Source organism: Phyllostomus hastatus, unplaced genomic scaffold, assembly GCF_019186645.2.
Source record: "Phyllostomus hastatus isolate PE091 unplaced genomic scaffold, TTU_PhHast_1.1 phas_contig_118, whole genome shotgun sequence".
Classification (NCBI taxonomy): domain Eukaryota; kingdom Metazoa; phylum Chordata; class Mammalia; order Chiroptera; family Phyllostomidae; genus Phyllostomus; species Phyllostomus hastatus.
Window position 1 is genome coordinate 2,816,100 of NW_025333543.1, and position 1,153,433 is coordinate 3,969,532.

General features: G+C 35.9%; 2 protein-coding genes, 2 non-coding genes and 2 pseudogenes across 4 annotated transcripts; 4 read left to right on the top strand and 2 right to left on the bottom strand.

The window, feature by feature from the left end:
- Window positions 1–60,424: 60,424 nt before the first annotated feature.
- On the top strand, window positions 60,425–133,818 carry TSPAN12 (tetraspanin 12). The gene is made up of 8 exons (XM_045848103.1): window positions 60,425–60,565; window positions 61,494–61,626; window positions 74,772–74,854; window positions 75,930–76,065; window positions 106,977–107,051; window positions 110,770–110,877; window positions 114,852–114,995; window positions 133,406–133,818. The coding sequence occupies exons 2-8, from the start codon at window positions 61,561–61,563 to the stop codon at window positions 133,709–133,711; spliced, it is 918 nt and encodes a 305-aa protein (XP_045704059.1). The 5' UTR covers window positions 60,425–60,565; window positions 61,494–61,560; the 3' UTR covers window positions 133,712–133,818.
- A 2,873-nt stretch (window positions 133,819–136,691) lies between these two features.
- On the top strand, window positions 136,692–147,617 carry LOC123824130 (annotated as a pseudogene).
- A 15,017-nt stretch (window positions 147,618–162,634) lies between these two features.
- On the bottom strand, window positions 162,635–682,068 carry KCND2 (potassium voltage-gated channel subfamily D member 2). The gene is made up of 6 exons (XM_045848169.1): window positions 680,950–682,068; window positions 186,186–186,348; window positions 172,589–172,684; window positions 170,771–170,863; window positions 166,955–167,202; window positions 162,635–165,271 (listed from the first exon to the last, which is right to left on the bottom strand). The coding sequence occupies exons 1-6, from the start codon at window positions 682,062–682,064 to the stop codon at window positions 165,094–165,096; spliced, it is 1,893 nt and encodes a 630-aa protein (XP_045704125.1). The 5' UTR covers window positions 682,065–682,068; the 3' UTR covers window positions 162,635–165,093.
- LOC123824786 lies at window positions 242,438–242,651 on the top strand. The gene has a single exon (XR_006786752.1). It is a non-coding gene; the product is annotated as a small nucleolar RNA U3 (small nucleolar RNA).
- On the top strand, window positions 571,199–571,305 carry LOC123824797. The gene has a single exon (XR_006786756.1). It is a non-coding gene; the product is annotated as a U6 spliceosomal RNA (small nuclear RNA).
- A 308,345-nt stretch (window positions 682,069–990,413) lies between the features above and the next one.
- LOC123824784 lies at window positions 990,414–990,513 on the bottom strand (annotated as a pseudogene).
- Window positions 990,514–1,153,433: the final 162,920 nt, after the last annotated feature.

The window sequence follows — 1,153,433 nt, forward strand, 5'->3', positions numbered from 1 at the left end:
TGGTCTTTATTATTTTCTTCTATTCCATTTGAGTTTTGTTTTTATTTTGCTAGTTTCTGTAGGTATAAATTTAGATCGTTTTATATTTTTCTTCTTTTTTGAAGTAAGCCTGTATTGCTGTGAATTTCCCTCTTAATTCTGCTTTGGCTGTGTACTTAGATGTTCTGGGTCATCATGTTTTCATTTTTATTTATTTCAAAGTATCTTTTTATTTCTTCTTTGATTTCATTGTTAACCCACTCATTGTTTAGTAGTATGTTATTTAGCCTCTATGTGTTTGTGTGCTTTTCAGTTTTCTTCTCATAATTGATTTTTGTTTCATATCATTGTGGTCACAGAAAATTCTTGATATAATTTCAATTGTTTTAAATTGATTGGGACTTGTTTTGTGGCCTTATGTGGTCTATCTTGGAAAGAGTTATTTTCAAACACTTGGAAAGACTGCATATTTTGCTGCTTTGGAGTAAAATGCTCAAAAAATGCCAATTAAATCCATCTAGTCTGATGTGTTATTTAAGGCTGCTATTTCCTTGTTGGAAAGAAGATCTATCCATTAATAACAATGGGTGTTAAAGTCCCCTACTATGATGGTATTGCTGTTCATCTCTTCCTTTATGCCTGTCAATATTTGTTGTTTATATTTAGTTGCTCATTCATTATGTACATAAATGTTTACAAGGGTTATATCCTCTTCTTGGATTGCTCCCTTTGTCATTATGAAATGTCTTTCCTTGTCTCTTATTATAGCCTTTGTTTTAAAATGTATTTTGTTCCATATGATTCTTGCCACCCCAGCTTGTTTTTCATTTCAGTTTGAATGAAATGTTTTTTCCTCTCTGTATTTTCAGTCTCTGTGTGTTTTTCTATCTGAAGTGGATGTCTTGTAGACAGCTGTGTGTGAATTTGTCTTCTTATCCACTTAGTTACCCTATGTAACTGAGTTAACTGGAGCATTTAATCCATTTACATTTAAAGTGATTATTGATAGGTACATTGATAGGTACATAGTTATTGCTATTTTATTATTTATATTTATGGGAGGGGGTTTCTTCTTAAAGAAGTGCCTTTAACATTTTTTGTAACACTGGTTTGATGGTGTTGGTGGTGACAGACTCCTTTAGATTTTTTTTACCTGCTGAGCTCTTTATCTTTGCTTCAATTTTAAATGATAGCCTTGTTGAGTAGAGTAGTCTTGGTTGTAGGTCCTCACTTTCATCACTTTGAATGTTTTGGGCCTACTGCTTTTGGCCTGCATATTTTCTATTGAGAAATTTGCTGATGGTCTTATGGGAGATACTTATAAGTTACCAACTGCCTTGCTCTTGCTTTATTTAAAATTTATTTATTTATCTTTAACCTTTGCCATTTTAATTATAATGTTTCTTAGTGTGGTTTATTTTGTTGGGGACTCTGAGCTTCCTGGGCTTGTATGCTTACGTCCTTCACCAGGTTATAGAAGTTTTCAGTCCTTTTTTGTTCAAATAACTTCTTAATCCCCTGCTCCCTATCTTTGCCTTCTGGTATTCCTATTACACAAATGTTGTAATGGTTGATATTGTCCCAGAGGTCTATTAAAGTATCTTCATGTAAAATTTTCTTTTGCTGCTCTCATTTTTTCTTGCTACCTTTTCTTCCAAAACTCTGATTTGATCCTCTATTTCTTTTATTTTGCTGTTGATTCTTTCTACTGTATTCCTCATTACAGTTATTATATTAATTTCTGACTTTATGGTTTCTATGCCCTTGTTTATGCTTACTATCTCTTTGTAGAGGTTCTCACTGAGTTTATCTATTCTTCCCCTAAATTCACTGATGCCCTAAATTCATTGAGCATCATTATAACCAATGTTTTGAACTCTGCATCTGTTAGATTGTTTGCCAGTTGTTTTTTTTTTCGTTCTTTTTCTGGAGTTTTGTCCTGTTCATTCAGTTGGAACATGTTCCTTTGTCTCTTCATTTTAACTGCCCTCTCTGTGTTTTTTTCCCCCTAAGTATTAGGTAGATCCCCTATGTCTCCCAGTTTGGGCAGGATGGCCTTCTATAGATGGTGACCTGTGGAGCCCAGTTGTACAGTCTCCATGATCACCATAGTTGAGTGTTCCATAGTATCTCTTTTGCGGTTTGTGTGTGCCCTTCTCTTGTTGTTGAGTCTGATTTCTTTTGGCACATTAGCAGATAGGTTTGACCCTCAGGCTCACTGGCTGTGAAGACTGGCCAGGATCACAGCATGCAAGTTGCTGTGTGGGGCTGATCTCACAGAGCAGGATTAGCCCCAGTGGAGCTCTAGTGCCTGCTGAGACCACCCTTCAGGTGTGCTGCTTTTGGAGCTAGTTGGCTGGTGTTCTGTTGTGCTCTAAAGCCAGCCATTAGGTATGCTGGCTCTGGGATCTCTTGAAAAGGGCTCTGGTGCAGTCCCAGATCAGCTGCTGCCTTAGGCCAGCCAGGGACCAATTGTTAGGAACTACAAAGCAGTTTGCATTTGGTATCTGTCTGCATGTGCTGCCCTTAGTACTGGGCCTGGGGCCACTCAGCAAAAGGCACTGGGTATTCCAATTTCAGCCACCATCTGCTGACTACCACTAAAGCACAGCTGCTGAAAGTGCCGTGGGTGGTGCATGAGTTGGGTGTGGCTGTGTTTTAGGCAGTCACCAGGGTGGGGTGAGTGGTTTTCACCAGGTTGATGCAGATTCAGACTTGGTGCCAGTGAAAGCCTGGAGCCACACAGCAAGAGACACAGGGCACACCTAGGTTATCCACCACCTGCCTGTGAATGCTGGGCTTTGAGAGTTTTTTGTTGTTTGTTTGTTTGTTTGTTTTAGAAAGATGAAGTGTGGACCCAGGCTGGCTGCTTGCCTCTGTAAGAGCCTCCAGCAGTGCTGAGGCCGAGGCTAGCTCCCAGCTGCTACAAGACTCTGGCAGCTCAGAGACCAGGGTCAGGTATAAACATATCCCCAAAATTGCTTAAACAGAAAGTTTTGAACTTCTAGGTGGTTGTGAGAATATTATGTTACTGTTTTCTATTTTTGTTGACTTCCAACTTTACAGTGTTGTGATCATATAATGTATTCTGTGTTGTTTCTACATTTTAGAATTTATTGAATTTTTGAGGCTTAACATATAGTAAATTTTTACAAATGCTTGAAGGCATTTTTGTAAAGTTGCTCTTTAGTTATGAGGATATTGAATTTAATATATATCTCTAAGTTCTATAGTATTGTTACTTAGGGTCTTTATATGCTTATTTTTCTATCTACTTCATCTATCATAGGTGGAGTGGGTATTGTTGTTTTCCTGTACTTGTATTTTCTACTTCATTGCTTTTTTTGAATTTAGTTATTCTTTGGTACATAAAGATCCTTGAGAAATACTTATTGTGGATTGTATTCTTTATTATTTTAAAGAATCTATTTTTAATTCCTTTTGCTTTGAGTTAATAATTGCCTGATACTAATGTTGCAAACCCTACTTTTCCCATATGATTAGTATTTGTTTACACTTCTACTGTCAACCGTAAGTCATTTTATTGTAAATATGTTTCTTTTTTTAATTTCTTAAAAAGATTTTTCATTTATTTATTTTTGGAGAGGGAAAGGGAGGGAGAAAGAAAGGGAGAGAAACATCATTGCGTGGTTGCCTCTTGCACACCCCCGACCAGGGACTCAGCCTGCAACCCAGGCATGTTCTCTGACTGGGAATCAAACCTGCCCTTTGGTTTGTAGGCTAGTGCTCAACCCACTGAGCCACTCCAGCCAGAGATAAATGTTTCTTTTATCTAGATGATCATTATTTTACAGCCAACCTAATAGGTTAATTTATTCTATTTCATTTATGATGTGACAAATATGTTGAGATTTAGTTCTTATCACCTATTATTTTTCTGTTTTTAGTTTTTCCATTTTTTTAAGTAATTCAAGAAAGAGACAGTAAGAGCATAATTTAAAGAAACATAAAATACTGAAAAATTGTTTTCTCCCTAGTCATTAGTTGCACTGATTACTACTTAACTTTGATTTTCTCTTCTACATGAACACTGACCATGAGCCCTTCTTAGTGTCAGATCCCCAGGCTCATGTATAATCTCTCTGACTTCCTAGCTACAGCTTTTGATTTAGCATTTTAGATATATTTATGCTGACATATCAAATAGAAGACATTTTTCCTTATGAGTTCTCCCAACTAATTTCTCTGCATGGGAGGAACTGCTTTCTTTTTCTTTCCCTTTCACAGTGCTTTCTACTTTAATGCTGTCTGCTATAATCTAGTAGAAAAAAGAGACCATGATGACCTATGTATGTCCACAATTTTAGAGCTGTCTTTTCCTAGGGTTTTTTTTTTTTTAGTTATTTATTCCTATGGCTACTTCCTCTCATTCCTTTAAAACTCAGAGCTTTAAACTCAAGGCTCATTGAATTATTAACAAAAATCTTCTCTTAAAATCTTGATTGACATAAACTCACTTCTAATAAAAACTGTATCTCTCTTTTCTCCTCCTACCTTCCCTTGCCAGTCTCCATCATGGACACACACTCATATACAACTTGGTTTTTAGAGTTATAGAAATATGCATTCTTTTCTCAATAGTAAGCTTAACTGTTAGCCATCTTCATTGTAAATGCTTAGACATAGCTCTGTTAATAAGAGCAATTTGATGATAAATATTGAATAAATGGAGCTTTACCATGAACATATCATTCTTATGAAAATATTTACTTTAAAGTATACTTTCAACTGAATAGATAAATTTAGAATGGAAACTTATAAATCTTAAGATCAAGATGATTAATTACTTGGTTCATCAACAGGAAAATAGAATTTCCGTATGTCTTGAAACTTGACTTTTAGCCCAGCTTTGGACAAATACACACTTTCTCTTTTAGTTAATTTCATTACATATGAATTAGTCATAATTTCTTTTTTGTTTCCTTACACTCTGCAAAAATATCATCAGCTATTAACCACTTAATTTCCATTTTCTCAAACATTTGTTTGAATTAATTTACATTCTCATCTATTCCTGTTAGCACACAGACCTTTAAAGGTGATTAACCCTTAGACAAGTGAAATTTACAAAAGATCAATTTAACTTAATATTTTATTTGTGTGTGAAGTAAAAACTAAAATTTTGAAAGCCAATCTTTGCAATGGTTTTAAATGAATTAAAATATAATGTAATTTTGAAAGGTTGCTTTTGGATCATTAAATAATTAAAATGTTTCCAAAGTCTAATCCTTGTTCAGAGTTATTGATTAGATGTAGCTTATTGCTTTTAATACTAAGTCAATATTAAAGATATGTTTTTGAGTCAGTTTTTTTTTAAGATTTTATTTATTTATTTTAGAGCAGAAGGGAAGGAGAGAGGGAGAGAAACATCAATGTGTGGTTGCTTCTCGTGCACATCCCCCATTAGGGTCCTGACCTGGCCTGCAACCCAGGCATGTGCCCCTACTGGGGACTGAATCAGGGACTCTCTGGTTTGCAGGCTGGTGCTTAGTCTACTAAGCCACACCAGCCAGGGCCTGACTCATTTTTCTTAAAACTTTTTATATTGCTGTATTTTCAAAATATATGTACTTAAAAATTTTTTGTTGATATATCAATTAGTAGTACATGCTTAGGAGTTTAACAGGATCAAATAAATGCCTTCTGTATAACTCCTCCCAGCCTCTCCTTGCCTCCTTTTATAGAGAAAAACTTCTATGTAAAATGTGGATGATAGTATTTCCTAACTCATAGAGTTGTTGGAAGGATTAATAAAGTAGATATATGTAAAGTTCTTAGAAGAAAGCCTAACATTTGTAAGTACTACAATAATGTTAGCTGTATTTTTCCCCAATACACTGTAGTAATTAAACTCACGGGCACTGGAGCTGGGTAGACCTGGGGAGCAATCCCAGTTGTGTCCCATATTGTTGGTGTGGCACTGGCAAGTCATTTATTTGCTCTCTCCTCCAAGCTTCCATCTTCCCTGCTGAGTGAGGGTAATACTATCAATACATACTCAGTTACAGTGGATGAAAGGCTTAGCATAGTACTTAATGTGCTCAATTAGTGATACCAAGAAGCTCCAAATATGTTTAGAAAGACTTTTAAATATTTTTGACAGATATCAAGGATCAAGTTTTGAAATTCAGGTTAAAGAAGGCAAAAATAATAAAGACCTAGATAGATGGAAGAAGGGAAGGAAGTGAAGGAGGGAAGAAGGGAGGGAGAGAGGTAATAAGTGACTTAGTCTATATTTAATGGCATTTTTAAAGAATATCACTCCCTTTAACTGCCAGTTTGTGGAGGTGGACAGGAATAAAACTCCCTTCCTCTTGAATTAACACAACTCTGTGTCACTCTTTCCTTACTCCAAAGCCCAGTTAATGTAAATGTCTTCATTTTACCCATGCACTAATTCCATGCTGAGGTCCATAACCAGGCCTGTGTTCCCGCAGGGCTGGCAAATGTCTGTGGGGGAAGACTCCTTCCAAAAGTAGTTTCTTCACAAACAAGTCACCATGAAAAGTACTATTCCTTATAAAGTGCCTATTCTTTGGGGTTGTCAGAAATTAGTGTATTTCGTGAGTGGTTTATTTATTCTCTCTTAACAGTTAAGTGAAGAGTAGGGCACTACAGAGTGAATTAGAATTCAGCACAGAATGAGTAGTATTTTAAAAATCCAGTTGATTTTCTGGAGGGTGCAAACTGGTTCGCAGTTCCCAGGAAGCTCAGAAAGTGATAACCTTTGAAGAATACTAGGTGTAATTGCCTTTAAGTTTAAAATACAAAATGAAATTGTTTTTAAAATATTCATTTTATAAACAGTAGAATGAAAAATCATTAAGCACATGTTTAGAATTATTGTAAATTTTTTAAAATGTAGAGATTAAAAAATCATAACCTTAAAATAGTCCCTCTTTTACAATGGCTAAATATAACCTCTTGGGGAAAAAAGCCAAATTCAGAACAAATAAGGGGTCAGTACAAATAAGAGCATGACTCACATAAATCACATTGAAGTTTTACCTGAAAAAAGCAAGAGGAATAATTTGTATTCACATTTAGACTATACACATATTAGAAAAGTTCTTACAGTTACAATTCAGAGCCTTAGATTTCTTCCTCTCCATCAGGTGGACTACTGGTCTCTCACCTGTAATCTCTCTCCTCCTAATACCTCGGTCGAAGCACAGCATTCTCCATAGGATGTATTTTAGGCATTTTTTCCCTCAAAGCTCTTGTTGATAATGTAACTTTGACCCTGTGCCACAGATCTGAGTCACTGTCATAGTAACACTTGTGCTTTAAATATTGAATGTCCTTGATTTACTCTTATTGTTCTGTCTGCCTCTCTACTGTCTTAATAATGATTGCAATGTACATTGTTTATCTGTTGTTTCAAAACAAATTAAAACTTAGTGACTTACAGCACCAATACACATTAATTATCTCTCAATAGTTTCTGTGCTGCATGGCTGGGCAGTAATTTTGGCACAGGGTCTCATGATGTTGCAGTCAAGATGTCTGCCAGGGCTGGAGTGGTCTGAAGACTTGACTGAGATTAGAGGATCTGCTTCTGAGAAGGCTCTTTCACGTGGATGGTAAATTGATGCCACCTTTTAGCAGCAAGCCTCCATTTCTCTTTACATGGATCTTTCCATACAACCACTTGAGTGCTCCTACTACACAGTGGCTGGCTTCCTTCAGCACAAGCAATCCAACAGAGCAAAGCAGAAGCTACAGGGCCCTTTATGAACTCATGTCAGAAGTCACAGGCTCTCATCCTCGCTATTCTCTGTCACACAGAACAGCTCTGATTCAATGTAGGAGGAGAATATACAAGGGTATGAATACCAGGAGGTGTTCAATACAGTACTCATATTTTGTGGTAGGCTGTCTCCAAGACAGCTACTAATGATCTACTAATGATCTTTCTTGGAGACAGCCTCTCCAAGAGAGATCAGTAGCTCTCTTTGAGCTCTCTTGGAGACAGCGTACCACACAATATGAGTATTGTATGTTCTATTGTTCAATATTAAACCCTGTTTTTGTCTCCTGACATAGGCTGTTCTATTTTCTAACTGTAGATGAGCCTGTACCTGACCTATTGACCTTAGTGATTTATTATAAATCCAGGTTCTGACTACTCCTAGTCTTCACCACCCAGACCCAAAACTTAAACCCCCAAAATATTAGTGCAACTAGAAATATGCTTCTCAATTAAATCATCCAGGAGTTAGTAACCAGTTCTGACTCTTGGTGGATCATTAACTTAGAGCAGGGGTGTCAAACTCATTTTCACTGGGGGCCTCATCAGCCTTGAGGTTGCCTTCAACTCCTTAACAGTTAAGGAGTACTTACATTTAAACAGTCCTAAAATTATTTTGGCCCTTTGAAGGTAACTGCAAGGCTGATATGGTCCCCGGTAAAAATGAGTTTGACACCCTGACTTAGTGTATCTTTCCCCTTTTCAAGCTTAATAACATTACACTAGTTAGTGTAAACCTTTTCAGAGTCAGTAAGAGTTTTATCCAATTACCTTCTTTTGGAGAAAATATGTAAAGACATAGGAGAAAGAATATTAACTTTGTTTCAATGTTCTTTGTTGGTTTAACCATAATAGTGGAACTTTTTGTTTTTCCAACCTGTACTTCTGCACTTGTTTTTCTTAAATTATTACTTATTTGAGTTACAGATTGTGACTCCCTACTCTGGGTTTACACTTGAACACAAGCATTAACTGGAGAAGTTTATTGTTTGTTTTGTTAAAATTTTTTGGAATTCTTGATTCAATTATAAGACTTCCTTGATAAGAAATTTTACCTAACGGTGGAATGGTTGATGATACAGGGCACTATAAACCAGTTAGAGAGTTATGTGTGAGGATGTGGTACAATTATTATTCTATAACTTATTTAACCAAAGAATGCAAAGATTAATGATGGAATTCTGTAAGTAGAGATATTTATACAAATGTGGAAATTCATACAGTAATTTTAGAACAAAACATTGTTTTTTAATTCTCTAAAAAGAAAAATTATAATAAAAGGCAGTTTATGTAAATAAATTATGTTGGATTTAGATTTTCAGACATATTGAACAGATATTAAATTTCACAATTAATGACATAAAAGTCTTCTAAGTGTGTCTTTTAGAATAAATGAACAATAGTGTAAATTAATTGATTTTTATAATTAATTCCATTTATTTTAATTTTAATTAAAATCTATTAATACACATTAAAGCATGGCAAAACAAGTTTTTTAAGTACATCTCTGCTTTAAGTTGGAATCCTTAGAAGATATTATTAAACTATATATCAGTGATTCAGTGAAATTCACAGGAGATAGAATTTTCCATTAAAATTTCCAGAAAGAGCTCATTGAGCAAGCTATATGAGTTTACTTTCAATAATGTGCACAAAATATGCTTGAAGCTAATAGACTTCAAAATTCAAAATGCTGCAGTAAAGGAACCAAAATAGTTAGCCCTTCCCTTCTGTTGGTGGTGAAACAAACGGAAACAGATGTTAGACTGGTGGAATCGTACCAGACCTCAGTTCAACAGCCTTGGTACTTGAGTTCTGGGTAAGAAAGAATTCAGAGCCAACACTCAAACTATAAGGGAAAGTTTATTTAGAAAGTTATAGAGGTATAAAAAGTCAGCTGTAGAAGAAATGACTCAGGAAATAAGTTACAGAGGCAAAAGAAGTACCCTTGGAGCTTAGGATAGAGGAAGGTAAAGGTAACACACCTACCGGGTTGGGTGGGGCAGGGTAAAGAGGGAGAGAGGAAAGGCAAAGGGGAGTGTTCCTGGGAGGGAGAGGTGCACTGGGTCCCACATCTTAAGGGTATTTATCTGGAGGCCTCAGGGGAGGATCCTAATAGAATATTCAATAACTTTACAGGTGTGTCTGTTAAGGTTGTGCTCTTTCTCTACTGATTGGTCGAAGTCATGGCAGGGAATCATTATTCAGTGCAGTTGGTCTTGATGTCAGCCATGGTGTCACTTGTTGGGTTTTGATGCTTTTCTGGGCCTGGAGCTGAATCACAACTTAGACCTAGAGGTTATCCCTAGGGCTTAATGCTTGAGGGAGTAGTCATGAAAAGGCCTGCATGGGAGTCATAAGAGGCCACTCTTGGCTTCTTGTTTTTCCTCCAATGGTTCTACCACATAATTAGGGACATGCCAGGGGGTGAAAGGTCAGGGGAGGATCCAAGCTGCATGACCAGAGATATTAATGGCCAGGTGCTTTAAATCAAATGACCAGCGATATACTAGAGAAGGAAAGGTTACCCTGAAGGCAAGGTTCTGTTTTTCCCAGTTTTGCTTATTGCTAAGTACCTGGGGCTTTCTGCTCTAATGACCTTCTGTAGCTGGCCTATCATCTTTGCTTTGCCCGTGTCTAACTGCCCACTATACTTTTACTAGTCCTAAGCTTTCAGTCTGCATCCTGCTGGTCTTTTATCCATTAACCCAATAGAGTCAGGAAGGGATAAACAAAAGATCACATGAAAAGGTGGACAATTAGAAGTCAAGAAAGGGAAAGCAGGAAACTCACTTAGAGTGATTAAAGCCTCCTTAGAAGTTGTGCTATAGACCAAATGTTTGTGTCCCCTTAAAATTCCTGTGTTGGAGCTCTAATTCCAAATGGAATGGAATGAGGAGGTAGGGTTTTGGGAAGTAATTATTAAATGAGGTCTTGAGTGTGAAGCCCTATGATTGGATTAATGCCCTTACAGGAAAAGGAGGAGACCAGAGCCCCCTCTCTCTCCGACATGTGAGGACATAGCAAGAAGGTAGCCGTCTGCACACCACAAGGAGAGCTCTCACCAGAAACTACATATGCTGACAAGGGATCTTGGCCTTTCCAGCCTCCAGCCTTTTCCATTGTGAGAATTTAATGTCTAATGTTTAAGCTACCCAGTCTATGGTATTTTGTTATAGCAGCCCAAGCTGACTAATATAGGCAGATACTGTAGGGAAGAATCCTCTTGGTAGAAGAAAGAGACAGTAAAGTCCTGAGGGAAATGCATGCCTGGTGTGTTATGGGAACAACAAGAAGCACACTATGGACACAGCAGGGTGGAAAAAAGGAAATTACATCAACCAATAAAATATCCTTAAATTTGATCAACTAAAGTGGCATTATTTAATCTCCTGCTAACCTAATAGGCTTATTCGAAATCTATAACCAAGCAAGGGTATGACTGTCATTCTAGGAGAAAGAGAATTGGGGGTTATCTGGGAAACTGTCTACGTCATTCCACGAGGCTTTCCCTAGAGGCCATTATGTCTTAATAACAACAACGGTAATTTTACCCTTACAAGTAGCTCTGTTTTTAAGTCTTGTTCATTACAAGACAACCTTTCCTCTTTTCTCTTGAAGAAGAAGAAATCAATCTCCATAATAGACCAAACTAAGTAGTTATGTATATGAGGTCTGTCTGGAAAAAGTACAGCCATTGTTAACATAATGAGAATGGTTTGCATGACATCGATGTAACCTGGAAGCCAAGGAGAGTGGACTGGAATGTGTATGTGTGAACAATGATGACTTTACTAGTCAGTGGGGGCAGTAGATGCTGTAGAGTGAACATGTGTACTGTGTGGCCATGACATTCAAAATGACTGAGCAAGCAGAGCAATTAGATTTTGCATTAAGCTTGAACATTCCTCTGCATTAACTATTTGGATGATTCAGAAGGCCACAGCTATGGGCAATTGGTGATTGGCAGCAGCTTCATGACAATGTGCCTGCTCATACATCACATCCCATGCAGAGCATTTTGGCAAAACATCAAATCAGCCAGGTGACTCATACCATTCCCTTTTAGACCAGATTTTGTGCCCTGCAACTTTTGGCTTTTCCCAAAATTAAAATCACCTTTGAAAGGGAAGAGATTTCAGACTATCAGTGAGATTCAGGAAAATACAACAGGGCAGCTGATGGCAATTGGGAGAACTATGTGAGGTCCCAACGTGCTGACTTTGAAGGGGACTGAGGCATCATTGTCCTGTGAACAATGTTTCTTGTATCATCTTCAATAAATGTCTCTATTTTTCATATTACATGGTTGGATACCTTCTGGAGAGACCTCGTAGGTATGAGCTCAAAAAGCTGATAAAATCCTTGTGTTTTACTTTTCATGGACAAACACGCTGCAGCCACTTTTAAAATGCACTGTCAGCACTCTTTTAAATAACTCTCTGACTTTGCTAACCTATCATAAATTAGCATAAATGCCTTGATCAGCTTGCTTTATGAATTGATATGTCTAAAGAAAATACCTTGAATTTGTTTGGAATATAAATTTGGTACCTAAAGAAAACACCTTTACTCTTAAAAAAAAACATAAATTTCACCTCTAGAGGAGTCCAGTTAAGGAGGTAAGATTTGTTAGTTCAACAGTCATATTCAACTTGTGTGAGTGTCTTTTGTTTTTGCATCCTTATAACTGATGAAGTCCAGTTGCAAACTTTCAGTGTGTCATCTAATTTCCCTTGACAATTTATTGAGACTTGGGAGATCAGCAGATGCTGAGAGCAGCAGAGGGAACATTAGGTTCAAGATTAGGTGTGAAAGGTAAAACTCCCTACTATCTTACTTTTGTTTCTTCTTCCTAGCTTCCCCCTTACTGTTGAGGGTTGTTGAGGCTATTTTCATCCTAGATCTATTTTTTGTTAAAAAATACCTGTGGTTATACTAAAAGAGTGTAAACTAATTCTGTGTGTCCAGCCCCAGGGAGATGGAGTCACCCCAACTCTAAGGTCTTATTAGCACCAAGTGATTCTGCAATTCTCGGATACCTACTGGGTTTCTTGCAATTCAATTTGTATTCAGTGTCTGACTCCAGAGATTTAAGGGCTCAGTCCCACAAGACTCCCCTCACTTCAAAAGCTATCACCAGTCCTGAGTCCCCAGACTCAGTATCTGCATTTCTGCCTGACTTGGTTACAAACTATGTGATTCCTACAACTTCCCACCTGCACCCCACAAGGTTCAATACTTTGTAAGAATGACTGACAGAACTCAGGAAACCAGTTTCTTTACATTTACATGTTTGTTATAAGGGATACAACTCAAGAACATCCATATGGAAGAGATCCATAGGCCAAGATACAAGAGTTGGTAGTGACAAGGAGTTTCCATACCTTCTCAGGGCGCAACATTCTTCCAGCACTTTAATGTGTTCACCAACTTGGAAGCTCTTTAAATCCTGTTTTAAGTTGTGTTTTTTTTAATTAAGATTTCATTACATAGACATGACTGATTAAATCATTGGCCCTTGGTTATTGAACTCAATCTCTGACCCCTCCCTGCTTCCAGGAGTTTGAGGTTTTCTGCTGATTATCCCTATCCTGAGGCTATCCAGGGGCTTGCTAAATCATCTCATTAGCAAAAGTCAGTTATAATTGAAAGGGGCTTATTATGAATAACAAAAGATATCCCTATCACTTAAGAAATCCGAAAGGTTCAGGGCTTCTGCATTAGGAACTGGGTACAAAAAGAAAATACATATTTTTATTATATTACACCTATACACCTCATGTCTTTATTATTAGACACCATAAAAAGTTTAAGGTGTCCTTAAGAATCAGTTGAAAGGGAATCTCACTAGCCAAATCTGGGAGAGATAAATGACAAGAGGAAAAACTTTAAAGTAGAATGTCAACTATTAAATATTGAAGGAACAATGAAGTTTGAAAGTAACCTTTTGGCAACAGTCAGTTCAGGCAAGAATCTTCAAAGGATGCTAGAAGTGGGTACAAGTGCGATGAGAAATAACAAGTAGTCTCAAAGTACCTTTCCCTGAACACTTATTGGTTAAAAGAAACATAGTAATTTTAAAATGAAGAAATCTGTCAGAAGCTACCTAAACACATGATTAATATCAACAAAATTGGGGCAAATCAATATCACATGCCTTTTTACATGATGCTTTGGAAGAATCCAATATTACTTTTGTAGTATTGTTGCCAACTATGTAGAACCTGAATCCGATTATGGGGGAACACCAGACAAGCCCAAGTTGAAGATATTGCACAAAATAACTGACCTATAGTCATGAAAAGTTGTCAAATACATGCAAGAAAAAAATAGTAGAGGAACTGTTCCATATTAAAGGCGATGAAGACATGAAAACTAATAATATATATGTGCAACATGCGATCTTTGATTACATTATAGACTGGTTTTTATTTTTTCTTTAAAGACATTATTCAGACAATGGAAAAATAAAAGACTTTTAGATAATGGTATTGAGTCGTTGTTAATTTTCTGATTTTCATAATTGTACTGCAGACATGCAGAAGTGATCTTTTTTTCCTTTCAGGAAATAAATAACATTGAAGCATTTTGGGAAGAGCCAGGTTTTATGTCTGTAACTATTCTTAAATTGATATATATGTATTAAAATCAAATATTAACAATTGGGGAGTCCAAGTGAAAGATAAATTTGAAATTATTTCAAAATATAAAGTTATATGCAGAACTCTAGCTATCTGACTTTCATTCAAGGCGGAGGAAATTTATTGTCTTACCTGGAATTCTTGTAAGTCCCTGGAAAGAGCTCTAGTGATGATATGGTATGCCAGGGCAAAAACCCGGTATCTTAAAATAAGAGAACTTGATTGTCTCATACTTCTGGAGGCCAGAAGTCTGAAATCAAGGTGTTGGCTGACTGAACTCCTCTGGAGCCTCCAGGGGAGAGCCCTTTCTTGCCTCTTTCAGTTTTTGGGAGCTGTAAGCACTGCATGTGACTGCCTCACTCCAGGCTCTGCCTCTGTCTTCACAAGGTCTTCTCAGTATTTATGTCTTCCCTTCTCTTATAAGGATGCCGGTCATTTGATTTAGGGTATTCTCGGTGATCCAGCAAGATCTTATCTCAAGATCCTTAATCACATTTGCAAAGACACTTTCCCCCAAATAAGGTCATATTCACAGGTTTGGAGGTTAATATATGGATATGTTGTTTGGGGATCACCGTTCAACCCATGACGTAGTCATATTTTAAAATTTGCATAAAAAGATAATTTTAAATGTATTTGGATAAGACATATCTCTTTACATTTCAGTGTTTTCTTTGTACATATTTCCTTGTGTTAGGAGCTTTGGAGTTGTGAGCAATTTGGGGAATCAACAGGAATTGGAATTCAATACAGTACATTTACTCTTTGTAGTCACTTGTAAGTACAGTTAACTTATTGCTAACACCAGGCATAGGGATGGCTTCCAGGAATCATTTTGTGCCCACTATACTGACTCACATAGTCTGATGATGTGGGGGAGCTCTACCCACAGGGTACCCCCAGCTGCCACAGATGAGAATAAGTCTACCAAGACATGATCTGCTTGAGGAGAAAAGGTGGCCAATCTCTCAAAGGAGAAGGGCCAGGAGCCTGTTCCTCAATGGGCTTTTATTGGATTCAATTTGCACAGGAATACAGGTAAAGCTCATCAATTATTGTCAGGCGGTAAGGATCAAACAATAGATAACATTCAAAGAACTATGAGGGCTTATTCTGAATCAGGGTCAGTTGGCTAAAGGGCTATAAAACTTTGGGGGAACAAGCTCATTTCCTGCTCGGACCCTTATCAGAAAACTGTGGGCATTCTTAGCAAAGCAGGTTTCACAGGATTTTATGCATTCTTTCTTAGGCCTGATTGCCCTGGGGGAACCTGCCCTTTCCAGCACAGGGCTGCACCACCTTGTCATTGTTTCAGGCTTAAGTCAGGCAGGGAAAGTAAGGCAGCCAAGAGATTAGGAGACTTCTCACAGACAGAATGATGACTCAGGTTATGTGAAAGCCAAGGGACCAGGGTGCATCACCCCCTTTTGCTATAGCCTCCCAAGTCCTTCCCTGAGGGCCCCCTGTGACCATGCCTGTCTTAGGTCATCCCTCCCTTGAGGAACCTTACCCATCATTGGCTAACCAGTCATCCACCCAGAGCCAAGGAGTGTGAAGTAAAAGGGGGCAGAGGAGGTGCTCCTGCCAGGGAGATAAGCTTTGTTTCCTTAGTGGCTTATGGTCCCAAGGTCTATCAGTCAGCCTTAGCCATGAGGGGTTACAGCTTCTGAAACTAGAAAGGGCAGTTCCCAAGACCGTGATACAAAGTACAGGGTCATACCTATGTCATTATATGAATGTGTCCTACAGCAGTCAGCAATAGAAGTACATGGGTCCAAAGGGGGAGGGCTTAAATTTATACAATTATACATAAATGTACTATAAGTTAATATGTGAAACTCCTTCCAATCATTTGGGGTATAAAATCATGAGCAAAAGAGTCAGTTCTTATCAATGCCTAATTAAATAAAAGAAGTCTCTCATCAGTAATATACTTGGTAATACAACATATAGAATTACAAATAATGTATATTTTTTCAATATGGAAATTGAACAAAATTGTATGAATCAGAATTCTTATGTTCTTAGGGTATCAATTTTTTAAAAGATTTTATTTATTTACTTTTAGACAGAGGGGAAGAGAGGGAGAAAGGGAGAAAAACATCAATCCTTTATTTCAAAGAGAGTTTGAAACAATGATTTGTATTATTTTTTTAAAGGTGACATCCAAACTACATGCCTTGGTGTCACTCCACTAGGCTAAGAGGCATTGAATAGACACTAAAATTTGAATATATATATAAATGTTAGCAATTCTGTTTTAATACATGAAGTTATCTTTATTTTATAGATTCAGAACTTATTATTAATCTCTTGCAAAAGAGACTCCTAACACTATAATTCATAAAGACCTAGTTTTGAAAATTAAAATGGTGTTCAAGAATCTCAAATTCTCAAACTGTAGTTGTTTGAAAAGGTACCCTCCAATCAAACAATTAAAAAATACTTTATTTTTAAAAATTAAAAACTTACTGGTACAAGTCCAACAATTTTGAGTTTAAATTTATTTTCCTTAATGACTATACATGTATGCATTTGTATGTAGTTAAGATATATATAAATTAAATAATTTTGATCTAGAATAATATTTTCCAGGATAGTTGTAGGCTCAAAAATAAATTTAATGATTGGTTTATTAAGAATAGGCCACAGGAGTTCCGGCCAAGATGGAGGCATAGGTAGAAACCCTTTGCTTCCTTGCACAACAAAAAGGAGGATAACAACCAATCTAAAATCAATAAACAACCAGAAGTGCCAGAATATCAAACTTCATGGAACTCTGACAACCATGGAATTAAAAAAATAGTCAGAACAACCAGACAGGTAAGGCTTTAGACTGAGAAAAACCATGGCAAAGCGGTGACCATGTGATCCAGGCTGGCTGTGGTGAGGGCAGGCCATGTGAGGAGGGCTGACTTAAGTGGAAACTGAGACTCAGAGTGGGCTGTGGACTATGGCGGTTGCCACAGCAGGAGAAACTCCCAGTCTCACAGGAGAGTTTGAAAGTTCAAAGAAAAGTGGGCTAGAGACCAGCAGGTGAGCTGCATTGTTCCCTCTCTGGCTCCTCCCCCACATGCAACAGTGCAGCAAGGAGGGTTGCCCTGCCCGGGTGAATATGTAAGGCCCCGCTGCCTTACAATTTAAAACTTAACAGACACCGAACAAAGAAATAGGGCCAAAATGGAAGAACAGAGCAAAACTTCAGAATGAGAGCTAAACAATGAGGAGATAGACAACCTGTCTGAAGGAGAATTTAAAATGCAAGTAATCAAAATGCTCACAGAACTGATTAAGCTTGGTCGAAAAATGGAAGAACAAATGAAAGATACCCAAAATGAAATAAAGCAAAATATCTTAGAACCAAGAGTGACAGGAAGGAAACCAGGACTCAGATCAACAATTTGGAGCAAAAGGAAGAAATAAACATCCAACTGGAACAGAATGAAGAAACAAGAATCCAAAAAAATGAAGAGAGACTTTGGAACCTCTTTGACAACTTGAAATGTTTCAATATCCAAATTATAGGGGTTCCAGAAGGAGAAGAATAACAGCAAGAAATTGAAAACTTATTTGAACAAATAATGAAGGAAAACTTCCCAAGTCTGGTGAAAGAAATAGACTTACAGGAAGTCCAGGAAGCCCAGAGAGTCCCAAAGAAGTTGGACCCAAAGAGGAACACACCAAGGCACATCATCATTAACAACCCAAGATTAAAGGTAAGGAGAGAATCCTAAAAGCAGCAAGAGAAAAGGAAACAGTTTCCTACAGAGGAGTTCCCATAAGGCTATCAGCTGATTTTTCAAAAGAAATCTTACAGGCAAGAAGGGGCTGGAAAGAAGTATTTGAAGTCATGAAAGGCAAGGACCTACATCCAAGATTAATCTATCCAGCAAAGCTATCATTTAGAATGGAAGGGCAGATAAAGTGCTTCCCAGGTAAGGTCAAGTTAAAGCAGTTCATCATCACCAATCCCTTATTATGTGAAATGTTAAAGGGACTTACCTAAGAAAAAGATAAAAAATATGAACAATAAAGTGGCAACAAACTCATAACTATCAACAAATGAACCTAAAGAAAAAAGAAAAACAATGAAAACAAAAACTAAGCAAACAACTATAACAGGAACAGAATCAAAGAAATGGACATCACATGGAGGGATCAGTGGGGAGGGGGAAAGGCAGGATAGTGAGGAAAAGGTACGGGGAGATGAGAAGCATAGTTGGTAGACATTAAATAGACGGGAAGAGGTCAAAAATGGTATAGGAAACAGAGAACTCAAAGAACTTATATGTACAACCCATGGACATCAACTAAGGTGGGGGCAAAGCTGGAGGGTTAGAGGGGTGCAGGGTAGAGGGAGAATAAAGGAGGAAAAATTAGGAAAACTGTAATAGCATAATCAATAAAATATACTTCAAAAAAGATATTGTAATGAGACATTTCAGTGCCAAAAGCAGTAATTCATTAAGATAATAAATTCATTGAAGATAAAAAAAATGAACAGGCCAGAGGTCAAAGGATATAAGTGGATTATTTATCAGTAGTATTTTTTTAAGGTGGCAGTTTTAAATTTTGCCTGAGAGCAAAACCCTTGGTTGTAAAGCAATACAAATTATGGGCAGGAGATTATTCAAACCAGCCTTACCCTGCTCTGCCCTGCTCCTTTCTTTAGTCTGTACATTTTGAAAGTATTTAATGTTACCAAATTGTACACTTAAAATGGTTAAAATAGTAACATTTAGATTATGTATATTTACCAGAAAAATTTACAAATAAAATGTAAATATTTCATTTTAAAAAGATTTATTATTTGGAAAATATCGTTCTTAACATCACAGAAGTTGCCATGATCAGTGTGCTTTGTGACATAAAAGTCATCGTCTTTTGGTGGGTATGACCGTAAACACTGAGAACTCCAGTCAAGGAACCTCAGTTTGTAGCTGCCTTTTTATTCTTCTCTATTTGAAGCCTTAGCAAATGACAGTCTTTATTTGAACTTTGACTGTGTGGTCCTAACTCCCTAATGCTTTGTTTTCATTGCTCTTATTGCATCAATATCTGTTGCTACTGTTGCAGCCTCTTTGTTGCATCCACATTCTCAAAAAAGGGAGCCATATTAAAACAGCATGGTAGTAGCACAAAAACAGAGACATAGATCAATGGGACACAACAGAGAGCCCAGAAATAAACCTTCGCTTATATGGTCAACTGGTCTATGACAAAGTAGACAAGAAGATACAATGGAGAAATAACAGTCTCTTCACAGAGCAGTGTTGGGGAAACAGATACATGCAAAAAATAAAACTGGATCAATATCTTAACTATATACAAAAAAATCAAACTGTGACCAGTGTGACTCAGTTGGATATTCTTCTGAAAGGCAAAGGTCACCGGTTCAATTCCCAGTCAGGGAATATGCTTAGGTTGTGGGTTCAGTCTCCAGTCTGGGCATATGTGAGAGGCAACTGATTATACTTCTCTCTCACATCAATGTTTCTCTCCCTCTCTCTCTCTCTCTCCCAACATCTTCTCTAAAAATAAATAAACAAAATCTTAAATAAATAAATAAATTCCCCAAATTGATTGAAGACTTAAATGTAAGGCTTGAAATCAGCAAGCTCCTAGAGGAAAACATAGGTAGTAAACTATTTGCCATCAGTTGAGTAATATCTATTGAATTTGTCCCCTTGAGCAAGAGAACAAATGGGACTTCATCAAACTAGGAAGCTTCTGCACAATGAAGGAAATGATCAACAAAACAGAAAGAAAATCTACTAAATGAGAGAATATATTAACAAATGAGATATCTGATAAGGTATTGATATCCAAAATATCAAAGAAACTCATACAACTCACAAACAGAAAAACATAGAATCTGATAAAAAATAGGCTGAGAACATGAAAAGAAATTTCTGCAAAGAAGATATATAAATGGCCAACCAACATATGTAAAGATGTTCAACATCACTAACCATCAGGGAATATAAGTGAAAACCACAGTGAGATACCACCTCACACCAGCTGGAATGACTATGATCAAAATTCAATAAATAATGTGTTCCTGAGGATGTGGAGAAAAAGGCACCCTCAGTAGAACAGCAAATCTGTACAGCCACTGTGGAAAATAATATGGAGAGTCCTCAAAAAGCCAAAATAGATCTACCATATGACCCAGCAATTCCCTTGTGGTCACTTTTCCAGAGAAAATGAAAACAGTAATTCAAAAATATATATGCACCCCTGTGTTGATTACAGTATTATTTACAATAGCCAAGGTATGTGAGCAACGTAGGTGTCCATTGATAGATAAATGAAGAAAGAAGATAGTTGACAGAAGGGACAGGAATGAAAGGATGGGTGAAAAAGGTAAAGGGAAATGTAGTTAATAATATTGTGATAAGTTTGCATAGTAACAGATGATTACTAGAATTAGTGAGGTGATCACATTGTAAGGTATAAAAATGTCAAATAACTATATTGTGCACCTGAAACTAATTTAACTAATGTAATATTATATACCAACTATACATAAATTCAAAAAAATAGCATACCGATGGTCCATAGACATGTGAAAAAATGCTCAGCATCACTAGCCATCAGAGTAATGTAAATTAAAACCACAATGAGATATCACCTCACACCTGTCAGAATGGCTAGTGATGTTTATTTGTTTATCATTAACAAATCAACAAACAACAAGTGCTGGCAAGGATATGAAGAAAAGGGAACACTAGTGTACTATTGGTGGGAATGCAGACTAGTGAAGCCACTGTGGAAAACAGTATGGAATTTCCTCAAAAAATTAAAAATTGAATCTCCTCTTGATCCAGTGATTCCACTGCTGGGAATGTACCATAAGAATCCTGAAATGCCAATTCAAAAAAACTTATGCACCTTTACATTCATAGCAACACTATTTGTAATAGCCAAGTGCTGGAAACAGCCTAAGTGCCCATCAGTAAATGAGTGGATCAAATACCTGTGGTACATTTACACAATGGAATACTATGCAGCAGAATGAAGGAACTCCTACCCTTTACAATAGCATGGGTAGAACTGGAGAGCATCATGCTAAGTGAAAAACTAATGAGCAAAGTAGAACCAGAGACATGGAAACATGGAACATACTAAAAACGGCCAAAGGGAAGGGGGAGATGGACAGTGGTGGAAAAAAAGGGACAGGACTAGTCAAAGAACACATATGAATGACCTATGGACATGGACAACAGTGTGGGGATTGACTGTCGGAGCAGGGGGGTGGCTCAGAGGAAGAGAGCAATGAGGAAAAATTGGAACAACTGTAATAGAATAACAATAATAAGAAAAATCTATAGGAGCCATATATAATCACAGTTATACTATATCCAAACTACAGCTTTTCTAACTGGCAGAGTTCTTAGAAGTTTCTAGGCCAGGTGTTCCTTGGATCAGGCATTGATCTGTGCAGAGTTCAGTATGTTTTGGCCCAGTTTTTAGGGGCATGTGACATAAAGCATGGCAATAATCATGCAAAAACTGGTTCAGGCTATTTAAGCATTAAACAACAACTTGGAAGGGTTAATGTAGCATGCATTGGATATACAGATATATTTAATGTATCAAACATTTTTATCTGCCAGATTGGAATTAAAGCTATTATTACTACATACATGCCTAGGCAGAACACACTGTAAAAGTATGTGCTAACTGAAACAGTTGATCAAAATTGACTGAGCTGGAAGGTAGAGTAGTCTGGGATATTGGCTTCAGATTCCTAAGTAAACTAAAGGTTTTGAGAACAGCGGCAGATAGTGGCCTGTTACATATTTATGAGATTTCATCTGTCACAATTACTATATCTTATTCTTAGTAGATTTTACCACTATCGGTTGAAGCCATATTTAATCTAAAACAACCAGATAATATCAGTACTACCAAGACTCTGGACCATGGCCAGTCTTCTGGCATTTCAGTGATCCTTGATGCAACCCAACACCACTGTGAACAGGATGTTGGAGCAGCTGTTGCTGGGAGCTGAAAGGGGGCATTTGCAATCGCTGAGCAGAAGAAACAGCAAGTTTTACAAACCAAGTTCAAGTAATGCAATAATTCCTTGAACAAAACATATTCTTGGTAAAGAGTTTGCTTGTATAAACTAAGGCAGACCCATAAATATAGTAGTCATTTCCCAAAGAGGTTCTCCTCTGGGTAAAATGTGAGAATTTGTTCAATTACTTATGTACACATTTGTGTCAGTTCCCCAATTTGGGATGTTACAGTGACTTTTCAAATCACTCTTATTGATAAGTAAAGAGAGTTAGAAATAGAAAAAGGAAGAAAATCAAGTAGGAGAAAGTACACTTTCTTTTGCAGTTAAAGCTTGGAAAAGATACCGAATGTTACAAGGAAGAAAACTTGGCCCTTGGAAGAGCATGAGTGAGCTGGGTCATGTACAAAATGAGAGCTGATGGAGGAGAACTAGGGCTGTGGGAACATGGAAACAGGGAGAAAGATATTGGTATGCAGATGTCAGCATCTCTAAGCCATCAAAATAGAAAGGAATGAGCATTTGGATAAAGAAACAAAAAGTCTCATGTGATATGGCAAATGTATTAAACAATAAATGATACTGACCTTTGTTTTTCCCCTTATCTACTAAGATAAATTTTGACTTCACTCTTTAAATTTCCAAAAAAGGTCCTGTCTTGTTCCACTTATCTTTGGAGCTTTCATGATGAACTATTAGAAGAAGGAATGCAGGCTGAAAGAGAACAAATTAAGTACTAGATTGGTTTGAGGATTAAAACATTCATGCAAATTTTTCAGAGGAATTTTGGAAGGAATGATACAGAAGTGAGAAGCCGTTGAGTGAGAGAATTTTAAGCAAAACAATAAAAATACAATAAAATATGCCTCCTTCATGGACTTTAAGAAATACATGTGAAAAGCTTAAATTATTACTATTATTTAATATTTTATCTGTTTTTAGAGAGAGGGGGAGGGAGGAAGAAACAGAGGGAGAGAAACTTCCATGTGAGAGAGAAACATCAATCTGTTGCTTTTTGTATGTGCCTCGAATGGGGACAGAACCCAAAACCCAGGCATATGCCCTGACCAGGAATCTAACCAACGATCTTTCACTTTGTGGGATGATGCCCAAACAATGGAGCCACACCAGTCAGGGCTGAAAAACTTAAATTATTTCAAAATTATCTTCTTGGTTGTGTTCTGACTGCACTATTAATCTCAGCCTGTACCTCATAAATTATGACTTTTATTTAAAGATTTTATTTATTTACTTTTAGACAGAGGGGAAGGGAAGGAGAAAGGGAGGGAGAGAAACAACAATGTGCAAGAGATACATGGATCAGTTGCCTCTCCCATGCCTCCAACTGGGGACCTGGCCAGCATCCTAGGCATGTGCCTTGATTGGGAATCAAACAAGAGACCTTTCAGTTCACAGGTCAGTACTCAATCCAGTGAGCCACACCAGTCAGGATGGATTATGACTTCATAAAATTACATTAGCTTGTACATAATCCTCAATTTAATCCAACAGTTGTACATATATCATGTTAAAGCTGCAGTGAAAAGAGGGAGCTTTGGTTGTGATTTAGACGGTAAACAAAAAATAATAGTACAGAACAAATTATTGTTTTTTCATTATTCATCATTGATCATATCCTAAGTGATAATAGTTTCTTAATTAATTAATGTCTGACTTAAGATTCTATTTTATTTTTTTTGCTATAAATTACTTTAGGAATTGTTAAAGACATGACCTCTATAGTTATGGAGCTGCTACTATCATTCCAAAATTTTATTTTTTCATACATTTTATTTATTGTTTACCTCGATCATGCATTTTTATCTCAACTTGCACATAGATTTCAAATGTACAGACACATCAACATACAAATAAGCAGGCATATATACAGGTGTGCCTGCCTGCCTTCCCCTGTCTCTTTCCTCCTTCTCTCCCCCTCTCTGTCTCTGACTGGTTTTCTCTCTCTTAAACCCGTGCATGCACACACACACACTACTTACTTATTGAGACAGCTAAAAAGATGGCACTAAGAAAGATTAATAACACATTACCCTTGGCCAGAGCCAAAGAGTTCATGGTAGTATTTCTTTAAGCCTCACAGTTTTAGCCACTAAGGAAGGGATCCTGTGGTTCAAAATATAATTAGTGAAGGCCTAGATGTCCTGTCAAAATGCATGTTAAATATTACTGCAGTGTGAGCTGAGTAAATTCATAAGAGGCCTAGCTATAAATGAGGAGCCTAGCTTCCAATGGCTATATTTACAATTACTTGGATCACAAAGAAATAATGACTTCATGCCATACAATTCTATAGGTAAACCACAGCATTGAATTAGTACTGATTGAGCCCTGTCAGAGAGGCAACTATTTGGAGTGCCTGATCAGGTCCAGCCTAGAGTATTTGCAAGGTCTGTTCTCCAGCAACGACATCTAATATAGAGCAGCATTCTCATTAACATGTCCTTTCAAAGGTAGTATTGTCAAAGCAAAAACAGAGCTGGACAGTAGAGCAGTAAAAGCAGATTTTATTTAGAAAAGCTATTGCAACAGGAAAAAAAAACAGTACAGAAGGGCTCAATTCTGAATATACCAAGGAAAAGCAAAAATTTTTATCCAAGGAGCAGGCTGGGATTGGTGGATAGAAAATTAGTAAGGAATATGAGGAGTAAGGGGTTCTTCGGCTAAAGTGATGTAATAGGATTCTTGGTGAAGGTAGGCCAGGGTGATCAAACAGCATTTCAGGGATGATGGAAGATGAGGAAACTGATTAGATATTGAGAGTGAAATATCCTGGCTAAATCAATGTAGCAGAATTCTTGTTAAAACTGGACAGTGTAGATCTGGACATAGACGTCCAAACTTTGAGGCCTAATTGAAAAGGAGCTCAGAAGAGCCTGGCTAAAGATTAGAAACAGAGGATCTTTGTCAGCATAAACTGGACAAGCTATCTGTATCTGCAGTTATGTTCTGACACCCAGAGGGGTTAAAGGGGTAAATCTCAAAAGCAGCTCCAGAGCTTGGTCTTTCTACTAGTCCCTAACATAAAGGCAACCTCTATCAAACTTTCTTTGGGCTTTTGATAATGGATATAAAGTTTTCCCAAATTCTGTCTCAAATGCATGTTATGAATACATAATTTGGTATTGGAAATTTCTCCTCCTTTCAATTCTCTTATGCAATTGAACCTTCCTGAAGATGGTGATCTGCACTATGAGAAATATGAAAGAGACCCATTCTCCCAAGATTTTGCTTTTCTGTAACAGTAGGCTTGGCAGCGTAATGTCCTCCATGGCAATGGCCTTTCTTTGCACTCAAATTCCTCATTCTCTCTAGGAAGTCCCATCATAGCTTCAATCAGAAAGCTTCCCTGAGGTATGCTCCACAAATTCAGAAAGATGATTTTTTACCTTGAGAATTAAGAATTAGTAAAATAGCTTTAGATAGCATTCTAGCTCTTTCCTCAGACTTGGGCAGAGGCAGAGACCTGACTCCTATATTGTGATTAACCTATCACTCCAGCACCATCGCAGCTTTTAGAATATTTGGTGAGAAAGAGATAAAGTGTCACAAATGATGCTCTGCTTCCCTCCTGAGAGTACACAGTTAGGACTCCAGAGAACCCTTCCTCAACAGAACCCTGGTGGGTTGGAGACACCTTTGTCCAGCTGAAGTAGAAGCAAAATCTCTCATTCTCTGATCATTTTTTAATGGAACTGTGTTTGTCTACCTTTCCTTCCCAAGGCAACTTCATCTTTCCATCAGCCTTCTCATTTTCCCCCAATGCCAATTTCTTTGTGTATATTATATTTTGACGAAGAAAAGTAAATGCTACCATTTAATTATCATCTTTATACCTCTACCCAGTAGAGAGCCATGCCACTCAGAAGTTCATGTTTCTTTACACTTAATTTTTCTGACCCACATTAGTATTTTCTACCTTTTGCAAGGGTTTGAGGCCATGACATTCCACTTAGGTTGAGTGGGGTTTCAGTATAATAGCTTAATCTGATGGATTAGGATCATCCCCTCATCTCCCTTAATGAGGTAAAGGCCTTCAGACTTTTACGGCCATATTAGGACTTCCAAGCATGTGAGAGATTTTAGACATTCGACAGATTTCACTTCCATGTGAGCCATGAGTACTCAGGTCTAAATTACTTACCACTGACTAAGAGACTAAACCTCTTCTCTGTAATTAACATGTCATTGCTAAGTCTCTTACATATGAAGTCTGTTGGAAAAAAGTCCTGCCATGTTAATATAATGAAAACAGTTTGAATGACATCGATGTAACCTGGCAGCCGAGGAGAGTGGATTGGAATGCATATGCATGAACAATGAGAATTTCATTGTACTAGTCAGTGGGGGTGGTAGATGCTGTTGAGTGAGCAGGTATACTCTGTGGCCATGACATTCAAAATGATTGAGCAAGTAGAGCAATTAATCTGCATCAAATTTTGTGTTAAACTTGAACATTTCTTTGCGGAAACTATTCTGATGATTCAGAAATTTGCAGCTGTGGGCAAGTGGTGAGTAGCAACTTCATCACGTCAGTGTGCCCACTCATGCATTATGTCTTGTGCAGAATGTTTTGGTGAAACTTCAAATCAGCCAGGTGACTTAGCCCCTCTATAGCCCAGATTTGGCACCCTGCAACTTTTGGGTTTTCCAAAAACTAAAATCAACCTTGGAAGGGAAGAGATTTCAGACTGTTGATGAGATTCAGGAAAATATGATGGGGCAGCTGATGGTGATTGGGAGTACTGTGTGAGGTCCCAAGGTGCCTACTTTGAAGGGGACTAAGGTGTTATTGTCCCATGTACAATGTTTCTTGTATCTTGTATCTTCTTCAATAAATGTCTCTATTTTTCATATTACATGGCTGGATACCTTCTGGAGAGACCTCATATATCCTACTGCCACTGTGTTGCTAAACTTCAAACAATTACATAAAACAGAGTATATCAGCACATTCTCTACTATATCCTTAAGAATTATTCCCTAATATTTTACATACCATGCTCATTTTTCTCAATTAAAAGATAGCTGTTTAACAAAGAAAACTAAATGTGGCTTAAAAAGTCATAAAATGAGTGCTGGCCAGGTGGTTCAGCTGATTGGAGCATCGTCCCATACACCGAAAGGGCGCAGATTTGATGATCCCTGGTCAGGGCACACACCTAGATTGCAGGCTGAATCCCTGGTTGGGGCGCATATGATGATTCTCTCTCACATCAATGTTTTTCTTTCTCCCTCTTCCTCCCTTCCTCTCTCTCTAAAATCAATAACCATGTCTTCGGGTAAGGATTTAAAAGAAAAGTCATAAGATGAGAATTAACATTTTTTATAAATTTATTTTTGAGAAATTAAAAATCTCATGAATTAACTCAATATACATTCATTTTATCACATATTCTAAGTTTGGGTGCAATTTGTTTGCCAATGGAAAAACAGATTCATGATAATTTAACTTTATCTGTGTTCGTTTGAAATAGATGATATAGTTTTTGAAGCCATAATAGGAAATAAATAATGAATAAATATACATGCCAGTGATATTTTATTTTTTATTTAACCAACTTAATCAATGGATACATTGCTCAAGAACATGCTCAAAAAAGATTAAGACATGTGTAGGTATTGTTTTTAATAATATCAGTGTGGGAAGTCATGAGAGTATTTTTTTAAGGGAGCTTTGATAGAAAAAAGTATACAGGATAGAAATTGATATTATCATCTTTATATTTGTCTGGATTGAGGCCCTGGCTGACAGTGGATCACAGATCAGTTTAAGGAGAGAAAAATGTCAAAAATTCCATAACTCTAATAAGTGTCAATTCCTGATGACTTCATTCCATGGTATCTCTTCTTTCTAAAGTGATGTTTCTGCTCTGATAGGTGTGGCTCAGTTTGTTGGGTATCATCCCACAAAGCAAAAGGTGGCTGGTTTGATTCCTGGTCAGGGCATAAGCCTACATTGTGGGTTTGGTCCCTAGGAGGCAACCAATAGATATTTCTCTCCCTCTTTCTCTCTTCCCTCCCCTGTCTCTAGAGAAAGAAAAATAAACTGATACTTCTATTTTCCTAACAGATTTATAAAACAAGAACCTTTTTTACATCTTTTGTATCTTACAGCAATTATTTATATTTGATACTACTTTCTCCTGAAAGATTGAATGTTTATGCTATTAAACTTGTCATGCATGCTAAATTTAAATACAATTTTAAATTAATTACCTTATTTTAAAAGCCATGACACAACTTTGCTTGGTCTTCCTAGTTTGAAAACTATTACTTAAACATTATTTAATACAACTGGAAACTTTTTGCTACTTTTGACAAATCATAGGTTTATTTTCCATGTACATCAAATAATGAAAACTGAACAAGTGGTAACAGCTGCCAACCCATCAACTTTATGCTTATGTCATACGAAACACATATTTTTAAGAGGCAGACATATTGGCTTTATATGGTGTTCATCTAAACATTCATGCATTAGTTAAATGCCAAAAAAATGTTCTGTCCCAAACCATATTTACATGTTTCAACTTAAGGAAATCCATACAAGTTAATACTTTAGTAGAGTTTTGGTAGAGTTAATGTACTCCACTTTATGCTTTGTAGTTTCGAAGAAAATATTTTACTTTTTGTTGGTGGCAGTGTTTGTTTTTATATTTAGTATAATTTACACAGACTGCAAGATATTTATTTGGTATTTTGAAAAATGCACCACCATCAAGCTGCAGGTGAGCCCCATCATTCTCCTGGTTTCACTCATGTCCCACTAGTCACCATCCTCTCTCCTCGTACTCAGTCCCTGTCACACTAAACCCCCGACTGCTCTGTTTTCTGTCCCCACATCTGTGCCATTTTCAGAATGTCCTGTAAATGCTGTCAGACACTGTGTAATTCTATGTCAGAATCTTTCTACTTAGCATGTTGCATCAGATTATTCAATGTTTTTATGTGCAGCAGAAGTATACTTCTCTGAATTGCTGAGTGGTATTACATTGATGAAATGCACCATATGTTGTTAATTCATTCACCAGCTACAGGTCATGTAGCTTGTTTCCAATATTTGGAAGTTATATAAAAATCCTATAAAAATGTAGGTTTTTTTCTGTATTTTTCTATCTCCATTTGGAGCAAGAATGAATTCATAGATATGAGAATAGTATAATAATTCACTGCTATCAAAACATCATAATATAATTTTTGAGACATTTTCTTGAAAAAGCAATATGTTACCCATGATCAAATTACAGGTAAATTAGAGCCATGAGCTCCACAGAACTGAGATTAACATTGGGAGCACTTATTACAGAAAATATTTATTAGACTGAAATCACCTCAAAGGATTTATTATATAGAAATAAATATAAAGATATTTAGTTTGTAAATATTTTCACATATAAATACTGAAACATTTTTAATGATAAAAACTATTAAATGTTGAGTGTTATTAGGAAGAATGAGTAAATAAATCCTATACATCCACACAATGGAGCTATTCAAAAGTATACATTCTATTCATATTATTGATTCAGAGGAATGCATTGAAGCATTTTTAAAGGAAAGAAAACAAACTCCTTATTAATGTATACAGTATTAATCCCTTTTGGTAAAACAGATAAAACCTGTGAGATAGAGAAAGAATGAGAAAGAGGCAGAGAGAGAAACAGAGAGAAATACAGAGCGGAGAGGGAGATAGAGAGACAAAAAGGGAGAGAGAAAAAGAGAGAGAGAGAGAGACAGAATGTGTGTATGCATTGGTTTTTATGACCATGTGAAAATGCAAGTTATCTCTTTTAGGTGGACAGAAGGGTATTTAAAACATGGGTTAGTGTATCATCTTTTATCTTTGTATAATTTTTCATGGTTCATTGCTACAATTAGCAGTTATAATTAGCACTGTTATAATTTACAGTCATTTAACAAGATTAAAATTTAAAATTGCTGTCTGAGGAAACCTCAGCTCACTTACCACTCCATCTCTGGCTGTTCTCCCTGCAGCAATTTATGGCTAATCAAGCAGAAGTTTTAAATAACTATCCACATTTGATAATTTAAGAATCCCTCCTATCTAGAGGCATGATATGAATTTCTTCTCAAATTATTTTTGTCTCTACACACTTGTATGAACATGTATTCATCCATGTTAAATTACGTATATGAAAAACTCCATGGCACATATCCCCACACATTTTTCTTCCATATAAGTTTGTATGTCCCTGGAATTAGATAGTACAAAGTAGGGCAAAATTAGGTTTGCAGTTGTTCATACAGAAAAAGCATAATAATTAGTAAATAATGATGCAAGTATAAACTCTGTCATATACTCATGACTGTAAACCTACTTTTGCCTATCCTGTATTTACAGTGCAGTCCAGTGAATGACAGACTTTCAAGAAATTTTGATCTAGAAAATTCCCACAAATACACATATGTACAAATTGAGACATTTTGTTCCTTAAAAAAATTAATTAAAAAATAAAAATAAAAATTTGAGATCCTTTGTTCCTCATACTTACATGTACAAATAGCAGAACCTATATGTGCAATATAATGTGAGAAACTATTAAGTTAGCTAGTTGTATTTTAAAGCAATATATATTTTTAATCTGGAAAACCATGTTTATTACGGTTCAGTTGCTCTTTGATTTTTGCGCTCTGCTCTCGGTTTATTATTTGTAATATATTCTTTCTACCTCAGAACTTCAGAATTATTCTAAGCAGCCTCCTTACACCAAAAAATTAATGTTGAGGTTAGGAAATAATCAATGTTTTCTCTTTCATTTCCTCTTCAGAAAAGAATGAAAACAAAAGGTAATAAAGAAAATTTTCCATAGCAGTATTAACTTAAATATGGAATGTAATTTTTCTGCAAAGAAAAAGAGTTGTATATTCTCTTCCCCATCACACCTGATGACCACAGCTACATAACAACAACAAAAATATAATATATATTGAGACTGTTTCTTCTTGTGAAACTGAGTTTTGAAAGGAAGAATCCCACCTCTGTGTTTCATAAATACTCTTGTTGTGGTATCTTCTATGTAGCCATGTTCAATAATCAAATAAATATGGATTAAAAATATCTCCTTGTAAATGTTTTCAGTGAATAACCAAAGAATATAATATGTTGGGAACTGCTCTGCCTGGTTTCAGAAGCTGTAACCCCCCATGACTAAGGCTGAGTGAGAGACCTTGGGACCATAAGCCACTGAGGAGACAAAGCTTATCTCCCTGGCAGGGGTGCCTCCTCTGCCTCCTTTACTTCACCCTGCCTGGCCCCCACTGCATGACAGGTTAGCCAATGACAGGTAAGATTCCTCACAGGAGGGACAACCTAAGACAGGCATGGTTACAGGGGGCCCTCAGGGAAGGACTTGGGGGGCTATAGCAAAAGAGGGTAGTGGACCTTGGCCCCTCGGCTTTCACATAACCTGAGTCATCATTCTGTCTGTGAGAAGTCTCCTAATCTCTTGGCTGCCTTATTTCCCCTGCCTGACTTAAGCCTGAAACAATGACAGAAGGTGGTGCAGCCCTATGCTAGAACAGGGCAGGTTCCCCAGGGGTGATCAGGCCTAAGAAAGAATGCATAAAATCCTGTGAAACCTGCTTTGCTAAGAATGTCCTCAGTTTTCTGATAAGGGTTCAAGCAGAAAATGAGTTTGTTCCCCAAAAGTTTTATAGTCCTTTAGCCAACTGACCCTGATTCAGAATAAGCCCCCGTAGTTTTTGTATATTATCTATTGTTTGATCCTTACTACCTGTCAATGATTGATGAGCTTCACCTGTATTCCTGTGCAAATTGAACCCAATAAAAGCCCATTGAGGAACAGGCTCTTGGCCCTTCTCCTTTGAGAGATTGGCCACCTTCCCTCCCCAAGCAGATCATGTCTTGGTAAAATTATTCTCATCCATGGTGGATGGGGGGGGCTTTGTGGGTGGAGCCTCCCCCAATAATAATCAAATAATTGCTCATTGAGCCCTGGATGACAAAGAGATAAAAAAAAACCCACTGTCTCTTTTTCCTTCTTTGATTTCCACAAAATTTTAAAATGTACCTATTCTCCATATTTGATGTCCTATATGCAGATATAGGCTTTCCATTTTTGATGGCAGACCGTGGGATATAGTTGAGTCATCCCATGGGGATTGAAAATGGAGCTTGGTATATAAGAAACCAATGTAGAATGATCTGATTACATACCTCTATAATCATATGACTTGGTTAAGAACATAGATGTTTAAGTCAAAGTGCTTAGGCATCTGTCTCTGCTTCACTTGTTACTAGCTAGAGATGTCGGTGAGCTGGTTCCTCTAAACCCAGCATCAACACTCTTGACTGCATTGCCTATTTCATAGCATTGCGAAGGTTATATAAATGGTTGCTTGTAAAGTGCCTGGCACAAACTTTGTGATATATACATGGTGGGGCAAAAGTAGGTTTACAGTTGTGAATATGCAAAACACAGAGTTTACTATTGTATTATTTATTAATTATCACATTATTTTCCATATGAACAACTGTAAACTACATTTGCCCCACCCTGTATATATTAGCCATTAATGATATCAAGTATGTTTAAGGCCATTTCTTGCATCCACTGAACTAGAAAAATTGTTGTGTTCTATTTGTGTATGTTTTCATTTTCTATTTCTTGCAGTGAGTTTAAGAAGGCCAATTTAAGACCAAGATAAGTTAAGCAGAAATTTAGCTAATTATCAGACCAATTAGACTAAGGAAAATTGTGACCCTGAAGTAAACATAATGGGAAATACTCTTCAGAACTGCCATGATTCTTGGGAAATTGTCAAATGTGATCTCATCAAAAGAAGGTGTTCTAAAGAAGACTATCCTTGTAGCTTCTGGGGGACAAAAAAAAAAAACCCCACGCAATTCCAGGTGATTTTAACTGATCTTTAAATTCTCTTTCTTGAGACAGCCACTATGAGGAGGGAAGAAATGGTTATGAAATACATTTTCATGTCTCCTTATAATAGCTGTTTGCCGAGAGGCAGGAGAGGTACAAAGGTAAATAGGAAAGGATGGAAGGGGTTAAGGTAAACTTTATTAACTTTATATTATTGTAAACTTATAGCAGCAGACTCATTTTTTAAAAAAATGCCCAAGATTAAAGAAAAAAAGAGAAGGAAAAGAACCAGTACATATTAATCAATTATGTTCTAAGCACTTAGCTAGGGGCTTTATTTTTATTATTACACTTAATCCTTTAAGTAATTCCACAAGGATATTCAGTCAGAATAGGTAGGGTACCCTGTGGTAAAAACTCCCAGTGGCTTAAAACAGCAAGATTTTAGATCCTGGTAATTCTCAAGGGCAGCTGTCCTCCATGTGGTAGCTCAGACTTGTAACTTCGTATCATAGCACCATTTGTGTGTGTGTGTGGCGGGGGGCGGGGGGGTTGGTGCAAACCCCAGGAATTTATTTATATAAAATTTTGTATTCGTTTTTACATGTTTAAATTTCAGTCACCTTCAGGGTACTCCTCATTTGATGCAATGCACCTATTGAGACATTTTTTCTGCTGCTCAAAACCGTTTTTGAACTCATCAATTTTGATGTCTTTTAGTGCTTCTGCCATTTTTTGCTTCACTTATTCCACATTGGCGAAAGGTTTCCCTTTGAGCACTTTTTCATATTGGGAAACAAAAAAAGTCACTTGGGGTGAGATTGGGTGAATGGGGGGGTGGAGCATGGGGGTCACGTCATTTTTGGTCAAAAACAGCTGAACACTCGGTGTGGTGTGGGCAAGTGCACTCGTAAATCACCCACCATTAAATGAGCAAACTGTTGGGAAAGTCCTTTAAAAAATCTGCTGAAGGCAAATGCAGCATGCCAGCTGGTACACTGATACAGATGGGTTCCTAGAACACTCACCTAGCAAAGCAAGCCTGTATTACAAGGAGCCCACCCTCCAGAAGATAATTCCAGGGTTTTTTGGAGGTCACCCTCATATGCTTCTAAGACTACCCCAGAAAAATAAGACAGTTTTATAAAGTTTAATAATGCCAATTAATGCTCCTTCCCAGAACTGACACATTACCTCCACACACATTTCATTGCCAAAGTTATAGCACCACGAATAACCTTAATGGGCAAGAGAATGCAATTTCCTCGTATGCCCCAAAGCATGAAAGCCAGACATTGTGGTGAGCAGCATTGCCTGTCATAAAAGGGAACTTCCTGGTTTGATGATAAAGAATCTGAGATTCAGAGATGTTAACAACTTAGGCAAAATCACTGTCCCTTCTATAAGGTGTATTGGAATTCAAAACACCTAAATTTATATTCTTTCCACTGTGTTACTTTGCTTCACAATCACCTTTATATTATTTTTTATCCTCACTGACACTTTATTTCTCATTGCTTTGAGAGAGAGAGAAAGAGAGAGAAACATCAATGTGAGAGAGAAACATCAATTGGCTGTCTTCTTGATATGCCCCGACCAGGGTATACACCCAGACTAGGGATTTGAACCTCCAGCCTAAGTATATGCCCTGACAGGGAATGAAGTCTGTGATGTTTTGGTCTACAGGATGATGCTCCAACCAAATAAACAACACCGATAAGGGCTGTACATACACCTTTATATTAATGCAACACACAGCACAAACATTTTCCAGTTAAATCAATGTACACATAAGCATTATAAGCCATTCTACAGCCAGATAAACACAGATAAGTGGGCTAATTATTATAAAGAACTATCATAATCATGTACTTTGGGATGAGTTGTTCTTATTTGTTGATGCTGAGATGAAATATTTTCAATTTTGCAGTGCTGGTGTAGTTTTCATTTGTTTTGGTTTTGTTTTCTAAGGGATTTTAGCACCCATGTGTCCTGAAGAAACCTCAGTTGTGCTCTTCCAGCACAGGAAAATCCACGGTGTGCAGTTCAAAGAAGGAGCACCAATGAGGCTATGAACATCATCCAGCTTCAGAGAAGCCTCCTCCTCATTTGAGCATGGTCTATGGAGCAGTGAAGAGAGTAGCTCGAAGGGACTAGTTGGGTTAGCAAAGTAAGTACCTTGGTTACCCATTAAATTTGCCTTTGTAAATAGAGTACAGTGAGTTTCTCTTTGATTTTGTGAAGGCAGTTCAACATGCTACACGTCGCACAGAGATGAAAGTAGACAAGGCTGCTTAAAATGAAACACGCCACTGAGTGATGTAAAGCTTTCAAACTCGTTTGAACTGAAACAGAAGTAATCTGGTAAGTAGTGTTTTTGCTTTGCAGTATTTTCATTGGGCATTTGGCATTAATTTCAGGTTATTTTTTTATTAATATGGATAGACAATGGGCACTACAGGGAAAATGTTATAGAGCACTAGGCATAAATGTGATCAATGATTTATGATAGGCTGCATATACCTGTTTCTATTTCCTGAAAAAATATATCTAGCTTTCATATTATTTGATTGAGAGCCCCTTGTCACTCTTCTTTGGCCAGGACATTCAATTTTTAAAAATTTATTAGAAATGCCTCAATATCCTTACATTTTATTTTCTTTTAGCTGGTTGCATGATTTGTCTTTTATGGGTAGAAGATGGTGCATTAAAAGTAGAAAATAGGAAAAGTTAGGTTGCTGTATTTTCCATTTTAATGACACACTTTATAGCTTCTGGTAGATTTCTTCTGGTGCACTTCCCTCCTCAAATGTCAAGTTTTATCCCAGTTTTTAAGAAATTCAGGCCACGGTTTTGCTAATATCTAGCTTATATTCAGAGAGCTGGCATTTTAATAGAGGTTTCGAACCCAGGAAAATGAATAAGGATTGGAGGAATTTGGGACACAGGTAATAGATGGGGTGTAAGAAGTGGCCAGAACAGTGGGCAGCAACGGGCTTCCATTGGCATTCTCGTCACCTGGTTGAAAAGCTGACCCTGGTTGAAAGATAGTGATAATATGTACAATAATTCTTTCTCCTGCATAGTGGCAGTTTGATTTCATTGTCTTTCCAAAAGATTGTTGAAGAAGCCTTATTTTTAAAAAATCCTAAATTACCTATTATAGTTTGGGCTTCCAGTATTCACATGACGGCATTTTTGACAATGAAATAACTACCTATTTTTCAACTGGGTCATTGTTCTAACCCTCATTTCCTCCATTTTCTTCTCACAGGAGGACAAATGTCTTATCTAATAAGCAAAATTTGGAAGACAGCTATCACCCTTTGCCCTCCTTTCCACCTCTGTTACTTCCCTCTCTTTGTAAACCAGCCTTCCCACAGGGTGCATACATTTTCATCTCTCCACTTCCTTGCAGTCAGGAGCTTGGCTGGGGAGCGGGGGTGGGGAGGGGGCAACTGTAACTGAGCAGCTGTACCAATGACAATGTCCATTGGTAGAATTCAGTGGAGAAATATTACCAAGTGCTCTTAGTTGCAAGCTGTGTCTCTAATCTAGCCTTCCTCAGTAATAAAGACATTTGGAGCTCCATCTGTCTGACTCCATATTTGCCTTATAGTTAGTACAAAACTTCTAGGTAGGAAGGGATGTTATCTACAAGGCTGCTCTGTATTTGATCACCCCATGCTGGTGTCACTAATTATCCAAATCATATATGTCATTCCTCTTGTTCTCATTCCATACTCACCAAGCAACCTTCAGATGATAACTTGTCTCTTTACAAAACTTGTTTGTATGAAGATAATATGCACACCAAAAGTTTTTAAGGGCCTGGATTTCTTACCAGAAAAAGTTGTATTTCTTTTTATAAATTAAAATATCGGCATGTTGTTTTGATATTCTACTTTTGTAAGCCTGTTTGCTAATGTCATTTGCCCGTAAGAGTTGAATCTGTCAATAGAATGACCTTGGAAGTTTTGAGCAAAATAGTCAGACAAAGCTCCAAGACATTTCACAATTCAATCCAACATGATTTTAATGCTAGGATGAGTTAAATGCTTTAATTAATGTGAGAAAATGTGATCACCTTATATTTAAGTACTTTATTGCCTAGATGTAAGTACATTTACTTATCTTAAAAACTAAGAGAGCAGAGCGGAGGAAAGCAAAACCCAATTAAGAGGTATGGCTACCAGGGTCAAGACAGTGTAGCAGATAAACATAGTTTGCCTCCTTGAACAACCACATCAAAATTACAACAACACTGGAAAACAACCATCACTCAGAACCATCAGAAATTGAGTTCAATGGAAGTCCAACAACTCTGAAACTAAAGAAACTGCAACCATCCAGACTGGTAGGAGTCACAGAGATGCAGACACGGAATGGGCTGGTCTCTCACCCACGTATGGTGGATAAAGATCTGGGAGGGATATCTCAGGAGCAAGGGGACCCAGCCCCATACCATGCCCCCCTAGCCAGGGTTCCAGCCAGGAAGATAAGCGCCATAACTTATGCAGTTAAAACCAGTGGGGTTTGAGTCAGTGAAAGGAACTAGTGGAGTCCCAAGCTGTTCCTCTTAAAGGGCCCACAAACAGACTTAATCAGACTTACTCCTTCTGCGCCCCAGCATCAGGGCAGAAGCTTGAAGAGGACCAGTGGCATAATGGGTGGAATTGAAGTGTCTGGCATCAGAGCAAGAGCTGGGGGACAGCTTTCTCCCAGACAGAAAGTCGGGCAGAGGCCATTGTTCCTTTTCTGAGCCCACCCCACACAGAGCCACAGATCTGGCAAGTGGGGTCCAGATCTGAGACTCCGTCAACCTGGCTCACATGGTTTGCTCCACCCCAGGGAATCCCTGAGGCTCTGCCCCACCCAACTTATGGCCCACCCAAGCTTTTAACAGTAGCTTTTCCATATATATGACCAGTCTAAGGTCAGGGTTCACATTTCCCTAAATCCTCTCAAATAAACAACAAACAGCCTCAGTGAGCCCTTAGCCCCTATACCTCTAACTAAGTGGCCCCACGTCTGGCACTAGCAGCAGCCAGCTTTGGGTCACAGTTTGGCTTCACCTGGGAACCTCCAAGCCCAGCACAAGTATCAGCCATCTCAGATTGCTTTGTAGCTCATGCTGTGTGATCATGGGCAGAACACATGTGGTGGCTGATGCTGGCCTGCACCATTTGGGAAACTCCAGAGCCTGTGCACTCAGTAGACAACTATAGACCATGTCAGAATATGACCACCCCACCCCTGCACAACTGATCCTCCACAGGGGGCAGAGATTGGTGGTCAGTGGTCATAGCCAGTCCTTGCAGCTGACTGGCCTGGGTAAATCTCTCCATTGACTTGCCAACAGTGATCAAGGCTCAACTACAAGAGGATGGTGTACTCAGCCCACATGAAGGGAGTACCTCAATTACCCAGCTTGGGTGATAGGGGAGGCTGTGCCACCAGACCCTACAGGATACCCATTACATCAGGCCATGCAGACAGGGAGTCATGTATCTACCTAATACATGGGCACAGACACAAGGAGACTGCCAAAATGAAGAGACACAGAAACATGGCCCAAATGAAAGAACAGGTCAAAACTCCAGAAAAAGAACTAAAGAAAATAGAGATGAGCAATTTATCAGATGCACAATTCAAAACACTGGTTATAAGGATGTGCAAGGAACTTAATGAGCACCTCAACAGCATAAAAAGACCCAGGCAGAAGTGAAGGATATAGTAATGGAAATAAAGAAAAATTTATCAGGAATCAACAGTAGAATGGATGAAGTCAAGAATCAAAGCAATGATATGGAAGATAAGAAAACAAAAAAAAGCCAATCCAAACAGCAAGAGAAAAAAAGAATCCAAAAAAATGAGGATAGTGTAAGGAACCTCTGGGAAAGCTTCAAGCATATCAATATTCACCTTATAGGGATATCAGAAGGAGAAGAGAAAGAGCAAGAAATTGGAAATCTATTTGAAAAGATAATAGAAGAAAACTCCCTAACAAGGTGGATGCAAACAACTCCACACCAAACACATCATAATTAAAATGCCAAAGGTGAGGCAGGTCCTAGTTGGGTAGCTCAGTTGGTTAGAGTATTATCCTGATACAGCAAGGATCCCCGTTCAGGGCACACACAAGAAACAGCCAATGAATGCACAAGTAAGTAGAAAAACAAATCAATGTTTCTCTCTCTCTGTCTCTCCTCCCTCCCCACCTCCCTTTCAAATCAATACATTTTAAAAAATTGTGAGATGCTATGTTTTCTTTGTAGAAAATAATTTTATCATATCTGGGAAGATTAAAATTAATCATAGAAACTTTTAAGAGAACCAAAATGTAATAATATTTTTACATTAATTAATGTAAAATATTATTATATTTACATTAATTTTTACATTAATTATAATAATGTAAAATATTATTATGTGTGCATACTTGCTATATTAAGTATCTATAATATATAAGAGACATGATTGTGTTAGAATAACAGGTCAACCTTGTAACAACATTTTAAAATGTCTAATTGAGAACTGGCTTAGAATTTTGTGTCTAGACTGAACATAATTAATTTCATGTATAATACCTAAGGATTTAAGAAAACTTGAAACCATTTTTAAAGTTTTGTTTATTAATTTTATAAGTATCGCTTAAATACTTGAGAAATGTTATTAGAAAATTTATGTATGCTTAGAAAATAATTGAGTATGTTAAATGTGTTAAGTTTTTAAATGCAATTTAAAATGTTAAAAGGAATTTAATTAACAAGGTTTATAACTGGTTTCAGATAGTAATTAAAGGCTACCTTAAAAGTAATTGAAAATCTGCCAGTTTTATAATGGTATATTAAGGTTTATAATATGAACTGAAAACTATAAAGAAGAACTAACTTTATTTTTTACTTTTAACTGTAATAAATTGAATATTTTAAAACAATCTATTAATAATTTTTCTGCATAAAAACTAGTCTGGACAAACCAAATCTCTTACTTAATAGGAATCACTTTCAGTATCAGGCACAAATCAAACTTCTGATATCAAAGAGTTGAGGCCAGCGTGTAGACTGAACAACTTGATAAATTCACTAGAGAGACAGGCAACTGACCCTTAACATAGTGCATCCTGACCACATGATTGGCAATTCCCTTCCTTTTTTGCAACTTCTACAACTTTTTAGTGCTTTATTAAAATGTTATTTCCCTAAAGTACTGAATATTTAAAATATAACTATCATTGAGATTAAAGAAAACACTTTAGTAATCACATTTTAATGTGTCTGAAGCAAGTTTGCTCTGGTAATAATGAACCCAGGCTTATAACTTTAATAACAGAATTTACCTAAATTCTTAAATGACTTCATGAGTTTGTGCTTCAAAAAAGCTTTTATCCCTTCTGTAGGACCTAGTACGGTGCATAAATAGATAATTATTTATCAATGGCAAGTGATTTTGGGAACCAGACAGATCTAGTAGGTTTGGATTATAATTCTGGCTTGCACTAGCCTGAGTCCTTGAGCAAGATATTCAACTTCTTAATTTTCTCATCTGTTAATTGGGGATTAATAAAACCTACCATATATAGTTACTGTAAAGTTTAGAAATATTATATAAAGAGAGTTGGTGCGCAACTGGTGCTCAATAAATGATATGGTTCTTATGGGTAGTGTAAAAACAAGGCTGTGTATGTGTTGGTGTGTGACAAAGGGTTAATTTCTGCAGCGGGTTGAGTGTGTGTGTATGCGTATGTGTGGAAGAAGGAGCAGCTGCCTGGACAATATGCTGCTGCGGTGAATCGTGGCTGGCTGCCAAATGGAGGCTCCAAAGACCCTCATGCTATGTTAGGCCATGATCTGCATAGTGTAAATGATACCCTGCAAGAACTCTAACTCCAGACTTCATGGGGTTGAAGACCTAGCATCATACAATCTCCCAGAGATAACAGATCCTTTACCCCAATTGGAGTGAGAGAAATCCTTAAACCCAACAATTGTCCATATAGATTTCAAGCTGCCTACTTAATTCCTTAAGGTTTCCTTCATTTACCAGCCGCATGCCCATGTGTTAGTTTTGCTCATACAGCCAGTGGATGCTTGGGGTTTTTCCTCCCCTGATTATTTGAGACAAAATATCATACTTTGAAACTCTTGTGAAAACTATTAAAAAGGTCTTTTATGTGCTTTTGTGGTTGATGAGACTCTGAAAGTGGCATTTTATATCAGGCTCTAACTGTAAACAATTTTAAAGAAATCAAATATGATGACCAAGGGGGAAGAGAGAGAGAGAGAGAGAGGGAGAGATCAAAGATGCTGACAATATTTGGAGGATAAAAGAGCTATATAAAAGGGAAAAGATCTCTTCCATTGACAGCCTTACTGAATTTCACTACTTTTCAATGAAGTCTTTGCACATCTAAGGACACCTTTTTAATGGAATAATAGAGATGGGATTTAATGAATAACAAAAGAAAACTGATGACCAGTTCCATGAAGTAAAGAACATTGAAGTCAAATATTTCATTATCATCCCAGACACACTTTGTTGATACCTTCTGTTTGATATGCCAGAAGTCAAAATTGTCCAGTTGACAAACTCTTCCATTTAACTCTTTCCAAGCTAGCCCAGAGGAAACTGAACCTTACAGGTATTAAAATGTATGCCAGTTAACTAACTTTAAATTGACTTCAAGAGTAAGTTACACTTCTTATTATGATATAGATTTTAATTGGGTAAAACAATGACTTTTATTGTATTATTTTAGAGAAGTTAGTTTTTTAATTTGAAAGATGTGTTTACAGAATGCATATAGAACATTCTTCGACACTGAGGAGAAGAGCAATATAGACTGCTTTTGAGGAGGTTACAGTAGAGTAGAGAATATACACTGACAAATCATTATGACACAGTTTACTTGATAAAAGACATCACATAAGGTGGTATGGGAGCATTGATGAAGAGCACTTAATTCAGTTTGAGGCTATCAAAGAGTTCAGTGTTAGGCCTATGGTGTTGGAAACGCCAGTGAGTGTCTGTAGAAGCTAGATGCATTGTTCTGCACTTGTGGAGCAAGGAAAGGCTTAGCTGGAGCTCTAGGAACTATTCACACATATGAAAACATTAAATGTTTTTGAGAAACATTTGTCATTCATGTTTAAATGCCCTGTCATTCCTTGAGATTAATTCCAAGTTCAAACGAAAATGCAGTTTAAATATACATATTATTTAGGGGAGCCTAGGAATTGACAAAAAAGTACTTTGATGATAGATTTGGTCAGGAAAATATTGAGAGAAAGTAAAGTCTCAGGAGAGTATAATTTCTGAGTTGCAAAATTTTTTTTAAACTTTCATTTTCAATTTAATTTTTCATTTCATTTAATTTTAATATTTTACAAAGAACCTTTTGATTAATCTCTATAACACTACATATTAATAAAAATCAATTAAGTTGTAAAATTATGAAAGTAATAATAATTTTGTCATAAAATTAGTATAAAAGGGTCCAAATGAGAGACCGCAGTTTTCTTGATCAGGATGGATTTGATGTACATTTTGCAGCGGAATTGTTAGAACTTCCCATTAGAGTGAATACAGGTATGAGAAAAGATGAATAGAGGTAAGAGAAAAGGATGAATCATGGATGAAATCTAGGTTTTGGGTTTAAAAATGAATGAACGGTGATTCCACTTACTAATTGAGAAGTGGTGTGGTTCTCTATTGCTAGGAGTTCCATTCTGCACACACGAAATCTGAGATATCCTGCAGGTTGGATACCAGAATCTGGAGTTCCTAGAAGAGGGAGTCTGGACTAGAGATGTACTTACTTATAAGTGTCAAGATATAAATGCAATTTAAAGCCTGAAAACTAAATGAGATTGTATGAGGGAAGGAAGAGACTGTTGGAGGGAGAGAAAAGAAAGAAAAATAACTAAAAGTGACAGAATGGCTCAGGAAATGCAGCTGCTTCCCATTCCATCACTTCCCAGCGCCCTGCAGGGAGAAACAGCTCTTGAAATTAATCCCACTGTCTCTTTCCTGGGTTAACTTGGTGGAGCAGGGACATATATGAAAGTCTTAAATAGAAGCAGCTGCCGACTCTTCTGGGTAGTAATTTGATGACTATTTATTTAGCTTCACTGGAATAATTTTGTTGAGTAGATGGAATAGTTTAAAGTATTCTTATAGTGATTCTATATACCATTATATCTTACCACTTTTAAAAAAATTGCATGTGTAGATTTACAGAAGGGCATTTACAGGTACACTTGAGATGTTCTTAGGGTCTGAAAGACCTAGGTATGCCCTATGTTCAGTGTGAGTTAGTCCAATGAACAAATATTAGTGTTAAAATTCTAAAGCACTATATATCTGTTAATGAGGAAGGATCTTTTCTATTTGTACTTTCCACATTGTAATGAAATAAGCTAAAACTATATTGACAATTTAAATATATTATGTCTGTGATAGTGATTTTTTGGTTGGTAGTTAATGGAAAGCAATAATTTAACAGAGCAATGAGAATTTAAAAATCATTATTTTATTAACTAAAAAAGTTTTCTTCATTCTCCCTATTTAGCCTGTAAGCATGGGTACTTTTTTTTTCTCTTTTTCTTTATTGTTTTCTTAAGGAATGAAAGAGATGAAAATCTAAAGCATCTCTGTTATGGTCTGCACTGAGGTTACTAAGTTAAAAAACAAGTTCAGCAAGTTTTAAAGAAAAGACCTGTTAGTTAAGTAGAAGGCAAATATTTTCATTAGTGCTGAGTGGAAAAGTGAAAGTTTCATGTGACACCAATGTTCTACCACTTCTCACCCAAAGCCCTTTTAATTCAGAGGAGAGGGAGAAAAAATGATTAATTTGAAACGAGGAGAGTTTACATCAGCAAAATAGCACCTCTGTACTTTTTTTGTGTGAAATAGAAACTCAAACAATTATTTTGGATGTGATTTTGACTAGGGTAGAACAAGTAGGGTAATAACTAAACAGAAAACGTTAAATGTAGTAAGGAAGATTGGAGAGGAAGTACATTGGAATAGCCCACCCCACTGTGACCATGGGGAGATCAGACAGATTTCATCTCCTGAAATCATCTCACACCTAGATGGTGCCCTGAAGGCTTTATTTACCTCCCGGAAGAGATGTGATTTCTGAAACAAGGCCTCTGGAGCAGAGAGGAAGCTCTCTCAACAGTGAAAAGGGTCTGAGAGCACAGGCATACCATTGTAGACCTGTGGAACTAATTATTAGTGCAGAGAGTTGAGTTCTGTTATTTGTGGTACTTCCCATCCAGCTCCAAAGGAAGTTTGCCCGAGAAAATTAATCAAGAGCTCACATGAAAAATTTGTGCAGGAAAATACTAGGATGCTGAATCACTCAGAACTGTTGTTACACTAGCTGGAAGAGGACCAGCTTACCTCACCCCCACCCCCAGGCCGCCACATACACATCCTTCCTCTTCAACCAAGGGAGGAGGGGAAAAGACCGTGGGAAGAAAGGAGGCAATGCAGTCATGCCATGATTTGCTTACATCACCAGGAGCAACAGGAGACCTGAAATGAAGGTCAACAGTGACAACAGAAGTTGAGTCACTATATTGGCACCTGTTTCTGTAGAACCAAGTTCTAATGATACTTAGAGATTGGTATGAACGTTGTTGAAGGAGAGTCTAAAAGGCTGCAGTTTTAAAAAAACCCCACAAAACTATGGTTATGATATTACCTCTCTCGCTTACAAACATACTCTCTCGTGCTGCTGAAAACTGGCAGCACATGTTTTTATTACGACATTACACTTAAAATGTGTGCTGCCATTATGGTCCAGACAGCAAGAGTACATGTTGCAAAGTCTTGGAACAGATACTGGAGATCATTGCTTCTGTTCAATGGAGAATCTCAGATGTACTTGTTATTAATTACTGCTGTACTAATTATCTTGAGAAGACTGTGAGTCATAAAATCATATAATACTCTTATATTTATCCTGAAAATAAAATAGTGATAAGTGCATCATGATTTATGGTCTTGAATATGAATTAACAGAGGGAATTAGTAGCTACCAATTAGCATAAATTTACCAAGTCAATTATGCCTATTATGAATGTCCAATGTGTTAAAAATTACAGGACTAAGTATGAATGTGGATACATAATACAATTGTATATTTTAATCACAGCCATCTTCAGAGCTGAAAGGCAAAAGACGATTAAGAAAGAAAGCAAAGTTAGCATCCCTAATGCTTAGATATATCTAAGACACGAGTATTTGATTTATATAACATGAGTACCTTATCTAAAACTCTTTTAGAAACAGATTTTTAACCAAAGATAATATGTAAACAACTAGTATTATAAACCTAACTTTGAACTTTAACAATGGAACTGTGAACTGTCATAATAGTATAAAAACATTGAACTAAAGCCCTGGCTGGTGTAGCTCAGTGGATTGAGCGCGGGCTGGGAACCAAAGTGTCCCAGGTTCGATTCCCAGCCAGGGCACATGCCTGGGTTGCAGGCCATAACCCCCAGCAACCACACATTGACGTTTCTGTCTCTCTCCCTCTCTATCTCCCTCCCTTCCCTCTCTAAAAATAAATAAATAAAATCTTAAAACAAAACAAAACATTGAACTGTTGTTATTGATAGAATTGAAGCATGTTCCCCATCTTAGTACTGGATCTGCAGATTTAAGAAAAGTATGTTAGGTCATGAATATTTTGCTCCTAAAAAAATTTCTATGGGTAGCAATTTTTGTCATTACTAAAAAGGACAGAATTTTAAATATTTGATTGAATTGCTCAAATGTATAATTATATTAAAATTTAATAACAAGGAATGTGAGAGATTAAAATCTCTTTCTTATCTTTCCAGATGGAGAGCCACTAAACAACTTTAGGTTTCCTGGCTCAGGAAAAGTCTAGAGTAGAACCTCAGTCTTTTGCTTCCCTCACTGGTCATTTCACTTACTGTACAGGCTTGAAGTAGCTCAGCTACAAAATTAAACTTGATCTGCTAAAAGGAGAATTCCCTTCAAATATTTTTTCAAGGTCTTTTTTTCCAAAAGGCTATTTCAGTAATACTTTCGTGATCACAGGCCACTGATCACAGAATTTATAAATGAGTAAAAATCAACACACACATGTGCACACACACATAATCCTTATGGTTAAATCCTACCCAACACACACAGCACAAAGTCCTTACACTAAATCTCATGGATTTTTCTAAACTCTCATTAGAATATATTTCCTCTGACTTTGAGTTCTGTTCTATCATCTTGGTCCTCCTGATTTTCTGCCCAGAATAGATTAGAAAATTTGTTCCATTGCTTTTGACAGAAATCAAACAGGGAGCAGGGAAGGGGAAAGCTGTGTAGCTTGATGGAAGCACATTCCGTCCAGCAACGCTAACAAACAGGCCAGTAAACCTTCTGCCTACAGTGAGGAGGCAGAGTGGCATGTTACAAACTCACTCTGTGGAGAAACTAATACCCTGCCTACTTCCGTGAGCTGTGAGATCAACCCTGAAAAGAGATGTTAATGTGTTCATTGTTAAAATTCAAGCATGTTTATAGGCAGAACAAAAACAAAGATACAGAAACCATACAAATCCTTTCAGGTCCATGTAGGAAAGGTCTGGGGACAGTGTTCCCAGCCCTAGGGCTTGAGTACATGTCTGAAGGGTCAAGGCAGACTGAGACTTGCTTCTTGCAGGTTGCAGTATCCTAGGAATTCCAATGCTCTAGGGGTGTGTGTGTGTGTGGGTGTGTGTGTGTGTCTGTGTGTGTGGGTGTGTGTGGGTGTTGGAGGGTAATCATGGTGTATGTGTTGGGAGGATGGTACTGAGGTCCACTTCATCATGAAAATCAAAGTTAAGTAGGTTGTACCATGTAGTAGTTTAAGGGTTCAGACTTAACAGGTCCCCCAAAAGTAAGATAGTAAATCAAATATGGGGAACAAGAACTAGATTCTGCAGGGGAGGATTAGGAATAGTATAGGATTTCTGATTCTAAATCAGAATCGAATTTGAATGTCAGGTAGGGAAAGCAGAGGGGGATCCCATGATTAGTGCTGGATGGATAGCATGGGAACAATGCATACAGGCTGCAGTGGGGGGCAAAGGGATTCTCGGAAGCCAATAGACTTGTCCTTCTTGTTCTACCATCTGCACTGCAACATCAAGGTTGTTCCAGCACCAGAGTGGGGCCGAGCATGCAGGAGAAGAGCATCAGGAATTCAGCAAGTAACTGCTAAGGAAGATAGGGGCTGCTGTCATCTTTGATGAGGCAGGCTTGTGGAATCTCCCTCCCTCCCCTTCCCTCCTCCCCTCTACCTTCCTTTTCCTTCCCTCCCTCCTTTCTGTCCTTCCCTTCTTCCTTTTCCTCCCTTCCTCCCTCCCTTCCTTCCTTTTCCTTCCTTCCTTCCCTCCTTCTCTCTCTCCCTTCTTTCCTTCCTTTTTTCCCCTTCCTTCCTTCATTCCTTTCTTCCTTCCCCCCTCCCTTTCTTTCTTCCTTTTTTTTTATACAATTATCACTTTATCACCTATAGTCATTTCCTTAGGCCATTTCAGCCTTGCTCCTACCCACCCTTTTATGCTTTTATTAGCAAACATAGTATTTATGTTTCTATGTTATAGTATTTATGTTTCTATGTTATAGTTTCATAATATATTATATAATACATATGTGTAAATATGTATCATTATTATATAGAATGTATTTATATCAATGTAAATATAAAATGAAATATTGGATATAGAACATACAGAAACATGTGGTTCTTATTTATAAAATATCTTTTTATTGATATATCTACATGCTGTGACTTGCCATCACACCTTCCTTTACTCTTTAGTCATACTGCTCTTTGTACTGTGAAAATATTTATAATGGCTATTTTGAAATATCTTTTTGTTAGATCCAATATCAGGTCACTGTCACAGGCAGTCTCTGTTGTCAGCTTTTTTCTGGTGTATAAGTCATACTGTATCTTTTCTGGCCTCAACTTTGTTTTGTTGGAAACTTGATGTTTTAGATAATGTATTGCAACAACTCTAGGTACTGGTCACTGGTCCTCCTTTGGGACTTGTTTTCATGTTTGTTTGGCAATTGGATAGATTATTTTAGTAAAATCTATTTCCCCCATGGTGTCAAGCTTCTGATGTTGCTCCTCAGGGGAGCACAGCTTTGAGGACACCACAGCCACCAGGGTGACAGTGTCTACTAGGAGGGTTCTTTTCCACTCTTCCCCTGACTGCAGCCAGCTGGTAAACTCCACTAACTTCCTGCTGATTCTTGCATTGTTTTCAACAATGTCCCACGGTATATATTCCTTTACAAACTAACCCAATCAAAATACATCTTCAAAGCAAACTAAGTATTTCTGAGGTTAGTGTTTGATATTTTTCAGAGCCTAGAATGACTCCTCCCAGCTATCTTAATCCCAGGTTCTCTTCTGATGCACAGTCTACAGTCTAGGTTGTGTAGCTCCCTGAGATCCATGAATCTCTTCCCACTTGCCTTGCGCCATTCTCTTAGGGAAAAAATTGTGTGAAAGCTGAAACCTCTGGGGCATAGTTTGAGAAGAAAATATAAAACAAAAAAAGATAACCATGTGGTCTGCATAAGAATTTATCAGGAATTTGGTGTTGGAGTATAAGCAAGGAGAGAGAACAGAGAAGGTGGTGGGTGGGAGAGATGGGTGGGAGAGTGGTCAACGTGGATACTTCAGGGAAAGACAACTGGGAGGCAAGTACAATAGTACTAGAGTACCCAGAGGATTTCTGGTACAGTCATACCTCTGTACTCATTAGTTTCACAACTCATCAAACCCTGTACTTGTCGAATTTTGATGAGAAAAAAAAATGTTCAGTGTTTGGCGCTTGCTCGGGACTAGTCATACTTGCTAGAACTTGTATGAATCACGATGCCGTTCCTCGAGAGAAAAATGCTTCAGCACTTGTCACTACTCGTACTCATTGGTTTCAGCACTCCTCATGAGTTCTGGAATGAACTATCAACGAGTAGCAAGGTACCACTGTCTTTTTTTTTTCTTTTTTGAGTTACATGTAGTGCTGCTATGGAAATCCCTTCAGATGCCATGAAGCTCTAGTCAAAGGCAACTACGAATGTCCACTTAATGCTTTGAGAGGGAACAAATCTTTCCTAAAGGTGGTCACCTTCAGAGAAAAAAACAGCATGCATGAAATGACAAAATGGTCCCTAAATTGATTTAGAACTCTAGAAGAATTGTTTCCCCTCTCTCCCTATCCCAAGAATCTCCTGAATGATTACAAGGGGAAAACAAGTTCATCTGCTGCTTTTGGAAGAGAGACTTGGCCTATTCTATTTAAACTTCAAAGGACAGTGTGACTCCAGCTAAATTTAGGCCACTCATATATTATGTAATATTCATGACTACTTCAGGAGGTAGGTATGCAGATAAGAAAACAGTGGCTTACAGAGGTGAGGAGGTGAGGTCATTTGTCCATTATCACATTACTAGCAAGTGGTGAAGACAGCATTCAAATCTAGATCTGACTTCGGAATCCTTGCTTGTTATGTCAAAACCTGTTAGTGGCTGCCATTGCTTCTGAATAAAGTGCAACTTCCTCAGCCCAGCATTTATGATCTTCTTTAGTCTGGAAACCACAAATTTTTCTTAACATTGGGACCCTTAAAACTAGGGCCTAGTGGAATTTCTCTGGGACTGTGTTTCGTGTTCTAGAATCTTGCTTTTCTAGGAACCTGCCTTCACCTCCCTGGACCAACCTCACCAACTAAGCCTTGGACAGAGGGGTTAAATCACCTTGACACAGAGCGAGTATTTTCTTGCTTTTCATGTTTCTTTTTTCTGCTCCTCCTATGACATTGAGTTCTGTCTGCCTGCCAGGGCACCTGCCTGTCACCCTTTGCTGGGCCTCTCTGATGCTGCCATCTGTCTTCCTGCTGAGATTTCCACCTCACACTTGCCAACACATTCCCCTCATACCTGGTTCTGCTTGACTGCTTGAATTTACATAGCCTTTTGATGGCTCTTCACTCAAATTCCAGTCACATCCTAATTGATTGGTCTAGTTTTTAGGTTCTGGCTATCCTTGTCTGCTCCCACAATGGAATGAGGCATGTTTGTGAAACTTTGGATGTGTAACAAACGTGATTATTTCACTAGATGGTTGGCAGTACTGATGTGAACAGAGTGAAGGTTGTGGAGGGGAGGGAAGGGAAATGGTTTATAACATCCTTTGTACAGTGCAGGTTGGGGACAATAAAAAATTCAGAAAAGAGAGAGAGTAAACTTAAGTAGCATAAGTTTTTGGTTGTTGTATTTTTAGTTTTTATGTCTGATGTAAGAAATAGCTGTTGGGACTTGGTTAATTAACTTAACATATGGTCAGCCTTGCAGCCCAAGCTGGCTGCTGCCACATTTCAGGCCACCTTCCCTGAAGTGAGAACCAACTCATTTCCACATTGACAGACTTGGAAAGTTTCCTCCATGTGACCCAGAGCTAAGGTGACAGTGACTCATAATGCACCATTAATATAAAACTCCCACCAGAAAACATATAATTTAATTCCTACTAGTCATTTTGGAACATATGCATAAGTTTTCTAAACCAAACATATTACATACCAAGCCTTTTCTGTAGTCATTTAGAGTAATTTTACTGATAAAGCTAAGAAATTCATTAAAATAACAGAAATGCTTGTAAGTTATTAATACTAACTATATGAGTTATACATGGATGTCTTATGTCCCTGACATAATATCTCTTCCTTCATTTCTGTGAATAGTAATCATTAGTAGTACTTTCTAAGAAAGAATACTGGCAATACAAAAACAGTAAAACATAATGGCAATTGTTAGTTTTTGCAATAAAAAATGTAGCATCATCACTGGAAGAAAGCAGGAACACTAGCTTTATTTTTTGATTCATCAGTCAATCATTATGCAGTCACAGCATGAAATACAAAATGAAAATTCACTACTTTTCTGGTCTGCCATATATGTTTATGGTTAATACACAGACACACAAATATGACATAAGAATAGAGAGTTAGGTTGCAATGATAAAATGTTTGTAAAGGTTGAATTATAACCACATAAGCACAATTGTTTTTGTACATAAAATGGTTGGTTTATATGTGGTAAGATGAAGACACATAAGCTTGGATTAGCTAACTGAAAAAAAAATTTAAATATTTTGCTGGTGTGAATAAATGAACTTGTTATTAATGTGCTGTTAAATAACTTGGAAGTTTTAAAATGGAGCAAGTGAATTGAAGGGGCAGCAGATGATGACAAATAACCAATATTCATGATAACTATTGGTTTTTCTTTCTCCTAGTTGTACTGTGGGCATGACAAGAAGCTGATGGAGTAACATAACGAAATAACTCCTGAGGGATCTAAGATAACTAGGGTTTGACAGCTGTTTGTGAATGACAAGAGAGCCAGGAGAGCAAGTCTTTTGTTCTGAGGACTTATGTAGTTAGGGGGCAGGAGTGAAGGAGTTTACATTTATTGATGAGTAATGGTGGTGCCAGTTTTCCCCCAGGGAGACATGATTACCCAAAAATAGGTATGTGTTGGGGTCTGTTAACCTGAATCCTTAACTTGTTTTGGGTTCTATTTGTTTATTTTGCATATGTGATGGGAGGCAGCAATTAACCAAAATTGTTTTATGGGTTTTTTCTTTGGGCACTGTGGACCCCCCACCCCTTCCCCCTTCCAGGCCGTGGGATGAATACACAGTCTCTTTCCTTTTCCCAGCTAGTGGAGATGATACACACAAACTTTTGAGGGCCCCCCCTCCCCTGCACTATCATAGTTTTGCTGGTGTTGTTCAGAATGCCTGGCAATCTTATCAAACCAGGCTCAGGACTGCTGGGTCAACAGGTGAGATATGTCTTCTTTGCTTTTAGCCTTGTATTTAGTTCTTTATTAGACTGTAATGATGACGGTCCTGTCTTTATTTTCCCTCCGGTCACTCATTCCTAGCTGCTCTGTAACAGCAACAATTCAATAAATATTTTTTGAATGGGGATGGATTATTTGCACCAAAGTCAGCTGGTGAAATTGGTTCAAATCTCTGAATTTTGTACAGAGGCTGGATTTGGGTAAACTTTAACCAGAAAGTGTTCTAGGGGATTTCTATTAGGTTCTGTTTTGGGCAGTCTTTTAATCAATAGTATTGTGTGCAAATGCAAATGAAATGCAGGAGGTAAGCTTTTGGTATGGGATGGAAGCAATGTGATCTGAGTTTTCTGAGGGTAGCTTGCTGTTCCGGTAGGTTCCTGCTTCAGTGGTTTTTGAGTAACAAGGGTGTTTGCTGAGTAGTGCCACAGAAGTAGTTGGCTCAGAGCTGGGTTGTTTTACCAGGCAGTAGGAGAGAGATGGTAGCATCCATACCTTTCTACACCTCAGAACTCAAACAAAATTCCGATTGTGTTACTCCAGGCATAGGCACTACAGACCCATATTCCTTGCTAGAATTGCTGCAGATGCGAGTATGTGATGGGGTTCCAGCTAATAAGTCATAAGGAATAAGCTGTTGTAATGCTTCTGGGAGAGGTATCCTTGATTCTAAGGGAGACCCATAAAAAGAATCGGTTTCTTCTAGAAGGAACAGTAACTGAATGCAATGGCTGGATTTGCACAACCATCTTGTCATCATGAGAAGAGGCAACCCAAGGACATTGGGTGACACACTGTGTAAATCAGAAGAGTAAAAGAGAGAGTGACTCCTTGCTGTCATTGTTAAGTGGATGAATTATTATTTTGTGACTTTTGTTATGTAAAATAATATATTTACTTATATCCTTATTGTTGTGGCACTTTGAGTTGAATTTTCTAGTTTTTACAAGGTTGCCTAAATTAGCAAACAAACATACAGAATGTGCACTTAGATTTGAATTTTCAAGAAACAATGAATTTTTTTTTAGTACATGTATATCCAAAGTGATATTTGTCCCATGCAATATTTGGGACATCCTTACACCAAAAAATTATTTGTTGTTTATCAGAATTTCTAGTCTAACAGGGTATCCTGCATTTTATTTGCCAGCCTTAAGCCTGTAGTTGAGAGAAGTATACCTAATTCAGTGCTGAAACGTTTTTATCACATTCTATGAGGTATACTTTTCTAGAAATAAAAGGTAAAAGTAGATTGACCAGCCATAGTTTCAGTATACATGTTTGAAATTTAGGCTTATATTCTCAAGAACTAATAAAAATGCCTAGAATCTTTTTTCTTCTTGGGGCATGTCAATAACTCCCCACCCAGATTTAAAATATTATTTTAATGCAGATTAACATTACAGAGAGAGTCAGACACATCTTAGGATTTCAGTTTCTCCACTTTCTACCTGTATGACCCTACAGAAATCAAACTGAATCTCCGTATCTCACTGTATAGTTATGATGAGTTAATAAGATACTTTTGAAAAGCATCTAGCATGTCAGACACAGATTACTTGCTCAAAACATATTAAGTCTCTTTCCTGCATTGATTGTGAAAAGTGTCTCAGGTGTACTGTAAGGGTATTATGCTGAGAAACAATAGAAACCCATTCTACCAAGTGCCTATGCTGCTCCTTCCCTCTGCACAACTTGAGCAGAATGACTAGAATAACATGTGGACAAACGAGCTGCCTTGTGGAGTGAGGAACTTATATTACCTCACTGCAGAGCTGGGTTTTATTTCAGACTTTGGGGCTGACACATTTGAGATTGTTCATACATAACAGCCGTTATCATCTAAACTGAAAAGAATAGTTTCACCTTTTCTTGGAGGATAGAGACTCATCCTATTCTTACTGTCTTCAGCATGTGGCACAGTGGGTGCCACACACTGGAAAGGTATTTAATGAGGCATACATAGCTACAGAATTGGGCTTCTGCCTCATGGACAATGAACAGACCATACTGTCTTCCTAACTGTTTTTTTTTTCATTGAAATTGTCACACCCATTTTGGGATTTTTCTATCCTCTTTTTCTGTGGGTGTGCACAGAAAAAAAAGTTATTCTCACAGAGAAAAATGTAGAGCCCATAGAATGCCATCTGTAATGTTGTCTTACTGTGCTTCTGTAATTCCGGAGAAGACAAGAATTGGAGAGGGAGGGAATGGTGGCTGCCCTCGAGGAGCTGTGGGGTTGAAGATGGGAGGATTGCTCAAGCTGTGGACTCCAAAAGCAGAACTAGAGTTGAAGAGTAGAAGATAAAGGGATGTATGGGCAGGTTGAAACAATCAAGACTGCCCAGTCATTCTGCTCAAGTTGTGCAGAGGGAAGGAGCAGCATAGGCACTTGGTAGAATGGGTTTCTATTGTTTCTCAGCATAATACCCTTGCAGTACATCTGAGACACTTCACAATCAATGCAGGAAAGAGACTTAATATGTTTTGAGCAAGTAATCTGTATCTGACATGCTAGATGCTTTTCATAAGTATTTTATTAACTCACCATAACTATACAGTGAGATGCTGAGACTGATTTCTCTAGGGTCATACAGGTAGTAAGCAATGTTTCAAATGTGGTGAGATCTCCTCTATTGAGATTTTGATTCACATACTCTGATGAAGGTCTATCAGGAACATTATAGCAGTAACTACAGCTCCATTTTCTTCTTCACTTGTAAAATGAGGACATTAATTTTAATTTATCAGCCCAGAAGTGAGGGATTTGATCCAGCTAAACCTGAAGAGAACTCTTGCTAGTTTGCTGGCATCTGTAAGGCATTAGTTTCAGTGATTTTCGAACTTCAATACAGAAGAGAACTAACTTGGGAACTTTGAAAAATATGAATGTCTAGACCACATCTGCAGAGACTCTGGTTTAATTGGTTGGGGGAATAGTTTGAGCATTAGAATTTTTCAGAACTTCCTAAGTGATTCTAATATAGAGCAACTTTGGGAATCATTCAACTATCATACTATAGAAAGTATGATTCTGGATTTTAGTTTGGAATCTGATTTACTAGAGATATAATGTGAGCAACTCCTTTAACTTCTATGGTTCCATATTAGTTATTTACTAAAGTGGGGGCATACACACTTCCAAAACACCTTCCTTTAAAAGCATACTATTCTAGGGCCCTTAAAAGTTTATGAATTATGGAAAAGCAGTTAACTGTTTTCCAGAAATAGAAGAGGATCTCTGTTCAGTGGCATGGAAATTATTTGTGCTTTTTTGGTTAGTTTTGATGGTAGTCATAGACTGCCAAAGTGGAGACATTTCTATTTCTCAGAGGAATGTGTGGTGCCAACCGAATTCAGATGGTGCATTGTCTCAGCAGTTCTCTAATTTGAGCAGAAACTGTTAGTGGATAAAAGTGGGTTTCTTTGCTCTTCTCCATGTTTCTAGAAGATACTCTGCTGCCACAGTTAGAGTCATCTGATGGATGACTGGACATTTTTCTTGGTGTTTTGTGCAGATGGCTATCTTTGTGCTCTTTTGTTCTTGCTGCCTTACATTCCAGCTCAGCAACTTGCTAACCAAAAATTGTCCTAACTCTAACCCGGAACACTGGTTCTCTTATAGTCTTGAGTTTACTTCTACCCAAATAAGTACAGATCTCATTGTTGTTTTAGTCATGCAGTAAATGACCCTAGATGGGCAATGATGGACATGGGACTCTAATTGTCTTTTCCTTTAAATAAATGTAAGGTGGACTTCAATTATTGGGTTTTCTCAAAGATGTTGCTTGCAAAATGAAAAGATAGCATACATATTCACCAATGACACATCCAATAGGGGTTAATTTCCAAATTTATGAGGAACTCATACCACTCAACACCAAAGGAAAAAAAGAACACAATCCAAGTAAAAAATGGTCAGAAGACATGAAGAGACACTTTGCCAAAGAGGACATACAGATGGTCAATAGACTTATGAAAAGATGCTCAACATCATTAATCATCAGAGAAATGCCAATTAAAACCTCAATGAGATATGACCTCACACCTGTCACAATGGCTATCATGAATAAATCAACAAACAACAAATGTTAGTGAGGATGTGGAGGGAAGGAAACACTGGGAATGCAAATTGGTGCAGCCACTATGGAAAACAGTATGGAGGTCCTCAAAAAATTAAAAATGGAACTGTCTTATGACCCAGCAATTCCACTCTGGATATATATTCAAAGAAAGCCAAATCACGAATTTGAAGCAATGTATGCACCCCTATGTTCACTGTAGTGATATTTACAATAGTCAAGATATGGAAGCAACCCAAGTGCCCATCAATAGACAAATGGATAACAAAAAGTGTTGGTACATATATACGATGGAATATTACTCAGGCATAGAAAAAGGATTTTAATAGTTGCAACAGATGGATGGCCCCAGAGAGTATCATGCCAAGTGAAATAAGTTGGTCAGAGAAAGACAAATACCACATGATTTCACTTACATGTGGAATCTAAAGAACAAAATAAATGAATAAACAAAATTGAAACAGACATAGATATGAGTACAGGCTGATGGTTGCAGACAGAAGAGGTGTTGATGGACTGGGTATAAAGATGAAGGGCTGGCATAGCTCAGTGGATTGAGCGTGGGCTGCGAACCAAAGAATCGCAGGTTCGATTCCCAGTCAGGGCACGTGCCTGGGTTGCAGGCCACAGCCCCCAGCAACTGCACATTGATGTTTCTTTCTCTCTCTCTTTCTCCCTCCCTTCCCTCTCTAAAAATAAATAATTAAATCTTTTAAAAAATTTTTTTAAAAGATGAAGGGAACAAAAAGTAAAAATTGGTAGTTACAAAATAGTCTCAGAGATACAAATTGCAGCATAGGAAATATATATATAGTCAAAAACATTGTAATAACTATGTATGGTGCCAGGTTGGTATGGGAAATGTGGGGTGGGGAGACTTTGTGGAGTGTGATTGTCTGACCACTGTGCTGTACACATGAAACCAATACAAAATAATATAGCATGTAAACTATATTAAATAAGCTGCAAAACTGCCATTCTCCAGAGCATTTTCTCAAATGCTTGAGATTTTGCTTCTTGGTAATTGTCAGTTTGGATCAACCACACTCATAAAATTTCTCTAAAAAAAAGTCAGTTTTATTTCAGGATTAAGATTTGTTAGTGTAGATTTACTTGCCACACAATGTGCACAAAAAATAATTATAGAAATGTGGACTACATAAGGCATAAAATGTCCAAGTTTTATACTGAGATATGATGAAGTGATTTTTAAAAATTTTTATTTACTGATTATTTTTAGAGAGAAAAAGGGAGACAGAAACATTAATTTTGCTGTTCTGCTTAATTATGCATTTATTTATTGATTTAAAAATAATTTTTATTTTAAATTTATTGGGGTAACATTGGTTAACAGGATCATATAGGTTTCAAGTGTACATTTCAATGATACTACATCTGTATGTTGCACTGCGTGCCCACCGCCTAAAGTCAAACCATCCTTTTTCACCATATATTAGGCCCCTTTTACACCCCAACCTTTTCCCTCTGGCAACCACCACATTACCGTCTGAGTTTCAGTTTTATATTCCATATATGAGTGAAACTATATGGTTCTTAGCTTTTTCTGACTGACTTATTTCACTTAGCATAATATTTTCTTTTCTTTATTTTATTTTAAGAGAGAGGGGACGGGATGGAGAAAGAGAGGGAGAGAAACACCAATGTGTGATTGTCTCTCATGTGTCCCCAACCAGGGATCTGGTCCATAACCCAGGCATGTGCCCTGACTGGGAATCGAACCTGCGACTGTTTGGTTCACAAGCTGACACTCAGTCCACTGAGTCACACCAGCCAGGGCTCACTTAGCATAATATTTTCAAGGTCCATCCATGTTGTTGCAAATGGCAGTATTTTATCTTTTCTTATTGCTAAGAAGTACTCCATTGTATATACGTACCACATATTCTTTATTCAGTCATCAATGGAAAGACACTTTGGTCGCTTCCATGTCTTGGCCACTGTAAATAATGTTGCAATGAGTGTAGGAGTGCATATATCTTTGTAAATACATGCTTTTGAGTTTTTCCTGTAGATACCCAGGAGAGGGATTGCTGGGTCATATGGTAAATACATTTTTAATTTTTTTTATCTTCAGCTGGGGCTTATTGATTTTTAGAGAAGGGGGGGGAGATGGGGCGGGGAGAGAGAGACATCAATCAGTTGCCTTGCATATGCACTTTAACCTGGGACCAAACCTGGGACCAAACCTGCAACCTAGGTATATGCCCAGACCAGGAATTTAACCTGCGACCTTTTGGTTTATAAGACAATGCTCCAATCAACAAAGCCACACCAGCCAGAGCACTATTCTTAATTTTTTGAGGGACCATCAGACTACTAACTATAATGGCTGTACCAGTCTACATTGCCACCAGCAGTGGATAAGGGTTCCCTTTTCTCCACAGCCTCTCCAACACTTATTACTTGTCTTATTGATAATAGCCATCTAACAGGTGTGAGGTGGTATCTCATTGTAGTTTTGACTTGCATTTCTCTAATAGTTCGTGAAGTTGAGCATCTTTTCATGTATCTGTTGGCCATTTGTATGTCTTGGGAGAGGTGTATGTTCAGGTTCTCTGCTTATTTTTTAAATTGGATTGTTTGATGTTGAGTTTTATGAGTTCTTTATGTATTTTGAATATTAAATCTTTGTCGGACCTGATGTTTGCAAATATCTCATTTGGTCAGCTGCCTCTTTGTTTGGTTGTCAGTTTCTTTTGCTGTGCAGAAGCTTTTTAGTTTGATAAAGTCCCATTCATATATTGCTGCTTTTAATCCCCTTGCCTATGGGGTCAAATTCATAAAATGTTCTCTATGATCAAGGTCCATATATTTAGTACCTATGTTTTCTTTTATGTACTTTATTATTTCAGATCTTATATTTAGGTCTTTGATCCAATTTGAATTAATTTTTGTACATGGAGACAAACTATAATCTAGTTTAGTTTTGTTTTTGTTTTTTAATGTTGCTTTCCTATTGTCCCAGCACACTTTATTGAAGAGGCCTTTTATTCCCCATTGTGTTTCTGGATTATTTGTCAAAAATTATCTGCCCATATACATGTGGTTTTATATTTGGGCTCTCAATTCTGTTCCATTTTTCTGCCAATACCATGCTGTTTTGATTGTCACAGTACAATTTGTAGTCAAGTTGGTTGATTCTTGTATGTGCCCTGACCAGGTCATGAACCCACAGCCTTGGCACATAGGGGAACAATGCTCTAACCAACGAGCTATCCAATGGCAATGTGGTGATTTTTAAGAATGAAACTTCTTCTAAAAGAGACTTTTTTTGAAGAATAGTCTCCTATTATTATTTCAATACTTCCTGAATTTGTAATTGAAAAAAATGCAAGGTGTCATTACTATGTACACAAGTCAAGGTACATCACTCACTTAAAACTCAGTCTTACTGTAAGAAAATTTTGAAGACTTAGGATGACTTGTGAAAGAGTTACAAATATTTTCTTCCTTTCTGGATGTCTGACCTGGACATAGTTACCCTGGTATTTACGTAAATGCTATTATTGCATTATGGAAGTAGGATAGAATTTTTTAATTTTTAAATCAGGGAGGGCTACAAAGCAATGAAAAGGATCATAGGGCACCAAGTTAGTGACAAATCACAGGAGGTGGTTCCCGAAAGGTTGTGAAAACTGGTTTCTCATTGCAGGAATTGGGTTGGTCCACTCCTTCACCCCCCTTCTCAAACACAAATATTTTCATATAATAAAAGCCTGTTTCCTTGTGGTTATAACCGAGCCTCTCCTCCTCCGGCACAACCATTTTAAAGGGGGTTACTGCGCGGACTTCCCCAAAGTCCCTAGATTTTCTCTTTCTGAACGGTGCCTTGTAGAGGTGAGGTGAACCTTCAGGGGCTCACGCCCGGTGACAGGACAAGAAACACCCACTGAGATCCAACCCCGGCAGCCAGCGGCCGGAGCATGCGCCGAGAGTTTGTGTAGCTAGCCCCGGCTGCCGTCGCTGCCTCGTCCGGACTTGGCGAGGACTTGGGAGGGACAGCGGCGCTGGGAGGTGGCTTACCAGAGACTTTCCAGCAACTGCTGCCCAGGACTCTTTTTTTTCCCTCTTTTTCCCAGGAGGCGGCGGCGACGGCGGCGGCAGGGGGGAGAGGAAGAGAAGGAAGCGCCTCCGGTTTGAACCAATGCAGCCCTGCGGCTTTGCGGGAGGAGCGTCCCTGCCCTGATGAGCCCCCTCCGTGCGTCCCGGACAGTTCTCCGGCGGGAGTGGAGAGCGGGGCCCAGCGTGGACGGTGAGTGGCCGCGTGTCTCCTGTCTTTCCTGCCCGCTGTCCCACCAGCCTGCCCGCGGCTGCCCCTGGGCGTTGTGTGCTAAACTATTTAGAAGTTGCCTTTGCAGCTCCCAGCCGCTGGTGCTTGCCCCCCGCGCCCTGCCAGGGGGGCGCGCGCACCCGGGCACCCGGTGGCGGGGCGGGTGACCGCGCTAGGCTTTGTGCTACTCCGGCGCTGGGAGCGTGGGGTCGCGGCAGCAGCCGGGGGCCGGGGGAGGGGTCGTGAATGACTAACCCGGTGCCTGCACAGCTGCACCGGCCCTAATTCCCCAGAGCCCCTCCCCATCCCGGTCCCCGCCCCAGGCTAATCCATCATTCCGGGGGCCGAAACATCATTTCTCACGTTCTCCCAGAGAAACTCTAGTCACCAGGCGGGATCCCAACTCAGCGCTGCGCCCCCTTCAGTGCCCCGCGTTCACTTTCGAGCTGCGGGATGGGATGGGGGATGCGGAGTTGGGAGGCTCAGGAACTGCCCTAATGAGACAGGCATTCTCACCCTCAGACTCTCTGGCGGCGCCTCTGATGTCTCCAGGGCGTAGTTTGGTTTAGAGCAGAGAGGTCCCCGAGGAGAGGTGTGGATTGCGGGAGGTTTTAAAGAGCGTCTCATCAGAATGCAGAAGACACCGCCGCGCGTCCCCTGAGGACAGGAGTTTACTGTGCGCCTTCATTCATCCCGGGAGTCAGTCTTTTCTATTCTCGGCAGGTGTTATCTGAAGCCGGTTTCGAACTTTGGGGGGTTTAAGTTACTATTATAACTTTAACAAATGATTTTCGATGAAAAGGTGTCTCGAATGAATCAGACTCCGGACGCAGTTGAGGGTTGGCAGAGGAGGGATGGACTGAGATTTGGGGCGCGTTGTAAGTCCCTTGTTCTCCCCCGCCCCCTGCAGATCGCTGCTTTGCCGGTGGGGGTAGGATGTGGTGAAAGGATGGGGCTTCTCCCTTCCGGAGGTCAAAATGGCCAGAGAAGATTCCGTCAAGTGCCTGCGTTGCCTGCTCTACGCCCTCAATCTGCTCTTTTGGGTAAGTCAAACAGTTCTAACGCACCAACAGGTGGGGACGGCTGGACCGGGCTTTCTGCAAGGCACCACAGAATGCGCCAAAGGGCAAGGCTAAGCATTAATTAATTAATTGCATGGGATCACACCCTCTATTTTTTCAGAGAAGTAAATTTTGACCTTAAAATGTCTTTGATCTAGCCGAAATTCCATTTGAAAAAAGAAATCCACCCCTGGATACTAGTGGTAGTAAAATTAGACTTGAAGTTAATCTGGGGATATAAATAAATGCACGTGCTTGTGCTTGTAGATAAGAAAATTATGACATACTACTTAGGGAACTGCTTGTTTTCAGGAATTTCAGATAACTGCTCAAGCCATAAATTGTTTCCCAAGTCACTCTAGCCTATAAAACCTGGCTGTGGCAAGCAGTCTTGCTGTGTTTGAAAGACTCAGGAGATGTTTCTAGAAGATTTCAATCAGCCTGAAAAGGTGGTTTTCATGTAACTATTTCTAAATTGGCAAAGTTTTAAGGAATTTTGTGTATGCTTTTGGAAAATCCCATAACCATTTAAGGAAATAAAATACATTAAATTTAACAACCTCATAGAAACCTTAAAGCCCAATGAGCTAGTGACATTTTATGCTTTGCACCCAGGCATGAATTTTCATTAAGTGTTATTAATAATCACAGTATTATGTATAAAACTTTTGAGGAAAACATAAAAATTAAAACTTTGTTGCTTTAGGGAGCTGTCATTCTTAAGTAATTTTTAGGATAATTTTGTATTCTATTAATAACATTCAAATTTTCTGTTAAAAATTATAACGTGTTATTTATTTCTTTGGCTGATGGCTGGAATTGGCCAGCCTTTTTTTTGTAGGGCTGCTACATGTGGCCTCTAGAGGATGTCATTTTGGGGGAACCACTCCTTGTGGACTGCTCCATTTTAAGGTGGCAAATTAAGCCTTACTGCAGTGAGTAATCTGAATGATAGCTAAACTGGCACTTATTTTTTTTCTCAACATGAAAATGAAAGCACTGAGTAGTTAAATTCACCACCTGAAAATGTAAAGTCTCTAATTGATCTTACTGCAGTTTTTAAATCTAAAAGTGTACAGTTTTCAGTGAGTCATTAATTTTTGAACATTTTTTCTTTAAAATGTTGATAATTATCATTCCTATTAGCTAGTTTTTCACTTTTCTATTTTATGCTTTTTAATTTTAAACGTGACCTGGTTGAACTGCCTTACTTTGTGATGAGAAAACGGAGTGCAGGTTATTGACTAGCCGAAGGTCAGAGAGCCCAAAGATGACGGTGCCAGGAGCAGACCTGAACTCTCTTTCCTCCCAGGGGGGCCAACCCGAGGCCAGGATGACTACAAATGGGGCCCAACACAAAATCGTAAATTTACTTAAAACTTTTTTGTTTTGCTCATCAGTTTTCATTAGTGTTTGTGTATTTAATGTGTGGCCCAAGACAACTCTTCTTCCACTGTGGCCCAGAGATGCCAAAAGGTTGCACGCCCCTGCTAGACAGTGTCCTCACCTGGGTGATTATGGGGCTCTGAACCTTAGGATTACTAGGATTTTTGTTGTTGTTCAACAAAGAATAATGCTTGGGAAACTTTCTTTCCTTCTTTTTTTTTATTTATTCTTTATTGTATTTTTTCCCATTACCATTTAGTTCCCTTGTATCCCCCTCTCCCCAGCAATCACCACACTGTTGTCCATGTCCATGAGTCCTTTTTCCTTTTTGCTCAATCCCTCCGCTCTCTAACCCGCCCCCCACAGCTGTCATCTGGAAATTTTCTTAAGAATTTGCATTACATGGCAGGGAAAAAAACTCAAATCATTTAACAAAAATATTGCTGCTCTGAGTAATGAAGTTTGCTTGAAAACACGTATTCCTTAAACTTCTACAGAAATCTTTGTGTTCCCAAAGAATGTGAAATATTATTTCTTTTTTTATCCTGTACTTCAGCTTTTTCTCTTTGTGTGTGTTCCAGTTATTGAGATTGCTTTCCCTTCTCCAGCCTCCTGTTCTCCCAATGCCACCTTCTCTGCAACAGAATAATCCATTGGTGCTGTCTAATGTGGGTCCTTCCGTGTTTTTCTTTATCTCATGCAAAAATATATTTACTCATACCTGCCCATATGTTCCCATTCATGTATATTCAGGTGTACATTCATGATATTTTCTATTAAATTGTTTTTTCATTTGGATTAGAATTGCAGGAGTGGAACTTCTATTAGAGGACATGTAACAGCAGCAAAATAGCTAACGTTTATGTAAGTTCTTGTGTTTGCGAGGCACGTGTGTGCCTCTGCTTCTCAGTCTGTAAAACAGGAATGATAGTTTCTAATTTTTAGGGTTGTTGGGAGGATTATAGTTATATATGTAAAGTGCATGAACTGAGGCATTAAGAACTATCTATGCAGCAGTAGTAGTAAGACTTCCGGTTGTTACTAATAGTGCTACTACAGGAATGATCTGTAAGTAGATTACCAGGAGGTGGATTGTTAAGACAAAGGAATCCTTGTAGTAATAAGGGTGGAAATCATTAATTGTTGTGATTAATACTGCTACTAGCTAAGTTGCCACTATTACATTTCTTCGTCCCGGCAATCCTGGGACTCTAGCTCGTAGAAATAAGAGCACCATTACACCCCATTATATGCACACAAATATTTGTTGCCCTCTTGGTGGTGTTAGGACAGTTTAATGTTTGCCAATCTGAAAGGTTTAAATCAGTGATTTTCAGCCTTTTTCATCTCATGGCACACATAAACTCAATTACAATAATCCTGTGGCATACCAAAAAATATATTCTATTTTTTGCCAATCTGACAAAAAATAGGTATAATTTTGATCCATTCACACCACATGGCTATTGTTGTGTTGGTTGTTGTCATATTTTTGATTTGACAATTTGAGGGAAAGTCTGTGCTCCTGACTAAATAGTCAGGTAGTGCATGTTTTAAAAACGCTTACGGCACACAGGTTAAAAATCGCTGGTTTAAAGTGTTGTCTCACTATTACTTTATTTCTTACTTCCCACACTACCAGTGAGCACAGCATCATTTATATATATATATACATATATATATCACTTCGTTTCATAATTTGTATTTATTAAATATTTTCATATTTAAATTTAGGTTTGCGCTATTGTTTGTTGATTTCATTTATGTTTTCTTTTGCTGTACAAGAAGCACATTTCTGTATGTTGTTTTTAATAGAATTCTCTAGAATTTTATGCATTCTCTTACATTCTTTGGTTCCTTTAAAGCACCTGCCTTTCTTGTCTTGGAAAAAGATGTCTTTTTCCATGCTGACTTTAAGATTGTTGTATACAATTAAAAGTGTCTGTGGGAGTTTTTTTGGAATTGTATGAAACATATATGCTAGCTTTGGGGAAACTGGCATTATTCTCTTAATGTTAAAGCAGTGTTTGCTGATCCTTGATTTCCTACCACTACTAAATCAGAAGCAGTTTCCTGCCTTGTGCCAGGCACATGCCTGGCCAACCTTACACTACTCATAGCAGTCCTGGAAGATAGTTGTTTTTTGTTGTTGTTTGTTTGTTTTTTTGACCAAGGGAAGTTACTCGGAAAAGTTCAGTAACTTGCTAGTAAGTAACAGAACACAGATGCAAGGTCTAGTGTCTTCCCCCCAAGTGCAGGTGGAGTTGTACTGGACACAGTGTGTAATTTATTTGCAGCAAAGAAGTAAACTGTGAAAGATGTATACAATCTGAAGAAAAACTAGACTATTTTTTTCAAAGTAACTCTTTAAAAATATTTTTATTTATTTATTTTTAGAAAGAGGGGAAAGGAGGAAGAGAGGGAGAAAAACATCAATGTATGGTTGCCGCTTGTTGATGTACGGTTGCTTCTTGTGCACCCCCTGCTGGGAACCTGGCCCACAACTTGGGCATGTGCCCTGACTAGGAATCGAACCAGCGACCCTTTAGTTCGCAGGCTGGCGCTCAGTCCACTGAGCCACACCAGCCAGGGCTGTAGCAAAGAAGTAAACATCATCAGTAGGCAGGGATTAGCTATCCACGTCTCACTCCAAGCCCTCTAGAGCAGAGAGCTTCTCAAACCCCCATGTGTGGACGAATCACCTGGCTTCCTGTGTGTTAAACTGCAAATTGTGATTCAGTAGGTGTGCGATGGGCCTAAGAGTTTGCATTTCTAACAAGCTTCTCTATGATGCTGATGCTACTGATCTCAGTGCCTCATCCTGAGGAGCAAGGCTTTTGTCCTTTCTTTTCATTCCTGTTGACATTAGAAGAACAAACCAGTATGGCATATGAATCCTACCACTTCTAATAGACTTCACCTCCTGAGTATGGAATGGGCAATTGTTCTCGCCTCTAGTTTTGTGAGATTGAGAAGCCTGTTTTCATTACCTCTGAGATCAAGAACTGTATGTAGTTTTTTGCTCTTCACTCAGCATTTTAAATAGACTTTTTCTGGCCTATATCTATTTTACTTGTACCCTCTCCCCTTCGCTACCCCACAGGAATTTTAGAGAAAAGAAAAATAAATCTTGGGGAAATACTGGGGATGTATACATTTTTGTTTTGTTGTTCTGTGAATTGAAAATTAGAGTGAGTTTTTTATGTAAAAATGTATATCTTGAGTATTTAATGTTTTGAGGTGTGAAGCATAGACATGTCTGAGAGGGAACAATCCACAGTACATTCAGGACCACAGATGCCCTGCGTGCTCTTCATTGCTACATGTCCGGGCTCCTTGACCTGCCATCTGTTGGTGACTCTCCCTCGTTACAAACAAGCATGATCCCCGTACAGCTGTACTGGGTTCAGCAGACGGATGCTGGACATTCCACTTTTGTCGTGAGTGTGTGGTGGGTTTGTCATGGGAAAGGGCACACGGGACCCGGAGCACGTGAGGTAACTGCCCCTGAAACCCTTTTAAGACCATGATTCACATTCAGGCCAAGATGGAGCAAAGAACTGGGTTATCTTTACTTTAAATTTATCCTTCTTTTACTATTTAGATGACATGTTATCTAAATAAATGAAAGCTTTCCTCCATTTTAAAGACAACTTCTGTGGATTTATGATATGAGTGCCAAGGGTAATTTTCTGCTCTTAAAATATGAATAAATATGATTCTCTTTGGAAATTTCTGAAGTTGGTGAACACAACACTCATCAAATATGTGTATTGTTTTCTAAAAGTATAATATCACATTTGTAGTTTTAAGCTACCATTTCTCTTTAGTAGATAAGAACCATTGTTTTTCACTTACCAATTACTAAAGATAGTAGCGGTAGAGAGGAGCTATCCGGATGTAATATAAAAAGAAACATACTATAAAAGAAAGCCTAAAAAGTGGACAGGAAACCTAGTTCAGACTTTCGGAATATATGCAAGGCAGAAGAAACAGGGACAATGCTGTTTCTTTCCGTCAGCGATCTGTAGTGAACCTCGTGTGCCAGACCCACTCAGAGCCTGAAGGGCTTCCTGGCTGGTGGACGGTTGCATTCCCACAGCATTTATATAGTCACAGTCAAGTGCCACTTTCTGACAGATGCCCCCAACTTTACACTGTGACAGGCTTCCAGTTTTCTTTAACTCTTTCTAGGGAAGAGTGGAGAACCCTCCAACAAATGTTAGTGCCTTTTAGAAATAAACTCTAAATAAACTTGAATCTCAGGGGCAAAGCCGATACATTTCTTTTTTATAGGATGACTCAGTAGGGCAAAGGTGGGCAAACTGTATGCTTAAGGCACGCCTTCTGAGGAGAAGAGCTAGGAGGGCTCTTTGGGGCACATCCCGCTGCTGCAGCCCCTCAGTCATTTGTCCCCCAATCGGAGCTGTTGGGGAATGAAAGTGGACTTGACTCTTACTGGTCTGCACAGGAACTGTGGTGCAGAAGGAGGCATTTTACTCTTCTTTGACCTGCAGTCCCTAAAGGGTGATCAGATAACTTGTCAGGAAATCAGGACAGTTTGTCAGTGAAGGGAAGGGGATGTTGCTACTACTAATTATTCCAGGACAACAGAGGGATTAAAGCCTGGCCAGTGCAGGATGTATGGTCTCCCTGTCCACAGGACAGCATGCTGACCGATACAAATTATTAGTCAGAGCAGCTCCTGGGTGCTATTGATTTATTCAGCTCCAATTAATAGATGTTGATGGTTAAATGATACCCAGAAGCAATCTCCAGGACTCATTTCAACCATCATTTACAGTGCCTTTTTTCCCACAGCATTCTTAAACAGTGTTAACTTTACCTGTTTGCATTCTTTCTGTTGCTCATCCCAGGTAGAGGGGAAACTGGTTAGGTACCAACTGACCAAGAGGCAGAGGAGAGCGGGCATGAAACAGACACGCGACTGGGAAGTACTGGCCCTGGGCTGTGAGCCTCCACAAAATCAAGGATTAATTTACCTTTACATTTCAATGAATAACAATTTGAATTTTTTTAAGAAAAAAGGGAATTTAAAAAGAACCTAGTCTATTTTCTCCATTTTTAAGATGAGCAAGCAGAGGTTGGGAATATTTGTATTGCTTCTCCAGATTCTCTGTAGAGACAGAACTGTAACTAAGTTCTCACCTCTTTCACATTCTGCTGTTTCTAACGATCTGATATAAAAGGATAATTTCAAGTAGGTGGTTTTAGACATCGGTCAGCCTGGAACAGAAATAATTGTTGTCACTGTCACCTTATATGAAACTATATATTATGTATGGCAGACAGTGGAAGGATTTAAAAACCTATTTGTTGACTTTGACTTTACTATTTTGTGGAAACTATAATTTGGGAATGGAATAGACATAAAATTCTGATTTAGAAAACAACTTGATTCACTACTTGTTTTTACATAATTAGATTCAAGCAGAACCAGAATATATCTTCTACATGGAAAATTTCACACTTACAAATATTTGTTGAGAGCTAGCATTTTCTAAATGTTTTGTAAGACAGAATGTGGCAAATGTCCTGCAAGTAATATATTAAATATGTGTCTCTGAAGTAATATTTGTGTTATTTACTAAATGTTTCCTTGAAATACAAATATTTTACAATAAGGGAGAAAATACAAGGAGCTATAAGCCTAGTAACATGATAACTACAATGTTCCTAATAATTTAGTCATCATGAATGAAAGTTAAAGAATTATTTTAATTTTGAATATTAGTAGAAAATACCATGATTAGTAAGGTCCTGAATTACTTGCAAAATTTGTTCTTCTAGATTTACTACATCAGGATTAGTTACCAAGGTGACCTCATCTCACTTTAGCTTAGTTTCTTGCTATAGTTTACACTGTGTTTGTTGCTGCTGTTATTATTTTCTCAACCCTGGTGAGTAAAATCACTTTTGAGGATGAAACTGTTCTCAGACATTTAATGTGGATGGAAATAATGTTCTAATAAAAAGCAGTTATTCTCAGAGTGCTGTGTTTACTAGAAGATAAGGCTTTGGGTTGATATAATTTCTTTTGACTAATGTTGTGTGCATAGCGACAGTGCTTGGGTAACTGCTGTGAAAAATACAGTATGGCCAAGTAGGGCACAAAGTTTGAGGTTTAAAGGATATTTGAGAACACTTAAGCCAGTTTCTGACCTGATACATAAATCTTTGATCTTGTAATTCAGCAAGCACTTCTCTACTGGAAAACTTCTGGTGATAGAAAGCTTCATTTTCTTAAAGCATCTCGTAATTTTTCTCAGGTTTTCTAATAGTTAGCTTATCTAGCAAGTTGAAATCATCTCCCTTTACTTTTTCTCATTCATTCATTCATTCATTCATCTAATGTATTAACCCTCGCCGTGGGGCCTGGTACTCTGCTATTTGATGGGGCTGTGAGCAGTGGTTTGTGTCCTCTGGAGGAGTGAGGCAGGTGGGTAAAGACAGGAAACAGTAGATAACTGTTCTGTGAAGTCTGTAAGGGAGGGTGTTGGGAGAACATCTTTGTACTCTAGCTGGTGTTTGAACTGGTCTTTCAGGATAAGGTGGCTCTGCCCATGGGGATGGAAAAGCTGGGGCAAGGTAGCCCTGCAGAGGGAACTGCACGAGCAAGGGCATGGAGGCTCTGGGAGACGTGCATGGTGCATCCTGAACACATGCCAGCAGGTTTTTTGTCATTTGTGTACAAAATGCATGTGGGAAGGAGCGGGCAGGAAACAGGTTGAGGGGGTAAGTCAAAGGGTGACTGAGGAGGGCCTGTGTGCCCTGTTGAAGGCCTTAAACTTGATTCTCCAGGAGAGAGTTGGGCAGAGTGGAAGCCAGAGTTGGGGAGGAGCCACAAAGGGCAGCTGTTAGGGCTGTTTAAGCTGAAGAACTTGATCTTTGTTTTATAAAGCTAACGAAAGTGTGAATTTGAGCTGCAGTCTGTGAGTGGGAGAGTTCTATTATAAGGTGATTGTAATTGTCTGGCCAGAGATTGAGGGCATGCACTGGCCAGGAGTAGCAGGAAAGGGGCAGGGATTCACCAGACCTGTTGCCAGACTTGAAAGTAATTAGATGTGGGACTGAGGAAGAGGGAGAGGTTCAGGCTGCCTGCCAAGTTGCCAGTTTATGTTATTAAGTGTTGATTATAGCATGTACTGAGATAGGAAAAGTGGTGGGAGGGGCACGTAGGTTTCCAGAAGAGTGGACATGAGCAGTTTTACAGAAGTCGAAATCGAGAATGGCTGTGGAAGTCCAGTAGGTAGCTATGTCACCGTGCTTTTGCAGTTTGTTCGGCCTTCAAATATATGAAGGCTCTATTTCTGGACTGGTTTTGCAGTTGACTTGACTCTTAAGCTGACAGAAAGATTAAGAGAAAGCCCTGAGGTCATAAGTGACGAGTTAGTAGTAGATAATATATATTAGAATCCTACTCTGTTTTTCATCATATAAATCCTCTTATAACATTTTATATGTGAGGAAACTGAGGCTTTGGAAAGATTAAATGATGACCCAAAGTCGTATAGCTGAAAAGGAGCAGAACTGGTGTTCAAACCAAGACTTTTTGATTTGATGGCTTCCCATAGTCCTACTGGTCAAGTTCTTATACCTTAAAATGACCTCTAATACTCTATGAGCCTGGCTTTCTATTCTTACTGTGTGCCAATTTCCCTTCTTTGAACATGTAATACCTTCCACCTTGGGATCTTTATTGTTCTTTGTGACTGGAATGTTCTTTTGAATCTTCCGTTCCCTAATGAACTTGATAATTGTTCTTCAGATCTCAGCACTCTTAGAGAATTCCCTTTGACCCCATGGAATAGGCCAGTCACCCCAAAAAGAGTTCTTATAAAAACTTGTATTATTATTCTCCAGTATTTATTACAGTTTGCAGTTATACATTTATTTCTCTGATGAGTTGATTAATGTGTATGTCCTCTTCTCTTAGTAAATGTCACTGTAGAATAGAGTTGGTGTCTGTTATTATCCATCTTTGTACCTCCATCACATTGCATAGTATCTGGCAAAGAGCTGCTGATGAGTACATATTTTTCTGGATAGAAGAGTGACTTCAAAATTCATGCTCTTAACTGTTCTATCATACTAGAAATATTTTTGGAATATGCCATTAATAATTAATATACTTTCTGGTTACAAATGGAAGAACTGTGTATAATTACAACCACTGATAACATATTATACAAATGAAGCATCTGATAATTTTTTGACACCTTAGAGCTGTGATATTGAAAATTGGATAAATAGCCTGTAAAAAAGTAGAAGATGGGGAAACCAAGGTCAGTTACTACTTTGAAAACTGATAGAGTAGAGGTGTATAACTGCAAGAGAATTTGAGGTAATCAAATAAAATAGCACATTCATAAACTTTCTTGTCTCCATTAAATTTACAAAGACCCACATATAGCCAAGTAGAGAGAGAACACGTAGCCTCAGATTTAATTAGGTAGTGAGTCCATGGTCCTCTGCTAAGCCTGTGTGTTTCAGTGGGTTCTATTATTATTTAGGTATGATAAGGGCAACACATCAGGAGATGACTGGCATTGAAAGGTAGTTTGTTATACTCACAGATCCCAAGAGAGTACATGTCTCATCACAGCGGGCCAAGAAGGGAAGCACTGGCATCCATTGCAGGGCACAGAAGTGGCAGGACTGGGGAAGTATTTTTATGGCTTCTTTGACAAGGAACAGGCAAGGCAGGGTAAGTAGGTTTTGGATTAGCTAGTTTGAATACTTTCAGCAGCTTCTAGATTATAGGGAGTGCCTCTAGTTGTCTGTCACTGGGACTTGGAGTGATTAGGGCAGGTGTAGAGTAGCCCAGAGTGAGAGAGCTCACTCAGTAAAGGAGGTGGTGGGGGTATGGCCTCTGGATTGGTTGGGTTGTACTTGAAAATGGAAAGCTTGTCCTGGGAGAAGGACTTGTTCCAAGGGCTGGTGGAAGGCAGGCTGCCAAGGCAAGGTAACTCAGGCATATGATCAGTTTGGCCAGACCAAGGTGTGTACAGCATGAGTGTGTAGAACAGATGTTAAAATACCAAGTTTATAGAAGCTAGAAGCATGGTTAATACACTGTGGCCGACCCACTGGCTAACTTTTATTAGGTTGCAATCTGTTCTTCATTCCCAGCAGTAATGAGGGTGGTGATAGCTGACCTAATTCTCCTCTGAACTGTGGTCCCAGGGTTCCTAACCTGTTTTAGCCATTGGCTCCTGAGCCCCCATTCACCAATGAATGCAGTTCAAACATTCAGACACCACAGACTACCTCCTCCAGCTCCACCCTGCCTGCCTTCCCTTTTGAAAAGAAGCCTGCACGCTCTGCAGGCTGGTGTCCTGACCATCTGTGGAATTTCTCATGCTTGTATCTAAACTTGGAAAGCAGTTAATGACTGAAGGTAAAGCTCCAAAGACCAAAGGCCTGGATTTGGATTGCAGCTCTACCACAGTCTAATTTCCTGGTTTATATATTTATTCCTTGAGTCCCACACGAGGCTTCTCAAAATCTGAGATCTTGCTTTTCTGATTCATTATTGGGTCTCTGAATCGAGCACAGACAGTGCAAAGCAGATAGTAGGTGTTGAGAAATATTTGCAGCTGATTGAAGGGCGAGTGAATTCACTAAAGGATTTCCAAGCAGGTGTCTCTGCTTCACTGTACAAGAGATCACAGAGATCTGCATGTGTTACTAACCTTGGAGTCTTCCAGAAAGCATGTTGCATGGCCACTGCTTGAGTCAGTACAGACACATTCCTAGATTGTATATTATTCCAGCATTCAAAGCTAAATTTGTAACAGATAATGGCAATATGTTTATTAAGGTGCCAGAAATTATTAAAAATCAAATGAAGTAGAATTTCACTGTATTATGCTTAAAAAGATAAGTATAAGGTACATTTTAAAAAACTTTAATCAGAATAGGAAAGATCCTCAGAACTTAGGGATTTTGACCCTCAGCTTTTGGAAACGCTTTCAAGGAAGACTCGTTTTGAAGTTGGTCTAGATAGTTGCTTTTTTAAAGAATTGAATTTTGGACAATTTGAAACATATACAAAAGTAGAAAACACAGTATAGTTGATCCCCAACTAGCCATTTCAGCAACTGTCAGCATAGCCCCCACTTCCCATCTAACCCCCTTGCCTCATGGTCATTTGTTAAATCATTTAGCATATGTCTCTAAAACATAGGGATTTAAAAAAATTAATGCTATTTCTGTATCTGAGGTAATAAGCAATGATTTCTTAATATTTTCAAATATCCAGCCATGTTTATCCCCTGTTTTGTAAATGTTTCTTTGTGGTTGGTTTGTTTGAATAAGATTTATACCAGGTCAATATGTTGCATTGAATAATCTCTTAAATCTCTTTTAATTTATTATGGTTTCTTCTTTCTTATTTTTTCTCTACTTGCCCTTTTCTTTTTTAACTGAAGAAATCAGATTATTTGCCCTGTACATTTCTTGTATTCTTGATTTTGCTGATTGCATCCCCATGGGGGCATTTAACAAGTTTAAATCTGTTCCCTTTATTTCCTATGTGCTGATACAGCCAGGGGCTTGAGTCGATTCAGGTTTGACTTTTTGGTAAGAGTATTTCGAAGGTACCTCTATGTGCTTCTCATCGTGTCATGTTGGGAGACATATCTGGTTTTCTCCTACTAAGACTGATCATTGAGGTCTGGTATTTTACATTGGCATGCTCTCTGCATTCTAAATTTTCACATAATGTGGTGGTTCTCAGCCCTTACTGCATATTAGAACATCTTTGGGGTGTTTACACATTTCTGATGCCCAGGCCCCACGTTCAACAATTGGCCCAGGGCTCAGTAATTTTTGAGAGTGCTAGTAATTTTTGAGAGTGCCAGATCCCAACTGGATCTGGGCTCAGTAATTTTTCTGATAGTCCTAGGTGATTCTGGTGCACAGACATGATTGAGAATCACTGATCTGATAATTTTGGCAACCATTGAGGATCTTGGCCTAGAAATTCATTATTCAGAAGGGGTTGTTAAAGAGTATTACTCTATCATGCTTTCTTCACATATTAGCAGATATTCGTCTGTAATAACTTTCATTAAGTCTTTGGTTCTTTAGTTTTTATAGAAAAGCTAGGACAAATATTGGATTCTGATCAGTTTTCTGAATAATGAATTGAGTACCCAACATTCTACAAAGGCCACCAGTGAATTTTGTTTAATTGAATATAAATTCATGGATTTTTAGCATATTTGTTGCTTCAAAACATTGAGCTCATTATTATTATTGCTATTATTTTGATGTTCAAATTGTTCGAACATTAGCCAATGGCAACTCTTCTAAGTTAGTGCCTGTGACTTTTTTTGACAACATCAGTAGTATTCGATTGCTTCCTTGCTTTTACATATGACATATTTTAGGCATATCTTGTACATTTAATAATTTAGTTGTTCTGTGGCCCCTTCATCTTATGCAGTACCTGTCCTGGGCCTGGAATCAATCATTTAAAAGTTTAGCTATATATATTCTATTTGGTGACATCCTATTTAAATGGCTATGTCGAGATTACAAAATGGAATGGCAGATATTTAAAGTAAAAGTAAATTTCAGCAGGTAGTAAATGGTAATTAGGAAAAAGTATAACAATTGTGCAATGACAATCATTTTTTTCTTTTTTTACTATTAATCTGGCAGAGAATGTCATATAAGTCCTTAGTAACCAGTCTGTATTTTTTTCTCTCTAGTTAATGTCCATCAGTGTGTTGGCGGTTTCTGCTTGGATGAGGGACTACCTAAATAATGTTCTGACTTTAACTGCAGAAACAAGGTAGGCTTTACAAGTAATGATTGATTTTTTTCATCAGGTGTTCTCAAACGCTAGTTTCTAGGTAACTTGCCCTCAGCCATTCAGAGGGTATTGAGCTGCCTTCCGTTCACTTGGAAAGCTTTCCCTGCCCATGGCAACCTTTGCCACAGCCACTTGCATTTTCTAGCACTCTCATTAAGGTGCACCACAGTCCTAAGAGAACATTCCTCTCCTCCTGACAGTGTGTCAGCTCTGACATATTTGCATATAAAGGACAGCAGAGCTACTTTGCTCTACAGAAATTGTCGCCAACCTTGTTACCTTCATATTCTTACCTAATGAAAATGAAACCCAGAAATGCCATTTTCTTCTCAAATTTCAAACGTGGGTCCACTGTCCTCACTAGGAGCAAATTACTCAACTTCTATCTTCAATTTTTTCATCTCTGAATGGGGAATGTAATATATTCCACTCTGAAGTGTCCTAAGCATTAACTGAGATATGTTTTTGAAATATATTTTTGTAAAGTCCTTAACACAGTGGAGTGTAGTAATGGTAATTTTTGTTACTCTCTTATGGTTGTAGTTAATAAATTTTTTCATAGTTTTCTAGCAAAAATCATCTCTTCTCCTTCACTCTTCTTTTAATATAAACCAGCTTCCCTTTCACATTTGGGAAGGCTCAGTTGCTGGGGAGAAAGCTCTGCAAGTGGGGGCGTGGGTCAGGGAAGGGGAGGGAGTAGGTTCTTCTCAGCGGGAAAACAGTGAAGGGTCTGGTGTAGTTTCTTCAGGCCAAGGCTTCAGAGCTCTTAGTGGATCAACTTCTTACTAAGGACCCTTATCTTATATTTTAAATGAGTTGAAGTTGGAACGTACCATGTGTATAAACAACAAAACAAAACAAAACAAAAGTAGAACAAGCAAGCACATTGGGGATAGCACAGTGATTCTGAAAATAGCAATCCATCCATTAGCCTTGAGGTGTGATGATTTAAAGACTATGAATGCAAATCTTACTTGTGTCTTGTACCATACATACCTCAGATGCTTTTTGATTATATTTTCTTTGTAATGTGACATTATTGTTCTTCTTTCAGGGTAGAGGAGGCTGTGATCTTGACTTACTTTCCTGTGGTTCATCCGGTCATGATTGCTGTTTGCTGTTTCCTTATCATTGTGGGGATGTTAGGATACTGTGGAACAGTGAAGAGAAACCTGTTGCTTCTTGCCTGGGTATGTGTTTCTGTTTTCTCAGTTACTGTTAAACAGGCCATTCAGTAATGTGTTATTTTTTCATCAGTGCGCAAGATTATGTGACTAGGGAACTGTGACAGCAGTGCCCTAATCTGTGGTAATTGTTCAACATCCTGTGAGGAGGGAAGCTTTTTTTCCATGAGAGATGATTTTAATACAAGTATTTTCTTTCCTCAGATGATGAGGTATGGAAATATGTGTTCTACTTAATTATTTCACTTAGGCTATGTGTTGACATTTTCATTCAAAAGTATGAGTTTTCCTCGTGTCATGGGCCTTACTACCACTCAACACGTCCCTCAGAATTGGAACCGAGGAGTCATAATGGAACTCTGTTCCCTTTTCTCTTCTTTTTAAAACCAAATCTGCCATATAAACTCACATGGAGATTCAGGTGGTTGGGTGGCAGACAGAGGTTATAATCCGGGCACTGCCTTTATATAGGTTAGTGGATGTCTCCGTTTCTATGGTCTTAGTGGTTTTTTATTTTATTTTAATTCTGAAAGACTTGAGCTAAATTACTTCTTTAATTCCCTTCAGCACTCAAAGTCTATGATTACAAAAATCTATGCTTCAACTTTTAATTAAAATATTAGCAAACTTTTAATTTTAAAAACCTGAGTCAATTCAAAATATAGTTTACATAGAGATTTTTTGAAGTGCATTGAGTATATAAAATATGACATGTTAGTGGCATCAGGTCTTAAGGCTGCTAATGTATGTGCAGGCATATCAGATGTCCCTCAAAATTAATTCATTGAGTATATTCCATTTGGTGCAGTAGTTCTCAAGGCTAGTTACGCATTAATTCCTTATAGGGAACATAAATTTCAGTGTGCTCATATGCTGGATCTGGGCAGAAAAAAAAATCCCTGATTTGTAGCATTCGCAGGTTTCTGTGAGGTAAATTGTCTCAGCATGATGGATTTTAGGCTACTGATGTGGTATCAGTGAATGCAGAGTTGGGGAGAGATGAGCACAAATTGGCTCTCAGGAGCCAGGTTCTGCACACCAGTGCTTGACTGGCTCCCACCCGAAGCCAATTAAAATGGAATCTTAGTGTGAAGCTGAACTAAACCCTTGAATTTCATAGGGACAACCTGTGTTAATGTTTTCCTTGGCTTTTGGGGGGATAACTCTTTAGGTCCATTTTTAGAAAATAGAATCTGCTGCAGAAAGTAAACTGAACTCGGAGATGGGGAACATGCCCAGTGCCTCACTTCTCTGCACTTTAACGAGAAGAATGATAGAAGGGTTTGGAACTTTATTTTGCTTTTTAAGATATTTGGACAGTAATTTAAACATAAACTAAAGGACTCACTTCATATGAAACTGATAGCTTAAAGGATGGGTAAAGTATTTTAAACGAAAACAAAAACCCCTCAGAATCCTCTTTTAAAACCACAGTCTCACAATGATGTTTTATTTATACAGCCAACTTAAGTATGATTGCTATATTTCCCCTCCCCGAAACTTGTATGCCTGGATGGTCCCTGGACTGTGGGATGGGGTGGGGTGGATAGCATGTTCCATGGAAGGAAGGCTTTTAAAATCATATTTTAAAAACCATGTATTCATCCCATTACTCTGCTTGAATGGTAGTGAAGCAGATGGACAAAGAAAGTAATTTGGTCTTTACTCGAGGTGTGATGAGTCATAGAAACTTGTACATGAGAGGCTAGTGTGTGAGACTGGGAAGAGCTTTATGATGTAAAGGTGACATGGTCCACTGAAGTTCTAAGGGCCATTGACTCGTTCATTCATTTATTCTTCAAGTGGTTATTGAGAATATAGGCAATACTGTTACAGAAGGTGGGGAGGGGGGCAAAGGGAATATACTATTATTAAAAGGTACCCCCCTAGGCTCATTATGTCAACTGCCTTATAGGAAAGACATCTCTCAATGCCAGAGATTTGTGAAAAGGAAAGGAAATGTTTATTTAATGCTGTACAGACTTAAAGTAGTGACCTAATGTCTTCATCAAAATCCCAAAGTCCCTTAAAACACCCACAAACACACACAGTCCTTCCTTACCCCTTTGCCCAGTCCGGGGTACTGTATCTCAGGAAAAGAAATAGAAATCTGTGGCTCAGGTGGCCCCCAGTTCTACCATCCTTCTCGGCTGGTAGGTCTCCCTCAGTTCCCCGCACCATCAGTTGCGTCGCTGGGATCTCTGCTAAACCCAAGTGGTGGTTCCCCCTTCTAAAGCTGCGGGGATCCCCACTCTGGCAAAGCTGCGTGGTTCTCCCTCCAGTGGCTGCCACGTCTGGGTTTAAATCCCCGCGCCAGTCTTCCTCTTCAGCCCCATTTCTGACTCCTCCCACCATTGGCTACCCTTGCCAGCACTCTCATATCCTTCCAGCTTTACTGGGCTGCTATCGTGAGTCTGGGCAGGCGTGGCCCCACGTCATGGAGCCAGTCTTCTCAAAGCACCCACGCAGGTACTGTAACTCGGGGGACCTGCCCCCCAGTTTTGTCTTGGTGGGGAAGTTACTTCCATTCTCCTGGCTCAGAGTGTGGCCACAGCTATTGAACATATCTATGTAACCAGTTAAAGGTTATAGATGTGTTAAATGACCACATCAGAGGTTAGCTGCAAAGCTGTTGCTATGCAAAACAGCTCTCAATGGCCCTGCTCCATTTGTCCCTTCCCCTGACCCACACCTGTGTGGGGGAGGGGTGAGGACATCCTAATATTTCCTGGACACCTTGAGTTCTGGACCCCATTCCAAATCCCTTTTTGGGGCCCCTCTCTTGGCTGCACCCTGGTACAATACTAGTTTCTGCCAAGAGACCAGTGTGTATCACAGACAGACAATTGCACTGCTTTTGATAAGACCTTGAATAGAGTTTCCTCTGAGCTAGAGGAGGAGCTCCAAGCTCAGCCCCAGGGGCCTAGCACCTCCTCCAGGAGGATGACCACATAGATTGATAAGGCTTTATCCCATCCCCCTTTACTTGTTGGCCTCACTCTTTTTCACAAAGCAGCTTCTGGTGCATTGCCATTCAGTGTGTGCCTCTTGGTTATTCCTTCCCATTGACTGCCTGTGTTGTTTTATTCCCCACTGCCATTGGGCTGCTTCTCTTATCAAAGCTAGTTTCCAGACCTCACTTTGTCTGAACCCAACACAACTTTCTCATTGCTACAGAATGATCTGGGGTCTCAATTCCCAATTATCTGTCACTCATAATCAATCTGCCTCTGACCTGCTTCTGAGGCAGTTTCTTCTCTGGTTTGCTTTCCAGAACTCCTTGTCTAGGCAGTTGCCAAGTCCTGTAAGTTCTGGATCTATAAGCTCAGGAACCTGTCCCCTCTTTTCTACTCTTATTTGGAATGTCCAGATTCAAGTTCTCCTGAGTCCTTACTGACACAGTGCAGAACCCCCTAACAAAACTTCCTGCCTCTATTTCCTCTGATTTACCCAAAACCAATGCCACCAGTTAATATAACACAACAGTAATCATGTTACTTCTGTGTTCCTAAACCTGGAAAGACTCCTGGTTGAGTAATGAAGTATTTAGTGATGCCTCAGTCTTGCATCAGTTTCCTCTGCAATCAAGCCTTTGACTTCCATCTTTAGCTTTCTTACCTACTTTGTTGTTCTCTGGTCACCCTGCATCTTCGAGCCTTGAACAAACTTGTTTTGCACTATTTTTTCCCTGCTCTTATTCTTTCTGTCTCCTTGCTGGGAATTTCTTTTAGTATTTTGTTTCAATATTTCCATTTCATTCACAGAGATGAAGGGCTTAAGCAAACAAACAAACATACACATAAAAAAACTTCATAGACAGAGAGCATTATGGTCGTTACCAGAGGGGAAGAGGGAGGAAGAAGAGGATAAAGGGGGGGATAAATGGTGATGGAAGGAGGCTTGACCTGGGGTCGCAAACACACAATACAATACACAGATGATGTATTATAGAATTGTACCCCTGAAACCTAGATAAATTTTATCAACCAATGTCACACCAATACATTTAATAAGAAATAATGAAATACCCAGCAAGCAAATGTAAACAAACAAACAGAAAAGACTTGCCTGAAATACTACCTCCTGAAATCATAATAATGACAAAGATGATGATGATAATCAAAGCAGTGAGCATTGCTCAGGTACTTACAGATGCTGCAGAGGTTTACAGGAAATTTTTTTATATGAAGTTTTACATGAATTGATCAATTGTGCCCTTCCCACAATTCTAATGAGATAGATACTATTATTATTACCGGAATATAGATGGGGACATGAAGTACAGATTTGCCTAAGTCTGCATAGCTAGTAAATGGAGAACCTGGTGTGCAGACCGTCGCCATCTGGTTACAACATCACTTTTTCACTCTGTAGTTGCTGCCTTTCCTAAGTGCAAAACACATCTCACATTGTATAAAACATTTTCCCTGTGATCTTTTGTTTTAAACCTGACAACAGTAATCTAATAAAGATGATTATGTGACTTTCAGAAAGGTTCAGTAATATGCCCAAAGTCACTCAGCAGTAACAGCCTTAATGTTTCTGTCTGCCAAGCCCGTTCTCCTGGGGCTTTACTGATGTCTCTAATAGACACTTCTTAACCTTTGTGGTCCAGTGCATTTCCCTTATTATAAATTTTATTTTTTATAACCAGATAAAACTACCAGACTACAAACAACTTGATAATATGAGCCACTCACCTTGCCTATTGCTTTAATACATGTTTACTAAATTGAATAATGGACGGGAAATTAGAACAGTACGAGTATGGGTGACCAGCACGTGGGATGTCAGGTGGTGCCTGGAGGGCTGTGAGGAGTGAGATTTCATAGGAGGAGCCTGGCTGTTAGATAGGCTTACACTATGAAGGGAATGGCTTGTTAAATGCAGGGAAGCTAAGATATGACGTGATCTTATAGGTGCTTGGCACATGTTTGCAAGGCAGCTCTCATGATTTCTTTCTTTATGCCCTTTAGCATTTTATCCTGTTAAAAAATGTAAGGACATTTCTCACTTCTATTTATTTGTTTTTCTAATTTTTCAAATAGAAGCAAAAGTTTATTTAGAAAGCCAAAGAGGTAGAAGAAGTGAGCCATGGAAGAAGTGAGTCTGGGAACAAGTTACAAAGACAAAGGAGGGTCACTTGGAACCTAGGAGGAAAGAGTCAGGGGATATGTGCGGGGAGGGGGCAGTGAGGGAACGGGGCAACGTGTGGCCAGGCTCCATAGAGAGAGTGGCCTCTTATTTTTATTTTGGATGTAAATATTTAAGCAAGCAGAATGTGTTTAGTGCAACGTATCCATTTCCCTGTATTCAAAGTCTTGTTTCATGTAAAGACCTGTAAACCGGATTAGCAGGAGGAATTTTTTTAAGACAATCAGTATCTCTGAGAACCACCTTATCTCTTAAATGGTTGCTAAAAAAGAGCTGGCAACTGGGCTGTGAAGCTGTTCCAGCAATCACAATGCCATTATTCATCAGACTGATCAAGAAAAGTGAGGAAGCCTCAAAACAGAGCTTTATAACTAACCTACACTCCCATCCCACCTTCATCTCTCAAAAAACAACTCTTCAGCGTAAGAGGACACCCATAGGAAAACACTTCTTGGTCATGAATTTGACCATCTATTGAATTATAGATGCAAATTGTTAAAATAATTTAGGTTCCCCAAGTAACATATAGGACATCCAAATGGAATTTGAATTCCAGATAAACAGTGAATAATATTTTAGTGTAACTGTGTCCCATGCAATATTAAGATATAATGTACTAAAACATTATTCATTGTTTAACTGGATCTCAAATTTAAATCAGCACTCCTGTATTTTTATTTACTGAATTTGGCAACCCTACACTGACAAAATTTGTTCTTAATAAATAAATGTGAAATTGTCATGGGATAGAAACTTTTATATATTTAGGTGAAGAGATCAGGAATAATTAAATTTTAATTATATTGGGAAAACAAGCCAAAAATGACTAGGAAAATAAACTTGATTATGCAGTGACTTTCAAAGTAATTTCAGTAGCAGAAATTTTTTCTGTTTAAAAGAGAAATTGAAGCTAAATGGAAATTGGTTTTAAGCCTTAGATGGGTACTTCCCACAGCTTTCAGCTGTAGACCAAATGGAATTCATTTGTTATTGCACTTGTACCTTGCTATTAACATAGGCATTAGAAAAGCTGTGCCAGCTCAGGGGGAATGTAAACAGATTGAGCAGACATATTTACAATATTGACAACAGCTGAGTGTCACCATCAGCAGATCATCATTTGTCAGAGTGGGATGCTAATATATGGTTATCTCCCAGCCAACCCCAACTAGTCAAGCACCGGTCAGAAATTAAGTTGGATGCAAGTCACATGTTTAGAAGCAGTACCTTGTGTTTAAAGGGGAAGGTTTCCTTATTTTCAATTTTTTTTTCAGCGTTTTCATATGGCTCTTGATTGTGTGGAAGCTTTTCTGAAGCTTTCTTAAAATATACAGTGATTGAATCAGATTTGAAATGATTCTCTTAATGGAAATCAAATAAGTTGTTAATGGTCATGGAGAGATTAACCATTCTCAGTGTTTTTTTATCCCCATTCTCAGTTTTTGTTGTTTAAAATCATAATACGAAACTGGAATATCTTTACACAGTAATGTTCTACAGACTCTATTTAAGGCCTTCTCTTTAGTAGTTATAAATTTTATAATTTTATAGCTTAAGGCAAAATTAAACTCGAATTTAATATTTTCATTATTTTCTGTTTATAATTTTGGTTGATAGCTTAGCAACTTTGTTTCTAAGTCAAGGTTCATCGTATCACTAACTGCATGTTCAGCATGTGTTTTACCCTCGTTTTCTGAGAAAATACTTATAGAAACTATATGTGGTCATACTTATTTCACAGACGAGGAAAATCAGGATGCCCAAAGATACACATTTGCTTGTTGCGATGGTTGTCAGTAGCGTGCAAACACTGTCTTATGCTTAAAGCCCACATGCATATTTCACCTACCACACTGCTATTATAATACAGTTAATTAATTCCTGGCATTATTTCTGTATGACTTAAATATGCTTCGTTTATAATTCCAAGGCATTCAATAGTTATTTAACTTTTTAGTTATCTTTTAATGTCCTTATTATAAAAGGAACTCTGAAAGTTCTTCCGTGGTTCTGTCTCATCTTGTTAAAAAAGAAAACTGCTTCTCCTTTTCTTTCTATGTTCTTTCCTTCTATTCCCCTTTTCATTCCTTTCGCCCTTTCCCCTCCCCACCTGGAACATATATTGAGTACCCAGTCTGTGTTAGACACTTGAGGGACAAAGATGAAAGAGGAGAATACAAAGAAAATAACAAAGGAAAATGCAGTTGTAAAGTTCTAAATAAATTGCTGTGGGAATACAGAATAAGGAACAATTGGAGGCTTCTGGCAGGTGTCATGGGGAGAATGTATTTGAACTGGAGACTGAAAATGTGTTAGAGCTTTCTGGTGGAGAAGGGAAGGGAAGGGACTTTAGAGCAATATGGAGATTATGTGCACAGACAGAGGGATAAAGGAACATGGCAAATTTAGGCAAAACTTAGAAATTCAGTGTGGCTATAGTATCGGTGCACAGTGAGCAACACATGAAGTGGTCCAATTGTGAAGATCTTTAGGAGAATCTGATGTTATTCTGGGGTTGGTGTTTCTAGCATGGGATGAAACGATAATGTTTAGGCAGGAGGCACTGGGAAGTGCTTTTAGTGGTCAACTATAGTTTTCAAAAGCCACGGATGGAGCTAAGACTCGGGAGTTGAGGAAGGCAGCTGAATTCAATAGACTTGCTGAAATAGAACTGTGGATAAAGAATTGCACATGATAGTACTGTTTATATTATTTGACATCAGGAAATGAAATATTCAATATTATGCATTTTTCATATAATAGAAACATATCCTGTCAATGTATGCATTTTATTTTGCATGTTAACTAGAATTTTTTAAAAACCATAGTTGTTAAATGTTAAATGTAGTTGTTAAACTCACAAAACTCTCAGGCAGAGGAAACTGAAGAAAATTTAGGCAGATGTAAATCTAGGGGCTCCATTTATACATCTCGTTTTTGGTTGCACAAGAACCTAAACTGAGCTCCATGACCATTTCTCATTCTTAAGTGGTGTATGCCTGCTTCTAATTATGCCCCAGAAAAGCAGGTTGTGTCAGGGACTGGGACCCAAGACAGTTGTGTGAAATTTGTGACCTTAATGCTGGGTCTTTGTTAACGGATTTTGAGTGCTCATTGGACTTTTTGCCTATTTAGGAGTTTGAAGTATCAATGGTTCAAGTATTTGTATTTCTGTTGTTTGCATAGTTTGGTGTAATCTGTCATAGAAAGCATTTTAAGCTTTACTGTATACTGTTTCTTAATATACACATTTGAGATAACTTTGGTTAAATGTAAGCCATATAAATCTATATCCATTGATTTGTTGACTGTCCCTAGGCTATACAGTGTTCAAAGCCAGGTATTTTTTTTTATCAGCACGTGCTATTGAAAGGCTTATCCAGCTATGAATGCTGGTCACCAGTTCAAATGCAACCTTGAGGCAAATTCAGCAATTGGGCAGTGATTTTCCCATTCTCAGCTGCTTCCACATTGTTGGTCTATTGACTTCCTTTGGCTAACATAGAACATAGACATTAATTTAAAATCATAAAGCTGTCTAAATGACTCTGGGAACAGTGTCCCTAGATGGACAAGAGTTAAAATAAGAGCACTGAAACAACGTGTAAAAGGAGAGAATTAAGTCATTTAACCCGATGAGGAAAGTAGTTCATGGATAAATGTTTTAGAAGAATGATGTTAAATATTTACTGTATGTGCAGTGTCTAATGAAATTATAACTAAACAATAGCTTATAAAATTAAGCTTTTTTAATGAAATTTTATAAATTTAAATACCTTACATTTTCAAAATTGTCATCTATATATCTTTTCTCTTTTTCAGAGAAAAGGTGATACCAGGCCCTGGTTATGTGCTCAGATTAAGATGAATCTCTTTTCTTTCTTTCTTTTTTTTTTTTTAGCTCAGATGACAGAAACACTAATCTAAATTTTTAAAAATATATTTTATTGATTATGCTATTACAGTTGTCCCATTTTTTCTCCCCTTTACTCCCCTCTGCCTTGTACCTTCCTCCTATCATTCCCCTACCTTAGTTCACGTCCATGGGTCATACATATAAGTTCTTTGGCTTCTTCATTTCTTATACTATTCCTAACCTCCCCCTGTCTATTTTGTACCTGCCATTTGTGCTTCTTATTCCCTGTACCTTTTTCCCCATTCCTCCCCTCTACTTCCCCACTGATAACCCTTCATGTGATCTCCATTTCTGTGATTCTGTTCCTGTTCTAGTTGTTTGCTCAGTTCGTTTTTGTTTTTGTTTTTGTTTTGTTTAGGTTCAGTGTTGATAGTTGTGAGTTTGTTGTCATCTTACTGTTCATAGTTTTGACCTTCTTCTTTTTCTTAGGTAAGTCCCTTTAACATTTCATATCACGAGGGATTGGTGATGATGAACTCCTTTAACTGGACCTTATCTGGGAAGCACTTTATCTGCCTTTCCATTCTAAATGATAGCTTTGCTGGATAGGGTAATCTTGGATGGAGGTCCTGGCCTTTTGTGACTTCAGATACTTCTTTCCAGCCCCTTCTTGCCTGCACATTTTCTTTTGAGAAATCAGCTGATAGTCTTATTGGAACTCTTTTGTAGGTAGCTGTCTCCTTTTCTCTTGCTCTTTTTAAGATTCTCTCTTATTTTTAATCTTGGGTAATGTAATTATGATGTGCCTTGGTGTGTGGTTCCTTGGGTACAAGTTTTTGGGGACTTTCTGAGCTTCCTGGACTTCCTGGAAGTCTGTTTCCTTTTCCAGATTAGGGAAGTTCTCCTTCATTATGTTTTCAAATAAGTTTTCAATTTGTTGCTCTTCCTCTTCTCCCTCTGGCACCCTATAATTTGGATATTGGAACATTTCAAGTTGTCCTAGGGGTTCCTAAGCCTCTCCTTATTTTTTTTTCTTTTTGAATTCTTGTTTCTTCATTTTGTTCTGGTTGAATATCATTTCTTTCTTCTGCCTTTGATTTCAGACCCGGTTTCCTTCCCTTCACTGTCGATTCCCTGTACAATTTCCTTTATTTCACTTTTCATAGCCTTCACTTTTTCTTCTGTTTTGCAACCAGACTCAACCAGACTCAACCATTTCTGTGAGCAGCTTGATAGCATTCTGTGAGATGCACGGTTTTGAACAGTGCATCTGAGGGGTTGGCTATCTCTTCATCACTTAGTTGTATTTTTTCTGGAGCTTTGATCTATTCTTTCATTTGGCCCAATTTTTTTTTGTCTTGGCATGTCTGTTGTGTAGTAGGGGGAGGAACCTTAGGTATGTATTTGCTAGGTAGGGCAGGGCAACCAACATGGCTGTGTTGTGGTGCTATATGTTGGGGAGGAATCCAAGAGGGAACAATGCTGCTTGTTCAGCTCTTAGCTGGCTTTCAATCACTTTCTTCGCTACCCACAAGCAAATTGGGCCCTTCTGGTGGGATTCCCTTGTAAGTGGGTTTGTGTACTTTCTGGGACCCTGTGGGTCTCTCCCATGAACTCTTCCATGAGGCCAGGAGTTTCTCCTGCCACCTCAACCCCTTAGGTTTTTTCAGTCAGGTTTTGAGGCTTTATTTCTTCTCACTGGAACCCTGGGTTTCAAGGTCTGTCTTGCCCCCCAGTTGTTCCTCCCAGTTTATCTGCACGCAATTGTGGGACCACCTGCTTTGCCAGCTACCACCTTTTCCAACCCGATCCTCGAGCCACTGCCTTGCTGTGAGTCCTCGCCACCCCTCCTACTGGTCTGGATGAATGTTTCTTCTTTAACTCCTTGGTTGTCAGACTTCCATAGAGTTCTTTTTTTCTGGAAGTTCTGGTTGTGTTTTGTTTTTATATTTATATTTATTGTTGTCCTTCTTTTGGTTGTGTGAGGAGGCAAAGTGTATCTACCTACGCCTCTGTCTTGGCTGGAAGTCCAGAAACACTATCTAAATTTTATCCAAAATGTACAAAACTGTAGTTGTATGACTTAGTAGTCTTGTTAAGTGATACATTTAAATTTTTCTAAGATAAGTGTTTATGTCTGAATTGTTTTTGGATTTCCATTATTTTAGTTTTAAAACTTTAAAATTTGAAAAATCCAAGTTTCCTGAAAATGATTACAATTAGAAAGATATTTTAGAAACATTGCCTTTATGAAGATAGGAATTTTATTAGGTGATACTTGCCAATGAAAGAATTGTTTTTAATTAAGTAAAAATATGAATTTTTGGTATTTATTCAGTGAAACAAGAATTTAATGTTTTAAAATTCCAAGTTCTGTGCAGAGTTTGCATAACTACGCAAAGACATGGGCTGGTAATATTTAAATGAGTCAATGAGAGGTTTGCATTTTATAATTAAAATATTTTAATTTTAAAAGTTTTCTTTCTGTGTTACTGAAGATGCTTTAAAAGAACTTGAAGGAACAATGGGCTTGTTCAATTGAGAACATTTAATGAAGAGATATAAAGAAGTGCTGGAGCTGAGATCTGCTGGTTGAGGGCAGAGGAATGGTGGTCAGGAGTAAGGCACTGGTTTACAGAAGGGCCCTCCAACTGAAAGGCTAGTGGAAGAAAATTAGTGATAAGACTTGGAAACTCAGGGTGTGTTTGGAGAAGGGCACGCATAGGTGATAGGTAGATGTATGCCAAGTAGCAGGGCTCAGAGTTGGCTGTGCGATCTAGGGCCAAATAATGGAGACTCTCAACGTTGTTTGTATGTTGTCTGCAGTTTGAAGTGTTAGGAGCTGAAGCATGATGTAAACTGATCTATCTTTTGCTACATAACCATAGTAGCATTGTCTGTTCTTGATTGAATTTCTGGGCCTTTTGTTTGCTTATCAGGGAAAAAATAGCTACCTAGTCTTGTCACTCTGGGCTAAGGTAGCTTCAAATTTAGAGAACCTTTTTATTAATGATGGAATTTAATATTGGAAGACATACTGTTATTCTAACAAAGTGCCTTTTCTGATGAAGTAATAAAGGTACTCAGGTGGGGAAGTCTATCCAATGTTTTATAATTTTTTCCAGGTGTACATTATAAATGAAACTGTTGATCTGGGTATGTTTAGTTCAGGTTTCATAGTGAAAATATAATTATCAAGCTAAAGTGGTTACCAGGAAACTGGATGCTGTGCTGAGATGCCCTTAGGGAAACCAGCCAGCGTTAAGGATGCTTGTGGAAGGGTTACAATAGCAGTTCTTTGGAATGCTACAGCAGCTTTCCAGAATCAGGGTGGGGAAAGTTCCATAAACAATTTATTAGTATCAATTGATTCTTACAGAACTCTTAACTTGTTTGAGAATAAACTTTTCCAGCATGGTAGAAGCATTTACCTACAGATAATGGGTTGGCTCCCTGCAGGTCATCTGTGACCTGTTTATAAAAGTAGGTCTTCCAGGGTCTCTACTTTTCAACATTATTGTAACTCAAATATTTGTTGTAACACAAGTACATTTCTTTAAAATCATTTAATAATTCATTTTATTTAATTCAAACTGTTTCTTCTGTCAGCCCCATTTGGGTAACTTGTGTGAGTTTAATGCTTTTATTATTATTCACACAAGGTTATCTTTCCCCCAAACATTAAGTATGACTGTGAATCGAGTTGTATTCTTATGCTTTCTTATTTTAAGGAAAAAAATACATTTTTAGGTCAGGAAGAAAGTGTTTTTGCTTGAATTGATTTATGAAAAAAAAGAAAATAAAAAGAATAATCCTCTCCGTTTGTAATAAATATTTGTATACATGGGGATTTTTAAAATTTAAAGGAAACATTTTTCCTTTAATACTTTTAACAAATAGGTTTGTGGTTAATCTGGAAAACAAGCATATATAAGTTCAAGTGTATATCTTGTCTGAAAATAAAAGTGAAATATTGAAAAGAATATGACTTAGAAGAAAATATTTTAATAGACATAGAGCTATAGATAGATGCCAATGTTATCGACAGATATTAAAGTATGAGGTCTCTTTTTACCTAATAAAAGCATCATCTTTTCTTGTTTAATCTTTATTGCATTTTTTTCTATTACCACTTGGTCCCCTCGTACCTCCCAACACCCTAGCAATCAACACACGGTTATCCATGTACATGGGTTCTTTTTCCTTTTTGCTCAATCCCTGCACCCCCTACCCCCAACTAGCTGTCATCTGCTCTCCATCTGAGTCTGTCTCTGTTTTGCTTGTTCAGTTTGTTCATTAGATTCCACGTATAAGTGAAATCATATGGTATTTTTATTTCTCTGAATGGCTTATTTCACTTAGCATAATATTCTCCAGGTTCATCCATACTGTCACAAAGGGTAAAATTTTCTTCTTTTTTGCAGATGAGTACAATTCCGTTGTGTAAAGATCCTATAGTTGTTTTATCCACTCATCTATTAGTGGACACTTGGGCTGCTTCCATATCTTGGTGATTGTAAATAATGCTGCAATGAACATAGGGGTGTTTAATGTTCTTTCAGATTAGCATTTTGGATTCCTTCAGATATTTTCCCAGAAGTGGGATTACTGAGTCAAAAGGCAGATCCATTTTTAATTTTTTGAGGTCCTTCTACACTGCTTTCCAGAGTGGCTGCACTAGTCTGCATTTCCACCAATAGTGCAAAAGGGTTCCCCTTTCTCTACATCCTCACTAGCACTTATTGATTGTTAATTTATTGATGATAGTCATCCTGACAAATGTGAGATGGTATCTTATTGTAGTTTTTAAAAAATATTTTATTTATTTATTTTTAGACAGAAGGGAAGGGAAGGAAAAAGAGAAGGAGAGAAACATCAGTGTGTGGTTGCCTCTAGCACCCCCCACCCCTACTGGGGATGTGGCCTGCAACCCAGTTGTGTGTGCTGACTGGGAATCCAACCAGCAACATTTTGGTTCACAAGCCAGTGCTCAATCCACTGAGCCACACCAGCCAGGGCTCATTGTAGTTTTAATTTGCATTTCTCTGAGGATTAGTGACATTGAGCATGTTTTCATGTGTCTATTGGCCATCTATATATCCTCTTTGGAGAAGTGTTTATCAGATCTTTTGCCCATTTGTTAATTGGGTTATTTTTTTGGTGTTGAGCTTTGTAAGTATTTTATAAATTTTGGGTAATAACCCCTTATCAGATGTATTGACAAAAATGTTCTCCCATTCTGTGGATTGTCTTTTCATTTTGTTGATTTTTTCCTAACTGTGCAAAAATTTTTTAGTTTCATGTAGTCCCATTTGCTTATTTTTTCTTTTGTTTCCCTTGCCTGGGGAGATGTATCTGATAAAAAAATTCTACAAGCACTATCTGAGATTTTGCTGCATATATTTTCTTCTAGGATATTTATGGTTTGGGGTCTAACATTTAAGTCTTTGATCCATTTTGAATGTATTCTTGTGTGTAGTGTAAGAAGGTGGTCTAGTTTCATTTTTCTGCATGAATCTGTCCAATTTTCCCAACACCATTTATTGGATAAACTGTCTTTAGCCCATTGTATGCACTTGCTTCCTCTGTCAAATATTAATTGACTATAAAGCTGTGGGTTTATTTCTGGGATCTCTATTCTGTTCTGTTAAGCTATGTGTCTGATTTTATGCCAGTACCAGGCTGTTTTGATTACTATGGCCCTGCAGCATGGTTTGATATTAGGTAGCATGATTCCTTTAATTTTGTTCTTCTTTCTCAGGATTGCTGTTGCTATCTATGCAGGGCCTTTTGTGGTTCCATATACATTTTTTAAATATTTGTTCTAGTTCTGTGAAATATATAATTGGGATCTTTATAGTAGTTGTTTTGAATCTGTAGATTATTTTGAGTAGAATGGACATTTTAATGATGTTAATTCTTCCTATCCATGAATATGGTGTATACTTCCATTTATTTGTATCTTCTTCAATGCCTTTCTTCAGTGCCTTATAATTTTTCATCTATAGGTTTCTTATATCCTTGGTTAGGTTTATTCCTAGATATTTTTGAAGCAATTGTGAATAGGATTGTTTTCTTAATTTTCCTTTCTGTTAGTTCATTATTGGCATATAAAAATGCAACTGATTTTTGGATTGTAATTTTGTATTTTGATACTTTCCTAAATTCATGTATCAGTTCTAATAGTTTCTTGGCAAACTCCTTGGGATTCTCTATGTACAGTATCATGCTATCTGCAAATAAAGACAGTATTACTTCTTCCTTTCCGATTTGGATGCCTTTTATTTCTACTTCTTGTGTAATTGCTGTGGCTAAGACTTCCAGGACTATGTTGAATAAGAACGGTGAAAGCAGGCATCCCTGTCTTGTTCCTGATATTAAGGGGAACACTTGTAGTTTTTGCCCATTGAGTATGACACTGACAGTGTGTGTGTCATATAAGGTATATATTATATGTCATAATAAAGTGTGTACTATTATATTTAGGTATGTTTCCCCTCTTTTCACTTTGCTGAGGGTTTTGATCATAATTGGGTGCTGGATTTTATCAAGTGCTTTTTCTGTGTCTATTGATATGAGCATGTGGTTTTTATCCTTCATTTTGTTTATGTGGTGAATCACATTTATTGATCTGTGCATGTTATACCAACCTTGATTTCCCAGAATAAATCCCACTTGATCATGGTGTATGATCTCTGCTAATATTTTGTTGAGGATTTTAGCATTTATGTTTGTCAGCGATGTTGGCCTATAATGTTCTTTGTAGTGTCTTTACCTGGTTTTGGAATTAGGATGATTTTGGCCTTGTAAAATGACCTTGGGAGCTTCCTATTCTTCGTCTTCCTCTTCTTCCTCTTCCTCTTTCTCTCTTCCTCCTCTTCCTCTATTTCCTCTTCCTCTTCTTCCTCCTCTTCCCCTTGTTCTTCTTCCGCTTCCTCTTCTTCCTCTTCCTCTTGTTCTTCCTCTTCCTCTTTGTCCTCTTCCTCCCCTTCCTCTTCCTCTTCCGCTTCTTCCTCCTCTTCCCCTTGTTCTTCTTCCTCTTCCCCCTCTTCCTCTTCTTCCTCTTGTTCTTCCTCTTCCTCCTCTTCCTCTTGTTCTTCTTCCTCTTCCTCCTCCTCTTTCCCTTGTTCTTCTTCCTCTTCCTCTTGTTCTTCCTCTTCCTCCTCTTCCCCTTGTTCTTCTTCCTCTTCCTCCTCTTCCTCCCCTTCCTCTTCCCCTTCCTCTTCCTCTTCCCCTTCCTCCTCTCCCTCTCCCTCCTCTTGTTCTTCCTCTTCCTCTTCTTCCTCTTCCTCTTGTTCTTCCTCTTCCTCCTCTTCCCCTTCCTCTTCTTCCCCTTCCCCTTCCTCTTCCCCTTCCCCTTCCCCTTCCCTTTCCTCTTCCTCTTCTTCCTCTTCCTCTTGTTCATCCCCTTCCTCTGCTTCCCCTTCCTATTCCCCTTCCTCTTCCTCTTCCCCTTCCCCTTCCTATTCCCCTTCTTTTTCTCTTCCTCTTCCTCCTCTACCTCTTCCTCTTCTTCCTCTTCCTTTTCCTCTTCCTATTCTTCCTCTTCCTCTTCCTCTTCTTCTTCCTTTTCCTCCCCTTCCTCTTCCTCTTCTTTTCCTCTTCCTCTTTTTCCTCTTCCTCTTCTTCCTCTTGTTCTTCCTCTTCCTCCTCTTCCTCTTCCTCTTCCTCCTCCTCTTCCTCTTCCTCCTCCTCTTGTTCTTCCTCTTCTTCTTGTTCTTCTTCCTCTTCTTCCTCTTCTTCCTCTTCCTCTTCTTCTTGTTCTTCTTCCTCTTCTTCCTCTTCTTCCTCTTCCTCTTCTTCCTCTACCACCTTCTTCTTCTTCTTCTTCTTCTTCTTCTTCTTCTTCTTCTTCTTCTTCTTCTTCTTCTTCTTCTTCTTCTTCTTCTTCTTCTTCTTCTTCTTCTTCTTCTTCTTCTTCTTCTTCTTCACTCTTTAACATTTATTAAATTGGTTTGGTGTTAAAAACTCCTTTAGCCTTTTCTTGTCTGGGAAGCTCCTTATTTTTCTGTTGGTTTTGAATGATAGCCTTGCTGGGTAAAGTGTCCTTCATTGTAGGTCTTTGCTTTTCATCACCTTGAATATTTCATGCCACTCACTTCTGACCTGAAATGTTTCTGTTTAATAATCAGATGCCAGTCTAATTGGTGCTCTCTTGTAGGTAATTACCTGCTTTTTTCTTGTGGCTTTTATGATTCTCTCCTTGTTTTTAAGCCTTGCATTTTAATTATGATGTGTCTTAGTGTATGCCTCTTTGGGTCCAACTTGATTGGGACTCTCTGAGCTTCCTGGATTTGTGTCTTTTTCCTTCACCTGAGTAGGGAAGTTTTTGGTCATTATTTTTTCAAACAGGTTCTCCATCCCTTGCTCACTCTCTTCTCCTTCTGGTAGTCCCATGATGTGATGTTATTACATTTCATGTTGTCCAAAATGTTTCTCAAGCTCTCCTCATATTTTTAAATTCTTTTTTCTGCTCTTCCTGGGTGTTTTTTTTTCTACCTTGTCTTCCAAAACACGAATTCAATCATCTACTTCATCTAAACTACTGTTTATTCCTTTCAGTGGAACTTCAGCTGCTGCCAGTGGGAACCTCTGCGCTCCCTACCAGTCTTGTTGTGATGAAGTGGTTTTTTTGTCTGTCCTTGGTTATAAAGCTTCTCTCCAGCTAGTGTTCAGTTGGTTATTCTGGATGATTTCTCTATGATTTAGTTGCAATTCCACACTGGTCCCCAGAGGAGGTTAGTGTAGCTTTTACTTACTCCTCCACCATCTCTGATATCCCCCATCATCTTTATCTCAGATGTTGCATTCTTCATTTCTGACTGGTCCTTCTTTATGGTTTCTATGTCTTTTTCATGCTGGTGAGTATTCTTAACATCATTATTGTAAACTGTCTGGTAAATTGCTTGCCTCCATTTCATCTAGTTTATCTGGAGAATTATGCTGTTCTTTCATTCGGGGTCTGTTTCTTTGTCTTTCCATTTTGGCTGCTTCTTTGTATCTTCTGCCTTAGATGTTAAACTAATCAGCCATCAAAACAGATCTATTTGTTCATCTAGTCAAGCTGTGAACAGAAGTTGGGCTTAAACTCCACAGGTTGGGGCAGAGTATCTCTTGTGGGCAGGGCTATTGCTTCCCCTCAGACTGATGCCACTTGGAGAGGAGTGCTTTGCATGAGAAAGATGGCTCCTGCAGTATGGGGAATGACTTAGCATAGGGATCCTGGTAGCTATTCCTTCAGTTCTCTCCCCAGAGCCACCAGCCCCAGACTCTTCTCAAGTGTCACTAGTCCACACTGCCCTCCTCTGCCAAATTCCAGGATAAGTGACTGCAAACAAAATTTTGGTATGTTGGCCCTTTAAGACACTCTTTGCATCTCTAGCCATCTCTTCCCTGGCAGACAGAAACCCTGCTACTTTTCACAGCTGGATGTTACCTGGGTTTCTTTCTGACTTTGTACTATAGGCTGGAGAGCCCACCTTGAGGTTTAGACCCCACACTTCTCAGGGTGAAACCCCCCAGCTGCTGAAATATCCCCCTGGAACTTCAGCTGCTGCCAGTGGGAACCTCTGCGCTCCCTACCAGTCTTGTTGTGGTGAAGTGGTTTTTTTTTGTCTGTCCTTGGTTATAAAGTTTCTCTCCAGCTAGTGTTCAGTTGGTTATTCTGGATGAATAACCAACTGAACAATTCCACACTGGTCCCCAGAGGAGGTTAATATAGCTTTTACTTACTCCTCCACCATCTCTGATATCCCCCATCATCTTTTAAAATTGCCAATTCTCTAACCTTTTGTTTTATAAAAGGAGTTGTCATAAAGGTGCCTACAGTAATCAACACATGCTCCATTATATTTTATAGGAGTATGGCCACATTTGGCTGAGTCTGAGTGAGAAGCATGATCTGGATCAGAATTAAGTCTGGTGTTACTTTGGTTGTTTCTTAGGACATTTCTAAGGCTCCTTCCCATTCACACTTTCCTGTCCTTGTTCTGATGATGGGGATCCCTGTCTTACATTCTAAGGAATAGCGCAATAGTATTTAGAGACCAGTAAACTTGTAAATTTTTTGAGATGGAGCTGAGCATGGAGATCTAGCTCACAAAGTAACAAAGTATATACCTGGTGCTCTGTCTAGCATGCTCAGCTGCTTTATTTCTGTAGCCTTAATGCTTTATCTCTCATGATATAGATCATTGACCTGGCAACTTGGAGCCCTTGACTAAGTCCCTCAGATCCTAATGTAACATGATTCTCGGTCAGAAGGTTTTAATAGCACATGAAGCAATCATGTACTAAGTTGCATTTTACCAACATCTTTGATAAAGAAACTAGCTCAGCAATAACCAGTGTAAATAAAATTGAAAAGGGGAGTAAATTAAGATACATTATTTGAAATATTCTTCTCTATTTATTCAAATATAACATGAAAAAAGGACCACAGCATACCAATACTTTTTTACCTTAGCTTGAATTTCTGCATGGACTCAGGAGTTACAAGATTTTGTTTCTTCAAAAACTGATCTATAGTTCTAGCCTTTTTAAAATTGAATTTTAGAGAGAGAGAGAGAAAAGAAACATTGATTTGTTTTTCCACGTATTCATGCATTCATTGGTTGATTCTTGTATGTGCCATGACTAGAGATCGAACCCATAACCTTGGCATATTGGGACGACACTCCAACCAATTGAGCTACTTGGCCACAGCCTCTAGCTTTTTCTAATTAGCCTGAACTCGCTCCATTTATTATTCTCAAAAAAGGATATTTAATGTTGCCTTTTCTTTGAAACTTTTATAAGAGACATAGAACATGGTGAATACTTAGCCTTCAGAAAGTACCAAGCCTGTGTCTGCTGTGACATCATTTCTCGACAAGGCTAAAACAGAGGCTTTGGGTGGTTGTGTGTTTTAAGCAGCTGGGGCTTCTGGACTGTTAGTTTAGTCCCAGTGGATTCTTAACAGAATGTCGGCAGTTCCATTATCTTGTACAAATATTTGGCACTGGAATTCTCTTATTTACTAACTATAAGTAATATAATATTTTTAAACCTCCAATCACTGGGAAAGGCAAAATAAACAACCGACATGGACACACTTAGCACTGAAAGCTCACAGAGCTCTGTGTTTGACAGGAGAGAGACTGGAGTTTATCCTTTATCATTTAGTGAGCATAGGTCTTTAATCAGACGTTTCGTTTATCAAAAGTGTTGGCTGTGTAGATGTAGATAGGAGTCAGAGGGCACTGTGTTTTTAAAATATTAAAATATCCAATAAAGTTTGTTATAATTTTAACAAATTTGATTTTTTGTGGCTTCAAAATATGTTGAGTGTTAGTTATGAAAAAAGAATCTGAGTTTTTAGTTATACATTGGGAGAATGTCAGGTGAAAACAACCTTTTAGTGTTTATAATTTTACTTTCTGTCAGTGAAAGAAGAGTATATTCTTAGTGAGGAGGTTCTGTGATGCTTGCTTATCTGCTTGCTGGCCCAGAGAAACTTATGTGAAAGTGTTCAAGAAAGACATTACAACTTTGTTTTAGTGTAAAAATTACTTTCCAGTTGGTGTAATACAGAAAAAGTTATAAAAATAACTTTTATTTGTGGTAGGTTGTGTATAGGATGTTTTTGTTCCCTTTAGAAAGTACAGTATATATCTCAAGAGTCTTTGCTCTATGAAACTGGATAGAATGAGGCTGTTTTATATTAATAGAATATATATCCTATAGAAATGCTCTTGCTAATCCAAAGTATCTTTTCCTATATTCCTGTGCTGCTTATTAAATAAGTTTAATGTTCTTGATAAATGTAAGCCTTTGATAAATTTAGTGGCTTTGTAAGGGCAGACTACTTTTTTGTTTTCATTAGTTTGATAAGTTAGAAATGAAAATTTTAAAATAATATATTTTCCCAAAAGTGAAAATTATTTTAAATACTTTATGCAAAATCAAATATTACTACTTTTTTAGGACTGTCATTAATATCCATTATTAATAGTAAAGAAGTGAACATGTAAAAAGAAAATAAATCTCTTTATTAGTGCTTTTATAGAAGCTCAATTTGATGAACTTTTAAGCACTCATTGGCTACATGGTATTATACTTCATCATAAAAACTATAAATAATAAGGACAAAAATTAATTTTATAATCAATTTTAAAAGAAGCTAATCTGACTGACTTTATGTAACTTTAAAACCTAAGAACAGAAGATGGAGCCATTGATAGGATTTGTCAAGGATTTTGACGTAGCAATAAAAGCAGCATTTGTGCCTTTAGCCATAGGTAGAAGGAAAAAGAAAGGAATTTTTTTACTATCTTTAGATTTTTAAAATATTATTGGTAGTCTTTTTTCCCTACTGCAAAAGATAAAAAATGAGCATAGAGGGGTGTTAGGTCATTCCCTCCTTAGTATATACAAGGGTCAACATGTGCTTGTGTGCATGTGTGCCCCGAAGGTGGGGGTGTGCGGGATGAACTGTGAGGCATGGCTAACACCACCACCAACATTCCTAATGTAATCATACTGTGTGCCAGCCAATGTTATGTGTGCTTTAACAAATTGACTCATTAGATTCTCCCGGCTCTGCTATGACGTTGGTGCTCTTGCTATCCCCATTTTACACAGGAGGCAGTAGAGCTGGATCTGGGTCCAGGTTGCTTGGCTCCAGAGCCTGTGCTCTGAAAAACTTAGTGTTCTGTTGTCTCTCATTCATGGATAAAAGTACCGAACTCCATCTTCTCTTTTTAAAAAACAGAGTTTTTGATATATTTGTAATATTTTTTGAGGAGTAAATCATATAATGCATGTGAATCTCTGGCACAGTAAGTAATTTCTGCATTCATGCCTGTGTGTATTCACTCATGCACACAATTGCATATATAGGTATATATATGTATGTATATTGATATTTTACATACTTTTTATATACTTTTACATTTATGTAGTCATAATACTTGATGATATACAGGTGGGGCAAAAGTAGGTTTACAGTTATGAGGATATGAAAGAGAGTTGATTCTTGCAGTATTGTTTATTAATTATTGCACTATTTTATATTCAAACTGGAAACCTACTTTTGCCCCATCCTGTATATACACATACATCTCTTTTCTGCAAAAAAACAAAATTTAGGCCTTTGTTATTGAACAAAATTGCCCATAGCATAGAATTCTAAACTTCATAATTTTGTAACTTAAATGAACTCTTCTGGAAAACAGTTCTTTCGGCAGTGATTTGAGCAGGCTGTATGTGTGATTTTAATGAACAGCATTACAGTAGAGATCCAAATTTCCAAACATGTCTACTGAAAGAGACCTGTGGGTGGGCTCTGTAAATTACCTTTAAGTATACACTTGTTTATTTTGTTATAGCACCCTATGTGGACCTATTGAAGGAACATTTAGCAAAAGGATGATAGTTTCAGAACATAAAATATCCAGTTGTCACCCACCACTTTGGTACTAAAGCCATGAAGCATAACTGGACTACTTACAATTTTGAGCAATTTTGAATAACTGTGTCTACCAACTTACTACTCTCTTTGGTGTAGAGGCTTCAGGGAAGCTATTGTTTGTTTTAATTTTGTTTTTACTTTTATCAGAGCATTTCATACACATAATTTAGAGTTAATTTCACTCTAAAAGGCTTATTAGGAGCAATAGTTGTCCTTCATCCCTACCATTCCCACTCCCAAGAGACAACTTACAACTTTTGTTTTCACAGATTCCTTCTAAATCACATATTTATGTAACTTTTCTCATTCATTTAGCTTTCAGTTTTAAGGTCTCTGCATTGACTTCTTATGGAAGATGAAGAACTGCCCCCTTTCCTGCCTTCATTCCCCCTGCCCTCAGACATACTTCCTATTTCACCTCCACACAACATGACATAATTTTGATTAAATCAGTATTCCCATGACCATGACTATGTAAATGCTGTTCACAGCTGGCCAGGTAAAGGACTGGATATACTTTTTCTTTCTTGAATAATACTTTGTTTTTCTTGGAATTACTAAAGCTCCTGTTTTCTATGAATTTCTGATTCAACTCCAGACTTACCCAGTGTGAGTTTCTGCCTTATATTTTCAAATATTTTGGGCAGTTGTTGGATGCTTTTTCAAAGAGCTATCTCTTTCAGAACATTCTAGACCTGCTGAAGCTGCTGCTGTCTTGGGCTGTTCCTTTATTACTGTTGGCAGAAAAATGGCACCAGAATGTTATTGGCGATTGGACCTCTGTTCAGCAACTCCTGTATTTGAGTTCTAAGACAGAAAGAATCTAAGAGCCAAGACTCAAACTATAAGAGAGTTTATTTAGAAAGTCACAGAGGTAGAAGTGAGCTGTAGAAGCAATGGACTCAGGGAACAAGTTACAGAGGCAAAAGAAGGGCCCTTAGAGCTTAGGAGAGAGAGAGGGGCAAGGAAACAGAGAGTGGGGAGAGGGGATGGGGAAAGCCAAAGGAGTCACAATGGGTCCTCTGTCTTGAGGGTATTTATCTGGAGGTCTCAGGGGAGAATCCCAGTAGCATATTCATCAGCTTTCCAGGTGTGTCCCTTCAGGATCTTGGTATCCACTGCTTGGTTGGCACCAGGGTCCTGACTGCTGGTCCTGACGTCAGCCATAGCACCACTTGTCTGGTTTTGCTACTTTTCTGAACTGGAGCGGAAACACAACTGAGGCCTGCATGTTATCCCCTAGGGGTTAATGTGTAAGGGAGTGGTCTTGCAAGGTTCCTCATGGGAGTTGCCTGAGTACACTCTTCAGCCCAATGTTCCCCCTCCAAGGGGGTTTACCCAAGGACTGGTAGACGTAGCAGGGGAGGAAAGTTCAGAGGAGGGTGGGAGCTGCATGGCCAGCAATATGAAAGGTCATGAAAGGTCAGGGGGGTCTAAATTGCATGAGCAGTGTTAGGCCAGGGGAGGAAAGGTTACTTTAGGGGCAAGGTTCTGTTTTCCCAGTTTTGCCTGTTGCTAGGCACCTAGGGCTTTCTGCCCTGGTGACCTTCTGTACCTGGCCTATTGTCCTTGCTCTGCTCATTTCTAACTGCCTACCACATGACCATTCTGGGATTTCCTTTGCTTCCCTCTTATTTTAGGTCCCATGTTTCCTGGAATCAAAATCATTGTCCTCTTTGTTTAGTCTCTCATTTTAGGGAGGCATCTTTTGGCAGTTTCCTGAAAAAGCAAATATAAGAGATAGACTTATTTTAAATCTTGCATGCCTAAGAAGGACTTTAGATACCCTTATGTATTAATATTGATGTCTGTGGAATTATAGGTTAGAAATCATTTTTTTCTCAGGATTTTAAAGAATCTTTATCACTGTTATGTAGCTTCCAGTATTTTATTGAGAAATCCAGTGCTGTTTTAATTTGATTTGAGCTTTGAACTTTTGTGGAAAAGGTATGTGAATTTGAACTTCAGTTACCTGTTTCCAGTACTGTACTTTATCCTCTACTGTACCTTTTACCCCCAGTCCCAAGGCTTTGTTTTACTGTTTCCACACAAACATGGGACTCTTCCCATTTCGGTGTTGCTAAGGGTGGGTAGTCACCCAGCTATATAGCGTGGGGAAGGGACTTGAGGGTTCTAACTTCTTTCCAAGCAAGTTTTCAACAAGTCATCCTCTTTCCAGCTGCACCTTCATCTGCTTCCAGAAAGATCTGGGGCTGCCAATACCTGAGCATTTGGGGGCTCTGTAGTGGGAATTAGGTTGTTCCAAAGTTCTGCCACTACTGGTTAAGCATTCATTCAGCTTTTGAAGGATGCTGAACAGTTTGCTACTCTTTCATATTCTTTGTGCCTTCCAAAATACACTTGCTGTTTCTCCTTCTCCTTTATCTCTGGGATTATACCTTTTAAAAAACCCCTTTATTGGCATGCTACTGAAGTTTCAAGGGGCAAAGGAACAAGGGCATGTGCTTAATTTACTTTCTTTATTGGGAATTCCTGGGGGTGGGGTGTCAGGGAACCCAATCATTTTAATAAATTAATATTTCTGTAAGGAAGGACTTCCTTGAGATTTTATTATATTGTCTGTATGCATATAATGAGATAAAACATTTAATAAGGGGGATGAATTCCCTTTGTTTCTATTGGAGGATGAATTTACCTATAAGTCATAGGGGCTTAAATCGGAAAGTGGGATTTTATGCCCATTCTTGTCATTCTGTGGTCAACCTTAGTTTAAAATAACAGATAAACTGGTTTCAGCATTTTAATAAAAGAAATTGGATTCCCCACCCTACACACCCTTCCTGCTTTCATTTCCTAATAAAGATGTTTTGAAAAATACCAGCTGCATTCACACTGGACAGGGATTTTACTTGTGGAATTAGATATCCTTTACTGGGAGTGACACTAATAGAAGATGAGAAGTTTTACTCACACCTCCAATTGCAGTTCTATCTAGTTGAGAAATGTGCATTGAGTTTGTGCTCGATGTCAGGCAGTATGTTAAGTATTTGAAGCATGATGATCTCTTGTCCTCCTGGAGTTTGTATTCTAGAAGACACTATCATCTGGTTAATAATGGTTACCATTTAGGTAGTGCTTACTATGAGACAGCACTTTACTGATTAAATCCTTAACAGTGCTCTGCAAGGAAATTTTAACATTCTCATTTTACACTTGAGATGAAATGAGGCTTAATGGTTTGCTCAAGGCCGTTCAGTCAGTCTGTAATGGAGCCAGAGTCTAAAGCCAGGTCGATTTTACTTCAGGGCCCATGTTCATCCATTTGTATAGTTAAAAAAGTCAACAGAGCAATTTCAAATAGAATGTTTTATCTAATCTTCCGTTATCTTACCCAGTGAAGGCACTCATTTTTTAATGAGAGGTATTTATTCTCAGCTTGAGAGATTTGGTGAAAACAAAACAAAACACTAGTTACATCATTTTGGAGCTGTGTCCTATTATGAACTTACCTTACTTGATGATTTTTTTTATGAACATTATGTTTAGGGGTAAAACTTATTTGTAGAACACAGATTTTAGTTTAATTTCAGTAGAAGAACTTACATATTTTAAAGAACTCTGTGTTGAATAATATTCAAAGCAAAAAAAGTTTGTAACACAAATAATTTCATTCTGTTTCCTTGTATAAACACACACTTTCCCAGTCTTTGTTTCAAATGTTTAGTTAATAGTAACTCAGGAAAGATGGGGAGAGTCTGTATATTGTTTCTTTCTTTAGCTATGTAAATTGTCTTAAATGCTTAAAGGCATACTAAATTATCATAGTACAATCCACATAAAAGACACATAGTAAAACTGAGAGGCAATATTTAAAATAGAAATGTGTAAGCAGAAGTCAAGGTTAAGTCAAATGATAACAAGAAACTCTGGGTTCAGAAAAACTCAAGTAAATCTGGAATTGATCTTTTCCGTTGGTAATCTGATCATTATTTCCACCAGCATTTGTTGAATACCTGCACTGTGACAGGTACTACTTAGGCACTGGGGAGGAAATAATGTTTAAGGACAAGATCTGTGGCAGTCAGACCGATGCTCTGGCATTTGAGTGAGGACTGTGACTGGTGGGGTAGGGAGACTCTGATTTGAAAGCCGAAGCCTCCAAGGATTGATGTGCAGCAGAGAGAGAAACTCTGATACACAGAAGGATGGAAAAAAGTAAAGGACAAGAGGTGAAATACTGGAAAACGATGATGAGCAAGAAGCTGTGGCACACTGCAGAGAATGAAGGCTGTGTCCAGAAGGAAAGGACGAGTCAACATTGGATGGTACTCCACAAACTAATTCAGCAGAGCATTTGCATAATGCTTTACAAATTTGAAATTAAACATTTTCAAATTACTTTCCCATATATCAAATCAACCTTGAAAACAGTAAAGCAGACTTTTTTTTTAATCTTCATTATACAGGCAAGCAAACTGATGTCAGGGCAGTTTAATGACTTTGCCGAAAGATCACAGAGTGTATTTCAGATCTATACTTCAACTTCAGTCTTCTGACTCCAAATTCAGAGCTCCTTCCATCATTCTACAGAAGGATATTACTCAAGGAGGATATAACTTAAGAGGTGAATAGCTATGCAAACGGGATTGGTACAGATCATCTCATGAAACTACGCGCGCTGGGAAAGTAAGAAGCATGAGAGACCATTGCAAGATCTACGGGTCTATATTCATGGTTCCAGTGCTGTTGAGGACAACAGATGGTTTTGTAGTGACATGTGATTTACATGTACACTTCCAACCTTAACAAAGCTCAGTGGGAGCTATTGCTTAATTCTTTTCTTTGCTAGTTTAAAAAAATGTTTTATTTATTTATTTTTAGAGAGAGGGGAAAGGAGGGAGAAAGAGAGAGAGAGAAACAGTGATCGGTTGCCTCTTGTACACAACCCAACCTGGGACCGGCCTGCAATCCAGGCATGTGCCTTGACTGGGAATCGATTTGGTGACCTTTCGCTTTGCAGGGTGATGTTCAACCAACTGAGCCATGCCGGTCAGATTTGCAGGTTTTATTTTATTGAAACTGTGGATTAATACCGTGCTTTATAGATGCCTTACTCAGATGCAGCCCTTGAACTAAATAATGGCAGTGATTCTTTGTGCAATAATCAACATGAGGATGACTTTATCTAGGACTCAGCTCACTGAAGAAGAAAATGTAAGTGTAAATGCAGCTGATCTATGTATGTTATATTAAAGATGGATTTGACATTTAAAGTTTTCCTCGGAATTGGAAGACTGGATGTTTGAGGCTAATGCAGTGACAACAAAGCAGAGACAGCTGATCATGAAGCTGCAGCGTCATTTGCAGAAATATATTTTATCGGAATTAAATTTTAGATTTAATTTGTTCTCAAAGTCAAATAAATCTGTGCCCCTGACTGTAAGTGGAATAAAAACAGAGGAATTGTTTTATATGGGAAAAACCGCATCAAATGAGAATACTGGAAATCAGAAAGATATGATCATTGTAGAGTTTTCCCAGAGTTTTGAGTTTGTAATGAGAGATTGTTTTAAATATATATGCTTTACATATGCACCCTAGGGGTGGTTAAGTTAGGATTTCACTAGCCTGCTGTGAAGCCCACTTTAAGAGGTCAAAGGTGGTTAATAATGACAGTGTTTTTTATGTATGTCATGCCATAGTTATTACACTCTTGTTTGGATCCATAAGCTTGAGTTACTCAGATGTTGCATGCATTGCATACCTCTGGGGACTTACCACTGACCCTGTGCTGGGGGCCTTTCTGCTGGTGTAGAGCAGCTGTCTTAAGCTGGTCAGTGACTCTGGGAGGAAAGGAAGGAGAGAAATAACTCAAATAAGACTTAAAAGGATTTAAAGTTAATCCAGAAGTCTGCATGGTAATCCCCAAGGCCATGTCCAGGTATGTCGTATTTCTACCAGCAGCACATACGGGTAATTCTCACCCATTTTCATTTTTTATCTTTAGAAATTTCTTGCCTTTTCAGGACTGCTTTGGTTTTCATTGTAACCAGACATCAATTTTGAAAGACTAAGTAAGGGATCTGAGGCAGCAAAGGCAGAGTAGCCCCCCTGATACATGGTTTCAGGTATCCTCTCCCCATGGATACCTGAAAACATGAACCACGACAGTACCGAACCATATATATCTTTTCATATATATATATACATATATATACACACACACACACCATGTTTTATTCTGTACATGCATACCAACGATAAAGTTTAATTGATAAATTAAGCACAGTAAGAGATTCATGACAATAACTAATAAAACTGAGTAATTAAGTTGAGAATTTTCACCTTTTCACTGAAAGAAGCACTTTACGACTTCTCTATGGCATATCTGAGTTGCCAGCATCACTACTCTTATGCTTGGGGGCTTTTGTGAAGTAAAATAAGGATGACTTGTACACAAGCACTGCAGTGCCACAACAGTCGGCCTGATAACCCAGGTGGCTACTAAGCAGCTAACGGCAGGAACATGTACAGCATGGATGTGCTGGGCGAAGGGACCATCTTGTCTTGGTTGAAGTGGAGTAGGATGGCTCGGGATTTCACCATGCTGCACAGAATGGCGCACAACGTAAAACTTATTAATTGTTTAGTTCTGGGATTTTTCATTTAATATTTTTGGACCACAGTTCCTTCCAGGTAACTGAAAACATGGAAAATGAAACTGAGGAAGAGCCCGGGACTACTTTTTCCCACAGTGTAATTTTCTTTGGAGTCTCACTCTTTCCTATTGATCTAGCATGTAATTGTTGAACATTGGGTCTCTTTGTAATGAAAGCTGAATGTATAGTATTGTTCATGTCTAGAAATCTTTTAAGTAAAGCATTAAGGAGAGTATGGAGAAAAACTGGCTTGGACTACTGTATTCACTACATTTGTTCTAATCATCACTTCAAGGCTAAAATCTATAAAGTAAGGCAGCACTTGGAAATGGAAACGGACTTCGAGAACCACATATGCTGAAAGTAAAAGTGCTTCCTCTTAAGAAAATACTACTTTGTCGTTTGAATCAATTATTTTTAGACCCCATTGTTGTCTAAGAGGTTATGCTGCTATTATTCTTCATTTTTATATGAAAGAAGCAAATTAAAACTAATAGAAGTGATTTGTACTTTTAAATCATAAGGGATATATCATGGCAGTAGTAGAAAATCAACTCAATTTTCTGTATCTTTTTATTTCCCCTCCACTTTTGTGGCAAAAACTATGAGGAAAGAAATTCAAAGTTCAAGTTTCGGTGGCTCACGGTCCTAAATCAGTCCATTCTTTTTTCATTTTCCTGTTGCCATTTTAGTTCACCAATCTTTTATTTAGTTTCTGTGATCACACGGTTACTTTTTGTACAGGTCATTTTTCACAAAATTGTCAGAATTATATTTTTATAATGTACATCGGATCATGTCACCTGCTAATAGATTTCAGTTACACTTGGAATTAAATGCAGAATCCTTTTTACAGCCCACAAGGATCTGGCTCTTTGTGCCTCTCAACATCATCTACTGGCGCCCCTTGTGCCCTTCACACCCTGGTGTGCTCCAGGTGCCACTGAGATCTTAACTAACTAGCTCACCCTGAAGGGCGGCCTTGCTTTTCATATTTCCTCTGCCTGGGTTGCTTTTGCACAAGTCTTCACAGCATCACCTTCTTGTCATTACTCACTCATCTTAAGGATTATCTTCATAAAGAGGTCTTGCCCAGTCACCCAGCCCCCTGACAGCTCCCCGTCCCTTCCTGTCATAGCACTCCGCTTTGCTTTCATTTATTCTTTTATGTAACAGATACTTATGGAACATCAGTTTTGTGATGAGGAACACAAAGTTCATGCCATTACTGGAGTTGTCCTTCCAATGAAGGGAAATAATCAGCAGTCATCACTACCTAGTACCCTCTTCGTGACCCCACACCATGAACAGAGTGGGAGATTCAAGAGCAGTGGCACTGTTTTCTTTCTCCAGAATTAGTGAAGAGAACTTGCAGAGAGCCCAGTCTTTTTCACACTGGTTCTACTTCCTTCTGTAAAGTTACCTGCACAGCTGGAGAGGTGACAAGTTATAGCATGGAGAATGTGGCTCAGCGGGCTAGCCCTCCAAAATGTACTGTGCACAGTCTTGAGCCATTCACATGGTCTACTTTTTTGCATTAATTTTCTCATTTGTAAAGTGAGGTGGTCCTATTTATTTCACAAGGTTTTTGAATGAATTAATTATGAAAGTACTTGATAAATAGAGCACTATCCACATGGTCCACTCAGGTGAGTGTTAAATGTTGGCTACAGATGTCTCTAAATTTGCTGAAATTTTACCCATCTATTCCTAAGGGAGCTTTCCGAATCTGTGCCTGTTTTCTTGTTCATTGGATAAATAACACTGAGTAATAGTCTCAGATGACCATATTTCTTTGATTCTATCCTAACAGCATTAATTTTCTGTTTTTCTACAGTACTTTGGAAGTTTACTTGTCATTTTCTGTGTAGAACTGGCTTGTGGCGTTTGGACGTATGAGCAGGAAATTATGGTGAGTTCAAAATGGGCTAAAATCACAGTCTCAAACAATATCCAATTCAGGCATATGAATCAGATCCTTTGGAGTAATTTAGGCACATGATTATTAATTTAAATGTTTATACCACATAACAGCCTATAGTTCCCGTACTTCTGAAAAGTAACATTTTCTTTTCTGTGTCTAAAACATAGTTCCAAACCATAATTTGTAATATTTCGTTTGGTGTACTATGCTATAAGTCTTTAATTTCACAGATTGCTTAAACATGGCCATAATAGACTAAAATAATATATGTTGTAAGATAGTTTTGCCAACTTAGAGTATATAATAAGAAAGATTCACATTTGCAATATGATTTGAGAAAGCTTCCAAGTCTGCCTGAAAAAAAGAAAAAAGAAAAAAGAGCTCTACTCCATGACTAGGAAGTGCTCTCCTGTTTGCAGCAAGCCGAACCAGCTTCCACTTTAAGAAGCATATTTGAAGAGTTGCTGTGTGATTATCCCAGTCTAGAAACACTCTCACAGTTTGACACTTGGCTGCATGAAAACAGTTCTTCAGCTTTTTTTCTCTTTCATTTTTACAACCGTGGGACGAACTTTTAGAATTATTTTAGAATGGATGACAACAAGGGTTTTTCAGTCTTGAGATTTGAGCAGCCTTGTTTGATTCACCATTTGCACTTTACTCTTGCTTACAATAGGCATTATTACTTATTTAATGTTTATTCACTTTATTGGCAGAAATTGGTGGGTTTCTCACCATGAGGTTGAGCATTTCTGCGTATCTGTGCTTGCTGGCTGTTTTCATGATGGAAGGCCAAATGGTCCCACTGCAAGCATCACAGAGTAATTCTATTTAAATAAGGAGGCACTTTCCAACATGCAGTCCTTGGACTGTCTAGCAGCAGTCACCCAAAGTGATTCTTAAAAGCGTGTGTTGTAGGGCTCTAGGCCAGATCTGTGAAATTGGAATAGAGGAAAAGGCAGAGGGAGAAAGGGCAGAGGGACTGGGCATGTTTGCTTGTGACCGTTTCCCCAGGTGAGTCTTCAACTCTAAAAATGAAGAGCTCTTAAGCAGAGAGGGAGATTACTCTCAGAGAGGCATTTTGGCAGCTGTGTAAGAAAATTGAAGTTGTTTATGGTACTGATGCAGTTATTAAAGATTTTATGGTGAATCTGCCACTGTACTGTGACACTGTTTTGAATGCCAAGTGGTAATTGCAGACGAGTGGGTTCTCTGCATCCTCCAGTTTGTATGTAAATGATGCTTTGGCACTGCCACAGGTCTGCATCCCTCCCAGAAGCCCTCTGAAGTGTACCCCCACTGGTATGCTTCTAATGTGTGATAGCTCTCATTTAGAAAAGAGATTTGTAATTACTTATTTCTCTATTAAAAATTGAGAAGTTGGGGCAGGTTCTAAGCAGTTGAATATAAACTTAATAACTTCCTTCAAAACAAAATATCCTATTAAATTGGAATATTCTCGCTGTCTTTGAGAATCCTATTTTCACTTCATACCCTAGAAACTTTGCATATATAAGAGAGTGAAAAATTAGTTATTTCTAGGGGTTCAATTTCTGGTTTTTTGGTAAAGAGAGATGGTCCCTTAATTTTTTCTATTCTGAAAAAATACATGTATCTCCTTGACATTCAAGCAAGAGATAGTAAATTGTATAATTAATTCTTGATCCCCTCACCTTTGCTTTTCATCGTGTTCTTTTTGATAATTAAAAGGTTTTTAGAAATGAGTTTACTTTCTATGGATTTTTAAAGGGTTTCTCTGATGTTTCTGTCATGCGAGTATTTGGTAAATCTCCTAAGTTAAAACAAGTTTGAAATGAATTAATTTAAGGTATCTGACTGGAAAATTTTGATTCTAATAGAATTCTAAGAAACTTGATGTGATGGAAAGGAATTTATATTTGTTTAGATACTGTCGCCCATCCTGTTAAGAGGCCATTTGCAAGTGTCTTCTAAGTATCTCAGTGGTGCTGGATGGTGCACAATCTCCTCTCAGTAGACGGCATACATCACTGTTTTTGCTTGTGTAAATCTTCCCCATTAAGTCACCAGGACAGAGCAAGGCCCATTTAAAAGTAAAATATGGAAAGTAGTCCATTAAAAAAAAAAGTTTGACAGGTTTTTTTTTATTGCTTTTGCGCTAACAGCAGTGTGAGTGAAAAGTGCCATTAAAGTTTATTAGCTGCCAAATTGTGCAGAACACAGCCTTTGCATAGATGGGCTCTGTGCTCTTAGCTGCTTCATGCAGGCAGCCAATAAATGCCTGTTTTCCTTTATGGCCAGATCACAGTATTTTGTGCCAGGACATCAATGATCTTCTGTTTCTTGACATATTTGGTCTCTGATTGATTGTGATCAAAAGAGAGACACAACTTGCATTTATTTTGGAAAATAAAATCTAAAGTAAGACTGTTCTAATAACCAAAAGATTTGACATCAGACAATCTGGTTTCCCCATTATTTCTGTTGTTTATACATAGTCACCTCTTATTCGTTATTTCTTCTCTCAACAAATCTAAGATATTGTGTAAGATTATAAATTTTTAGAGAATTTATTTCACTTTCATGTATTTTATGCTCAATAAGATATGAGATAATAATAATTTGTAGTGAGTAGCTTGAAGTTTGGTTAGCTCCTTGAGCTTTGTTGAAACCACAGGAACACTAAGTCTACCCCGTCAGCCCATTATGTAGGAACAGAGCTGTGTGTCCAAGTGTGGATGTTTTCTCTTGTATTGTGTATTTTTGAGTAACAAAAGAGAAAATTTCTTAATTTTCAGGAAAAAATGAAAAATTTCTGTCAAGGATTTTTTTAACTACTCCTATTGATATACTATTTTTAAAAATAAGATTTCCCAATAATCCAGTTCTTGAATTAGTGTCCAGCTTGCTTGTCTGTGCCTGGCCTATATTACTACATAGATCAGATGCGGGGTCCTGTCCAGTCTCCCAAGAGTTCCTTTAATGCTGCACGTGCCGTGAGACTAGGGATCGGCATGCCTCAGTTTCTCCCGTGGCACTGCTGTGCTCACTAGATTTCTCGCCAACTGTTGTGATGTGTCCTCAAAGCTCTGTTATGATCAAACATTTTGTGAAGGGGCACGGTGCTAGGTGACTTAAGAATAGCAACACAAACAATGTTTTAATTTCAGGACTAATTTTTGTACAATTCTAACATGCTTCTAAAATCCAAATTTTGTAAAGGTGTTTACAAACTTATTCCAGAGTGAGGCTTTGGTTGTGCTCTTTCTCTTCGTAATTCTTCACCCTTTTTTTAGGTTCCATAATCTACAGTCACTTCAAAAACAACAACTTTTTGAAATGATATTGAAGGAAATTTCTCTGCAGGGATTATTTGTTTTAAGGAGCTCTTGTGTATCTGTGGAGTACATTGTTTACATGTTTTGTGATTTCCTTAAGCTTGATATTGGCATCAAATGATTTTGCATTACTTTGCTTAATATGATATACCTCGTCATTTAGTACAAAAATCTGCATGTAAAGATTGTTCAATAAGTATTTACTAACTCCAAGTTAACTTAGGTCACAAACAAATATAAAGTATTTATCAGTTACAGCACATCCCAAGTATGTGTGAGTATGTGTAGGAGACTGTGAGTGACGGAGTTTGTGAATAGGTGGATGTATATGTCCCTGGGTGTGTGTTTTTGTGCGTTACAGTTGTTGATATTTTGTTTTTTATCTTCAGGTTCCAGTACAGTGGTCAGACATGGTCACTTTGAAAGCCAGGATGACAAATTATGGCTTACCTAGGTACCGGTGGCTCACTCACGCTTGGAATTTTTTTCAGAGAGAGGTAAATGCTACAATTTCTGAAGTAAAGAGTATGGAATAAATGGCACACTTTCAAAACATGTTCAGAGCTTCAGCTTCGGTCACTTTCTCTGTGCTCAAAAGTGAGGTCTGTGATTCAGTTACCAGTGGTGGAATTCTTTCTTGAGAAATACCTTAGGGAACTTCAGGCTCTGCTTTTCTTCCCATTTCTTCTACTTTTCATGTGATTCACATAGAGTTAAGAGGTTTTTAGATCCTTTTACTAAGCTGCTGTGAAGTTTCCTTTTCATGAGAAGTTAATAAATATCCAAAGCTTATTTGAATAAATAATTTTTATTACTTTTAGAGCTATTTGTATTTTAAACGGTTTAAATTTTTTTAATTTATTGATTTTTTAAAAGAGAGAAAGACATTGATTTATTGTTCCACTTATTTATGCATTAATTGGTTGATTCTTGTATGTATCCTGACTGGGCATTGACCCACAACCTTGGTGTATTGGGATGATGTCCTGACCAACTGAGCTACCCAGCCAGAGTGAGCTAGTTGTATTTTAAACATTTAAAATTGTAATATGATCACTTTCATTTGAGAATTAGGTGCCAATACATCATTAAAGGCATGAGCTTTCTAATCAGAAAATTCTTTCTCTGCTGCTTACTGTTTCATGAACTTCTATAATTTACTTAACTTCCTGAAGTCTCAGTCTCACCTGTATAGTGGAGATAATAAAATACCTCCTTGAGTTTTTGAGAAGATTAAATAAGCTTGATCTTATTTAGCTTATGGTTTTTAACAATAACATTACAAAGTATAAGGTACTCTTAGCTTTTCGTACCTAACTTTCATATAGCACTACACTCATCATCTTCTCAAATGGGGACTATGTTTAGATGTTTAAAATCTGGTGACTTGAAGTTAATCATTGCTCTTGCTTCAAACCAAGCTTCTCTCCCAGGCAGTTTCCTTGTGATTGGAGTGACATTTCCAGATGACCAAGCATGTCCATTTCCTTTCATTTTATTGAGAGCTGGGCCACAAAGCATTTGAGAGTCAGTGCCTTGCACAATAGATAAACAGCCCTCTGCTCAGTTTCTCTGGCTTGGATATGGGCAATGGTTCTAGTCCAAGGTAATCTCCAAACCTGGCCTTTTGTGCTACAGTTAGTTGTTGAGATGGTGAAAATTATCATTGTAACACAGATTTCCTATTTATTCAAATGCTTCCTGACTTTGTTTGTTTACTGTTCATTTGTACTAAAAACAACTTGCAAGGAAAGTAAGTAAAGAATCAGGGAGTTTATAGAAAGCTATCTTCAGCTACTGCCCTGGGTGAAGTTTCCCAGAGCTCTTTGTTTTCTGGGGTTTGTGATATAGACCTTGCTAATCCAGGTTAAAAAACAAAGTGAGTTTTTTTTCTCTCCCCTAATGGTAGGAAGAGGAGCTTCACCTACCGAGAGAATGTACAAGCATTGCAAATGATAGCACCCATATTTTCAGATTGTTGTATGCTAAATTTCCTCCTCCATGTCATAAGCCTATTTTACCCCTGAGGTGGTGGTGAAGACTTCTGGGTATCCTGGAAGAGTTTTAAAAAACCCTTTGTACTAGTTTTCTAGGGCTGTGACAGAGTACCACAGACTCAGTGGCTTAACCAACAGAAATGTATTCTCCCAGTTCCGGAGGCTCGCTCAGAGCCTGAGATCAAGGCGTGCATGGTTGGTTTCTTTGGAGGCCTCTCTCCTGGGCTTATAGATAGCTGTCTTCTCTCCCTGTCTTCCTTTGGCTTCCCCTGTAAGTGAGTGTTTAAATTTCATCTCCTTGTAAGGACATCAGTGATAAAGGATTAGGGCCCACCCTAATGACCTTAATTTAATTACCTCTGTAAAGAAACTGACTTCAAATATGGTTACATTTTGGGGATGAGAACTTCAACATGAATTTGGGGGGCATACAGTTCAGCCCATAACACCCCTCTTACAAAATAAATGGTAGAGCTGAGAGCGACCTTGTCAGGCCCCTGCTGTCCTGACTCCTCGTTCAGTGCTGTTCTGCACATGTCCCTCACCTTAGTGGGCACACACTTAAGCCCTAGTGATGTTTATTTAATACCTTAAAAAAAAAAAGAAAACCTTCCTTTTAGAACTGTTATTTAACACAGAGGTTGACAAATAAGCTTTGGAATAAATAGACTCTGCAACCCACTGGTCTGTGATCTTGGCAAGTTACTTGACCCATCAGAGCCTCAGTTCCTTTACATGTTAAATCGTGATGGTGTTTTCTTGAATTTGATGCAGCGTTGGCAAGAGTGGCCCTATCTCTCAATGTGACTTTAAAGGAGGCGGGAAAACTGCAAGGAGACGTAGAGCACCTCCATGTGTGGCATTGTAATGGGTTTGCTTAAGGGAGTTACCAGGAAAAGTTTCCATTCAGTACCTTTTGTCAACAACAAAAAGCAAGTGTATAAAAAGAAAAAATATCTTAGTGACTCATTAAAATAAAAAAAAATGCTTGGCACTGAATGCGATATGCTTAGGTTATTTGGAAAATGTCATTTCTGTGGAGCACCTCATTTCCTGACCAGGCCAGACGCATGGGCTGTTCTTTGTGGATGGGGTTAGAATTTTCCAAGATCTGTTCCTCTGTCATCAACCCAGGAAAACACATGTTGTTAGGAAATGAGAGAGGTAAGTTTTCTCTGAGAGCAAGGATTTTAAAAGACTGACTTGGGAATATAGTAGTTTATGATTTTTAGAAAGTAAAATCTTTTTAATACATGATTTTTGTAGAATCTCAATAACATAAAATACATGATATCAAATTATGTTTGACTTAATTTTTGATGCCTGTGATATATTCATGGCTTTTTGGACAAGGTTTTAAAAAGGAAATTACTAAAAATATGTTTAAAGTTTCTTGGAAAATTTCAGTATTACTCATAGTGTTTAGTAATTCATCATTTATAATTCTCTTATGGTGATTTTTGCTCTTTAAAAATTAGATATTTAGGCAATGAAAAAATGTAAAATCATTTTTGGTATTTTCCTTGTTTCATTTTACTTGGGAAATTCAGATTCCTCAAAGTGGGAGTTAGCTGGGTTTTGAAATGGTGGACGGTGTTGCTTTGTGGAACAGTGTCAGTCCTGGGTGCAGATCAGCCTGTTGGGCTACATGACGTGCAGAGCCAGTCTCGAGAACTCGCTCTCTCAGAGTGCTCAGAGACTGCTCACAGTCTTCGAGCTCCACTGAACAGGAGCAACCCCATCCCACCCGAGGGCAGAACATTATCATAGTTAATTATTCAGAACATAATCTACATATGCCCTTAAGCCATGTATTTAAACCTTGGCCAGAGAAAGTGTTTGCTAAAGGAACACCATTTCTTCTGAGAGTAAGGTGTTAGAATATGATGATTTACTTCAAGAATCTTATTCAGTTGAATAAAAATTTATTGGCTAACTTATTTATACATCTCAAAAAATTTTGGAAATTATTCTGGTTAATGAATCCCAAGGCTGGTAATATTTGTAATGGGGGCTTTGGTCCACCCATCTTTCCACAGAGATTACAGAAACTTATAATATTTTAATTTATTAAGTAATTAAACTGATAACTAGGTATGTATAGAGAGAATGATCAACTACCCTTCTTTAGTGCCTGAAGACTTAATGATAAATATAAGACTTGAGCCCTGTTTTGCTAGTTGTGTACATGAACGCTGTTGTTGTATGATCACTTGTAGAGGATCTTACAGTTAGTTGGGAGTGAGACTCAGTCAGGATCTCTTTTCATGTGTTATGGGCATCGTTCAGAATTGTTCAGTTATGACTCCTTTGCTACAGTTCTGTCACTAACATAGAATGTACACATATCATTAGGTGATGACAGAAACAGGGGACGCTCTGGCTATAAAAATGTAAGAAATCTAATGTTTAATCTCCTATAAATTAAGAAAATATTTTTGCAGTTTCTGAGCCCGACAGTGGTTCTTTTGCAGTTCAAGTGCTGTGGAGTGGTGTATTTCACGGACTGGCTGGAAATGACAGAGATGGAGTGGCCCCCGGACTCCTGTTGTGTTCGGGAATTCCCAGGATGTTCCAAGCAGGCCCACCAGGAAGATCTCAGTGACCTTTATCAAGAGGTAAGGTCGTATACTATTAATTTACCATGGATAAAATTTTCTTATATGACAAGAATCAACAACATGCCATTGAAATTTTCCTCTTCTGTCTAAATATAAAGGCCCTTAACATTTTTCTCTGATATGTGGAGAAACAGGATAGAGGTAAAAATTAATATAACAATCTGAACACTGATCACATTTTAACAAAGGAAATTGGGAAACACTAGGTTTTAGGATTAATTGGATTTTAAAATGTGTTAAGAATCGAGTTCTTTTGCCCCCTCCTAGGGGTCTTTTGAAAACAGACACTAGCAGAGTGTGTAGCTGCCTCTGGGTGGATGTGAACCCAGTTTGAAGTTCCTGAGCAGAATACAGGGTAGGGCCTCCACATAGATTAAAACATGCAGGGGGAAAAATCCCACTTTCCGTAGAAAATACTGGCCTTTACTCTTCACTTCCCCCTGCTGGCTAATATCAGTGATGCGAGTTTTAGTTAGCTGTTTTAATGGAGTTAGATGCTCACTGGAAAGAAAATCAATTGTTCTGTGCCCCAGGAACTTGCAAGTTTTTGGAAGAATTTATTAGAATGATCCATTATTCTTTTGTTAACAGAAGTTTTCCTATCACTTCATTTTTAGTGGCGATTTTCAAAATTTTTTAGCAACAAAATTCTATTTTCAAATTAAAATCTAGAACCATGTCATCCAGTATAGAAGCCATTAGCTACTTGTGTCTATGTAAATTAAAATTAAGTAAAATAAAAAATTTATTTCCTTGGTTGCACTAGCCGTATTTCAGGTGCTTAAAAACAACCTCCCAGAATTAGCTGCTTCTGTACTGGACAATGCAGATGAGACATTTCTATAATTACAGAAACTTTTATTTCAGTCTTGATCTAAGGCAGAGCTCAAAGTTAAAAGGAAACTGCTCAGGCTGAGGGGCTGAATCATGTCCCAGATTTATGTCCAGTCAAGTACATGGCTGCTGTAGAGCACTGCTGCAAACCCCTGGCCTAACGGGTGCATTCATGATATCATACCCACACACAGTGTGTCTGTAAAGAATGAAACTGTAAAACAAAACACATCAGGACTTATAAAACATGCCTTTTTATATATTTCAAGATGGTGACCGTAGCTGGTTAAACATTTTTCCTAGAAATACTAATATTGTTCCAAACATTTTTTTAGGCTGTCTACCAAACTCAGCTGTGGAGATACATAGGAATCGGCCTCATTAATTTACAGTGTAAATTAACTAATTTGAAAAAACTGCCAAGTTACTTGCACAAATGATCCATTAAATTTGTGTCTTAGAGTAATTTTGGGCCGTTAAAAAAATCATCTCAGAGGACAAGACTTTGCCACATTTAAGGTTATCCAAAATACAGTGCCGTGGACTCCGCAGGCATGCACAAGGAGGAGTGCTAAGTATTTTTTAAGACATTCAGAATTGTGTTAGTTTCCTAGGGCTACTGTAACAAAGTGCCACAAAATGAGTGGCCTCTCCAACAGATACATATTGTCTCACAGTTCTGACACTGTAAATCTGAGATTGAGGTGTCACCAAGGTGGGTTCCTTCTGAGGAATGTGAGGAAGAACCTTTCTATGCCTCTCCCTCAACTTCTGGTGGCCGGCTGTCATCGATGTTCCTCAGCTTATAGAAGCATCGCCCTGATCTCCACCTTCATCTTCGTATGGTGTTCTGTTTGTGTCTGTCCCCAAATTTCTCTTTTTATAAGGACACTAATCACTCACTGGTATTTAGTGTGTCCTCATCTTAACTGATAATATCTATAACAACTCTCCTTCTAAGTAAGATCAGTTTCTGAGTTGGCAGATCTTAGGACTTCAATATATATATTTGGAGGGGATATAATTCAATTCATAACAAAAATCGTTAAAACAGCTGAATAACTCAGGTCATTTATTATAACAGATCATCGAAATTTTTTTAGTCATGCCTCATAGTAACAAGAAGCATTTTGTATGGATATTGTCATTTTAAACATACTGCATTAAGTACCATTTTGGCTTTGAATAAAAAACAATATACAAGGCAGTGTGTGTTGAGTTCCTTGGTGATTAGACTATATCTTGTGTTCTGAATGAAAGCTGAATATTAGCTGGTGTCTGTAGTAGGGTTGGCCAGCTAACAAGTGCACAGTTAAAAGTCCTGTTCATTCTGTAAAATAGAAACAGTGCTTAATATTTCTAAGATAATATTAAATGCAGGCATAATTGTGAATATTCAAGCACATTATAACTAACCACTAGGTGTTAAAAGAACAGATGATTACAGTGTAGAGACAAGGATAAACATGTGAATTGAAACCTACGAACTTCCCACTATAAACTTAATTCATTTGTTAGTTTTTAGGAATAGCAAGTCAATATGGGAAGTTCTTGGACTACATATGTAATAATTTCTACTTTCTTTAGTTGATATGATTATAACCAATATTGACCATGAGTATGGCAAAACATAAATCAATTTTCCAGATATTCCCACAGAGTGTTTACTTTAGTTTTACTTTATTTAATTGAAAAGCATGCAGTTAAATATTTAATAACGTTTTCTTGTAAAATTATAATTCACTTTTACTAGCTTATCCTAATTGTTTCTTTTTAAAATGATTTTTTATTAGTTTTAGAGAGAGGGGAAGGGAAAGAGAAAGAGAAGAAGAGAAACATCAATGTGTGGTTGCCTCTTATGTGCCCCCTACTGGGGACCTTGCCTGCAACCTAGGCATGTGCCCTGACTGGGAATCAAACTGGTGACTCTGGTTTGCAGGCCGGCCCTCAATCCACTGAGCCACATTAGCCAGGGCAGCTTTTCTAATTACTTCCACTAGTAATACTTATAATGAAGAGTTTGTTTTTATTATGTCTATAATTGCTTGTTCCATTACTGGGCGAAATGGGATTCAGCCACCTGCCACTGTACATAAGCATCACACAGTAATTGATGGGGGAGGAAAAAGGTTTTTATTAACAGGGTGCCCAATTTGGAGGGACTGGGGGCTCCCTGCTCTAAACCATTCTCCTGTGCAAAACACAGAAATCTCTTCATTCCCCAAAAGACCGAAATTCAAATCCATGCCCAAACCCACCATTCATTCTTATCTGCCCTTTTGGAGTCCAAGGCTGCTCTGCAAATGGGTCTCTCTCCAGCTCTAGGGTCTTTCTCTCTGGAGTGTGCACTTATGAGGCTGGTGTCTCCACTGCCTCTTAGCAGCTCCTTCCTTCTCCTAGGGCCCGGGTGCACTGCCAGATCAACTGCAGCCAGTTGTGCCAAAGGGGTTCTGTCTGCCAGCTGGTGCCCAGGGCTGCCTGTGACCCCGGGGTCGGCAAACTTTCCTGGCCACTGCTCTCAGGGCCACCCACACATCTTTGCACTGCTCTCAGGGCTAGAGAATGGGAGCAGTCCAGGACCACTGTGGTGTGGGGCTGCAGTGTCCCGTGGGCTGCTGCTGTGAGGTGCGTGTCCACTCAAGCCTGCTCCTGATGATGCATACAGGGCAAGGCAAGAGCCTTGAGCAGGGCCTGGTGCCTGCCATGTCTTGCGAACACCTGGTACTCTGATGGGGCCAGGCAAGGGGAATGCGAAAAAGAGGGCTGAGTTATTGCGTGTCCTCTGATTTTAATATTTCACCCCAAAATCCTACTTGCTGTGGGAGTTTCCAACTTGTGAGCCAGTTTAGGCTAATGTCCACCATCTGCATCAGCCTGCACCATCTCCCTACCCCTCCTCCTGCTGCCCTGATCTGGAAGTGGGTAGGAGGGTTTTCTAGCAGGCACATAGCCTCTCTGCCTGGGGTGGGGTGTACAACTGGACAGGTGTCTGGCAAAGTTTGTTTGCCCTCGCCTGGAGGTATGGCATGCCCCAGCTGTGGCTTCAGCCTGCTGCCTTGGGGATTCCTGTGACCCTTCCACCTTCTCAGAGAAGGCAGGCTCTCTCACCATCTCAGGGTGCCCCCTTCCACTCTGGGGAACACAGCCTTTCCCCCTGGATCAGGGTTTACCTGCTACCCAGCAGTTGGGCTCCCATTACAGTTCCATGAATTTTAAGATTGAAAGAAGCCACACTGTTTTGTATAGGCAAATTTGGTGGCCCAGATTACTTTTAAGTTTGTTCATGTATTTATCAAATAGCCAGCTAGCATTGTCAGTTATGAGATATTTCTTCAGGCAGAATTCCAGCAGAGATGGAGGTTCATTATATCAGAGTAATCTACTGTTGCATTTTATAATTAATAACAGATGCTGATATTGGTTGTGGTATTGTGTGTAATTATATGCATAGTTGACTTACAAAACTAGATCACTTAGTGGCTTTATGGCACAAGTACATTAAATCCATCATTAAAAATAATACTTAAACAAGCAAAATATAACCAAAGACAATGAAATAGAGAACAGAATGGCAGTGTTCAGAGGGGAGAGGAGAGGGAATTTCAGGGGAAAAGGGGAAGGGTTTACAGGAACAAGTATAAAGGACACATGGATAAAAACTAGGGTGGGTAGAAATGGGAGGGAGGAGGGGAGGGCTGGGTGGGTGGGTTGGGATGGGAGTAAAAGATAGAAAATTGCACTGCAACAACAATTAAAGTAAAATTTAAAAAAAGAAAGAGAAAAAATAATAATAATACTTAATCCCACGTTGTCCTGGAAAACAAGCTTCCTAATTGTAGTGTGCCTGTAGATCCTCCACCTAGAAAATGAGGGGTCTAGGAGGAGAAACAAGGGAGGGATAGCTGGAGGGCTTTGGGATGTTTACTCCGAAGTTGTGCATTCTAAGGGGAGATATTTCAGATGTCTTCAAATATTTCAAAGTTCATTCAGTACAGGAACAAGACTTACCCATTGTTCCTCCAAGGGCCAGAGTCACAGGAAGGAAATTTTGAATCAGTAGAAGGAAGACTTTGCTCATTCATCAAAATCTATCCAATTGTGGTACAGGTTCTCTTGTAAAACAGTGAGTGTCTTATCTCTAAAAATATTAAAATCAAGGTCAGATCGCCATGTCATTTGGTGGGTAGAATGGGTTTTTAAATTAAGAGTGAATCTGGACTAGATGAACTTCAGGGTCCCTTTTATCTTTCATATTCTGAAAGCTCAGAGATAAGAACTGGCTTTCTTCCTGTAATTTATTTTTTCCTGAAATCAAGGAAATAAATCATTCTCAACCATCTGGTGGCCTGCTTAGTCCCTGACCCAATAATGTTTTATGACATATTTGAAACCTGTGAAAAATGACAGAACAGAAATATAGCAACGATTGCACATTTTAGAAACATTCCCATCAGAGTTGGGTCTGGCATACAACTCCTCAAATATCCGCATTGAGCTACACACATATATAAAAGTATACATTTAAAAATCACAGTTGAAAATATCTCTGGCCATCAGTTGGTCTCATTGTATTCATTCATAGAAAATTTTTTGTGAGTACCTACTGGGTTCCAGGTGCTATTGTAAATGCTGAGGATAGAGTGGAAGCTGTTGTAGACAAAACTATCTCCTCTTGTATAACCTAAGTCATATTCTAGTTAAGGATGCAAGCAATTAACAAGAAAAACAATATAATTTCAGGTGGTGGTAAGCACTTTGAAGACTCTGAGCAGACTCACGTGCTGGAGAATTGCTTTACTGATGAGGGAGCTACTTAAGATAGGACAGGTCAGATCAGGCTGTCTTAGGAGGTGACATTTGATCTATGACCCATTAATGAGAAGAGCCCAACCATGCAAAGGTATGTTGAAGAATACTTTTTTTTTTTAGCCTAAGGAACTGTGAGCACAAAAGCCCACCCAGGGGTGCCTGGGCCAGTGGTCACTGACTGCTTACTGCCCTGTTCTTTTGGGATTGTTTGTGTAGCCAGCTCCCCAAATACTAGGTGTGAGATGTGGCTTCAGCAAAACATCAGAGCCAGAGTTAAAATTGCTAAAATACAGGATGAGGATGCATCTCTTCCTTCTCTCACCTGCTGAGTTTTCCACCAACTTAGTTTCTAGAGCTCTGTGTCTGTACTTGATCTGGGGACGGAAGAAAGAGAAAGACAAATAAAAAGGCTGGTAGAGAAAAAGTCTTTGTAGAGCAGGCATTCCCAGCCTCTTGCCCCTGGGCCTGTGCTCTTCTCGGATGGGCTTCAAGGGAAAAGCAATGCTGCTGAGATTGTTTTTGATATTTTATGTGCATTTTTTCAGTGACTAGGATCTGTAGTTTTATTAACTTTCCTTGATGTCTCATCCCTAAAAGTGTGAATGACCACAGCTGTAAAGAATAGTGGCAGTGCTTGCTATCTCGGGTAGTAAATGAAGCACAAACATCTCTTCTAAGGGCCTGAAATGGCATTTTTTCCCTCTGTATGCCACGTCAAAAAATGTAAGTGGAAGTCAGCAGGCTCACAGCAGGCCCTAGTTCAAATGGACCAACTCAAAATGTAAAACAAACGGGGACAGAGAGTCAAGTAAAATGTAGCCCCAGAGACAAATTTGTTTTGTAGTTAGGAGAAAGACCACTGTGAAGAGATATTGACTGCTTCTCCAGAAAAGTAGTAGTCAGAAATTTATGTAAGGCCTAGACAGAGAGATATTTTTCACATACTGTGTGTACTTCTCCTTTAGACTTGTATTCTTTGTATGTTTCATGGGGTTTGAATATCAAATACTCCTAATACAGTAATTTTTCTTGTGGCAAATAATATGAACCAAGTTATTACTACCTATTTGTTTGTTTATTATTATTATCTTTAATCTTCACCCAAGGATATGTTTATTATTGGTTTTAGAGGGAGGGGGAGGGTGGGAAAGATAGACGGGGAAAAACATTAATGTAAAAACATCGATCAGTTGCCTACCATAGGTACCCCGACTGGAGATCAAACCTGCAACCTTTTGGTGTACCAGACAAAGCTTGAACCAATTGAGCCACCCTGCCAGGACCATTTCTGCCTCTTTGATGATTGTTTATTCCTTCTCTGAGTAACAGGAAACATCTATAAATAGAGAGTTAAAGAAGAGCAGGGCATGTGGGCATGAAGAGCTGTGCTCTTTGTCTCTGGCTTGCAGGACAAAGAACCCAGATGAAGCCAAGTAATGTACAGTTGCCAGTGGTCACAGATTGTAAATAGATATGTAGGGATTCTCCCCCAAGTGAAATGTGGGGGCTGCTCAGGGTGAACCATGTGGAAAGGGTTGTTTGAGGTTTTATTCTCTCAGTTTTGTGAAATCTGCCCTGTGAGCTGAGAGCCACGAAGTCAGCCCTCGACAGCCCACCCCCAGATTGGAGGTCCTGTCCCTACTCGTCTCCTTCCTACCTGGCTGTCCTTGTCAAGTGGTTTTTGTTTTATAATCTACATGCATTCTTTTTCCTGGGAAGTATCTCAGTCCTTGGCACTTTTTATTAACACTCTTCTCCTGCTAACATCTTTGACCAGTTAGAAAAGTGAGTCAAACTGTATGTCTGTTTTGGCTAATAGAAACAACTCTTTTTTTATAATTTTTACACACCTCATCTTAAACCCGTATTTCCTCAGCACTTCTTAGAGGTAGAGATTGTCAGAGTGTTGTGGATGCAGAAGGAGATAGTGGGACATGGGAGTGTCCCTCTGGCAAGTTCATGCAGTTGTGGGGTTGATCATTTTTCTCCCAGGCAACCCTGCTGTTAAGTTACTAGTGGGTTTCTTCTCAGAACCAAGTAAATTGCCACACTGGAAACAAACACAGTTCGGGGTGAGCGTCGAAAGAGAAGTCCAAGGCAAGGAAGTGAGAGTAGCTTAGGCCTCTGTCCAGGTAGTGGCCAATTACGCTGACCTAAAGTGAGTCAAATCTGCATAGTAATGATTCTCACAGCAGTGGCTAGAATAAGAGGTTGGAGTTAGATGATCTTGAAATTGGGGTGCAAGAAGGAGCCTGACAGAGGCCATTCTTAATTGCCATTGTGTTTGTCTTTGAGATACAGAGAGCACATGGAGGGGGTAGAAATTCATTGGGCTATTAGTGAGGTGCACAAAATATCTGGGTGGCATGGGGCTGAAAAAGTCTATTCCAAGCAGAGAAACAGTGGTGTAGAGTTACAACTAGAAGTGAGACAACACCGGGGAACCCGGGGCGTGAGGAGGGCCACGCAGGGCTGGGCAGGATGGCCCGAATTCTGAAGCACTCGGGATGATCGGATAATGCATGCATTTTCTACAGAAGTCTGCGAGTAGCTACGGAATAAAATAACAGCAAACATGTTTACAAAATTGAGGCGTTATGAAAGGATGGCCTAAGACAGAATAGTCCTGGGATTCTGATTGATTCAAAATGAAGCTCCATTCTCAGATAAATACACACAAAATATCCTGCCCAGATAGTAAACGGCAGGCAACTTTCAGGCTCAGTGGTTAGTTAGATGGAATATCCCCAAGAAGCTCCGTTCTCAGGGTTCCTTTATATAAAGTCAAAGACACTTCCTCCTGTTTCTCTGTCGACTTCATTATCTGCTCAGCAACTGCTGGCAGGGATCCTCTGGCCTCTGACACAGGTAGTATCTGTTTTATCATTCAAAGTCCTGAGGGGCGGGTATGGGGTAGGTTGGGGGAAATCCCTTTATCTCCAGGCTTTGCTTGTTCTAATCAGGCCTTGAACTGTCCTTCTGGTTTGCTTCAGGTATGCAAATGCGTTTTTCTTTTCTTTCTCTCTCTTTTTCTAGATAATTCAATTGTGAGTTTCCTGTTACCCATTCACTATTCAAACAACTTTTCCCCTTATGCTTTATTTGTGGAGACTTGCAAATTTTGCCTTTAGAATATACTGACATGAAAGCCAGTGTAGTATTGTGACCTGGAAAAGTACCTCATAAAGAACAATTTTAGATTTGTGCTTAAAAATCATTGTATGAACCTAGAATGGGTAAGGTGAGGATTGGGTCTTGCTTGAGGCGGGGAAGTCTTTAGAAAGCTGTTGCAGATCATTCATGTGAGTGATTGGTAGAGGAGGGAATGAAAGTGAAGGATATGAAAGCTGGAGAATGAACAGACTAGGTGATGAATTGCTCTGGGGAGTGAGTGACCGGGAAGCTGTGAGGACATTTGACTTGGGCCCTGAATAGATGAAGCCATTTTTTGAGGGGGAGAGGTTGGCTTTGATTATTCCACTTTGGAAATGCTGGATTTAAGGGTCCTGTCTTGGTACTCCATACACTCCCAGTAGGAAATATTAAGTTTTGGAGACAGAATTCAGCCAAAGAGGTGGATTTTGTGTGTATTAATTAGGGAAAGAGCTAACTCAGAATACAGCAGCTTGAATAAGGTGATAAGTCTGTTTCCTTCTCCCAGAACAGCCAACTGGTCCAGTCTGTCAGGCAGCTCTGCTGCACAAGTTCATCCAGGGGCCCAGGATGGTGAGGCATCTTCACCTTTTTTGAATACCTGCCTTCCAAAGTTGCTCCTGTTTTTCTCCAATTCCAGTCAATGGGGAAAGGAGGAAGCGGGAAGAACACATCCCATACATGAAGCTCTACACTCGTCACCACTGCTCACATGGTACTGGAGAGGGCTCACATGACATAGCTGCAAGGGAAGCTAGGGAATGTGGTCTCTGGCTGACAGTCTGTGGACATGAGTCACTCAGAAGAGATGGAGAACAGACTCAGGTGAGCTGGGGGACTAAGAGGTTACAGGTGTTATCAGTGTATATGAGGCGATGAATGCATGAGAGGAAAGAAGACCACAGGAGGAGACGATGTGATGTATACAGCCAAGGACAGAAGTTGGGGAACAGCAACATTTAAGGGCGGGGGGGAGTTGCCAGTTGGAGGCAGAGAAGAAATGGAAACCAGTGTCCTGGAAGTCAGAGGAGGAGAGGTTTTGAGGAATGAGTTTTCCTCAATGAGGAAGCATCGTTCAGTGTTTCAGACTAGGCTCTGAGTTCTGTCCTTCATTTTTCTCACCTTTTCTTTTTTTCTTGGTCAGGTCCAACCTGTAAAATGAGTATTACCAGAATGCCTAACTCATAGGGTTGTTTGGAGAGTTAAGTGAATTTAACCTATTCTAACCCCTAAGAACAGTGCCTGTGTGTAGTATATACTACTAGTAATAGCTGAGCAAAAGTAAATCAGAGATTGAAAAGTATACATTGCACTTTTCAAATAGGATACATATTTAAAAGTATATAGATCTATGGTCAAGTATTTACATGCATTATCTCCTTTAAGCCCAAACACAAGTCTTTGAAGTCTACAGTATTATTATCTCCATTTTACAGATGAGAAAAATGAGGCCCAAAGAGGATAAGTGATGTAGCTAGTCATAGAGCTATCTAATTGATTTTAAAGCTCATCCTTTTTTTAAAAAAAGATTTTATTTATTTTTAGAGAGAGGGGAAGGAAAGGAGAGAGGGAGAGAAACACTCCCAGCCATGCACCCTGATTGGAAATTGAACTAGCAACCCATTGGTTTGCAGATGGGCACTCAATCTACTGAGCCACACCAGCCAGGGCTAAAGCTCATACTTTTAGACACTGAAATTTTGAGATGTGGAATACATGGTGAGGAGCAAGCTGAGAGTTTATAGATTTTTTTTTACTTCTAAACCTCACTTTCCTTATCTATTAAGTACGATAATAATAGTACCTACCTCATTGTAGTGTTACAATGCTACTCAATGAGAAACCCTTAGCAAACCACTTAACACACAGTAAATTCAAATCTTCAATGGTGGTGAGTAATGACAATATAACAGCAATTCATTAACATATTTATTAAAGTAAATAGAAAAGTTACCAACCTAGGGTTAGAGTTTTCACTAGCCAAATTGCTCCTAGTTTTGCCTGTTACGACCAGAAAGTATGCATTTTCTGGTTATATATATTTGTGCTGGCTGAAGGTAGATTTTTAGGTCAAGGTTTTGGGGACTTCATGTGGTTTCCCACTTTGCTTGTTTTTAACACCTTCCCACTTACAGATGAACCTTTAGGTGGACAAAAGGGCCCAGTGAGAGACACTGCTTAAATGAGCAGTTTGTAAAGGTTCTAATCAGTGGGACAGGGAGTACCTGCTGCTGGAACCCGCCTCACCGCGGAGGGTAGAGCCTGCTGGGTTTCTGACTTGAGTCTCTTTATGACCACTTTTTTTTATAAAAATGAAAAATGTTCACTAAATACAGTCTTTTCAGTGTGATGATCTACCTTTCTAATGGGGAACTATTCTGAAGATTAAATGAGATATGAGGGCCTATTTTAGTCAGAAATAAGACTTTTCTACTGCATTTCCTATGCCTGGGTTTGGTTAACCTTACTCTTAAGGCAACAGAAAGCCCTGTAGTGAATTTTATTACTTGCTATTTGATTTTCTTAAAGGATTTAAAACATTTATTTCCTGCAGAGCTTATGATTATCAGTGGAAAACTTGTGATCCAACCTGTTTAAAGCTCATGAACTGCTATCATTCAATTTTTTAATTTTAGAAGAAATAGAGCAGAAGATTATATATTTGTACCTGATAATTAGCACAGTCATTTCAAACTTGAGAAGTATGTTTATTATAAAAAGTCAATTATAAAAGTATCATACTGGCTTGTACGGCAACTAGATTTTATTTATACTTTATTTCATAAGCACACGAGATCTATCAGCTCTGTGACATAGCCTGTGAGAGCCATGGCTGCTTTTCTAATTTTAGAAACTCATTTTGGAGATAGATCAGAGGATAATTTCAAGTGTATAATTTCCTCAAGTGAAATGAAGCATTCTGACATGCCTTCAAATAGATTCCAGGAAATGTAGGGATTAGTAATTTTTCTCTGATAAAAAGGTAATGTTATTATTTACAGATAATAGTTGACCAGAATTTTAATGTCCCTGCAAGTAAAGTAGGTTAGCCAATATGTCTTATATACAGCTTTGGTTATTAACGTAGGGCTAGCATAGCTTTATTTAGGAAGAAAACATATTCAAGATAAATCAACTCAGCATTTTATTTTGAGAAAGGCAAATAAGTGCAATTCAGTTCTTTCCTATTAGGAATAAAACACACTTTGTGAAATAGAATGCAATTTTTAACTCTTAACATTTCTATTTCTTCTTCTGACTCACTTAACAGAAGTGTTCATTTAGGCAACTAAATATCTATGAATAGTACAATAGATTATACAAAGACACGTCTATATTTTTTTCTTCTGTAGACTTAGTGTCTTGCTTTTCAATGGCAATGTCCAAGTTTGTATAGAAACATGTAAACCTTATGCATGATTATTTGATTGGCTTAAACTAAGTTCACAATTTGTGCTCAGATTGAGTTACTATAATGAGAATAATGCAGAAAGAACCATAAACCCACAGCTGTTTCCATGAAGAATTTAGGGTGGCTGAGAAGGACAGTTATTTTATAAAAAAAAAAAAAGTCTGGCAAAATACTGTCTTATCAAGAAGAGGAATGTTCTTTTGGAAAGTTAATCCTTAGCATTAAGTAATTGTGTATATGAATCACTAATATTGAGCAATATCCGGAAGGTTTCTACAATGCTTTCTGAGCCATCAAATATTAAATTGTGTCAGTATAGAGAGATTTGTGTTTTTATATATTTACACCCTGTATCTTTTTATTAAATAAATGATTTAATGCAGTGTGCAGCAAGAAAGATACAATGAATTAATAATAAAATATAAATAGCTTTGGAGAGTAAGGGGTAAGAACAGAGTAATTAGACATGCTTGATATGAGGACAGATGGGGTTGTGGAGTTTCATGTTTGCCTCTTAGCTTTCCAAAAGCCCAGATGAAAAGGAGATGTAGTCATTTGCATGATTTAATGTTAGAATTGAATATTCCACATTTCCAAAGGGAGCAAAATTCTAAAGTGTTTTTTTCAAGTGGGATTTTTTTCATCTACTACTCTAAGTTATCTAGGGAAGCATCTTTAATATTATTTTTCACTAATGTTACTGAACAGTTTCTTATGGTGTTCTTCAGTACACTTCAGTGGAGAATAATGTGCAAGGGCATAGGCTAACATACTCCATTTGGACATAATTTAAAATACATAGAGATGTCAGTTAATTTCATCTTTTAAATAATCTGTAGATAAGACCTTCTTCTGAGAGATTCTGGATAGAGACGCATAAGTTATAATTAATGAATTGTAATGACAAACAAGTACTTCGATTTTGTCTTATTTTGAAGGGTTATCTATGTATTTTGTAAACTAAGTGAGGAAGTGATAAGACGGACATGTTATAAATTGAGGAGTCAAACGAGGATCTTTGCTTTGAGTGAACAACCATTGCCCACCTCGGCGTGGACACAGTCTTCGGGGCCTAGTGACCAGGAAGGAGGCCCAGTCCTGACTCTGTGCCGTGTGAGACAGTCCCATGTCCACTCTTCTGGGGTACCTGAGAAGCTGTTTTTTGTGGGATCCAAACTCACAACAGCCTTGGCTGGCTGAATATTTTATTGCACTTCTAATGTTTTAAAGTTAAAATTAGTATTATTCTCAAAGAAATATTGATATAATCAGCATAATTCAGAAAGAGATAATTAGGATGGTGAAGTGTGCATATTTGGAAAATTTGGAGGAAGTAGGAATATTTAGTTTAGAGAAGAGAATGGGAAAGTGACGATTCATCAGACACAACTCTCTGACTTCTGGAAAAGGGATTGTCTGAGAGCAGAAATAGGACCAGTGCATCTTATTAAGGGACAGGTTCCAACAAGAAAATGCTTGTTAACACTCACTGTTGTTAAAGTGTAGGTAGGGGTTGTGTAGTGAGGCTAGTAGTTTCTCTCATTAAAAAGCTTTTTCTCTGATGTACCTTTGTGTGGGTGTGACCCATACTTTCTTGTTCCTTTGCACCTCTTGTGACTTCTGTTGTTGTTGGGGAACACTGGACATTTTAAATAATATAACATGGCAACTCAGAAATCAGGTTCTACCTCCTCCCCAAACTTTGTTGTTTATTATTGTTATTTGTTCATTGATGACTTTCCTAAACCAATTTTCTAAGGTCTGTATTCTTTGCCTTCTGTGGCCCCAAAAGTCTCCACTTAGTTAGCTTAGTGGTCAGTTAATGAATGAACAGAGATTTGCTTAGATGCCTCAAACCAGTAAGTCTCCCAGCCTTTGCTTTGTGTGCACAAAGCCTCAAGGTTAGCCAGAGGTGAGATCTTAGGGCTTTCTTAGGTCTTTCCTTAGCATGTGTACAGTCCTAGGCACGAGCACAGCTGTACTCATATGTGTAACTTTCTAGATCTCCACGAATATATCAGAGCTTTGCTCAGGCCGCTCTTTGCTCCAACTGTAAGTTTTTTGACTTGGACATTGCATGCAACTATTATCCCCTGTCTCAGGCAGCCTCAGTGTTCAACAGTTACCTCTGGTTACTTTTGACAAACACAGCATTGGGGAGTGCTGGCTGAACTGCATATCAGGCTCAAATAAAGACAGCTTGCAAGTAAGGTCTTCTAGGAAACCACCAGATAAGACAAATAATGACAATTCTCTGGTAATGGGGCTTTGAAGAAGCTCCACCCCTATTCTGTTACCTCAGGTGGTTTCTAGGCCACTGGTTTTCACCATAATTGTGACTTTTTTCAACTGTGACTTGAAAATCAACAGATTTTCAAGGCTACTCCAGAGCAGGGAAGGGAGTAGGGGAATAGGGTGAGTTAAGGTGCCACAAAGCTTGATGTTCTTGCTGAAACTCAGGTGATTTTCTTAAATCAATGTTCCTCAGATTGTTGCAAGTCTTTGGTTAACTTGCAGAGTCATAAAGGGGTTTATTCTGAAAATTTGTGCTAGTGCTTTCATTGTTTGTATACAAGAGAGACTATTCAGAGGGTTTTTCCCCTGCCTGTTTTGCTGAGGCATTCTAGAAGTGCTTTACTTAGCCATACTATTACTAGTCAAAAAGTTGAACTCATTGATTTCCAAGGTACCCTCTTACTGTAAAACATTCAATGTTAACTAATATATTACATTTTCAAACCATCCTGGATGTGATTGTTCAAAACAAAATTGTAAGATTTTCCTTAATGCCAAAAATATAAAACACGATAGACTGTAGCTTATTATCAGTTTCTGCTTTATCTTATTCACAGATTTTAAAAAATAAACATTATCTTTTGTGCAGTTTACCAGGTTAGATTGAATTAGTTAAAAGGGATAAGAGATCTTATTCCAATAGAAAGAACTATATCGATAAAATTTAAGCACATAGACTATTGTAAAAGGGAAAAATCAAATGATAGTTGACTTATAGCATTTCACAGCATTGACTCATCAGCATGTGTATTTCTTAAGTGGTTTACCTTTAATTCTAAAATTTAATTTAACTATTATTAATATTACCAAAATATTCATGGACTGAAGACTGATTATGTCCATGTAAGTCTTTGTTTATTCATTAAAGATCCATCTTTACACTAAGTACCGAGAATGTAGGTAAGGAATCAGCCAAACATAACTGATGGCCATTTTATATCCATTTCTTTAAAGACAGATATGAAGGTCTGGTGTTCATTACTTGACAGTGATGTTAAATGATATGTCCCTATAAATTAACCTTCCAAAGTATCTGAAGTTAACCTTTTAATTTTAACTATTTTTAATGTGACTTTCTCCAAATTATATTAAACACTTCTCTGCTTAATGAGAAAGCTAGTGATCTAATGTCTCAGTGGCAAATAATCACTTTGTATAATTACTTTGCTGACCTGAAAAACAGTGATGGCACATCAGCTCTGTGGGCAAGGGCTGTTGCATCAATACTCAGGTGCTGGCACAAAGCTGTCATTTTGTTTTTTTCATACCTTTTAAAAGTGTTGAACCTCATACTTGTTCATTAATATCTGCTTTTTGTAGATTTTCCATCTATTTTAATTTGAATTTTCTAATCTTCTACAGGCTGACATACGAGATCATACGAGATAACAGCTTATACCTACTGAACTCTTACTACCTACCAAACCCCACTCTAAGTGTTTAAGTGTGTTTATTCATTTAATTTTCTCAAAGTCTCAGACAAGTAGGCATTATTATTATGTATGTTTTCAGATGAGAAAAACTGAAGCACAGACATAAAAAGTAACCTGGGCAATGTCATATAGCTTGTAAGCAGCAGAGCAGGGATTTGAAATGCAGAATTCAGGCTCTGCAGTTCATGACTTTTAACCTTGTTCTATACTGTGTCACTTAGGGATGCTTGTTAGAATTACACATAAACATAAGCGTGAATGGGCCCTGACAGACTAGCTGAGTAGAACTCTTTGAAAAATAGTTGAACGTTGGTGAATTGTCTTTGTGATAGGTATTTTGGTTTTCCACAGGGCATTTGTGTACACACACATGAATATGTGTACATTCACAGTTGTAGGTATTAAATAGTATGATGGCTAGAGAAGTGATCTTATTAAACCAATGTTAAATAGTGTTAAATTATAAATATTTTAATTTCTCTTTTGGTTAAATTGATAGCACTTTGATAATCTTTTGCTATTAATTCACATTACATTGTACACCAGAAAAGGTAGTTACTGAAATGTGTCTATGACTAGTATTACAGGATTTTTATTTCTTGAGGAGAATAACTTACTGGGGTACAATAACTAATCATTGACTTTGGAAATCTGAGAATTATGTATTATTCATTGCTCCCCTCCAGTATAAGCACAGTTAATAACTGACCCTTGCCTTCCTTGATTTATTTGAGTTCTTTGTGTAATCTAGAGAAGTAAACAAGGAGGCAATTATTTAAATAATTATCAATTTATTTTTATTTAAGGAGCTTCTTCAGTAGGGTAAGCACCCCACGCACTTTTACCCCAAACTCAGAATAAAAACTTTGAAAAGCCAAGTTCTTATTGTTGGGAGATAATTTTCCATGTGTTTCTTGCATTTCTGCATGTTTTATGAGCAGAGTCTCACTGGCTGCTGTTGTTTTGGACTATCTTTTCAAAGGTTTTTGCATAGGAAACAGCTTTGAAAACTAAGAAAGTGTGTCACTACAGAGACAAAAGCAGGTTTATTTTCTAATATAATAAAGATAATATCTCTCTCCAATGGAAAGGACAAGAATTCTTCCCACCTGCTGTAAAATATTAGGGTTCCCTAAGCTTGGGGTCCCTCTCTCATAACACAACCTATTGTGTGCGCCGGGGTTATCTCGCTATCTTCATGTTGCCCGTGGGACTCGAGAACTGGCATAGTCTCTGGCTATTGCTGTGGCTATGAGAACTTTCGTTCTTCGTCTCTCTCTTCTGCCAGCATCCATGAAACCTTGACAGCTAATTTGTTAGTTTCCAAGTACAGTAACATCTCAGAATCCTCAAAGTTTTTGAAATTTGTTGTTATAAAATTTTTTCCCATATTTTTACCTTAATTTAGAATCAGCTTACCTTTAGAAGAGTGAATGTTTAGAGAGTTTTCATTTCTTTGCTGTGGATTCAATAGAGACATGGTAGGTAGCCTATGCTTTGGTCACCTGCCAGGTGACTTATGACAATTATTAGCCATATTCTACCTTCTTTTTTTTTTTTTGTCCTTTACCCCCTATTTTCCCTAGTTGTAGATTTTTTCTCTTTTTTTCCCTCTTATTCTTTCTATACTACCACAGGTACTGTTATAGCCTTTTGAATAAATGCACAAAAAACCTTGCTATTCTTTTTAAGTCAGATGTCAAATTCTTACCTGGTAGAACTAGAACTTGGTGTCATGGCAGGAAGCACCCCTGTGTATCTCTGCTGCAAGCAGAGGACAGGGGTGTGTATACATGTGAAGGGTAGGGGGACAGGAATAGACTGATCTCTACCTGCCGGCAAGTTTCAGCCGAAGTCTGGGGAATAGTATTCCTGATCCTTGGGGAAGAGCTTTTGGCCAAATAAGAATCACACAGTGAATACAAATAATAATAATGAAACATTATTTTTGAGAATTTTGAATCATTCTATATCATGAGTCGACACTTTACAGCTTGTGCCCAAATCTGGCCTGTTGCTTTTTTTGTTCACAAAGTTTCGTTGGAACACAGCTACACCCGTTCATTTACCATTGTCTATGGGGGCTGTAGTGTTGCAGTGGTGGAGATGAGTAGTTGGAACAGAGACCACATGGCCTGCAAAACCTGAAAGATATGCTATATACACTACCTGGTCCTTTACCCAAAAAACATTTGCCAACCTTTGCTCTAGATGTTGTGTTTTTATAGCAGTAGTTCTCAATTCCAGGTTGTGAGGAAGACAGAAGAAGGTAGTGAGCTCCTCAGAATCACCTGGGCAGGCTTTCAAAAATTTCCCATCTCCATCTCCCCTCTGGCTTCTCACGGAGAAGTCCCTGTCCTAAACTTCGTGATTCAGTCCTTTGGTTCTATTGACTGATACAGATTGTTTTCACCACTTTGACCCTCTGTAACACATCCAAAGTAATATTGACCGTGTTGTTTCTTTTACAGGGTTGTGGGAAGAAAATGTATTCCTTTTTGAGAGGAACCAAACAACTGCAGGTGCTGAGGTTTCTGGGAATCTCTATTGGCGTGACACAGATCCTGGCCATGATTCTCACCATTACACTGCTCTGGGCTCTCTATTATGACAGAAGGGAGCCTGGGACAGACCAAATGATGTCCCTGAAGAATGACACGACTCAGCACCTGTCATGTCACTCAGTAGAACTGTTGAAACCAAGCCTGACGAGGATCTTCGAGCACACATCCATGGCAAACAGCTTTAACACACACTTTGAGATGGAGGAATTATAAAGGATGTCAAATAAAGAAACCACAAATTTATTTTATTGAACTTGTGAATTTTTGAACACACACTTGTTTCAGAAATGTATAGAAATAAAAATATTGCCGTAAGACAATGCCTACGCATCTAATTTTGTATCCTTTAAAATAAAGAGGGAAAAGTTTCGTATTTTATAAGTCCCCACCTGGACAATAGTTTATAATGCTGAGCACAGATCTAATACCCACCTTATAGCTTGTGTAGGATTTTTACTGAACACAGTTACGCTTTGAGGTTTATGCTTTGATAGAGGTTGACCAACATTTTTGCATCCATGCAAACGAGCCCTGCGATGGTGGGCTTGGAGCTACAGTAAAGTCTGATTTACTTCTGTAAGCTTGCTAGTATATGAAGTACCAAGTAACTGCTAATATAGGAAGTTAGAAAGTACTAATGATTTTTATTAATTGGTATATAGTCTTTTGAGGGTGAAATAGATTAGATATAAGAAGTCTGAAGATTGGTGACTGCCTAAATGTGAGTTTTGCTAGTTACTAAAGTATTCTTAACTACTTACAAGAATAAACTAACACGTTGTCTTAAACTGATCAGGGATCTATGTGTATATGAGAGTCTGTGTTGAGTCTGTATAATTCAGTAGATTTCAGTTCTTATGATGTTCATAACAATTGTGAAAAGGATAAATTTGTTCTGTGTAACACCATTATTTTTAACCTTTCCTGTTAAAAGAGTTTTAAAATTCTGTCTTGGTTTTATATTACACATGTAACTATTAATTTAAATACTTAACCACTAATTTTTAAGAATTGCTAGTGTGATTCAGAAGAGTCATTATAATTCAGAATGTAGGCTGGTCTCTAGGGAGTATTAATAAGAAAGTTTACACATAACTTTGTTCATTCAGCAAAGACCTGGATGCTCTCTTTCTCCCAAACTAAGACTCTTTTTGACAATAAACACTTTTTAAAGAAACTTATCTTTACCTTCCCCAAACAGGAAGTGACAGTATTCAAGTCTGAATATAATTCTACAGAGAATAGTGTTTCCTTTCTGCAGCAAAATGCTGTAATAATCATAAAAATAAGTGACAACTTAACTAGAGAATTTCTTTGCTTTATTTCACTGATTACAATACTATGGTGAATTACACAGATTATTAATTTTTTACAAGAGTAAAATATATTTATTTGAAATGGGAAAAGTGCATTTTACTGTATTTTGTGTATTATGTTTATTTCTCAGAAAATGGAGAGAAAAGTAAAACTTGTCAATAAATATTTTCTAGAGAGTAATAATTTGTCTGTCTAATTTTTGTATATTGTAAGCACTTTTACCACTCAAGAAGATTAGCAAACGGAGAAAAATGTGAAAAGAAATGATTGAATGTAGTAATAATAGTGATTTCCAAACTTGAGCTAATCTGTAAGAACATGTATCTTCACTGAGAAAAGAAAAAGATGCTCATTTACTTTTCAAGTTTGATTTTGAGCTAAGTATTAATGTAATTGTTTGATATATATTAAAATATGCCCATTTATGTTCACTTATCTCCTCAATATTTGAAATCAACTGCTAGATTTCATCTTTTCCATAGATTGGAATGAAAATGGAAAAAATTAATCAGAATCAAAACTACCCTTTTTATAATTTCCTCAACACCCCAATTCCCCATAATTTTACCTAAAATGCCCAAGTAATTAAAACAGCTCTGGGTGTTAAATTTGAGAATTATTTGGATAAGGGTAAAATTTCACTGCTTCTTGATGTCACAGAAAGAACAAGCAAGCATATGAACTTGGTAAAAAAAAATCTTTTCAATTTATAAATAAAAGTCAATTTCTGCATTTTTAGACCAGATATTTTGATATGTTACCTGATTTAATACTCTCTAGAACAGTCAACATCAATTTAGACGACCATACACTGAGGCACTTGCATGATGGGAACAAAGGGCATTCATAGCAGACATCTACAAAGACCACTTATGGTAGCGGTGCACCTGGAATAACAGAACTGCACAGGACTTCGAAAAGTGTATTTAATGTGGCAGAGCTGAGGGAGTTCACTTTTTGGGTACATTGTAAACAAAATTGTTAACTGGTTCTCTGGGAATTTTTAAAAGCTTTTGTGAAAAACACCACTTTTGAAAAGTAACATTTAAGAAGATTATTTTTAGATTGGTTCATAGTCAACTCAAAGTGCCCCGGAGACTCAGAGATGACAATAAGAGATAGTGTGTGTCTTCTAGCACTGTAAAATATACAGTTAATGCACACAGGCACATGCAGTCAGTGGGGCCTTGGGTAGCAACAGGAAATGGAAGAGAGTAGAATTAAGGCAGCTAGGCAGAGGAGATGACCTTCGAGCTGAGTCCGGAAGGAAGAGTGAAGCTTAGCGAGTTCACAGAGAACATGCCGTGTGCTACTACCCTGAGGTTAAAAAGTGTATGTTACTTTTGGGGACAGGACCCATCATTCAATGTGCTTGGAGCATAGAATGCTTGAGAAGATAACATGGTAAAGGAAATGGGTGAAATCTGGGTTTTTGGACATCATTCTGTAAGTTCAATGGAGAGTCACAATATTTTCAAAGAGAAGTGGTTTGTGTGTCAGAAATGTAACTGGGTTAGTCAGAAGGTGAGAAACCGAGGAAAGGAGACAGGAGTACCCATTGCACGGCTCGCCAGGGCAGCCGTTCTTTAGCTTGTCTAGGTTTGGTACTCTGAGGGGTAGACACCGGAGATCTTGAGCGGGGCTGGCTAGACTGCTGTTGCTGTGGCCCTGGAGAGAGAATAACCCTCACCAGCACAATGGGAGTCAAACGCAGTACATGAAACAGGTTACAACAGGGTAAATCTACAAAAGATGGACAGCAGATTAATCTTGGGGAGTGTGGGATGAGAAGTGAAAGAACTGAAATTTCTAGATTTAGTACCTGGTAAATTGGCAATGACTTTAACTTAGGTAGAAGACTGCAGGGGGAACGGGCATGGAGGAAGGTGATTAATTTGGTTTGGACACTCTGAGTGGGACGTGCCTGCAGGACATGCAGATGGAGATGTCTGCAGGCAGCTGTACCTTCCAGTCTGAAGCTCTGGAGAGCTCACTGTTGAGCCTGAGAACTTTTGTGCATTGCTTTCTGATTTCAGGAAGCCTGACAGAAAATGGGCTGGGAACCAAATCTGCTATGAGGAGAATCTTAAGCAGCATGCTGCAAGAGCTTCCTTTTGTCTGAACTCCCACTCCTGTGGATGAGTCAACGCAGGTAAAAAAAACAAATGAATACAACATTTAAGCTTCTTTGGCGAAAGGAGCCACCCCCCCACCCCCAGACAATACTGCCAACTGCTATGTGCCTTCACCCAGCCCCCTTCCTATTACCGTACTTTGATTTATACGTAGATTTATCTTTCCTATTAACTGAATTCTTATTTCCTCATTTAAGCACCTCATAGAATACCCTATGGGAGAGTTTTTGGTATCTTGAAAGTGCATTTATTTTCTATTCTGTTATTGCAATCAGTCTTCATCTTAAGCATTTATGGGTGCTTACTAGATGCCAGGCCATAGGATGTTAGGTGTTTTACACATATTTTTCTGCTCTTTACAACTGTTTTGCAATCTATAGGCACCATTAACCCCATTTTACAAGTGAACAAAAGGGACTTGGTGAGACTGAGGAAATTTATTTAACTAGCAAGTGGCAGTGCTCTCTGCATCCTCTCCATTTTGTGACGTGGTGTCTCAGTCTGTGGGGAAGCTCAGCTGATGCCTTACATCGAAAAGCCTGATCCTGTGACACATGAGTCAACATCTATAGGTTTCGTTTGCCTCCAAAGTCTGCTACTTCTTCCCTCATGGCAACTCCTTTGTCTACCTAATTTCATTTTTTCTATTTTCCCAGAACAAGTCCTAATCATCTAAAGCATTTTTTGAAGCCATACATTTTTCCTTTTTCTCTACCTCCCATTGATCTATCTTGCATATACATGCACAGTCAAATTAATTTCATTAATCAACTTTATTGAGATTATATATAGTATATATTTCAATATCTATATATATACTCATTTAGCTGTAGGAATGTAGAGCTCATATAGATAAACTCATTTAGCTGTATGGATATAGCTCTGTGTGTGTGTGTGTGTGTGTGTGTGTGTGTGTGTGTATGTGTGTGGTTGGATGGATAGATAGATAGATAGATAGATATCTCACCTATTTTAAGTATCAGTTTTCCTGTCCACCTGGTCCCAAATGACACACCCTACTTCCATATTTCAGGTGGCAGGCTGGAGAAGGGAAAGGAAAAGGGAGAGGAGGCATGCTTCTTCCCTTTAGGGGCATACCCAGAAGACATCCATTCACCTCTCACAGCTGTAGGGATGAGGAATGGGGTGGGTGGGGGTTTGGAGTGAGGTAGAAAATAGTCTTGTTTCAACACACATATATCTAATTACACCAGTAAGGTTACACCTGTGACCACAGGAAAAGGGGGAAATGGGTATTTATGTCAATTAGCAACCTCTGCCACATTTCTCAATACTTGCAGGATAAAATCTTCTTGAACTCACTTTTCCAAGCCCAAATTCTAATACTTTTCTACACGTCACTATACACCAGGCAGGTAGGCCAACCACGGTCTACTCATTGCCTCTGACATCTCTCATACCCCATGCCTCCTTGATTCTGCTCACATTGTGGTGCTTCTCTGGCACACTTCATCTTCACAGGTTCACCTTGCACTCAGCCTTCAGGTCCCAGATCAGCAGCCACTTCCTACATGAATCTTTCCCTGACCACTTCACCCAATAGCACTCCTTCCAACTCAGAGCTCAACCTTTATTTGTTGCTAATTTGGTTCTTATATGTTCTATTTTATAATATGTTGTAGCTCTACCCTTGTATTTATTTTCTAATATTATTTTTATTTGCTCTTTATTTGTGTGTCTAGTGTCTCTTGAGAACAATATGCTGTTTTGTATCCCACTCAGCATTTTGCATAAGGCTAGGTAGTGTTTCTTATCTAACAGTTGCATATTTATTCACTATGTATATGAATTAATAAATGCATAAATTATGAGTCCACTTAATGAATTAAAAGCCATTGTCCAAAATGATTCCAATAAAGAGAAACTGTGTTAATGGAGGTCATCTATTCTTGACTGGGGTAGAGGACATTGGGTTATCATGAGCTAAGTACTTATTTAGCTATAAATGGATATAGATTGGATTTGCAAATGTGTTTAAAGCTCAGTCAAGTCTAATAAATGTCTGAGTGAACTATCAAATTATACTTGTAGTCGAATAGCATAATAGTGTCTTAGCCATGGCCGATGTGGCTCAGTGGGTTGAGATATCATCCCACAAATCAAAAGGTCACTGGTTTGATTCCTGGTCAGGGCATATGCCTAGGTTGTGGGCCAGGTCCCCAGTTAGAGGCATAAGAGAGCCAACCAATTTTCTCAATGCTTTTTGTCCTCTCTACCTCACTTCCCTGCTCTCTAAAAATATATAGATAAAATCATAAAAATATAATAGTGTCATAGATTTATAAAGTGCTTTTGTGCTTAACTCTATCTAAATCCTTTAAGTTTTTCTTTATTTTTTAAAAGATTTTATTTATTCATTTTTAGAGAGGGAAGGGAGGGAGAAAGAGAGAGAGAGAAACATCAATGTGTGGTTGCTGGGGGCTGTGGCCTGCAACCCAGGCATGTGCCCTGCAACCCAGGCATGTGCCCTGACTGGGAATTGAACCTGTGATGCTTTGGTTCACAGCCTGCGCTCAATCCACTGAGTTACGCCAGCCAGGGCAAAATCCTTTAAGTTTTTCAAATGGAAACATATACTGTGTTCATGGATCAGAAGAATTAACATCATCAAAATGTCCTTACTACCCAAAACAATTTACAGATTCAATGCAATACCTATTAAAGTAACAGTGGCGTATTTCACAGACATAGAATAAACACTTCAAAAATGTATATGGAACCATAAACAACCCTGAATAGCTGCAGCAATTTTGAGAAAGAAGAACAAAGTAGGAGGGATCACAATACCTGATATCAAACTGTATTACAAGGCCGCTGTAATCAAAACAGCCTAGTACTGGCATAAGAACAGACACATGGACCAATGGAACAGAACAGAGAGCCCAGAAATAAACCCAAGTCTCTACATCAATTAATATTCAACAAAGGGGGCAGCAGCATAAAGTGTAGCAAAAATACCCTCTTCAACAAATGGTGTTGGGAGAGCTGAGCAGCTACATGCAAAAAAATGAAATTCAAGCACCAACTTACACCATACACAAAAATAAGTTCAAGTCGGAGAAAGATTTAAATATAAGTCGTGACACCATTAAAGTCCTGGAGGAGAACATAGGCAGGAAAATCTCAGATATTTCACGCAGCAATATTTTCACTGATATGTCCCCTAGAGCAAGGGACATAAAGGAAATAATAAACAAATGGGATCTCATCAAAATAAAAAGCTTCTGCATGGCTAAAGAAAACAGAATTAAAATGAAAAGAGAACTAACCATATGGGAAAACATATTTGCCAATGATACCTCAGAGAAGGGTTTGATTTCCAAAATATACAAAGAACTCACATAACTTCACTCTAAGAAGATAAGAAACTCAATTAAAAAATGGGTGGAATGGGAGTGGAGGGCAGAAAACTGTACTTGAACAATGATTAAAATAAAATTTTGAAAAAATGGGCAAAGGCCTTGGACAGACAGTTCTCCAAAGAGGACATACAGAGGGTCCAGAGACATATGAAAGAATGCTCAGTATTGCTAGCTATCAGAGAGATGCAAATTAAAACCACAATGAGATATCACTTCATACTGTTGAGAATGGCCATCATAAACAAAGCAACAAACAACAAGTGGAGAAAAGAGAACCCTAGTGCACTGTTGGTGGGAATGCAGACTGGTGCAACCACTATGGAAAACACTATGGAATTTCCTCAGAAAACTAAAAATGGAACTGCTTTTTGAGCCGGCAATTCCATTGCTGGGATTATATCCCAAGAACCCTGAAACATCAATCCAAAAGAACCTATCCACCCCAATGTTCATAGCAGCACAACTTATAGTAGCCAAGTGCTGGAAGCAACCTAAGTGCCCATCAGTAAATGAATGGATCAAAAAACTGTGGTACATTTACACAATGGAATTCTATGCAGCAGAAAGAAGGAGCTCCTACCCTTTGCAACAGCATGGATAGAACTGGAGAGCTTTACGCTAAGTGAAATAAACCAGATGGTGAAAGACAAATACCATATGATCTCACCATTAACAGTAACATAATCAACAAAATGAACAAGCAGACAAAGCATACCCAAAGACATTGAAATTGAGAACAGGCAGACAGTGACCAGAGGGGAGAGAAGAGGGCATAATGGGGGAAAAGGGTAAAGAGTTTACAGAAACAATTATAAAGGACACATGGACAATAACAAGTAGGGGGTTGAAACAGGGGAAGGAGGTGGGGGAAAAAGGCAGAAAACTGTACTTTAACAATTAAAATAAATATAAATAAATAAATAAATCTCTTAAGTTTTTCATCTACATTTGTTTACATGGGATTATATAGCATAAAAGCTGAGTTCACATTGTTGAAGACTCATTCCTCAAAATTTCCTTACCATTGATTTTAGGGTCCATTATTCCAATGAGATCCACTTTTCTGATGCTCAAAGATTCAGTCCTCACTTCTTCCTGTGGCAGCTGTAGAGTAATTCTCACTGGTGGCCTCATGCCTATGAACAGTCACTTCTAGATTTCCAGCCACTTTCTGGATTGACTTTTGCTTTCTTTAGCCCTATAGTTATGTAAGACTCTAATTCCCTGTATTAAATCTTGTCCTATGCAAAATTTCTAGACTGGAGTCTTCTTTCCTCATGAATTCTGTGACAAAACACATTCCATGATGGTGAGCAATCACTGAGACTGAGCTAGAACCAATGAAAGACACGAAGAAAGAATGGTCAGAAAATTCAAATAAAATGAACAGATTATTTACAAGAAGTCATTTAAGGGGAAATTATGAGGAGAGACATTTTTTATCAGTTACAGTGACAAAGTGAAGAAAAGGAGATGCATGTTAAGAAAAAGGTGTGATATTTGTCAAGGTGAAGGATGACTTGCCGCAATTCAGTTTCCATGTAAAAATATTCCCGCACATGTAATTCCAGGGTCAATTAGAATGATGTTACCAAAACAGTAGACAAACATTATGTCTGTTGGGATGGTAAGATAATGAAGGTGTCCGGACCTGGTATCACAGAGAGCTGGAAAGACTCCAAAGTCCTGAGTTAATAAGGGAATCTGTAGTGCTGTCCCCGCTACATAAGAGCAAATTGTTTCTATGACCTTTACTAACTGGTCTAGGGAAAAAGCATTTGCCATATTTAATAGTGGTGTACCGTTAACCACATCTTAAACAACTGTACAAGTGGCATTGCTACCTGATTATATTTATGCTAATTACATAATTCAAAATCCATCTTTCTTTGGCATAGACCTCATGGGTGAATTAAATTGGAGCACTGATAGAAATCTCACCCTTTATCTTTCGAATTTGATAGTGCCATTAATCTCTGAAATATTATTGGTGATTTTCCATATTTGAAGGGAGGAGTTATTCCAGCTACTTTCATTCAATCCTTCCTGTTCCCTAGATTGAGCTAAAGTGGATATACTTCCTGTTGAATAATGTATGGTTTGTATTTTAAAAACTGCATAGTTAAGCACAGGGGAGTTTACAGACCCATTCAGTCCACTGTGAGATGAGCTCTGATTTTTCTTTTTTCTACATTATAATAAAGAATTCCTGAACCCTCAACTCCATTTAATGTGGGTAATTGACTTCTATAAGCTCCTACTCTGACTACTAGACCACTTGACGTAGGATCTTGCTGGGTAAGTGTTAGCTCTGAGCCAGCTCAATAATCTCTGAAGAGTCTGCGTATTTCTCTTTCCCCAGGGCCTAGCCACACTAAATAACTGCAGGTGCTTTGGGGAACTGAAGGAATATTTACACAACCTTCTGGCTGTAGTGTGGCAGGGTTACCTTAGGGAAACTGGACTCCCCTTCATTTAAGGGGTTTATATTTATGAATTGGTTCAAGTCTGGGAACTGAGTGACAAGTTGTGACTCTCCATTGTGTCAATTAAAGACTGTTCACAATAATTAAAGATTTAAAGTTTATTTTTATACTATAGATTGTCCAAATATATTTTTTCTAGGAACACCATAATCAATTAGCTACCAAAGATCTCTGTGTGTTAAGCTTCTTTGATTCCTGCTCTAGTCCTGCTGCTTGTTTTTATAATCACCTCCAGGTTTCCTTCGGGATTGCGGAGCAGGGAGACCATTTCAAAGGGAGCAGCACTCAACGTCATCACTGCCTTGAAGTACTCTGAGCTTTTTAGGGTGCTGGTCCTTTCCTTACCAGTGTATTTATCAATGCATTGTTAAAGGTAGTGTTTTCTGAGGACTCCCCTTTGGACAGGATTATAGGCTGCGTGAGTGGCTCACACATTGTAAATTCACTCCAAATCCCTGTCCCCTTACACCTTTGAATCCTTTCATCAACAATATACCAAGGACATTCTGGCACCCCAACTTTAACTGGCACACACACACACACACACACACATATACACAGTACAATTATTGAAACATAAGTAGACAGTGTAACACACAAATCTCAGGGTAAGTTTTGTGCATGGAAAGGGAAGAAAAAAATTGGAATCTGGAAAGCTTTGCTTGTAATTTTAATGTCATTTCTTTAAAATAATAGTGATATCTGAAACAAATAGACAAAATATTAACATCTGTGCATCTTAGTGTTGAGAACACAAAGGTTTATTTTCCTACTTTCTTAATATGAAGTATTTTCACAATATTTCATATTAAAAATATTTAAAAATCTGTAACATTCGAGATGAAGCCAATAGTTGCAAATATCCATGTGTGTAGGACAGATCACACTGGAAAATATTTGCTGAAATTTGGAAATAAAATCCCTTATAAAGAATTGATTACAAAAAATTAAGTTCTAAGAAGATATAGACAGAAACAGGTGAAATTTATGCTTTAATATAAATTTTTTATGAAGAGATGATAATTCTGTGTCTTTTTTGACAAGTTAAGTGGATCAATTTTGGGATTATAATGCTTTTAAGCATTTATTCCTAGAGACCAGCAGCTTCCCCTAGGAATGTTGTACTTCTTTATAAAAGTTTAGAAGAAGCTAAAAAAAAAAGAAAAAGAAAAAATTAGTCCGAACCCAGTTTTCTTAATAACCATCCATGAACACAGACATTTTGTTTATACACATTTTATTTGTAAGGCATTTCTCAAAGTGTGGACTTTACGAGTTAGTGATTTTTAAAATGATCATTTGCTTACAGGTGACTGCTATGATTAGTCTGATTCTTTTTAATGATTTCAACAGAGAACAGTGAGAGTAGAAACTGAAACTGAAACCAATAGCTAACTTGACTTGGATTCTGCAGCTATTCCCTGAAATTTTCAGTCTTTAACTCAGATGAAACAGCTCATACCAAGAACTGCCAAAGAGGAGAAAGAACAAGTTCCTAATAATCACTCATAAAAGTAAAATAGAAGAATTGCTGAATCAGGTGAATGGGGCTATTTGGGGCCCGGGTAGAAATGTGTGCTTTGGACTGAAATGTCTGAGTTCCTACAGGGTATGAACAATTTGAAAAAGGAACAGTCAGGGTCACCTGAATAAATGTATTCAATTCTCCCACAAGCCATTGACCTCTATCCAGCTTTTCCCAGCAGCATATTAACAGCAGATGGAGTCGACAGGGATGGCCTGTGTCATCATCTTAAGCCTTGTCATTTCAAAGGGCTTTTCGTGTGCTTTATTTTATTTAACTCTCCCATCCATCTGTGAGATAGGCATCATCTATTTTAATGATGCAGAAATTGAGGTTCAAAAGTTTGGTTAAATTTGTAGGTGTCACACCTGGGTGGTGGCAGATTCTGGGCATCTGTGTGTGTTTCTCCTTACTATGTGTCCTCTTGGTCTTGACCTTCCAATTTTAGGGATATTGGGGAGGGTTTAAGGTAATTCCTTTTGAAAATTTTGTATGAAACCCACAGTGTATTGACCGTCCAGGGGTTGTGTCTCATTACCAGAAATACTAATTGAGGTAGGAAGCGCTTTGACCAAAACAGCTGAGGGTAGAAGACAGTAAACACATGGATCCACACCACTCAATTGCATTTCTGTGTGGAGAAAAAAAGTGATATCACTTCTGGTCTTTCCACGTGCATTTAGCAGATTTGAATATTTTTCTCCTTAGGAGCAAAGCAGTAAGAATATTAACAAGGATGCTTATCACACATAGTTGCATATCATTTTCTGTCTCCATTCTGGTAATGAATTATTTATCTATCACCTTCTAACATTGTGTTACAGCCTGTCAAGGCCTGGCAGGTCCACTCTAGCTTCGGGGAGATGGAAGAAAATTCTTGGAGCTGTGGGGACGCTTGACATGCCTTTATTCATTGGGTGGGCGAGCCACGCATGCTGCAAGCTGTGTGTCTCCCTGCATGTCTCTGCAAGTCTTTGCCTGCCACCTGTCCCCTCTGTGTGGCACATGTTGTGGCACCCAGCAGGCAGTCCCTACCTCCTTAAGTATTGGAGGCAGACAAAACTGGCTTTAAGCCAGACAATTATATAACATAGCACAACTCTGAACATGTGAGCCCACTTCCCATTATTGGACCCAGTCTCAAGGCTATGAGAACACTACTTACTGGGCCCATTCAAGGTTATGGGAACACTGCTTCCCTTAGTTACCCAGATACCTGGGAGAAGAAGCCAGACTGCCTCCATTTACCCTACAAACATGTCACCCCCAATTTTAGTGGCTTAAAACAACAAACATTACTTCCTAGTTTTTGAAAGAAACCACTTGGTTGGTGGTTCTGGCTCAGGACCTCTAGTGAAGATATTGGATAAGGCTGCAGCCATCTGGAGGTTCAAGTGAGGAGGAAGGATTTTCTTCCAAGTTGGTCACTCACATGGCTGGCAAGTTGATACTAGGGGTTAATTGGGGTGCTTAATGTCTCTCCACATGGGTCACCTTACTACAAAGCAGCCACCTTGCCTCAGAGCAAGTGACTCCAAAGAGTGGGAAGGAGGACCCAAGATAAAAGTTGCAGTCTTTTTAATCTAATCTTGAAGTGTTAGCCCATCATGACTACAGTTTCAATTAACTAGAAGTAATTCATTAAATGAGACCCACAGAGTATGAGGGGAGAGGGAGGGAGTCAACCCCACTTCTTGGAGGGCAGAATAGCAAGAATATATGGCTATACATTTAAAACCACCATGATGCCTTGCCCAAATTCTTAGTTTTTGCAGGATAAAGCACATAAAATAAATTTATTCCTTTTCAGCTGTTTCATATACTAGTAAAACTGGTAAAAAAAATCTAACATCTCCCGCTATATCTCATCCTTCATTGATACTTTCTTTCATTTTCTTTGCTGCCCCTCCTTCTCTGTTTGCATTAAAATGTTGGAGGGTGCCCGGTTGCTCTGAGTGTCTTATTTATGTGCATGCTCACCTTACCAGCATCCTCTGGGACCATCCTTTTCCCATCATCTCTATTCTCATAGTTCTTCTATTTCTATCTTCAGCCCTGACCTCCCCTGCAATCCCAGTTTTATATATCCAGCTGTTCTTTGACATCTCCACTCGGATTCTGTGAATTTAAAATGTACCATGGCTAGCAGAACCGGTCTCCCTCTGCTTCTCTTCCAGTCTTTCCTTTCTCAATAAACATACCTGCTTGTTTAAGCTCCTCCTTATCTCATGTCTAATCCTATAGCAAGTCTGCCAGCACTTCCTTCAATATCTTTCCTGGATCTGCCGAACTTTCTCCATCTCCACCGTACCACTCTAGTTCAAGCTACCTCTCTTATCTGAACCATGACACTTGCCTCCTAATGGGTTTTCTAACTTCTTCTCTGGTTGTTGTAAGCATTTTCCATCACACAGACATGGTGGTACTTTGCAAATGAAGTAGTTCTTGTCACTCCTCCATTTAAAACTCTTTATGGCTTTCTATTTCACTTAGAATAATAAAACCAAACTCTTTGCTCTAAGAATTTTTTACATATTCTTGTCCCTGCCCACTCACTAGCCAGCTATGCTGACTTTTCTCCTCTCTCTCTCTCCCTGCCCCACCACCACCTCACACACACACACACACACACACACACACAGACAGAATACAATTTGGTAAAAAAAAATCTTAATTGGAATTTAAACCTTATCTCAGCTATGACTAAAAAACTAAAACACATAGCGCTGTGTCCCATCAATAGTGAGGACAAAGGCCATTCTCAGCAATCAGAAATGTTGACATCACCCTGAAGGGACGCACATTTGTTGTGAAGGGCCCCAGAGGCATGCTGCAGAGGGACTTCAGTCACATTAATGTAGAAGTCAGTCTCTTTGGAAAGAAATAGTAGAAGCTCTGGGTTGACAAATGGTGGGGAAACAGGCACTGACCACCACTCACACTATCTGCAGTCACGCACAGACCGTGATCGAGGGTGCTACACTGGGCTTCCGTTATAAGATGAAGTCTGTGTATGCTCACTTCTCCATCAATGTCATTATTCAGGAGAATGGCTCTCTTGTTGAAATCAGGACTTTCTCTGGTGAAAAATACATCTTCGGGGTTTGGATGAAGTCTAGCATTGCTTGTTCAGTATCCCAAGCCCACAAAGATGAGGTAGTTCTGGAAGGAAATGACATTGAACTTATTACACTCTGCTGCTTTGATTCAGCAAGACACAACAGTTCAAAACAAGAATATCAGAACATTTTAGGATGGTATCTCTGTTTCTGAAAAAGGAACAGTTCAGCAGCTGAAGAATAAGGTCTAATCAGGGGTGTCAAACTCATTTTCACTGGGGGCCACATCAGCCTCATGGTTGCCTCCAAAGAGCTGAAATAATTTTAGGACTTTATAAATGTAACTACTCCTTAACTGTTAAGGAGTTGAAATTACATTCGGCCCTTTGAAGGCAACCTCGAGGCTGATGTGGCCCTCCGTGAAAATGAGTTTGATGTCCCTGGAAGTTGTTCACCTACAGAAACAACGAGATGCCAGATGATTCCTCCGACTTACTTGTGATATTTTAAAGATGCAATAAAAGCTATGTATAGATTTTGGGGAAAATGAGAACATAAAGTTTGAGTAGTGATTATGGGAAATAATTAGACAGAATACTTTTAGTCAGGAGTATCCTATAAAAGTGAAGGAGATTATCCATTCGTGCATGCTATGTGAAAAAGCATAACTAGAATTGAGATCAGTAAGTTGGGTACACTAGTAGGAAGCTCTGATCTAGTGAATGATGGATGGGCTGGTAAATTTAGTGGATGATGAGCTGATAAATAAAAATAACAATATAACTCTTATTAAGTTATATTCAATGTAAAAAATACACAGTATTTAGGTATATCAGCACACACTGTGTATACATTTGTATCTGCATTTTTTGTGTGTGCATGGATATGTGTGTGTTCTGTGCATGCTGCGTGGCTGTATATAACATATGTATGTCTTAATGTGTTTACGTATATGCACATGTGCCTGTGTGTGTGCCTGTGTGTATCTGGTGCGCCTCTGTGTATAAAGGGCCATCCTGATTGATAGTCAGGTTGAGCAGATGGACAGCTCCCTCAAGGATACTCAAGGACCACAGAAATCTCTCTCAATATAAATGTTTCTCCAGAGATTCATTAAGTTTAAGTGGCCTATTTTCAATTGCAAATAGCCAGGGAGTTGCATCCCTCATCTGTATCTTCCTGTGAGTCATGATAATTAGATTGTGTTCTTCCTAGCACTTGCTGCCCACAATGAAAGATCTGAAGCAATGCAAGTGTCACAAAAAAAAGAAACCTAGAGACACTTGGGTGGTGGGTGGGTGGCTTGCTGTCTGAAGGGACAACTCCTGAATTATCTCCTTGAATCACAGGGATTGCTTCTCATTGGTAGGAATGGCCAACACCGGGCATGAGAGGAGACTACAGAGTAATTCAGAGGAAACTGATGAAAAGGTCAGCTGTTTCCAAATTTGGCTCAGTGCCACACATGCTTGGTACAGCTCTGTGCTTCAGAGGTTCCTAGGTGCTCTTTGGAATTGGGGTCAGTCCCCCTTTTATTCAGAACAGTGGAAGGGCAAGTTTGTTCCCAGTAGACACAGTCACCCCTTGGTGAGCACAAGCAGAGGACAGCAAGGGAGCACATGCAGTGAACACTCCCGGCTCTCTCACACACAGCCTCCTGGCAGCCTTTGGTTCCCACACTGGCAACCTTTCAGAGAGGGGCCTACCAGCCCCTCCCACCTAGGGCCTCCTTCTTCTCCTGCACTTCCCTTCCTTCACTCTTTATATTCCTCCTTTCTTTCCTGCAAGTCAACTTTTCCTTTTCTATCCAACAGATCTTTCTAGCCAAGGTTGGAACTAAGCCATATTACATCCCATCACGTGAAGAAAATCAAAATCCCACCTCCTTTCACCTATATCCACTTAGACATTTCACCTCGAAGCTGTACTTTGGGGCCAGCAGCTCAAAAATGTTTTCTACCCTTTTAGTCTCTAATCCAATCTCAGTTTTGTACTCACCACATCACGTGATGTGCTCTTGCTCAGTTGAACATGACCACTCTGGTGCCAGATGGCCCCAGTACTTTCAGCTTGTACCTTACCGACGTTTCAGCAGCAGTCACTGAGCGAAATCTTCCCTTTCCTTGACCTGCCTCCACAGTCTCCTGGCTGCTTCCCACCACTCAGGTTACTCTTTCTCAGACTTCTTGTTAGCTCCTCCTGCCTTATTCCAAGAAAACTTCTCTTATTCTATACTTTATTCCATTCTTTAGGATTTAATACTTCTTGCATGATGGTGATTCCCAAGAGGTATAACTCTCAAATCCTCTCTGTACTGTTGTAATAGGGTATAGAGCATAACCCCCACAATCCTTGACTGGGGTAAGGGAAAGTGGATAGTGCAGCATTTGAGATACATTGCATAACAAGGGCAAGTTAATAGCCTTGCCTTCCTGCTGCCCAGGGTGTATTGTGTACAAGATTGTGAAAATGTCCAGTGGCTCGTGACATAACGGGGATGGAGGGAGCTCATACAGTGCTTGTGTGAGAGGCAGGGGGTGGATGCCCACCCTGGATGTCTGTGCATTGCTGGGAATTTTTGCCCTGACTAAAGATGGCAGTCAAAAGAAGGTAAAGATACTGGGGAGTTGACAACACAACATAGAAAGGTCTGGATATGAGGTCACAGAGGAAGTTCCAGGCTGAGTATCTAAGTGAAGGCTGGCTGAAAGAGAGAGAAGGTCTGCCATGAGGTCTGGAGTGAGAGACGAGATCTGCTGGAAGGTCTGAAAATCGGGGAGTCAGCCACGAGGTGGGCAGTGAGAGGAGGTCTGACTGGAGAAGGTGGCGGCAGAGCTAATGATGCTGCGGGAACCTACTTCACCACCCAGACTCAGGAGAGATGCTTGGAGCTGAATTGTGACTGGAATGCTGAATTGCAGACTTCTGCTTTTCTGAAGTATGTATGGAGAAGTTACTCTCTTGGGAAGTGTGCCTCCCTGGACTCCACTATGACTCAGGGTAACACAGCACATGTTTCCCTGAGCCACTACAGGAGGCTGAGAACAACGCACCCCAGACCCTGAAGGAGAGAGTTTCTCCAACCAAATGGCAACTCTAAAACCTACAAGTGTATATGCCAAAGAGGATGGAGACATGTTTGTGTTGCTGGCTGACGTACAGATAAGAATGTGGGGCACTTTTAGGCATGGTTTTGGCTTGTAGCCTTTTGGGAAATGATGGAGACTCTGGGTCTGGTGAGAGAGGAGAGTTCTCCGCTCCTCAGACGTTGGAACCCTGTTAATAAAAGTCTGTTTCCTTCAACAGTAATTGTGGAGTCATATGTAAAGACACCAGGTGGCCAAGCCCTGGTTTGCTCAGTTATAGGGAACCTATCCACATGGCATGGCGAATGTAACCCAGACCCTGATTTGGAAAAACAGCAGGGAGCAAGGCGGCACACAGGAACCGAGCCCAGGAATCGGTTTTCCCATGGGGAATCAGGCCTGCATTGTACGTAGGCTGCTTTGAGGCTTGCTTTTTGCTAAAACTCCCTCACCCTGAATTGAGGCAGCAAATGCTTACTGCATATCTTTAAAGTAACTTCCTAAAATCTGTGCTAAACCTCCCAAGTATGGAGTGTAACCAGTTCAACCACTTTTCCCCTTGCATTTGCAAATATCCTTTTTCTTTGAAGTAATTAGCAAGATTCTTTCCTTTGTTATCTGTAAAAGATAACCACTTAAAGTGAACCTGTGTATAGTAAATGAGGCCCATCCTCCCTCTAATGCAACCAGAAAAGCAATAAAAGCTTGTTCAAGCAGGGACCGGGGCCCCTCTCTCACTTAGACAGTGGCCGACCATCCCCTTTTCTCCACAGGACTTCTGTAGTCCCTGTGAATTTGTTCATCACAGCCACAACACACAGACCCCGGGGGCCAGAGTCCACATCACTCAGTAACACTGTGTACCCCTATATCTGTTTACTTACTGACCACAGAGAAAGACTCTGGAGTGGATAAGTTTTCAGGCTTCAGAGTCAGAGTCAGAAACCTGGGGTTCAATCCCTCTCTTGCATATTATTTTTTGTGTGACTTTGGGTAAGTTATGTGATATCTCTATGTTTATAGATAAAAACTATCTCTATGTGTAAACTAGAAAAGCTCATAGTGTATGCTTTATAGGGCTTTTCTGATGATAAATGAGTTGATACATTTAAAGCCCTTAAAAACTGTGGCTGGTCCTGTCAAATATTTAATAAATATTAATAGTAAACATTTAATAAATATCCACTAGTTTTATTACTATTGTTTCATTTGCCTCCTCCTCTCCAATGACTCACAACATATTCAAAGCAGAACTCCTGATGGTCTCAGCAAATGACACTTTCTTCCACTCAGCTACTTGAATCAGAAGTCAACAGCTTTCCTAGAACTTTCTCATGCTGATACCCATTACTATGAAGTCTCCTTGATTTCAACTCCAAAATGTCCCCTACATTGTCCAGTTCTCTGAGGTGCCACTCTGAATCAGTCATATCTCGTCTGTCACTTCAGTTAAGGAAATGGTTTCCTAATTGGTCTCCCTGCTTCTTCTTGTGCCCTTTTCCCAACTCATCCTTCAGCACAGCAGTGAGAGTGATCCCTAAAAAGCATAAATTGGATCATGTCACTCCTTGGCTCAAAATTCTTCATGGTTTCCCTTTAGACTAAGGACAAACTCCACAGTCCTTAAGTGAAGGGTCTAAAAGTTCATACAGGTTCTTTGCCATGTTTACTTTCCAATTAATAGTCACTTGCCCTCACATACTGTGGCTCAGCTACACAGACCTTCTGACAAGTTTGCAAATGCTTTGAGAGCTTTTCTGCCTGTGGATTATAATTTTACTGCTAGAGTCTGCTGCCTGAAATGTTTTTCTCTCATGTTTTGAACCTTAAATCTTAGTGAGAACCCTCTGTTATCACTTGCTGTACCCCATTATTTTCCATTATGACACTTACTAAAATTTGCAATCACATTTTAGCTTTAAGTTTATTCATTTAATGATAACCTTTTCAACAATGCCAACACTGCAATGATAGGAAATCATAATTGTCTTTTCCATTGTTTTATTTCAAGTGTCTAGCAGAGCAATGACTACTTAGTATTTGTTGAATTAATAAAGTGAATGAATAAACTCTGGCTTCTAAAAATATTTAGTCATTTTAGTGATGAAAATAATCATACAGGTGTAAGAAAGCCACAAGATGTTCTTAAACTTGTCTTTAAGCGATGAAATCCAGAATCATGAGTTGTATGCAGATTTAATACTATTCACTTCTATTGTTAAGAAAATGAGAGATTCTGTTAGAGGGGGAAGTACTGGGGTTTTGCAGTCAGACCTGGGATTGAATGCCTCCTTAGTCATTTATCAGTGGTGTGGCCAGGGGCAAGTTGCTTATCTTCCCTGGACTTCAGCTCCCTTACTTGGGAAACGTTATCTCAATACCAGCAAACAATTGCAAGGAAGTACATAGTTCCTGTTGGTTGCTTAATGAAAAAATTTTAGCTGTCATTTTCATTGGAAGGCTTTATTTTTGCACTTAACTATGAAAGGGAAAGAACTAGGAATCAAGAATGATAAACTATTAATTATTTTAAAATACCTAGAAAAATTTGGCCCCCAAATCACATAAAGGCCTGAAATAGCAGGTAATGGAAGGATAAAAGTAAAATTCATGAATTTTACTGAAATCAAATAGATTGGTCCATTACCTGGGAAAACGTGTGCATGCCTCCCAGGCCTGGAGTGCTCTTTGGGTGGCCGGCTGGTCCTTTTGCAGGTCTTACGTGTCTTCTCCCACAGGCCTTCCCTTCAACACCCCATTAAACACCTCCCACCACACCCACTACCATTTCATTGCCGATCTGAACACTATACATTTTTTCCCAGAATGTATCTCACTCTAAACATAGGTTTCCTAATTATATTTCTACCTGTTTTGTGTCCAAGTTAACGAGCAGACTGTAAATACTGAAAGCAGAACATGCCATCTCAAAATATGCCTCTTTGGTATATTGATTATTTTGAGTTGTAAGTACTTGAAAAACAACAAATGCAGGAGGAGACTTTCTCTGAATTCCCTTCATTTTCCTAAACATACATCCTCCCAAAGGAACTCAATTGTCATAAATCCCTTCCCCAGGAATTGCATCAACTCTTGTCACGAGAGAGGAAATGAGAAGTCAACACCACACCCACACAAACTTTGCCACAAACCAGCATACCTCCCATCTATTTTCTAAGCATTCATACTCCCTAAAAGTCATTTACTCTCCTCAAAGAGGCCTATGTACCCTTTCCTTATTCAGATGCTAGACCACCTTGGAGGGTCAATATCTCCCTGTATACATGAGGTATACACATTAATAAACTTTTTTTCCTCTTGTTAATTTGTGCTTTGCTATAGAGGGTGTCAGCTGAGAGCTCAGAGGGGCCGAGGAAACGTTCCTCTCCTACAATATCAACAAGAGCAAGATCTTGTATCATTTTATACCAGCAACTAGCATAGTGCCTGGAGCATAAAATGTGCTCACAAAGAAAATGAATTAATAGAATGGCTACACTACAGTGTGAGTATCCTTGTGCTCCTTTGCAGTACTGTTTTAGTCAAAGCCAACGTATAACCCAAGAACCATTCCTTAAAAAAATCCCTGCTTTAGCTCTTGCTGGTGTGGCTTAGTGGATTGAGTGCCAGCCTGGGAACTGAAGGACTGCCAGTTGGATTCCCAGTCAGGGCACATGTCTGGGTTGCAGGCCTGGTCCCCAGTGGGAGGGGGGCGCATGAGAGGCAACCACACATTGATGTTTCTCTCCCTGTCTCTCTCTGTCCCTCTCCTTCTCTAAAAATAAATAAATAAAATCTTGAATAAAAAATAATACAAATCCTTTCTTTTTTAGAAACTTCTTGAAAGGTACATAATTTGAAGTTGCAGGCGATGTGCTGTCTAACAGCTTTCTTGAGTTGCATTTCACACTGTTTAACATCCAAGAAGCATTTGACATTCCCTTTGAGTGAGCAGACTTCGCGTCCATCTTGGCTTGTCCCCAGTGCTGTCACATGGTGTCACACACAGTAATTAGCACGGACTGGAGAGTGTGGGCTTTTGTATATCTCTGTGATCTTTAGAAACTACAAAGTCCAAAGAAAGTGACTTAGCCACTTGAGAAGTAGGGAGGAGAGTAGTGAAGAAGCTCATAGATACATTTCAAAAACAAGACTTTGAAGTTCTTAGTGTCCTTCTTATATTCATGGTAATAAAATAGAAGGATAATTTGGTTTTCACAACCCCACTACCAGAAATGATTACCTTAAGATTATAACAAATAATGAATTAAAAATATAAATCCTATGGGTCGCTTTACTTAAAAGGAACCTAAAATGCACAGATTCCCAATAAATTTGCAAGGTAATAAGCAATGAATTTCTTTTTCATATGTGCTCTCAAAATCACTGCTATCTTATTTCTTCCCTGTACCAGCTAATGCAGGTTTCGGCACTTTATGCATTTAAGCTTCAGAAAAAAGACAATGCTCTTCAGTAATCCTAACAATGCTACTTTCGATAGCTCTTTTCAGAAAGATTCATTTAAAAAGCTTAGCCACAGCTACATTATAATTTGTGCGATCAACAAAGAAAAAAATGCCAGAAGATACAATGATTACTAGCAAGTTTCTTTCCACTTTCTATTAAAATACATCAGGTAGTAAAATAAATGGACTCCATATTCTGTCTGTCTCAGTGTGTGTGTTCACTCCCACCCTCCCACATTTTCACTTTTATCCGAGACATAAAAGATATTTCATAAAAACCACTCAGTAAGTTATATGATCATCTATAATTTAAGACAGAAATGTATGTGTAAGAGATTTCCTAAGAACTAACATTTTTATAGCAATCTTTTATATTATTTTACATGTTAATATTATGAAAAGTGCACTGGCTGCTTAAGTTAATTTACTTGTTTGGCTTTCTCTTATATTTTGTAAAACCATTTGTTGAGACTGCTTTTATGCATCAAATACATTTTTCACTGCTATAACAAGAAATGAAGAAAGGAAGTACAAACAACTAAAAATAAATAATAGTCATTTTAAAGTTCATTTGTATTTAAATTTTGATTATGGTCAGGGGTTATTATAGAAATGTATTTATCAGAATCACACATACTGAGTCACATAAAATGAGGCACTGATACCCTCAGTTTTTGACTTACAGCCTTACTCTTATTCTCCTAATTTCAGTTTATTATAATCATTTTAGCATTTGGTCTAAATTTAGGTTTAGATACTTAATAATTTGAGGCTAGAGGTGATGCAGGAAATGTCTTGATTTCAGATAATCCTACAAAATTTATAATTTATATCTAATAGTAAACACAGTGTGATCAAATTAAATTCTCAGAATCTTTGACAATGAACTGAATTCTAGATACACGAGCCAAAGACTGATGTGATGTTGAATTCCTTCAGTCTTCCAAATTCTGTACCTTTCGAAGTATAGATAGTTTCAGGTTCCAGTCATGCATGGCTCCATTTCCCTCTTAGTCTCTCACTAGCGGCCTTGTGCATTTTGTTTTAGGTACTTGGTGGAGCTTTTGGATATTATATATACACCAACTTTGCAATATATCATGTGATATTTATATTAGAGTTTACCTGCTGTATATCCCTACTAGAAAAAAAAACAGAAATGAGAATTTTTACCCTCTATATGGCAATCTGAAGAAGTTTAAGCTCGTTGAGGCAAATAATTATGTTATTGTCTTGTCCAACAGGAGTTGACAATGAAAAACCATACATAATATTATACTTTTGACACATTTCTTTTATTACTTATTCATATATTTAAGCACAATAAGCTTTTATTAATGATGGGTCAGTTCTTTCACTGGCCTAAAAAGCACAGGAAAGCACATAGATTTTTTAGGAAAGAAAAAGCTAGCTGAATTCTCCATTGAAATATTTACTTTTTTGTGGCTTTTTGCAAATTATTTCTAAATCTTAGTTTTCTTTTCTCTAAAATAGAAAAAATAAAAAATACAAAGATCAGGGTTATTCTATAATTTATTGGCCAAATGAAGCACTTTCTGTATGCTTCCCTCAGGGATTCTCTTAGCATTTTTCTTTGTTTGTTTTTTTTGTTGTTATTGTTGAAGAATAACAGATATAGAGAAAAGTGCACATATTGTGAGTGTTTTTTTAGGATCTGAATTAATCTCTGAAACAAATTACCTGAATTTAAAATCTATAAAATCAATAAATTTCTTTTAAATCATAATTGCATTTTAATTTTCATGTAAAAGAAGTTTTAGACACAATGTTAGTATCTATGATGAATTTCATGTAAAAGAAGTTTTAGACACAATGTTAGTATCTATGATGAATTTTTGGGAAGAAAGGAAAGATTGAGGTGGAAGGTAAAAAGATATTATTAATAAGCCAGTGCTATTTTGGAACATAAAACAAGCAAATAATAAAACCCAAAGAAGTTTTATGACAAGTAGTTATATTCCAAGTATCCTTTTAAAAGGTACATTAAATGTTCTACAGTTCTGTGTAAATCAAATGTCTATGCTTATACTTTATTGAAGCTTTCTTTTATTAGGAGCACATAACAAAACCAACAACCTACAGAAAATTTTGGAATTCTTTGTGAGGATAAAAATTCAAAGAATTTTTTTCTTTATCATATTATGCTAATTTGGGATACTGAATTATGCAGTTACATTGCCCATCTGAATCTCCCTGCACCTTATTTGCATTTGTTATTAAATGCCAATATGCTCTTCATTGTTGTGCTCCGCAATTTTTTCCTGCTATAATTTGAGGAAGATACAAAAGATAATTAAGGGTGGGAATTGTGATTTTGACCTTAACTCCAAGGTATTCCTTTTCTGTTATTATGAGCCTCCGGGACTTGGACTTTGGGCCAGCTAGATACTGGAAGCTATAACTGCAGCCCTGATCAACTACTTGTACATTTTGGCAGGACTTGCTCAAATTTGGGAGCAAGTGAGAGAGGGTGAAACCTCTAATACATAATTCTGTTACTGGGAACTTAACTCAGTATGTATGCTGTACTGGTGCAGAGCTGCTGGAAAAAACCTTTGGCAATTAGGACAGCAATATATTTTTCAGTCAGTTTTCATTTTTACTTTAATTCACCATAGTCCATCAAAAATAACATTAGCAGCATATTTTTCAAGATAAAGAATTTTAGACGGAAGGAAATGGGAAGAAAAATCGATCATTCTTGATAATGGGGTCACAACCAACAGGGCATGAGTATAACCCAGCCTCCACCTGCCCCCTACTTCCTTTCATTTCTGTTTACTCTGAAAGGAGTAAACAGAATATTGATACTATTGAAATAGTATCAATATTTCTACAAAGTAGAACTCCATCATGAAATAAATACATGATTTAGTTTAAAAATGGTGACCCATTTGGTTGGACCATTGGGTAAGGATTAAAAAAAATTTAATGTGTATTATTTGAATTAGGAAGATTCAGACCCTTTACAGCATTAAAATCTTCTCAACAGAAACGCGCCTAATGGACTGATACATGTAAAGTGATTAGCACGGTTCCTGGGCGTACACTTAGGACTCAGTCAGAGTTAGCAGTCACTGTTTTTGTTGTTGAAACAGCACACTGGTTCTGTTCCCTTAAGCAGTTTGGCGGTTAACATAATCCTCATTTTACAGAGACCACTCTGTGCATGGGCTACCCCTGTTTCCATGTTGACCCCAGAACCTAGAATCTCCAGGATACAGAACTCAAGTAACAGAAATGTGGCCACTTTATAAAGGGAAAGTTCCTTCAATAAAGAAGATCCAGTGACTAGAAGGAAAATATGGACAAATACAGAAGTGACCAATCAAACCTGGCTGGACTGGAATTCCTCTGTGCTTTCTCTCGCCTCTCCACTCTCCACCATAATTGGCCAAGCTCCAAACCCTCTAATCAAAACTTGCTCTGATAGGTCTACCACATGCCACCCTGTTCTTAACACTTGTCCAGGCTGCAGTTCAGGGAGAAAGATTTAGCGGCTCCTTCTGTCTCCTGTGTGTGGACTCAGCAATAAAAAGCTTTCTTTTTCCAAAAGCTAACATCACAGTTTTGGCTCCTATGCTCTTGGGCAGCGGGCCCTCGCTCAGTAACATTGTTATCTTTTCATGGTTGTTATAATCACTATTATTTAGTGTTCATTGTGAATCTGTAGAAGAAAGAAACTCTATGTTGAAAGGCTGCATTAAGATTTCACTTCTGTGGTTTGTACATTGGTATTTTACCAAGTTGCCTGGGAATAAAAAATAATGCTGACAAACCAGGTTAATTAATTCCTATGTAACATTGTGGTGTACAGGACATATATTACTTTTGAAATGTTTATATCCAGTGCCTCTGATATGGAAATTGAATAGATTCGTCTATCTAAGGTGCAAGGTGAATGCTTTGGTTCTTTCACTTCTCTTTCCCATTGCTCAGCACTAGTTCCTCAATCTGCTCTTTCAGGGTTTTGTCCAGTTGTACAGGGAGCCCGGGAGATCTCAGAGCAAATTTATCAGTGCTTCACTATTAAAACTGAGTAAGTTAAGTAAACTTTTGGTGTTGTAACAGGGTGTAGAGTAGGGCTCTCCAAAAATAGCAGAGCATATTCCCCACAAACTTCAGTTGGGGGAAGGGGATGATACAGCATTTAAGACACTTTGCATAACAATGTTGCCATTATCTGTGTTAATAGCTGTGCTGCCATCCTGTGTAAAAGGTGTATGTGACTTTAAAAGACTAGTGATTCATGACATAGCTAGTGGAGGAAGATACCCCTGTGTCACAGGGAACTCTTGTCGTGACTAAAGATAGTAGCTGAAAGAAGGTAAAAGATAAAGAACTGGAAAAAGTAGCATATCATAGGAGTGTACAGTTATGAGGTCACATAGGAAGTTAGGAAGTTCCAGGCTAAGCATTTAAAATAAGGGTGGGCAGAAGGAGAAGGGGATTCTGCCATGTGTCCTGGGACAGTAAGGAAAGAGGTCATATGGTCTGGTGTGGGATTTTGCCATGGGGCCTGGGGTAGTAAGGAGGAATTCCACCATGCAGCCTGGCACAGTGAGGAATAAGCCATATGAGCTGAGAGAGAGGAAGTAGCCATACAGGAGGAAACGGTGTGAGGAGAGAGCTGATGGAGCTGTGTGGGGACTGGCCTAACCAAGCAGATTCGTGGGAGATGCTTGAACTGAACTGTGACCAGGAATGTTGAATTGCAGACTTCTGCTTCTTTGAAGGATGCATGGGGAAGCCACCTTCTTGGGAAGTGTGCCTCCTTGGACTCCACCAGGATCCAGGGTAACATGGCACATGTTTCCCTGAACCCTTACATGGAGGCTGAGAAAACATCCCCTGGACCCTGAAGGAGAGAGCTCCTGTGAGAGGACGGTGACTCTGAAATCCATAAGAGCACATTTCAGAGAGCATGGAGGCCTGTTTGCATGGCCAGTTTAAGAACAGATGAGGATATGGGGAACTTCTGTGCATGGTTCTGGCTGATAGCCTGGTGGGGAGCAAGGGAAGTGCTGGGTCTCCTGGGAGAAGAGGGCTCTGGCAGCAGTGCTCTCAGCTCTCCTGAGGGTGGAATCTGTAAATAAAAATCTGTTTCCTTCAACACTAATTGTTGGATCATGCATCAAGGTGACAGGTGGACAAGCTAGGTTTGCTTGGTTACAGTGTTAAGCTTTGTAGTTCTAACAAAGAAATTAACTTGATCAAACTGAAAAAATGCTAGATTATAAACTAGAATAAAAGCCCAAAGATGCTACTCATTCCCCTATAACCCTGGTCAACCCCCAACCTTGTCTTCTATTATTCCTGCAAATCTCTCTGCACATCTTTACTATTCACCCTTCAATACTCTCCTTCAATCAGCCTTGGGCTGTGAAACTGACATAGACCAGTAAATCCCATGCTTTGGTGAGTGCTGTTTATAAACTTACCTTTCTTTCTAGACTTACTGTTCTGCTGTTCCATTGTCTCACAGAGTTCAATGATATTAATCAGATTAACTAATTTGAGGTGTGTTGTTAAGATTCACTGCAGCATTGTGTTGTTGTCCTGCAAAACTATTTTAATAGCTTTCTTCACATCCTCTGAAACTACGGGGGGATGAGCAGAGCAGATACTTGGAAAATGCTACTGTTTTTGTTTTTGATTTTGTTTTTTAATATTTTAACCAGGCTCAAATCATGAATGTGAAGTTATGCCTCCTTTTATGTTTTGCATTGGCTTGTTTTCTTATCAGGTAGGTTGGAATACATGTACTCTTTTCTGCAACCCCTCCTCCAATAGAAAGAGGACCATGGACTACAGAAAGAAAATTTTAATGATGTGATGGAAAGATTTTAAAAAGTACTTTTAAGAACATTATCTTGATGCAGCCTCTAAGGAAGAGATGTCTTTGGGAGACTGACTGCAGGAGCAAAATGACCATCAATATGGCAGAAAGAATACATGTAGCATGTGAAGCAGGTGGTCCTCTGACTTATTTCCCCTGTACAACTGCTTGAAGAGGATTCAATCTGGAATCTTAATGTCTACTTCTTTGGCACCTATTGCAATGTCTGGCTCATCCTGTGTGCTCAAGAATTTGAGTCATATGTAGAGTGCAGGGTGGTCATCTAGTGGATTTCCATAGCAAAACCAGAGGGAGAAATGATTAGGGAAAGAGGGAAAATTATCCAATAAAAAATTATTTAGTAGTTTAGAGAAAGGAAAAGGTAAGGCAGGCAGTAAAGATCAAAGGATTAGAATGTACAACAATGGGTCTAATATTATTTACACTAAAAACTTTTTGCAATAACATATTTTATCATTCTCTTAACCAAATATGCTATTCAAAAGTAATAATTTGAAAAAAAGTAGTATTTCCTTAAAAGTAAAAAAATCTTCCTCTTTAGGGAATGTTTTATACCCTAAATACAACCAGCTCAGTAGAAAGAAATGTAAACTTATTGTTCAAAAAAAAATAGAGCGTCTGAACAATTGTTTTGAGAATTCTGAAGAAGTTTACACAGTACGGAGCAATAACCCCTTTTGTACTTGTGTAATAAAATAAACACCTAATAACATCCCAGGAAGATGAGATGCCTTTCTTTGAAGCTCTGAGGAGTCATTTATTTTATATCAGGAACCATATTTTATTCATTTGAGCAATGGTGCTGGCAGACATTGATGAACTCCCTGGAGGCTGTTTCCAAGCCCACATTGTAACTAAATTGAAGGAATAAGGAGGTGTATTGAATCTTTTTAAGGCAAAATTGACATATCAATGAATCAAGGCCCATAAAGAAAAATAATTAATAAGAAAAAAAATGGAGACTGTCCACCAAGAGCATCACTAGTTATCACTAGTTAAAATAATTCTCTGTACTAAACGATTTATGGTTTTATTCTTCTAACCTCTTAACATTTTCTTGTTTTTTGTTTCCTACTGAACAGAAACTGCCAATCATCAGGATCTGCATATTTTAAAAAATGAACAAAAATCTATGAGTATGTGTGTGAATGTATAGACACACACATGTAGCTAGACAAATAAATCACCCTGCCCCTTTCCCTAGGCAGAAAAGAGCCTTTGACTAAGAATCTATTGAGGTCTGACCAAAGTTACTACCTCAGAGCTCCTTGCTTAACTCATGGAGGTGGTCAGGGAGTTTATAAAGCTCAGGCAGCAGCCTTCTCTCTGGTCTGCACTGTGCAAGAGGCAAGTGGCATGTGGGGTATAGGCTAATAAACTGGGCCATACACTGCAAATAGTGTTTGGAAGTATCCCATGTAAAAAACAACTCATTTTAACAGGACTACATCTTTTTTAATGAACAATAAAACCTTGCAATATAGTTAAATGATCATAGTTTGCAGCCATAGAGTTGGAATTGCCAAGATATTTCAAAAATGACCACTTAAAGTATTGACAGTCTTTTATCTTTAAATGATATTAACTTTTCTCTTAAAGTCTCTGCTTATTTTCCCATTGTTGGCAGAACAATCTCTGCTGGTTTAGACTAGATTTAAGTGTTATAGTTGATGGGTTCTTTGGATCCATGCATGTTACAGAGTTCCCTCAGATATGTGTTAGCATTGTGCCACATCCTAGATTTTGGAAAGGAAGAAAGCCTAAGAAAAAAGGGCAACAGCCAACCATGTTATCCTGTTCAAGCATGCACATGTTTTATTTAAGTATTCTCCAAAGGTCTATTTTTTTCCAGCATAATGCAGGTATTATGCTATCCTTTAAAATAAGATATATGAATTTCAAACAAAATTGTCAAAAACAATGACCTTGGTTACTCCATATGGTACACAGAAATAATTACATTTCACTTACAATACAGATGCACTTAACACAGTCATCAATAGTCATTCACCACCAACACAGTATATTTTTAAATCACCTAAAACACCAAAAAGTTTTTTTCTTTTCCAAAAGTCTAAACAAAGTAATAGTTTGGGATAAATGATAAGTTGAAAAGGAGGCAGAATTGTCAACTGAAATAACCTAACTGAACTGCATTTTTTAAATGTAATACTCAGAACATGAAAATAGAAGTTCTCATTGGGAATCAGAAGACCTAAGTATTCCTGATTGTGGTTCCTTCAGTCTACTTTTAAAAAAGTTCTTCAACAAATGCCATCAAAGAAGTTTCACTATATATTTGCTCTAGAAGCACAAAGTGACATGAGGCAGGTGTTAATATAATTGTTAATATTCACACTCCAGGAAGGTTAGTAACTTTTTAAAAGACATACTAGAAATAAAGCCAGTTCTTCCCAAGAGAGAGAGTTTATCTTATTTTCACTCATCAAATGTTTATTAAAATCTACTGTGTGCATGGTATTGTTCTAGAAGCTATTCTAGAAATGGGAAGCACGAATATCTGGCTTTATTTGAAAATAGGTGGATTAATTCCTTTTTATGATAAATTAGGATAGGCATTTAAAAATCTTTACAGTAGAGGGATAATTATTAACTCTTCCCATGTATGGAAGCCAAACTTGATTCCTTACACTGGTGGTTTGGAATGAACAAAACTTTTCATTTGACATAAAACTTTTTTACACAGTCATGTGCAGACCTGTCTGCTGATATATTTTAAAGGTGAAAAAGCATAGAGACTTTTCACTTAAGTGTACATAGAGATCAACTTTGCATCATCAAACTGCTGTCCTCCTGATTAAATGGAGAAAATAGCTCCTTGCAGTATACGGGAACTTTTCTGAGATAAATTTGTGCTGCCTTCTCCAGTGGTGTAGAAGGCATGCTTTTGTCAAATATTGTTACGTAAAGCACTTCAGTTTATCTCTGCACTTAGATTCACATTAATTATTCTCAAAACTTATTTGAGTTCTAAAGCAAAATAAATAATACACCAAGTGAGATTCTGGGAACACTGATCCTGTGATGATAGTCCCAGCACACTCTTCTAGTGAAACATACAGTGGTATGTCCATTATTTGCGCTTTCCTGTGACAGCAAAGAAGTTAGAGATAATTCATTAGAGTCAGCTCCTTTTTTTCTAATTTTTCACAAGAGGATTGATGATGACAATCTACTTACAGGATGATCTGTTAGGGAATACAAAAGTAGGAAAGTCATTTGAACTATAAAACATTAGTCCAGTTGATGATGATAAACCCATTAGGAAGGTGCTGGAGAGACACAGGAACAAGAAATGCACGGTCACGGGAACACAGTGGACCAAAGAATATTACTGAAGAACATTTACGACACAAGAGTTTTCCATTAAAACCTTATCTAAAACCTGGCCACACTAGAAATTTTTCTATGAAAGTGGCTCTTACTGTATTTATGAAGATCTGGAAAGTATAACAACAAAAATCCTGATTCCTGATACAACAGGTGTACAATGACTTATTGCAGTTGTAACAGTATCTAGGTGCAAAGTGAAATGATAATTAATACTGAACTATCTGAACACTTTTGATTTATTATTGAGCATCCCCACGAGAAATGCTGCAGTTCTAAAAGGAGTTTATTTGTACAGCCCACCATGGAACATGAATAATCAGCTTGTTGTAGGTGAACAGAAATTCCCCTTTCTACAATTATAGTTTATCATGCCTATTCTGAAGACAACATAAGGAAACTGAGATCACTGCTCCAAAGAATTCTAGCATGCATTATGATGGTTTCCTTCAGTTAATACAAATGTGTTGCATGAGTTTTTTTTTAATATGCAATAATCTTCATCATAGCCAATGCTCATGGTTTTAACAGGAAAAATTTTTATCAAAATGTTTTTCGCATTTTTTTTTGTTTTGCATTCAACTGGAACATTAGGTTCAAAGATTTATTTTATTAAAAAAGAGTTCTGGTCATAAGAAGCATCAGTAGGTGGCATTTCATTGTGCTCATTCACAAAGCCAAAGGGCCACAGACCATTCCTCTGGACAACAGGTCAAACGCTAAAGAAATGCCATTTGGTGGTTTTATTTCCATCCTCTAGTTTGGAAGCTTTGTTTTTATTTCACTACCAACCTTCTTGCTTTGCTGTTTTCATCTGCACATGGTTTATTTTTTTCTTCTTTCTTCCACATTGGTATTCTTTCCACAGCCAGGGCTCAAATTCTCCTAGACCTGATTCCAATTGTCTTACAAAGCAGACACTCTGACAATGTTTCCCCCTGAGTACTCAGGAGATTCTGGCCTGTCATCTCCTTCAGGAGTGGTTACTGGAGGTGTTGGGATGCTTATTATTGCTGTAGTCACATAAGGTTGTTCACAGTTTAGTTTAACACACTCTTCCATTTTGGCATTTAAACTGGATCGGCTGATGAAGAAAAAAATAGATTTAAGAAGATAAGTTGTTTACTTAAAAATTTTCCCCCTACAACTGAGGTGTACATATTATCATGTTTATAAGTAACATTTTAAATGTCTAAAAACAATCACGATGACTTTAAAAAATGAAGCACCAGACTTTAATATACAAGGTGGAGCAAAACTAAATTTATAGTTGTTCATATGTAAAATAGTATAATAATTAATAAATAATCATACAAGAATAAACTGTGTGTTTCATCTACTTACAACTATAAACCTACATTTGCCCCACTCTCTTTGGTAAAGTGAACATTGGTCAGGTCACTAATTATAAATAAATGTGTAAAAACCAGCTGAATTTTTTTCCATCACTGTTTTTCAAACAGTGTTTTCTACAAAAATGTAAGAAAGAGGATCAGGTAAATTTTTAAAACACAGGGTTGAGCAAAGTAAAATAGTTTTCTTTAAGACAGAACCTCTGAGAGGTTTGAGATACCACTAAGAAAGGTATATATCCGTAGATATGAATCATTTTACTATGTTGTCTCATTGGGATGTAGGGTGTCCTCAAAACTCTCACCCTCGTGATGCCCAAATGTTAAGAATCCCCAAAAGTTAGTCATCACTAGTACTTAAAGTCTTCCCCAAGTGGTATTCTTGCATGACTTTTAGACTCTAGGTGAGGAGGGGCAAAGGAGAAAAGGAGAAAGGAGGGTATACAGAGGAACCCCAAACTTTTATTTTCATGAAAAACTTAGTTTAAATATAATGTCCTAAGATTTTCCTTCTAAACACTTGTCCATTTTCTACTTTGGAGTGATAGAATATCTCTTAGACAGAAATCCTTCCTTACTCTAGAATTTAATATTCTGGTCCCAGAGATATCTGATTTATATAAGTCAACATAGCCTGAATTCAGAATCTCATCCAGGTTCTCCACAAAAAAGAAGCACTGAATTAATGATTGCTAATCTAAAAATATAAGCTATTTAATTTGAAAAATGAAGTGAAGTGATTTGGGCAAAATTGATCTTTTTAGTGACTTGTCAAAAACAAGAAAATATAGGGAAACAAAGGGAAAAGAGCAATGGAAAGATTTCACTTAAATTGTCCATAAATTCATTGGAGGTAAACAATTTTAGCATTTCACTTCTCTTTCTTTGAATTCGATTGACCTCTATGTTTATTGTGGCTCAAATACTTTTTTGATCAAAATTATACATTGATTCAAAACTGTGTAGGCACAGTTGTATTTTTCACTGTCACATTGACAGCGTTGATTCATTTACAGGTGCCACTGAATACATTTTAATTGTATCAATGTCAGTTTAACTTGTCTCTTTTAGCAGTGACTGTCATTTCAGGTTGTTTGTGTTCCCCTCAGGGGCTTCTGGGTATAGAGGTGACAGTTCAGGTAAGGAAGAGCTGTGGAATTGAAGAGGAAGAACTACACTTGTGGTCACCTGACTGCCTTATCTTCTCTCTGCTCTTTTAATATTGCTACCACTACTCTTTTGACTCATAATGAATATTACAATAGATTCATTTTCCTGTTTGTTATGGTCTAACTTTTGTCTCATTCTAAACTTTAGGAACTAGAATTTAGATGCCACAAACGTAGCAACAAAACTGCAGGTGGAAATATACTCTGGGAACCAGCACGGGTGTGTGTCCACACAGATTAGTCTACCTGTTAGATAGCGGGTTTCTCTCCACACATCTGATCTGAATCGTACTGAGTTCTTGCACACTGCCTCGATGGCTTCCTGATACATTGGCATTGGGGATGCGGAAAGTTTTTTTGTGTCGTCGTGAACAGCAAGTGCTGGTGACTCCTTGTTGTGAAGAGAGAGAGGGGCTGTGACTTGAAGGACGGTTGACAGTCGAAACCTCCATGCAACTTTCTTCAAAGACTTGTTCATCCACAAACTCGTGATTCTGTTCCGTAGGTGTAAGAGAATGTGAAGAAAGACAGAAATGTGCTTTAACTTTAAAAAAATGAATAGCTTTAGTTTTAAAACTCAAAAATATTCATGTCTATTTAGACTATTCATTGGGTAACTAACACCATTTTTATAAAGATTAGAATATCAAAGTCACCTCATACTGGCATTTGTGGGGAAATAAAATCTCTTTAATTAGACCTTGGATTGACACATGCAGACTGATTTAGTATTTGTTTGTGGGCTAACTTTATTTTAAAATATCATTTATTAATTAAAAAAAATCTGGAAGTTATAGCTAAAGAAAAAACTTGAAAATTAATATAGATAATACCCACAAATGTGTTTAAATTCACATTAACTTTTATTTTTAAACACATTGAAATATGGCAAAGAGACTATTTTAATCCAAGGTAAATTGTCTGCTAAATAATAGAAAATATTTTTACATGGAATTCAAAATATTTTTATATCAGAAAATGAGGTACCCAAGACACCTTTAATTTCTTTAAACATTCCTATAAATTTCTCAGTAGAGAGAAAAACATGACCTATTAGTTAAATAAGTACAATTTATTCATCTGCAAAATGTGTCACTTTATGTCCGACTTGGAAGGGCTTTCTTATCTTGGTGATACATCACCAGCTGTACTCAGAATCTCTACCTGAGTTCAGAGTTCTAGCCAAGAAGTAAACAGTGATGAACATCATTTCATAGTGCATCTCAGAGAACACAGTATAAAATTTGCTTTTAAGATATTTAATGAAAGAATTGCCTTCTAAGATGCCCATAGAAGACTTTTTCTTCAGTCACATAAGGAAAAATATTTTTGGTCTGAGCTATTAAAAATGACTTCAATTACTATTTTTTCTTTGTGTTGGTGGTAGTCTTATAAAGGGAGGCTTTCCACATGCAGGATTCCACTTAACTATCTGTCATCCTAAACATTAGCAAAACAATTGGAGCAATTCACTGGCTAATAGAAAATAGATTGTTCTAGTTACTCATTTTGTCATTTCTTTGCTGAGACAAGCATTTTGAATTTAACATCACACAGTTGAAAGTCCAGAGAAAAATATGTTCAGATAAGACAGAATTTTACGTTAAATATTACATTTTATAGAAAAAATATAGTTCACTGAAGATTCACAGTCTGTTTTTTTTCTTTTGCAATGTGCATTTCACATACATAATACAAGTTATAATGCATAAGATTCTAGATTCTGATTTATCTCTTCGGTGACTGGAAGTGAAGAGATCATTCTGTTGCTGGTTCCCATATATTTTTGTAGATAGCTCAATTTAAGCTATATCAATCGTTACTAAGTAATTTTTGATTAAAAAGGTCTAAAGGGTAAAATAGTGAAAAAATGAAAATAAAATGAAAGGAATAAATAGACATAAATGCATTTTATTAGTAATGTTATTTAAATTTCAAAGTGTTATTTTAGTAAGTTGCAGACTTGTTTCAAGTAATTTGCAATTTGAGATAAAGATCACTACTTTTTATGTGCCTCAAAACCTAGCACTGTCTACCCACTGTTCTTCTGTCTTCTCTTATGCTCTGCTACACTTTCTCCTTCTGACTAGCCTCAAATTCCTTCAAGTCCTCTTAGACTGTGATAGGCAGTTAGACTGACATAAGCACAGCAAGGAGGATGGGCCAGATACAGAAGGTTACCCGGTAGGAAAGCCCCCGGTGCCTGGCAAAACTGGGAAAACAAGGACTTCACCTTCACGGTGACCTTTCCTCCCTGAGCAGATTTCTGGTTATGGGTCCTGATCGTCTCCTGACCTTTCCTCCCCTGGCTGGTTTCTAGTCTTGTGGGTTAAACCTCCTTAGACAGGGAATGAACAATGGGGCAGGCGAGTAGCCCTTAAGCATTATGCCCCCTGGAAACTGAGGTTCTGACCTGCATGAAATACATCTAGGCCTCAGTTGTGTCTCAGCTCCAGGCCCAGGAAAGCAGCAAAATCAGACAGGTGACACCCCTGCTGCCTCAGGACCAGCTGCATTGACTAAAGACTCCCTTCCCTAGCATTGACAAATTATGGAGACCATGATTCTGAAAGGACACACCTAGCAAGGACATACCTGGAAAGGTAATGAATATTCTATTGAGATCCTCCCCTGGGACTTCTCCTAAAATCTCCACCCTTAAAAGCCCTTAGGATGGAGGACCCAGCCCCGGCCTTTCCCTGGCTCCTACTCTTCTCCTACCGGATGTGTTACCTTCATCTTCTTCTTCCCTAAGCTTCAAGGGCCTTTTGTTTGCCTCTATAATTTGTTTCCTGAACCTATTTCTTCTGCCACTCATTTCTACTTCTGTGACCTTCTAAATAAACTTTCTCTTACAGTTTTAGTCTTATGTCTGAATTCTTCTTAGCCAGAACTCAAGTACCAAGGCTGCTGAATGAAGGCCCTGTCTTACTCCACTGGTCTAACACCTGATGTCATTTTCTTTTTCGTTGTCAACACCAACAAGACCAAGTTCTAGACTTCCTCTGAAGGCTAGACATCACTTTTTATTCTCTTCATTTCCTTGCCTAACTACCTCCTAGTCATCCTGTGGGTCTTGACTTAGGTCCCTCCAGAAAGACTTGCTTGATACTGTAGATTCTGGCTCCACCATCTTTGTCCTGCTCCACAGTGGCCTCATTATTGTTTTGCTGTGCACTGTCCTTCCCTAGTAATATCCTTGTTTTGTCCCACACATGGAGGTTGATGGGGACAGAAACCACAGCTGACTTCCTGACATATGTTGGCTCACTCTCTGGCATGTAGTAGGCAAGTAATGCATATTTGTTGAATGCCTATATAGGTAAATGAAAGTATATGAATAAATGTATGGGCAAGATGTTGGAACTGAGAATACAAATATGCATCTCTAGTGAATGAGTGAGAAGTCTTGATCTAAACATGGCAAAAGTTTTATTCTGCTCTGTGGTATCTTTTGACAAGCAAGCTAGAGAATGGGTGACTTTGCTAAAGAGGAGGTCCAACTGGGTGACTATAAATGGAGAAATGTACACTCACTCTTTAGCCAGAGGAGCTTGATACTGATTAAGTGACATTTTTTCTTATGAGAACATCTAGTTTTTGAATAAAGAAATGCTTTGCATTCAGTCATTGTCTATTTTTTATTGTTGCTATTGATATTCCCTTCATTCAGATGTCAGGAACACTTAAACTTCATTATTTCTTTTCGGTTTAATGAGCATTTTTAAGAATCAGGGTAAAATGATATTTTACAGGATTTGCAGTCAACTATTGGAAAACAACTTTCCATCTGTATTAAACTGGTGTTTCAGATTAGAGTAAGGATAACAACAAAGGATAAAACCATTTGAAATAATGTCTCTAAAATGCCTTCCAAGATGAAATGTTACAATAGTCTTTCAAAGTAATTTCAAACACTGTGGGTTTATTTATTTATTTATTTAGTATATTTTCCAGTAATGCAGACAGTGAAAACCTGCCTAAAAGAATTGAGTATTCACAAAAGCGCGAATGAGATTGCTTTTGTGAGGGTCAGGGTGGGAAGTCATGCAGGCTCCTTACCGTGGTTTTTTCCAGGCAGTGAAGCAGGTGGTGGTGCTGGGTTTCAAAGCTGGAGCTAGATTTGCTCACAAAGGCCTGGTCATCCTCAGAGGACTGTGAACACAGAGAAGGACAAGGACTTTCTATTTTATTTGCAAACAATGAGAACTCCAACTATATACAGAGATCTTGACTAGTTCCTGAGGTTAAATGGCAGCATTAAAAAAATTATCTATAAAAGGGACAAACCAGCAGTTGATTTTAAGTTTGATAATCAGTATTCACATTTTTGTCAAATTAGCAGTCTGGTCTTTAAGACTTTTCTCCCTAAACAAAAAATTTAAATCTTTTCTACTCATTCAACTACCAACTACCTTTGAAAGCCTGACTACCATTATTTTTGGATAATAAAATTTAGTCTACTACTTGGATAATCCTGAAAATGGTATGCTCACCTAAATAAAAGCTATTTTGTAAGTAAAGATGACTGGAATCCTAAACATTAAAGGAAAGTTTTGAGCTAAAAGTGGTTTCTCAAATTGTATTTTATACTGTGTGCTTTTATAACATGAAAAGGTATTCTCCATTAAAAAGTAGAAGTAGACATTATGTCACTCCCTACCCCCATTCAAATGAACTTTAAGGAATATAAGTAATTTTGAAATAAAAAATAAATAGGTATTTGAATCATTGAGCATTTTTTACATTTCCCATGTAGAAAGAGTTCTAAATCCAACTCCAAAGTGCCAGGGGTTTCCCATGACACCCTTAAGCAATGCAATGCTCTGCACACTAGAGGGTGTCCTATAATTCGATTTAATTTGGGCACTATGTACTTGGAGATGGCATCACATTACACAGGTTGAGGGCTCAATCCTACAAGACTGCCCCCTCCTTCATACTTTAGACTCTAGTTGCAATCTTAACATATTTCCTGTGCTTCTGACCACCTGGCTGTAGATTGGAGGTTCTAATGATCCCTCCTTGAACTTTTAGATGCCAACTGGGTATAAGTCAGAGATTCCCACAACCTCCTCCTTGAGTTTGATTAGTTTGCTTAAATGGCTCACAGAACTCAAAGAAAAATTTTACTTAGTAGATTAATGGTGTATTCTAAAAGTATATAATATAACTCAGGTACAGCCAAATAGAAGAGATGCAGAAGTTGAGATATGTGGAAAGGGGTAAGGGGCTTCCCTGCTCTTTGCGTGTGCTGCTGTCTCACATCTCCACCAGTTCACTAACTAACTAGAAAGCTCTCCAGTCTCCCTGCTTTTGAGTTTTTAACGGAGGCTTCATTATGTAGCTATGATTGGTTAAATAAATCATTCGCCATTGTAGACCGAACTCAGTCTCTAATCCCTCTCCCTTCCCAGGAGGTTGGGGGATTTGACTAAAAGTTCCAATCACTCAGTTGGCTCCCCCAGCAACCAGACCCCAGCCTTAGGTGTGGTTCAAATGCCACCTCATTAACATAACAAAAGACATCTTTTTCAGCTTTCTTCCCTTAGGGACTTAGAAGTTCAGTGCCAGAAACAGGAAGACCAAATATACATGTCTTATTAGAAATCACAATATCATACCATGTTTATATGGGAGTGTGTAAAAATCTTCCCAGTCACGAATGAGAATCATGATTCACTTGCATTGTTTCATAGCCCGGTTTCTAACCTACCTCCAATAAGACTTTACAGGGAAGAGGTTATTAAAAAATGACCCTTTTGTTGTTTTAGTAGCCATTTTCACAATTACCCACAATAAAACTATATGGTTAAATAAAAATCAATCAATGTCACATCAACAAACTGAGCATTAAGGAAGTAAGGTGCTTGACTGTACCTGCAGTTGATTACTGAGTAAGCCATTCCGTTTGCTTTGCATGTAAGCGTTTGCACTTCCGCTCTTTGCTGCCCGGATCCTGGCGAGTCTGGCTTTCTATAGGAGAAGAAAAATAAATGTCCTGTTAATAGCTATGACTGTTTTCTTAAAACAGTGCTTATAATCTAGTATAATCCCAATGTCAGCATCAGATGTTTAAAAATATGCCAGCTTTTGTAACAATTGACAATTAAATTTTCATTATATTGAAGCAAGTTAGTAAGAAGCTAGGAAAATTCCCTGGCAAGTGGAATGAGGAAACTTAGACAAATGGCTGAACAGACAGACAAACAGTTGAATAAACTGCTGGAAAGGCTGAGCAATTAACAGCCAGCTAATAAATCATAAAGCCTTACCCTCCTTAACTGAAGATGCCTCAGAATAGACGTTTTAAATCACTGTAGTCAGGGAGGTAGATAACAAAAACCAATTAGAGCCCAACTAATCCAAGATAAAGGTAAAACTAACTAGAAAATGACCCCAGGCTCTATTATATGCTCATTTTAATCCGTCAGCATACTAAATGACATACTTAGAAATCTAATAATATTCTGTTGAGGTCCTTCCCTGGGAGCTCCCCTAAAATTCTCGCCTGTAGGACCTAGATAAAACCCTCAGGCCAGAGGATACCAGGGGACTCTTGTTTGAGCATGCCCACACCTTCCTTTTCTCAGGCTTCTCAGGCATGTCCTTTGCTTCTTCTGTCCTAAACTCTAAGGGTCCCACGAAGACCCACACCCAGGAGAGCAATGAGCAGTGGCAGCTGACTCAGAGCCTTGATCCTGTCTCCAGGGGTGCTTCCTTTGCCTCACTGTCCCAAGCTCTGATGAACTTACTCTCACTTTCACCTGCACTGGTGTCTTGAAATTTTTCCCTGCACAAATCAAGAATTTGGAGGTCATCTGACAAGAGAAAGGGCCAGCACTGGGCGAGGAGGTGGTCTGGTAGTGAGTGTTTCATTTTAGTTAACATATTGATAAGACTAATTAACTACTTCAGAGCTGGGTTATTCATTTTAAGGATTGCAATTAAGTCTTTACAGTAAGATCAAGTTATTTTATTACTGTTTTTGTCAATTGCGTTGAGAAAAAAATAGCTATATTACTTTATTTGTATTTTCACTTATGATCTGAGTAACTTAATGAAATAAGATCCAGCATATCAGCTGCCGACCCTTTTCATTTAAATTAATGTCCTTTTAAAAATTACTAATTAAGTTCCAGAAACCAATTGCCTTTCTTTCTTTATTTCTTCCTCCCTCCAGCCCCCCCACCAAAAACAAAGAAAGAAACAAGCAAACTATTTAGTTGCATCTTGGCCCTCAAATATAAACTTTTGTGGGCTTGTTTGCAGTCAATTTGCTACATTGGCCAATGTAGACCCCATGATGAACAATAGGGTCTCCTAAAACAATCCCTAAATTTATTCACCTCTTACCAGCACGGGTCCACACAAAATCATGTTCATCTGATTTCTATTTCACTCTTAAATTTGTTGACATGAACACAGTGCTCCACTCTGAAGAGATGCATGACATTATTTTTAGTTTTTAAAGCATTGATGTATAGAGAATGTTTTTCAGTGTAGAGGGTTTAGGGTAGTCAGTTGAATTGTTCACATTGACAGAGAGACCACCAAAGTGGTACTGCTGAGGAAATTGACTGCTTAGCTAGAATTCTGGCATTCCACACTACTTTGGAACTGCGGCTGTGTATCTGCTCCAGACTGTCACGGAATGAGTCTGATTTTCACTTCCTGGGGAGCACTGTTTTGGCGACCATTCTGTTTATGTGCCATGTATCTAGCATGTATGTGTAAGGAAGCAGCTGGGATATCTTGGACAAGAGCTGTTTTTGTAAAATTGTCCTTAAAAGACTCCTTCCCCTGCTCCTTTCTACACAACTCTCCAAAATACCATCTTTAGTACCTAGCTCTGGAATGTGTTTTAAAAAATAACCATTTAAAAATTATTTAAATTTTTGAAAATTAAAAGTGAATATATACATGTCACAAAAGTTTTAAACTACAAATGTGCATGAAAAACAAGCCAGTCTCTCTGGACCCTGGAGCTGCCTACTCCTACACTTCAGAGACAACCACCAACAATATTTCTAGAGAGTCTTTCCAGTTCTGGGCATATAAAAGCAAGTATGTGTGCATTTATACGTATATACACAGATATTTTACTCAGGAGGATATGCCTCACACTTTTACTCTCAGCTGTTTCCATTTAACACAGCTCGGAACTCATTCCAGATCTACATATATGCATCCATCTCATCTGTTTATGGATGTATAATATACCACTGTATGAACTCCAAGGAACATTTTAAAGCATCTTTTACATCATAATGAGAGTATCTGCAAGACAGATTTCCAGAAGCAGAATTATTCCTGGGATGAAATGTGTGTGTGTGTATCTTGTTTGATAAGTTTTACAAAACTTTCTCTCAAGTTGTTGCGTCAAGGTGCCCTTTCACCCACAGCATTTAAAGGAACACTGAGATGTCCAAAGCTCTCAAAATAGCATTAACATATTGTCTGGCTTCAACTCCACTCCTTTTCTTTTCCTCCACGAATTTATTCTTCTTGTGTGCTGGTTCCAGGTTAAAATAATAATCTGTACAAAGATCACATTTACAAGTGATGGGAAAAATAGACATGTTTTACTTTTTGTTGACAGTTTAATATTTACTTCACTCAAAATACTGAGACAACACTACACAATGAAGTTGGAAGGTAGAAAATTTTAACTTCAAGGCTGTACTGCTCAACCAGGATTTCAGGGCAGACTCAATAATAACAACAGAAAGTGACAAGTGCATTTGGAAATGACTTAGAATTGATGGTGGAAATTCAGAAATAAGTAAGTTAAATACACTTTTACTCATTTCCAGAAAGGGTTTGTTGTTGAAATTGAGGTCCTTGAGTCTCATTGGTCTCCTGGAACACTCAATGCCTTTTTTGGTTCTCTTCCTTTCCCTTTCTCCCTCCCACCCTTAACTCCTCTCTCCTTCTGTCCCTCCTTCCATCCTTCTCTCCTTCTCTCCACCCTCCCTTCCTCTCTCATTTTTCCCCTCTCCCTTCCCCTTCTCTTTTTCTTTATGTAACTATTGAGTGTAATTATAGATGATAATTGTGTATATCATATTTACTAGTTACTATATCAGAGTCACTAGTCTCACCTATGTCATGCTCTCAGCATTTAGTAACAGTATTAAGACACATTATGTCTTTCATAAAGGAGACATATAAATTAACCAAAAATACTGTATTGTGTAGCCAAGGAAAATCAGATCTTGCTCATGGAACGCCAACAGATATTGGCAACCACTACAATAGAAGTAGTTCTATAGCTTAGTGAAAAAGAAACAGTTACGTTAGAGGCAGAATAGCCATTTTGCTAAGCCATGTACTGTGTTACCAAAACACCCTTCCCATCTCAATGTCAGTCATGAATTTTATTTTGGGTTAATTGCTTTAATTGGTCTTGTGGGTCACCACACCAAATGTCTGTTGAATGCTAGCCTTTATGACCTGTGGTTACATGTCTAGTAGGTAATTGAGAGAAATTCTTTTACAAAGATATTTTAGAAAATTGCTTGATTTCTGATCCACTCAGTATGTGAATCTTGGCAACTCCGGCTGTGTAATTGAGAGGTTAAAAGGACACCATTCACTCGTAAGAGGAAATGTCTTCATTCCAGCGGCTACCCCGAACCCTGTGGGAAGTACACCTCCTTTGCATGGTCAAGTACTAGCCAATATTGTGGAAGTTAGAGTACAGCTTTAGTAAATATGTAGCTTGTATAAAAATGCTTACAAAATTTAATAAAAAATAAGGCTTATATTGTCAATATAAAAATACCTTTGCAGCTATTTTCAAAATTTTTATCTGCCTTGACAAATATTGATGGTGTTAGGAGAAAATTAATTGTTTGTCTTCATAAATTCAATTTTATTCTTAATTCTCTAAACTTGGCAGGGTTTTTCAGTTAGCTCCATAAAACTAGTAAGTATTACAGGTTAAATAGAAACAAACTGAATGAAGCAAACTGGCTCCATGGTCAAGAAAAGCCTGGGAAATGCTGAGAGGGTGGGCCGTTCCTGTGGGGTTAGAGTCCTTGAGCAACTCACACCCTGGATGCCAGTTGTGCAGAGGAATGGGGGCAGAGTGTGCGACAATGTTTCTCATGCTGATTGGGCACGGGACCTCTTTATTGTGGAGCATTTGGAGGCTAGTGTGCAGAGATTTTTAGCCCATTGATTGTTTTTCAATTGTGCCAAATTATATTATATGGATTTTACAATGTATTTTCTGGAGCAGAGGCTAGAATGCCAATCAGAGAAAGATATATAAGCCCGAAACCACTGAGATAGCAACTTCCTTAAATGGGTTCTGTCTTCCAAATGATGTATCATGTAGATTGAGAGACATTATATTAGACCCTCTTCTTACCAAATCACAAAATGTTTTCAGTACTTTTGAAAAAGGTATCCTAGGCAGCGTGGTGAGACAGAGCAGGCTTTCTCCCTTGTAATCTCAGGCAGATTCTTACTTCTGGAATTTCAGACCATGTACTGCCCTTCCTACACCATGCATGCAGGAAATTTTACTTATACTTATAACTTTCGTTTAAAGTTTAGTAAAATGCCTCATGTGGAGGTAGCATACTAAACTCTACTGGCTCTTAAAAATTTAAGGAACTTATTGGAATCTCCCCTTTTTTAAAGAAAATTACTACTGTAGAAATGAAACAAGTTAGTGCCAAATAATAACAAAATAAGAGGAAGGAAGTCAGTGGAGAAAGTGCAAGATTCCCAGCTCTAGAGTGTGGTTAATGCTGGAGATGGCAGGGTTGGGACGAGGCACGGCTGGGGTTTGGGCCAGTGGAAGGGACGCTGAGAGGTTCCAAGGAAAGGGCAGTGGAAAGAGAGAGCAACAAGGGGTGTGGGTTGGAGGGCGGAAACAGGATGTAGGCAGGTTTCAGGGAAAAAAGATTCATAGTTCTGATAATGGCAGAATTTTCTTGTTCTAGATTTTAATCAATAGGTCTGTGAGCATGAGCTAGTCATTTGTAAAATGAAAATAATAACACTTCCCTTGCAAGTTAATTGTGAAATTATAGATAACAGATATAAAGCACCTGGGACATATTAGAAACTCTAGAGGGTTGTTGTTGTTACAATTAGCATTATTAAATTATAATCATAATTACTATCACTATTATACATAATAATTACTCACCAGTTAGCCTCGTAAGTATGCAGAGGAGTATGTGGTGTGATTTGTATTTTAAAACAGGGTAAGTTATGTGCTTCAAAATATCAGCTCTTGTCATTGCATTAATTTAGCTTCACTGTGGCTGATATATTCTATTCAATAAATGTTTATTGAATAAATGAGTGAAAAAATAAATCTTTTAAAACATAATTATGATGGGGGTTGGGGATAGATATTACAGTTTTGGTCTGTATTCACTCACATGTCAGTGTTTTCTTAAGAATTTATCAAGGACTGATAGAAATGGGGTAAATGCATTCCCTTAAAGGGTGGGGCAGGCAGTGAAAGCAAGAAGAGGTCTCACTAGTGGGAGGAACCTCGAAGAGGGAAAGTATCCCTGAGCAAAGATGGGATGTTCTCAAATGCCTATAGTATATATTTCATGTTTTTGCTTGAGCTTGGAGGTGAACTGGGAATAAACATCACACACTTTGATCTGAAAATCATTTTGAAATACTACTTATTATTTGACTTCTGGCCAAGATGGAGGCATAGGTAGACACACTGTGCCTCCTCACACAATGAAAATAGGGACAACAAAAATTTAGAAACAAAAAAACAACCAGTACTGACAGAAAGTTGAACTGTATGCAAGTCCAACAACCAAGGAGTTAAAATAGACACATTCATCCAGACTAGTAGGAGGGGTGGAGTAGGGTGGCTTGGGCAGAGAGGAGTTGTGGCAAAGCAGAGGCTGGTGGACCCCAGGCATGGGGTGGCAGTGGGCAAATCCAGTGAGGTGGTCAACTGTGGAGGGGAGGGGTGTGGCATGCAAGGTGGCTGGCAGACTGGGCGGTCCCACATTTGCACACAGATAAACCAGGCAAACCTGGGGAACGAGACAGATTGCACAACCCAGGGTCCCAGCATGGAGAAATAAAGCCTCAAAACACTGATTAAAAACACTTGTGGGGATTGAGGTGCCAGGGTAGACTCCCAGCCTCACAGGGGAGTTCGTTGGAGAGACCCATGGGGTCCTAGAACATACACAAGCCCACCCACCTGGAAATCAGCATGAGAAGGACCCGGTTTGCTTAGAGGAAGTGGCAGAAGGGACTGAAATCCAGCAGAGAGCGGAGCAAGCACCATTGTTCCCTCTCAGACCCCACCCCCACATACAGCGTCACAACCCAGCAAATGGGTTGCCCCACCCTGGTGAATACCTAAGACTCTGCCCCTCACTACATAACAGGCACATTGAGACAAAAAAAAAAATGGCCCACATGAAAAAATAGATCAAAGCTAAAGAACAAATACAGTGGAGTGACTAAGAGATAGCCAACCTATCAGATACACAGTTCAAAGCAGTGGTGATGAGGATGCTCACAGAACTGCTTAAATTTGGTTGCAAATTAGATGAAAAAATGACGGCTACACTAAGTGAAATGAAGAAAAATGCACAGGAAACCAATACTGACGGTAAGGAAACTGGGGCTCAAATTAATGGAGTGGACCAGAATGAAGAAAGAAATAATCAAACAGAAAAGAATGAAGAAATAAGAATTCCAAAAAAAAATGAGAGGCTCAAGAACCTCCAGGACAACTTTAAATGTTCTAACATCCAAACTATAGGGGTACCAGAAGGGGAAGAGGAAAAGCAACAAGTGGAAAACTAATTTGAACAAATAATAGAAGATAATGTCCCCAATCTGACAAAGGAAATAGATTTCCAGGAAGTCCAGGAAGCTCAGAGAATCCCAAAGAAGTTGGACCCAAGGAGGAACACACCAAGGCACATCATAACTACATTACTGAAGATTAAAATGAAGGAGAGAATCCTAGAAGCACCAAGAGATAAGGAGACAGTTACCTATAAAGGAGTTCCCATGAGACTGTCAGCTGATTTCTCAAAAGAGACCTTGCAGGCAAGAAGGGGTTGGAAAGAAATATTCCAAGTCGTGAAAGGCAAGGACCTACATCCAAGATTGCTCTATCCAGCAAAGCTTTCATTTAGAATGTAAGGACAGATAAAGTGCTTCTCAGATAAGGTCAAGTTAAAGGAGTTCATCATCACCAAGCCCTTATTTTATGAAATGTTAAAGGGACTTATCTAAGAAAAAGAAGATAAAAAACATGTATAGTAAAATGACAGCAAACTCACAATTATGAACAACCATACCTAAAACAAAAACAAACTAAGCAAATAACTAGAACAGGAACAGAACCACAGAAATAGAGATCACATGGAGGGTTAGCAACAGGGGAGTGGGAGGAAGAGAGAAGGGGAAAAGGTACAGAGAGTAAGTAGCATATATGGTAGGTAGAAAATAGAGAGGGGGAGGGGAAGAATAGTATGGGAAATGTAGAAGCTAAAGAACTTATGAGTATGACCCATGGACATGAACTAAAGTGGGGGGATGTGGGTGGGAGGGGGTGCACAGGGTGGAGGGGAATAAAGGGGGGGAAATGGGACAACTGTAATAGCATAATCAATAAAATATAGTAAAAAAAGAAATACTAATTATTATTCTGCTTGACTGATGTTTTTACTGAAGGACTCCTTGCTTGGTTGAATTAGCTGGTTACTTTTGCATAACTTTGGTATTGCATAACTGGAACCCAGTTCCAGTTAAATCAAATTATCTTAGTCTATTTAATACTTAGTCTTTTTTTTTTTAATCCTGGGAAGGTAAATGGAAAATATCCCTTAGTACCTAATTTAGTTGCATATCCACTGCTCCTTCTTAGATGACTATGTTCAGATTATTGTTTACAGACTATTTATTAGACATATCACACCAGGTCATTGTATTTGGTTTTATATTGCCTATTTTTCTGGTAGTCATGATATGCAAAATTCACTGCTTTATGGAAGATTCCTAGAATATAAGATATTTTAAAAACATGAAAAGCACTAATAAAATATGCTTTTCGATTTGGTATACTTATTTATATCACATTTAAAACAATTTTTACTCTAAATTTCTATAGGCGAAATGGCTTCTATATATTCTAAGATTTTCTTTGTTGATTTGCGTTTACAGATGTCAAAGTTTGAAAAAAGTACATATGAGTTCTATCTAGAAGGTACTCAGCCATGTAATATGAAAAAAATGGAGATATTTATTGAAGCAGTACAAGTTACAAGAAATATTGTACCTAATACAATGACACCTTAGTCCCCTTCAAAGTAGGCACATTTGGGATCTCACACAGTTCTCCCAATTGCCATCAGCTGCCCTGCCCTGTTTTCCTGAATCTCACTGATGGTCTAAAATCTCTTCTCTTTCAAAGGTGATTTTAGTTTTGGGAAAAGCCAGAAGTTGCAGTGCACCAAATCTGCGCTAAGAGGGAGGGGCTAAGTCAAATGGGTGATTTAATGTTTCTCCAAAAATCTCTACACAAGACATGATGCATGAATGGGTATGTTTTCATGATGAAGCTGCCAATCACCAGTTGTCCATAGCTGTGGCCTTCTGAATCATCTGAATAGTTTCCATGGAGGAATTTTCAAACTTAATGCAAAATCTGATGCAGATTCATTGCTCTACTTGTTCAGTCATTTTGAATGTGATGGCCATACAGTACACATGCTCACTCAATGGCATCTACCGTCTCCATTGATTAGTACAGTGAAGTCATCGTTGTTCACACATGTGCATTCCAGTCCATTCTTTTTAGCTGTCAGGTTACATCTATGTTGCCCAAACTGTTCTTGTTATATTAATAATGGCTGGACTTTTTATGGACAGACCTCATATATGGGGTTGGCTAAAAACTTTGTCTGCTTTTTTTCCATAAGATAACTCTAGTAGCACTTCGTTGTCTTTAACTGCATTAGAAACAATTTTGTTAGATTATATTGTGACAGCTGTCATGTCGGCATGCATTAAAAAAAACACACAGCAAAATTGGTGAATTTTTGTGTATCATTTTACTATTGAAGATGGAAGAAAATATGCAACATTTTTGGCATATTATGCTTTATTATTTCAAGAAAGGTAAAAACATGTCTGAAGTACAAAAAAAATGTGCAGTGTATAGAGAAAATGCTGTGACTGATCGAATGTGTCAAAAGTTGTTTATGAAGTTTCATGCTGGAGATTTCTTGCTGGATGATGCTCCATGGTCAAGTAGACCAGTTGAAGTATGTAGCAATCAAATTGAGACATTAATTGAAAACAATCAACATTTTACCACATGGGAGATAGCCACATACTGAAAATATCCAAATCAATAAAGTTATTGGTGAAAATGAAAAATGTCTTTTATTTTACAGAAAAAAACTAGACTTCTGGCCAAGATGGAGACATAGGTAGACACACTGTGCCTCTTCACACAACCAAGACAGAGACAACAACAATTTAGAAATAGAATAACAACCAGAACTGACAGAAAATTGATCTGAATGGAAGTCAGACAACCAAGAAGTTAAAATAGACACATTCATCCAGACCAGTAGGAGTGGCGGAGTCGGGCAGCCAGGCACAGGTCATGGCGCACGGAGAGCAGAGAGCATTGGGACTGCGCGTGTAAGGCATCCGGGGTGCACAAGACTGCAGTGGGTGGACCCTAAGCACGCAAGCGGCAGCTGGCAGACCCCGGCAGAGGGGTGGCAACCGGCAGACCCAGCGAGGCCGCAATTGTGAAGCAAGGCACTGTGTACCACCCAGGATCACAGCACTGGGAAATAGAGCCTTGGGGCACTGACTGAAAACACCTGGGGGGGTTGAGACACAGGGAGAGACTCCCAGCCTCACAGGAGAGGTCCTTGGATAGTCCCACGGGGTGCACAAGCCCACCCACATGGGAATTGACACCAGAGGGGCCCAGTTTGCTCTGGGGAAGCAGCGGAAGGGACTGAGGTCCCATGGAGAGTGGAGCAAGCACCGTTGTTCCCTCTCAGACCTTGCCCCCATATACAACATCACAACCCAGCAACGAGGGTGCCCTAGTGAAACAGCCTTGGTGAAACAACTAAGTCTCCACCCTTCGTATGTAACAGGCACGACTGGACCAAAGGAAAAGAAAAAAAGGATGGCTCAAACAGGATGGAAAGCCTTGCAATAATTTATGTAAGTGACTGAGAGATAGTCCACCTATCAGATGCACAGTTCAAAGCACTGGTGATCAGCATGCTCACAGAATTGGTTGATTTTGGTCGCAAATTAGATGAAAAAATGAAGGCTACACTAAGTGAAATGAAGAAAAATGCTTAGGGAACCAATAGTGATGGAATGAAAGCTGGGTCTCACATCAATGAAGTGGACCAGAAGGAAAACAAACAAACAAACAGAAAAGAATGAAGAAATAAGAGTTCAAAAAAATGAGGAGAAGCTTAAGAAACTTCAGGACATCTTTAAACAATCCAACATCCTAATTATAGGGGTACCAGAAGGAGAAGAGGAAGAGCAACCAGTGGAAAACTTATTTGAACAAATAACAAAGGAGAGCTTCCCCATTCTGGAAGCAAGGCACTGCTTCCAGGAAGGAAATAGACTTCCAAGAAGTCCAGGAAGCTCAGAGAGTCCCAAAGAAGTTGGACCTGAGAAGGAACACACCAAGGCACATCATAATTACATTAGCCAAGGTAAAAATGAAGGAGAGAATCCTAGAAGCATCAAGAGACAAGGAGAGAGTAACCTACAAAGGAGTTCCCATCAGACTGTCAGCTGACTTCTCAGAGACCTTACAGACAAGAAGGGACTGGAAAGAAGTATTCCAAGTCATGGAAGGCAAGGACCTACATCCAAGATTGCTCTATCCAGCAAAGCTTTCATTTAGAATGGAAGGGCAGATAGAGTGCTTCTCAGATAAGGTCAAGTTAAAGGAGTTCATCATCACCAATCCCTCTTTACATGAAATGTTAAAGGGACTTATCTAAGAAAAAGAAGATTAAAAAAACATGACAACAAACTCACAACACCTAAAACAAAAACAAAAAGAAACTAAGCAACAGGAACAGAACCACAGAAATAGAGATCACATGGAGGGTTAGCAACAGGGGAGTGGGAGGAGGAGAGAGGGGGAAAGGCACAGAGAATAAGTGGCATAGACGGGAGGTAGAAAATAGAGAGGGGGAGGGGAAGAATAGTATGGGAAATGTAGAAGCTAAAGAACTTATGACACATGAACTATGTGGGTGAGGGAGGGAGTGCAGGGTGGAGGGGAATAAAGGGGGGAAATGGGATGACTGTAATAGCATAATCAATAAAATATATTTAAAAAAAGAAAAGAAAACTTAATGGGCTTTTTGGCCAACCCAATATTTTGGAGATGGGTTTATCTGAAAATCAGATTTGTAGTTTCTATAGTTTTCATATAGGTAGCTTTCATTGGGATTGAAAAAATTATTTATAGTTAGTTCTTTTACTAAAGAAGCAATTTCTCACATAGAGATTGATGGGTAGTGGGGAGCTCAGGTTTTTATAAGATTTCTGTCCTTGTAAAAACATACTTGAGTGCTCAGAAGAGGGATTTCTCAAGGGTGTGCAGAGGCAGGGTTGTGGTGCATGAAAGGCCCTGGTGGAAATTCCATCCATGTCCTCTGGACAAAATTGTGCCCTGCATAAGACTACAATTGCCCAGAGGGTACCTTTTCTAACGTTCCCTGTACATTGGATTATCAGGTCTATCTATTCACAGTAACTAGACTGTTTATTACTATGTTATACAATAATTAGTTAAAGTTTAAATACTTGTCAAAAGATGGGAGATCCTATAAAGCAAACTATAAAGTTTAAAGAATGATTTGTAGAGGAAGAAGATCTCTGACAATGGACATGAACAAGGTCTCTGAACAATATGCTATGTGACAATATTGATTAACCTGAACTACCCAAGGAGTCACTTTATGAGATTTTATACTTTACTAAAGAGACTGACATTGTTCAAAGGCATATTTAAAATCCTGTTCTGGAATCACCTACACATCCAGTTCTAAACTGCACAAAAATCTCTCATGGTCTTTGATAGTTACACACATTACCTAGGTTGCACATCTACTTTCGTCATGGTTACAAATGGTTTTTGGATATTGAAAGAAGTGAATCTGTCCTTAAAGGACAAAGATATAGTGTTTGTTAAGAATGCTGGAAATTTAGCACTATAGCACTAAGGAAATTACAAAGGAGATTTGCAAAATTATTTGTTAGCAACAACATGACTATTTGGTTCTCAAGATGACTATTTTGACAAAGAGTGGGGAAGGGAGGGGTTCTAACATGTAGTCAATTTCTGAGAGGTGGTCTACCATTGTGTCTAAGAGTATGGATGTGGGAGCCAGATTGGCTTGGATTAAATTGAATGATGGTCCTCCGATTTATTAGGTATATGGCTTTAGGATTTCTCAATTTGGGGTACTTTAAGATTCTCATCCACATAATAGGAATAATTTGGGTAACTAACTCCTATACTTGTAAAATTTTATAAATTGCTTTTTGAAAAACATTAAATCAACCTCTGACACATTGGAAGCCATTAGTAAGCCACTGGAAGTTGTTAATATTATAAAATCTTATATAGATTTATATACATTTGAATATAATCTCAGTCTTATTGTGAGATCGGTATTGTTTTTCCCACTTTGCAGATGAGTATGCACCATGCTCATCTTCAAGAGTCTGAGTAACTTATGTGAAGTTCAGAGAAACAGTAAACTGCTGGGCCAGGTGTAGAACTCAGCTACAAGTGATCAGATTTTTCCTACCTTCTGTATCAAATCTATAAAATAACCAAGGCACATTTTGGTGTCCTTTAGTAGCCCTTGTTTGCTGGTAACTGCTTGACCCCTAGCAGACAGAGGTGAAATGAATTTAAAAATCCAATTGTAACAAAATTCGCAAGAACCCATCTTTGATTTTGCTACTGTTGTTATTGTTGTTCTCTACATATTTTTTCCTCTATTGCCTCTGGTTGTACAGTGCTATTGTATTTCCTTTTCCACTTTGAAGTTACACGTGCCTAAGTGGCTTACTTTGGCTAATCCTGTTGAGATGGAAATGACTTGGCCCACTTCCAGCAGGAGGCTTTAGGAGTCCGTTTGTGATTCATCATGTGCTTTTACTTCTGTTTGAATCATTGCAGAAGTACACTGTCAAGATGGAGTTTCCATTACTGGATCTGTAATTGACTTGTAGTGTGATTGAGAAATATTCCTTGTTGTGTTAAGCCACTGAGATATTAGGGTTCTTTTGCTGTGTCATATATGACCTAGCTTGTGCTGACCGATACAACTATTGGCTGGATCTGGAACACTGAACAGCCAGTGATGGATTTTCAAGCTCACTGTGAGACTGGGAGATGCTAGGTGGTTACACAGAGCTGAATACACACCTTTTGTGCTCTCCGTTTGTCTGCTCGTTGATTCTGGTGGTAGATCCGGCTGAAGTTGGACACAATCACTGGAACAGGCAGAGCAATGACCAAGACCCCACTCAGTGAGCAGATGGATCCAAAAATCTTTCCTGCTATGGTTTTTGGTACCATGTCACCATACCTGGGTTAGAGAAAAAAATTGTTTTAAGTCACAGGAAGTTGCTTATGAGTATTTCCACCAGATACAAATAGCTTTTTGCTTTAAGTCAAGTGATATTTTGGAGCAATCTATCTCTACTTCATGACTAAAATATACACGGCTTAAAATTTTAATAAACCAGAAGTTACAAATAAATGAATATAAAAACTACCTTTTAACCTAGCATTGTAAAATTAATTCTAACATTTAGAAATATTTTTAATTGGAAAATACTTTAAACCAGATGATTTAATGATAGCTCTTCAATTTGTCCTTTCTATAACATGGTATAGTACTTTACAGTTATTTAATCATAAATATTTCTATGCTGAATTTTATAGTCTGAAAAACACACTTTTCTACTTAATTTTTTCAACATTGGATTAGATATAAAATTTAAGTAGAAAATATTGGAACATTGCATTACTTTATCAGGTATAATCACTTAAAAAATTCTCCAAGGTCCCATTAACCTTCACTTATGAAATCCAGACATGATAATCTTGTTCAATCTCTCATTTGTATTTGGTTAGTTGACTTTTCTCTCTTTGAAACATGTTTTGTTGGCTTCAGTATTTATTACAGAATTTCCTCAGTGGTGCTTTTACCTCATTGGCTACTTTGCTATTTTATTTCTGGCTCCTTTTTTTAAAACTAATTTCTAAATCTTGAGATAATTACCTCTCAAACTGGAGTCTTCTTATCTTCTCCATGTAAACCCTTTTCCTACGTGATTTTATCCAGTCTTGTGGCTTAAAACTACTGTCCAAGAGTCAGAAAAGTTTAGTTTAAGGTAAAAAGTTACAAGCTGAGCAAGTAATATGTATGTTAAAACTTTTGTCTCAGAAACTACAGATAGATAAGGCCCATCTTGGCTCCTGGGAAAATAGCCGACCTCTTGGGGCACCACTAAAGATTACCGCCTGGGGACAAGTGGAGGCATCCAGGCCACTGTGTTTCAGGGAGAAACAAATGACCACCCACAGCAGATGACCACCCGCCCCTGGGAACAGCTAACTGCCCAGGACAGGAATGTTGCAGTTTCTTCTACCTAATCCTCCCTGAATTTCAAAACCCTTCACTCACATTATTTATTCCCTGTTATGAAAAGTCTGGCCTGGAAAGAAAAGGGAAGATGGTCTATTAGGGTATGAAGCCACCATCTCCTCAGATCGCCATCTGAATAAAGTGCCCATAAAGATACAGTTGCTGTCATTGCTTATTAGGTTTGGTAGTGACAGGCAGGCCGAATGTCGGTGTCTTTTCTGGTTTCACATATGCTGATGATAACCTAATTTACATTGACAGCCCTGATGTCTATCTTGAAAATCAGACTCATATTTTCAGTGGTCTGGTCTGAAAATTACTACATCTGGATGTTTAAGAGCCTATTAAGATTTAAATTTGCCAAAAAGGAACCTTCATTTCCCTAGCTTCCTCTTTTCTTCTCAAATCTGTTCCTTCTACATGGTCTATCACCTCTAATTAAATGGAACCTCAAACCACCCAATCGCCTGTCAAAACTGAAACAGCCATCCAATCCTCAGTCCCCCAGCTAGTCTTGTTGTCTCTGCCCAAACAAGATTATGTCCTTTTGGTCCTCTTTCCTCAGCCTCATTTTCCCACAACAACCCAAGCCCTCATTGCTTGCCAGAGCCATGGATATAGCCTCTTAACCTTGAACTCGCTTTTTCACATTTACCATGTTAAAATTCATGCCAGCATAGCAACCGGAGTTTATGGTTTTAAAAATGGAGATTGGACTGTTGCTACTTTGCTTCACCTTCTAATAGACTTGAAATGGAAATAAATCCAAATTCCTCGCTTTTGTCTCTGAGGGCCTATGTCATTTAGTTCCTGCCTATATTTCACACCACCTTCCACGAAACTCACTGCCCTCCAGTCACACGGGCCATCTGGCTTTCTGTCACATGTGCAGCCCCCAGATCATCATTATTCAGGTTGAACCTTAGAGGTCTCCATTCAAGAAGTTATTTTCTGGCCTTCTTATCCATAGTGGTCTTATTCTCTCTTCATCATTTTCCCATTTGATTATCTTCACAGTACTAAACACATGATACTTAATAAAATTTTAATGTATTTATTTTCTAACTCCCTACCTGCCCTGCCAACATTAGAATATAACCAGGAGCTGCTCTATTTTGTGTCTCAGCACAAAGCAGGCTTTTAGTAAATATTAGCTGAATGCTACATTTTCCCTACCTTACCTATGTAGAATTCTCCTAAGAGTTCATTGCTAGGGGTGGGGGGGAAGAAGGACATCTTTTGATCATATTATTGCAGAAGCTACTCAGCTACAGCAGTACAGCTCCAACTACCCCCTGCTCACTATGGGACTCTGGGGTCCTCAGCTCTCTGAGAGTTTAGTCCTAGAAACAGGGCTCCGAAGTGCTCAGGTATTGGAATCCAGACTCAAGGGGGCTTTGGAAGTATTTGGGGAGACATTATATCTTGAAGAATGATTTAGGAAAATCATCACTGTTTTGTGGGAAAACATTCATGTGTCAATACGGATATAGAAGTTGCTGAGGAATTAGCCAAGGAAAGGCCGGTAAGAGTGGCAGCAGGCTATGCTGACTGGCACTGCTTTGGTGACCCCATGCCAGGCTCCGGTCCCCTGCTTAGAAGGCCCACTTACTTGTTCTTGTCAGCACTTATGAGTGATCAGCAGTTGGGCTAATTTGCCATAACTAAAATTTCCACAAGGTTTTGGCATCATAATGACAGTCTAATTTATAGTAAAATATATTTTACCTGAGAACTGGAATGCTGTATCTGTATGAAACATGGTGGCTTTTTGTAGTCCACTGGGGGAACTAAGCTACAGTCTGATTATGTTCATTTATAATCTGATTATGAAAGGAATTTACAAGGTGAGCAAGAAAGGCTTGAAAACTTTCTTACTGCAAAGATATGGCAGTAGGATTGGGAGATCGTTTTTGTGTGTGTAATGCTGTGTGCACATGAATCAATTTCTGTGTTAGTCACAGTTCACACTGAGTGCCCAGCCCTGCTTTATAAACATCTTTCCCTTTGCCCTGGTTATTCAGCAGGCCCTGGAGAAGTCTAAAACACACATATACCCCTAAAACACACACACACATATAAGCAGTTTCCCAAAAGCTTTTTTACTTTATTTTAATATCTGTCAATCAGGATTTAGAAAATGCTTCTCAAAAGAGAAAGTAAATAAAACCCAACTATTTGTTATGGCCAGAGAATATAAGCACTGATTCTATGTAATTAAAATAAGCTTTTAAAAACACAAATACGTGAAATAAAATAGCTAAATCAATCCATCGGATACATTCTTTTCTGCCCCTCTCTAAGGTGAAGGGACTAGTCAAGGAACATACCTGAAGGACCCATGGACATGGACAACAGTGTGAGGACTGACTGTGAGAGTGGGGAGCGGACTGAGTGGAGGGGCGTGAAGGGGGAAAATGGGACAACTGTAGTAACATAAACAATAAGACATTTAAAAAAGAGATTTAAAAATTAGTATTTATTAACCCCCTTTTTTGTTGTTGTTTTGTATACTAGGCTCACTATGTCATATGATAGACCAGGCCAGCGTACTTGTAATCATTAAAATCAAGAGCTTAACTGTTTGGTATAGACCCAAAACTCAATAAGATGTTAAGAAGACAGAAGACTGGTCAGTTCAGGCAGCGAGTGGTGGTGTGCATAAAGAGGGGAGATTTAGACACTCAGAAGGGCTGCAGCTAAACAAAAGGAGAAAATTAATTCTGAGGGATTTGGTCAAAGGGATTCTGGGCCAATTGAAGGAGCAGATTTCTCCGGAAAAGCAATTTTTGATGTGGTGTCTGGGATTGAACTAGAGAAAAAAATCACTGCAGATCCTTTTTGAATGTAAACAGAGATTATAATATAAATAAATGAAGCAGACCATGCACTTGTTATTCAGAAAGGAAAACAATAAATATAATGAAATATTTTGTTTGTTTTGGGATGAAATGGTAGAAAGTATGGATATGAACCAGCTTGCTCAAAGGCAGCAAATTCACACCTAGAAGGATCTGTAAAAGAAAAAGGTAACGGATAGTACTTAAGTAAGGGTGGTCTGATGTCATAAAGCCATGCTAATCTGCATCAAATGCAATTATAGCTACTATTTACCTCAACCATCAGAAGTTTCTTCACAATCAAGAAAGCAAAGAGGATGACCGATCAGTACCACAGTGATTACTGTGGAAAGAAGGGAGAAGAGCTTGCTCATTGGTTGAAACATCCTCTCTTATCTTTTTACTCTAGGTTAGAAGGCCAGAGCCTTGTCACCTTAGAGCAAGTTAGGAAGGTCTCTAAGATTCTTCTGCTGTGAGGCTAAGGCAGAGGTGGAAATGGTGAGAGGGCACCAGGGAAGGGGAAGGGTAGGGTGTTTGAGGTCATCCAGGCTGTCCTGGGGTCATTGGTACTGAGACCCTGAGTCCTGGCCTGATTCCCAAGGACCACCTTCTGCCTCTTCCCACACACCTGCTGGTTCTGTATATGTCACCCTTTTGGTTTTTCTCCCTGCTCTCCTCCCCTTTTTAAGATTGGGCTGCTGTTGATACATGTAATATTTTAAGTATACTTTACTAGTTTGAATATGTTGGAGAATCATGGGAAATACACAGCGTGATTTGCAGCATTCTTACAGTGTCCATTTTGTCTATTATCTTCTTAAAAATGACCTTGAGAAATGCAAGCAGGTAATTTTTAACCACAAAGATGTAACTGGGCATGGAATTTACTCGGGATGGGGTATATCTCTCTGACAAAACCAGCTGCTTTCTTTTGTTTAACAAAGGACCTTCTCAACTAGTATTCAAACACTTAGGAAGAAGCAAAATGGCATTATATACCTCAGGTGTCATATCTCTCTGAAACTCAATGGAGGAAAGACTTAGAATAGAAAGCTTTATAATGAGAAGTGACACTGATTTTTGCTAAATGATCATTTAATAAAACATTGCCTACAATACTGTCATCTTTTAATGATTACTTCTATCTTAGGCAACTTGTGTGCCAGTTGGTATTTTATTTTTTATATTCCATATAAACGCACACTACATTTTTCCTGACTCCTTATTCTTAAATTTATGCTAAGCCCAGCAATATTATATATTCTGTTCCTTCTGTTTTTTCCCAGACTTTAATATTATATCTCCTGTCTTCAAAAATCTATTTTCCAAAGAGTTACACTAAAATATTATATAGATGTAGTTTGTTTTCATAGAAACATTTAAAATATTTAAATAAAAATGATTTAAAGGCTACAGTGCCCTTTAAGTTCAAATAAAATAAATATTGAATTCTTAAAAGACAGGAGAAAACAGGAGAGAGGATAGCATGATATAAAAGGATAACCACCAAGAAGCTGTACACAATAAAAATTAGCAGGCCTGAACTTTGCTTATTGAAGGCAAGCTTTCCCCATACTTCCTCCACTTTCCTCTGTTGCTTCCCACTCTTTCTCTTATATCACATATGGAGCAACTCTGGTCTCTTTCTGATCCTTTTCACCCTGGACACTGTCGAACCTCATTTTTGCTGCTCCCTTTCCTCCTCACACCAGTTAAAAGGTAAAATGTGGTGGTGTCATTCCATCAAAATGGAAAATGTCAATTTTCATATACTGCCCCCAAGTACTTGGCTATAATTACAATCTTTTACCATTTGTTAAAAATCATATTGAGTGGAGGACCAATTCCTTAGAAGAGATTTCATTGTTTTTTGAGGAATTTAACCTCAAATATTATATCAAAGTTTCATGCAAAGTACTTCATTTCTGGCATGTACTTGGTGCTACAAATAAGTAGAATGAATCTTTTCATCTATCTGTCTGTCATCTATCAATTCATCCATCCATCTTTCTAATTTATCAAGTAATATTGAAATAGGTTGAAAAGTGTGCACAATTAAAAAGTACACTATAAACCCAATTTTATTAATATTCACTCCATTTTTCCCTTTTTTCATTTCTCCAGAAATCATAGGGCTAGAGAGTGGCTGTCTTTAGATCTCAAATACAAAAATATTTCCATGAAGTTTCTCAGTAGTGTTTGAACACAGTACTGCTGGCTTCCTGGTCCTATTCATACAGTTTCTATTTTCTCTTCTTATTTGAAGAATATAAATACATGCTCACTTGATAAAGTAGAAATGTTACCTGAGGCAAACCTCCCCAGCTCAGTCATGACTTGCTTTTTGTAAAACTATTTCCCATGGACACTGACAGAGAAAACAAAACCATTATGTATTTTACAAACAATCATGAAAATAGAAAATACCTTCATATAACAGGGAGGAAATGCTGATTTGAAAATAAACCTCAGTGCTTACTATAATTCAATCTCTTACTCTCCCCTTTTCTTTTTCACAGTGAAAAAGTCTTAAATTTTTAGATGTAAGGAATAGAGTGAATAGATCCCAGACAGCTGCACAGAAGTCTAGGAGGATCCTATCCATTGTATAGGGCAGGTACTGCTTCAATAAATACTGTCTGTATTTCAACTACTATATTAGTTTTTTTTCTGTCCAGTCAGTTAGTCAGCCTTGGTGCCCTGGCAACTGTTGTCCACATGCTGCCAGATACATTAGTTTATAAAAAAACTCAACAACTGCATATGGGACATGAACCAGTATTTGGGGATGTACTTGAAAAACAGGTGTCTGCTATGATCTGTCTGAATGTGTCTCTCCCAAATTTGTATGTTGAAATCCTAATGTTCAATGTGATGATTTTAGGAGGCAGGGCCTTTGGGTGGTGATCAGGTCATGAGAACAGAGCCCTCACAAATGGGATGAGTGCTCTTATAAAAAGAGACCTTACAGAGCTGCCTAGCCCCTTCCACCATCTGAAGACACAGTGAAAAAGGTCTGTGAGCCAAGAAATGGGTACTCACCATCCACTGCAGCAAACCTGCTGGCACTTGATCTTGGACTTGTCAACCTCCAGAACTGTGAAGAACACATTTCTACTGTTTATAAACTCCTAGGTCTGTGGTATTTGTTATAGCAGCTCAGACTAAGGCTGTGTCCTTAAAAAATTAGATGAAAGTGATGCAGACAATAATGTCCTGGCTAAAGCTCTTCACTGACTGCATGTGTGTGTTGTGATTACTGATGCTGGGTTTGAATTTTTCTCCTATGCCTGACTGCTACTCAGAGGGGTCTGAGAAATAATTTCTTCTGACCTGTAAGCTGGATCACTTCTCAATTGATAATTCCATTCCTTAGGGTCTCACTAACTATGTTATCCATGGATTTTTCTGCTATCAACTTGGCATTCTAGAAAGATCATAGCTGAGTGGATAATTTTTACTATAGCTGCGATGTTGGCAAATAGCACATGACTTTTTTAAGAGTGTTGCTGTATCACTCGCTTGTGGTACAGAACTTGTTTGTGAGAGGGGCCCTGGTATTACTTTGATAATAGATTTCTATTGGACATTTTAAAATTAATGTTTGCTTAAAAAGCTGCCTTGATTTTGTCTCTACCTCTTTTGCCTATAGGATCAACCACTATCTTACCTTTCCTGTGTTGAAAGCTTGAATTTTTTTTAAATTATATTGCATATGCAGTTATTTAAAGCATTCTGTGTTCTCTTCTTGTTCCTTTAAATCTAAGCCAAATTCTGGGTTACTATTTAAAAATTATATTTTTCATTTGTTCACAGCATTAGCAATCTTAACATCTACAAAATGAAAAGGGCAGGTATAGGCTCCTCCTCCTGAATTAGCAGTTCTTAGCCAGTAGTCCATGGACTCTTAAGGAATTCATTGACAAAATTCAGGTGGGCCAGGGAACTGTCTAATAGTTATGATTTCATAGGCATTTTCCTGAAAGTTTTGAGAGTTTTATTAAATTATCAAAAATTGTATGTCCCAAATAATGCTGAGCCCTTATGGTTTGAATATTTAGGGGGTACATAAATGTCATATATTGTCGCTATAAACAGTTTGAAAACACAAAGGAGATTCTGTAAAAATGTCAGCATTATTTTATAGCTGCAGAAGTACTAAACATCCACTAGAGGGCATAAAAACCTAAATGAAAGTTTGAGAACAAACTAGAATCCTTGGTTTTCAAAAACTGAGGAAGTAATTTCCAATACAGTACCTGACTGATTCCTGGTCTTTGCCTAAACACATTCACTATTTAGGATATATTTTGGGCATTTTTCCCTCTAAAAATAATTGAATGGAGCCAAACCCCACCATTTTATAGGTTGTCTATTTTCACAGTTTCTAAAAAGATGCAACATAATTCTGAAAGCATTTTTTATTTCTTTTAAAAAGTAAGTAAATTTCTATAATGTGAGATATAACTAAAGCATAATTGTAAACAGAAATCCCCTTAATCAAGACCCTTATTGTGAAAATTAGGGGAAATTAAAGGATTTGGTTTACGTATAGTAAAGAGGAAAAGCAAGGAAAGGACCAAGATGCTTGTATTACATCTACTCACATTGATGCTTTAAGCTCAGTATTAGCTTTCAGTAGGGCTTACTGTGTTCCTCCAGCTTGTGCCTTTTTCAAAAGCAAGTTATTTTCTGTTTCTTGTTTTTCCTGTTGTTTTTTAAAAGCCTACCGTATAATCAAATGAGGCTTTAAAGGTTATAAATGAAACATATGACTATAACCTAATGTCCTAATAAAATGTTTTTCACCTAAATTAATACTATCAGTATGTCTTCTTAAGTCTCTTTCTAAAAAATGTGTTCAAGGTATGCTTTTCAGAGCTTACATTTGTTATGCTTACTTTATTCTTCATTAAAAAAGTTATGAAGACATATGTACAATTGATTATTGTGAGGCATATATTAAAAAAAAAACCAAAACAAACAAAAACCCATAAGGGTCCAGCTTGCCCAGCTGTGGAACCACCGGAAATGCTTTCTCCTGCTTTGAGTTCTTTTCGTTGCCTGGAGCTATCCTCACGCATCTTAGAATCTGATCCTGTCAGTTTCCCTCATCAAAGCCTTCCTTGTCCCCTCATCACCTGCAGGAAGAAGCTCCAGCTACTGACCATGATGCACAGCTCTCAGGACTTGGCCATCCCACCCTCCACTCACCATGCATGCTCTGTGTTCTCCCTGGAACAAATAGCCTTCTATTACTGGAAAGCATTATATCCTTGCATTCCTCTCTGCCTTGTGTGTACTGCTCTTGATAGACTGTTCCCCTTTGGGTAAGTCCTTTGGGTGAACAAATTTACATTGATAAAGCTCAAGCATCAGTGCTTATTTGAAGAACTTCTTGACTGTTTCATCTCCATCCAATAAAAGTAATATTCTCCCTCCTCAGTGCCTCCAAAGCTGCTTGCAACTAATAGAGTACAATTAGTTTCTTACAGGTCTCTTTTCTCCCATTAAACCATGAGGTGCAGGAGGTCAAGGATCATGCCACCATTACAAACCCAAGTCTAGCACAGACCTTGTCTATTGCTGAACAAATAGTTGAAGCTCAATAAATGTTTATTGCTTAAATAAATCCTCCGGGGAGAGGTGTGATGGCAAACACTAACTCTGGGAGGGAGTGAAGGGGAACGCACACGCACTGCTCCTTCTCTCCACTAGATTCCCTTTCCTCTGCAGGCCCAGCACCACCTAATCTGCTCAATTTGTCTAAATTCCGCTTCAGACACTTAGATGGAATGCCCAGAATAACCTAGTTCTACAGTCAATTAATCTTATTTTTTTATACCCAGAGAAATCATTTTTAATCTCCGTGATTTTAAATGAGCAGAGAAGCGGGGAGACATGACACAACATTTTCCATTTTCTGCCTGTTTCTCATTGTTGCATGCTTACCCAACATGTATCTGGCCAGAATTTCAAACTGCAAATCTCCCACATTTGGCCAATTTTTCTATCCTTAAGTGCAAAACAATGTAAGTGAATAGAACTCCTGGTTCTCTGACTCTCATATATTAATTACCCTGGGTCTCCCCATACCCTACTATCATCTCACAGAGGCTGCTAATCTTAGATAGAGAGCACTAACCATTCTCTGAAAATTCCCTTATTTGGTACACATTGTTCTTAACAAGGTCCTTTCTGCTTATTCCCAGAGAGTACCCTGGAGGAGGAGTGCTTGCCTTCCACCAGAAGAAAGTTAACCTGTCAAGCAAAAATCCAGGTCCCCATGAACGCCTGGTCGATCTGACTTTGGGCTGATGGCACCAGCTCCGTGGGATGTGTGTTTTGGTTTTGCATCCAAGGGGTCTCATCTTCAACACTGTCAGCTTCTCTCACACTGTGAGCTTTCTTCAGTTCCCTGCTGCTGTTACTTCCATTGCTTCCCATCCTTTGAAAGGTAACTCTGCTGGAGGAAGCTTCCCACTGTGCACAGTTCCTAGTCACTGCTGCAGTCACCCGAGGAGCTGAATCCCAATGCCGTTTTGACAGTCTTGTTCATAAATCAGTTTTCTTATAACCAGTCACCTACTCCACTTGCTGACATGGAGACAGGGATCGTAAGAAGCTGCAAGAATTTCTTGGCAAGTGGAATAGGAAAACTGAGATAGCTGAAAAAACTAGCCAAACAATTTTTAGCTGGATGCAAAAGGTCACCTCTCTAGAGATATCTAGGCCTCAGTTGTACTTCAGCTTTAGGCCTAGAAAAGCAGCAGAACAAGGTGTGTGAAACCAGGACCAGATGCACTGACTAATGACGCTCACCCCACCCCCTGCCCCTGCCGCCCCTGGCACTGACCAATCAGTGGAAACCATGACCCTAAAAGGGAATACCTGGAAAAATGATGAATATTCTACTGAACACTCTCCTGTGACCTCCCTAAGATTCCTGCCTGCAAGCAAGAGAGGAAAGCCTCAAGATAAAAGTCCCAGCAGTAGTGTACTCTCCCTCTGGGGAGCAAGCAGCCTGAGCCAGTTCTTTCCCTCTCTTCTTCCCTCACAGGCATGCATCTCCTAAACTCTAAGGGTCCCCACAAGACTTGCAATCAGGGGAGCAATGGGCAGCAGCAGCTTGTTCCAGGCTAATCCCCTGAACCTATCCCCAAGGAGTCTTTTTAATCTGACCTCCCAGGGAGCTAAGGCAGACCAACCTAGGCTCTTGTGTTGCTTCTTCTACCCTAGGCTCTTCCTTGTTTCAGTGTCCTCAGCTTTAATAAATGCACCCTCATAGTCACTTGGATTTGTGTTGTGAAATCTTTCCTGCACAAAGTCAAGAACCCACATCCTGACAGCTGGCCCTCGGCAGCCCTGCTTAGGGCCAGGCCTCTGTTCATTAATGTCACCACCCAAATTCTTCATTGTTTACAAACTGTTCAAAGACTCCTAGGTGCCTTTGCCATGGAAGAAGGAGGAATTGGTCCCCAGGGTTATGCCTGCAGTGCCAGACTTACCAGGAGGATTTAGTAAGGCAGCATAAAGCTTGAAGTGGAGATGTTTGTCGTGCAAGTTTTCATTTTTTTCCACCTGAGTTTACACCGTCTGAAACCTCTTAGCTATTACAGGCCTCATGAAATCTTTAAAATGTCTTAAGAATTTACCTATTTTAGTTTGGACTGTACTTTTAAAATTACTTATGGATTATCCAGTAATGACCTAACATATCTCATTTCTAATTCTGCCCAGGAAGGTCTGATAATTTTGCTACCTGCTGTCTACATTTTTTTTTGCAGAAAAGCATGCACAAAATTCTAACTGTACTGGAGATAAGACTTGACTCTGAAATGGGGCAGGCAATTGGGTTCTCTTTTGGCAGGAGCAGTGTCTGCCTGAGATGGCATTGCTGCAAATACAAGTTGTATCTCTCCTGCAGATTAGGAGGCTGGGAAGTCCAAGGTCAAGTTGCTGACAGGTTTGGTATATGGTGAGGGCCCACTTCCTAGTTCATAGATAGTTGTCTTCTCATAGTGTCCTCATATGGTGGCAGAGGGGAGGGACTCTCTGGGGCACAAACCCCACTCACGAGGGCTTTACCCTCATGATCTAATAACCCCTAAAAAACCCACCTCCTAATACTATCACACTGAATGGTATTACAATTTAACATAAGAATTTTGGGAGGGGGCACAAACACCTGGTGCACAGCATGATCTAATGGCTATCCCATTGGTGGACTGTAAACCCTCATGACCACCCCAGGCAGGGTCTGGGCTCCTCCTGCTCAGAGGTGGAGGTGAGGATCACATTGGAACTCATTCCACAGAGCAGTTTCAAGCCAAATGGCCAGGTTTCATGCCTGTCTTCTTCCTTCCTCATCTATGCATCACTTTGCCCAGTCACTGAACAGGGACTTCTTTCCCGCTAAAAATTCCAAACTTCTTTAAGCATAAATAATGTAATATATTTTTGCTTCATGTAAATAGTCATAGTTGTTTGAATATAAAAAGAGTTCAGAGGAGCTGTGATTTAACTTTGCAAAGACAGCCAGGCATTTCCACTAAATTTCTAGTCTTCAATTAACCTAGCAAGTTTCTATATCCTTAAACAAACTTTGTTTTTGATGAAAATCCAAGGGCCTATATTTACATTGGAGATGGTTTCAGAGAATGATTCTATTCCAATCAGTGTGAGACAGAGTTATTTCCTAAAACTAAATGAAAATAATATATGCATTTTGTGTTTAGATTCATTTTCTTCCTCTTAGGAGATTAAAGCACTGATTGAATGGTCATTCTTTCTATTAACTATGTCATTTAGGTTATATCCTGGATAAACAGAAATGAAGACGGTGTTAAATAAATTCATGTCTTTATAGTTTCAACTGGTCAGATTTCTACATGAAAATATTCCTATGGTGCATTCTGATTGTATCTGATTAAAAGAACAATAACACAAAACACAATAATAAAAATGAAGCAAAAAAAGTACATCTGCTTAAACACGAACCAACTAAAAGGAACTTGTATTAAAAAACCCCTATTTTTCTGAAGTTTTATTTTAAGGAAAAAGGATAAATAAATTATACAAAAACAAGTTGAAACTAGAAATTAAAATTTTTAAAAAGTTCTAGAATATATTTCCTATATTCTAAGCACATTAAGTGCATAATTTACATCTCTTTCTATGTTCCTATCTACACTGAATTTTTCTGGAAATGAGGTTAGATTATAAGCATAATACCTTACTTTCAAAATAGCATTGCTTGTACTTAGAGTATAAGCAGGAGCACAGAAGCCACCTCAAGTATCTGGCACAGAATGGACTTAATGAGGGGAATGAAGGAGTTGGGCAATGGAGTTGCCGAGACCCACACACAAGACACATCTGCAGATAAGCCAGGAGGTAGCAGCCAGAAGCCACTGCCACAGTGATGGAGGGACAAATGAGGAGAGTTTGCTGAGTCTAAGCATCCTTGTTAGGCCTTTACAGAAGGAACTAGAGCCACCAAAGAGGGTCAGCTGCTGTCTTAGAAGATGCAAAGAAGGAGGACAAATGCCCTGACTCTTCCCCTTCTGATCTCCTGCCAGTGCTCCCATTGGCCAAACTGCAAGCAAATCAGATAACAAGGCAGCCTGGGAAGTGCAGCACATGGTAGCTATTAAGAGGCATAAGCAAACTGGAACCCGGGACTTTTCCCCCAAAGCTGTGCTCTGCCTACCCTACCATGGTTTGTGGCTAAGGTCCATTCCATTTCCGAGGTGCAGAGTTGTCTTTTTGATTGACTTTAGCCCTCCCCCTAAAAACAGAAAATTACTTTTGCCAGAATTAGATCCTGGTAGTGAAATGGATAGGACCTTTCCGCACAGCAGCGCCCTGTGTCATCTAATTCTGTTTCTAAACATCACAGGCATATCCTCAGTCCTATGTTACATAGTAAAGGAAAATTGGGCTTTCTAGTGGTGGGTTCCAGGTTTTTCAGACTTTGTCAAAGTACATCAATCCATTGTAAATTGAGAATCAGTTAGCTAAAGAAGCAAAATATCTGTTTTGACAGAGTAAGGGGAAAAAGTGCCAAACATGAAGCAACCTTACCAAGATGCATATTTAGATCCAATGATTGTAAAATGTTCTGCTTTCATGAAATGGACACAATGTGTGTAACAATAATCGCTGGCCCTTGGGGCTTCAGGCCCTGTGTGACAAAGTGCTGGCAAGGAGCTTTTAATTATACAATGAGTCATTTCAGAGTTGTATCCTTCAACAGATCACTGGGGGTGCCATTATCAATAAATTAAAGCATATTTTAAGGGCAGGTAAATATATGTAAAACCAAGCAGTCTTTAAAAATGAGTATAGTTGTGCTTCTGGAAATACCTCATTGGAATCTTAATAGGAATTGCATTAAATCTATAGATTGTTTTGGGTGGTATGGACATTGGAATGATGTTAATTCTTCCTATCTGTGAACATGGCACATACTTCCACTTATTTGTGTCTTCAGTTTCGTTCTTCAGTGTCTTAGAATTTTCCACGTATAGGTCTTTTACATCCTTGGTTAGGTTTATTCCTAGGTATTTTATTTCTTTTTGAAGCAATTGTGAATGGGATTGTTTCTTAATTTCCCTGTTAGTTCGTTGTTGGCATATAAAAATGCAACTGATTTCTGGATATTAATTTTGTATCCTGCTACTTTCCTAAATTCATTGATCAGCTTTGGAAGTTTCTTGGTCGAATCTTTGGGGTTCTCTATGTACAGTATCATGTCACCTGCAAATAATGACAGTATTTTTTCTTCCTCTCCAATTTGGATGCCTTTTATTTCTTCTTCTCGTCTGATTGCTGTGGCTAAGACCTCCAGGACTATGTTGAATAAGAGCGGTGAAAGCAGACATCTCTGTCTTGTTCCTGATATTATGGGGAACACTTGTAGTTTTTGCCCATTGAGTATGATGCTGTCAATGTGTGTGCGATATATGGCCTTTATTATATTTAGGTATGTTTCCTCTTTTTCCACTTTGCTGAGAGTTTTGATCATAACTGGCTGCTGGATTTTATTAAATGTTTTTGATAAAAAGCATATTTTCTGTGTCTATTGATATGATCATGTGGCTTTTATCCTTCACTTTGTTTATGTGGTGAATCACATTTATTGATCTGTGAATGTTGTACCAACCTTGATTTCCTGGAATAAATCTCACTTGATCGCGGTGTATGATCTTTGCTAATATTTTGTTGAGGATTTTAGCATCTATATTCATCAGGGATATTGGCCTACAATTTTCTTTGTAGTAGTGTCTTCATCTGGTTTTGGAATTAGGATGATACTGGCCTTGTAAAATGACCTTGGGCACCTTCCTTTATCTTGAATTTTATGAAATAGTTTGAGAAGGACAGGTGTTAGTTCTTCTCAGAATGTTTGGTAAAATTCACCTGTGACACCATCCAGTCCAGGGCTTTTGTTTGTTGGGAGTTTTTATTGATTACAGCTTCACTTTCAGGAGATGTAATCTGTCTATTCATATTCTTTGATTCTTCCTGATTTAGTTTTGGAAGATTGTATGTTTCTAGGAATTTATCCATTTCACCCTGGTTGTTCTGATAGCTGGCATATAGTTGTTCATAATATTTTCTTACAAACCTTTGTATTTCTTTGGTGTCATTTGTAATTTCTCCTCTTTCACTTTTGATTTTATTTATTTGGGTCCTCTTTTTTTTCTTGATGAGACTGGTTAAAGGTTTGTCAATCTTGTTTATTTTTTCAAAGAACTAACTTTTGGATTCACTGATATTTTATACCACTTTTTAGACTATATTTCATTTATTTCTGCTCAAATCTTTATTATTTCCTTCCTTCTACTCATTTTGGGCTTGTTTGATGTTTTTTTCAAGTTTATTAAAGTGTGAAATTAGATTGTTTATTTGAGTGTTTTCTTGTTTTTTGAGATAGGCCTGTAATGCTATGAATTTCTCTCCTAGGATTGCTTTCCCAATGTTCCACAGATTTTGGATTGTTGTGTCCTCATTTTCATTTGTTTCAAAGTATCTTTTGATTTCTTCCTTGATCTAATTGTTGACCCATTCACTGTTTAATAACAAGTTATTTAGCTTCCACATCTTTGTGAATTTTTCAGTGTTCTTGTGATTGATTTCTAGTTTCATAGCATTGTGGTCAGAAAAGATGCTTGATATGATTTCAATCTTTCTAAATTTATTGAGACTTGTTTTGTGTTATAACATGTGGTCTATTCTAGAAAATTTTCCACGTGTACTGGAAAAGTATGCATATTCTGCTGCTTAGGGATGAAATGCTCTGAAGATATTGATTAAATCCATATGATCTAGTGTGTCAGTTAAGGCTGCTGTGTACTTGTTGATTTCTGCATGGAAGATCTATCCACTGAAGTCAATGGGGTATTAAAATCCCCAACTATGGCTGTATTTCTGTCAATGTCCCCTTCTATGTCCATCAAGATTTGCTTTACAAGTTTAATGCTCCTACATGGTGCATAAATGTTTACTAGTGTTATATCCTTTTGTTGAATTATTCCCATTAGTGTTATGTAGTGCCCTTCTTTGCCTCTCATTATTGCCTAATTTGCATGGAAGCACAAAAGGCCCTGCATAGCAACAGCAATGCTGAGAAAGAACAAATTGGGAGGAACCATGCTACCTAATATCAAGCTATACTATAAGGCCATAGTAATCAAAACAGCATGGTACTGGCATAAAAACAGACACATAGATGAATGGAAGAGAATACAGAGCCCAGAATAAACCCACAACTTCATAGTCAATTAATAGTCAACAAAGGAAGCAAGCACATACAAAGGGCTAAAGATAGTTTATTCAATAAATGATGTTGGGACATTGGACAGATTTGTGCAGAAAAATGAAACGAGACTACCTTCTCATGCTACACACAAGAATATATTCAAAATAGATTAAAGACTTAAATGTTAGACTTGAAACCATAAAAATCCTGGAAGAAAACACAGGCAGCAGCATCTTGGACATTGCTTGTGGCAATTTATTATTGGATATATCTCCCAGGTAAGTAAAACAAAAGAAAAAATACACAAATAGGACTATATCAAACTAAAAAGTTTTTGCACAGCTAAGGAAACCATCAATGTAATAAAAAGACAACCCACAGAATGGGAGAACATATTTGCTGATACATCTGATAAGGGGTTAATATCCAAAATTAATGAAGTACCTACAAAACTCAACACCAACCCCCCCCCCCAAAAAAAAAAACCAACCCAATTCAGAAATAGACAAAGGACCTGAATAGACACTTCTTCACAGAGGATGTACAGATAGCCAGTAGACCTGTGAAAAGATGCTCACTAATCATCAGAGAGATGCAAATTAAAACCACAATGAGATATCACCTGACACTAGTCAGAATGGGTACTATCAATAAATCAATAAACTACAAGTGCTGGCGAGGATGTGGAGAAAGGGGAATCCTTTTGCACTATTGGTAGGAATGCAGACTGGTGTTGTCACTGTGGAAAGCAGTGTGTAGATACCTCAAAAAATTAAAAATGGATCTGCCTTTTGACCCAGTAATCCCAGTTCTGTGAATATATCCAAAGAAACCCAAAACACTAATTGGAAAGAGCACAAGCACCCCTATGTTCATCGCAGCATCATTTACAATCGCCAAGATATGGAAGCAGCCTAAGTGTTCCTCAGTAGATGAGTGGATAAAACAACTATGGGACATTTACTCAGTGGAATATTACTCAGCTATAAAAAAGAAGAAAATTCTACCCTTTGCAACAGAATGGATGGACCTGGAGAACATTATGATAAGTGAAATAAGCCAGTGAGAGAAAGAAAAATACCATATGATTTCACTCATATGTGGAATTTAATGAGCAAACTGAACTAACAAGCTGAACAAAGACTCATAGATGGAAAGCAGATGACAGATAGTGGTAGGGGAGGTTAGGGGGTAGTGCAATTGAGCAAAAAGGAAAAAGGTCTCATGGACATGGACAACAGTGTGGTGATTGCTGGGGTAGAGGTGTTATAAGTAGGAAAAATGGTAATGGAAAAAATACAATAAAGATTAAATGAAAAAAATGAATATACTTCCATATGTAGTTCAGGTTCTCATGAACCTTTTTATTGATGGAGTGTTTGCTATTGTTGTTATTTTTTTATTATATTAATGAAAGTCTAGATGAACATGTCAATGCCTGGATGTTAGTTATAAATTAAAAAAAGAAAAATAAAAAAGAAAGATATTCATATGTATGAAGGGTATTATGAGATTGTGGATGAGAGTTTGGGGAACAAAATGAAAATATACAATATGTGCTTTAAATTAAAAACAAGAATGAGAATAGTGGTTCCATTATGGATGTCATTACTGTAGATAGCTGGAATACTTTTTTAAGATCTGTCAGACAACTCGATGTTTCTATACTAATGAAGGTTTATGAAAGCCTTCACAACATAGTGCTTTAACCTCTGAGGAACAGTCACTATGTGATCAAGGATGATAGATTTTCATTATGAAAAAACAGGCCTAAACTGAAAATAGCAGAAGTAACATTCCTTGAAATATTCTTTGAAACAGTTGCTAGTGGTTTTATAAATACAAATAAAATTGTCTGTTAGATAAAAGCACTTAAAGTAGCAAACTTCCACCTATAAAAGAAGAAAAGGAAGTCAAAGCAATGATAAAGTGAGAAGCAAATGTTTCTCTTAAATATATTTTACCTCTTTTCCCTCTTCCTTTCTTCCTTCCTCAAAAATTTATATGATTCCTACAGTAAGTAGGGTTGATACTGATAATAAGTTTAATATTTGATTCCTCCCTCCCCAAAAGATCTCACAATTAAGGTAGTTGGAACTGTAAACAAATCATTAAACTCTCATTATCAGGATTCTAAACATCTATATATACATATTTTCTCCCATCTCCAAGATGCCTAAGGTTATTGTTTGCATTATGATTTATCTGGTGTAACTTCCACTGGAAACAATTGTTAACTATGTCCTTTACACCTCCGCTCTTCACACAGAAGACAGATGCCCAGCAGCTTATTCTCCTCAAGCCTAAGTGAACAGCTTTACTCATTCTCATTTGTTTCTGAATTATTTTAAAATGAAATGTAAAAAAATAAAAAGAGATGTAAATAATGTCATTATATTGCTCATGTGGTTCCTAATATGCTCATTTAGAACAATACCCTTTTGTAAAGGGCAAAATAGTAAATATTTTAGAATTTGCAGGTCATCTGGCTGCCGTTACAAGTACTCAGCCTTGCTGTTGTAGTGCTGAAACGGCCCTAGGTCACCCATTAATGAATGAAGGGGGCTATGATCCAATAACAATGTCAATGTCCATAAATGAATAAACATTTTTAATGGACACTGAAATCTGAATTTCATAGAATTTGATATGTCAAGAAATATTCTCCTTCGTTTGATTGTTTTCTAGTCACTTAAAATTATAAATACTCTTTAAAGATTGCAAGCAGTATACCAACAGGGAATGGGCTGTATTTAACCTGCAGGTTGTAATTTGCCAACCCCTGATTTAGAGAGATCTTCTTTGTGTAAACAACTCACTAAAACACTTTCGGTAAGTGTTTTCCTATAGAAGAGTTTGAAATCATGCAACAAAACATTCTCTCAATATTGCTACACATATTTTTTCAAACACTTTGTAATTCTTGGCGTTAGGAAATACAACTGTTGGGGAGAGAGTAGAGCAGCCTCTGTATCCCGGCTCACATGCCCCTTTCCTGCCACTGTCCATTACTCGACGCCTGCAGTCATTGTAGGTACAGCAGATGAAAGGACAATGAGCGGATCGCCTGTTCGCTGTCTACTATTTACGTAACATTGGCACGGGGGCCCGAGGAAGGCGTATTATGTTCCAAACACTGTGCTCAGTGTGGGAAAGCAAAATTAAAAGCAGCAGTCCTTGCACTTAGTGACTTCCTGTAGGAAGAGAGGTAACATAGGAAATAACAGTTAAGCGTGGTAACTGCTATAACAGAAATTCTGGGATTTCTTGAAAGTTGAGGGTACTTGGGAAATAATTCCACAAAGAGGCTAGACTTTAACTGAATCTAAAAGAATAAAAAGGAGCTAGCCAAGTAAAAAAAGAAAAAGGATGTGCTGTGAAGAGACTGGGAGGCAACTCCCAGCAGCAGCCATAGTCTTGTGAGTAGGTGGGGTCCGTTTCTTTTGCGGTGAGTCTGAGACTTCCTGCCGAGTTTGTCTCTCTTGCTCTTTGAATCGCTAAATTCCACAGTTAGAGTCTTATCTAAGAATTCTCGTCTTTGCTAAAATACAACTCTTCTGAGAGTAGTAACAAATTAAGCCTTTGAACTCTTGTATATTTCTTTGGGATCGAATTTGTATATCCAATTGTTTCTTGCATTTTAATGGGGAGAAGTTGGAGAAGAGTCGCAGATCAAAAAGGGCCGAGGAATGAAGCCTATAGCACTGAAGTTCAAACTTGGAGGTAGAAAAATTTTACCCAGGGCTGGCTGTGCCTAGAAAAAGCTTCTTTTCCCCGTGAACTGACTTTTAAAAGGGCATTTGTTTGTCTAGTAAGAGTGAATGGAACCAACCATTATGCCTCAGAGAACCTGTATTGATCTTTGCAGGCAAACCACTAAATAGAAGTTGACTGCTACACAATGGAGGATTAATTCTCCTTCCACATGAGCCTGCAGCGGGCATGTCGATACGCATTTATGAAACCTCTCTCTGTTCAGGGAAGGAGCAAGAACCCAATGAACAAATTAATGTAGGGAAGTCAAAAGGGGAATGTGGCCAACATGTTTTGTTTTTCTTACATTAAATTTATTAAAATCAGAAAAAAGTTCTCATGTAACTTCCTAACTTTATTTATGTCTTTAGATTTATTGTTTATGTATAGTGTAATGCTAATTATTTTATATTTTAGAAGAAATAAAATGTGAAAAAATGTTTTTAGTGAGGTTTTCTTATTGAAACATCCCCCCAAATTATAAAAGATTTAAAATAAGAGCAGATCTAGTTATTATGAGCTCTTGCTAGCCTAAAATTATGATAATGTTAAGTGCGACTTTGCTTAAACTTTCTAAGGGAATGAAAAAATCAGAAAGTTCTCTTAGCAAATTATTTGTGAGTGGACTCAAGTTTTACCTTAAAGACAGTACCTTTTCAAACTAGACTGGTAGTTTTTTTTTAAAACTAAACTAGACTAAACTAGGGTTACAAGTTTAACTCCCTAATAATTAATTAATGACAACAGTCAAACAAGTCTACAATTAACTTTCATGTAGACTGCAAGTAGATAGCCTACATAGAGAGTTACATGTTGGATTTAATATAACGTCAGACAATGCTTTGGCTTCCATGAAGAGTTGTACTATATGCCCAACTGAAATATGTCAACATTTAGGAGGTTGTGTGACTGTATTGGTATGTGTTTATATTAAGCTCTGTGATCTTCCTCATGATATGTGTGATGTGTTGTTTCAGCCTCCTCACATTTTTTTCTACTAAAAAAGTAATCCAGCAGTAATTATAATTCTAGAGTCCTAACATAGTTGACTTTGAGAATAATTTTAATCAGTTTGTTTATCTGTTTTTACATCTTTGTATATAGAATACCCACCCTTCATGTAGTACTCTCTTCTGAGAACAGGAGCATCTCACTATTTGGGAGCAACGGATTTGGGTAAGAAGGGCAGCCAGTAGTTAAGGGTTATTAACTGAAAGCAAAAAGTAAGTGTAGCAATGTTTTCTGTTCTTTCATAAATTGTATATGTAAAGTCCAAGGAGTTTTAGAGGAGCAGAACCAACTTTGAACAATTTCTTACTCTACTTGGCTGGTTTCTTCCTTTTTTTTCTTTTCCCCCTTAAAACTAATCTTGACATCTCTAAAACAAAAGAAAGCAAATTTTGGAACAACAGAGACAATCTTATTTTACACATCTTGCCAGTCCCTGTCATGTGCAAGCAGAGATGTAAGTCATCCACAAGGACCACCTATCCCAGCCCAGAGCCTCCTTAATCAGTTAAGTCTGATCAGTAATGGCGGTTCTGCCTACCTCTAAGGCCCCAGAAGGTGAATGCCATGGAAAGGCAGAGAAATGAGGGGGGGGGTATATTTGGTGTATTTGGTATACACTGTCCTCAGGCTCAGATTTCTGGTGTACCAATATGTCTTTATATCAAGAGTTATTTAATATTTCCAAAAAGTTTTTTTTGTTTTAATTTACATGCAATTCTGTTGAAAAGTATATATGGCATTCTGATCTCTAATAACCAATGGATACATGTTCTAAAAGCAAAACAAGAAGGATGTCTCAGTTCCCAAAAACTTGGATAGGCTCTCACAATGAGATTTTCCATTTTTATGTTCTATTTCATTATGCCATAGTGCCCCTCCCCCACCATGAGGAAAGGTAAATGCCAGAATATTAAATGTGAGCAAACAGGAGGATACAGAATGAACAGACAAGATGTATCTGAATGTTGTTAAATTCTTATGACTACAAATTAATATACAGTTCTGGGGACAAAAATTCAAAGATAAGAAATAACAATTGGTAAACTACATCAACATGATTAGTTGTTTCTATGGGTAGTTATTTATAAGCATAATGTTGGCTCATCCTGTGCTGTGATACAAACAGATATATGAATTATAACTGAACATTGTTTATATGTTAATTGTGTTGTGTTCTATAACCAACACATTTTTACTTACATAATCAGATAAAAACAGTAATTTATTTTCTTTGTCAGGACTCCTTATCATGTAAAGAAAGCTTTATCTGATCAATTTTATCTGGTAAATTAAAATTCTGAATGATTGAACATATTAGTACCATTCTCAGCAAAAGCATGCAGGAAGGAAATGACTTTTTTTTTTAAAGAAAACAAGTGATCTTGTTTTTGAGAAGCTAAAGGACTGTAGGACTGAGAATTATACATCAAATGTTTGATTTTCTTGTATGTCTATTAGTGTTAGAGATTAAATAACAACTGATGTGCTCAAGAAAGCATTGTAACAGATGTACTACCCTTCAGATACAAGCAAAAACCTTTTATTTATTTTACAGTTCTCTTGGAATAAGCTATTGTACAGAGGAAAATTCTTGCTATCAAGCCAACATTATCATTGGGCTTTTAAATATTTGTTATGTCTGAATTTGCTTGTGACAGTCCAGAAAATTAAACCAAACCAAAGCAAGGATAGTACGTCACTGCAACCCAGAACTTCGGAAGTCTTTACCCTCACGTTTAAGACTGTGCAGTTCACGAGAATAATAACATTACAGTGAAACCTCCCAATGACAACAGGGTCTGCAAGCCCAGTTGGAACTTCAGTTTATTTCAGGAAAAATCTGATGCAACTAAGTTCATCTTAACAAGAGATGACAGGATCATTTGAATGAATTAGAGTTTTACTTGGAGGTATTTATCACTACCCATGTCCTTTTTGGATAGCACATTTGCCCAGATTTTGTGACTTGAATGGATTTTGCTAAACAAAAACAAAAACAAAAAACAGAAGGGCTTAGATTATCAAACACTAGTGTATCGTGTCCCTGTTACTGTTTCTCAGTTGATGGCATTTTATCTGAAACAATGTGATTGTGAATTATTTTATTTTAATTATGGCAAGGCATGGAGTCAGAACAGCTGTGATTAAGTTCAGCTCTGTTTCTCGCCAGCCCCACATGTGACAATGCTTGAATAACCTCTCTGAGACCATTTCTTAATTTTTATAATGTAGGATTAGCATATTCGCTGTTTCCACTTCCCAGTCTGTGATGGAGATTACTACTCCAGACGCTCTTACTCAGGTGGACTCTTGCTGTTGGAGATGGTTTGGTGCATAGAGGCAGTACAAGCCTTTGAGGTGCTTCCCTTACAAAGGTCTGAGTTCCTGCAGTTCTGGAAAGTTTTAGTTGATCTTGGCTAAACAATAAATAACATTTGTTGGATACTATGCTATGAATTATATGGAAAACATGTTATAATAAGTCCCTAACCCCACAGTGAGGTAGGTACTATTATTACCCTACTTTACAGATAAGGGAAAGAAGTTTTAGAAGGACAAATTGCCCAAAAAGACAATCACAGGAGAGGGGAGAAAGGCTCGGTGGGCCTGACTGCACACATAGCCCTTTGCCCCTATGTACAAATGATGCCATGCAGACAGATGTGCCCAACTATTAATGGCAGAGCTGAAATCTGAATCCTGGCATTCTGAATCTTGCAGATGAAATAAAAGTCTTTCCAGAAGCAAACAGATAGATCTTGAATCTGTTTGCGAAATTTGGGTTCCACCATCACTTCAGGAGCCTGTATTTGTGTGTTTGTTTGTTTGTTTAGAGAGAGGGGAAGGGAGGGGAGTGATGGAAACACTGATGTGAGAGAGAAACATTGATCATAGACACTCCAGCTGGGGACCAAACGTGCAACCTAGACATGTGCCCTGACCTGGAATTGAACCTTTGACCTTTTGGTTTTCGGGGTGACACCCAATCATCTGAACCACACCAGCCAGGGTTGTAGCTGGTTTTTGAAGTTCCAATTTAAGATTACTATTTCTTTTAGTTTTCTTCTGTTTTAAAATAAAATGCAATTCATATCCTTAGGTGGAACTGTGTTATGCTTTTCATTATGGACTTTGGTTTGCTGTGCTTATCTAATATTCTTTTGTTCATTTATATTCTTCCTAGACTACAAAGCTAAGTTAAAAAATATATTTCAGAAATCCAAAATTCAAAAGAAAACCAAAAAACTGAAGGTTTAAATAATTAAATGGGCTCCACAGATACAAGTACAAATTAGACCTACGTTATCAAAATAGAAATAGCTCTCTTATCTCAGTCCTGTTAGGGTCCAATGTTGATGAAGAGTAGAGCAAGAAACATCAGCTGAGCCTGATCACATCAACTTTTAGTCTTTCAAATTGAGAGAAAGTGCCTGAGACATCAACTATTGTGCATAGCATAAATACTCAGTTTTTAAAATTCTCCTTAGCATTATTTAGAGTCTTTTTCCACACTAAGCTCTTCTACTGTCTGCTTAACTTATGTATTTTGATTTGTTCAATTACTGAGTTCCCTGATTCTAACCTGCATTTTAAATAAAATCAATTATGACCCTAACTGTAAATACAGACTTTGGTGAATCCTAATATTAAAATGAATGAAAATAAAAATGAAATTCACTCATAGATATGTGTTACAAATTATTTTTGCCAAGAAACAAAAGTTTCAAGGAATATAACCAGAATGTTCTCTGAACTAAATCTGAACAGAATTTATACAAACCATGAAGCCCATTTAAAGTCTTTCATTTATTCCTAAGGAATACAAAGAATTCATGTCAAATCCTCTGACAAGAATGGTTCTTTATGTGGCCTAACTTAGGGAACTCCATTGAGGGCCTTTTCTTCACATGACCCTCTCTACAGCCTATATGATTTTAGTTGCATTCATAAGAGAACGCTCTTTCTTTCAATGTGGGCCTTTGGTACTCCTTAAATCAGGTTGGGAAAAGAGCACTTACCAGACATTCAACTGTATTAAGCATCCTGGTAAAGTAAATGCAAGTCATTCAAGTACAATGTTAAATTAACTGCTTTGTATACACTGATGTTCAGTTTTACTGAGTAAATAATAAATTTTGTACAGGATGTGGAACATAAACTCAGAGATCTAAATGTACATAGACACTCAAAATGAGGAAATCAGTTTCTTTGAACCTTTAATCAAATGCTAAAATCAGTATATTGTGCAAGAATATGACATCTCTCAATTTATAACTTGATGTCATTTTTATTTTATCATTTATATATTATATAAATATAATTATGGACCTTGCAGATGAAATCAAAATCTTTCAAGAAGCAAGCGGGGACAGATCCTGAATCTCTTTGGGAAATTTAAGCTTAGTCATCACTTCAGGGACCTGTAGTTGGTTTTTGAACTGAATTGTGACAGAGAAGTGAAAAACAAATGAACAAGCCCCCCAAAACCCCCCAAATCTGAGAAACAGTGTAGAAAGACAAAAAAATGTATACCCTAGTGCATAAGAACATGACAAAGCTAACTGACTAATAGAAATGTAAAAATCAGACAGAATGGAGAAGAGAATGTAATAGTTCTAGTTTCATAAAAGTGTAGAGATATTCAATATTATCATTACTGTATCTCTTCCTTTAATGAGAATGAATTGAGTAAAAATCATATACTCTGCCAGCCCTGGGTACAAAGTCTAATGCTGCTATTTAGCAGTTGTGTGAGTTACTTAACTTTCATGAGAGTAAGTTTTCTCATCTGTTAAACAGACTAGAAAACCTCAGTTTGTTAATTTTCTTGATACAGTCGAAGCACCAATCTTGTAATGGCTACTTAAGCTAAGACAGTTGTAAGTTGTGATGGTAACCAAGAAAACTTGTTTTTGGTATGGTTGCTTGATCATATGCTCTCAGAACTAGGGTTCACTGAGGAGAAACTATGAGAAAAATGTAAAATCAACCCAGACCCAAGCAACTATGAAGATAGTTGATCTTGTTTATGATTGTCTCTCCCTTCAAAAGAGGCTAAGTGTACAATGTCCTCCTCTTGGCCAAAATATTTTGAATGCATTACTGTATAAATTAACTTTTATTCAATTTTAATAATGAAGCGGAGGAGAAAATATTGCTGTACTAAATTACCTGCTCCCTGCTCACATTTGAATATTTAACAGCTTAGTCAATGGCAAAGCAATTATAAATGTCTGCAAATAAAAATAATTCTTTAGTCCTGATGTGCAAACATATGTATCTGCTTCCTGTACCAGTTATGATAGAAATTTGAAAAAGCCCTTGGGAACTATTTGTCATCCTTCATTGTCCTCACAGTGTACTGAAACCAGGTGTCTTTACCTTATTACAATATGAATCATTTCTGTAAATTTAGAGTTTGGATATAGCACCACTGGCTATGAAGCAGCAGCACACAGAAAATTAAGCCATAGGTTGGCTTCAGGGGCATGTGACCTGTGCAGTTGCACAGAATCACGTGCTCACAAAGGCCCCTTGCTTGGTTTAATGCACTGCTATTGAAATTCTTAATAATAGTCTCTTTGATTTTGTGTTTTGTAGTGAAATCCTGTGGGACAACGAAGCATGTGTATGAGCAGAACAGATGCACTGGCCATGCATCAGCTGTGCTTGCTGTTCCATTTGCATGTAGGACTCAACACCTTCCTGAGCACAAGACTCTGGTGGACTCACCGTAGGCGGGTGTTCAGCAAGACTCAAAGCAAGTACAACATAAGCCTGAATAAGTGGGGGTGCTGACAGTCCCAGAAGGCCACATTTTCTTCTTGAACCAAAATTTGCTTTGAGCACAGAAGGAAGGAATAGCATTCTAACAAACATGAACACCCCAAGAACCTCTACTACTTCCTTTCCTACTTCTGTTAATTTCCTCTGTTAGCTGACCACTTATGTTGAAAATGATGACCTAGAAGGAAAGGGGAAAGATAAGGCAATCCATATCTCCTTTTTTCTTTTAGTTCTTTCTTGTTCATCAGCATGCTGAAAGTAGAAAATGCTGGTATGATATGGCATAAGCACAAAGTAGCGTGAAAACAGTTGAGTTAGTTTTGTGCAGTGTTCCTACTGTTCTTCTTCGCCCAAAATTCATATGCATGTTTGAGTCACAAAATATGAATTGTATAATTGGGTGATTTTGCATTCAAGGTGAATATTCATATTTGCATTTAAAACTGGTATTACATAGTGAAAAGGTGAAAAGTAAAATTTATTGTAATAATTTAAAGTTTTAAGTTTTCTTAGAACCACATTAACTAGTAACAAAATATGATGATTGAAGGGAAACTGAAAGAAATAATAAAGCTTTACATTTGAATACCTTTAATGGTAATTTTTTTCTGCTTTTTGAATGGAGATCTCATTTTTTATTTTGCAATGATACCTGAAAATGATGTAGCCTAGCTAGTGTGGATAGGGTATTGTTACCCTAACCACCATGGTGGTTGACACCGAGGGCTTAGAAGTCTCCAAGAAGTCGATTTAAATCATGTTCTTCCACTAAGCCATGGCCTCACCAAACTTTTCATCATTTGGTTATTTAATCAACCCCTATTTATTAAGCCTACTGGGTACACTATGAAGAATACCATAGACTTTCTCTATCCTGTAGAGCTTACATGGTAGACCAGAAGACAGAAATTAAACTGGTAACAAAAAAAAATGCATAATTACACACTATGAGAGGTGCTATGAAGAAAGACAAGAATATTTTACAAAAGAAAATTTGGAAAGGTGTTGAGATGATTTATTTTGGGTAGTGAAATATTTAAATAAAGACATAGAAGATGAACAGAAGATGAATGAGAAAAAGTTTGGGAAAGGGAAGAAGTGAAAATACCTATCTCTAAGGTTTCATAGATTATATAGTTAGAGAATACCTGTGAAAAAATATTAGCACAGTTCTGGCAATAGTAAACAACAAATAAGTGAGTAGCTTTTATCGTTATTAGAAGGCTGGCACCTTGTCCTCACTGTCCATTCATATTTGGCAATGTGTGTGTAAATATTTTTCTAGGAAGGTCATTATCAACATAGTCACTCATTTAGTGATATTTAACTGACCTTTAAGTATGTAATACAATTCCATTCTGTTAATTCTCTCTCCTTGCTATAGCTCTTTCTAATACACACAAATCAGTTTCTAATGAATTTACCTGGGATGCCTGTGGGTTACGATCTGAATCTGTTTTCTGACTCATTTTGTTTCACTGCATTGTGCTAGCATACTTCCCCTTGGGCACAATAACATTTCAATTAAAGAAAGCTAATGAAGATCTTTCCTTCCTGTCGTTAGGTTTCTTTTACTTGTCATTGATTTTAACAACTGTTATGGAAATGAAAAAAAAGTGTCTTTTCCCTTTAAGTTGTCACTTTTCTATCTCTCTTTCTGCCAGTCATAGAATTGGTCTCCCATTTGCCTCTTTTATCTGAAAACAACCTCTTGTGTCATCTTACCTGATGAGATTCTAGGTCTAGGATCAAGTTAGCTAGTTTCTTGCTAAAGCTGAGACGTGTGGGAGAGCCTAGCAAATGCAGAATCATCCCGAACACAATACTTTAAGAGGTGAAGCTGGTCTTGGCTGTCGCTTCAGTTATCTCATCAGTAATTCTCTCACAGCCTTCTCTCCTGATCACCAAGAACCTTCAAGCTGCCTCTCAGGAATAGTATCTCTCTGTGGTAGCCTGGCTTGTTGTTCCTCAGCAGTATACTGACTGAGTGCTTGATGGTCCCTCGTTTGCCCCAATGAGAGCAGTTGCCTAAGCACAAACTTCGGAGATCTGGGCAGGGGTCTACCAATGCATTCAGTATCTCATATACATTTGTTTAATTCTCCAGAGTAAGGTATTCTAACCATTCTAGATTAGTGCTGCCACCTCTTTCCACTTCAACTTTCCCTCCTTCACATGTGCCCTATGGACAGAGAGCACTGGAACATTTTGTCATCTGGTGAAAGGGTCAGCTGGTCATACATTTAGTTTAAGTGTACGGGCTACATCTATGTGATTCATAGTTACTTCCATGAATAGTTATTGTTGTAGCTGTCCTGGTATAGGATTGTTTCCAAGAACGTACCTACCACCCTCAGTGTGACCTCCCTGACCTGACCTGACCAAAAGGTACAAGGCAAAATCTGTACTAATATAAAATGTGTTCTATATCACCTGGCACTGGTAATAGGTGGGTTTCTCCCCAGACTAACCAGAAGCTAGTCTGAGGAAATTAATTCTTCCAGTCATCAGAAAATACTCAGTTCTAATTAACACCAAGTCAAAAGACAAGTCCTCTCCAATTAGGGATAGAATTGGTAAATGCAGGGTACATTGTATTATACATTGTATCTTACACTTTTAAGGGGAATTTTAAAGTAGACTTGTACTGTGTTACATTCAGAAAGACAGAATTTTTGTCTTTTTAGGAAACTTTAATAGTACTGCATACAGTAAATATATGTTTTATGCATCTCAACTATCAATTAGAGAAAAACAAATTTTGATTGACCATGCTATAGAAAAGGCTGAATTATGTTTATATTCTCTCAATAGAAAGTATTACAAATATTACTACTATGCAACAAGTACTTAACTGAAAAAGGTAAGAGGAAAGTGTTATATGTGTGTAGTAAGCAATTAATTCCCAGAAATATTTTCTGGGTTTTGTGACATTTATGTTGCTCTTCAACTTTCTTATAATGTATAATTTTTTGTGTTTTCTTTTCTAATTCTAAATAAATATTTACTTTTCTATGAAATTTTACATTCATAACTTATTTTTTGTCTTAAAGAAGGCCCTCAACATTATGCAAGCATCAGGCTCCACAAACTGTATCCATCCCAAGTCCAATTCTACACATCCTACATTAGAAAATGAGTGTCAGTGTGGCAACAAGCCTTTCACATTCCCCTTCTTACTGGTTTTATGTTGAGCACTAGCCTCTGCTGTGTACCCATTCCACAGTGTCTTCCTCTAGTCTAACTCTATGAAATGGATGGTGGGCTGCAGGACCCTATACCCTGGTTGGACCTTCTGTGCCATAGCTGTCAGTGAAATAGAAGTTAGTAAATAAGGGACCAACTGTGAGGATAAGAGACACAGTAGGAGGTCTAGGGAACTGTGGGTATTAGAGCTTGAATGAGAAAAAAGAAGAGAGAGAAATAGAGCAGATGCTCTGATAGAAGGACACATATCACATGAACAGGGAGAAACCTGTATTCCTTTTCAATTCCCAGCTCCAAAGCCTCTCTCATGAGATCCATGAAATTATCTATAACCTGATAAGACTACTGCTTCACATCTCTCATTTACTGGGATTTGAGTGGCTCTCCATTCCTGGCAACCAAAAATGACCTGAAAACTCCTTCCCAGTGAATTTACATTTTACTGGAGGACTCTGGAAAATGATAGCTAAGATTAATTGAATACCAGGCAAATTATTGAATACCTATACCATCTCTAATCTTCACAACATCCCAAGCAGGTAGCTATTATTTACATTTTACAAGTGAGAAAACAGACTGCCTCAGAGAAGATGAGTAACTTGCTAAAGGTCATGTGCTGGGAAAGTAAAGCTGGGTTGAAACTCAGCTTTGTCTGACTCCAAACTGCACATTCTTCCTGTTTTACCATGTTGCCTGCCAATATTTAAAACCAAAGGAATTAATTTCTGCTGATGGAATATAATTCATGATTTTGAACATGACTACCAGATATTAGAAGCCATATAGATTTTGTAATTCAGTCCTTTGTTTTTACATTAATGTCTTTGAGGTCTTAGAAGTGATGCTGCTCAAAGTTCCAGAAAAAGTGTGTGAACACAACCGAGAACTTGGGTCTCTGGGTTCCTTCCCTTAATTTTTCCATTCTGCGCGTGCGTGTCCTGGGACCCCAGACATAACCTGACACTGTTTCTGTTGAATAAAATTATTTGCCTCTGGTAAATTCAAATCCAACAATTCACATGATTTTATTCCAAAAGAGAATATCAATGGGCAATATTTAAAAATTGAAATATTAATTCCTTTTACAAATGGTTTAAATTTATTCCCCATGCTCATTTACTTTAAAGGATTTTCTCTTTATCTCATTTAGTTTATTTAAAAACTAGAAAATAACAATAATATTTGCTTTCAATATCACCTGCTGTGTTTTACACATGTTATTTCTAATCCATATGCAATGCAGTAGAATATATGTAGGGACAATGAAACTTAGATAAATTAAGTAATTTATACAAGTTTACCCAGATGATAAGGGGCAAACAGGATTTAACCCAGGTCTTGGATGACCAAAAAGAGCAAATTTTATCAATTTCATCTAAGTTTAACTACGTAATTCAAAATGTGGGCATTTAGACATGCTTTTATTGTGTTGTGTTTCTTTTCTTACTGTCTGTGAAGCAATTATGACTTGCTGTAGCTGGTCAATAGCTGTTACATAGCCCTTAAACAGAATCCTTGGCACATAAGTACTCAGGGCTGTGAATTTTCTCATTGAGCAAGAATAGATATATTACAAGAAAAACAACCTACCTGATCAGGGCTTTCAGATTTAAGAATACTTTTTGTATTTTAAGCTGAAGTTCAAGGTTTTAAAAAATTTTCTTAAGCCCCTAGAAAAAAATCTTGGGAATTCTGTCATCTTAAATAATGCATCATCTAAAAACAAACCTTTATTATGAAATTATTATATTTTAGAAATGTCTCTTTCTAAAAATTGCTTCTTGGCTATGGTATAGTTTATTACACTGATATTGATTTTGTTCTTCTTGAATAAACAGAGAGAAGTTTTAAAATGTAATATTCTTTATCTAGACTTTTTTCAATCAGGGCTCTATTAGAAGGCAAGTAGACAGAACAGGATAGTATTTGGCCAATAGCCATTATTATGTTAGATGAAATGAATATAAATTTAGCACAGTGCCTGGAATACAGTAAAAGCTCAGTAAGTGTTAGCTATTGCTATCTTTATTATTGGTAGTCAAAGGATGCCCAGGAAACCATCAGCGATGTGCATGACTTCCTAAAATGAAGATAGCATTTTGTCAAATGTTTCATGAGACATCTGAGTGTACTAGGCTAGTAGTGAAATAAAGCAGCTTTATGTAGCCACAAGATGGGATTTGGTTTGCACCTGGCATGGTGCCAGCCAAGTCAGAGCCCTTGTCGATTACCGTGCAAGGTTGGTCTGACCTGCTGATGTGATAGTGCTGACACCACAGTGCGACCAGTGCCACCTGCAATGTATCAGCACTTTCTCTCCTTCAAGTGCCACATACCTCTAATAAATATCCAATTTCTCACTCTGGGATGCACTTTCTTTTCTTGAACTTAGGGCACTAATTTAGGTTCTAGTGCTGTATGATAACAGTTCTGAATGTTACAGCAGATGAGTGGGCTCACGTCATTTTCCACTTGTTATCTAAAAGGATATATTGGCAGCCAAGCACTTTGTCAACATAGCCACACATTGCTCCCAGTTATTTTAACTACAAAGGGTGAAAAAAATCAGTTCAATATCAGGTAATTTTTCTCCACCAGAGTTCACAGCCTTTGAAAGGCACGTTGCCAACATCCCGAACATGACCATCTGGAAGAGGCGTCCGAATGCTGACTCCTGTCATGGAGGAGTAAGAACGGAAGAACACTGACCTTGGATAATTCCTGGAGGAAGTTGCTGAGGGAGGGCAGGGGCTGCCACAGTTTGTTGTTAATTTACTGTGTAGCTGGTTGCAGTGGTGATGGCGTCCAGCCCATGAGCAAGTGAACACTGGCCTGTGTGAAAGTCTGACTCAGGTGCAGACCCTTTCTCTCTTCGACAGCAGCCATTCAGGCATTTCTCAGTGATGCCGTCAATTTAGCCCTCAATCACTGGACCAATCAGGACATCTTGGTGACACATTCGACATTTGAGGCTAAATTTTCTACTTTTTTCATGGATGCATTAGAATTATATAAGCAGAGTGAAGACAGTGAACAATCACAAAGTGAACTAATATAACTTCCCAGGCAACCGATTTAGAAATAAGAACACTCTTTTGGAACATGACCAATTAGGCATCCTAAATTCCATCCTCAAGTTACCTAGTGCCTGCTTTATTTCTTGTCCCATTGCCCACTGGTCAGGGAGGGAGTTTTGTAAGCTTTAAATTTTCATTGTGAATGGAACTATGTAGCAGAAATCGCTACCATGTGGCAGAAATTGCTATTTTAGCCAATGTAGCTAATATATATTTTTCTTAGTAATAGAACCAGAATGCTAACTTTTCTGCTATGCATTACAGACATTGAATTCGATATTAATTCAGTTAGGTATTACCATATGATTAAGCTCTGACTAGTTAAATATATGCATAAATGTTAGTAGTAACTTTTGGGAACTACCATTGAAAAGGAAAAGGACATCTTTATTTTTCCTCTTACTATCATCTATTGCCTGGAACATAAATGTAGTTGATGGAACTCTAGCAGCCTTCTTTGGCCATGAGGACAAGGACCACACCCTAAGGGTGGGAGGGCAGTGATCCGGAAGAAAGCTGGGTCCCTCAAGACTTTGGGGAGTCTTCTACTTCCTACCTTTATTCCTCTTATGTAAGGGTCAAATATATGTTTATCTTAAGTTATATGGTCAAACTAATCTTGATACAGATCATCATGGGCTTTATAGAATTTTTTAACATTATACTTATTAGTTATTACATTTCCCTCATGACTTTGTAGAAACCAATGTACTTTTTGCATTGATAAATACTTAATGAGCAAATGAACCTTAACCATCTCAGGACAGTTTTGGGCTACATCTATAGAAATGAAAAAATTGATTTCAAAATTTGTTTGCTTCATTAACAACCTTACCAAATTGATTAAAATTGTCATCTTAACTGCATAAATCACCTGCATCACAAATGCATAAATCAATGATTGCATTTTTTAAGTGCTCAAAAGTTTGCATGTTGATAGGGGTGATAATGCGTTAATTATGATTTATGTAATTGTTATAATATATCTAAATAGAATATCCACTCAAACAATGAAAAAGCTAAGAGATAGCTAATTTATCATGTCATAGTTTCACATGATGACCACAAATAAAAATGTAGCTTTGTAAATTGAACACTCAGTTTGGGATATTATTTCATATAGCTTCAATAGGACACAGTGTTACCAAAGGGGGAAGAGATACAGAAAGATAACTTCACAAATGGTCTTTTCTAAAAGAGTAATCACCCTTATATGAATTAGCCATATGAAGCATTTCTTTCTACTGGCCCATTATTTGCAGTAAATACAATTGATCAGAATATTTCCATGAAAAAAACTCACCACTAAAGGTATATCTATTAATCACCTTTTCCTATCTATCACCTCTCCTATTTATCACCTTTTCTTTAGAGATAAGCTTTATTAAGGATTAATCTAATTTTACTCCACATCTTCACTTTTCCTGAGGCCTTTTTGATCTAATTTTTCTTTACCAACCTTTGGCATTTGCCACCGTCTTTAACATTGTTCCTGAACCTCTCCCAACTCTTAGATTCCATGAGAGTTTTGGGCCTGTTTTTCCCAACTTGGTAGCCTCTCCACAGTTCACTCTCCTGTGTCTTTTCTGCCACCATGCCTGAAATACTGCTTTTCTTAGGATTCTATCTTGAGTTTCTTCCTCCACATACCCCCTATTTTCTGATGACTCATAATTGTACATTTTATTTCCTGAAATGTAGAGTTGTATTTCTATAATTATTTTTTAAAAATTCACAAATCTAAGACTAAACTCACCCACCTCAAATGTCAACCCATCGCCTCCACCTTCTCCACCAGTATTCTCTCCTTTGGTGACAGCATCATTGTTTCCTTGTCTATCTTCCTTTGTCTTGGAAAGCTCACTTGTCCTTGGTTAATTTCAGTTCTCATCTCTGCTGGGAAATGTTCTTGAGCTTAATAATGCTTTTCCTCTTCTGTGCTCCAGCTCTTTGACCCATAACAACAGAGTCTTATTTCTGTTCAATATGTTTACCTTATATTGTCATTATTAATTTACTTTTAAATCATCCTCACTTACTCTTATTTCCTTTTGAGCCCAGCTTTGAGCTGTTTATCTCTGTGTCTTTAGGATCTACCACAATGATTAAAATAAATTAGGAGCTGGAGAAATGCCTTTGAATAAATGAGTATTTCCTCTACCTTTGATAATAGAGACATAGTTCAGATATAATAGTCATTGATTTCATCCCATTTTTTCATTTGCTAGATTTTAATCGTCTCCATCTCAACTAGCCTTTTTTCATCAGTTAAATTCTCATTCATTTTAGAGATTTTTAGTTTAAAAAATTAAGGACATGTTTTATCATACTAAATATACATAATATAAAATGTACAATTTTAACCATTTTCAGTGTACATTCAGTGTCATTAAGCACATCCACAATGTTGTGCAACCATCATCATTATTCACCTCTTCTTCGTCACCTTACACAAAAACTCTGTACCCTTAAACAACAACCCCTCATTTCCTCCTTCCTCCAGCTCTTGATGGTGTCTATCATATTTTCCGTCTATGAATTTGACAATTCCAGGTAACTCATATAACTGGAATCACATAATATTTGTCCTTTTGTGTCTGGCTTATTTCACCTAGCATAATGTTTCCAAAGTTCATGTATGTTGTACTATGTACCAGAATTTCATTAGTTTTTAAAGCTGAAACATATTCCTTTGTGAAACATTTTGGTCATTTAACATGTTTTGTTTGTAATTAATTTTTTCAATTATCACTGATGTTCAATATTATATTAGTTTCAGGTACAGGGCAGAGTGGTTAGATTTATGTTACTTACAAAGTGATTCCCCTGGTAAGTCTAGTTACCACCTGACACAATACATTGTTATTACAATATTATATACTATATTCCCTATGCTGTACTTCAGATCCCTGTAGCTACTTGATAACTGCTAATTAAAAAAAATCCTCACCCAGGATATGTTTATTGATTGGCAGGGGGAGAGAAAGAGAGAGAGAGAGAGAGAGAGAGAGAGAGAGAGAGAGAGAGAGAGAGAGAGAGAGAGAGAGAGAGAGAGAATATCATTGTTGTGAGAAAGAAACATTGACTGGTTGCTTCCTGTATGTGGCCTGGTTGGGGATTGAACCTGCCACCTTTTGGTGCATAGGAGGACAATCCAACCAACTGAGCCACCAGGCCATGGTGATAACTACCAGTTTGTACTTCTTAATACTTTCACCTTTTCACCCAAACCCCTAGTCCACTTCCTATCTGGATACCATCAGTTTGTTCTCTGTATCTGTTTATTTGTTTCTGCTTTTATTAATTTATTTTGGTTTTTATTAAAACCAAATTAAGGTTTGGATAATTTGGTTTCCACAAACCTAATTATCCACATCTATAATGTGAAATCACATGGTAGCTGTCTTTCTCTGTCTGACTTATTTTATTTAGCATAGTATCCTCTAGGTCCCTCTGTGTTGTTGCAAATGGCAAGATTTCATTCTTTTTTATGGCTGAGTATTATTCAAATATATATATATATATATCTCACATATTCTTTACCCTGTCACCTATCTATTGATTTTGAGGTTGCTTCTATCTGCTATGGACATATTTAGAGACTTCTTTTTACATGAAAGAAATACTGCATGTGCTCTCCCTTTCTGGAGCATGGCTGTGACTTTCTCTTCCCCCTCTTTTTCCCTCCAGCTGCCTTATCCTTGCCTTTCCCACTTCTAAACTAAGGGCCTTTCTTCTGCTTCTGTAACTTGCTTCCTGAGCCTGTGCAACCCAGCTGGCTCACTTCTACTACCTTTGTAACTTCCTAAACTTTCTCTTATAATTTGAGTCCCTGGCTCTGAATCCTTTCTTTGCTGAGCTCAAGAACCGAGATTCAAATTTGCTGTTCAGCTGCCACCATTGCAGGGAACATATGGTGCTGTGACTCAGCTCACCTTATTGCCCTTCTTACAGAGTAAATCCTTCATCAACACACACTTGTCAATGCTGAGTTGAAAAGCTAAACCTGCCCTCTGGACACACAGTCACTTGCCCACATGACTGACCCCAGGTGACACCTAGGTGACAGAGTTCACTGAGCCAGCACCTGCTCATTCCTGACGTCTGAAGGGACCCCTTCCCTCCCTCCTCACTTTCCCAGTGTGGAGTTGAGTCCCCTGTATATGTGGGGTAAATCATCCTCAGGGTGCATGGCCACCACCATGATCATTGGTGAGACCACCCTCAGGATGCAAGGTAAGCATATTGACAGTACAGGCATACTTTCTCCTTGTATTTCTCTCTCTATTAGGGACCCAACTTCTGTGACTTGGTTCGAGGTATATTAATTGGGCCCCCAGATGATGCTACCATTGAGACTAATGCTATACTCCTGGTCCTCTTTCTGGATGCCAGGTGACACCTGGGTGACAGAGTCTGGAAAATTTTTATTACACCAGTTTTGACAACTTCCTTGTCATGTCATATTTTATCTTTTGTCGCTGGGTTTTTCTTTCTCTTCTTTAAACAACTCGCTGGGATGTTAGGTATGTAATTCCTTGAATTGGGGCCAAGACTTTGTTTTTACCACTCATTCATGGTCCTTAAAGCTTTTATTGAGAATCTCAACAAGTTTTCCTGTGGAGTAATTAGGACCTTCCCTCTTCTTTTCCAGTCTCCTTAAAAGCTCTCAAGAACACATAAAAAAGAAATCTTGTGCTTTTTCTATGAAAATTAGTGATTTGAATTATGTGTGTGGGATTTTATTATTTTCTAAAATGTTTGGTAATTTTTTATGAGAGCAGTTGATACATGATGTTAATAATATTTCTCCTATCTCAAGCCATGATGACTATATTTTCTTATTTAATGACAAACTACTTCTACTTTAACGATATTTCACAGCTTTGTTGATTGTTGTTCTTACTATTTTCCTGTTGTTAGCCTCTCAGTTTCTACTTTTCACTCTATTGCAGTTGGTCCACTGGGGGAAATATGCTTTCTTACTCTTTTGCATTTTACATATGCTCACATTTTTTTGAAACTCCTCTAAAGAATAATCTGCATATGACCACATGCATGACTTACATATTAGAGTGTACAGCAAAAATTCATACTTTGCAAATGTTAAAATCTGCTAGCATATCAGTCTAGGGACTCTTTATTATGAGGTATCTTGGTGTTTTTAAAAATATATCTTTCAGCTCTTTTTTCATTTTTAAAACAAATAATTATAATAAAAAATTCCTCCCACATCTAGACAGATGTAAAAGGAAATTATTTTACCCATCTAGGCAGAAACACTGGGAAGATGCATAGTTTAGTAATGCAAAAATTATTGGTTGTAGTATAAAAAGTTGTCCTCTGATTACTTTACTTCATAGTAATCTCATTGAAAAGGAGAAAACACATAAACCATATTTGTAATTAGAATGCAAACACACTCATTTATCAGCGATTAGGGAAGATTGATCCCCTCAGTACTCTCTTTACCTAGGTGAAAATTCATGCATTTTCACTGATTCAGCAGTTTAAAAGCTCTATAAAATAGAATATTCTCAAGATTGAAAAAAGGATAGTTATTTGCAAATGTTTATAACTCTAGTTCAAATATTTAAGTAGTTACACTTGCTTAATAATCTACAAGCACTTTACTCCCTCATCAAGCAAGACAATTTAAGTTCATTTCACACAGTTTTGTAACATGGTTAATTTTAATATGGAAAACTGACTGAACAGGTCACAATATGCCCCCATCAAAGGAATACATGTTGGATGGGTCTTTGTAGGCAATGGTGTAATGGCTAAGTTAAATTTGACCACTCAGTAAAATGATAATTTAGCCTTCAGCTCAGCCCCAATTTTTTTTTCTATTGAGAAAAAAATATGCAGTAAAATGACTTTCTTTTACCTATTCAGTACAAACAAAGAATGTCTGCAAACTATATGGAAACTAAAATCATGTTGGGTTGTCTAGAAAAAATATAACCAGATTTCTTGAAAAGTAAATTACAGTGTGAGTTAGGCAGCTTTATGCAATAGAAATGTTGCTTGGGATAATGACTTTTCTGGCTGGTTGCCGTGTTTGATGCTCCCAGAAATGGTTTCCTTTGAGACTATTAAATAAAAGGATTGAGGTGATATGGAACTTGAGTCAGTGGTGACTTTTGTATGAGGATTAGTTGACTCTTTGATTAATTTTGGCATTTCATTTTACACCTCTTTTTGAAATCAACTTATGGCAGTGTGGTCAATCAACTTCCATCTGTAAACTACTCAGTGTACTTTGAGATATTTTATGTATATCCTGATCAGTGTCATATCGTTCTAAACTTTGTTGAAAACATGAATCAAGGTCATTAAATACAGAGGGAAAAAAGTAAGGGGATCCATGGATAATTTCCATTTTCACTGTCGTCATCATCATCATCATCACCAATAAATGTATTGATTAAGTTCACATATGCACTTGCCATTTTTTCCCTTTTCTCTGTTATAGTCTCAGTTGAAGGTGCACACACTTAGAATTATTAAAATCATGCTAATTTAAATCTAGCCCAATTCCTCTCATTTTTTCTCACTTTAAAAAAATATTTTAATTGTTGTTCAAGTACAGTTTTCTGTCCTTAAAAAGTAGAAAATGGCATGGTAATACCAGCTTCTGTGACAATTCACTGGCATTCTATCACAAAATACATCTGATATAAAGTGAGAAATTTTGTTGTCTCATCAACAGAGAAAAACATCAAACTTTAAATTTAGCATACTTTCTACTTCCAAATATTCTTGTCTATAAAGTTAAGATGAAGCGTAGTTTTTCTGTGTATAGTTGTTGTTTCTTAAAAGGGAAATAGATTAATAAGGCAGAAAAGTTCTCAGACATATGTGTATATGGTTTGAACTGATATTTTTCTTTTTGGTTGTTAGAAAACAAAATGGTGCTTTATTGTGTGTTTAGCATAATGGTACACAATAAAAGGTTAAGAACCAAATCTCTGAAGAATTTGCAAACATTGGGAAGCAAGAATCAGTCTTTAGTGCAGTATACAGTACTAAGATGTGATGGGAAGCCCTGGCTGGGTGGCTCAGTTGGTTGGATTATTGTCTCTTACACCAAAAGGTTGTGGATTTGATTCCCAGTCAGAGCATACACCTAGGTTGAGGGCTTGGTCCCCAGTTGAGGAGCTTATGGGAGACAGGAAATCAATCAATATTTCTCTTTCACATTGATGTTTCTCTCTCATTCTCTCTCTCTCCTTTCTCTGTAAAATCAATGAACACATCCTCAGGTGGAGATTGAAAACAACATAATGGGGACACCAGAAATGCTATAGAAATTCAGTGGAGGGAGATCAGATTTAGAAGGTTAGATAGAGTTTGAATGAAATGACAGGGTTACTAAATGCTATTTTCAGTCTGGAGGAAATTTTTGAGCAAAGATAGAGAAACACAGTAGAACATGAAGATGTTGGTACAATTGAACACGCTGGTGGTTTGAAGAGCATTGGTAGTTTAGATCAAACATTAAAACTGTATTTTACTGAGATTTTCTTTCTTGGAATAGTAAATCATATGACTTCTGAGCCTGTCTTATGCTGAAGGTTAACTTCACAGTCCTCAATTAGCCAGCACAGGGCAAGGGAAAGAATCTCAGATCACTGTAGGCATCAAAGTAGGTAGTAACATGAGCTGAAAATAGAATTTCAGTGGTTTTTTAAGTTTTTAAGATTTAGTTATTTTTATAATAGGAGGCTGTACAACATTGTTATGGGAAACTACAGTTCCACTTGGACAGAAAGCCGGCAGCAGAGTTTGGACTTGTCTCTATCTGTATCCTGGCTAATATAGGAAGAGGTACTTTTCTTCTGACCTGGGTCTATATCTGTCCCTTTCCAATGAAAGTATCTCAAAGTCATAAGTATTTGTTTATAAATTGTGCCTAACTTGATTAAATCCAGGCTCCAGACTGCATAGTCCATACACACATGACAATATTTTGCAAAGATGACCTGTAAGGATCTTAGCTAGGTATAGATGTCCCATATGAAAGGCCATTCCCTAAAATATCAAGCTGGGGTGGGTCTTCCCACAAACTTGTAGGGAGAGAAAACAAAGTTTTTTTTAAAAAAATATTTTATTAATTATGCTATTGCAGTTGTCCCATTTTTCTCACCTTTTTCCCCTCTGCCCTGAACTCCCCCTCCCACCATCATTCTCCCACCTTAGTTCATGTCCATGGGTCATACATATAAATTCTTTGGATTCTTCATTTCCCATACTTTTCTTAACCTCCCCCTGTCTATTTTCTACCTACCATTCATGCTTCTTATTCCCTGTACCTATTCCCTCATTCTCTTCCCTTCCCCTTCCCAATGATGACCCTCCATGTGACCTCTATTTCTATGAATCTCTTCCTGTTATAGTTGTTTACTTAGTTTTTTTTAAGGTTCAGTTTTTGATAGTTGTGAGTATGTTGTCACTTTATCGTTTATATTTTTGATCATCTTTTTCTTAGATAAGTCCCTTTAGCATTTTATATAATAAGGGCTTAGTGATGATGAACTCCTTTAACTTGATCTTATCTGTGAAGCACTTTATCTGTCCTTCCATTCTAAATGATAGCCTTTTTAGGTCCTTCCCTTTTATGCCTTTGAATGCTTATTTCTAGCTCCTTCTTGCCTACAAGGTTTCTTTTGAGAAATCAGCCCATATTCTTATGGGAACTCCTTTATAAATAACTGTCTCCTTTTCTCTTGCTGCTTTTAAGAATCTCTCTTTATCTTTAATCTGGGGTAATATAATTATGATGTACCTTGGTGTGTGCTTCCTTGGGTCCAATTTCTTTGTGACTCTCTGAGCTTCCTGGACTTCCTGGAAGTCTATTTCTTTTGCCAGATTATGGAAGTTCTCCTTCATTATTTGTTTAAATAAGTTTCAATTTCTTGCTCTTCCTCTTCTCCTGGCACAGCTATGATTCAGATGTTGGAATGTTTAAAGTTGTCTCGGTGGTTCCTAAGCCTCTCCTCATTTTTTTGAATTTTGTTTCTTCATTTTTTTCTGGTTGAATGTTTATTTTTTCCTTTTGCTCCAAACTGTTGATCTAGGTAGGACCCAGTTTCCTTTCCTTCACTGTTGGTTCCCTGTACATTTTCCTTTATTTTACTTTTCATAGCCTTAACTTTTCTTCTATTTCGCAACCATACTCAACCATACTCATCCATTTCTGTGAGCATCCTGATTACTAGTGTTTTGAAATCTTAATCTGGTAAGTTGGCTATTTGTTCATCACTTAGTTGTATTTTTTCTGGAGCTTTGATCTGTTCTTTCATTTAGTCAATTTTTTTTGTCTTGGTGTGTCTTTTATGTAGTAAGGCGTGGAACCTTAGGTATTCACCAGGGCAGGACAACCCACTTTGCTGTTTTGTGGCACTGTATGTTGGGGAGGGGTCCAAGAGGGAGCAGTGCTGCTTGCTCTGCTCTTTGCTAGATTTCAGTTACTTCCCCCAGTACTCATAGGCAAACTGGGCACTTCTGGTGCTGATTCCTAGGTGGGTGGATTTGTGTACATTCTAGGACCCTGTGGGTCTCTCCAATGAACTCTCCTGTGAGGCTGAGAGTTAGGCCTGCTGCCTTAACCCCCACAGGTTTTTTTTCAATCAGAGGTTTTAAGGCTTTTTTCCCCCAGGTTGGGGCCCTAGGTTGCATGGTCTCATCCCCCAGTTGTTCCTCTCGGTTTATCCACATGGAAATGTGGGACTGCCCAGTCTGCCAGCCGCTGCCTTGCCACAAGTTCTCTCCACCCCAGCTGCTCGTCTCCACCCCTCCTACTGGTCTGGATGAATGTTTCTTCTTTAACTACTTAGTTGCTGGACTTCCATACAGTTCAATTTTCTGGCAGTTCTGGTTATTTTTTGTTTTTAAAGTTGTTGTTGTCCTTTTGTTTGTGGAAGGAGGCAAAGTCTATCTATCTATGCCTCCATCTTGGCTGGAAGTCACAAAATTTTAAAGTTTGAGAAAATATAGATGACAATTGCATCAAACTGAAGTTTGGCAAAAGTGGGCTTAAGAATGGAGGCATTGAAAGGGGTTGCCAAGTGTTGATTTTGAGCCTAATTCCTAGTAAGCAGACAGAGAAGATCATTTTTGCCTTTTTTTAAGTTTTTACATTTTTCATCTGCTTTCTGGCCTTCTCTGCCATATCACTACCCCTGTTGTCCCAGGCTAGTAGAAAGGATAGAGACAGTTGCCCTGGAAAGTAAGACAGGACAATATTCCAGCTGCCATTTGACAGATGTGTGATCTTAACCACTTTGAATCACAGTTTTTTCTTCTGTAAAATAGAAGTGATAATATTTGCCTTGTTTTTTGGTGAGGATTGAGGTAGCACATATAGAATAGCCAACACAGAGCTAAAAACACAACAAGCACTTTTGTTGGAAGCTTTTACATCCCTACTTCTTCCTCCTTCCTCTTTCTCCACTTTACCTCTTTTCCCTAGCTGTTCATTCTTTGCCTCCTTCCTCTCATTCTTTGTTCATTATCTATTGAAAAATATTTTTAAACTACTTTTATTTACTAAGTGCTATCCTTGGTACTGAGGATAAATCAGTGCTTTCACAGGGAATATGTCCCTGGCCTCATCAGCTTATGATCTAATGAAAGTGACAAACATTAATCAGAGTGAGACATAAATAAATGTAAAAATTACAACTGCTGCATTTAAAGCAGAAGTACATGGTGCTATGAGAGTGAATAATAGATTAATATCTTTTCCTTTTTCCCTTTCTATAAGTATAAATAAAAGAATAAATTATATTAGACTAGAACCCAGAAAATGTAAATGTTTATATGTTGGTGGATTGATCTTGAAAATTTACGATGGTTGGTACTTCTGCATTTGAAATCTGGAATCAGGAAGTGAAAAACAGACATTATAACATAACATTTATATTTAATTTTTGTCTTTTATGCTTCTTTTGCTCTTTTTTTCTTGGATAGTAGTTGTTTTAATAGGTTTCATCAGTTTACTATTCCTCTGATTAAATGAATAGAAATTTATTTGTTCCTCTGGGGGGACAATGTACTTTGGTGTTCAAAACAGTGGGTTGCCTGGAAACTCTATATTCAATCACATTGCAAACACTCAATAGAAAATGAAGCTTCTTCCTTCATAGGAGTTTCACTGTAATGATTGGAGCTGAGGCAGCTTCACAGGACGGAATGCCCTGGAAGGGTTGAAGCTTCTTCCAGGCTCTATAGCTTGGACAGAACTGAGAACTCAAAGCCCCCATCAGTACAAGACCTCTTGCCACCAAGTGACAAAAGCCAGCAGTTCCAAACAGCAATCCTGGAAGGAATGGGTCCTTGCAAGGGACCTTGGAGTCTGGGATAAAAATAACTTTTTAATAAAAGACCGTTCTTTGGAAATCTCTTTTCCTTACTTCTCTGCCTGCCAGTATTGGGGAATTGGGGTTCTGTCAGTATATGTTTATGTCACATAATCTAGTATAACATTTCCTTTCATTATAGTAAGTGGCTCTTTTAGGAATGAAACTTGAAGACAAAAGGATGGCTACCAACAATCTGTATAGACAACTTGGAGTTAAGTGATTCACAAAGCACCACAGTCTAGGACCATTAGTTCAGGATCCCCATTGGTGAAGATCATTCAGCTATGATTATCTTTGTTGCACTAGGATTGGCCTTTATGTAATAGACTGTCCCTCCCCCCAACACACATGATATCTCTCCTCCCACTACCCATCACTTTACTCCACTTCTTTCTCTGGCTACCTCCTTATTTCTCTCCTTCCCCATTTTTTAAGAGACATTATTTATTTTTAGAGATGGAAAAGGGGAGAGAAAGGTGGAGAGGAACATCAATCAGTTCCTCTTGAGCTTCCCCTACTGGGGACCTGGCCCATAACCCAGTCATGTGCCCTGATGGGAAATGAACTGGCAACTCTTTGGTTTGCCCACTGGCACTCAGTTCACTAATCCACATCAGCTAGGGCTCGCTCTTTCCCTTTTTAGCAACTTTCCTTGAGAGTATTGCCGCCTCTGGTTCACCTTCTTTCATTATCTCTTTATTGCACTCCAATAGGCTTTCTTCCCCACCACTACACCAAAATTGCTCCTTTGAAGGTGGTCTAAGTAGGTGAATCCAAAGGTCAATTCTTTGTTCTAAGATCATTGTTGATCTTGCTTGATTCATTCACAGAATTTGACACAGCCAATCATAAGCTCCTCCTAAATAAATTTTCTTCACTTGCCTTTAGGACCCCACATTCTCCTGGCTTTCCTCATATCAAACTAGTTTCTGCTTCTCAGTCTGTATATTACCTCAATCCCTCTGCACTGGAGTGACCCATCTGTCAGCACAAACATTGCTTACTTTTTATATTCATATGCATTCTTTTGAAGATCACATCCAGTGACCAGCTTTCTAACAGAATTATTACAATAATCCTGTTTCTGCCCTGTTCCTCATAGTCCCGTTTGGCCTTGTAACCAGAGATCCAATTAAAGCAGATGTTAGAAATGTCAGAGTTGCTACTTCCCTGCGTCCAACTTTGCATTAGCTTCCAGTTTCACTCTGGATAACACCGAAAATCTTTGAAATGGTCTACAAGACCATACACTATCTGATCCCCAGTTTTGCAAAGCCTTGAGCTCATTCCATACTAGTGCCGCTCACTGGTGTTCTTCATAGGCCCAGACATGTTCCTGCCTCAGGATGTTTGCTCTTCCCTGAATAGCCAGGGCTGTTAGGTCTTAAATGTCATCTCAGTGTGTATTTACTGGATTACACTATTTAAATTTCCAACATTTATTCCTCTTCCTAACTCTCTTTATACTCATCCCATTTCCTTTTTCTCTATATCTTGCATCAATCACCCTCTAACATAATATGCATTTTACTTATTTATTTTGCTTGTTTCCTACCCCTTCCTTGCACTAAAATGCAAGCTCCATGAAGGCAAAGTCCTTTGTCTTCTTAATTCACTGCTGTATTCCCATGGTTTGGAACAGTGGTTGGCACATGGAAGTGGCCAGTAAATACTATCTCAATGGATAAATGTGATTGTCAAAAATAGAATTTATTACTTCTGACTTTAAAGTGCACCCTCATCCTGCTTGATGTGTTTCTACTTTACTTCCTACCTTTTGCTTCATGTGTGCAGTTCCAGTATCCTGTTCTCACTGGGTGGATGGCAGGCAAAGATGATGGTGTGGGTGATGCCAACAGAACTATGTCAGTAGATGGAGTTGGTGCTGTCATGCCTCTGCTTGTCTGTGCAAGCCTGGGATCTCTCCCCTGTGCATTGCGGCCACCATTCACCGACACTTGGAAATGACTATATGCTGCGTGTCAGGATCTCTATGGGAGTTATTTGTGGATTTCTGTCCTATAAGAAGTATCACATGAAACACTAATAGAACTATCTTTGTATATATGAATGTTTTTATTTTAAAAAGAATAAAGCAGATTTAAAAGTTATTCTGAAGAAGGTATTTTTCAACATGCCTTACACATGCATAATACATTAGCTCTTCATGTGTACTTTGCTTATGAATGCCTATCACTGAAAAGAAGTAATATTTCCATTTTTTGGTAAAAAGTTATCATTGACAATAAAACATTTTTTAGTGCCAGAATCATGTAGAGAGATTCGTGTTGTGATTTAGCTGGTGCCACAGGGAAATTCACAAAGTATTCAGCAGTGTCAGTGATGTGACTGGAACTTCTATATGCCCATCGGCAGATGCTAAAAAAGGTTTAAATGATGGGCTCTGGTAAAAACCTCTGAGCTCTTCCTCTTCACAACACTGGTAGAGAGGACCAAGAATCTTCCTGCTTTGCTGAAGGATGCTCTGGGGAATTCCTTAATGGAGAATATTCCCAAGATAAAAGGTTGTTTAGTCTCCTATGCTCATTTTATTCATTTGCCTCTAAGGAGAAAAAATATAACAGCTTCAAAATGAAGCTGACTTACACAAATAAGTCATGTTTCAGAGAAGCACATTACTGGACTCTTCAACTAGTAGTTTTATCCAAGTAGTTTTAGAGAGAAAGATAGTGATGATTTATGACCAACTTTTCATATAAATCATAATTACTAAACTGGAATATTGATCCCAAAATAAAATGAGGGGCAAACTGAATCATAAATCTTCTGATTTGGAATTTATTATATATTTCAAGTAAATATTAGGTCTAAATTACACAGATGTGGCTTGAGACTCATACTCCTTATAAATGAAAATGTAGCAAACTATGAAATCAGATTATTGAGCTGGAAACATTTTAGTTCAAAGACAAAATTAAACACCTATTTCAATGGATGTATCGAAGGCATAATGTTTTTAAAAAGGATCAAATTTTTATTGCAGTGTTATTCACTGTGATGAAATTAATGACAAGCAAAAAGAAAACAATACCAATACTTCCTGGTATTCTGTTTTGTGCTTATTGGATGTTTTTATTTTGTGTCCTGTGTTGTATTTTTCTTTTCCAGAAAAAAAATGCCAAGTGATATTGTAAGTGAATGTCTGAGTTAGGTCCACTACTGTGCATTTTTCAGCTCATAGTCCCATTTTTCATGTAATAAGACTAATACAGTGACACTGCATGTGCATTACAACTGTGGTACAGTTCTCCAAAGCACTTGGAAGAACAGGAAGGCACAGGTGGGGACTGAGTATGTGTTGTTTGGATCCATCACTGAGTTATCCCATCTGTACAAAAACATTTTTGCATATTCAGGATCTTGCAATTGGCATGCTTAGATTGCCTTTCCTCATGTTCAGTCTCATAAGATCTTTTTTGAGAGTATTAACACCAGTAAATGTAGACAAAAGTATTTGCAGAGTAGTACAGGTAGCCCTATTTTTAAAATCATAAACAGGCTTGAGTCTTATTCTTTAATTTTTTTTCTTTGAGGATTATGTTTTAGAATCAAGATGGAGTCTTGCAGCAAACACTGAGGATGACAGACATGATTTTCAGAAGCTCAGAGATGAAGACCATGAATTACTCACTGCAACTTGCAACATCTCCAGGGTCTATGAAGATCTCCGCCCATGGACAAGATTTCTTGAATTACTGAGTGTCGGTGAATCTGGCTGTCCTAATGTTTATGTACAGCCTGCAAGCTAGGGATGGTTCTTAAATTTTTAAATGACTAAAAAAATTCAAAAGAAGAATAATGCATGACAACTGAAAATGGTATGAAATCCAGATTTCAGTGCCTATACAGTTTTATTGGAATTCCATGTGTTTATCTGTCTATTTTCTATGATTGCTTTCATGCTTCAACAGCAGAGCTGAGTAGTTTCAAGAGAAATCATATGACTGCAAAGCTGAAAATATTTACTATCTGGTGCTTTATAAAAAATGTTTGTGCACTCAGTATAATTTACATAACTTTTACCTAAAATTGCTGGTAAGTCATTTGCAATTTTTTACATTAGTTGTAAATTCAGGGATAAATATGTCTGTTACTTAGTATAGTTTTAGTTTTTGCAGCCTTAGCTGTTAAGAAAGGCACATTCACCCAGGTACTGGACTGAACCTGAGATTTAGGAATGCATTGCCTATGTTGCAGTAAGGATTCAGCCTCATGGTCCAGACATGATGCTTTTTATACTACCATATTGGAACAGTGATTTTTCTACTCTTAATTTACTGTCAAGCATACTTAATATAATAACAGTAGTATAGTAAATAATAGTATAATAAAATAGCTGAAATTCAATAACAAAATTGATACTTTTGAAAAACATAAACTGTTTTAAAAGGGGAAGTGTTTTAGTTTATTTTTATTTTTTAAAATTTATTTATTTATTTTTATTTTATTTTTTCCATTACTATTTAGTCCCCTTATACCTCCCTCCCCTACCCCACAATCACCACACTGTTGTCCATGTCCATGAGTCCTTTTTTTTTTTTTTGCTCAATCCCAATACCCTCACCTTTCCCTTTAGTTGTCAGCCTACTCTCCATCTATGAGTCTGGCTCTACTTTGCTTGTTCGTTCACTGGATTCCACATATAAGTGAGATCATATGGTATCTGTCTTTCTCTGACTGGTTTATTTCACTTAACATAATGTTCTCCAAGTCCACCCATACTGTCACAAAGGGTAAAATTTTCTTCTTTTTTGTGGCCAACTAGCATTCCATTGTGTATAAACTTCAATCCCAGTTTCACTATCTGTTAAGAATCATGTATTTATGTGTTCTGCCCTTAATTTTATCAAAACACTGTGATTAGTATAATTATTTATTATGATTTATAATTTAATCTAACTTTAGAATTCAGGTATTCTTTTTTTTAAAAGATTTTATTTGTATATTTTTAGAGGGGAAGGGAGGGAGATAGACAGAGAGAGAGAGAAACATCAATGTGCGGTTGCTGGGGGTTATAGCCTGCAACCCAGGTATGTACCCTGGCTGGGAACTGAACCTGGGACACTTTGGTTCCCAGTCTGCACTCAATCCACTGAGCTACGCCAGCCAGGTCTAGAATTCAGGTATTCTTATATGGTGCTCCAGAACTGCAAACATGTTAGCTCTAAAGATCTTCCATCTATCTCCCTCAGGGACAAATGTCTTGACCTTTGTTAGCGATAAAGTCTTCTAACTGCTGCCTGTTTACCGCACAGGAGTGACTGCAGGATGAGGGAATGATTAATCTTTTCAGTCTTTTGAATATGCTCTTTGAGGTCAAGGAATTTTTGCTTCTTAACCTTATAAGGGTCTCAGAAAAAAGGCAGAAAGAGATTCTGACAGGACAACTCTTGACCATGAGGGGAGAAGGGAAGAGAGAGGTTCTTTTTGCATTGGGATGATACTGCTTTTTACTTTTTCTTAGTAGGAGAGAAATCTAAAAAAAATTTTTTGCTTGGTCACAATGTTCCTTAGAAATTGCTTTTACAAAAAGCTTTGTCCCATACGAAGAACCAAACATATTTTATCAGGATTCACATAAAGCTGTGGAGTAGAAATCTAACTGCTTTCATGCTGGGAGATATGGAGTTGACACTGCAATGCTAAATGAAACTTCATTCTGCAGCGACAAATAACTCGTGGAGCAGGAGCTGACTACACTGAATTTGGGCATTTCTGTCTTCATCTGTGTAATTACACATTTATCTTAGACTTTCCAATTCTCACAATTGTCAGAATTGTGGCACCTGATATCACCATATCAACTTCCAAGTATTACACACATATTGTCAAATGATTGTCCCTCATCCACATGTAATCTGAAGAGAAGTATTTGTGAGAACCTGAGCAATCTCCTGAATGAGTATATATATTGGACCGTGACAGATCTAATGTTGTTGAAGAAGAGTTTACATGATCTTAGTGCTTAGGTAACTGCCCAATTTTTAACCAGATCTGTAAGGGTGATCTTCACTGTCACGAAGGGAAGGAGTTCATTTTTCTCCTAGTCTTACTGTAGACATATGCAGAGACTGTCAGCCCTCATCTATGTTGCGGTCTCTGGGCCTTGCTGTTAACTGCTTCCGAGCCTTAGGGTTTACCAGTGTCTACCTGGAGTAACTATAAAAGACACAATATTTACCCAGAGTATGTAACTTCCTGTGTAGCTGAAAATTGGCTTGCATTGCAAAACTTTTGACTTCTTAAAATAAAATCTGGTGGGAATAGGATGAAATATACTAACCAATCTGGTACAGTTCTCATTATGTAAGAGGGAAATTCAAATACCCCCTCATTCAAAGAGAGCTTCTTGTAATTGTTTTTTAAAAATTAATCTTTACCTCTTTGAAATTTTACCTCCTTGAAACTTCTACTTACATGTAGTTGCTTCACCATACAGCCTGGGGCATTAAAATGAGTGTGCTAACTTGAATTTATGAAATATATTTTATCAAAGATGAATTTGCTATATTTAAAGGTACCAGGTTTAAGGCTACTCTATATTAGCAAGTACACAAAGAGTTCAATCTTTTGTACAAAATTAAGCCTTGTCTTCACAGAGGCTTTCTGGTTAATCAGCAATGTCCTGTTGCTTTTAGGTGATAATGAAATACTCCACCTTCTTATTATAACTATTTCACTAAATAAAGACTCTATTTGGAGATGATCCCTATTATCTCAATAGCTCAAGTAAGAGGCAGAGAAACATAAAATTAAAAAAAAGAACAAGGTTATTTTACACAAGCTGCAATATAATCATCTGTGTTTACTTCACCATTCCAACCATTACTCCACCTACATTTAAGCTCTCAGAACTTGTCTGTTGAATCTCTTAAATATCATTTCCACTTCTAATTCATTTTTTCTTTAAGAAAAAGTAAAAGGAAATAATATTTTGATTAGTCAGAGTTCTTATCCCCTACCTTATTTAAGTTTCTGTATTAGAACTTGCTTATAACATTTTTAAGTATATTTTATTGATTATACTATTACAGTTATTCTAATTTTTTCTCCACTTTATTCCTCTCTGCCCTGAATCCCCCCCTTCCTGCATTCTCCCTCCCCTTAGCTCATGTCCATGGGTTGTAAACATAAGTTCTTTGGCTTCTCTATTTCTTTTACTATTCTTAACCTCCCCGTCTGTTTTGTGCCTACCAATTATTCTTATTTCCTGTAACTTTTCCCCCATTCTCCCTTTCCCCACTGATCCCCTCCATGTGATCTCCATTTATGTGATTCTGTTCCTGTTCTAGTGGTTTGCTTAGTTTTTGTTTTTCAGGTTCAGTTGTTGATAGTTCTGAGTTTGTTGTAATTTTACTGTTCGTAGTTTTGATCTTCTTTTTCTTAGATAAGTTCCTTTAACATTTTATATAATAAGGGCTTGGTGATGGTGAACTCCTTTAACTTGATCTTATCTGGGAAGCACTTTATCTGCCCTTCCATTCTAAATGATATCTTTGCTGGATAGAGTAATCTTGGATGGAGGCCCTTGCCTTTCATACCTTTGAATGCTTATTTCCAGCCCCTTCTTGCCTGGAAGGTTTCTTTTGAGAAATCAACTGATCGCCTTATGGGAACTCCTTTATAGGTAACTGTCTCCTTTTCTCTCGCTGCTTTTAAGATTCTCTCCTTCTCTTTAATCTTAGGTAATTTAAGTATGATGTGCCTTGGTGTGTTTGTTTTTGGGTACAACTTTTTTGGACTCTCTGAGCATCCTGGACTTGCATGTCTAGTTCCATCACCTGATTGGGGAAGTTTACTTTCATTATTTGTTCAAATAAGTTTTCAATTTCTTGCTCTTCCTCTCCTTCTGGCACTCTTATAATATGGATATTGTAATGTTTAAAGTTGTCCTAGAGGATCCTAAGCCTCTCCTCATTTTTGTGAATTCTTGTTTCTTCATTCTGTTCCAGTTGGATGTTTACTTCTTCCTTTTGTTCCAAATCAATGCTTTGAGTCCCACTTTTCTCCCCTTCACTGTTGATTCCCTGTATATTTTCCTTTATTTTACTTTGTATAGCCTTCATTTCCTCCTTTATTTTGTGAACATACTCAATCATTTCTCTGAGCATCCTGATTACCTGTGTTTTGAACTCTGATAGGTTGCCTGTCTCCTTGTTGCTTAGTTTTTTCTCTGGAGTTTTGATCTGTTTTTTTTTCATTTGGGCCATATTTATTTGTTTTTGGAAAACCTATTACATTGTAAGGGGTGGAGCCTTAGGCAATTCACCAAGGCGAGATTGTGGCACTGGAGGTGGGTCAGAGAGGGAACAATGTTGCTTGCTAGCTTACTCAGCTCTTGCCCCAATTTCTGTCACTTCCCTCACTTCCCAGAAGTGGACTGTGCCTTTTCAGGTGCTGATTCACAGGTGGGTAGCCTTGTGTGTGTTCTACATTCTCATGTGCCTCTCCAATGGACTTTCCTGTGAGACTGGGAGTTTCTGCTGCTGCAACCACACAGATTTTTACAGTCAGAGGTTTTGAGGCTTTAGTTTCCCACACTATAACTCTGGGTTGCATGGTCTGTCTCCTCCCAAGTTGTTCCTCCTGGCTTATCTGCATGTGAATGTAGGATATTCTGGTCTGCCAGCTACCATCTCACCTTCCTGGACCACCAGCTGCTGACTTGTTGTGGGTCCTGTTCGCCCCAGGTGCCCATCTCTGCCCCTTCTACCAATCTGGATGAATGTTTCTTCTTTAACTTCTTGGTTATTGGACTTCCTTACAGTTTGATTTTCTAGTTTTTTTTAATTGGTTGTTATCCTTCTTTTGGTTGTATGAGGAAGTGAAGCATATCTACCTATGCCTGCATCTTGGCTGGAATTCTCAGAACTTGCTTATGTCATAACTATGCATATCTGATCTGGTCATTGATTATAGTGCTATCCTCAAATTTTTCACATTTCTTAATCCTCTTTTCTTTCTGAGCATAGAATGTCCTAATTGTGTTATACATATTCAAATTGTACATATATTATTGTATGTCAGTTGTAATATTATTTATATACTGTAAAAATTATTCCTTTTGCTAAACATCTTGTAAAAGAGGACTTATCACATTTGTTTTGAGTCTTTGCTTCTTGAACTAACTATAAAATAGTACCTGCATCTTAATAACATATACTAATAACTAATACTAACACTAATAACATCAAGACAACATCCAGTTAGTTGTTTTGATGTTATTGTTTTTCACAGAGGATAAAAGACTCCTGAGTTCCCCTGACAATCTTTCAACACCATGCCTTACAGAGTCTTTAGGATACTTATCATTACTAGTTTATCCCTATGGTGACTTGTTTAAGAAATGTGAACTAGTCATCTGCATTTGCAATGTCATTATCAGAGAAAGCTAATCTACAATTGCAGACCTTTTTCACGTATTCATCAAACAGGCACTGAGTGACAGGCGCTATGCTTGGTGGCTGAAATGAAACTGCCTCAGACTGCTAGGAGGAGAGAGTAATTTCCCCTGTTAGCTTCTGTGCTTTCAGAATTGTTTAAAAGTCAGAATTTTATCATATTTTTCAGGTGAAAAATTACACTCATATTTAATGTGTTTATTCTGGCAAATATTGGTGTTTTCTTTTTCGATAGTTATATCCCTTTCTTTTTTTCCTAAAGAAAGCCAAATTTTCTCATGTATGGTATAGTATTTTTCCCTGAAAAAAAAAAAAAACCACCCAATCATGTTTTTTAAGTCAGTCATGGCAATCTAGATTGTCTTTGCTAATAATTGGTTTGTGAATTGGATACGTGAAGCAGTTTTGGTCAATAAGATAGCTGGGATTCTGCTGAAAGCCCCTGACACATGGGAAGACTTCTTTATTAATTTGAAAGTTGTTCTATGAAGACATGATACTTACAGTTGCTACAGTCATCTGCAAACCTTAGGCAGGGATATCACCAACATACCAAATGATGACAGAGCAGAAAATAGGAACAAACATTATAAAGGAACCAAATCAACCCTGAGACTGCCTAACTCAAGTTCTTGTTGAGACAATACATGACTATTTCTTAAAGTACTTTTAGTAGGGTATTGTGTTACATATAGGTAGCAAATCTTAAATGATATACCTGTATGTTAACCATGTTACCAAATAATTTAAGTCATTGCTTCATTTCTAAAGTTTTTCTTAGCTGAAACTGTATAGTGTCGAAAAACTACTGATGTCTCTTTCAATAATCATTGAAATGGCTAATCAATAGGACTAGTTTTTATCCTATTAATGGAGAGATGGGGTGATTTCTGGTTCTATGGAGACTTTGTACTTTTTGTACATATTAGTGTCTAATAGAAGGAATAGCACACCATAGAAATCTTAACTGGTTTACATTTTATTTCAACTTGTAGTTCTAGATATAAATTTACCCTGTATTTTAACCATTAGAAAAAGTGACCATTACTAAAAGTGTATCTGAAAGATTGCTAAATTTAAATTTTAAATGTTGAGATAATATAATTTATTGTGGTCAGCAACAGTATTATTAATATTATCTTTTATTCCTCCACATACCTTTGAAGGAAATACTTGATATAATAAAAACAACCTTTATTTAGAGAAAACATACAGAAACTTTTGAAATTATGTTTATGTTTTTTAACTTGGAAAAAGAAAAATGAGGTTACTATGGCATTGAAGAAATGAATTATTTTAAGTTATAACTTATGTTCTAGCAGAGTTAGATTTTATTTGTGAAAATGAAACAATAAACTACAATTAAAGCTAATTTATATTCAATACATCATGTAGGATTTTACCATTTTCTTTTAAACAGCATCTTTTGTATTACATTATTATCTACTTAAAGTTTAACTATGCCTTTTTGTAAGTTTCATTAAATTATCTCTAAGTTAGCATTAGGTGCTTAATGAGCCCAATTATATTATTATGAGATAATTAAAACCCTTTTATATGGACATGCACTAAGGGATATTTCTATATAGGGTATTAATAATAATCCTTAATCTCTGATATGAAACCAGCATTCACATAGTCTACCTGTTTTTTCTTAGCAATTTTGCTGACAAATAAGCTTGTTGGTATTCAACAATGAAAGTGTGAATAGTTATGACCTATGGATAAAGAGAAATTATGAAGCCCAGAACACATTTATGTACATATTACAGGTTGATAAAAATTGAGTAGAAAGACTATACTTTCAGGGATCATTTCTATAGCTTGTTACTAGAGAAGTTTCTCTGAACGTGTAGAGCACCCGAAACCATGAGGAGGAGGCACAGTGTTCTCTCCTGAGCATGAAGCTGGCTTTTGGTGTTGCTTTTGCAACTGCCAATAGCTATTGATGATCGTTCTTCTCTTCCTTTGGAAGAGTAAGAGGGAGAGAACACAGCGTGAATGGTTTCTTAAAAAAAATTTAAAAAGTTGAGTAGCAAGAAATTTAGTAACTTTCTACTAACGTCAAACTGCTTACTTCTTCATTTTATAGAGGTGGGTATAGAAGTTTTTTATTTGTTACTGATGCACTGTGAACGTCTCTAACAGAAATGTCACCAGATGTTGTTGCAGGTGAAGAGTTGTGTGTACAGAAAGAATGTTTATTTAGAGCATGATGATCTTTCTTCCTCCCACATATTCCCCATTCCTCCATCAAACCCTCCTTCACTGATGATAGTAGAATCTGGAAGCATTATATCTGGAAGGAATTTTTTAATCCAGGTATGCCACTTCTACACCCCCTTCATCTCCATCCAGGGAGGAGGAAATTGAGACAGAAATCCAAAGCTCCTCGATTATTTAGTAGCAGTAGAGGCCCCAGAACTCTTCATTTCAGTCCAGTACCCAGAAATAAATAGTCCTGGAGAGTCTCAGCTTTTTTGGGCCATACATCCCACCCAAATGCTACATGACATGTCTCCTTTAGAACACTGCTTACTGTATGTATATAACCTGAGATGCACTATTCATGAATAGGTTGTTCAAAATGTTAAATGAAAATCAGTCCTTGGATGTGAACTATGAGATTTTACCTTAAGGCACTAACCAGCATGGCATTATTGACAGTCCAACAGCTACACCAACTGGTAGTACCATGTAAGCATATTGGTCAGAGGCTCAGGGGCCTCAAGACTGGAGGGGGCCTGCCTCTTTGATTCAGTGTTTGGGTATCTCTATCTGGACCACTTGTCAGTGCCTTGAATCCATTTTGTTTCAAATTAAACTTATCGCCATTCCCTACGAACTTATTTCTTCACACAACAAATATTTAACTACTTCTTTGTGTAGATAAAACAAATTCCCTTCTCCCAAAGAGCTTACAAAGTATTGGATTAGACTCAAAATAAATTCATATTTAATATAACAAAAGGCAGCAATAAAGGCTTTGCAAACGAAACAAAGTGAGTGGTTAGGAAGGTGGTGCACTGGAAAACAACATAGACTGGGTAGCCAGAGAACTCTTTCCTAATATGACATTTGATCAAAGATCTCATGTATGTGGCATGATATGTTATCCATCTTAAATTTGCTTTACTCACTCATCAAGTACTTGTTGTGTGTCCTCTGCTGTGGGGCATGCTGCTGGGTACTGCACTTGGATGAAACCATGTCAAGTTGTTTCCCTCATGAGGCTCACAGTCTAGTGTCAGAGATATAACCCGATTATGTAGTAATAACTAGACAAGGCGGTGGTGGTAAATGTAGAAGAGCAACCTGGGTAAAGTGCAAGGGAATTCAGGAGGCAGAAAGTAAAGGAAGAACATGCTTATTTGTATTAAACTGGTCTGGCCAGCCACAGAGGGATTAAAGAGGTGGTGATCACACACTTTTCTCCTTTGTATCTCAGCTTCCTAGCACAGTGCTTTCCCTGTGTGCTTTTTGTTTGGATGAGGGAAGTTTGTTGTAGATGATGACTGTTGTTCTCTGAATCTTGTTCCTCAGTTAGTGATTGCTCTCCTTCAAAATGGAGAGCAGTAGGAGATAAATATTCATTCACATATAAATGCGTCATACCTGAAACAGTTTCTTTCTTTTTAAATTTGCTTATCTATATTTACCCAAATTTAAGCCTTCTCAGACTTCTTCCTCTATCTTAATCTATCAGTATCCTCTTTATGAAGAGATGACTCTGTTTGACCAAGTCAATCTATATAGGTATTAGGGGCGCATGAGCAACACATGTTTCATTGAGCAAATGAATAATGATAAGACCCCTTTCTGGGTATTGAATTTAGCATTGTATGAATCATTATTTAGATAGGCTTTTCATGACTTAAGGGAGCAGAGAAAGGCAGATAATTTTTAAAAAGAAAATTGTAAAAAGCTTGTTCAACTGGAACTCCAGGGTTATTCTTTTTTTTTTTAATCTTCACCTGAGGACATGGTCCTTGATTTTAAAGAAAGAGGAAGGGAGGAAGGGAGGGAGGGATGGAGGGAGGGAGAGAGAGAGAGAAACAGAGAGACAGAGAGACAGAGACAGACAGACAAAGAGAGAAACAAAAACATCCTTGTGAAAGAGAAACATCAATCAGTTACCTCCTATATGCACTCTGACTGGGGATCAAACCTGCAACCTTTTTATGTATGAGACAGTGCTCCAACCAGCTGAGCCACCCAGCCAGGGCTCCATATTTGTCCTTACTAGAGCAATAGAACTTCCATTTCTAGGGCTTGGTTTGATAGCCATTTTCTTAGAGCAGGTAAAAAAATAATTAAAAGAACTAAAACAATATGTGTGTTAAATATTCTGTATGAATTTAAATACATTCAGGATTGTCTTCTTTTGTGATCCCTTTCAAATCCCAAGTGTCTCATTTTAAAAAGGAATAATTTTGGTTCCTCTTTCAGTCAAAAGATTAAACCACTTTAATTTTCTGAAGAAAAAAGCCTCCAAAGCTGCACAGAAGTTTTTAGTGCTGCCCAAATGTAAGCTGAATTCTCCAAAATGCCTGCCTCTAAGGTAAACAGAATCCATTAAAATGTAGTTATTAAGCCCTGTGAACAGGAAACAATATTAGAAGCCTAAAAATGATAGCTTTGGGGCAATGAAATTCATTGGAAGTAGAATACAGAGCAGGAACAAAAAAGGGAGAGGGATTCTTTTGTATCAAAAAAAGATTATGATGAAAAATACAACTAATTAGCATTTTCATTGTTTCTTTCAATAAAAAATCTCAAGACACTTTATGGGACAAGTAGGGTGATAAAAATGAAGCCTCAGGGTAGGCTACCAGATGGAATAATATGTACAGGATGGAAATATATACAAATATGGAAACTTCACTGTTTATGTAAGCTGTGTAACTGCCTAATCATGTTGTCTGTATATATTCCCCACCACACTTAGTACTTTGGAAGGGCTTAATGTGTCACAGTAACATAAAAAATTTAGAAGGTATTACTACCTTACAAGTGTAACTCTAAACTCATGTGCAACTGGGTCAAATTTCTGAAATTTGATGTTATAAACTAAGACACACACATACACAATATATGCACACACACAAAACTGGACTGTGTATTCATAATATGCCTTTGCATGAAGGAATATACACACACACACACAGACTCATATATATAGTCTCCCTCTGCTCTCTCTCTATGTATATAGAGAGATAGCTAAAATATAAAAGACATACACATATACGTATATTTACATATATACATATATGTTATATGATATGAGAGTTCTAGGGAATAAAAATATACATTTATTTTTGTAGTATTAAATCCTGCACAATTAAATGCAACAATGGTTTGAAAATGCATAATATTTACTTAGCTTCTGGTATAAATGTAAGTGATGTTCTTGCTAAGGTCAGATTTTCCTAACCATCTTAGAGTTAATATTCAAGAATCGTAATAAAGCTTAAATGTAACCCATGCTAATAACACAGGACATGTGTTCTGTTCAGATAAGGCTTACTTTCAATAAATGAAGTGAAGGATCAGCCTTGGTCTCAATTCATTAAAGCCATCTATTGCACTGACAAGTCAACAAAAATGGCTCACAAATTAATGATTCTATTTCCAATAAAATATATAGACAGAACATCGATTAAACTATATGGACTACTGATTAATTTTATGAACCCTAAAATAACACTACTATACATATTCTTACTGACTGAGAAATAAGCTTCAATCTTGCTTTAAAACATAAGACTACATTAGTCAACTTAGAAATTAAAAAACTCATATTGTAAATTTTTCCTATAGAAGCTAGTTTTTGGAGTATCTTAGCATTTTGAAAGCAAAAATGAAAGTACAAACACCATATACAAGGTCTGACACAAATAATGCCCCTTTTTTATTATACAATCTTTTATTACAAAATCATAAGCATGTAATTCTGTAATATGACAATAGCACACTCAAGCACATCATATATGACATTTTAGGTGAAATGTTCAAATTGTTATCCATCTCGTGTGAGACATTCATATACACTACCAACCACACTCAAGCAAGCATTACTTCTGATGCACACTGTATATTTACTGGAAATAATGTCTAAAATCTGACAGACTTTATCTAATTTATGCTTCTGATGTTTCTGGAAGTTGGGGTTTCTGCGTTTTATCTTTGGAATATTCAAATTTCTGTTATTTAAAGTATCATTTGGATCAGCATTGGATATTTGATATACACGAGTTCTATCCACCAATTGTCTAGATGGTCATAAAAACTTAACTGCACACCAACCTCTGCCTGTAATTATTTCACAAAGACTAGCTAGATAGGTAGTCTTTGGAACTGAAAAGTGATAAAAATGTCAAATTACTACATTTTACACCAGAAACTAATATAACTAATATAATATTGTATACCAACTGTACTAAAAAAATTTTAAAGTGGCCTGTTCCACATTATTTTCATCATTCTTTTCTGGGTCTTATCAGTTTCTTGACCTTATCTTCCCTGGAACTGAGTCATTTTAAGGTGGCTGAATACTCACAGACCCTTTGATATCAGGCATGGAAATATTTACATTTCTTTATAGATGTTTTCCTTGTAGCACTGTCTCTATTGCCATTACATTTTCATTCTTTAAAAAAATTTCTACTAGGCCCAATACCTGTGATTTCTGCCTTCATTCAGTTCCAAAACCTTTGCTGCAGTCACCTTTCGCTCTTAAATCCTGGCAGGCTGCCAGTGTCTCTGAGATAAGAAAAGAAGAGCAGCTTTCAACTAACCATGATCACAAACTTGCTTGGCTTTTCCATAGTGATTGCCCGTTGGATTAATAGAATGTTTAATCAGTCAAGTCCCAACTTTACTAGTTGTGATTTTATGATCTCAGGTTTCTGTCCCTCCATAGCACAGTAAATCTGATTACTTCAGATTAACTCTTTTAAAAAAGGTACCATTTTTAGTTCCTATGTAGACTGTGGCGCCCAGACTCCTCTTTTCTCCCTTCTATTCTGCATCATCAGATGGATGGATTTTTAAGCACTTTAGTCATCAATTTTGAAACAGCTAGAAATGCAAGGGAAGGAAATCTTGAAAGAAAACTAGGAAAATAAGACTGGTTGCCATGGCAAATATATATACATTATTTCCCAAGAGAAATGCAAAGCATTGACGAGGATTTTTGCTTACTTCTTAACTCATCTTTGATTTTTTTCAAGTAGATTTTTCTTCAAATGAATCAGATTATAATATTCAATGCATTATTAAAAATATGAATTTGTAGCCATATAGAATTCCTATATTCTAAAATGAATAAATGTGTATTAAGCCAGAGACAGAAAATACTACAAGTAACTCTACAACCTAGAAAGACAAACAATCTACACAATTTGAAAACATCTAGAAACTAAAGTTGGTGTAGTTAAATTAATGAGGCAACACTGAGCACAGTGGGACAAAGTGATGCTTAAACTGCAATTAAACAAAGTGAGATACATCCAAAATGTGTTTTCAGTTAATGATAAAATTCCATTTAATTGCAAAAAAGAAAGGAAATCATTTAAAAACAAGACTCCATGGGAAAAAAATCAAAGAAAATCCTTTAACTTTGGCAATACAAAAGCAACTGGCAAAAACAATTCGATACAGCAACCATTAGTGAGCATTTCTAAATGCTAGGTTGTTTCAGTGCTGAGAATAGAAAAATGGGTAAGTGGAAGCTTCACTTAGATAACTTACAAACTAGTCAAGAAAAAACAGATATCTAACTCATTATACTACTGTGATAAATTAGATCATTGAGGAATAACCAAAGTGTTATGAAGCCACAATAACCTTTGAGGTTGTTCTTGGTCCTGACACCTGCAGTTCTCAGAGCATGCATATAGGCTTGAGGTGGAAATAGGTACGTGGCAGATGGGGAGTCTCTCTACACTTCATTCCTATACATATCCCAGAGACTCAGACATATGCTGTGCACTAGCATGCATCTGCCATAGAAAAAAATTAAAACTCAATAATGAATCAACGGTTAGAAACCCAAGAGGTCGGCAAGCTTTGGTTACATGAACAGAGTTAAACAATTTGTTCTGATTCTAAACAGATAGATAAAAAAGTTGTGATTTGATGAAAGACTTGTAAGAAAAGTGATAGAAAAAGGTCATATATAAAAAGCGCTGCAGGTAGGGAAAGTTGTTTTTTGAAACTTCTAATCAAGGCTGGGAAAATGGTTTTAGGAAATAGTCATTATAAAATTCTGTAAAAATCAAGGAATTGCTTTTCAAAGTGATGTACATTGAAGGCAGTTATTTTAAGTCAGTTTTATTATCAAGACATACTTTATTATTTTACTTTCTTGAACTATGTGATGGGAACTGTCCCCTCACACAGACACCACGAGTGGGACATAAGCAACATGCAGTAATGTTACATTTGAGGGTGTTGGGCTTTGTGTAGCACATGGTGGTTGACCATGAAGCTAGACGTTTATCAAACTGTAGAACGAGGCAAACATACTAATAAATTACTTTTAGAATGTGGTTGTATTTTTTAATAGGAGTAGGAAAATTTAATAACTTGAGGGATCAGGCTGTTTATCTGAAAATACTTGCATAAGAAAATTCTCAGACATATACAATATAACTGGGTCTATTAATGACTTTTCCTCAGAAAATTCTTATGAAAATTTAACATTTCTAAACCTGCACTCACATCTTCATTCTTTGATTTATTCTTCCATCAACTTACATTGATTGAATTCATATGAGAGCTTCAGGTTACAAAGACAAAGTTTTTCAAAGACTTAAACCTACTGTCTTAGATTCACAGGCAACAATATACATAAAATATATGAAAATACATAAAATGCCTTCATATTTCATTAGAGGAGCACCTAGGTTGGGCCGGCCTGTGGCAGATCATTTAAGTAAGGCTCTTCACTGTGTTATCTGTGCTGACTTTTGAGAGAGAAGTTAGAGGTGGACAGGTTTACCTGAAAAGAAGGGAAGGCTGCACAAAGGTACAAGGAAAGGGAATGTAAACTTTCAAAACTCCTCAGGATGCCTGGAGTATGACTGGCAAAGGCAGATGATGTAGGATGTTGTCTGAATGTCATGGAGGGCATTTGGTGCCATAATTAGGACTTGGATTTCATTTTTTAGGCTATGAGGAACCACTGAAAAATTTATAGCAAGGAAATGACATAATAAGATTTGCATATTAGCACTCTCATTCTGGCTGCTGTGCGAAGGATTGATTAGAGCAAGGGAAGAGAAGACAGGAGACTAGTGAGGAGGATGATGAAGTATTTAAGAGAGACATAATATATGGAGCAGGAGGACAGGTTTTTGATCTGTAGAATTATTTGCTAACCTAGTAGAAATGGTGGCTGAAGAAACTGAATGCACCCCTGATGATTCCCAGATTTCTGGTTGGGCATCTGGTTAGATGTAGATGCCTCTCATCAGTATAGGAATAAAAGAGAAGAAGTAAATTTTGAGTAAAATAAAGTTAATTCATCTTTCAGCATGTTAGTTTGGGGAAGTTATGAAACATTCCATTTGAGATAACTGGAATGTTATTATGTTCATGATCTGGAGCTGAAGAGACGGATCTTGTATTAGTTTGCTAGAGCTGCTGTAAAAAAGTAACAAAGACTGGATGACTTAAACAACAGAAATTTGCTTCTCATTGATTGGAGGCTGGGAGTTCAAGATCAAAGTGTTGACAGATTTGGTTTCCTCTGGGGTCTTTTTACTTAGCTTGCAGGTAGCCTGCCTCTTCCTGTTTCTTCTGTGAGCATGCGCCTGCAATGTCTCTCCGTGTATCCAGATTTCCTCTGCTTATAAGGACGCTGAATTGGATGAAGTTTGCACAAGCAATTTAACTTAATCACATCTTTAAAGGTGATATCTATCTCTACATATGTCACATTCTGAGATAATGGGGGTTAGGGTTTCAGCGTATGGATTTTGGAGAGACACAATTCAGCCCATAAACAAATTTGATCTTTAGGTGGTTTGGGATTCACTGATTGTAGCTGGTAATTTAAGAAGCTTAACAAGATGGGATCATGCAGAGAAGGTGTAAACATTATATTTGTCTCTCAGGACTGACCGAGAAAATAAAATCCAAGGAACTCTATATGAGTATGAAAAATGATTCCATAATCTGGATGGAACAGCAAATTGGAAATTTTCCAAGTCAAGATGCAACATTACCTGTGATTCTAAGCTTGAGAGGGCTATGAGCCATAGAAATCCTTAAAAGATTCTTAGAGTATCTATTTTCACAGATAGTAGATTCATCTTTTGAAACAGGTTTCATTAGGAGTAGATGTGAACGCTTACATCTACTACTAATGTACACACAAACCCATGTTGCTGTTTTGTATACACAAACACGTGTTGCTGTTCTTACATGTGTTTGTGCATACTACTAGACTGGCTACTAGGAAAAAGGAGAATTCATAAGAGCTTTAGCATGGGGTAAGATCTGAAAGATTTCTCCCAGCTCTTATCAGTGCAGCAGACTTCCCAATTCATGGAAGGCACCCATAAAAGGACTTCACCTCTGGCAATTGCTACTTCCATATTCTACATCTAGAGAGTTTCAGAGTTTAGGAAATCATTTAAATTTTTCATTTTCTTTTCAAGTTGGAGACAGCAATCCTAAACAACTTTCCAGTGGGGTATCTTTTTGCATCTCCTTACCCACGGAGAAGCCTAGTTAGTGAGATGTATAGTCAAATAGCTTCTGTTTTCTTGTAGCCAGAACACTAAGTCAGGAACTGGTGGAAACGGTATTTCACCATATTCATTATTTTCTCTTCTAATTTGACAAGTTTATCTAAACTCATTGGTGATATATGCAGCACATTAGAAACATTTTTATGGTTAGTTCAGAAGCCAAATATTTGTAAGTTTTATATCTTTGAATGATAATTTGGGTAACTTGGAGTAAGACATAGATGAAACTCAAGAGATTTATTTGTACTTTATATAATTCTACTCTTGGACAATTCAATATTATTTGGACCTCAGTTAACATATGTGAGGTAATGAGGCTAGACCATCACTATTATTTTCTTCCAGGAAATAAAAGAAAAATAAATAACTCTGTTTATTAAATCCTATTTCTTGGTTCTGCTAAGATCTATTTTCAATATTTTAATATTTTATAATTACTATGGCTTGTCTAAAAAGAAAGAGCTTTACCCATCCTTTTATACTCTGGACTAGAAAGAATGCACTGCTAAAGTCCTTCCCTGACAAGAACTGCTTAGAAACAAGATCATCTACAAAATAAATCCTTTAAAAAGGAACTGATCAAACTTTGTTATGGGTCCTAGATAACAAAGAAAAATGCCAATGTACTGAAAGATAAAAAAATGATTTGCTGGCTCTATCATCATAAATATCAATGAGCACTTTAATTTTAATGTTGCTGAAATTGGCACTAGGACATTATTGATTTTCTGTATCATCTAATGGTTTCCTGCAAATATCTTTTATAAAAGTGTGTTATATGTCTTCTTAATAATCTTTCCTCAAGTCGTATACTATCAAATTCCGGAGAGTACTATTCATTCAGTAGTAAGTTAAAGTCATCAAACATATTTCTATTAAAATTTTATTAGACTTGAACTAATATCCTGAAACTGATAAAATGTGATTTTCTTATTCATCCCAATCAGCCACCTTGATTGTTTTATGTTAAACATTTTTAAAAAATCAGAAACACTTTCTTCAAGGACTGTTAGAACTTATTAGAATTTTATTTGTTGGCATTTTAACACAAGGATAATTATTTTAAAAGTCTATTGTCATAACAACTTTTTGTCCTCAGGTGAGCCCTTCTTCCCCAGCCCCACCCCAGGTGCTTTTCACTGAAACAGCATAGATATTCTCAGAGCATAACCTACTTGAAATGTGTATTAATTTTCTTTAATTCCAAGATGCTTTAAATCGTGGCATGGAAGAATTACTACTCACACAGTGGTAGAATGATAGAAGATAGAAGATAATTACTGAACTTTATGTTACCATTGATGTGTGAAATGTTTCAAGGAAGAAAATTCATTCACTTTGAGAACATAGCCACACTGGTTAAATGCACAACTTTGTCCCATGAAAAATTCATTCTTAACACATTTTTTTACCCTAGTGAGCCATTATTTGAAAGTGCTTCAGTGAATTTTGATTTTATTTTGAGGATATGAGACACATTTGAATGTCTATATTCTTCTGGGTCAGACAGGCATAGCAATAAACTTCTTAGTTGCTGAGATATTTAAAGGTGTTTTCTTTCTGCTCCTGTTTGGGGCTGTCAGCACACAATACGTTTACTTTGGTATTACATTTACCTTTACCTTCTCACACTTGAGAAAAGGATTTGTGTTTCTGTGAGAGAAAGAAGCTGAGGTCAACACAGAATGATGTGTCAGGCCCAGCTGTCTCTTTTTCCCCTTTTAATTTTTTTCCTTTATCTGAAGTGCAGTAAAAATACAAGTTTGGGTATATTCATGTCTGCTGAATAGAGATAAAATTTGGATTTCTAAGAGAAAGTTAGATATATTTAGTTGAAGAACTCTAATAGTTATAGATAAAATGAGGATCATGAGGTATTTCTTATGCTCTCCAATTTTTTCTTGAAGACCACTCTTGAAAACTGAACATGGGGCTGGAGGCCCATTAACCTCACCCAGTGGAGTATTTCTCGAATTCTTATTATATACATACATTAATCATATCCTGTATGTTGCTCCTTAGACTTTTATGTACACACAGTAGAGAATTCATATTTATCTTTTTTCCCATTACTTTAATTTATGGAAATGCAACTAAGAGAGAGATATGTTCATTTAAACCTGGATCTATGGACAGCTGCACATATTCTGAGGCCGCTTTAATGCTGTGTGCAGAAGACTTCATAAGTATGTGCATCCGTACTTCTCTAGGGAGGTCCAGAACTTTTACTAGAATCTTAATGTCTGCCAAAGTTAAGAGTTTTTGTAAATGTACCACATGGCTCTAACTAGCAGCCCTACTAGGTTTTTCTTATCAAATTTTAAAAAAGAAATCAAAATCTATGCTTCTTGTCACCATAAGAGTCTCATTCTTCTAGGGTAAAAAGAGACAAAACTTAAAATTAGCCTGTTACCCTATGGCTAAGTAGTGGATTGTTAATTGAAGTCAGCTTGTAATGTATTTTCTCCTTATGAAGCCTTTTGCAGGACTTGAAAGTCTTTTTTCGTTTTCTCTATTTTTTGTCTCTTCCTCCCTCTCTTCCCACTATTTCTTCAGTTGTTCTTTGTCTCACTCCCTGTGTAGTTAAAAACAAATTAAAACTTAAGACATTGAATAAATTTGGCTTTAAAATTCCTTACTGTGAATGCCTTAATTATTGATCCACCCCCCACCCTGGCCCTTGAACTACTCCCAGAGAACTACAAATAAGGGATAAATAAAAAGAGACAGGTTGAAGCATCATCTTTTGAGGGAGTTTGGTTTTGAATGGAGTGAAGGGATCTAGTGGTTAAGTGTTAGGTTAACTGTGCTGGCTGATCCTCACAAACTTCGGTTTGGGTCCAGATGGTAGGCCTTTGGATGTTTCTGCAAGGGTGTGCACATATCTCACAACTGGGCAATGAACAAGGAAATGGGAACATTCTCATGTGACCACATGCCAATTTATTCTTGAATAAATAGGAAGGCAAAACTCCAATCTGGAGTTCCTAAGGTTGACCTAAGGTATCTTTTACATTTTGTGGCTCTGTTTTATCACTATTTTAGTATGTACTAGACTATATATCAGTAAAATAACCCCACCTGCTACCTTAGTATTTTTAGAAACTAGTTGAGCACCTGACACATAGCAGATATTCTAAACAGACTAACTATATGTGGTATTTATCACATAATTTTATGTGGCAAAAATTTACTTTTTTCTTTGCTGGTCTGATTGTGGTCTTTCTGTTCATTCCTGATTTTCAATGCCATGGATTACAACGTTCCTTACATCTTAAATGTTCCCCATACCCCTAAAATATGGCATACTTATAATTATATCTCACAATTTACCAGATTGATCCAATACTGAAAACATTTCATGATTAATGATGGAATGACATTATGTACTCACATGTGAATAACTGTCAAACCTGCTAGATCTTTTAAATTTTTTTCAATTTCTGGTAGACCGGTACCTAACAATAGCTTTCTTAATAATTCTGTCCTCCCTTCCAGTATTATTCTCTGCTTAATACAAAATTTTATTTGCCAAATGAAGAACTTAATACTTAGTATATTCAGTTATGTGCAAAAGTATGGACTATATATGAAATACTATCTGTAAATATCTGTAAATGGAGTAGTTGTGGATTCATACTTGATTGTGTGTACATGCTTATGGATGATTTTCCCATTCATTATGTGAATAATTGTGGTTGTAAAATAAAAGACATAACCACAGAAAGATCTAATCTAGTTTGATCATTGTAGAACTATTTGAAGAAAAAGAGATGGGTTGTGTGAGTCAATTATCGTAAAGAGAATGGAAAGTAAATGACTCCAGTGATTTCTTTTAGATTAGTAAAAGCAGCACAAAAAAGCTCCCAATTCCCCTTCTTTCCTCCTTAACTAATTTTATGCTGGTTTTATTGCCAGCAAGTCCACAGGCATATACAACACCTTTCCTCCATACCCTAAAGTCATAAGAGCTGTTGACTATATTTGGGAGAAAATAAAGAACTTGGATCTTTTTTTAGGCTATACAGGCATACAACTCAGTAAAATAAAACTTAACTTGAGTTAATGAGGTATTAGCTCAATTTAAGATAATGAAATGTGCATTGATATATCAAGTAAAGTTGTATGTGTAGAACAAATTGAACTTGGGTGTTGCCTAGGAGAAAGGTAGATATGTCACATTCAATGTAAATATCTGGTGTGTTTTTCAAACTCAGAACCATAGAAAGATACAAATAATTATCAATTCATCAACCAATCAACTCGTAAAATTAGATTATTTTAGCAACTGCCCCATACTTTGTTTTATTATGATGATGCACAAAGACTATTTCACTCAACTCCATTATCCCCTTAAATATCCACTTATTTACCTGAGTGGCCTATATTAATTAGGTTTATGAGCTGGCATGCCACTGCTTTCCACACAAAACTCAGCTTTCCTAGAAAGGTTATCAGCATTTGGGTCCCTAGGGTTTAAAATCTGTCTAATTAGAAGATAATTTCATGGGTGTTGTAAAAAAACCCAGAACAAATTTTAATTAAATGATATTCAATATATCTGAAGATAGATTTTTTGTATATTTTCATAGGATGAGGCTTGAGACTCAAAGATGCTGAACTGGTAAATATTCCACTACTGTTTGGTTTAAGAATTATGGCAGAGTTTATGCATCTCCAAATATCTCACCTCCATAGTTCCCAGGTTTAGAATAGTCCTGGGGTCACTAACATGATAGCTAAAGCATTTGGAAAGTCATAGATGAAATTTGCAATCAAAGCTTTAGTGCTAGGAAAAAATAAGAGATTTCTAACCAACATGATTGTCCTTGACACATGGTTATTGCATTTTTACTTGAAAACACACAATGACAAGAAACCTGTGGGTGGCTCTATTCTTGGCCAATGTTAATTAGAAATTATTATCTTTTAAACTTGGATGCTAAATATGCACTTTTTGCAGCTTACTTACATATTTCTCTTATTTTTTCTTTTCTTATTGCCCTTTTTCTTCCCATCCTCCCTTCCTTCTTTTCTTCTTTCTGTTCTGTTCAATAAGTTATAGAAACACTACCATAAACATAGTACATTAAACTCAAAATCAAAGATACAAACTTGGATCAGACTGGTGAAGATTTAAAGCATATGTATAATGACTATATTCAAAACAGGTAATGGTTGTTTATATCAAGGTGGGAGAATAAATAGGTTGCTATGCCAAAAACAACAGCAGTTATTTTTAAAGCAAAAGCATTTACTATGGTAAGAAGGTTGAAAAATCAACCAACTAACCACTACCACCAACAAAAAACTGAAACACTAGTGCAAACAATAGAAATGGCCTAAAATCATCTAGTATCTATTGTTTGTATGTGCATACAAGTGTGCCTGTGTTTGCTTGCATGCAGGTGCCTGTACTGGAAAAACGTTTAGTATTAACGTTTTTAGTGTGTATTTCCACACACTAAGTTAACAAAGGTCATGGAGATATCAACTCACATGCCTAGACTTCTGTTCTATACAAATACCCTAGAACTGTAACTGGATCAGTGAGCACAAATGCTGTAAAGTGCTCTGGAAGCTTTAATTGTAGTAGATAACGGCAGGGACACTAATTGCTGACTTTTGAAAGATAGGGAGGAAGTTGCATCCAAAGGTTAAGAGATGTTGCAAAGTTTGTGTTTTCATCACAACTTCTTTCATGGCCTCATTAGTTTGGAATTTTATCCACAGTGTAGTTTCAAGAAACACATGTCACATTACAGAGAAATAAGCCTGTAATTATAATCATATATATGACATGTAAACACATTCTTATGAGCAGAGAGAAAAGTGAGAAAATATAAATATAGATAGGTTAGTATTGGTTAACTCGGGGAAGAAACTGGAAAATGGTGGGGATAAATGATTAATTTTTTTCTTTATACATTGTATTTTTATTATTATGTCTAGCTATTTTGTTCTTATAATTTAAAAATATAGTAAACTTAAAAGTAAAAACAAAAACTTTTTGCAGTTGATTTTAAAGTTTTATCATTGATAAGCAAAATCATCATAAAATTGGAGGACTGTCTTGTGGTTGTCATTTTTTAATTGCCCCATTATTTCCTAAGATTAAAAAAAAACATTTAAAAGCAAATAGGGATGGTATAAAATCACTTTAGAAAATCACAGTCATTTTGCTCTTTTCATTTTGGATTGGTGAAATTTGATCATAACTGATCTCACTTATAACTTCTCCTTTTTGTTAACATATGTGGACTGAAACTAGATTCTAGTAGTAAGAAAAATAATATGTAATTATTTCTCTAAAATAAGTACTTGGTGCTCCATAAAATTTGAAGAAGAAATTAAATTATTTCCAACAAATCATTGCAAATCATATTACACATCAGATATCAGTCTAGAAGAACCTTCTTTATCACAGGTTGCAGTCAGACCCAGATGGGCGTGTTCAGCCCATGGCCTGGAGGACTCATGTGGCCCAGGATGGCTATGAATGTGGCCCAATACAAAACTGTAAATTTACTTAAAGCCCCCTTTTTTTGCTCATCAGTTTTCATTAGTGTTTGTGTATTTAATATGTGGCTCAAGACAGCTCTTCTTCCAGTGTGGCCCAGAGACGCCACCTGGTAGAGAGCTTCAAAAAATTCCAGATTATCAGTAAAATAGCTCTGGTTATAAAACTGGTTAGTCAGTATCAGTTATAAACAATCAAAGTTTGGCCATCTGTTAATACTTCTTTCTAGCCTGACCTTTGTTAACCAAGAGAGGTTTCAATACTAAAGCATTCCTATGAGTCAGTTAATGTGCTGGCAGTCACTGCAAGATAAAGCCCTTGAAATCCATTGAAGAAGACAAATACATGTCAGAAACCATGATCAGGTTCAGATATTTATTGTACTCATGTCAGAAATCATGATCAGGTTCAGATATTTATTGTACTCTGACCTTCTGGTTTTAAGTCTATGTAGGTTCTTTTGTTTTAGTGGATGATTTGGTTCATAGCTGCATTTTATTTAGGTGGTTGAGTTATTTGGAGTAAGAAAGGTTAAATGAATTTGAAGGAAAATTTCTTCTTTAAAAAAAGATTTTATTTATTTTTAGAGAGGGGAAGGGAGGAAGAAAGAGAGGGAGAGAACCATCAGTGTGTGGTTGCCTCTCATGTGCTCTCTACTGGGGATCTGACCCCACAACCCAGGCATGTGCCCTGACTGGGTACCCTATAATCCTTTGGTTCGCAGGCGGGCACTCAATCCACTGAGCCACACCAGCCAGGTCATCTTCAATTAGTAACAAAATAAATGAAAATATTTCTACTTGATATGTGAGCTCAGTTTGCCTTCCCTTAGATACTATAAATAACAGAAATTTTATTTATCTGTCTTTGCAAAGCAAGGCTATTCCAGGGACAAGCAATAGAAAAAGCCATTGTGTAGAATTGTGCTATAAAAAGGGAAATATAATCAGATCATTGAAGCATTGTTTATTTGGGTGATATGTTGGGATATTGATATGGCTTAGTTATACAGAATTTTGTCACATCAAAGTGATAATTGTTATAACAAGACTTTTACTGATTAAAAGTGACACTACTATAAATTCTCATAGGTATTTAGTAGAAGACTATAATGTGTGTTCAATTAACTTTTAAAAATATATGGAGTATATACCAGTTCTCTGTAAGTTATCAAACACGGGGTGATAAGGCACCGATGAATATTCCATAGATGCTGTCAGAAGGACGGGTAAAGCTTAAAGTCCAGTTGTAATAGGTTGTCATTAAGAGAGTCTTCATCATATTGTTTCATTTTCGCAGATATCATCCAGTGTAGTGATTTGAAGTACCCTCACCAATAGCTTGGGCGGATCTTGTAGACCTGCTGTTCTCCTTTCTTCTTTCATTGCTTTCATTGTGTCCCTCACTATAAGCCTCAGGAACGTATGCCCATGGGTATTGTTACCAACAGCACCTTAGAATATTTTGAATCTAAAAAATATAATAGTTAAGTTGAATCTAAAAAATATAATAGTTAAGTCTTCTAGACTGCAAATTTTTAGACAAGTAAAGGTTTTTGCTTCTGCTTCTAGGAGCAATGCAATTACCCACTTTGCATGTTAGGAATGTCAGTCCTTTCACTCTCCACTCCCTCCTCCCAAATGATACCATTAGGTTCAGGTATTTTGAGCCCACTTGCCTTTATAAACTATGTTAAAGTTAGAAGGCCTCGTCTAAATGTCGCTTGAGAAAGTTTAGCATTCAAACAGGATTTAAAGAAAGTATTACTGAAGACTCTTCTTACTTCCTGCAGCTCCTAGGAAAAAGGCCTATTGATGGCTTCTGTTCAATTCTGGGAGAAGGAAGGGATATATGTATAAATGCATACTTTATAAATACTACATTATTAGATCAAATCCAAGAGCACTGTATTTCTTCATTGAAACTAAGGAGCTTATCATAGCAAAACACATTTTTCCTAAAAATCTTTAATGACTATGCTAATATCATTAATACATTTGTATGCAAGCAAGCTTCAGTTCATATAATGATTTGTGTTTGCACATTTGCATACAATGGTTTTTCAAGGCCATGCTGGCAGCCCTATCCCAATCAAACTTAATATAAAGTTATTTCTATTGAAATCTAACCAACTGGAAAGAATAAGAGGTCATGATATATAGGGAAAAGAAATGATCCGTTCTTAATTAAAGGTTCCTTTTCAAATTTACTTTTGGTTTACGTTAGGAAAAGGCATTTTTCTTGATTAGGAAGCTTTCTTCACATGACCAATCATTGTTTCTTTTTTCAAAATTTAAAGAGAAAGAATGTATGCATTTTAGTTACAAGACTGAATGAACACTGCTTTTATCGGACTAGACTTCAGAACTGATGAGAATCAAAACTTGCTTTTGTCTTAAACATCAATTACCAAGTTGTAAAAAAATTAGTAGAATCTGAACAATAAAATTAAAGATACCAATATGCCATGCATATATGTTGTAGTAGAGGGAAAAATCTATAACAAGTTATTTTCCTCGTAACATATCAATTATGACCCCCTTCCCCCAATAGCATCTCACCCAGATGCTACACGGAATCTCAAGGAAGGGGTGATAATTTTCCCACTAATCACTAAAGCAGCTAAGAAATTCAAAAGTAATCTTTCTTGCTAATTTTGCCTTTGGAAATTAGTTCCCTGTTTAAATATAAATGACTCACTGGATTGACATATAAAGACAGTTGCAAATTTACTTACTATTTTCTCCCTATGGCATGCAATCAACACCATAACATCTTAATCAAGGAAAAGTTTCACAATTGCAATTTAAATGCATGATGCAGCCATGCACTGGCCAGTCATTTTCCACCATTTTATTTACATAATTTAAGTATCACGTAATTCTATACACAAATACTTCTTTGCAGATGGTGCTTTTGATATTATTACCATGTTTGTTGGATTATGAGCTATGATCAAGGAGGCCAGTTGTGTCATCTGCAGCAGTAGTTGTGACTCAGAGCCATGGTAGCAAAGAGTTTTAAAGAGGGAGCTAGCCTCTCCCAGCTGTCTTATATGATATGTATTAGCTCAAATCCACCCAGGCTAGAGCTATAACTGGAAGACAGACCTTGTGCACAGATGAAGACATGCGTGGCTAGAAGAAAATTATGAAGTCTCTCAAGTTTGGATGATCTTTCATTTCTCCCCTTCCCTCCAGTGGTGGTTATATTTACTTCTTTTCCCTTTCTGCCATCTACTTCTGAATTGTAGGCACCCAGGGTTTTTGTGTTTTATAAATCCTCAATCCTGACAAAATTACAGCTGTAGACTAAAATGTTTATATCCCCCCCAAATTCAAAACTTAATACCCTGTGTGATGGTGTTTGGATAGTGTTTGGAAATGGAAACTTGAGGGGGTGATTAGGTCATAAGGGCAGAAGCCCCATGGCATTAGTGATGTTATAAAAGAGACCCCAGAGAACTAGCCTCCTGACCCCTTCTACAATGTTTGGGTACACAGTGGTCATCTATGACCCAGGAAGGAGCTCCTCCAGATGCCAAATATGCCGGCGCCTTTATCTTGGACTTCCCAGCCTCCAAAACTGTCAGGAATACATTTCTGTTGCTTATAGTTACTTAAGTTTATAGTATTTTTATTATAGAAGCCTGAACAGACTAGGACATCATTCACTCCATTAGTTATATATTGAGGATTATTTCATACAAAGTCAGGAAGGCTCCGAGCTCTGTATACACTTTACCTCCTACTGGTATTTAAGTTTGAAGTAAGGGTTCAGTTTTGATAATCTTTGTATTTTTCCAGTACTCAGCACATTCTTGCAGCTATAGACCCACCCCACATGCTTATGTGCTCCACAACTGTGGAATGGATGTGTGTGTGAGGAGCACACCTTCAGTTAAAGTGATTTAATGACTCATAACATAGTGTTTATTGTAAGACAGTAAGAGGACTATAATTCTGGCACAAGGGAAACACAAGTCTCTCCTGTGTGGGATTAGGACCCTGGTTGTTTGGAGGTAAAGAATCAGGACCTTTACCTTGAAAGGTTTGTATGTTGGAGGGTATGATGGTGCTGCTGGAATAGATAATGACCCAAGTTTTATATAATATTAGGAAAAACAGACAAGATTGAAAATAAATCCCCCAAAGTGGTCAACTGTTGGGAGAATAATATACAAAACAACTGACTTGGTTATTTAAAATTGTACTGATTTTAACCACATATGTGATGAATTGCTTATCATTTAAGGCTAAACATCATGTCACTCAGTAGATTTGTTTGATTAAAACAATGAAATCACTCACCTGCTTTCATGTTTTGGGGATCATTGTGCATAATATTCTTCTAAACCACAAAAGAATAAAGCTACAAGAAATGTTCTAGATGTTGGGGGTAGAGCAGGAACACGGCAGACTCGATTTCTCACTTGTTTGGAACCAATAACTGTCTCTCCTGCTACCTCTTCCTCTTGAAAATAATTAGCCTCTTGTCTGAAATACCAAGGCCCCATGTGCAATTTTCTTCATGTGAGGTTGATTATTCGTATCGGCCAAATTCTAATAGAAGTATGGATTTGGTATGAGGTTAAGCAATGTCCAGGCCAGTTAGCTTCTTTTAGTTCCATACAAAAGTGCAATCATGGACATTAATTAGTAAAATCCATCAGAATGTGTTTACTGGTCAAAAGTAAACCCAGGTAATATAAAACTACATAAATCTCTCTGTTATTGAAAATGAGCCACATGCCTAAAAATGCATGCCTAAAGAACATAAATTAAGAGTAAAATCTTCCTACCCACCTGGAGCCAGCTGCAGACCCAAATGAGAGCCAATAAATACCACAGTAGCAGAGGCAATTTGATGTGTGTTTATCAAGGCCTATTTTCAGATCTGTTATGGGCAAAATAATCTGTTTTTACTAACATATGTTCAAATTATTCTTTACTGGTTTTGACAATAGCCTACCTAGTTCTTAAAAATGGCCTTTGTATACTAGAAATGAACAATTTCCCAGACTTAGCAGTAAGCATGAATGGAAGTGAATTCCATTTCTATACATATCTGATCCAGTAAAAATATCTCCTTTTGTTACATGGCTATAGGTGTTTATTTCTCCTACATGACAAACTCCCAGAAAATCGACTTTTTCCCCCCTTCTGTGCAAGCTCCATTAAAGAGCTATTTCCCTCTGAGTTTCTGGCAAAAGGTTTGCTTGGGATGTGCATTTGCTGCATTTGCATGTGTGGCCCAGAGGCCTTGTACTGTCTCAGCTGGAGAGGTCCCTTGGAAAGGGAAACAGCTAACATATCACGTTTTATGATGAGGCTGCCAGATTGTTGTTCCCCTATATACACCTCCTAGTTGTTCTGCACCAGGGACTCCCTAGGGTTTATGGGAGAGAGAAATAAGGAGTAAGGGGAATGATAATTTTGCACAAGGTGAAAGGATAAAAAGGAACAGTAAAAAACGTTCATGCTTAGCCACAGGGTAAGTCGTATTAATTAGTCTGAGTATGACACAACTCCACAAGTGGAAATGAAATTTATGAAAAGAGAACCATAAAATGGATACATCTCATAGATAAATATCACCAGAATGCTACACTTCACAGCTTTTCCACATTGTATAAAATTACTTCATTATTCATGACCTTATTAAAACACATTATAGATACACTTGGATATGAATTCTAAATACTTAATCTCAGTATGCTCTGCGTATTTAAAAATTTCATGAAAGATTCATTTCTACCATCCTGGATTTAGACATTTGCTTTACAGTGAAAAATTATGAAAGAAAATAGTTTTCTATGGTTCATTTCATTAAATACCTATGACTCAAGTCTAGTCCATAGTAATGTGCAGAGACAAGGATGTGCATAATCTAAAAAGCATGAACACATATTTGCCTCTAGAATATATCCTTACATGCTTTCTGCCTGTTCACCTGCTGAATTTTGTTTGCCTTAGAATAATAAAATTTGTATTTACGAGTGTACCCCAACTGATGGCCAGGAAAGCCAGGCCAGACATGAAAAGAGGTAAGTGCTAGTATGGATCAACATTTAGTGCTAAATACATTTTATAGATAATCTGTAAGAGTTGATAGCATATTAAAAGTTCTCCCCCTTTGTTAAAATACTTCTGGAAAAACCTGAACTAAACATAATTTTTTTATCCTCATCTGAAGACATTCTTTTCATTATTTTTAGGGAGAGAGAGAGAGAGAAACATCAGTGCAAGGGAGCAGCATCGACTGATTGCCTCCCGCATCCACCGGACTGGGGAATCAAACCCATAACTTAGGTATGTGCCCTGACCAGGACTGAATCCTGCAGTCCTTTGGGTATGGGATGATGGTCCAACCAACTGAGCCACACTGGCCAGGGCCTAAGTATAATTTTAAACCAATGGAAAACCAGGAAAGTTTGTGATTTGAGTAAGAGCAATTAAGGCTTTCTTCTTTAATCTTGCTCTATATAATTAGACTGATTAAATTAGATATATATAGACATAGATAAATAGATAATCTTTATTATGACTGTAGGCAAGTGATAATGCTTATGTTTTAGGCCTTTTGTAGCTAAGATGTAGATAGCTATAGATACCAAAGAGTCAAATTTTCCTTCCCTTTTTATTTCTTCCAAACCTCCATTATTTTTTATATTATGTTTACAAAAACAAAATTTACCATCTTAACTGTACAGTTTAGCAGTGTTCCCTCCATTAATGCTTAAAAGTATTTTAACAAATGCCTTTGAGAAAGCTAGTAGGTCATGAATGATCTCGAATCAAGTATCAAATTGACTTTGTTTATGTGTATTTTCCTAGCAATAATTGAGCACAAGAGTTTGCTGGAAAGCTCAACGCCCCTTTAAGAAATGTTTTTACTATTAATACATTCTCCTTAAAATATTGTATATAAACAACTTTTCAACAGACTAGAGTTATATTTCGTTAAGTTGTGCCTATATCAGCATTGTTTCCCTTGTAGGATGAAAGGAGTAATCACTACAGTATAATAATTATGTCTTTTTTGCTAAGGAGTAATTAGAAATGCAACCCTGAATAAGTAATGGTGTGTAAATTACTGCTGGTGTCCCAAGGATCCAGTAGCTCACACATTCTTCTTTTCAAAAGTTTTTTTCTTTGATCATTATGCCTCATTTATGCTATCAAATATAGGATTCATCCCTTTTTTTATAGCTGATGCTGCTTGTTTTGGAGGAAAGTAATTGAAGTTTATTGACTTCTGGGGAGAAAAAGTAATTTAAAGAATTTTAAAAATATTCTCCTTCTAGATAAAATGTAATCTTTCCTCTACATAAACATAAAAATGAGTTAACACGTATAACTCTTATGAATTTACATAAATACTTGCTACCATTATAATTATCATAAATATGGTAAGAAGAAATTCTGTATTTTAGGTATTTCTTTTGTTAACTCATTTAATGCATTTTTGAATAGGTAATACACAGATATAATATCATGTTCAAAAAGAACAAAAGTATATATAAGGATAAGCAAATATTTCCTGTGTGTCCTTTTCAAGATAGTTATTCATATTCAAGATTATACATATGTATATGTGTGGTCCATATCCATATATATATCCATATATCTACATGTTTCTGCACTAATGACTTTATGCCACATGCACAACTGTGCTGTTTTGCTTGACATTGCATTAGTACATATTTTGATCTCATTCTTCTTTAACCACTGCATAGTCCATTATTGTATGTAACTATTGAATATACATTACATACAATATCTGAAATTTATTTAATAATTCAATAAACCAGTCTCTTACTGTGTTGAACATTTTTGTTTTAAATCTTTTGCCATTATAATAATTACAATAAATATTTTAATAAAAATGTTACTGCACAAAAGGTCTGTATGTCTGCAGGATACATTCCTAGAATTAGTATTGCTGAATCAAAGATTATGTGAGTTATAAATTATGATTGATATTTCCAAATCACTCTTCATATAAATTATAATATTTAATATGCCAATCAGCAAATATGTATCGATTATTCCTTACATTCATGAACAGAATGTTTTATAGTAAAAGTACTTGATCTTTACCCAAATACCTGTTAAATATGATTGATATTTTGCATTCTGTAAAAATATTTTTTCTCATTAAAAATATCAAATACCCTGCATTCTTGGAGTCATACTAGAATTTGAAGAAACAGTTAAGCACAACTTGCTATTGAATCTGGCTGAAGAACCACAGGAGAGATTTTAACTCTCTCTGACTTTTCCACAACACAACAATACAGCTTTCCAGAAATGGGTATTAAAATAATTGCTAATTATAAACACTTGTTGAGCACTAACTATAAGAAGCACTGTAAAAATAACCTAGAATTGGACATGGTCTAAATGCATTTAAGCTGCAATTTCAAGTAGGGTAGAGAGAACAGGTACAAAAACACAGCTGTTAAAACTATGCTTGTTAACTTTCCCTAAGCAAGTTTAGTGACTCCCTCTTCCATATTCCCATAGTGTTCCATTTATACAGGGTGGGGCAAGAGTAGGTTTACAGTTATTTGTATAAAAATAATACAATAAGTAATGAATAATAATACAAGAATAAACTCTGTTTCACATACTCGCAGCTGTAAACCTCCTTTTGCCGCACTCCGTATTGCACCCTTCCTACTGTGTACTGTGTTTCTCTATTGACCTCTCAGCAGCGCTTCTGATTTTACTTATTTAATTTTAGAGAGAGGGGAAGGGAGTGAGAAAGAGAGGGAGAGAAACATTGATTGGTTGCCTCTCAAATGGAGACTGAACCCACAACTCACGCATGTGCCCTGACTGGGAACTGAATCTTTCACTTTGCAGGATGATGGTCAACCAGCTGAACCACACTGGTAAAGGTAAGCCTTGAGTGTTTGTATAATCTCAGTCTTTAGCATAACAAGAGCATCAGAGTAGGTTATGTTAACTACTGCTTGCTTTATGAATAAATGCATGCTGAGCAACATTTCTTTTTAAACTCACAATAAATCTGTAATGTAAATAGTATTATTGTTTTAGATGAACTCATTGGCCTCTATAATGGACAACTCATTCTGGGTCACTCAGCTGGTTAGTTGTAAAGGCAGGATTCATGTTTTAAGATTTTCTGATTTCAAACTTTGGATGAAAGGGGAGACACTACTTGCTAGAGGGCAAATGAACTAATTAATGCATCTCTCAGACCCACTTTAGATAACTGAATGGCCCTTGACCAAAGTCCTGCAAAGTCACTGAGATTTGGGCTTAAATTTTTCCTTATAGTGCTTTAAATATTCCAGTCTCCCTGGGGGGTTCTTCTCCATGAAAAAGGATTGTGGAAAGGGTGAGTTTCTCTAGCCATTTCTGTTCTTGTAGTCACCACACATACATCCTCTATATGCCAAATGTTTACTTGCTAATCACTAAGAGAAAAAAGATTGTGTAAAAATTATAACAAGATAAGGAAATTACAACAGTTCTGGAAATCTTAAAAGTTGTTTTTCTTTTGTGGTATGGTACCTCAGTTTCTTCCTCTCTCCAAACTCAACCCAAGCCTAGTTTCCTCCCTCCAGCAAGAACTGAAATTATAATTGAAATGGGCAATGGTTTTGCAGTGGTGAGCCTTCCAGACACCAACCTTAAGAGCTAGCTTATGGAACCACAAAGATGTAGTCCATCTGCATTTACCCCAAATGTTGTCCACTTACAATCATTTTCAGAAATGTTTTCATAGTTCTCAAGGGCCATTCTGCTGGACTACCCAGGGAAATTTGAATTTCTGATTAGTTATCTCCACTAGCACAGTCTCTACATTATGAGTTAATTAGGAGTTTGTCATTCCATTTTTAAAAATTTTTAATCACCAAGGATTATGGACAGCTGATTGAAGAGACATGAGGCCATCAAGAGCAGAATCACATTGTCTCTTTACCTGTTTAAGTTCTTTTTCTACTCTGATCCAAGTCTCATTAAGATTGCACTATCTGTAATAGAAGGGCTCTAAAAAAATTCTACTTATCTATGAAACTACTTGTTCTTACAAGGGAGAATTCATGGGGGAGATAGCTAGAGAGGCAATTTCCTTTATATTTATAAAATAAATAGATTTCCAATAGCTTTGATTAATTGGATTGAAACATATTATTTACCCAAAATAGGCAGTCATTACTATATTGGTAATGTAGAAAATGTGCAAGGTATTTATGAGGAACAAATGTTTTAATTTTGTAAAGACTTAAACAAAGATACTTATTTTAAAACAAAAATGTGCTTTGAATAATTGTTTTACAATGACTTATGAACTCAAATTTAAAATTTAGAAAAAGGAAATGGTATAGCAATGTAAAAAATTATGTAGGATTATCAGTCATTAAATCAACACAAATGTTTTGAATACCTACAATGTACCCAGGAATTTGGGAAAGACATAGCAGAAATTATTGCCTTCTTGAGGTTTATTTCCTCCTCGATGGAAGAAGATCTAAGCTAGGATTTAGGTGAACTGGAATTTAATGACAACTTCAAAATAGACTCACTATGTAAATTTAGGCAGATTGCTTCACCTATGTATAATCTTCTTTTCAAACCTGAGACAGCCTACTTGTACAGAGTTGTTATAAAAGTTGATAATAAATGTGAAAGCACTATACAAATTCTATCAACCTACACTAAAGTAACAGAATTATATTTATTTTGCATTATTCATTATGGGCTTGTAGTCTTCAGCTCGATGAAATATCTGAAACAACAGTTGATTCTGAATTTTTACTCACATTGGTAATCCATGTTAACATAATTAGATCAAAGTGTCTAAGTGAATATCAAAATAAACAAAAAGTCGTATTTACTATGAAATGTACTGGGATTTTCCTTTACTCTCATAAAGGCATTGCATGGGTAGGTGAACTTGACTAGAATATCAAAGTTAGAAGAAATCTTGGGTAATTTATATAGACCAAGAAATTTTCTAAAGTATTTATGAACTCCAAAATTCTAATTTTCATTATTCTTTAAAATTTTCACTCAATGTATGAAAGCTTAGTCAAAGGTGAGGTTCTGGTGATCCCTTTGTCTTTATTTAATTTTTATGAACTCATAAACATGAAACTTAAAATTAAATCTAAGTGCAGTGTTGATTCATTTCCTTTATTTCTCAATGAAATATCTTTGTCTTTGGAGAAAAGTTAGTTTTCTCTCTCTTCTTCTTCTCTCTACTCCTCTGTACCTCTCTTTTCAATTATTTACTTAAAATAAGCATTCATTATCTTATCTTAGATGAATTTTTTCTTCTTTGTAATGAATTTCAGTTTTTTACTACCTACATATTATAAGAAATATCATAGGATTTAAAATCCTACTGGTTTTAATGTTCAAGTAATGATGAAATTCTTAGATAATATAACATACGTACATTAAGAAATCACTACACTACATATCTTAATTATAACTGAGAAAGGAAGTCTTGTTTTGAAATCTAGTCCTAATTCTGTTACTAATTAGTTATAGGTACTTGAGAGAGTTCTTCAACACTTGAGATATTAAGCAATTCTCTGAGACTCACATCCCTCAATATTTACATGAAAAGTTAGGAATAGTATATCTTTAAGTTCTTTTCTTCCAGCCTATGAATTTATTGACATTGGACTTGTTTTAACAATAAATGTATTTCATTTTGTGAAGACATTAATTAATGTAATTAGATGGCTTATTAATTTTTAATTATATTAATATCATCTAATAATTTCCAAAAAATTAAAACATAATTTACAGTGACTTTTTAGGATTACTAAGGGATATACATTAAGTTATAAAACACAGAAGTGACTTATAAGAAATCTATTCCAGTTGAAATTCGTAGACTTATGTTTTGGAGTTGCTGTAATAGACTATACATACAGAGTTCATGAAAGTTTAATTCTTCAGGGTTTGCAGAACTTCTAATCTATATGAATTTTGTTATTTTAAAAGGCTTAAGGAAAATATCAAATTTCAAATTCAAAATTAATCAAAAGTTATTAATGTATGCCAGAAGCACAGAGATAACAGTGGCCCAGTTCCTTTCCTACTGCGTTGATGCCGCGTTTCACTTTCACACGTCTCAGTTCCCCTCTACTTGTGCCCACTGTGTCGCTGTGCCTTATCAGCTCCTCCCAGGTCCCCCTTCTTTCTCTCCTTGCAATGACTGTGCTTTTGCCTTTTATGTTCTTGTCTATCTGCTCACACACTTCTCTACTTTGATGTATCCTATTAACATCCATTCCTTCACTTTATTCTCTTTTTTACCTACTTGCTACTATGTATTTAGGTTTCACTTCTATTTCCATGGAATAGTTAGGCCCCCATTTCTCTTTATCATTTAAATTACACTTCTGCCTTCTTTTTCTGATCTGTACTAGACAAACTCATTTATCCAATCTATGATTATTGTTACCTTTATTTATTCATTTTTTTAATTCCAAATATTTATTTGGACTCTGCTATGTGTTATCAAATTCTTATGCCTCTCTTCATGGGGAAAAATACCAGAGAACAAAACAAGTATTTCAGATAATATTCTTCCACTTATTCATTCAATAAAAAAGAAACTAATTACCATTGTTAATATTACAATTGAATATGAAACAAACTTTGACATGACTGCATAAGTAAGGCAAGACTATTGTTATGATATATATATGTATCATATATATATAATGTATATACACACACATAAAAGAACCATATCCATATCTATGTGCATACCTAAGTCTACACATATGCCATATACATGGGAATAAAGTCTATATGTTGTGGTCTGTGTTGCCACTAACTTTATTAAAAGTTGTGAGTATATTTCCATTTTAAATGAGCATTAAACCATAAATACTATATACTATACACACACAATTAAGTGTTAAAACTAATGAAAAAATACAACAAAATGAATATGTAAAGTACATTAAAAGTACTGAGTAGCATTAGACATGAATAGTAAACCACTTATGTAAATAAAAATAATTATCTTTCTTCCCACATCCAGATTTGTCAATCAACTCTGGCTTTATTAACTTGACTAGAAACAAGAAAGAGCCTTAGTTTCAATATGGTAATACACTAATTAATGACTTTCCTAACAAAGCATAACTGTGTTTGTAAAAAGCAAGGGAAGCTGAGAGGACTCTTGGAGGGCTGGATACATAGAAGACAAACACTTTTGTCAGCTATAAAGTAAAAATGACAGCTGTAATCCACATGTTACTGTGTAACGGCAGTACAGACAAGGATTGTCCATGATGATATATCCTTCCCCTTCCTAAAAGCCATGGCAGCTGTGATTTAATTCTTTGAAGGGACTGTCTTCAACCTGCCAGCCAGTTGCAGAGAGTTGGCTTCATGGTCAGTCAGAGCAGTCAGGCAACCTGGTGCTGCTAGGGTGAAAGCAAACACTATGCCCTGAAAGTCAAGATGATGTTTTAGATGATGTTTTAACTTAAGGTAAATTGTAATCACAAACTTTGAATGCAGTTATATTCAATCCATGGGGAGAATCACTGTATACAAGGGTAAGGCTAAAACCAGAAAAAACTGAAGTCATATTAGAAGTCAAGCTCAAGATCTAGTAGTATAGAGATTATTACTTCATGATACTTGAGATGAAATAAATACTCTCAACATCACTTTCAGCGAACACTTTATCATTTAGGCCTTTTATTAAAACTCTGTGTGTCAGATAAACAGACCTGGAACTTTAAGGAAAAAAAATGGCTCTTTGAATTGTCCTTCCATAAGATCAAATACACTTGAGAAAGTAAAATCAAGAGAAAAGGTTAAAAAACTAGAGTGAGGCTTGTATTTCTGTTAACAGAAAGTGCACTTTTCTTATTTTGTCTGTCTGTGGAAATATGATTTACCCTAGTTCAGTATTGAATCACTTTGCTGGATGAAAACAAAATTCTTTAATTCTTTTCTCCACCAGTAGGATATCTGTAAATTCCCTTGAAATTTGTTTTAAATAGCTTCTTCATTGACAAACTGAGCTCTGTGGGTCCCCCCTTCTCCAGAAAATGGAAACCACATATCTATTTGTGTAATCTTGGAGTGGGCAACGTCTTTCACTGCAAGTTGGTAGGGGCAGAAATCAGAAAGTAGGTTGATGAGAGATCTGATTTCACATAAAACAAATGTGAATATGAGAGTTGAGACAAATCACAATAAACAAAAAACATGAAGGACAGATATTTAATTTTAATTGCCAAAAATCAACAAAATCACCAATAGAGAAACTATTTTTTTAAAAAGGTGTTTTTAGTCATCATTACATCTCAGAGTGAAACAAGTCAGAGCTGTCAGGGAAAAGAAGGAGCTATTGTTGAAAAAGAGGAACTAGGTGGGAGTCAGGCCATGGAGATCAAGGGCACCAAAAGCCCATAGTGTGGCTCTTATGGTGGTGAATAATTTTCAAGGCTCATTTAGAAAGAGAGAGTAAGTTACTGGGCTGTGTCAAATGTGTCACATATGGTTGCAGAAGAAAATCTTGGGTCAAATTGTCAAGGGAAAGGTTTGGATTGCAAAATAAATCCAGCATTTATGTTAAATTTGTTAGTGCCATATTTTCATCCCTTCAAAGTGAAATGATTTCTTAGTTGAGATCGGTGCAAAAGGTAACAAAGCTACACAGCCTGGTGGTGGGTGCTTCTACGAAGGCATCTGTTTTCTAACCTCACTGAAGGTGAGCGCTTCCGAATCTTCCTAAAGGAGAGGAAAAATGGAACTCACTAAGTGTCCACTATGCAAATAAATGTTAAGATATCTACCTATTGGAGACAAACCCCTATTTTAGCATGTCATTTATTATGTGGCCTCCTAATCAGAAGACTTTTTTAGCAATGGGTCCCAGGGCTATAGTTCTGTTCAGTCTTTTCAGTCAGTTATGAGGGCTGGAATTACTTCTGAAGTTACATGTAACAAATTTATTCCTTAATTCAGAACATTGCAGGAAGCACAGAGAGAGAGATTGAAGGCAGATATAATACATGTGCAAAGTTTAAAGAGGCAGAACAACTTCATAGGAGAAAAACAAACTAGAAACCCAGAAAAGAGGATAACTAGTCATTGTCTCTCATACTCCAGATAATGTTAACAACAGTCAATACCAATGTGACCAAAATAGAGTCTGATTCTAGCCTATATATTTACAAATCCCAGCCAGCAAACACCATTATGATGGTTTAGAAGAATTATCAACAAAAGGTATTTTCAGTCTAGAATATATTAGGAGAAGGAATAAATATCAGACACATAAATAATTTCTGTAGAAGGCCTTGATCTTGTGTAAAAGTGTTCTTGATTAACTTCCAAAGATAGGACCTGGCTTCTCACAGTAATGAGCATTTTCCAGCAAATAGAACTTAAAATCATTAAATTAAGTAAATTTTTACTTAAAATTATGTAGGTATTGCACATCCCTATCACTGTGGAAAGACAAGCATTTTCCACCCACAAGAAACATTTAATTTAGTTGAGACAAAATGTGCTTTCGGGTTGACCAGAAATAAAACCTTTACTAATGACTTGTTTGTTTTAATATATTTTAAACTAACATTAAATACTAGAGAAATTAAATATGGCCAATTACTGGTATTTTGTTCTTTTCTAGAGGTTTGGAAAGTGATTTTTAAATCATTTGTCTTAACAGTTTCCTTGGTGAAGTTAACAGGTCTATCATTTATAGTATCAACCTTTCTAGAATTGTCAGATTTTATGTATTGATAGAACTTCACTGAAATCTCTGGGCCTCAGAAGTGGAACTAAGTTCTAGTATCTGACTAGTGCATTTTCCAGTAGAGCTGAAAACAGGGATGTCCATGCAGTGGATAGCTTTCCCCTATACTGTACAATGGTCATCCAACTCTCTCATGCTCTCTTCTCTGTGTATTCTATTCTGAAATTCCTGTTCTAATCTGTAACTATTACCTTGAATTCTCAAAAAGGGTAGGTTGTGTACTCACAAATTTTTCACTCAGTTCCTTGAATTAGGATATAACTTAGTTAATCTTTGAATATATCTCACTTAAAAAACATATACTTTCTCCAAAGTTCATTTTGAGATGGCTTTTAGTGAGATAGTACAAGGAAATAAGCCTATATTACTTATGTTTTTCCTAATAATATACCTTGAAAATAGCAAATAAAAATAACATGTAAACTTAATATTATATGATAAAATAATTATTTTCTTTTAAATATTCCTTGCATTCATATCATTTAAAATGAATGTCATATAAACATTCTATTTTTGAGAGTAAGTAGTAATTATTTTCATTTCACTCACAGTTAAAGAATTTAAAACTTTTCTATAAAGCATTCTTGCACAGCTAACTATTTTGTAGTGTGCTCTGTTTATATAATATAAAATAGGAAGTACATTTAAAATCATTTTTTTGTAAAAAAGTTATTGTGATCCTTATTTATCAGTCTTCTAAGCACAATTGGTCTTTAAAAGGACTTTGGCTTCTAATATGATGAAATGATTTCCCTGAATTCTGAAATAGTGTGAGCCATTTATTTTCCTAAAACCCGTCATAGACATTTAAAATGAAACACTATTTAGTTTAAGATATAAATATCTATTACTTCGATCAAATCACACATACCTGTGGCAATAAAGATGGCTTTTACAATTGAGTATTGCGTATTTCTAATTTAATTGTTTTGAGAAATGTGTGGAAAAATATACCATATGGAAAAGTAAACTTTATAAATTAAAGTATTTTTTATTCTCTGTTGAGATTCAGAAATTGCAGCCTATTACATGGAGCCCACTTTATATTTTATTCTTATTGTGATAATGCCACTCACAAGATTAAAACTGAATTTCCCATAGCTAATATTCTCAGTTTTTTACTTAAGGAGAAAAAATATTTGTATGTGTAGTAACATAATGGCTTTAGAAGGTAGTGTCTTATTTGGGAAAAGATTTCAATATATGCTGCTCTGAATTTGTCATCCATTAAAGTAGCAAACATTTTTTCCCACACCTACTATGTGCTAAACTGGGTACAATTGTACCTGGAATGATTCTGTGACATATGCAATGACATGCTCTGAACCCTGAAGAGCACCATACAATAGACGTTATTGCTGTGGAGGTGAAAGTTTTGTTATAAAAATTCTGATACACATTGTGGGAAAAAGCATGTGATTTTGGTATCACAAAACATGGTTAAATTCCTAGTTATTTTGTTTTCCAGATGTGTAATCTTGGCAAATCAACCTTTTTGAAATACAGTTGTATAATCTGCAATGACTACTTCATAGAGAGATAGATTTAAATACATACTGTATGTAAAAATGTCTTGTAAATTCTGAGGTAATTTATGAATGTTTGCTATTATAATAAAATATGATTCCTGCCTTAAAGAGGTGGAATGTCTAACAGAAGAGAAAATTAATCTGTTAAACTTCACTGAAACATCTTTAAGTTATTTAATGAAAGCCATGTCGTATATTTCATATACTTAAAACATTTACATAAAAAGATGTTTTATAACACATAAAAATTTTTATACAAAATATTATATATAAATTATAAAGTATATAATACATTTTTTATAAAGTAAAATTTATGTTTTTATTATACAGAAGGACAGGTTTGGATAGAGATTTCTTCTTGAGGGCAAGCAAAATCAGTGTCTTTCATCCTGGGATGTATTTGTGATATAATAGGGAAAGGATAAAAAAAATGGCAATAGTCAGCTAGCATATGGATATAGAGAAAATAAAGCACTTCATATATTTATTTTTAAAATGATTATGTTTATTTATTTTTAGAGAGAAAGAAAGGGAGGAAGAAAGAGAGGGAGAGAATCATTGATTGGTTGCCTCTCCCATGCCTCCCATCCAGGGCCTGAACCCACAACCCAGGCATGTGCCCTGACCTGGAATCCAACCAGCAACTTTTCTTTTTGCAGGGGACCTTTCAGTTTGCAGGACGATGCTCAACCTACTGAGCTACACCTGCCAGGGCGAAAATTAAGTACTGTAGAAAAAGGCTTTCAACAGCAAACCTCAAGAAATAGTTTAATTAGATTCTGAATCAATAATGTTTTTCTTATATAAACTTAAATTAGGTGTCAAATCCCAGCAACCATAAAGACAAGGAAGTTCTGAGAGCTCTCATCTGGTAGGGAATGACAATGGCTGTTTTTTCAGGCTACATGTTAGCAGGTGCATATGAGAGTGCTGTGCTTTTCTTTCTTTTTCTTTTCATTATCTTTTATCTTTATGCCTCATAACACAGAACACTGGTTATTCTTTCCAGGAAATTTTTTATGCTAATTGGATTTTTAAGTATGAAATGTGCTAAAAAAAGGAAAAATTCTCAGAAAAGTTTTAATAAGATTCTCACATTAAAGGGAATATCTAGTTCAGTGATGTAATAATGACATTAATTGTGTCATTTCATTTCATGTCATTGCATGGATATTAAGCAGTGACACTTTGAAGTTTTATCCATCAGCCCATTGCATTTGGGGACATTTCTCCTGGGGTGACCATGCAGAAGTCCAATTAAAGTCAGTGGGTGTCAGGTGCCCAGAGGAAAAGAGAGGCAGCTACTTGGAGAAAATGTGTATTATAAATGTGATTTACACAAGGTCACAGATTATTTTGGTCCCTGAAAGCATGCCAATGGAGGGATAGCTGGGCTGGAAAGCTTGCCTGTCTGTCTCCAGGGAATCTGGAGGGCACAGGGCCTTTTGGAGCAACCATTCCAGAAAGACAATCTCATTTCATTTTCCCCTTGTGTTCTCCTTGGGTTCAACATTACGGGATTAACTGGCGGTTGCCAACTGACATCCCTGAATGAGCTAATGCCAGATCTACACGGAGCCTAGGTAATTGGATCTGCTGGGTTAACTAAGCAGCTGGCCTAAAGGAAACCCCGAGGACTTCAGTCAGACTCCATTTTAATTCTCTGGATGATTTCCTTACATTGGTTGTAGAAATGTCATTCCTCAGTGATCTCTTTTCCTTGTCTTCACTCCATAGTCCTCCTAGGAGATAGGTATTCCATGTAGCAAAAAATGAATGTTATATCATCAACCTGCTCCTCACGTGATATTTCCAATGTCTGGACAATGTCTTTCAGAGCAAGAAGCCAAACAAAAAGTTTACACCATGAGCTCTTAGTAATAACTGCATCCCCAAAACAACTAACATAAAACTTTTCCTCCTGTGACACATTTCTGAAGAATTTGCCTTATAACTTTAGCCTGTTCTCCATGGAAATATGCATTTATATAAGTATAAATCATTTAAGAATATGGAACTATATAATGTTGTTAAGATTTACAATGCCTCTTATGTTTATGATGTATTTTTATGCAACTCAACCATTTAATGAAATGGTTCAAGAAACCTATTGACATTTTCTTTTCTTCTTACCATATATTTATTAAGTCCAAATATAACATTCGCATTAACATCAAACACATGTAAAATATGAAATTGCTAGAGAGGAATGATGACATATTTTAGTACTTTGATGGTGGTGCCAACATTTCATTTAAGATATTTATATATGTCATCTAAAAGGGACAATAAATTTCAGTGAAGGCTCAATATATTATAAGACTTTTCAGCAACACACTCTGCAAGGTAGGCTAAAACCACAGAGGGAAGAAAGAAATATTGCTGAATAATCAATCTTTGAAAGCATTCAGTGTTATTAAAAAAGCTACATTTAAAGTATCCATAAGTCTAAAATATGAATGTGTTGGAAGTGGTGTGATGCATATGTGTGGCTATAAGAGTTATGGGGAAGGTTTACCTTTCTATTTTTCAGTATTGAAATTATTAGCTAAAAAAAGACACACACACACACACACACACACACACACACACACACACTAGGATATTAGTGTTGCTGAGGCTTTGACCCAAACTCCAGCCCAGGAGGTAGTAAAACCAACGTCTTTACGTGAAGGGTCATTTTCCAGAGGCTGCACTTGTTACCTGGCAGAGAATAAGTCCCTTCTCAGCCCAAACACGTAGCCATACAAGGCAGGCAAATTTGTCAATTTTAAGGATGGACGAGTTAAATTAGAAGCATTCATTACTCTTATCTGCTACTAAAGCTGTTAGTTCCTATTACTTGAGTTTTCATGGACTTTGTGTCTAATAATTCGGCCCAATAAACAATTATTGACATGACTCTATTAAAAAAAGTCACTATGCTCTTGTGTTGTTAATGCCCAATGGCAATGAGAAGATTGGGTAAATACAGCTTTGTTCCAAGGGGGTGGAGTTGCAGTTCTCCCTGCCAGAGCTGGGAGTACTCATTTTAAAGTGAAAGGACAGATACCATAGATGTGCCCCTCATATCTTCTGGAAAGAATCATTTTATCCACTCTAAAAAGCCAATTCTTTCATTCTTAAGCTTTGTTGTCTGGTACTTAAAAATGTACTATGTGGAAAGGAGTAGTCACCTAAGATCCCACAGTAAAAGAAGACCTCTTGATTCTGTTGTCTTCCAGAGTTATTCTTTATCACTTTTATTTCCCCTGTAAGTAAAGTAAAAAGAAAAACTGATAAAATTTTCTATCTTCTACTGCCAAGGAGATCTCTTCCCAAGATCAATACCATGAAAACTCCTGTGGTACCTCTCTTTTTTTCCAGGCTTTATTCAGTAATACCAAGATGTGTGTGCATGCTAAGCATTTGGAGTACTCTCAGGTATGTGAGGCATCAAAGGGAGACTATTCTGTAAAATTCAGTCTGGGAAAATGAGCTTAAAAACATTCTCAGAATATCACTAAAGAGGAATCAGGCAAAGTGACAAGCTGTATAATTTTGTTTTCACTTCTTTTTTATAAGCCACCCTCTCTCTCTCTCTACACACACTCCCCCGGCAAGCCCTCTCTCCCAACGGTGGGTATGGCTTTAAATAATCTGCACATCTTTAACACTTTTAATGGTCTCTTTCATTTCTATACAAGCCCAAGGCAGGTATGAAGCACCTGCTGGGTGTAAGTACTGTTTCGATTTCCAGGGACAACTTTCCATTTTGAAGTAGAGGGAGGTATGTAACCTCCTCAGTGTGTACACACTATTTATAAATGGGACTTATTATTTTCAGAATCGTAGGGAGGAAATTATTGGTTATCACACTGACAACTATACACACATCATATTTGCCCCTCTTTTTAGGAGTAATATTATATTCTGTCCAAAGGATTCTTTTAGGATCTAGAGGAAATTGAACCCCCGTGAGAATAAACTTGAAAATTGGTAAAGTGAATATCTTGTCTTTAGTTAGAGAATCAAAATCCCTCTCTGAATGTCAGGGAAGTGTCTCCCTTTTGCAAATTATTAGTTTTCTACTGCATCTATGGTGGAACTGACCACATAGAGGTGCGCGTTGTGGTTGTCTTAAATTTATGCTACCAAATATAAACACATCTGTCCCCCACTTGGCCTTTTGTTCTTACAGACCCTGCTCTCTGGAAGCCCAGATAGAGTCTTAATCACATTGGAGATGTTTTATAACACTTCATACATTGTTTCTGACTCAAACAGTAAAATGGAAATGATAAACACAGCTCATGAGCATGTAGAAAAGAAGTTCTCCAGATAGGTGGAAGAAATGCTGAGGGAACACTTTCATCCTGAATTTACCCGTCAAACTTTTTGCCCTGACCTTGACTTTACTGCAGTCACTTTATTTCTCCTCTACGACATAAGCCAATATAATTTAACATCTCAATTTTAATGTATTTTTTTTTCTGGTTTGTCTTTATAGTTTCCTATATCAGCTGTTTGTGTTTTAGAAGAGTGGTTATCTTTCAGTGTCTGCTTCTTTATACTTTATTTTTGCTTTGATGCAGGTATTCCATTGGGTCTTTTTTTTTCTTTTCAAACTCTTAGCAGAAGCTACCCAAGAGCTAATCTCTTTACTCTGAATCCTAGAATTTTGTGATGGTTATCATAACTCAGAACTACTGATAGGGATTAAAACACTTCAAGCACTTCAATCATCCCAAATCTGATTTAGTAAAAACGTAGCACAGATGGATTCCTTTTTCACCTACACAGTGATTAACTCAAGCTGACCTACTTATCCACAAAAAAAATAGGCACTGTAGTTGTTAGAGAAGTTGTGGTCTCAGGTTAATGCTTTTATCAAAACTGGCCAGGGTAACACTGAACTGGGAGTAACTTCATCCTTAGGAGTCAGGGACAAGGCAGAAGACATCAAGACGAAAACCAAGTACTACCAGACGGTCCCCTCTAAAAGCTCAACCAGGACCAGATCAGGAACTGTTGGCAGAACTACCTGCACTTCTACTGCTGCTAAAGAGGGTGATGTCTCTGTGTGTGAATGGTAGTGGTGTGTGTACAAGTTCCTTTGCCCCATATCCTGGGTGTCAGCCTGGCACAACAACCAAGAAGAAGTCACATTTCCTGGGAAGATCAGGACTGGCTGCACCCCACCTGTCCTCTGCCTTCTATCCTTCTTCTAGGGAGGTGAAGGGGAACCTGGCTACTGCCTACCCTAGGATCTTGAATCATGGCTTAATTAATGAAAAATACTTGTTAGAAAAGTAAATAAAAAAATGGAAAGAAATGAAATCTTTTCTGCATTCATATGGTATTGTGATTTAACTGTGAATTAAACTTGGACCAGTGATTTTCAACCTTTTTCATCTCATGACACATGTAAACTAATGACTAAAATTCTGTGGCTCACTAAAAAAATATATATTTTTTGCTGATATGACAAAAATAAGCATAATTTTGACTCATTTACATGGGATGGCTATTGTGTTGGCTGTTGTCATTTTTTTTTCTATTTGACAATCTAGGGGAAAAGAGGTCAGGAATTGCAAGTTTTAACAATTCTTGGAGCACACCATTTGGAAATTACTGGTCTAGACTGCATGTTCCACAGAGGGCAGACTCCATGTCTTACTCATTTTTGGCGCAGAGAGTAGAACAAAGTGCTGGCACAAGGCAGGTCCACAGTGAATACCTACTGAGTGAAATTATCTGGTGGGCCTGGAGTCTGAATGAATTGCCTTCTCTCTTCTGTTAGTCTACATAATGGAGCCACAAAGGTGGGATTTATAAGTGCCAGTTTTCTTGCTCATGGTTCTGCAAGTCTCCAACTGCAGAGGGTTGTCATTTTGTCAGAGGATGCATAAGCACAGTGTAAAAAATGTTGAGGAGCTATGTTATTACTTTGTGGGTTGTAGAGGAGTAAGCTGTCAATTAAATATCCTCCAAAATGTTTATTCCTCCATATGTTTTCTTAACCTAAATGATGTTCTTAGTAGTTTCCTTCACAGATCTTGACAGACAGCTCTTCATGCATGCTTTCATGTCATCAAGACATTTTGCTGAACTCTTGTAGTTATGTTATTATGTAGGCAAAACTTCAAGTGTGTGGGAACTCAATCCCTTCGGAGTAAAAAAAAAGCTTCATTTGGTAAGAAGGAAAATATTGGCAAACACAGCAAAAAATTCTAGTTAATCACAAATTTTAACCACTATCTAGTTGACATGTGCCTGCTGTGCTAATTGCTTCATTACTTAATTATGCAAAAAATAATAACATTCACAGCAAACATAGCCTGTGAAGCATTATTAAAATACAAAGAAACATGCTCTAGATTCTTTAGTGAAAACATAAATATATCATAATGAGGAAGAGTGCTTTGTCTATAATAGAAGTGAGGATTTTGCAGCTAGCCTGAGTTCTTTCACTAGACTTTGACCATGCTCTTGTGCACCATGACTGCTGCTGTCTGTGGTTATAATCTTGGATCTTGCCCGGACTCCCATCCCACAAGGCATATGTTTTTAGGGCATTGTTATATATCCCTTCTCTGGCAGATAATTTTTGATCATTATGCATTTGTTAAATAAAAACAGTAAGTGAATAAATCAGCACATAAATTAAATCCATCAACCAAGAGAACAGCTGTGGAATTAGAGGTGAGGTCCAGGCACTGCTTTCTTTACTCAGACACAAAATAGTAGCTTCTGCAATAAAGCAGCTGTGTTTTGGAGCCTAGCAATAATGCTCTTGGTCCAGGGATTGATTTTTGTATAAATGTACTTGTCCCTTGGTGATCAAATGAATATTGCCATTTGAAGTCTTCCTATTCCATTTAAATGGTTTTGAAATTCCTCAAGAATGGTTCTTGAAGAGTTTAAGACTCATCCAAGAAGTTGTTTTGTTATTTTTCTTTCTGCTCAGCTTCAAAACAGTATTTTGTCCCTGCAATTATCCTCACCATATGTAGCTCTTGAATTTGGATTGCTTAACAATTAAAATATTTTTCATTGCTGAAGACAATCCAAAGAAAGTTTTTGTCACCCTTTTATATAATTTTTACAAAAGAATCCTCAAGTATCTTAAAAGTTGGAAACATACCTGGCATAACTATTTGTGTCCCAGATGTGTTCTCTGAAGGAGGTAACAAGTGATCATATGATTATATGAGTTCTGTTTTGGGTCTCAGGATAAGGGAAGGAAACAAGGTACTTTCCCTGCTCTCAAACTTTACATGCAACACTAGTCTACATGACAAGTTGCAGTAATGCCCACAGTCAATGCTTAGTTCTCCCAGTGTGTCTCAAGATAAAATATGTTAATTCCTATCTTAGCCACCAAAATGATTAATATTATTATATTCATTTATCTGTTACATCAAAAAGTCAATTTTTGAACATTTATGAATTTATGTATGACCTGCTCTAGGTTATAAGGTACAAATACAAACAAGACAGACAAGTCTATTTAAAAAAAACTTATGTGTCATGAACATTTTCAGAAGAAAAGTAAAAAGTGTTAGATTTTTCACTAGCAAAAGGATCTAATCTGGTTCAAGGGAATGAGATCAATCTTGCTAAAGAAATAATGCCATTCACGCTTTTGTGAAGGGTAGGAGCTCCTTCTTTCTTTCTGTTGCATAGAATTCCATTGTGTAAATGTACCAAGTTATTTGCGGGGGATTGACTGTGGGAGAGTGGGGGAAAGGGTAGAGGAGTGCAATGGGGGAAAAGGTGGGACAGTTGTAACTGAACAACAATAAAAAATAAATAAATAAATAAAACCCTTAAAAAAAGGAATACTGTCAAGTAGTAGGGTTTGAAGATCACTAGGAATTATCCAAGTAAGGAAGAGTTATGAGTATTCCAGGAAAAGAGAGCAGCATGATGTGGCTAAGGTGTGAGGAAGAGGTGATATGTGGCAGTTCTGTAGTAATTCCAAATGCTGACTTCTAGACCTCCAGGTGGGGAGTAGCCTGAGGTGAGGAAGAAATGGGAGGTGGGGATGGTGGTCAGGCAGAGTCTCAGCTTTGAACATGAGAAAATGTCATAGGGTTTTAGATAGGAAGACAATATGGTCACTGTTTTAATTTTAAAATTTTACTTTGGCTGTAAAGTGGAGAACAGAAAGAAGGCAGGCATGCAAAACCATGAGGGCTCTCTTTGGAGTTATAGCAAGTGTCTGGTGAGAAATGATGGGGGGAGTGGTTGTGGTGAGAAAAGGATGATTTTGAGAGTTAACAGGGCACATTCAACAGACTTTGTGATGGACAGGATGTGGCAAGTGAATTGCGGGTGGCATAAATATAAAAAACAGGGTTCTGCTGCTGCTAGTGTGGCTCAGTGGATTGAACACTGGCCTGCAAACCAAAGGGTTGCCAGTTCGATTCCCAGTCAGGACACATGCCTGGGTTGCATGCCAGGTTCCCAGTTGGGAGCGCATGAGAGGCAACCACACATTGATATTTCTCTCCCTCTCTTTCTCCCTTCCTTCCCAACTCTCTGAAAATAAAAAAAAATCTTAAAAAAAATTACCCCCCCCCCCAAAAAAAAAAACACACCAGAGTTCTAAAGCAAGCATAGAGTACATGGTTGTACCAATTCCTGTGCTAGGAAACATGGTGAATGGAGCAGTTTGGTGTTGGTCTTATTAAGTACAAAATGTGTTTGACATTGAGTAGGGATGGCAGGAAACAGTCTCTGGAATTGTCAGATAATACGATCCAATTCTCGGATAGAATTTTAGTGTGTTTACAACATGTTTTCTCACTTAAGACCTGAACAAAATTTTGATGTAAGAAGGCATTATAATAAGAATTATTATTCAATTAATAATTGTTGCTGTTGAATATCCCATTTTATGAGTAAAGCACCTCAGGCTGAAAGTGTTGAAAAATGTTTCTGGCCTCAGATTAGGATACAAGCCTAAGAATTTGTAATTCCAAATTTTATAGTCTATCCATTAAATCATTGTTACAGTGTATCAAATGAAAAGATTCTATAAATGTAAAGGAACGTGGTGATATTAGAAGGTACTTAGAAAGTTGACATTTGCTTCATAACCATATTTTTCATGCATTTAATAAACTTTGTTTTTCTTATACTCAAACAGTTTCAAAATAGTTGTCAGATGCTCATTCTTGAGAGCCTTGCTATCCTATCCAATTTAAAACCATGTGTTCTCTGAACAACATAAGGTCAAAATAAATTCTGACATACAAATTCACTGGACCTGAAGGCAAAAGTTGTCATTTTGTAAGAAGAGACTACTAAGACTAATCATTTATATACCATGTGATGAATTCAGAGTGGCAAAATGAGAACATGTGCTATGGAATTAAATTCTTTGGGTTACTATTTTAGGCCCATAGCTTGTAAGTCATTTTGATAAAGCACCTAAACTTTTCTTCCCCAATGGACTAAGAATCTTTTTATAAATTTATTGGGGAGACAGTTGTGTACAAAACCTTATAGATTTCAAGTGTAAAACTAAAAAAACAATCATGAGCACCCTGCATCACGCACCCATCATCCCTAGCAAAGTCTGTTTCCAACCCCACTTTCCCCCCTCCACCTACCCCCACTCCCTTCCCCTCTGGCTATTTCCATACTGTTGTCTGTGTTTGTGAGTTATGTATATATGTTTTTTGGCTAACCCCTTCACCTTCTTTCATCCAGTCCCCCATCCTTCCCCTCAAAGCTGTCAGTCTGTTCCATGTGTCCATGCCTCTGTTTATATCCTTTTCATCAGTTCATTTTGTTCTTAGATTCCATATATAAGTAAGATCATATAGTTTTTGTTTTTCTCTGACTGGCTTATTTCACTTAGCATAATAATCTTCAGTACCGTCCGTGCTGTTGCAAAAAATATTTCCTTTGAAAAAATGGTTGAGTAGTATCCTATTGTATAAATGCACCACAGCTTTTTTTATCCACTCATCTACTGATGGATACTTGGGCTGTTTCCAGATCTTGGCTATTGTAAATAGTGCTGCAATGAACACAAGGGTGTTGGGTCAAAAGGCAGTTCCATGTTTAATTTTTTGAGGAAAGTTCATACTATTTCCCACAATGGTTGCACCAGTTTGCATTCCTACCAACAGTACATGAGAATTCCTTTTCCTTCACATCCTTATTGATGACAGACATTCTGACAGGTCTGAGGTGATGTTTCTTCATGTTTTTAATTTACATCTCTCCAATAATTAGTGACTTGAGGATTTTTTTCATATGTCTATTGGCCATATGTATGTCCTCTTTGGAGAAGTGTCTATTCAGGTCCACTGCTCATTTTTTAAGTAGGTTGTTTGTCTTTCTGGTATTGAGTTGTATAAGTTCTTTATATGTGTTTGGAATTTAACCCCTTATTGATGTATCATTGGCAAATACATTCTCCCATTCAGTGGGCTCATTTTTCATTTTGCTGTGCAAAAACATTTTAGTTTGATGTAGTCCCATTTGCTTTTTTTTTTTTCTTTGTTTCCCTTGCCCAAGGAGATATATCAGCAAAAATATTGCTAGGAGAGATGGCTGAGATTTTACTGCCTGTGTTTTCTTCTAAGATCTTTATGGTTTTGTGACTTACATTTAAGTCTTTTATCCATTTTGAGTTAATCTTGTATATGGTATAAGTTGGTGGTCTAGTTTATTTATTTATTTATTTTTTGCATGTACCTGTATAGTTTTCCCAATACAATTTACTGAAGAGACTGTCTTTACTCCATTATATACTTTTGCCTCCTTTGAAAAATATTAACTGAGAGTAAAGTCATGAGTTTATTTCTGGGCTTTCTTTTTTGTTCCATTTGTCTATGTCTGTTTCTATGCCAGTAACTAGGTGGTTTTGATTACAATGGCCATGTAGTATAAGTTTGAAATCTGGTATTGTGATACCTCCAAATTTGTTCTTTTATTTCTCAATATTACTATGGATAATTGTGTTTTTATTTTGTGTGTGTGTGGGTCAATATAACATTTTGGTAATATTTATCCTAGATCTTTGAAATATGCCATTTGAAATTTGTTTTAATACAAATTTCATTGAATTTAGATTGCTTTGGTCACTATGGAAATTTTAATGATGTTAATTCTCCCAATCCATGAACATGGTATATGGTTCCACTTATTTGCATCTTCCCTAATTCCTTCTTTCAATGTACTGTGGTTTTCCAAGTACAAGTTTTTTACCTCTTTATTTATATTTATTCCTAGGTACTTATTTTTCTTGTTGCAATAGTAAATGGGATTCTTTTTGTAATTTCTCTTTCTGATAGTTCATTTTTGTTATGTAAGAATGCCACCAGTTTCTGAATATTTATTTTGTATCCTGCTACTTTGCCTAAATCATTTATTAGATCTAGTAGATTTTTTGGTGAAGTCTTTTGAATTTTCTACATACAACATCATGTGATCTGCAAATAATGATGGTTTTACTTCTTCTTTCCAGTTTGGGTGCCTACTATTCCTTCTTGTCTGTTCACTGTAGCTAAAACTTCCAGTACAATGTTGAATAACTGTGTTGAATAACACTGTTGAATACCAGTATTCAACATTGAATACCAGTGTTGAATAATAGAGAAGCAGCCATCCCTCTCTTGTTCTCGATCTTAATGGAAATGATTGTAGATTTTGTGCATTGAGTATGATGTTGGCTGTGGGTTTGTCATACATGGCTTTTATTTTGTCATGTTATCTCTATTATCACTTTGCTGAGAGGTTTTTTTAATCATAAATGGGTGATAAATATTATTAAATGCTTTTTCTGCATCTATTAATATGTTGGAAACTGCCCTGGCTAGCAACAGAAGCTGTAACCCCTGCCAAGGCTAAGGCTGAGGGAGTGGCCTTGGACCGTAAACCTGCAAGGAGACAAAAGCTTATCTCCCTGGCCGAAGCGCTGCTTCTGCTGCTTCATTCATAACTGAACCCTAAAGCTTGGTCAGTTAGCCAATGATGAGTAAGATTTCCCAAGGGGGGAACTATCTAAGACAGGTATGATCACGTGGAAGGCCCCCAAAAGAAGGCCTTTGGGGGGCTACAGCAAAAGGGGGTGATGGACCCTCACTCCTCGGCTTTGATATAGCCTGAGTCCTCATCATCTGGGAGAAGATCTCCTTATCTCTTGGTTGCCTTAGTTCCCTTGCTCCACCTAAGCCTGAAACAATGACAGGGTGGTGCAGCTCTGTGCTGAAAAGGGCAAGTTCCCTGGGTGTTCAGGCCTAAGAAAGAATATGTAAACTCCTGTGAAACCTGCTTTGTTTAGAATGCTCTCAGTTGAATGATAAGGGTCCAAGGAAGAAGTAAGTTTGTTCTTTAAAGTTTTACAGCTCTTTGATCCTGACTCAGAATAGGCCCTCAGACTTCCTTGTTATCTATTGTTTGATCCTTACTTCCTAGCACTGAGTAATGAGCTTTTACCTGAATTCTTATTCAAACAAATCCAATAAAAAGCCTCTCTGGAGGGGGAACTAGGAGTGCTCCCCACATGAGGAGTGGCCTTGGCGCCCTCCAGGACAGAGGGTGGCCAAGGCGCTCCCCATGTGAGGAGTGGCCCTGCTGTTCCTATTCCCCCACAGGACCTGGTAGTCTCTGTGTATGTTTTTTAACATGTTTTGACGAGCATCTGCAGCCGAGATGGATACTGCTGACCGATATCATCCACATTAACATGGTCATGATATTTTTATCCCTTATTTTGTTTATGTGATATATCATGTTTATTGAGTTGCAAATGATGTACCAACCTTGCATCCCTGGAATAAATCTCACTTGATCCTGGCCTATGATCTTTTTAATGTATCGATGGATATGGTTTGCTAATAAATTGTTGAGGATTTTAGCATCTATGTTCTTCAGGGATATTGGCATATAATGCTCTTTCTTTGTAGTGTCTTTATCTGTATTTGAAATTAGGATAATGTTGGATTTGTACAATGTGCTTGGGAGTCTTCTAGACTTTGAAATTTTTTGGAATATTTTGAGAAGGACTGGTCCTAGTTCTTCTTTGAATGTTTGGTAAAATTCACCTGTGAAGCCATCTGGTCCAGCAGGGTTTTTATTTTTATTTTTTTATTGCTTCAGTTTCTTTACTTGTAATTGGTCTATTCAGGTTTTCTGATCATTCCTGATTCAGTTTTGGAAGACTGTATGTTTCTAGGAATTTAGCCTTTTTACCCAGGTTGTCCAACATAGTATTTTCTTACAATCCTTTGCATTTTTTGTGTGTGTGTCAGTTGTTACTTCTTTTCATATCTGATTTTATTTATCTGGATCTTCTCTCTTTTCTTCTTGATAAGTTTGGTTAGTTCATCAACTTTGTTTATTTTTTCAAAGAACCTGCTCTTGGTTTCATTGATCTTTTGTATTAATTTTTAGTCTTTGCATCATTTATTTCCCCTCTGATCTTTATTATTTCTTTCTTTCTACTTAATCTGGGTTTTGTTTGTTGTTCTTTTTCTAGTTCTTTTAGGTGTAGGCTTAGATTTTTTTTTAATTTTAATTTTTTAGATTTTTCTTGCTTCTTGAGGTAGGACTGTAATGCTAGGAAATTAACCTCTCAGGACTGCTTTAGCTGTATCCCACAGATTTTGGGTTGTTTTGTGTTCATTTTCATTTGTTTTCAGATAACTTTTGATTTCTTCCTTGACCTCATTGTTAACCCAATCATTGTTTAATAACATGTTATTTAGCCTCCGTGTGTTTAAATGTTTTCCAGTTGTTTTTTTTAAGTGTAGTTATTTTTATTTCCATACTATTGTGGTCAGATAAGATGCTTGATATAATTTCAATCTTCTTGAATTTGTTAAGACTTATTTTTTGTCCTAAGACGTGGTTTATCTTTGAGGATGTCCCATGTGTACTTGAGAAGGATGTATGTTCTGCTGCCTTGGGGTGAAATGTTCTGAAGTTATTGATTAAATCCATCTGATCTAGTATATTGCTTAAGTTCACTGTTGCTTTGCTGATATTTTGTCTGGAAGATCTATCCATTGTTGTCAGTGGGTTGTTAAAGTCCCCTACTATAATTGTATTGCTGGTGATCTTTCCTTTAATGTCTACTAAGATTTTCTTTATATATTTAGGTATTCCTATATAGTGTACATATATGTTTACAATGGTTATGTCCTCTTGTTGGATTGATCCCTTTATTTTTATGTAGTGACCTTCTTTGCCTCTTCTCATAGCCATTGTTTTGAAGCCTATTTTGTCTACTACCCAGCTTTTTTGTATTTTTACCATTTGCATAGAATGTTTCTTTTCCATTCCTTCAGTTTCAGTCTGTGTACAACTTTTGTTTTAAGGTGGGTCTCTTATAGACAGTATACATGTTTTCTTAACTAGTTAGCTACCCTGTGCCATTTGATTAGAACATTTAATCTGTTTACACTTAAGGTTATTATTGATGGGTACTTATTTATTGCCATTTTGTTCCTTGTTCCTCTCTCTCTCTATTTTTTCTTTTTCTTTTTTTCTTCTTAAAGCATGTCCTTTAACATTCCTTGCAATAATGGTTTCATGGCAATGAACTCCTTTAGCTTTTTTTCTTTTTTGGTCTGGGATGCTCTTAATTTTACCCTTAATTTTAAATGACATTCTTGCTGAATACAGTAGTCTTTGTTGTAGGTCCTTGTTTTTCATCACTTTGAATATTTCATGCCAATTCCTCCTGGCCTGAGATGTTTCTGCTGAGAAATCAGCTGATAGTCTTATGGGAGATCTCTTGTTTGCTAATTGTTTTTTTCTTGGTGCTTTTAGGATTCTCTTTCTGTTTTTGACCTTTGGCATTTTAATTATAATGTATCTTGTTGTGGGCCTGTTTGGATTAATCTCAGCTGGGACTCTGTATGCTTCCTGAAATGTGTGACTTTTTCCTTTACCAGGTTAGGGGAATTTTCAGTCATTATTTCTTCCAATAGGTTGCCTATCACTTGCTCATAATCTTTTCCTTCTGGTACCCTTATGATGTAGTTGTTGTTATCCTTGATGGTTTCCCAGAGGTCTCTTAGACTTATTTTATTTTTGATTAGAGAGATTTTTTGTTTTTTTAAATATATTTTATTGATTATGTTATTTCAGTTGTCCCATTTTTCTCTCTCTTTTATTCCCCTCTGTCCTGCACATCCCCTCCCACCAGCATTCCCCCACCTTAGTTCATGTCCATGGGTCATACGTATAAGTTCTTTGGCTTCTACATTTCCCATAATACTCTTAACTTCCCCCTGTCTATTTTGTACCTACCAATTATGCTGCTTATTCCCTACCTTTCCCTCCATTGTCCCCACTCCTTGTCTGCTGATAACCCTCCATGTGATCTCCATTTCTGTAATTCTATTCCTGTTCTAGTTGTTTGCTTAGTTTGCTTTGTTTTTGTTTTTTAGGTTCTGTTGTTAATAGCTGTGAGTTTGTTGTCATTTTACTGTTCATAATTTTGATCATCTTCTATTTCTTAGATAAGTCCCTTTAACATTTCATAATAAGGGCTTGGTGATGTTGAACACCTTTAACTTGACCTTATTTGGGAAGCAGTTTGTTTGCCCTTCCATTCTAAATGATTGCTTTTCTGAACAGAGTAATTTTGGATGTAGGTGCTTGCCTTTCATGAATTGGAACACTTCTTTCCAGCCCCTTCTTGCCTGCAAGATTTCTTTTGAGAAATCAGCTGATAGTCTAATGGGAACTTCTTTGTGGGTAACTGTCTCCTCTTCTCTTGCTGCTTTTAAGCTTCTTTCCTTATCTTTACTCTTGGTTAATGTAATTATGATGTGCCTTGGTGTGTGCTTCCTTGAATCCAACTTTTTTGGGACTCCCTGAGCTTCCTGGACTTCCCAGAAGTCTATTTCCTTTGCCAGATTGGGGAAGTTCTCCTTCATTGCATCTTTAAATAAGTTTTCAATTTCTTGCTCTTCCTTTTCGCCTTCTGACACACCTATGATTCGGATGTTGGAATGTTTAAAGTCCCAGTGGTTCTTAAGCCTCTCTTCATTTTTTTGAATTCATGTTTCTTCATTTAGCTCTGGTTTAATGTTAATTTCTTCCTTCTGGTCCAAACCATTGATTTGAGTTCTGGTTTCTTTCCCTTCACTGTTGGTTCCCTGTACATTTTCCTTTATTTCACTTTTCATAGCCTTTATTTTTTCCTCTATTTTGCTTCCATACTCCACCATTTCTGTGAGCATCCTGATTACCAGTGTTTTGAACTCTGCATTTGATATCTCTTCATTGCTTTAGTAGTGTTTTTTCTAGAGCTTTGATCTGTTCTTTCATTTTGGCCATATATATATATATATTTGTCTCTGTCAGTCCACCTGTTACATAGTAAGGGACCCAGCCTTAGGTATTTGCCAAGGCAGGGCAACCCATATCTGTGTTGAGGTGCTGTATGTGGGGGAGGGGTCTGAGTGGGAACAATGCCACTTGCTCAGCTCTTGGCTGGCTTTCAGTCACTCTCTCCTCTACCCACAAACAAACTGGGGCCTTCTGGTGCTGATTCCAGGGTGGGTGGGCTTGTGTATGTTCCAGGACTATATAGGTCTCTCCAATCACCTCTCCTGTGAGACTGAGAGTTTCTCCTGCCACCATAACCCCCACAGATTTTTTCAGTCAGAGGTCCTGAGGCTTTATTTCCACCATGCTGGAATCCGGGGTTGCTCAGTCTGTCTCTCTCCCCAGTTGTACCTCCTGGTTTATCTTCATGCAAATGTGGGACTGCCCACTCTGCCAGCTGCTGCCTCGCCTGACCCACCAGCTGCCACCAATCACCGCCTTGCCCAGTCTGCCAGGTGCCACCTCACCCTACCCACCTGCTACTGACTTGCCTGCCCCAGTCTTCCAGCTGCTGCCTTGCCAAGTGTTCTCCAACCCGGCTGCACATCTCTACCCCTCCTACAGGTCTGAATGAATGTTTCTTCTTTAACTCCTTGGTTGTTGGACTTCTTTACAGTTCAAGTTTCTGGCAATTCTCATTATTTTTTAAAAAATTTGTTGTTGTCCTTCTTTTGGTTGTGTGAGGAGGCAAATTGTATCTACCCATGCCTCCATCTTGGCTGGAAGTCTCTCCTTAGTTTTTTAATTCTCTTTTCTTTTTGATGCTATCTTGACAGTTTACTCTTCTCTTGTGCTTTATATCACTGATTCTGTCTTCTGCTTCATCTAACCTGCTATTGATTCCTTCTAGTGTATTCTTTTTTTCAGATAGCATATTTTTTATTTATGACTATCCTTTCTTATGGGGTCTATGTCCTTTTTAATGCTTATTATCTCTGTGTTTAACTTTTCACTGAGATTATCCATTCTTCCCCTAATGTCCTTGAGCATTTTAAAAACCATTGTTTAAACTCTGCATCTGGTATTTTATTTGCTTCCATTTTATTTAATTCTTTTTCTTGGGGTTTCTTATGTTCTTTTTCATTTGGGGTATATTTCTTTGTCTCCCCATTTTGTCTGCCTTTTTGGGTTTATTTTGGTGTATTAGGTAGATCTTTCATGACTCCCTAACTTGTACTGAGGGCTTTCTGATGTAGGATCCTTACGGATCTCAGAGGTGCAATCTTCTAGGTCACTTTAGCTAGGTGCTCCTGAAGTGATTCTTGTGTGGATTATATGCTCTCTCCTTTTGCAGTCTTGAATGCTATTGGCTTGTTTATGGGTAGAGTTAATCCTCAGGCTGGCTTAATATATGGATGGACCTCATTCACCATATATGAATCATTGTTCAGGGGCTGCCCGCTAAGACAGAGTTGTTCCTAGCACAGTCTGATGTCTGCCAGAGTCTCCCTTTGGCTGTGTGTTTGTGTAGCTAATTGGGTCAAGCTCTGGTGTGGTTTGAAGCTCAGCACTGGGTGTGTTGCTTTTGGGCCCTTTTGGCTAGGGCTCCAGTGCAGGTCAATGTCAGGCATTGTATGTAACCAGCCTTGAGCTACCTGTTAGGAGCTACCACCCTATTCACTGTTTGTGGCTGTGTCTACTGTGCCTGAATATGTGTGGGAGGGGCCAAGCTGTGTACCATGATCTGCTTCCTGACACCCTGAGCTTGGGGCAGAGTAATAAAAATCCAAGGCTCCCTGAGGTCAGCATCCAGCTGTTGGCTACTCTACTCCCACTCCCATGGTTGTCTGGACTTCTTTCAAAGTCTTATGAACAAAAGCCATAGAGTGGGCCCAAGCTGGCCATGTCCCAATGATCCTTCCACATGACTTAAGTTTGGTAAGGTATGGCAACCAGGATGGGAGGATGGGGATAGTGGATCCCAAATTTGGGAGCAGCATGGTCAGGTTCTCAATGGGGAGAATGTGATGTGGCCCCTACTATAGAAGCATGGCACTCAGTCTCTGCCAGACTCTCCAGCTCTAGGTCCCCCAAGGAGGAGCACACCACAGGTTCAGGTTGGGTGTAGCCAGCTGTACCCATTGTAGGAGCAAGCCACTGGTACTTGGGCAAACAGATCAAATTAGCCTTCCATTGGGGATGGCAGTAGCTTGGCAGTAAGAAAGGGGCAAGTTGCACTCTTTTCCTTAGCTCTGCAACCATGCCTGCTCAAGCCCTGGACTGGAGCCTCTGAGGGAGATGCATTCTAGATGTCCCAGCTCAAGTGGAGCCACCTTCTCTCTGTGGGACTGAGCTCAGCAGGATAGGGCCAGTGGGGCTCATAAAAACAAATCAAGACAACCCTCTGTTTAGGGTGGCACAGGCCTGCAGGAAGAGAACAAGCTGCATGCTTCACCTTAGTTCCATAGCCTTGCTCCCAGAAACCCGGAAAAGAGAGGGTTCCATTGGGGGTGGTACCTGCTGAACCTGTGGAAGGGGGGAAATATTGGCCCTTGTTCCAAAGCCATATAGTTCAATGACTGTCTGAGAGTCTGTCTATGTTACCCCAGAAAAAAAGTGTATCTCAGGTCTCTGTTGGATGCAACCAACAGTACTTTCTGCCAGATTTGAACTTCAAAGAATGGAAAGTAGTGCCTGAGAGAAGGATTGAGACCTCAGTAGCCAACCCTCCAGATCCCTCTCCATAGCTATGCCACCCAGATTTTCTTTTTAGGCTTCTATATGCCCTGAGTCACCTTCCCTCTACCAGAGCCCTGGGGAAGTGTCCAAAAGCAAGCTATTGTGTGTTGGTCCTTTAGGAGAGCACCTGAGATTCTAAAAGACTCCTTTTTCATTCCAGTGGACAGAATCCCCACAAATTTTCACTGCCAGGTGCTATGCAGGGCCCTTTTCTTGGTCCTGGTGCTCTGGATTGGGGGTCTCCTGCTCCTCAGGAAGAACTTTTGCAGCCGAGATATCTCTCTGGCTTCTCAGTTGCCATACCTGGGTGTAGGGTCCAGCCCTCTCTGTGTCTCTGCCCTTCTTATGAGTCTCTGGTAGCTTTTCTATGAATCCTTGTATATGATACTCCTGTTTACTGTCCTTCATTTGGTCATTCAAGTTAATTGCTCCATAATTTAGCTGTAAATCTTGGAGGAGTTGTATGTAGCTCCACCTACTCTGCAGCCATCTTGCATTCCCCCCACCTCTGCACCAAAAATCTTAAGAGCAGCTGTTAATACCTCGAAATGGCAGCTTTCAAGGAGGATGCAAATTGAAGATTGCTAGAGTGTGTAGTAGGCATGTGGTGACCCACAAAAAGCAGGGATCAGTAGGGATGTGGGGTCCTTTTCTCTGTCTGCAAACCTGGCCTCCAAATCCAGCCCACTGGCACTGCCCAACGTTCTTCCCTCCTAGTCTTAAACTTTCTTAACACCAGTTTCCTTATTTGTAAAATGGGAAATAATACTCATGAGTTTTGCAAAGACAATTAAATAAGCCCAATAAACACAGGCTTACGTAAGGCTGGCTCTTATTACTATTTGATGGGCCAGCATTGTCTAGAAAACAGCATGATTTTTTCTTCCAAAAGTTTATTGTTCTTTCTTGATCTCCATTAAATGCTACCATTAGTTTTGATTTCTCTCTATAAATCTAATGTAGATTCAGTTTGTGCCTGAATATTGTGGTCCATGATTGAAAAGAAATTTCTCTGCTTCAATAAACATCTTCCCCAAGTAAACTAATGTCTTTGGACCTACCTGCCAAATTTGCCAAATGGAAACATTATTACCAGTAGGATTGCTCTTTAAACAGCTCTACTGAAAGAGCAACCAGTTATAAGAGCAACAGTGAACAAGTTGGCAATTAATTTAAAAGGAAAGACGAATCTTAATGCTAACTTCTCTCAATTCCTTTCTCCTTTGAGAAGGAAAAAAGATATTTCTCTCAATCCTTGAAATGGCAATAAATAGAGGCTTTATCTGCATGATTTACAATGGATAAGCTGGATGGTAACTGTTCTGTTACCAACAGAGTTATTTCTATTGTAGCTCGATGAACAGTGTTCAGAATTGCTGCAGGTTTTAAAGTCTCTCCTTATACCAAGATTCAACCTAATTCAGTGAGAGAAAGTGATTCCTGGTCAGTCTTGGGACATTCTTGGTGTCTTGTTACAAATAGACTCTAGATAGCCAATCAGATAGATGCCAAAGATGGAGTCCTTCTAAGTTCAAAAGCTACCTCTGAAGGTAACAGAGCAGGATATTAACCCCAGCTCTTCCTTGTGTGACCTGTGGCAAACAACCTAACCTCTCCATGCCCATGTTCTCATCTGTGAGATGTTAAATAACACTTCATGATGCCATAATGTTTTAGTGGGTTAATTTATACAGCCTCCATATTAAATGAAGGCAATAAATAAATTGTGGTTACTATTATTTAATAAAATCAAATGAATAAAATAAACATGGTGTGGGGAGTTTTGGTGAAATACAATTTTTTTCTCATTTTATAATGAATAAAAAAGACCTCCATATATCAATAGTGAAGATACTTTCAGAATGTCTCTCTCACTCTACAGATAATCACAGAGGGAGCTGCTTTCTGTATGTTGTGTACTTCACCTCTCTAAAAGAAGCAGTAACTATAATTTACAGGTTGTTGTCTCTGGCTTTAAAATTTTATTTCTTTTGACTACTTTCAATTTCTTAGAGGCAAGGTATATATACATAAATGCAAGATGGAATTATTTATTTTCTGGAAGTATGCCCTTGTTTCCCACTGTTTAGCATGTGTGCATATATGCTACTGAAATTACATCCTAATGATAGCAAATTACAGAATTATGAGATATTCTGTACCATCTCTTTTTTTTAGAAATAGAAAATTGGGAGACTTTAATAGCAGATGCTGCATTATGAATACAATTTACAGTAATTGCTCTTTTCTAATCATATAGAACCATGTTATGTCCTGGAGAGGTTATAAAAATATATGGAAATCTACTTATCCTCTAAGCAAATAGAGGTCTTAGTTAGAGTAATGACAAGAACCTGAAATTGAGCTGAGAGCACTGGCATCATGAATTGAGACAGTATCCTAATGATTTCATTTTGGGAAGCCACAGCATACTAAATACATGAATAAAATGAGGACAGTGCTTACCACATAAGGTACCTATCATTTTAATCTGTCTCTGTTATTCTTTAGTAAGAGTTTTTCAGAACAGAATTTGTATATTTGTATAATGAAGGCTTTATAATCCTCATTTCTAAGTGTACTTGAAAATAATGAATTATTTGTACTTGAAGGTTTTATTATGAACTGATAAATAATTTATGCACATAAAAATTACTTTCCCATATTTTCTCTTCATGGATATAAAAGCCAGTCTATGCAATGTGATAGGTAGCCCAAACAATAAACATTCCTTTATTATATCATCCAGAATTCTAACTCCACAAAATAGTTAAATATGCTATTTTGGAAAGCACAGAATCAAGCAGACATTACAATTTTATATCCTGCCAAAGCAAAACTCTAATGTTGATTTTTCTGTGTCTCTTCCTAAACAGTAGAAAATACTCATATAAAAGCTTGCATTATTAATGTGTTCTTTTACATTTGCATTATTTTAAGTGTTTGCAAAGTTTTGAGTTTCAGTAAGTTTAGAAACTAATTTTGTTTTTAAAAATCACTGTCCCGCAAATGGAATTGTTCTGACAGTCTGCATGCTGGGTTATTTCATACAGTATATTTATGTTTTTAGTTCTAGGCAAATCCAGTAGCAAGCATCTCAGAAAAAAAAGATTTGGATAAATAATGACTCAACAGATAAATATTGTAGAATATTATGTAAACTTGCAAAAGCAGTATTTTATTATATCCTATATTTGATTTTGTGCCATCCAAAAGAAAAAAAATAAAAATATTACCTTAATACATTTGCAGACATTTCTTAAGATAATAGATATTTATTTCCTTTTCTACCAACAGCTTTGGAAGCAGTTGTTAGAAATGCATCACATTTCTTTAAAATGCAGATCCTTAAGATGGATGTGATTGCTAAACCAGAGATTTGCTATTTTACAGCTTTAGTTAGCAGATGTAGTTAGCACTATTCTCACAACATTAGCAAGCACACATACCTAATTTCAATTTCTTCCTTAAAATATTGTTCTAGTCTACTTTTGACAAGAAAAAGTTTCATATTCACATAACAACAAATAAAAATGCAAAAACTTTAACTTAAATACTGAAAAAGTCATGTGATTCATCTTAGTAAACCCTATTGTGTAAAGCATATATGGCTTAATAGTGTTTGAAACCCCATAATTCTCATTCTCCCAGTAATCTGGGTACCCCCTAATGATACAAGCAATAAAAAGATATTTCATTAGTATCATGTGGATATTTTTATTTACTATGTTTTCCCAATAGTTCCTTTATAAAAAATATTTATAACCAGTGGTTATGAAATAAAAAAGATCTAAGCTTTTGGTATAACAGTTTATCTACAATTCATGTCTGAAGGCACGGACTTGGTTGAATCATAGCTAGATATTTCCATAACTACAGAAATGGAAGTTGACACCTAAAATTTTGGATAGTTTGGCAAAAAAAGGAAACTGGTACCACATTAAGGAAATGCAACAGCAACTTTCATTCTTTAAATCACTGTCTATGCATTAAGATTCTGAAATATATATCTTTTAAAAATACTACAGTGCACTGATCATTTCCAAAATGTTAATTAATTTGTACTGGTCAAAGAGCAACTGCCTCAGTGTACTGGGGTCAGTAATGCATGGGTCTGCCACATCATTACCAAGGTGACTTGTTAATTGCTTATATATACATGGGTCAGTACTGAAATGGCAAAACAACTGGTTTATTGTCTTTTCACAACTTTGCCCTTAATGAGAGAAATGCCAAGATTGTATGCTCATCTTTAACTGCCTTAAATGTCAGTGCTGGGATTTCATTTTTCTTTGGAGCACTCACTCCTGGGTCTTCAACTGTCACATCCATATTGCTGACTCCCAAATCTATAACTCCAGCCTCAACTTCTCTCCTAAACTCCAACATTTCCAGTTAGATGCTCAATTGACATCTAAAAATTTGTATGTTCAAAGACAAACTTGATTTCCACCCATCTGTTCTAACATAGCACCGATATTCCAGTTGTTCAGACTAGAAGCATTAGAATCATCCTTCCTCCTCCTCCTCTCTCACACATACCACAGTCCAGCCAACAGGCTCCAAATATATACAGAATCTCATCTGGCCTGGCCGCATCAACTACCAGCCCCATATAAGCCAATAGAGCATTCACCTGTGCTATTGCGACAGCCTTCTCACTAGCTCGCAGCTTCCATCTTGACTCCACTAGAATGTATTCATCATTCAGCAGGCACAAAAATTAATTAAAACATGTCTGATTAGTTAAGTTCCACCTCACTCAAAGTAAACCCAAAAATTCTATGTGAAGCTTACAGAGTCAACATCATTTGCCTGGGTCCTCTCCAGGGCTTCAATTTATCTTGTTCTCTTCGCTTACCCTAGACCAAACACTTGGGTCTTTTTTCTGATACTCAAACAGTGTAAACAGTTTCTTGCCTCGGGGCATTAAATTTATTTCTACTACTTTGAAAATTCTTCTTGCAGATATGTGCATGGTTCCTTCTTTTTAGTTCAACCATTCCTGATTTACATTGATATAGGAGTTCTTTCATGAGCTTCTATATCATTTTCTCCCTTACCCTGCCTAATTTTCTAAATAGCTTCATTACATTATTTTAGCACATACTTACTGTCCTCATCTTCTGATAGAATACAGGACCCTGAGTTCTGGGACTTTGCTTTTTAACTGTAAGCACATAAGAACAGAGACTGGCACAAAGTAAAAACTAAAAAAAAATATTGAATTAATTCAGTAAAGCAGCATGGAGTGGTGGTGTCAAGAATGTGGTAAATACAAATTTAATTACAGAAGTTTCCAAGGATACTCTCTGTTTATGTAGTGGCTGGAACTGGGCAGCTGGGCTTAAGGAATAGGCTTCCTCTATAACCACTTGAATTTCTAGGGACATAAGGGAAATATTTTTTTCCCTTTAAGGACATGGTTAGTTCTGATTTTATTAATGTATTCTTATTTATGACATGTATACGCCAAGGGAAGCTGCATTCTTAGTCCTTTCAATTACAGGTTTTTAGGTATAACTCATCTCAGATCCTGACTTATTCACCAGGAGAAACAATCATTAAAGAATTAAAGTGACCTCCAAGGAGATTTTCTGTGAGGACAGTCACAGTTGGTTGGCAGCATCATAGCCGACATTACTTCAGTGTCTGGTAATGCACATATTCCCCTGAGTCATGCACTGTGGAATATCCACACTGGTTTGCTCACTCTGGGGCTGGGCCCCACCTCTAAGGTAACTCTAAGGTGCTCAGAAATAGGATGGGTATTTGGTTTGTCAAATTGTTTGATTTTTACACCCTTAGCTTTCTCATCATTCTTCTCAACTCAAAAGAAGGCAATCAAAACCTTTGTCTTAGTTATTTGGAGTCTTGTTTGCTTCTTTATAATGCACTGGTGTCTTACAATTTGGGTTTTCTCTTTCCCATATCCTTGTGCACTTGCTGCCGTCAGTCCCTCTTAGATTTGTACACACTTATGGATGCTGGTATATTTCCTCAGAGCCACAGGTACCTGGAACGAGCATGTGCATTTTTAATACCAAACTTTTTCACTTCACAAATTTTGTTAGAGAAGGAAAGCAATTTTATTTTATTTTCACTTTTTTATTGTTGTTCTAGTGCAGTTGTCTCCATTTCCCCCTCCCCCAGCCAACTCCACAGATTTTTTAATTTCACTTTCCAAATTACTATTTACTATAGATTAGTTGAATCCTTAACTTTGGGTTCTGTAAGGCCTCGCCAGCAAAGGTATTGGAAGCAGCAATTATGATGTGTCTGCAAATAAATGAATGATTTCCTCACCCATTTAAAATAAAATAACAGATGGTTTTAATATTAGTTGTAATGCATTATAAATGCATTGGTGCCATGATTACATACAATTCTCTGAAAATCTTTGATTAAGCTGTTTGGTCACTGCCATAATCTTCCCACCTTAACTCTAGTATAAACCAAAACATTTCACTTCAATAGATGGGGTTAGCTCACTGAGAGGCTTATAAATCTGACTTTTGGATGAACACTGACAAGTGAATCAAATTATGGAATAATTCTTTTAGAGCTGAAATAAACTATAGTGAATAACATTTAATAGGAACTCCCTCTTCAAAATAGGCATTTATTTGAAAAATTGACATAAACCAACATTATGAATCATACTGCAACCTTTTAAATCAAATACTTCTTTGCTACAGTAAATAAACATTTCTCATTTGTCCATTTTTAAATAATCTTATTAAAAATTGGATGTTATTATATGTGCATTTGCCTCTCACTCCAACTAGGTGTAAAGCCCTGGAAGGTAAGAATCATCTTTCTTCCCTGGGTTCCCATGACAAGCACAAGGTCAGACACATTGCAATTGTTTAATAAGGGTTTGTGGAAACAGTGAATTCAATTTCCAGTTCCGTCTAGGTTCCCTGCTGTACTAAGTGCTTACTTGAAGCTATATTGGAATATAATAGTCTTGTGGTACATGATGAAAATTGTACTGTACACAAACGGGAGTCAGTGTTGACCAATTCTAGATAAAATATTAGACAAACTCAAAGAGACTGAGGAAACATGGTTTTCTTTAGGATATTTTTTGAGCAATATATTTCCTTAGTGCTGCACTTTCAAAAGTGTATTTACTGTGAGCTCATTTGATCTTCTGAACAACATTATAAGTTGCACAGTGCATAGACCATAATCTCCCTTGACAGCTCTGAAGGTAGGGGGTTTGGAGGGTGGAGGGACTGAGCAAAAAAAGAAAAAGGACTCATGGACACAGACAGCAGTGCGGTGATTGTGGTGGTGGAAGAGGGAGATAGAGGTGGAAGAACGCATAAGGAGGATAAATGGTAATGGAAAAATACAATAAAAATAATCTATTAAAAATAGAAAGAAAATCCTATAAATAGCAAGACAATGATTTTCCCAATGTCATACAGTGAATCAGCTTTTGTATCTTGAGCACGATTGCATCTTAAAGTCCAGTGCATTCGTTTTCAAATAAATTCCAGTATTCTGGAAGACATTGGTACCATTAATTATGGACTGATTTGGAGACATGTTATTTTTTGTTATTACTGATGGATCAGATGATGTCAATTTATAATGGCACATACCCATCAACCCCTTATCCATACATGCTATGCAAAACTCATTAATCCTAGGAATCACCTTGGTTAGTATCACCTAACTATAATTACTCTTTTAACTCACTTTTCATTAGAAATATATATGCTGATGCACAAAATGATAACTGGCATTTACTTTTTAAAATTCTTTTTTACATCTCAAGAGGATTATATGATACTTGAAGAAAGAGATTTTGTCCTTTTTTAAAAATGTGTTCTCCACTAAAGTGTTTAATGGAATTGTGGGTTTTCAATACATTTTAATTATATATCTAGAACAGTAACTTAATCTCCTTAGAGTCCAGTTTTCTATAGAAACAAAATGGATCAGGCAAATTTATAAACTATTTATTTATGAACCAATAAAATAGGAAATACAAGAAAAGTAAATGATTAAATTTTAATGCAGACTACACATTTTTAATAGTGATATTAAGTCTAAAATAAAAGCTATAATAAGTAGAAACACTGTTAGAACAATTAAAACAGGTTCTTGTTTTAGATTGCAAATGTTGAAATTTTGAAGTATACTATTGTTCTTTCATATGTCCTTACCTACATATTTAAAATTACATTCTTCCAAGGAAATTTCCTAAAGTTTCTTAAAACTTTTTGTGAAAATTCTATTTTTCACTTTGCAAAGTTAGGACAAAATATTGTGGATTTATCATGATCAGTGATAGTAAACTGTAAAACTGAAATCACAAATGAATCTAAAATTTTTCTTAAATTTGTACTTCCTTTTGTCTGAAACATTCATGATTTCTCATAAGAAAGTTATTCTTATACATTTTTCAGCCAGATTTCACAATTCAAAAAGCTTCGATATGATTCTGAATATGACATTTCAATAATCTTTAAATTTCATTGTTTTTCACAAGTAAAATTATTTTTCTCTCTCATATATAGTATAAATTAGTGGACACTTACCTTGGGACTTTCTTTTTGTATTAAATTAATTTATCTTATATTAGAAAAGGGGGAGAACAGAAATCTATTCAAATCTTGATATTGTATATAGCACACTGAAGTGTAAGTATGAAACCGATAATAAAATTCTAAAATATATTCTTATTTTACACTTGAACTGAAATTACAATTATGTGAGGATAGATAATATTTTTGCAAAGCTAAGAGAAAAATCCAGAGATGTAAAAATTGGAATGGAGACTGCATGCAATGCCTTTAATGAGATCATTACATTTTTCTGTTAATAGCAATTGCCTTGCTTTGCTATTTTACTATGTTTTAATTTTTTTTGCCAATTACTTACTCTGCTTCATTGGTCCTAAATGATGCAATGCACTAAATCACTTGATCTTAGACATCACTTATGAGGGCTACTCTTCAGTTAATTTTATGGCAGCTGTATCTTATAGTTAGATGTTAATATCACACAAGATGGGCCAAGTCCCATTCTATTTCCCCCTGGAATTGAATCACATAATAGGAAAAATTGCAATTAGATGCTTTGAATTATACATTAGTGGATGATTTCCTCAGTTGTGAACTTTATAAACTTGATCAAAACATGTTGATTTTTATAATATAATCAAAATTACTTTTCAAAAACATGATTATTTACTTCTTTTATCATTAAATATATTAGAAAATTCTATTTTTACATTTTATTTTTTATGGAAGATATCTGATTGGCTTACTTTGCCATTGGTTATTATAATTTTATGAATAGGTATTTATAATATTATTAAATATGAGAAAATAATGGTGATATGTGCTAAATATAACTATTCTAATAGAATGCAGTAAGTTATTTTTGTTGTTTTTCTTTTTGGTCATTAAGTTGCTCACATTCAGGAAAGCTGTACCATAATTAATGTGTTCTATTGGTAAAAGAATCCATGAAACAAATTTATCTTGAGACCAAATTATACTCCTGTCTAATAGTTTTCAGGCTTAGTTACAATATAATTTAACATAGTAAGGATGTCTTATATCTGATGTCAATTTAAGTCCTGGAAGCTTAACATAATATATACTTAGCAGCCAAAGTTAAGAGTTTATTGAACCTCTTATCTTCCTTTTTTTTTTCTTCACCATCAACCATTTACAGACTAACACCCAGAATAACTTTTCTAAAAACCTAATAATCACTTCACTGATTGCTCTGTTTGTTCATGGATACACAAACCTTTGTCTCAACCAATATTTTTCAACTTATTTTTAACCTAACCTAAATCTTATATTATGGGCACAAGGGCTATACTTATTCTTGGACAGTCCAATGCTTTGCTCCCTCCACAATTTGGCTTATGTTCTTCTGCAAGTCTAGAGTTGCTTGCCCTCCACTGGAACCATACACATATTTGTAATTCTTGAGGACCTGGATAATTTCTCATCTACTCTGTAAAGTTTTCTGTAGCAAGCTTTTTCCTCTGAAGTCATGTTTCATCTTTAAAAATGATTGTTTTTGTAATTAATTTGACAAGGTAAATCACATGTTTCATGTTATCTTTTCAATCAAGCAATGCTATTGAATATCTTCCATATACAGGGCAAAGGGTAAGTGCTGTCAGGCCTTGGGAGTCAAAGTGTGGTCAGAGGAACTGGATGCACTGTTGAAAATGCATCCAGTTCCTCTGACCACACTTTGCCTACACCCACTGTGCTAGAATTGAATCTTCATGGTAACAAGATCCGTAGGTGAGTGAAGGTAAAGGATCACTACTCTGAAGAATGCAAATATAAGAAAATCATTAATACTTGCCTCATACAATTCACCAATATTAGAACATTGAATCTGCAAGGCAGAATGAAAGTAAGGGTCATATAAACAAAGTTTCCAGGTAGGGAGATGTTAAAGGGAGAAAAGATCACAACCAAATATGCTTATAACTTATTGCAATGAAGTACCATTAATAACAATAAATACTTATGTGTGGATGCTAGTGTGGGTACTTGGTCCAATGCTACATTTGTTTTTTTTTAAGATTTATTTATTTATTTTTTAGAGAGGGAAGGGAGGGAGAAAGAGAGAGAGAAACATCACTGTGCAGTTGCTGGGGGTCATGGCCTGCAACCCAGGCAATGTACCCTGACTGGGAATTGAACCTGCAACACTTTGGTTCGCAGCCCGCGCTCAATCCACTGAGCTACGCCAGCCAGGGTCCGATGCTACATTTGAACATGATCCACTTCTAATCCCCACAGTGATCACATTATGGAGTTCTTGGTATTCTCATTGCACATACTGAAAACAAAGGTTCAAAGGGTTATATATTAGCCAAATATTGTCCTGGTGAGGATTTAAACCCTTGTCTATTTTCTTTGTTCATTTTATTTTTTGACACTCCCCTGCCTAAATTTATGACTTATGGAATGACTCATCTGTTACTTTATCCATTGCATATGTGTTATTTCTCTTAAACCTGATTGCAAAGACTTTCAAGCCTTCAACTTTATGCTTCTTTAATTGTCCTATAGAGCTGATGGAAGGTAAATAAATATTTCATCAATATCTAAAAATGAACAAATCATCAAAAGAGATTTTTAAAAAATTTTGTTAATATATGGCATACACTGGCTTGATTTGCCCCAAAATGTATAGATATGAAGAAAAGGGGTTTAACGTGTGTGTGTGTGTGTGTGTGTGTGTGTGTGTGTGTGTAAGAAAAAGGAAGAGTTGTTTTAAAGCCTGAGAAAATAATGACATTAGCATGAGTGTTCCACTGCTCTGCTGTATGACCCCCTGAACATGGTAGAAACTTAGGTTATATTTAATTTATATATTTGCTAGTTTACTTATTAACAGAAATGATTATATACATAATAACTCTCCATGGATTGTTTAATTAATTAATTAATTAATCATTACCTGATATTCCTTGGGTAAACAGTCTTTGGGTAACAACTCCCACTCACTGGTCCCATAGAAAACCTGACATATGTATTTTGAAGTAGCATCATGTTCCCTCCCTTAAAAAGATAATCCTGTAAATGCAGATATGTTAGTTTTCATGTGTCTCTAAACTTTGATGTTTATGTCTTAATAATTAAACCATTCTTATTAAGAAATTTTACATATGTTGAGTACATTTAAAATAAACTCAGACATATCAATGCTAAATTGCTGAAAATCCCATGTAACATGGCAATAAATTATTTGCTTAAGTAGAAGATTATTATTTTTTGAAAAAGTTGCAGTTTTCTCTTTATTATCCAGTATAATTATATAGTATATTATAAAAGACTTCTCATCACAACTTAATCAAATTGTAATGAATTGGTAAAAAAAAAGAAAATAGCATTTAAAAAATTTTTATCCTTACCTGAGGACATTTTTTTTTCATTGCAATGTTTTCTTTTTTCCTCTTTTCATTCAGTCAAGTGGTTTTTCTAATACCAACTGTCTCCTTGTTTAGAATTATTTGTACAAAAGTTTACCAACTTTATATTCTATTAGGAAAAGAAGCCTAACATTTAATATTATCAGTATTTTACAAAAGAAATAACATTTTGTGATATAGACTATATTTTACTGAAAAAATATATCAACTAAAAGCTCTCTTCACTGTCCATATTGTTTAATTTTACTCCTGTGATAACCAAAATGTTTATCATGGACTTTAATGTGTATTGATTGGTATTTGGGAGTCTCTGGTTAAGTGCTGCAGACAGGCACATGCCTCATCTCCAGAGCCACTGTCAAAGTTCTCACCACATCCTTCAGCGTGTTTACAGTAGATCAAATGAAAAGCTAGGCTGTGAATTGACAGAATGGAGGAGTGGGCCAAGGTGACAGAATTGCTATGGTGTATGTTAAAATCATTTTTTTATTTTACCCAGGATGAGTCAGAGTTCACCCTACATTCAGTCCTTTGCACATCACAGCTGATACTTGCTCAATATCATTCAATTTATTTGGATTAGAAATTATGACCTGGCATATCAGTTTTCCCTTTATTCCTATCCACGAAGTAACCTCATTCTTAAAATCATGAAGTTTTACAAATTTGGACAATAAATTGATAAAAATTCATTTGGTTTTCCTAAAAAATTTCAAGTCTTTTGTAATAGGACATTTCAGGAAAAATACTTAGTAGGAATTTTTGTTCTTCTTTGTTAAAACTACAAATGATTTTACCATGGTTAGTTTTCTTGGATTTGGTTTTGTTCCTTCATTTATTCATAATATATAAACAAAATATATGAACTGATCTCCTACTACCAGGTACTATGCTAAAGACATTGCAGCGAGTAAGATCAGTGTGGCCCCTGTCCTCAACACCTATTCAGAACTCCAAATTATACTCTTTCATGAACTAGATGTCACGGACTGTAAATGAATGAAAATGACTGAGTGCCTTATATGAGTAAGAGAGTTTTAGTGCAGTTAGAATTCTGCCAGTTTTCCGCATGAGAATGAATGACACCAGTTAAATAAAACATTAATGATACCAATTTTTAAATTTTACTTAACTGGGAATATTTACTTTTCATACTTAATAGACTTATTTCTATTTATAAAAGTATTCTCAAGAATATTGTCATTTGAGGTAATATAAATAATTATTTTACAGTGAGAAAAGTTCATCTTAAAACAGTAGGAGTATGCTCATACTGCCTAAATATTAGCTTTATAAATACAGCCACTGCTTGAGTATATATTTGCAAAACAAATTCTTTTCATTTTCCTCTTTCCCACATCCTGTAATAAATAGCACAGATATAAACCTTGTTTTTGTATTTTTGTTTCACAAATTCATAATTTGATATTTAATTTTCAAAAGATCACAACAAGCCAGGGATAGTCATGGCAATAAGAAAAATAAAATTAAGGCTTCCTGACTGTGGGTTAATGCTCTTTAAGGAACCACATTTTGTGACTATGTCCTGACTGTTTAGTTTCTGTTGCCATTGCTACAAATTTTATTTCATGCCTCTAAATTATATTTTCTAAGTTTCCATGCACAAAATACTCCTTATTACACCAGTGGTTGGTTTTCCAGCTTCTTAAATGCATGCATGAATAGCCAACTGCTTCATTTCCACTATTCACACAGTATATATAAAATAACACATCTTGAACATTTATGTTTTGAAGTTTATTAAAGACTTTTATCCTCATGAAACATCCATATATCCTTAGTCAACAGGCCAGGTGATGTTAGAGTAAAAAGTTTAGTCATGTTTTTATTTCCTACTATAATAACCATTTTATTTTTCAGTCATACAGCAAATGTCTAAAATTTAGAGAAATAAACAATGACTTTCAACTTCTGGGATTCCTTTGGCAAATATTCCCAAAATCTCTAATGTGAGAACAGAGGATATCAGAAAGAAATACTTTGTTTATGTGTTTAAGTGATGTCTCTAGCCTGAAATACATAGCAAAATGTTGCCAACTAAAGTTCATTTACACTGAATTAAAGTGTAACTGAGGTCTTTCCTAGTTCAGTGCAAATCAATCACCATTGTGATTATTAGATAAAATACATGGTAGGTGGAAGACAATATAACCTTGCATTTTTCTAAAATAATTTTATGTCTTTTTCTTGTGAAGCAATGGCAGTCTTAAAAATACTAAATGTTACATAATACAATAATTCTGTAATAAATAATGCATTTATAATTTGGGAACATAAAATTAATGCAACTGTAAGTCAATTTAGACTCAGTGAGAAACTATCCTTTTTGAAGAGACATTATTTTAGACAGAAGATGGATTAATAATCACTGAGACAGGGAGTATAGGTGATGTCTGTATCATCTGCAGACTTTAGGCTTTTGTGAATTGTGCACAAGCCTTTGGTATCTAAAATCCAATGAGAAATTATTGTAAATTTAGGTATGAAGTTATGTTTTATAGAAGAGTCACTTGACTCATATTTTGATTCTGGTTCTAAGCTAAGAAAGTGGATAAACTGGCTTAAAGCAGTTTTATTACAAAACTCATTATAGGCACTTATTGCAATTTCACTATCCAGCATCACATCATAGTGTGAAGAGTGACATAGAATGGTATTTTGGATGTTTTTCTAAAGAATATAATTACTAGCAGCATCTTGCTATACCTGTTTCATGTGGAACTTGCTATACCTTGATAGCCAAAGGGCAATATGGCAGTGAAACTCTGGAATGTAAGTCATCTACATGCCAAGCCTGGAATTCAGATGCATACATCATGGCTTCTGAACATGACATTTATGTTGCTGGTGGGCTTAATATGTAACAATCAATGTAATAATTACATTGATTAGTTAATGTAATTAACTGATTACATTAGTTAATTCATTTTAAAAATTAACCCTTTGATCAGTTGCATGTAGAACTGTGGCTACTGTGCTCAGAAGTATGGAAATCAAGCAGACAATGTGGAACTACAAGGAGAAAGGCATAAGAATTCAAGGAAACTGGATGGAACTAAGAACAGGAAGGGCTAAGAAGACTATTAGGTACTAAAGTCTGAAAAATGCTTAAGCTGACACAACTTGTGAAATGCAAATTACAGTATAACCTAATACATACACACACACAGCCCGAAACAAAGTTTCACTAACTTCTTTACCTTTATTTACCCTAATTAAATGAGGTGCAAGGTATATATTACCAATTTCTACAAAGTAAGTAGATTTCACTAATGAGTCATGATGTGAAGCTGGGAAAAAAGTGACTAATTTTAATGAATGGTTTTTAAAATGGAGTAAAGGGTAGGTTTCAAGAGCTTATTAAAGCCATGAAAATATTTCCAAAGATTGTCCGTTTCTATCAGATTCTCACACAGATTCATGACATCCCTTCAAGACAACAAAAGATCAAATATATAGGACTATTTATGGTTAGAACAGTACATGCTACATATGTATTATACTAATACCTTTATATGCATTATCTCATTTAATTCTTATGGGTCTTTTTAGATTGGTACAAATCATAACCAATTATTTTAGTTTTGGGAATTAATGCTCAATGGGAGAAAACAGTTTTTCCTTAGATTACTTAATTAGTAAGCGACAAATAGGATTTTCATTTGGCAATTTGACTTTGGACCATTTTTTCAAGTAATGAAAAAATGAAATCCAAGTAAACTTAAACTTAACTTCATTCCTTCCTAAGGATTTATTCATGACCTGCTCTGTGCCAAACACTGAGGACATAAAGCAGCTAAGACTGCCCTTATACCCTTATTGTCTAGGGAAGGATAAACAGAGGTCAAGGCTGAGGGACATTTCAAAACTACAATAAGAGTCAGCAAAACAGAACCTGATACAAGTTGATCATGAAACTAAGGCAACTTCTTTAGATAGTAAGCATTTTGTAAGTTTCATGATAGAGCACAAAAACAATGCTAGATTTGACAGGTTCAAAATATGTAATCTTTACTGACATTCTTAATATTAAATTTGGGTTACACTGCACATTGGGTCACTTTGGAGGGTCATTACTTGGGACTAAAGAGTATTCCCTTGCATGTTCACACATTAACTCTAGTGTTACTGTTTGCAATGATGAGATGCATTGTTGGTGGTTGTAACACATCCAGAAATTTGCACTGGTAGTCACTGGTAGTGTCTTGGTGTGGAAAAAAGGCTCAGGTGGCACAGAGCTGCAGTTTTTTAACATGAATCCAATTTTAGCAAAGGTCAGATTCTCCAGGTCTGGGAGTAACTCATGAAATTCACCAAGTGCCTGACAACTTCTGTAATAGTATGTATAATAAGGATTCAGAGCTAGAGCAAAGCAGAGCATAGTTGGTTATTACAATGGACAACAGAACTCTATTAGCTAAGTGCTTACTTTCCTTTCTTCATTTTGCATAAATTTAAATAGAAACATTTTTGCAATAGATGGTCTAACATTGGTTGCAATTATTAGGAATATATGAAATGGAGGTAAAGAATCTCAGCAATTGATCCTAGTTTGTGTTAAATGTTGAAATGTTTGGTGTGATTGAAGTATCAAGGTTTTAAGAAAAGGTCAAACAATATGTAGAAATCAAGAGTCAATATTGAAAACTATAACCAGTTTCAATTATTCTATAATTATTCTTTAGGAATTGTCTTTTCATACAGTTATGACCTATATGGGAAAATATTTCTACTTGATTTATAGTCCCTTTGTAATTTTTGTCTAATTTTGATCCTCAGTTTATATGCCATACATTTCTTATTGAAAATTTTGTTGTTTGTGAAAATTAATTAATCTTAGAAAAAAGACTCATCATTTAAATATACCCTATATGCAGAAATGCAAATTAAAACCACAGTGAACTATCACCCTACACCTGTCAGTATGGCTACCATCAATAAATCCACAAATGAGAAGTATTGGTAAGCATGTGGAAAAAAGGTAACCCTATTGCACTCTTGATAAGAATGCAGATTGATATGGAAAACAGTATGAGTTTTCCTCAAAAAATTAAAAGTGGAGCTGCCTTATGACCCAGCAATTCCAGTTCTGGGAATATATCTGAATAATACACGCACTCCTATGTTCACTGCAGTATAATTTACAACAGCCAAGATTTGGAAACAGCCCAAGTGTCCATCAGCAGATGAGTGGATAAAAAAACCTGTGGTATAAAGGTCCTAGAGTATACAGAAATCACCTACCTGGGATTCAACACCTGAAGGACCCACTTTGCTTGTGGGTAGCAGAGGAAGAGACTGAAAGCCAGCAGAGAGCTAAGCAAGTGGCATTGTTCCCTCTCTGACCCCTCCCCCACACACAACACCACAATGCAGCAACATGGTTCCTGCACCCAGCTGAATACCTAAGGCTCTGCCCATTACTACATAACAGATGCACTGCCAAAAAAAAAAAAAAAAAAGGCCCAAATGAAAGAACAGATCAGTGCTCCAGAAAAAATAGACTGAAGCGATGAAGAGATAGTCAACCTATCAGGTGCAGAGTTCAAAACACTGGTAATCAGGATGCTCACAGAAATGGTTGAGTATGGTAGCAAAATACAGGAAAAAGTAAAAGCTATGCAAAGTGAAATAAAGGAAAATGTACAGGGAAATAACAGTGATGGCAAGAAAACTGGGACTCAAATCAATGGTTTGGACAAGAAGGTAGAAAGAAACATTCAACCAGAAAAGAATGAAGAAATAAGAGTTCAAAAAATGAGGAAAGGCTTAGGAACCTCCACGACACCTTGAAATGTTCCAACATCTGAATCACAGGGGTTCCAGAAGGAGAAGAGGAAGAGCAAGAAGTTGAAAACTTATTTAAAGATGTAATGAAGGAGAATCCCCCTGACCTGGCAAAGTAAATAGACTTGCAAAAAGTCCAGGAAGTTCAGAGAGTCCCAAAGAAGTTGGACCCAAGGAAGCACACACCAAGGCACATCATAATTACATTAACCAAGATTAAAGATAAGGAGAGAATCTTAAAAGCAGCAAGAGAAAAGGAGATAGTTACCTACAAAGGAGTTCTCAGAAGACTGTCAGCTGATTTCTCAAGAGAAATCTTACAGGCAAGAAGGGGCTGGAAAGAAGTATTAGAAGTCATGAAAGGCAAGGACCTCCATCCAAGATTACTCTATCCGACAAGGCTATCATTTAGAATGGAAGGGTAGATGAAGTGATTCTCAGATACGGTCAAGTTAAAGGAGTTCATTACCACCAAGCCCTCATTTATTGAAATGTTAAAGGGGCTATCTAAGAAACAGATTATCAAAAATATGAACAGTAAAATGACAAACAACTATCAACAACAGAGCCTAAAAAGAACAAAACCAAAAATGAACTAAGCACACAACTGGGATAAGAAGAGAATCACAGAAATGGAGAGTACCTGGAGAGTTATCAGTAGGGAAGGGGAGGGGAGTAATGGGGGAAAAGGCACAGGGAATAATAACTAGCATAAATTATAGCTTTAAAATAGACAGGGGGAGGTTAAGAATAGTGTAGGAAATGTAGAAGCCAAAGAACTTATGTGTACAACCCATGGACATGAACTAAGAGTGGGGGAATGAGGGTGGTGGGGTGTGCAGGGTAGAGGGGAATAAAGGGGGGGAAATGGGACAACTGTAATAGCATAATCACTAAAATATATTAAAGAAAAAAGAGAACAAAACCTGTGGTATATTTACAGAATGGATCACTATGTGGCCACAAAAAGAAGGAACTCTTACCTTTTGTAACCTGCCTTTCCTATTATTTTTCTTCTTATCAAATATACCCAGTTGCCAAAGGCAGAAATCTGAGTTACTCCCTTTTTCTAAACACACAATTCTGAATTATCAGCAATTTAACTATAAAATATAATCTCAAATCTGCAGCTTCTTTTCATGTCTATTTTTATGAGCCTAATTGAGGTTGTTGCATCAGTGACCTCCCACCCTATTTCCTTTTCCCATCTCCTTTCCCTAAACTATTTTATACACAGCAACAAAGAGATTCTCTTAACAGGTATATGTAAGCACAGTATGTAGCCTGGAATTACTTTTCCCCTCTTGTTTTTTCTCTCCAAAATCCTGTGAGCTCCAACTGCACTGGCCCTCACTGTCTTCTCTGAACAAGCACAACTTTTCCTTGTCCTTGCAAATATGTTCTCATTGGTTGTGTTGAGATTCCCACTTTTCACATTAGCTAAAATATCAGCTTCTTGGAGAGTCCATTCCTCATCATCTTACTTAAAGTATATTCTCCTAGTTTACCAGCTATATTATTTATTTTCTCCCAAGCATTTGATCAGATTTTCTTTTTGTGTTTCCCTGAATACTAGAAAGTAAACTTTATAAGAACAAGGGTTATATTAGTCTATTTTATCACATATAATGATAAGAGTCTGGTACATATTAAATACTAAAACATTTATTGAATAAATATTATAATTTTTAACCTATATTATTGTAAAGGCTAAATGCTTTTCTATTCTATGCTGTCACTACCACCCCAGTCTTTTCCTGTCAACGGATTCATCTCCATTAAACCAACTAAACTACATTATCATTTTGTTTTCTCCAAACTATTGTGTTTTCCTAGCCTATGGAATACAGTCAAAGGTACTTAAATGAGAGTGACATTTAGCCAGGATTATCTCCATTATATTATACTTCAACAGTAATGCACCTACTGTTTCAGCCATGCTGATCTACTGGAAGAATCTGTGATCCAATATAGTATTCCAGTAATTTCTCACCATTAGAACTGAAACTGAGTGTCACTTCAACTCTGTGAAAAATTAAACCTACCTGATTTTTTAGAACCAAATTCAAAGAAGAACTTCCTAAATTTTCAAGTCAATGTAATTCCAGTCATTTTAACATGCTGTTCAGTAGCTTCAAGGCAAATTATTCAGTCTTGAGTGAGGGGCATGGTTCCTTTAGAAAAGCTGCCCATGGAGTTTGGTGAAATTTCAGATCATGCCATGAAACTGTCACATGAGGAAACCCAGGCCCTGGAGAAACAATAATTTTCCATATTTTACTCTCTATTTTCTAGTACAATACCAGGGCAGTTAAAATGTAGAACTAAATTCTGGTAACCACAGGTAGGATTTACAGGAGAAATGCTTACAGAAAAAGCAGTGAACAACATGGTGAAGATCTTGGCTATTAGGACGAAACTGCAGCACTGTAGCATCTTGTCACTCTGCGATGGGGTTTCCCTTATCAAATAAGGATGTGCCCTGGAGGGCTACAAGTGTCTGCTCCCAAGAAGACAATGGGCTTTGGAAGAGACAGTATTTGTGGTTATTTAACTGTCTCTTAATATTATCTTCTCAAACAAGGTTAGTAAACAATTTCTACATAAGAATATCTTATAATTAGACCAGTTGGCTTTCAGAAACTTAGTCCTAGTGGGGTTTGCAAATGATCTCCCAGACCAATTTCTGGTTTTGGAGTCAGGTTCCAGTAGAAGAGTCTCAATGAAATGCCATTTTCTATCTGTAATGATTTTGCGAAGCTCTCTGTTTACAAATTTCTAAAGCTTAAGCAAAAGCAAGAAATAACAAGTCCGTGAAGCATTAGGGTGTAGTTGGAAGAACAGGAATTAGAGTCAGGGTTATAAGACCTCACATAGTTATCACAGCTATTGAGTTGTGTGAGTTTGATTTTATTGAAAAAATACCACTCAAGTTTCAGGGCCTCTGTTTCTTCATCTGCACCAGATGGCTTGTTTAGTTGATCTTCCATGTTCCTGCTCACTCTGAGTTCTTTGTCTATCATGAATGCGTTGAAATTGTTAATGTGTGCTATTTGAAGAGAAATGCTCATCGTATAACACGGTCAGCCTCGTACTCATTAAACATTTCTATGGTGTTTTCTCCTAGGCAGAAGAAAATCTCCTGAAATTTCTTTGAAGTCTCTTGTTTTATCTTAACAATTGTGCAAATGTGTTTTACTCCATAAAGTATCCTTGTTCATTTCAAGATAAAGCAATGGATATAATAACATAAAGAAAAATATCAACACAAAAAACATTTGTACCGTAATTATCCTGTGACATTGGCTATCTTGTGGAACACATCAGGTTAGTAAATGAAGTTTCAATCCAATATTCATTGCATTTTAACTGGATTTAGCAGGGAAACATATAAATGAGAAAGGAATGTGCGTGCATGGAAAGAGGTTATTGGGACGTGAAATCTGGAAGGTTGTTGGCAAAGGAATTGAATGAAGTGGCAGAGTTCTACAGCTGCAAATAACACTAGCTGTGGTGAATTTTCAAATCTGTAGACTTTATCACCAATGAAAGGATGCTGAGATTCAAATCAAACAAAACTCAAAATGACCCTCCATTGCAGCACTTTGTGCCGACTGTTTAAGACAATGAACTTTGAGTATAATCTTTAAAATTATTCCCATAAAGGTTAATTAAATACTTTATTAGAGATTTGTTTCTCTAAAAGACATTTTATATACAAATAATTTTTAGACTTTAACAACAATGAGAACATACTTTTTATAGTTCAAGTGTAATGGGATATGAAATGTGGATTCCGAACCTCGGTTAATATCTTTGCAGGGAATTAGGAGACACTTTTTAGGTTTCTTGAATTTTAACAATCAAGAATATATTGAGAGGACTGTAACTGTACTTCTAAAAATGACAAAGGACCTCATGAGGAAAATGAAGGACTGTCCATCACAGAATTTCTCCCCGACATCAGGGATAAATTACACCATGATATAATTCAAGGGCCAATTCTAGGCATAAAAAAATTGTTCATTCTGGAGGAGAAAAAGAAACAAATGCTGAATCATAACTATCTTTAAGTTCTAAATGGTTGCAGTCTTCTTTCTTGAGCCTTCTGTTATCCAGTTATGTGCAGGCAGTGAGTTAGAATAATTGGCCCTTTTCGAATTTCTGTAGTGTGCTGTTTTTCTAAGTCACTGCGTAATAGCTGGTAGACATCCCTTAAACCCTGATCATCCCAGGAACAAAAAAGGAATTGAAAATTAAGATAACATACAGTTTTCTATTGTACAGACTACTGAGTATCTCTACCAACTTCTGTGGCTATCTTCATGCTTATATTCATATGCACAGTATTCTGTAATGAGCAGTTTATTTGAAATATTATCTATTTTACAATTTAAATTTTTAAAATAATTTGTGAAACAACATCTAGGGATAACATGCTACCCTTTTCTAATTAAGCAATGGAAATTCAATTATTTTAACATCTTGCTTCAAATGCCTTCTTCAAATACCTAAAAAAGTAACTGAATGAGACCCATGCAACTGTTGTACTAATAACTTTATCAAGTCTTTGTACATTAAAAAATTATAAGGGCTAGTAACAAAAAATCCTTAAGCATACAATAAGAAGGGCCTCATTCTTTCAAGAACTAATCTCTACAATTGAAATGCATATATGATCTCACCTAGAAGTGGAACATAATAAAAAAAACAAACAAGCAAGCAAAATATAACCAGAGACACTGAAATAAAGAACAAACTGACAGTAACCAGAGTCGAGGGGGAAGAAGATAACAGGGGAAAGAAGAGGAAGGGTTGTTAAGGAATATGTATAAAGGCCCCATGGACAAAGCTAAAGGGGGGTAAAATTGCAGGTGGGAGATGGGGGAGGGTGGCACAGGGAAAATTGGTGGGAAGAAAATGGAGACAACTGTATTTGAACAACAATAAAAAAAGAAATGCATATTTTTTAAGATTTAGTTTACCAGTAAATTACGGATGCCTGGGATCTTAGTGTATGCATGCAGTAAGTGGTCTGAGTACTCAATACAACATTATAAAAGGGATAAAAGCTGATTATTTGACAAGTAATATGAAAAAGTTTATAAAACAAATATGCATGTCTCACAAAATTCAGTAAAATGCACATGGTTGTTTGATCTTTGAACATATTTTTTCATAATTTATTTAGTACATTAGCAATGTACCTTATTTGTTATTTCCTTCACTGCTGAATGATTCTTAATTACTTTATTTAATGGGAAATGCTACTTACACAAATGAGTGTTCCAAGGAGACATAGCTATGGAACCAAAATGCAACATTAGCTCTTTATTTCATGAACTATAAGTTTAAGTGTTTGGGCATAAGGGATTTGAAAGATGAGTTATGGTGTTTTTTCAGATATAGTTGCTTGTTCAAATTCAGCTAGAGTTGTTTATCAACACTTCATATACAAATTCAGAGACAAATTAGCAATGGTGTGATAGCTCTCTATTTGCTCATTAGTAGTAAGCAATTCACAAAAGCCACATCTTGAGTAGACAGAGCTATTGCCTTAATGTTCTCTAGGGTGGATTGGGAAAGTGGTAAGAACCAGGTCTCTGAATTCATTTTGAATGAGGCATATTTTGGAGTTCAGAGAACCCAATTGCTTGTGCTGAACACACTTTTTCTGGTAAGAAAAAATTCAACAGAGCTGTGACAGCAGAGGACTGCACATGGAGCCTAAACACCATGGGCCAAAGATTTCTTCCTATGAAACATCTTTTTCTCTGTTAGCGGTTTTCACACGGAGGCAAAGGCAAGAGCTCTGCAAACTTTCCAGGGTTCTGTGAACTTTGATGGTATTTTAATTATCATTAGCTGGAAGACTTGAAAGTTGTCTTTGTCAGGAGACTCACCTTGGAACAAGGTCTGTTTTTCACTTTATTGTGGGGAACAGAAAATAAAATCTTTTTATATTGTATCTCTCTGGTTTTACTCTCTGTATCCTCTCTATCTGTTCTTTCAAATCTCAACAGTTCAATCACAGTTTTCTGGACACATTAGAATTTTAAGAGCAATCCTCTCCACTGCCTTTTTTATACCCTTTATCCCCCAGCTGTAACAAAATAAATATTACAAAACTCATTCACATCCTTGCAGCAAAAGTTCATTTCTACTAACCTACACCCCCTGAAAATATAGGGCACCAAATAACAAATCTTTCATTTCATTTCAATTTTGTGGACTGCTGAAAATTATCTTGAAAGCTCATAATCAATTACCTCAGCTTTTCATTTTAAGATTCTTTTTCTTAATAAAAAGTTTTAAATTTAAAACAAAACTGTTTGAAGCTTCACATTTTTTAAAAAAGCACAAAAGTATGATGACAGATGATGTGTATGAGAGTTAAACATTGTCTGCAAACTGAAGTTTATTAAATAACAAAGCACGCCAAGCATAGAAGGACCCAGATATTAGTCATCAGGACAGTCCTATCTATCACCAACTTCCATTTAATGGTTCAGTACATCGAGAGGGCTGTTGTGGGCTGTAGGGCATTATGTTTAGTAAGCAATTATCCTCCTTTAATGATAGAAGTAGAACTTAGATCATTTGTGATTCCTTTGGGATAGCAAGATGGGCGTTTTCAGAACTGACGAGAGAATGGCTTTGGATAGATGTGAGGTTGGAGTTGTTCTAAGAACAACAACTGAGTGGGTGAAGAGAACAAAAGGGCAGCCTAGTTCTTAATTCTGAAAATACTCATTTATCTACATAACCAAGAAATAAAAAGGTGATCAGATGATCAGCATGCTGCTAATGTATTTTTTAACAAGAGAAAATGCAGCTTCTTTAAAAATGATATAGCCATGGAATGACTAAACAAAGCTAGGAAAGTAATTAGTTTCCTCATGAATAGCAATTGCACAGTACATCTATTCTCTGTTTATTTCAAGGCAGGTGATTGATTTGATTTTTCTAGGCCTTGCCTTTCAAGCAAAGTCTGCTGACCAATAGTGCAGGAAATCTCTTGAAACCTTGTTGGGAATTCAGAATCTTCTTCCTATTCCACAGGGGAATCAGAGTTTATTTTATTCAGATTTCCAGCAATTTGTGTGCCTCTGAGTGGGAAAAACGAGTTGGGGAGATTCTTTTTGAAAACATTTTCATTTTGAAAATTGCATAGCTGGACCTGTGTGGAAGAGATCTAGTGATAGTAAAGCCAGCTTCTTAAGCTCCAACCAGACATTGTGTCCTTAAGTTCCCTTTGCTGACACTTTAGATGGGAACATTTTTCAGAAATGGCTTTGTACTGCAAATCAGCAGTGTCTCCAAGTTTCCAAATCTACAAAACTCAGACATGAAAGTGTTTTTGCACAGCAATTGCAGAAAATAATGGGTAATATCAAGATATACACACTATACGAATGAGCCTTCTCCAAGTTGTTTGACCACATCAGTTGATCAGTTTCTGGCAAAATCTCAGGTACTCTGACTGCCAAGAAATATTTAGTAAGTTCCCAAGGCTACTTCAAAATAGTGTGAACCATTATGTAAGGGTTGACAGAGTGCTGTGTAACTCTCTCACTCTCATCAATGTAGTGAAAAATGTTGGCAAAAAGTTTCAGTCAATCTACGCTTTAAGATATCACAGGGGAAATAGAAGCTTTTTTTTTTTATTATATGATCTTAGTCTCCCTTAACTTAATAGGCTATGAACATTATTAAAGTCCTCAAGAGAGTGATTCAGTAGCTGTTGTAGTATTGCAATCTTAACTGTGTGAGAAAAAAATCCCGAATATTATGAACTGCTTTGCCCTACCAGCATGGTATTTTAAAAAATAATTAAGCAGCTGAAAATCAAGGTCATATTCCCCCTAAAGAGGGAAACAAATCCTACAAAGAGTCAGATTTCTTTTGTGTGACAGAGAAGTGAGTGGTACAAATCCAACTCCTTCAAGGGCACATCATTTATCTAATTATTTACTTTTTTATTTTTTAAAATTTTTATTTATTTATTTTTAGAGAGAGCGGAAGGCAGGAAGAGAGGGAGAGAAATATCAATGTGTGATTGCCTCTTGTGTGCCCCCTAGTGGGGACCTGGCTGGCAACCCAAGCATGTGCCCTGACTGTGAATTGATCCAGCAACCCTCTGGTTCACAGGCCTGCACTTAATCCACTGAGCCACACCAGTTGAGGCAAATTAGTTACATTTTTTAAAAAATAAAGGTTATTTAATTGTGAAAGCTAATTCTGGAAGTCTGGCAGATTGTGCTATATCAGCCAATAGTTTAAACTGTGAAGGAATTTTTCAACATTTGTTGGTTTGAAGATTGATGGCCATATTTAACTTTACCCATTGAACGTTACTAGTCTTCCTGATACTGTGATTGCGTGAATTAGATATTGAAACTATGTAACTATGTAAGCTTGTAAAGAAACAATAGAAGACTGAGGGAAGTCCAGCCAACTGCAGTGATATGACAGAAGAAAACAAAGAATAAGAACTATGATGATTATACTCAAGTTCAGCATTGGACTTTTGGAAACAAAAGATGAGAGACATTAACCTCTGTGCTGGAAGCACAGGTATTATAAATTAGACTAGATGACCAGAGGAAAGTGCTGTAACCAAGGACCCTGTGAATAGGAAATGTGGTAACAACTTTAAAACTCTTTCTATATACTTGCAAATGGAAGAAATGCCTGTATAACTTATCATAGCTCAGATTCCTGTTGCCTTGGACTTTCAGTTGTACTAATATGTGTAATATAAAATTATTGGTTGAAAGAACCTTTGAAAAGCAAGTATATTTAAAGTAAGTTGTACAATACTCAGGAAGCTGGTGACTTCATCCCTTCTTTATCCTTCTATGCTAGTTTTCATTTCAATGTAGTTTCCCATTTTTTACTCTGCTAAGTTTTTCTTGATGCTAGATTACATTTGATCATAGTATTCTCCAGTTAGATTTCTCAAATATTTATAGGCATATAAAGATGAATTTTCTGGAGCATAGTCTAGTCTAGTCATGTAATCTTCAACAACTCAGTGCTTCCTACAGAAAAAAAAAGACATTCTTTATACTGCCATTAAATTAACTTCTTGATCAAGGCTTAATCTTTTTTAACCTTATCTCTCACTATCTTTTTTACATACTCTAAGCTACAGTCAAATAGACTGATTTCCCCTTTCTTGGGTAGAACTAGCATACTCTTAACTTCAGTGCCACTGTTCCTACCATTTCCTTTGTCCGAAGTGCTTTCCCTCCATTGTGCATATTCCAGTCCTACTCATATCACGTTCAAAACAACCATCACTGCCACTGTGTACCTTTTCTACTTATTCTCCAAGAAGGGAGCAATATTCCTTCACCTTTTTTGAAACCCCATTATTTGTATCCTCCCTTTTTTGTATTTATCATGTTTTACTAATATTTTAGTTATACACATATTTTATTGATCACATTGGGGATAATTTACATTTGTTAATTTTGTATCTACTAAAAAGTCTATCATGGTACCTTAAGCATAGAAATCACTGAATAAACACTTCAAGGAATAAATATAATGAATAAATACTTACCTGGGATAAAGGGATAAACAATAGATAAATAATAATGTGATTTATGAGAGAGTGGATAGAACCAAAAAATAAAATTGAGATTCTGTAGTTTTCTTTCTCTACAAAGGTTTGACTTGAATATTTAGGGACATTCAATACCATCCTTAAGACTGCATGAATGGAGTGCTGTCAGTGGGAACAGAAATGCTGGACCTCTGAAAACCTCATCTCCATGACAGCAGTGACAACACAGACAAATGTCAAAATACACTTTTTCAGAAGTCTGGAAATTAACAAGAGGCTTACAACAATCTGTGGATCTTTAAATAAGATAAAATCCTAAATATCAATGAAGAAAAGTGAACTTTGTCATGTTTTAACTGTCCCTTCTCCCATTCTGTTCTCCCCAGCACCACTGAGTCTTTAAAACCAACAGCTTTGTAACCACAGTGAAAACCTAACAGGAATGCAGGGCTGGTTGAACATATGAAAATCCATCACTGTAAAACTCATTATCAATAAATAGGGGAGAAAAGCATATGATAATCTCAATAGATGCAAAAAATGAAAAAATCCAATACTCTTTCATGAATTAAACATTTACCAAACTAAGAATAAAAGGGAACTTGCTGAACCTCATCAAGGAAATTTATAAAAAACATTATCGCTAATGGTGAAATACTGAAAGTGTCTCCTTAAGATCAGGAAAAAGAGATTTTACTGGAGTTTATGGTCAGGGCAATTAGGTAAAAAAAAAAAAAAGCAACACGAGGCATCCAGCTTGGAAAGGGAGAAGTAAATCTATCTCTATTTACAGATGACATAACCCTATATATAGAAAACCCCAAGGAATATGCACATACACACTATTAGAGCCAATAAACAAATTCCAGAAAACAATATTAATATGAAGAAATCAATTATATTTGTATACACTAGCAAACAATCCAAAAACAAAATTAGAAAAACAATTCCATGCACCAGAGCTTCAAAAATAATGAAATACTTAGCAATAGATTTAAGACAAAGAAGTGCAAGGCTTATACATCGAAAACTCCAAATCATCATAGAAAGAAATTAAACACCTAAGTAAATGGAGTGAGATCCTGGATTAAGATTGTTAAAATGGCAATATTCCCCAAATTAATCTGTAAATTAAGCACAGTTAATATCAAAATCCCAGCTGGCTGCACTGTTCTAAAATTCATATGAAAATTCAAGGAATCTAGGATAGTCAAAACAATCTTGAAAATTGAAGTCAAAGTTGTAGGACTTATACTTCCTGATTTCAAAGCTTACTATAAATCTACAATAATCAAGACAGTGCATTACTGGCATAAAGATAAACATATGTAGAACAATGGAATATAATTAAGGTTCCAGAAATAAACCCTCATATTTATTGTCAGTTGATTTCCACATGACAATTCTATAATAGTAGAATAGCCTTTTCAATGAGTAGTGAGACAGCTGGATATCAATATGCAGAAGGAGAATAAAGTTGGACCCCTCTGCATTCTATATACAAAAATTAACTTAGTGTGGATCAAAATTTAAATGTAAGAGTTAAAACTATTAAATTCGCATTAAATATTTATAGGTGTAAAAATCTTACAATAGTTTCTCAGATTCAACACCAAAAATACAGGTAACAAAAAAATAAATAAAATGAATTTCAACAAAATTAAAAGGTTTTTTGCTTCAAAGAACTCAACCAAGAAATACAAAAAACAGCTCATGGAATGGGAAAATATATTTGCTAGTCATATATTGGACAAGAAACCTTTATTCGAATATGTAAATAACTCTTACACTGCAATAATGTAAAGACAAACAACTCAAAAAATGGGCAAAAGGATTTAAATTGACATTTCTCAAAGAAAGATACAAATATACAATAATTATGTGAAAACATGGTCAACATCATTAACTAATGAAAATGAATATGACTGCCCTGGCTGGCGTAGCTCAGTGGATCGAGCACGGGCTGCGAACCAAAGTGTCCCAGGTTCGATTACAGTCAGGGTACATGCCTGGGTTGCAGGCCATGACGCCCAGCAACTGCACATTGATGTTTCTCTCTCTCTCTCTCTCTCTCTCTCCCTCCCTTCCCTCTCTGAAAGTAAATAAGTACAATCTTTAAAAAAAAAAGAAAATGAATACGATTTCACATCTACTAGGATGGTTGTAATAAAGAAGACAAACAGTAAGTGTTGGTGTCGGTTTGTGGAACTGAAACACACATTGCTTGAAGAAATGAAAAATGTTGTAGCTGGTTTAAAAGACAATTTGGCAGTCTTTCAAAAAGTTTAACACTGAGGTATCATATGGCATATCAATTTCACTCCTAATTACAACCATGAGAACTGAAAAGATATGTTCATGTAAAACCTGTACATGAGTGTTAAAAGCAGAATTAATAATAAAGGCTACAAAGTGGAAACAAGCCCAATGTTTGTCACCTGAATAGATAAATAAAATGTTTACATGTACATATATGTGCATATACATATATGATGAATACATAAGCACACACTCATCTACACATGCATGATCACCACACATAAATACATGCGATGAACACATGCATATATGTATTCACATATGTACACATATATGATGAATATATAAACACAATATTATCTCTATATATGACGGAACATTATCAGCCATAAAACTGAATGTAGTGCTAATTGATATATGCTATAGTATGGATGAAACTTGGAAACATTAGCTAGGTGAAAGATAATAGATACATACAAGACCATATATGGTATCACTCCATTTACATGAAATGTACAAAATATGGAGACAGAAAGTAGAGTAGTGTTTGCCAGGACTTGGCAGAGGGGTGAGGGGAGTGACTGACTGTTAATTAGGTTTCTTTCTGGGTGATGAAGATGTTCTAGAATTTAACAATGGTCATGGTTGTGCAACTGTTCCAGACATTGCCAGGTTTCACATGCAGGTCCAAACTTCCCTGCAGAGAAACACGGATGTAGACTTGATGTGGAATGATTCAAAGATGTATTTTTAAGTAATTATAATAATAAAAATCTAAAACAACAAAAATGTTACTAATGCCAATTCAAAGACTGCTTGCAGTTCAGGAGAGAGGCAAATTTCAAATTCATAGGGCAGGAATAATTTGTGAAATAATTTTCACGTGTAAATAATAGGCATAAATATTCTACCCACATCAAATATATGCTAGAGTGATTAAGAAGTTACATTCATGAATGTTTTGTTTTTATAATTGTTAGATGAAAGGTGATCTGCCATAAAAAAGACAATATTCCTGCTACATTATATACTTAACACAGTACTGAAAAAATTCAGTTTGCTTTCCACAATGATTAAAGCATAATTATATAAATACAAATGAATCAAACTTTTGCATATTCTAGACAAGAGAATGCAAGGAGCACCTGTTTCTACTTTAATTTCCAGAGGGAACATAGAATATAAATAGGATTCCATAAAAGAAGACTCCACTTTAGTTTAAAAATACTAAGGTAAAAGAAGAGAAAGTGTAAAGCATCCTTATTAAGGCTCACTTAACAAGAATAATGGTAGAGAGTAATAGTAATCACTCACAGAGTAATAGTACTTACAGAATACTTACAGAATAATAGTAATCATTTTAGAATTAGTTAAATGTCAGGCCTTAGATTCTATTTAATTTCATGATCCCATTAGGTATGGTATAAGGAATTACTCCGATTTATAGCTAAACACCTTGAGGTTTAATAAGATTCAGGGCATATAGGAAACAAGGAGTGAGACTGAATTCAAGCTTATTTAGTTACTAAGCCCATATATTATACCAACCTCTCACTAAAATTTTAAAAAGTTTTAAATCTTAAGATTCCATGTAGGACAAAGGGTATCACTTATACTGTTGTTATTATATAGAGCAGAATTTTCAATACTACATTTGCCAGTGTAGATAAAAATCACTATGGTGAGCACGTAGCAAATAATACTTTCACATGGTAGGGATGCTATCAATACGGAATTTGTGGTAGGTCTGGGGGAAACCAAATACAATGGCTAGCTCTACCCAAACACTCAGGGCAGGAGGTCAAAGGTAGAGATGTTTAACGGTTTTGCTCCAAGATTTGAGCCTATCTCATTGCTGACCTCTTGCTCTTTCTATAGCATGATGCTGCTACTAACAGTCTTGTAAAGCAGATGATGAGAATTAAACATAAGGCTTAGCAGCAACCCTAAACCCCAAGTGTGTACACAGAGGATGGGTACAGAGCTCCGAACCACATTCTCTCACAGCTTAGAAAGCTGAAAGCCTGACTCCTGGAAATGATATGGCCAGGGGTTCTGACATACTTGCAGTCTGCTTGTGATGTTGGAGAAGTTGCTCCTTAGAAGGACACCTACCATAGATTCCTTCCAGGTGGAAAAGCTGTCAAAGGTGTTTAAGCATTTATTATTATATTTGAACTTCATAGAAACTCATTAAATAGTAACCCAGATTCTGTTATGATTTAATCTTATAAATGAGGAGATGGAGAGTCAGAGAAGTTAAATAACATCTAGTAGGTCACATGTCAATGAGTGGAAATATTCAAGTAGGTCTTTTAATTCCTTAAGTAGTACTCTTTCTATTACACCAGCCCTCATATGTGGACTTCATGATTTTCACACAATTTGTATTGAGTTCCTTCTCATCTTCCCTCAGGAGTAGAAAGAAACATTTCAATAGATTTCTAAGGGCAATATTTGCTTTCACAAACTGCCTCTGAATCAGAGTCTTTATTTTTATCTGCTATACTTTATTTAAAAAATGCCTTTAAAATGTTTCCATAGAAACAACTGGAAAGGAAAATGATGAGCTATGTAACATTTGCAGTGAATGTCTTTCTGAATTTGGACATTTGTTCCTAAAGAGATTGGAACTGGTTGTTTTTTGAAGCAGGATATATTCCTAAAGGAGATTCTGTTCATATGTCTACTGAATGTTTTAGGTTACAAGCTCATACTCTGTCATTTTAATGTAATATTCCAAAGGCTGGGAAATATGCAAGTTTTATTATTGTAGCTTAAGAAGGGGTCCCCTCATCTCTGTTACCTGCATTAACCACTCTCTGCTCAGCATCTCCACAACGCGCTAACGCTGACTTTGGGCCATGGAATACTGGAAACCACATAGCTCTGTCCTGGTACAATGGACAGATGAGATGATTGCAGGAAGCCCATGCAGCTGGGGTGGGATGAAAAAAAAGTAAAGAAACAAATGAAAAAAAATGTACACTAAAGCTCAGTGGTGTACTTGCAGAAAGAGAGGTGACAGACAGGTTGATCCCAACACCAGAAATTTTGCCACATTTAGATGTCATCGAGGCCCAACATCTTCCCATAATAACACATTTAATACCCATGAATTCTCTAACACGAGGAAACCTGATAAATGTAGAGGATGGAGTTTCCCTTTTGCAGCTTACATGACTTTATTATTTATATCTGTAGCACAAAGGGCTTGAAGTGGAGGCCATAATTCTGTCAGTAAGTAAGGAGTTCTGCAGCTGTTGTTCAGTGCATAGGGAAGAACAATAACTAATGCTGTCTGAGGCTGCATGTCCTAAATTATATGCTGTTATCTTCACTGGAGAGTTTTATATTTGAAGATTTCCCTTACCCATCTCTTCAAGTAGATCCAATTGCAAAAGTCACTGAATGGAATTCTATATTGGCCTCACGTGTGAGTAGGTGGACCTATAAATTAGTTAAGGGAGAAGAGATTATGTATTCTAAGGGTTACTATAGTTCTTTGTTGGTGAGAAGTTTTAATTCTTTTAGTAATGAACTATTATAAGGACTTTTTGTGAGGAAAGGCAGAAAAGGCTCTTTTATAGTACTAAAAGATGTTGTAATATACAACACTTGAATCCTATGTTACTAGTGCAGTATTCTGTATGCTGTACAACATAATATAGAGTTAGATTTCTTTAGCTATTAGTTGCATTTTTTTTATTGTGGAGAAGTGGATGTTAAGCAGGAAGGCTAAATCTCCATTCTCTGTCCACGGGTTAGCTTTTGTAAGCAATAGCTAGCTTCTGCAACCCTTGTCCTACAAGGGAGAGTTAGCTGTGACTTGGAAACTGCTTTACTTAGCACTAAAACACCTTTGCTTATGCTATCCTACAAATGTTCTTTCTTTCTTTCTTTCTTTCTTTCTTTCACCTATGGAATTCAGTTCAAATGTCATCTGCTCTAAACAGACTTCTCTAGAAAGAATTGGTCATTGAATCCTCTGTGTCTCCTCCACACTTTTTTTTAGTTCTACTTCTGCAGTATGAGATGTTTTATTCACTCAGTAGAATAGGATATATACTCCAAGAAGCTAGACACTGTGGTTCATTTATCTTTGAATTCTCATCATCTAGCACAAATACATGCACAAAAAAATAAACTTCTTCAAATGCTTATTGAGTATATAGTACTAAACACATGTATCTTATTTATCAAAGGTGAATCTCAATAAAAATATACAAATACAAAAATTTAAATAAAATTGGACCAACATTAAGGAATTATATGTAATAGTATATTTTCTTCAGTAAAAATAATATATGACATTGATGCATTCTATTGTTCAATTAACAAATATTCATTGAAATAGCACATAAGTGAGATTAAAACATTTTCCCATTTCTCATATTAACATATTAATTTTAAAAATCACATGAAGTTATTTAGAATGAGAAACAAGGAAATTTATAATCAATTTTCACAAATCTCTAATAAGTGATGGAAAATGGATGCCTTAATATAAGCAATGATGCTCATCTGGTAATTAGACACATCATTGCTTGTCTCCTGCATTTCAAAAAATTAATTTACAATTTGCATTCACAGTCTATTTGTTTTTTTTTTGAATGAACACTTCTTCGATTATCTGAAATTTAAGGCTGGTAAGTCTTGAGGTCCATTTGGAAATGTCATTCTTAAATATCTAATACTCTATCCACAGAAATTGCATTTTAGTACAATTCATTACAATGAGCTATATTTGAATATTTTACACAATCAATAAAACTGTAAAAGTTGATGGGACTATATTTAACTTTAGTACTATAAATTCTGAGTTTGAAAGAGTAGAACTAAGTTATTAAAATAATATTTAAATAATTTCTCTAGGATTTACTAAGACAAGAAGGCTTTTAATATCCTTTTGAAGTCTGATTTAATCCTATGAATATGCAGTGTGTGAACTTCTGGGAAGAGGTTCCATCCTGACATGAAGTTTTCATCTTGTGATTATCCAATATGGACTCTTACAAAGTTCTTTAAGTGAAAAAATACACTCTCACTAGACTAAAGAAGAAAAATTAAATCCATTTGATCATCTACAATATATGTAAGAAAAAAATTAACAAAATTCACATGCACTCAAAATAATGACTCTCACAATGTAGGAACCGAAGGTAATTTCCTTAGCCTAGGAAAGGGTATTTACTAAAATCCTAGATGTAACATCATATTTAATTGTGAAATACTAAATGTGTTTCCTCTATAATCAGAATCAATACAATTGTGTGTGTTCCTACCATTCCTGTTCATTATTTTATAGGGCAGTGAAATGAGGCAGAGAAAAAAAAGCATGAAGATCAGAAGCAAAGAAATTAAATTGTCTCTATTCACAATACGATTATCTACATAGACAATGTCAATGAATTACATAAATACTACTAGAACTAACACATGAGTTTAACAAGACAGCAAGAGGCAGTCAATATACAAAAATAAAATTTATTTCTATGGATTAGCAATTGGAAATTGAAAAAAGTATCATTCAAAATAGTACCAAAAACATGAAATATATGAGTGTAAATCTAGCAAAATGTGCAAGATTTGTATGCTGATTACCACTTAACACTGATGAAAGAAGTCAAAGAAGACCTAAAAAATGGAGAAATACACTGAGGGAGACTCAATATTATTAAAATGTCAATTCTCCCCAATACTTGTCTAGAGATTCAGTGTAATCCCAGTAAAAATGCCAGCAGATTGTTTCTGTATATATGAATAAGTTCATTTCAAAATTTATTTTGATATGCAAAGAATCCAGAATAGCCAAAAATAATTTTGAAGAAGAAAAACAAAGTGAGAGGACTTACTGTCTCATTTCAAGTCCTGGATAAAGGCACTGTAATCAACAGTGTGACTCTGGCAAAGGACAGACAAAGATAGCAATGGAACCAAAGAATAAATTTAGAAATAGACCCACACATACATTGCCAGTAGATTTTTCCGTAAAACTACATAGGCAATTTTATGGAAACTCGTAATCTTTTGATGAAATGGTGCCAGAACAATTGGACATTTGCATTTCAAAAAAGATTATTAATTCATAGCTACATCTTGTGAAATTAATTAAGTTAAATGAATCAGAGGCCTAAATGTAAAATGAAAAATAATGAAACTTGTAAAAAAATTTAAAAAAACCCTTCATAATCTTGGATAGTGGACTATTTAATTAATATCATACTAAAAGCGTGACTATTAATGGAATTTAAACTTACCTAAATTGATGTTCATAAAAATTAAAAACCTTGGCTCTTTAAAAGACACTATAAAGAAAACCAAAAGACAAGCAGCAACCTGGGGAAAAATATTTGCAGGAAAATATACTATAAAGGAATATATTCAGAATATACAAAGAACTCTCAATTCTCAATAAGAAAACATACAACCCATTTTAAAAAATGAGCTCAAGGTCTCAACAACTATTTGACTAAAGTGAAAAGAAAACATTAGAATGAAAACACCTCTGCTGCCTCCTCCCAGTGAAACTCCCCAACACCAAACACTGACAAAACATGGAAACAATGAGAACACTCACCTGTAAGTGTGAACATGCAAAATACAGAACCCCTTGGGAAAATAGTTCATCAGTTTCTTAACTTAGGCATGCCACTGTCATGTGGCCCAGTGATCCCACGTAAAGAACTACTCACATCGTGATTCTTCTCTGTATGAAACCGTAAACAACAGTAAGAATATGTGGAGCCGTCACATATGTGCATTAATTGAGTAGCAAGATATTAACATGATTCAAAAGTAAAAGTAATTACCTTTGGGGACTGGAACTAATATTCCTACAAATGTTACTGACTTTTTACAGAAAAAACCAGGAATATTAAACTTTATGTCATAAAAGACATAATCAACTTACTTCAGCATAACTTAATTTAAAATATTACTGGAAAAATGTAAATAAATAATGCCTTTACTGCAGAACTATAAGTGCCAATGGTTTGAAGTTGATGCACTCTCTCTGGGGGAAAATTCACATGTTTTTCAGGGGAGGCTAATTTCTTTTGCGGAGGCCATTTTTAGTTCTGCAAACAAATCTCCCACACCAAGCACAGACTGTTCTCTTGACTTAAAGAAGAGTGCCCTAGGGACAGAGGCTGATGCTTCCTTAGCTAAATCACAGCTTCTGGCAACTTAGCACAGGCTGTCTTCTAAGAAAACAAGGCAACTCATGGACAAAACAAGACTGACCAGACCCTACTGTCATGAAATTTAAAAGCATTTATATTTCCTAAAAAAACTTCTTTAGCATGAAAATGTAAAACAAAAAGGATGGTTAGGTTTGGGAATACTGTCCCAGTCCATTTAGGATGGAAACCCAGAAATGGTTCCAAGGCTGTCCGACACTGTGTAATAACTGCAGAGCCCTTTAAGGTCCAGGAAGTGCAGCACACCCCATGGGTGTAAGACCTCAGAGGGAAATGCACTCTAAGTGGTGACAGTTTCGTTAAGGAAACAACACCTCCTACACTTGATAGGTAGTATTTTTATCAGCTGACTTTCTTGCTCATTTTTATTCCTGCGTGTTAACTGATTAGAAATCTTATTACATGTGTGAAATCTTTTATTTAAATCAAGCATATCAAAAGTTAAACCTATTTCTCCTCTTGAAAAATCTCTCTTGATTCTATATTTTCTATTTTTGTTGAGGGTACACTATTCTTTTCATTGGGACTAGAGTCCTTGATCTTTACTCCTCCCTGTCTCTTATCAATAACCATTCCTTGCCACTTCACATCTAATCAGGGATCAAGTGTCCTCATTTTCTCTCCCAAGTATCACTTCTCTAATGCCTTTCCAGTTCTACTGCTGTCCTTCTAGTTTAGGTCCTTATCATCACTCACAGGAATCACTTCAGTAACCTAACTGATCTCCTTTATTCCTGTCTCTCCTTCACCTTCTAACCTGGGAAGAAACAGAGGACAGTAATTACATGTAAGAGTGTCAGAAATAGATTGCGTTTGAGCCTCAGTTTTGGCTAAGCTGATTAGTGTGTCCAAGTCAGTTTCTAGAGTTTCTTATCAGGTTGGCATAGAATCCTTGCTGCAATGCCTGGCACATAAAATTCTAGACTTGAGTTAAATATGATTATTTATCGCCCTTTCAGTGTTAACACAATATGGTATAATCAATGAGAATTGGTTGATCCTTCCAGGTAGAACATAGGCTTCTTTAGAATAGACACTGGTTTTCGATTATGTAGCAACTGCAGAGGAACTAATACATGGTAGACATAATTGGCAAAGGTAAGGTTTATGTTAACAAACCATTCATTCATTAATTTACTCAGAGAGCCCTCCCTCTGTCTCTCAGTCCTCTACCTCCCTGCCTTCCTGACTCTCTTCATTCCTTTCTTCCTTAAAGATCATAATATTTGAGTGCTTCCTACGTGCTGGCTACTTAACCTTTGGAAGAACTCATAGTGTAGTCTTAAGGGAAATACGATCATTTTAAAGTTCAGGGGTTTACACTCTGCCCTCTCAGAAATGGGATTAAAAATATTATTGAGATCATTTGATTTAACTATCTCTGAGACCCAATGCATCGAGATATTAGCTATGACGCAATTTCTTTAAGAAGGATTTTTTAAAGTACTGGTTCCCAGTACAGATTTTAGTGGGGACTGAGGTGGGCCTGTTACGCTTGGGATGCAGGAAATTTAGGCAACACCTTCCCCAGAGGTACACTGTGTATTTCTGACACACCAACCTCCAGCTTGTTGTCGAACGTTTAAGGGTTTCTTTAACTGTGTGTGTATGTTTGGGGCAGTAAAGTAAGTGTTCTACTACACGAAGAAAGGGGCTGTGGTATTAATGTAGATTTCTAAATGCCAATCTGTGTACTGGGGTTGTAGTATCTGCCTAGAAATTAATTCAACAACTATTTTTGTACCCTTACTATGTGCCTTATTTGTGGCGAACATTTTCAAGATACAGATTTCATGAGATCTACTACCAGAGTTTCATATTATTTTGGTTGCAAGTGAGATTCCCAATTTTATTTTTTAAAGGGTTTACCAGATGATCCTGATATTCACTGGGGCCCCTTGGGAACACATACACTTATATAATAGAGTTACAAAAGCTCTGCCCTTTGAATTATCTGGTTGTGAGAAGAAGTGCCCCATGAGTCACAGAGAAGACTGCCAAGGCTGGCAGTTTGGAGGAGCCTGGTACCTGTGTGGGCAGGCATCCAGAGGCAGCAGCTAATAGTGATCAATGGAGCATTCCAGTAGAGGGACTGCATTGCTCTGATATGTGAGAAAACAGTCCCATCTTCCTCCTGAGGAATAGGTCTAGCACCTAGACTGTAGGCAAAAGCCTTAATTCCCTTCTAATGAAGTGAGCAAGGAATCAGAAAACCAACATTTGGTTTCTGTGGTGTCACATTTGTGCTATGGCTGTAGCTAATGACTTGGTTACCACTTTTGTTTATTTATGTCTGGTGTGTATATATATATATTTTTTTCAGTGTCCTTCCAATTTGAGATTCAATATATCTGTTGCTATAGTACATCATTAATAAAGCTTGTGGTATGAAGGGGTCTTGCTGCCAAAACTGTTTTTCTTACCTGGATATTGACAGGGATATTTGTAGCTAGGCAGTAGCTTTCCTATTACAATCAGTTGCCCCAGTTTTAATAACAATGGAAAGTGACAGGGAGTTTATATTTGAAAGGATTCTGTGACAGTCTCCTCTAATATAAGGACAATGCCTATGGATCTCATCTGGTAGGGACTTTTACTTAGCTCCTTGCTTTTGCATTTTAAAGTTAATTCTGTTTGGGGAATCAATCAGGAGATTTTTCTTCCCCAAATCAAGTATTCTTTGGGAACAACAAAGAGATAAATTAGTATGTGATTGGATCGGCTGTCACATACTGCTTCTTATTTAGGTTCCAATGCCGGCTCTGGGAAGGAATATTTGATAGGTAAGGAGCTTTTCTTTCATTTCATCTTGATGCTTAGCTAAACTAAACAAGGTTTCCACAGAATCTTTGTGAAACAATTTTATATTTGTTCATATGTAGTCAAACTGTATTTGTTGGTGTTTAAGATGGCCACTTTTTAATGAATACTTTAGCAAAAACCATTTGCTTATTATATTGAATATTTTTCAGTGTGTATTGACAATTGGTAAGTCTCTGCTCTTCCAGGAAATATGAGAATCAAGGGTGCTCATCAGGATCATGTTGTAATCCCACTAGATATTTCCATATCTTTTTAAAGTTAATAAATATTTCCATAACATACATTTATAAGAAATGAATACTAGTGAAATTTTGAGTGCCACTCCCAGCATCTAATGACTGCATCTTAATTTTCTTCAGATCAAATGAATTAATTTTTATTAGACTTAGACACAATAATATTTTCTAGCCTTTCAGTTTGCAGAGATGTTTCTAACTATGTTAAATGTGCAATGCAGTGATTGTGAACAAAGGTTGTATAATGCCAGATGCTACTAACATGTCTTTTGATTTTTATTGTACAAGAAACTTTGTCCACTTTTTGTAAACTTTTGCATGTAATTAAAACTATAACAAAGCATTCCTCACTATTCACTTCTTCAGGTTAGAAAGGGAGGTGTTGTAGGACGACGCTGTGTCGGAGAGGTTGACTGCAGCTGGACTGTGTGCTTGGTGACTGAACGCACCTAACAGCACAGCCAGGCCGGCAGATGCCTCAGTGAAGTCCTTCAATAGCACCCACTGACTTAAACTAAAACTGGATGACTATGATACTTTGAAAAGCAATTTTTAAATTAAAACTTTTTTCATTAAATTTTAATCAGTGCCTCGAATCTCATTAATGATTGTTTATAAAATCTTGTCACAGCTACCAGTTGCTATTATATGAAACCATTTACACAGTGTATATATTTTAGTTTAATAAGAGGGTTTCATTTTGTAATGCCTATTAGCTTTCAGGACAAGGCAAAGAAATTACATGTTTATGACAAATGCTAAAATTTATTAAACTCTACACACAATGGCAAAAACGGAACTGAGGGTTGTACCGGCATTATCTCATTTATTCCTTTCCACAACCTGTGAGGAAATTGAGGGACAGGCAGGCTTCAAATTACGGGTTGTGTCAATACTTCATATTTCTATGGTTTTTTTCACAGCACTTCTCACTGTGTTATTTTGTTTATCCTATCATAATTGCCTGAGGTATACAGGTGTAGTGTTTTTTTCTTCTACTCATGAGGAGGATTAACTTCTGCCTGAAGCTGTAGAGCCTGGGCTAGAATCTAAGTCCCCAAGAGAGGCCCTTTCCATTGTCTCCCTTAGTAGGCTACTCCATTCTTTGGCCAGGTATGATACTTAGTGGGCAATAGCCCAGAATAAAGGAAGCTATGAAAAAAGAACTCTTTAACATTGTTTTATACTTTTAAACTAAAAATCCCCAAATAAGCATTCAGAAGTGTTTTATTTGTGATTACAACTATATGGGTAAAAAGCTAAGCCATAACATTACTGATGGACATTGAATATGAGTGGGGTATACACTATGAAAAAGACCATTCCTTTTTCACTTTTTCGAACAAAATGGGTGAGAAATCCAAGTGATGCAGTATCATGCTAGGAAAATAATCAATCTATAATGAATTTAACATGGAAAATCTATATTTGAGTTGCAGTATAGGATTTCTGGAAGCCCAGCAAAAACATATTTACCTATCTAGGAGATAAACACAGCTTTTCAGAACTTTTCACGACACTGAAGCATAAGTAAAATTTATCTTATCAAGTTCTCATAACAAGACTGTTATAAAAGGTTATTCCAGACAATGATCTATGTAAGAAATGCCACTGAAACTAAATGACAATGGCAAAATGCCAAAATTTAATTTAGTAAAAATTTTTTGAAAGACTACTACAGTCCTAAATATTATTTTCTGAGGGCCTGGATTGATCTAAGGTTAAAATTAGAATATATAAAGGATTTCATAGAAATGTAGCTTTGTGGCAATAATATCCATTGAAAAATCAGATGGCAGCTGTGATTGGAACTTCTCCCTCTAAAATCACATACACAAAATTACAGCTGCAATATATTTATAATATTGATGTAGAACTGACAATCTACAGGCATTCTTTATTCTCAGAAGCCCATTCCTCACATCCAAAATCCCTCCAATAAATGAATGGATAGTTTTAATGTCCCATTAACATTAGCCACAACCAGGTTTTGATAAGGATTGACACGAAGGATTTGAAGGCCAAAACCTCTGAAAAGATTTAGTTTTTTTAAATTTGTGATGATCAATCTATAAAATAAATGATGTTAAAGGCTTTTATAAAAATTAAGGATACAACCAACACATGAACATTAAGGGCCTCTCTGACTCAAAGTGTATAAAATGGCAAAAATAATAAGAACTTCTAGTTAAGATGGAGGAGTAGGTAGATACTCTTTACCTCCTCACACAACCAAAAGAAGGATAACAACAAATTTAAAAACAAAAAGCAATCTGAACTCTCAGAAAATCAAACTGTATGGAAGTCTGACAGCCAAGGAATTAAAGAAGATACATTCATACAGACTGGTAGGAGGGGCTGAGAGGGACAGCAGGGGAGGAGAGGATGTGTGGTGGGGTGAGGAGGCAGCTGGCAGATTGTATGGTCCCACATTCACATGCAGATAAAAACTGGGAGGGGCAACTAGGGAGCAATAGCAGCCCAACAGAACCATGCAACCCAGGGTTCCAGGGCTGGAAAAATAAAGCCCCATAACTTCTAGTTGCAAAAACCTGCACCATTTGAGGTGGTGGAAGAAACTGCTGGTCTCTCAAGAGAGTCTGTTTGAGGGGCCCATGGGGTCCCAGAACATATACAAGCCCACCCACCCAGAGATTCACCAGGAGGGCAGCACCTGAAAGGTCAGAAGCCACTTGTGGGAAGCAGGGGAAGTAACTGAAAGTGGGGTGAGAGCTGAGCAAGCGGTATTGTTTCCTCTCTGACCCCTCCTCCATATACAGTGCCACAACACAGTGAAGTGGAATGCCCTGCCCTGGTGAATGCCTAAAGCTCCACTCCTTACAGTATAACAGGTATACTGAGACAAAAAAACATGGTCCAAATGAAAAAAAATAGATGAAAACTCCAGAAAAAGAATTAAGCAATGAGGAGATAGCCAACCTATCAGATGCACAGTTCAAAACACTGGTAATCAGGATGCTCACAGAATTGGTTGAATATGGGTGCAAAATAAAGAAGTCAAGCCTATAGAAAGTGAAATAAAGAAAAGTATACAGGGAACCAACAGTGAAAGGAAGGAAACCAGGACTCAAATCAATGATTTGGAACAAAAGGAAGAAATAAACATTCAACTGAAACAGAATGAAGAAACAAAAATTCAAGAAAATGAGGAGAGGCTTAGGAACCTCTGAGACAACTTTAAATATTCCAACATCTGAATAATAGGGATTCCAGAAGGAAAAAGGAAAGAACAAGAAATTGAAGACTTATTTGAAAAAATAACAAAAGAAAACTTCCCTAATCTGGCAAAGGAAATAGACATACAAGTCCAGGAAGCTCAGAGAGTCCCAAAGAACTTGAACCCAAGGAGGAACACACCAAAACACATCATGCTTAAAATACCAAAGGTTAAAGATAAAGAGACAATCTTAAAAGCAGCAAGAGAAAAAAAAGATAATTACCTACAAAAGAGTTCCATAAGGTTATCAACTAATTTCTCAAGGGAAATCTTACAGGCAAGAAGGGGCTGGCAAGAAATTTTTGAAGTCATGGAAAGCAAGGACCTACATCCAAAATTGCTCTATCTAGTAAAGCTATCATTTAGAATGGAAGGGCAGATAAAGTGCTTCCCAGACAAGATAAAGGAGTTCATTATCACTGAGCTGTTATGTAATATGAAATGTTAAAGAGGCTTAAAGAAAAAAGAAGATAAAAACTATGAACAGCAAAATGACAACAAACTCACAACTATCAACAACTGAACTTAAAAAAAAACTAAGCAAACAGCTAAAAGAGGAGCAGAATCATAACAATGGAGATCACATGGAGGTTTAGCAGTGGGGAGGATGAAGGGGGAGAGTGGGGGAAAAGGTAAAGGGAGTAAGAAGCATAATGGCTAGGTGTAAAATAAACAAGGAGAGGATAAGAATATTATAGGAAATGGAGAAGCCAAAGAACTTATATATGTGACCTATGGACATGAACTAAGGGGGCATTCCTGGAGGGAATGAGGGTACTGGGCAGAGTGGGGAGCAAAGGGAAGGAAAAACAAGGTAACTGTAATAACATAATTGATAAAATATACTTAAAAGTAAGATAACAGCAAAACAGTTAATTGAGCACTTAAATGTGCTTCTATGCAGGCTTATGAGAAGGTGTTTTCTGACTCCACACATTTTATTTTGGTTTTTCGAACTTAATGCAAAAGACAATGTTCTGAAACCCCAACACATGGCTATATGAAGCATTATTGAAAAAAAAAATACTGCCAGACATGCAGGTAGATAATTACATCCCGAACCTAAAGAAAGTAGATGTGGGAAATTTAAAAATATACATTAGGCAATGGTATAAAATTAATTCAGTTCTCTTCCTGTTCCTGTCTATTTTGCTATTCCACCCTCCACCTCCTTTTAAAGTTTTCATTGTAATTGGTAGGTGAACATAGTTTTCTTCACAGGCTGGTGCTCCCTCAGCCCACAGATGTCAAGGGGATGTGGGAGTGAATGCAGCTGCGAAACAGAATCAAGTTCCATCATCCCCAATAAATCGTGGGTAAACACTGCTTTGCTCTGCTTTCTATAAATAGCTTACTAATAGATTCAGTTTTAAGATGATGGGCCCAGACTAAATGGTCTCTGAAGTTCTCATCCTAGATTCTAGTGAGGGATCTGTTTAGGAAAAACACGCTCACCATTGTTTTCACAAGGATCCTGGGTACAAATCCTGAGATATCTGAGAACTACACTAACCCCTGAGGGCTTTTGCTTCTAGTTACATAATTCAGCCTATTGCCATGTTGGGTTTCAGCTGGACCACTTCAGTTTTATCACCCTAGATAGAGATCAGGAATCCTGTTTGTATTGTACAGTTATCTCCCTCTATTATCATTCTTAGCTGCAATAAAAATCAATGATCACTGTATATGCCCTTCAAAGGGACACAATTCACTAATGACATTGTAATTCTGGTTTTTAGGATTACAAAATGTGAATAACAATGAGATAGAGAATTTTAAATCACCTTCCACATACCTGTTAGGATATAAAGAAATGATTGGAAAAGCAGTTGAAGTTAAAAATGCCACTAATTCTTCATTTTACTTGGGTAAAAGTCTCATTGAATTTAGTTTGAATTTTTATTACATAAGGACTATATAGAATTATGTCCTACAAATTATAACTATATAAACAATCAGCTGAGGAGAGGAGAACATGTATTAAAATAGAACAGATAGTTTTGTTAGTTACTGGGCAAAGAGGGTTTCTTTCTCTGATTGACATTTTGGTACTAACAAATAAACATGAACACAAATATATAATATATTTTTAAATTATATGCAAAATAGCCTTGGCTTCAAGCACAGGTCACACTTTAGGAGATCTTAGACTCTACCACAAAATCTGTAGGAGGTGTCTGTAGATTAGCATTTGTGGATACTGCTGAGTAATTTTTTCCATTATTTGAAACACTAAAACAATAAAGTGACAAGAATAAATGCAACAGCACACAGTAGGAGCTGTAACATAGGTGACATGCATTATTATTAAGGCAGTGTTGTGCTTCATGAAAATGGGATATTGTGAAGATGGGAGCTTTTACAGTAGTGAAAGCTGATATTTTTCATCATTATATAGAGAGAACCAAGTAACTGATGTTAGAAAAAATGTTGAAAGAGAAAGGTTATTTCATCATTGATTTCCCCCCCCAGAAGATAGATATCTGTTAGGAAATGAATTCACCTGGAAAAATAATCCTGTAAATCATTGGGATATGCATTCCCCTGTTACTGATAACCATATGAATAAACCATTGTTACTCATCCTGAAACACATAAAAAAGAATAGTATATGACTGCCTTGGGGCTAAATTTTCAGAAAATTATGACACATTTCAAAAAATTAGTACGTTTGGTGTCTACTTGGCTAGATAAGAAATGGATTTGGGAAAGATTCCTATTTCCAGTTTTCCTGTTTTGAATCTCTGACCCAATATATTTCTCTGCTAGATTTGGTGCATTTAAATTTTTTTTTCATGGCCTGCATTAGAAGTCTTGGATGCTTTAAGAAAAAAATACCAAATTCATTACTAGTATTTTAGAAAATGTTTGACTAAAATTGCAAAGCAAGTTATCGGCATCTTGTTTGCCTTTGTAGAAAATGTTTACAGAATCCAGGCATAAAACATGTTGGATTTACAGAGCTCAAGTAGCAGACGTATTAAAAATATAAATATTTAGAGGGTCCCCTTTTCTCCTTAAAAGAAATCCATGTTTGGATTTGAAGTAGAAATTTAAAGTTAATTTAATAATATTGTATAATATTGAATCTACTCCAAAATTAAAGAAGTCATATGTATGTAGTAACTCTGAGGGCTTTTTAGGAAGTTGTGCTTGATTATTTAATAAAAAAGTGTCATTCAACATAATAAAAGGTCTTGAAGAGACTTGAAAAGTAAGGGTAGTCCTAGTCTAAATGAAACCATTCAAGCAGGGCTATGAATGTGCTGTTGGCAGGGATTTATAACATCTCTTAAAATGCTACCCTGGTAGAAAATGAGCAGATAAAGAAAATAAGAAAAATCCTCTGAAAATCAAGAAACTATTGAGAAAGCAGTGAAAATCTTAAAAATATAATGCTGCAAATCACTAATAGTGTATTTTCAGTTATTCAACAGTTAGTCTACAAAGTGCACACACACTTGTACACATCTATGCAGTATAGAAAAGGGAGAATTAACTGCCTAAAAGTCATAGAACATTTGTGCCTGACAATTTCTGATACAAGCTCAATTTATAGTAAGTTTTATAACAACACCATATCTTACAAGTTTAATTGTAAATAAAGATTTTGGTAAATGTTAAGTGTGGACAAAGATGCCTTTTGTCTTTCAACAGGAACAAAGACAAAAACGATGGTAAGAGTTTCAGTGCTTATAAGGAGAAAACAACAGAAAAAATATAAATGAGGGCTAACATCACTACTTTAGAATATATAGGTATGGTTTTCAGAAAAAGAAGGTGCAATGTTATTATTTTAAAATTTACACATGCATAAACATATTTGTATGTTTATGGCCCCTGTATGTTTTATATTGCATGATATGTAAGATATTTAGAAATCTGATCATGTTGGGAAAGACTCATACAGACATCAAGGAGAGTAGCCTTTGGCACTTTTCTTGAGAAAGAATTATGAGAGCACACCCAGAATTTATAGATTGAACTTGATGGAGCCATATGACTGTTAAAAGATCAATCTTAAAATGGTGCCAATGGAACCCCATCAGACTGGGGAATTTTCTCATTAATGTGGAGTAAATGAATAGCCAGTGATGGCTGATAGACACCAGGAAAGATTATCTACTTTACTAGAGGTGAACATTTAAAAGATTAAGATTCATTACCATGGCTATCACTTTGGGTATAGGTCCCTGGTTCAAACAGCTGAGCACTGAGATGTTTCACAGACTGTGTCTTTACTTCCATGACCCAGCTTCTTGATTCCCCTTGTCTGCTTTCTGGAATTCATTTTTTACCTACTTACACAAATGGCACCTGACCCCTACTTGTTTCTTATTGTCCTTTTTCCCTTTGGTGCCCAGTGTATGTGATCTACTACTGCCTTAATATTTGGTGCAAACTATTCCTTTTACAGTCTACCTGAAGTTCAAATTCCAGCTTTGCCTATGAAGTCCTGGCACAATGTATTTCTTTGCATTCTTTCCTCTATTTGGTCTGTCTGTCCAACTCATGCTTGCCAAGTGAGCAAAATAACAAACCCCCTTTTTTCCATACATTAAAAAAATTCATATTGGACCACATTAAGCTCCTTTGTCAACTGTGATGACTTTCCTTATTTTCACCTGCTTTTCCCCCTTCTCTGCCTGTCTTCTTCAGTCCATGTTTCCTTGTGAGTCATCCTAGGGACAGATATGGCTTCCCTGAGGTGAATTTTATACTACTCTAATATTTCTCAGCATGCCTTCTTTTCTATTTCCCTACACTTCATGTGCAAAAAAAGCAAGCATTAGTAATGTCACTATTGTACTTCGTCTAGCCCAAGAACAGAAGGCACACTGTGCATGTGCCAGGAACTCTAAGGTGTGTGTGTGTGTGTGTGTGTGTGTGTGTGTGTGTATTTTTGTTTTTGCTTTTTTGAAAAAGCCCTGTTTAACCCAAATCTTCTCATATGCTGCCATCGTAAAGAGGATATGCTCACTGGGGTGAAAAAGGCACTGTTCTAACTCATACAAATGGACTGAAAAAGTCCTGTCATTCTACAGTGTGGGGCAAAAGTAGGTTTGCAGTTTTGTATGGAAAATAACACAATATTTATAAATAATAATACAAGAATAAACTCTGTTTCATGTACTCACAATTGTAAACCTACATTTGCCCTACCCTATATGGTCTCCTTAGTTTTCTACTACTGAGCCTTTTTTTCATTTCAATGCCGATCGAAAGAATGAATAAGGTATTCTTTTTCTCTTTTTAAAAATCCTCATTTGAGGACATGCTTATTGATTTTAGAAAGAGAGGGGAAAGGAAGGAGGGAGGAAGGGGAGGGGGAGAGAGAGAGAGAGAGAGAGAGAGAGAGAGAGAAACATTGGTTGTCTCCCCTATTTGCCCCCAGTCAGGGCAACAAAGTATTCTTTTGTTTAACAAGTAGGATACAATTACACATTTTCAGCTGTTTTTCTTTTAGTAAACATTTCATCTTTCACCTAAAGTATGCATGCGCATGTATGTTCACACTCAGATTGAAGGATGTCATATACAGAAACATGAAGAAAGTGAGCCCATGTATTTAGGACTCCCAGTACAGGTTAGGATTATTGAGAGTCAAACTATGTTTTTGTGAGAGGACAGGGTCAGGGGGCATTTGGGGTGAGTCTTTCTGACAGGGGGATGTTTTGTAGGTAGCTAATTCCTAAATTGGCTCCTTTATATTGCCCTCAATGTTTTTGAAGTACTAACATGTTCAATTTTTTTTCACTGAAAGTGTAGAATGGCATTGAACACAAAATCCATTTTAGTTGAGTGAATGCTCTTTTTCTTTAATCTTAAGAGAGTCAGTTTGCAAAATTACAGCATGAGTCACCTAAGAAAAAGCAGCAGGGGTACCAGCAAGAAAACTCTAAAATGTGCTGAAAGAGCCGCCTGAATGTGAGACAAAAAATGATCAGTAAAAGCCATAACGGACCACAATCAGTAAATGACCCAGGTCTAGGGATAGTCTTGGGAAATGGATCTGTGTGAAATGCTGAACTGTTGATACACAGGGCAGCATATGTCTGTGAGGTAATTCCAAAGGTAACTATGCCCTGAAGAGGATAGAAAGCTTATTCATATTATGAAAGGATGTGCTGCATATATCTCTGTCAATTGTGCATTCCAGGTATTTACCTCAGTTTTGTGAGATTTTCTCAAGGGAATAAAAACTGATATGATTAACACACTCTGAAATTCCACTGGATGTATTAGCTACTTCCTTTTCTTTACTGAGATGACAGCATTGAGTCCTATAACCTCTCTAATATCCTGTGGTTGACATCTTCCATTTGAGTTTTTCAGATATTAGTTTGGACAGTTGAGTAAATTTTTGTGTGCCTCTTTTTGTCCTCAAAGCTTAATGTATTTCTTTAGTTTCTTGTTTTCAAAGAATTGTTTGACTTGAATTGAGAGAGAGAAAGAGAGAGCAGAATGTGCTGAGTTTTGTTTCCCCAAAATTCATATTTTAAAATTCTAATTCCCAGTTTCTTAGAATATGACTCTTTGAAGAGAGTGAATTTAAAAAATAATTAAACTAAGATAAAAAAAATGAGATCATTATAATGGACTCTAATCCGATATGGTGTCCTTATAGAAGAGGAAATTTGGACAAGGAGGTTCAGGAGAAAGACCATGTGAAAACACAGGAAGAAGATGGTCTTCTACAAGCCAAGAAGAGAATGTTCAGAAGAAACCAATGCTACCAACACCATAATCTCAGATTTGTAGTCTCAAGAACTGTGAGAAAATAAATTGCTGGTGCTTAAGTCACTCACTCTGTGATGCTTTGTTGTGACAGCACTAGAACAATAATACACTGTATAATACACCCACATATATGTGTATATCTGTATTCATATCTATACCTACATCTATTTCTGTTCCAAATCAACAACTTACAGTTCAGTTTAAGTGTTGGATAATATTATATCAGTAATACAAATGCATTAAAATTATCTTTTTGAATACAATTCTGGGAAACAAGTAAAACTAGGTACCACAAATAATTAGTAGAAATGGTGATGAACAAGGACTGAGTCCTGCAGTTGGTCAAAGTAGGGATCTGAGCTAGTGCAGAGGAGGTTACATTATACTCCATATTCATACTCTTAACAGTGACTGAGTTCTCATTATTGTCATGGTCAGAAATATGTATTCAATATTGACTATGGGAAAGACACTCTGCTAGGTGTACAGGTTATATTGCAAACATATAACATACTTTCTGCTTTCCAGGAGCTAACACTGAAGTTGGGAAAGAATATATGATCATATGAAACACACCCACACATCCAGAGAAAGGGCAATGAAAACCAGGTAGGATGAGAGACAGGAGACTAAAGAAAAAGCTAAGAAAACTGTAGGAAGCCATTTTGAAAGTTTCTTGTGTTATGTAACAGATGAAAGTGAGCCAGGAGAAAAATAAAGAAAATGAAAGATTATCTATATATACATGTATATAAAAGAAGAAAAGGCTGCTGGGTTTAGGATAAGGGCCAAGGAGAAGATAATACTTGCCCAAAAGATAAAGAGATGTTTTCAGAGGAAAATTGCTTATTTAATTGTCTACATTCTTTAAAGATTTCTTGGCATATTGACTTTAATATTTAGAAGTTTGGGAGTGGATAGGATCTCTGAGGGTGAAGGTACAAAAAAAATGAAGACAAAGGTAAAATCTTGAGGGACAAGCACACTTTACGGAATGGGTGGACAGAGGAGCACTGCAGAGAGGAGGAGTCAGAGGGCTGACAAAGACCCTCCAGACCCTGCAGTGCAAAAGAATCTAAGTCAAGGGAGAAGCAGGGAATGACTAATAATAGAAAATGTAGCAGGACAGTTAAACTAAACACACTAACTTAATGAGCAGATGGTCATTTGTGTCCTTAAAAACAATATTAGATAGGATGAGGACAGAGGCTTAATGAAGAGGGTAAACATGATGTCAAACACCTCCCCATAATTGAAGAGTTTCTATTTGCCAGGAGCAATAAAAATTGAAGAGGAGCTAATGGAAGAAGAGTCAGATGATTTTTAAAAATAACCATGATGGCAAGGTGTTGGGTCTCTGAGGGGCTGTGAGGAGGGATGTGTCATCACTGCAGGACTGGGGCTGGGAGAGGTCGGGGACCAACATCCTGAAAAAGCCAGTGAGAAAAGATGGAGACCAGTTACACTGCATTTTCAAGATGAAGAGTGATATGTATTATCCTTAAATATTAAGAGGATTGGGGGCTTTTTTTCTTCTTCTTTAAGACTTTGATAAATTGTTAAGCTCTATCAATTTTGGATTCCAGGCAAATAGCATCCTGCTAGTTCATCTTGCCTACTCTCTATTTGAGCAGAATACTAAAGCCACAAGCCACATTTTTCTTCTTTGAGGGAAAAAAATGTAGGTGGAGGATTGCTTTTCTCCACACAGAGGGACTGAATTGTTGCTGTTTGTGCTCCTTATTCTATTTTATTCCTCTTTTATGATCTAATTAGATCTCCAGCAGGATGTATATTTCACTCTTTAGTGAGAGTTTTCACATTTTAAGGAAAGATTGGATAAGGACTTTCTGTCCCAGGCTCTTTTAATTCAATTCAATTTAATACACTTTTATGTAGTATCTACTGGGTGCAAGGCACTGTCTGTGGGGATTGCCTATAACATAAACTTTGACTGACTCAGAAACTAACTATTTTCTACACAGTTTCCATAGGTAAGTGAGAAACTATAAACTAGCTTTTAGAAAGGGTAACATTGAACTGCCTCTAAAAACTATAACCTATTTACACTGGTCACACTTAGCAAATTTGTTCAGAACAGCATGAATAAGCTTTGAAAACTCTGCCTTGTAAGTATCCCTCATTACTACATCTTCTAATCACATTTTACATAAGGAACCATCTAATCTTTTTTTTCCTTTTTGATGTTTTTTATTGTTTTTCCATTACAGTTGTCCCACCTTTTCCCCATTGCTCACCCCTACCCAGTCCCCCCCTCACTCCCACAGTCAACGCTCCTCCCCATTGTCTGTATACAAAACTGCTTTTTTTTGTAATGGGAGTATTTAACATCTACTATCTTTTTGCCTTTTTTGTTTTTGTTTTATTTAATACTTTTAAATTTTATTGTTGTTCAAGTACAGTTTTCTGCCTTTTCCTAGTTCCTCCCCCCTCACCCCAGCCATACCCACCTCCCTCCTCTGATTCCACCCCCCTTTGGTTTTGTCCATGTGTCCTTTATAGTTGTTCCTGAACCATCTAATCTTGTGTTCTCTGAAGTTTTAGTTTCAAATTCCACTTTGGCAGACTTATAGTACATATTTCACTGTAGGTCATGTCAAACCATTTTGGAAATAGGTGTCTATATAAATTCTTGAAGTTGAAATAGAAATTATTTAGTCCAGCCTTCTACTAAATTTAGGAATCCATGCTCAGTTATCCTTACACAGGGTCATCGGCTTTTCTTTGAGTGCTTTCAGGGCTGGGAAGCTGCTACCTTTGAGGTTGGACTGCCTTTTGATGTTGATCATTGTGTCTGAAGACATAAGCCCATACTCTGAAGTTTTGGAAGTTATTTTTCAGATTCTGACTGCAAATTGTGAAGTAGACAGCATAAAATATTGAAGTAGTTTACCAGACATAAAAATAGCTTCTTATAATGTAAAAAAAAAGCCATGTTTTTCTTATTAACAGAACACAGGTTCTAAGAAAAGGTGAATTGTAAATATGTTTGAGAAGCAAAAGAAAACACCAGACATTTGGAACAGGAGCACATGTTTGTAAACAGCATGGGACTGTTTGAATTAATTATCCCTTTGGGGATGCAATGCCTTCATTTTGATCAGTGGGTTCTGTTGGTTCTCAAGTTTCAGGTTTGCTTTGATGAGTGTTTGCTTGGGGAGCAGAAGGAAAAAGAGGGACAGGAAGAAGGAGGGGAGAGAAGGTGGCAGAGAAGAAAGAGAAGTTCACTTGTTTTCCGTGCCTCTCACCCTCTCTTATTCTTTGTCTTTAAGTTTGCCTTACTGAGAAGGGTGACGCTCTACTGATACGCAAACCCTGATGGAAATAGCACAACTGATTAGTACCTGTGAGAAATGGGATGGAGAGAGGGGGATATTTATGTAAATTGTTATCCATGTGAAAGGGTATGTAATCAAGAGAACACTGGGGATTCAAGCCTCAGTCTTCAATCACACACCCCTCAGTATCAAAGGCAAGGCCAGGGTGCCCATCCTTAAACATGGCAGGCATCACCGATTTGCTGGCATAGCCCATATCTAGGTCCCCTCCACCATTCCCTCAATGTTTAACTGTACTTTTGCTGTCGTTTACTTAAAACAGAGGAAAATCACCCAACTTTATAATATACTCTTTCTGTTGTTTATTTCTGGTCTATTATGACTAAAATAAAAGCTCTTCTTAAACTTGAAGTATAATTAGAAATATATATATGGACTATATGTCTTTGGAAAACTATCAAAGTGCTCATTTTGAAGCAGATCATTTTTTTCTTTTTTTATTGTTTTAATCTTTGTTCAAGTATAGTTTTCTCCCTTTTACTCCCATTCCAGCCCACCCACAGATAATTTTCATTAATTTCATTCTAGGGGTAGTTTTCATTTTATAATAATAGATAAAGATGTAGTAAACTTAATTTCTTGGGTGGTATATTTTGTTATTCACCTGTTGAGGATAGAAATAATTACAAACCAATTATTGGGTAACAGGCTCGTGGGCAACCATAAGTGATAACATCTCATGTGCTAGATTAGCACTTTTTGTGGCAGTATAAAATGAGCTGAATTTTAAGTTGGTGTTTCATTGATTTATAAAATAATATTTCTTGAATGAATTAAAACAAAACAGATTTTTCTTAACAATGTTAAATTATATTTTTTAACAGTCCAGGAAGACATAGTTAACCTAGTGTTACTTAGCACAGACTGAAATGGCAGGCAAATAGGTCTTCATTCTTATCCCTGAAACCATGAGAAAGTCACTTCACACAATGGAAAATATGATGTATAAATAATGTCCCAGAAAAGACATATTTAACAATTGGTGCATTCATAATAAATTATGGATAAAAACATATAAATCAAAAGGGAAAAATGAAAATGACCTTCCAGCTGTACTATTATTTTCTTTTATCTTCCTCATTTTGTCATTTAGGTATTCTCAAAGTATGAAAATCTCCCAATGTTAAAATGAGAAATTATCATTACATTTTTATTTGTTCTTTATAAGGATATTGGGATAAAGATTATTTTTATTTTTTTTAAATAGCAAGACATTCTGCAGTAAGCACATTAGTCTTTATCAGTCTGTGATCACCTGTGGATTCTTCTCAGCTTTTACTGTTGGCCTAAGAATGAAAGGGACTATTTTTGGGGAGAATGAGGAAAGCAAATTTAGAAGTATATGTTTTACTTACTTATACAATTGAACAACAACAAAAAATACTCCACTTTGGTGAGATCTTGGTGTCTGGGGCTATTCCACATGCTGCTTGAGTTTCTTTAAATTTGTGAAGAAAATTTTTGAAAACCCACTTGGCAATATGAATAAAGAACTTCCAAAACATTGACATTCTTTGAAATTGCAGTCCCTTAAAATCTAGCCCAGGGAAATAATTGGAAGTCATCAAAGGCACACAGTTGCTCCACATAACATTTATGAACACAGAAACATTGGGAACAACTTCAATTTTTAACAGTAGGGTAAGTGCTAAAAAGGTTTGTAAGATGGAACATTATGCAGCAATTAAAATATTGTTTTTTAATTGCATGATATTAAAAAACATTTTGACATAATATTAAAGAAAGAAATCTTCAAAATATTGATCCATTCATTTTTTCTTTATCCAACTTAATCAGCATGAACATTATTACTTATTTATATACAAGCTATATACATATATATATATATAAATGTATGTATACACACACATGCACACACACACAATCTAGATAACTATATACTCCTTAGTTCTCACTTCAAACTCTTTCATTAGATTGGTCATATAGAATATGTTGACATCTGCCAAACTGTAACAAATCATCACAATAGGTCACACTGAGTGAGGCAGTGTATTGCCTGATATATGCGTTAGGCATCTGTATAAGTGATTGACCATATACAGATTGTAATTACAGAAACCATACACCGCTGCACTGTTTTTGCAAAGAGTTAGTATAAAATTGCCTTTGGAATCTATTCTTTAGTCCAATACCACATCTTACATACCTAGACATTTCATACTTTCATATTAATGCAGAAAATATTCTTGAACATTGTTTAAGCAATCAATGAACTATATTTTAATTTACTTGGAAAGAAAGAAAAAAATGTTTTGATGAGCAAAATGAAACAATAACTCCATCCTTAGCTTCTGCCAAAGCCTATACCATAAGAATTCAAAATCATGCTTCTCATTTAACTGATCAACACACAGAAGAAGGTAAAGCAGATAAATATCACCAATAAGATTTAGTAATAAAAACAAAGCTGGAATTTTCCAGTTAGAAAGCTAAATATTTCTGTTCCCTATTGTTGTTTTTTCTGTCATTTCCCTCTATTTCACCATTCTATTCATGTTCCGAGAGTTGAAATTAAGAGTGAAATAACAGGAAAAAAGAAAAAGAGGAAAAACACTCTAGGTGAAAAATGCAAGCAGCAAAACCTGCACAATTGTGTTTGAAGTACAAATATCTGACTTTGTGGAAGACCAAGCTAGTGGAACATATTGTTGGCAAATCCTAGTTTATTTTTAATAGTATAACTGGTTTTATTTAGCCAGATGTTTAGGCGATGTATATTATGGAAGACGGTTCATTGAGAAAGAGTTATGTAGCTTTTCAAGGGAAGACAGATGTTGAACATGCAAAAGAACCCTAAGGGGTAGTTTCTTGCCATGAGGCTTTATGTAAAATTAAAAAACCTAAACCTGAATTGTTTCCTGACCATTTTTCTAGGATAGAGTGAGAGTGGTATGAAAAGCTTTTCTATTCTCAGTCCAGCAAGTGTTTCCAAGAAGAGTCTTGCTGTTTCACCTTTTGCCTTTTTCTTTTCCTCCTTCCCTCCCTCCCTCCCTTCCATAGGCCCATATATTTGTTGAATAATAGACCTTAAAAAACTGTGTCCATGTTGAGCCAAGATTCCCTCCATATTATTTTTTTTCTGATTTGAGTTTTAATTCATTTACTAAACCTAATAATATCTCTTTCTAAATTCCTTTTCCTCTTTCATTCATATTTCAGCTTCTGTCTTCAGTTCAAAACTGTAAAGCTGGGCGGATTTATTAATCACAAATACAGGCTAAATATAGTAAATGCTGAGTTAGGAAAAGCTATTTGGGGACACACAGCCCATATATTAATCATATTGTAAGTATGATTGGGTGCAGGTGTGGGTGCTGGAGAAATGGTCTAGTCACAGAGAGGGGGAGGAGAGATATGAGCAGTGTGGGGATAGTCAGAATCCACAAAGCAGCTATGGTAGTATTTGTAACACAGGGACACTTTTATTTTTAAAACATTTTAACATTACCAACACAAAACATATTTAAGAAATACCAACTGTTAATGCCATTTCGGATAATAGCCAGGAAAGAAAAAGTCACACTTAGTTTTAAGAACAGGACTGGTGTTTGTTTGTGAAATAAATAGTGCTTGGTCATTGGAACTTTAAGAAATCTGAAGATTAAGGGTAACACTGTGAGGAAGCCATAAAAGAAATAAAAACTACAACAAATAAAGGAATGGTCAAATCCTTAATTGCAAAATATCTTTAGTGAGAAAGGTAATATGTTATTTATGCATAGATAATAGAGGAGACTATCATGATATATAGTAAATGTTAATTGCTTTTGAGAGAGCAAAGAGGAAAAAACAGAGATCACACAATAATTATTTGAAATAAAATAATTAAAGGGTGAAACTCATGGTCATCAAGGAACATGTATAAAGGACCCCTGGACAAAGACAATGGGGATGGGAGGACTGAATGAGGGAAGTGGGAGAGGGTAGGACCAGGGAGAGTGATGGGGGTAAAATGGGGACAACTGTAATTGAACAACAATAAAAAAATAATTAAAGGAGGAAACTCAAATATCACCAGAATGCAATCGCCAGTTTATAAATACCTAATTTACTTATGTTGGGCAGATATTCTGGAATTATATTCTCAAAAAACAAATTAGTTACAAAATGTCAAAAGGTAGAAAGATCATCAATTAAAACAAATATTTACACAAAGAGGGAGAGTGACGCTTCTCTAAATGTCCTTCATGTATTACCTAACTGAGACAGTGCTTAGAGCGTCTCAGTTATCTTTTTTCAACCATCATTAGCATTTGTCAAATAAAAATCAATCCTTGGCTGAAAGGTCCCCTGTCTCCATTACAGCTCAATCAACCCGTCACTCCTGTGGTCCTGTGCAGGCTGCTATCCAATTACAAATCAACCTCAACTGTCCTCTACCTTAGAGTATCAATTTATTACCTAGAGTTTACAAAATCATCTTAGAGAGCTATTATACTGTTTTATCTTAAATTTTTATATATGGTGTTTTATTATAAAGATAATTTAAGCTAAAGTATTTATTTATTTTTCTATTCTTTAAGCTAAATTTTCTTTAAGTAAATGCTGATGGGTACATAGTTGGCAAATATAGGGAAATTTTTCCTTATGAGAGTATTTTGTATTTATTGATGCAAAGTCAGTTTTGTTTTTTAAATATTGATTATAGTTCTTTCTAGTGATGCAGGAACATTGCAGGGTCAGGCAGACATGCTTGTAAACAAGCAGAAGACTAAAGTCTTCTTTACTTCAGTCTGAGGTTTTCATTTTATTTTGCACTAATAATAACATTCCCCAAAGTGAAATAAGCAATTTGTGATATTAATTTTTACTTATAAATAAGGGGATACAATCAGGAAATAATTAAATAAACAATTTTCAGAGGCAGCAATTAGAAATTATATTGTTAGGAATACAACCATTAGAAATTATATTGTTAAGAATACAACACTGTTAGGAATAGCTATTTTAGGAATTAGGAATTTCTTTCTCTTATCATTCATGAGAAACTAGATAAAGCAAGGAATTGAGTCTGGAATTAGAGCATCCACTTCTTTGTAAATATTCTTTAGTGACATTGTGGTTAAGGAAGATGGCAACTGGGACATCCAGGGTGGTCACCTCACAAATATCCTCATGTAGAATGAAGGAGCATAGCATGAGTAAATTGAAACATAAATGTACTAATTAATGCAAACTTCCTCCTGGAATAACTGGAAACTATGCCCCAACATCCACATTTTATTTTTTACTCTTTCCTGTTTGCTTTCTCTGTCCAGCTGCTCATGGTGCTAGTGAGAAACAGTGAAAGATTCATTCCCTCATACAGCTAAAGTTATCAGCAGTTAGCTAGGAAGTGCCTGGAGAAACAAAAACATAATAAAATAGACATGCTTTTCCTTCATGGACTGGATAAATAATTAATTTCAAAAAACAATCATTTATAATGATCTTCATCATCTTTACCATAGCAAACACTTACATAGCACTTGCTAAATTAATTCACTTTATCCTCTTAACAACTGAGGTAGGTCCTTTTATTACCTTGGTTTTATTGATAAGGGGATTGAAAATACAAAGAGCTTTAGTAACCTCCTGAAAGTAACAAATCAGAAAGAGTGAGAGACTAAGCAGCCTGGCCCAGAATCCATGGGCTAACCCACCGCTCAACAGTAATTCTAGGTGTTCTAATTTTGATTGTTAATTGTACTTTCAAGCAGTATTTCCACAATTGGAACACTCGCTACATATCTTAATTAACTCTTTAGAAAGTCCTAGGGTTTGATTTTAATGAAACCTTTGCCCTCAAGTAAGATACAATTGTGTTTTGAAAGGAATCATAATCCTTTAATTTCTCATTCATTTATAGTCATTGAATTATTTGAAGTTCAATACAACTTATTTTCTGATTAGTCTATTATCCTAATAATGGGAATGCACATTTTGCCAAGGATACAGAAGAATCTGGTCAGTTACATTAGAAACTTAGTGCTAGAGTCAAATGATTTTTACTTCATCACAAAATACTTGTAGAGCTTTAGACCTGAGATTTTTACTTTAATGTACAGCAATCTTCATGCAACGCTACTGAATTTTCTATATTACTTTTCAGAGTTGGAAAAGGGTTTATTTGCTGCCTGCATCAAAGACATTAAGCTCAATTCCTCCACTTATGTTGAAATAAAGCTTATGTAAATGGTCCCAGATATTTTTGCAATGCTTTAAAATGGAAAATGATGTATGCCAACTATTTTTCTTGTGGGTCTATTACCAAGAACCTACACAGGGGAGTGCTAAATTAATCCTTCATGTGTATATTGGTTAAATTCAAGAGTACTACATGCATCATTGATGCAATGTATCTTTAACTGGGAAGATGAGAGAAATAAGTGCTTGCCTGGTTTAATGCTACAAATTGTGATCTTATCTATAAATATCTAATTTTATTCCCTAAGCATTTTTTTACTGGCATGATGACACCCATGATGTCAGTGTGCAAGATTTAAAATCTGCAACCAGCTTTGCAGACAGAAATATAAATCTTAATGAAAATGTTATATTGCATAATTATCATATCAGGAAGCAATTATAAGTGATGCTTTATACTGGGAGGAGAAAGGCATTTACTCATTTTAGATATTTGTGTTTTTCTGAAAATATTTGCATATAAAGACAAGTGATTGTAGAATTTATGCTATGCCCTCACCTTGGTAGCTGAAGTTTTCTTCTCTACTGTTTTGCTCTTTGAAATGGAGACCTGTAGGTCTCAACATTGTAGGTATACCAAAAGAAAATCAATTTCTAAGTTCTAAAATGTGGCATGTTTATTTTCTCAGATCCTTGGTTATTTTCAGAGAGCAGATATATGGATTTTAAAAGAATGAATATATCTGAGGCAATCATTTCTATCAGGTAGAGGGAGGGATATAACAAATATAAACTGAAACCATTTTGACTGAAGTTTTGGATTACTTGGAAATTTTGTGATGTACATACAATTATTATATGTATATGGCTGTTCACAAATCAGGTAGCAAGAACAGAGTATGGTTATAGTTTTTGTAAAGGAGAACGTTCATATTTCAGACAAAAGCAAAGCAATTGTGACTGCCGACAGGATAATAAGAGTTGGTTCCAATGGTCTTTGAATGCAGGTAAGTTCAACAGGAGCAAGAACATGGCAATTCTTTCACAAGATTTCTTTCCTTCAGAAAAATGAGCCTGATAATAGATGTTCTGATAAAAAATAATTTCCTATTTCTAAAAATACAAAACATTTATAAATAAAATGTTTTAACAAAATAAAAACAATATTTTTTGTTTTTTAAAAATATTAACAAAAACAAAACTAATAAAAACAAAACATTTATACACTAACAAAATGTTTGGAGTTTTTCAATACACTCATTAGTAAACCATAATCATGTACCTTATAAATGAGCTAGCAACTTAGCCCATTGCTAGAGGTTCAGTATGAATGCAAATATATTTAAATTTACTTGTATAAAGTTCCCTATGAAAATCACATGTGTAGAAAGATGAATAACTGAAACATTAAGAAGAAGCAATGTGTCCTAATAACAATGTAAACAAGAGAAATGAGAGCTGGAAACTACTATGTGTGTGTGTGTGTGTGTGTGTGTGTGTGTGTGTGTGTGTGTGTCTTCTGTTATGCCCATTTAAAATTTACAACAATAAAGAAAGCAATGTCTCTTTTCCCAGTTAATTCTTCCCCTTCCCCCTAATTCATGCTACTTCAGAGTGGAGAATATAAATGCCAAAGGGGCACCTTCAACATGCAAATGTCAGTAGGAGAAAAAAATTACAAGTCCCTGAGCTTTTGCAGCACCAGAAGTGTCTATCTGTGACAGTCAGCTATCCCCTGTAGACAGGTGTTAGAGTCTGTGAGCCACCAAGTCCCTTAAGTTTGTTTAATGATCAGGCAGGCATGAGCACTCAGGAATTAGAGAATAATTGTGTAATCCTGTGTTAGATCACTGGAAAACTGACTAATTATTTTCACCTTGATGAAACTGCTGAAAGTTAAAATATTTGTCAACAATGCAGACTTCAATTTCCTAAGTAGAACAGAAGCAGAGTCTTGCAAATTCCTTCTTGGGTATTCTGCAAGGATATACAGTTATATATTTTTATCATTCAAGTAAGAAACACTTTAGAAGGAGAATGCCAAGCTTTTGTTTTCCTGAGTTAATGGACATACATTCTTTTGAAAAATCATGGCATCCCAGGGAAGCCTCAGTCTTTTCCAGAGAATGGCCTGTGGCTTCACACTCATGCAGGATGATTCTTACTAACAGAATTTCCTAAACCAGCTGTGTTAGGACTTTGGGCCCTGGACAGACTTTTCACAGAAAAGCTGTCAATACAGCTATCCAATAAACTGATCACTTTATCTACTGGCTGGATACCCCATATGGCCTCACCACCATTTCCTTTACTAGAGATGAGACCTGTGGGACTGCCACAGACCTAGAATAATTATTTTTACTAAGCCTTCATCCCTCTCTTTTTTTTTGTGATGGGTAAACTATAAATAAGATGTAAGACATATAAGGAATCATGCTTTTGAAAATGTACCATATTTTCTCCTTAAATTTAGATTAGCAACCATTGTCACTTGTAAAAAAATGAATTATTAAAAATTAAAATGATTTGACATACATGAGAATGTCATGACCTTCAGTTTGGAGAGCATTTTGAAGAGTGTTTAGTACAATTTCCTTGCCCAAATATGGACCTAGAGATCAACAGCCAAGAGGTGCCTTGTCCAAGTTCACGAAGACAGTGCTACAGCATGTCCTCATGTCCAGGTCAGGACTTCCCTCTCCACTTTCTACCGTAACGCCAATGATAGAATAATAGTCACATCAAACCAACATTATCTTTGTCTGTTCCGTGGGTTCAAATTCATAATATATAGAGTCCTACTTAAAATACAAGAGAAATGTTATTTATAGTATTGGAACTTGAGTATGAGTGAGTACATGATTTGAAAATGAGAACCACACCACTATTACAGCATCTAAACATGTTACTCTATAAGAATAGGTGTGTTTGGTACTATACTAAATATGACAAAAAGTACTATGTCTTTTGTAGGGCAGTAAGAATGAAGATGGGCACATTTTTTAGAGTGGATTCTAAAGGGTGAGCTGATTAAAATCTGTATCAAAATCATTCGAGGTTCTCATTAAAATGCAAATTCCTCAGCCTCACACCAGAGCACTGAGTCAGAATTTCTAGCAGTGGGAACATTAATTATATATTTTTGTTATAAATCTTAGGTAATAATTAGGCACAGAAAAATTGAGAATCTGATGTTTAAGGCTTATACAACTACATAAGGGTTATCAGAGATACTTGACAGTTCTCATACTTGACAGTTCTCATACTTTGCCAGAGGGCCATGTTACCTCCTAAGGTAAAACCCTCCAACCCATGAGTAATTCTATGAAGAAAACACCAAAGAGTTAAATTAATTCTGATGTTTTTGAGGTTAATTATAATTCCATTATACTCTAGTAAGAACTGTATTGCAGACATATATGTATTTATATCTTTGTTGAGTAATATCTTTATTACTCAAGCAGCTCTAATTTATTAAAGCAAACTTTTAGCAATCAGTCATTAATTCCTGAGCTACAATTGTGGTTGTCTCCTAGGAATCCTTTGACTGATGGGCTGTCAAAATGTGGATGGGAGAGCCCAGATCCTCAATGTGGAATTCTGCACCAGAATATAGTGTACTTTCTTAAGCAACTTATAAAAGCAGGGGTACCAATGGTATCAATTTCATAAGGAATCATTACCAAGAACAAAAATTATAAACATATAGCATATATTGTATATTTGCCTTATTATTATTGTGTTCTAGCTTACTTATCTCTTTTGATCTTTACAGTAAAACTGTGTTTATAGATAAGAAAAGAGAGGCTGTAGAGAGAAGGTTATTTGTCCATATGTTTTTGTATGCTTTATAGATAAATGAGGTCTTTTCCCATTCATTTACTCATTTTTTCCTGATAGGATACACCTAAAAGTAAATAAGCCACACTTTTGAATCCCTAAGTAGTTTCAAGAAGAAACATAGATATAGAAACAGCCAATTTCAATACAGTTTCATGAGTGTCCCAATGGAGTAAATAGAGGCTACAAGTGCAGAACACAAGAGCTACCTAACTCAGCTTTGGGACATTTTGAGAAGATTCCCGAAGTGGGAGATGCCCAAGTGGACAACCTAGTAAGTAGGAGTTAGCCAGGTAAAGAAGTAGGAATGATGGAGTTAGGGTACGACAGGCAGAAGGAACAGTTTCTACAAAAGCCTGGAAGTAGGAATGTGCTTGGAGAGTTTGAAATACTGCAGGTCATTCAGTTTGGCCTGAATGTAGAGGTGGAGGAAAACTTGAGTCAAATCATTAAGGATTTTGTACATTTTAAGGCATTTGGACTTCAATCTATTGGTGATTGCAAGACATTGAAAAGATTACATTAACATTTTAGAATGATCCCTATGCATGTGGAAAATGGATTGGGAAAGAATAGAATTGAAGGAAGTATGAACAGTTTCAAGGCTTAGGGAGATCAAGCAAAAAAGAAGAAGACTCATGGACATGGACAACTTGGTGGTGCCTGCAGGAAGGAAGAGGGTATAAGGGGGTTAAATGGAAATGGAAAAATACAATAAAAACTTTAAAAATTATAACAAATCTGGGTGGAGATGGTGGAGCTACAGATGATAGATAGGCTTAACATAGAGGAAGGAAGAATTGAAAGGACTTTGTGATTGATGTAGGTGGTGGAGAAATCAAAGAGTACAGAATAGTGTCTCGTATGCTGGGTAGTTCAGTGAACAGTGGTGCAGTCTGACACAGAAAACGTTGGAAAGATGTTAATGGTGAGAGAAGAGCCCTTCACTATTTCAATATTTTTCTTCTAAATTATTCTTGAACTTACTCTTGCATAGTCTTCCTGAGAGTGAAAAGGGAGAAAGCTTATATTTCTAAAGGTAACCTGGCTGTACCACCTTATAGCATTCTTTAGCCAGGTGTGGATTGGACTCAAGTAGCTAGACAGGTGCTCTTTTTAGTTATTTCTTTATCACATCACCTTTATGCTTACAGACTTTTCAACTTTAAGAGACAGCATTATATTATAAAGAAGAATGGTGTAACATTCTTTGATTACTGAAGAAAATTATGATACTAAATTTTTAAAAAATATACATATTTTTTATTGATTATGCTATTACAGTTGTCCCATTTCCCTCCCTTATTCCCCTCCACCCTGCACACCCCCTCCCACCTACATCCCCTTCGTTTAGTTCATGTCCATGGGGTCATAGGTGTAAGTTCGTTGGCTTCTACATTTCCTATACTATTTTTAACCTCTCCCTGTCTGTTTTGTAGCTACCATTTATGCTACTTATTCTCTGTACCTTTTCCTCTCTCCCCCCCTGACTCCCTTGCTGATAACCCTCCATGTGATCTCCATTTCTGTGATTCTGTTCCTGTTCTAGTTGTTTGCTTAGTTTGTTTTTGTTTTTGTTTTACGTGTGGTTGTTAATAACTGTGAGTTTGCTGTCATTTTAGTGTTCATATTTTTAATCTTTTTCTTAGATAAATCCCTTTTACATGTCATATAATAAGGGCTTGGTGATAATGAAATCCTTTAACTTGACCTTATTTGAGAAGCACTTCATCTGTTCTTCCATTCTAAATGAAAGCTTTGCTGGATAGAGTTATCTTGGATGTAGGTCATGCCTTTCATGACTTTGAATACTTCTTCCAGCCCCTTCTTGCCTGAAAGGTTTCTTTTGAGAAATCAGCTGACAGTCTTATGGGAACTCCTTTGTAGGTAATTGTCTCTTTTTCTCTTGCTGCTTCTAAGATCCTCTCCTTATCTTTAATCTTGGCTAATGTAATTAAGGTATGCTTTGGTGTGTTCCCTCTTGAGTCCAACTTCTTTGGGACTCTCTGAGCTTCTTGGACTTCCTGGAAGTCTATTTCCTTTGCCAGATTGGGGAAGTTCTCCTTTATTATTTGTTCAAATAACTTTTCCACTTGCTGCTCTTCCTCTTCTCCTTCTGACACCCGTATGATTTGGATGTTGGAATGCTTAAAGTTGTCCCACATGTTCCTAAGCCCCTCAATTTTTTTTTTTGAATTCTTGTTTCTTCATTCAGTTCTAGTTTAGTGTTAATTTCTTCCTTCTGCTCCAAACCATTGATTTGAGTTCTGGTTTCTTTCCCTTCACTGTTATTTCCCTGCACATTTTCCTTTATTTCACTTAGCATAGCCTTCATTTTTTTAATCTAATTTGCGACTGTATTTAACCAGTTCTGTGAGCACCCTGATTACCAGTGTTTTGAATTGTGCATCTGATAGGTTGACTATCTCTCATTGCTCAGGTATTTTTCTGGAACTTTGATCTGTTCTTTCATTTGAGCCATATATATATATATATATATATATATATATATATATATATATATATATATATATTTTTGTCAGAGGGCCTGTTACATAGTAAGAGGCAGAGCCTTAGATGTTCACCAGGGTGGGGCAACTCACGTCCCTGTGTTGTGATGCTGTATGTGGGGGAGGGGTCCCAGAGAAAACAGTGGTGCTTGCTCCACTCTCTGATGTTTTTCAGTCACTTTCCCTGATACCCACAATCAAATTGGGCCCTTCTGGTGCTGATTTCCAGGTAGGTGAGTTTGTGAACATTCTAGGACTCTGTGGGTCTCTCAAATGAACTCTCCTGTGAGGCTGTTTCTCCTACTGCTGCCTCAATCCCCACAGGTGTTTGCAATCAAAGGTTCGAGGCTTTATTTCCCCAAGCTGAAACCCTGGGTTGTTCGATCTGTCTCACTCCCCAGTTGTTCCTCCTGGTTAATCTGCATGCAAATGTGGGACCACCCAGTCTGTAAGCTACTGCCTCACTGGGAGTCCTCTGTACCTGACAGCCCTACTACTGGTCTGGATGAAAGTTTCTTCTTTAACTCCTTGGTTGTCAGACTTCCATATGGTTCTATTTCCTTGCAGTTCTGGTTGTTTTTTGTTTTTAAATTGTTGTTGTCTTTCTTCTGGTTGTGCAAGGAGGCACAGTGTGTCTACCTATGTCTCCATCTTCGCCAGAAGTCTGATACTAAGTTTTTTGAAACAGATATGCCAGCATTCTATTTTAGAAGAAACACTGGAAACATTAGAATTTCTAATTATGATAAATAATAAATGGTTTGATCAGGGTCTAAGATAAACCAAGAATATGAAAACTTTCTATTGTCTAATGTTTTAAATTCAAATTTGTGTTGCAAATAGGCTGAAGGTTTTTCTTCAGAATGACATATTGCTTTATTTCTGCACTCTCTATTCTGTTCCATTGATTTATATGTCTATTTTTATGCCAGTACCAGGATGTTTTGATTACTATGGCCTTATGGTATAGTTTGATATTAGGTGGCATGATTCCTCCAACTTTGTTCTTCTCCCTCAGGATTGCTATTGCTATGTGGGGCCTTTTGTGGTTCCATATAAATTTTTGAAATATTTGTTCCAGTTTTGTGAAATACATCATTGGAATCTTGATAGGAATTGCACTGAATCTATAGATTGTTTTGGGTAGTGTGGATATTTTAATGAAGTTAATTCTCACTATCCATGAACATGGTATGCATTTCCACTTATTTGTATCTTCTTAAATTTCATTCTTCAGTGTCTTATAATTTTCTGAGTACAGGTCTTTTACATCCTTGGTTAGGTTAATTCCTAGGTGCTTTATTATTTTTGAAGCAACTGTTTTCTTAATTTCCCTTTCTGTTAGGTCTTTATTGAAATATAAAAATGCACCTGATTTCTGGATATTAATTTGTATCTTGCTACTTTGCCAGATTAATTTATCAGTTCTAGTAGTTTCTTGGTGGAAGCTATGGGGTTCTATATGTACAGTATCATGTCATCTACAAATAAAGACAGTTATACTTCTTCCCTTCTAATTTGAATGCCCCTTATTTCTTCTTGTTGTCTGATTTCTGTCGCTAGGACTTCTGGTACTATGTGGAATATGAGAGGAGAAAGAGGATATTCCTCACTTGTTCTCCGCACAGTTACAGTCAATTAATATTTGACAGAGGAAGCAAGCACATACAATGGGCTAAAGATAGTTTATTCAATAAATAGTGTTGGGAAAATTGGACAGATACATGCAGAAAAATGAAACCAAACCACCTCCTTATACTACACACAAGAATAAATTCAAAATGTATCAAAGATTTGAATGTTAGGCCTCTAACCATAAAAATCTTGGAAGAAAACATAGGCAACAAAATCTTGGTCTTTGCTTATAGCAATATTTTTTTGGATATATCTCCCTAGGCAAGGGAAATGAAAGAAACACTAAACAAATGGAACTACATCAAATTAAAATGGTTTTGTACAGCAAAGGAAAATATCAACAAAATAGAGAAAACCTGCAGTACTGGTATTCACCAATACACCTGATAAGGGGTTAATATCCAAAATTTATAAAGAATACACAAAACTCAACACCAAAAAACCAAACAATCCAAATAAAAAGATGGTCAAAATACCTGAATAGCCACTTCTCCAAGGAGGACATACAGATGTCCAAAAGATCATATGAGCATATGAAAAGATGCTCAACATCATTAATCATCAGAGAAATGCAAATTAAAACCATAATGAGATATCATTTCACATCTGTTAGAATAGCTATCATCAATAAATCAACAAGCAAGTGCTGGCGAGGATGTGGAAAAAGGGGAACCCTTTTACATTGTTGGTGGGAATGCAGACTGGTGCAGCCACTTTGGAAAGTAGTATAGACATACCTAAAAACTTAAAAATGGAACTACCTTTTGATCTGGGAATCCCAGTTTTGGGAATATATCTGAAGGAACCCAAAACACTAATTTGAAAGAACATAAACATCCCTGTGTTCACTGTAGTGTAATTTACAATCACCAAGATACAGAAACAGCAGGTGTCCATTGCTGTATCAGTGTTTAAAACAACTATGGGATATTTACACAATGGAATACTACTTGGCTGTAAAAAAGAAGAAAATTTCACTCTTTGCAACAGAATGGATGTACCTGGAAAGCATTATGCTAAGTGAAATAAACCAGTCAGAGAAAGACAAAACCATATGATTTCACTCATATGTGGAATCTAATGAACAAAGCAAACTGCAGGAGGATATAAGGAGACTAAATGGCAATGGGAAAAATACAATAAAAAACATAATTACTTATAGCTTCCTAATGCCTTCTCACAAAGATATTTTATCTTATAGAATCTATTAATGGCATGTAGTATCTTTCATTATCTTAGAGTAATTTGACATATTTACTTTTTTTAACAAATCAGTTTTGACTGCATCTGTGTTTGCTTATTATTTCTCTTAAGAGCCAAGTGCAGTACCTGGTGTTACATACATTTAGTAAAATATCTGAATTTTTACTTCATAAAATTAATCTTACAGTTTGCAACATATTTTTTATTGTCTCAAATGATAGCAGAAATTGTTCTTTAAGAGACTGTTATTCTTTAATGCAATTAGGAGCCTGTCATTTAAAAATGGGAGGTCAAATTAAGCCCTTTTATATAAAAATCCAGATGTGATATCTAGTAAAACTCCTTTTTGCTTCCCCAAACTTGTATTATTTCTGCATTTCACAATAAAGTTTCTTCAGCAGGGAGTCTATCTCATACTAATTCCTGACCACCTCAAATTCATTGCCCAACATATTACCCACTTGAATAACCTTCTTGTTACCAATTTTAGTGATTCGATTTGTGATTTTTAGTCATTCAATTCCTTAACTTGTCTTTGAAGCTGACATTGTAGAACATGCTATCATCCTTTACAATGTTCTCATGTTTTATTTTTTTCCTTTCTGACTTTTTCATCTCAATCAGTTTTGTTGGTTTACTTTCTGTGATATTTCCCTGAATGTGAGTGTTGTACTTCAGAAAACCTCACTTTTCACTCAGTACACTCTCTCTGAGCAAACTTGGCTACACCCAAAGGTAGCAGTATTTTCAACTGTTACCTTTGTGCTAACAACTTCCAAAGAGATGTCTGTAGTCCTGATCAATGTGGAGAAGTGCTTGACTCTATAATAGATATCCAAGTCTGTACAAATAAATTGACTATCTCCCTTCTTCATAAACCAATTTGCACTTCTTCACACGCAATTTGCTTTAGAAATACTTCCATATACTTGGGCACTCAAGCCATCAGAACCATTCTGTAAAAGCCAGATAGCTTAGTGTTTAAGAATGTGAAATCTATAGATGAACTGCCTGGGTTCATATCCCAGTGCTGTGGATTTGGGAAATTAGTGCAGCTTTTCTGGGTGTCAGTATCCTCATCTGTGAAACAATGATAATAGTCACACTTTATAGTGTTTGATATGATGTTATGTAAGTTATATCTTTACCCTCTGCACCTTCTCTTACCTGTCTTGACTCTAATTAATCTCCCAATTTTATTAATTGTGTGTCCTACTCACTTCTCCTTTAATCCATCTTCATTTCTACTGTGGTCCTTGGGAACAAGGACGTAGTGGCATATACCTTTTCATTTGCAGCACTCAATGCCTAGTAGGCTCTCAGTCACTGTTAAGTAATAACTCAATTAAAGTATAACTATTGCCAAATTTGGCTCTGCAAATGGACTCCAAAACTCTTTTTTGGTGATCAGTGGAATATTTGTGTATTCGCTTAAGGTAATGTTTAGAAAGACAGAATACTAGGACACAAGCATACTGGTGTTCTTGTTGATTGGTCTTACTACTCATAAAGTTGCTGTGACATGGCAGCAGTAATGCCCGGCTTACAGGAGAGTCAACGATTAGTGTAACAATTGAACATTTTGCTCCCTGCTATTTTTGCAGCATCAGGCAAGTCACATATAGCTTCTCTGAGTTCCATTTTCTTCTCCTCTAAAATTAGTAAGTTGGACTAGAATTATCTCAGTGATCCTTTAACATTTATGATTTCAATAGATTTGAGCAATTATTCAACATTTGAAATATGAGACACTGAGAGAAACACATAATGTAGAAAATTTCAGGCAGGGGTTATTAAACTAATGACCTTGATTTCTCAGCCTGTTGCTTAGTTCAGTGAGACAAGCTGGCAGACAGGGTTTTCTAAAAGACAGCTTTTTAAATTTAATTCTTTAAGATTTTCCCTGTCTGAGAATTCATTTGCATCTCTTTCAAATAGCAAACCTCAAAAAAGTGCAAACGATTTTAGCTTAAGCTGCTTACCATATTAAAGTTTTGACCTTGAGCCCAGAAAGGGTTCTATAGAAAATAAATCCCTATCATTTAAGATGATATTGGCTTTAAAAATTACTAGTTCCAACATTTTATTGTCACATTTCCCCTGATTACTTGATTGAAGGTTTTTAAAAAGGCATAATATTTTAAATTAAATTTGATTCATCTGTTCCACTTCAAGTGGCAAGTATTTTAAACATAGCCTTTTAAAACTATCGAATACCTACAATTTCTTCTGCTGATTAATTTATGACAAGCATTTTTATGTAATAAAAATGGACTGCAAAAGTGATTTCTGAAACCTGAGAAAAAAAGATTTTTCTGTAGAAGTCAGAAGTGTATATATCAATATTGAATTATTTATGAGTTAGCCATATGAATACTAAATTTTAACTGAGAATGACCCAACAGTTTTGGCCCACATGTACTATTTGCTTAAAATTATTTTGTGAAAGACAGTCACATTATGATTTCGGTAGAGAAATAGAAAAGTCATTCCAGTTCTATCCCAATCCATAGAAAGTTATTTTGAAGGCAACATTAAGTCATTTACTGTATGCTAGTGTTCATTACCTGAAAACTTTCCATTCCAAAGGACTGTGGGTATTTCCTAATATGGCCTTAGGAAATCAGAGTTACTACTTATTAAGGCCTTAATTAATCTACTGATAGATATCATTAGAAAAATGAATTCATGAACTCAGATTTTGATGTGGAGGATTAACATTTCAAGTATCAAAGATTACAAGTATGTTGGTGTATAATGCCTAGATTGCATGGCAGGAGCTGAGGTACCAGCTATCTCATGGTAATAACTGTCCAACAGGATTTCAATTTCAAATATATTGTCCTGTAACAGGGTGCAGCCTAGAGGGGAGCCTCAAATAGGGATCTGTAATAAGATCCAGAAGAGCCTGGAGATAATTGGCTCCACACCACAGGGCCACACCTGCCCAGAATCTGGCAGCTGTAGCCAATTGTGAGAGGAGCCGGAAATGGGGCTTCAGAGGAAGATTGGCGCTGGGATTTAAACCAAGACGCGGCAGCCATTTGAGGGGGAGAACTTTGTGCAGCCCTGAAGGAGGAGAATCATGCACAGCCCTGCAAGAGAGAACCACACAGCTTTAGCAGAGTGAAGACTCTTGCAGCCCTGAGGGAGATAACCACGTGGCTCTGGCAGAGTGGAGACTCCCGTGGTCCGGGGAGAGAGGGCCATGTGCCTTTGCTAGAGTAGGGACCCCTGCAGCTTTAGGAGATACGGTACTCTGGGCTGGGAAAGGGGGAAGGAAGGATGGACTGTGTCTGTTTGTGGGTGCTTTAAGGGACTTTAGGATTTTTGGTGAAGACATTAGGTCCCTACTTTAAGTTTGTATAGCATTAAATAAACGTTTCCTTTCCTTTTCACAAATCTCTGGCATTGAGAGATGTCTTTCCTCTGGCGGTGGACATAACAGACCTGGGGGCTTCTTTCGGTAATAGTATATCATCCCAGGCCCCCCTTGTTTGTTCTGTAACAGTCCCACTTTCTCCTGAGAATCCTTTTTTGTTACTATCAGACCATTTCTCTAATTTTTTTTTCATTTAGAAAATATGGCCATAACTAGATACAAAATCATAAAATGGTAGCATCTAGAGCAAATCTTTAATAAGAGTGGTGGCTAATATTTTGCCATGAGCCTCTGGTCTTCCACTTTCTAACAGTATGATCTTGAAAAGTTTCTCTAATTTGGCTAAGCCTGTGTGTTCTCATTTGTAGAATGGGAAATTTCTATTTCTCTTCAGGACTAGTGCTGATCATGTGCGATTAGCACTAGTCCTGAAAAACAGAAAGTACTCAGCTAATTCTCATTATTATCATTAGTGGCAGTAAGCTTATAAAATTGAATTAAAATATTAGAAAACATTTGCTAGTAATAATAATAATAATAAAATAATACATTTGCTAATGGTAGCACTATGTTAGCACTGTGACTATGACTTCAAGGAATAAAGTTACACACTTAAGGCTAATCATATGTTCATAAAAGGTTACTCAACTTCTGAGAGATGCATTAACATTTATATTTTTAAAAAATCAGTCTTTAGCTCTACATGTCAATAATGCAAGAAAAAAATATTTACTCTGTGAATTCAGGGCTATATCACTTATCAAGCATTTATCTATTCAGATAATTTATAAACCAAAGGGTCTTGGCATGATGTTTTGGACTACTACATTCTTTTATAGTATTATGGCCTCCTAAATCTAATGATTTCCTAGATATTTGTACTTGCTTCTCACAAAGTAGATACTTTGAGGATCAGACATTATAAAACATAGGGACTTAAGGCCCAAATTACCCTGCAAATTAAGAACAAATGTATCAGCTCATCACTTGAAAAGCTCAGGAAACAGCTGACTCAATCTGTTTCACCATGGGACACAGACCATTATTTTCAACGAAAGAATCATTCAAGTGAAGATATTATAGGAAACAGAGTGAGTAATTAGTTGTTCACATATATCATACAGACCCCCTTTAGTCCTTCCTAGAATCTCAAGTTACGCATGGATAGATAAAATTAATTTAATTTTGAGCTGAAAATAAAGCATTAATGTCACTCCATTTCTGGGGGTGAAGAGTTAGGGTAAGGATGTATCTGTGTGTAGGAGGAATAGGTTTTCAGAGCTGTTAAAGTAACCAAGCATGCTCTAATTTGAGGGTGTGATGGTTGTCCTTCTCTGACTGTCTTATCCTAGTACCTATGATTGCAACGCCTCCCATTTTATGATTCATCAGGGCCATTTATATTCTCTCCCTTGCACAGTTTTCTAGCTATTTTTATTATTTAAATCTGGAATAAAATCTTACCTTATAACAATCAGATCATAATGTTTTTGAGTCCCTGTACCCTTTTGTAGAATCCAAACTATATGAAAACATAATCAAGCACATCATAAAATGATCTATATGATAATTCCCTAAAGGCCTCTGCATATTCTGTAGAGCTGTGAAAAATAAATAGCATTAGAAAGATACATTAGTAAAAATTTGAAAGGCTATATTGTTAATTTTCTCTGCCAGGTCACAGGAAGTTAACCAATTCTGGTAATTGTGAATATTCAAATCTTATATTACCTCAGTAGTTTAGTACTTGAAAACCACAAAACAAAAATTATGTTTAATTGCTCATTATTCTTAGATGCCTTGACAACTGCCACATGAACTAGGATTTGGCCTGAATTAGGATGAGGCTGTCAACATTAAATTAAATGCAAAGGATTTTTACTGAGCACTTATTAAGTATTAATAATCTGTTAGTTGAAATTCAAAAACAATGGAAAACAAAATTCTGAACTCATGGAGCTGAGGCTATAGGTGGAAAGACACGAAAATGGATTAAAACCATGGGTGCATTTTAATGGGAAAACTGTATGTCATTAATATAGCATGAAGATTATTAGTCAACAGCAAAATGGCAAAATAACAAAAATGCTGGTGTCTAGGGTTTAGGGAGCACTCCTCAGAGAACATGGACTGTTCTAGAAGAAGGAAATTGAAGGGATCTTTCAAGTGGGTCAGCAGCATGATTGAAGGCATGGAAGAGAATTATTACTTATGCAAATTGTTTCATACTATCATTTTACATGTGATTTTAAAGATATCTCCATATAATTTTTTTCTTTACATATCCTTTTATTTATTTTTTAAAAAAGCTTTTAAAAATATATTATTGATTATGGCATTACAGTTGTCCCATTTTTCCTCCCCTTTATTCCCCTCTGCCCTGTACTTCCCCCTCCCACCCACATTCTCCCCCGCTTTAGTTCATGTCCATGGGACATACATGTAAGTTCTTTGGCTTCTACATTTCCTATACTATTCTTACCCTCCCCCTGTCTATTTTCTGCCTACCATCTATGCTACTTATTCTCTGTACTTTTCCCCTTCTTTCCCCCTCCCACTCCCCTGTTGATAACCTTCCATGTAATCTCCATTTCTGTGGTTCTCTTCCTGTTTTAGTTGTTTGCTTAGTTTACTTTCATTTTTGTTTAATCACCAAGCCCTTATTATATGAAATGTTAAAGGGATTTATTTAAGAAAAAGAAGATAAAAAATATAAAGAGTAAAATGACAGCAAACTCACAATTATCTAGAACAGGAACAGATCCATATAATTTTTATACATTGACATGAAGTATTCTGACAAATATTTCTCATGAATAGGAGAAAGCAATATGTGATCATATGTAAGAAAAAATAAAACCCTAGCAGCCAGCCTGCAGGATTCAGAAGTAAAATCCTGGATTACAAACTTCAAGAATTGGAAACATTAACAGATTAACACAGTTGTTGATTGAATAATATGCACAGTAGCCCTTATAAAATGTCAGTGAATAACACTTGCAAAATCTCCAACTGGGATTAAGGTAAGAGACAGATCTCCACCAAAGGTAACTGCTGTATGAAATGTTAATATGTCACCAATTCCTTGGAGTGATTTATATGCCATGCCTATTATACAGGTAAATCTGTTTTATTAATATTGTAATTCTAGGTCGCTTGCCAGCACATATATTTTTTAATGTAATACTATTTTTCTATGCATGTGTACAATAAATCCTCTCTTCCAAAAGGGTGCTTTAGTAGCCAGTCCTCACTGTGCATCTCAAAAAAATGAAATGTCATGGTGAATAAAACAATATAGTGACATATCTGATGAGATCCTAAAAAAAAACCTTCCAGAAAAAGCTATAAAACAGTGATAAAAAAAGAAACAACTTCCTGGCTAGTGATCTGTCTGTTCCAAGGGAGAGCCTCAGATGTTGAAATAGTGTCCACATAGCCAGACTTCCCTTTCTCCCTGGATGGACTTCCCCTGCCCAGGAGAGGCTCCTCGCTGGGCTCTGCTCGCATCTTCTTTCTAATGGTAGAGAAAGCTGGCTCGCCTGAATCTGGTTGAAAATGGGGACTGTGCATGCACACTGGGGCAGTCAGGCCAGCACTTGATTTAAAGATCATTCTTTGTGAAGAAGATAGATTCCTTCTCTGGCTCACCAGGAGAAGTCACATAATCATTTTAGTGTTCTTTACATTCTTCTCTTTAGAGGTACTGAGGGATGAGAGGACAACAAACAGTGTTGGAGGCCTTTTTGGGGGGTGGTTGGTATTTTTCATTTACTACCAACCTCCTTGAAGTCACATAAAAGATGATGGTACAAAAGAGTTCAAATAGTGAGTGCTCTAGTGCACCTCAAGTGTCAATTCAAGTTTGTCTTTGATTCGAGAATTGCTGAAGTACCAGTGATTTCTTATGCTGTTCTGTTTTAAACTCCCCCTTGTTTAAAAATTAAAAATTATGATTATTGGAAACAATGTCGTATGTTGAACATATTTTAAGCAACCATCTTTGAATTATTTCTATTTTTGAATGTGTTTATGGATATATGACTTAACAACTATGCACTGCCCTATATAGGTGCTGTACTCCAACCAGCAAACTTTCTGGCATATCTGTTCATATTCAGGGATATGGAGCAACTGCACTGAAAATGCAAGCTGACTTAACTGTTCCCTGAAATAACTGTCATGCTCTTCACATTTGATTTACACTGTATACCTTTTAAATGTCTTTAAATTACACTTCTTTGGAACTCACAAATCATCCTTTATACCCACATTTTAATCTTGAAAGTCATACGAAACTAAAATCCTGAACAAACAGGATTGAATTTTGTAGAGTCCACTGTCTCAGGTTTGTATGAAGTTGACCCAATAGATTGGATTTTTATGGAGTAGAAGACTTTGCCAACCATTATTACTTTATATCAGGAAAACACAAAGCAAAAAAAAATTAATGTCTTTATTTTTCTCCATAATTAAAATGATGTTAATATTGTACATTATTCACTGTTATCCTTACCCCAACCAAAATCCTCCCCTAGTTTACAGTTTGTAAAAATCAACAAAAAACAGATGGCATCATGAGCCAATAGGAAACAGCAGACCCTGGGAATGTGTGACATTGTTGTCCTTAGGAGGGACTCGGAAGAACAAGGGCCTGAAGATCTCTGGGTGGGTGTGCAGCAATGATCCCTGGAACATTTAATTTGCATTCAGAGTATAGTGAAAGTAGGGTACCATATAGCTAAATATTGGATCAATTAGGACTTGATAGATTCACAGTGTTTCATTGAATATGTAAATGAATGGGTGGTGGAAGGGGAATAGGAGAAACTGAGAAATCCAGGAAGCTGCTAAAAAGGAAAGGTGGAGCCTTCGATGAAAGAAGCAGCTGCTAGCTGGGGTTTCATTCTGGGGCTAACTCCACAAATCCAGGAGATTCAATGTGTGGTCCCAAGACTGGAAGCACAAGCATCTCCTGGAAATGTTAGAAATGTAAATTCTTGGCATCGCCTCAGAATTACTAAACTAAAAACTCTGGGGTAGATGCCAGCAATCCGTGTTTAACGAGCCTTCCAGGTGATTCTGATGCCAGCTAATGTTTGAGAACCATACTCTGATAGTTGAGATGGTATAAAACTGGCCCAGAGAAGCAGGAAGGGCGTGTTGTATTTACTCTAAAAGATCTAATTGAGTTAATTCTATGAGCTGCTCTGTGAGTGACTGCCTCTTGGGTCCTAAGCTACTCTTTATATTTGGTGTGTATTTGTGGTCAAGACCAATCTTTGAATAATTTTCCAGCTCAGCGGGAAAGTAGGCTAACCCTGCTGGGAGTAATAACAAAACCCTAGTAATTCCCATGTGGAGCACATTAAATGTAAAGGCCAATGAGGGTGTGAACTGCTTATCAAGGCCAAAAACTCACAGGATGAGATGATCCCAGAAGACCTCCAGCTTTTGCCTAAGCAATCTGCATAATAAACTTTCTTGAGGGAAAGAAAGGAAATTAGCAATCCTCAGAATGGGAGCCCCGACTCAACCCAGTCTCTGAGCCACATACAGTGCATGTAAAAACTGCTGGAATATCCTTTTTTCCTTTATTTAATTGAAGCTCATTGTTTTAAAATCTCACTTCAGTCAATTAATGCTGTGAGAATCACTTTCCTTTCCTGAGGGGTCTAAGCTGTGTGCTCACAGGATGGTCTAAAAACCCTCCCAACAAAGGCAGGCCATTTCTTTGCTTAGAGACAGGTTGAAATGATAATTTATCAACCTCATTGGCAGCTATGGCAGCACTAACAGCATATTGAGTTCCCAGTTTACAAATTGCATTGTAATAGATGTGGGAGCCCACAGAGTCAAGGGACCCACTACATAGTTGTAAAAACAAAATGGTGCCTTAAAAAAATTAGAGACAAAAGGATAAGGTGTCCAAAGGAGTGATAAGTGGCAGGTAGTATGAACTTATAAAAAGGGTAGATTTAAGAAGTCTTCTCTCATAATAGTAACTCCTTCACATGCAATAAACACATAGCCCATTCTCATAATTCAAAAGAAAGTAGATTTTGTGGATTCTTTTAGTGCAGGGAAATTGAATTTAAAAATTTTTTAAAGTTAAGTTTTTGGGGGTGACATTGGTTAATAACATTATATAAGCTTCCCATGGATAATTCTATAATACATCATCTGTATATTGTATTGTGTGTTCACCACAAATTTTAATACCTTGTATCTCACCATAATTCACATATATGGGATTGTAAGAAAACATCCCATTGTAGGATTTGCATACCCTTATAGGGAAATTTTATTTTCCTTGTGGATAGACATTTATTGCAGTCTACCTTCTTAGAGTCTATTTTCCATTTGCTATTTTACATCCTGTGTCACACTGGGCTGTTATAATCCCTGAGCCCTGCGAAGGCAGAAGTGAGATGCATTATAACTAGGGCTAAGTTTCTGTCTCTGCATATCTGATATCATCAGGAAGTGCTCTAACTGCTCTACTTGAGGGCAAGGTTTTTATGTCATTCATCTTCAGTTCTTCAACACCTGAGACCAATGAGTGCCTGGAATGCAGTAAACATTCAGTGAATACTAGATGAATAAATGACTGGGTACACAGATTACAGGCTATGGCTATCACATACTGCTACCTTTTCAGAGTAGACTGAGATTGATAAGAAGAAACATAAGAGTGTCTTTTAAAAAATCTAAACCTCTCATGGTTTAGCTAGTGAGAGATCTTGTGGGTTTTACAATAGTATTCTGTGGCAGTTTTTAAAGAATGAAAACTAATTTCAATGAAGCAAATGGGAGAGTATGTCTTCCTATGTATTGAGAAAATTTGCTGAGTTCTAGCCTATGAGAAGCCCTGACTCACAGGTACGACATCTGCATGAGACAAAAAGGAAATTTCCAATTTTCTGCATATACATTGCATTTTTCAACTTTATATTTCTAAAACCTACTATGGTACCTAGCCAAGGAAAGTACACAATACCTATTGATCAATAAATGAGTAAATATATGAACAAAATAAAACTTAGGAGATTTGTAACCATATGTTGAGTTTTTCATTACTAAGAGTTCTGCTTTTAATAGAAGTGTTTCATAATTATGTAGTAATTTATTTTAGTAGAATTTTAAAATATGCTTATTAGATAGTAGGAATTATTTTTTCTTAATTTTTTCAAATATTTCCAAGTAATTGTTCTGTTCCCTTTCTTTCCTAGAGTATCTCCCTTGAAAATAGTGTAAAGAGGAAATTTATTAGAATCCCAAAAGTTTATTAAAAATCCTGAATGAATATAAAAAGAAATTTTATTGTACTTGAATGTTGATTGCTATTTTTCAATCCTCAGTTCTCCACAGTAAATAACTGTAAATTCTCTTTAATGTTTACTCCTCTTTTTGCCTTTTTTTGGTGGGCTTTGAACTCCTCTCCCAGAGCTGGTCCACTGCTGATCATAGTGCACTACTTTAATCTTTTAAAATGCGGTATTTCTACTTGAGAAAGTACTGTTTTAAGGTTGCTTGTCCAACTTCATTCATGTGTTTTACTGGGAAAGTCCATATGAATGTAAATTATTACTTTGCCTCTTTCATCAGAATTTGTTCTCTTTCAAACTGATAGGAAGATTCCACGAATATAAAAGCAAATTTTTCTTACTCTAGAGGAAGAGAGTTATGAAGGCATGTTTTATTGTGGATAGGATCCCTGAAGACCTTGAAGAGCATGAGCTTCCTATGGTTGGCTATAAAATGCTTGGTTACAAAACCATTTCCTGTTTCTTAACATTTCCTGAAATGTTAAGTACAAGCACCACGTGGAGAATCTGCAGATACATCAACCCATGATGAGGTCTGACCAAGTAAATATTATTAATTCTGTATCTTTAGTTTGACCATATCTTGTAGATCTCCCTGTTTTAAGCAAAATATTAAATGGATTAATAGGGCAATTCTAACCATTTTGTTCTGATCACTGGGCTAAGACATAACAAACAATATCTGATCAATTTCTGACATCTCATTGAATCTCGTATTACCTCATTTTTTCCCATTTGTAAAATGGGAATAATAATCCTATTCACCGCATGCTTCACTGCACCATCTTGCTCTTGGGGGTATTTTAATTTTAAAAAAGAAGAGAAAATTAGCTCCACTTTTAATGTTGGACCTAATATTGGGGGATCTCCCCCCCCAAAATGACAATAGAACTAGCAGAGCCAGTGAAAGCTGGTCATGGGGGTGGGAAATGGGTGCTGGAAAAATCTGAAATCCCTCTGCAGAGGCAGCATCTAACTCCAGCTATGTGTGAGACTGGCTGTGCATGCAGGGAGATTGCTAAATCACCCACACTTTGATCTATTCTTCACATCTATTCTTTATTATCTCTCTGCCCTTTATTATGATCACTTTTGATAGGGCTATTTCTGTTTTGTTTTGCCAATGCTATAGAAGAGGTTTTTACACAAGACCCGTCAGTATGAGAGATGGTGTGACAGTTACGATAGTTGAGGCTAAGAAAAACATCCTCTGTGAAAGAAAGCATTTCCCCAAAAAGCATCCTGGGAAGATGATATTTCTACTACTTCATGGAGTACTTGTTCAGGCATCTCCCATTAATGACGATGGGAGCTAATCGGTGAGAGAATAAACACCTTATAACACATTACATTTAAAACTCAGCATGAACCGAAAAACAGCTATTTTACTCTGTTAGCAGGATGGATGCTTTTAGAGTAAAGGGGAAACCTGCTGTTGAGTTCACAATTCCTCTAGGTATAAAGGAAAGAAATTATTTTAAATGTTATTTGCATCTGTAACCCACTGCAGTGCTCCAGCTATAATTTGCAGCAACATGTCAGTTAAATAATAACAGATACATTTCAACAGTGTTAATCAACACACAAACACCGAGTGTGCAAACACTGAAGCCTCAGCAGGAGTATGCTATTATGCTTAGAGAAAATGACTCTTTTCTCCATCTCTCTGCTTTCTCGTACTTTCCCTTCTCATTTAACTTAACTACATATTCCCCCTATGTCCTCAACTGAAAAGGGCTATTTTCTTTAAATTATGACTGATCTATGGGACAGAAAGTGATGTTTTATTAAATCAGATATCAGGATAAAGGTCCCCTTTCAAATGATATGCTTTCTAATTTCCAACATCGCTCAATTATAACATAGTTTGAATGTTCTTTCCCTTTAGAATCTCCATGTCTACAGCTAATGTACTATTTCCAAATTTATTTCAAAAGGGCCAACCCTAATTTCTCTGCCTTTTGACATTTTAATTGATGTGGGGTCAGTTTTCCCTGAGATACCAACCTTGTTAAAATTCAATTCCTACAACTGAGTGCTTCTTTTGAATCCAAAGTATAGTACAAGGATGAAATCTAAATGCTACAACCAAACAGAAATGGTCATTGAAACAAAATGTTGCCCTAATTTCCATGAGCTAGATGCCCTGCTTCTGTCCCTCCATTGGGTGTCCCTCACTCACTTTCCTCCTGTCTGGGACTCAGCACCTGCCTTGGCAGCCCTTCTGGTCCAGCCCTTTTTATAGTCCCCTTCAGCAACCCGTAGCCATGGAACCTGCCACTGGCAACAGTGCCCTTTCCCCTCCTCTACTCATTAAAACATGACTTCTATGTTAGTTCCCTTTCTTTAGCCTTTGGTAGAATGAGCCTCATACTTGTTGAGGGAAAGCTACAAGAGCCCAATTTTTTATTAACCAATGTCACCCCAGTAAGTTCAATAAAAATAAAGAAAGCCTCATTCTTTTATTTATTTTTAATTCACTCATTCAACAAATATTTAATGAGCATTTACTGCTAAGGTGCTGTTACAGAACATTTCTTTCCCACTAAGAGCTTTATGGAGGCAAGACTTCCCGTGTTTGATCTAGAAGAATCTAATAATTTTGGAAAATATTAGCTGGCCTGGGGAAAGGCAGGCTAGAAGAGAAGCCATTTTGGAGGAAGGCAGGGCTTTCAGATTCTTCTGACTCCCCCCAGCCCCCCGCCACAGAAACTGATAACACCATTCTTAACTAAGGAAAAATCCTGCTCATAGCTCTAGTAGTATAAGAAGGAGCAGAAGGAACAGACGGAGGTGGTTTCAGCAATGCTTGAAGTGAGTTCATCTAGTCAGAAATAAGATTATCTGCATCCTCCCTCTATTTTTTCTCCTCCACCTAACACTGATTTGGGTCAGTTTCATTCTGACATAAAATAAGGCAGTCTATAAAAAAGTCACACAAAGGCAGGCTTCCACAAAAGTGAGAGCTTGGCTGTTTTGAATGAGTCTCCAGACTCCTCCTGTGGTTCCTAAAGCGGGTCTTGATTACCCAAGTAAACAAATGCTCTGTTGGAAATGCTACCAGCCACTTCTGTGCAATTCTTGAGAGCACCAGGTTGCTGGATAGAGAAATATTTCCTCTTCATAGAACTGAGGGAACTGGAAAAAACCTTAAAGGTCATATAGTTGGAACAGCTGCTTCAGTACAAAAATGTGGAAACTGAGTCCCCAAGTGTAGGAGATCATTCTGTGTGGCGTGAGCCCAGCTCCCTCTCAGAGATGCACAGGACCCACGCCCACAGATAGGTCCTCCTGTGGGGAATCAGGCCTGCAATGTGCCTAGGCTGCTTTGAGTCTTGTTCTTGCTAAAACTCCCTCACCCTGAATTGAGGACATTTACTGCAAAGTAACTTCCTAAAATCCATGCTAAACCTTCCAAGGATGAGTGTAACCGGTTCAACCACTTTTATCTTTTCATTTGCAAATATCCCTCTTCTGTGATGTGATTAGCAGCATTGGCTCCTTTGTTTTCTGTAAAAGGTAACCACCTAAAGTGAACCTGTGCATAGCAAATGAGGACCATCATGTAATGTGCCAAGAAACCCAAAAGGCCGCTCATGGCAAGGGCCAAGGCTTTTGCTCCTCTTGAGAAAAAAGCCATGTAGTCCCTTTTCCTCCACTGGACTCAGTAGTCTATGTGAATGTCTCATTTCATCCATAATGATGCGGACACTGCGGACCAGTGTCTGCATCACCAAGAGTTTAGGTGTCTTGGTTATTGTCACACAACTCGTCTATGACAGTGTCTCAGGCCTGAGCTCTGTCTGAAATACTCCTGCTTCTCTCCACTCTGGAAAGGGCTGTATCTAACAACCTTTAGGATGCATAAAGGTGAACAAAGCTGTGACTGCCTCACATTCTTAATATATTACTCAAGTCTTAAATTAGTATTAATGTAGCATTGACATTCTATACCACTGACAATATAAAGAACATTCAGGGAGCACCTGTTAATTATAAACAGAGGAATAGCAAAATTCTTAGTTGCCCACAGTTATTTTAAGTAAAGTACTTTTTTTTTAAGACGAGTATATAATTTATCCAAATCCTCAGGCTGACTTTGAAACTCATATCACCCCTAGATGTACTGGACACTTTAATAGCAACAACAGAGAGAAAAAGCGGAGGCAACTGAGAGTTCTAATAGCCTCTGTGGGACTGCAACAAACAGACCCCTGAGTCTCTGCTTGTCATTTTGCCAGAGCAATAGGGAAAGTGAAAATTCTTCTGCAGTTAGAATTGAAAAGAAAATGGAGGCTCAGAAATAACATGACCTGTAAAAACCCACTTTCCTAGAGAGGGAAAGCAGAGGCAGACCTTGTCCAGATAACATTATAGTAAAATGGAGAATGATTTCAGCCATTGCATTCTTATTGAAGTTCATGATGCAAGTCCAGGGATTTTGGCCAAGTAACTCCAAGGCTGGCTAAATTTGATTAATTCACAATTTGCCTCTCTATCTTTGACCTTTTAAGACTTATTTCAATTCAACAGAATAAAGACTTAAATGTGAGTAACCACCAAGCACTCAGATGGATTTCTTATAACTCCAAATATGTTATATACTTTATTTTCAATTGTTTTGATTCTGGTGTCAGTGCTTATAGTTTATAATCACTGAAGCACATTGGTTATGACTATTATCATCTCTGATTTTGATAACAGGATCCACATTTCATATGAAGAATAAGATGGAGTATAAAAAGGAAAAAATTTTATTTTACATTGACTAAAAATCTACAACATGAAAGTATAAACAATTTATAAAGGCATGATATTTGTAATTAAGATTACATTGTAGATAACATGCAATACATATTATACAAGATGCTAAAGTATAGATTGGATAATTTCTCTTACATGCTCAATTTAACTTAAAATCTATATTGTATATTGAATTCCTATCCACGTAGACAATTATATTTTGAGCACTCAGTGAACTATTCATTGACCAGGAGTTTATCAACCCTACTGTCCAGCTCACAGTTTGTAAGAGATGTTTCCCTGGAGGGCAAAGAATTTAAAAGTAAAGGAAGCTTACAGTCAGAAAGACCTGGTGGCTTCTACCTTTGCATCCATAACAAATCGTGCAATTTAAGGAAAATCACTTAAATGCACCTTGTATTTCTAATTTTAATAACAGAAATAGTTAAACATTCTATCTCTTAATTCACAGGGTTATTAAGAGGTCCATGTGAAATAACCAATGTGAATCACTTTGAAAGTTGCACATAGTATATGGCTTTCCCATTGCTAGCTAAAACATTTCTCTGACATTCAAGGAAAGAAGAGTGGCCCAGTTCTACTTGTCTTCTTTCCTACCCTCAAAAACTGTTGCACTGACAGGCTAGAACTGCTCCATGAACAAGCGTGGAGACACGCGAACACCTGTGGAATCAGACCTGCTACGTTGGGCTCTGAGGCCCTTGGATCAAAGCTTTCCTGGATTGCTGGGGCCCACTGGGAAGCAGAAACTGAGGCCAGGTGATTGATATTTGACATTTCTCTTTCTAAAATTTGGGGAAGAAAATTAAACATGTATATGTATCATAAATACATTATTTTACATTTTAGTCTTGCATGTTTTTATTTAATGTCCTCAAGAGATCTGTCTTTCTATATTGTGAGGTTTTTCCCTTGTTTAAGTTTGTATCTAGGTATGTGGCCATGTCAGAGTCAAGAAGCTAATCTTAGATTCCGAAATGAATAAACTTTGAGCTCTAAGGACTTGTTAGTATAAGGACTATTTATTTCAAATTTGATTTTGTTTGGTAACAATGTATTCTTCATTTATTTTCATTTTCAATAACATTTTTTATGAGTAACTCTGAGTATTTTTTTAAACTGCATTAAAAACAATAACTTCTATCTGGTTTTCAAAGTCACGCTTGCTAACCAGCACATTTCGGTTCCTCATGTATCAATCCTATGCTGGCTGACCTGTTACCTGCAAACCAGTGGTACAAAAAAACTACACAGACTATACTTGAAACTTAAATCTCATTAATGAGAAAAAAAATTGATCATAGGAGTTTTTCTTATTTTTTCTCCTTAATTTTCACTATTGAGTGGTAGTTTATTTTAAAGAGTAAAGCTTTGCAGAATCAGAAAAGGAAGTTTTATGCAATTTACATAATAAAAATCTTTCTTCAGATATTTAATCCCCATTTTGTTATTTTTGTAACACCTATAAAATATAGTTTGTTACTCAAAGGTTCAAATAATGCTCTATGAGTTAAGGCTGTCCTATCTTTTCTAGATCTGAGTTAATTTCAATGTAGGTAAATTATGAGGACGGATATCTGCCTCATTCTATTGTATAATCTCATTCTCAGTGCCTGACACCTGCAGTGGTGGGCCTATGGAAATGCAGAGATAGATGGGTGGGAAGTAGAAGTAATTTCTGTACATAATGACAGCATGTTACTTTTGCAAGACATTTTTCCTTTCAGAGAGATGTCTAAGATTAGAATTTACATATTTATTTTACACCGATGGCAATATTTGATTGGATATACATGAGAGGAAAAGAGAAAGGAGTTTATAGAAGTATTATAAGAAAGCTAAAGTAGTTTTCAGAGCCAGGAAGGAGCTACTAATATTGAATATTTTCAGAGACATACTCTAAGTAGGAGTAATCACCATTGTTTAATATTCAGATATGCTCTTATTTCCAAGATAACAGTGAACTCTTATCAAACTTAGGCCCAGCATCACTTATCATCTGTTATCACTTGAATTGCCGAGAAAATAAGGTGATTTTTAACTCTAACTTTGTTTAATAAATTAGCTTTTTTCAGTCACTGAAGATTTAGAAGGGAGCAAAGGTCACTGAGAATAAGTTGGGGGAACACATGTAATTATTATCAAGGACAGAAATGCAGGAGAGCACAATGTGTCCTGAGAAGTTGGTCCCAACATTGCTGAATTGACGCTGTAGGTAGAAACATGATTCATAGATATTTTTTTTATTTTTGGATCAACCATTTGCAAAACCAAGCTCAAGAGACCACTGCTAACTTTAGGTTGGCTATAATCCTCTATAAAAATATTTCCAGAATTTTCTGGTTCCATTCTGATGATTAATTCATGAATGGTTACATATTTTAAAATCTTAGATAAATTTCAATTTGGAATAAAACAAGACATTTTATAATGATACTGCTTTTTATAATTCCATTGTTGGAAAAATATTAAAACACACATCTAAATTAAAGGACATCCTTGCTCATAATTGTGTATAAGGCTGAGTCTATTACATAATGAAATCCAAGCAGCAACCGTTCCTTAGAATTTCTGCTAATGTTCTCAGCTCTAGATTGCCTGCTTTGTTACTGCTCATCACCTGTTGTAATTTCCCTTCATATTGAACATTATTCCTTTTAAGAAATGTATGTTTCACAATATGTTCCTGATGTAATCAAAACTTACTTTTTGAGGGTAGACAGTTCAGAGAGGAATACGTATTACCATATAAATTCTAGTGTTTTTACTTGTCAAATCCCATAATTCAAATTGGTTATGTAGTAGATAGCAATCAGTAATATTTATTTGCTTTCTCAGGAATCATGTGATCATCACTTCCTCTAAGTTTTTCAGATCAGCTGGCTAGAGTGGTGGTCTATCTCAAGTACACATATAACCAACAAGCTCAAACAAGTTAAAACATTTTTAGGAGATAATAGCTGTAATTGCCTAAAATGTAGGTTCTTACCAGAAATGGGTAAGAGTCAGTTGTGTTCAATAATATCTATTATTCAGAAGGCAAATTGGCTAAGAAAAAACTTTCAGGCTTCTTTGCAAATTAGACGTTTAGAGGTAATGTAACTTTGGCTTATAAAAGAAAGATAAAATAGACTTTTTTTTTGAAAATTAATAGGGATTTTAAATAAGTGATACATTCTATATATAAGATAACTATCTTTAGTGTTTAAAACTCAGATTTAGATAAAATTTCTACCATAGTAAGACATTGTTACATAGTGGAAATGACATAAAAGATTTTAATTAAACCATCTTATTCCCATTATTGTTAAAATAGTATTTTAAAACTACTTAAGAAGCTGAATAAGCTACTGCATCTATCAAAACCTTATTTTTAACCTCATTTTTCTTATCTGTGGAATTGGAAAGTGGCAAAGAATTCTAGAATATAAGCATTTGCCTGCCCTCCTTCATCTCCTTTCTCTTAGAGCAGGTAGTTACTAGTTCTTTGTTGAATTGGAAAGAACATGTAAGAAGAAGACAACTGAAGAAGACAAGAAAAGCTTGTTCTACTTGAGAAAAATGAGGAAATCCTGGAGAGCATGAGACTGGACTAAGGAGGAGACAGGAGAAGTGGTCAGAGAGAGGGATGGATAAAACAGAAAAAGGCCAGAGATACTGACGTTGGGAGAACAAAGAAAGAGGTTGGGAGGTCAGGAGATAACATTGTTTAAAATTTTTAGAAGAATTTATGTGATGTGTGCAATAAAAACCATGTATGCTCTGCAAGAAAACTTTAGTGAATATTTCTAATATTTTTCAGTACTTTTAGAGATTAGCATGAGTGGTGTGTTTGTGTGTGTGTGTATGAGAGAAAGAGATAGGGATAGAAAAAGAGAGAGAGAAATCTTTTTCTGGATTAAAAAATATCAAAATTTGCTCTGACTGGATGGCTCGGTTGTTTGGAGCATCATCTCATACATGAGAAAATTGCAGGTTTGATTCGTGGTCAGGAATCATACAAAAATTGTGGGTTCAATCCCTGGTTGGGTGCATGCATGAGGCAACCAATCAATGTTTCTCTCTCACCTTAGTACTTCTTTCTCCTTTCTTCTCTCTCTAAAATCAATAAAAACATATTCTCAGGTGAGGATTAAAATATATACATTTATATATTACATAATTTATAGTTTGTACTTAATTTTATATTATATAAATTATATATGAATTTATAGATTTATATATTTTATGTTATACATTTAATTTATATTAATTATATTAATTATATATTTAATTATATTATTATGCTATTTTATATTATATATTCAATTAATATAAATTTATTTATATATCCATGTATTTATATTTATTTGTATATTTATATATTAGATATTTTATATATTTATATTGATTTTATATATATTTATATATTTTACATGATATATTTAATTTCCTTTGTCAAGAGCAAGTAGGATCAAGTGACCCAGTTAACAAGGATAATTCTTTCCTTGCTGGGCTGTTATAACAACTAGAATTATTTATTACATTGCCTGACACATGGCAAGTGAGCAATAAATATTAGCCATTTGCTGCATCTTAATGGAAAGAGTTGTTAACAACAGCAATGATTTTAATATTAGCTGTGCTTCCCAAGCCATGTGCTCAAACTTTCAAATTGTATCAGGTGCTATCAATAGATTGCTGAAAGAGGTAGAAATGACTCTACTATTCTTTAGGAATAAAAGTGTTCTGGTGGCTCTTAAAGGCATCAGGCACTCTGACAGAAAACCTTCTATAAACAGCAACAACAAAAGAGAAACTTGCTGAAGTGACCTGAATAGATGCAGGAATGGTTAGGGCATTTCAATTAGGACCACATTAGCATTAGGTCTCATTTACTTAATGCTGTTTCTCTACTAGAATTTGGGACAATTATCATGGTAATTTTATTACTTTTCTCACAGTTATACAGAATCAATACATTAGAAATCCTGTGCAATTGGAAAGGAATAAAATGAGTCAATTTCTTTTAAAACTGCTTTATGCTAATCAATCATACAACATGATAATTAGGACAGTGAATAGTGTTAAAGTGTTGTGACCATTTTTTCCAAAGCCAGTTATAAAACTGATTTTAAAACACTTAAAAGGTGTTGACACTTGAAAATGAAATAAAATTACCCGATGTATGGTAAGAGTGCTTACTGCAATTAATTTGCATCTAACCCAGGGTCCTGATACTATTGTTTGCTGGCTGACACTGACTCTGACACTGTCTTTGATTTATTTATCGCCTTTCAAAGGGGAAAGGTGAGGCCTGAGGATCTGAGATTTCAGGTTGAATTTCAACACCACTAATTCACAGAGCTGTAGTAAGCAAATATTTGACCCATGTTCCTGATACCAAAACACTTAAATATTTAATAAAATAGGTCACGGAAACATCTTATTAAATGAATAAATGATTAAAATGGAAATATGTTTAAGGTAAACATTCATAACATTATAATGAAAGATGCTGAGTAGAAGGCCCAATATAACATCAGTTGTAAAATAATTTCAAATGAATTGCCCTGGAGGTTTGTGAGTTTATTATCAATATATACATATTTGCATAATTTTGAATATTAAGACACAATATGGCCCATATCCCTTTCCTCCTGACCAAAAGAAACATCACACCATGTTTTTTTGCAAACCCCTGAGGCCATGATCATTCTGCTCTCAGATCATCTGGTACTTCCAGGCTTGTGGCCAAAGGCAGCTGGAAAGTAGGTGAATTATGGCCTGTCCCAGTGGCCACCAACTGAAAGGCCTTCTGTGCTTAGAGCATGCAAACCTCATGCAAACCTCAGAAATTCCTCCTCCAGAATGAGGATTCTAGAACTTGGATTTGTAAGCTTTTCGGTCTTTCTGTATTTCATGAGGTCCTATTGCAGCTACTTTTAGTGTGGGTAGATGATGCATTCCATATCCTGGTCTCTATGGGAAAAGAGTCTCACCTTCTCCATCATCTGAGTAACTATATTCAATCAGGATACCTTTCTTTGGAAAGTTTTCCCAGAGGTGGTTCTCATAATCAGCCAGGTTGGGAACAATGAACCTGTTCTGTGGCAGTGCTACTTGAAGAACTAGGGTTCTCTCCCCTTTTACTCTCTTAAGTTGTGATAAAAACAGCAATTAAGAGTATAAGGTTTAAAATTTGATGAGTACTGTTATGACTTTTGAATCTAATAATAGGCTGTATTTTATGTCTGTTTATTTTGCTAGTATTTTTTTTTACTATACTTACAAAAAGTAATAAGGGTGGGGTGGAAACCAAAGAGAGAGGACAAATGAACAATATTGCTCTAAGTTCTACATTCCTGAATTTTTGTTAATAAAAAATAAAATAATTTTCAATGACAAGGAGAGGTTACAAAGGTATAGTGAAGTCAGTTGAAACTATCAAATCATTTTATGTTATTATTTTGCTTTTACAAAACATGTTTCAGCTATATGGAAGACACTAACCAATTCAGTAATTGATCGATGAAAGCTGTTATCATTTCTCTTTTAGTGAAACAGAGTCCATCCCACTCACAGAAATCAGTCAAGAATATCAACATATTATTTTTGTGAACTTTATTATTTTTTTTGACTTATCTATTACAGTGATTTAGAAGTTGCTTGTGTAGACACAACCATCCTCCTAGGAGGCAGCTTTCCTGGTACAGCATCTCTTGGAGCTGACCTGCATGAAGTGTGCGGACTTGAACATTATTCCACATATGAATATTTGTGTAATACATTTGGTATCATCCAAATGTTTGAGGCTCTAATTAAGAAAAATTGTAATGTCACTCCTACATTTTGACATGTTATAAAAACACAGAGTTGGTATATCAAGGTATGACAAAAATTTAGTATATATGAGTACTCTCAAACCAGGTAAAGGATTTACTCTTATCTGCCTCAGTTTCTTCCTTTGAAGAATAAAAATTTGTAGCAAGTGAACTCTGTGTCACCTTCCAGCTCCAAAATAAACTTTACGAGAAGTTAATGTATGCTTATCTAAATATTGCACAAAACACTTATTAAATAAATGTTTGTAAGATAATATATCAATATTTTTTACAAAGAATCTATAACTGTAATGGAACAGTGAAGAGAAAAATAATATTAAGCTGTTTACAACTAAAAGTATAACAAATCAGCCGAAGTAAACATCTATTATTAAACTATGAATGTCAGATGGGAAAAGCACACATAATATGTACATATTGTTACTTGTGGTAGGAAATAATAATAGAAGTAAGTCATGCTTTAGTTACAGCAGAATGAAGACATCCAGAGGATATGGAACAGCCCATAATTCACTAGTAGATTACTATAATAGTAAGGTTTTATTGGGATTCATGCACTTTCTCTCTTGTTTATTGAGACATGTATTTCAACTGTATTTGTAGCAGTTATAACTGTTTAAAACCAAAAACTATACATAAAACACTATATTGCTGGAGGGATAGGATAACTTTCTGGAATACCTTCTTCTTTAAATGCACACTTTTCATTTAGTGACTATTACATATCATAGATCAAAAATATCTATCACCTCACTTGATGATTATGTGAGGGATTTCATATGAATGTTAAACATCATTTTATCAAAGATGATATAAAATACATTTTTAAATGTAAATAACCTTCTTACTTCAGAATAGGTTTGCATTTACAGAAAAGTTGCAAGGATATTTTAGAGAGTTTCTATATACCCCTTACCCAGGATCCGTTAATGTTAACACCTTTGCTTACATAGCACATTGCCATGGTTAAGGAAACCAACATTGGCACTTGCTGTTTACTAAAGTCTATACCTTTTTCAGCTTTAGTTAATTTTTACCTAATGTTTAATTTCTGATGCAGGATCCCATTCAGGATTTCACATTACATTTACCTGTTATGTATCCTTAGTCTGCCCTAGACAGGAAGTTTATCAGATTTTCCTCGTTTAGATGACCTTCACAATTTTGAGGAATATTAGTTGCGTATTTTGTAGAGTATTCATCAACTTGGGGTTTTCTGGTATTTTTCTTGGGGTTAGACTGAAGTTAGAGATTTTGGGAGGAAGACCATAGAGGTAAAATGCCATTCTCATCACATCATGTAATGGCACCTGCTATCAGCGGGACTTAGCCGAAGTAGTGTTATTTGGATTTCTCCAATGTACAATTATTTCTTGCTCTTCCATGCTCTCCTTTTAGGAAACAAGTTACCAAACAGCCTACACTCAAGGGTTGGGAGTTACACTTCACCCCCTTGACTGGGTAGTGTCTAAATCTAGATAAATAATTTAGATACATGGGTATAGGAAATTCATACAACACATATTTCTAATATTAATTTTCTAGACTATTTCATCACATTGTCAAATAAAACAAAGATTTTTTCAAAATTCTTGAGCTGGGGATGAACTAGTGCAACAGGAATTTGGGAAATTTTTCTTGGCTTTACCATTCCACTTTCATGGGTGAAATAACTGTTAATTTTTCTTTAAACTACTCACTTTCTAAAGGTGACTATTACTTATTCTGCACTAGTTGTTATTTAATCAGGGCCATAATACGTAACTGATATTCCAGTTACGTACTGATAGACACCAACTCCCCTTATTTTTATGGTGGCTAAAGAACCATAACAGAGGGCTGTGCAAACCTGTATATGCCAAGAGAGACTGATCTAGAGAAGTGAGTGCGACGTTGTAGACCCAATTATCCGATCAATGTGACCTTTGCTAGTTTCCCATACAACGAACATATTTCCCATTTATCTGAGTATAACATCTCCATATTGTGATTTAGTAAAAATTATTTTCAAAAATTAGCAATGGATATAAATTAGTATATATACATGTCATCATTATTAACGACGATACCAAAATTTGTTAAAAATCTGTAGGTACAGGGTATTACTGTTTCTTTGATCATATCTCTTATATTTAGGGATTATAATTACAGAAATAAAAACTATGCCAGACATCTTTTGCCAAGTTTGAAATGAACTGTACAGAAAAGTGCTATGAGAATCAATACAGAAAACAATCTCAAAAGGTTATGATGGCCTCAAAGGCCTCATTGAGGAAGAAATTGTGAGCCGGACCAAGGAATTATATTTGGCTAAAGGTGAAAATGTGTGCAGTTCCTGAGTGTCAGAAGGTAGACCTCTTGGTCTGGGACAGTTTTCACATAATAGGGAGGTCAGAAAAGTTATGACAAGTTTGTAAGTAGATTTTGAAAGTCCTTGAAATCAAATAATTTGTAAATGGGTTGAGACTAAGAATTTTAAAGGTGGGTAGTGATTTATTTAAGTGATGTATTGATATTAACTTCTGCTGATCTTAAAATAAAGATCACTTAACTGTCAAAAAATACATAAAATTAAAAACAGACTAAAATCACTTGTCAACTTCCCATCTGGGAACTACTATAAACACTTCCTTTATATCCTTTCAGGGGGCTATGAGTGTGTGTGTGTTTACATATGCATTTATTCTTAAGATATTATTATAGCTATCTAGTAGCTTATCCTGTGTCTTCATTTTATATTGCTCTAAGATAATTTTCCTGTCATTACTATTCAAAGTTATGTTAGAGTTATTTTGTTTTAGCTCTGACTCATGTAAAGAGCATATGTATTGTTTTAAGTTGGGAATTTTATAGCATGTGTTTACTTTCATAACTGATATATTTCACTGTACTTTATGATCTTTCTATTTTAGGTAGTGAGTACTTTCATGTTTTGCTGTTAATACTTAATCCTGATTTTTCTCAAATTACTTATGTCACAACTAACTTTGTGAGATACGGTTTTTTATTAAAAGAACAGGCTTTCAGAACCAAGATATCATAAGAATTTTAATGTTATATCATCAATTTTATTAGGGTATTAAAAATAACATTTAATAACTCTAAATGATTTTAAGTTTTATTGCCTCTACTTTAAACTAAAACTTGCTTAGATGTGAGTTTATTTGTTTGATTTCTCTGTAGTAATAATTTTAAAGGATGATGACACATATTTTATCTTTTAGTTTGAAAGAAATAATAATGTACTGAAAACATAGAAAAATTTCAAAATATGACTGACATTGTTACAATCACTGCATAGATTTAGAAGAATGTAAAAATAGATTCTTTGAAATAGAGGATCATATATAAAAGAAACCATTTTCTTTGATTTAGTTCCAGTTTTTAATGTAAATTTTAAAAAATATGACTTAATCCCCACATCTCATATGTCAAGAGTTCTGTTTGATATGCCCATTGGACAACCAGGCAGATCTCAGAGAACTGAAGCTGAAGGCCTGAGAGTTTGTGCTACATTTAAAGCAATGAGACTGGATAAGATCACCTGGAGAATAAATGTAGATTAAAGAGAGACAAGGTCCAAGATCAAATAAGTACAGAAATCTAGCATTTCTTGGAAAAGAACCAAGAAGTCAAATTAAAGAAAGAAACAGTTTTCTAGGACTAAAAAAGAGAAAAGTATTGTGTCCTGTAAGAAGTATGTAAAGTCTTTTGTGAAGGACGTAGTAATGAACCGTGGGAAGGGGAACTATCAAATAAAATGGAACCTGAGAACTGACGATTGGAATAAGCAGCACTGATGTTACTTGTGACACAGAAAAGAAAACTTTTGGTACAGTGGGTTTGAAAGGCTCATTGTAAAAATATCGAGAGAAAAAGTAATAGGAAAAATATTTTGAGTTTTTCTTTTAAAAGTAGCAGCTGGGGAAGGATATTTTAGCAAAGAAATTTTTTTTTCCTAGAATGGGTTTATTCCAGAAAGCTTGTATGCTGATGAGAGTGATCAATTGGTACAGGAGCAAGATGGAATTTTTTATAAGAGCAAGGACTCTGAGTACATGAGGAGGGGTGGGGTGTGGTTTAAATTGCTGGAATTCAATAGCATCAAGGTCAGTTCAGCCATTGACACAAGAGTAAAGAGAAGTGTATGGGTAAAGATAAACACAGGATGGTAAATTTGGTGGTGGAAGAATTAGAAAGTTATCACCTGATTGCTTTTTTAAAAAGAAGGATATAAAATCAAGATAATTAGAATGGGGTAGAAGTCACTTGAGGTTTGAGCAAGAAGGTATCAGATAGTTATTTCACAGTATGGAAACATGAATTGACTATGAAAACACAGTAAGAATTCTTGGCAGTGCTGAGCCATAAATCTGTGGCCATATATTTAACATCAGTCAGTACAACTACTGTTTTTCATCAACCATGTTCAGGTTAGTAGGTAGAGCTAGTTTTTAATTAAAGCTAGGGTTTGACAGGTGAGTTTGATAAGGAAAAAACAGGCAAAGAACATGAAGGAGTTTGCAAAGGAGTAATAATTACGATGGTGAATCATGTAATGTAAGTTGTGTAAAAGGGCAGTGAGTAAGGTTAAGTGGGATGAGGGATGGTAAAAAAAAGAGAAGTGTCAATTATTTGCAGGACCTGTGGGATTGGACAATAGTTGAAGCTGACCCAGTACGCAAAGTGAGGTGGAGAGGTGGTAGTCAGGCAGTACAATATTTGAAATTGAAATTTTAGAGATGTTGCCTATTATGATTAGTATTGATCAGGTATAGGGAGACCCTGGGAATAGGTGCACAAGGTAAGATGGAAGACGAGCTTATTAGAACAGATGACCATGGAAGGCCTTCATGGACTCACCAAGAGGTGTTAAGTTTTCAGCAAATGATGTCTTTGGAAGTGAAGAAAATGTTACTACAAAGAAAGGTGATGGATGCAATCATCAGAAACACATGCTTTGAATAATGTTTCAGAAGAAAAAGGAACTGGTTTCTTATGGAGGCCGAAGTAATTGAGCACATGACATTTGGATTTAGTTCTTAGAGGGCTGTGGATACTTCCTCATTGAGGCTAGTCTCTGGCACTTTAGAGAGATCAATGCAGCAGTGCTGGCTGCACTGGAAGCACAAGGTGTGTCTCTGCAAGTGCTGCCACGAACTGTGTTCATTGTTCAGTCCAAGGAGACAGGCTTCTCATTTAAATTCAGTTTCAACTTGAGTTAAGCAATTGAAAGCCCCTGCACAAGAAAATGACTACATTTATTAAAAACAACTATAACATAATCCTGATGGTAGAATGTCTCTTCTCATATTTGGGGTCAGCAGTCTATTTATTTAGGAATGGTACTTTTGCTACTAGCTTGATTTGCTCTTTGGGATTTTACTGACATAGTTGAAATTTAGCCAAGGCAGCAGAGCATTTCAAATTCAACTGGAAGAGAAGCAACTGGAGGGCTGCCATGAAAAGCTTTCTGTAAGAGAGGAACAGGGTGAAGGTGAAATGGCCCAAGTATATCTGAAATCTTGGCATCTCTTATATTCCAATAATTCAGATACTTAGTTTCATTGCTGAATAAGCCACTAGGAGAGCATCTTTCTCACTTAAGCTCAAACTTAGACACATCTAATCTCAAACCTTAATAAAACTGCACTGGCATGGTGAGAACCTAAGAGGGGTGAGGCGAGAAAGGAAACAGAAAGCATGCCCTGGACTTAGTTTCAGAATGGGTCAGTGCACTCCCCATTCACTGCACACATTTGCTTTACACTACCTTCATTAAAGTTCCTGGTTCTGAAAGCTACAAACAGCAAAGGAGAAAAATATTAAATAAAACATTTGTATAAATATTGCTTTTGGAAGACATTAACTTATAATATCTACTTCTTTAGTATTGAATCTTGTATTAGTTGCTAGTAGAAAAAAATGTAAAAAGTAATCATTACACAGGTTTAGAAACATGTTAGTTAATTTCAGGGTCCCCCAAATCCTATAGCTTTACTTTTTCATGTGCCTCATAAGTCAATGCATTGAAATTAAGGAACAGTGATGTTGAGAATACTAGTCAAATTGGAAGACGGGGTACCATTATGTATTACTAGGGAAATGTTGACACTAGCATGGAGTTGAAAATTTAGCGATACTTTAGCCATGGCTGCAAAGAAAAGTGTAATCATTGCAGGAACGTTTGTATCATCTTTTGTGTCTCTTTTCCTTATTGTGGATTATCTCTAAAATTAGTCAATATCTGTCCCATGTTTTAGAGGGTGTTGGCTATTCTGAGTATTTTGAGATGGAGAGATGAAGAAGAAGAAGAAGAAGACCTGAATGGTGTGGCTCAATTTGTTGGGCATCGTCCTGAAAAACAAAAGTCACAAGTTGGATTCCTAGTCAGAGCATGTGACTGGGTTGTGGTCTTGGTCCCCAGTCAGGGTGTGTAGGAGAGGCAACCAATCCACATTTCTCTCTCTCATTGATGTTTCTCTCCCTCTCTTTGTCCCTCCCTGCCCCCTTTGTAAAAATAAACAAATTTTTTTTAAAGCAGTGGGAGGAGGAGAAGGAAGAAGAAGAGGAGAATAAATTGAGCCAGTTTATTTTTAAATGGCATGATACCTGACCATGATATAGTATTTTGTCAAAATGGTATATATATTTACATTGATTCAAAAACCCAAAACCAGAAGAGCTCATTGCTGTGACCTGCTAAAATGTTATCCATTTGTTTTTTATAATGAATCACTTTAAAACCTCTTCTACATATGTAGCAAGTTCCCCTTTCCCATCTAACTTCTAAATTATTCCCCACACCTAGAAAAATGGAAACATTTAATTTTATATTGCAACTGAGAGGCTAAATTCTATGACTCCTGTCATTTTTAAGGAAGCTTTCCTGGTCCAATTTAAAGAGCAGTGTTTGTATAAACTGTGAAAATCTTTCCTCTTTCCTCCAGGGTCTGAGAGTACTAGAACAATGTTTGCCTTTGTAGGAGAAAAGTAATAAAATCACAGAGAAAAATGTAAGTATATCTGAAGTGTTGTAATACATTATTGTGTAGGGCAATAACAAAAAATCACAACTACATTAAAAATGTATTATTTTATCACTTTCCACAATTAGGTAACAACAACTCTTTGCAATAAAAACAGATAGATAAATATCCCACCTCTACAAAATCATTTGCTCCTTACTATCCATTATCATATTTCACACAGATAAACATCCATCCATCTATTTATTCATACAATAAATATTTTCTTATATTTCCTGTGAGTGTGGCTGTTAATATAAAGGTGGAGTAGTCATTGTCCTGATCTTTGATTAACCAGGGGTCCAGCATGTAAGAAAAAACATATACATACAATTATAAAACAACACAAAGTACAATAAATGATACAGAAGTGGAAGTAAAGAACTACGGGAGCACAAAGAATTAAGTAAATTTGACCACAGGGAAGACCAACAAATGTCTGAGGGGCAGGTGCCTTCCAAATCTGGGTAATGACAGATGCACAGAGCCTTTTACAATTGTTATAGCATGTATTGATTATAAAGGCAATACAAGCTACTAGTTAAATATGCCTGATTGAATATTGTTCCTGTCAAAATATCTAAAGTGCTAGAAGAAATATAAAAATAATTCTGTAGAGGACTGTTAAGGTTTGTCTCTATCACATTAAGCAATATCTTCCTAAATTCTATTAGGATTATGAAGATATGCCTTCAACAAGCAGACTGTGAGGGGTTTCTAGAAGATAGCACACAGGTGGGAACAAATTCAGTACCAAGTTTGTCAGAGTTATGGAATCTGCACCTCCACACAGGAAAAATATATGACTCCCTACATTACCGAGCTCCCTTCAAGAAATGTCTATGACTGAAGGTCACAGGCCAGAGGAGGATGAGTAAGAGCAGTTGGCAGAGAAAAAGGAAAAGGACCATGGACTTACTTTCTGAATTATTAATTAAATGTGTTGGAATACTAAACTAGGCTAATACAGGGGCAACCATGTCGTACACCCACAAATTCTGATGATTAAAAATGTAAAATTAAAGAATAATTTATAAACATATTAGGAAATTACAGAGAAGTTATATATACCCTTAGGATCAAAAAATAATAAAATAGTTGACCAAAACCAGTGGTTAAATTATGGTACATACATTTTAGGCAATAAAATAAAACTTTTTAAAAAGTGTGTTACATATTACTAAGAGAAAAAATGAATAGTATGTAATATGATCTAGATATGGAGACTATGTATATAGTAGCATAGAATATATCTAAATTTTCTCTATATGTATATGTTAAATAGACATTTCTAAAAGAATACATAATAAACTATAAATAGCCATTACCTCAGCAGAGTAAAATTAGAAAAGAAGGTAGAAGGACGGCAGAAGCAGTGAAAAGAAAACTGTATACTTTGTTTTTTTGCTTTGTTTAAAATGTGCATGGAGCTGGATCCAAGATGGCAAAGGAGTGAGTGGGGGCTACACTAACCTCCTCCCAGGACCAACCTGGAATTGCAACTAAACTGTGGAAAAAATATCCAGAATAAACAACTGAACAATAGTGGGAGAGAAGCCTTATAATCATGGACAGACAGAAGGAACAGCTTCACCACAATATGACTGATAAAGAGTGCAGAGGAGATGCAAGAGGGCTGGGCTCGCATGGGCAGCAGCTGCAGTGCCAGAGGAATATTTCAGTGCTCAGGGGGTCCCCCCTGAGAATTGTAGGGTCTAAACCCCAAGCTGTGTTTCCTAGTCTATAGCACCAGCACCCTAAAAGAACCCAGATAACATACAGCTGTGAAAAGTGGCAGTGTGTCTCTCTGCCAGGGACAGAAAGCTGGAGTCACAGAGAGACATTTAAAAGGCCAGCACATGAAATTTCATTTGCAGCCCCTCTTGGGCTCTGGCAAAGGGTGGAGCAGAATGGACTGGAGATGCTTGAGGAGAAACTGGGTATGGTAGCTTTGGGGAGAGCATAAGAGAGTAGTTACAAGGATCCTGGTGCTGAGTCATCCCCCTTACTGCAGGAGACACCTTGCTGAGGCAAAACACTTGCTTCCAAGAGGCATCAGGCCGAGGGGAAGCAATAGCCTCACTTGCAGGAGTTACTCTGCCCTGCCCTGTGGTGCTTAAGTCTGACTGCTGATTACAGCATGAGTAGATTAACAACTGAAGGCGTCAGCCATAGATGGTAGATCCCTGGTAGTCTTGAATAGGCTCCCTAAAGCCAGACTGGGATACCATCTGACAGTACCAGAGGAGATCCACAAAGAAAGAACATTGGTAAATACTAGATGCTATCAAGACAAATCCACTGCAGTCTTCTTCATGATTTGTGATATTTTCTATCTTACATAGCTTTTTAACATTCATTTCTTGTCCTTCAAGTTTGTGCATATTAAGTGATATATGCTTTCAGTTTCATTTCAAATTTTATTTTTTTCCCTGTATTAGCCTGCTTTTCATTCTTTACTCTTAATATTCCTTCTCCCTCTATCATCTCAAAATCACTTCTCTTTCCCTCTAGACATATCTCAACCTTTTCTTTCTTTCTTTTTTCCCTGTCATCCCCATTTCACCTATATTAATCTTAGCTCATTTGTTGCTGATAGAGCTGTGGTGGATCTTTTATGCCAATTTGGTTCCTATTTTTAATTTAATTACTTAGTTTTTCTCTTTTTCTTTCTTTCTCCCACTATATTTTTAAAAATTTCTGTTTAATACTATATGCCTTCATCATTCTTTTTTATTTATGATGTAAATTTTACTTTATCTCTTTGCCTTTTCCCAATTTCCTACTCTTATTATTGCTCCTCCTTTTACCCTCTCAAAATTATTTTTATTTCAGTTAGTAATCTTATTTTCATTTCTCTTTTCTTATATTAGTCTTAATCTCTTTACACCCTTATTAATGCTAGCACATTTGCTGCTGATAGTGTGACTGTGAGTGGGAGTTACTTTTGTGTGTGTGGGTTTATTTCCTGGGCTGTGTGGTTTTGTTCTGACAGCACCTGCACAAGAGCATACATGATGTGGTAGGTGGAGTGATTCACAGTTAATCAGCCATCCTAGAGGTGAGAACCCAGCAAAGAATGAGCCAACAAGAATCAAAACCAAATTACAAGCAGAGAACCAACATAAATGGCATAAGGGGTATCCCAAGAGCATCAAGTTCAGGGAGATCAAGAAGACTGCACCAGTGAATCACATAGGTCTCCTACCATAGGAGCTCATATCACAAAGACAGGGAGTCAAAGCAGGTCAATTTAAAAAACAGAAAAAAGTAAGAAAGGTACCTAAAATGGGGAGACAAAGAAACAACCCCCAACAGAAGGAAAGGAGGAATCTCTCTAAAGAGTGCTAAATGAAAAGGGGCAAGTAAACTATCAGAATTGAGTTCAAAACAGTGGTTATAAGGGAGCTCAATGAGCTCATTGAGAACTACAAAGAACTACAGGGAAGCTACAAAGAACTTACTGGGAACTACCTCAGGATGAAAAAGGATAGAAACTATCAATAAGAACCAGGAGGAAATGAATACAATTTCTGGATTGAAGAACACAGTAGAAGGAATTAAAAACAGGCTAGATGAAGCAGAGAATCAAATCAGCAAGCTGGAGGACAAGGTAGAAAAATCTCCTAGACAGAGTAACAAAATGGAAAGAATAAAAAATAATGAAGAGGGTTTAAGGGAGCTGCAGGACAACATAAAATGTAGTAGTATCTGTATCATAAGACTACCAGAAGGAGAAGAAGTAGAGCAAGGCAAAGAAAATTTGTTTGAAAAAGTAATGACAGAAAACTTCCCTAACTTGATAATAGAAAAAGTAAGACAAGTCCAGGAAGCACAGAGGGTCCCACTCAAGATGAATCCAAAAAGGCCCACTCCAAGACACATAATAAAAATGGAAAAATTTAAAGACAAAGAGAGAATCTTAAAGGTAGTAAGGGTGAAACAGCTAGTAATATACAAAGGAACTCTGATAAGACTATCAGCTGATTACTCAAAAGAAACACTACAAGCCAGGAGGGAATGGCAAAAAATATTCCAAGTAATGAAAAGCAAAGGACTACAACCAAGACTACTTTACCCAGTGAGGCTTTCAATTAAAATGGAAGGTGAAATAAGGAGTTTTCCAGACAATAAAAGGCTAAAAGAACACATCTCAACCAAAGAAACACTGAAAGAAATGATAAAGGGACTGCTTTAAGAAGATGAAGAGAGAGGAACACAAAAATGAAGGAAAAATGACAATGCATAAGTACCCATCAATAATAATCTTAAATGTAAATGGATTCAATGCTCTAAAAAAGACATAAGGTAGCTCAATGGAAAAGAAAACATGATCTGCATATATGATGTCTACAAGAGACCCACCTCAGGAAAAAATGACCTACACAGACTGAAAGTAATGGGTTGGAAAAAAATATTCCAAGCAACAGACCTAAAAAAAAAAAACTAGGGTAGCAATATTTATATCAAACAAAATGGATTTCAAAACAAAGGACATAAAAAGAGACAAAGGAGGACACTATATGATATTCAAGGGAACAAACCATCAAGAAGATATAATCCTCATAAGCATATATGTGCCTATCCTAGGAACACCAAAATATATAAGGAAAATCTTGGGGGACTTCAAGAAAGACATTGACAGCAACACACTCATAGTATGGGATTTTAATAACCCATTGTCAACAATGGATAGATCTTCCAAGCAAAGAATTGACAAAGATATTGTGGCATTGAACTACACTCTAGATCAAATGAACTTAATTTATATTTACAGAATTTTTCACGCCTAAGGAGCAAAAAATACATTCTTTTCCAATGCACATGGAACAGTTTCAACTATAGATCACATGGTAGGACATGAAACAAGCCTCGACAAACTCAAGAAAATTGAAATCATATCAAACATTTTCTCAAATCACAATGGCATGAAACTACAAACCAACCTAAAGGAAAAAACTCAAAAACAATCAAATTCATGGAGACTGAATAATATGCTATTAAATAATGAATGGGTTAACAGTGTGACCAAGGAAGAAATCAAAAAGTTTCTGGAAACAAAAGAAAATTAACACACAACAGTACAAAATATATGGGACGCAGCAAAGGAAATTCTGAGAGGGAAGTTCATAGTAATACAGGACTACCTAAAAAAAGAAAGAAAAATCCCAAATACACAACCTAAATCTACATATACAAGAACTAGAAGAACAAAACCAAACAAAGCCCAAAACAAGTAGAAGGAAAGAAGTAAGATCGGAGCATAATTAAATGACATAGAAAATTAAACGACAATTCAAAGAATCAATAAATCCATAAATCAATAAAGCTGGCTCTTTAAAAAGATAAACAAAATTGACAAGACTTTAACCAGATTCATCAAGCAAAAAAGAGAGAGGACCCAAATAAATAAAATCAGAAATTAGAGACGAGAAATCACACCAATACTACAGAAATATAAAGGATTATAAGAAATTACTATGAGCAACTATATGCCAGAAATGTGAAAACCTGGGTGAAATGGATGAATTTCTAGAAACATGTAATCTTCCAAAATTGAATCAAGTAGAAGTAGAAAGCCTAAACAGACTGATAACAGCCAGTGAAATTGAAGCAATAACCAAAAAGCTCCTGACATACAATCATTTAAGGAATTTTACAAATCATTTAAGGAAGAGCTAACCTCTTGAAACTATTCCAAAAAATCCAAGAAGAGGGATGACTCCCAACCTCTTTTTATGAAGCCAGCATCACCCTAATCCCCAAACCAAATAAATACACAACAAAGAAATAAAACTATGGGCCAATATCACTGATGAACATGGATGCTTAAATCCTCAACAAAATATTGGCAAAATTGATCCAGTAGTATGTTAAGAAGATCATACACTATGATCAAGTGGGATTCATCCCAGGGATGTAAGGATGCTATAATATTCACAAATAGATCACATAAACAAAAGGACAGATAAAAATCACAAGCTCATATCAATAGATGTGGAAAAAGCATTTGATAATGTGTGCACCCACTTATGATAAAAACACTCAGGAAATTGGGTGTAGAGGAAATTGAGCATACCTCAACATAATAAAAGTCACATACAAGGACTTCTGGACAAGATGGAAGCATAGGTAGACACATTGTGCCTCCTTGCACAACCAAAAGAAGGACAACAACAAATTTAAAAGCAAAAAAACAACCAGAACTGACAGAAAAGCGAGCTGTATGGAAGTCTGACAACCAAGGAGTTAAAGAAGAAACATTCATCCAGACTGGTAGGATGGGCAGAGAAAGGCAGCTGGATAAAGAGGACTCTCAGTAAAGCAGTGGCTGGAGAACCGGGGCAGGCAAGGCAGTGGCTTACAGACTGGGTGGTCCCACATTTGAGTGCAGATAAACTGGGAAGAACAACTAGGGAGTGAGACAGATCGCACAACCCAGGGTTTCAGCTCGGGGAAATAAAGCCCCAAGATTCTGACTGAAAACACCTGTGGGGGTTGAGGCAGCACAGGGAGAAACTCCCAGGCTCACAGGAGAGTTCTTTGGAGAGACACAGAGGGTCCTTGAAGGTACAAGAACCCACCCACCAGGGAATCAACACCAGAAAGGCCCAAATGGATTTTGGGTAGCCAAGAAAGTGACTGAAAACTGGCAGAGAGTGGAGCAAGCAGCACTGTTTCCTCTCCAACCCCTACTCACATACAGCATCACAACCAGTGACTTGCCCCACCCCGGTGAACAACTAAGGCTCCTCTGCTTACTATGTAACAGGTAACAAAGAAACAAACAAAAAACATGATCCAAATGAAAGAACAGTTCAAAATTCTAGAAAAAAATATAACTAAGTGACAAAGAAATAGCCAGCGCATCAGATGCACTGTTCAAAACACTGGTTATCAGGATGCTCCAGGAACTCATTGGGTACTTCAACAGCATAAAAAAGACCCAGGCAGCAATGAAGGTTGCATTGTGTGAAATAAATAAGTCTACAGGGAACCAACAGTGATGGGAAGGAAACTGTGTCTCAGATCAAGGGTTTGGAACAGAAGGAAGAAAGAAACATTCAACCAGAAAATAATGAAGAAACAAGAATTCAAAAAAATGAGGAGAGGCTTAGGAACCTCCAGGACTCTTGAAGCGTTCCAACATCCTAATCATAGATGTGACAGAAGGAGAAGAGGAAGGCCAAGAAATTGAAAACTTATTTGAAAACATAATGAAGGAGAACTTCACCAATCTGGCAGAGGAAATAGACTTCCAGGAAGTCCAGGAAGCTCAGGGAGTCCCAAAGAAGTTGGATCCAAGGAGGAACACACCAAGGCACATCATTATAACATTAGCCAAGATGAAAGATAAGGAGAGAATCTTAAAAGCAGCAAGAGAAAAGGAGATGGTTATCTACAAAGGAGTTCCCATTAGACTATCAGCTGATTTCTCCAAAGAAACCTTGCAGGCAAGAAGGGGCTGGAAGAAGCATTCAAAGTCATGAATGGCAAGGACCTCCATCCAAGATTACTCTATCCAGCAAAGCTATCATTTTTAATGGAAGGGCAGATAAAGTCCTTCCCAGATAAGGTCAAGTTAAAGGAATTCATCATCCCTAAGCCCTTATATGAAATGTTAAAGGGACTTACCTAAGAAATAGAAGATGATCAAAATTATGAACAGTAAAATGACAACAAACTCACAGCTATTAACAACAGAACCAAAAAAATGAAAATGAACTAAGCAAACAACTAGAACAGGAACAGAATCACAGAAATGAAGATCACATGGAGGGTTATTAGTGGGAGAGTAGAAGGGGGAGAAAGGGGGAAAAGGTACAGAGAATAAGTAGCATAAATGGTAGGTAGAAAATAGAGGGAGGTTAATAATAGTATAGGAAATGTAGAAGCCAAAGAACTTATATGTATGACCCATGGACATGAACTAAAGTGGGGGAATGCGAGTGGAAGTGGGTGTGTAGGACAGAGGGTGAAAGAAAGAGGAAATGGGACAACTGGCAATATATCAAATAGCATGATCAACAAAATATATCAAAAATAATTAAAAATAATGATAAAAAGCAAGGCCATATACAAGAAATCTACAGCCAATATCATACTCACTGGGTGAAAACTAAAAGCTACAACAATCAGAAAAGAAAAAGAAATAAAAGACATCCAAATTGGAAAGGAGGAAATAAAACTGTCATTGTTTTCAGATGACCTGATAGTGTACATAGAAAACCCTACGGACTCCACCAAAAAACTCCTCGGCCTAGTAAGTGAATTTGGAAAAATAGCAGGATATATAGTTGATATATAGAAATCAAAGGTGGTTTTTGTACACAAATAATTAAATACCAGAAACAGAAATTAGGAAAAAAATACCATTTGGTATAGCAACAAGAAAAACAATGTACCGAGGAATAAACCTAATGAAGGAGGTAAAGGGCCTGTATTCAGAAAACTACAGAACAATGAAGGAAGAAATTAAGGAAGACAAAAATAAGTGGAAGCATATACTTTGTTCATGGATTGGAAGGATAAACATCATTAAAATGTCCAGACTACTCAAAGCAATCTATAGATTCAATGCAATTCCTATTAAAATATGAATGACATATTTCACAGATCTAGAACAAATATTTCAAAAATTTATATGGAACTAAAAATGACCCTGAATTGTCCCAGAAATCTTGAAAAACAACAACAAAGTTGTAGGGATCACAATATCTGATATCAAACTATATTTCAAGGCTGCTGCAATCAAAACAGTCTGGTACTGGCATAAGAATAGATACATAGATCAATGGAACAGAATAAACAGCCCAGAAATAAGCCCATGTCTCTGGTCAATTAATATTTGAAAAGGGGGCAGAAACATAAAATGGAGTAGAAATAGTCTCTTCAACAACAAATGGTGCTGGGAGATCTGGAATAGTATATGCATAAAAATGAAACTAAACCACCAACTTACACTATATATCAAAATGAACTCAAAATGGATAAAAGAATTAAACATAAGCTGTTACACCATAAAAATCCTAGAGGAAAATATAGGCAGGAATTTCAGATAATCCATACAGCAATATTTTCACTGGTATGTCCCCTACAGCAAGGGATATAAAGAAAATAATAAGCAAATAGGACTTCATCAAATTAAATAACCTCTGCATGACTAAATAAAACAGCATCAAAATGAAAAAGGAAACAATCACATGGTATACAGTTGCCAATGATATTCGGACAAGGGTTTGATCTCCAATATGTATAAAGAACACATACAACTCAAAATCAGGAGGACAAACAATCCAATTAAAAAATGGGCAAAGGACCTGAACAGACACTTCCCCAAGGAGGACATACAGAGAGTCCATAGGCATATGAAAGGATGCTCAACATCACTAGCCATCAGAGAGATGCAAATTGAAATGACAAAAAGATACCACTTCAGACCAGTCATAATGGCCGTCATTAAGAAATTATCAAACAACAAGTGCTGACAAGGATGAGGAGAAAAGGGAACCCTAGTGCACTGTTGGTGGGAATTCAGACTGATGCACCCACTAAGGAGAACAGTATGGAATTTCCTCAAAAAACTAAAAATGGAACTGCCTTTTGACCCAGTGATTCCACTGCTGGGGTTATACCCTAAGGATCTTGAAACATCAGTTCAAAAGAACCTATGTGCCCCAATGTTCATAACACTGTTATTTACAATAGCCATGTCCTAGAAATAGCCTAAGTACCCAACGGTAGAGAGGATCAAAAAACTGTGGTACATTTACACAATGGAATACTAAGCAGCAGAAAGAAATAACTCCTACCTTTCACGATAGTATGGATGGAACTGGAGAGTATTAAGCTAAGTGAAATAAGACTGGCGGCAAAAGACAAATACCATATGATCTCACCTATAACAGGAACCTAATGAACAAAACAAACAAATGATCAAAATAGAACCAGAATCATGGGGACAATGAACAAACTGACAGGGACCAGAGGGGAGGGGATAGAGGGATAAGGGAGGAAAGAAGGGAAAAGGTCTAGTTAAAGAACAAGAATAAATGACCCATGGACATGGGTGGGGACGACTGTGGGGTGCAAGTGTGGGTGGGGCAGAGGAGAGCAAAGGGAAAAAACTGGAAAACTGTAATAGAACCACAATAAAAAAAATTTTTAAATGTGCATGAATATATTTATTTAGTAATAGCAATTAAAACACACAGTTATTTTAGAAAAGTTGAAAAAATACATAAATGTTTAAAGGGTCAATAGAAACCAACCACACTCCCACAATCATGAATGAAGAATGGGATCTTCATAGCTTAAAGGTATTAAAAACAGTTTTGGTCAAGGAAACCTCAAGTATCTAGGGGAAACACAAGTTTCCTGAGTTCCACCTTTCTGCATGCATTTCCTATCAATGATGTGTTAAATTCACATATCACTCACTGTGGAGCTTTCTCAGACAGAGTTCCATTTATTGGGCTAATGCATACCTCACAACCTCATTAGGGATGTGTACCAAAAATCAGGAGTCCTCAGATGTTTTAGGCATGCCCTTGAGTTGAGTCCAACTAACTTGCGAGAAGTTATAAAAATATGACCCTTGAAATGTTTTATTGATTTCCAGGAATGAGGCCCCTAATGACCACTATACTTTGCTTGCAACATGCTTTATAGATGTTTTTATTAAGGTTGATTTAATTTCCCTCAGCTCACGTGTTCTTACTAATTGAATCATTTCCCTCAGTTCCCAGAAGGCTATAAAATAGAGAATTTATTATATACTGTGTAACAATATACATTAGGGTAAATATATTGATGTGACTCCTCAGCCAGCACATTGTGCATTCCTGATAAAGTGCCATCATGATTACTCAATGAATCTGATGTAATTCGTTACATTATCATGAGCTCTATTGGTTACAAATGTTAAAATAATCCATTGTTTTTTAATTTAATTGAAGTAAAAAATTTTATGTACTTTCAGGTATAGGAAAGACACATTATAGTTTTCTCAAAATTGATTCTTGATGGTTATTTGGAGATTCAGATTGTTGTCTTTACAAAGAATAAAATGACAATAGAAGTGGAAAGACTGAGAAAAGCAGACTTCACTACATTGAAAAAAAGAAGTGCGTCTAGCATGAATATCATGGCATTTAAAAAATAAATGGAACAATTATAAATGTAGATAAATATTACTCTACAATGGATAATTATCAAAACTTTGTATTGAAGGATTAAAACTTCCCTCTTAAAATAGTTCAAATTCTGAGCCAGTTATTTTATTGGTTTATTAGATGATAGGTATTTAAAAAATAAAAATAAATGAACAAAATAGGCTCCTTTTCAAGTTTTTCCAAACTAATTCAATCTGTTTTCTTTGAGTGTACATGGGGTACTGAGCACTATATTTGAAGTCCTTTGTTAAATACAACCAGAACAACATAAAAAAGACAAGAAACTGCCTTAAGAATTTTATTATAAGGTAAAGTTTACATCCTTACATTTTTACCTTCAAGTATAATCTTCCTTCTGTATATGAGAAGACAACCTTAGGAACTGTTTTTTTGAAAGCCATACAAATTTAAAAGCTTGATTCATTCCAAACTTTTTTAAAGATCCATTTCTCCTTATTCTGTACTCCGCCATTTATCTGAAATGAACAATCAGTACTGATTAAGTTGAATTCTGTATTGAATCAGGATCGGAAAGTAATGCCTAGTAAACTGTACATAAAAATTCATAAAGGAGAATGAGAGACCACACTCACATGGCAAGAAGCATGATCTGGTGAGAAAAAAAGCAATGGCGTATGTTCCCCTTTGGGGAAGACATTAGAGACTGGGAAATCCCATGATTATGGGGAGGGGTGGCTATCAATTGTTAAGGGTGTAGAAAAGGTAAAGAAGAAGAAGCAAACATGCTTGGCCAGACTGAGTATTAGAACATAGTAAACAATAAAGATACAAGGAAGCTATTAACATGGGAAAGTTGAAAATATTTCTAAAGGACATTTGTGTGCATAGAAACAAACATGAGAATTCTCACTTTGGCCTTGTTGAGGCAGTGGGGGTCAACTGGGCATTTATGATAGGTTTTCTTTTTTCATTCATTATTTAACAAATGATTATTAAGTGAATAAACGCCATGACACGAGCACACGGTGTTTGTTTTTATTAGTGAGTAAACGATTATATAATGTTAATGTTGGAATATTACACTGTAGAGGGATTTGTGGGTCAATTCAAACCTTGCAAAGATGTGAATTCAGCAATATGTGGCACCTGGGGACAGGCTGGGCTGTCCTGCCAGATGCTTCTTGCACCCTCAGAATTGTACACAGAGATTTTGAATTGATTCCACTTACACCGGCTTCTCTTATGCTGATTTAAAACTATATAGTCAGAGCATTCTGAAAACCAGTTAGTGCCCTAAAATAAAAATAAGTTCATTCCCAGAAAGTAATATAAAAATTTCCATACTGATTAAAATTCCTGTGACTCCAAGGGTCACATATTGGGACATTTTATGATTTGGGCTTGGAACCTGGCACTGAAATTTCCCTTCTGGAGCTCTAAATTTTAGAAACTCTTTTCTAAATCATAGTTAATAGATGTAATTTTACAGTTTTTTTTTTTCAAGCGGTTGACAACTTGAACTTGTACGGAGTGGCAAACAAATATCTGGGGAAGAAATACAGGCATCACAGACTTTGGGGGTTTATTTCATCCAATCCAAAACTAACAGTAATACCAACAATAACTAACATGACATAGAAGCAGTTTAGCTTAAAACATAGTTTAACATAAATTATAATATCATCTCACTAATTCAGAATGACTAAAGAAGGAATTCATGAGTAAATAAAAATTGTTATGTATTTTAAAAGAAATACAAGTTCTGTCCTGACCAGTGTGGTTCAGTGGGTTGGGTGTTGTTCCATGAAGCAGAAGGTTGCAGGTTCATTCCCAGTCAGGGCACTTGCCTAGGTTGAGGGTTTGGTCAGTGGTCAGGGAACATATGAAAGGCAACTGATTGATGTTTCCCTCTGATATCGATGTTTCTTTCCCTTTCTCCCTCCCTTCCCTTCTCTTTAAAAATAAATAAGTAAAATCTTTAAAAAAAAGAAAGAAATACAAGTTCCATGTCACACTAGAGGAAGAGATCCTCGAAGACAGGTATAATGTACACTAACTTTGCTATCCTAATGATAAATATATTCTGAAGTTGGGAATCTATAAAAAGTGGGAAAATAAAGATCTTATTAAATATCCCTTAGGATAATTTGGTATCCTAAGTTAGCTAACACAAACAATTTGTTGGTAAGGAAGCATTTCTTGTGAGTATTTTAAGTATCATAGACTATGAATTAGCATATTGACTAGTTTTACTGTTATCAGAATAATTAAGAACAAAACTAAAATTGTCCAAATAAATGAATAAAGTATATCTGAGATAAAATATCTATGACTTCTATTATATTTGTTTACATACTTAGTAATTTGAAAAATTTAACAATTGTCTCCCTGTCATTAGTATGAATTAAAAAAGCTCTACCATAATAGCAGTTAGGATAGTAGTTATGCAAAATGAAATTACATATCCAAACAAATGAAGGTTATGTTCATATTTAGTCCTGCCTGAAGACTAAGTGTCAAAGAAATCGCATTTAGGGATATATTTTAAAAGCCAACATGGAATTGAAACAAAAATTTAAAAGCAATGTAATGATTACACATTTTATTTTTCTCTCAGGCTCTACTCTGAGTTCTCAGCTCCTACTACCTCATTATTCTTAGTACATATCATTAGCTCTTTTTGACTTAAAACTTCTTAGGACATTAGCTTACTCTCTTTTTTAAATGAAATAAACTGATTTTCAAAAATTTTCTCATCAAACATCTATACTTATCATATTTTACTTTTCTTCATCCAACAAAATTTTTTTGACCTACCAAGAATAAAAATATTTATGCTTCTCATGGAGATGTTTCAAAATGTTGAATTGCTACACTCTGGCTTATGATTAATTTTACGTAAAAATCATGCCAGCTTTAATAAATACTATACAAATCCTAAGTATCTTGTCTACATAAAGATACACAAACATACACAGAGTAATACTACATACTCAAACATTAATTTTCTTAATAAATAATAATTTGTTCTGGAATTCTGTAAATCTGTTTCATTATTAAAAGCACACGTATAATTTTGTCTCTATGGATTTTTCCACAACACTCTTTTGTGGCAGAAAACCAAGCCAAGTCAGAATAAAGTGGTAATGTTAAAAATCTCAGCTCTTAGTAACTGCAGTTAGTACCTAAACATGATGGTTGAAACTGTACAATCACAGTAAGATTCATCACACCTGAAATTTTATGACCTAAATTTAAAGGACGGTTTGGTGACCTTCAGAAGTATTTCATTGTTTATCTTTTAAAAATTGTTAAATATTATTGGCCAATTAAAATGTAAAGGTCATGTAATTGTCACTATTGAAATATAAAATTTGAAGTCAGGTTTGATGCCCTGTAATTTTATGTCTTAGTTTCATGTTCACACCAGAATATGATTTTGGGGACTAGTTTGGATTACAATTAATTTTTAAAGTTTCACTGAACACCACAATTAATAATGTACCTACAATAAGCCTAAAACTTTTTTTGGGGAAAAACAAAGATGATCAGTACCTGCACACAGTCCTGTGGGGCTGCCAGGAAAGTGAAGAAGACAGACATTCACAGAAATGATGAGAACAATGCATTAAGAACCATTGTTGATAAGGTACTTTCACTTTGTTCTGAGAGCTGAAGAAAGGGTTATGGGAAACTGCCACTTCAGCAGAGTCCTCTGCAGCAGTTTAGACATGAGGGAGATCATCACTCAAGGGCACTGCAAAGAATTTAGCACGGCTACTTCTCAGTGTGGGTATGAGAGCGTGATGGAGAATGAGGCTGGAACCGCAGGCAATGGCCAAATCATGAAGAGTCTCATGTCAGTAGAGTGACCATACACCCCAGCTTGTTCAGGACAGTGCAGCTTATTGTCACAAAAGTAAATAGTAACAGTGTCTCTTTTCACTTAAAGAGATTGAATGTGTACACAATAATTGTCATAGGAGATGGGAAGTAGTTTGCTTTGTAGAATCATGGCCGTTCTGAGTAAACCATTTCTTCTTCCTAGATGAATCAGGCAATGTCTGGCATTTGAATAAAAGTGAGGGTTTGGACCTACATTCTCCTTATACTCAATGGTCCAGGTGGCTCAAGTTTACATTTAGGGATAACTTATTAATCTGTTTGGTTACCTATCATAAATGCTGAAAAAGTATGGAATTAGAAAACAAACAATAAATTGGTATCTGTAAAGATTTAAGATCTGAAGATGATAGTTCAAGAAAGCTTCAAAGCTGCAGTTCACACCACAGCACTCTTGATTAGATAGTTGGATTTTTGAAATCCATAGATACTTAAATAATTTTCTGTCTCAAAACTTAGAAATGTAAAGCTGTGAAGGCAGTAGAAAGAAATTATTATAAATAATTAGGTTTACGATCCTACCTACATCGCTGATGAAGAAGAAGTAGAGGATAGCAAACCTTATGAGCTGTGTATCTGTTGCAAGATTTTTAAGTATTCTTGTCATCCCAAGGCAATCAGGGGTTGTTCTTCACCCTTTGAATTGTCCCTACAAATAAATTATTTTTTCATAATCCAGTCTGATGTAGTGATTTGAGAAAATGGTTCAGATTTACCTGATGGCTTGTAGCACCATGACTCTAAGCCTTGGCAAGTTAGGGTAGGGGCTTCCCTCAATTTGCGTGTGGCTTTAGGTTTTGAGTCCATTCATGCACAGAGCCTGCATCTAAAAGACATTTCCTGGTACTGCAGAATTTGATGGGTTAGAAACTCTTTTATATTCCTCATTTGTAGGGCTCACCTACATATATATATATATATGCATATATATATGCTCTGTTTTTTTTTAAATCTCTGGTTGCTTCAATTTAGACAAATCTAGTAAAAAATACTATGAATTCAGAATAAGAATTTTAAAAGTATGTCTAAGTAATGAAGGCAAGAAGTATTACTGAAAATTGGCAGAACACAAGGACTCCCTACATTATTTAGTATTTCCATAAAACAAGCACTTTACAGAGATTTTCTTTATTATTCATGAAACCAGCACTAAATTTACCAGATTGTAGAGACACAGAAGCTAAGACCTGCCATGATGTGTCTTGACTCATGTTATGAAGAAGCTCTATCAAACTAGAGATTTAGAACATTAAGAGCCAGAATATTCATGACTTCCATTTACTCCTTCTGGCCTATCAGGGATGATTCTTTGCCTAATCTACTAAATAATCACCTTTTCCAGGATATGTAGCAGTGTTTGAAAGCAGTGAATGAGGCACACAGCAATACTAACAAAGCATATTAGAGTGACTAATTTCTAAAAGCAAGGAGAGGATGATAAAAGAAGTTTGGTTTACCCCTCTGTTTCCTTCCAAAGACCACTTTACATATATTATCCCATTGATCTTTCAATATATTTACCTTACAGTAACCAAGGTAATGCCCTCGCCTAAAGCTTAATGGGATTAGTGATTCACTCATGGCCCTGCCAGAAGTCCTTGGCTAAGTCTGTCTTTGTGCACTCTGTTCAAATACTGTGCCTTGTGTCCAGCTGGGTAGATTCACCATTGGTTTTTGCATGGTGCATATATGAGACCTTTCCTAAAAAGGTCATATTAACATTAACATAAAGGAACACAGCAGAAAATAATTTCACTTCCTAACAATAGCCTGAGAACAAGAAGGACAAATGGAGCTATAGAAGACAGTGATTAAAAAGAGTGGCGAGGGATACTTAAATTGTTTCCATATCTTGGCTAATATACATAATGCTGCAATGACCATAAAGGTAGATATGTCCTTTCCAATTAGTGGCAGGAGTGGCAGGGAACACTATAGATAAAAGAAGCCCAGAACCAAAGTTGAAAAAATGGAAGCCAAGGCTAGAAAGGTGAGTTGCAACTTTGTGTGTGAAATGCAATTGCATATAGCATTATGATTTTACTTTTTCCATGGAAAATAAAGGTGGATGGCCCCCTGCAAAATCACTGGATTCAATTCTTGCCTTTAGACAACTAAACAGCTGATAATACAGGGTACAGGGATGTCAAGACTCTCGTTTTTTAACATAAACAGGTCTTTCTTCCAGTTTATCCACTAGATTATTCTATGTTCCAGTACAACACTACAAGTACATTTTAGGTATGCTGCGGTACGTGTGTGCACAGACGGGTGCGAACTACACCTACATATGTAGGTATATGGATTATAGATAGATCAATGTATGTATAAAGTATTTTTAATGATCCAACAACTGTCACATCTTTTTCTTTATTTAAATCTTAAAATAGCCCTGAGATAAGTGAGGCGTGTATTATTTTGCAGGTTAGAGATTGGGAAATAAATGTCCCCAAATGTTAACTGAAAATATTTAAAGGTTCAGTTTTACCTATTCCTATGCTGAATGTGACTCAATATCAAAATTTAAATATTTTCTGTATTGAATAAAAATAATGCATTAGATTTTTGAAAGCCCAAAGAGTATAAAACATTTTATAAGTTTAAGATCATCTGATAATGTTTTTATAATAAATCCAATACAGGTAAAAAAGGCATGCTCAGTTGTTTAATAATTAGTCCCTTGATTTTTAAATTTAGAGTTGCAAGTGAAAATTAAAGTGAACATTTGGAATATTAATCCCAGAAATTTTTTTGAAATTAGCAATCTTATATTGTACTCTGTGGGCAAAGCTGTTGGGTTTCATGCTTCCTAGAAACTGAAAATTATACATATTAGGTTGAACTCACTTTAAATAGAATACATATGTTTATTTTATTATCACTACATTTATAATATTATTAAGGTTAAGGTGCTAAGACTATGGTTTTGCTTTCATGTGCATCAATATGATTTCACAGAGCCTAACTGGTACAAAAATAGTCATATACTGATCTTTTTTTTATATCCTCATCTATATACCACATTTCCCAGCCAGTCTACCTTGGCCTTGTGATTAGTTATTACCAATGAACTCTGCACAAGTTATTTACTAAGTACGACTTATCCATTCTCTGTTTTCTCCTTAGCTACCTAAATGCAGAAGAGGATGGTAGAGCTAAAAATAGATGGAACTTGGGTTCCTGAATCACTCAATGGATGAAAGCCACCCACCTTGACAAATGAAGGCTAAATAAACTTCTATAATATTCATCTATTAAAAATTTGGGGATTATTTGTAATAACATGTTATGTTACCTTAACAAATAAACACATTCAAACTCTCTTTTTTTTTGTTTTTTAAATGCTGTGAATTATGTATTTTAATCCTTCCCTCATTTACTAGTAATATATTGCCAAAATTAAACATATAATTAGTTTAGTTAATAATTTGACTAATATAATAAAATATTTTTAGCTTCATGTTTGTCAATAATCTAGTTACTATCACATTTCTTCATTCAGATCTATCCATCTTCATTATATATTCTTTACTCATTTTTACAAACATCCTTGAGCATGTACAAAATTATCTTCAATTTCCATCCTACTCAGAGAATGTTTGTTAAATGAAGACTTCATTTCTCAAATATGTAGAGAGTTCTTTCTCATACTATGCAGAAACCAATGAATATCAGCATATGAAATGAAAAGGTGTGTTATACGTAACTATACATTGTTTACAAAATGCCAGTTGGCCATCTCCAACAAGAAGGTATAAGCTACCACTGTTCAGTAAATGTTCACAGTTCAGGATTTATAGGGTGATTATACACAATATATAAATAACATAAAACTCAACACAAAAAACAGACAATGCAATTAAAAAATGGGCAAAGCCCTGACAGGTATGGCTTAGTTGTTTGGGCAGCATCTCACAAAATGATAGGTCACTGGTTTGATTCCCAGTCAGGCCACAGGCCCTAGTTGCAGCCTCAGTCCTATGTTGGATGTGTATGAAAGACAACAAATTGATGTTTCCCTCTCACATTGATGTATCTCTATCATATCAATTTTCTCTCCCTCTCTGCCTCCCTCTCTTTTTATTGTAAAAATAAAAATAAGAATAAAATTAAAAATCAACAAAGACCCTGAAGAGCCACTTCTCCAAAAAGGACATATGGATGGTCAATAGACATATGAGAAGATGCTCAATGAAACTAATAATCAGAGAAAGGCATATTAAAACCACAATGAAATATTACCTCACATCTGTCAAAATGGCTATCATCAATAAATAAATAAATAAATTTTGGTGAGGATGTGGAGAAAAGGGAACCCTTGTGCATGTTGGTGGGGATGCAGATTGGTGTAGCCACTGTGGAAAGCAGTATGGAGATAACTCAAAAATTAAAAATGGAACTGCCTTAGTACTGACCCAGTGATTCCACTTCTGGGAATACATCAGAAGAACCAGAAACACCAATGTTAAAGGATATATGTAATCCTATGTTCATTGCAGTATTATTTATAACAGTCAAGATTTGGAAGCAGCCCGTGTCCATCAGTAAATAAGTGGATAAAAAAGTTGTGGTGCATTTACACAATGGAATACTATTTGGCCATAAAAAAGAAAGAAATATTACCTTTTGTGACTACATGGGTGGACCTGGAGGGTATTATGCTAAGTGAAAAAAGCCAGTCAGAGAAAGGCAAGTACCATATGATTTCACTCATATGTGGATTCTAATGGACAAAATATACTAACAAATAAAATAGAAATAGACTCATAGAAAACAGATGAACGGGTGTCAGAGGGGAGGGATTTGTGGGTGTGGGTGAAAGAGGTGAAGGGACTAAGCAAAAACAAAACCAAACCAAAACTCACAGACACAGTGAACATCGTGGTGATCACCAGAAGGAATGGGCATGGGCAGAGAGGCAGACGAGCATATGGGGAGATAAATGGTGATGGAAGGAAACTTGACTTAGGGTGATGAACACACAATACAATATACAGATAATGTATTATAGAATTGTACATCTGAAACCTATGTAGCTTTATTAACCAATGTCACCCTAATGAATGCAATAGAAATAAATATATTTAAAAAATATAAATAAAAATATAAATAAAAATACTTTCACCATGCAAATATTATGATCTTAAATAATTATGGTAATTTGTAATTTATATTCATTGCTTATAAGATATTATAATTACATATCTTAACATTAACTTTGATTGCATAAATATTACATTAACTACAATCATATAAAAATTTTAGAAACTATTTTAAATAAATATAAAGCTAATGAATCAGGCTTTGGTGTAAAAACCCTAACTATGTAAGAATGGATTTTATTATTTTATAAACTTTTATTTTGTCTGATGATTCTATTAATGAAATAACATTTTCATATAAAATAATTGGGAAGGTATATGTATTAGTTTTCTATTGCTTCCATACAGATTACCACAAAGTTAGTGGCTTAACATACAATAAGTTTATTCTCTTACTTCACTGGGCAGAAGTCTAGGTGGCTGGCATCTGCTGATTTTTCTGCACCTTGTCTTACAAAACTGGAATCTAGGTGTCAGTAGGCCAACACTCTTACGTGGAATTGAGAAGCGTAATTCTGGGGAAGAATACATTTTCATTCAGTTATTGCCAGAACTCAGTTCCTGTTGTAGGGTGGAGGTCCCCTCTTTGTTGGCTGTCAACCAAGAGCCCTGTCAGCTTCTTAAAGCCACCTGCATTCTTTGTCATTTTGCCCCCTCTCTGTTCAAACTAGTGTGTCCAGTCTTCCTCACCAAATTTCTTAGACTTTCTCTGCAGTATCATCTCTTCTTCTAGTTAGAGAAAGTTCTATGCTTTTCAAAGCTTATGTGATTAAACTGGACCTACCTAGGTAATTCATTATCATATTCCTAACATTATGACATCTGCAAAGACCCTTTTTTCATGTAGAGGAACATACCAGGAGTTCCAGGGATTAGAGCATTAGGGCACTGACATTTCTGGGAACCATTCTCCAGCTCATGGGAAAATGCCATCATACTGAAACACGTTGTTGTTTCAAGCCTTCAGTTTTCTTTATTGATTAATTTAGCTCAGATGCCACATTTCTTATCTATATAACACATATAATAAAATTTAGATTTCTTCTAACAATATTTTTCCACTTCATATCCACATGTTTATAGAGTAGACAAATATAATCTGCACATATAACTTCATTCTTGAAATTTATTCTAGCAGATGGTTAAGTGTATGATGAGTTTTGGGAAAACTCTACTGAATTCAAATGAAGTTAACAACTATGAATATTTTCCAATGATTCAAATGGAAAAAGTGTCAGAAGCTATTGATTTCACATTTATCCTTTGTTGGATAACTAAGGGATTTCATTTTGTTTTTAGGTTACTTTAAAGTAGTAAACATTTACCTCAATGTGTATACTGTAATTAAAAAAATGTTTTCATAATGAAAATTGTGAATTGACACTAGGCTGTCAGTCAAATTTCTTTTTCTAGTGAAGGATCCTCACGTGCAGAGGAGAGTATGGATTTGCTTTAGAAACATGTTACAGCAGAATAATAAATCTAGATTTTAGATAACACACATAAAGGGTCTAGTATCAGGGCACGTAAGTGTAATTTCCTGTCCAACTTTAATTCCCAGGGACTGATGCTCATCTCTTGTATGGACAGAGCCACAGATGCCCATTTAACAAGCTCTTTCTTCAAGCATATATGACTGTGTACCCTTGAACCATGCATAGCCCATAGTAAGTGCTACTAATTGAAGGCTGAAAATAGCATTCCTGAAGAGAACTGTGTGGGAAATGTAGGGAACAAAATACATGCTTACATCTTTTAAGAAGATGTGTAGTTCATACCAATATAACTAAAAAAATTTTTTTTAAAATGTGTTATTTAACCAGCACATTGAGGTTTCATTTAAGAAGAATAATAGATATTGACCTGGCTGGCGTAGCTCAGTGGATTGAGCGCGGGCTGGGAACCAAAGTGTCGCAGGCTAGATTCCCAGCCAGGGTACATTCCTGGGTTGTGGGCCATAACCCCCAGCAACCGCACATTGATGTTTCTCTCTCTCTCTATCTCCATCCCTTCCCTCCCTAAAAATAAAAAAATAAAATCTTTAAAAAAATAATAGATATTGAAAACTGGTTGTGAAATGGAAGGGGATTTGTATTTAAATGCACTCCCAAAATGAATATATTGTCAGTTATTAATGTATGGATAAGTAATAAGAACATTGAAAATGGTTGAACTTGACAATAGCAGCGTATTCATAATAGCTGCCCCCCTTATTAAATCTGCATAACCAGTATAAGAGATGAATTAGTCTCCTTATAGTGTATATTGAGAGCTTCAGATAAATTAAATATTTTGTCTAAGGTCACATAGCTCGTAAATGAAAAGATTATATTTTGATTCAAATCCTGTACTTTTTTACTGTTATGTTACACTGCTTTTCTTAGAAGACACATACTAAAAAATGATTTTGCTGACACTTCAGTGCTTACTAATGTTGAGTACAACTTGAACTCCAGCTATGGATAGTATTTGTGAAAAAGTTACAGAAATAGTTACAGAAGATGTAATTCTGACTCAACAACTATACTAATAATTTTCTTATTTTCTTCAGAAAGGATATTGAGTACATGATTAATAAAATCAGACTCTGAGGAGTTTAACTATTATTGTGTGTCATGCAATAGATATCAACTCACAAAAAACCATTACCGGTAAAATTGTGTGCATATCCAATTTTGACAAATGGCATTGCTTTTCAAATATGCAATGGTGTTATTGGATTGGTCAAAATGTCTGCTATATTTTTCCCATAAAATAAAAGATACATTTTTCATTTTCACCAAAGATTTTATTGATTTGCATATACTGTCTCTCCCACTACTGAATTCCAGTGGGTAGAGGCCAGGGGTGCTGCTAAACATCTTCCAATGCATAAGACAGTCCCACAGCAAAGAATTATTTGGCCAAAATGTCAATAGTACCAAGAAACTTTGCAAACCCCTTTTGACACTGATCAATCACAGCATCTTCTCCATAAACAGCACAAATCTTTTTTTGCATTTCAGTTGGATTTTTACCTTTTTTCAAATATGAAAGCATAACATGCCAAAAATGTTGCACATATTCTTCCATCTTCAATATTAAAATGGCTACACAAAAAACACCAATTTTGATAAGTTTTTTAAATGCCCACTGATATGACAGTTGTTACAATACAATCTAACAAAATTGTGTCAAATGAATTAAAGACAACTAAGCACTATTAGAGTCATCATATGGAAAAAAAAACTTAACAAACTTCTTGGTCAATCCAATAATTTAATAAAAGTAATTGTGTGGTCAATAATTTCTAAAATGAATAATCAATTCCTATTTTACCCTCACTTTGTAGAGTAAAACCTCACATGCTATACATATAATTATTTCACTAGGACAAATGGTTTCTTTTGGAGTGAATAAAAATTTGACAACATCAGAATTTCTAGAGTTTTATGTGGAATTTTATGCAATACTTCTTTAAAGCCCACCCAAATTAGTTGTTATAGAAAGACCTCATTGTAAAACCATTATATACATTAAAAGTATTCCTGGTAAGGGCCCACACGTGTGAGTCAATGCGTGTGTATTTCATATATGTGAATACATGTGGGTCAACAGCAGAGTTCCCGTCTTCTGTAAAGTTAAATACAAACCATTTATACTAATGGAGCTCAGCCAACTCACCCTCATGAGCTGAACGTATAGGACTTGGGCAGTTAGGCAGTGTATACATAGACTTGTGTCAATAAATCATTTCTGGATGTGAATAAAAATTTCCATCTTTTTTATTATATTAGTTTCAGGTATACAACATAGTGATTAGACATTTTTATATCTTCTAATCACCTAGGTAGCTCTAATACCCATCTGCCACCATACACAGTTATTAAAATATTACTGGCTATATTTTCTATGCTGTGCCTTACATTCCTGTGGCTATTTTTTATAACTGGCAATTGGTACTTCTTAATCCTGAACCTCAGTTTCTTCCCCGGCTTTCTCATGCCCTAGCCTACCAGCCTGTTCCTGCAGCGGACTTGGTTTTAGAACACCACCAGTGTCTCTAAAAGAAAGTGTCTCTTTCTGGGATTCTGCTCTCACTTTCCCTTAGGAGAGCAAGGAGAGAAGGGTAAGACTGGAATGAGAAACAAGAGTTGTTTCAGAAATTGAAGCACTATTTGCATAATCATATAGACTCCTACAAGATTAATTTTGAAAAGAAAATTCTCTTGTATTTGTTTGGATACATGCATTACCTTAAGCATACTCAGTAAAGTCCTAGAAATATTATTTGATGTGTGAAGTAAAAGAAAAACTAATTTTCCAATGATCCTGTTTTATAATAAAATATTCCATACTGATAACTGAAAAAGAAATGCCTTTGATTTGTGGTAATTCATATATTAATTTATTCAACAATATTAATTAAAATTTGGAAGATCAAAATATGAATCTTATTCAGATCTCAAGCATCTTAGAGACTGATAGAAAAAATACAGAACACTCCATTAGAAGGAAGAAAATGCTAAGTATATGGAGAGGTATAATTCAAATGGGAAGGTGCTATTTAAGTGATTATCTCTCAGTGTCAAATCCATCCTTGTAAGCTGTTTTGTGATGCTGGAGATGGTTTCCCTCTGTGGGCTGGCTCCCTGGTACTTTTTTCTAATCCAGAGAGAAGAGGGTTGAAAGAGGGAGAAGGGATTTGCCACTTCACTGTCTTGCTTCCTGCTCCTGTCAGCATCACCCCAGCAACTGACTGACTCTTCACCTTCACAGCACCAGTTAGTTCCATATTCCTTATCCCTCTCAATCCCTGAGGCAGATACAAGCCGGGATGCCTCATTCTCAGAATTCTATATCTTAATTCTCTGGGGGCCCTCCTCTGAGTCCCTAATGCAGCAGCAGCAGCAGAACATATCGCCTCTTAAAGTGTGGGTCTCAGCCCCATGGGGACCTTTTCGTGCACTTCCAGGTTCTCCAGATCCCAACCTCGCCCCTCTGTTTTCCTGGCTATGAATGTTACATCCTGCCTGCAATTACTGGGTGCTCCTCTCCTTTTTGCCTTCCCATGCTTGTTTAAACAAACTGTTAATTAAATTAACTCTGGTAAAAACCACTGGCATAAATTGTTTTTCTGAGTGGATCCTGACTGATAGAGCAATAAAAATTGAAAGAAAGGAATATACACTTGCAGATGCAGAGATTGGAAAATGTTTCACAAAATACATGCATTTCCACTTGGCCATGAATGATAACTTCAATGTGAAGTGAAATTGAAGGTCAGGAAAATAGAAGAGGAAGTGGCAGAGGCAGGAAGGCAAGAGCGTAGAGAGGGAAGACCAGCAGGTCATTGCAGCCGGAGGGAGAGTAAGTGAACAGGCAAAGCGAGAACAGCTCAGTACTATTTGTCTTTTTGGTGTGCAAAAAACACAGAGTGCAAGTTGGAGGCTCTTTAATCTTATGAAATAATATCACAAGAGAACAGTAGGTTTTAAAAAATGGAACAAAATAAGAATGCATTTTAGGTAGCAGTGAACTTCCTGACTTCAATAACTCATATGGAAGTACATATTCACTATCTAATTTGTTTCAATAAAAGCTACTTTATAAGTAAAAAAAAATCCAGAACTTTGCGTGATGGGTGTTGAAATGTCTTATTTAAATATGTTTTATAAATATTTATACTAGATAGGAATATAGATGATCATCAACTAAATGTAACGTGCAATTTAATACATAAGAACAGACATCAGTCCCCAGGGTGTAAAGTACCTGTATTTCTGGGGTGCTCATAACTTGGGAATTTGCAATTTATATGTTGTCTTTCAGAAAACCAAACCATAGCTTCTGCTTCACAACTGATTTTATGTCCTTTTGGCAGTTTTTTCACTTTGACAATTATAAAGCATTGTTTGCCTCTAGGTTTTTGGTGTGGATAGGTAAGAATATGAGCAAGTCATTCATTGGTCACAGGCAAAACCTTCAATCATACTGGTTTTTTAATTTGAGAATCCAATTTATTTGTATTATTTATATTTGAAACATATTTTCCAGGAACCTATGAGTACATTATAGTTAAAAAATAATCGCTATATCAATTGCCTGCCTAGTCCTTCCAGCATATGTCCCATTGACCTCAATGAAAGCAATACATGATCATCCAAGGGCAGAGTGTGGGTCATTATTATTAATTAACTCACATTTAAATGCTCATTAGTGGGTTTAAATTGTTACTATGTTAGTCTGTATGTTTGGCTAGAGTAGGGCATGTTTTAAATAAAATTGTCTTTAAAATAATTCTTGAAGTATACAGTAGTTTTATTTTATGAGGAGTTTCAATGGACGTTTTAAATCACTTTATTGGTTTCAGAAAATAAGTATTTTCACATTAATGCAAATTTTATGTTAATGATATATTCTTCTATATTTATATGTACAAACAGATAAACACACTATTGGCATTAGGAAAAATGTAACATCCAAGTGTTACAACTATTTAAAATAGAACAAGGATTCTTTAGATCTTCATACTCACCTACTTAATTTGTAGACATCTAAACCAAAGCAACTGATTAATTCTATTAACTTAATGAAATGGACAGTTACTTCTGTGAAGTACATCAGGCCAGTAATTTGTTTTAAAATGGAGTAACTGAATCTATAAAAATGTTAAATTTTTAACATTTATGTACACTTTACATAGATTCAACCTAAATCTGTTAAAAATGTTAAATTTTTAACATCTATGTAAACTTTACATAGATTCAACCTAAATCTGTATCATAAGTGACAAAAATGTAATAAGTAAATGAATTAAGATAATGAAAGAAAATGTTTTTCTTTCATCATCTTATGAAAAAATAGTGTTGTAATAAATAGTGGTGAGAAGAAAAAGTGTTGTAATGTCACTATTGAATGCCTTTATTGGTGGGCTTCAAAGTCTTGTATGGTTGAAAACTTCTAAATGTGAATTTCTCAAATTATGCTTCAGAATGAATGTGTACAGCTATTAGAATTTTGTGAGTCACTAGGTTGTAGAGTAAGATGTAAAAATTGGGCTTCACTAGAAAATTACTTCATCTATGTTAATGAAACTTCAAAGACATCTCAAAACTATAATTCTTTATTTAGACCATCTCTGTTTTTCCTGCTTTTATAAAAAAGGGGAAAAAGAGACCCTCAGTAATTTGTTATAGTTGATCCTATCATTCATGTATCATTAACAAATAACCTCATCTACATTCAGAAAGGATTACCTAACTGAACCTGTCTACATGTTGCTCCTTATAATGAGCCCCCATAAGAGTAATGACTTATTAGTGCTATGGACAATGAATGATTAATTAGTTGATTCTAAAGTAAATTATTGAGTGTAATTGCTACTTTTCCCTAATTTCTGAAGGTTAGAAGAAGTTAATGTGATGCTTACAGAGCAAGATAGAGTCAATAATTTTTTATTTATTAACTAATTAAAAAATATGATTTGAAAACCAATCACAATATATGCTAAGTACTTTAATATTTATATTTAATGTTTAGTATCTAATATTTACAAAATAAACTACATATAATCACAAATATTTCTTGCTTACTATTCTATCAGTTCTTTACTTTTAACCTATATTTTTCATTAATATAATTACCAATTTTCAATGTAGATAAAAAGTCTGCATTTGTATTGTATTCACTGAAAAGCATTAGTTCTTCTTTATTCTTTGCAAGGTTGGTGAGTTTTCTGCTTTGAAATGTGAGTTAAACCGTGGGAGTGTTTATCTTACTAAACACAATCAACTCTCCATTATTCAATGTCAATGAAGGGAGCCATTGCCATGAATAAATAATACTAATTGGCAATTCACACATCTGGGTTAGGGCAAAGGTAATTTATCTCAGGTTGCTCCAATAATCTGAATAAAAATAAGGTATAACTAAAGAAGATTCATTTGTACCAAGTTTAGGAAGTGGAGAGGAGGTGGGACTTTTATCATGTAATACAAATGGGTTGGTCTGGGGCATAAATGCTCTCAATAATGAACAGTTGCATGATGTCCTCACTGAAATTTGCGAGATGGGTATTATTATTCCTGTATTACTGTTGTGAATACAATGTCAAAAAGGTCAAAAAATTCACACATAGTCCCACTAATAAAAAATAACTATCAGAATTCAAAGCCATATGTCTATGCTGTGCAGAATATGAAATGGTAATAATTTACTGTATTCAAATCATGTAGAAATAATTCTTGTGATGTATAACTTATCAAGGAAGAAAAGAAATACCATTACTAAGTAAATCCCACTACACACTGCGTATTTTATACAACACATTTTATATTCATTCATTTGTTCCTTCATTCATCACTATCTATTGAATATTCTATGATGGACCAAGTGCTGAATATATCCAGTAAACAAAACTAGTCTCTGCCTCAAGAAGATCACATACTTGGGGGCCTAGACAAACAAAAATCAAATAAACCATTAAGTGTACAATAATTTTAGATCATGATAAGTTTTTTGGAGATCCACTAAGCAAAGTAACAAGAGTTTGTGTGCACAGGGTGAAGAAAAATTTGGGGGGGAGAAAGTGTCTTTGATAAAGTGAGTTTTTGAGAAGAAAAGTGTACAAAGTGAGAATGAGCCATAGATTTCTTCAGGTGAAAAAATGCTCCAGAGAGAGAAATGATAATGCCCTGAATTTTTAGTGCTCTTGACATGTTCAAGAAATAGTAAGGGCACTAATCAGTAAGGAATGTGTAAGAGACTCAGTGGTTAGAAAGACACTCACTCAAAGACACTCGGTGGTGTCTGTGTGAGTGCGTGTGTGTGATGGGGGTGGTTGCTGAATCATGTGAAGCCTTATAGAGCATTTGAGGATTTGGGTTTTTATCGGAAAATGGGAAGCTATTTTAAGGTGTGGGAGGAGGAGTGATTTAGATTTTCAAGGATTCACTGACTGCTGTGTGAATAATTGATATGGGGGACAGAGGCTGAAGTAGGAAAATCTGGTTAGTAAGGCTAAGTTTGTAATTTGGGGAAGGTATGCACAGCCACTTAAAATGTTCTGAATGTCAACATATTCAAAGCTACAATTGCCAAATAATTTTGAATATTGAAGAATTTAGTGTTCATTAGGCAGAGCATCTTGAAATTTATGGAGGGTTGTTAAAATATATGGGTCAAATAATCCTCTTACCTTAATTAATGTTTGGGAAGCTGGCAACTAGTTAACTTGTATATATTTAGTAATGAGTAAATTGAGTTGAAGTACTTTAAAGACTTTTAGGTAAGATTGGCCTTGAATTTAGGTCTTTAAAAATCCCCCAAATATTATTTTTTTCTCTATTTTCATGCACTGACAAAATTTTGGGAGTTGGCTTTTGATGAAAATTTGGAACCAGGCTACCTGGGTTAAAAATCTGGCTCTAATACTCAATAGGTGGTAATCTAGGACAAGTTAATTAAAATTTTTGGCCTCAGTTTCCTCTCCTCTAAAATTAATAATAGTGACAATCTCAACATGTTTGTTAAACTTGAACTTTAGCGCATGTAGAGTACTTAGTTCATTACCATGCTTTAATACACATAGAATATTTAGAACATCATCTGGCTTTAACACATGTAGAGTACCCGTAACATCACCAGGCTGTCTCTGACAGCTGACATCCTGTACTTCATATGCCACCATCGACCTGTGTCACTGACATGGGAATCTTTTAGGTTAGGAAAGATTGAAGGTCTCTGAACCTGAACATTAGTACGCCATGATATAAGAACTCCTTTTGTCACATAGGAAAACATAAAGTTCAACTTCAAATCCTGAATCTCAAAAGTGACAGAAGAGAAAGGGATTGGCTTCCCAAAGCATTTTATGATGAGATAGTCTCATGTAGGAGACAATATTTTCACAACAAAACTATCCCACAACTCCTGCTACTTGTTGACTGTTTGGCTAGAAAAAAGAGCCAAAGCATATCCTAGACAGTGTGAAAACATTGAGTCCTAGGCATTGTATACTTTACTGAAATAACTGGGAATTATTTTCTTAACTAGAGGTAAAATCCACTTTAAGTACATGACCATAGTTGGTAAATATTTTTGTAACCGGATTATGTAGCATCAAAATAAATAGCAAAACTAATGTCATTTGCAGCAACTTACTAACATGTTAAGGTACACCTGCCATTCCATGCATGAACATAATAAATGTCAATAAACATTTTTAAAAATTAAGATGCCATTTGACTATTAACAAGCCATCCAACTCCTCCAGTGTGTGGCCAAAGGAAGCAAAAAGTTTGAAAAGTAAAAGGTTATTTTTGAATACCTATCTCTGGTAACATAATATTTTGATGTATTTTTTAAAATGCACCTTTCATTTTAGAACTGTTTTAAGTTTTCAAAAAATTTGCAGAGTATAGAGTTCCCTTATACCCTATGCTCAATTTCCCATTATTAACATCTTACATTAATGTGGAACATTTGTTATAAAATAATAATAAAGTAATGTTGATACATTATATTTAACTAAAGCCCACAATTTCTTCAGACTTCCTTAATTTTTACCCAACATCTTTTTCTGTTCCAAGACCCCATTTAAGATACTGTATTATATTTAGTCATCATTTTTTTCTTATATTCCTCTTGGGTGTGACAATTACCACAATATTTTCACATTACAAATATAGTTACAAATAAAATAGAAATTTTAATCAATATATTCCTTATTTTCATTTAAAACTTCTTGGTATAAACATCTCTTTCATGTTTTGACAGTTTATGTAACTTGCACATTCACAAATATGTTTGTTTCTAATATTTTGTCAGTATCCAATATTTTATCTAATATTTAGTCAGTGCCAGTCCTTGGAATAGTGGGGTTGGAGGCAAATCACAGCCTGCTCAGTCCTTTATTTAAAAGGGACAATTGAAGAAAAATATAACTTCCATCCTGAGAGTGTACATTCAGAGGAGAGTCAAAGTGGTTTCATATATTTTGCTTGGTGATAAAATTGTAGATGCCACAATGCTGGCAGAAAACAATATAATTACTATGGCAGATAGGCTTTCTATGGTTCAAAACAATAATTTTATATATTGTTGGGACTGATTTTTAAAGTAATTTACAGAATTTAGACAATAACTAGGTATTATAAAACAGGATACAAAAAATAGGTATTATAAAACTTGGGATATTTTATTGTTTTTCAGATTAATTGTTTTTGGCCTTCCTTTATTAATTTTTAAATTTATTCTTAATTTACGTTTCATTGAGGAAGAATTGATGTATAACATTATATTAGTTTCAGGTGTACAGCATAATGATTCCACATCTGTATGATCACCACCATATGTCTAGTTAACATTTGTCACCTTGGCTTCCTTACAGACCATTAGTGAAAGACCATTAGAAAACAAATTGCTAGGGCAATCATTTCGGAAGGTATAATTTAATTTTTAAAATATCTCTTTTCTTTCTTTACACCTTACTATGAATAAGTAGTATGTCAAAACCAGAGGTCAGAATGAATGGGAGAATTATATCCACAGCTACTTCCTGGGAACCATCTTGTTACCAACCTTGCCTGAGTATAAAATCTTCAAAACCTGAGTTCATTTTGTATGCTATAAAAATAAATTATTATTTAGAGACAGATAATGTTAAGTACTTATATAACAGAAATATGCCACAATTGATTAAAAAAGAAGCTTTCTAATAGAATGCAAAACTGTGTATATCAACAAAGGATATGATATTTAAAATAGAAAAAGCAATTGTTTTAATTATAAGAAATATTTTTTATTTGTTCTAAAACTATTAAGAAATAAAATTTAAATAATGGAAAACAACAACTAATCTTTATTCATGACAATTTTTTAAAAATAAAAGACTAATTAAAATCTTGTAAATGTGCCTTTGCATGGCGGATAATAAGCCAACAAAACTCTGAATTTCACTAAAATAATTAAAATAACAATATAGACTTAATACTGCTTAATGACATTAAATAGAACAAGCTTATCATTAAATTAGAACAATATAGCTTCAAAATAAACTTTTGAACATTTGGCATCTACCTTCTCATAAACAAAATGAATTTGTTTATGAAATACTACTCTGAAAATCTCAAACATATCCTGTAATAACACTGCCATGTGATGATAAAAATGCCTGTTTACATGCTGTTTAAGTATAAATAGTTTGAAATACAAGAAAAAAATTAAAAACAATATAGTGTCTTATGTAAGATAAGAATATATTTCTGGGGAAGGGGTTGGGGGGTGGGCAAAATGACTGAAGGGAGTCAAGGGGTACAAATTTTCAGTCACAAAACAAAGCATGGGTATTTAATATACAAAAGACAAGTACTAAAATATAACGTGCAACATGACTGGTTAACATGCTGTATGGCATATAGGAAAGCTGTTAAGAGAATGTATCCTAATAGTTCTCACTGTAAGAGAAATTTTTTTCTCTTCTTTTTATGACGCAATAGATGTTAACTAAACTTATGGTAGTTATTTCACAATATGTGTAACTACCATCATACCATGCACTTTAAATTTAAACAGTAAAGTATGTCAATTATTTCTCAATAAAACTGGAAAAAAGAATGTATTAATTTTCATCGGGAAGTCCACAATGAAGAGATGTAGGGCTAATAAGAGTCCTGTGGAATAGGGGATCCACACACATTCTATCTTGATATTTTGTAAGATGTAGGCTCCCCTTTTCAAGGTCACCCCATCTTTCAAGATAACTGACTGCTGAAGTGTTAGTCATCAGATACTCATTCCTACCAACAGAGAGGAGGAAGGAAAATGTACATATCCCTGCCTATAAGGGAAATTTCTTATGAATTACACACTCAAGACTTCTGCTACATCTCATTAGCCAGAAGTTCATTACTTGGTCATACCTAACTGTGGGGAAACTGAAAGATGTGGTCTTTATTACACATGGTCATATGCCCAGCTAAAAATTAGTGCAGTAATAATGACAAAGGAGAGGACAGATACTGAGGATAACAGAAATATCTGCCACATATGTTAGTGCAGAAAAGTCAACAGATGTGCCCATCCTCCACAAATTTGGTAAATAACTATAAATCTTATTCACAAAAGAACATAGATCCAACATCTCCAGTCTATTAGTCTTGCCAAGAAGAAAAGACTAAGAAAGACTCTTTCCTCAAATGTTTAATATAATTTATTAAAAGCTGAAGAATAACATCCATGAGTGTGTATGTTCATACTAAATAATGTCAAATAGCCAGTCTGAATAAATGTTTAACTGAATCAATTAAGTCAACTTGTTAATTTACTATTATAAAACAATGTGTATATAACATGTAATGTGTATATGAATGCTTAGATACAGCTTCTGGATTTAGTTAGAAATCCATCCTTAGTTTATTCTTGTTTGTGGGCTTCCTCAAAAAAATGAATAAACAAAATGACGATCATGATTCCAACAACAATAAAATACATGCCAGTAATGCAGATAAGAAAATTTAAAAAGGACTTAACTGATAATTCTAGTGGGAAATTTGTCTATAGACAGCTTATCTACAACTAAGAAATCTTTCAATTCTGCAAATTATTACCTTTGTCTATTTCTATCTGTTATTCTAAAGCTAGATTCTATGTTTGAGGCTTGGATTCTAATAAATGATTTAGGGATTGTTAAATTTCTTTCACTCTATTAAAATCATTTTACAATTTTAAATACTTTTCAGATTGAATTAATCAGTACATTTTGTTTCCATGTGTTTCATAGGCTAAAATAGAAATAAATTTTTGTACATTTCAATAGTCTTATGAAATACGGCCTCTAAAAACCTTTGCCATTATCTTTCACTGAGTTTCTGTACTCTATATATCTTTGCCGTATGCTCTTTTAAATTTTTTTTGGCAAGAGATGGAGTAGAAATGCACAAACCTCTGAACATATCTAATCTGTATGCAATCTATGGCCATAGAACAAAGACAAGCTAATTGGTCCATAAGTGGAATCTATGATCTTGGCATCCTTTACTATGAGGCTCTAATCCAATTAACCAGCCTCTGCCCTTGTCTCTATGCTGCTGAAGGGCATGAATCATACTCAGTTTTGTGTACCCAGCATCTAGCACATTTATTGGCACATGACTTGAGCTCAATATTTATTAAATAAAACTATAACCCCATACTACTCATTTAAAAAAATCTGCTTCCTTCAGGTATTTCTTCTTATGTCCAAGGTTTAGGGAAAAACCAATTTTAAAAACCAGAATTTTGAAAGAAAATCCATGATCACCATTTTTTTGAGGGCTTCAAATCAACAATTAGTTTAAATTATTGGAAACAAATATAATGTAGAAACATTAAATTAGTATAAAAATTTTAGTTATTCATTTACTTTTCATGATAAGAAACCTGACTTTAATGTCAAAAGTGCTTTTTCATAGAACATCAAACAAGGAGGTGTTATAATGGCAAGAAGCACCACTGAAAAGTGGATACAATTAGGAAGCGAGCAGGCCCCTCCTCATGAACGTACTGCTCTCTATCTGTCCTTTATTCCCATTTTTCTGTTGTAGTGACTGTGAGTCCAGAGTTCTTACCACTAGACTAGCTACTCGTATATCATTCTAATATCTCTCTTGGTTGAGGCAGGGCCAGTAAACAGTTGCCAGAGCTGTGGAGTGTATACGCTGATAAGAGATCCAGGGGAAAGAGACTTTATTAAACTTAGATTTTTGATTGATAAAATTTGATTTTAGAAAAGACAAAAACATATTTTTGTTGTTTTATTACAATTATGCAGCTTATATTTTCCTAAATTTTACTATACCAGAATTGCTTTGGCATAACACTAAAATAAAAACTGATTGAGGTTTCCAGAGTTGTATTTGTTGCTGACTGCTTTATTTCACTGAACGCAAGTTCTGTGCCTCTGTCTTGTTTTGTTTCTTTTGCTGTCTGCCCTGAGATTTGTTTTTGAAGATTTCTAAGATAGATGTCAAAGAGAAGAAGAAGAGAGAAGATATGCCTTTTATTTCAAAAGGGTGCATAGTGTTTTTATCTTCAGCCAGCTCATGCTAGTCTTTATCTTGACACATTTTTACTAAGTTTTAAAAACAAAATAATAATGAAAAAATGTTTAATGATGTTATTCAATGGTATTAGGAGAATAGTCATTTTATACTCTGTGGGAATGAATTCATGATTTTAAAAAGCTAGAGTGCTCAATATTTTGTAGTGAGAGAGCATTTCTTAGTGTGTTATACAATATCCAGATGCTAACAAATTTACCTACCTACCCACCTGCTAAAAAAGAGTACATCAATATTTATGAGTGATCCAGAATTCTACCAGCAGCAGCAGCATGTATCAAAGTCTTACCACAGGTACAAGAAGTGTATCCATACATAAAAGTGATATTTAGAAATTAGGCCTTTGGCTGAACTCAAACCTTGGTAATAATTTGCAGAGGTTTCTATAATTTATAGAACCACCCCTGATCCTTAATTCAAACATGTATACCAATATTTTTCTAATTTTAATGACAATTATACCACATGCTCTTTACTATGGCAAACTGCCTAGAAACTGTTTGAGTAAATTACACACCAAGACGATCTATTCTTTGGATTGTCTCCAGAACAAAGACTATGATGTATAATTAAAACCAACTAACAATTAATGGCCATCAAATATAACATGAGGGACAAGTGTTGTAAATTTAGTTATTTACAATAAGATGCAATATAAAGGCTTTTTTTCAATTAATGATAAAAATAGATCCATATTATTGAGGTTATAATAAGAAGGTTTATGTAAAATAATAATGAAACAGTAGAGAGCTAACATGTTCCACATTTCCTTGTGTTGAAATAATTTTGTTAGCACAATAATTAACTAAGAACTCAAAATCATTCTATTTATTGCATGTTTTGAACTAAAGGATTATTTTAAGAGGCATAGTAATATTACTTTGGCATCTAAGTTATGTAAGTGTGAGGGTGTTGAATGTGCCAAAATTATGTTTTTACACACCATCATATATTTGTGCATACCAAAAGAGTTAATTACTGTGATGTGGCTTTTATATTTAACACCCACATAAGAAGATTCAGATCTTGAAAATCTGAACTAACAAATTTCTTTTATTATTTATTCTTATATAACCTAGGGGAAAGACAGAGGGAAGCAGCTATCTAATTATGACTGTTCTAGACAGATAGAAGAAAGGAGCAAAAAGGACTTTCAAGGCTTTTATATACAGAGGCAGAGGAGGATTGCTGTGAAGCTAATGAAGCTTCAGGGCTCCGCACTTACAAGCACCCCTTCCAAGGTCTGGAACTTTATTTCATATGAATTATTTTGTATTCTATTTCTACTGTTTAATGTGGCTTCCTCCGCACCCACCCCCAAACCGTATAAGGCTTCAGGCTTCATAAAAAGTGGATGTCTTTTCTGTGGAATTGGGAACCTCGGGATTAAGAACAAACTTAACACAGAGAATCCTGAAGAATTTGAGAATTGTGGGCAAGTTTTCATCACCTTCAAAAGTAAATAATGAAGAGAAACAAAGAACAAAGTACAGAAAGGTGAAGGAAAGAAGGGGAGGGAAGGTGGTGGAATGGAAGAGAATATGAGAAGGAAAGTGGGAGAGAGATCAGAAAATTTGAAAAACTTAAGTGGAAAAGACTGTGTCTTAGAGAGTGACTGAAAAGCTCACACATGAGACTCCAATACTTTCCTAGGCACAACTTCCTACTCTATCTCTCACTTTAGAAGTGAATTTGTCATGTCCAATTAAAACAGCAACTTTGCAATATTAGCATGAGTTACTGTTATTTTTATCTTGGATATTTAATTTTTATTTCATAAAAAATATGAATTGAAGAAAAAGTACTCAATATGTATTCAACATAGGATCCTTCTCTTCCTCTTTCCTCTTCCTCTTTGAATTGGATCCAGTTTAGGATGCTTACAAAACAAACGCTAAGTGGTTGAAGCGCAGTGAGTTACATTTACTTTAACAAGATGTTAAAATATATTTCAAGCTAAACCTTAAGCCAGGAGGTAGCAGATGTGTAACAATACTTTCATAACCTGAAAGAATTTCAAACAGATAAATAAAAACTGAAAAGCCAGTTTTGTTTCACCTATTCAATCATGTGTCAGGGTGGGAAAGTAGATAATGAAACCTGAGATCTGCGGAGCAGATTTCCCAAAGGCAGTTGGGAAAGCTGTGAGTGTTCCTGTTTCCACCAAGGAGAAAGAGACGGTGCTCCCATCACATGTACCCAGAGACAGCACTTAAGGGGCAGCTTGGAAAACTTTTATCTACTCCTCTGCAGCTGGGAAATAAAAAGACCATATTCCGACTTCTACCCAAGATACCTAAGAGGAAAGAAGCTCACTGACTGCTTTGGTGCTGGACTGAAGGAGAGCGGCTGCTAGTGTTGGAATTAGCTTGCATTCCTATGTTTTTTTCAAGAAAAGGAACAGAGTCCTGCAATGGGCGTGCAGCCAACCAAAGCTGGGAGTGGACCAGTGAATTCCTAGCTGCTGTTGAAGCAGGAAATCACCAGCTAGAACCATGAAACTTTCATCCAGACTGAAGAAATTTAGGGGACAGGCTGCTGGAAAGTGGCACATTTGACAGCTTAAATACCTGCTGGACTCAGGGGAGGCCAAGGCATCTTAGAGTCAAGACTTCTCCTACCTCTGCTTCCCTTGCCCCTCTCCATCCTCTGCAGCTCTCTTAAGATCAAAACTCTTAGTTCATAAGATGGAGGAAGAGGAAGACAAAGCTTGGGACGAGGGAAGGAGATGAAAGAGAAAATATCCTAAATTCTCTAAGCCAGTAGCCAGCTTTTAAGTGCATCCCCACTTGGAAGGTGAAAAAAAATTACCCTTAAATCACAGTTTTGATTGTTGTATAAAACAGAATGTTATATGGGATGAGCCTGCTATTGAAATAAGGAAGCAGCCTGGGTTGTCGACATTTTCAACCCTTGGCAGGAGAACTTCTGGACTGAGTGAATTTTGAAAGGGCATGATGGAGAAAAACTAAGATTCTTTTTGGAACCCCTCCAGCCTGTAACCGCCCCCACCATACTGGCTGTTGTAAAAGGGTTCGTGGACATGGACAGCAGTGTGGTGATGGCTGAGGGATGGTATAAAGGGACTAAAAGGTAATATAAAAATTACAATGAAGACTAATTTTTTAAAAAAAGATTCTTTTGATTATATCATATTTGCCCAGCTTATTCAAAGCACTGTTTTCAAACACTTTATAGATTTTAGAGACTGTTTCTGTAAATATGCTTTTGCTAAATGAAACATTTTACAAGTATATGTTCCTGAAAAACTTTTTGTCAAACCATTTTTCTTCCAGTTACCAAAGTGAATATTTAATGGAAAATTAAATTTTGAAAGTGAAATACCCAGGGAAAGGCAAAAAGCCACATCAGGAAGTAGAAATAGATGATGTCATAGAGCAAAAGTTGGAATTTTGTAAACAAAGCAGAATTGTCAGCATAGGCTAAGTGAGTTTATGTTTTTATATCTATTTATGTCTGCAGTTTCCAGACTGAAAATATATCAGAGAACACACTATGTTTAGAAGCTAAATAATTAAAGTAAGCTTTGATTTTAAATATATTCTTCACATTTTCAAATAAATTAAAGGGTTTTCTTATTCAAAATCATAAAGATTTTTTGCAAACGTGATGCAAAGGGCAGAGAACATTTGTTTAAGTGTCACTGGTTTCTAGTACATTGGCAAGTGTTTAATTTTTAGATTGGACAAGGAGGGCATCCAATAATTAAGTGTATCACTCAAGAACCTGAATCACAGTTCATTTTTTCCCACTCTATTCAGTTATTCTCTCCTACAATGTATAAAACCTAAAGGGACCTGTCATATAAATATTTGTAAAGATCAGTCAATACCTGCAGCGCTGCCATCCATCATTGCAGAACAAGTCCTGTTTTACACAGTAATCACATAAATCGAGTTGCAAGAGATTATAATTCTTGAGATGCAAGAGGTGTTTCTTGTATCTTAAGGAATGTAATGTACAGCACGGTAATGGCCCTTGGCAAGGTCACTACTGTGCTGTAATGTCTGTTCCCCAAGATGACTTATGCTGAAGTACAAAGACTGGTGCAGCTAAGAAACAAAGAACATGCACTAACAGATTCTGGAATAAGTAACCTTACTTTAAAAATACTCAAAACATAGCTTTGGGGTTTAAGCTAACATTTGATAAGTTAATTTAGCATTGCATTTTTCCACACAAAAAGAAGAAATTGTAGCCAGAAATCAAATACAAGATTTAACCATTATTTTGGTATAATAGAATAAAAAGCAAATAAAAAGTGATATTTATTCACACGCTTTGGCATTATAGGTATAATATTCTCAGTAATGATACTTAAACCCATATTCACCATAACTCATAGGTACACATGTTTTAAAAAAGCAAAATTTACTTATAAAATGAGACAAAATTTCAAGTTACATAACTTGATGAACTGCTTTTGTTTGGAAAATTGCAACAGAGTTCTGGTTTTATTTTCTGTTGTTACTGTTTGTTGGATTCTTTGTTTTGTTCAGTTTCTTTACTATACTGAGTTACCCTAGGATGTTTAAAGTTTTTTAACATCTTGTTCATAAAATGTTTATTTGGAAGAATGTCAAGGAAGTATAGGCACCTTAGAACTTCTAACACATTTTACAAGAAAGCTTCAATAGAGTAGAGAGGGCTTAGCATCAAGTTAGATGATCCCAGAAAAGGCAATGTACTTTATTATCTGATAGAGGAAAATAATAAGCATTATTAAAACAGTTATGGGAATGCAGAGTGTTTATCGGCCAAGAACACTGACTTATGTTTAAGATGATTAGTGAAGGTGATGTGTTAAACAGATACTCAGTGCTTCCTTGTTGGGTTTTGGTGAGCCACAGAGTAATCAGTCACTTTCTTTCTCCAGACTGTGCTGTTAGTTGAAACAAAAACCTTCTTAATTCACACAAAATTTGCCAAAAATACAGTTTAGATACCTTCTCTGATCTCTGAAAGCAGTATTTAATTTAGTAAAATAATTATAAGGGAATACTCAAAGGAAAAAAAAACTCCTTAAAACCAAAAAAGCCTACATACAAAAAATAATGGTATGAAAATCCCAATTTAACCCAGTATTTAAGTGTTACTTGCCTTTGCATCAGAGCTATTGCATTTTTCTGAGCATTCACTATGTACTGTGCACCCTGTGCTAACTGCAGTGGGTGGTTGCAGTGGTACCAAAATTAATCAGATAGTGAGTGTTTCAGTGCTCAAGAAATGACTCATCTAATAGGAGAGATAAAGTGAAGTCAGAGTACTATTACAGAAAGCATGTGCTGTAGGACAGATCAGATAAGTACCTGTAGAGGCAGAAAAGGCAGGCATGGCTTCCAGCAAAAAAACAATTTCATGATACCGTGTACATTGGGTCTTGAAACTAAGTAGATTTTGCTCTAAAAGAAAAATGTATGATGGGGATGGGACATGGGTAGAGGGGATTGGATTAAACTGAAAAAGACCTTTTTTTATGTTTGTGTAAAGCTTTTTATTTATGCTTAGTTCAATGGTAGCACATAGGATTGAGATAGGATTAGAAGTTAAAATTCTGAAGAAGGACATTTCATTTAAAGAGACCATATGATTAAAAGTCCCATACAGCTTATAAGAATTTTTGGAATGAAAATTATTATTTGAACATTGTTTCAGGTTTTTGAAAAATAAAGCTGTATATCTTTTAATATATACTTTGTACAGATCCTAAATACAGCATACTAAATCAGAAATAAAATGTCTTTTTGTTACTGATGATGAATATAAGGAAATATGTTTTTCTTATGTATTTTGGAACTTTAAATACAAAATAAAAGAATAATGTAAATTATTTATTATGTTTTTAATTGAGTTATGATTTACTTACAATAAAATACATAAATATGTTTTGAATACTCATTAATTTCCTTAAGTCTGTCAGAGCTGGTTTTGTAAAATTTTCCTTATCAGACAATTCATTTAAATACAGCTCAGTATATAATGAGGTTTTCTCCCTTTGTTTCTGCTCAGTAGTTAACAGTATAGAAACTTGACAGTTTAGGCAATTAGAATATAATATATGATACAAAACTCATGTGGACGAATCACTTCATGCCATAATTTTGAATGCAAGTCAAATCAGATTCCTTATGCTAGTCCCAGACTTTTTAAAAATATGATCTCAATAGTATATTAGTGGTTTTACTTATATCCTCAGGTGACCGTGCTGGAAAATAGTCTCTAGTATAATTCATCTGGTCTCCTTAAAAGTGATTCAAAAAACACACACAAAAACCTTATACATTGCTCAGCCTAAGCCTCATGGACAAAATGTTTATATCCCATGGGTAGACACTAACATGCTTGGGTTTCTGCAGTGCCATTTAATAATATTGTTCTATTTGGTCAATTAAATATTATAATAGCCCCTGGGAGCTACTCTGCCTTATAATGTGCCTTTCTCAATGAAAGTGGTACCTGATACTTATAAAATGTGGGTAAATAAATATATTTTTGAGTGATATTAAATAAGGAACAGTATGGCAAATTTCAAAAATTAAAACCTTTTGTTTCCTCTACTCTTATTTCATTAATTTATCATATTTCTCTAAATACCTTGTTTTTAATCTGCAGTGTTTTGTGACAGAGGCTGCTAGGCTTCTTCTAATATCCATACTTCGCTTCTTCTACCCCAATGAACCCTCTGAGTTTTACCCAGGTACGTATATTTATTTGAAGTACAATTACTTTCCCAGGTTCTTTTGTGTTAAGTTTGATTATGACATAAATTCAGGTCAATAACATGTAATTGGAAATGTCCTGTGCTTCTGGGCTTCTGGGACTGTTCCTCAAAACAAAAGTTGCACCCCAGCCTTCGTCACTTGCTCATTGTTCAGGGACCTTGCGTGCAATGGCTGGACTGCGTTTACATTTGCCATCTCAGAACATGACAATGACGATTATACACTTGGATGTCTGGAAGGCCTCTGGGACCCTGAGAACTTTGCGGAGCCAGCTTCCCGATATGAGAGATATATAAATCTTATAAATCTTAACCTTAAAAACCTATTAACATAATCCTAACTCAAATAAACATGTGAACCTAATCTTATGAGATACAAGTGATTAACTCTTACCTTTTTAAGCATTCTGAGCACTCAATTCAACTCTTTCAGAAAGTCTTCCAAGACTGAGCAATATCACATAGGTGGCCTTATGAATAAATTTTCCAGTTGAAGCCATACTGACCCTCCAAAGGGTCCACAGGGGAAGATGATCTTAAAATACACATCACATGAAAGTGACCCTGGGAGCTTGCTGGCAATGAATAATAATGCAATTAAAGAGTTCTTGATAGAATTGAATGCACTTATTATCTTTATCTCTAAATGTTTGCAGTATCCTTTATTTTCACTTCATATTTCAGTATAATTAACAAAGAAAATGATTAATCAGTATTTTACAACTACACATAACATTTAGCAGAGAACGGATATTATTATAGTCTCAGATATATGACAGTTCTTTTAAATTACCCTTATTTTAAAAAGAACCTAGGTAAACCCAAATGCGATCATCATTATCATTAAACCAGATTAATATCTTTTCATGGGGTTGGGTATTGAATTTTATTCAGCTCCACAATTGATTGCACTAAGTAGTATGAGGTGTGCATACAAATTACTCATAATTGCAGCACTTGAGGAGGTTAACACCTGAGAGGGAAGGTAAGGCAGAAATAATAATAACACAAACCACAGCACAGTAGCTGCTACAAAGCACAACACAGATCACAGCCTATGTGCAGGGAGTAGGAAAGTTTTCAAGAAGCAGGTGGCAGTAACACATTGCACAATAGAGTCAGTTTAGAGCATGTGACCTTTTTGTCTGACCTCACCTTGGCCCAACATTGACACAAACAGGGCACAAAGAGGGTTAGAATCTACCAACAAAGTCTGAGGTCCAGATCCAGGTCCTACAACATCAGAGTCTACCAAGGCAACTTATTCAAGAAAAGTGACACAGGCGTGCAGGGCAGCTTTTGCTCACAGAGATTTTGAGCCAGAGGACCGCTTTGTGAAACCACTGTTTCTTCAGCCATTGGTCTTGCCTTCTTTATTTGCACACCTCTGAAAATGACTCACCGTACTTGTATTAGTGATGAAGCTACTTGTTTATATTGACCTGTTCTCTATTTGATTTGCCTGTTTCTGGTGTGAACCTCCTTCTAGCATTTCTTTGGCTGTATCACGTGGATTCCTGGTATGCTTTCTTTTAAACAATATGGCAGATGAATATTTTACTTCTTCAAAGGCAACAAAGTTCTTATCCTTCCAGCTGACTTAAAGAGAAAATTACTGTTTTGAGACATTACTTTTCCTAAACTCAGGTATACACCACCACTAAGGTACATGGAGCAAAGCATAGTTTGATATTCTGGACTGTTATCTTCACCTTTCTTTCTGGTAATGCATCTCTCTATCTTGACCTTGGCCAGAAAAAGGGAATGGGGATTCTATGAGTGACATTTAATCTATGAAATTTAGGAAAAGAGAATCTCAATTGAAGATCTACCTGTGACAAACACAAAATTGTCACTTTCTACATTTTCTTTTCCTCCCTCAGGATAGGAAGAAGTTAATGGCATTAAAATGCATTAGGTTGATCAGCCATTATGCTAATGAACAATCTCCATAGTTCTGGGTCAGTGACATTACAGCCCCCACTTTCCTGATTGAAAGGGACACAGTGACCTGGGCAAATTGGTTTGACAGGCTTGTTCTTATCTCACAATGATAAAGTAGGTCTCATCCATGAGCTGGACCACATTGAATTGGGTTTTTTAAAAAAATTGTCATTCTCCTTCTTTAAAGTATCCAAGAGTGGGCTGTTAATATCTCCATTTTTTTAAATGGAAAGTTTAATCTCATTAATTTTCAAAAAACACTGTGCTTAAAACAACCCACATCATCCACAGCTTGTTAGAATAGGCTTAAATGTTAGCTTTTATGAAATGTAAACACAAAGGGTGTCCAGGGTAGTATATTAGGAAGAAAAATAAATACAACTAACATGTTTCAAAGATTTGATTATATTTCTAAAGCATCTATTAATTTCAGCAGTGTTATTATTACTAATGCACACGATTCCAAGGGAACAGCTGAATTCAGGAGAAGCTGAATTTAAATAACTATTTGTGGCAACACAGCACTAATTATATACTTGATGGCCATTTACGTCCCCTGGTGATCAACCAGCCATGGGCAGTGAAACTGACAACACACGACACACTGGTATGACCACAATGGTGGGGCAACTTCAACAAGCTTGTTTAAGTGGTTCCATTAGGTCCTGCTTAAAATGTTAATATACATATATTTTGACTATTTTCAGAACGTATCCACTCTAACATGCAGTGATATAATCATCTCCAATAAGGTTGCATTAGTCTAAAGCACTGTAAAATAAAATTGCATGCCATGAACACAAATTTCTGTTGAATTTAAATTGAATTAGAATATGCCCCCAACATTTTAGCTGATTAAAATATCATTTGGATTCCAAAGGAAGGCTATTTAATAGGGAATTTAAATATTTTTAGAATTGGACTTTTCCTCGGAGAAGTAATATATTTTTAAGGTAAACAAAAACTGTCTATAGGACATAAGATGCCATCCTATACTAACCCATGCATAATCTAATTTTTATTCTTTTATGTTAGTCTGATGTAAATACAGCTTTTCCATGTGATTTCTCTCTTCACTACAACTGCAGCACCTCTGCAATGCTTTGTAAATATTGCTATTTTAGAGATGTTTTCATGTGACATGAATATACTGTTTAAACTCATGTAATGTCTACTAAACTATGCAGCATAATGACAAAATGCACACCTGAAAACTCATCAGTTAACTCAGTGTCTAGACATCAAACTGCCGCCTAAAGCTATCCAGTTGCTCCTTCCGGATGCCATTTGCATCCTCTCTACCAAAAGAAACAGCTGTGCTTAGCTTTGTTTTTCTAATGATTTTATTGCTTTAAAATATAGTTTTTACTCCACCCACATGTTTCCCTGAACAGCATATCATTTAGTTTTGCTGATTTTTAAACTTGTAAAAATGGTAATCCTCTATAGATAGTAAAATGACACTTTCTGCTTGTTTATATTTTTACTATTTTATGATTCATTAATGTTGAATGTAATTACCTATAGGTGAGTAAATTTTACTGTTCACTTAATATTTCATTGTGTAATTGTATCATGATTTATTTCTCAATAGGCTATTTGAGATGTTTCCAGTTTAATGCTGTTGTGGACTGTGCTCCTATGAGAACTCTGAACCTGATCTCATGACACAAACATGCAAGAGTTTCAAAAGTGCATGTAGCAGTTTCTACTCTGACATACAACATATGAGTTTGAATTGTTTCATATCATCACTTAGCCTTGTTAAAATTCTTAATTTTTGCAAATTTAGTGGGTGTCCAAAGCTATCCCGTTATGGCCTTTATTTGTATTTTGTTTTTACTGATACAATAAAATGAGTCCTTTTATAGGTTCCTGGTGTTATTGTGTTTTTTTTTTTTTTTTTGGAAAAGAAAATGCCTATTGATGTTTGTCAATTTTTTTTTTGTTTGGTTATTTGCTTTTATCTTTTGTATTTGCAAGATTTCTCTATAAATTATATATTATTTCTTCAGATGTCAATTGCTTTCCTATTAAATTTTGAATTCCTTGAGAGAAAAGACAGCACCTTCCTTACTACTATTTCCAATAATCATCATTTTGATTAATTAGATAGTTCTCACTTGCAGATTGTAGCATGTTTCTTTTAAGTTTCTTCTTGAATCATTAGGATAAAAAGAAAAACATAAATGATTGTTTTATAAGATGCTTATGAGAGGATCGGATAGGAAGGGGTTGTGGGGAAGAAACAGAAGCTTTGATATATATAAGATTATATATATATGTATAGTACAACGATGATTCAATGAAAGTATCATATCAACTTTTGGTATAGTACACATCAGCTTGTCTATAAAGTGACTTCAAGAAATCACCTACCTTGGGATTTTTTTTCTAAATCACACATAATTTTATGTTACTACAGAGCTTGTACAATTTTCTGAGTCCACATGTATCTTATACTAAATTTTAATTTCATGAGAATGAATACAGATGAAAATTATAGTGTTCTGAAATTTATAGAAATAAATTACTTCTTATTTGATTTATGGCATGAAATAAATTGGAATCAACTTATGCAAGGCATAAAGAACACATATTTTTAATTTAAAAATGTGAAATTATAACTGCTACTTTGTACAGCATTATTAGTGGAAAGTTTGATTACACATGATTTACTTTTAATGGCCAAAAATTTAAATTAAAATTCCTTTTGTTACACAAAATCTCTTAGCATTACAGATATTTTATTAAAACATAAACTCTAATTGCTAGGTTGCAATTATCTGTATTAATTAAATAATTGCACTTTTTACACAAATGGGTGGAAGTGCTTTTAAACATTTCCTAATTTCTTCTAAAATTTTAAATACATGAAATGAGAGTTAAGATGAAAATGAAAAGATGCAGAATTTTGATGGTATGTTAAAAAATGTTAATGTGTTTATAGTACTTAAAATAAATCTGCACATATTTTGCTAAGATTTTATATTTCTTTTAACATTTAAAGACATGACTATTTCCTCTGAATCTCTGCACAGAACTTGTTCTATTATGTACTAGGAATCCAGACTATTATTTCCACATACCTTGGATATGTCTTTTTTATCATAGTTCCATGAGACATGAAAAAAGGTTGCCTGTAATTATGAGTAATAGGCTACCAACCTATCATAACAATCAACTACATTATCTGTTCAAAAGAAGGAAAACCTTTGTATTTTATTAGAAAATCTTGCTTTATGATACCAGAATATCTGTAATAATATATCTATACTGTTACTATAGGAATGACTTGCCTATAGTGGGCACCCAAAAGCTACTCGTGACATAATTATTTGTTACACTTACATTTTGGGGAACATACTTTTACCTGAAACAAAATTTTCTTGCTCCTCTATGGCATCTTCAGCCCAATGAACTCAGCACTTGGTATGTGATAAGTGTTCTTGTTTCTTAAACATGATTCAGAATCTAATTGTGATAAACACATGTGATACAAATTCTTTGCTTATTTTTGAGGGTCCAGGGATATTTAATTATTCTTTTACTAGACATATGGGTGACAGATTTTCTCATTAATATGACAGCTCAGTAAAGATTCTTCAATCATTTGGTCTTTAGTATTCACTACACACTCACTAAGTCCCTTGTTTGGGTTTGTAGGTGTGGCCTATTGGGTAGTACTTTGTCCAGTTGCTCTCTGAATTGTAGTATAATTTCAGCATGACCTGACAGATTTACTTGCTTTAACAGGAGTTTTACACCAGATGCTGATGACTATTGATGAATATAGAGAGAAATATTATTTCCTGAGATATTTGGATTTGTTTTTGGAAAATATTCTCATCATCCAATCACTCCAAGTCTTGTTGTGGCTATTTAGAACTTTTGCAATCTCCTAGGGAGTGTTTAAGGTACAGACGAGAGTCACATGTGTATGGCATAGAAATCTCTCCACACCTGAGACATGATGTGGCATGATGCTGCTGCTTCACTTGTGGTCTTGAGCATCTTCACTGTTTATGTGCCATTAACTCCCTTGGCATTTTGGTGAAACATATAAACTCTTTTTCCAAAAAGAATTCTAAGATGCATGAAATATATATATATAGGACTATAATAAAACCAGTAAAATTATAGTTCAGGTATAAATTTATTAAAAATTAAAATAATAATGTTTTGCTATCAATAGATCATATAAAGTAATGCATAGAGTTGGGTCTAATAACTACCTAGACCACAAAATAATGATGACTTTAACTCTTCATGAATACAACTGTTATCACACATTATGATATAATGACATAGTAGTATAGTGATTCTACTATGGTTTTTGCTTATATTCATAGCTGAAGGAAATTCTAAATATCAACAAAAGTTGAGAGAAAATGAAATTGTAATTTTGTTTCCACCCAAATTTACAGACATAAAGTATTACTGAAATCTCAGATTCTTGTGAATAATATGCTTGTGGCCAGACTGCCCTCTTGGTCGATGTGGAGAGAAAGCATCACAGTGTTCCTCCCAGGGTCCAGGCTTCCAGGTCAACCTGACAAGGCCAAGGTTTTAAGTGTAGTTTCATAAAGGTGCTTCTTTTTTTTACACAGTAACAAGGTGATTTACTTGGTTCTCCATTTTCTTTTTGCAAATCTGGCTGACTCACTTAGGGTTGGTGGCTAGACTGTGTTGTCTTCTAAAGTGTTTTCAGTATTTCTGCCAAAATGATTATAGAGCACACATAATAGAAATTTAAGCAATCTTTACCAATTTCTTAAATTTACAGGATTCACAATATTTTCTACTCTACTTATATACTCCATCTATGCCCTTTAAAATGTAACATGAGCATAGTGCTTTCTAACACTATTTAAATGAAGTACCACAACTACAAGATTAACTTTACTTCTGATAAGGGTGTGATTGAGTAAATAATAGCAACTGAAAGGAAAGCATTCTCATGTCTATTGGGGTCACTATAAGTGCAACACAAAAAAATAACTGCACAGAATATGCCTCTGTCAGCAAGACGAACAACCCATCAGGGACAGAGGGAAATCTTCATAATGGGGATGGAATTTTTGTTAGTGTTATTTATTTAGAACATATTATGATGACTGTTTTATTTCAGTTGGAGGTTTTAGCTTAACTTGCATAATTGCATCAATTGCATGAGTGTCTTAATAGAATAATAGAGCTATTTATTATTCTACTACAGTTATGCATCTTTAACTTGTATACTGTATATATATAATATATAAATTATATTAACATATATATGATTTATAACCATATTTGACTCATTTATATATCAATTAAAGAGGACTAACTTATACTAAAGTTTAAATAATAATAGAATGATCTATAAAGATATAAATATAAATATATCATTTGTATTATGTATGAATTAAATTCTATTTATCCTAAATGTTTTAGATATGATATATTAGTTAGACAGATATAAACTATTCTACATGGAAATATAGCATTATTTTTGCTTATATTTAAAATATATATTAATATATATGCAGAAAAATAAATTTATTTTCTAGCAAAATGGTAATTTTAGTCAAGATATTTGTTAACATTTAGCTGTAATTGTTGATTTAGCCTAATGATCTAACTTTCCCATGGTAGGGGAAAATTGGACAGATTATTTAGAGGAACTACTGAATATGGGCTTATTCTACAAAAGACTGGAATATATACTTTGGGTTTAATTAGCATGCTAGATACCTAAAATAAGTCATAATTGATTATGTTGGTTTTCATAATCATATTAATTGCATTTAAAGGATTACAGCTTCTTAAAATTTGTTTATTTTTGCAAATACATATAAATAGACCAAAAAGACAATTCATAAAAGGGGATACAAAATTAGTAAATAATCATAAGATAAATAAGAAGAATGATGGTAAAGCCTTGGCTTGTGTGGCTCAGTGGATTGAGCACCAGCCTGCAAACCAAAGGGTTGTGGGTTCCATTTCCAGGCAGGTCACATGCTTGGATTGTGAGTCAGGTTCCCAGTAGGGAGCATGCAAGAAGCAACCACACACTGATGTTTAACTTCCTCTTTTTCTCCCTCCCTTCTCCTCTCTCAAAAAATAAATAAAATATTAAAATAGAATGATGATAAAGTAATTTTATTTTATATTAACAAATATTTCATTTTAATTCTAAATACTGTAATCTTTTACAAACACTTAAATAATAAAATATATGCTTAATCCTTCTAGGAGTGAAACTACTGGTACTACTTTCTGGTTCTCTTTTTAAATTGCAAGTCTTTTACATGGTGTCTCATAAATAACTAATTTTATATCTATTTTTAACTTGTTATGTAAAATCTTCAGATCCTTTCCATATTATCTGAAAAAAATCTTATCTGAGGGACATCTAGGAAGTTGAAGTGAGATGTGGTTTCATTATTCCATCTCTTGGCTCTTCCAAAAATACCTGGCAGAATAATGGTAATGCTGTCCAAATACAGGGTCTTTCCATATGACCCTGTGGGAAGGGAGCACTTGGGGGACCAGGCATGGCCATCACAATTGGATCTCTTGTCTTGGTTTTGTGAAGGTCAGTGACATTGGAGACAGTTGATGACATTATATTTCTCTCTCTTTTCTTTATAATACCTCACCTCTTCCACATTACTCATTTTTCCTGTATTTCGTTTTTAAAATAGTTGTTCATCTTCTCCCGTCTTGGACTTTCACACTTAGTTGTACACAGAGAGTGATTTAGCTCAGTTTCTGATATTGAGATCAATATTTCTGATATTGCTTGTTCTAATATTAAGGGTATCTTTTGTTTTTCTCCTTTACTTAATGGACATTTCTTATTTCTATTAAGAACTATAGGACTATTTGGCAAGAAAGCCGAACCTGTTGAAATACAAAGTACAGAATGCACTTGCCAGGTGTTGGTGGGAGCCTGGCTGGATCACTGGAGTGCTCATGTACTGTGCTTTTCACATTGGCTTCCAGTAGCTCGGCATATTGATTTTACAATTTATGGCTTTCAAAGCTATTTGCAGCCTTGATTCTTCTCATGGTTCCAATTCATTTATGTCAGTTAGGAACATTGAAATTGTCCCATGGCAGCATGTTTCCTTTGTAGCTCTGATTTTTTAATAGTTCATTCATTTAAATTGATATTGAAAGTTAACATTGACTTTCCTTTTTAATGTTTGGCATTTCTCAAGTTCTAGTCCCATGTATTTTGGGCTTATTATATATATATATATATGCTTAAAAGGACAGCACTGGTAGATAGCAGTACTTTATAAATTCCCCTTGCATTGTCTCAGTTCCAATGACCAATTCAGATAATTTGTTGGGTTATCCAAATCAGGAATATACTTTATATTAAGCTTATATGTCACAAATTATTATGTTAAGATAAATATACATCAAAAATACATTAGCTACTGGATAAATACATTCTAATAGTTCAGATCTACTCATTTATTCTTCTTAAAATACTTACTGAACATGTTGTGTATGTTAGGTGCTGTAATACAGCAGTGAACAACACCATCAAGGCCCCTTCTTTCATGAAGCTTACTTTTAAGAGAAGGGAGACAGAAATCAGAAAATCAAAGAAACATTATATGTGGTAGTAACAAATGCTAGGAAGAATAATGAAGCATTGAAAGGGTCTGCAAGTTACTATTTTAAAAGGAATGTCAGGGTAGCCTCTTTGATGAGGTGGTAATTATTATGATTTTTTAAATATTCCCTGTTTGATAAAAATAAAAAAGCTCTAGTGTCTTCTGCATATATAGTGCAAGTTTTTGTCTATAGGGAGTCCAGAAGAGGTGGCTCTTCTGTCAAACACCTAGAGGTCACTCTTTTGTCTGAGAAAATCAGGGACTACTGTTCTCGTCTTTTGGGCTTTGTGAAAGGCTATGGTCGTATGTCATTGTTCAGGTTCCTGGGCAGGTGCCGCATTTCCATTTCTACAGTTTGATATTTCATGTTGCCATGGAGTCATACCTTCTTGGCATTATTTGAAGGAATAATGGAGATTTTCCACTCTAGGAGAATTTATCTACTCTAGGATAATTAAATCTATGTATTTTAGGATTTGATATTTAGATGAGTTTTATATGTTGCAGAAATAATGTCCTGAATACAACCTAAGTAATTTCATCATTAATATAATACTAAACTCATCAGTTATTGTAACAAAATGTTAATGGTTGAAATTACTACATCAAATTAAATAATTTTCTAGTTTATCCATAACTAAAAATAATAACATCAACATTAAAAGTTTTTACAATGTAGACTAAAATCTCCTAAAACATTTTAAATTTGTTTTAATTTGATTATATTTGGTTATATGTGTGTGTTTCTAATGAATGTAAGCCTGGATTATAAAATATAATTTATTTTATTATGAAGAAAAGAGCTGCAGAGAGCTCTCATTTTGATAGCTTGATTTTAATGCAAAGAAAGAAAATACAAAAAATCACCTTGACAAGTTTAACAAATAAAATGAATGGTTACTTGGAGGTTCTGAAAGAGGTATATATATATATTATATATGTAATATGTTGTAAAAAAGTTAGAAAAAATTAAAGCACCAGAAAGGAGAACCATTAAAAGGTATAATAAGTAAGTTTATGTGGTAATGTTGAAAAGGACCATTTTAATCTTAGAAAAAATATTTGTTGGAATATATTTCAATATATTAGAATTTTGTTGCTTTTTGGAGATGAATATTTCTCTTCCTATATAATAAAATACATTCCTATCTGCATGAAAGGAAACAGATGTAAAGCCTTCAAAGAACTATGGAAAATAACTGCACAATTGATGGTATCAAGTGACAAGACACACTTGCTGATCTTCCTGAAATTGTAGGATAGCTACAAGCCTTTTGTGAATCTAGCAGTGGAAATGAAGAAGTAGGTGATGACTATTCCAAAGGAAATAGATGCATAAGTCACACCAGTGTGTCCTTTCTCTTCACCTGCTTTGTCTCCAAGGCAGTTTTCCCTTCTCATTTATAAAACTCACCTCTCCTGCTGTTCACTGACGTTTCCTGTGTCTTTCAGGACCTTGCTCCTCATGAAATAATCTCCCTTGTATTCTTCTTCTCTTTCTGGAACCTGCTTATACCTATTTTCCCATCTCTTGTCAAACTCTAGAAACAGTGTTCTATATTTGGTGTATCTAATTTTTATGTTGTATGTATTTATAAGTCCAAAACAATCAATCTTTCATTTTACTAGCTGATGCTTTCTTCAAGTTATGAGGACTTTTCTAATTTTGAATTTCTGAGTCTCTGCTCTACTGAATGTGTCTGTAACATTTTTTGCTTCTGTTTTTCTACCTCTCATGTGGATGAATTGTCTCCATTATGTTACATTCTTTATTTCCCTCCTTCTCGAAATGGATGTTTTTAAGAATCCTTCATCAATCTTATTTTTCAGATTCCTATTTCTCTTTTCAGGTTATCTCAAACATTTCTACTATTTATTTATTTATTAGTTCCAAGAAAATAACAGATCTATATATTGAGTTCTGACCTTTTAAATAGGGTGAAGGATCCAGATTCATATTCCAGTTGCCTGTTGAGTATTTTCTCCTGGTTGTCATTCTGACATCTTAAACTCAACATACACAATGACTAAATCATCATGTTTCACATTCTTGTATTTCTCTCAACATTCCTCTTGTTGAAAGTCATATATCTTTCAAGATATAGTGCAAATATAATATTTTTTAAAAGTCTCTAATAATGTCAGTAGAAAAGCTAATTAAAATAAAAAAAATCAAGACTTCTGGCCAAGATGGAAGCATAGGCAGACACATTGTGCCTCCTTGCACAACCAAAATAAGGACAACAACAATTTAAAAACAAAAAACATCCAGAACTGACGAAAAATCAAACAGTATGGAAATCTGACAACCAAGGACTTAAAGAAACATTCATCCAGACCAGTAAGAGTGGTAGAATTGGGTGACCAGGTGGAGAGAGGTCACAGCAAAGTGGTGGCTGGTGGGCCCGTGGTGCACAAGGCAGCAGCGTGTGGACCCAGTGAGGCAGTGGATTGTGGAGGGGTGTGGTTCGCAAGGCAGCTGGTGGACCAGGTGGTCCCACATTCCTGCACAGGCAAAGCTGGGGAGTGAGACAGATTGCCCAACCCAGGGTCCCAGCATGGAGAAATAAAGCTTCAAAACACCGATTGAAAACATCTGTGGGGGTTGAGGTGCTAGGAGAGACTCCCAGCCTCACAAGAGAGTTTGTTGGAGAGACCCACAGGGTCCTAGAATGTACACAAACCCACCCACCTGGGAATCAGCACCAGAAGGGCCCAGTTTGCTTGGGGGAAGCGAAGGAAGTGACTGAAATCTGGCAGAGAGCAGAGCAAGTGACATTATTCCCTTTTAGACCCTTTCCCCACATACAGTGTCACAACCCAGCAAATGGGTTGCCCTGCCCTGGTGAACACAGAAGGCTCCACCCCTCACTACATAACAGGTGTGTCAAGGAAAAAAAATGGTCCAAAGGAAATAACAGATCAAAGCTCCAGAAAAAAACAAAACTAAGCAACGAAGAGGTTGCTGACCTATCACTTGCACAGTTCAAAACATTGGCAATCAGGATGCAAACAGAATCGGTTGAATTTGGTCACAAATTAGATAAAAAAATGAAGGCTATGCTAAGTGAAATAAAGGAAAATGTACAGGGAACAAATAGTGATGGAAAGGAAACTTGGACTCAAATCAATGAAGTGGACCAGAAGGAAGAAAGAAACATCCAGTTGGAAAAGAATGAAGAAATAAGAATTCAAAAAAATGAGGAGAGGCTTAGGAACCTCCAGGACATCTTTAAACATTCCAACATCTGAAATTATAGGGGTACTAGAAGGGGAAGAGGAAGAGCAACAAGTGGAAAAGTTATTTGAACAAATACAGGGAACTTTCCTATTCTGGCAAAGGAAATAGACTTCCAGGAAATCCAGGACCCTCAAAGAGTCCCAAAGAAGTTGGACCCAAGGAGGAACACACCAAGGCACATCATAATTACCTTAGCCAAGATTAAAGATATGGAGAGAATTTTAAAAGCAGCAAGAGAAAAAGAGACAGTTACCTACAAAGGAGTTCCCATCAGACTGTCAGCTGATGTCTCAAAAGAGACCTTATAGGCAACAATGGGCTGGAAAGAAGTATTCCAAGTCATGAAAAGCAAGGACCTACATCCAAGATTGCTCTATCGAGCAAAGCTTTCAGTTAGAATGGAAGGGCAGATAAAGTGCTTCTCAGATAAGGTCAAATTAAAGGAGTTCATCATCACCATGCCCTTATTATATGAAATGTTAAAGGGATTTATCTAAGAAAAAGAAGATAAAAAACATGTACAGTAATGTGAAAGCAAACTCACAATTATTAACAACCACATCTAAAACAAAAACAAAAGCAAACTAAGCGAACAACTGGAACAGGAACAGAATTACAAAAATGGAGATCACATGGATGGTTAGCAACAGGGGAGTGGGTGGAGGAGAGAGGGGGAAAAGGTACAGAGAATAAGTAGCATAGATGGTAGGTACAAAATAGACAGGGGGAGGGTAAGAATAGTATGGGAAATGTAGAAGCTAAAGAACTTATAAGTATGACACATGGACATGAACTAAAGCGGGGAATGTGGGTGGGTGGGGGAGCACAGGGTGGAGGGGAATAAAGGGGGCAAAATGGGAAACTGTAATAGCATAATCAATAAAATATATTAAAAAATAAAAAAGAAAAGAATTCTAGTATCTTTGACAAATAAATGGCAAGGAACTAAAGAAGAGTTGAAAAAGAACCCATAAATTAAAGGAAACTCAAGATACATAATCAATTTTAATGTGTACCATTTGGGTACTTGTTCTAATAAATTGTCAAAAATATTTTTAGGTCTAGAGAGGGACTCATAGTGATTATTGAATGGATATTTGATAAAATTAAAAAGTTAATTTTCTTAAAATTAAAATATTTAAATTAAAAATAAAAAAATCAATCCTTAAATAAAATAAAAAGGCTGTAAGTTAAAAGGCTCTATAGCCCAGTGGTTAAGAACCTATGCATTCAAGTCAGGCAACCCTGGGTTTGAATATGATTAACTTTGTGAACTTTCTCAAACCTTGTTGGTTTTTTTTTTCATGTTAAAGAAAGACAATAGCAAAGCCTAATTTATAGGTTCATGAGTAATAAGTGAAAACAGTTTATCAATGCTGAATCTATGTTAGCGATGATTATTATTAAAAATAAAATAAAATTGTTAAGAGTATAGTGTATGATTCTAAATGCCAGTTTGAGATGGAGCCATCTTGTCTACCTTTAGAGTAGCAGTAAAAAAATAAGAAAAAGAAGGTACCCTTTTTTTTAAAAGACTTCTAGAAGTTGCCTAACTTGTTTTCAAAATATACCTGCAAGGAAGTCTGTGAAATTTGTCCTTCAGTTGGGTGCAAGGCCATTGCAAATAAGGTAAGGAGAAATAAGAATAAATTTTCAAGTAGGCAATTAAGTTTTCCTGCTCCAAAAACTATGGTAGTTCCAAGTTTAGCAAGATTCCAATTAGACTTAATTATATCAGTTGTATAGCTTAATTAATGAAATAAATGTATCTAGTGATTACTGCTAGGAAAAAAGCATCTATAAGGAAGTTGATAGATAAACTTGAGAAATATGATGATAGTCTGACTTCAAGGCTCCCTAGATTCACATTTAGGATTAATGTGAATAGTGTATGGACTGCAATTTTAGATGTGATGTGGAATAAGAAATGCATGTGAATGTTGAAAAAATCATTTTGGCATCTAAAGATAAGAAGAAAAGGTTTTTTGGCTTACAGATTTTTAGGAGCCTTCCAGACAAAGTTTTTTTAGGCATATATAAAATGACATAGGAAGTTTATTTTAATGACCAACAAGAACTCAATACATATTTTCCTCATATAATTCTAAAGTTAGGAATATTAGTAGAGAGATAAGACAGTTACATATAATTTCAAGTATGATAAATACCTGCATATTATCAATTTGTGAATGTTAATAGCTAATTTAAATAATATTTTAAAAATAAAACTTTATTATAAATATTAAACATAAAAAGGTAGAGAGAAAAATAAACCAAATTCTCATAAAATAATCAGATTCAGTAGTTTTTATGATTTTGCCCATTTAACTACTCTCTCCAATTTTTTTTGAAGTATTTTAAAACAAATCCCAATATCATGCCATTTTACCAAAGCAGTATCTTTAAGAAAATATTATGTAATCTTCAATTGACAAAAAGTATGTATTTACCATGTGTCTCCTGGATGTTTGGAAAGATATGTCAAGGTTTCCTAAATGATCCTTTTATCAAGAAGGTAGAATACTTTGATTTACAAATTTTTTGTAATTTCTTTTATGCAGCTTTATCCTATATTGCAGTTATTCACAGAATTTAGTGTTAAAATACTTTCCTTCTGTTTGATGGAAGGAGATTTAGTATATAAACAGATCTAATTATAGTCAATATTCAATGTACTCATCTAATTGCCACAGGAAACCTGATCTATATGGTCAAAGACTAGTCTATTTAAGACAAGATAATCTTATCAGTTTAAAACTCAAAGTTTTTTTCCACAAATAAAACTCTTGCTAATTCAACACTGAAGTTTATGCTTTGGGCAGGTATCAGTCTCCCTCACCATCCCATCTCCACCTTGTAATGATAAGTTATATATCCCTTGTACATCTGAATAGTCTGATTCTTTCTCCTTTTAAAGGGGTATTTATAAAAATCAGATAGAATTATTTGTTCTGAGAATTACTAGAATAAACATTTTAGAAATATTTGGAAAAACACCACAATATATTTTTAAAATATTTCGTGAAACTCCTTTCCCATAGAATTAAGTACTGCTAAAAGAAGGGGAAGGGTTGTTAAGAAACATGTGTAAAGGACCCATTGACAAAGGCAATGGGGTGGAGGTGGGGAGGATTCAATGTGGGAGGTAGGGGTGGATATGGTGAGGGAGAGTAATGTGGGGAAATGGGGACAACTGTAATTGAAAAAAAAAGAGAAAAAGAAAAAAACTTATTACATGAGCCAGAAAAAAATAATGATATATATTTTGAGGTTTGTTACAGGTTTGTTTTAAGGAGTAAAAAGTCCTTTATAGTTAAATACATTCTTCTCATTCTTTCTTAACTCTTTGTTTATATTTCTTTCTTGCTTATCCAGTTTACAAACTCATGAAAAATAAAAAGTATTTCAAAATCAGTTTTTGAAAGCTAAAGAATATACTATTTTGATTTCATAGGTTGATAAAACAAAAATTTGGATGTTTGATGATATACCTCTATATTCTTTAATCCTCACCCAAGGATTTATCCATTAATTCTGGAGAGAGCAAAGGAGGTAAAGAGGGAGGAAGAGAGAGAGAGAGAGAGGGAGAAAGAGAGAGAGAGAGAGAGAAACACTGATTGGTTACGTCTGTATGTGCCCCTACTGGGGACCAAATCCACAACCCAGGAAAATATACCTCTTTTAAAAATATTAGGTTAATTTCATTATAAGAGAAAGATGAAGTTTTATAAATAGCCAGTATAATTTGTCCTTAACCTTATTGTTATACACATTCACGGTCAATCTTCTAATCATATACATATGTGGTGAAATTTGAGTGAAGATAACAATGATCTACTAAGTCTGTAATTAAAACTGAAATATTACTTTATCTTTGAGTGTGTTCTATATTTGAAATGAAAACAAACAGTAATTTGTAACATATTTTTTGTAAGAAGCAAACACCTATATAGCTGTGTTTTAAAAGGGTGTATTTTATGCTTCTTAGGAAAAACGTTCTGAGGTTTTGCTTTTCCTTTGTTCTTGTTGATGAAATTGTATGCATGATGCCTCATCACACATCTGCAACACTACAACTTTGAATTTTAAGTTGATATTGCCTGTAGTCAAGTGTGAGTCATGAATTTCAATACATTTGTTTCAATTGTTCCCTACAGCAAAGATGCAGAAAATACTTATTTCCCTGGTTAGTATCAAATTCAAATGAAATTTATCATTTGAACTGAGGAGAAGACTCTAAGGTATAACCCTTCCTATAAAAATGCATAATGAGGGGAAAATAATGATTTAATGCATTATTAAATTAGAAAGGATTAAGTTTCTTTCTATTTTACTTAGATATAATTATAAAATCTCCAGTATGGTTATTTTCCCAGGTTGTCTAAGGAAGAGATAAAAATCCTGTCTCTCTAGTCTCATAGAAAATATTACGACCATAGGCAGTACAAAAATTGTAAAGATTCAGAGATATGAATTTTTAGTAGGGATGTTATTCCAATTCCACTTTATCCTTATAGCTTTAATTATAGTATTAAAAATATTTCAGAAAATTTTCACCCAGATCATGAGGGGTTTAAATTTTTTAAAGTTTTTCTATTTTTCACACTGATTAGAAAATAAATCTTTAAAAAAATAATTTGTGCCCTGGCTGGCGTAGCTCAGTGGATTGAGCGTGGGCTGAGAACCAAAATGTCGCAGGTTCGGTTCCCAGTCAGGGTACATGCCTGGGTTGCAGGCCATAACCCCCAGCAACCACATATTGATGTTTCTCTCTCTCTCTCTCTCTCTCTCTCTCTCTCTCTCTCTTTCCCCCCTCCCTTCCCTCTCTAAAAAAATACATAAATAAAATCTTAAAAAAAAAGGTTGGAAGGATTCAAAGCTGAATTCCCATCATCTTTATTAAAAAAAAATAATTTGTTACCTATATTGACATTAAATTAATTCCCACTTTTTCTGTGGGTCTCTAACATAAAGAAAAATAGTAGCAGGACTTGGTTCCAGTAACATCCCTACATTATAGTGAAAATGCTATTTCATTGACAAGTTTTTCTGCCTGAAAATCAACAGAAGTTATTATTGATATCAATGTGGTAGCTACTGTGACTAAGTGAAAATGTATGGGTGGCAAAAGCACAATTTAAAAGTGTCATATATGATATGAAAATACTATATCTTTTATATTTGTAGTATGCTTCAGTGCAAATATTTTAGGACATACCTCTCATTTGGACTACTTTTAGGAGCAACTCTAAGAATTACCATAGAGATTATAAATTATTTGACTTCATAAAGTCCTTTTCCTATTTATTTTGTTTCAAACTGTTGGTGAATTAGGGTGTGATAAATGATTAATGAATGATTAGAAGAGTATTATTATTATTATTCTGTTAGCATTCATGTAAATGGGATAGAATCTACTCTGAGTGTTGCAAAGTGAAAGGCTAGTGAAGAGAGACAAATTGAGATTTGAGACCAGAATTATTTGTGGGGGAAAAGCAACTTATGAGTTTTGACTCTGATGGGTATCTTGTAATAACTATACTTCTGCTGTTCTCACCTGACAAGTACAGAATCTAGGGAACATCCAACTATTGCTGAATTTGTTGGTCCTATATTACTTTAGTTTACTCAACTCCAGATAAATTCCTCACAAATTTGTCCAGATTCTTGACCGAGACCAACTGCCTTGGTAGGTAGTTCTGTGCAATTACCTCTTTCCTCTGTCCCTTAATATTAAAGTTTAGTGCTTTGCTGTCTGGAATGCCTCTACAACCTACTGAGGCATAGTAAGGTAGTTAGCATATAGGAAGTTAGATAGCTTATAGGAAGGTAGGAGTAGATAGTGTGAGAGCTTCTAAACAAAGTCAAGCTCTTTGTTGCTGTTCTCTTACAGATCTGCATCTTAACATTCATACACTGTTGCTAGGCAAGAGAAATAGTCTGGTGTTGTGGTGCAATATAACCACTTCCCACAAATTTCCTGTGGTGACAGCTACCTAATTTACCATTATAGTCATGAGATGAGGCCAGCCCTGTTGGGTGGTGTTTGAAAAGGTTAACGGTTGTGCAAGAGCTTAGAATCTATTGTGATGCCCAAACACAGCAACTGTTTTAGTGGCTTCGGTATTTTTTTTCCTGTTTTTGATTATAATGTCCTATTTCTATTTTATTTGGTTATGTTGCCCTTTAACATAAATCAGCATAAATCTCTTTTGAAAAGAAATAGAGCGTAATGGACATGTATTTTGAGAGAGTAAGAATGAAATTAGTGAGACTATGTGCAAAAACACATTTTCCAATCTACGTCCCTCACTTCCCACAGACACATGCACACGCAGCATAGAGCATGAAAACAACAATTTAATATGAACAAGGGCAGGTCAATTCTGAAGTATTAATTGACTTAGAAAGTTCATGATATGAATAGAATGGAATGGGCTGGTTAGATCCACATTGTCTAATTTGTTGATCTGATTAAATAATAGGTATTCAATAACTGAAGTATATTTGAAAGCATCTTTCTAGGCCAAGAATTGTTATAGACACTGGAATTACAGTAGTGAAGAAAACAGACAATAATTTCTGCTTGCAGAGGTTTAGATTTTAGTGATAGCTAAAAATGTCTTGCTCTGTGCCAGGCACTGTTTAAGCTGGTTTACATGTTTTAAACCTTATGACAACTCCATCAGACAGAAACTATTATCACAGATAAGAAAACTGAGGTTTTGAAAGGTTAAGTGACTTTTCTGTGGTCATGCAACTAGGATATGATGATGCTGAGATTTGAATGAGATTAATTTATCTCTAGATGCTATGCACTTAACCACTTAAAAAGCTGGGTCTTTGTGGAAGCTTAAAAACATAAACATCTGTAAAGCAACTCTATTCTAAAAACTAATGCATTTCCTGTCCTCCCATAACTACTTTCTGGTAATTATCAGTAGACAGTTTGAGGCATTGGAATTTGATTCAGTGGGAAATTTACCATATTTTGGCTCTGTTGTCTTAATTTTAAGCAACTGTAGCCAAATTGGTCAGATTTGTGCTAAGATTAACATTCAGTAGTGTTCTATTGCCACAATATTACACAATTTATACACGAGCACTTTAAGTTCTCTACTGCTTACTGGAATGCTATTGACCATATGATTACTGTTAACATGAGCAAGCTTGAAAGAGAAGAGCAAGGACATTATTTCCATGCATTCTAGTCATTGCTCCCCCATGATCTGTTATGATTGGGAGCCATGCATTTAATCTGTGAACCTCAGTTTCTACCTCTAAACAAAACTACTAGCAACCTTCTTCAGCACCAGCAGAATGACTATGCAGATCTGACATGAAAATGTAAATGAAAGGGCTTCGACATTTTAAAGACCACCACCAGGATCACAAGTCCACATGTAGCTTTCCCATGTAAATGTGGTTTCCTCCCTCCCTGGTGACCAGCCTGGACATTGCCTCCTAAATAATTTTAAGGACAGGGATAGGACATTTAGCCTACTGTGTAGCAAGCATTATGCAAAATCATTTTCAAGACCCTTATGTAAGAGAGGAAAAAATGAAATGATAAAGAGAAGCACCCCATGCATAGTAGTCACTCAATAAATGTTAGTTAACTTTCTTCATCCCTTTCCCTGTAACATACATATAAGAATATACTCCTATGTATTTATGTACAACCTTAAGAACCAAGTTAAAGAAAATAGAAATGCATTTTGCTTCTTAAGAACATCATGTTTAGAAACTTTTAGTCCCTTTTTCTCTTTGCATTTCTGAACATGAGATGTTTCTGAATAAAAATATCTGAAAGGAATGACCATTTCTTATAGCAACAATTTTCAAAGTGAAATGTACAATGTTCAGTTTTGGTATCTAAAACCAGGCCCTTAATGGTCAAAAGTGAAAGCCTTGAGGGGAGCATATAACCGAAGTCATTCCTGGCAAGACAAGAATGAAAACATGGAGAGAAGCAAGTGACCTTGACACCCTCTACTCTCCTTCCCTAGAGAAACTAGATGACCCCTGGTCTTGAGGTGGGGGAGATGGCAATAAGATGCTGAATAGCCAAGGGAAGCAGCAAGAGCAGAGTTTTCTGCTCACTGGGGACTCTACTCTGAAAGGAAGCCACCACTTAGATGGCCCCACATGTACCTGGAAGAGCAGAATGGTCAGGCGCTTGGAGGCCTGCATTCCACATGATATCCATAGCACCCACCTAACTATGGCTAGGGAACTTGTGGGAGAAGGACACCATAGAAAAGAGTGGAGGTAGGTGGCTTTGTAGAAAGGACTGTGCATCTCCCTAGCTGGGCTGACAAGAAAATGCAGGAAAGCACAGTGAAGTGACAACTGAGATGAGTGGGACACAGGCAAGGGGCACCATTGAGCCACATTTCAGTTGAATGACTAGAGATTCAGATCAAGAATGACAACTGGACAAGCAGCAATTGGTTAAATAAAGAACATCATTCTAAAGTCCTGAGGACCTGAGGACTCCTCCCAGGGTCCTGAAACTCCCTTCTTGGGACATGGTCACAAAGCCACTCACTTCCTTCCCAATATACCCAGTGATGAACTGAGGGAGAGAAGCAGGGTGAAGGGGGAAAAATAAAGAGGTGGATACTCCTCCCACTGTTACAGTTACTGAATCCCCAAAACCCTTTTGATTGGCTTAAAAGTTTTTTTCTTTTCTCATAAACCAGTGCATAGAATACACTTGAAGAGACCAGGCTAATTATAGACATAATAATGAAATTGCATTACCTCTAGGCATGAGTTGGTGTTTGAGTGACATTTGCTATCCTGATATAAGAATAGCGGGGACTGAAGAAAGAAGCATTAGGTGGGCTGATCAGAGGAGGCCCTTTCGTGGAGATGGTCCTTGAGCAGCATTCTGAACTACTGAAAGACTCAGCTAAATAATCATGGGAGAGAGAGCAAATGCAGAGCCCTGAATCATGAAACCTGACCTGGATGCCTTCCTATAATGATGCTTTTTGTTGTTGTCACCAGACACATTCCCAGTTAGAGTGGCCCTGAGTACTGAACTTAAGTCCTTTAAAGTAAGCATAACCATTGCTGCTTCGGATCCTATTCCATCAACCAATAGTGGACTCCAAGCTGTCTGCTTAGCTCTCACATGTGCCTTGGAACCAAGGTTTCCTCCATCTCTATGTTCTGCTGAGCCTCGGTATTACCTCCATTTTCTATATGTTCACAGATGAAATAAACATTGGCTTTGTTTATGAGTCCCTATTTATTAACTGTTCACAAGTTTTTGTCATCTCTTACCATCTTTTTCTGGTGGATTTCAGTTTAATGCTGATTCTCAGGCTCACAACCAGAGTTTTTCCTGAATGTCTTTCCTAAGTGCCACCATTTGTCTTCAGAAACTTATTGCCAGTTATGCCAGTTTGGGGTTTCCAATTGTTCATAGCATCCCTAAGCCTCAAGAGTCTAGTTTGCTGATTTACTTATAGTTACTCCCAAAGCTTGAACTTTTCACAGGACTCCAGCTTTCCTCCATCAAGTTAAAAAACCAACCAACCACTCACCTACCCAACCAAAAAAACCCTAGAAAACCTATATGTTTGTGACTCCTGTATGTATTCCAGGATTAGCAAAAATTCATGAGAGAAAATATGTTAATATCTCTATTCATAAGAACCCAAGGCTTGATAATCACAAGCTGATGAAAATAGTTTGCTACTAGCACCAGGTCATTCTAAAGCCCATGAACTTTCCATTGTGGCACATGGAATTTCATTCCAGATATTCTCTTCTGGCAGTTTTCTTGGCTTGCCCTTCACTTATTCCTGACATTTTCTTCTTATTTAGCAAGACCCCCAACCCCTAGCCAGTTGGTAGCAATATAATCCTTATTTCTAAAATGGGGAAAATGGTAATAATAGTTACAGTGAGGGTCAATTGAGATTATACTTATCAGATAATGTTTATTCCTATAGTCTACCTGTTGTTTTGTTATTGGCCTGTGTTCTCTGAGGATTTACCACACATGGTCCCCAACCCCTCTAAAGGTATACAATTCTTCCCCCCATTTTATTTTACTGAATATTACCATATTATCATAGCTCACACCTACACTTTATACTTCTCAACAAAAAGTACTGCAAAACATTTGATGTTCACTCCAATATTTTGTAATGGAGGGTAGAATTCAGTATCCTGTCCAATAGGGTTAATGTTCAAAGGAATAATGTTATCCTGTCATCATCATTCTCCTCATGACATCGACCCCGAGGACAGTGATTGTGAGGTGGTGGTAAATCAAAGTCTTAGAGAGATTAAATAGTTTCACTATGAGTGTAGCAGACAGTGACAGTAAAAAGCTCAAATTTCTGAACAATCACTATTAGAATGCTACCCAAGTCAAAAAAAGTATAGCTTGCAGTGTCAAATGTAAATGATTCCAGGTCTGTGGTGTCAATATTTTATCCATGTATTTCTTATATATAGATTATTTGAAGATAATTTTTGAAAACTCTTTTCCTCCAATTACACACTTGGAGGAATGTGTAATTCCAGTCAAGATAAACATAAATTACTATTAGTTGTACACTGCTAAAATGAATTATCTTTGTTTTGAAGATAGATAAGGTGAAAATTTTAATATCTTCAATTTGGTACATATAGGCAATAAAAATAACTCTCTTGATTCTGAAAATGTACAATTAATAAAGGAGAAATGTAAGGCTTCCTATTATATTAAAACAGTGACTCACTCAAATATTTCCTTATTACATGTTATATAATAGTTAAATATGGTTTGCCTATAATTTGGTGTGACAGCTGATCACATGGAATTTCCATCAGCATATTAACCAATTCCAGTGTCTTTCAAATCTATTAATTGATAATTCTCTTGTAATTTCTAATTATTTTAATATTATACACACAAACATCTTTTTATCTTATTTAAGTTAATGGGATCTATATGGAAAGTTCTTAAGCTCTATGACCAATTCATTTGATAGCTTAACTGGATGCATTTTACCTATATAATGTTGTATAATGTTGCATGTATAATATTATAACAAATGTACTGAATTACTATGGCCTCTGTCCCTCTCTATTCCCCATTATCTATTATGACAGTTTCCACTCTATACCTTTCCTACACTAGTTATCAATTTTTGTAGGATCACAAACTCTCTAGGCTTTGGAAGGGAAGTAAAAGTCACCTAGTTCCTTCCCACCTCTATTTACCATTTTCTCATAAAGCAAAAACAAACAACAAAAACACATCCTCTAGTTTAAATATTTATAGAAATCAGATGAGGAATTGTGTGAAGAGAAGTCTTCAAAGGGAAGAATAGCTCTTGCATGATAAAGTTTGAAACATGTTATTATGGTTTCAGATCTAAGATGTAAACCATTTTAGTCTGCATAGAAAAGAGGTTGACATTAGCTCACTTGGAGAAGAGACAGATAGACAGGGCACGTGCAATGCACTTATGTTAAAGTGCTTGATAGTACAGTGGACAATAAAATGGGAACTTTCAGGGGTTAATGTCCCATACTAAAGAACATTACTTGTTGGAAAAAATTTGACAGTGCACACTCACTTGCCAAGTAAAAAATGTTATTCCTTTATTTTTAGAAGGTATAGCTGGTAGTGGCCGTGGTGATACAGGGCTATAGAAGGTTTGACCTTTATTATTTTGTTACAGTGTAAATGTTTCTTAGCAAAAGAGGTGCTATGTGTACTAACTTTACCTACAAGTATGGAAGAAATATTAACCTTATTATTAAAGGAAAACAATTTTAGATACCATGTCACTCTAGGAATCTATGTTCAATACTAATAAAATGAAATTTTACTACACCCCCACCATTAGAGATAAATTAGTAGCCATAATCTCAAATCTCAGAGGAATGCTCAACCAATATTCTTAACCTGTGCAATAAACCAACATGCCAAGTTTGACATTTTAAGCTACTAATAGGACTTAAAAGTTCAGTGTTATTATTTTTCTTTCTTTATGAACTACAAATAGATGTTTAGCCTCTGATATGAGTAACAGTCATACTAGTATCATGAAGTTTGTTTGGTAGTTTTCAGTTTAGCAGACTCATAACAGATTTATAATGATTTCACAATTGGTCTAACAGAGAAGAATGAAGAAATTTGTGCTGATCTATATTTCACCCAGTTCATGACCACATTCCAGGGCTGGTAATTTGGTCTTTGACTCTGTCATCTTTCACTAACCTTTCTAGGAAAATATACTATGCATCTGGCAGATACAAAAGACAGAAACGGAACTGGGACTTGAGCTCCCAATCCTCTGCTACTGAAATAGAACACTGACTAATGATGATTTCTCTAACAATATTAGTGTTGTTAGACTCTCCCACATCCTTTTGTTGAAGTTATCTGGCACTGGGGAGCCAAGAATGAACACACAAGGCATATTTATTGCTAAAAAGCTATGCCTCCACTAAAGACATTTAAAATTCCAAAATGAAATTATATGTACTACTTCACTGTGAACAGAATTTAAATATGCCACTCATGGATGAAATCATGAATTCTATTTTACTTTCAAATGCACATCTTTATAAAATTATATTCAGGTAATAACTAAACCTATTCCATTACAGAGGTATGACAAAGATGAAGTGCTGAGCTTCACAAATGAGAGGATCCAATTCATCTATGTTTTGTGAATTACTCATGCTTGACATTTGAGGAATTTATACCAATAAAATGCATAATGGATCAAAAGTTAGTAAGTTTTCACTTTCACTTTCAAATATGGGGACATGAAAGGCACTGTCTGTGTATGTGTTTATGTGTGTCTATACACAGCATATCCATAAAGATCTTTCCAGAATCTGTTTTTATCATCAGGGTACCATGTGTCCTAAGTAAGTTCTAATATGGAAACAAGCGGGAAGTGGGATTTCATGGTCAGCAGTATCCCTGTTTTCAGTCATGGATCAATGAAGAAAAAGCTTGAAGCTCAGCCTATACCCTGTGCAATCTCATTATGACAGGTTTCTAGGAAATCAATCTGTCTGCTGCTTATTGCACATTTCTCAGATAGATCACATTGAAATTCAGCCCTAAAGTTCAACTGTTGTTCCATAGAAAACAGCAACAGTAGAACCAATTCAATGTTAAAGAATACATAAATATGTAAATAAAATCATAGCATACAGATAGGCTTGTTGTTGCTATGGCCTTTTAAATGTACATAAAAGAATACAATTTTCTAAAAATAGTCTACAGAAATTTAAGTTTCCAAGTAGAATTTACTTGAATTTTTTCCAAAAAAGGAATATTACATGTATAAATTTGGGTGTCATGCAAATTATTGGTAGAAAAAAACCATTACTATAATTCTGTTTGGGGATGTCACAGATCTTTGTCATGGACAAGGTAATGGCATTAAGAAGGATACTCCTTCCGACAGTGTTCAGACAAAACCATCCTCATTTCCCTATCTGCTTTACAGAGAATTATATTACTGCTGAGGCTATTTACTTTAAAGCTGCAAGTAAAGTACTAATTCTCCTTCTCTTATTCATCTTTCTGTGAAATGAGAATGTAACAGAGAGTCAAGTAAAGTATTTAGTTAATATTTGCAAGGGATTTAAATGGGAAAACAAAGAGAAAAGTCCTAATAGATGAATGTTGATTTCTGCACTTAGATAGAATTAAAATTATTCACATCCCAGTTACTAAACCAGCTGCACGCATTCTCCCAGAGACCAATTAGATTACAGCACATTTTTCTTTAACAGGGGACTGAAGCTTCCAGAGCCTACCTTGATGAATGCAGGTTTGTATATATACGCATAAATGTCATTTATCAATACTAATGTTAACAGTGAACTTCGTAAGTGGCCATTAAAAATTCTCAGTAAGGCCTGATTTTTCATTGCAAAAATACTACAGAAGTACCTTTATAAATTTATGTTCCAGATGGTAGTACCATCTGGGAGCTAACTTTCATTGTCTAATGGTTTCTGGCTACATTTACATAGATTAGGCATCAGCACCCACTTCTGGTTACAATCGTTTTCTTTACTGAGGTGATACTTAGTGGAAAGTGTTGTGTGTAGCTTGTTGTAAAAATGATCTCAGATGACAAAAAGAAGTAAACAGACTGAAAATTTCATATGGCTAATAATATAATACACAGCAATAAAGCGACCTTTGTTGGCCATATTCAGACAACAGAACAGTAGCATTTATGTCTCACACATTTGGATGAAATGTGTATACTAAGCAGGTTGGGTCTCCCACTCTGCTATCCTGAGAATGCAAACTTGCCACATGGTTCTGATAGAACTTTATTTTATTGAGAGGCTGCATTTAAAGATCACCTAATGGCCTCCAAATGCACCAGAAATTAAACCTTTAGATTTCTAGTAGATTGATAAAAATGAGAATGAAATGCAATAAACAGCCACTAGCACAGTGCATTACCTTTCTCTTGGGGTCACTGATCCTATTTTCACCCAGTCTTGAGAATAAAGGAACTGACAGATAGGTTGACCACTTTTATTCCACATATCATAACAACGGTTTGACATATTTTCAGCCAAAATGTCTACTAGATATAATTCTTCCTCTTCAATCCCAAGTACCTAGCTTATATCATTCTTGTTATATTACTATAGTTTTCCATTTATGACACAGTGATAAGCTTAATAATAGCCCCTCAAAGATATGCATGTGCTAATCTTTGTAACATCTTAATATGTTATCTTACATGGCAAAGGGGAGTTTATAGATGTGTTAAAGATCTTGAGATGGGAAGATTACCCTAAAGTATTCATGTGGGTCTATTGAAATCACAAAGGCTTTACTAAGATGGAGTCCAAATCATAGGAGTAGATGAGATGATGGAAGACAGAGGTTGGAATGATGTAAAGATGGACACAGGACCATAAGCCAGAAGAAGTACATAGACTCCAGGACCTGGAAAAGGCGTGGGAATGAACTTTCCCCTAGAGCTTCCAGAAGAAATGCAGCATGGCCAGGCATCTTGATTTTAGCCCCTTAAGTCTCATTTTAGAATCTTGGCCTCCAAAACTGTCAGAAAGTAAAATTGTGTTGTTTCAAGCACTAAGTGTGGGGTAATTTGTTACAGCACCAACAGGAAACTTATGTATATACCCTTGGTGTCCCTGGGCTCAAGCATTATTTTCACAGACTTCAGGAATAATACATGCAGAAGGATAATTCCCTATAGAGAGAAATTAAATGGAGCTTTGCCAGGGCAATGATCTTGAGAAGGTGAGAATGCCTAGAACCTAGGACACAAACAGGAGGATTGTTTTCAGGTAGGGACAGAGAAAATTGGCTTCATGTTGTGGCTCTCCAATATTAAGAATAACATAGGCTATGATGCCATTGTCTGGGAGCCTCTCTTAATTTTCCTCAAAACTGTGAAGAGTATCATTCTCCATCTTTTCTTAGGTTTATTTTCTTCGGTCTTCAAATGTTTCTATTCTCAATGATGCTATCAACAAAATGCTTCTCTTTCCTCCATTGGATCTTTTAATATTCAGTTATATACACTTTTCATTGGACTTACCTTTAGTGATTGCTTAATTAAAATGAACACCTCTAGACCAGTGGTTCTCAGCTAGGGATGATTTTGCCCCCAGAAGGCATTTGGCAATGTTTAGAGACATTTTTGTTGTCACAGCTTTCAGAGGGTTGTAGGGGTGTGTGCTGCTGGAATCCAGTGGGTAGAGTATAGGGGTGCCTGCAAAATTCCTCTATTGAATTGGGCAGCTCCCCATAGTAAAGAATTATCTAGCCCCAAATGTCAATAGTGCCATTGTTGGCCATTGAGAAACCCCATTCTAGAGGACACATCATTTTTTAATGTTATAGCACTTATTTTTCTCTAAGCCAAGCTTCTTAAAAGAGTAATCTCCACCCATATATTCTAATCTGTTTTCTTCTCATTACCCTTTTAGTACAGAAAGCTAATTTTGATTCCTATATCCTTTCTGCTCTCCTTTGGGATGACTCTTTCAAACTTAGGACTTTAAATATTAGCAACACATATGACTTTTGGCCAAGATGCAGGCATAGACAAGTACACTGTGTCTCCTTGCACAACCAAAAGAAGGACAACAACAAATTTAAAAACAAACAAACAAAAAACACCCAGAACTCCTGCAGATATTGCATTGTATGGAAATCCAACAACAAAGGAGTTAAAGAAGAAACATTCATCCTATCAGTAGGATGGTGGAGATGGGCAGCTGGGTAGAGAGACTCATGGCAAGGTGGTGGTTGGAGGACAGGGGCAAGCAACTGGTGGCGTGGGTGGTCCCACATTTGCGTGTGGATAAACTGGGAGGAACAGCTGGGGAGTGAGACAGACTGCACAACCCAGGGTTCCAGCACCAGAAATAAAGTCTCAACATCTTTGACTGAAAAAACCTGTGGGGATTGCTGCAGTGGGAGAAACTCCCAGCCTCACAGGAGAGTTCATGGGAGAGACCCACAGTGTCCCAGAACATGCATAAATCCACTCACTTGGGAATCAGCACCAGAATGGCCCAATTTGCTTGTGGGTAATGGGGGCAGTGACTGAAAGCAGCCCAGAGCTGAGAAAGCAGCATGGCTCCCTCTCGGACCCCTCCCCCACATACAGCTCCACAACTCAGTGGTGCGGGTTGCCTTACCCTGGCAAAAACTTACCGCTCTGCCCCTTACTACATAACAGGTGCACCAAGACAAAAAAATGGCCAAAATGAAAGAAGAGATTAAAGCTCCAGAAAAAATACAACTAAGCAATGAAGAAATAGCCAACCTATCAGATACAGAGTTCAAAACGCTGGTAATCAGGATCCTCACAGAAATGGTTGAGTATGGTTGCAAAATAGAGGAAAAAATGAAGGCTATTAAAAGTTAAATAAAGGAAAATGCACAAGGAAACAACAGTGATGGGAAGGAAACTGGGGCTTGTATCAATGGTTTGGACCAGAAGGAAGACATAAAAATTCAACAAGAACAGAATGAAGAAACAAAATTCAAAAAAATAAGGAGAGGTTTATGAACCAGTGGGACAACTGTAAATGTTCCAACATCTGAATCATAGGTGTGCCAGAAGGAGAAGAGGAAGAGCAAGAAATTGAAAACTTATTTGAAAACATAATGAAGGAGAACTTCCCCAATCTAGCAAAGGAAATAGACTTCCAGGAAGTCCAGGAAGCTCAGAGAGTCCCCAAAAATTTGGACCCAAGGACGCACACACCAAGGCACCTCATAATTACATTAGCCAAGATTAAAGATTAGGAGAGAATCTTAGAAGCAGCAAGAGAAAAGGAGACAGTTACCTACAGAGGAGTTCCCATAAGACTCTCAGCTGATTTCTCAGAAGAGACCTTACAGGCAAGAAGGGGTTGGAAAGAAGTATTCCAAGTCGTGAAAGACAAGGACCTACACCCAATCCAGCAAAGCTATCATTTAGAATGTAAGGGAAGATAAAGTGCTTCCCAGATAAAGTCAAGTTAAAGGAGTTCATTATCACCAAGCCCTTATTATATGAAGTGTTAAAAGGAGTTATTTAAGAAAAAGATAAAAAATATGAACAGTAAAATGATGAGAACAAACTCACAACTATCAACAACCGAATCTAAAAAAAACAAACAAACTAAGCAACAACTAGAACAGGAACAGAACCACAGAAAGGGAGATCACATGGAGGATTATCAGCAGGGAGAATAGGGGAAAAGGTACAGGAAAGCATAAATTGTAGGTACAAAACACACAGGGAGGTTAAGAATAGTATAGGAAATGTAGAAGCCAAAGAATTTATATGTACCACCCATGGACATGAACTGAGGGGTTGGGAATATGGGTAGGAGATGGGGTGCAGGGTGGAGGGGGATAAAAGGGGGAAAATGGGAGCATAATCAATAAACTATATTAGAAAATAAATAAATATTAGCAACACACAAATTATGCTCCCATGCTTTTAGGGAGAGAAGAAGGGAGAGAGGAAGGGACAGAGAGAAACAATGATGCAAAAGGGAAGCATCAGTTGGTTGCCTCCTGGATATGCCATATGGAGGATTACACACACCCAGACCATGGATCATATGTGCCTAGACTGGAGATAAAACTCACAACCTAGGTATGTGCCCTGCCTTGAATCAAACCTGAAACCTTTTGGTTATGAGATGATGCTTCAACCTATTTAGCCACACCATCAAGGGCTGATGTCCACATCTTATTTTAGCCAGTTCTATCCCCAAATCTCAGAAAGTTGGGTCTAACTGACTGCCAGGCACCCCCAGTTCATTTTATCAAACACCCCATACTGAACATATACAAACTGAGATGATGCATTATCACCAAAACTTACTCCTGCTTTGGCACTGGCCACTTTCTTTCTCTTGAAAGTCCTGGGTCTTTGTTGTTGCTGTTGTTGCTGTTGTTGTGGTTCACTCTTTGCCAACATTCACTTACTTGGCAAATATACCTATTCTTTAAAATTCAATTGAACTTTCTTCATGGAAATGTCTCCTGATACACCCGATTGACTAGAGCTGAATCAGATGTCTTTCCTCTGTGCTCATTTTTTGTGATCCTATGGCATTCTCAGCTTACATCTTGTTTTTAGCCCAGAGCACAGAACCAGTCAGTTACTCAGTCTACAGAACTGTGGATAATAAATGGTTGACATAGTTTCAATCAAAATGTCTACCAGAAGTAATTCTCTGCCCACAGTCTCACATATCTAGCTTTTATCATTCTCATCATATTGTCATACTTTTACCATATAGCAGGAGGCCTAGTAATAGTCCTTCAAAGATGTCCACATCCTATATGGCAAAAGGGAGTCCCTTCACCTCAGCAAATGAATCAGTCTTTTTTCTAGACTACACTCCAAATAGGTATTATGATTTCTACATGTATCTTCTCTTACAACCAATAGCATTAAGACTCCTAATGGTAAGCATTATATGCTATTCATATAACTAAGGAATAAAAATTTCATGTGACAAAAAAATTGATCTGGCTCTCTGGAAATGAACATTTTTTTAACCTTGACTAGTCAAATAAAACTATCCAACTACCTTGTAAGAATGCTTTGAGCTAAAGGCAGGATCCTAACAACCCAATTTAATATAGCAGTATAGCCCAATTGACAATGAGGGGAAAACGAAACGGTTCTGTGCTATGCTATGGAGTAGTCTGACATATAATCTTCTTGAAAGAAAAAGACTCAACAGCAAGAGAAAGAACTGAGAAATGTGTACATTATCTGATGAATTCGGTCAGAGTTTTGCAGCAGAGTTCTACTCTAAAACATAAACCTCAATTGTTATCCTTCAAGAATAGACTGGCATTGCTTTCTGTATCCAAAGATTTCACTTGTGAGATAAAAAGTGCAGCCCATGCCAGCGGTTTTTTCCCCCATGATAAATATAATCAGTAATGGCACCTTCTATTCTGATGTAAGTGGTAAAAGATGTGGCAATCAAAGATGCCTATTTTGTTTCTTTCTGAAAATCAAATACCATGGCTGCTAGTAAATTCATTTTATATTTTTCAACTGAGAAGTAAAGAGAGAAGACTGACAACTAACTGATTTTGTTTTAACCATACAGACCAGTCACTTTAAAGAATGAGTCTATCATTTAAACTAGGTCATATAGAAATGCTAAAGAACCAGATAGAGTGACCTAAATATGTGTATATTGAAGAATTCTGCTTAACACAATGTATAACTTGTAATACTTTGCAATACAAAATACTTTGTAAAATAAAAATAAAAGTTTAATGCTCATTTATATGTCTATGTATCTGACTTTATAGAATACAAATGTTAAGAATAAAACTTCTTAAAATAACTTTAAAGAAAGCACTTGAAGTTAAGAATAGTATCAGTTCCATTTACTTTGAGATATTTAATTATGTTCTTCCAGATTACATTATTAAAATTGAAAAGACATAATTGCTTTTTCTTGATGGATATATGTGCCAAAGTTTAAAATTAAGTTGTGATTTAATTATGTCAGCTTGTATGGGAGAAAGATTGCATTAAAGAAGTGGATACCAGAACAAATTGGTAAGTTGTATACTACCTTCACCAATCTTCACAAGACTTTACAAGAGAACAATAATTTATGTTTTCGTAAGTTTTGAGATTTTGTAATCTGCTACTAGTAGCAGCTTTGCCTATCTTAGCTTGACTTGAAGACAGTAAGAAAGTAAGTATGGGTAGGTAGGTAATGCAAAACAGGATTAAAACAAGGCAACAGCTAGTTTCTAAAATGACTAGTGTTCTTAGGTTTTTGTTTTTATATTCAATATTTGTAAACTCCATTGAAAATGCTGAAATCAATTTTGTCTTATGGTTCTTACTTGAAAAGTTTATTTTTCATCTCATGTACCTTTTTAGCATTTATATTCTTGTTTTATTTCTTTTTCATAGTAAAAAGTTGCACATTATATGATAAAAGAGGGAATATCATCCCTTAATATAGGATAAAGTAATAAGGTAGATGATTATTTCAGCCAAAAAAAGAAAAAAAAAAGAAAGAGAGAGAGAGAGAAAGCTCAGAGCAGAGAGTGTATACTATTCTATTTTCTATAATGGTATATTTCCTAATGCATTTCAGGGGGTTATATTATTCTCTTAAAAGAGCATTGTTAGAAATAGTGATATTTCTTCCTGGTCAGAGACTCATTACAGTCATGATGTTCACTGTCCATACTCTTTAAAACACTCGGTTATCCTCAAATTTATTCTCAATCAGATAAAGTTGAATGAATCTTGGAATTTTAATTTTACACAAAACATTAGAATAGCTAGGTTTGTGTTGGATTTTCTTCTTTTGAAAAGGTGATACTCTTATTATTAATTTTCTCAGATTTAATAGACTTGTTTATAATATTTCAATTCAATGCAATTAAAAAATGGGCAAAGGTCCTGAATAGACACTTCTCCAAGGAAGACATTCAGATGGCCCACAGACATATGGAAAAAGTGCTCAACATCATGAGCCATCAGAGAGATGAAAATTAAAACCACAATGAGATATCACCTCACACCTGTCAGAATGGCCATCATAAATGAATCAACAAACAACAGGTGCTATTAAGGATATGGAGAAAAGGGAACTCTAATGCACTGTTGGTGGAAATGCAGAATGGTGCAGCCAGGAGAAACAGCATGGAATTTCCTCAGACATTAAAAATGGAGCTGACTTTTGACCCAGCAATTCTATTTTTGGGAATATATCCTAAGAAGCCCGTACCACTAACTCAAAAAAAGTATGCACCTTTATGTTCATAGCAGCATTATTTACAATACCCAAGTATTGGAAACAGTGTAAGTGCCCATCAGTAGATGAATAGATTAAAAAATCATGATACATTTACACAATGGAATACTATGCAGCAGAAAGAAAGAATTCCTACCTTTTGTGATGGCATGGTTATAACTGGAAGCTATTATGTTAAGTAATATAAGCCAGTTGTTGAAAGACAAATACCATATGATCTCACTTATGAGAGGAATCTAATGAAAATAAACTAACAGGCAAAACATAACCAAAGACATGGAAACATGGAACAGACTGACAGCTGCCTGAGGGGAGGGAGGGGGAGGGGACAGTGGAAAGAAAAAGGGACTGGTCAAAGAATATGTACGAATGACCCATGGACAGAGACAATGGTGTGTGGGGCATGACTGTGGGAGCAGGAGGGAAGCTGAGCAAAGGAGGGCAAAGGGGGAAAAATTGGGACAACTATAATAGAATAAACAAGAATAATAAAAACGAATAGGAAGGAAAAAAGATGTGTTTACCAGAGCCATGCTTAATAACTTATACACAAATTATACAGTATGTATAAGAGTTAAAAAAAAGTGAGATCTCAGGGAAAAAAGAGTAAGATTTCAATTCAGATACTAAATTTTAAATATTCATAGAAGCATGGAAGGCCTTAAAATCAGTGCAAAAACAAACAAACAAAATACCTTCTTTTTCTGGGAACTTATTTAGATGGTACATTTTGAACTGTGCTAAGAAAGAACATTAATGAAATTATTTGTAGAAAGAGTAATCAATACTAAAAATCTGTTAACATCTTCTAATACATCTCATGGCATTTTGGAAAAACTTTATTTTATAATTTCATGTTTGACATTTTTTATATCCTAAGTTACTTATTCTCTATTCAGGTTAATAAAAATAATTGTCTTTTTAATTATTTTTAAAGAGGAATGCATGTAAAGATCCAACTTTCTTGAATATACTATGAAATATGTTGAATTAACCAAGCATTTCCACTGATTTGTAATGAAAAACTACAAGAACAGGAGTGGGACTATTATGACTTTAGACAAGTAACAAAAGCAAAATTCAATAAGGCCAGAAATCTGTTATTTTTAAACACAAAAATAGCATTCTTTATTGAAAAAACAACAAAATTTCCATTAAACTACATGCACATTTAGTCTTCCTTAAAAAATCATCCTTTACCTCTTAGAAAACTTTTGACAGTTAGTAGAAGTCTCTGTCAATCACATAATTTCAACTAGCAGCTCAAATATTTAGCAACTCCCTCAAATATCTAGAACCATACACATTGTGAAAATCATAACATGAATCAAAAGGAAACTAAAATACTGACGGAGCCAAGTATATTAGGTTTGAACAGTTGGATTGATGTAAGAATGTGTGAGTCTTAAAAATGAAGTAGGAGAGAGAGGCAAAATGTCTAAAATATCAGTTGTATACAGCTGCTTGAACACATAGCAGTGATGGGGGAAATGCTTTTCTTTTAATCTGAAAAAAAATGTAATTATTATTTGCTCTCGAATGCTAGTTAAATGTGCCTGCTCTTGTGGATATTTTGCACAAATAGTATGGAAACAGAGTGACCTCTGTGGCAGCTGACAAGCCACATAGGCTAATTATCTGCTATCCTGTCAATAGGTACAAATAATTGTAGGTGCTTGGGGCCACAATAGAAAGTTCTTGAAGCTAGGGTGCCTGGGACAGAAGATGCTAATGACACCATAACCACAACCAAGGATGCCTTTGGGCACCACCTTATCTCAGGAGCATAGAAGTGCTGGTGACAGCCCAATAAAAGTTACACATTAGGTTTAACAATAAAATGTAAAGTAGAAACAAGGGACATATTTTCCCATTTTTCCAAGTAATATATCAAAACAGAAAAAAAGGGCCTTTGCAGACAAGAAGGGACTTGCAAGAATATTCAAAGTGATGAAAGCCAAGGATCTACAACCAAGATAACTATCCAGCAAAGCTATCATTTAGAATGGAAGGGCAGACAAAGTGCTTCCCAGACAAGGTAAAGCTAAAGGAGTTCATCATCGCCAAGCCCTTACTGTATGAAATGTTAGAAACTTGTCTAAAAAAAAGATCAAAACTATGAATATTAAAATGACAACAAACTCTCAACTATCAACAACTGAATCTAAAACAATGAAAACAAAAAAACTAAGCAAACAACTGGAACAGGAACAGAATCACAGAAATGGAAATCACATGGAGGGTTATTAGAAGGGAGGGGGAAAGGGGATGGGGGAAAAGGTACAGTGAATAAGACGCATAACTCTTAGGTACAAATTAAACAAGGAGAGGTTAAGAATAGTATAGGAAATGTAGAAGCCAAAGAGCTTAAATGTATGACCCATGGACATGAACTAAGGGGAGATGCTGGAAGGAAGGGGGTTACTGGTTGGAGGGGGGCAAAGGGGAAAAATTGGGACAACTGTAGTAGCATAATCAATAAAATATACTTAAAAAAGAGAAAAGAAGGGGCTGTCTAAACTCTCTGGGCAGGTATTTTTTTTCTAGTAGTTTATAAGAAAAATGATTGTGCATCTTGGCTGAATTTGAAGAGTGTTGAGTCTGAAAACTTTTTGATTTCTATGTCCTCCTCTTTGTTGGTTGAAAGAAAGTGGTCAGGAGCAAGCAAAAACTTGAAATTAAGGTGATTGCCTCTAATTTCTCTTTAGCTTGTAAAATACAATCAGCATCTGTATCTAACAAATGTCCTGATACTCCCACAATCTGTTTTGAGTTATTTTGTAACTTACCTCCCTACAGGTGTTCAAAATGGAAAATTGTTTTGTGATTTATATTCTATATTCTAATTTCAAATGTTAAAATAATAAAGAGGCCTGGGTGGTGAAACAAATTCTTGTAAGTTTTCAGTAACTTAATGATGACTTTGGGAGCTGAGCACAAACCTGGAATGATGAGAGAAGGAACATGATGCTTGACGAGATACTTGCAATCAGGATGAAGACAAGTATAAAAGGAGCCATTTTTGGAGTCAGGCTGACACGAATTTGGATATAAGGTCCTCACCAGACAGCTAACTTTGGGCATATGGTCCATTTTTCCCACCTTCAGTTTTCTAAACAGTAATATTGGATAATAATGTAGAGTTCTAATATGCTGTTTGAATTCAATTACCTTATATTGTAGCTTTGAAAGCTACTAAAGAGTGCCTGGTCTATATTAGTCATTTAATAAACTTCACTAAGGGGAGCTCCTAAGTCTACCCAGAAAATAATATTCTGAGCTATGGCAGAAGTTGGTGGCCTAGGAAACTCTCAGGAAAAGAGTTTCCCTCTTCCTTCTTCTCAAGTTTGAACAAGGGAAACGTTCCCTTCTAATTGGGAGCCTTTATGTTTCTACCTAGATAAATTCTATGATGAGAATCACTAGTAGAGAGAAGTAAAAGGGAAGAGGCATTGAAAAAAACAAGGAGAAAAAAAATAAATAAAAAAGCCCTGGCTGGTGTAGCTCAGTGGATTGAGCGCAGGCTGCAAACCAAAGTGTTGCAGGTTCGATTCCCAGTCAGGGTACATGCCTGGGTTGCAGGCCATGACCCCCAGCAACCACACATTGATGTTTCTCTCTCTCTCTCTATCTCCCTCCCTTCCCTCTCTAAAAATAAATAAAATCTTTAAAAAAAGCATTTTTTAAAAAGAAAAGAACAAAGAGAAGATGCAGTCTCAGTTTATTAATTATGCTATTTCCTCATTCTTTTCCCTTTATTCGAAGGACAGGAGAAGTGTCTTTAGGCTGGCATTTATTTGGGGGAGGAGAGTTCCTGGACTATGAGTTCACAGAAGTGAAAATGAAAACATGAGGTTCAAATAAATTACTAAGAAAATAAATTCTGATGTACAGGAGAAAAAATAAAGGGGAAAGGAAATCTCTATGTGTTTTTACCCTTCATTTGAGGTTTTTACCCACTAATTTATTTGATAAAAATTTGTTTGGGTTTTTTACTATGTTTGGGGCATTGCAGATAAAGTGCTAACCAGAGAGACAAAAATTCTTGCTCATTTGGAGCTTACATCCTAGGGAAGGAGGGACACAAACAATACATGAGATAAATAAACAAATGATATAAAACACTAGCCTGTGATAATGGCTATGGAAAAATGTAAAGCAAGGAGGTGGGATGTGGAGTGCCATGCTAGAGGTAAGGTTGGCTGAGATTTAAACTGAGATTTAAATAGGCTGTTCTGCGAATGGCTTGATAGCAAGATATAAGTGAATAAAGTCTAAAGCAGGTGAACAAACACAGTATGCAAATAATATATGGAAGAGCATTCCAGGCAGAGGAAACAGAGAACAAGGATGAAGCTCTCTAGTCAGGAACACACTTCCTATGCTGGGAGAACAGCCAGAATACAAAGGTGATTAGGGTACAGGGAGTGAGGGAGGAAGTGGCCAGAACAGGGGTGGTGAAGGTGACAGGCCTTGGGGCTTCTTAGTTTCCTCTAAGAATTTGGGTTTTTTTCCTGGCAGAGATTGAGAGCCACTGGAACTTTTTGGGGACATGCTCTGATTTCCATTTTAATTGGTTCATATTGTCTGCTTTGTTTTACAAAGCAGCAGGAGTTAGGAAATACTACTACTGATAATAAACATAATACTATTTTGGATGCAAACTAAAGGAAGAGTCAACAGGATTCACTGGCAGAGATATAATGTATGAAAGAAAAGAGGTAAAAATGAAAATCCAAGGATTTTCTATGTGGGAAGAATCTTCATTTTAGTAACTGGACAGCCTTAAATAATTCTGGTATATATTTTCACCCTCCCTGTCTGGGATTCTTGCTTTGTGTTCCCATACTTACTACTACATTAGACTCAAATTTCCCATTCAGCCATCACCCTAACTACAGTCTGCTCCTCTTGAAAATAAGAGATGTGAATTATTCATTTTCATTTTCTCAGGGCTGCTACAGGATCTGACATACTCAGTGTGAGGTTATGGTGGGTGTAGAATCATAAAGATTTTTATTCACTTTTTCCATCTAGCAACCGAATCCAATTGCAGGTTGTGTGGTCTGTCTCATTTAATGAGTCTTGGTTGGTATCAAAGGCTGCCTGATGTACAGAAGGTACAAATGTTAAATATTTGCTTCCCCAACATCCTTGGTGGCTTGGGCCCAGACTTATGAGCTGGGGCCCTCCATGCAGAGAACTCCACAAAAAACACAGCCTGCAGTTAGTACACAAATGTAGGACCATTTAATGTCTCCTTTTCTTAGCTGCCCTTTCTTTATCAGATTGGTTTTGAGGTGTGATTCAGGGTATAACTCTTGGCTGCTTAGGCCTATACTTGGTTCTCCAAACTCTCAACTATTCTGTCAATTACCTAATATCCTTTTACAACTTCCATTTTTGCTTCAATAAGCTATACTTGCTTGGCTTTGTTACTTGGAATAAAGAACACTCACCAATGTAGTGATCAATTTAAATAATCACTTAATGAGAGAATGATCATTATATCCAACTTTGAAAAATGTATGTATATTAGCCTGAGATGAAATAGTAGGTTAGGGGCTTGCAATCTGCACTTCTGTCTTCCTATTTGTCACTGTAAAATTTCAAGGAACATACAAAGAAAAAGAACACAGGTCAGCTGGGATTTGACAGGAAGCAGATATGAAGTAATGAGAACAATTTCTGATTTGGGGGTCACTGACAATTTAAGAACCTGATAAGTGGTATGGGTTCTTTCCATATGAATTGCACATAAGCAAAAGCACAAATTTTTTAAAAGATTTTATTTATTTATTTTTAGAGTGGGAAGAGGGAGAGAGAGAGAGAGAGAGAGAGAGACATCAATGTGTAGTTGCTGGGGGTTATGGTCTGCAACCCAGGCACGTGCCCTGACTGGGAATCGAACCTGCAAAATGCCTGGTTCACAGCCCACGCTCAATCCACTGAGCTACACCAGCCAGGGCGCAAGAGCACAAATTTTTTAAATGAAATTTTAATGAGATCAAATGCTTTAGCATCTTCTCTCATTGATAAAATTTTATATAGTTTTCAATAACACATTCCAAAGGATAAAATGCTAGACTTAATCTATTCTTCCTGTGTTACTTTACACATGTTAATAATATGAGTATGATTTCAAATTTGTAGCTAATGCAGTAATCAACTACATAGAAATGAAATTGCATTTACTTATTGTGATATTCCCAGAGAGAAAGCAAGCTAGGAATAACAGAAATAAATAGTTGAATTTCTCTAGGTACTATATTGATAGAAAAATATTAGTATTATAAAAACCCAAAGATAATCACAAATGAATTAAAGTTTGAAGTGCTACATTAATGCTAAGTAATCAATACCAATGAAAGAATAGATTTTGAAAATTGTACAGGTTATTATAGATCATTCAAATTAATGCCATTGTCTTATAGAAATAGGTTTCAGAGAAGGTAGGTTACACATCTAGTCATTTACGGAAGAATGTCTTTTCATTAGACCAGTTATTTAAAAACAGAAAGCATCATATTACTCTTCATTCAAATGAAATTTTATAGTCAAAGCCATGCACATAAATTAGACAAAATGGAGTTGAATGGGAAGGTACTGAGGGGCCTGCCAATCTCCTCTGTGAGGGGCATGGTTTGAAGACTCTCCACTGAATCACCTCTGTCTTTGAGTATTAATACGTGATAATAGATAAAAATAATTGCCTATATATATGCAGGTCTCGCACTAAGTGCCTTCAGATACCTTATCCCCCTCAATCTTTGCTTTAAGCCCATGCAATGAGTACTGTTAACTCTGCTTTACAAATGAAGAAATCAAAGAGTAGAGCTGTTGAATAACTTGCACAAGCAAATAGAGCCAGAACTTGACCCCAGAGGTATTGACACCAAGGTGTGTCCTCTAAGTCACTGTGGTCAAAAGCCCCTCAATTGAAAATGTTATGTAGTTTAATAGACTATATTAATCTGTTCAGCATATTTTTCTATCTTTCTTAGTTAATAAACTAAGATCTTAAATAGGGAGACAATGATCAAATTAAAAAGTATTTTTTCAATAAAGTCTTTTATTGATTCCCATTGTAGTTATAATAATCACATATATAAATATCATCCAAACAATTCATAAAACAGGAAGAGTACTAAAGACTACTTTCTTGACTTCTTAGTTGTAGGCTTAGCCTGTGACTTGCTATTTGGAAAATTCTTCTAAGCTACTGAAATTTTAAAATTTTCAAGTGATATCTAAACATAGAAAATCAATAAAACAATAGTTTAGACCTCTCTGAGCTTATAATAGAACCAGGCTGAATAAAAGACTTTACCTCTCTTGGGTCAATTCAGATTGATTGGTAGTGACTTTGTTGAGACTGACAAGCTAAATCTGGTGAAGTGGGCATGAAAAGGGAGGAGCCACCACTGCAGCCATGAGTTTAGCTATTATGTACAAACTTTCTTATGCCACTCATTTGGCAAAACTTGTCATTCTTCAGTAATAGGTGGGTGCCAACCTGCAGTTTGAAGGTGTTTGGAATAAATAATATATAGTATAGCACCTGGCCTATAATAATATCATTAATAATAATTGGTCAGTGATACCAATTGTTATTTTTATTTTTTAATTTTATAAGGAACATGTCAATAAGCTACAAAACTTCACTGATATCTCACCTGGACACAGAACTGTATAACAAAAATGTCTATCATTCAAATTCCCCACTGTCCACAAAACAGTTCTAAATGTATTTTTTCTTGAGACCTAATGCTCCTTAGGATTTAATGATTTATTGGACATTAAAGTGAGCCAAGCTGTTGACCATTTTTCTGCTGTAGATCCCATCCAATTGTCAGCAAACACAGTGGACCACATAACCATCTTGATATGGCTTTGTTATTATTACATGCAACAATGTAAAACTCAGGCTTTCTATCTCAAACCTAAATGGGCCATTGGAATGGAAAAGTTCTGCTTGAGCCACACGACAGACTGGAAGCAAAGGGGAGCAGTAATGTTTTGCTTGAGGAAGAAGCAAGAGACAGAAGGGAAATAAGAGTGAGAGGAGGAGGGAAGAAGAGTGAGAATTATAGAGGACCACTCTCTACTTTAAAGAACACTCATGGATATCAGGTTACTCAATCTCACCAATAGGTAGTAAGCCATCCCACTTCCTCTTCAGGGAAGGCTGCCTGGGAGAGGAATCAGAAACTTTCACTTTAATATCATTCTGTCTCTTGGGTCAGAAGTCTCATTTCTTTTTATGAAAATATGTGATGAAGGAAATATGGTATATCTCAAACAAGATCCCTGGCCTACCACTTTAGGTGTTGTTATAGTTACCTTGAGCCAAATCTTACTTCATTTCTTTTCCTAATATTTCTCAATCAGATCCTGTGGCATGGACTTCAAGATGTGTCTTGCAGCTGAATACAGAGTTCCATTTTGTGTACATGCATAGCTGGTTAGTGCCCTTCCCACACAAATCCACAAAGGGCTTTTCTCCATTGTCCGAGAGGCCCTAGTCCTTTCTGCTGTTGCATTTACCTTTCCATCTCTACCCCTGTGCTACATCTTCTCCACCTCCTACATCCCACTGTCACATCCCACCCCCACCAGCCATGCAATTCAAATCATTTATTGAATCTCTATTATGTACTTAAGTAGAGAATGACTATTCTCTTCACTTGAGTCTATCACAAGTAGTTAAATGACACGTGTAATAGAATCCTCAGAGGACATTATACAATGCCCCACATTATAAAATGCCCTACCAATTTTTTTCAAAATTTCATATTACAAAGAGTGATTGCAGTAACATACCTATATCTTTGAGTTTCACCCACTGGTTTTATTCACAGAAGGCTGAAACTGGCACTTACAGATTCAGATTTGAAGTGGGCTCAGCAAGCTGTAGTGTTATGTACTTTGACATTGCAGATAGGCAATGCGGGTAAATTATAGGGTGAATGGCAGGCTTAACTAAGGAGTTTTTCTGTTTGTTTTCTTTGCTTCTTTCAAATGAAATTCTCCCCAAGGGATAATTTTCTTACCTTAGTTTTTTAGAAATTATGCATTTGTTCCTATTAATGTTAAATCTAAATCTTTGCATCCCAGTTTATCATAATAAAATTAGACTTTTAACTTTAAATTAAGATGCATTTTTCAAATATTAAAATATTTACCTCTGAATGAAGCAATGTTTTATAAAAACAATAAAAAACAAACTAGGAACATATTACCCTCTCTTACATTGAACCTAAAATACCCTTAAATGGTAGGTATTCTTATCTTCAACCTGATTAGGGAAACACCAGTAAGGCAATGTAAACAAACATGGTATTGTATGAAGACAAAGTTTTAAAAAGGAGGGGTGATTTATATTTTCTCATACGCGATTGTTCATTTGTTTAAGTGAGAATGGGCAGGGGAGATCTCTATGACACATAATGACTTATTAATACAAGTTTAAGTTTAAATATAAGGAAGGGAATGAAACTAAGGTATACTGTCATGTGCCTAACAGTAATTATTATATGATATAAAAAGGTCAGATAAATTAAATAGATTCACATTCTTAAAGATTTCTTCACCAAATTTGCCAATGCAATTTAAAACATTTGTTAAAAGTAAACATTCATGAATCAAAGTGGTAGGTAATCTAGTCTAATACCTACTAAAAACTAAACTTAAAAAATAGAATTATATTTATTTACTGTCTGGCTGTATAAGACTATATATATATATATATATATATATATATATATATATAAACACACACACATATTACATGATGTATAACATGCAGTATTGCAGATCTGCCTTTACCATTAGAGTAATACACCCAACATTGGAACAAAAGAGAACAATTCAAGTAGAGAGATGAACTTGGCACATAAGAAGAAATCCTAGTATGGGCATTTATAGTTATCAATTAATAATTATTTGTTGAGAATCACCTGTACAATGCTACAAGAAGAGTATCAAGTTATCTTTGCTCTTAAGATGCATATGATCTAGTTGAAGAGTCAAATTCAATGTGCCATTAAATCAATGTAGTGCTTAATTCTATTGCACTGACTGTGGATGCAAGAAGTTGGAGGAAGCAGAGATTAGGGTGGGCTAGAAGCACAATGTAGAAATTAAGAGGTGATGAAACTGAAACTATTCCTTAGATGGGAGACAAAGATCAAAAGCCCTGGGCCACGAATAAGGTTATGTTGACTACATGGAGAAAAGTAGAAGTAGAATTTTTTTTCTGAGAAAGATTAATGGAATAAACAAATATTTTCTGAGTGCGGACTCTGTGCCAAGTGTTAGGTGGAAAAGATGAAGGATCCAGTAAGAAATGGGCCCTGCACTTCAGCAACTAGAAAGGTCACAATCTTGGTTATTTATTGGTATTCATGAATCAAATTCTCTAAAATAATTATAAAACTTTTGTGTTACATTGGTACCCTTTTCCCTAATATATGATAAAATAGAATAATCATGTGAAATACATTTTGAAAGAACATAATAGTCAATTTAATGTGAGAACCAGTTTCTCTTTTTTTTAAATATCTTTAATCCCTTATATTTCAGTACCCTCATTCTTTTTTTTAGAGATTTTATTTATTTATTTTTAGAGAGGGAAGGGAGGGAGAAAGAGAGAGAGAGAGAGAGAGAGAGAGAGATCAATGTGCGGTTGCTGGGGGCTGTGGCCTGCAACCCAGGCTTGTGCCCTGACTGGGAATCGAACCTGCGATGTTTGGTTCACAGCTCATGCTCAATCCACTGAGCTATGCCAGCCAGGGCTAGAATCAGTTTTTCTTATGTGTCCTCCAGCACAATATCTACCATATTTTAAGATGACAATAATGATAATGCACATTCATTGTATGTTCATCATGTGTCAAGCACTCTTAAAAAAACTTTAATTTATTAATTTTTTAACTTCACAACAATCTATGAAGTAGGAATGACAGCACCTTCAATTAATTAATAAGGCCCAGCGATGTTCTCCAACTCACCTAAGATGACAGAGCTCAAAATCAGTAAAGCCAGACCATCAGTGAATGGTCTGGTGCCTGAGACTGTCCTTTTAGCCATGGTATTTGATTTGTAAAATTTAAAATGAGAAGAGAATCCAAGTATTGAATCATTTTCAATATACAGTTCATCCTGACATTTTAGAGGAACACAAATAATATAATATTATTCTTTAGTAATGGCTTTTCTTATTTGCTTACAAATATTTATTTTTAAATTTTATATTTCTATGAAGATGTTATATAAGTATGACTATAACTTGTATCCAAATTCTTATTTTCAAGGGTGAAAATATTAAATAATTAAGGAACAGTGCAATTTTTGCATTTATTTGATGATACCAAGGATAACAGAATCACTTTTTACTGTAAATACAACATGTGAGGAAATATCAATGCTCTAGTCACTCAGCTTGACATTTCTTTGTGAAGTGGGCAGAAAATTAAATTGCCTTGAATTAGAGGAGAAAATCACACACCTTGAAAAATAACATGTTGAGGTCCTGCTTCTACTAAGGTACGTATGAATTATACCATAGGAGTTTCACTGATGGTAATGGGAATTGTGAAATTGCCCTTCTTAATATGCTCTCAATCGTTACCCCTTAACATCCTCACAATATTATTGAACTTTTCCTGGCATTTTATGTTGGTTTTATAGTATGGCATTTTCCTTATGTATTTGTTTGAAAAGCCAGATAACTTCATTAGTTTCTTTAGTTTTAATTTTTAAGCTGCTCTTACCAAGCTTCCCCCACTACTAATTAATATTCTGATATTCTAGATCACAACTCCTTTGAACTGTTCTAAGTTTTAAAATAAACACTAAAAATTGGAACATATGAATCATTTTTTCAATATCCAGATTCTTTTAACAGCAAATATTTTTGAGGCCACCCCAGTGCACTCTGCTGGGCTTCTTAGGAAGTAAGATAAATCAGATGCTTTGACTTTAAAGAACTACTGGTCAGGTACAGAAGATAAGATATAAAAATGTCAGGTATAGCCAATAATTATGTCAAATTATTGCTTTTATGAAAATTAGTAAGAGGTGCTTCATACCTAAGATATAAGCTGAATGATGAAGGTCTAATAAGATTCGAGAGCTTAGATTTCACCTCTAATGTGCTCACTGATGGGAGGAAGATGATAGAGGTAGGGAGTGAGTTTTAATATCACTTATGATGAGCAAGGAAGCACAATGTTAAGTGGAAATCATGCATATAAAGCAAGTAACATACTGCCTGGCATGTGGCAGACACCCCATGAATATGTATTGCATTAAGAATTCAGACAGAAGGAGAAATAGTTCTGAACTAGGGATTAAGGCACCATGTTTAGAGTATGAAGGCAGGAAGGACTTCCAGGCTTAGAAAGCAGCACAATGAAGAAACTGAGGCAGGAAAGCAAGCGAAGTTCACAAACAGACCTCTAAGAGGAGTAAAGCACTCCCATTTGGAGTTTAGAAATGAATAGAGGAATTTTTAGTTGTCACAGTGACTGAGAGTGCTTCTGGCATCAACTGCATTGGAGCCAAATAGGCTAATGATTCTGTCATCAGTGTCACACAACATAATACCATCCTCAAAAAATGCCAAAAGCACTCCTGGGGGATAGGGCTTATAAAAAGAAGCAGTGAGAAATGAAGTTGGAAAAGTGGACTCCATTAGCACACTGGACATCAAATGCCATGCAGATAAGTGTCTTGATTAGCAGGCAATGGGGAGTCTTTGAACATTTTGGAATTGAGGAATTAGATTATCAATCTTTGAAAGTATGGAGAATAAGGACTATTAATGATTCAACAAAATGAATTTGGCATTCATTGGCAAGGTAGTGGGGAAATGGGCAGTGGAGTGACCAGTCAGGATTTTATAGGCAGTAAGAAGGAACAGGAGGGAGGTGATGGCAATGTCTGTTTCTCCATGGAAGGAGGTTGGCACCACAGTATCTTACTCATATTCTTTCTCTCTAAAGGACAACTACACTCCCCCCGTGGAGTTCATTAACCAGTGAAACTTTAAAGTTTTTCTGAGAGCTTAGGATCTGAGAAAGGATGGAAAATCCTATCTAATCTTTCAAAGCCAGAATTTCTTCTACCCCACTCTTTGGTCTGTCACAGTAACATTGCTTTAAGGGAGATAGTGGAAAAGCAAGCGTCAGAAATGCAATTTCAGCAGCATACCTCACCCTGATTAGCTGTAAAAAGCAAGCACAGGAGCTGCCCCCTGGGGCTGCACACCTGAGGTTGTCTGTTATACTCAACACTGCTCCAGTTCTTCATCACTAAGAGCCACTAACCCAGAAATACTTGGACGTGATAGAGTTAGTCACACACAAACACACACTCGTGCACATGCCTGTATGTACACTTTTTCTTTTTTTCTTTTTTTAAAGATTTTATTTATTTATTTTTAATAAATAAGGGAGGGAGGGAGAAAGAGAGACAGAGAGAAACATCAATGTGTGGTTGCTGCGGGCCATGGCCTGCAACCCAGGCATGTGCCCTGACTGGGAATCAAACCTGCGATGCTTTGGTTCGCAGTCTGTGCTCAATCCACTGAGCTATGCCAGCCGGGACCATATGTACACTTTTTCATTCCTAGAACAAATTAAAGCAACATGGCCAATTAATGACTCTGAGAACAGGTAGCTACCTTGTACTGCTTCTTTTGATTTTTATTTCTAACTAAAAATTCAAAAAGCTTACTGTTTCTTCTCGAGTTTGCTTTAAAACAAGAGCTGGAAGTGATGGACACAGGGCCACACTGGCCAGCTGTGTACCAAGGATGCTGAGGGCTACGTAGACTGTGTTGTTGGAAGAGTCACTAAGTCATTTTGTGTTGTTGCCAGTGCTCTTCTGTGATTTCTTTGAAGGGTGTCCATAGATATTGTTTTACGTGTGCTATGTTAAACACACCCAGCCATTAATTGCTGTCCAAGGAGGTAAATCATGTTCAATAGTTTAATGATATGCTGCTTTGAAAAGGATTTGCTATTTTCTTTCTTTATTCTGTAGACTTACAGGTTCCCATTTATTTTTACGTGTCATCTTGTATTTTAAGGAATTCTGAAAAGTCTCTAATTATTTCCCTTCTCACTTAAAGAAAGGTTGTTTTACAGTATGAGTGGCAAACTCAAACCCACAAACTTAGGAAAACAGGTTGCAGAGGGGACTGTGGTAAAGGCAGAGCACACCTGACCAAAGGCGTTCACATTCACTGTTGGTAACAGTCACCACGCTGGGCACACACGGTGTCTGTGATGGCTGCCGCAGACCCATGGACTGCAAGCTTGACATCTCAGACCATGAAGCTTTCTCCAGTTCTTTAATGGTTAATGGGGGTGGGGGTTTCCACATAGCACAGTCCATGGGGGATTCTCTTGTTGGTTGTAAGTAGTGGGTCCTGGTGCTGGAACTTCTAAACTTTCTCCTTAGACTTCAAAAAGGCTGTGGTGATGCAGTCTCTTGGAGGAAGAAAGTATATGTCAGTGTCTTTGGTACTTTTTTCTAAAAACTGGGCTTTATTCTTGATTCTGGGTGGGCCTCCCTTGATTCTGAATGAGACACTTTTCTTGGGTGTCAGCTGGCTGCCAACTTGCTGGTAGTTTATACAATTCCACAATAAGGTCCCAGATGACCAGAACACACTTACGGCCCGAGGCAGAGATATGTAACCATAAATCTCGTGCACATTCATTATTTTCTGATAAGCTTATCCCTGAAGCACAATATTTTTCCTAATTAATTTTAGTTTCAAATCTATCCATTTGTTAAACTCACTCAGAAATTAGCTTTTGTTTAACTGGGTGTAGGAAAATCTTCTACAGGTTAATTACATGTTGTATGAAGAAGAATTTTCTCTGGCCCATTTTATCTGGGTTGCCTATTAGATACTCATTCATTTTTACAAGTCAGCCCACCCTGCCATTCTTTCTCAGTATTAAAAGTAATCTCTGACCTGGATGAATGACTCTCATAGTCAAAGAACAATTTCCTGAAGAATAAAATAAGTAGGATAGTGCCCACTTGTTGCTTCAACAAATAAAGAAAATATATACTAAAGTCCTATGTCTACCATATACTCATATATCTCTCACAAATTTCACACTAATTTAATTCTCCTAACAACTTTTGGGAGTATTTTATTAACATAGGAGAACAGACTATGTAAGAAAGAAGTTATGTAACTTAGAAAATTTCACTCAACTGAAAAGAATCAAGATTCAAATGCAGGTCCCTCTGGTTGCACAGAACATTATTGCATTTCAAAATATGTATAAAATTTTCCATTCCCTCATTAACCAGTTTTATTTTCCCCCAAAGCCAAGCAATTAGTTTGATTTACTTTGTCTTCCATGAAATTACTAGTTGTAATGTTAGGTGCTCTTGTACAACAGCACATGGGGTCCTTGAAAAACAATGTTTCTCTCAACATTGATTCCTTATTACTAATTCCCAGCTGGGGCAACTGTGTGGAGTATGCACATTCTCCTCACAACTACATGGGTTTGCTCCAGGCATTTGGGTTTCCTCCCATACCCCGGGGAGGTGCATGTGAAGTGAACTGGCATCTCTGCATTGTCCCAGTCTGAGCAAAGTGTGAGTGGGTGCGAGTGGCCTTGTAATGGAAGGGCATCATGCCCAGGGTGGGTGCCCACCTTGTGTCCTGAGATGCTGAAAGAGGACCCTGAACTGGAATAAGCAGTTTGGAAAAAGAATTCTGTTCCTTGTTTTTTAACCTTTGTTAAATGTATGTATAGATCACATTTATTTTTAAATGTTTAATATTAATTGTGCTTTGTGTCTTTATTTAGAAGTTTGTTAATGTGTTTTGACCAGAAATATGGGATCTGTGTGGAAAAAATCCAACCATTATTAATATAATGAAAATGATATGCCCAACATTGATGTAACCTGGCAGTCAAGGAGAGTGGACTGGAATGTGCATGCATGAACAATAATGCCTTCACTGTACTAGTCAGTGGGGGAAGTAGACGCCACTGAATGTGGAGCGAGTACTGTGTGCATTGCATTCAAAAGTCCTGAGTCAGTAGAGCAACAAATCTGCACCAAATTTTGTGTTAAGCTTGAACATTCCTCCATGAACACTATTTGAATGATTCAGAAGGCTGCAATTATGGGCAAGTGGTGATTGGCAGCCTAGTCATAACAACTTGCATGCTCATGTATCACCTCAAAGTTTTTAGGGAAACATCAAATCACTAGGGTGACTCAGCACTCCCTACAGGCCAGATTTGGAGTCCTGGGACTTCTGGCTTTTCCCAAACCCAAAACCCCCTTTGAAAGAGAAAGAGATTTCAAACTATTGATGAGATTTAGGAAAATTCAATGAGCCAGCTAATTGGAATTGGTTGAACTATGTGAAGTCCCAGTGTGCCTACTTGAAAGGGGACTGAGGCATCATTGTTCTTTGTACAATGTTTTTTGTATCTTGTATCTTCTTCAGTAAATGTCTCTATTTTTCGTATTACCTGGCTGGATACCTTCTGGATAGGACTTGCATGCCCTAGGAACTTAACCCTTGCTTATATTAATTAGCCAATGGTAAACTTGATTTCATTATACATTTTTCTTAAAGTCACAGTTCCCAAGAACCTATATATCACATCAAGAGAGGACTTAACTGCATTATATTTTCATGTAGCCGTAAGTATGCATACTGGAAGCTGAATCAACACCAAGAAGGTTCTGACTATGCTCATTCAGCTGAAGGATAACTACAGACACAAAGAAAGAATACCCTCAACCTTTGATATTAAAGAGATTGATTTTGCAAGGATAGAATAATCAGAAGTCTCTTCAGAGAAGAACAGTTTTGGAAAGACAGCAACCAGGAATGTGTGAGAACTCACCAGGATCATTAAAACCCTGAGAATCAGAAAATATTTATGGGCTCATTTCAGGAGGAGGCACAAGTAAGCACAATTCAGTGTGTTAGAGGTTCACAGAGGGAGCTGGTTATACAAAGGAGCTATAGGTAGAATATTAATGAAAATAAATGAGATATAGAAGTTCTAATTATCCATATTATATCAACTAATCTCCTTTTAGAATAATTTGTTAATATCTAATCACCTGCATTCATCCCCTCAGATAATTTCTGTTCAGCAAAGTGAATTAAAAAATATACAAATATCTAAAGAAAACCTGGTTTCCATCTAAGTGAAGAAAATGAAATAAAGTCTCATATTTTTCAAAATTGTTCATCATCCCTCATCTGAAAATACTAGCCATCTGTTTCAATTTTGTAAACAGCCCCATCTCAAAGTCAAAGATTAAGCTGTATTTTATTCCTGGTGCTCTTCATTTCCTAGAATATGAATATAAAATATAGTATTTGTTTTCAACAATTCCTTAAAGAGGGCTGAGATTATAAAGGTAGCTTAAAAATTTCTTTTTCTATATGGGGTCCAGATTAACATAATTCTATACTAAAAGTAAAAATGCTCAAGAAATCCAGGCATTAAATTACAGTTCAGTATGGCTTATTTAATGACATATCAAACAGAACTCAGTACAGCAATTGGTGTTTGAAAAACGTTTCATCAATGATAAAGGCAGTACTGTAAAATCCTGTTTTCTGAATCTTCAAAGATTAAATTATATTAAAATAGTTTGCATTAATGAATTTTGTCTCTGCCCTTCTGCCTTTTGGTTCGAGTAGAGATTCTAACAGGTAAATAGAAGCACCCCAACATGTGTACACACACTCCCATTTGGCCAGGTGACATGCAAGAGAGAACATGGAAAAGGTTACTTAGGAACCAAGTATATTCAAGTCTCATGATCGTATTTGCATTTCCTCTAAACATCTACAGTTTAGTATATAGCCGAATCATTGATGAAGGTAAATTTATATGATGTAATTTCAAGAGGGAGATTGTGAGGAACCCAGGTGCCTATGTAAACCAAAATTATAAACTCTGAGCAGGAGGCCTTGTTAATACAGTTCACTGCAGTACCTAGCCCTCCACCAGGCTGCCACCCAGTGTGGAGTCAGATAATATTGAGTATTCAGTAATGATGAATAAGTGATTGAACTCATACCTAGGAATTGAAATTCAAGTATTTCTCAGAGTTGTATTAATGAATCTACTTTTGTAGAGCTGACATAGCTTTGTATTTGGAACTGAATTATTCCTCCCAACACTAGTATTTTGAGTATCTTAAAACAAATAAAACTGGGTAAATATTCTTTAGCTAAAAATCACCTTAAATCTTATTCTAAAAATAAATAAATAAATCTTATTTTAATTGGTAGGATCTATATCCTGAAAAGAATTATTTCACTTATTCCCCTAATCATGGCACCTATTAACACATTTTGAAGCACATTGTATACTAGTTTCCCTTAAAAGGTAATTCCAAATTAGATTTCTTTCAAAATATTGTGTCAGCTTTCTTAATAAAGTAGAATCTTGATCCTTTCAGCCAAATATTTCACATACGAAGCAAAGAAATATCGGCATGGCCATTCCACTGCTGACCTTCTTAAACTAAAATCCAACCATGCTAAAGAAGACTTAAATTCCTAGAACATGGTTCTGACATGAATAAGGTTAATGTTATAAATATCTGTGAATTGTGTAGTGTGTATATATATATGTTATGGAAAAGCTGTTTAAAATAATACAATGTGGTTTATTATTTCAAAAATGATTTCAATTAATTGAACATAAACATAAACAAGCTATGGGTCAGGCTGAATGTACACATTAAAATCTTATTTTTAATACTACAAGAGTCAGACACAAGAAGGCAGACAAAGAGATATGCTGGCAGACCCATTCTCACAAAATATATTTTAATGTAGGATTTTATAATTTCAAATCATTTTAGATTTAGTTGGACTGCAGGAATACTTGTAACACATCTTATATGGCTTCACTATTATTATGATCATGAAGACCCACAATAAAAACAATATGGTTTTGGTGCCTATCAAATTTGTTTCCCGAATCTTCTGGACAAGACAGTGGCATAAATAAATGTAGTAGGTACTCGCATCCTCCCATAACCATATCAAAATTATAACTAAAACTATAGGGAACCATCATCCAGAACCTCCTGAAATACAGCTGAATAGAAATCCAGTAACTAGGGATTTAACAAAAGAAGCCACCTTGAGACTGGTAGGAAAGGTGGAAACAAAAATTGGACTGGTCCCACTCATGTGTGGTAGATAAAAATCAGGATGGATACTTTGGTTGTGGAGGTTCCACATAAGAAATGAGGGGTCCCAACACTATATTACTCCCCCAAACCCAGTGTTCCAGTGCTGGAAGGATAAGTTCCCATAACTTCTGGCTGTAAAAACTAACAGGAATTGAGGCAGAGTGAGATGGAAGAGTTCTGGAGTCTCAGGAAGTTATTAAAGGGCCCATGTACAGACTTCCTCAAGTCACTCCAACTTCCATTGCTGGGATAGCAGCTGGAAAGGCACCAAGAACATAAGGGAAAAAAAATGAAGTCTCTAGCATCAGGGCAAATGCTTCTGGGCAGCTTTCTCTAAGACAAAATGCTGGCTGTTTGAAAGAAAATTTTCCTAACCTGGTGAAGAAAATAGACATATAAGTCCAGGAAGCACAGAGAGTCCTAAACCAGATGGACGTCTACTACATTAGGCCACACTACCAAGATACAAAATCAAGGTAGCTCTACACAATACATAGATACAAACACAGAGAGGCTACCAAAATGAGGAGATAAAAAAATATGGCTCAAACGAAGGAATGGAACAAACTCCAGAAACAGAACTAAATTAAAAGGAGATAAGCAATTTATCAGGTGCAGAATTCAAAACACTGGTTACCAGGATGCTCAAGGAATGCGGGTAGAAGACACTAATTGATATGAGCAATTTACAGGGAATCAACAGCAGAGTGGATGAGGCTGAGAATCAAATCAGTGATCTGGAGCATAAGGAAGCAAAAGACATCTAATCAGTACAGCAAGAGGAAAAACAATTCAAAAAATGAGAATGGTGTAAGGAGCCTGTAGGGAAAATTTAAGCATACCAACACATGCATAATAGAGGTGCCGGAAGTAGAAAAGAAAGAGCGAGAAATTGGAAATCTAGTTGAAAAAATAATAAAAGAAAACTTCCATAATTTGGTGAAGGAAATAGCCATGCAAGTCCAGGAAGTACAGACAGTACCAAACAAGATGGATGCAAAGAGGACCACATCAGGACACATCATAATGAAAATGCCAAAGGTTAAAGATAATGAGAGAATCTTAAAAGCAGCAAGGGAAAAGCAGATAATTACCTACAAAGGAGTTCCCATAAGACTGTCAGCTGATTTCTCAAAAGACACTTTGCAGGCTAGAAGGAATTGGCAAGAAGTGTTCAAAGTGATGAAAAGCAAGGACCTACAACCTAGGATACTCTATCCAGCAAAATAGCACTGAGAATTGAAGAGCAGATAAAGTGCTTCCCAGATAAGAAAAAAAAATTAAAGGAGTTCATCATCACCAAAATATTATTATATGAAATATTAAAGGAACTTATTTAAGAAAAAGAAGATCAAAACTATAACATTAAAATGGCAATGAATATATAACTATTAACAACTGAATCTAAAAAACACCAAAGAACTTATACGCATGACCCATGGACATGAACAAATGGAGAGGGGATTGCCAGAGTGGCAGGGGTGTCTAACCTTTTGGCATCTCTGGGCCAGGCTGGAAGAAGAATAGTTGTCTTGGGCCATACATTAAATGCAATGCAACATGTAATTTCAAAAAAAATCTCAGAATGTTTTAAATAAATTTATAATTTTCTGTGGGGCCTCATTCATAGCCATCCTGAGCTGCATGCAGCCTGTGGGCTTCAGGATGGACACCCCTGGAGCAAGGGGTGCTTTGTGGAAGGGTGCAAAGGGGGAAATTGGGACAACTACAATAGAATAATCAGTAAAATATAACTTAAAAACATAAAAAACTAAAAAAAGTTCTTTCCTGAAGATCTTAATTGTTAAATATATCTATCTGTCTGGCTATCATAAATATTCTACACATGACTATTGCCTTTATTTTTAGCAAACATTTAAATTGATGTACATTATATGATTTCATATAGACTGAATGAAGTAAACACATTATTACCAAGTGTTTACACCAAGATCCCCACCAATAGGTGTAAGTTGTCTTGATATCCAGGAGGGTATCAAGAAATTGTTCCGTCACTGTGGTGATTCCTGATGACACCTGGTACTGTTTGTATCCATGTTGTCAGATGCTGAATACTAAATTAAACATTTGATTACATGCTGCTGCCACACATCCAAAATGTTTTTCCTGGAATAAGGAGGCTGTCTATATATACCTGTGACTGATAGTGAGCTGGTTCTTTTATACAGTCTTTTCAGTTTCATAAAACCTTGCCAAGCATGACAGTTGCTCATCTGGCTTCCAAAGTATATACCTAACCTTCTCTGAGCAAAATGAAAGCACAACTTTCCAGGCATTCATTATGTAGAACAATCCAGACTCTTTGCTCTTCAATTTCTAATTCTTCAAGTCAGAGAAGTGATTTTAGAGAGCATTATCTAAGAGGCATGCATTACCAGAGGCACTCCAAAATTTATTATTGAATAATATTGGATCACATTTGTTTAGCCATGTAGAATGTGACACAGACTGCATTTTAATGTGATGGCTTCAATTTTTTTCCAATGGTGCCTATAAGAAAGAAACAGTTTCAAATCTAGAAACACATTTGATACATTTTCAGTATTTGATACATAAATAGGTAAAATAAATATAGCAGTATACTATTCAGTATCATATAAGTAAATGCATAACACAGGTTTAATCAATTTTATAAGCCCCTTCCTAGTTCAGATAGAATAGGTAGTGACTGGCATATTAAAAATAAAAAAGAAATAAGATTTAGCTTTACATTTTGAGTTTTGAAATTCAAAATATTTGGAAAAGTGTAGAATGAGTATAAGTAGTTTTTCTTTACATCTCAGGTCCATCTTCAGGGAAAAATTCCATTGGCTAGGAAAAGAAAAGAATGAGAGTCAAAAAAGAAGAGTCTAGATGTTTGTAACATCATTGAGAAAGGGTGTGTACTTTATTGATGTCCACAGAACAATCTCCAGAGTTGGGAAAGAATGACAGGACCTTCAGATACATTGGGGCTCCCTAAAAGCAAGATCTGATGAGGCATGTGGGCTGGGAGCATATCACAGATTTTTTCTTATCTTAGAACAATTGCAGGAGAAGCAAAATTTCTCAAGTTAAAAATGCACAGAAAGCCAGGAGGCTTAGTGTGTCCTTGGAATGAGGATGTAGAGGTTGCAGTGGCAACCTGCAAAGACCAGTGACCACAGACCAGGCTGAAAGGAGAAAGTCTCAGTGGGTGCCAGGAGGGACAGCTGATGACACTGAAGGCCAGATGGCCCCCCACCTGGCATTTTGTAGACACAGTCCTGGAGGAGAGTTGGTTAGGGATAATTGAGATTGAGTTTCTGCCACTTGATGGAACTGGGGCCCAGAATACAAATTAAGTTCAGCAAGAGAAAAATATAAATAACTTTTTCTTGTGTGCTTGAATACCTGAGCGTATGCACTGAGATTTCTCTTTGATGCAAGCCTATGAATGACATATAGGGCAACTCTTATTAATCAAGTCCTGCATAGTAACTATTGCATTTACATAATATACCTAATTATTTTATTTACTTACTATTCTCTATTTCCTAACTAAATTACCAGTTCTTCTTAAATCATGGTACATATTAAAATCTACTATGAGAATATTTGTCTGCTTTGTCTTCTGTATTCATTCTGCTTTTTCTCTTCCCCTTATAATCCCTTTATGCTTGTCAACATGATGACTGCCAATTTTTACTGGAAATAATATATTCTTTTTATATATGAAAGCAGCAACAGTTTATCAATCTCAAAAACATAATTAAATATTATGGTCTTCTCTTCTCTTACTATTTGTGTGTCTCTTTAGTTTGGTTCCAGGCACTGTAATTCTCAAGTCTGTACTCTTATTGTAATTGCTTATGGTCCACTGTTCAGCCTTCACAGTCTAGACTTAGGCCAGTTTCCTAACATTTTCATCTGATTAAACCAAGTATCACATGGCTGCAGATTCTAATTTCTGAGTATGAATTTTCCTTAAAATAGTGTACAGTGCCTTAACAGTATGAGAAAACACATCCATTGTTCAAATTTTTGGACCAATAGACATACATCATTGGAAAGGGAAACTGGGAAAGGCCATAGAGGATGGGCTCCATAGAGTTTGTTTATATGTATGCACAATAGTTATATATGCCAGAGGAAGTAGAGGTCACTTCAGTGGTTTAGATCCCTTTTGAACTATTGTTGTTGTTGCAGTTGTTGTTATGTCTAAGTTTTGATTGGTTTTAAATTGTACAAATGCACAATTAATTTCTAATTAGGTTCTTCATTTGTTGTAACCATAATTATGTTTTTTTAATACTATTTCCTGTAAAAAGAATATGATTTCCTCACTGTGTATCTGATTCCTTTTACATCTTAATAAATACTGGCTTTCTAAAATACAATGTAAACTAGAAGGAATGGGTGGGTAGCTGGACTAAAATTTATTTTTTATATCCTCATATGAATTTTAATATTTCAAGATAAATTACTCATGTTTTTCCACTACAGAGTAGATGTGAGTAGTTTCTACCATGCAGATATATCATATTCCTTAAAAAAAAGTCTGCTGGTCCTGTGAGTCTTGACTAGAAGACAATGTGTCCTGTGACATCTACTAATGGACAATGATCACAGACTAGTGCAGGTGGCAAATGCTATTTCAGGGTAATAGCTCACACCTGGAAAGATCTATTTTTTCTCTGGGATCTTTTTACACAGCAGTGAAAATAAACTAATTAGGTCAAAGCGTCACATTGGGACCAACGGGCTTTGACAGTCTCTGCTGGTTGTGTCCCCACAAGAGGTCACTATCCAAAGGCAAATAAGCAATAAACTACAACCAGAATAAGAGCTGTTAATTGAGCCACTTTCCTTTACAGTGTAGTGGCCACTGTGTTTCATTGCACTTGAATTCACGTGCTGTTCAAGGGAAGAAATGCTATGGATAGATGAGGGACATGCAAGAAAGGAAAGAGAAATAAGAAAGAAATGGCATTTTCTAGAACCATGGCCTCTGCTTGGACCAAGTACAACGAGGCTTTGCTTAGGAGAGAGTGTTCCCAACCAGTGGTCAGGAACTGGATTCTTCGGCTGCCCCAGGCATCTATCTATGCAAGCACACTGCACTCAAAGAGATGGAAATTCCAGGATGGGCTCTCTTGCTTTTATTTCTTTGATAATATCCTCATGGTAAAAAAAAGGAACAATAAGTCAAAAAGCAAAACCAATAAGAACTTACCATTTTCCCTCTGTTAGAGGTCTTCTATGATTTTAAACTATTCCAGGAAACTTGGCCTCACAACTGCCCTTAGGAAAAAAATTCAGAGGAAAGATTTGAATTTGGTACAGCACACAGGTAGGGGAGCAGAGCTGTTTCATCTTCAATCTATTTTAAGGGAACTAGGAGAAATGACACCTCTCAGGGTGAACACTGACTCATCACTGCACTGACACTCAACAAGGGGCGCCACTGCTGCTGAGGGTGTGGACACCTCTGAGAAGGGAGAAGGGGCCATGTGTAGTTTCAAAAGCAACCAGATGATACTAGTTGATATCCCCTCCTCACTCTCCCCAAGTCCCCTGCCTGTTCTCTCTGAAAAGTCACAGTGAGAAGTATGAGACCCACCCATGCTGAGATTGTGGCCTGGAGGAGCAGCTGGGGAGGGAGGTAGGAACACAGGCAGGATCCAGGCTGTGAAAGGCCATCGGGGCAGATATGGGGTTTGGCCTTGAAGTTGGTGGGGAGCCATGAAGCATTTTTAAGTAGCTCAGGAATGATTAGATTTGGACTTAGGGTAGCAGGTCTGAGAGTAATGCAGTGAACAAACTGACAAAGAAGGGACCACAGAGGTGAAGATATAATTACAAACACAGTATGCTACTCTGGGAGATCTTTAAACAGGCATCAGTACACCAGGATTTGCCCTGAGAGGAGCTATCAGGATGGGTGAAGTAATGAAAATCTCATCTGAGAATTGCTTGAAAGTATCAGTGATACACTGAGGGACAAAACGTTAAAGGAACAAGTAGTGATTGTCTTCTAATATTCGAAGGTTCGTCATAGTGAAAATAGTGTTTTGCCTGATTTTGAAGACATATCTAAGATGAACGAGCATTTAGTGAAGTTAAATATAGATTCATCCTGAGGCCATGTATTTTAGGAATTAAAACTGATCATCAGTTATTTATGCTGTTATTTTAAGTAACAATCATCTTGCCACTGCACATATCTCAGCTCTCAAGAGCAGTACCAAAGACTGTGTGTGCTTGTGTGTGAGAGACAGACAGAGAGAGAGAGAGAGATGCTTGAAGTGAGCAATCTTTGATGTCTGTCAACAAACATAATTCAAGCACAGCACCAGATAATGTTTAAGTACAGTTCTACTTATTTATGGTAAATATGAATCTTAGTGTTATGGACAAGAAAAATAATGATAAGACTGAGTAACCCAGCAGCCTTCATTTTCCCCCAAATGCTCTGGACAACTCTCATTTCTCATCTGAGATGAGGACTAGAGGATGATTCGTTTCTTGAATGCTGAAAAGGGAGAGAGGAAACTAAAAGAAAGCTGTTGAAATTTAGAAAAAAATTTAAGAATAATGCATATGAGAGGTAGTGGTTGAATGACTGAGAAGGTCAATTTGCTCACTCTACATCAGCCAGGTGGAAACATTATCTAGCACGGTGATAGAGCTAGGATTAATGTGCTGCCCATACATCTAGGCAAAGAATAATACTACTTCAGTGAATGGTACCATCTAGAATCTGAGAATAGGTCTTTGTAGCACACTCAAAGTGTAGTGATACTGTGCTAAATAACAATGGGAGAATGGGAGTTGAGATGAATTGCCAAGAAAACACTGTGACAGAGCATTAGAAGGAAAATTTCTGCAGCATAATAGTAGCTAGAATGTACAGCAGTGGTACATGCATATTAAACAGGTGATGTTTACACTGGAGTCACCATGAAGGCAGAATTCATTTCAACTATTTTATCATTTTACATCACATTCCTGAAAAAAAAATAGTTGTAGATTGAATAAGCATTGAGAAACATTGTCTCAGGAAAGCAACACATATCTGTGGCCTTGGCATAAGTAGCAAAATATTCTGTATAATGAGAGTGGGTAGGACAAGATGCATTTCTAGCAACCTAGGTGGAAGGGTGAGCCAAGAAATTACTGTTTATTACTGTGTCTTCCACTTCATTATATGCTCAGTTTGTACCTGTTATATAAATATAAACATAGCAGAGGAGAACATAAGGAAGAGGAAAAAGAGTATACAAATATGCAATACAAAAAATACCCTAATTATGTACACCTTTGAAAAAGAACAGGGAGAGAAAAATGATTCTAGAGTTGCACTATAAAAATGGAATCAATTTGTTCCCCTTTAGTAAATGGTGCCTTGAAATTTTTTTCAGGCCATATCTAGGATAGCAAAAGATATTAACTATGAAAAAAACTAGTAAAGTGCTTGTCGCACGAAAGCATGAACATAGTCAGCTCTGTCTCATAGCTGTGGAGGAAAATGTCCTTCACTAATTTGCCTTTAGATTAAGAGGCAAATTAAACTTGACTTCACATCTATTGTCAAATAAACTGGATATTTATTTTGACTTCATTTAATTTTATGCTTCCTATTATTTTCACTCATAGCTAAGTTCAGATTTCTTACACGGTTGATTTGTAGACTCTGCTTATGAGGTAGGAGATGAGGTCAAATCAATCTGCAGGAAGGCATTGTTTATTAAATAAGGAATCTATTTCAGGAGGCATTTCAAGAAACTGCTTAGCTCCAGATCAAATATACCTTTCTTCCTACGGAATCTGTTCTTGGCTTCCAGAACGAGGTTTCTAACCACTAATAGATAAAAATGCAACAAAATATCCCACCATTTCAATTTGTTGTAATTGATTTGCATGATAGTGCTGATATCATCATCTTAATTAGTTGCTACAAATTTTATCTGACAAATCTTTAGATAACATAGTCACTCTTTCCATAGAAATAAGATTTATGCTGAACCAGAGTCTTGACACACTTTATCTTAGGTAGTCTCCATGCAGTTCTGTCAAGCAGTAAATATCCGCAATATGGAGACCATAACCTTAGAGACATATTAATGTGCAAAGGATCACAAACCCAACTGTGGCAGAGCAGGGACTGGAAATCTAAGGATCTTTTTCTGAAGCTCCTTTTCCTAGCCACTAAGCACCACCGACTTGATAGTCAAGCTTATACTGAAATACGTATCAACTTTGTCATCAATATTAACACAAATTGTAAGAGTATTTTCAATCTCACTGCACAGTTATAGCTAGAATTTGGAGTAAATACAGAGTAATTGACTCTTCCTCGAGTAGCCTCTAGGATAAGCTATGTTTTTAATACTTCTGTCAACTGAGAAGAATTAGGGAAAGTGCCTTAAAGTTAACCCTAATGTAAAACAAGCAAGTGTGTTTTAAAAGGTTATGAGAATTTATATATTCAGCATTATTATAGCTTATTTTGTTCAAGTTGGGTTAAAATGTTCAGTTAGAAAATACAGAGTAGAACTACTCTTCGACAGAAAGCCAATTTTAAAATGCCAGCAATGTGTACCAGAACAGGAAGGGTTAGTAAACAAGGCAATAAAGTATATCATTTTGTTACAAGAGCCAGTAATGCAGCATGAGTGTAATGGGTTCTTCCAGAGAGAGAAATACTTTTTGCCTGTCATGGTGGGTAAAGGAAGACAAGTTAGCCCCGTTTCAATTGTGTTCCATATTAAATGAGGTGGATTCTAGTGTTCAGACCATACAAAGACCCTGTAAGCAGCTTTATGGTAGAAAAACAAACAAATAAACCCAAGTATCAATTTTGCTATGATACATGAGACTAATCTTTTAAAAAAGATTGTATTTATTTATTTTTAGATAGAGGGGAAGAGAGGAAGAAAGAGAGGGAGAGAAACATCAATATGCCTCTCGTACATGCCCTGACTGGAGATGGAACTTGCAGCCCAGGCATGTGCCCTGACTGACAATCAAGCTTGAGACCTTTTTCTTTGTGGAACGATGCCAAACCAGCTTAGCCACACCAGTCAGGACAAGACTAATCTTTAAGGGGGCAGTAAGGTCTTACTTTTGGAGTTAAGCTAAAGGTTTGGTCTAGTGGTTTATTTCTTATATCTCCAAAGAATTGACTCCCCCAGATTCTTTCATGAAATCAATGTAAAAGAAAAACCAGAGTATTGCCTTAAAACATATAGTATTGAGCTGATACATTCACATGCTACTCCTCCAATGTTATGGCCCCAGGTTTAAAAGAAGGGCACATTCTACTTTTGGAGGAATAATTTCACGATACAGGAAGGTAAGTTAAAGAATGTCCTCCTGGTCTAGGGGAGGTAGTTCAGGGTAGATAAGAAGTTTAGTCAGAGGTCTGACACCAAAACTATAAGTGAAATAGTGAAAATGACCAGATAAGTCTAGTAAGTCCCATTGCAGAGTATTAACTTCTTTATTCTTAAGATATAACCCACAATGATTTTTTCCAGCTGCAGAGAGAAGGCCCACATTCAGCAGGGCACTGAAGTTACTTGGTGGCAGTTCAGAAGTGCCTGGGGGGAGCATCAGTGGAGAATGAGGGCTGGGACATACTGTTTTGCAGTCAATATGTATCATCTTGAGCAAATGGGAGATGGCATTAAGGTGAATTTACTTTGATATTCTAGCTTAACTGGGGGTAGAAGAAATTATCCGAATCTTGCAGGTCCCAGTAGGTACAGGGCAAAGAGCTGAAGTGAGGGCCAGATGGCTGCCATGAAGCCACCTTCACAGCCAGTGGAGTAACCAAGCAGTCGTGGCTATGGGCTAAGAAACCCAAAGCAGGAAGCCAAATGGAAGAAAAGAGTCTGATTCTGAGCTTTTGCAGCATCTCTGAAAAAAGAGGTAGAATCCAGAGAACACAGTGGGAAGAATGAGAACATCCTAATTCTCCCTCGTGGGAAGTGTTAGCATTAGGTGCTGCTCACACAGAGCACAGAGAACCAAAGTGGGGTCAAGCATGCCTCAGTAGTCACCAAGGGCAGATGCCCGCAGGAAAGGGCACTCCATACCACATGAGACTCGGACCAGCATAAACCCAGAAGATAGTCCGATGTATCCTTCTCCAAGCTCCTAATGATAAGTAGATTGATGATGGAGAAAAAAAAAGTGAAAAAACAGTTCTGAGTGGGATTTGGAATTTGAGTTGACTGTGTATTTTCTTGAGACCATTTTCAAATGTTTTGATGAACAACAACAAAACTTTTAAATAAGAAAAGTTTGAGATCTTTTCATTCATTCTCTACCACCCAGAATGGTAAGACTCATGAGGATATTTAAGATCACTTTTAGAACATAAGGAAGGTACAGATTTTGGTATATCTGCATTAGAGTATGAAAAAAGTTCAACCATGCTACATATGTCAGGCCCAGATGAGAGGATCCACCCCTTCATCATTTTCCACATTTAGCATTTCATGAACTTAGTAATTTTCCTAAGAATTATAAGGCAGATGTATTGAACAGCCTCTGTCATTCTGCGGATCTCTTCACTGAATGTCTCAGCAGCTCTGCTTCTGATATGTGATCCCCTACCACACACAATTCCCTGAGCAGTGACCACCAGTCCACTAGCTCCCACCACATTTCCTGTAGGGAGCAGTTGTGTCAAGGTGGCCACTACTGACATTGTGCTATCTAGGCTGTAATTAGAGTAGCCAAGTAATTCAAGGCTTGATACCTCAATAAAAAAGGAGCAGCCTGAAAAGATGACTGGCATTTGCAGAGCCATAACTAAAAATGGGAATGCTGTATGAATGGAGATCTAGGAGTCGGTGAGATTCAGTCATTCATGCTGGTTTCTCATCTGGAAACGTTTCCAGGTGCTGAGCTCCAAACCTGGCTAAAAATTAACAATCACCAATGGATCTTGAAAAAAGATTCCTAGTGTCTGACAGAGCCTCTGATCCAATATCATGGTGAAATGTTTGAAACACTTTCGCATTGCTTTTCTTACAAAATGGCATTGTGATAAATATGTGCGGGCCTCCATTATTCAAATAGAAACCTGAGTTAGCAGGGTTGTCATGTGTACAAGTCACTTGACTGAAAATGCTGAAGTGTCCTGGCCACAGGTGGAGGCTTTGTCCAGTACTCTTATCTCTAAGTAAATTGTTTCAGCTTTATGAGGCTCTTTTTGATCATCTCTGGAGTAAAGGTAATTATCTACAGTTAGAATTACCATGACAATAGTGATAGCAATGTTCAATTCACATAAAAAGGACAGTGACGTTATTGTTGTTGATGGCCGAGCATCACCTCTCAGTTAGACATGCCTGACAGTAACTAAAGTGGCAGGTATTTGAGATGCACATGCTACTGTTAGGAAGTCTACCAATGTCAAGTATAATCTCATAACTTAAAATATATTTTGGTGACATGCTCATTATTGGTACTGATACATTTTATTTTGGTAGCACTGAATATCTGTCACATTATTAATAATTATTATTATAATTGCTATTGTAAAAATGATAATATATTGTCATTATTATAGCAGTATCACTCAGCACTCCAATTTTTTCTGTTGTAAATGTCTGGTGTATCACAAAGCTCATGATTTTACATATGCCAGATGATATGGTAAATGTTTGATTCCTATGTTAATAGTTTTCAGAGGCATATATTTGCCTGAAATCATCATGAATTCATTTTTCCCCTCTTATCCAAACTCAGATAGTGAAAATTTATCCTGCCTTCTTAGTCATCAGAAGACACAATTACAAGATTATGGATTTTGCTTCACTGTCTACTTACAGGTTGATCAGATGCTTTTTTAAAACACGTCTCTCTTCTCCAGTCCACAAGGATGCGCACCTCTTCTACAGAGCCAGTCCTCGACAGTCAAGCATTCCATGTCTCTCTATTATACTGAGGTATGACTGTCTCCTGACTAGCTATCTGCGACTGAACCTGAAGTACATGAAGTACCTGGGACACTTTCAGGAGGCACCACTGCCAAGCTCTTCCTTTCCCTTTCCACTCCTATTGAAACCTGTCTCATTAATTCTGCAAGTAATTCTTGAACAGCTGTGTAACCTACCCAGCAAAGTTACATTGTCTTTTCTCTTGACCCACTGACTACAGGAGACAGTGGGTTCCTGTGTATAAATTCTTGTTTCTGTTTTCAGTACTTTAAAATCTCTGAATAGATGCAGAAATAGAATGAGTAAAATGTCTGCTTATAAAATATCTTTCTTGCAGTACAGTTTTAATCATTACTAATTATAGAGCAATTATTCTATGCTAGGCACTAAGTAAAGGTTCTACATGGATTAACTATATATAATTCTCATAAAAACACTAATGTAGATTCCTTTGTTTTATATATATATATATATTTAAAGAAACTCAGATTTACAAAGATTAAGAAATTCCTTAAGGTCAAACTGCAGGAACCCAGCAAAACCAACACAAAAATTCAGAGATTTATACTTCTAACCATTATGCAAAACTAACGGCTCTTCAGCTTTTGATTCTCTGGCCAGGGTCCTACTACTAGGGCCCAGAGTGAGGGGGTGAGAGCAGGGGAGGGGATGGGGATGGGAGTTTCTTTCTATATCACTGGGAGTGAAGTTTATTTAAGCCAGTCATGTTTATTTTTACTAATCTGGTTTCAAAAGCCTCATGATTAGCAAAATTAATTTTCAGATTTTGAGTATAGCTTGTGATCATCAGCTTTTAATGGTGTGTTGAGTTTTAGTTTTTTTTTCCTATGTTCTTACATGAGAGGACATACTGGCTACTAGCCTGGCAAGTTTTATTATATATATATATAAAAATTCACACATGCACATTATATAGCTATTTATATATACACATATATACACATATATACACATATATAGATAGGTGCATAGATGTATAGATAGATAGATAATCAGCTTCAAGAGAAGCCTCATATTGGATCCTGCTGCTTGGTCATTTGGGTTAAATGGAGTTCCTTTGTATATACAAATGCCTGTAACACATTGGCAGGACAAATGGGATTCTTCTGTATTCTAAATATATATTCTAAATATACTTACATTTTGTGGAAATCACTTCTAGATTAAGGGCTTTCCTTCTTTTGACCAATCATTTCAACACTGTTTCCAAAACAATGCAGAAACCATGGGAAATTCATCAGCAGCCCCTTCTGCAACGCATAGCAGATGGGAACTTGAAGCAGTCAGAGATGTGGGTGGATCAAATTGCCCCTCCTTAGTAGTAGACCTTATATTTCAGGATAGACAGTGATGCAGGTTTAAAAATGACTCATGGCTATATACATAGGAAGTACAATATGTTCCAATTTGACAACAGGAACAATGCTATTTTAGGAAATACAATGAAGGGATTCATTCACTTGACTATATTTTTTTTCTTTAAAATTTTTCATTTATCGGTTTTAGAGAGAGAGAGGGAGAAAGTAACACAGCTGTGCTGTTCCACTTCTTCATACATTCATTGGTTTCTTCCTATGTGCCCTGACTAGGAATTGAACTTGCAACCTTGGCACATGAAGACAATACTCCAAACGAGTTAGCTGCCCAGGGCCTCAATCATATGTTTTCTAAAGGCAGAGGGATTCAGTAGTCAGTGGTTCTCAAACCCAGCGGAATAAGAGCGTCATCTGGAACTAATAAAAAATACCCATATCAGGGCTCCATCCCAGACAATTTCATTAGAATCCCAGTGTGTGGGCATAAGAATAATGGGTACTTCTAAAACCCACCCTTTCTTTTATCCAGTGTAATTCTAATAAGCAGCTTGTGTTGAAGTCCATTGGTGTATTGGATAAATATTAACCTAGTTCAAGGTAGATCTTGGTTGCTCAAATCAGTATATTCTTGAGCTACATTTTTTTTAAACATCACAAGATAATTTTTCCTTAACTTTTTTTTTTGCTTATAAGGTTTGGAAAATAATAAAATGTGCTATAAATCTTACCAAACATTCCATTTTATGAAATAATGGATAACCTTCTGAAAGGCATCCTTGTTTATATCTAGATAAGTGCTTGCTGAGATCTTGGCATTAAGATGATAAAGTTAAGCTTCTACTCTCCCTTAATAGGATTTCAAAAAAAATGAAGAGATTAATATCACAACTGAGGTAGAAAGTAGAAATGACCTTTGCATTAAATGAAGGACAATCTTAAAAAGTTGTTCCGTCTTAAAACAAGTAAAATACTTCATAATCCAACAGAAATCTTTTCTTAGATCAACTTTTACCAAGTAGCTATTTAGTGCCTTCTTTTAAGTGAATATTTTATCATATTTCTGAAACTTACAAAAGGGCATTAAACAAACTGTAGAAATACCCAGTGTTAAATCTACACAGCAGGGCCTAGGTACCTGGTTCAAAGAAATTAAGTTTATATCCACCATAAGCCAGATCTTTTTCTCTCTTTGAACTCTGAATTGTGTTGTGCTGTTCCCACTGGCACTGTAAATTAAAGGATAAAATGGTGACTTTCCACTCTGCTTCCCATAATGATGTATTCTTTGCTGAGCTTAGGTGAGAAATTTGAATGTTTCAGAAAAGCAGATTGCTTTCTTTCCTGCCTCAGGGACCAAACTGGCATAACACAAGATTGTATATCATTCCAAAAATTTATACTTGCTTACAGTATTAGATTTTGTTTTAGCCTTTTATTTCTTCTCAACAGATTTTTCACAGCCACAATACTGGAGGCTGTTTCTGAAAACTGCTAATTTTTAAAAATAGACCAGTCAACCAAATTAGCAGGATGACTGAGGGAGAACTTTATTAGGGAGTGAACAGCCGTAAGGTCTTAATAAATCTTTTCAGTCATCTGAAAAAATGAAAAGCTTGGAGGGATAAGGAGGATGGGGCATGATTATCTCAGATTTATTCTTACAACCAAGCAAACCAAATGCATGATTTTGTATAAGTTACTTTGAAATTTCATTTCCACAGACTAAATTTTTTCTTGCCAGAGGGACACAGTCACTTTCTGTGAAAACATGAATTTAGAAACTACATGCCTTGTCTATTAGGGAGTATTTATTTTAAAACATTTGTCAGGTTCACCCCAACTTTTCCCTCACCAGCAAGCTTTCTAAATACCTACATTATATATAGTTCATTATATTTTAATTAAAAAATATTTTCCCTATTAGTCTGAATCCTTCCAGTTCAGGATTTATGTCTTCATTTGTGCCTAGCATACATGGTAAGTACTTGAAAAACAATTGAAATACAGGTTGCATCATTTTTGGAAAGTATAACTTTGCTTTTTGTTTTAATGTGGATGCCTTCTATGATATATGATGAGGTTTTCAACAGCACAGTTTGTGTCTGGCATATAGTAGGCACCCATTAAAATGTTTGTTGAATTGAGTGGATTGTTTCTCATGAAATTGCATCCTTGTTCCAATACTTAGTAGTTAAACCAGCATTTGTGGAAAATATTACAGGATACTGTGAAAGTCAAAAGGAAAAGCCTAATCTTATCTGGAGTATTGAGGGAAATTTCTATGGAGAAGTGATATCTGAGCCAAGATCATAAAAATGAGTAGGCAGAGGTGGTGGTAAAAAAGGTATGCATAGGAGGATGACAGATAGGGAGGGAGTACATTTGAAATAGAGGCTAGAGTATGTGCAAAGGCCTGAGGTAGATAGGGTGGTTGGTGCATTAAAAGAACGGGGGAAAAAAACACAAAAACCAGCGTTACTGGAGCACAAAATGGAGTAGAATGATTTTAAGTGAAACAATAATAAACATAAACATAATAATAATAAATTTGCCTTTTCAAGTCCTTTCTTGCTATACAAAAACAAACAAACAAACAAACAAACAAATAATGAATGAATGAATGAAATAAAATAAAAACATAGAGAGCCCTAAGAGAAAATGTGGGCAGGTCAGATAGGACATTAATGAAGCAGTCTAGTCAAGAGAAGATTGTGGCTTGTACATGTGTGTGTTAATGGTGGTGATGTTAAGAACTGGTGTCACTCAAATATATTTGGAACTTAAATCAATGAGGCTTGCCAATAGATTGGATAAAGGGTAAAAGAAAGGAGAAGTTCAGAATGATTCCAAGTGTCTCTCTTTGTAAAGAGAATTGGTGTCCCTTCCATTAAGGAATGAAACATAAAGAAAGGCAGAGGTACAATATTGTGTAACTTTGAACATATTGATTTTGATGTATTTCTGAACATCTAAGTGGTGATATTTAGAAGACAGCTGAACCCTGGCTGGTATGGTTCAGTGGATTGAGCACCGCTCTATGAACCAAAGTGTTGCTGGTTTGGTTCCCAGTCAGGGCACATACCTGGGTTGTGGGTCAGGTCCCCGGTTGATGGTGCATGTGAGGCAACCACACATTGATGTTTCTTGCCCTTTCTTTCTCCCTCCCTTCCCCTCTCTAAAAATTAAATAAATAAAATCTTAAAAAAGAAGAAGAAGACAGCTGATATACTCCTCTGGAGTCAGGTGGAGACTGGACTGCAAATGTAAACAGAGTCATTGACATGAAAGAATAGTTTTGAGCTGAAGCCACTTGCTGGATTAATTGGCTTGGGGTTAAATATAGAATGGAAAGGGAGCTGAGGCCTTAGACTGATACCAACATTTAATTAAAAAGTACAGGAAAATGGGCAAGTAAAGGACATTGAGAAGGGGTGCAGAGAGGCAGGAAAAAAACAAAAAGGAATATGTTGGTATAGAGGGGGAAAAAAACAAGTGTTGCAAGAAGGAAGGTATAGTCAGCTAAGCAGAAGACCCAAAATGTTTGACTTAATTTAATAACATGTTGGGATGAGGAATAAAAGGTGAGATATGACAGTAAGGCTTTGAGAAAGTTGCTATCAAAAAGCTTCTTTCTGTTGACTTCTCTATCTCTCATACCAAACTGGAAACTTCTGAGTAAGAGGGTTTTGTGTTTTGTTTTTTTCTTATTTAGACTAGGTTATCTACAGAGAATTAACTAATAGGGACATTGAAGTTTTGTAGAGAACAGAATGGGCTTGAATTAAGCTTTTCAGAGTGGAAGAGATCACATGTGGTAGGATTACATGGCAATGATGGCCCAGTGAAAGTTAATAAATATGCAGCAATTATAGTGACACTAGTTTGACACACATTGTCATTGTATCTAGCTGAGCCCAGCTATAAGATGTAGGCTAGATAAACCAAATAGTTGGCTTCATCAGGAGTTGATTATTTTCATGATCAGAAGATCAAAGAGAAGGGGCAAAAGAATTTTGGGTTAGGGTTAGCGTTAGGGTTAATGTGAAACTTACTGACATGATAATCCAGGCAGTTTAAGCTGATTAAGAAGGGAAATGAAGACAAGTATGGGAGCCAGCTAATGAATAAGGAGAGGCCTAAGAGAGTAATATAAAATGCTAGATGTCATGATGGGGTAGAAGTATGATCATATGGGGGTACTTCAACAATCAAGCTGGTGGATGAAGAGAGGCCAGCAATAGCAGCATCAAGGAAATAGAGGTTACAATGAAGTGGAAAAAAAATCATATGGGTGGTACTTCAACAATTAAGGTTTTGCTCCTGAAGAAGGATGCTTAAATTAGTGGAGACAATATGGTTTCGGGGAGAAGTATAGAACACTGGTTGTGAGACTGATTGCCTGGAGTAGCACAAAAGTTTATGGGACATGAGAAGGTCAAAATGAGACACTTGGGTCTAATAACAAGGGTATCATTAAGGTCATTCGTATCAACATGCACCAACAATCTTGATAGAAATTGGGTTGCAGAAGGAAACTGAAATAAGTGCACGTAATAAACCTTAATTAAATGACCCACAATAGAAAAATAGTTGAATGAGAGGTAGTGGTAATTGGAAAATTATTAATTACCCTGTGACTGTTGGCTAGAAACTTTTGGAATAATCCCAAATGGCTTTCAACCTAAGTGAAAGTAGAATAATACATTTACTAATTAAAAATATAATATCTTAAGTTTTCTGCCTCTGGAACCATATTTTCTATGTAAATAAACTATTAGAGTGAGTCTGTTATGTTGAGAACCACCCTGACTGGTATCAGAAGCTGAAACCCCCGCCTAGGCTAAGGCTAAGGGAACACCCTTGGAACCGTAAGCCAGCAAGGAGACAAAAGCTTATCTCCCTGGCAGGAATGCTGCTTCTGCTGCTTCATTCATAACTGAACTCCAAAAAGCTTGGTTGGTTAGCCAAAGATGGGTAAGATTCCCCAAGGGGGGAACAACCGAAGACAGGCATGATCACTTTGGGAGGCCCCCCAAAAGAAGAACTTGGGGGGCTGCAGCAAAAGGGGGTGATGGACCCTTGCTCCTCGGCTTTGGCATAGCCTGAGTTCTCAACGTCTGGGAGGAAATCTCCTTATCTCTTGGTTGCCTTAGTTCCCTTGCTCCACCTAAGTCTGAAACAATGACAGGGTGGTGCAGCTCTGTGCTGAAAAGGGCGGATTCCCCGGGTGATCAGGCCTAAGAAAGAATATGTAAATTACTGTGAAACCTTCTTTGTTTAGAATGCTCTCAGTTGAATGAGAGGGGTCCAAGGAGGAAGTTAGTTTGTTTCTCAAAAGTCTTACAGCTCTTTGACCCCAACTCAAAATAGACCCTCAGAGTTCCTTGTTTTCTCTGGTTCCTTACTCCCCCTTAATGAGTACTGTACTTTACCTGAATTATTATGCAAAATGAGCCCAATAAAAGCAGGTATGGACAGTAAATTGGTGCGTTCCCCACTGGGGGGGTGGCCATTTCGTCCCTACTTCCCCACAGAAACTAATTTGTCCCTGTGCATGTTTTTTCTTGCGTGTTTTTTGACGAGCCATCCGCAGCGTTCCATGGTCACTGCTGGCCGGGGACCCACTCAACACTGTTATTGTTAAAATATGGCACAATTAGAGATTCTGAATATGAAATAAAAAATATTGATAATGATGAAGTATGAAGATGTTTTCCAAACAGAAGTTTTTGTTTTGCATTGTCTATTTCTTTTCTAGTAGAAGAGAATTAAAGTTTCATAGTCAGATTTAGCATCAGAGAAAAAAGTTAAACCTCAGTCTAATAGGTTCACTGAAAAAGAAGCCTTAGAAAATATCTGAAACATAATAAATCAATTTAAGGAATAAAACAGTGCATACTATATCATAATGCCAAAAATATCATGGAAACACTGATTTCTCTAAGTCTTCCACAGGAAAAAAAAATCCTAGCTGGCCAATGTTAATCACCTAACAGAAAGCACTTATTTAAAATATTCAGATAGAAAGTGTCAACTAACAGGTAGTAACAGGAGTTTCCCTTTTCCTGTCAACTTGAAGAACTTGTTTCCATGCCTTTCAAATCATAGTGCAATGCTGCTTCAGAATTTCAAGAATAATTTCCATGAAGTGGCATTTCATCGTGTTTTTAATTTACATCTCTCTGATGGATAGTGATACTGAGCATCTTTTCATATGTCTCTGGGCCCTTTGTATGTCCTCCTTGGAAAAATGTCTATTCAAGTCTTTTGCCCATTTTTAATTGGGTTTTTTTGTCTTCCTGGAGTGGAGGTGTGTGAATTCTTTATATATTTTTGAGATCAAACTCTTATCTGAGGTATTGTTGGCAAATATGTTTTCCCATATAGTTGGTTCTCTTTTCACTTTAATGCTGTTTTTTTTAGCTGTGCAGAAGCTTTTTAATTACAATGAGATAGCACTTCATGCCCATGAGAATGGCCATCATAAACAAATCAACAAACAAGTACTGGAGAGGATGCAGAGAAAAGGGAACCCTAGTGCAGTTGGTGGGAATGCAGACTTGTGCAGCCACTGTGGAAAACAATATGGCATTTCCTCAGAAAACTAAAAATGGAACTGCCCCTTGACTCAACAACTCCACTTCTGAGATTATACCCTAAGAGCCCTGAAACACCAATCCAAAAGAACCCATGCACCTCAATGTTCATAGCAGCACAATTTACAATAGCCAAATGCTAGAAACTACCTAAGTGCCCATCAGTAAATGAATGGATCAAAAAACTATAGCACATTTACACAATGGAATACTATGCAGGAGAGAGAAAGGAGGAGCTCCCACCCTTTGCAACAGCATGGATGAAACTAGAGAGCATCATACTAAATAAAGTAAGCCAGGCAGTGAGTGACAAATACCATATGATCTCACCTTTAACTGGAACATAATCAACAAAAGAAAAAAGCAAGCAAAATATAACCAGAGACACTGAAATTAAGAACAATCTGACAGTAACTAGAGGGGAGGTGGGAAGGGATAATGGGGGGAAGGGTTTTTAGGAACTACTGTGGGGGACACATGGATAAAACCAAGGGGAGAGAGAAGCAAGGAAGGGAGGGAGGTTTGGCTGGCATGGGTGGGGTGGGGGGAGCAGTGGGGGAAAATGCAGGCAACTGTAATTGAACAACAATAAAATAATTTAAAACAATAAGACAAACTAACAAAGAATAATTTCCATGAAAATGGATTAAATTGCACTAAAATATAAATTAGATGTCTTGCACTTAAGTTTTGATTATTCTTTCCATAGATATATGTATATGTATCTATGTGTGTATGTATATTATAATTGAACCATTATTAATATTACATATCAAACAAATGTCAAAAATGAAGTTTATATTTTCTTCATAATATGCAAATATACATATATCTGGACAAATTAACCCTCAAGAAATTATGATTTACTTAGTACCTGATAACTCTTCAATTGTTAGTTATTTCCCTGATGAAAAAATAATTTACCTAAATGAAATATTAATGTTTGATATTATAGATTCCTTTTAACTATAGTCCTCAGTAACTTTAAGAAATGTATAATGCTCTAAAACTACTTATGATTTTATTGAATTGTTCATAGATTTTTCAGTGAATTAATTAGCCACTACCAATTACATAAATGTTGTGAACATTGAATCTTCCTTTAAGTACACTTTGTCTTGAATAAACAGTCTTTAGAATTACAGTATGGGTAGAAGGTGCTAGTAGTTGCAATATCTACTCTATCCATATTATATTAAACTGTTGCAGGCAATTTTCATGCTTTTTACTTGGTTAGGATTTCAACAGAACTAACACAAAACAAGAAATTCCTGTTTAACTTGAATATAGAACACATGATGGTGTAAAGAAGATCAGGAGGGCTCCAGTGCATATACTATATGCTAATTTAAAAAAAAAGTAAGAAAAGAAGAAAGAATAAAATTGAATCTAAATTTTTAAAAAAGGTGAGTAAAGCCTTGGTAGCTGATAGGAAATAATATGTTTATGTTCTGATGGGGTAAGTGGATAAAGATGCTCCAGCTGCCAGTAACAGGCTTGTGAGCTACAGGCACTCCAGTCCCCTTATGAATTAAACCAAAGGCTTGGGAGTTCCTACCTCAGCACATCTTACCCATGACTTCCACAAGCTGGTGGGACACCAATTATTTAACATAATATATCATAGGTTTTTCAGGTGCTTTACCTATTTCTTTTAGTCATCCTAATTATTCCATATGGTAGCTACTTTTGATAAGATATTTAAAATAAAGGAAGGAAGATTCAGAGAAGTTAAATATCATGTCTAAAGTACCTTAGAATGGGGCCATGCTAAAAATCCAACTCAGACCTGTCTAACTCCATCTGTTCAGCGTACCATGTTACACTCTCTCCCAACAGCTTTCTGTCTTCTAAACTGGAGTAAATCATGCATATTGCCTTGGTCTTGATTAATATATGTAGCAACAGAAAGATATACCAAAGAAAGGAGCATGCACATTTGGTCTTAGCATGGTCTCCCAGTCTGTATCAAGTAGTTCCGACATAACATTGTCTCTTTCTTTCCTAATACTTTTTGCTCTTGTGTTTTTGTGCTCAACTCATGTGATTTAAAGAATCCACACACTGTATATCAAAGGTATTTTGCTTGGTGAACAGTTGTCTTCAAATATGTACCAGGGAAATATTTAGAAAACAATTCCTTTGAATTATGTCAAGAAGGGAAAAGATAAAACAACTATACCTATTATGCTCCCCAGTGAATACAAAACCAAAATTCGTGTGTGTGTGTATGTGTGTGTGTGTAGGCAGGGGGTATTGGTCACAACTGTCTCATGAAGGAAATCGAGAAAGGCCAATTTTGAGTAGAACAATAATAGGGTAGACAATTTCTAATATAGCATTTGGATAATGCTACTCTTGATACGTTTTTGTTGTATAGTCTTTATTTTCTCAGATTATGTTCTTGGTGATCTTTCTGTCTTCACTATATGGTCTGTGTAAGTATTCTCACCATCTCCCAGGTCTTTACATTACTGTCGTGTCATGTGGTGACCTGCAAACCTTCAGCTCTAGGTCAAATCTCTCTTGTGGGTTTGCTCTGTATGTACCATTGGGACCTCAAACCTGGAACTACCACAAACTGATCTCACTATTCATCTACCTGCATTATTCCTACCCTTCACCCCATTTTGTAATCATTTTGTTCTCCAAATTGTTCTCCAATTGATTAGTGATATTGCTTTCACTTAGTCTCTGGAGCTACAACCTCAGCATTTATTTTAATTCCTTCCTCTTCTTCATATCTCTTAACTCATCAGGAGTTTAGGATTTTTATCCCTTAAATATTTCTGAGCTAGACTTTTTTTTGGTCTGTTTCTGGTGCCACTGCCTTGGTTCATTTTTTTAAATGAGTGACTGTAGGAGCCTCTTGACTTGGCACCAGGATGACCTTTTAAAACTATAAATCTGAACATAACAGTCTTCTCCCTATATACTTTTCTTGACTTTCCATCACCTGCACAATCAAGAACCTCCCAATCGAGTGGAAACTCTTCAGTATGATTTTCCAGCCTCATGTTTCACATCTTAACCCCTTATATATAGTACCCTTCCTTCAATAATATCAAATTATTTATACTTTCTATAACACATGAAGATGTTTCAAATACCTGTACTTTTTTTTGGAATGCCTTAGCCCCTAAAATTCCTACATTTCAATCATGAACCTCTATCTCTCCTCCTAAAAGTAGCTTGGATGTCATTGTTCTCTTATGCTCTTGTATCGACATAATGCTCATTATATACAAAGTACTGTTAAAATGACTTATGTACATTAGCATTTTAATCCTCATAGTAACTACCTGAAGTTGGTATAATTTTCTCCATTTACAGATGAAAATACTGATTCCCAGAAAGGGCAAATACTTTTTCCAAGGATACACAGCTAGTTAGTAACAGAACCAGAATTTGAAGCCTAGTGTTTTCAATTCAAACACCACGTGCAGAAACACTACAGTCTGTCTGTTTCTCCCTTCACATTGTCTTATTATTGCATTCAAAGAGTGATGTTACAATTTTGTTTTTGTTTTGTTTATGACTACACTCTGAGCTCTTTGAAGACAATGTTGTAACTGCAATTTATCTCTACATTTTTACTCCCTATTATAGTGTTGGCACACAGTGGTAGAGTTGAATAAACTTTGATTTAATCAAACATTTTAAAACTTCCAGTTCAACGATGATCAACACTGGTGTTTGTTTCCTAAATTGTGTCGCATGCACATCTCTGCTGTGGATGCTCCACAGGAAAAGAATCGCACAGACCAACATATTTTTCAGGATTCATTTAGCCTGTTCCTCTTCTTGTAGTTTTACAATGCACAGTAATATATTTATTAAGGGCTCTATGAAGAACTCCTTATAAGGAAACTTGTTCACTTTTTTAAATCGAGAACTTCCCGAATATACTGAACTTCTAAATATTACTTCTGTCCTTATCTCACCCCAAGAGTAGATATCACATTTTGTAGAGCTTTTGGAAGTTTCAAAGACTGTGCTCTGGGAAATACTGATTTAAATGATAAAGTTACCATCAGACATTCTAAAGCCATTATATCCTAACTCTAAGCTAATTTTCTAGTTGTTCTACCTCATACAGATACCCTTCATATATCCATACTTATGCATATCTAAAAAATACCATCTTACTTTTTTATCTCTCTACCTTGGCTCTGGGCATTTCTTGAGTCTAAAATGACTCTCAGGCCTTGGCTCCATCTTTCATTACTCAGCTCAGTTCCTACCTTTGGATTAATGTGTAGGTTACCTCTTCAGTGAGGTGATCTTTTCCTATGACTCCTTAGCAATTATTGCCTAAGCCATTAATTTTGCTATTAATCATGTACAAGTGTGTCACATATTTCTATTGTCTACTAGAAAGATATCTTTAACTCTTTGACCTACACCTGAATTCTCTCCCTGATCACCCAGTGTAATTGAAACAGCAGGAGCACCATAAAAGGCTGATCTTTTGTTACTGCTTCAAAATGGCACAAGGGGCATGCTGCAATCATAAGCTTCTATACGAAGTCACTGAATGACGATTTCAAATAATGGAAAATTTACATATTTTACGTTGTACAAACTAGGTTGATTTTGAGATTCCTAAAAAAAGAATGCACATCTTAAAGATATCACTTTGAGTTTTATTTGAAATAATTACTCTTTGACAGGGAAAAGAAACTGTTTTCAAGAAGTAAAAGCAGATTTAATCTATTTTGATTAACTATTGATGCGCTGTAGTCCTTTACCAGATAGCTATACCTCTCCAGTTCCACCGGGGAAAAACAAATTACATGAACACATTTTTTTGTGTGATGAGAATTGAATTATAAAGTAGCACACCTTTCTACCTCCTCAACAAGACAAATGTACCTACCAGAAAGCATGTGAATGATAAATGAAAGCTACAAAAAATGCATTTCCCTTCATTTTTATCACTAACCAATACCTACCATACCATGACAGAAACCAATAAACACTCAATGCAATTTATAGTCTCACTAACACATGGCATTTCCTCAGGAGCTTTCCTATGTCTAAACCACTACTTGAAACATATTGAATACTCCTACCTCCATTCTACTTTTAATATCTGTCATGATTCTGCCTTTAGAAAGACAAGTTAGTCATCTGATGACAAGTAGTTCAGTAACTACCTGACAAATCAGACATATATTTTAAAAAAAATCTTAATTTGATTTTAAGGTGACATTTATTGCTATGAATTTGGCAGAAATAACCTTATAGTGATGTACATGTGAAAGATATATTTTAGTGCTTATTTACTCATTTTTATTTGAAATATTTATGTATATACACACAGAAATGTGCTATTTATTTAATCTCACATAAAAACTATGCTATATTTTTGGCAAGTCATCAGAATAAGATGTCATCTTTTCACTCTTGCTTATCTTGGTTGTATCAGTATCAATATGCCTCACCCAGGACCCCTGGACCTGCCCCACTATCAGTCATGCTGGAGGAAATGTCAGCAGAAGACATTAGGGACTCACGGGGGTTCACCACGCTAGATATCAGCAGTGACAGGCTTGGTAAAATTGGCTTAAAGTAGCACATGGTAAATGTTAACTTTAAAATTGAAAATAACAAATGTACTGGACTTACTTTAACACACTCTTAATTATTTGCTTTGGCCTTTAAAGTACAACAGCTATACGATATATTTTTACTTCTGGTCCTTTGCAAAATGTGAATCCTTTGCTTTCTCAAGACCTTATGAAATTTAGGTGGAGGTATTTAAATCACACATCCAGCAGCTTTTATCCTTCATCCTGTTAACTGCAAATAAGTAGCACGCAAGTTTTTTTTAATTCATTCCCAAAGGGTTCTTCTATACAGTCAAATATGAATCCACCTGCATATAGTTACAATATTATCTCATCTTTATGTTAATAAAATAATGTTCCTGATTTTATCTGCAGTGCCTGTCATTATGCTTGGGATTTGTAATTTGCTTCATCAATGTTTGTAAAAGAAAAGGAAGTGGGGGGAGGAGAAATAAAAGGGGGAAAAAGGCAATACAAGATAAATTCATAAAGGGTCCTGAAAAAAATCAATGCCAATAAAAAAGGATCCTAGAACTCATTTCCTATATTGCATATGTCAATAATGAACCTAAGATAGGTTAGCATTAATAGGAGTTATTCTATTACTGGCAGAGCTGAGTTTAGAACTCTACCCTGAATCACAGGCTTGAGACGGACAGGGAACAAGTGTCTTTTTTTTTTTTTCATTCACTGTATTAGCCACTTTTTCCTTTTTTTTCCCCCCACAGTCTATGGATTTTTTTTCATTTTTCTTGCTTTATATTATTTCCTCATCTTTAAAACATGTTTGGAAAATGCAACAAGCTATAAGTAATTTTTAAAAATTAAGACATGATAACATTAAGAGATATCACAAATATAGAGATATTCAGTGTTGGTGTATTCTTTCAGCAATGCCAGAAAGGTAAGAAAAATGACAAGTACTAATAAGACCCATGGCACTAATGAGGGGGTCTATTGCCATATAACATCTTCAACTTCTCCCCAGGGTTCATTACTATGTCATGTTGATCATGTCATTTTTAATAAATTCAAGAGTGACTCATTTCTGGCTGACAGGTAAGTGCAGATACTGTTACATTACCTCTTAAGCTCTGTCAGTGATCTTGTCAGAAAATAAAACAGAGCATCCTTATTAGGAAAACATAAAAGTCCAACCTTTCCATTTTTTTGTCTTAGTATTTAAAAATTTCCTGTATAGGCTCTGTTAAAATAATACTTTACAAGCATGGTCTGAACAAATAAAAACCATTTTTGTAGCTTCACACAAAGTTTATATTATTATTGTTTTTTAATCCTGAAAATAGATCTTCCTTTTTTTGTTTTAGTTTCAATGATGTGCAAAAAGTATTAGACATGCTTTTAAAAAATCTTGATATTTTTATTTATTTGTTATATGCAGAAGAGAAATTAAATTTATATTTTCTTAGGCAGAAAACAGTTATTGTATCTGGACAAAATTTCTTCGATGATGTCTCTGATAAATAAAGTTTGCAATATGAATGCTTATATATAATTATATAAATATGCATTTTTCCAAAGATGATATGTTCATTTTATATTACTTTCATAACATTTCAGTTCCACTTGTGTAATTATTTTAAATCATAAATCTTACATTTAAAAAATGGAGAATCATTTATCATGTTGGCAATGAGGTGATTTGGTTAAGTTTCTGAAGGAATCTGTGGTTGTCATCTCTTGGGGTATCCTCTTACCTGAAAGGAAGAAGTATTATTCTCCACACACCTAAGGTCACAGATTATCTCATTGAGGAACAATGGGATTCTCTTATTGAGTAATTAGGTTAAGGTATTGTAGTTAATTTAATCTCTGGAGGAGACAGCTTGTAAAGTCTTGGGAGCTTTGACCCAGCCATCTTCCCATGTGGGCAGTGCGCAAGAGAAAGCCAAGCAGAACAAAGAAAGAATCGTGGAAATGTGGGAAGGACGAAGGAGACACATGATTCTCTGAGGTCCTGACCTCTTCCCAACTCCTTCATACAAACCCCAGGTCATTCTGCATACCTTAATTTTCTGAGACAATTTTATTTAGTACAAGTTACCCATTTTTGTGTTGTTTGGCTTTGATTTGCTTTTCTACACAAGCTTTCTCAAATCAGTTTGTCACTTATGAGCAAAGTCTTGTTGGATACTCACATCACAATGGTGGTTGTGGGCAGTGGTGAAATATGTTTATGGGTGCAAAGGAGAATATATACAGATTAAGTTTTTTTAAAAATTAATTTGACTGCCAGAAATGAGGCTCTAGTAGAATGGGTAGAACTACAGGTGAACAGGCCAGAAAATTATGGGTATCCATCAGCCTGCACCCATGAGAGAAGATGCCTCCAGAAGTCAATGGCTAAAATCTAGAAGAGGAGAATATGAAATCAGGGAGGTTTTACAAATAGTTGGTTCATGATACGAGAGGAAGGCATCCTGTAATTTCATAACAGAGGCCCTACCATGACCATGGAGGCCAAGGAAAACTACAGTATTTAAACACAAGTACTTTGACAGGGCCTGTGAAGGCAGAGCTCAGCTACTAAAAGTGAATTTTAAAATGGAGTCTTAGTTGCAGAAAGTAAGTTAAGTACTCAAGTACAGTAACCCAGAGGTTCACAAGCAGAGGTGATTTTGCCCCCTGGGAATATTTGGCAATATCTGGAAACCTTGGTTGTTACAACTGGAGTAGGGGTTTGTTAGTGACATCTAGTGGACAGAGGTCATGGATACTTGTAAGCATCCTAAACTGCGAGGGACAGCCTTCTACAATAACAAATTAGGTAGTCCAAATGCCTATAGTACTGAGGTTGAGAAACCCTGTTTAACCAATAAATAAGCTTAAAGTGGAGACTTTAGATACTTCATAGAGAATCTCTAAGTTCTAACCTTTGACCCTTAATGGTTCTGATTTATGAAGTTAAATTTATTTGAGATAACAAATACAAGTTGTAGGGTGAAGAGCTTATTCTTGATTGAGTCAAGTTCTACTTCCCAACTGTCACAGTCAGTCAGTCACTGTAGTTATTTTTATCTACTATTTTTCTTAGCATATATCCAGCCTGTGAATGTAGCACCCAACAGAATTCTATCTCAGTAACTCAGAGGCTTGTCAGTACTGTGGTTCTTGAAGCTTTAAGCAATTCCATCATTACAACCTAAGCCAAAATATAGAATAGGCCTTGTATTCTGATTCAATAGGGCTGAATCACAGATGTGATTCATCTATCTTGTCTCTGCATTAGGCCTCAGCCAGCATAGCTATTTATATTGCCCAAAGACTCTGAATGATGCCAAGTTTCAGAGAAGCACCCCTCGACACATTCACCCAAATCTGGGAATTCAGCAGTATTGTTCCATAGACTCTCCATGAAACATCATAAGAATGTTCCTATCTTGACCTCAACAATCATTGCTTTAGTATCCTATTGCTACCATAACAAATTACCAAAACTTAGTGTGTTTAAACAATACAGATTTGTTATCTGACATTTCTGGAGGTCAGAGATCTGACACAGGTCTCACTGAGTTGCATTCTTTACCAGAGCTCCTGGGGAGACATTGCTTTCTTTCATTTTCCAGCTTCTGGAGGGTTGTCTTGTTCATTGGGCAACGAGCCTTCTCTCATCAAAACCAGCACTGACCAGGTGAGTCTTTCTCAGAACCCCATCTCTCTGTGTCTGACTCTTGTGCCTCTTTCGTCCTTCTCTGAAGAGCTGTGCTGCAACAGGACAACACAGACATTCTCCTGATCTTAAGGTCAGCCCTTGTGACACAACATATTCATCGATTCTGGGGATTAGGACGTTATCATCTTCAGAGGGAGAATTTTTCTTTCCACCATACTTACCAAAAGACCATTTTACAAAAAGTACATAAGACTTATAAAGTTGTGTTAGTCACAAAATTGGGTTTGGACATTTGAAAGGGAATAATTATATTAGACATTTGAACAAAGATATTACAACCTTGAAGCTATAGGAGGAATACATTTCTTAATACAGTCTGCATCCTGAAATCTTCACAAAACAAGTGGAATTATAATTTATCAATTTCAAACATTACATTATTACATAGCTACTGATTTTATTGTTACCATAGATTAAGTATGTATTTCTAATTTTATTAATCTTTTGATGTCACAAAAATACTGCCCATATGCCAGTTCTCCAGCCCTAAAAATGCAATTCTCTGTCAAAACTACAGAAGGTAAAAATAACCTTCCTTTTTACATGGGGAACAAAGTCAAAGCAAAGCAAGTAGAGGAGTGGGGAAATACTGCAATGCTGCAGGTGATCATTTACATCGGCGAGATGATGTTTCAAAGATATTGACAAACTGGGACCACTGATATCAACAATAAAGTGGATAGTTTTCTATATCTTAAAATTACCCCTTGGAAGAAGTATACTTTAGCCTTTGATATACTTATTAACTTATTAGTAATTTATAGGAAAGGGCAAAGAAAACCACCCAACTGCTTCACACATCTTTAGGAGTGAAAATAAAAATAACATCAAAGTAGATCAATACTGCATTTTTTTCCCAGGAAACCAAGGGATTTCCATCATATCCATCCTATACTGGTGACTTCATAGAAGAATGTCACAGACACTTATGCACATAATGATGCCTCTAAATAGATAAAAACATACTCTACTTATTCTTTTTAGTAAGTCAAGGAAATAAGCAGTGCATTTAGAAATGCTTACATCCTAAAATAATAAAACAATACTTAGGGATTAAATGAACACTTTAAGCGCTTAAAAGGGTTTTTGTGTATCCACAATACCTAAGCTATTCTAAAAAACAAACATCAGGAAATAAGCAAACGGATCTTCTCTCAGGTACAAAAAGTTCATGAATTTAAATAATTTAAAGACATAGAATAGGAGAAGCTATATGATATAAATGTCAACTGAATGGCACAAAAAATAAGGGATTTAAGATGTGTGTTTTTGAAAATAAATGCCATATATCTTAGCTATCTTTTTATTTGTATTTATACCTATATGTATACATACAACTATACCTACACTTACACCTGTATCTATATCCTGGCCTGACCACATGCATTATGAGGCCCCGGAAGACTTAGAACACATCTACACTTCTTATATCTCATGTGATGATCAACAGTTGCTTGATCTCAGTGAACAATATTGTTTTTGGTTTACTGCTTTCTATGCAGTACTGAATATTGACTTTAGCAGATACAATACAGTAACTAAATGACAAAGAAGTCTAATACACATTTTAACTTCAAATCCATTGTTATTTAACTTCTATATAGTCTATATTTCAAGTTACACTTCCTAGCTTAACACAACCATGGCTCAATTACACGCCCATGGCTCAGAGGAGTTGTACTGGTTTCATAACTCAGCAATGTATTATAAAAAGGTTTTACAAAGCACTTCATTAAGATCATACCCTCATTCATTGCAAGCTCAATGGTATAATTATTTAAAATATGTAGATTATATAAAGTAAACTATACAAGAAGATAATCCATGTATTTTTTTAATTGCAGGTGCATTTTAAGTCCACAAGAATATTTAAAGTAATGCTGTACTATTTATCAAAGTTTTTCTTTTTTGTAACAAAATAAATCATCTTCAGATGGCAATAGAACATTTCACTCTCAGACACAGTGGCATGTGACTAAATAGCTTTAAAATAGCAACCAGCTTTGCAACAAACAACCAGAGAAAGTATTGCAGCATTAATTCACATAATGAGACTGATTTGACATTGTCTTTTTCAATATTTTCATGTCTTAAGATAAAAATCCCCTCTGTCTTGTTTCAATGGTGAAAATATATTTATTTTTAAAAAATCTCAGTACATAGAAATAAACATTTATGGTTCCCAGAAGACGGACTGAGGTAGGTGGGAACGATCACCATGCTGTGCTGGCTGTTCCTTGTCTTCTCTAGTCACCATCGGCTTTGTGAGAAAGGCATGCACAGGGGACACTTCCTTAATTGAGTTCCTTTCATCTGAAGATTTCAAAAGCTTTGCTGATGGCTATTATTTACGGTTGCTGAATAAATGGGAGTGCTGAGCCAATGGGAGGCTATAACCAACCATTCTATAAATGAATTACAAAGCAGTGGAATCTTGTTAAAATAAGTTAGGATGAAAAATGTCTTAGGTGTCCTGCTTCATTCAGAGTCCACCTTTCTTTTTTTTTTAAATAAACTTTCTCTGCATGTCTTAGGTATCCTGCTCCATTTTGAACCCACCTTCCATTTTTTAGAAATCAACTTTCTTTGTTTTGCAAATTTTTCTTACATTCTTAGGTTAGTAATGACCTTGGTTACTTGTTGAGATATTTTCTTTGATATATGGGCCAGCTGATATACTACCCATGTGCACAAGAGGGTGGGTAGAGTGCATATGACATACGACATGCAATTTGAATATGCTTGAGGGTATAATTTATGCAGAAAAAAACAAAAACCCAAGTCTTTATACTGAAAATTGATGGAAAAGTGAGTAGAGGAAATTACTGTTAGGAAAGAGAGTTAGAATATCTAAAAAGCCAGTCTATGACAAACTAGTTTTGGGCAGGAGCTACAAAGAAACAGATGAGAGGAGCTGAGTACAAGAGGCAGAAACACATGGCTAAAGATAGGGGAATGGATATAACTCCTCATAAATACAATAAATTTTTTTTGCTAATGAAATATCCATGAAAGCTTTTCAAAGTCATGGCTCCCACACTTAACCTGATTTAGGTGAATCATCTGAATCACCTCAATATCATACATGTATTGATTCCTATTGTGTGTTTCTTGGAGATAATGATGTATTAGATCTGGCTTAGGGTCCAAGAATCTGAACAATATTTTAACTAGATTCTGTGGTGAATCTGAAGGTATAAATACTTCAAAAGATCCAACTTTCCACCATGGCTGGTACCTATGAAGCACATTCAGCTGAGAGCAGCATATATTTTGCTAGTTTTTTCCACTAACTTTGAGAAAGGCAATTTCAAATAAGAACTAGGGTAGGGTAGGTCTGGAGAGGCATCAAAAGTCATACTTACACACTCATACTCCAGTATGAACAATCTTTACCTTAAGATATTATTCCATTATCTCGCTTAGATTTTGCTCCCTGTTTTTTTTGTTGGTTTGAACCATTGGGTAGTGACCCCAATGCAGCCCATTTGAAAGATGAACTTTTTCTGAAACTTTAGGTTGTGCTGTAGTCTGCTCACATTGCCAAGTTTGTCTTTAGCTTTACTTTGTATTCATACTGGTGTCACAAATTTAACAGAAACAGAATGGGAGAAACTTCCAGTCAAGGGTTTTGTGAGGCTTTTGTGACTGTGGCCCTCTCACAGTACATTCAGTGCCCTGAATCAAGATTTCTTTTTTTTTAAAGATTTTATTTTAATTTATTTTTTAGAGAGGGAAGGGAGGGAGAAAGAGAGAGACAGAGAAACATCAATGTGCGGTTGCTGGGTGTCGTAGCCTGCAATCCAGGCATGTGCTGTGGCTGGGAATAGAACCTGTGACACTTTGGTTCATAGCCTGCACTCAATCCACTGAGCTATGCCAGCCAGGGATTGAATCAAGATTTCTTAATCATGCTAATGACATTCTATTAATGTTTTTAAAGAGTGATCTTTGCTCCTGAAGCACACACATTGGTGTCCTAGTTAAGATACACATTTTCAGGCTACATAACCTACTGATTTATTAGAATCTATGTGTGCAGGAATTAGGAGTCTTCATTTTAAAACTAAGTACTGCAAGTAATTTTCATGTACCTTAAAGTTTGAAAATCACTAGAAAACACAATGGTTGTTTAATTTAAAAAATATTTACCTCATGAATTGATTCTATAAACAATAATCTAATGTCTTCTGTGTACAAATACTTTGTAGGGTCTGGGAGTATAAAGATGGTTTGAAAGCGTGTATTGAATTCCAGTGGAGAAGACAGACAAGTTAATAGATGGCTGAAACAGCATGGTAAGTGCTATGATGAATAGAGTTTATTAATGAAGGGCCTCCCTTCCATTTCAGATAATCTGAAAAATTGTTGTTCGGCAGCTGTAACTGTGATAATGCCAGTTTGCCTTACTGGAGTGTCAGTTGTTTGCTATTACTTTATAAAATAAAAAAAAATCATAAAATGTTGCTCTTAAATTTTCCCATGACACGTAGTATTCTTCCTAATTATACAACCCTTTTACAATGAGATATTAATGGCATAATTGTTGAAACAGAAAATTGCTGTGTTCAGATATAACTTTAAAAAAACATCAAAACAAAAGAGCCCTGTTAAGACAGCTAGCCCTGACAGGGGTGGCTCAGTTAGTTGGGCACTGTCTGCAAAGCAAAAGGTCTCTGGTTTGATTCACATTTGGGGTACACATCTGGGTAGCAGGCTTGGTCCCAGGTCAGGGCATGTTTGGGAGGAGGCCAGTTGCTGTTTCTCTCTCACATGGATGTTTCTCTCCCTCTCTTCCTCTCTCCCTGCCCCTCTCTCTAAAAAGTAAATAAATAAAATCTAAAAAGACAACCAAAATACTTTGACTTCTGTTTTTGCTGCTGCTCAGTTATTTGCTATATAATGTTTTTTAGGATAATATAATGGAGTTGTTGATGTTTTGTAGGCACAGCCTTATTGAAATTTTAATTTAAATACTTAGGTAGGGATAAATTACCTACTGGCAAAACATATATAAATATTATGTGAAGAATAACATTATAGTAACAAAAATCTTTCACTACCTATTCATTATTTGTTGCTAAGGTTTTCCACTTGTTTGATTTATACAAGATTTTTGCAAATATGGATATTTAACACAATACTTACAACACTATATAAATATTTAACTTTTTTATTATATTACATAAGTGACAGGACATCTAATATTTATTTTTTAAAGAGAAGAAGTAAAACCCAAGTATTTTCTAATGCAGAAGCCCATGGTCATTCACTCAGATAATATACAATTTTTCTTAAATGTAATGTAAGCTCTGCAAATACACTAGAGACTCGATTCTCAGAGCCCACATTGTTGTCTGGTGGGCAACATGATATAACAAATAAAATAATAGTTACTGCTGAACCAAATAAGGTGTTAAAATATTAAATATTGTATTAAATATTAGGTAAAATATAAAATATTAAAAATGTTGTGCTTCTATTATTTACTATGTGCAATAGCCAAAACTAAAGGGAATACAAAGACCAGTAAAGTTCTTATATTCAATAAGCTAGATGAAACAGTAACATATACATTATAATTTAAGTTAAAGTAAGGTAGATATCAAGAGGAACTAAAAGCAAAGATACCAAAGGAGGGTGAGATTGACTTCAGGTAGAGTGATGAATAACAGCTTCATGGAGAGGAGAGAACTGAGGCGAACTTTAAAACTGGTTTTTATTAAAGGTAATGAATAACAATGTTCATTATTTCTACCAGAGTACATTCTACTGAACAGCTGCTCTACTACGTACTGGGCTGGTAAGATCGTATTTAATATCTCCACATTTGATCTTGATGTTCCTCTCCCCATTTTAGAGGTGAAGAGACTGCTATTAAGAGGCGTTAAGCAATGTTGCAAAGGTCACACAGCATTATCAAGGTCATACAACATTACTGCAGAGCTAGGATGCCAAGCCAGTTTTCTCAGACTTAAACCCATGTGTTTTCTGCCATATTGCCCACCATCTTTCCCTAAAGGCATGACTGAATTCAAACAAAACCTGTGAAAATAAAAGGATATTCAGACAATCACCAGCTTTTGGCTATTTGGTATTATAATCTACTTAAAGAATCTGAAGTAAAGCATGGCATTTCTCTTTAGAAAAGTGCCCATACACACGTCAATTGTGATTTTTAGTTTCTCCATGAATCTAAGATGAAATCTGATAAGTTTAGATCGTTGTGTCAACTGGTCATTGTCTATCAATTCAGGGCATCGGGTCTCTGGGATGCCTTTATCTCAGGACTGGGACCCAGCAAAGGATGGTGCACAACGAATAAATGGGGAAGGAGCTCGTTCTGCAACAAAGGTTCTTTACAACTTCAGGTCTTTACTCCCCTCCCTCCTTTTCGATCAGAGTGTCCATGGACTATAGCCTAGCTTCTTTATCTCCACTGCCCCCACCACTGAGACATGTGCTCTGTCATGTGGACTCTTCTGGCAGTCTCCTCATTGTTTTCCACCACCAGTTTCTCATTCACTCTGATCCATTCTCTGCAGTGCCTTAAGAGTACTTTTCCTTTGTAGACAGTGTTTAACTCCCTTTTAAAAATCTCCTTTGCTTACTTTTTACACTAATTACTGAACTTCAGCAAGGTATGAGCCATCCTACATTCCACAGGTGGGCCTGAACCATACTTCTTTTTCATTTAAAAATCAAAACAAAAAAACACTCATTGATTATCTCACACATATGATTGTATTTATTTGTATTCATTTCATTTTCTTTTTTCCTTTATTTTTCCATAAAATATTACTCATACTTTTAGAGCTAGCTCAAATTTTGTCTCCTCTGTGAAGCTATCATCCCCTTCCCAACTCATTCTCTTTCATAACACTTTGTTCAGGCATCTCTTTCAGCCACATTTTACAGAAGTGGATTTGTTGTATGTAGGCCTATTTTGCAGAGGTACAAGGCTGAAGCCACTGCTCCCTGATGTTTGTATAGCAGTCATTCAACACATTTCCTGGAGTATAGTAAATGTTTAGTAAGTAACATTTTAAAAGTGAATACATGAGTGCATGATAATAGAAGTTTCATGTTATTTCCAGAACAGTTCTCAATGTATACTTTTTTCTATGTTTGTGTTTTAAAAATTTACTAGTGTCCATTTTCAATGATCCCTTCTACTAGGTAAATATCATTATTTAATTATTAAAGGAAATACACTTATTATACATGTACATATGTATATTATATTATTTAGACATATACATTTATCTTGGTACTGGTATGCATTCAGAAAAATGACCAACTTTACAACCAGCTGGTTGAGATATAATTACTTAAAATATATTTGGTGGGCTAAAGGGTAATATATAATATATATGTATATTTTGTGTATATATAAATGTTTCAAAACATGTTCAAACTCTTAGAAGCAGCACTAATGTTTTTAGAAATTTGTTCATAGTAAAGATACAGTAATTTTACTTAACTACTAACTCTAATTGTGTTTACTACAATATTTTTAAGTAGTTAGAACTTATCTGAAATTTTTAACCAGCATGATAATATGTTAATTATATATTAAGTGAACAATGAGTTACAAAATGGTATAGACACTAGTAATAATGCACACTTGACTAATATATACATTGTATATGCCAGGAAGACACTTAAAAGGAGATCATGCTGGAAAAAATATAAAAATAAAATAAAAAGAAAGTAAATCTTAGGAAATTAAAATATGTCAAAAATTGAAAATGATAAGGGTCAGCTATCATTCATATGTTTGATAATAAAATCAATTTAAGATCCTGCAAAGTAGACATTATATTCCAGGGATCTATAGAAGTAAAACCACTAAAATTTCTACTACATAAAAAGCTGTTAGAAATCAGGTCATGCTTTACATTTTCCCTGAATTCAGATGAATAATTCAATAAAAGGAAAAAATGAAGTACAAAAGAACCATTTTATTCCCTCCTATACATCATATTTTAAGGTCAAATTTACCTAACATTTTATAAATGGAAGAACTGTGGGTGAACATTTAGGAATCATTACAATGTGTTATAAGAATTGGGAAGATGTAAATGTGGCCCCCATGCCTGCTGACATATGTTTCTTTTCATGTTGCAAAGCAAACACATCTTTTAATATAGGACATTTTATTTATATTTTTAAATGAGCATGTGTTAAAGATTTGTTCTTCTCACTAGTAAATGAGGGGACCAGAGAGATATTACAATGTATTCAAAAAAGAAACTCATCAGGGGTATTAAAATAAATGTGCAGATAGTGGTCAACATTATTTTTGTTCAAGGGGTGAGGGGTAAAATAAAATATTTTAAATTAGTTATTATGTTCCCAATCACTGGGCATAGAATTGTGTGTGAGTATAAAACTTTAATGAAAATATGCCCCATATGCTATAAAATGATTACAGATGTATAATAAATGTTGATTTAATGAGAGATCCTTAGATAACTTTAAATTATTGATATAATCATTCTATTTCTTTCCTTTTTTCATTCAACAACCTCTGAATGAGGGTCTAATCAGTACTGTACGAAACTTGCTAGTGACCAAAATGCCTTTTCTGCCTTCATGGATTTCAAATTCTAGCTGGTAAGAAATGCCTAAGAAAATAAATATATGTATTTGTAAGGTGTTATGTTCATTTATGAACATAGAAGGGGAAAGGGTTAGAGAATTCAAATGACTTGTACTTTAAAGTTTGAATTAGGCTGAGTTAATGTAAAGGAAAACCAGTACTCTTTTGGGAAAGGGAATAAAAATAGTAGAGGCTTTAGAGGTGCAAAGGAGGTTTTGGATGGTAAGGGTTAAGACTTTTTTGCATCTGGTTCTGTGTTGACCTTAAGAACTACAGTGGATGACACTAGAAAAGAAAAATGAGCAAAAGTGAACAGAATACACATGAATGAATTATCATTTCACTGAAGGGGTGTCAAACTCATTTTCACTGGTGGCTACATAAGCTTCAGCCTAGAGGTTGCCTTCAAAGGACCAAATGTAATTTTAGGATTGTATAAATGTAACTACTCCTTAACTAGGGGCAAGGTACTCAGCACTGCTGTTGGGTAGAAACAAGGTGCCAAGCTGGATAAAAGAAGACAAGCAACCCAATTAAAAAATGGGCAAAGGACTTGAACAGACACTTCTCCAAGGAGGACATACAGAGAAGCACATGAAAAGGTGTTCAGTATCACTGGCTATCAGAGAGATGAAAATTAAAACCACAATGAGATACCATTTCACACCAGTCAGAATAGCCATCATAAACAAAGCAACAAACAACAAGTGTTGGAGAGGTTGTGGAGAAAAGGGTACCCTAGTGCACTGTTGGTGGGATTGCAGACTGGTACAACCACTATGGAAAACAGTATGGACCTTCCTCAGAAAACTAAAAATGGATCTGCCTTTTGACCCTGCAATTCCACTGCTGGGGCTATATCCTAAGAACACTAAAACACCAATACAAAAGAACCTTTGCACCCTGATATTCATAGCAGCACAATTTACAATAGCTAGGTGCTGGAAGCAACCTAGATGCCCATCAGTAAATGAATGGATAAAAAACTATGGTATATTTACACAATGGAATTCTATGCAGCAGAAAGAAAGAAGGAGCTCCTACCCTTTGCAACAGCCTGGATGGAGCTGGAAAGTATTATGCTAAGCGAAACAAGCCAGGCAGTGAAAGACAATATGATCTCACCTTTAACAGGAACCTAAACAACAAAACAAAGAAACAAGCAAAATATAACCAAAGACACTGAAATAGAGGACAGACTGACAGTGACCAGAGGGAAGAGAAGAGGGAATTTCAGGGGAGAATGGGAAGGGTTTACAGGAACAAATTTAAAGGACACATGGACAAAAATTAGGGGGAGGGTGGTAATGGGAGGGAAGTGGGGAGGGTTGGGTGGGTGGGCTGGAATCGGAGTAAAAGGGAGAAACCTGTACTTGAACAATGATTAAAATAAAATAAAATAAAATAAAATAAAATAAAATAAAATAAAATAAAATAAAATAAAATAGAATTAAAAAAACAAACAAGGTGGAGGGCTGGATTTGGCCTGCGGGCCTTGTGTTTGCTACCTGTGATATAATGGAAAGCCAGATATGGTTTTATTTGTTAGTTTGTTTGCTACAGAATGTCTTTATTTGTTTGCTTATGTAACAAGTAGGTAGGTAAGTAGGCAGGCTGGCTGCCTTGCTGGCCAGCTGACTGGCTGGTGATTTAAAAGAGAAGTAAACCAATCAGAAAATTTAGAATGATAATCAAGAGAGACAAATATGAACTTACCGAAACTACCAGGAAAAATCACTGTGAACATAAGTCAAATACTGAGTTAATGATTTTAGTTTGTTTTTGCCTGTTTTGAATATAGTGAGCATCTAGGAAGTCATATCAATTGGAAAAATTATCTCAAAAGTCTATTAAGATATTCTCTCCATGATACTGTTTTCTGACAATAAATTCCCCTTTTGTAAACAAAGGTTTTCAAACTCAGTTTAGTCATAATGTGACTGCCTCAAAAATTGAAATTGGTTCTTATTTCATACTTAATAAAGTTTCTCTAACTTAAAAGCATTTTAAAATTATCAAATGTATATGTCTTTTAAAAATATTTCTATATCTGCCCTGACTGGTGTAGCTCAGTGGATTGAGTGCAGGCTGTGAACCAAAGTGTCGCAGGTTCAATTCCCAGTCAGGGCACATGCCTGGGTTGCAGGCCATGGTCCCCAGCAACCACACATTGATGTTTCGTTCTCTCTCTCTCTCTTTCTCCCTCCCTTCCCTCTCTAAAAATAAATAAATAAAATCTTAAAAAATTTTTTTCTATTTCTATATTTTTATTTTTCTATAAACCCTCTTGTTTTTTTTCAAAGTTTGTTTATATCAAGTAAATAACAACTAAAACAGAGGCAGTAGCTATAGAATACTTCATACTTTATTAAAACCCTTAAAATATAAATTACCAGGATATTATGATTATTTAAGGAAATCTATATAACAGAAATACTAAAAATATAACCTGAATTTGCATATCTAATCATCATTCATTGGACTGTTAGCCTCAGTCACTGAGTATGGAAATAGTTGCAATTTAGCTGTTAATTAACATATATTAAAGAAATTGAGGAGCACTGTTAAACTTAGCAAAATGTAGAATCTACCTAAAATACAATCATAAGTTGAGAACTTTAATGGTCATAACTTCAGAAGCATCATAATACAGGAGAAAAATAACATCTTTTAAGATTTCTTTTTATCCTATATTTTGTAGTTGTGGTCTAAACACCTTAAATATACAGTGGAAAGAGGGAAAGAAGTACCAATTATTTATCAGATAAGTTGAGAACCTGCTTAAAATATGTATTCATACCTACCAAGGGCTTTAATAATATCTTTGGACATGTTTTGTGCTTTATTAAATGATATTTCTATTTTGGTGAATGTTTAATGAGAAGACTTCAAACTAAACTTGAATTTTCTTCATATTAACTGTTAAAATTCATATTCATATTGGTTATCAATCTTTCTCACTGTAGTTCAGAGTTAAAGTAATACTTCATTATTTATTCTATGGGGAATGAAATGTGTATATAGATATAGGGCCTTCATTTTTAGGAACATGTAGATAAACTAGAAATGAATATCCAATAAACAATGCAGAAACAACTGAGGAAAACTAAGTTAAAGAAAGTTGAAAATGATTAAATGTGGATAAGCTGGCTTTCTAAAGACTAGAGAGACATGTTAAATATGGATGAAATAAGACAGTAAAGTGATTTTAGCAAGACAAGTAATTCAGTAAAATAACAACAACAAAAGCCCACAAGTGTGTCTGGTCTGTTGTATTACATGGTCATGATGTCCAGTGGCATATTAGACATGAACTTGGAGAGTTCTTGCCTTTGCCTTTGGGTGTTCCTATGACCATGGACTCATATTTGTTAAATACACAGAAGTTATTTAGAATGTGATATTAGAAAACACTCACACAAGCTTAATTAAACTCAGGATTACTGAACACTTATCTTGTAATTAACTGAGTTGGCTCTACATCACACTATTTTATGATGCTAGTAGAAATTCACAAGTAATAGTTAATCTATCCATTAAAAATGCAAACTCAGTTAAAATATAAATTAAGGTCAGTTAAAAATCATAGGATAAAGTCTTATTATTAATGTTAAAATATAACTATTATATCCAGTCCAAAAGAATAAATCATTTGGAATTGTTCCAAGCCAAGTTAGCAGGGTGCCATGAACATTTAGCATAAAATATGCTTTTTGACCCTGAGGATATAAATCAGGAAACTATTAGCTGAAGCACACCAGTTGATTCTTAAAGCTCTCTGCAGTCTCACATAATGTCCTTAACAATTAGGAGGAAAAGCAATCGATCTTATGATTAATTTGACCAACACAGAATGTACTTTTGGGTGAAAGACTGAATACTGGGTTTGACAATGACCAGATTAGCTAACTACATAGATCACATTAAACAAGTAAATACCAGCATGTGGTCACATCAGACTGTGGATTTGTACCTCCTAATCTGACTTTGTCTGGAAGTTCAGATAAAAGGTCACCCCAAGTAAATAAGGCAGATTACTTACATGGAGAGAATAAAATCTGAGTGACTGCAGTAAGGAAAAAAAATGTGATTTCTATTTGTGCCATTAAAAAAATTACTTAAGCAATACTCCAAGCCAATGTTAATGTTTAAAATGAAATAAGTGAAAGAACTGGGACTGTTTATAAATTAATAACTATTTATATTGAGATACATTGAGTTTGAAATTAAATATCAGAATAGTTACTGAAAACTGCCCCAAACAACTTTCCTATTAAATATAAAACTATAACTAAAGAACGTGGATAATCTTAGAGTTTACAATACATTGAAATTCTTTAAAGACACAAGCAGCACCATATTTTTGTTTTTGTTTTTTTAATTTTTAATTTTTTATATGTATATTTTTTCAAGTACAGTTTTCTGTCTTTTACTCCCATCCCAGCCTACCCCCCCAACCCTCCCCACCTCCCTCCCATTTCCACCCCCACCAGTTCTTGTCCATGTGTCCTTTATATTTGTTCCTGTAAACCCTTCCCCTTTTCCCTTGAAATTCCCTCCCCTCGCCCCTCTGGTCACTGTCAGCCTGTTCTCTATTTCAGTGTCTTTGGTTATATTTTGCATGTTTCTTTGTTTTGTTGTTTAGGTTCCTGTTAAAGGTGAGATCATATGGTATTTGTCTTTCACTGCCTGGCTTATTTCACTTAGTATAATGCTTTCCAGTTTCATTCATACTGTCTCAAAAGGTAGCAGCCCCTTCTTTCTTTCTGCTGCATAGAATTCCATTGTGTAAATGTACCATAGTTTATTGATCCATTCATTTACTGATGGGCACCTAGGTTGCTTCCAACACTTGACTATTGTAAATTGTGCTGCTATGAACATTGGGGTGCACAGGCTCTTTTGGACTGGCATTTCATGGTTCTTAGGATATAATCCTAGCAGTGGAATTGCTGGGTCAAAAGGCAGATCCATTTTTAGTTTTCTGGGGACGTTCCATACTGTTTTCCATAGTGGTTGTACCAGTCTGCAATCCCACCAACAGTGCACTAGGGTTCTCTTTTCTCCACAACTTCTCCAACACTTGTTGTTTGTTGCTTTGTTTATGATGGCTATTCTGACTGGTGTGAAATGGTATCTCATTGTGGTTTTAATTTTCATCTCTCTGATAGCTAGTGATACTGAACATCTTTTCATGTGCTTCTCTGTATGTCCTCCTTGGAGAAGTGTCTGTTCAAGTCCTTTGCCCATTTTTTAATTAGGTTGCTTGTCTTCTTAAAGTGGAGTCGTGTAAGTTCTTTATATATTTTGGAGATCAAACCCTTGTCTGAGGTATCATTGGCAAATATGTTTTCCCATACAGTTGGTTCTCTTTTCATTTTAATACTGTTCTCTTTAGCTGTGCAGACGCTTTTTATTCTGATGAGATCCCACTTGTTTCTTCTTTCCTTTATGTCCCTAGCTCTAGGGGACATATCAGTAAAAATGTTGCCATGTGAAATATCTGAGATTTTTCTGCCTATGTTCTCCTCTTGGACTTCAATGGTGTCATGGCTTATATTTAAACCTTTTATCCACCTTGATTTTATTTTTGTGTATGGTGTAAGTTGGTTCTTGAGTTTCAATTTTTTGCATGTAGCTGTCCAGTTCTCTCAATACCATTTGTTGAAGAGGCTATTTTTATTCCATTATATGTTACGGTACCCTTTGTCAAATATTAATTAACTGTAGAGACTTGGGTTTATTTCTGAGCTCTCTGTTCTGTTCCATTGGTCCATGTGCCTGTTTTTATGCCAGTAGCAGGATGTTTTGATTACAGTGGCCTTGTAATACAGTTCGGTATCAGGTATTGTGATCCCTCTTACTTTGCTCTTCTTTCTCAAAATTGCAGCAGCTATTTGGGGTTGTTTATGGTTCCATATAAATTTTTGAAGTGTTTGTTCCATGTCTGTGAAATATGCCATTGGTACTTTAATAGGTATTGCATTGAATGTGTAAATTGCTTTGGGTAGTATGGACGTTCTGATGATGTTAATTCTTCTGATCTATGAACACAGTATATGTTTCCATTTGTGTCTTCTTTGATTTCTTTCTTTAGTGTTGTGTAGCTTTCTGAATATAGGTTCTTTACTTCCTTGGTTAGGTTTATTCCTAGGTATTTTATTTTTGGTTTTGCTATATCAAATGGGATTTTTTCTTTATTTCTGCTTTTGTTGTTTCATTGTTGGTATATAAAAATGCCTTTGATTTCTGGATATTGACTTTGTATCCTGCTGTTTTGCCAAATTCATTTATTAAATCGAGCAGTTTTTTGGCGGAGTCTATAGGATTTTCTATGCACACTATCATGTCATCTGCAAACAATGACAGTTTTGTTTCTTCCTTTGTGATTTGGATGCCTTTTATTTCCTTTTCTTGTCTGATCACTGTGGCTAAAACTTCCAGTACTATATTGAATAGAAGTGGTGAAAGTGGACAACGTTGTCTTGTTCCTGACCTTAGTGGAAAAGATATTAGTTTTTTCCCATTGAGTATGATATTGGCTATAGGTCTCTCACATATGGCCTTTATTATGTTGAGGGATGCTCCCTCTATTCCCACTTTCCTGAGTGTTTTTATCATAAACAGGTGCTGTACCTTACCAAATGCTTTTTTTGCATCTATTGATATGATCATGTAATTTTTGTCTTTGCTTTTGTTTATATGATATATTACATTTGCTTATTTGTGAATATTGTACCATCCTTGCATCCCTGGAATGAATCCCACTTGGTCATGGTGTATGATCTTTTTAATATATTGTTGGACATGGTTTGCCAATATTTTGTTGTGGATTTTAATGTCTATATTCCTCAGCAATAGTGGCCTGAAGTTTTCTTTCTTTGTTGTGTCTTTATCTGGATTTCGGATTAGGATGATGCTGGCTTCATAAAAAGAGTTTGGGCATCTTCATTTTGAATTTTTTGGAATAGTCTATGAAAGATAGGGGTTAGCTCTTCCTTAAATGCTTTGTAGAATTCACCAGTGAAACCATCTGGTCCAGGGCTTTTGTGTGTTGGGAGTTTTTTGATTACTGCTTCAATTTCATCTGCTGTTATTGGTCTGTTCAGGCTTTCTAAACTGAGCCATATTTTTGAAGACATAGAATCACTTACCTCCACCATTATGTGAAATTAGATATCTTTAGAAAAAAGTTCTGTATAGCTAAGCATTCAAGATATAAAAATTGGGGGAATTTGCATAGTAAAAGAATTTTAATAACAGGGAATCTGAACTCAGCATCAATTTGAATAGCATAGGGTAGCATGTTTCCTAAAACCAAATAGCTGAAGAAAAATCTATCTGCTTCCACCAAAATTAACAGAAATTCCCTTTCTTCTCACTCAGACAAAGACAGGTAAAAGCAACATTAATCTTAGAAAATAAATTAACATTCATTTGATTTAAATGGTGACTTGACAGCAGGAAGATCAAACAGGTAGTTACTACATGTCCCTTCCATTTCTGATTATTTTTCCTAATGTCAACTCATTATAGCATATATTAGACCTATTATTTGTACCCTAAAGAACACAATATTCCATCTGCCTATGTTAATTCATCACATTTCTTTCTTCTGTGAAGTTATTTACTTTTTGAAGTAGTTTAAAAATTGTTTTTCTTCCATAAACTTCTGCATTTTGAGGTCTACAGTGATTAGATATTTTCTATCATTGGATTACTAGACACAATAGAATTGCAGAAAATTTCTCAGGATAAATTTCAAAAGTTAAAAATATAAGGGCCCTTATTCACCATGTTATGGTGGCTTTTTCTGGAGATGTTGCAACAAGGCACTGAGAAAATCACATTTTTTTGTAAGTAACCTAAGCTCCCAAAACAAAATAATCAGTTTGAAATTTCTAAACCTTAAATCTTTACACATATCTCTAATCAAGTATCACCTATCATGTTTTAATAAACAATAGTTTACCAAGGACATGCTGATATATGATAAAAAGAAGAAGGTACATAAAACATTGCAACTATCATGAAAAACTTTCAAACAGTATGTATGTGTATTTCACTTGCCAAAGAAAAATGAATGGTGAATGCATTTCTAGATGGTATTAAAAAATTCTCTTTTCAGAGATATCTAAGATTAAGAGTCAAAGGGAAAAAAATTTGCCTTCAACTGTATTATGCTAAGTACTATGCTAAGTAACATACTGACATGTGATATACTTCTTCCAATAACTGTGATAGTTATATACTACTATTGTGCCTATATATATTTCTAAGATAGGTTGACTAAGGCTCACAAAAAATAACTATTTTACAAGGTCACTCAGTAAGTGCCATTTGATGGAAATGAGCTCAAATCTGTTAATTAAAAACACCTCGGTATTTTGGACAGTTCAGGAAAACAAAAGAAGACAAATTAGTGCTATGAAACTTTACCTTATTAACTTTCATTTTTCATACTGTCAAACATCCCCACAGCACTGTTTGAAGAAAAAAGTAAAAGCAATATGCTATGATAATAAATGTTACTTTAACATAATAAAAAATTGTTTTAAATATATACAAGGTCTGTCCAGAAGGAATGCAGCTGTGTAATATGAAAAAAATAGAGACATTTATTAAAGAAGATACAAGATACAAGAAACATTGTACATAGGACAATGACACCTCAGTCCCCTTCAAAGTAGGCACTTTGGGACCTCACACAATTCTCCCAGCGTCTCTTCCACAGTTCAAAATACTGAAAAATCCTTTATTGGAATTGCCATCAGTTGCCCCATAGCATTTTCCTGAATCTCGTTGATGATCTGAAATCTTTTCTCTTTCAACGGTGATTTTAGTTTTGGGAAAATCCAGAAGTCTTTGTTGATTTCAGCTCTGCCCCCCGACACAAAATTCTCAGGTGTTCTGCTTGTTGCAGGCCTTCCAGAATGTAGATTACTTTCAACATTCTCTACCATTTTTGAAGTATCTGTGCCACTCTTTTATTTTTTTATTTTTTTAAAGATTTTATTTATTTATTTTTAGAGAGGGAAGGAAGGGAGAAAAAGAGAGAGAGAGAGAGAGAGAGAGAGAGGTCAATGTGCAGTTGCTGGGGATCATGGCCTGCAACCCAGGCATGTACCTTGACTGGGAATCGAACCTGCGACACTTTGGTTCACAGCCCACACTCAATCCACTGAGCTGCGCCAGCCAGGGCTTGTGCCACTCTTTTATTGGCACTACACTCATTACATCATTCCTGAAAGCCTTCTGAATCATCCGAATAAATTTTGCAGGGAAATGGTCAAGCTTAATGCAAAATCTGATGCAGATTCATTGCTTTGCTCACTCAGTCATTTTGAATGCAACAGCCACATCGTACATAGGTTTACTCAATGGTGTCTACTGCCCCCCACTGACTAGTAGAGTGAAGTCATCATTATTCATTCTTGTGCATTCCAGTCCACTCTCCTTTCCTGACAGATTACATTGATGTCACACAAGCCTTTTCAATATATTAAAAATGACTGTTTTTTTCTGGACCGACCTTTTATTCTCATGAGTGGATGCTATATAGCATGGGGAAATCTGTATAGTAGTTATGACTGTACAAAAACAATCTACTCTGTGCCTATGAACTAACTGCTTGTAACACAAATAATTCAGGAGCAAGAATGGTGCTTATGACACTTCTGATAGAACAATTTCAAACAGCCAGAGAATCACTCTTCTAAGAAAACCAGTGTGGAAGTGGATAACATTTTTACATAAAATGGCACAGAGGACAAGTTAATAAATACAAGGACAAAATTACTCATAATATTAAAATAATGAATCTAGAAACTAACTATTAATAGGTCTGAATTTGAAGAAGATTAATGTTTTATTCTTATAAGAGGGTAACTTCTTAAAGATTTGTATTGATATAACCAGTTTTGGGTATTTGATATATTGGATAGAAGATATTTGGATGCCTTCAGATGAATATGGAAGACAGCTAATCCATACACATTTAAAATTTGAATTATCCAGGGAATGATAAATGGTATATAGGTTTCATACATTTTCTATTATTGAATAAGTAAAATAAATAAGAACAAAAATCATTCATTCATTCATTCTCACCTGTGGACATGCTTACTGATTTTTAGAAAGGGGAGAGGCAGGGAGAAAAAGAGGGAGAGAAACATCAACCAGTTGTCTGTCATACACACCCCAACTGGGACCCAACTTGCAATGTAGGCAAGTACCCTGGCCAAAAATTGAGCCTAAGACCCTTCAGTTTACGGGACAATGCCCAACCAACTGAGCCACATTGGCCAGGTCTTTACTTATTTATTGATAAACAAAATGAAGAATTCAAAAGTCAGAATTATCTTTTAGGGATATGTTATTTAATAGTGTGTCTTAAAAGCAAATATATAATATTTGAGGGAAAGTATATCCCCATAGAGATTAGATTGAATCCCATGAAGTTCCATTTTGCAAGAACTGTGTGAACTTACCTCAATTACCTAAGCTCTTGAAGACCCTGTTTACTTATCTATAAAACATGATTGATGTCTATACCTCATTCATAGGGCTACTGAGAGTATTAAATTATGTAAAATATACAAGTGCCAACTACACACCATATTCCATACTACTGGCGCTTGGTAAGATCCCCTCAAGTGGTATAAATCATCATTGTGATCAAAATCATCACCATAAATGTATGCCTATAAACAAGGAGCATGCCATTTTTAAAAATCTCACCTTAGGACATTTTTTCATTGCTTTTAGAGAGAGGGAAGGAGTGAGAGGGAGGGAGAGGGAGAGAGAGAGACAGAAAGAGAGAGAGAAAGAGAGAGAGAGAAACATCAATGTGAGAGAAACATCCATTGATTGTTTTCTCATGGGTGCCCTTCATGGGGATTGAATGGCAACCTGGTATAGGCCCTGACTGGAAATCGAACCCATGACTATTCAGTCTACAGGACAATGTTCCAACTATCTGAGCCACACTGTCCAAGAGCAGAAGTATGTCACTTTTGATCTCTGATTGTGTCTTCTGTAACTTTATATTTCAATTAGTAGCTAGTGCAACATCATATATCTATGAAACCAGGTAAAGTGAAACAGAACTTCAGGCCAAGATGAAGGCATAGGTAGATGCACTTTGAATCCTTGCACAACTAAAAGAAGGACAACAACAAATCTGAAAACAAAAAACAACCAGAACTAACAGAAAACTGAAGTGTATGGAAGTCTGACAACCAAGGAGTTAAAGAAGAAACATTCACCAAGACCAGTAGGAGGGATGGAGATGGGCAGCCTGGGTGGAGAGGACTCACTGCAAGGCAGAGGCTGGCAGATCTGGTGGTCCCACATTTGGATGTGGATAAACTAGGAGGAACAACTGGAGAAAGAGACATACTGCACAACCCAGGGTTCCAGTTCAGGGAAATAAAGCCCCAAAACCTCTGACTGGAAAAACTTGTGGGGGTTGTAATGGTGGGAGAGACTCCCAGTCTCACAGGAGAGTTCATTGGAGAAACCTACAGGGCCCTATAATGTACACAAACCCACCCACCAGAAATCAGCACCAGAAGGGCCCAATTTGCTTGTGGGTAGTGAGGTAAGTGACAGAAAACTGGCCAAGAGCCAAGCAAGCAGCAGTGTTCCTTCTCAGATGCCTCTCCCAAATACAGTGCCACAGTGCAACAATGTTGGTTGCCCTACCTGGGTGAACACCTAAGGCTCTGCCCCTTACTATGTAACAGGTACACCAAGACAAAAAAATGGCCCAAACGGAAGAACAGATCAAAGCTCCAGAAAAAAATACAACTAAGCGATGAAGAGATAGCCAACCTATCAGATGTACAGTTCAAAATACTGGTTCTCAGAATGTTTACAGAAATAGATGAGGATGGTTGTGAAATAGATGAAAAAGTGAAGGCAATGAAAAGTAAAAAAAGGAAAATGTACAGGGAACCAACAGTGATGAGAAGGAAACTGGGACTCAAATCAATAGTTTGGGACAGAAGGAAGAAATAAACATTCAACCAGGACAGAATGAAGAAATAAGAATACCAAAAAAAATGAGGAGAGGCTTAGGAGCCTCCAGGACAACTTTAAACATTCTAACATCCGAATCATAGGGGTGCCAGTAAGAGAAGAGAAAGAGCAAGAAATTGAAAACTTGTTGGAAAAAATAATGAAGGAGAACTTCCTCAGTCTGGCAAAGGAAATAGACTACTAGGAAGTCCAGGGAGCTCAAAGAGTCTCAAAGAATTTGGACCCAAGGAAGCACACACCAAGGCACATCATAATTAACTTACCCAAGATCAAAGATAAGTACAGAATCTTAAAAGTAGCAAGAGAAAAGGAGATGTTTACCTGAAAAGGAGTTCCCATAAGCCTATCAACTGATTTCTCAAAAGAAACCTTGTAGGCAAGAAGGGGCTGGAAAGAAGTATTTGAATTCATGAAAGGCAAAGACTTCCATCCAAGATTACTCTATCCAGCAAAGCTATCATTTAGAATGGAAGGGCAGATAAAGTGCTTTCCAGATAAGGTCATATTAAAGGAGTTCAACACTTACACGAAATGTTAAAGGGCTAATCTAAGAAACAGAAGAAGATAAAAAATATGAACAGTAAAATGATAACAAACTCACAACTATCAACAACTGTACCTAAAACAAAAACAAACTAAACAAACAACTAGAACAGGAAGAGAATCACAGAAGTGGAGATCAGAGGGAGGGTTATCAGCAAGGAGGGAGAGGGGGGATTGGGGGAAAAGGTACAGGGAATAAGAAGCATAAATGGTAGGTACAAAATAGATAGGGGGAGGGTAAGAATAGTATAGGAAATGGAGAAGCCAAAGAACTTATATATACATGACCCACGGACATGAATTATGGTGGGGCAATGTGGGTAGGAGGGGGATGCAGAGCAGAGGGGAATAAAGTAGGGAATGGGACAACTGTAATAGCATAATCAATAAAATGAATTAAAAATAAATAAAAAATAAAAAATAAAGTATTTGGTTTGACAAATTACTAACATATGTTTCTTTTTCCCTCTTTAGTTAATGTAACCTTAAAGATTCTAGTAGGAAATAATCATTTCCATCCATTTATCAAATAAAGGCCATGAACAAGAATTTATGATAATATAAAAAGTCCAAACGAGATCTGTCTCCTTAATAGCTGAGCAAAAGGACATGTCATGATTTCACTTCTTGAACTGAAACTTGAGAAATGCCCAGGACTCTAAATAAAGGCTTTAAAGGGGGCTCTATTTAAGTGTTTCAACAACCCAGGATAGGCTTGAATCATTTCTATATTGTATAAGTATATTTAAACATAAATCTATGTTAAATACTCATTATGCTTGTAGTTCTTATAAACCTAAAATTATTAAAATGCTACAATTTAATACAATAAAACCGCAAGGCCAATAAAAATCAGGTGCATATTTTGAATTAAATGAACAAGTTATATTAATATAAATAATGGCTTTAAAATAAAAAATAGCAAATTGAAATGCAAGTAATTACTAAATAGTGGACTTCTTGAATTCAGTAAGCTTATCCTATCAAACATGCTATGTGAAGATCATTCTTCCATCACTTTCTCTATTGGACAATGTAAAATCTTTCTTCTGCTGTGTGGATTAAAGTCATTTGGGCTCTGTTTAATAAAAATGCATTATTTATGTATTGTCTACTTCTAGCCTTTTCTCAGTAGCCATAGACAATCAAACAGAATAGCGAGATACTAACATGTTTATAATATAAATTCTAAAGCAAAAAGTAAAATATAGTAGCAGAGTATATAAATGCAATAAGAGGCTTATATTAATTTATTTTATATCATTGACAAAAAGATATCGCTCCTTCCGAAACAGAATACACAGATCTCTGGAAGCCCATATGAGTAGGTGGGTTCCAGTTCGTCTGGATTGGTTTCTATGACAGAAATTTCACTGGGGTATTGATTGTTGCTCTCAGTTTGCTCCAATAGTTTTAAATATTTTCAACTGTCCCTTTATTTCCAAATTTCCTGGATTGGGACTCCAAATCTGGTTCATTTTTGCTTCTTCCCTGAAACTACAAACAAGTTTCACCCACACCCTTACTATGTCCCTCCCTTACTCCAGCCTGAGTCAGAGCCCTTGACCTTTGACTTGCTGAGAAAAGATTTGCACACACATTTCTCTGTTAAGCGTGTACAAGTTGGGCATCTACTTTGTGCAGCACCTCATGTTGGCACTGGGGGGAGGACAATGGATTATACAGATACTGTGGGGCCAAAATCTCTCCTACTAAACTCTCATTTACAATGTGCAATGTACATTTGCTGATGTAACTCTCATCAGCAAGTACATTTCACTGATTATAGAGAACTCTCTACAACTGCATTTAAAAATGGGCTTTATGATTGTCTAACCACTATGCTGTATACCTGGAACTAATATAAAATAATACTGAATATAAACTGCAATTCAAAAAATGTAGAAATTAAATTAAGAAATGGCTTTTATTCATTTACATAAAAATACTTTCTTAAGAATAGGGGTTAATTTTTATGTCATCAAAACATTTTCTATATCACCAATAATTTGAAATAGATAGTAGATACTTTAAACTTTCATTTTCTCCCAGAAATAATTAAATTACACTCAAACCATATCACATTCAATACAAAATTAATATATCATGTCTTTAAAAATATAAATGTATTTATAATAGTCTTCTGTGGAAAACAGGCAGTAACCTGTCAAAACATGCATATTAGAATTTTAGCCTAAAATTCATGTGAACTATCTTTGAATGTAGAAATATACAATGATGACTGATATTCATTTGTATGATGACCAAGAAACTATGAAATTTTCATTAATGGTAACAGTAACAATATTTGTAAAACCAATAATCTATTATCACCTGCATCAGACTAAGAGTGTATAGGCATTAGCAGAAAAGGCTCATTTTTACACCATAAAATTAAAACAAATAGAAGTTTCATTGCTTACTGAAAAAGTAGACCCTCAACTGTTAAAATAAGAAGTTAACAGAAAATACTCATTTAGTCCAAACTTCTGGTTTTCAAGTTTTCCCTATTATTCACAAAAGGACTTTTTAAAGAATTATTTTCCTAATCAATTTATAAAATTAGAATTTGGATATCATGCTACTTTCTTAATAGTTTCCATAATTAGAAGACACAGGGATATAGTTATATGGAATAACATGTGCTTAGGAATTTAGAGCAAAAGTCCCTATTTGGTTTATGCAATGATGTATATAAAAAGTGTAAGTCACTGAAATATAAAAATCATTTAAAAATACTCCAGTAAATTATGTATTGGAAAGAGAATAATTACAATTTTTTTTTGCCATTTTTGTCATCTTCACATCTTCTAATAGGTAAAATAAAGTTACATACACTTTGACATACCAAAATATTTTGACAATAATTTGGAAAATCTCACAGATAACATGGGATTTTAAATAAATATTACATGTGTATTCATTCAGTGTGTCAAATTATCGGTAAACAAATATTTGGTGAGAGTCTGCTATATGGCAGACTGCTGCTGGAAATTTAAGAGTTACTAAAACATACTAAATGTCCCTATATTGAAGGAGCTTCTATTCTATTGGGGAAAGAAAGGGGACAGAGAAGATAACAAATAAAACGTACAGCATGTTAGACAGTAATTAGTGCACAGAAGTAAAATCAAACAAGTGGTGACATGTCTGGTGAGTGAGTTAGAATAGTCTCATGAAAAAATTACATTGAGCAAGCAACTGAAATTCATGAGTACAGTAACATCCTTTAATTATTATCATACTTTGATTATAGATACTTGTTAAAATAATGTTAAACAGATTACAATTCCTCATTATTTTCTCCACCATTTACTTCAAGAAATTTCTGGAAAGTAGCTTTAATATAGGGAGTATTAAAACAATAAATAGGGACAAAGAATGATAAAATGTTTCATATAACATTGGAATTTGTGAAACTGTCAGCATTTTGCCAGTAGAATATAAAGGTAAATGATTTTTATTCCTTCGGTTAAAAAAAATGTTAAAAATGGTTGATGGAGACTTGGATGTGGCACCCACCTGCTGGCTCTGTGCAGGGGAGGACTTGGCAAAAGAACAATGGCCTTTGCCAGCACTTATGGGGGTGGAAGCTGCCCTCCCCCAGCCCAGCTCTAACCTCAATGCCAGACTATTTAGCTCCTCCCCATTTGTCCCTGGTGCCTTTTAAGCTGCAGCCCCAGCACTGGAGCTCAGAGTGGATGTGAGATTGAGAGCTTTGATAGGGGGAATAAGGGGGTTTCCATCATAGTCTGTAGCTGGCATATAAATGACATTAAATAACAAATTAAAAGAGTATGACAAGTTGAGAAAGAAACTGCCAATGATAGGTCTCTTCTGCCTTGGAGAAACTTCCTTCTTTATAAACAAGCAGCCTCACAAAAGCCAATTTCCAGTGGGCACAGTACTTCATTTGCAGAAAGCATCCAATTCCAGAATTATTTTTGTCATCACTAAATTTACCTTATATGAAAAAACTAAAAAAATAAATACAAGATTCTATAAATATTTCTGAATTCCTAAAAAGAAAGGGATGTCTTAATTCCTGTTCTTGGCTTTTGAAGATGTATTTCTAATTGTTGACCAAAGAATATTTGGAACTGTATTCAGTCTTTGTATTTGGACCTTTTGCATAAACTTGTTCAGGGTGACTTCTTGTGGTCCTCACTCAATCCTGAAATATTCATTGACTTCCAAGGTAACCCTGTGCTCTGAAAAGCCTTTGAGAAGAGAGAGACAAGGAGGTGGCAAACAGCCAGGGAGAAAGTTGTTGCCAAGAGAAAGTATTAACCTTGTGATGCATCAATTACCCAAGATCATATATAACAGACCTCACAATAGATATGGAATAAACACAAAAAGAAATAAGACTTCTATTCCTGAGAAACACTCCCATATTCTGAAATATTATAGTGTCTTCTTCCAAGTTGAAATCTGAGTGGAATGACTCCTTGGTAAACAATGCACAAATGCTTTCAACTTTGTCCTCCCATCAAACCTACATTTTAACGGCTGCATCGCCTGACATACTCCTGAGGCTAGACAGAAAAGGTGAGCCTTGCGCTGAGTTCTTAGGATCAATACAAAGAAGTGTTAAACTAAAAATAATGTGTGCTCAGTCTTCGAATACAAAGAAGGCTGGATGGAGTCAGCATCATCAGGTGTCCACTGTACTCATTTTCAGTTGAGACTGAAAATAACTGTGCTGGAATGAAAATAGCTCAATGCAGAACACTGGAAACCAGAACATAAGCCAACTGAGCTATAATTGTAAAGAAAAGAAAAACATATGATAATACTTAGATATGACAGATAAAACTATGTACATCAAGAACGTTTTTCTTTCTACAAAACCTTTAATGTTGTCTTTGGCTAGAAATGGTTCACAGTTCAGCTATTTCTAGAACATTAATGAAAACACCATATCCTTTGGACCTGTTTTTTTTTTTTTTGCTGCATAAGTTATTGCTTTTGATGGCTGTTTCTTACTGACTTAAGAATTTGAAAGAATTGTGTAATCTTTTTTTCTATGCCAAATTAAAAGTTAAGTTTCCTGCTTTTCAACATTCATCTATTTGCTAATCTTCCATATGTTGGGGTAAATATGATTGGTGATGACTTAAATGTTTCAAATTTGGAAAAGTCATCCATTCAACCAACATTTAGTAATCACCCACTTAAATTTTTATTTCATTTTGTTTTATGATTTTTGCTTTTGTTTGCTTTTGTTTTGTTTGGCTAAGCACTGAGCTAGCTAGGTACGTATTCAGAAATACATAGGTGATTCCTGCATTATGGAAACTTATTGTAACGAAATGATAGGATCCATGCTTTAATTGAAGTTCTGTATAATTGGTTTTGTTTACACAAAGAAAAGAGTGAATAAGGTATTGTAGACTGCTAGTTGTCTCTAACTACTCATCCTTTCTTTCTTTATAACATAGAGTTTGAGAGGTAAGTTTAAGGCCCCTTGCTTAAGACTACATCGCCCCTTTCTTTGCAGCTAGGTATGGCCATGTGATTAAGTTCTAACCAGCTGAGTGCAACAGTGGTATGAACCAGATCTAAAATTTGCTCTCAGAATGGCTGGGAGTGTTATTTATCTCCTGTCTAATATTTTGAGGTATGAAAATCAAAGTTCTAAAACAATTATATGTGACTGTGTAAAAGAGATTGAGATCAAAGTCAACCAGTGGGTATAGTTTGTAAATGTATGATGTTTCAAGTGGTATGTAGTATGCTGTATAATAATGACAGTGTGCCACAAAAACTCATTAAAAAATTACAGAACAAGCCCTGGCTGGTAAGGCTCAGTGGATTGAGCATGGGCCCATGAACCAAAGGGCCGGGATTCGATTCCCAGTCAGGGCACATTCCTGGGTTGCAGGCCCAGGCCCAGTAGGTGGCTCACAAGAGGAAACCACACATTGATGTTCCTCTCTCTCTCTCTCTCCTTCCCTTCTCCTTTCTCTAAAAATAAATAAATAAACTATTAAAAAATTACAGAACATATTGTTTGGGCACAGGAGTTTCAAGTGTATGTGGAAAGGACACATCATGGATGGAGAGAGGAAAAGTAGCTTGTGCTGTTGGGCCTAGTACTAAGTAATACTACTGAGTGTAGCAGTAACTAATACTGTAACACCATTTAAATATTAACTTTATTAACAGGCTTTTGCTTTCTGTTTGTCCTTTCCTCCTGTTTATATTTATTTAGAAAATTTATCAGTGGATATATAACAGAGAAGAAAGAATGCCATATATATGAACTTCGTTATGTTTTACCATATGTATTTTCCATCAGATTGATAATGTAGATAGGTCTTGTCTCACTAATACAGCCTTGATTGTATATAAGCAAGCATATCACTAAGATGATTTGAAGTATAAGATGAAGGATGAAGTACACTTTGCCTTCTTAATAATTAAATTTTATTTAATACTGCAGGAGAATGTCTCATAAATTCAGTTTGGCATTCTGTTTTTTTCTTCTTCTGAGTTGAGATATATAAAGAAAATATGATATAAACACCTGTGGGTTTGCATGTGTGTCTATGCACATATATTACATGACAATACACTCATACACATATCAAATGTGGGGTCAAATGTTGTTCACCTATTTTTGCATAACCACTGTTTTTCTGAAGTCTTGTTACTCATTCTACCATTGCCATTGAATGCCACCAGGTGGGTGGTTTGTGACTAAACTTCAGAATATATTAGTGCTAAACTTGATGAGGATGCTATGTGATTTCTCATATTTTTAAAAGCCTCCTCTAGTTTAAGTAATTACTATTTGTTAACCAAAATGAAAAGCTCATTTTAATATTTTCCCAGATAATGTTTATTCTCCTTAATTAAGTCTAATGTTTAATAAATGGGTGAGCATAATATGCTGAAAAGACAAAAGACCATAAAGAATAACTGCAAGTATAAAAGCAAATTTTGCAGCTTGGATTCTGTTGACTGATACAGAAATGGACAAGACAGAAATAAAATCTGGCCAGAAAACAAAGGGAGAAGGGAAAAGAAGAAGGAGTACTACCTTAAATAATGCATAAGGAATCCAAGGGGAAATAGTTTTTTGAAAGAAGACTGGTATGCTATCATTTAAAATTAATTCCTGAACAATTCTGCAGCATCTAAAACTTTTAACTCACTTATGCATATTTTTTGAAGAGAAACAATAAAGTCATGTGTATGCCTTAGAATCATATGGGTCACAGGTCAGAGTCACAAACTTAGATGTTACTGGCAGTCTAAAGGGTAATGTCATTTAAGATGATGGGAATGGTGTGACCAGAAAACATATTAAGTGACATTGCATGCTAATGTTCAAACTCTGAATAGGAAAAAATAAGAAAGATTATGAGTAACATGCATTATTTATCAAAACCAAAATATATTCTTTTCAGTAAGCACCCCCAAATTCTTCACAATACTATGATATAATCCAATTGACTATTACTCTGTTAAAGCTACTTTTTAGTTATATAAATATTAGGAGAGAAAAATCAGTCATGGAAATATACCTAAGTTAACCTTTCAATGCTAATGCTGATCATTAACTTAGAGTAGCAAAAGGTAAGACAATATTAGGGATTTCATAGCAGATGTTCCTGTACCAAAGTGTGATTTTAACAACATGTGACAATAGGACTTTAAAAAAAAACACCAAGTCATTATACTTGTATCTGAATTCTAATAATAAACATTATGAGTTCATTTGGGACAGATATGTGTTATAATTATTCTAACATGAATAGAATGCTTTCCTATGCTTTTACTCTCTCAGTAGCAGAATTTACTGTTTTCTGTTTCTGCCAGGGAAATTTTCATCTTTTTTGCTCTTTAATGCCCTAATCATATTTAACTAATTAGGATCTCAGTTTCATATTCAGTCTTTAGGCAATGAGAAGATTATGTGGAGACAGTAAAAGGAAATTGTTTATTTTTAGATTTTAAAGGCATTTTCTTACTTGCTTGAATTTAAAAAAGAAAAAAACCCCACTTTCTCCTACTTGGAATATGCTTCATAATTAGCTATATATTCTTTGAATTTCTAAGAAACAAATACAAATGTGTTTTGCATGAAAAAGTTGATTGGAGTCTTGATAGAACTACAAAATTAAGTAAATAATTCATAGAAAACTGACTATGCTAAATTTGTCTTTATAAAATATAAGAATTATGTATTTGACTATTGAATTTTATCATTGGTTGAATTTTTTCTCCTAAATCCAGTGAGAAAGTACTAGTTATCTTCTTTCTCTCATATTAAAAAATAAATTTTTATATTCCTAAAAATACTTTCTACCAGAAATAAAATTTCCATCTAGTCAAACCTTATTAGTATATATTATAAAAATCAGTTACTCATAACTTTGGCATATTTTGTGTCATCATTTTTACCTGCATTTTGGGTTAATATTTTATAGCATTCTATCTCTAAGGATAATCTAATCTTTCTCAGTTTTATCTACAATTGAAAACAATATTTCTACTATTCTATTAATCTATCCCATTAACTTCCTACTTGTTTTTCCATATAGTACTAAAAAAGAGTTTTTTCACCCTTCCCATTATTCCTAATTAAAAAGATAATTACTTAATTTGGTGAAGGGATAGACATGCAAGTCCAGTAAGCACAGAAAGTCTCAAACAAGATGGATGTGGCCCACTCCAACATACATCATAGTTAAAATGCCAAAGGTTAAAGGTAAAGAGAGAATCTTAAAAGCAGCAAGAGAAAAGAAGTTAGTTACCTACAGGGAAGTTCCCATAAGACTGTCAGTTGATTTCTCAAAAGAAACTTTACAGGCTAGAAGGGATTAGCAAGACATATTCAAAATCATGAAAAGCAGGGACCTACAGCCAAGATTGCTCTACCCAGCAAAGCTATCATTTAGAATCAAAAGGCAGAGGAAGATCTTCCTAGACAAGAAAAAACTAAAGGCATTCTTCATTAGCAAGCCATTATTATATGAAATGTTAAAGGGACTTATTTAAGAAAAAAAAGACCAAAACTATGAACAATAAAATGGTAATAAACATGTACCTATCAACAATTGAATCTAAAAACCAAGCTAAGCAAACAAGCAGAACAGAGACAGAATCATGGATATGGCAAGCATTTTGTGAGATGGGAGGGGGATGTGGGGGAAAGAGTGAAGAGTGAGGGGATTAAGAAGTACAAGTAGGTAGGTACAGAATAGCCATGAGGATGTAAAGTACAATATAAGAAATGGAGTAGCCAAAGAACTTATACACATGACCCATGGACAGAAACAATGATATGGGGCTTGCCTGAGGGAGTGGAGGGTGCTGGGTGAAGGGGAACAAAGGGGGAAAATTGGGACAATGAGAATAGTATGACGAATATAAGTTTAAAAAAATGGCATAATGTAGCCACAAAAAAAGTTTTCTATGTCTTTTCATTGTGCATAATATTTTTGTAAATAAAACTCAGAATCACTTTCCTTGAGGAAAAAAATAGTAGATAATTACCTGTCATGAAATAAGAATTTATTATATGTAATATTTTCTTATCTAATTTCTTTAGCAATACTGTCTTGAGAATTTTCTCCATCTTTAAATTTTCTATAAAATTTTTAAAACTTTGGTGTTTTTGACAAATTTTGAAAATATTTTGTGAATTTAAAATAATTTATCTAATTTATGGTTGGTAAGTTGTAAGTGTACTTGAAGTAAATACATCTAAAATAATTTTAATAACATATAAATACATATAATTAATTTCTCCAAATCTGGTTATATACCTAGGGCAGAAGGTGATTCAGTTTTGGTTTAGAGAAAGGAATTATATCTATATTTCTTTGGCAGTTTTATATATATTGTGCCCATGATTTGTCCCTAAAGTAGTCAATGTTTAGATAACAACTAGATATTCTCCTTACAAAAATAATTAACATGATGTCTTCAGTAAGTTTGTAGCTCTAAAATTTGCCCATAGCAAAACTACAAAAGAAGTAAAATGTATTGAATATTATCCATCTAATAATGACTTAGGTGTGAAAACTTATTGACTCTTTCAATTCCTATGTATTGTTTCTGATTTTTTAAAATTTCCCAAAGTATATTACTTAGGAATTTGTGCTGCATCAGAAGCCACTGCAGGTCTCAAGTCACCAGGCTCCAATTCATTATCCACAGACTTCCTGACCTAGAGACGCCACTCTCTTCAGAACAGAAGACACAGATGAATGGATCAAGACAATGCCATTCTACAACACACAATTAGTCACATAAACTCAGTCCTTATTGATACTGTTTTTAGTACTATTAATAGTACTTTACTGAAGCAATTCTGGCAAAGTTTTATGATATTCTCATATAAAATATTTATGACCATCAATATCCTTTTCTTTGTGCAGTAGGTATCTCTGAGAGTTATCCACAGTTTGAATTGGCATTATGATGTTTTCCATACTTTTATTTTTTATAAATTCATATTTTCATATATTAGATATTTTATTTATAGCAGTTATTACATAAGTAATATTTCCTTCAGAAAAAAAAGAAAGTAGATGCATGTCAGCATAGTGTACATTATGTTGTGGCAACAAACAGACCCCAAAGTTAGGTATCATATCATAATAACACAATGAGCATCCATGAGAAATTTACATTTCATTGGCATAAAGGATGTTTGGTGTCTGCAACACTCCAGGGCCACTGCTCTACAGTGATGACTCAGTGACCCAAGTCAAGCCAACTTTATGCCCCTGCCTTCTTCACTGGAATCTTTCAGTTCACCACAGCAGGGCAGAGAGAAAAGGGCTTCCCTGGTCCTGCCCAGATGTGTACACGCATCTGCACCAATCACAATTCACTGGGCAAACCGTTATGATGTCTGACTAACTCAGGCTTTTGGAATGTCTGCTTTCATCATTACTCAACAAGGAGAAATAGGGAACAAACTGTTTCAAAAGATTTCCAGGCCACAGAGAGAAGTGGGTTCTCTGTGTGGAAAATTTAAAGAGGACTTTAAGTAAGGCAAATTTGAAATTCCCGTGGAAGTCACCCACAGATGTTGATTTATATTTTATCTCATTAAAATAAACAACATTAACATTTCACTTTTCCAAGCAGTATAATCAACTGACAAGGAAGCTAGGGTCCTGAAATTTAAGCTGAAATTGATCAGCTGTGACCTTAAAGCATGACATATTATCTAACTTTTCTGTGCCACCATTCCACCAACCAAATAACAGTAATAATAATAAATCAGTAATCATTTATATTTCCCTAAGATATGTTATTACATATGGATGAGGGACTTCCATGGCTGCATGACAATAACCAAAGTATTATAAGAAGTATTTTCAATCCTCAGCTACCTTCCCAAGACAGGAAATCCATAGTTCATACAAAATGCACTGTCATACTTTCCTGGGCTATGCTATATGTCAGAATCATTTTATTCCATTCTTAAAAAAGAATTAACTTTGAATAAAAAGCACATTAAACATTTCTTATATTAAATACATGCATGGGTAGAGATGTCTCTGCTTTTAAATAACTATTAAAATTTTCCGGCCACTTATTTCAGTTTTATTGTATTTTCAGTTACAAATGAGTTCTCCTCTTAAACATTCATATAAATTTCCAGAATAGGTGAAAGTAGAAGACATGAGCCATTTGCTACTGAGAGAAGTAATATTACAATTAAGATTTTATCACCCTCTCAGTACCTACAATAATTCTGGCATATGAGACTCTGTATTTTTAAAAAATAGTAAATTATTGAAGGAAATTTTCTATATTTCTTGTCACACTTTTGGGATGTTGGCATTTTTTGAGCTGTTACTTATCAATGACCTCTTAGAGTTATGTTAAAAACAGAAATTTTCTTTAAAAATGTACATAGCTAGGCAATGCAGTAAAAAAAATCATATTTTTAAAAACTGCTTTGCATGTAGTTTTATTCTAGTAATATCTACTATTTCAAATAGCATGTAGAATTAACAAAAGACTTTTATAATTACTGTATTATATTGTATTCAGTTAAATTATTATAATTAATTAAAATTCCATGTATCATGTATCACTAGAAAAAATATAGCAGCCAGACTAAAGGCATTCTGTGGCTTATTCCTAATTCCCACAAAATATTCCATGGAAAAAAACCCTTCCATTTCAGTTGGTGTGTGTTTAATCTAAGAAGATCTGCAAACTTTGTGATTGCTAGTCTAAAGCTTGTATTGCAAATGTTTTTGTCAAACTGTCCTTTTTGAAAACAAGCAATGTAACAAACAATTGGTTTTCAATGTATTTCTGCACCTTTAATAAGTCATCTTTGTATCACTCAAAATGTCAATCATGGCATAGGTAACCATAAGTTAAAATTTTAAATTCTGCATACATACTTTTAAAATCATTTTTTAAAATTAAAATTATATAAGTATATGTATATACTATGTACATAGGGAAGAGGTAAACTAACACTTTCGTTTGTCTTAAATGTTAAGTTTTGGTACTTCCTATGTTCACTCATAAACAGTGATCTAGTATATCTTATGCATCATTCTGTTTCCTCTAAAAGTATACAGTTTAATTAAGAAAGGATGACAAAAAAGCTATTAAGCAATAATTTAATTGCTTTAATGGGGGTTACTTTACATGTGCAGTGAGAGCACATGAAGAGGCCCACCTCAGCTGGTTGACTGCAGCACAGAATGCATTATTGAGGACATCACACCTTTTTAATTAAAAGTGAAAGTATACAGAGGTTTTCTAGCTAAATGGATTGCATAAAAGCATTACCAATAGACAGAACAGTGTATGCAAAGTCATGAAAATTTGATGGAATATCCTAAGTTCCTAGAATATACACCATTTAAAATAATAGTACAAAGTAAATATACAGACTTTCATTATTACAAATAAAGACAAGACTTAGAGAGTTTAAGAATCTAAGTGGTAGAACAAAAAATAAACTTATGTTTGTCTGACATAATACTATACATCCTTTTTTAATGGGAGGGGAATCACACATAGACAAAATCAGTATCTTTAAAAATTCTAATATATAGGAATATATATAGGAAAACTACTAATACAATATTGACATAATTTGGAAAATCAATTAGAATATGTGTTAGTAAACTAGTCAGGGGCTGAGATAATCAAATTTTAATAATCTTATCACAGACTTTTTCTGGCTATGAAACCTTAAGCCCGCCATACTTTTAGTGTTTGCCTTCTCTGGGTGCATTTTTCATGCATAAAATTAATGAATAAGTTATAATACTCTAAGACAAATACTTTACCTACATATAATTTTATTTTGAAATTAAATCTAAACCCTATATATCTCTAATCCTTCTAAAAATTCTCAAAAAGACCAAGTTAACTCTTATAGTAGTGAAGTGACCTGTTTAAAATCACACAACTAATGTATGGCTGACCCAGAATTTGAACCCAGTTTTTCAGACTTCAATTTCAGCACTTTCTACAATACCACATCTAATGCTAAACAAAACCTACAGTTCTAGTCTGAAAACATCTTAACTTCAACGGAAGTCAAAACGTTAACAGACATTGTGTCCTAGAAGATGCACACTATACAGCCTGTTTCCTACACAAGACAAAAAACCCGAGTTAAGATTCTGCCAATAAAATACCAGAACAGCTGAGCAAAAATAAAAAAATTCAGTGAGTCATCTAAATGCTTTAAAAGAGACAATATGCATGTAGAAATTAGAAGAAAATTCCTTATGGATGAATTTTTAATGTTGTCATTTTAGCATCTAGTTGAAATAAAACTGAGAGAGCTTAAAGTTTTTCATTATTCTTGTAAGGTAAAATTAACTAATGAATTAAAATAAAAAGATTCAACAGGTGAAGGCTAACACTCAGTATCATATTTCAGTTCAATATTTCAAAGACAGTGAGTTCTAGTCTAGGAATTCCAATATTATGACAAAATATACGTATGAATATGTACATTGATACATAATATATGTTATAGATTATTTTACACTTATATTTTATACTTAAATGCTTTCATTTTCTTTTTATATAACAAGATAATTCTTTTAAAAATAACAATAAGAGGATACCAAATACCATTGAGTGAATATACATTTATACTTTTAATAAGACAAAGAAAACCTGAAACAAGTTCCTCTGAAGTGCCAAAAGGTTCTTACTGTGATTTCCTTATTGTAACAGGGTTTTAACTCACGGTGTAAGCAGGACCTCCCTTCCCCTAATAGCTAAAGCCTTTCTTCTGATAACTGGAATGCATCTATAATTCAATGGAATTTCAAGAAGAAAGAGCAGAATATAGATAAAAAATAGTCATTGGGAATTTCTGTTTGATACTTTTAAAAATATTTTGTTGCTTGAGACACAAGAAAAGAACACTGAATGTGAATGTACTTCTACTTAATAGAACTACATCAAGGGTGTAGCAGTTTACGTGCTTCATCAGGACTGCATGACAAAAAACTAACCTTGTTTTAAGCCAAATATACAACTCATATTTCAATAAGAAATGTTTGCTATGACAATTAACTTTCCTTATAGGATTATTTTTCCCTTAAAGCCTTACATATCTTATTTTGATTAAATGAATATGACTTGTTTCCTTTTGTAGGTCATGCTCGCCTTAATTGGGGGCAGAAAGGGGTTATTTCATAATGTTCAGAAATAATTTCATGATCATTACAACACCCACACGAACAGAGTTAATTCATTTATAAACTTGAGCTTCGTCAGAAAAATGCTGTTAACTGGCTTTTCAAATGCTAGCAAATGGTTCATTCGCTTGAACTGTAATATTATGATGACAGTTCATGTAATGTAATGGAGAACCATATCTTTTTATCTATGTGAAAATAATGCAGTCTCTGATGAATTTGGGATTTCTGGCAGTTCAGTTATCAATCCCTGGTATGAATTTATGTAGAATATTGAAAAGGCATATCTCTATTGTTAGGGTACATTTAAACTGACAAGGAATGGAACTGAACAATGATTCTGAAAAAAGACTTTGTATGGTACATAATCAACATTGTGCCACACAGCAATTATAAATAGGAAATTAAAAAGAATCTTAATTTCCAAGTATATTCTGATTAAGACTTCCTCAGTTAATAACTCCTTAATAAGCTGTTATTTTTAATAGTGTTTTGAGGAAAAATTTAACTATCTTACTTATTTCTTCAAAAAAAGATGTTCCACAAAAACAAACAATATTTACAGAAGTAATATATGCTACAGTCTAAGAGACTTTACAGATTTTAATTCAGAGACTGTGCAATATTCATTAAACAACAACAACAAACAAGACCATGTATTATTGCCCACATTCAGGTTCCTGGCACTGGGTCAACTGCTGGGCATGAAGCAAGTGACTTATTTTCAAAAGAAAGTTCAGAATGCTGTGGACAAAAAGAGGCTGCACACTAAACCTGACGTGCTCAGGGGAGGCTTGAGTGGCCTCCTTACAACTCAGAGACCTAAAGCAACCACAGGGGATGGTCTGAAATTAAAACTTTTAAACTAAAAGCAGTTCATGGCAGGTAGTTGTATCCTAGGCTAGAATCTCCCCAGACAAAAGTCAGTCTCTGTGGTAGTTGAGCTTGTCTATTGTCCTTTTGTCTCTATGATAACATACCTTTGGAACGTCAAGGTAATTCCTTTACTCCAAACGCCTCTGGCAAAAAACACCTCAGAGGGGAGACCACAGTTCCCCTCATTGTTATTGTTATTTTATTTATTTATTTACTTGTTTGTTTATTTATTTATTTGTAATTATTGTTCAAATACAATTGTCTCTATTTTCACCTGACCTGGGCTCCCCAGCCTGACCCATCCCCACCTCCCACTATTGTTATCATCTTAATTGTTCACTGTTAATATCCAGTATCCACCTATGTAAAAGAAGTATGTATCTATCATTATAGTTTTTATCCAATCCCAGAGGTTTCACTGCTTTGCTTTCTCCTGCTCCCTAATTAATCACCAATGGATTTCATGTAATCCCCTTATGCCTCCTCTTTGTAATGTATACAGAATAAGGGGCAAAATTGTCATTGCCTGGAGCATTTTCTCAATCCTTCCAAGTTTTGTTTCCTGGAAATCATTGTCAATTTGGCTCAAATAGACTTACAACAATTCTTACAGGTTTGGATGTTTCTTACATTGACACACAGTGTGTGAGATGATTACAAGGCGTATGATGTGATATGGTAAGTTCCTTTACCAGGATGGGCCAAATGGCTCCATAAATAATGAGAAGAGCTATTATTTTGACCTGACTAAATGAGAACTGGGGAAGCTCATCAGAACAAATAGTATCAGACTTACATTTTAAAGGACTATTAAAATACAGTAGAGGGTGAAAAGGGAGAGGCACACTCAAACAGAAGAAATACAACATATAAAGGTACAGAAATGCCAAAGGGCAAACTGTGTTGGGAAAAGTGCTTTAACATTTAGAAGATTTGAGTTACCCATTAAAGATTCTAAATTTTATTTGACAAGGAATGTATGATCTTTAAAGAAAGTCTCTTAATTAAGACCAAAGTATGTATTAAGAAGCTGAACTTGTTAGCAATTTGAAAGATGAAATTGATATAAGGCAAGGCAGAGAAAAAGGTATATGGAGGAATTGAAGTAATTTGACAAAGTAGTATTATCATTATATGGATAAGTGCCATAAATTACATTTAATTCAAATATAGGTAATATAATTTCAGGCTAAAATAGGTAAGTTTCTCTTCTGGATAGATAAAATAAGGTAAAACTTATTGGGAAAAGGTAATATTAAGCAACTTTTAAAAACACTTTCAACAAAATTATTCTTCTTATGATACTGACTTTTCAAAACACAAATAAGCTAGTAGTAGGATAAAATATTTTAATTGTTTATAATTCTGAGCTTGTTAACTATCCAGAAAATATAAAATTATAGGCTATAAAATTACTGTCTATATTTAATTTTATGTGACTTCAATCTTTCTGAAAAAATCATAATACAGAAAAACTTCAGTCATTTAATTTGAATGATACTTCCTCAATTCTTCAATAGTAGATAGGAAAACTTGTCAGTGAATTTCCTCTGGTATTTTTCTGAGCTCATATTTGACTCTGAAGGGATGCAGAACTTCACCCCAATACATTGGCTTGATTATCTTGACCTCGTTATCAAAAACAGCAAGGATAGGAGAAGCTCTGAAAATGAAGTTGAAGTTATACTTTTTGAAGAGACATTTACATTTGTAAGGGAAATCTCTGTATCAGAAGGAGAAAGATGACTAAAAACTCTAAAACCTCTTATCAATGGAGAAGGCAAGCACTAAATCTTCATAAAAACCATACATTTGCCTAATGTGCTTTGCCTGAAAACTTCCATAACTGACTCTTCCTCCCCCCCGAAAAAATTTTAAAAGATTTCATTTCTTCACTTATTTATTTATTTACTTATTTCCTTACTTTTAGACTGAGAGGAAGAGAGGGAGAGAGAGAGAGGGAGAAAGAAATATAAATGTGAGAGAGAAAGATCCACTGGTTGCCTCTTGCATGTGTCCTGACAGGAGCTGAACCCCAAGCCAGGCATGTGCCCTGACCAGAAATGAACTGGCAACCCCTCCTCCCAACCGGACAATGCCCAACCAAGCCACCTTGGTCAGGGCACCTCATCTATGCTTTTAATTTTATTTTTTAATTACAGTTGGCATTTAAAATTATTTTATATTAGTATCAGTGTAAGCAGGGCATTTAGACAATTATAGAATTACAAAGTGATCCTCCCAATAACTCAAGTACCCACTGGGCACCATGTATAGTTATTACAATATTACTGACTACAGTTCTTATCCTAAACTTTACATTCCCATGACTATTTTGTAAGTGCAAATTGGTATTTCTTAAAGTCCCCCAAACCTCTTCCCTTCTGGCAACATTAGTTTGTTCTTTAAATCTATGAGTCTGTTTTGGTTTGTTTGTTTATTTTGTTCTTTAGATTCCATATATGACAAAAGAAGGAAAAAGAGACAATGGGTTAAAAACAGTCTATTTAATAAATGGTGTTGCAAAAATTGGACAGACTCATGCCAAAAAAATGAAAACTGAATGGCCTTCTTACACCTCATACAAGAATAAACACAAAGTGGATTAAAGATTTAAATGTAAGACTCAAAACCATAAATCTCCTAGAAGAAAACATAGGTAGTACAATCCCTGACATTTCTCTTAGCAATGTTGTTTTTGATACATGTCCCCAGGCAAGGAAAACAAAATAAAACAAAAAAAAACAAATGGGACTACATCATACTAAAAAGTTCTTGCACAGCAAAGGAAATCACCAACAAAATGAAAAGACAACCTACTGAATGGAATAAGACATTCACCAATGACACATTGGACAAGATGTTAATATTAAACACTTATAAAGAACTCATACAACTCAATACCAAAAATAATAAAAAAATGCAATTTAAAAAATGAGCAGAGAGTCTGGATAGACATTTCTCCTAAGAGAACATGCAGTTGGCCAAGAGACATATGAAAAGATGTTCAAAGTCACTAATCATCAGAGAAATGTAAATTAAAACCACAATGAGATATCACGCACACCTGTCAGAGTAGTATCTTTAATAAATCAACATACAAGAATTGTGGGCAAGGATGTGGACAAAAGGGAACCTTGTGGTACTGTTGATGGGAATGCAGACTGGTGCAGCCACTGTGGAAGGCAATATGGAGTTTCCTCAAAAATTAAAAGTGCAACCGCCTTATGTCCCAGCTATTCCACTTCTGGAAGTTTATCCAAAGAAGCTCAAAATACTAATTTGAAAAGACAAATGTACCCTTATGTTCAATGCAGCATTCTTTACAATAGCTGAGAAATGGAAGCAACCGAAGTGCCAATAGACAAGTAGATAAAGTATACTGGTACATATATACAATGGAATATTACTTGGTCATAAAAAGAATAAAATTCTACCATTTGTGACAACATGGATGAACCTAAAGGGTATTATGTTAAGTGAGATATTTATACAATATCTTTTCTTTTTAGCTGGAGAAGTAGGTTAAGGTGATGCCTTGGACCATTTCGGAGAGTTAGTTTTTATGGATATCTCCTATGTATAGAGGATTATTAAACATGTTATTACATTTCTGTTTTATTTTTCTCTCATCAATCTGTCTATTACAGGGGTATCTCAGTCAAGAACCTACAGGTAATATTTATTTTACTTTTCCTATAATACCCACACAGATACAAAAATTAACAGAAAAATTAAAGAGAATGGTCGCCAAACAAGTTTTTTTTAAACGTATAGACATTTTAATTTTGTCTGCTGCCTAATTTATCCATAGGCCTGAATGTTCAGATTATTAAGATATTAGATGTTTAAAGCTTGAAGTGTTCATATTCATGACCACTTTCTTCCTGGTGTGGAGATAACTCTTGATCACATCATAAAACTATGGAAGGCCTCTCCTTAGAGTAGCATAGATAGGCCAGAAGAACAACTAAGTTCATTGTTACCACTTTCAAAAATAAAAAAGCAAACTCAAAACTAAGTCCATTCTTAGAATGAATTAAAAAGATTTTCATATTTGCATATGAATCACTTTTTATAAAAGAGTTTCCTGCTTTTAAAAAGGAGATGATATATGTATACTGGCTTTTCGGGTTTGAAATGCGGTATGTAGAAATGAGAACAGAGCCCAGGAGGAATTTCTGATCTCTAACTAGTGAAAATGTCAGGTTTTTGTATTTTTCTGCCTTCTTTATGGAAGAAAATAGAAGTAAATTAATCTTACATTAAAAAATTGTAATACTAGATCAGAGGAAAGCAAAAATAAGATGAAAAACTTCCACTATAGAAATAATCTTTAAAAGATTCGAGCAAATTACATTCCCATTTTATGAAGGAAGAAAGTACTAGAGCATTGGCAAGTAATAGGAAAATTCTAATAGGACTGAGGCACAAGTCACTGAAAGCTATCATTTTCCAAAGAATATTCTATGAAGTTACAGGATCTCTGAAGGGAAATGAAGCTAAGGCCACCAATGTGAAGTAAAACTTGATAAAAAGAGTTCAACTGACAGACTTCTAACTTTGGTGCAAAAAGTCCAGGTTCATAAAGACTTGTAGTTGAAAGGCTGGTGGCAGCTATTCCATTTTGGAGACAGAGCAGAGAGCTTTGAACCTGGAGTATCTGACAGCACTAAATTTAGTAGTCCTGTTCCTCTGTGGAAAAAGACACCTTTTAGGAAAGAAGTTTATCAGTGAAACAGAAAGACAGATTTCTCAGCACAGTTTTGACTATTTAAGCTATTTAAACCAAAGTTCCAGAATATAATTAAAAAAATGCAAAACAAATGAGTTGTTATAAAATGGGTCTACAATTTAATAAGTTGAAAATTATTTAAAATTTTATGATATTTTCTAGATCTAAGAAGATGTTTTCATCTTAAAAATGAAAATGAAAATGAAATAAACTGAAAAAAATAGTTCATGCATATATAGAAGTAAATACTTTTGCAAAAATAAAATAAATTCAATTAAAAACTAACCATTATTTATCACAGAGTAGAATAATAAGAGTGATATTAAGCAAGAGTTTGTAAGAAAATTCCACATTTTCCCTTTTCAGATCAATTGGCTTATAGCAATTCTAGAAGTATAAGAGAAGTAAGAAGATGTGGGGGCAAGAAGAATAAGGAGAAACTACATTAGATTTAACACCTTGGACACTGGAGAATCCTTAACAAAACAAATACTTCAAGAAATAAATATGGTAAATTACTCTTATCAAATTACCCTAAATCCCAAGAAAATTTCCATCATATAGTTTCTACATCATCTCTAACACAACAGCATCTTTTTGAGGAAAGAATACATAATGAACCAAACCAACAAATAAACAACACATATTCTCTGATATGTAAAAGGCTTCTCTTTAATGTCATGCAAGAGTGACCACTTTCCTTGAATAACCTATTCCTATGGAAGTCCTTCCAGCACACATTCCTACTCTAAGGAGATAATCTTGTTGAGCCACTCATGAAGATTTTCTGGAATAAAAGACAAACAGCAAAAATTAAACTATTAGAATTATTGGCATAATGCTTGCTTTCAGGAAAACCTTGATTAAATAAATTAACCTGGTTCCTAATTAGACATTCATTCATTCATTCATTCACTCACTCATTCATTTTGTGAATTGTGACTATTTTCCATTCCCAAGCTCTTGGTAGTAAACAGAGAAACATTACAATGGACAGGGTCCCTTGTTTTCCAGGGGCACACATTCCATGGGAGAAATGGGCAAATGAATACATTATGACATTTCATATATCCTGTATTAAAAACAGAAAGAAAAAACAGAAAAATACAATACTAAAAAAGTATTTTTTAAAAAATTTAGGTCCTACCAATTTTCTCACTTCACAAGTGAAATACAGCTAGCTCCAGTTCAGATTACTCACAAATATTTTAGGGTGGGTCATATTATTTTCCTTCATAAGAAATGGGTTTCATTCATCTTTATAGCCCATTTGCTGGGAAAAATCCAGAGGAGCACTCCTTCCCTCATTTCCCCACTGAGCCCCAATCATGAATCCTGTCAGTCTAAGTTCTTTGCAAGGGTTCTCTGCCTAGACATTTGTTTAGAACATCTAAGCAATCTCCCAACCAAAGGAATCCTTTAGCTATTTTGTGTATTGCTTTGCTTCTAGGCTGGACCAGTCCTGAAAAATGCCAGCAGATTAGCAGCTGCGAAGTATGTAAACAGGATTAAAACTAAGGCAGGGCCACCAAGGTAGATTAGATACTGCTTACAATTTCCTCTCCTTTGCTATGGGGCCTGTCCCAGTGGGATGTGTATAGAACACTTACTTCTTTGTTGAAGTCATAAATGGTCACATGACTTGCTTTAGCCAATGCAAGGTAGGTAGAGGTGATATGTGCCTCCAACAGACAGAAAATGTAAGAGGCAGCTTGTGGTTTGGCATTCTCTTTGCCATCATTTGTGACATAGACTTGCCCCAGATAAAGGCTGCTTCATCTCGATGAGTCCCAGAATGAAGATCATAAGAAATGAAGCTTCAGCAGGCTTTTGAGAGACATGTAACACCAGGGAGAAATAAACCTTTCTCGAGAGCCTGTGGCTGTTCAGACAGCATAAACATAAGACATTACTATCTGAAGTAATATAATTGCTCTGTTTCAGCACTGTCAACATTTCCCAGTGTTGTTACCTTTCCTAATTAAAAAAACAAGAAAATTCATTTCAGAATAAGAAATATACCTAAATAGAAGTCCTGTAACTAAGGATATAAAGAAGAGGCACAAAGAGACTGGTAGGAAGGGTGGAGATGCAGATAGGCAGGTCCTACATGCACATGTGGCTATTAAAATTCCAGAGGTATTTCTCAGCTGCAGAGGTGTCCCCTGAGTGAAGAGCCCCATCCCCACATTAGGTCCCCCAGCCCAGGGTTCCAGTACAAGGAAGAGAAATCACCATGACTCTTGGTTGAAAAGATCAGTGAAAGTTGTGGTTGAGTGTGACAAAGTTCTGTTTGTGTCCCATGCATTCCTTTTTTTAATGCTCATCCATGGATACTTTTATTGATTTCAGAGAGAGAGGAAGAAAAACAGAAAGAAATGATGTGAGGGAGAAATATCAATCAGTAGGATAGACTGGCTTTTGTGTGTGCCTGACCAGGATTTGAACTCACAATCTTTTGGTGTACTACATTCCAACCATTTGAGCCACCCAGCCGGGGCCCATAAAGTTTCTCTTAAACAGCCCATGCACACTGGGATTCATTTCCTCTGAGTTATAGCATTGGGGCAGCACCTCGAAAGACACCAGGGACATACAGGGAGCAACTGAATTATTTGGCAAAGAGGTGAGAGCTGGTGAGGCAGCTTTCTACAAGATATAAGTGCTGGCAGAGGTCATTATTCCTTTGCTGAACCCTGCCCCCCCCCCAACGCACACAAAGCAGCCAGGCAGTGCCATATCTGAGTCCATAAACTTGGCTCACACTGTTTTTGCTCCATTATGGTAATATCCTGAGGATCAGCCCCACCCAGTTTTTGGGCCCACTCAAGCTGTTTCCAGTGTCTTTTCCATATGAATGATCTGTCTTGGCTCATACTGTAGACTTTCCTCAAAACTCTCAAATAAGCAGCCATCAAGCCTCTACATACCTCGTGCCTCTTGAGAAGTGGCCCTATGCCCAGCACTAGCAGTAGCCTGTCTCAGTTTATGGATTAGCCTCTGCTGGGAAACTCTAAGCCCAATGCAAGTAGCAGCCATCAGCAGATGTGAGCAGGGCAAAGGCAGTGGATCAGAGCAAAGCAAAAACATTGGCTGAACTTGTCCTGTACCTCCCAGGAGACCTCAAAGCCAGCAAACCTGGTGGAGATCCTCAGACCACAATGAAGCACTACTCAACCAATTCCATGACCAGCACAATCAAGGGGTGGACTCACTAGGTGCCTTAGCCCCGCCAAAGTGAGTTCTACTCTACAGGGTCAGCCCTGAATAGAAGATCCTCCACAGTAGTTGTTGCCAGTCCTCCAAGCCTACTGATGTAGGGGTAAATCCCTCCCATTGACATGTCAACAGCAATCAAGATTCAACTACAGCATGAGGGTACACAGCCCAAAGTGGGGGGAGTGCACATGGAGCACACAACTTGGGTGATCAGAGAAACTGCACCACTGGGCCTTATAGGACCCCTACTATATAAGCCCACTCTACCAAGGCTAGAATATGAAGCAGCTCTACTTAATTTGTAGAAACAAACAGAGGGAGGCAGCCAAAATGAAGAGACAAAGAAACACATCCCAGATGAAAAAAACATAACAGAATTCAGAAAAAGATACCAGACAAAATGGAGCCAAGCCATCTACCAGGTGCATAGTTCAAAACTGGTTATAAGCTCAATGAACTTAGTAGATGAACTCAGTGAGAACTTCAACACAAAGATATGAAGCATAAAGGTGAGGCTAAAAACACAAAAAAGAACCAGTCAGAAATGAAAATAATTAACTAAAATTTACAGGGAATCAGGAAGGGAATAGAGGAAGCAGAAGATCAAATCAGAAATTTGGAAGACAAAGTAACAGAAAACACCCAATCAGAGCAACAAAAAGAAAAAAAGAATCCAAAAAAAAATGAGGATAGTTTAAGAAGGCTCTTGGACAACTTTAAGTGTACCAACATTCACATCATGGGGGTGCCAGAAGGAGAAGAGAGAGAACAAGAAATTGAAAACCAATTAAAAAAATAATGACAAAAAACTCCAGTGCCTGGTAAAAGAAGTAGACATACAAGTCCAGGAAGAATAGAAAATCTCAAAGAACAAGATCTTGAAGAGACCCACACCAAGAGACATTATAATTTAAAAGCCAAAAGACAAAGAGAAAGGAGACAAGAAAAAAGTAGTTAGTTACCTACAAGGGAGTTCCCATAAGGCTATCAGCTGACTTCTTAACAGAAACTTTGTAGGCCAAGAATGGATTGTTATAAAATATTCAAAGTGGTGAAAAGTAAGGATCTACAATCAAGATTACTCTCCCTAGCAAAGCTATCATTTAGAATAGAAGGAGAGATAAAGGGCTTCCCAGACAGAAAAAGCTAAAGGAGTTAACTGCCACCATATCAATACTATAAGAAATGTTAAAAAGTTTTCTTTAGGAAAAAGAATAAGAAAAACAAGATAAAATATTAATAATAAAATGTCAATAACTACATATCTATAAACAATGACTTTAAATGTAAATAGATTAAGTGCTCCAATCAAAAAACATAAGGTGGCTGAATGGATAGCAAAATAAGACCCTTACATAAGCTGTCTATAAGAGACTAACCTCAGGTTGAAAGATACAACAGCGTGAAAGTAAAGGAATGAAAAAAATATTTCATAAAAATGAAAACTGAGAAAAAAACTGGGATAGCAATTCTTATACTATACAAAATAGACTTTAAAACAAAAGCTATAACAAGAAGCAAAGAAGTACCCAGCTATTCCACTTCTGGGTACTTATTTGAAGAAACTGAAAACACTAAATAAAAAAATATATATACACCCATATGTGAATTGCAACATTATATAAAATAGCCAAAATATGGAGCAACCTAAACTTCCATCAATAGATTAATGAATAAGGAAGAAGCTTTACATATATATAATGGAATATAAATCAGCAACAACCTGGATGGACATAGAGAGTATGGTCCTGAGTGAAACAAGCCAGACAAAGACAAATGCCGATGGTTTCACTGATAGAATCTAAAAAACAAAATAAATGAACAAGTAAACAGAAATAGACTCACAGATACAGAAAATGTTTTGGCAGTTGTCTGATGGATAAGTAGTTGGTGGGTGGGCGAAAAAGGTTAAGGGTTTGAGAAGTACATATCGGTAGTTACAGAATTGTCATGGGGATGTAAATTACAGCATAAAGAATATAGTCAACAATATTTTAATAACTATATATGGTATCAGATGGGTACTAGATTTATAGGGTGATTACTTTGTGAGTTATAGAAATGTCTAATCATGGGACTCTATACCTGAAACTAATATAATATTGTATATCAACAGTAATTTAAAAATAAAAAAATATTTAGAAAAAAATGTTTGGTATACAACAATGCTTTGTATATTAATATTTACAATGAATATTACTATTCTGATTTGCTATTTTATTTGCCAAGATATCTATAGTTTCTATAGGTAATACATGTAATTTTGCATCTATCTGAACTCAGTTCTAATCTATTAGAAATTCCTATTGAGTCAACATTCATGATGTATCCAGAATTCAAGTAAATCAAATGCTATTATTTTGCATTCAAAATCTTGCAGCAACTTCCAATTTTTCTTAGAATAAACACTGGGTTCCACAGTAGGCAAAGATACCCTCCAGGGTCTTCATAGGGCCTCACTATCCAGACCCTCCCTTACCTCGTCTCTGCTGTTCTCCTTATGATCACCCCACTCCATGCAAACTCTGCTTTGCTCCTTTTAAACACTCCAGGAAATGCTTTGTTCTTTTTTTCCTTTTTCTGAATATATTTTATTGATGATGCTATTACAGTTGTCCCATTTTCCCCCCTTTATTACCCTCTGCCCTGAACACCCCCTCCCACCCACATTCCCCCACTTTAGTTCATGTCCATGAGTTCTTTATCTTCTAGATTTCCTATACTATTCTTAACCTCCTCCTGTCTATTTTCTACATACCATTTATGCTGCTTATTCTTTGTACCTTTTCCCCCTCTCTCCCCCTCCCACTCCCCTGTTGATAACCTTCCACGTGCTCTCCATTTCTGTGGTTTTGTTCCTGTTCTAGTTGTTTGCTTAGTTTGTTTTTATTTTTGTTTTAGGTGTGGTTGTCATTAACTGTGAGTTTGCTGTAATTTTACTGTTCATATTTTTTATCTTCTTTTTCTTAGATAAATCCCTTTAGCACTTCTTATAACAAGGGCTTGGTGATGATGAACTTTAACTTGACCTTATCTGAGAAGCACTTTGTCTGCCCTTCCATTCTGAATGAAAGCTTTGTTGGATAGAGTAATCTTGGATGTAGGTCCTTGCCTTTCATGACTTGGAATACTTCTTTCCAGCCCCTTCTTGCCTGTAAGATCTCTTTTGAGAAATCAGCTGACAGTCTTATGGAAACTCCTTTGTAGGTAATCGTGTCCTTTACTCTTGCTGCTTCTAAGATTCTCTCCTTATCTTTAATCTTGGCTAATGTAATTATGATGTGCCTTGGTGTGTTCCTCCTTGGGTCCAACTTCTTTGGAACTCTCTGAGCTTCCTGAATTTCCTGGAAGTCTATTTCCTTTGCCAGATTGGGGAAGTTCTCCTTCATTATTTGTTCAAGTTAAGTTTTCAATTTGTTGCTCTTCCTCTTCTCATTCTGGTACCCCTATAATTAGGATGTTGTAACATTTAAAGATGTTCTGGAGGTTCCTAAGCCTCTCCTCATTTTTTTGAATTCTTGTTTCTTCAATCTGTTCTGGTGAATGTTCTTTTCTTCCTTCTGGTCCACACTGTTGATTGAGTCCCAGTTTCCTCCTGACCATTATTGGTTCCCTGTACATTTTCCTTTATTTCATTTAGCATAGCCTTCATTTTTTTTATCTAATTTGAGACCAAATTCAACCAATTCTGTGCATCCTGATTACCAATGTGTTAAACTGTACAATGTGTTAAATTGATAGGTTGGCTATTTTGTTGTCACTTAGTTGTGTTTTTTCTGGAGCTTTGACCTGTTCTTTCATTTGGGCCATTTTTTTTCTCAGCGCATCTGTTACATAGTAAAGGGGTGGAGCCTTGCGTGTTCACTAGGGCAGGGCAACCCACATCACTGTGTTGTGATGCTGTATGTGGGAGAGGGGTCTGAGTCAGAATAATGACACTTGCTGTGCTCCCTATCAGTTTTCAGTCACTTCCCCTGCAACCCACAATTAAATTGAGTCCTTCTGGTGCAGATTTCCCGGTGGGTGGGCCTGTGTACATTTTAACACCCTGTGGGTCTCTCCAACAAACTCTCCTGTGAGGTTGAGAGTTTCTCCTACTGCTGCCTCAATGCCCACCAGTGTTTTCATTCAGAGGTCTGAGGCTTTATTTCTCCATACTGGGACCCTGGGTTGCAAGGTCCCTCTGGCTCCCCAGCTGTTCCTCCTGGAACAGTTCATTATCTGCATGCAAATGTGGGACAGCCTGCTCCACCAGTCGCTGCCTCACCAATCTGCCAGCTGCAGCCTTGCCTGCCCCAGTCCTCCAGCCACAGCTTTGCTGCAAGTCTTCTCCACTCAGCTGCCTGTCTCCACCCTTCCTAGCAGTCTGGATGAGTGTTTCTTCTTTAACTCCGTAGTTGTTGGACTTCCATACACTTCAATTTTCTGTCAGTTCTGGTTGTTTCTTGTTTTTAAATTTTTGTTGTCCTTCTTTTGGTTGTGTGAGGCAGCACAGTGTGTCTACCTAGGTCTCCATTTTAGTCAGAAGTTTCTGCCTTGTTCTTGAGTCTTTGCTTTGGTTGCTCCCTCTGTCTGGAATGTTCTTCTAAGAAACATACTGCATTGCAAAATTCCTCATTGCCTTTTCATCCAAATGTCACCTTATTAATACAGCAAACAGAGCATCCTTATTAAAGTTGTAATTCTCCTCCCGACCCTACCCAGATGCACATGGCACTCATGACTCCCCCACTCTTGTCTGCATTTTTTAAAGTTTTCCACAGAACTTAACACCTGTAACACACTATATGATTTGCTTATAAAGCATGTTTATTATTATCTTCTACTTGCTATAAAAATGTAAGCTTCCTGAGGGTTAGATACCTTGTTTGGTTCACTGATTTCAAGCAATGAGAGTAGTGCTTGATAACTGATAAATAGGTGGCAGATAAATATTGGTAGCTGAGTGAGCCAACACCAAACTGAGCATACTGTTAAAGTTTCCTTTTAATAAACAAAACCTTTATTTAGCAATTAACTATGCCATCATAGAAAATTAACTTCTAGTAAATAAGATAAAAAATAATAGTAAATAAAGCCCAAATGATGAGGCATAAAGACAGAATGAGGGATTTCATATTCAGGCAAGATTCTACATTTGGATAAACGAAGGTCAATTACTTCAAGCTAATGAGGAAATCACACTCTCAGAAGCCCTGAGACTGTAGCAATGTTTAGATCTATACTTTAATATTTAATTTCATATATTTCCTGAAGGAAGCTGATTAATAATTGCAACTAGGGAAATATATACTTTAAAAGACTGACCTCTGCAAGCTGTTGTTTTTTGAAGATTAAAATAGTGTCTTTTTTCTTATAAAGCAAGTCACTGGTGTGACATCTTTCTAACTTCACTGAGCTGAAAATAAATTGAGGCAAAATATGAAAGGTAACTAATTAGCCACATGCTTTGGGAGTTTGTTTTTGGGGGGGGACAACAATAAAGTGGTGTGGTACACATTTAGATAATTTAAGTTGATCCTAATAAAATATTAATTTGAAATTAATATGCTCTTCAAAATTCCCTTTTATTTTAACTAATTCACTTCAACCCTCAATATATTGTCAAATCTCAAAGTCTAGCTAATATATATTTATCAAAGAAGAAGGACCAAGGTCATGAACCCAACATCATGCCATCTGTACTGTGGCAGTCCCTCAACACACTGGTGTGTCCACTCAGTAGCTCCAGTTTGGGAAATGAGCAGCTGCAGGTTACCACAGACAGTACAGTCTTTTAAAGACAATGAATAACTGAAATCTGATGAGGTAGACATGTTTCAGGAGAAACACAATGCATTCTTTAATTCAGTTCTGTCCTTCATCTGCCATAAAATCCTTCTGTGTCTTCATTAGAGACTTCTTCCCTTTTCTATCTTTAAATTCTTAATGGAAACAAGTAATTCCAAACCAAGATTTTTGGAATATAGTCAAATTTCCTATAAACATATTAATATTATTAATAAAACTGAAAATGACAAAGAAAAATTAGAAAAATGGATGCTAATGTAAATTTAAGTATTGTGTAAAGAGAGCTTATGTACACTAGGGAAGGCTAAATTTGTAAATTTTATTAATAAAATGTTATAAAATATTCTTAAACTTAGAATCAGACTTCCACTGGCAGAGAAAATTAACTTTTAGAATAAAAAAGATAATTGGCCATTTCCATGTTTACTGAGTCACTTTAAACAGATTTTAAAAATGTAAGCTAAGGATATCTAATCGGTTTATTTCAATGTAGTAGTTTGGCTTTCATACAAAAGAAATGTGAACTGTCAAGAAATAACCTGAAACCCAAGAAACTTACACTAAAAATAAAAACTCTCTCCCCTATTTTTAACTAGTAATTAGAATTTTCAACACTAATAAGAAAAGTTGTCTCTGGATGTGAAAGAAGAATCTGAAAAGCAAAATATAATTATTAAAAGCTGAGGAATCCTCAGCCTTTACATTCTGGAAGTGTCTTTTCCTGGAGCCATGTGAGACAAAAAAATCCAAAGCTGAAAGGCTTTGGAGCAAATGAACTTTGACATGGCACTATAATCTGAGACCAGTGACAGTGGAAGATGAGTAGTGTGTTCAGACATGTAGACTTGACATTCTTGGCTGACTGAGCTAGTATCAAATAAAACAACTATCCCAGACCTGTTTACACTCTGGCAACAAAGACCCTAGAGGAACTTAAGCTGTTAGAGCAGATATTTGTCAAGATTGATATAGCCCTTCCCTGGCCACCTTGACAGGACAATAATACAGAAAGATTTACCTATTAACATTGTGTCCTTATTGCTACTTCTTCCTTTTGAAAATGTTTATGAAATTAATTGATCACTGCTTTCTGTAACTAATTAAAACTGCAAGCTGAGTCTCCAGTCTTCTGAGAACCATACCCATAACTATTTAGTAATTAGAATGACACTACCAAAATTTTGCAAGAAAACCTCTCCCCCCACTATTAAGTGAGTTTAACCATGGAAACCATGCAAGTTCTCATTGGGAGGAAAGCCTCTTTAAATAATCTGAGTTTTTAAAAATTATGCATGTCCTATGTAAAACTGAACCCTATATTATTTTATTAGCTAATGTCACCCCAATAAATTAACAAAAAGAAAACATTTTATTTCATCCATATCTCCTTTTTTTGTATACTTTTTATGTTACTGTTTATCTTCTAAATTTATTGATTCATGCAAATACTTAGGTTCCTATGTCCTTGAGAAGTAAATTGAAAAAATCTCAACCATATTTAGTCTCCAAATCACATGTACTCACCCCAAAATAAAACAAATAAAATTATGCATGTCCTAACATTTCCCATATAGGCAATTTCTCCTCAACACCTACTTTAGAACAATTATTAAAACTTCAGGATGGTAGTGATAAGATATTGCAATAATGAAAATATCGTAAGAGAAAAAAACATCAGTTTTAAAATTATTTGTCAGCTCTATTCCATAGAAGTAGCTATACAGACCCTCTTTGTCTTTTTTCAGAGGAAACAGAGGAGCAGCCATTATGTTCAGCCTGAGCACAATAGGAAAACCCCTGCTGCCTTGATTCTTTTGGTTCACTTTGCTTGAAGCCACAAGAAATAAACTTGGCAGCATGGTATCAGACACACTTGGGTTTGAATCCTAAATGCTGCTATTTATGATTGACCTTAAAAATACCCCTTTACTTACACAAATCCCAGATTTCTCACCTGCAGCAAATATGTGATAACCACCTTGTAAATTTGCTAAGTCGGTAGGAGATGATGTATTATAAATTCATAGCACTGTGCTTCATATATAACATGCATTCAGTAACTGTTGACCTACACTGTCTTAGAAATTGTAATAATGTCTTGCAGTTATACACCACATTTTGAATTCTTAAAGTGCTTTCAAACATACTATCTCATTAACTTCTCAGAAGAAAAAAAGAAGGAAGGGAGGGAGGGAGAGATGGATGAGGTCAACAACTCTAGTCCCACAATTTAATTTAACAGTTGAGGAAACATGACCAAAATGTTGGTTGCTACCCAAGGTCACAGAGTCATGACAATGATTAGATTTGGGAAGTAATTTGGTCCAATCTGTTCTTTTAACAAATGAATAAACAAAAATTTAAAGAACTTCAAGTTAGAACCAAAGTGGTTTGCATTTTTCTAGGACAGCTGTCTTCTAACTACTTCCCACTGTTTTCATACAAGTAGGGCTCCAGCTGGAGCAAGGGTGGCCCCAGAGAGTGGAGTTACTCCACTGAGAGCTTGGGAAGAAATATTTACCTATTCTGTAGTAGTGCAGAGCTTCTCCCAAAATATCAAACCCTGATTGCTTTCCATACAGACACAAAGACTCTATTACAGGCCCTAAGAGTTGAAAAGTTACTTTATAAATAACCCCCCACACAGACACTTTTATACAAAATAGTAATAAGTTGTTAGGTAAATATGGTACTCAGAACCTCTTACAACCATATCAAAATTATAACAAACTACAAAACGACCATTATAGACCATAATATAGAATGCCTGAAACCTAGCTGAATATGAGTCCTAAAACTAAAGGTATGAGGAAGCCACATCGATACAGGTAGAGGGGACAGAGGCACAGATGGGCTGGTCTCACACTGCTTTGAATTTCCCTTAAAGAGCAAAGGAGACTTACCTTCACATCAGAACCCTCAGCCCAGGGTTAGTGCTAGGAGAAGTCCCCACAATTTCTGGCTGTAAAAACCAGTAGGGATTGTGGCTGAATGAGATAGAAGCTTTTGCAAACCTAGCCATTCATTCCTTTTAAGGGGCCCACACATGGAATTACTCAGACTCACTCATTCTGAGCTCCAGCATTAGGGCAGCAGCTTGAAAGCCATCAGAGACATAAGGGAGGAACTGAATTGCTTGCTATCAGAGTAAGAACTGGTGAGGCAGCTTTCAACAAGATGTAAGTGCTGGCAGAAGTCATTGTTCCCTTGCTGAGCCCTCCCCCCTCACAGAGAAGGCAGCTAATGCCATATCTGAGTATCTATCAACCTGGCTATCATTGTTGACACTGACCTGGTGATTCCCTGAGCCCTGCCCCACCTAACTTGCAGACCAACTCAAGTCCTTCCCAGTAGTTTTTCCACACAAATGTCCTATCTTGTCTCATGCTATGGACTTTTTAAAAATCTCTCAGACAAGCACCATCTGGCCTTCTACTGCTTGCTAATTGGCCTCAGGCCTCGCACTAGAGGAAGCAAGCCCACATTCATAGCTTGGCTTCTCCTGCGCACCTGCAAGCCCAGCACAAGTAGTAGCCTTCTGCATATCACTCTGTAGCTCATACCAAATGGCCCTGGTCAGGGCACAGCTGGTGGTCTCTTGGGAGGGCCCAGAGTCAGTGCACCTGGTGAAAAGCTTCAGACCACACCAGATTACAGCCCAGCCACCTCCATGAATGACAGACCCAAGGGGTGGACTTGGTAGGCACCAAAGCCCCACTAAAGAGAGTTCTACTCTGTATGATTGGCCCCTGCACAGTGGTTCCTTCACTGCAGTCTCAGCTGGTCCCCAAAGCTAATCAGCCTGGGGTGTCAATCCCTTCCAGGGATGCCAACAGCAATCAAGACTCAACTACAATAGGACAGTACACATAGCCCATACAGGGGGTGCACCTGGAGTGCCCAGCTTGGCTGACCAGGGAGGCTGCACCACAGGGCCCTATAGGACACCTACTACATAAGGCCACTCTACCAAGTCTGGGAGACATAGCAGTGCTACCTAATACATAGAGAAAAAAACAGGGAAGTAGCCAAAATTAGGAGACAGGTCCCAAATGAAAGAATAGGAGAAATCTCCAAAAGAAGAAATAAATGAAATGAAAGTAAGGAAACTACCACATATAGAATTCAAAACAATGGTTATAAGGATGCTCAAGAACTTAGTGAGAACTTCAACAACATAAAAAAGGAAATGAAGTGCTCAGTTTGGTAGTACATATGGTAAAATTGGAAGAATACAGAGAAGATTAGTATGACCCCTGCCCAAGGATGACAAGCAAATTTGTGAAGTGTTCCATATTTTTACAATCTCCAAAAAGGATGTACAGATAGCTCATATACATATAAGAAAATGCTCAATGTCACTAATGATCAGAGAGATGCAAATTAAAGCTACAATAAGGTATTACTTCACACCTGTCAAAATGACTACCATCAATAAATGAATGAGTGCTAGTGAGGATGTGGAGAAAAGGGAACCTTCATGCACTGATGGTGGGAATGCAGACTGGTGCAGCCACTGTGGAAAACAGTATGCAGTTTCCTCAAAAAATTAAAAAAGGAACTGCTGTTAGACCCAGCAATCTCACTTCTGGAAATATATCTGAAGAATCCCAAAACAGCAACCAGAAAGAATATATGCACCCCTATGTTCATAGCACCATTGTTTATAATAGCCAAGATATGGAAACAGCCCAAGTGACCATCAGTAGATGAATGGATTAAAAAAGATGTACATTTACACAATGGAGTACTACACAGCTTTAAAAAAGAAGGATCTCAATCCACTGAGCTACGCCAGCCAGGTTAAAAAAAAGAAGGATCTCTTACCCTTTGTGACAATATGGATGGACCTGGAGATTATTATGCTAAGAAATATAAGCTAATCAGATAAAGACAAATACCATATGATCTCACTAATATGTGGAACCTAATGAACAAAATAAACTGACAAACAAGGTAGGACCAGAGGCATGGGATACATGGAATAGAATGACAAATCTCAGAGGGAGAGGGGAGTGGAGGACTGGAAGAGATTAGCCAAAGGACCTATATACATACAAGCATAGCCCATGGACACAGGCAACAATATAGTAAAGGCCAGGGGCACTGTATGAATGGGGGATACTAAGGGGGAAGCAATTGAGGACATTTGCAATAGTGTCAACTATAAAAAAGGACATGAAAACCATAAAAACAATAAAAAAATGAAGGATACACTAAATGAAATGAAGAATATATTAGAGGGAATCAATAGAAGAGTCGTTGAAGCAGAGAATCCAATCAGTGATTTGGATTACAAGGAAGCAGAAAACACCCAGTCAGAAAAGCAAAAATTAAAAAAGAATACAAAAAAAATGAGGCTAGTGTAAAGAGCCTTTGGTTTAGCTCTAAGCATACCAACATTAACATTAACAAACATGGGGATTCCAGAAGGAGAAGAGAGAGAGTAAAATGTTGAAAATCCATTTGAAAATATAATAACAGAAAACTTCCCAAATCTGGTGAGGAAAATAGAATACAAGCTTAGAAAATGAAGAAAGTCCTACACAAGATGAACTCAAAGAGGCTCATACCAAAACACATCACAATTAAAATGCCAAAGGTTAAAAACAGAAAAGAAGCAAAAGAAAAGAAGTTATTTACCTACAAGGGAGCTCCCATAAGACTGTCAGCTGATTTCTTAACAGAAACTTTGAAGGCCAGAATAGACTGGTATGAAATAATTCAAAATTATGAAAAGTGAAAACCTATAACCAAGATTATATCATTTAGAATAAAAGGAAACATGAAAACCTCCCCACACGAGAATAAGCTATATTTCATCACCACTTAACCAGTATTACAAGAAATGTTAAAAGGTCTTCTATAAGAAGAAGAAGAAAAATAAGACGAAATTATAAGTAAAATGCAATAAATACATATTTATGAATAATTACTTTACATGCGAATGATTAAATGTTCCCATCAAAAGATACTTGGTGGCTGAATGGTTAGTAAAATAAGACCTCTATGTATGTGGTCTATAAGAGATTCATTTCAGATAGAAAACACCCACAGACTGAAACTAAAGTGATGGTAAACATATTTCACAAAAATGGAAACAAAACAAAACAAAAAAAGCTGATGTAGCAACACATATAAGAAAAAAATAGACTTTGAAACAAAGGCTATATAACAAGAGACAAAGAAGGACCCAATAAGTTCACTTCTCAGTATTTACTGAAGAAACCCAAACACTAAATCTAAAAGCATATACATCATCTATATTTATTGCAGCATTGTCTACATTAGCCAAGGTATGGAACCAAACTGAGTGTCCATCAATAGATGAATGGGTAGAAAAAACAACTGGTGCATATGTACAATGGAATATGATTCAGCCACAAAAAGAAATGAAATCTTTCCATCTGTAACAACATGGATGGACCCAGAGGACATTATGCTAAGTGATACCAGTGAGACAGAGAAAGAAAAATGCCATATAAGTTCATTTATACATAGAATCTAAAAAAATAAATGCAAAGGCAGAACAGAAACAGACTCATAGATATAGAAAACATTTTGATGGTTGGCACATGGAAGAGTAGTTGGGGGACTGGTGAAAAAGGTGAAGGGATTAAGAAGTATGGATTGGTAGATACAGAATAGTCAGAGAGATATAAAGTACAGCATAGGGAATATAGTCAATAATATTATAATAACTATATATGGAGTCAGATGTCTGGCACCATACATAGTTACTACACTAGATTTATCAGGGCGATCACTTCATAAGTTATGTAAGTGTCTAATCATGTGGTTGTACATCTAAAATTAAAATAATGTACATCAACTGTACCTGAAAAATTAAAAAAGAACAAATTGTAATAAGTCCTAAAATGAGGCTAGATGACCAACACAGAACTTTACTTGGATGACCTTTTTATACTTACTTTGAAGTTTTAAATACATTTAAAAATAATATCTGCTTTACTGGGGCACTAATTGCACACTCAGCTGGCCAAGTGGATAATCCAGCACTCCCCACACGTTCATCTTGGCTTGCCAAACACCCTGACTGCACAGTGGGCAGGCAATTGGGCTAATTAATCCTTTTCTTTCCTTAGTGCCCCTCTTTGTTCCATTTATACTTTCTACCTCTGATTCCAAAAAAAAAATAAGGACTCCAGCCTTTCCAACCCTGAGCCACTTCCATGTTGATAAACTTGCTGCCTCACTGAAAGAGGATTTTTAAAGATAATATCTTAAAGGCATAAAGTTATCTATGGTGCATGGAAAACCTGTGTTTCATTGTAGTTATTACATTGTGAATTCTCAGTAGCAGGGAGGCAAGTAATCTCTTGGAACTGGAAGTCTGGATTCAGTGCAGAAAAATTACATGAGGAAGGAATACAAAATTCAGTTAGATGGAGATATATTTAACAGATCATCATTTCCTTGCTTGCCTCACTCAAATATTATAAAAGAGTCTAAATAAAAATTTCCTGGACTCTTAGCCTTATGCACAATGCCTTGCTTTTAAATACTACTCAAGGATTTCATATCTTTTTGTGGGGCTGTGTGATTCACTACAATACTGTTGGCTAACTGAAATCATCTCTGCTTTAATTCACAGTTGTCTAAAATCACTTATGAGAAAGGACACAGTTGTCAAATCCCTACAATCCTTAGAGATCACCTTCTTTTGCAATTTTAAGATTTTAAGTGAATATTGGAATAATTTTAAATTTCTATTACAGTCTTATTTTATTCACATCTAAATTAGTATAAAGTACTACATTTTTCAATTATATTTACAAGTTATTTTTAAGACATATATGATTTTATTTTAGAGAGAGAGAAATGGAGGGAAAAAGAAGGAGAGGAACACTAATGTGAAAGAGAAACAGAGATTGGTTGCCTCTCATATGTGCCCCTATAGGGGACCAAAGCCACAACCCAGTCATCAAACCAGCAACCTTTTGCTTTTCAGGATGATAACCAACTGAGCTACAATGGTCGGGGCAACACATATATGATTCTTTACCTAAACATCTATTTTTCATACTTACAGAAATTTTCATTTATATTGTTCATGAAGCTTCTATTTAGAACATGTGTGTCCTATTTCAAAAATCTCATTTATCTTTTCTTATAGATGCATTTTCCAATTCCTTCTTTTTGATAGCCTTAAACATGCAAAAAATGTTAGTAATTGCACAATTGAATGCCAATATTTTTCTCATCTTTACATTAATTCCCTATGTCCCAGCACCTCTGCATCAAAAAATGTTAGTAATTGCACAATTGAATGCTAATATTTTTCTCATCTTTACATTAATTCCCTATGTCCCAGCACCTCTGCCCTTATCTTTGTTAGGAGAAGGTAGTATTGTTTAGGGCAATGACTAGACCCTTCACTGCAATAAATGCAAACACATATCTTCATCTTCTGTCCTCTCTGAGAGGAGACTGAAAAGAGGAAAAGGAGCTCTAGCTGACACATTGACCTATGTCCTGTGTTTTCACTGACCTCTTCATCTTCATCTCTTGTAGCCAGTATGAAAGCTGCTGGGTCACTACTGTCTGATACAATGACCAGTCTGGATGACTTTACCTAGATTTGCACTCTTGCTGCCTACATCTAGAAGTGATTCCTTGGCTCAGGACACATCTCAAAGGCAGGCTTTGTCGATTGGTACTCTTAAACTTCCTTCCTTCCTTCTTTCTTTCCTTCCTTCCTTCCTCCCTTCCTCCCTTCCTTCCTTTCTCCCTCCATCCTTTCCTTTCTTCCTCTCTATCTCAAAGCAAAATACAGAGAAAAGTAACAGCTGTGAACTTTAAATTAGCTTTGTCATACATCAATGTCTGTTTGTATCTTGAAATAATTCTTTTTATATCTTTGTCAACAATATCAATTGTGTATGCCAATATATTTTTGTGTAATTTATAACTAATCTATTTTGCTTCTTATAAACTTTGTCCTCCTCCTGGCATAATCTCAGTTTACCCAATATGTGAGGTGTGCCTCCCAGTATGTGGATGGTTTGCTATGAAAGTTGAACTACTGCACTTCTCACTGCTTTCCTCCAGAGAAATCTGGGTATTAAAAATGTATCCACTTACTAAAAGAGGCTTCCTTCTGGAGAACACTCAGTACAGAGTTATCGATGGCATATAAGCAATAAAGTAAGATCCCCCCCAAAAAAAAATGGCAAAAAAATACCAAGTTGATGCCGAATTTATAAACTAGATACACTTTGGATGGATTAGCAACTGAGAATGTAAAACAAGTTCCAGTGGATGAAATATAACATCTAAGGTTAATACATTTAACAAATATTACTGAGTAGCTACTACATACCAGGCACTACTATAAATGATGCAGAAACTTGAAGGAGGTAATAAAGTTTACCAAGTGGGTATCTGAGAAAAAGTGATCCAGGCAAAGGGAACGGTGAGTGGACAGGACCCTTACTTGCTCCAGGAATAAGAAAAGCAGTAAGAAGACCAGAGAGGCTTGGCAGAGTGAGCAAGAAAAACAGCTGGAGAAGTCATACCAGTAGGGCAGAAAGAAAGGTAAGGAGATGTCCCAAAAGAGTCCCAGAATGAGAGAAGGTCATGTAGGGCCATGTTGACAATTATAAAGCTTTAGATTTTATTCTGCATGAAACAGGAAGATATTGTACAGCTCTGAGTAAAGAAGTCACATAGTCAAACTCAGGTTTTGGTAGGATAAGTCCGGCCACTAAAATAGATTACAGGTTCAGCAGGGATTTTGATTAAGCAGCAGGTGCAGTCGTGCAGCTGAGCAATGACAATGGCTCTGACCAGGGTGGTAGCAATGAGAAGTGGGTGCTCTATGGGTATATTTTAAACATAAAGCCATGGATTACATGTGGTATGTGTGAAGGACCTTAGAGTTAGGATAACTCATAAGATGTTTCGCCTGGAAATGGGAGGGATGGGGTTTTCCATCACCTGAGATCACTAAAATGTAGGTGGAGGAGATTTTGTGGGAAAGATCAGAAGTTTAACTTGGGATGTAAATTGAGAAATTTATTAGACACCTGAGGAATTATACCGAAGTCTCCATAACAGAAAGTCTCTCTTTCTCCTCTTTCATGCCTCCTTTTTCTAGTTATTCTCCCTCTCCCTCTCCAATTAATAATTTCCAAAGAAAAATATTCTGCTTAGACCTTCTTGGTTCTGCTCATCCATAGTGCAATCTATAGTAGTGTTCAGCAGAAAATCAGAAAATATATTATGCAGTTTCCAAAGATAAAATATATTTTGTTGTTGAACTGATTTTGATAGGAAGCAATAATATATAGCCTGTCATAGAATTATAGACTTTTAGGAATCTTGGGTAGAATCTACAGCAACCTCTTATTTTATACTTGAAGAAGCTGAAGCCCAGGGAGGATAAATGACTTTTGAAAGGTCAGTCATCTAGTTATTACAGAGCTGGAGCTGGAACCCAGGGATCCTGCAAGCTATTAGAGCACACGGCTGATTTCCTGCTTTTATCATTATTCATATGCTGCAGCATTCACATTCGACTTATATATTTGTATGTGAATATAATTAAATGCTAGACCTCTAGCATAGAGTCACCACTTTCCTGGCTTTGAAAAGAATTTTTTTTCTGTTCCTTCTTTCTTCTAATTAAATGCCTTTGAAGTCTTCCCTTAACCTTAAAATGAATAGGACCATGCACTGTAAAATGTCAAGCAGATAAATGATTTGCACCAATGAGGTGGTCTGGGATTTAAACCAGAGAAAATGTAACTTTTAACATTTAAATACATTTAAATGAGTAGAGTTGTGCTATATAAATACCATGCCATTACAACAGTTCTAAAAATTTATTTATGGAGAGAGTACTGGGCTATCGCAATTTAGAAAAAAAATCTGAGTATTAATATTTTACAGCAGCACTTTCTTTTACTACAGGTTTAATTATAATTTTATACAGAAAAGTTCAGGATCAAATGAGGACAAATGATAAAGTCTCACCCCAATAGGTAATACTGAATCACTTTAATTATAATATTGCATAGTTATATAAAATGGAAGATTATTGGTTTGGTTATCATTTTTAGCAGTACTTTCTATATGTGCTTCAGGAAGCCCTCACAGGGCCGTGATGTTTATTGGATTCACAAAGAAGGCACTAGATTTACTGGAGACTGTAAATCCTTCTCTTAAGTTCTGACAATATAGAAATAGCCTAGAAATAACTGCACAATAATCTTTCAATAGAATTAGAACTGACTTTGGAACTTCCTTTCAACCAGGTTCTCTCCTAACATGAAGCAGCCAAACAGGGATCGTTGGAGACTAGAGCAAATCAGTATGTGAAATATACTTTGTTGAAGCTGTGTTTTTAAGCACTTCTGCTTTGCCTCTCTGCTTTTCAGTCTTTATTCATGGCTTTCTTCTTTTCATGCAACATGCTTAATATGCAACTCACTCACCATGTGGCTTTGCTCATTCTTCTTACCTGCCCTGAACGTCTCAAATCCCAATTCTCCACCCTCAAATCAATGGCTTTTACAAATTGTCTTTCTAAGTGCAGGAAGGTGATTTATTGAAAATTTAATGTAGGCAGATAATCTACTGAGAAATTAACTTGTTTTATTTCTAAGCTGTATTCATTAGGGGGAAAAGGGGGGGAAAATTGTTCCATCTCCAAGGATACAACAAAAAATTATTACTGAAGACAGAGCTCTGCTTATACCAAGGAATGGGAAACAGACATTTTCTGCTTCAGAGCTAGAAAAGAAAACTTATAGGCTAGTATGGGCTAAAAGCAGCTTATTAAGCAGCCCTTGGAGTCAAGGTTTAGGTCACCCATTGTACCACCTGGGTTACATAGTGATTTTCAACTTGCAGAAATAAAAGCTAACGTGGCAGTCAAAAAAGAAGGACCGCTTTGGAATCATGTGAGCTCCACCAGTCTGTGTGTGGTCACACAGACAAGCATGGGTCCTGTAGCCACAACAGATGACCAGCATTAAAAGTCTTACCACACGTGTGTCTATAGGACAAGGGTGAGTATTTGAGCTGAACTTAATTTGAATTAAGGAAAGACATATGATATTGCCTGACAAGTGTTTTAACAGAATTTTACCTGTTACTTGCAATAATTGGCTCATAAATAACACAAAGTAGGAAAAGGAAAACAAAAACAAAAGTGATCACATCATTTAAGTGTCTGATGAAGTAACATAAGTAAAAAGCAATTTCCCTTTCTAAAAGCTGTGAATTTAAGTACTCATGCATTGTTTTTGTGTATCTAAAATTTTAGTTTTAAGTTGAAATGTATATAATAATGACATTATCTATTTTGATGAAGAGAAGATATATAAAGAAAGGGTTAACAAGATGAGAAAAAAAATCAAACTTCACTCTGTCCTCAATCATCTACATCAGAAAAAAACATAGATTCACTCAGTCTACTTTCAAAATAAATGTCATATACAGCCAAATAATATCGCCAAAAAAGCCTTATCTTTGTATAGATTTTAGGTAGATTCTGTTAAATTTTTACAACCTTTATATCTGATGGTTTCCCAAACCTTCCAGATCAAACCTAGAAGCATAATATTTTGTGTAAGAACAGGGCACATGCAATAAGATAAAGGGTAGGAGATGGATTTGACAAACACTAATGATCAATGAATGCCTCCTATGGCTTGTGAAGGTCTCTCTTTCTCTCTTTTGAAATATCTGACCTATACTACAGAATAGCCCCCGCTTTTGTAGTCAATAGAAGTTTACAATGTATTGTGCATATCTATTGTATGCACAAAACAACATAGGAGGAAACAAATGAAGTCCTTACCTCTAATTGTGAAAACAAAATTTACTTGCATGGAGTAGCTAAAGATCTTTGCAAGATAGCATATTATGAAATAATTTGCTGAATGTAGTTAGGAATTCGCTGATTACAAACCTCAGGCAAGGCTTACCCCTGTAGAAGGTGAACTTGAAGATAGACTTTACAGAGCAAATTAATGAAGAGGAGTTGGGTAGAATGCTTCAGGCAAGATAAATACAAGAGCATAAGGGTAGATTTAGATCCAGGGTCCATACCTAAGGGATAGTGTTGATACTGTGCTAGTAGAAACACAGAATTTTTGCCTAGGGAACAGATAAGATAATAAAGGATAGACAAAATAAAACCTTAAATGGAGGGCACCAAGAAGAAAAGTTTGAACTCAATGCAACAAGTTATAATTGCTTACTTCATCTACCACCAACTGACCATTTTAGCTTTCAATCAATCCACTTTAGATTTATGTGTTGATATTAAAAACAAAACAAATCTCTAAGTCTCTGCTAGATTTTGCTGTGGTGAAGAAGGATGGAGAGAAGCATGTTTAAGGACGAGGTCCATCTGTTTTTATAGACCTTCCTATCCTATTATACACATCTTGCTAATTCCTACATAAATATTTACTCTTATGGTTAATTTCCTCCTAGGAAATCTTCTGTCCCTCTGTCACATTTTTTCCATATTATAACATCCATCAAGTTCTAGTTTATGAGTATATCTCCTTGTCTCTAACATATGTGTCAGAATCACCTTCATCTATACTATATTTAACGCTCAATTTTCTACACACTTATAGTATTTTTAAAAACTCACAATGATCAAATATGTTATTGAAGACAATTATATTTGCTGCCTGTCATACAATGAATTATGTCCTCCCCAGATTCATATGTTGAAGCTCAATCTCCCATCAGGTGATGAGGCTGTATTTAGAAATAAGGTCTTTAAAAAGGTAATTAAATCCCTGGCTGATATAGCTCAGTGGATTGAGCTCGGGCTATGGACCAAAGGGTTGCCAGTTCAATTCCCAGTCAAGGCACATGACTGGGTTGCAGGCCAGGTACCTAGTGGGGGCCATGTGACAGGCAACCACACATGATGTTTCTCTTCCTCTTTCTCCTTCCCTTCCCCTCTTTCTAAAAATAAATTTAAAAAAATGAAAAAAAGGTAATTAAATCTAAATAAGGTCAAGAGGGTGGGGCCCTAATCCATAAGAACAGTATCCTTGAGGACAACAGTGTGCTGGTTGCAGGAGGGAGGGAGGTATAAGGCAACTAAAGGGTAATGGGGAAAAATACAACAAAAACTTTTTAAAAGAAAGTAAAAGAATTAGTCAAAGAATGTATATGAAGGACCCATGAACATATGAACATGGACAGTGGTATGGGGATTGACCATGGAAGTGAGGAGAGGGTTGGGTGGAGGGGGACAAAGGAGCAAAATAACTTTTGGCACAATTGTAATAGCTTAAACAATAAATCATTAATATAAAAATTAAAGGAAAAGAAGACAAGGAGACACCAGAAGTGTATGTGCACAGAGGAAAACCCATGTGAGGGCATGGAAAAAGGGTAGCTGTCTGCCAGCCATGAAGAGAGGTCTCAGGAGAAACCAAACCTGCACACACCTTGCTTTTGTGAAAAAAATAAGTTCCTGTTGGTTACAACACTCAGTTCACGGCAGTTTGCTACGACAGCCCGGTAAAACTAATATATAGGCTGTATTTACTGAATACTGGTCTTATCTCCCTTATTTCACTCTGATCCTCTGGAAGGCAGGAAACAAATTATCTAATTTTTTTAAAATCTATTATAATGCTTGGGATATTTTATTTGTTGCAATAATATGAGATGATTAAATGTTTGCATACATGAATGAGTTAATTTGAGATTCTTATAGAGGAAGTCACTCTTAGGAAGACTTAAACTGCTGCTAGGGTGGAATCACTTAAGATTCTCATAACAAACAGGAAGAGCACATTGTAATGGATGTGATTCTGACTTGGGAGTCATAAAATCCTGACTTTGAATCCTGCTTCCTCCAATTAGTAAATGTGGGTTGTTCCTCAGTTTCATTATTTTAAAAATTGGATAATAATAACACTTAATTTTCAGTATTATTAGGATTAAGATAAAGTGTTTTGCATTGTTTCTAATTTCAGGTAATGCTTAATAATAGATGTTGGTCCTTTGGGCAATTTTATATAGTGCAAGTAGAAAAATAATAAATTAGGAAAGAATAAACTTGAAAAAGTGATGAATGTACTAGGAGAGGTCTGGAAGAAGCTGGTGAGCTACAGAGGACAGAAAATAAAGAGCTTACTAGGATACAGCAGTACTGAAAATCACAGGATAGTCTGGAACATTAACTTTCTAAAGCTATCCATCCACAGGGTCATGTGGATTTTCTGGCAATGCTAATTAGCCCAAAAATAACAAGAAAAGAGAATTACTGGCTTCACATAAAGCTTCAGAGTAGTCTGGAGAGTAAGATGACCAAACACAATATGTATAGGGAAGGAGAGTGCTGTGAAATATTAGATCTTGAGCCATGCTGAATAAAATATGGCAAGGTGAAATGCAGCCGATAGAAGGGAAGACACAACACAAAAGTTGTGAATTTTTTCCTGCTCCCATTTTAGGGTTCTCTTGATCTTACCAATACCATGTTTTTTCAAAATTCCGCACTAGGTTTTACCCAGTGGGCCAAACTGGGGTCCTCTACTCTGATCCACTATGTTTTCAACTAAGTCATAACAACAGGATTTTGATTTTATGATCATTTCATTTTTTCTCTATTGTCATGATATGCTACTGTAGGATCTGTGCTCATTCCAAATGCTCATCTGTGATTTAGAATTCCCATTACAATGTCTTTAGATTTTATATTTATAAAAAGAGAGCCTAATACTTGCTGTTAGTCTTCAAGTAACTATAGTCTGAGCAGTGTAATTATAGTTTATATGATGTTAAAGGTATACCTAGGAGAAAATACATTATTTCATGAGTTTGTGAGAAATGTTAAAATTATATGATCACTAGGAATGGCATTCCTTCTGATCGGGGGGCATATAACATCTCAGTAGTTTTCCATTCAAACATTACTGATATGGGATTAGCATAAAGAATTAGGTGCTGTCCCTCAGTTCAACGTTAACACACAAGAATCACAGAATTCATACTCCCATTGAGACTAGTTTGTCCTTTCCCAACTTTTCCTCCTATAGACGAGTTATTTGACACCTAGGAGCTCCTACCTCTAAAACATAAGATTTTATATGCTTTTTTACTATGATAATTTAGGAAAAACAAAAATATAATCAATGTTCTCTAAGTACCCAGGTATAAATTAATTATGTAAATTTGCTCAATTGATAGAAATATTTTAATTTATGAGAAAATTTCATCGAGGATTTAGAAATACTATTAGTAGAAGTTCCTCAGAAATTATAATGATACAGATTGATGAAGTTGTGGCTTCTACTGCATGAATTTCTTACTAGAAGATATATTATGCTAGTGAGTTTCAATAAAAAAGCAAGGAAGTGCATTTGTGAGGGGGGTAGGGGGAGATGGAGCAGGGGATAAATGGTAGTGGATGCAGACTTGACTTGGGGTGGTGAACACACAATACAGTGTACAGATGCATTGTGGAATTGTCTACCTGAAATCTTCAAAATTTTGTTAACCAGTGTCACCAAAAAAATTAAAAAAGAAAAAAATGATTAAATTTACCAATATATCAACTTTATGACTTCATCATTCCTTCCAAAAATATATATCTTAATATTATTCATTTGAATATATTTGTGGATACTTATCAAAGCCAAAGAATGTTACAGTTTACATAATGTATATCTCATATATAATGTGTTTGTTATGAGTTTTTTATAGAGAATTTTTAATTAAAGTTATTAAAGTAAAGTGCCCTTTAAAGCATACTTGCCTATATCAACTAAGGGTCTCCTTAGTCACATAATCCTTTTTATGTGCGCACACACACATTTATGTAATGATCATCTGCTGCCAAGGACCACAGGATTATCTAAAATAAATCTCAGTGAAGAGGAAATAGCTAAACTATATTTTTTCCCTTAGAACTGAGGCTGAAGCCATGTCCAAAGTAATCAAAACAGTCAATAATTTTTAAAATTTAAGCATTATTTTAAAAAGAACAATGATAACCCATTACTTTCACTTAAATAACATTGTATCATAGAATAACTACATTAATACATATATTTTCTAAGATAAATTAGAAGAGTGGCATTGTCTTGAATTTTTGTAAATCTAATGACTGGCTTAATAGAAGAGAGCTGGATTCTGTATTCAATCTGTTAAGATATGCTCTTTTGGTTGAAAGAGATGAAGACACTTTTGCCTCACAAAGATACTCATTTGGAAAAGAGTGGGACATAATAATAGCATTTTCAAGTAATTGAGTATTATTCTCTGCTACTACACCAAATCCTAAAAAGTGCATCTTCTAAAAGAGTAGCTGCAGGATAGAATCTGAAACCATGTCAATGAACTTTTCAGATTCTCTTACATTGAAATCCTTTTTTTAAAATCTTGCACTTTGAATGAATCTTTTAGCCATGTGTAATTTTGTAACATCCTACATTGGACATTTGTAAAATATCAGCTCCCTTAGTTACACTCTTCAAATGTTGACACATTTTATTATAAAATGGATATATAAAAACCCCACTGTCAACATCACCATCAACCTTACCAAGAAAGTCTTTAAGTACGAGTAATGGTTATAACAGGCTCATTTCATTCATTTTTGAGGAAATGTCTGCAAAATACCCACAGCTGAATAACCACAGTTGGCATGTCAGTTGTTTCTTTTAAAAAATGGTTATTTCATGAATTAAGGGTCTATGTGAATAAATATGTCACTTTATCATACAAAATATTTAAATGCCAAAACTCTCAAAGATTGAGGTTTAATAAAATTAATAGCTCTTTACAGCTTTCCTATTAAGTGAAGTTGGCTCTTTATTTTTAAATAGTAGCCATGTGGTGATAAAGAATGTGAAAATTTGGGGCCACTGTCTTTATTTATACTAAGGCACCATTACACATTATGGCTTTTATAGCATCAGTGCAAATATCAAAACAGTGAAATACGCAAATAATATCTTAGAACATTATTTAGCTATTTTGACCCCATAAATTCTCTCAGATTATCTTAGAGACCCTAGGTGTCTGTGGAACACAAGCTGAAAGTTTTCTTAAGCTCTACGCCCACATATTCAATGGCCTAGAAATATTATAGGCATCTTAATTGATTATTGGTCATATTTCTTTCATTTCTCCCCAAACTGTTCCTATTACATTTCTCATCTTAGAAACAAACAATCATTACACAGTCATTAAAGTCAAATCCTGCAATGAAGGTAACTGCCTACCAGGTGTATTTTAATCTGAACTTTGAAAATAAATCATAGGCTACAACCCTGAGTCCAATTCCCTGACCTTTGAACAAAAGCCAATACATAAAAACTGTCAATTTTACTCCATGCTTCTTTACAGTGCACCTGTGTGTCACCAACACTGCCAAAGGCTTAGAGAAAGCCGGTGTGGTCATAACCTTTCATTCTGTTTGCATGTGTGTGCATTCTCCTGGGATTTTAGGTGATTCCATTCAAATGGAATAAAATTTAAAAGCCATATTTATGATTTATAATTATGATCTGTACTATGAATATACATCATAAACATGTTATATAAAATGTAAATTATAATATGAAACAAAATAAATTTCATACAATATAATTCCTAATACATAGAAATGTTTTCTAAAATTTATGGTTTTTCTACAGTAACAAAATAACTTGTATATTTAAGTAGATAATTTTATAAGAATTTTATAAGAAATAACAATTTGATTAAAGTCATTAGTCTATCAATAATGAAAAGCCATTTATATTTCAATAACTACACTTAAATATCTTTACAACATTTAATAGGGACATATCAATTTAAGGCAGATTTTTCTTTGAACTCATTTTTGTGTTGTTGCAGTTTATAACTGATTTAAAATTTGGGTACATAGAGTAGGCTTGGGTGTATATTGCTTAAATCCCTATTTGTCAAAATAGAAATAAGATTGCTGCCACAAAAGGATGTGGCAATGTACTTCACTTTCAGTTTATGTTAAAAGGTATTTATTTACAGGCTATCATGTGAATATAAATCTTTCCCTAAATTAAAGTTTTCTAAGTAGTTGAGAGAAATAACATGGATATGCTATAAGCATTCTGAAACCCAACACGTTGATTAAATATTTATAAGGTTGCTTCTAAATACGCTAATGAAATAGTCATCATATTGAAATAATCATTATCAACTTCACACCTTTATTATCTGTTCTTGTCAGCTTCATAAAATTTAGAAAATTAAATGCAAAATCTTTCCATTAGGTAACTGTTAAGCTGTAAATTTAAAAACAAATCAGAGGATATGAAAGTCCAGACCCTCTTAGTAACATTAACTTGTCCAACATTGATTATATATAATACCTGAATTGCTAGTTGGTATTCTAAATGTATACCTTATTATAAAACACAGGAAATGTAAGAAAATTAATGCTATTATAAAACTCTAACTTTTCATTTTATTGAGTTATGAAGGTTAAAATTTGCAATCCTAAAATTGTATTATCATGGGACTCTGCAATTTAATAAAATAAAGTGGTTGTGAAAATGAACTATGATCACTTAATAAAAACGATGCCTATTTTCTTGAATGAAACACTTACAGAACTTGCATTTAAAGGAAACAGATGAAAACTTTAATAATCTAGTAGTTTTATAAACACTAATAAAGTTCTTCATAAAATGATACTATTATATAAGCCTGAAAATTCTATAAAACATTATCTATGTAATGTCATATTAACTTATCAAAATTCCTTTTTTTTTTTTGGCTTACAACAACAGAAATTTATTCTCCCCATTCTGGAGCTAGCAGTCTAAAATCAAGGTATGGGCAGGGCCACACTTTCTATAAAGGCTTTACTGGGATGTTCTTCCTTGCCTTTCTCCAGCTTCTAATGGCTCTTGGCATTTCTTGCAGTATGGCAGCATAATTCCAATCAATGCTGCTGTCTTCACACTTCCTACTTTTTCATGTGGCTCTGTGTCCAAATGTCTGTCTTCTTTCTCTTATAAAGACACCAGTTATTGGGGTTAAGAGCATTTTAAATTCAGGATATTTTCATGTTGAGATCTTTAACTAGTCATGCAGCACTAAATGACAGATACATGTTCTGAGAAATGCTCTGTTAGGCAATTTCATCATTGTGTGAACATTACATAGTTCACTTAAACAAACCTAGGTGTGATAGCCTGTTAATCCTAGGATGTATATCTGTATAGCATGTTGCTGAACTCTGTAGATGATATGACACAATGGTAAGAATTTGTGATTCTGAACATAGAAAAGCTACAGAAAAGTATGATAAAAAAGATAAAAAATGGTACTTTTGTAGAAGGCACTTACCATGAGGACCTGGCAAGATTGGAAGTGGCTCTGAATGAGTGAGTGAATGTGAAGGCCTATATTACCTTACACTACTGTAGATGTTATAAGTACTGTACAACTTAGGCTACACCAAATTAAATTTTATCTTTCTTCAGTATAAATTAACATTAGATTACTGTAACTTTTTTACTTTTAAACTTAAATTTTAAAAAAGCTTTTTAGCTTGTATAATAACACTGAGCTTAAACACACATTGTACAGCTGTACAAAACATTTTCTTTCTTTTTTTAAAGATTTACCTATTCATTTATTTTTTAGAGAGAGAGGGGAATGGAGGGAGAATGAGAGGGAGAGAAACACTAATGTGTGGTTGCCTCTCACATGACCCCTACTGGGGACCTGGCCCATAACCCACATATGTGCACTGACTGGGAATTGAACTGGTAACCCTTTGGTTCACAGGCTGGCACACAATCCACTGAGCCACAACAACCAGGCCAATCATTTTCTTTCTTTTTTAAATTATATTTTATTTATGGTATTACAGTTTTCCCAGTTATTCCCCCTTCACCCCACTCTACCCAGCCCCTCACTCCTTCAGGCAATCCCCATAATGTTGCCCATGTCCGTGGGTCATGCATATATGTTCTTTTGGCTACTCTATTCCCTATGTTGTGCTTTACATCTCCATGACAATTCTCTAAGTACCAATTTGTACTTTTTAATCTCTTCACCTTTTTTACTCATCTCCTTGACCTCCCTCCCCATCTGGCAACCATCAAAATGTTCTCTGTATCTATGAATCTGTTTCTGTTCTACTTGTTTGTTTGTTTTGTTTTTTAGAATCAATTTTGATAGATATGTATATATTGCCATTTTATTATTTACATTTTTTATATTCTTAAAGAAGATACTTTAACATTTAATATAATACTAACTTGATGGCGATGAACTCTTTTAGATATCTGTTTTGTCTGGGAAGTTCTTCATCTGCCCTTCTAAATGACATTCTAAATGACATTCTAAATGACAGCTTTTCTGGGTAGAGAAATCTTGGTGGTAGGTCCTTGCTTTTTATCACTTTGAATATTTCTTGCCAATCCCTTCTAGCCTGCAAAGTTTCTTTTGAGAAATCAGCTGAAAGTCTTATAGGAGCTCCCTTATAGGTAACTAACTTCTTTTCTCTTGTTGCTTTTAAGATTCTCTTTTGTCTTTAACCTTTGCCATTTTAATTATGATGTGTCTTGTTGTGGGCCTGTTTAGGTTCATTGTGTTTCGAACTCTCAGTGCTTCCTGGACTTATATATGTATTTCCTTCACCAAGTTAAGGAAGTTTTCTGTCATTTTTTTCAAATAGTCTTCCAGTTTCTTGCTATCTCTCTTGTCCTTTCTGGCACCTCCATGATGCAAATGCTGGTATGCTTGAAGTTATCCCAGAGGCCCCTTACACTAACATCATTTTTTGGATTTTTCTTCTTGCTCTTCTGATTGTTTTTTCTTTCTTATATTCCAAATTGCTGATTTGATTCTCAGCTTCATTCACTCTACTATTGATTCCCTGTAAATTGTTATTTATTTCAATTAGTGTATGCTTCATTTCTGACTGGATCTTTTTTATGCTGTTGAGGTCCTTACTAAACACCTTGAACATCCTTATAACCAGTGTTTTGAACTTTGCATCTGATAGATTGTTATCTCCATTTTGTCTAGTTGTTTTTCTGGAGTTTTGTTCTGTTCTTTCAATTGGGCCATGTTCCTTTGTTTCCTAATTTTGGCAGCCTCCCTCTGTTTGTTTCTATGTATTTTGTAGAGCTGCTTTGACTCCATTCTTGGTAGAGTGGCCTAATGTAGTAGGTATTCTATAGAGTCCAGTGGCACAGCCTCTCTGATTATCCAAGCTGGGTACTCAACATGCACCCACTGTGTGTACTGTATAAATCCTCCTATTGTAGTTGAGCCTTGATTGCTGTTGGCATGTCCAAGGTTAGCCACTGACTGTTTTGTCTGGGGTCACACAGTATGAGCTACAGAGCAATCTGCAGATGGCTGCTACTTGTACTGGCTTGGAGATGCCCAGGTGAGGCCAGGCTGTGAACCAAGGTTGGCTGCTGCTAGTCCTGAGCCTGGGGCAACTTACTGAGAAGTTCAGGGTTAGCTGAAGCCAGATGTGGCCTATTTGAGAGAATTTAGGAAAATGTGAAGTATGACCCAAGACAATCGACTCATATGGAAAAGTCCCTGGAAATGGCTTGGGTGGCCTGAAAGCTGGGTGAGGCAGGGTCTCAGGGAACTGCAGATATTGCAAACAGTGTGAGCCAGGTTAATGGAGTCTCTGATATGCATCCACTTGCCAGCTCTGTGGCTCTGTCAGGCAAGGGCTTGGAAAAGAAATGATGGCTTCTGCCAGCACTTATGTCTGGGAGAAAGTTGTCCCCCAGTTCTTGCCCTGATGCCAAACAATTCAATTCCTACCTATATGTTTCTGATGCCTTTCAATCTTCTGCCCTAGCACTCAGAGGGACTGAGTCAAACTAAATATGTGTACAGGCCCTTTAAAGGAACTGCCTGAGACTCTAGCAGTTTCTGTCTTTCACAACCTCAATCCATGTTAGTTTTTACAGCCAGAAGTTATGGGGACTCCTCTTCCTGGCACTGGAGCCCTGAGCTGGAGACCCTGGTATGTGGCTAGACCCCTTGCTTCTCAGATATCCCTCCTGATTTTTATCCACCATACTAGGATGTGGGATCAGCCCATTTCTGCAACTTTACCCCTGCTACTAGTCTTAATGTAGTTTCTTACTGAATTCCATAGTTGGTTTCTTCTTTAATGCCATAGTTGTAAGACTTCCATTCAGCTCAATTTCTGATGGTTCTGAATGATGGTTGTTTTATAGCTTACATGTAATTTTGATGTGGTTGTGTGAGGAAGTGAGCCATGCTTACCTATGACACCATCTTGGCCTCAAAATTCTTATCTGTTAAAAAATGTAGACAAATTCATATACTATATGGAATATATATGTATCAAATGTTTAATTAAATTATTATCCATTGCATTTGTAAATTGATGAAATATTAGATGAAAGGATCAATAAATAACATTATTTCATTTTTCATATAATATCTGTAATGGACTATGGAGTGAAAATAATTAATGATAGGAAAAATTATAAATAATAGTAAAACTAAAACCCTAAGGGGGGCATATATATTGTACATTTTGTTCAGCAATACATAACAGTATCTAGAAAAGTATCTGGGCCATACTAACTGTTTGAAACATTAGGTAAATAAATTTGTCTGGTATTGTCAAAAATATAGAATTTTAAAAGTTCCTCTTTTTTACTAGTAAAGTTCCCTGAGAAACATTTAGCAGCAGGGTCAATCTGAGTAACCAGAAGACTGGCTACACGCTCTAGGGGAAAAAACAAAGTGTGTTTGAAATGAAAATCCATCCAAGGACATTATCTGAGACTACTGGCCTTCATTTCCAGCCATTTTACTCATATTTACCTCATTAGGTTAAACGATGGACAGGTACATTCACTCCAGAAAGACAGTATTACAAGATGTCCACATTCCCTAAGAAAATATCACTTGTGTGTGTGCATGAGTGTGTGAGTGTGGTAGCTTGGACACGGCAGTGATGATAGAAATGGTGATGGTCTTAAACTTCTCCCACGACTTCAGATATCCATCTAATTAGTCATATGGGAGGCATCAGGAAAGCGTCATGAGTCTTCCTTAGGTGGAAGTAGAAGAACAAAAGTAAATTTCTTTGGAGGATTGAGATACAGATGATGGCCAGTAGTATAAGCCTCCCTTAAATAGAGCATATGTTGAGATGTTAACAAAGTAGAATGATACTTGTTTTAGAGTGTATCAGTTAAAACTATCCTTTAAAGCCTACAGTTCAGACATGTATGGCAACATGTTCCTTCACAGAGTCAACACATATTTATTGGTTTTTTGATATACTACTGTGGGCTCTCTGGGCAGGCTATTTACATCTGTTCAAAACCTGCTCTACTGCCAGTGATATACTAATGAGTAAGTCATGAACCTTCTAAGGACATTATAATAAACTACAGGAATTAAGCAGTAACAGTAAAACAATACCTGTAAACTTTGATATTCACAATCTTATCTCTAAAATGTAGATAAATAAATAACCCTTAAGCATATCCTAGATAATGGCTAAAGCAGCCTCTCAACTGCCCCAGGCAGGACCCTTTCCTTTTAGTGTTACATGTCATTTGTCAGAGGGAATGCTGGGTCCAGGAGAATGCATTTACTCACAATGAGGTTGAAAGGTATTTCAATCAGTTCTTATGGAGGAAGATAGAGCAGGCTGGCTGATTGGATCTCTGTTCATATTAGGGAAACTATTTTTTAGCTGCCTTGCATGTATAAAAGTGTTAGTGCCAAACTCCTGATTCAGATAAGAAGACCTAGCCTTTATCAGGGTATATATTATCTTACTCAAGGCACGTGTGCCCATCTTGTTTGGTTCTAAACTGATAGCTTTTTCAATATTTTAATGTCATTTAAACAATAAAACCATCATGTGAGGCTTTAGTAAAATTATTAGAAATGGCTTTTGAAAGTTCTACCAGAGAAAGACCTCCAAGGGAAGTCAGTGTCCCTAGAAGCTATGCATCTGTTAGGTTTCTTAGAGAGATGTTTTATTCTATATTGTCTGATATAACAAAATAACATAGACTGGGTAGCTTATTTAAACAAACATTTATTCCTCACAATTCTGAGATAAGACACTGGAACATTTGGAGTCTGGTGAAAGCCTGCTTTCTGTTTCACAGATTGGCACCTCCTAGCTGTAAACTCATATGGTAGAAGTGGTGAACTAGCTCCAAAACAATAGATCACCAAAAGCAATGGATCATGCAGATCAGTGAAATTAAGTTAGCATGCTTTAACTTAAATCATCTTAGAAACAACTTATTCAAAACAGTGTAAAAATTTGGTCTTACCTATTAGGGTAAATACTACTCATATACCATGTACAATATAATATAAAGATGATATATTAAAATTATATAATTAAACTTATATAATTTTATTAACCAATGTCATCTCAATACATTCAATAAAATTTTTTTAAAAGCTACTGTACCTTGGAGGCCAGAAATCATACTTCATCCAATTTTTTTTGCCTCACATTCCTCTGTGTGGGAAGCAACCTCTCATGTCTCACTTCTTTCTAGAGCTGAGCTTAAAACAGCACTTAGTAGGTGCTGTCACATACTGAAATGACTGTTATTATTAATGTATGTCCATGTCAGTTAGTGGAATATCTAAAAGGAGATTCTCTCACATTTTCATCAAGATAGTGTGTTAGACTACATACTAGAGAGACCAAAGCACTAGTTTAGCAGGAACAGTAGAAATGAATTTTGAGAGAGTGAGAACTGAAGAAAAGGGAGAAAAAGCAAAAAAAAAAAAAGAAACTACTTAATTTCATTTTTCTCATATCTCTTAGAGTTAAAATATTTATGGTTTATTCTAATTATCTTTTAATTTTTATTAAATATAGAATGGGGCACCATAGTCTGTTCTAGGCTTATGGACTTAAAGACCATAATGTCATTCTTGTCAAGATGAGCATTAATAAATAACATTTCAAAGTATAAAGGAATAGAAATAATTAGTATTTCACACTATCATTTTCTTCCATGAAAAACATTTTTCTTCCCAGCTCCTGAACCTCAGCTATTGCGTGCCCTTTGAGATGATTAAAAATAAAATATTTTGAGAGACACAATCAAAAGAGTGAAAAGGTAACCTGAAAAATAGGCGTAAATATCTGCAAATCACATATCTGATAAGATGTTAACATCTAAAATATGTGGAGAACTAAAACTCAACAATAAAAAACCAAACAACGTAATTAAGCAATGAGCAAAGGGTTGGAATAGACATTTTTTCAAGGAAGACCACATGGCCAAGAAGCATATGAAAAGATGCTCAAGAGTATTAATTGTTAGAAAAATACAAATCAAAATACAGTGGGATAACATTTATGCCCATCAGGGTAGCTACTCTCAGAAAATCAGAAAATAATCAGTGTTGGTAAGGATATGGAGAAATTGGAACTCTTGTGCACTGTTGGTGAAAATGTAAAATGGTGCCGCTGAAACAGGAAAGAGTATTAGCGATTCCTTCAAACATTTAAAGTAGAATTACCATATGACCCAGCAATTGTACTTCTAGGTATAAACCCAAAAGAATTAAAAGCAAGCTTCTGAAGGGATATTGTATACACATGTTCACAAGAGCATTATTCACAACAGTTAAAAGTGAAAATGTCCATTGATGGATGACTGTTTAAATAAAATGTAGTATATACATATAACAGAATATTATTCAGTCTTCCTAAGGAAGGAAATTCTGGCACATGCTACAACATGGATGAACCTTGAGGACATTATGTTAAGTGAAGTAAACCAATCACAAAAACAAAAATACTGTATGATTCCACTTATATGAGAAATCCAGTGTAGTCAATTTCACAGAAGCAGGAAGTAAAAGGGTGGCTTCCAGGGGTGGGAAGCAGGAAATGGGGACCTGTTTAATGGGCAATGAGTTTTGGTTTGGGAGGTAAAAAAGTTCTGGAGACTGGTTGCAAAACAATATAAAAATATGTAATAGTATTGAACTGTATACTTAAAATGGTTAAGATGGTAAATTTAATGTGTGTATTTTTACCACAACTAAAAATAATACAGATTTTAGCTGAAAGAAAATTGAGCTCTTTCAATTCTACTACTTCTGTGGTAGAAAAGCATACCACTGTGTGAAAAATATATAACCTATTATATCCACACAGGACCTAAGAGACCAATGAAGCACTCATTCTTCAAATTTTAGTACCTTTAATCCAACCAGCTCTCCTAAATTTTAGACATCTGAACTATATAGTTTCCTAAAAGAATTCTCTCACAAATATCTGCATACATTATTATGCACTGTTTGTTTTTTTAACATAAGAAGTTCTCCTCATTTCTCTTTTATTCCTTGATCTGTTCTGACTTCAAGATCAATTCAACCTTTCTTCCTCTGTGAAGTCTGCTGTCTTTGTGCTGACCACTCTTTCCTTTGGGGTACCATTATATCTTGCAAAGAACTCATTTATTCCATTTACTGCCCAATTAGATTTATACTAGCTGTGAGCTCCTTAAGGGTAAGAATGTTTCAAATTCATCTATGTGTCCCAAGAACTCAGCAGAGAACCAAACAAGAAATAGAATTTCAGTATTCATAGGTTGGTGCTCAGGCCATCTCTTATAAAGTTGCTTTATTAAATAACTGCAAAATAAGTTCTTTTTAAAAATCAAAACTATGGGATGAAGGAAGCCCACTTGCTCCTTCTTTTACTAAATAATATATTATTTTACCAAGTAATATAATTTGTTTTTCTTATTTGACTTGAATTCCAAGAAGCTAAATGCCAAAAGTGTGTCCTAAATAAAAGTTTATCCCTAATGTTAGTCATCTAGAATGAGTAACCTGGTATTATTCCACCAGTTTCCCATCCTGTTGTATCCTGTGTCTGTGCTATTGTGACATTATCTTGTTATAAATGGCCTCAAGTCTATTTTGGAAAGAAGTGAGATATGATTAAATATATAAAATATGCAATATGAGGCTAAATATGAAGGTGCTGTTTTAAAGATGTTCTCTTTAGTTTCTTTTCTGTGTTCCATGAATAATGTTTCCTGCATTTCAGTAGAATCCTAAACAGCTGTGCTCTCATTACTGCAATATCTCATGCACTCTATCTTGTCTAGTTCCGTTCTGAGTAGGCAACATAGTCTGTTCTTCATAATTTGTTTTCTAATGTATATCCACTTCTGTATCATATTAATTATGATATTTTTCCTTAAACTATAGCTAAATTAAGTTATTTTTCAAAGTAATAAGACAATCTAGTCAAGACCCTATGTTAGGTATACATACTTCAGTTAGCATAATTAAGACAAGAGAACATATGATTTCTTTCATAAGAATCTTAAATGGCAAAATTTAGGAGACCTGTTTCTAGATTTAGCTTTAGCATTAACTGTGATTCCCTGGAAAACTCATTTGATTACTTAGGACTAAATTCCCTCAAAATTTCTTCCCACTTTATGGATGTATCAGCAATGTCTAGATGCAGGGGGTGTCCAACCTTTTTGCATCTTTGTGCCACACTGGAAGAAGAAGAGTTGTCTGGGCCACACTTAAATACATTGTGACACGTAATCACAAAACAATCTCATACTATTTTAAGTAAATTTAAGATTTTGTGTTGGGCCACATTCATAGCCATCCTGGACCGCATGTGGCCACAGGCTGTGGGTTGGACACCCCCAGGAGATGCTAAACACGTGTGTGACTATTAAACATAAATTCTCACTTGTATGTGTTCATGATCATATTTACCTCTCTCTATAAAAAGAAGCTGTCCTGAATATCACATAAAAATAATTCTACATTCAGATTTATATAAAATAAAATTTTCAAGTGTGAGAACTCAGGATTATACTTGTGTTATATTCCCTACAGCTTACAATAACATAGATTTAAATATAATTTCCAAAGCATCACATAATTGTTCATCCTGGTATATAATATAGACCTTAATCTGGTCCAATTTATCTATATATATGAGAGTTTCCTATGCCTCATTAATTAAAGCCAATTTCTCCCTCAAACTAATTTCATTGTTGAAATACATCACAAGTTCACTTCTTTTCTCATTATTTGCTTCCAGAAAAAACATACTCAACTCTTACTTGACAAACCAAATTTCCCATGTCCTGCAAAGCATACTTCATGGTCCATCTCTTCAGTGAAGTACCATCTGGCATCTAGTACCCAAATAGCTCAAAATGATCTATACCTTTTCTACATTTTTATAGTCCCACAGAGTTCATACATAAGTTAACATCTAGTAATGTATCAACTCTGGAATAGACTAGCTACTTTACTAGAAGTACATATTCTCCATGGCATACATTTAGACAGTGTTTCCCAGCCCCTTTTGCATCCAGGTGGACCATACAACTAGTTCTGACCAATGGCACAACACTTCAAGGCTTGGCCTTTAAACATTTTAAAATCCTTCATGTAATCTTATTTGCACTTTTTTTAAAACTAGCCACATGTAGAGGATTCAGCAAGGAGTACAAGATTCTAAAGGATGGAAGAGAACTTATTTGCCTCAATAACTATGCAGTAAACTCCATCTACTGGAACAATATATCACTTCATATGGTATCCTTGTTTTTCTTGGGTTATTTTTTTTACTTCCCTCATTGATCAGAAAAACTGAATATATCCCAATGCTTTTAAAAATTCTTTATATACTCAACTACATTTTTAAATAACATTATTCAACATGAATGTATTTTAATAGAAAATATAGTGTCTTTAAACTTGTCATATTATCATTCAAGTATATGCATTCATTATTCATAAAATGTAAATATTTCATTATTCATATACTTATATGATATTCAATGATCATGCTAATTATATATCCACCTAATTTTTAAAAGTATAAAAAAATTAACACTTGCTTTAATATTCACTATAAAAGAGAATAATAATGTCCAGATTTTCTTCTACTGATCATTGTTCTCAATAGGTGTTGTAATAAGTAATATAAAGCCAGAAATTAAAAGAAGACCCTCTCAAAGAGTCCACAGACACATTTGAGTCACTGAACTACCACACAGTGTATGAATGAGTTCATAAAACATTTATTGGTGGTGATAGAAATGGAAATTATTTACCTCAGAAGCCTATCTTTGTTAAAGTACTCTGTACATATGTTCAATATTTGAATCTCTGCTTTGAAGGAGGGCATTAACATTAATTGAATGCTTATTCTGTGCCTGGTGCTTTACAAAAATCATTTTATTTACCCCTCACAACAGTTCTGGAAGGTACTTACTTTTATTCCCACTGTAGACATGAAACTCCTTCATAAAGAACATAACTCATAAATTGCAGAGCCATGACTGGAACTCACACCTGCTTTATTCTTGCATAATTATTCCTTTTAACTGAGAATTCTCTCTAGAACCTCTCAACTATGTATTTTTCATTACTTTGTGTTTGAAGTACTTTACTTCTCTATTCTAAATACCAACACATAAATCAAACTTATTATTATTTAATGGGTTACCACATTATGCTAGACATAATAAAAAATTAAAAACCACATAAAAGATTGCCTTTTATCAAAGAAGTCACATTGAAAGATAGCCACTTTCATTGCTATGACTTTTCCTATACCATTTTTCTTCCCTTCTCCCTATAAATCCTAGGTTTTAATCTCCTGTTATCAGATTGTATGGTTCATTACCTTCATTGTAGCAGTCATTTAATGGCCTTTCAATTAAATCCTCCATGATTCTTAAGTATTTTAGTTCCTGACTAACTCACTTTTCCCAGTATGACTTTCGACTTACTTATTGATGATTTCAACATATACATATATGATCCTACCTGAAGTTTGGCCTTTTGATTTTTCAATCTTCTTTCCTCTGAGTATCTTGATTCAGTGTTATATCAGCCAAACAACTCCCTGATAATTTTTAAACATATTCATTACAAGTAGTGCCCATGCTTCCATAATATTTGTTTCATGGATCCAGTTCTCTGACCATCAATCATTTCCCATCTTTCCAGTTTATTTACTCTAGTATCTCAACTCTGACAATCATTTCATCACACTTGGGTGTTCACTCAATTGAACTACATATTTCTTAATGTCCCTCAACTTTTTTTACTAGGCAAAACTTATAATCCTGCTGAAATCTAACTCTCTGTCTCTTGAACATCTGTACTTTTCACTGCCCTAGGGAATTATTTCATACCTTCTCCTTTCTTAAATTTCCAAACCTCCATAACAGTACCTACCCCCAGTAGACGACTTTGCTTCTTTATCCACTGAGAACATTGAAGCAACTAGAATGAATTTCCCAAAACTCTCACAGCCACATACTCTGTACTCTCTCAGGTTTCTGGAGGTAAATATCTATTCCTCTCTAAAATCTTCCCTTGTGCACTAACTACAATTTACCATCACATATCCATGAACTAATAATGGAACTTATTTCCCTTTCTCTGGATTGTTTTTTGTCTTATATACTAGAGAAGATCACCAACAGCAAAAGTGTTTGTTGTTTTTCTCCCATCTTCAATCACCAATTACTTCCAAATTGATAAAGCCAGTAGTCACTCATCAGCTCTGATCATACTTGACTTATTAATGTCAAGTGTATTGCCCTTGAAATATTTTCTTCACTCAGCTTCCATGACACCAAACTCATGGTTATCTCCTAACACTACTGTTGTTAATCTCAAAATCCATTGTTGTTTTCTCTTCCTCTTCCAGATTTGTTAATGTTGAAGTTCCCTCAACTTCAGTTCTTTATCCTCTCTTCTTCTCTGCCTACATCCATTACATTGTGACCTCAATTAGCATATAACTATTAATAACAGCAATATGCTTATGTCACTCAAATTTAGATTCCTTGTCCAGACATGTCTTATGAACTTCAAACTCATATATGCATCTGCCTACCTCATAGCTCCATTGAAATGTCAAATAGAAACCTAAGAATCAACATGTCTAAAACCAAACTTCTCATTCTCCTTGTTTGTACATACCTATTCAACTAAGAGTCTTTTTTAAAATTTCTTATTTAAACGGATGGTTTATGCTTTCATTTGCTCAGACAAAAATATTGGCTTCATTGCAGATATTTGCCTTCTTTCATATTTATGTCCAGTTTATTGAAAATCCTGATATTTTACCTTGAAGTATATCCAGAAACCAATCACTTCTCACAATTTCAATTTCTACCACCTTGATAGAAAGCCAGTATTATTACTTTGATGATTACTGTAATCACATCTTAAGTGGTTTTCCTACTTCCATCTATATGCAAACTCTTTTAGCACAACAGCCAGAATGATCCTTGTAAAAATCTAAATCTGATCAAAACTTTCCTTTGCTCTAAATCCTTTGCTAGTTCCTCTTCTAAGAGAAAAATTCTAGATGTTATGAGCACCAACAAGGCACTACTATGACTATAAGATCAGGCTCCACTTCTTTCTGACCTAATAGTTCCCATAGTCGTTCACTTCAGCCATCCAACTTTCTTACTATTCAGTGAACATATCAGGTATACTTATGCTTTAAAGGTACATTAACATATATAAAATTATATAAAAATATACTTTTTCACTAGTATATCTCCTTCTTGGAATGTCATCTGCTAGATATCTGTTTGCTCATTCCCCTGAACTACATCAAGTCTTTGCTCAGTTTCTACCTTTACAATGAGACCAACTCTGACCACCTAATCAAAACATGCAACCTCACACCCTTCTCTTTTCCTTTGCTTTTTGTTTTTAACAACACTTATAATGTTAGGCTATTTAAATCATTTTTTGTGTGTCCTGCAAACTGTAACCCTAGTACATAGAACAGTGCTGTACACACGGTAAATGTGTAAAGCAATAAATCTATAAAATAATAAAACATAAGCTTAGTTAAAACTACACACATGAAAACCTCTAAACATTATTGGAAATTTTCCTCAATAATTAAAATATGATGATAGTCTACACTTAGGGAATAATTAACTCTGTATGTAGAACAATAGACTAAAAATTGTGAAGAACCTTAAAGGTTATATAATACAATCATATATGTAGTGTTTTTTTCCTACATGTTTTCTCATATTAATTTTCTAGTCTGTTATACAGCAATAATAAGGAACTGTTTATATGGTTTTCAAAGAGAAAATTGAAAGCCAATGATATTTAATGTTGTCTAAGATTACAAAGCAATTAAAAATAGCAATATTAGAATTAGAAACCAGGTCTTTTGCCTACTAGAATAGTGGCCTATATCATACCAACCTCTGTATAAAGACTATTTAGTGTATTTATTTACTGAAGAAAAAGACAAATTACTGTCAGTAATTGACAATTAAAACAATATTTATACAATGAAAGTCAATTAAAAATATTATCAAAAGTTTTTATATGTAAAACTAAAAAAACACTCATTAATTTATGTTGTAAGTATTGAATAAATATCTATTTTCTAAAAAGGTGTTTACTTTGTAAATTAAAAATACTTAATTTTTTGAAATTGAAGTTATTTGGTAAGTATTCCACTTATAAAGCATTTAGGTTGATAAAAGATTATCATTAATAGATTCTAGGCCTAAAGAAAGGGAATTCACAAAAGGTCTGATGTAGATAATTCCACAGGGAACTTCCAAATACCATTATACTATGCTGTATGAACTCTACCTTCACATCAGAAAGATGAAAACAAAAATTAAAGAAATAAAAGTCATAATTTTTCAATTTAAAAAGCCCTTAAAATTTCTTTCCCTAACTAATTCAAGCAAAGACTGACTTAAAGAAACCTCACTATACTATCTACTACTAGATCTGTAGAAAGAGATACTAAAAAGAAACAAGACCCAAACTCTGTTTGAATTGTGAGTCCCTCATATTTTAATTATGTTTTGGATTTCTCTTCAGTGCAGCACACTATGACACAAATAGATAAAAAGTAATAAAATTGTAAGAGACGATGAAATATTCATAATTAGGATGCTTAAAGACAAGACAGCAATCATGAATAAGACTCTAAGTTCTCAGTGGTATCATTAAATTCTTCAAATTTCTAAAGATCTTCCTATCAGAGTTCTCCTGTGTAAAGATGTTTTATATTATATTTAATGAATAAAAGGACAATTTTTATTACTGTGGGACTCTGAAATCTAAACAGCTTGACATTTTTGATTTACCATGCCAGCATATCATTACAAATAGGCTTTATTCTGTGCAGCTCAATAAGCACTTTCAAAACTTCAAATGAACAGTGTCTTAAAATCATTTCTCAGAAGGAACATGTTCTTGGTATTATGTCAGAAAATAAAAAAGAAAATTTGCTTTCAAAAACAAACACATCTCATTAAAATTTTTGTAAACTGAGTGATTCTCCTTGAGTGTTTTTTCTCCAAAGACTTCCCTTACTTGTGCTCCTGTTTTGCCATTATATACATGCCTTATATACATGTGTTTGCTTATATGTACCTTTGTATACACATATATATTTCCCCTTGGGTCTGGAAGTTAAAACTATGGAAATATGACTTCAAAATGGAAAGATGATTTACTGGCAATCTGTTCCAAACACCTGATTTCACTGACAGAGAAAAAGAAGAGGAAGAGCCCAGCTCATCAGCAGGACCCGGATCTCCTCTAAGATGGCACTCTGACTGCAGTGCTCTTTATAGCACTTGACACTGCTTCACTGCACACACGAACTTATGAAGCCTCATTAAACTGACTCTTTGTTAGATCTTGATGTTTTATGCTATCTACATATCAGTTTAATGATCTTTGCTTAAGAAGTTTAAAAATGACTTCAAATTCAATTGTAAAAATTACTACCTGCAGGGAAATTCAATCATAGTATTTTTCAGTTTTCTTTTCCTTTTCTTAAAAAATATTATTCAATACATTGGGGTGACAATTGTTCATAAAATGATAAAGGTTTCAGGTGTAGAATTCTACAACACATCATCTGGATATTGTACTGTGTGTTCACAACACCAAGTCAAGTCTCCCTCCATCACCATTTATTACCCTCTTTACCCTCTTCTACCTCCCCTACTTCCTTTCCTTCAGTAATTCCATATCATTTTCTGTGCTTATGAGTTTGTTTTTCTTAATCCGTTCACCTTTTTCACCCAAACCCCAAGCCCCCTCTTCTCTGACAGCTGTCAGTCTGTTCTCTGTATCTATGATTCTGTGTCTATGTTGTTAATTTATTGTATTTATTAGATTCCATATATGAGTGAAATTATATGGCACTGGTATTTCCCCAACTGATTTGTTTCATTTAGCATAATCCACATGCCTATCTATTCTGTGGAAAAAGGTAAAGTTTCCTTACATTTTATGGCTGAGTAGTATTCCATTGTGTAAGTGTACCATAGCTTTTTGAGTCACTCATCCAGCGATGGGCACTTGAGCTGCTTCCATATCTTGAGTATAGTAAATAACAGTGCAAAGAACATAGGTGTGCATATAGTCTTCCAAATTAGTGTTTCAAGTTTCTTCAGATGTATCTATAGAAGGGGAATCAATGTGCTATAAGATGGCTCCATTTTTAATTTTTTCAGGTAACGCCATACTTCTTTTACAGTGTCTGCACCAATCTGCATTCTAACCTACAGTACATGAGGGATCCCTTTCCTCTACATCCTTGCCAACACTTGTTTATTAATTTATTGATTATAGCCATCCTGAAAGCTGTTAGGTGATATCTTATTGTGGTTTTCATTTGCATTTCACTGATGATTAGTGGTTTTGAGCATCTTTTCAAATGTCTATTGGCCATCTCCATGTTCTCTTAAGAAAAGTGTTTAAAAAGTCCCCATTTTTAAATTTGACTATTTTTTTCTTGGTGTTGAATTGTTTAAATTAATTATAAATTCTGGATATATCCCAGTATCAGATGTATCATTTATGAATATGTTCTCCTGCTCCATGGGTTGTCTTTTTATATTGTTGACTGATTGCATTACTGTGTAAACACTTTTAGTTTGATGTAGTCCCACTTTTTTATTTTTTTATTTTTTTATTTTTTAATAAAGTTTTTCTGTGTTTATTTTGTTTATTTTTTTTTAAATTTTGTTTCCCTTGCCTGAGACAATAGATCAGAAAAATTCTGCTACAACAAAATGTCTAAGATTTTACCATTGATATTTTCTTCTACAATTTTTATGTTTTTAGTCTAACATTTAGGTCTTTATCCATTTTGAGGTTATTCTAGTGTATGGTGTAAAAAAGTGGTCTAGTTTCATGTTTTTGCACATATCGTCCAATTGTCTCAACATTGCTTAATGAACAGTTTATCCTTATCCCATTGTATGATTCTTCCTCCTTTGTCAAATATTAACAGGCCATAAAGGCATGGCTTATTCTGTTCCATTGATCTATATGCCTGTCTTTATGCCAGTACCATGCTGTTTTGATTACTCTGGCCTTATAGCAGAGTTTGCTATTAGGTACCATAATTCCTCCAACTTTATTCTTCTTTTCCAAGATTGCTGTGGCTATTCGGGGTATTTGCAATATTTGCTTTACTTCTGTGAAATATGCCATTGTTAGCTTTATTAAAATTGTATTATATCTATAGATTTCTTTGTGTAGTATGGATATTTTAAATTATATTTTATTGGTTATGCTATTATCTTGGTTGTCTTGATTCTTCCTGCTTTGTCTCCCTCTACCCAGCATCCCCTACTCCCTCAGACGATCCTCCCACCAGTGTTCATGTACATGGGTCATGTGTATAAGTTCTTTGGCTACTCCATTTCCTATACTGTACTTTCCATCCCTGTGGCTATTCTGTAATTACCTGTTTGTAGTTCTTAATCCCCTCACCTTTTCACACATTCCCCCACACCTCCCTCCCATATGGTAACCATCAAAACACTATCCATATCCATGATTCTGTCTGTTTTTCTTATTTTCTTTGTTTTTTAGATTTAATTGTTGATAGATGTATATTTTATAGCATGTTTGTTCATAGTTTTGATCATCTTTTTCTTAAATAAGTCTCCCTAACATTTCATATAATAATGGATTGATGATGATGAAGTCCTTTAGTTTTATCTTGTTGGAGGCACTCTTCACCTGCCCTTTGATTCTCAATGATAGTTTTGCTGTGTAGAGCAATCTTGGCTATAGGTCCTAGCTTTTCATGACTTTTGAATATTTTTTCCCATCCCTTCTAGCCTAAAAAATTTCTTTTTAAAAATCAGCTGACAGTCCAATGAGAACTCCTCTGTAGGAAACTAACTTTTCTCTTGCTGCTTCTAAGATTCTCTCTTTATCTTTACCCTTTGTCATTTAATTACGATGTGTCTGGGAGTGGGCCTCTTTGCATCTATCTCATCTGGGACTCTCTGTGCTTCTTGCTTGTACTTGCATGTCTATTTCCTTCACCAAATTAAGGAAGGTTTCTTTCATTATTTTTTCAAAATGATTTCCAATTTCTTGCTCTTTCTCTTCTCCTTGTGGTACCTCTATAATGCCAATGTTGGACTTCTTAAAGTTGTCCCAGAGGCCGCTTATACTATCCTCATTTTGGGGAGGTTATTTTTTCTTCTTGTTTTTCTGTTTGTTTGTTTGTTTGTTTGTTTCTTCCTTATGTTCTAAATCATTGATTTGAATCTCAGCTTCATCCACTCTACTGTTGTTTCCCTGTAAATTGTTCTTTATTTTGATTAGTTCATACTTTGTTACTGACTGGATCTTTTTTTTTGTGCTGCTGAGGTCCTAAGTTCTTTCAGCATCCTTATAATCAGTGCTCTGAACTCTGCATCTGATAGATTGCTTATCTCCATTTCATTTAGCTCTTTTGGTGGAGTTTTATTTGTTCTTTCATTTGAGCAATGTTTCTGTGTTTACTCATTTTGACAGCCTCCTTATGTTTGCTTCTATGTATTAGGTAGAGTTGCTTTGACTCCAGGTCTTGGTAGTGTGGCTTAATGCAGTAGGCATCCTCCCCTCCTGTGTCAGAGCCTCCCCTATCACTTAAGCTGGGTACTTGAGGTGTGCCCTTTATGTGGACTGAGTACATCCTCCTCTTGTAGCTGAGCCTTGGCTGCTGTATGCAGATCAATGGGAGGAATTTACCCAGGCCAATTGGCTACAAGGATTGGTTGTGATGATTTAGCACCACCACCCTATCCCTGCACAGTTGATCTTCCATTGAGTATGAACATTATAATGATGTTAATTCTTCCTACCCATAAACATGATACATGCTTCTGCATACTTGTATCTTTTTCAGTTTCTTTCTTCAGTGTTTTGAAATTTTCTGAGTACAGGTTTTTTGCAATGTTGTTTAAATTTATTCCTAAGTATTTTATTTTATTTTGAATGCAGTTATAAGTGGGGTTGTTTTCTTGGTTTCCTTTTCTGATAGTTCATTATTGGTATATGAAAATGCAACTGACTTCTGGATATTTATTTTGTATCTTGCTACTTTACTGAATTCATTTATTAGTTCTAGTAGGTTTTCTTTGGTGGAATCTTTAGGGGTCTCTATATACAGTATCATGTCATCTGAAAGTAATGAGAGTTTTACTTCTCTGTTTCCAATTTGGATACCCCTTTTTACTTCTTATTTAGTAATTGCTGTGGCTAGATTTCCAGGGCTATGTTGAATAAGAGTGGTGAAATTGGACATCCCTGTCTTGTTTCTGTTCTTAAGAAAAATGCTTTTAGTTTTTTCCTGTTGAGTATGTGTTGGATGTGGGTTTTCCAAACATGGCCTACATCATTTTGAGGTATATTCTAAGTATTCCTACTTTGCTGAGAGTTTTTATCATAAATGGGTGCTGGATTTTATCAATTGCTTTACCACATCTATTGATATGATCATGTGATTTAAAGAACCTAGCGAGGACCTCAGCAGCACAAAAAAGACCCAGTCAGAAACAAAGTATGCACTAATCGAAATAAAGAACAATTTACAGGGAAACAACAGTACAGTGGATGAAGCCAATAGTCAAATCAATGATTTAGAACATAAGGAAGAAAAAAACAACCAATCAGAACAAAAAATGTGATTTTAACATTTTTATGTGATGTATTATGTTTATTAATTTGAAGATAGTGTATCAACTTTGTATCCCCAGTACAAATTCCACTGATAATGGTGTATAATTTTTAATGCATTTCTGGATCTGGTTTACTAATAGTTGTTGAGGATTTTAGCATCTTATGTTCATCAGGGATATTGGTCTATAACGTTCTTTTTTGGAATGTGTTTCCCTGGTTTTAGAATTAGAATAATGCTATCCTTGTAAAGAGAGGTTGGAATACTTTGAGAAGAACAGGTGTTAGTTATCCTTTGAATGTGTGGTAAAATTCACCTGTGAAGTCATCTCATCCAGAACTTTTATTTGTTGGGAGCTTTTTGATTACTGCTTCAATTTCATTAGTTGTAATCTGTCTATTCAGATTTTGTGTTTATTCCAGATTGAGTTTTTGAATTTTGTATGTTTTTAGGAATTTATCAATTTCTTCCAGATTGTCAAATTTGTTGGTATATCATTTTTTCATAATATTTTCTTAGAAACCATTGCATTTCTTTGATGTCAGTTGTAACATCTCTTTCAATTCTGATTTTATTTATTTGGGTTATCTCTCTTTTTTTTCTTGATGAGTCTGATAAAGGTTTGTCAATCTTTTTATCTTTTCAAGGAACCATTTCTTGGTTTCATTGGTCTTTTTTACTGTTTTCTGAGACACTATTTCACTTATTTTTTTCTCTGATATTTATGATTTCCTTTATTCTGCCCACTTTGGGCTTTATTTCTAGTTCCTTTTCTAAGGCTTTTAAGTATAAAGTTAAATTGTGTATTTGAGATTTTTATTGTCTCTTGATGTAGGCCTGCAGTGCTAAGAATTTCTCTCTTAGGATTGCTTTTCTTGTGTCCCATAGATTTTGCATAGTTGTGTTCTCATTTTCATTCATTTCAAGGCATCTTTTAATTTCATTGGTCCCATTGTTAAGCCATTCACCATTAAGTAACATGTTATTTTGCCTCCATGTCTTTGTGTGTTTTTCCGTTATTTTCTTTTGATTGATTTCTAGTTTCATAGCATTATGGTCGGCGAATTCTTTTTTTTTTAAGATTTTATTTATTTTCAGAGAGGGAAGGGAGGGAGAAAGAGAGAGAGAGAAAGAGAAACATCAATGTGTGGTTGCTGGGGTCATGGCCTGCAACCCAGGCATGTACCCTGACTGGGAATCGAACCTGCGGCACTTTGGTTTGCAGCCCATGCTCAATTCACTAAGCTACACCAGCCAGGGCTAGCGAATTCTTGATATGATTTCAATGTTCTTAAATTTATTGAGATTTTTTTGTGTCCTAACGTGGTCTATCCTAGAAAATGTTCCATGTGCACTTGAAAAGAATGTATATTCTGTTACTTTGTGGTGAAATGCTCTGAAGATATCAATTAAATCCATCTGATCTAGTGTGTCCTTTAAGGCTGTTGTTTCCTTGTTGATTTTCTGTCTGGAAGATCTATCCATTGATGTCAGTGGAGTGTTAAAATCTCCTACTATGACTGTATTACTGTTAATCTGTCCCTTTATGTACATCAAAATTTGCTCTATATATTTAGGTATTCATATGTTTGGTGCATAAATGTTTATAAGGATTATATCCTCTTGTTGGAATCCTCCCTTTATCCTCATGTAGAGTCCTGTGTCTCTTAGTAGAGCTTTTGTTTTTAAGTGTATTTTGTTAGATATGAACATTGGTATTTGAGTTTTTTAATTTCTGTTTGCTTGAGATACTATCTTCCATAATTTTATTTTTAGTCTGTTTGTAACTTTTGTTCTGAGGTGGCTGTCTTATAGAAAGCACAGATATGGCTCTTGTTTTCTTATTCCTACAGCTGCCCTATATCATTTGATTAGAGCATTGGGCCATTTATATTTAAGGTGACTAATGATAGGTAATTATTTATTGCCACTTTATTATTTTAACTATGTTCCTCTATTTTCTTATTTTTCTTGTTCTTCTTAAAGATAGCATTTTAATGTTTCTTGTAATATTATTTTGGTGGTAACAGACTTGTTTAGCTTTTTTTTTTTGTCTGACAAGCTTTTTATTTCTCCTCTATTTTAAATAATAGCCTTGCTGGGTAAATTAGTCTTGGTTGTAGGTCATTACTTTTCATTACTTTGAACATTTTATGTCTATCTTTTCTGGCATAAAATGTTTCTGTTGAGAAATCAACTTACCATTTTATGGGAGCTCCCTTGTACATAGCTGTCTTTCTATTGCTTCTTTTAAGATTCCTTTTTTTTCTTTAAACTTTGGCATTTTGATTATGATGTGTTTTGGTGTGGGCCTTTTGGGGTTCATCTTGTTTGGGATTCTGTGTGCTTCTTGAACTTGTGTGTCTTTTTCCTTCACCAGGTTGGAAAAAAATTTAGTCATTATTTCTCTAATAGCTGCTTGATCCCTTGTTCTTTCTCTTTCATGTCCATCTGGTACCACTGTGGTATGGAAGTTGTTTTGCTTCATGTTGTCCCAAAGGTCTTTTATGCTATACTTATTATTTTAAAACTTTTTTCTTTTTGATGCCCTGACTGGGTGTTTTTTTCTACTTTATCTTCCAAATCTCTAACTCGATCCTCTGCTTCATCCAAACTACTGATTATTCCTTCTAGTGTATTCTTTATTTCAGATGTTGTATTCTTCATTATTTATTTGTTCTGTTATATGGTTTCTGTGTCCTTTTTCATGTTCTTGTAGTTCTAATTTCCTCAAGAATCCTTATAACCATTACCTTGAACTATATATCTGGTAAATGGCTTACCTCCATTTCTTTTAACACTCTTTCTGGAGATTTCCCTTGTTCTTTCATTTGGAGTATGTTTCTTTGTTTCCCCATTTTGGCTGCCCCTTTGTGTTTGTGTCTATATAGATCTGCTTTGATTCCCAGTCTTTGTAAAGTGGTGCTATATAGTAGGAGACCTGTGGTACCTAGTGGTGCAGTTTCTTTGATCACCTGAGCTTGATGCTCCAAGAATGTCCCTTATGTGGTTGTTTGGTCCTTCCTATTTTAATTTAGTCTTGATTGCTATTGGCCTATTCATACATGGGGTCAACCCTCAAGCTGGATGACTGTGAGGAACAACCGCAAAAACAGTGTTTGAGCTTGCTGTGTAGGTGCTGACCACACAAAGTAGAATTTGCCTCTGTAGGGTTTGGTGCCTGCTGAGATTTCCCTTTGGATGTGCCACTTGTGAAGCTAATTGGATCCTGCTCTGATACTGTCTGAAGTGAGCAACAAGGTTTGCTATTTCCAAGTCCTCTTGGGAGGCACTCTTGTGCTAGCCAATGTTAGATGCTGCTTGTGCTGGCCCTAAGGAACGTGTTTGGAGCTACAAAGCATTCCACAGTTTGTGGCTGCCTCTGCTGGGCCAGGGTGTGTGTGGGAAGGATCAAAGTGCACACCAAGGCTGGCTTTTACCAGCACTGGGCCTTGGGGCAGGTTAGCAAAAGGCCCAAGGCACCCTGAGATCTGCCTCCCCCTGCCTCTGCCTGCCTGCTGCCTATTAGCTTCAGTCACTAAAAGAGCCTCTGATGGTACTTGAATTGCATGCAGTAGGTTCTCAGTGAGTCACCAGGTAGGGGCTAGTGTTTAATGGATAGATACAGGTTCAACTCAGTGCCAGGACTGGGTCTGAGCCATTCAATAATTGTCCCATGGTATACCAAGTCTAGCTGCCACTCACTAAATGTTTGCACATGTTCGTGGTGGGGTATGGTCTCCAGGAAATGTCAGAGTTTATCAGGCCCAAACAGACCAAGATTGGGCTATATAAAAGGAGGTCTCTGCACCATTCAAGTAATGAGGGAATAATGGCTCCTGTCCCAGGGCCAAACAAATCAGCCTATCCAAGATTCTACCAGGAGCCTGATCTCAGCACAGCAGGGCCACCAGGAGTCAGGTTGATGAGGCTACAGGATCTCCCTTGAATGAAAAGTCCCAGTAAGGCTTGGGGGAAGCTGTGGAGAGTGGCCCTGAGCCATGCCACATAACTTTAAATCTGTTACAGATTCTGATCAGAACTTAATAGGTAGAGCCACCAGGCATTGGGAGGATAGGTCTGCTGGGAGCCAGGAGAGTGAGGCTAACAGATCACCATAAGGAAAGGCACCAATCAGGTTCATGGAAAGGTGGAGGGAATGGCTCAGACCCAAAAGCTACACAATTCAGTTACTGACAGCCCCTGAGTCTGCCCGAATTCTATTCCACGGCAGCTAAATTCTCAGCAAGGTGCAAGCTCCACAGGGTGGGACTACTATTACATTCCCCCAGGTTGATGCTATAGGAAGGGAAGTGCTGCACTCAAGAAGGATGATGTTTATGATGGGGGAGAGTGACTCAGCACAGGTTTTGTGGTGGCTGCCCTTTAACTCTCTCCCCAGGGCCACAAACCCCCATCTCTCCTTACATGACTCTCATCTGTTACTCCCTTCCTCCACGGGGGCCCAGGGTGAGAAGCTGTGAATGAGATTTGGTGCACTGGCTATAAGGGTGCCTGTGTCTCTAGCACACTCCCCACTATCCCTGACATACAGAATCTCCACTGATTTTCACAGTGAGACATTATGTAGGTACCTATTCCCAGCTCTGGTGCTCTGGACTGGGGATCCTGGCTTGTGGTTAAGAGTTCATGCTAGTCAGGGAAACCCCATAGCTGGGATATTTCTCCAGAATCTTAGAAATCTTAGCCATCTCTCATGGAATTGAGACCAGACCTTTACGCACCTCCAAACTTTCTACCAATCTCGATGTGGTTTCTTCTGTAAATCCTTAGTTTTAAGTCTTCTCTCCAGTTACTCTTCAGTTGCTTATTCAGGTTGACTACTTTATATTTTAGTTATAATTCCAGTTTTGTCCTGGAAGGAGGTTAATGCAACATCTACCCACTCTGATGCTACCTTGGATCTCCCTATCCTACATGCATTAAATTACCTATTTGCAAAGGTTAAATAAATAGTAGAACTTCAGTTGCATTACTAGTTGAAGAAAAACAATGTTATATGGTTTCTAAGGTGAATGATATACTATTTTAGAGATATGAGTTATACCCTGCAGTGTGGTATTATACATATGCATGGGGATCTATTATTTTTCTGTTTTCCTTATATAAGTTCCACAAAGAATAAAAACAGGTCAAACCAAATGTAACTAAATTACATTCAATGCATAGTGAATTTTCCCATTTCATGCAGGGTAACAGTTTAGGGTCATAAACCAAACTTTGCTGGAGAGAAAATAATTTCTTGGATGAATGTTTGTGTGTTTTAATTTTAGTGTTGATTAGAGTTACCTAGTAATTCTTTAAAAATACAGATCTGTCATCCCTTATCAATCACACCCCTACATTCACTGACTTTGAGATTTTAATAAGCTTCTTAGCTGATACTTTGCATTGTATATATCTGTATACTTAAGGGAAATCTTTTTCTTACTATGTCTGCCCTCTACCATTAGTACAACTGATTGTTTCAGAAAAGTACTCAACACAAAAACTGAAATAACTCTAATTGCTTTTTTACACATAAGAAATTTATTAGATTAATCAACACATAATTTGAATGGTCTGTGTAATTATTTATCCACTTATAACATAAATAATATTGCCATTGATATATCCCTATGCTAATACACTGCAGAAAATACATATTTCTACCATATATGGACCCTACATTCAAAGAACAAAGTATTCTCAGGGAAGAACATACAGATAGAAGACAAAATGTGTCAAAGGACCTGGAAAGAGCTCAGTTTAACATATATAGCTGAAAAAAACTGGCACTTTCATTTTGGTTGACTATGTGGACAATCTAGGGGAAACCTGAAGGGTAGGAGAATGGAGTGAGTGACTATTAACAGAAGCATAGACTCTCAGATTTGGAAATGTCTATACACATTATCCAACTTACTTACCCATCCTATCTTTAAATGAATTACATTCTTGATGAGGGATTTGATGGCCTCTACTTGAATACTTCTTGTGACAAATAAATGAGATGGAAAATATTTTTAGAATGTAACTATGTTTAACCCACATAAACAATAGAGTAAAGCAAAAAATAATTTCATTGTGTGGTTTGGAGTTTTTATATTAGGATAACTTCTTACTTTATACAGAATATTAGTTGTGATGTTGCTTCTTTGTGCCTCCCTAAGTTTGATTATTTAGCCAAATAGGAGAAAAACCACAATTACAATGAATGTAGTAATTAAACTGTGCTTCTAATGTCCCTTTGCATAAATTTTACTATTAAATGACAAATCCCCATGCTACTGCTGCCAGAGAAGAAAAGGAAGAAGTAAATTAGATAAAAAGAAGAAGACAAATTATGACTTGCTGCCAGAGCCATTTATGTCTCCTATCTGGATTACTTCCTGAAACCAAATGCTACTCTCCACACCTTCACCTCTTCAGTGGGGGAGGGATGGGATTGACAGGGACTTCGCACAGTCAAGCGGCAGTCCTCAAGGAGTCATTGCCACATCTGGTGCTTGTCACATCTATCTTGGAGAATAGATCCCTGAACCATGACATTATCCTACTCTCAGGAAAAGAGTTGGGAAAAAGGGAAAAGCTAGTTTTCCTTTATTTACTGCAGCACTATCTCAAATCTTATGCCTAAAGAATTTATATGTGAGAAAGATACATGGTATTTTACCATGGTGTGTCCTGGGAGTGAGGCAAATAAATTGTTACTACTGCCATCCCCAGTGACTGCTAGAATTTTAAGATGGAGTGGGCTACATACTCCCTTGTCCCTATGGGAGGGCAAGTGATCACGGTGGAAACTTTGCAAACATTTACACAGCAGTTATGGTGCCCAGACTCTTAGGACAAACATTAGTATACAGAAAGTATGGTTTTGCTGAGTGTCCTTGAGAGGTTTGCTTTAGGCTCTCAGGAGGTAACTTTTACTCCTGACCTTGATTAAAATGTGTCTTTTAAGTCAGGAAAAATTACCATCTCTCTAGTAAGGATATGTAAGTTACTGCAGAAATATAGTGGAACTATACCTAATAAATGAGAGTGATCAGAAAAATAAGGCAATGAATTCTATAGACATATGATTAAAATTATTAGAAAATCCAACATTTTGGGACAAAATGAAAATTAATGACCCGTGTAACCACTAGGAAGTGATAGTAGTTCTAGCCCATATAATAGGTAGAATAAACATAATGCCTTTCAAAACAGCATCCATTCAAATATTTCAACATTTCTTTTTTAATACTTAAATATTCTGTTCTTATGTGTCATGTTATTTTACCCATTTTGATGCTCATGTGCTATGGATTCAAGACCTCTTATTTCTTCTTATAAACTTACTTTTCCTATGTTTCTTTTAAAGAGCTCTTCATTGTAACAGAAAACCAAAATAAAAATTACTTAAAATGTTAAATATATTATCTCAAGAACCTAGTTTTTTTTGACACATATGTAGCACACAAAATTGATTATAACTCATTTACATACAATAAAAATGATTATTTTACATGACATTTAAAATTTTTAAAAATTAACATTCCTGAAAAATTGTTATGATCTAAAATGCCAAATGCTGTTTTGTAAAGTATTTTGGAAGATGGCCCTCAGAGATTATCTACAAATGCATAAAATGAAGTAGAATTTTGGCAACAATAACTTATTTTTATTAATGTTGACAGCTAATTCTACCAAATCCAGTTCCAAAATGTTGTTATGGATGAAATTGTGAGTTAAAATATCTCTGTTGATCATAATTAAAGACTAATTATAAGATAATCAGTTAAATTTCAAAAATTTAAAATTTATGAAATCACTGATTGTATTTTGGAAAAAAAATATTTTTTCTACATTTTTTAATAATTTATTTTACTTTATTTTAATTGTTTTTTTAATTGTTGTTCAAGTACAGTTTTCTGTCTTTTACTCCCATCCCAACCCAGCCCCCCAGCCCTCCCCACGTCCCTCCCATTTCCACCCCCCTACCCCAGTTTTTGTCCATGTGTTCTTTATACAGGTATATTTTTTTTCTTGTATTTTCTTACCTTTCAAACTATATTATTATGGCAAAAGTCTTAAATGCTTTATTAGAAACTATGTTTATTAGCTTAATTAAGGTTTGTGTTTTTTAATCAACAAATGGGATTACATTTCTAAGAATCTGTCCACGTTTTATCTATTTTTTGTGATGATTGACAATAACCAGCTGCAAGGTGGCTGATCAGAGTGTGAAAAGAAACTAACCTTCATGGGGCAGTGAAGACTCATCAGAACATAATGAGACAAATTAATCTGTAATTATAATAACTTCTGATTATTATAAATGCTTCACAATGTGAAGACAAATAATATTTAATTTAAATCTTGTAATAAACCTATGAAGAAGTCAAGGAATGAATGATTAACTGCCTCCTACAGGTAACTTAATCCTGCTGAGCTCAATTTTCATAACACATCGGAACAACAATGATAAGCAAGTGGCTGCAACAGATTCAGAGCCAGGTCTCTGTACTTCTAGCCCCACACTCTTCCAATAAATACTGTGTGTAATGCCTGTGATGAAGATGAAGTTTTGAAGATACCAAAAACACTTAAGACTGTTCACAATAATTCTGGCTGGGTGTATTGACCTACAGAGTTTAAAATACTATGTGAAATCAAATGATTTTGAATGTGTTAAATGAGCTGTCTTTATCATGTTCCCCAAATTTCTGTTTAACTTCAAAAGATTGTCTACTTCTCTTTTTTCACTTTTAAAATGATTTCTTGTGACCCTTTATTAAAATAAAATTATCAACTATATAGGCTATATAAACTAAAGTAGGTCAGTGATTAATCTCAGTTTTTTAAAATAAGAAAGAGGGAAGAGAGAAATTTTAAGCAACCAACTAACAGTGAGCTTTTATAATTTGTTTCTCTTTTGTGCAGCTCTCCATGTGGTCTTCTAGAGGTAGTTTCAGTCCCAAGTTTTATGAAAGACGCCTTTAAAAGAAGCTCCAAACCGTGATGCCAGAGTATTAAACATTCAGTGAAGCTTTTATTAACAAGTACAGGCTATAAAGGCTTCAATAGCCACTCAGTTACACTGGAAACACTATTTGATTAAATTAAAACAAAAAAGCTAACTGCATTTAGATTTCTTACATTTAATAAAGAACCTTCCAAGAAACATCAGCCACATTTACCTACTTTCCCTTGACACAATTAGTCTTCTCAAACCTGCTTCTAAACATATCACTGCTTTTAAAGCATGAATATAATATATGTAGGGTATTGCCTTATGTCTCTCATATTTGGCAATGCTGAAAAATTAGCTTTGTTATGCTGCAATAGGAGTTGATCACTGGCTTACAGTTAGGAATATTTTAAAGATAATTCCATAAGTTGTAATTATTTTATTATTGAATTAATTTGGTGGAAGATAAGGAGCTGCTTCTGATGTTAACTTCTTAATTTATGTTCTACTAATACCAGTACAGTAGGTAGTAGAGCTACTAATATTAACTTAAATTGACCAGACAGTGGAGGGGCATTGGTATTTAAAGTGTTACAGGCAACAGAACAATTGGGTAAGAGGGGAATCTAGACCACCTTCATAAAAAACCCTGACCCCAAAGAGGAGGTGATAAGGAGGTAAAGAAATTGAAAGTAGAGCAGAATGAGATACAAATGAAATTTTAAGGAGTAGCTGTTGGGAGCCGCCCTGCCTGGTTTCAGGAGCTGTAACCCACCTTCCCCACCATAACTAAGGATGAGTAAGTGACCTTCTTCGGACCACGAGCCACTAAGGAGACAAAGCTTATCTCCCTTGAGGAGCACAGCTTCTGCTTCTTTTACTTCAGCCATAACTGGCCCCCAGTGCTTGATCAGTTGGCCAATGATGGGTAAGATTCCCCAAGGGGTAATGACCTAACACAGGCATAATCATGTGGAGGCCCCAGGGAAGGATTTGGGGGGCTATAGAGAAAGGGGGTGACAGACCCTTACTCCTCGGCTTTGACAAAGCCTGAGTCCTCATTCTGTCCTCGAGAAGTCTCCTAATCTCTTGGTTGCCTTGCTTCCTCTGCCTGATTTAAGCCTGAAACAATGACAGAGGGTGGTGCAGCCCTGTTCTAGATAGGACGGGCTCCCTGGGTAATTAGGCCTGAGAAATGATATGTAAAATCCTGTGAAACCTGCTTTGCTAAGAATGCTCTTAATTAAATGATAAAGGCCTGGGCAGAAAGTGAGTTTGGTCCCTTATGTTTTGTAGCCCTTTAGCTAACAGACCCTGACTCAGCATAAGTCCTTAGAGTTCTTTGTATACTATCTATTGTTTGATGCTTACTGCCTGACAATGATTAATGAACTTTACCTGTATTCCTGTGCAAATTAAAAGCCAACAAAAACCCTGTGAAGGCAAGGATTGGGGCGCTCTCCTTTTGAGAGAGTGGCCATGCCGTTCCTTTTCCTCCACAGGACTCTGTAGTCTGTGTGAATGTATCTGGTCTCATCCATAACACCATGGACACTGCCCACCGGTGTCTGCATCAAGTAGCAAAAAGCAAAAGGGGGACTATTGCTAGAGAGAAAGGGAAGATATCAGGTGTTTAAACATCTTAGAGTATGGTACTTTGATGAGTGTTCCAAGCCTCAGGGTTTTATTTTCTAATTAAATATAGTGGGGTAACGTTGGTTAATAGCATTATGTAAGTTTCAAGTGTACAATTCTGTAATATTGTTATTTATATATTGTATGGTGTGCTTGCCATCCAAGGTTTTGTCTCCTTCCATCAACATATATTTGACCCTCTTTACCTTCTTGAATAAGAAGGATAATTGGATAAAGAAGATGTATATATATTGTGCATATAGACAATGGAGAAGTACTCATCAATAAAAAAGGATGAAATAATGCCATTTGTGACAAAATTGATGGATCTTGATGCTATCATGCTAAGTGACATCAGGGCAATTTTTAAGAGTCCTGTGAATTCTTTCACTTATTTCAGGGAAACCACAAGATAATTTATTACCATGGCATTTTTCTTCTAGTATGACAAATTATTGTATGTTCTTTTAGAAGATAAATTATGGGCTTGGTTCCTACTTTATAATGATTGTTAATTTCTTCAGTTGCTTGTGGTGTTATGAAAGCTAAAACAAAGTGAAAACACCTATCTGATTATTTCTCTAAATATGGTAAATAGCAGTGAAATCTACCTTTTAATACCTCCCTCAACTACATACATATTTTTCTTACTCTTTTCCTCCCTCCGTCTTTCCCTATTTTGTTGTTGTGGTTGTAATGAAACAGCTTTCTTGGAATCCAAGTTTGGGGGCAAAATAATGTTTAAAACTACCAAGATAAAAGTGTTCAACCATTAAAAATACTATACTTTTTTAAGGAAAAAAGGAAAAGAACTTTACCTTGATCTGTTACATTACAAACTACAATCATATTGACTAATTGTAACACAATGAACTTACTTAAATATTACTATCTATTTCCTATACTAAAAGTGAGGAAGTTCAATAAGACATTTAATTAAAATGTAAATCTGTAAAAATTGTCTTAAATGTTTCATGCTATGTGGCTGTTAAACATAATGTTAAAATATAATGTTAAAAGCTAATAAATGTTAAAAGCTAATATAATGTTAAAAGTTAAAACACAGGCAAATAATATTGTTTTGGAATCCTAAAGAAATGATTAAGAAAGATCAAACACATTATAGTGCAATTTCCTCAAAAAGGTTATTTTTACCGTAATTTTCTTGTTATTTTTGTCTTCAGATCAATTTGACAACCATTCATTTTTTATTTCAATTTCAGTTAGGTTTGTATGTGGATCTTACATAGTTAACAACGTTGATGCTTTATAGTCTCTTTTTAAAGTCCTTCATGGGGTGTTGAAAGCACTGTATTTTATTTAGAAACAGCATACAAAATGAAATGGCCAAATATCTACATATATTAATTTCTTTGTACCTGTATGATTGTTCTATCATTTTTCACATTCTAAAATGGAACTCATTCATCAGTTTTGAGTTGAGTACACAGATTCCTTTAAACAAACTCAGCAGCTTTTGTGTTTAAGTTTGATGAAAAAGTCTATTTTGAGACTAGTAATGTTAGCTAACACTTAGTGGTTTTTAAAAAATGTGTCAGGCACTCTTCTAAGTTTTTAAAATAGATGGACTCATTTTGTCCTTACAACATCCATCTACAGTAGGTATTTTATGATCCTCATTTTACAGAGAAAGAGAGTGACACATAACAAATTTAAACAACTGGACCAAGATTTACATATGGAGTGAATGGGGAGTTTGGGTTTCAAGTTCAGCTGTATAGTTCTAGAGATTGGATCGATATACTCCCTTTATAGATCTTGCTTTATTTATAGCAAATCAAAAGACACTGACAAATGGAAAACACTAGTGGTGAATATTAATGGAGCATTGCATTCTATTTAATAATCTAAAGATGTAAAATAAATTGTAACATATGCCACTTTTAAAACCATGAATAATTAAACAACATGGATCCTGGAAAAATTTGCAGCACAATCAGCAAGCATTTTCCAGATTTTTCTAAATTCAGAAATTCATTGGATTCTGAAAAACTTTTAATTGCATAGATAATAGCATAAAGAACTTCCTTCACAACCTACACACAATTAATTATTGGCATCTAGATGGTCAGTTTAAAAATAATTTGAAAGATTTTTATCAAATCATCGCAAGTTCTGGAGCTCAAAATAGTTCGTTTATTGTCAAAAATGACTTGAGGAAGCAGGGTTCTTAGTTCAGACAATACAAAATAACCAGAAAATAAAATATATTTTTATTTTATTGGGCAAAATTCCTCTGTTTTCTACTGGGAAAACAATATTTTATTCCTGTAAAGTTCATTAAATTATGGATTTTCATGGAAACAGCATCAGAATAGTCTTAAGAGATTTTGCTTAAATTTTAAATAGCAAGGAAAATTCATATTAAGGTTCTGAATCAGAAAGTACGTATGGGTATAAATACATACTCAGCTAGTTATTTTTTGATTATCTTGTAGTTTCATCTCACTACATTTGATTATTTTATTTCCCTGATAGTAAATCGCAATAGCTTCCTATTAGCAGATTAATGGGATTCATAACTGAATTAAGACAAGGCAAATAAGTAACCAACTGAACAATTTCTAGTGGGATATTTTTATGGCATTTCTCAAAGGATTTTAGTGAGATAAAACAAAATGTGTTCAAAAGTACTAAAAGTTGAGGCTTGCAAATACTAAATACAAATTTATTATCTGTTAACTCACATAATTTATATAATAAGGAATATATAACTGTGACAAATTTGAATATATAGTTAGATGCTTCATACCTGAGGGCACTTTAGTACACCTATGATTCTTATACATAAACTCAGATAATTATTTCCCTGTTTTGAAGCTAAGAACGAAAATGTGAAAACAAAAGATAAGCAACCTATAGATTAGAAATTTGCTATATTTCTTGATAATATTTTCATGCTTTTCTTTATTATTAAGATAAATTTATGCGAGCTGGGAACCAAAGTGTCCCAGGTTCGATTCCCAGCTAGGGTACATTCCTGGGTTGCAGGCCATAACCCCCAGCAACTGCACATTGATGTTTCTCTCTCTCTCTCTCTCTCTCTCTCTCTCTCTCCCTCTGTCTCTCCCCCCCCTTCCCTCCCTAAAATAAATAAATAAAATCTTAAAAAAAATAAATTTATATACTAATATACTCTGCCATTCATTCATGCATGCATTTATTCATTATTTAAGATAAAATATCTCCTCTTGAGGCTGTAATTCAACACATTCATCTATTCATAGCACAAAACTTAAGCATGCTTACATTGGAAACAGACAATACTGGTTAGATTCCCAGCTTCACTATTTACAAGCTATCTGACAGTTGGAAAATTACTTTTTCTCTATAACCACTAAGTCCCTCACCTACAAACTGAGAATAATAGCATGTACTAAATAGGGTAGTTCTAAAAATTAAGTGAAAGTGTTGCACAAAGTTAATATTCAATAGTGCCAAATACTGAGTAAAAGTTTAATAATGAACTGACTACCTAAACACTTGGGAAATCTTTTATTAACACCTCATAAGAGCTGTTTTGTATTCTATGGAACTAGGTAAAGGAAACTCTATCAATAAAGATTGAACTATTTATTGATGGATGCTACCTGCAAGTCCAGTTGCAAAGGTAATGATATTACATCATGAAATACAAATAAAATAGAAGGGCCAAAATTGGCCAAATAATTGCAGGACATAACTGAATGAAATTAAGATATATGTCTTGGTAAGTGATTCTGTCTTATAGATCTTGCTAGGTGCTCAGTGAGATCGGGGACAACACCAAATCTGTAGATCAAGAGACACAGTGGCTGTGGCATGCTCTCAAACTCAACCAAGGAAGAAAGAGCCCCAGGGGAAGTTGATTATGTTATGTAATAAATATTTTCATAAAGTTCTATAAAACTCAATTAAAAATTAATTCCAAACATTTTAAAGTAATCTGCTTTTAAAAATAAATGTTTTGCTTAAAACTTTCTTTAAAAGGGACTTCCTATAATATACTTCTTTAAAAATATGAGTTTCCATATTTTTCCACTCTTTCATGATTAAACAAAGTTGAGATTTACGAGGAAGGCTATAAAGGTGTCCAACAGCATATTATATGTCTCATTTCTTTAGTTGCTGCAATTTGGGATTGATTCTAGTAGACAATGTTTTGTCTAGATAGTCTTGAAACAGTGAATGCTCCTATGTACTGTTTTGGGAGAGGAAGATAACATTCTAACTGTTAACTAGTCTATATAAAAAACATTTTAGATCAACATGAAGACAAAAACATTTACAAACATTCTGAATTTAGTAATAAGTAAGGTATCCTCCTAGAGTTGTGTGTGAAAGCTCATGATAGAACATCAACATCTTGAAGACTTAATGTAGATCTTGTGTAACATCACTGTAATCTCTAAAGACCTTCCATGTTAATAGATCAATGTGGGTAAAGATGTTCAAATGCACACCTTTAATTCTAGAATATAGACTATTTGAAAAGTTTACATTATCTTTTCTCCTTTTGAGTTTAAACTTAAGCAATTTAGTGCACTTGGTAGATTCCTATTTTATGGCAATGCAGAAGAGAGGTTTAGTATCAAGAGTAACATTTGCAAATCTGAAAAAAATGTCATTTTTTTCTTCCTATCGGTTAACACAATTGTCACTAAATATGTACTGATGTAATTGTTTAAACTTTTTATTCAATGATCACCCTCTCAGCTAGACATTAAGGCAGTTTTCTTCTGGCCTCCAGCATACACCTATCACACAGTTCAGTACCTTACATTCATTCACTCATCAGTGTTTATTGAATGCCTATTTCTGTGTAGGCATGGTTAGTGGTACAGGGTTTAATGTTATAATCAAGACAGACCATATGATTTGGTCTGCTTTCCTGAAATTTGCATTCTTGTGGGCAAAACAAAAGGTAAACAAATAGATTCTTAATATAATTTTGTAGAACAAGTTACAGAACAAATTGAATAAATATCTATTTTGATGTATTATTTTAATCATATATCCCTATTTTGATTGAATATGATAATAATTACCTACAACTTTCTTGAAGAGTTCTTGTAATTTTCCATTTTAAAGATAAAATAAAATATGCTTTCCCTGCAACACTTGGCTACCGATTATTCTTGACTTTACTCCTGTAACTATAAAGATGCATGGATGTTTATGCATATACATACATGTTGTTGTAATTGAATGAGTCACTTAAAGAAATAGGTTAATGTGAATGTTATGTGTAATCACTTTTATTTTTGGATTTTTGGAATTAAGTCAGAAATTTGTGCTTTTTTTTGGGCAATATGTCCATGGTCAAATATAAGATGTCATTTTCTTATTACTCTGTCATAAAGTAATAAAATATTTATTAATAAACTATACTAAAAAGGCTACATTCAATTTATCAGAGTGCTCTTCTCAGGCAGCTCAAAAGAAGAGAAAAGCAACATCTGTGAACAGATGAATTCTGTATCAGCTTTTCTTAATCAAGGAAGTGCACATTTAATCATGAATGACACTCATATTAAACTCAATATAAATATTTAAATTTGTATACAATTAATATTTTAATAATATATTGACTTAAAGTGTGCTCAGGGGGACTTTCATTTATGTTTTTATGTGAACCCAGCCACATATCATTTACCAATTTGTACAATTAAGAAAAACTTTGCAAACCAGAGTTCCCAATTTCACTGGTGATTGAACTATAATTCTCCTGCTTTCCCTTTGATGTCAGCTTTGTTTTCTTGCTGTAAGAAGTGGGCTCTTTCATGACCAAAGGTCGACATCTGATACCCTATCACAGCACATTATCAATGCCACTGCATCAATAATAATTTCCAGTTACCTCACACCAAGCTGACACTGTTATTTTCAAATGGCTGATTCTATTTTTAAATACTAACAGCTTTTCATCTAAGCCATTATTTTAATCTACAAATTAACCATCGCAATGATCATTTTGTTTCAGAAGTGTTTTATTTTTAGTAAAATCAGAGAATTTATAGTAAAGGATTACTTTTAGTAATACCTAGAATTCAGTATAAAATTTTCATTTAATGGCACTAGATAAAAAGCCATGTATACACTGATCTAACAGCTAGTAGTCATTTATTGGAACAATTGATCTGTTCTCAAAAGACAATGCTATTACACATTTTGCCAATAATAATATATCCGATTTTTACTCAAGTCATAGAAAATATTAACAACTAGGTGACACAGAGAGGAGAGCCATCTTTCATTCTTATAATGACCTCACACCCAGAGAACAGGCCAGGAAAATGTCCTAAATGTTAGGTGATGGTAGTAACAAAATTAAAATAAATATTTTCATCCTTAAATGGATAAAATATCTGAAGTATACATAACATTTAAACTATGCAAGACTAGGATAGCAATCTCAAGACAAATAAGTTACATTATAACAACTGGAAATCATGTTATTTGCTTTATGAACTATTTCTTTTAAAATACTCTAAACTTAACATATGCCATACAGGTCAATAATGTGTGGCAAAGAGAGCCCTGGAGAAGGGAAAGGAGTTGGACTGTGACGTCACCCTGTCACGGACTAGATGTGCTACTACATGTGAGGTATTCAGTATCCCTGGGTCTCAGCAGCCTCACCTGTAAAGTAAGGAATATAAAACAACTGATGTTAAATTCCTTATATTTCTAAACCCTATAAGCCTATTAAACATGGTAACTTATAAAAAGTGTTACAAATTAGATTATTTTGTGTACTAATGATTTCAGTTACGTTTTAATTTTTATTTTAAAATGATTTTATTGTATTTTTCATTACCATTTAGTGCCTTTACACCCACCTTCACCCTGCTAACACCAAATTGTTGTCCCATGTCCATGAGCTTTCTCCATTTTTGCTTAATCCCTCCACCCCTTACTCACCCCACCCCCATCTTAAGCTGTTTGCCTCTGTTTTGCTTGTTAGTTCAGTTTGTTCATTTGATTCCACATATGAGTGAAATCATATGGTATTTTGCTTTTTAAAAAGATCTTCCTCACTATAATACTGATTCATTTCACCTAAAATTAAGTTTTCTTTACTTAGTAACAAAAATTAATTAATGGCAAAATGGAGATTTTAAATTGCTTCTCACATAGGTTTACCATAAAATCTGGAATTGGTTCCCAGAGAAGTAATGATTCTTTGCCAAGTTATTATGTTGAAAATTTAGAATGACTAAATAAATAATACAGGGACATCTGAGCCATTCCCATTATCATTAATTTCCATCTCTGATTTCTGGTAAATCATTACTTTGAAGATATTCCAGATGTTTTATGATAGCTTCTTTCTCTTTGGGCTCTTACAGAAACCACACAATGTATAGGCCTCAAAACTTTGTGGTGTGAATGCCATTTCATCAGCCTTCTGAGGTTTTTTTATTTTATTATCCAAATTGCCTTCTTTAATTTCTTAAACTCTCAACCCATTTTTGTAGCTTCCTTCAGCTCAAGAGATATTCTTAAAATGTTTCTTATACTCATGCAAATTCAACTTGTCATTTATAGTTCTGAAAATATATTTCTCTCAAAGAGCGTATTTGGCATGTCCAAAATGAAAACATTCCATAATTATTTGCACAGCTTGACAAATATCTGATTTTTGCTTTGTTTTAATTTTAGTAATTATATTTTAGATCTATAGTGTCCACTTTATTAATCCTAGTATCTTTTCAGTTTTTAAAACATACATTTCACGATTTTAATGCATTCTACACATTTTTTTCCACATTACAAGTAATTACTTTTCAACAGAACTGATAATAAAGACTTTTTTTTAAAGCACGATTGTTAGAATGGAAGTGTTGACTTCATTTTTCTGAGGAGAAAAATGATTCTAGTCTCTCCATTCCTGTTCAGCAGATGTTCTGCTCTCAATACTCAGTAATCACGTTTCATCAACTCAGACATGAATCTCTCTGAATCCAGCATACTTTCTGTAAAAGTTCTGCATCTTTGCCCGACACCTTCTATATCCCCCTACAAAATATTAACACTCAACATGAATTTTTAGAAATCCCACACAAGCACATGTACATATACACAACACACATATGAATAAATTAGATTTTAATAACTTCATCTAGCAGTAAAATAACCATGTAGTCATATGTTCAGCATCTTTCCTCTTTAGTCCATTGTCTCTTATATGGAAATAGACACCTTTTAAAATATTACATTGTCTGTCCATATTATTCTCATGATTAAGATAACTGGCATTTCTCAACATGTAATAAAAAATTAAAAACATCAAAAAACCAAAATAGATTATGGTTCTTACTAAAGTATAACAAAGTCTTCACACTATGACATAATTCACCTCCCCCCATGACTTTCTCCTATGTGTGCAGTGCTCGAGACACCCATAACCATGCATTGCCTCCAATATATTTATTATATTTATCATTTAATGCTTATAAATATTTGAACTTATTCTTCTCCAATGAAGTATGAAGCATGGAAGACCAAATGTGTTGGATAAAGCTAAAACATTAGATACTATATGTGATGAAAGGGACTAGAAAGAAAAGTAAAAAAAAAAATGAAAGAAGAAAGTGCTGATGTGCATATTCTCCACTAGGCACAACTTTCACACATATAATCTTCGTCTCTATCCGACATATTTTTAATTAAAAGTGTAAACACATGCTTATAGTTTTCATAATGGAATAAAACCAAATAATATTCAGATATAAAAAGTGGACAATAAAACTTTCAGAAACCAAAGCATATTAATATCACAAATATAGTGACCTTAGATAAATTATGTTTACAATTATTAATCTTCTAACAAATAAATTGTCCAAGGGTGTACATAGAAACCATACATGAAAATCCAAGTATATAATAATTATTTAAAATGGTAGTCTTAATAATCACATAAATGCAAATTAAACAATAAGCTACCATTTTCCAATGTAGTAAATCTGCACATAACACACAGTATTGTGATTGCTGGTTTACTTCCTAGTATTCTCTGCTAAATTAAAATACTGGAAAGCTGGGTTGTAGTCTTTAATGGTACAGTGATGTGCCTACCTAACAATATATTTATAGACATCTCTTGAGTAAATTAACCAAGAATGCATGAATGGGAATGATGGCACTTAATGGTAGGACGGCATTGAGGATGGGGTACCACACTCAAACACTGCCCTTTGGGCATGGATTCCGAGCACAGCTGTGTGTGTCCACTGAACAATCCTTCATTTAGCAAGTATTTATTGGTAGTTTATGTACCAAACTTCTCCACAGATCCTTTAGCCTTCATATATCCCAAAATGAACTTCTTTTCTTCATAAACCTGCCATTCTTACATTCTTTGTCTTGTTCTACCCCCAAGTACATCAAGCAGGTTCAAGACTGAGCAAATGAGTGTTTTCCTGCCCCCAAGGCCCATTTTCGGTTAGTCATTCCATCTTCACTTCTGCTTTCTAAACGCATCTATCTCCTTCACTACTCCTTCACTCTCATTTTCTTCCCTTTAAGCCATTACAATAAACTTTTAACTTGCTTTTCTGCTTCAATTTCAATCTATTTCAATCAGTTTTCTAAAGAGCAGTCAGTCACATTGTTCTTATTGACTTGAAATTTCTTGGTGAGCCTGTCTTTGACAGGAAAAAGTAAAGGTCCTTTACTGTGGCTTTGCCCTGGCTGCACCGTAAGCTTTACACACACTTGGAACCACGTGCATACACATCCTAAATTCTCACACTTCCAGGTTTTGCACCTGCTAGTCTTTGAGTGCTTTTACCAATCATGAACACCTGTCATTGTCACAGTCATTCTACCAGGCTCAGACTAAAGTGGAATTTCCTTTGTGAATCTTTCCTTAATTCCCCTCTGCAGTATGATCCCTCTTTCCTTTGTAATACCCCTACACTGCCATATAATCCATTATTACACTTATCTTACTATGCTACATATGTCTCAATTACTCAACTTCTGTGTATCTCTAGTGCCTGGCACATACTTACAGTTCTAAAATTACTCATTATTTGTAATTACACAAGTGGTACCAACTGACAAAGAAGCTAAAGTGGGACTGATTGGCTCAATGAATTTTAATTTCAGTATATTACTTGTTAACATGAAAAAATTGATTTTCTTACTTTTGTATTTGCATAGCCTACACTAATATGTATACTTTAATATTATTATAATGTATAAGAAAAATGTATTTTGTCATTGAAATGACCAATATATACTTCTCCTACATATTTGGTCTTTGTCATGGTTCCTGGTTCAGGTCTTTTCAAACCCTTAGAATTTGTGAGATCGGCAATTTTCAACCCACATGCCACAAGAATTTCTAAAATATGCCAATTCCTGATTATCTAGTCAGGGGTACTGACTTCTTTTTGCCGAGATCGTCAAATAAAAAATATGACAACAGCCAACACAATAGTCATCCGATGTAAACAAATCAAAATCATACCTACATTTTTGTTAGATCAACAAAAAATCATAATTTTTAGTGTGCCGCATAATTTTAGTAGTTAGTTTATGTGTGCCATGAGATAAAAAAGTCTGAAAAGCTCTGCCCTGTGTTGAGAGTGACAAAAATGTTGTTCATTATTTTGATGAGATGACTTTTGTAAATTACCAAATGATGAGGGCAGGTTGCCAGAGGAACTGATAGGTCTGGGGGTTGAGTTTAATCACCATGGTCAATGATTTAATCAATCATAGCTCTGTAATGAAACTTCCATAAAAACTGAAAAACATGGGCTTTAGAGAGCTTCCAGGTTGGTGAACATGTGGTGATTCAAGGAGAGTGACATGATTAGAAAGGGTATGGAAGCTCGGCGTCCTTTCCCCATCCATTGTCTCATGCATCTCTACCATTTGGATCTTCCTGAGTTATATTTTCCAATAAACCAGTGATCTAGTAAGTAAAATGTTTCTCTGAGCACCTCCAGCAAATTAATAAACCCAAGGGGATAGTCCTGGAAACATCTGATTTATAGTAAGTCAGAAATACAGGTACCTGAGCTCACAACAGACATCTAAAATAAAAGAGGAAGGGGTATAGTCTTGCAGGACTGAACCCTTAACCTGTGGAATCTTAAACCATCTCAGAGTAGACAGTGTGAGAATTCAGTTGAATTATATGACACCCAGATGGCATGTGGGGCATTGCTTGTTGTATGTATGGGGAAAACCCCCCTCACCATACATTGAAATTGGTGTCAGGACTTTTTAAGTGCTGACCAACTAAAATTTGTATGTTAAAAATATACTTCATGGTTTAAAATATACTATTACACTAATTAGCATGTATAGCTAGAAACATGAAGAATAATATTGATTATATGACTTCTATACTAAATGAAGGGCAAAAATGTTTATGTATAAGACTTTGTGGAATGAAGATACAATTATATTAAATCCTTTCTTTAGTTTACAGAAATATTTAAAGTATTAACTTGGCAATATAGTTATCTAAAGGATGTTTTTAAATTAATCCAAAATGATTTTGTTGTTTCAAAGGCTTAAATCACATAAAAAAACACTGCATATTTCAGGTGAATTAACTATAGCGTTATTTATTGTGACCTACTTTTTAAAAATGTATTTGTTTTATAATTTTTCAATTGCAGTTTACTTTTAGTACTAAATTAGCTTCAGCTGTACAGCATAGTGATTAGACAATCATATATTTTACAAAGTGTTGCCCTATATATTGTGACCCACCTTTAGAAGCAGAGGATTTGCTTCTATATTCTATTCTTCTGTTTCATACCCAATATTTTGAGAAGTTCATCTACTTTATGAAGAAATTTAAATGCCCAGAACCTGTGCCTAATGTAATAAGAAAGTCTAGTGTAATATATTAAGTATATGGAATGGCATAGTGAAATTAATGTCTGTGTCCTATTTTTAGCTCAGATTTTTATAGCACATTACTATTCTACAATTTATCTTTTAAAAACAAAAAAGTAGCTCTATAGCTATTCTCTTGTTATTTCATGATGATTCTGGAGGAATGCCTGAGATTATATTTAGAGCACTGTAAGAAATGTGAAAAAGACAGCAAATATAGGGTTCATTCAGAAAGAAAGGTATTAGAATTATCTCTATTAACTAGTGGAAGGCAAATATGGTCCACAAAATATAAAACTAAATGTTTTAATGCTTCCATGTAGTAATGCTATGGATAAAGGGAGATAGTCTACTAAACAGTGATGATAATAATACCATAAAATGATCTCTATAGTATAGGTGAATAATTTAAAATGCAAATAATTACAAAATTTGAAGTTTACCATACGTTGATGACAGGTTAGTTTTTTAATTTCTAGACTGCTATGAGATATATTAATAGTGACCTGTTTGTTTACTTTTAAACATTTAAGCCACTAGCAATACAAATTTGTTGAAAGCCATCTTTAAATATGGTATGCTAGCACTGACCATGAATTTTATTTGTTTACATTGATAAAAAGTGTTGTCTGCTCTTCATGAAGTGAGGCCTTAAAGAGAGTCATAAAGCATTAAAAAAGTTATTTATACCATAGAAAGAAGAACTTTCTCATCAGCTTTTATTTGGTTTCTAACTTCTGGGTTTAGACCACCAGGGAATTATTTCAAGGTATTTTCAAACCAATAAGCATTACCATTAGAGAAAATAGATATGCTGCATAAATATACGAGTTGTGTTGATGGTTTGATCAAATTTAAAGTATCATAAAAGTATTATTTAATTCAGTGCATTGTATGGTCACTATAAATAACCTTCATAAATAGAGGATTTTTTTTTTGTCTTTCACATGGAATCAGTGAAAGTAATTGATATTATTTCTAAAAAAATGAGGATTATGAGCAATATATAACAATAACATCTAATTTTATGTTTGATCATGCCTTGATTTTTCTTTCTATGGCATCACTATATAATTTGTAGAGTTATACTTTATTATCTTTAGTCAACTCAATACCTACTCTCAGTTCTTAGTTTCACTCATTTTGTTTTCTCTTGTGCATTCTAATTCTAGTACTGACACTAAACTTAGATGTGAGAACTTAAGTCACTCACATTTTCTGGAACCGAACAATAAAGTAGTAAAGTTGGGCCAAGATTTTCTCTAAAGTTCTTTCCAAATCTAACATTCCATAACTCTCTCATATCACAGCCCTCACACCTTGGAGTACACAGTGGCAAATACACAGCAGGTGCTTAACAAATAGTTGTTTAATTAACATGGCATAGCTTTTACTACTTTATTCATCTAAGCTGACTGCAGGAAGATTGTGTTCCTTAAAGTTTTTCACAAAACTAATGGTTGGAACATCTCAGAACTCTCTCCAACTGAATGATTTGAAATCTTTGGCTTTATTCTCTTCCCATAAAACTGCAGGTTTTTACTGCTTTATAGACAATAATGAGTACACTTAATTGCACATGCACAGTAGCAATAATCTCTAAAGACAATTTTATTTCTGAAGCCATGTACTGTAATCTCAGCCAAATCATAAATTCACGCAAATCAAACTGGGGTGAAGTTTAAGGATGAAAACCAATCTGTCTCCCTTTGCCATATTCTAAACCTATTTTTAAGTTTTTCATAACTTGGCTTGTAAATCATATTAGAACCAACTATTGTAAATGATATTTTTAATTAGAGTGAGATGTTTTCAGTACAGGATACATAATTCACACTGTGCACAGCTGAATAAGGAAAGAAAGAGTGATGCATTCCTTTTTAGGAGAATAACATAAGTAAGGACACTGCTTATAGATATGTAGGACACATATGCATTATCATTTACATATCTTACAGGTTAATAAATATTAATATATAAATAATCTAATCTTTAATTAATCCTTGTTTTAGAGGATTTGATGCCTTGTTTTGATGGTTTTGGTTTTTGCAGAACATTTACCTTTCATCATAAAGTAGGTTGATGTAAAATATTCCTAATAGTTACTTGCAGAAGTTTGAGATATATAATATTTATGTAATACATAAAACATTGAATATATAAATAATTTATAAAAATGATTTGCAATTAGTATGTCATGATCAGAATTTTTTTTTAAATCTTGGACATCAAGCACCATAATTCAGTACAATCAGAAGCTATACCATTTCTTTGCCAAATAAAAATTTTACCCAGAGGCATTTTTTAAGTTTGGTAAGAACACTTAAAAGGAAATATACTCTCAACAAATTTTTAAGTGTACAATACAATATTATTACCTATAGGCACTGTGTCATAAGGCAGATTTTAGGACTTATTTACCCAACTGAAACTTTCACATTTTAAGGTTTGATTAGTCCTTCTTCACAGAATAAGAATAGTATTCTTATTCTTAGAATAATAACCATAGGCCAACATGATTTGAAAATATCCTTAAATTTACATTAATGACTTAGATTATAGCTTAATAAACCCATTGGAAGAAAAAGAAAATCCTTAAATCTTCATACTAAACTTCACATGTAGAATACAGGACTTTCATACAAGTATGGGTGCTTCAAAAATCTAGGAGATGTAAGTTATTTCAAAAATGAATTTTGATTTAAATGTAAGCTCAAGGTAGTTATAAAAAACATTAGGGAAAATTGGAAAAGCCTTGTTAAAATAATTGAGCTTACAGAAGCAGTGATGAGAATGAAGATCTGAAAATTGTCTCTGCATCACATAGCTAGAAAAATAATCCTAGGACTGGAATCATTTTTCTTTCTCTCAAAGCAAAATTGGAATTTTAATAGATACAAAGAAAAGTAGTGCGGGAACCAGAAGCACCTGGATCTCTTATGAGACATGTTAAGGCAGATAGAAAAGAATATGGTTTCATCTTTTAAATTTCTGTAACTGGAGATACTTTTAGTTTTTAATAATGTCTGATGGCTTTGTCAACTATAGATATACTAAAATTTTTGGAATAACAAATAATATTTTCATATTCCCCCCTTGGAGATAAACTTATTATTGATATCTTATGAATATTTTTAAATATTTCTCTTCCATGTGTTTCAAGGTGTGTTTACTCCTTCCAGGTGTCTGAAATTTTGATGTATCTATAAAAACTCCGCTTCGGCAATGTTACTGAGGGATTTATTCATCTTCAATTTTCAGCAGTTTTCAAAGGATAAGTTTTCTTACTCTTATGCCGAACAATTGATAGAACTAGGTTCAACAATTTTAATAACTGTGACAACAATGGAAGAAGTGATAAAAATATCAGCAAGGCTATGTGTTATCTGCTAGGTTTGTTGGGCTTAACAAAGCTAATATAAACATTAAGCATTTTTCATAGGTGCTAGGTGAAAAGAAAAATAGACACAGGCAGATGATTAGAAAACTTGGAGGAGCTCATGTTCTCAGCACACACATATCATGCATGAAGAAGTAAAAGACTGATAGCCTTAGAGGGTTCAAGAAGGGCCCAGAATTCTGGACAGTTTAGAAAAGACAATGTTGCTATTATTTCTCCCAAATGATTCCAGGAGATGATTTAGCATATTCTGTTTCAGGTACTAGTCTGCACCACTTCTGATGATGAACCTATCCAGAACTGGATGAATGCCACATGTTCTCTGATTAAGACTCTGCCCAGAATTCTTACTGATGCTGCAATTTGTTCACACTTTCTTACTCTTTGATTGTCTAATAGTCTGATGACTTCTCTAGTTGGCTTTCTTCATCTCATATACTATTGACTTGGCAGTCCTAAACCTTGTTAATTTCCCAGGTCTTGTTGAACCTTCCTAATTTCTTACATGTTGAGGAAAGCTTCAAAAGTCCATACCAAATAAATCCCAACATTTGGCAATCTATCATCTCTCCATAACTTTACTAGACCTAGTGAACACTATTGCTAGAGTTTCCTAAGAAAAACACACACAAACACAAACACACAAAAATACTGCTATATAAACTTTTTAAGCATGACATTAATTCACATAATTCATTTTCTCCAACTCGAGAGATCAAAACGTCATCTATGCTGTGGACTCTTCTTAGTAATGAATTGCTAGGCTGGAACCTAGGTAGTTCTGTTCAAATAGTAAAGTAACAATATTTTGATTTCTGTCTCACTTCTTAGAACACCAACACTCAAAAGTAGATCAAAGTAGTTGCCATTGTGAAGAAGTGCAATGATGTAGCATCAAGAGGAAGTAAATTTATTTTTTTAAATGGTAGCTGTATTCATAACTCTTTTTCTCTTTGTGGTTTGATTTTACTTCTAGGGAAAAGAATCTTATCAGCATCATCTATCTCCATATTCATTCTTCTTAGATATGAAAGCTTAGATAACAACTTCTAAATTATAATTTCTAAGACAGTTTTTCTTCCAATTATTTGGAGAAAGAGCATGATGGAATTAATGGGTCACAAGTGTTCTCAAAAAGAAGTTACTTTGTTGTTCTTAACCTGTATTTGCTGTATCTCAGTCAGCTACAAAATACAATAGACTATTGATGATAATCAATGCCACTTGAGAGTAGTAAATAAAACATAAAAGATAAGGTGGGAGAGTCCTCAGAGAATTTGGAGAATAAAAAATTAGTTTTGTTTACTGAATCCATTTGTTTCCCAATTGAGTAGTACCTCATGTAGATAAGAATTGTAAACTTACTTTTTTTTACTGCCCAATTTGTGGAATGTTGTATAACCCATGTTACTTATGATAAAAAACCAAAGAACTATCATTTTGGAAGAATATTAAGATTTTTCTTCTTTATATGTCTTTTTAAATATATGTTATTAATTATGCTATTAAAGTTGTCCCATTTCTTCTCACCATTTTTCTTCTTCACCCTGTATCACCCCTTCACCATCATTTTTCCACATTAGTCCATGTCCATGGGTCATATATATAAATTCTTTGGCATCTCCATTTTGCATACGATTCCTAACCTCCCCATATCTATTTTGTACCTACCATTTATGCTTTTTATATCCTGTACCTTTAATCCTATTCTCCCCCATCCCTCTCCCTACTGATAACCCTCCATGTGATCTCCATTTCTGTGAATCTGCTCCTGTTCTAGCTGCATGCTTAGTTCATTTCTGGTTTTGATTTTTGTTTATTAGGTTTGGTTGTTAATAGTTGTGTTTGTTATAATTTTACTGTTCATATTTTTTTATCTTCTTAGTTTGGTCCCTTTTACATTTCATATAATGAGAGCTTAGTGATGGTGAACTCCTTTAACTTGAACTTATCTGGGAAGCACTTTATCTGCCCTTCCATTCTAAATGATAGCTTTACTGGATACAGTAATCTTGGATGTAGGTCCTTGCCCTTCATGACTTGGAATACTTCTTTCCAGCCTCTTTTTGCCTGCAAGGTTTCTTTTGAGAAATCAGCTGATAGTCTTATGGGAACTCCTTTGTAGGTAACTCTCCTTTCCTCTTGCTGCTTTTAGGATTCTCTCATTTTTATTCTTGGGTAACACAATTATGATGTGCCTTGGTGTGTGCTTCCTTGGGTCCAATTTCTTTGGGACTCTCTGAGCTTCCTGGGCTTCCTGGAAGTCTATTTCTTTGCCAGATTGGGGAAGTTCTCCTTCATTATGTTTTCAAATAAGTTTTCAATTTCTTGCTCTGCTTCTTCCGCCACCTCTATGATTAGGAGGTTGGAATATTTAAAGTTGTCCTAGAGGTTCCTAAGCCTCTCCTCATTTTTTAAATTCTTCTTTCTTCATTCCATTCTAGTTGAATGTTTATTTCTTCCTTCTGCTCCAAATCATTGATTTGAGTCCTGGTTTCCTTCTCTTCACTGTTGGTTCCCTATACATTTTCCTTTATTTCACTTTTTATAGCCATCACTTTTCCTCTATTTTGTGACTATATTCAACCATTTCTGTAAGCATCCTGATTACCAGTGTTTTGAACTGTGCACCTGATAAGTTGGCTACCTCTCCATCACTTAGTTATATGTTTTCTGGAGCTTTGATTTGTTCTTTCATTTGGGTCATTTTTTTTTGACTCAGTACACCTGTTAAATAGTGAGGGGCAGAACCTTAGGTGTTCACTAGGGTAGGGCAACCCAAGTCACTGTGTTGTGAAGCTGTCAGTGGGGGAGGTGTCCAAGAGGGAACAGTGCTGCTTTCTCCTCTCTCTGCTGGTTTTCAGTTATTTCTCCCCCTACCCACAAGCAAACTGAGCCCTTATGGTACTGATTCCCTAGTGAGCGGGCTTGCATACATTCAAAGACCATGTGGGTCTCTCCAAAGAACTCTCATGTGTGGCTGGGAGTTTCTCCTGCTGCCTCAACCCCCACAGGTTTCTTCAGTCAGAAGTTTTGAGGCTTTATTTCCCCACTTTGGAACCTTGAGTTGCATGGTCTGTCTTGCTCCCCAGCTGTTCCTCCCAATTTATTCACAAACAAATGTGGGACTGCCCATTCCACCAGGCTCTGTGCTGCCCATCCTGGTCCTCCAGCCCCTCCCTACCTTGCCAGGAGTCCTCTCCACCCCTGCTGCTGGTCTCCACCCCTCCTACTGGTCTGAATGAATGTTTCTTCTTTAACTTCTTGGTTGTCAAACTTCCATACAGTTTGATTTTCTGTCAGTTCTAGTTATTTTTTGTTTTTAAATTTGTTGTTCTCCTTCTTTTGGTTGTGCAAGGAGGCAAAGTATGTCTACCCATACCTCCATCTTGGCCAGAAGTCCAGAATATTAAGGTTTTTTTTTATTCACTCTTTCAATCACTATTGAAACATAATTTTAAGCTATCATTGATAAGATCATTTAGCCTTGAAAATTTACCTAGCAGATTTTAGTTTAAATTGATTTATCCAAAATTTATAATAAGGTAATAATTATTTATTTTTAAGGTGAATATAAATATAGTTTTAAATTTTACTTAATAATTGACCTAATAAGGCAATTTATATAACCATAAAAGGGAAAAAGAATCTTACTTATGCTTAATTTAGTCATTGTATTTAAACTATCATCAAAAGTATATTTTATTACTGTATATTCATGTCTTAAAATACTTCAAGAATTAAACACAATGTATGTGAATATGTATAACAAATATATAAAACCCATTGATTTGATATAAAGTAAACAGCTATGGGATACCAAAGACCCACAGTTTATGACATGTACTTTCCTTTGCTTTAAAAATTCATCCACTCTAAAATCTATACCATCTTTGCATCTTTGTAATCTGCTTATTCCCAAGCTGAAGCTAGTCACTAACTCTAAAAATATTAAGTATTAAAAACAAGAAAGAAAACAAGTGTTCTCATAGCAAAAACACAAGGCACTCAGTGTCTCACTGCTTGACTTCCCCTACATTTGCAACAATGGTTGAGGACCATGAGCTGTACAGCATGGCAATCTAGGGCACATTATCAAAGTTAGAGTGACTGTCACAACTGGGGCTTTGGGTGTTATTCCATAAAAATGGCACCAGAACAGGTCAAACATTTCTGTGTATTATTTTAAGTGTATTATTTTCTATGTCTATCAATGTAATTAATACCAAAATTTCTTATAGCAGTAGACAATTTTATGTATCATTCTCTCTGTCTTCCTCTTTGCTTTGAAAATCTAAGTACCACAGGTTTCCTCATTTCTTGTTTTGCTGTCACCCTAAAATAACCGGTAAAGGTTTAAACCCCTAGAGACCCTGGGAAGCATTCTATGTTATGAACAAGCAGGATTTTTCATATTAAAGTATGATAACTGTTAGCTCAAACACTGTTTCCTGTGAATGCACTAATTTCCACAGAAAATTCTGGGTCTTCTCGAATTCTGACTTCATGAATGGGAGTCAAGCACATATGTATGGTGGTGGGAGAGGGGCCGGAAACGGCAGAAACCCTAATGAATTGCTGAGCGAAGTTCAATTCTTTCAAGCTTTCATGGAACTGAAATAAATCATATTAATAGATGTTTTGTCCCCTTTACAAAGCCACTTACCTTGGATTAAGCTTTAGTCAATTGGTAAATTGATAATTTACTTCTATATATCTTTTAATAATTGTGTTTTTCATATTCTCCACAAGTTGTGTGTTTCTGTGTCTGTATGTTTTTCCTTAAAAGTCTTAAATGTATTGATAGATATTTCAGAAAAGAAAGAGCTCTAAGATTTAAGTTTAAACTGTAGCTAATGGGTAGATGCAATTTTTACTCATAACTTTGTATAATGTTTCATTATTTTTTCACATTTTATGTAGATTCTTATACTTGTGTTCTCCACAGAGATTATTATAAATTTCAAACCACCTAAAATATATCTTGGTGACTAGTTGTAATTATGTACTGGTTTGCTCTGTAATATATACAGGCAACAAATATGTAATTATTCAGGCATACTTTATGTTGTCTATAGATCCACAACTTATATCAGCCTTGACACACATTAGGGGGATGAATGACTAGTCCAGCCTCCAAAGTCTGCTTCCCTATGCATAAAGTGGATTTATAATTTCTTACTCATTGCACTGTGGGATAATCATTGTAAAATATATGAAATGCCAAAGAATTACTAAGTGCTAATTTGATTATGCATTTATTCCCTCAGACTGTCTATAAATTATCCATTTTACCAATTAGTCTTTTTAACCAAAGATAGAGAAAGAGAAGAGGTGCATATATGGCCTTTGTTTATATTTTCAACTTTAAACAATCAAATAATAAAATATATGTTTGAAAAATAAATATGTTCCCACATATCCATAATCAGCTTTCATAAAAGTAATTAAAAATAAGAAAAATGTTCACTTAATTGGAATAGTTCTCATTCCATCTGTTTATTTGTTTATTTTTTAGCCTATAGGGATTTTTTTTGAAGTGAGTGGAAGATCAGGATATGCCTTTTTGCATTTACACACACACAAAAAGTGTCCTTATGGAAGCTTAAAATAAAGGTTTAAATTCCCAGGAATACTTATAATTCAACTTTCTGGGCAGAGATGTGTAAACTGTTGGCTTGTATCTTACAGTATATTATCACAAGATTCTAAAAATACTGCATGTTTCCAAAGAAGAACATTGTTCTTTAAATTTACCAAAAAAAATTCCCTGTAGACATCTTGAGCAGAATATCTGAATAACAAAGCTTGACCACTTCCCCAGCTAGGACAGACCTAGGAGCAATTTATAAGCTACCAAGGAAGTTGTCTATGGCATTCAACAAAAGACCCAGATGCTACCACTTATGATATCACTTACATGTGGAATCTGATGAACAAAATAGAAACAGAGTCATGGACACATGGAACATACTAACCACTGTCAGAGAGGAGGGGGCAGGGGAAACTGGATGAAAGACGGTGAAAAGATTAACCAAAGAATATATATGCATGATCCATAGACACAGACAACAGTGTGGTGATGGCCAGAAGGAAGGGGGACAGTCAGAGGCTGGGTGGAGGCAGGCAAAGTCAGGGGTTATAGGGATACCTATAACAGTGCCAACAACAAAAATAAAGATAAAAATGGAGTCTTCCTGTTTTTGCCCTCCACATCTTGTAATTACTACTGAAAGGAAAAATAGAAGGGACAGAAAAATGTAGTTTAAATTAAATCAACTATAGCTATGCTTTCTATATTTAATATTATTATAATGTACTTTTAAACTTCTAGTGATAGTTTTTCCAACAAGAAAACATTTTAACAACAAATGTTTTCCTCCCCACAATTCTATACCTTAATAATGAAACATGCCATCCACATTTACTTTTCATGATATAGACATGTAGATATATAAAAATATATATTGACCTATATATGTATACCACAGAAATATTGTAGCTGTTAGGATAACAGAATGAACAGCAATTGATTTGTTTAAAAATTTCCTAATCAGCATTAATAGAAGCTACATTTCTATCCCACAAGCATCTCTATCTACGCATGCCTCAATCCAACATTCTGCCAAACTAGATAAAGAATATTCCTCATGAAATTTTCATGTGATCACAAAGAAAACTGGAAATGTATTAGTAAGTAGACCATTTCTGGTCCCATGTGTACAGAGTTGTTTGATAAAGTTCCAAATGGATCACCAAGCTATCACAAGTAAATTCACTTCAGATTTCTGCAATGTAAAAGCCCATAGAATAACGTGTTTAAGTGTCCTGTGTCACGTTAGATGCTTTTAGCGTCTAGACCAAGTAACACTGTAAGAGCTGGAAGCCTGGGATTTGTGCAAAATGTTCAGAAAGATCTCATCAGACTTCAAAAATATATCAAAATATCCCTTTCTGATCTTAAAGTAGTTGGTGGAGACATCCCCTTATCCATGTATCCATTCATATAATCATTCCTTCAACTTTATTCTGTGGTAATTATCATTATTATTGTGAAAATCTACTCATTTTAAAAGTTTTTATTCAGTAGTTTCTATGATAATTCTTCATGCTCATCCATCACATCTAGAACTGTAACTATCACTGAATGAGTTAGGCAGTGAACAACACCTAAGAAATTTAGTTGAGTTTAAATATTCTTTGAAACTACCTGTATAGATGTTCTTTGTCATAACCACAGATGTCAACTTTTAAATATCCACAAGTGAATCATATATATCTTCCAAGTATCTTCTACATATCACTTTCTAGCTGCATAAATTAGCATGTACTTTACAATTCTGCATGTTATCTCATCTAAAAACTGTGGGTAATGTCACTTAGTATACTAAGAACACAAGGAAATAATCCATGGAGAATAGGTACTGTAACATTGTAGGTGCTCAATAAATACTGGTCATTGCTATTACTAAAAGAAGGCAGTTTAGACACTTTGGACCCATTCCCAACTCTTCTTCAAATTAAAATGTCCCATTCTGACCCAATTGCCTCTAAAATAAATTAAAATTCTTACTATAATTATAATGGAAAATTCTGACAAATATTTATATTCTCTTTTTTTTAATAATAAATGCCACTACAAAACCCTTCAACAAATTTTTAAAATAATCATTTTTATTAGGAGGCTACTCAGTCCCTGGAAACTTCAAATCCCCAAAGAGAACAGTTTTGCTAACAAGGTAGTGTGACATGCATCTATGCTCTATTTATCAGGAACCTGAATAAAAAAGAGGAAGAAAATATACATGCTATGAAAGTGATGACACAATGACCTTAAGGTACCGAACAACCAAACGAAATATAAACTGCAAAGTATATTTTAACTTTCTATAATATACATTCACTTTTCTTTAACTACATTATTCAAACACTGCATTTACTAGTAAGCTTATTTTGGAAAATAAAGACACAGAAAAAAAGAGTCCTCTTATTGTGCCACTCTGCATGTTTTAAGCCAGATAGTGATGTGAGCTTTATGCAAAAAATAGTTGATAGGTGTCAATTATCTATCATAAATGTTTATTTTCTTTTAAGGAAAAACATAATGGAGGACAAATCAAGTTAATCATTCTTCATTGTCCTTGGAAACTATAAATAATATATGGTATACTACTAACACAAAGATAAATTCTATGAGTTTACTTATTTGTTGATGTTATAGAATATGTAATATATACAAAAATTTTAAGATAATACAAGTGATTTCATTTCTGAAATATTACTTATTCTTATTCACATACTTTAAAGCTCTTCTTAATCCTAATATTAACACTGTGTCATTAATGTTGTTCTTTCTCTTTTTCTCTCTCCCTCTGCTATATCAGAGAAATGTTCCATGTGCTCTGAAACATGGGAAAAAGAGTACCCAACTGTTCCTCCTGGAAAAGTCAGGAAAAGAACCACAGAAGTAACAACTGAAATAAGATTTGAAGAAACTGTAGAAATCCTCAAGTACACAAGTGTCTGTCTAAAGAGTGAAAGGCAGAAAGGATAGCATGTGTAAAGAGAAGTATGTATGAGAGGATTTTACAAAGAAATTCCCATGGCTGTAGACCAGGGGTGTCAAACTCATTTTCACTGAGGGCCATATCAGCCTCATGACTGCCTTCAAAGGGCTGAATGTAATCTTAGGACTGTATAAATGTAACCACTCCTTAACAGTTAAGTGAGAGCTCAGCACTGCCACGGGGTGGAAACAAGGTGCTGGGCCAGATAAAACAAAGTGGAGACCCGGATTTGGCCCATGGGCTTTGTGTGTGCCACCTATGCTGTAGACAATAAAGAATCTTTCTTATATGCCAAAATTAAGTTTGGACTTCTGTACATAGCTGTTGCTGAACGATTTTAAGCTGGAGGGGAACATGATCAGAGATTGAATTTGAAGGGCTAGGTGAATCTGAAGTGTGGAGGCCTATCAGTAACACAATTTCACATGGCTGTATTGGGAATTAATTAACATGAGCTAATATTTGTGAAGAACTTGAAACAAAGCTTGACACAACATAAGCTGTGTAAGAATTTAATTAATTAATTAATTAATTAGACAAATGCTTCATATTATATTTTAACTACTTACTAAGGAAACTCTCTTATTCTTACTAAGTTACTTGTTTTTCCTTTAGAGATGTATCCAGTTACATAAAAATAGTGTCAACCTTCTGTAAACACTCTTATTTTTAATGTGGTGCCTTTCTTTTATTCTCTGTTGCACCAAACCTCTCTCTCCACAAAGGCTTTCTGGCTGAATTTCCATGAAGAAAACACATGTTTAGCAAGGTCAGGGGAAAGTAGCTGCTTAGATGCAGAGCAAAACATTGGGATGCAGGTCTAACTACACCCCTGAGAAGCCTTTAACTGATTCCTTACCCATGTTTCACAAAATTCCAAGTACTTCCACCTCTTGAATGTTTCCTGCAGCAACATTGGCTTGTTTTATGTTGGTGTTCTCTTTGGAAGTCTAGCTTATCTGACCTACTGAGTCATTTACCACAGTCCACATATTTTCCATTCCTTAAAAAGTTATAACCATTCATCTGTTGTCACCTCCTCTCTTATTCTTCTTTTCCTTGTAGGTTTATATATTTCAAAATTCATTTTCTTAGTTTAATTATATCTCAGAACGGAGCAGAACACTTGAACTGTGTTCAAGTTAATTTGTAAACTGAAAACCTTTATTGAGCTATGCATGTATATATGCATAGCCCACAGCCACAGACAACAATGTGAAGAAGTCCAGCAGGGAATGAGGAGGGGGCAGGGGGCGGGGGAGGGTGAAGGCAGAGGCTGGTTGGCTGGTTGGAGGGGATATGGGAGGGGAAAATGGAGGACATTTGTAACAGTGTCAATAATAACAAATTAATAATTTGAAAACCTTTATTTGTTTTATTTATGTAAGGAAACTGAGTCTCAGAGAAGTTTAGGCTATTTCTCATTTGCACAGCTGATAATTGGTCAAATATAAAATTAATTCTAGTCATACCTGCCTCTGAGGCCATTATTTCCTACCTTACACTGCTCTGAACAATACAAATATGACTTCTTGATAAGGAAACCAAAATGATCATATCTAAGATATGTTTCTCTAATCAAAAACAACAAAATAGCCACTGAATGAGCAAATTATATGGACAAATATAATTTGAATCATTTGTGATAATAAAAAGTACAGTGCCCATGCCCCTTGAGATGTTAACTCTATCATTTTATCTTTACTTGAGCTTTTGTTCATCTGTTAAAAAATTGTAAAATCTTGCTAAGCACTCAAAAGACAAACTGAGAGAACTCTCATGCTGATTGCTGTAAGAATGGTAATGTATTATCTCGGCATGGTCCTGCTTGGAACTATTTCAGTAAACAGGATAAAGCTATGTTAAACTACAGGAGCTGGTGCCCTCCTATCACCTTTAAAGGAGCCACACAGTGATTATAAGAAGCATGGACATAAAACTACCTTTACAATCATAAAATATTTTATATCATTTGAAGCTGGACTATAGATAAGTAAAAGAGAGAGGTTTTTTTTTTCTCTTTTGAAAATCCCTTCAGTAAGTGGTATTCCAGGAAAAAGCAGAAGTTCTGGATTTAAGATACTCTCATTTCACCAGCTGCAGTGTTAAACTGGTGATTCTTCACATAAACAACCCAAATATATCTGTTTACTTTACATGTACTCATGAAAAAAAAAGGCTTGCATCATAAAATTCTAAAACCCACACATTTCAGCTCTTCTCCACATCTCAGTGCATTTAATATCCTTTTGCCATATTATTTACTACTTCACAAAGAAAGTAGTTATTTCCTATTATCTGTTCAATAAATAAGCAGAGAAATGTAGGGTGCAGAGATACAATTTGTTAATGAAATAGCCCAGAAAATCTTCACGGTGTCTAGTTTCAGGAGCTTGCACAGCAGCTATTAAAGCTTGCTCCAGTTCTAAAGAGTAACTCTAATTTTCACACTGGCATGTTCCACTCAGATGTCTGAGCCATGCTTCTTGAATAGATTATGCAACATGAGCTATACATGCTGTGAAGCAACATGTGTCTGACCACATAGGCAATTTTAAACACTTTTATCTACTTGTTCAACCTTTTTCTATTACGTAAATGAAAATAATGGACAATTTCAGTTCTTGAAAATACTCTTAAGAAGAAGAAGAGAAAGAAAACTTGCTTATAGTTCTTACCCAAATATCATGGCACTATGAATGCACTGTGTTGAAGAGACAGCACAATTTTGGTTTAGGTTACAAAGACTCAGTGGGTACATCACTACTCCAAATTTGTATGTTGTTTTAACACTTTGTACATCAATAACAACCAAAATTTGCACATGCTATTTTCTAAAAATATTCACCATTTGCTGATAATGTGCCTTGTTGAAAGAAAAAATAAATACTAGGAAAAGGCTGGTTAAAATAATGTAAACTCCCTTTATTTGCTGTGAAGGTTTTATTTCCCCTATAATAATGAAGTCAAGAGAGATGCCTATTTATGTGATGATATCAAATTTTTAGAAAATTCTAGAAGTGGAAAGAAACATATCATATAAGACATGAAAACTTACATTAAAACACAGCATGGGTTACAAAAGTGAACCTATGAGTAGACTTTGACTTTACAATGAAAACCTTATGGGACCATTTATTGAAAAACTATGTTTAGCCAGTTATTCAATAAATGATGTTGGGAAAATTTGACAAATATGTGTTGAAAAATGTAACTAGATACCTTTCTTTTGCCACACAGTAGAATAAAATCAAAATGTGTTAAAGCCTTAAATGTTAGACCTAAAACCATGAAATTTCCAGAAGAAAACATAAGCAGTAAAATCTCAGACATCACTCATAGCCATATTTTTTTCCTGATGTATCTCCTCAGCAAGGGAAACAAAAGAAAAAACAATGGTACTACATCAAGCTAAAGAGATTTTACACAGCAAAGGAAACCATCAACAAAATAAAAAGACAACCCACTACATAGGATAACATATTTGCTGATACATCTGATAAGAGGTTAATATACAAATCTTATAAAGAAATTTTAAAACTCAACACCAAAAAACAATTCAAATTGAAAGTGGGCAAAGTACCTGAATAGACACTTCTCCAAAAAGGACAGACAGATGGCTAATAGAAATATGAAAAGATGCTCAGTGTCACTAATCATCAGAGAAATGCAATGCAAAACCGCAGTGAGTTATGTCACACCAGTCAGAATGACTATAATCAATAAACCAGTAAACAACAAGTCCTGATGAGAATGTGGAAAAAGGGGAACCCTTTTGCATTGTTGGTGGGAATACAGATTGGTGCAACCACTGTGGAAAGCAGTATGGAGATACTTCAAAAATTAAAAATGGAACTACCTTATGATACAGTGATCCCACTTCTGGGAATTTATATAAAGAAACCAAAACACTAATTTGAAAGAACACAAGCACCCCTAAGTTCATTGCTGTGTTATTTACAATTGCCAAGATCTGGAAGCAGCCCAAGTGTCCATCAGTAGATGAGTGGATAAAAAACTATGGGACATTTACACAACAGAATACTACTTGGTCATAAAAAGAATAACATTTTACCCTTTGTGACAGCATTGATGGACTTGGAGAACATTATGCTAAGTGAAATAAGCCAGTTGGAGAAATAAAAAAACATATGATTTCACTCATATGTGGAATTTAATGAATGAAGTGAACTAACAAGCAAAATAGAGACAGACTCATAGATAGGGTGACAGATATTGGAGGCAGAGGTTAGGGAGTGGAGGGATCAAGCAAAAATGAAAAAGGAAACATGGACAACCGTGTGGTAACTGCTTGGGAGGGGATATAGGGGGGATAAGTAGTGATGGAAAAATACAATTAAATAAAATTATTCACACACAAAAAATCCTTACAATGTTCAAATGCTGCTTAGGTTTAAATATTTTTTATTTTTCACTATTTGAAGTGCAGTTTCATATTTACTAAGAATAAATATATTTTGCCAAAGTTGGAGTAGGGTAGTTGCCCAGATTCACAATCTGTATCAGAGCTTATAGTGTAAGATTTTAGGGTATTCGGTAAATTAATATTATTCCCTTGAATTAAAAATTCAATTGTATTAATTCGATTATAGTTAGATAATGTTCAATCTCCTAAAATAATTTTAGTCAATTATATTAGAAATGATTATTTTTTAGAGATTTTATTTATACATTTTTACAGAGAGATGAAAGAAGGGAGAAAGAGAGGGAGAGAAACATGATGTGTGAAACAGCAATAGATTGCTTCTCTCATGCCCTCAACTGGGGACCTGGCCTATGACCCAGGCATGTGCCCTGACTGGGAATTGAATTGGCAACCTTTATGTACACAGACCAGTGCTCAGTCCACTGAGCCACACCAGCCAGGGCCAGAATTAAATACTTATAACATTTATATTAATAGGAATAAACATCCGTTTCAGCAATTGTGAAAATAGGTATTTCTTACCAGCCACTATCATAAGATTTTTTAGTTAAGGCTTTTATTAAGAGTGATAATTAATATTTCTGTGTAGTTCCTGTCATAGAAATGATTAGCAATATTTTAGCTAACTCATTTTGAAATTCAGCTAGTGACATACCTAGTGATTTTGTAGGATGGTTTACACATCACAACATATTATTTTATGTTCTTCAGAGAATCCTCAATTTAAATTTAAATCATTGACAGACAAGGGTTCAGTTCCCTTAATTCTTTTAAAAAGTATTTTTGAAATTTTTCTTCTGACACTAGTTCAGATATCTAGAAAAATCAAAAGCTATAGTGCATTCCAAGTCAAAGAATCACCCGGAACTACTATAATGTGCACTTCTTATCTAGGAGGAAGATTTGTGCTTTATAGTGTGAGAAATTGGCCTTCTCTATTTGCTGGAGTTACTACCAATTTTGACATGAAAAACTAGTTTAATTATATATATATATATATATATATATATATATATATATATATATATATTGTGTATATATATATACACACACACATACACACACATTCATGACTCTTAAATATGTATTTCTCTGATTTTAAGAATTGCTACTCATATGATTTGTGATTTAATAATTTTTTCAAACTTTGTGTAATTTTCATTTTCTATTCATTTTTATTAATCTGAAGCTTTTATATGATAACACAATGTTGTGGAGGCAAAGTGTTAAACAACCAATCCAAAAAATGGTGTAAATATTCTCTATTTCTCTGCCTTCTCCTATTCCTAGATATATCTCTTCTCTTCTTTCCCCTATTTCTAGCCATCCCTGATGATTTTTCAGGTCTTACCATATTTTTTAAGTTCCCGGAAATTTTTTTTAAAAAAAGCACTTGGGTTAAAGAAGAAAAAATATATAAAAGATATAAAAATCAACATGTGAAAAAATTCCTCACACATAAACATCCTGTCCACCCATACATATACAGTCATAAACAAGGAGTTTTATAGAAAAGTCTTTTGAGGAATTTGACAATTATTAGTTGATGAAGAATATACTCATAAAGTGAGTAACACATTTTGCAAACACATCTATTTCTTACAGTGGTAGGAAAAACAAAACTAATAAACTTATCTTAAATATAATGTATATAATAGTGTGAAAAGTATTCTTTGTAAGAATTCTGGCCAAGATAGAGACATAGGTAGACACACTGTGTCTCCTTGCACAACCAGAAGAAGGACAACAACAAATTTAAAAACAAAAAACAATCATAACTGACAGAAAATTGAACTGTATGGAAGTCCCAAAATAAGGAGGTAAAGATGAAACAATCATCCAGACTGGTAGGAGGGGCAGAGATGGGCAGATGGGGGGAGAGGACTTGTGGCAAGGCAGTGGCTGGCAGACTGGGCAGTTCCACATTCACGTGTGCATAAACTGGGAGGAACAACTGGGGAGTGAGACAGACCATGCAACCCAGAGTTCCAGAACAGGGTAATAAATGCCTCAAACTTCTGACTGAAAAATCCTGTGAGGGTTGAGGCGGCTATAGAGACTCCCAGGCACACAGGAGAGTTCTTTGGGGAGACCCACAGGGTCCTAGAAGGTACTTAAACCCATCCACTGGGGAATCAGCACCGGAAGGGCCCAATTTCCTTGTGGGTAGTGAAGGAAGTAACTGAAAGCTGGCAGAGAGTGGAGCAAGTGCCATTGTTTCCCTTGGACAACTCCTCCAATGACAGTGTTATAACACAATGACTTGGGTTGTCCCACCCTAGTGAACACCTAAGGCTCTGCCCCTCACGATATAACAGGTGCACTGAGACAAAAAAAATGGTCCAAATGAAAGAACAGATCAAAGCTCCAGAAAAAATATAACTAATCAATGAAGAGATAGCCAACTTATCAGATGCACAGTTCAAAACACTGGTAATGAGGATGCCCACAGAAACAGTTGAATATGATAAAAAATAGAGGGAACATGATGGCTATAAAAAGTGAAATAAAGGAAAATGTACAGGAACCAACAGTGATGGGAAGGAAACTGGGACTCAAATCAATAGTTTGGAACAGAAGGAAGAAATGAATATTCAACCAAAAAGAATGAAGAAAAACAATTCAGGAAAATGAGGAGAGGCTTAGGAACATCTGGGACAACTTTAAATGTTCCAATATCCAAATCATAGGGGTGTCAGAAGGAGAAGAGGAAGAGCAAGAAATTAAAAACTTATTTGAAAACATAATGAAAGAGAACTTCCCTAATGTGGCAAAGGAATTAGACTTCTAGGAAGTCCAGGGAGCTCAGAGAGTCCCAAAGAAGTTGGACCCAAAGAAGCACACACCAAGGCACATCATAATTACATTACCCAAGGTTAAAGATAAGGAGAGAAGCCTAAAAGTAGCAAGGGGAAAGGAGACAGTTACCTACAAAAGAATTCCCAAGACTATCAGCTGATTTCTCAAAGGAAACCTTGCAGGCAAGAAGGGGCTGGAAAGATGGATTCCAAGTCATGAAAGGCAAGGACCTACATCCAAGATTGCTTTATCTAGCAAAGCTTTCATTTAGAATGAAAGGGCACATAAAGTGCTTCCCAGATAAAGTAAGTAAAAGGAGTTCATCATCATCAAGCCCTTATTATGTGAAATGTTAAAGAGACTTATCTAAGAAGAAGATAAAAAATGTGAACAGTAAAATGACAACAAACTTACAACTATCAACAACCAAAACTAAAACAAACAAACTAAGCAAACAAATAGAACAGGAACTGATTCACAGAAATAGAGATCACATGGAGGGTTATCAGTGGGAATGGGGCAGGGGGAGAATGGGGGCAAATATACAGGGAATAAGAAGCATAAATTGTAGATAGAAAATAAGAGAGTGGGAGGTTAAAAATAGTATGGGAAATAGAGAAGCCAAAGAACTTATATGTATGACCCATGGACATGAACTAAGTAGGAGGAATGATGGTGGGAGGGGTAGTACAGGGCAGAGCGGAATAAAGGGCGGAAAAACAATGGGACAACTGCAATAGCATAATCAATAAAATATATTTAAGAAAAAAGAATTCTGTGTAATATTTCAACTTGTTTTATTTCACTGTCTTCTAAACTTGACTATTTTATCTTTAATTTATTCAATGTAAAACTTAATCTATCAAATACTATTCAATATTTCCTTAAAACAAGATAGTATAAAGAGCTAAAAATAATAAACTATTCAAAATATTAATATTTAATAAAAATAATGGTTGGATTTGAGAAAAGAGCATAGTTGACTACCAATAAATAGATTATAGTCTGATAATAAAAGACCTGTAAATTTTGTGAGGCAATGTCTAAGTGGTATATTATGAAAGAGGAGGTTTTGAAAGTAGATCAAACAGCAACAGAGGATCTCCAATGCTAAGGGAAGAGGCACAAAATTTTTGGAAAAGGATCAATTTGGGCCCACTGTGTGCTAGCCCCTTTATCTATGTCATTTCAACAAATCCTCAAACAACTCTACCTTAAAAGCATTTTTTGTCTACATATTAAGAAGTTACAGATGCTAAGAGCCCTGCCAAAGGTGAAAGCCAGGTAAGTTTAATAGACTCACAAACTGGATTGTCACGTGTGGTGAGGCTCTTATAAAACATTAAAATTCAGAATTTAAGACTCTTCTCACAGGATCAAAATTAAGTTAGCCATAACAAAGTTTAATATTAAGAGCTTATAAACCTGGGCTATACTTGTAATGAATTTAGACACAGAAATCTAGGGATAAAATGCTTTGGAAGTTCAAGGACCAAGCAATCCACATACAGACTGTAGTCACTGAGGATTTTGAGGTGGAATATGTAAGTGGAATTGTATTTTGAGAAAAACGAGCTCATGATTGATGGAAGAGGAGACTAAAGTGGGAAGCAGACAAACAGATAAGACTTTATCATTGTTTTATTACAATTTAAGGAAAAAACCCTCATTGTCTCTGGGTTGAAGACATGCCACCTACTTTATTTCCCTTATTGCAGGTTTTCTACTTTTTTCAGTTTACCATATATCCAGCCATGTCCTCATGAAAGCTTCAGGGTGAGATAAAATGTCAGCAACATTGTAAGGACCACCACAAAAACAGAAGATAGATAGAATATGAATTTATGTCTGGCTTAACTTGTATATATTTTCAATGGAATAATTTGAATCTAAAGTCTCAATATTCATGCTCTTGAAAAAGACACTTGTAAAATTATTTTCTTGCTACTTTTCAAATCTCTGGTTCAGAAAATTACTACCCTTTTGATGTGAAGGCTGATGTAACTAATTATAGCTAGGAAGACACAATTCCTCCTTTAATAATAATGAAATAGCAATCTTTCACCTAGAATATAATACAGTGTCTGGATTTTAAGCATGAAAGATTAAATAAGTAAGCTTTGAAATTCTATTATATTCAGAGAGACACTGCTTCCAAGGACTTTGAAAATAAGAAGCTTCTTCACCAGCATTCCTATCTGTTAGCAGACTCTATGCAGTGGAAAGAAGGCCAGGCTGAAGAAAGACATGCACCCCTATCGAGGCTTTTTGAATAACCAGCTGAGTCTCCAAAGAGGACATAGAGAGAGTCCATAGACATATGAAAAAATGCTCAACATTACTAGCCATCAGAGAGATGCAAATTAAAACCACAGTGAGATACCACTTCACACCTGCCAAAATGGCTATCATTAATACTTCAGCAAACAACAAGTGCTGACAAGGATGTGGAGAAAAGGGAACCCTCATGCACTGTTGGTGGGAATGCAGACTGGTGCAACCACTCTGGAAAATACTATAGAGTTGCCTCAAAAAGTTAAAAAGAGAGCTGCCTTTTGATCTAGAAATTTCACTACTGGGAATATATCCAAAGAATCCCAACACATCAATTCAAAAGAATGTATCCACCCCTATGTTCATAGTAGCATTATTTATAATAGCCAAGATTTGGAAACAGCCTAAGTGCCCATCAGTATATGAGTAGATAGAAAAGCTGTGGTACATTTACATAATGGAATACTATGCAGCAGTAAAAAAGAAGGAATTCTTACTTTTTGTGACAGCATGGATGGAGCTGGAGACTATTATGCTAAGTGAAATAAACCAATTAATAAAAGACAAATACCATATGATCTCACTTATAACTGGAATCTTATGAACAAAATAAACTAACAAGCAAAATAGATTCAAAAGCACAGAAACAAGGAACAAACTCATAGCTGTAAAATAGTAAGATAGGCTGGGACTGGTTGAAAGGAGGTAAATGGATTAGACAAAGAACATACAATGTCTGTTTAGAAAAAGTCCAGCCATTATTAATGTGATGAAAATATTTTGTATGACATTGTTGTAACCTGGCAGCCAAGGAGAGTGTACTGGAATGTGTATGAATAAACAATGACAACTTCACTGTACTAGTCAGTGGGGGCAGTGGGTTCTATTGAGTGGCCAGTGTATTGTGTGGCTGTCACGTAAAGAATGACTGAGTGAGTACAGCAACGACTCTGCATCAAATTTCATGTTAAGCTTCAACATTCCTCTGCAGAAACTATTGGGATGACTCAGAAGGCCGAAGCTATGGGCAACTAGTGATTGGCAGCCTCATCACAATAATGCACCTGCTCCTTTATTACACCCCATGCAGAGTTTTCTGGCAAAACATCAAATCACCCAGATGATTCAGCTACCCCTATAGCCTAGATTTGGTGCCTTGTGACTTTTGACATTTCCCAAAACTAAAATCACTTTTGAAAGGGAAGAAATTTCAGACTATCAATGGGATTCATGAAAATACAACAGGGGAGATATGGAGATGGGGAGAACTGTGTGAGGTCCCAACATACCTACTTTGAAGGGGACTGAGGCATCATTGTCCTATGTACAATGTTTCTTGTATCTTGCACCTTCTTCAATAAATATCTCCATTTGTCATATTTCATGGCCAGATACCTTCTGGAGAGACCTTGTATATGCATGACCCATGGACATGAACAATGGTATGGGGATTGACTATGGAAATGAGGGCAGACTGGGGGAGGGAGTCAAAGGGGGTGGAAGTTGTAATAGCATAAACAATAAAAATGTTTAATTTTCAAAAAATATTAATCAGTTGAGTATTTGGGTCAAATTAATCACCTCTCCAATTTAATAATAATGCAATGTCTAGCTTCAACCACCAATTAACAGTAGAGGGAGGAAAGAAGAAGCAGAAAGGGAAGGATGATAAGAGAAAGAGGGAGATGGAAGAAGAAAGGGAGGAAAGGATGGTGGGAGAGAGAAGAGTGAAAGAGATACATGGCAGGAAGAAGAGAGTGAGATAGGCCAATTTACATATTAGTGGTTCTGTCTGGGCCAGGGTATGTGACTTAGCATTTCTAACAAGTTCCCAGGTGATGTCAATGTTGCTGGTCTGGGGACCACACTTTGAGAACATTATTATAGGTCTTCATCCATACAGAGTCTTATAAGAAAAAAATAACAGTTGTAATTCACCTTTTTCTTCACATTAAGAACTTTTTTCAACAACCATCATTCTAAAAGCCATTATCCTTTCCATGCTCTGTATTATTTTGTTTCAAAATATTAAACCTCCTACTTATGCATATGTTAGAATCATTATTACTTATATTTCTGCTATGATTAAATGACTTTACTTTATATTTTACTGCATAGCATAGGTAAGAGAAAAAAAAAGCCTGAGGAAGCAGTGCACATTTATGCTGATGGGGTACTGACAGATGAAACTGGCATTCTCATTTAATGCTGGTGCAAGTATAATTTCAAATAGTTGTTTCAGAATACCTTTAGGTGCCATATGAGGAAAGCCTTATTAACCAAACAGCTAAAAGTACCATTGCAACTGCAATTAATAACAGTAATTGAGCACATACTCTATGACGGGCATTTGGCAAAGTGCTTTACAGGTGCTATGACATTTAATCCTCTCAACAACTCCAAGAGAGAAATAGGATCCCACTGTGCTTTTCTTGATCAGATCAATTTTTTTCACAGTTATTTGCTTGTGCAGGCATTATTTTAAAAGACACATTGGCACACAAAAGAAAGATTATATATGTATACATACATATACATATATGTGTATGTACACATACATATATGTGTGTACACATACATATATGTGTATACATACATATACATACATACATACATACATATATAATACATAATATATTCAGAGTGAGAGTACCTTCTCTATTAATGCCCATCTAAAGATGCTTAAGAAGGCAGACACCAAACTTATTTCCTGCATGGGATGAATTTCTATGAAAATAGTTCTAAATCTTGGAATTCCAAAGAGAGGGTAGAGTTTAAAAAGAATTTCCCTTAATTCTGCCAAAATCAAAACTTTGTATCTGGCAAACTACTGTAAAACAGTAAGCAAACTATTTTTTAATTTTTAAAATTATACTTTGTATATTAAAAATGATACATTTAGAAGATAGTCCACAGGTTATATAATATATTTTCCGAGTTTGCAAGGACAGGTATTTAAAAATCTTATCTTTCACCTCTCAAATCCCTAATTTTAAAAAAAGGAAAGAACAACTCTGTTAGGAAATGCAGTTTTCTATGTCTGTGGTAAAAGAGCACCAATTTTGTTGTTAGTAACTTAGAAGTAAAACTAGCTGTGTCTTTCACAATTATAGGTAAGTTTGATTATAGATCTCTGGGCATTAACCTTATCATCTAGTTTCCTGAAAACTGGGGTATCTCCTCCCTTCATGACGTAATTGTCTCTTCTTGCCTTGCTGTAATCTGTGGAAATTTTATTACCAAAACACAATTTTAGGTCATTTTGACTTACAATATCCATCTCCCATCTTTTCCTTATAACAAGTGTCTGGCAAATGGTGGAAAATATATTGGCAGTAGAACTTTGAATTATATGACGTGGAGCAGTGGTAACAGTGTTTTGTAAAGGATGGAAGTGAGGAGATGGAGGTCCCAACAGCTTCTTTTTACCTGTCCTCCATCTCTGCCTCTAAATAGCTGTGTGACCTTGTAAAGATCACTTCACCTTTACACATCGTATTTTTGTCATATAAAATGAGAGCTTTGACTAGGCAACCTCTAAAATGTACTGAAGCCTTCTAAATGTCTGATTCATTCTGATAAATTGTCTGTGCTCCTCAAAAATTGCAGGTGGCATCTCAGATAATATCACAAAGTTCTCACTTAAAAATACACTTTTAGATACATTTTGTGCATGACTTCTAACAAGCAGACATATTCTCTGGTAGAAAAAATCAGCTGCTTTTATCTAAAAATTCAGCTCTTTTAGATTCAAACACATCAGCCACATGTAAAATATTTTCAGAACCTTCATTAATAATACATTTAATGCATTAATATTACTTAAAGTATATAACATATGTAATAATTTGCTTATTCTATTGCAGTAATAATGTTAGAGAAATTGTTAGGTAACTTGCTGGGGCTTTGAGGGAGTCTTCACTAGTACTATAGATTACAATGAAGGAATTAACTAGGTAAATAGTTTTTTGTATCATATATTTAAATGTATGAGATAAATATAATCTTATAGCAACATATCAAAATATTAAGTATGTGTAGCTTGTTCTAACTTCTAGCAAATAACCCAAAGTTATACTTATATATGAAATACATAATGCAGAAATATCAAAATTATACAGATGATCCTAGCAAACATACATTTTGGTAAAAACAGTCATCAGCTACCTGTTTCACTTTCTACATTCTCTTACTCAAGTGAGCCTTACAGGTGAGATGCCAAACTTGAAAGTGGCACATATTTTGGTCATTTTTGTTAATTAATTAAAGATACAGTCCACTTATTCTTTATTTGAATTTTAGCTTTTACAGGTGCTACCTTTATTTGTATAACATGAACAAAATTTTTAAGGTAAAACACTCAAATACTATGTCTACTAAAGATAGCAATGCAGTGGCAAAATTTCAGCAGTTGCCACATTTTATTCCTCTGAAGAAACTGCACTACCATGGAACTGGACCCAACATGGTAGCAATTTTCATAGTATATGCTTATTTACAAAGTAAGCAATGCCAGGGTTTAATAGGTTGGTAGAAAGAATTCTAACATTTTTTTAAAAGTAAAAACAATAATAATGAAAAACCTTTAAAGCCTGTAAAAGTTCTTGGATGGAAATGCACCAAAAATATGTAGATTTTGGGTAAATGTGAGAGGGGAAATGCAACATTCTCCTGGTGACTAACTCTGCTTCATTGCTTTACTGAGGAGATAATAATGCAGCGGTTGCAGCACATTCAGTTTGCTGTTCAAAGCAAGTATTCCCATAGTACTGCCTACAAGTGAAAGAATGGCACTGGAAATGATTATAATATTAATACCTGCTTCAGAAGCTTGTTGTAAGGATTAAGTGAGTTAATCTATGTAAAGCACAACATTAAATCCATAGTTGACATTAAAGAATTTTATTTAATATTTGTTATATATTCTTTTTGGATTATTTTATGCAATTCATAATGCCAAATGGGGGTATTTTTTCAGATTCTTATTTGTCTGTACTGGGGTAGGATGCAATTTTCACAGCCGTGGGGAGTTTCGCCTTTGTGGGCTACTTTCTCCCTTAACAATTAAAAATAAAATTTTTACATGACTATAAATATAAATATGAATATGTTGATATTACATATCAAACATTTTGACCTAAAAGTTTATTTTTTCTTATTTTGAAAGTAGTTAAACCATTTTCATGAGCGCCCTTAAAGTAACGTGGCTATAGGCACTGTGTCTCTACTGTGCTTAATGCAAAGTTGGTCTATGATATCAGAATTTTAGTAAGCTTGGAGAATATGAGGAAGTAGAGTTGTTTCTATATGATAATAAAGGCTCCCTGTAATCATAATTAGTTTATGCTTTTTAAAATGTATAATAATATTTGACACTGCATCAGTTACTATAAATATAATACCAACAAATGTAATTTTAGCATATGTTCACCACTCAGTGTTTTTCTCTGAGTAACATCAATGTTCATTATATATTTTGAACATAAACAATAGGCTTCAGATAATACTAAAATGAAAACCACATATACTGGTATTGTTAAATAACAATCCAAATATTCTTAGTTTATTCTCTAAGTCTTTCTGTCAAGTCAGCAATAAGTAAGCAAATCCAGTACTCAGGCTCTTTATGATTCATTCCTATGGGAATGGTTCTTAGTTCTTTCATCTACTTTTTGTGAGGAGTTCATTGTGAGCTTTAAATTTTCTTTATCACCTGCACCTTATTTTCTGGGTGCAACAAAATGGAATTATAAAATTAAAAATAAAAAAATAAATAAATAAATGTATAAATATCATCTAAAATGAAATAGTTCATCTTAAAGTCAATCTAGTGAAGAGGATGTTTTCCAAATTGCTCTAAAAGAAGAATTTGTCCCATATCATGTATATTTGTATTAAGGCTTAGCCTCATTGTTCAAATCAGTGAGATCAACTCTTTTACAATGGCTTTCTTAATGCTAACTTGGCTATACCCAGGGTAGATATCCTTGGCCAGTTATGTATTTTTATTTGCAGAGCTTTGTCTGTATCACAAGTAGTTCTAATATGTGCCAAAATAATAGTCTGGCAAAGTAAAACTAGTTCAAGATTAACCTTCAAAAGGAAATCTTAATCTTGGGACACACGTTTCAGCTCTTGTGACAAAACCCCTGGATCACCCACCTTAAAGGTATGCCTAGCAATATGCAGCCTTGTTAACAATATTCTCATGTGGAAACTACTAAGAAATCTCTTCACACACATTTACCGTAAGGACTCTACCCCTTTTTGCCCTTTTCTTCTTCTTCTTGCTTGGAATGCAGATGTGCCATCCAGAGTTCATGACCACAGGCAGAAGTCATGTGCTGAATTTGGTGGAGAACTTAATAAAACAAATCTCAATTTCTCTGATGAAGAAATAGTCAAAACTGTTCTGGTCTACTGACTGTACTTACCTGAGAAATAAATTTCTTAAGTTTTTTCTTCATATTTTATCTTACTTATAGCAGAATGGAAGTCTAAACTATATAGATGTGGTGTTTTAGAATATGTGAATATTACTGAAAGAACAAGGTAGAAAACCTTGATATCCAGGAGAACTTACACATGCAAAAGTTTTATCACACACACACACACACACACACACACACACACACACAATGGCCAGAGTGTGATAGCTCTGACAGTCTCCCTCCTAATCAAGCTCCTAATTCATTGTGACTTAATTGTTTACATGTGTGAACAGCATTTGCCTGTTAATAGTTTGTTTATTGTACAAAGTTTTACTAAGAAAACAAGACAAAACACAACCAAACAATAACAAATTTGAATAAATGATATATTTGTATTAATTACTCTATCATTAGTGATTCAAGAGCCAATAGTCATATAAGCTCTGGCTGGTGTGGCTCAGTGTATTGAGGGCTGGCCTGCAAATCAAAGAGTCACTGGTTCGAGTCCCAGTCAGGGCATATGCCTGGGCTGCAGGCCAGGTTCCCAGTGGGGGCATGTGAAAGGCAACCACACATTGATGTTTCTCTCCCTCTCTTTATCTCTCCCTTTCCCTCTCTAAAATTAAATAAATAAAATCTTTTAAAAAAGAGCCAATAGCCATATGAGATGTAGCTTAAGAGCTCCACATTCTAATAGTAGTGACGCTGGCATGGTGCCAGGGAAGACGGAGGGGCCGCAGAAAATGCCAAGGCAGCGGGAGTGAAGCTATGCTGCTAGCACCCCAGTGACCACCCATTTCCCCACCTTCAGGCAAAGACAGGTAAGAAAGTATGCATGCGGCTATCGAGAGTGATTGACAGAGAGAAAAGCCCTCCTACTCCCTTCCAGTCCCACAGAACACAGTCACAAATGTACCATAAAGATCATCTTGGTGGTAGGAGGAAGTGCTAACCTATCAGTGTAGTCTGGGAAAAGGCTGGGATTGACTGGGGTTGCCAACCCTTTCGGTGTTCACAGAGTTTTGGGCCTAGAGATTTAAACAGAGGAAGGGGAGAAACACGTCCTTCTTCCTCTGGGACCCACCTGTGCAGACCTGCAGTCCAGTGCTTTGGGGGGGACCCCCCAGCCAAGAAGCATGGGGACAGGCATGGTGGCGCCAGCTGCACACATGGACTCCAGGAAAAAGGCTGAGGCCCAACAGTAGCAAGGAAAGAAGCTGAGCTGCTTGGATGATCTTGCAGCAGCTACCTGCAATTCCTGAATGATAGTATTTTAAATGGGAAAAGGAACTCTGGGCACAGCCTTGGACTGGTCTGCCAAGAGGTGGCTGAGTTTTCCTCTGTGTGTTCTTCAAGGAATGGGCTCTGAGGCAGAAGCCTGACATTCTTCCAGATTGTGTGGTTTTTGAAGACTTCTTTCCTTTCTCACCAAACCTCTGCCTCTGCAATTTGTCTGTGGGTGACAGTGGGCAGCTGAACTGCAATTTCTGTTCAGTAACAGTAATGCTCAATTATTAACTGTGTGAGCAGAATAATAGTGGATCTTCATTCTCTATGTAGTTTTTCCAACATTAGTCTTTTAGAAATTATTTTAATATTTATACCTGCCTCAGAAGCTTGTTGTAAGGATTAAATGCATTAATCTATGAAAAACACAACCTCATTAAGTCCATAGTTAACATTAAAGAATTTTTATTTAATATTTGTTTTTTTCTTTTTTTATTGTTTTGTGCAATTCCTAATTTGCCCTAACAAATGTCGTTTTGAATTCATTAAAGCAGAAACTAAAAGAACTACTTAAATCAATGTCCTTATCATGGAAAACTTTTTGTGATTGGTTCCCAACATTTATTTTTAGAGATTATTAGCAGGAATACCAAAAACGTATAGATGGATATGGAAGTACTCTCAATCATCCATCATCCAAACCACACTGAATATTTAATTTAAAATCACGAACTCATCAATCACTGCATAGCTGTACTGAAAAGTATAAGGGGCCAGAAAAGTGTAGTCCATGGACTGGTATATTTCATATCTCTGGTTGTTCTCAATGTGAAAACTTATTATTTTTGCTTTCAAAACTACCATAACACAGTGAGATATTTAGGTTGTTCCAGTTAAGTTCCCTGTTTGATTATTCTAATTTTACAATGAAGTTAGCTAAACAAGCAGTTGAACTATGGTAACTAGAACTACTCCATCTAACAAGGTAGCTACTAGTCATGTGTGATTACTAAATATTTAATATAAAATAATATTGAAAACTCAACTCCTTGATCACATTCCAAGTGCTCAATAGCTACATGTCGCTCCTGGCTACTACATTAAACACAACAGCTATAGAACATTTCCATCATCGTATAAAGTTCTACTGGACAAATCAAGAATAGATTTGCATGTATCAACACACTTTGAAAAAGTATTAATTTAAAGATAAAAAGGTACCCTGGCTGGTGTGGCTCAGTGGGTTGAGTGACAGCCTGAGAAGCATGGGGTCACTGATTTGATTCCCACTCAGGACACATGCCTGGGTTGTGGGCCAGGTCCCCAGGTGGGAGCATGCAAGAGGCAACTGATCCATGTATCTCTCACACACTGATGCTTCTCCCCTGCTGTTTCTCCTTCCCTTCCCATCTCTCTAAAGGTAAATAAATAAAATCTTAAAAAAATAAAATGTTAATATTGATTACAAAACTTTTATTCAACAGGATTTAGAAAACATAAAAAAGTATTTCAGTGAGAAGCCCAGGGGACTTAAAAACTCTGTGAGAAGTGATAGCTTTTCATAAAACAGCCATAAGTAAAAATGTTTATAAAAAATAGAGTTTCTGAAAAATTACAGTGATACAGAGAAGCTATTTTAAAATAATCTGATTTTTAAAAAGCCATCATGGAAATATAAATGTGAAGTCAGACCTCTGAACTAATAAAAAGATCAATGAAATCATGTCTTCTCAACATCAAAATTGCAATTCTTTAAAACCAAAAACTTAAAACATTTTCTTAGAAATTAATTGCTAACTAAGTGAAAAGTTTAATGTTTAGGTATTCTAATTTTTCATTCTTTGCTTCTTTTTGATGTCTCTTTTCTAGGTCTGGCTCTGGTTTCTTTAAACCTAGCCAACAGTTCCAAAGACTATCTCTAATATTTGACTCTTCATTTCTGTAAGTACTCAAAAACTGCTTCTCTCAGTGACTATGTATATTACAGTATTGCCTCCAAATTGATGTGATGAGAACACTCAGATAATTAGACTGGCTATAAAGAATTCATTCTCAGAATATTTTACTATAAACCAAAAGAGGCTTTTTCAAATAAACAATTAGTATTTCTATATAATTATACTATAGATGCATATTGAGTTCTGCTTTTGTAAGAATGAAGCATAATATGAAGTTAATTATTACCATTAAGTCTTTCTTCAGAGTATTATTTGAAATAAAAAATTCACATTTAAGAGATTAAATTGAAAGAGATTTCCTCTCCTTGGTTCTAGGAATTAAATTAATGAGATCCAGCACTTTGAATCTTTTTGATAACTTGTAGGACACAAGTCACAACTAGAAGTACGATATCAAACACTTCAGTTGAAAGAACATGATGTGTACAACACAGCTTTCCAGAATTAGAAGAAATGTCAGCCTCAAAATCAACACTTAGATTTCTTATGCACAGAACATGAATGCAATCCTGACCTGGCCAGAGGGTGAGTGAATGATTATGTATAAATACTCAGCATGTGAAGGATATTTGCTAACTTTTTGAATATATGAAAAACATATTAAATCTTCAGTACTATACATTAGAAGAGTCAAATTGATTTAGATTATACTTAAATATTCAGTATTTACTTAAAAAATTCCCATGAGCCCTTGCTGTGGAACTACAGCCCAATTACCTGTGAATCTTTCCCTGGGGAAAAATTTAAAGCTGCTGTGAAATATTGGGAGTGTCCCAATCCAAAGTTCAAGATTGTACAGGGGTGCTTAATAGCAGGAATTCTGTCTTGAGACTACCTGCATTTGTATCACAGCCTCCCTGCGTTTGGACTCTACTTTTGCATTAATCATGTGTAAATTGTGATAAAAACTGTATTTAATCTCTCAAGTTATTTTAAGGCATAGACTACAGTATCCACATAAAACCCTTTGCACAGTTACTAGTAAACAGTAAATATTAAACACATAATACCTAATAATTGTTTTATTGCTAAATGCTTTACCTATTCCTTTATTTATGCTATTCCCTCCATCTAGAATGATCTTCCCACTGCACATCCCCATTTCACTGAAAGCATATACTCATCCTTAAATATTTCATTCAAGACTCCCAGACACATAGGGATCTCTCTCTAGGGCTCCCATAATTCTCTGGCATAAGTTTATGACTGTACTCTTTACACGGTAATGTAGACTAATCTCTGTGTGTGCATGTGTGCATGTGTGAGATGACACTGTGGCATATGCTTCATTAATTTTTGTATCCTTAACACAGAGCAAGAGCATGCACAGAGTAGACCTCAAATATTTGCTGAATAAATGAAATAATATAATCTTGATATTTTCTAATAGCTATTGAAACAGAACAGTATAATACTCTTGCAGCCAAAGCTGAACTAAACTGATATTTTATTGAGTTTCTTCCTTGGCATAAATATGAATTCTTAGTGCTACATATTGAAAAGCATTATCTTCAAGCCAAGATAATGTTCCTTTATAAATAGAATATTACACTTTTTAATCAAAACTAACATAGAAAGTAGCAAAAAAAATGTATTCAGTGTCTACAGTATTAGATCAAATTAAGTTAGATATAGGTCCTGACCTCTGAAAGTGTATAATATAGGAAACAGAGACAGTACAAGATAAACAGAGATACTTTGACATATATTGTTATGTATGTATGTGTACTATGCAGATGTCTAAGACTATATATATATATGTATACACACACACACATACATACATACAGGGTCCAGCAGAAGTAACCCCTGCTTGAGTGTGGCTGGTAAGGTAATAATATGGGTGTAATAATTTATAGTTTTAATTTGAACATTTCACCTAAAATGTCATATGGTGTGTTTGGGTGTGATATTGTTACGTTACAGAAATTAGATGCTTATGATTTTGTAATAAAAAAGGCATTATTTTGTGCTAGACCCTGTACATATAAATGTAAAGAATTTAAATTCACAAGCCAAAATGCTTACCTAACAAGCATATTTTTCTTGCAAACTATTACCACACTAATGATTTTTAAAATTCTTTCACTATAAGAATGGCTTTTAATCAAGACCAAATTAGTTTTCATTAAACTAAGATGTTAGTTATAACCAGTTTGTTCTCTCTAAATTTTAAGTAGATGAAAGTCTTTGTTAATATGTATTTTGTAATCATAACTTTTTATTTTATATTATAATCAGATCTAGTGGTTTTATAAATCACTAGAAAGAATGCAATATTATAATCAGATCTAGTGATTTTATAAATGACAGATAATGTAATAAATAGAATTACTTCCAGGAAACATACATAAAGATTGTTAAAAAAATTGCTTGTCCATTTATAAAGGGTAAGCTGACATCATTTTCAAACTTAATATATGTCCATTATTGCTGACATGACATACCAATTAGCAAGTCAGATAAGAGTTTACCACTAACTTCTCCCTGAACTCAATATAAAATGTATTTCTTTTTTTACATTTTTTATTGCTGTTCAATTACAGTTGTCTCCATTTCCCCCTACCACCGCTCCCCCTGCCTCACCCATCCCTACCTCCCACCCTCGATTCTACCTCCTTTGGCTCTGTCCATGTGTCCTTTATACATGTTCCTTGATGACCCTTCCTGTATCTATTTCCCCCCATTATTCCTCTCCCCCCTCCCTTCTGGTTACTGTCAGTTTGTTCTTGAAATAAAGAATAAACTATTTCTATTGTAGCGAGACTACACTCCTTTTTGCTATAATGAATGTGTATCTTATCTAGTTGTGTACTTTTTCAAAGATGCTTGGACAATATATTCAAACAGAATGTGTTAGGAAACATCCTACAGGATGTTTTTCCCTTCTGAAATAAAATAAATCATAAAATAAAATAAAATAAAATAAAATAGCTCTATAACCTATCCACCTTTTTACTAAACTATTTAGAAGTGCTGTATTGAGGACTGTGTTTCATCTTGAGTGACTTCAATTAGAAAACTTGCAAATCACAATGCAACACATTGTTAGAATACTCTATTATAACAGTCTTTGTAAATAAACTTCAAGAGCAGCAAATTTATATTCTCACTGCTGGTCCTTACACACTTTGAATCAAGCCTTTTCTGCAGAAAGACAATTTACATCACTCCTAATTATTTGACAAGTGGAAATAATTTCTGAGCCTACATGTTTCTGTTGATAATGTACATGTTTTGGAGACAGACAGAACAGATATCAATTCTTTCTAAGTCACATTTTGCTTACTTGTGACATAAAAATATTGGCTACTTTGTAGAATCATATGTAATAAGAAATGATACATGTAAGGCAAAGCTGAGTACAGCATTTGACCCAGGGTAATTACTCATTAAATGAGAGCTTCTGTCGTGACAATGATGCTGATAATTGCCATTTCATCCCTGGAATGAATCTAATCAAATAAAGAGGAACAGGAAAGCTGCGTGTGTCTGACTCTTTTTCTCTATGAATCCCTGTTGTCTTAATAGAGATGGTATTGATGATCCTCCTAGGGACTAAAAAGAAAATCATCAGAAACCTGAATGAACTCCAGCCTCCTCCAGTCAAACAGAGCCAGAACAGTCATGGGTGTTGAAACAATTCAATTAAGATTTCTAATACACTCTTTTCTTTTCTTCTCCTTCCCCTACTGGGTTTTAAATGTCTGGTTGCACTGGATAGATGCTTTCCGGTACAATGATTTGAATAAACACTTCTGCTGATGAGAAGGATTCCTTTATAGCTTTTTCCAGAAGAATATTATCTATTGTGTGTTCTGTGTCATTATTGTAATACAATTAAACAGACTCATGGAGAAGTTTGGGCCATGTAGCTAGGTAACACTAAAACAATGCATTTTAATTAACTTGTAGAATGAAATTTTTAAAAGATTTTTAAAAATCAGGTAAAAATTTTCCTCAAGTAGTAAATAGTATGAAGAAAAAGAAGATGGAAGAAAAGGTTTTATAGCCTTTCAAGAATAAATACAAGACTTGTTATTTTACCAAAAGATCAATACAAGTCATTGTATTTAGGCCCTATTCAGAGATACACACTGTTAGGGACATGGTAGGTCATGATCTCAATGTACTTTCTTCTAGTTTGATCAATTTGAGAGAATTTGAGATCAATCAAGGTAATGGGTAGGGGACTCCAGCAATCACATTACATGGCCAAGTTTGAATGACTTGGGGAAGTTCACTCCACCAGAGAAAAGCCTAATGAGGGACATGATAACTCTCTTAAGTATAGTCCTTAAAGGAAGTGAAAAGGAAAACATGCTTTCAACCTGTAAATCATTATTTGGTTACATAGAAGACAGAGGAAGGTATACAGGTCAGCTTGACTTTTAAAAATCTTGGTAAAAAATTGAGTTGTGCTGCAAAGAAACAGGCTACCTTAAACTTCCAATTACACAGAATAGTAAAAAAAAAAAGAAAAGAAAAAAAAACGCATAAAAAAACATTTATTTTAAATGGTAGATGTCTGAACGAGGTGACCTAGAAGAATAATTTTAGTTTCAAAGTTAGATCCTAAGAATATAAAGAACTACCATTTTAAAAATCTCCCTTAAATGTCTCTTTCAATCAACATGTATGTCACTGAATTTATGTGGGCATCATGAACTATGATGGCATAAACAAACAAAATGGGATCAATAGGAATTTAGATACCACTGCAAATAAGTGAAAATTAATTTAGGCTAAAGGAGCTGAAGCACTAGGAAAGTCAAGAAGTAATATTAAATGAATTGCTTTCTTATAGAAATGTGTCTTTCAAAATATAATTAGTACATTAACAGTAAAGACTCATTTAATATAGTTCATGTAATTATCTCTGAAACAACATATTTATATTAGAGAGGAAATATTATAATATTGTCAATGGCAATACCGAATTATTTATCAACCTATGCTGTACATCATTGAACACTACAATGGATAGACAATCTTAAACTCTTTGGAAAAGAGCAAACATGATCATGTTTTACTAACAAAAAATGAGAACAGAAACAACAGGTATGGAAATTAGCTCACAGGTTAGCTCGAAACCATCCTAACAATTTGTCCCTAATTTCTAGGACAGGCCTAAAAAGAGGAAAGGAGGGACTTACGAGAAAAACAGTGTTCAGATATCCTTTCAATTTCCTATGCTTCACAGACAGTAATGTGACTACTGGAATTGATGGTTGACTTTTGTTCTTTCCAACTCAGGCAAACAGTCGCTCATTTCAGAGCATAAAAAGTTTCTCACACATTTTATACCATACAAACACAAATATATTTTTAAACTGCAACCAGGCTCTGAAAAGTCAGCTGGTGAGAAAGCTAGGATTTAAAATCCCAGCTCTGCACAAAACATATTTTCCCATACTTACATCTTTTCTTCATAGTGCCAAGTATATTGCCTAGCACATAGGAACAGTCCATAAATTGAGTTAGATGAAATCTGGATTCTATGTTTACTTGCTAGGTTTTTTGTATGACTGTGCATTTTGTTTTTCTGAGTTTCTGGGCACATTTGTTTTTGTTAAACAGTAGTGCTCCAGTGGTTCAACTATGTGCAACACCTAATGTTCACCAGTCTACTGGATTATTAATAAATATCAATCTTTAGGTGAGGGTGAGAGATAGTGACAGAGAACAATATTACAGAGAGGTCAAGTAATATGTCATGGATCACAAATTATTTAGGGGACGCAAGTGTTAAAACTATAAATTAATATTCAAGTGTCATCAAATTCAATCTCTATTCCATCCTCCTGTTAAAATTGTTTTTTCCATTTCATATAAATGAGTAGAAATTTTATGCATTTAGAAGGACATTTTAACTTATTCTTTCACTTATTCCATGGATCTTTATTGATCACTTAAGAGGGTCAAAACATTTAAAAAAGTAAAAGTACAACTATGAGTGAAGGAATTCCTAGTGTTACAGTAATTACTTTTGAATCCATTCACAGCAGAATTTATTAAGATTCAAAAAGTGACAAGCGATTCCAGATTTTTTCAGTCAACATTCAACAGATATTTGAGTGCCAAATGAATCTATTCACTGTGCCCAGAATATGCTCGGCATTTTTCTGCCGCTGAGACTTTGCTTATGCCAGGTTAAAAAACTCTCTTCTCTGCTCCACTACGGCTGGCATCACTAAATAGTCACGACACCCATTATTGTTAACCCTGGACATCTCTGAGAGTTCTTCTTATCAATCATGCAGGAAACATCCAAAGTTTAATGGAGCACACAAGAAAAATATAAATACATTTCCATAGCTCTTAATATATGGAATAGGGAATAATGTGCTAGCTATACAATACTCTGCATCTAATGATTTTGCAGTAGACTTGGAAATATTCTCCCTATGACCATTTTTTATGCCAACTGTGTATAAAAACCAAGAGTATAATATTCTCTGATGGCAAAAATCTGGAAATTACTGTGTGAAGCTCAGAAGAGTGCACAGAATAGATTTGTATATAGATGACCCAACAGCACAGAGATGAGAGGAATAGAAGAGAAACATAGGGGATTTCATTTGAACGTTAAGGAAAATGATTCAGGATTTGGAAAACACGTTTACAAAAAAATCAATCAGCATGCCCTACAAGTGTCAAAACTCTAGAAGTTTATTTCATGTTTTTTTAAATTTCATGTGTTACACTGAAGACTTTGTATCTACGGGAATTTTGTATCTGTATGCAGATATTTGTATGTCAGATTATGTAGCTGAGAGAAAAGTAGCTAGAAAGTACCACATTGTGAATGATATAAGTTCCTAAAATTGGTTGGACTTTTAACTCTACAGTAAAAGAAGAAAATCTTTATTCAGCACCTATGATCAGCAAAACAATGTCTAGCCATTGTTATAAAACCTACAGACAGGGGAGATGAGGTTCTTTGAAGACAGAACTTTTGTTAAAGCAGGCATACTGTATTAAGTCACCTTAAACACAACAAGGTACAGGTGGAGCATTAAGGATCCATAGGTATTTTTTCTGATTTGGTTCCTAGAGATACTACAAATAAACAAATGTAATATAGGCTTAGAAAAAAGTTTACTTTTAAATGTATGTCTATCTTTGCACTGAAACAGAATCCTCTAAATCAACTAATATAAAGATGAACAAAAATTACAGACAACTAAACTGTATCTTGAATGAAAAATTACAATAAAATTAATTTGCTTCTTAATTATTAAAAATATCTGAGATTAGATTGGGCAGAATATTACAGCATTTATACTTATTTTGATAATAATTGTTTACCAAGTACAATGATGTATTTCAGAAATATGCTTGGTTTTAAAGAAATTCTCCTTAGCTAAGTCAAAAAGGTATCTTGTTTTAATTCTGCTTCCTTAAGCCTAAATGCCTGACTTAGGTATTGTGACACCTTTAAATATTATTTTGAATATTTTTGAGCCAACAACAACAACAACCCCCCCAAAATAGAAAACAAAAAATGTTAAAAAGTACATTTTCTTTTTACCATTCCAGATTTCCATAACAGGTCGGAACTTGAAGTGCGGTGTGTGTGCTAATTGGCCAATGTTTATGTCTGGTCTAAGGTACAGGGAAAGAACAGCTGCTGCCCTTGGCAAACCCACTGATGATTTCTTCAGGAGGATAAGAGGACTTGTTTATTTTATGACTCAAGGCTCAAATCTTTGGTAGAAGCATAAGATTTTTTTCTACTGGCATACCTAATCAGGGACATAAATTATTTGTTGAATTTCCTCTGATATTCTCCTAGAACTTCATATTAAAATCCAGACATGCTTCCAACATCACTAATCATCAGAGAAATGCAATTTAAAACCACAATAAGATATCACCTCACACCTGTCGGAAGAGCTATCATCAATGAATCAACAAATGACAAATGTTGGCCAGGATGTAGACAAAAGGGGACCCTCATGCACTGTTAGTGAGAATGCAGACCGGTGCAACCACTGTGGAAAACAGTGTGGAGGTTCCTCAGTTAAAACTGGAACTACCTTATGACCCTGTGATTACACCTCTGGGATTTTTCCCCTTCCTCTCTCTAAAAATAAATAATATCTTTAAAAATGTTATTTATTTATTTATTTTAAAAGAGAAGGGAAGGGAGGAAGAGAGAGGGAGAGAAACATCAATGTGTGGTTACCTCTTGCATATCCCTTACGGGGGACCTGGCCCTCAAACCAGGAATAGATCTTGGATTAAAAGTTAGAACCAAATTAATTTTTAAATTAAATTAAATTTAATTTAATTTTCTTAAATTTCCTAGACTGGGAATGGAACTGGAGACCCTTTGGTTCTCGGGCCTGCACTCAATCCACTGAGCCACACCAGCCAAGGGCTAAAAAAATTAAAATAAAACAGGTATGGTATAAAGGACATTATTAGATAAACTTATAAAACTGAAATACCAACAATAGTTTAGAAAAATATTATGTATCAATGTTAAATTACTAAAATGAGTAATAGTTATATGATATATAAAACAAAATCATTATTATTAAGAAATACTCAGCAAAGTATTTGGAAGTCAAAACCATAGTATATAACTTACTCTCCAAGAGTATAGGAAATACAGAGAGAGAGAAAGAGGGAGAGAGAATGTAAAAGACAAAGAAAATTGGAAAAATAATAACAGTATCTGACTTTAAATAAAAGAGTATTTAAGATGATCTTGCAAAGAAAAAAAGAAAAAGAAAAGAAAATTCAGACATGCATCTCAGAACATTTTCTATTGTTTTTAATTCCAGTTTTTTATTTCAGCTAGAAGAATTTGCTTGATTTTTTAATGTTATTTCTAGCTGTTTGAACTTAAACATGTTTTTAATTGAGTGTTCTTAATCTTGTTTTGTTTCTTCGATTTTATTAATTATTTAGCTTATTTTCATTTATCTGTCTTGCCAGTGGGACTCAAAATGTGGTAAAGCAAGGGAGAAGGCAGTCCATATGTGCTGTATGGTAAAGTACCACTGTTGCCCTGGCCTGGTAGTCCAGTGAGAGCAGCACTCCCCAACCTTTTTTGGCACCAGGGACTGCAGAAGAGGTGAGAGGAGAAGGTGGAGCTCAGCTTTGCTAGGGCAGCTTTGTTTGCACCTGGTTCCTAAAAGAACACAGATCACCACAGTCTGGGGGTGGGAGACCTCTGGGTTAGAGCATTATCCTGATATGCCAAGGTTGTGGGTTCAATCCCCAATCAGGGCACATAAAAGAATCATTCAATGAATGTATTTAAGTGGTACAACAAATCTATGTTTCTCTCTCTTTCTCCCTCTCTCTCTCTGAAATCAGTAATTAAAAATTTTAAAACAGGTTCATGTCTATGAGGTTGGTGCCTGTCACAGAGGAGCCCCAATAAATATGAACACTTCTGCTCTATGAAAAGTGTCAGCTTATAGCCTTACACATCTCTCCCCCCGCCCCCACTCTCTCTCTCCATATATATTTTGTGTAGGAAGAGAGGCATTATGAGGGTTTGTAAGACTCCGTTTTTCATTTATCTGACTTGGGATGAATCTGCATCATCTAACTAATCTCATTGTAAATCAAGATTTCAAAATGTCATGACAGGTCTCCTGATTTTACCACTAAGGAACACTTCAGTTTGCATTAGAGTATATTTATCACCACTTTTATGACTGAATTATAACTTCTGACTATAGGTTTCCTTTTTTACAAAAGTTGACAACCTGAAATCCTATAACCATAGCTAATGAGATAGCATCCTCCAGGGCAGGACATGTATTTCAATTCTTGGCCATATTAATTGTCAATTGGACTTTCACAAGGCAGTTCACTTTGCCCTTAAACCTCGTGGGAAAAGGTTTATCACATATATCATTTCCAACAGGCTAACAGCCATGAAAAGCCAATTAAAATACTTAACATCAAACTAGCCATTCAGTTAACTTTTACATGCAACTTCCCTTATGCTCGATTACAATCTGAGAATCTACCAATAACCCATTTTTTATCTTCAGGTCCTCCACAGTTGAACCCCCTAACATGTGACTAAAATTATCCTCTTTGGAAAGTAAACCATTTGCAAATCAACTTTCTGTTGTCTAAAATAAAATAAGAGAGAAAAAAGGGAACACATATCCAAGGAAATTCTCATCTCATGAAATTTAGATGGTGTTCATAGAATGTGTCCATACATTGTGCTGCCTTGCTTCTCATAAGCACTTCCTTACTTCCTAGGCTCTGATATACAACTCTGTGTTTTTTATTTTCGTTATGATCAACTGGTCAGTTAACTTGTGCCCGCACTAGGAAAGCTCAGCCCACCTATCCCTGACAGTAATAGAAATCAGTAACTTTAAAAGGTCAAAATCCTAAATTCCCAAAAAGGAAGCCATTGTGTCTTTATTCCTGCTGCTCTCCCGAACACTAGTGTTAATGGCTATCATCCACGAAATGTTATTCCTTAGCACAGGACAGGATAGGACTTTTGCAGAATAGAATCCGTTTATCACCTATATTCAAGATTACTGAATTTCTATTTCTATTTATATATTCATTAAGTAATATTGAAAACTTGTGATTTAGCTGCTTTGTGTAGGTCATTATTTTACATGGTTTCTTTTTACCTGCTTTCAAAATTCCAACTCAAGATCAATACTATTTCAGGATGATAACAGTAAGATAGGCTCAACATGCATTCTTCCAGATCAGTGGTTCTTAAAATTTGATGAGAGAAGTAAAAATGCATTTGTCATGGTTCCCACCTCCAGAGACTATTTAATTATCTTAGGTGAATACCAAGAATCTGCATTTTTAATAATGCAGGGTGATCCTGGGTGATCCTAATTCTGGTGATCTTCAGTCCACATTAAGAATTTGCTAAACAATATATAGGAATCTTATAATGATCTGGAGGTTATTTATTTTTATCAAGTCATTTATATTTCCCATGAAGACACCTTTGTATTCTTACAATATTATTGCATTGACAAAATAAAAATATTTCTAAATATGTTGTGAAATTGAATTATTGGTTCATTATTTGGTTTAAAAATTGCTCTACTCTTCTAAAAAAACTCTTCAGGTAGTGAGATACTTTCCTTTATTGGATAAATAGAGCTGTAAAACATGCTGCACTTTCTTAACTTTAGCTGCCAGGAAATTCAGAGCTGTTTATGCTCAGCAATGCTTTATTTAACATAACTTTTATTCTCTATCATTTGCCCTTCACATTTAATACTTGGTGCTTGTTTTTTAATCTTTTTGGTTCACTTGACTGTAAATTGTTTCAAATCCTCTTTGCAAATCGGCAGAGTAGGTCACAATAAAGGAATGATTAAGTATTTCATTTCAAAACAAGTTTGCCAGAGACACATTTTTATAATTTGGTAGCCCAAATTTATTAATTATTGAACTTTCAACAACAAAAGCTTTGGTATGGTGACTCAAAATTCCAGTTTCTAAATAGGACACAACTCTTGTTTTAAGATGTGTTTTCAATTAACTCTTCATCTTCCACAATCATTTCCAATCTAATTGTCTGTTGGGTGACTGACAGGAGAGACTTTTTCTTCTGTTTGTAGTTTATTGAAACCTACTTCCCTTCCTTCCTCCCTCCATCTCTCCCTCCTTTCTCCTCTCTCTCTCTCTTCCCCTCTCTCCCACTCTCTCTCTCATCTCTTTTTCTCTCTGTACATATTTAGCATATTTAGTGTCTACAACTTGATGAGTTTGGGGAGAAGCATACACCCATGAAAAACATCACCACCATCAAGGCCAAGGATGTACGTATCCATCATCTCCCAAAGCTTCCTCTTACTCCTTTACTATTTTTTCTTATGCAAAAATAAAGTATTACATTTAATGTTATTTCAATAACATATATTAATAATAAAATGGCAATCCCTCATATAGCATCTACACAGAAGGTAGCATTCTAAGAACTTCACATATTTAATTTCCATGTAAGTGCTGTGAAGTAGATAATGCTCACCTATTTTTATAGATGAGGAATCTCAGGCAAACAGAGTTCAAGTAACTTGACCAATGCTATAAAACTGTTAAATATTTAGGATTTTTTTAGTGAATTATCAAAGGAATATTGTGAAAGAAGGGTTTAATTTTAAATAACATCTGATTAAAGTTTTTACATAGAAAATATAAAGAGAGAAAGTCCCAAATGTCACCAGAGAGCACTCTTTTAACATAAAATCTATAGGATGATGAGAAAAAACTTTAACATAAAAAGGTACAAAATGAAATATAAAATGATTCTTCCTATCTCCCACATATGCAGACTTATTAAAACTATTATCATTGATAGTTCACTTTGTGTCCTGTCAGAAAACTACAAGGAGAGGGTATGTGTATATTGACATATACACATGTGTAATACTTACAGCCATACATTTTATATTGGTGCACAAGTGTGTTTGTGTTTCCTAAATGTATGTTTCAGTATGCATTATACATTCATACATATTTTAATAATATTTAAAACAATAGCTATAGATCCAGTAACTGTGCACTGAATAATGTGAAAAATAATGTGGAGACAGAAGTGAAAAAATGTGAATATCGAGAAAGTGATTCCTTAATGAACTTTAAGTTTGTCATGAAATAGTATATTTTAGAACATTGCTAAAATTTGCATTGACTGACAAGGAAGCCTCGCTTTAACTGTTTTTGAAATAAAATATTCTTACTTTTCATTTAGGTGATTATGAAGGTAGTTGGCCATTTTACATAAAAATAATAAAGTTCTTTGCAAAATCACTAGGCACTTTATTTGAGGACCATGTTAATCCTGAATAAAGATAGTGTTTTATCTCATAATTTTTCTAAATTACATTATTTTTCTTTTTGTTAGAATATTTACTGTTATATTCTGAGATTTTGCATCCAATCCATGTAATTTTTAAAGCCCAAAGCACAAATGCTATATTAAGTACAACAGGTTAATATTTATACACTCCATATTAATTGTGCTTTCTAAAACAATTGTCTTTTATTGCAAACATGAAAAAAATGGCAAGATTATCTATACAGGATTGGAATTAATATTCATTTTAATTTATACAATTAAGAATTTCCTAAAGTGAAAGTAAGTTTCCCTTAATATTTAGTCATATGCCCATGAGATGCCTTGAAATTAGCATAATTTTTTCTAACTACATAATATTCTGATAAACTTAAACAGTATAAATGGAGACTATGAAATATTTCTTGGTTGTAGATACTTTCAAAAAGTTATATGTAACATTTTATAAAATACTATAAAGTATCAGAAAAACAAGTGAGTATCTACTCCAATCATCATCCTTAATTTCACAAAAATGAGCAAACCAAAGCTTTGTGAGATATTTTCAGATTTGCTGTTTTTCATATTATTTGCTTGGATATGGCTGGCCATAAGTTGAAAGATATAGTTGAAGTTAATGAACTATTTCCATATATTTAGCTTCCATTTCCATAACAAGATGAAAGGAAACCAGTCTCCATTCAAAATCAGCAAACATTGCTAATTACAAGAGTATAATTGTCAGCAACTTCATCAGATGAAAAAGACAGGGAATGCTGGGACATGTTCCTTGTGATGGCCCTTGTAAAATGCTAGTTTGTTCAGTCAGAAATCAAGACTCTGGACAGGATATTGGGTAGATTGGAGAATTACCTGGAGGGCAGATGTTTTCATGGAAACAGAATGCTAAAGTGAGATATACCCTGAATTCCCTTCCATTCAAGGACTATTTTTACAAGTTGCTCATCCAGAAAGGACACATGATTTTTTCTGTATTTCTGTGCTGTTAATCCAATTCTTATTGTTCTGACCTAAGTTCTCTCCAATTACCCATTCATGAGTATGTTTTACTCTGCAGCATGGTGATTCTTACCAAAGCCATGCCTCTGTAAGTTGTCATTACACACTGTCCACCCACATGGTCCCCACACACTTTGGGTTTAAAATAAATATCTTCTGGCAATTTTCACAGATTTCAACACATATAAACCATTTTTTCTTTCAAACTCACAAAAATAACAAAACATCTGAAAAGGATATATGTGTACCTACTGCAATGTGAGAAAAAAAGAAATGAAAATTCTTTTTAAATAGAATCAAAAGCATATGTGATATTCTTGAACACTGACATTAAAATTGACAACTGTAAGTCTGCAAATCTATATTGAAAATAAATAACAATCTCCAATGGTTTCCCAAATAGCTCCACATCTATTGAGAACCACTTTTGTCTTTTCAGCTAAAATTTGTTTTTCATTTAAACTAGTTTTATTTTTGTAGGACAAAAATAATTTAGTCATGCATTCTTATAAAATATTCCTTTTTTTAAATCTCATGAATAATTATATATAAATTTTAAGTTAAGGTGAGTATAACAAATCTAACAAATGGTACTTATACATGATGAAAAACTGTTAAAATGGTCATTGAAAATTTAAATGTTTTAGAGCTTATGCTCATTTTAACACAGAAATTATATCCTGTCCCGACCATGTTCATAACTCTCCCTTATGTCTTGAATGAAACCAGAAGTCTTTACGTTGGCCTACAATATCCCACATCTTATCCCAATCACCATTCAGATAGCATTTGCTACCTACCAAGCCCAAGTCCTTTTGCTTCAATTACAGCGACCTTAAGTGAAATACACTGAGCTTCTTCCCATCTTGAGGTCTTTGTACTTCTTTTCTCTCTCCCTCTAAAGCTCTTCATTCAGGCATTCACAGAAGTCACTTTACTCCCTTCAGTTAGCCATCAGCTTAAATATTGCCCTCAGAAAAGCCTTGTCTGTTCCCTAATCAAAATAATACACTGCTTACCCTGATTTATTTTGCTTATAGCAACTACCACTACTTGGAATTATATAATTATGTGTCTATTTTCTGTATCTTCCTCTAGACTACAGATTCTTAAACAGGAAGTTGGCAGGTGTGCATACTGTTGGGTCAATGATAGGTAGTAAGTGATCAACATAGTATGTTAAATTGAACTCTATGAGTCACATTTTGATTTCTTGAAATTATATGCTGTAGGTAAAACTTTGGGTTTCCAAAAGCACTTTCCTTGTTACTCTTAAAAGCAAAGAAAATGAAGAAGATGGAAAAATCAGGCCCACATAAGAGCAAAAAAGGCAAGACCTTTTACTTTTAGAACAAAACCTTTCTGTTCTGTTTGACATTATTTCAACTGTCATCCTACTCTTTCAATGTTATTTTTTCTTATTATTAACTTCTGATAACTCTCTCCATGTTCTCCCCACACTTTTTTTATGATTTGAATCTTCTTTACATAACAGACTTGTCAAAATTTCCACTGCAAGACAGATTGCACCATGCCAGGATATATAGCTACATGCATTTTGTATACCTGCCTTTTAATCACCTAGAATGGCAACTTCTTCCTGAGAGAGACTACATTTATCTTATATGTCATTTAGAGATAATAGTTCACTATTTTTAAACAATTCCATTTTATTAATAAATAATTGGACCTGGATAAAGAAAAAAGTGCCACCATATATTTACTAGGTAAGAGATGGAATACCTTTCTTGTCACAAAGTGTCAAAAAGTATCTTTTGGGCCCACGGACTCCTTGCCTTCTCCTATTTATATAGGGAGCTGAGCTTCAAAGAGAAGTCAGCATATTCCTGTGCTGATTCACTTACATTATAAAATATCCCCATATGCTTCCCAAAGGAGCACGCATTTTGCCCAGCCTTCACCAGAAAGCAAACTGATTAAGAACAGAGCCACCAACAACCATTAATTTTAATCTTTGCAGAAGAATTAGTTATAGATTAAAGATGAAAAAGTCTCATAGCTCTCCCTAATCCAAAGGAGAAAAAAGGTAGGTTGTAATATATTCAAAGACAAAATGTTCTAATAATAAACATTTTGATTTTGTAACATTGAACACAGCAAAAAATTAGATTAGTAGATTCCTGCTAATGTGCATGTGGCACTGTTCCCCGGCTAAGGAGCTCTCTGTGATGTGCAGGTATCACCTCACGCCATGATCAGCAATACATTAATATACATTTTTCTACATTTGAGTACTCATTTAGTAGGTCGTAAGTCCCAGAAGGTATAGGTCCAAACCTCAACAGCCTTTCAATCTAGGTAGGAAGGCAAGAAGTAAAACCATACATTATATATAAAATAGCACTTATAATGTCAAGAGTAATTCCAACTACAGATGATATACACTTGGGACATTGAGAAGGCTTCAAGGAGAAGGTCAGTGTTAAACGCTGATTCTCAAAGGAGAAAACTAAAGGGCAAAAATTCCAATAGACTCTACTAAAGCAAGGGGCAGTGTAAATGTGCACAGAAATGTAGATGATGTTTCATCCCTGGGTTTCTTTTCAATATCAGATCATATCCCACTCTGTCAAATCTAGCCGCTGAAGCCAGTGCGCCAGTGGGAGAACAACAGCAACACACACACACACATGCACACACACGCACACACACACACAGAGGTTCAGAAAAACAACATAAGACATATGAAGAGTAGAAAGAAAAAAAACAGTGAATCATTCTTATAGCTCTGAAGGAAAAATCATACTCCTTTTTCAGTGAATTTTCTTTTCACCATTCCTGTTCTTTCGACAAAAGAGAAGTTAAACTGTAGAGTTTTAACAACCACAGACCAATGCTTTTTCAGGTAATTTAGGCAAAAAGAAATTGACTTATTTTATTCTCCATCAGGCCAAGTAAAACACTATTAAGTCGTTTGCTGACAAATGGCCTAAGAGTTCACCAGATGAGAACAAACAGTCGTGTTGTATCAACTGGATGCTATCATGATAAACCTCAACACTGTGTGAATGAATGCAGAGCTGGCAGTGGCATTGAAGAATATGGAGTGAGTCACAGAGAGTAGAACTAAGAGAGAATAGCCGAGTAATGGAATAACGTGCGAATGCATTCCTTTTCTTGTTCCGGTAGCATCAGCAGTAACCCATAAGTACTTATTATTGCACATTCCTAGATAATGTCTTAAGGTCCTCAAAAAAAAGAGTAAAAAATGGAATTTCAAAAAACCCTGCTATTTAATTGCATAACTATGAGTAGTCTATAAAAAAAATCTTGCATGTGTAAAATGATGGATTTTAAATAAATAACAGTTAACTTTCCTTTCATCAAGTATTCAGAAATTAGGTAATAAGAAATTGGAATTTCACTAACTGATTTTTAAAAATTAGTATAATTTAAAAATATATAACAAATAAAATACTTAATATATTTATTTGTTGTATATTTATAACATATTTGTATGTTGTATGAAATAGAACATATAAAACCATATATACGTGTGTGTCATTCTAAAATAGAAAATTTCCCACTACATTGTTAGAAAAATTGCAAAGAAAAACAGTTTGCTTTTTTAAGGTAGTAATTTGCCAAGCCTATTAAAATTGAATTATTATAGAGCTAGTGTTTGAGAGTCTTATAAATAGACACCTATAGTAAGTTCTTTTTGAGATCATAGATGTAATTCTACTATATTTGTTTCTGATGAATGTACACTATAAATGAAGTTTTTGTTTTACTAGATTTGTCCATGAATCAGAATATGATTTCTGTAATTAAATCATAAAGTTTATTCTAAACATGAACTTAGAAAAATGCCACATAATAACTTTCCCATACTGAAAACTTTATGAAAACATCTTTGTCTTAAAATTAAAGAAGTGGTAATGTGTGCAGAAATGACACTTCTTAATTCTTCAGATTTTTGTCATGAGTAATATAATGTTTTTAAGGGTATAACTGGTTAATAATCATGGCCATGAATGCAGATACTGCCTAACATAAAAGTCTAAAATTATGTGATGTGCCACCACCTGGTATCACTTCTCACTCATAAGTCAAGTCCCTGAGGTAAACTGAAGCTGGACCTTATTAAATATATTTTCATGACATTGTCTTTGATGATTGGTGATCATTAGGAAATTTCCTAAACTTGGCAACATTTAATTACTTCCACCTGAATGAAAAACAAGGGCTGGATGCCATCTCCCAAAGGTCATTAGGACAATGGAGGAGTTTCAGGTTCTTTTTCTCCCAAGAGAGTATAAAGCAGTAATTAGAGTTTACATTATGGAAATAAGAAAGATAGGGGAATAAAACAATAATCAGAGTCTGATGCAGTTTAATAAACATATACAGAAAGAAAGAATGGAATGGATGAATAGATATAGCCACTCAACCTAAATACTATTTTTAAAAATCCAACATTTTTTAAATTGACTTTTTAATATTGTGCTTTTGATGTTTTCTACTTTAATTAATTGCAAATGGGTAGGCTACCAGCAAATTAAATAAATACTTATAGAATAAGCATGGTTAAGTTATAATATAATGGTATATTTGATATTTCAGGCAGCACAAAAATGATTAGATAAATACACAACAGATCTAAGAAAGACCCAAGCATTTCTTCAGACCAAAAAACCAACTGAATGTTGTCCAAAGTGACCAAAAGGGAGGAGATAACTCTGCCAATTCTGAATTACAAAGCTATTAGCTACTTCCTCACCTATAGATAATGTTTGTATGAGCTGGAACTTTTGATAACCACTATTTAGGATTCCATTTTCACTTCTATTATCATTAATTGATGAATACTAAATCTATTAGAAATAATAGCCATGTAAAAAGAGCTCAGAAAGTGTAATGGGAATTCTTGGTCATGTAACATACACAGCTTGATACTAGCTTCAATAACTGCATGTTTTCCAGAAAGTTTACACAGTATATACTTCAGCTTCTAAGTATAAAACTACAGCATAAAAAACTAAATTCAGGTGGTGGCTTTTGCTGAATATTTTCTATTCTTAAATAAAGCTGTAGGGTCACAGTGCAAGCAAAGGTAAGACACAGAAAAGCAGAATTTAAAAAAAATCTATTTCTGCAGGAAAATAAAATACATTATAAATACACTTTGATGAGAAACTGAAGACATTTTCTAAGAAACTGTGCTATATTATAAAGCATATGCTTTGTTAAATATTCACACATTTTTTCAATAAATGTACTGTATTTTGAAAGCATCAGCATTTCAACACCTGAAAAATGTGACTCCAATATTTCAACATCTTTAATTTCCTGAAAATTAAACTTTTCAACTTCAATGAACTTAAGTCTTAAAAGTAACTCCAATTTTGCTTCTAAGTTCTGAGAAAGTGCATATTTAATTCTTCTATTCACTTACATATAGAATATGTGTATTAAATCTATTTCATGGAATTTATGCAGGCATTATGATTCAGTTTATTTCAAAGTAGATGTTTATAAGCATTTTATGACATAAAAATGTCACTAATGGTTAACATCTCCTCATTTTTCTCCTGGAAACACAAATAAATTTCAAAATAAAATGAAATTTAAAAGTTGTTTCAAGAAATAAATTTTAAAATAATATTGATTTCACATATTTAGGATAAAACTTTTAGCTGGATGAAATTAGCATCTCATCAACATTAGTTATAATAATGCCTGCATTCAATCTTATAGACATTATACAGTATTACTATGACTCAGTGACACTTTGTGAAAAACATTGCCACTGACATCAAGTTTTTTAAAATATATTTCCTTTTAATATATCTTCCTTTATTTCCCCTTAACCAGAGCCCTTTTTAATTCATATATACTTCTGATTTGATGTCCTGATACTGACTTGCACTATCCAACTGTCCTAAATAAAGATTTCAAGTGACCAAAAGACAAGACCATATGTGTACACATATATGTATATATAATTATTTATATGCATATGTAATTGTATAAGAAATAAGAACCTATACTATTCTGAAGCATCTTCAAAATTTGTCACAAAATTACCAATATGTAAAAGAGAGATACAAGCAATAGAATATGGATTTTCACTAATTAATTTTTGAAAATGCACCAGTAGGACTTCAAAATGCATGTGAGATTAAATCAAGATCAAGTTATTGTATTCTACTGTACTATAACTTCCTACTTAGCCAAAAATTCTCCACATATAAAATATTCCATTAGTTAGCTATATGACAACATGAGAAATTCTGCTCAACACAAGATGCCTAAAAAATTAGGTTGATTTTAACTACATTATCATTTAAAGAAAGCAATTAAATTAGTCAGGAACACAAAACTCAAAAGGCAGCCTTGGGAATAACTTTTTCTCATAGCCATTACCAAATCCCCATTGAACTGATTAACTATGCCAGAAAAGAAGCATAAAGCCAAAGAAAGAACACTATCACTACTTGGCTTATCTAAGAACTCATAAAAGTAAAGGGCTCTAACCATCCTATTTCATTAGATTCTGTCATATGTAAATGCTGCTACTTTTCTGTAGTTTGATTAACATTATTAATTATTTCATACCTTTCTCTTTTCTATAATCTAAAAAATCTTAATTCCAGCTTAAAATGTATTTTAAAAAACATTAATTTGGGATATGCCGTTTTGCTTGCAAAACACCATTACTCCCAAATAAAAGAATGCACAAAATTCTGTATTGTGACCACCGCTGGGGAACCATCACTCTCACCAGATACTACTCTACCTTCTATGTTTACTTAATGATCATGAACCCATTGCCTGATGGGATCTGTAGCTTCTCAAAAAATGGAGTATGACAGTTACTTGCTTCTTTTTTGAAACTATGAACCTCGAGTCTTAAATATGTTTCAAATATCATTCCACTGCATTTTATAGAGTTGATCAGTTTCAGTCTTGATATTCTAAACCTGTATAACTTATCAGCCACAATGAAAATGCATGTCTTTGAATATGTGCATATATATTACAAAATTATTTTATGTGATATCTATAATCTATATTTTATAATATAAAATAAGAATTATAGTTCTTGGAGGGAAAATACATGCCAAAAGTATCTATTGCTTTGAAAGTAATACTTCAAATATACATAAAAACTTTTCACTTGAATACACACACTGGAACACTTTCTAGGCATTTTGATACATTTGATGCACGTTTATACCTTTACTGGGACACAGATTTTGTTTTCAGTCTTACTATATTTTTATTTATTCACATATATAATATTGATGATCTTCCCTCATATTCAGGAATTCTAAAATTTCTTTGTTGTATTTATCACTTCCAGGCATCCATACTCAGCATCAATACTCAACTCTCTAAGTACCTCAAACTCTGTATCATACACATTTCATAGATCAAAAGAGCTCCTTAAAACCGTTTAGATAATGCTTTCCCAAACCCATTTAAAAAAGAGAAAAATTATTTTTTTCCTTTGATTTACTACGTAACTTTAGTGGGTCCACAATCACGTCACACACATGCAACCTGCACCCCATTCCCCTTGATGCGACCTACCCTAGTGTTGTCATGGTGACGATGGTATACCAGAAGGCGGCAGGGATGCTGGTGAACTTGCTGGCGGAAGACCCCTTCTCTGCGTAGAACATAACTGTAGCGAAAATGATGATAGCCATGGTGAGAGAGAAGAGCAAGAAGCCCAATTCGGATGCACAACTCTTCAGTGTGTACCCCAGGATGCGCAGGCCTTGAGAGTGGCGAGAAAATTTAAAGATCCGGAAGACACGGAAGACTCGGAGTGTGACAAAGGCCCCGCTAACATCCTCATTGTCTGTCATCACTAGCCCAATGTAATAAGGCAGAATGGCCACCACGTCTATGATACTCATGACGCTACGCACAAAACGGTAACGACTGGGCGCTGCAGCTAGGCGAAGCAAGTACTCAACAGTGAAGATCATGACGCAGGCAGTATCCAAGCAAAAGAAGGCCACTGCATAGCGCTCCCCACATGGCAGTTCTTTAATGTGACCTGGGCTAGACCCACAGGGCACTGTTTCAACCACATTAGCGATGACTGAGACGGCAATGAAGAACCCTGTAACGTAGTAGAACACCAGGGCCATCGTGCTGGTGTGGGGGTTCTCAAAGGCCCGCCAGACCCTCTGCCGAGCAGTCATCGTGGGCAGCGCGTTCTCTCCTGTGTTGTCAGTGTCGGCGTCGTCCTGGAGGCGCTCTGCGTTCTCTCGCCTTCGATCCTTGTACTCCTCATAACAGCAGTCGCCAATAATTTCTGGGATGAGGCCAAAGAAGGCCAATTCTTCATCATAAGCAGAGATGCACTCATGGCGAGGATAGTGGAGCTTCCCAGTGCGGTAGAAATTCAGGATATGACGGAAGATGTCTGGGTCACGGTCAAAAAAATACTGCTGAGTCTCTGGATGGTAGAAAAAGTCCCTCTCTGAACTGCCCAGCAGAGTGTCTGGATAGCGTTCCAGGGTGTCCTGCCATGTTTGGAAACGGGTACCACTCACATTCAGCACAATTAGAGCATCTTGAGTCCTTTTTCTCTCCTGCCTTGGGGGAGCCGGCATAGGCGCCGAAGCCACAGGCATCCACCCGATGGCCGCTGCCCTTGCAAAGGGCAGCCACGCTGCTACACCTGCCGCCATGGTGCCTTGAAGTGGAGGCCAGAAGGGTAATCAGGCCTCTATAGAGGGTCAAAGTAGCCACAACCACCCACTTCCTCCTGTCAAACAAATACTACAGAGAAAGGTGGTCCAGAGGTATCAATCTTATTCCAAGGTAGGGCTCCTGGTGAAGTCACAGGTCTCAGAAGGGCAAGTTTCCCCCAGAGACGAGTATTTAGAAAACAAAATGTCCTGACAATCACGCCCAACAGAACCTAACCAAACCTTTTCCAGCAGTTGGGCCAGGCCACTGCTGGTACAAATATGTACACAGGTGACTTTAGGTGTAGTAATTTCTTCAAACAGGTGTCTTTGATTTCTCCCTTGACACGTGGTTAACGTGGGGTCAGTATGCTTTGTGTAGGGCAGAAAAAAACGAAGGACAATCACTCAGTGGTATTCTTTTGCCTAATTAGGCAACACTTACACCTTCCCTTTTGGCTCTCTCAAACCTTCCTTTTTCAAGTGGCCCTTCCCGCCAAAGGAGTCTCAAAAAGACGACCTGTTGTAGCTTCCCAGATGCAATCACAGACAGTACCCCACGTCTCTTTGGGAGTCCGGTGACCACCCCTAGCCCTCGGGCAGTATTTGTAGAGATGGGGTTGCTGTGTGATGGGCACAGTGGGGGATGTTTGTATAGATCCTCCTCCCCCTAAGTCTACAAGCACCCCTGTGTCTGCCAGAAGCGTTCGTCCAATCGCCCCTTCACTCTCTTTTCAAGTTCAGCTCAGGTGCAGTATGACAGTTAAGGAGCCGGGGAGCTGGCAGCCGCCACCGTCTCGGCGGCAGTAGCATCTGTCTGCGCACAGAACGCGCCTCGCCTGCGGTACATACCTGGCCAAGTGTGCACCGGGGCTGAGTTGCATGGAGACTTTCTCCTCGCCGAGCACCCGAAAAAGGAAAAGCAGAGGGAGCAGCTCGCGAGCAGCCGAATCCAGGCACCGAGGGAGCATAAATAAAGCTCAAGCGAGCTCTGCTTCCCCTTCCCCCATCCCTCCGTGCTTCCCTCCTCCTTTTCACCTTCCCAAAGCCGGGCGCAGGGGAGCCCAGCAGCAGCAACAAGTTCAAAAGGTGCGGGGGAAGCGAACCGAGGGGACTCGCTCCTGCCAACTTACTGCGCCGCCGCTGTAGCCAGGGCCGGAGCTGCGCTCTGCGGGGCTGCGGGGCTCCCGGACTGCCGGGCTGCCGGGGCTGTGGCGCTGCGGGGTCGGAGCCGGGGCTGGAGCCGGCAATCGCCGGAGCGCTGAGGCTGGACGCGCTCGGCAACGCGGGGGCGCGGGAGGGCGGCTGGCTGCTTCCCCGCCAGTGGGTGGTCCTGCATGTCCCCGAGCTCCCCGCGCCGCTCTGCTGGTGCGATCAATAAATAAGGAGAAAATAAATAAATAACCGAGCACACGCCCCACCACGCAGGTTATGAACGGCGTCTCCCGCCTTTCCCTGGGCTTGACCTTTCTCCACCCCCCGCCCCCTCGGGCTCCTCTGGCTCCACCCCAGCCACCCACCAGCCCCGGCGAAAAATGTCACCGAGGGAGAGCATCCAGGTGGATCTGCCAGGGGAGGAGAGCGAGCCTCGCTGAACAAAGGGAAGCTGCACGCGCTGGGCTGCGGTGGCTTGGTGGAGGAGAGGAGGAAGGGGACCGGTGCCTTTTGCTTCTGTCTCCCTGGGTCCCGGTTCCAGGCGAGCGTGGGAAACCGGGAAAGAGAGAGAGAAGCTGGGAAGGCGGGTGAGCGGAGCGGAACGCGCAGGAATTGGTTGTCTTCTGGGGGAGATTGGGGGGCAAGCCCTGCAAAGCCCCGCGGCGGATTTTTTAAGTGCTTTTTTCCTCTTTTTCTTTCTTTTTATTTGTTCATACCAGATGTTAACGTTGCGGAGGTTAGTACGTCATCTATCCAACTTGACGAAAAGTCTGTCAGTCTCCTTGGTCTAGGTCCTGCCACGACTCCTTTCCCCGTCCTTTGCGAATGACAGGAAGGATTTAGAACCCTTTTCTAAATGTCAAGGGGCGTGAGTTCGCAGTGAGTGTGAGTCCCCTTCATTCTCTCTGCGTATCTCTGTGCAGATCAAACATGGTTAAAATAGTTAAAGGTGTCCTTGTGTGGAGTCGGTGATGTGGAGAGAGATTAGGAAATTGTGGCTGCCAACCGTTATGTTTTTCGTGTACCCCGCCCCCCATTCATTAGGAATCTTCCTTAAAACCACGCGTATGCCATTTATAACCACTAGATGGCGTAAAGGGAGAGAAGTTAAATCTATTCCTAAGCTTTGGATGCTTTAGAAGGTGAAGGATCAAAATGAACTGAGATAGCAGAGGATCAGATCATATAAACATCCTCAAATCTTCTACTCCCACCCACATTTTTAGCATTTAGATATATTACTCAGGCTTGAGTTTACATGTTGATGGATATGAAATGAGATGTGGACTGTTTCCTGTTGAAATGCATTTGAAAATTAAATTTAGTGACAATAATAATTAGTAACAAAGGCCTTTGGAGATACTGAAATTTTATCTATGTTGATTAAGGAAAGGTGTATACTTCCTACCTGAAAATTACCTCTTCAGGACTTGGTTTGACTGTTCTTGGTTTGTAATTAAATGGATTGTGATGTATAGTCTTGAGCTGAATTGGCTTTCAAGCCCTGCAGACAATAGGCAAGATGTGCTAACCTTAAAAATCTGAAATGAAATACCTGTTAGAAAAGATGTGAACTAAGAAAATAAATTATATAGAAAATCACCAGAGCAGAAAAATAAACCTTATAATGTATGGGTTTTTCTATAGAAAAGGAAAGTTATTTGTTGTTTACTTGTTTAGTGGTATAGTGGTTTAAGGAATCCCATGTTAATAGTTAATGAAGTTGAAGCTAATGCGCCATGTAAAGTTTGGAAACAGAACTGAAGACTCCGGCTGTTTGTATTAGTTGAGATGAAAGATGCTTGTTAACAAATCTGCATAACCTGCCTAACTTAAAACATGTTGACTGGAAAATAAAGGGGCAAGAACTTAGAGAAATAAATGTAGATGTTGAACTTTACAAAAACCCCCAAATAAGCAAGAATATAAAATCTGCTGTATGGTCTGCTCTCCCCCACTCTCCACAAGCTACTTGATGGGGTGGAGAGGATGTGGGCTTGGAAGTTAAACACATCTCGATTCAAATTGTAGCTGGGAAATTCCTCATAGACTTTGTTTCATTTGGCAAACTACTTCTGTTTAAAAATTGTGGATAATAAAAGTTAACTTTTTAAGCCTATTGTGTGGATTAAACAGGATAATGCTTCTGAACACCAATATAGAACTTGGCACACACAGAGGGTACTCAGTGTCAATTTCTCTTTACTTTAATGCATAATGGAATTGCAAATTCTTCTTTCCAGCCTATATTTGAAACTCCCACAGATACATATTTTTATGTTTACTCTTGCTTATGAATTCAAAAATTCCCTTGCAGTGACATACTGGTAACTCCAATATTTTAATATTCATTCATGTGTTGAGATGCTATATGATGGTTATGTATACAGAATCCAGCAGAACATTCTATATCCTTCCCTTGCCCAGGGATTCCTGTTCTTACTGCTGGAATTTTCATTTTGTGTACTCTGCTTGGTTGATGAAAAATAAACTCCACAATATCAAAATTGAATTCAATCACCCATCTTCTCCAGTTGTCTACCCTGTTTTCTCTACTAATAAATAAAGTCTAAGGAAGAAAACTGGAGGTCGCCATAGACCATGTCCTGCCCTTCTCTGTTTCCCCCCAACAGACACAGACTCATCCAAAGACCCAGTAAGTCCTGTATATTCCAACCTCGTAACCAGTCTATCCTCATACTGTACCTGGAGTGATTTCTAAAAACTATTTTGAGATAATTATAGATTCATATGCAGTTGTGAGAAAAAAATAGAGATCCCTTATACCTATCACCTAATTTCTCTCAAAGGTGTCATATCTTACACATTACAGTACAATGTCACAACCAGGAAACTTTGACACAATCTATCAATCTTATTCAGATTTCACCAGTTTCATATACACTAATTTTTGTGTGTTTAATAAGCCCTGTTTAATTTTAAACAGGGCTTAAATCTACACATGTAGATTTGTGTGACTGTGGTCACAGGAAACATATAGGGAGATTTCTATCTCTGGAAAATCCTTTCATAGCTCCACTGTCTCCCTGTATCCCTCTCTTCTCCTTCCCTATTCTTTGTCACCCACTAACCTGATCTTCTCTATAATGGATCAACTCACTGCTATTTAATAGAAATCATGCAATATAATCTGCCAAGATTGTTTTATTTTGCTCAGAATTACATTAAGATAATCCAGTTGTTGCATGTACCATTAGAATTATTTTATTGCTGACCAGTAACACCCACTGAAGGACATTTAGGTTAATTCCAGTTTTTGACTGTTATGAATAAAACTTCTATGCTGTACAGGTTATTGTATGAACAGAAGTTTTCATTTATTTGGGATAAATACCCAGTAGTGAAATTGCTGGATTTTATAACTACATTTTTAGTTTTAACAGAAGCTGCCACAATTTTTTCCAGAGTAGCTGCAGTATTTTATGTCTCGCCATAAAGTATAAGTTATCTGGCTCCTTAGCATCCTCATCAACATTTGGTGCTATCACTATTTTTCTTTTTAGTCATTCTGATACTGTATAGTGATATCTCACTGTGATTTCAATTTTCATTTCTCCAATGGCTAATTTTGGTTGAACATATTTAAATGTGCATTTTTGCCATCTGTATATTCTTCAGCAAAATGTGTGCTCCTCTTTCACCCATTTTTCAATTGGATTGTTTGTTTTACAGTGTTGACTCTTGAGAGTACTTTATATATTACAAATAATTTACCTTTGTCAGATGTGTTGTCTGCAAATATTTTTCCTAGTCTGTAGCTTGTCTATTCATCCTCCTAACAGGATTTTTTTGCAAAGCAAAAGTTGTTAATTCTGATGAGGTCCAATTTATGATTTTTTTTTTGCCTTTATGAGTCATGTTGTTAGTATCAAATCTAACAACTCTGCCTAGCCTTGTGTCCCAAAGATTTTTTCATTTGTTTTAAAGATTTAAGCTTATGATCAATTTTGAGTTAATTTTTGTATATGGTTCTGAGGTGGTTTAGGTCAAAGTCCTTTTTTTCTCTTTTCTCCCTATAGCTGTCAAGTTTCTTCAGCACTGTTACATGAAAAGTCTCTTCTTCTTATATTGAATTGCTTTTGTACCTTTGCCAAAAATGAGTAGAGTATCTTTTTGTGATCTATTTTTAGGTTCTCTATTTTTTTCCATTTGTGTGTGTCTATCCCCTCACTAAAACACACTTTCTTGATAGTAACTGAATTGTAACTCTTAACATGAAGTAAAATTTTTCTTTATACTTACTTTTTTCAAAATTGATTTAGATATTCTAGGCCCTTGCCTTTTTACATTTCAGAGTAAACTTGTCTATGTATAACAAGATGCCTTGCTAGGATTTCAAATGGTATTGCATTACATCAAGAATTCAGTTTGGGGGTACTGGGATTTTAATAGGCATTGCATTCTATCTATAAATCAATGCGGGGAATGGACACAAATATTTTACAGAGTCTTTCAATCTATGAGCATGTCATGTCTTTTCATTTATTTAGCTCTTTTTATATTCTTTAATCAGCTTTTGAAATTTTCAGGATACAGATCCTGTGCATGTTTTATTAAACTTATAGTAAGTATGTTATTTCATTTAGAGGAATTGTGAAAATTATTGTGCATTTTTTAAAATTTCAGGTTTTATACATTCATTGTTAATATATAGAAATGCAATTGAAAGGTTCTATGTATAACAGTTAAGTCCATAAGATCTAGAGCATTATTCAATGCGACAATATATAGAATCTTTCATCCCAAAGAAGCAAAATACACATTATTTTCAAATGCACATGGAACATTTTCAAAGATAGACCACATGATAGGACACAAAACCAGCCTCAACAAATTCAAGAAAATCAAAATCATATCAAGCATTTTCTCAGACCACAAGGGTCTGAAACTAGAAACCAACCTCTAGGAAAAAACTCAAAAACATTCAAATTCATGGAGATTGAGTAGCATGCTATTAAACAATGAATGGGTTAATAATGAAATCAATGAAGAAATAAACAAGTTTCTGGAAACAGATGAAAATGAACAAACAACAGTGCAAAACCTATGGGACACAACGAAGGCAGTCCTGACAGAGAAGTTCATAGTGATACAGGCCTACCTAAAAAACACAGAAACATTTCAAATTAGCAGTCTAACCCTACATCTAGAAGAACTAGAGGAACAACAACAAAGCCCAGAGAGAGTAGAAGGAAAGAAATAATCAAGATTAGAGCAGAATTAAATGGCATAGAGACTAAAACAACAATCCAAAGGATCAATACATCCAGGAGCTGGTTCTTTGAAAAGGTAAACAAAATTGACAAGCCTTCAACCAGACTCATCAAGAAAAAAAGAAAGAGGACCCAAATAAATAAAATCAGAAATGAAAGAGGAGACATTACAACTGATGCCACAGAGATACAAAGGATAGTAAGAACTTACTAGGGACAACCATATGCCAAGAAATTTGAAAACCTAGATGAAATGGACAAATTTCTAGAAAAATATAATCTTCCAAAACTAAATGAAGAAGCAGAAAGCCGGAACAGACCAATAACAGCAAATGAAATTGAAGCAGTAAAAAACTCCTGGTACACAAAACCCCTGGACCAGGTGTTTTCATAGAAGAATTTTACAAAACACTTAAGGAAGAGCTAACCCCTATTCTTCTCAGACTATGCCAAAACATTGAAGGAGAAGGAAGATTTCCAAACTCTTTTTATGAGACTAACATCATCCTAATCCCAAAACTAGATAAAAACACAACAAAGAAAGAAAACTACAAGTCAATATCATTGATGAATATAGATGCTAAAATTCTCAACAAAATATTGGCAAATCACATCCAACAATACATTAAAAAGATGATACACCATGATCAAGTGGGATTCCTCCCAGGGATGCAAGGATGGTAATTTATCTACAAATCAATAAACATAATACATCACATAAACAAAAAGAAAGACAAAAATCACATGATCATATCAACACATGCTGAAAAAAACATTTGATAAGGTATAGTACCCATTTATAATAAAAATAATCAGCAAATTGGGAGTAGAGGGACCTTAATTCAACATGATAAAGATCATTTGTGAGAAACCTACAGGCAACATCATCCCGAATGGGCAAAAACTAAAAGTTTTCCCACTGTGATCAGGAACAAGACAAGGATGTCTGCTTTTACCACTTCTGTTCAACTTGCATTGGAAGTCCTAGCCACAGTGATCAGACAAAAAATGAACTGAAAACATCCAAATTGGAAAAGAGGAAGTAACACTGTCATTGGTTGTAGATGACATAATAGTGTATGTAGAAAAGTCTATAGACTCACCCAAAAACTACTCAACGTAATAAGCGAATTTGGCAAAACAGTGGGATACAAAGTAAATATTCAGCAATCAAAGGCATTTTTGTATACCAACAGTGAAATATGAGAACTAGAAATCAGAAAAAAAAATCCCATTTGCCATAGCAGCAGGAAAAACAAAGTACCTAGGAATAAACTTAACCAAGGAGATAAAAGACCTGCACTCAGAAAACTACACAACACTGAAGAAAGAAATTAAAAAAGATACAAATAAATGGAAGCATATACCGTGTTCATGGATTGGAAGAATTAACACTATCAAAAATTCCATTCACACAAAGCAACTTATGGATTCAAAGCAATCCCTATTAAAATATCAATGACATATTTCACAGATATAGAATAAACATTTTAAAAATTTGTATAGAACCATGAATGACCCTGAATATCTGTGGAAATTTTGAAAAAGAAGAACAAAGTTGGGGAGATCACAATAACTGATATCAAACTATATTACAAGGCCACTGTAATCAAAACAGTCTGGTACTGGCGTAAGAACTGACACATAGAACAATGGAACAGGATAAGGAGCCCAGAAATAAGCCCATGGTTCTATAGTCAATTAATATTCAACAAAAGGGACAGGAGCATAAGACTGAGTAAAAATAGCCTCTTTAACAAATGGTGTTGGGAGATCTGGACAGCTACATGCAAAAAAAAAAAAAAAAAGGTAACTCAACCACCAGTTCACACCATACACAAAAATAAACTTAAGTCACAACATCATAAATTCATACAGGAGAACATAAGCAGGGAAATCTCAGATATTCCATGCAGCAATATTTTCACCGACATGTCACCTAGAGCAAGAGACATAAAGGAAAGAATACACAAATGGGACTTCACGAAAAGGGAAACAACTCTATGGGAAAATATATTTGCCAACGATACCTCAGATACCTGGAAATCAAGGGTTTGATCTCCAAAATATATAAAGAACTCACACAACTCCACACCAGGAAGACAAAAAATCCAATTAAAAAATGGGCACAGGACTTGAACAGACACTTCTCTAAGGAGGACATACAGAAGGTCCAGATACATATAAGAGGATGCTCAGTATCACTAGCCATCAGACAGATGCAAATTAAAACCAGAATAAGATACCACTTCACACTAGTCAGAATGGCCATCATTACCAAATCAACAAACAATAAATGCTGTAGAGGTTGTGGAGAAAAGGGAACCCTAGTACACTGTTGGTTAAAATGTAGCCTGGTGCAGCCACTGTGAAAAACTGTATAGAGATCCTCAAAAAACTAAAAATGGAACTGCCCTTCGACCCAGTAATTCTACTACTGGGATTATACCCTAAGAACCCTGGAACACTATTTCAAAAGAACCTATGCACCCCAATGTTCATAACAGCACAATTTACAATAGTCAAGTACTGGAAGCAACCTAGATGCCCATCAATAAATGAATGGATCAAAATTATGGTACATTTACACAATGGAATTCTATGCAGCAGAAAGAAAGAAGGAGCTCCTATCCTTTGCGACAGCATGGATGGAACTGGAGAGCATTATGCTAAGTGAAGTAAGCCAGGCAGTGAAAGACAAATACCATATGAGCTCACCTATAAGTGGAACCTAATCAACAAAACAAACAAGCTAGCAAAATATAACCAGAGACACCGAAATCAGGAACAAACTGACAGTAACCAGAGGGGAGGGCATAAGAGAGGGGGATAACAGGAAAGAATGGGAAAGGTAACAAAGGAACATGTATAAAGGACCCATGGACAAAGCCAAAGAGGGGTAGGATGGAGGATGGGAGGTGATGTGGGTGGGGCATGGGAAAGTGGTGGAAGGCAAATGAAGACAACTGTACTTGAGCAGTATATGAAAATGTAAGACTAAAACAATGCAGTTGATTTTTGTGTATTGACTTTGTACCTGCAATTTTGTTGAATTTCCCTATTAATTTTGGGGTATTCTGTGTGGACAAACATGCCACCTGAAGATAGTGTCAGTTTTAATTTTTTCTTTGTGATCTATGCCTTTATTTAGAGAGAGAGAGAGAGAGAGTGTGTGTGTGTGTGTGTGTGTGTGTGTTTTGCACACTATAATTAAGTCACTACCCCTTAATAGTCTTCCAACATTTTCAGAAATCAGTCATTAACAGAGAATGTAGAATCCTTCAACATCTTGAGTCCTCTGCCCTTTAAGTCTCATCTTATATTATGTGATTATTAGTTTATTTCACAGTCTTGCTCAACTAGTTTCAGTTTGCAGAAATTGGTATGTTTTATCATGATTCTGGGTTGTGGTTCATGCTTCTCTCTCTCATAGTCCTCAAGTACTCAGCTTGAGTCACATGCTCCAGGAACCATTGCCTAACCTCTTCAAAATGATGTCCACTATAACAAGTGGTAGTTAATTGTGTATCTTCAGTATCTGCCATTGTATTTGGCACATATTAGAAATTACAGTGAATGTTTGTTGAATGCCTGAATGAATACTCTAATTAGATAGCTAATATGCACCTTATTTCCATTACAGAGTGTTATTGTAACTCTCCAAAAAATTGGTATAGAATCAAGTTGATTTACTACCAAGATGTGTAATGGAAAACAAATTACCTTAACAACAAAACAAATATCCACATTTTGTAGAGCTATGTAAATAGTGCTTTCTCAATGTACTCATAGTACATTGTACAATGTTCTTATATTACTTAATATGTGCTTGTACTTGATTCTCATAAAGACCCTCTGATGTGGGTTTATTGTCATGTTTGTTTTACAAAAGGAAGCAAAGTTGAAGGAGGTTAAGTGATTTTCTTTGATTATATCATATAACTAGTGTCAGAACCTGACTTATTCCCAGGACTTGTGACCCAAAATCACATATCCTTTTAGGTTTATAAAAATACCAATATGTGCAATAGTAAAGCCTCTTTGCCAATTTGATGTTGTTGTTAGAACTGGTGATTAATTTGCATGGACAGGTGCATTCTGTTTTACTCATTCTCCATGGCACATCTCCGTGAGCTCTCTGCCAGGGCAGGAAATCAGTCTGTGTTCATGGAGAAGGGGTACACTATATCTGTTCATCCCATGTTTTAACCTACTATTCTAACTGCTCAGAGTGATAGACAAATTTTAAACTTTAGATCATATATTTTGTGTAAGATGCATTTAGTGTATAAAATTATTTTCTCAGAACCTCTTCACAGACAACTTTTCCTTAGAGTCTATATTAGGTTACTTTATTTTTATTCATTTTTATTGAGTTATAATTGACATATTATATTGTGTTAATTTTAGGTGAAGAACATAGTGATTTGTATATGTATATATTATGAAATCATTACAAAAATAAATTTAGTTAAAATACATCAGCACATATATATAGTTAAAATTTTTTTTCTTGTCATGAGAACTTTTAAGATCTACTCTCTTAGCAACTTTATTTTTTAACTTAATTTAATTTAATTTATTTATTTTCAGAGATGGGGAAGGGAGGGAGAGAGGAAGAGAAACATCAGTGAGTGGTTGTCTCTCGTGCTTCTTGCCTGCCCTCAACTGGGGATTTGGCCCAAAACCCAGGCACGTATGTGCTTTGACTGTAATAGAATAGGCAGCTTTTCATTTCACAGGCCAGTGCTCAATCCACTGAGTCACACCAGCCAGTACTACTAGCAACTTTAAAATATACAATACAGCATTGTTAATGACAGTCATCATGGTGTGTATTACATCCCCAAGATTTATGTATCTCATCTGGAAGTCTGTATCATTTGACCACTTTCTATTATTTTTAATAACCTTGCATTTAGGTTATTTTAACATAGTATCACCTTCATTAAACAAAAAAATCCTAAATTAAAAAATAAATCAATTAACTTATAAGTGAAAACTTTAGGCAATAATTGAAATTATGTACATTGAATCTTAATTAAGGTATAACAACTTCAAATTTTTATATATCAATTTTTTCATCAAATACTATATTTGTTCATGCTGTTAAGTACCAAGAAAAAAAATTCAACATTTTTACCCTAAGATATTTAATCACAAATTACAAGCATTTCACAAAAACCTATGATTTTGTAGGAAAATATATCTTTTATTTTTATTCAGTTTTCAGGTTCTACATTATATTGAGTTTGGCAAATGTATTTTATCCAAAGGTAAAAATTTTCTTTTGGATTCTTTATTCACTGGGAGAGGTATATAGCCATCTCTCCTTTTAATTTCTTTGCTCCTCAGGGAAATAAAATCTGACATACAGGGAGGGTGGCAGGCAAGAGAAAGTCACGGCATAGGAAATGCTAGTTAAATGCTTAAAACATACTTGAGATTTTAAACACCTCACAGTGTTTCTAGAATATGGTCGTCATAGAAAGGACAATGACCCTGTGTCTTTTTTTGGACTACTATTAAAATGATAAGTTGGCAACCTGAACTTAACTTCTTTTTTCCCTTTATTAATACTATCAAAGTCTTCTTCAAAGTTTTCTTCAAAGGATCTTCCCCCTTTTAAGTTTTAGACCTTGAGCAACTATTAAAAATAACCCATTTGCAGGAAATTTGTTTGTCATATACAGAACTTAATATATTTTATATAATGAAATGGACACAACTTTTAAAGTTTCCATAGTACTTCTGTGAGACCCTGCCACATTCTATTTGATTGGAATACTGAAAGGCAACAAATTTTGTAAATAGATTTACAGAATCTAACCATCATGTTACAGCATCAATATTGCCCCATGGGGTGGCTATCATGAAGGAACACAGTGGTCATTTTAATATAAAATATGTTTTTGAGTTAAAATTTTATGACATCGTGAATGGTGATCCCATGTCCCTGTGATATAGTAAAGTAGGGGGCAAATTTGAGATGGAAATCAGTTTTCAGCACATTGTTATTACTGATCACTTGCAGTGCAAGGCATTGCAAGCACATTAGCATGACTCAGGTTATTCCAAATCAACCTGCCCTGGGCGTGCTTGACATCTGGAATTTTAAAAAGAAGAGAGGATGTAAATCCCTTTTAATCCAAAAGTAACCTTGGTTTTGAGTTTCATTTCTGGATGTTTTCCTTATGTGTTTTATTCTGAGAAACTGTTTATTTGTTAGAGATGGAAAAAGAGGGAAGATAAGAGGGAATATATAACTTTACTTCTTGGGCTCATTACCATATTTATAACTTTGGGGCTAATTGCAAAAGAATAATTTCAGTGTCATAAGCTGAAAATTGTGGCTATAAATGAGAAAAAGTGAGATTTCTAAAAATATGAAAGTATTATCTTTCAAAAAGTGGAGAAAAGTTAATTCTTGCATATTACAAACATTGGCAAGAAAGATAAATTGCTTTCAAATAGTTCACGGTCATTGAAAATCTTGAAGTCTTTTAAGGTTTTCATCATTTAAGAAGCCACATTTTGTAAGAAAACTGACAACTAATTTGCTTGTTTATTTTAAAACCACTTGATAAGCACATTTGCCTCATTATTTTTAAACAGAATTATGTAATTGGCTTTAATAAATCACTCAGATTGGTAGAGGGTAAAGAAAAGCACAACAATACAGTACTTATTAATAAAAAAATATTTGGTTAATGGATGATTCCTGCATTACACTACCTTTAGATATTACCAGCATGTAAATCTTGTTTGTTTATAACTTAGCCTGCATTAGATTTTAATTCAAATCAAGAAAATTATTTAATAGGATATTAAGCATTTTTTACAATACATCTGTTTCAGTCCCTCAGTTAAAACTTATTGAGAGAGCTTATTAAAGTTTGTTCTACTTATAAATGCTTAATTTTAATTGTTTTCCCCTTGTGTGAAATGTTTGTGGGGGATGAACTCCCATTGGCTGTAAAAAGAATTCTGTGCATATAGATTTGGGGAGACCAACACGCTAGGAATGCATATTAAATAATTGCCTTTGATGTTTTGATCTCTACGTGTCTAATTTTTTAAAATTTTATTTTAATTGTGGTTGCAGTACAATTTTGTATCTTTTACTCCCATCCCAGCCCACCCACTCAGCCCTCCCCTCGTCCCTCCCATTTCCACCCGCCCCTAGTTTTTTATCCATATGTCCTTTATATTTGTTCCTATAAACTCCTACCCATTTCCCCTGAAATTCCCCTGGAATTCCCTCTCCTTTCCCCTCTGAACATTATCAATCTATTCTCTATTTCAGTGTATTTGGTTATATTTTGTTTATCTCTTTGTTTTGTTGTTTAGGATCCTGTTAAAGGTGAAATTATATGGTATTTGTCTTTCACCACCTGGCTTATTTTGCTTAGCATAATGCTTTCCAGTTGCATCTACACTGTCGCAAAGGGTAGGAGATCCTTCTTTCTTTCTGCTGCATAGAAGTCCATTGGGTAAATGTACCATAGTTTTTTGATCATTTCATTTACTGATAGGCACCTAGGTTGCTTCCAACACTTGGCTATTGTAAATTGTGCTGCTATGAACATTGGGCTGCAAAGGTTCTTTTGGATTGGTGTTTGAGGGTTCTTAGGATATAGTCCTAGTAGTAGAATTGCTGGGTCAAAAGGCAGATCTGTTTTTAGTTTTCTGAGGAAATTCCATACTGTTTTCCATAGTGGTTGTACCACTGTGCATTCCCACCAACAGTGCACTGGGGTCCCCTTTTCTCCACAACCTGTCCAACACTTGTTTGTTGCTTTGTTTATGATGGCCATTCTGACTGGTGTGAAGTGCTATCTCATTGTGGTTTTAATTTGCACCTCTCTGATGGCTAGCGATATTGAGCATCTTTTCATGTGTCTCTGGATCCTCTCTATGTCCTCCTTGGAGAAGTGTCTGTTTAAGTCCTTTGCCCATTTTTTAATTGGGTTGCTTGTCTTCTTAGAGTGGAGTCGTGTAAGTTCTTTATATATTTTGGAGATCAAACCCTTGTCTGATGTATCATTGGCAAATATGTTTTCCCATTCAGTTGGTTCTTTTTTTTACTTTAATACTGTTTTCTTTAGCTGTGCAGAAGCTTTTTATTTTGATGAGATCCCATTTGTTTATTCTTTCCTTTGTGTTCCCTTGCTCTGGGGGACATATCAGTAAAAATGTTGCTGTGTGAAATATTTGAGATTTTCCTGCCTATGTTCTCCTCTAGGACTTTAATAATGGCATGGTTTATATATAAGTCTTTTATCCACCTTGAATTTATTTTGGTGTATGGTGTAAGTTGGTGCTTGAGTTTCATTCTTTTTGCATGTAGCTGTCCAGTTCTCCCAACACCATTTGTTGAAGAGGCTATTTTTACTCTGTTTTATGTTGCTGCCTCCTTTGTCAAATATTAATTGACCATAGAGACTTGGGTTTATTTCTGGGCTCTCTGTTCTCTTCCATTGGTCCATGTGCCTCTTTTTGTGCCAGTACCAGGCTGTTTTGATTACAGTGGTCTTGTAATACAGATTGGTATCAGGTATTGTAATCCCTCCTATTTTGCTTTTCTTTCTCAAAATTGCAGCAGCTATTTGGGGTTGTTTATGGTTCCATATAAATTTTTAAGTGTTTGTTCTATGTCTGTGAAATATGCCATTTAGTACTTTAATAGGTATTGCATTGAATGTGTAAATTGCTTTGGGTAGTATGGACATTTTGATGATGTTAATTCTTCCAATCCATAAACATGGTATATGTTTCCTTTTGTTTGTGTCTTCCTTGATTTCTTTATTCAGTGTTGTGTAGTTTTCTGCATACAGATCTTTTACCTCGGTTAGATTTATTCCTAGGTATAAATTATTTTTATACCTAGGAATAAATTATTTTATTTTTATTTTTGTTATATTGAATGATTTTTTTTCTTGATTTCTACTTCTGCCATTTCATTGTTGGTATACAAAAATGCATTTGATTTCTGGATATTGACTTTGTATCCCGCTGGTTTGCCAAAATTGTTTATTACGTCAAGCACTTTTTTGGCAGAGTCTATAGGATTTTCTATGTATAATATCATGTCATCTGCAAACAATGAAAATTTTGCTTCCTCTTTTCCAATCCGGATGTCCTTTATTTCCTTTTCTTGTCTGATCACTGTGGCTAAAACTTCCAATATGATATTGAATAGAAATGGTGAAAGTTGACGACCTTATCTTGTTCCTGATCTTAGTGGAAAAGATTTTAGTTTTTTCCCATTGAGTATGATGTTGGCTGTAGGTCTCTCATATATGGCTTTTATTATGTTGAGGAATGCTCCCTCTAATCCCACTTTTCTGAGTATTTTTATCATAAATGGGTGTTGTACCTAAACAAATGCTTTTTCTGCATCTATTGATATGATCATGTGATTTTTGTCTTTGCTTTTGTTTATGTGATGTATTACGTTTACTGATTTGCAAATATTGAACCATCCTTGCATCCCTGGGATGAATTCCACTTGGTCATGGTGTATGATCTTTTTAATGTATCCTTGGATGCGGTTCACCAATATTTTGTTGATGATTTTAGCACCTATGTTCATCAGCAATATTGGCCTGAAGTTTCCTGTCCTTGTTGTGTCTTTATCTGGTTTTAGGATTAGGATGATGCTGGCTTCATAAAAAGAGTTTGGGAGTCTTCCATCATTCTGGATATTTTGGAATAGTCTGTGAAGGATAGGGGTTAGCTCTTCCTTAAATACTTTGTAGAATTCTCCTGTGAAACCATCTGGTCCAGGGCTTTTGCGTGTTGGGAGTTTTGATTACTGCTTCAATTTCAACTGCTGTTATTGGTGTTCAGGCTTTCTGCTTCTTCATTGAGTTTTGGAAGGCTATATTTTTCTAGAAATTTGTCTATTTCATCTAGATTTTCAAATTTCTTGGCATACAGTTAATAGTAATTTCTTACAATCCTTTGTATTTCTGTGGTATGAGTTGTAATCTCTCCTCTATCATTTCTCGTTGTGTTTATTTGGATCCTTTCTCTCTCTCTCTCTGATGAGTCTGCTTAAAGGCTTGTCGATTTTGTTTATCTTTTCAAAGAACCAGCTCCTGGATTCATTGATCCTTAGAACTGTGCTTTTAGTCTCTATGTCATTTAATTCTGCCCTGATCTTGGTTATTTCCTTCCTTCTACTTGCTCTGGGTTGTCATTGTTGTTGTTCCTCAAGTTCTTATAGACATGGAGTTAGGTTGTTTGTTTGAAATATTTCTGTCTTTTTTATGTAGGCGTGTATTGCTATGAACTTCCTTCTCAGGACTGCCTTGGCTGTGTCCCATAAGTTTTGGGTTGTTGTGAGTTCATTTTTGCTTGTTTCCCAGAAACTTTTTGATTTCTTTCCTTATTTTATTCTTGACCCATTCATTGTTTAATAGCATGCTATTCAATCTCCATGATTTTAAGTGTTTGGGGTTTCTTCCCTTGGGGTTGGTTTTTAGTTTCAATCCCTTGTGGTCAGAGAAAATGCTTGGTATGATTTCAATTTTGTAGAATTTTTGAGACTTGTTTTGTACCCTATTATGTGGTCCATCTTTGAATATGTTCCATGTGTGTTTGAAAAGAATGTGTTTTTGGTTCTTTGGGATGGAGGGCTCTATATATATCAGTTAAGTCGATTTCCTCTAGGGCATTGTTCAATGCCACAATATCTTTGTTGATATTTTGTTTGGAAGATCTGTCCATCTTTGACAGTGGAGTGTTAATATTCCCCACTATAATTGTGTTGCTGTCAATATCTTTCCTGAAGTCCTCTAAGATTTTCTTTATGTATTTGGGTGCTCCTATGTTGGGTGCATATATATTTACAATATTTATGTGTTCTTGGTGGATTCTTTCCTTGAGTATTATGAAGTGACCTTCTGGGTCTCTTTTTATGGCCCTTTTTTGGAAGTCTATTTTGTCAGATAAACAGTATTGCTACTCCGGCTTTTTTTTTTCTGTCCATTTGCTTGGAAAATTTGTTTCCAGACCTTCGCTTTTAGTCTGTGTAGATCTTTTGTCCTGAGATGGGTCTCTTGTAGGCAGCATATGTGTGGGTCATGCTTTCTTATCCATTCAGCTATTCTATGTCTTTTGATTGGAGCATTTAATCCATTTACATTTAAGGTTATTACTGATAGGTACTTATTCATTGCTATTTTCATACCTGTGTTTCTCTCTCTCTCTGTCTCTATCTCTCTCTCTCTTCCTTTCATTCCTTAAAGTAGGCCCTTTAGCATCTCTTGAAGAGCTAGTCTGGTGGAGGTGTATTCTTTTAGACTTCTTTTGTCTGGGAAGCTTCTTATTTGGCCTTCTATCTTGATTGAGAGCCTTGCTGGGTAAAGCAGCCTTGGTTGCAGACCTCTGGTTCTCATTACTTGGAATATTTCTTGCCATTCTCTTCTGGCTTGGAATGTTTCCATTGAGAAGTCAGCTGCTAACCTTATTTAGGCTCCCTTGTATGTTACTTCTTGTTTCTCTCCTGCTGCCTTTAATATTCTCACTTTGCCTTGGTATTTTGCCTTTTTAATTATGATATGTCTTGAAGTGGCCCTCTTTGGGTTCCTCTTGATTGGAACTCTCTGTTTCCTGGATTTGTGTGACCTTTTCTCTCATCAAATTAGGGAAGTTTTCCATCATGACTTTTTCAAATATGTTTTCTATCCCTTGCTCTTCTTCTTCTCCTTTTGGTATCCCTATTATACGGATATTATTACGTTTCATATTGTCTTGCATTTCTCTTAATCCCTCTTCATTCTTTCTGAGCCTCTTTTCATTTTCCTCTTCTTTCTGGTTGTTTTTTTTCTACTTTTTCCTCTAGCTTACTGATCCAATCTTCTACTTCATCGATCCTGCTTTTGATTCCTTCTGCTGTGTTCTTCAGTTCAGAAATTGTATTCTTCATTTCCTCTTTGCCCTTGTTGATAATTTCTAGTTCCTTTTTCATGCTGATATAGTTTGCAGTGAGTTCAATGTAGCTGTCCTGTAGTTTCTGGTAGGTCATTGTGAGTTCATTGAATTTCCTGACAATCATTGCTTTGAACTCAATATCTGATAGTTGACTTGCCTCTATTTTATTTAGCATTCTTTCTGAGGCTTCCTCCTTTCCTTTCATTCGGGGATTGTTTCTTTGTCTTCCCATTGTTTGTGAGGCTCTTCTCGTTAGCCTCAGCTTCTTAAATTGATCTGTTCTGGCTCCCTGGGTTTGTGGTATGAACTTCTGTGATAGAATACCTGTGAGATTCAGTGGTGCAGTTTCCTTGATCTCCCAAGGTCACTGGTCTTGGGCTGTCATTTAAATAGGCTCTGTGTTTGTCTTTGGGTTTTGATTGTTGTTGGGTCTTTCTATGGTCATTCTTTCCCACCAGCTGGTTAAATGACAGTCACTCTGTCCACCACCTCTTGTATTTTGTTGTGCTGGTGAGGGCAGGTTGTGTTGAAGCTGGTTCTTCTGTGTGTATAAGGTTTTGAGGATTCTATCTTGCTCTTGTTTATACTGGGTAGTGTCTCTACTGTTCTGTTGTATTTCCAGATAGGTCCTGGATTGAGGTTTGTGTGGCTTCCACTCCCTTTTTCACCTTCTTCTGTTATCTGTTAGTGGTTCCTTTGTTGTTGGGCTTCCTCTTCCAGTAGGTATTGTGGTGTTCACCACTTCCACCTACTCTTTTTTGTGATCACTTGGAGGGCGAAGGCAACATGGTTTAAGACAGCAAGAGAGTATTCTATGATATTTACAGAGGCAGCCATTAGAGAAGAGATAGGAGATCTTTTGGCTATGTATAGTGTTAACCATGATCTTCCACCCAGCTAGCCAATTTTTAGAAAAGATGGAAAGAAGATAAAACTCTTGTTGGGGAGGGAAGGATTGTGAGTTGGATCTAGAAAGCAGTGAGGTTGTGGGAGGTCAGATTCTGAGGTAAGGTGAGAGTAAAGGATAGTAAATAAGTGTAGTGTTTTAGACAATAAAGTTAACCACTACAGTAATAGAGTTCAGTAAACTGAAGTGGGCTAAGATCTGGGAGGGGTGTTGTGAAGTATTTAAAATTGCATGGAACAGCAGTTATTTACAATAATATTAGAGTAACAATCATATGATAGAATCTATGAGATCTAGATAACAAGAATATGGAGTATAGAACCTTGAGTAGTGTGCTAATGGGACACAGGTGAGGTGAAGGACAGTCAATTAGCAAAACACTGTGAAAGAGATATCAGGGGAAACCTGTCAAGTGGTACAATATAACCAGCCTAGCAAAGCACAATATGCAGAAAGAAGAGGAATAAAAAAATACTATTAAAAAGATGTAAGAATAATGGAAAAAATAAAACAAATATACAATAACTTGCAGGTTCACTGTAATAGCAGAGTGAAATTTGTCTCACTGTTGCAGCTGTTGTGATGCCCCTTCTTTGAGTTCAACTGTGCTCTTTTCAGATCACTTCAATACATCATCAATACATCATGATCAAGTGGGGTTTATTCCAGGAGCAGAAGGATAGTTCAACACATGCAAGTCAATCAGTGTAATACACCATGTTAACAAAACAAAAAATAAAGATTACATGATTTTATCAATAGATTCAGAAAAAAACATTTGGTAAGATACAACATCCATTTACAATTAAAAAACTCAATAAAATGGGTATAGTAGGAAAGTATCTCAACATAGCAAAGCCCATGTATGACAAACCCTCAGTTAATATTATACTTAATGGTGAAAACCTGAAAGTTTGTCCTCTAAAATTGGAAACAAAACAAAGATGCCCACTCTCACCACTCCTGTTTAACATAGTTCTGGAAGTCTGAGCCAAATCAACCAAGCAAGAGAAAGAAATAAAAGGCATCTAAATTGGGAAAGAAGAAAGAGTGTTCCTTTTTGCTGATGACATGATTCTGTATATAGAAAAACCTAAGGACTCCACCAAAAACCTATTAGAAACAATAAGTAAATACAGTAAAGTTACAGAATATACAACCTATGTATAAAAATCTACTGCTTTCCTATATACTAACAATGAAACTTCAGAAAAAGAAATAAAAAAAATTCCATTTGCAATTGCAATCAAAATAATAAAGTGCCTAGGGATAAACATGACTAAGAATGTGAATATATTGAAAACTACAAAGCATTATTGAAAGAGATTGAAAAAGACAATGAAATGGAAAGTATTTCATATTCATGGATTGGAAGAAACAACATAGTTAAAATGGCCATATTATCTAAAGCAATATACAGATTTAATGTAATCCCTTTCCAAATCTCAATGTCATTCTTTAAAGAAATAGAACAAAAATCATCAAATTTGTATGAAACCACAAAAGACCCCAAGTAGCCAAAATATTTATGAAATAACAAATGGTATGCTAAAGCCTTGAACTAAAAAAGCTTATATAAAATAGCTTTTATAATGGAGGTGCAGTTACAGTTAACTTGTCAGGACACGCTGCTCAAAACTGTGTTAATAAACTGGTATGGTTAGGTACAAACTGCCATTCTATTGCTCTGTTCTCATCATTGAAGTGATGTTGTTTATATGTAGTAAAACCATATGACCGTCAGTTTGCTGGTAGTAGCAATGGTAACTTGAATAAAACAATCTGAAAGATATTATGATAACATTCTTTATAATAAAATTATAATAAAATAAATATGAAAGATTGTGCATAAATATATTTGAGAATAAGAGTTAACTCACATTTATAGATGGGATTTAAATGTATGTTTATCTTTTGTATACAGACATGGGTAAAGATGAATGTAAGAATAAAAATCATAGATTTCAGACTCTGTGTTATATATCACAGATATCACCTTGGCAGTTTCTCATCACTTGGAGATAATACTATGAAATTAGGGTTGAGTTTAAACCAAATTTTTTTTCAACATACATTTATTGAGTGTTTATGATAAAGAAATACCTGTCACAGATTGTCAAAAATGGCAGGGTCCCTATCCTTAAGGATCCTTTAAGATAGTGAAGGCGGCAAAGAAAATAAAATCTATTACTGAAGGCATGAGCAATGTAACATGGAGCAAAGAGGAAGGAGAAATGAATTCTGGCCTTGGGAAAAGATGAAGAGAAACATAATGATGTATTAGGATGTGAGTGATCCTAACATAACAAGATGAGTCATTTTTAGATAATGAACTGGAAAGCTTGGATGAGAAAAGAAAATGGAATTTCTTCCCAAAGAAACTATTGCTTTTTGCTGTATGAAAAAGTTTAATTGAATAGGATAAAATTAGAAATTGAATTGAAATACTTGTAATGTTGTCTGTGTTGAATCAATGAAAAGTTTATTGGCTACTTTCATAAGTAAAGGTAAAGTGCTTTTAACAAAGCAAAAAGTTACTCTCAAATCTATCCATTCCTCTTAATTCCTTCTACAAATTATCTTCTTTAGTGCAGATTATGGCCATAGTCTCCTCACTGGTTTCCCTGAAATAGTTTCTTTTCCACCAAGGCAAGGTGTATAATATACACACATATATTGGAAATGGAACATTAAAGAAACATACAGGTTTGCTTTATTCCTCTGCTGAAATTTTCGAAGAGCTCATCATTGCCTTGAGCATCAAGTTGTAATGCTCTCTGCAATGGTCCCATTTCATTTCCTGAAATCTGCACATATCCCTCCCCTCCCTGTAACCCCAAAATGACTACCAACACACACACCTACTGTCCTAAGTCATGTCAGAATATGTTCAAATTTCCCAATTTTCTTTTTATGTCTCTGTACCTGTTGTATCTGTATGCTCTGGTTTAAATATTTCTGTCAACTTCTGACTCAAATATATCTTACGTTTTAGAAATTTTCTTCAAAACTGTGAGTTACATACTTCCTGCCTTTTATTCCCATGTAATGTGACTGGTAAAATAATACTCATCATGTTTTAAATTCTCAAAAAATGAAATGGTATTCAATTTATCTTTGCACCTCATTTGATAGAGCTTTAACAGGTGCTGCCTTCTCACCCTAAACTCAGTACTTTTTTCTATTCCTTTTCCTGTTACTTGTCGAGAAAAGGAAAAGATGGGAAACATGTAACAAGTGACTAAACATAATTTAAAACAGGCTAGATTATGAAAAGGTAACAAAACACCATTTTAAAAGAGCTTTGAGTCTACCCATCATTTTAAAGGCATGTTTATAGACATAAATATTAATGATAGTTAACAGATTTGATTGAAGGATCTCAGTGGCACTATTAACTAGTTTACCCATATAAATTTAGAGCTAGCATTGTTTATGTATGGATATCTGCTATCTAATTAGCCAGATTACTTGGCATTGTAATTAAAGATGATAAATGGTGATTCTATACTTTTCCAATTTCATTAGACTGTATATAGCTCTCTTTCCTCCACATTTTGGTGGTACTGTTCTTACAAACAGAATATTGTTAGTGGATTGTCACTTATAGATAAGAAATGTGTTTTATGAAAGAAAAAAAATATAATTTGACATTTAGTCACAAGCTGCAAAGTGTCTAGATTTTACATAGATCTATTTTCTCATCAATTGCAGTTTATAAAACATGCTCATCATTGAACTTTTATGTCTAGGCAAACTGTTATAATCTTTAGAAGGATTACATTAAGCTGCTGAGCCTGTTTATATGTACAGTCTATAGGGATATCTCCAGCTACATAAAATTTTATACTGATTTAAGCAAAAAAATCTGCAGACAATTTACAACACTCAAAACAGCAATGTTGAAGTTTGAATAATTGACAAGTGGATATTATACTGAGTCACAAATGTAGATTTTAAAAATATGTGACCAGAAAGTCAAGATTAATGCTCAATTTACCAAAGATTTTTGAATTGGGTTCATAAATAAATGTAGCAGATTGTAAGCCACCAAGTCCAACTAAGTCACTTTAATATTTGCATTATTAAGCTGGCCATCACAAATATATTGTCTGGCTAACATATTAAAGATTAGAAACAGCCAGCACCACATATCATGTGACTGTCACTTTTATGGGTTAAAAAGCTGGATAAATTCTGCTTTAGTTTCTAAGCCAGTTTAGTTTCTGAGGCTTTCTGATGGAGTATCAGTGGAACTTGCCTGAGTTTTGACTTTTATAATAATGTGCAAACTCTTTCAATAAGAGGAAACATAATCATTAAAAAATTCTATGATGTCATTAACTTGATGGAAATAAAGTAAAGATTAATATTTTATATGGGGAAATGAGTAATAATTATATGGCCTGTCTACTCTACGCTATACAGTGCCATAGGTACTGCTTCATGATTAATTCTATGCTCATGGACTCAGCAAAGGGCATAATTGCTAATATCTGAAAAAAGATGGGGCAAACTGTTGGAAGTAATTTGAATTTCAAATTATATTTCTAACAGAATTTCTTTATAAATCTCTATAAATTCCCATGAAAATACATTTCAGGTGAGACTGAATATTATCATAGGTTTTTTTGGAATTATAAATATTTCTATTTTCTAAAATATTCAAACAGATAATTCTCATATCAAATGTAGTATAGTGAATGAATAGCTTAAGCAGATTATATCTTCTAAACACAAAATAAGCAAATTTATTTCCAAAACAAATAAGACATCATGAATGTTGATACATTTGAGGGCACAGATTTTTTTTCCTCCACTAAGTCTGAGGCTTTCAGACTTGGATTTGTGGTTGATGGGTGTATTGCTTGACAATGGGGCTAAGACCAGCCCAGCTTCAGGGCTCACCGAGTTCAAGTTCACACCACAGAAACGAAAGGATGTAATAAATTTGGAGGTGATTAGCTGACTTCATTTAAGATCACATGCAAAAAAAAATCCCCAGAAAACTTTTTGCAATCAAATTAATTCAGTTTTATTTACAAAAGATAAAATGTCTCCATTAAAGTGTATATTCTAATGAGTAACCAAAATCAACATATGGAAAACTTTCATCACCCCAAAATATTCCCTATGTCCCTTTCCAATCAATTTGACCCCTTACAATCAAGCCCAAGAAATAATTAAGCTGTTTTTTCTCTATGATATTTAGATTTTTCTAGGGTTTCATATAAAAGCAATCATAGGATATATCTTTAATATCTGAATAAAGGTCCTGGACAGATTTGTTTATAAACTATTTTGGAACATATATCTTTATTTTTCTTGAGTAAATACCTAGGATAGCAATTATTAGGTTTTATTATATATGCATTTTGTTATTTAACAAACTGCCAAAAATGTTTTGCAAAGTGCTTGTAGAATTTATATTCCCCTTAGCAAGGAATGAGAGTTCTAGTTGCTCCACAACCTCACCAATAGTTGGAATGGCTGACCTTTACAAAGTTAGTTATTTAATGAGTATATGTTGGTATCTAACTATAGATTTAATCTGTATTTCCCTGATAGCAGATGATACGGAGTGTTTTCATGTACATGTTGTTCACATTTTTGTGAGTCATCTATTGGAATTTCTTGCCTATTTTGTATTAGATCATTTACTTACTTTGGAGTTGTAACAGTAGTTTTTAAATATTTATGATACAAAATCAAAGATTGATACATGTATTGTGAATGCCTTCTCCTGTCCATGGCTTGTCTTTTCATTTTCTTTATAGACTCTTTTGAAAAGTTTATGTTTGTCATTTTGATGAAGTTCAATTCATCAGTTGTTTCTCATGTTCATGCATTTTATGTCCTAAGAATTTTTTGCCTACCCCAAACCAAGCCTTGTGTATTTCTCCTATATTTTGTTCTATGGTTTTATTTTATTTTTAGTTTTAACATTTATATGTAGATCTGTCACTCATTTTAAGTTAATTTGTGTGTATGACATAAGGGTCAAAGTTTATTTTTTCCACACAAATATCTAGTTTTTTCAAGGATCATCTATTGAAAAGATATTTTTTATCTATTAAAGTACCTTGGTAACTTTTAAAAATTAATTGACCATAATAAATATGTAGCTCTATTTCTAGATTCTGTGTTCTGCTCCACTCATCTATAGCTGTATCCTTACATCAGTACTATCCATTTTTTAATACAGTAATAATTTTATATTGATAATTTTATAAATGTCAAGAGGAGGCAGTCTGTGTCCTCCTACTGTGTTAATATTTTCAAAGTTGTTTTGCCAAAATCAGAGTTATTGTATATCCATATAAACAGTACAATCATCTTGTTAATTCCTACAGAAAAAGCATGTGGACATTTTGTTAGAATTGAAATGAATTTATAGACCAGTTTGGGATAATTGTCAGCTTATGATAAATGAACATAGTATAGGTTTTCATTTATTCAGTTCTTTGATTTCTCTCAGCAGTTCTTTGTAGTTTGCAGAGTATTTGTGAATTCATATGTAATGTTTTTTAATGCTATTATAAAGTGTTTTGTAGAACTTTCCATTTCCCACTGTTACTTACTAGTACATAGAAACACAATCAAATTTGTTTTGATCTTGTATTATGTAATCTTGCTAAACTGACTAGTAGATCTTCTATAGTTTCTTTGCTTTATTTCTTTATTTATTTTTGAATAAAAATATTGCTATACTCTACATACAAAGATGACTTTAATTCTTTTTCAATTTGTAAGATTTTTATTTATTTTTCTTACCTTACTGCAGTGGTTTGTGTTTCTAACACAATGTTTAACTGGAGTGATAAAAATGAACATTCCATGTTTGCTGTTCTTAAAGGAAAAGCATGAAGTTTTTTACCCTTATGTTTGTTGTTAGCTCTATATTTTTCCTAGATTACCATTACCAGGTTGAGGAAATTCCCTTTTATTATTAATATGCTGAGCATTTTTTCATCATAAAGAATATTTAATTTGTGCAATTGTTTTTCTGTATTTTATAAAATAATGTAATTTTTCTTCTTTACATTAATAATAGGGCAAAATACATTATTTAATTTTTGATCATTAAACCAGTATGCCAAACCAAAATAAATTTGTTTGTGGTTTTCTTTTTATATAATACTGGATTAGGTCTGCTAATGTTTTAATAAGGATTTATGCATCCATGACCATAAAAATATTGGTCTTTACTATTCTTTTATTATCATATCTGGGTCTGGTTTTGTCATCTGGATAATTCTGTCCTCATAAAATGAGATTTTTCTTCCTCTATTTTCTATAAGACCTGTGTAAATACATGACAAAACCTATAAACAAAATGATTAAAATAACTTTTCCAAGATACAGCTAGAACTTATACAGCTAGTAAAGAAGTGAAGAAGCTGAATCAAAAATCAGGCAGTCTGGCTCCAGAAGCTATACTCTAAGTCTTATTCTACATATAACCTTAAGAGTGCTAGAAATACAATTCCATGGGAGTTCAGAAGAGAGATAAGTTGGCTTCTCTGCAGACCTTAGGAACAAAGGTCATGCTTTGCCAGACACAATTATAAAGGAATAGAAGCAGGAGAAATTGCCCATTTGTCATTTTACTGACATGTAACTTAAGAGCTGAAAAGGAACTTGGTCCTTATCTAGTGCAAGTCATTCTCTTAAATTAAGAACATGGGACATAGAAATGATAATTGATTCTAAAAAAGTCACAAAGCTAATTAAAAGAAAGTCTAGGAATAGAACCTAGGTTTCCTGACTTCTGGTTCAGAGCCCTTTCTACAAAACCTTCTGCTTTGCAACCTTCTGTACAGATTGCTCTATTATGTGCTGTTAGCATGAGTCCCAGTCTTTTTCAACAGGGCTATTCATCATTCTGAGGGCAGGAATTATAGCATATAGAGCATGGTCAAAAGCAAAGATAAATGAAACCTATAAAAAAGCATATCACATTGTATTTTTTTTATTTTTAACTAACATATATGGTCCATTTATTTGAATTAGTGAATGGAATGAATATTTAATAACATTTAATAAGTACATAGTATCACCTATGATCTATCCCAGGTGGTAGAAATACAAAGATAAATTTTTAAAAAATAATTAAACACACAGTGACTTAAACACATTATCCCAACTCATTATTTGATGCTTTTGCTTGAAGTGCATAGTATCCACACTCATTTTAAACACTTGCTTCCCTGTGAAGTCTAGCTGAATGAAATTTAAAATGATATTCTTCATCTATGTGCTTTGTCCCTACTCCTATTATAGAACTTAATATACCATATCACATCCTGTTATGTACAAGCTTGTCATTCCTATGATACTTGGAAGATTGGGAGGTCACATTCTAATTTTCTTGTTCAAATTTGTATCCTTATCCAAGCACAATCCAGTCAAATACCAACACAATAATTGACACATAGTAGGTACTGAATAAACTAATCAATGATGAATAAGCAGTAATATGCTTTCACCTTAATATAGATGCATGAGTTTAATAATTAATCTGGGGCAAGTGTTTTACAAAGTCCATGTGAATTCAATCAATTATATACTAGGAACAAAACACTGACTATTTATCCACTTTGTTCACGTTTCTTCTCCTTCCACTTTCAAATATAAAAAAAAATGTGATACATAGATTATGTTAATAGCAGCAAATTATACTTTAATTTGAGGTTGAAACATTTTCAGCATTCATTTCTGAATGGACAACTGAGTGTGTGAAATCTATCATTTGGATAATATAATACACATTTATTGAATGGTCTCATGTTTATTGAGGTGGAATTTCAGTGGCATGCCAATGAACCAGAATGGAAATACCAAGAAAGCAGAGAAAGTACAAATTTTAAGAGAACATTTAAGACAACAAATAGTATGATTTATTGGCATATTAGATGAAGCTATAAAGTGGAGACAGGAAAAAAAGTCTACTGTCTAATCTCAGGTTTCAGAAGAATGATAGTTTCTTAAAGGAAAATTAAAGAGTAGGGAAAAGATAAATATCCTGGGGGTGGGGAGAATTTATGTATGGAAATAGTTATTTTGAAATAGCTGATCATTCATATAGCAACACTACATAGGCCTTGTAAATATAAAATTGAATGGTTAAAGTGTTACAGAACGGGGCCAATGAGGGGTACGATATACTATTACTGAATAGTATATCCTATTGTTTATAATGTCTGCCACCAGAGGAAAGACATCTCTCAATGCCAGAGATTTGTGAAAAGGAAAGGAAAAGTTTATTTAAAGCTATACAAACTTAAAGTAGTGGTCTAATGTCTTCATTAAAATATCAAAAGTCCTTTATGATGATACAGACCCCCACAGTCCTTCTTTCTCCCACTGCCCTAATCTGGGGTACTGTATCTCAGGAAAAGAAGTAGATGCCTGTGATTCAGGCTCCCGACACCATCAGCTGTGTCATCAGTCAGGATCTTCAACTAATCCAAAGCCATGGGGCACCTTTTCATGGCCCACCAACAAAAGTCATTGTACCTCTTTTCTTTAAGGCAAAGTCTCTCTTATTTCTTAAGCTGTGTGGTCAAAAGGAGCATCCAATGCTGTGTGGGGTCCCCACTCTGCCAAAACTATGTGGTTCTCTCTTGCCAAGGCTGTGGGGGTCCTTACCCTGGCTAAAGCCAGGGTAAGGACCCCCTCCCTACTGCCACAACCAACTCCTCCTGCAATCAGTTACACCTGCCAACATTCCTGTACTATTCCAAGTTTACTGGGCTGCTATCATGAGTCTGGGCAGGTGTGGCCCCATGTCATGGAGCCAATCTTGTCCAAGCTCTCATGCAGGCACTGTAACCAGGGGGACCTGGCCCCCAGTTACATCTTGGGTGGAAGTCACTTCCATCCCCCTTGCTCAAAGCATGGCCACAGCTATTTAACCTATCTATGCAACCAGTTAAAGGTTATAGATATGTTAAATGACCATGCCAGAGGTTAGCTGCAAAGCAGTTGCTGTACAAAACACACCACTCACACCTGTGGTGGGGAAGGGGTGAGGACATCTTATATATCTTTCTAATATTTCCTGGACACCTTGAGTTCTGGATCCCATTCCAAATCCCTACTTGGGGTCCCCCTCTTGGTTGCACCCTTTTCAAGAGGACAGAGATGTAAATGTGATTATGTCTTCAGAAAATTAAATACTATCCAAAGATACAACAAACTAATCTGACATTTGTGCTTCCCCAAAAGAATGGCCCCACTCACAGGTTCATGGCATCAAAGTTAATGGATAGTCATTAATAGGTACATATGAATAAACTAAAGGATTACCAGATATAAAAGGAAGCTTCTTACCCCAAAATCCGAAAATCATCATTAACAACAGCAAGAAAAGAATAACTTAACTTAGAAAAAGGAAAGACTAACCTGGGGAAAAAAAGAACTATTATCTTCATTAGCCTAAGAGTCAAGAAATGTACGATTAGAACCATAAAACAAGAACAAGATTATACATATTTGCAGAAAGCTGTATGCCACAACATAACTTTTAGAAATTAAAAATATGATAGCAGTTCCTAATTAAAATGTAGAAAATAAAGTTAAAAACATTTCTAGAAGAGAATAAAAATGCAATGAGATAGAAAATATGATTTGAAGACTACTAATGCCAGTTCATGAAATTTAATAAACAAATCAAGAAGTACAGAGAGAACAAAAAACAGAAGAAGAAATGGTCAATGAAATGTTTGCTTATAAAGTCCTATAACTAAAGGATATAATTTTCCAGTTAGAAAAGTTGTAACTATGAAACACCTAACAAGAAGATTAAACAAACTCAGGAAGACACATCAGTTCAAAATTTGAAAATACAGGGACTCATAACTGAACAACAATAAAAAATAAGTTAAAAAATTGTGCCCTTTGTGACAGCATGGATGGAACTGGAGAGCATTATGCTAGGTGAAATAAGTCAAATGGTGAGGGACAAATACCATATGATCTCACCTTTAACTGGAACATAATCAACAAAAGAGAAAAGCAAACAAAATATAACCAGAGTCATTGAAATTAGGAACAATCTAACAATAGGCAGAGGGGAGGGCAGAGGGGACAGTGGGGAGAAGAGTTTTCAGGAACTACTATAAAGGACATATGGACAGAACCAAGGGGGAAGGTGGAAGCAAGGGAGGAAAGGAGGTTTGGAGGGGGCTGGGGAGACGGATGGGGAGAATATACAGACAACTGTAATTGAATAACAATAAAATAATTTTAATTTAAAAAAAGCAAAAAAAGTATACAATACTTTTCCAGAGAAAAAGATGAAAATATATAAATATACACACAAAGTTTCAATGAAGCCCAGCTTTAGACTTCTCAATAGCAATGTTAGAATTGAGAATGCAAGGAAAAAATTGCTTTAAAATTGAGAAGAATAATTCTTTCCAACCAGAATTGCATTTCTGTTGTCTATGAAGGTAGGATATGTGAAAGCAGGATGAAGTTTTACAAATTCAAGATCTCAAAAATATTCTTTTACATGATTATTCTAAAGAGGTTACTGGAGAAGATGCTTCACCAATATGAGGAAATGCAAGGAAATGTATAGCACCAGAACATGGGATATAGGATCTAAGCGACCCAAACAAAAAGGGGCAAGAAGAATACTAGCAGTGTTGGTACAAGCAGATCCCAGAAGTTCAGGAGGGACAGATGACACACTGGCCTGGAGCAGGTCAGAAGGCCCACAGGAGGCTGTCCCTGGAAGATAAAATTTATAAAATTCATATGTTTCTGAATGTTTTCATAGGATATTTTAAAATTTACAAATAGCCTTTTGAGGTAAAATAATACAATTTCTAAGAAAACTAAACAAAAGTGACAGCTTTTCAACTCAAGAAAAAATAATGTATTATTGAGGTAAGTAAAAAATAATTTTAGAGTTCATTATGAAGAGGTTTACATGATCTTAATAATATGAACATTAGCCCTGGATGGTGTGGCTCAGTGGATTGAGCACCAGTCTGTGAACCAAAGGGTCATGGGTTTGATTCCCAGTCAAGGCACATGCCTGCATTGTGGGCCAGGTCCCTGGTAGTGGGCGTTCAAGAGGCAACCATGCATTGATGATTTTCTCCCTCTCTGTCTCTCTCCCTTCCCATCTCTCTAAAAATAAATAAATACCATCTTTAAAAAAGTAATGTGGGACTCTCAACCAAGATGGAGGTATAGGTAGATACACTTTACCTCCTCACACAACCAAAAGAAGGACAACAACAAATTTAAAAACAAAAAAATAACCAAAACTGCCAGAAAATTGAACTGTGTGGAGCCTGGCAACGAAGGAGTTAAAGAAGAAACATCCATCCAGACTGGCAGGACAGGCAGAGATGGGCAGCCAGACCAGAGAGGACTCACAGCAAGGTGGAAGCGGGGGGAACAGGGTGCATGAGGCCACAGCTGGCAGAGTGGGCAGACCCACATTTGTGTGTGGATAAACCAGAAGGAACAACTGGGGAGAGAGACAGACCATGCAACCCAGGGTTCCAGCTAGGGGGAATACAGCTTCCAAACCCCTGACTGAAAAATCCTGTCAGGGTTGAGGCAGCAGGAGACACTCTCAGTTTCACAGGAGAGTTTGTTGGAGAGACCCACAGGGTCCTAGAATGTACACAAGCCAACCCACCCAATTTGCTTGTGGGTGGCAGAGGAGGTGAATAAAAGCTGGCAGAGAGCTGAGCAAATGGCATTGTTCCCTGTTGGACCACTCCCCCACATATAGCACCACAACACAGCAACTTGGGTAGCCCTGCCCTGGTGAATACCTAGGGTTCTACCCATTACTACTTAACAGGCACCCTGATTTTAAAAAATATGGCCCAAATGAAAGAATGGATCAAAGTTCCAGAAAAAAATACAGCTAAGTGATGAAGAGACAGCCAACCTATCAGATGCATAGGTCAAAACACTGGTAATGAGGATGCTCACAGAAATTGTTGAGTATGGTTACAAAGTAGAGGAAAAAGTGAAGACCATGAAAAGTGAAATAAAGGAAATTATACAGGGAACCAACAGTGAAGGGAAGGAAACTGGGGCTCAAATGAACAGTTTGGAGCAAAAGGAAGAAAAAAACATTCAACCAGAACAGAATGAAGGAACAAAATTAAAAAAAAAATGAGGAGAGGCTTAGGAACCACAGGACAACTTTAAATAACCCAACATCTGAATCATAGGGGTGCCATAAGGAGAAGAGGAAGAGCAAGAAATTAAAAATGTACTTGAAAAAGTAATAAAGGAGAACTTCCACAATCTGGCAAAGGATATAGACTTCCAAAAAGTCCAGGAAGCTCTGAGAGCCCCCAAAAAGTTGGACCCAAGGAAACACACACTGGGGCACATTATAATTGCATTACCCAAGATTAAAGATAAGGAGAAAATCTTAAAAGCAGAAAGAGAAAAGAAGATAGTTACTTACAAAGGAATTCCCATGAGACTATCAGCTGATTTCTCGAAAGAAATCTTGCAAGCAAGAAGGGGCTGGAAAGAAGTATTCAAAGTCATGAAAGGCAAAGATCTACATCCAAGAGTACTCTATCCAGCAAAGCTATCCTTTAGAATGGAAGGGCAGATAAAGTGCTTCCCAGATAAGGTCAAGTTAAAGGAGTTCATCATCACCAAGCCCTTATTATATGAAATGTTAAAGTGACGTATCTAAGAAAAATGAGAAGATTAAAAATATGAACAGTATAATGATGACAAACTCAGAACTATCAACAACCAAAACTAAAAAACAAAACCAAAAACAAACTAAGTAAATAATTAGAACAAGAACAGAGTTACAGAAATAAAGACCACATGGAGGGTTATCAGTGGGGAGGGGGAAGAATGGAGGAAAAGGCACAGGGAATAAGAAGCATAAATGGTAGGTATAAAATAGACGGGGAGGTTAAGAATAGTATGAGAAATGGAGAAGCCAAAGAACTTACATGTATAACCCATGGACATGAACTAAGATGGGGGAATGATGGTGCGAGGGTGGGTACAGTGTAGAGGGGAATAAAGCAGAGAAAAAAATGGGACAACTGTAATAGCATAATCAATAAAATATATTAAAGTTAAAAATAAAATAATAATGTGAATATTAATATTGATTTAAACATATTATAATATAACTATATTGAATACATGAGAAAGTAGAAAGAATGCTTATATGAAGCTACTGGGTAAATAAAAAATAGGCAATCCAACCCTGGCTGGTGTAGCTCAGTGGATTGAGCACGGGCTGCAAACCAAAGTGTCTCAGGTTCGATTCCCAGTCAGGGTACATGCCTGGGTTGCAGGCCATGACTCCCAGAAACTGCACATTGATGTTTCTCTCTCTCTCTCTTTCTCCCTCCCTTCCCTCTCTAAAAATAAATAAATAAAATATTTTAAAAAATAGGCAATCCTATCTCCTTTATTAGTAAAATGCAGATAGAGAATATCTGTTACGGGCTGAATCATGTCCTTCAAAATTCATAGTTGAAGTCCTAATCTCTGGTACCTCAGAATGTGACTGTATTTAGGTATAGGACCTTTAAAAAGGTAATTAAGGTAAACTGAGACCATACAGTTGGTCCCTAATGCAATATCACCAATGTCCTTTTAAGCAGAGATATTAGGACATACAGTGAGAAGTATCCATCTGAGGACATAATGAGAAGGTGGTCCTGTACAAGCCAAGGAAAGAATCCCCAGAAGAAACAAAACCTACCAATACCTTGATCTTGGACCTACAGTCTTCAGAATTGTGAAAAAATAAATTTCTGTTGTTTTAGGTATCTGATCTGGCAGTTTTAGAAGATTTAGAAAACTAGTAAAATTTGATAATTAAAAAATCAAAATATAAGAATGTTATCTAAAGTGAAGATGATAATAAACTCTATTAGAGAGGGATAATTGAGGAGTGGAGCTGGGAACTATTGTATTTCACAGAAAACTTTACATAACTGCTTTACTAAATAGGAACATGAAAAATATTGAAAGCAATTAAAATTAAACCATAAAAATATAGGTTTTTTAAAACTGGTTAAACAAATGTACAATATGAAGCACACATTTTTCCCCTGACTTTATTCTTGGAAATCTACGAGGTTTTCAATTGACAAGCACCCAGAAAATTAAATTCCACTCTGGATATCATATCACATTGTATTAGAGGGAGACATAATAAAAAAAGGTAGTCTGAATTCTCTGAAAATCCATGTAAATCAAACAAAGATCTACCCAAATATAAACTGTTTAATTATTATTATTATTATCATTATATTTTTATTTTCAAATTAAGGGAAAAAAGTTCACTAATTGTGTGGGCTGTTTTCCTTTGGTTGGTCCCCTTAAATACACATTTCATCATTCTCTCCCTGTTCTATGTCCTAACAAGCTGAACTTTTTAGATTATGAACTTTTTAGATTGTATCTTCTGTATCAGATTGGATTTTGAAAGTGGGTAACCATAGCAGGAAGTCAAAGTTCAGGATATTCAACTTGACTTTGGGCCTGCTAGGATGCCTTGGGTTGGCTGTGCCTCTCAATTGAAGATTTTTTATTGTATTTTTTCATTACTGTTTAGTCCCCTTATATCCCCACTGCCAGTCATCCTGATCTCCATCTATGAGTGCTTCTCTATTTTCCTTCTTAGTTCAGTTTGTTCATTAGATTCCACTTATGACTGAAATCATTCCTTCCAAGGCTGTTAATTCAATAGGACTCCTTCCTCCCAGAACCTATTGCACAATAGAAACTAGTCTTTCTCCTCCTCCCTTTGCCCCAGCTAACTAATAACTCCAGATTACTGCACTCTTTGTAAATAACCCTCTATGAACAAACACTCCTTAAAGTGTATCCTATTTTGACTGTGTTAATGGATTCCTGTTGTGAAACTAACTGGTATGATAAAATTTCATTAAATATATTAGACATTAAACAAGCACTTGCTTGCCTTCTGATTTTTATGGTTTATTTTAATATGACAGTAACTTCAAAGTTATTTTAAACTTGAAAGTGGTTATTCAGGTAACAAAGTATTTATCGGCATATCAAAACTTGTCAGCTATGCAGATGAGCAAAACTACTGCAATAATTAACTGCATGTAAGGGTGGGGTGAAACCGAAAGTGATTGAGACCTTTGATAATAGCTCCTACAAAGTATCATCACATAAAAAGATACTGCACATCTGGCTGGTGTGGCTCAGTGGATTGAGCACCAGCCTGTGAACCAAAGGGTCACAGGCTCGATTCCCAGTCAGGCACATGCCTGGGTTGCAGGCCACAGGGATGCATGAGAGGCAACCACACATTGATGTCTCTCTCCCTTCCTTTCCACCTCCCTTCCCCTCTCTCTAAAAATAAATAAAATCTTTTAAAAAAGATAATGCATATAATTATCATACATTGTGTCCATTGTATTATTTTTTATGCCAATCATGTTAGAATTCAAGGGAGTAGCTGTATCACTTGAGTAGAACACAGAATGAAAAGTATGAACCAAAGAGGTTTTCTAAGTAAAATTGCCTCATTTAAGTCCTTACATATTTCTTATTATACAGTTTGATGGAGCTCTAACTTCTTGTGGAGAAAGAGTGTAACAAATATTCATTTTCACTTCATTGGTAAACTAATGCAGAACAGAGAGGAGTGAGATTGAAGGAGGCAATGTCAGGCCTTAGAAACAATTTCTGCTTACATTTGACCTATTGTACCAACTTTTGTTCTTTTTGTAAGTGCTAATGGGCCCTTGTTTTTACTTTGAAGAAATTTTGTTCCCCGGAGAGCCACTTTGCTAGCATTTATTTAAGAGAAATGTTATTTACTCCAATTAACTTGGAGATTATAGAAATATGCTCAACAAAGTAACACCATTCCCAAAAATGTCTTTAAAATGTTTCAAATCAGGTACACAAGAGATCTTGGATAGGGCTTTCTATTATTTAACTTGTTTTGTTATTTTTTAATTCTTTCTTGACTACTTTTCTTTATTTTTGTCTAATATAGCTCTTATTTTTCAGATTACAAAATTGTAAAACTATTTGAAAAATATGGAAAAGTATAAGAAGAAATAAAATGTACACCCAAATTCATCATATTATGCTTAATATTCAGTGTTTATATGTTTATAAATGAGACCATACTATACACTTTATTCTTATTTTTTACATATGCTAATATGGTGATTATTGTTTCATGCCATTATGCACTTTAAAAAACAAAATGAAAAGTGAATTAATACTTAAAAATAGCAGAGATGAAATTTGTGAATTATATTCACATATAACTATTACTAATCAGAACTGGATTACATTTGTTAATTTAAAATTCTTAATTTGGAATTGCATGTCATGGATTAGGGATGGAAGAGGATGGTGCTGATGTGTGATGCCTAAGGAGAGACATCAAGGCCAATCCAGAGCTACCTGGTGGAGAGCTCATTGGATTAGATAGCAAATATCCATGATCTAGGATAGATGCTATTACTTACTAATTATAACCTGGGTAAGTCAATCAGAATTTTTTTTAAATGGTTGAATGCTCATGTATCATGTGTATATACCATATTTTATACAACTAATTCCCTAATGGTGAATATTTAGGTTAATTCCAGAATGTGAACTTTCTTGTATACAAATGAGGCTTAAAGTGCAAACTTCATCACCTATTCCTGAGAGACTATTTACTACTGTTGTTTGTTTAGTCCTTTGAGTGATATACAAATATGGAAAGGCAGTGATTTGTAGTGGAAAGAAAAAATAGTAAGTTGAAGTAGATCAAAGGTGAAATCCTTACTCATTTGTTTCAACAATGGGAATTTACTTAATTTTTCTTAAAATAAAAATGTAAACATTTGATGAAATTATATATAGGATTTTAACTCCTCCTCCAAAGCATGGTTCCTGGATATGTATATGTGTATATATACACACACATACATACATATGTATATATGTATATACATATTCTATCCCTTATAGAATATATATTTAAATATATGTATTACGTGTATATAAATTATAGGATATATATCAATATATGTGTATATATATTCTATCCCTGCATATGTATATATACATACATACATAAATATTCTACCCCTTGAGGACATAGCAAATCAAGAGCTGCTGGGAGATGTGGTATCAGACCAGGGCATTCAATGGTCATATTCCCCCTACTGCACCTCTTTTCTACACATCAGTACCTTTGTCTAAGGCAGTGTCATGCTGGGTCTTTCAATTGATTTAATGCTTTCAAAATATTAAAATAGTGATTTAGAAAAGGCAGACCTATACCCTAGATTATGTACTCTTTCTATTCAGAATTATCTCTTGGATTTCTCAGGGTAGAAGAAGTCAAATGTAATCAATGTGTTACTAAATAACTGATTTGTTTTCTTTAGGTATGATGCCATGTTAGGACTTAGTTAGCTTTAGCTTAGTTGGCTTTTGTTAGCACAAAAACCAACAGGTTTTTGTGTCTGGCAAGTTGGATGTTTAACAATAGTAGGAGCATTGGGAACCACCCTGCCTGGTTTCAGAAGCTGTAACCCCTCATGGTTAAGGCTGAGTAAAAAGACCTTGGGATCACAGACCACTAAGGAGACAAAACTTATGCTTCCAGCAGGAGCACAGCCTCTGGTCTGTTTACTTCATTCTGCTTGGCCCCATGTGGATGACTGGTTAGCCAATGACAGGTAAGATTCCTCAAGAAAGGGACAACCTAAGACAGGCATGGTCTAGAAGGGACCATAAGGGAAGGACTTAGGGGACTATAGAAAAGGGGTGATGGGCCTTCACCCCAAGACTTTGTCATAGCCTGGGTCCTCATTCTGTTGATAGAAAGTCTCCTAATCTCTTGGCTTCCAGTATTCCACACCTGATTTTAAGCCTGAAACAACACCAGATGTGGGTGTGGCCTGTGCTGGAATGGGCAGTTTCCAGGGGCAATCAGGCCTAAGAAAGAATGCATAAAATCCTATGAAAACTGCTTTGCTAAGAATACCCTCAATTTAAATGATAAAGGTCTAAGCATAGAATGAGTTTGTTTCCCAAAGTTTTATGGCCCTTTGGCTATCTGACCCTGATTCAGAATAAGCCCTCATAGTTCTTTGAATGTTATATACTGTTTGATCACTACTGCCTGACAATGATTGATGAGCTTTACATATATTCCCTGTATTCCTATGCAAACTAAACCCAATAAAAGCCCACTGAGGAACAGGTGCAAGGTCCTTCTCCTCTGAGAGTTTGGCCAACTTTCCTCCCCAAGCTTTGTGGACAGAGCCCCTCCAACATAGTAGCTAAATTACCTTTGTTGAGTAGAAACGTGCAGTTGGTCTCATGCATATCTTTACTTCCATGAGTCTTTCATGAATTTATTGTGACTGATATGCAGTAGATAATGACAGAGGCTGGCTGATCATGTCAGAATTAGCAGTCAAGCAATTCTGTCTTCCTGTTTAGTTTCCTTTCTGTAGTGGATACTCTTTGGTGAGGACTAATAAAAAAAACAAAGAACCTCTTCCTTTATGCCCACTTCAATAATGCCATCAACTATTCTCTGTACCATCTTATCCCTATTTTCAGATTTTCTTTTTCCAGGCTTGGACCAACCAGTCACACCACTTGTCACTTCATGTGTCCTTAAATATTTTCACCTTGGGCTACTTATCTTTCTATACAATGTGGTGACTAAGCATACCACCTGATGCTTTGCTCATTAAGAAATACCCCTTACTGCTGTCTTCAGTGGAACAACAAGTACAGCAACAGAACATTTTCACTCACATTCACATGTGGGACCAATCTATCTCTGAACAAAGCTAGCTCTTTATGTTGCAGCCAGTTAAAGCCTGACAGGTTCACAGTATTCAGGCAGATGGAAGAAAATATGTGGAGCTGTGGGGACCCTTGACATGCCTTTATTCACAGGTGGGCAAACCAAGCACACTGCAAGCTGTGTGTCTCCCTAGTGAGAAGCCCCTACCTACTGAAGTACCAGAGACAAAGAAAGCCGGCAAAGAGCCAAAAAATTATGTAACATAACATGATTCTGTGCATGCGCGCCCACTTCATATTGTGTGAACCGTTTATCAGACCCAGTCTCAAGGCTATGAAAACACTACTTATCAGGCCCATTCAAGATTGTGGGAAAACTACTTCCCTTAGTTACCCAGACACCTGGATGAGGAAGCCAGTTTGCATCCATTTACCCTACACTATTTTTCTCTATCATCTGGTGATTTGAGTTTGCACTCCATGTGGCCACAGGTAAAAGTCAGAGATGTCAGTGAAACAGTGGAAACGTCACAGGGCATGGGCCATATTTTTTTATGTGGTTTTGCTAATTTCTTCCTTCTAAGAACTTGGTATTTCCTTCTGTGAATCAGGGTCTGGAAATAGGCATAGGTCCATAAACTTGGCAAAGGATCATGACTTTAAGACAGTAAGACTCAGTTTCCTGGTAATTTTCTTCCTTTTTTCCTCTATCCTCCTTCCTCTTCCTCTCCCTCTGTATCTCTTCCTCCCCTCTTGATTGTATAAATTGAACAAGAGTTCAATAGCTGTTCAACTTCCTTGACTCTAGAGACTCTGTTTTATTAGCCATATCCATACCCTCTTACAATTATGCTTTCTTGGCTTTCAAGCCAGCATTGTCTTTCATTAGGATGATATTAACTACACTTGCTTCTGATGGTTAAATACTTCCACATGGCCTCTCTTATAGGGGTAGGAAGAAAAGGAGGGGACATGTGCAATCTCCATTGCTGTCAGTGAGCCTAATTCTATATCAGTATCTTTTACCATTGGCCTGTTACAAGGGGTAGTAACTGTTGAGGTTTAGACTAATGCTAGTGTTTTCTAACTAGTGTGTTCTTGACCATGTTGGTAATGAGGTGCCATTCAGGTTCTTCTGAAGTACAAAGGTAACTGGTGGATTTTTCAGCCTCATATCATATATAAACTTTCACATGCCTACTTCTCTCAGCTTTTTGATGCTTTCTTTCAGTGTCAGCCACAGGCAGGTCTATTAACCTAGTGTACCAGGGGTGTCCAACTTATGGTCCACAGGCCACATGTGGTCCAGGATGGCTATGAATGCAGCCCAACACAAAATCGTAAATTTCCTTAAGATCTTTTTTTTAACTCATCAGTTTTAGTGTTTGTGTATTTAATATGTGGCACAAGACAACGCTTCTTCTTCCAGTGTGGTCCAGAGATGCCAAAAATTTGGACATCCCTGGCACTGTAGGCCATTACTTTCCCTATACTTCCAAGAACAGCATGTTAATATTGTTTCCTGAGATCGTTGCCAGAGTGCTATAGCCTATATTGTAGAAGAGTGTCTAGAACTTCCTGAGGTTATGTTATAACTTGGCTATGGTAATTGGTGGTTGGCAAAGAGGGGAGGTGTGGGTTGATCCTAAAGGGCACACGTGTTGTCTCGAAAGGTGGAGGTCTCTATGTCTTAAAACAAGAAGGTAGCTCTACCCTCTGACAGTAAGGAGAGCCCTTTTCCAACTCCAGAGAGAATTCAGTGGAGTCTGGAACTTCATGGCTTTTGAGTGCAGTGAAATAGATGTCTTCAAGCCTTAATACCTCACTCTTTCCCAACCAAGGTTGGCACAGCAAACATGACTCACGTAGAGGGAACAAAGAATTAACCTTGCCTGAACTTTGCTAATCTTATAATTACATCCTGGTCCAATTCATTAGATTTCTCTCCCCTTGAATGCTACTCTTCTTTATAATTGTCATAAACTTCTCCATTAGGTTTTTCTACCCTCTGGTTATAGGACATAAGAGTCTCTTTTTATGCTGTCGAAAAAGGACTTCTGCCTTGAACACTTACTTTTATTCAGTGATTAACCACCTTCTACTTTTTAATGTTGTGTTCTAGTACATGAATGGCATCTAGCAAGAAATAGCAAGACATAATTGTTCTTATAATTTGCCCTTCCAAGGAATTTAAAAAAGGCAAATATTATACCTGCCAGTGCATCTCTTATGGCAAATATAAGATGTTAACAATTGGCAAAATTTAACAGTTTCATGGAACAACCTGCAACCAATTGGGTCATAATTTGCACTTGAGTGGCAAGGGGTCCAGTTCAAAAATCCTATGTTAGAGTCTGCTTTCTTGGACCATCCTTGATGCCAACACTTTTATGGTGGTTTGCGTGGGAATTAGATGATAAGGCTGTAATTTTTATGCTGAAAATTTATAAGGAACTACCTTCAGGATTCACATGTGTGGAAGAGTGAAAGAAGCAAGATTGGACCGAGGGAAGACAAGATTGTACCAAGGGTCTCCATGGGTGGTGTGGATGCTCTGAGATGGGACAGTGCTTCAAAATGTTTTCAACTTGAGGCAAGGGCACCAGGAGTTTACATTCCAATATCAATCAGGCATTGGATGCATGCTGACCTCCAGGAGAGAGATGTGACTTTGAACAAAAAGATTCTCTTCAGCTGAGGACAATTCCCTGAGAGTAATGTAGCTAAAACACATCCACAGTAAACATTCCCAGAAACTGGGGGAAGGTGTACCTCAGTTTAGAAGGGAAATATAGGTGGCCTATGCCTCCATTCCAGTAAATACACACATATTTTAAGAGAGATTAACATAATATCTGTTTTACATATTTTGTCAAAGACTTCTAGTACATGTTGCTAATGTTAGTCTACAGTGTCACCAACAACCTATGAATATACTATTTTATATAAATTTATATACATGCAGACATATCCATCATAAATTGCATGGTCTTATATATTTGTATTTTAAAAACAGCTTGGAAACATGGATATTATAACAAGTTATACTGTTAAGTCATTAGTATTATTTTATGAAAAACTGACTATGATTCTATTTTTATTATAATTAAAGCTGATATTGAAAATGGGAAAAAAAGGAAAGAAAATACACCAAAATGATGCTACTGTTTTTGTAGTTTTTCAGTACTAGAAAAAAAGGCAGGAATAATTCATGGTTGCCAAAGAGTTTGAAAAGAATATTTTACAAATACTTTGGAGAAAAGGGAGCAAAAGATGTGAGGAAGAAACATTAATAAATAAAGAGTGGTAAGTTAATGATGATTCTGAAGGGTCTGAGCCATTGAGCTCTTTTTAAAAATTCATACTGGAAAGAAATAAAGGAATGGCAAGCTTTGGATTATTTAGCAATAATCAGGCAGACCTTGGAAAATATTTATTAAATAAAAATAATGGTGAATATCTCTTACAAAAGAAATGCATACTAACTTAAAAATATTAACAACTGGTCTTAGATCTCTCTCTCATTCTCTCTCTTTCTCTCTTCATTTTAAGTATTTTGTAAATTGATATCCTCTACTTCTCACCTCGTTGTTTGGCTCTTGGTTTCAATCATTAGACTGTTTCTTTTCAGAAGGTATTTCCACTTGAAGGATACAATGTGCTTCCCAGGCAAGTGAATTCTTTTCCTGGTAGGCAGCCCAGTAGCAGATTCTCCCAATAAAAGAAATATTAGGGATTCTCTCTCTCTCTCATTAAGACAGAATAGTAAGAAGCTAGGAAAATTCCTTGGCAAGAGGAATAGGGAAACTGACACAAATAGCTGAACACACAAATATAAATAACTGAGCAATTTATAGCCACGTGCAGATCATCACCAGGGTGGAAGGCCCCAAGTGCCCCAGCAGGAGGCAAAATGGGGAAAATAAGAAACTCATCCTCAGGATAACCTTTCCTCCCCTGGCCTTCCCTCCCGGAAGATAACACCTAGGGGATAACATCTAGGCCTCAGTTGTGCTTCAGCTCCATGCCAGAGAAGCAGTAAAACCAGGTTGGTGATGCCAGGACCAACTGCAAAGACTAAAGACCCCTACTTTCTCACTGAACAATCAGTAGAGACCATGACCCTGAAAGGGCACACCTGGAAAACTGTTGAATATTCTTGCTGGAACCTTCCTCTGAGACCTTCCATAAGATTCCTCCCTGCAAAAAAGATATAAAAGCCTCAAGACGAAGGACCCAGTGTTCTCCCTCTGGGGAGCAGCAGAACCATTTCCTTTCCCTTCTTCTTCCCCCAAATTCTTTCCCCACAAGCATGCGTCTTCTAATGGGCAGCTGGCAGCTTGTCCCAGGCTGATTCCCCGAACCTGTCTGCAGAGCCCCCTTTTCTCTAAATCCCCAGTGAGCTAAGGCAGCCATCCCAGACTGCCCTGTTGCTTCTTCTATGCTAAGCCCTTCCTTGTTTCACTGTCCTAGCTTTCATAAATGTATCCTCATAGTCACTTGGACTTGTGTTGTGAAATTTCTCCTTCACAAAGTCAAGAACACACACTGCCACTGACCCTAGGCAGCCCTACTCAAGGTCAGGGGCCTGTCCAGTAATGTAATGGGCTGTTTTTGTCTCGATCTTGAACCACCTTCAGGCACCAGGTACAGGCAAATATAACACTAAGCTCTCTAGAACATGATGCATGTGTAAACAAAATAATCTTGATCTAGCAATTTTCTTTCTAGTAATCTCACTTGTTTGCAAGAAATTTACATGTCGTATGAGAAATACCATCTCTATAACTGTTTAGTCTGTTTTCTACTCTGGATTTGAAATTAAAATAAAACAAACCTTTGCCTGAGGAAAAGGTGAAACAGTCATACTGTCCTCAGTTCTTGCTCACATCCTCGATAAGATGGTCACTGCCAACTTTAACATGGGTTACTACTACAAATGTTGGATTTCAATGAGATGTTTTATTATAAGACCTATTTTAAATTATTTTAAAATTTATTTCTATTATAAGATGTGATAGGAAAAATTTGAATTCATGAACATTCATATTTACTCACTCTCACCTGCCAAAGAAGTGCCCAAAAGAGTTTTTCCTTGATCAGGGTGACTCCTGGGTTATTTTTATACCCATCATGATAAAAAGTAATAAGCAAAAGTTGTGAAGTCAGAAAAGCCAGTAAGACTTACACTGGAAAAAAAAGGAAGTCTCTGAAAAGAACAGAAAATATTTGGTAAATGTTAGCTACAGGGCAAGTTTAAGTCTTAAGGGCTGACCTGTTCCCCTTTTCACCCAAATCCAGATGTTGAAGTCTAATTTCTAGTACCTAGAATGTGACCATATTTTAGAGATAGGGTCTTTAAGGAGGTAATTAAATTAAAATAAGATGATTAAGGTTACCCCTAATACAACTTGACTGGTGCCCTACAAGAAGAGGAAATTAGGACACAGACATGCACAGAGGGAAGACCAAGTGAAGAAACACATAAGGTAGCCACAGAAGAAACCAACATCTTGACTGATATCAGACTTAAACAGCCTCCAGAACTGTAAGAAGATAAATTTCTGTTGCTTAAGTCACCAAGTTTGTGGTGCTTTGTTATGGTGACTCTAACAAACTAATACAAAAAGAAAAATTCAAGACAGCCTGATAAAGGAATGTAGCTTGGGGTAGTCCAGAAAGGAAAGAACAAGATTTTAGGGGCAGCTGCATCATTGCTTAGATTTTTAGGACAGAGTTTAAAACTGGAGATGGTAAAACAGTTTGATATGCATTTGATATATAATCCCTAGTTTTCTTTTTTCTTTCTTTCTTTTTTTCTTTCTTCCTTCCTTCCTTCCTTCCTTCCTTCCTTCCTTCCTTCTTTCCTTCCTTTCTTTCTTTCTTTCTTTCTTTCTTTCTTTCTTTCTTTCTTTCTTTCTTTCTTTCTTTCTTTCTTTCTTTCTTCTCTCTCTCTCTCTCTCTCTCTCTCTCTCTCTTTCTCTGTCTTTCTCTTTCTTTTCTTTCAAGGCTGCAGCAAAAATTTACTTTTAAATTATTTAAAATTGTTTTTGTGTAGTAAATGTCCTTTGAGTTGGTACAGATATAAAAGTCACTAAGTGCTTGATTTTACATGTATTATTAATGCTTGTTAGATATTGAATGCCTACTATGTGACAAAAGCTTTAAATCCCTCTAATCATTACAAAGAAATTACCATAGAGTAACAGAGAGTTCTGGCCAGATTCCTGGGCAGAGGGGAGCCAGGAACTCCAGGTGTCTTGAAAACGCTGCACTCTGCAAAGTGAGGGAGGAGTTGCAGGAAACCACAAGGTGGTGGATTGAAACTGCTGCTGGGGCATGACAGGCTCCTCTACTCCTGGGAAGGGTAAGCAACCAATGAGGCTCAGGACAGTTTGCAGAGTATGGGCAAGCTGAAAAGGTCACAACACAAGTGTATGGAGGAGGTGAGTATGACAGCCCATCCTGAGCACAGACTCTTTGCCCCTGTGTGACGCTGGAAACCCTCCTACCTGCTTCTGGATCATGACAACAGGAGGAGGGGCGGAGATGCTACGCGGTCTGATGTGCACAGTGGACACCAGCCTAGATTTGCTGGGAATCTGGGCACTTCTGTCTCACATTTCTCGTGGGATTTTGGAGACATTTTTTGTGTTCTTTTCACCCCATCCAGTTGGGGAAACACCAGAACTTCGCAAGGCCTGATTTTTGCCTTTCCGTTGCTTGTACATCAGGAGCAGGCTCATACCACATGGCATGGGTCCTGGACGGCTCCCATTCTCTTACTCTAAGAACAGCAACAGATACGCGAGCCTGGAGCTTTTGCTGTCCCCTGGAGAGTGAGCAACCTTGGATGCCTGGGTTTCGCGAACAGAGCCCGTTGCACGACCGGCTGCAGTCATCTGGCAGCATGCTTTGGCCTCAAGAGTGGGAAGAAGCTGTGGTGGGGAAATGGAGATCTCGGCCGCACTAGTACGCACCCGGAGAAAGAGAGAACCTGGAACTGGAGAGACCGAGACCTGTTCACATAGCAGCTTTGGTTTCAAAAGGACAGATAAGTATGGAGGGGGGACTCTGGGCATGCATTTGGATTTCAGTCTTGTGGGGAACAAGGAGATTTCTGAATTTTGCAGATGAGAGTGGCTTGGAGCATGGGAGGCCCACATCCACAAATGGGCAGCCTGTCAATAAAAACCTTTTTCCTTCCCCACCAATTATTGTGTTATACTTATGTACAGTGGCAGGCAGCTGAAGCCACTTTGTTCAGTAACACTGGCCCAATAGATGGGAAATAACCTGTCTAAGTTAACCCAAAAATTAAATTCCAGAGCTGGAATTTAACCAAGATTAATCTGATTGTAATAATCAAGTTTCTTCTAGATTATACCTTGCAGTTTCTCAAAACTCTACCTTTGGAAGCAGTTGGTGGTTGGTATAGACTTTTGCTGCCTTGCCAAGATTCCCTTTATTGATTTGAGGATACATATCTCCCAGTTTCTGAGTGTAAGCTGCAAACATTTGAACTACATTCTTTCCTTAGATTGCCCTCAGGTTGTGTAAGACAGTTTGCTTCAGGGTAAGATGGCTCTGAGGACCTTCCAGTGCTAAAATTCCCTGGATTTTAGGCTGAGGCTGGACTTCATCTGCATGCACATGTATGCAGGCTTCTTCCCCTCTCCTGTTTTTCTCACTCCCTTATATGTGTCATCTGAGAATCGTATAGTAGTTCCTCCCTTATCTGCAGTTTCTCTTGCCAGCTATATCAGTTATCTGCCACCAACTGCAGTCCAAAATATTAAGTGAAAAATTCCAGAAATAATCAATTCACAAGTTTTACATAGTGGGCCATTCTGAATAATGAGATGGAATCTCTTGCAGTTTTGCTCCATCTTAGCCAAGACCCAAATCATCCCTTGGTCCAGCATCCCCACATGGAAGATTCTTCTTGCCATTAGTCACTTAGTAGTCAACTAAGCTATTTGATCAGCTGTTGCAGTATTGCAGTACTTGTGTTCAAGTAGCTCTTATTTTACTTTATAATACCTCATTTATCTCACTTCATCTCATCACATAGGCATTTTATCATCTCTCATCACAAGAAGACATATAAGTGCAGTACAATAAGATATTTTGAGAGACCACAACTTTATTATAGTATATTGTTATAATTTTTCTATTTTATTATTAGATATTGTTAAACTCCTACTATACATAATTTATAAATTAACAAGATTATTATGAAGATTAGAAAACATGTATTACAAATGCTTGACTCTACAAAAGTAGTTTATATTGGAACACCTAGTACCAATTTGAAGAGCATTGAATAACTCCCAACAGTATTATTTTCTTAAAATGGGTTGGGTACAGGTTGAAGATTGCACTGGATTTGGGGGTCACAAGAGAGAAAAGAGCTAGACATATGGAGGAGATGAGAGATTATTATAATAAATGGTGTATCGATGGATAACTGAGCCAAGGAAATATAAGGCAATAAGGCACAATAATTAAGAACAAACCAGGAGAATGACTAGATTTTCATAATGACTCAATTCAGCAGTTTACCATGATAATTTTATTTTTCAAATAGCCTACTTAATTGAATAATGATGGTTGCTAAAAGATGTGCAGGGCATCCTCTTTCCCTAGGCTAATAAAATAATATACAGTAAAATACAAGAAAATTTAAAAAGTTTAATCATCATCAGTAAAATCTTCCTTTATATACAATTACTCATTTTGTACAATTCTTACTTCTGCAAATAGAGTATAATGTAAAATAAGTATCTTACTTCATATGGTAATTGTTTAAGAATAGTCCCCTTTAGGGTGTGTACTTAGATGAAATGCCATATGCAGTAATAATAATATTTGAGATAATATTGTAAAATTAAGCAGTCTATTTTTGAATATTTTAGCAAAGTGAATAACCATACAAAAAGTAAAGATTCCTCGTATATAGAAATGCATTTCTAGAATTAGCAGTAGAAATTAAGAAAAGATAAATTAAATTTAATATGTGAAAATCATTGATTGATGTAATAGACTTTATTGAGATACAATTTTTACCTGTGCTTGGATCATTTATATTTATTATGAAAATACAGTAGAAACAAATTAAGAATTCTTATAGCTTTTTTATGGATTTATGACTTACTATAAAATATAATAGTAATTAAGTATTTTTCTTGAGCTCATTAATAGGAAAGATAAAAAGAAAAAAAGTCTCTGAATTACAGAACACAACTGCTTCCACAAATAGATGTTGAAATTACTACCTTCTTATGCAAGGTATTTTTGGTTGCAAAAAGGAGGAAAAACAAAAGCTTGAGGTAGTTTAAGCAACAAAACAGAATGTCAGGGACTCAAAGAAAACACTGAAAAACAAAGGTTTCAGAAAGGTCAGAAACCTGGGCTGTTCTGTAGTTTGTGAGGCTCTGCATTATGTGACTCAGCTTTCAGCTTTAACATCCTGTACCTATGTGATTTGATATGTGGAAGGTAATGAAATTGGCACAACTTAGGTTATGTGTCAACCTTGATTCAATCTCTGTGGAAAAGTCAGGGTCCTGTCATAGAGGGATCCATCTGCCCTTCTCACAGATGCCCAATAGGTGACTAGGACATTTGCTAAATCTAATAAATTAAATCAACTACCACTGGATCTTTAAAAAATTACCAGAGATTATGTATGTGTGTGTGTGTGTATATATATATATATATATATATATATATATATATGCCTTAAAAATAGCCTAATCTTACAATTCCTGTGTTTTTCTAGTAAATGTAAAGGGGCCCTCCTGGAAGCCAGTAGCACCACAGCCTCACAATCTGAATGTGTTGAGTTCTGGGGATATCAGACTTATTAAAAGTTATTCTCAGATAACTTTTTAACCAGGAATCACTGTAAGCAGTCTCTATTTGGTAAATGAAATAATGCAGAGTACAATGTTTTATACTGAAAACCTGTTGTTTGTGGGTTATAGTTATTGGGACTTTTTAAAAAATTTTTCAAAGGTAGTCTTAACATCAAATATCAATTTAAACAACCAACTGAAATGGGGTTGCTTTGACTGATGTAAAGGACAATACTATGGTGACCACCGAAGCTCCTTTCCAGAGACCCATATCATTGCAGACGACAATATGAAAATCACTAGTGTAATGAAAAAAAGTATCAGATTTCAAATCAAAGGATCAGAGTTTTATAAAATACTGGCTCTAGAATACACTAACTGAAGACAGGCTAAATCATTTAAATTCTCTGTATCTAGACTTCTTTCATGGAAAATTATAGATAACATCTGTGCCATCTAAGTTATAAGGCTGATATATTAAATATAGTAAGTCACCCATAGGAAACTATGTGATGTTATGCTCTGTTAATTGATATTGTAATTGATATCTATTTCCCCACCTTAAAAGGAAAATATCCAGACTGTTATTTCTTTTAAGGGCCTCTCTAGTCCCTATTGGCCATTTGCTCAACAATTTCAACAGTTCCTTATTCTTCCAAATAATTAAGTTAGCCTCCAAGGATCCATTACTCAGTGACAACTTATGACAGTATCAGCTATTCTATTATTTTGACATCACAAAGTTTACTCCAAAAGGGCTAGTGGTTATTTATCTTCTGCAGTCCTTGAAGAGTGAGAGGAATGAGCATAAGCAGAGAGAAAGGTCTCTAAATCGCTGATTTGATCCCTTCCAAGGAGCTGTGCAGTACAAATGTGAATAACAGACTCAGTCTTCCTCTTAAGTCCCATCTGAGGATTGTGCATGGGATAGGGAAGAGTAGTCAGGGGAGGTGGGATGGAGACTGAGGAGACAGAAGCATCTTCTTGATAATATTCACTTGAGAATGATGACAAACCCTGAAATGAGTGACAGACAAAAGCTGCTTAGGTTGAGGCATACATTTTCACTTTATTTTCGATGCTGGTATTCTGACAATGTATTTTAAGCTCAGCATTTGCTCTCTTTTTTATTTTTTAGTTCACCTTCAGTTGTGTGAAAGCCCCTTTCTCAAGACTGAAGCTTTTCCATAGTAATGTCTGCTCAGATTGGAAACCACTAGGGCCCTGACTCATGTGGTTGGAAAACTCTATTTTTAAGGATATATTGTGTCTGTTAATACAAAGGTCATGATGTAGATTTTTGCACTTAGAATCAGCATGAGAATGTGGGACTGTTCTTGCAAATCTTGGCTCCATCAGCAAATAAATTAAAATAAACTGGAAGCTTGAAATAGAAATATCCTCCTTCCAAGTGTTTCATTTAGAGAATGACATCCTGTTTTCTTCAGAATTTTATGGGTAATTCTGCATATGAATGAATTTGGGAATAGAAAAGGCCCTGCAAATGAAATACACAAAATAACTTCTAGAATTTCAGGCTTCAGTAATAAAAGTAAGTGATGATATGTTCCCTTTAAAGTGTGAAGGGATAAAGGAAACCTGAAACTTAGTTACATAAAGTTTTAGAATATTACAACAATTTGTGTGGTAGTATGGTAAGCTAAACTCTCCCTGTAAGAGAACATAGTATATCTTCAGTATAGCTTTCCATTGAGCTTAAAAGGAAACTTTTCACACACTTTGGCTACTAGTTACAGAAGTCAGAATAGCTTTCTGATTACAGTCAAAGGTATATTTAAAAAGCAACTAGGTCCAAGCATCATTCATCTGGAAATACTTTGATTAGGCTTCCACCTGAGCCTGGAAGAGCTTTAAACAAAGTTCAGCCCTGTCTAGTGTTGTTCAGTGGATTGAGCGCTAGCCCATGAACCAAAGGGTCCGCAGTTTAATTCCCAGTCTAGGGCACATGCCTGGGTTGAGGGCCAGGTGCCCAGTGGGGTACACCTGAGAGGCAACCACATAGTGATGTTTCTATCTCTCCCTCTCTTTCTCTGCCCTCTGTCTAAAAACAAATAAGTAAAATCTTTAAAAAAATTTTAAAAAACAAAGTCCACAATAACTATTGTCAAAGTTGTAGAACATCTTAGTTGTCAATAAAACCCCATTACTATTTTTTAAAAAGAGTACATATCATAATACATTAAATTAAAAAATAAATTTCAACTCATGATCTTAAACATATACAGAATTGGGCAAAAGTAGGTTTACAGTTGTTCATATGGAAAACAATGCAATATGTTATTAGTAAATAATGTAAGAATAACTCTGTTGCATGTACTCACAACTATAAACTTACTTTTGCCCAACCCTGTCTTTCATTATATCACTGCTAAAACTAACCCAGCAGCTGCAGCAATCTTGGCCCATGTCTGTCCCTACTGCCTTGATGATGGATTTTACTACTATTTTCCATTTAAAAAGAACTGAGAACTTAGCTGAATCCTTGTCTTAAGAGAGGATTAGGAGAGATCTTTTATATCTGTTCATTGTCTGGAATAAAAGTTTTTTGTTCCATACTTAATATCCTTTCAGGATGTATTGTGAGAGCTTACACTGGAAATGTCATAGCAAGTTCTGTATCAAGATGACAATGATAGTGACAAAAAATAATTATTTGGAACAAATTGAGTCTGTAAAGACCATGAGTTTATGTAATATTTGTGTCAAATACTGGCCATATGCTCATTAAATTTTTCCCTTTTCATGAACACAGTAAACTATGTTTTCTAGTTTTGTGATTACAGGTGGAGTCATCAGACTGGCTGACAGCACTGAAATGTAAGCAGAAGCAGCATGCCACTTCGAGTGGAAGGCAACTCAGAGCTGTTATGCAATCTCTTTCTCTTTCTTTGGCTGATTGCATGAGAATTTGAAGCCCTGAGTTAGAGAAGGCCAGCCTTCAGCTATACTGGCTCTCTGAATCTCTCCTCACATCAGAATCTTTTCTCCCCATTCTTAGGAACCATGTTGTACTTCCACATGAGTGCACAATAAAACTTCATATTATTAATCCTTCAAGATGTTAGGGTTATTACACAGCTAACATTACTTAACCATGACTAATACATACTCAAAATAGAAAGACATAGTAAAGAGTAATCAAAAGTACTGTGATACAAAAACACGTTGTAAAAAATATAGAATGCAGGCAGGAATTAGTAAAAACTGGGAACTGATATGACACTGGACGTTGCAGAAACAGTCACAGCTGATCCAGGAAAAGTAAGCGCTTGATAAGTAATGTCCTAGACAGGACAGATTATCCTGGGATCCAAAGGTTAATCAGCATTGGTTGCCACAAACAAAGAGCAAATAGAAAAAAAGTTTAAATATTGTGATCAAAGTGTTTCCTTAGATCAAAAAAAGGAGAACTGATGGGGAAGGCACAAGTCTTCATCTCCTAGGAGATGAATTTTGTAAATGATATTATTAATTATCATAAAATGATGAGTCAGACATAAATTTTTGATAGTGCTGGCAGTATAGGTAAACACACCATGACATTTAGGCAATGTATTTTATAATAGAGGTAAAATGAAATTTCAAATAAATGACTCATAGTACTTTGAGGCTCAAACTAGTCTTCAAAAAATAAAGCATATGGATGCTTGAGCAAAAAAATGCTAATTAACAAATATAACTTTTTTTTATTGAGCACTCACTAATTTTCAGCCTCTGTTCTGCTTGTTTGGAATATGAGTGCCTACTTTTTACATTTTAATATGTTTAACTATTAATAGGAAATTCAGCCTAATGGCAAGTGTCTTGGGTTTGAATATCCAAAGGAAAATAATCCTAATACTGTATTTTGAGCAAGATTCAATACATGGATAATTCAGATCATTGATTAGTTTGATTTGGTATTCTTTTACCTTCATTTCTAGTAAGAAGATCACAACCCTTTATGAAGTATCAAATTTATATGATTACAACCATAAAAGATATCAAAACAATGCTATAGGTAAAAATATGAACAAAATATTAGCTACAATGAATACATCTACTTCCTATGATGATTTTATGTAAGAGATATAATATTTTGAATCTTTTTGCATTAATTGTTATTGCAATGTGTTTTATCTGCTGCTTAGGGTATTTGAAGTGTTCAAAGACACCCATAATAAATGTTTTGTATTCAATTTTAATTGTCTAGGGATTTTTAATCAATAAAATTTGTAGGTAATGCTTACATATTTAAGAAAATTTGGTTTTCAGTGTTTCATTCATTTGTTCTGAACTCCAGAGAGATCTTTCAATATGACTCTGAATTTGCTTTTTGCAACTCTGCTTCTGGAAAGTACTCAGTTAAGATAAAAGTGGAGCATTGATTGGTTCATGTTGTATCAAGCAGATTGTACTCAGGTATCAGAAGTGTTCATTGTTAAACCTCTGACTGGTGGATTTTTATCTGTTCCCAATGGGCATGTTCTAAAAGAGGGTTACTTGCAATGTGTAGAGCTGGGCAAAGAATGATAAGGGCTCTCAATTCCAGAGCTAAAGTGGCCCACACATGCTTGCATTTCATCTCACAATGGAATGCTCCCCCTGAGGCAGAGGGCCTAGAATTTGCATCAAGATGTTGTGAAAATTCCTAATGTAATTGCTGTCTGGCTGAATAGTATACTACTGTATTTGTGTAGTTTGAATTTAGGTAAAATGGATACATTTTGTTTCCTTCGAATCTTCTTTCAAATCCCCAACCCAGGACAAATTGAAATTGAGTAAGGAATTGTGTAACACATAGGGTTTATATTTTAATATATTTAACAAACACACACAAAAAAACATTTTTGAGAGTATTTTTTTCCTTATGGAAAGCAACCATTTGACATTTATAAATCCATGTATAATTGTATGTTATTTTCATAATTAAAAATAATCCCTACTATTCCTAAGAAGTTTCGAAATTAGGTACAAAGTTCACTTATTCCCATTAATCCCTAGCCCATGACTGACTTGAAGCTACAATCTATGGTGTTGGCACCTATCATTAAAATCCCTCTCCATTTCCCTCTCCCTTTCCCTTTCTCTCTCCTTTTCCTTTCTCTCTTTCTTCTTCTCCCTCTCTTGTGTCTCCCTCAATTTGTCTTTCTTTTCTTTCTGTTTTTCTGACCAGGCCACCAGAAATAGGAGATTTAGTTGGAAATTTTTTCACAGGCAAGTTGTACAGGTATTGATCCCTACTCTTTATATAGTTTATTGGTAAATGCTAATTGACTGCATTTCACTCTACAGAGAAATGATGGATCTACAGGATGGGAAAGTCTACCTCCATAGTAATTTACTCACAGTACTTTAAATTATGTTTACAATTTAAATTTGATCCACTGCAAAAATAAGATTTGAGTTAACTTAAGCTTCTATAATTATTATAATAAAATATAAAATATTTGAAGAAGAGGAGAGACTAATATAGAAAAGTTCTTGTGTAGTATGGTTTCAATTGATCAATGCATTTTTTTCCTACACATCTAGTTGAAAAAAAAAGGACGTAACGTTTTTGCATTGTTTAAAAAGAAAAATTATATCCTTTTGTTAAGAGATGAAAAATAATTTTGCTGCCATTCAATTTTAGAAGCATCATGTATATTTTTATATTAGGTCTGTATGCAATCTTCTTTATTATCCATTTTTTATACTGAGCTGTATGAGTATTGAAATATAATCCAGAAAAATGTCAAGGTGGCTTAGGTACAAAGATGAAAACAGGAATAAAACTTAAGGGAAGGTAGGACAATACATACTTATCCCTTTTTCTTATCTTTCTCAAATAATGTTTATGTTCATTTTTGGCAAGAGCTGCTTATAGCAAACTCATAATTGGTATCTTCTGTAACATTAATATTCTGAAAGATGTATACATTATTCGAACTTCTATTTTATAAGAACACTACAAAATACAATAGCTGTTAGCCCCTTTTGTGAAAGTGAGAAAATTTAGGCACAGAGTTGTCAACTAATTTGCCTAAGGTAATGTAGGCACGAAGGGTTTGGTCTCAGGCAGTCTGACTCTGGCACTTTTGCCTCCGTTTACTGTGCTATCATGATTTTAGGATCTGGGTAAATGCTTGTTCTGGTTACTGATTGATGGGTGATCCCTGTACTTTCAGAGAGGCAAAGCAAATAAAGTTATAAAAGCATGAGACTGCATTTCCTTCCAGGAATTTTCACTACCTCTTAACCTGAAGTGATGTTTTTAAAAGTCCTGTAGACTGGGCCAAAGCTGTCTTAAGAAGTATCTTTGTATTTATTCAGATAACTGATTGAAACCTTCAATTTTCATGTCATAGATTGTGTAGATAATTTACTATTTAAAATTCTAAAACTAGGTATCTCTAGTTCACTACTTTATTTGAAATAGACATTTTTAAGCCCACCAATTTAGGGCTAGTCATGTATGTTAGCTGTGAAGAGTTCTACCCCATTCTAAGATTATTAAATAATTGACCTATCTGAACAAAATTACTTAGCATAATCCCTCCCAAGACGGCTGTTAACATTATTATGTGGAGTTCTGGTACAATGATAATAATAGGCCATTTTCCATTATATATTTTCTTGTCAAGCAATTACTTCAACCAATTTATTATTCTGTAATCAGTGGACTACAAAACAGAAATGATTTTAGTTTTCTTTGATCACAAGCTTTTACAATGCTGGTGAATTTCCTTTTTTTCTCTTCATTCCTAAATGATACCTTTGGAAAATCCCACAGATTTTAATCCCTTTCATAGACATGTGCTCAATAAATTTGAGCACACAGACTTGTGCTCACGTGACCTAGAATCCAAGGAGTCCTCCTCCTGAGAGAGTTAAATTCTTTCCCTTTTCTTCTCTTCTTATAGCTTAATCCTTCAGCAGGTTGGGTGGAGACGGGGAAGAGGAATGGGAGAGGACTTCTCACTGACCCCAGCTGCCTGACAATGCACAGCGGGCACCTTTCCAAGCATTGCGCTGCACCTGTTATTCTTGTGGGAGGGCGGCAGGGAAACTTCAGCTGCACAGTTCACTGTCTTTGAAAGTTGTCTGTGATCAGACTCCTTCGCCCTGCATCCTGGCTCTCCCTCCCCATGACCACAATCCCCCCGCACTTGACCCACAAGACACTCATGTGTACTCGTCTTACCATCCTGTGTACTGAAGCCTGTCTTGTGGACACCTTTCTGACCTACTGCTTTTCCTCAAGACTCAAATGAGCACAGGAGGCAAAGAACAACATACTACATAAAAGAAGGTTCAGCTATGAAATAAGATGTCCATCTCCCTTTTGTTTATTCATGCCCCCTCCATTCCCTTTGAGTGGTTCTCCTGGATTCCCTTTATTTTGCTTGAAGGGAGCCCCTTTACTTGAGTCAAGTTTGGAAAGGGAAAAAGTATTAGTCATTCCCCCATTAGTTAACATCTTGTAATAGTTGTGCACATATGTGTGAAAGAGAAGATAAAGAGGGGAAGACTGAACTAGTTTGAATTTGCTGTGTCCTTGTAAATTTTATGTATTTGCCCCCCTCCTGCCTTTACTATTACCAACTGATTGATAGTTGATGCATTTTGATTTCATAGTGTAGAAATGCAACAGATTTTTGTGCATTAATTTCTTTTATCCTGCAACTTTATTGAATTCATTTATTCTAACACTTTATTTGGTGGAGTCTTTAAGATTTTCTATATATGAGATCATATTATCTGCAAACAGAGACAATTTTACTTCTTCCTTCCAATTTGGATGTCTTCTTTTCCTTTCCAAATTGCTTTGGCTAGGACTGCTAGTGTCATGTTAAGTGGTGAGAGTGACATCCTGGTCTTGTTTCTGATCTTAGAGGAAATTTTTTCAGGGTTTCACCATTGAGAATAATAATAGCCGTGGTCTTGCTATATGTGACCTTAATTATGTTGAAATACATTTCATTTATGTCTAATTTGTTCAGTTTTTTATGATGAAAGGATGTTATATTTTGTCAAATGCTTTTTCCATATCTTTTGAGATAGTTATATGATTTTTATCCTTCACTTGGTTAATGTTTTACATTTATTCATTCATGAATTTTGAAACATTCCTGCAGTATAGAAAAATAATTCTATTTAATCATAGGGTATGAGCCTTTTACTATGCTGTTAAAGTCAGTTTGCTAATATTTTGTTGAAGAAATTTACATCTAAGTTTATTAGAGATATTGGCCTGTGAAGTTCTTTTCTTGTAGGGTTTTTTACTGGTTTGGGTAAAAGAGTAATGTTCGCCAAATAAAATGAGTTTGGATATGTTCCCTACTCTCCAATTTTTTGGAAGAGTTTGAGAAGAATTTGCATTAATTCTTCTTTAAATATTTGATAGAATCCACCAGTGAAGCCATATGATCCTGGACTTTTCTTGTTGGGAGTTGTTTGATTCCATCCCCTTACTCATAATTGATATTTTCATGTTTTCTATTTCTTTAAGATTCAATCCAAATAGATTGTATAGTTCTAGCAATTTATTATGATTCTTTCTGAGAAATAACTATAATTCTTTATTGGAAAAGTTTTGCCATATTTATTCTTTCCGGCATCCTGACATTTTATTTTATCTTTCTATTTTCCTCACCATGCTGAAAAAATGCACAAATTTGTTTTCCGTGACATTGATTAAAGCATCTACTAATTCAAGTAAAACTTTTGTGTAGGGAACTGCTTCATATGGTGTGGAAATGTAGCTCAGCACTCTTGTGGAAAACCAGTGGGGAGCAAGTGGCACGCAAGGCCACACCCACAGAGAGGTTTTCCCCTGGGGAATCAGCCCTGCATTGTACCTAGACCACTATGAAACTAGTTTTTGCTAAAACTCCCTCACCCTGAATTGAGGCAGCAAGTGCTTACTGTTAACTTCCTAAAATCTGAGCTAAACCTCCCCAAGTATTCAGTGTGACCAGTTCAACCACTTTTCCCCTTGATTTATAACATCCTCCTCTTCAAAGTAATTAGCAACATTCTTTCCTTTGTTATCTGTAAAAGATAATCACCTGCAGTGACTCTGGATAGTAAATGAGGACTACCCCCCAAGTAATGTACCAAGAGAAGCAATGAAAGTCTGTTCATGCAGGGGCCTCTGGCCCTCTGGCCCTCTCTCTCTCAGAGAGTGGCCATGCCATCCCTTTTTCTCCACAGGACTTCTGTTGTCCATGTGTATTTGCTCACTAAGCCACAGCATACATGGATCCTGTAGGCCAGGAGCCACCTCACTTTTGTTATTTACAATCTCTAATGTTGGGATTTTAGATATGGTGCATATAAAATACCATATTATGTGTGAATGTGTGTAAATGTGCATGTGTGTATGTGTGCATGTTTCCAAAGGAGCGTCTGTCTATACTCTAGCCAACATATTCCAATATCAGCCCAGACTAAAGATCACCACCCAATTTTATGTTGATGTAAAACCTGAATCTTCATGTTAGCAGAAGTCAACAAGAAAGTAGAATCATCTCCTTTTTGATAACTAGTTGACCATAATATGGTTTTGTTTCTATGGTATTTTATTTTCCCTCTAAATTATTGATGAAAATTCAGCACAAAAGACTCAGAATTAAATATTAACTTCCAAATGCTTGCCAAGTCATCAACAAAAATGCCATCTCATACAATTGACATGAGAATTGCAATCAGAAACTAATGTAAACTTGTCAGTTCCAAAATACTGATTGCTAACTAGACATCATGTATAGCTGGAATCTGCCCAGCACTTTGTTGACCTGAATACTGTCTTCTCCCTTGTACCCATTAAGAAACACCACACAAGGATACCAGGGCCTAAACAGCAAATCATATTGCTTATGGAGAGGTCCCTAGGAAAAAAAAGTCACTGAGCTGTCCCCTCCATCAGAAGTATCCAAATTGTGATGTGGGTGCACGAAGGGTCAGGGTGTCAGTACAATGTAGAGGAGACAGATGGTTAGACTCTTTCCTGAGGCTATTAATTAAGATGATGAAACCACATAAGCAGCACTGAGGACATTATTTTATATTATGCCAAAAGGGCAAGCATTCAACACATTTAAAATATGTATCTTAATTTAATTGCTTGGTAAAATTAGGCAAAGTGATAATTCAGCCCTAAATTACACAAAATGAAATTGGAATTCCATTTACCAGGTACCAGGTACTATTTTCTCTTAACTTTTATTCATAAAACAACACCAAAATACTACAGATAAAGTTAAATCAATAACTTGATATATAACTCATTTTGCTTACTTGATAGATGTTCCTGCCAATGTAATCAAAAGTTATGTATGACTCTTAGTTAATAAATTGTGGTAATATCATACATTGTTTGGATTCATTTTCTCATGCAACTACAGCAAAATAAATAATATCTATCTACATATCTATATGTATCTATTTTATATATGTATATATGTGTGTGTGTGTGTGTGTAGTAATATATGGTTTCATCTAACATTTTTAACCTTTAGCCAATCTAAGAAATGAAATTTTCAGAATATGCTTGAGGAGAAAATAAAGGATAGCATTTGAAACAAATATTAAACAACCTAAAATGTCTATAACTTAGAGAAATAGTTACTCCTCTTCGTAATCCTTCAAAAACACTTTTATATCAATTCTAGGAGTAATGTAAATTAACATTTAAGATTTAATAAAATTTGGCTCATATTAAGTAAAAGTTACTTTTATATGTACATTTTATTGCTTAGGTTACAAAATTGTTATTAGATGCTTTGAGAGAAACTTTAGGAAAATAATTTTAGGTCTTTCAACCCAGTGATATTTTCATCAATGGTAAGCTTTGCTCTGCAAATATTTTTTTTAAATATATTGTATTAATTATATATATTATTGTATTAATTGCATTTCAATGGTTTCATTCTATTGCATTTATATCATTTCAATTGTACTATCAATATATTGTATTTGTATTAATGCAAATATACTGTAACATGTTTATTCTATTAATTATACATTAATATTAACTATAAAATACACAATTAATATCTCAGCCAATATTTATTTTATGAAATCCAGTTTATTCTTGCCAAATTATGCATAATTAACATTAATTATTTTTTTACTTTGAATTTACTTGTTGATATTTTCTGTTTTAATAAATGATCTATATATACTTTATGAAGAAATGAAAGACACTTTAAGTCACCTTAAGAGAAAAAGGTATACAGTTTCTAGATGCTTAGCTAAGTGGTAAGGAAATCTGAGTACAGCCTGTCTTACTCTAATTTCTGTGATTAGTGAGGAAGACTTTCTTACAAGTACCCTAAAAGTAGAGTGGTTGTTATACTGGGTGAATATGTGCTTGTTCTTTGCCTTCTTAATTTAATTTAATGATCTTAAAGAAAACATTTACACAATGGAATACTATGCAGCAGAAAGAAAAGGATCTCTTACCCTTCATGATAGCATGGATGGAACTGGAGAGCATTATGCTAAGTGAAATAAGCCAGGTGGTGAAAGACAAATACTATATGATCTCACCGATAAGTGGAATGTAATCAACAAAACAAACAAGCAAGCAAAATATAGCCAGAGACACTGAAATAAAGAACAAACTGACAGTAAGCAGAGGGGAAGGGTCGGGAGAGGGGAATAATAAGGGAAAGCGGGGGAAGGGTAATCAAGGAACATATATAAAGGACACAGGGATGAAGTAAAAAAGGGGTAAGACTGAGGGTGGGGGGAGGTGAGGGCGGGTGGGGTGGAAGAGTGTGATGGGGAAAATAGAAACAACTGCACTTGAACAACAATAAAAATAATTAAAATAAATGTAATGGTGAGGATTTCAATTTTAACAAAAAAGATACTTTTTCATTATTAAGATATAAAATGACTAATATTTAAACAATAAATTGAACTGATCTCATGACTAATAATTAGAAATGGAATAATATTTCAAATGCTGTCACAGTATTACTGTATTAATGAAAAAATATTTAAGATTCATAAAGGGAAAACAAAGAAGACTTGGAGAAAATGCTGGACATCTTCACTGCAATGTTTAAAGAGGCTATCTCAAGCCATAAACCTAGAGAAGTAGAAATGATAGCACTTAAGTACAGTTAGAAATTATTTTGCACCAAAATTATGTATGATGTTTTCTCTGTCTGGGCCTCTTGAGGGGGTAGTCCAATATTTGTTATTATCTCTCTTCCTTTCCATTTCTCTATACCACATGTACTAGAGAAGTTAAAATGTTCATGTCTGCAAAGAGGAGAATAGCACTTCTAGTCTTTATAAGGGCTCCATGGAGATTGCATTTTGTAGTGAGAATCCTAGATATTATCTGTTTCTTCACTGTCATGAGATGAGAACTTTTTTTTCCAAGCAGAAAACAATTTTAAATATTTATCATAGAAATACAGGCATAGGCAAAAGTAGGTTTACAGTTGTTTGTATGGGAAATAGTAAAACAATTAATAAATAATAATAGAAGAATAACTGTTTCACATACTCACAAATGTAAACATACTTTTGCTCACCCTGTATAATTTTGCCACCATATTCTACATTTTCTATAGTTTTCTAACTGTATTTTAATTACCTAAATTTAGATTGAAAATTATTAAATCCAGATTTAATTATCACGATTATAATGTCCTTAATTTATATAAAATACATAAAAAGAATTAAATATATAATATATAAAAATTCAGGCTGTAGAGTGACTTAAGCAATACAGAAGGCCTGCAATATTTTGAACCATATACTATAAAGAGGTGGGATAAGTGTGTCATCTCTTTTTTTCCTGATATTTCAAGGAAGTATGAGTAATTGGTCCAACAGCAAATCTAATGGGAATGGTTTTATAGATTGTGAAATTGAGGTCCAACAGTGTCAAGACAGGAGGTCATGGAACAAATCAATGGATCAGAAAGGACAGTAACTTGGCAATTTTTCTTAAGCTTACTATCGCACTATTACTCAATGAAAATGTATTGAAAAATGAGGTTAAAAGCTGAAAGTTTTCTAGTGAGTTAAACTTGTATGAATGGTCAAACTTTAAGGTTTTGGAAATGTACTTTTTCTTTGTCTTTTTTTAAAATTTAGCAGTTTCTCTTGATGATTTATTTATATTTAGTTTCTACTTGCATTTGATCTCAGCCAAAAGGTCAAGAAGCAACAATTTCTATTTTAACCCAACCTCCACTGGATTAAAGCAGTTTTGGGCTCATAGACCACTTTGAGTTAGATTTATGAAAAATGAAAATAAACTATGGAAGAGTTAATTATCACGAAGCAGGAAAACAAGCCAATAAGCAGACCTTGATACCATATTTGTTGCAATTTGACTACCATTGTTGGCATTTTGTGGTTTAAAGATAAAAAATTCAATTGTTTTATGCTAAATAATCACATATTTCTAAGGTAAAGTATAATATAGAGTCTTTTATCTACCAAATAGAGATTTTTGTGGAGGAGATATGATAAGCATCTTTGTATTTGTGCATTGATTTATAAGTTTTGTTTCCTAGGACACATATTAAACTTTGAGACTGCAAAAACAGGTCTTTAGCCAAGATAATTCTACTTGTGAATGGTTTATTTCAGTCCGTTATCTTGAAGATTTTGAACAACCTCAGAAATAACTAGGTTAACAATTGCCTGCTCTTTAGTGAGTACCACACGTAAATGTCCAAACTTGAGAATGGAATAGCAATACTGGGTCTTAGAAGTTGGGGAAGTTATGCCTTCAAATTCCTGAAGGTGTTTACTTTCTAACTTTGAATGGTAAATGGAAGAGGAGTGCAATTAACAGCAAAATATAGTGAGCAAATTTAACTTACCATTTTAGATGTATGCTAACAGGATTCCTAGGGTATAAACCCAGGAGTGGAATTGCTAGGTCAAAAGACAATTCCACTTTTAGTTTTATGCCCTAAGAATCCTGAAACACTAATTCAAAAGAACCTATGCACCCCAATGTTCACAGCAGCACAATTTACAATAGCCAAGTGCTGGAAGCAGCCTAGGTGGCCATCAGTAAATTAATGGATCAATAAACTATGGTACATTTACACAATGGAATTCTATGCAGTAGAAAGAAAGAAGAAGAAGAAAGTAGAAGAAAGAAGGGCTCCCACCCTTCCTGACAACATATATGGAACTGGAAAGCATTATGCTAAGTGAAATAAGCCAGGCGGTGAAAGACAAATACCATATGATCTCACCTATAAGTGGAACCTAATTAGCAAAACAAACTGGCAGGCAAAATATAGCCAGAGACATTGAAATCGACGACAAACTGACAGTAACCAGAGGGGAGGGGAGAGGAAAATAACAGGAAAGAAGGGAAAGGGATGTAAATGAACACAAGTAAGGGGCCCATGGATGGAGCCAAGGTGGGGTGGGATTGAGAGTGGGAAATGGGCATGGGTAGGGTGGGGGAAAGTGGTGGTGGGAGAATGGAGACAACTGTATTTGAACATCAACAAAAAAGGGGGAAAAAGAAATATGCTAACACTCTAAAGGGAAAATTGTTTACATTAAAAAAAATAGAACTCAAAATACTGAGAGTAGAAAAAAGCAAATGAATTCTTTTTAACATCAACTATTGTCTATAAGATATTAATTTAAAGTCTCTGAAAAGAGTTTAAATAGAAATTTAATATAATAAGAACTGTCTGTTGAGGCATGAAAAATATAGACTAAATCCCCAGTCCATTCAGTATATTATGACACTAAATGTAAGCAGACTAATTTGGGGAGAAAAGTAACCTGAGCCGTGGCCCTAACCTGAACGTGATTTGGGTGGAATATTAAATGAGATCAAAAGCTGGAACATGAATAGTTATTTATATAGATAAATACCAGCTTCTGCATTTGGGAACCTCTGGGTACTATAAAACTCTTGTTGTTCTCACTGGTGGGGAGGCCGTTGAGCTACGTTTTTAGTGTTACATTCACATTGTTTTGCCTGCTACCTTGTGTATCCCTGCAAGGACAGGATGTACGTGGGAAGGCACTGGGGTTCATGCCTTAGGGTGAATGTACTTGTAATTAGAATCAAGACTAGAGCACTCAGGGTAGAGCAAGAGAGAGTTATGAGGGAAAATGGGGACAACTGTAATTGAACAACAATTTTAAAAAAACATTACAGCACTCAACTACCTACTGTTCTCTATGTCCTCTGAGGATGGAAACCACCCAGTGAAGATAAAGAGAGATATCCATAGTTGGGGAAATTTACTCAACTGAGAGGATGTGATACAACATTTTCAAACATGCAAGAAATCAAAAAGACACTGTATTTCTTATAGTCCACCATTTTTAGAGGAGACTGGAGAATATGCAAGAAACACACAAACAAAAAAAGAACTGATATCCATGAAACAAGACATTCCCAAAAGTGAATTTTTGAAGAAATTCTCAATGTTTACTGCTGTATAGTAGAAATTAGAGTAGGAAAATAACTATGGAAACTTGGTGTTCTAGGGGAAAAAAGAAACCTGTTATGCCTGGGCATTCTGGAACATTATTTTATTTTGAGTGATCTGTTAGAAAGAGAAAACCCTCTTCTTGGATTTTTGGGAATAGTCTGTGAAGGATAGGGGTTAGGTCTTCCTTAAATGTTTTGTAAAATTCTCCTGTGAACCGTCTGGTGCAGGGCTTTTGTGTGCCAGTTTTTCATTACTGCTTCAATTTCAGCAGCTGTTACTGCTCTGCCTGTTCAGGCTTTCTGCTTCTTCTTCATTTAGTTTTAGATTATATTTTTCTAGAAATGTATCTATTTTACCCAGGTTTTCAAATTTCTTGGCACATAGTCATTCGTAATAATTTCTTACAATCCTTAGTATCTCTGTGTTACTGGTTGTAATCTCTCCTCTTCATTTCTTATTTTGTTTATTTGGGTACTCTCTCTTTTTTTCTTGATGAATCTGCTTAAAGGCTTGTCGATTGTGTTTATCTTTTCAAAGAACCAGCTCTGGGATTTATTGATCCTTTGGATTGTGGTTTTAGTCTCTGTGTTGTTTAATTCTGCTCTTACTTGATTATTTCCTTTCTTCTACTCCCTCTGGGCTTTGTTTGTTGTCGTTCCTCCAGTACTTCTGGATGTAGTCTTAGGTTATTTATTTGCAATGTTTCTATCTTTTTAAGGTAGGCCTTTATTGCTATGAACTTTCTTCTCAGAGCTGCCTTTGCTGTGTCCCGTAAGTTTTGGACAGTATGAGTTCACATTTATTTGTTTCTACAAACTTTTTGATTTCTTCCTTGATTTCATTCTTAACCCATTCATTGTTTAATAGCATGCTATTCAATTTCCATGAATTTGAGTGTTTTTGAGTTTTTTCTTTGAGGTTGGCTTCTAGTTCATGCCCTTGTGGTCTGAGAAAATACTTTATCTGATTTCAATTTTCTTGAATATGTTGAAACTTGTTTTGTGTCCTATCACGTGGTTTATCTTTTAGAATGTTCCAAGTACATTTGAAAAGAATGTGTATTTTGCCCCTTTGGAATCAAAGTTTCTGTACTTATATCACTTAGGTCCATTTAATCTAGGACATTGCTCAATGCTGTAATATCCTTGTTGACATTTTGTTTGGAAGATCTATCCATTATTGACAGTAGGGTGTAAAAATCCCCTAGTGTAAATGTATTTCTGTCTATATCTTACTTAAAGTCCTTCAAGATTTTCCTTATATATTTGGGTACTATAGCCTCTTCAACAAATGGTACTGGGAGATCTGGACAGCTACATGCTAAAAAATGGAACTTGATCACCAACATATACCATACATAAAAATAAACTCAAGATGGATAAAAGACTTAAATATAAGTCATGACACCATATAAGTCCTAGAGGAGAACATAGCAGGAAAATCTCAGATATTCCACACAGCAGTATTTTCACCGATGTTTCCTAAAGCAAGGGACATAAAGGAAAGAATAAACAAATGGGATCTCATCAAAAATAAAAAGCTTCTGCATGGCTGAAGAAAACATTAGCAAAATGAAAAGGGAACCAGCTGTATGGGAAAATATATTTGCAAATGATACCTCAGACAAGGGTTTGATCTCCGAAATATATGAAGAATTCACATGACTTCACTTCAGGAAGAGAAACAACACAATTAAAAATGGCCAAAGGACCCAAAAGCCAGTTCTCCAAAGGGGATATACAGAGAGCCCAGAGACATATGAGAGGATTCACAGTATCACTAGCCATCAGAGAGATGAAAACTAAAACCACAATGAGATACCACTTCACACTGGTCACAATAGCCATCATAAACAAAGCAACAAAGCAACAAACAACAAGTGTTGGAGAGGTTGTGGAGAAAAGGGATCCCTAGTACACTGTTTGTAGGAATGCAGACTGGTACAACCACTGTGGAAAACAGTATAGAATTTCCTCAGAAAACTAAAAATGGAACTGCCTTTCGACTTGGCAATTCTACTGCTAGGATTATACCCTAAGAACCCTGATACACCAATACACAAGAACCTATGCACCCCAGTGTTCATAGCAGCATAATTTACAATAGCCAAGTACTGAAAGCAACCTAAGTGCCCATCAGTAGATGAATGGTTCAAAAACTATGGTATATTTACACAATGAAATACTATGCAGCAGAAGGAAAGAAGGAACTCCTACCCTTCTTGACAGCATGGATGGAACTGGAGGGTATTATGCAAAGTGAAATAAGCCAGGCCATGAAAGACAAATACCATATGATCTCACATTTAACTGGAACCAAATCAACAAAATGAACAAGCAAGCAAAATATAACCAGAGACATTGAAATAAAGAACAAACTGACAGTAGCCAGAGGGTATTGTCAAGAGGAAAATGGGGAGAAAGGGGAAGGGTCATCAAGGAACAAGTAAAACGACACATGGACAAAGCCAAAGGGGGGTGGAATGGAGGGTGGGAGGTGGGAATGGGTAGGGTGGGGGGAGTGGTTGGGGGTGGGAAATGGAGACGACTGTACTTAAACAAAACAAAACAAAAAGAATGAAATAGAAAACCAAAATGAGTAATTGTGATTCTAGAGAAAAAGTTTTACATTAATGGAAACTTAATTCTAGTAATTACCTAGTTAATAGTAATGCAAGCATCCAACAATTTCAATATTGATAGCATGGGTAGGGTAAGGTTTTGGGGATACAGGATTGATCAGAAGATTCAAAAGAGTTGAATATTCTTGGTTAGATTTATTTCTAGGTGTTTTATTCTTTTTGAAGGAATTGTGAATGGGATTGTTTTCTTAATTTCCCTTTCTGTTAGTTAATTATTGACATGTAAAATGCAACTGGCTTCAGGGTATTAATTTTGTATCTTGCTAATTCATTCAATTCATTTATTCTAGTAGTTTCTTGGTGGAATCTTTGGGGTTCTTCATGTGTAGTATCATATCATCTGCAAATAAAGACAGTGTTACTTCTTCCTTTCCAACTTGTATGTCTTGTATTTCTCCTTCTTGTCTGATTGCCATGGCTAGGACTTCCAATACTATGTTGAATAAGAGAAGTGAAAGCAGACATCCCAGTCTTGTTCCTGATCTTAAGGCAAATGCTTGTAGTTTTTGCACATTAGTGTAATGCTGGCAGTGGGTTTGTCATATAGGGCCTTTATTATATTTATGTATGTTCTCTCTATTCCCACTTTGCTGAGAGTTTTTGTCATAAATCAGTGCTGAAATTTGTCAAATGCTTTTTCTACACTGATTCATATGACCATGTAGTTTTTATCCTTCATTTTGTTTATGTGGTGAATCACATTTATTGATTTGTAAATGTTGTACCAACCTTGCATCCCTGAGATAAGTCCCTCTTGATTGTGGTACATGATCTTTTTGATGCATTACTATATTCATCTTGCTAATATTTTGTCAAAGATTTTAGCATCTATGTTTATCAGGGATATTGGCCTTTAATTTCCTTTTTTTTTGTAGTGTCTTTATTCAGTTTGGAATTAGGATAATGCTAGCATCATAAAATGAGCTTGGCAGCCTTCTCTCCTCTTGAATTTTATAAAATAGTTTGAGAAGAAGATGTGTTACTTCTTCCCAGAATGATTATTAAAATTCACCAGTAAGGCATCTGGTACAGGGCTGTTGTTTGCTGGGAGGTTTTTTTTTTTCTTTTAATTATAATCTCAGTTTCAGTAGGTGTAATCAGTCTTCAGATTCTCTGATTCTTTCTGATTTAGTTTTGGAAGATTGTATGTTTTTAGGAATTTATCCATTTCATCCAGGCTGTCCAATTTTTGAAATAGAGTTGTTCATAGTATTTTCTTACAGTCCTTTGTATTTCTTTGGTATCAGTTATTTCTCTGATTTCATTTCTGATTTTATTTACTGGGTCCTCTCTCCTTTTTTCTTGATGAGTCTGGTTAAAGGTTTGTTGATCTTGTTTATCTTTTCAAAGAACCAGCTCTTGGATTCATTCATCTTTTGTATTGTTTTTTTAGACTCTAATTTATTTCTGTTCTGATCTTTATTATTTCCTTCCTTTTACTCACTTTAGGGTTTGTTTGTCAAGTTCCTTTAAGTGTAAAGTTAGAAAGTTTATTTGAGCTTTATTCAGAAAATTATAAGACACTGAAGAAAGAAACTGAAGAAGAAACAAATAAGTGGAAGCACATACCTTGTTCATGGATGGGAAGAATTAACATCATTAAAATGCCCGTGCTACCAAAAGCAAGCTATAGGTTCAGTGCAATTCCTATCAAGATTTCAATGTTGTGTTTCACAGAACTAGAACAAATATTTCAATAATGTATATGGAACAACAAAAGGACCCACATAGCAACAGCAATCTGAGAAAGAATAAAATTGGAGTAATCATGTTACCTAGTATCAAACTATATTATAAGGCCATAGTAATCAAACCAGCATGGTACTGGCATAAAAACAGACACACAGATCAATGGAACAGACCTAGAGAGCCCAGAAATAAACCCACATCTTTATGGTCAGTTAATATTCAACAGAGGAAGCAAGCACATACACTGAGTTGAAGACAGTTTATTCAATAAGTGGTATTGGGAAAATTGGGCATTCAGAAAAATGAAACTACACTGCCTTCTTATGCAATACACAAGAACAAATTCAAAATGTATTAAATACTTAAATATTAAACCCAAACCATAAAAACCTTACAAGAAAATATAGACAGTGAAATCTTGTATATTGCTCATAGCAGTATATTATCTGATATATCTTCCCAGGCAAGGGAAACAAAAGAAAAAGTAAACAAATGGGATTATATTAAACTAAAAAGTTTCTGCACAGAAAGGGAGACAATCAACAAAATTGTTGTGAACTGCCCTGCCTGGTTTCAGGAGTGTAACCCCCACACCCGCCAAGGCTAAGGCTGAATGAGTGACCTTCGGACCATAAGCCATTAAGAAGACAAAGCTTATATCCCTGACAGGGGTGCTGCCTCTGCTCCTTTTACTTCACCCTGCCCGGCCCCCAGAACTTGATCAGTTAGACAATGACAGGTAAGATTCCTCAAGAGAGGGATGACCTAAGACAGGCATGATCACAAGGAGCCCTGGGGAAGGATTTAGGGGCTACAGAAAAGGGTTGATGGATCCTTGCCCCTTGGCTTTGACATAGCCTGAGTCCTCATCCTGTCTTCGAGAAGTCTCCTAATCTCTTGGCTGTCTTACTTCCCCTACTTGACTTAAGCCTGAAACAATGCTGGTGGTGGGTGCAGCCCTATGCTGGCAAGGGCAGGTTCCCTAGGGCTATCAGGCCTAAGAAAGAATATGTAAAATCCTGTCAAGCCTGCTTTGTTTAGAATGCTCTCAATTAAATGATAAGGGTCCAAGCAGGAAGTGAGTTTGTTCCCCAAAGCTTTATGGCCATTTAACTATCTTATCCTGACTCAAAATAGGCCCTCAGAGTTCTTTGTATGTTATCTATTGTTTGATCCTTACTGCCTGATAATGATTAATGAGCTTTATGTATACACCCTGTATTCCTGTGCAAATGGAATCCAATAAAAGTCTCTCAAGGCAAGAGTCCAAGCTCTCTCCCCTTGAGAGAGTGGCCAAGGTGCTTGGAGGCTTGCTCTCCCCTTGAGAGAGAAGTTGTGCTGTCCCTTTTCCTTCACAGGACTCAGTAGTCCATGTGAATTTATTTTGTCTCATCCATAACGCTGAAGACACTGCAGGCTGGTGTCCACATCACAAAATAAAAAGACAACTGATGGAATGGGAGAACATATTCACCAATATATCTGTAAGGGGTTAATATACAAATTTCATAAAGAACTTACAAAACTCAACAGCAAAAAATAAACAATCCAATTAAAAAATGGGCAAAGTACCTGCATAGACATTTCTCCAATGAGACATAGAGATGGCCAATAGAAATATGAAAAGATGCTCAATGTCCCTAATCATTAGAGAAATGCAAATTAAAACCAAAATGAGAAATCACCTCACATGTGTCAGAGTGGCTATCATCAGTAAATCAATAAGCAAGTACTGGTGAGGATGTGGAGAAAGGGGAACCTTTTGCACTCTTGGTGGGAATGCATTTTGGTGCAGCCACTGAGGAAAGCAGTATGGAGATAAGTCAAAAAATCAAAAATGGATCTGCATTTGACTTAGTGATATCCAAAGAAACCCAAAACACTAATTCAAAAAAACTTAAGCACCCTAATGTTCATTGCAGTGTTATTTACAACCACTGAGATATGGGGGCACCCAAGTGTCTATCAATAGATGAGTGGAATACTACACATCCTTAAAAAAGAAGAACATTTTACCCGTTGTGACTGCTAGGAAAGACCTGAAAAACATTATGGTAAGTGAAATAAGCCAGTCAGAGAAGGACAAATACCATATGATTTTACTTTTATATGTGGAATCTGATTAACAAACTGAGCTAACAAGCAAAATAGAGACAGACTCATAGATAGAGAGCAGGATGACAGCTATGGTGGGAAGAGCAGACTTTAGGGGATGGAGGGATTGATCAACATGGAAAAAAGATTTATGGACATGGACAATAGTGTATTGATTACAAGGGTGAGGAGGATATAGAAGGGTAAATGATAGTACAAAAATACAATAACATCTTTTAAACATGGATATATGCATGGCAAAAAACTGAAAAGAAATACCCCCAAATGAATAGTTGAATAGTTGGTGTTTTATGGTTGCAGAATTATGGGTAAGTTCTTTGTAGAATTTTTTTTATAATATATTTTTAAATTATTTTTAGAGAGGGAAGAGAGAGAGAGAGAGAGAGAGAGAGAGAGAGAGAAACATTAATGTGCAGTTGCTGGGGGTCATGGCCTGCAACCCAGGCATGTACCCTGACTGGGAGTCGAACCTGGGACACTTTGGTTCACAACCTGAGCTCAATCCACTAAGCTACACCAGCCAGGGCTAGAATTTTTTAAAATATTTGCTGCCATGCTATTTTCATAACTAAAATCAACTAAAATCTTGTGACTATTTTATCAATGAGAAAAATAGAAGTTCTAAATTACTTAATATCAAACAATATTCTAGTAATTCATAAATATAGAAATAATTGTATAAGCTTAATATTTAGAAATATGAAGATAAATGGCAGAATAAATAGTCAAGAGTACTGAATGTTACTGTAAGAAGTGAGATTAGGACACAACAAAGAAAGAAAACTTCAGGCCAATATCACTAATGAACATAAAAACTAAAATCCTCAAAAAATATTGGCAAACTGTATCCAGCTATACATTAAAAAGATCATACACCATGACCAAGTGGGATTCATCCCAGGTATGCAAGGATGGTTCAATATTCACAAATCAATAAACACAATATATTATATAAGCAAAAGTAAATACAAAAATCACATGATCATATCAATAGATGCAGAAAAGGCATTTGATAAGGTATAGCACCCATTTATGATTAAAACACTCAGTAAAGTGAGAATAAAGGGAGCATTCCTCAACCTAATAAAGGCCATATAAGAGAGACCTACAGCCAACATCATACTCAATGGGCAAAAGCTAAAAACGTTCCCACTAAGATCAGGAACAAGACAAGGTTGTCCACTTTCACCACTTTTATTCAACATAATATTGGAAGTCTTAGCCCCAGCAATCAGACAGAAAAAGAAAATAAAAGGCATCCAAATTGGAAAAGAGGAAACAAAACTGTCATTGTTTGTAGATGACACAATAATATACATAGAAAATCCTATAGACTCCACCAAAAAATTGTTCGACCTAATAAATGAATTTGGCAAAACAGTGGGATACAAAGTCCATATTCATAAATCAAAGGCATTTTTATATTCCAACAATGAAATATCCAAAACAGAAATCAAGAAAAATTTCCCATTTGATATAGCAACAAGAAAAATAAAATCCCTAGGGATAAACATAAGCAAGAAGGTGAAAGACCTATACTAAGAAAACTACACAACACCAAAGAAATAAATCAAGGAAGACACAAACAAATGGAAACATATACGGTGTTCATGGATTGGAAAGATTAACATCATGGAAATGTCCATACTACTCAAAACAATTTATAAATTCAATGGAATGACTATTAAAGTAACAATGGCATATCTCACAGATACACAACAAATACTTCAAAAATTTATGTGGAACTATAAACAATCCCAAATAGTTTCAGTAATTTTGAGAAAGAAAAACAAAGTAGGAAGGATCACAATACCTGATATCAAACTGTATTAGAAGATCACTGTAATCAAAACATCCTGGAACTGGCATAAGAACAGACACATGGACCAATGGAGCAGAATAGACAGCCCCGAAATAAACCCAAGTCTCTATGGTCAATTAATATTTGACAAAGTGTGCAGAAGCATAAAATGTAGCAAAAATAGCCTCTTCAACAAATAGTGTTGGGAGAGCTGGATAGCTACATGCAAAAAAAAAAAATGAAACTTGATTACCAACTTACACCATATACAAAAATAAATTCAAGGTGGATAAAAGACTTACATGTAAGTTGTAACAACATAAAAGTCCTTCAGGAGAACATAATCAGGAAAATTTCATATATTCCACCCAGCAATATTTTTACAAATATATCCCCTAAGAGCAAGGGACGCAAAGGAAAGAATAAACAAATGGGATCTCATCATCTCATCAAAATAAAAAAGCTTCTGCACAGCTAAAGAAAACAGTATTAAAATAAAAAGAGAACCAACTGTATGGGAAAACATATTTGCCAATGATGCCTCAGACAAGGGTTTGATATCTAAAATATATAAAGAACTCACTTGAGTCCATTCTAAGAAGACAAGCAAACCAATTGAAAAATGGGCAAAGGAATGGAATAGACACTTCTCCAAGGAGGACATACAGAGGATCCAGAGACATATGAAAAGATGCTCAGTATCACTAGCCATCAGAGAGATGCAAATTAAAACCACAATGAGATACCACTCCACACCATTAAGAATGGCCATCATAAACAAAGCAACAGACAACAAGTGCTGGCAGGGTTCTGGAGAAAAGGGATCACTAGTGCACTGTTGGTGGGATTGCAGATGGGTAAAACTACTATGGAAAACAGTATGGAACTTGCTCAGAAAACTAAAAATAGAATTGCCTTTTGACCTGACAATTCCACTACTAGGATTATACCCTAAGAACCCTGAAACGCCAATCCAAAAGAACCTATGCACCCCAATGTTCATAGCAGCACAATTTACAATAGTCAAGTGCTGGAAGCAACCTAAGTGCCCATCAGTAGATGAATGGATCAAAAATTATGGTATATCTACACAATGGAGTTCTATGCAGTAGAAAGAAAGAAGGAGCTCTTACCATTTGTGACAGCATGAATGGACCTGGAGAGCATTATGGTGAGTGAAATAAGCCAGATGGTGAAAGAAAAATACCATATGATCTCACCTTTAACTGGAACCTAATCAACAAAATGAACAAGCAAACAAAATATAACCAAAGACATTGAAATTGGGAACATGCTGACAGTGACCAGAGGGGAGACAGGAGGGCATAATGGGAAAAGGAGAAAGGGTTTCCCCTTGTACAGGAACAATTACAAAAGACACATGGACAATAACAAGGGGGGATGGAAACAAGGGGAGGAGATGGGGAGGATTGGGATGGGTGAGGAGTGGGGGTGAAAGGCAGAAAACTATACTTGAATAACAATAAAAAGTGATATTCAGGATTAGAACAGTGGCTTCCAAATTGATCAGGTATCTCATCTCATCAATTAAAAAATTTTAGTAGGAAAAAAGTGAGATTAGAAGATAGATAAGGTAAAGGAAGATTATTATTTTTGGCACATTTTTTAACATTATTTAATGTAAAACATACATGCTTGCTTTATTTTTATAAAACAAAATATTTAAAAGTAAAACAGTAAGAATCCACATTTTAAGGATACATATTTCCATAATGCTTTTTTATGTATCTGATTCAATTCCAATGACAGAGTTATTAGCCCATAGAGTTTGGTAGAGCGTATCTTCTAATCCAGTTTTCAGAGAGGAATTTGAGCCTCAAAGAGATTGAACAACTTGCTTAGGGTTGTTACATTTTTATAAGTATAACCTGGGCTTTCTTTACATAAATTGCTCTTAATTGAGAGTTTGGTTCCTAGTTGCATATGCTTTCTACACAAAGGTATTTTACTGGAAATGGCTATAGACAATATTTTATTTCTATTGTAGAAGTACCATATAATATATGTCAAAACATATAAAAAACTTTACCCAGTTAGTACTTCTTATTTAAATTGTCAAAAACACTGGGACTCTTGGGTGGATATAATAAAATTCAATCATTTGTAAATAGAGTTTATATCAATTTTCAATTGTGGACAAATTAATCTTTTTTTTTAACACTGAGTTGTGGGAATAATGTGTTTTATGGCAAGTTAGGAAATAAAAGAAAATGAGCTGTTCCCTTGGAGCTCGGCACTGTGTGCGGGATAGACGTCCCTGGTCCTGCATGGTTAACATCAAGGGTGCTCCAGACACCTGCAAGATGTGATGGCATCCTTGCTCAGCAATGCCAAGGACACAGCTTCTGGCTTTCAGATAAGCCATGGAAACAAATGGGTTACATAAAAGACAATTTAGTTTCTTGGATCACATGTCCATTTGTGTTCCTGTCCTTGCGCTCAAGCTTGATTGGAAGTGACGTGTGTGGGATACTGAGCTGACGGCTACAGTGTATGTTTACTACATCAGTGAAACAGAGGGTTTTTCTTTTTTATGGAGGAGCACAGCCAAGGAAATAAAAAGAATAAAGAATAGAGTTAGCAGATCTCTCCTCTCTGCTTTGGCAATTGTGAGTTTTATTCTCTCTTGCCTGGTGAGAAGACAGTTTTACTGAACACAGGAAAAACATGTTGTGAAAGACACACTATTTCAATTGCTGATTTAAACATAAATATAAAAGATGCAAAAATAGCATGTAGACATATCTAAAGATGTGGTTGTATAATTAATTACTAAGCTAATGGCACTGGATATATCTTCTATTTAGGTCCTGTCTAGAGCTCCTTTTTTCTTTATATTGGAAATTTGTTAATTCTTTTCTAATAAGGCAGTTCCAAATTGGTTCAGATTTTTCCAGTTAAATCTTTGGATAAGAGTAATGTCATAATTACAAAGAATTCTGTCTTTTTACAATGTTTAAAGTTCAGATATTAACATATAGAAACTTTATCAACTTGTATTTGAATAGCCAGTTTTCCAGTTTTTATTTTTATTGACATTTTGGAGGCACGGAGATAAGACTCCTACTCTGTGTGCAGATATCTTTGTTAATAACTTCTCTTGTACCAACATGGGACAATCTCAGAGTTGTTTCCTCAAATCATATATTCCATTCTTACTTTGCAAGTATTCTTTCAAGTGGCAGTAGATATAAATAAAAACAATAGAGTTTAGTTCTTTAGCCATTTTATCATATTTATATGTGAGGGTTTTTTTTTTATATGTAAGAGGAAAAGTCAGTGACAAAGTTTCCATATTCACTTTGAATGTTTGGCCAAAAATTGAATTAAGACTTTCAGCTAGTCAATTTTTCCAAACATCTAAACTAATAATTTTAATGATAAATCCCATCATTAGGGGATCCCATCAACCTTATTGGACCATTTATCTAACAAATATTTAAGCAAAGACATTACGGGGGTGTTGAGTGCTTGGGTTTGATTGTACAGGGGTGGGAAAGAGGTAGTCAAATGATGGAGTGCGTGATAAAAACAATTAAGAATATTTTCATTAGCGGTTAATGATTTTAATTATGGCTTTGAGGAAGTGCAAGATTTTTAAGTGTCCTCTAATTATTAAAGAACATTTATTTCTAACACTATAACAAGCAAATTATACTTTCTTTGTTAATTAACCTTGGTAGTAGTTTTCTAGGGTAATCTATAAAACACCACAAGGCAGTGGCTTAAAATAACAGAAATTTATTCTCTTCAGCTCTGGAGGCTAGTAGTCTGCAGTCAAGGTGTCAGTGGGATCATGGTTCCTCTGAAAGCGTCTTCTTCTTAGCTTCTACTGGTTGATGGCCATCTTTGGCATGCTTTGGCTTGTAGCTGCATCACTCTAATTTCTGTGTTTATTTTCACATGTCCTTCTCTCTATGTGTGAACATGTGTGTGTTTCTCTGTTTCTTTATATGACTTCCTTAAAAGACAACAACATTGCATTTAGGGCCTCCTCTAGTATTAGATGAGTAGTAATGATAAGTAGTAATGAGCTCATCTTAACTATTATATCTGCAATAATGCTATTGATGGAAGAGACCTGATTCTTCTTGCTGACATGTAAAGAGTTACAAATCAGCAAATCTATTAGAGTGTAATCAGTTTATTAGTGACCTGTTCCCATGGAACAGAACGGGACTGGGTAGAGTGGGGGGTGAAAGGCAAAATTTCAGGGCAAAGCAGGGCAGCAGAAGTAAGAGTGGCTGAAGACCAGGGTGGCAAGCCCACAGGCAGTTTGAGGCCATGTGGTCAGAGGCCCAGGGGCCTAAGATCCGAGACCTTCAAGAGTGCCCCAATCCCCCAAGAGAGAATGAGTCCTTTGCTCTGAGGACTTACATAGTTGGTGGGGTAGGAGAAAAAAAGTTACATATTGATTAACAGGTAAATGTGGTGCTAGCTTTTCTGGGGGAATGTGACTACCCAAACTTAGGTATGTGTGGGGGTCTGTTAGCCTGAAGCCTTATCTTACTTCAGGCTCCATTTGGTCATCTTGTTGTAAAATAAACACATGACAGGAGGCAGTTAATTAAAATTGGGGCACTTTCCAAAGCTATTTATAGGCTCTTTCTCTAAGCATGAGGGACTCCCTTGTAAAACAGATAGTGACCAGAGGTAGACAATTAACCAAAGTTGTTTTATGAGCTTCTTCTTTGGGCACTGTGGACCCTCTCCCACATTCCAGGCCTTGGGATGAAAAAACAGTTTCAAGGCTTTCTCTCCCAGACAGTGGAAACACTACATAGAATTTCAAGGACTTTCCTTCTTTCTTGCTAACATAGTGTTTCTTGTGATATTGGAACATCTAGCAGTATTATCAGACCAGGCTCAGGACTGCTGCGTTAGTATGTGAGACATGTCTTCTTCTTCCTCCCTGCCTCAGTTTACTATTTAATCTACCTAATTGGTAAAAGGCATTTCCTGGCAACCAGGATGCTAGACATTGGCCAGTAATAGTACTGCAGTCTTGGAGTTCCTCCTATGCTGTCTCCTGCCTCAGTACTATTTTCAATTGAGGTCACATTCTGAAGTTCTGGATAGACATGGCTATTTGTAAGACACTCTTCAATCCAGTGCAACATTATTTAGAGCTTAGAATACTGAATAGATGCTTTATTTTAGTAGAAATTATAATTTATTAGAAAAAGAAATAATTTTGGAATCAGGAAGAACTCTGTTCAAATTCTTCATTGCCTTTTGAACTTGGGCCAGTTAATGTTCCACTGTTCTTTGTAAAATGCAGGTGATATATATCTTAGGTGATGTTAGATAAACTGATTTATTTAAAGCCAAGCTACATTAAGTAGATGTTATCTCTTCCCTCTCAACATCTGTGTTTTTAAAAAGTTAATTATTGGGGTGACACAGGTTAATAAAATTATATAGGTTTCACGTGCATAATTCTATAATACCTCATCTGTAGATTTCATTGTATGCTTGTGACCTGAAGTCAAATCTCCTTCTGTCCCTATATTTTGATCCTTTTACTCTTTACTACCTCCCCACCCACTTCCCTCTAGTAACCATCATACTGTTACCTGTGTCTATGAGTTTTTGTTTGTAGTTTTTTCTTTGCTGCTTTTAGTTTTACATCCCACATATGATTAAAGTCATAATCAAAACAGCATGGCATTGGCAGAAAAATAGACAAACAGACCAATAGAACAGAATTGAATCTGCACAGAAATAAATCTACATGTGTATGGGTAAACAATTTTTGAAAATGGAGAAAAAAAATGGAAGGGAAAAAGCCTATTTAATAAATGGTGTTCGCATCACTGGAAAGCCACATGCAAAAGAATGAAACTACATTATTTGTTGCCATACACAGAAATTAATTCAAAATGATCCAATACCTAAATATAAGACCTGAAACAATTCATTACATAGAAGAAAACAGAGGTACTAAAGTTATCGACCTTGGTCTTAAAATGAATTTTATAAATTTGACTGAAAAATCAAGGGAAGTAAAAGCAAAAATAAATGACTGGAACTCTATTAAACCTAAAAGCTTCTGCACAGCAAAAGAAACCAACAACAAAACAAAACAAAAAGGTAGCCAACCAAATGGGAGGAAATATTCATAAACAACACCTCTGATAAGGGCTTAATATATAAAATATATGAAGAACTCATACAAGTTAACAACAACAAAAAATAATCCAATTAAAAATGGGCAGAGGATCTGAACAAATATTTCTAATATCTGTATTTTTAGAGGAAGATAGATTCTAACAAACTTATTCAGAGATAAAGAAGTGATTCTTGTGTCAAGCTGGAGAATGTAATTCAACATTATAAAGTTATTTGGACTAAGTTCATATGCTAAGAAGATATGCAATCATATTTAGGGAAATGCTTTGCCTTCAGAGCGGGAGAATGACTCTCATGCAGAGAAGGGATGTTCTCCTGTACACCGGACTAAAGCAATGTCAGGACTCCACTGAAACTCCTACTGCTGAGGCTTTGACCTCATCCTTCAGAGGTAAATCAAGTATCAAGAATGCAGTTAATATTCATTTTTATTTTTCTGAAATGAAGAAAAGGTGTGATAGGGAAAAGGATTTTTAGAGAAACTTCAAGTGATTTGATTATGGATGACTGACCATTGCTTGTAGGTCTCCTTGAAATAATGTTCTATTGGATTAGAAGGTACATTGCCTCTGACGTGGGCCAGTGGTTATCCCATCCACTTTCTTTCTCTAATTTTTTAATGATCACATCTTGACCAAAATGTCCCTGTCAATATAGTCAGCCCCCATTATAAAAGGAGAGACCCCCCCAAAACTGGAAGTATCTCCTGAGGGCACACTCCTTGTAGTATAGTCTTCCTGCTAGGTAAGTGCTCCAGGAACCCATCTGTATCAGTATACCAGCTGAAATTGTGAGAAACTGCACTGCACTTCAGTAAAATTTTTTGAAGACTCTTTGAACACATTTGCCCATTTCATGATGGGTGATTTATGAGCGCACCTGCTCACACCACGCTGTGTGTTCAGTAGTTTTTGACCCAAAACAGCGTAACCCTCATGTCCCACCCTCCCTATTCATCTGATCTCACCCTGAGTGAATCTTTATCGTTTGTTTGTTTTCTCACTTGAAGAATGTCCTCAAAGGGAAATGTTTTGCCAATGTGGAAGAGGTAAAAAAAAAAAAAACCAGCAGAATCACTAAAAGGCACCAAAATCTATGAGTTTAAAAATTGTTTTGAAGAGTGGAAAAAAATGTGTCAAAAGTTGTATTGCATCAGATGGAGGGTACTTTGAAAGTGACTGAAGTTTAGAAATGTAAGAATAAATACACACAACTTTTTATAAACCAGGCCTGTTTTTTTTGGGTCCCCTCATACTGCTTTGGTGAGGATTCTCTACCCAGGCCCTCCCTCTCACCAGTTTAGTCAGCCCCAGGTGAGCTCTCTGATGTTATGTTGTTGAATTTGACACCTTTTCTGACCATGTTCTTATCTTTCTGTCCCTGGTAATGTAGTATCAAGACTCAGCAAGGAGTTCTTTTTCCCTGTATTATATCTTTAGAAATTCCAACAGCTGAATATTGAACTAATTTATATTTTTATTTCCTTATGTGACTTTTTAAATAGTGGTTTGTTTCAGTTAGTAAAAAAAGTCAACATTATTATTTTTACTTTTTAAATTTCTGTAAACTTGACTTTATCCCCTAAGTTCTGTTTTTCAGAAGTCTGGTAAGATGCACATATATTCATTGCCATTTGGGACAACTAATGATGGTGTAGAGAGGCAAGAGCTAAGAGTGTAACTTTCCAGTTCCTAAAGTCCTTACTGGGGTGAGGACAAGCTATACTACATGATAATTTCAAAAAAATTAATGCATTTTATTAAACTCTTGTATTTCAGCAAATATTTATATCATGAAAAATAAACTATTGCTAGGATATTCAATTTGCCAAATAACTTGATACAAAAAGTTAAACTTTTATAAGAAATTCAGAAATTATGGCTTAAATATTCATAATCTTAGTTTTTTATTTGAAAGAGAGATTCTATTTTTATAGTTTGCTATTTTTGTTTTTCAGTCTTAATTTATGATTCTGGTATCTGTAGGCAGATTAAATACAACCCTTTACAAAAAGTCATGCCTCAGTGATGCTATAAGTATGGCAACAATTCCATCTGGTGCTCTTAGCAATAAAACCCTTGGGAACAATGAAAATTTAACTTCATTTGTATTTTATGTGAAAACTAGTTTGGTTGTGGTGAGGTCTTAATATATGTATAGTGAATATAAAATACTATCTCTTTTAGAAATATTGGAAATGAATTCTAGTAAGGAGCATTTAAATGTAAAATTATCAGATTGAGAAGAGTTGCATACATAGAAAATCATATGATCTCACTTTTTGTTATAAGCCCTGTTTTTCAAATTGCTTCATCTACTCATACATGGAAGATGAATAATCAAAACACAGCAACAGGTTATCTACTCTATTTTGGTGTCAGTTTATTTTTGACTACTATTGTTTGGGTGAAAATATTTAATAAAAGGTGAAGTTATCTAATATTATGAAAACATTTTTATGTAAGTAATATACATTGTATTATATAAAACTAACAAAAATATGATATCTTTATCCTTAACTCAGATTATGCTACTTGAATATAATACATTTAGATTTCATTAATTGCTTCACTAGCCTTCATATAATTTTTAACTACTTGGTATAAGAAATGTTTTATGAAGAAGAATGATTTTGCAATTTCTTTAAAACTTCTAAAATGATAGTACCCTGAAAGTTACTTCTGTCATTAATATGATAGTTTATACAATTTTTTACAGAAGCACAGTGTTTAATATTAGGAGGAGCTTAGTAAAAATAAAACATTGATTTCAACTGGTCTGCTTCTTTTCATTATAAATAATTAATATTGTGTGATCTTTTATGTTGTTTATTTTGCTTTGTTTGCCAGGAACCTAAGACCCATATGAACAGAATGATTAATTGCAGAAATTATTTTATGTTAGCTCTACTGAAATTATTTCTTTTTCTAAAATTTAAATGATCTTTTAATTATCTAGTCAGTACCTATACAAAATCATTTTAATTTTAAAAAATATAGATAAAAGTAGATTACCCTAAAAGCTTACACTAATCCCAGCTGGTGACCAAAGTTATCTCTGTGGGTATCTTTTTAGAATTTCCTCCTGGTTTACCAGTACTAGTACTTTTTAGTTAAGATTCTGAGATATGAAATCAAATATTTTGAATGCCAAAGAATGCTTCCAAATTGCCTGCAGAGAGACTGAAACAATTTATATAGCAACATCTATCCCATTCACTAATCCATTCAAATATATATGTTCTAGAGAGGTATATACGTTCTAACAAGCTTTTGTTTTCTCAGATACATTATATTTCCATTTGTGCCCTGTTCTCTGCCCCAGAAGGGTCATCTATTAACCATATGAATGGCCTTCTGACACTCTGGCTTCCAGTTGAGTTCAACTTCAAGACGTGACAAAAAAGCAGAAGGAGGAAGTAAAGTGAAGTTGAGAATCCCTTCCTGCTTTGTTTCCTTGGAATGACTATGTCCCTTGTAAGGAGGACACAGCTCTTCTTCCAGGTTCCAGTAATCATTGTATTCTACTTGATCTGTTGGGTTTTCAGAGTAAGAAGAGCTTCAAGTGCTGCTAAACCTGGGGATCTAAAATATCCCTTAAAATTCCTTTACCCTATCATACCTATTATACATTCCTTGCATTATCTTAAACAGAGCAGACCATTCATTCCCTACTAGGATCCTAATTGATCAAAGAGCATTTAAATTGCAAAAGTCTTTAATTGCTGTGAATATAGCAGGGGGAAAAAACAACACAGTATAAAAGTGACTGCTTCCACAAGCAAAAGCCCCCAGATGGCTTCACTGTTGAACTTGAACAAATAGTTAAAGAAGAAAACATAAAAAATATAAATAGATTTTTTAACAAATAAAGAGATCATTTTATAAGAAAAAATGAATGGTTTAAAAGAAAAATATAGTTTATGATTCTAAGGCTATTTGTGCTGGGTTCTTAAGGGGTTTTACTCTTGGCTGATCTCACACAGGCATTTGCAGCCAGCTGCTGGTTGGCTGAAGTTAGGCTGGTCTATGATGGCCTCAACTGGGAAAGAGGATCTCTTTTCTGTATGGTCTCTCAGTGCACAACAGGCTAGCCTGGGAATGTCTGTATGGAAATGGGGCAGGATTACCTAAGCCGGAAGAAATATACAAAGTTTCCTGGTATGTGAGCTTGGAAAGGGCACATCATAATTACGATGCACTCTATTGGTCAACTGAAATTTTACAGTCATGTTGCACCAGTTGGCTTTATGTTTGCTCTGGGTATAGTACTACATTGGGATTTCAGAGCTGGTTGCTGATGTCAACATATTGGATGTTCAGTAGTGGTGGTACATTGTTCAAACTTGGTGAAAATTCCATGTTAAAGGAGAAGTATAAATGATAACCTGTTACCATAGCTATTTATTCAAAAACTCACTAAGCAACACTGTTGTACCTGAGGAAAATGGCTGATTGACATTAAATGTATCATTTTTTTCCATGTGATTATTGAGAGACTCTTATTCAGAAAGTAATTTGGTGAGTTTTAAATGAGGCACAGTGTAGATGTGCAATGTGGGCACATTCACAGATACTATCCTTTGCCCATTTCCTGTAGTCACATTGCTTTCAATCTCTGAACATCTGGCCAAGCTCTTAGCTATTTCTCATGAGTTCATGCTTCTCTTTCTGCAGACTAAGTAGATCATGAGATATAAAGTTGCACTTATAACCACTGGCAGGATTTTCATTCTACCTTAGTCTCAAATAAGGTTGCATAATTGCAGCACTACAAATCCAGTTAAACTGAGCCTATCACAGAAACCATTTGTCAAGCAAGACTTTTTTTTAAACTCCTTGTTAGCATAAATATATTGTTGTAGGCAATGTCCAGGAGGCTATAAATGTGCTTTGAGAAAGGTGTGATAGTACAGCACAAATAGGTTTAAAGAAAGTGTAACCATACAGATGAAACTGGCTTTGGGGGTGGGGGTGTGTCAAGACTTGTTGATGCCCAGACCTATAAATACTTCTATTTGATAAAGGAATGCTGTTGGGTGCTCAGTTCATGATGGTCAGGTTACATAAACTTCTCACATCTGCTGATCAGACAATCAGTTTGCCAAAGTCTAGTGGCAATTTAAGAGTTATCAGATGGACAATAGTCATTTTTTTCTGACAAGGCTAAGAGTTTGCTCTAAAACCTTAAAGACATTCTCAGTGTTGTATGTATCATTGAGTTTGTATTAGACTCCATATATCACCCTGGTTTATTTCAGAAATATTAAGCAACATGATACATATTTTAGGAAATAAAAGCCAGTAGAACAGCTTGAATTGCAGAATAGACTAGCTGGAGACACTTTCTTTTTTCTTTAAAAAAACTGACTTCACTAAAAGGGAATAAAAAAGCACCCAAATATGATATGTATTTTCTTTAACAGCTAAACAGACCCACTAAGCATTGTGTCCCCTTCTTAGCAGAAAGGAATACAATGGGTTTAAATATGTCTTTCAATTTGGAGTAGTTGTCATGATACACCCCATAACCCTAGATCTCCTAGAAAATGTACTGAAATGGCAGGAACTTATAATTCCATGGGATTTATGTCCCATAGCTGACATCCATGTGGCTTTCCAACATACTTAAAGCATCTACTGTGTCTTACTCATGAGAACATATTGGTATATATGTCATCACTATAGTGTATAATTTTGAGGTCCAGTCCTTATGATAATATAACTAAAATCTCTTTGGACTGATACGTAATAAAGAGCAGGAAAGTTTATACAAATATGAGGTAAGAAGGTGAGATATTATTGTTATTCTTGCTTGATAGAAGCCAACTGTTTCCAGTGTTCATCTCCCCTTCCAAAGATAAAAAATAATGTACCGGGTTAGGGGATGCATACAAGGGTGCAGAGGTTATGTAATTTGCTCAAGTTAAAAGACCACATTTATATCAATAGCTTTCTTTTGTATAGGCAAAACAGGAAAGTTACAGGAAATGTGGCAGCATCACCCTAGAACTTCCCACTGGGATGAAATCTTTTGGATTTACTATTTTACATAGCAGTGGGAGAGCTAAGACTTCCACTTGCTTCTTCATACAAACCTAGCTCCAAAAATTCAGGAGTTAATCTTATGTGTTTTAAACACATACTCAAAATTGGTTAAATAACCATAATACTTATGGTAGACTGAGTCATGTATGAGCAGAAATATAGCCAAAACTGAGATTATCAATGACTCTCTTTTGCCTCCTGCCATGGTGAGGGGATGTGAAAGAATTTCATACTTGATGGACTAATTGAAAATGTCCTAGCTGTCTACTTATTTGAATTCTCTATATTTCAGCAACTTTCCATAGCACACTGATGTCCACAAGAAGCACACCAGTGTGCTGCAGGAATGTCTAAAACATGCAACACCTGACTATTTTTATTCAGGGGCACTGACCTATTTTCCCCTAGATTGTTAAATAAAAAATATGACAACAGCCAAGACAAGAACTGCTGTCCTGTGTGAATGAATCAAAATTATACCTATTTTGATCAACAAAAACTATATTTTTGGTGTGCTGCAAAATTCTACTAATTAGTTTTTGTGTGCCATGAGATGAAAAATGTTGAAAATTGCTGCTATATTTGTACCAAGTAGGGTATAATGGGGGACTTGGGAAGTATACTAGTTACAGTACTTAAAAGAGGAAATTTAATACATAGAATTTGGTAAACAGGTGATGTAATACCTGAGAATCCAAACAATAAATAATGGAGAAAAACCAGTTGCTTGCAGTTGCTATTAACCATTCATCAGCTTGGGGTCACAAAGGAAGGAGGCAGTTTTACAAGATTCCAAGAAACACAAACTCAACCAGAAGGACCTCACATCACAGCAGACCTGTCTGGTGAAAGCTGGAGGCATGGACAAGACAGCAGTCCCTTAAAGATTCTCCTCATGAGGCAGACTGTGGGCAAGTTAAATATCCTGTGTTCATCCTTCCTCCCATCTTCCAAAGTGCTTCCAGTTCTTCTGTTTACTAAACTAAACAAGCATCAAACCAACTTGCTAGAGCCTGGAATTTGCTGCAATACAGAGCAAAGCAGGTAAAAATTGAAGAGTAGATCTCAAGTCAAATAGGCCAAAGAATGGCACATTGTATGAAGTGTTCTGGTTATTCATTGCTAAGTACTAAAGCACCTACAACTCTGGCTTAAAATAATGACAATATTTATTCTTATCATGAATAGGAATTTGTGTGAGACTCTATTATACTCAGTGTCTACTGTGGTAATTTGGAAACTTACATTTCACTTACTCACTTGTCTAGTGTTGGTGCTGGTTATCAACTATAATCTCAGCAGGGCCTTTAGCTGAAATAACTCTCTCTAGCTTTCCATGTGGCTGCTTGGTGTACTCATAGTATGGTGGCTTGGTTTCAAGGGTGAGAATCCCATATGAATTATATACAAGGTTTTATTTCTGGTGTCGTAACAAGCCTGGCTGGATATCCAGGAGAGAAACCACATGTTTACACCTTTTAATGAAGGAGTGTCAAAAATTATATTGTAGAAAGAGCACAATAGAATATATTTGTTTGGGTATATTTAGAAAGTGTACCTGGACAAGAAACTCTGGGAATTCACTTTTGTTCAGGCCACCAATTGAGCGTATATATCAACCAACTAACAAAGCCAAAAAGTTTGTCCCTCAGCTTTTTGGATTCAGAATATTTGGTCCATGTATCCAAATTTATTAATTTTGCCTTCTGGGCTATCATTAGACTCCACCCCAAATATTTCCAGGTTTTTTAAGTGTGAATAAATAAATCTTGAAATTTGAATTTGTAATTTTGTGTGGGCGTAAACCTATATTGTTCCTTTGGGGGATACTGGGCAATGATTCTAGCAACCTGGAAGGAGTTTGGAAGTAAGTAATGAAAAACAAATGCTTCCCTTGGACAATAAAGTATCTTAGAGACATTACCACACGATCTTCAAGGAAGCTATTAAGATTCTCATGAAATAGAAGTTTTTCTGTTTCTAACAGAGATTCTGTTTCTTCTGTTATTTCTTCCTTTCCTCCCACATATTAATTTAGTGCAGGTTGTGAATTCAGCTGATATTGTAGTTTGATAAACTGTAGACCATGGCTACAATTAATTCTTTTATAAAAGAAAATTCCTCTTCTTCAGTTAGAATTTTAGCTGAAAAATTTGGACTTTAAATTTGTAGATTATTTTATTTCTTCTTTTTTAAACCAAGGATATGTTTATTGAGTTTAGAGAGAGTGGAATGAAGAGAGAGAGAGGGAGAGAGAGAGAGAGAGGCATCGATGTTTCTCACATCGATGGCAGATGTGAGGCAGATGTGAGGCAGATACCAGCCAGCATTATCCATCGCTGCTGCAGATGCTCATGATATAAGAAAACATACGTATGGACTACCAAGTCCTGTGGAAGAACAGGAACGGCATGGCCACTCTCTCTAGTGGAGAGTGTGTCAAGCCGCCGCCTGAGTAGGCTTTTATTAAGAATATAGATACAGTTTGTGGATTACAGTCTGGCAGGGAAGATCAAATGTATAGGTAGCTATCAAAGGGGCTGGCAGAACTCATGCTAGGATTCTGGGCTGAGATTTTGGGGTTTTATCACTTAAAAAGACTACAGGATCTAAAAGGCTAGTTTCGTTTCCTGCCTGTGCCTTCATATTCTAATTCAAGAGCATCCTCCAGCAAGCAGATCTCACAGGATCTTGCATATTCTATGCCCCAGGACTGATTACCCCAGGGGTCCACCAACTCTGGTCTGGACTGCATCACCCCTGTTATTCCCGCAGGCCTGAGTGGGGCAGAGGAGACAAAGGCAGCCGAGAGACTTGGATTTCTCAAGGACTCAGGCTTTGACAAAGCTGACGGTGCAGAGGTCGATGTAGATCACCCCTTCATTTCCACAGCACCCTGAGTCTCTTCCCTGAGGGCATTCCCATGTGATCGAGTCTGTCTTAGATTCATCCTCTTTTTAGAGAATTGTTACCCATCATTGACTGCCAATCATGCAAAGGGAGCCAGGCATTAGAACAGGCAGCATTCATGCCAGGGAAATAAGTTTTGTCTCCTTAGTGTCTTCTGGTTCACAGGTCTCTTACTCAGCCTTAGCCATTGGGGGTTACAGCTTCCTGAGACGAGGCAGGGAGGATCCCAACACTCTCCTAGGTGCTCTAACCAGGAATCAAACCTTCAACTTTTGCTGTATGGGACAATGCTCCAACTAAACTGAGCCACCCAGCCAAGGCTAGATTATTTTCTTTAAAAATGTCCGTGTGTTTAGAGATAACCAGCTCACCAACTCTTTCTTGAATTACCCATTACCATGTATTTTTCTAGGGCACTGGCTTATTGGTTCTACAAAGACTTGCCTTCAGTAACCTCTTCATTCTAGATGATCAAAGGTTATTACCCTTAATGCAGAGATATAATAGAGGTCAGAATTTCATTGCTAAGAAGCAATGAAAAATTATAAAAATTATCATTATTTACTATTATCATTTTAGTATGAGACAGGCAAGAATATATTAGTAGGTTTTGAGCATAAGAGTAAATGATCTGATTTAATTTTCAGTAGGTTCATACTTGACGCTCTGCTAAGAGGAGTTTGCAAGAACAAAGAAAAGCAGGGAAGCCAGTGATGAGTCTGACAGATAATAGTGGATTGTATAAGCTACATGGAAGTGGACATATTTTGAAGGTAGAGTGAACAAAATCTGATGAGTAATTGCAGATGAGTTATAAGAGAGAAGAGTCAACAGGAAGGATAATGCTGCCAGTAACTAATGTGGGGAACACTGGATGAGCAGCAGGATGATGCATGAGTGTGTGGGGTGGGGCAGGATGAGCTTCACTTTTGACACATTAAATTTGACAGCAGATATTTAAATAAAGTGTCAAGGAAATGACTGAATATTTGAGTCTAGGATTCAGGATGAGGTTTAAGCTGAATATAATTTTTTAAAAATTGATGGTATATAGGTGCTGTCAATTCAGTTCATGCATTGATGAAATTACATGTAATCTCCAGCTAAGTTCATAGAGACAGAGAAAAGCTTCAAGTACTAGATCTAGGAGCACTACAAGCTTTAGAGTGTCTAGTATGAGAAAGATTCATTGAAATGTTAACAAGTTGCAGGTCGTGAGGTCAAAGAAAAATTGTAAAACATTTTATGATGTCCTACGAAAGGAAAGTCTTGCAAGAAGAAAGGTAATACAAGTGCCCAATGCTGCGGATAAAGCACATAAAATGCAGGCTGAGAAATGACCATTGGGTATGGCAGCATGAAGTTCATTGGTGATATTAGACAGAGCAGTTTGTGTGGAGTGCAAAGTGTGAAGCAGTTTTAGGGGAGAAATGCAGAGAGTAAACATAGACGGGAATTTTAAGAGTTTGTTCACATGGGTATCATGTTGAAGCCATTTTTTTCTTTTTAAGCTCTATTTCTATTTTATAATAATTAATGTATAATTATTTGTGTTTTACAATAATTCTATTCTACATTCCTATTGTATAATAACTAATTTATTATTATTAACTTCCTGTTATGAAAGATAAAGTTTTTAACACTCTAATTTTCACTCCAACTTCTCTCTCCCTGTAATTTCTGAGTTTTTTCTTGATTAGAGTTGTAGTACTAACATTTCTGGTCTGTATCCACATTTTTCCTGTTTAAAAACTTCAATCTATATTTATTTGATTTTAATATATATCATCAGTGCTTCTAAATGGCTTCTTCATTTCTGAACTGCCTATTTTGGATACCTACTGGTTGGCTTAACTTCAATGTTTTCCAAAAAGAGTTCCTGAATGCTTTCTTTTTTGAACTTTCCATATTTGAGAATATTTTCCTTTTGCTTTTATACTTAAGTGAAAGTTAGTCTGAATATAATTTTTTGGTAAAATAATTTCCTCATTACTTTCATAATTTTGCTGTATTGTATCTGGATGCATGACTAAGTCCTGAGTCCACCCTGATTTTCCCTTTGCAGGAGATTTTTTTTCCTACCTGGATGAACAAAGTATACTTTTAAAACATATGACCTTCCTATCATTCAGGTTATAACTCAATGTTGATTTTTAACTCATTTTGAAATAATTGGCATATTTTAATCTACTTATGAAATTTTTAAATCAGGGAAATACATTTTGCAGGTTTCAGTCGATGCAATCTCCATGGTAGAATTCCACAGGTCACTTTTATTTCAGACTTTAAAGTTCTGAGCACTTATTTATTAAACAACAAAATTTATCAAAGTCTTTAGAGAGGCAAAGTAAATGCATGAATTTGGGGAAGTTCTAACATAGAGTCAGCATACGAAGGTCGAAATTGAAACTTTGGGCTTATAATAAGTAAGGGTTGATTTAATTTTTTCTCATGTTAAACTTTTACAATATTTTATGTAATTATAATTACTTTGGTTTGCTGCTATAAGCTTTTATGTTACTGATTTTCCTCATATGTTTGTTCAATCTTGATTGCACTTTGTTCTTTGTACCGAGATTTTCTGTTGGATATTCACCTGTGTCACTTTATACAGTTTGTGTAGTGTTACAGTGCTTCAAGCTATTAATGCTTATACACTGCCCATTCATCATGAGGAGGAGAGTGGACCAGGATGTAGAGAGAGAGGCAAGATCTGTAGGTAACATCTGGGTGGGGTCTTTCTTTTCCTTTTGTAAATTGTTAGTAAAGTGAAACACTGTTTTGGCTAAATTGTTTGTATAGGTATCTTGTGAAGAATGGAAACAATTCTAGATAGAAGCTCAATTATGCAGAAGGAAACATGATCAGCAGCATAAATAAAGGATACATAGGCAAGCCCTGGCTATGTAGCTCAGTCAGTTAGTGCCTCGTCCCCACATGCCAAGGCTGCCAGTTTCATCCCCTGTCAGGGCACATCCAAGTATCAACCACTAACCACATAAATAAGTGGAACCAATGTTTTTCTATCCTTTTCAAACTTTTTCTAAAATCAGTAAATTAAAAAAAAATTAAAAATATATCTAAGCAAATTTAAAATGTATTTTTATCTTTAAAGGCACAAGTATAATTATAATGTATGAGTTTTAAAGAAAATAAAGAAATAAAATCTATGATAACAGCATAAAGATTAGAGTTGGGTAAATGGAGTTGAACTATTGTAAGGTTACATTGTAAAAGTACTTATTTAAAATAGACTATAAACAGCAAATTTTGCAAATTTTAATCTCTACGTTGTTATCTAACCACTAAAAGAATAATATAAAATGGTGTAAATAACATATGAATAGAGGAGATAAAATAAAATAATAAAACATAATTGAGTATTCAAAGGGAGGCTAGAAGAGAAGAAAGAAAGAATACTAGAATGATTTGAAAATGGATAAGCTCCTTATTTAAATCTACCTATATGGGTGGTTAAATGAAAAATACAAGAAATGAAACTAAGTGACAAAAATTGTCAGAAAGGACAAAAAATAAAAGATCTAATCATATCCCCTTTACAAAAGTCACTGTTTAGATGAGAACATAAAGAAATGAAAAGAAAAGTGACTATAAAAAGTATACCTTAAAAATATGCAAATACTAACCACAATAAATTTGATGTATCAACTGATTGTCAACTGGTGCCAATTAAATGACAACAGGAATTGCCAATTTGAGGTGTGGTGAAGAAGAAAACTTATTCAATGCAAACAGACCAATTGTAATACAGCACAGTTGTGAGAACATCATGGCTGTGGAACAGCTCAGTAGTGTTACAGTTCATTATGAAACAGCATGGCTCTGAGGTGGTCCTGGAGTGAGACAGTCCAGAGGCAAGGCCCCCTTCTGGCTAGACAGCTTGGCTCTACTCTGTTTAGCTCTGGTCCAGTGAGATAGTTTCGATTTTTGCTCCAGCAGGGGAAACACAGCCTCCAGTCTTCATTGGAAATGGAAACGGTGCTCCTGGAGCCAGAAGGGAGCTGACTTGTGTAGAGAGAAATCCCAAACCCTGATCCTTGATTGGCTCATCTGAATGGATATAAGAACTCCAAATGCTCACAGTTTGACTGGTCTACAAGGCACTATCCTGATTGGTCAATGAAGATATTGATGGAGTTATAGCTGCACAGCTCTGCTTGGACAGAAAAAGCCTCAGTCCTATCAGTTTGAAATACAATTCCAGGAACTCTTTTATAAGGGCTGACTCAGATGGCAGGAGCATAGTGAAGGCAGGCTGTTCAGTGCAGGATGCAGTTCAGTGCAGGACACAGTTCAGTGCAGTGCAGGTTTTTCCCTGAAGTGTAGTTTGTACTAGAGACCCCTGTTTAGAAACAGCTGCTAGACTGTGCTGTTAAATTTCAGGCCAGCCAGCCATCAGCAGCCTTTCTTAGTGGGTATCTTGTTTCCTGGTGTCCACATATGTAACTATAATAACACAAAAACTTAAATATAGAAAATGGCATTAGAGGCAAGGAAAGACATTGTATGTGAATAAAGTAGTTCTTATAAAACAAATGGTATAACAATTCTAAATTTGTGTCAAAATATAATAAGCCAAAACTTAAAGATAAAAAAAAGAAAAACAAATTCATAATCACAGGTAGGTATATTAACACAAATCCTACTAATTATTAGGAAAGACTGACACAAAATTAAAAAGGAAATATAATTTCTAACAATAGAATTAATCAATTTGTCTTGCTTGGCATTTATAGGACCCTACACAAAAAAGGAGAATGCACACCATTTGTAGTAAAAATGGGACATGCCTCAAAATGAACTATATGATATTCACTTAAGCAACAATAGACAGATTTCAAAGTATTAAAAAATACAGAGTATATTTTTTATCAAAGTGTAATTAAACTGAAAAGTTACAACAGAATAATTAAAAAGCCACAGATTCTTGGGAAATAAGCATAAACTTCAAAACAACACATGGGTCTAAAAAGAAACTAAAGAGGTAATTATAAAATATTTTAAACTGAAAAATAATATGACATCAAAACTGGTGAGATGTTGCTGAGATTTAACAGATAAAGATATTTACAGCTTTAAATACATCTATTGCAGAAAAAGAATGGGTGAAAATTTCAAGAAGCTACAAATTAAATAATTGTGAAATGTTCTGTGTTTGATTCAATAAAGGGTCAATATCCAAAGAACTCATTCAATTCTATACCAAAAACAAAAATCCAATTAAAAATGAACAGAGGGCCTGGATAGACACTTCTCCAAAGATGACATACAGTTCTGGTCAATACACACATGATACTAATCATCAGACAAATGCAAACTAATATCACAATGAAATATCACCTCTCACCTTTTACAATGGGTATTATCAATAATTCAACAAACAATAAGTGTTGGCAAGGATATAGAGAAAAGAGAGATCTCATGGGCTGTTGGTGGGAATGTAGACTGGTGTAGTCACTGTGTTGAACATAATGGAAGTTCCTCAAAAAATTAAAATTAGGACTGTTTTATGACTCAGCAATTCTACTTCTGGGTATATGTATGTCTGAAAAAATACAAAACACTAATTCAAAAGATTATATGCAACCTTAAGTTCATTGCAACATTATTTATAATAGCCAAACTATGGATGCAACCCAAATGCTCATAAATAGATGAGTGCAAAAAGAAGACTGGTACATATACACAATGAGATATTACTCAGCCATAAAAATAAATGAAATTTTACCACTTGTAACAGCATGAATAAATCTAGAGGGTACTATGCTAAATGAAATATGTCAGTGAGTGAAAGACAAATATCATATGATTTCATTTATGTGTGAAAGAATAAAATAAACAAACAAAATAGGAACATACTCGTAGATACAGAGAACAGATTGGTGGTTGCCAGTGGGGCAGGTGCCGAGGGCCTGGGTGAAAAAGGTGGAAAGGAAAAACCACAGTGCAGAGCAGAGCTCTGTGATCACAAGCCGGGTTCCAATCCTCACCAAGCAGCCACCAACTGTGTGAGCTGAGGAATGGTCTAAGGCAGAGGTGTCCAAACTTTGGCATCTCTGGGCCACATTGGAAGAAGAGTTGTCTTTGGCCACACATTAAATACATTGCAGCATGTAATCACAAAAAAAAAATCTCATAAAGTTTTAAGTAAATTTATTATTTGTGTTGCGCTGCATTCATAGACATCCTGGATTGCATGTGACCCATGTGCTGTGGATTGGACACCCCAGGTAAGCTTTAAATGCTGTTCTACCAAGTTTTTAAAAAGTGAAGAAATTACTTGCCTTCCTGGAATGGATGTTGCGGGGTGCAGCACTCTGTCAGGTCAGGGCTTTGTGTCCACTCCTCAGAAACTTTTACACCTGATGGTCAGGCTGGTGGTCAGGGCAACTGTGGAGAAAGTGCACCAGACTCTAGGCTTCACATAGAAATTGAGGAGGTCCTGAGATAAGGTGAGCCACATCTTGGCAGAATCTGGGTGGCTCCAGCACTGGCTTTGAGCAGGCTGGGGCCTCCTATAGCTTGGGGAAGTCACCAAAGCACCTGCAGAGCCTGTAGCCAGTTAGGGTAAGCTCTGGCAAGTGAGGCCTCTCTGGTCCAGGACAGAACCCTCACGGAAGGCTATCAGGTGCTAAGTATCTGCTACCTACAGCTGGAAGTCCCTGATGTTAGGAAGTCGTAAAAGGATTGGCCAGTGGTTGAGGGCCCCACCTCTTGTCCTTTGACCTCTTTTCTTCATACATCTTTTTCTGTGAGGTGTCCATGGAAACAGTAGAACCTCCTGGCTGAGGTTAATTAGTTCAGTGTGTGTTAGAGCTCCAGAGAAGTAGGAAGCTAAGAAGAAACTCTCCCACCTGCAATTCAGTTTTCAGGTTTATTTGATGGATAACTGACTCTCGATGGGCAGCTGGCTTTCTATGTTTTTCTGTTATTCCACCGAAGCCATTACTTATTCAATGATGATCACCCAGTGATTTACCTTGCCATGGGCCCCAATCACAGGCCATTCCACCAGCACCTTGCACATTTACCATCTGGACTTTACATCCAGCAGAGGACGTGGTGTCCTCTCCTCAGGCCAAGAGCTTCCCTCTGGGGACCCTTCCCTTGGTGAACTGGAAGGACCCTCCAGAGAAGCCCATGCTCACTGTTCATAATTCCATGAGGTTGGGACACTAGAAAACCATCAATATCCCTCCTCCAAAGTACATATTTTCTCTCCTGGATACACTTCCTGTGCAGGTAGTTGAGGCTGTGAAGATGGGACTACTCAATAGCATCCTACTTCCTTTCCCAAGGGAGACAGAGGTGAAGGTTCAAGAACAGGCTCCCAAAGGGGTGGCAAAGAACAAAGAAGATCACATAGAGACCAACAGGTTGAATGATTTAAACAGCCCCTATAACAGTGGGGATCGATCATTGACACCTAGGCCCTTGCAGACCAAGTGAGCCTTCACTTCCCACAAGTGCAGTCTTGGGCCTTTGGACCTCTGTCCCAAACACCCACAAGATAGCTTGAGTGGGAACACCCAGATGTCTCCCAGGGGCAGCTCCTCCAAATGCCAGGAAGTCACAAGCTCAAACCCTGCAAGAGATGTCCTGACTCTTCTGAAGCCTGCTTCAATGCTTTCTAACCCAACCCCGTGCTACCCGCTGCTGTCAGAAAGATCCACAAATGAAGTGCTGGGGGAAGACCATTCTCCCAGCTTTCCAGGTTCACTAACTCTGGGTAAGGAGATGCACAGAAAAACCTTATACCTCCCACAAAGAAGCAATTCTCCACTGGCCTCTGCCAGCAGGAAGCTCTGCAAATACAAAACATCACACCACATTTGCTATTGCTGCCACCACTGCTGTTGGACCAAGATGAGCTGCACCACCTCCTAAGCTGCTTTGCCTTGCTGGTGACAAAAACCCAGGCACTCAGTAGAACACTGAGTGTCAGAGTAAAAAGACCTTGGAAGATAAAACCGAAGTCATGGCTGCAGTGCCTCTCAGCTTTCTCTCCACCTGGCTCAGTCTGCCTCTGGCCACTCAAACTTGGCTGGCCTCTGCTACCACTACCAACTTGGCTGACCCAGTTGCCTCACCCCAGAACCTGTTTGTCCCTCCACCTTCTCTGACAGTAAATATTCCTCAGTAAACAAATATGGTTCCCTCACTCTGCTCCTGCTACTCACACTGATTTTCTTAGCTCTAACCACATTTTGGAAATTCCATTTCATGAGAGTGCAGGCCATCCTTATTCCATTATAACTAACATGTCCTATTTCTTACCTTTCCACACCTCTTAGGACCTCAGCTTTCTCCCTCTAGCCTCCCTCTTGCCAAAATGAATCCTCAACCGCTATGAGTGTAGATTCTCCCCCCTTTTTTGCCTTGCCCAGCTGTCTTCAAGTCCCTTCTACCAGTACCCCTGTTTCTACAGATCAGCCAATCATCTCTGTGGCAATCACTTACAACATCACAGCCAAGGCATCTGCAGATTTTGCCTGTCAGTCTGTTTTAGATCCCAATGTCATTGAAATGTACCCTACCCTCCATCCTTCCTGTGCTGCCATCATATTGTGTCTAGACTCCAGTATAAAATTCCTGCCAGTACACCAAACCCAATTCAGTGTGGGTCATTGGTACCCTGCAGCGCTCTTCATTAGTCCTTCTGTACTGAAGGACTCTGCCCTACTTCAAACCATTCCATTGGTCCTCAGCCCACCTGAGGGACCCCCATGTTCAGCAGAACAGAGACTCTCTCCCTAGTGATCCTGTTCCACCAGACCACTCCTTGTGAACTCTGAAGTTACTCATGCTCCAGCAGACAGCACCTTTGCAAAATTCACCCTGCCATTGACACCGAGGTTATGGACACCTCTTCTCCTTCCTAGGTTGTCCTTTTCCATTCTGTTCCTGTCTCTGGGGAGAGCTACTCCCCACTGTCCATGTTACCTGCTACTTCTGACAGCACACCATCCAGTGGCAGCATTTTCTGGGCTGATGTCTCCACCTATTTACCTAAAACCCAAGTTTCCAACCCTCCCTTGAACCCAGGAACCACCTCTTAGCCCACACATGGGGCCAATGATGGGAAGTAGACTAAAAACAGTGTTGGGGAAAGTGGTCACCACAGCATGAGGTGTGGGCCTAACTTATCCTGCCATCCAGCCAGTCAGGGGCAGCGTAATTCACTCAGGTGGTGAAGGTGTGTGCCATTACCAAATTCCATGTTTGACACCACTGGTTACAAACCACATATTCTCCTTGTTGACACATCTGCTACTGTTGGGATTGGAATTGCCACAAAGATGCCTAATACTGGGGACAGCAGCTCACTGTTTGCCAGTGCATCTGCAGTGCAGTGCCCTGTTGTGGTGGGTCTTTCACTTCCTATGGATGGTGGGAGCTATGAGGTCAGTGTGTCCACCCTAGACCCCACTCATTCATGGTCATACAGAGCATCACATTAGAGATGGACTGAGGAGGGTGCTGTTTTTATATCATATTTTGGCCACATAACCAAGGATCCATCTGGCCACAGCACAGCTGCTGCAGTGGGAGGAGCGTGTATTACCTCAGTGCTTGGATACACCACTGGTTCCACCTAAAATCTGATCATCTGGAGCCCACCTGTCTATAACACAGGTGGGGTGGTGATGGGAGAGTATAACACCATTCCCAGGATTGGAGGCTTCAGTGTTCACACATGCCATCAGTGAACCTGTGGCCCATCTTGGCATAGAAAGTCTCCTACACTTGCAATATCTACCACCAAGGAGCATAAAGGTATTTTACAAGGCATATCTGTTTCCACCAGGACTCTCCTGACTACATCACATCCATTATAGATGCAAGTCCCAGCACCATCTCTGTCATTAGGCACATTTATAGTTGTGCTTTATTTCCAAGCACCTGGAAGCCACCTGTGTAGCATCAAGGTGATGCTGTGGGAGAGTACAACACCACTCCATGATGGGGGACTTGTTATTTTCACTTTCCATCAGTACAACTGGGGCTCACCTGACCAAAACACAGGTGGTACACTCACAGGGAATGTCTCATCTGTGATGGGGGGCCAATGTGTCACCATGTGCCATCAGAGCTCTTATAGCTCAATTATCCAGACCACAGGTAGAGTGATGGGGGATGGCATAAAACCTGCACAGTGACTGGATATGTTTATGGACCAAAATACATAGAGACTGTTCCCCCCACCAAAAAAAAAACCCAGTGGTGTTATGGGGGACAGCAGCAGACATTTTTAGAGAGACATATCTACTCTCAGTCAAAACACCTCCGTCCATCCCCCAAATCATGGTACCCCTCTCACTGTGGAGGAACCAGGACTGTGTTCTGAGGCTCCCACTCAGTGGAACTGTGCCTGCAATCTGGGCTGGGCACACTGGCCTTGCATTTGGGGCACCTTCCCAGGAAGTCATGAGAGCCACCCACTCATTCCATGACAAGCCTCAACAAACTGGGAGCAGATCTTCATCTGCAAAATGTGTAACCCTAAATATGAATTTTGTTCCACAAGAAAGGGCTAAGCCTCTTTAAGTGAAAATTAACCTGCTGATGGTCCTACATCAAGTCAGAGAACCACACCTCAGGGGATTGTGTATGTGTGTGTGGTGGGAGGTGTTTAGGGTAAGGGGAAAATGAGCCCAGTTGCGAAGAACACTGGACTTGACACGTTCTATGTGGAGAATGGAAGACTGCTGCATGTATCAACTGTGTCATTCCTGGCCAGATGGTTCACTTGGCCAACCCAAGCTCTGGGCCAGTTTTTTTTGGTCTTGAAACTGTCAGGATGCCCTACTCATTACCTTCAATGGGTCCTTATCTTTCCCAGATTGTATTTTATTACATTAATTATAATATAAAACATGCATTATGCATAATATATATTATAATATATAATATATATAATCTTGCTTTTATTAATCTGCCTCTGTTCCTGTATATTTACTCCATTACTCAGTTGTAGAAGAACTAACATATGAATGGTGACATGTTGAGCCAGATGTAAATAAGCAAAAATTTTCTACATCCCAGTGATTGGGATTTGGAAGTAGCCACACTTTATGACTGAATGTGCTGGCCCCTGGGATTTTGTTCTGAGTGTAAGGGATGATAATCCTGGTGGAAGTAAGGTTCAGAAGAGGGAGGGGTGGGTGACCTACCCTTGCTTCTTCATCTCTACCACCTCTCTGACCTCAGTGGAGGCTAGATAATATCTGATGTGTCATAAGAAACCATGCTTTATGTTTTTAGTTTTAAAAATTGTTTAAATGATTTTTTGTGTCTGTCTTCTTATTTAATATAGACTTAGGCCAGTCATCCTCACACATCCCCACTTTACCCAGAGGGGATAAATTTGGTTTAAACTAGGATAAACTAGATTTCTGAGTCTGAGGAACAAAGTAAGAAAGATCTCATGGCTGCTTTGTGATTACTGAAAATTCATGTTTACTTAGAATTTATCATGCTGCTTAAAAATATCAGAAAAGATCCTCTTTAATAACCAGACTGGCTCTAATCTAATCTGCTAAAATATTAAATCACACAGGTTAAAATTGTACTCAGTTCTACCTGACCTTAGAGTTCTGCAGGGTCTCCACTAGACTCACTAAAGGCAAAATTCTTGACTTTATGGAGCCTACAGTCTGGTTGGAGGGGAGAAAAGAAACAACAAACCATGCAAATTATCTGCTAGGTTAGCCAGTAACAATTGCTATAGAGAAAAAAGGCAGTATTTGGAGGACTGAGATTGTGGGAAGAAGAAGCAGAGTTTTCAGTTTAAACAATGGACAGGAGACGCCTCACTAGACACCTGTCGCTGAAATTCAGAGACAAAGAAAAAAAGTTTCCCTGAGAGAGAAGCTCTTTCTGATATGAGGGGCTTTGAGCTCCAGGGTTTCTGTGGGTGGAAGTTGGGGGAGGGGGCTGCATGGGGGAGCAGAGCCTGTTGAAGGAAACAGGAAAAGTTAAGATCTAAGAGTTCTAATTTTTGCAGATCAGGAAACTAAAAGTTAAGTGACTTGGCTAAGGTCACATGGTTATTTCTGGTTGAGCTGGTTTGAACATAGCCCTGATCACACATTGTTGCCTCTCTGCTTTGCCTCTACCAGAAGCCAGCCTCATGGTTCGCTCCTCATATTTGGAAAAATATTTGGTGTATCTGCACATTACCTGGGGCTTAATGTCTGGTTGACTTTTGTTTGTTTCCTGAAATAAAGGCACTTGGGATGAGTTTAGGTGGGGTGAAAGAGATGGGGGCAGGCAGAGAGTCAAGGGGTCAAGTTTGGGAAGGGAGAAAGCCTCAGGAGAAAGAGAAAGAGGTAGGAAGGGAAAAGAGGCTCAGAAAAGCATGACTGTGACTTTGACACCCTCCAGCACATTGCTCTGCCTGTAGAGGGGCCATGCTGGGACTACAAGCCTGCAAGACTTTGAGAAAGTTGGCTTCATGTCAGGGCGTGGTGGGGCCCCCTACAGTGCTCAGTCTCTTAACTGTCACCTCCTAGACTATGGATTTTGGAAACAAGATGGTCATATTTATTGAGGGGATGAGAGAAGGGCTGCAAACCCCCTGGAGAGGGAGACCTCTCAAGTGAATCAGGTCATCTTCCCTGCAGAAGATGGGTGGAGAGAGCAGTCAAGTGGAAGACAGGGCGTTGGTCCATTACATTCTAATTCCTCACACCTTTAGCCATATGACCATCTATGGCCTCAGGCACATTCTGCAAATGGGTAAAAGTCCAGAAGGACAAATACCTGTGATTTTGAAAACCTACAGACTTGTAAGACAATGCCAGATCACAGACATACATTCACACACACATTCCTGCTCTAAAGCATTGGTATGACACACTGATTCATTTCACATAAAATACACCATACATAAACATGTACCCACCCATTAATGTTCTCCTATTTTTCCTTTGTTACATTTTTTTCATTTCAATCACAGTTTACATTCAATATTACAATATATTAGTTTTAGGTGTATAGGATAGGGTTAGACAATCATATAATTTACAAAGTGTTCCCCCAGGTATTTTTAATACCCACCTGGCACTGTACATAGTTATTATTAAAACATTAATGTCTATATTCCCTATGGTGTACTTTACATCCCCATTACTATTTTGTAACTACTAATTTGTATTTCTTAATCCCTTCCATTTTTTTTCTTACTCAGGTCCTTAATCTCCCTTTCCTCTGGCCACCATCAGTCTAATCTCTTCATCTGTGAGTCTGTTTTTATTTTGTTTATTCATTTGTTTTACTCTTTAGATTACACATATAAATGGAATCATATGGTATATGTCTTTTTTGTCTCATTTCACTAACATAATAACCTCTAGGTTCATCTTAGCAAATGGTAATATTTTATTATTTTTTATGGCCAAGTAATATTCCCTTGCACATATGTACCACTCTTCTTTATCCACTCACCTGTTGGTGGGAACTTGATTCACTTCCATATCTTGGCTATTGTAAATAATGCTGCAATGAACATAGGATTGTGTATATTCTTTCTTTTTGTTAAGATTTTATTTATTTATTTTTAGAGAGAGGGGAACAAAAAGAGAAAGAGAGGGAGAGAAACATCAATGCATGATTGCCTCTCTAGCACCCCCTACTGGGGACTTGGCCCACAACCTAGACATGTGTCCTGACTGGGAATCAAACTGGCAACTTTTTGGTTCTCAAGCCTGTGCTCAATCTGAGCTACACCAGCCAGGGCAGGAGTGCATATATTCTTTCAAATTAGTGGTTTGGGTTTCTTCAGATACATACTTAGCTTATGACCACAGATCATTTGTCACTGAATATAGGTTTCATAAAATAAGCACATATAGGTCCAAGTCTAGGGTCTGTCATTTAGAAGAATGTTTGAATTGCAACCTATTTTATCCTCACTCTCAGGACAAGACGAGTACAGTAAAGTGATTTATTTTTAACTGCTTGGGTAAATGTCCAACTGTGGAGTAAATCTGCTTATGCACCGGTCTCAGATCTGCATTTTGGAAAAGTGGCAGAAATTCTTACTTTTGCAGCTTTTTAAAAAACTTTTTTAAAGTATATTTTATTGATTATACTATTACAGTTGTTCCATTTTCCCCTCTTCACTCCCCTCAGCCCTGCACACCTCCTCCCACCCACATCACCGCCCCCCCCCTTGAGTTCATGTCCATGGGTCATACCTATAAGTTCTTTGGCTTCTACATTTCCTATTCTATTTCTAGCCTCCTCCTGTTCATTTTCTACCTACCATTTATGCTACTTATTCTCTGTACCTGTTCCCCCTCTCTGCCCCTCCCACTCCCCTGTTGATAACCCTCCATGTGATCTCCACTTCTGTGGTTCTGTTCTTGTTCTAGTTGTTTGCTCAGTTTGCTTTTGTTTTTGTTTTAGGTGTGGTTGTTAATAACAGTGAGTTTGCTGTCATTTTACTGTTCATATTTTTATCTTCTTTTTCTTAGATTAGTCCCTTTAACATTCCATATAACAAGGGCTTGGTGATGATGAACTCCTTTGACTTGACATTATCTGGGAAGCACTTTATCTGCCCTTCCATTGTAAATGAATGCTTTGCTGGATAGAGCAATCTTGGATGTAGGTCCTTGCCCTTCATGACTTGGAATACTTCTTTGTAGTCCCTTCTTGCCTGTAAGATCTCTTTTGAGAAGTCAGCTGACAGTCATATGGGAACTCCTTTGTAGGTAACTGTCTCTTTTCTGTTGCTGATTCTAGGATTCTCTCTTTAATTTTAATATTGGGTAATGTAATTATGATGTGCCTTGGTGTGTTCCTCCTTGAATCCAATGTCCTTGGGACTCTCTGAGCTTCCTGGACTTCCTGGAAGTCTATTTCCTTTGCCAGATTGGGGAAGTTCTCCTTCATTATTTGTTCAAATTAACTTTTCCACTTGTTGCTCTTCCTCTTCTCCTTTTGGTACCCCTATAAATTGGATGTTGGAACATTTAAAAATGTCCTGGAGGTCTGTAAGCCTCTCTTCATTTTTTTAAATTCTTGTGTCTTCATTATTTTCTAGTTGGATGTTTTTTTCTTCCTTCTGCTCCAAACCATTGATCTGAGTCCCAGTCTCCTTCCCATCACTATTGGTTCTCTTTACATTTTCCTTTACTTCACTTAGTGTAGTTTTCATTTTTTTCATGTAATTTGAGACCAAATTCAACCAATTCCGTGAGTATCCTGATTACCAGTGTTTTGAACTGTGCATGTGATAGGTTGGCAACCTCTTTGTCACTTAGTTGTATTTTTTCTGGAGCTTGATCTGTTCTTTCATTTGGGTCATTTTTTTTTTGTCTTGTCAAGGCTGTAGTGAGAGGCGCAGTCTTAGTTGTTCACCAGGGCAGGGCAACCCAGTGGCTGAGTTGTGAAGCTATATGTGGGGTTGGGGTGCGAGAGAGAACAATGGGACTTGCTCTATTCTCTGCTGAGTTCAGTCACTTCCCCCACTTCCCACAAGCAAATTGAGCCCTTCTAGTGCTGATTCCCAGGTGGGCTGGCTTGTATACATTCTAGGACCCTGTGAGTCTCTTCAATGAACTTTCCTGTGAGGCTGGGAGTTTCTCCCCCTGCTGCCTCAACCACCACAGGTATTTTCAGTCAGTGCTTTGAGGCTTTATTTCCCTGCACTGGGGCACTGGGTTGCAAAGCCCATCCCATTCCCCAGCAGTTTCTCCCAGTTTATCTGCTTGTGAATGTGGGATTGCCTCATCCGCAATCTGCTGCCTCGCTGGGTCCACCAGCCATGAGTCCTCTCTGCTTAGCTGCCTGTCTCTGCCCCTCTTACTGGTCTGGATGAATATGTCTTCTTTAACTCCTTGGTTCTCTGACTTCCATACAGTTTGATTGATTTTCTATCAGTTCTGTTTTTTTTTTAATTTTTAAATTGTTGTCTTTCTTTTGGTTATGTGAAGAGGCAAAGTGCATCTACCTATGCCTCTATCTTGGCAGGAAGTCTACTTTAGCAGTTTTTAATCTTACCTAGTTTTCTCAGAATGGAAATTGATATTTTAATGTTAATCTGATCTTTGTGTCTATATTTCAAATCTTCAAGAATCTGTAGTAATAGAGGTGCAATTTTACCCCCCAGAGAGCCCAAACACACACTCACTGGGATGAATTTGGAGTATATAGAAGGAGCAATACTCTATATTGTACTAAAAATGTCTAGAGTAGCATTTTGATAACTGTTTCTCAATATTATGCTGCTTAGATTTCACTGGAGAAGTAGTGAAAATGCTTCTCTCCCAAGTCTAGCTACAGACATCCACATAAAATGGATCTGGAGTAGAATCCAGTATGTGTACCTTTAACAACAACTACAGATTGTTCTGATTCAAATATCCATTAACCTTTCTTAAGAGCCACTGTTATCAATTTGGGAGCAAAATATCAATAGTATATTTCCCAATCATGAGTTTGTTAAATGTTACCTATCTTGGAGTCTAAAACTTGACTCTCCCATAGCTACCTGAAAAATAACCACCAATTTGCACTGACCAGTGTGGCTGTTGGTTGGGCATTGTCCCACAAAGCAAAAGGTCATTGGTTTGATTTCCCTTCCAGGCTCATGCCTGGGTTGCAAGTCTTGTCCCTGGTTAGGGTATGTGTGCAGCTGAATGACATTTCTCTCACACACCAATGTTTTTCTCCAGTTCTTTCTTTCTACATTCCCCTCTCTGTAAAATAAATAAGTAAAATCTTTTTAAAAAATAACCCCCAATTCAGTCACTGTAAATTGAAACAATGTGGGGTATCTGCTTATTTTGTGAAACCTAGTATCAGGGAGGAATGATCTGTAGCCATAAGCTAGCCTTAAACTGAAAAGGGAAAACAACATTGAAATAGTCATCTTTACCACCTCAAACTTTAATAATAGAAGAAAGAGTACTAAGTGCTGTGAGATTCTTATCATTCTACCAATCAGATAATCAATCCTCTTGGGTAGAAGTAGTTACAAGGGTGAGGGAGAGACAAAAATAGCTTTCCCATTAATTCCCCAAAAGAAGAAATTTTCACTATAATAGTCCAAAAATTGAGAAGAAAACTATCCACAGCCTAATCCTCCAAGGTATCTACATGGATAATACATTTTTAGAAGCATACCCATGGGGAAAAATATACTCTGTCTTTAGCTCCAGAAATAATTATATTGCTACACAGCTTCAAACTCTATTTGTCCAAAATGTATCCACCTCTCTTTCCTCGTAACATATTCCTCCTCCTGATTCTTAATCTTGGAGAATGGTACAATCCACCAAAGACATGGTGTTATTTTTCTTGGTCCTTCCCTTTTCTTCATGTTTTATCTAAAAGCAGTAACTACATTTTATAAATTCTACTTCTTTCATATCTCTCTCTTCCTACAACAATTATCTTACTTGCCTTGATTACTTCAATAGCATTCCAGTATATGTCATTTTTGTCTATACTGTATTACAACAGGCCATATGTTTTGACGAAGTTATCATAATATCTAGGCAGTAGATTAAAATTGCATATTTATGTATTTATTTCATAGATTTGACTACAAGCACTAAGAATGTAGACATTGTGTTGGCCAAAAAGTTTGTTTGTTATTTTCCATAAGATGGCTCTAGTAGCACTTAGTTGTCTTTAACTTCATTTGAAACAATTTTGTTAGATTGCATTGTGACAGCTGTCATATCAGCATGTGTTAAAAAAAACTTATCAAAATTGGTGAATTTTTGTGTAATAATTTTAATATTGCAGATGGAAGAAAATAAGCATCATTTTTTGGCATATTCTTTATTATTTCAAGAAGGGTAAAAATGCAACTGAAATGCAAAAAAAAAATTCATGCAGTGTATGGAGAAGGTGCTGTGACTGATCAAATATGTCAAAAATGGTTCGTGAAGGTTCATGCTGAAGATTGCTTGCTGGATGCTCCATGGTCATATAGACCAGTTAAAGTTGATAGCCATCAATTTAAGATGTGAATTGAGAGCAATCAACATTATGCTACTTATACCATGTGAGAGATAGCTGACATATTCAATATATCTGAATCAATAAAGTTATTGGTGAAAATGAAAAATATGTCTTTTATTTTATGGAAAAAAAAACAAACAGAAGTTTTGGCCACCCAAATACTACGTCATGGTCACTACCATTAACATTACTTTTCTTTTATTTTAATTCTGAAAAATAATATAGGACCTTATAATTTTAATATCATTTCCATAGGAATCATCCAGCCATGATGGAGGCATAGGTAGATACACTTTGCCTCCTCACACAAATAAAAGAAGGACAACAATAAATTTAAAAACAAAAAAATTAACTAGAATTGCCAGAAAATTGAATTGTATAGAAGTCCAACAACCAAGAAGTTAAAGAAGAAACATTCATCCAGACTGGTAGGAGTGGTGGAGATGGGCAGCCAGGATGGAGAGGAATCTCATCAACGTGGTGGCTCGATGATCAGGGCTGGCAAGGCAGCAGCTGGTGGAGCAGCTGATGCAGGGGGGAAATATCCCACATTTTCATGCAGATAACTGGAAGGGACAACTGGGGAGTGAGATAGACTGCACAAACCAGGGTTCCAGCTCAGGGAAATAAAGCCTCAAAACCTCTGACTGGAAAAACCTGTGGGAGTTGAGCTGGCAGGAGAAACTCCCAGCCTCACAGGACAGTTTGTTGGAGAGACCCATAGGGTCCTAGGACAGTACACAAACCCACCCAGAAGTCAGCACCAGAATGGCCCAATTTGCTTGTGGGTAATGGAGGAAGAGACTAAAAGTCAGCTGAGAGCTCAGCTAACATCATTGTTCCCTTTTGGACCCCTCCCCCACATAAAGCACCACAATGCAGTCAAATGGGTAGCCACCCACTGGCTAATACCTAAGGTTTTGCCTCTTACTATGTTACAGGTGTGCCGAGAGAAAAAAAAAATATGGCCCAAATGAAATAACAGATCAAAGCTCCCCCTGCCAAAAATGCAACTAAGCAATGAAGAGATAGCTAGCTTATCAGATGCAGAGTTCATCCTGGTCAAATCAGGATGCTCAGAATATTGGTTGAGTATGGTCAAAAAATAGAGGAAAAAGTGAAGCTAGGAGAAGTGAAATAAAGGAAAATGTACTGGGGACCAACAATGATGGGGAGGAAATTAGGGACTCAAATCAACAGTTGGGAGCAGAAGAAGAAATAAACATTTATCCAGAATAGAATGAAGAAACAAGAATTCAAAAAAATTAGGAGAGGCTTAGGAGCCTTTGGGACAACTTTAAACATTCCAGCAACTGAATCATAGGGGTGTCAGAAGGAGAAGAGGAAAAGCAAGAAATTGAAAACTTATTTGAAAACATAATGAAGGAGAGATTCTCTAATCCAGCAAAAAAACCCAAAAAAACAAAAATCAGACTTCCATGAGGTCCATGAAGCTCAGAGATACCCAAAGAAATTGGACCCAAGGAACCACACACAAAGGCACATCATAATTTCATTACCCAATATTAAAGATAAGGGGAGAATCCTAAAAGCAGCAAGAGAAAAAGAGACAGTTACATACAAAGGAGTTCCCATCAGACTGTCAGCTGATTTCTCAAAAGAGACCTTATAAGCAAGAAGGGGCTGGAAAGAAGTATTCCAAGTCATAAAGGGCAAGGACCTACATCCAAGATTACTCTACCCAGCAAAGCTATCATTTGGAATGCCAGGGAAGATAAAGTGCTTCTCAGATAAGATCAAGTTAAAGGCATTCATCTCCACCAAGCCCTTATATAAGATGTTAAGATACTAATCTAAGAAAAAGAAGACTAAAACTATGCACAGTAAAATGGCAACAAACTCACAACTATGAAGAACCGAACCTAAAAAACACACAAAAAACAAAACAAAACTAAGCAAACAACTAGAACAGGAACAGATTCAGAGAAATAGAGATCACGTGGAGGGTTATCAGTGGGGAGGGGAAGTGAGGAGAATGGGGGAAAAGGTACAAGGAATAAGAAGCATAAATGGTAGGTATAAAATAGAGAGGGGGATATTACAAATAGTATGGGAAATGGAGAAACCAAAGAACTTAAATATATGACATGAACTAAGGGGGTGGGGGATAATGGTGGGTGGGGCAGTACAGGGTTGAGGGAATAAAGGAGAGAAGAAATTAGGACAACTGTAATAGCATAATCAATAAAACATATTAAAAAAGGTATCCATGGATGTATCATATTTTTCCTACTTTAGGATCTTAGCTAATTCACTTATTTACTCAATTATTTCATTCATAGGTATTTAAAAACCCAGATCACTATGGTAATTAGGTAGAATATAAATGCATTAAATAATATAAACATCAATTCAACAGAGAGACCTGGGATGCCAGTCAGCAATGTCTTTGGGGACAATTAGTTTCCTATAACTAACATTTGCAGGACAGTTAATCTTGTTCAGTGCCTGTCTGTGAGGTTCTAAGTCTTTTGATACCTGTAGTTTCAGTGATAACATGCTTAAATCCAATTCCACTTTTAACTCTAAGGTATTAATTCATCTACTCCTGGAATGCCATTTCATTTCAAGTTCTATGGTTTTGACCTTTTAAACATTATTAATAAATGTCAAAACTCTTTTTGACCTCATCATCTTTGAGAGGCCCTTCTAAAAGTACTGCTGAGAGTCATAATATTAATTTCCTTAAATTGCTGCAGATAAGCTTATAGGAATGTGAAAATAAACTGAATAACAGATTTTCAATTTTGTTACCTAGAATCTTTGGGTTATTTAGAAATATTTCTAGGGTCCTGGCTGGTATGGCTCAGTGGATTGATTGAGTGCTGGACTGCAAAGCAAAGGGTCATTGGTTTGATTCCAAGTCAGGGCACATGCCTGGGTTGCAGGTCCGGTCCCGCAGGGAGTGCATGAGAGGCAACCACACATTGATATTTCTCTCCCTCTCTTTCCCTCTCTCTAAAAATAAATAAATAAAATCTTTAAAAAAAGAGAGAGAGAAATATTTCTAGGATTGTGTAAGGGGGAAAAATCAGATAATTGGCTGGAAGGATATTCTTACCTTCTTTGAGTTTCTGCTTCTGTCATAGTATTCTACTCTGTGGAGATTTGTAGTGGGGAGTTTAAATAATATTTTGAAAAGGACTATGTGATTTCAGATGGATGTAATCATTGATATAAGGAACATCCAAACCTGTAGGGAATTTTCCTAAAGGGTTATTTGAGCTAAACAGATAATATATGCTGAGGAGCAAGATCTCAAATGCTCCAGAAAAATAACAGTTTTGCAGCTTCTTTTACACATTTGAAATTAAAGAAAGGATGTAAGAATGATTACATGAGGTAGAAAAAAGCAAGGCAGGGATTGGATTACAAAATAGTTAACCAAATTTTGTTACCCCTTGAGGGTAATGCCCTCTTTGAGGGCTATGACTTCTAGTGTTTCAAAGGTGTCTTAACCTAGATGCACAAGAACAATAGGGATTGAAACCTTCCACTAAAGAAGTTAAGGGCCTGGGACATGACTACCACCATAACCTGTGCATTCAGGAATCTACGATCAGATCACCCTTTGAGGTTACTCTCCGTAGAGCCTTTTTTTATTCACATCTAATTGTTAAAGTCTTTTCCATTTAATCCAGGATTTCTCCCTGTTCACTTTTCCTTAGAAATCTACTCTAACTACAGTTCTCTAACTATATTCTCTAACTGTAGTCTTCATTTTCTTCTTTTACCCAAAGCCTTCATTCAGAGCATGAAGATGCTTTAGTTAATCATGAATGGGCCTCATTTTCGGGGAGTTTAGTAGAATTGTTTACTCCATTCAAAAATTCATTTACCTGCAGAAGCACCAGAATCTTAATATGTAACTTTTTTTTGGTATTTTTGCCACTTTATTATTCATATTTTGATCTTTTATTTTTTTCTTCTTGTTAAAAAAGACCATTTAACATTTCTTGTAAAAAATGGTTTGGTGATGATGAACTCTTTTAGCTTCTTCTTCTTGTCCTTCGATTATAAATGGTAGCTCTGCTGAGTAAGGCAATCTTGGTGTAGTTCCTTGCTTTTCATCACATTGAATATTTGGTGTCAGTCCCTTCTGTTGGGAAATCAGCTGATAGCCTTACATAGGTCCCTTGTAGGCGAGTAACTGCTTTCTCCTGCTACTTTTAAGATTCTCTGTTTGCCTTTAATCTCTGGTATTTTAATTATGATGTGTCTAGGTGTGGGTTTCCTTGACTTTATCTTGTTTGGGACTTTGTGCTTTCTGTACATGTATGTCTATTTTCTTCACCAGGTTGGGGAAGTTTTCAGTCATTATTTCTTCAGATTAGTTCTTAATCCCTTGCTCTCTCTCCCTTCTCCTTTTTGTACACCTATGATGCAGGTGTTGTTATGGTTCATGTTGTTCCAAAGGTCCCTTAAATAATCTTCAATTTGGGGGGCTCCTTTTTGTTTTTGTTTTTTTGCTCTGATTAGGTGTTTTCATCTTCTTTTATCTTCCAATTTGCTTATTTGATCCTCTGCTTCATCTACTTTATATTGATTCACTATAATGTGTTATTCAATTAGCCTATTTTTTATTTCTGACTAGTTCTTTTTGTTTTTTTCTACCTCCATTTTTATGTTTCCTACCTTTTAGTTAAAATTCTCATTGACATAATTGAGTATCCTTATAAGTAGTGTTTTGAACTCTGTATCTGGTAGATTACTCTTCTCCATTTTGTTGAAATCTTTTTCTGGGGTTTTGTTTTGTTCTTCCGTTTGGGACATGCCTTCTTTGTCTCCTCATTTTGTCTGTCTTCCTGTGTTTGTTTCTATGTATTAGGTACAGCTTCTACATCTCTCGGTCTTTGCACAGAGTGGCCTTAGGTACTAAGTTTCATGTAGGATCCAATGGCACTGTGTCCCTGCCCACCTGAGCTCCCTAAGCTGGGGGCCCTGGAGTCAGGCTTGAGCCCCTTGCCCTTCAGGAAGACCTCTGCAGCTGAGATATTGCTCCTGATTTTTATCTGCCATAAGTGGATATTGGACCAGCCTGTTCCATGTCTCTGGCCCTCTTATCAGTCTAGATGTGGCTTCTTTATGTCATTATTTTTAGGGCTTCTGTTCAGCTAAATTTCTGGTGATTTTCCATGATGGTTGTTCTGTATTTTAGTTGTAATTTTGATGTGGTTGTGGAATGTTCCAGGTACCTTATTTACCTACACTGCCATCTTGACCAAAACTCTAATATAATTATTTTAAAAAGTTATGAAGTATTCTTTTTTAAATCCTCACCTGAGGGTGTTTATGGATTTTAGAGAGAGAGAAACATTGATGTGAGAGAAAACCATTGATTGGTTTCATTCCCTACATCCCTTAAGTTGAAATGGAGCCTGCAACCTAAGTATGTGCCGTGAATCAGGATCAAACCTACAACCTTTTGGTCCAACCAACTGAGCCCCCTGGCCAAGGCATTATGGATTATGCTTATGTCAAGTTTATATATGCTGAATAGTATATCATCAGAATGAAATCAGTTACTGAGTGGAAATATTAAATACACACAAAATTTTGAAAAAATAGTATAAAATATAAAAATTTAGCAGTTAACTCTAATTCAATCTGTACTGTGGATCAATCTGGAACTGAAAACAACATAAATTGCATTCTAAACACTTCTATTTCACTTAATCAGGAAAACTTCAAGAAGCAAATATCTCAGGATAAATTATACAGAAGAACTGTTGTTACCAACTATCTGGCAAAATAACTAAAGAGGATTATTCTCATTAACAGGAGTTTTAAACTCTACATTTTAAAACCATTAAATGAATTTAAACTTAATCTGCTTGATCACTACTACTCCATTATCTATTTAAGAAGATAAAATACAAGAACCAATGTTTCCTAGATGAACCAGAACATTTCCAGAATGATAAAAAGTATTCCAGCCCACTGAGTATAAAATTAGATTGCTGAATGACTGTGGCTGGCTCAGATTCTGAGGTCATGATGACTCTCCCTTATGCTAAGCAGATGAAATGTCTGCATAAAATCATAGCCTGGCTTTAGTTATGGATCTTAAATTAGGTGAGATAAAAAAACCTTTTGAAGTGTCATATACGATGATTTAAGTTTTAGCTCCTTATTCTTACCCAGGGTACTGGAAATCTTATTATATACCATGAAGACAACTTGCTAGCTAAGCTGACTTTAAATGAGCTTGTATTCACCCTATGGACCAGTGAAACATATTCTCAGTGCAGTTAGTTTACAATCATAACCATGCTACTGGCTCACATCTTGTTTTACATTCATTGTTAATATTGTATTTGGTAGGCAGCAAACCATACAAAGCCCGCTATATCATTTTGTGCATAATTAACCACAATTTTATTTCCTCTATCCTATCTCCATCCATGGCAAAATACATTAAAGTACACTTTGCTAATTTTAGGTCCTCTGTATAGAGCAAAAGCCTGTAAATGTTTTAGTCAAGGCTACGACCACTATACTCTAAACATATTTAGATATGTTTAGTATTACTAAAAAGTAATACTAAAAGCATTACTAACATTGCTTCTCCTGTTTTGCTAAGATTTTTCATAGATTGTAGCTCAGTGGATCATCTGTGGTTCAAGCTTCTGAAACTTGGGATATTAATATATTAGTAGTATAAAATTTTGATTTAAACATTTTCCTTATTTATATCAAAGTTTGGGGATAGATAACATTCTCTGCAGCACTAAGAACTTCAAAGCTCAAAGCAGAAAAAGCAAGCACCCTTCAGTTTATCTCTTCATGAAGCTTTATCTGGAAGAAAATAAAAATCTAGTCTTTTCACATGCATAGCTTTCTAGTTCCCTCTCATTCTTTCTGTCATTTTTCCTGTCATACAAAATATTCTATCGCTTACACTTATCAGTGTAAATCTGAATTATCTATATTAATTTCAGACAAAGTAGACTTATGAACAAGGAAGGTTATCAGGGATAAAAAGTTGCATTAAAAATGATAAAGGGTTCAATCTTTCAGGAAAAAAATCCAAAATGTATATGTACCCAGAAATATTATGTCAAAATGCATGAAAACTTAGAGGAAAATAGATAAGTTTAATATATTTTTGTTGGGGATGTAAGCACTTTTCATTCAGTAATTGATTGGTCAAACAGAAAGCATATCAGTAGGATATAGTGACCTAAACAGCACTATAAATATACTTCTTGTAAGTCACATTTATACAATGCTCCATGCAACAACTCCAGAATATACAATATTTATTCTTAAATTCACATGGAACTTTGACTTATATTTACCACCTTTGGGGCCCTAAAACATGCTTTAACAAATTTAAAAATAGACATTATACAAATTATGTTCTCAAAACAAAATGGAATGAAACTAGAGTTCAAAAGAAGAAAGATAACTGGCATATCTACAAATAATTGTGAATTAACCAGCATACTATTAATGATATATTAGTCAAAGAAAAGTCATAATATAAATTAAAATATTTTGAAATAAACGTAAAAATATAGTGCATAAAATCAGAGGGATGAGGCAAGAGCAGTTGTTAAAAGGAAATTTATAGTATGAAATAAATAAATAGATTGGAACAAAGGTTAATCTAAAATCAATAATCAAAGCTTTCATCTTAGGAAACTATAGAAATAACAATAGTTTAAGCTCAAAGCAAGTTGAAGAAAAGTAATAACAGTAGAAAAATTGGAACAACTGTAGTAGCATAATCAATGAAATACAATTTTATTTTATTTTTATTTTTTAACTTAATTTCTTATTTTTTCACTTTTTATATTGTTGTTCAAGTACAGTTGTCTCCATTTTCCCCCACCATGGCCCCCCCAGCCATCCCCACCTCCCACCCTCAATCCTACCTCCGTTTGGTTTTGTCCATGTGTCCTTTATACATGTTCCTGAAAACCCTTCCTCCTTTCCCCCCCAATAAAGCATAATTTTAAAAAAAGGAAATCAATGAAATGTAAAACAATAATATGTTAAAAAATTAACATATCCCAAAAGCTAATTCTTCAAAAATTTCAATAAAATTGATAAAGTACTTGGGCTAACAAGAAAAATTTTCATCTAGAAAAAATTTTAGAACACATTTATAGAAAAGTTGTGAAAGTAGTACAATTTCCACATGCCTTAAGTCTGCCCAGTTTCCTCTATTATTAACATTTAATCTTAGTTACATATAATATCACAACTAATGAAATAATATAGACCCATTATTAATTTAAGTTTATATTTATATTAATTTTTTATTGTTACCTAGATAATTTTTGTTTGTTCAAGGATCCAATCCAGAATACTACATTTGTTCAACAGAAACAATTAGGAATATGCAATTGTTATATTTCTCAAAATCAATGTCGAGCTTAAATTTGATTACAGGCTTATACTTTCTTAATTTTCTAGAATGGAATACTAATTTTGATGTCTTCTCTATATTATTTACTTAGAGATCTTTTTTAGTTTGAGACTCTCCTGGTAGATTTACTCTTTTTTTTTTTTTTTTTGTTTTTGGAGAAAGAGAAAGGGGGTGAGAAAGAGAGGAAGAAAAACATCATTGTGTGGGAGAAACATTGATCAGTTGCCTCTCACATGTGCCCCAACCAGGGACTTAGCCCGAAACCCAGGCATGTGCCCTCATGGGAAATGGAAGCAGTGATCTTTGGCTTTGCAGTACAATACTCTACTAACTGAGCCATGCTGGTCAGGGCTTTACTGGGACATTTGGATATTTTAAGCACCTACATGTATATTTTGTTTTATTAAAAATTGCATTTGAATTTGAAGTACAATTTTTTGTGAAATTAAGGCACTTATGATTGTTAACTTAATTCAACCCAGAGATTGTCCTTGGAAATTACATTCTGAGCTCATTTTGGTTTTTTTCGTTTGTTTGTTTTTTGGGGCTTATTTTATTTTAGGTTATTTTTTAGAAGAAACTGAAGAATGCATGCAAAATTCCTTGCCAGGGCTACAGAGCTAGTTAGTGGCAGAGCTTAGATCTCTGGACACCAGTTCTATGATTTTTCTCCTTCACAGCATTGCTAATTTTCCATCTTTATCTCTCTGGTCTTGCTTCTACAGCCTTAGGTATAATTTAGGATAATTCTTCCAGTCTTATTCCTGCATAAATGGAAATAAATTAGAATAGCATTTGAATAATCTATAAATATAAAACTTTCTAAAAAATTTACAGCTGCAGAATAATTTTTGAAATATAATGCTTTTAAAATGTTTAGAAATTAAATATTTTTCAAACATTTCACAAGTGGGTTTTTCTGGAAAATGTATACATTTCATTTTTACTGCATCTTTTATAGTGAATCATTGTGACACAGGCTTGATATTTTTATATTTAAAATATTATAAGCATTTTAACCAAGAGATGGCCTATACATAGCACCTCTACTGACTTAATAGACAGTAATGGCTCATTTGTAAGTTTTATAACCTACGGGTTTAATATTTCACTGCAAAGACTCTAATAGGCTTTGACATGAGAAAAATCTATGGAAGAGTCAGATGACTTTTTATAGATTATTAAGTAAATAACACTCATGTAAAACAATATATATTTCAGTACCAGATTATGTAAATGTTAGTTTTTTTCAACTAAATGCTTGAATTTCTATCACATTTAGAGTTTCTATCACAGTTTCTGTTTATATAAAGTTGATATGTATATGTAAATGATTGTTGAGCACATTTGCTTAAGAGAAAAAACACTGAGATTATTTAAACTACCTCACTTCACGAGTTTCTCCATTTCTTTTAAATTACACTCATAACAAATGTTTTGTATAAGACCCAGCCGGTGTGGCTTAGCTGGTTGGGTGTCATCCTGCAAACCAAAAGGTCATGGGTTTGATTCCTGGTCAGGGCACATGCCTGGGTTGTGGGTTTGGCCTCAGTTGGGGTGTCTGCAGGAGGCAACCTGTTTCTCTCCAACACCGATGTGTCTCTCCCTCTATTACCCTTGCTCTGAAACCAATAAAAGAAAAAAATTAAAAACCAATATTTCATATAAAGCATCTGATGGGGTACAGAGAATATTGTTTTTATAATTAGCATATTATAACAAAGTGTTCAGTTAATTTTGAATAAATTCTTTTTGTAATTATTTATTCTGGAATTTTGATAGCATATTCAGAGAGAGTGGGATGATATGCACTGTCATACGTTAATGTTTTGGAATTCAACTATAATGCAATTAGATATATTTATCATAATTAAGATTTCACATACCCTTTGACATAGCAAATGTATTATTTGATTTGTATTATTATAAATTTGACAATATCTATTATTAGCTACACAAATGTGTGTTTTTATTTATATATAAATATGTAGCTGTTAAAAAGAGTGCAGAAGCTCCACATCTATTTATACAAAAGTTTAAAGGTATATTGTTAATTAAATACAGAATACTTGTTGGGAACCGCCCTGACTGGTATCAGAGGCTGAAACCCCCACCTAGCTAAGGCTAAGGGAATGCCCTTGGAACTGTAAGCCAGCAAGGAGACAAAAGCTTATCTCCCTGGCAGGAATGCTGCTTCTGCTGCTTTATTCATAACTGAACCCCCAAAAAGCTTGGTCGGTTAGCCAAAGACGGGTAAGATTCCCCACGGGGGGAACGACCTAAGCCAGGCACGATCACTTTGGGAGGCCCCCAAAAGAAGGACTTGGGGGGCTGCAGCAAAAGGGGGTGATGGACCCTCACTCCTCGGCTTTGACAAAGTCTGATTTCTCAGCGTCTGGAAGAAAATCTCCTTATCTCTTGGTTACTTAGTTCCCTTGCTCCACCTAAGCCTAAAACAATGACAGGGTGGTGCAGCTCAGTACTGAGAAGTGCAGATTCCCTGGGTGATCAGGCCTAAGAAAGAATATGTAAATTACTGTGAAACCTTCTTTGTTTAGAATGCTCTCAGTTGAATGAGAAGGGTCTTAGGAGGAAGTTAGTTTGTTCCTCAGTCTTACAGCTCTTTGACCCCAACTCAATAGACCGGCAGAGTTCTTTGTTTTCTATAGTTCCTTACTTCCCTCTAATGAGTACTGCACTTTACCTGAATTATTATGCAAAATGAGCCCAATAAAAGCAGGTATGGACGGTAAATCAGCGCGCTCCCCACTAGGGGGGTGGCCATTTCGTCCCTACTTCCCCACAGAAACTAGCTTGTCTCTGTGCATGTGTTGTTTTTTCTCGCGTGTGTTTTGGCGAGCCATCCACAGCGTTCCGTGGTCACTGCTGGCCGGTGACCCACGCGCAACAAATACTATGTATAACGGGCTACTTTTAGGTGTATAAATGTGTATACATATAGTATATTTATATATACTTAAATGTCTTTGACATTATCTTCGAAAGCACTCCAAGGACTGACAGCAGTGGTTGCTTATGGGAGGTTAATGAGAAGTCAGGGGCAGGGTTAAGAGAGCTTGTTTTTTTTTCCATATTGCATGCATTACAGTAACCAATGAAAAAATAGATAAAACATAAATAAAATAGAAAAAGTATTATACGCTTTAATTGCTATCAGGAATATTTAATCTATTCATTTACTTATAATAAAGTGTTGATGTTTGATCTCTTTATAAGTGCACAATGCAGCATAAAGGCTGTTGTTACATTCTGTATTCTAGGAGAAGTGCATCTCTGAACTGCTTTTGTCCTTAATTGCTCTTCTAATATTTTCATTTTTGAGATTTAAATTTCACGTTATTACATAGCTCTTTGAATTTAGATGGCCTATTTTTGTTCTTTTCCCTTTTTTCTATAAACATTTAGAAAATACAGCTGGAATTATTTCTGAAAATGGCATTGTGACTTCCTGGACTCATTTACCTTTTGAACTTGCTCTCCTGAGAGAACATTCCTATTTATTACTACTAGTAAAAATCAATTTCTTGAAGCTAATTTCTTTTAAAAAGTAATTTTCTCCCCAATTTCCGCTTATATTTAGGAAATCTTTACTCCAGCTTGCTTCACTCTTTACCCTTTGAACACTTTGTGTATTTTTAAATTATTCCCTGGTTGTCTATACAACTTCTACCATATACATGTTTTTTATTCTCATTTGATTCAGAGGGAAAGGTGTCACTGACTATTTCAAAAAAACCTTCCTGTTACTTATTTACCTAAAAAGCCACGATTGTATAAAGACATTGGTTCAACAGAATGAAAACATTTTTTGTTCTTTTTGAAGGTTTTTTTTTTCATTTGTTTCTTGATACCTTGAGGAAGATTTGGTTATGTATGCATAATTTCTAATTCATAATTTTAAAAAATACAATGGTATATCTTCAAAGGGATGATTGATTTTTTTCTTTCTCTCTTTCTTTCTCTTTTTTATGTTTTCATTATATTTTGTTCTTATTACTTCTCAAGCTGCCTTTCATATTTTGCATTATCTACATATTTACCACAAAGTAATTGGTTTCTTGAACATTCTTTTTTACTTCATTGAAATAATAGCATGTAGGCTATTTGAGGGATAATTTTTTCTTCTTATTAAATATAGTTCCTAAGTTATATAGAAAGCTAATTAGTACCCACACTACAAGAATGATATAAGAAAGTGACTTTTTGAATTGGGGTTTTACCTTAGCGAAAACCAAAAATATATGATGTTGATTTAGCATTTGGATCGTGGACAGTTAAAAAAAACTAACACTTTTTGTAATGGTAAAGATTTACTAAATCATCTCTTGCTATAATGGAGAGAAAATTTATTTGTTGGGTCAGCCACTCCATGGGAGGAAGCTAGGAAGCAGGACTTAGAATACAAAACCTTGTTTGGGTGTGCTGGCCTCTATGAGCCACATTCAAAAACCTGTTGTAAGAAGTAGTTTAACACATGAAAAAAGAGGCCAATTTGCATTCAAAGATGAAGGGATTTAAGGGTATTCCAGGTTGAAAAGCCATTGCTTCTAAGTCCTAGTAACAGAATATGAGAGTCAAAGTTTTGGTTAAATATCTCATTTGAAAAACGTGTGAGAAAGCCAAAAATGGGGAGGTGGGGAAGGAGAGAGAGGAAGAGACAGCTCAAGATTGAGAATTGAGTTGAGATGGGGCACATGGGAGCAAAGTGGCAGAAATATAATGCAGATTGGAGACCAATGACTAGGAACAAACTTTGATTGTGGTTAGTGGTGAATGCAATACTTAGTAAATTTGTGAGCATATCTTTATAAATAAAAATCCATAAGGCTGAACTAAAAAACCTTTGACTAGTGAGATCATTTGGAACCCTATTTTTCCACGAGCAGTAAGCTTTATAGAACAACTCAATCCCATGGATGGCATGTTCTAATTATTCACTTCAGATAAATAGAGAATAGTGGATAAAGAAGAGTCTTCTGAAATGTAGAGTGGTCATGGCAAACAATGGGCAAGAGAGTTTCCTTCAAAGAAAAGATTTAGGTCCTAATAAATGATTGTGTTTATTTTTACTGTTACAGCCTTCAAAATGTGCTTTTGTTAAGAAACTGAGTTTTAATTATGGTCAAATTTAAAAAAAATAATGTATTTATATTTGAGAAGGAAAGTCATTTCAAAAATAAATCAAAAGCTATGCATATTGCTTGTACTCCATCATTTGTACTCCATATTAAGGTGGCCATTGATGCAGGCTGTGAAAGAATTCACAAAGAGAGGAAAATGCAGAGGGCAGTTTTATTCACTTTCCTAGATAGAAAGGGGGCCAGGTGTGGATAATTATTCTGGCCCTGCAGGGTTGGGGTTTTGAGCATTTATTGGATTATAACGTGTCAGAGGGGTTGCTGTTCTCAGGCTGCTGGGCTGTTATGGGTGTTGCAATACATGAGGTTTGGGGTGGTTTTGCATAAACTACAGTTTGCTCTAATGTTATCTTTTGCCTATGCCTGTGGGGAGTAATTACTCATGTTCTGTTCTTGCTTTTCCTATAATGTTCCAGTTTTCCTGAGGACATAACCTCAGAAGAGTAAAGTGGCAGTCATGTTTATTAAGGTCTGCTCATTTACTGATCTGCTCAGAAAATGGTGTCATGATAGCAAATGGTGCCAGCTTTGTCCTTTGATTTCTGCATCTGGATTTAAAATTATTTTATTCTTTTTTTCTCTGCTGAAATACAATTTATTTATTTATTTTACAATTTTTAAATTGTTTTTTGAATACAGTTGTCTCCATTTTCCCACCACCACTTTTCTGCACCTCACCCTCAATCTTACCCTACTTTGGCTTTGTACATGGGTCCTTTATACATATTCCTTCACAACCCTCAACCATCAACTTGCACCATACACAAAAGTAAACTCAACATGGAAAAAGACTTACATATAAGTTGTGATACCATAAAAGTCCTAGAGGAGAACATAGGCAGGAAAGTCTCAGATATCCCACACAGCAATGTTTTCACTAATATATCCCCTAGAGCAAGGGACATAAAGGAAAGAATATACAAATGGGACTTCATCAAAATAAAAAGCTTCTGCATGGCTAAAAAAGGCATCAGCAAAATGAAAAGGGAACGAACCCTAGCAGAATATATATTTGCCAATGATATCTCAGACAAGGGTTTGATCTCCAAAACATATAAAGAACTCACACAACTCCACTCTAGGAAGAGAAAAAATGCAATTAAAGAATGGACACAGAACTTGAACAGACCCTTCTCTAAGGAGGACATACAGAAGGCCCAGAGACATATAAGAGGATGCTCAGTATCACTAGCCATCAGAGAGATGCAAATTAAAACCAGAATGACATACCACTTCACACTAGTCAGAATGGCCATCATAACCAAATCAACAAACAATAAGTGCTGGCAAGGTTGTGGAGAAAAGGGAACCCTAGTACACTGTTGGTTAAAATGTAGCCTGGTACAGCCACTGTGAAAAACAGTATGGAACTGCCTCAAAAAACTAAAAATAGAATGGCCTTTTGACCCAGCAATTCTACTTCTGCGATTACACCCTAAGAATCCTGGAACACTATTTCAAAAGAACCTATGCACCCCAATGTTCATAGCAGCACAATTTACAATAGCCAAGTGCTGGAAGCAACCTAAGGACCCATCAGTAAATGAATGGATCAAAAAACCATGGTACATTTACAAAATGGAATAGTACTCAGCAGAAAAGAAAAGAAAGAAAAGAAAAGAAAGAAAGAAAGAAAGAAAGAAAGAAAGAAAGAAAGAAAGAAAGAAAGAAAGAAAGAAAGAAAGAAAGAAAAAGAAACTCCTACCTTTCACAACAGCATGGATGGAATTTGAGAGCATTATGCTAAGTAAAGTAAGCCAGGTGGGTGAAAGATAAATACTACATGATCTCACCTATAAGTGGAATCTAATCAATAAAACAAACAAGCAAGCAAAATATAATCAGAGACATTGAAATAAAGAACAAACAGAGAAAAGAAGGGGATTTTATTATTAAAGATTGGATATGATTCTGGGGAGTATGGGTGAAGGTCTTGTCTTCTAATGGCTACTTCCTGTGGGTTGGAATGTAGAGCTGTTTCTATCTGAGGGTCCAGGAAGGAAGATGGGCTTGCCAATGTCCCCAACAATCCTAGGAAAGAAGCCTGAAGGTTTAGGAGGATGTGAGTGCCTACTTACTCATTAAATCTCTTCCAAGTAGAGGGATGGGAGAATTAGGAGTTACTAAGAAAGAGTGAGCAAAGACCTGATCTCCCAGAGCACAGAGGAGGCTAGGGGTTTGTAGAGTAGCCTCAGGCCTTCTTTTGACTCCTATGATTGAGATAAGAGAGGGAGACAAAGGGTCCAAAACTTGGGAATAGCAGAGTAAGTGGCTCCAGATTTGATTAAGAAATTGATTAGTTTACTTGCAAGGGAAAGTGTTACCCAAGGCTTGGCCAATTCAATGGTACAAAGTAGAGCTTGGACCATGCCAGAGCCTGTCAGTTCAGTATCTAGAGGAAGCCAAGGAAGTCCTTGGGTATGCAGGGAGCCCTCCTAGGAGTGCCTCCTGGTTGAGAAGGGGAGTTCAATCTTCTTCCTTGAGGAGAAGGCAACCCCTCTTACTATGCCCCATCTTTTTACAACATGGGTATGGACCCAGCAGCTGCTGCTTTTTCTTAGGGCAGTCTTTGCACCAGTGACCATCTTGTTTGCAGCTGAAGCAGATTCAGGGCCCCAGTGCCACTGATGGCTGTCCTTGTTGTGTTGGGGCCTTGGGTAAGCCACTCCCTGAAGAGACCCATCAATTACTGAGGCTACCATTTGGAAAACTTATTTTTGGTCCCAGGATCATTGCTGGTCCTACTCCTTTTTCTCTTGTTTTCTATCCTCATTACAATTGTTAAATACTTCGAAAGCCAGATTGACTAACTCTGATTGTGGGATCTGAGGATACTTTTCTATCTTTTGGAGTTTGTACTGAATGTCAGGGGCTGACCAGGAGATGAAGTACATTGCTAGGTTAGGCTGACCCTCCCTAGACTAGGGGTCTAGGTTAGTGTAGAGCCAAAAAACCTCCAAGAGCATAGAGAGGAAAATAGCAGAATTTTCATCTGGCCCTTGGTAATTTTCTTAAACTTGTCATAGTTAACACATTCAGTTGTGGCCTGCTTCATTCCCTCTATGAGGCAGGAGAGTATGTGATCCTGTTTACCACAGACAGAAGAATTAGCTTTGTAGTGCCAACTGGGGTCCTGGTCAGGAATGGCTTTGGCACTGGGAGTGTATTAGGCTGCCCCTGACCTATGTGACACCCATATTCATGTTCCTTGGCCCAAATACAACCTACCTCTTCTGAACTGGTACATGTAGAAAACATAATATGAATAGTTCTCCAAGAGAGGCCAAATGAGAAGGTAAAATATTCAAACCCCTTTGTAAATTTAGCTAGATTTTCTGAAAAAACTGCCAAGTCTGACCTCAGTTTGGGAGAGGTATGGAATTGAAAAGGGGGCTTGACCTTGAATAATGCCCTCGGATCTAGCAACCTCATGGAGAAGGAGCTGGGTCGCAGACTTAGGGGATTCCTGAAAAGGGCAGATGAAACAGGTATAGCTGGGAGAAACCCAGTCCAAAGGAGGGATGGGAGTTAGATCTGAGGAGGAGAAATAAGGAGAAGACATGGAAGGGGTATTGAAGAGTCAGGTGTAGGAGCACAATGGGGATACAGAAGAGGAGGGAGAGGTGGAGAGGGAGAGATATTGTCTGAATCTTGGGGAGATGAAGGAGGAAGGAAAGTAAGTATACGTTGAGTATGCAACAGGAGGCACAGATATCAGGATAATAAGACAGTTTGAAAAAGGCCTGAAAGTAAGGAACCTCACACCATTGCTCAAGACAGTAACTGTACAGGTCAAGCTGGAGAATAGTATTATAGTTAAGAGATCCATTTGTGGGCCAGACCTTCTGATCACTTAGTTTGTGTTAGGGCCAGACTATTACAATAGAAAATCAAGCACTTAGCTTGAGGTCGGTAAGTCCCAGAGCCCTCAAATTCTTAAGGAGACATCCCAAGAGAGAGTCCCTGCATGGGGTCAATTAGGTATTGCTCATGGTGAGAACTACAGGACAAAAAAAAAAAGGAGGAGGAGGAGGACATCCCAGGGAAGGAAACACACTGAGGGAGGGAAAGGCCAGAGAGGGGTGTCATCAACTCTGAACACCTAGATAATTCTGACCCTAGGATTCGAGCATCCCTGACTCCAAGATCAGACCAAAACCACAGAAATCTGTTCTAGAGTCAGGCATTGCTGGGTCATATGACAAGATGGAGACTAGAAGTGAGACAGTCAAGAGACACCCTTCATGGCTAAATGTTGCGAGGAAAGTGATAGGCCCAATGCAAGGGTGTGCTACCACAGCACAGCTAGAAGACCATTGCCTTCAGTTCTGTGAAAGTTAGTGTCCTGAGATCTAAGGAGGCTTACCAATTGCTGGCTGTGTCAGTGTGTGAGGAGGAGGCTGTTTGCAGAGTCCAGAGAAATGGAAAAGGATTAGAATCCTTTCTCCAAATCTTGCAGAGACACAGTTAGGGCATAAGTCTGGGACAAACCTCCACTACCCACTGCTCCCCTAATCACAAGTCTCAGGATGCAGAGGAGAGAAGAAATAGAGAATTTCCCCATGTGGACCACAGAATGTTAGGGAGACCATTGACATGGACTATGAAAGAATTCACAAAGAGAGGAAAATGCAGAGAGCAAAGTTTTATTCACTTTCCCAGATAGAGAAGGGGTCAGGTGTGGAAAATTATGCAGGCCTTGAGGGATTAGGGTTTGAGCTTTAATTGGATTATAAATGGTGGGAGGGGCTGCTATTTTGAGGCCACTGGGCTGTTAGGGGTGCTGCAACACAGGAGGCTTTGGGTAGTTTTGCGTAAGTTGTAGTTGGCTGCAATGTTATCTTTTGCCTGTGGCTGTGGGGAGTGGTCAGTCACATTCTGCTCTTGCTTTTCCAGTAACTTTCCAGTCCTGGAGACATAAATTCAGAAGAGCAAAATGACAGTCATGTTTAACAAGGTCATAGGCCTGCTCCGCATATGGCACCGTGATAGCAGTGGCACTGGCTTTGCCCTTTCACTCCATGGCGCTCATATTATGTATTACAAAGCGTACCTTTTTCCTTTTTCACAATAATATGAATATATTGAAACATAAACACACACATATATACATACACATATATCCATATACAAATCTCTAAGATGCAGTTGCATATACACATGTTAAGAACTGTAACTTACATTTATACAAATACATGTTGGTCTCCTTTGTACAAGGTAGCATCAGATTAATGTGTCTATACTCCATAGGTGCTAAGTATGCTAAGTATGAAGAGAAATGAGACCTCTGGAAAAGTATTGGTGATCACATATGGATAAGATGGGAATTTGCAAGTAAATGGAAATGAACAAACATAGGGTTCTTATTGTATACTTGATTACTCTACTTTGTATTGTTATTTTACTCACAATAACTAAATGAATAAATTCATATTTAAATTAGGTAATAGAGACAAAATAATTTATTTCATTTCTGCACAACTAAGAAATAACGCAGTCAGATTTAAATCTAATATCCAATCAGTGAAAATGGTACTGAACTGACCCAATAAAAGTTCACACAGGAAAAATATCTACCTTTGGGAAAACCAGGTTATTCAAATCAAATACAGATATTATTAAATAATAATTTTATAAGAAAGAGTTGAATTATAATACTTTATGTCCTTATTACCAACTTTTTGTAACCTGAAATTAAGACAGAAATACTGAATATTAGCTACGATTATATTCATTTTTGAAATAAATTTGCTTCTTTAAGACCATGTGGCATGTGGCTGACTGTGGTATCTTTTAAAACCCTCTAATTATTAATCTAAAATCAGAACATTAGGCAAATTATTAAAGGAATCCTGTATAGATGATGGCTGATTTTGTAATTTACTAGTCTAAATTCTTTTAAACATGGCCTGTTAAAACATCACCTGCAGGTAAATTATTGATGTGTGCCTTTAATGAGAATGTTACAGTATGTGCAGTTCAACACCAGCTAATTTAGCAGAAATTATTTTTTAAAATTGGTTCAGCCACTGATTTGAAACAAACAACTAATTTTTCCTTTCATGAATCTTAAGTGGTATCCCAGACACATGCATCTATGAAGTGAAATAGTATTTCTGAAAAAAGAATTACTTACCTGTATTAAGATTCTCTAAAATATAGGGCAGCGATACAAAATTACAAAAAGATAATATTTAGATGGATTAGACATACCAAAATGTCATTAACACATAAAATCTATCATACAAAAGTGAAAATATAAAACTTTAAAAAATATTTTAATGACATAATACATTTTTGGTATAAAAGTGAAAAGTTACCCAATTATATCTGCCCTGCCATATTTGCATAATAAAATTTTCTATAATGGTGGTAAGTTTCGAGATGAAGGTAAATCTCAGAGTTGTGTGCACTACTCTGGCCCAAGTCTGCATGAGACAGTGATGATTCTTTACAAAGTGGTGTAGTAGGTTTCTTCTCTTATAAATAACATATAATACATTATTTTACTCATGGCAAAAAATAACAGTTTCAGGTTTTCAATTTAATCAAGAATGGTAAAGATGATTTTTTCCAGAGAAACAAAAAGTCTAGCTATTATCTTATATGTTAATTACTTATTAGATTGTTTCAAGTAAATAGCTAATATTCTAGCATATCAAATTAAGTTTAGAAAAAATATCTCTGTATTATATCTCTCAGCTCTTCTAATATATTATTTTATTTTTGATTTACAATGGCTGTCTAAGAAAATCAGGTTTCTAAATCTGAGAAGATAACTGGGAAGATTTAGTACTTACAGTAAAGGTATCCATTAAATCATTTAAAAGTTTAAACACACAAGGATACCTAATGCACATTGAAGATCACTTAAGATTATGCGTTAACATAAATTTTAGACTCAACCAAGAAACATTTGAGAAATATAATAGATGTGTATAAAGCAAAAGTCATCTTATTTGTAAATATTTCTACTTACATTGAAAAGGATTGTCCATAAAAATATTTGCAGTTATTTATGAATGAGAGTAAAAATTGTTCTAAGGAAGAATAGTCAAAAATAAAAAAAAATGATAACTATGCTAATAATAATTTACCAGTAAGTACGGAGGATGTTGGAGTTAACTCCTCAGATTTTTGCTGTGATAATGCTGCCTAATTACCTTGAAGCCCATGGGTTGTAGCAACTAATGTTTTGTAGTAGCTCATAGATCTTTGCATTTTTTGGCTGCTATACTATGATTTGTTCAGATTATTACTCCTACTTTTAGCTAAGACAGAACCAAAGTTGAGTGTTAGAATTAAGTGTATCTGACATGTCTCCTCACTGTGGGACACAAACTGAAGGAGCACCTCTCATCTGGGTCATGGGGTTCTCTTGAAAGAGGGAAAGAATGCAAGAGGAGAAATAAAAGCATGCAATGACCATCTTTCATCTGAGAACTAGCACACATCACTTCAGATTGATCAAGGGACCTCTGTGCTTTCATTCAAGAATTCATTAGGTAAAGACAAATACCATATGATTTCACTTTTAACAGGAAGCTAATCAACCAACCAAACAAACAAGCAAAATATAACCAAAGACACTGAAATAGAGAACAGGCTGACAGTGACCAGAGAGCAGAGGGGAGGGCATTTCAGGGGAAAAGGGGAAGGATTTACAGGAACAAATATAAAGGACACATGGACAAAAATTAGGGAGGTGGAAATGGGAAGGAATTGGGGACGGATGGGTGGGTGGGCTGGGATGGGAGTAGAAGACAGAAAACTGTACTTGAACAACAATTAAAATAAAATTTAAAAAAGGAATTCGTTAGGAACTTTTCTACCTCAGATTATTGCAGGGTACACTTTTACCAAATTTTGTTCCACTACTATACATGGGTTGAAAATTTCTGTCTACAGTAATGGCCTAGTGACTGGTCATCATATACCTCTGTCAGTGCCACGTACTTTAGGTTGTTTCCCATATCTGATAACAATTTCTGTATTAGTCTGATTATGTTTATAATTATGCATAGCATTCAACTGACAACTTTGGCATTTACTATAACTCATGTTTATATTTTGCTTCAGTGTCTAAGAGTTTGTTGTGGGTGTTCAGAACTCCAATGGGCTTTGCTTTCTCTGCTGGACTTCTCTGGATTTGGCTGCAAGTTAGCTAAAACCCTGCTCCACATCTTCCCTTGTTTTGGGAACCAGGATGAAGGAGCATGTCTCATAGGAGACATGTTTTATGGTAGAAGACAGAAAAACCAGAGTGGTAAACAAAAATGCAGTCTCCAAAACCTCTGTTTAGTACCTGTCAATTTTTTCTGTCTGCATTCTAACAGTCAGAAAAAAATTACCTGGTCAAGGCAAGTTGGTGGAAAAGTAGGTTTTTCCCCCCACATTTAATCATGGCAAGAGGGAGGATGGAAGGAAGAATCATGAATAAATAGTACAATCTACACACTGATTAAACTAGATAGATAATCCTGCATGTTTTTATGTCCATGACATTTGTCTTCTTTATTTAAAACAATGAATATGACTGCAAAAATATTTCACTACAGTAAATGAAATTATTATCAGTTAATTCATATAAGCTTTCTGTTTTATAAAATTAGTGCTATAGTCTTGTACACAAATCATAAGTTTTAAATATACAGCTTTTAATCTCCATATAATAGAACACGGCTGAGACAATCATTATTAAATAATAATTATAATTATAGTACTAGATATTAAAATGCCTGATAATACAATGATCAATGTTTAAGCAATGTTATTTGATTGGTTGATCAATTTCTCCGACTACATGTTTAATGTGTTAGAAGATAAAATTACTGATATTTTCAGCTCTTATGGGAGTTTATTTGGGAGAGAATTGGGGAAGTTTTATTTATTATTTTATTAATATACATTTAAGCTCATTGAAAAATGTAACTGTCTTTGCCTACATATATTGTGCCACTCATTTTATCACCAGGAAAGAATGTGCACAGTAACTGTACTTCTTATACTTCAGTTTTTGCAAAAATTAAGTAATATTATGAATCTGAAGGATTCTGAATAATTCCAAAATGAATCTATGCTGAAGCAGTTAGACACGCATATATGAAACATTTTCCCAAACTTCTTTGAATATTACAGGCTACTAACTGCTTTACATCAATTTTTAAAAAGTATATCATAATCTGCCCTGACTGCTGTGGCTCAGTTGGTTGGGTGTCGTCCCACAAAGCAAAGGGTTTCTAGTTCCATCCCCAGTCAGGACACTTGCATTGTTGGTTTGGTGGGGTGCATACAAGATGCAATCAATCAGTCTTTCTCACATTGATGTTTCTCTCCCTCTCATTCTCCTTCCCTTTCCCTCTCTCTAAAAGTAAATTAATAAAATATAAAGTATGTCATGAACTAAATTTGGTTTATATGTTAGAAACTAAAATCCTTGTTCATAAGAGCTGGTCAACATGTATTAAGTAAATACAATGGGGATGCATACTATACTTACTGCCTTTTAAATTTATACCAATCTTAATTCTAAAGTTACATAAAATTTTTTATACCCTGGAAGAGGAAGGTGGTGATGGGGTAGGAGGGAGTGTTACAGGGTGCAGCCAAGAGGGGGGACCCCAAGTGGGCATTTGAGATGGGGTCCAGAACTCAAAGTGTCCAGGAGATTTTAAGGTGTCTTCACCCCTTCCCCCATGGGTGTGAGTTGGGGGAAGGGGCACACAGAGCAAGAACATGCAGGGCAGCTTTGCAGCTAATCCATGGCATGGTCGTTTAGCATACCTATAGCCTTTGGCTGGTCACTTAGATATGCTAAATAGCTATGGCCATGCTCAAGGCGAGGGGGATGGAAAGGGACTTCCCCCCAAGATGTGACTGGGGGGCAGGTCCCCTGAGTTACAGCACCTGTGTGGGAGCTGGGAGAAGATTGGCTCCATGACATGGGGTGACACCTGCCCAGACCCACGGTGGCGACCAGAAAAGCTGGAGAAGACAGCAGATTGAGGGCAAGTGTGCCCAAGTGTAGGAGTCGGAAATGGGGCTGCAGAGGAAAATTGGCGCGGAGATTTAAAACCAGACATGGCAGCCATTGAGAGGGAGAACCATATGGCTGTGGAAGTGCAGAGAGGATCATAGCCATTGAGCAGGGAGAGAACCACAGCTTTAGCAGAGTGAAGACTCCCACGGCCCTGAGGGAGAGAGAACCATGCGGCCTTGACAGAGTGGAGACTCCCGCAGCGCTGAGAGAGAGGACCACGTGCCTTTGCCAGAGTGGGGACCCCCGCAGCTTTAGAAGGGGGAACCACCACCTGGTTTTAGCAGAGATCCCGGCGACTCAGCAGAGGGTGCCGGGAACCCAGGGAGATCTCCCAGTCGAGATGGAGTATTAACTGGGAAGAACCAGAGGACTGCATGAGCCATGGACTTCTTTTTCCTTTCCTGAGATACGGTACTCTGGACTGGGCAAAGGGGGAAGGAAGGAAGGACTGTGTCTGTTTGTGGGGGTTTTAAAAGGGACTTTAGGATTTTTGATAAAGACATTATCAAAGGACATTATCAAAGTGACCCATTATCAAGGGTCACTTCTTTAAGTTTGTATAGCATTGAATGAACATTTCCTTTCCTTTTCACAAATCTCTGGCATTGAGAGATGTCTTTCCTCTGGTGGCGGACGTGACGGACCTGGGGGCTTTTTTTTTCAATAATAGTATATCATCCCAGGCCCTCCTTGTTTGTTCTGTAACAGGAGCAGATTCCACTTCCTCTTACACACAGGAGCAAAACCTAGCTGATCTATGGAGGAACAGAGCAAACAGCAAACAGTACCCCAGCATATGAAAATAAGAGACCAAAAATTGTAGCAGACATTGAAAAATCAGATGGTAAGGAGAGTGCTTCAGGTCAATAAGATTCCAGGGACCAGCTCTGGAACCAGGGTGGCTGCAGCCACAGGCCTGGCACCTGCCACAGGGCCTGGCAGAGTCCTTGGGAGAGAGCAGGGTCAACTGCTCCCTCCCTCCCTGGACAATCAAGGGTTAAACAGAACTGGGCGAGACCTGGTTGCTTGAAGTGTCAGAGAGGGGATCACCCACAGAGTCTGTGGACACTGGCTTGGGAGAGCTGAGAGTCTCGCAGTGATGAGCACTGACCCGGAAAATCAATGGTCTGGCTGTAGAACTGGGCTATACAGAGTTGTAGGCTTGCGTAGGAGCAATTTCCCAAAAAGAAAAACTGTTTTGGGAATATTCCGGCATCAGCCACTTGGCCTCCTCCCCAACCAGCAGGGCAGTGATCCTGAGGTGGTGTGGAAGTTTGCCCAGAAGGCCTTGTGCACCTCCATACCATTAAGAAGGGTGCACACCCAAGCCCATGGCACCCAGACAGCCTGACCGAGCGAGCACGAGCTGCACCCCAGTCCACAGCAGTAACCCTGGGAGAAAGAGCACTCTCAGGAAGACCTGAATCCGACATCCAAGGCTCTGGGAAGAGGCATCTGACTAGCTCTGGGGAGAGTGGGCGCAAGACTGGCTCAGTACAGAACAGGAAGGGAGAAAAGCCATACCAATCTCCCCTCAGCCAGCAAGACCAGAAAACCTGGTTTGACCAATTTCAAACCAACAAGAGGTATTTTTTTGTGTTTTGTTTTTAAGAAATCTTTTGTTTTCTTAACTTTTATTATTGCTTTATCTTTCAATACCTTCTTCCTTCCTTCCTTCCTTTCTTTTTCTTTCTTTCTTTTTCTTTCTTTCTTTCTTTCTTTCTTTCTTTCTTTCTTTCTTTCTTGTTTTATTCCTTCTTCCTTTCTTTTCAATTTTATCTCTTCTTCCTCCCTTCTTCTGCCTATTTTTTAAAATACCCACAAGTGAGATTAAAAAAAAAAACAAAAAAAAACACAAAAAACCCTGGAACTTTGAAAAGACTAGAGTTAGACCCAAAGAGGGAGCATCCCAACAGTTGAGCCAGTGAGACAAAATTCACTTTGCCATCACAGAGAACCTGCAAGTTGTTGTATATTTGTATTATTATTTTTTCATTATTCATACATCTTTTATTTTAATAGTATTTTTGTACTCCTCTTCTTTCTGTATACTCTTCATTGCTTGACTGCTTATATTGTATCATTTGACAGGTTTCCTCTGTCAAATGATACAATATAAGCAGTCACTCTCTGAGTGTATTGCTAATTTACTGTCTTTCATGTCACTTGTATTCCTTTAGCACACTACTCAAGTTCCTATACTTCTTATTCTTGTTATCCAGACCACATAGATTCTGTCATATGATTGTTTCTCTAATATTATTGTAAATAATAGCTGTTCCATATAACTGTAAATACTTCCCAAAACCCCTACAGATCTTAGCTCACTTCACAGTTTCCTGAAATCTATTACTGTAGTAGTTAACTCTATTCTCTCACACATTACACCTATTTACTATCCTTTACTCTCACCTTACCTCAAAATCTCACCTCCCACAACCTCACTGCTTTCTAGATCCAACTCACAATCCTTCCCTCCCTAACAAGAGTCTTATCTTCTTTCCATCTTTTCTAACTAGTGGCTAGTTGGGTGAAAGAACATGGTTAACACTATACATAGCCAAAGGATCTCCTATCTCTTCTCTCTTGCAGTCTTAAACCATTTTGCCTTACCCCTCCAACTGATCACAAAAAAGAGTTAGGTGGAAGTTGTGAACACCAGGATGCCTGAAGAAGACTGCCCCACTAAATCTCATAAGTATTCTAACACAGAAGTTAACACCAGAAACCCAAGGAACCAGAACAATTTAAGGAACCAGGCAATTTAAGAAGCAGAGGATAACAAGAAGAGTCCCATGAACAATGGGAAGACAAAGAAACAATCCCCAAATGAATGGAAAGGAAGAAGCCTTAGAAAGAATGCTAAATGGAATAGAGGCAACTCAGCTATCAGATATTGAGTTCAAAGCAATGATTATCAGGAAGCTCAATGAGCTCACAATGAGCTATCAGAAACTACAGGGAAGCTACAATGAACTCACTGCAAATTATATCAACATAAAAAAGGATATAGAAACTATCAACAAAGGCCAAGAGGAAATGAAGAATACAATTTCTGAAATGAAGAACACAGTAGAAGGAATCAGAAGCAGGATCAATAAAGCTGAAGATCAGATTAATGAACTGGAATATAAAGTAGAAAAAACACATAGAAAGAGCAAGAAGAGGAAAAGAGGCTAAGAAAGAATGAGGATGGATTAAGAGAAATGCAAGACAATATGAAACATAATAATATCCGTATAATAGGAATACCAGAAGGAGGAGAAGAAGAGCAACGGATAGGAAACCTATTTGAAAAAGTAATGATGGAAAACTTCCCTAATTTGTTGAGAGAAAAAGTTACAAAAATCCAGGAAACACAGAGAGTCTCAATCAAGAGGTACACAAACATGCCCACCTCAAGACACATCATAATTAAAATGGCAAAATTTCAAGACAAAGAGAGAATCTTAAGGACAGCTAGGGAGAAACAGGAAGTAACATACAAGGGAGCCCAAATAAAGCTGGCAGCTGACTTTTCAATGAAACACTCCAAGCCACAAGAGAATGGCAAGAAATATTCCAAGTAATGAGAACCAGAGGCCTGCAACCAAGGCTACTCTACCCAACAAGGCTCTCAATCGAGACAGAAGTCCAAATAAGAAGCTTCTCAGACAAAAGAAGTCTATAAGAATATACCTCCACCAAACCAGCTCTACAAGAAATGTTAAAGAGACTGATCTAAGAAATGGAAGGAAAAGAGAGAGACAGAGAGGAACACAGGTATGAAAATGGCAATGAATAAGTACCTATAAATAATAATCTTAAACATAAATGGATTAAATGCTCCAATCAAAAGGCATAGGATAGCTGAATGGATAAGAAAGCATGACCCACACATATGCTGCCTACAAGAGACTCACCTCAGGACAAAAGACCTACAAAAGCTGAAAGTGAAGGGCTGGAAACAAAGTTTCCAAGCAAATGGACGGGAGAAAAAGCCAGAGTACCAATACTCATATCAGACAAAATAGACTTCCAAAAAAAGGGCCATAAAGAGAGACCCAGAAGGTCACTTCATAATACTCAAGGGAAGACTCCATCAAGAAGATATAAACATTGTAAATATATATACACTCAACATAGGAGCACCCAAATACATAAAGAAAATCTTAGAGGACTTCAAGAAAGATGTTGACAGCAACACAATTATAGCGGGGGATTTTAACACCCCACTATCAAAAATGAACAGATCTTCGAAACAAAATATCAACAAAGATATTGTGGCATTGAACAATGCCCTAAATGCAATCAACTTAGCAGATATATATAGAGCCCTCCATCCCAGAGAACCAAAATACACATTCTTTTCAAAAGCTCATGGAACATTTTCAAAGATAGACAACATGATAGGATACAAAATAAGTCTCAACAAATTCTACAAAATTGAAATCATACCAAGCATTTTCTATTACCACAAGGCACTGAAACTAGAAACCAACCCCAAGGTAAAAAAAACCAAATCACTCAAAATCATGAATATTGAATAGCATGCTATTAAACAATGAATGGGTCAAGAATGAAATTAAGAAAGAAATCAAAAAGTTTCTGGAAACAAACAAAAATGAACTCACAACAACCCAAAACTTATGGGACACAGCCAAGGCAGTCCTGAGAGGGAAGTTCAGAGCAATACAAGGATACATAAAAAAGATAGAAATATTTCAAAGAAACAACCTCAACCTACATCTAAAAGAACTGGTGGAACAACAACAAAGACAGCCCAGAGTAAGTAGAAGGAAGGAAATAACCAAGATCAGAGCAGAATTAAATGACATAGAGACTAAAAGCACAATTCTAAAGATCAGTAAATCCAGGACCTGGTTCTTTGAAAAGATAAACAAAATCAACAAGCTTTTAAACAGGTTCATCAAGAAAAAAAGAGAGAAGACCCAAATAAACACAATCAGAAATGAAAGAAGAGAGATTACAATTGATACCACAGAAATACAAAGGACTGTAAGAAATTACTATGAAGAACTGTATGCCAAGAAATTTGAAAACCTAGGTGAAATGGACAAATTTCTAGAAAAATATAAACATCCAAAACTCAATGAAGAAGAAGCCGAAGACCTAAAGAAACCAATAACAGCAAATGAAATTGAAGCAGTAATCAAAAAACTCCTGACACACAAAAGCCCTGGACCACATGGTATCATAGGAGAATTCTACAAAGCATTTAAGGAAGAGCTAAGCCCTTTCCTTCACAGACTTTTCAAAAAAATCCAAAATGATGGAATACTCCTAAACTCTTTTTATGAGGCCAACATCATCCTAATCCTAAAACCAGACACAACAAAGAAAGAAAACTTCAGGCCAATATCACTGATGAACATAGATGCTAAAATCCTCAACAAAATATTGGTGAACCGCATCCAAGGATACATTAAAAAGATCATACACCATGACTGAGTAGAATTCATCCCAGGGATATAAGGATTGTTCAATATTCACAAATCAGTAAATGTAATACATCACATAAACAAAAGCAAAGACAAAAATCACATGATCATATCAAGAGATGCAGAAAAAGCATTTGATAAGGTACGGAACCCATTTATGATAAAAACACTCAGCAAAGTGAGAATAAGGGGAGCATTCCTCAATATAATAAAGGCCATATATGAGAGACCTACAGCCAACATCATACTCAATGGGAAAAGACTAAAATCTTTTCCACTAAGATCGGGAACAAGACAAGGTTGTCCACTTTTACCACTTCTATTCAATATAGTATTAGAAGTTTTAGCCATAGAGATCAGACAAGAAAAGGAAATGAAAGGCATCCAAATCAGAAAGGAAGAAACAAAACTGTCATTGTTTGCAGATGACATGTTAGTGTACATAGAAAATCCTATAGACTCCACCAAAAAACTGCTCTACCTAATAAATGAATTTGGAAAAACAGCAGGATACAAAGTCAACATCCAGAAATCAAAGGCATTTCTGCACACACACACACAATGAAACAACAGGAGCAGAAATCAAGGAAAAAGCCCCATTCGATATAACAAAAATAAAAATAAAATAAAATACCTAGGCATAAACCTAACCAAGAAGGTAAATGACCTGTATGCAGAAAACTACACAACACTGAAGAAAGAAATCAAATAAGACACAAACAAATGGAAACATACACCGTGTTCATGGATCAGAAGAATTGACATCATCAAAATGTCCATACTACACAAAGCAATTTACACATTCAATGCAATACCTATTAAAGTAATAAATGGCATATTTCACAGACATAGAACAAACACTTCAAAAATTCACATGGAACCATAAACTATCCCGAATAGCTGCTGCAATTTTGAGAAAGAAAAGCAAAGTAGGAGGGATCACAATACCTGATACCAAACTGTATTACAAGGCCACTGTAATCAAAACAGCCTGGTCCTGGCATAAAAACAGGCACATGGACCAATGGAAGAGAACAGAGAGCCCAGAAATAAACCCAAGTCTCTATGGTCAATTAATTTTCAACAAAGAGGGATGCAACATAAAATGGAGTAACAATAGCCTCTTCAACAAATGGTGTTGGGAGAACTGGACAGCTACGTGCAAAAAAATGAAACTTGAGCTCCAACTTACACCATACACAAAAATAAATTCAAGGTGGATAAAAGATTTAAATATAAGCCTTGACACTGTTAAAGTCCTAGAAAAGAACATAGGCAAGAAAATCTCAGATATTTCACACAGCAGCATTTTTAATGATATGTCCCCTAGAGCAAAGGACATAAAGAAAAGAATGAACAAATGGGGTCTCATCAAAATAAAAAGCTTCTGCACAACTAAAGAAAACAGTATTAAAGTAAAAAAAAGAATCAACTGAATGGGAAAACATATTTGCCAATGATACATCAGACAAGGGTTTAATCTCCAAAATATAGAAAGAACTTACACGACTCCACTCTAAGAAGACAAGCAACCCAATTAAAAAGTGGGCAAAGAACTTGAACAGACACTTCTCCAAGGAGGACATACAGAGGATCCAAAGACACATGAAAAGATGCTCAATATCAATAACTCTCAGAGTGATGCAAATTAAAACCACAATGAGATACAACTTTGCACCAGTCAGAATGGCCATCATAAACAAAGCAACAAACAACAAGTGTTGGAGAGGCTGTGGAGAAAAGGGGACCCTAGTACACTGTTGGTGGAATTGCAGACTGGTACAACCACTATGGAAACCAGTATGGAACTTCCTCAGAAAACTAAAAATGGATCTGTCTTTTGACCCAGCAATTCTACTGATAGGATTATATCCTAAGAACCCTGAAACACTAATCCAAAAGAACCTATGCACCCCAATGTTCATAGCAGAACAATTTACAATAGTCAAGTGTTGGAAGTAACCTAGGTGCCCATCAGTAAATGAATGGATCAAAAAACTATGGTACATTTATCCAATGTACTTCTATGCAGCAGAAAGAAAGAAGGAGATCCTACACTTTTCAACAGCATGGATGGAACTGGAAAGCATTATGCTAAGTGAAATAAGCCAGGCAGTGAAAGACAAATACCATATAATCTCACCTTCAACAGGAACCTAAACACCAAGATAAACAAATAAGCACAATATAACCAAAGACACTGAAAGAGAATAGGCTGACGATCACCAGAGTGGAAGGGGAGGGAATTTCAGGGGAAAAGGGGAAGAGTTTACTGGAATTAATATAAAGAACACATGGACAAAAACTAGAGGGGATGGAAATGGGAGGGAGGTGGGGAGCACTGTGGGTGGGGTGGGCTGGGATGGGAATAGAAGACAGAAAACTGTACTTGAACAACAATTAAAATAAAAGATATAAAAAAATAAAAAATATACCTGTTAGTGACTAAGCCCTAATCATTTACTTAGGGAATAGTGAGTGGTCCTCTAAAATGTGTCTTCTCTCTTTCTGGTAATATGAGTAGAGTATATTTCTCATTTCCCTTGCAGTGCGATGTGTCTATATGACTAAGTGACTGTCAATGGAAGATTAGCAGAACTAATGTTTTCCACTTTTGTGTTTAGTCCTCAAGACAGTAGTGGCCTCACCCTTTCCACTGATAGGATTGTGAGACCCACAGGGATTCAGCTTTAAGACATGAAAATGGTGTTCGGAGTATGGCTGCAATGTGATTGATCTCTCAATGCTCATGTAGAACTGAGTTGTCTTGTAATCATTGACTATTAACTTAGAGTTATTACACAGAAGTAAAATAAACTTGCCTGTTTCTCAGGCACTGTGTTATGAAGTTTATAGTAACATTAATGAACCTATTATGATCATTTGATTTAGTAACAAAGTATGGTAATTTTAATACTTCCTTTTTATAATGCATTTTTAGAGTTATTAAGATAAATCCTGTCATTGAATGTAGAACCTCTCTTTTTTCACTTTTTCATCACATGGGTTAACTAATAATATCTTTTGATAACAGAAAAGATGGATCTTATTTGACATTATTTTGCAAAATCACTCAACATAAATATACCAAACATCAAAAAGTCTCACCACTTAGATATACTTGTTCAAAAACATATATTGGTTTTGAAATTCCTCATTTAAAGTTAAAATGAATTATTCCAAAGTTCTTTTTATCTTAATTTTTAAAGTTTATGTTTTCAAGAAGATGTGTTTCAAAAATAGAATGTAGTTACAAATTCACTGAAAAACTAGTAATGTTCAAAATGATATTTGGAAGGTTTATATACAAAGTCTGAGAATTCTTGTTTATAATAAGTATACAAGATTAAAAATTTCATTCTTCCATGCTTTAGTTATTTTTTGAGATGTAATTATTTAAATTCCAGGAAAAATAACTGTTATTTAGATATAATATAACACGTTGTGCATAAAATGGGTTCTTTCTACAATTTAAGTTCAAAAGAGCAGTTAGGGGTAGCAGGGTGAAAGGCAACAACAATGCACATTTCTGCACACAAAAAAAATGAAATCTATTACTACTTTTTAAGTATTGAGCAAGTTAATTTAATTTATAATTTTGGTGACTCCTCATATTCCCTTCTAATTCAGATGTATAACAAAATAAACAAAGTTAATTCTTATGCACTTGCTCAAGTTCAACTTGATGAAACCATAAGCACTGCCCAGAGGAAATATCATCATTGATGACCATAGTCTGGGTTCTTCCGGGTGTGGTCCTGAGAAGCTATGGTAAAGAACTGGCGAAAGTGAAATGGTGAAAGGCCATTAAGGAAGGTATTAATTAATCTGTCACTCCCAAGAGCCATTAATGCACAATCCTGCTGGAGTGTGTGGCCAGCTGAGGAACACTGAAATAAACTCCAGGAGTGTCTTATTAGGGTGCATGTAAACCCTAACATTTATCTATTAACCTTCATCTGGCATTGGTAAAACATTGTTGCCAAGGGTGATAATCCCACCACACTATAGAATTCCATCTGATGGTGGAGATAAACTCTAAAGGCGAAAGCCCTCAGGCAAAGAAGAGGGCAGATGCAGGGCCTCTGGTTAAGAAGCAGTCAGCAGGTTGGAAACTGACTGTAATTACTGGTGAGCTCGGATGGCCCAAGGCAAATGTGCTGTTTCAATAGCATCTGCCTGGCTTTACTTTTTATCATTTGGGTTGGCCAAAAAGTCTGTGTGTTTTTTTCCATAAAATGAAAGACACATTTTTTATTTTCACCAATAACTTTATTGATTTGGGTATTTTGGGGTATGTCAGCTTTTTCCCTCTATTGGCTTCTAGTGGTTAGAGGCCAGGGGTGCTGCTAAACATCTTCCAATGCAAAGGACAGCTGCACAGCAAAGAATTATTTGGCCAAAATGTGAATAGTGTCATGAAATTTGCAAACCACTTTAAAAAAAAACACAGTCTAACTTTTAAAAAATATTTTAATCATTTGTTTTTAGACAGAGGGGAAGGGAGAGAGGGAGAGAAATGTAAATTTGTGGTTGTTTCTTGCATGCCCCCAACTGGGGACCTGGTCTGCAACCCAGGGATGTGCTCTAGGCTGAGAACTGAACCAGCGACACTTTGGGGTTCACAGGCCTGCACTCAATCCATTGAGCCACACTAGCCAGGGTGCAAACCACTTTTAACATGTTTGATCAATCACAGAACCTCCTCCATAAACTGAACAAATCTTTTTTGTGTTTCAGTAGCATTTTTACCCTTCTTGAAATAACAAAGCATAATATGCTGAACATGTTGCATATCTTCTTCTATCTTCAATATTTAAATGGCTGCTCAAAAATTCACCAATTTTGATAAGTATTTTTTAAATGCATGCTAATATGACAACTGTCACAATACAATCTAACAAAATTGTTTTAAATGAAGTTAAAGTACTAAGCACTACTAGAGCCACAATATGGAAAAAAATAAACAAGCTTATTTTGGCCAACCCAATATTGTACTGTATTTATGTATCTATTCATCCTGTATTTACAGAAGACCTTTTATTGGTAAGGATCTCTTCTAAATTCTAGGAAAACTTCAGTCACAAAAGAAAATCCTTGCCCTTGTGAAAATTTTATTCCGATGGGGAACACAAAAAAAAAAAATCAAATGATTATATAATTTAGTAATATGAATAATAAAATTGTCTAACTACCCATATTTTCGCTACATCTACAAATACCTAAGAGTAACGGCCATAAAGTTTGAATTCATTATGTCAGAATTTTGCCCTGTGGATACCTGAAAACAATAATAAGAAAGACTGCCTCCTAGCCCCTGGCTGGCGTAGCTCAGTGGATTGAGCGCGGGCTGGGAACCAAAGTGTCCCAGGTTCAATTCCCAGCCAAGGTACATTCCTGGGTTGCAGGCCATAACCCCCAGCAACCGCACATTGATGTCTCTGTCTCTCTCTCTGTCTCTCTGTATCTCTCTCTCTCTCTCTCCCCCTCCTTCCTCCCTCCCTCCCTCCCTCCCTTCCCTCTCTAAAAATAAATAAATAAAATCTTAAAAAAAAAAAAAAGACTGCCTCTTGAATGAAATAGTTGAATTTTTATATGTCAAGGGTAATGTAAAATTACTAGTAGATTATCTGAGATGTTTGAATAAATAATTAAGCTCCTATTTGACTTTCAGAGTAGTGATGTTATTTTAAAATTTATTTTGTTTTTGATTTAACCTGTAAAATTCTTAGCATTTTTGGACTTAAATAATAATATTGAAATATGTCATGTCACCAGATTATACTTTGATTCATGATATATCTTTTCTCTCAGGAAATCTCATAAACTGTGTACAAAGCATATATATTTATTATTGAGTCTTCAACCACTACAATAACACCTGGCACATAAGATGCATTACATTATTCGTCCAAAAAACATGTGTGAATTTATTTTTGCATCAACTTAATATTCTGAAATTATTATTCAAGTATTTTAATTCTTTATTTGTTACCAAACCATCTTTGCATACATTGCATACATTTTTGTTCCTCACTTTTGTATTTGAATTTTGAAAGTAAGTTAGTTACAGAGCCTAAAGAGAGAAGAAATTGTTTGAAGTTATTCTAAAATTTAATTGAGAATGCTCTGCAATCAAGTTAAGTAAAACTTTGAATGCAGTGATATTTCTTTTGAAAGTGGTGGTTGGTAGTGGTAAGCAGGCCCAAAATACACAGTTTCTAAAATTTCCTATATAAAGTATAATTCTTGTATACAAGTACCAGGGAATCTAGGAGATTAATTCATGAAATGTATGTGTGATAAGTTAAAGAAGTTGCTGTCTTGATTGCTTTTCTCTGAACCAGAAAAGGATAATGGAAGAATCATAAGCTTATAAATAAATAGTGAAGTAGACACCCTTTCCTCTAAGAATATCTTTAATAAAATATTAGTTCCGTATAAATATAGTATCTCTTGTTTCTTCTCTGAAATATATGAAGATTGCTTTAAACATTTTAAATGAATGATGAATGCATAACATTAGAGCACTAATAAAGTTTCATGAATCCCAGAGAAATTACTAAATTTCTTCCTCCTCTTCCTCCTCCTCCTCTTACTGTTACAGAACAACAAGGGGGGCCCTGGGATGATATACTATTACCAAAGGAACCCCCCAGGTTTGTTATGTTTGCTGCCAGAGGAAAGAGGTCTCTCAATGCCAGAGATTTGTGAAAAGGAAAGGAAATGTTTATTTAATGCTATACAGACTTAAAGTAGTGACCTAATGTTTTCATCAAAATTCCAAAGTCCCTTAAAACAACCACAAACACACATAGCCCTTCCTTCCCTCCTTTTCCCAGTCTGGGATACAGTATCTCAGGAAAAAAAATAGAAGTCCGTTGCTCAGAGAGCCACCCCCCAGTTCTTTCCAGTAATCTGTGCTCAGCTGGCAGGCCTTCCTCGGTTCCCGGCACCATCAGCTGTGTTGCCGGGATCTCTGCTAAAGCTGGGTGGTGGTTCTCCCTTCTAAAGCTGCGGGGGTCCCCACTCTGGCAAAGCTGCGTGGTTCTCTCTCCACTGCCCCAGCCACATGGTCCTCTCTGCACAATGGTCTCAGGAGTCCCCACTCTGGCAAAGCCACATGGTTCTCTCTCCCAGGGCCATGGGAGTCCCCACTCAGCCAAGACCATGTGGTTCTCCCACATGTCCACAGCCGTGTGGCTTTCCTTTCTATTGCCACAGCCACATGATTCTCTGCAGTGCCACAGCTGAATGGTTCTTTCAGCACAATGGCCGTGGGAGCCCCCACTCTGCTAAAGACCGAGTGGTTCTCCCCTCAATGGCTGCCACGTCTGGGTTTAAGTCTCCATGCCAATCTTCCTCTTCAGCCCCATTTCTGACTCTTCCCACCATCAGTTACACCTGCCAGCACTCATATCCTTCCAGCTTTACTGGACTGCCATCGTGAGTCTGGGCAGGCGTAACCCCATGTCATGGAGCCAATCTTCTCCAAGCTCCCACTCAGGTGCTGTAACTCAGGGTAACCTGGCCCCAGTTACATCTTGGTGGGGAAGTTATTTCCATCCCCCTGGCTCAGAGCATGGCCACAGCTATTTAACATATCTGTGAAACCAATTAAAGGTTATAGATATGTTAAATGACCACACCAGAAGTTAGCTGCAAAGTTGTTGCTATACAAAACAGCTTTCAATCGTCCTGCTCCATTGTGTCCCTTCCCCCAACTCACACCTGAAGGGGAAGGGGTGAGGACGTCTTAATATTTCCTGGACACCTTGAGTTCTGGACCCCATTCCAAATCCCTATTTGGGACCCCCTTTTGGCTGCACCCTGTTACACTACTACTACTACTACTACACACACACACACACACATATACACACACACACAAAAGAGGCTCCAGTTAAATTCCACAGTACAGGCAGATCTTAGATACATGCAGGTTTGGTTCCAGGCCACTGCAATAAAGGGACCCACATGGATTTTTTTTGGTTTCCTAGTGCATATGAAAGTAAGGTTTATACTATACTATAGTCTATTACATGTGCAATAGTATTATGTTTAAAAAAATCAATGTACACATCTTAATTTAAAAATAATTTATCGCTAAAAATGCTAACCATCATCTCAGCCTTCAGCAAATCACAATCTTTCTACTGGACAACATCTTGCCTTATTGTTGACAGCTGCTGACTGACCAGGATGGTATTCGCTGAAGGTTGGGTGGCTGTTTGACAGCACTTGGCCCACAGAACTTCTTTCAAAGTTGGAGTCAGTCTCTCAAACTCTGCTGCTGCTTTATCAAGTTTGTTTACACAATAGTCTCAGCACTTTCTTGTAATTTCAACATCTTCACAGCATCTTTAGCAGCAGTAGATCCCATCTCAAGAAACAACTTTCTTTTCCCATCCCTAAGGAGCAACTCCTCAGCCATTAGTTTTATCATGAGATCGCACCAATTCAGTCACCCATCAGGTTCCACTTCTAATTCTAGTCCTCTTGCTATGTTTGCCAGATCTGCAGCTACTTCCTCTACTGAAGTCCTGAATCCATCAAGGTCAGTCATAAGGGTTGGAATCAACTTCTTTCAAACTCCTGTTAATGTTGATATTCTGACCTCTTTTCATGAATTACAAATGCTCTTAATGATGTCTAAAATGGTGAATCCTTTGCAGAAGGTTTTCAATTTACTTTACCCAGATCTGTCATAAGAATTACTCTCTGTGGCAACTATACCTTTATGAAAAGTATTTCTTAAATAATAAGACTTGAATGTTAGAATTGCTGTTTGATCCATGAACTACAGAATGGATGTTGTGTTAGCAGGTATGAAAACAGCATTAATTTCACAGTGCATCTCCATCAGAACTCTTCGGTGATCAGATGCATTGTCAACGAGTAGCAATTTTTAGAAAGAACTTTTTTTCTGAGCACTATGTCTCAACAGTAAGCTTATACTATTCAATAAACCATGATGTGAACACATGTGCTGTAATTTAGGCTTTTATGTTCAATTTACAGAACACAGGCAGAGTAGATTTAGCATAACTCTCCAGGGCCCAAGTATTTTTTGAATGGTAAATGAGCATTGGTTTAAACCTAAGATCACTAGCAAGCTGCATTAGCCCCTAACAAGAGAGGCAACCTGTCCTTTGAAGGTTTAAAGCCAGGGATTGACTTCTGTATAAATATTAAAGTCTTACATGGCGTATTCTACCAACATAAGAATATTTCCTCTACATTGAAAATCTGTTGTTTAGTATGGTCACCTCAATTACCTTGGTTAGGTCTTCCAGCTTCACCTTGCACTTTTGTGTAATGGAGATGGCTTCTTTCCTTAAACCTCATGGGCAAACCTCTGCTAGCTTCTAACTTTCCTTCTGCAGTTTCTTCACTTCTCCTAGCCTTCACAGAATTGAAAAGAGTTAGCTTGCTCTGGATTAGGCTGTGGTTTAAGGGAAAGTTGTGGCTTGTTTACTTTTTATCCAGACCACTAAAACTTTCTCCACATCAGCAAGAAGGCTGGTTTGCTTTCTTATCATTTGCATGTTCACTGAAGTATCACTTTACTTTAAAAAACTTTTACTTTTCATTCACAGCTTGGCTAATGTTTGGCCCAAGATACCTAGCTTTTTAACCTGACTCAGATTTCAATTTGCCTTCATCACTAAGCTTATTTATTTCTGTCTTTGATTTAAAGAGAGAGATGTGCCACTCCTCTTTTCATTTGGGCACCCAGAGGCCATGGTAGAGTTATTAATTGTCCTAATTGTAGTATTTTTGTGTTTCAGGAAATAGGGAGACCAAATAGACTGTGACAGATAAGGGGACCGCCAGCTGGCGGAGCAGTCAGAATACACAACATTTGTTGATAAAGCTCACCATCTTGTGCAGCCAGGGTTCATGGAGCCCCAAAACAATACAACAGTGACATCAGAAATTACTGGTCACAGATCACTATAGCAATGCAATGAAACTGAAAAAGTTGGAAATACAGTATTGCTAGAATGAACAAAATGTGACACAGGTGGGAAATGAGCAAGTATGATTGGAAAACAGCACTCATAGACTTGCTGGATGCAGGGTTGCCACAAGCCTTTAATTTGTAAAGACATATGTATAATATCTGCATAACAAAGTAAAATGAAGTCCAGTAAAATGAAGTATGCCTATAGTTAATAAAATGTGTATAAAGCCATTATAATTTAATTTCAAGTGAGGGTTATTTAAAATATTTATCCACTACTATAATTGATTCTAGTACAAAATTGTAGCCATGTAAACATGATAATGAGTTTCCGAGAATCATGTCTACTAGTTACATAATTTTACAGTAATGATTGTTAACCTGAACTTTTAGGTTTGTATAACCTAATGTTTATGACATTTATGTTCTTAAAATGTATCTATATATGTTTATACTATATGATACATTATAAAAGAAAAATAGTATATAATTAGATATAATATATTTCTTAAACTACACTCATAGGGTATTCTTCGTGTTCAATTGAGGATGCCTTTGTATCCTCTGTATAGATTTGTATAGATTTGTTTTAAATGGCCTGAGATTCTGAGAACAGTCTTCCTTACAATGGCATTCTCACTCTAAGCCCCCAAATTAGAGGCCTAGAAGCAAGTTAAAACTGTGCCACACACATGGATAGTGTTATCTTACAGGGCAATGGTGGTTGCCTTTGTTTTAAAATCATTGTGACAAACATAAGAAGTTGCAGTGTGAAAAAAATTACTAATTCTAAGTGTTAGTGTGATGTTCATTGAATACATGTTAATTCCTACCTTCCTGTCTTAGACATGTCCTCAGCCAGATTTGCAATCAGTAATAAAGAATACAAAAAAGAAGTTATGCCTGTTTCCAAATATTTAAATATTTTAATGTTTTCATCTCTTAGGTGATATTTACAAAGATGATATAAATGTTATAATTAATGTGAGAAAAAGTCAACATGAGTGATCTTTTTATTATATCCTAATTTGATCAAAAGTTTAGATTGAATTATTTTTTTGTGTCATGTAATCTATGTTTAATATGTGCATAGTTTCTAGCATCATGTCAAGTAGTGAAAAAGATCATGAAATAAAAAACAGACAAGTCTTCCCTTTCAGTAGTTAATTACAGCTTAAAAATAATATACCTGGGGATAACCATCATGGCCCCAAAGCTTATTTTGTGCTGATAAAGAGAGCAACCAGAAAAAGCTTTCTTTTCTCTGCCTCTTTTTTTTTAAGTGTTTTTTTTTTTCCTCTTCTCTTTTCTTCCATCCTCTCTCCAGGTTACACCTTTCCCCTTCTTGTCTCCCTCCTTGCTTGTCCTCTCCTTCTTTCTTACCTTTGCATACTTCTGTTCTGTTATAGTCAAGTAAATCAGTTAGAATATCCTATTTTCCTCTCCTTACAATGAGCTACCACTTTCTACCTCACTTAGCTCTTACTTTGCTGTCTTTCCCACAAATGTCTGCTGCTAAGAATAAAGCAGGTAATGGGTTCAGAGAGGTTATGCCCAGGTCATTATCCACTGTCAATTCATTTTTCTTTTTTAATTTATCATTCTAAAGTGACACTTGGTTAACCCACTTCTGAATATAAGGTGCTTATGCCACATTGTTTCCTAAGGGGTAATTATCTTCAACTCTTACCACATACCACTTAAAAAGGCATAGAAACTCAAACTAGCGCCTCACATTTACTCAGTAACAGACGATATGGAGAGGGGGCAGGGAAGGATGGCACCTGATTGCCTGTGTGCACACACACTCATATAGAACAAGAATTACATGCTATATTAAAATGTGAATTTCTGTCTACAGAGGCAGCCTTGCATTCATAATTGGCACACACGGAACTAAATTGAAGGCCGTAAATATTCCATAAATTGTTATTAAATACTGAACATATATGGTGTCTTGAGATGGATAAAGGGATGCCACAGATTATTTAATTCTCATTTCATTGAGGGTTGGAGTATATTATTCTCTTGAATCTGCAATGGCTCAAGATTTTTTTATCCTTACTCAAGGAAAAATTTTTAAATTGTTTTTAGAGAGGGATAGGGGAGAGATATACCAACAGACAGAGGGAGATAGGGGAGAGACAGACAGAAAGGGAGAGAGACAGAGAGAGACTTGATTGATTGTCTACTCATAAGCACCCTGACTGGGGATGATCTGCAACCCACATATGTGCCCTGACCTGAATTGAACCCAAGAGCTTTCTGGCAACAGAACAACAGTCCAACCAATTCAGCCACACCTTCCAGGGCTCAAGACTTTTTTGACCAATAAAAATGATACTTTGTATTTAAGTTCTGATACACCTAGCAACTTATCTTAGCCTCTTGGAGCTCTGAGTCACCATGAAAGTTATCCAAATATACAGCTGCAGAGACCATTTGGAAAGACGCTCAAACTGCATCAAAGAGGGATCCACCTGAGCTCAGCCTTTATTTAGCCTGTCCTTCCCAAGGAGCCAGGCAGATGAGTGAAGTTGTATGAACCGTCCAGATCACTCAGACTGCCTGCAAAATGCTATTACTGGGGAGTTGACGCTGCACAGAACAAAATAATCAACCCTTGAGCTGTGGCCATATTTATGACTCACAAAATAGTGAGACGTATTAAAGTGGTTATTGTTAAACACCTGTGTATTTACTAGGCTGTTGCTTCTCAGTAGATTAAGAAAAGGTCATGCACTACTGACTGAGAAAAATGTACATAGTCTTCTAATCATTTATATCACTATTGACTGCATAGTTTCCAAAGTATTAATTATATCTCATATCTATCTATTGTGGCTGTGACTTGGACTGGATATGAACTGAGGGGAGGAAAAAGGATAGCCCCAAATGGTTCACCCATTGAAAACCCTGCTATATTCCCCTTCCTCCTCCTTTCTTTGTGATTTTAAAAAGAAACAGGGTTAAGCAAGGAGTACAAATATATAAATGAGATCTCTTAGAGGAAAGCATCAAAAAGTAGCCAATGTGATGCCAGATACCTGTATCACTGTACAAAGGAGAGATACTTCTTTGAAGCTGTGATTAAGTGAATGTTGCTTATATCCCTCTAAAGTGGTTACTGGAGAAGCTGTGCTACATTCAGGCTGCTCTCCGAATGTCTGAGAACATTTTCTGTTTCAGCTGCTCCCAGCTCTGTGACATAGTTTCAAATTTATTTCAGTTCTTCTTTGAAGATTTTTTCCCTGCCCAGTCTGATTCTTTAAAGGACCCTCCTTGAGCTTTAAAAAAGATGAAAGGATTCATGAAAGTCAATTATTTTCAAAAGAATAGGATGGAGAAACAATAATAGGAACTGAGAAGCTGGGGCGAGACATCTTTGTGACTTACTTAAAACAGGTCAAAACATTTGAGAATTCTTGATGTCAACTGTTCAAAATGAGTTTAATAATATATAGTCTTCTAGTCCTCAGACATATAGAATTCCATTATGTGGTTGCATTGCCCTGGGAAAATAGCAACTAAATAAGACACAGTCTGTGCATATTCACATCATTCTGTCAGTTATGTTGGTTTGTTACTGACACATAACTCTAAAAGACTTCTCCCTTTAAAAGTGTGACTGAACATAGCAATATTTCAAAACTATCTTCTATAAATGACCAAATAATTTGAAAGTATATGGAACAATTAGTTCACTTATTTTATGATCATGAAAAATGAAAATGTAAAAATCAGAATTTAAGATGTCACCAGATGTTGTGTTGTTCAGTTTTCACAAAACATTTCAAATGCCTATAAAAATTCAAAATATTACCGGAATTTTCAGCCTCACAGGAAAGTCTAGCAGCCAATCTTTTGCCAAAATCTGAGATGATTTTTTACTACCTATTAATTTGATGAAATGTTGGGATGGCCAAAAAGTTTGTTTATTTTTTTCCCCATAGGATGGCTCTAGTAGCGCTTAGTTGTCTTTAACTTCATTCAAAACAATTTTGTTAGATTGTAATGTGACAGCTGTTATATTAGCATGCATTAAAAGCAACATCAAAATTGGTGGATTTTTGTGTAGCCATTTTAATATTGAAGATGGAATGTAACTGAAAGCAGGTGCGGCCGCCTGCCACTGTGCAAGCCGACACTCGAGAGGCAGCAGCTGATGTAAAGGAAAGTGGTTTATCTGCAGATGCCAGCCATCTGGAAGATGGGGGCCTTGCCCCTCAAAGCCTTTCACCTCTCAGTGGAGGCAGAGGTTATTATAAGGAAGGAGAGAGAAACAGAACAAAGTGATCATGGAAAGGGTTGCAAAGTTCTCTGCATGCAGATGAGCACGGTCCATTACAATAAGGCAAGTGGTGGTCTGGTGGACATCATCCTGGTTTAGTCATCCTGGACTCACTTAATCCTGGCTTCATGGACGGAGGTCAGCAAATCTCCTTCAACTGGGATGCTTGAAGGTTGAAGTCAATAACTTTGGAAACTAGTTCATAGGATTCTTGTACAAACACATTGTTCATCTATAAGCTACATATTAGTCAGAGTCAGCACTTGCAGAAACAACGTCAAAAGAATGGTGGGGTGTGTTACAACTTCCTACCATTAGAATTTCCCACTGTTATAAGAAGAAAATATGCAACATTTTGACATATTATCCTGTATTATTTCAAGAAAGATAAAAATACAACTGAAATGCAAAAAATGTTGTGCAGTGTATGGAAAAGGAGCTGTGACTGATCAAACATATCAAAGGTGGTTTGTGAAGTTTTCTGCTGCACGATGCCCCATGGTTGGGTGGACCAGTTGAAGCTGATAGCGATCAAATTGAGACATTAGTGAAAATAATCAACATTTTTACCATGCAGGAGATAGCTAGCATACTCAAAATATCCAAATCAATACAGTTATTGGTGAAAATGAAAAGTGTGTCTTTTATTTTAAGGGAAAAAAACACATAGACCTTTTGGCCAACCCAATATATTACAAAAGTATAGAAATTCTACTACAAATTGAAATAATGACTGCTAGCTAAGGCTGCCTAGTTTTGATGGATCAAAATGCCCATGAAAACAAAGAAGGAGTTAAAAATTATAAAGCAACTAAGTACTGACAACGCTGGTCAAGATTTTTCCAGGTTCCTGAAGAAAGTCACCAACAGCAGAGATAGAACCCTAGAAGAAAAAATTGAAAGTGTTCAGAAGATAATGGCAGATTTTCATCTAATCACAGAGAAAACAGATCTTTCCAGATTAAAAAGGGGACATGTATATTCTTTTCTCTACCTGAAATATACATGCATACACCTTACAGGAGTAGCTCTGTTTCATTTTTTTCAAGATAATGATTACTTGGTTGCTCCAGTTCTCATTCATTTCCATTTCAGGGATGACTTAGATATCTACTGACCTGATCGCATACCCTCGGCTGTGAAGGGCACATCCATCATAAGGAAGGGCAGAGACAGAAAAAGTGAGAGCCTTAGTGTGTCAGCATTACAGTGGCTCATGTACTGTTTCTGAAAAGGAAAGAAGGGCAGCCTGCTTCAAATATTCCAACAAAACTACCTGTTATTAAAAACAAGAAAGCCCTTTAATTGCAGTAGAGCCATGTTATATAAATAAACATTAAATGACAGAGAATTGAGGGACATATTTTATAATTCAGATTAATTTCTGACTCAAATATTAGGGGGCAGAAATACTTTATCATTTTGTTTCTGTTAAAAACTAAGCTAAGCTGAAATATCCTTTATTTAATAATTAAGAAACAATGAGCAGCTGAATTTTGTAATAAAACTACCAAAAGATAGTCAACATAAAAAGTAATAGAGCAAAAAGATAAATATGAAAAATGTAATTGTGTACTATTAAAAATTTAATAAAATGCTGACCATAAAAACAGAAAAAGAGATGATAGCACAATAAATTCAAATGTTAAAAGTATGTGGTAAAATGAAGAGAGAGAGAGAGAGAATGAGCAGAAGAAAGGGAGGAAGAGAGGGAAAACCTCACTGGGATATGAAAATGTTATAAGACCAGTTTTTAAAGTTCCTAAAACTTGATCTACTTTTGAGTGAAGATTATATAAAATAGAATCAGTGATGTAGGTGAAAATCTGAGGGATATCTCTTTAATTCAGAGAATAAAAGTATATATTTAGAATGAGGGAATGAATACTAGTATATTAAGTATGGAATATTGATCATGTGACAACAATAAATATCAGATATGGAAGACAGATAATAAAATGCAACAAAAGAATACCAGTATCTTTTTAAATGAAAAAATATTTATTTTATGAATATTAATTTTATTAATTTTAGAAACTCCTACAAATCAACAAGAAACCCAGTGATAAATGCATACCTCTATGAGGTATGAACATGCAATCTACAAAAGAAAAAATCTATGTAAGTCACAAGAAGGTAAAGAAATACTCAAATTCCTTCGTAACAGAGAACCATACATACAATAAAGAAATGCCTATCTATATCAATACTGGGACAACAATTAGAAAGCTGGATACACTATAATGCAGGAATCCTCGTGTACTAGTTCTTGGTACTGTTTGGATGGCACAGACATTAAGAAAATAATCTACTGGCATTTAATCAAATCAAATTTGCATATGCCCCATGATCGTACTATCTGATCCTAGTTACAGAATTCTCATGCAGGCATAATGAGAATACTGATTCATGTGGCTTCCATCAAAGGGAGCTGCAGATGACCGGGGTGACCATCTATGGGCAAATGGATAAGGAAATAGAGGCAGTGTTGGTACACATGGCCATACTGAAAGTTGTTAAATATAGAACAATAAGAAACAGAAAAATGTCTAGAACACAATGCCAGTTTTCAAAGTGCACCCATTACAACATTATTCAAATAAAAGGATTCACAACAAACACACTAGAATGATTGCCTCAGATCATAGTGGGTAAGAGAATACAAGAACTTAACTAAACAAGTCAAATAAGAGAGGGCATTTTGTGGACCACAATAAACGTGCCATGAATCGAGAACTATGATGAACCCAATTCAGACTTCTGCATCTAAAAGTACAGGGAGAAGAAAACAAAGTGAAAATATCATTTTGATTGACTCTGGTTTCTCGGAGTGCTGAATTTTCCACTTAAAAAAAATGATTAATTTCTGGTGGGGAAAGAAGCCTTCCTTAATCTTTGGCCAAGGATTCCTCTTAAAGAATTGGAAAGCCTTAAAAACTTACTCACAGAAAGAAGCAGTTCCAGCTTTTGCAACAATAATCTAAACCAAGATTCTATCTTTTGAAATCCCCACCAGTCAAGAATATTTTTTAAATGATGTAAAGAGAGGAGAGCTTTTTTTTAAGATTTTATTTACTTATTTTTTTTTAGAGAGGGAAGAGAGAGAGAGAGAGAAATTATCAATGTGGTTGCTGGGGGTCATGGCCTGCAACCAGGCATGTACCCTGGCTGGAGATCGAACCTGCAACACTTTGGTTCGCAGCCCGCGCTCAATCCACTGAGCTACGCCAGCCGGGGCTAAGAGAGCTTTTTTTAAAGATTTTATTTATTTATTTTTAGAGAAGGAAGGGAGGGAGAAAGAAAGAGAGAGAGAAATATCAATGTGTGGTTGCTGGAGGCCGTGGCCTGCAACCCAGGCATGTGCCCTGACTGGGAATTGAACCTGTGACACTTTGGTTTGCAGCCTGAGTTCAAGCCACTGAGCTACACCAGCCAGGAATATTTTAACAAGCTTTACATTTTACTTAGTATTATGAAAACAATTGTTTCATTTTCTATACATCAAATTATATGATTAAATTGTCTTTTAAAATGGTTAACACTTCTTCCTGGCTGGCATAGCTCAGTGGACTGAGTGCGGGCTGTGAACCAAAGTGTCGCAGGTTCCATTCCCAGTCAGGGCACATGCCTGGGTTGCAGGCCACGGCCCTCAGCAATCTCACATTGATGTTTCTCTCTCTCTCTCTCTCCCTCCCTTCCATCTCTAAAAATAAATAAATAAAATCTTTTAAAAAATGGTTTACACTTATATAAATGGTCTATTTTGGCATGCAAATTACTCCAAAATGTAATGCCTTAAAACAACAAATATGCGAATATATTTTAATCTCAGTTTCTGGGGTCAGAAGTCGGGGGTAACTTGATTGGAGGGTGTGGCTCAGGGTTCCCATGAGGTTGAGTCAAGATGCCATCCAGGGCTGCTGTCATCTGGAGGACAGACTAGGGATGGAGGGTTTACTGCCAAGATGGCTCATTTACACGGCCATTGTCAGGAAGCCTCAGTTACTTGCTATGTGGGCCTCTCCTTTGGGCTGCTTGCGTGTCCTCATGACATGGTGGCTGACTTCCCCCATGGTCGGTGATCAAAAGAAGTAGCAAGGAGATACCACAGTACTTTCTTCCACCTAGACTTGGAAGCCACACACTGTCAGCTTCACCACCATCTTTTCATTAGGAGGGAGCTTGGAGTTTGGCCCCCACTCAACTAGATGAAAATTAGGCTCCACATTCTGAAGGAAAGAGTGTCAAAAATTGAGGGTATGTTTTTAAACCCCCACAACACTCACTGGATAAACTTTTCAGAGCTGCTCCTGACTTCCCTCACTTCCACCCAGTATTATATATCCTGTAGCATCCCTTTAGAGGGTTTCTGGCCCATAGAGTATTTTCTCTCCAGCCATATCAAAGCCCCTGACACAGGTCCTTAAAAGAACAGCCTCAGTCAGTGAAGCACTCAGTGCTTTTGAAACTTCAGATTTGACCCATTAGTATATCTTGGTCAATTTTTTAATAGATGAGATGAGAAAGTACATGTATGTATTCCACATAGTAAGGCTAAGTGTCACAAAACATTTATTGCAATTTAATTTATTCATTTGCTTAAATATGTATTCAGAGCATACAATGTGCCAGGCACTATGTTGGATACTTGGGATAAATAATTGAACAACATAAGCAAAGATTCTTGCTTTCCAGGAGCTTCCAGTCCAGTGAGAACATAAAAATAAACAGGATAAAATCAATTAGTATGTCCAAAGGCTTGATGAAAAAAGGAAAAATGTAGAGCAGCATAAGGAGCTTCAGGAGTCACAAGTGTATTAGTTGTATTTGTACATGAGGTAAATAAGGCCTCCTTGAGAAAGTGGAAAATAAATATGTGTGTATAAGTAAGTGCATATGTATGTGTGAATTGAGTCTATTATAAAATTAATTGTTGACCATAATCTATGAAAATCATTGCCACTAAACCACAATGTGGTCTAGACACAATGGGAAAGAAGAAAGCAGGAAGAAAAGGAAGAGAAACATCAGTTACCAGTGCCAGAACCAGTACCTGTTTGGTGAGGAATGAGGTTGGGACCCTCTTTCATACCAGGACCTTTTAAACTTGCTAAACCCAAGCCTTTTAATTAAATCTCATCCCAATTTTAGCAAGTTCACTAGTAAGTTTATAACTGATCTATGATGTATGTTGCACAAACAGCGAACCCTATTGTGGAGAAGCATAGGCAGGTTCCAATTCCTGATGAGTTAGGAGGTGGAGGGAGAGATCAGGGAATTTTCAAGGTGCTGGGCCAGATAAAACAAGGTGGAGGACTGGATTCAGCCAGTGGGCCTTGTGTTTGCCACCTCTGACTCAAAGCATTTACTTTAGAAAATTTGTACTTGAAAATGTTTTCTCTGTGCAGTTGACATGCCTATCTTATTAAAATTCTCTTTCCAGTTTTACAGACAAAAATGTCTTTCTCGAGGACCTGGGAGATTTCCTTTGAAATATAATCATCAGGGAAACTAGAGCACCTATCTCCCATTTTCTTAGGGAAGGTAGGAGTCTAATTTTGCTGGGAGATTCTCTCCAAGTTATAAAACTACTTTCTTTTATGAAGATAAGTGAAAGTTTGCTCTTTTTTTTTCATACATCCAATTAGTAAACACAGGTGACTTAACCCCACTGAAGCTCTTAAAATCTCTCCAACTTTTTATTTCAGCAGTGTTGACCTCATACTGAATTCTGGTCTCTCTCCCTTGTTGCCATAGTCTTTAATAAATCTGCTTTGCTTGTTTAGCTTTTGCCAGTGCAATCATTGCTTTGACAGCACACTTACATGGAAGAAGGAAGGGGAGTAACAAGTTGTGGAAAGGCTGGGAAAGTAAGGAGCAAGAAAGGAACAGTGAAAAAAAATCTTCTACTCCAGGCCTCTAAGTCATAAGTCAGCCTCGGGTTAGGGAAAGGGAAATATCCATGAACTAGAAGAGACATTTAAATTTTAAATTGCACTTTATGGGAACTGTCTTTTGAATATCTAAAAGCAAGTTATAATTACTGAAATACAATTAGTTTCTGTAAGTGAACGTGTTCTGAAAGTGATGGCTTCTGCCTAAGGAGTCATTCAATGGAATGACGGAGTGATTAAACTTATTTTAAGGGCAGTTGTTGGATAAAAATATAAATATTTCTTCATGTACTGTTCCTAGTTCAGTACTATAATCCGACATTTAAATTATGTTTAAAGAATATAACACAGTATTAACACAGAAAAATATACCTAATATAACTAACAAAGTATGTATAGAACTTTAATGAAGAAAAAACAAAATAAACCATAATAAATGAAAGATATACAATGATTCACTATCAAGAGACAAGTTAGGGAATAGAAGGTCTATCCAGAAAGTGTCAGCCATGGAATATGAAAAATAGAGACATTTACTGAAGAGGTGATTAGAGTTTTGGGAAAAAGCAGAAGTTGCTGGGTAGCAAATCTGGTCTGTAGAGGGGCTGAGTCACCTGGGTGATTTGATGTTTCACCAGAAGACTCTGCCCAATATGTGATACGCAAGTGGATGTGCTGTTGTGTTGAAGCTGCCAATCACCAGTTGCCCACAGCTGCGGACTCCTGAATCATCCAAATAGTTTCCACAGAGGAATGTTCAAGCTTAACAGAAAATTTGATGAAGATCAATTTCTGTCCTTGTTCAGTCTTTTTGAATGTGATGGCTACACAGTACACATGCTCACTCAGCACCATCTACCACCCCTACTGATTAGTACAGTGAAATAGTCATTGTTCACACATGCACATTTCTGCAAACCATTCTCCTTATATTAACAATGACTGGATTTTTTCCTGGACACACCTTGTATTACAGAAATCAAAGAAGAGGTGATGTTGCCTTTGGGCTGAGAAGCAGTTAAAATGGTGAAAAGGTCAGGTTCTGAAAATATTTTAAAGGTGTTACTAAAAGATAGTAATGTTGATTATTCTTCTGTAAGTTGGCAAGTATAATTAATTATCCCCAAATACAACTTTATTACTTAAAATTCAATTAGACTACTAATATTTTTCCTACCTCTTATAATTTTTACTCCAAAAATGCAATTTGTATAGATTAAGTGATTAAATGAATGTAAAACTTTTGGGATAAAACATAGGTACACATTTTAATCACATCAAGTAAAAGAAGGCTTTTGATGAAAGATATAAACACTACAAAGCCTTTAGGAAAGATTAGTGAAATTGACTTCATCAAAAACTAGAACATTTAATCAAGAGAAGATATGAACAAGGTGATATGAGGTTCAGGCAGTGTGAGAATACAATTTCCATCAACTCCCATTGCCATCTTTACCCACCAACAGCATTTGCACCTGACTTCACGCCTCAAAGATCAATTGTTCTTATTCCTACAAAAAACAAAGCTCTGTACTTGTGCACTAAATTTATTCCCTTTTCTACTTAAGCATTTTGTTTTAATAATTCTTACCTTTTTTACCCATGTATGAATTCAAATATTTGTTCTCTACTAAATCATTCTCATTAGTTATAAGTAAGCTGTATTTGTTCATTCTAAGTATGGAATCAAATATGAAGTTTCTCTTGAAGCCACTTTCCCAGCCTGCTATTTATGCATTCTTTTGCTCCCATTTTGTAGTAACAGTCCTGCATAACTTTTCTATCCTCATAATTTCTCCTCCACTTCTGTCTCAAACACAATTCAAATAGGGTTGTGTGTGTGCGTGTGTGTGTGTGTGTGTGTGAGCTAACCATGCCATGACTTATCCAACAGACACTATACTCATGACTTCCATGTTGTTAAATCATCATCACACTTGACCTAGCAATAGCATTTGTCACAGCTGATCATGCTCATCTCCCACTTTTCTGAATTCCTTCATACCTCACTTACCACCCTTTGCTGCTTGCTGTGGTGGCTTCTCCTTTTCTTTCTAATGACCCAAGTTGAAGTGGCCAAGTGCTCAGAGCATGTTCCTTTGCTATTTTCCTTTTAAGATCTCATTCATTCCAAGCCCTTTAGGTAGTATTTCTGTGCCAGAAATTCTAACATTTGCATCTCTAGTTCAGATTTTTCTCCTGAAATCTACTTGTATTATACTTGTCAACTTATATAAGAATAATCAACATTACTATCTTTTAGTAACACCTTTAAAATATCTTCAGAACCTGACCTTTCTCACCACCTTAACTACTTCTCTCTTACCCCAATGGCAACATTATCTGTCCTCTGATTACTGTAATATTTCCTAATTTTTTGGCTTTTATTTTGCCTCCTTTACAGTCTATTCTTGTGAAAGCAGCCTAAATAATCATCCTTAAAAAGCTAAGTGACTTCTCTCCTCAAAATGTTGCGACAGCTTATTTCAAGTTAATACTAATGACTGGACACTATCCTGCAAGGCCCACATGCCCTCAACCCCCAGCTGAGACCTCATCTCTTAACACCAACCACATCATTCATTTCTGAGCATGCTCCTGCCTACTATCCTTTGTTCCAAATGAGAAATATGATGTACAAATAATTAATGCTTTATTATATAAAACTGTATATTATATAAAATGTTTTTGTTGTATATAATAAAACTTGTTCTATATTTTACCCATAATTCATTATAAATCAAATAAAAACCATCAAGCACAACACTAAAACATTGGCAAACATTGTGAACACATTTGTCACAAGATATTAAATAAAAATGATCAATAAGCATATGTATAAGGGAATTGCTGGTGCCACTCTGATTCTTACACTACCAAGGGCTGTTATACATTTTGTATCAAAAGCATTAATTTATTCTGTTTATCTTTGACCCCCTTCACCCATTTCTCCCACCTGCTGCCCCCAATTCCAGAAACCATCCATCTATTCTCTGTATGTATAAGCTTTCTTCATTTGTTTGTTTTTAGATTCCATATATGAATTACAACATATGGTATTTGTCTTTCACTGGCTTACCATAATGCCCTCAAGTTCTATCCATTTTGTTACAGATAACAAAATTTAATTATTTTTATGATTAATAATATTCCATTACATATAATATATGTACACACATATTTGCCAAAATTTCTTCATCCATGCATCATTTCATGGAAACTTAGTTTGATTCCATATCTTGGTATTGTAAATAAGGTAGTACATAGACCTTTCTGAGTTATTATTTTTATTTTCTTCAGATAAATATCCATAAGTGGAATTGATCATTTGGTTTTTCTTTTATTAATTTTTAAGGAACCTCTATACTACTTTCCGTAGTGGCTTCAGCAATTTACATTCCCACCAACAATACATTCCCCTTTATTCACATCCTCATCAATACTTGTTATTTTTTGTTTTTTGATAACTGTCATTCTAACAGATGTAAGGCAATACTCATTGTGCTTTTTTGATTTATGTTTCCTTCATGAAAATGATGTTCAGCATCTTTTTAAAAGAGATTTCATTTACTTATTTTAAGAGAGATGGGAAGAGAGAGGGGAAAGGGGGAGAAAGAGGGGAGATATAAACATCAATATGAGACAGAAATATCAGTTGGTTGCCTCTCATACCTGGGGACAAACCTGCAACCTGGGCATGTGCTCTGACCAGGAATTGAGCTGGGGGCCTTTTGCTTTGTAGAAAGACAAATGACCAACTGAGCCACACTGGTCAGGGTTTGATCAGCATCTTTTCATGAACCCGTTGGCCATCTTGGAAAATTGTCTATTCTAATCTTCTGCTCATTTTTTATTGAGATTGCTAGCTTTCTCATATATTTTACTATTGAGTTTTATGACTTCTTTACATATTTTCAATATTATTCCCTTATCAAATATATTATTTTTATATGTTTTCCCATACAGTAGGTTAGGTTTCCATTTGTTGATGGTTTTCTTTGCTGAGCAAAATAATTAAGTTATAATTAATGCTGTTTAAACAATAATTTTTCACTCATTGATTTTGTTAAGGAAACAAAGGCTGTGACTGTGAAGTTTTACATATATGCATTTTATAACACTATTGTTACATATTTTAATTAAACATTGGAGAGATAAACTTAGTTATTAATTTGTGAATAAATAGAAATATAATGTATATTTAGTAGCCGCTCAAAGTTTTGGGAAATATTTAATGATTAAGAATATAAAATGAAAATGTGACATGCATGTGTTTATATATCTACATATGTCTGTATTTGTTTATGAAAATACATTAAAAATAATTAAAATGGCAGTGATTGTTATCTCCAAGTAGTGGGATTAGAGTTTACTTTTAAATGTATTCTTTATTCTTTGCTACATTTTACATCTTGTAATATAAATAATAGTGGGTATCAGAATTTTATAATCAACATTATATAAATTAAATTTATATGCTATTTCATTTTTGATGTTTTTTAGAAACTTATGGTGTAGATGGTTCTAGACTTGAGTTAAAACTAAAAGGAGTAAATTGAAACTAGAAGGAGCAAATGAAAAGCATTCTCACCAAAGTTAGTAGATTTGTTTATTATTAATCTTATGAAGATACTATATAGAAAAGTTTTAGAGCAATAGAAAATGTTATTAATATTTATTACATTATCCTTACAAAGCATTTACATTCATTAACTGACTTGATTTTTATAACACTTTTAAGTAAATGTCACCATTATTACATGTCTAGCTTAAATTCATGCACTCATCTGTTTATTTGTAAGCAGGCATTGAGCCCCAGGCATGTGCCCACCATGTTTTACATGCCAGGAGTATAGCAGTGGATAACACAGATCCAGTCCATGTGTCACAGAGGTTCAACATTGACAGACCCTGAATTCCAGCCCATCCTTTTTTTAACTCCAAACTCAGTCTTTCACTACAGTGAAGAAAGGAGAGGGGTTTACAGGAACAAGTATAAAAGACACATGGACAAAAACTAGGGGGGAGTGGAAATGGGAGTGAGGTGGAGAGGGCTGTGGGGGGTGGGCTGGGATGGGAGTAAAAGATAGAAAACTGTACTTGAACAACCATTAAAATAAACTTAAAAAAAGCATTTTTGGGTAATTCTGATTTGAAGCTTTTTTCCTCTTAAAAAGTTTCTGTTTCTCCTCTTACAGTTTGTCTAAATCTCCACTTAGCAAAATAGCAAAAGAAACCCCGACATTATATACTTTACCAATAATTCAATCAGAATCTGTTATGTGGGTGAAATATTTCTTTTCTATGTGTCAGTTTGTTCGTGGCCACCTGCTTATACTGTACTTAGAAAGCTGCCAAGCAAATGTATCCTTCTACTTGGTAATAGAAAATAATTTCAGGCCATGCCTTCCATTTTATGTTTCATCTTGGCATTCATTTTAATGAAATAATAATGTACCTGGCACCAGAATATGATTACCCATACAAGGATCTCCAAGTATGTAACCAACATTAATTATCACAATAGCATTGTAATAAAAAGATCGCTATCAGAATCCTAGAGTTGAATAGATTGTTGAACAAGGGAAATAATGATGGGAGACCCATTGTGAACTAATCAGAAGAGAGTAGGTTGCCAATTGTAATACTTTCAGTTCATTATCTCAGTAAAGGTAATAGGAGAAGTGTTGGAGACCAGGGGTTACCACTCAAAGGATAAGAAAACCCAAATCCCACAATTGTGGTAAAACGTCTCACCTCTTCACTTAGTTTAGTATGTGGACACCCTGTGCTGATTAATCTAAAACAATAATGTTTGGTTGACAATTAAAGAATCCTAGAGGCTCAGTGTTTAAAATCATAAAAATAAAAAGCCCCTAACTCAAATATAGTTCATAAAAGAAATAGGTTTGTAACTGAGATAACTAGTTGAAGGTCAGGCATACACAAATCTATTAGTAAAAAATCATTATGGTCACTGAAAATGGCTCAAAATTTTAGACTTCTGAAAGGAATTAATAAATATTGTTTATGAAACACACTTATTTCTAAATCTAATATGAAGTGCCAAGTTAACATTGTCATCAAAGGGTGTCACTTATCTATAAATGAATGACATGAAATTGAGGAATTTTTATTCCAAAAATACATGTTCTGTGTTAGGTGAACCCTTTAATTTTTGGGTTAAAAATCACTTTAATTATTTTCTGTTTGTCACAGTAATGCTTCTGTATCCCAAGGCCAAAGGCAATCTTTATCCAAAGTAAAAATGGTAAAAAAAACCTTCAATAATATGTTATCTGTACCCATTAAGTGGATCTACAAGAAGGATATCTCATTCTGTTTATCAGGCAATTTGGTTTTATATAACTTTATCTAAGTTGAATAATCACTGTATTTTGTGCACTTCCACTATAAAAAGATTTCACACATTTTGTTGATTTGCAAATGGCAGTACCTTGTAAAGTTAAAGGTGCAAAGAAGAATCAGAGGTAAGAGGCTAATGTTTTGCTCAGGTAATGCATTATATTTGCATTTCCCATAGCTCTTGTAATTCATAGAGATAGGCTATGTTGGTATGAAAGATGATTTTAGAATTACTTCTATCCTTTTAAGCACAAGTAGCTTAAAAATGCTGAATGAAGATGAGATTGTTCATTAAGCTCTGAAATATGCAGAAGATGTTCTAATGCATTTCCTCATTTGGATTATGTCATCCATAAAAAATAAGTTTTCAGTTATTTTGATTGCCTTTTAGAAAAATACTTGACAGCTGCATGCTCTGTAATATAATATATGAGTTCTTGGGAGCAAGTGTGTCTGTGTAGTTATCATATAATAAAGTTAAGATCACCCTATTAAATACTAATTAAACAGTTTACTGGGGATTCTAAACTGTATGAGTTCATCTAATCTTCTAAAATCTGAACTATTAATTTTTTAAGTTATTGCTCTTAAAAATAAAAATGTAAATTGATTTTTTCTTAAAAGTTAAATTACTTAAACTGCATCACAAACTGCTTTCTTTTTAAAATCTTTTACCTGAATTTTATCTTGCCTATATTCATCCTTATCACATCATTCATAATTTAGCTGAAACTTTGCACATATAGATCTATTATTTTGAAAGACCAAAGGCTCAGGAATATGAGTTTTGTGGAAAGGATGTTAGTGAAAATAAATTAATATATTTTTCTTATTTAAATATTGTTAATAATACTTCATATTTATTAAGAATTGTTTTTATTAGACCTATGGTAAATGCATTTTAAGTATTTGTTCATTTAATCCTCGTAGCATTTTGTGAGATAGACATTGTACTATAATTAACATTATATGTACATATTTGGAGAATAAGCATAAAGTAAAAATGTCTCTTGCCCAAAACTACAACAAGTAAGTGGCAAGTGCTTTGAGCACAATAGTGGGGTGTATCATGCTAAGTAAATGGAATCTGTGAAGCATTTCAGTCACCTGGAGAGTAGAGTAGGGACAAAGATAGTTCTACTTTTCTGCTGCAGACAGATATGATGCTATAAGAATATGGCTTTGGTTTTTAATATTTGATAAGAAAATCTTAGGTCTGGACTTTAAGACACAGACATTAGTGTCTATGTCTGAAAGGGGTGATAAATTCGGAAAGAAAATATAATATTGACTTTTTTCTTAGTAATTTTACCTTCCAATGTTCTTTATACATTATTAAGTCAAGTATCTCTTTCTTTTTTGAGGTCTCCAGGACTTAGAGCATAAAATCTTTCTTTTTCATAGATGGTCACATATTTCTTCCATAAGCAGATTTAGATAAACTGATCACTATGATTGCATGTTGTGGAAGAACATAACTAGTTATCTTCACTAAACAATACAGGCAGAATGATATTACATAGAGTGTGAGCAAAAAAAAAAAAAATGCTACCGATGCTAAGTTTAAAGTATATTGCAACTGGCTTTGAAGTTACAATTGTAATAGCCAAATTATGTGCAATCCTTACAAATCTTACAGAAAAATTTTAGAATATTCAAAATAGTATTAAATGCTTCCACAGAATAGTGCTATATAGGCAATGCCATGAATACTGTAGCAATTGGGACAAATTATATGACCTGCCCATGATTCAGTATAAAGTGACATACTAAAGCAAAGCTACTCAACTGTGATTGGTGCCCAAAGCAGGCTCATTCTGGTTGAAACATAGCCTTTTAATAGTTGCAAATATCATTTGAGAGATAAATATTTTCTGGTTAGTACTGAAGTGGCTTTACTTGTGTGCTGCCTATCTTTCTTTAATATTTTTTATTCCTCAATGAAGGATATGTTTATTAATTTTATAGAGAGAAAAAAACATCAATCAGTTGCCCATATGTATGCATCTCTACTTGGGAGAAAACCCACAACCTAGGTATGTGCTCTGGCCAGAGATTGAACCCACAAACTTTTTGTGTATGGAATGACACTCTAACAAAAAGAGCCACCAACCAAGGGTATTCTTCAATTTTTTAAAGATTGTTTTTGAAAAATATTACATTTTGCAAACAGTATATACAGGTTTGATTCAAGTAGAGTGGATCAGCATTTATTAGGAAAAATTTAAATTATACAAAGCAAAATGTGGTTTGGGATACAATTCTCTTAATTTCATTGAGATACTAAAATTATTATTACATATAATTAACATTTTTTTACATTATTCCATTTAATAGTAAGAATATAGTCTTGACACAATATGTAGGTCCCACATGTTAGTTTCTATTGTTCATGTGTCTAGCAGATAGGGAAGCTTTAAAAAAAATATAGTCATGATATTGGTTTAACCTTTGCAATATACAACCATTACTCAAGAGTGTATAACATTTATATACAATATTTCCCAAAATTAATAAGAAAAAAGTAAAAGAGAAAGAGGAGGAAGAGCTGGAAAAGCAGGAACAGAATGTATATGAAACAGCCTGTATGAGCATCTTCTTCATCCCCTTTCATCCCCAGGGAGACACTAGGTGCACAGAGGAGCTAAATAACTTCTCTAAAGTCACACAGGTAATGGGACTGAGACTTGAATTCCCATCATCTGGCTCCAGAATTTACATTCTTAATGGCTATATTATATTGCCTTTCTATACATTTGGAAAATGCTTCCTGGCTAAACTTTGTACTTCCGTGAAATCTTTGGAATATTTATTTTAAATTAATTTTTGTTTATAGTGATGAAATTGCATTGTCCATTCATACATTCCTAATCCTTTATGGTGAAAACATATGGTGGTTTTCCATTAACTGTGGTTTCACTTTCCATATTTTCAGTTACCCACAGTAAACCACAGTCCAAAAACATTAAATGGAAAAACCCAGAAATAAGCAATTCATAGGTTTTAAGTTTCACAGCCCTGCAAAGCGTGATGAAATCTTGCACCATCCACTCTGTTCTTTCTGAACATGAATCATGCCTTTCTTCAGCATATTAATCACCTCACTTATCAGACTGGTTATTAGAGAGAGATAAAGAGACAGAGGGAGGGAAACCACATTAACATAACTTTTATTACAGTAGACTGTTATAATTATTCTATTTTATTATTAGTCTCTTACTGTGTTTAATTTATAAATTAAACTTTATCATAGGTATGTATTATAGAGAAAACATTATAGAGCAATATCTACATATTTATATCTAATCTATATCCATATATCTATCTATCCATGTCTACCTACATATATGGTTTTGTACTACCCACAGTTTCAGGCATCCATTGAGGGTCTTAGAATATATTCCCTGTAGATAAGGGGGAACTACTGTATTAGCAAGATAATTTATGGTTGTCACATAGCCTTGAGTTGTCATTTATATTGTTCTTGGTTAACTGAAATAAAAAATTTAGAGAACATTTGATTTTAAAATGAATCAGAATATCTTCAATTTTGAGTCCTGAGGATTTTCTAAAATTAGTTTAGTGACTCTAAGGTTAAAAAAATGCTTCAGATATGTGACTCTTCCATAGTTTAAGTGTTGAATAATATATGCTATACAAGGTCTATCTGGAAAAAGTCCAAGAATTGTTTTCTTTAACATAATTTTAGATTTTATTATTTATTTTTAGAGAGAGGGGAAGGGAGGATGAACAAGAGGAAGAGAAACATCAATGTGCAAGAGAAACATCAATGGGTTGCTTCTTGCATGCCTCCAACAGGGACCTAGTCTGTAACTCAGGCGTGTGCCCTGACTGGGCATTAAACAGGTGGCCTTTGGTTCACAGGCCAGCACCTAACCCACTAAGCCACACCAGCCATGGTGAACTAACCATTGTTAATATAATGGGGACAGTCTGCATGACATTAATGTAAACTGGCAGCCAAGGAGATTGGAGTGGAATACTTGTGCATGAAAAATGATGACTTCACTATATGGGTCAGTGGGGGCAGTAAACACCCTTGAGTGAGCATGTGTACTGTATGGCCATCACATTCAAAAAGATTAAACTTGAACACTCCTCCACAGAAATTATTTGGATGATTCAAAAGTCCATAGCTATGGACAACTGGTGATTGGCAGCTTCATCATGACAACATGCCCGCTCATGCATCACCCCTTATGTGGAGTTTTTTGGTGAAACATCACATCACCCAGGTGATTCAGCCCTCTTATAGCCCAGATTTGTCACCCTGCAACTTCTGTTTTTTCCCAAAACTGAAATCACCTTTCAAAGGGAAGAGATTTTAGAACATCGATAAGATTCAGGAAAATATGACAGGGCAGCTCATGGTGATTGGGAGAACTCTCTGAGGACCCAAGGTGCCGGCTTTGAAGTGGACTGAGGAGTCATTGTCCTGTGTACAATGTTTCCTGTATCAGTATCTTCTAAAATAAATATCTCTATTTTTTCATAGTACCTAGCTGGGTACTTTCTGGACCGACCTTTGTATATTGAATGATATATATCTAAAACTTTTTACTGGCAGCTACTATTGCCAAGGGCTGTGCTTTGCCTGGGATATATACTGCAATTGCTTCAATCCTTGTCCTCAGGGAGTTTACAATTTAAGAGGGGAAGTTAGGCATTTAATTGATCTATATAAGTGCAGTGACTGCCTTAAGTGTAAACGTAAGGTACAGATTGCTAAGGGAGCAGTCTTTCCTTGGGAGAGTTAATTCAGTCTAGGATGTTGAGAATCAAGAGTATTGAGATCTAAAGAATGCAATTTTCAGCTAAAATGATTTGAAGTGGTGATAGGGGCGGAAAAAGGAGACTGTTCCAAACAAATAGCTTAATACTTTCAGAAAGTGCAACACATCCTCTGGCAGGTGTGACTCAGTTGGTGAGGTGTCGTCCCACAAACTGAAAGGTTGTAGGTTTGATTCCTGGTCAGGGCACATGACTGGGTTGATGGTTTTGTTCCCAGTCAGGGTGCCTGCAAGAGGCAACTGATAGGTATTTCTCTCTGGTATCAATAAAGGAAAAAAATTTAAAAAGAAATGCAAAGCAGAACCATGAAGAAAGATAATTCTTCAAAGTGTGTGAAGATTCTTTAAAGATAGTCCAGGACTGGATGACTAAGTGCTTGAGGGAATCTAACTGTGATTAGTCTAATATGTTTGTGCTTTTTGCACATTCTGCAAAGGATAGAGAAAATTTTAGAAGCGGGCCTGAAAAAGAAGATGGCTGTAGGATGATGGAAGCCCTCTTGTCTGCTTCTACTCTGATATCCCAGCAGAATTTTGTTCTTATTGTTCTGCCTCTTAAAGCACACCTTTTTTTTTTCTTTTATAAGAGAAGGAAGCTGTCTGTGGTGTGGCTGCTCCTTACAGCAAGAGGGATTGAGTATGAGACTATTTCTTCTGCTGCCGCATCCTGTAGCCTGCCTCCACATGTAGCCCTCTCTGGCTCCATATCCATCCCTGCAATGATGTAGCACAGGTGACTGACTCTTCAGGAGAAAATCACACTGGTGCCCCAGTATCAGAAAACTTAACTTTCAAATTCTTCATTTTGCTTCTAAGTACAGAATCATTCTCTGTGTGTAAGAGAACTAAAAGACTTCATGTTGTATAGTATTCTAAAAAGAAATGACTGATCGTGTTTATTAAGAAGCTAAACAGGCTCTTAAAATATTTAGGTTCCTCTGAATCATCCTGCTCTACAACCACACCAATTGCTTAATAAAAGCTCACAGTCCCCACCCCTCAGGGCTGGTACACATCTCTTCAGGTAGCCCTTTCCCTCTCTTGGGAAAGTAAAACAAAAACTTTGCTCTCTGAAAGAAAGAAGGATCCTTGGGCATAGCAAAAACAAACTTGGATCCAGAGATTAGTGGCATACATTGGTTTGCATGGCAGAAGCTACTTGCTATTCACCAAAATCTTTTCTCTTGTTTTCCACATGGGCACACCACGAAGACTATCATTCCAACCTTTACTGCAGTTGGGTGAAGTGATAAAACTAAGTTATAATCTTTTGTACTGTTTTGGTAGACTCTGTCTTCTTTCTTCTGCTCTAATCTTTATTATTTCCTCCCTTCTACTCACTTTGGGTTGTTTGTTTTTGTTTTTTAGTTCCTCAAAGTGTAAGGTTAGATTGTTTATTTGAGATTTATTTGTTTGTTTCTTGAAGTAGGCCTGTTGTGCTATGCATTTCCCTCTTTGGGGACACTGCTTTAACAGCATCCCATAGGTTTTGTGTTGCTGTGTTCTCATTTTCATTGGATTCAAGGTATCTTTTGATTTCTTCCTTGATCTCATTGTTAACCCACTCTTTGTTTAATAACATGTTCCTTATCCTCCATGCATTTGTGTGTTTTTTTCTTGCAATCGATTTCTAGTTTCATACCATTGTGGTCGGAGAAGATGCTGATACAATGTAAACTGTCGGAGAAGATGCTGATACAATGTAACTGTTTTTATTGAAAAATAAAAACAAAACAAAAAATGTTTGGAGAATTGATCCCGATAAAGGTAACACAACTTATTTAATTTCACATGATTGTTAAATAAAAGAGTAAAAGAAGGGGAGAAAAAGCTAAGTTACAGTCAAAGTACAATCATGGGAACAGTAATGTGCAGTACAATAATCATATGTCCTACCTTGAAGACAGATCCTAAAATTTCCTGTGTGCACCCCTCTATGCTCTTTTCCCTTTTATTGTCTAAAATGGAAAAGCCATGTGTTAAAGACGGAAGAGTTCTTATCATTCTGGCCTCCAAATGAACACTTGGAGCAGGCCCCCAACCCCAACCCACCGCCACAGTCACCACACACACACACATAATCTTCTCATTGACCTAGAAGACCAGCCTTAGACTATTGGATAAGAGAGAAATATTTGTTTTTTTGCCTGATTCTGTAACATTTGTGTGTATTTATTACTGCAACTTAGCCTACCCTAACTGGCACAGACTCTCTAAATTCTCATTCTGCATTTATGAAACATAGTATATTGTAGGTAAATAAAATTTTCAGCCTGTTAATATCATTTACTTATCTCTTGATCAATTAAATTCCACTGGTATGGTAAAAGACTAACACATTTTATATCTATTTTTATTTTATAACTCATTTTCAACTTGTATAAGCAAAACCTAGAAATATTAGTAATACCATTGTTAACCCAAGATAAATGTTTCATTTTAATGGATAACTCTTTTAAAGTACCATTTTTTAGTTAAAATGCTCTACTACCTTTAATCATGTATTTCAAATATGTTAAATCAAGTTATTATAATACTTCTCTATAACTCTCAAAATAATTTAAAGTGATAAAACACTAATTTAAATCTAAAATTTATCTTTTATATTTTAACACATATTATGTAAGTATGCTAGACTTGAGTGTGTTCATCTAAAGCACAGTTATCAAAGTTTTTCACATAAAATATTAAACATTTTAAAAATGTGAAACCTATTAATAAGCCATAGTGCTTTATATTATTAAAATACCTTTGAACCTAACTGGAAATTTATTAATACAAGTCATGATTCTAAAGTTACTAAAATTCCCCAAGATGTTCTGAAAGAACTCTGATTTATCAAGCTGTATATATTATATGATGAACATTCAAGGTCAAGTTTTCCAGGAGCCTTTTGTCTAGAGCTATGTATATGAAGGAATCCTGTGTGAATCCACTATATAAGTAAAGGCAACATTTTTTTTTCTCATTTCATTATCTTATTTTTTGTATAGTTAGGCAAAGAAAAAATTTCACAAAAAATTATCTAATTGTTTAGCCATGATCAAAATACTAAAATACCCAAAATATTCTTCTATCAATGAAGACCTTTATTAAGGCTCCTTTTCCTGCAAAAAGACTTTATGCATCTTTGAATGTAAAATAAAATGTAAAAATTATAAATAGGACTTCATATGAGTAAATTCAATTATCTTTCCATAAATCTGTGGTTTCTTGTTTGTTTAGCTTGTTACAACTCATCTGAGCCAACTTTAATGTCATCTAAACTATTATCAATTTCTTCTTATCTCGTGAACTGAGATTAGGAGGAGTGACTTGGTGTCTTCTAGGTCTTTTATGAGAATCCAGAATCAATTTTTAAAATTTTTATTCAAAAAGGGTAGTCACAGGAATCTCAGTAAAGCAGAGAAGGCAGTGTGTCTTCTCATAATTTGTTTATAGAATCAAGCACTCATTATTGATTTTTCATCAATAACTCTATGTCAAAGACAACCTCAAGTTGAAAGAGCCCCCTGAATGTTAACAAATATATGTCTATACAGACATTCATTAGCATACACTCTGAAATAACCAAAAATGCTTTGATACAAAGAGTAAATTTATATTAGCAAATAGTTTAAATAAAATAATTTTGATATTTTTAAAAATTATTGTTATTCTATTACATTGTCCCAATGAGGGAAAACCCCCTTTGTCCTCTTCTGCCAATCCCACCTCCTACTCCCAGTCAATCCCCACACTGTTGTTCACATCCATGGGACATTCACACATGTTCTTTGACTAGTCCCTTCTCCTTCTTGCTACCATTATCCCTCTCTCCACCCCTCCTACAGATGTCAGTCTGTTCCATGTCTTCATGTCTCTGGTTCTATTTTGCTCATTAGTTTATTTTATTCATTAGATTCTTTTTATAATTGAGATCATATGGTATCTGCCTTTCACCACCTGGCTTATTTCACTTAGCATAATGCTCTCCAGTTCCGTCCATGTTGTCACAAAAGGTAGGAGTTACTTCTTTCTTTCTGCTGCATTTGCCTCATTTTTGTGTGTTAAAGATAAAGAATAGTAGACAACATAGTATGTATAGTGATTGATTATTAGCTTAAAGAATAGAATAAAAATGTAAAGTGATAATACAAGGAAACTACATCTCTTAAAATAAATGAGTTTCACCACTTCTCTTAATCAATGGATTTGTCTCGTTTCATCTCAGTCACTCTTGTATTATCTGCTCTGGCACAAAAATACTGGCAGGGACAGAACTGAAACAGAGAATGTGGGATTTTAGATACCACTTCTAGATACACCATTCTGAATGCAATATCACAACTGAACTATGCAAACTATTGGAAGAGAAAAATGCCCACTGAGCATCTCTATAACATTTTCCTGGTAATCTAACCTCACAGTCACACTACATTCTAATATAAGGAACCTCTGAGAATCTATTTGCAAAGTTCTGGTTGATTGTTGGGCCTTCTTCCCAGAAACACTGTAAAAAAACAGTCCTCCGTCTCCAGAGACCAGTTAACAAGGAGAGGATATGCAGAAAAGTGTTGATATTTGATGGCCAAATCTAAATGTTTTCTACAAGAAATGAGGGCTGATTTTAATTACTAAGCCAGAAAGAGCCCTATTCTTGCCTATGCTGTAAGCCAACATCTCTGTTTACCCAATCACAATGATTTATATCCATGGTGGAAAGACTAAACTCATAGTGGGGATAAGATAATCTTCTCATGTCAAAGCCAAATGCAGATAAGCTGATTATCATGGAGGGTTTGAAGCAAGAAAAACTGGATACAGAACTCTAAACATTCCTTATTATCAGCAAATGCACACAGCAACTGCTGGTAATCTCCAATCACAATAAGCAGATAAACAGAAAAGGGGAAAATGTTATGGACACATACAAATTCCAGATCTTGGTGCCAAACCAAATTTAGCATAAAGCATCAACATGAATTCAAATATGTGTGAATCACAGCAATCATCTGTTAAATAACACTTCATGACTTACCCAAGTCACCACAAGTTCTACTAAGCTTTTTAGGGTCAAAGCTATGGAGTTATATCACAGACACACACACACACACACCCCATTCCTAAAATCATGCTTCATTACAGAATTATATATCAATTATTATATTAAACAATAAACAATATTTGAATGTGTGAATCAAAGACACTGACAAGAACTTTCTTAAAAATTAACAGAACATCAATTCAAAGAACTGTATATGTAGGTGTGTATGTTATACATATATCTGTCTATTCATCCACACATACATATATATATATATATATATATATATATATATATAATCAGAATATGTAATATTCAGTATTTGTTAAACCTAACAATAAGCCTAAACTAATGGAGTTTAATATATAATTAGGACAGTTTAAAACACGGGGAATATTAAACACAGTAAAGGCTGACCTGAGGAATTCTTTCAGTGATGGAACTGTTATATAAATTTTAAGTAGAGTGGTGATACACAAACTTATCTTTGTGTTAAAACAATGGAACTAAACACACACACACACAAACACACACATACACTAAAGAGGACAAGTAAATCTGAGTAATCTGAGTAAGATTGGTGGGTTATATCAATATCCTGGTTGTGACACAGCTTCATAAGATGTTTCCACATGGAGAGACTGGGTAAAGGACATATGGGATCTGTCTTTATTATTTCTTGTCACTGCATAATACTCTATAGTAATCTCTAACTAATAGGGTGTATTTAACATAAAATTGAAATGTGATGTGATAAAAGGAAGCACAAGTTGTTATGGAGTGACAGAATAGGGCTATATAATCCTGATTGGTAGGTTAAGGAGATTAAATAGAAGAAATTAGCCAATAGCTAGTAGAGTTAAAGGATTCTAGACATATACACCAGCTTATGCAAATAATGTATTTAGTCTGGAACATGTATTTCTGAATATTATTAAGTGATTTTAAATATTTTCCAGGCAAGAAAAAATTCTATTGAATATTGAATTAGTGACCAGTTCTTTAAGGAATGTATGATAATGTTAATACTTATAAATTCAAGCCTTATAAGGTATGTGAAGCCCTTTATACCTTGTATCCAGAGATACCAAAACCATCTAATGGTAGTGTAGTGAATGCCACAGATGAGGGTAAGACAGAGACAGGAGCAACATAAATAGTTGCAAAAATCCAAGTGAAATTCAAGACAGACTGTCTGACACATATTGGGAACTGGACAATTATTTGTTGACAGTAAAGGAAGACAGTGGCAGTAGAGATGGTAAGGAGAGGATGCATGGCCTTTAATAGCCATTGGATATAGGTGCTGTAGTGAAGTAATCACAATGACTCCTAGATTCCTTCTTGGGATAATTCAGGAATAGGTGACTCTAAGGTTACGGATATGGGTTGTATGTGTTTAATTGTACCATTTATCTCCATATAATCACAAGTAAGTATTAGGTTGTAACTCAATTTCTTCTTTCTCCTTCTCCTTTTTTAATGAAATATTGTAGTCCACCTTGTTTGGTAGAAAACTAAATGGATGTCAAAGATTAGTAAGGAATAAGATAAGCAATCCCAATTCTTTTTGTTTATCATGTCTCAAATCATGTTAAATTATGTAAAAATTGTAAGATAGTATTATATTGTAAGATAGAATTATGTAAAAATTGTAAGATGGTAATATATAGTTATATTACATAAATACACACTTCACATTTTGTTCTAATTATTCAAATAACATGTTCCTACTGGAAATCAACAGCATAATAGTCACCTGGACTGTATTAGCAGTGACCCCCAATATTTTGCAATGCTTTGAAGGCTGCCAAATAAGTGGCAAAACACTAATTTTAACTTTATGATAATGTATTTCTTTTATGATATCCCTGCAGTGGTGAAAATGGAAATTATTGACTCTGGGAACTCAGCCTACAGTGCTGTTAATCACTATATTGCTATTAATTGATTTCTTTAGGAGTGAGCCAACCCAAGACACTACTGATTAGTCTCTCCTACTCACAATGCAGTGATTTTGACACTGCTTCTAATTTTTAGAGTGAAATGTCTGATTTTCAGAACAGAAATACCTTTGTATGGACAAATAAGGACTAATCAGTTTAAACTATACAGTAATGGGTTGACTCTTCAAATGAAACTCAAATTGTCCTTCTCTCCTCCTTGTCTGCACTATCATAAGTAAATAATTTGAAAGTCTGCATTCAGATATTCAGTTCAATTACTTTGCACTGTGTGCAGAATCCCCAAGATCTTTCATTATTTTGCAATAACATCTAGAGACCTTGCTGCTTTATCCAATACATCTAGAAAACTCATTATATTTTGTTAATAAAAAAATCAGATTTCTAGTTTCTTTTTTTGAAGATGATAGATTTTATTGAAAGCGTGATAAGGATGTATACATTTCTTCATTGTCCCAAGGATTTGCATAAAACTAAATTCTGGGCACAAAACAAGTGGATATAGTTATACCCATGTTTTTTAACTACTAACACCCATGTAGAGTTGAAGCCAGATTTTAGCAGCATTTAAGGGCACCACAGTGTATTATTACTATTTTAATTTTCTTCTTTCTTTAATATATTTTATTGATTGTACTATTATAGTCATCCCATTTTTCTTTCTCCCATTTATTCTAATTTCTGTAAGCTAGAAGTGAAAAACTGAAACTTTATTTTTTTTAATATTTTATTTATTTATTTGAAAAGAGAGGATAAAGGAGGGAGAAAGGGAGGGAGAGAAACATCAATGTGTGGTTGCCTCTTGCACACGCCCAACTAGGCAACTGGCCCTCATTCAACCCAGGCATATGCCCTGACTGGGAATTGAACCTTCAATCATTTGGTTTGCAGGCTAGCATTCAATCCACTGAGCCACCCCAGCCAGGGATTTTTTTTTTTAAATGTAGCTTTATTTTTTTGTAAAATACATAACTACCAATGAAAAACATGAGACAACTATGTATTAAATAAGACTATAATTCAGAAGAAAAATTATAATACACACATATTCAAAATAATAGAATGCCTATACTGACATGAATACATTCATGGATGTATATAAACAATGAACATCTGTCTATATTAACTAGGCAAAATTGGAGGACTATTATCCAACACATTAGAAAGCCTGATTGAGTGATCATTTTGTCCTTTTCTTTAATAGACTGTTACAGTAGTAGACAAAGGAAGAAATACAGTGTCCAGTTGATCAATCTGAATCATATTGGAAAGGTCAAAAGAGAATTGTACATGACCACTGTCAGAAATACATAAAACATTAACATTTTATACCATATCTTCATCACAGAAATTGTAATGGGGACTGAAAAAGACACAATATCCATCCATTCTTATGACCCAAATATCTATTAAGTTGGAAAAGAAAAGGCAAAAGAGAGGTGATAAAAGGAAGAAAATGCTGTGGATTCATTTCTTGCTTTTGCAGGATCGAGTTCTCACCTTAGTCTACCTACTCATACTCAGATAATTCTTTTTTTCACAAGAAACACTCAAATTGTCATATGTGTAGTCATTATTTATAAAATACCATCTTTGTTAGGAACAGACCAAGGCACAAAAGAATATCAAATAATTATATATAATAAATTATACATAATAATAAGATAATAAAATAATTAGGGTCAATTAATATGTACATTTTGCACTGTGTTGCAGTATAGGAACTTGAAGCACTATAAAACTGATATAAGAACTTGACAAAAATTATGCATAAATATAAATAATCTATGAATAGCTTTAAATTTAATAGATTATGATTTTTTAACTTTTAATTGATGTTTGAATATTTTTAAATAGTTCTTATAAGCTATATACTTGTTATTCACAAAGAATGAAAAATACAGTGTTATGAACCTTTGTATTAACACAATATAGACTTTGCATTGTATAATGTGAGATTTTAAAAAATCTATAGTATCTGCATGAATTGTACACACATACACACATACAGCGAAGTATGCATTGCATTACATGTCTATTGAGATAAAACTAGTGGCTTAAGAAAGTGTATTTGTTTTTAAAGAATGAATTCTAAGACACTTTGAAAATGTGAGGCCCTTCTTTGGTTAGAAGACAACTTTTTTCTTTTTCTGTCTCCAGGCAGTTCAGCTTAAGTTGAAATTTATGTAGTAAATGTCTTATAATAATTCCTACCTCTGAAGAAACCCAGTAATGATATTTGCACCAAAGGCTTCATTGTTATTTTGAAACACCCTTACTTTGGACAAAAGTTACATACTATTAAACTCAGCCTAATTGCTGAAGTCACAATATTTATGAAAATGAAAACTTCAGGCAAAGTTTTTGTTTTGGAAGTAAAGGTTATATTTTTAACTTGGTATTAAATGTGAAATGTAAAGCCATAAATATTTGAGGGTAGAAAAGTATGGCACAGTTTGAAAGAACTTCACAGATAATAAGTAGTAGGGAATACTTTTAAGCAGTTTACAATCTAGTATAGACATAATAAAAGGCAGAATACCATAAATACAACAAAAGACATTAAAATATGCAATAGGGAAAGAGAAAAAAGATATAATATGAATGAAACTATCAGAAAATGCTTCATAGAAAAAGTGTATAGTGTTTAACAGGAACAAATGTCAGAAAACTTGTGGTGTAAACCCAAAATGAGAATATAAAAATGAAATTGTGTCTTACAGCAAATTCAACCTATGTACAGTTTCCAATCAATTTTTAGTGGCTTATTTGTAAATATAAATGGCCTGCTCACATTTAAGGACAAACGATATCAAAAAAGTAAGCAAATAGAAAAAAAGGAAACTGTGACAATGATAGAAGAAAAATATATCAGTAGTATCTTCAGAAAGATTGGGGAAGATACAAATAACTATTAAACAATACTTAAAAATTATTCAGAGAAAAAAGGTCTTGGAAATTTTAAAATATAATATCTATAAAAATAGTAAAATAATTGGAAGAAAAGTCAAGTCTTATCTCTCAGGGAAGAGTAAAAGAAGACAAAATGATGATTAATAGGAAGAATTATATAAGAAAATTACATAAGTTGAATTAATTCAAAATCTAGCAGATAGAACTTCAATGAAAGGAGAACAACGAAACAAAAGGAGAGGAACTTCTGAAAGCAATCATTGAAGAAAAGAAGCAGAAAGAAAACAACAAAACTCATAAACAGGGGCATGAATTTCCAAAGTGATAGGGTGACAGGGAGTGAAAAATAGACTTCTACTAAAACGTAATACCATGAAATTTTATAACATAGAAATTAAGGGAAAGTTCCTAAATGGAGTGTAAGTCCTAATATTAATATTATCCTCTGTGTTAACATTTGGTAAAATCAGAAGTGCCGCGAAGGGCCTAACCGAGAGTCCCTCCCCAAGCTGTTTTGCTCTTGCAGATAAGGTTTGGTACTGAAACAACCCTCCTTATAAAACAGATCAGGCACAGTTCCTGCCACCCCACAGAATTCTTCAAATAAGACAATCCCTTTCTCCCATGTTAAAGAACCTCAGCGGTTTGGTGCCTCAGAGACTGCCTCCTACAGCCCCTTGTTGTTCGCTCTGTTCCCAAGAGCACCCACCACCTCCTGACCGCATTGGGCCTGAAATATCTTCCTACACTAGACAATGAATTAATGTGACAGAAAATGCCGTTCGTCTCTGCTCACTGTGAGTCCCTCACTCACTAATCAGGTGAATAAGACACAATTATAACACTGAAATATTTGAAAGAATAGATATGTCAAATAAAAAGGATTATGGACCAGAATATCAGATTCTCAAAAGAAGCAAAAAAACAAGAAAAATTTTGAAAAATATTTTCAAAATTCTAAAGAAAATATGTGAGTTAAAATTCTTTATCCATTTAGATTATTTAACACATACAGAAAAATAAAAGTATATTTAGACTTTTGAAGGATATCAAATTTGACTCTCCTATACCTTTTTACAGGAAACTATATGAGGTTGATTTCTGTCAAAACAAAGAAATAAGCCAACATAGAAGGACTGTGTGATCCAGGAAACAGGAGATCCACCACAGTAGAGAGATGAAAAAATTCCCAAGATCTGTGACAAAATGAAGTACCCATGTGATAACTGGATAGCAGGCCTACAGTGCAGAAAGCTCAAATTATAGTAAGAGATCAGGTGTCTCCACTAGGCATGTGCTCAGGGAAATAAAATATGTTTGGCAGTGAAATGAAAGCAGTGAGCATATTGAAATTATGAGCTTCTGAAGTGTGGGGGTGACTTATTCATAAGTTCAAAAAAATCAAAGCAAGGATGAGGGGGGCAATTTTTAACTCTTGTAAAATAATAAATGTGAAGAAAAAATGTAATCAGAGTACATGTCTTTGATCAGCAGTGAACAATATTTGAAAAGTTATCATAGAAACACTGTTTTTAAGCAAAATGAAGGCATAATTATACTGAAAGAAAAATAGAGCTTATAAATGATCCATAATAATAAAACCTTACAATAAGAAGTCACATAGTGTTTAAATTGACTACACACAAGTTATAACAGTATATTTGTTTTCTTTAGATTTATGAAGATAATTACCAAATAAAATAGTTAAATATTAAATGTGTTTGCCTGGAAGAATAGAACAAAGTATAAAGTGTCAAAGAATAGTTTTTTTAAAGTAGTTATTTCAGAAATAGTTTTATTTTTAACTACTTCTAATGCATTTGTTGAAAATAAATGTTAATTTTAAAAAGTGGTATGTTTTCTATTTCTGATTATTGAAAATGTGTCCTGTAGTCCTGCTCAGTGACAAGTCATTTGATAATATTTGAGGTTTTCTGCTATTTTTCTGGTTAAATTATGAGTTTAATTGCTTTCACTATGACAATTTTTGGCAAATAATTCTAAATTGTTTTGTTTTATTTTACAGCTTTAATTCGTCCCCCTCCAGCTCACATGGTAAATTAATTGGAATCTTCTTAAGAATCATTATGAGGCTCTCATTAAGTTTACTAACCTTTTGAGATCAAATTATGTTAAAAATAAAATGCTTCTTAAATTCTAATTTATCTCTAGTTTATGATGATTTGGACCTAATTTATGTAATGATGACTATGCTAATTCCCCAGGCCATGGGTAGCGATGGGTGCCTGATTATTTTCTGGAATATTATATTTCTAAAGACTCTATTTATAAGCTGAAATAGAAAAACCAAGTTGATGATTCATTAAAAATCTATAACAACGTTAAATTAAAAAGCTGCTCTTATAGAAAGCCTTTTAAATGTCTGATAATTCACTTAGTGTCTAAGTGATATAATGGTATAATAGGAGGTCATATTACAATTGAATTCGTACTTCCACATTTGGAATCTAAACATTACCCAGATCAGACCTTGAATTGTAATTTGCATACAATGTGAAATTCAAATCCTTTCTTTTTTGGCTATTTAAAAGTTCTCATATCATATATACTCTTACTTATCAAAAAAAATCAGCCTTATGTTTGTAAGAACACATAAATTGCTGTGTGTTTCTAAAGTTAGGGTTACATGAAGATATAAATATAAGGTATTTTGGTTAAATCCAACACAGGGTGAAACAAAAGTAGGTTTACAGTTGTTTGTATGAAAAATAAGGTAATAATTAATAAATAATAATATAAGAATAAACTATATTTCACTTACAACTGTAAACCTCCTTTTGCCCCATGCTGTATAAGTCTGCAGTTTGGTACTGTCTTTTAAAAATGAAGCAGACTACATATAGCAGCACCTTAGAAAAGTACCTGTTGGTGGGAATATAAATTGTGGGAACCCAGAGAACAGTGCCTCACCTGAGAGTATAATAGAAAGAGGATAAATGGACAGGTAAACAGGTAAACCCAACATATAAGATAGGAGGGCACACTCGAGGCCGCTTTAGGGTAATGAACATGTCAGAAATGAACTTCAAACTGTCCTGACTGGTATACCTCAGCTGGGTGGGCATTGTCCCACAAAGTGAGAGGTCATGCGCCATTTCCCTTCCAGGGAGCATGCCTGGGTGGCAGGTTAAGTCTTCAGGCTGATGTTTCTCTCTCTCTCCTTCTTCCTCCCCTCCCCTCTCTTTCTTCCTCCCTTTCTCTCTCTTTAAAAATAAATAAATACAACCTAAAAAATCAAATAAACCAATGTTTATGTGAAAATTTCTTTTTATTTCTAATTTTTAAATGGTGCTTATTTTAAATAACAATGTTTTACAATTAGAGAAACCTAGTAGTTTAATAGTGTACACTAAGATTTGAAGCATAAAACAATTCCCATTAATTTTCAAATTAATATTTGCTAAGCTATATAGATTGAGTTTTTCTTTAATACTGACAGAATAGGTCATAGATACAATTGTTCAATAATATAGGAAACTCCAGTCAGATGATTAGATGAAGTAAATGAATACTTAATCAGTTTTTGTTTCTGAATCATTTTACCCTTGAAACAAGACAAATATTTAAAAAACAACTCTGAGTAATATAGAAGCTGGCAAAGAAAATCAACTTACATAAAAATTTGGAAAAGGTTATATAGATGCATCAATACCTACATAAAAATTAAGGCATAAAATATTTATCTGATTAGTTGAATTATAATTCTGGTTAAATATTTTTTAAAATATCATAATATTCACATCAAATATTAATAAACTATAAATATATATCAATTTCAATATAGGTAATTAAAAACACATGCACTGAGAAGTAAAGTATAACAAAGAACAATGACATAGTTCATGCATTTTCTATCTATTTCTAATTATCTCAAGATCCCTAGGCCTAATGAGGTAATTTCAGGGGCTTTTATAATCTGTGTGGCAATTCTCATCACTTCAAATAAGATATCTAGGCACATAAATTCAGCTTTATAAATGTCTGGGTATGTTTTTCTTAAAACCTAGTCATAAGTTACATGAATCTATTTTTCTAATTTTTCTTTATTTAGTTTCATTTATACTCAACATTATTAAACTCTAGCAAGCTATAGTACAAAATAACTGACTGTCATAATAGATTATACTAACGTATACAGGGGAGACAGACAATGTAAAATTGACAGCTGATCAGAAGTTACCATGGTAATCATGATAAAACATAGTGACTATAAATCAAGGAAACTGATGAAGGTAATATTCCCTTATGTTATTATATGCACTAGGTCTGTCTGGAAAAAAATCCAACCTGTGTTAATATAACGAGAATAGTTTGCCTAACATCATTGTAACCTGGCAGCCAAGGAGAGTGGACTGGAATGCACATGTGTGATAAATGACAACTTCACTGTACTAGTCAGTGGGGGCTGTAGACGCCATTAAGTGAGCATGTGTACTGTGTGGCTGTCACATTCAAAATGACTGAGTGAGTACAGCAACGAATCTGCATCAAATTTTGAATTAAGCTTCAACATATCTCTGCAATTATTCAAGTGATTCACAAGGCCATGGCTATGGGAAACTGGTTATTGGCAGCTTCATCACAACAACATGCCCACTCATGCATCACATCTTGTGCACAGTTTTTGACTAAATGTCAAATCACCCAGGTAACTCAGTCCCCCAAGAGCTCAGATTTGGAGCCCTGCAACTTCTGGCTTTTCCCAAAAACTAAAATCATTTTTGAAAGAGAAGAGATTTCAGACCATTGATGAGATTCAGGAAAATGTGACAGGCAGCTGATGGTGATGTGAGAACTGTGTGAGGTCCCAGGATGCCTACTATGAAGCGGGCTGGAGTATCATTATCCTATGTACCATGTTTCTTATATTTTGTATCTTCTTTAAGAGATGTCTCTATTTTTCATAGCACAAAGCTGGATACTTCTGGATAGAACATGTATATTTCTGTAATTTGTGAACTAGTTTAACAAGGGCATTTGTCATATTGATGTCTCAGATCATGACGGTGTCTAAGTTGTAATGAAGACTAGAAGAAACTCTCTCTGACCAAAAGAAAAAAAAAAGGTCAAACAAATCACTTAAAAAAACAGACAATGCTATGTATTTTTAATGAGAAACTACATATGCTTTTTTAATGAGAAAAAAAGACAAGACTTGAGATCACTATTGAGATAACTTATTCATATCTCTGATCATTGGAAATTAATAAAAACACATACAGCTTTCATGCTGTTTCTCTTGCTCCTCTGTTTGATTTGGGGTATGATGAGGTTTTAAAAAGTGAATTTTGACATGAACATCTATGACTATGACTAGCACATTATTTGTTCTTTCCTTGATAAACTAAGCTTACTCTTTATTTCTAAATTTGTAGAACAAACTAACTCAGTTTTCTGCTAGGGTTCATGCCCACACTGGCTGTCATCTCACTGCAGGAAGATGGCAGTTTGGCTGCATGAAGGGATGAATAGAGTAGCTTGCATTGTCCTTCTGTTGCATCAATCATTATCACTCAGAAATCAGGGGATATGAAAATGACAGAAAATGACACGATAGCAAATTAACATATACTGTCATTGCTATACTCTGTCTTATACCAAACCTTTCCCTATGAAATTAAATATTAATTTTCTGTACATGGGAAATGGTCTATGAATAAAAATATATCAAATTATTATTTCATGAATACATATGTAGTTTATTCATAGTTTCAATTGATGTGGTCTATAGAGTTTCTGCAAACTGAATAATAAAGAGAAAAAGTAGTAAGTAATAGGACATCTGAGCATTTAATATTTCACAGAGTTGCCTTGTTCATTTCAGACAAAAGCCTGTAGAAGTGAATTTGTGGAGACAGAGATGGCAGGGCCCTGCAAGCAATTCTGACTGTCTCTAGACAGGCATGATCTTGAGATTAATGACATCCACATTGTGAGTATAATCTACTGCTACCAAACAAACTTTGACTCTCTTTAGAGTAGAATACTGGAGAGATGCTGAAAAGAAAAAAAAAGAGAAAAACTTAAGTTATGAACTAATGCAGGTGGGTGAAAAATCTAAACATGACATTCATTTAAAAATCTTACCAAACCCATGTTGTTAAAATGTATATAAACAATGATTTATTCTTCTTAAAGTATTGTATGACATCTCCTTGTACAACTACTACAAGCTAAATTACGTTGTATTGTGTTTTACTAACTTAATAAGCCCTTCAAGAGTAAAAATCTATCTAGGTAATGGATTGCATTGAACTAGTAGAGCTAAAGATGTAATCTATTCTTTTCTTACTGATCCATGCTATCATTCTGTTGGGAAACTAAACTTGGAAAATTTATTTTATCACTCAGAAATGTGAAAATGTTTGGACCCAAATGGAACTTAAATATATATACTTGAAATTTTGAATTTTTCAGTCTAGGTCATTATAGCCCATATGGATGATGCTCAGAACCAATGGCATAGAACCAACCATTCTTTTTAACCCTCCTACTCTTACCTGCCTCTTCTGTTGTATCACATGCCCATGTTTGTGTGAAGCTGAGAATGTGGCTAATGATGTCATGAGATCTGGTAATACTGGGAATTAGTACTTTAAAATGTTGTGGAAAATCTCGTATTTAATTTTATTTGAATATCTGAGGCCAGGTACCTTTAAGCTTTTCCAAAGTACACAGAACTCAGTTCTTCATCAAGTATAATATTCTTATTCTCATCCTAGTGATTTTGCTTATATAAAATGTTTGGGTTAAGAAGATAAAAAGGCCACCATTTCAAAACAGTACAGTAAGGAATTATGGTGATACATAGCTTTTCAAAGACAAGGTGACAGATGCCATTAAAAGTCACAAGCTGTTAAATCTAGAATTTCATATGTGCTTTGTTCTTGATTTCTAAATTTATCCCAGGTTGTTTTTAGAACTTAAAACACAGTCATGGGAGATTGGTGATTAGAGAAACTATTTGAAGTTTCATAATCAGAACAGCTGGTCCAGAGACGACAGAAGATGATGCTGAGTTTTAAGGAGCAAATGCAAAATAGTAACTGGAGAATGTTTTGGCCAGAAATAAGAGAAACCGTTAGAGACCTATTGAAGGTGTCAAATTGCATTTAGGTTAGATATGTTTTCCAGATCCAGTGTTTCAATTGGCCCTCTTATCTCTAAGTGAAAAAGCTGTCTGAGTACTGAGAACAAGCATAAACAAATACAGGAATGAGTACCAAAAGGATGGGTCACAAGTTTTCAGGACATAAGATTGTTATCATTCCTTACCTAAATTACTATAATCACTCCCTAATTGGGCTTCCTGAATAAATCTTCTTCTGTTAGAGTTTATTCTTCATAGAGAACACATAGTGACCTCTTGATTCAGGTGATCTTGTAGTGACATGCAGAGCATGATTCTCCTGAAAGTAGGGTAACAACCACCACAACCCTTGATTGGCGGAAGGGAAGAGCAGATGGTACAGTGTTTGGCATACATTGTATAACAAAAGGCAAGTTAATAGTTGTGCCTTCTTGAAAGGAAGCGGACTCCCACTGAGAGCTCAAGGGCGAATTGTGTAGTGACTCTGAGAACATGCAGCGACTCATGACATAGTCAGGGGGAAGCTCATATAGAGCCCGCATGAGAGGCTGGTGGTGGATGCCCACCCAGGGTGCCCCTGTGTCACTGGGAACTCTTGCCCTGACTAAAGATGGCAGGCAAAAGACGGTAAAAGACCCTGGGGAACTGTCAAAAATGGCAGACACTAACACATCATAGGAAGGGCCAGCTATGAGATCACATAGGAAATTCTGGGCCAAGCATTTAAATTAAGGAGGGCTGAAAGTCAGGAGAGAGAGCCACAAGGTCTGCAGTGAGAGAGGAGGTCCACTGGAAGGTCTGAAAGTCAGTGAGAATGTCCGCTCATGAGGATGTCTGTCTGGAAGTCTGCCTGGAGAAGATGGTGGCAGATCTGACAGAGTTGCAGGGACCTGCCTGGACATCCAGATTCCTGAGAGATTCTAGGAGCTGCACTGTGACTGAGAATGCTGAGCTACAAAATTCTGCTTTTCTGAAAGATGGTACCTCTGAGTGGTATATTCTGAAACTGGCCTGGCTTGGCAAAGTGAAGAAGGATTATATATTTTTGGATATTTTTAAAGGGAATGGTACTTAATGACAGGAATCTGCCATTATTATAAATCTGTATAACCTTTAAATAAATGGCCTCTTTCCTTTTTCACCAAACTCTCTCATTGGGAGTCACGCTTCTTGGCAGCGGGCTATCAAAACCCATAACTGTTCCAGAACTCCATTGGTGGGATTCTGTAATAATCTCATTATTCTACTCTTACCCCCTGCCCTATACCATGACTTTTCATTACATTTAGAGTAAAATTTAAAACCATTCTCTCTGCCTGAATTGCCCGATATGATTTGGCTCCTGACTCCTTCTCTGTCAGCCCCTGTTCCTGTTTTATACTTAAAACACAGTGGAATCCTTGCTGTTTATCAAACAGGCCAATTATTGATCCACTTTAAGATCTTAGCTCTTGATGTTTATTTCATCTGTAATATTCCTCCCAGAGAAATTTTCATGGCTGGGTCTCAAACTTCAATTTTATGTTCAAATTTAATGGTACTCTTTCTGAAACAGCATTTACAGTGTCTACTTACCTACTTTATTTTGCTTCATAATCTCTTATATCATTATTTATAATTTGATATGCATCTATTTGTTTTGTTTACTCTGTTTTGTGTACTTGAATGTAAACTCCATTAGGTCAGATTCTTGCCTGTTTGTTGTTTATACTGTATCCTCAATGCCTAAAACAGTGCCTAGTGCATAATGGCACTGAAAAATATACCAGTATGCACAAACAAATACAGGTATCTTTATGTTATATAATTTACTGTCAAATTATTCCAGATAGTTTTTAAGTAGTTGGAGTAATTAAAGCTTAGCCTATTCAAATATACCAGGCTCTTTAAGTGGTACTGTTTTATCTTCCATAATTCCATGACAGAATATATTCATGCACCAGACATTATCTACTCATTTAGAGATAGCCCTGATCTATTATTTTAATATCTGTTATTATTTTTTTCTCTTGGACTATTACTTTATCTGGGTATCCCATTTTAATTATAGTCATTTCCCAGTGTTATGAAAAATAATAGACTTCCAGTTTGATCTCAAATTATCATCTCAACAGGCAAAAGTACACCATACTAGACAGATTTCCCCTAACTTTGGTCCAAAAAGAACATACCACACCAGTCCTCGGCCCTGATTCATATAAAATCTACAACTCTGTCAAGCAGAGCAGAACAACTCCCAACTGGTTCACATCTCTAATTAGATCAGAAATGGGGCTCCATTTTCATTGGCTTATGCCACTCAAAGATGCACTCCAAGGAGCAGGAAATTAGATTATTGGCATAATCCTTAATTTATTTCAAGTGACAGATCTGTTGATACTTAGCAATTAAAATATGTCCTACTCCCTTAAGCCAATTTGTACAATGCTATATCAAATTCATTGCACATTCTAAGCATCATACTCAAAACTGATGAAGTCTATATGACATTTCTCCTTTAAAAAAGAAACTCACTGCAATCATTCTGACAGATACAGTGATTCTTATAGCTGCAGAGAAGGAGGCTGGCCTAAGGCATATGAAATACACAATTGCCTTTCCCTGGATATATGTGCTGTGAGATTGTGGTTGGAGGTTATGTTTTTGTTTTCACATTGTGTTTCTCAGAGATTTCTCTTGGGTAAGTGGAAAGGAATGCTTAAATTGTCTGATTCAGTTGTGAATCTATTTTATTAAAAGCCTAAGTTATTCTCAGGATGGCTTATCAAGGGACTGAATACAATCCAAGACCTTGAAATTTTACCTCTGGTTCAATATCATTAGTGTCCTCCCTACCCTTTCTTCTTGTTGAGATGTTCTCACAAAGATGAAAAATTATTATATAGGTCTTTCAGTTCTTAGTCTTAGTATTGATGCCAAGTACTATTTCCTAACATTTCTCATGCTTATCTCTCTTTCATAGTATCTGAGCTAGGTTTATTTTGGTTGTCCCTCCAAATGCATGTTCACTTTTCTGTACCATGGATCTTTTGTTAACACTAGAAAATGAAGAGCACTAGTAGAAAGACCAAAAAAAAAAATGCAGGGAATAAGGTAAATCCAGCCTCTCTTCTGTGGGGTTTTCTTTGGCAGGCTATGTCCATGACACTCTCTGTTTGTCTCTGGGTCATTCTACAGATCCCTCTGCTCAGCACTTGGGCCTCAGTATGTTATCTTTGGGCTTTTGCTAACAGTAGGATACTCCACTACTAGCCATGTTTTCCTTATTTGGTTTCCTGCCCAGACCTTTGTAAAACAGTACATTTATCAAACTCTCTTTCAATTACTCAGTTTGAGGATCATGTTGAAAAATTATGGGGGAGAAGTAAAAGACCAGTCCTTTGGTTGCCATAGAACTTTAAAGAACCATTTCCAATGATAACTTTCCCCTGGGAGTCCACAGTTGACTGTGAAGCAGGAATGTTTTCACATGTGTGTAACCAATACAAATGAAGTTTAAGGAAGTAGAGATGAGTTACAAGGAAAAAGATTGGAATACTATTTATATTTACTATTTATATTTGGTGAGGCATGTGCTTTGAGAAATCTTAGTTTAATTTTAATCATCTTTTGATATCCTATTGCTTTGCTAATTCTGAGCAATGTTGGGAAAGTGACCTTAAAAGTGGTACCTTTACCCTGGCTGGTGGGGCTCAGTAGATTGAGTACCAGCCTGGGAACCAAAGGGTCACCAGTTCGATTCCCAGTCAGGGCACATGCCTGGGGTGTGGGCAAGGTCCCCTGTCCAGAGCACGCAAGAAGCAAACACACATTGATGTTGCTATCCCTCTTTCTCTCCCTTCCCTTGTCTCTAAAACTAAATAAATACAATCTTTTTCTTAAAAAGTAGTACTTTTAAGGTATGCTCTTCCTTCTTCCTCTCTTCTTTAGAATACCAAGTTTAAGAAAAATCATGTGAAATGTCTGGAAGAAATATTAATATTGATTCAAAATACTTAGGATGCATTAATTAACTTGGATATGACAAAGCTGGCTCTCTTTAAAATATTTTATTCATTGATTCAAATAGTCTATATTCTGCTTAGCTACGACAAAAATCAACATTTATTTTTTAATTTTTTTCTTATTTAAGAAAATACTTTATTTAAAAGAAATTTTTGATTGGTAAGTTTAATTTTAAACTTTTGATTTTCATTTCTAGATTTATTTCATTTTAATCATAAAGTATGAATAATTGATTCTTACTTTGGGGATTTCTATGAGGTTTTATTTGTCATTAATATAGCATCAAATGTGGTTTACTTTTCATGAAGGCAAAACACCATGCTTATACTTTACAGAATATTTTAAAAATATTTTATTGATTTAATTTTAGAGTGAGGGAAAGGAAGAAGAGAAACATTAATGTGTGAGAGAAACATCATATCTACAAGTTGCTCCTTGTGTGCCTCCAAATGAGTACCTGGCCCACAATCCAGACATGTGCCCTCATGGGAATCGAATGGGCAAACTTGTGGTTCATAGTCTGGTACTCATCCACTGAGCCAGACCAGCCAGGGCTACATTTGGGAATATTTGAAAGTGGCTTACACCTTTGTTCCTCCCTGAGTTTTGAACTGATGGACAGCTAAGAAAAACAGTAAGCAGGTGAAGAAAAACTATTAATGTTATTAAGAGAAACTAGATTGGAAAACACAAGTTACTATAAACTTAATTATTTACTTGCTAATCTTTATGTCTAGAATCTTTAATGTCTATACACTAAGGTATAGATTATAGAACAATATGGTGGAGTTTGAGTTTGCAGAGCAGATAAACTCACTTATGCTTATGTTTTCCATAGGCACAATTCAATAGTGAAACTGTGTTAATTGGTATTGCAAATAAAAACATACCACATTTTATTTAGCTTCTTAAAGTGGTAAGAATTCTTCAAAGTTCAAATATAGATTTTAAAAATCAGTTAACATTTTTAAATTTGGTAGATTATCCTTTTTCCCTTGTAGTGTAACTATTATCAACTTGTTTATCTTTTTAAATTACTTTTTAAAATAACATGAAATATCCCTAGCTGGTGTGGCCCAATGGATTGAGTGCCAGCCTGTGAACCAAAGGGTCACTGGTTTGATTCCCATGAGGGCACATGCTTGGGTTGTGGGCCAGGTCTCTGGTAGGAGACGTGCAAGAGGCAACTACACATTGATATTTCTCTCCCTCTCTTTCTCCTTCCCTTCCCTTCTGTCTAAAAATAAAGAAATAAAATCTTAAAAAATAAAATAACATGAAATAGTAAAGCCTATCATTAAAAACTCAAAAGATATATAAATTACTATCTTACCATTTCAAATACACAAACTCATTTTCCTATCTTAAGGGGTAACCATGGTGAATGTAATGTCCAAACCTTTTCATGCATATTCATGTATTCACATTTACATACATGTATTCACATTCACATGCATGCATAGAAATATGTAGTTTTGCTTTTAATTTGTTTCACATAAATTTCTTTGCAATCTGTTTCTTAATTAACATTGTGACTTAGAGATTTGGTGGTTTATTGGAAGGAGGTTTATTGGAAGAAAATGCACAATTTCTTCTGTGGCCCTTCTACAATACAGTCTAGAGCTCTTAGGCAGAGAAGAAATAATCTGAATGGGTCTGGCAGTGACTGTTTCCTACTTACTCCAAAAAAGAGTAGTTACAAAATAAGAAATTATAACTGTGGGTTGCATTTCATCCTAGAAATATGACCTTTCTTATCAACCTGATGAGATCAGCATTAATAACCTTTGCTCTTGGTATTTGATGTCTGCAGGCTTGCAGCTAATTGCAATGATAGCCATTTTTATGTAACCATTTCCTTTGTCTTTAAGTATACTCACTTTTAAATTCATTTCTCTATACTTGGTGTAATTGCTCTTTTTTTCCAGTTACATTTCTATTATCTTCCTTTATAGTTTTATAGTTACCACTCTTTCCCAGTGTCATCCTTGCAAATTTCAGCAAATAAAACCAAGAAGGTAAAGTCAAGTTTTAAATTTCAGTTGATTTTTTTTCAATTGTGTGTGTGTGTTTTCATTTTGTTCTCACCTCTTTATTTGGCCTACACAGAGCAGGACTGAGGGGAAATATGCAGCCTTTCTTTCCCCCATCAGAAAAGAGAGGTGTACTGTTGTATGCAGTGGGGAGCGATAATATATATGAAGTTCTCAAAGTAAGGAAGTAAACAACTACAGCAAAATGTTGTGAGAAAAAATATCATGCATGGTAAAAATTTGAAACAGCTACTCAACTGATGCAAAATAAATTTTGAAATATTCTCACAAAAGTTAAAGGAGAATAAGAGGTACAAATTTCCCATTATAAAATAAAAAATTACATGGTTGTAATGTATAGTAGAGGGATATTGTTAGTATTGTAATAATTATGTACAGTGACAGATGGTTACTAGATTTATTATGGTGATCACTTTGTAAGGTATATTATATTGAATAATGGTGTTTTACACCTGAAATTAATGTAACAGTGTATGCTAACATTCTTCAATTTAAAAAATTAAGAATAAATAAATAAATAAAATATTCTGCTCTGTTAGTCTCACTTGTCAAGCACATGTGGGTCATTACTATTTATATTTTCTTTTATATTTTCTTTTATATTTTCAGAAATATTCTGAAAATAATTATATGCAGGCATATATTTTACATACACAGATATTTTATACAAATAGTAATACATCCACACATGTGTGCACACATATATACAGTTATAGACATACATAGACATACATATATGTACACAGGCACACCAATCTGTAATTTACTTTTTACTATTATATCTTAAATTGTTTTTCCCCATATCTGTGCTCATACACCTAGATCTACCTTATTCTTTCTAATTAGTAAATGGTGTCTTATTGCATAGAATTATCATAATTCAACAAGCTATTGATTTTACATTGATTCTAATCTTGCTATTAAAATAATGTAACAATAAACATATGTACATAAATTTTATGGGTCAGTAAATTTTAAATTATTTTTTATCCTCACACAAGGACATTTTTTCATTGGTTTCAAGGAAAGGAAGAGAGGAACGGAGAAAGGAAGGGAGAGAGAGAAGCATGGATCATTTGCTTCCCATAAACACCCAGACTGGGGACTGAACTCACAACCTAGGTATATGCCCTGACCAGGAATCGAGTCTACAACTTTTTGTTACAAGGTGATGTTCCAACCAGCTGAGCAATGCCAGCCTGGGCTTATGGGTGAATATAACTTTGGATGACTTAGTATTAATTTGCTTTTCATAAGTTTATTAGGAGTTCTACATATAAAATAATTTTAATCTCTAGCTTTTTATAACTATTATTTTTTATTGCCTTTCAGGAGATATCTTTGCTTGATTGCTGTCAACTTATGAAAGAGAAGGCATTAAATTCCTCACTAATAGTAATGGTTACCTCTGCATTAAAGCAAGAGGAGATTTTAAATAACAATGCCATGTCTGTGCCATGGCCATTTTTTACAGCTATAACAGAGTTCTTCATAAGGGCTCATAATCTGCTTTCAAAGATGATTTTTTTTCTTGAGAATTAATTCCTAGATTTCTATGTAAATATTCCTATGAAAATAAAAACTCTATTTTTAGGTATTTTTAAAAATAGTTTTAGAAAATTGTCACCCAAATTCCCTTGAGCTATTTCAAAATAATGCTGATTTTAAAAATAGGACTTTTTCAAATTTCAAGATCCGTCTTCAGATTGTTTTTTCTATACTTATTAGATGAATGAGAAATGGGGTCCTTGGTCTCTCTTCTATTGCTGGGCTCTTAACCTTAATTTTTTATTTCCTAGGGGCACATCTTAGGCATACCTTCAAGTTATGCTCTTATTCTGCCCTAACCTATACTTTGTACTTTATACTATTGTGGATTTACTATTTATCAGAAGTTTATTACAAACAGTAGAATGTTTAATTTCTAACCCTAATTTGCATAGGGGAAAATTGAGGCTTAACCAAGTTGAATAATTTTGTCCATTGTCCACAGAGCCTCTGTTTTAACCACTGATCCCAATCCACAAATTAGCAATTGCCATACTTTAACAGTGAGTAAGTGTAACCAAACAAAATGAAGGTTTGGCTGCCTCTCTCAATAAAAGCCAAACTCATGAGGCAGGTGCTGTTGCAAAAGGAAAGATGTTTTATTCAGGTGCTGTGCAACCTGGGAGAATGGTGGACTCCTATCTCAAAGACCATCTCCTCTTCCTGTTCAAGCACTAGTTCTTACAGGGATATGGAAAGGAAAGCTCTTTCTTTTCTCCTACCTAATAGTCTTTCTAGCTTTTGCCATTCTCAGGGCCATATCTGCTCATCTTTCTAGTTTTTGGTACATGCTCGGGCCCTACCATTAATATTTCTAGCTTTTGGTGCACTATTTACCAGAAGTTTATTACAAATAGTAGAATGCTTAATTTCCAACCCTGTCCATTCATTGTTTGTTTTGCTTTTAATGGGCTCAGTGTAAGAGCCCCCCACCACCCCCGATGCTATCTTGTCTGGTGGGGGAGACTCCTCAGTGGTACAGCAGACTGTCAATGCTAATAACACCCACTTGAAAATGCTGGACCCTTGTCATCTTACAAGGGTAAAGGAGGAAGGTCTGATCTGTAGTTACTCCCTGTGGTCCAGAGATCCTTACTATCTACTAAAGGAAGAAGGAGGAGGTCAAGAATGGAGGGAAGCATTTATATGAGGGAGAAGGATTGCTGTCTAGAGGATGGCACTGATGAGCAAGTGAAGCTGGTAGACCACTTCAAGTTTTAGCAGACAGTGTTACAGATGGGCTTCCAAGGTAAGATGTATCGTACAGACATTCAAGTGTTTAGTGAGGGCTATGTCTGGTAGTACAGAGGTAATTTTAGAGAAACAAAAAAACTGCAGAGACTAAAAGACCCCATGATCTAACCCTGAGTGGAGCTTTGGTTGGCATACAAAATAGCAAGATAAATTTGATGAGGAAACCACTGTCTGAAACATGCAGAACAAATTAGAAAGTAACATTGTCACTTAGATGTGGTAGGTGGTGTCCCTTTCTGAAAGAGGAGTTTTAAATCTCCTTCAATAGTGCAGGTTCAGCTTTCCCTTGTTTTATTAACAGCAGCAACAAGATCTGAGTCCTCCTTAGGGATGCCAGCTTTATCCACAAGTGGTGGATCCAAGGTTTGATTCTATGAGCTGTAGAGAAGAGTGTGAGCAGGATGCCACAGGGACTGTTCCATTGCTTGGCTAACTGTGGTTCAGGACTTTGAAACTTCCAGGTGCTCAGTAAGACTTGGTCTCAGTGCTGTAACAGATGTAAGGGCTCTCCAGACAGTAGATGGACCTGCAATGAGCAAATTTGTGCCAAATTGTTAGTGTTTCCCTTAGAGGTTGTACGTATTGTTTGCTTTTTGATTCATGTCCTAAATCTAAAGGCAGAGTTCCTAAAACAGAAGCTTGGAAGGGTCTCCCATAAACTATCTCAAAAGGAATTAATTTAAGCCTACTGTGGGGCATACCACTAATCTGGAGGAAGCAATAGGGAGTGCTTAGTCCTATTTCAAATGTGTTTCCTGGCATATTTTCACCAAGGTCTTCTTCACAGTGTGGCTCATTTTCTAAGTCTTCCCCATAGATTATTAGGATTTCCAAGAATTTTGCAGTTTCATTGAATCTGTAGTTCTTGTCCTATCTTCTGGAAGATTTCTAAAGTGAACAATGGCCCATTGTCACTCTGAGTGCTGTAAGGAAGTCCAAACCTAGGGTTTATTGAGTAGCAGTTTTGCTGCCTCTGTTGCCTTCTCATTTCTAGTGGGGTATGCCTCTACCCATCTGGAAAAGGTGTCTTCACAGACTAATAAAATATAAAGTTTCCTATGGTTTTAGGCATCTGTGTAAAGTCAACTTGCCAGTCAGTCCTCAAATAGGCATGTCCCTTTACACTACACTGCACCACCTTTCCTGTTGGGGCATGTTCTGTATTAGGGTTGTTTGTGGTGCATATCTGACAGGCTGGATAATCTTGAATAGTCCTTTGTAAATGAGGGCCCTTCAAGTGTGGTCCAATAAGGTCCATTAAAGCATCCTTGCTATAATGGGTCCCTTCATGTATATGTTTGAATATGGGATATATTAGAGCTTCAGAGAATAAGATCATACCATAAGTATCATCCATGTACAATTAGGGTCAGTTTTAGAGAATCCCAATCATAAGACCATTCTTCATCTCATTCTGTGTAATAGAGTTTAAATTCTGACAAATCCAGGTGGGGAGTTAAAGCCCTACAAAGTGGCAGCCTTCTGGCAGCTTGTTGTGTTATTTTATTGGCAGTTTGCTTTCCCTGGCTTGCTTGGGAACCATCTTTCTTGTGTCCTGGGTGGGGTATTATGGCAACCTGGTTCAGTGGATTTACTGCCTCTAGCAATTTTCAAATCTTTTGCATGTTTGATGTTCTTTTCTAATGAGGTTAAGAGCCCTCTTTCTTTTCATATTGCCCCATGGACACGGACTACAATGAAGGCATATTTAGAGTTAATGTAGATGTTAACAGTCTTTCCATGGGGTAATTCTAAGGCTCTGGTGAGGGTTATCAGCTCAGCCTTTTGTGCTGAGGTTCCTACAGCAAGGGCTTGGGCTTCTGTTACTTTGTCTATGGTGACTACCTTAGCTCATTGTTGACCATTATCTATGAAGCTGCTCCCATCTGTATATAATTCCCAATCAGGTTTTGTTAGTAGCTGATCTAATAGATCCAATATACTGAAATAAGTTTAGTCAATGATTTCCAAGCAATCATGCTGGAGGATTGAGTCTCCCGGTGAGTCTCTGAGCAGGGTGACTATGTTTAAGGTAGTGATAGTTGGCAAGGTAACATTTAGGTTGTCTAATAAAATGGTTTGATATTTTCTCAGCACCCTGCCATCAGCCAATACTCTCCTTCTTATAATTTCTTGCTGAGGGCTCCTATTGTTTCTATTTTTTCTTTTGAGTTTTTGGCAATATTTTCTCCAATGGCCCTGCTCTTTGAAATAGGCATATTTATTGGCAACTAGTGGGTCTTTCTTCCTTCAAGGTCCCACTTTTTCTTTTAGTTTTCTCACACTTTTTCTGAGAAAATGGTGGTATGCTTTAATTTCTCTGTTTTCTGGGCATGGTAAACTTTAAAGGCTATGTCCACCAGCTAGGAAAGATTAATTTCCAACGCCCCATCTAAATGTTGAAGCTTCTGTTTTGATATTTGGAGGAAATTGTCCAATAAATTAATGTTTCCATCTGAACATTTTCTGGTGCCTGTGGGTCAGCAACAGTGTGCTTTCAATAGGCCTGATAGATCCTTTCTAAAAATTCAGAAGGGTCTTCATTTGGTTTCTGCTGAATGGCCTGTGTCATATTCAGGCTATTTTATTTAGGCATCCCTTTTTTAAGCTCTCCCAACATGCATCTTTTGTAATGTTCTAGGGAAGCTAGGTTGTCCCCCTTTAGGTCTCAGTTTGTTCTGTCAAGGGAATCTCCCCAGGTAGGTTGGGAGTCCCATTGAGATTTTCTTGATGGAGGCAATGAGCCTCTTTGTTAACCTTTTTTATAACTAGCTGCCTTTCATCTGCCCTGAGTAGAATGTTAAGGAGAGCCTGTACATCTGCCCAGTTTGGAAGGTGAGTGATAAAAATGAAGGTTATAAGATCTGCTATTTTCTGAGGATCCTTTCTGTATGAGGGTTTGGAATTCTTCCCATTTAGTTCATTTGAAATGGAAGATGTAGTATAGGCACAATAGTGGTCAGTGAGCTGGCCTTCCTGGTTTATTCAGCCTATGGAAAATTGCCTCAAAGAGAATTTTCCTGGCCTGAATAAAGATGCCCCCTGGCCAAACTGGGTGCTCTTCCAAGTCTTCTATGGGGACATTATACCTTCATCACAGAGGGATGGGGTTGTCACATTTCTGGGCCTTATTTCAGGGGTATCCAGCAGTGGGGCTGGGAGTGGGGGTGATCTTCTTGCTGCTAATCCTGCATCTCCTGTGCTTAGAACATTAAAGAGACTCATTTACTCATTTACCTTTTCTTTCTGTATCTTAACATCAGGGAGGAGTTTTAAAACCAATTCTTTTCTCTGTATCATTAACTTATTTCTTTTCTTTGCCAAATCCTTATGGTACAAATGCCTGGGCATAAGGATTTTTTTTTCTTATTTTTCTGACCTTTGGCAAAACAATTCCAACTGTATGGTGTAGTAATCTGGAGAACCATTTATGGGCCATTTTTCCCATATTCTAAAGTATGCATAACCCAAGAAGTGTTATAATAGAAAACCAATTCCTTTCTACTCATTGGATCATAGCTGTACATGAACAAATCTGCTAAAATTTGATCCAGTGGGCTCCCTTCAGGAATTGAAACAGAACAGCCCCTGAGGACAAGGCAGTACAAACCCAAAAGCATAACCATAGCAAGACTCAGAAAAAGAGGAAACATATAGATAAAACTTGAATCCATAATTCCATTATTCCAAATGAGTGATCACAAGCTAGCCTTGGTGTCTTATCTCCTGCCAAATGATACTGCAAGTAGTCCTGATCATATCAAAATGGCATGAAGCCCCAGTGGCAGAAATAGTCTGACCACTAGTGCCATGAATGATCTCAAACATACCCAATTGGAGCAAAGTCTGAATGGCACAAAGCCCAAGCAGCATGGATAGATTATCATTTGGTATCACAAATGGTCCTGACTGGACCCAAGTGGCACAAACCCAAATGGCCCAAAGCCCAAATGGCACAAAGCCCAAGCAGCAGGAATACCAGTGTACATGTTGGCTTGACTTACTTGATCTTGTTGTCTACCTGCCTACCAGACCCATTTCCTTTCACCAGCCAAGTGTTTCAGGCAGTTGAAGCCTTGAAAAGGAATGCAGGATATTCCCTAAGAAGAGCTTGTGCATCTTCTGGGAAGTTCCCACAGTCCTGCTTCTGAGGTTGGCCTGCCACAGGCAGCTGGGACCTGAACCTGGACCTTCCAAGACTTACTGAGGTCCACACCATCCCAGCAGACTTGCCAAAAACTATAACTGAACAGAAGAGAGGTTTGGTTGTCTGCCACAACAAAAGTCAAATTCATGAGACATATGCTAGTGCAAAAGGAAAGAGGTTTTACTAAGGTTTCAGGCAATCTGGGAGAATAATAGACTCCTGTCTCAGAGACCATCTCATCTATCTGCTCAAGACCTCAGCCTTCTCTATGTCCTCTTTGGAGAAATGTCTACTCCAGTCCTTTGACCATTTGTTACAAGAAATATCTGAGATTTTACTGCTCACATTATCTTCTAGGATTTTTATGGTTTTGAGTTTTATATTTAAGTCTTTAACCAATTTTGAGTTTATTCTTGTGTATGGTGTAAGAAAATGGTCTAGTTTCATTTTGTAAGTTTTTGCCTTCTTGTGAAATGTTAGTTCACCATAATGGTATGGTTTACTTTTGTACTCTGTATTCTGTTCCATTGGTCCTTATGCCTATTTTATGTCAGTACCAGGCTATTTTGATTACTATGGCCTAGGAGTATAGTTTGATATCAGGTGGTATAATTTCTACAACTCTGTTCTCCTTTCTCAAGAATGCTTTGGCTATTTAGGGTCTTTTGTAATTCCATATAGATTTTTAGAATAGTTGTTCTAGTTCAATGAAACATGCCAAGAGTATCTTGATAAGAATGGCATTAAATTTATAGATGGCTTTGTGTTTTATAGACATTATAATGATGTTAAAACCCTTCCTATCCATGAACATGTTATATGCTTTCAATTATTTGTATCTCCTTCAATTTCTATCTTCAGTGTCTTAAATTTTTCTGAGTATAGGTCTTTTATAATCTTGGTTAAATTTATTCCTGGGTATTTTTTGATGCAATTGTAAATGGGATTGTTTTCTCAGTTTCATTTTCTGATAGTTCATTACTGGTGTATAAAAATTCAACTGATTTGTGGATATTTACTTGTATCCTGTTACTTTACTGAATTCACTTATCAGTTCTAGTAGTGTTTTGGAGGGATCTTTAGGTTTCTCTGTCTGCAGTATCATGTCATCTCCCTTTGGCGTCTTTCTTGTTAGATTCTGAATTTCTTTTATTAGCTGTCCTAACCAAAATCAAGTTGAGTGGCATAATTCTGGAAGTAATAATTCAGAATACTTTTATCAAACAATTAGAAATTAGTGAATGAGATTATAAATCTTGAAACATCAATGTATCTTAAACATATCACACCTCTAGAATGGATATGTAGACAGAAGACGTGTTTTCAGATGTGCTATCAATGGACTTCCAGCAAAGATGGAGGCATAGGTAGACACACTGTGTCTCCTCACACAACCAAAAGAAGGACAACAACACATCTAAAAACAAAAACAACCAGAACTGACAGAAAACCAAACTATATGGAAGTTCAACAACCAAGGAGTTAAAGCAGAAATATTCATCTAGACCAGTAAGAGGGGCAGAGATGGGCAGCCAGGGTGAAGAGGATTCACTGCAAGGTGGCAGCTGGCAAACCAGGAGGGGCAGTGGCTGGCAGAGTGGGTGGTCTCACATTTGTGTGCAGATAAACTGGGAGGAATAATGGGGGAGTGAGACAGATTGCGCAACCCAGGGTTCCAGTGAGGGGAAATAAAGCCTCAAAATCTCTGACTGAAAAAACCTGTGGGGATTGAGTTGGTGGGAGAAACTCCCAGCCTCACAGGAGAGTTCATTGGAAAGACCCACAGGGTCCTAAAATGCACACAAAACCACCCACCCAGGAATCACCACCAGAAGAGCCCAATTCACTTGTGGGTAGCAGAGGAAGTGACTGAAAGCCAGTTGAGAGCTAAGCAACTGACACCACTCAGACCCCTCCCCAGCCATGCAGCAACATGGGTAGGCCTGTCATGGTGAACACCTAAGACTCTATCCCCTATTACATAACTGGCATGCCAAGACAAAAAAAAATATGGACCAAATGAAAGAAGAGATCACAGCTCCATGAAAAATACAACTAAATGATGAAGAGATATCCAACCTATCAGATGCACAGTTCAAAACACTGGTAATCAGGATGCTTACAGAATTGATTGAGTATTGTTGCAAAATAGAGGAAAAATTGAAGGCTATGAAAAGTGAAATAAAGGAAAATCTACAGGGAACCAACAGTGATGGAAAGGAAACTGGGACTTTGATCAATGGTTTGGAGCAGAAGAAAGAAAGAAACATTCAACCAGAACAGAATAAAGAAACAAGAATTTGAAAAAAATGAGGAGAGGCTTAGGAATCTCCAGGACATCTTTAAATGTTTCAACTGCTGAATCATAGGGGTGTCAGAAAGAGAAGAGGAAGAGGAAGAAATGGAAAACTTATTTGAAAACATAATAAAGGAGAACTTTCCCAATATGGTAAAGGAAATAGACATTGAGGAATTCCAGGAAGCTCAGAGAGTCCCAAAGAAGTTGGACCCAAGGAAGCACATACCAAGGAAAAATTACATTACTCAAGGTTAAAGATAAGGAGAGAATCTTAAAAGCAGAAAGAGAAAAGGAGACAGTTACCTACAAAGGAGTTCCTAAAAGACTGTCAGCTGATTTCTGAAAAGAAACCTTGCAGGCAAGAAGGGGCTGGAAAGAAGTATTCCAAGTAATGAAAGGCAAGGACCTACACCCAAGATTACTCTATCCAGCAAAGCTATCACTTACAATGAGAAGGCAGATAAAGTGCTTCCCAGATAAAGTCAAGTTCAAAAAGTTCATCATCACCAAGACCTTACTATATGAAATGTTAAAGGGGCTTATCAAAGAAAAAGAAAATAAAAAATATGAACAGTAAAATGACAACAAACTCACAACTATTAATCACCAAACCTAAAAAAATCCAACAAAAACAAACTAAGCAAACAACTAGAACAGGAAGAGAATCACAGAAATAGAGATCACACGGAGGGTTATCAGTGGCAGGGGGGAGGGGAACGAAGTGGGAAAAGGTACAGGGAATAAGAAGCATAAATGATAGGTACAAAATAGACAAGGGGACGTTAAGATTAGTATGGGAAATGTAGAAACCATGGGTTATATGTACAAACCATGGACATGAACTAAGGAGAGGAATGTGGGTGGGAGGCTGTTTGCAGGGAAGAGGGAAATTAAAAGGGTGAAAATGGGGCAACTGTAATAGCATAATCAATAAAATGTATTTTAAACAGTGTAAAAAAGATATGTTATCGTTGCAGATTAGACACACTGCTTTGTGAAGATATGTCAATGAAATCTCCTAAATGTTTTGCTTTGATGATTTTGGAATAGTGATAAGTATATGTTGTTTATAGAAATCTTAAGGTATTCTTTCTCATTTAAATTAATTCATCTAATATATCCTAATGTTTGTCAGTAATACAATCAAACTACTTATTTACAAAATCATGGAAGGTGATTTTTAGACAAAATTTATTCATGCTCTTGAGCACGGGCTGGCAACCAAAGTGTCCCAGGTTCGATTCCCAGCCAGGGTACATGCCTGGGTTGCAGTCCATAACCCCCAGCATCCACACATTGATGTTTCTCTCTCTGTCTCTCTATCTCCCTCCCATCCCTCTCTAAAAAGAAATAAATTAAATCTTAAAAAAAATAAAAAAAATTATTCATGCTCCTGGTCAATTATTGGTTACTGTGATAAGTCTGTTATTTCAAAGGAAAATATAATAAATATGATAATAAGTAAGTATAAGGTTAGTCTAGTTGGCCTGCTATAACAAAAATAGCATACTTGCTAGAAAACATTATGCTAAGCGAAACAAGCTAGGCAGTGAAAGACAAATACCATATGATCTCACCTTTAACAGGAACCTAAATAACAAAACAAAGAAACAAGCAAAATATAACCAAAGACACTGAAATAGAGGACAGGCTGATAGTGACCAGAGGGGAGAGAAGAGGGAATTTAAGGGGACAGTGGGAAGGGTTCACAGGAACAAACTTAAAGGACACATGGTCATAGACTAAGTGGAGGGTGGTAATGGGAGGGAAGTGGGGAGGGTGGGAGGGGGGACTGGATTGGGAGTAAAAAAAAGAAAACTGTATTTGAACAATGATTAAAAAAAATAATAAAAAAAAATAGCATACTCTAGGTGGTTCATAAACTTGGAGCAGAAATTTATGTCTCACAGTTTCAAAGGTTAGGAAATCCAAGATTAAGTTTCTTAGAGATTCAATACCTAGCAAGAACTAATATACTGTTTCATAGATGTGTGTCTTTGTTGTGACCCCATGGAGATGGCATGGAAGAAGGAATGAGATAGCTCTCTGGGGTCTGTTTTATAAGGGCACTAATACAATTAATGAGGGTTCCACCCCCATGCCCTAATCACCACCCCAAAATTCCACCCCCAAATATCATCACATTGGTGATTAGTTTTCAAAATATGAATTTTTAGAGGACAAAAACATTTGTGGTCTATATGTATTCATTCTTTACTTTAGTATGTTGCTAATGTTTATTTGATGATCACAGAAAATATATGAACTACACTCTTTAATGTTTGCAAATAGTACAATTGAATTCAAATTCAGGTTATCTTATATAAGGTAAGATTTTTTTTATTCCCTTTGCTTTGTTTTACCACTGTAATAAAATAGGCTAAGTTAAAGACCCATTCAAAAATTACTAAAATGATCTGAAATTATTTTACATTGGATAGGTTAATCTGGCAAGGAAGACTTTATGGCTGCTGCAATAGTGGAGAGAGGCTAAAATTAAATGTAAACTCAGTGAAGTAGAGTATGGTAGGATTTTTCAGGGCTACAGTGAGCTAGTAAAATTTTACTGGAGAATGTTATGAATTTTGTGTTTGCTAACTAGCTATCCAAAAGAAAACCATGCTTATATGACAGAAGATAATTTTTCACCTTGGGACAAGGCACCTGAAGAAATTAGGTTCCTAATCTCCCACACAAATAGAGATAAGAGTACCATCACCTTTGATGATTATATTTTAAATAAGTGGTTCTCACTTCCTTGAGAAAAAACATCCCTGGTTTTTAATACTTCAAGGAGCTTTTAATAAGATTTACATCTCAAGAGGGCAAAGAGAACTTACAAGTTTTCTAAAGTAAATGCTCTAAGGTCAGTTACTTACAGTCAGAAAGAAGTTTGTCAAAAATTTTGTAAAGCAGAGGGAGGTCAAACACTAAGGCCATCTTGATCAATACAAAATCTCAAACTAAAAGTAGATATTTGAAATGACGCCACTTGTAACATCAGTATGAGACTCAAATCTGTCTGACTGATGTTTAAGTATCAGTTACATTCAGAGAAATATACATTAAATTTAAATAATAGGAAGAGTTTTGATTTCTTTTAGATTGAATGATGTATTTTCTTATGATTCATCTTTCACAGAGTATAAAACTATATATATATATACCATATATAGTTATAATTTATTTTTCATGAAGTATCTAATTAGAGTAAAAAACATAATTTATCCTTCTAAATTAAATAAATAATTTATCTTTTTAATCAATGATTAAAATTCTAAATTATTTTATTTTTACTAAGCAATTAAAATGTTATCCCTCATTAAGATTTTGAATTATTAAAGCCATGCCAGCTCTGTCATTTGTATTTACTTTGGAGAAATGAGATGGCTGTAGAATTGTACTTTTAGTAATCTTAGCCTATTTTTTTCTTAAGATTACTATTTGTTCAACCAAGTACAATTTTAAGCTATTTTATTGCTACAGATATTGAGGTAGGGTATGTGGTGACAGGGCTGTAACCAACAAGGGCTACAAGGACTGTAAAGCAGGTGGTAAGACCAAGCTCCAAAGGATTTATGGCTTAGAACCAGCAGAGATCAGCTTGACCCAACAGGATGGCTAATTTCACCTTGCAGTAACCCCTAGCCTCATTATATGCTCATTGTAATACAGTGGCATACTTTACACCATGCCCTGGCTGCCTTGAATTGAAAGGAAAGCCCATAAATGTCATGAAGCAGTCTACTGAGCTCTTCTGAGAAATCTCTACCCACCTCCCAGAAAAATGCTGAATATTTATTTCCCTTATTGAATGGCTTACTCCTGTATTAAATGAGCCTCAATAAATGGAGTCTCCATATTTTGCCATGCATAATGCTCACCCATGTTTTTCTACTCATTAGACATGGGATTATTATGCCTATTATTATACCCACAGTATGCAATCATTATACCCATGTATAATGCACACCCATATTTTTCTCTTATAGAATTTGGGGCAAAATGTGTGCATTATACATGGCATAATACAGTAGTAATCCCAGTAGGATGGGACTGCTCTTCCTGTGGAGTAGCCTTTCCTCTGTCTCACACTTCACTCATACATTCTTCCACTTATACTCTATGCTGGCTCATATTGGAACTCCTTCCTGTGCAAAGCCAAGAACACACAGTGGGTCATAAAACTTTGGGTCTGTGGGCCCCTAGAATGCTTGCATCAATATTACAATCTAATTCTGCATAGTTTTTTACCAGATTGTGAATCAGATCTGAGTGTATGACTAATGATTGTGCCTTTAAATGAGTCTTCTCTTGCAAAGCTTTGGGTAATTAGCTCTAATAATGCCAACAACATATTTCTACCTATTAAACATTTTCATATTCTCTAAGGTGTTATAAAATTCAAGTATCTTACAATGAAAAGTATATTATGCATTAAACTAGAAAGAAAGAACAATAAGTGTATATATTCATATCCTGTATATAAAAAAGAGAGAGTTAAAAGAGGCAAAACAACAATAACTAGTATATGACAACGAAGACAAGAATGCTCCAAGGAGAAAAGATGGTGTCCACAATAATTGGTGCTGGGAAAACTGTATGTTCACATACAAAAGAATTAAACCAATTCCTTGTTTTACAACACTCACAAAAGTTAACTTACAGTGGATTAAAGATTTAAATGTAAGATCTGAAAGCATAGGCCCTAGAAGAAGACATAGAAAAAACACTTATTTTCATAGGTCTTATCAAGAAATTTTGGATATGGGGCTTGAAGAGGAGCTTAAAATCATTAATTATTAGGCAAATGAAAATCAACAGCACAGTAAGATAATACCTCATACCTGTTATAATGCTTATTATCAAAAAAAGTAAGAGATAAATACTGGTGAGGTTATCAATTGTATTACACAGAAGTTCTGAGATTGCTCTCTGATACCCAAAATATGACCAACAACCTGGTAGTTTTCTTATAGATCCTAATAGAACATGGCAAATACTGTATGTGAACACCATACTATTAAATGTGGTTAAGTGAAGGGTACACTTTTAAAAAAAGATTTAATGGCTTGTAAAAAATAATTTACCAGATGAAGAAATTAAATTAAAATTTAAAAATACTGGCAAATTTTAAGTGTCTTCATTCTTGATTATTCATAAAAGAGTATAAATTTTTAATTAAACAGAACCATAACACCATACTAAGAATAAAGAATGTATCACATATTAAATATGAGAAAGTATGTATTGGATAGAATGGTTTCACACTTAAAGTGGTAATGAGATCTTGGCTAAAAGTTGAGCTTGAACAGTTGATGTAAAATGGAAAAATTGAACTACATGACAGTATCATTTAAAAATATTAAGTTACTTTCTGCTGCATAGAATTTCATTGTATAAATGTACCATAGTTTTTTGATCCATTCATTTACTGATGGGCACCTAGGTTGCTTCCAACACTTGGCTATTGTAAATTGTGCTGCTATGAACATTGGTTTGCATAGGTTCTTTTGGATTGGTGTTTCAGGGTTCTTAGGATATAGTCCCAGCAGAGGAGTTGCTGGGTCAAAAGGCAGATCCATTTTTAGTTTTCTGGGGAAGTTCCATAGTGTTTTCCATAGTGGTTGTACCAGTCTGCTGTCTCACCAACAGTGCACTAGGGTCCCCTTTTCTCCACAACCTCTCCAACACTTTGCAGCAGCATGGATGGAGCTGGAATGCATTATTTATACTAAGTGAAATAAGCCAGGCAGTGAAAGACAAATACCATATGATCTCACCTTTAACAGGAACCTAAACAACAAAACAAAGAAACAAACAAAATATAGCCAAAGACACTGAAATAGAGGACAGGCTAACAGTGACCAGAAGGGAGTGGGGAGAGAATTTCAAGGGAGAATGGGAAAGGTTTAGAGGAACAAATATAAAGAACACATGGACAAAAACTAGGCAGGGGTGGAAATGGGAGGGAGGTGGGAAGGGATGGATGGGTGGTCTGGAAAGGGAGTAAAGGACAGAAAAATGTACTTGAACAATGAATAAAATAAAATTTAAAAAATATTAAGTTAAATGAATATTAAAAATAATATTACTTAAAAAGTGCCTACTAAGCACAGTAATGCATGATTCTAGAAACTGGAAAAAAAACATGAAACCATGTATTAACAGTCAAAATTATTGAAGCTGTTAGTCCAGAGGGCAAGGAATAAAATGCCAAAAAGAAGCCAGATAATTCTTTTTTTTTAAGGTTTATTTTATTCCCATTTGGGAGAGAGGAGAAAAGGGGTGAGAGGGAAAGAAAGAAGAGAGAGAGAGAGAGATAAAGGGATAGAAAGAAAGGGAGAGGCCGAGAGAAAGAGTGAGAGAAAGAGAAAGAAAGGGAAAGAGAGAGAGAAACATCATTGATGTGAGAAAGAAACATTGATTGGCTGCCACCTGACTGAGCCCGCAACCCGGGCATGTGCCCTGACTGGGAATTGAGCTGGAGACCTTTTGGTTCTGGGTTGATGTTCCAACTAACTGAGCACACTGGCCAGTGCCAGACTATTCTTTATGTTAGCCTCAAACATAAAAAATAAAAATCTGAGGCTATGTTCTTACACATTTATTAAGATTGGTGAGCTGTACAAAGGGCTGCCTACTTGAAAGGATTGGAACAACTTAAGGTGCAGTGTATTTTTGTCCCTGAACATTTTTCCCTTCACTCAAGGAGAACTATATACCTCTTTCTCAGGTATTTCCAGTGCCTCTTCAATGATGAAGGGTGGCAAATATATTTCTTCCCCAATATCAGGCTCTGCACATGCTTTGCTTGGGCATCTAAAATATGAGTGAATGCAACCATGTGCTAATTTCAGTTCTATGTAGCACTGCAAGCATCTGCTAATTATAATTTAAGGTGTGAATTCAAAATTATACAATTAATAGGGGAAACAATTTGTAGCAGAAGAGTCATGACTATCCAATTATGTGACAAATATTTTCTTTTAAGATATGTTATTCCTCCTTTCACTTAATAATCATTAATTGAACATCTACAGTGTGCCAAATTCTATGGCAGGCATTGAGAACACAGTATGGGCATTCAACATGATTACAGAAACCAAAGCAGAGCTTGGATTTTCTACCAAGGATTTCAATGTCTTCACTCAAGCTTTTTCCTTTACCTGTTATACTCTCAGGCTACAGAAATGTGCTTAAAACACACCAAAAATGAATAAATTGGTATTAAACAGTAACAAAACAGGGAAAGCAAGCAATATAGATATGGTAAGAATAAGGTCAAACATTGCAAAAGGCAAAGAAGTGAAATAGACAAAGTTACTTAAGCAGGAAAAAAAGAAAAGAAATGGAATGGTAACAATACAAACTAATACATCTGAATTAAAAGCAAGGATCATATTAGACACAATGCAGACTAGTTTATATAAGCTGTAACAAAAGAAAATTTTCCACAAATGATTTGAATACTGAAAATAGCATAATATATTTTTTCAATATAATAAAACAATACCTCTAAGACAGAATGTAAAGAGACAAATGGGATAAATATTAAGCTTATAAACTTAGTAGATCATGGTTAAAAATAATATTTGAAAAAATAAGAAAAGTAATTCAAAATAACAATAAACAGCATGGACAAGGCAGAAATAAAATCATACATAGATTATAATACTTTATGTTATAGAAAAACACTGCAGAAGTTTGCAGAAATAATTATTTTAGTAACCAAATAGGGGGAGCTTGTAAAAAGGGGATTCATTCAGCATATCCTCACACTTTTCACTAAGACCATATCACGCTTCAGATCACTGCTGTGATGACCGAAAATCTCAGACTGATGAAGAGTATAAACTCAGGATATTGTACTCAATTTAGATCTTTCCCAAGTATTACACATAAACTAATAGGCAGTGTCAATTACATACAAAAACTTCAGGATGACAATGCACACAAGCTTTCTTCTTCTTGGTAAATCTACCTGAAGACAAAAATCTGACCTATTAAGAAATGGCCTAGGTAAATAACTCAAGAAGAAAAAGGTGCATTATCTGAGTTCATTTAAAGTAAAATTAATATAAAAGTTTACCTAACAGATTGAAAATTTTATAAGATGTTATAATACTATAATAATACTTATAACAAAAATTTTCAAATGAAGGAGAAGATAATTTAGATGACATTTAAGATTCTTAATGATGTACCTCTGGCCAAGTGGAGGTATAGGTAGACACACTGTGCCTCCTCACACAACCAAAAGAATGACAACAACACATTTAAAAACAAAAAAGAACCAGAACTGACAGAAAATTGAACTGTATGGAAGTCCAACAACCAAGGAGTTAAAAAAGAAATATTCATCCAGACCAGTAAGAGTGGAAGACACGGGCAGCTGGGAGGAGAGGACTTGCAGCAAGGCAGCAGCTGGTGGATCAGGTGAGGTGGTGGCTTGCAGACAAGGCAGTCCCACATTCGAATTCAGATGAATTGGGAGGAACATCTAGGGAGCAAGATAGACCACACAATCCAGGGTTGCAGTTTGGGGAAATAAAGTCTCAAAATCTCTGATGGAAAACAACTGTGGGGGTTGATTTGGCAGTGGGAGAAACTCCCAGCTTCACAGGACAGTTTGTTGAAGAGACCCACAGAGTCCTAGAATGAACACAAACCCACCCACCAGGGAATAAGCACCAGAAGGGCCAAATTTGATTGTGGTAGTGGGGGAAGTGACTGGAAACTGGCAGAGAGCAGAGCAAGGAGCATTCTTCCCTTTCAGACCACTCCCCCACATACAGCACCACAACACAGCCATGTAGGTTTCCCCGCCCTGGTGAATGCCTAAGGCTCCACCCCTTACTACATAAAAGATGCACCCAGACCAAAAAAAAAAAGAAAAGGTCCAAATGAAAGAACAGTTCAAAGCTCCAGAAAAAATACAACTAAGCAACAAAGAGAGAGCCAACCTATCAGATGCACAGTTCAAAACACTGGTTATCAGGATGTTCCAAGAAATCACTGGGTACTTCAACAGCAAAAAAACACTCAGGCAGCAATGAAGGTTGCATTATATGAAATAAAGAAAAATCTACAGGAAACCAACAATGATCGGTAGGAAACTGGGACTTGAATCAATGGTTTGGAGCAGAAGAAAGAAAGAAACATTCAACCAGAACAGAATGAAGAAACGAGAATTTAAAAAAAAAATGAGGGGAGGCTTAGGAACCTCCAGGACATCTTTATATGTTCCAATATCCGAATCATAGGGGTGCCAGAAGGAGAAGAGGAACAGCAAGAAATTGAAAACTTATTTGAACAAATAATGAAGGAGAACTTCCCCAATCTGGCAAAGGAAATAGACATTGAGGAATTCCAGAAAGCTCAGAGAGTCCCAAAGAAGTTGGACCCAAGGAAGCACATACCAAGGCACATCATAATTACATTACTCAAGATTAAAGATAAGGAGAGAATCTTAAAAGGAGCAAGAGAAAAAGGAGACAATTACCTACAAAGGAGTTCCTAAAAGACTATCAGCCAATTTCTCAAAAGAAATCTTGCAGGCAAGAAGGGGCTGGAAAGATGGATTCCAAGTCATGAAAGGCAAGGACATAGACCCAAGATTACTCTATCCAGCAAAGCTATCACTTACAATGAGAAGGCAGATAAAGTGCTTCCCAGGTAAAGTCAATTTCAAGGAGTTCACCATCACCAAGCCCTTACTATATGAAATGTTAAAGGGGCTTATCTAAGAAAAAGAAAATAAAAAATATGAACAGTAAAATAACAACAAACTCACAACTATTAACAACCAAATCTAAAAAAACACACAAACAAACAGAAACAAACTAAGCAAACAACTAGAAGAGGAAGAAAATCACAGAAATGGAGATCACATGGAGGGTTATCAATGGTGGAGTGGGAGGGGGAGAGAGGGGGAAAAGTTACAGGGAATAAGAAGCATAAATGGTAGGTAGAAAATAAACAGGAGGAGGCTAGGAATAGTATAGGAAATGTAGAAGCCAAAGAATTTATATGTATGACCCACAGACATGAACTACAGGAGAGGTATGTGGGTGGGAGGGTATGTGCAGGGTGGAGGAAAATAAAGGTGGGAAAATGGGATAACTCTAATAGCATAATCAATAAAATATATTTAAAAAGACTCAATGATTTAGCCATGTTGATTTTAAAAATTAAAATAGTTAACAACTACCTAAATATTCCAGTCTTAATGTGTTCCATAATTGCTTTCTTATCATTTGCATGATCTTTTGAGATACATGGTTTCAGTGAAGATTTTAAAATTAGAGCATCTACAATCTCTTTATTTTTACTTTAGTTTATTTTCTGATTAAAGATGAATGTATTTCTTTAAGTATAACATAGGGATTTTGAATTGCTTTAATAACACTTTGTATAAGTTAACTTTTCTATCCTTGATCAATATATATGCATAGAATATAACAGCGATAATGCTTTTAATATTAATGATGAAACTTCAGCAAAATAAATTCATCAATATATAAAAATTATACATCACATACAAGTTGGATTTATTAAAGTTGCAACTGCTGGTTCAACTTTTGAAAATCAAATGTAATCCACTACATGAACAACATAAAAAATAAAAACCATATGATTGTATTAATTAAAGCAGAAACAGTATTTGTCAAAATAAATATTCATTAGTGCATATTGACATAAATAAATGATTGACTTTAAAAAACAGAGAAGAGAAAAATCTCATACAAAAGAATCTCATACAAAAGAACTCTAAGTAATTTATATCCACACTACTTACTCAAGTAGTTTCAGCATAACTCTCCACTCACCTATGAGCTCCCAAAGTAACTGTCCTCCCAAGGCTGTCAAGTGAAAAGGGTGAGCAAGAGAACACAACAAGTGAGAAAACCTGAGAAACATTGCCTCAGCAAGGTAATCAAGGGCAATGTCACCAGTGACAATTAATGGCAATAATAGGTACCTTTAATGTAATATAATGACAGTGGCATTTTACCACTGTGACTTTGTCCCCTCAAAATTATCATAGTCTAATCATGATTAAAACATTGAACAGGACAGGAGATGGCGACAGGGTAGGAGGGAGCAGATTCCACTTCTTCCTACACACGGGAGAAAAACCTAGCTGATCTACAGAGGAACAGAGCAAACAGCCAACAGTACCCCAGCATATATGAAAACAAGAGACCAAAAACTGTAGTTGACAGTGAAAAACCAGACAGTAAGGTGAATGCTTCAGGACAATAAGGTCCCAGGGACCAGTTCGGGGACCAGGGTGGCTACAGCCCCAGGCCTAGTGCTCCCGCCTGGGTCTGCCACAGAGTCCTTGGGAGAGAGCAGGGTCAACTGCTCCCTCCCTTCCTGGCCAATCAAGATTTAAACAGCACACCCCTGGCTGGTGTAGCTCAGTGGATTGAGCGCGGGCTGGGAACCAAAGTGTCCCAGGTTCGATTCCCAGCCAGGGTACATTCCTGGGTTGCAGGCCATAACCCCCAGCAACCACACATTGATGTTTCTCTCTATCTCCCTCCCTTCCCTCTCTAAAAATAAATTAAAAAAAAAAGATTTAAACAGCACTATGAGAGACCTGGTTGCTTGAAATCACAGAGAGGGGAGTAAGGACAAAGTGCCAAACATACAGGTGCTGTGATCACCAGCGGAGTCTGTGGACATTGGCTTGGGAGAGTTGAGAGTTGCGCAATGATGGGGCACTGACCCTGATAGTCACTGGACTGGCTTGAGAATTGGGCTGTACAGAGTGGCAGGCTTGAGTAGGAGGAATTTCCCAGAAATTATTTGGGGAATTCCCCTGTAACAGCCACACGGCCTCTTCCCCACCCAGCGGGGCAGCGATCCCAAGGTTCGTGGAAGTTTGAGCTGAAGGCTCTGTGCATCCCCATACACTGGGTAGAGCATGCACTCAACCCCGCTGGACGGAGGCAGCCTGCCGAGCTCACACACCCACACCCCAGCCCAAAATGGTAACCCCGGAGAAAGAGCACTCACAGGAAGACCTGAATTCCACATCCAAGGTGCTGGGGAGAGGTGCAAGGCTTGCTCTGGGGAGAGTATGCACAAGACTGGCTGAGTGCAGATCAGGAAGGGAGAAAAGCCATACCAATTTCCCCTCAGCCTGCTGCAGCCAGCAAGATAAAAAACAAAACAAAACAAAACAAAACAAAACAAAAAACCAGAAAAACCGGTTTGGCCAGTTTGAAACCAACAAGAGGGTTGTTTTTGTTTTGTTTTTTAACTAATCTTTTACTTTTAAAATTTTTATTATTGTTTTATCTTTCAATACTTTTTTCTTCTCTTTCCTTCTTTCTTGTTTTATTCCTTCTTCCTTTCTTTCCAATTTTATCTCTTCTTCCTCTCTTCTTCTGCCTTTTTTTTAAATACCCACAAGAGAGTCAAAAAAACCTGGAACTGTGAAAAGACCAGAGTTGGACCCAAAGGGGGTGCATCCCAACAGTTGAGACAGTGAGACTAAATTCATTTTGCTATCACAGAAAACCTGCAAGTTAATGCATATTGCATTATTATTTGTTCATTATTCTTACATCTTTTATTTTAATAGTATTTTTGTATTCCTCTTCTTTCTGAATAGTCTGCTTTACTTGGCTGGTTATATTGTATCATTTGACAGGTTTCCCCTGTTCTCTCTTTCAGAGTGTATTGCTAATTTACTGTCTTTCACATCACTTGTGTTCCTTTAGGACACTACTCAAGGTCCTATACTCCCTATTCTTCTTATCCAGATCACATAGATTCTGTCATATGATTGTTGCTCTAATATTATTGTAAATAATAGCTGTTCCATACAGTTGTAAATACTTCACAACACCCCTTCCAGATCCTAGCCCACTTCATAGTTTCCTAAACTCTATTAGTATGGTGGTTAACTCTGTTCTTTCACACACTACACCTATTTAGTATCCTTTACTTTCACCTTACCTTAGAATCTGACCTCCCACAACCTCACTGCTTTCTAAATCCAACTCACAATCCTTCCCTACCTAACAAGAGTCTTATCTTCTTTCCATTCTTTCTAAAAAGTGGCTAGTTGGGTGGAGATCATGATTAACACTACATAGCCAAAGGATCTCCTATCTCTTGTCTACTGTCTGGTTCTATCAATATCATAGAATACACTCTTGCTGTCTTAAACCATTTTGCCTTTCCCCTCCACCTGATCACAAAAAAGAGTAGGTGGAAGCTGTGAACACCAGGATACCCACTGGAAGAGGAAACCCAACAGCATAAGAACCACCAACAAACAACAACAGAAGAAGATGAAGGAGGGAGTGGAAACCACACAAACCTCAATCCAGGACTTATCATGAAATACAACTAAATAGTGGAGAAACTACCCAGTACAAACAACTGAACAAGAGCTAGAGACAATCCTCAAAACCTTATACACACAGAAGAAGCAGCTTCAAGACAACCTTCCCTCACCAGTACAACAAAATACAAGAGGTGATGGAGAGAGTGACCCTCAGTAAACCAGCTGGTAGGAAAGAACCACCCAAGAAAGACCCAACAACAATCAAAACACAAAGACAAACAGAGCCAACTTAAATGACAGCCCTAGAACAGTGAACTTGGAAGATCAAGGAAACGGCACCACCAGATCTCACAGGTATTCTAATACAGATGTTCACACCAGGAATCCAGAAAGCCAGAACAGATCAATTTAAGAAGCTGAGGCTAACAAGAAGAATTTCACAAACAATGGGAAGATGAAGAAATAATCTCCATATGAAAGAAAAGGAGGAAGCCTCAGAAAGAATGCTAAATGAAATAGAGGCAACTCAAATATCATATACTGAGTTCAAAGCAATGGTTATCAGGAAGCTCAATGAGTGTACAATGAGCTATCAGACACAACATGGAAACTACAATGAACTCACTGAAAACTATATCAACATGAAAAAGGAACTAGAAACTATCAACAAAGACCAAGAGGAAATGAAGAACACAATTTCTGAACAGAAGAACATAATAGAGGGAATCAAAACCAGGACTAATGAAGCAGAAGATTGCATCAATGAGCTAGAGGACAAAGTAGAAAAAAACAATCAGAGCAAGAAAAGGAAAAGAGGCTCAGAAAGAATGAAGAGAGATTAAGAGAAATGCAAGGCAGTATGAAATGTAATAATATCTGTATAATAGGGATACCCGAAGGAGAAGAAGAAGAGCAAGGGATAGAAAAATTTGTTTGAAAAAGTAATGATGTAAAACTTCACTAATTGGATGAGAGAAAAAGTCACACAAATCCAGGAAACACAGAGAGTCCCAATCAAGAGGAACCCAAAGAGGCCCACATCAAGACACATCATAATTAAAATGGCAAAATTCCAAGATAAACAGAGAATCTTAAAGGCAGCAAGGGAGAAACAGGAAGTAACATACAAGGGAGCCCCAATAAGGCTAGCAGCTGACTTCTCAATGAAAACACTCCAAGCCAGCAGAGAATGACAAGAAGTATTCCAAGTAATGAGAACCAGAGGCCTGCAACCAAAGCTACTTTATGCTGCAAGGTTCTCAATCAAGATAGAAGGCCAAATAAAGAGCTTCTTTTGTCCAAGACAAAAGAAGTCTAAAAAACTACAGCTCCACCAAACTAGCTCTACAAGAGATGTTAAAAGGACTGATCTAAGGAAAGGAAGGAAAAGAGAGAGACAGAGATGAACACAGATATGAAAATGGCAATAAATAAGCACCTATAAATAATAACCTTAAACATAAATAGATTAAATGCTCCAATCAAAAGACATAGAATAGCTGAATGGATAAGAAAACATGACTCACACATATGCTGCCTATAAGACACCCACCTCATGACAAAAGACCTACAAAGACCGAAAGGTAAGGGCTAGAAACAAATTTTCCAAGCAAAAGGACAGGGAAAAAAAGCCAGAGTAGCAATACTCATATCAGACAAAATAGACTTCAAAAAGGGGGCCATAAAGAGAGACCCAGAAAGTCACTTCATAATACTCAAAGGAAGAATCTACCAAGAAGACATAAACATTGTAAATATATATGCACCCAACATAGGAGCACCCAAATACATAAAGAAAATCTTAGAGAACTTCAAGAAAGATATTGACAGCAATGAAATTATAGTAGGAGATTTTTAACACCCCACTGTCAAAAATGGACAGATCTTCCAAACAAAATATCAACGAAGATATTTTGGCATGGAACAATGCCCTAGATGAAATTGACTTAACTGATATATATAGAGAGCCCTTCATCACAAAGAACCAAAATACACATTCTTTTCAAATGTACATCGAACAGTTTCAAAGATAGACCACATGATAGCATACAAAACAAAAGCCTCTACAAATTCAGGAAAATTGAAATCATACCAAGCATTTTCTCTGACCATAAGGGACTAAACTAGATACCAACCCCAAGGGAAAAAAAACCCAAACACTCAAATTCATGGAGATTGAATAGCATGCTATTAAACAATGAATGGGTCAAGAATGAAATTAGGAAAGAAATCAAAAAGTTTCTGGAAACAAAAGAAAATACACTCAAAATAACTCAAAACTTATGGGACACAGCCAAGGCAGTCCTGAGAGGGAAGTTCATAGCAGTACAGGCACACCTAAAAAAGATAGAAACATTTCAAACAAACAACCTAACCCTGTGCCTACAAGAACTCAAGGAACAACAACAAAAACATCCCAGAGCAAGTGGAAGGAAGGAAATAACCAAGATCAGAGCAGAATTAAATGACATAGACACTAAAAGCACAATTCTAAAGATCAGTAAATGCAGGAGCTGGTTCTTTGAAGAAGTAAACAAAATTGAAAAGCCTTTAAGCAAGCTCATGAAGAAAGAAAGAGTGAGGACCCAAATAAACACAATCAGAAATGAAAGAAGAGAGATTACAACTGACACCACAGAAATAAAAAGAATTGTAAGAAATCACTATGAAAAAATTTGCCAAGAAATTGGAAACCTAGGTAAAATGGACAGATTTGTAGAAAAATATAATCTTCCAAAACCCAATGAAGAAGCAGCAAAAGCCTGAATAGACCAATAACAGCAAATGAAATTGAAGCAGTAATCAAAGAACACTCGACAGACAAAAGCCTTGGGCCAGATGGTTTCACAGGAGAATTCTACAAAGTATTTAAGGATGAACTAACCCCTACCCTTCACAGATTATTCCAAAAAATCCAAAATGATGGAAGACTCCCAAATTCTTTTTATGAAGCCAGCATCATCCTAATCCCAAAACCAGATAAAGACACAACAAAGAAAGAAAACTTCAGGCCAATATCTCTGATGAATACAGACACTAAAATCCTCAACAAAATATTGGAAAACTGCATCAAAAATACATTAAAAAGATCATACACCATGACCAAGTGGAATTCATTCCAGGATGCAAGGATGGTTCAATATTCGCAAATCAGTAAGTGTAATACATCACATAAACAAAAGCAAAGACAAAAATCACATGATCATATCAATAGATGAAGAAAAAGCATTTGATAAGGTACAGCACCCATTTATAATGAAAACACTCAGCAAAGTAGAAATAGAGGGAGCATTCCTCAACATAATAAAGGCCATATATGAGAGACCTACAGCCAACATCATACTCAATGGGCAAAAACTAAAATCTTTTCCACTAAGATCAGGAAAAAGACTAGGTTGTCCACTTTGATCACTTCTATTCAATATAGTATTGGAATTTTCAGCCACAGTGATCAGACTAGAAAAGGAAATAAAAGGCATCCAAATCAGAAAGGAGGAAACAAAACTGTCATTGTTTGCAGATGACATAATAGTATACATAGAAAATCCTACAGACTCCACTAAAAAGCTGTTCAACCTAATAAATGAATTTGGCAAAAGAGTGGGATACAAAGTCAATATCCTTAAATCAAATGCATTTTTGTATACCAACAATGAAACAGCAGAAGCAGAAATCAAGAAAAAAGTCCCACTCTATATAGCAAAAAGAAAAATAAAATACCTAGGAATAAACCTAACCAAGGAGGTAAATAACCTGTATGCAGAAAACTACACAACACTGAAGAAAGAAATCAAGGAAGACACAAACAAATGGAAACATATACCATGTTCATGGATTGGAAGAATTAACATCATCAAAATGTCCATACTACCCAAAGCAATTTACACATTCAATGCAATACCAATGTACCAATGGCATATTTCACAGACATAGAACAAACACTTCAAATATTCATATGGAACCATAAATGACCCCTCATAGCTGCAGGAATTTTGAGAAAGAAAAGCAAAGTAGGAGGGATCACAATACCTGATACCAAACTGTACTACAAGGCCACTGTAATCAAAGCAGCCTGATACTGGCATAAAAACAGGCACATAGACCAATGGAAGAGAACAGAGAGCCCAGAAATAAACCCAAGTCTCTATGGTCAATTAATATTCAACAAAGGGGGCAGCAACATAAAATGGAGTAAAAATAGCCTCTTCAACAAATGGTGTTGGGAGAACTGGACAGATATGTGCAAAAAATGAAACTGGAGCACCAACTTACACCATACACAAAAATAATTTCAAGGTGGATAAAAGATTTAAATATAAACTGTGACACCATTAAAGTCCTAGAGGAGAACATAGGCAGGAAAATCTCAGATATTTCATGCAGCAACATTTTTACTGGTATTTCCCCTAGAGCAAGGGACATAAAGGAAAGAATAAACAAATGGGATCTCATCAAAATAAAAAAGGTTTTGCATGACTAAGGAAAACAGTATTAAAATAAAAAGAGAACCAACTGTATGGGAAAACATATTTGCCAATCATAGTTGAGACAAGGGTTTCATCTCCAAAATATATAAAGAATTTATATGGTTCTTCTTTAAGAAGACAGCCAACCTAATTAAAAAAATGGGCAAGGGACTTGAACAGACACTTCTCCAAGGAGGACATACAGAAGATCCAGAAACACATGAAAAGATGCTCAATATCGCTAGCTATCAGAGTGATGCAAATTAAAACCACAATGAGATACCACTTTACAACAGTCAGAATGGCCATCATAAACAAAGCCACAAACAAGTGTTGGAGAGGTTGTAGAGAAAAGGGAACCCTAGTGTACTGTCGTTGGGATTGCAGACTGGTACAACCACTATGGAAAACAGTATGGAAATTCCTCAGAAAACTAAAAATGGCTCTGCCTTTTGACCCAGCAATTCCACTGCTAGGATTATATCCTAAGAACCCTGAAACACCAATCCAAAAGAACCTATGCACCCCAATGTTCATAGCAGCACAATTTACAATAGCCAAGTGTTGGAAGCAACCTAGGTGCCCATCAGTAAATGAATGGATCAAAAAACTATGGTACATTTACACAATGGAATTCTATGCAGCAAAAAGAAAGAAGGAGCTCCTACCCTTTCCTTTTTGACAGCATGGATGGACCTGGAAAGCATTATGCTAAGCAAAATAAGCCAGATGGTGAAAGACAGGTAGTGTATGATCTCACCTTTGACAAGAACTTAAACAACAAAACAACAAGCAAAATATAACCAAAGACACTGAAATAGAGAACAGTCTGACAATGACCAGAGGGGAGAGAGGAGGGAATTTCAGGTGAAAAGGGGTAGAGTTTACAGGAACTAATATAAAGTACACATAGACAAAACCTGGGGTGGGGGGGCAGGTGGGCTGGATGGTAGTAAAAGACAGAATACTGTACTTGAAGAACAATTAAAATTTAAAATAAAATAAAACATTAAACAGATCTTTATAAAAGGATATTCTAAAAAATATCTGACCAGGAACACTTAAAACTGTCAAGATCATCAAAGGTATAGGATATCTTAAAAATTGTCACAGCCAAGAGAAACCTAAGGATACCTGATGACTAATTGAAATGTGGTATCCTAGGTGGGACCCTGGAACAAAAGAGGGACATTAGGTAACAACTGAGGATGCTTAAATGAAGTATAGACTTGTTTTTAATGATAATGTATCAATATTTGTTCTTTAAATGTAACAAATAAATACTAATAATAGAGGAAACTTATGTGGATCATATGAAAAATCCTTATTATATTTTCTTAATTTTTCTTTAAATTTAGAACTATTTTAATCCAGCTGTGGCTGGTGTGGCTCAATTGGTTGGCACATCATCCAGTATACCAAAAGTTGGGGATTTCATCCCTGGTCAGGGCACATGACTAGGTTATGGGAAGCAAGCAATTGATTGTTTCTCTGTCACTTTGATGTCTCTCTCTGTCCATCTTTCTCTCTCTGTCTTTCCCCCCTCCCTCCCTCCCTTCCTCTCTCTAAAAGACATAAGCACATTAAAAAAAATAAAACTATTCTAAAAATAAAGTTTATTTAAAAGATAATTACGGATGGGTATAGCTGGGTGGTAGATGTGGGGAAATGTTTCTCCATTAATGCATTTTAAGAGAATTTAACATAGAAAAACAATAAAGTAATTTTAAAACAAGGCCTGACTTTAGAAATTGTAGATAATTTCATGACATTATATGCAGCAGTTCTGGTTCTGCCTTACATTGCTATAATTTATTTTGTAATTCTATTTTATAAAATATATAAGTGTATTATATACAGCTGTATCTTATCACTTCAAGCTAACAAATCTTTTTTTAAAGGCGTGATGTACAAACACAAACAAGTACATTATTTCTTTCTGTCATTCATCAAGTATCTACTGAATAATTTATTTTATATCTTTGAGTGTGGATGTTGAGAATGTAAATGGTAAAAATATTGAAAAATTAAAAAAAGAAAAACTATTATTCTTTTTGTGAAGAACCTACCGGACTTTGCCTTCATCACATATTCATCTACCCCTTTTGAATTAAATTGGCTTTTTATTTATAATAAATATGTCTTATTTAAGGTATACAAATTAAACTAATCAAGAGATCTCAACAATAGGACAGATTATTTATCACACATATACTAGGATTTGATAGGGTTAATAAAACTCAGGGGTTGCATGTATCTACTTTAACACATTCCCTTCAAATGTCTTTGAGGACAAGTTTATGATTGGCAATAATTTTAAGCCTGTGTGTTTGTTATCAGGTATTTTTCAAAATATGTTGGTGTTTTTGAAATTGAGAAAGAGAGAGAGGTAATTAGTGGGGGAGTGAGAAACAGAGAGAGAGAGATCAATTTGTTGCTCTATTTGTTTATGCGCTCATTTTTTTATTTTTATACATTGCCCTCACTGAGCATGGAACCTGCAACATTGGCTATCAGTTTGATGTTCTAATCAACTGAGCTACACTATAGGGAAATGTTGGCTTTTGAGTGGGGAATGGCTCTAGTTATTAGTCTTTGGTATTGGAAGTACTGGGCTCTTTCCAAGTGGGAATATTTCTAAGAGAACACAGCTGATACTTAAAACAATGCTTCTTTTACAAGTTATAAAAGGCATGATTATGTAATGTCAATTGATTAACAAGATAATGTTTCTGTAAAAGGATGTCTTGCCTTAGGTATTTTTAAGTCCATAAAATCATGCTGCCTACTTCTGATAAGTCACAGTTGTTTTTGTTTGTAGAAAAAATTGACTCAAACTTCATAAGTCTTGAACTGAGCTATAATATTTAAAAATTGAGAGAAAAAATATATGCATCAACAGGGTAAGTTCTGCTGACGGAAGTCTAGCCAAGAAACCACAATTTTTATTAAATATATCTTTTTTTTTACTTTCTTAGTAAGTAACAATTTTACTTTACTGTAGTAAAATTCATATAACACAAAAGTCACCATTTTAAAAGTGTACAGCTTTGGCTTAGTGGCTTCATTGGTTGAAGCATCATCTGAATATACCAGGGTTGTGGGTTCAGTCCCTGGTCAGGGCACATACAAGAAACAACCAATGAATGCATAAATAAGTGAAACAACAAATTGATGTTTCTCTCTATATATCTCAGAATCAATAAATATGTTAAAATAAAAAATAAAATTGTAGAATTCAGTGACATTTAGTATATTTACAGTGTTATGCAACTATCAACACTAATAGTTAGAACATTGTCATCACCCCAAAAGGAAATCCTATACACCTATGGCTGAGACCAGCATGGAGTGGAGGTCTTTGAGTGGGGGTGATGAGAGACTAAGAAAAACACAACACAGTTTAAAGAAAAGCGGGGTTCCAGGTGGGACATTGTCCTCTGATGGAGGGACAATGAACCTGAACATGGTCTCCCCCAGATGTGGCTTTGTCAAGCACTCAGCCTTTGCTATGGCACGAGCCTTCACCATCCCCCACACCTATTAAGCAATTACTCCCCATTTTGCCTTACTCTCAGCCCCTGGCAACCACTAATCTGTTTTCAGTCTCTACAGAGTTGCTTATTCTGGATATTTGGGATAAATGGAATTATGCAATATGTGCCCTTTTGTGTTTGGTTTCTTTCCTTAACATAATGTTTTTAAGGTACATTCATGTTGTAGCATAATCAGTACTTCATTCCTTTCTATGGCCAAATAATATTTCATTGTATGGCTATATCACAATTTGTTTATTCATATGATGATGGACTTTTGGCTATTGTGAATAGTGCTCCTATGAGCATTCTGTGCCAGTTTTGTTTAAACAAAGGTTTCCAATTCTTTAGGTATATATCTATGAATGTAACTGTTCAGTCTTATGGTACTTCAGTGTGCAACTTAATTGAGTTATTGTCACACTGTTTTTACACAGAGGCTACACCATTTTATATTCCCACCAATAATGTTCAGGGTTCCAATTTATCCCCCTCCTCATCAATAGTAGTTATTGTCATTTTATAAAACCGTAGCTTGTCTAGCAGGTGTGAAGTGGTATCTTGAGGTTTTGTTTTGTTTTGTTTTAATGTTGTTCACTACAGTTGCCCTGCCTTTTTCCCCATTGTTCATTCCTAACTCATCCCCTCCCATACCCACAGTCAACCCCCCATTGTTCGTGTCCATGAGTCTTCTATTTGTGTTCATTTGCTTGCCCCCTTCCCATCCTTTCCTTTCTTATCACCCTCCCTCCTCCCCTCTAGTCACTGTCAGTTTGTTCTTTATTTACAAGTACCTGGTTCTATTTTGCTCTCTTCGTTGTTTTGTTGATTAGGTTCTACATGTAGATGAAATCATATGGTATTTGTCTTTCACCGCCTGGCTTATATCATTTCCAATAATGCTCTCCAGTTCCACCGATGCTGTCCCGAAGGGTAGGAGCTACTTCTTTCTTTCTGTTGCACAGTATTCCATTGTGTAAATGTACCAGGTTTTTAAAATATATCTTATTGATTATGCTATTACAGTTGTCCCATTTTTTTCATCCTCTTTACTCTCCTTCATCCTCTACCCTCCTCCCATCATCATTCGCCTACCTTAGTTCATGTCCATGAGTCATACATGTAAGTTCTTTGGCTTCTCTGTTTCCCATACTATTCTTAACATCCCCCTGTCTATTTTTTACCTACCATTTATGTTTCTTATTCCCTGTAGCTTTTCCCCCATTCTCCCCTCTACTACTCCATACTGATAACCCTCCTTGTGATCTTTATTTCTGTGAATCTGTTCCTTTTCCAGTTGTTTTCTTAGTTAGTTTTTGTTTTTGATTTTTTACGTTCAGCTGTTGATAGCTGTGAGTTTGTTGTTATTTTACTGTTTATATTTATCTTCTTCTTTTCTTAAGATAAGTCCCTTTAACATTTCATGTAATAAGGGCTTGGAGATGATGAACTCCTTGAACTTGACCTTGTCTGGGAAGCACTTTACCTGCACTTCCATTCTGAATGATAGGTTTGCTGGGTAGAGTAATCTTGGATGTAGGTCCTTGCCTTTCATGACTTTAAATACTTTCCAGCCCTTTCTTGTCTGCAAGATTTCTTTTGAGAAATCAGCTGATAGTCCTTTAGGAATTCCTTTGTAGGTAATTGTCTCCTTTTCTCTTGGTCTTTTTAAGATTCTCTCCTTATCTTTAATATTGGGTAATGTAATTATGATATGCCTTGGTGTGTGCTTCCCTGAGTGCAACTTCTTTGGGACTCTCTGAGCTTCCTGGAATTCCTGGAAGTCTATTTCCTTTGTCATATTGGAAAAGTTCTCCTTCACTATTTGTTCAAATAAGTTTTCAATTTCTTGCTCTTCCTCTTCTCCTTCTGGCACCCCTATGATTCGGATGTTGGAACATTTAAAGATGTCCTGGAGGTTCCTAAGCCTCCCCTCATTTTTTTTTAAATTTCTATTTCTTCATTCTGTTCTGGCTGAATGTTTCTTTCTTCCTTCTACTCCATACTATTGATTTGAGTGCAAGTTTCTTTCCTGTTACTGTTGGTTCCCTGTACGTTTTCCTTTATTTCAGTTTTTATAGCCTTCACTTTTTCCTCTGCTTTCCAACTATACTCAATCATTTCTGTGAGTATCCAGAATAAATACCAGTGTTTTGAGTTGTGCATATAATATGTTGGATATCTCTTCATTGCTTAGTTGTTTGTTTTCTGGAACTATGATCTATTCTTTCATTTGGTCTATATTTTTTTTTGTCTTGGTGTGCTGGTTATATAATATGGGGTGGAACCTTAGGTATTTGCCAAGGCAGGGCTATGCACATCACTGTGTTGTGGGGGACGGGTCTGAGAGGGAATAATGCTGCTTGCTCAGCTCTCCTCAGGTTTTCAGTCCCTTCCTCCACTACCCACAAGTGAATTGGGCTATTCTGGTGCTGATTCCCAGTTGGGTGGTTTTGTGTGCATTCTAAGACCCTGTGGGTTTGTTCAATAAACTCTCCTGTGAGGCTGGGAGTTTCTCCTACTGCCTCAACCCCCACAGATTTTTTCAGACAGAAGTTTTGAGGCTTTATTTCACTGTTACAGAACTCTGCATTGCATAGTCTGTCTCTGTCTCACTCCCCAGTTGTTCCTTCTACTTTATCCCCATAAAAATGTGGGACTGTAACAGGGTACAGCCAAGGGGAGGTGGCAAATAGGGATTTGTAATGGGGTCCAGAACTTGGTGTCCATAAAATATTAGAAAAAAATTATATATAGAATGTCCTCACCCCAACAAGTCTGAGCTGGAGGATGGGATGCAGGGAGCAGGGCCATTGAGAGCTGTTTTGCATAGCAACAGTTTGCAGATAATCTCTAGAATGGTCATTTAGCGTATCTATAACTTTTAACTGGTTTCCTAGATATGTTAAACAGCTGTGGCCATGCTTTGAGCCAGGGGAATGGGAATGACTTCAACTCAGAATGTAACTGGGAGGCAACTGCCCCTGGCTACACAGCCTGTGTAAGAGCTTGGAGGTGATTGGCTCCACACCATGGAGCCACACCTGCCCGGACTTACTATGGCAGCCCAGTAAAGCTGCAAAAAATATGGGAATGCTGGCAGCTGTGACCAATTGTGGGAGTAGTTGGAAATGGTGTGGTGGATGAAGATTGGCCCTGAGATTTAAACCCAGGTGTGGCAGCCATGCAGCATCTTTTTGGGACTACATGGCTTGGATAGAAAAGAACCAGGGACTTCTATTTCTTTTTGTGAGATATGGTACTCTGGACTGGGCAGAGGGAGAAGGAAGGACTGTGAATTTGTGGATATTCTAAAGGACTCTGGGATCTCAATGAAGACATTAAGTCATTACTCTAAGTTTGTATAACTCTTTAAATAATCCCTTTCCTTTTCACCAATCTCTGGCACTGAGAGATGTCTTTCCCTGGTGGTGGGCAAGGTGAACCTAGTATGGGGTGGGGGGACCCTTGGAGCAAAAGGGTGGGTCCATTTGACAATAGTAAATCATTCCTCCCCTCCTTCCTGGGTCTGTCCTGTAACAGGAACCACTCCACCAACCACCGCTTTGTCTGGTCCTCCAGCTGCCTTGCCTTGCCATGAGTTCTCTCAGAACCTGCTGCCAGTCTCTGCCCCTCCTACTGGTCTGGAGGAATATTTCTTCTTTAACTCCTTAGTTGTCAGACTTCCATACAGTTTGATTTTCTGGCAGTTCTAGTTATTTTCTGTTTTTCAATTTGTTGTTGCCCTTCTTTTGATTGTGTGAAGAGGCAACATGTATCTACCTACACCTCCATATTGGCTGGAAGTGTTAAATATATCTTTTAGTGTTTCTTCTTTTCTGTTCCTCTTTTAAACGTGAACACACAGAACTTAAAACTTAAAATCATTCTCTCTCTCATAAACATCTATTTCAATCTGTAACATTTTCTTGTATTCCATAAATATATAGATTTATTTAATCTTGTGGATTAAAACAATATTTCAGAACAAATAATCTCCATTATAACATCTTCTACTACTCCACTAAAATACCTATAAATACATACATAATGATGAAAAATTAAAATTCTAAAAGTTAGAATAAGCAAAACATGAGAATCTTAAAGTATGCTCCCATATGCAAGGCTTAGCAATTTTATTGTGAAGAATTTGCGAAAGTTCTCTTCATTAGATAGTATGTTTCTTTCTTATGTTTCTTTTTACCTCTCTCCCTCTCTCTCTCTGTCTCTCACCTTTTCTTCTTCTCTCCCTTTCCACCACCCCTACCTTTCATTATACAGTGGCTGCCTGGGTCATGACAGAAAATACTTACGTTTTTTTCTTACAACCACTCCACTGAGTCAGTGAATCAGTCTTGTATGACATGGAAACTGAGCAACCAAAGCAGTTTTGTCTGTTTGCTGATTCTTTTCTTCCAGACAAAGTACTGACCTTTTACATGCATTGAAAGGTAACAGTACTCAGGAAGGAGAAAAATCATGAAGGAAAAGAGAAATGTGTGTATATGTGTGTATGGGTGTGTTAAGAGGTGCTAACAATGGTGTTTTGAATTCTCAACTCTACAGTCCTCAACTATAAAGCATGAGAAAGAAGCAGTAGAAGTTAGAAAAATAACAGTTCATTTTTGGTTTGAAAAGTCTTTCTAATGTCAGTGATATGGATGATCAAATAGCAGGATTGCTAGAGGATGCTGCCTTATTAGAGAATAGATGCCCAAGATAAGAATTTGATAGAAATCTGTGGACTGTGCTGAGAGCTCTGGATAATAAATTGTTCTGTACCATAAAAGAAAAACACAATGGTGAACAAAAAGTAAAGGGTAACAATAGTAATTATTAACAATTATATAATGAAATTATATTTATGTAAATATATTACTTATGTAATATGTAAATGTAAAAATATTAGTAATTATATTATAATACCAACAAAAGCAAACACTAAAATTACTAAATATTTCTCAAATCCCAAGCACTATTTTAAGGACTTTGCATATATTATATTATGTAATTCTCAAAATAACCAAGAAGCAGTTACTATTACTAACTTCAGAGGTATAGTGTTAGTACACTAGGGTCACAAAACCAGTAAACAATGTTTGAATGTTACTGTGTCATAGTATATGGGACTTAAGTTTGTTGTAGAGACTTCATACTGAAGTGAATCCTGGATTGTTGATGGAAGAGGTGATTTGGATTAAAAAAAAACCCTTAATGTATAGAATTGAAATAAATATTTTTATTAAGAATTATACTACATAGTCAGATGTTATTTAAATGTGAACTATATTCCAACCATGAATACTGAAGACATTTATTTCATACTTTCATTTTTGGGGGAAAGATTCGATTCTGTATCTGTTTTCTTAATATTTTAAATATTTTAAATATTCTAAGAAATTGTCAAAATCTGTAAAATGTTAGTCTTAATTTATTTCATCTTTAAATAGTGAATTGTTAATGAGCCTTCTCTCCTGAGAAGTTATCTAACCTGAAACCTAAGAATGCCATAACCTTTTTGAAAGTGTTTCTAATTGATTAGCAGTTACAAGTAATTCAATTAAATGAGCTCATTTTTATTTTTAATGAAGTTGTCACTGTAATAATTATTTTCTTAGCACTATATTTCAAACCTCTAAGCACACTTCCATTTGCCTAAATACTTCCTCTTAAAAAATTAACACAATGCCTCTTTCAATATTTAATCTTTCCCTTACCACAAAGATGTCAATAAATAACTATTTCAGTAACTTTGCAACATTCAGATATTGCTAAAATATGTTCAAGTAAAAACAATAATTATGTGGTTTTATTTTAATTAAAAATAAGATAGTTTAACATGGATGTAGAGGATTATCTGGTTAAGTAGGGGAGCAAAATTTGCCACCCAAAATGTGATTATTTGGCATGAGGATTAATTTAGGCTGATTAATTTTGGATGTAGAAGACTCAGGATATATATTTATTATATATCTATATTTCTCAAATATATAATCATATGCAACACTGATGTACTCAGCAATGAACAATAAAGATAGAAACTCAATATGAAGAGAATCGAGCAGATACCATATAAAAATAAGAGAAGCAAGTTAAAGAACTGAATAACATGCTTATCCTTGAACAAAGAAAAGTCTTACAATAGCTGTAGATGTTTTCAGGGCACTTAAGATGAATTGGTCATTCAGGTGATTGAAACAAGGTCGATTTCCTCCATTTGTTGAACAAAGTAGACAAGACATAGTGATTAACGGACTAACTTTTGCAGACAAAGGAAGCTGAGAAATGGTGTTGATGATGGGACTAGGGATGGGGAACTGATTTAACTCAGTTTCCTAAGCTATTTTTTTAGGAGGTAAGGACAGAGTAGTTATCTTTTAAGAAAGAGCACTAAATATCTGAAAAAAAGTTTCCTGGCCCTTTAAGTCTTTCAGAAGAAATGAATTTCCTAACATTTTCTATATAAAAAGAAACAGTTCAGTGGACTGTACATTGTTAAAAAAATTTATCCAGTTCGTTGAGTGTGTTTATGATGTAAGATTGGATCATAGCAAAGATACAACATTATCTTCTCTGAATATTTTCCTAAAACATAAATGCCAAAATACTTCCTAGAAATATTCTCAATACTTTACTGACTTCAAACATAAAGACAACTCCTGTCAAAAGGGAAGTGTTTATGATTAAATACTGGAATAAAGACATATTGCATCTTGAAACAAGAAAGAAAAATCTTTATGGGGTAGAAAAAGAAGGAGCCTCAGCCCTGGGGTGTGGCTCAGTTGAATGGAATGTGGTTTTGTAACCAAACGTTGCAGGTTTGATTCCCTGGTCAGATTAGGACACATACCTAATTTGTGGGGTTGTTCCTTGGTCCTGGTGCCTATGATCCCCAGTCTATGATTACCTGAAGAAGGCAACCAATTGATGCTTCTCTCTCTCTTTTCCTCTCTTTCATCTCTAAAAGCAATAGAAAAAAATGTCCTCAGGATGAAAAAAAAAATCTTCAGACAAAAAAAAAGAAACAAAAAATGAAGAGAAAAAATATGTTGAATATCTTCATGGGTTATATTATATACAAGGGATTAACAATCTGCCATTGAGCAGAAAAATAAATATAATTTAATTTATCTGAAAGTACATAAACTTTCAGAGGATAAATATATTCCAGAAATAAAATCAGAAAGTGTCACCAAATAAAGAAATAAGTTTCAAAGAGAATAGGTAAGCAAGTAAATTAGTAAAGTATATTGATAATTCATATAACTATATATTTGAAACATAATTATAATAATTGCAATTTAATGTATTTGAAAGCAAACCAGAATTAAACATTTAGATATTGATAATATAGATTTTAGCAAAGAGAAAGTTGAAAAGAAAATTAAAGTAAGCTATAAATGTAATGAAAATATGCACACATGTATATATTTTTGTTGTTAACACTTAAGGGGAAAAATGTAGGTGTATGTAAATGTATGTATCATCCAAACCAATAGATTATGAAAAATAAAAGTCAAAGAAATTTAGCCCTGGCTGGCGTAGCTCAATGGATTGAGTGCGGGCTGTGAACCACAGTGTCGCAGGTTCGATTCCCAGTCAGGGCACATGCCTGGGTTACAGGCCATGACCCCCAGCAACTGCACATTAATCTTTCTCTCTCTCTTTCTCCCTCCCTTCCCTCTCTAAAAATAAATAAATAAAATCTTAAAAAAAAAAAAAGAAATTCAGTTAGCGTGAGAAGTCAAGGAAGGTTAATGAAGCAAGTGTAAAAGAAGAATGTTATATACAAAACATAGAAGAGTATGTTTCAAACAATTTCAAATAAACCAGCAATTATAATAAAAATGGGTAAATTAAACATGCCCTTAAAAACAGAGACCCTTTTTGGATTAAGAAAAAAATAAACTCCACCATGCATTCATAAAAAATATAAATATATCACCAACTTCTTAATAAGCATGGGTTCCCTTTGATTAAAAAATACTATAAATAGAAAAAATGTTCTTTAATGAATATGATAAATTGACTGCAAAAAAGAAATTGAAGAAAATAAGTATAATACTCTTTGAAGGATTTTTGCTACAAGGCAGAGGAAACAAGTAACATTGTAGCTTATGGGAAAAATAGAGATAAGAATAGTTCTCTTTTTAGAAGGAATAAAAGTGGGATTGTGTGTTTATAGAAATGATTCATCAAAAAGAAAAAAATTGAGAATGGAGGAGAAAATGTAGGTAATTACTGGAGCAATGTTTTACATGTATAGTAGGGCCTGGTTACAGTTCATAAATCAAGTAATATTTTTTTAAGATCCTCACCCAAGGGTATTTCTTCATTGCTTTTTTAGAGAGAGAGGAAGGGAGAAGAACACTGATGTAAGACAGAAGCATCAGTTGGTTGCTTCCCGTATGTACCCAGACTGGGGATACTATATGCCTGGACCAGGAATGAAATTGCAGCTAGGTATGTTCCCTGACCAGGAATCAAACTCACAACTTTCAGTTATGAGACAACACTCCAACCAATTCAAGCACACTGGCCATAGCTCAAGTAGTAACATCCCAACATAATAGGTAAATCATGGAGGTGTGCCAGGTAACAGGAAATCAGAAAATATCCCTAATAATATACATGTTAAGAGTAAGGGATACAAGTTAAGCTATGAGTGTTCTAATTCTTGATGGCAAAACAACAAATACTCTAAAAATTAATAAATTAATAGGCTTAAGATAGATATAAATATTTTATATACATATATACAAGTATATGATAAATATAAATATTAGAAAAGTTAAAGAATGAAACTTTTAGCACTTAATGCCTTGTGATAGAGAAAGATGTAGGTGTTTGTTTTGATTTCTATATTCTTCCAGGCTATTTGGAAATTATTACTATGTGTATGCATTTCATTATATTAGAAAAAATGAACTTATTTTTATGGTAATGAACCATAGTTCATTTTATCAATGGAATATAAGGATGTAATTACATAGAACAAGATAAATCTATACATGTTGACAAAGAAATTTGTTCCAAAACAGTATCATGTGAAAAATACCAGTTTCAGAAAAACATGTATTAAATTCTAAATATATACATTTGGGTATAGGATTGGATTGCAGAGGAAAAAAGAAAATCCCTTTCAAATGTATTTTTTAAAAGTCATAAATATGAATTAATTATGTAATTATACTCTAAAGTAATAAGGCTTAATATAACTAATAAAAATTCTAGAAGTTAGAGGTTTCTGAGAAATACTTGAATTGCGGTGTAAGGATATATGCCATTTTGGAAGATAAAAAGCTTTTTTCTTTTGATGGTGGAATAGGTCATGGAGCCTCCATTAACTTACATCAATTTGAACACTTTTAGTGACATCAATTACTGACCACTGAGGAATGAGAATCTACCTTTCATTTAGAATTTCTAAAGAGATGAGGACAGTAGGTCAGATCTTACCTTTCTGCCCTGACTCTCTTTGCATTTCTGCGTTGACTCCCCATGCAGTATTTGCTGTAACCCTGAATCTCTCTACATGAATTATGAGAATAGTTTTGATCATTTGGTAGGGCCTATCACATGTATTTATATTCCATTAGTCTGTAAATTAAATATGAGTTGACAGTTTTTATTTTAAAAGGTGTTTTTAGACATTCTGAATTTAAATTCTTTTAATTATTGCAATGTTGTAAAGCTGCCTATGTATGTTTTGAAGGTAAGTCTTGGTCTATAGCACAGAATTTAAATCAAGACTCAGGAGATAGAGAGTACCTGAAATTAAATATTCTTGGTTCTAATATTTATAATTCTATGTGATTTATAAAAAGTAATAACATATATGTGTTCTACAGTTTCCTCACCTGTAAGCAGGAATAAAAATAGCACTAATTTATAGAGTTATTTGAAAATCAAATTAGTCAACATTTGTAAAGTACTAGCAAAAGAGCTTGGAAGATAGTAAATTCAACATAAATTATTAAAGCAATCAATTAAAATTTGAATTAATAGAAAAAGTAAAAGGTAATGTTTGCAATGTAATATGTTGTCTTAGACATGGTCCAAATCTTTAAATCTATTTCTAGTCACAAATTACACATTTTTAAGAAGCCAAATAAATTTTATGAAAGTAGATTATTGATTGAATGGAAGTACACACATATGTTAATTTCCATATGTCTTCATAAAATTAAACAGCCACCCTCCTATCTCATGTTATCATAATGCTGATAAAACAAACTATGCTGTAGGACCATATCTGTCAAATCAGAAAATAAATCTAGTATATTCTAAATATCAAACACACATTTTGGATAAACCAAAGCATCAGTAACTGTTTATGAGTTAGTTTTAATATGTAGTTCCAAATCTACTCAGCCACAAAGATCATATGAGTTCTAAAAACATAGCTATTCAGCCCCTGGCTGGCATAGTTCAGTGGATTGAGTGCGAGCTGCTAACCAAAGTGTTGCAGGTTCGATTCCCAGTCAGGTTACATGCCTGGGGTGCAGGCCACGGCCCCCAGCAACTGCACATTGATGTTTCTCTCTCTCCCTCTCTTTCTCCTTCCCTTCCCTCTCTAAAAATAAATAAATAAAATCTTTAAAAAAAAAACATAGCTATTCAGACTTTACCACAGATCTCTGACATAGAATCTCTAGATCTCTAGGGGTGGGGCCTTATAATACTTTTTTTTTTTACAGACCAAAATAAAACAAAAACAAAGAAAGAAATAAACCCTTCTCTAAACATTATAAGAACATGTAGGAACCTGGGCTAAAAGATTTTTTAAGGACTCTCAAATGCTTTCCATCATTTTTTATTTGGAGTGTAAATCTCTGTGTAAACTAACCACCAAGTGTTATTGTAAACCTTAATGCTTTGCCTGTTTCCTCTATGTTGCCCATTCCATCCTTAGTGATCCAAGTGCTACCAAGTTCAGATCCTCACCTACAGTTGCCATCAGTTCCGCATGTGCTCAATTTGTGTGGTATGGACAATATGACTCAAGTGGAAAAAATGGGCTCCTGAAGATAAAGGAAGCAATTTTAATTGCAGTAACAAACTAATAGTATAGCTGCTACCAAAATAGTATCTTGCTTCCAAAAATCAATATCAGATGATTAGGTCATAACCAGTGATTTGTTGCATTTGAATATAGCAACTAAATTACAGAAGACTGAATTTTTTTTAATGGGGTGAGTAGGGAGATTGACATTGTAGTTCAAAATGGGCCAACTGACAAAGCTCAAATATATTTGGGGAAACTGCAGTGAAAGGAGGGAAGAACATACACTTTTACCTGATTTGGCAAAGCATTATTTCATAGTGTTGTGTTAATTATTTTATAAATTATAAAGATACAACTGCATCATTAATAAAAAATAAGGTATGCAAATATTAAGAGGTGATTTGTTTAAGAAGTATCATGTACAAGATCTCAGTAGGCATATCCCATAAATCTTGTTTGCTGCACTGATTTGGTACAAGTTGCTTGTAATACAATTCAAGTAAATTATATGCAGATGGTTACTGGGAGAAGTTCACACTGAAGTGTTGTCAGACATTTCAAAAAGACTGCTAGAGGTTCTGTTTCATAGTTCAATCAACTATAAATGTCTTTCATTAACCAGTAATAGAGTCTAATAGGTATCACATTATCATGCCTTTCAACTCTTTAATGTAAAATTCCATAAGTATTCTGGGGAAGAACCTGTAGTTCTTTGGTCTTCATTCAAAGAGTGATATATAGCAGTAACTCTACTGGTTTCTATGGGAATACCATATTTTCACATATATGGACTTAAGAGTCTTAAACATTTTCATCTCTCTGCTCTAAGATGTTGGTCAAAAAACATATATTATTGTCTGCACTTACATGATATTTTACCAGTACTTTCTTCCATGGCTCTGTAATTTTTCCCCACTGGGGTTCACAAAATTTTATTTTTGTTTAGCTATACAATTTCCTTGCCTCCCATTTAAGTTTTCTTTTCAGAAAATATATTTTTAAGCCAATGCACTGTTCCTTTTAAGTTGTATTTTCCAAAATTGCCAATTTAATTCAATAAGAAAGTTGAAGATATTCAAACTAATTTTTTCCTCTTGCATATCAAAACAGTAATGTAATTAGACTGTTCATACTTTACATTGACTATATATGGCATGGACAAGGCCCAGTTTTCTCAGAGTCTAATTGACTTGTTTTGATACTTAGTTTCAATACTGCTTTTCTCATAGAGCAGCATGGAAAACTATTCTAATCTTCAAGTGAGCACCATGCTGGGCTTATTTAGATTTGCTCTTCAAATTAATAAAAGTCTGGTGGTCTCAGTTAGACAGATGGGGATCTGTCGCCATAGGCTTCCAAAATTGCTCTTATAAAAGTTTATTTTTTATTAGCTAAGTGCTTAAATAATACCATTTTATGACAATTAAGAGACATTATGACTGTCATGTCTTTTGTAGAATAACAATGTATCTGTTCAATAAATTTCTGTTTTCTACATGGTGCTTGCAGAAAGTATACTTCAAATGTTTTTATTTTGAATTAACTAGTAGCTTTATTAAAGAAATAATAATATACCCATTCTTTTAATAATCTAAAAGGATTTTATAATTATATATTTTGGTTGTGATCATACATGTCATTAATGTAATAATCTGTTAGGTTTTCTCCTATCTGCATTAGAAATAGTAAAATAACCCTCTATTCATTATTTATTTAGTTATTTTGGAGTCTTGCATTATTTTCCAGAAGTGAATTAGTCAGTGTATAAATACAGTGGTATTGCTAGTGCTCATGCTTTTTAAAATTTATGTGATCATTAAGTACTCTGGCAAGTACCTTCTCTGCTATACACATATGAAGAGAAACAACACTGCAGAACACTGTAAACTATACTGGCTAAGCTTTAAATGCTATACAAATGTAGCCTATGAGTAGGCTGAACCCCACCTGCTGCAGAGCACAGTACTAGATATGAAAACTGTTCAGGAATTCTAAAGATGAACAAATGTGGAAAGAATACAGAGCACCAGCTAAAAAAGAACTGAAGACAGCATATCTCCCCCTTTCCCAAAATAGCTTAAATACAGCCCTTCAGGGCCATCTTTGACCATTAACACATAAATATTTTAAGTAACAAGTAGAATAATAAAATTTTAATTAGTTATATTTATATAACTAAATACATTCTTCTTGTAAAAAGGGCTAACTTCCTGAAAACTCACAAGTATATGAGTGAAATCTAATATTTCTTGACATTTACTATAGTTTAAAATGTCCTACAGAAATAATTTTAGCACATGATGTAAATAAAAGCCATATTTCAAAGCAAAACACACATATGTAAAAGTAAATAAAGATGCTAAGAAGAGGCAATAAATTGAATGTTATCAAAATTAATGTTTTATGATAAATAACTGGTACCTACCAGTACATGTTTGAAAACAGGTTTCATCTCAATACAAGGAAACCCCATAGTATTTTTTGGAAAGAAATACAGTATCTAGGATATGGAAGGAATTGGTGGTAATGGAATATGATGTATAGTTTGATGCTAGGGATAAAATCAAACAGTGAAAATTGAGTAGCAGGTGGAGATATATCCTCTTCATCTTTGCCCAACTCCCTAGAAATAACTAAACAATTTAAAAATACAAGGTATATTTACATGAGAAGGCACATAGATTTAAATGAAAGAAGATACCACAGCTCCAAATGAGCAGAAGCAGAGCAATGGAAAATATAATGGATATGATTTACTGGAGTTACCTGAGTCAACATTTTTATCAACATTTGGAGTGTTGTCTAAATTCATTAAGCAAAAATGTGAAGCAGGGTAGCTGACATACTGATCTTCCAAATCAGTATTTGTGGGTGTGAGACCCAGGGAAACAGAGGCAGAGCTGACTGAGTAGCTGACAAGTCTAGGCATATGGGGAAGCCCTCTTAGCCAGAGAATAGTTACTGATGGTTGTAGGGGGCCAAGCCATATGAACTAGACAACACAGCAAGAAAAGCTGTAGGGAAAAATTAGTGAGCTCAAGACTTTGTTTAGATTAGTATTCATTCTGTGACTGTTGTTGGTGTTTTGTTTTGTTGTTGTTTTCAAATCATCACTCATACCCTCTATTGCTTGTGACAGCATCTTAATATTTTTTTGAAAATCCTCCTCTCTAGTAATACTCTTACTGAGAGTAATCTCAGTTCCTGAGTTTCCCAAGGTTAAGACCTACCGCTGCTGCCCTCTTGAATCAACACCAAGGAATATTTTTCTGAGAAGGAAGACACTCAACAAAGCTCAGCTAAGAGACTTTAAGACAAACTAATGAACAAAGCAGAAAAAAGTATGGAAACATGAAACACACTGACAGTTGTCAGGGGTAGGAGAGACTGAATGAAAGAAGGTGAAGAGATTAGCCAGAGAATAGATTCAGGGCCAGACAGAAAGTATCCAGCCATATGCTATGGAAAATATGGGCATTTATTGAAGATACAAGGTACAAGAAAAATTGTACATAGGACAATGACATTTCAGGCCCCTTCAAAGTAGGCACCTTGGGACATCACACAGTTCTCCCAATCACCGTCAGCTGCCCCATTGTATTCTCCTGAATCTCATTAATGGTCTAAAATATCTTCCCTTTTTTTTCTAAGGTGATTTTAGTTTTGGTAAAAGCCAGAAGTCACAGGATCCCAAATCTGGGTGGTAGGAGGGATGAGTCCCATGGGTGGTTTGATGTTTCACCAAAACTCTGCATGAAGTATGATGCATGAATAGGTGCAGTGCCATAAAGGAGCTGCCAATTACCAGTCACCCAGAGCTGCAGATGTCTGAATCATCCAAATAGTTTCTGAGGAGGAATGCTCAAGCTTAATGTAACATTTGATGCTGATTCATTGCTCTGCTTGCTCAGTCATTTTGAATGTGATGGCCACACAGTACATGTTCTCACACCACCCCTACTGACTAGTATAGCGAAGTTGTCATTGTTCACACATGTGCATTCTTGTCCACTCTCCTTGGCTGTCAGGTTACATGGATGCCATGCAAATCATTCTTATGTTAACAATGGCTGGGTTTTTCCAGACAGACCTTGTATTTATAACCTATAGACTCAAGAGTATGGTGATGCCCTAAGGGAAGTGTGGGCTGAGTGGATGTGGGCAAAGGCAGAGAAAATGGGTACATCTGTGATAGTGTATAATAAAAAATGAAGTTAAAAAGTATGTTTTAAACAGTAAAAAAAATAACCAAGTTCTGGGATTTTCAAAGTACATCAGGTCCATCTGAATTGTCAACATTACTTTTGATTTTTTATTTATATGAGTTTATAAATTCTTTTTTAGATTGTCATTTTGAGTGAATTATTTGCCACTTGAAACAGATAGATTCTAGCCAATATACAGTATGAAATTAATAGATAAAAATAAGGAAGAAAAATTCAAGGGACATGGGACATTCATATGGAAGTACAGAATTCTTAACATCTTGTATAATAAAAACTCCAGGAAAATATTTTTTTAATGCAGAATACAGAAAATCAACATTGGAAAATGCAAAAAGAAAGAAGAAATCAGGGTCAACCAGGCACTAAGGAGGATGGATAAATGAAGACACAATACCTAGAAACGTCATCATAAATTTTAAAATGGCTAAGATTAAAATATTCAAAATTCAAAAAATGGAAAATGTTTGCTTTGTAGGACTTTATTTTTCAAACTCATTATTCTCTCTTCTAAGCCCAACAGTGCAATACCTGTCCTAGTCCTCTCCATAATTCTTTCAAGTTGTTGAATGTCTTTGTCTTCTGTGCATCTGTCTGCCTCAAATATTTGTGAAGGTAAGATTCAAGCTCTAAATATCTGCCACATTCCAGTTTGATCCCTTGTTAAGATTAACCTTAGTTCACCCATTCAATTTCTATTTGTCACTTCCTTTCAGTTTTGGCCACTCACAGACTTGGGTAACCCTACAATCCACTTCTCAGACCAGGCCATAGGAACTATATTGTGGTCAGTGCATTCTCTTGATGTGAGATAATGTAGTTTTCTGAGAGAATTAAATTGTTGTGTTATTTAAACATTTTGAGTTAGTGGAGTCTATAACAACTGGCCTCTGAATATCAAAATAATGAAGAGTTATTACAGTTTCCTAGTTTACTGGCAACATGTACATTAAATATACTTATGAGCATTTTAAAGAATTCTAAAGTGATATTCTATAAGAAAACCAGGAATTCTGCCAAATATTCCATGATTTGGCTGATATTTAAGAAAAGTTTTATGGGGCACACAATTTTATTACCCCATTCTACATGTCATTGATTTGACTTTGAACCCAACTAAAGTCCATCACTTCATAACTCAAATTAATGTGTATATGGAGTAGAAATTTCCTTACCTTGCAGCATGTCCCTCAACATTTTTATTTATAAATTTATTGAGTGTTCAAAATCGATCAATGTCTATGAGCATGTAATAAATGTGTATATCAAGGCAAACCTAGTATAAAATAGACTATCAGAGTAGTTTCCCACAGAATATAAGCCACAGATTTTTTAAAAATCTTGCTTATCTGGATTGCATAATGTTTTAATTACACAGGGTGATATTTTGTTCAAAAAGTTTAATAATGTAAAATGCAGTCATGACAGATAACTGGATCGTATATGGCTGAATACCTTACATTTTGTAATAATATCTATTCAGTCATAAGTTTGATTGTTTAATGATGCAACTACTTGTCAATTAACTACTTGGAATCAATACCTGTACCAAAAGAAGACTTAATTCTAGATAGCACAGCAATGCTGATAATAATTGAAAGCTTTAAAATGGTTCCTCTCCTTTGAATATCCATTTTGGAATGTTGAGCCACTGATCAAAGCAGTGTTCTGAGAATGAACTGAATTGCATAAGACAATCACAGCTGATATCCCAGGAGATTAGCAAAGTCTGCTACAGCCCAACTAATCAACCTCTAGGTAATTTGGCTAAGATGTAAATGCTGTATAAGAAATCTAAATTGCACTTTTTATACTACACACTACATTGCATTTTAGCTGACAGAAGAAGTTAGTGAAAGAGGAGAAAGAGGAGTTGAATTTTCACAACTGAACACACCCATGTAATCACCCCTTCCATGAATAAATAGCACATTTCTAGTACTCAAGGAAAACCTTGAGTGCCTCCTTCCCTCACTGCCACCCACAAGGATAACCACTATGCTGACCTCTAACAGTTTCACCTGTGTTTGCCCTTCATGTAGCTGAAATCATAAGATATTGAACTGTGCCTCGATTCTTTCACTCAACATTATGTTTAAGATCTTGAGCTCTGTTGCTATACATAGTGCATCTTTTATTCTATTTGCTATATATCATTCTATTATGTGGATATACTACTATTGATAGCTTTTTGGTTATTACAAGTAGTATTGCTATAAAGATTCTGATATTTTACCAAATTATTCTTGTAATGCAGGAGGTCAAGCCTCCACCACTGGGGATCTCCACCACTCATTTTCATAAACTAAGAAAAACCATAAGGAGGACCTAATGGAACAGACACAGCCTTTATTACTCACATTACAGGGGACACAGATGGTGTCAGATCAGCAAAGCAGGACCAAGTCTCTCCTGTCCGAGCCTTGTTATAAGGGGCCCCATACAAAGGTGACACAGGTCTAAATTGCACAAATCTACATGTAGTCCAAAGCCATTACATCAGTGTGCACATGCAGGAGGGAAAGGTCAAGAAGCAGTCACTAGTCAAGAAGCCTATCCCTAGGGGGGATAAGAAGAAAGCTACATTACATCCCTCAGGACAATACACATTTTTTTTTGGTCAAGGCCCTCTGGCCAGCCTTCCAACACAGGTGGTAGAAGGGCCATGCTCAGCGTTAACCACACACTCCACCCCAACATTGCTCTTCCACCTCATATTCTTTGCATTAATTCTTCCAGTAGGGTGTTTGTGTGGTGGGCATACTAGCACATTTCATCCATATACCACAGATACAGTAAAGGCTACACACCAAGACAAAAGGTCCAGACAGAAGCCAAAGAGACCTAAGGAGGAAATGCCACCAAGATCATAAAGAATTCCACCAAGTCGTAATGAGGTCAGCAGCTTTCCCGCATTGCAGCCAGTCCCCATATGTCTGGTTCTCAGGGTGGATCCACCATGGTAGGCCAGCATAGGAAGCAGTGGGAAATCCAGTGCAGACCCAGCAATCAGAGCATGCTGATGTCTGAGATCATACTGGCCCACTAGAAAGGTGTTTCCAGAGCAGATTCTAGTAGCGTTAAGAGAAATGTTTAATAGCAACTAATAGAGACAGATCTGAGCAGTCTGGCAATATACAAACAACAGCCTTTGGTTAAAATTGTTACACTAACTTTTGGATGCCCTGGTGGTTGGTAGCATGCCCCATCTGGCCCTAGGCTATGGGCTTTCTGTACTCAAAGGACCAAGGGAGGTATGCATACCTGTCACACTGAGGTTCTGTGTGTTCTCTTATAAGTTGATGTCTGCTGTGGGTTATAACAAACAAGGATAAAGGGCCAGGAGGCCATTACCACAGTGCTAGCTATAACCCCAAGGAATCACCATGGAACACCAATGGGACTCTACCTGTGCCTATCAGGGCCAGATGACAGTACTTTTCACAGGGGTGTGTCTTAGGCCACTGGCAAGAGCATGTTATTTTGTTGTCCCAGTCCAAGGTGCAGCAGAGGCTCCTAGGTGCTTAATTTTAGGTAGATATTTGCCAACAAAGGACTAGTGAGAAGGTTAAAAAGAGATACTTGTCTTATCCTAGGCCAGGGGTGTCAAACTCATTTTCACTGGGGGCCACATCAGCCTCATGTGGTTGCCTTCAAAGGGCCAAAGGTAATTTTAGGACTGTATAAATGTAACTACTCCTTAACTAGGGGCAAGGAGCTCTACACCCAGTCCTCTGAAGTTACATTTACACAGTCCTAAAATTACCTTTGGCCCTTTGAAGGCAACTGCGAGGCTGATGTGGCTCCCCATGAAAATGAGTTTGACACCCCTGCCCTAGACCATTTATTCAAAATCTTGTAGACAGTTGGAAAGATGATCTATCCAGCCCTGGATTGAACTAGAGTCAATCTTCAGAGCATCTTTCAAGAGGCCACTATATTTCTCAATGTGGCTGGTTCTGGTAGGGTTGTATAGCAGATGGAATCTTTAATCTATATTGCGGGTACCTGCCCATTCTTATACCTGATGTCCTGTAAATTGGCTGATTTGTTTGCTTCAATGACATCCAGAGTCCCATAGGCAGCACACAGCTAGTTTTAGGCCTTGGAGTGTGCCTCATTGTATGGTCTGCATGCATGGGCATGCTTGAAGCAAGCCAGTAGTCATACCCACACATGTAAGAGCATAGTGTGAGCCTTCGGGTAGTGGTAGGGGGCCAATGTAGTTGACCTGCCTTCGGGTCAATGGGGTGTCCCCCGTCACAGGCCAGCCATATCTTTAGGTAGCTGACAAGGCGAGGGTACTTCTCTGCACAGATGGTGCATTGCTGAAAGGCTGTGACTACATTGGAGCAATGGAATTGTAATCCCCAACCTTTATCACTTTTCATAAAGTATTCTTCCCCACATGATGTACCTTTCTGTGGAGCCATTCATGCCTTCTGCTGGTTTCTTCTAGCCAGTGGATATGTGCCAGGCTGTCCACCTCAGCATTTCCCAGGCTGCAGAGAGGTTGATGTCCATTGATATGGTAAAGGGTTATTACCTTTTCTAGACTGTGTACATAAATATCCTTCTATAGGTCCTATTCCCATAAATATTGCTGAGCTACCTGATAGTCATTGCCAATGGGGTAACTATAGTGTTAGTCCTCTGTATACTGCCCAGCTGTCTGTGCAAATTGTTACTGGCTCTGGTTTCGGGTTATGACTACCCAGATGGCTCTTAACTGAACCCATTGGCTACTTTCTCCTGAACCATTTTTCATCCATATGTTGTCTGTGCTGGACTGATAGGCTACTGAGCTCTAGGTGGGTGGCTGGCCCCAGCAAGAGCCATCATGTACCAAGCATCCTCAGGCACAGGAGCTCATTACTCTTTAGTAGCAGGCCAAGGCATGGAAAGGGGAGCAGGAAGCCTCTGTTTCTGCATCTTGATAACTAACCAGGCTCACAAGCTGTTGCAATTCTTGGCTCAGAAGGCTTATTACCAGTTTGCTTCTCTGCTGGATATATGCATTCCACTTTGTCAGAGTGGCTGTCTGTGTTACTGAGCTCTTGGGTCACTTTACAAGGTCCTGTACCCAAGCAGCCATGGGATAGGTAGTATGTACTGGAACCTCAGCAGGTCCCGTGATGGCTTCAGTAGCCAGGAGAACTTAATAAAAAGCATTTGCCTGCTATTCAATTGTGCTGTATCAAACCTCTGTCCCCTTCTAGAGCTGGGACCAGAAATCAATTGGCATCTTGGTGCACATTTGTTCATTGCCAGAGGCCCCAGGCATGGCCCTCAGGGGTGATGTGGACATCTAAATCACATGCTTGCAATTGATATATGACCCCTCAGTGCTTGTATGGTCTTCACTGCTTACTTAACAGCCTTAAAGTCCTGGTCAAGCACGGGGCTCCTTTGTGGGTTAGCTGATATAGACGGCACACTAGTTGAACTTAGTGTGGTATAAAAACCCACCAATATCCTAACAACCCTAAAAATCCCAGTAATTTCTTTGGTTCTTGAGGTATGGGGAAAGCTGAGTCTTACCTAAAATGTCAGCAGGCATCACCTTTATCTTACCTGACCAAACAACCCTCAAAAATTTGACAGACAATCCAGGTACCTTGATTTTGTTGGATCTGACTAAATATCTTTGGCCTGGAAATGAGCTAACAATTGAGGAGCAGCATGTTCTAATTATGTAAGAGAATCAGAGGTTAGCATAACATCATCAATAAAATAATACAGTTTCACAGAGAATGGTATAGTCCACTCAGCTAAGTCTTCTGCCATAAGACCATGGCAAACAGTAGGGCTGTGTAGGTAACCCTGGAGCAAAACAGTAAATGTCCACTGGAGGCCTTCCCAGGCAAAGGCAAACTGGTTCTGGCTATCGGGGTATAAATCTACTGACAATAAAGCATTATCTAAGTCTAGTACACAATGTTATGTTCCAGCTTATGGTTGAATTGGTCTAGGAGGCTAGCTATGTTAGATATGGCTGCAAAAAATAGTAGGAATTATCTTACTTAGTTCTCTATAATCTACAGCCATGTGCCAAGTTCCATGGTGTTTGAAAGTGGTCACACAGGTGAGTCATAGGGGTGGTGGGCCAGTCTAATGATGTTCACCTCAGCCAGTTCTTCTGTGGTCCCTTCCATCTCCTTATGGTCACCTGGAAGGTGGTATGGTTTGGTGGCCACTACTCTATAATGAGTGGGAAATGGCACAGGGTGTTTAGCATGCCCCCTTAAAACAGCTTTCACAACCCATATTCTAAAGCAAAACTCCCCCATGGTGGTCTGTAGGCATAAGCTGGCTATGATGTCAATTCCTAGGATATACTCTGGGATAAGGGAAATATGGACATTATAAGAGGTGGGTGGTAAACGCCCTACCCCAGGGGTTAATGTCACTGTTGGCATAGGATTGTCTTCTGTAGCCATCTACAGCAGTTATGGGTCCTCTAAATCTCTCTGGGTTACCTTAAATAAGAGTACATTCTGCAACAGTATCAACTAAAGCCAACACTCTTTGTACATTCTTTGGCACCAATAAATAGCAAGTTCTACCTGTGGCCTCTGGTCCTCAGTGGGTCCCAGTAAGCCTTGGCCATCCCACTATGCAAAAGTCCCTCCCATGGATTGTCCTCTGGGTGCGCCAGAGGCAATTCCACAAGTGGGGCAGTCATCAAGTCAGCCCAACAGGGTGTTGGCTCTGGGTGCACTGACGGGACCGCCTCAGTTGATGGTGTCCATTCCAAAATCTGCATGGTAGATGTCACTATAAGCTGGCACTGTTGCTCAGGTTTCAGTTGTTACCACAGGTTTACAAGGACATGGTTAGGCTTTTTGTCTATTTGGTCTTTATTTATCCCCACCTTTATCAGGTCATTCCATAGCTGTTTGTGGGTTACCTTCACAGGACCTTCCTGCTTACTTTTCATAGTTAAATTTGCTCCCTCTTTCTCTTCTTTGTCCTTTCCTAGTAGGTTTATTATCTTTTTTTTCAGTAATTCTATCTCCTCTAAATTATCAACTGTCTGTGTTACTTCCTATACATGATCACCCACCTCAAAGGACAAAATGGGTTTCAGGGTGCCAAAGTAAGCTGGGGGTGCTGTTTGTACAACCTTATCCCTCAATCCTACAGTGAGCCTTTCCCTATTTGACCCATTGGACTGTGGATTGTAGGTGGCATGTTAGATGTCTAGTTCCTGGATGAACTGCTGGAGCTCCAGTAAACTGGTCCAGCATGAGTTAGAAGAAGGAAGAGGCCCTTCATTAGGTCACACTGCTCTGCAGCCAGCCATTAGGTAGTCATGGGACCAGCATGAGCTCAGCACCATGGATCCTTTCTCTTAATGAGGGATGGGTGGTAACAGAAGACATGTTTCAATTCATCCCCCATAAGCAAAATACCATCAGCCCCTATATCCCACAGTCTCAATAGCCATGCCACAATGGATTCATACCATTTTGCCTAAACTTAGCAGCCAGCTCTACTAGTTCAGCAGGAGTGTATGGATGCACCATAATATGCAAGGTCCACTGGGGAGGTGGCACTTGAATGCCCTCAGGCACCTATTTCTCTTGGGTCTTAATCTTCTGAGTCATAATAGGACAAGCCATAAACTTCCCTTCTTCTACTGTTGTGGAAAATCCACCCACACTGGGGAGATAATGAAGCACAAACTTTATTACCCCGGGGCCCAGAGGGGGTGGCCTAACATCCAAATCCTCTGAGCACCGATCCTCACTCTCCCGGGGTTTAAATAGTCCTGGGCTTCCTACCTACATGGCGAAGCAAGGTTACAGAAGCCGAATGCCGAAGTTAGGTACAGCTACCTTATATGGGAGACAAAGAGAAAACTCAGGAGGAATTTGCAGAAGCTACAGAGCAGAGGAGCTTATCATGGGAGTCTGTGTATGACCTTGAGTAACTGGCTGTTGCTTTGGTTACGACTTGTCAGCTTCTACAGTCGTGTGTGAAACTTTGCAAGTGTTACAGTTATAGAGCATAAGAAACTTTTGGAGTTTTCTTTTCCTGCCACACTACGTTTATATCCTCCATATTATCATCCATTATGATCTCTATACCCCAGTCACTTTTGCTTTTGTCTGTAGGATCCCACTTGTGGGGATTCCAGATTGAGCCACAGCTGCTTGTATACCAGTGGGCACCAGTTGCTGCCCCTGTATTCTGATGAAGCAGAGCACTAGGTTCTGTAATTGCTCGTTGGCCTGATCTGTCTCCTTAGGATATCCTTATTGTCTGCCTGTAGGAGATGTATGTCCCTTTCTAGTTTCAGTTCCTCTTCTAAATGCTCAGTGTGTGCCTCTGCTTCTACTTGCTTTTCAGTTACATTCTGCAGCACTAGCAACATTAGCCAACCAATGCAGGTCTTTATTTTTTCCTAGGCACAATGCTCTCCTGCATGCTGCAAGGCCTCTGGAATGTCAGAAAGAGTATTGGGGGCATCTCCTCAGTCACATGGTGGTCCCCATGAATCAAAGTTCACCACATTGAACCACATAGAATTTGCTGGCCAGTCCTAGATTCCACCCAGCAGCCCAATGAGTTTTTGGAGTGTGTGAATCTTGCCTCCTACATCAATTGTCATTCAGGAAGTTGAGCCCAGTGATCTTAACCACTTGTCAGATAAACTGAAAAAAACACAAGGAGAACCTGATGGACTAGACATAGCCTTTTTACTCACATTACAGGGAGCACTGATGACAGTAGATCAGCAAAGTAGGACCAAGCTTCCCCAAGTTCAAGGCTTGTCATCAGGGCTCCAGACAAAGGTGACATGGGTCTAAGTTGCACAAACCTGCATGTAGCCCAGAGCCACATTATATCAGTGTGTACACGCAGAAGGGAAAGATCAAGAAGTAGTCACTAGGCAAGAAACCTATCCCCAGGGGAGATAAGGAAGGAACTACATTACAATCCTCAGGACAATTCACATTCCTTCTGGTCAGGAGCCCTCTGGCCAGCCTTCCATTGTGAGTCATAGAAGGGCTGGCCATGTCCAGCATTAACCATTCCCACAATTCCATTTTTATTTTGGCATTTCCTTTGAGTATGTACCTAGAGTGGAATTTTAGACTATAGAGTGTGCATGTGTTAAAATACTGACCAACAGTTACATAAAGTGTTGTATACTTCTACCAGCAGTATATGAGAATTTGGGTTGTTTTCTATCATCAGTGGCATTTGTTCTTTATTGACTATCTTTAAATTTCACCATATTCATCTGTATATAGTGATATCACCTTGAAGTTTTAACCTGCATTTCTTTGATGACTTATATTATGTAGTTAACATAGTCAACTTTGCATGTTATTTGTCCACTTAACTATTCTTTAGTATGAAAAGCTTTGAAAGGATTATATCTTTTGACCATATTTCTATTAGGTCTTTTCTCTGACTTATTGATTTATGAGTCTTTAAAATATATTATGGACACTGGTTGTATATTATTAAAATATCTTCTCTCACACTTTGCTTATTATTTCACTATCAATGTTATCATTCGATGAACAGAAGTTCTCAATTTGTTTCAACCCCTTTTTTTTATGGTGAGCAGTATGTGTCCTGTTTAAGATATTCATTATTATCTTAGGTCATGAAGGCATATTCATTTTTTTTTCTGAAAATGAGTTCTTGTTTATATTTAATATTTAGATATTAAATCTACTTAAAATTATTTTAAATAAAGTGTGGTATTGATATATTTTGATAAAACCTACTATTTAATAATAGATTTATATTTTTCCATCTGTTTTGGCTCCCTTTTTATTGTTTTATTTATGAGTGATTGATTATTTTTACCTCCCCATTTTATTTATTTCATTGGCTTTTTACCCTCATACCTTTGTTCTGATTTTTTATCACCATTTTAAGGTTTACAGTATAAGTGGTATCATATTCAATGTTCAAATAATATTATGTTCAAATGATTTTATGGGTAGTGTAAGTATACCACAGTATATTTCACTTTCCCCTAACTTGATGCCATTGCCATATATTTCAGTTATGCATATTTTAAAACTCCACAATATTGTTAAAATAACTGTTGCTTTAATCTTTGAAACTTTTAAAGAACTTTTTAAATGAGAAAGTATATTTTATATTTACCATATATTATCATTTTCTGTAATCATCATTCTTCATGCAGCTCTAGATTCCATCTAGTATTATTTTCCTTCTACCTGGAGGATTTCATGAATGTAAAGTTTCTTTTAGCATCATAAAAACGTTGCTTTACAACCTCATGGCTTACCTCATTTCCAAAAAGAATTCTGTTCTTCTAGACATGTCTCTGTCTTCTGAACAATGTGTCTTTCTTCTCAGTTGCTTTTAAGATTTTCCTTCATCACTAGGATTAAACAGTTTTAGCAGAATGTGCCTCGGTGCAGTTTTCTCTATTTTTTTTTGCATGTTTATTGAAATTCTTAGTTCTGTGAGTCTAGAGTTTTTCTCAATTTTTTAAAATTATGGGCAATTAGTTTTTCTGTTTTCGGCTGCCTTCACCCACAAACTTCTTTTTTGACTCTATACAACTATTAAGGTGCTTACATTGACTTACAGCTCATGATGGAACACAATACATTTTGTTTTTCTTTAGTTTGGATAGTTTGTTTGAATGCAATATCTCAGCGTGTTTTTTATTTTATTAACATCTTTTGGTGTTGTTTTAAAATTTCATTCAGTGTTGTTTTTACATTCCTCTAAGTTTGATATGTATCTTTTTTCATACTTTTTGATGTATCCTTAAAATATATGTTTTTTCTACCGTCTTTGAATTTGAAGTCCTTTTAATAGCTGTTATAATCACCTTGTCTAATAATTTTACCTGTTTTGTTTTTTAATATATAATTATTTACTGACTCTTCTAATTATGAATTATTTTCTCTGCTTTTTAACATGTTTTATAATTATACATCATACATGTTGAATTTTACATAATTGTGTGATAGGTTTATTAGAGAGAAGGTTAATATTCCTCCAAATATTTTTAGCATTTTTCTGTGATTCAATTATATTACCTGTAAAGGGTTGATCTTTTTAATATGTGTTTTTAACTTCTGATATTTGAAAAATCCCAGGAATTAGTATTACTTTTATACTAGGTTTAATTGGACCCACTACTAAGGCAAAACACTTGTGTGTACTTTATGTAATTGTAGTACATTAGTGAGTTTTCTACTCTGACTATGCTGAGACCTACTTACTTCTGGAGATTCTGTCCTGCTGTTGGTGGCAGTGCTTACTTTGCCACTAGGTGGTTTCTTCAGAAGTATACACTGTTTGGTATCCAGCAAGAGATTCAAACAGGTTTCTATTTGTAGATTTTCCTCTTAAATACTGTTCTTTGTGAATTCTTGTCACCTTGGTCTCCCCATATTCTGAACCATCTATACAACTTTCTTTGCTCTGGCCTACACATTCTTTCCAGGCTATAAGCTGAGTAACTTCACTGCTAACCTTATTAGCTCTCCTTCTCTCAGGGTTTATTGTCTTCACTACCTGTTTTCCAGTGTCTGGTAACTTGTTGCATAGTTTTTCTCCCTTTTAAGCTATTTCAGGGAACAGAGTGCATCTGTTGCTTTATCATGACCAGAAGTTTAAAACACTAGTACATTAACAATGTTTTAAACATAAGTAAAATTTTTAAGAATTACCAGTTTAAAAATTTATTCAAGTAGAAGGAAAACAGAATAGGCTTTTTATATTTTATTATAAAAATAATAACAAAGTATGGTTATCTATAAGATAATCAGAGTATGAAAGAAAAATGTAGAAAAAATAATGTATAGTATGTGACATTATTAATATAAATATTGTTCAGATTGTCTATTTTTGTTATGTCAACTTTTTGAAATTCACAACTTGTTATGATCTATTTTCTCTATCTAAATAAGTATTGTTTCCCACATATAAATTTAAAAATAATTTTTATTTACTTTTTTACTTAAAGCTGTCTCCCGAATTGACCAAGTATAAGCTCCTACAAAACTTGGATTCACAATGGCCACTTTGTGAAACATAGAAATAAACATTAAAAGAAAAAAGGAACACATATAGAATTATTTAATTAATGGACAAATATTTCTATACTATTTGATTGTGTTTGTTCTTTAACTTTAGGGGAAAAAAATGACACATTGGTTTCCAGAGAATATAGAATATATTTGAGTTTTTTCTTTACTTCAAAGTAGATTCTTCTTCCTAAGACTAACTTATCCATATCTTAATAGATTCTATATTTCCTGTTAAAATTAGCTATGTGCAGACAGTTAAGTAAACTTTCATGTTGAGAAATATCTAACAAAAATGACAGTTATACACGTTCCACATGATACTAATTAACTATTGTTCAAAAACCTGAACTTCTGTTTTGCTTCAAATAATTTTTTCAACGGATTGAGAATTTTAAGAATATAGTGGAATTTCTATCTGTAACATTAACTTCATAAATACATCTGTGATTTCCTTAAATATAATGAAATAAAATGAGACTTGTGCAATGATAAGAATTGGTTCTAATGTTAAATGACAGATTAATTTTTTAAAAAAGATTCATTCTGTGAAAGAAATTTTAAAATTAATATCAAATAAATATTCCTAAATATAGTTTTGACATGTAAATAAAGTTATTTTTAACATAGTAATGATATAAACAGCTGTATATATCCTTATATATGTAAACAAGACAAGGAAAGTAGAGAATGATTTAGCCACTTGCTTGAAACTTTTTGATCAAGTGCATCTATTTAAGTGAGGAATAAAACTTTTATAGGAAACTTTATCAATCATGGGAATATATTGTTTCTGTTTTTCATCTGTGCCTTTAAAATCATTATTAACTAATGGCACAAATATTAGAGTACTAATTTTAGTATTATGAAAGTTCAGTGTTCAGCCCAGGCCAGGTAGCTCTAAGAGCATTGTTTTAAAATATCAGGCCTGCAGATTTGATCCCTCCTCAGGGCACATACAAGGTTCAACCAATGGATGCATGAACAAATGGAACAACAAACTGATATCTCTTTCTCTCTCTCTCTGCCTTTACTTTTTCTAAAATCAATAAATAATTTTAAAAATTTAAAAAGGAAGTTCAATATTTAATTATATCAGAATAGCTATTTGCTTTATATTTAGGTAAATCACATTAATAATTTATTTGGCTAAAGAGTTGTTGTAAATGATAGCAATATATGACTTAAGAAGACCTGCTTACTGACTTATATAGCTTTTTAGCCATAGCAAAACACTTAACTCCTCTGATATTTAGTTTTCTCATTTATAAATCTGGAATTACTTCCCTCATACTTACTATTTATGGCCTTACCAAATTTTCTATTTGACAATTAGAATTTTGTGTGAAGCTTGCCATGACAATATGAAATGAGTACACTTTACACATTGAAAATACTATGTAAACGTGAGGTGCTATCATAGAGAAAATGCTGTATGTAAATGCTATACTAGGCAATAAGAACTAGGCATTAGTAAGCCCTCAAATATTTTTGATATTAATAAGATTATACTTCATATATTAAAACATACATATTAATTTAAGTTGGGAAATTAATTAATTTCTCCTCCTTTTTCATTTTGTTTTTCACTTTCCTCTCTATCATATCACCATAAAGGAAGGAATGAGTCTTTCTTTCCCAAACCATGTTATGAGAAGGAGTTCACAAAAATTACTCATGGATTTTGAGGATGCCCACAAAATTTTAGGCATCTCAATCTTGGTCATAAGGATACTGTGAAGCTGTCATAAGAGTTAACTGCGGTAAGAGAGCTCTTGAAAGAGCCTAATATATATTCCTGGGAGGAGCTTGGAGATTGGATAACATACAGGGTAAACAGAGGACCAACGATGAAGCCACTGTCTCCCTTTGGGAGAGCCAGGGGATATGACTGTAGCTAAGACTGAGTGGGTGCCACAGAAAGTAGTTGATCTTGAGCTCTCTTCCAATGCCGTGTCCTAAGTGGCTGGTCATCAGGTAAGGTGTTCCTCATAGCCAGAGGCTGTGGTATATACTGTACAGAGTAAAATGCAGAGGTTGTATATAGTAAGCAATCACACCCAGGAGGAGTTTTCATATCAGGTAACTCTTCAGTGTGCAAGTTTCCACAGAACCTCTAGAAAAAAAATATATACCCAAGGTTCCATGCGGTGGCAAAATTGGAATGCGTACCAGGAAAAAAAAATCAGTCCCTTTAATATTCTTTCAACTTATTTTTTCCTTGGCAGATGAATAAAACAAAGTGGAGAATTGGTGAGGGGGAGTGAAAAATAAGGAGTGAAAAAAGAAAAAAAGTGGTCTTTTTTCCCTATTGCTGGTGTATTTGTCAACTATCAAATCTCTGATAAAGTGAGGGACAGAACACTGAGTTGGGCTTATGAAGTGATGGCTTAGACCACAATAAACTCATTTCAATCATTTTAATTACAAAGTGAGTCTTAATTACTAGAGGAATACTGTTCTTATTAGTAAACATAAATAGAATAAGAACAGCTATAGAATAATCCCAAAATGTCAACAAGTTACAGTAAATGACTATACAAGGCAGCTTATTTGAAGGGTCAAAAAGAATAGAAGTTTATTCTATAAAGTACAAATCACTCATCATACATGTTACCCTCATGTATTAGATTTCCTATTACTACTTTTTAAAAAAATTTTGCTTCACTTTTTCATTCAGGACATTTTTTTCAGTTTGACTTCAATATTACTTCAATATTACTTCTGTTTTCTGAAATTAAAAATTTTCCATTTATTATTTGAAGTCATTGGAAATTTCAAACTATAAATTTAACATCTCACCTATCTTCATTTTTATTTCTAATTACATCTTAGGGTTGTTTTTTTAATTTTAATCTCCTACCTTGTTTTATAATTGTACTTATAATTTTCTCCTGATGATTTTAAGAATGGTCTGAGTTTTAGGTACATTGCAATTTATTTAAGAATCTTTTGTTGTAAATTCTTATATTTGCTATATTTTGTTTTATAAAACCTCACTAAAAGAATAATGCTAATATTCTCCTTCTCCTCTCTCTAAAAGTAAATAAATAAAATCTATAAAAAACAAGAATAATGTTTGCCCTGGCTAGTGTGGCTCAGTGAATTGAGAGGTTGCTTGTGAAACAAAGGGTCTCCAGTTTGATTCCCAGTCAGGGCACATGCCTGGGTTGCAGGGCAGCAACCAAGGAGGAGGCATGCTAGAGGCAACTACACATTGATGTTTCTCTCCCTCCTTTTCTCTTTCCCATCCCCTCTCTCTAAAAATACATAAATAAATTATTTTTAAAAAGAATAATGCTAGTAGCCAATTTTAACTCACACAGATACCTTATAAAGAGAATCCTACAAAATAAATACAGACATGTCATTCTTACTGGGGCAAACAAAAGTAAAAAATGTCATTTTTTGGTCATCTACACTAATTTATAGAATTATTGTAATGTTAATGTATTCTAGGCTATTGTCCAAGCTGAATGGAAAAAAAAATAACTGAAGAGGAAACATAATTTGAATTAGTTAGAATATGAGGAGATCCAAGATGGTGACAGAGTAGCTCAGAGCTGGACTGGTCTTGCAGCCACAACACAGAGCAGTTGACTCAAGAGTCCAGTGGAGAGTGAGTGTATATGAGTAAGCACGTACATGGAAAAGACCTTGGGGAGTGTGTAGCACTGTGCAAAAACCTGCCCACTTGCAGGGCACCTAGGAGCCAGCAGCCTGGACTCTCCATCTGGAACCATCATGGCTGCCCAGACCAGCACTACTAGCTTCACAGAGCTGGGGCAGCTGGAGATTGGCTCAGGAGTTGCAAGCTACTAGGGAAGAGAGAGAAGGCCTGGGAAGTGTGGTCTCCAGAAATAGCATAGTGGAAGTAGGACTGCTGGAGGCTGAAGATCTTTGAAAGGGCTGGGGTCAGGACTCTGCCACTACCCTGTATTATAATGTAGCTGTGGGGGTCTTCCCAATGCCATCTGGGAAAGATTCAGAGAGAAACTTTATTTAAACCTGTTGGAGGCTCTGAAAGGTGGTGGCCAGACCTGAATGCTAGAGACTCTGTTTTTTGGGGAGGGGGAGTGCATGGAGAACAGACTCAACAGGAACTGGTGCTTCCTTAATTTCTTTCTTTCAGTGTTCTGTAGTTTTCTGAGTACAAGTATTTTACCTCCTTCATTAAATTCATTCCTAGGTACTTTATGTTTGTTGTTACTATAATAAATGGGGTTTTTCCTTGTTTCTGTTTCTGAAATTTCACTGTTGATATACAAAAATGCTTTTGATTTCTGAATATTGACTTTGAACCCTGCTATTTTGCCAAATTTGCTTATTAGGTCAAGTAGGTTTTTGGTGGAGCTTTTAGGGTTTACAATGTACACTATCATATCATCTGCAAACAGTGACAGTTTTACCTCCTTTTTTCCAATTTGGATGTCTTTTATTTCTGTTTCTTGTCTGATTATGGTGGCTAGAACTTCCATAGAAGTGGTGAAATAGAATAGAAGTGGTGAAAGCAGACACCTTTGTCTTGTTTCTGATCTTAGTGGGAAAGCTTTTTGTTTTTTCCCATTGAGTATGATGTTGGCTGTGGGTTTCTCATATATGGCCTTTATCATGTTGAGGAATGTTCCCTCTACTTCCATTTTGCTTAGTGTTTTTATCACAAATGGGTGCTGTACCTTATCAAATGCTTTTTCCACATCTATTGATATGATCATGTGATTTCTGTCCTTTCTTTTGTTTACGTGATGTATTATGTTTATTGATTTGTGAATACTGTACCATCCTTGCATCCCTGGGATGAATCCCACTTGATCATGGTGTATGATCTTTTAATGTATTGCTGGGTGTGATTTTCCAATATTTTGTTGAAGATTTTAGGAAGACAAAAAAACCAATTAAAAAATGGGAAAGGAACCTAAACAGACACTTCTCTAAGGAGGACATACAGAGGACCCAGAGACACATGAAAAGATGCTCAGCATCACTAGCCACCAGAGAGATGCAAAATAAATGCACAATGAGATGTCAATTCACACTGGTCAGAATGGCCATCATAAATGAATCAACAAACAAGTGTTGGAGAGGTTGTGGAGAAAAGGGAACTCTAGTGCATTGTTGGTGGGAATGCAGACTGGTGCAGCCATCTATAGAAAAGAGTATGGAATTTCCTCAGGAAGGTAAAAATGGGATTGCCTTTTGACCCAGCAATTCCACTGCTGGGATTATACCCCAAGAATTCTGAAATACTAATTCAAAAGAACCTATGCACCCCAATGTTCATAGCAGCACAATTTACAATAGCCAAGTGCTGAAAGCAACCTAAGTGTCCATGAGTAAATGAGTGGATCAAAGAACTATGGTACATTTACACAATGGAATGCTACCTAGCAGATAGAAAGAAGGAGCTTCTACCCTTTATGACAGCATGGATGGAACTGGAGAGCATTATGCTAAGTGAAATAAGCCAGGCAATGAAAGACAAATACCATATGATATCACCTATAAGTGGAACCTAATTAACAAAAACAAACAAGCAAGCAAAATATAACCAGAGAACACATGGGCAAAGCCAAAGGGGGTAGGTTTGAGGGGGGAGGTGGGCATGGGTGTGGTGGGTGGGTGTTGTGGGATGAAAATGGAGACAATTATACTCAGCAACAATAAAAATAATGAAAAAAGTCTACAAAGTTTAAGACTCAACTAAAACAAATTTGTTTACATGAGTATATAAATATTAAACTAGAGACAAAAATCTTCCATTAGATCCTAAATTAATGGTAATTCTTTGAGTGTATAAAAGAAATGCATTCTGAGAAGATTTTTAGGGGTTAATCAGAATTATAATATTATAGTCATAAAGTTGATTGGTAGATAAACTTGTAATATGCTTTTACAATCGTTATTATAATATACATATAATCTATTATTTTGTCCAGATAAATATTGTTTTTTTTAATTTTAAAAAAATCATCAAAATGCAAAGGTAACAAACTGGGAAAATGTATTTGACAATGATAACTGGGACAGGGTTTGATCTCCAAAACATACAAGGAACTCATATGACTCACACCAGGAAGAAAAACAATACGATTAAAAAATGAGCACAGGACCTAAACAGACACTTCTCCAAGGAGGGCATACAGAAGGCCCAGAGACATATGATAGGATGCTCAGCGTTACTAGTAATCAGAGAGATGCAAATTAAAACCACAATGACATACCATTAACATACTAACAAACACCAAGTGCTAGGAGGATGTAGAGAAAGGGAACCCTAGTGTACTGTTGGTGGGAATGCAGACTGGCACAGCCACTGTGGAAAACAGTATGGAATCTCCTCAAAAACTAAAGATGAAACTATCTTTTGGTCCAGTGATCTCACTGCTGGGATTATACCCTAAGAATCCTGAAATACCAGTCCAAAAGAACCTATGCTCCCCAGTGTTCAAAGCAGCATGATTTATAATAGCTAAATGCTGGAAACAGCCTAAGTTTTCATCAAAAACTAAGAAAATCAGAAAACTGTGGAACAGTTACACATTGGAATACTATGCTGCTGAAGGAAACTCTTTGCAACAGCATAGATGGAACTGGAGAGCATTATGCTAAGAGAAATAAGCCGGGTGGCCAAAGACAAATAACATATGACATTACCTGTAAGTGAAACCTAATGAACAAAATAAACAAATAAGCAAAATAGAACCAGAAGCAGGGAAACAAGGAACAGAGTGACAGAGAACCGAGGGGTGGGGGTAGAGGGAAAACGGGAATGAAGGGGAAGTGTCTAGTTAAGGAGTGTGTATAAAGACCCATGTACATGGACAACAGTGTGAGGATTGACTGTGGGAGCAGAGTGATTGGTGGGGTACGGGAAAGCAACAAGGAAAACTTTGGACAACTGTAATAGAGCAACAACAAAAAATAAAAAAAAGGTTATTGATTATTTAGTAAAAATGATTAAATTTTGAAAAAAATGAATTAGAATAAGAGAAATAGGTAAAAAATAATTATGTTCAGTTTGAATAAGTCTTCAAATTCCACTGTTTGTAAGGTTTTTGTTTTTGTTAAGTTATAAAAAGTAATAAAGGGTATTAGTGATAAAATAATTGTATCAGATGCCTAGTCATAGCTATTTGTATACTGTATGTTAATCAGTTTTCACTGGTAATTTTTCTAGATTCATTAATGAATTAATTTATTTTCAATTTGTTACTATATAATTAATATTTTAAAAATCCTTTACTGTGTGAGGAAGGACCCCCCCAAATCCAGAATAATCTTCTTGAGGGTGGGTCCTTTGTAATCTAGGCTTTTACTCACTAAGTCAGTGTTCTAGGAACCCATCTGTATCAGTGTGCCAGCTGGCATTTTTGTGAGAGACTATGTTCAGCTTCAGTGAAGTTTTTAAAAGACTTTTTCAATGTGTTTGCTTATTTCATGGTGGGTGATTTACCAGCACACCTGCCCACACCCCACTGAGTATTCAGCAGTTTTGACCAAAAATGTAACGACCGCCCTTTCCCACCCTCCTATTCAGCTGTTGCACCGGGAGCAATTTTTTAGTTTGTTTCCCCAGATGGAAAAAGTCCTCAAAGATATCATAATTAACAAGGCCATAAACACTTTTGAGTAGTGCAGAAAACATCCTGATAGGCCATTGCATCAAATGGTGAGTACATTGAAGATGACTGAATTTTAAATATGTAAGGATAAATATACAATTTTTATAAGTCAAATCAGTATTTTGGGTTGCCCCTTGTATAACAACTATTTACATTACTTTAAATCCCACAGGGGTTGCTTTTTAATTTTGACTTTTCAGTTGGAATAGCTTTCTCTGAGGGTCTGAACAAAACTTTTTGCCAGAGAAATAAGAGCATGCACTCCTTTGGCTATGAAGACAAAGGGCGCTTCCTCACTCCAACTCAAACGTCAGGCATTCTTATGTGACTAAGATTCTCTGTGGAGGTGTCAGAGCGCATCCTTCATTATCTGCCGGAGCCCCATAGGGAAGGAATTCCAAGTCAACTTAGTGCTCTGAGTCCTCACAGTTATAAGACAGGGGACCTAAAACACAGAATTTACTTATTAAAAAATTGTATATTTATTCTTACATGTTTAAACTTCAGTCACCTTCAAAGTACTCTCCATTTGATGTAATTCACCTATTGAGGTTTTTTTCCATTTCTCAGTTTTTGAAATCATTGATTTTCTTTACCTTTCAGTGCTCCTGCCACTTTTGTTTCTTTCACCTATTTGACATCAGCCAAATGTTTCCCTTTGAGAACTTTTTTCATCTGGGGAAACAAGAAGAAGTTGTTCAGAGTGAGACTGGGTGAATAGGGAGGGTGGGGTATGGGGGTCATGATGTTTTTGGTTAAAAACTGCTGAACACTCGGCACGGTGTGGGCAGGTGTGCTCATAAATCTCCCATCATGCAATAAGCAAACACATTGGAAGAGCCTTCTAAAAAATTCACCGAAGGTGAATGCAGTTCTCACAACCCTAGCTGGTATACTGATACAGATGGGCTCCTAGAACACTCACTAGTGGGAAAAGCTGATACTACAAGATAACTCTGATTTGGGAGGGCTCCTCCCTCATATTAGACAGTGACAGACCAAGATACATATGAGGGTTTGAGATGACTTGGGAAGTGACAGTCCCTTGGAGCTCAATCCACAAGCACCATACTTCAACTCACTACATGATATCCCTAGAAATCTGTTTAGCCTCTGCAGATCTCTAAAGAAAACTAAAATTAACATGGGAAATTGTGGGGTCATAAACTTTCAGACCCCAGCCACCATTAATACTCCTGCAGATATACAGTTGATAGGAAGGCTTTATTTACAAGTACTTAGAGAAATGGGAAGAATTCACTAGAAGTGATATGAACTTAAGATGGTCAAAATGTCGCTCTTTTGATGCCTAAATCAATTTTTACATCAAAATGAGAAAAAAAGGCTTTAAAAATAAACTGAATGAATGGGAAGCTTATATTGATTGTACATTACAGGCTTCCAGGAAGAGCACAGGTGACATTCTTGACATCGCCAACATTACCATATCAGCACTGGTACTTATTGAAAACCATTATGCATTTTTTCTTCTGTTAAAGCTGATTACTTTGAAATTTAGTATTTTATGACAACAAAATGGTAAGAATATTCTTGATTATTTCTCAGGGTTAGGGGTTCACTCTTGGAGGAAAATACTGAGATTCCTCTTCAAGTTAATGTTTCATAATAAAAAGTAAAATCACTTGAATTTTTTGGAACTGGATGCAGACACACAAAAAAATATTTGGCAAAGACATAAGCACAGCTTATTACAAGGTTGAGTTCATTGATAGTGCTCAGGTTAATTTCCGCAGCAGAAAATAAAGTGTCCTGAAAGCAAGGGTAAAGTTGCCGCATAAAGAGTTTTCCTTTTATTGTGTGAAAACTGCTTCAATACTCAGTTTTAGGGCATTTGCTCTGGCATCACACTGAAACTGCTTCTTCTGCTTCAGTTACCAGAGGAAGCCTAAGCTGACTTTACAAGTGTTTACAGACTTTATTCTTGTGTTCATAATCTACTTAGTGCTCTTGGTGCATTATTAGAGATCTGGGTACTCCTTTAGTGCAAAAGATCACAGAACTTCTTTTTCAAAGTAAGTTTTCATTATTCCTTAAAAAATATTTGTATAACAAAGAATCTTTACAAAATAAAGCATAAAGTAACATAATTGATCATTTGAATTGATATGTCAGAACTTACAGATTCAAATGGAAATTGTGATTTTGCCAGTACCTTATGAAAAACTTTTGAAGTGATCTTTAGATCAGGTTGAATATTATTTCACCTATCTTGAACACAGATAAATAACTTTGCTTTTTGGAAATAATTAAGCTTATTTGGAATCAAACTAGTAAATAAGGGGGCAATTAAGCTAAATAACTATATTCTCAGAATAAAATTAAATAGACCAGTGATATCCAACCTTTTTCATCTCATAACGCACACAAATTATAATATTCTGTGGCAAAATATATATATATATATTTTTTTTTTTGCTGATCTGACAAAAAATAGGTATAATTTTGATACATTCACACTGGACAACTATTGTTGAGCTGGACGTTGTCATTTCCTTTTTATTTGACAATCTAAGAAAAAGAGATGTCAGTACTCCTGACTAAGTAGTCAGATATTGCATGTTTTAAAATTCTTACAGCACAGCATTTGAAAATTACTGAAGTAGACTATAAGTTAAAACTTGTTTCTTTCTATTAGCTGTATATCTCTATTCTGTGGCTAGAGAGGGAGGGAAATTTAAATGATTCTGGAAAATCAAACAACTCAAATGTGTCAAAATAAAAATACATCCCCTGGAATTTGATAGTCTAAATCATAATGAAAATATGACTCGGCTTTATCAAAAGCCAGAGAAAATCAAAGTGTAGCCACTGTTTCATATTTGTTTTCCATGTAATATATAAAACTTTCTAAAATAAACTCAGTAAGTTGTTGTACTGAAATAAATTGGACTGAAATAAAATGAGAGGATTTTTCTCCAGAGAGAATATTTTGTTAGTACTTAATTAAATTTCTCCTTGAGTTATTTCACATTAAGAAACTTATAGGCAAATAAGGTCAACTATCTCTCACTAATCTGTGTGGTTCATTTGGTTGGGAATCATTCCTCAAAGAAATGGGTCATCAGTTCGATTCTTGGTCACAGCACATACCTAGGTTGCAGGTTCAATCCCCAGTCAGGGTACATATAGGAAGCAAGGGATCGATGTTTCTCTCTTACCTTGATGTTTCTGTCCCTCTCCTTTCCCCTCCCCTCCCCTCTTTCTAAAAATAAAATAAAATATTTAAAAAAATTTTTAAATGATTTCTTCTGCTTTAAATTATTGTATTATAACTCCCCACCTAGAAGATTACTAAGAAGATATTTCATATTTAATAAGATAAGGTCAATTGTACTCTCCAGGTCTGTTTATTTCATCAGAGGACAATTTTGTTTTCACTGACAGCCTATACAATAAATGACTCTTAGAGGTTCTATGAAGAATACCACAAGATGACAGTATTTCAGAAATTAATCCATGGAGAGAGCAATCATTTCTACACAGTACCTAAAATAATATAAAACATTTGGCTTTACTTTTATTGACTGAAAATAAAGTCATTGCCAGAAGTGATTAAGAATTAATGGTATAAGGATGTTTGGTTAGTAATAAACAAGTTGTTTCCTGCAAGTAATATAACTGTCAGTATGATTGTTCCAAAACATTAGCAAGCTTCATCAACACATAAATAAGTTAATGCTAAAGAATTATCAGTAGATTCATAAATCTCATAATTGCTTACAAATTAATCTGTAACTATAACCATACTTTAAAAATTGTTTGAAAAATAACTCATTGTAATAAAACATCAATTATTTACTGCATAATTGCTTAATAACTAGTTTTATAATAAGAAATAGAAATTAGTAATTATACATATTAAATACCTAATTTATATTTTTCAAACTGTTTCAAATTGAAGATTGCCAAGCTTTTTTTATTGTAACTACACTCACAAAATTCTAAATTATGGTGTTTAAAACAGAACATGGACACCCTTCCTTCCTAAAAATACCTGTGTGGAAAACTATGAGGGATATTTTCATTGTTACCCATAGAAACTATATTTTCCACTGTTATCCTGCGTGTACAAAGGTCCTGTTTTCACTATTGTCTATTCAGGACTCACTGAAGGAAATATAACTTTTTCCTTTAATTCATAATTTATCATATAAAGTGGATCTAGTTCTCTTATGTTTTTAGGTCAAGTTATTACAACAGGATATGGGAAATAGGTATCTATATCAGAGGAAATAAATTTATCCTTTTTATCTTTTCTTAACCTATTGAATCTGGCAGTACTTATATCAATTTTACATTAATTTCTTTTGAACCTGTCTTTTTCTTTATATATGTTTTTAATACTCCATTTTACTTCTCTATATTTGCTTTGGGATTACAGGGTAGATACAAGTTCCCTGTGACAATGAAACACAGTCCTAGCACTGAAACCATCCTAATAGTCTTTTTTTCCTACTAGTTTTTGTTTGTTTGGTTATTTGTTTTCCAGGAGATTAGCAGTCAGACCTCCTCACAGTGCCCCTGAAGCCACCAGAGCGAGGCAGCTCAGCCTGGGCCCAGAGGCTCATGGAGGCTCAGAAAGACAAATGACCTCCAACTAACCCTAGAGTGGACAAAACTAAAATCTTCCACTAGCAGAACTTTTGTGTTCAGACCAGTCCTTGAAGACAGTATTCAGAAGCAAGGGGTGCCTAGTAACTCACTCTGAGCTGGGTACCTAATCTCTCCCAATCAATCTCTGCCAACTTAAAATTCTGTTATACTTTCCCTGATCTTTCCCATTCCTTATCTGTGATGACTTACTCCAAAATTGTCCACTTAAAACTTGTAAATTAGAAGTAACTATATATATATATATAACTATATGTAAATATATATATTTCTCAACTTAATCCTTTAAATTTGCTCTAAGTCTTTATTTGGGGAGACTGACCTGAGCCTTGAATCCCTCTCCTTATTTGGAGCTGGACAAATAAATCCTACCTCTGTGAAAACCCGTTGCCTCAGACTTTTGCTTCTCTGAGCAGGGCCGAAATCTAACTCACTGACTTTGGTAACAACAACATATTTCCCTATATCTTTATTTTAGCCCCTTTAGTGACACAATGAAAATCAAGCCAAATACCTTACTAATACAAAGTCTGTAACATAGGCAACAACAGAGGAAAATTGGTTTTCTTGGCTTACATACAAGAGGTAGCTGCCTCCTTGGCACCTCCTGAAGAGAGAGAGTAAAAGCTTTGCTCCTTGGAGACGGTATGGATAGGATTCTCATTCTCATCTAAAATAAATGTATCTCTCCAAGGGCAAGATAATTCTGGACATATCCAGTCTTTAAAACTGGATATAGGGTTGGGCGTTTTCTAGGTCCTGTTCTCATTTTCCTTTGAAATTGAAATAAATGTATCTACAGTTAAGTAAATCTCCCAAATTCTCTACTGATACAGTTGTAAATTAACTTGCCAAAGTTTGATGTTCATAATTTAGTCAAATTTTGTACTGATTTTAGTTGCATTTGTGCTATACATTATCTTCTGGTCTGTAGCCAGGCAATTATTATTTCTTACTTTTTATTACCTCTTACTCATTTTCCCCTTTGATCACAATATTATCAATAAAATATCTGTTATTAATCCCTTGAAAGGCAGAAAAATTTTCTACCCCAAATATGCCTGTTTGGCATAATAATTATTTTAGGCTGATTATTTTTCTAAAAAGAGTAGACATAGGGAGAACTCTGAAAATCCAGTAGAAGTTACATTTTTGTAAGAAAAATGTGCATTTATGAGGGAAACCTCCAATTGTAAGTGTGTCTGTCTCTCCCTGCACCAGGAAAAGAAGGATGACTAAACATCAAGAAACTGTTATAATGGAAATAGCAAGGACCTCAATTTGAATGAAAAGCATACATTTGTTTACTATGGTTTTTCTGACAGCCTCCCATAACGGGCTCCCCACTCCTAACACTTTCTTTTGTCTGTAGTTGGAGGTGATATTGAAGATGCGGGCTTGGGCCATTTCAAGAAGTAGCTCAGTTTTCCTGGTCTCTCTTATGTATGCAGAAGGTATACATGTTACTAAAGTGCTATTTGTTTTTCTGCTATTAAGATGGCTTTTTATGACAGAGCTTTGTCAGCCAAAAACATAGAAGGGTGGAAAGGAAATTATTTTTTCTTTCTTATACTTTATTTTAAATTCTGACTTAAAGTATGTATAGATAGATTCTTTGTAGACAACTTAAACATTCTTATGTCAATCTGGTAATGCCCCTTCTCTCTGAAGGCAATTATTTTATGCTACTAGTATTGCGAAAAATCCATATTATCAAATGTATCATGGACATGTATTGTTAGGGGCTACTTGAAATCTCATCTAATAATTATCTTTTGCTGCAAAGTAAGCCTGCTATTTCAGTGACATTTTCTGTTTAACTCCTAAAGTCAATGGAAATGTTCTCTTGTCCTTCCTCTCCAGCTGAACCATAAAATAGCCAGTACTTCTCTGAGTTTTTTGTTTTTCACCTTTATAGGTTTGTTTTGGTCAAAAAACCCCTCTCTTCCTGAAGGCTTTCTTTATTGTAACAGTGAAATGCTCGGCCTCTTTCACTCTGTCTTTTTCAAGCCTGCTTTGTTCCCATGGCCTTCAGGATAATAGTTTCTCTCAGTCTTGCATATAGGCATGCTAATCATTAGAGGAATTCTGCTTGTGGCTTGAGTTTTATAAACACAGCTGCCTGTTAGAAGGTGTACTATGAACTACCAGGAGATAAGGGAAGCATGTACAACAATAATAATTACTAATCAAAGATTTGAAGGAACCTCCTGATGGGATGCATATCAACTAGCACAATTATCCTGGGACCTCTGCTGGTGTCCAGATGTACCAGGTGGTCAGTCACCTCTTAGCATCCTCCTCCAATTCCCTTTTCCTTGACATAAAAGAAGACTGAATTGTGTACTCTGGTAAGATGGATTTCAAGAACCACTTTTTGGTCTCCAACCTTGTTGGTTGGTACCTTCTCAAACAATAAACATTTCCTTACTCCAAACTCTGATGTTTTGGCCTTTCAAAGCATCACACACACAGACTTTGTTTTAGTAACATTACTAGCCACATATTATTTATCTAATTAGGAATTTTTCTGAAAGATACTGCAATCTTTTATGCTATATTCCAATCTTCCTTTGATATCACATTGATGGGTACTTACAGTTTGGTCTGATGTTAGGTATATCAAGATTGCATTTAGTTTTATCTATTTTATGTTCAATGAAATATTATTTGTTATCACATTTTCCTGTGTTTTTTTCCCAAATAGTATCTATTGCTATCACACATCCATAAATTGGTGCTTTTACAACTTTATATTTTCTTATAGCCATCCTGAAAGCTGTCCCCATTGTTCTATTTCTTGTGATTTGGATATTGTGCTGTACAGACTTTATCTTTACCTCTTCTTTTGATCTCAATGGCTAAATTGCTTAGAATTATTATTACTTGTGAGTCTATATCCATCAACTATATTAACCTTTTCCTTTATAATTTTGATGCTTACATGTAATGGTTATGGTTGTATAGAACCTTGTCATCTGACTTGACAGAAATCAGACCCATCACAACTGTAGGTCATGTATTTCCTAATCTGAGGGTTTATATGACTTCCAGTCATCTAAATTACATGAAGGCTAGAGCATATTATACACCCCCACTTTATTTTATTTTTATTTTTATTTTAGAATACATTTATTAAAGCTGTGGACAGTGAAACAAGGAAGGGCTTAGGATAGAAGAAGTCATAGGAGAGAGACTAGGTAGGCTGCCTTGGCTCTGTAGAAACATCATGGGAAAGAAGGGAGCCAAGGTGTGGCTGCTGTCAGCACACTGGAGAAATAAAAGGGCCTTGGGGACAGGTTCAAGGGGTTTCCTTGAAATGAGCTGCCGCTACCTATAGCTCCCCTGGTCACAAGTCTGGTGGTCACAAGTCCCTTAGAGTTTAGAAGATGCATGCCTGTTGGGAAAGAAGGTGGGGAAGGAAAAGTTATGGGTGTGTTCCCAACAAGGAGAGGACATGCTAGGTCCTTCATTTTAAGGGATTCAAAATCTAGGGATTTAGGGGAGAATCTCAATAGACTATTCATTAGTTTTATACTTATATGCCAGAATGAGATTTATTCCTTAACTTCATCTGTCCTTGGGTGTGGTTGGCAAAATTAGGGGAAGGAAAAGGGTCCCTTTGGACATCAAGGGCAATCAGGTCCTAACTCACTAAACACCATCACCCAGGTGTTACCTTGGGGTGGCCACGTGGCATGGTGACTTCATGTCCAGAGGGCAGGTTTACCTTCCATCTCAGCAATGACAAGGCACTTTTTGATCAAGAAATTTACTATGCTGCTGACAGGTAGGTTTCCCCCACACCTGCAATGAGAAGAGAGAATAATGAAAAAAACTCTGGTTCCCACCAGAGTTGTCAAAGAATGTCATCAGAGAAGAATCAGGTAGGAGTAGGGAAAGGAGAGCCTGACTGGGGGTTTTCCTTTTATAAACCTTCTACAACTTTCCTAGTTCCTTTTTGTTTGCCTCTTCTTGTCCATTTAGAAATAATCAGCCTTAAGAAAACCTCACTTTCTTCCTTTTCCTTCCAAAGTATCTCCCTATTTTATGCCTTCTACTGTCAAAACCATGCAACTTCTTTCCAATTTAATTAGAGTTTCTGTCTTAGAACCCTCAATTTCCAATGATAACCAAAAAGCAAGCAATCAGCATTCCAGAGGAATATTTTTATGAATACATATCACAACCTTTAGAAACATAGGCTCCTCTGTTAGGCAACAAATTCTCATTTTCAAGAAACATACCTCTAATAAAGTATAATATTCATTAATAGCTCCAAATCTATTTTATATCTTTTCTGTCATAAAATGCCAAAAGTAGGTAAACTTAAGACTTGTCTAGCATTCACTGTTTCAGTAGTTCATGTTATCTCAAAATATCTAGATATTAAATAACTTTTATTAAAATTTACTAATTTAGAAAAGAACAGCTGAAGTAAGTTAAAGTCATCTACTCAAATGGCTAAAGTTTTTTTGCTTTAAAGTTTTCATAAGAATTATCTCCTAGAAATTTGTGTTTAACAGGTGGCCCAGGTAAGAGTTCTTGAAGAAGGTCAGGTATTTGCATCTCAAAGGTACAGAAAAAGAAATTCAAGCTTCCTCAAGAAGGACTTGGGTTTTATTTTATTTTATTTTTAAAAATATTTTATTTATTTATTTTTAGAGAGGGTAGTGAAGGAGAAAGACAGGGAGAAAAACATCAGTGTATGGTTGCCTCTCATGCACCCCCCTACTGGAGAACTGGCCCACAACCCAGGCATGTGTCCTGACTGGGAATCGAACCAGCAACTCTGTAGTTTGCAAGCTATCACTCAATTCACTGAGCCACACCAATCAGGACTGGAGCTGGGTTTTATAAAGTCAATTATCTATAAGCCTTTTAAGATGAATGGGGAAGTTAAGGGAAGGTAAAAAGATGTGGTGGGCTTTGAATTGTTTCTGAAGCCACACCTTTGGCCCTGCAAGGATTTCATTTGTAAAGCAAACACAGTCATTTTTAATATCTCAAGAGTTGGGTTGCCACCCAGATATTGGCAAAGGAGTGACAAATCCATTCACCCATTTCTGATATGTTTTTTGCATGTGGAAAAAAAACAAATTTTTCTAGTTTACAGACAGCACATAGCTTACAGTCATCTCTGAGAGCCATAAAGACTTAGAAATATGGAACCTCAATCCATTTCCCTTGAGAACAGCAAAACTAACTAGCTGCAAGATTGTTTTCTTTTGAGATCTTCAGAGTCTGAACAAATTTCTAGGGAGATTGTATAGTGGGTTGAAGTGTGCTACTTGTGGGTTGAGCTCCAAGGGACTGTCACCTCCCAAGTCATTTCAAAGCATCTGTGAGTGTCTTGGTTTCTCTCTCTGCCTGTTTAATACAAACATGAGGACTAGGTAAATAAACTGTATGTGTGCATTTCCAGATGAGTCAATTATTTAATTAGAGTTGGGTTAGAATTCCCTATTGGGCTTTTATACTTCATAAGAGATACTGTTACCAAACAGCAAGTGGGGTGCTGATGCCCACCAGCAGCCTCTTGGAAAAATTCCAGAGGCAAAGCTTTGGTGATAAAAGATAGGAGTCTTTATACAGAAGCTACACAACTTTGGAATAACAATTCTTCACTTAGTCATTTAAGCCTAGAAGCTAAAACACAGGTGACAAACACAAGGCCCTCTACCTTGGCCTGGCACCTTGTTTCTACTCAGTGGCAACTCCTACCCCCTAGTTAAGGAGTAGTTACTTTTACAGAATTGGCTTTTTGAAGGCAACCATAAGCCTGATGTGGCCCCCAGTGAAAATGAGTTTGACACCCCTGGGCTAAATAACACTTTAGTTTCAGCATAATCACTTCAGCCTATCATTTAAGACTAAAACCTTTAACCTTGGAGTTCCCCTATCATTTCCCCTTTAGTTCTTAATTATCATATTTCTATAAGGTTAGTTTACAAACTAAAATAACATAAGGCACAAAAGCTATACAGTGATGAAAAAATGGTAGGCTTCAACCTCAGATCCTGTACCTTCTAGAGCACCCAAAGAAAATTTTCCCTGCCACCTTCTGCCAGGCCAGACCAAAGAGTTCCATGGCTGCACCCAGAGTTCTATCTCCCATTTAAAATACCATCCTTTACAAAACACAGGTGGCTACAACATGATCATCTTGGCCTCCTCGTGAAAAAGCAAGGGAGCCAATCTCTGACTTCTTTCTGTTTAAATCTTCCAGCTCATAATTCCATGCACACTGGAGGCATTTAGCTTCTCAGCCAATCCTGTCCTGAACTGTTTACCACTGACTCAAGTTACCTCCTCTTTGGCTTGTCCCTATTCCTCCCCAGTGATCTTAAAACAGGGTACAGACAAGAGGAAAGCCTCAAATAGGGATCTGTAATAAGATCCAGAAGAGCCTGGAGACAATTGGCTCCACACCATAGGGCCACACCTGCCCAGAATCTGGTAGCTGTAGCCAATTGTGAGAGGAGCGGGAAATGGGGCTTCAGAGGAAGATTGGCGCTGGGATTTAAACCGAGACGTGGCAGCCATCGAAGGGGGAGAACCATGCGCAGCCCTGCAAGAGGGAACCACACAGCTTTAGCAGAGTGAAGACTCTCGCGACCCTGAGGGACAGAACCACGCGGCTCGGGCAGAGTGGGGACTCCCGTGGCCCGGGGAGAGAGGACCACGTGCCTTTGCCAGAGTAGGGACCCCCACAGCTTTAGGAGATACGGTACTCTGGCCTGGGCAAAGGGGGAAGGAAGAGAGGACTGTGTCTGTTTGTGGGTGCTTTAAGGGACTTTAGGCCTTTTTGGTGAAGACATTAGGTCCCTACTTTAAGCTTGTATAGCATTAAATAAACGTTTCCTTTCCTTTTCACAAACCTCTGGCATTGAGGGACGTCTTTCCTCTGGCGGCGGACATAACAAACCAGGGGGTTCTTTCCATAATAGTATATCGTTCCAGGGCCCCCCTTGTTTGTTCTGTAACAGTTTTTGGTGACACAGATGGGACGGTAATTGTCCGTGGCAGACTGACCCCCTCAGGTGCGAGAGAGTGAGACTTAATTTCTCCGCAGTCCTCCTGAGGGCATCGGCTGCCTGTCACGCCTGGAAAGGTGAAAAGGAAATGAAATGGGGGGAGAGAGCAGAGACGTGGAAGTGTTTTGCTTGAAAACTTGTTTTCTGAGTGCTTTTTTTTTTTTTAATAATGGAGTGGGGAATTTTGGATAATGGATATGGAAATACCTGGTCTTTACGCCATCTGTAACCTTTGCTTGCTTTGTTGGAACTTTTGCTTGCTTTGTTGGAACTGTAAGAGTAGTTCTGAGCCAGTCCCTAAGTGGACCCCATTGGGTAGAATACGAAGGGATTGGGAGAACTACTGTGCTAAGTCAACATACAAGATTCCCTTGACTAAGCAGTTCATGGTTTATTATTGTAATACTGTGTGGCCTACTTATGTTTTGGGTGATGAGCTGAGATGGCCAGTAAATGGTTCTTTGAGTTACTGCATCATTGCTACATTGAAACAGTATTGCAGGCGGTATGAAGTATCTGAAGAGTTATACTACCTTAATGCATTTCTAAGGCTGCACAACAGCTTTGTGGCAGAGACAGAGAAGCGTGTGATGGTCCAGAAGGGAAAAGTGGTCTCCGAACCCCTCCCTGATAGTGGAACACAGGAAGACAGAGAGAATGAGGAGATAGACCTCATGAATGCTCTGAAGCCAGGGAATGGGAGCTCGCAGACAGGAGGCACTCCAGTGGTGCTGCGACCTCTCCAAGAGGTGGGGGCCGCCACAACTCCCCAGCCCTTGCAGGTGGGAGAAGTCTCCACCACAGATTCGCAAATTGGCTCCTTTAGCTATCCTCACCAGCATATGGGAGGGGACCCCTTGGCCCTCGAAACCAGAGCCGGCTGGCCAGCGCCATCTTTACAGGTGGGCGCATCCTGCGTTCTGCTGCCACCTTCACAGGTGGGAGGGGCCTGCACACTGCCTGCCTCTGGGGCACCACAGCCCCAATGGTGGGGGTGGCTTCTGGAGTCCCAGGGCCCCACAAGGTGGGAGGTGCCTGTGCTTTGCCCCCGTCCAGCCCCCTGAGGGTGGGGGGCGTCTCCGCGGGGCACCACCCTCTGCAGGTGGGAGGAACCTGGCCCCTTCTGCGGGGTGAGGCCTCGGGGCACCACCCTCCGCAGGTAGGAGGGGCCTCCAAGAGGGCACCACCTTCACAGCTGGTGGAGGTTTCTACACTTCCAGCCTCACACGGGATGAGAACTACCACTGCTGGGGTACCTCCCCCTGCACAGGCAGTGGAAGTCACCTCAGTAGTGTCTCCTCCGGTAAAGCCAACTGCTCCGCCTCCGCCTGCTGAGCCATGTGTCTCACCCTCCAGAACTTGCCAGGGTTCCTCCTACAACCAGGGAGCCTCCAAAAGTGTAGCCAGCCAGTACCCTTTGAGGCAATACACGAAAGGCAGAATAAAAGGAGAGGGCCAGCCCGCTGGTTACTATTGGGCTCATACTCCGTTCTCCACTTCCGACTTGCGGAACTGGAGGAAGGCCAATCCCTCATATAGTGATCCTCAGAAGATGGCAGATCTTATTGCCTCTATTTTTGCCACTCACAACCCAAACTCGGCAGACACACAGGCCCTCCTGAACATTTTTGCTAACAGTAGATGAAAGGCGTCTGGTTCTAAGTAGGGCTGATCAGGAGGCCCAGGGTCTCTGTGATGGGGACACCGAGGGAATTCTTAACCCAGTGGAGGCAATTCCTCGGGTAGACCCTAAGTGGGACCCAAATAGCAGAGATGGCTTAACCTCTTTAAGACACTATATAGAAAGTGCATATTGGAAGAACTTAGGAAAGGAGTGCCCAAGCAGAAGAACCTCAATATGAGACAGATTCTCCAGCAGAAGGCAGATGAGGATCCTTCTGAATTTCTAGAGAGGACCTATCAGGCATATAGGAAATACACTGACGTTGATGCAGACGCACCAGAGAACGTGAGAATGGTAAACATGACTTTTATTGGGCAGAGTGCTCCAGATATCAGGAACAAACTCCAGCGTGTAGACGGAGTACTGGGAATGAGCTCCTCCCAGATAGTGGACATAGCCTTTAAAGTTTACAATGCCCAGGAAGCAGAGAAGGCAAAACAGGCCACAGTGTTTTTGGAGTTAGCCCAAGGAAAGCAAGAGAAGTGGGGCTCTAGGGCGGAGAAGGGAAACTCTTTGGGTGCCCGCCACTGGGACAGAGGCAAAAGGGGCCCTACGGAGAAGAAAGGCACACTAGGCCGTAATCAATGTGCCTATTGCAAGGAGGAGGGGCACTGGAGGAATGAGTGCCCCCATCGCAAAAGGGGAAAGGAACCAGGGTTAAAAGAGAATGATGGTTAAATCTGGGTGCGAAAGTTATGTGTAAAGGTCATGAAAGTTTTAAACCTGGAGTAGAGGAAACCTGAACTACTTCTTTTATGGTTTCCTGAAAAAAGAGCAAATTTCTCACATTGGTTTTGTTTCTGATCAGAATACCTGTACCTGAAGACCTAGGAAAGGTCACCTGTAACCCATTGGCGAGCATGCCTTTGCCCCTGGGGACCCTGGAAGGGTCATTTGGGCCCGACGAGTGATTCAGCCAGAGGCAAAGGGGGCATGTCTCTGCCAAGAGATCAGACCTGAAGGAGCATGTCTCTGCGAGGCACCAATGGACGCATTGGTGCAAGAGAATGCTTCTACCTGTGTATTGTTCTGGAACTGTAGGTTTTGGATTTCGCTCTGTATCTGCTCTGAAAAGGAAATTGAGGATACCAGGGAAGGTTGAAACTTCACGCTCTGTAGGAAAGTTTGGAGAAGCCTGGTGGATATCAGAAGGAAAAGGATTTTCCTTCACACTTTGTATTTTTCTCCCTACCTGATCCCTCCAGAATTTGGCATTCGGAAGGAGTGGGCGATAATATAAGGTTTCTTTGCATAAAACCAATGAGACCAGTCATTAATAGTGGTTTTGTTAACCAAGACTTTGACTGGAATGTCACGCGTGAAGGAGGCATGTATGGGTTCTGGTCGTCCCCGGAAAGCCCTGAGGAACTGGGATTGACTTGTGAAGCGAGCGTATGCCCACGAGAAAAGCCTGGTACTTTGCTTGGTTGTGTGGTTCACGGCAGTCTTTCCAGGGAAGGAACAGAGGTTGCTTTCCTGAAAGATGGCCAAAAGGAACCTGTAAGCACAATGGAAGTCTCGAGGATTTGAGTGAAACAACTGGTACAGGCAAAGCCAGATGGCAGATGTGTGGCTCTGCTTCTGTGCCCCAAGGGAGGGCGGACTGAGAAGTCAATCTAAAGGCTGCCTGTGTGAGTTCCAGCAAAGTAGACTCAAGGATCGTAAGTGATCCAGGCTGCTCTAGGTGTGTTTATGCAAAGGAACAATCAAAATTAAAAGCGGGACTCAAAGTAGTCCCTTTAATAACAGTGAGGGTGATCTTAAGGAGAAAAATTATGGTTTGAGGAAAATACAATACTCAGTATTGAACATCAGAAATGGCGTAACTAACTGTCTTGAAAATGTGCTTTTCAATATACAGGCACAAAGGATCTGTCAAATGGCCACTGTTAAATATCATTGTGGCAAGGGCCTTGTAACAAGATGTCTTCCCAAAAGACAGACTTACAGGCACAGAGACTGGCTTGGGAATTTTTGTGTAAATAAACCTGTGAGTTCTTCTGTTTTTGTAGGGCATATATGCCTAGAACCTCATTACCTGGGTGATTGACGGTAATACAGGCCTCACTTAAAGAGCCCATTTTCATCATCGCCCCCTGAGATTCAATGGTTTGGCTGAACTAAGTGGTTGGGCTGGTGAAGGGATCGGGCGGTCTGTGGGCTTCACTTAGGAACGGATTTCCCGTTTTCTGTCTTGATGGCTTGGACAGAAAGGGCCCAGAAATCTGAAAGGAGGGAAATCCTAACATATTGCCCTCAGCCCGAGTGAAGTATAGTGGGCCACAAGAGTTTCGGATAGGTGTAGTGTGCCTTGTACACCTTCCTCCTGATAAGCCATTCCTTACCTAAGCCCTTGCCTTTGTCATTTAGTGGTTATGATTGAATTGTGCCTTCCAACTTTTTCCAAGTCTGTCACGTCCAGAATATGACCAGGATGCCAATGGTCCAGTAATGCCAGCCTTTGGACACCCAGCCTGAGACTTCCTGGTGACAGTCAACTGAGCAGGATTTTCAGGGGAGGGAGTCCCTTCCCCTTACAGGAGGGACTCCCTCCAGGCTGCACCCCCCACCCCCTTTCAGGGCACCCCTGACCCATGGGTGGGTAGAACAATGTCCATTTCTAGCCGGAAGCAGTTACAAGAAGATGAGACCTTCGTCCATTGTCCTTTATAAGATTATAAAGTGGGTGTAAATCTGAAAGGAGGGATTGTAACAGGGTGCAGCCAAGAGGGGAGCCTCAAATAGGGACCTGTAATAAGATCCAGAAGAGCCTGGAGACAATTGGCTCCACACCACAGGGCCACACCTGCCCAGAATCTGGCAGCTGTAGCCAATTGTGAGAGGAGCGGGAAATGGGGCTTCAGAGGAAGATTGGCGCTGGGATTTAAACCGAGACGTGGCAGCCATTGAAGGGAGAGAACCATGCGCAGCCCTGAAGGGGGAGAAGCATGCGCAGCCCTACAAGAGGGAACCACACAGCTTAGGCAGAGTGAAGACTCTCGCGACCCTGAGGGACAGAACCACGTGGCTCGGGCAGAGTGGGGACTCCCGTGGCCTGGGGAGAGAGGAGCACATGCCTTTGTCAGAGTAGGGACCCCCACAGCTTTAGGAGATACGGTACTCTGGCCTGGGCAAAGGGGGAAGGAAGAGAGGACTGTGTCTGTTTGTGGGTGCTTTAAGGGACTTTAGGCCTTTTTGGTGAAGACATTAGGTCCCTACTTTAAGCTTGTATAGCATTAAATAAACGTTTCCTTTCCTTTTCACAAACCTCTGGCATTGAGGGACGTCTTTCCTCTGGCGGCGGACATAACAAACCAGGGGGTTCTTTCCATAATAGTATATCGTTCCAGGCCCCCCTTGTTTGTTCTGTAACAGTTTTTGGTGACACAGATGGGACAGTAATTGTCCGTGGCAGACTGACCCCCTCAGGTGCGAGAGAGTGAGACTTAATTTCTCCGCAGTCCTCCTGAGGGCATCGGCTGCCTATCACGCCTGGAAAGGTGAAAAGGAAATGAAATGGGGAGAGAGAGCAGAGACGTGGAAGTGTTTTGCTTGAAAACTTGGTTTCTGAGTGCCTTTTTTTTCCTTTTTTTTTTTTCACAAATCTCTGTGTTTCTTTTCCTTTCCTTCCACAAATCTCTGGCATTCAGAGACGTCTTTCTTCTGGCTGCGGACATAACGGACCTGGGGACTTCTTCCAATAATAGTATATCCTCCCAGGCCCCCCTGTTTTGTTATTTAACTATCTGATCAGACCTCCCTGTATCAATACCTCTCATACCTACACAGAGATTCTTTGTTTCCTGAGAATACCCAGGATTTGAGCTTCAGCAAGGAAATAACCCTTATTTTGGTGCCAAACATGTTCAGTCTGTCATTTCTCCAGCAAAAGGTGTTACTTACACCCTCAGAAAGTAATTCAAATAAAAAAGCCAAAGTTAAAAATCAGCCCCCCATTTTTTTGTCCTGTATATAATTATCTTGACACTTTTTTATAGCCTAGGTTTTTTCAACCCTTAATCTATAACTCTACCTTGAGGATTAAAAAAAAAGCAGCTCAAAAAAATTGGCCTCTTACTTTAAAACAGAGAGGTCCAGTAATCCAAGGAAACTCACCCATGCTTACTTGATTCAAAGGGAGGAGTCAGTAATGTTCAATGGACCCTTGATTATACCAAGCATGGGCTGGGTCTGAGAAGTGATCCAAGGTGGGTATACTTGGAATCCTGCCACAATACTCCAAAATAAGACAATCGGAGAAATAAACCAACAGGAGATGAGTGAAATGTCTGAGAGATATAGACAAAGTGAGTAGGATGAAAATAATGGTTATGAGTGAGAGTCATGCCAGTTACTTGCTGGGGGAATGACCAATTATGCAGGCCATCAATAGGAGCTGGTTTCTAGAGATTGGGTAATAAAACCTCAGGAGATTCCATGAGGCATTTGCAGTGCCCAGATATGAAGCAGATACAGAAAGAGGTAGTTCTGAAAGTGTAAGGAGGCACCTCTAGACAAGAGGGACAAGAGCCACTTACCAAAAAAGTGATAAGGTGATCTGAGTCACTGCACATGCTACCAATGATGTTGATCACGTAATGGCACCCGTTGTTACTGGAGAAGCTGAAAGTTATGAAGTTAGTAGGAGGCTCAGAAAACAAGATCCCATCTGGGTCACCAGAGAATGTTGCCCAAAAGCAACCAGACCTGGTCTTCCTAGGGCTGGACTGTAGTGTGTGGGTTCTTAACTTTATGTGGAAAAAATTTCACAACACAAGTCCAGGTGATTTTGAGAGTATGTTTATTAAAGCTGGGGTCCTCACTGGTGTGGCTCAGTGGGTTGGGCATTGTCCTGCAAAGTGAAAGGTCACTGATTCGATTACTGGTCAGGACACATAACCCAGTTGGGTTGTGGGCCAGGTCCACAATTGGGGATGTGTGAGAAGCAACCAATTGATGTTTCTTTCTCACATTGATGTTTATCTCACATTGATATTTCTCTCCCTCTCTTTCTCCCTCCCTTCTCCTCTCTTTAAAAATAAGTAAAATCTTAAAGAAAAAGTTGGAAAGAGTGAAACAAGAAAGGGCCTAGGATAGAAGGAGCAAAAGGACAGAGATGAGACAGGCTGCTTTGGCACTCTAGAAACACTATGAGAAACAAGTGAGCCAAGGCGGGGCTGCTGTCAGGTCACTGGAGAGTCAGAGAGAAGAGGGCCTTGGGGGTTTAGGAGGTTAGTCCTGAGCAAGCTGCCACTGCCTATTGGCCCCCTGGTTGGAAGTCTTGTGGTGTCCTTAGAGTGCCTGTAGGGGAAAAAGATGGAGACGAGAAAGGTGTGGGAATGTTTCCAGAAGGGAGACCACACCCCTCCCTTTATTTAAATCTATATCATGGCTGTAATACAAGACTCTTGGTTTATCTACCAGGGCTTTCATAGGTTTTGCTGAGTAACTAGTTTACACCAATGTTTATGTATTACTGGCATAAATTGTTTTCAGTTCTTGTTTTCATTCCCCCTGTTGTCTACTTTTTTGAATATCCAAACATTATTTCAAGCATTTATATATAATACCCAAGTGTGTATATAATACCCAATGTGTGTATATAATGCATACATTTTGTTTGTAAGGATACTCCTATTTATTATGAATTTTATGATATTTTCCCTATATATCTTCATAGAAAATGGCTGGGCACATATATGCTCACACACATTTGTATGTATGCATATTTAATATTTTCTTTCTATATTTAATTTTAAAGCATAATATTTATACTATGTATTTTGTCAGTCATTCTCAAAGCATCTATCTCTTTTTTTTTCTATAACTGCTATAATGTGACATAATTTTGTTTTCTATTGGTGGCACAGATAACATTCCTATCTTTTTTGTTGTCATTGTTCTATTACTTCTACATACAGAGGTCAGTCCTCTATACTTTTATGGTTATGATTAATACATTCATTTCATTCTTACAATAATGTTAATAATTCAGTGGCTGCTCTTATGGTTTTGGATGGCTTCACTCAGCTCAGGCCATCAATGCTACATTCTCTGAACACCCACCTCAGTATAAACAGTAATATTTTTATGCATGATTATTGCTATTAATTTTTAATTATATCTATCCTCTCTATCTTTACTTCTTGATCTGCTAGAAAACCAACACCTTTTTTTAAATAAGTAGGATACTTCTAAGTTTCCTGATTGATGGCAGAATCCTTTCCTCATATTTTGTAGGTCTGCCTAAGGAGTGCTCTGGTTTTTACAACATCTGTTTTTGGTATCCCTTCTGCTTTAGATCTTTTTTAAAAATAATTTCTCTAGCTGCCAGAGATCCATCATCCTCATCCTTTACCCTAGGTAGACAACCTATTGAACTAGACCACATGGGTTATCATCCATTGAAAAGTTAAGCTTTTACAGTTGAGCCACATTTTCTGTCCTACCTTTCTGTCTCTCAAAATAGCTTGGGTTCTCTAGGCTTAAGTTTAGGACACAAAACAGTAGACAATATGGAGAGATGTCACTGTTTATGAGCACATTCATGCTTAATGTAACATTTACAAGTATTTTTATTCAACTACCTGAGGTAGTGAACTGAGAAGAAAGAGAAAGGGCATTAATGACACACTACTTTATCAGGAATTCCTTTATCTGGAATGGTCAGTCCCCCATTGTGTTGGAATCACAACACTGCTAGCAAGATTTTTATTTATTTTTTTTGTCCTGAGAAAGGTTTTGGAATTGCTTCACAGTTAGCATGTCACCATTTGCAGAATATCCAATTCTCCATGAGAGGCTTAGGGAGATGAATGTGTGGTGCTCAAAGCTCAGTGGCAGTGCTACTGTGCAAGCCACAAAGTTAAGACTTTTACTAAGGGACTGAGGAGTGGTAAGGGCCAGCATCATAGCCTAGATCCTCATTATGGTTTCCCCACACTTTCTTTCCAATGCAAAAAACTTTTTTACATTTTACACTTTTCAGGTAAAAATCTATTTCCCACTTTATAACTTTTACAAAAAACATGTTCAAAACAAGCTTTAAATAAATATGTTTATCACATTTCCTTAGAAGAACATGTTTTCAGTTTTCAAAGTAAGATGGAAACACTACCAAAACTAGCTCACATTTTATGGCACAGGAGATGAACCATCCTTTACTGATTTGCAGGCAAAGCATATACAATTGTATATGCAATTGTCAGCTATGCTAAACAGTTTAAAGATTTAATTTTTCAAATTAGTGGAATATATTTTAGATTTTTTTACATCCTAATGAGGACAGGCAGTTGTTTTTGAAGAACTTAAAGAGGTGTAAACTTACTGATCAACCTGATAGAAGTCATATGCTCCTATTCTTTATTTAAATATTAGCAATTTTCCAATACAGAAATTCAACTTGGATAATAATTGTAATTGCCTCATAGTTCAAAATTTTCAAACACAGAATATAGCCCATCTAGAAATAGTCATACTATTGCTTATTTTAACTCCCTGTAATTTATTTTTCTTATGATCTTTCTTCACTTACCTCATTTCAAACCACTTAAATTGCTGTGTGCTCTGTTATGTTAGTCTTTAAAATAGTCTATATCAAAAAGCTGAATAATGTTATGTATTTATTTTTATGGTAACTATTTGCTTGGTGATATAACAGATATGTTTAGATTTAGTCTAACCTCAAAGATACAGATGCTTTAATTTATTATTTGGAATTATTGTTTAAATTGTTGTCCTTTCTCTATATTCCAATCTATGGTATACTTACACCTATGAATGATTTAATTCATTTGAAAAATTTCAATTGGGAACTAAAGGCATTTAAAATTTATCTTAAATTCAAATCCCATTTTTCTCACTCATTATAAGCAAGTTACATAGCCTTGAATGCCTTTGCTTTTCATGTTGAAAATGAAGGTAGTAATATGGAGTATTTTGCTTTTTTCTTAAGAATAGATGGAAGAGCATGTGATAAAAAATATTGTTAATATTTTTGTAATTTCCAAATGCAAAATGAAGACTCAAATAATTTAAATGACTTTCCCAAGGACATCCATGTCAGTGTTAAAAAAATCAATTTTTGTATGTTGATGAATTTATAGACATAATAGCTATCTGGTTATATTTGTAAAATGGAATGCATGCATTTAATAATAAATACTTGGGATGAGGTAAATGATTTCTACTTTTCTAATTGTTAGGGAATCTGAAAAAAGCATATTTTCATTTAGCTATTTTTAACTACGTAGTTTGTTAAAATGACTAGAGAAGTTTTTATCAAAGAGATATGAAACAGTGGATCTGGTAACTAAAGGTAGAAAAACATTGATTTTCAATACTAAATTGTTTCTAGGTTGTATTAGGAAAGGCACAATAAAAATAGGTGTACAATAGATGTTATAAATGATATCTAAAGACAGTGTGAAACTCACAAAACAACACAGGGTGAGTTGATGAGAGAATAGTATAAACAATGTCTGTGGTAGGAATTTAAATGAGGTGAAAACATGTCTCTCTCTTGGTTTTCTAGACTCAGCCAGCTTTTGAAATGGCTCAGTTGATAGGCTTATACCAGTTCTCTATCCAGATTTAATCTCTCATATTAGCCATTAACTTCAACCTCCCTCCCCTTTGATCATATTTCCTATGTTTCTAAGAAAAACATTAAATGTATTGTTATGGATTTCAAATTTGATTATGGGCTGTGAGGTGGATGCATGCATTATATTTTTGAACATATGCCATATCAATGTCCATTACCTTTTGTCTCAGACATTTCCTGACATAAATGTAGTCCCTGATTAGCTGAACTGTGTGCACCATCTTGTTAATTAAGAATTGCACTGATTGGCCTCATAACATTCTTTGATTCTTGGATAAGATTTGGTTTAAATGCTTGTCCAACTATTACACTCATAATAACCTATTAGAAAGAGAAATAAATAAAATCCCATTTGCTATGGGGTCAAAAAGCATAAACCACTTAGGAATAAATTTAGCTGAGGGAAAATACATATATACTGAGAACTATATGATATTGATGAAAGAAATGGAAGAAGACACAAATAAATGGAAAGATATTTTTGCTCATGGATTGGAAGAATTGGTATTGTGAAAATGTCAATAAAAAGCCATCTACAGATTCAATGCACTATCTGTGAAAATTTCAATGGCATTTTTTTCAGGAATAGAACAAATAATTCTGAATTTTTAAGGAACCACAAAAGACGAATAGCTAAGCAATCTTGAGAAAAAAGGACAAAGCTAGAGGCATCATGCTTACAGATTTCAGATTACATTACAAAGCATAGTAATCAAAACAGTATGGTATTAGCATAAAACAGACATATGAATGGAATTAAATAGAGTCCAGAAATGAAACTGTGTAGGTAGTACAATCAATTAACTCATGTATAAGTAGCCAAAAAGAATCTACAATGAGGAAAAGACAGTCTTTTCCTTCAATAAAAGGTGTTGGGAAAACTTGACAGCCAAATGCAAAAGATTGAAACTGGACCACTATTTACACGATATACAAAAGCTAATTCAAAAATGGATAAAAGACTTGAATGTAAGAACTTAAACCATAAGACTCCTAGAAGGTCAGTTAGATGGTAAACTTCTTGATACTGGTCTTGGCAATGGTTTTGGATCTGACTACAAAAGCTCAGCCAACAAAATCAAAAATCAAGTAGGAGTATATCAAACTAAAAAGCTTTTTACACCATATCACAAAAAATCATCAGAAAAATGAATGGGAAACCTACAAAATGGGATAAAATATTTGCAATTCATATATCTGATAAGGGGCTAATGTCCAAAATATATAAAGAACATATAATTCAATTGCAACCCCCCAACATTCCAATTGATAAATGGGCACAGCACCTGAATAGACATTTTACTCAGATGACATACAGAAGCTAACAGATACATTAAAAGATGCTCAATATTACTAATGAACAGGGAAATGCAAACCCAAATCACAATGTGACATCACCTTACATATGTTAGAGTGGTTATCAAAAAGATAAGAAATAAAAAGTGTTGGTAAGAATGTGGGTTAAAGGGAACCCTTGTGCACTGTTGATGGGAATATGAATTGGTTCAGCTACTATCAAAAATAATATGGGAGGTAAAGATGAAACTACTATATAATGTAGCAAATCCACTTCTGGGCATTTATATGAAAAAATACTAGTGTGAAAAGATATCTGCACCCTTATTTCCATTTCAGAACCATTTACAGTAGCCAAGACATGGAAACAACCTAAGTGTCCATCCATGGATGCATGGATAAATAAATTTATATATATACATACATATATGAGGGAAACAAAAAAAAACCAGAATTACCCTCTAAACAGCAGGTCCCTTGTAGTACAGGCTTCCCCCACTAGGTGAGTGTTCTAGGAACCCATCTGTATCAGTGTACCAGCTGGTATTGTTCTGAGAGGCTGTGTTTGGCTTTAGTGAATTTTTTTGAGAACTCTTTCAGTGTGGTTGCCTATTTCATGATGGTGATTTATAGTCACACCTGCCCACACCACAATGAGTGTTCAGCTGTTTTTGACTAAAAATGGCATGACCTCCATGCCCTACTTTCCCTGTTCACCTGGTCTTACCCCAAATGACTTATTTTTGTTTCCCTGGATGATAAAAGTCTTCAAAGAGAAACATTTTGCCGATGTGGAAGAGGTGAAACAAAAAATAACAGCAGCACTAAAAGGCATCAAAATCCATGAGTTCAAAAACTGTTTTGAGCAGTGGAAAAAAATGTGTTCATAGGTGTATTACATCAAATGGAAAGTACTTTTTTTGAAGATGCTGAAGTTTAAACATGTAAGAGTAAACATGTAGAATTTTTTAAAATTATTTTATTTATTTCTATATGGTTGCCTCTTGTGTGCCCTGAACTGGGGTCCCAAGCTGCACCCCAGGCAAGTGCCCTGACTGGGAATCTAACTAGCAACTCTTTGGTTCACAGGCCAGCACTTAATCTACTGAGCCACAATAGCCAAGGCCTAAATGTAGAGTTTTTATAAATAAATCACATTTTGGGGGCACCCCATACATGTATATCACATATATATGTGTATATGCATATATACATATGTATACACATACTCAAACACAATAGGATACTATCCAGTCATAAAAAGAAAATCTTGCCATTTGTGACAACATGGCTGAATTTTGAGGGCATTAAGTGGAATAAATCAGACAGAGAAGAACAAATATTATATGATCTCACTTATTTGTAGCATCTAACTTGCCCTCCTGCAATAAGAACAACAACTACAAGTTCATAGATGCAGGGAATGGATTGCTGGTTGCAGAAGTAGGGACTCGGTGAAATGGGTCGTGGGAGTGTAAGGAACAAACTTGCAGTAATAATGTACAGCCTAGTGACTGTAGTGAATAACACTGTGCTCCATATTTAAAAGTTGCTAAGAGTAAATCTTCAAAGTCCTCATCACAAAGGAAAACAAAAACTATGCATAAGATGAATGTTAATGAATTACTGTGGTGATCATTTCTAAATATACACAAACATACCATCGTTATATTGTAAAGCTGATACTAATGTGTCAATTATACCTTCATTGAAAGAGAAAATAAAAGTTTTTCATCTTACAGAATAAAATTTTTGAAGTATATAATGCTTATAAGAGACATATAAAATGTATGTACATATGTATGTATGTATATATGTACGACTTCCACCTGAGCAAAAGCTTTTGAGAGAAAATGTATGAATATGCCTATCTAAATGTAAGGATTATGTTATCAAAAAAAGTGAGTATCTGTGAGGATTGACTGAGTTATTCTGTGGTAATAAACAGCTAATCTGAGTTGTGTACTTGCTTATTTGCATGTCTAACATGGATCAATGAAAAGGCTTTTTTTGCTCATTACAGTCTTTCAGAATCCAGACTGAGCAACCACTGTCTCATATGCTGCTGATGACTATGCTAGAGAAAAGCAAAAAAGCTCCAGAGAGACTGACATAAGACTTCATTTCTCCAATTTGGAAAAGACATACAATAATTCAGCTCACAAATGATTGATCAGAATTAGTTACATGAACCAGCCATTAGGGTACTAGAAAAAGAAATAGGGAGACTAGAGCATATTTGAGTACCAGTGCCTTAACTTATCAGAACAGATTTGTCCATGTCATACCTTTCTTGAGGCTAATCGTGTCTAGAGACAGAAAGAGATGAGTTTGAAAGGGCTGGCCATTTCATATCAAACAAACTACAGCAACTGAGCCAGGCAATAAAATCCTTGTTCCAGGCCTTCTGCTAACTTGGCCAAAACTCTGACAAATTTGCATCACAACTTGGCTTCATTCCCTGATCAGTTGTGCTCCCGTCCCCTTTCCTTCATAGGTGTTGATCCCTAATACACATCTTGTAGCCCTAAACACCAATTAACTGCAACTTCTGGAGAACCCAGTTTCCGATAGTCTGAAATTGGTTCAAGCTTTGTGAATAAAGATGGTTCACTTTGTAGAATTTCTTTGTTTATTCAAATTACTTATTTTTTAAGTTTTTCTTTATTGGGAGAAAGAACATACAAATGCCTATATGTATTTTATAAAAGTAAAAACAAGTTGCATTTTATTTGCTGAAGTCAAAAGTTGAGTTTTATCTTTTTTCTAATAATTATTTTTATTTATTTTATTTGTGTATTTTTGTTAGTCTAATAATTATTTTTATACACTTAATTTTATAAAACTATAATACAACATTTTATATTCCTTTTTAGTTGAAGACTGGCAAATAGGATTTAAATTCTTCTTAATTTGTTTATCTGTGTTCATGTGTGTAACAAAAACTACAGATGTTGTCCCTTACTGCCTCTTTTTCCTTTCTTCCACAGGTATAGAGCCTTCAAGTTTACCAATTTTTATACTCACCCAAAATAAAGACTACATTTGCTACCACTCTTGCTAGATAGATGTGGACATTGACCAATTTATGTCTACTGAAATGTGCAGAGTTGTGATATTCCTACTTCTAGGACAGAAAATGAAGATATGTCCCTTTTCTTCATTGTCTTTTGTTTAGTGTCTTAAGAATATGTAAATAATGGCTAATATTTGTGGAAAATGAAGAGAAACATCACAATCTAGGAATCATGGAGGGAAAGTCTAAATTCACTAGACTCTGGCCAACGTGGAGACAACACCCCAACCCTGAAACACTTAGGTTTGAATGTGCTGAAGAAGGAAAATTGTTTTAACCACTACTAATTTGAACTTACTTTTGTTTATAGCCAAATCTAATTCTTACTGACATATGTAGTTTGTTAAATGTTTCTCATGGAGGTGCCACTGATTCCTAAACATTGTTAAACTAAATGATCACTACATTCATATATAACATAGCAAAATGATTTTGACTTTTTGCTTCAGTATATATGAGTTCAAGTCCTGATTCCAGCATCTACTAGCTTTCTGGCTTTAAACAAATTACTAAAACATTTAAAGTCCCACTTTCTCAGATTATAAGTTGTTGCTAGCAATAGTACTTGCCCCACAGGTTCGTTGGGAGCATTGAAAGTAGTAATATATGTGTCAAATATTGAACACTAGGCACAGCACACATTAAAAGCTCATAATATTAGTTATTGATTTTCTTATAGTTACATAACAATAAACTAAGCTCAAAATAAATGATAAACCACTTTTGGTATAGTCATAAATAAAACTAAGTAAACATATCTATTGAAAGGTATGGGCATAGTCTATTTAGTACCAAGAACTTAAAATCATGTGGGAACAAATTATTTATATGCCTAAAATCAGATTATATACATCTTATGATTTTTAAAAATATTTTATTTACTTATTTTTAGAGAGGGAAGGGAGGGAGAAAGAGAGAGAGAAAAACATCAATGTGTGGTTGCTGGGGGTCATGGCCTGCAACCCAGGTATGTACCCTGACTGGGAATCGAACCTGCGATGGTTTGGTTGGCAGCCCATACTCAATCCACTGAGCTACACCAGTCAGGGGAATCCATGGCTTTTTAAAATCTCTGTTCTTTCTCACTGTGATTGATCTCTGTAGCTATGATTGATTAAAAAAAAACTGTATTCGCAGAAGTAGTATATCTTCTTTAGTACTCATAGAAACAAGGCACTTACTATGGGCAAAAAAAAAGAAATGAGTTGACTCAATAGGGAACACAAAGACCTTTAAGAATTTCTTGATAGATCTTTACACTTATTTTAATATTCATGAGTATATGCAATCAGGTTTCAGTTCTTTCTATAATTTAAGTATGACTAACCTTAAGTAATCATTCTGTTTTCTGAATGCTTAGTTTCTTGTCTGTTATTCTGGGAGGGAAAATCCCTGGATTATAAATATTCTATATTGGTAAAAATGGAAAAAAATAACCAATTTTTACCACTTTCCCTGAGAAATAGTACTCCCTCTTTGCCCTATACCAAATTTGACATATGTACCCTATAGTTCTGATTTATACTTTGTGTATTTTTATTTAACATATCTTTATTATACACACCCTTACTGAAATGTTTACTTTTTAATGTTTAATTATTTAATGTTTAATTTTTATACTCTAAATTACTATAAGCTAAACTTCCTTTTTGGATATACAATCAGGTACAAATTCAGATCATTCCCTGCTATTTGATGCAGCATAATAAGCAATGCACTTGGAGCAATGATTCTACCAGCATTATACTCTGTGAGTTTGGCTGAATCACTCCATATTTTTGTGTCTAATTTCTAACAGTAAAATGAAAGAAGTTCTTCTACAAAGGAGGTTTATATTTATTATTTAATTTATTATATGATCTGCAAACATGGATCATCTACATTTTTTCCTAGATTACTGGTGTAGTAAATGGTAGATAAGAAAATACTAATTTTAGGTTAATAAAAATAAATAAGAAATAAGAGTAAAATTTCTGTCTGAGTGAAGAAATCTGAACACAGCATTTTTAAACACTGAAGTAATCTGTTTAAAAGGAGCAGATAGGGTAATTAAAATTTTGACTCCAGTATTAACATTTGTTACATGGTTGAGGGTCATTTCCTAAGTTTGATTCAAGTAGTTTCATTAAAATAAAACACATTAAAAGAATCATGTATTGGGGCAAAAAGTTTGTTCAGTTTTTTCACAGATGGTGCTAGTAGTGCTTATTTGTCTTTAACTTCATTAGAAACAATTTTTTAAATTGCATTCTGACAGCTGTCCTATCAGGGTACAATCAGTCAAAATTGGTGAATTTTTGTATAGTCATTTTCATATTGAAGGTGAAAGAAAATAAGCAGTATTTTTAGCATATTATGCTTTATTATTTCAAAAAAGGGAAAACAACTATAAATCAAAAAAGATTCATGCAATATATGGAGAAGGGCCTGTGATGGATTTCATGTGTCAAAAATGGTGTGAGAAGGTTTGTACTGGAGATTTCTCTCTGGATGATGCTCCACACTCAGGTAGACCAGGTGAAGCTGATAGTGATCAAATCGAGACATTAAGAACAATCAACCCTATACTATGTGGGAGATAGCAGACATAGACATACTCAAAATATCCAAATCACACTGAAAATTTTCTGTACCAGCTTGGTTATTGTAATTGCTTTGATGATTGAGTTCCTCATAAATGGAGTGAAAAAACCTCTTTGATCATATTTCTGCATGCAATTCTCTGTTTAAATGTAATGAAAATGTTCCATTTTTAAGACAAATTGTGATGGGCCAGAAAAGTGGATAATTTACAGTAATGTGGAATGGAAGAGATCATGGGGCAAATGAAATGAACCATCACCAACCACAGTGAAAGCTGGTCTTCATCCAAAGAAGGTGATTTGTGTATATGGTGGGATTGGAAGGGAGTCAGCTATTATGAGCTCCTTCCGGAAGACCCAGTGATTAATTCCAACAAATACTGCTCTCAATTAGAATACAAGCAGCACTTGAGGATAACATCCAGAATTAGTCAATGGAAAACACATAATCTTCCATCAATATAACACAAGACCACATGTTTCTTTGATGACCAGGCAAAAACTGTTACAATTTGGCTGGGAAGTTTTGATTCATCTGCCATATTCACCAGACATTGCACCTTTGGATTTCTAATTCTTTTGGTCTTTACAAAATTCTTTTAATGAAAAAAGAAAACATCCAATTCCCTGGAAGACTGCAGAAAGAAATTAGAACAGTTCTTTGCTCAAAAGATAAAAAGTTTTGGGAAGATGGAATTATGAAGTTGCCTGAAAAATGGCATAAGGTAGTGGAACAAAACACTGAATACATTGTTCAATACTGTTATTGGTGAAAATGAAAAATATGCCTTTTATTTTTACTTAAATACCAAATGAACTTTTTGGCCAAGCCAACAGATCCAACATTATCCAGATTTTGGACACATTATCAGAAACACGTGCAATTTATAACCTCAGCACCAAAATAACATGAGTTTGTTTGCTTAGAGATTTGTGATACACTTCTAGGTCAATCAGTTCCTCTTGATAATAAATCATTACAGTGAAACTTTATGATATAAGCAAAAATATACATACTCAGAAACTTTAAAAATGATTCATACTCAAAGTCTGTAAATCTATTATAAAAATGCAATTATATTTTCTTTGAATAGTTCAGCAGTTTTTAAAAACATGTGGTTATTATAACATGGAGTAGATTACTTCAGAATAAATGAGCTCATTATTTCATTCCTCCCTGCTGTGACTTTGTGTCCAGTATGGGGATGAAATTTTGCATATCATTTAACATTTAAGCTCCTTGACATAGGTCTTGGTGATGATTTTTGGGATTAGACACCAACAACACAAACCAACAAATCGGGCTACATCAAACTAAACAATTTCTGTACAGCAAAGAAAACCATCAGCAAAATGAAAATACATCGTAACAAATGGTGAAAATATTTGCAAATCATATATCTGATAAGGAGCTAATATTAAAAAAATGTATATAAAGAACCCATACAAATCAATAGCAAAAAGCCAAACAACACAATTTAAAAATGAGCATGGGATCTGAATAAACATTTTTCCAAAAATGACATACAGATGGCTAACATGTGCATGGAAATGTTCTCAGTGTCACTAATCATCAGGAAAATGCCACAATGAGACACAATGCCACAGTCCCACCTTATACTTGTCAAATGACTATTAAAAATATGAGAAATAATAAGCACTGATGAGGATATGGAGAAAAGAGTAACCTTGTACACTGTTGGTGATAACAGTGGAAAACAGTATGAAGGTTCCTGGAAAAGTTAAAAATAGAACAACCATATGACCTAGCAATTAAGTTCTAGGAACTTATCCAAAGGAAATTAAAACACTAACTAGAAAAGGTATCTGCACCCCCGCATTCATTGCAGCATTATTTAAAATAGCAAGACATGGATGAAACCTAAGTGTCCATCAATAGGTGAACAGACATTGTGGTATGTATATACAATGATATTTTTTAAAAAAGGAAATCCTACCATTTGCTAGCATATGGGTGAATCTGGAGGACATAATGCTAAGTGGAATAAGCCAGAAACAGAAAACAAATACTGTATGATCTCATTGGTATGTGGAATATAAAATAGTTGAGCTCAAAGAACAGGTGATAAAAATGATAGTTACTAGGTAGGGTTTGGAAGGTGGGCAAAATGGGAGATGTTGGTCAAAGAGTACAGACTTTGAGTTTTAAGATGGGTAAAATATGGGAATGTAATGCACAGCATAGTGACTACAGTTAATATACTGTATGGTTCACTTCAAATTGGCTGAGAGATCTTAAGTTTCTCACCAGAAAAATAAAATCAAATAATAGGTAACTATGTGACGTGAAGTACATGTAAAATAACCTTATTGTTGGCATTATTTAAAAATAAATATATTAAATTATTATAATGCATAGCCTAGATATGAACAATTTTTATTTGTCAATTATGGCCCAATGAAGTTGGAAAAAATTGGTTGGACATTGGGGAAAGGAAAAATAAGAAAACATTTCATGCAAATTATTTTAAAAAGAGTGTATGATATTAAGCACATAAATTTCTCATGTGTGTCATACCTCTAGAATGCATCCTAGAACTTTATTTTTTCTTTCTGTCTCCTGGATAATACAATACTGCTTAGGAATATGAGGCAACATAATAAAATATGTGATATTATTTATAATATAGCTGACTATAGGCATTTTACATGAATTCCCAAATCAGCCTTGGCTTTCATTAACTTTCAGCTAGCAGAAAGCCTTTTTTTGTTACCAAATATAAAAATAACTTCTACATTCATCATATAATTTTTCCATGAGTAGTTGCTTTGAAAATTCAAGGAAAGCAACACACAGAATGTCTCTGTGTGCATGCATGTGTGTTGTATGTGTGGGCCATAAATCCTCCAGAGAAAAGTTTTTATGGGTAAAAGGTAGCAGGTAAAGAGAATATGATATAATGTTACAGTTATTATGTTAAAACATGTTTCTTTCAAAGAGTAACAAGATAGTTTTCTTCTTTCCTTTCCTTTTTTCAATCAAGATTGTTAATTCCTGTGTGAACTAAAGTGAGGGGTTTAGGCATAAAGCCAGAAACTATTGTCTGATCCTTTCATTGTTTAAAGGTAGAAAAGTGGCAGGTGGTGTTTCAACTTTTATTGAATATTTGAGAAAATTGAAACAGAAAACATAACCTTTTTTGTTGTTGTTTCTCAAAGGTTATACAACAGTCAGCAGTGACAAACATCATAATGTCTACTCTTTATCTACTATTTTCCCAGGGGTATTTTGTATGTATTATATATTTAATACATATTTTAACCCCTTAAATGCTAATCTTATTTTTCTGTAATAAAAATTAGAATACTGAGGCTCAGAGAGACTCAATAACTTGCTTCAACTCACACTGGTAGTAAGTGGTAAAGCTGGGATTTAAACAAAGATATCCTTGGAAGAATACAAAGAGTAGAGGCTAGTAGATGTTGAGGAGCATGATACAAAAGACCTAAATTTCCTGAACAGACTGTTAGCAGAAATCTGGATGTGGAGAATACTGCTGGTGAGAATTCAAAAGGAGGTGAAGAAATTATATTGGGAAGTGGAAAAAGAGGAAATATTTTTATGTAGTAACAATGATTTTCTGATTGATTTGGTATATAAAGCTACCTTGTATTTCTGTTATTAACTTAGAGAGTCCTGGTAGATTAAATTTAGTATAGCTTTGTTAACCCATTATTTTGATTAGTGCTTTTACTCATGAATGCTTCATGAGTAAAATAGACTTGTCATTATCATTTCTTACAATAATTTGAATTTTATTTTCAATTGGGTATGTCTAATAAAATGAAACTGTATCTGCTCCTTTTTCTAAAATTTGGAAAAGTCTGTCCAATAAAATGAAACAATTATCTACTCCTCTTTCTAAAATTTGGAAAAATTTGGGTAGAATTACAATTATCTGTTTCTTGAGAGATCATTTTTTTTAAAAGACAGTGATCATGCCTTTCTCATCTTTAATTCTTCAATCTTTTAGCATAAGACTTAACATAAGAACTAAGTAGTCAACAAATAGCTATTAAACTGAGTTGATATTAAGACTCTTAGTTGTTTGGTTCTTTGGGGAAATGTACTAGACTTAACTGATAAATAGTGCATAATGTTGGGAATACATATAACTGCCACACATACATTTAATTTTAGAAAAGAGATCTGTGATAAGTATGAGCAAGTTGCATAAAATAAAACTAGTAATAAGCAACAGAAATTATGAAGTTAGTTTGAAATTTTAAGTAAATTATATACAAGGGCATCAGTTTTCATAAAATATGGTATTCACAGAAAGTTTTTAAAAAATAGAGATTTGTCCTAGGTGGACAGAGAAGCAAATTATTTTTGGTAACTGGATTAATTTAAAGATATAAGAATTAGCATAATAAAACATAAGCCTCAGTTGCTTAAAAGCTATGATATTTTAGGTGAGAAATAAATTCTCTGATATTATTTACCTGAAGAGGCCTCAATTATTTACAAAACAAAAGCTGAATTGGTTTGTATATTGAAGCACCTTGAACTATAAAGCTATGTAAATATGGAGTGTTATTAGAGCTAATTAGGTGTAAACTACAACATGGTAGATGAAAGAAAAAAAGACATGAGAATATCACATGAGATTCTAAAAACACCGGAAGAAACATTATATATAAAGGAGTTACTAGGTAATTATTGAAGCCAAATTTTTAAAATACACTTCTCAGAAATGAAAAAGGGGAGAGACATGCTAAATGTGTACTTTAAGGTTATGGAAAAAGAATTTTGAATGGATTTTCCATAAGCAATTATCTACTGCTTGATGGATACAATGTATGCTTATTGGGCAATATTTAATACGATCAAGTAGCATTCACTGGAGAATACTGAAGGATTTCAATGATGAAATTGGAGAGATGTTTGTCTAAATGGACAGTCTAAAATTAAAATAATTATGTGGTAGGCTAAATGGTCTTCAAAGATATCTCCTGGGACCTATGAAGGTTATGTTGCAAGGCAAAAGGGAATTTGCAGATGTACTTAACATTACAGATCTTAAAACAGAGAAAATAGCCTGGATTATCCAGGTGGACCTAATCCAATGCATGATCCTAATAAAAGCAGACAATTACGTTCAGCTGGAAGCAGAAGAGAACTGAAAGAGTAGTGAAATTCCTAACCTGAGAAGGATTTGTTGCATGACTGATGCTCTGAGATACAGGGTCCTAGATTTAATGACCAAAAAATGGGCCTGGAGGAACAAGTGCAGTATTCAGCTATTAGCTATCAGGAGAATGAGGATCTCAGTTCTACGACCCTCAAAGAACTGTCCTTTATCAACTCTGAATGAGGTTAGAAACAGATTCTTCTCAGTTCCTCACAATAAGGGTCAAGATGGCTAGCATCATGATTTTGGACTTCTGAAACACAGCCAGGGAAACCAGTTATTCAATCTGGAGCCCGCAGAAATCTGAGATATGAAATTTAGGCTATGTTAAACTGCTGAATTGGGGAAATTAGTTATGATGATAATAGAAAACTATTGTATAAAAACCATAAGAAAACACTTCAACAGAATTAACTACAAAGACAGTTGACAGAATAAGTGTGTCTATGCATCTTACACTGATCCAAGAGGTTCAAGGAATAAAGCACCCACAACATTTACTTTTATCATGGACCCTGATAAGATTTGGTTTTCCTAATAAGTATTAAAAATATGAAGAAATTGTCAGACTTTTAGTTTTGTGAAGGCAAGTAAGGTATTTTTTTAGGCCTTTAGAAAGCCTTTGCAAAGGTCCCAAGTGACTATTATCAATTACAATTTAAATTACTGCACTTCTGTTTTTCTCTTTTTTAATCACAATGAGGACTTAAATATAAAATTCTACACATATATGTAATGCTATGAATTAACAAAGGGAGCAAAGAAAATTACACATAAGTCACACCTACAAGAATATCATGAACTTAAATGTATGTGTATGCAGTGAAATAAAGATCCAAAACCATATAATGAGCTTTGGCTTACCAAAGGAACTGGAAGGAGATGGTATAGAATACATGAGATGGTGATGGGGAACAAGTGGTGACAAACAGAAAAAAAACAAAAACATTTTTGCATGAGACAGTTGTATTCTAAGTGGAAAGCACTCGGGAAAACCCTGAATCCTGGTGAATTTCAGCATTAATTTCAGAAATGTTTTAAAAAAGGCCAGAAATGGAGTCTAAGGAAAATAATGGTAATAGGTAATAGAAAGAATTCTTTAAAAAAGGAGGTGGTAAGGAGGAAAAGAAACCAAGGAGGAGTACCTAAAATTCTATAGAAACAAAGGATTATCTCAACATTAGAAAGCCCAATATTCTCTTTCTCAAAAAATATGCCATACATTAGAAAATTGCTCATACTTGCATCAACAGGAAACCCTAACACTGATTTAAAAGCTGCCCATATTCTTCAATACTGCCTACCCAGAAATGCCTTACATTAATGTTGCAAAAAATATTAGAAATTTCAATTAGAGAAAAAATAATAGGCAATATCATAAAATGCTAGGGGAAGAAAACAGAAAATGATAAAGCATTACAGGTAATAAAAATCCCCTCAAATTGGACAGACTGCACAACCCAGGGCTCCAGCATGGGGAAATAAAGCCTCAAAACCTCTGATTGAAAAATTGTATGGGGGTTGTGGCAGTGGGAGACTCCCAGCCTCACAGGAGAGTTTCACAGGGTCCCAGAATGTACAGAAACACACCCACCTGAGAATTAGCACCAGAAGGGCCCAATTTGCTTGTGGGTAATGGAGGATGTGACTGAAATCTGGCAGAGCGCTGAGCAAGCAACATTGTTCCCTCTCAGACCCCTCGCCCATATACAGCACCACAACCCAGAGACATGAGTTGCCTACCACAGTGAATAACTAAGGCTCCACTCCTTACTATGTAACAAGCATGCAGAGACCAAAAAATTGGCCCAAATGAAAGAACAGATCTAATCTCTAGAAAAAATACAACTAGAGATGGAGATATAGCCAACCTATCAGATACAGAGTTCAAAACACTGGTAATCAGGATGTTCAAAGAAATGGTATGTTCAGATGTTCATGATGAAATGGTATGTTCAGGATGTTCAGAGAAATGGATGCTCAGAGTATGGTTGCAAAGTAAAGGAAAAAGTGAAGGCTATGAAAAGTGAAATAAGGGAAATTATACAGGGAACCATCAGTGAAGGGAAGGAATCTGGGACTCAATTCAATGGTTTGGAGCAGAAGGAAGGAAGGAATATTCAACCAGAATAGAATAAAGAAACAAGAATTGGAAAAAATGAGGAGAGGCTTAGGAATCTCTGGGACAACTTTAAACATCCAACATTCAAATCATAAGGGTGCCAGAAGGAGAAGAGGAACAGCAAGAAATTGAAAACTTATTTGAACAAATAATGAAGGAGAACTTCCCTAATCTGGCAAAGGAAACAGACTTCCAGGAAGTCTAGAAAGCTCAGAAGAGTCCCAAAGAAGTTGGACCCAAGGAAGCACACACCAAGGCACATCATAATTTCATTACCCAAGATTAAAGATAAGGAGAGAATCTTAAAAGCAGAGAAAAGGAGACAGTTACCTACAAAGGAGTTCTCATAAGACTCAGCTGATTTCTCAAAAGAAACCTTGCAGGCAAGAAGGGGCTGGAAAGAAGCATTTAAAGTCATGAAAGGCAAGGACCTACATCCAAGATTACTCTACCCAGCAAAGCTCTCATTTAGAATGGAAGGGCAGATAAAGTGCTTCCCAGATAAGGTCAAGTTAAAGGACCTCATCATCACAAAACCCTTATTATATGTGATGTTAAAGGGACCTATCTAAGAAGAGAAGAAGATCAAAAATATGAACAGTAGAATGACAACAAACTCAGAACTATCAACGACCAAACCTAAAAAAAAAAACCAAAAACAAAAATGAACTAAGCAAACAACTAGAACAGAAACAGATTCACAGAAATGGAGATCACATGGAGGGTTTTCAGTGAGGAGGGGGAGGGGGAGAATGGGGGAAAAGTTACAGGGAATAAGAAACATAAGTGGTAGGTACAAAATAGACAGGGAGAGGTTAAGAATAGTATGGGGAATGGAGAAGCTAAAGAACTTATATGTATAACCCATGGACATGAACTTAGGTAGGGGAATGATGGTGCGGGGGGGTGGGTACAGGGCAGAGGAGAATAAAGAGGAGAAAAGAATGGAACAACTATAATAACATAATCAATAAAATATATTTAAAAAAGAAAAATAATTACAAAGAAACACACACAAAAATAAAGTTCATATGGAGAGACAAAATACCAAGAATAGCCAGGAAAACACTGAAGAAGAACAAAGTCAGAGGACTGGCACTATACAACTTCAAGAGTTACTATAAAGGTACATAATCAAGACAGTGGGGTATAAAAACTATCCCCTCAAATCATAGATAAGTATTCTTAATGTATTAGATGACAGTAAGAGATATCTTAAAACAGAAATTTTACATTGGATATGAAACAAAGAAAATAATTACTAAACCAAGCAAGAATGTAAAAATACCAGAAAGAGTCATTTCAGCAGTTAAGGTTAAATGACAAGATGTGCCAGTGAGATTAAATTAAACTCAAATGATAAGGAATACTGAGAAGATAAATAAAAGAACAAAAAGAGGAAATCAAAAGAAGAAAAAAGCAGTAAAGAAAATATAATAATTGAAAAGCATAATCATTGTAGGAAATAGACAAATATACACAATATAGGATACTGGGGAATGGAGAATACGGGCACTGAGGACCTCTCTGGAATTTCTTGTTGTCTTCTGTAACTCAGACCTCCTGGCAACGAAAATAGTAAGCTATTGAAATTAGCTAATAATTAGGATAATTTATATTAAAATAAGAATAAGATTCAATTCCACTAATCAGATAAATGCTTTTATTAATGTCAAATCTGTATCAGCATACCCACCTGCCATTAATTTATGTCAGGTAAATGAGCTGAAAATGAAAGTAAACTGCCAATAGTAATTCCCTGAAGGGCCTGAATTATTCCCTAAATAATTTCACTGAACAGAAACTCATCACAAAGAAAACTTCTTTTTCTTAATTTGTTAAATAATAAATTCTCCAAATTAATAAAAAAAATCTTGTTTTTCTTAATGTCTTAGAGACTGTTTGAAGTGTGCCATGTATTTCTGAGAAATATAATTTTTATGCATTTAGAATTTCAAGTGCCAGCCATATCATGATTAGTTTCAAAAATTATTTGGGGTTTATGTTTTCAAAAAAAAATTAAATCCATTTTACATTGTTTTCTACTTTCTTAATGTTTGAATTTGCATTCTTGGATGGAAGAAGTTATTGATAATTTGGAGGATTTTGCTAACAATTTGCCTAAAGAATCTTGATAATTCACAATAAAAATGTGTTTCACATTACATACTTTCTTCCAGAAGTTGGAACACATTTTTATACCTTCTCAAAATCCCTTAAACCAGTGGGACTTATGTGCCTTTATCTGGAGAAAACATCTTTACCTGGACATACGTCACGTGTGTTTTACACTTGCTGGTTCCTCTCTCCCAGTTCTTTTCTTGTCGTTCCTCTCCAACAGGTGATTTATATTCCTTGGTGGTGGGGGGTGGGGGGGGGTGGTCAAAAACTGGCTCTTTTATCACTTTGCAATATTACCTACTCTTTTTTATTTTGAAAACTGTAGTTTCCGCTTTATTAAGTTTTAACATTTAACATTTGGAACAGAAATTTAGATATTGGAACCAATTTTTAATTTTTTTCTTAAAAGATAAAAACAACTGTTATCTCCAAGACAATTATCTCAAAGTTTATTTAATTTTTCATGCTAAAGTAACTTAACTTCAAGTATGCATACTCTGCCTATCAAAATAGTAACTATAGAAAGTTATCGATTTTTCCTAAATGGTGGAGGAATAGAAAAAGGAACAAAAAGTTTTGGAAACATCAATTTCAATATGTCAAAATATTACTCCTCCACAAACTTATTTTTTAAAATGCATAGCACTTGTAAAACTGAATATCCATTTTCTCATTTCTCTCTTCTATAAGGAAATAAATATTATCAACACCTTGGAACCTTTGTGGTAACACAGGGCATTTTCATACCTGACAGTTATTCAGTAAGCCAGTAAGTACACTGCTACAAAATACTGTCAAAGCAAAATACATAATATAAAATCAAAATGTGCAGTTGTGTACTCCATGAGTTCATATCCTAAGGCAAGAAATATACATATGTCTAAACACCAAACATATTGCAAGTGCTGTGATGGAAGTCCAAATTCATTGCTATGTTAGATATTAATTCCAAGTGATGGGATTTGGAAAGAGTTCTGGGAATTGAGTAATATATAATTGGGTTCTGATAGAAACATCAAATATGGTCCCCAAACTCCAGTTTAAGAAGGAGCTTCTACCCTTCTCGACAGCATGAATAGATCTGGAGAATATTATTCTAGGTGAAATAAGCCAGGTGGTGAAAGACAAATACCAAATGATCTCACCTATAAGTGGAAACTAATGAACAAAACAAACAAGCAATCAAAATAAAACCAGAGACACTGAAATAAAGAACAAACTGACAGTAACCAGAGGGGAAGGGGGAGAGGGATAATGGGGGGAAAACAGGGGAAGGGTCATCAAAAAATTTATATAAAGGACACATAGACAAAGCCAAAGGGGTTAGGATTGAGGGTGGTAAGGTGGGTGGGGGTGTAGGGGGAAGTGGTGCTGGTAAAATAGGGACAACTGTACCTGAATAACAATAAAAAATTAGGTTATAAATTATTTAAGGTTAAATTTAGGAAAACAAAAATGTTAAGCAGAATAACAACCAGTCTTAGAAATGTATTGGATAACAAAGTAAGATTGTTAAAATTTCATTATAAGTAGCCTGAGTAATATACAATGTAAATAGATGTCATATGGCTGGATTTTAACGTGGACTTATTACCTAGACACAAACTGGGTCTTTCTCACATGTAACACAATACATTGACTTTAACAAAGATTGGTTGAACCAGACTTGAAAATAGCTGTTCAATATAATGGTCACAAAATTCTTACTCAAGTTAGAAAGTATATAGTGACATAATGCATTTTACCAACACTTCCCTCTTATATCTCTGTCTTCTTTTCCTTCTCCTTTTCATCCTTTCCCTTTATCCAAAAAGCTTTATTTCATATTGAGATATGTGACATCAGTATTGTGTGTGTCCATGTCTCTTTTGCAAGGCAGACTTTGTTTTGTAACCTTCATATAGGGCTAGGGGTCTACCCAGGTTCTGAACTCCAAGCAGTAACCTTGACTGTGGTCATCCTACTCAAATCACTTAAAGCCTCCAATACCCTGCAGGATTCAAAAACTTGATGAACACTTTTTGCTTCTAAAGTTTGCCCAGAGTGCCTCAGACTGCAGTCCCACTTCACCACTTTGCTCTTCTTTTCCTTTTAGCCACTCCCCTTCAAAGGCTTAATTTGTTTTTATATACAGTGAGATATAAAGAGCATGAAATCTAGATATAGACTATGTTAGATTTGAATTCTGCCACCACCATTAGCCAATGTGATAATGAGATAAATTAACTCCTCTTGGACTCAGTTCTTACTGTAATAATTAAAGCAATAGTACCCAATAAATATTAATTAATAAATATCAATCAATAAATATCAATAGTACCCTACAGAGATGTCATGGGGTTAAGTAAAAATATGTATGAGTTTTGAGAATACCTAACATATTCTAATTATTCTAACACATGGAAACATACATGTTCCATGTATCCTTTCCTGGATTCCTCTGTCTTTTTTTGTCTCTTAAATTGATCATGTAGAAAGCAAACCTTGTGTATATATAATCATATTATTAGCCTAGAAACAATGTTTAAAAATTAGTCAAGAAAAGATATCTCTTGGTTGGTAAACTAGACATTCTGGAAGCTTTCCTATTAAATTACATACGAAATACATTTTACTGCATTCCTGTACCCTCTACTAAGCAATGTAATTCTCTAAGACAAAAAAAAGTAAAAAATAAATGAAGGGGAAAAAGAAATGCAGGAAAGAAGGAAGGAAGGGAGGAAGGAAGGAAGAAAAGAAGGGGATACTGAATTAAGGAGGTGGGCACTTATGCAAGAAGCAAGTGGCAATGCAAGGAAAACAGGAGCAAAAATAAAAAGAGATGTTAGTTTGATGGTGAAAGCCTGTATCAAAAGAGACTAGCCTTTGACCAAGAGTATATAGGGCAGGGATACTTAAAAGAAGCTAAAGTATCTCTTAAGCAAAAAAAAGTCACTTGTCAATATAAGCATCTTCAATATAGGCCCTCAGTATTCTCACACAACACACTAATAAAATATGAATTACAATAAAAATGAGAAACCACAGGAATCTGGAATCTATGAATAAGATCAGGAACAACAAGCAGGAGAGGTAAGCATCCATAGACTTCAGATATGGTATGAACATATATATTTCCAGACTTAAATACTTACTGGATGGCTTGCACAGCACATTGGATACAACACAATAACTCCTCATAATGCAGCATGGAGACAGAGACTGAAAATATAAAAATAAGTTGAGTGACAAAGTGACCAAGAAGTTAAGAACAAAAATCAGTATGCAAGTTACTTGAAGTCCAGAAAGAATATAGAGACTATAGAGAAGGGGTAATAATTGAAAACATAATGCTAAGAATTTTCCAAAACTAGTCAAAAGCATTGATTGGTAGTTAAAGAAATTATCTTTAATATTAACATGTATAAATGCTAAAAAATTAGAAACTAAATAAAATGTTATCTTAACATACAACAACAAGAACAAATCATGTACCAAATACAGATAATTAGTCTGATAATATAGTTTTCAGTATTATGCTGAAAATCAGAATGTTTAGAAATTTCAATTATTTGAAAATTGTGGACTGACCAAAACTATCTTAAAGACAGAAGGTAAAACAAATGATATTTTCAGGTGAGAAAGCCTGACAGAATTGTTCCATACCTTATAATGCTTTTAGATTATTTTGTCACCTTCTGTCTTGTATCTGAAAATTCTGTGTATGTAATTTTTAAAGTGGTTTATATTGTGTACTCTGTTTGCTATAGATTTCTATAAATTCTAAACATTTTGACTAATGTTTAATGTTTTGTATTCACCATTGCTATACAGAGTAACCTCATTGCACCAAAATTCCCTGTTCTTAGCCTCTGCACTGCTCCTCAACAAAACTCCTGGCAACCACTGGTCTGTTGGGCAAATTTAATTTTTGCTTTTTGCAAAATGCATTTAGGGTTAATTAATGTCTTTTTGTGACTTGATAATTCATTTTTAATTGATAAATAATACTCTATTTTATATGTGCTACAGTTGGTTTATTCTTTATTCATTATGCAATCTACTTATGGAAATCTTGGTTAAGCTTTTAGCAATTATGCATAATACTGCTATGAATATACATGTGCAGGTATGGATAATAATTTTTAAAAACTAACCAGATAATACTTAGAATTTTAGGGAAATATTGTGTTTAATTTTATAAGGCTGCCAAAGTAACTTTTATAATGGCTGTTTTCTAGTGAAAACATACCATTCAGCAATCCCACTGACAAGAAAGTTTTCTAGTGCTCTACATCCTCACCAGAATTTGGTATTGTTAACTTTTTGGAATGAGACCATTTTAATAGGTGTGTAGGAATATATATTTGCTTTAGATTGTGATTCCCTAATGACAAACAATGTTCGGTGTATTTTCATATGTATATTTGCATATTGTCTTTGGTGAGATGTCTGTCCAGGTTTTATGTCCATTTTTAAATTCAGTTGTTTGTTTCCTTACTGTTGAGATTTAAATATATTTTCCTATAGAAGTACTTCATCAGATATGTGTTTTTAAAGTATTTTTGCCTAATCTGTGGTTTGTCTTTACATTCTTTTAACAGTGTCTCCCAGAGACAGAAAATTTTCATTTTAATAATGTCAAACACAATTTTTTTCAGACATTGTATTATTAGTATTGTATTTAAAAACTCATCACCAGCCCTTGCCAGGTGGCTCAGTTGGTTGGAACATTGTCCTGTGCACCAGAAGATTGTGGGTTCAATTCCCTGTCAAAGCGCATACCTAGGTTGTGGGCTCGATTTTCAGTCTGGGCATTTACAGCAGGCAAGAGATCGATGTTTCTCTCTCATGTCAGTGTCTGTCTATCTGTGTTTCTCTCCCATACCTTCTCTCTAAACATAATAAAAAAATGTCTCCTCAGGTGAGGATTGGGAAAAAAAATCATCACCAGATCCAAATTTATATAGATTTTTCCTATGTTTTTTCAAAGGTTTTATTGTTTCACATTTTACATCTCATTCTAAGATCCATTTTGTTAAATATTTCTGTAAGGGGTAAGGTCTGTTTCTAGGTTTATTATTTTATATACAAATATTCAGTTGTTTCAGCACCATTTCTTGAAATGACTACTTTTTCCATTGGATATTAGCCCTTCATCAAATACTATTTCACTATATTTATATTGGTCTATTTCTGAGCTCTCTGATACATTCCATGGATAAATATAACCTCCTACCATGTCTTCTGTCTTTACTTTCACTAATGCTAAGTTGTTTTGATTACTGTGGGCATAAGTCTAAAAATTGGGTAGTGTGATTTTTCACTTATGTTCTTCATCTCTAGTATTCTGTTAGTTATTTTAGGTCTTTTGCCTTTCTATATGAATTTAGAATCAGTTTGTTAGTATCTATCTATATAATAGTTTATTGGGATTTTGATTGAGACTGTATTGAATTTATAGATCAATTGGGAAGAATTGTCATCTTAACAATGAGTCTCCCAATCCAGGAATACAGAGTTATCTGTCCATTTATTCAAATCTTCACTGATTTTTTGCAGTGTTTTGTAGTTTTCCACATATAGGTTTGTTGAAAGTTTTTAGATTTACAACTGTGCATTTCATTTTTGCTGTTAATATAAGTGGCATTATTTTATTAATTTCAAATTCCAAGAGTTTATTGTTGGTATTAGAAAACAATTAAATTTTTATATAACTTTACATCCTGTAAAATTGCTATAATTGCTCATTAGTTTCAAGAAGTCTTTTTTATTAATACTTTAGGATCTTATACATAGACAATCATATCATCTCTGAAAAAAGTTCTATTTCTTCCTTTTCTATCACTGTAACTTGTAAGTATGATACTAAGTTTACATTTTTTGGAGATGGTCTATTAATTTGAGGAAGTTTCCCTCTATTCCTACTTTGTGAGATTTTTTAAAATCATGAATGGGTGTTGGATTTTTGTCAAATGCCTTTTCTGCATCGAATGATGTAGTGTATTACAATTGATTTTTGGTTGTCTACCAACCTTGCATATTTGGAATAAATGCCACTTGGTCGGGGTATATAATTTCACATATTGTTTTATCTATGTTCATGAAAGATATTGGTTTATAGATATCCTTTTGGGGGATGTCTTTGTCTATTTTTGGTATTAGAATAAAGCTGATCTCAAAGAATGTTAGAAAGTATTTTCTCTGCTTCTATCCTCTGAAATTGACTGCAAGAATTGGTATAATCTTTTCCTCACACATTTTAGCGATTAGTGTTTCAAATAGCTCTTCTGCTTCATTCTCCTATTCTTCTCCTGTTGGTATTTAAATTATACATGTGTTAAATATTTTGAATTTGTCTGACAGTTCTTGGTTATTCTGTTTTTTTTTATTCTGCTTTCTCTCTGCATTTGTTTATAATATTCTTACTGAAAATGTATTTAAGTGCTCTATTTTGTTTTCTTGGTGATATCCTTTCTACTTGTGAGCTTATCAATGGCATTTTTCATCTGTCAACATTTTTTTCCTAGAATTTTTTTGAATCTTTTTTGGGGGATTTATACGTTTATACTTACATTACCCATTTGTTTTTGTATGTTGTCCACTTTTTCCCTTACAATGCTTATCATGTTGATCATTGTTTGAAATCCCACTCTGATAATTCCAGCATCTATGGAATATCTAAGTCTTGTTCAGATGCTTGTCTGCACAAACTTCGTCTTTTCTTGGCCTTTGGTATGTTATATAATTTTTGTTGTTGTTGTTGTTGAAAGCCTGACATGTTTATTTTTTAGTGATAGTAATTGAAGCACATGAGTCATTAGTGTGAGGATTTATGTTAACCTGTTAGTGTTTGGGTGTCATTTGATATTTGTGGTAGCTATATATCTAGAGATTTTACATCCCTCTAATATTCTTGTCTCGTCAACTTTTTGGGTGCTGGACTCCTTAAGTACTCATCCTAAGAGAGTCTGTGTTTTGTGGCTTTTTCATCTATTACATTGTGCATTTCACTGTTGCGTAAGAGCTCTGTTTGTGTGGTAGTGAGGTGCATGGGAGAGAAACACTCCATAGTCTTCCAATTGAATCTGCATTTTATTGACTATTGTCTCTGGCCTATGTTATATGTGTTTTTATGTAGTTTCCCACTCTGTCAGTCAGGTCAGACAGGCTAGTGTGGGCAGTAGTGAGAAGAATGCCCTTCCACCACTGCTCTGGAGGCTCTGATAAAAGATTTTCCCCTTGAAAACAGGCCTTTGTCATAGAGAGAGCTCTAGCAGTACTTCACAATAGTTACTTTTCTCCTAATAGAGCTACCAGGTGATCCTTCCTGACTTTTTACCATGAGAACCTTGAAGGACTCCTGGAGTAAAGCCCAGCAAAGTATCAGGGCACTTTCTCACATGCTAATAATTTGGTTGCCAGTAATTCATCAACATCATTATGTAAGTGTAGCTACCAGTTTATAGTTCCAGCTCCAGGGCTTTCAGTCCAGGAAAACACTCCATGACTTTCTGAATTTGCCTAGGGAAGGAAACTACTTTCCTGAAGTGGTCCAAGAAAAGTTTTTCCAGTTTTTTCTTGTTGTAAGAAGAGGAGTAACAGCTTCTAAGTTCTTCACAGGTAAGAGCTGAAAATGGAAAAACCCAAATAATTTTTAAAATTTGTTAATAATATATTTTAAGAAAAAAGTGATATAAAAGAGGAACACTTTATAAATTTTCTAATTTATCTAATTTCCATCTTAGATCTGCTTAACTTTAAATCCCTATGAAGGGATTTAAATCACTATGAAGACAAAACAAAAACTGGATTCAAATAACTTTGCAATTAAAATTCTGCAATTAATAATTTATATTTTTGGAGTTCTGGCCAAGGTGGATGCATAGGTAAAAACCCTTCACTTTCTCGGACAGCCAATTTAAAAACAAGAAACAACCAGAAGTGCCAGAAAATCAAACTTCACGGAACTCTGACAACCAAGGAATTAAAGACACACTCATCCAGACTGGTAGGAGGAGCAGAGATGGGCAGCTGAGTTGCAAAGATGCTTGGCAAGGAGGCCAATAGTGCAGGAAATGTAGGGCTGACTAAAGGGAAAACTGAAAACTCAAACTAGTTATAAAATACTTCAGGGGTTGCGATGGCAGGAGAAACTCCCAATCTCACAGAAGAGTTTGTTGGAAAGTGAGGCTAGGGTAGAGCAAGCCAGCAGCATTGTTCCCTCTCTGACCCTTCCCCCACAGACAGTACCACAACGCAGCAAAGAAGGTTGCCCCACCCCTGTGAAAACCTAAGGCTCCATCCCCTTACAACATAACAGGTACACTGAAACACAGAAATGTGGCCCAAATGAAAGAACAGATTGAAACTCCAGAAAAAGAGCTAAGCAATTAGGAGACAGACAACCTATTTGATGCAGAATTCAAAACACTGGTAATCAGAATGTTCACAGAAACTGACAGCTCAGTCACAAAATGAAGGAAGAAATGAAGGCTACCCAAAGTGAAATAAAGCAAAATATGCAAGTAATCAACAGTGAAGGGAAAGAAACCAGGACTCAAATCAATGATTTGGAACAAAAGGAAGAAATAAACATCCAACCAGAACAGAATGAAGAAACAAGAATTTTTTTTTTTTAAATGAGAAGCTTAGGAAATTCTGGGACAACTTTAAGTGCTCTAACATCTGAACCATAGGGTGCCAGAAGGAGAAGAACAAGAGCAAGAAGTTGAAAACTTATTTGAAAACATAATGAAGGAGAACTTCTCCATTCTGGCAAAGGAAATAGACTCACAGGGAGTACAGGAATCCCAGAGACACCCAAAGTAATTAGACCTAAGGATGAACACATCAAGGCACATCATAGTTAACTTACCCAAGATTAAGGATAAGGAGAGAATCTTAAAAGCAGCAAGAGGAAAGGAGAGAGTTACCGGCAAAGGAGTTTTCATAATGCTATCAGCTGATTTCTCAAAAGAAACCTTACAGGCAAGAAGTGGCTGGAAAGAAGCATTTGAAGTCATCCAAGATTACTCTATCCAGCAAAGCTCTCATTTAGAATGGAAGGGCAGATAAAGTGCTTCCCAGACAAGGACAAGTTCAAGGAGTTAGTTCCTCATCACCAAGACCATATTGTATGAAATTTTAAAAGGACTTATCTAAGAAATTAAAGATCAAAAACTATGGCTAGTAAAATGACAACAAACTCATATCTAACAACTGAATCTAAAAAACAAAAACTAAGCAAACAACTAGAACAGAAACAGAACCAGAGAAATGGAGATCACACAGAGGGTTTTCAGTGGTGAAGGGGAGGGGAAGAATGGCAGGGAAAGGTGCAGGGAATTAGAAGCATAATTTGTAGGCATACAATAGATGGGGTGGGAGGAGGTTAAGAATAGTATAGGAAAGAAAGAAGCCAAAGGACTTATATGTACAACCCATGGACATGATCTGGAAGGGTGGAATGCTGGAGGGCAAGGAGTGTGCAGGATGGAGGGGGGATAGAGGGTAGAGAAAAATTGGGACACTGTAATAGAATAATCAATAAAATATACTGAAAAATTTATATTCTCATTGTCAAAGATAGTCAAAGAACTAAATCATGAATTAATCTTGTCACATTTCAACAAACATTTAGGAATCAATATGGCTAAAACTTTAAAAATATCTATTTTCCTTTTTATTTTCTCATTTGTAACATTCTACTTCACTATTTTATTCAGTATGTTCACATTTACAATCAGATGTGAGCAGCATTTCTATTTTGGCCTATTTATATGAACTTAATCAAGATAATAAAAGACAACTGGTAACTCAGATATTTAAAATTCTCCCTTGAACTCTAGAATAATAATAATCCCTAGGAACAGCATGCTACATTTTTTAAGGCAAAGGATTAGGGCAGCAGCAGACTTTGTCCTCATTTGCTACTTCCCCCACACGGCTTGTGGCATTCTGGGCTATGTTTTGTAGTCTGTGATCCCTATCATTAAATGGTGGGAACTGATGTAAAGCCAGTTCCACCCACTGCACAGATGTAGGAACGAATGGGGAAAAATGAGGCTGAAAATAAGCACCTGTGATTTCAAAGGCAATATAGTCATTTTAAAAGCAAAATATCAAGGCATTGTGAAAGCAATGTGTGATAAAAGTGAGCTATGCTAGAATGCCAAAATAATTTAACTGGGTGTACAACACAACCAAAGGAAAAACAATGGTAAATAATATAGTGTTTATTTTTTAAATATTTCCTTATTGTTTAAATGTTTTTATTTGAAAACTGAGTTTCTTTTAATCAAAGTTCATACTTTAACATTTAAAGAAGGCTGTAGTGCTGAATTTTGAACATTTTCCAGAGGAAATAGTTTTGAGAAATCCACATATATTGTTTTCTTGTTTTCTTTGTATAAAAATAGATATTAATTGGGACTGTGCAAAGCTTTGGGGATTGAGGAAGGGGATATAAAATGATTTGACTGCTTTTAGGAGTATGGATTTTCTATAGATATGTTTTTTGTTGGGACAATTTATTTAGCTATTTGACCTCACAGAAAGTCTGTGGTGTTAAATCTTAAGATGAATCTACAGAAAAGATTCACTAGGACAGCTTCAAAAGATTCTCTTTTACTTAAGAAAAACCATCTCTTCAAAAAAATTCTCAGTAACACTCTTTCCCTCTGCCATGTGTTGCTGTTCTCAGAAACAAATTAGGAAAGAGAAATTGTCCCACGAGCAAAAAATTTGCCTGCTGTAACCATACAATTTTGGCATCGTCACACTGGCTTCTCCAGAGAGAGCATTGCTGTTCTTCATATTTCAGTGAAGGCTGAACATCACTGGAGCCTCAGGACAATGAAGGCATGGGTTCTATTATAAAGAAGCAAAGCATTATCCCAAAGTGGCTATCAAGCTGCTTGACAATGAGATACATTTCTTGGAAAAGATTAATGAAGTTCAGAAAGAAGTAGTGAGTTCATTTCTTCTTGCTAAAATGTTGTAAAGGTTTTTCCTTCTTCCAAAGACAAAAGCATTCAGTTCTCCCTTGTCATTTTTCCCCTTTTAAGCTTCAATAGCCACCTCGTTAAGTGAAACAGCACTGTCGCCATCCATCACTTGCCAGGCCTTAATTCCCAACACAGCCTGGCTCTCTGCAGTCCCAGAGTGCAGGTCAAAGCTTCCATCTGGATTTGCATTTTAATCTATGGACTCATAATATACATAAATTTTGTAAGAATGTTAAGAACTCCAGTGTTCTATTCAGTTTCTAACAATGTATAATAATTTTAATATTTTTTGGAAAGAGATATATGTCTTTTTAAGCTGATGTATTCCAGTTTTAACAATATTTCCTGATACATAGTAGGTTGGAATAAAAATCTTATGCTTGAATAACAGATATATTTATATGTATATATATAATGGAATTGCAAAGTGATTTGATTAAACAATGAGATCATTGACAATATATAAAACGTATAAAATAGGTTTAAATGAATCAAAACTAAAAAGACAAAATAATTACAATAAAAACAAACAACAAAAGGATTTCATAGAACATGGATAATCACGTACAAACTGCTAGCTAACATATCAGCAGTTTCTCCCTCTGCTTTTTGCTCTACTTGCTATAAGAGGCAATTCTGTTATTTCAAGTTTAAAACCCATAATTATCCTCAAACATTGTGTTCCTTATGATTTGACTTACGGTCAGTTATTTCTCTGAGACATTCCAAATTAAGAAAAACAAGTGTCTGATTTGAGCTATAAAGCTTAAATCTCCTCTCCTTTGTCCCCACTTAAAAATATGTAAATTCAACTAAGTAGCTAACTATTTGAATATATAACCATTCGCTTATGCAGTGGCCCCCCTTAACTGTGTTTTTTTGTTCTTTGGTTTTAGTTATCCATCATCAACTGCTTTCCAAAAATGAAAACTTCTAGATACATGGTTCATAAGATTTAAATTACACACCATTCCCAGTAGCATGTAGAAAACTTGAACCATTCTCTCCATCCCACCCTGAGTGTGAATCATCCCTTTGTCTGGTTGTCTGTACCCCATATACGCTACCTGCGTGTTCCTCACTTATTAGCTTATCACAGTTATAAGATCAACTGTGCAATATCCCAGTGTTTGTGTGAAAGCCACCCTTATAGTAGTCCAAGGCTACTCACAATGCCAACCTTATGAATGTCCTTTCACTTCAGTACATAGGCATTGCATCATCTCACATCATCACAAGAAAAAGGGTAAGTACAGTGCAGGATGATAATTTGAGGAAAAGATCATAAAGTCATTTTCATAACTTGTTTTTAATATCTTATTGTATCTAAATTAAACTTTTCATTGGTATGTATCAATAGGAAAATATATATTGAATTCAGTACTATCCATGGTTTCCTGCACCCACTGGTAGTCTTAGAGTATAGCCCCCAGGGATAAGAGGCAGGGCTACTGTATAATCAAGAAATTAAGATGATGCTTCTAAAATCTTGCAAGAGCAAAGACACAATGCTGAAGTGTCTTTATATTTTATTTGAGGAAAAATGAGAATATAGAATAGTTTTATTTATATAGAGATGTATATTTATATATTTATATATCTTAATGCACTAAATTTTTCCTTCTGTGTTCAGTGGTCAGTTGTTGTCATGAAAAATCCATTCTGATTCACCTTTTGGGCTTTTCTCTGCTAGACTGCCTACTCTGTAGCTGTCTGACCTTTTCTCCAGGCATCTCCATGTCTGTTTTGACTGAGACTTTTACTAATACCCATCTCATAAAACTGATCAGGAGGAAAGATATATAAATCCATTCAGGATATCAGAGCTTCATTTAGTGCCGTAGAAAAGATAGAACATTTCTAGTAAAGTCTCTATAATGATGTTTCTGAACTGCAAATGTGATTGTGTTACTTCTCTCCTTAACCTCCTTTCAGTCACCTCATAGCCTGTTGATAAAGTTGAATTCTTCAGCATTTCGAATCTTTTAGGATCAAGACTCATTTCTTAAAAGCATTGTCCTTTCATTTTACAGTTAGCCATCTCAAATGACTAGAAATATAATGAATGATTCACTTTCTTTTTTCTGCATGTCTTTCTGCATGCCAATTTCTTTGCCTGGGCTAAACTGTCATTGTGTGTGTGTGTATATATATTTACATATATTTATATATACAATGTATATATATTTATGTATGTGTTTTATATATATTTATACATCATATATAAAATATATACATAAATGTCTCTGAAAATATGTAAATATATATATATTTTTTCATTCTACCCTACCAGTTTATTTTTTAATTTTTATTTTTAAGGATTTTATTTATTTATTTTTAGAAAGAGAGGAAAGGAGACAGAAAGAGAGGGAGGGAAACATCAATGTGTGGTACCCCTCACATGGCCCCTACTGGGGATCTGGCCTGCAATCCAGGTATGTGCCCTGACTGGTAATCGAACTGGCGACCTTTTGCTTCACATTCCAGTGTTCAGTCCATTGAGCCATACCAGCCAGGGCCCACCCTACAAGTTTAAACTGTTTAGTAAAGTTAAATAATTCAAACCGAGACATAATGTTATGAATTTAGCTGAGAAAATAAAAGGCTGTAAACCTATTTTTCATAATTTCATTTTAAGAGTATCACATATCTATAATTTATTAGAAAGGATTTTCTGAGATCTAAAAGAATTAATGTTGTTATTCTGTTCTTTAAAGATTTCCCAAAATTTAAATCAACTTAATTTCTACTACAAGTTTGTTAAATTTACTAAAACTGCAATAAGTCCATTTTCAGTTTATTAGGTGTTCTGTATTTTTTCAATGATGATTTTTGAAATTTTTGTCTCAATAATGATATACTGAACACAGTCTTTAAACTATTATAAATTACACCATGGTTATGCATAAAAAAGTGTATATTATAGTAAGGCTAAACTAGCCTTGTTTATATAATCCTAAGAAAAAAATACATGCATAAAATATATGTTATAGTTCAAATGTTTCAAGTTTTCTTTATACCAACCTGCATAGTAATGTATTAAATAAAAGTATTTTTCATTAATTAGTATAATTTCTTTATACCAACCTGAATAGTAATGTATTAAATAAATTTTAATTAATTAGTATAATTTCTTTATACCAATCTGCATAGTAATGTATTAAATAAAAGACCCAACCAGAGCTCTACTTAGCCTTATCTATTTAGCAATTAATGTGTTGCTATGCTGTTAAGTGAAAAATAATTTATCTTCCCAAAATAATAATTCATAGCTGTCCTCAATTCAAAAACTTTTCTTCTCCCCCTTACCTCACTTACATACAGAAGAAAAATATAATTTTTTTCAAAATACGATTATATGCTTAGGCATTTGGGAAAGTGGCGACTGATTCATGAATTTTTCAGGAAGATGGAGCTAGTTGTGCAGCTGAATATATAAAAGATTCTTGGTCACCATATGTAGTTGGGATTGAAGACATTTTGATGAATTATTATATTCCTTATGTGGGGATGTAGGATACTTATGTACTAACATTATAAGAAGTAAGGCCAGTGAGACACACTGTCATGAATTAACATTAGTATTGGAATCTGGGGGTGAGTGTTGAACTGTCCTGAGAAAATTCATGTTCAAAATGCTTCTATTTTACATATTTCCTGAGTCTGATTGTGGTTTTACTTTGATTATTTTACAAAATATTATGGTATTTGATAAATTTATTTAAAATTGTTGTATCTGTTATTTTTTTGTGATATATTTGAAATCCTAGTTCACTGAAACAGGTGCAAGACAATGTAATAGTCTAAAATAAACAAATAGAAAATATAAAGTGCTGCTGGGATTCAAAATTGAATGATATAAATATAAATGAAATTTTCATTGTACTAGGAAATAGTCTTGACTTGTATAGAACACATTTTACCCCTAGCTGGTATGGCTCAGGGGACTGAGTGCTGGTCAATGAACCAAAGGGTCACCAGTTCGATTCCCAGTCAGGGCACATGCCTGGGTTATGGGCAAGGTCCCCAGTAGAGTGTATCTAGAGGCAACCACACATTGATGTTTCTTTCCCTCTCTTTCTCTCTCCCTTCCTCTATTTCTAAAAATAAATAAATACATTTTTTAAGAAACAACATATTCTAACTGGTTTAGCAAATAGTCATTCTTATTCATGTTATGTTGTATGTTTGTGACACTCTGTATGTCAGTGATATTAATTCTATACCTGGATCCATGTAGGAACATAGTTTCTATTTGTTGTGGATGATTTAGTAGAAAATAAACCCTGTAGGGTGTGTCATAAATTATACCTATTGCTATTGTCCAGTTGAAGAAATGCACCAGGTGAAAAATAATTTACAAACTGACAAACAGTGCCCAGACAGTCTCTCTGTAATAGTGTCAACTTAATTCAATTTCATATTTCTCTGTGCTATAAATTTTAGATTTTACCTAGTAGAGAAATTTATATATTTTTCCTTAAATGTACGAAGTTCTTAGGATAATATTTGGCTATTTAAAACTGCAATTATTAAATTGCTGAGAACAGATACTACACCTGATCTTAGCCAAGATCATATGGTGTTTTTTCTTTCATCACCTGGCTTATTTACTTAGCATAATACTCTCCAGTTCCATCCATGCTGTTCCAAAGGGTAGGAGCTCCTTCTTCCTCTCTGCTGCATAGTATTCCATTGTGTAAATGTACCACAGTTTTTTGATCCACTCTTTTACTTATGGCCACTTAGGCTTTTTCCTGCAATTGGCTATTGTAAATTGTGCTGCTGTGAACATTGGGATGTATAGGTTCTTTTGAATTGGTGTTTCAGGATTCTAATAGTATAATCCCAGTTGTGGAATTGTCTGGTCAAAAGGCAGTTCCATTTTTAGTTTCCTGAGGAAATTCCATACTGTTTTCCACAGTGGCTCCACCAGTCTGCATTCCCACCAACCTAATCAACAAAACAACAAGTAAGCAAAATATAACCAGAGACATGGAAATAGAGAACTGACAGTAACCAGAGGAGAGGGGGGATAATGGGACAAAGAAGGGAAGAGTCATCAAAGAACATGTATAAAGCACCCATGGACAAAGGCAATGGATTGGGGAGGATTGAATGTGGGAGATGGTGGTGGGTAGGGTGGGAGAGAATAATGGGGGGTAATGGGGACAACTATAATTGCACAATAATAAAAATAAAAATAAAAAGGCAATTATTAATTAAGAACCATTTATTTTGTATTCTATTTTCACATTATGCAAGGAAAAAAAAATAAAACACTTTTCATCAGCATTGGGTGTTCAGGAGGTCAAAAAGCACTGAGCAGGACCAAGACTTTGATTTTAAGGTCAATGCTTCACAGTCTGACACTTAGAAAGGAAGGCAGGGCCATTCTGTTTGAGGCCCACAGGATTTGAGAGTCCCTGGTTCTGTGGTAGGAATGGTGAACTCTAGTTGGGGGTTGGGGAGGGGGCTTTAATACAATGACAGAGTCTCAGGTGGAATTCAAAATGAGAATTTCATAGGATTAAAAAATAAAACAAAGTAAAGACAATGAGACATTAGAAAATTGTGAGGCATTGGATATATTTTTTACCTTGATTGTGGTGCTGATGCTATCATGGGTGTTTGCATACTCATATATCCAAAACTCATCAAATTGTACACATTAATATATGTAGTTCTTTGTGTATTAACTATACTTCAATAAAGCTGTTAAAATAATTAATAAAGGAAGTAGATCTAAGAACTATGAATTCAAAAGAAAAATTGTATGAAAATGTAAATTTTACTTTCTTGGTTTATTTGAGTTTAGTGAGTCAGTGATTTGGGGATGACTTTGCAGCCAGGATTGCTCTGAATGGACAGACAGAGAATACTTGGTGGGGTGGGAAAAACAGAGATCCTTGCAAGATGCATTTGAAAATCTGGTGGCAGGAGAGAGCAAGCTAGTAATCATCATATTATTTTCCTAAGGCTGCTGTAACAAAATACCACATACTGGGTAGATAAAAAAAAAGATATATATATATACATTTTTCTCATAGTTCTAGAGGCTAGAGATTCTAAGTCAAAGGGAACTGCCTTTTTTTTTAGAATTGGAATTTAATTAGAAGTAAAATGAATCCTCTGAATTATCTGTTTCAGAGAAAGTAAACAACTGAAATATCACCTGGGAATTAGGTTAAGAGAGAAAGGTTTAACATCTTGACTTCTCCAGAAAATGACATAGTGTTGTTTTTAACATGATGGGAAAAAACAAAGAAAAATCTGGAATGGTGCATTCAAAATTCATAAATACTTTTTCTCTAAATTATCACAAAGGAGAGACTAAAACATACTTTCAGGAGGGAGATAGAATTAAAACAAATCTTTAATTCATTCTTTATGCTTTTCATAATTATTCACTATTCAAGACAGAACCAGAAAAATCAGACAAATATAAAAACAGTATCTGATAATTTGATACAGAGAAATTTATATTTTATAACATAATCTTAACAGCTATTATAGTGAAAAAATTGAAATGACAAAGTTTGAAAACTGAGAAATGACAAAGAAAATTGATTTGTGTCAGTATTAGAGACATGCACTCAGTTTCAACTGAAACTGTCTTACTGCTTGTGCATAGACTCTAGTAAATTTGGTGTGCACTTCTGTTCTACTGATCGGTTACATTCTCCAGGAGCATGTTGTGCTGGACGTCAGGAGAGATGGACATAGGGCGTATGGTCCAAGACTCTTCTCCTAGATAGCATGAGGAGCATGAGGGAATAGGACAAAACCTCTTCAATATATTAACTTGTATCTGAATAAGTAACCTCTGTTCTGAATGAAGGTTTAGAAAGTTCTTAGGATTTCATAGCATTTTAGGAGTATGAATTAAATGTTTTTAGTTTTTTAAAAATTACAGGTCAGTGCTATCAATTGAAAGGAGTGCTGTAATTTAAACAACTGTTTATGTTCCAACATAAATTTTGTGAGTGAGAATACAATGATACATACATGCATATAATTCCATCATTAAGATTTTCCTATGAACATGATCCATCCACTTACTACCACTTACTACCCGCTTTCACTGTTGTCATTCTCCAGTTTGGACAACTGTTTATGTTATAACCTTTCTCATATGTCCATGTATACAGTGCTCCTGCAGCTGAGTTACGTACAGAAAAAGAATGTTGTCTTTTTCATGACAGACTGTTTATGCTAGTTATTCTTATTTCCATAATCATGTACTATAATTAAAGAACATAAAAACTGATAAATATGAGTAGAAGAAAAAATTCTTATTTAATAAAATTGTTTTGAACAATTTGTAAGATAACAATTTGCTGTTACTGCTATCCAGTAATTATGGGTAAAAACTATCCAGCAAATATATTTTTAATTATGCCCTTGCTGGTGTGGCTCAGTAGATTGAGCACTGGACTGTAAACCAATGGGTCACCAGTTTGATTCCTAGTCAGGACATATGCCTGGGTTGCGGGCCAGGTCCCCGGTATGGGGTATGTGAGAGGCAACCACAGATTGACGTTTCTCTCTCCCTCTTTCTCCTTCCCTTCCCCTCTCTCTGAAAATAAATAAGTAAATTCTTTAAAAAACATACGTATTTTTTAATTTTGAAAATTGATACCTATGTTTATATCAGATAGAGATAACTATATTATTATATTTTATGTTCAAAATATTTAACATATGGATATTTATTAGTTACTACTGGTACATAACTTTTAAATTAGCTGACCAATATCCAGTCACTACATAAGCAGAGTCTTACTCTATTCAAAATTACTAACAGTGGCATATTTGAAAGATTATTAAATATAATTTTCCTTTAATGCAAATAGCATGATAAAACCTAGTGATTTTACATTATTTTCATTCTTTGATAGCAATGCAATCTTTTTCTTTTTTCCTCTTTTCCCCTTCTGTCAAAAACAAATTTTAAAATCTTACTTCTTTATAAGGCTATAAGTGTTAAAAATCCAAAGGCCTTTTCCACACTTTCTTTTGCTAAGGTTTTATTTAGGAGTCTTTTGATGGCATAGCATTTTTATTCTGCTTGAATGTGCTCAGCTCTTTTTCTCTATCCAGTCTCATTTCTGAGCAAAGAAGAAAAATTGGCTTCTAGTTCCACACATCTTGGCTTATGGGAAAGAGAAAAGTATTGCCAGTCACATTGTATTTTCACCTCTTGTCATTTTTCAGTAAGTGTTATATTCTAAGTAGAAAAATTTCTGCCCCCCTTAAATATATCAAATCATAATAAATTTAGTAACACATATTTTACCTATATCATTTCTAATACAGTTAAGATATAAAATGTGATTTTCATTAGTGAATTGTAAGAGATTTTAGAAAACAAAATTATATATATATTTTAAAATTTTAATAATTATTTTATTTAAGAAAAAAGAAAAAGCAATATGACTTCAACATGGAAAGAAATAAACTAATTGTTAATGAAGTCATCTTTAGCAGGTCTTTGAAATGCAATGCAGTATTTCTTCATGTAAACAATATGAAAAAATTATTAATTGATTTTGCAATCTCTTTTTTACAAACCCTTTGAAATGCCATGGGTTAACATTAAGAAAGAAACAATATGTAGAATTCATTTATTAGTTATTATAAAACATTTGTCTAAGTCTGCAGTGTTATTGCAGACTTAGTCTGTAGACTTTGTCTTAGTTACTATAATACATTTGTCTAAGTCTGAAGTGTTATTGCAAAATGTATTTTTTCTAAGGAGGTGAATTAGTAATTTTCCCTCAGTTGTGCAATATTGTGTGAAATGGTTTAAAAGAACACATAGCTCTGGCTGAGTGGTTCAGTTGGTTGAAGCATTGTCCTGTGCACCTAGAAAAGATTGAGGGTTCTATCCCAAGTCAGGGCACATACCAAGGTTGTGGTTCCGTCCTCTCTGGGAGCATATGGTAGGCAACAGATTGATGGTTCTCTCTCATATTGATGTTTCTCTTTCCCACTCTACCTTTCTCTCTCTAAAATCAATAAACATATGGCCAGGTGAGGGTTATTAAAAAAAGAGCAAATAAATAACAAGTAATCCACAACTGTGCTATGAATCAATCAAGAATGTGCTCAGCTGCAAGTAAAACAAATCTTAACCTTCATGGCTTAACTGAATTGGATTTTATTTTCTTCACTTACAAAAAGTCTGAAGGAGGCAATTGCTGATGTTGGATCAGCTGTTCAATGGTACTATTATTGACTGAAGCTCTATTGTTTTGGCTTCCATCTGATGACTGTAGCCTCACTGTCACAAGATGCTCTTGTAGTTCTAATTGTAATATCTCATTTTAAGACAATTAAAGTGAACAGTCAAAATGATAACCTCAGCTGTATTTTTATGTTTTGGCTGGGAATGAAAAGTTTACCCAGATCGTATCACAGAAGGCATCTGTTTATATCCCATTACTAAAACTGTATCATATGTCTACCCTTAAAATATAAAGGGAAGTTGAGAAATTATATGCATACTTAACTTTCAGTTTCCAACTAAGAAAAAAACATGAGAGAAGGGATTTGGAATAGGTGTTGAGCAATTCAACTTGAAAGGTTGTACCACAAAAGCTGCACAAAGTCTTGACACAATCGCACACATGGAAGATAGAAATTCACTTGTCCCATCACCATGAAGAATCTCTTAGCTCAATGACACTCCTTAAAAGGTAGCACAGAACTGTTATCATTAAACCAGGAAGAATAAATAGTATCAACATGGAACCACCGAGAATTATTAGAATTATACATTAATTCTGTGAACATTAGAATTATTCCTTATTGTTTTAAGGACCAATGCCACAGAACTGGCACATACTAGGACTGGGTACATATTTGATAAGTGAAAGAGTAAATACTCCCATAAAATGTATAAAATATATCACAAGATAAAACCATTAAGTATTATAAATGTTAAACTAAAATGCCTTTCTTAAATGTAGGTTTATTTATTAATTCAAGAAAGGTTTTCAGTAGTTAATATGTAAAAGTTATTTTGATAGATATTATGAGAGATATTATAGATATAAGAACCTAATTTTAGTAATAAACACATTTTTGACTGAATTAAAAATAAAATGACTTCTTATAGGTATCCTATACTTAGTTATAATTATCAAATACAGTCATAATAAAAAAATAAAAAGAACACCCAAATAAGTTTTATGTAATACAGAAATAAAAGTGAAGATGATAATTTGGAGAAATATATTATTCATGGTTTAGGGAGTCAGGAAAAATTTTATGAAAATGGTGATCCTCAGATGATTTAATAGATACCCCTCCAAAATCAGGAAAAAACTGGCAACTGTCTACTCATTCTTGCCAGTAGGTGGTTGTGATTTTATATTACTATAAGACCCAGAGACATAAGGGAGGCTAAGGGAATCAAAATTTATGGCATGGCATTATAGAGAGCAGGAATGTGAACCTTAGCATAAATGAATTACCTCTATCAAAAGAGTTTGAATTGCTAACAGTTATAAATAAAAATGAATATAATGCACAGTCATCAGAATTAAATGCCATATATAGTAATAATGGTTTGCTAATTAAAACATAGAATTCAGGTAAGAGGCAAGATTCAGTATTTGGTATATATATATTTTAATATATTTTATTGATTATGCTATTAAAGTTGTGCTATTTTCCCCTTTAACTCCCCTTTGCCCTACATACCCCCTCCCACCCATACTCCCCCTCTTGAGTTCATGTCCATGGGTCATACATACAAGTTCTTTGGCTTCTACATTTCCTATACTATTCTTACCCTCCCCCTGTCTATTTTCTATCTATAATTTATGGTGCTTATTCTCTGTACCTTTTCTCCCTCTCTCCCCCTCCCACTTCCCTGTTGATAATGCTCCATGTATTCCCCATTTCTGTGGTTCTGTTTCTGTTCTACTTGTTTGCTTAGTTTGCTTTTGGCTTTTAGGTGTGGTTGCTAATAATTGTGAGTTTTCTGTCATTTTATAGTTCATAGTTTTTATCTTCTTTTCTTAGATAAATCCCTTTAATAATTCATATAATAAGGACTTGGTGATGATGAACTCCTTTAACTTGAACTTATCTGAGAAGCACTTTAGTGCCCTTCCATTCTAAATGATAGCTTTGCTGGATAGAGCAATCTTGGATGTAGGTCCTTGACTTTCATAACTTGGAATACTTCTTTCCAGCCTCTGCTTGCCTGTAAGGTCTCCTTTGAGAAATCAGTTGACAGTCTTATGAGAACTCCTTTGTAGGCAACTGTCTCCTTTTCTCTTGCTGCTTCTAAGATTCTTTCCTTATCATTAATCTTGGGTAATGTAATTATGATGTGGCTTGGTGTGTTCCTCCTTGAGTCCAACTTCTTTGGGACTCTGAGCTTTCTGGACTTCCTGGAAGTCTATTTCCTTTGCCAGATTGGGGAAGTTCTCCTTCATTATTTGTTCAAATAAGTTTCCAATTTCTTGCTCTTCCTCTTCTCCCTCTGGTACCCCTATAATTCAAATGTAGGAACATTTAAAGATGTCTTGGATGTTCCTAATCCTCTCCTTATTATTTTTTTTTTTTTTTTGGAATTCTTGTGTCTTCATTCTTGTCTGGTTGGATGTTTCCTTCTTCCTTCTAGTCCACTCCATTGATTTGCATCCCAGTTTCCTTCCCATCACTATTAGTTCCCTGTACATTTTCCTTTATTTCACTTAGCATAGCCTTCATTTTTTCATCTAATTTGCGACCAAATTCAACCAATTCTGTGAGCATCATGATTACCATTGCTTTGAGCTGTGCATCTGATAGGTTAGCTATCTCTTCATTTCTTAGTTGTGTTTTTTTCTGGAGCTTTGATCTGTTTTCATTTGGGCCATTTTTCTTTTCTTGATGCACCTGTTGTAGTAAGGGGTGGAGCCTTAGGTATTCACCAGGATGGGGTAACCCGCATCCCTGGGTTGTGATGCTGTATATGGAGAAGAGGTTCAAGAGGGAACAATGGCACTTGCTCCACTCTCTGCCAGATTTCAGTCACTTCCCCCGCTACCCACAATCAGATTGGGCCTTTCTGGTGCTGATTTCCAGGTGGGTGGATTTGTATACATTCTAGGACCCTGTGGGTCTCTCCAACAAACTCTCCTGTGAGGGTAGGAGTTTCTCCCACTGCCACCTCAACCCCCACAGATGTTTTCAATCAGTGATTTGAGGCTTTATTTCCCTGCACTGGAACCCCGTGTTGCTTGATCTGTCCTGCTCCCCTGTTGTTCTTTCTAATTTATCTGCATGCAAATGTGGCTCCACCAGCCTCCGCCTCTCCTCTCCAGGACTGCCAGCTGCTGCCTAGCCTCAAGTCCTCTCTGCCTGGCTGCCTATCTCAGGCCCTCCTACCGGTTTGAATGAATATTTCTTCTTTAACTCCTTGGTTTTTGGACTTCCATACAGTTTGATTTTCTGTCAGTTTTTGTTGTTTTTTGTTTCTTGAATTGTTGTTGTTCTTCTTTTGGTTGTGCAAGGAGGCACAGCATGACTACCTACACTTCCATCTTGGCCGGAAGTATAGTTTTTGGTATATTTTTTATCAAAACTTGAGGAGCTCTGTCAGGAAACTATCTTCCCTAGCTTAGCAAGAGCACTCTCAATTGACAGAGGGAAATGAGCAATTGAATAGTATATGTAAATGAGCTATATTTATAGCTATGTGAAGATGGATGTATTGGAAGCAAAAGACTATTTCAATCAGTCCTTGTTTCAACCTGTTATATAAAAAATATTATCTGTAGTTATGGTGACTCTAAAATGTGGATGTACAGTAAAATTTGTATGTATCAAAAATTTCCTTCATTGATTTATAATCTCTTTCAGTTATAAAGTCAATGATTATGAAACTGTGCTTTCTAAAGTGTTTTTATTGTACATTCTTCTTAAGTCTAATTTCCCACAACATTGCTTTTTCCATTTTACTCATTCACCAAATATTTCAACACCTATTATGAGTTAAGCACTGTTCTAAGCAGTGACTTTATATTTATTTGCCATTATGTTCATTGTATTCATAGTTAAGAAATATTTGGACAACATTATAATAGCACATACCTAAGGTAGTAAAAGTCATAAGTGATGATTGTCAAAATGGAGAGGAGACAGAGGATTCAGCAGTCACAATCACAGGATAGTGGAAGGGAAGAACTGTGATGGGGAAACTAGAGATTTTCTCAGTAAGGAGGGTGTATGTTGGAATGTTAATCTAGTCAAATTTTTGTATCTTCCTACTCCTTACCTTATTTATAGTTCATTCTACTTATACTTCAGGGATTTTTCTCTCCTCTAGTCTATACCACAGCAGAGAAAAATATTCAAAGAAACTATTTCTTTTTTAAAATATCTAATGCATTATTCAGCTGTGTATGTGGTTCTCAGCTAATGGAACCAAAACACTCTGTTTTTCTTCATATATAAAAGGAAATATGGAATCAGAAAGCAGTGAAATTGATTTAGAAGAATAGCCATTTGATCTAAATGAAAAATAATGCTTCATAGAGTGATATATAATTGAACCTCTTGCAAGTGCGTGTGTTAAACTCTCTTCTTAAAATGAATACAAACCTATAAAGTAAATGGTGATGCTTTTTACAAAGACTTGTGACATCTGGTTTCATGAATAAATGATACAATGTGTGTCCATGTAAAATGGTAAATGTAAATAAGTATGTGTTATGTGTCCATCATCAAACTTGTCTTTTAAAATTTTTATTTATTTAAAAGAGGGGGGAGGGAGGGTGAAAGAAAGGGAGAGAAACATTGGTTGCTTGTCACCCACAGCCGAGGCATGTGCCCTGATTGGGAATCTAACTAGAGACCTTTAGCTTTGCAGGACAATACCCAAACCAGTGAGCCACACTGGTCAGGGCCATCGTCAAACTTCATGAATATTTCAATTGAGTATTTAAATCTACATTTAACATAATTTTCCTGTTTTAGAGGTAATTGCTACATAAAGCTATCACTGAAAAATAAAAGCATTTCTAAATAATAACACAAATAGTAGACTTACCCTATGTTAAACTATGAAGTTACAATAGCAAGAGCATTCACACAACTCTAAATTTATTTTCTGCAATTATTTTACACATACCTAACATATAATTTACTATGTTTCTTATTGACAATACCAACTGGCTGCATGGAAGCTTTAGTGGGCCAATCATGATATGATACAAGTAACTGGTACTTCAAGTGACCAGGCACAAATGCAATATCAAATCATTCTGATACCACCTAAAAATGGAAACAGGTCCCTCTAGCCACTTGCATCCAAGATAATTCATTTTCAGGCATGCACTTTGTATGTTGAACTTGAAAAGTAATTAAATAAGCCAGTCAGAGGAAGAAAAATATACCATATTATTTCACTTTTATGTAGAATCTAATGAATGAACTGAACAAGCAAAATAGAAAGTGACTCATAGATAGAAAGCAGGATGGCAGCTCTGAGTCAGGGGTTAGGGATGGAGGGTCAGAGCAAACAGGAAAAAGGACTCAAGGACATGGAAAATATTGTGGTGATTGTGGGTTTGGGGGAGGAGGTGGATAGAGGTAGAAGAGAGTATAACGGGGATAAATGACAATGGGAAAATACAATAAAGTGGGTGCTCAATAAAAAAAGAAAATCAACAAACAACAAGTGTTGGAGAGGATGTGGAGAAAAGGGAACCCTAGGGCACTGTTGGTGGGAATGCATCCTTGTACAGCTACTATGGAAAACAGTATGTAATTTCCTCATAAAATTAAAAATGGAACTGCTTTTTGATCCAGCAATTCCACTGCTGGGATTATATCCTAAGAATCCCGAAAAACCAATCCAAAAGAACCTATGCACCCCAATGTTCATAGCAGCACAATTTATAATAGCCAAGTGCTGTAAGCAACATAAGTGCCCATCAGTAAATGAATGGATCAAAAAACTATGCTACATTTACATGATAGAATACTACTCAGCAGAAAGAAAGAAGGAGCTTCTTATCCTTTGTGACAGCATGGATGAAATTGAAGAGTATTATGTTAAATGAAATAAGCCAGGCAGTGAAAGACAAATACCATATTATCTTACCTTTAAGTGGAACATAATAAACAGAACAAACAAGCAAGCAAAATATAACCAGAGACATTGAAATTAAGAACAAACTGACAGTAACCAGAGGGGAGGTGGGAGGAAATAATGGGGGGGGTGTAGGGAGAAGAGTTTTCAGGAACAACTATAAAGGATATATAGAAAAAAACAAGGAGGGAGCTGATATCAGGAGAGGGAGATGACAAGGGCTGGGGTATGGGAGAGTGGTGGGAGAAAAAGGCAGACAAATGTACTTCAACAACAACAACAAAAGTAATTAGCAGTAACTGTGCTTAAATAGAATCAGAAAGAAAAGAGACAGCTATTTTCTGGCTATCTTTCAGATTTAAACACATGTTAAAGTAATAATTCTTTTATTTCATATAGCTTTGCTAACAGACCATGCAGAGAGAGAAATTTTAATGCAGTATTAATAAAGATAATAAAATCTTAATAAATGCTAATTTGGAACAATAGTTCAAAACTATTGCTTAAATCTACATATATGTTCATCCTAATTGTGCCCAGATAAAGATTGTTAAATCTTCTCTTAATACTTATCTCTATTACATATTTTTCTGGATGGGTAGCCTCTCAGTTAAAATAGATTTAATATTTTTCATATATATATACATATATCATCAAAAGGCAAAGAATAAAATGAAATAATAAGAGTAGAAGAAACAGAATTAAAATATTTTCATTAGTGGTGATGATTAGCAGCTATGCTTCAGGCTCTCAAATTGCATGAAGGATTGTGATAGATGTTAATGGTTCAGGGGTGTGGCTTGAAGAGAGCAGAGGAGCAGGCAGACAATGTAGGCTGCTCAAGAGAGACCGCTTTAAACTTCTCTAATCTGAGATTGTCTTTTCTTTATCTTAGTAATGGTTTACAATTACTATTGTAATTTGTGCCCCAAATAAATATTTTTAAATGGAATTGAATTTTGAAAAGAAATATATCCTCTTAACTGTGACTGCAAGAGTCATAGAATGTACAGGAAAATAGAAACCACACTAGTAATTGAATGGAGGGGATCTTATATAGGAAATTGTCTACTAAGGTGTGGGAGGGCCAATGAGATCCTAGCATGTACCCAGATATAAACATTCCAGGAGGAAAGTAGCTCTTTTAGGGCCAGGGAACACCAGGGAAGAGGTAGGGATTAGCAGAATATATTGTTTAGAAGGACCCCTCAAAATTTAGTAACACTGGTTCTTCCTAATCTTCATGATCATTGTAAGTATTAAATGATAGGCTCATCAACTAAAGGCATTTAAATGCCTTCCACTGCCTCTTCCGAGTATGTGCTTTCTTGTTTTTATTATATCATTATTATTATCATCATAAAGAGCACAATGTGCAGTCAGTGCCTGGTAGGCAGTACAATCCCACTCAGTATTAATACTTTTAACCTTTCTGGAATATAGTATAGAATGTGAAAATACAGTGTCAAACAATATACAGATGTTGCTTACTGTTACTATATTTTAGATCTCCATTACATTCATTTAGGATGATGGCTCATGTCTTATAAGATAATTTAAAATCAAGTGCTATGCTATTTTATTTTTAGTTATTAGATTATGTCATTTTAACTTTTCTGATATGAAGAATGTTTTGATATGATCCTCCAGAACACACAATCTGAGAGTGAACCCCTCGTGAGTGTAAATATGTGTTCACCCCTTCTGTGCTTTGGAACATATTTACTGGTGCATGCTGTGTTTCCATTTTTTTACAAGGACAATCAATCTTAGGTTTTTCAATGTGTCTATTTCCCATGTTACAGACTTCTGCAGCAGTAAACTCACACTTACTATCAAAATAAAATTCACGTACACTATAAAAAGGGGCTGTTGAGAAGGAAATCATACAAACAGGTATATATCTTCTCTGCACACATGGCATTTTTATTTCATTCAGTCAGCTCTGTCAGCACCACTACACGTGCAGTTTTAGTTGTGGTGTAATAAAAACCTGCTCACTTCCTTAGAGTAGAATAACACTTCTTGTATTTAATTAAATGAGTAGAAACATACTGTTACAGCCTAACTACTATAAGGCAAAACTAAATTTATCAATGTTAATATAGTGAAATGCTTTCATAGATAGGCATCAGGCATCATATAGTGAAACCATTTCTATATTGTCAACCAATAAAGAACTTAAAGTAAAAAATAATTCTGACACACATTCAGTAGTTATAAGCCCACTTTGAAGCTCTGTTCCATTGTATTTATCATTCATCAATAAAACTTTTCTTTCAGGCCAACCATCTAGAAAGCTTAGATTTTTTGTTAAATTTTTAATATAGGAAGCCTTCAATAGGGTATTTTCTATTTGAGTAAATGAATAGCCATTAAAATTCACATATTTATTTATTTTTAATTTATTTTATTGAGTTTTTTCCATTACCACTTATTCCCTTTATAACTCCTCCTCCAAGCATTCATCACAGTGCTGCCCATGTCAGTGAGAACTTTTTCCTTTTGCTGGATCCTTCCACTCCCTAAGCACAACCCTGGAGTTGTTAGCTTATTCTTTATCTATGAGTCTGTCTCTACTTTGCTTGTTAGTTCGGTTTGTTCATTGGATTCTACATATGTGTGTAATCATAGGGTATTTGGTATTTGTTCTTCTCTAACTGGCTTATTTTACTCAGCATAATCTTGCCCAGGTCCATTCATGCTGTTGCAAAGGGTAAAAGTTTCCTCTTTTTGACGGCTGAGTAGTATTCCATCGTGTAAATGTACCATATGCTTTATTCACTCATCTCTTGAGACACTTGGGCTACTTCTAAATCTTGGCGATTGTAAATAATGCTGCAATGAACATAGGGGTGCTTTTAAAGTGTTGATAGCTAACCCATATATTTATTTTGTATTTGCAAGACAACTATTTAATAAGTGTCTTAAACATATTAATTTATTTTAAATTTCAGAATAAACCTGTGAGGTAGATACTAAAATTAGTTTTATGTCATATAAATGTAATCAAGGATTGTATCTACCATCCTACAGCTGTCCACTGGCTCAGTAATTCACTGGACAGAATTACATGAATCATCATAAAATTATATGCTGATAAATCTCAGCCATAAAATTACAATCATGGCTAAGATTTATTACAGGGGAGAATACAGTGTAGGAAAACAAGGCAAATATATACATATATGTAGGCTGAGGCTAGACAGGTCAAAAGGGAGCTTTCTCACATATCTCTCTGGGGATTTCATGGACACATTTCCCTCTAATTGTCAAATACAGAGAGATGTGTGAGATGTCTTTGTATAGGAAAGTTTACTTGAGTCTTGGAGTCTAATATCAGCCATGGTGCAAACCTCCAAACCAGGCAGTAGGTACTTGTATTGTTCTTTCATGTTCCACATTAAACCTGCTGGTGAGCTGGTTCATTTTGATCCACTGCTCTGGGTAGATAGAAAACCATCATTACCATGTAATTATGAGAATATTCCAGTGGCTTAGTTTTCAGTGTTTGACCAAGGGCCATCAGCAACAACAGAGATGAGCACGGCCTGAGTGAAGAAGACCTGCTATGCTATTTTTTCTCAAGGGCACAGAGTGGTTGAGTAACTTACCTAAGGTTACCTAATTTAGTAAATGCCAAAAGCCATGTTCCAAATTCAGATAACATGGCTTCATAGCCAATGCTCTTAATCACTAAATCATAGTCCTTTCTAATATCATATGCCATCGGTTAGAAAGCATGTGTTCAATGGTTACTCAGAGGCTCAACTGTATCATTAAGGAACCAGGCAGCTTTCCTTTTTCTGCCCTGTCACTCTCAGGGCACCAGCAACTCTTTTGTGATGGTCACAAGGGGGTTGTAGATGCTCTAACATGTCCTCACTCAGTAACTCCTAAAAGCAGAAAGAAAAGGGTGTTATCATCCTGTGCATCTAGCTCTCTTTATATCAGAGTTATTTGAAAAAAGTGTATTAAAAAAACTCACCATGTTTTCCCTTGGATTTCACTTTAGAAACTAGATCACCTTAATATTGATAACAAGGTATGCTATTACAATGATTAGTTCATAGATAACATGACATGCCCAGTGGCTCTGCTCAGCCTTCATGAGCATCTTCCACAGAATATGTATGAATCACACCATGGTTCTGAGAGTTAAGAAGCTGGTGTTGGAATGCGGGTGGGGAAAGGATGACAATTGTTAAGAAACCACTGTGACTTCATCAAACCCTTATCTGATTAACTTCACAGAATCAACTATATTTATAACTTTGAATCTCCAGCTACTTTAAGGAATTAAACTTAACATCAGATATTAAGTAGTTATCAAATAACAAGAAAAGAATTTTCAAAATATCGCTTAATTACAAGTTACCAACTTCATTCTCCATGGCTCTCCTCCTTGATTAGACATTTTACTAACCTTACCTTTACCTAAAACATCATGTTTTTTCCCATTACCATGTCTTTGCACAGCTGTTTTGCCTTTCTGAAATAGACAGTATCCCAAGGGAATGTGAAATTGAGGTGTCAATGACATATACATTGACCTCTTATAGTCAATCCCTTTATATTAACCCATATAATTATACATCCTGTAAAATGTTATCTAAATGTCACTTTCTATTATATAAATCTATCAATTTCATTGTGCATTCTGTTACATTTTAATTCATTGTGTGTTTTTTACTCTACTATAAACATCTTTTTGGTAAGATTCTGACTAAATTACAGTATTTCTAATTACTCAAGGAAATTATGATACTCTATAAATATGAGCTAAAAGAGTCCAGTAATGTTTCCAAAATTTGCAACATCAAGGATATCTGTTATTGTTATTTCCTCTCCGCCTATGCAATTAGATCAATATTGTCAAAAGTTTTAAACCTATTAATTCAATTTCATTTACATGAATTAGAATTAGCCACAGGAAAAATTAATACAAGTAAATACATACTATTATTTAGGCTTATCTACCATTTTACTCTGTACATAGTTAGGGAGCCAAAGTTTTGGGGTTTGGTACCACTCGGCTCCTTTGAGCCCCTTCCATTACTCTGTGGGGCAATTCACTGCATCAATGTGGATTTTTAGTACTTTGTGCACAAAAAATGAATAAAAATACTTTGCCCACCTAAAAGCTGATAAAAAAAATCATCTGTTGACTATGGTTGTCAATCTAGTAAACTCTAATTTTAAAGCACATTATTTGAGTATTGATGGGATAGAATTCTAGTGACATCTTCTTACTGATTTTCAATTCACATCTTTAAGATATTTGGGGGGCACCTTTATATAATATATACCTTTATATTATATCTTTATATGATATATATTCTTTAATTGTGTATTTTAAAAGCAAGCCAATGGTTTCCAAATTTATGCCTTAAGATACTCATATATCTATATACTTGAGACTCATATTTAAATATCTAATAAACACATCAAATTTAAACATCACTAATTCATGATCTTCCTCATTAAAATATCTCTTCTCTAGGACTTCCATTTCTCAAGGAATGTAGTCAAATACCACTGGTTTCATACATCAAAATTCTAAAAGTTCCTCTTGAAACTTCCATTATGCTCACCTCATAAATTCAATGACCAAATCAGTTAGTCAAATCAATTACACTTTCTAAATATTTCTTGAGTCTGTTCATCTCTGATCATTTATAGAAACAATAGCTTATTCCTACAGACCAGGGGTGTCAAACTCATTTTCACCGGGGGCCACATCAGCCTTGCAGTTGCCTTCAAAGGGCCAAAATAATTTTAGGACTGTATAAATGCAACTACTTCTTAACTGTTAAGGGGTTAAAAATGAGTTTGACACACCTGTGTATAGACCTTCACCTCTTACAAGTTGTCTAATAATGTATCAAAGTATATAATATTACTTACACTGCTGTGTGTATATGATATGCCTAATATTCTAGCCTCTCATCTTCTATACTCTCTGTGTTCCAGCCATAATGACATTCTGATACTTCCTTGAATATCTCATTAACTAATCCACCCTAATCTTCTGTTTCTTCTGTTTCCACCCCACTCTATTTTTGACCTAGAGTGTTATTCTTCCATTATTTCTCTATTTATCTCTAAAAATCATTCTTTAAATTTCAGTACATTTAACTATTAATAGAGATCTCACATCACCCTGCTTACTTAAGTCATAGCATTTATTATATATTTTAATGATATATCTGTGTGGTAATTAGAATAATATCTTTCTACTGCAGAATATTGTGTGCTTCATTTGATTAGGTCAGAGATTGTGTCTATATTGATTAAAATCTCATTAATAAGAACTATCATAATAACAATGTTTTAGTATAAGGGAGCTACTAGGAGAAATATTTGGAGAAGAGATGTAATATGCATAGATTTGAAAAAAGATAAATATTTCCTAGTTTCACTAATAGGAAAAAAATGTAGTGAAACCAAATGTATGAATTTTCTGAAGACTATTATTGCCTATTAGTTAATTTGTTCATCAGTTAGTAACTAAATAAATTGTTACATGAGGTTTTAGAGAAGTTAATTAATCTCTTACATAAAAGAAGGAGAATTTGCATGATCAAGAATCCTTTTCTCTACTGTATGGGCTGAATTGTATTCCTCCAAATTCATATGTTGAAGCCTTAACTCCTAGCACCTCATACTGTGACTGTTTTTGGAGGTAGAACCTTTAAAGATATGATTGAGTTAAAACAATGCCATTAAAGTGGGACTTAATCCAATCAACTGGTATTTTCATAAGAAGAGGAAATTTGGAGACCCAGAATGATGTGAAACCTCTGTGAGCACAAAGAGTGAACATAATCATCTGCAAGCCAAGAAGAGAGACTTCAGAAGAAACAAAATCTGCTGAGAGCTTGATCTTGAATGTCTAGCCTCCAGAACTGTGAGAAAATAAATGTCTGTGCTTTAAATACTGTCTGTAATATTTTGTTATAGCAACTCTAGTAAATTAATACAACCACCTTCTCCCAGTCTAATTTTGACTATTAACTGTGCTTATTCTCAGCTTTCTCATTAAAATGGAAAGCCAAAATAATGAAGTTTAGTCAAGGCTGATGTTTATTTCAACCATTTGTAGTTCATATAACTAGAATTAAAACAGGTGTTTTGATAACAGGTTTATTTTCTTCAATGAAATATTTAATAACATTTTAAATTAAAAAAAGCCTGTAAACTGAGTTGATGGTATAGTTCCACATTTTTTGAAGAAAAGCCTTTAGATTACAAATACATATTCTCAAGAAACATACTATTTTTTATTAAAAATTGAGGGATTTGTCTTCTGGACAAGATGGAGATGTAGAGGGAGATCCTTAACTTCCTCGTTCCACCAGAAGAAGGATAACAACCAATTTGAAGGCAGAGAACAACCAGAACTGCCAAAGGGTCATTTGCATGGAGGTCCAACAACCAAGTTGTTAAGGAAACATTCATCCAGACTGGAAGGAGGGGCAGAGAGGGAAGGCCGGGGTCAGAGAGGACATGAGGCATGGAAAGGACCATGAGGGCAACACCATATTCATGTACAGATAAGCTGGGAGGAACAACTCCCTGGGGGCAGGAGGACACACTATGAAACCCAGGATATCAACATGGGAAACTAAATACTCAAAACCCCTGACTGTAAATTATCTTTGGGGGTTGTAGAAGGAGAAACTCCCAGCCTCCCAAGAAAGTTCATTGGAGAGGCCCACAGGGTCTTAAAACATACACAAACCCACCCCTTAAAGGGCACAATCTGCTTGTGGGAAGGGGAGAAGTGACTGAAAGCCAGCTGAGAAAGGAGCAGGCAACATTGTTCCCTCTCTCACCCCTCCTCCACAGATATACCCACAGGGTAGCTAAGAGGGTTGCCTCACCCTGGATAATACCTAAGGCTGCACACTTTACCGCCTAATAGATGCACTGAAACAAAGAAATATGGCCCAAATGAAAGAACAAGTCAAAACTCCAGAAAAAGAACTAAGCAATGAGGCAATAGACAACCTATCTGATGCAAAGTTCAAAACACTGGTAATCAGAATACTCATAGAATTTATTGAGCTTGGTCGCAAAATGAAGGAAGAAACGAAGGCTACTCAGAGTGAAATAAAGGAAAATACACATGAAACCAACAGTGAAGGGAAGGAAGCTGGGACTCAAATCAATGATTTGGAACAAAAGGAAGAAATAAGCATACAACCAGAAGAGATTGAAGAAACAAGAATGCAAAAAAAAAAAAAATGAGGAGAAACTTAAGAAACTATGCCATAGCTTTAAGTGTTCCAACATCTGAATCATGGGGGTGCTGAAAGGAGAAGAGGAAGAGCAAGAAGTTTCTAAACTTGTTTGAACAAATAATGAAGGAAAACTTCCCCAATCTTGTAAAGGAAATAGACTTCCAGGAAGTCTGGGAAGCTCAGAAGAGACCCAAAGAAGTAGGACCCAAGGAAGCACACACCAAGATACATCATAATTATGTTACCCAAGATTAAAGATAAAGAGAGAATCTTAAAAGCAGCAAGAGGAAAGGAGAGAGTTACCTACAAAGGAGTTCTCCTAAGACTATCAGCCGACTTCTCAAAAGAAATCTTATAGAAAAGAAGTATTACAAATTATGAAAGGCAAAGACTTACATCCAAGATTACTCTATCCTGCAAAGCTCTCATTTAGAATGGAAGGGCAGATAAAGTGCTTCCCAGATAAGGTCAAGTTAAAGGAGTTCATCATCGCCAAGCCCTTATTATATGAAATGTTAAAGGGACTTATCTGATATATACAAGATAAAAAACTATGAACAGTAAAATGACAACAAACTTACAACTACCAACAACTTAACTGAAAAAACAAAAACTAAAACTAAGCAAACAACTAGAACAGGAACAGAATCACTGATATGGACATCACCTGGAAGGTTATCAGTGGGGAGGGGAGGTGGGAGGGGGACAATGGGAGTAAAAGTTACAAGGTAGGCACAAAATAGACAGGGGGAGGTTAAGAATATTATAGGAAATGGAAAAATCAAAGAATTTGTATGTACAATCCATGGACATGAACTAGGTGTGGGGGAAATGCTGGAGGGTGGTCCAGGCAGTGTAAGGTGGAGGCAGATAAAGGGGAGAAAAAAATTGGGACAACTGTGAGAGTGTAATCAATAAATATACTTTAAAAATAAAAATAAAAATAAAGGGATTTAAGAAAAATACATGTTAAAACACCTCCTTTATTATCACACTTTATAATGTTATAAAAAATAATTGCTTTATCTAAAGCCATTTCAACAGGCTGTATTTTATTACTGCATAAATAAATATTTGCTGTGATATCTTTACAGTATCAGGAAAATATGAACATTAGGTATCAATAATGTATACTGCAACTAATATAATAAATTTCATTATATAACTAACTTACTTAATTATTTCATTATCAATGAAATAATATTGATATATTATTATTTACCACCTCCTATATTAACTAAGCAGAGAAGTGACTTTTAATGTTTCATTATGTCATGATTTTAAAATATCATTCCATTATAATTAAATATTAATGTGATTTAACAGAAAAATACCATCATTATATAAGCAGAGAAACAAATCTATACAGACAAAAAGGTAATTGGACTTCCACAAGTCATGAAAAGATCCCTAAAGGCTCCAGATGTCTGACTTCCATTTGATTTGTTCAATTGCCTTTCTCCTTGAGGATCTTCAAAAAAAGTCTGTTGCAAACATTGCTATTTTAGGGACATCCAGTTCATATTTCAAAATAAAAAATACAGTTTCAATAAATCAAATCTTACATGTTGAAAATGGTAAAGATAAAAAACAAAGAAAATTATCTTTATGTAATAATTCATTCTGGATGACTAAAATAAAAGAGGACGTCATTACCAAAACAAGGAAAGATGCAAATAATTGGAATTTATTCTTTTATTCAGATAGTCAAGTTGTTCCTTACTGTATTAGTTTGCTTGGCTGCCATAGAACGTACCACACAATGGACAGCATAAACAATAGAAATGTATTGTCCCTCCATTCTGGAGGACAGAATTTCAAGAGCAACATGTTGGTGGGGTTGGTTCTTTCTGAGGACTGAGGGAAGGATATGTTCCAGCCTTCTTTCCTCAGCTTGTTGGTGGCCATCTTCTTCCTGTTTTTCTTCCCATCATCTCCCCAACTCCTCATTGTTTCTGTGGCCTGAATTCTCTTTTTTACAAGGATGTCAATTTTATTGGAACTCCTTAAGTTACAGATGGTTATCTTCTCCCTGTATCTTCACATTGTTTTCTCTCCATTCATATCTGTCTGTACAAATTTCCCTTTTTATACAGACACCAGTTATACTGGATTACAGCTCACTCTAATGGTCTCATTTTAACTTGATTTCCTCTGTAAAGACCTTATCTCTGTATGAGGTCAAATTCTGACATAGATACTGGGAGTTACAACTTAGACATATAAATTGAGGAAAGGGGTGGTACAAGTCAACCTGTAACATTTACTATGACATTAAAATTATGAAGTGATTTTCTTAGAAAAATGTACCACTTCTGAATTTAAAATTATGAATTGAGAGTTTTTCTTATGTTCAGTCACATTCTATGGAAATATAGAAATGTACACTTGATGAGAAACATCTACTAATTCCAAGAAGTTTACAAAATGTTTTAAAAAAAGCCCTTAGTGCAGCAATTTTTAGCCCATGTGGTGTGGCACACTGGTGTGCTGCAAGAATTTTTAAAACATGTAATACCTGACTATTTAGTCAGGGGCACTGACCTCTTTTCCCTTAGATTGTCATATTAAAAAAATAAGGCAGGAGGTGAAAGACAAATACCATATGATGTCACCTATAAGTGGAACCTAACCAACAAAACAAACAAGCAAGCAAAATAAAACCAGAATCATGGAAATAAAGAACAAACTGACAGTAACCAGAGGGGAGGAGGAAGGGGGATAACAGGGAAAAGAAGAGGAAAGATCAAGTTAAGGAACATGTATAAAGGATCCACGGACAAAAACAATGGGGGTGGATTAAATGTGGGAGAGGTGTGGGTAGAGCAGGGAAGAGTAATGGGGACAACTGTAATTAAACAATAAACAAATTTTAAAAATGACAATAGTCAACATAATAATAACTGTCTAGTGTAAATGAATAAAAATTATACTTTTGTCAGATAAGCAAAAATATATTTCTTGGCATGCTGCAGAATTTTAGTAATTAGTTTATGTTCTATAAGATGAGAAATGTTAAAAATCACTACCTTGAAACATTATTCAATAAGACAGCGCATGAACATATATATTAAGTGAGTAAATATACATTTAACTCTCATCTACACATACTGACTCCCTTAAGCAAGAACAATTGTCAAGTCCAATAATATCTCGATCAGGTTATTCTTAATATTTTCACTTCAAATCATTTCTATAGATCCTTTCTTTCCATATGCTACATTATCTAATTGCTTGGCTTTTGTTTTATTTTAGGTTTCAGGTTGTTTATTTACTGTATTTTCTGTTTTGCCATTAATTCATTCACACAGGCATTCACAACTGACTGAATGCCCACTCTGTTCTAGATGCTGTGCTGGGCCTGGGAAAGCACTGATGAATAACATAGCACTCTCTTTTCTTAAGAAGTCCAAGTATAATGGATGAGAAAGAGATGCAGACTAATGATGACGATATTCAGTTTACACGCTAAATAGAAAGGGTAGGCTAAAAGAGTGGGAAAACACCTCCTGCTTAAGGTCTTTACAAAAGGTTTCACCTAAATTGAATTTAAAAGGAGAATGGAGACCTCTGACCAATGCGGCCCAGTTGGTTGGAGAATTATCCAGTAACAGAAAGGTCACAAGTTCAATTCCTGGTCAGGGCACATACAACCCCTTTCCAGTGCATTTGGAAGGCAACCAATTGATCTTCTCATTCTCATTGATACTTCTCTCTCTCCCTACTTCTCTCTCTAAAAGCAATAAAAATGTCCTCAGGTAAGGATTAAAACAATAAAATGAAAAAATAATGGAAATTTCATTTGGCAACGAAGAATATAAATGTCAGAAAAAAGCCTGTGAAGTTTGGGGGGATGATAGGAATTAGACTTGGAATGGAACAGATAAATAAGAAAGTATTTAAGTTAGAGAGCAGAGTATGCAAGAATGATTGCCTGGTCAGAGCGGACAAGAATTAGGTGTGGAAAGAGAACAGGACACAGTTGGGAAATTTTGAGAAATGAGACAGAAGAGAGTGTAACCAGACCTTTATGGCCCTTGTGAGCTCTTTGGCTTTAAATCTTTTCTTCATTCAGTTGCAAAAGATATGGCCTACAAAATATTGTGTGTCAAAGTTTCTTCTAGATATTTTAGGATTCTATAGGACTAAAAAATGTGAAACAGTAGAGGGATGCAAAATAATTTTTCTCTAAAATCCTCATTTTATTTCTGGTTTATCTTAGGATTTTAACCAAAGTACTAATTGAAACTGTCATTCTGTCTCTGCATTGAAACTGTCATTCTGTCTCTGCATTTTTCATTTTTAAAAAGAGAACAGTGTTTTATCAAATCTATATATCTTATACCTATGCAAAATAATAACTTAATTGCAACACAAAAGTTGTAAACACATATTTAAAAGCTAAATTGAAATTTGTATCATGATTTTTTTACTCTCATATTATCTGAAATTATTGGATAATTGGATTTTGTTCCAGATTTCCAAATACTTAATCTTAATATATTTTTGATAAGACATGGGTCAAGTCTGTTTGACTTAAATAGAATGTTCAATCACTGTCACCTATAATCTTAAAAATAATTCCTAAAAAAACTACATTAAGTAATAGGAATTCATTTATCAAATATTTATTGAAAGATTTATGTGTAGCAATGTTACCAGATGCTGAACAGACAAACACTATTAAGAGAAGGGTGCTGCCTTTGAGGAGGATTTTGAAGCCTGTTAGGGAATATAGGAACACAAATATATTATTACAAAACAGCAAATTAAGTCCATAATGAACACATTCAATTATATCATTTTATGAATTATTTTCTCTTACTATTTCTCCACCTTGTAGCTTTCCTTCTGTCATGTCCTCTATATTCATATTCTTGTTTGTCTTTTGTTTCTCTAGGACCATGGCTATGAGAAGTATTATGGTGCATTTAAAAGCTGGGAGAGCATCATCCTTTATAATGAAAATGAAATAAAAGTATACAGGAGAGGTTGATTACAGCAAATAATTCTGTAATGCTGAAACACAGAGACACCGGAGAGGAACTGCCCTCTGTTATAACACATGCACTTCTTTTTGGTATTAGCTCTGCCTCAGAGAGTATCATCGCTAATGATAGCAGAACATGAGGTGTCATCCAGGACATTGAGGCTCAAATAGCCCAACATTCCAGTGATAGACCTGGTGGTTGTAGCCCTGGTCTGCATGACCTGACTCCTTTCCATCCCCACTCACCCATCAACCTTGGCAAAACACTGAGCTCTTCTTCTAATTTCCAAAGAAATAAAACATATAAAAGCTGTCCCCTTTTTAGGCATTTTTTCCAGTCTGTGGACCAACATGGATAAATAACATTGAGCAAGATGCAGCTTTGGGAAAATCTTCATTAAACATCTTTCTTCTTGTTCTTTTTAAGTTCCTCCAGCCATGGTGTTTGTTTTCTCTAACACCTTCCCTGTGAAGGTTCATTTCAGTTCTTTCTTTTCTCCTCTTCCTCTTTTAAATTAGTTTTGCCCCCAGAATATTATTCAGAAACAAAAACAGGGTACATTAATGTAGCAAAAATATAAACATATAAGATGTTATTTCAATGATATCTCTGTAGTATTCACAGAAAAAAGAATTCACCATCTACCCCAGGTCCACAGAGAATTGATCATCACAGACTCATGGTATATCACTTCTAAACTGGTCAAATATAAACAACCATTTATATGAACACATAATATATTAAACATTTGTTACACAATGATCTGTAGTCTTTTAATTCTAGATTTGAACATACACTCAAGAGTTCTTATATCATATTACTTTAAGTTTTTACTCATTTTAATAGTTCCTTGGCATTCCATTTTGTGGCTGTTACAGATTTCTTTTTTAATCATTCCTCTCTTGATAGGCATTCAGAATATGTAGTCACTAACTACTTCTGCAGGAAACTTCAGTGCCGTATCCTCAACAGCTTATATTCATGAAAAACAAAATCACCTATCCGATAAAGCCAATCCCATTCTAAAACTAATTACAATATTTTCCCTGTAATTTATTCCATATTAAAACATAATTTCAATATGCTTAATTTTTATGGAGAGAGATTTAGAAAGAAATAGTTTTCTTAATCAAAATGACAATAAGCTAGAAACTTTAAATACACAGCTTTTTATCTGTACCAACATCAACCTCATGTTTACCTCTTAGTGGTGTAGGCTTTATATGTACAGATGCTTTAAGATTCACTGACTCTTCCTAATATGACTCAAAATAGATTTCAGGCTTTCGTCTCATCAGTCATTCATTACTTGATTTGAACTCAAAACTCAAAAATAGGATCTAAAAAGTGTTGAAGAAAATATAAAAATATGATAAATTTCTATTTATTTTTACTTTATTTTTCACATAATATATATATACATATATATATACACACACATTCATAAAATATTAAATGTTACCACAGGTAGGGTAAGTGGAGGCAGTCTGGCTTCCTCACTCCAGTGTCTGGGTAACTAAGGGGAGCAGTGTTCCCATAGTCTTGGAGAGACCTGATAAACAGTGTTCTCATAGCCTTGAGACTAGGTCTGATAAACTGTTCCCATAACATGAAGTGGGCTCGCATGCACAGAATTATGTTATGTTATATAATTTCTGGCATCTTGCTGGTTTTGTTCCCCTCTAGTACTTAAACAGGTAGGGAATCCCTGCTGGGGGTGATGATGGGAGACATGCATGGGGACAGGTGCCATGATGGGTGACAGGTTGGGCAGCAAGGGCCATGATGTGTGCCACACAGAGCTATGCAGACAGACACACAGCTTGCAGTGTGTGTGGCTCACCCACCCATAAATGAAGGCATGCCAGACATCCCAACAGCTCTGTGAATATTTTCCATCTGCGCGAATACCATGAACTTGCCCAAACTTGAATGGTCACAACACATCACATCACATATTTTCTTGTCTGCTTCAAAATTCAAAGCAAATGATAGCATATTTAACTCTACACAAACCAGTGCCAGGCAAGACCTATCACATATGGTTCAAAATTAAAAGGGTATTGATAAACTGAAGTATGATTAAAAAATAACCTCCTATATCTTTCATAGATTTTAAAACACCGGAAAGGAAGCAAAATGAATGTATCAAATTATTATATTTAGGCTGCAGACAAAAAATGATTAATCATGTATAAGAGATTTAAAATATGTATTTAAGTATTTGAATATAGTCTGACCCTACATCTTTGTGTAAATTCTTTTCCCTGTAAGAATGCCATTTCCCACCTTTTTAGTGTGATTTCCCATTCTTAACAGAGTATGAGGTCCACTTTATATCCTTCATTAACTCTCAGGTTTAGTTAGGTGCCACTCTTCCTCCTGTCCTACCACCCTTTGCTACCTCACAGAGCAGTTAGTCTATTTTACTTTAATGGCTGATGTTTGTACCTTTCTCCCACCTTAGACCATTTAGGATGTGGATGATACCAGTTCTATTTGTATAATCTAATTAGCATTTAATAAATCCTTGTGAACTAAGTTAAGTAGAAAAATGTTAAAATTTGTTCTGTGTGGACTAAGGCAGCTAAACTGGCAACATTGAATAGAAAAAAATCTTATTGTTTTTTTATTGTTGTTCAAGTACAATTGTCCCCACCACTCCTCCCACAGCCCCACACATGCCTGCCTCCCACCCTCGAACCTACCCTCTTTGTCTTTGTCCATGTGTCCTCTATACATGTTCCTTGATGGTCCTTCCCGTATTATCCACTATTATACCTCTCTCTCCTCCCCTCTGGTTACTGTCAGTTTGTTCTTTATTTCACTTAGTACAATGTTTTCCAGTTCTATCCATGCTGTCACCAAGGGTAAGAGCTCCTTCTTTCTTTATGCTTTGCAGTATTCTATCATGTAAATGTACCACAGTTTTTGATCCTCTCACTTATTGACGGTCACTTAGGTTGCTTCCAGCATTTGGCTATTGTAAATTGTGCTGCTATGAACATTGGGGTACATAGGTTCTTTTGAATTGGTGTTTCAGGATCCTTAGGGTATAATCCTAACAGTGGTATTGCTGGGTCAAAAAGGAGTTCCATTTTGTTTTCTGAGGAAATTTCATACTGTTTTCCACGGTAGCTGCACCAGTCTGCATTCCCACCAACATATACGACAACACTTGTAACAATTGCAGCTAATAACAGAATAGATCACTTTGGAGAATGAATTCCAAATTGCCATAAATATGCCATGTATGAATAAACATGAGTAAGTAGTAGAGAGGATTTATCTGACAGAAGTTTGAAATGGATGTTCTCAATACTTTTTATCTCTCAAAGGGTCTATTCTTCAAAATTACTAAAACCACTATAATTTTGTTATGCTTTCAAATAAGTCACCTTATAGCCCAAACAAATTGTCAGTTTAATCAAAAGTGAATTAGTCCGATTTTCTTGACAAAGCAGCTGAGGCATTAGCTGGTTAAATGGTCTACTGAAGCTTAAAAGAATATGGGAACAGAATGGTACTGGAATAAAGATAATTAGATTCGAAGGAGAGTTTCCTGTCTCTTAGGCCACTGTCATGCAACTGAAAGAATATACAGAGATGACTGTATTCCTGGGTGGTAGGTCATTGAAAGTCCTTGCAACACAGGACAGCTCTCTTGGCACTAGAATGAACATGCTGAGTCCTCACAGGGACAGATGGATTTGATGACAGCAATACTGCATAAAAAATAGCCTTTATTTTTAGGCTAGCATATGCTATTCTTGTATAAATGTTTAATCATTTTGGAAACTTACTAAGTATTTTATCTCTTATAATATCCTGTTGGAAAAAGTTCCAGTTTAATTATATTTTGTTCTATAAAAGATTACAATGGTATAGGGACCTCTGAGTGTCCCAGATAAAACAGTGCTTGCTTATATGTCAGCCTGAGTTTTCCTAATCCTGTTATAGAAATCATGATTTATAATAGAAGATGAGGAAATGGAATAAAAATTAAATCTGTAAATTTATCAATGAAATGGACTTAAATTAGATTATGTGTAGCAATTATACACATTAAAAATGTACTTTCAACACAAGTTATGTTTCTTTTCAGCAAGCTGAATAAATTGGTAAAGTCACCTAAATTTCAGATTATTTTTCATAGTCATGACATTGATGACAGCATGACATAGTTATCCTTCCTGCCTGTTCATAATACTTTATGGCAGGCCATGATGTCAAAATTCCAAATCATGGAGAATAATAATAATTATGAAATATAAATTAAAATGAAGTTTAAATAACTACAGATAACCAGTTATTTCAGAATTTGTATCTTGTCTTTTATTCATCCTCTTTGAAATACCTCTTTGATTATTTTCCCAAGCAAGTTAAATTGCAGAATGACCCAGATGTTTTTTTAAATACTTCAAAAAATAATTATTATCTAGTGAGCCAGTTTCTAATTCTAGTTCTTTCACTAATTAACACTATAATTTTATATGTCCCTTTTGCTTTTCTATATACTGGTAATTTAGAGCTTGAAAAAGATGGTTCTAGTGCTTTTTATCTTTAAGTTTATGCAAACATATGCATTTAAATATAATTGCCTCTATTAATATCCAGTAAAAATTACATTTTAAACATCATTAACAATGCTGTACATAAACTTCAAAATGTATGCAAGAAATGATTTCATTATATAAATTACAGGTCACCCCTGAAAGTTTTTAAATAATTTTTTATTAAAGTATTACTTACAATGTACAAAGCTTAATTGTACAGTTTAGTGAGTATTTATAAAGAATAAAGGAATATCCCCTACATAGCAATCCTCCAGATAACAAAAAATAGAACATTACCACTGCCAGATAGTCCCCCATTGTACTGAATTGTAGTCATTTGTCCCCATAATAACAGTTTGGAAAATAAATTTTCTTTAAATAGATTATAAAATGTATAAAGAGAAAAATATGAACTTCTCTTATACTGAAATACTATTAGAATAAAGTAATAATCACAATTACAAAGTGGAATGTTTTTGAGTTAAAAGTGCAAGGTTAGCATTAATGTCATGAAATCAGTTCAGTTGCTATTACTATACTTTTATATTAGGAATATTTATATCAAGTTCAACATAAGTTAAATGAATAAAATAAACAAAAAAGAAGATACAGAGGAAGAAATTATATTTGTAATAAAATAGGAATCTAAAAATAAAAGCAAAGTAATTACAGCCATGAGGATTTGATCAAGGAAAAAAGGGTTGTGCATTGAAGTTATAACAGAACCTGGACTGTTACAACAAAATGCCACAAACTGTGTGACTTATAAACAACAGAAATTTATTTCTTCCAGTTCTGGAGGCTGGAGTTCTAAGCCCAGGGGGCTAGTTGCACAGTCAGGAGAAGACCCACCAGGTTTCAGACTTCATGTACCTCACCTGGTGCAGGGAGGTAGGAGGTTTTCCAGAATCCCACTCATGAGGGCTCCACCCTCATGACCTTTTCATCTCCCAAAGGCCCCACCACCTAATAACTTCACACAGGGGATTAGGACTTCAACATATGCATTTTGGGAAAACACAAAGAAACATTCATCCTATAGCAAGAAGTATGCCTTATAGGACTTGAATTCAACTTCCAGGCTAAAGTTATCACCACCTTAAGAATTTTATCAAATCACACATGTGTATGTGTATATGTATATCTATGTGTAAAGGCAGACCTCGTTTTATCATGCTTCACTTTATTGTACTTCCCAGATGTTGCATTTTTTACAGGTTGAAGGCAAGATCCTTCACAAGTGAAAGCAATACAGGTTGCTTTATTTCTATAATTGCTTTGAGATAGTTTGGAATGGAACTTACTATATCTCCAAGGTATGCCTGTATATCACATTGTATGCATTTATGTTATGGAGAGGGGAGAAAGGGCTTAACAATGCATATGAAATAAGAGTTTATAAGGTCACATTTAATATGACCTTCATATAATTTCAAGGTTGTGAATCAATAAAAACCAAGCAAAACTCTCATCACTTAGTTGCCCATGCAACTCTGTCTATACAAAGAGAATGTACTGGTTCCTTCAAGGGATCTGTGTGATTGTGCTTCTCATTATAAAGTAATAGATCTTTCTGGATTTATGCATTCAATTCATGAAGTTTTTGAGCCTCCTCACCATCAACCTGTAGATATTAACAAAAATAACTTTTAAACATCCAAAGATGTTTGGTAAATACCTTATTCTTGGACAATTCTGACTTACTACTTTGTAAAAATCTATCTAAAGTGTCTTAAATTTACATTCAAATTTCTGGCTCTATAAACAGGGGAGTGAGGAGGAAGAAAATAAAGTCTCTGTAAAAGGAAAACAAAAAAGGCTATTTGAAAGTGAAGGTGTATATCTAACTCTATATCACTTACATTTTGGCATTAATACTTTTTGAAATTAAAATTAAAGTCATGTAGAAAATACAAGAAATTAGTGTCTTCTTTTCTATGGCATGTTATATAAGAAGTGAGTTCCATCTAAGGTAAAAATATCAGCATCATATAATAGTGAGAGTAAAAAAAATAGTTGAACATTAAGAAAGAAAAATAACTTAGTTAAGAAACTGGAAAAGGGTTGTATTATGTTGGAGTTATCAAAATTTCTTCATAATTTATAATCATCTGTACTTTAAGGTTTTGATAACTCAGGGTAATTACTAGTAATAAAAAACACTTCTGAGTCTTTGAAACCTCTAAAACTGGAAAAGTGGAATAGAAAGTAAAGAGGTTTGATTTTACTTTAAGTCAGTACAGTTTGTATAAGGAAGGTTTCTCTTTTTTCTTTCTTGTTCTCCCTAAATTTCCTTTCCATCTAAGTTCTGAGACTTTTAACCTGTTTCTTTACCTACTGTCCTACTTGTTCCTACTATAATTAAAGAACATTTTCTAACAGTTTTAACGTTGGAGATTGTCGGTGTTTCATCAGAGCTTTAATTTTATATAGTGATCAGAAATTGATTGTTATCATTATTATTGTGGTATATACTTTGATTAGGTGTTTCAAAAAATATCAGTTAAATAGTCAAACCCATAGATTCAGAGAATAGAATGGTATTGCCAGCGGCTGGGTGGAAGGGTACATGGGGAAGTGATGGTCAAGGGGTACAAAATTTCAGTTATGCAAGACAAGCCCTGGAGACTACTATATATTTTAGTGCCTATAACTAACAATGCATTTTGTATTGAAATTTGCTAAGAAGGTAGATCTTATATGAATTGTTCTTACCACATGCATAAAAATAGAGAGGAAAGTTTTGGAAATTGTGGATATGTTATGGATTTGGTGGTGGTAAAGTTTTCATAACTATGTACTGTACTTTTTTAAAATTCATTGTTATACACATGAAGTAGATACAGTTTTTAACATGTCAGCTATACCTCAGATTAAAAAAGAATGTATTTCATTCACTTTCTGGGCTGTAAATTGGCTTGCAGTTTCTGCAGTGTTTTCTTTCTCATTTTTAAGATTTTATTTATTTTTTGAGATGGGAGGGAGAAAGAGAGAGAGAGAAACATCAGTGTGTGGTTGCGTCTCAAGTGGCCCCCACTGGGGACCTGGCCCACAACCCAGGCATGTGCCCTGACTGGGAATCCATCTTGTGATGCTTTGGTTCTCAGGCCAGCACTCAAACCACTGAGCTATGCCAGCCAGGGCCTGCAGTGTTTTTTTGAATCTAACTACTTTCTCTAAAGTGTAGATCCCAAATCTGAAAACTTCTCCATGTTATTTTGGGGGAATTGATATACTTTACATTGATATTTTACATGTTTTGTATGCATAGTCACAATTTTCCATCAAGACACAAATGTGTTGTCCAATTCCTGAGACTCATTTTTTAAAAATTTTATTTTAATTGTTGTTCAAGTACAGTTTTCTGCCTTTTTTGATCTTATAAAAGTTGCAAATGGATTAGATAGACTTTAAATAACATATTTTTACCCAAGTAGGAAAGAAATTCAGAATTCCAACTGAAGAAACATAAGTTTCTGCCACTACCTTCCCAATATTATGCTACTCACAGCAGTGAGGTAAGGTATTGCAGGGTAGCTATATTCCAAAAATAATAACTGAGTCAAATAAAAAAATTGACTTAATACAACATTTAAAAGATATAATCTAATGACACAAATACAAACATATATACATAAAAAATATTCTTTGCACAAATAATCTTATGATAATGCCCTAGAATCATAAAATAAAATGTATTATAACCATAAATAATCAAATATAATATGAAACAAGTTACAATGATACCTCGGTAGTTGTTGTTAACTTGTTCCGGAACTCATGACGAGTGCTGAAACTGTGTACTGAACAATGCCTTCCTCTCTCCCTTCTTCTCTTTTTAAAAGCAACGAAAGAATGTCCCTGGGTGAGGATTTAAAAATAAAGGCACAATAGCTCTTTGGTACTAATTTTATTTTATTTTACATAAAATTATTTATTTATTTATTTATTTTAATCACCTTTTACCCCCCCATAACCTCTTCCACTTCCACCTACCCCCTCACATCACAGTCACCACACTGTTGTTTATGTCAATGTGTTATTTCTCTCCTATTTTTGGTTCAACCCCTCCACCCCCCTGCCAACCATGAATCTGTCTCTATTTTGCTTGTTAGTGCAGTCTGTTAATTCGGTTCCACATGTGAGTGAAAACATATGGTACTTGTCTTTCTCTGACTGGCTTATTTCACTTAGCATAATATTCTCCAGGTCCATCTATGCTGTTGCAAAAGAGTAAAATTTTCTTTTATTGTTTCTTTCCTTTTTTTTTATGGCTGACTAGTTCATTTTGTAAATGTACCACAGCCTCTTTATCCACTCATCTACTGATGGACACTTGGGCTGCTTCCAAATCTTGGCTATTGCAAATAATGCTGCAGTGAATATAAGGATGCTTATGTTCTTTCAAATTATTGTTTTGGGTTTCTTCAGATAAATTCTTGGTAGTGAAATTGCTGGGTCAAAAAAATCCAAATGGGAAAGGAAGAAGTCATTATTTACAGATGACATGATACTATATATAGTACATCTTAAAGATTCTATCAGAGATTAACTATAACTGATAAATGAATTCAGTAAAGTAGCAAGATATAGATTAATCCAGAAATTAGTTTCATTTTTATATACCAATAATGAACTATCAGTAGGGGAAACTAGCCCTGGCTGATGTAGCTCAGGGGATTGAGTGCAGGCCTGTAAACCAAAGGGTTGCCAGTTCCATTTTCAGTCAGGGCACATGCCTGGATTGCAGGCCAGGTCCCTAGTGGGGGTCAGGTTGAGAGGCAACCACATGTTGATGTTTCTTTCCCTTTCTTTCTCCCTCCTTTCTCCTGTCTAAAAAAATAAATAAATAAAATCTTTTGAAAAAGGAAAGGGAAACTAAGATAATAATCCCATTCACAATTGTTTCAAAAAGTATAAAATACCTAAGAATAAATTTCCCAAGAATGTGAAAGACCTGTACTTGGCAAAGTATAAGACACTAAAGAAAAAAACTGAAGAAGATAAAAATAAGCAGAAGCATATACCATATTCACGGATTGGAGGAATTAACATCATTATAATGTCCATACTACCCAAAGCAATCTATAGACTCAACACAATTTCTATCAAGATACCAATGGTGTATTTCACAGAACTAGAACAAATATTCCAAAAATTTGAATGAGACCACAAAAGACTCTGAATGGCAACAGAGATCTTGAAAAAAGAAGAACAAGTTGGAGGAATCATTTTACCTAATACCATACTACCAACGTACTACAAGGCATTAGTAATCAAAACAGCCTAGTACTGGCACAAAAACAGACATATAGATCAAAGGAACAAATAGAGAATTCAGAAATAAACCCATGGCTTTATAGTCAATTAATATTGACAAAGTAGGCAAAATATACAATGGGCTAAAGATAGTCTATTCAATAACAAGCATTGGGAAAATTGGACAGATACATGCCAAATAAATGAAAATAGATCACTTTTGTGCACCACACACAAGAATAAACTCAAGATGGATTAAAGACTTACATGTTAACTCAAAACCATAAAAATCCTAGAAAAACTACAGAGGCAGTAAAATCTCAGACATTTCTCATAGCAATATTTTTTCTGCTATATCTTCCCAGGCAAGGCAAACAGAAGAAAAAATAAACAATTGGGACTACCTCAAACAAAAAAGTTTTTAGCACAGTAAAAGAAACCATCAACAAAATGAAAAGGCAGCCCACCGAATGGGAGAACATATTCACTGGGACATGTGATAAGTGTTTAATATCTAAAATTTATAAAGAACTTATAAAATTCAACACAAAAAAAATCAAATAGCATAATTAAAAAATGGGCAAAGAACCTGAATAGATACTTCACCAAAGAGGGCATACAGATAGTCAATGGTCATAAAGAAGATGCTCAACATCACTAATTGTCAGAGAGATGCAAATTAAAACCACAATGAGATATCACCGCACACCCATCAGAATGGCTGTTATGAATAAATCAACAAACAAGTGTTGTTGAGGATGTGGAGAAAGGGGGATGCTTTTTCATTGTTGGTGGGAATGTAGTTTGGTTAAACAATTCTGGAAAGCAATCATTACATCAAAAATGTTTTTAAAATGTCTTTCTTTTTTTTAGATTTTATTTATTTATTTTTAGAGAGGGAAGGGAGGGAGATAGAGAGAGAGAGAGAAACATCAATGTGCGGTTGCTGGGGGTTATAGCCTGCGACCCAGGCATGTACCCTGGCTGGGAATCGAACCTGGGACACTTTGGTTCCCAGCCCGCGCTCAATCCACTGAGCTACGCCAGCCAGGGCAAAATGTCTTTCTAAAAACGTTTGTTTATTTATCTTTAGGGAGGGGTTGGGAAGGAGAAAGAGACTAAGAGAAACATCAATGTGTTGTTGCCTCTCACACACCCCACATTGGGGACCTAGCCTGCAACCGAGGCATGTGCCCTGACTGGGAATTGAACTAGCAACCCTTTGGTTCACAGGCCAACATTCAATCCTCTGATCTACAGCAGCGAAGGCAAAATATAGTCTCTTTTAATTTTACTCTGAGTACAAGCTAAGAGACAGTCTCTAATAATTAATCTTCAATTATGCCAGGCAAATCCTTTCCTTGGGAACACAAGATCTTTCCGGGGAAAACGTTCTCTGATCTCCATGTGTTCACCTCCTTACATTCTCTAGGCCTTCATTCAAATGTTGCTTTCTCTGTGAGGCCATTATGAAACTCTTCTACCTAAAGTTGAGAAAAAAGTATACACTTTCTAGCATTTTCCCCTCTTATCATTACTTTTATTATCATCTAACATACAATTTTATTCATTTTTACATATATTTTATCCCTTTTCTCTTCCTAAATATAAGCCTTAGTTTAACAGGGCCTTCCATTTGCTTTTTTTCCCTCCTGCTTTTCCTAGCACCAATACCAGCATGTGACACAGGATAGAATTAAATAAATATGTATCAAATGAATGAATAATAAATTATTCTTCATATACTGGGCCATGAAGAAAACTGGCAATTCAAAAGTCATTCTAAAGACTAATAACTCTCATTTGATTCAAACAGAAAAAATTATGAGTGATAATCATCATGTTTCAGATACAGAAATTGATAGAGAGTATAGGGAAGACAGAGACTTAGATGTGTATGAAAGTGTCCGACCTTCGTTTCTGAACAAGATGGATTTAAGGAATTGGATTATTCTCCTTCCTGAAACAACCATAAAACAGACAAAATAAATGAAACAATGGGTTGCAAGGCACAAGATATCAGGCAATGGGAAACAGTGAACCTTGAGAGACAGGAAATAAATAGAAGACCTATGATTGCCATACCTAATTGCCTTGTGAAATTGATTCTTCAGGTTTAAAACAAACAGGGAAGCCCAGACAGAGCCCAGCAGACAACCTGACCTGAAGAGGCAGTACTGAGAATCCAGGGTCACAAGCCCCTAGATACACAAGAGAAGAACACAAACAGGAGTTTGCAGGGAGAACCTCTGGAGAAATATCCCTAGTAGTCAGCCAAGCACTCTTCAATACATGCATGAATGGGAACTGCATAGGGAAAAATAGTATGAGTTCTTGTGAAGCAAATACTGATAGAAACACAAAAAAGAAATTATAGCAGGAGATTTTAATTTCTCTTTTTCAATAAAAATGACATAAGATAGGAAAAATCAGGAAGGAAATCCTACAATCAACGAACTCGTCCTACCTGACATTTATAGGACAATTTGTCCAACTACAACATAATATACATTTTTTCAACAAAAGTTATAATCCTCTAGCCCTATTGATCAGAAAAAAAATTACATGATAATGATAATATAAATGTTGAGAGAGAGAAAGTATACTATTGTGGGATTCTTATATATAGAATGACATAATTTCATTTGAAGGTAAATGTTAATATATTAATATTCTATAAATCCTTAAAGCAAAAAAGTAGCAGGAAGTAACATTTGGAGTTATTTTCCCTGATGATGAAGGCTTCAAACCTGTATACATAGGTTAAATATATCAAATTATTTAATTTAATTATATGCGGTATTATATGTTGCTATACCTGAAAAAATTTGTGTGTGTGTGTTCACCTGTGGAAACAAAGTTGCCTATGGGTATAATAAAAGTTTTTATGAATACTTCTCATTATAAAGTTAGTTTAGCCAAAGATCTTCTTCTACCCTTTGTGATTGGAATAAATTGTTAGACCTAAAACATGCCAACTGACTAGATTCTAGTTACTTTCATTTCCAACAAGGGAATTTCCTGGACTTATTTCCAAATACTTTTAGAAAGAAGATGACATTCTCTAAATGAATTTTGAATATACAAACTCTCAGGCATTAAACTACAAGAAAATACAAAGCAACAGGTCAACTTTCCTTTAATAGAAACATAAATTTGGAAGTTTGTACTATAGAATTTCCTTTAAAAAGTGAGATTGCACTTGCTGAAGGCAAGTATTTGACCTTAATTATTTTTTTTCACAGAGAAATTTGTTTCAATTAGTTATTACCACCTAATAATACACATACATAAATATGTGTACACTTATATATAATAATAATGCATCTAGTGCATGTATTATATGTGTTTATATATTTATATTTTGTTGTTGCTTTTGTACCCATACACCTGGATATACCTGCATGTGTATATATTTAATAAAGAGATGACTGTCCCACCTCCATTGTGAGGAACACTTAAGAAGTGGATGGTAGTGACAGTGACTGCTGTAATGAGACAATCATCCCTCCTGTGGTTGGGAGGGTTGTTTACTGATAGTTTATAGCTGAGTCCCTCATGAAAAAGTATTCTCAGTCTTCTCCAAGGTTATACTACCTGGGGTAGCTTGCATGAAATGACCTGTGAATGTGATATCTCTGGATATCTTGACTCAATTAAGTACTCCTTAGAGGGCCATCTTAACCCCAGAATTTATAGGATCCTGTAAGGCTTCTGTTTCAATTGTATTGCAGTTTCTTCGAATTCACAATTCTCCCCTCACCCCTGACACCCTGACAGGTGGTGATCCTGAGATTACCTCTCAACAAATTTCCTGTAGGCAAATTTCCATCTCACCACAGTTTGCCAGGCCCAATTAAGGAAAGTGCTTGATTCATTATGTTTTCAGTTGTGTCTCATATGCTTTAAATTTTAATGATTACAATTTTAATTTATAACAGATTTTAAATCTATTGATTCAAAGATTTTTGTCATCACTTATTTTTTTCCTTAGGTGTTCAGTTTCTACTTGTATTTAACAACATTTAGGATTTGAAGGACATGAAAACATTCTTAATTAAACCAGAAAATAAGTGAAGGCCAGTCGATGAAAATTTAAACTTTTTCTCTTTCCTTTTTTTTTTTTTGGACCTCTAACCCATCTCAATGTGATTTTTGCCCTTCTAGAGCTCTGGTTTGATATGATAGCTTCATTCCCAGCAGTTCAAAGTGGCTTCAGAGATAGATGGCAATGTGATTTTTCTCTCTACTCACCCCACCTGACCCTCCATTTTTCCATACTTTCTTTCAACTGTAGCTGAATATGTAAAATAAGTATTTACTCAATTCAACATCTTCTGGTTTTGGCTACAAATATCTTTAACAGAATAACAATTTTTAAGATATAAATGGGAAAATCATGTTTTACCACTATGGACTAAAGTGGATGATAACATATTTTTACCTGTTTACATGACCATTATTGACTTAATAAAATGTGTATCCTTCAATAAAGATACTGTATAAACAAAATTTTTATTCTAATATTTAAAAAATTCTATTCTTTTTCAAAAATTAACCATCACTTTTTCATTGTCAGATTTTTTAAATAAATTTTAATTTTTAAAATGATTAAATGGTGGCATTGTTTTAAAATTATTTGATTCAGCTGTTTCAATATCTTTCATTACTTCCTTCGGTTATATTATCAGAGTGTGAATTACTGGGTCAAAGTGCATGAACTTGATTGATAGATACGCTAGATCAATGCAGTGTTCTCTGGCTTTGAAACTTGATCTGGGTTTGGATCCTAGCTTATCAACAGTAGTGTGAGCTTAAATTTTTCTAAATTCCAGTTTGTTAATCTATAAAATAATGGATAATAACAGAGCCTATCTAATAGAATTATTGAGATTACATGAAATAACTCAAATAAATATTTAGCAGGGTAAGAATGCAATGTGTGTTATTATCATACTGCAATCTGTACTTTTGAATGGTTTATGCACAAGTGGCAGTTCATCAGTTCTTCTTTGTCATTGTGGAGATCACCATTATTCAACTCTCTATCCTTCCCACTATTAAGCTTTCACCCATCAATTACAAATCAGTGTAGAAAATATGATGAATATTTGTTAATATCACTTTCCATTGCTACTTTCTATTAATAGCTATGAAAGATTAAACTTAATTTTAATGTGGATTAGTGGCTTGAAAACCCTTTTTAGTCCAGCAGCTAGAAGTATACATAGGCCTTGTTATCCCTTTATCAAGTCATATACTATCCTCAGAGCAATCTGGCTAATTGATTCCTGTAAAACATGTATAAGTTCTTTGTTACTTCATACATTTATATGACAGATTTATTTTTATAATGCTCCCAGTTGAAAAACAATTAGGTTGCATATATAAATATTAAAACAGCACCTTTTAATGATGCCAAGGAGGCAATATGTCAAACAATGGAAGAGGTTCATCAGGAAGCTTTCTGAGTGATGGGAGTAATATGTTACTAATGATACTGGTGGCACAGGGGAATGAAATTAGCTAAGCTTAGACAAAGCTGTTGATTAATAGACATGAATTAATAGACATAGTAAAGCCTTTGGTACCCATGAGGTCTAATGGATATCATTACATAAATGATTGATTTGTTATCAGCCACAAGCATTAATGTTCTCCAAATTGTATAAAGGTCAAAAAGAACCATTTAGTTTGATTCATTTTATTAACCAATAGTTTTGTATTTTATAAAGGCACCGTCCTCTGCTATTCTTGTGCAATTTGATACAAATATAACAGAAGTTATATTTGAAAATCAGAAATGCTTCAAACACACATTCTTTCAATTTTTGGCCTTACTGCTTGTTTCCTCCACAAGAAGCAGGTTTATTTTTTCACCTTGAAATCATCTATGGATTATAAAATTATACAAAAATAACAATAATAAAATGCCATGTAAGAGTTCCTAATAAAAAGGTATATAATTTCAGATTTCCTTTCCCCTTATAGTTTAAGGATTTTTCAAATACAGATACATGTTATGCTTGAAAGTTTTAATTAACTTTAATTATTATTATAAAATATCTCAAACATAAAGAAATGTATAGAACTAAAAAATATTCATCTATACAATTAAGCAGTGTTATACAGGTTTAAAAAAAACTGAGCATATGCAATGTAAAGTAGACAAAAAGCCCTCTTCATCAGTTAGTTCCTTCATTATTCACAACAGTAGATTCCCAGAAGATATGTTTATAATGATAATATCAATGATTTTATAAGGAGTGCCTTTATTTTGAAAAACTTATCTGAAAATTTTTAAAAAGAACTAGACGCAATCAGTTACACTGGGTTGGTTTTTGGAGAGCATCTTAGGAAACAGTACAGTTGTCCTTCTTTTCCCTCCTCCTCTTCTGCCCCTCTGTTTCTTCTCCCTCTTTCTAGCTCTCCTCCTCCTCCTTCCTACCCTCATTCCATTTTCATTTCTTCCCTCCCTTCTTCCATTGTCCCTCCCTTTCTCTCTTCATTTTTTTCCTTCTTTTCTTCATGTTAATATGTTACTTACTATAACTAGCAAAAATCTTTGATGAAAACCACCCTACTAATATGTACGTGTGCTTGTGTGTGTTTCATTTGCACACTGTGGTAACTTGCAAACATGGAGCAGATAAATGACAATATAATTGCAAACAGTAGTTGGAAATGTATTTGCTTTTTATGTTTGTATTGAAAAGCTATGTTATGAAATGTGTTTACATTCAAAATGAACTGGTGTAATTTATAATATATAGTATAGGGTAATAAGCAAGAATAGTATTGATATTTTAGGAAGAGAAATGGGTACCTATAATTTATTGAATAATTCCTTCATGTCAGACACTATAGTAGACACACCATTAATGTTAACTTGTTAAAATTTTACAATGGCACTGTTAGCATCATTATCCCCATTTCTAACCAAACTGATGAGATTAACAACAGTGAAACAGGAACTTGAGTTCATCAAAAGTTAGCTGAATGAAACTGAAAAGACGAACTTCAAATACAGAGAAAAATGTTTGTAAAAACTATTGAGATAAAGACTTAATGGGAAACTGTGACACATGTACACAAGCAGGAATTTGGAGGTTGACAATACATTTTTTAGATTTACTTATTCATATCATAAAACTATGTATGTAAAAAAAGCAAGGGCACAAACAACATAAAATCCAAGAGATTGGAACATTTAGGAGGCAGGGAGGAATTAACAGGAGAGATGAAGGGGAAGGACAAAAGTTAATGTGAATTACCAGTAATGTTTTCATTTATGTTTTCATGGCAAATTTCTTAATTGTTTAACTGATAGTGTGAATAAATGATAAATAAATGCATACAAGTAAAAATCTTCAGAAATGAAGAATCCTTCATCAATCTCTTTACATGTCCTTACATGTCTTACTAGATAGACGTCACACAACAGACAAATGGTGGAGTCACACTACAACCATACTGTCTTTTTGTCTTCACTCAACATACTGTCTTTACCAAGAAAATAATACTTCAAAATGATTGAGTTCGAAACCTACCCAAAAAACAACATATGAAATGGGTGAAATATTTTCAAATCATATATCTGATAAGTAGTTAATATCCTAAATACATAAAGAACTCCTTCAACACAATAGAAAATTCTAATTAAAAATGTGCAGATGATCTGGACATTTTCTAAAGAAGATGGCTAGCATGCACATGAAAAGGTGCTCAGCATCACTAATCATCAGGGAAATGCAAAATGATATCTGTCTTCACATTTGTTAGAATGGTTATATTCAAAAAGATAAGAAATAAATATTGATGAGGATTTGAAAATAAGGAAATCTTTGTGCATTGTTAGTGAGATTATAAATTGCTACAGCCATTATGGAAAATAGCATGGAGCTTCCTCAAAAAAATTAAAGTAGAAATGCTGTATGATCCATCTATTTTACTTCTGGGTATTTACCAGAAAAAAATAAAAACACTAACTCAAAAAGATATCTGTACCTGCATGCTCATTGCAGCATTATTTAAAATAGCCAAGACAGGGGAGAAAACTAAGTATACACTGATGAGAAAATAAAGAAAATATGAGATATACATATATCTAAACATTATTCAGTAATTAAAAAGAAAAAAGTATATATGAAAACATGGATGGGCCTTGAGGGCATTATGTTGAGTGGAATATGTCAGACAAAGGTAAATGCCACATGATTTTACTTATTGTGGGATATAGAAACAAAACAAACAAAAAGTCTACTATCTGGGTACTAGCATGGCTGTGTTCTGGTCAAGCCCCTCTTCCCAATCAATAGCTAGCTCATTCTCTACTATGTTCTCAAATAGTGAAAGGGGAGAAATTCAATTTATGAAGTCTCCTCCTTCATGCCTTAAGCATCTTCCAAAAGCCTTACTTCTTAATATCATCCTCCTTGGGCATTAAGATTTCAACATATGAATTTGGGGGAGATACATTTAGACATATTCATCAAAATCTCTTCTGCTAGATCATACAAACAATGCTGTAATTTCTCCTGCCTTAAAACAAAACAAGCAAGATCCTTTTTTTAACCCCATATCCTGTCCAATGACACTCCCTCTATTTTCTCTATTAGAACCAACTCTCTTGAAAATATTATCTGTTCTACTTTATCCAATTTCTTTCTTTTTGTTTTCTGTTTTGTTCTCAGCTGAGATTTTTTCATTGCTTCCAGAGAGTGAGGAAAGGGGAGAGAGAAGCATTGACCTGCTGCCTCCCACATGAACCCGGACCAGGAATCAAAAGTGTGGTCTGGGGATTGAACCCACATTTTGGTCATAGGATGATGCTCTAACCAACTGTGCCACACTGACCAGGGCTCTTTTCATTTTCTTAAAAATCCATTTTAATAAAAAATTCATTAGCACTTGTCTACACCAGTCCCTTTCAAATTTGTCAATCGACTCCGGTTAACTATAAACTTAATCTTTTCTTTAAGATTTTATTTTTTTTAATTTTTAAAGAGGGAAGGGGGCGAGAAAGAAAGAGACAGAGAAACATCAATGTGCAGTTGCTGGGGGCCATGGCCTGCAACCCAGGCATGTGCCCTGACTGGGAATCAAACCTGCAATGCTTTGGTTTGCAGCCCGTGCTCAATCCACCGAGCTACGTCAGCCAGGTATAAACTTAATCTTGAGTAAACTATTAATTTAAGCATTACTGGCACAGCAGATCACTCCCTCCCACTTAGAAAACATTTCTTCTCTTTGCTTCATTTTTTCCTTACTTCACTGACTGTTTATTCATTTTTTATTTCATGTTGGAGTGACTAGAGTTTCACTTGTTGGACCTCTTCAATACATACTGATTTTCTGGTGATTTCTTGGTTTCAAATACTATTTTTTCAAACACTGATAATTTCAAAATATATATATCAACAAGTTGTAACTCTCCTATGAACATCATTTTTTTTTTTTTTTGGTAATTTCAGTATCTTATTTTCACAGCTAGACCTTGAAGTGACCCCTAGTAATTTCACCTCCTGGTGACCGTGCCTGCATGTGATCCCTTTCTCGCAAGTGTGGGAAGAACTCGTGACTTACTTCTAATAAAATAGGCAAAGGTGATGGGATGTTTTCATTAATCATGTCATTTTATAAAGGAAAGGTGATGGGAGAGCACTTCAATGACTACACTATGTGATATAAGACTGTTCAGCAATCTAGAGAGAGAGAAACTCTCCTTTACTGGCTGTGAAGGAGTAAGTTGCCCTAAGCGCAATGACTTACAGTGAAGCCCATGCATCAGACAACTGCAGGCAGCCTCAAGCAGCTGAGCACTGAGGCCCTTGAAACACAAAAAAAATGAATTCTTGTAACCCAGCAGGCTGGGATCCAGCCACTGGCCACCGTGTATAAGAATACCATGAAGATTTGGGGTGAAGGAAAAATTTTTATTAACAGGGTACCCAACCTGGCCAGGAATTGGGGGTGCTGAGAACATTTCTGTTCCAAGCCAACCTCTTCCACAAAGCACAGAAATTCCCATGTTCCTAGAAGACTAAAGTCCAAATCCATGCCCACAACTTCCCCACTGTTCCTTCTGTGACCTTTTGGAGCTCAAGAAAGTTGTACAAATAGGTCTCCATCCTCAGGCTCTCTCTCTCTCTGGTGCACTTTTGTGAATTTAAGCATTGCTGTTGCCTCATGGAACGAACTCTGTCTCTCCTGAGGTCTGAGGTGCACTGCCAGATCACTCCAGGAGATTCTGCATGGGACACTCCACTCATGGAGCCCAGGTTCCCAAGGCTGCCTGTACCCCTGCGCCCAGGAACATTTCCAGCTCACACCTCCATGTGTTGCTCCCAGCCTCCATGCACTGCTTTCAGATCAAGAGAATGGAAGCAGTCCAGGACCATGTGATGTGTTGCACAGTATCCGAAAGGCTGGCACTCGGCACAGTACATCCCAAGGTGGGATTCTGCCTCTGCGAGCTTCCTTCCAACCATTTGAGGCCTAAGCCCCAGACAGGCCCAGCACCTGCCAGTCCCTCTGGTGCTACCCCTAAGTCCTCACAGGACTCCTCCCCAATCAGGAGGGCAGGAAACAAGCAAGAGAGGGAGGCTTCTGCATGCATTCTGTTTTGAAGTCCCGTCCCCAAATCCCACACATTGTAGAAGTGTCCAATTGTTCAATACATGTGGGCCAATGTTGGCTGCATTTGTCACAGTTGTGTTTGCCTCTCTTCAGGCCACCACTTTGTGGAAGGGGACAGAAGTTTCCCAGCCACACACAGGCACACAAGCATCTTGGCCCAGAGCAGGGTAGCCAGCCCTGACCCTGCAGCTTACTGACCCCCACCATAAGAGTGTGTTTTGATCTTTTCTGCTCCACACAGCCTCAGTAAACTTCCTTCTAGCTGGGTCACCAGCAGCCTCCTCCTGCAGCCCCTCCCCTGCTTTGTCACTTCACAGCAGGGGGAAATGCACACTGGCTTGTTTACAGTTGCTTCAGGTAGCCTCCCTTCTCCAGGGTTCTGCCTATGGCTTCAATCTCACCCTTCCCCTTTCTCTGGTGGACTGCAGCCTCTGTGCTGGATCAGGGTTCCCCTGGATTGGGGTTTTACACACTCCCTAGCTATCTGGTCTGACCACCCTGTTACATTCTGACAAGTGAATATGCTTAGAAGTGGATTCTTGCCTAGTCAAAACTCCAGATGAAAAAGAATCCCAGTCAATGCCTAGAGATTCTGAGCAGAGAATGTAGCCAATTTGTGTACAGACTTCTGATCTATGAAAAATGAAAGATAATAAATATATTTTGTTTTTACCTACCATGTGTGGTAACTTCATATGAATACACTTATCTATAGACATTTCAAACTTTACTTCCATAATAGTAAACTGATCTTTCACCCCGAACCTGCACAACTCCTCAATTCCCTATTTGGGTTTAATGGTAACTCCTGCTTTTCAAAAGCTTGAGGAAAATCCAAATATATAAACATCCTATAAAATACATAACCAAATTCTTCACCAAAGACAAGAGGATTAAAGGAGAATAAAAAGTCATAATAACTAAATACAATGTGGGACTGTGGTTCAGATCTTGTATCAGAAATAATATATCACAGACAATTGGCAAAAACTTTTATTTATCTTTGGAGACTTTTAGCTTTTTAAAAAAGATTTCATTTATTTATTTTTAGAGAGAGGGGAAGGGAAGGAAAAAGAGAGGGAGAGAAACAATGCATGGTTGCCTCTCACAAACCCCCTACTGGGGACCTAGCATGCAACCCAGGCATGTGCCCTGACTGGGAATTGAACCAGTGAAACTTTGGTTTGCAGGCTGGCATTCAGTCCACTGAGCCACACCAGCCAGGGCTGGCAAAAATTTTTAAAAGCCCCTACATGTATTAATCTTGATTTTCTGATTTTGATAATTCTACCATGCCAATGTACAATGTTAACATTTAGGGATGGAGAATGAAAGGGATAAGGAACTCTCTTATTTTTGCAATTTAAAAAATTTTATTCACCAAATACAAAGTTTCAATAAATGTTGATATTTTTAATGCATGATAATGGCTAAAACACCTATAGCACCTATTTCAGATTAGATTCAGGAGCAGGAAATAATAAGCAGAGTTGAACTGTTTTGAAGAAAAATATAAAACATGACTTTGTGTATATATCTTATTGAGGCTCAATCTTTAATAAATATGTAGATAAGCAAATAAATTATTACAAAAAATGGTTGAGGAATAATATAATGGTGGTAAATGCAATGCACTATGACATGTAGGGAAATCACTTGTAGGTATCAGCTCATCAGTTAAAGATACATTAAGCTTCTTTATCTCTCTGTCATATATATAGATACATAGATTTAGCTATATAAATATAGATATAAATACATAGATTATATTTTACCCATTCTGCTCATCTCTTACTCTTGAATGGTCTGTTCAATACATTTACATTTAATATAATTCCTGATGAAATAGAAGTTGTCTCTGCCATTTTGCCATTTTACTATTTGTTTTCTGTAATCCTTACCTGCTTTTACTTCTGTTCCTTTAATACTGCATGCTTTGTGTAAAATAGGTATTTTGTAGGACATTATTTTCATTCCTGCTTTTAAAATTTTTAATTACATTTACCGACATGACATTGGTTAATAAAATTATACTTGTTTAAAGTACACAATCTTATGATGCATCATCTGTGTATCACATTGTGTGTTTACCACCCAAAGTCAAATCTCCTTTGTCACCATATATTTGCCCCCCTTTACACTTTGCTACCTCCCATCCCCCTTTCCTCTGGAAACCACTATACTGTTGTCTGTGACTGTGGGTTTTTGTCTTCTTGTTTTATTTTCTCACTTGTTGCCTACAGTTTTATATTCCACATATGAGTGAAATTATATGGTTCTTGACTTTTTCTCTCTGGCTTACTTTGCTCTTTTTTAACTACATATTTTTTAGTTAATCTCTCATTGGTTTTATTGTGTTTTCAAGTAGCATCTTAAGAAAACCTAGTTTGCATAAATAGTAACTTTGTTTAAATATTATAAAAAACTTTCCTCCAATATACCATCAGCACAGTTTTATAATCATTGCTTTACATAGGGTATTAGTTTCCTAAGGCTTCTATAACAAATGACCAAACTAGGGGGCTTTAGAGAAGAGAAGTTTATTCTATCACAGTTGTGAATATTAGAATTCATATCAAGGTATTGGAAGAGCCGTATTCCCTTCTGAAATCTCCAAAGAAGGATCTTTTCTTGCTTCTCCCACTATCTGGTGGTCCTTGACTTGCCGCTGCATCATTCCAATTTGCCTCCATCTGCACGTGAATATGCTGAGCTGTACCAGCCTCTGTCATCTGTACACAGGCTCCCCCCAACCCTGTGCAGCAGCACTTTGCCCAGCACTTATTCTCAGTAGCCTCAAAGCACTTTAACATTTTTTCTCTGTCCTGTCAGCACTCCAGAGACAGGCAAGGCAGAAACCAGTCTCCATGCAGCTCCTCAAAACGTCTTTACAACAATGGACCTGTGTTTCAGTTGTCTTTTTCCCTTCTCAGGAAGAAGTTGGGAGGTGGAATTTTTCCCTTTTTATCATGTAGCATTTAGCCAAGGGGAGAGACTATGGTAAATAAATGCCACCATTTTTCCTATCAGCTTCAATATGGCTGGTTTTGTGCGTACCTTGGGTGCAGAAGCCTCCTGCTGTGTGGATTTGCAAAGGGAATTGATCAATGTCTCCTGGTGGGCCAGTGCAGGTAGGAGGGCCTGGAGGGCCTGGGGCTTACCATCCTGCCATGTTGCTGATGTCCCTGATAACAATCCTATAAACTCCAGATTGTTTACATACAGCAGATAATTCTTGTAAAATACTTAATTTTTTCCTTTGTGACACTCATTTATCTGAGACTTGAAAGGGATGCAACAGCTGACCCTCAAAGCTCCTAAGCAGATGATTTAAGTGCTTTTTTAAAAAATATTTGCTTTGAGCATCAGAGAGCTGGAGACTGAAGCTTAATTAAGTTTCCATATGCTCCTAGGCTAGATTAAGTTTTCTTTGGTTAAATAAAAATGAAAGGAAAATTTATCTATGGCCTGATTTCCCTGTGCTCTTACTGTTCATCTTCAAAAGTTCCAAAGGCTAATTATAAAGTGAATAAAAGTAGAAAAGGCAAAGTAATAAATAAAAATGATAATCCTTTGAAATTATGAAAGTACAGTGCAGATCAACTCTCTGAAGGAGGCTGATATTTTCTGAATATCTGAAGCATAACAGATGGGCAGAACCAAGTTGCCTATTCACACCATTTAAATATGGTTATCTCAGGGTTGATAATTATTTTAAGAAGTTTTCTGACTAGCATCTTTACTTTACCTTAGCTCTCATTCAGAATCTAACTGTGAATTTAGAATTACTAGTTTGAACTTCCTATAATTGATGACAATGTATTAAGCTGGGGATGGATTTTTCATCATTGAAGAGCTAAACCATATCTAAATTGTATATTCATGTCTTATGATAAATAGAACAAAATGACACTTTTGTGTTATATCCATTTATAAGTAATTAATTGCTTACTACTGTAAATAAAGACCCCTCTTACCATTTTCTGTTCTCATATGAAGATACAGGGTTGAAAATTTGGTCATCCCAAGAAATATTTTGTAGGTTATAAATCTGTGTTTTTTGAGGTATTGTGAAGTACCCCTATATGATTCTTAAGTAACTGATTTTCAATTAAAGATTTTTACAGAAACTGAAGCAGCTATTGGATTACATTAAATAGAGAATATAGAGAAAAATAGAAATTATTAGAATCTCAAATTCCACTTTGGGGTGAGAATCACAGATAATGAATATCAAAAAATGTATCTGAAGCTCTTCTACAGTTCTGTGTCCTTTTGAGTATGTTGCACAAATAACAAGGCTTTATAGTCACTACACTGTTTAAAAAAAACAAACAAAGAAGTTTGTGTATTTTGGAAATAATTATTGAATTTCATTTTAATAAATTAATGCTGCACTCCCAATTACATGTGATAATTTGTTCACCTCTTAAGCTATAGTAAGTGGCTTTTATAACCTAAAAAATGCATGGGCATTTATATTAACCTGTGCATTTAATTAGCATTTAGTTTGTTGCCCTGAGAACTCATTAACAATCTGTTATCTGCATGCAACATTATTACTGTTCTTTCTGGAAAAAAGGGATAAAAAGAAAATCCTTATTAATATTCAATTAGTTGATAAATAATTTAAGTTGCACCTTAATAAGGTAAATTATGTGGTTAAGAAGTTAAATCAATAGCATTTGCTATGGCTTTTTCTTCCCCCTTCTTCAAGCAAACTTGTTCCAAATTAAATGTATCACAATGAAAGGGTATTTATTGCTCTATTTTCCTTGTTTAGTAATATTTTTAGTATTAAATAAAACTAACATGACATTCTAACTATGAATGCAAACTGGTGTAACATCTCCTAGACTGTGGTATATTTTCACATTCTTTTTTTAAGGTTTTATTTATTTATTTTTTAGACAGAGAGAGGAAGAGAGATAGAAAGAGAGGGAGATAAACATCAATGTGTGGTTGCCTCTCATGTAACCCCCACTGGGGACCTGGCCCAAAACCCAGGCATGTACTCTGACTAGGAATCAGAACAGTGACCCTTTGGTTCACAGGCCAGCACACAATCCACTGAGCCATACCAGTCAGGGCTATTTTCACATTCTTTGTGCTGAATAATAATATAACATTTTATATAGATTGATCCTAGTCACCTAATCCAGACCAGTATCGATCTAAGCATTGATTGTGGTTGTTTCTTCCTATCAAGTACTGCAGAGTTACAGGACTGCCAATTGCTTTATTCTGTTCTGAAACTGAGTAGTATGGATAACTTAGTTGTTGTTGCCATGCTTTCTCCATTCAAGAGCTAGTTCCTGCAATCCATTTCAAGTCACGTGGTTCAGTCTCTAAAAAAATAGTGGGGGCTTTAAGAATTTTAAGAATTAACATATTGCCTAAACTATGGTTTAGATTTCTTGGATCTCTTTGGAACATTAGGAATCAGTTGTAATGGCCCATGCATTTCATTCAGAATATATTCCAAATGTGGTCCCTTAAATTATTGTCCTTCCAGCCCCTTTGTTTTATAGATTTTGTGACAGAAGTCATTATCAAACAAGTATATATGAACTCAAAAATTTGTATTCCTGAATGATGAATGCCTGAGGTATGCAATGAAATTTAAATATTTCAGCCTGGGCTGTGTGGCATTACAGATTCATTAGTTTATGTTCCATTCTAGAACTAAGTTTCCTTATTCAGAATTGTATGTGAGGGGTATTTAGTTAGCATTCTAATTAGGATGCTCAGACTGCAGAAGTGGCTCCTGAAGGTCTTTCATTTATCTTTATGTCTGATCACTATCAGTGGATATTTTAATTAAAATTATGGATATTAGAAATATTTAGTTTGTGTGTCTGTACTAAATAGTGGTTTCAAGGATACAAATTTTCTAATATAGCATTGAGACAGCGCAAGGGTATAAAAATCTCAGAAACCATTACCTTGTAATGTTAGTATTAACACACTAGACTTGTTTCTTAAAGTTCTTGGGTTATCTTGAAGTGGAGAGTTATGATTATGGTTGACTGAAACCAGTGAGTTTAACTATATCTCCCTCCAACATATGAACTTTTTTATATCAAATAAATCATTATTGAAAATTTTGGTCTAAACTGTTAAACAACAAGCAGCTAAAACTTCATCCAAATTCCAGAATAATTTAAATAATTGTGTTTATGCTTACTTAATAATCAATGTTTAGAGATAAGTTAGAATTTAACCTGATTAGACATGTTTTTATTTTAAGCTGGTGGCTAATCATTTGAGTTGTTGCTTATCCTTGTCAATAGTTAGAGACTACTCACATCTACAGAAAATGATCTATTAGTTGTACATGACAAAAATCAATATAGGTCACTTTGCAAAAATAACGAGTCTATTCTAGGCAATGCTCAAACTCTGAGATAGGATGATTTGGGATTTCATGTCTTTTTGTTGTGTGCATTTGTTCCTCAAGACCCTTAGTCACATTTTTAAGACCTAAAGTCTCCTAACATATACTATGTAATCAATGATATTTTTTCTCATAGAAAAGAAAATATTAAAATATTATGACTGTTAAATAAGTTAACAAGTTATAGGTACATTTTTCTTAGAAAGATAAATTTATGTTACTTCAACAAATACAATGCATAAAATGGATAATGTTTCTATGAGAAATCTCCAAAACTTTGCCACCTTGCTTTATAATACTAATATTAATGATGATTCATATTGTACCCACCTCAAATAATTAAATAACTTTGTGATAATATAAGATCTCATCATAGTCAAGTTTTCATCACCTAATGCTATAATTAGTGTGCCAGTATAAAAATCTGAGAAGGCATATTGAGGTTAACTTTGTCGACGTTATATTTTTAAAGTTTAAAAAAAATTGTATATTGTGTTGCAGATGTTGAGGAAAAATGAGACCCAGAATGGATTTAAAGTATTTGCTGGATATGCAGTTGAATTCTGAAACACACAACAGATGTTTTACACATGGTAGAGCAGTAAGAATATTATAATTATAAAATATAACCATAGACATAATAACATAATCAATGGCTATTGTTCAATGTATAAGAAATAACAAGTGTTGGTGAAGTTGTGGACAAATGGGAACACTTTTGCACTGTTGATGGGAATGTAAATTGGTGAAGCCACTATGGAATAGAATATAGAGGTTCCTCACAAAATGAAATATAAAGCTACCATGTGATCCAACAATTCCACTTCTTGGTATTTATCCAAAGAAAATAAAAACACTAGATTGAAAAGATATACTTATCCCATGTTTACTGTAGAGTTATTTACAATAGCAAAGACGTAAATAACCTAAGTGTCTATTGATGGCTAAATGGATAAAGAAAGTATGATAGGTGTGTGTGTGTGTGTGTGTGTGTGTGTGTGTGTACATCACAATTATATAGAGAGTGGAGAAAAAGTAGGTTTACATTTGTGAGTACCCAAAACACAAAGTTTATTTTTGTATTTGGTAGGCCAAAATGTTTTAGTTTTTTTCCGTATGATGGCTCCTATAGTGCTTAGTTGTCTTTTAACTTCATTCAAAACAATTCTGTTAGATTATATTCTGACAGCTGTAATATCAGTGTGCATTTAAAAAACTTATCAAATTGGTAAATTTTTGTGCAGCCATTTTAATGTTGAGGATGGAAGAAAACGTAATATTTTTGGTGTGTTATGCTTTAGTATATCAAGAAAGGTAAAAATGCAACTGAAACGCAAAAAAAGATTTGTGCAGTGTATGGAGAAGATGCTGGGACAGATCTGACATTTCAAAAGTGGTTTGCTAAGTTTCTTGGTATTATTGAAGTTTTGGTCAAATAATTCTTTGCTGTGGGGTTGTCTTCTGCTTTGGAAGATGTTTAGTAGCACCCCTGGTTTCAAACTACTAGAAGCCGATAGTGGGAGATAGCCAACATGCTCAAAATATCTGAATCAATAAAGTTATTGGTGAAAATGAAAAAAGTGTCTTTTATTTTATGGGAAAAACCAGACTGACTTTTTGGCCAACCCAATATTATTAATAATTATATTTTCCATATGAAAAACTCTAAAACTACTTTTGCCCAAACCCCAGTATAATAGAAGATTATATATAACAGAATATTACGTATGTAATAGAATTAGATTATTCAAGCATAAACATAAATTAATTTTGATATTTGCAACAACATGGATGGATCTTGAAGGCATTGTACTTACTAGGTGAAATGTCAGACAGATAAAGCAAGCACTATGATCTAACTTATACGTGCATTCTAAAAAAAAAAATCAGCCCTGGCTTATTGCCCTGTTAGTTGCAGCTTTGTCCTGTGCACCAAAAAAAAGGTTGAAAGTTTGATTCCTAGTTAAGGCACATTACCTATATTGAGAGTTCCATCTTTGGTTGGGGCACATATGGGAGGCAACCAATCTATGTTTCTCTCTCACATTGATGTTTCTTTCTCTTCCTTTCTCTCTCCCCCGCACCTTCCTCTCTCTCCTAAATCAATAACTATATCCTTTGGTGATGATGAAAAAGTGTTTTTTTTCTTTTTAAATAAAGTTCATAGGTAGAGAACTAGTTGATGGTTGTCATAGGTGAGGAGTGAGGGGTGGGCAAAATTCATGAAGAGATCCTAACAGTACAGAATTCCAGTTATGAAATAAGTAAGTCATGGGGATGTAATGTACAGCTTGGCAACTAGAGTTAATAATGCCCTATTATATATTTGAAAGTTGCTAAGGGAGTAAATGTTAAGAGTTCTCCACATAAAATATATTTGAAGTATGTATGGTGACATATGTTAACTAGATTTATCATTCTGATCATTTTGCAATATACACAAATATCTAATCATTATATTGAACACCTGTAACTAATAGAATATTGTATGTCAATTATACGTCAGCAAAAATATAATACAATTCAAGTGGCCATAATATCTGTGACTTTTGGACTGAGGAGTAAATTATGAAATGTACTTTGTCCATTGCCTCAAGTCATCCTACACTATATGTAATTTTTACTATTCTCAGAAAGAATGAAGTTTTTCAAGAATGAAGTTCAAGTTCTCTGTTCATCAAGAACCATACACTCAATATCTTCTGATTTTAAATCCAAGCACTTAACAGAAAAAATCCCAGATTCTACTTAGTGACTTTTCAATAGATTAGTAAAATGTATAAATCTTTAGAATGACTGTTCATGAGAGGAAAAAAATTACCAGAAATAGGAAAGGAAGATGAATAACTACAAATAAAGGATAATAGGTGATATGATGACAATATGATATCAATATCCTTGACAAATTAGAAAATTAGAAAAAAACTGAAAAGCACAACTTTCCAATATAAACACAAGAATAAATCTGAATACCCCTGTGTTTATTTAGAAATTAAACTGTCATACCTTACCCTCCCATATAAAAATGGACCCAATTGGTTTCACCAGAAATGATAATACCAATCTAACAAAATCTTATGTATTTTCCAGGAGGTATAATATTTTATTTTATCACATTAGTATATTTCTTTTAAAAAACTATACATTATTGAAGAGGATATAATGAAATAGGCCATTTGTTTCCATTGTTGGAAGAATAAATTGACATATATATGTACTAATTATGTATGTTTCCTTGTCTGCAAAATAAGGAAAAGGATACTTAAATCAGAAATAGGGATAAAATAAAAACTATATATACCTAAGTATACAGTATAATACTTGGTACATAGTGACAGTTAAACTTTATTGTCTACAAAAAAAATAACAAAGAAGCAATAATTGAACACCTTTTATATTTCTTATAAATTTTGTGTCTTCTGATAGTTCCAGTCAAGATGGAGGCATAGGTAGAAACCCTTCATTTCCTCACAGAACCAAAAGGAGGATAATGACCAATCTAAAATCAATACACAACCAGAAGTGCCAGAAAATCAAACTGCATGGAACTCCACCAACCAAATAATTAAAGAGAAAATCAGCCAGAACAACCAGACTGGTAAGAACCCAAAGCAAGGCTGTGCCAGTGGGGCCAGTTGGGAAAACCACAGTGACATAGTGAACTGCTCAGAAAAACTGCTTCGGGGTGGCAGATCATGCAGGCCAGGCTGGCTGAAGGTGAAACTGAGACTCAGAGTTCACTGTGGACTATGGCAATTGCTGTGGTGAGAGAAACTCCTAGTCTCACAGGACCATTCATTGGAAAGTACACTAGAGATGATCAGATGAGCTGCATTGTTCCCTCTCTGGCCCCATCCCCACAGGCAATGCAGCAGCGCAGCAAAGAGGATTGCCCTGCCCTGGTGAATACCTAAGGCCCTGACCCCTTATAACCTATCAGCTGCACCAAGACAAAGAAATATGGCCCAAATGAAAGAACAGAGAAAAACTTCAGAAAGAGAGCTAAACAATGAGGAGATAGCTAACCTATCTGATGGAGAATTTAAAGCTCTGGTAATCAAAATGCTCACAGAACTGATAGAGCTTGGTTGAAAAATGAAAAAAGCAAATGAAATATACCCAAAATGAAATAAAGAAAAATATTCAAGGATCCAACAGTGACAGGAAGGAAACCAGGACTCAAAGCAACGATTTGGAACAAAAGGGAAAAATAAACATCCAAACCAGAACAGAATGAAGAAACAAGAATTCAAAAATGTGAACAAAGATTTACAAACCTCTAGGACAACCTGAAACATTCCAATAACAAATTATAGGGGTGCCAGAAGGGGAAGAACAACAGCAATAAATTGAAAACTTATTTCAACAAATAATGAAGGAAAACTTCCCCAGTCTGGTGAAGGAAATAGAATTCTAGGAAGCCCAGGAAGCCCAGAGAGTCCCAAAAAACTTGGACCAAAAAAGAACACATCAAAGCACATCATCATTAAGCTACTCAAGATTAAAAATATGGAGAGAATTCTAGAAGCAGCAAGAGAAAAGGAAACAGTTTCCTACAGAGGAGTTCCCATGAGGCTATAAGCTGATTTCTCAAAAGATACCTTGCAGGCAAGAAGGGGCTGGAAAGAAGTATTTGAAGTCATGAAAGGCAAGGACCTACATCCAAGATTACTCTACCCAGCAAAACTATCATTTAGAATGGAAGGGTAGATAACGTGCTTCCCAGATAAGTTCAAGTTAAAGCAGCTCATCATCACCAAGCCCTTATTATATGAAATGTTAAAAGGACTTATCTAAGAAAGAGATAAAACATGAACAATAAAGTTACAACAAACTCACAACTATCAACAAATGAACCTAAAAGAAAAGAAAAACAATGAAAACAAAAACTAAGCATACAACTAGAACAGGAACAGAATCAGAGAAATCTACATCACATGGAGGCATTTCAGTGGAGTCGGGGAAGGGAGGAATAGCAGGGAAAGGTACAGGGAAGAAGAAGCATAATTAGTAGGCATAAAATAGATGGGGAGAGAGAAAATGGTACAGGAAACAGAGGACTCAAAAAACTTACATGTACAACCCATGGACATGAACTAAGGTGGGGGGAGTGCTGGAGAGTTGGGGGGCAGGGCTGAGGGGGGATAAAGGAGGAAAACTGGGAAAACTGCAATAGCATAATTAATAAAAATTACTTAAAAAATAAAAAACAAGATCCTAAGAACTGAAAAAAAAAAACTGTCTTGTAAGTACCGAGGCAAACATTATTGAACATGCAAGAACTTAGGGACTATAATTCCTATGAACTTATTAACAAAATTATTGAAACATGAATTTTACCCATAAGATATGAATAATAAACAATGACAAAAGAAAAGAAAAAAAATTTGTGTCTTCCACTTGACCATAAACCGTAAAGTTGAGTATGATATTCATGTCTACTGTTGTGCCATAATGCATTGTATAGGGCTCACCATATTGGTATTCAGGGACACTTGTTAAATTTATGGATTTCATTTAGCTTCCTTAAATAATAAAGAGAAATTTCATATGCAAAAATTTCCTTGATATCAATGGGAAACTATAACATATTTCATCTTCAATGAATGAGCATATATAAGAGGTATTGTGACATAATAGAAATTGGAAGAAATACATTCAAACTCTAACTTGCTATCCACCATTCACTACTGATTCAGCTTTTCTAAATCTCCATTTGTATTAATGTGCTTCTGGAATGAAGATGATCCATCTTACTGAGTTTCTCTTATATTAAATAGGAAAATATGCATTTAAATGTGTTGTATACTTTACACAATCATAGTGACATGATAGGTTAGGATTCACATACATGGCTATTTCAACTAAATACAAAATTTCACCTATGGGGGAGACTTTATAGAACCTCATTAAAGTGGAAAGTCCTTTAAACTAATTTATGAGGCCAGAATCAAAAGCACTATCAAAATCTGTTAAGGACATGTAAAGAAAATTGATACAACAAATTGATATCATTCATATGCATGCACAAAAATTCCTTTAAAATAGTAACACAGAAAAGCTAAGAATAGCACTGATGTATATTATAGGAGAATGGATAAACAACTTGACACATTTGCTTGTTGAAATATTATTTTGCAATGATAAAGACTGAAGTACTGATGTACAGTTTCAATAAATTATGAAATATAATGTTGAGCAAAAATTCAGACATTAAAATAGTTGTAACGTTCTGTATGCTTTCACCCATATGATGTTCAAGAACAGGTAAAACTAATTTTTAGTGTTAAAAAAATCAGTTCAGTAGTTAATGAACAGGTATAGAAAATGACTACAAGAGTGCAAGAAAGCACTTTATTAAAGGACATGTTCTATAGCTCAAAAAAGATACTGGTTACATGGATGTATATGTTTGTCAAAATATTAACTTAAATACTTAATATTTGTGCATTTTACAAACATACATTTTTATATATTTTTTACTGTTGACACTATTACAGATGTCCTGTTCCTCCCCCCTTTTTCCCCTATCCGAAAAGCCCCTGACACTCCCCACCCTGATGTTCAACACATCGTTGTCTGTATCCATAGGCTTTGCATGTATGCGTATATGTTCTTTGGCTTATCTCTTCCAGTCACACCATCCCCCTCTAATCTGAGATCTGTCAGTTTGTTCCATGTATCCATGCCTCTGGTTTTATTTTGTTTGTCAGTTTATTTTGTTCATCAGATTCCACATATGAATAAGATCATATGGTATTTATCTTTCTCTGACTAGCTTATTTCTCTTAACATAATACCCTACAGGTCCATTCATGTTGTCACAAATGTTAAGAATTCCTTCATTTTTACAGCAGTATAGAATTCCATTGTGTAAATGTACCACAGCTGTTTTATCCACTCATTTTCTGAATGGGTTTTTGGGCTATTTCTAGACCTTGGCTATTGTAAATAATGCTGCTTTCAGCATAAGGGTGTATATTATTTCTGACTAGTGTTTTGGGATTTTTAGGATATATTCCTAGAAGTTGGATTGCTAGGTCAAAAGGAAGTTCTATTTCTATTTTTTTTTTTTAGGAAACTCCATAATGTTTTCCATAGTCTCTGTACCAGTCTGTCTTCCCACCAAGAGTGCACTAGGGTTTCCTTTTCTTTACATACTCATCAGAATTTGTTGTCTGTTGATTTATTGATGATAGACATTCTGGCAAGCGTGAGGTGATATCTCATTGTGCTTTTAATTTATATTAATTAAAGATTAATAATTAAAAATTGCAAGACTTTGTATATAATCTAGGTCCTTGAAAACTTGTGTTCCACGTGTATGGTGTCTGGAACTCCTTATTGATTCTGATATTTCACATAACAGTGATTTTCCAAGGACAACAGAAATATTTCTTGCTGAGGATAATGACATATCACAAACTGGATGGCTTAAAAATATATTTTCTCAAATTCTGAAAGCTGGACATCCAAGATCAAGTTGTTGGCAGTTTTGGTTTCTCCTAAGGCCTCTCTCATTGTCTTGCAGATGACCATACCCTTGCTGTGCACACATACCTAGTGTCTTTCCCCCATGTTACAAGGACATTAGTCATATCAGCTCACCTTTATGGCTGCAGATAACTTTAATTACCTCTTTGAAGACTATATCTTCAACTACAATCACACTGAGGGTTAAAGCATTGACATGTGAATCATGGGGCACAATTCAATATATTAACTTTTATCCACTCAGCTTGGATCTGGAATATCAACAGCACTGGGATCAAACTAAGAGCCATGGACATGCTTGTCATAGACTTGCACTAGGAGTATAGAAATTCTATATAGAGACTAGTCAGAGTTTCTTCATTGCACCTGTGAGTAGAAAATTCAAAATGGAGTTCAAGCAGAAGACTTCTTCTGGAAGAACATTGCATAAATATCTTCCAGAAGGAAATGAAAGAATTGACTAAAAGTAAGTAGTCTGACACACATTGTTTTGACTGCCCTCTCCATATAGGGCATCTCCTGAAAGAGTTATTTGTTCCTTTGGTAGTGCTGTTGTATGCAAACAATAAACTAGAGCTCCTATTGTCAAGAAGATACACATTGTAACAGAAATGGTAAAGTAAATTTCTTTATATGTTAGTTGTTAGAGGGATTTCAGACTTTAAGAATACTGGACTTCAGTTTATTTGTAATTTAATGTTAGATTTTTCATTTTCCTGATAATACCACAATGGGATAAAATTTATATTAATTTTCCAGCACTTACATTAAAAATGTTTGAAGTGCCCTAATATTTTCATTAACTTCCATTGAACAACCTCTGATGAGGACAAAATGTAGCATTTGCTGTAAGATAGATTATGGCCTTTGGGGGCAGGGAGTAAAGTTGACTTTCACCACAAATGGTACATGGAGTTTCTGTAAGAGAATAGTGGTTCATTTAATGTGAGTAATAGCATAAAGAAAGAGCATAGGTGTAAGGCTAAATTCCAGTTTTTTAATAAAGGTTTTATTTATTTTTAGAGAGAGGGGAAGGAAGGGAGAAAGAGAGGAAGAGAAACATCAGTGTGTGGTTGCCTCTCATGCTCCCCCAACTAGGGACCTGACGTACAACCCAGGCACGTGCTCTGACTGGGAATCAAACCAGTGACCCTTTGATTTGAAGGCCAACAGTCAATTCACTGAGCTATACCAGCCAGGGCAAAAGTCCAATATTTTAAGATATCAAAGACTTGGGAGACATTTAAGGCAATGCTGACTTAGAACCCCTTCCTGTTTTCTTAATTAAAGATTTTCCATGAATTCTTTTGATGTCCTGCCCTTGCCTTCTTAAACATCTACTGGAAATAAAACAAGTCACCCAGGTGGTGGAGGACATTTCCCAGTTGGGTGAGCTAAAGACCTGTAATTCCATATTTTTTCTTTGTTTTCCATCTTGGCCTGGATTGAGGCAATGATCTGAGTATGAGTTGCTTGTTCTGGAGATCCAAACTATTCCTCAACTGAGATATTCTTAGAATTTTGGTGAGATTTAAGGATGGTGTTCTTATATTAAATTAAGATTTCCAATGGCAGCATCATCAGAAATAACCTGAACATTTTCTATCTATTTGTTTTTGACTTTGTATTGGAAATAAGTGAAGAAACTTTGTTTATTAAGCCTCTCAGACAACAGAAACAAGCAGTGTCAGTTTTGAGTATCTATGTTAAATGAAGATATAAAGGTTTTAAGTGTTTATCAGTTTAGCATTATTATGGTGTCTATTTTATTTTCTGTTCTTTTCCAATCACTTCAGTTTAAAAAGTTCTCTTCTCTATAAGAATAACAACTTCTTGAGGGCAGAAATAAGTCCTTGTCTTATTTAATATCTTTCTAACACCTGGCACAATCACATATATGTATTGTGGAAAATCAATAAATATATTTGATTAGTTATATACAAATTTATTTGAGTTGCATAATTATAACAATCAGAAAAATGAGCAGTTTCTTTCAGGATGTTGTTTATATAGATTGCATTTCAAACTAAGAACATTGGTAAATTGTGTTTTTAGTGGTGAAATATTTATGCTTTTTTAAAAAAACAAGATTTAAAAAGGCAGTAGTATATATTAGATGGTAATACTCCATTTTTTAATTTCTAAAGGAATGGGACATATTATGATGGATAATGGTCAAAAACAATTTTATTTTGCTCATATCAGCTTATCTGAATGCATAAATGAAGCTGAGAGACTTTTTCCCACTTTTATATGTCATATCCAAAAGTTTATAGCCAACATAATAATTGGGCTATGTCATTTTCCCCACTTATTTGTAGGAGAATTGGGTAAAAGATATTTGACATTTCATATCACAGTCTAAAATGTTTCTATGAAGTTTTCTTTCCTATCTTATTTTAATTAAGCAATTCTAGGGCTCAGAAACTAAGGTTGATGTTATGATTGGCTTGTTTTTATACAAAGGATTAATGTACGAACAAAGAGGCAGAAATACTCTCTCCTGACTCCCCTTTCCTTCATTTATCTGTTTAGGATACTGATCCTTCTATGAATATCAATCAACCAATTAAAATGGATGACACTCTGAAGTCCAAGTAAAACTATTTAAGTAGATGCCTAGTACATAGATCCTGCATGTAACAGAAAAAACAATCCAGTTTCTGTTCTGTGCATTTTGTATTCCTCTCTAGTACTTCACTTTGTGAGTTTACACTTCAAATAAAAAACAAGCAGACTGAAAAGTGTAACTGTGCCTTTTCAGCTTACTTCCAATGTGAGATGAATACTAATATTTCACTCCCTTCAAACAGTGTGAAAAATTGGTCATTGAAAACCCTAAGTATGTTGGTGGTGCACTTGCTGGGTTCAATGCTTCATTCATTCTTACCTTGCTTTAAATTGAATTTCAACTCACAGAGAGAAAAAAATATGGGAAGGGAAAAGAAAGAATCAGCGAAAGCAATAAAAAGTGTAGAGAACATAAATATAAATCTGCCTCCTTTCATTCTGCTACAAAATATTAGAAATCACCTTGATTTTTCTTACAGTTAACCATTTATAGGGAAGCTCAAAAATCAGTTTGTGCTTTTGTTTGTTTGTGTACAATATAGACTGTTTCTTAATTTTAAAAAAATATATGTATGTAAGAGTGATTTCATTTCCCAATTTTGTGTTGGTGGCAGTTTTGAAAATATGCTTCACTGGCTTCTACTTATGCATGAACCTTGAATGCTTCATGTCCTTGGCATATACAATAGTTGTTGGAACCCTGAGAATATTCTTATGTCTTCAAATATTTTCAATTTTTTAATACTATCTTGGGATCACAGCCACTTCACTTACTATATGTATTTGATAATGTCCAAATTTACTTCTACTGACTAGATATGTTTTTTATATATCTGACTTCTATGGAACATCTCCTCTTGAAAGTATCACATCAATTTTAATCAAACCCACACTTACCAACTTTCTTTTACCACATGCCTTCCCAAACAGGTACTAAATGCCCATGTTAGAGTCCAGGCCATTTCTGCTTATCCCTCTTTCCTTTATTCCTCAGTCAATAAACAGCTACTCCTGGTTCTATTTTCTAATTTTCTTTTTTGTTCTCAAGTTACTACTTTTCACAATACCTACCTTAGTCAGAGTCATTGATGATTTCACAGCTAAGAGCCTCCTAACTAGTTTCACTACATGGAGTAGAGTTTCTAAAGTACAAACCTTATGTCACCAGAAGATTCTTTATTGTCTTCCCATTATCACTAATTTCCAAACATTGATATATGGCCCTCTCCAATCTCTGTCCTCAATCCTTTCATAGTGCACTTTGTGTTCATACCACACTCTCTTACTTGCTTCTTTTTTTTCTTGAAACTTAATCTTTGTTTGTGATGATGCAATCAACTTTTACTCATTTTCCATGCATCCTTTATATCACAAATTAGACATCACTACATCCAAAATTTTCACTGTGATCTCTTCCATCTAACTTGATTGGTTACCTCCCACTGACATGTCTAATTCTCTGTTGTACCACTTATCACATTTATAGGAAATAATTACCTGACTGTATTCCCTACATAACTGGAATTTTCATTGCATAAGGAATTGGTCTATCTTATTTACTGCTGTGCTTATATTAAAAAGATGAATGATATTTTAACCATATGATATCCCAGGAAGAGAGTTAAATATAGGCAAGTTTTCCCCTTATGGCTTTTAGTCCTGATAGTATGGTGCAGAAAACCCTTGGAACCTTCATAGTGCTCTAAGAGGCACAGAGAGAAGAGGCAAGTGCTGAGATGAATTTGACTGTTGGATCCTTAATCTTCCTGAAGAATACCATAGTAAAAATGATGCAGAACTGCCAGATCCAGAGGCACCATGTAGCTCAGACTTCAGAATTTTGTTGGCAACTAACCAGATATTTAAAAATGAGAGTTTGTCCCAATGTTTGGATATTAGTTGTGTGTCTTGAGTGTCAGAGGTTGAATGATAACCATTCTGTTATTGAGGACAAGGGGACACACTTTTGAATTGTGTGGACTGGGTGACTCACAACTACAAATGTTGAAAAGAAAAGCACCTGTGAGGTGAGCAGCAATGGTGGCATAAGAGGATCTCCAGGTCTCTCCCTTTAAAGTTACAAATCGGACAGCTATAATTCAACAGTGGATTTCCTGCTCAATACACAAACAAATCTGAGACAATGCACGCTGAGACACCTGAAGGCGGGCTTCTGAGCAAACAGCCAAGAGTGGGGGGAGGACAGAGACCCAAGTTGCGCACAACCCTAGTGTGCTGGGACCCCAGTAGGTGTCACAGTAGTGCAAAAGGGCTCAGGTGTAGCCCCCACTAGGCAGACCAGACCAAAGAGGCAGAAACAGCAATCGGGCCTGGGTGACAGGTACTCATTGAGGCTGGTCTGAAGGTCAGGGGCAGAGAAATGGATCAAAAAATGTTGTAGCATTCCAAAACCTCCAAACACTGGGCACAGGATTCTCCAGATGCAGGAACCTACCCACTCCATCCCCCTGTAGTCTACCTGTCACCAGTAAAATCCTCACTTAACACATTGTGGAAGGAATGAAAGAAACTTTTTATGCTCACTACCCACTCACCTGTGACCCATGGTTGTACAGCCTGGTGGAGGTAGCTGGGTCAATTCAGACAAAGCCACCTTGCTGGAAGTTTCTGGCTATAACAAGTTGTCTCTGGAAACACAGGAGACCCATATTGTACCACTTCCAATCCACAGGAGTGGTGCAACAAAACCAAAGTGACCGAGTGGTACAGGAGATGCTTACCTCATTGGAAAATATGGAGCATTTTTCATGGTCAAGGAGACAAGGCCCATAGAGATCCCAGAAGCCCCAGCAGTCCAATCAAGAGAAATAAAAAATAATTAATTAAATAAATAACTTGTACTTCACTGCCACCCACTGGATAACAAAAGGAAGACATCTATTCATTAACCTGCTGAACAGTGAAATATCAAATACTTTAAAAAAGCAGTTTTCATCCCCACAATTGCCCAGGCAGAGAAATAATCCATCAATCACAATGAATAACCAAGATAACAAAGGAACTCAGAAAGAAAAATTAAAAATCTCCAGAAATAAACTTAAGACATTGAAGAATGTGATTTAAATGACAGTTCTGAAAAAAACTCAATGAGATACAAGAAAACTCAGAGAAGAGATTCAATAAACTCAGAAGTAAAACCAACAAAGTAAGAACTTTAACAAAGAGACTGAAATATAAAAGAACTAGCCAGAAACTCTGCAGCTGAAGCATTTAATAAACCATACCCTGATACCAAAACCAGGGAAAGACAACAAACACACAAAAATTACCAAGCGGAATAATTTCAACCGAAGATGCTGATGGAGTAAGTGGATTTTGTGTACACCTCCCAGAACCAAACTGAAAATTAAATCAGATTTGGGGAAAATCACCCAGAATGACCAAATGAAGACTGGCTGAAGAGATTTATAACTAAGGCTGCTAAAGAAGACATTGAGACTGGTAGGATGGGTAGAGAAGCAAAGAGGGTTGACCATGCTCCCACTAGCAGCAGCTGAGCTGCCAGAGAGATATCTCAGCTGCAGGAGGTTCAAACTGAGAGGCCCAGGACCTAAACCCCAGAATAGGTTCCTCACCTCAGGGCACCAGAGTAGGGAAATGATGTCAACATGGCATGGGGTTGTAAAAAGCAGGGCTTTCTCTCTGCCAAGGAGAGGCAAAGGTACCCTGCAAAGGGTCAACATGCAAAATTTTGTCACAGCCACTCACACTGGACTCTGGCAGATGGAAGGCAGTTCAGAATGGGATCACTTTAGGAGAGTCTGGGGCATTTGTCTCTAAGGAGAGACACATGGGAACAACCATCAAAATCCTTGTGCTGAATCAAGCTCAGATACACACAATAGGCATCTTTTCTGGGTGGAACAATCCCCTTCTAGGGGCATCAGCCTAGAGGAAGGCAATTACCCCACCCTTAGGAATTTTTTGTATCCCACCAGAGTAGCAGTGCCATAGGCCAGGGCATAGCCTTCTGGGTAGACTCAAGGGAGATTAGTGACTGGCTATATGGAGGGACTATTCTTTCCTTTTCCTTTCATGTGAACCTGACAAGCACTTCCTCCGCATGGGAAATCCATAGAAGCAGTTTCTCATCTTCTGGCAGACTCAACCTCTGGGCTCCAGAGACTCCACCTGCCTGAATACTAGGGGCTCTGCTCTGCCAAAGTCAAGGCAAAATTCAGGACACACCCAGTGACTTGGGGAGGGAGGTGGGGAGGAACAATCACCACCTTCCCTGAAGCCTGAACTGTATGTCCTCCTCACCACAGATTCATTAGCTCTGTTCTTTTGATTCTGCTGAGAATTTTTCAGAGAATAAGTCTGGCATGCAGCCGGAGGCAGATCCTAGGGTGCCTTGGAACATTTGCTGGTCCAACTCCTGACCTCGTGCTGGTAAAAGCTATCCTTGAAGAGTACCTTCATCATTCCCAGGCACAGCCAGGTTCAGCAGAGGACACAACAAGCTGTGGATTGCTTGTACTTTCAAGCAGGGTGTAAGGGCAGTGTATCTGGCACTGGCCTGAGCTGGAGTCCAAACCAAGAGCTTAAATCCAACATGCCAAGTGGCCAGCTTCAGACAACAATGGAACAGGATCCAACAAATCTCAAAAACGGCATATCCAAAGAGAGATCACAGGAGGGAAGCAAACTGCACAGGAGAAATCTGGGTTGTTGTTTTTTAATTTTTTCTTTTTTAATTTTTTGCTTCTTTCTCTACTATTTTTTCTTTTCTGTTTTTTTCTCTTTTTTCCTTTCTTGTTCTTTTTTATTTTATTTTTCTTATTTAATTTGTTTTTTCCTTTTTGTTTTTCTTAATATTTCCCTTTTATTTTTTATTTTAAATATATTTATTATATCTTTTTATTTATGTGTTGTTATATGTACTATTACTTCATATATATTTCGTATATTTGTGTATATATATTTCTTATTATATATATGCTTTCTTTTTCCTTTCTTTTTTTTTTTATCAGCACCCACATAGCAGCTTGCATGCTGTGATCTCACAGTCAGCCGTCCAAGGGTTGATGCCACTTATGAATGGACTAATAGCAATCTAGACTCAATTACAATATTCCCTAATCCACTTTGAAATCTAATTCTCTTCTTCCTGCTATTTATAGTCTATTGCAATATCTTTTCACACACACTAAGTATTCCCTGACTGATCAGGGCCTGGAGGATTATCTGAAGGACATTTGCATTTTGCAAAGTACTTGAAGTGTGAATGCCGTGGGTGGGTCAGGTATCAGAGAGACAATAAGGAGGATGTCAGGCTTTTCCAGAATTCTCGCAACCATTTTATGCTTATTCTTAATAAAACTGTCTGCATGCATTTAATGTAACCTAAAGCATGACTCTACATATCAATTACATTTTCTCCCAAACTACTTGAAGAGTGAACAGTTTCTAGGTTCACTCCAAACATCTTTGTTCTAATTTAAATCAAAACTATAATTCCTTATTGTTTATAGTTATTTATTTAGACTAACTAATACTCACCTCTTTTTCATTAAAATGAATTCAGACAAATGTTACACCAGGTTGCACATTACAAATGAGATTTCATTATTTAAACTTTCTATGCCGATTTTTCTTTCTAATAAGCTAGTCTATGCAAATGCAACAGTCTCTGTATGTCTGACTAACTTTGTCAGCTACAGAGGACATTCTCTAAAATCACACTAAAATAATGACATTTAAAGCAAGACTATTGTTAAGTCCTATAATAAGAAAGACTATCAATTTCCCTTTCTTATAGCATATTTAATTTTGGTTATTAAAATTCAGAGGGAACAACAGGTATGTAAAGAGAAACTATACATACTTCTGATTCCATAAAAATTATTTAAATTACCTGAATTAAGAAGAAATGATTATTTATAAGATCAACATAAATGATATAGTAATTTTTTTTCTCCTGACAAACTTGTGCTCACTTAATTGTCTGTATTCAGAATAGAAATGGACTTAAAGAAAACAAGTTTAAAAATTCCCAGATATTGGTACAAATATGAGGTTATTGTTTGAAACGAGGACATAGAATACAAAATAATGAAAGTTTATTTTTGGTTTTTGAGTAAGGACAAAACATTCATTCATAGTTTGTATTTTTCACAGAACAAAATATATTAAGAAAAAGTAATTAATATTCTTCATTTTTCCTGGTTTACATTTTTATTGTGGTAAGAACTCAACATGAGATTAACAAATTTCTTAACAAAATATCTTAAACTTTTAAGTATACAACACAGTATTGTTAACTATAGGCACAATGTTGTACAGCTGATATCCAGAACTTGTTCATTGTGTTTCATAAGTGAAACATTATATTCTTGAGCTTAATGGAGTCAAGGACAAGTTTCCAGCAGATTCCACTGCTCTGCATATGAATGCACATTTGAGCATATAAAGAAACAAAAAATGACTTGTGTATGATGTAGTATACTGGGAAGAGCATTGAGAGTGTATAATTTCTGAGTTTGAGTCTAAATATTGCTACTCACAAAATGTAAGAGATTTTAAGATTCTTTTTTAAATTTTAAAATAAGCACAGTATTAACTTACTCTCAGATCTATGAGGCAAAGAAGTAAAAAATGTAGAGGTTTGGTTTTGTTTTTTAAGTTCAGAGTACTCAACATATGTAAGTCAATGTATTATTGCCAGGCCCATATCTGATGCTTTATTGATCTACAATATTCTTAGAATGTCCCATCAGACAATTAAATTTGGGTACTAAATGATAATTTTCTCTGGTATTGTAGCAATGTTGTTGCTTGAGAGAATAAGGAAGAATTATACTAATATGAAGATTCAAACCAATGGCAGTGATTTAAAAGTTAATACCTGTCTACACAAACATTCAGAGATTTTACATTAGATATATATATCTACAAAGTCCCATTTTCATTCTGTTCTGTGACTAATTTGCATGTCACTGAGCCTCAGTTTTCTTCAAATGTAAAATATCCAGAGAAGACATGCATTTTAGTCAAACTGGGCAAGATAGAGACCATTGGAGGGTCAAGGAAAGCCAAAACAATGATGCAAAATTAGGCTTTGGGGATCCCTGCCTACCCCACTTCAGTCAATATAGTTCTATTTTTATCTTCCCCACTTTCATGAAAGATGAACTATACAAAAACAGTTCAACAGAAGAAAATGTCAAGATTCATGTGGCTATAATGTCCTGTGATTAGAAAATTCTATGTAAAGCTCTGGTGTGGAAAATTGAAAATCCACACATGAGTTTCACAACAACAAATGTAGTATTAGCATTCCTTTCAGTCTCAAAAAAATAAAACAGTGCTCTCAGTGACTTACTCCCACTATATGTTGGATACATATTCACACAGATGATATCATGCATATCTCCCTCAATTGCTGTATTTTGCATTGATGATGTTGGGGCAGAGCTAAACAGAAAAGGAAAGAAATATTCTGCAGATAAAGGCAGCCAGTCAAGAAACGTACATGGAAACTGAAATATCAGTCAGGAAAAGAAAAGTAAGTAAATAATAGGATTACTACAGGAAAATGTGGGAGTCAGGTATTATTGGTTTAAGTCAGCTAGATGCAGCCCTCTTTCAGACTCCCTTTAGCATGGGATCAGCTGGACCGGCTGTGAGATCTGAGAGGTAGAAAAATATTGCATTTTTTGCAACAACAGGAAAAGGTGGTAGAAGTGAAATCTTTGTTGGATAATGTATTTTCTACTTTACATTGCCATCCTTGGTCTGCCTCTAATAATGATTATTGTTAAAACAGCAGCTAATATCTAAAGTGATTTCTTTCAGCAAAAAATCACTTGAAAACCAAAGCATCTGGATTACCTTACATAAATGATTAAAAAAGAGGACTGATAAATCTAGAATGACACTTCACAATGAAGCTGAAGGGAAAAACAGATGAATACTGACCAAGTTCTTCATATGATTTGGGTTTACCTTGAATGTATTTTATGAATTTAAAGAAGATAAACTGATTTCTATTGTACTCCAAACATACATTCTATAAGGGTAAGAGGTGAAAAAAAGACACTAGTAAAACTTTATAATTTGTTTTTCTTTGCCTTTCAAACAAGAATTAAGTAACTACAGCATGCCTATTCTGGACTAGGGACAAAATGCCGAATTAAACATCCTATCTGCAGTCCACTCCATGTATAAGGGATATAAAATGAGAATAAATGGAAAGTAATATGCTAAATTCCACAATAAAAAAACATGAAGTGCTAACAAAACAGAGCATCATTTCCCCAGTATTCCTCTGACAGCACTTAGATTTTTTACGGGTCACAGAACTTACACTTTAAAATCTATTCAACCTAATAAGTGAATTTGGCAGAGCAGAAGGATACAAAGTCAATACTCAGAAATTGAAGGCAGTTTTGTACACCAAAACTGGTGTACAAAATATCAGAAACAGAAATGAAATATCAGAAACAGAAATCATGGAAAAAATCCCATCTACTTTAGCAACAACAACAAAAAAAGTGCCTAGGAATAAACCTAATCAAGGAGGCAAAAGACCTGTACTCAGAAAACTACACAACACTAAGGAAAGAAATTAAGGAAGATACAAATAAATGGACATATACACTGTGTTCATGGATTGGAACAATTAATATCACCAAAATGTCCATACCACCAAAAGCAATTTATAGATTCAACACAATCTCTATTAAAATACAAATGATATATTTCACAGATATAGAACAAACATTTCAAAAATGTATATAAAACCATAAATAACCCCTGAAACACTGCAGCAATTTTGAGGAAAAAAAAAGAACAAAGTAGGAGGGATCACAATACATGATATGTAACTATGCTACATGGACACTATAATTAAAACAGTCTGGTACTGGCATAAGAACCAACACATAGATCAATGGAACACAATGGAGAGCCCAGAAATAAATCCAAGACTCTAAGGTCAATTAATGTTTGACAAAGGGAGAAGAAGCATAAAATGGAGTGAAAATAGCCTCTTCGGCGAATAGTGTTTGGAGATCTGGGCAGCTGCATGCAAAACTATGAAACTCAACCACCGACTTATACCATACACAAAAATAAACTCAAGATTGACATCAGATTAAATATAAGTCATGGCACCATAAAGTTCTAGAGGAGAATATAGGCAGGAAAATCTCAGATATTCCAAGCAGCAATAGTTTCAACAATATGTTCCCTAGAGCAAGGGACATAAAGGAAAGAATAAAAGGGACTTCATCAAATTAAAAAGCTTCTGCATGGCTAAAGAAAATATTAGCAAATGAAAGGAAACCAACCATATGTGAAAATATATATTGCCAATGATACCTCAGACACGGGTTTGACCTCCAAAATATATAAAGAACTTACATGACTTCACTCCAGGAAGACAAACAATCCAATTAAAAAATGGGCAAAGGACCTGAACAGACACTTCTCTAAGGGGGATTTACGGAGGGCCCAGAGACATGTAAAAAGATGCTCAGTAGCACTAGCCATCATAGAGATGTAAATTAAAACCACAGTGAGATACCACTTCACACCAGTCAGAATGACCATCATAAACAACTCGGCAAACAACAAGTGTTTGCGAGTATGTGGAGAAAAGGGAACCCTAGTGCATTGTTGTTGGGATTGCAGACTGGAGCAGCCATTGTGGAAAACAGTGTGGGATTTCCTTAGAAAACTAAACATGGAACTGCCTTTTGATCCAGTGATTCCACTGATGGGATTATACCCTAAGAGTGGTGAAACACCAATCCAAAAGAATCTATGCACTTCAATGTTCACAGCAGCACAATTTACAATAGCCAAAAGCTCAAAGCAACCTAAGTGCCCACCAGTAAATGAGTGGAACAAAAAACTGTGGTACGTTTAGCACAATGGAATACTATGCAGCAGAAAGAAAAAAAAAGAGTTTCTATCCTTCTCTACAGCATGGATGGAACTGGAAGGCATTATGCTAAGTGAAATAAGCCAGATGGTGAAAAACAAATACCATGTAATCTCACTTATAAGTGGGACCTAATCAACAAAACAAACAAGCAAGCAAAATATAACCAGAGACATTAAAATAAAGAACAACCGGATAGAAACCACAGGGGTGGGAGAGGGGGTAACAGGAGAAAGAAGGGGAAGGAATGTGAAGGAACAGGTATAAAGGCCCATGGACAAAGCCAAAGGGGAGTAGGACTGAGGGTGGGAGTTGCGGGTGGTGGGGCAGGGGAAAGTGGTAGGGGGAAAATGGAGACAACAGTAAACAGTAAACTTGAACAACAGTAAAAAAAATCATTTAAAAAAGTGGACAAGATATCAGCTGGCCACTCTAAAGTTAAAAGCAATTGGGCTTAAACAAGTGGTAGATTTTATATTGGAAAAATTCTGCTAGAGGTTTTAAGATAACAGTATGTAGTTTAATAAGGGCTGAATTGATTTTCCTATTCTCAAGAAAGCATTGCATAATTTGATACTGAAATTCACTTTTAAAAAACAATCATTTGAGAGTAGATTGATTTCAGTATAAATTCTTATTATCATTATCATTATTATTATTTAAGATATATTTATTTATTTTTAGAGAGAGGGGAAGGGAAGGAGAAAGAGAGGGAGTGAAACCTCAATGTGAAGTTGCTTCTCACATTCCCCCCACCAGGGCCATGGCCCACAACCTAGACATGTGCCCTGACAGGGAATCGAACCAGTGAACCTTTGGTTCACAGGCTGACACTCAGTCCAGCTGAGGTTAGAAATTGTATTAACTACCAACTTAATAGATATTCCTTCTTTCACTTCTTTTTTTCTTTTTGAGCCGTAGATTGCATTTTCATTAATAATTACTCATTTTTTAATTACAAAAAATCCAGCTTTCATAAAAATAACATTTTATCAATAAAAATCTGCTTTTAATATTAAAAAATCATAGAAACACCTCTAGAAAATTAATACATAGAGGCTTTCAACTCTTTAATTCTTTTTTTAAAATTTTTTAAAGATTTTAATTATTTTATTTTTTAGAGAGGGAAGGGAAGATAGGGAGGGATGGAGGGAGGGAGAGAGAGAGAGAGAGAGAGAAACATCAATGTGCGGTTGCTGGAGGTTATGGCCTGCAACCCAGGCATGCACCCTAGCTGGGAATCGAACCTGCGACACTTTGGTTTCAACTCTAATTCTTTAAAAATATGTCAGGATATCATTCTTCATGGAAAAATTAGAAAAAGCTTGCCAATTAGAAAAACTACTAAATTTGCATATATTTCTGTTTTCTAGTCCTTTCCAGAGTATAGCACTAAAATTTATGATAAAATTGGGGTGAGGTCTAACTCAAACAGTAATGTGTTACAGCTGTGATAATTATGACTGTCTTCTTATCACAATTAGTGAGAGAGCAATGGGCTCTTAGTAGGAGATCAGTGACACTCAAAATGGGACATGGATTGAAAGTCTAGTGTGGTCACACCTTTCTTGGATATTTCTAAAATTTGCCTTCCTGCCTTCCTTGCCCCAGCAAAGAAGCAGTAACATACACACTCACTCAATGTTACTGTATTTGCAGATAGGGCCTTATATGGAGATAAAATAGGTTATGTGAGGTCATAAGAATGAGTTTTAATCTAAAAAGTCTGGTGCTTGTAAGAAAAGGAAGAGACACCTAATATCTGTGTTCCTCTTTTTAGACCTCACCCTCTCCCTTCCCCAACTCCCAGGAACACGGGAAAGGTCAGGTGAGGACACAGTAAGAAGGTAGGCATCTACAAGCCTGGAGAAGCCCTCTCATCAGAAATCACTTTGCTAACACCTTTATACAGAGAGGGGCAAAAGTAGGTTTATAGTTGTGAGTACACAAAACACAGCACTTATTCTTGTATTATTTATTAATTGTATTATTTTCCATGAACAACTGTAAACCTACTTTGACCCCACCCTGTATTGAACTTCTAGCCTCTAGAACTATGAGAAAATAAATTTCTATTGTTTAAGCCACCCAGTCTATGCTATAGAATTTTGCTGTGGTAACTCAAAGATATCTGTATCTAGCCCTGACTGGTGTGGCTCAGTTGGTCCTCCTGGAGCAAAATATCTCCAGTTTTATTCCTGGTTGGGGCACATGCCTGGGCTGCAGGCAGGGCCCCAGATCAATGTTTCCCTCACATATCAATGTTTCTCTCCCTCCTTCTCCCTCCCTCACCCTCTCCCTAAAAATAATTAAATGAAATGTTTTTAAAAGAGGATATCTCATTTAGCTCTGTCATCCCAATTTCTTGCTTTTTCTCTATATAATGAAGTTATGCCTGTGTATGTTTTCTTCCTTTTAAGATTGGAGAATTGGGGTAACTTTATTTAATTTAGTTCCCTAAATCATAACTTATTTAGAGATATTTGTAGGTAAATTATTAACCATTAACTTGCTAGTTTCTCTATTCATAATACATGAAGAGAAGGCAGCAACTTCTAGAAGATAAATAAGGACAATTTTCTGAAATATATTCATCATAGTATATACTAATGATCTATGAAGTCAGAGAAGCTGTATCTACTCTCCACAATGCATAAATGACCCTTGCTTCTGTTTCAATGTAGTCTCATGTGGTGCTGTTGTGTTTCAGATAGCAGTTTAAATCTATGAAATTGTCTTTTAAATAGCTCCCTGTTCATGCAAGTAAAACACACCTGCACAAAACTTTGCATAACATAAAAAATTAAAATGGATTTAATTTATATGCAAGCAGAAAATGCACATACTTTTAGCAAAATATAAAAATTAACTAATAACTAATGTTATTTATGATATCAGGATATCTGTCATTATTAGGCTTATTCATACATGACACTACTAAAAAGTATAATTTTACAAAGAGCATGAAGATCATCTCTGTCACTGAAGGAAAATTAACCTTGCTGAATTTCATCATATTCTGTACTCACTATTTTAAGTTAAGAAAATACATGTTAATGTAAACTCACTAATGCCCTTAACTATATTACTATAGAATCAAAAATGTGGCTATTCTGAGCTTACAAGGCAGGTGCATGTGCCAGGTATATTTTTATTTCTCATTTTATTTTTTTTGCATATGTGACTTTACTATCTATTAAACTAAATTAAAATATGTAAAAACTGAAAAGAAAACATAAGAAAAGTATTTACAATCATATCACCTCACATTTTGAAAAAAATTAAAACACTTTTTCTTGTGCTAACTTTATTTTTTTAATTTTTATTGTTGTTCAATTACATTTGTCTCCATTTTCCCCCCATTGCTCTCCTCTACTTAATTTTTTACTTAACATTTTGTCATTATCAACTCCCCTTATAGTAACTTTTAACAATGTTACTAATAGAAAGATGTAAATTAAAACCACCATGAGACATCACCTTGAACCTGACAGAATGGCTACCACCAGTAAATCCACAAAAAACAAGTGCTGAGGATGATATGGATAAAAGGGAACCTTTATGCACTATTGGTGGGAATGCAAACTGGTGCAGCCACTGTGGAAAACAGTACTGAGTTTCCTTCAAAAATTAGAAATGGAACTGCCTTTTGATCCAGCAATCCCACTTCTGGGAATATATCCAAATAATCCTGAAAACACCAATTTGAAAGGATATATGCACCCCTTTGTTCATTGCAGTATTGTTTACAATAGCCAAAATTTGGAAACAGTCTGAGTGTCCATCAGTAGATGAGTAGATAAAAAAGCAGTGGTACATATACACAATGGAATACTAAGCAGAAAGAAGGAACTCCTACTTTTCATGACAGCATGGATGGAACTAGAGAGTATTATGCTAAGTGACATAAGCCAATTGGTGAAAGACAAATACCATATAATCTCACTTATGTGTGGAATCTATTGAGAAAAATTAACTGACAAACAAAATAGAACAGAGGCATGGATAAAAGGAACAGACTGAGAGCTCTCAGAGGGAGGGGGGACAAGATGAAAGAAGGTGAAGGGATTAGCCAAAGAACACATATGCATAACCACAGACACAGAAATCAGTATGATGATGGCCAAAGGTGGGGAGGCAAAGGTGAGGGCAAGGAGGGGAGAACAAGGGAGTGGAAACACTTGTAATAGCATAAACAATAAAAATAAAGTAAAATATAATATGGGTATATCATATCTTTAATGAGCCAAATTAAATAGTTTGTACTTTTACAATTTTGATATTACATATTATTAAGGGTATGTCCATTTATTCTCTTAAGTATTTACCTTGAATAAATTACTATGAAGAAATTGAGATAAAATTATATGGCCATTTCTAGGATGAGAGATACTTTACCATATTGATTTTCAAAAGTGTTTCAATTTATACTATTAACTATCAATTTATGAATTTACCAGTTCAACAATAAACTTTCCAACAGTGATTGCCATAATTTTTAACCAAAATTTTTTACCAAATGGTTACTCTTTAGAGATCAAACTTACTTGAATGCATATATTTATTTGTTTATTTGGTATGAATATTATAAAATAATTATTACTGTGGAAAGACACATGTAAAGCAGCAAGCAACATATGGAAGGACTGTTGAAAAGGAAGCCATTAAACAGAGTGGAGGAGAGGTTGAAAGATAGTACACAAAACATTATGTCACAGTTTTGTTTTGGCTTAGAGAAAGCTAATGATAAGAGAACTGTTAAGTAAATTAAAATACTGAAAAGAGTAATCCTAAGGAAAAGATCATTACTGGTGGCAATGTGAGACTTATTTGTTTTTTAATTAAAATCTCTTAATGTGAATATATGCCATTTTTAAAGATAAAGAAGAGTTCTTGATAATTTGATGTCCAAAAAGTTTAATTGAATTGATCAATATTATATATTTGATTATAAGCAGAGTCAGGAATGGTTCCTAGGTAAGTACTCTTTCTGGTATATCTCATCCCCAGCATCCACCTAGTGGCTATTATTTATTTGTGCTTGACACCCAAGGAACTTTAGAAATGGTTAACCATAAGGGTTGATTTGAGGGTATATATCACCCAGCAAGGACCACTGTTACATAATGTGAAATTTCCACTGTTAGTTATCTCTTTGATTAAAGCATTCAAAGACACCATTAGAATTAAAATAATACTGGGAAGTTGGGATTAAAATTTATGATTTTCTTATCTTTGTACATGCTGTTTTTTATTTTATTCCATGTTTTAAAGAAGTAAACCACTGAATATATATGTTGATGCTCTAAACAACAAGAATCAATGTACTTTTTAGAGGGAAATCCTGACAGAATGCCTAGAAGCTCAAACAGCTGTAAGAATACACTAAAATTCTTCATGTCAAAGACAGCAGGATGCTACTGAATCAAAAATGTCAAACACAAATGGCCAATGGGTTTGGCATAGCAATGACTTCATGCATTTTAAAACAGTGCTTTTCAGTGAACCAAATAGCAGAAACATGTGAGCATGCAGATGCAGACATGTATAAACATATCAATGTGATTGTTTCAAAGTATTCAAAATATTTAAATATCTATTAAAATGTCTTTAAAAAAAATCCACTGTATGTCATGGATAAAGTAGACATCACACTATTTTTCTTCTTCCCCATCTCCTGTTTGGCCCTATTTCATTAAGGTCAAGTCAGTTAATCCTTTGCTAATCTTCCATAATCCTTGTGAAAGTTTCTAAAACAGTATTTATCACCTTTTAGCAATTATTTACTTATACAGCTATCTTTCTCATCAGACCTGTAGATTCTGGAAAGCAAAAAATTACATATTTGTTATTATATTCTTTACTAATAACTCCTGGCACATAGAAGTAAAGAATAAGTGTTTTTTATGTGTTAAATAAATGTTATAAATAGTGATGATGATATTAGGGGAATATAAGACTTTTATTCTCATTTTAGGTTTCAGTGGGTGAGAACAATACTAGTAAATAAGATAGTTAAAGAATTCCATCATGTATTTGTTCTGCAATAAAGCATTACATTTCCTTTTTTCTTTATCTTGTATTACAACATTCTACTTGACATTGACTAATAGTGGACATAGCTTGAGGCCTGGAGAGAAAATCCATGTCTTTGATAGCTACTGGCAATTCTGTACTTCTTCTAAGCAGTAGGTCTTATGGTCTATAAGACAAATACCAATGAGAATAAATTTACCCCAAACCTAAAAACCATTTATCAAATCACAGGGGAGGTGTTTAGTTCTTTGTCATTTATCTGCTTTTAGGGAAATTCTCATAATAGTAAAAAATGATACAGTACTACTGAGAGTTATTTACAGAATATTTAGAGAAGGGATATTATTATTTATGAGTAAAGTCATAAATATGTTGTACTGGATTTTAATGGGCAATGGGTTATGAGAAACAAACCTAGAAGATGAAATAGAGTGGACATTGGACAGTTATTTTTCTGAATCCCTATTCCAATAAGCTGTTTTGTCCACAATGACTGACAAAAGGGAGATATTTGTCACAAAGAGTACATTTTTATTACATTTTATTTTTTGTTTGTTTCATAAATTACTTTATTGTTGTTCAGTTACAGTTGTCTGCATTTTTCCCCCTACTCCCCCCTCACCCCAGCTAAACCCACCTCCCTCCCTTGCTTCCACCCTCCCCCTTGGTTTTGTCTATGGGTCCTTTATAGTAGTTCCTGAAACCCCTTCTGCATACAGTCCCCTGCCCCCTCCCCTCTGGCTATTGTTATATTGTTCTTAATTTCAATGTCTCTGCTTATATTTTGTTTGCTTTTCTCTTTTGTTGATTGTGTTCCAGTTAAGGGTGAGATCATATGGTATTTGTCCCTCACTGCCTAGTTTATTTCACTTAGCATAATGCTCTCCAGTTCCATCCATGCTGTCCCAAAGGGTATAAGCTTCTTGTTTCTCCCTGCTCACAATAGAATTCCATTGTGTAAATGTACCATAGTTTCTTGATCCATTCATTTGCTGATGGGCACTTAGGTTGCTTCCAGCACTTGGCAATTGTAAATTGTGCTGCTGTGAACACTGGGGTGCATAGGTTTTTTGGATTGGTGTTTCAGGGCTCTTAGGGTATAATCCCAGCAATTCCATTGCTGGGGCAAAAGGCAGTTCCATTTTTAGTTTTCTGAGGAAATCCCATACTGTTTTCCACAGTGGCTGCCCCAGTCTGCATTCCCAAAACAGTGCATTAGGGTTCCATTTTCTCTGCATCTTCTTCAACACTTGTTTGTTGATTTGTTTATGATGGTCATTCTGACTGGTGTATCTCATTGTGGTTTTAATTTGCATCTTGCTGATGACTAGTGATGGTGAGCATCTTTTCATATGTCTCTGGGCCCTCTGTATGTCCTCCTTGGAGAAGTGTCTGTACAAGTCTTTTGTCCAGTTTTTAATTGGGTTTTTTGTCTTCCTGGAGTGGAGTCCTGTGAGCTCTTTATATATTTTGGAGATCAAACCCAGGTCTGAGGTATAATTGGCAAATATGTTTTTTGTAGCATCCAGCAAACTCGAGAACAAATATCAGACACTTTCAGGGTATCAAAGATGTTACTTTATTGGCCAAGTTTAACCTGCGCAGGGGTGAACTCTCAAAGTGTCCAGTGACACAGTGCCCACAAGGAGCTGCAAACGAGAGCCGCACCGAGCGCTTACAACTACGTTCTTATATATGGGCAGGCAAGCAAGCGTTATACAGAAGTAGACGTGGCAGTTAGTAATTCGCTTACAAAGACCGCGTGCGGGAATTTCAAACCAAGCATTCTTTCATAAGGCGGGAAGGCAGGATGTTTGTTCATTAACCTAGTAATCTCCTGGTTCTAGCTAGCTAGTTTTCTATTTTCTCATTAAAAACTACAAAGCACTGCTTATCTAGCCTACCCAGGGGAGAGCGTCTGCTAGACACAGGATGTTTGCTTTGACTGTACTTTGTCTCTTTTATCATTTCTTGTTAGCTACAATGTGGTTCTTGTCTATTAAGGTTAAACTTAGTTCTTAATTTCCTTGTTCCCAACATTTTTCCATATAGTTGGTCCTCTTCTCATTTTAATGCTCTTTTCTTTAGCCATGCAGAAGTTTTTTAATTTGATAAGGTCCCATTTCTTATTCTTTCATGTCCATTGCTTCAGGGGACATATCAGTGAAGATGTTGCTGCACGGAATGTCTGAGATTTTCCTTCCGATGTTTTTCTCTAGGACTTTTATGGTGTCATGACTTATATTTAAGTCTTTTATCCACCTTGAATTTATTTTTGTGTATGGTGTAGGTTGCTAATCGAGTTTCATTTTTTTGTATGTATCTATCCAGATCTCTCAACACCATTTGTTGAAGAGGCTATTTTTACTCCATTTTGTGTTGCTGCCTCCTTTGTCATATATTAGTTGACCATAGAGATTTGGGTTTATTTCTGGGCTCTCTGCTCTGTTCCATTGGTCTATGTGCTTGTTTTTATTCCAGTGCCAGACTGTTTTGATTACAGTGGCCTTGTAATATAGTTTGATATCAGGTATTGTGATCCCTCCTACTTTGCTCTTCTTTCTCAAAATTGCTGCAACTATTTGGGGTTGTTTATGGTTCCACATAAATATCTGAAATGTTTGTTCAATGTCTGTGAAATATGTCATTGGTACTTTAACAGGGATTGCATTGAATCTATAAATCCCTTTGGGTAGTATGGCCATTTTGATGATGTTAATTCTTCCAATCCATGAGCATGCTGCATGCTTCCATTTGTTTGTCTTCCTTAATTTCTTTTTTTGGTGTTGTATAGCTTTCTTAATACAGGTCTTTTACCTCTTTGGTTAGGTTTATTCCTAGATATTTTATTCTTCTTATTACTATATCAAATGGGATTTTCTCCCTGATTTCTGTTTCTGATATTTCATTGTTGGTGTACAAAAATACCTTTGATTTCTGAGTATTAACTTTGTATCTGGCTGTTTTGCCAAATTCATTTATTAAGTTGAGTAGTTTTTTGGTGGAGTCTGTATGGTTTTCTATGTACAGTATCATGTCATCTCCAAACAATGACAGTTTTACTTCCTCCTTTCCAATTCAGATTCCTTTTATTTCTTTTTCTTTTCTGATTGTTCTGTCTAGGACTTCCAATACTATGCTGAATACTAGTGGTGAAAGTGGGCATCCTTGTCTTGTTCCCAATCTTAATGGGAAACCTTTAAGTTTTTGCCCATTGAATATAATGTTGGCTGTAAGTCTCTCATATATGGCTTTTATTGCATTGAGGAATGCTCTTTATATTCCCACTTTGCTGAGTGTTTTTAACATAAACGGGTGCTGTACCTTATCAAATGCTTCTCCCACATTTATTGATATGATCAAGTGATTTTTTGTGTTTTGTTTTGTTTATGTGGTGTATTATATTTATTGATTTGAGAATATTGTACCATCCTTGCATTTCTGAGATGAATCCCACTTGATCATGGTGTATGATGTTTTTAATGTATTGCTGGATGTGGTTTACAAGTATTTTGTTGAGGATTTTAGCATGTACATTCATCTGCAATATTGGCCTGAAGTTTTCCTTCTTTGTTATGTCTTTTTCTGGTTTTGAGATTAGGATTATGCTGAATTCATAAAAAGAGTTTGGGGGACTTTCATCTTCTTGAATTTTTTGGAATAATCTGTGGAGGATGGTGGTTAGCTCTCCCTTAAATGCTTTGTAAAATTCTCCTGTAAAACTGTCTGGTCTCGGACTTTTGTGTGTTGGAAGTCTTTTGATTACTGTTTCAATTTAGTCAGCTGTTATTGGTCTGTTCAGGCTTTCTGTGTCTTCTTTATTGAGTTTTGGAAGATTATATTTTTCTAGAAATTTGTCCATTTCACCTAGGTTTTCAAATTTCTGGGCATATAGTTCCTCATAGTAATTTCTTACAATCTTTTGTATTTCTGTAGTATCAGTTGTAGTCTCTCCTTTTTCATTTCTGATTGTGTTTATTTGGGTCTTCTCTTTTTTTTCTCTCTATGAGCCTGCTTAAAGTCTTTACAATTTTGTTTATCTTTTCAAAGAACCAGCTCCTGGATTCACTTATTCTCAGAATTGTACTTTTAGTCTTTCTGTCATTTAATTCTGCTCTGACCTTGGTTATTTCCATCCTTCTACTTGCTCTGGGTTGTCTTTGTTGTTGTTATTTGAGTTCTTGTAGGTATAGTGTTAGGCTGTTTATTTGAAATGTTTCTATCTTTTTAGGTAGGCCTGTATGGCTATGAACTTCCCTCTCAGGACTGCCTTTGCTGTGTCCTGTAAGTTTTTGATTGTTGAGTTCATTTTCATTTGTTTCCAGGAACTTTTTAATTTCTTCCCTAAGCTCATTCTTCCCTAAGCTCATTCTAAGGTTGATTTCTTCCCTAAGCTATTCATTGTTTAATAGCATGCTATTCAATCTCCATAAATTTGAGTGTTTGGGTTTTTTTCCTTGAGGTTGGTTTCTAGTTTCAGTCCCTTGTGGTCAGAGAAAATGTTTGACGTGATTTCAGTTTTCTTGAATTTCTTGAGGCTTGTTTTGTGTCCTATGATGTGGTCTATCTTTGAAAATTTTCCATGTGCTTTTGAAAAGAATGTGTATTTTGCTTCTTTGAGATGAAAGGCTCTATACAAATCAGTCAAGTCCATTTCATTAGGGCCTTGTTCAATGCCACAATATCTTTGTTGATATTTTGTTTGGAAAATCTGTCTATTTTTGACAGTAGGGTGTTAAAATCCTCTACTATAATTGTGTTGCTGTCAATATCTTTCTTGAAGTCCTCCAAGATTTTCTTTATGTATTTGAGTGCTCCTATATTGGGTGCATATATATTTACAATGTTTATGTCTTCTTGATAGATTCTTCCCTTGAGTATTATGAAGTGACCTTCTGGGTCTCTCTTTACAGACCTTTTTTTGAAGTCTATTTTGTCTGATATGAGTATTGCTACCCAGCTTTTTTCTCCTGTCCATTTGCTTGGAATATCTGTTTCCAGCCCTTCATTTTCACTCTGTGTAGGTCTTTTGTTCTCAGGTGTGTCCCTTGTAGACATAATATGTTTGGGTCTTGTTTCCTTATCTATTTGGCTATTTTATGTCTTTCAATTGGAGAATTTAATCCACTTACATTTAAGGTTAGTATTTTTTTATTTTTTAAATATATTTTATTGATTATGCTATTACACTTGTCCCATTTCCCCCCCCCCTTCACTGCTCTCTGCCCAGCTCACCCCGTGCAGCCCATATATCCCCCTTTACTTCATGTCTCTGGGTCATACATATAAGTTCTTTGGCTTCTACATTTTTTTATACTATTCTCACCCTCCCCCTGTCTATTTTCTACCTACAATTTATACTACTTATTCTCTGTACCTTTTTCCCCTCTGTGCCCCTCCCATTCCTCTGTTGACAACCCTCCATGTGATATCTTTTTCTGTGGATCTGCTCCTATTCTACTTGTTTGCTTAGTTTGCTTTTGTTTTTGTTTTAGGTGTGGTTGTTAATAAGTGTGAGTTTGCTGTCATTTTACTGTACATATTTTTTATCTTCTTTTTCCTAGATAAACCCCTTTAACATTTCATATAATAAGGACTTGGTGATGATGAACTTCTTTAATTTTACCTTATCTGAGAAGCACTTTATCTGCCCTTCCATTCTATATGAAAGCTTTGCTGGATAGAGCAATCTTGTATGTAGGTCCTTGCCTTTCATGACTTGGAATACTTCTTTCCAGTCCCTTCTTGCCTGCAAGGTCTCTTTTGAGAAATCAGCTGACAGTCTTATGGGAACTCCTTTGTAGGTAACTGTCTCCTTTTCTCTTCCTGCTTCTAGGATTCTCTCCTTAATTTCAATCTTGGTTAATGTAATTATGATTGCCTTGGTGTGTGCTTCCTTGGGTCCAAATTCTTTTGGACTCTGAGCTTTCTGGACTTCCTGGAAGTCTATTTCCTTTGCCAGATTGGGGAAGTTCTCCATTATTTGTTCAGATAACTTTTCCACTTGTTGCCCTTTCACTTCTCCTTCTGGTACCCCTATAATTCAGATGTAGGAACATGTTAAGGTGTCCTGGAGGTTCCTAAGCCTCTCCTCTTTTTTTTTTTTGAATTCTTGTTTCTTCATTCTTTTCTGGTTGGAGGTTTCTTTCTTTCTTCTGGTCCACACTGTTGATTTGACTCCGTTTCCTTCCCATCAATATTGTTTCTTTGTACCTTTTCCTTTATTTCACTTAGCATGGCTTTCATTTTTTCATCTAATTTGTGACCAAATTTAACCAATTGTATGCACCCCGATTACCAGTGCTTTGAACTGTGCATCTGATAGGTTGGCTATCTCTTCATTGCTTAGTTGTATTTTTTGTGGTTCTTTGATCTCTTCTTTCATTTTGGTCATTTTTTGTCTTGATGTGCCTGGTAGGTAGTGAGGGTTGGGGCCTTAGGTGTTCACCAGGGTGGGGAAACCCATGTTGCTGTGTTGTGACTCTGTATGTGAGGAAGGAGTCAGAGGTGGAACAGTGACACTTGCTCTGCTCTCTGCCAGCTTTCAGTCATTTCTTCTGCTTCCCACAAGAAAACTGGGCTCTTCTGTTGCTGATTCCTTGGTGGGTTGGCTTGAGTACCTTCTAGAACCCTGTGGGTCTGCACAACGAACTCCCCTGTGAGGCTGGGAGTTTTCCCACTGCCACCTCAACTCCCACAGGTGTTTTCAATCCGTGGTTTGAGGCTTTATTTCCCTGCTGAGGAGCTCTAGGTTGCATGGTCTGTCTCACTCCCCAATTGTTCCTCCCAGTTTATCTGCATGCAAATGTGGGACAACCCGCTCCAGCAGCTGCAGCCACTGCAGCCTTGCTGGCCAGCTGCAGCCTTGCCTGCACTGCTCCACAATTCAGCACTGGGTCTGCCAGATGCCACCTTGCCTGTCTCGGTCCTCCAGACACTGCCTTGCCACAAGTCCTCTCTGTGCACCTATCTCCACCCCTCCTACTGGTCTGGATGAGTGTGTCTTCTTTAACTCCTTGGTTGTCAGACTTCCAGACAGTTCGATTTTCTGTCAGTTCTGGTTGTATTTTGTTTTTAAATTGTCGTTGCCCGTCTTTTGGTTCTGTGAGGAGGACCAGTGTGTCTACCTATGCCTCCATCTTGGCCAGAAGTCCTTAATGATATTATTGATATTATTATTGATATGGCCATTTTTTGTGCCCCTGTTCTTATCTCTTTCACTATGTTTCTTATTGTTCTTAAAGCAAACCCTTTAGCATCTCTTGTAGAGCTGGTTACAAGATGGTATATTCTTTGAGGCTTCTTTTGTCTGGGAAGCTCCTTATTTGGCCTTCTATTTTAATTGAGAGACTTCCTGCATAATGTAGTCTTGGTTGCAGGCCTCTGGTTCTCATTACTTTGAATATTTCTTACCATTCCCTTCTGGCTTAGAGCATTTCCATTGAAAAGTCAGCTGCTAGTTTTATTGGGAATACCTTATATGTCACTTACTGTTTCTCCCTTGCTGCCTTTAATATTGTCTCTTTGTCTTGAAATTTTGTCATTTTAATTATGATGTGTCTTGAAGTGGGCCTCTTTGGGTTCCTCTTGATTGGGACTCTCTGTGTTTCCTGTATTTGTGTGACTTTTACTCTCATCCAATTAGGCAAGTTTTCCATCATTACTTTTTCAAAGAGCTTTTCCACCCCTTGCTCCTCCTGTTCTCCTTCTGGTATCCCTATTATATGGATATTATTGTGTTTCACGTTGTCCTAAATTTCCCTTGACCCCTCTTCAATCTTTTTGAGCCTCTTTTCCTTTTCTTGCTCTTTCTGAGTGTTTTTTTCTACCTTGTCCTCCAGCTTGCTGATTTGATCCTCTGCCTCTGCTTCATCAATCCTGCTTTTGATTCTTTCTACTGTGTTCATCGGTTCAGAAACTATGTTCTTCATTTCCTCTTCGCCTTTGTTGATAGTTTCTATTTCATTTTTCAGTTGATATAATTTTCAGTGAGTACAGTATAGTTTCCCTGTAGTTTTTGGTAATTCTCTGTGAGCTCACTGAGCTTCCTGATAACCATTGTTTTGAACTGAATATCTGATAGTTGACTTGCCTCTATTTCATTTAGCATTCTTTCTGAGGCTTCCTCCTTTCCTTTCATTTGAGGATTGTTTTTTTGTCTTCCCATTGTCTGTGAGACTATTCTTATTAGCCTCTGCTTCTTAAATTGATCTGTGCTGACTCCCTGGATTTATTGTGTGAACTTCTGTGGTAGAAGACCTGTGAGATTCAGTGGTGCCTTCTCCTCAATCTCCTGAGTTCACTGGTCTTGGCCTGTGGTTTATGTTGGCTCTATGTATGTCTTTGACTTTTGATTGTTGTTGGGTCTTTCTTTGGTTGGTCCTTCCTTCCAGCTGTTTAACTGAAGATCTCTCTGTCTACCACCTCCTGTATTCTGTTGTTCAGATGTGGGTAGGTTGTACTGAAGCTGGTTCTTCCATTTGTACAAGGTGGTTCTCTCTTGCTCTTGTTCAGTTATTTGTTCTGAGTAATTTCTCCATTTAGTTGTATTTCCAGGTAGGTCCTGTGTTGAGTTAGTGTGGCTTCCACTCCCTCCTTCACCTTCTTCTGTTGTTATTTTTGGTTCCTTTGTTGGTAGGTTTTCTCTTCCAGCAGGTATCCTGGTATTCACAGTTTCCACCTACACTTTTTTGTGACCAGTTGGAGTGGGAAGGCAAAATGGTTTAAGACAACAGGAGTGTATTTTATGATATTTATAGTACCAACACACAGAAAAGAGATTGAAGATCCTTTGGATATGTATAGTGTTAATGGGGATAATTCACTAAACTAGCCACTTTTAAGAAAGGGTGGAAAGTAGATGACTCTTGTTAAGTGGGAGAAGGATTGTGAGTTGGATCTAGAAAGCAGTGAACTTGTGAGAGGTCAGATTCTGAGGTAAAGTGAGAGTAAAGGACATAAAATAGGTGTAGTGTGTGAGAGAACAGAGTTAACCACAATAGTAATAAAGTTCAATGAAATGGGCTAAGACCTGGGAGGGGTGCTGTATAGTGTTTACGATTGTATGGAACAGCAATTATTTACAATAATACTGGAGCAACAACCATATGACAGACTCTTTGTGATCTGGATAACAAGAATAGGAAATATAAGACCTAGAATATTGTGCTAATGCAACACAATTGAAGTGACAGTAAATAAAAAATACAATATGAAAGAGAGAACAAGGGAAACCAGTCAAACAATGCAATTTAACCAGTCAAGACATGAAGACTAAACAGAAAGAAGAAAAATACAAAAATACTAGTAAAATAAAAGATGTAGGAATAATGAAGAAAGTAATAATACAAATATACAATAACTTGCAAGTTCTCTGGAGTAGCAAAGTGAAATTTGTCTCACTGTCTTATCTGTTGGGGTGGCCCCTCTTTGGGTCCAACTCTGGTCTTTTCACAGTTCCAGACTTTATTGTCTTACTTGTGGGAGTTGAAAAAGAAAGAAAGAATGCCTCCTGCTGACTTCAAACTGGCCAGTCCAGTTCTGCTGGTCTTCCTGGCTGCAGCAGGCTGAGGGGAAATTGGTTTCAATTTCCTCCCTTCCTGAGCAGCACTTGACTAGCCTCAAGCCCAGCTCCTCAGTTTGCTGCCCTTCTTTGCCCAGCCTAGGCCTTCAGTCCATCAGTTGTTCTGTCCTTGAGGTGCACCAACGCTAGGCAATTCACACACTCCCTTCTTGTTCTTTGCTGTCCTAGATGCTAGGGACTCTCAGCACCCCTTCAGGCTAGTTCAGCCCCCACACTGTGTTAAGTCTTTCTGGGGATTGCTGTCTCTGTGAGCCCTGAGGGGTGTCTCCACCTTCCTGGCCCTGCAGGGAAGGGGTTCTGCCATGGCTGTCACTGTGGGTGCTGGTACCAGTCTCCTCTGCTGTTTCCCAGGGTGGGGGAGTGTGTACTGGTCAGGTGTGGTCCATCCCAGGTCAGGTGTGCTTTATCCCATGGCGGCACAATCAGCCACAGGTCCCACAGCAGGTGCACACCATCCTCGGGGCTGCAGGCATGGGGCCAGTGCCTTCCACAGTACTCACATCCCCCTGTGCTTCTGGTATGGACATGTTGCCTTCCGTGCCACTGTGGTAGCACTGTGTGGCTGGGTAGGAAGAGTGCTGGATTGTCTGCTGCAGGAGAATTCCCCAAACAGCTACTGAGTGTCTCTTTTTTCACTTTTTCTTTTTTAAAAATTCCTCCTGCGCAAGCCTGCCACTCCATACAAGGACCTGGCCTCTCTACCCAATTCTCCAACCAGACCTGAGACTATCTTGGTCAGGGCCCATCACAACCCAACTCTCAACTCTTCCCAGCTGATGAACAAGGTCTCTATGGGTACTCACAGTCCACTTGTGTTTGCCACTTCATCCTTATTCCCCTCCCTGTGACTTCAAGCAACCAGGTCTCTCTTGGTGCTGCTCAAACCTTGTTTGGCAGGGGAGGGCTCTCTCCCAAGAACCCGGCTCTCTCCCAAGAACCTTGTGACAGACCCAGCAGGTGCCAGGCCTTGGGCTGCAAGCACCCTGGTCCCCTCAATGGACCCAGATACCTTAATGTCCTGAAGCATTCTCCTTACTCTCTGATTTTTCTATGTCCCCTACAAGTTTTGGTCTCCAATCTTCATATATGTTGGGGTACCATTGGCTGTTCACTCTGTTCCTCAGACAATCGGCTAGGTGTTTTTCCCATGTGTAGGGGGAAGTGGACTCTGCTCCCACCTACCTCACTGCCATCTTCCGTCAAAAAGAGTATTATAAGCAAAACAATTTGCATATTCACTGTCCTAAACTATGTGCTTCTTCTATTAGAATAATGAGTGCAATGAAGTTTGGTTGCTGAACACTGAAATAAAAATTAGAAATACTCCAAAGCATTATGCTAAGTGAAATAAACCAGGCAGTGAGGGACAAATACCATATGATCTCACCTTTAACTGGAACATAATCAACAAAAGAAAAAAGCAAGCAAAATGTAACCAGAGACACTGAAAATAAGAATAATCTGACAATAACCAGAAGGGAGGGGGGAGGGGACTGTGGGGAGAAGGGTTTTCAGGAACTACTATAAAGGACACATGGACGAAAATAAGGCGGAGGGTGAAAACAGTGGAGGGAGGGGGATTTGGTTGGAGTGGGGGAGAAATACAGACAACTGTAAATGAACAACAATAAAAGAAAAGAAAAAAAAAGAAATACTCCAAAGAAAAAGCAATAGGAAAACAGAAGCTTTCTGTTTTTGGAAAGGAGGGATCTATTTGTATAAATGTGGTGGAAATAGTCCCCTTTAGTACAAACTGTATGTACATACTGTTTAGTACAAACAGTATGTGTATTAGTACAAACTGGTATAAATAACAATTATTTGTGAACACATACATCACAGTTCCAAAGAAAACCATCAATTTTATTTCAACCAAACATATCATAGACATGTTTATTGTATTTTTTCATTTTCTTTTGTGGAGTGGGTTTTTGGGACAGTAGGTTGTTTTATGTGCTGAAATATTGTGATAAAAGTAAATCTGCTGAGGAACTTCTTATTCTTGGCTATAGACAACAATCTAGTTCTTACCAACTGATGTGGGTGAAAGGTGACAAAGAATGTTGAACTAAATTTCATTAGTACAAGGACAGAGATATCTAACATATATTTTATATATTATATATAAAGTACAAGAATATATTTTATATATTATATATAGTACAAGGACAGTGATACCTAATATATATATATATATATATATATATATATAATAGATACATAAAATATATATCTGATATTTAATTACTAAGGCTAGAAATTTTAAAAGTATTTTTGTTTTTTTATTTTACTTTTTTAAACTTTCAACATTCAACATATATTGAATGAGAAAAAATGAACTTTTATTTGGAAATTTATTGAACTTTAGTTCTCACTTTGAACAAAGCTGTTCCAACTTTAATAGAGTTGTAATCCATGCTAAATTTTTCTGATCAATTAATCATTACAATTAGAGACACTGCTTCACTAACATAAAAAAGGAAAATACAATAGAGGGTGTTGATGTTCTTGTTTTTATATTTTTGTTTTTTTGAATGAAGATAATTACATGCATGGAATGTTATAGAGTTTTCTCTACCCTAGAAATAAAGGGTTCAACAAACAACTCATATGCCACAATTCTCCCTATATTAGTTACTTTAATATCTGAATATTAGAAATATTTTGATCAAGAACTACGCAATCCATTTAGCCTGAAAATTTATAAGTACTTCATTCTTACTCATTTGATGTGACTATTATATGCAGTATAACATACTATGCACTTTAGGATATTCTACAATGATGAATATAATAGTATTCATGGGAAATAAATACAATGGTCATCATAAAAAGTCAGAAGTGAGTCACAAATGTGGCATGAAATTGTAACTTTTTTGGATAGATGAAAAGACTGAATGATTGTTTTCCCTACACATTGGGATGCTTTATAAAATAAGATTTTTATTTGAGTCTGGTAGCATGGAGAGAATTTGAATATGAGATGCAGTAGGATTTGAGAATCTAGATGTACAAGGTGGAGAAATTACATTAAAAACTCCTCAAAGCAAGAATATATTTGGTGTATGTATGGGTTAGTTGATAGTTAATTTGGGAAGAAATATAGATATGTAAAAACTGTGGGAAATAAGATTTAAATAAAATAAGGTTTACTAAGAGAATTCTAAATAAATTTTATCTCCATGAGAAAATTGAGATGAGCAGATTCTTAAATTTTTATGCATAATTCATTTTTCTTGTTTTAAAATTTTATTGTATTTTTTACATTACTATTTAACCCACTTAGACTCATACCCCCTGCAATCACCACACTGTTGTCTATGTTCATGAATCCTTTTTCCTTTTTGCTCAGTCCTTCCATCCCTAACCTTCTCCTGCCAGTAGCTGTCATCCTGCTCTCTATCTTTGAATCTGTTTCTATTTTGCTTGTTAGTTCAGTTTTTATATTAGATTCCACATATAAGTGAAATCATATGGTATTTGTCTTTCTCTGACTGGCTTATTTCACTTAGCATAACATTCTCTAGGTCCATCCATACTGTGGCAAAGGGTAAAATTTTATTTTTTATGGCCAAGTAGTATTCCATTGTGTAAATGTCCCATAGTTGTCTTATCCACTGCATCTACTGATGGACACTTGGGCTACTTCCATATCTTGGCAATTGTATATAACACTGCAATAGACATAGTGGTGCTCATGGCCTTTCAAATTTGTGTTTTGGGTTTCTTTGGATATATTCCCAGAAGTCGAATTGATGGGCAAAAAGTATAATTTAATCACAAAACTGAAAAACAAGTATAGTTTAAACAAAAGAAGTGGGAGATATCATGTATTGGCCAACACTGTCTTCCAGACAAAATGTTTATCTCAAGGGTTAAACATTATAGTTTTGTCATTTTGTACTGTAGAATAGGAGAAAAATAACTTTGAAAAATTTTAAGGGGAATTTAAATGTAAGTATTTACCCCAGAAGAGTTACATATCTTAAGGAATCTTTAAGGACCAAAGAAATCCTGAAATATTTGAGGCTGGGACCTCATCCAATTTTTGGGTCAATAATGTACAAACACCTGTATTATGCTGAAGATATATGAGAATCTGTAAGCAAATTAAATTGTAGTTACTCAGGTAAAATGTATAATAAGGATAATATATTTTATTCAAGGATAATATATTCTATTCAAGTCACAAGTAAAATATTGACATAAAATCTATAACTCTGTTGCTTTTTGGGTAAGGGCTTTTTGAGTAAGGGCTATTTCATTTTCCAAGAATGCATAATTTTTAATTTACAAATACAAACAATAATTGGTTAATAGTTTTCTAAATCTGTCATATCAATTGAGATGCACAAAAACAAATGTTTTAATGGTTTAATATGAAAAATATATGTACATATTAATTTAATAAATATATCATTATTTAAAAAATAAATAAACAACTATAAATGTTGTGCATATTTTTAGTTAACAAATCCATAAATCTTGGTATGGCCCATTCACAACAGATATTAAGACATTTTACAAAGCAGTACTGAATGTTTCAGTTGAAAATATTCAACCTCTGATGGGTGTTTTTAAAAAAGATTTTACTGATCTATTTTATAAAAGGGTGAGGGTAGGGAGAAAGAGAGGCAGAAAAACATCAGTGTGAGAGAGACATCAATTGGTTGCCTCTTATATCCACCCTGACTAGGAACCAAACCCACAACCCCAGCATGTGCCTTGACCAAGAATCAAACCAGCAACCTTTAGCTTTGCAGGACTATGTCCAACCAACTGAGCCATACCAGTCAGTGTATGATGGAGATTTTATATACCTAAATTAATTATACTTATTGGTTTTATTCAGATTTATTATGTTTTATTGGTTTGTTTGCTTATTTTGAATCTGTTTTTAAAAACATTCTTTTTCTGTGTGCTGAGGCTTCTGTAGAAAGTATTCATCCTCACAGTAGCTGGCCTCTTGGTAAAATGTAATTAGGCACCCATGATGCAGAATTTTTATTCAGATGTGTTTATTTCTAACTTGACTTGTCATATATGACTATAGCCATAGATTGGGACTAAAATTATAATGTGATTATTGTGAGATTTAGTAAATGATAGAATAACTAAATATATGAATATTTTACATATCTTTGAAATTACTGATAACTTAAAACATCTCATAGATAGTCCAATGAATGACGTAAATTGAAAAATTCTAGCTAACATAATACTTAATGGAAGTACTATATATGGATGTATATCCATATGGATATATAATATAAATATCTATTATATTAACTCACATAAAGCTCATTCATATATGTATGATAGTCACATATATGATATATATGCATTTTATATACATCAAAAACACAATCTATAAGATAAAAGATAATAAGATCTTTATAAAAATTAAAAACTTTTTTCTTGTGAAAAACACTCTTAAAATGAAAAAGGAAGCTACACTTGGAGAAAATATTTACAAATCATATATCTAACAAAAACACATTTTGTCTAGAATATTTCTAAAAATTTAACAACTCTTAAAATGAAACAATAAAAAAAAACCTATTCAAGTGACAAATATATTTACCTCCTCCCAGGACCAACTGTAATACAGCTAAAATATAGAGCAACTAGCCCTGGCTGGCGTAGCTCAGTGGATTGAGCACGGGCTGGGAACCAAAGTGTCCCAGGTTCGATTCCCAGCCAGGGTACATTCCTGGGTTGCAGGCCATAACCCCCAGCAACCGCACATTGATGTTTCTCTCTCTCTCTCTCTCCCTCCCTCCCTTCCCTCTCTAAAAAATAAATAAATAAAATATTAAAAAAAAATAAAATAAAATATAGAACAACTAACATGAATAAACAACTGAAGATTAACTGAAATGCAGTCTTTTAACAAGATTTATAAAGGAAGCCACATTGGGACTGGTAGGAAAGGTGTAGATGTGAAAAAGGCTGATCCTACTCCCACAGGTGACAGCTGAAATTTCAGAGGACTATGTCAACTGCAAAGGTTCCCCCTTAGGAACATGGGGTCTCAATCCCACACTGTCTTTTCTAGCCCAGAAAATCATAACAGGGAAAAGACACCCATGCAATATCTGGCTGTGAAAATCAGTGGAGATGCTGTTTGGCAGGGAGAGATGGGACTCTGAAAGAGACAAAGGCACCCTACTAAAGTGCCAGTGCACAAAATTGCTTTTGCAGCTATTCGTCCTGGGCTCCTGCAGAGGAAGTGTGGAGCAGACTAGAGTTGTATGAGGAGAGACTGGGGTTTGTGGCTCTGGGGAGAGAACTGAGGAGACAGCCATTGAGACCCCTGTGCTGAATCACTATCCCATACCACAGACTGATCTTTCTTGTGTGAAGCATGCCCCACGTTCAGAGATCACACACTGCTGAGGAGTCAGCTGCTTGGTTGAGGGTATAGAGATCTGGGAAGACTAAGGTGGTGTCAATGACTGAGTGATATGGCTTTGAAGTGGGGGCCATGTCCCCTATATTCCTGTGAACCTAACTGATGTCTCCCTCACAGAGATTTTCTACACCACATGTGGCAAACACAGGGCCCATGGGCTGAATCTAGCCCTCCACCTTGTTTTATCTAGCCTAACACCTTGTTTCTACCTGGAGGCAGTATCAAGCTCTCCCTTAACTGTTGAGGAGTAGTTACATTTATACAGCCCTAAAGTTACATTCAGCCCTTGGAAGGCAACCACAAGGCTGATGTGGCCCTCAATGAAAATGAGATTGACACACCTATTTTAGACCCATCCTCTAGGCTCCAGGTGCCTCCACGCTGTCAACTCCTGGTGACTCCACACTGTCAAGGTCTGAGCAGAATGCAGGATGGGCTGATTTGTATAGCTCTGGGACAAGGGTCATTCCTCGCACTTTCCCCCAAACATGACTGTACCCCATTCTCCTGTATCCCAGGGGCCCTACCACATTGAGCTACCACTCAGTCTGTCCCAGTTTCTGGCATAAACTGGGACAGACTGAGTTGTGTGGCTCTAGGGCAATTTTTCCTTGCATGCCTTCTCTATGAAGAGCCTTCCCATTATGTGGCCAAATCTTGATCTGTTTGGGCCTGATAAACTTTGCTGCCGTCACCCTGAAGCTTCATGAGGCCTGGTCCCACCATAAAATTCTGCAAGCCTGTGGTGATTGACAGATAGACTTGATATACCTTAGGACATTTGTTAAGTGGCCTCAAACCCAGCACTGGCACTGAATTTGAACCTGTATCAGTCTGGTGAACATCATTCACCCTTACATGGTGATTCACTGAGAACCTACCTGAATGCCACCAGGGGGTCTCTTTCAGTGACTGAGCCTATGAGGCAGCTGGCAGGTTGAAGAAGGCAGATCTCAAGTTGTTTTTGGAATTTTACTAACTTCCCCTTGGCCAAATACTGATCAAAGCCAGGCTTGGTGCCGAGGTTGGTCCTTCCCCCACACACCCAGGCCCAGCAGAGGCAGTGCCTAACTGTGAATTGCTCTGTAGCCCCAGACAGGTTTCCCAGTCACAGGTGGTGTCTGACATTATCCTGCACCACAGTCCCTCACAGGAAACCCCAGAAAAAACATTCTCAGTGGCCATCTTCAGACACATCAGAACAGAATTCAATTAACTTCACAAGAGGCATATCCAGAGGGAGATCTCAGGAGGTAACAGAAGCTGAATAAATGAATTACATTTCATATGGTTACCCCTACACTGAAGTTCATACACTGTTGTCAGAGTCAATCCTTACAGTCAGTCACCCTGATGGTTGATCCCACACATAAATGGGCCAATAGAAATCAAGACTCAATTACAATAGGAGGGCCCACATAATGTACACAAGGAACATTCCTGAAGCACCCAGTTCAGGTAATCAAGAAGATTGCCACACTGGGTTCCACAAGATATGTACTACATAAGGCAACTCTATGAAGACTGGGAATCATAGCACATCAGACTAATACCTAGAAATGACCACAAAGAGGCAGTCACAATGGGGAGACAAGGAAACATGCCCAGAATGAAATAACAAGAGAAATCTCCAGAAAAAGAGGTAAATGAACCCTGGCTGGCATGGCTCAGCTTGGTTGAGTGTTGTCCCACATGGCAGGTTGCTGATTTGATTCCCAGTCAGGACACATTCCTGGGTTGTTGGCTCATCCCTGGTTGGGATGCATGTGAGAGGCAATCAATCAATGTTTCTCTCACACATTGATCTTTTCCTCCCTCTATACTCCCTCATTTTCCTCTCTCTAAAAATAAATAAAGATCTTTATATTTTTTAAAAAGCTAAATGAAAGAACACAAGCAATTTGCCAGATATAGTTAAAAAATGGTTAAAAGGATGCTCCAGGAACTTAGTGAGAACTTCAACAAAGAGATAATAAGCATACATGAAGGTATAGAAACCATTAAAAACAACAGACAAACATTTAAAAAGCAATATCTGAAATGAAGAATAAACTAGAAAAAATCAATAGTGGGTTGGATAAAATAGAGGATCAAATCAGTGATTTGAAATACAAGGTAGCAGAAAATAAGCAATCAGAACACCAAAAAAATGGATAAAAAATTAGGATAATTCAAGACACATTTGGAACAACATGAAATATAAAAACATCTGCATCATAGAAGTACCAAAAGCAGAAGAGAAAGAGAGCAAGGGATCAAAATACTATTTGAGAAAATTATGACTGAAAACTTTTTTAACATGGTGCAAACACAGAGAATCCCAAACAAGATGAATCCAAAGGGGCCCACACCAAACACACATCATAATTGAAATGCTTTAGGTTAAAGACAAAGAGAGATTCTTAAAACAGCAATAGAAAGACAGTTGTCTACAAGAGAGCTCCCATAAGACTGTCAACTTATTTCTCAACAGAAACATTTTAGGCCAGAAAGGTTTTGCATGATAAATTCAAAGTAATGTAAAGAAAGGAACAACAATCGAGACCACTTTACACAGCAAGGCTATCATTTCAAATTAAAGAAAAACTAAAGAGGTTCTCAGACAAGAAAGGGCTAAAGAAGGTTGTTACCACAAAGCCAACATTACATAAATATTAAAGAGTCTTCTTGAAGAAGAAGGTAGTGGAGGAGGAGGAGAAGGAGTACAAAAAAAGAGAAACATAGTTAGAAGAATAAAACGGTCCCGTACAAATTTTTGAAATGTTTGTTCTACACGGCAGAGAGAAAGAAGGAGCTCCTACCCTTTGCGACAGCATGGATGAACTGGAGAGCATTATGCTAAGTGAAATAAGCCAGGTAGTGAGGGACAGATACCATATGAGCTCACCTTTAACTGGAACATAATCAACAAAAGAAAAAAGCAAGCATAAGATAACCAGAGGCATTGAAATTAAGAACAATCTAGCAGTAACCAGAGAAGAGATGGGAGAGTATACTGGGGTGAAGAGTTTTCAGGAACAACTATAAAGGACACATGGACAAAACTGAGGAGAAGGGGTGAAAGCAATGGAGGGAAGTGGGTTTGGCAGGGCGGGGAGTAACGGGGTTAAATGCAGACAACTGTAATTAACAACAGTAAAATTCAAAAAATGGAAATAAATACATATCTATCAATAATCACTTAAATGGTAAATGGCTTAAATGCTCCAAACAAAAGCAAAGTGTGGGTAAATAGATAAGAAAACAAGACCCACATATATGTCATCTACAAGAGACCCACCTCAGAACTAAACACACACACAGACAAAAAGTAAAGTAATGGAAAAAACATTTCATGCAAATAGAAAAAAATAAAGCTGGGGTAGCAATACATATATAAGACAAAAATAGACTTTAAAAAAAGGCTATAATAAGAGCCAAAGAATGACACTACATAATGACAAATGGAGCAATCCAATAAGAGGATATAACCCTTGTAAACATTTATGTACCCAACATAGGAATGCCTAAATATATAAAGCAAATCTCGATGGATACAAAAGGAGAGATTGACAGTAATATAGTGGTTGATTTTTTTAATATATATATTTTTTTATTCAACAGCTTTGTCAGTTTTGTTTTTAAACGAATGAAAGGGTACTGTAGGCAGCTAGGCAGACCTTGGTTTCTTTCTTTTTTTTATTTATTAGAGAGGGGAAGGGAGGGAGAAAGAGAAAGAGAGAGTAACATCAATGTGTGGTTGCTTGTCATGTGGCCCCACTGGGGACCTGGTCTGCAACCCAGGAATATGCCCTGACTGGGAATCGAACCTGCGATGCTTTGGTTCACAGCCCATGCTCAGTCCACTGAGTTATGCCAGCCAGGGCTTAGTGGTTGATTTTAACACACCATTTATATCAATAGATAGATCTTCTAGACAGAAAATTAACAAGGAAAGAGTGGCCTTAGATGACACACTAGATCTGATGAATTTAATTGATATCTTCAGAGCATTTCACCCTAAAGCAGCAGAATATACATTTTTCAAGTGCACATGGAATGTTTTCTGGAATGGGCCACATTAGGACACAAATATTCAATTAATTTAATAAATAGAAATAATATCAAGCATCTTTTTTAATGATAATAGTATGAAATTTGAAATCAATCACACACACACAAAGAAAACAAAAACTGAAAAACTCACAAGGACTTGGAAGCATAAAAACATGTTACTAAACAATGAATGGGTTAACAAAGAGATCATGTAAAAATCAAAACAAATGAAAATGAGAACACAACAACCCAAAACCTAAAGGACATAGTGAAAGCAGTCCTAAGATGGAAATACATAGTATAATAGTCCTACCTCAAGAAACAAGATAAATCTCATATAAACTATCTTTACATTAAAAATACTGGTAAAAAAAAAACAACAACAAAGCCCAAAGTGAGTAGAAGAAGGAACTAACAAAGATCAGAGCATGAATAAATTAAATAGAGTCTAAAACACAAAACAAAAGATCAATGAAGCCAAGTGCTGTTTTTTTAAATGAAAACCAGACTGACAAACATTTTACCAAACTCATCAAAAAAAAAAAAGAGAGAGAGAGAAGTCTCAAATAAATAAAATCAGAAGTGAGGCATACAAAAGCCATGGACTGGATGGCTTCACAAGAGAATTTTACAAAATATTTAGGGAAGAACTAACCCCTATCCTGCTCAAACTATTCCCCAAAATCCAAAATGATGGAAGACTCCCAAACTCTTTTTATGAAGCCAGCATCATCCTAATCCCAAAACCAAATAAATACACAACAAAGAAAGAAAACTACAGGCCAATATTGCTGATGCACATAGATGCTAAAATCCTCTACAAAATATTGTCAAACTGGAGCCACCATACACCATGATCAAGTAGCATCATTCCCAGGGATGAAAGGATGGTACAGTATTCACAAATCAATACACGTAATACATTACATAAACCAAATTAAAGACAAAAATCACATGATCATATTGATAGATGTGGAAAAAGCATTTGATAAAGTACAGCACCCATTCATGATAAAACACTCAGCAAAATGGGAGTAAAGGGAGAAAACCTCAACACCATAAAGGCCATATATGAGAAACGTACAACCAACATCATACTCAAAAGAGTAAAAACTAAGAGCTTTCCCTCTAAGATCAGCCACACGACAAGTGTGTCAGCTTTCACTACTTGTATTCAACATAGTATTGGAAGTCTTAGCCTCAGCAATCAGACAAGAAAAAGAAATAAGAGGTATCCAAATTGGAAACGATGAAGTAAACCTGTCATTGTTTGCAGATGGCATGACAGTGTACATAGAAAATCCTATAGATACCACAAAAAACTACATGACCTAATAAGTGAACTTGGAAAACAGTAGGAGACAAAGTCAATATTCATAAATCAAAGGCATTTTTATATATCAACAATGAAGATCAGAATCAGAAATAAGGAAAAAAAATATTTGCTGTAGCAACAAGAAAAATAAAGTACTTAGGAATAAACCTAACTAAAGAGGTAAAATACCTGTACTCAGAAAACTACACAACACTGAAGAAAGACTTTAAGGGAAGACACAAATAAATGGATGCATATACCATGTTTGTGGTCTGGAAGAATTAACATTAAAATGTCCATACTACCCAAAGTGAGTTACAGATTCAATGCAATCTTTATTAAAATACCAACAACATATTTCACACATAAAGAACAAACATTTCAAAAATTTCTATGGAACCATAAATAACCCCAGCTAGCCTCAACAATTTTGAGAAAGATGAACAAAGTAGGAGAGATCATAATACTTGATATCGAACTATGCTACAAGGCCACGGTAATCAAAGCAGTCTGGAACTGGCATAAGAACAGATACATAGATCAATGGAGTAGAATAGGTAGCCCAGAAATAAACCCACGTCTCTATGGTCAATTAATACTTGACAAAGAAGGCAGGAGCATAAAGTGGAATATAATAGTCTCTTCAACAAATGGTGTTTGGAGATCTGCATAGGTAAATATAAAACAATGAAACTAGACCACCAAGTTACACCATACACATAATGAACTCAAGATTGATAAAAGAGTTAAATATAAGTTGTGACACCATAAAATTCTGAGAGGAGAACATAGATAGGAAAATTTCAGACATCCTAACAGCAAAATTTTCATACATATATCCTCTAGGGCAAAGGATATAATGAAAAGAATAAACAAATGGGACTACATCAAATTAAAAAGCCTCAGCATAGCTAAAGGAAACATCACCAAAATGGAAAGGATATCAACCGTATGGGAAAACATATTTGTCAATGATACCTTGGACAAAGATTTCATCTGCAAAATATATAAAGAACTCACATGACTCCACACCATAAAGACAAACAATCCAATTAATAATGGGCAAAGGACCTGAACAGACACTTCTCCAAGGAGGACATACAGAGGGCCCATAGCCATATGAAGAAATAATCAACATCATTTGCCATCAGAGAGATGCAAATTGAAACCACAATGAGATATGTAAAAGATCTGTACTCAAAAAATTATAAGACACTGAAGAAATAAACTGAAGAAAATACCAATAAGTGGAAGCATATACCATGTTCATAGGTAGGAAGAGTTTACTTCATTAAAATATTCATACTACCCAGAGCAATCTATACATACTACATAATCCTTATCAAGACACCAATGGTGTGTTTCACAGAACTGAACAAATTTCTAAAAATTTTTATGGAACCACAAAAGACTCTGAATAGCCACAGCCACCTTAAGAAAGAAGAACAAAGTTAAAGAAATCATGCTACTTGGTATCCAACTATACACAAGGCCATAGTTATGAAAAAAGCATTGTACTGGCATAAAAGCAGACATATAGATCAATGGGACAGAATAGAAAGCCCCAAAATAAACCCACACCTTTATAATAAATTAATATTTAACAAAAAAGGCAAAAACATATAGTTGGGTAAACATAGTCTATTAAATAAAATGGTGTTGGGAAAATTGGACAGATATATGCAAAAAACAAAACTAGATCAGCTTCTTACACCATAGAAAAGCAAAATACTCAAAATAGATAAAAGACTTAAATAATATATCACTCAAAACCAAAAAAATCTAGAAAGCACTATAATTTCAGATATTTCTTGTAGCAACATTTTTTTTTCTGATATAGAACTCCGAGCAAGGGAAACAAGAAAAAATAAACAAAGGGGACTATATAAAACTAAAATTTTTTTTGCATAACAAAGGAAACCATCCACAAATCAAAAACGCAGCCCCCTGAATATGAGAATATATTCACTGACATATCAGATAAGGACTTAATATCAAAAGTTTATAAGACACTCAAAACTTATGACACTCAACACCAGCCTCCTACCCCAAACAATACAATTAAGAAATGGGCAAAAGACCTGAATGTGTGCTTCTCCAAAGAGTACATACAGATGGCCAATAGACATATGAAAGGATGCTCAACATCACTAATCATCAGAGAGACACAAATTAAAACCACAATGAGATATTATCTCACACCTGTCAGAATGGCTATCATCAATAAATCCACAAACAACAAGCATTGGAGAGGATGTGGAGAAAAGTGAACCCTGGTGCACTGTTGGTGGGAATTCAGACTCATGCAGCCACTGTGGAAAGTAGTATGGAGTTACCTCAAAAAAACTAAAAATAGAACTGCCTTGTGATACAGCAATTCCACTTCTGGGAAAATACTCAAAGAAACCCAAAAGATTAATTTGATAATATATGCACTCTATGTTCATTGTAGCATTATTTATAATAACCAAGATTTAGAAGTCCAAGTGTGCATTAGTAGATGAGTGGATAAAAAAACCTATAATGCATTTACTGCTAGGCAGAAAAAGAAAAAAAGGAAATTATACATTTGGGGGCAGCAGGGATGGATTTGGAGATTATTATGTTAAGTGAAATAAGCCAATCAGAGAAAGACAATTTCCATATCATCTCACTTATATGGGGTATAATGTACCAATCAACCAAACAGACAAAATAGAAATAGACTCAGAGAAAACAGAGACTGCAGTGAGAGGAGAGGGGATTTGGGGGGCTGGGATAAAAGAGAGGAATGAATTAAGTTTAAAAAAAAAACTCATAGACACAAACATTGGTGTAGTGATAACCAGAGAGAATGGGGGTTTGGTGAAGTTAGAAGGGGGTAAAAGGAGGATAAATAATGACAAAAGGAGACTTGATTTTGGGTGGTAAACACACAACATAATATGCAGGTCATGGATTATAGAACCATACACCTGAAACCCATGTAAATTTATTAACCAATGTCACCCCAATAAATTCAATAACATTTACAAAAAAAGTAAAATGCCCTGGCTAGTGTAGGTCAGTGCGTTGAGTGCTGGCCTGAGAAGCAAGGGTTCACTGGTTCAATTCCCAGTCAGGGCACATGCCTGGGTTGCAGGCCAGGTCCCCAGTAGGGGGCACATGAGAAGCAACCACACATTGATGTTTCTCTCCCTCTCTCTCCCTCCTTTCCCCTCTGTCTGAAAATAAAATACAAAAATCTTTAAAAAAATAAAAATAAAAAAGAGTAAAAAGTAAAACAAAATAAAAAAATAAAAAGTTTAAATAACTAAAAGAATTAAAATGGACAAAATATATTAAATAATGGCTTACTAAAAAAGATATACAGATGTCAAATAACCATACAAAGTGATGGCTACAGAATTTTTCTCTAATGTTTTGTACCTGTGACTTCATTTTCTGATATTTTTAATTCTTTTAGGTATTCTAACTTTTAATTCCCAGAAGTCTGCTCCTTTTAGAATGGACTAATTCTCTAGCAACTTAACCTGTGCCTTCTTTATAAAAAAGTGTGATTAAAATTTTTTTAGTTCATACTTCTATCAGGTTTCTATTACCAGTGTTTATTTGTCTTTTAGGCACTTTTACATTCTTAATTAATCTGAAACAAGTTTCAAACTCAAACTCTATTTTATTTTTAGAATATTAACTCTTATCAGACAATAATTTGCACAAGTTTTATTGAATGCAATTTGCAGTTCATTATAACAGATTTTTTTGCATAACATTTTGTTATCACAAAACTGGCAAACACATTTTCCTTTTTTATTTCATTAATATTAATACATTTTCATATATTTTGTTTTAAAATGCATAACATAGAAGTGTTTTGGCAATAAACATTAAAAAATACAAGTTAGTTTTCCCTTAGCAAATATTCTTTATTCCATATCTAAGTATATAAAGTATTAAAAAGATAAGCCTTTCTAAGCTTCAACAGATCAAATTGACTTTCCAATTTCCTTCCCTACATGTGAGAAAGTCAGTTTAAATTCTGGATCTTGTCGGGGCTTGATGCAAATTCAGAATTTAGAATTTACTAATAGAAACTGAAGTATGAAGGTGCCTACTCACAAATTTTAAAGAAGTAATTCTTGTAAAACAAATTATATAAATAAAAGTGAATTCACACTGCTAACAAGATATTGGGAGTTGCCATACCAGAAAACAAAATTGTGAATTTTCCTTAAGAATATTCCTTGAAATAATACAAAAATAACTTCGTGATTTATTGAATATCTCCAATGAAAATGACATACATAGTGACTCTGTTTCTCACATCCAAAATACCAAATGCTCCCTTTTCTTTCAACTCAAGCATCATGTTTTTCATTCTGTGGGACAACATTAGGTCTGTTGCTATACCTAAAAGATGATCATTCTAAAGTTGAAGAAAAACAACAAAAACACAAACACAATTTATATGAAAATAAAAAGTTTTAAATATGTTAAGAGTTATTCAGGAAATTATCTTTGAAGTACACATGAATGAGTGTAAATAATAATAGATAAAGTTGTCTTATTGAGGGGGGAAGGTAGTTGTATAGATATCATATTATTATAAATTAATACTTTAGGGTCTGTGTTTCCATCACAATTCATAGTTATACATACACTGACACTTTTAATTAAAATTATGAACTTAAAATATAAACCCTAAAATAAATAGAATATACAAGTTTCTCTCTTGCACACTTGTATGCACCTATCAGCCTACAAAGTTGTGCATAGTTCCATGGGTTTTAAGAGAGGCCTATAGATAAGTCTCTGTCTGCCCACATGACTAAACTGTCATCACCACAAAGTGCCTACATAACCACCAACCCTAAGATGAAAAGTACCATTTAGTTACCATCTTTCTCTAGAAGATCATCAAAACTAATTTTATCATGCATTTTGTCACTGTTTATCTCACCACTGAAATCCCAGGCCTCTGAGGTCATTAATAATAACCAGAAATCCATTTATACCCTAATTTCCAACTCCATATTCTCACCACCTTATTGCTTTAACAAAACTATTTATGCCCCAATAACACACTTTTTACTGGATTTTTCCAAGTGTAGACAGGTATTTTCTCCATATTACAGGCAAAAAAAAAGGTTGTATGGTTGTTGGTGTTTGCTCCTTATTGCTACTTATCCATCTTTTCCTTTTCTTAAGACTCCATCCTTGTTTCACTCATGCACTGAACTGAAGATTGTAGCCCATCTCTCACCACTTTCCTTTTTGTCAAACTGCTGGCAACATACTGGTGCCTGCCATCCATCTGCCTCCATGGTCATAGCTTAAAACCTATCATCACCCACTGTTAACTTCACTGCTAATATCTCAAGAATGGTCTTCTGACTTTGAAAAAAAGTTCATAAATTTTCAGTCTAATATCCTGCTCCAAACATTCATTTATTCTATTAGAATTTCTATTCAAATTATCTTAGAAACTCCTTTTATTATTTTTAATAAACTTTGTTTTTAGAACAATTTTTAATTTATTGGAAAACAGTAAACACAATACAGAAAGTTCCCATGTATCCTGCTATAAGTTCCCCCTGTTATTAACTTACATATGTGACACATTTATTATAATTGGTTTTAAATTGGTTTATTAATATTAGCCAATATTAATATATTATCATTTTGCAAGTCTATGCTTGAATCAGATTTTTTACTTATGTTTCAGGATCACCCCAGGATACAGAATTATATTTAGCTGTTGTATGACGGTAGGCTACTCTTGACTGACAGTTCCTTAGATGACTTTAAAATTTTTGAGAATTGGCCCTGGCTGGTGTAGCTCAGTGGATTGAGCGCAGGCTGCAAACCAAAGTGCCGCAGGTTCGATTCCTAGTCAGGGTACATGCCTGGTTTGCAGGCCATGACCCCCAGCAACCACACATTGATGTTTCTCTCTCTCTCTCTCACCCCCTCCCCTCTCTCAAAATAAATAAATAAAATCTTTAAAAAATAAAATAAAAAATTTTGAGAATTGTCAGGTATTTTGTAAAATATCATTGCTTAATCCTCACATGTTGTCCTTGCATTTCCTTAAAAACTTTTTAAACAGATTTGGAGATTTGCACCTCTTTTATTTATTGGCCACTGCTAGTATAATGGAGCTGCATTGATGTGTTCATAAGACAGAGATCATTATACAATCTTACGAATATATCTCAGTCTTTCAATAGATCTCTGCTCTTGGGTTTGAACTTCAAAGGGTTTTCTAAGTAACTGTTACATATTTTTAGTTTATGCAGTTTCTTTTTCCCTGTCATCATCACATCATTCTCTTTGTCATCAGATGCCCACCTTTCTTACAACTTCTTTCCCTTGTGGAACAAAAGGGGCCACATACTAACCTGCCAAGCTCAGGGGAGGCCTGCCTAGAGGCCTTACAAACTCAGAGACCTAAAGTAACCACAGAGGATGGTCTACAATTTAAAACTTTCTAACTAAAAGCAGGTCATGGTGGGTAGTCCTGTCCTAGGTGGTCTGCAATTTAAAACTTTCTAACTAAAAGCAGATCATGGTGGGTAGTCCTGTCCTAGGCTGGTATTTTTCCCTAACAAAGTCAATATTTACCTTAGCTGATACTGTCTCTTGTCTTTTTGTATCTACAACAATTTACCTTTTGAATGACAAAGTTTCCTTTTTCTGGACCCCTCAAAGCACAGGCTCTGCACAAAGGGGAGACCACCAATCCTCTCATTGCTATTGCTATCATTTTAGTTGTTGACTGTTAACTATCCTGTACCCACGTGTGTAAAAGTATCTATCATTTTATTTTTTATCTAATCCCAGAGATTCCCGCGCAATCCCTGCCTTGCTTTCTCCCATTTCCTTAATTCATCACCAATGGATTTCATTTTCTTTTTTCCTGTCATTGTCACATCATCCTCTTTGTCTCCTCTTTTGATTGTAATGTATAAAATAACGTGCAAAACTGCCATTCTTCATAGCATTTTCTCAGCTTGTTGAGGTTTTTCTTCCTGGCAATTTGTTGTCAATTTGGCTCAAATAAAGTCATAAAAATTCTTACAAGTTTGGAAGTCTCTTACATTGACATTCATAATTTTACTGATGACTATGCTTCCAATTTCACCAATAAAATACAAGCAGTAATATAACAACTGAATGTCTCCACCTCGTTTATCAGTTTACCTACACCTTTCCTACAAATTTTGCCTTTATTTCAGTTTCATTAGAAGGATGTCACCCTCGAGTTGTAATAAAGTCCCATCCTTTCAGTCTATGAAATGGCAACTCCTGTAATCAGCTCTTCTCCATCATTAATTCTCCCTTTTATGTAAACATTTCTGAAGACATACTAAATGTTGTAATATTTCTTGATATAAAATTCAACCCTTCCTTTCTAGCTACTGTTCCTTTTGGTTTCACATCACACCAAAACTACTCAAGTTTTTCATGCTTACTGTCTTTACTTTGTAATGTTTTGACTTTTTAGTGGCTTTTAGCACAGCCAGTCATCAGTGATTTTTAAGCATTTTGTTGTTCAGCCAATATTTAGTAACTGTCTCTTCAGTGCTACGTACTATTTTAGGCACAAAACTGCAATCATCAAAACAATGTCTTTATGAAAATTACATTTTAGAGAGGACAAAAGATGATCATAGAAACAAAAAGGAAAATAATTTGTAATCTCAGTTATGTGTGTTATGAAGAAAAGGGAAATAAAGTAAGGGTATTATGAGAGTGTAGTTGGCTGAGCCCACTGTCAGAATGACTCAGCAATTATCATAAAGCCTTGTTTGTGTAGCTTCTGAATCTTGTCTCACTTTCTCCTGACTTCACTCATGTCACCTCCTTTTTAAGATTCTTCTCATGGTTCTAATGTTAAATACAGTATTATATTGCCCTTTGTCTCCATACTCTCATGATGATTCTTTTCTATGTTGTTTTCATAGTTGATCTTATTCAGATCTATAAGTTTACAAATCATTGGTAAACAAATAGCTTATAAATCTATATTTTTTATCTTTATGTCAACATGCAGGACCAGAATCATGTACACAGTTACCTGCTTAATATGTTCTAAATTGAAACCTTTATCTATCCTCTTTCCAAAACTGTGCCATGATAACATCCCCAACTATACATCCTAACATTGAAGCCCCAAACTTCTGTTCAAAAAGCATCAGGTGACTTATAGAAACCATTTGACCAGAGCAAGCACAGTTTCAAAGTAGAGGAATATGTCTATGAGTCAGAGACTATCCCAAGATACCACTGACAATGAATGTTGAAGATAATATGGTGGGTGAAATGCCCATTCTGTTGTTCTTTAACATGACTTATTCTGGGAAATATTCTGCACATGCCTCAGAGATTGCAACAGAATCAAGTCCCAAAATTAACACATTCCAAATTTTGTTAATTTATCTTTCTTTATTGTCTCTCTGTCTTTACTCTCTAACATGTGTTTAATGACATTAATTAAGTCTAAGATATCTGGAATAAAATTATTTTTGTGGGTTCTACTTTTGGGGAAATCCAAACAAATTTAGTTATCCTTGATTTCTGTTATGCCAATCAGCTGCTCTCAAGCCATCAGATTGAACCTCACCTGCAACTGTATCTTCAGAAATTTATATTAAACCACAAAAGACTCTGAATAGCAACAGCAATCTTGAGAGAGAACAAAGTTGGAGTAATCATGCTATACTATAAAGTCATAGTAATCAGAACAGCATGGTACTGGTATAAAATCAGACACATAGCTTAATGGAGCAGAATATAGAGCCCAGAAATATACTCATGGTTTTATAGTAAATTATTATTTGACAGAGAAAGCAGGCACATACAATGGATGAAAGATAGTTTATTCAATAAATAGTGTGGGGAAAATTGGACAGATATGTGCGAAAAATGAAACGAGGCTACCTTTTAATGCCACACACAAGAATAATGTCAAAATGGATTAAAGACTTAAATGTTAGACCCAAAATCATCAATAATGTTGGAAGAAATCATAGGCTGTAAAATCTCAAACATTGCTCCTAGCAATATTTTATTGAATATATCTCCTCAGGAAAGGGAAACAAAAGAAAAAAAAATAAACCAATGAAGATTATATCAAACTAACAGGTTTGTACAGAAAAGGAAACCATCAACAAAATAAAAAGACAACCCTCTGAATGGGAGAACTTTTTCTCAGATACATTTGATAAGGGGTTCATATTCAAATTTATCAAGAACTTACAAAACTTGACATCATAAAAACAAACAACCTAATTTTAAAAATGGGCAAGGATCTGAATAGACTCTTCTCCAAAGAGGACATACAGATGCCAATAGACATATGAAAACATGATCAATTATCACTAATCATCAGAGAAATGCAAATTAAAATAAAAAATGAGATATTACCTCATACTTCTCAGAATGGCTATGATAAATAAATCAACAAATAACAAATGATGAGGTGGATGTAGATAAAGGAAAACCCTTTTACATTATTGGTGGGAATGAAGATTGGTGCAGCCACTGTGGAAAGCAATATGGAGATACCTCAAAAAATTAAAAATGGAAATACCTTATGATATAGTGTTTCTACTGAGAATTTATCCAAAGAAACCTGACAGACTAATCAAAACAGTATATATAAGCATTCCTATGTTCACTGAAGTGTTATTTACAATCATCAAGATACGGAATCAGGCTGTGTCCATCAGTAGATGAGTGGGTAAAACAACTATGAGACATTTACACAAAGAAATACTACTCAGCCATAAAAAAGGAAATCTTAAACAGTTTGCAACAGCATTGATGAAGCTGGAAAACATTATGCTACATGAAATAAGCGGTCAGAGAAAGAAAAACACCATATGATTTCACTCATATATTGAATCTAATGAGCATACTGAACTAAAAAGCAAAATAGAAACAGACTCATAGAGAGTAAACTGATAGCTCTGGGTTGGGGGGATTATGGTGTAGGGAGATTGAGCAAAAAAGGAAACAAGGCTCATGGATGTTGTAGGGTAAGGGGTGGCAGTCTGGCTTCCTCACCCAGGTGTCTGGGTAACTAAGGGGAGCAGTGTCCCCATAGCCTTGGAGAGACCTGGTAACTAGTGTTCTCATAGTCTTGAGACTAGGTCTGACAAACTGTTCCCATAACACGAAGTAGGCTTGCATGCACAGAATTATGTTATGTTATATAATTTCTGGCATCTTGCTGGCTTTGTTCCCCCCTAGTGCTTAAACAGGTAGGGACTCCCTGCTGGGGCAATGATGATGAGAGACACGCAAGGGGACAGGTGCCACAGTGAGTGCCACACTGAGGAGCAAGGGCCATGACATGAGACATGCAGATAGACACACAGCTTGCAGCATGTGTGTCTCACCCACCCATGAATAAAGGCATGCCCGACATCCCAACAGCTCCATGAATATTTTTCTGTCTGCACGAATACCATGAACCTGCCTGGCCTTAAAGGGTGGCAACACAGGAGTGAGTAACAGTTGTGGAGATTGTAGGGGGAGAGAGTATAAGGGGGATAAATGGTAATGGAAAAAAACACAATAAAATTGAATTAAAGAATAAAATAAAATAAACCTGAATCCAATCATATATCTCCCCTCTACTGTTGCTCTGATAAACTATAAAATCTTTATTCTTTATGATTGGAATATATAAACTCCATTCCTTGTAGTAGTACATGAATAGCCTGCCAAAGAGCCTTTTTAAAACTATTTTTCCTAGAGCCTCTTCTTTATATAGCCTTCCAACTATGCATTACAAAGTATATTTTAACCAGGTCCTCCATCTATATGTGATTTACTATGACAAATAAAGTCTTTTTTTAAGGTCATCATGTTTTTTTTCTTACTTATGTGTCTGACTTCAGACAAAACATTGTTTCCCTTTCTTACTATCCTCTAATATTTTGTTGTCTTTTCTCCTATTTCTTGATTTTTTATAAACTTGTCCCTGCTTTTTGATCTATTCATTTACTGATGGGCACTTAGGTACTTCCAGCACTTGGCTATTGTAAACTGTGCTGCTGTGAGCATTGGGGTGCATAGGTTTTTTTGGATTGGTGTTTCAGAGTTCTTAGGGTATAATCCCAGCAGTGGAATTGCCAGGTCAAAAGGCAGTTCTATTTTTAGTTTTTTGAGGAAATTCCATACTGTTTTCCACAGTGACTGTACCAGTCTGCATTACCACTAACAGTGCACTAGAGTTCCCTTTTCTCCACATCCTCTCCAACACTTGTTGTTTGTTGAGTTGTTTATGATATCCATTCTCACGGGTGTAAAGTGGTATCTTACTGTGGTTTAAATTTGAATCTCTTTGATGGCTAGTGATGCTGAGCATCTTTTCATATGTCTCTGGGCCCTCTGTATGTCCTCCTTGGAGAAGTATCTGTTCAAGCCTTTTGCCCATTTTTTAATTTGGCTGTTTGTCTTCCTGGAGTGGGGTCTTGTGAGTTCTTTATATATTTTGGATATCAAACCCTTGTCCAAGGTATCATTGGCAAATATATTTTCCCATACAGTTAGTTCTCTTTTCATTTTGATACTGTTTTCTTTAGCCATGCAGAAAATTTTATTTTGATGAGGTACCATTTGTTTATTCTTTCCTTTATGTCCCTTGATCTAGGGGACATATCTGTGAAAATATTGTTGTATGGAATGTCTGAGATTTCTGTACTTGAACAACAATAAAATAACTTAATTTTTTTTTTAAAATCTTGTTCCTGCTAAGGGTCCTTACATTTGCTGTAATGTATGATTCTAAGCCTCTTCTCCATTTTCCTTACTTGGCTGTCTCTTTCTCAGGACTGTGGTCTCTCATCCCACAGCAACACCTCAAAGAGACAGTCCTTGAACATCCAATCAAAAACATTCTGCTCATATCTTCTCCGCATCCTCTCTTATCCTTTTGTGTAATATTCTTCACTGTCTAGAATTATACTATGCTTGCTAGTTTACCCTTTATTGTGATCTTAGTCTATCGTATGTAAGTTCCTTAATGTGGAAACTATGTCTTTTCATCAGAAAGAATAAAATCTCTGATGTAAAATGTGAATAATTAGTGTATATCATAAAACAATTTTTATATCTCAACATATTTTGAATATAGGAAATGGTTATATTAAAATAACTTTAAATAAATTATTATATAACATGAAGTTATGATGGCAAGGACATATTATCTGAAACATTCTTAAACATTGTAGAGCAATATTACTACCTTGGAGTGGATTTGAATTTACTTTAGGTAGATAAGAAATATATATTTCATTTGGAGGCTAATTTTATTTCACCCTTGGGGAAAATGTAAGAATACAAGTTCCAGTCATTTAAATGGAGATGGTAATGTTCAATATGATAAAATTATGAACTGAGTTGAGTTTAATGTGAAATCATTTATTGGAAGAGAGTAGTACACATATCAATAGTTGCTCTGGGAAAGAAATACATTCTATTAAAAAAGTATATAAGTCTTTAGTGGTATTTTAGTGCAGGAGTCTTTTAGTTGCCTACACTACATTTGATTTAATCTTTGTACTGCAGCTCTAAAGCACGCACTGTGAAATTGTCATTTACATCCATCTTGTGAGTGATTGACGACTCTCGGAAGCTTAAATGTTCACATACATAATTTAAACTAATGTATGTTAAACACTCTGTAAACTAAATGAAGGACAAGAGCAAAAATCAATTTATCAATACTAACATTTGTGCAAAGACCTATTAAATTAATATTGGCATAACTTTTTAAGAGTAGCTGATGTTATCTTTCAGGAAGCAGGACACTTTGCCTTGCAGCCTGTAAGTATTGAAGAAAGATTATGGAGGAATAGACTCATATTTAACTGCTGCCCCCCAAAACTCTTTATTAGTATACAGTCTAAAGAAAAAAATATTTCTGGACACATCAGTTTTCTGTGACTGCTGTAACAAAGTATCATAAACCCAGCAGCTAAAAGCACTACCAGTTTATTAGCTCACACTCTATAGGTTAGAAATTGTAACACTGAGCACAGGGGTATAGGGTTTTCTGCTCACAAGTGTCTCAGAAGGCAGAAATCAAGGTGCTGCAGGCACTATCTCACCTGGAACTGGGTTTTCTTCAAACCTTATTCAGGTTTTTAGAAGAGCTCAGGCCCTTGATTCAGTTTCTCCATGGACTGAGAGATTGTCCTCTTCATTTTCAAAGGCAGGAGAAATTTCTTTACGTCGTTGAATCCCTCTCATGCTTTGAATCTCTGACTTCCTCTGTCTCTGACCTCTAGACTCAGATTTGAAGGGCTCATGCAATTAGGTCAGGCTTGCCTGACTAATGCCCCTTTCTTAAAGTTGACTGTGGCATTTAATGTACCCATGTCAGGTGATTAAATCCACCAAATTCATATTATCTCAGATTATTCAGGGCATGTATATCAGGGGGAACTGATCTTGAGAGGCCATTTTTATAATTCTACCTGATTTCTAAGTAATTCAACCGGTTCAAAACACTCGAACTTTCTTCTACCATTAAAAAATAATAATATAATTACATTCATGATAAATTTTTATTAAAACCTTTACTAGGGTTTTTACCAGGATTTATGGAGTACTATATACATACATTTTTAATAACTGCTCTATGGGGATTTTTGAGGTATTTGTTTTGTACGTGAATGGGGAAAAGATAGGATGGAATGGGGAAAAGATAGTTGTAAGACAAATGTGACTCTTTAATATAAGTATGTAGCAAATACAGTTTCCTTTATATGACAATTTTTAACATCAATTCCTTTGCACATGTACACTTGCCATCACACACGGCATTCTCTCCTTGTTGTTTAATATTTTAGAGTACAACTACAATACACACTTGCATAATTCTTCACATCTCCAAAAAGTATACAGGTTGTGAGGATTACATGCCTTATTTTTTTTTGACATTCTAAAATTAGGTAACTTTAATTTTTATGTACATAACTTGTGCATATTATTATATTCTGGCTAGAACAGCATTTCCCTAACCATTCCCTTTGTCAAGTTAATTAGTAGTCATTTATTTGTATAATATTCTCAGAGATATCTTCTGAATTATTTGAGTAGGAGATTTAAATGACCATAAATTATTTGTAGCTCCTCTCATCACAAGATGGATACTCTTTCCCTGTTCATTGATTTTGGGACTTGCTTTGATCTGTGTAATTCAGGACAAAAGTTTCATGTGGAGTCTGAGCAAGAGATCAAGAAGCAATAGGTCTTCTGCTCTAGTTTTTATGTTGCTCTGAGATTATCATGTAAAAACAGCCTGAGATTTGCAGTTTAGGAGAGAAGACCAATTTCAGGTTTTGGTACACCTTGTTTGAGAATGATCTGTATTTAGGGGCTTTTTAGGTGTGATTGAAAAACAGTTCTCCTTTTGTTTCCAAGTAAAAGACATCAGACTTTGTGTTATTGTTGCTTTCTTAATTAACCTTTTAACTTATGATTAATACCTTTTTCATTAAATAAATTCTAAAAAAAGAAAAAATCTCTTAGGCAGCTTAACAGGAAACATAAGAGACAGAAGTATTTGCATTATCCATAGTGGTAATACTGGGACCACTGAAGGTGCTGAGTAAAAGTCTATTAAGCATGGTCATTTTTCTCCCCATTTTATTTTTCCATCCTTAAAACATTAGAATTTATATATGTTTGTACACATTGGTTAATACTTATAGTATCAAATAAAGCCCACAGTAGTATATATGTGGTTTCCAAGGACTAGCTGATTCAATTTTATAATACGGAGCACCACAGTGAAAGATGTGTGGGGAAGGGGTCATCACCATTTGTAAGTCAAATGGAAAAAAATGTCTTAAAGCACAATTTTCTGTGTTATAATATGAATGCTATTATTACAGAAATATAGGTTGTCAACATTTCTATTAAATTCAATGATATGAATTCAATTATAACATTTAATAAAGAAAATTATATCATCAAAAATTAATTTATTGCTGGTTATCTGTAAAAATTTTATTTTCAGCTCTTCTAAATGGCGGCTTTACTTCAGGCAGTGTGATTCTCAGCTTCTGTGAAGAGGAGGGAAACTCGAGGATTGGTGGAGGAACAGAACAAGTGGCCTAGGTTACCGAAACACTTTTGAAAACAGGACATCAAGAATTATAGGGATCATTGAAAAACCAGACAGTAAGGAGACTGCTTCAGGAAAAAAGGGACCCAGGGATCAGCTCGGGGACCAGGCGGGGTGCAGTCCCCAGGCCCAGTGCGCCCAGGTCTGCCTCAGGGCACCCGGGAGAGTGGAGTCGCTGCTCCCTCCCTGGACGACAGGGGTTCAGCAACACCAGGGGAGACCTTGTGGCTTGAAAGCACAGAGAGGGCAGTTGGACTGGGAGATAATCGCGCAGGGGCTGCAAGCACCCACCCAGAGCCCTGGGAGAAGTGAGTGCCTCCAGCCGGCATGACCAGGGGTGGCCTAGAAGTACACCCGCACACCCACCTGGGTGGGAGTGTGGATAGGTGGAAAACCCAGACCTCGCAGCCCTGATCCAGGAAAGTGCACAGGCGTTCTCAGGTTTCTGGAGCCTGCGGTGCTGAACTGTGGAAGCGCGCACCCCTTTGGGAATCCTGACTTTCCCACTGTGAACGCGGAAGGGACACGGCGCTTAGTGCATTCCTAGAGCCCGAAATTCAAAAATTTGGTGGATGGGCGCGCCCTTTTACAATCCCCAGAGATTGCATCATGAATCCAAAAAAGTTGTGGGTGCTTCCTGAGATCACAGAGCTTGCCATGGTGGAATTTGGGGGAAGGGCACATCTCCTTGCAATCCCAGGAGCTTGCATCCTGAAACCGAAAAGACGCAGGAGCCCTGCGGGGCCCTGGAGCTGGGGAGACCAGGGCAGTGAGCTCTGGAAAGCTTGCTCGGGAGCACCCAGGGTCCTGTAGGGGAAAGTCAAATTGGCCCTGGGGAGAGTGCCCTGATGACCCTGGGGATAGTACCTGAGAGACTTAGTGAGATTTGGCTGGGAACAGTGATAAGCATTTCAAATGCCCCTCAGCCTGCTGAAGCCAACAAGATCAAACTGGTCTGGCCAGTTAGAAACCAACAAGAGTGTTTTTTGTTTTGTTTTGTTTTGGTTTTTTGGCTGTTGTTGGTTGATTGATTTTATTTTGTGTTTTAAGTGACTTTTTATTTTTCAATTATTATTATTATTATATCTCTCAATCCCTTATGTTTCTCTTCCATTCATCCTAGTATTATTCTTTCCACTCCAAAGTTATCTCTCCTGCACTCCATCCTCTGCTTTTTTTTCCCTTTTTTTCGATCGTGCAAGTTACTGCAAATTTGTATTATCTTTTTCTCACTTTTGCGACATTTTTATTTTAATAGTATTTTGGTATTCTTTTCCTTTCTGTATAATCTTCTTTGCTTGGCTGGTTATACTGTCATTTGATAGATTCCCCCTGGTATCTCAGTCACAGTGTGTTGATAATTTACTATCATTCATCTGTGTTCCATTAATACACCTCTCAAGGTTCTATAGTCCTTATTCTTGTTATCAAGATCTCATCGATTCTGCCACAAGACTGTTGCTTTAATATTACTGTAAATAAGACCTAGTTCATACAATTGTAAATACTACTCAACACCCCTACTTGATCTCAGCCCACTTTGCAATTTCCTGAACTATATTATTGTGGGGGTTGTCTCTATTCTTTTACACACTACTCCTATTTACTAATTTTTATTCCAACCCTACCTTAGAATCTGATGTCCCACAGCCTCACAGCTTTCTAAAACCAACTAACAATCCTTTCATCTGCAATAAGAGTCTTACCTTCTTTCCATCCTTTCTAAAACATGGATAGTGGGGTGGAGGATCACGGTTAACACTATAAGTAGCCAAAGGACATCCCATCTCTTCTCTACTGGCTGCTAATGTAAATACCATAGTATACTGTCTTTCTGTCTTAAACCATTTTGCTTTACTCCTCCAAATGATCACAAAAAAGAGTAGGGGGGAGTTGTGAACACCAGGATACACGAAGGAGACTGCACCACTGAATCTGACAGGTATTCTACCACAGAAGTTCACACCATAATCACAGGGAACAAGAACAGATCAATTTAAGAAACAGAGGCTAACAAGAAGAATCCCACGAACAATGAGAAAACAAGGAAACAATTCTCAATTGAAGAAAAAGGAGGAAGCCTCAGAAAAAAATGCTAAATGAAACTCAACTATCATATATTGAGTTCAAAACAATGATTATCAGGAAGTTCAATGAACTCACAACGAGCTATCAGAAACTAGAGGGAAGCTACACGGATCTCACTGCAAACTATATAAACATGAAAAAGGAAATAGAAACTCTCAACAAAGGCCAAGAGGAAATGAAGAATGCCATTTCTGAACTGAGGAACACAGTAGAAGGAATGAAAAGCAGGATTGACGAAGCAGAAGATCAGATTAGCGAGTTAGAGGACAAAGTAGAAAACAACACCCAGAAAGAGTAAGAAAAGGAAAAGAGGCTCAGAAAGAATCAAGAGGGATTAAGAGAAATGCAAGACAATATGAAATGTAATAATATTCATATAATAGGGATACCAGAAGGAGAAAAAGACCAAGGGATAGAAAACCTACTTGAAAAAGTAATGAAGGAAAACTTCCCTAATTTGATGAGAGAAAAAGTCACACAAATCCAGGAAACACAGAGAGCCCCAATCAAGAGGAACCCAAAAAGAACCACCTCAAGACACATCATAATTAAAATGGCAAAAATTTCAAGACAAAGAGAGAATCTTAAAGGCAGCAAGGGAGAAACAGGAAGTAACATACAAGGGAGCACAAATAAGGCTAACAGCTGACTTCTCAATGGAAATACTTCAAACCAGAAGAGAATGGCAAGAAATACTTCAAGTAATGAGAACCAGAGGTCGGCAACCAAGGCTACTTTACCCAGCAAGGCTCTCAATCAAGATAGAAGGCCAAATAAGAAGCTTCCCAGACAAAAGAAGTCTAAAAGAATACACCTCCACCAAACCAGCTGTGCAAGAGATTCTAAAGGGACTGCTTTAAGGAAGGGAAGGAAAAGAGAGAGAGAGAGAACACACAAACATAAAAGACAATAAATAAGTACCTATCAATAATAGCCTTAAATGTAAATGGATTAAATGCTCCAATCAAAAGACATAGAATAGCTGATTGGATAAGAAAACATGACCCACACATATGCTGTCTACAAGAGACCCACCTCAGGATAAAAGACCTGCACAGGCTGAAAGTAAAGGGCTGGAAACAAATCTTCCAAGCAAATGGACAGGGAAAAAACCTGGGGTAGCAATACTCATATCATAAAAAAAATAGACTTAAAAAAAGGTCCATAAAGAGAGACCCAGAAGGTCACTTCATAATATTCAAGGGAAGAATCCACAAAGAAGACATAAATATTGTGAATATATATGCACCCAACATAGGAGCACCCAAATACATAAAAAAAATCTTTATGATTTCAAGAGGACTTCAAACAAAGACATGGACAGCAACACAATTATAGTGGGGGATTTTAACACCCCACTATCAAAAATGGACAGATCTTCCAAACAAAATATCAACAAAGATACTGTGGCATTGAACAATACCCTTGATGAAATGGACTTAACTGAGATATACCGAGCCCTCCATCCCAAAGAAGCAAAATACACATTCTTTTCAAATGTACATGAAACATTTTCAACGATTGACCACATGATAGGACACAAAAAAAGCCTCAACAAATTAAAAAAAAATAAATCATACCAAGCATTTTCTCATATCACAAGGGACTGAAGCTAGAAACCAACCCAAAGGAAAAGAACCCAAAACACTCAAAATCATGGAGGTTAAATAGCATGCTATTAAACAATGAATGGGTCAAGAATGATATTAGGGAAGAAATCAAAAGGTTTCTGTAAACAAATGAAAGCAAACTCATAACAACCCAAAACTTACGGGACACAGCTAAGGCAGTCCTGAGAGGGAAGTTCATAGTGATACAGGCCCACCTAAAAAAGTTAGAAACATTTCAAACAAACAACCTAACCCTACGTCCACAAGAACTTGAGGAACAACAACAAAGACAGCCCAGAGCAAGCAGAAGGAAGGAAATAACCAAGATCAGAGTAGAATTAAATGACATAGAAACTAAAAGCACAATTCTAAGGATCAATGAACCCAAGACCTGGTTCTTTGAAAAGATAAACAAAATCAACAAACCTTTAAACAGACTCATCAAGAAAAAAAGAGAAAAGACCCAAATAAACACAATCAGAAATGAAAGAGGAGAGATTACAACAGATACCACAGAAATATGAAGGATTGTAAGAAATTACTACGAAGAACTGTATGCCAAGAAATTTGAAAACCTGGGTGAAATGGACAAATTTCTAGAAAAATATAATCTTCCAAAACTCAATGAAAAAGAAGCAGAAAGCCTGAACAGACCAATAACAACAAAAGAAATTGAAGCAGTACTCAAAAAACTCCCAACACACAAAAGCCCTGGACCAGATGGTTTCAGAAGAGAATTCTACAAAGCATTTAATGAAGAGCTAACCCCTATCCTTCACAGACTATTTCAAAAAATCCAAAAAGATGGGAGACTCCCAAACCCTTTTTATGAGGCCAACATCATCCTAATTCCAAAGCCAGATAAAGACACAACAAAGAAAGAAAACTCCAGGCCAATATCACTGATGAACATTGACGCTAAAATCCTCAACAAAATACTAGCATACTGCACCCAACAATACATTAAAAAGATCATACACCATGACCAAGTTGGATTCATTCCAGGGATGCAAGGATGGTACAATATTCGTAAATCAGTAAATGTAATACATCACATAAACTAAAGCAAAGACAAAAACCACATGATCATATCAATTGATGCAGAAAAAGCATTTGATAAGGTACAGCACCCATTTATGATAAAAACACTCAGCAAAGTGGGAATAGAGGGAGTATTCCTCAACATAATAAAGGCCATATATGAGAGACCTTCAGCCAACATCATACTCAATGGGCAAAAATTAAAGTCTGTTCACTAAGATCAGGAACAAGAAAGGCTGTCCACTTTCACCACTTCTCTTCAATATAGTACTAAGTTTTAGCCACAGCAATCAGACAAGATAAAAGGCATCCAAATCAGAAAGGAGGAAACAAAACTGTCACTGTTTGCAGATGACATGATAGTGTACATAGAAAATCCTATAGATTCCAACAAAAAAATTCTTGACCTAATAAATGAATTTGGCAAAACAGCAGGATACAAAGTCAATATCCAGAAATCAAAGGCATTTCTGTACACCAACTATGAAACAGCAGAAGCAGAAATCAAGGAAAAAATCTCATTTCAAATAGCAAAAAGAAAAATAAAATATCTAGGAATAAATCTAACCAAAGAGGTAAAAGACCTGTATTTAGAAAACTACATAACACTCAGGAAAGAAATCAAGGAAGACACAAACAAATGGAAACATATACTGTGTTCATGGATTGGGAGAATTAATATCATCAAAATGTCCATACTACCCAAAGCAATTTACACATTCAATGCAATTCCTATTAAAGTACCAATGGCGTATTTCACAGACATAGAACAAACACTTCAAAAATTTATATGGAATCATGAACGACCCTGAATAGCTGCTGCAATTTTGATAAGAAGAGTAAAGTAGAAGAGATCACAATACCTGACACTAAACTATACAACAAGGCCACTTTATTCAAAACAGCCTGGTACTAGCATAAAAACTGGGATATGGACCAATGGAACAGAACAGAGAGCCCAGAAATAAACCCAAGTTTCTATGGTCAATTAATATTTGACAAAGGAGGCAGCCACACAGAATGGAGTAAAAATAGCCTCTTCAACAAATAGTGTTGGGAGAACTGGACAGCCACGTGCAAAAAAATGAAACTCGAGCACCAACTTACACCTTGTACAAAAATAAATTCAAGGTGGATAAAAGACTTAAATATAAAACGTGACACCATTAAAGTCCTAGAGGAGAATGTAGGTAGGAAAATCTCAAATATTTCATGCAGAAACTTTTTTACTGACATGTCCCCTAGAGCAAGGGACATAAAGGAAAGAATAAACAAATGGGACCTCATCAAAATTAAAAGCTTCTGCACAGCTAAAGAAAACAGTATCAAAATTAAAAGAGAACTGTATGGGAAAATATATTTGCCAATGATACCTCTGACAAGGATCTAATGTCCAAAATATATACAGAACTCACATGACTACAGTCTAAGAATACAAGGAATACAATTAAAAAATGAGCAAAGGACTTGAACAGACACTTCTCCAAGGAGGACATAAGGGGATTCAAAGACACATGAAATGTTCAATATCGCTAGCTATCAGAGAGATGCAAATTAAAACCACAATGAGATACCACTTCACACCAGTCAGAATGGCCATCATAAACAACAAACAACAAGTGTTGGAGAGGTTTTGGAGAAAAGGGGACCCTAGTGCACTGTTGGTGGGACTGCAGACTGGTACAACCACTATGGAAAGCAGTATGGAACTTCCTCAGAAAACTAAAAATGGAATTGCCTTTTGACTCAGCAATTCCACTGCTGGGACTTTATCCTAAGAACTCTGAAACACCAGTCCAAAACAACCTATGCATCCCAATGTTCATAGCAGCACAATTTACAATAGCTAGGTGCTGGAAGCATCCTAGATGCCCATCAGTAAATGGAAGGATCAAAAAACAATGGTACATTTACACAATGGAATTCTATGCAGCAGAAAGAAAAGAGGAGCTCCTACTCTTTGCAACAGCTTGGATGGAGCTGGAAAGCATTATGCTAAGCAAAATAAGCCAGGCAGTGAAAGACAAATACCATATAATCTCACCTTTAACGGGAACCTAAACAACAAAACAAAGAAACAAGCAAAATATAACCAAAGACACTGAAATAGAGGACAGGCTGACAGTGACTACAGGGGAGAGAAGAGGGAATTTCAGGGGAGAATGGGTGGGGTGTACAGGAACAAATTTAAAGGACACATGGACAAAAACTAGGGGGAGGGTGGTAATGGGAGGGAAGAGGGGAGGGTTGGGTTGGTGGGCTGGATTGGGAGTAAAAGGGAGAAAACTGTACTTGAACAATGACTAAAATAAAATAAAAAAAAATTATTTTCAGAGGACTTTAGGTAGAACTTCAAGAAATGCTGAATAAATAATGCTGAGCAATCATAACATTCTATGAATTAGCCAGATTTTTTATAATAAAAGAAATTAATGGATTTCATAAAACATTAATATGAAAATAGAATGTAAGATACAGAAGAAGGATATTAATTCTTAAAATTCACATGTTAAATACCTTGTTATAAACATTTAAAAGCTTCTGTTTTGAATAATGTAATCTCCTTTGTATAAGAATTTTGATCTGCCCTGGCTGGCGTAGCTCAGTGGATTGAGCGTGGGCTGTGAACCAAAGTGTCGCAGGTTCGATTCCCAGTCAGGGTACATGCCTGGGTTGCAGGCCATGACCCCCAGCAACCACACATTGATGTTTCTCTCTCTCTCTCTTTCTCCCTCCCTTCCCTCTCTAAAACATAAATAAATGAAATCTTAAAGAAAAATAATTTTGATCTAGTGCCTGTGAACCAATTTTAACTTAAATAAAAACTCATTTTCTAAGACTGTTAATTTGGCATAAAGTATCTGAATTAGATAAGTGGAATTACAATATCAAAAACACTTTTATAAAATTAAAAAAAATCTCCTGAGAAAGAATCATGCAAATTGTCTTCCAAATCTACACATTTATTAGGTCTTCCAGTTTTGCAATAGCAGACATTTAACACACTACTTTGGCATAACAATGTTGGAAACAGATGACTTTGATCATATAATACCATTCCAGTAGTCAAATTAGCAGGAATGTGCTATGCATGCATGCTAGCTCACAGGAAAATTCACAAAACTTCTCTTTTTTACCAAACAGATGTCAAATCTCTCACAACTAAAGTTTCGAGGAAGTATGTTAATTAGCATATATAGTCAAAAACCTTAATTCATTATATATATAATATATATATATAATATATATATATATTATATATATATAATAACTCTTCTCTAGGAAAAAGACACTCACAGGTTCACTTCAATGTATACATAAATTTATACAAACACATACATAGTATACATTTGTGTAAGGACCTTTCCACTGAGAATCTCCACATTGCCTATTGGGAGGTTCTGATAGTAAAGACACCTACAGCTTGGCCATCATTGTTAAGCCTGCACATGTGGGTAGAGTAGGTACATTATGAAGTTTACTGAAACACTTATAACTAGAAATAGATGCCACAGTGTGGTTGAGAGGGTATTTTTGAGGGATAAGAACATACTTATATAATGGGGAGGAAGTAATTGTAATAGAAGATAGTAAAGAAAAATGATACCGTAGTCATGAATATAAACTTTAAATATTGATTACAGCCATTTATAAGAAGAGAGAAACTTTGTCTAGCCACATAGCTCAGTTGGTTAGAGCATCATCTCAATACTTCCAGGTTTGCAGCTCTATCTCTGCTCGGGGCACATACAAAAAGTAACCAATGAATGTGTAAATGGGTGGGATGACAAAGAGATGTCTCTCTCTCATCAATCAATCAATCAAATAAAAGAAAAACAAAAGCAATCAATCAATCAATAAAAGAGAAACTCAAGTAAAGCAACGACTCCTTTGAACTGTAACTCAAAGACAATTCAGAAAATAATGCAGCACAATTAACTGAATAATCATTCTAGGTCCTCTGAAGATTATGACCAAACTAACTGTAATGTTAATGTAAATTAACTCTTCTTGGTATATTTTCTGCCTCTTCTTCCATTATCAACTATCTCTTAATATATCATTTAAATCCTCATATTTGGGAAGATATTTTAGGCAATGTAATCTCATAATGATAGATCAGAAGCTCCTGCCCCATCTATTTTGTAAATCTATTTTGCTCATCTTTGGTAAACCCTAGTTCCATAGCAGCATCCCTTGTCATCAACTGTTACCATTTAGGAGCTCCTAAATGATGTACTTGTCCCACTCACTCATGATTTCTTTATTATTTCAGTAAATAATTTCAGTAAATAAATGAGGTGTCTTCTGAATTTCCCAAGGAACATAATCATCTGGTAGGTATTTTGGTCTTATAAAATAGACTTATTCTAATATGTATTTGATTTATTCCTCAAAAATTTGCCAAGGAAGTTCTATTCTAACATTTACAATTTTTACATTGTGGGCCAAAACTTTTCCAGTCTTTTAAGTGCCATCCCAGCATTTTGTTAAGACAGGCTCCAGGGGCATTAAACACTAAGATAGGGATTGTATCCATATCAACAAACTTGGTATACATCCATATCAAAATAAATCTGAATCCCTTATTCAGATTTATTTTCTACTCTCCTTGGTCGAGGCCTTCCAAGATCATTCCTTGTTATGGTTTACACAATCCTGTAGGTATCTTTATCCAGATCCTGCTGTTCCTTTCACTAATGAGTGTGCCATTTCCTTCCTTAGCAGAGCATGCATTTCCCCTTATTGAACCATGTGAGACCCTTTTCCATTGGCTAGTGGTCAAGATAGAAATGGGAAATAGCCTTGAGAGGGAAAATATTATATTGTAAGGCATTTACAGAGGCTCCATTAAGAAGGAACCTGACATCTTTTGGCATTACAGATGAGAATTAGGGGTTTAGTATTATCAAGTTTGTCTATCCATTTGCTCCTTCTCAAACTGAGAGTATCCAACTCCTTTGATATGAGGGCCCCACCCCAGAAACTTGCTGAAGCTGTGAATACAGACTTTTCTGAAATTATGATACTCATAACAAGTTGGTTGCCCAGTGTTCAGCATAGTCTGCCCTCCAGCTACAGAAGATGGAGATCTCTATAAAAAATACCATAGGTGCATTCTTTCTTTCTCTATCAAATTGGTAATTTTGTGACCTACACCTCTAGATTTCTGTCTTCAATATATATAGTTCCCAGAAAAGAAAAGCATTTTTTGCTTTTCAATTATTATTTTTATATCTCTTAAATATTAGAGATACTATTACACATAATCCAGTGTCTTTACATTTTTATGGTTTCTGCTATTAGTACCAAAGAAAACTGTGAACTATAATGTTGTTTATTAGTGAACACCCTCATAGACACCATCCTTTGTGGCTCAGATGGCATACTCCCACTTACACCATTTCCATTTTGTCAGTGTGTGCTGCTGAGCTATTCCATCATAATTAGTATTTCTCACTGATATTAATCACAACATAATAGTGTTTTAACTCTCAGAATTTTATAATAGCTCAGTGCTGGGGCCTGTTTTCTCCCAAAGTCCTTCAGCTGGCCATTTATGTTACTTTGAAAGATGTATATTTAGCTGATGTGTCAGGTAACTTGCATCAAAGGTAGAAAACATCGATTCCCAGTCAGGGCACATTCCTGGGTTGCAGGCCATGGCCCCCAGCAACCGCACATTGATGTTTCTCTCTCTCTCTCTCCTTCTCCCTCCCTTCCCTCTTTAAAAGTAAATAAATGAAATCTTAAAAAAAAGGTAGAAAACACTACTAAATATTCAAAATAAGCAGACAAAATGCTCATTTATCTGCTTTCCAAGCAAGAAAGAGCTACAACAATGAGGCAGTGATTTTCAGGTTCTACAAAAATCTTATAGAAACTGAAAAATTTCCTAGTAAATTCTGCAAGGAAGGAGGATGCATTCTATCTACTTTTGTACTCAATGTTTACTGTAGTAGTAAACTAAAACCAGGATTTTTAAAGCAGAAAAATTAAAAGGAAGGAAAATCATGCCATTATTTACAGGTGACATTTTGCATATAGAAAATTCAGAAATAATCTATAGACAACCTGTTTGAATATGCTATAAAAATGCATTTGACATCCCAATCTGCATGTGTGTGTTTGTATCTTATTACCAAATAATTCCTAAGTCATAGAAGAAATCATTACTCAGAACTAAACTGAAAACCAAATTCAGCATTTCATTCCCAGATTTTAAGTAAAATTATATTACAATTTAACCAAAACAATAGGAAGGAAGCAATCAAACTGTCATTATCAAGAGTGATACAATTTTCCTGCACAGAATTCTGAAAAACTGAAAATAGCTAGGATTACAAAGAAAGCTTAACAAGATGGTCACATATAAGAGCAAAATATATAAATCATTTACAGTTCTATACACCAAGCAATTCAAAATAGTAATTTAGAAAAGTTATTTATCCTAACAACTAAAATTATAAGGCACATAAAATAAATTTAGCAAGAAATGTACAAAACTTTATTAAGAAAATTGGAAATCATAGTAAAAAATAAAGGGAATTTGACCAAATAAAATGACATATTGCATTCATGGATGTCAAAGCTAAATGAAGACAAATCTGCACAAAATAATTTTAAAACTCATAGTATTTCCGATATAATTTCCCAAAGAATATTAGTGGTACTTAGAATAATGGCTATCCTTAATTTATATTAAGAGTAATGATCCACGGATAGAAAAAAATATTTTTGAAGAAGTAAAAACTAAGGGATTTTCCTTAGATTTTATCAAGATTAATTATAATGTGACAGTAATTAACAGATAGATGGATTTTACCACTTTACTCTTTTTCCATCTATCATCTTCCTGCTTAAAATTAATGCCTATCATTCTACTTGTTTCTGTTCAATATCCTGAAGGCATTTTAGCCCTTTTCTTTTTTATATTAAAACAATGAGAGATGGCAGCCTTCTTTTCTCCATACTTGTTCTAGCATAATGAATATTTTGAGAGAATATTTTCCATTGAAGATTACTTATTTAAGTAATGATCATCAACCTTAGTAAGACTCTAAATATGGCAATCTTGCTATTTTTAAAAGCCATGTAGCTGCGTAATTATTTACAAATATTCCTAAAAACTTCACTATATATTTTAAACATTTAACTTTCAACCACCTACTTAAAAAAAAGATGGTCCTTACTGTTCTATTATAATATGCACATCTTTTTTCTTTTAGCCCTATTACAAATATGTAAGTACAGTTTTTTTCAGATTTCATGACAATATATCTCCATTTTTGTTCTATACTCTTGTTAACCTCATCAAGACTCTTTTGCTTTAAATTCATCTCTTCTACTGTCATATGTTAATGCTGTCCCCTTCTATTAGATTACTCTAAAAAGCCATTCTCATAGAACTAACAAGCAAATAATAAAAAAAAACATTTTTCAATCATCCTCTACTTTCACACAATTCTTAATATTTGCCCTTTCCTTTAAAACCAAACTTCTGAAATAAATGTTCTGTACTCAATATTCCAATAACTTCAGTGCCAACTTCCCAGTGCATTGGAAGCTGAACCCTACCTCATCAGTCTGGCAGAGCCTTAACTCCTGAAAACTCAAATTATTTCCATGTCACTAAATTCAATGAACATACTTTCAGATTCTCATTTTTGATCTCTCATGAGAATTTTGTTTTATTTATCAATTTCTATTTTTCAGGCAATGCATTTGGTTATTGGAATATAATGATCATATATAAACATATATAATCCTTACCTTAATGAAGCTCACAGTGTGGAAGCAGAGAAATATATTTATCAAATAATCTGTTATTAAGTACACCACAGGGCAGTTACAGAGTATATTATATGTATAAAATAAGGGCAAGTAAAAGTCTATTAGCTGATACCTGAAATAGAATTAGTATGGTGAGCAAAAGGAAGAGTTTTGCAGGCAGAAGAAGCAGCTCTACAATGATCAGGAAGTCAGAAGCAGCAATGTGAATATGTAGAACCAAAGGAAAACCAGTGTGGCTGTACAAGCAAGAGTGTGAGGGCATCTGTGGAGCACAGACTGGAATTAATGGAACAAAAAGTCAGACCTAGTGAAAGAACATGTTCCTGGTTGAAGACTTTAATCTGATTATTAAAAACGATCAATAACATCAAAAAAGAATATAGTTTTGTGATTGTTTTTATTAATCTTCAATTAAACATGTAATATATTTTCTTAGAAATAAGAACTATACATAAAATGTTAAATTTTTTCTAAAAATATGAACCTTTGTCCCCTTTTACTAGCTTCTGCATCATGATGGTCATTTTAATGCATTTAGTATGTCCTTCTTTAACACTTCCTTACAAAATAAGGTATGTCAAATGAATAATACATAGTATTATTTTATATTTTAATGATGTACAGAAAATTATTGGTGTGTAATAAGAGCCTCAAAGCACAAGGCAAGCTATTCCAGAGTTTATGAAATAGAACAGCTCTCAGGCCAAATAAAATTCTCAAATCACGTAGTTTATCATATCTCCTAAAAACATAAAGCAAAAGGCAAGGGGAGAGCAACAGGACAAGATGAATAACTGATTTACCTGAATCCTGCATTATGCAACATTTTATGTTTGTAACTCTCTATGCCTTGTCACTCTTCCCACTGATAGTTTTTTATGGAGACCAAATTTAAAGTTTGAGACAGGAGCCCAACAAAATAAATGTGTTCAACAGAAATATACCTACCATGTCAAAAAGATACCAGGAAGAGTTGTCCTGGTCACAGCTGTAGCTCATGAACTAGTTGACTGAACAGTTACCTGTCTTTGCTGTATCTTGGACAGAATTCATCAGGGACCAAATGGACAGCTAGTAGAAGTCATAAATAAATGGCTAACTTATGTCACCTTGTTGATGCCATAATCACAGCTTATGATTTGATTGTTCCATTGATTTCTATTTAAAAGTACCACTATTATTTGTTCGAATATTGCATTTACCATTAAGATTTCTTTTTAAAAAAGTATATTTTATTGATTATGCAATTACAGTTTTCCCAATTTTCCCCTTTTACCCCCCTCTGCCCTACACCCCTCAAATCTCCACCATCCCCCTGCCCTTTAGTTCATGTCCATGGATTGTACTTATAAGTTCTTTGAGTTCTCTGTTTCCTACACCATTTTTGACCTCTCCCCATCTATTTAATGCCTACCAATTATACTTCTTCCTCCCTGTAACTTTCCCCCCATTACTCCCTTCTTCCTCCCCACTGAAAACCCTCCATGTGATGTCCATTTCTCTGATTCTATTCCTGTTCTAGTTTTTGTTTAGTTTTTGTTTTTGTTGCTTTTCTTTCTTTATTTTTTAGATTCAATTGTTGATAGTTGTGAGTTTGTTGTCATTTTACTGTTCATAGTTTTTGATCTTCTGTTTCTGAGGTAAGTCCCTTTAATATTTCATATAATAAGGACATGGTGATGATGAATTCCTTTAACTCCACCTTATCTGGGAAGCATTTTATCTGCCTTCCATTCTAAATGATAGCTTTGCTGGATAGAGTAATCTTGGATGCAGGTCCTTGCCTTTCGTGACTTTGAATACTTCTTTCCAGCCCCTTCTTGCCTGTAAGTTTTCTTTTGAGAATAAGCTGATAGCCTTATGGACACTACTGTGTATGTAACTCTCTTCTTTCTCATTGTAGTTTTGTTTTGCACTTTCCTAATAGTTAGTTAAGTTGAGCATCCTTTCATATATTTGCTGGCTATTTGTATGTTTTCTTGGGAGAAGTGCCTGTTCAGGTTTTCACCTATTTTTTAATTGGATTTATTGTTTTTATTCATTTGTATGACTTTGTTTACATTTTGGTTATTAATCACTTCTCAGAGCTGTTGTCTGCTGATATCTTCTCCCATTCAGTTGATTATCTTTTTTTTTCTGTGCAGAAGCTTATTATTTTGATGTAGTCCATTTATTTTTTTCTTTTAATTTCCCTTGCCATCGGAATATTTTATATAGTTAACACTTCTTAGGTTTCTTATCATTACTAACTGTTTCTTGTTTTCTGAAGTAAAAATAAATATAATCATATAATACACAAACACAATTAAATTAATTTTAATATAAATTATATAAAAATTCTCATATTTGGTAACTTCTTTCTCAAACTTGCATTTGAGGATTATCAAGATTGGCTGATTCACATATATCTGATTCTTCACTTTTTAATTGAATTTATTGGGATGATATTTCTTAATAAAATCATAGAGGTTTCAAAGGTACAACTCAGTAGCATATCATCTGCATACTGCATCCTGTGGTCACCGCCCAAAGTAATGTTTCTTCCCGCTACCATACATCCCCCCTTGCCCTCTTCAACCTCCACCATGCACCGTTCTCTCTGGTAATTACCATACTGTTGTTTGTGGCCATGTGTGTGTTTCTTAAGCCTTTCACCTGTTTTTCACCCAACCTCAAAATCCCCCTACCCTCTAACAGCTATCGGTCTGTTCTATGTATCTGTGATTTTGTTTCTATTTTGTTAGATTTTTTTGTTAGATTCCACAAGTAAGTGAAATCATATGGTATTTGTTTTTCTTTGACTGCTTTATTTCATTTAGCATAGTACTCTCCATGTCCATCCATGCAGTTCCTTTTTTTTTATAGGTAAGTAATATTACACTGTGTAAATGTACCACAGCTTTTTTATCCACTGATCGATCTACTGGTGGGTTCTTGGTTATTGTAAATCATGCTGCAATGAACACAGGGGAGCATATATTCTTTTGAATTAGTGTTTTGGGATTCTTGGACTATATTCCCAGAAGTAGAATCACTAGGTTATGAATGAGTTCCATTTTTAAATCAGGAGGAAACTTCACTGTTTTCAACAGTGGCTGCACCAATCTGCTTTTCCAGCAAGAGTGCAGAAGGGTTCCCTTTTCTCCACATCCTCACAAATGCTTCTTTGTTGATTTACTGATGGTAGCCATTCTGAAAGTCATGTGGTAATATCTCACTGTGGTTTTAATTTATATTTCTCTGATGATTAGTGACAGGGAGCATCTTTTTATGTGTCTGTTGACCAGCTGCATGTCATCTTTGGAAATGTGTCTATTCTGTTTCTTTTCCCAAATTTTAATTGGATCATTTATGGTTTTTTTTGGTATTAAGTTGTATAAATTTTATAAATTTTGAAAATTTACCCTTTAACAGATCTATTATTGGAAAATATGTTCTTCCATTCAGTGAGTTGCCTTTCATTTTGCTGATGGTTTCCTATACTGTGCAAAAGCATTTTAGTTTCCTGTAGTCCCATTTGTTTATTTTTCTCTTATTTCCCTTACCTGAGGAGATATTTCAGAAAAAAACAATGTTATGAGAAATATCTGAGATTTTATTGCCTACTAAAATTCTTCTAGGATTTTTCTGGTTTCACAACTTACATTTAAATCTTAAATACATTGAGTTTGTTGTGTATGTTGTAAGGAGGTGGTATAGTTTCTTTTCTTTCTTTTTTTTTTTTTGCATGTACTTGTGAAAATATTTCAGCACTATTAATTGGAAGGACTTTCTTTACCCCATTATATGTTCTTACCTCCTTTGTGAAACATTAATTGTCTAGAAAGACATGGGTTCATCCTGGACTTTATATTGTGTTCCATGATCTATATGTCTGTTATTATGCAAGTAGCATGCTCTTTTGATTACTATGGGCTTGTGGTAATGCTTGATAAAGAAATGATTTTTCTCCTCCTCCTCCTCCTCCTCCTCCTCCTCCTTCTTCTTCTTCTTCTTCTTCTTCTTCTTGTCCTTCTTCCTCCTTCTCCTTCTTTCTCCTTCTCCTTCTTCTTCTTCATCATCTTCATCTTCTCCTTCTCCTTCTCCTCCTTCTCCTCCTCCTCCTTCTTCTTCTCCTTCTTCTTCTTCCCCTCCTCCTCCTCCTTCTTCTCCTCCTCCCCCTCCTTCCTATCCTCCTCCTCCTCTTCCTCCTCCTCCTTCTTCTTCTTCTTCTTCTTCTTCTTCTTCTTCTTCTCCTTCTTTCTCCTTCTTCTTCTTCTTCATCTTCATCTTCCCCTTCTCCTCCTTCTCCTCCTCCTTCTTCTTCTTCTCCTTCTTCCCCTCCTCCTCCTTCTCCTCCTCCTCGTCCTCCTCCTCCTCCTCCTTCTTCTTCTTCTTCAAAAGCCCTTTAACTTTTTTGCAATACTGATTTGGTGGTAACATACTCCTTTATTTTACTTTTTTAGGGTGAGGAGACTCTTTACTTCTTCTTTAATTTTAAATGATATCCTGGCTGGATAGAGTAGTCTTGCTTCCAGGTATTTTTTTTTCATCACTTTGAATATTTCATGCCAGTCCCTTCTGGTCTGAAGTGTTTCTGTTGAGAAATCAGCTGAAAGCCTTATGGAAGCTCCCTTGCTGGTAATGGAATTTCTCCTGCTGCTCTTAAAAAATGTTTCTTTTTTTTAAGATTTTATTTATTTATTTTTAGAGAGGGAAGGGAGGGAGATAAAGAGAGAGAAACATCAATGCGCGGTTGCTGGGGGTCATGGCCTGCAACCTAGACATGTACCCTGACTGGGAATCGAACCTGCAACACTTTGGTTCACAGCCCGCACTCAGTCCACTGAGCTATGCCAGCCAGGGCCAGATTTTTTTCTTTATCTTTCAGTTTTGCCATTTTAATTTTGATTTTGCCATTTTAATTTTTAATTTAGTGTGGGCCTCTTTAGGTTCATCTTCATTGGGACTCTTTGTGTTACTAGACTTGTGTGTGTGTGTGTGTGTGTGTGTGTGTGTGTGTGTGTGTGTTATTTTTTCCTTCATCAGGTTAGGGAAGTTTTTAGACATCTCCCCAGATAGGTCCTTAGTCATTTCCTCCTCGATTCTCCTTCTGGTAATGCTGTGATGCAGATGTTTCTATGCTTGATGTTGCTCCAGAGATCTCTTAGTCTTTCCTCATCTTTCTAAATTCTTTTTTTTATTTTTTGTTGCTCTGCTTGAATTCTTTGTGTTATCTTGTCCTCTAAATCACTAACTTGACCCTCTTTTTCATTTAACCTGCTGTTGTTTCCTTCTACTGTGTTCATTTCAGATATTGTATTCTTCATTTCTGACTAGTTCTTTTTTATGGTTCCATGTCCTTTTTAATTCTTACTATTTTTTTAAGTTCTCACTGAGATTGTCCACCTTTCCCTAAGGTCCTTGAACATCCATATGACATTGCTTTAAACTCCAAGTCTGGTATTTTGGTTGCTTCTATTTTAAATTCTTTTTCTAGGAATTTCTCTTGTTCTTTCATTTGAAGCATATTTCTTTGTCTCCCTGCTTTGTCTGCCTTTTTGTGCTTGTCTCTGTGTATTACATAGATCTGTTCTGACTGCATAACTTATTATGATGACTTTAGGATACAGGTGTTTTTTGGGTCTCAATGGTTCAATTCTCTAGATCACACGAGGTACATGCTCCAGGAATGTTTCTTGTGTCGTTTATGTGTGCCCCCCCCCATTATAGTTGAGTCTTGAATGGTATTGGTATGTTCATAAGTGGAGTTAATCCTCAGGATGGCTTACTATAAAGATAGATCTTTATCACCATATATGAGTCTCTATGCAGGGGTCACCCCAAGGTGGAGTTGTCCCCATTATGGTCTGCTGCTTGCTATTATTCCTCTTTGGGCATGGCACCTGCATGGCTAGTTGGGTCAAGCTCTAGTTTGTTCTGAAACTCACCACTAATTGTGTTGATTCTGGATCCACTGGGGTGAGTTTCTGATGCAGGCTGATGTCAGATATGTGAAACTGGACTTGGGCCACCTGTCTCGAGCTACACTGCAATTAACTATTTGTGCCTGCACCTAATGGTCCTGGGTATGCATGAGAGAGGCCAAACTGTGTACAAGGGTTAGCCTCCTGTATCTCTAAGCTAAGGGCAGGTCAATAAAAGGTCAAAAGCTCCCTGAGGTCAGCATCTACCTGTCTGCTAATTCACAACTTTCTGGGGATACCTGGACTTGCTCTAAAACCTTCTGAAGAAAGAATATAGACTGGGTCCAAACTGGCTGCATCTCACAGACCTTTCCATAAGCTGCAAGCTTGGTAGGGTTGGGTAACCTGGGTTGGCAGGACAGGATTGTTTGTTCCTCACTTGGGGGTGGTGTGGTGGTCAGGCACTGAATAGGGAGAAAGTGGTCCCTATTTTAAAGCCACACAACTCAGTGTTTTCCAGAGTCCTCAACTGTTCCTTCCCCAGGGGGAACACACCACAGATTCAAGTTAGGTTTAACCAGCCTTCCCCACTACAGAAACAAACTCAGCAGGGTAGAATCACTGTGACTTGAAAGGGCAGACCAAAAGAGTCTTGTTGTAGCCAAGCCTGAAGGAGAAGAGCAAGCCCTTTGCCTCCCCCAGCTCTGCAGCTCTGATTCTTACCTTTAGAGAACTTATACTTTTCATTTTATATCCATTGTAACTGGCCTGTGTAAAACTATGAAAGAATGGTTTGAGATGTTCTACTATGTATATGATTATACATTATTATATTATATACAATAAACATACAAGCTCAGAGAATCTGTAGTCCCCTGAATGAGGGACAGACTTCAATTACAGAATTTCTTGTGCCAGTCCCCAAGTTTTAAATCACCACAGAATGAAGGATTGAAAGCAGATGTCAAGAGTATACAGTATCTATTACAGGTTGTGCATCACAGTAAATTAACCCCAAAACTATGAAACTGTGAGCTTATGTAAGGACTTGATACGTTTACCTCTCTACAGTTGGAATGAAATAGATGTTTGGTCTGGAATACAACTAAATACTTCAGAAAAAGGAGAAGGTCTGTAGGTTTATGTGCCCCAGAATGTAAACAAATGACTCTAGAAAAGACTGTCTACAAATCTCTCAAGTTTTTATATTAACTTCCTTCAACAGCTTGTTTTCCCTTTAGTTTTCCTTTACATAGGTTGACAGTAATCTTTGCTCAGTAGTCTCTGAATGTTAGGAAATGTGAAAACATTTATGGAGCATTGTTTCCTGACAGCTGCAACACATATCTTCATATTTTTTTGAGCTGACTTTTTTCAAAATAAGTTATATGTACATAAGTAAGTTAAATATATTACTTTTAACAAAATAAAAAAAATTTAGGCACATATTCATTCCTTCAAAATAATTACAAAAAAGATTAGTTGTCATAATAATTTTTTTGAAGAAAACTTAGAGTCTTGGATGTATGTAAGCTGTTCATGTGTTAAAAGGATAAGAAAAATAATAAATATTTAAAAACATGTTTTGACCTCACCCTCTTTCCTCAAAAATACTTAATGTAGTATTTTTTGTGAATATACAACTTTTCTTTCTAGCTTATATTTCTTATATGTTTTTCTCCATTATTGGTAGAGAGATGAGGATGGTACATGTGCCTTATATTCTATATATAGTTTATGTAGCTTGAAAATTACACAGCATTATAAATATTTTTATAGTAGGTGAACAACATTACTATTTTCAGCAATAAAATATATAGAAAGAGTGTGAGAATTTTATTTTTTAACAATGAGACCATGGGTTAAAGAAGAATGAATAACATATGCACAACATTATTAAAAGAAAAACCAAGTTAACTCATTTTTAAACTTTGTTAATAAACTGTTTAAATATTATTTTTAAATAGTTTTTCCAGCTTTACTGTGGAATTATTGACAAAAATTGTTAATAGTTAAAGTGTACAAAATGATGGTTTGGTATTTGAGATTTTATATATACCATAATCAAGCTAAATAATATATTCATCATTTCACATAGTATTTTTTTTGTGTGTGGTGAGAATATTTAAGATCTTTCTTAGCAAATTTCAAGTATATTAATACAATTGTTATTGTATTAATAACAATTAATATTATTAATTATAATCACAATGCTAACTTATAACTAGAGAGTAACCACCATTTACTTTCTGGTCCTGTGTTTGACATTTTTAGATTTCACATATTAGTGAGATGCTAATTTGTCTTTCTGAGTCTGGCATATTTAATTAGTATTATGTGCTCCAGTTTCATCCATGTTGTTGCAAATGACAAGATTTCCTTATTTTTATGGCTAAATAATATGCACAGAAAACAATAAAATAAAAGGTAATCTACTGAATGAGATAAAATAATTGTAAACCATATGTATGACACAAGGTTAATATCCAAAATATATAAAAAATCCTTACATTTCATTAGCAGAAAATAAAGACCTAATTAAAAATGGGCTTAAAACTTGAATATTTATCTTTCTAAAGAAGTCGGACAAATGGCCAACAGATGTATAAAAAGGTGCTCAACATCACTAATCATCAAGGTAATTCAAATTAAACCATAAATGAGGTATCACCTTACACCTCTTAAGATTGTACCTCTTAAGATGTTACAATAAACTTTGTACCCTTCAACCTACATACAGTTTGTTTAAATCATGAGAAAGGAGTGGGCTAATCTCTGTAGAAATAAGTTATTCTTCTGAAATTTGCTGGTGTTTACTATGTGGTAAATGAGGAATACATATAATTTTTTTAATAGTCAAAATTATCAAAAGCTAATTTTTGATGTGTGGAAACAGGAACCATATGTTCTTTATCGCTTATGTTTTTATCATGGATTTTCTACTTATTAGCACCTCTGTAACCATACATGTGCAAGTGTAGATTCCTCAGATATAAAAGATTTATGTGAGCACCCTTCTTCTTTTGTGTATAAAGAGGATGCAATGAGTAAGAACCAGAATTTCTGCTATAAATTAGATTGCTAGAATTACATGGCATAATTGGTAACAGCAAGCTGTAGTGAATTTGCTATCAAGAATAATTTACGTCAAGACAGATGCAGATGTATTAACTGAGACCATTTCTGGGCTTATAGCCTGTTATAGGTTAAATTGTGCTCCCCTCCCAACCCAGTAAACTCCTATGTGGAAGCCCTAACTCTCAATACTTCATATTGCCTTCTTATTTGGAAATAGGGTCACTGTAGATATGATTAGATAGGATGAGGTTATACTAGGGTCAGCTAGGCCCCTAATCCAGCATGACTATTGTACTAACACAAAGGAGAAATTTAGATATGGCTACATATAGACAAGGAGAATGACATGTGAACATGAAGATGGAAATTAGAGTGATGCATCTAGAAACACCAGAGATTAAAATAGCTAGAAAGGGGGCCTGGGACAGATTATCCACCAGTACAAGAAACCAACACTGCTAACATCTTGGACTTCTAGATTCTAGAACTGTGAGACAATATATTTATGGTGTTAAAGGTATGAAATTTGCAGTACTTTGCCCTAGAAAACTAACCCATGATTCTTGTATCCTTCCTTTTTACTAAGAGTCAGTGGCATTCATCACCTCATGGGCACTTATTCATCCACATTTGGAAAGAAGAGATAAAAGGACCAAGAAAGAGAAAAGGAGCTATTGATCTTCTAACCAGGTGTTAGAAATCTTAATATAGAATAGAATTTTGAAAGCAAAGGTGTGGTGATTTACAGAGACCTGGTGTTTTTTGAGAGAAAAGATTAATACCACTTCCAATTTCAAAACCTGGCTTTGTTTTCATAAAGCAAATGTGATACTTGACCAAAGAGAACTTAGAGCTTACTCCACAACCACAGGGTTTGGGGTAAAGTACATGTATGTGGGAAAAGTTTTCTGATTTAAAAACAAGAGTTTTTAACACACTTGAGTTAAAAATACACTTGAAGTTTTTGTCCTTATTGTCATATATTTATAGATAAATAAATGTCTCTTGAAACAGTTTAGTAATGTATACCAGTGCCACATATACTCTTCATTTTTGGAGGCAGGATTTGAACTTTGGCCTACCTGAAGCCAGACTCCAGGCTCTTAACTGGTAAAAATCAATATTTAAATGATGAATATCACTAATTACTAGCTGAACTTATCCCTTTTATTTTAGTCCCAGCAATCTAAATATGACTCACAATTAATGTACTGACACAAAAGTGTATGTTCAACTTGGACTTTGTCAAAAGAGATAGATGAACCTCACTCCCACCAAATAGAAGTATCTTTCAAGCCTATGATTGTTGCAAACTTCATCTTATTGCCTAATTTGTGCAGCAAACCTTGAGTTCATATGTATATTAACTTTATTTATATCTCAACTTACAAGAATAATTCTGAGTTATAAATCTTATCAAAATACTGAATTAATAAAACATTAAAATAATTTTGTAATACAAAAATGTTACAAAAACTAAGTACTCTGTTATAATAAGGAACTCTGTCTTAGAGACTTCAAGTATTAAAGTTTTGAAGGGATAGAAAAATGGCATAAGATACTTTCTCCTTGGCCAACACTAGATTTTAAACTTTCGACAGTATTACCTTCATTTATGTGAGGGACCATTACAAACGAAAGAACTATGCATTGGTCTCTGAAAACTTTTAAAGACACCACTAAAATCTGACAAGACTTAAAAGAACCAACCTTAGAGCAGCAAACGACTGAAATGTACAAGAACCTGGCAGCACAAATGGTTCAGAACTTCTCTGAACCCGACACAGTGAATTAATGTTAGTCTAGATTTATGAAATCTAGATTTCAAATTCAGATTTATGAAAAATATAAATCCTGAGTTATTTTGAGCTTAAAACCACCCCTCAGAATTCTACGCAGATCTGGACAGTAAGGCATCCTAACTATGGAGCATAGGAGGAAGGCTCTTTTCCTAGTAATTGGAACAGAGTGAGTGTGCGGTCTCTGTGTTTCTGGCCACTGATTCAAGACCTTAAAATATTACAGCATGTTTTTATACTGCTTTTTACTGTTGCTGTTCAAACACACTCATCTGAGTATGTTCACTTGTGTAGGGTTACCTTCCTTCACATCAACTTAAATATTTTTTATATATCTCTAAGCTTTCTCAAGAACATTTTTCATCTAAATTGACCCGTATTTTAAAAGGTTTTAAATGTCTTCTCTTTTAGAAACACCATTTTTCCTTTCTTTTTTTAATTCCCTGGAGAATAGTTTATTTTATTTATATTAACTGAGAAAGGTGGCTACATATAGACTTACTTTCTGGTATAAAAAATTGTACTAGGAAATGGAATGGTTTTAACTAAATATAAATTGATTAAGGAGAAAAATCCATATCATGCTAATTTCAGTTAGCTTTGTGAGACTAACAGGAGGTTTGCCAATTTCTTCTGGCCATTTGTGGACTCCTGCGATGTGTTGTAAACAGTACATTTCATTTATAGTGACACTAATATACCTTTATAAAGCACCATTCAGTCTATGGCTAGCACTGCAATTAATTTCAAAGTGTAAATGTCTATTTTCCAAAATATATCATCGTAAACATGCGAAGACTGGTATGACTTCTATTTTTCATATTGTAACATAATCTAATATTTAAACTTTTAAAAAATGGCCATTAACTCTAAACCTAATTAAAAAAACCTCTAACAGAATTATTTTATTCATTAGTAGAAAATGCTAATTGATGTTAACAATAACAGTGTTATTAAAAGATTATAAGAAATATATTTATAATAACCTGTAAAAATCAATTATTTTAGTATAATTTCATATAACATTTTCTTATATTACCTAATTCTTTAAAAATTGGTTACTTCCAAAGTAATCAGAACATATTGTCTTTCACTCATTTTGTACAATAGAACTTTTACCATAATAATATGTGTACTGTGAAGTATATATTTCTACAAAGAGTATATTTTTATAGATATTGATAATGTTATATAAATTATGAAGTTCTCATGAAATGTGTGATGACTTAGCTGCAGAAAATATAGAAGAAAATTTTAATATTTGAGTGACTTTGAAGGATATTCCCTGTGGTCAAGTTGTTTATGATTAATTCTCACGAATGATATTCCAGTATGGTTAGACATGGAAGATCAAATAAGGATATTTTTATTAGGGAAAACTCTTTTAATTTTTGAATGAGTATTATGTATATACTACCCTAAATTTTGAATAAAAATCATATAAATAATATATATATTTTTCTTCTCACCCCTCACCCACCCCAGCCAATCCCACCATTTTCCATTGCTTCCACCCTCCCCCTTGGTTTTGTCCATGTATCTTTTGTAGTAGTTCCTGAAAACCCTTCTCCCCACTGTCTCCTCCCCCTAAATAATATAGTTATATAAAATATACTTATATATAGTGTTATATCTCTATATCTATATGTGGTATTACATATCAAGTAAGTTTTTGAATGCTTGTGTGTTTACCTGTGCATGATCAAAGAAACAAAAAGGTCAAGGAATTAAAATGATAAATGATAATGAAGGTTTAATATAATTAATGGTAATCTTGGATTTTGTTAATTAGTGTTTCATATTAATTACTGGAATTTCATATGAAAACCCAGAATCACTCAGAACTGCCCATCAAAATTCCAGCCAATGATCTAACCCAGCCGCACTGTAGCAGAACATGAAATGCTATATTTGTACTTATGCTTCTTTGACATATCCATTGGGAAGTATAATGTATTGATCCTCTTTACTGTCTCTTATATTTGTTATATATCATAAATAATTCTATCAATTTACTTTTGTTTAGAAATTTGTTTTCTTGTAGGATTTCACTAATTTGAATTTTCAAGATCAAAAAAAATCTTATACCAAGCCTCTTTTCCTTTAACCAAATCTAATATGTCTGAACATGTTAGTAATCTGAAGATAATTGGCAGACAATAATGTCCCTCCTCTTAAGTAACTGCCAGAGGGTACACTAAGAAGATCTAGGGAATTTAGTAAGCCATTTGTAATGGTGCTGATAGGTCTAAATACCACACTAACCATAGATCATTTTCCCATTAACACAATTCTTTCTAAGGTTGCATGTCCTTAGCTGATGATAAAAAAATTTATGGTGTGCCCTGACTGGTGTGGCTCAGTGGTTTGAGTGCCAACCTGTAAACCAAAGGATAGCAGGTTCAATTCCCAGTCAGGTTACATGCCTGGGTTGCAGGCCACATCCTTGGTAGGGGGCCTATGAGAAGCAACCACAAATTGATGTTTCCCTCTCTCCCTCCCTTCCCCTCTCTAAAGATAAATAAATAAAGTCTTTATAAAAAAAGTTAAGCTGTATTTATTTTAAAAGGCTTTTCTACATTTTTCACTTTTGATAAATAATCATATTTATATTCATATACCATAATTTTTCATGTTCATATTTAAAATATATAAAATATATTTGGCCCTGGCTGGTGTAGCTCAGTGGATTGAGCACAGGCCTGCAAACCAAAGGGTTGCTGGTTCGATTCCCAGTCAGGGCACATGCCTGGGTTGTGGGCCAGGTCCCCAGTAGGGGATGTGTGAGACACAACCACACATTGATGTTTCTCTCCCTCTCTCCTTTCCTTCTCCTCTCTATAAAAAAATATAAATAAATAAAATTTAAAACAATAAATAAAATAAAATATATTTGAAAGCTTTAATTCAGATACATGTACTTAATATATTAAATAATTAACTATAATATTAAAACTTTTAATATTATATTTATTCATATATATCCAAAAGGTGAATTCTATAACTATATGGAATTATTAGCTCTTTATAAAATTAGATTTTTAGCAGTTATTACTAAACAAATTCAGTAATTTGAATACAGACTAAACACAAGGATAGAATCATTTGTGAAAATAGTGTTACGTTTTCATTGAATGATAGAAAACAAAGAATAAATCAGTTTCAGAGGGCAAAAATAATAAAAACAAATATTCCCCCTTTGTTCTTGGGAGTAAATTTAAGCATACTTTTATGCTCTAATTCTTAGGAAAAGAGGGCTATAAACTGAGATAAGAGTCAAAGAGCACTAGGAAAGATAGAAATCATCTAAGTAGAGAAAACACTCTTGACTACTTATGTCACCAAACTTGAACAAGATCTATTATAATTTCCACTGGACTTCCTTTTGGACTTCTTATATTCATGATAGTTTTAGTCATTCATATAAGTTTCTATGAATTCATCACACATAACTCTTTAGTTTTAAGATCCACAAATAACAACAAAGTTACTGCCCACCATAAACCTAGTAGGGACAAGATAAATACTTGATGACTGAATACTGAGTAAATGACTTATCATGTAAAATATTCTATTATATAACAAGGTACTAATATTTTAAATGGCAAAAATAATCTAATGCAAAAATTTTAAAAATTATAAAAATAGTGGATAAAGCTTTATTATTTATATAATAGTACATACTATATATGCTTTATTGCATAATTCTTTGTTATATATATTATATATGTATTTTTATATATATATGTATTCTAAAAATACATTCTTTTAAAATTAACTGTCCTTGCAAAAAAGGAAATGATATGCTGGAATTCTGAAATACATAGTGGTAAGCAGAATTTGTAATTTTTATGATCATATAAGAGACTGGCTTGGGACATATAAAAGATGGAAAGCAAAAATGAAGAGCTACACATAAAATATGAACCTACAATTATCCAAACTTTCGATGAAAGTATGAATAAGAAAAAATATCCATTCCACACAAAAAAATGGTATTGAACTTGATGTCATGAACCTTCACACTTGGGAGACTGCAGGGGGAAATAACCTTCCACTAAGAATTCAAAATTTTAAACAAGGCTTCATGCTGAGTTGGTATCTGAAGGTCTGAAAAAATCCAAGATAATTCAGTATTAAGAGGTCACCTTTTGATAGTACCCCCAGGATTTTAGTAGGGACATACAAATCCTATTTAAAATACACTTTTAACCCTTATAAAATCCTGATAAAGAAGAGCTCATCATGAAAGATCTCAGAGTCGTCTGCACTAAACAGTAGACAGTGGACAAGAGTATGAAAAACGTAAAACTGGTTAACTATCTTGGCCCAGATCAGTCTTATGTCAATTTTGCTCATATTCTGTTGGTGATATATCAATAAAATATTTCACTCATTTAAACAATTGTGGTGAGGGGAAAAGTGTATTAGACCAGTGAACACAATATCTGATTTGGCTGAGATTTCTGAGATAAATTTATATTACAGAGAAAGCATTTAAAATTATTGGAGTTGAGCTAACAACCGCTTTCCCATTGATAAAAATCTTGGGAGAAAAAAACAAAGAACAAACATGCAACTTTTTACCACCAAGCAAATGTTATATAAAATATATAATTATGAAATAGTCATGAGTCAATATCTATGTCCCTCTTCACTTATAAAATTAAAAATAGCAAAAATAATTATTATATCGCCATAGCGATGGTGTGAAGATTTAATTAACCCATACACCTAAAATATTTAGTCCAGTGCTGGCACAGGGTGGGAGTTATAGCTTATGCTTTTATTGTCACCATTGTCATCTTCATCATCATCATCTGCAGCTGTAGCAGCAGCAGCAGCAGCATCTGGGATAGCCACTGTGTATCTTGGATGAGCACTTAGAAATCCCCAAGAACCAGAGGATCTGAAATGAAGGTAGAACCTTTTTTTCCATGAGATAAGCTCTCATTTCTCCCTGCTGAAAGATAACTAGTTGTCACTTGTGTAATCTTGCGAGAATCTATGCCTTCAAAATATAATAAAAAAGCCATTATTCTTTGAAGGATTCTAAGGTAGGTTACCCTGGAGAAAGGCCAGCAGATTGTTTCTCAAAGGTCTGAGACCTGATGCAAAAAGGCAAATCATTGCTTATCACAATGACATGAAATCCCACAGAATCTCAGTTTTGGTAATAGTTACTCACCATTAATCTACTCAGAATAATTAGCATTATAGACATCTGACACTCATTTCCCTAAAAAAATAAAACAAAACACATGGTTAAATTTACAGATTTTATATAACATTTTGAGAAAAGCAGATGTCACACAATGCCTGGCAATGTAGCAGTGCTCCTATTAGCATGTACAATCACAGATATTTGGAATCCCTCCACTTTTTATGATGGACATTGCATTTTTAGTGCAACATCTGTGTTGTCTTGAGTGTGTTATGACTTTTAATCCTTGAGTTAATATATTTATATAGTGTTCTGATTTGTGTTTATTGATCATTTTGATTTTATATTAATGTTGTATCTTTAAATATTTCATTGTTTCCAATGTGATTTGACTTTCCAAAGGAAAATGTATATACTTAATTCTGATTATAATCTGCTAAATGTGTTAAAATTTTATATTAGTAATAAATTAAAATACTGATATATTTTCAGTTGTGATTATCATAATTAAAGATCAATAGATACTTTTTCAGTAATACTGGGATTTGACATAGAATATGAAATAATGCTCTATAATTATATAAAACTCCAAAACAAATGTTAGGAAAATAATCTTTTTAAAATCCTCAGATTCAGTGACTTATTTAATTGCTCAACTGCTGAAAACCTCTGAAATATCTCTATAAGACCACTACAATTACATTCCAGTTGTTTAGAATTTGCAGGTGTATTTGCTTTTCCTTCTGTGTTAATTTTGTTGTTTTTAACTTTTAATTTGGAGATAATTACATACTCAAAGAAAGTTGCAAAGATAATAAATACAGAGAAGACCCTTGTGCTCTTCACCCCGTTTCGTCCAATGGTTACATCTTACGTAATTATAATACAATATCAAAACAAGAAAATTCACATTAGTACAATATATTTGTATAATTCTGTCATTTTGTTGTATATGTAGATTTGTATAACCAACATTACAATCTAGATACTAGACTATTCCATGACACAAAAATCTCCATCAAGGCATTCTTTTATAACCAAACCTACAGCTCTCCCCAGCTGACCATTCCTAACAGTTGGCAAGCCCTAATGTGTTTTTCATCTCCAGAATTTTGTCATTTCAGTAATGTTATATAAATGGAATGATAACTGACACCTTTGAAACTGGCTTTTTCCACTCAATATATTATCTTTAAGGTCCATTTAAGTTGTGGCACAAATCAGTAAATAATTATTTTTTTTCATCCTTACCCAAGGACATGTCCATTGATTCTAGAGAGAGGGGGGAGGGAGAAAGAGAGAGAGAAAGGGAGAGAAAGAAAGATTGATGAAAGAGAGAAACATAAATCTGTTGCCTTTCTACACACTTCCACCCGGAGGTTGAACCCTAACCTAGGCATGTGCCCTGACCTTAAGAAATTGAACCCACGACCTTACAGTTCAAGAAACAATGCTCCAACCAACCGAACTACACTGGCCAGTGTGATAATTAGTTGTTTTTCATTAGTGGTATTTCAGGGTATGGATGTACCACAGCTATTTTAACTTCTTATTTATTGAGAGACATTTTGATGTTTCCACTTTTTCACTATTGCAAATAAAGGTGTTGTGAACAATTACATACAAGTATCTGTGTGGACACAAGTTTTTACTTCTCTAGAATGAAAATCTAGGAGTCCAGTTATTGGGTAAGAAGGTAAGTATATATTTAGCTTTAAGAAAATGCCAAGTGTTTTCTGAGAGTGGCTATTATCATTTCACTTGCATCCTATAGTAATGTGTGAAATGTATTTTATTTGCATTCTCAATACCATTCAGTATTGTCATTGTTTTGTTTTAGTTTATATTTTAGGTATTATAATAGGTATGTAGTGGCATCTCATTATCCTAATTTCTTTGATGGCAAATGCTGTTGAAAAACTTATCATGTGCTTATTAGTCATTTATGTGTGCTTTTCAACGAAACTTCTTCATGTCTTTTACTCATTTTCTATTTTGGGTTGTTTGATTTTTGTTCTCTTGAGTTTTCATACATTCTAGATATATGTGAGTTTTATTATCACATATATGGTTTGGAAATATTTTCTACCAGTCTACATCCTTTCCTTTAATCCTCTTAATAGGGTCTTTCATGGAGTAAAATTTTTATTTTGATGAAATACTATTTATTAAATACTTTTATTTATTGTGCTTTTTATTGTCATGTTTAAGCACTCTGCATCAAGTCCTAAGGAAACCTTCACCAAGATTTTATACTACTTTAATTTCTAAAGTTTTATTATTTTGTGTTTTAAATTTAAATCTGTGACCAACTTTGAGTTCATTTATTTTTTAAATAAATTATGAGAAGTTAAGTTTTTCTTTCCCATTTTTGACCTATGAATATCTAATTATTTAATACTATTTGTTGAAAAGTCTATTTTTCTCCACTGAAGTGCTTTTGCACACTTGCCAAAAATTCAGGTGGTCATATTTCCACAAGTCCACTCTAAGATCTCTATTTAATTAGAATATAATATATTACATTGATCTATCTGCTATATGCTCACCAGTAGCACATAATCTTGATTATTGTAGCTAGATAATAAATTTAGAATTTGTATAGAATGATTTATTTCATTTTAGTCTCCTTTATCCAGATTAGTTTAGCAATTAATTTCTTTATCTTTCCCTACATTTGTTTAGACTGATCTTGTTCATATTTGTAAACTATCTTGCTGGGATATGGATAAAGATTACATTAATCCTGATTATGAGAAAATTGGCATTATTTCTATGTTGAGTACACCAACTCAGGAACAATGTTGATTTTTCTTTAATTTAGATCTTTGTTTTCTTTAATCATTTTTTATAGTTTTCAGCAAAGATATCATGTATATGTATTTAAATATTTCTAACTTCACCCTAGGACATGTTTTCACTTTTTTTTTAAAGAGAGACAGAAGAAGAAAGAGAAACAGTGATGTGAGAGAGAAATATCAATTGGACCCACAACATAGGTATGTGCCCTCACTGAGGATCAACCCACAACCCTTTGGTTACAGTACAATGCCACACCATCCAGGACCAGTATATGTATTTTTTAGATTTACCCTTATGTAGCTCATTATTTGTGTAATATCAGTGATATTTTGTCTAAAAATGCAATGCCATTAAAATTATTTATTGAATTGAAAGAGGGAGATAGAGACATTGATTAATTGTTTCACTTCATTTGTGATTCATTTGTTATGAATTCATTGGCTGATTCTTGTATGTGCCTGACCAGGGGTTAAACCCACAACCTTGGCATATGGGGACAACTCTCTAATCAACTGAACAATCAAGCCAGGGCAAAAATACAATTGATGTATGTTGTTGAAACTCTATCCTGTGACCTTGTTAAATTCACTTGAAGGATTTTTTGTAGATTCCTTGTTTCTTTTTTTCTGCATTGACAATAATTATGGTATCTACAAAAAAGAACAGTCTCATTTCTTCCTTTCCAAGCTATATTTTTTTATTTCATTTTCTTGCCTTGTTTTCCTGGCTAGGATCACTAGGACTATGCCATATAAGAGGAGTGAAAATGAGCATTCTTGCTTTGTTTCCTATTTTAGAAAGAAAAGATTCTGTCTTCATCATGAAATATGATGTAAGATGTAGGTTTGGGGAGACATTTTTCATCGACTTATTGTTTGTTTTATGATATTGATATTTTATCATGAATAATGTTGAATTTTCAACAAGCTGTCTGCATTAAAAAATAAGATTAGGAAATTTTCCTTCTTAGGACTGTTGATGTAAAAAAATAACTGCTAACCTTGCATCCTTTGAATAGAATACACCATTAACCTTGCATCTCTGTAACAAACCTCACTTGGTCATGATGGATGATTTTATATATTGTAAATTATGTTTGCTAATACTTCATAAAGAATTATGCATCTATATTCATGAAGATATTGATCTGTAGATGTGTGTGTGTGTATGTAAGAGCTAGTAGGCAAATAGGTTTATAATTTTTTTTCCTATCTTCTGGAAGAAACAATATAGAATTGGTTTTAAATTCATTTCAAAATGTTTATAGAATTATCCAATGAATCACCAGGGTCAGTAGATTTCTTTCTGGGGAGTTTTTAAATTATGATTTCATTGCCTTAGTAGTTAAATATCAATAAAATTATCTATTTCATATTAGATGAGTTGTGTTAGTTTGTACTTTTCAAGGAATTTTCCCATTTCATCTAAATTGTCCAGTTTGGATATGCAGAGATACTGTAGAGATACCATTATTCCCTTATTATCCTTTTGGTGTGTACATTGTCAGTGGAGATACAACTTGTTTTATTTCTAATATTAATAATTTGTACTTTCTCTCTTCTCTTTCTCTCTCTCTCTCTTTCTCCCCTTTCTTGGCAGAATTCCTAAAAAAATATCAATTTTATTAGTCTTTTCAAAAAGGTTTGCTTTTTAAAAAATTATTTTTACTTATTTACAATTTTCATAGACTACACTGTAATGCCATCCTAGCTCCATTTTTTGAGTGAGACTGAATGAATACTTCTAATACCATCAAAAATTTTATCCTGTGTAATGCATCCATCCAGATGCATTATACCACATTTTATATCCTAATGATGAGGGCTTATATATTCTTAATTTTTCTGCCACACTTCTATATCATAGTAAAAATAAAATATGTCAATATATGGGACTTTTTACACAGGTACATATGAATTTCTCTACCACACACTCTCAGTATATTTAACCAAGCATTTTGATTTATAAAATAATAAGTTATTTTCAGGTTTTTACTACTGCTTTTTAAAAAGATTTCAAATATTTCTAATGAATACTATGAGTGCCATCTTAATGTCCTTTTAAACATTCATTGGGGTAAAATATTGTACAAAATAGTATTTTTAGAATTACTACTAATAAGCATAGTAATTATGATTATTTAAAATATAGTTACAAGGAATTGCAATTGAGAACTATATTTAAGTGCAAAAATTCACATTTTGAAATTAGCCTGTTTTATTTTCTATAACAGTAATTTATAAATCTTTGAAAACTGTGTATTCACTTACATATTTATTTATTTAATGTACTATTTGTGTTAAAAATAACTTACCCATTTCATTCCTTTAAAAAATCAAATTAAACACAGGCTGTCAGCTTTGTGTGATGTTTTGTTCTTCTGTGAATGCAAACCATTGAGTCATAAACTCCTGAAGAATTGTGCCTATAATAGAATGCTGCCAGCAAGATCTGCTATAATTAAACTTTAAGTAATAACAATGATAAAGTAAATTAATAGGTTTCATGAGCATCTTACATTTAAAAAACCCTTAAAGTGTTAGATGAAACTTCTATTATTTTCAATGAAATCACATTGTAAAAACTTTAGATTTTTGTCCATGTATAAACTACTTTAAGTTTCATAATAAATAATTATGAAACTAATAAGTTATGAAGCTAATAAGTCATAATCTTATTGGCAATAACAATCATTAATGCTTTTACTATAAAAACATCAAAAGCTGTTTTATTTTGTCCCTGGAGCAGAACTTTTCATTGTCAAGTTTCTATTATAATCTAAAACCAGTGCATTTTAACTTTCAAATCAAATCACAAGATGAAATAGAAAGTTAAAACAGGTATTTATTGAAGCTTTTCCCATTGAGAAGTGTTTTTTGTTAATTTTAGTTGAGTGAGAAATTTTCTGAAACTATTTTCATTATAATAAATTTATGACTAAATTCTTAGTTCTGTTTGCATTTGCAGCTTGAATTTAGGGAGATAAAAATCTTGGGAATCATATGTAAGCCCCCTAACCAAAATCTGGGGCCAGCTGTTAATTACATGGACACTTGCAAGTAACCACAGACTCATGTCAACTGCAGAGACTGGATTTGTGGGCTTGCGTAATGACAGTGAGGGAGATGTTGTGATATTACAGACCTTGTAACCATATTAATTCTATGACAAATCATTAGTATTTGGATAAAAACAATACAACACAAAAATAGATAATTTAAAATATATGTAATATTCATATTAAATATCTTTCACAAATTAATTATTAAGGTAAGGCTACTGGATATATTTACATACAAGAATAAATTTTTTATTTCTAAATGCTAACATTAACTTATTAGGGCTAAATCTGACAAAATATTTTCAATCTAATACACAAAAAACAAAAGATTGTTGAAGACCTCAGTACATAGAGGGATATACTAGATCATGTGTCAGTGGACTGTCTTTTGAAGACGCTGATTTCCCACAAATTATTCTACCAATTAGTGGAATTCCACTTATCTTATGGTCCCTTCATACCTATTTAGCCTCCGCATCAAGCATTTTAGCCACGCCGACTTTCAGTCCCACAAAATTACTGCAGCGCTCACATCCTTGGCTTTTCCACCTCTGCGTGCCACTCCCTTGCCAGTTAACTCCTAATCCTTCAGAACTCTATTAAATGGCATTTCTGTCATCAAAGCCTTGGCCACCCCTTGATAATAGAGGTCAGGTACTCTCACACAGTCGCTCATGAAACCCTATGAAACCCTTCATATTTTCTTTATAGCACTTCTAACTTATTATATTGCATCTAACTTAATATTCCTCTCTTCATCTAGACTATAATTTTCATTATAAGACTTTCTTTTTGGTTATTTTCAATATAGGGACTCAAAAATATTGTCTGAGAAAGAGAATTGCATACCTTCTATTGATACACACATGCACACAATATCTGATATAAATTTTGATTTATATCTGTACCAACATAACAATGTGAAGAGTATTTTATAGAAACTCTACAGTTGCAATGTTATGTTTTATATCCTTTATTAAAGTAAATTTAAAAATAACATGAAGTATTTTAAAAATTATTTTCAAATATGTATTAAGTGCATAAAATAAAATACTTCATACAAAATCTGTCAATATATTCCTTTGACAGACTTCACATGTTTGTTCTTGCCTCAGTGACGACACTTAAATGTGAACCCATAGGATTTTGGATTGGAGGTAGTACCCATTTTTTCTGATAAAATGTGTTTATTTGTTTGTTTTTCTATTTTCAATTATAATTTACATTCAATATTATTTTGTATTAGTCTCAGGTTTATAGCAAGTGGTTAGACATTCATATTCTTTACAAAGCATTTCCCTTGACATTTGCAGTACCCACCTGGCACCACACATAATTATTACAAATTTATTGACTATACTCCCTATGCTGTACTTCTCATCTCTGTGACTGTTTTGTAACTGCCAATTTGCACATATTAATCTCTGATAAATCTGTATGTGACAAGAATAAAGCATTCTTTGTGAATCCAAAGAACATCAGAGACCCTTAAAATTTAAGCTTAACTATCTTATTTTTTTTCTGATTGAAAAATCTAACAATGACACAATTCTGTTAGGAGGTCAGTTCCCATGGAAACAACTTCCAAGAGTTCTTTATCTTCTTTTTTTTTCTGTTTCTAGGACTCTGATATCTTTCCTGCTTCCCCCACTTGTCATCCTGTTCCCATTTTTGTTCCCATTTCCGATACTCTTATTTCTTCGTTTCCTTTTATCTTCCTTTATTATTTTTATTCTCTATTACCTTCTTTTACAGTTTTACTTCAAAATGCTTTTTATTATTAAGTTCCTATAAATGAGATTTCAACCATTTAATAGTCTTTAGAGGAGAAGCATTCTCATTTCATTTGATTTACGTCATCAGTCAGTTTCAGTGATTCCTGTCATAAGGCTCCAGAGTTTTTAAATTGTTTCAAAAAGTGCATGATATACTACAAAATTTTTCTTAATAATATTTCAGTGGCTTTCAAGTTTCTCTAACAATTCTTCAAAAAATTCATTGAATGCCTTTTCCTGTTCCTTGACATTTGATCTGTTTTCATTGTTGATTAATCCAGACAGTTCTGAAGAGCTCTTTGAAACAAAATAGACCTTGGGAACAAAATAAGGTCGATTCACAAGTCGTTACTATTCAGGTATTTAAAAACAATGTTTAAGTTAGGATACTGCTTGTGAAGATACAGGAGTGATTGCAGATATAGTCTTAAATCAATTATGTTTTAAATAATGATTATCTCAGTAATATATGATATATTGAATAAAATTCTAAAGAATATTTTAATATTCTCACATCCATCATATTGTAACTGGTGACTTGATGTCTTATTTAAAGGACTTTCTGAATGCCATAGGACAGGGGTGTCAAACTCATTTTTACTGAGGGCCACATCAGCCTCATGGTTGCCTTCAAAGGGCCAAATGTAATTTTAGGACTGTATAAATGTAAGTACTCCTTAATAGTTAAGTGAGAGCTCACCGCTGTCGCCAGGTAGAAACAAGGTGCTGGGCTGGACAAAACAAGGTGTAGGGCCGGATTCAGCCTGCAGGCCTTGTGTTTGACACCTGTACAGGTTTTTTTAGCACAAAAAAATGAGCAATCATTTTAATTAGATCTCACTCATTACATTTGTCCCCAACAGGGCAAGCAACATAATAAATCAATCCTTTTCCTTATTTAGATGAGCACTGCTTTTATTTTTATTTATTAGCTTGTAGCATTTTGGAAGGATTAGTTTTCAAATTAATTAAACAATAAAATAAATATTAAGAGCTTACTTTGTGTTAAGACTTTATTCTACATGCTTTATACACATTATTTCATTTAATCATCATTGCAAAGGCAATATGTACGCACTAATATTGTTCCATCTCAAAGTTGATACAACTGAGACACATAATTTTCTGGTAATTGCCAAAAAGTAATTGAAAGTGGGAGATCAAGGAGTCATATCAAATAATCAGAATCTTTTAAGTGTTACATTTCATCTAACAATGTTACTATATACTTGATGTTAAACATAGTATTAAAAATAAATGGAATCCTTTCTCTCTAATTAATTATCTCAGTTACATATTAAGGGAATAAGTGATGAATCTGTATTCTGTGTTGATATTTAAATATTCCCTGAACATTAAGAATAAGACAATGCTTTTTTTCATTTTCTTTTTTTTTAATTTGAGCTGAAAACTTCCTTTGATGTCTCATCAAATTTGAGATTTTTAAGAATTTAAAAAATACATGATGTCTGTGCTGAATATTTTCCCTGGCTTGGAAGAATGTGGATTTACTCTCTCCGGTCATGGTTTCATTACATCACATTTTTTCATATTGTTTATCAACCCATTACCTTTTTCTTACCACAGTTCATTGAATTGGTCTATTCATCTTCATTTACTTCCCAACGGTTTCCATTTTCCTTAATAACTCCCATTGACTTCTATTAATTTAAAACACCCAAAAACAATGGCTTATAACAATACTTGTATTAACTTTATAGTTTTACTGGATTCAGTTGGGCATTTCCTTTGATAATGTCAACTGGGCTCATTCATGTGTCTCCAGTGACTGGCAGGTTATTCTGCTCTGCTGTTGTGAGTTGGTGTGCTGCCTGCCAAGATGACTCTTGGTGGGTAGATAATACATCTCCCATAATCCACAAGGTAGGTTTAGGCTTGCTTATGTGGCAAAGTGTCCAAACTATCAATAGAGCAAGACTGTATGTGCAAAATGTTTTAAATGCCTTCGCTTTCACATCATGTCTGTCTCGCTGAACAAAGCAAGTCATAATGCCCCCATGATTCAAGGGTTGAAGAATAATACTGTAATGTGCCTGCCTCCTCAAAATGAATGATTTGAAATGGCATCCAGAACTCAGGGTGTCCCAGAAATATGAAAATACAGGATATCCCCACCTCCACAATTCTGAACTGTGGGGTGGGACACCTGGGGAAGGGCCCTTGAGAGTTATTTTGCATATCAATAGTTGGCCAGCTTCATACCCGATATGCAAAATGGTTATTTTACATATCTATAACAGCTGGCTATCTTCATAGATATGTTAAGTAGCTGTGGCCACACTTTTAGCCAGGGAGGTGGGACTTAGATCCACTATGTAACTGGGAAGCAGCTCCCCTTGGTTACAGCACTTGTATGAGAGAGCTTGAGATGCTTAGCTCCATGCTGTGGGGACATGCCTGCCCAGACTAATTATGGCAGCCAAGAAAGGCTACAAAAATATGGGAGTGCTGGCAGGTATAGTCAATTATGAAAGGAGTTGGAAATGTGGTTGCAGAGGAGGATTCGCACTCGGATTTAAACCCAGGAGCAGCAACCATGCAGATCTAATCATGCAGTTTTGGGGGCAAACACGTGGATTTGGGGTTCCCTTTACCATAGCTTAGGAAGCAGGAGAGCAAGACATAGTGGGCATGTAGAGCTCTCTCTTAGCAGTTCAGAAGATCACAGGAGAGACAAGGTAGGACCTTACAGGGAAGGAGAGCGCTGAAAGGATTCTCACTGGTGGCCCGTAAGAAGGCTCCTTGTGGGTTTGGATTAAGAACTGGAGATCCGAGCCACCTAGTGGATGCTGCTGGGAACTGCAGGAGGCCTGACAGCCGAACACAGATTACTGGGAAGGACTGGGAGGTGGCGGAGCCACAGACTTCTATTTTTTTCCCTGAGATACTGTACCCCTGACTGGCCTGCCAGGCCAAAGGGGGGAAGGAAAGACTGTGTGTGTGTGTGTGTGGGGGCATTTAAGATACCTTGAGTATTTAATGGTGACATTCTGCCATTACTCTAAACCTCTATAACTTTTGAATAAATAGTTCCTTTCCTTTTCACCAACCTCTCATTGAGAGCCATAATTCCAATTCCTAAGGGCAATGGGCAAAGCAAAACTGGTACAGAGGGGCCCTGGGAAAGAGGGGGTCCATTTGATAACAGAATCTTATCCCCCACATGGGTCCATTCTGTAACAATACCAATTATTTACAAGGATAAAGTAAGGAGAAGAGCTGCGGTTGTTTTGCAATTTACCACATTCTATTTTGTTATCTAGTAACTCATATTATCCATATGTATTTTAAATAATTATTTCAAACATTTTCATGATGGGACCTATATTTGCATATCTGATGAATCATAATTATGGTACATGAAATTAAAGATGTTTGGAGTATTCATCTTTAGAGAGTATGTAGATAAAATATTTAAAATCATAAGTAGCATGCAGTAGCTAAAAGTAGTAGGTGAGGGTATTAATGGGTTTACAGTACAGTGTTAAATGAAAAACAAAAAGTGAGAAACAGTGAAATTTGTGTCATGATATGATCTACATAAGTCAGAAATGGATGTGTATTTTACAAGCATACATACAGACTAAAAGGTACAGTGTTAACAGCTGGTTCGCACCTCATGGGAACAGAGGTAAGTTTATAGGTTTTGAGCAGCTTATATGTAAAGCCCAGCCTATTGCATGGATGGTTTGGCTTCTTTCTGCCCCTTCAGCTTCTTTTCACATCTGTTTCTTCTTCAGACTTGCATTTTAACCCACACTGGTTACCAAAAGTGCCATGTTCCTTATACCCTTCAGCTTATCCACTCTGATGTTCTCTATGAATTGAAAGCTTTGCTTCTCTTTATCTAGTTAATTAACAGTCATTTTTGAGATTTCAACACAAATGTCATTGCTTCTGTGAAGGCTTTCTAATTCCTTATATGAGGTTGGGTGGCTGCTAATAGACACAGAATCATGAATATTTTCTTCAAAGCACTGGTCACAGCTATTTGACATTTTAATTTATATATCTACCCTGTAAGTTTCATGAGAATAAGGACTACCTTATTTGTCTTCAATTTATCACTCTTATATTGTATATTGGATGAGGCAATGTGGAACTTGAAAAATATCTGCTGAATTAAGGAAAAAATAGAGAAGTTCAGTGTCACCCAGCATTGATTACAGATAGAGATACACGTACATACATTCATGTATATATGTGCGTATATACATATATATGACATCTAATATAAAATTGATTGGCATATGTGCAGTGTTTCAAGTTGAGCTTTTCTTAGTAGAACTCTCCTTTTTGCCTAGTTAGCTGCTATTTGTCTCCTCTTGAGTCTCAGTTTATTCCTTCAAGAAGCTCTAAGCTAAATCCTTAGAACCCTGTTATATATGCTATATTTTTCTTTTTTACCACATATTACAATTATAATTTAATGTATCTAGATATATTAATGAGATTTTAATTACCATATAGGAATTATATATCATATATATGAGGAAACAAACAATTATTATTTGGAAGGCTGATGGCATTTAATAATTCGGTCCATTCAATTACATGTTCAGATTGTACGTTATGAAGCAATTTTCAATATACTATTTATTTGGGGAAACAGTGATAAGCTGTTATTTTGCAAAATTTTAAGGGCTATTCATTCATTATTTCTGAGGAAAAAAACTAGAGTCACTTTAAATTTGAATGGGTATACATGTGAATTGATTTTAAGTATCCTGTTAATATTATTATTAGGCTCTACTTTCACCCTGCCTGAGTTTTGTAAGAAGAAGAAATTATTTTCCCAGAAGGAGATCAACAAATAATTGCTTTTGTAATGATAGGTTTATTTAGAAAGGCACTGTGCTCTATTTATATTTTGATCTGGGGCATGGTGCTTATCCTAGCTGTGCTCTGGGGCAATTAAGGAAGAAAATTACATGGAGACTGGAAGCAAATGCTAGGGCAAACTTACTTATGAGCATGTTTAAAAAGTGCTCAAATGTTTCCCTGCCAGTCACCCTGAGGAATTTCTGTGGGTTGAGGCAAAGACCAGAGCAACTGTGGTGACTCAGTTTGGTGGCAACAAGTTGTGGAGAATGAGTACCTGGTGCTCCAGGCTCTTCAAGGGGACCAGTTATCAGCATCCAGAGTCTTAGTGATTTCTGGGAGTTGAACTAATAAAGAAGATCAGATTTTTTATAATTTGTGGAAAAGAGATATTATAACTGGAGTAATAAGGCAGAAATGAGCCAATAAAGGAGACCATGCCAGCTATTATCAGCTAGCTTCAAACTGTATTAGGGTGTAGCATCCAGCAAACTCGAGAACAAATATCAGACACTTTCAGGGTATCAAAGATGTTACTTTATTGGCCAAGTTTAACCTGCACAGGGGTGAACTCTCAAAGTGTCCAGCGACACAGTGCCCACAAGGAGCTGCAAATGAGAGCCGCGCCGAGCGCTTACAACTACATTCTTATATATGGGTGGGCAAGCAAGCGTTATACAGAAGTAGACGTGGCAGTTAGTAATTCGCATACAAAGACCGCAGCGGGAATTTCAAACCAAGCATTCTTTCATAAGGCGGGAAGGCAGGATGTTTGTTCATTAACCTAGTAATCTCCTGGCTCTAGCTAGCTAGTTTTCTATTTTCTCATTAAAAACTACAAAGCACTGCTTATTTAGCCTACCCAGGGGAGAGCGTCTGCTAGACACAGGATGTTTGCTTTAACTGTACTTTGTCTCTTTTATCATTTCTTTTTAGCTACAATGTGGTTCTTGTCTATTAAGGTTAAATTTAGTTCTTCATTTTCTTGTTCCCAACATAGGGGATGTCTGTATTAAAGACTACCTCATTGGGGACCACATCCCAGCAATGACATAGAACATTGTGTAGAGGAAGTGTTTGGTGTATGTGTTATCTTTGCAATAAATGTGGAGGCTCCTTGAATTATTGGTTTTAAATCTCTTCTGTAACCTATATTTTTACATTGAGTTGTCACTTAGATGAATTAAAATGAATAGTGTGATGCACCATGCTCCTGAATGAATAAAAATATAACTCATAAAAATAAAAAAAAATTAAACAAAAAGTGTACACTTAAACACAAGACATAAATAAAATGAAAACCATCCTCAAAAGGTGGCCTTAGCATGGACAGAATTACAGTGCAATCTAGGCCACTTATGTGATGGACTCTAAATTTCCAGTGGACATGTGGAGACAAGTTATGGTCCATACCATTTGCAGATCAGAAGGTGACTGGTAGCACACTGGAACCCTGGTTTCTAATTTGACCCAGTATTTTCATACACATGCAAATCATAAGCTAAAGATATAAGTTCTTGATAAAAGTCAGTCCCCTGCCCACACAAACCATCTCCTCACCAAGATACTTACTAATATTACCTTAAGGTATTTTCTTCAGTGGAGTCATGTTTCTGTAGACTTGAGGACTCAATGTAAATGGTTTGCACATGAAACATGAGAGTATGAGCAGATACAGCATATGCAGCTATGTCAACTTTTTTCTATGTTTGCATGTGTATTTGAGTTAGCAGATGATATAGAACATTTATTTTAATAATTCTCTACATTATCTGGTTCAAAATTTCTTCAAGTTATTTTTCAGTGTGGGTTTTGTATGCTTCTATTCAAACATGAGATATTTTTCTTTTAAGATTAAGGAAAATTTGTTCAGCTGTTTTAAAGCTAGGTGAATGTGAAATTATAAATATTTTATATAGTTTACCATTACAGGAAACACTATCTATTGTAATCACTTTTGCAGTAATTCTGAAAAAAAAATCTGAAAAGTTCAGTCCAAATACAAATTGTACCGGATAACTTAGAAATTATCTTGTGTGGCCCTGGCTCAGTTCATTGGAATGTCATATCAATATGCAAGGTTGCAGGTTTGATCCCTTGTTGGGGTACATGCAGGAATCAACTGGTGAGTGTAGGGATGGGTGAAAAAATAAATCTGTCTCTCTCTTTCTCTCTTACTCCCTCTCTCTCCCTCCCCTCTCCCTTCCTCTCTCTCTATAATCCATCAATACATTTTAAAAAACTGTTGTATGGATATAAGAAAGAAAAACATTCCTATATAGGTATTTTCTATACCAAAAACATCACATTGTCTGGACAACTCCTGAGATTTAGGATTACAATCAATAGTGATTTATTAAAATAGGTATTTTGCATTATCATTTCCAGAAATAAATGTATAGGAGTCTGTAGCCATTACATTTGGAGGACTAATAGTGTCACAGGTGGGCACAAGTAACCAGGTTCTTAGTGATTGGGACAAAGAATTGAACCGAACACCCAGAGTTTATAGAAGAGAACATGGGAGCAGGCCAACTCCAAGCAGAGACTGACCTCATGGGCTGGAGGGACTTTATTCTTATAGGGCAGATCCTTCCTGGCTAGTTTTGGTGGGCTTTACTGCGCATGTACAAGTAGTTGTATTACTTTAAAGCTACTGCACATGTGGTCTTTCACGATCCTCCCCAATTGGCCACCAGGGAAGAGAGTCCCACAGTGCTACCAAATTGACCCCCATTTCTCCTGGGGTCCCCCTGTACTAGGTTCACCTTTCCCTAAGCCAGAGAATTATAGCTCTCCATGTTAGAGACTGGTGAAAAGGAAAGGAGTCATTTATTCAAATTATACAGACTTAAGAGTAATGACTTAATGTCTTCATCAAAATCCCAAAGTCCCTTAAAACACCCACAAACACACACAGTCCTTCCTTCCCCACTTTGCCCAGTCTGGGGTAACCTATCTCAGGAAAAGAAATAGAAGTCTGTGGCTAGGAAGCTCCCGGTTCTTTCCAGTAATCTGTGCTCAGCTGGCAGGCCTTCCTCGGTTCTCAGCACCATCGGCTGTGTTGCCCGGATCTCCAACTAAAGCTGTGTGGTGATTCTCTGCTAAAGCCGCGTGGTGATTCTTCTCCTGGCTGCCGAGGGCAGGGGTGGTCCCTCTGTGCCAAAAGTGTGTGGTCTTCCTTACATGGCTGCAGCTGTGTGCTTCTCTCTAATGGTTGCAGGAGTCTCCACTCAGCCAAAACTGCATGGTTCTCCCTCCCAATGGCTGCCGCATCTGGGGTTTTAAAGCCCCGCGCCAATCTTCCTCTGCAGCCCCATTTCTGACTCCTCCCACAGTTGGCCTCACATGCCAGAATTTATATCATTCCAGCATTACTGGGCTGCCATTGTGGGTCTGGGTAGGTGTGGCCCCATGTCATGGAGCTAATCATCTCCAACCTCCCATGCAGGTGCTGTAACTCTGGGGAATTGCCTCCCAGGCATTGTAACTAGGGGAAGTTCCTTCCATCCCCCTGGCTCAGAGCATGGCCACAGCTATTTAACATATCTATGCAATGTTAAAGGTTATAGATATGTTAAATGACCATGCCAGAGGTTAGCTGCAAAGGTTAGTTGCTATGCAAAACAGCTCTCAATGGCCCTGCTCCATCTGTTCCTTCCCCCAACTCACACCTATGGTGGAGGGTGAGGACATCCTATGTATCTTTCTAATATTTCCTGGACACCTTGAGTTCTGAACCCCAGTACAAGTCCTTCTTTCGGGGGCCTCCTGGCTGCAACCTCCTACAATAGTATTAGCAACTGATACGAGAAAATGGAAACAATGAAATAAAGTAGCATGGCCTTTATTCAAATTTAAAGCTGGAAAGAACTTTTATGATCATGGGTTTCAGTTTTCCTCAAAATTGGTCACAAGGTGAAGTGCCTAGAGGTCACGGTGTTCCCTAAAGATCATCCTGACTCCTGGGTAGATATGTGGAGCTGTAATCGGAAAAGACACCAGCATTTGGGCTGCCTTTCACTACCAAATTCAATAAGCAATGACAGTGATTGAATCTTTCATAGGCGCTTTATTCAGATGGCGGCGATCCGAGAAGATGGCGGGTTCATACCCTAACAAACCATCTTCCTCTTTTTCCTTTCTGGCCAGATCTTTTATAAGGGGATTGGGGGAGGACAAACAGGTTGGTGAAAGCCTTGAAATTCAACAGCTGTCTCCAAGGGGGAGAGGTAGTCACCTGCTTCTTCCCAATACAGGATGTCTCCAGGCGGTAATCTCTAGCCAGCACCCCAGGAGGTCAGCCACTTTTTCTCAGGTGCCAGATGGGCCTTATCTGTAGTTTCTGAAACAAAGAGCTTAACATATGCATTACCTGCTAGATTTATGGCTATTCACCTTAAGCTAAACTTTTTCAAGTCTTAAGCCCCCTATCAGAGCTAGTGGGTCTGAGTCTGTAACAACATCTGCTCTGAGCCCTGACCTGCAAAGGACAGGTGTGCTTCAGCTCTCAGTCACAATGGTCATGATGTCCCGAAACATCTGTCTTAATTTTTGTTGTTTTAAAATTTAAACACTTTTTTTCATTTTAGTGGGGATTATACCTTATTTATTACCTTATAGATATTTTAGTGGAGTTTCATGGGTATGCTTTTAAAGTATAAATATAGTCTTTTGCACCTTATTCTTCATGATTTCCCTTTCTTATGTTCTTCTTAACCATAAACTGAACTATTAAAGCAACCCTAAAAGTGGATGTTATTACTTTCCTTAGAAGAGTTAAGAAAAATAAAATACTGGAGTTAAATTCCTTGTCTTGAGATGCAAAAATAGAACAACCCAATAAATAGGTAGGCCACTAAGAAATATTAGTATTCATTCTAAGTATCATGGAGAGCAGTTGGTCCCATTATTCTTAATGAGATTAAAGCCAACAACATAAGTCAGCAAGAGCTACATATTTATTATCAACACCATTCTCTCATTTTAAAATCAAGTTTATTAAAATATAATTTATAAGCAATAAAATTCACTGATATTAAGTATTCAGTTTGCTGAATTGTGGTAATTGTGAATAATAATAGAAACACCTACGTGACATTATATAGAACATTTTCATTAACCCCCAAATTTCTATGTGCTCCTTTATGTCAAAGCTCACTTCCACTCCTTACTCCTGACAATACTGTTTTGCTTTCTGGTATAATATTGTTGACATTTTTAGAATTTGATATAAATGAGATCATGTGTATGTAGTGATGATATCTGGCTGCTTTCAATTGGGCATTAAGATTGTTTCCAATTTTTATCTATTATGTATAACAGCTATAAGCATTTTAAAATGACCATTTTTATACATATATACTTATTTTCTAGGGTACATATTCAGTAAAAGGAAAGCAGGATAAATAAATTGTTTTAATTTTAATAGATCTAGCCAAAATATGATTATACTGATTTATATATTCTAATCAAGTTGTCTGAAAGCTCAACTTTGTAGGAAAAAGAACCTATAGCTGCCTCAGAAAATTATTTCCTTATCCTCTCTGGGATATCTGCTATTACCTCTCCTAGTCTGGTTCTCCAGAAGGCAGAGCCTGAGGCTGAGGTTAAACGGTGGTATTTTATGCGGTAGGGGCAAATCCTAACAAATTAGAATAATAACGCCTGGAGAGGGGTATGAGTGTTGTTATAAAGTGGGAATGAAGAAAAAGTGACACAATGCCAGTTGTTACCATGCTGGCCTCACTCCAGCACCAGTTTCAAAGAAGAGCAAGGCACTCAGCTGATACAATCATTACTCTCTGGGAAGATTTGCAAAAAAGAACTGCACCTTGGAGCAGCTCTCCCAGAGTTGAGAAAGGAGGACACATTTATCTGCATGGTTTCCTTTCACCTCCTATTTCCCTTTCAACCTGCTTTTCTCCATTTGCCAAAGCTCATCAGAAGCTAATTACCCTTCATTTACAGTTTGCATAATCTGGCCCCTTGAAGACTTTGACTTTAAACAGGCAGGTATTTTTCAGGCACAATGGGTTTACTTGGGAACAACAAAGAACTACAATTCAGGATTTGCAGTCTACTTGTGAGCCATTTGAAAGTCCTGAAAACAAAGAAGAGGAAAGAAACAAGAGGCAGTGTTGTAAACAAAGAATCCACTAGTGGAAAATGAAATTGGAAGTGTAGTGGTTTTTCATTGGCTGACTTGTAATAGTCTTTCTTTAGCTGTGTGGTTGCTGGCAAGGAGAAAATCCTTCTTCCTACTGGAGGCATAGAAGAGAACAACACATGTGTTAGAGATGGAAGACAGTACCCATCTTCCAGTTTGGAATAAAACAATGACTGGTCCAGCTGAGAACTCCCCATACAGGCTCTTCCAAGTCCAGTTTAAATAAGGTTTCTGTTTATTTAATTTCACAGTGGCCACTGGTGAAGCATATCTCAAGGGCAACAATGGAGCATTCTCTCTCAGTTTGAAAGCAGAAAAGTTAGCGGTATCCGTAGTATGAAGAAAAGATTCAATAAAGTTTTGCTTACATTGATATTCTAGTATTTACAAGGTAAAAGTGAATTTTACCATGAATTCTCTGTAACCAGGATGAGTCCAGAGAGAAAGAGGTGATGAAGAGAAATTCAGAAGATATTGAAGATGAACCTCCAATACATTATCAAGTGGGTAAAGAATTGGAACTTACTGTTGGTAAAATTGATTCATAGAAAGGTTAGATATTTCTTCATATGTCTATCATATGCTTGTATAAATCTTTTTCTTCCCATATTTTTTCTTGGAATTTTTTCTTCTATTTTTTCTATTTGATTTTTTTAAAATTTATTCTATTACAGTGGACCCACTTTTTTGCTCACTTACATACTACATGGATTTTACATTCAGTTGGTCAAGTTCCTAAAAAATATTGTTGGTATTTTTACCAGAAACATAATTGAATTTATATATTTTAAGAAAACTAAAAATCTTTTTAGATAATGATTTTTAAGTTTTGAATCCCAATGTATTTTTATATTAAAAAGGTAAAAAAGGAAACATATTAATCAAAGAGCCAGAACATATAAATGATCCAGGAAGAAATTGTGGGACATAGTTCAAAATCTATTCTTAAAATTCCTTTTAAATTTACAACTAGTAGTAAGAACTACATATCTGATGCACAGTATAATGAATATAAATAACAATATTGTATTATAATCATCAGACTTACTAAGGACCTTAATTATGTCAATGACAAAAAAAGGAAATGTGACAAAATCAAAGTGCTATCACTACAATGGCAATCATATTAATGTAGAAATATATTGAATCAACATATACATCTTAAAAGTATGTTATATGTCAAATATATTTCATTTATTTAAAGTAAAAGAAAACGTAAAACTAAAGTTCCTTCAGAAAGAAATGGCACAATTTTATTTTCTGTGAGTCTTGGCATCAGAAATTGCTGGGTTGAGATTTTTGAAGAATGAAAGTAACGGAAAATTCAGTGCAGATGCAGGGAGGAGATGGCTCACTCACCGGGGACTTGGCTGACCTTTGTAAAAGAGCACTGGTCCTTTGCTCAGCACACGTCAAGATTACTGTTCAAGTAATAAACTTGAACAGTAATGACCTTCTGTTTGCATTTAGGATAAGCACATATTCATAATTCATAATCATTACAATTTTTATAAAAAATTTGGTTAGCAATATTTTAAGGGGCATTATTATTGCAGGTCACTGAACTATAATTCAGTTTGTTGCATCTATGTGTATTATAATCACCTTTAAAAGTATTTCAAAATTGTGCTTCTTGGAATTCAAAATTCCACAAAGAACCTCATTTAATTCACTTTGACAGGTTGGCAGTTCAGAGCTCTAGACTCAAAAGATAAAGAAAAGGTGATAATATATTGCAGATATTTTAGCACACTTAGAAGTTTTTTTAATAGACAAAGCTTGTCCTTTAATATTGAAGGCTAAAACAAAAAGGCAGATGTGTAAAAAATAAATTTTAAAAATAGATTGTTGGATGCCTGCCTCATTTTCATTTTTATTTGGTTCTCATATCTCATATCTCTACTTTAATCTTTGATTTAACTGTTCATTAACATTTCCTCTAAGTAAAAAATTTGCAAAATAATTGAGTTTTGATATTAATGGTGAAATTGGAAATGGCAAAAGTGTTTCAGCATTATTGTTTGGAGGTATTATTTTGCATTATTTCTTTAAATTATTTTAGTAGGTAATGTATGACGTTATAAGCAGGAGTTTACAAACACATAATTTCTCACTTAATTTTCATTATGCAGATATTACTCAGTTGAGTGGGCCTTGGAATACATAGCATATGCACTTTAGTTGTATAAAGTAGTATTTTCTAACTTATTTGAGTATAAGGATACATTTTTTTGTAGGCTCTATATAGACCAGCATAAGTAATAATTTTACTTTTAGCAAATGTACATCGAAAAAAATATATTATGAGAAACATAGTTGCAACAAAATAGTATTTAATTTGCCTATTATTGATCATAATATATATACCTTTAAAAACTCACATATGCATGTGAACTTTTATTCAAACAGTCTAAAAAGGATGTTTGCAATTACATATCTTTTATGATAAGCTCATAGCTCCTTGCTCCTTAGGTATCAGAGGCCCACAGATTGGGAACCACTAACATTAGCAGAATTCTTTTTATTCCTTTTGTTCAAAGTCTTTTACCATTTCTAAAATCTTTTTCTTTCCTATTTCTACTTATCTTCAATAAATCTTCTTTGGCTTTAATTTAGCATATCTAGAATCAAGAGCATGGTTTCTGTCAAAACAGGTTTAATAAGAATTTATGAAGTCATGAAGCCAAAACACTAAATTTGAG

Bases quoted from the DNA above. Each gene is read 5' to 3' on its own strand.
- TSPAN12 (XM_045848103.1), top strand. From the start codon at position 61,561: ATGGCCAGAGAAGATTCCGTCAAGTGCCTGCGTTGCCTGCTCTACGCC. The intron at 74,855-75,929 runs GTAGGCTTTACA...TTCTTCTTTCAG, and splicing joins ACTTTAACTGCAGAAACAAG to GGTAGAGGAGGCTGTGATCT. The intron at 114,996-133,405 runs GTAAGGTCGTAT...TTTCTTTTACAG, and splicing joins TCAGTGACCTTTATCAAGAG to GGTTGTGGGAAGAAAATGTA.
- KCND2 (XM_045848169.1), bottom strand. From the start codon at position 682,064: ATGGCGGCAGGTGTAGCAGCGTGGCTGCCCTTTGCAAGGGCAGCGGCC. The intron at 172,685-186,185 runs GTGTGTATTCAG...CTTCTCCTATAG, and splicing joins ACAAACGGAGAGCACAAAAG to AAAGCCAGACTCGCCAGGAT. The intron at 170,864-172,588 runs GTACAGTCAAGC...CTGTGTTCACAG, and splicing joins TACTCAGTAATCAACTGCAG to TCCTCTGAGGATGACCAGGC.